Source organism: Aedes aegypti, chromosome 1, assembly GCF_002204515.2.
Source record: "Aedes aegypti strain LVP_AGWG chromosome 1, AaegL5.0 Primary Assembly, whole genome shotgun sequence".
NCBI classification, from domain to species: domain Eukaryota; kingdom Metazoa; phylum Arthropoda; class Insecta; order Diptera; family Culicidae; genus Aedes; species Aedes aegypti.
In genome coordinates, this window is record NC_035107.1 from 69,085,360 (window position 1) to 70,044,061 (window position 958,702).

At 38.3% G+C, this 958,702-nt stretch overlaps 20 protein-coding genes and 2 long non-coding RNA genes across 31 annotated transcripts; 13 read left to right on the forward strand and 9 right to left on the reverse strand.

Moving 5' to 3' along the window:
- Positions 1-2,106: 2,106 nt before the first annotated feature.
- On the forward strand, positions 2,107-15,937 carry LOC23687562 (pro-resilin). The gene is made up of 3 exons (XM_011495267.2): positions 2,107-2,353; positions 2,454-2,534; positions 15,480-15,937. Exons 1-3 carry the CDS (start codon positions 2,273-2,275, stop codon positions 15,606-15,608), a joined length of 291 nt encoding a protein of 96 aa, XP_011493569.2. The 5' UTR covers positions 2,107-2,272; the 3' UTR covers positions 15,609-15,937.
- LOC5578613 (probable ATP-dependent DNA helicase HFM1) lies at positions 15,817-24,442 on the reverse strand. Its single transcript, XM_021838536.1, has 5 exons — positions 24,334-24,442; positions 23,618-24,266; positions 16,628-17,084; positions 15,943-16,068; positions 15,817-15,834 (listed from the first exon to the last, which is right to left on the reverse strand). Exons 1-5 carry the CDS (start codon positions 24,440-24,442, stop codon positions 15,817-15,819), a joined length of 1,359 nt encoding a protein of 452 aa, XP_021694228.1.
- A 21,872-nt stretch (positions 24,443-46,314) lies between these two features.
- Positions 46,315-47,135, reverse strand: LOC110674791. The gene is made up of 2 exons (XM_021839131.1): positions 46,834-47,135; positions 46,315-46,770 (listed from the first exon to the last, which is right to left on the reverse strand). The coding sequence occupies exons 1-2, from the start codon at positions 46,935-46,937 to the stop codon at positions 46,473-46,475; spliced, it is 402 nt and encodes a 133-aa protein (XP_021694823.1). The 5' UTR covers positions 46,938-47,135; the 3' UTR covers positions 46,315-46,472.
- A 7,983-nt stretch (positions 47,136-55,118) lies between these two features.
- LOC5574147 (probable Xaa-Pro aminopeptidase 3) lies at positions 55,119-72,395 on the forward strand. The gene is made up of 3 exons (XM_001661163.2): positions 55,119-55,280; positions 55,341-56,684; positions 71,960-72,395. Exons 1-3 carry the CDS (start codon positions 55,208-55,210, stop codon positions 72,121-72,123), a joined length of 1,581 nt encoding a protein of 526 aa, XP_001661213.2. The 5' UTR covers positions 55,119-55,207; the 3' UTR covers positions 72,124-72,395.
- LOC5578621 (putative sulfiredoxin) lies at positions 72,254-103,737 on the reverse strand. Of its 3 annotated transcripts, none has more exons than XM_001656992.2 (3): positions 103,512-103,737; positions 78,366-78,541; positions 72,254-72,670 (listed from the first exon to the last, which is right to left on the reverse strand). In XM_001656992.2, the coding sequence occupies exons 1-3, from the start codon at positions 103,576-103,578 to the stop codon at positions 72,458-72,460; spliced, it is 456 nt and encodes a 151-aa protein (XP_001657042.1). In that variant the 5' UTR covers positions 103,579-103,737; the 3' UTR covers positions 72,254-72,457. The 3 variants fall into 3 exon arrangements, with proteins under 3 accessions (XP_001657042.1, XP_021694848.1, XP_021694855.1); XM_021839156.1 differs by lacking the exon at positions 103,512-103,737 and adding an exon at positions 91,431-91,871; XM_021839163.1 differs by lacking the exon at positions 103,512-103,737 and adding an exon at positions 78,770-78,858.
- A 461-nt stretch (positions 103,738-104,198) lies between these two features.
- Positions 104,199-110,927, reverse strand: LOC5578622 (multifunctional protein ADE2). The gene is made up of 3 exons (XM_001656993.2): positions 110,721-110,927; positions 110,191-110,652; positions 104,199-105,119 (listed from the first exon to the last, which is right to left on the reverse strand). Exons 1-3 carry the CDS (start codon positions 110,737-110,739, stop codon positions 104,317-104,319), a joined length of 1,284 nt encoding a protein of 427 aa, XP_001657043.1. The 5' UTR covers positions 110,740-110,927; the 3' UTR covers positions 104,199-104,316.
- A 22,001-nt stretch (positions 110,928-132,928) lies between these two features.
- On the forward strand, positions 132,929-151,937 carry LOC5578623 (amidophosphoribosyltransferase). 2 transcript variants are annotated; one of them, XM_021839185.1, is made up of 5 exons: positions 132,929-133,125; positions 149,654-150,531; positions 150,596-150,951; positions 151,009-151,545; positions 151,766-151,937. In XM_021839185.1, exons 2-4 carry the CDS (start codon positions 149,655-149,657, stop codon positions 151,501-151,503), a joined length of 1,728 nt encoding a protein of 575 aa, XP_021694877.1. In that variant the 5' UTR covers positions 132,929-133,125; position 149,654; the 3' UTR covers positions 151,504-151,545; positions 151,766-151,937. The 2 variants fall into 2 exon arrangements, with proteins under 2 accessions (XP_021694877.1, XP_001657045.2); XM_001656995.2 differs by lacking the exons at positions 132,929-133,125; positions 151,766-151,937 and adding an exon at positions 134,006-134,275 and having other exon boundaries at positions 151,009-151,503.
- An 8,232-nt stretch (positions 151,938-160,169) lies between these two features.
- LOC5578620 (splicing factor 3B subunit 1) lies at positions 160,170-223,647 on the forward strand. Of its 2 annotated transcripts, XM_001656996.2 has the most exons (7): positions 160,170-160,276; positions 160,573-160,847; positions 179,073-179,199; positions 182,378-182,457; positions 182,524-182,739; positions 199,404-201,593; positions 222,457-223,647. In XM_001656996.2, exons 1-7 carry the CDS (start codon positions 160,249-160,251, stop codon positions 223,519-223,521), a joined length of 3,981 nt encoding a protein of 1,326 aa, XP_001657046.1. In that variant the 5' UTR covers positions 160,170-160,248; the 3' UTR covers positions 223,522-223,647. The 2 variants fall into 2 exon arrangements, with proteins under 2 accessions (XP_001657046.1, XP_021694882.1); XM_021839190.1 differs by lacking the exons at positions 160,170-160,276; positions 160,573-160,847; positions 179,073-179,199 and adding an exon at positions 181,801-182,154.
- A 5,210-nt stretch (positions 223,648-228,857) lies between these two features.
- On the reverse strand, positions 228,858-264,764 carry LOC5578624 (leucine-rich repeat-containing protein 32). 2 transcript variants are annotated; one of them, XM_021839196.1, is made up of 4 exons: positions 264,307-264,764; positions 248,646-249,462; positions 248,419-248,588; positions 228,858-229,516 (listed from the first exon to the last, which is right to left on the reverse strand). In XM_021839196.1, exons 1-4 carry the CDS (start codon positions 264,343-264,345, stop codon positions 228,983-228,985), a joined length of 1,560 nt encoding a protein of 519 aa, XP_021694888.1. In that variant the 5' UTR covers positions 264,346-264,764; the 3' UTR covers positions 228,858-228,982. The 2 variants fall into 2 exon arrangements, with proteins under 2 accessions (XP_021694888.1, XP_001657047.2); XM_001656997.2 differs by lacking the exon at positions 264,307-264,764 and adding an exon at positions 249,539-249,719.
- Positions 264,765-286,766: 22,002 nt separating this feature from the next.
- Positions 286,767-289,143, reverse strand: LOC5578625 (40S ribosomal protein S13). Its single transcript, XM_001656999.2, has 2 exons — positions 288,829-289,143; positions 286,767-287,203 (listed from the first exon to the last, which is right to left on the reverse strand). The coding sequence occupies exons 1-2, from the start codon at positions 289,036-289,038 to the stop codon at positions 286,958-286,960; spliced, it is 456 nt and encodes a 151-aa protein (XP_001657049.1). The 5' UTR covers positions 289,039-289,143; the 3' UTR covers positions 286,767-286,957.
- A 6,032-nt stretch (positions 289,144-295,175) lies between these two features.
- Positions 295,176-295,715, reverse strand: LOC110674433. The gene is made up of 2 exons (XR_002498859.1): positions 295,641-295,715; positions 295,176-295,367 (listed from the first exon to the last, which is right to left on the reverse strand). It is a non-coding gene; the product is annotated as an uncharacterized LOC110674433 (long non-coding RNA).
- Positions 295,716-307,220: 11,505 nt separating this feature from the next.
- Positions 307,221-857,409, forward strand: LOC5578628 (serine-rich adhesin for platelets). 5 transcript variants are annotated; one of them, XM_021839225.1, is made up of 8 exons: positions 307,221-308,305; positions 751,796-751,906; positions 773,195-773,334; positions 778,061-779,026; positions 779,131-779,674; positions 809,633-809,731; positions 820,042-821,235; positions 855,428-857,409. In XM_021839225.1, the coding sequence occupies exons 1-8, from the start codon at positions 308,078-308,080 to the stop codon at positions 856,703-856,705; spliced, it is 4,560 nt and encodes a 1,519-aa protein (XP_021694917.1). In that variant the 5' UTR covers positions 307,221-308,077; the 3' UTR covers positions 856,706-857,409. The 5 variants fall into 5 exon arrangements, with proteins under 5 accessions (XP_021694917.1, XP_021694935.1, XP_021694926.1 ...); XM_021839243.1 differs by lacking the exon at positions 307,221-308,305 and adding an exon at positions 448,472-450,175; XM_021839234.1 differs by lacking the exon at positions 307,221-308,305 and adding an exon at positions 751,360-751,493.
- Positions 328,782-331,870, reverse strand: LOC5578627 (angiopoietin-related protein 2). The gene is made up of 2 exons (XM_021839265.1): positions 330,325-331,870; positions 328,782-330,266 (listed from the first exon to the last, which is right to left on the reverse strand). The coding sequence occupies exons 1-2, from the start codon at positions 330,672-330,674 to the stop codon at positions 329,579-329,581; spliced, it is 1,038 nt and encodes a 345-aa protein (XP_021694957.1). The 5' UTR covers positions 330,675-331,870; the 3' UTR covers positions 328,782-329,578.
- On the forward strand, positions 834,213-834,800 carry LOC5578629. Its single transcript, XM_021839292.1, has 2 exons — positions 834,213-834,644; positions 834,709-834,800. Exons 1-2 carry the CDS (start codon positions 834,228-834,230, stop codon positions 834,772-834,774), a joined length of 483 nt encoding a protein of 160 aa, XP_021694984.1. The 5' UTR covers positions 834,213-834,227; the 3' UTR covers positions 834,775-834,800.
- Positions 843,421-843,937, forward strand: LOC110674832. Its single transcript, XM_021839301.1, has one exon. The coding sequence runs from the start codon at positions 843,472-843,474 to the stop codon at positions 843,928-843,930; it is 459 nt and encodes a 152-aa protein (XP_021694993.1). The 5' UTR covers positions 843,421-843,471; the 3' UTR covers positions 843,931-843,937.
- Positions 844,855-845,991, forward strand: LOC5578630. The gene has a single exon (XM_001657004.2). It carries the CDS (start codon positions 844,978-844,980, stop codon positions 845,914-845,916), a length of 939 nt encoding a protein of 312 aa, XP_001657054.2. The 5' UTR covers positions 844,855-844,977; the 3' UTR covers positions 845,917-845,991.
- On the forward strand, positions 847,494-848,960 carry LOC5578631. Its single transcript, XM_001657005.2, has one exon. The coding sequence runs from the start codon at positions 847,944-847,946 to the stop codon at positions 848,892-848,894; it is 951 nt and encodes a 316-aa protein (XP_001657055.1). The 5' UTR covers positions 847,494-847,943; the 3' UTR covers positions 848,895-848,960.
- Positions 857,410-868,962: 11,553 nt separating the features above from the next.
- LOC5569748 lies at positions 868,963-869,987 on the forward strand. The gene is given in 2 exon segments (XM_021839312.1): positions 868,963-869,191; positions 869,194-869,987. Coding segments are annotated over 2 exon segments (879 nt in total). The 5' UTR covers positions 868,963-868,992; the 3' UTR covers positions 869,874-869,987.
- A 23,562-nt stretch (positions 869,988-893,549) lies between these two features.
- Positions 893,550-893,810, forward strand: LOC110674434. The gene is made up of 3 exons (XR_002498860.1): positions 893,550-893,584; positions 893,644-893,712; positions 893,773-893,810. It is a non-coding gene; the product is annotated as an uncharacterized LOC110674434 (long non-coding RNA).
- A 788-nt stretch (positions 893,811-894,598) lies between these two features.
- Positions 894,599-896,792, forward strand: LOC110674837. Its single transcript, XM_021839324.1, has 2 exons — positions 894,599-895,033; positions 895,623-896,792. The coding sequence occupies exons 1-2, from the start codon at positions 894,965-894,967 to the stop codon at positions 896,436-896,438; spliced, it is 885 nt and encodes a 294-aa protein (XP_021695016.1). The 5' UTR covers positions 894,599-894,964; the 3' UTR covers positions 896,439-896,792.
- Positions 896,793-913,326: 16,534 nt separating this feature from the next.
- Positions 913,327-925,983, forward strand: LOC5565115 (lymphokine-activated killer T-cell-originated protein kinase). The gene is given in 3 exon segments (XM_021838537.1): positions 913,327-913,498; positions 924,563-924,687; positions 924,689-925,983. Coding segments are annotated over 3 exon segments (1,461 nt in total). The 3' UTR covers positions 925,853-925,983.
- A 26,003-nt stretch (positions 925,984-951,986) lies between these two features.
- LOC5565113 lies at positions 951,987-952,728 on the reverse strand. The gene is made up of 2 exons (XM_001649410.2): positions 952,462-952,728; positions 951,987-952,335 (listed from the first exon to the last, which is right to left on the reverse strand). The coding sequence occupies exons 1-2, from the start codon at positions 952,672-952,674 to the stop codon at positions 952,006-952,008; spliced, it is 543 nt and encodes a 180-aa protein (XP_001649460.2). The 5' UTR covers positions 952,675-952,728; the 3' UTR covers positions 951,987-952,005.
- Positions 952,729-958,702: the final 5,974 nt, after the last annotated feature.

The following is a 958,702-nucleotide window of genomic DNA, read 5'->3' on the forward strand; positions in this document are numbered from 1 at the left end:
AAATCAAGCGGGCGCCATCTTAGGATTTGAGCTCAATACCGAATGTACGTACAATATGCAGATGTCAAAATGAACTTAGGCACCTACGTGAATTCCACGTAAGTGCGATAGGTAACCTCAATAAACATTACCGAGTCACTGTTTGGTGGTTATTAATGGTTTAGTGATCTTCATCTTAGTCAGGTGAAGTGGAGGTAAAATGAATTTGGAATGATCTACGTGATTTTTCACGTGGCAATGACGTTTGGATTTTTTTGAGTGCAGAACCGTCAATAGGTACTAAGGTACTACACTGAAACCTCCATTTACGTGATCGGTTGGGGTTAGGCAAATAGAATTATACGTTATTGGAGTTAACGTCATTTTTCATCATGCCCTAAATCATCCCAGTTTACGTGAATACAAGTTGTGTAAATGGAGCTTTCAATGTAGAGATGATGATGATGGCTGAGTTGATTCGTCCTTCACGATGTTGTTTCGCGTGACATGTCTAACCTGACTGCCTGAGTTGAGGTGGAATTTGCAATGCGACAACTCCTACGAATCACGAGGATCTCCCGTGCAGAACATGTGCATTCTGTCCCTGCAGAGATATGGCAATCGCTCGGTTACAATTTTACAAGAACTTTGACCCAGTTCCAATTCATTCCACAGATCTACATCGAAGACGAAGAGGGGACCTTGCCCGAATAATGTCCTCCCCCCGGGGTTTGTCGCTTGAAGAACGCCAAACCCTGCAGCAAGCCAAACCCTAATCGCGATTGCCAGCTGATTGCCGCGAACATGCATTTCAGGGAGTTCTGTCTGTTTGGGCAAATGCTTGGAATCGTTAGAAGGCTGCACATTTTTATGCATCTTCTTTCCGCACGATTGTCGCGTCGTTGCTCAGAAAAGAACAGCAGCAGTTTTACGACGACAGAAACGATCGTCGATCGTTCGCACAGTGGTTCGGTCTAGAACGAATGTCGGACAAACCTCAAACCAAATATTAAACACCCGAATGAAAATTTACAATTTATCGGTTGAACCTATTCAAGTAGCATAAAACCTATGGTTTAAATTATTTATACTTGAATTTTATAGCAAGGTTGACACATGGATTGATCTTTCTGTTTTTATTGTACAAATAAATTTGTTTTTGGTATTACAAACCGTGAACTTCATTACTTTGGGGGCCTTCCTTAACCGAGTGGTTAGAGTCCGCGGCTACAAAGCAAAGCCATGGTGAAGGTGTATGGGTTCGAATCCCGGTCGGTCCAGGATCTTTTCGCAATGGAAATTTCGTTGACTTCCCTGGGCATAGAGTATCATCGTACCTGCCACACGAGATACGAATGCGAAAATGGCAACTTTGGCAAAGAAAGCTTTCAGTTAATAACTGTGGAAGTGCTCTTAAGAACACTACGCTGAGAAGCAGGCTCTGTCCCAAATGCCAAGAAGAAGAAGAAAAAGAAGAACTTCATTACTACTCCCAGGGTATAAATTAGATTTAAGCACATTAGAATAGAATTGCAATTGACGGCAATTTCCTAGGAGTTTAATGACATATTTCAGGCAAATATTTCAATCAACCCGCCATACAAAATCAGAGTGTTCGAAATATGAGTCTGTTCGGAATTGAAGACAAAACGGTATATGATTTGCAAGAACTTTCAGCACTATTTCCTTTTGCTTGAATTTATTGATATTTTTTATTCAACTCAAGTGTAATTTATGTCTTTACAAACTAATAACTCATTACGAGCTCTCTAAAACTTATAGAAAACTGGTGAATTATGACCGATTTGTCCGATACAAATTTCCGTAGAAATAAGTTGTACAAAATTCAAAATCGAATGCATCTGTTTCAAACTTTGTAAATAGTAAAAAAAATAGTAAGGGAACAGAGAAACATATTATCGTTTTGAGAAACTCATTTCAATTTTTGAAATTTTGGCCGCCTTCGAACCACGGTGGTCGATTCAACCGCGCCAGTGCATATGACATCTTTAGCGAAAAAGAGGCTCGGCGCGAGCGAGCGCCGGATCTACTGGAAGCACCCCCAAAACGGACCCACGCCGCGCGTCCTAAAGTTCAGCATTCAATCAGAATGCTGCTCCTTGGGGGAGCCCGTATAAATAAAGACCTTAGCCCGTTTGGGATGCCGCAGTTGCTAGTTGCCGATCGATTGAGGCTGGTGTGTGAATCTGTATTTAGTTGCTCTATTAGAAACGTGATGCTACTGAGCTGTTAATAGCTCATTATTCGGAAGGAAGAATCTGAACCATCCAAAATGTTCAGGCAGTTGTTCATAGTGATCTCGCTGGTGTATTTTGTGCATTCGGCCCCACAGGGAGGCGATAAATATGAAGCTGTAAGTGGGAGATGATACTTTGGATGAGTGATTGCAGTGATTCGATAGACCAAAGATGAGTTATTTGATAAGTGATGAAATCTATCTTTTTGGATTGCAGTACCAGTATCAGTACGAGGTGAAGGATCCAGAGAAGCAGTTATTCTTCGATAAGAACGAAGCAGGAGATGCATCGGGCAAGGTAGGTTTAAATTTATCCATTTTGCAGTGATAGCACAACGTAACAAAAAAGTAGTTAATGCAACAAGTTGCAGAATGATAATTTTTACAGCACAAGTCGTATTTTTATCCAACGGGCCTTGCCGAGTTGGATAATTACGACGACCGCTGTAAAAATTGATTTCTGCAACGAGTTGCGTATAACATTTTTTTGCAATTTCTCATCGTAATAGGCTGATTTTCATCACGCCCATCTGTCATGAAACAGCCTACTTTCCTGCACTGAAGTATGCAGTGCGGGAATAGTCTTACGCAACTCAAACCAGTGCTGTAATGATTCATTACGCAACGCTTTCCCATTACGCAACTGTGTTGAGTTGCGTAATGAATCATTACACAACCATTTTTCAGGAATTGGATAATGATGGTGAATGCATTCTGATATTATTTCTGATACCCTCAAGTGTTCTTCTACGAAATTGCAAAAAATGTTGTACGTAACTCGTTGCAGAACTCGGTTTTTACAGCACTCGTCGTAATTATTCTACGATTTACGGATAATTTTACGACTCGTGCTGTAAAAATCCTCATTCTGCAACTTGCTCCGTAAACTACTATTTTGGAATTTCTCATCGTAATAGGCTGATTTTCATCACGCCAATCTGTCATGAAACGGCCTACTTTCCTGCTCTGAAGTATGCAGTGCGAGAATAGTCATTACTAGTGATCCTTTATATGAGAGATACGCGGAAGTAAAATGGAATGATTTGGCTACAGACCAGCAGTGCTGAATTCGCTCAGCGTCGAGAATAATATTGTAACACGGATATGACTTTCTCATTTCTGAGAAGTGTATTTTGTTTCATTATAGATCTTTGAGCTACATTTCCCTGCTAATAATCGGCAGAAAAAATCAACAACTAAATATTACATTGACAAAAATTTAAAAACAGAAAAACATTTCATATTTCTGCTCTATGCAAAATAACTTCAACCGAAATAATTTCAAGCGGAGTTCATTACTTCTCAAGAAAATTTCATTCGTTCCATAGAAAAGAAAAGAAAGAATCCCTTTTCAGTGTAATGAAAAATTGAGGCAGAAACAGTTTTTTTTTTCAGTTTTTCTAAGCGGTGTAATTTTTCATGAAAAATATCATCCATTCCGACTTATACTTCATTAACACCAATCCCATATCTTTTTTTCAGATGTTTTAGAAAATTTGCAATTGCTTTGAAAAAAAATCTTTGTTTTTCCGATGCTTCGATTAAAATATGGGTTTTCAAAGAAAAGGTTTATATGGTCATTTTCCACAAAATTAGCCATAACTCAAAAACGAAAAAAGTACATTTATGCTTATGAAATTATTTTCTCAAAAATATTTTTTTGAAAATTTTTCCAAGAGTTGGAGCATAGTTTTTCCAGCTTTTCTTTACAAATTTTCTCAACGGTGGAAAATTTTGTGGAAAACTTCTTCTTTCTGGCATTACGTCCCCTACTGGGACAGAGCTTGCTTCTCACCTTAGTGTTCTTATGAGCACTTCCACAGTTATTAACTGAGAGCTTACTGTGCCAAATGACCATTTTTGCATGCGTATATCGTGTGGCAGGTACGATGATACTCTATGCCCAGGGAAGTCGAGAAAATTTCCAACCCGAAAAGATCCTCGACTGGTGGGATTCGAACCCACGACCCTCAGCTTTGTGGAAAACTGTTTCCGGTTAATATTTGTTTTTTATTTCTGAGAAAATTTGCTTTCTTTTTCAAAAAAAAACCTTGTTTCTACGATGCTTCTTTCTTGAGTTATGATTTTTCAAAGAAAAGGCTCAAAATGGCACATTTGCACATTTTTTGCAAAATTGGCCATAACTCAAAAACGAAAAAAGTACATTTCAAAAATTTCAGCGATTAAAGTTTATGAAATTATCCTCTCAAAAATATTTTTTTGAAAATTTTCCACGAGTTGGAGCATAGTTTTTCAGGCTTTTCTTTACGAATTTTCTCAACGGTGGAAAATTTTGTGGAAAACTTTTTACAGTTAATATTTTTTTTCATTCCTGAGAAAATTTTCTTTCATTTTCATAAAAAAAACTTTGTTTCTACGATGCTTCGTTCTTGAGTTGATTTTTCAAAGTAAGTAGTGTCAGAGGCAAACAAAAAAATTCCAACTGAGCTTTCCGGGAAAATAAGCGACCCTGAATTTTTCTCAATTGTTTTTTATTCATATATTGATGAGCCCTGCCTGTGGAAAAAGTTTCATGAAAATCTGAGACCCTTCGGCCCACTTTGTAAGGAAATAAAAAATAATCCCCACTTGCATTACAGTACTGACGTGTTTGGAACATTTCCATAAATTTTCCATAGTAGTTTTCCTGGCTCCATCCCATTACTCCGAACGCCATTACCCCGAACGCCACTACCCCGAATGGGTCACTACCTCGAATGCCATTACCCCGAATGGGTCATTACCCCGAACGCCACTACCCCGAATGAGCCATTACCTCGAATAATATGAGATATAGTGCAGTTTCTTGTTTTGCGGCCGAAAAAGTTGGCCTTTATGAAAACTGGAAACTAATGGCGCGTAAAATTCGTCGGTAAAATGTTCATCATATATTTTCCCTTCTTTAATATGTCAGCTATTCTTTCGAAATATCTTGTTAGCAACTACCTTCTTCTAATTATTTCTGAGAGAGTGCCTGTTTATCAACTCAGCGGGGCACCTTCGCAGTTCAAGGGTTCATTCACAAATTTCATGACGACAAAAATTGCTATTTTTACACCTACCCACCCCCTCGTACCATTTTTGTATGGAAATTTCACATATTATGTATGGCCTGTAACATTTTGAGGACAACCCACAACATTTGTTGCCCCCTTAAGCGTTACGAAATTTGTGAATGGGCTTTTAATAAAATAAGCCTTTTATTGACTGAGAGCTTTATTTGACAATTTACCATTCTTATGCATGTGCCTCTATGCTCAGGGTTGCCAAGGAAATGCTCAACGTCCATAACCCTCAAAATGGTCTTGCTGAACAGCTGCGTGCTCACCGGTATTTGTACTTCTTGGTGGTTTTCATACTTCAATTTTGTTTTTAAACAAATATTTTCCTTTCTCTTGAATATGATAGGTTGTGCCAAAGCATTACGTTGTTACAGTGGTCATTCACGTCATAGCTGCAAACATTTCACCAGAAATTTGCCCTTCTTTCTTAAATAGGCCGTTCTTTCAAGATTTCGTTGGATTAGCTAGTCACTAATATTTCCATATAGAACAGCTGTTTTTTAAAGGAATATGTCCTGAAGGCATTCACTAAAGTGAATCCTGCTATAATTCTAATCAGAAATTTTCCCTTTCTATTACCTACTTGTATTAAAATAGACTGGTCGCTTATGGATTTGCTCACCACTTTTCTGCCTCATAATTTCTTCATTGGCTCGAAAAAAAATTGTGGTTATCTCATCGAAATTCAAATTAATGATACCACAAACCAACGAAAGTTAGAAAGAGTACTGTAGCGGTAATCAGAGGCCGCCGTTTTTCTTACATGTACAAGTGTATTAACGTTTCCTTGCTATAGCGGAATGGGTGCCTATCAGGATGGTCTTTACGAGGGACCATAGAACAACAGTTGCAGCGACTATCTCAGGGTGATCTTCCATTACCATCGTTTACGAAACAAACTCTTTAAGAAGATCTTAATGCTAGTAGATCGACACTTACACAAATGCGTAAAGGAAGTGGGTACCGACGTCCAATAATAGACTTGACCACATCCTAAGTTTGTGCATATTATAGCTATCCCTTTCGTAATAAATTTACCCTTCTTTTCGAAATAGGCTATTCTTCAGAGCATTACAATGTGGCTGTGAGAATCGCACCAAAATTACGGGACAAATCCAAACAAAACTTAGCATGTAAAAATTATTTGTTGAAAAACTAGCTGCTTTTTTAACTTCTAACATATGAAAAATACATCGTTGAGCCAAACTCGTAAAATTCTCATGAGGAATCATGCAATTATCTCCCCGCTCCTTAACTAGAATAAGTCTCAAAATGTTATGAATTCGGGGTAATGACCCATTCGGGGTAATGGCTTTCGGGGTATTTGCGTTCGGGGTAGTGTCATAGAGTCAGTTTTCATATAAACTTACATTGTCTTTGGGCCACCTTTAAATCTCCCCCTATAAAGCTGAAAAATTCATTTGGTAAGGAAGATATGGGAGATTGAATTGTCAAACATTTTCAAAATTTGAATCACCCTAATACGAATCAGCCCGGAGATCCTTCAGAATTTCTGTAAGTTTCCGCAGCGCCCTAAGAAACATCTTAGTCCGTCTAAGTGAATGTCCACCGCCAATCTCGGCGGCTACACGCAATTAGGTTATCAAAGTTTTCAAAATAAGGAAGTTTTGCATTTTTTTTTTTTTACTTTTGGCAGGCTCAGGAGTTTTGCATTATGCGGTGCGCATTTACAATTAGGATATTTCAAATTAAGACTGTTTCTGGGTGTTGCATCGACGGGACAACTGTCCAGCGAGTCAGCTAAAATAGCTTTACTCTGTGTTTGGCGAGTCCCCTTGGTAGGACTCGAAAAGGACAAAAAAAAAAAAAAGGGTCCTCTTCTTCTTTTTGAGGCACCATTTCGGTGACCTTTCCTGACGAGTGTTGAACTAGCTGTAAGTTAAAAGACACTAAAATAAAGAAAAAAAAAACAACAAAAACGAAAACTGAGAGCAAAGATACAAGTTCAACTTTCTAAGGGTAGTTTATCTAAAATTTTAGCAAAAATGTGAAACAAGATGCAATTATTGTGAAGTGGATTAGATTGGCTATGGTCTACTGAGAGTCAATGACTCGACGATTGCGTAAAATAATAATATTATTTACTTCCAGACTCGATGATCATTATTTAAACCAGAGAATAATAAAAAAAAATGTAAGATTCTATGAGAATAATCAAAACGAATTTATCAGAAATTAAAAAAATATACCAGGCTATTCCAGAAGGCAGATTCCAGAAGAAAGTTTGCTATGAATTCATTTTAAAATGAATCCCTATCTTTATTTATTGCGTAGATACCAATGCCATCGAAGGTGCAAGACATATAGGCAAAAGTTATACCAAAAACTTTCCAAATATTTGACTAGTAATATTTTTTGAAATTCCGAAAACATCTCGGATCATTTCAACAAGAGTTCTGTAAAATATCATCAATCTATTTCGCCAGAAAATTCTCATCGAAATAAACTAATATTTCTCCAAGAAATTGCCTAAAGAGTTCACCCAAGAATAGGGTCCTAAAGCCCTGCCTCAATTTTAGAACCAAACGCTTAAGTTTAGGGCGGAAACACATGTTTACTCAATTTTTAATTGATTTTCATTGGTTTAAGTGCAAAAAACATTTTTTTATGATTTTGTCACACCTTTTGGTTTAAACTCAAATGATGGGTATATTTTGTTTTCCGTGTCCCTTCCGAAATGTCAGATAGGAACAACCCCAGTGTTCAAACTATATGCCCTGTGGCATTTTTGTCGAAAAAGTGAATGTCAAACAAGATCACAAGTGTCAAGGTTCATATTCGAAACCATTTTTGAAATTGAAGTTTAAAAATGTTATAGCCGTTATTTGAGCTGGAAAACTTGCTGAAGTAGTTGCAATAACATGCTCTTTCGTATTATTAAATAAAAACAAGAATTCATTAAACATTTTAGGACCCAATTGTCATTGGGTACTCTCTGTTTTCTAGAAATTCTGTTTGTACATTCGTTCAAGTATATTCCATAAAATCCTTCAAAGAAATATAAAATTGTCTACAGAAATTCCGTTGAAAACTTCCGGTTTCTAACAAACCGATGTCTTTGAAATCTCCAAAAGTCTGCAAAATAAAAACCAGCTTTTTACGCTCGTCATGCTATAAAATATTTGACACAAGCACTCTACCACCACTGAACTGAAACTCGAAAATAAATCCTTAGTAATCCATGATAATTTTCATTGCTGAGTGACAACTCAAACTAAAATATAATTCTGATTTGCATGTATAACTCCTTAATCGCCTTTAATCATTCCCTTGCTATTTTAGGTTTCATTTAGATCAAATCCGGAGACGCACAAAGAATATAGAACCAATTCCCCACAATTCCCAACTGGCTGTCCGGGCAGCCAGGGCTCCGCCGGTGCGGAAGTCTTGGTCGTCAGCCCCAAGCTGCTGGTCTAGCCAACCGCAGCTTCCGGGGTGGGCACCAAAGGCCTCTTTCGACTTCCAGGTCCCAGGGCGTTTCGGATGGGGGAGATTTCGGCGTGGTGATCCTATTAAAATATAAAATTGACCTTGAAACTCGTGGTTTATTTAAATGGCTTGGCTGGCACACTATTTTGGCGGGACGTATCAAACTGTTTGAGCTCGCCGGACTTCGTAAGCGAGCGTCGTAGGCAATGGGCGCAATACTCGGGGGTGATGGAACCAATCCGGAACAGGTGGGGCGAGATGGACAGGGTACGAGGCGACAATCACGTGGTGGTTTTTGGGCTCGGGTACTGGCTGTTGCTGATGAGAAGTCGGTGAGTGATGGCACGCAGATTTATCGTTGGAATACACTGGGTGCCAACATGATTCTCTCGACGGCTTGGTACGGTTGACTTGCGGCGGTAATGATGACCTTGCGATTGCTGTGACTGTTGTGCGGGCGATTGACTTCGCAACACCAATGTAGGGACTTTTCGGGTCGATAGGCTAACTACTCCTGAACTCCCTATCTGATGTCACCGATACCACCTTTTGAGCCTCGCGGTTTTCTTCTCTCGAGAGTGAGCCATTCTCACTGTATCCGCTCCCATCGATGCCACCTTCACTTCGCCTTCAAAAATTCACCACCCACCAGTCGGTTGTGTGCGTGCTTGATCGCCGCAGCCATCGATCATGGTTTAAATTAAAAGTTAACTATCTTACAATATTTAACCCTAACACCACACCAATCAACAAACAAGTTACCGTTCGGTAACAAGTGAATGAAGATCGGGACGCCTAATTCCCCGAAGGACAACGTTGGAGTCAAGAACCCACCTAGGCGGAACCCTAGAAGATCCTGCTGAACTCTCTTTCAGTCAAGAACAACTGCTACAACTAAAATTCAATAACTCGGCAGCATATGCCAGCGGCTTCTTCATCTCTGCCAAGGCTGGGTCCCACACTGGACCTGCACTCGGTGGAGCTCTGTTGAAGACTGAAAACGGCCCATTATTCGAACCAGAAAGTCCTGAAATGGCAACAACCGATACCACACAAAAAACCCCTGTCTACAACCCCGTTTTGGAGACATCTTTCTTCGCCCCACTTGGACTGGAGGCTATGAATGCACAGCTCTATGATATCTTGCGTTGCTCCCGCCATGGAACTTCTACCTAGCTGTTCCACAGACTACACAGTTAAAAATAATTAAGATTACACGTCATGTAAACTTTATTTATGCGATGTAAACATGATATCATGTAAATTTCAGTTTGAAATCATGTAAAAATGTGTTATATGTCATGTAATCACTCAGAATCCTGCTAGATTACATGACATATAATTGAAGTTTACATGACATATCATGTAAATATCCATGATATTCCACGCTCCGATTATGTGCATTATATGTCTCAGAAATTTACACGTTTCGTTCGAACTGTGTACAACAGCGAATACCTTCGAAGTCTCAGATCAGCAAACCCTGTAACTCTGGCGAATATGGGACCTCTATTCGACGCAGCGATGTTGGAAACCACACACGGCCCTCTATCCAAAAATCCAAAAATTTCGGCAACTAAAAAGGGAGGCAGAAAAACAAGCTGTAGTAATCGTTCAGTGTTTGCATTACAATGGAATATGAACGGCTACTGTAACAATCTTGCAGACCTAGAGTTGCTGGTAAATGAACAACATCCGGCAATGGACCAGTGCACGAGTTCATTATTTGACGTTTGAGCGGTGCCGTGTTATTTATGTGGCCATGGTAACGAGTGAATATGGCACCGCACAAACGTCAATTTAGTGAACTCGTGCATTGGTTCATTATGGCGATCGCGTTAATCTCTACATAATGAATAACACTCTTCGAAAGGGTTACCAATGGTCAATCAAAATAAGCATAAGCATAAGCATAAGCATAGATGACCGTACAATTCGTAGTTGCTACTCCGTGATTGACCAGAACAATCGAAGTTGCACAGGGAATTAATGAATGGGGCTTGGGATTAGCTTACCATTCTTCAATGTGCACAAATCGAGAGCTCAAATTTAAAAGTCAATAACGGCGCCGGCCACGTCCTTACGGTCATCGGGGAAGGGAAGGAATGTTAGTGTGACTACCGTTGTTACTAGAGACCGAGATCACCTCTGCATCTCCACGGTTGTCATGGAGAGGATATTGGGTTAGTGGGATAAGGTAAAGATCTGGGAGTCACCAATGTTTGGTGATGCGAGCCATGATATAATCACGCCTAACCGGATTCGCGAAATAATTCGATGATCGCATTAAACGCCGAACAAGTGTTCGTCACTCGCCCACGCAAGAGCAAGCGACGCGATCAATAGATCAAACACTACTAGCGATCCGCGGCGCTTTTTCATTTCTCTGAGCGAACGACGCGCGACAAGTTTGATCCTGCCCCCATCGCCCGCCCCCGCAGGAGCAAGCGTCAAGGTCGAAGGATCAAACACTACTTACGAACCGATCACTTTTTCACCGCTTCACTACCGACGCGCGACATATTTGATCCTGCCCTCATCACCCGCTCCCACAGGAGCCAGCGTCAAGGTCGAAGGATCAAACACTACTCTATTCAAAAGATGTTTTTATTAATGACGAAAACTGAAAATTACATGTATATATTTTAAATTATATGAAACAGGAATAATGCCGACACTTGTAGTGACGAACTATACATAGTTTGTTTGAAAATTACATATGAGTATTACTGTGCATTTTGTCTCGATATGGTACAAGTTTTAAAAAATACGTCAACATTCACAATGTCGAACAATTCAAAAGATAATTTTTAATAACGTATAAAAGAGACAAATATATGTATATTGAAATTGTATAAGAAAAAAACATAATGCCGACACTTATAGTGACGAACCATACAAAGTTTGTTTTAAAATTACTTAAAAGTTACGCTTTCAAGAAAATATGTGTTATCACAAGAATGAAACGAACTCACCAGTAGGTAATCCATCCTCGACTGAACACAAAACTGATACTGACAGCAAAACTTCTTGGCGTCCCGAAAACAAACCGTCTTGCTTGTGCCTTCCAAATACCTACCCAGCAAGACGCTCCAAAACAGAAAAAAAATCTTAGGAGCCGAAAACACGCGCGAAACCGTGAGCCAAATCTATCGGACGACGCAAAACCGAACTGTCCTGCTTGGGCTTCACGAAGCACTACCCAGCAAGACGCTTGAAAACAGGAAAAAAAAAATCTCCGGCGACGAAAACATGCGCGAAAACATGCGCGAAAACGTGAGCCAAATCTATCGGACGACGCAAAACCGAACTGTCCTGCTTGGGCTTCACGAAGCACTACCCAGCAAGACGCTTGAAAACAGGAAAAAAAAATCTCCGGCGACGAAAACATGCGCGAAAACGTGAGCAAAATCTATCGGACGACGCAAAACCGAACTGTCCTGCTTGGGCTTCACGAAGCACTACCCAGCAAGACGCTTGAAAACAGGAAAAAAAAAAAAAAAAATCTCCGGCGACGAAAACATGCGCGAAACCGTGAGCCAAATTTATCGGACGACGCAAAACCGAACTGTCCTGCTTGGGCTTCACGAAGCACTCTCGGTTACCAATGGTCAATCAAAATGGGCTCAAACTCGTTCCAGTCTGTGACGATTGGTGTCGCCTCGGATCTGCCTTTCACAGTGGTCCCGTTAAGCACCGACCAAATAGCTGTAGCAATTCGCATATCATGGCCGCTTCCGGTATCAGTAATATCCACATATCTACCAAACTTAGAAACTCAGCTTTGTGACTTGGTTGATTAAGTTTCAGAGCCAGTCGTTCTCCTCGGAGATTTTAACAGTCATCATCACACATGGGGAAGCAGAAAATCTGACGTACTGCTATCACAAATTTCGCCGTTCGCCAAAACCTCGGTGTAGTGAAGTAAATAAAATAAAAATAATAATAAATACTTGTGAATTTATATTTGAAATAAATCTGAATTATTACACTATGTTTTGTTTGCACATCTGGCAGCACAGATCGGCGTGACAAAAATATGACGAAGCCTTGTGACATCTTTTGTACCTTTGAGTATTTTTCGGAGAAAAACTGAGAGAGATTCTTATTGGAAATATGCTGAATGGTATGCTTACGTATTGAGCGTAGGACGATAGCGGTACTTCTATTGGAATGTATGTGTAAGAGAGAAGTACCGTTGCTTAGCGACGAGCCGACTGAAAATCATTCTTCAGACGATTTTTGTGTCGTACAGACGCGTTTGAAAAAGTGTGAAAATAATTTCAAAAAAATGTATTCGGCCGGTTACCATTGTGGTAACCGGCCGAATACATTTTTTCTGAAATTATTTTCACACTTTTTCAAACGCGTCTGTACGACACAAAAATCGTTTGAAAAAGTGTGAAAATAATTTCAGAAAAAATGTATTCGGCCGGTTACCACACTCGGGATTTTGAACGATGGGGCACCTACGTTCATCCGAGGTCGAGTGGAGTCCGCCATAGATCTATCAATTGTATCTGCATCAATTCTCAGCCGTTTCCTTTGGTCAGTTAACGATGACACCCGGGGTAGCGATCACTTTCCCATATCGATCACTATTGCAGAAACAACGAAACCCGATACATCCCCTTGCACTTGCTGGCTTTATAACAAAGCAAATTGAACGGAGTTTCAGGTGGCGCTAGAATATGCTCTCAATAAAGCTAATGGGAAATCAGTCGGATCGGAAGGTACTTCAGAATTGGGTTGAATGGGAAAAGACTGTTGATAAATCGAAAATGGTGTAACGAAACCCACCAAAATATTGATCGTCGACAGCACGACATAAAAATATAGTACACCGTGGTCGACAGCATGCTTTTAGACCTGGTCATAGCACAGGAACGACTAGGACAAATTCTAAATGAAGCAATTGGACGAAGCGAACGAAATAAATTGTCAGAATAAAAAACAATGAAAACCATGTTTGTCAAGGCTTGTTGAGGACATATTTCCAAGTTTCAGTTCAGTAGTGGTGCCAGCTTCTGTCAGATATTTTATGGCATATTGTTTTTATGGCGAGCGAAAAAAACTGGATTCGTACATCTAATCTCTAAAAGAATTTATAAAAAAATCTAGGTGCATTTTTCATGGTTTCCCTGCGGATAAACCCCTGAATAATATTTTGTGGTAAAATCTTAAATACACCCATCAAATCATGAATAATCTCCGAAAATATATCTAAATAATTTTGAAACTTATGCATAAATTTCTGGGGGAATGACGGAAGAAGAAGCCTTGAATGGAATCCACCGGAATGTTTTGGAAAACATTCCGGAAGAATGTTTGTAAAAACTTCTTCTCCTCTCTGGCTTTACTTCCCAACTAGGACAAAGCTTGTTTCTTAGCTGAACACTAAGCACTTCCAAAGTTATTAACTGAGAGCTTTCTTTGCCTAATTGACCATTTTTTCATGTGTACATCGTATATCGTGTGGCAGGTACGAAGATACTCTAAGCCCTGGGATGTCGAGGAAATTTCCTTTGCGAAAAGATCCTTCACCGGTGAGATTCGAATCCATACCCCTCAGCTTGTCTTGCTGGATAGATGCGTGATTATCGCTACGGCTATTTAGATAATTCTTTTGAAAGAGTTTTGGAGCAAATCAATGGATCAATAACTAATGAAGACCAAAGAAAAATCCGAAGATAAATCTCAGGAACTTTCTTGGACCATTCTAGAATAGAATAGAAAGACTATTTCCAGGAGAAATCTATTAAACAAAGCTTGTAGATTTTGTATGAATAATTGTAAGGATTCTTTAGGAGAATTGAAATAAGATTTCCTAAAAAGAAATCGTAATAAAATCTGGTGTAAGTTCAAAATCAACTATTGGACGTATTTTTTTTTTATATATATATGCACTCCGTGCTCGTGGCCACTACTGTGCCGGACTCAGATGATCTGTACCTTCTTTATCGATACAGATCTATTTTCAACTTATCTATATTTACATCTAGTTTCACTCTCTCCTACTCTTTTACTCTCGTCTCTCACACCGAGCAGGTAGGAGAGAGCTCTGCTATTAGTGAGGCTAGCTGCCTGCGAAGAGGGTCAATTTGTCTCAGTCACCATCTGATACTGACGGAGGATGGATGTGCTCCCCAAAGCACGGTCCTCCGTGAGGCGTCTTCTGGTGGCTGGACGGTTTTTTTTTTGTGGAGGGGCTGGGAATCGAACCCATGATCTTCCGCTTATGAAGCGAAAGCGTAACCTCAAGGCTACAGACCCCCCTAACTATTGGACGTAATCAGGAGGAAATGCTGAAAAACTGTCAATTGGGTAATTGCGGGAAGATTGTCAGCAAGAGTAAATAATATGTATACTGGTTATTTTTCTGGTAATATCGTAAAGCTTTTAGGTTTCTAGTGAAATATATGCATCAATCTATAGATCAAACTAAACACTGATGAATCATCCAGAAATTTATGTACTTTTTCATGGAGGAAATATTTTAATTAATTCCTAAACTGCCCATAAACGCATGTCAGTCCCATGTTTGCTGGATTTCCTATTCACATGGGACAATTATGCGTTTATGGGCAGTAAAGGCATCTCAGAATTAAGCTCGTATAGCATACAAAAGTCGTTGATTTTAATTTTGGAAATAAAATTATTTTAATTGATATTTTTAGCGATTTAGAAGTTGATGCAAATGAAACTAACAAGCGTATTTCCTCTTCCCCAAGGTCTCCGGTCAATATTCGGTGTGGCTCCCGGACGGACGCCTAATGACCGTCAAGTACAGCGTTGACAAGGAAAGTGGCTACGTTTCCGACGTGGATTTCAAGGAAAACGCTAACCCACTGTCTGGCTAGTAATATTCATCATTGTCATCATAATCATCGGATCTTCGCACAAAAATGGAACGAATCGGACTCAAGGCATCCTTGTAACGAAAGGGAGTAGATAGATAATTCTTAATTTCTTGGTTTTTTTTTTAATGGGAGCACTGGGCGTTTAATGTACTCATTTTACACAATTTCAACACACATACTGACACACATACCCAGACACGATACACAATTACATGGGATATAAATGCTAGTGAGAGTGACAACACCAACATCTTCAGACGAGTAGCACCTCTGTACAGTTTTAAGTTCTATTTTCTCTAGGTCGATTTCTAATAAATAAAAAAAAGGTACTTACCACGTTTTCTCTCTGGGTCATGATGACAGCCACTCCGAAAGTGTCGAACTGAGGCCGTCCAGCGCGGCCAATCATCTGGAAGATGCTACTTTCCGGATACTCCTCCATGCCGTAGTCGGTGTACATCTGCAAAGGCAGGGTTAGTGGTCACAAAAGGTAAGAATGTAGTTGAACCTCTCTACCGGCAGCATCATTTTTTTACAATCAACACTTCACTATTTTGGGTAAGGTGAACACTACAAATTTTCTAGACAAATTCCTGATTCTCAGAGCAGTTCAAGAAAGACTTAAAAGAACATGATGGTATTTTTTTAGAAACTCTTACCTAGAGAAATGATTGGAGGTATTCTTGGAAAAATTATACAGAGATTCCAATAAGATAAAAAAAATTCTTCAGGATTCATGTATAGCAAAATGTTTTGACAAATTAAAGAGTTACCATATCATGAAATACAGTAAGATTATTATTAACTCTATTAAAATGCCCTAAGCATAAACATAAAAACTTTAAATATCAAATTCAAAAATCCTTGTAAAATTGTTTAGTCAAATTTCTCAGAAAGCTCTAAGATCTTAAAAACAGAAGTTTTTCAATTGTGCAAAAATACCGAAAAAAAGGTTATCACGATTCCAATATTTTTAGTGGTGAAAAATGATGCTGCCGGTAGAGGAGGTAAGGGCGAACCTGTGTCGATTTGATGATCACCAAGTGCGCCGGTAGGTTCACTCCCATAGCAAGACCGCTGGTGCAACACAGAACCGGAATGCGTCCAGCCCGGAACGCGTCTTCGATCAGCTGTCGATCCGCAATGCTCAACCCGGCATGATGATAACCAACTCCGGCCAACAGCCGCCTTTTGAGATCGCCATTCTGCAGCTGGTTGGCCACGACCTGGAGGGCCGAAACCTGATCCGGAGTCAAACGTAGCGAATGCTGTTCAACCAGATGTTTAGAAGCCGATTCCGTAGCTTTGCGAGTGCTACAGAAGACGAGCGATGGACGACCACTGGAATACTTGCAGATGACTTCAAACAGCTTGTAGTTCAAATTCATGTCGAATCGGAACGGGGATGTGCTGGGGTCACAGTAGTAACCGAGCACGTGCTTGTCGATCTTGATGGGACGACGAGATTCGGAGATACTGCGGAGAATGGAGTTTGTTTAATCTCTTCCGGCAGTGATGCATTTTGAACTGAACGCGAGCCAAAAATGAACGGAGCGCGTTCAAATTTTGAACGAGAACGCAGTAAACATTGAACTCTCGAGCCAGAGCCTGTCGTTGCTCTCGAACGGCCCGTTCAAAACGCAATGCATTACAACGGTAATCGGAGCATGGGCTAGGTTTATACCTGGAAAATATTTCATAAACTGATGATAAGTTACATTTAATTATAATAAACATAGCATTTCCAGCTTTGAGCAGCTACAAAACAACTTTGGCACGTTCAGATGCCGTGAAATCTGTCAAAACCATCTGCGTTCAGTTTTCTGCTCTCTAGCGTTCAAATTTTTGAACTGAACAATGAGCAAGCCTACTTGATCACTCCGTTCAAAAAATTGAACTGGAACGCGAAATGAACGCGTTCAAATGCATCACTGTCTTCCGGCCGTATTATTATTCCTCAGACCGTTATTATCAGTGAAAAATCTCTCTCACATCTGTGCTCACAACTGCATGTTCGTGAATCATTCTATAGCACATAGGTTCCCAAACTTTTCGAGTGCACGACCCACCTAGCCCTCTGGCGTGTTCTTCGCGACCCACCAGGTGAAAAATGTTGATACATTAGTTTTCCACCTAAACTTTCGAAGTCTATCGTTACTTTATTGGAAACGATATGTACCTAGAACGTTTAAATTACAGAGTTTTCGATGTTGCCAACATTTCAATGTCACTAATTCTGGTTCAAATAATATTGTTCACATCGAAATATTATATTCAACCTTAATACATTTTTTATGGAAATATAAACTTTACATAGAATTTCAGGAATCAAGAAAAAAAAGTTTTTCTAAACTAAAGTTATCAATTTTGTGATATTTTCGATGGTTAATTTTTGCTCGACTAGAAATTTTAGCAGTAAGAGTGCAGTTTATTATTAAAAATCACTGACTCCCAGTATTTGTGATAAAATTTGCTGAACAAATATTGTAAAATTTCATTTTTGGCTAAATTTCATGTTTCATGAATTTATGTTTCAGAATTTTGACACAGAAATATAGTATGTAAATCTATGCATTTAACCAAACTCCTTGCACATTAGCGTTGATGTAAAATAGTTCACCATATTTACGCAAAACTTTTATTATATGAAAAATTAAGTTTGTTTTGAACAAAATATTTGACAGCTTCAATTTTTTAATATTGTTCCAAGAAAATTTGAAATGCCATGTCAAGCTGTGATCATCAGTAGGCAGAGCCGTAGCGTGGCCTCACAGCGCCCTTGGCAAACCTCCCGTTGGGCGCCCCTATGATGCAATTTTGTATGTGATTGAAGTTTTCGTTGAACAGGTATACTTTACTAGTAGCTACTGTATAGCTACTTTAAGGTGACAAAAGGCTTCACAAAGGTCGAGTAAATTTTATAAAATATAACACAAAAATGCCTGTAGGAGGCCCTTTTCCACTTTAAATAAACTTTAATTGTAGTTATACAGTATTACTAGCTTAACGTATACCGTTTATATGCATATATTGCAGTTTTTGCTTGGGATACTAGACAATTACCATAAAGATCTTTTTAAAATACTAGGACAACTCTTAAATGAATGCATATATTAAATTGCGACTCAAGCATTCACTAATTTAGAGTCCATTAATATAATTAGTAAATATCAAAGAAACGTGTACAACACAGTTCTTCTTGAAAACTGTGTAAGATTTTATAAAATATGTTTTGAAGAAATTTTTAATAAATCTACTGTTCATGAGGCACTTTTGCGGAAACAATTGAAACAATTCTTAAAATCAATAGTTTTTATTTTTAATTTCTTAAATACATTTTTTTTATTTCTTGACATTGTTAATTATATTTTCATTTGTTAAAAAATGCAAAGGCTTCTGAATATTTTGTAATGATTTTGCCTAACAACTCCTTAAGAAAACATTTTTTTTGTTGTTTTCGCAAGAGTCTTCCAATGAGTGGAAGCAAATTCGTCAAATTCTTAGAATAAAATGCAATAAAAAACTTTTTATCAATTTTTTAGTGGAATCAGAGTAAATAATAAGATAATATGTGTTTCGTTATACCATTTAGAAATTTAATTCCTAAATAGTAAAATGGAAAAATATGAATTTGTTTTATTAGTTAATTAAAAGTTAATGGAATTTGCAACGAATTTATAAGCATCCCTTACTTAATAGCCTTGTTTCTGCGATACTCGTGTTAGTAATTAACTTAAAGAAAATTACATCTGTTCTAGAATCTCCAACATTTCCCTTTCTTGGTTGAATTTCAGAAATGGTATTTAATGTGATTTAAAATTTATTAATGCTAAATCATCTCCAGCGAATCAAAAATTAAAAAAAAAAAAATTAGCGTGGAATATGTTCATACTAGGGAAAAAATAAATTCAATCTTTTTAACTCATGTTTGCTTATCACTGACACGAAATTCTCTGAAAATGTTGTTCAGAATTCTGTAAGAGTTCCTCCCACGTGTAGAAATTTTTGAATATTCTGCCCAGCTGCACAGTGATGTCAAGGCGGGGAAAAGTTAAAAATAACTTTCACTAACAATTCTGAAAGCATTTTTGTATTTCTCTTCTAAATTCAAACCCACAATTTTTCGAAGTTTAAATAAAAACTGATTTTTTTACATTTCCTCAAAGAACGTTATCAAAATTATTGTGTTTGTGCTCCCTTGTGAAATGTATGGGGAATTATAATCAACTTCGACTAAATTTTCAAATGTGAGCGCACACTCGAATACATGCTCCGCTTAAACTATACACTATAATTTTCGGTTTTCGGTTGGTTGAAGAATTTAGGTGCTACAAATCTGTATGGCCAAAATGTTCAAATGGATCCAATGAACATTCTTGTTTAAATGTTGAAACAACATTTACAAATCATTTGAAAAATTCTAATGCAAATAAGTTGAACGTCTTTTTATCATGTTTTGTTGTTGCTTGGCTGATGCGTCATATAACTTGACAGATATGATGATCATGATGATATGATCGAAGAAGAGTCTATCATGCGATGAAGATAAATAGTTTCAGACGGCAATTATCTGGTCATTCATAGTAAGGGATCTTCATTTGGGCATGAACAATCCATTTCAAGACTTTCTATACCATTTGTATGGAGATAAATCACTGTGAGCTGTAATGAAAGGCCTGTTCAAGATTATCTGTCATAATGATCTACCGTACTCTGAGAACCGTGTTCAAGATGCTTTTAGGCTTTCAAAAAAACTGTTTAATTCTTATCAAGTTTATTTGAATATTTTTTTTATTTCCAATAGAACCTCCAAATAAATACCACAAACTTGATTTTTGCTCAAACCAGTTTTAATGGCTATTAAAAACCATTAGAGATTAAGCAAGTAACCATCATGTTAAAATTTGAAATAAATGTATGGGAATCATCCAAAATACTGAAAAGTATTTGAAAACGATTCAGGAATTGTTCTAATTTTCCATTATTATGTTAAAAAAATTTTGTTGTTGAAATTTGTTTTAGGACCTTATTTAATAAATGCCTTTCAAAATTAACAATATATTTTACGCATTTTGGCGCCCCCCAATGGCTGGCGCCCTTGGCGGGTGCCAACCTGGCCAACCGCACGCTACGGCACTGTCAGTAGGTACCTAACCATTTTTACTTCAATTCGGGGAGACATTTGAAAATGTAGAAAAAAAATCTAAGGCAATTAATACAAATTGAGTTTTTTTTCGCGACCCACCAGAGTGCAGCTCACGACCCCCCTGGGGGTCGCGACCCACAGTTTGGGAAACTATGCTATAGCACATCATATCTGCAATAGATCTTGCGAGAAATCTGTCGAAAACCTATAACGTAACTCGTCTAAGATTATACCTTCTACATATATTCTATTATATTCTATTCTATTCTTTTCTAATCTAAGTGCTTGCACAGCCAATATTGTTTCATTTCAGGGAGATAGATCAAATCGTTGGGAGTGGCTTTGCTAAGAATTTAATGCACTTCTCCTGGGATGGGACACAGGTATTTCACCCTTGTGCCTTGGCTTAAGCGCCTTTCCTCGCTCACTGGAAAGAGATGAAGACCAACCCATTTGCAATAAATTTAGTTGAATAATAGAAAATCAATCGTCTTCTGGTCTTCATTAAGAAAAAAAAATACATTTAAAGAGTATATCGGAACGAAATCACCTTATGGCTTATTAAGCCATTTTACGAGGCGTTTCGGAACAGCTGATAGCCGCAACGGCGTCAATTGACAGGAGACCTGCGGGATTAAATCCAGCTTGATTTTTAACAACTCATTATCTTACCAAACGGGAACATGGAGAAAATGACAAAAAAAAAAGATCCAAAAATGTTCATTACAACTACAACATTACACCTAGTCAGGCATTACAATCTAATCTGATCACTTTGATCATCTTCGGATGGGGAAAGATATTATCAGCAATCAAAGAGCGCTTCGATATGATTCCATCTCTCTATCAGATGATGATCTTGAAGCTTGTTCGGTGACATATGGGGATATTTTGGTTTTAAATTCGACTACACTGCTACACTCAAAATAATAGCTCCCTTAAATATATGTGCAATTGCATATACAGTGCTCAATTTTTGCTTTTCATTAGATTTATTTGCCCCACATACTCATCATATTCTCATCGAATACTTTCTATCCGAGTAACATTGAAAGTATGAGCGAGATTTACTTATGTGTATGCCATACCACATGGTATAAACGAAGATGGCCGCCGAAGAAGTGTTACATCGTTTGCTCTCGATAACTTGAAGGTATTTATTCAAATAGATATCGTTTAAAAAACATTTAAAATGATAATTCATCAAGATATAACGTCTGCGCAGGTATGGAAATACTTTTCAATCAACTACAACGACTGCGGGTTTTGGAAACAGCTAGCAAAGAAGGATGGAACTTTAGCGGGAGCAAATTGAACGAGATGTCGTAAAACTATTTATTTCCTAATATTTTTTACAGATAATATGCATTGAACTTTGGAGTAACGAAAAAAGTTTCTGTGTAACAATGTTTCCAATATAACTGATTAACAGAACAAAATTGTGTACCATGTGTTTTATGTAAGAAGAAACGTTGGAAACACCTTAAATTAATCAAGGTAGAACAATATATTCCATTGAGACATCCCCTGAAAAGTATGTGCCCGGTCTGTGGATTGTATGTGCAGACATCATTATTTCAATGAGAATAAAGATTGGCGATCATTCATTGATTTCGCACATACTTTGCATATGCAAACCCCCATTGCAAAAATCCATGTAGGTTTGCACATGAATCAAATAAAGACATTATCTTGAGTGTATGCTTTCATAGCTAATGTACGGATATTTTACTCAGTTAAGATGACTGATATTAGTAAATCCTACATGGTGAGCATTTTTTTTTGCTTGCAATGCTACAAGCTGAATAAGTTAGATCCGTTGATGAACCGCTGAGTATAGAAATGAAAAATTGTGAAAAATAGTGCTAAAACTGATTGAACTTTAAAAGAATTCTGATTTCAAATAGTTCCAATGAGCCTTGAATTTAACAAAGTCGGGGTTTTCCTACCAACAAGGTGTGGTTGAAAAGGGGGGTCCGTAGCCTTGAGGTTACGCTTTCGCTTCATAAGCGGAAGGTCATGGGTTCAATTTCCAGCCCCTCCACAAAAAAACCTGTCCAGCCACCAGAAGACGCCGCACGGAGAATCGTGCTTTGGGGAGCACATCCATCCTCCGTCAGTATCAGATGGTGACTGAGACAAACTGACCCTCTTCGAAGGCAGCTAACCTCACACGACTTAGGAACACCGCAAGAGCAATGGACTATGGCTTATGGAAATCGATTGGACTAAACAGCAGAGCTCTCTCCTACCTGCTCGGAGTGAGAGTAAAAGAGTAGAAGAGAGTGTAAGCATATGTAAATATAGATTAGGTCAAAATAGATCTGTATCGGTAAAGTAGTTACAGATGAACTGATTCCGGCCCAGTAGTGGCCAAAAGCACAAGAGCACGGAGTGCCTTTAAAAAAAAGGAAAAGGTATGGTTGGACCAAAATAGTATTACATAAAAAAATCCTCGGGTACAATAATATTAAAGTTGAGATAGCCGACAAACAAAAATTTATTAAAAATCTCGTTAATAAAGATAGAAAAAAAAACAGTATGTGCATGGGCATAAACTTAAATTCACAACATTGTTTTTGCTGTATATTTTTAAGAGTGTACACAAAACAAAACATTGTACCGTGTTTGGATGATATTTTAGCTTTGAAATACCTTTTCTTTTTAACAATTTTCTTTGAAATTGTGGACCCACCATCAAAACGGCGTAACTTTAAAACAGGCTATAAGATTTTTTTTACTTCATATTTTCTAGACATGCAGTTTAGCCATAGAAAACGACTAGCTAGCATAAATGGAGATTTTTTCCCTGATAATAACGGTTTGAGAAATACCACGCGTGTGAAATTCAAATCAAACTAACTTGTAGAAACAGGTCGTGTTCGCTTCTCCGACCCACGCGGCCAAATCCGCCACGTTGGGCGCCGTAGCGGACAGCGCTATAATCCTCATCGGGTCCACCACCGCCGATTCCCCTCCATCCCCCTCAACGAACCGATGAATGCTCCTCATCCGGGAAACCACGGCCTCCAACACCGGTCCCCGGTACTGGTCGTTCAGAATGTGCACCTCATCGATCATCACCAACCGGATCATCCGGACAAAGTTCACATTCTGGCGCCAGCGTCTCGTAATGGAGTTCCACTTCTCCGGCGTGGTCAGTATCAGATTGCAATCCGGCAAGTCCCAGAAATCCTTCATCTCCGTGTCCCCAGTGACCTCAGCGGTCTTTACTCCCAACGGCTCAAACTTACCTTTCCAATCTGCGAACTTCTCCGCGCAGAGAGCCTTTATAGGCGCAATATAGATCATCCGGTAGTCCCCCTCATAACGGGAATCCTCTAGCTTCATCAACAATCTTACCATGGCCAGTTCGAAAATGGCCGTTTTCCCGGAACCGGTCGGGGCACTTACCACCAGCGATTTGTCCGTATAAAGCATATCGTCCATGACTAGCGATTGAATCTCGTTGAACTGCCGGAACTCGTGGAAAACGTGCCGGAAAACGGGAGCTGGTTGGGGCGAAATGTTCCATCATCAAAAAAGGACCAAATCGAGACAAAGAATCCCGAAACTTACCGATTTCTTCCACCGAGCGGAGGTCACCTTGACGGCCCACGTACCTTTCCGGTCTGGGGTGGCTGGTCCAGTTGCGGCTGGAGAAGCCGGTCGACTGTTCCGTGGACATTTCTGGATTCATTGCTTCAAACGTCTAATTTCCCAATGAATAATCAACCATGCGTTCGCTTTGCGCATCACACACACGTGGTTTGTTTTGAATTTTCGTTGCGCAAAAGTGAAAGATTGCGCTTGGCGAAGCAGGCGAGGCGATGTCATACAGGCGATCGGCATGAACGGCTCGCGTCATCGGGCAGCGACGGTGAACAGTGGTTGGTTTGACATATTTAGGTGAACAAAATTTGAATCGAACATTTATTTAATGTTTGGCAGATTTAAATAAATATATTCAATGTTTTTTTCTGCATGACCTGATAGCAGAATTCCGGTGAAGTTATCCCCATTTGTGATGTTTTCATTTGCACAGAATTATTGTAAGAGGTCGTTTATAAACCACATGGACTGCCCTTCTACGCCTACTTGTCCCATGTTCTATGTAAACTGGACTGCGGGACAAATATGCGTAGAACGGCAGTGGACTTCTAGTTGAAAGGGAGCACACTTAAGCTAAGTATGCTGTTCCGCTCAAGAAAAGTAAAGAAATTCCTTGACTGAATGGGTCAAGAAATTTCCTACAGAGAGCTCCATTTGAAATGACATTTCTTCTCAACTGCGTACTGCGATCAGAAAAATGTGATTTTCTTGACCATTTCTTGGGAGAAATTTTCCACGCATCGAGATAGGCGATTCCTTTTCTTGCCAGTAGCAAACCGGCCTTTAAGCTGTGAACGCAATGCTGCGGTTCACTAACTAACTAACTAACAACCCAAACATTGACAGATCTGTTTTCTCAAAAGTAATTGAGGTCAGTAGTGGTTCAAACCTGGGGGATGCGAACTGAAAATCAACAAGCAGCCAGGCTGCTGTCAACCTAAAATTTTCGAAAAAAAGATTTCAGTATGCCTAGAAATACCGTTTTGTCTCAAATTCCGAACAGACTCATATTCCGAACACTCGGTTTTTGTATGGCGATTTGGTTGAAATGTTTCGCTGAAATATGTCACCAAATAATAAGGAAATGGCAGTCAATTGCAATTCAATTTTAAAGTTTACAATATATTTTTTACCGCGTGAGTAGTGATGACTCTCGAGTTTGAGACCAGTAGAACAAGCTCAAATAAATTTAACCTTTGAGCCGTTCTAAGCCATATTAAGCTGGTTTCAGCTGTTTTAAGTCATTTTAAACCATTTAAAGCTGTTTTTAACCCGTTATTAGCCATTTCATGCATTTTCAACAAGTTTTTAGCATTTTCAAGCCACTTAAAGTTTTAAGCCGTTTCAACTTAAAATTTGATAAAAACGGTTTAAAACGACTAAAATCGGCTTGAAACGACTTTAAAATGCTTAAAATGGGTTTAGCCGTTTTTAGCAAATTCAAGCGTTTACAGCAGTTTGAAGCCGTAAGCAAATTTTAATTCGTTTTAAGCCTCAATTTTTCAAATCATTGCAAGCAGTTTTATGCGAGCAATTTTAAGCCAATTCAATCCACTTTATGCCGTTTATAGTCGTTATTAAACCTTCAACAAGAGGGAGTTCTGTTTGATCCTTCGACCTTGACGCTTGCTCCTGGGCAGTGCGTCAAGAAAGCCCGAACAATTTTTTTTTTATTCTTTTTGGGTCGCGCTTATTTTTTTTTTCCTGAGTGCTTTTTTATAGCCGAGCAAACGAGTGAAGCCGAAAGTGGATTGTGGCTGCTCAGTCAAGGATAACGGATCAATTGGTGAGCTCGTTTCATGCTACTATTTCTAATCTATAAAATATGTATGACTGCACATTCAATCGTTACAATGGTGGGATGTAAATATGATTTTTCAACAAACTATGGATGGTTCGTCACTGTGAGTGTCGACACAAACTCTGATTCATGATTTATTTATGTTTAACATTTTTTTTTCAGAACACCTCTTATATACCTTTATTTTTGGAATTAAAAAAAAACTTTGAATGGTTCGACACTACAAGTGTAGACTTGCGAAAGGTTCACTTTATTCAACAAACTTTGGATGGTTCGCCACTGTAAGTGTCGGCATAAGAATAAGAGTGTTCTATGATGTCCCAACCAATCGAGTTTTTTGTTTCTTTTCAAATGAGTAAAATATAATAACACATGCTTTCGTCCTGACAGCTGTAGGAATGTTACATTTAGGTATTTGTTCAACAAACTTTGAATGGTTCGTCACCTCAAGTGTCGGCATAATTTTCCTCTACATAGAAATTATATGAACAATTATATTTACGTATATGCATGTATATATCTCACAAATCATTGTTTATCATGGTCTAATCACTTATCAAAGTGAATCCTATGACCCAACGATCCTCCCCATTAACAAACATCCCTCCCAGTAACCTTTGTGGAGATGCAGAGGCAAACACGGTCTCCAAAAAGCAAAGATTACACACTAACATTCCTTCCCCCAATCCCACCTGACTGCAAGGACGTGGCCGGCGCCGTTATTGACCCTGTATAAATAGAGGCACTGAATTATGCACACTGAAGAAGATTATGGCCAATCCCAGCCGAACTTCTAGTTGATTCTTTGTGCATTTTCACTGACTTCGGTCAATCACGGAATAGCAACCATTGATATGTGTAGTCAGTCTAAGCTAAGCTAAGCTAAGTAGAACAAGCTCAAATAAATTTATCTGCGAAATAATTTATTTGAATATGATTTATTCGTGCTGTACGGAATTTGAATCAAGGTGTTCGGAGTATGAGACAGAATAAACACAGTGTTCAGCATTTGAATCAAAATGTTGTTCCATTCTTTTACGTTAAAACAATACTAAAATTAATTAAATCAACATTATTAGTGGTACACCCAACAGCTAACAGTTAGGCTTTGCGGAGAAATTAAAATTTACACAAATATCAGCCAATTTATGCCAATCAGATGCATTTGAAATCACTGTTGACCTTAAGTGTTCGGAATATGAGTCAAAACCAAGGGGCGGATCACTCCTGATGCATTGCAATAATTTTATACATTCAAATGCATTTAAATGCACACTCAACAGATTTTCAATTCATGGCTTGTTCCAACAATTGGTTGTTGATTTTTTTGAAGTGTCAATTTCGTTTTTTCACAAACTCAAGTACAGTTGCCCCCTCACCCAAAAACAAATTCAAAGAGGGACTGAAACATTCCTAATGACTTGTTCGACAATTAGTGAGCTTTTTTAAGTTATCCGTTCAATAAATGGTGAATTATGCTTGTACTATGGATTTCGGTTCAATAATTCCAGCAGCCTTTATGGCAACAATCGCAATGCAACTCCGACATTCAACGGAATGACAACGATGTGGATACATTTACAACCACGTAGATGAAGCATGTCCTACTTCAGAGGATAGCTTTAGTTGTGTTCTCTTTAATTAATGTATTAATCAACCTCAAGAGTTTACCGCTTATAAACCTGTACCCAACCCAAATCGAAACTGAAGAGAATAAAACAATTTATTTGAACAAATAATTCCCGAAAATCTTTCATTTATATTTGGATTTTTGAATTTGATGCGCATTAACAATCACCACTAGTAATGAGACTAGTAAGGCTGTGCGTTTCTCGGGGAGGAGGTTCCGATGAATCCTGATTATAAATGGTACTGTGTCTACGGGAGAGGGAGACAATATAGGAGAAGTGGTGGTAAAATGAACAGGGGTGGTAAAATGAACACCGTGTCTTTTACCGAGAAAAAACAAATTTGGATGAATTTATATCACGCACGGACGATTTAGAGCATAAATCTAAGTGCAAGGAGAGGGTCAAGTGTCCAGTTCATAGGACCAGAACCCTTCTGCGGTGTATCCAAATGTTTAATACAAATGGAATTGAAACAATGGGAGGATCAAATGATACAGTCAAACTGGATTGCAACAGAAACCTTAAGGCAATCAAAACTGTTCATAACTCCAAATAAAAACGTTACGGAAAAACTTTTAAGTTTAAACAAAAAATCTTTAAGCATACTTATTGGACTTCTCACAGGACATTGTCCGACAAGATATCATTTGAATAAAATCAATCGATGTCAAACTGGTGTCTGTCGGTTTTGTGACTGTGAAATAGAGACCTCACAACATTTGCTCTGTCACTGTCCAGCGTTATATGTACGTAGAAGACAATATTTCAATAAGGGCATTTTAAGCCCTTTTGAAATTTGGTTAGAAAATCCCAATCTGGTTATTGGTTTCATTCTAAGAATCATACCGGATTGGAGTACTTCGCATCATCAGTCAACGGCATTTACCCCAAATGGTAATTCGTCGTCCTGAAAGAATGCAAATTAAATAGGGGTATACCACAATAGATCAAACTCATGGTCGCAGTGGTTTAAATCCCAACACCAAAAAAAAAAAAGTGTTCGAGTTGATACGTAGGTCAATTGAAGTGAAAATATCAACGAAAACTAAGATTTTAGAAAACCACGTTTGAAAATTAGAACTGACGTTACTTTTAGCTCGGAGGACTTGAGGTTTTTCAGTGAGGTGAATATCGTTATGATATGAGGTCAAATCTGTTACCTTTAGAATTCTTTTTGAATGGGTTACAATCATTAATGGATGTATTTTTGGTGGAATCAATGAAAATTTTCAGAAATATTTGTTTTGCTCACGTTTTTTGCATGGTGTTCGTTTTACCACCAACCGCTGTTCATTTTACCCACATAGTGCAGGTAAAATGAACATTTGCATGGCTTTTTGATAGCGATGAAAATATGTAAAAATTTAGTTTTTTTTAGTCCGAATCCATGTCGCTGCTATAGATTACATCCCTATTTTTGATGTTGTGCGATAGAACTATACAAATTTTTCGTTTTTCTATTAGAAATAAGATGATTTCCTTAAGGTGTTCATTTTACCACCCCTTCCCCTATGCCTGCTAAGCCACCATCTTCTCCCTCCCCCCCATTATGTTCGCTGTGAGCTCCAAGATTTCAGAGCTGCTCAGTGAATAAATTGTCACCCAACACCCAGCAACTAAGACATTGTCATCTCCTATTCTTGTTGCAACAATGATATTCCGCAACATCAGTTTATCACCACTTGAACAGAATATGACAAAGATCGATCACCAAATGCGAAGCGATTTTCTGGGCTTCGCATTGCAATTTTCGGGAACTTTATCTGTGATGGTAAACATTGGCATACTATCGAACAGCATGCATAAAACAAATTTGGTTTTGTGTTTAAAATAACTAATTAATCGCGAGTTGAAAAGGTTGCAACAATATTGTGCCCTGTGATTGTCATGACAATTTTGCTTCTGATTGTATCCCTATCCGCAAAAGTATGGATAAACGAGTTGTGAACGACTTGCTTTATTGTTTGTTTTTCGCCTCCTTTGATGACAATTTGATTCACTGGAGCTGCTTAAGCCAGGCTTCTAATACGAGCTTAATGAAATTTCAGTTTTGAGCTTCAGCTAGGTAACCTAAAATGAATGAATTTTGTGATTAATGGAAGAACATCGAAAAATGTTATTTTTTCGTTAAGAAGAGTCAAACCATCAAATAAACAGTTTTAAAACAACAAACAATGACTCGTTCAGTCTTGGGAACTGTGACCACAATTCACCACAGTTCATCGATTCTGCCATTCCACCAAAACACAAAGCAGCAGCAGCATCAATACCATCAGGCGTTGCGCTGCCAACGGTTCACACACTGCTTGACTGTTTTTGTCTCTCCACTATGACCATTTTTGGGCAGCCATTCCAAGCTGAATGATTGAAAAAAGTGTTAAATCATTCAATCGCTAATATTTCGCTTGTGTTTTCAACTAATTGAAATCTATTAGCTCTAACAGAAAGACCACAATCATTCCGTTACGATACATATAAACAAGTTCAATTTCATACTGCCTTTATCGAGCAAAAATGCAAAACCCCGAAAACCGCAAAAATCGTGTCACCACTGTGCTCGAGTCATTTCGCATTCGGGGTTGAAAAACGTTAGGAAGAAGAAGATTACATTTTTTGAAGAGCCGTGACATTTTTTGTTTTGAACCGTCATGGTTTGCTTTGGATTTTGATGGTCGTGTAGAAAGATGTAAATGTAGAGGCGGTAAATGTTTGCTCCAGTACTTTTCTCATCCCTGGACTCGTTGCTATAGCTCAATACGCTGGTACAGGTCAAAGCTAAGTTGATGTGGATGTTTAAAAAATGCATCTAATGCAAATCGATGTGCATTTGATGTACATTGAGAAAGTGATCCACCCCTTGGTCAAAACGGTATACGGTCATGATTTCGTTTAAAATTTTTATGCAATTTATGGAACACAAACACTGCTAAGTGTTAAAGAAAAGTTGTGTTTAGTCCAAATTATGCATAAATATTTTACAGCTGTTACAATACTTATTTCGTACTAATGTAGCATGTCCGAAAGAACTTGAAACTATTGAGAACCAGAGCTACAGGTCCAAAGCCCTGATAAAGGTGGATGGTTGTGATGGCTATGACCGTGGTCATCATGTAAAGAACAAGCGGACGATGCTGTATCGTGTCAGCATCGAGGAGGCAGCCCCTCTAGCACGATGTAGGTAGCGCAACCCTGGTTAGGTGGCCTATCGAAGACTCTTCACCAACCAAGAAAGGCAAAAGTAGGTAGGTACTAATGTACGGCCTGAAACTTCTCATTTAATCTATTAATTGGGTATATTGTCTGTATTGAACTGATGAAGCTTTGTGTGAAGTATTTTAAATGTGCACTTTGAATGTGGTTTCCTGCGAGACAAGCAAACCACCAACGGTTAGCACTGGTGGAAAATATTGTGTTCGATTAGAACGACCTGAATGCTTGTGTTCGCACCCCCTAGGTTCTAACTTCTTACTGAACTACGGCAATTAAGATAACTGTATCGCAGGGTCTTTACCGAAAACAGGCAACAGCCTGAAAAATAATATTTTGAGCATTAAATTTCTTCAGCCAATTGATACACTGTAGTAGTAATTCGGTATAGATGTAAGGAATGTTAAACAAAATAGATGAATTTTACATGGGTTTAACTCAGAGCAGCAACTAAAATCTTTTGAATGAAGCATAAAAATCATTTCTCAGGTATTTCTTTATTTTGATACATATATTTAAAAACTGCTTCCTTCAGTTGATCCTTACAACCATTGCAACCATTGGTTCCAGTACCCTAGTTGTGGAAGACTATTAAGATTAAGATGTTTATAAATTGATGAACTCCCGCATAGAGAATCACAGTTCGCCTTACATTCAAAACAATTAATCACCTTTATCTGTTAAGGTTAATGTACTCCGAACAGTTGGTTTTATGTTGAACTGTATTCAGTCTAAGGCTTGAGACGTTTAAAAATGGTTTGCGCAATGTATACCAAACTGTAACAATAAAAGATACTGTCCAGATATTGTAAAATTATACGGAGTTTCAAATCTTCAAAAAATGGTAAAATTATTACTTGACATTCTGCGGAACGGTCATTATCGCAAAACACTAACACATTTACCTTTTACCGTATACAACCTATTTTTAACAGTTTGGCAAACAGTGGTTCGCTTTAGTGTTTGTGAGCGAAGTACCTACAATATTTTCATCGTTTCGCCATTTGTTTTGTTTGGTTTAGGAATGAAAAAAAACTCGTGCGGAAATAAATGTTCAAGTGGCGGATCTTTATTTGAGAACACTGAAATGAATTTTATTGTAGAAACTACTGAATCCATGGTAAAATTAAGAAATGCACCAACGATTTTCAACCGACTACATTAATCTGTTAACTCTACCAAAACATAGTCAACATCACTACACAAGAAAATTTCTTCTGTTGATTTAACCAGAGTTGTAGTATTTTTGACTAGAAACATTCTTGATTTGAGAAGTTTAGCATCATACTTTTGACGACACTGTGTTGTACGGTAGGTGTCACGGATTGAAATGCAATGCTTTGTAGTGGATGCTACTGTGGACATAGTCAAATTTACTGCACTGCTCAGTGATTTTCACCAGATTATAGTAAACTTAACAGATTTTTGTAGTCGGTTGAAAATCGTTGGTGCAGTTCTTAATTCTACCATGGATTCGGTAGAATATACAACAAAATTTGTTTGCGTGAAGGATTCAAGCTTTTTCCCTCTGGTTTAAGGCTTATGAGCTAGATCTCAAGTGACCCGTTTCATATCCAGATTTCTCAGGTAAGAAGAATTTATTCCGTGTAACTTAGATCCAAGTTCTAACGGGCACCAATTTGTTGTTTCCAGGATGTGTTGTGACCTAGAAATGAAACCAACAAATTATTACCGTTACCGATCTTCCCGTAATCTTCTAGCTGAGAAATCGTGCTTCCAAGGCCCAGGATTGTGTGAGCAAGAACCCCCAGAGTTTGGAACGGCGAAAAAAGCAGAAAAAAGTGGTGGAATAGGAAACGCAATCTGTTTTACAGTGTGATTGCTCTAATATGAATAAAAATGCATAAAAGACCATATTCATTCATCTTTCATTGATTAATCACAACAGGGATAATTCTTGGGTTAAATACTATACTTCACAATTAAACGATAATTACATATACAGTATTTGTTTTGATTTTAATAATAAAGTTCAACCATTCTCTACCTGTTTGGATTATAGAAGATTGATCAAAAAATGGAAGGTATGTGAACAGTTTGGCAGATTGTAATGAAAAAATTTTGTTCGACAAAATCGGCCTTTTTAAATGGTTACATAACTTAACCGCCTATTCCTCACATTGTAATTTGTGCAATTACCATTCCCCGAACTGTAAAACCCGTTTATGGTACTGTTGGTTTATTGTTATTTTTAATTTTACACCTAATTAATAAAATCATGTTCCAAACGACAAAGCTACAGTTTGAAAACAAAATAAAATACGCTAAAATGTCTTCTCCAATGAATTGTAATGACAAATATCGGGTGACTGCACAGATATGCTTTCCACAATCCTCTTCAAACTTTAAAAAATGCATCCCAAAAACGGTACCAATTTTTTAAATTAAAATATGTAAGAGTTCAACGTTTTAGTTTTTTTCTTTTATTTGAATTTGCGCCAACAACAATCAAACGATTTCAAATATACATCATTCAATCTCCAATTATGTGAAGGCAAAAAGCGACTATTTTTACGATTGTTCGGGGCATGATCATTTCGAACGGCCGTGTTTGATAAGGAAACCCACCCACAATATTGTAAATTTTGCACCTTATCGGACTTGACGATTTGTAATCGTCGCCGGTGAAACCACCGCTAAAATCGTCGCCAGTCAACTAGCCACTGCAAATTTGTCGTTTCACCAGTCCTACCAACACAACGGAAAATCACATCCTTTGATTTGTTTGCTGGTGACGATTTCTCGGTCGGTTTGATAGTTGGCGGTGCGTTTTGTTGTCCATGAAACAGACAATATCGAAGAATTTTTGGGAATATTTCAAGCATGTGCTAGAATGAAGGCTAAGTCGCATGGTCGATTTCTTTTTATCAATCCTCTCAACTGGCTAATAGGAAAATGCAAAACTATTATCCGTTTTCATTGTCTTTGTGTGTATTCTTCAAAACAGCACGGCCAAACTGTCAAACTTTGTTGAATGCTGCTTATAGTTACCATAAAAACGAAAAAATAAAGATGATTCATCTTCAATCAGCATTTATTGAGGCAATTTTACATCCACCAATGCCGAATCATAACAGTGTGCCCTTAGTTATGATGTCAAAATAGCATTTGTCTATGACAATCTATCAATTATGGTTCTGCCACATTAATTTCTCTCCGGTTTCACTATTTTCCAATCAAATTATCTCCATGAATTCGCTCATGAGATGCTATGGTATGATGATTAAACTGACTAAATATGATTTAAAGCACAATTACTGCTCAAACCAACCAAGAAATGTTGAATATGTTTTATTCTACACCTGGCGGATTATTTTAGAAAATGCTTTTTCTTTTCAACAGCGTAATGCGATAAAAAAAATTTCTTGAGCATTTCTTGCACATCGAGATAGGCGTTTACTTTTCTGTTGAAGTGCATACTTTCCGTTAGATGATTTAAAAGCTTCTGCAGTTAGCTGCACGACAAACCAATGCCGATGCTGAACCTGCATTTGTCATTTTTTCCACCCGTCATATAGGGTGCAGAGCTACTTGTACACTGCCATGATTCACTTTGGCATGTGGGGTTTTTATCGGCCCAATTGTCTGAAACTTAGCAATAAGAAGCACTTCAATACGACGCACACTGTGACCAAATAATAGCTCACAGCTTTCAAAAAGCTCCACTGCCGAAGTGAATCTAAAGTGCCAAGAATAGGATCCGGATCCGGCTCCCTATTACTGAAATTTTGGGTTTAACGCTCATAGTGCTACAGGTGCCATCTTTAATTTGTTTCAAACATCGATTTGGATGCATGAAACGTACACTGCAAAAATTTCATTATTTTTCTACATGTGTAACGACACATAACTATTCAAAACTATCTCACACATTAAATTAGTATGAATCGGATTCATCCAAAGTTCATTCAAGATTACCACCACCATAACTAGCTGAAACACCACAAAGCCGTAACCAGCGACGAAAGCTTCGGCATCCTGATTTCTAAATAAGGAATGGTGAAACGGGCGAGAGGCCAGTCGATCATCTTTTACCGAGGTGTTCCCTGAGACGGTGCAGAAAAACCGTGACCAAGCTTACCTGCAGCTGCAACGCAACGTAGATTTTTTGGATCTCGTTTATATCGCATCGAACGTATTCGAGATGGAACGGACCTAGGCGCAAGTGTTCCTGGTCCGTTGGCGGTGGTGGTCAGCGGTATGCCCTGCCCACTTATGCCAGCTCTGTCTCCGATAGCGGTGCAATTATTTCCCTCTTCTCCCGAATACAAAAGTATTAGGTATATTTGAAATAGACAATTTTCGAGAAACGAGTATGTTTCTCAATTTATTGAACAAAATTTCCAGTGCTGGTAGCAGATCTCTTTTGAAAGACTTGGTCTTTATTTTAATGGAAGATCTCTATTTTTTATTCCACCAAAACGGAATCTTAGAGTCACTAGTTTCATTGATTTATGATTCGAAAGATCGAACTAGGATTGTTACAAAGATTACTCTGGAAAATATCCGAAATTGCGCACGTTGCTAGACATGCGTACACTGTAATTTTTCAAGTGAAACTACGTGGATTCTTCAAAATTTCCTTTGAGATTACAAACTAACAAATAATACATTAATTATTTAAATATTCCAGAAATTTCTACACATGTTCCTTCGGGCATATGTTTCAAAAGGAATGTCTTCAGGAAATCCAGCAGGATTGTACCCAGATATTCAATTGATTATTGTTTATTATTTATCTAAGCAATTAATCTAAAATTTCAATCCATACTGAAAAGCAGAGATTTAAGAGTTCATTAATAATTGCTGCAGAAGTTTCATCAGAGATTACTAGAGGATTTGTTGTAGAGATAAGTTCAGGATTCTTTCAGGGATGGATATCTCCTAAAATGTCCTAAAAAATGTACTTGACAATAGGGTCCTAAAGCCCTGTCTCAATTTTATTACCAAACGCTTAAGTTTAGGGCAGAAACACATTTTTACTCAATTTTTAAATGATTTTCATTGGTTTAAGTACAAAAAACATTTTTTTTATGATTTTGTCACACCCTTTGGTTTAAACTCGAATTTTGGGTATATTTTGTTTTCCGTGTCCCTTCCGAAATGTCAGATAGGAACAACCCCAGTGTTAAAACTATATGCCCTGTAGCATTTTTGTCGAAAAAGTGAATGTCAAACAAGATCACAAGTGTCAAGGTTGATATTTGGAACCATTTTTAACATTGAAGTTAAAAAATGATATAGCCGTTATTTGAACGGGAAAACTTGCTAAAGTAGTTGCAAGAACATGCTATTATTGAATGCGTATTATTGAATAAAAACGAGAATTTATTAAACATTTTAGGACCCAATTGCTCCTCCGGCAACTTTTGAACGAACTCAGCGTTGTAATCCAAAGGCACAGTCACATAAAAATGGAATAGATCCACGAACTTCTAGCAGACCCACTATTAGCCGATTTCACAATGAGAAAGTCATTCGAGTAAAATTAATTTAATTTAATCGGTGCATCCATGCAACCGTTACAACACGTTACACACAGAAATTGAAGCCGTCAGAAATGTTTCAAATGTAAACAATAACTTTTTTCTAATTTCTGGTCAAAAAGCGTAGAATTTCTTCGGTTTTCCATTGTCGATCGATTGATTACACTATGGGCAAGCATATTATACATCTATGGTGGTAAGCACCAAAAAAGTTAATACCAGATTTAATCTGGATTTTTGAAAATCCGGGATTAAATTTACTACTCCGTGCGGTAAGCACCAAATGCGGTATTAACCTAAAGAACGCAGCCACGCACGTATGTGTGCATGTGAGAAAGTGCAGCGAAAATAAAGATTGAAAAATGACATTTCATATCGCTTTTTTGTTTTGTTTCTATGATTCGCTGCTGATATGATCAATTCCTCAGCAAATTTCCAGCTTCTTCTGCAGTAGCTTTCAATAACATTATTATTTTAATTATATTTTCTTAGTACCGGTAACGATCCTCCTTAGGTGATAATTCTCACGGTGTATTCGGCGGCAGGAAAAACTGCGGTTAGTGAATGCGGAAGAAGCCTGAAGGTGCGACGGCCAGTGCTAAAGGATGCTTCAGCAGCAAAAACCGTATGTACCGGAAACAAGCCAAGAGGTGCTGGAACTAGAGACACGACCACTCAGCGCATCATAACTCTGAAAGCGGATTGCGGGTTGTTCAAACTTTGCGACTGCTTTGGGTACGATGATCACCAAGAAAAGAGGGGTGCGAGATTGATACTTCCGAAACATCCGCAGAAAAATCACACCTCCTATGAGCATGAAGAAGGACCAATGTAACCCGTAATTTTTTCAGGATTATAGGTAGGTATACGATTTAACAGAACGCATAAATACATAAAAGCAAGCAGCTCTCCGGATTGTTATCTGCGGTAGTACGGCGGACCCATCGGAGCAAAGCGCGCCACTCGCTGTGATGTAGAACTAAATTGCATCATGGAGTTGAAAATCGAGCTGGAGGATGATAAGCTGTGGTCCTTACCGGATCGCGTTTTCAACATGCATTGGAAATTCTCAATGGTAACGAAGATATTTTTGTTATAGTTCTTTTGTCGATCTTCAACGAGCATAATTTCGCTTGCTGACTCCATACACATATGAGCATGGGCGTAGCCAGGATTGCCGGCAGGGGGAGGGCTGTTTTTGAGCCGCCTTTACGCAAACTCGATAATTGTACACAACTTCAGCACCCTTTTTTCATGAAACTTTAAACTATGATGGACATCCATCCTTCTTTTTCATTCACAGTGAGCTAAGTGGGGTCAAAATACGTCGTAAAATCGACTATTTTATTGATAGAGATCCTAATGACTAGCAATTTTACAAATTATTGACACGGGATATTACAAATTCATACATTTCCTTCAATGATACAAGAATTTCAAAAGCATTCCTAAAATAGATTTTCGAAGTAATTTCTTCATGGAATTCGTCAGAAATTCAAAAAAAATGTCGCTGCATTCCTGTAGAGATTTCTCCAGGATTTGTTTTCAATTCCTACCTCTTCTGGTTATGTATTCTATCCATTGTAAAAGTTCAAGACGAGGCATTAGGTCATAAAATTTATATTAACATTTGTTGCGAGGATTGCTTCGTACTACTTTAAGTTCAGTTTAGTTTAAGATACTCCCAATTTTTATTTTCTCAGGAACTATTCTTAGCATTTCTTTGAACATAATTTGAAATATTCCTCCGTAATTGTACCGTGAATTTTTTTTTTTTTAACAATTTCTTAAATCTTTTTGAAGAATTTATCTAGCATTTTTCCTAGTACTATCATTTGCAGAAATTTATGGTATCTAAGATATAATAGATATTCTTTGAATTCTGTAGATCAATTTTAGGTTGTGGTCTTTGAGATATTCCTAGATAAATTCTCGCGATTAGTATCATACAGGCGTATCTGCAGAGATCGATTCCTCTTCATTAACTTTCTCTTTGAATTAGTATACAAAACTCAAACGATTTCCGAAAAGAGATATAAGATATACCATCAGTGACAAAAGTCACTTATCATATGTTGTTTTCCGATACAAAAAGCCCATGATTGGGACTCTATATCTGAGCCTGTGGTAGTGCGAATTAGCTGAAATTTAAAAAGCAAACTACAAATAACATGTCTTGCCTAGTTTTGTCTACAGCGAATACATTACATTGCATTCATTTTCCAACAAGTTTCAGAGGATTGTTCAGTGGAGATGTTATCAGTAAAATTCCTGGTTTGGTGTAAATTTTGTATCAATCGCAGAAGGGAAATTAAATTTCTGGAAGAATTTCTAAAGAAGTTCTTGGAGGAGTTTCAAAAGGTTTCGATGGTTTGAATAGTTACCGGTTGCTGTTCATCAAGGATTTCTGAAGAAATTAGATTTTTGAAGGGATCTTTTAAGGATTTTTTTATGTCATTAAATGCAAATCCCTGAGAGAGTTATCAGTATCAGTTTCAAAAAGAATATTTTGAAGAACTATTGAAGATATTAACGTAAAACGGGGCGAATAGAAACACTTTCCGACATGTTTGAATATATACAACTTAAACCGTGTGGATAAAAACCAATTTTATTAATAGTTGGTTAACGCGCCCAGTCTAGCGTATTGGGAGTCGTGGGATCGAAGCCCACCAGAACGATTCTATTATTTTTCACAATCTTACAACTCAATTTGTCCAAATTGACTTTTGTGTCTACGACCTTCAGGTATTTTCAAAACACCGTCGGCTGGTTAAGCCGTAATAGACATGACAACCCTAGTTGGGCAATTTTATTAGCCTCAAATATGTGTCGCGTCTTCCTTTGCTAAGATTCCAATTGCTGTTATAAAATAAAAATTATATCGTACGAAGATTTATGAAAATGTTGTATGTTTCTATTCGTCCCGAAAAGGAAACACTGTTCAGTAAATGTCAATACTATTTTCATTTTAATGAAAAAAATAAACACATTTTCAAGAGCATCTTGGAGAAATATAAAAATGTATTCACTTAGTGAAGAAAAAAAAAATAAAACTTTTACAACAAAGTTCAAATTTTGATCATTTTTCAAATTAGCCAAAATGGCGGATGTTTCAAGATATCAAAAATGATTGAGATTTCAATATTTTCTTCTTATCTTCTTATGAGAAATGTAGCAACATTTTTAATTCGAAAATAGTCTAGCAATACTCTCTTGTTATTGAACTTATGGAAAACATATATTTCAGTAGGTTTTTAAAGTTTAACATTACATAATAGTCGCATTTTTAACTGGAAGTCGCTTTGTTTCTATTCGCCCCCTCTTTCTATTCACCCCGTTTTACGGTAACTCAAGAAACAAACCTGAACGTTTTTGAAAATATAATAGAACAATATTCTTGAAGTGGTTCATCGAAATATTATTTCTAGAATTAAATTATAGATGTAACTTCTAATCAAATTGGAAAAGTAATGCATGAAAGAATTACCAAAGAGGACACCATTCTCTTTCGAAAGAATATATAATTCGACGTTTTGTCTCATTTGAATTCTTCGCGAATATGAGAAGTTATCCTTTATCGGATTTCTTGACGATTTTTTCTAAGGATTCATGGATGATTTTATTTCAAGTTTTAACAGACGCTTGATCAAAAAAATGTAGTTTCATCCGAGGCAAAGACTCGACAATACATATCTCGTTTTGGGGACAAAACGAATCAACCCCTGATTGATCCGCAAAACAGCGTTACCAGGAGTGATTTCATAAAGGGATTTTTCTGTGGGTTCTTCTAAGATTAAATTCAGAGAATTCTCCAGGAATTCATTCAAGAATTACTTCAGAGAATCCTACATAAATTGTTCCAGAGATATCTTCGGAATTCTTCAACAAAAATCCTTCTCAATTTCTCCACAAGAATTCATCTCCACAATCTCCCTGAAAATTCCTCCTGGTTTATCTCCATGATTGTCTCCAAAGGTTCTTCTAAGAATTGTTCCAGCGAATCATCTAGGAATTGCTACAGAGATTCTTTCAGGAATTCCTACAGTGATTCCTCCATACTTTTTTTCACAGATAAACAGACGTAACACTTAGAACAAATCGCGATCAAAATCATAGTCGAGAGAACATGCTAATGCCCAATGCTAATTCGTAAATCGGTGTGTCGATGGGCCAACAGATGGCGGTAGTGTGCAAACGTCAAACGCGAACAAAAACAATGCGAGCTTTGCGGGTGGTGGATTTACCATCTACAATATATTTGAATTGACCGTTTAAAAGGTGGTCGTTGGATAATGATGAGATTGTGACGTCTGTTTATCTCTGCTATTTCCATCAGGGTTTTCTCCATGAATTTCTCCCGGATCTCTTGCAGGAATTCTTCCTTCAAAGATTTCTCAGGGAAATCGAGAGTTAAAAACAGACATAGACAACCATTTAGCTGAACAGACTGTAAATTAACATTAGACAACGGCCAAACATGCTCCAATGACACAGCCGATAAACATTCCTTATGAAAAGATAAAGATTCAAGGCTGAAGCGGGAATTGAACCCACATCTCTTGATACGATTCGTTTAAAGAACCCTACAGGGAATCTTTTGGAAATACCTTTCGTTTCGTACAAAAACTCCCATTATTTTCTCTAGACCTTTCTTTATGAATATTTTCAGGTAGTTTCCAAAATTCTCTAGAACTACAGAATCCTACAGAAATTCTTCTAGAGATTCCACCATGAGTTTCTCAAGAAATCTTCCATTATTTTTTTTAAATGTTTTTTTTTCCAGAAATTCCTTTAGGAATATCTTTAGAGAGTTCTGCAGAGCTATTTTAATAAACACCTCCTGAGATTTCTACAGGGATTCCCCTAGGAATCCCTCCCCAGGGATTGCTTCGGCAAGTCCTCCAAAGATTTCTTTAAAAAAAATCCTATAAGGTTTCCTACAGGAATCCCACTTGGACTTTTTTCAAGAATTCTTCCGGGATTCGTTCATGAATTCCCTCGGGTATTGAATGATGTATTGAAAATGTCCACACCAGACCCAGCTAGCACTGGTTCTGGAATTTTCCGATCAAATCCGTCAAAAGCTGTGCGTAAATATGATATGTACCAGATCCTTCTAAAAGTAGGTTTCAAAAAATGGGTAAGCCCATAATAACAAAAAAAAACTGGGGTTTCATATATTTCATTGGTTAGCTACTCGTCTTCGCATTTTATTTCCAAATATTCTATTTTTCATCAAACCAGAAAACTGCAAAAATACCTAAATTTGAAAACATATCCTTGCTGACAGAATAGTGTGATGAGTATCTCTCACGAATTCTAATTTAAGAGAGGTCCTAAATACTTGATCATCTGATTTATTTTTATAAAGTCATATAGCTTTGTATTCCTAGTGAAAGAAGAATTTTAATTAAAAATTATATTTGCAAAAACTATTTGCTGATTGCTATTTGCATAAGACCTTGATAAAAGATTATTTACATTTTTTTTTTCTTGTGCATACACCATAACAAATTCATATCATTGAATTAAACAGTGTGCCGTTTTCATACAATTGATTGGGTTTGAGGCACTAGTTCAAACCACATATATGTAACAATGTGGCCTTTATAATGCATTAGAACGCAAGTAAAGATTAAGTGCTTTGACATTGTATTTTATTGTTATCAACTAAAATTTATATGCTGGCACATAAAATCAAATATGAGGCAAAAATTCAACATCTATCTGGTTTCTGTACATAAAACATAATGGAGATTTGATTTCAGTGTAAAGAGTTCATAAACTAAATAAATTTATCGAAAATTGTTCAAAAAGTCAATTTAAAATGGAGCATTTTTTTTCAGGAGGATCAGATCTTTTAAACAAAATCTTTTTCGTAAATTAAACATTGCAGCTCTAGTAATTTTTAACATAAGTGCTTTTTTACAAGAAATGTTTTGTACATTTTAAAGGACAGAAACATGTTAAAAAATGTTTCGAGTTAGATTTATTTTCTTTGATTTTTTGTAACTCTAAAGTTTTTTATTTACAGCAAGTATTGGTATCTAAGCTTTTGATTGCAGTTGATAGATTGCATGAAGATCATTTTGAATATATCTGGAAATTTAAATTTATTAAATAAAAATACTATATTAATTCAAAGAACCGCTACTATACATTTTAATATTCGTATAATTGCAACAAAATATCCTCACTGAATCTCAGAATACCAAACATTTTGAATGTTTTTTCCGCTTTGGTCGCACATAATGTTGCTAAATAGAAGTCTTAAACTAAAACTTTCATAAAATTGCTTATCTTTCCGACGGTATTGTTGAATTTATATGAAGAGTTTTTGCTTGCAGAAATTCCTCCAATTCTCTTCTAAACTAAAAGCTTAACGAATTACTTAAGGTACTTTTTGTTGTTCAGAAATGCCTCAGTAGATTTCTCCAGTGAGTTTTTTTTTTAATTCTAAGTGTTATCTAGATTTTTTTAGAATAGTGAAAGAGTGATGCTTTTTGTGCAGTACCCTATAGAAGTTCCTGATGGAAATCTTGAGATAATGTGCTAGACGGTATCTATAGAAAAACTATCTTGAGAAATTTCTGGAGAAACTCTGGTAGAATTCGAAAGAAAAATTTATTGTAGTACTTCCTATAAGAAAACGCAGAAAAAATGCTTCAAAAATTCCAAAAGGAATCCGTGGAAACATCCAGCGATGAATCATAATGGAAATCCGTAGAATGTTTTTGAGTTTTCGCAGAAATTATTAAAAATTGAGTAGGCATTTTTGATTGATCCCTGATGAAATTCCAGAAAGACTCTTTAGATTTTAAGGCTTAAAATTACCCCTGTGTTTAATCCTAGAGGCATTTGTGGAGAAGTTTTCGTTATATTTTTTAGATAAATTTAAAAATTCCTAATGAAAACCTTGATTTCCAAAAATAATTGGAAAGTTTTTCTATGAATATTCGCAGAAGCTTGATGAAAGAATTACTACAAAAATACTGAAAGATTCGAAAGCTCTACAACTGAAAAAATATGGTAGATGTTTTTAATGAATTTAGGAGTTACTGAAAATATGCAAATAAAAAAAGAGATAACATTGCTGTTTTTTTTTAAACGCCTTGAAGAATTGTTGTTATGATTTTTAACAATCGAATACAAAATTTTCTGAATGAAAGTTCAAGAAATTATTTGGAGAGACTTTCTGAAGGAATAATTGGAATAAGCTTGCATTAGTTCCACTATCAACTACTCAAAAACATAACTGTAATTCTTCCAAGAACGTGTCCGAAACTTTCCAGAAATTTTGCCTACAAGCTTTTCTGTTTTTATGTTTATTTCTAAGATTTCCTGTATAAATTTCAAACTTTCTATCATACAATTTTATAGTATTTTTAAGAGTTTTCGCAATAAAATCTCCAGGTATTCCTACAGTAATTCTTCAAATAATTCTTTAAGGAGCTTTACTGCCGTGAATCGCAAGTTCGTTCCATCTGTAAAAAGTAGGCATTGAGAAAATGTGTGAAGTTCTAGAGAATTGGAACATGTTCAAATCTCCTTATGAAACTTTCACAATTTGCTCTTCACTACGATATCTTGCCGAGAAAAATATAAAGATGATCAAAACACTATTCATTTTTGTGTTACACGATGCGAAAATCTGTAGTGGGACTGATATGCGATTACTTTTCGTTATGGGATAATTTGACTTGCTGTTTTTTTTTTCCTATTTTTCCGAACAAATCATATTATCCCATCAGTGCAGCTGAAAGGGCATTGGAAGATATGTTGAAAACTGAACATAAGTCAATTTGGACAAAAATGCAGATGAGACTGACTTGCGATTCACGGCAGTTTAAATCTTTGAAGAAATATATCTAGAAATAATGGAATATTCCTCACTATTTTTTTTAAAGTAGGATTTTTTTAGAAATTTTAGATAGCATCTTCGGAAATATTTATGAACGATCCATGGAGGAACCACCGAAGGTTTTTTCGACAAATTTTCTCAAAAAAATCCCGAGTTATTAAATAATTTCAAGATCAATTCCTGAACGTCTCTTCAGAGAATGCTGGACGGAACTCAGAAGTTTTCACGAATTGAACCATCGAAAAAAAAATGACCAAACACTGGAATACAATACCATGGAGAAGAATTTTATCAAAATGATGACCATTCATTTGCTTGTCACTTGTTTATTCGTAAAACATACTGAATTCGTGAATTGAAAAAAAAGCTTTCCATTGAAAAAAAAAAAATACTAGTACTGCTGAATATATTATCAAATTTAGTTAAGGTGAACATGGTGATTAGAGCAATTTGTTGAACAAATATGAAAAACGTTGTTTATGTTAAGATCATAATGAAATATTTATTTAATTTTGGTGCTCTTTTCCTGAGATTGCTCCTACGTACACTGTATTGTCTTGTCTTGTTGTTTTATTTAAATCGCTCTTTCGCAACCGTTTCCACATACCTATCGGTCTCAATCTAGATCATACGACTGATAATTTTTGCGCCATCTATCGGTTGCGGTGTGGAGCTTGAGCGGCCACAGGAAGTTGTTCGCCAGATCCGCAGATCCTCGACGCACTGCATCCACAGTATTGGACAAATAATTTGCAACTTTTTCGATTTTCCTTACAAAATGCTAAACTTTGTTGGGCAAGATCTCAGCTATTTCTAGACCGATTTAAATTGAATTAACGCAGCACGTTATTCTAATCATATATTTTTGATCTTGTTTTTAAATCAAGATTTCAAAAGTAATAACGGTTTGACGAAAGTAAAATTGTCAAGTACCATGAATTAGGAAAGACTTGCACAAATACTGTAAACAAATAACAAGTCAAACCATAATCGCGTTTGTACTCTTGATTGAAAAAAAAAAAATGCTAAAAATATATATGTGAAAATTCAATATAGGGGGGACGGGGCAATATGGCCACCCAGGGTAAGATGAGCACCCCTTAATTTTGAGACTATTTGAATGAATTTTCTTATAATAACATCATACACTGTTGAATTGAAGTTATTCCAACTGCCATCATTGATAAATATTATTAGAAATTATGAGAACTTGAAAATATGGATTAATTATCATAACTTGTGAAAATATTGCATTTTCTTATAACAAATGACCAGAACACAATAAGAATTTTGTCGTCTAATATTTTGACCAAATTTCTGATTCTTAGCCAACATGTCAAACCTTCTGGTGAGTCTTTGGTTTAAGTTATTTTTGTAAGTCGGGGCAAGATGAGCACCCCTTATGGAAATAGGAAAATTATTTGGAAATCATTCAAATATTAGCAATGCTTGGATTAATTGCCTTAGCCTATTATATTTGCTCGTTTCTCATCTCTTGCTTCTATTTCTAGTAAAATAAAACAAGTAATGCATTTATATCTTCTAATTGAGCATGTATTTAACAATTTTCTGCACAAATCAAATTTGAAATGCATAGTTTGATGCAAAATATACGATGCTTATCAATGATAAAAATGCAATTTAGGAGAGTGCCCTTCTTGCCCCGCAGTGTATTTAAGCCAACTGAAAAACATCTCATTTGTTTAGTAATTTTATTCAATAAAGTTTTCTTTTTTTGAACCTGCTATGTTTATGGATGATACGAAACATGTTTATATGAATGGTTCCATGTCAGTTGAAATAAAAAAAATAATGGCCACATTCAGTAAGATAGGTTTATCTTTAAGGTGCTCATCTTGCCCCACCCTACCCTAAGTCTGAAGAACAGTAAAAATTTCATTCAAATCGGCCCATAAATAACTTAGATCTAAGGCTCCAAATTTGACCATTTTGTATGGAAAATCAAAATAGTATCAAATGTATTGTTCAATACTGTAGTAGCCGGTATGCAACTTACGCTCCATCAGTAGTCGATACTTGATGACTTGTTGATCAGGTGGTGGACCTATTTCAGCGTCAGGAATATCCGTAGTTGACTATGGCTCGACAATGCGCAGCTTGTTCTTGGTGGCTTTGTTCAACTGGATGTAAGTAGGGGCAGTTGTAGCATCTTCCGGACCGGGGATATAAATGTTGCCGGCCTTCTGGACAGCGCGGGCCGTCTCAAACACATCGCGGTCCTTTCGCAGATATTTTATGGCATACTTGGCTGCACGAAGCCGACTTCGGTCCAGCTTGACTTTGATTGTTTGTTCCTTGTATGACATCAATTCCGTTCGCTGCCGGCAAAACCTCCATTCGACGTTCCGGTTTAAACGGATGTCCATAATTTCCCTGCAAATTAAACCAGAAAATACAGTAATGTTTTGATTTTAAATAGTATATTGTTATACCAACCTCTTTGAACTGCGAAATAGACCCAGAAACATAACAACGAAGAGATTTAAAACTCCGATGGTTGGTTTGTTTTGTTTTGTTTTTTTCCCTTTTGACGTTTTCATGGCTACATTGGTGTGCGTGTGTTCAAAATCCAGCACGTAGCCACATTTTCGTTAATCTCGGATTTTCTTTAGTACCCCGAAATCGGCGCACTAAAGTTAATACCGGGATTAAAATCGAAGATAATATCGATTGATGCTTAGTAAAATCGAGGATAATACTCGATTGGCGTATCATCCTCCATGGAGCTTACCACCACTAGTGTCATGGACTTTATCGCCAAACGATGAAAAAATGCCGGGGATCCAAAATATATACTTTGGGGGTCCAAAATGTATTAGTGTGTCCAAAATAATGAAAAACAGTGCTTCACAATTTAATTATTTTCGACAGTTTTGGTTGCTACATGACTGTTTGGGCATTTTTATCTCGTAGAGGAAGTTTTTCTCTACATTTTGACATGTTCTTTGACTTGGTTACGCTGTGCAATTAATTATTTGGCACACAAAACTAAAATCACTTCCTTAGGGGGTCGAAAATACGACCGTTACCCTATTTCTCTAAGGATTTCTTTAGAACGTCAAAGATTCCTTCTATGATTTCTTCAGAAAGTCCAGTGGAAGTTCTTTGAGAAATTCCTCAAGGAAGGTTTTTTTTTTCAGGGAATAGGGTCCTAAAGCCCTGTCTCAATTTTATTACCAAACGCATAAGTTTAGGGCAGAAACACATTTTTACTCAATTTTTAAATGATTTTCATTGGTTTAAGTACAAAAAACATTTTTTTTTTATGATTTTGTCACACCCTTTGGTTTAAACTCGAATTTTGGGTATATTTTGTTTTCCGTGTCCCTTCCGAAATGTCAGATAGGAACAACCCCAGTGTTAAAACTATATGCCCTGTAGCATTTTTGTCGAAAAAGTTGGGTCCTAAAATGTTTAATAAATTCTCGTTTTTATTCAATAATACGAAAGAGCATGTTCTTGCAACTACTTTAGCAAGTTTTCCCGTTCAAATAACGGCTATATCATTTTTTAACTTCAATGTTAAAAATGGTTCCAAATATCAACCTTGACACTTGTGATCTTGTTTGACATTCACTTTTTCGACAAAAATGCTACAGGGCATATAGTTTTAACACTGGGGTTGTTCCTATCTGACATTTCGGAAGGGACACGGAAAACAAAATATACCCAAAATTCGAGTTTAAACCAAAGGGTGTGACAAAGTCATAAAAAAATGTTTTTTGTACTTAAACCAATGAAAATCATTTAAAAATTGAGTAAAAATGTGTTTCTGCCCTAAACTTAAGCGTTTGGTAATAAAATTGAGACAGGGCTTTAGGACCCTATTGAAAGGATCATGTCGATGGTTTTATGATTCCGGCCGTAGCATACCCCCTCAATCAAGAAGGTGGGCTAATAAGATGTATAAACTCGATTCCTAGCATCAAACCGAATAACATCGAAAACGACGATTCTGATTAATCAATTTCGGAAACACCGATGGCGTCAGCATCTCGAACACTTCAATTTCAAAGATTATTTGGGTGCCCAAAAGCCAAAAGGAGAAGAAATACTCAACCGACAAAATGTTGCGCAAGGAGTGTCAAGTATTTATCCTTGTGTGAATATTAGGTATACTGTGGTTGAATAAGTTTTAAATATTATTTAGACTATTAACCAATTTGTTGCAATATAAAGAAAATAATAAAAATAAATATATTTTTTATCTCTGAGATTACAATACTTTCTCACGAGATCACATTATTCTCTCACAAGTAACATAACCACAATCTGGAATGTTTGGCTCTGACAATCAGGCTCCCGCTTGACAAGCAAATTGCGTCAGACCGCCGCACCCAGATCTTTTTAAATGGCATGCAAATTGAGTTGGTCTTTCGATTTAAACCGGGAAATTTGCAGGAAAATGGCCATTCCTTGACCGACTCTTGTCCTATCCTTTTGCACTGTACTTATGATCAGCGTACCATGGAGCATTATATCATTGCTTATATAAATTAGCTACATTGCCTAAAGCCTTCCATTAAAATATTTTAAAAGTGGAAAAAGGCCCTTGTACAGTCGATGTAATGCAAGAACGTTGTAACCAATCAATTCATAAAGTAATATTAGTGCATTGATACATTTGTAATGTAGCGTTAATGCTCTATTGCCTGACATCTCTTAAAATTTGTCGAATAAAAGCAATGTTGCATCAATATTATTGATATAGGCAAATTTAAGGCGCCACCATCATAGAGGTCGCTAGGGAAGAAGGAGAGAAATGTCATTGAAAATGTTTGTTTATATCCAAAATAGACCATTTCCGTCAAAAAATTTTATTTGCTCATGAGCTTTCTTTCAATTTTCTGGACAAACTTCTCTAAGGAACCCATATGTTTTGAAGCTCCTAACTATTGAAAAATAATGAAAAACTGGCGGCACGACAGTTCGCCCCACGGTCCCCTACTATTTATTTCTCTCCGATTTTTATCAGACCCCTTTTTCCCCTTTGATTTTATCTCCACGTTGTGGTGAATTTATGATCAGCTGTTCCCGCTGTTCCTCTACGGTCTCCACTCAAGCTTCTGGATTTACTCCAATGATTAACATTTACTCAGGTGGTGCAGATCATTGAAACGTTACACTAGTTCTCTCTTTTATTCTTTCGCTATTCTTATGCAGAACAAATAGTGACGTCAGCCGGATAATAAAAGAAACAAATAGTGGCACGAATCTATGATTTGCGCCACCTAAGTATATTCAGAACATTGGTCTCAACTTTGTAGATCTTCTGATTTGAATGGACTACTTTTTATTTTTTTTTTTGGTAATGGCAGTAAATGCAATCCCATCATCCGTCCCGGAAACAACCTTGGTGCTGGTACTGGCCGTTCAAATATCTATATTAACAGGTTCCAACACCGGATCCTTTATGTGAATTGCGTGTGCAGACATATTTCTCCGTTTTATTCTCAAGACCCTAACCAAGTGGAAACTGGAACCATCAGGACATGAAGAGAGCCGTCATGACGAAATTCTCCACGAACACCTTAAAAATCCCCTTCTTATCCTTCGCATGAAGTTGCTGTGGTGCTTCAGCGGAATAATTTCCGAAAAGACTTCTACTCTCTCCTGGTTTTGCGGCCAGTGGAAAATTGGCGACGAAAAATTTCACTGCATGGCAGCATATTGTATTAGAAGCTATTTGATCTTAAATGGAAATTCGGAACATTGCTGCTTTCAAGCTTGCAAGACATTGTTTGATTGGGATTCCGCCCCGGAATAATAATGATACGCTTCCGCACAGTGAAATCTTCGTTGCTAGTTTGCCGCCGACTACAAAACCACAAGAGAGCAGGATCATTTTCGAAATCAATCGCGAATCATCCAGCGCACTACAGCAGCTTCAGGTAATGAGTCGTTTCAATGTCGAAGAAGACCATTATTTTTTCCAGCTACAATGATCGCCATTTTCAGTGGAGTTCTTGTGATTTCGGTGACTGTTTGAGGGCATAGAAGCAGTACGCTAAACCAGATTCACGCATCGCATTCGATCTACACAAAATAAGGTATCGAATGCAAAACTGTCTGAATTTTTCACTTATTCAGATATCTGAGCAATTTGCACTCATTCTGTGAGTGAGTCATCTCCCACGTGGCAGCAAACAGGATTTTTTCCATCGGAAAATGAAAGATGGTCACAGATGCGAAATTTGATTTACTTCCGCATTAGCTATTCAAATGGAAACAAATTCTGAAAAACCTAAAAATCGTTGTTTTTATAATCAAAAGAAAAATGAAAGCGAATTCCGCATTTCGAGCATTCCTTCGCTGTGCTCATTAATTTTTGTTTACAAGCCCTTGCTCAGTAATTAAAACAATCTATTTGCACAGAAAATGTACTGAATGAGAAGAGGCCATATTTGTGCACCCGGTATTCATTTTTGAGCGAAACAAGTTTAGCGTGAGGTTGACAAACAACAAACCAACCAGCGAGTGTTGTGTGCTGGATTTGACATTTTGTTGGGTCTACAAACATTCAATGCAGGGATGTTGTATAAGTTTTGGAAAAATCTCCACTTTCTATACCCACAGGGTTGAAACAACTGTGCCGCATGATGAAATTCACCTCAAATTCCCAAATTTTCAAAAAATTGTAAGAAAATCAGGAGTACATATTAAAAATATCTGAAAGCGTCAATGATCATTAAAAATAATCACCTTTCGAAGAAAAATATAAAAATTGGGGGTAAGGTCTGACGGAAATGGTCTATTCAGTTTTTGGACCCAAAAATTAGCTCATAATCAATTGATTATTAAACTATTTTCCATTGGAATAATCATTTTGACCCTTCATCAGAGTGAATTTATAGCAGAGAAAAAGTAGATGTTGTATGCAAATTAAATGAATGATTATAATCTAATAAATAACTATAAATAACTATAGTTCATCCGCATCTTTTGGCCTATTGCAAAAAAATTATTTGTGCTACACATAGACAGGATATGAAGAATTCTTTCAGTGTACCATCTTTCAAAAGGCCTTCACTGAATCTATGATTAATGAATGGTAGTTGGGTTGTTTAGTGATGAAAAATTCACATATTTTGTGGTTTTGTTGAAAGAGCCCATTTTTCTAAGCGTAACACGATTTTATTGCGCTCTAATGCCTTAATTTTAATATAGTAAATGACTAAAACAGACAAAATGACAATCCATCGACTCAATGACATTTCAATTTACATAAAGATATAATTTGCCGAGGGGTGATTCAAACGCGATTTCCATACTAAATTCATACGTGTTTTTAACATAGTTCCAGGGTACGGAAAATTATGAAACTTTGGATCCTAGCTCAGTTTTTAAAGTAGGATCAGAATATGTATAAAACAGGATACCACTAAACAAGTCAATTAGCAGCAATGCAACAATGCAATTCACTCTTCCATTCAATACGAATCACCTAGTCCAATCATAGTCCAATGATACACCTATTCTTCGACGTGACGTAAAACGATCGATTCGAAACGGTGGTCTGATTTATGTCTGCTTCCCCTGCAGGTTCGAACGACCATGGAGTTTGGCCTTCTTAACCTCCTTGTTGCCCACTGTGCTAAACTGACGCTAGTAAGGAAACCTTACAACGGTACCTGCCAACCAATCAAAGCGCTCGCCCTTATCAAATCAGCTCTAGCGTAACATTTGAAAAGGGCCTATCTGCAAAACGTAAACATTGAGAAATTCTCAATTGAAGATTCCGTACCATATTTATAATTCCTATTTTAAACCCATTCGCATTTTTACTAGTTTCATACCTGTGTTCGACACCCATTAAAGTCTGTTGCGTGGCCCATTATGTTTCTAATCTCAAATGACACAACAACTCGTAAAAATTGTTGAATTCAAACATCATCGGCAGATAGGCCCTTTTATGAATCTTCAAACCAGTTAGGCCCTTTCAGTTAGGCCCTTTGATTGAACATGGTTTCAGTTAGGCCCTTTTATAATTTGCTAATTTTATTGATTTTTGAATTGGTTTGCATAAATCTTGAACAAAATTTAGCGATTATGTGAAAAAACACTATATAATAGCTAAATATTGGAAATTTTCGGTTGAAGATTCAGTATTAATTATTCCTATTTCAAACCCATTCGCTTTTTACTAGTTTCATACTTGGGGAAGATCCAAAAATGACGTCCATCGTTTTTCGGGATTTCTAGAACCCTTCTACCCCCTCTGTCACGCTTTTTCTAATACCCAATCCATGCACTGTCACATTTTCGTACATCCCCCCATTGGAGCAGGCCCCAATTGATGGACGTCATTTTCGGATAACCCCTTGTGTTCGACACTTATAAAGGTCTATTACGTGGCTCATAACGATTTGAATTTGAAATAGCACAACAACTTGTAAAAATAGTTCAATTCAAACATCATCCGCAGATAGGCCCTTTAACGAATTTTTAAACCTGTTAGGCCCTTTTTGAATTTGCTAATTTTATTGATAATTGAAGTGATTTGCATAATTCTTAGACAACATTTAATGATTATGTGAGAAAACAACACTATATCATACAAGCTAAATATTGGAAACTATTCTATACAAAATCAGCAACATATTGATTATTGATATTTCAAACCCATTCACTTATTTTTACTAGATTTATACTTGTGTTAGACACTCATTATGGTTTATTACGTGGCCCAGAACGTTAGTAATCTCAAATAGCATAACGACTCGTGAAAATGGTTGCATTCAAATATCATCAGCAATTAGGCCCTTCAATGAATCTTCAAACCAGTTAGGCCCTTTCAGTTAGGCCCTTCGATTGGACATGGTTTCAGTTAGGCCCCTCCAGTTAGGCCCTTTTATTAAACATAGTTCCAGTTAGGCCCTTTTGGAATTTGTTGATTTTATTGCTTATTGAAGTGATTTTCATAGTTTTTAAATAAAATAAAGCGAGAGAAAAACAATGTAATAGCTAAATGTTGGATATTCTCGGTTGAAGGTTCAGTACCTTATTGATTATATCTATTTCAAACCCATTCACTTTTTTACTTGTTTTATACTTGAGGGCCTTCCTTAGCCGAGCAGTTTAAGTCCGCGGCTACAAAGCAAAGCTATTCTGAAGGTATCTGAGTTCCATTCCCGGTCGGTCCAGGTTTTTTTTCGTAATGGAAATTTCCTTTACTTTCCTGAATATAGAGTACCTTCGTACTTGTCACACGATATATGAATGCGAAAATAGCAACTTGTGAAAGAAAGCTCTCAGTTTATAACTGTGGAAGTACTCATTGAACACAAAGCTTAGAAGCAGGCTCTGCCCAGTGAGGACGTAATGCCAAGAAGAAGTATAAGAAGAATTCTTGCAGGGCTGTTACAAAAACAAACGAATTTGTTTTTGTGAAAATCGCGAGTTTTGGAACTCGATCCACAACTAGAGGCAACAAATAAAAATTAACAAATAAAAATTATTCAAAATTTTTAATGTAATTGTTTTTTTTTTCAGGATAAAAAATCAGTTTTTCAACTAACTTCGCATTAAGATTATGATAAAACTAGTAAAAAAGAGAATGGGCTTGAAATAGGAATCAAAATAGTACTGAATCTTCAATAAAGAATTTTTATTAATCAATGTTGATTTTCTCACATACCTAATCGATTGATTTTGATCTAAAACTTTGAAAATCACTTCAATAATCAATAAAATTAACAAATTACAAAAGGGCCTAACTGGAACTAAGTTTAATAAGAAGGCCTAACTGGAGGGGCCTAACTGAAACCATGTTAAATCAAAGGGCCTAACTGGTTTGCAGACTCGTAAAAGGGCCTATCTGCCGATGATGTTTGAATTCAACCATTTTCACGAGTTGTTTTGTTATTTAAGATTTAAAACGTTATGGGATACCTAGTAGACTATTTTGAGTGTCGAACACAAGTATAAAACTAGTAAATAGGAGAAAGGGTTTGAAATATGAATAATCAATATAGTACAGAATCTTCAATAAAGAATTTTCAATATTCAATGTTGATTTTCTCACATAATCGATTGATTTTGTTCTAAAACATTGAAAATCTATTCAATAATCAATAAAATTACCAAATTCCAAAAGGGCCTAACTGGAACTATGTTAAATAAAAGGGCCTAACTGGAGGGGCCTAACTGAAACCATGGTCAATTAAAGGGCCTAATTGAAAGGGCCTAACTGGTTTGAAGACTCGTAAAAGGGCCTATCTGCCGATGATGTTTGAATTCAACATTTTTTACTAGTTTTTATGTTATGTTAGATTTAAAACGTTACGTGGCCCAGTGATAGACTATGAGTGTCGAACAAAAGTTTAAAACTATTAGATAGCAATGAGTTTAAAATAGTAACAATCAATATGTTACAGAATCTTCAATCGAGCATTTCTCAATTTTTACGTTATGCTGATCACTATACAAGGGCCAAATATTGAAAAATATGGAGGAAAATTAAAAATGCACAGAAGGGCCAATCTGATTTTGATGGAAATTTTTAGTTAGGCCCTTTTATGACCAGTTAGGCCCTCTTAGTTTTATCATTTTCAGATAGGCCCTTTTAAATTTGAATAAAATTACCATTAATAATGCATTTTGCATGCCCGTAAGAGTATGTAGGAATAATTTACGTAAAAAATGATACAAATAATGAATAATCAAGTTTGTTTACATTTTGCAGTTAGGCCCTTTTCAAATGTTACGCTAGAGCTGTCTGTCTGTGACGGATCTTCTCGGGCAGCAAAACAAAACAACATTTGAATCGCACAACGCAATTTAAAATATTTAAAAGTTTAGTGTAAAAAGCATGAATCTGGCCCGGGGTTACCACCAGCTCCACTCGAAACGCTCGCACATCCTTCGGGCTCTCTCGATATGCGGTAAGTGCAATAATTATAATGGATTTGGGGTGTGAATTAGTTTGAGTTTCCTGCTTTCAGATTCGAACTTGAACCCCGGTCGTCACTGTTCCTCAAATGCGACACCCGCCGGTATGCCAAAAGTTCCACCAGCATCATCCGCCAATGGGACGGAACCACTAGATCTGATTAAGCGGACGGTGTCCTACGGACAACCGATGCCGGCCACACATCCCCATCTCCTGGGGGAAGATGAACTGGTGACCGGGATTCGCCTAGCGGAAGTGCAAGCTAGACGCCGGGCGCTTCTGGCGCTTGTCCGTAACCATGCCGCGACCGGGCTGGACCGGAACATGAAGGAGCACATTGTGGTCATACCGTCCGCGAACAAGAAGTACATGAGCGACAAGATTCCTTATGTGTTCCGGCAGAATTCTGATTTCCTGTATATGAGTGGGTGTTTGGAACCAGACAGCGTTCTCACGCTGGAAGTGGACCAGGGAGGGAACGAGACCAGTACCTTGTTTGTGAGACCGAAGGATTCCCATGCGGAGCTGTGGGATGGCCCAAGGACCGGGGTGGAGATGGCCCCGCACGTTTTCGGAGTGGATCAGGCTTTGAACGTAAGCGAGTTGAAGGGATATCTTACGAAGTACTCGTTCGCCCATCCCCAAGGGCTGGTGTGGTTCGACGAGAAGGGTTGTGACCTGGGCGATGTCCGGAAGATGGTTGGGGACGTGAGCAAATCGGGAGTGGTTCGCTCCCCGGTCGGATTGATTCATAAGCTGAGGGTGGTCAAAACCCCAGCGGAAAGGGAGCTCATGAGACGAACTTGTCAGATTGCTTCGGCGGCCATCAATCGAACGATGCAGGAGAGCCGGGCCGGACAGAGCGAACATCAGCTGTTTGCCAAGGTGGACTTCTTCAGTCGGATGGCCGGGGCGAGTTATCTGGCCTATCCTCCGGTAGTTGCCGGAGGAACGAACGCCACTGTGATACACTACGTGAACAACAATCAGATCGTTAATGACGGTGAGATGGTCCTGATGGATGCCGGATGTGAATACGGAGGCTACACCAGCGACATCACCAGAACGTGGCCAATCAACGGAGAATTCTCTGAACCGCAACGAGTACTTTACGAATTACTCTTCCAAGTTCAGCAAGAACTTCTCGAATGCCTCCAAACCGTCGGAGGGGAAACGTTGGACCAGCTATTTGATACGATGTGCCTCAAGCTGGGCAAGTATCTGCAGGAGGTGGGACTGATCCCGAAGGGAGTGCAGGGCGTTGAGTTGGGCCGCGCGGCGTACAAGTTCTGTCCGCATCACGTGTCACACTACTTGGGAATGGACGTACACGACACGCCGCTGATTTCAAGGAGTATCTCGCTGGTGCCCGGGATGGTGTGCACGGTGGAACCGGGTGAGTAGAATGTTGAATTGAAGTGATCCCATTCGAAGGAGCTGGTAGCAGGTCTCTTTCTAGAGACTTGGTCGTTTTTAAATGCAATTTTCTACACCATTCTAGATTTCTAAATTCTAGAGACTGCAATGAAACCTTCACAGATTCTTTCGATTATTCTCCAGAAACGTCGTTCCTGATTCCTCGAGAGGATTCTATAACATTCCCCAGAAAACCATTCCCCCGAAACCCATTCCCCAGAATTCCATTCCCCAGAATCTCATTCCCCAGAATGAACCATTCCCCAGAAAACCAACCCCCAGAATGGACCATTCCCCAGAAAATTATATACCTACTTTAAAGTTTTGAAATAATCTATTTAAAAAACTTGAAAATTAAACTCCATACAAAGTTGTTTACAAGTACATGAGAAGATTAGCATTGGTGCTGCTAATTATGAACTCTTTACGCATAATTCAAATTTCATTTGCAAATGAACTATCACAGTAGTTTTATTGGCACTGATAGATCAGTCTATGGGGAAACACAATATCCAATATTTATTTAAAAGAATATACAACTCATCACTACTCTGCACAAAATAGAGCTACACCCTTTTTTCGGTATAGTAGTTTCCAAATGTATAATTTCACATGTATGTCCAATTTTTATCAAATGTAGTGATGTATGCAGCTTTTCATCAATGTTTTAAGAAGGTGCATCATCTCTTACTTTTTAGTGCTACACCGATTAGAATAAAGACGTTCGTAGTATCATATTATACGTTTCGATATAATGATTACGTAAACTCGGCAGAATAAAAACTTACTATTCTGCACATTAAAATGATACGCCCTTCTTTGCGTCAAGTCTAAATTACAAATGACTTGTTTAATTTTGCACAAAATAGTGATACTACACCCTTCTTTCAGTCTTATCCTGTTGACGATATAGACAAAATTTTCCGTAAAGATACCAAATGGCAAAAAGGCATTTGGCATGATTGATTAAATGATCAAGGACCATTTGATATAATGGTCATTTGGCCAATGACCATTTGGCATGACATGAAGAACACCCTTTTTGAAAAGAAGGATCATAAGTATGGCTGGATGGCAAATGGCTTTATACCAAATCATTTTATGCCAAGTGACCTTATGCTATATGGGCTCTCCATCGATATATTTTGCCTATATCATTAATGAGATAATACTGAAAGAAGGGTGCATCACTAAATATGCAAAAATAAACATATAGTCTGTATATTTTATGGGAATGTATTAAAAGAAGGGTGTATTATTATAATATGCAAAATACTCATGAATAGGGGGATTAGGGGCATATTGGACACATTAGGTAAATGCTTATTTTACATAGAATGGAAATATGTTTCTTTGCTCTAAAATTAAATCCACCGCTTCCTCCGCTTTGCTTATAAACTAATTTGAAGCTGAGAAAAAAATATCGTAGAATTTCAGAGGACAAATGAAGCAAAGCGTAAACTTTTATACCGTCAAAACGTTCATATAACAGATTTCGTACAGTTTATAAAGTTATGCTGAAATATGCATATTCCCAGAGAGTAAGGGGGTGTCCATTTCGCCCCGTGTGTTCATTATGTCCCTAACCCTCTTACCTATATGTTTGTTTTGTCACATCAGACCTTAGCATGTCACATAAGTGACTCTTCTTCCTCTTTTCTGGCGTTACGTCCCTACTGGGACAGAGCCTGCTTCTCAGCTTAGTGTTCTTATGAGCACTTCCACAGTTATTAACTGAGAGCTTACTATGCCAATGACCATTTTTAAATGCGTATATCGTGTGGCAGGTACGAAGATACTTTATGGCCTGGGAAGTCGAGAAAATTTCCAACCCGAAAAGATCCTCGACCGGTGGGATTCGAACCCACAACCCTCATCTTGATCTTGCTGAATAGCTGCGCGTTTACCGCTACGGCTATCTGGGCCCCCACATAAGTGACTCACGCAAAGCAATAATTAAAAAAAGAACAAAATGGATATTCATATAACTTTCTGGGGAATGGTGCATTCTGGGGAATGGAATTCTGGGGAATGTTACATTCTGGGGAACGATTTTCTGGGGAATGGTTCATTCTGTGGAACGGAATTCTGGGGAATGGTTTTCGGGGGAATGGTTTTCTGGGGAATGTTATAGAATCCTCGAGAGAGGTTTCTTATGTAATACTTTCAGGGATGTAGGCATCCCGCCAGAAGAAACGAGCTATTGTTCACAAATTCTCCTAGGTATGCGTCCACAATTTTTACAGGATCACTCTGATTTTATTCAGATACTATCAAGGATTCCCTCCAAGAATTTTGTATCAATTCTTTTACCGATTTCTCCAATTGTTACATTAGAAGAGCTATTTTAGATACCTACAGGAAGGGCCGTACTATAATTATTGAACATTTGAAACATTAGAAACCGACATTGAAAGTAAAAAGTTGAATTTTCATATACCTATGAAATCGAATTCAGCTTCTAGGCACTATTGCATTCTTATCTCTTCTTAAACGGACAGAGAAAAATATTGTAAGGGCTAACGCAACACTATCGCTAATAGGAAGTTCGTGGCGATGCATTTTCCACTTCGTAATTCCAAAACACCATCCTGATACCCTACCTTCGTCATTTTAATTTGGTCTGGAGTATTGGTGCCTGAGTTCTAAAAAGGAATATCATGAAATTATTTCACTTATTTTTCAATCATTCGCGAATTACCTGCAGCATTGATAATGCTTTTTGATTTTTTTTTTTCAACTAGACACTAGGTACCGGGGCAGTGTGGACACCCCCTGTATCTTTGCATATGCGAATAATTTTGCACTTAAGATGCAAACTATATATAAGTTGCTTGTCCAAAAAGTAAGCTATCCATTAGGATTTCAGAAAAATTGTTTTGAACAATTATTTTAACCAAAAAATTTAGAATTATTTTATTGGTTTCGAAAATTATAACATTCACACCTCACCAAATAAGGTTTCAGAGGCGAAGGACTGCAAGTTGACCGATAATGTAGCTTTTGATTGAATGTTCAGTTCTTTATAGGGGAACCTGGTCCAATTCGGACTCTGTTCTTATTCGGACCATCAAGCATTTCTCAATACTGGTGCTACTGTAAAGATCGTGTGTACCGTTTTTCTGCTCACCGTTTGGTTTAGATCTACCACAATAAATTTGACGCCTTTCAGTTTTTTCGTTTGTTTTTATATTAGTTTATTGTTTTGAAGTGCTCAGGTGTACTGTCGGTTGGCGTGATTTCCAAACTACTGTAAGCTACAATAATGTTTCAATCTCTCTGCCTGCAGTCCCTTCAATATAGTGTACTTTAATCCATAAATATACGTCGATACTTCTACCACTTGATTTTCCGAGACTTCGAGTCTGTTTGTTGTCTGTTTCAGTTTCTCATACAAGTTCACATTTTCAACCCGATACTTAATAGCAAAGTTTCAATGTGTAGAAAATTATACAATATTCAACGTAAAAATGACTTATTCGAATAAATTTTGTCAAAATAAAAAAAAGCTCTAAAATTTGAAAATATGCGTATTTCATCTCGATAGCTTCCATACTATCGAGTCAGGAAGAGTTGACTGTACCCAGTTTTGAAGAAGTTTCTGATATATATTTTAATGAAATTCATATTTCACTTGAGCTTGTTCGAACTCGAATTAGTTTGAAATTTCCTACACATTGAGTTTATTGTTTATGCTTACGCTTACAGAAAAAGTTCCATAAGCTACCAAATACCAAACAAATCTGAGTTATATTTTATTACTAGCATTGCAAATAACGATAAAATATAGGGTGGTCCGAATTCGAACATGGGGGGTCCGAATTGGAACAGGATTGGTCCAATTCGGACCTTTTGTAGAAGTTGGTTCAAACATGTCCTGGTAGGAGCTATCACAAAACTCTCTAAGAGAAAAATGTGCGCGCTGAATCGCGCTTTCTCGGAAACATAAAACTGTTCATGCCGTGCTGAAAAGATATGGCCAAAAAACTGTTACTTGGTCCGAATTGGACCATCTTCCCCTACTGTATTCAAAAATAAAGTTGATTTTTTCTGCTGCTTTAAAACATTCAAAAACTTATAAGAAAATTCCTTTTCCTGTTGGGAGAAAATGGACATCAGGTGACCGAGTAAAGCTGGCATTTCAAAGAGCAAGAAAAATAACTTCAAATACAAAATTCTTCAAAAATATTTAGTGTTTAATGGACTGAATATGATGCGAAACCACAAATCGATTCAAAATCGTCAATTGTGGATAAAAACTAACCTGGAAGCAACACTGCAAGCATATCTACGAAAAATGTCGTAAATTGGCTTTTAGTCGAGTCTAGCACACGAAACTGAAGACGGCCTTACGGTTGAGGTCGAAGTACGCGTATATGTCAAAGGATACAAACTTTAGTGGAATTAAATGGTATAGTACTAAATTCGTTTTTTTATCTACTTAAATTTACAGATGTTTATCTAACGTATCATATGTTTGCTTAAATCAAGAATCAACTTATTTTCATACAACAGGTTGCTATTTACTTGACCTTTTCATTATTGATTCTCCGCACATTGTCTTCAGAATTAACCAGGTATCTATGCCTGGTATATCCAGACATGATATGATTCTTGCAGTTCTAGATATTTTCTCCAATCCATCCGAAGAAACCTTGCTTCCATCGTGATTACAAAAACTTTGACAGTCAAGGATTATTAACTGCTTTTAATATCATACATTGGAATTATTTCCACTGACTGAACACTTCCAATATTTACATGAAGAATCTTTCCCTCTAAACTTCATTAAATACAGAAAAAATCCTTGATACAATGAAGAAATTGAAAAGGCTATAATTGATAGAGATTTACCCTACAGAAACTGGAAGGCCAGTCGCTTATAATCTCATAATCTTCTATTCAAAACACTGCCAAAACATTCCCAGTAAGCAACTCTGGAGAAACATTAAAAGTATAGGAATAGCCAACAAAAAACAATGTTGTGATTCAACATATGTGTTCAACAGTTGATGAAATCAATGATTTCTTATCGGAAAATTACTCTTCTGATGAAAATCCTCGTTAAAAACTTAAACTACGATCTCTTTGGTTTTAGATGTGTAGAAGAATTTGAAATAGTTAATGCACTGTTTTCAATTAAATCTAATTCCAGTGGTCTAGACAATCTTCCAATAGAATTTTTCAAAATTACGCTCTCACTAGCCCTTCCACTTTACACTCCTTTGTTCAATACAATCATTAGGGTAAATTGCCAAATGTTGAACGGTTAAGATAGACGTTTTTTTGTTATTTGATTTTCATGGAAATTTTGATAGAAAAGTTGCTAAAAAAACATTCAACACCGTAGACGATTGTTTAACATTATTTCTGTAACATTTTTAGCGCGGAGATGTCCATTTTTAATTGAAAAAATATATATTTAAAAAGATAGTTCTATACCCAATTGTTGAACACATACATAACCCATCTTATCCTAATGTTGAACGATTGTCGCTAAATGTTGACCGTTTTACTCCCGCATTCATTCAACTTGCAAGTTCGCGCTCCTCGTCGGTTGTGAGGCCAGGGTTAGGTCCGCGAAGCACTTTCCCTGACCACTCTGGGCTGAAACGGAAGTGAATCGTCCCCTACGACACTCCATAGACTTTAGCGGCTTCTCCTAATGTACATTATTTTCGACATTACAGCATCAATCGCGAGATTGAGGTTATACTCCGGATAAATCGGCTGCCGATGCGTAATTTCAATCATGTTTTTTTTGTTTTTTACAAGGGGGAAATCTGCAAACAGATCCCCTGAGAAGATAACTCAGGGAATGCGGGGATGACGCACCAACGACAACCCGCTAAAACCAGTCTATGCACTGTGCATGAGCAATTCATTTAGAATTGCTCAAGTGGTGAACAGTGCATCGACATGACCCTTGGACTCAGACCCTCATCTCCCCGGAACCACCTTACGGTATTTCTTCGGGAAGGGACCAGTGCATATAGCACAACACGTGTAGCAGAAGTAGCCTAGGCAAACTGCTTCTCCTAGCCGACTTAAACAATGTTACAAGGGACCAGCCTCGGCAGGGCTAATCCTCTGCAGCCAACTCTTGGTCGGCGCGCCATAGACGCTGCAATTCTAACATAATGTGAGTGACAGCCGTAGTTACTGCATTCCAGCACTCGGCATCCGCACACATTCTCTCTATAATATTGTCGGGGGACGTGTCCCCTCCGCATGTAGTGAGCACGCGACCTCTCACAACAATGAAACGGGGGCAATCGAACACGACATGCTCCGCTGTTTCCTCCACACCAGCACAACTGGGGCACGCAGGAGATTCTGAGTGCCCGAACCTATGCAGGTACTGTCTATAGCAACCATGTCCCGACAGAAACTGCGTCAGGTGGAAGTTCACTTCCCCATGGCTTCTACCATACCAATCTGACACACTTGGTATTAGTCGATGGGTCCATCTACCCTTAGTGGAGTTATCCCATTCCTGCTGCCAGCCTCTGAGCGTTTCCTCTTTACACGTGTCGCGGACTCCTCTGGTACCCCTTTGGTTGAAGCATTGAACATCTTCCCTGATGATGAGCCCGATGGGCGTCATCCCGGCTATGATGCACACGGCCTTTTTTGATACCGTCCGGTATGCACTTGCCACTCTTAAGCACATTATCCTGTACGTGCTTTCCAACCGCTTTAGGTTTCTGTTCGTTCTAAGCGCTTTTGACCAGATTGGTCCTCCATACCTTAGTATGGATAGCGCCACGCTTGCCAGCAGCTTGCGTTTGCTGGCAATTACAGCAGAGCTGTTAGACATCATCCTCGAAAGCGCCGCTATAGCCGTAGATGCCCTTTTACAGGCATATTCAACGTGGCTAGCGAAGCTCAGCTTGTCATCGATCATTACCCCAAGATGCCTAAGGGATCGCTTGGACTCTATGGTGCAATCACCTACCGAGACAAGCGCCCGTTGCTCGGACTTGCGGTTGTTGACCACCACCACCTCAGTCTTGTGACGGGCCAGTCCTAGTTTCCTAGACTTCATCCATTCCTCAACCAGGGAAATAGAGTGCGCTGTTGTCAACTCTACTTCCGCCATCGATTCACCATAGACCACTAGGGTGATATCGTCGGCGAAGCCAACAATCTTAACACCCGTCGGAAGGGGCGGCCTCAGTACGTCATCGTACATCGCATTCCATAACAGCGGGCCCAGGATTGAACCTTGAGGTACTCCCGCGGTAATTCGAACGCTTTTCTGCCCCTCCTCTGTGTCATACAGTAGAATCCTACCATCAAAATAGCTTTCTAGAAGCTTACACAACTGCACCGGTACCTTGAGGCGGTGAAGCGCGTGTGCTATTGCTTCCCAGCTTGCGCTGTTGAACGCATTCTTCACATCCAGAGTGACAACCGCGCAGTAACGGATGCCGCTCCTTTTATGCTCGATTGCCACCTCAGCTGTTTGAACGACCGACTGGATGGCGTCCAGAGTAGATTTACCTTTTCTGAATCCAAACTGGTTGTTGGACAGGCCGTCCGCACTCTCCGTATACGGTACTAGTCTGTTGAGAATCAACCTCTCCAATAACTTGCCCGTCGTATCTAGTAGACAGATAGGTCTATACGCCGACGGGTCACCTGGTGGTTTCCCCGCATTTGGTAGTAGCACCAATTTCTGTCGCTTCCATACATCCGGGAAGATTCCTTGATCAATGCAGCGTTGCATCGTGGTTCTGAACATGTCCGGATCCGTGTTCACTGCCGCTTTTAAGGCAACATTCGGGATACCATCGGGTCCCGGTGCCTTGTTTGACGCGAATGATTTCACGACTTCTGCAAGCTCTTCGTTCGTCACTCTCGCCACTTCTTCTCCTTCATCTGCCGCATACGGCGCTGGGGGCCATGGGTGTAAACAAACAAACGGTGATGGCATTGATGCCATAGTGAAGATAGTGAAATTCGAAAAAAAAAATCAGAATGGCTATGGGAATGGGATGCAATTAATTATACTTTTCTGAATCGCGTTTTTCACCATTGCAACATACACCATTATAGGATTTTTTATAATAATTATTCAACAGATATTTAAAGCAAAAAACAATACTATATTGTGTAATGCAATATTCCATTTCAATATAGGTGTTTGGTACGAAAATAAAAAATCTGGCAATACTGTTGATGAAACCAAGCCTTTCATGTTATGCTAGTGTTCAACAAATGGAAAATGTACGTGAAACGAAAGTGCAATTGCAAATGATTTTATGTAATTAATAGGTACGAGTAAATTGTACGGATGTTTAGAAAATAACTAAAGTAGACTTTTACTGATATCGTGAATAGGTGCTTAACCCAATATACGTAGTATGTTTTACCACACAGCTTATTTCATTGCAGCCCCAGCTTAAGTTATTTTTTAGGAGAATTGAATTTTCGTTCCACGTTCCACCTACCGATAAAAATTTTCAATAAATATTTCGTTTCAGAAATTGATGTGCTAATTAAATTTATTGTGTCCAATAGTACAGCTAACTTACAAAATAATCTGTATAATTTATTGAAACTGTTTGAAAATGGTTCAATTTCCTGTTTTAACATGGTTTGTACAGATCGTTCAACATTTGGGTAGCGTTCAACAATTAGCGAATTACCCTACTACTTCCAAATTTCCACAAACTTGGAAATGTGTAAAAATTATTCCAATAAAACAGAAACCTCGTTCAACTAGCATTTCAAAACTCAGACTAAATTAGCATAATAAAACTTTTTTTTTTTAATTATAAAAGCACTTTCCAAAGCCTTCGAAAAATTAGTATCTGCCCAAATTTCTGAATATATGAACAGACACAATTTCTGAAGTCCCTTTCAATCAGGCTTTCGAAACCACAGTACTGAGACAGCTTTGATGAAGGTGCATGATGATATTGCTTCATCAATTGATAAAAAAGAGATAGCAGTTCTCTTGTTGGTAGATTTTGCGAAAGCGTTTGATCTTTTTGGATTCTCCCCTTCTGCTGTCGAATTAATAGAAGCTTATCTCACAAATAGATATCAATCCGTTTTTCTTTTTATTTCTCTTCTTTACGTCCAATTGATTCAGGAGTAACATAAGGATCTATTTTAGAACCCCTTCTTTATTCTCTTTTCATGAATGACCTTCCAGCCGCATTAAAATTCTGCTCAGTACACATGTTCGCGGATCACGTACACATTTATTTCTGTGCTGATTCTAAAACAAGTACCATGGAAATGTCTAGGTTAATCAACTACGATCTACAACAGTGGTCTCTTCTGCCTTTTAACACAACTAAAACTAAAGCAGTATTTATTAATCAACATCGACGATCCCACTTTTCTATGCCTGAACTTATCATGAATAATGAACAAATTCAATTCACAGACCAGGTAAATTAAGGAGTCATTTTCAATTCTAAATTAGGTTTGGAACCTCAAATAAATTCACAAGTTGGTAAAATATATGGTATTTTTAAACTGCTCTCACTTACTGCTAAGCACCTCAGCTATCAAATGAAAATCAAATTGTTCAAGTCGCTTATTTACCCACATTTTATCTATAATGAGTTGATTTATTTGAATGCTACCGCAAACAGTGTTGATAAGCTAGATACGTGTTGCAATCAATTCCTGAATTAGGTTTGTCTTTAACATACCAAGATTTGGAAGTGTCACCCATTTCCAAACATCTTTAATTAGCTGTCCTTTTGATCAGTACCTCAAATATAGATCGTGCTGTCATATTTACAAAATACTTACATCTGGTAACCTTGGATATCTGTCCTCAAAGTTGAACCCATGTAGAAACATCAGAACAAGAAGTCATCTTGTTCCTTTACATCATACCAGTTATTATAGTCACTCGCTGTTTGTAGGAGGTATAATTAATTGGAACCACCTACCATTGAATCTGGCATGGTAATTGGCTGGGCATGGCGTACCATTGGTACCTCGCGTACCTGCAGGAATAAAATAGACCCCTTTGTGCGGTCCTCTTGCCCAGCAACTCCTATCCCTACCTCCTCGTGGTACTGGCCGGAGTACGAGTAACCTTGGGAAAGGTCGGGTAACCATTCCCGGTGGGAACTTTGCTCGTATGCTGACAGGGAAGGGGGGGTTTGCTTTTGCTTTTGCTTCTGCAAACCTAAAGCGTCTGTACTCCATGTTAGGAGCGGCTCACAACAGCGTCTGGTCCCCATCTCAGGGGCGGCTGATCATCGTCCGAGTGCCGGAGAAGGACTCTAAGCTAAACTGCGCACTATGGCCCTCCGAACATTTAGGGGGATTGGTCTGCTGGAATTCTAGGGGGTTGGTGTCAGGCCCTGCAAGCCAGCCGTAAAAAAAATCAAGCAACGAATAGGGTAACGGTCGTATTTTGGACCCCTTAAGGAAGTGATTTTGATTTTGTGTCCCAATTAATCAACTGCACAGCGTAACCAAGTTAAAGAACATGTCAAAATGTAGAGAAAAACTTCCTCTATGAGATAAAAATGCCCAACCGGTCATGTAGGATCCAAAAAACGTCGAAAATAATGGAATTGTGAAACACTGTTTTTCATTATTTTGGACACACCAATACATATATATGTATTATATACACCGACAGTATATATTTTGGACCCCCGGCATTTTTTTATCGTTTGGCGACAAAGTCCATGACACTGGATGTATAGTATGCTTTCCCATAGTCTAATCAATCGATCGACAATGGAAAACCAAACCAATTCTACGCTTTTTGTCCAGAAATTTGAAAAAAGTTTTTGTTTACATTTGAAAAATTTCTGACGGCTTCAATTTCTGTGTGTAACGTGTTGTAACGGTTGCATGGATGCACCGGTTGAATTAAATTAATTTCAGATAAAATAAACACATTTTGTTTGTACAAACGGTTGATGCAAGTGCGGAATAGTCCTATCTTTCCAAATGACAAGCAAATTAAGTTGGTCTTTCGATTTAAACTGGGAAATTTGCAGGAAAATGGCCAAGGGGGTCCAAAATATATAGAGGTCCAAAATATATTGGTAACCCTAATCAACGTGAGAATACGAACCGGGAAAATCGGCGAAGACACACAGCGACGTAAAGGGACTAGCGATTTCAGGCTCGGTACGTGGAACTGTAAATCTTTCCACTTCATCGCGAGCACACGCATACTTGCCGACGTGCTGAAGGACCGTGGATTCGGCATCGAAGCGCTGCAGGAGGTGTGCTGGACAGGTTCGATAGTGCGAACGTTTAGAGGTAATCATACCATCTACCAGAGCTGCGGCAACACTCGTGAGCTGGGAACAGCTTTTATAGTGATGGGTGATATGCAAAGGCGCGTGATCGGGTGGTGGCCGATCAACGAAAGAATATGCCAAACAAGTTGAGGCTCAAAGACCAGTTCTTCAACTTCAGCATCATAAACGTGCATAGTCCTCACTCCGGAAGCACTGATGATGACAAGGACGCATTTTACGCGCAGCTCGAACGCGAGTACAACCGCTGCTCAAGCCACGACGTCAAGATCATCGTAGGTGATTTGAACGCTCAGATTGGCCAGGAGGAGGAGTTCAGACCGACGATTGGAAAGTTCAGCGCGCACCAGCTGACGAACGAGAACTGCCTACGACTCGGTACACCTGGAGATCGTTAAGGGACGAATGACCTTCGGGTAAAAGTCCATCTCAAACAACAACAACAACAACAACAATCTGGAGATCACCTCAGCAGACAGAATCGCAAATCGACCTCGTTTTGATCGATGGACGTCACTTTTCCGACATTACCGAAGTCAGAACCTGTCGTGGCGCTAACATACACTCCGACCACTAACTGGTGATGGTGAAACTACGCCCAAAACTATCCGTCATCATCGATGTACGGTACCGACGCCCGCCTCGGTACAATCTAGCGCGACTGAAACAACCGGATGTCGCCAATGCGTACGCGCAGCATCTTGAGGCAGCGTTGCCGAATGAGGGCGCGGGCTGCAATGCTGCAGCATGGTACGCGACAAAACGTGGAACGATACAGACTGAAGCGGAAACAGCAAAACCGCCTATTCCGGGACAAAAAGCACCGCCTGGAAGAGGTGGAATGTCAAGAGATGGAGTTGCTGTACCGTTCTCAAGAAACGCGGAAGTTCTATCGAAGCGTTGAGCTTCCCGCAAAGGCTTCGTGCCGCGAGCTGAGATATGCCGGGATAAGGATGGGTGCATCTTGACGGACGGATCACGATCACGAAAGGTGGAAGTAACACTACGATGAACCCCTGAATGGTTCAGAGAACACAGGCACAGAAGGTCAGGACAGCGAAGGCGATGGCTACGTCAGGACAAAGGAATTCAACTAGCTCCCACGATGGGGGAAATGAAGGATGCCATTCAACAGCTCAAGAACGTCAAGGCCGCTGGCAAGGATGGTATCGGAGCCGAACTCATCAAGATGGGCCCGGACAGGTTGGCCGCTTGTCTGCATCGGCTGATAGTCAGAATCTGGGAAACGGAACAGCTACCGGAGGAGTGGAAGCAAGGCGTTATGCCCTATCTACAAAAAGGGCGACAAACTGGAGTGTGAATCACTATCCTACACGCCGCCTACAAAGTGCTATCCCAGATTCTCTTCCGTCGTCTATCACTTATAGCAAACGAGTTCGTGGGAAGTTATCAAGCAAGTTTCATCGACGGCCGCTCGACAACGGACCAGATCTTTTCCGTGCGGCAAATCCTCCAGAAATACCGTGAGTACCAGGTCCCTACGCACCATTTGTTCAACGATTTCAAGGCGGCATACGACAGTATTGATCGTGTAGAGCTATGGAAGATCATGGACGAGAACAGCTTTCCCGGGAAGCTCACAAGATTGATCAGAGCAACGATGGACGGTGTGCAAAACTGCGTGAAGATTTCGGGCGAACACTCCAGTTCGTTCGAGCCTCGGTGGGGACTACGACAAGACGACAGACTTTCGTGCCTGTTGTTCAATATTGCGCTTGAAGGTGTCATGCGGAGAGCCGGGATTAACAGCCGGGGTACGATTTGTACGAGATCCAGTCAATTTGTTTGCTTCGCGGACGACATGGATATTATTGGGAGAAAATTTGAAACGGTGGGAGATATGTTCACCCGCCTTAAACGCGAAGCTAATGGTGAATGCGTCGAAAACAAAGTACATGCTGGTAGGCGGAACTATGCGCGACAGGGCCCCCTAGGAAGCAGTGTCATGATAGACGGGGATACCTTCGAGGTGGTGGATGAGTTCGTCTACCTCAGATCCTTGTTGACGGCTGACAACAACATTAATCGGGAAATACGACGGCGCATCATCAGCGGAAGTCGTGCCTACTATGAGCTCCAGAAGAAACTGCGGTCAAGAAAGATTCACCCCCGCACCAAATGCACGATGTACAAAACGCTCATAAGACCGGTAGTGCTCTATGGGCATGAAACTTGGACTATGCTCGAGGAGCACTTGCAAGTTCTTGGGGTTTTCGAACGCCGAGTGCTAAGGACGATCTTCGGCGGCGTGCAGGAGAACGGCGTGTGGCGGCGAAGGATGAATCACGAGCTCGCTCAACTCTACGGCGAACCCAGTATCGTGAAGGTAGCTAAAGCTGGAAGGATATGCTGGGCAGGGCATGTTGCAAGAATGCCGGACAACAACCCTGTAAAGATGGTAATCCGGTCGAAACAAGAAGACACCAGGATCTGAAGAGCGTGGGTCGCATTCGAGGATGGAGAGAAGCGGCCATGAACCGAGTGAATTGGCGAAATATTGTTGGTGAGGTTTTATCAAGATAATTGATGTAAAGCCAAAAAAATTGATGTTGTAGCTCAATTTTCATTCATTTCACGATTTTTGAAATTTTTTGAAAACTATGGGTTTTTTTAGGCGCTCCGTGCACTTGGCTACTACTATGCCGATTATCATATCGTTACAGAATGTAGTTATATCCTTATTGCTATCTCTCTCTTACCGAGCAGGTAGAGGAAAGAGCTGCCGTTGGTCCAATCCATATCCATATAGCCGTGGTCCAATCCATATCCATATAGCCGTTGGTCCAATCCATATCCATATAGCCGTAGTACTGACGGAGGATGGATGTGTTTCCCCAATACACGGTCCTTCGTGCGGCGTCTTCTGGTGACTGCACGGAGTTTTTTGTGAGGGAGGATTGGGAATCGAACCCATGACCTTCCGCTTACGACGCGAAAGCGTAACCTCGAGGCTACGGTACCCCCCTAACTATGGATTATATTGCTGTTTGCAATTGAGATGCAAATCTTGACTAAACGTCTTTCAAATGCGGTAACACAAAACAATCAAAGGACACCTAGCAACGATTATAGAAATCACCGCCGCCCTAGCAAGAAAAATCTATATTTGACATCGCATTTCTTGTGAAAAATCTTACCGCGTTTGGTGTTCCCGCATTTGATATTTGCATTTCAAACGCACACAGCAATACAAAAAAGTCTAGATGGGGAAAAATTTGTCAAAATTCCTCTGTTTGTATTGTTTACATGTTTCAACATCCTCGAAAACTGATAAAAGTCGATGTGTCTTAAAGCATCCGGCGGGCAATTTAGTCTACTTTTATAAGATGTTCTGATTGGACATCATGACTGTTGAATATCGGATGTGAGAAAATCCAATGTCTTCAGAGAAGTTGTTCATAATTGAGTTTTGCATCTTTCAAGAAAAATTTTGAGTTTCTTTTTTGGGTTTGCACTTTAAACCAAATATTTTTGTTTGAAGAAATTTTCGGTTGCGTAGTTCAACGAACTTTCAGAAAATGTTATCATGAAGAACTTTGCTGGAGACACATCTAATCTAACTCTTTATTTAAGCTTAGTAAATCGATTTTAAAAGTTTCAACTTAGAGTGGTCCCAAAAAAAAAAGTTTTTCAGTCTAACTTTTTTGGTTTTAGTTTTACGTGAATTTATTCTTACGAGGAGTTCTAAAGAAAGTAATGATACACATTTTTGATGAACGTTGCTATTTCACAATACTTGTCATTTTAAAGTTTTAAGCAAATTTAAGTAAAAAACTATGAAATCTTAAGAGCAAAATTATGAATTATGGATTTTTGTCAAATTTTCAATCATGTGGCGTTGTTCTATGGACCGAGGGGAAGTCTGTTCGACATAAAAATTGACTTTTTACAAATATCAAATGAATGAACTTTTGGTCCAAATTGTGCTTAATTGTAGTATTTGTTCAGAAAATTGATGGCAGGTTATTCTTTCCAGGCATCTACATCAGCCACAGGCGGAAAGACGTCCCGCCGGAGTTCCGCGGGTTGGGTCTCCGAATCGAGGACGACGTTCTTATCAAACCGGACCACCAGATCGAGGTTCTCACCGAGGGGTGTGCCAAGGACCTCCGCCAAATCGAAGCTCTCATCGGATCGTGAAATTTCTACACATAGACACCGCAAGGTACACTACAGGTAAGTAAATCCGAAATTCTTCCAAATCCACTCTCTGCCGCCCATTGAAGCGTACAACCCGTCGATCGGATTGAAAAAGACGAACAAATTTGCATCGTGTTACACGAAGGAGATTGTAAAACATCGTTATATATTTTTCGAACACTAAAGCTAAGCAGTTTAACGATTTCCTTAACACTTATCACTCTGACTTAGTTGGTAGACGAGATGCGAATAATAAAAAAAATAGTAAAACATTTGAATCAAAATGGAATATCATCCGAACGCTTCCCTGGATCGCGTCGCGCGTGTGGCCCTTTCACTTGAGGTGCTTCGGGCAGCTGGCTCCCAGGTAGTGCTGTAGGTCCGAAAGCGACGATTTGATCAGCTTGGCCATGATGGTCGGTCTGCCGAGGCGTTTGTACGCCTCGAATCGATGGCAGCCGCCGAAACTGTAGTAGTAGTTGCCACCCTCGCTGCCTTCAATCCAGAGAACGTCGATGGGCGGAACCGTGGCCAGCTGGGTTGGATCCTGAAAAGGGTCAGATTTTTAGAATTGCGTTAATAATTAACCATGATTTTAAACTATGATCATTAATCATTATCATAACAATATTGAGTCCTGACCAATAAGATTTAATCATGATCATAAAGATTGCTAAGTTTGTTAATTATTCATAATCTTAACTTTCTAAAAATTATAAAGTTTCTAGAACTACTTAAAGCAATAGAACAGTACTTTTCAGTGCCATGGCCATTCGACCACTTATCAACTTTTACGTGTAACAAATTTCCAACAAATCTAGAGGTTATTCAATTGGTCTTTCTCTTCTACACACAGAAAAAGCATTCGACGGTGTTTGGCATGAAGGTTTGATTATAAAATTAAAAAACTTTTTTTTTTTTTTTTTTTTTTTTTTTTTTTTTTTTTTTTTTTTTTTTTTTTTTAAATTTCTTTATTAGTATCATTCCAAACATTACATTCATTTCTTATATCTAGGTGTTCTGTGTTATTTGACAACACTATCATCCTAATTTGGTAAAACAAATTTAAGATTTAATTAACATTTTGTTAACAACATATTACATTTCATTTGCCGTAGCAGTTCAGTTTTTTTTTTACAGGTGAGTTGATTTCACCTGCTTATAAGAGAGAAAAAAAAAAGTTTTTAATATACTTAACCTAACTTAACCTAAACATATAACGCATTAATCGTGGCAATAGAAGATTGTAACGATTTTTGCCTGAAATTATTAATGATTGTATTTGACATTTGTTCCAATGTTTCAACATTGGATATTCTATGTAACTCATGGTACTATACCAGGGAAGGAAGCCTCAGAATCATTTTCAAAATTTTATTTTGAATTCTCTGCAGAGCTTTCTTCCTGGTATTACAACAGCTAGTCCATATTGGTACAGCATACAACATGGCTGGCCTGAAAATTTGTTTGAATATCAAAAGCTTGTTCTTAAGACAAAGTTTTGATTTTCTATTAATAAGGGGATAGAGACATTTTACATATTTATTTCATTTGGCTTGAATGCCCTCAATGTGATTTTTGAAAGTTAAATTCTTATCTAGCATGAGCCCTAGATACTTAACTTCATCTGACCAATTTATTGGAACCCCTCTCATCGTGACAACATGTCTACTTGAAGGTTTCAAATAAAGAGCTTTTGGTTTATGTGGGAATATTATTAGTTGAGTTTTGGAAGCATTAGGAGAAATCTTCCATTTTTGCAAGTATGAAGAAAAAATATCCAAACTTTTTTGCAATCGACTACAGATGACACGCAGGCTTCGTCCTTTGGCGGAGAGGCCTGTGTCATCCGCAAACAAAGATTTTTGACATCCCTGAGGTAGCTCAGGTAAGTCAGATGTGAAAATATTGTATAATATTGGTCCCAAAATGCTGCCTTGAGGAACACCAGCTCTTACAGGAAGTCTTTCAGATCTGGAGTTCTGATAATTAACCTGAAGTGTACGATTTGACAGATAACTTTGAATTATTCTAACAATGTATGTTGGAAAATTGAAGTTTTTTAATTTTACAATCAAACCTTCATGCCAAACACTGTCGAATGCTTTTTCTATGTCTAGAAGAGCAAGACCAGTAGAATAGCCTTCAGATTTGTTGGAACGGATCAAATTTGTTACACGTAAAAGTTGATGAGTGGTCGAATGTCCATGGCGGAATCCGAACTGTTCATTGGCAAAAATTGAATTTTCGTTGATGTGGGCCATCATTCTGTTCAAAATAACCTTTTCAAAAAGTTTACTGATGAAGGAAAGCAAACTGATTGGACGATAGCTAGAAGCTTCTGCAGGATTTTTGTCTGGTTTCCAAATTGGAACAACCTTAGCATTTTTCCATTTGTCAGGAAAATATGCTAATTGAAAACATTTGTTAAATATATCAACTAAAAATGATAAGCTACTTTCTGGAAGTTTCTTGATGAGGATGTAGAAAATTCCATCATCGCCAGGAGCTATCATGTTTTTGAATTTTTTAATAATAGTTCTCACTTCTTCCAAATCAGTCTCCCAGGCATTTTCGAAAACGTTCTCTTGATTGAGAATATTTTCGAACTCCTGAGTAACTTCATTTTCAATTGGACTAGTAAGTCCTAAATTAAAATTGTGCGCACTTTCAAACTGCATAGCAAGTTTTTGAGCTTTTTCGCAATTAGTTAGTAATAATTTGTTTTCCTCTTTCAATGCCGGTATTGGCTTCTGAGGTTTTTTCAAGATTTTCGATAATTTCCAAAAGGGCTTAGAGCCAGGGTCCAATTGAGAAATTTTATTTTCAAAATTTTTGTTTCTTAATTGAGCAAAACGTTTCTTGATTTCTTTCTGTAAATCCTGCCATATAATTTTCATAGCAGGATCGCGAGAGCGTTGAAATTGCCTTCTCCTCACATTTTTAAGACGGATCAAGAGTTTAAGATCATCGTCTATAATCACGGATTCAAATTTTACTTCACATTTTGGAATTGCAATGCTCCGGGCTTCAACAATGGAATTTGTTAAAGTTTCAAGAGCATTGTCAATATCAAGTTTAGTTTCTAAAGAAATGTTAACATCAAGATTGGAGTCAACATACGTTTCATATATATTCCAGTCGGCTCGTAAATAATTGAAAGTGGAGCTGATAGGTTTAAGAATCGCTTCTTGGGATATTTGAAATGTAACAGGGACATGATCAGAATCAAAATCAGCATGAGTAATCAGTTGGCTACAAAGATGACTAGAGTCGGTTAAGACCAAATCAATCGTAGATGGATTTCTAGAAGAGGAAAAACATGTGGGGCTATCAGGGTATTGAATTGAGAAATATCCTGAAGAGCACTCATCAAATAAAATTCTGCCGTTGGAATTACTTTGAGAATTATTCCATGACCGAAGTTTGGCATTAAAGTCACCAATGACAAAAAATTTTGACTTATTGCGAGTCAATTTACGCAAGTCAGTTTGGAGCAAATTAACTTGCTGCCCAGAGCATTGAAAAGGCAAATAGGCAGCTATGAAAGTATATTTACCAAACTGTGTTTCAACAGAAACACCTAAAGTTTCAAAAACTTTAGTTTCAAATGACGAAAACAGTTGATGTTTTATACGCCTATGAATGATGATTGCAACTCCCCCACACGCCCCATCAAGTCGATCATTACGATAAACAAAAAAGTTAGGATCTCTTTTGAGTTTAGATCCAGGTTTTAAATACGTTTCGGTAATAACTGCTATATGCACGTTATTAACCGTAAGAAAATTAAACAGCTCGTCCTCTTTACCATTCAGAGAACGAGCATTCCAATTTAAAATATTTAAATTATTATTTGGATCCATTAGAAAAACGTAATCCAATAACAATTTGATTTGTAAATTTTACACCTACTTGGACTGCTTCAGTCATAGTGGTGGCTTTGAACATTGCATCAATCATTAGATTCAATTGTTCAGTTAGAAAATTAAAATCAGAGGCAGACATGTCATGTGATTTCCCATTGGAATTTCCGGTAGACGAAGAAGCGGAGTTACCTGTGGCGGTAGGGTTTTTTCCATTTGATTTGAAACAAGTAGAATGGGTACCCATGGATCGAACAGGGGAATTCGAATTTCCTGCTACGATATCGGCAAAGGATTTACCGTGGGTAGATACATTCGAAATAGAAAAATTCGAACGGCTACCCGACGGATTAAAATTAGTTTGTGAATGAGCATGATTATGGTCTTCCTGATGGGTATGATTCATGATCAAGCGATCGTTAACTGAAAAATGAGCATTGTTCGATACTCTACCAGGCAAATTCCGGAAACGACCGTTATCGTAACGGATATTATCTTTCATCTGCCTGGCACGAGCCTCAATGACCTTTTTGCGTGAAGGACAATTCCAAAAATTGGACTTATGGTTAGCCCCGCAATTACAACATATGAATTTGGTGGTATCTTCCTTCACTGGACAGACGTCTTTGGCGTGAGAAGAACCTCCGCAAATCATGCATTTAGCATCCATGCGACAATTTTTTGTACCATGACCCCACTTTTGGCACCGACGGCACTGAGTGGGGTTCTGGTAATTTCCTCCAGGTTTCTGGAAATGTTCCCATGTCACACGGACATCAAACAAAACTTTTGCTTTTTCTAAAGCTTTAATATTATTTAGCTCTTTTTTGTTAAAGTGAACTAAATAAAATTCTTGAGAAAGCCCTTTCCGAACAATGCCAGATTGGGTTCTCTTTTTCATAATGATTACTTGGACAGGGGAAAATCCAAGTAAATCATTTATTCCATTTTTGATCTCTTCAGGTGATTTATAGTCACTTGAGAGACCTTTCAAGACAACTTTGAACAAACGTTCAGTTTTGTCGTCATAAGTAAAAAATTTGTGCTTCTTCTCTTCAAGATGTTTGAGAAGAAGCTCACGATCTTTAAGAGTTTCCGGCAAAACGCGACAGTCTCCTTTCTTTGCGATTTGGAAGGAAACCTTGATTCCCCTAATGGAGTTCAAGATCTCCTGCCTAAATCCCCCAAATTCGGAACAACTGACCACGATAGGCGGCACTCTTTGCTTCCTCACTTGAATCAAAGAGCCTGGGCTAGAGGCTGCTTCGATTTGGTGTTCGGTAAATTTGTCTAGAGCATCGAACTGATTGCTCATTTCGATACAATTATTCATTTCACCCTTGGAAGAAAGTTCGCATTCCGGGGAAGCGTCCTTTCTTCCATTCTTGCCACGTGTAGTGACAGTTTTAAAACCCACTTTTTTGGAAGGAAGTAGTGAATTCAGAGATTCACCCTTTCTTTTGTTTGTTGTTGATACCATGTTTAATTAATAAACGAAAGAAGACGTGACCTTCGAAAGGTTTTTTCCCAAGACGGTGTCCAAGAAGGATTACCACCGCTAGCTTTCGCCAACGGGTCCAACGAAAAATCGAAGGCACGGGTCCAAACAAGGATCGTAAAGGGATCAATAGTAGAAAAAATAGTACTGAAAAGTACTGTTTTAGTAGCACTTTTTAATTTTAGCACTGAAAAGTACTGTTTTTGTAGCACTGAAAAGTACTGTTTTATTGCTTTAGGTAGTTTTTAAGAAAACTTCCAAGAGCAGAGAGAATTCGTGTACGCACAGCACGAAGGTACGATGCGCACTGAAATTAAAAAGCTTTAATTTTCCGACATACATTGTTAGAATAATTCAAAGTTATCTGTCAAATCGCACACTTCAGGTTAATTATCAGAACTCCAGATCTGAAAGATTTTCTGTACGAGCTGTTTTTCCTCAAGGCAGCATTTTGGGATCAATATTATACAATATTTTTACATCTGACTTACCTGAGTTACCTCAGAGATGTCAAAAATCTTTGTTTGCGGATGACACAAGCCTCTCCGCCAAAGAACGAATCCTGCGTTTCATCTGTAGTAGATTGCAAGAGTGGATATTTTTTCTTCATACTTTCAAAAAATGGAAGATTTCTCCTAATGCTTCCAAAACTCAACTAAGAATATTCCCACCTAAACCAAAAGCTCTTTATTTTAAACCTTCAAGTAGACATGTTGTCACGATAAGAGGGGTTGGACAGAAGAAGTATCTAAGGCTCATGCTAGATAAAAAATTAACTTTCAAAAATCACATTGAGGGTATTCTAGCCTAATTTTAAAAATATTTAAAATTATATTAAATATTAATAATAGCTTAATTTTAAATGAGTCTGAACAAACCTGTATCGAGCTCATCAGCGAGTGGACCTTAGCGTCGTCCAGCACCGGTGGAATCGGACGGTTAATGACGGCCATCGGCATCTCGTGCACTTCGGCAATGTTGGCTGTGTGGACGCTATTCATCTCGGATCGTACGTCGTTGGCGAAAACCTGTGGGGTCGTGCTAAAGGTGGCTCCTGCAAACACCGAAAAACAAACAAGGTGGTACCGTTATTTTTAACATTCTTATCGCACGCTAATCACTCGAAACAATTTCGGTAGGTCAAATTTGAATCCCTGCTTGTGTGAAAGTCCCCCCCATGATAAGGACGGTATCGTCCATTTCTTATCTAGAAGCGCGCGTGCAATCAAAACAACCGTGTTATTGCAAACCGAATATATCTTAAAATGCAAGTTCCACACACCAGAAAGTGAAATTCCGATCCAACAAGTTCGATCCTCCCGCAGCGAATCGATCGGTTAAACTGACTGGACAGCTTTCATCTGGGATCGAACCGAACACACCCCACTCATCAGCTCCTTCGAAGAGAGAATGCAAATTTGAAAAACCCTAAAGCGGGGTAACATAGATTATTTTTTTAAGTAATTTTTAAATTAAACACCGTGCAATATGCATAAAAGTAGGCAATTTCCTAAGATAATTCCGCATTATTTTTAGGAATAGGTTGATTTTACCGAATTGAACATACTTATTAAACGGAGTCGTTTTCGGAGATTCAAATGTAAGTTAAAACTAAATATTTTTCTTCTATAATTATGTAGTAAAACTTATATGAGTTATCCATTTTAGGTAGTCTCATTCATAATAATGCAAAATATTGTTTCGAAAAAATGAAAAGAAATTACTCACAAACAAAACTTATTCTTCACATGGACTTACATTTTCATAAGCTTAAAGAGAAAACACCATTCGTACGTACATTTTTTTTTTGCAACAGAAAATGTTATTCTAACTTCTTACGAGGAAGGTCATTTCGATCAATGTTACCCAGCTAATCAATGATACCTCGGCATACGGTACCTACCTAAAACCGCATTGCGTCTCGTCGTAAATATTCACGCCAAGTGCAAATGCAAGAAGCAAACATCACGCGGCTTCTGCTGGCTTTGGGGGTGCAACGCGAATGCGCAAACAAAATGCGCGCATCTCTGTGTGGAGCTAGGACGTGATCAAATTAAGTGGTTTGACCACTTCGCAAAATGCATGCACAGGTTTACTTTTGGGGGTGTGGTTGAAATTACCCATCTTAAACTGTTAAGTTCAGATAAATTGCTTGTGAGGGTAAAATAGTATTTTTTAAGTTAAAGTCTCAAACTGGCTGAATGCTTCAAAAAATTAATATTAAACTTCGAAAAGTAGAATTTTTGGCAGAACTTTTAGTACAATCAATGAATAGTTTGTAAAAATTTCAAAACAAATTTCCCGTAGAATTCTCGAAGAAAATATTTTTATTTTTGTGAAAATACTAGAGGAATTACACTGGTGGCTTTTTTAGGGAATTACAAGACTTCGATTGTTCAAGTCAATCACGGAGTATCAACTGCGAATTGTACGGTCATTCATGTTTATGCTTATTGTTCTTCATACTCCAAAACCTCATCCAGTAATTCAGCCGAGACCAACTATATGGTTGAAATAATTAAATTTCTGTTAGATATCATTGAATTCCTTTAAAAAAAAGCATACATTTAGGCGTTTTCCACGTAATTCTTGAAATTTAACTACTTGTTATTTATACAAATATTGCATTGTTAAGAATTTTACAAGCATATTCGGATTCAGGGAGCTCAAATTTATCATATAGAGTTGCTTTGGAAACTAACAATAATGGCATTGACAAGTGATCAATTTCACCCGAAATGAGATCCTCTGATTTTTTATTTTAGAGGTATTTGTTAACACTAAGATGACATTTGTTAGAAAATTTCAGTACATAAGTCGATGAGGCTCACCTTCGTACTTGTTTTCCTGCATTTAGTTGTTTGGCCTTCTTAACATTATAGGAAACAGACTAGAAAAACCGTGAAAAATGATCAATTTCACCCGAAATTACGGTATCCTTGATAATTTGTTCAGGTACTTAAACCCAAAGCCAAAATAAAGACGCAGCAGTTTTGCTCCAACAATTATCTTTTCAGAATTTCGACCAAGTTATTGAAGGTTCTGAAAAAATCGTGCGGAATTCGTACGTATACTTTCTTATATGTAACTGTAGACAAATCTGATAACTAACTTAGAGGAATTCAACCATCCTGTCAAGAAAAATAAATGTGGTAATCAGGGATTGAATTCTGAGAAAATTGAGAGAATCTCTCACATATCGCTCTCTGTAACTATCATAATTTGCTGCACATTATGAGAGACTGTTTATCGTATACTGCTACAACTGTGATCAGATTGGGGGGATTGTAGTGCATGATAAAATCCCTCTAAACCTGCTCCAAGCCTGGGGGACCCTATTGCTATTGGAAGTTCGTGAATTGTTTATCGTGCCAGTAAAGAAAAACACCTATCCCCAACGGTAAACAAGCGAGAAAAATGGATTTTATCATCGCTCTCTCTTTGGGGCTCTCGCTCGCTGCTTCCATTTATCAGACTTGTTACACATTGCGATACAATGACGATCGTGGACCGCAACAGATGGGATGTTTTTCTTTGTTTGCTTTGATCATGCTTCATACTCAAATGAGAGCGAATTCTGCAATGCTTGGTAGTAATCACTGTCGATTTTTTTTTTTTTTTTTTTTTTGAAGGATTGTTTGTAATGCCCTTGAAGTAATTGCTACGCGCTGAGTTCTAATAATACTATTATTAAACAACATTTCTTAAGAAATTTCTAGAAGAATTCCTGAAAAATTTCTACAAAAAATCTTAAAGGAATCTTTGCAGTGATTTTTAATAACTGGTGGAAGAATCCTGAAGAAATATCTGGAGGCCTGTATACATTTTAGGAGACGTTTCCATAGATAAAGGATTCACTGGTTGGAACCCTGAAGGAAATCATTTCAGTAATTCCTAGATGCTAACTTCCAATAATAACTAGTTGAGGGAATTTCTGGGTAGCAGATTCCTTGTAGAATGGTGAAAGTAATTTCTGGTGTAGTTTCAAGAGAAAATAAAGGTTGAATACCTGATGAAGTATTTTAAGCTTTGAATATCCAGAAAGCCTTAGGTGAATTCGAACAGGGATTTATTATCAAATTATCTGAGAAGAAATTCCTAAATTCGTTTCTGAGGAAAACCTGAAAAACCTTAATAGAGGAAAATTTATTGGATTTAAAGATATTTCTGAAAGAAAAATTTGAGGACATCTTTCAGAAGTTTTCTGGATAGCGCCATAAGAGTTCATCGAAAAATTCTGGTGGAATCACATCAGAAGCACAATTGACTTAAGGGTCCAAGTATCCGTAGCAGTGAACTAGCAGATGTTCGGCAAGACCACGATGATTTTCCAAGCCCTAGAATATCTTCCTCCTGTCACACGATATACACATGCAAAAATGGTAAATTAGCACGGAAGGTTCTCAGTTAATAACTGTGGGAGTACTATCAAGAAGAACAACAAGCTGAGAAGCAGACTTTTTCCCAGTTATTCCCATAAAAAAAACTGAAGCAGAAGCTTGATGAAGTATTTTAACCAATTTTATAAACAAGCTGCAGGATAACTCATCAAGAGATTTCAGATCATCCTCTTTAAAACCACTTATAATCTCCTAGATTCGTTTCTAGGACAGGAGATTTTTTGGCAGAATCAATGAAGAAATACTCAGAGAATCAATGAAGAAATACTCCAGCAGAGTTCTTTCTTCTTAGAAAACAATTTGGTAATACCAACAAGGAATCTCTGAAAAGTAACTCATAGATGAAGAGCTGGAAAACATTTTTTGAAGTAATGCCTGGAGTAAATCTTGGAAGGATTCGAGAAGGTTGATATGAACTAAGGAATTCTTGAAATTTTCCTGAAGGAATCACAGAGAAAATATCTCTAGGGTCTATGGAGTGTTTTCTAATGGAATTTGAGAAGAAATACTTGGAGAAATCATTTTACGATTGTTTCAAAATCCCTAAAGCAGTGCTTCGTGAAGTCATTAGTAAAATAGACGAGTCCTTGTATAATTTCATTTTCATTTTCATTCAATGAGAACGCAAGTCAGTCCAAAGCCGGGGACAGGGATAGATAATGGCCGTAATAGTCTATGCCAGTGCTTCCCAAACTTTTTCAACTTTCGCCCCCTTGAGGTCAATATTTATGTGGAATCGCCCCCCTGATATGTGATACAAATATTTTAATAAGGACAAAAAATGTCTTCGACTTGCATATCCAAAGAATCATAGTACAAAAACTATTATGTAAATTTAAAAATATTTTCTTAAATACCGGTAACCTGGACTGTAAATTATGATATCGATTTTAAAAATATCTTTCGTACATTACAGGCTACTGATTCAGTCGGTAAAAGTTTGGTCCAGTTTTAACATAACAAATGTAATGTATTCATAGGCGCCTTGTGACGTAGTTGGGGGTGAAGTTCTCCAAAACTGAACGAAATGCAATGTTTTCCAAGCAATCGCATTTATTTTTACATAAATATGTCATATTTGGGTGAACTGCAATGATTCTGTTCGCAATTGTTCGTTTTTGAAAAATCTCACCCCGCGAATTGTGATATCTGCTATTTCTAAAATTAATGCAATAATTTTCAGAAATTGTGAGTTATAAATGCCTGATGTTTCTAACGGTTTTCTTTATCCAATCTACTTTTTAACTAAATTATCAATTCAATTTATTAAAAGGGTGTTTTTCGAACACCAAGAAAAACTCGAATTGAAAGTTCTGGAGGTATAAATCCAACGCATCTTTAAAATTTCTTCAAATCTATTTATAAATAGAGTTTGTTTGTCTTTATCATCGCTGGAACCCGATTTTTGTATGCTAAATTTTCCAAAATTTGTTTATTAAATGATTAAAAAACATCCAAAATGGTACTGTAGATTTTTTTTTTGTAAAAAGCTGGATGCCAGAAATATTAGCTTGCAAACCTGAAAGTTTACATGCAAAAAAAAATCCTTATATATAATGGGTATCTGCAAAATCTTGTGAAAATCTCAAATGCTGACCATTCTTAAAACTTACTTGATATTTAAGAACTTCACTGAATAACACCAATATTTTGTGTTTGACAATCATGTAATGTTGTAACAAATTATTTTAAAATGACCATGATTAGAGATATAACGATTTAAGGTAAAATAGTTCTGGAAATAGTTTTAACTTAGTTAACTTAAAAGTTTGGAATTGAATAACCTTCAGATGTGTGTCCTCCAAAGGTTATGAGTAATTATTTTCAAATGCTCCCGTGTTAGCTTTTTCGCCCCCTTTCTGGATTTTTCGCCCCCCAATTTCGGTTTTACAAATTTTCGCCCCCTTGAGCCTGAAAATCGCCCCCAGAGGGGCGAATTCGCCCACTTTGGGAATCACTGGTCTATGCGGACCGCTTGAACACCATCGGATAGGAAAGGGAGGGTTGAGGTAGGGCAGTGCTTCCCAAACTTTTTCAACTTTCGCCCCCTCGAGGCCAATACTTATCTAGAATCGCCCCCCTGATATGTTATTCATTTTTTTTAATTAGGCGTTGTATGTGAAAAAATGTCCTCGACTCATAGAATCATAATACAATAATTATTGTGTACATTTCCAAATATTTTCTCAAATATCGATAACTCACAATTAGGAATGATTTACTGGATTGTAATTTATACTAACAATTTCTTGTGTGCATTATAGACAGCAGAATCAGTTTTCGATACAAGTTTGGCCCAGTTCCCACTATTCAAATGTTATGTATGCGTAGCCGCAAACTTGTGCCGTAGTTGGGGCGAAGTTTTTCCAAACTGAACCAAATGTTTTCCGAGCAAAGGCATTTCTATTCATATGAATGTGTCATATTTGGGTGAACTGCATTGATTTTGTTTGCTATTGTGCGTTTTTGAAAGGTCTCGCCCCTCTCCCCAAATACGTCTCAAGTTGGCACATATATGTAATATGATTCGTTAATTGTGATTCCATACTTATTTTTCATTAACTGCTTCATATCTGCTATTTCTAAAATTGCTGCAATAATTTTCATATACTGTGAATAATAAATTTTTGACGTTTCTGCGAACGCTTTCTTTATCCAATCCAAAAACCCTAAAAAATATATCAACATCCAGAGTGTTTTTCAACTCATTTTTTAATACAACATATAAAAAGGGTATTTTTTCCAACACCAAGACACCAGCTCCCGTGTTAGCTTTTTCGCCCCCTTCCTGGATTTTTCGCCCCCCAAATTATGTTTTACAAATGTTCGCCCCCTTGAGCATAAAAATCGTCCCCAGGGGGGCGAATTCCCCCACTTTGGGAATCACTGAGGTAGGGTTTAGGGAATTGGATAAGACTTGACACAATTATGCGATTAATACTGCAAAATGTAAATGTGCTGATAGCAACTTAATTTGAGTTTTGAAATTTGATTTGCTTATTAAAAATTGAAATAGACAGGCAATTGTACAAGTAAGGAAGAATAAGCTGATCGTTTTTTTAAATTTTATAAACAACAAAATAAGAACAGTATGAGAGTGATGCTAAGGACTGCTCTTACTACGCTTTAAAAGTTTTTGATAATGATTGAGCATTACTATAAATAACGCAATTCAATCGAACTTTACAAACTTTATCTGTTTTTATAATGTACTGAATTATAATTGAAAAAACTGGTTTATATAAAGATATTTGATATTATTAGTTCATTTGTTTGTGTGATTCAGCAGTTAATAATGAAGAATTGTAACTTACTCTTGATGATAATACTTCCCTGGCCCGGATTATCCTAGTTTCAAACACCCTTTTCGAAGCTTTTCTGTTCAGTTATCCATGTACTGCTTACAATCCTGAAATAATTCTTATTGCGCATGCTCATGTATGATATTAGTAATGATCATAATCATGCAACAGATAAGAATGTGAGAAAGAGAGAATACAGGGACAGTGATTAGTAATGAGTTGATTATGTAATTTTGTTAAAGAATTCAACAATATAACAGTACTGATGAATAGCTTCAAAAGAATGATTTTACAGCATAGCTGAACCTTTCGGATCGTAAGAACGATGTATAAAAATTTGTTTCGAAATTGTCCGCGTGGTCTACTAGTGCCCCTGTTAGATAAAAATAGAAAACTTTGAAAAACAAAAATTTTTACATTAAAATATATGAAAATTTAAAAAAAACTAGAAATTTTTATATTTTTTACGTTTAAACATATTTTTATCAGATTTTTCAATTTTGTCTGAATAGTTGAAATTTTGAGCTTTCATTCCATACAAAAAGATTGGAAATCGGTTAAGCTGTTCAAAAGTTATATTTTTTTTTAAACAATACAAATCTAATGCGCTGAGACCTACAGTGTGTACCGATAAAAAATGACTGATTTTTTTTTAAATATATCTCAAAAACTAAAAAACATACATCGCTGAAAATTTGACAGTATACGTAAAATTTTCTGAACTTTCAAGAAAAAATGAGAACAGCGATAGCCCCTTTGGTCCCAAGGCCTTCAAAACACGAAAAAACGGAAACTATTTAGTTTTTTTATGTAAAAAAAACACACTTTTTGTGAAATTTTATATTTTCCCTGAAAAGTCAAAATCCTTAGCCTTCATTTCGTCCAAAAAGATTGAAAATCGGTCAAACGGTTCAAAAGTTATAATATTTTTAAATATAAAAATTTTGCAAAATCGCGATTTTTCTGGTCACCCTATTTCGGAAATGGTCACCATAAACCCTAATAAAAAAATCCAAAAATACGTGTATCGTATATATATATATATATATATATATATATATATATATATATATATATATACAGGTATGTTCCGTTTTTACCAACACGATCGGCGATTTTTAGTTGACAAAAACGGAACCGTGACAAAAACGGAATAATTTTCTTAGACAAAATATTTTACAAATTTGAAATGAAAATTGCAGTTTTGTCAGGATAATACACATTTTCATCATAATAATGCACAGTATTGACGTTTAAGAGCTGTGACGACCATTTAGATTGTATATTATTATAGGCTCGTAATGAAAGTTGATTGCAGATTCCTATCAATCAATATGATTTTGATATAAATCATTTATAGTATCAGTTTTCTTAGTTAGAATTTCAATAAAAGTAATATAGAATATTGAAACGATAATCACATAAATGTCCTATGCATCACAAGGTACACCATATTTGTAAAAATAACTACAAAGTAGTGAGGCAAGCTGATCATTTTTTTAAAGAAAGATTAAACAAGAAACAACTTCTTTTTCTACTGTTCATCCTCATCCTTCTTCTGCTTCTTTTTTTTTCTTCTTCTTTATGACATTACATCCCAACTGAGAAAGAGCCTTCTTCTCATCTTAGTGTTCTTATATACACTGCCACAACTATCAACAGAGAGCTTTTTTGCCAAGGTACCGTAATTCGGGGTGTAGTTGATCAGTGGGGAGAAGTTGATCATTCCCGTACCCTCATGTATAAACTGTCAAGAGAGCTATGATCCGATTTCAAATACAGTCGACTCTCCACATCTCGATGTTCTACATCTCGATAACTCTCCCTATGTCGATGATTGCTTCGGCCCCTTCATTCTGCATACGATTCATGGTGGTGAACCGGTTCCGTTTTCCGTTGCCGTTCCGCTATGGACTGGCAATAAACTAACTTAGGTTGTAGTTTTTTGTTGAGTACAAATAATATTAAATAACTGAGAGAGAGGAGACAGCTGGCTTAGATTGCGAGCTCCCAAAAATTAAGGGAACCTGTCACCAACTGTCACTGGAAAACCAACACAGTTATTACAGGTAATTTTCCAAATCGTTTCCTTCACTCTAACACGTCAGAACATTTGACCAATGCAAGAGTGAAATAATCATGTAAGTCTATCAGCCCGTTCTGGCAACAAAATCTTCTACAGATTGACAACTACTGAAAAACTAAACATTTCATATACTTTGCAATTGGATTAAATGGACAAATGCTAAGCATATGTAGTGTTTAGTTTTTCGGTAGTTGTCAAACTTCCACTCGGCTCATTAGCCATAAACTTATGATTCGTGGTTTATGGCTAATGAGCCCAGTGGAAGTTTGACAACTAAAGCATAAGCATAAGCATAGATGACCGTACAATTCGTAGTTGCTACTCCGTGATTGACCAGAACAATCGAAGTTGCACAGGGAATTAATGAATGGGGCTTGGGATTAGCTTACCATTCTTCAATGTGCACAAATCGAGAGCTCAAATATAAAAGTCAATAACGGCGCCGGCCACGTCCTTACGGTCATCGGGGAAGGGAAGGAATGTTAGTGTGACTACCGTTGTTACTAGAGACCGAGATCACCTCTGCATCTCCACGGTTGTCATGGAGAGGATATTGGGTTAGTGGGATAAGGTAAAGATCTGGGAGTCACCAATGTTTGGTGATGCGAGCCATGATATAATCACGCCTAACCGGATTCGCGAAATAAATCGATAATCGCATTAAACGCCGAACAAGTGTTCGTCACTCGCCCACGCAAGAGCAAGCGACGCGATCAATAGATCAAACACTACTAGCGATCCGCGGCGCTTTTTCATTTCTCTGAGCGAACGACGCGCGACAAGTTTGATCCTGCCCCCATCGCCCGCCCCCGCAGGAGCAAGCGTCAAGGTCGAAGGATCAAACACTACTCTATTCAAAAGATGTTTTTATTAACGACGAAAACTGAAAATTACATGTATATATTTTAAATTATATGAAACAGGAATAATGCCGACACTTGTAGTGACGAACTATACATAGTTTGTTTGAAAATTACATATGAGTAATACTGTGCATTTTGTCTCGATATGGTACAAGTTTTAAAAAATACGTCAACATTCACAATGTCGAACAATTCAAAAGATAATTTTTAATAACGTATAAAAGAGACAAATATATGTATATTGAAATTGTATAAGAAAAAAACATAATGCCGACACTTATAGTGACGAACCATACAAAGTTTGTTTTAAAATTACTTAAAAGTTACGCTTTCAAGAAAATATGTGTTATCACAAGAATGAAACGAACTCACCAGTTGGTAATCCATCCTCGACTGAACACAAAACTGATACTGACAGCAAAACTTCTTGGCGTCCCGAAAACAAACCGTCTTGCTTGTGCCTTCCAAATACCTACCCAGCAAGACGCTCCAAAACAGAAAAAAAAATCTTAGGAGCCGAAAACACGCGCGAAACCGTGAGCCAAATCTATCGGACGACGCAAAACCGAACTGTCCTGCTTGGGCTTCACGAAGCACTACCCAGCAGGACGCTTGGAAACAGGAAAAAAAAAAAAAAAAAAAAAAAAAAAAAAAAAAAAAAAAAAAAAATTCCGGCGACGAAAACATGCGCGAAACCGTGAGCCAAATCTATCGGACGACGCAAAACCGAACTGTCCTGCTTGGGCTTCACGAAGCACTACCCAGCAAGACGCTTGAAAACAGGAAAAAAAAAATCTCCGGCGACGAAAACATGCGCGAAACCGTGAGCCAAATTTATCGGACGACGCAAAACCGAACTGTCCTGCTTGGGCTTCACGAAGCACTACCCAGCAAGACGCTTGAAAACAGGAAAAAACAATCTCCGGCGACGAAAACATGCGCGAAACCGTGAGCCAAATTTATCGGACGACGCAAAACCGAACTGTCCTGCTTGGGCTTCACGAAGCACTACCCAGCAAGACGCTTGAAAACAGGAAAAAAAAATCTCCGGCGACGAAAACATGCGCGAAACCGTGAGCCAAATTTATCGGACGACGCAAAACCGAACTGTCCTGCTTGGGCTTCACGAAGCACTCAATGAGCCCAGTGGAAGTTTGACAACTACCGAAAAACTAAACATTACATATGCTTAGCATTTGTCCATTTAATCCAATTGCAAAGTATATGAAATGTTTAGTTTTTCAGTAGTTGTCAATCTGTAGAAGATTTTGTTTGTCCACATAATCAAAAACAAGTATTCTACAAATTGCTTAGTTTTGCTGGACCCTACCCTACCCTACCCCTTGGAACAGGATCCAATCAATTGCTGTTTGCTATAATTTGTGCAATGCTATCGAGTTTGAGAGATAGAAGTTAATGTCCAAACTATGGCAAGGTCGACAGTCTTATTAAGAATAAAATAAACTTGATCATACCTCTTGCCGTTGTACACAACATTGAGTTCATTCACAAGTGCATCCCTTATCAAAAAGAGCTGAACATGTATGGGATCGTCCATCAATCATGTAAGCGGTAATGGGGGGAGGCGGGGGATTTGAGGTATATTAAGTGTCATACAAATTATTTTTTATTTTTATACAAAAATTCATACCATAGGGGGAGTTTATATGTCTATCAAATTTACAAAGAAAATTCTTTTAAACCATATTAAATAAGAAAAAGGAGAGGTCTATACAACTCTTTTAAGTATGTTGTTGCTAGGACGTGGCCAGAGCAACTCTCGATTGTTGGAAGATTGGCCAATCTTATCCAACAGAACATGCTACGTTTGAAAACTCAAATTGAATAATTGCATAAGAAGAAGTCAAACCTTATTAAATCGTATATGACTTGTCATCTACCATGTATCGTAGATGATCAATATTAACAAAATGACGAAAATTCAACTCTGTGGCTTTTAAAAAGCGTTTCAATTGCTTCAAAATAAGTATTTAGTTTATATTCGAAACATTTTGAGAATTTGAAAAAATCACTTTTTTTGTGTTGATAAAAACGGAATAATTTGTTGACGAAATCGGAACGTGACAAAATCGGAGCGTGATAAAAACGGAACATACCTGTATATATATATATATATATATATATATATATATATATATATATATATATATATATATATATATATATATATATATATATATATATATATATATATATATATATATATATATATATATATATATATATATATATATATATATATATATATATATATATATATATATATATATATATATATATATATATATATATATATATATATATATATATATATATATATATATATATATATATATATATATATATATATATATATATATATATATATATATATATATATATATATATATATATATATATATATATATATATATATATATATATATATATATATATATATATATATATATATATATATATATATATATATATATATATATTTATTTATTTATTTTTTTTAATGAGGGAAAGCCTGTAGGAGTGAAAAAATCTCTTCTCCTATAGGCATAAAACCCTCAATCCTATCTCTATTTAGGCACTTACCATGAAGTCTTAGGGGCCAACTAAAACTAAATAATTCAAATTACTGGGAAAATTCTTGAAGTATTTTTTACAATGCTTGAAACTCCTGTTGTGGTGTAAATTCTGTATTATTATCAGAAGGGAAATAGAATTTAAGAAAGCATTTTCAAAACATCTCTTAGAGGAGTTCTCACAGGTATATCAGAAAAAAGTTTTGATTAGTTACAGGTTGCATTCCGTCAAGGATTTTCAGGAGGGCTGTAGGCAGTCATTGAAAGCATAAACCCGAATAAGTTATCAAGATCTAGAAAATAGCTTGGTGTGATTCTTGAAAAAAAAATACGATTCCAAAAGCGTAATTATGTTTGTAATACCTTATCAAGTTATCAAGAGAATAGATAATGATGGCTTCTTCGGTAATACGTGAATGAATCCCTGCAAACTTTCCTGTATTCTTGTAACGGAAATATATTGGATCGTTATATCGAGTATTGCGACACCACAAAAAATGTTGCAATATTCGGAGAAGCTCTGATAATATTTTTGGCTCAACTTTAGCAAAAAAAAAGTACGAACTAGATATTTCCGATAGTCCAAGTATTCCGAAATCATCGATGCATTTACTTCAATTTGTATAACCCAACAAGCACAAAATCTTAATTTTAGAATCCATTTCCGGGTCACTTTGCCGGGATGACTCAACACTTACCAGTAAAGGCGGTACGTTGCAGCCAAGTCATTGCCTGTAGGAACGTTATCCCGCGAAGCAGCATTCGCACCTGGACACTGTCGTCACGATACTGAGACTAACTACTAGGCCCACACACTATGGAGGGATGAGATCAAAGGTACAGAAAAAGATTCACCCCCACACAAACACTTGTATCGCGTGTTAGCGCCAGTCCGCACGAATGTGCGATAATCGATCTCTAAATTGCTCGGGAGGTGTTGCCTCACCGCTGGCTGTTATCATTGATTAACGTGTCTCATATTTCTCGCTGTTTAACCCTCGTGAATATGGCGTTCTACTGTTCTCAATGATACAATTTCAATACACACTTAGATATAGCTATTGCAAACTGGAGCACTAGTTAGTTTATTGTCTGGGGACCACTGGGAGCACCATTTGTAACACCTTCGTTACAAATTCAGTTCGATATCGTAGGTGATGCAGAACAAACCGCTCGCCTTGTTATCGCTCTGATAACGATGTATCTACGTTAACTCTAATGGACGATGATAGGTGAATGACTAACTAGCATGTGGAATCGCCTCAACAGTGTGGATAATAATTAACTATGTCGTCACATTTTTTCTTATCAGTCATTGTTTTCAATTAAAAATTTCAACAAAACTTTTGAGTTTATTTTACATGAATTTTGAAATTCGTGAGACTATCACAGTATTTTTTTGAAGCTTAGAGAACAACAAATCGTACAAAATTTCAGTGTCTAATACTTAAAATGTTGACTAGCATGATTAGTAAAACTTATAAACAATGTGAAGAATAGTATATGAGTATGCTCTTATTCAAGCAAAACATATCATGTCTTTTTATGTTATTTTCAAATGTTTCAAATGTTTTTCAAATCAAATCCAAGACGTATATGCGATGGATGGATTAACGTAATGGACGTAATGTCAACGAGGGTAAAGTTCGAATCACATTGGATTAAAAATATCAAAATTTAAATTTTCCAAATATAGTGATCATCATCTGCGACGTTATTGATATCGGAAAAAGTTACTAATCATAACATTTTTAATGATAATCGAAGTATAAGGACTGTTCATTTTATAAAGTGGACACCTTGTGCATGCTGTATCTTTTTAATTATTCAATGAAATATCAATCGGTTTTCGGTACATCGTTCGACTAATATTGTCAATGTTGTAATAATAAAATATTCTCCACAATAATTAAATTTTACACGAATATGAAACAACGTTTCGAACGGTCGATTTTTGGAGGTTACCAAAACCAATGATTGTTAGATTTTGGCTGGAAAATTCAACAAACTATATTTTTTATTTTCAAAAAAGGCTTTTTATTCGAAAACAGCATCAATCAGAAGCCTGATTGAAAAAATCAGGTTAGTTTTGGAGCAACAATTTTACAGATATAATAAAATCATTTTTCCCCGATATTTTTAGACAAAAATATTTCAAATTTGAAGGGTACTGATATGAGTAGATTTTTTTGATTTAAAGTACGTCCTGGCGGAAGTGCTAATATAGTAATAATGTGAAATATAACTTACGCCTTCATATAGTTACTTATTTAGTCCCCACGTCACATTTGAAGCACAATAGAAAAACAATTGTTTTATTTTAAGAAGATCTTTCAAAGCACAATGCCAATCATCGGAATTGGCAACACTGCTCTGACAAAATCGATTTTATTTTCCACATATTATTTTCATAATATGTTATTCTGAGATTACCAATTGAAATATTCAGAGAAAAACGTTTACAATTAGCTGTAGATCGATAAATATGGCTACATGATTTTAAAAGTATGAGAGTTTTTAGTAAAACGACCATTAAGAGTAAAATTTATACTTTAGACTGTGGTTTAAACCCACGATTTAGCTCTTGCTTACACAAATATAGTTTCTTTAGTAATCTAAACTAGTTTTGAACACGCTTTTTACGTTTCTCTTTTGCTGGGTGTGAAAGGATTGTGTATCAGCAAATTTGGCCATAAATGGATAAATCACTTAAGTTACCTAATGTCAGAGAATAGTGGAATATAATTGATTTTTTTAAAGCTATTTCTTTTGTAGAATAGTAAAGGATACAAACACACAATTTGATCATAAAAATGAGGATTTTTGCTTTACGAAAAATGATGTTCAACTTTGACGAGCAGCTTTTCTTAAAAACTTGAAAAAACTGTTTAGCTCTTCAACCAAAAGCATTTTGTAAGATCTTATATTTTCATAGCATTGTAGAATAATAGTTGAACGATGCACAGAAAACCGGTTATGATTTTATCAATAAATAAAAAAGATATGGCATAAACAAAGTGTCCACTTTATAAAATGAACAGTCCTTAAATAATAATTTCACAATAGTTACATGAAAGTGGTTACCCAACTTACAGTCAAGTGTCACAAATAAACATACATAGTTAATAATTGTTGAACAATGGTGACAGCTGAAAAAATGCCCTACAAAGAGCTGAGAAGATGTATTTAGATCCAAATTTAAGTAAATGTTCAACATTTTTCATTGGAATGAATAATAGTAGAATCAACACTTATTAAACTTCTCCAAAGAATCTCTGCCGACTTGTCAAGATTGTTTTACTAATGAGTTGAACAAGTCATTTTTCCTTCTATTAAAGAGCCAATATTCCACCAAACAAATATAATTGTGTAAACAGATGTACAGGAGACGAACTAACGTTTTGGTTGCTTCGCACTTCAGCTGTTTCCATGTTTAACATGAACATGATTAAAAGCTGAATAGGTATTTTATAAAATCCTAATACAACATAGATATATCATCCGAGCAGGTCATCCAAAGAAGTCCAAAATAACGATTACTAAACACATTGTTCAGCAACAAAGAAGCCTTACAAAAGAGGTCTAAACATGAATCTAAACATTGCGTTGTATTCCTAATGTATTGCAATGTTCAACTTACTAATATTATTATTATTTATCTTTATTTAAGTGGCTTTTCGCCCTTGGCGAATTCGCCACTAACTTACTAATATATAAAAACATGTTGGATACAATAATAACTGTCAGTAATCAGTCTTCTGACATAGGATTATTGATTGAAATATATTTTATATTTGTATAATGTTTAATAGATGGAAAAAGTACGACAAATAATTAAAATATTAACCTAGTAGAAATATTATACATTTAATAAATGAATTTTAGTATAGTTAGATAAACAATGCAATTAAAGTTTTAACAAGTTAAAACTTATTATGGAATTCGATTAATCATTTCAGACTGTTTTTACTTTGTGAATAAACTTTATTTTTGACCAGCATTGAAATAAATTTTCTCACTGTGCGCTATAAATAGCCGACTGAGTTCAGCTCGCATCAGTATTGAACAGCAGTAGAAGTAATGCGCTTATTCAGTTGTTGTTCAGCATAGCACGTGTTGATTAGTTATTGTTGAATAGAAGCTCAAGCATGATCAATAATCAGCTACAAGAGGTTTATATTGGGCACTGGAAGGCTGATATATGAATTCAAGGATGGCGCAGATGGCAAGGTATACCGCTGACGATGGGAAGGTCTCGAGTTAGAATCCAGTATTCAGGTAATTGTTAAAAGTGGTTATTAATTCATGGTAAAGGTATACACTGCATTTGATGTATACAGTGTTAGCTATTTTTAGTCATTTATTTGTTTTCAATCAATTTTGTGGCAGTTGAATAAAAGCTGAGATGAATGCTTATAAAGCGATTTTGAAGTTGTAGAATAAAGTCAATATACAACGACACGCTTTATAACTTTTCCAAATTTGTGTGAACAACGCATGAACAAAGGCTTCACTTGGAAATAATTAAAATGTTGTTAAACATGATGCTGAATTAAACTGCAATAATGTAGTTTGTTAAACTAACGTTGTTAAATCATCAATCCTTATTAAGCTAAATGAAACCTGAATAAACATCATTACAATATATGATTACAGTCACTAAATGATAAGAAGCTTAATAATTTTGCCAGATTTGCTTGAACAATGTGTGCGTAGCAGCTGCAAAGTAATATAATAAAGCAACTATTCAGTATGTAGCTGTGAAAAATTGCTTAATAAATGATTATAAAATAGGCAAATGTTTCTTGGGCGTCTCTTGAAGATTTGGGATTGCTGTATCTGATGCCGTTCTCAGAAATGTTCCAGCACGTCACAATTTTTAGCTACAGGTCGCCAAAGTTGTATAAAACATTGATTTTATTGATGTTTACATGAAATTTATTGTATGATTTATTTAACTTTGTTTGTGATCTAATTCACCAAGCATGCAATATATGACTTTAACTTTCCTTTCAGATATAATTCGGTTAAAATTGCGCGATTCAATTTAGATAAATCGATTTTTCCAACATGCTTGCAGTCTCCATACAAAATTCTTGGTTTCTCTTATATGACAACATTAAATACTTTTCGAAACCATAAAAAATAACTTTTGAGCCTGAACTTTGTTGATAATAATTGTTATACACATGAAGTTTGGATTCTATGGCAAATTGAGCGAATAAATTGCCATACAAGCTGGCAAACTTGCATACAAGTTGGCTGAAATAGTCAAATTTTGCATTTTAAACAGTCAATTTCTCCAAAACTAGACGTGCTTTGATATTTTTGATACCGGCAATGGATTCAGCATCCCTTCTTCTTCTTTTTGGCGTAACGTCCTCACTGGGACAGAGCCTGCTACTCAGCTTAGTGTTCTTATGAACACTTTAACAGTTATTAACTGAGCGCTTTCTTTGCCAAAGTTGCCATCTCGCATTCGTACACTGCTAGCTAGATAGAGTTTTGGTGGCCCGATGCGGAGGTAGATTTGGGGGCCCCTCAAATAAAGGTTTGCAAAATATGACTTTTATTCGAAAACGTTTAACATTTAGAAGAAACTTTCGTAATTAAAATGTTAAGAAATATTCTGCCAGTAAAAATTCACCCATTCGAAGGTGTAGCCAGGATTTTTTTTTTTTTTTTTGCTTTTGATGCAGATCTAGGATGCAATCAAGATAAAATGTTTGATTTTATTGAAGGTATTATTATTTGAGGGATTCCCAGCGAAACTCCTAGAGGTATCCTTAGAGAAAATTTTGGAATATACATCAAAGAACTAACAAGCAGAAGAATGAAGTAATAATATGTTCCTGGAACTCTCGGAGAAATCATACTAAAATATTTAAAAGAATTCGAAAAAAAAATTGGTAGAATCGCTAAGGAGTTTCTTGGAAGTTCTTCACTTGGAAAACTTTTTGTAGAAATGGACGAATCCAAGAGAGGCTCTCTGGGAAACATGTAGGGCGAATCTGAATGGATTTACAATTCTCTGAGGAAATAAAACTACTAAAATGAATACAAGAAAAAAAATCCTCAGATAAATCTCAAGTGGTAAATTTAAAAAAAATAAAATAATTCGTTGAAGAACCCCTGAAATAATTGGCAAAGGAATACTAGAGAAAACCAAGGATGTTTTTCATCAAAGGTACACCAAGAAATCTCTTCAGTGGTTTTCAGAGAACAATGCTCAGAGGTCTCCTCAGTGGAATTCTTGGTTGAAACCTTGATAAATTTTTAGAATGATTCCTGTAAAAAATCTTGAAGAATCCTTAAAAAAATCCAGGTAGATTTTTTTTTAATCTTTGTAGTAATTTCTTTAAAAGTCCCTTAATGAATTAACGTCTACATAGGAACGCCAGGTACATTAGCACACTAGCAATATTCAAGTGTTTTTAGGAAAGGGATTTTTTTTTCAAAAATGACAAGAAAAATCCTGGTGTCATTGCTAAGAATATCCTACAGAGTTTCTTACATGTAAGTGTTGGAAAATGTTCTCTGGATTTCTTGCTAATGTTGATTGTGAAGAAATCATGTTAGAATTTCTGCAAAAAATCTTGAAAGTATTTCAAACCAACTTCTTGGAAATATTTTCTTGTATTTTCCACAAAATCTTAGACAAATCTCTGGATACGGATAATAAAAAACGTTGGCTAAATCATCATATAAATTACCTGGCGAAATTTCAAAAAAATATACTGATGAATTATTTAAGGTCACCTGAGAATAAATTTCGATCATTTCTGGTAGGTATTTTCGGATGATTTAAAAAATAATAGGGAGCCGGATCCTATTCTTGGCACTTTTGATTCACTTCTGCAGCGGGGTTTTTCGAAAACTACTGGGCTCATATTTGGCCACAATATGTGTCGCGTTGAAGTGCCTCTAATGGCAAAGTTTCAGACAATTCGGCCGATAAAAACCCCCCATGCCAAAGTGAATCATGGAAGTGCCCAAGTAGCTCTGCACCCTACCTGAAGGAATTTCGATTCACAATTCTTGTGCAAAATAAAAACATAAAACTAAAATTTGTAATATTAACGTTTTTTACATACAAAGGTATCGACCGTAATAACTATATTTTGAATTTATTTATCAATATATCGTTCTATTTTGCTCGAAGTAAGAGGGAGCATGGAGAAGAAAGCAATGAATACTAGATGGATAGGTACCGTAAGGGAACGGCGAGAGAAATTGGATTAGATATTGAAGAGGGCATACCATATGAAACAGTGTCACTCAAAACGTCCTTCCTTGTGGCTAACGTCCCCTATGGGAACGGCTTGGGTGTGTTTTAGGAATGTGCGGGTTGGAAAGTTTGGAAAAAATATTTTGGTGGACCTTTCAAAACTGCTTCTTTACTAAAAACATGTAAATCTTTCATAATGAAAAAAAATTGAGAATTGCATGGTTCCTAGTTATGGAGAACATAGTGGGCCAAAACAATCCAGTAGGCTTTCAAGATGTCAATTCATATATCTAAAACTAGGGGCTAAGCAATGAAGTCTGGTAAAATACTTGAGGTCTTTTAAGACCTTGACCCTCTTGCTAATAAAAGAAATTTATGATGTTCTTCAAATCCTCAAATGTTCCACCAAATTAAGGATGAACATCGTGACAAGTTTCCGAAACATTCAGAAGTTCGGATTCTCAGATTCGAGCCACTCAGAGTACTCTAGGACACTAGGCTTTCCAATCGTTCATTCCAGATTCAAGAAATCACCAAGGCAGAAGAAGCTTTGGTGTTTTAGATGAAATGAAGAGCTGTCCAAGAGTTGAATAATCATAGAAAAAAATCAAGTAATCGTATCCCGGCATATAAACCGTTATACGAGGTCCGTACTTTGGTGATCATTGATTTAGTTTAGCATATCCGTAAATCTCCCTACAAAGTTTAGTTTACTAGTATGCGCCTGTGCCGTAGACATCTCTTCAGAACACTAACTGCGCCTGAATATTGGAGCCGTCAATACAAACTTGAAAAAATGTGCTTCAGGATAACCTCAGAAATTTCTAAAGATTTTCCTTTGAAGATTTTTTTGAAAGGTCAACTATATTTCCAAAGTCCTCCGCAGGTATTATTTCCAATGTAAATTTTACAGAGATTTCTGCAATATTTTGTCAAATATGTCTACAATCATTCCTGTAATAATTCCACCGGGAATGTTATCATAAAAGCTTTCAGGGATGTTAAACTCCATAAAACAATACAGTAGTTTTTCAGGGATGCCTCCAAGAATCCCTTCATAAATTTCTCTACTAATACCTCTCAGTACTTTTCCAGCCATTCCAATAGAAATTCTTAGATAGATTCTCACAAAAAAAAAATGTACACGAACTGGTCTAGGATAACCTAGGATTTATTTTAATAAATTCAAGATTTCTTATCAATTAATCTTCTAGATATTTCATAAAATAATTAATGTTTATTTAAACTTGTTTAGTACTGTTTTTACGTAAAAGTTTGGAACAACATGTTGATTCAAATGACGAACACTGCGTTTATTCTGTCTCATGTTCCGAACACCTCGATTCAAATTCCGAACAGCACGAATAAATCGTATTCAAATGATCAATTTTACAAATAAGTTTATATGAGCTAGTTCTACTGACCTCGAACTAGATAATCATCACTACTCTCCAGATATAAAACAGTTTGGAAGACGTTGAAATTGAATTGCAAATTATTGCCATTTCTGGGCAATTCGGTGACATTTTTCAGTGAAATATGTCAACCAAATCGCCATACAAAAACCGAGTGTTCGGAATATGATTCTGTTCGGAATTTGAGACAAAACGGTATCAAGGAATTCATCCTGATTTTTTTTTTTGAAAATTGCTACAAAAAAAAATGTTGATTCCTACATGAAAATTTTTAATGCTTCTTGCACGTATTCCTCTAGGTAAATCTCAAACTTTTTTTTCATCAATCATTTTCCAATACATTCCTTTTATGAATTCCTTCGACGAATCTCTCAGGAATTTATCGAAAGACTTTTACAATAATTGCTCCGAAGATTTCATCAGGAGGATTCCTCCATAAACACATCATAAAATTCCTGTGGGGTTTCCTCTGGAATTTCTTCAGCGATTGCTTTTATTCAGAACTTGCTCGTGGAATGAATTTTTAAAGAGATTTTTTCAATGATCTTTAACAGGTACATTATCGGGGATTCCTTCAGGAATTAGGACAGGAATTTCACCAAAGGAATCTCCAGAAATGCATCCAAGGATTTAAACACCAATTCCTTATGGACTATAGGGAATTTTCCCAAAATGTTTATACTATTTTTCTCGAATTTAATCAGCGTGTTTGTTGCGGGTCTTAAAAACAAACCATACCCTAAAAAGGTAGTCTGGCCAAATAGAATTTCTCCAGGTTCTACCATGATTTGTCCAGGGGTTTCCATGTTTTTCCTGAAGTTTTTCCAAATCTACTGAAAATGACATATTCCTGAAATTTTAAGCATTTCTCTAGGAATTTCTCGAAAGATTATTCCATAAAATTTTCAAAGGTTTCCTCCATATCTGCCTAAATTTTTTTTTCTGAAATTCAAATTTTCCTATATAATTTCCCACATAGATTTTATCAGAGTTTACTTGTGGAATTCTCACGTTACTTTTCAAGACGAGCTGTCAACCATCGAGAGGCTCTTTTTGTTTACTTTTTCTTTAATCACAAACTGAGCCACATCAATTTCTTCTGTTGCGTTTTTGTATGACACGCTAGCCAAGGACATTGTATTTCGAGCTATAGTGCAAAACATCTCAAAGGCTTCAGTATTGCACTGTTATAATCGAAAAGGAGCGAGAGAGGAGAGAATTTCTCATTATTACATGGGTCCTTTTGAAAAGTTACGAGAAAATTCTTTTATAGATCTATTCAGAGATTTGTCCAATGTTCCCAAAACACATATTTTTTTTTTTTGGTTTCATGTTTTACTTTAGAAATTTCTTCGATGAATCCTTCAGCAATTTCTTCAAGACTGTTTTCCACTGCTTACTTCAAGAACTACAACGAGGATTAATCAAGATTTTTTCCAGTATCCGTCTCAAAATTCTTGTAGGAGATCCATCGGAGATTTCTTCGAAAATTTTGTTAAGATTTTTTTCATTCTCATAGGTTTAGCATGGATTCATCGCGGAAAGTCCTCCAAAAGATTGAAGCAAGGGTTCGGACTTTGATCTTCCAGCAATTCGTCTTGGAAGTTGGTCTTACTCTCCCTACGAAAATTTTCCTAGGATTACTCCATAAATCCCTCCAAGGTTCTCCCCAGGAACTCTTCGATAAATGTCACCAGGGATTCGTTCAAGATTTTTTTCCAGGATTCCAGTTGAAATTTTCCAGAAATATTAGTGTTCCACTTGAAATGTAACACCAGGAAGAAGTTTATTCAACGCAGAGTTCGACGCGTTACAATCGATCGCTTTTCCGAAGTAGCCATGCCAAATGATTCCCCTAGATGGTTTCCCTTTGTGCCATTCAGGTGTTCATCGTAATACTGCTTCCACCTTTCGATCATCTCGCGTACCCTCCACACCCTTTTTCAATGTGAATTTTAACTCTTTGTGGTTTATTCTTGGAGTTGAAATGGAGGAAGTACACGCAGTCTTCCAGCCTGCGCTTTTGATCATGTTTAACGTTCATTTCGCCGAAAAATTTCCACTGGGATTGTATTTTTTTAAAGTCCTACCACTAGGGTTGTTGCTATCTGACATTTCAGGAGGGACTTGCGAAACAAAATACATACACCCAAAATTTAAGTTCTAACCAAAGAGTGTGTGTGTCTGTTCAACGATAGCTCAAAACGCGTAAGAATGGAGTTTACTTCGGACCGATAATGAAACGTGACCGTCATGAACAATGCTTTTTTATTAACTGATTTTTCCTCGATACAGTGGTGCCAAGATTATTATCTTTCTACACTGAGGGGAATGTTAATTCTAATTTCAGTGATTTATTTTGATATTCTCCACAGGAGTTCAAAAACAAATCTAATCTTTCAGTATGACAAAATCTCAAAACCTGGAAAAAAGATGTTTTTGAAGTTAACGAACGAAAACATTTTAAAATTAAGTAAATATGTGTTTCTGGCATAAACTTTGATGTTGTCAAATCCATTGATTTTTGCACATTTTTCTGAAAATCCTTAAAATGTCATAATTTGGCAACTGGTCAGATCCCTAATTCCAAGATCCGATTCTAGATACCGGGTACCCTCGTTGGTGTGACCACATTTAATGTGAACACTTTTTAATTTGTACCCCGCTAATTTGCACATCGTTTAGATTAAAAATGGTTCAAACGTCATTTAGCTATTGGAACGGAGTGAAGTAAAATGGAACTCTGCGAATCGGAACGCAGAATCAAAACAAAACAGCCAAAGGGGTAACCAGACACCCGTTTCTAGGGTGACTAGATGTTCAAATTAAAAATGAACCCCGATGGTTTGCATGAGGTACCGTTCAAATTAATGGGGGTGTACGGTATTAGTTATGTACCGACAATGGAGAACTCAAGTTTCAATTTTGACACTTTTGAGCATCCTACTTCGTCAACAAAAAAAACCTACTCGGGTTTCATGTTCCTGTCTGACACCGTACACGTAAAAAATAATTCGCCGAAAACTTTAGCATTATCACAAAACCTCTAAATTTTAAAAACGAAAATCAAACCATTTTTTTTTGGGTTTGGGCGCAAGCTTATGCATTTGATGTAAACATAAAGATAGGGTTTTAGGACTCTATTTTTAACTCAATTACCCCTCTTCAACCCACTGTTTTGCAGTACATAAAATGCAAAAAACTTGTTTACATCCATATGCAGATGCTTCATACCCTGTCCACCGCGTTTGACGCTTCCCTCGAAAGTACCAAAAGGGTAATGAATGAATAAATTGCAAAACAGCTACCGTAATCCGGGGTAACATTGATCAGCGGGGTAACTTTGATCAGTATGACCCTTTTCGTAATGAGGTCAAATAATCATTTATCCATGAAATATTATCAAAGCCTGAATGGAGCCTCTTTTTCTTACATTCATAAGCTAATGAAAATTGAGGGTTTTGCGAAAATTGCGTTTCGTTCATGTGTAAATTTATCAACTTTTTGAATCAATGATTTTTATCATCATGGATGACACTACCGAAGATTCATGTCTCACACGAGTTCTGCAAATGGTATGAGCAAGCAAGATGCGACTGTTACTGAAAATGGCATCGCCGAAAACGATTCCGTTGTGGAATCTATCAAAAGTTTATTCAATTAAGCAATATTAACGAAGTACTATTAAGAATGCAGAATTTTCTTATGAAATTGCCTACCTTTAGGCGTATTGTGCGGTTCAAAGTGATTTTATTTTTGAAATAACACAAAAAGTTAATGACTTGTAAGAGTTTGGACTTCATATTCGGCTTGAGGGGTCATGATTTAAGTAAGCAACGATATTTTCAATATCCCCGAACGTTATTCACGTGGCTGATCAATGTTACCCCATATCAGCTAAATCAAAAAATCACTTAAAACATTTATTTAAACATACTTAAATCTTTTTAAAACCAAAATACAGTATACAGTCACAAGCGGTGAGTGCCAGTACTTGTTTCAAAAATAAAAAACTTGCAACATTTGCATTTTCAAATGAAAACATTAATAGATATCTCAAAAACTGATCAATGTTACCCCGGATTACGGTATATATATACCTACATCAAATAACAACAAAACAAGCTTTCACTCACCGAAATCGAGTCTGGATTTCTTGAGGATTGGATTAACCGGTGACAAACTGGTTGCTCTTTTCATCATTTTCACGAGGACGTTATTGGATAATTTAAAACCGGCACAAAACTACCTTAAGCTAAACAAATGGCACTGCAAGTGAAATGTTTCAATCGTCCGGTTTCGGATGTTGTTTCATTGGTTGTAGCTGGAGCAAGACTAAAACCAAAACAACCACGATAAATGCACCAAACGAGCAAAATCCATCAACAGTACAAAATACATATAAGTGCGAGGATGGAGGTAAACAAACATGTACACTGTACATTGTACAGGCACTCAGGCAGTGCGAAACAGAATCAAAAGAAACGCAAAAGAAAAGAGCGCGTGGTTTTTGACAGATGAGTGCTGGCTGCACTGCAATCGATTGTTGTTTCATTTTCAAAAGAATTGGCAACGGATAATGTGAGGTAGAATTTAATTTTCAAGTATGTTTGAAAACACTTAAACATTATGTGACTAGCTACTAGCTAGCTACCCAACATAGCCGACCACGTTCCAACGGAATTTGGAAGCAAAAAACAACAACGGAAACTTTTGTTGGGATAAAGTACATTGATAAGTAGTCCTTAAGATTTCTCCAAGAAATCCTCAAACATTCTCGAAGATCAACAGTGAATCGGAAGCAGAAAAGAACGACATTCAAATTGTTATAAAAAAAGATTTTATTGTACTCTTCATCTGCTAACAAATATATAAATGTCTTATAGCTTAATCAAATCGAAACCTTACAAAATAACATCCTTACACAACTGTCATACAACTCTACTCCTTCCTGACCCCGCGGAAGCCCTTGTCGGCGTAGATCAGACTGGTGAAGTTGGCCAGCTGCTTGACGCGCAGCTTGGACCAGATCAGGAAGTTGTTCAGCCCGAGAATCTGCGCCGCGTTCAAGGCTGCCGCTTCCGGGTACAGTACCGTGGCACATCCCAGTCCCGACGGCAGGTTCAAGCTGGACCACACATCCAAGCTGACGTTCTCGGGCTTCACCGGTGGGCAGTTGATCACCGGATAGTTGGTGTTACCGGACAGGACCGGTCCAAGGCCGTTGGAGCGACCGGCCACCGTGATGAACACCAGGTTGCTCAGGACGCTCTCGTACTCGTTCACGATGTGCAGTGTCGTCTTGGTTCCCTTGTGCGCCGAGGTCACCCGCAACTCCACGTTCAATCCCAGCTCGCGGCAATGCTTGGCGATCTTCTCGCAGTGATCCTTGTCCGAGGGGCTGCCCATCAGCACCACCACGAGATGGTCGTTCTTCGGCTGCAGGTTATCCAACTGCTCGCTGACCCACAGGAAGTTACGCTTGACGGTGTCCAGATCGGAGGCGGTAACCGAAGCCAGGTTGCGGTAGACCTGTTTGTCAACCATCAGGCGCTTGTCGCCCGATGGCCACAGACGCCACGAGTCGGAATCGATGACGTCCGCCACCAGCAGTTGGCCGTCGGCGTCCACTCCAAACTCGATCTTCATGTCGATCAGGGCGCAGTTACGGGTGGCCCAGGCACGTTCGAGGACTTCGAACACCAGAATGGTTGTCTGGCGCATGATGTCCACCTCGTCTTGACCTAATGATGAAAAGGAAGATGTAGTCAGTATGTGGCGATAAGAGTTTCTATGGTGTTTTGAAGAAGATTGCAAGAGCGTTCTGAAGAGTATACAAGAGGAATCGCTGAAGGGTTCCAAGATAAATTTTAGGAGAATTCCTAGATGGGTCTATGGTGATTTCTGAGAATAATTTGAAAAGGTTTCCGAGAGGAAACTCTGGGATATCGAGAAGAACCTCTGGGATATCGAGAAGAACCTCTGTAGTATTCTGAGAGGAAACTCTGTAAGATTCCGAAAGGAATTTTTGGAGGATTCCGAGAGGAACCTCTGGAGGATTCCGAGAGGAACCTCTGAAGGATTCCGGAAGGAACCTCTGGAGGATTCCGGAAGGAACCTCTGGAAGATTCCAGAAGGAACCTCTGGAGGATTCCGAGAGGAACCTCTGGAGGATTCCGAGAGGAACCTCTGGAGGATTCCGAGAGGAACCTCTGGAGGATTCCGAGAGGAACCTCTGGAGGATTCCGAGAGGAACCTCTGGAGGATTCCGAGAGGAACCTCTGAAGGATTCCGGAAGGAACCTCTGAAGGATTCCGGAAGGAACCTCTGGAGGATTCCGGAAGGAACCTCTGGAAGATTCCAGAAGGAACCTCTGGAGGATTCCGAGAGGTACCTTTGGAGGATTCCGAGAGGAACCTCTGGCGGATTCCGAGAGGAACCTCTGGAGGATTCCGAGAGGAACCTCTGGAGGATTCCGAGAGGAACCTCTGGAGGATCTCCACAAGATTACGAGAGGAATCTCCACAAGATTCCGAAAGGAATCTCCACAAGATTCCGAGAGGAATCTCCACAAGTTTTCGAGAGGAATCTCCACAAGATTCTGATAGGAAGCTGCACAAGATTCTGATAGGAATCTCCGCAAGATTCCGAGAGGAATCTCCACCAGATTCCGAGAAGAATCTTCACCAGATTCCGAGAAGAATTTCCACCACATTCCGAGAGGAATCTCCACCAGATTCCGAGAGGAATCTCCACAATATTTCGAGAGGAATCTCCACAAGATTCCGAGAGGAATCTCCACAAGATTTCGAGAGGAACCTCCACAAGATTCAGAGAGGAATCTCCACAAGATTCCAAGAGGAATCTCCACAAGATTCCGAGAGGAATCTCCACAAGATTCCGAGAGGAATCTACACAGGATTCCGAGAGGAATCTCCACAAGATTCCGAGAGGAATCTCCACAAGATTCCGAGAGGAATCTCCACAAGATTCCGAGAGGAATCTCCACAAGATTCCGAGAGGAATCTCCACAAGATTCCAAGGGAAATCTCCACAAGATTCTGAGAAGAATCTCCACAAGATTCCGACAGGAATCTCCACAAAATTCCCAGATGAATCTCCACAAGATTTAGGAAGGAATCTCCACAAGATTCCGAGAGGCATCTTCACAAGATTCCGAGAGGAATGTCCACAAGATTCCGAGAGGAAGCCCCACAAGATTCGGAGAGGAATCTCCAAAAGATTCAGCAAGGAATCACCAAAAGATTCAGCGAGGAATCTTCACAAGATTCCGAGAGGAATCTCCACAAGATTCTGAGAGGAATCTCCACAAGATTCCGAGAAGAATCTCCACAAGATTCCGAGAGGAATCTTCACAAGATTCCGAGAGGAATCTCTACAAGATTCCGAGAGGAATTTCCACAAGATTCCGAGAGGCATCTCCGCAAGATTCCGAGAGGAATCTCCACAAGATTCCGAGAGGAATCTCCACAATATTCCAATAGGAATCCCCATATGATTCAGAGAGGAATCTCCAAAAGATTCAGAGAGGAATCTCCAAAAGATTCAGAGAGGAATCTCCACAAGATACCGAGAGGAATCTCCACAAGATTCCGAGAGGAATCTCCACAAGATTACGAGAGGAATCTCCACAAGATTACGAGAGGAATCTCCACAAGATTCCGAGAGGAATCTCCACAAGATTACAAGAGGAATCTGCACAAGATTCCAAGAGGAAAGTTCACAAGATTTCGAGAGGAATCTCTACAAGATTTCGATAGGAATCTCCACAAGATTCGGAGAGGAATCTCCACAAGACTCCGAGAGGAATCTCCACAAGATTCGGAGTGGAATCTCAACAAGATTACGAGAGGAATATCCACAAGATCCCGAGAAGAATCTACACAAGATTCCAAGAGGAATCTTCACAAGATTTCGAGAGGAATCGCCACAAGATTCCGAGAGGAATCTCCACAAGATTCCGAGTGGAATCTCCACAAGATTCCGAGTGGAATCTCCACAAGATTCCGAGTGGAATCTCAACAGGATTTCGAGAGAAATCTCTACAAGATTCCGAGAGAAATCTCCACAAGATTCCGAGAGAAATCTCCACAAGATTCCGAGAGAAATCTCCACAAGGTTCCAAGAGGAATCTGCACAAGATTTCGAGAGGAATCTCCACAAGATTCCGAGAGGAATCTCCACAAGATTCCGAGAGGAATCTCCACAAGATTCCGAGAGGAATCTCCACAAGATTCCGAGAGGAATCTCCACAAGATTCTGAGAGGAATCTCCACAAGATTCCGAGATGAATCTCCACAAGATTTCGAGAGGAATCTCCACAAGATTCTGAGAGGAATCTCCACAAGATTCCGAGATGAATCTCCACAAGATTTCGAGAGGCGTCTTCACAAGATTCCGAGAAGATTATCCACAAGATTCCGAGAGGAATCTCCACAAGATTCCGAGAAGATTCTCTACAAGATTCCGAGAGGAATCTCCACAAGATTCCGAGAAGATTCTCTACAAGATTCCGAGAGGAATCTCCAAAAGATTCTGAGAGGAATTTCCACAAGATTCCGAGAAGAATCTCCACAAGATTCCGAGAGGAATCTCCACAAGATTCCGAGAGGAATCTCCACAAGATTCTGAGAGGAATCTCCACAAGATTCCGAGATGAATCTCCACAAGATTTCGAGAGGCGTCTTCACAAGATTCCGAGAAGATTATCCACAAGATTCCGAGAGGAATCTCCACAAGATTCCGAGAAGATTCTCTACAAGATTCCGAGAGGAATCTCCACAAGATTCCGAGAAGATTCTCTACAAGATTCCGAGAGGAATCTCCAAAAGATTCTGAGAGGAATTTCCACAAGATTCCGAGAAGAATCTCCACAAGATTCCGAGAGGAATCTCCAGAGGATTCCGAGAGGAATCTGCACAGGATTCCGAGAAGAATCTCCACAGGATTCCGAGAGGAATCTCCACAGGATTCCGAGAGGAATCTCCACAGGATTCCGAGAGGAATCTCCACAGGATTCCGAGAGGAATCTCCACAGGGTTCCGAGAAGAATCTCCACAGGATTCCGAGAGGAATCGCCACAATATTTCGAGAGGAATCTCTACAAGATTCCGAGAGGAATCTCCGCAAGATTCCGAAAGGAATCTCCACAAGATTCCTAGAGGAATCTCCACAAGTTTCCGAGAAAAATCTCCACAAGATTCCGAGAGGAATCTCCACAAGATTCCGAGAGAAATCTCCACAAGACCCCGAGAGGAATATCCACAAGATTCCGAGAGAAATATCCACAAGATTCCGAGAGGAATCTCCACACGGTTCTAAAAGAAATGGCGATTGCTACATAAATATCCAAAAGATTGCCTGATCAATCTCTGCAGAGGAAACTTTGGAGATCTCCGAGAGGATTTTTTTTGTGATTCTGAGTATCTTTAGAGATATAAGAAAGGAATCTCTGAATGATTCCGACAGAAATCTCTGAAAGATTTCGAGAGGAGTCCCTGTAGGACTCCGATAGATATCTCTGTATGTATAGTAGAATCTCAACAGCATTCTGAGTGGAATCTCCTGGAAAATTATTTCGAGAGGAATTTCTGTAGAATGATTTCGTTATGCATGTGTAAAAAATTCCAACAGAATCCTTAAAAGCTTCCGAAGGAAATTCCAGGAAAATCTAACATTAGATGTATCTCAAGAGAATTAAAAGAGAAATCATTAGAAGATTCTAAGAATAACCGTTAGGGGTCTTCCAAAAACCACTTGGCTCTATAGACAATAAAAAAGATTTTCAGAATCCTAAAACAAAAAAAAAAGGTTATTAGAAGCCACTATTAGGTTGTCATTATTTTGAACAATATTTGATGGTAAGGTGATTTAAAAATCTACTATATTCATCAATTAACCAACAAAAATGTCCATTTGTGACACAGATTCTCCATCAATTATTTCCATGCTGTGGATCTCACGTTCCAAACAAGCAGACATGTAAAAAAGGGATCGTTGCGTCATTCTTTAAAGTTTTATATAAAAACAATGATAAGCCAGTAACTACAAAGTAGGCTGGCCATCGTTTCTAAATCTCTGACGTCGGCCTACTGTTATGGTGACCAATTGCAAGATGAAGTTGCATCATAAAAACATGATTACTAGAACAGTTGTTATTGTTTTCTTGCGATCGAATTGCGCCTATACGACGATCGCTCAAGGAAGAGGATCGATCGACCCCCACTGATGGTGATGTAGTCGAGGCTGTTGTAACCATCAACAAAGCGAGCCCTTATCGGTCTTACTTGTTATGATGAAAATGTTATTGATCGGACCGATGGTAAGCGGTAAACATCGCGCCATGTTTGTTGTTGCCATGGTAACCAATTGACGAAAGGATCATCACGACGAGAGTCGTGCGTTGACATGGGAACTCCATCTACGGAGGGTCAAAGTAACAGCCAGCGCCTACTGATTGCTTACTATTAACGATTGTGGTTGTTATTGTTGTTGCTGTAGATGTTGAAAAGCCGGTTGATAAGGACGGTCACAACTTGTTTGTTTGAGTTTGTTATTGGAAAGATTTCGAAAACATATTTACTCGAAACGAGTTAGGGATTAAGGTGAAGATGAATCAAAGCCAAACGACAAATTTTCAAAGGCACAAATCTGAACAACTGTACATCGGTTTTAGCTGAAAATTTGATCGATTAGTCACCACAAGCTAATGACCAATCGATCAAGTTTTCAGCTTAAACGGATGATTGGTTCTCCAGATTTTTGAGATTTGGCTTAAATACCTTCACTACTTACCGATCAACACTCCATTGACCTTGAAACCGGCGGAGACAATCTGCTCTTCGCTCCACTGCGGGTCATCGTTGGCATCGTCCTTGTAGAAAGTTTCCTGCTTCGGTGGCGAGAATCGGAATCCTTCCTTCACGCCGGGGTTTCTCTTCAGGTACGATCCGGTGGCCAGTCTTCTGGTGACCCATTCAATCGGCACCATCTCGCACTTGCGCGCCAAGAAAGCATTGTCCGAAACCATCCGAACGAAAGCCGTCTTCAGGCCGACCTGGTTCAATAGCCCGAACACCTTGGCGTTGGTCTGGTTGGAGATCTGGGCCTTTCCTTCGAGGTCATGCGCCCGAACGCCATTGTGCGCCGTAATACGATCCTTGTTCAGCAAGATCGAGTGACCCGGCAGCGAAGGCACGTCGTATACCTGCTTGGTCTTACCCTCGATCAACAGCTTACCCAGCTTGATTCCACCGACTATAAAACACAATCAAAAGACCATAAATCAGTGCTCATCCAGTAAAACTATTAAATCCTTAAATTACCTTCCGTGACCGCAGCCATCTTAGAATCCACTGATTGCACTCAATTGAACCTAGTTTACACAACTCAACTATAACTTCGGTAGATAAACCACAACGTGCTTCACTATAGCCGATTCTCTGTATCTTACAAAAAAAAAACAGAAAAGTCCGTCCGAAGTAGTCTGGCTCTGGTGGCACACTAACGCGCACTAGTGAAGTCCAATTAATCTGGCCACTTCCCGCTCGCGATCATTTATACAAGCGGCCGCAGGCTTTAGGGTGTGTGCCATAGGAGAGAGCCTCTCCAGCGTGTACCGGCGAACTCACCAGCACACGCTTCGGAAGGCGCGTATCGTTTGAAAACGTGATTCTTCGGTGCGCTTGTATGCAGTGGAATGTTTGAGACTCCAACCAGGGGCGTCCTGCTGCCATCGATGTCTTATGCGCGATAGATGTGTGGACACAAAGTATAAATCATTTATGCGTGTAGGGGAGGTAATTGAAGATGTTCGGCTTTTACATGGCTTCAGCAGAGACGAGCAATTTGCATCGTTGAAGATGTTTATACATATCAGCTGAGATTCAGTGTGCTTTGAGTTTTTTTTATACAATATGATCTACTTAGGGGGATTAGGGGCATAATGAACATACGGGGCGAAATGGACACCCTCTCAATATCTGATAATACGCATATTTCATCAAAAGTTCATTCACTGCATGAAATCTGTAATGCATTTAAAATGTTTGACGGTATGAAAGTTTATTTTTTGCTTCAATTGTTCTTCAAAATTTGACTTAAAATTTTTCTCAGTTTCAAATTGGCATATAAGCAAGACCGTGGAAGAATCTAATTTTTGAGTAAAGTAACGAACCCAGAATGGTTCTTTTTAGCTATTATGATTGAGGGAGAGCCCTTTTGCATATCGGAATGATTGACAGTCATTGAATATATTGGAATAACTAAATTTCATGCAGGTGTTCATTTCGCCCCGATACCTTTTTACCAGCCTTGTTTTCGACCCAATTTTCTATCTCGCTTTTCTGACATATGATATGATTTTTATCACTATGAATGAATGTGGCGCGTCGTACTAACATCAAACTTGAAAACTAGCCGGGGGTAAATTAAAAATATTGCCATTTAATGGTCTTAAAACGAACATTTGCTTAACGTGTCCATTATGCCCCTAATTCCCCTACTCTATTTTTTTTCTGTTCTGGTCGACTCTACTGCATTCTAATTGGCTCTGCTCTATCTTACTTTGTTCTGTTTTATTGTATTCTGTTCTATTATTTTCAATTGTTCTTTAGTCTTCTCTAATTGGTTCTAATTTTCCCTATTCTAATAAGCTCGGCTCAAATCTACTATATTCCTGCTCTACTCCTCTGGACTCTGCTCTGTTTTTCTCTGTGCTACTCTGTCATCTGTTTCTGTTCGGGATGAACCACTGCGACCAGTTTTCTTTGATCTTTTGTGGTATACCCGTGTCCTTTGTTTAGTGCATGTCGTTCTACTCCATTACTATTGAGAAATAATGAAATAGTCGTTTTTTATACAAATATCATTCTTTACCATTTTGCATAGAGCCTCTTTAGAAAAAGATACCACTATTTATACCTTTTGGAGAAAACAGTTTGTCACCATTAAACTCTCAAAAGCGCGCCCCTTAATCACGTTCGGCCACTAAGCTGGTTGAATGATACTGATTTTGACCATGCATCGGTACTCTAGCGTATCAAATTATTTCTTCTACTTATAAGTGTTATGTCCGGACCCAACGGTAGAGACCGGCCAGACACGCACGCATAGGGACTACACAATAGACGGGTGTGTGATTGACCGAGTAAATGAAACGGTACGCGCGCGTTCGTAGTCAGTAATAAACTGAATAGTTTTATTTCGCTCTGCTATGGCTGAGCCAGCAGCCAGCATATTTCGATAAGGTGGTCAGCACAGTTCTCCCCCTTTTAGATGAACGGATGAACTATACACAACACTGAAATTCACACTAAACACTTTCAATACTTTCGGGAACAACGTGGATACTTCTCGAACACAGCAAAACAGTACTGCTGTAAACAGTCGGTAAAACAAACTACCGAAAACAAACAAACAAACAAACAAACTATGATTCGACATCAGTAGTAAACATATTTGCTGTCTCTTCTGAAACGCTTGATTCGCCTCGAACGGCGTAAACTTGCTTTTTGACGATCTGAGCTCGACGATCATCTCGATGACGGTCCTTCCAATGGATCAACCTCGTCAGCTTGCAAAACTCCTCTGTCAGGAACTCCACAATCCAACTCTTCAGGTGACATCGAACCTGCAACAACTTCTCCAGAACCATCTCGACTGTCATTCAACGGATTTTCACAATTATCCCTAAACACAAAAGAATCTGCTGGGAAACCGTAAAAATCTTCAGCATCGTCAGAATCGCTCTCTAGTACGTTTTCTGCTGCGTCCATGCTCCTTACCCCTCGAAAAAGTTACATACCGTCGACTCTTGCCGTTTCCAGCCTGCTTCAACTGATTACGATGTGCCAAATACACACGACCTCCTACGGAAACTTGAAATGTATGTGAGGAAACACGCTTCTGGAATTTGGCTTCTAGCCATCGTCTGATGTCAGTTGTTCTAAAATTTTTATAGTAAACAGTGTCTCCTGGGCACAACATCTGTCCAGTCAGGCTTACGGTAGTCATTGTTATCTTGCTTAGGATTTTACACACTTGTAGGCTTCGTCATATGATTCCTAAAACTATTTCTAGGATGAATCAAGTCAAACAGCGTCTTAGGTTTAAAACTAAACAACCTCTCCGAAGGAAACTTGTTATCTTCTTCCAAACACGAATTACGATAACCAAACAGAAAATACGAAACTAAATCCTCGGTTGTTGTACTTCTCAGCTCTGGATCCAATAAAAACTTCTTCAAACTCTCCTTGACAACTCGCACCATACGCTCCGCTTGACCGTTGCTTGACGGATTATACGGTGGACTCTTCATCACCTTCACACCATGTCTTTCCATAAAATCCGTAAATTCCTTCGAATTGAACTGTGGTCCGCCATCAGTAACGATTACATCAGGTAACGAAAACACTCATGAACGTCGAGTTGACTTTCCTGGCATCTGTTCCATACTTCATGTATTCAACTTCCAACCATTTGGTAAAACTGTCAACAATGACCAGGAAAACCTTCTCATCGAAGTAGAAAAAATCAGCGTGTATACGCGAAAACGGTTTATTCGTTGGTATCCAAGAGGAATGAGGAACTTGCTTTGCTACTGCATTCATCTGGCAACATACACTACACGACTTGACAAAACTTTCAATGTCGCTGTTCATGCCAAACCAGTAAACTGTTCTTCTGGCTAACTGTTTGATTTTGGTAATGCCTGAATGGTTCTTATGCAACAGCTTCAGGATCTGTTTTTGTAAACTAACAGGTATAAACACATGATCTTGGTACAATAAACATCCATCGACCAACTCCAAATCCTGATGATGAGCATAAACATCCAACAAACTTCGCTCCAACTTTTTAGGCCAACCATGTTTCAGGTAGTAAACAATCTGCTGTATAAACTCGTCTTGTTTGGTTTCTTCTGCAACTAAAACGTAATCCAATAGCACGGCATAAAAAATAACAAGGCAGGCTCTTTACTGATGTAAATATCAAGTTTCACTGTAAACATGTGACGTCACTCCTATCGTACCATATACCTTCCAGACCACTAGATCATTTTTTTTCGCAATTTTTTTCGAGGTGGATAGGAATGACGTCGTCAAGTAGCTGTCAGTTTTCGGAGTATATCACCTTCTTGATTTTAGTACACCGTGATCCAATAGTAACTCACTCGAAACATTCAAACTTTTAATAAACTCTCTCTGTAGTGCAACTGGTACTTCGTCTGGTAAAGGAAACCTCGAACAAAAATCTGCATTTCCCATTTTTGATGACGGTCTGTAAACAATGTCAAAATCGTAGATGTTCAGTTCCAATACATATCTCTGCAGACGCGTCACAAACAAACTATTCTTTCCTTCCTTACCAAAGATTCCAATCAACGGCTTATGGTCAGTATACACAGTAAACTTTTTACCAAACAGAAACTTATGAAACTTTTTAATGGTACTCACAACGGCCAACGCTTCCAAGTGCAGTATCGGGTAGGACTTCTGTGCATTTGTTAAACTGAAGGAGGTAAAACAAATGGGCCTATCTTCTCCATTTATGTCATGTGCAATGACTCCACCTAACCCGTAACTACTAGCATCTGTCACAACAACGACAGGCTTGCATAGATCGAAAAATTCCAACAGGTTTGACATCAACAACGAGAGCTTACAGTCTTCAAACACACTAGTGCACTCAGCAGTCCAGACAAACTTAACGTCTTTCCTGAGCAAACGATACAAACAACTAAGGCGAGACGACAGATTGGGAATAAATTTACCGTAGTAATTAATTAAACCCAAGAATGCCTTCAACTCGGAAACATTATTCGGAACACTGGCTCTACGAATTGTTTCCACCTTCTCTGGGCACGGCAACAAACCTTTATCCGTCAACACATGACCCAGAAATGGTAAACTAGTCACAAACCATTTGCATTTTTGCAAGTTGGCATTAGAGAGTCGCTCTAAGACCAAATAAAGCTTTCGTAAACAGTCTTTCTCGTCTTTCCCTGCTATTAAAACATTGTTAAGGTAACAGTAAACTCCGTCAATACCTTTCAAAACCTGATCCATGACACGTTGAAAAATCGCTGCACTTGATGAAGCACCTCCTGGTAAACGATTATACGTAAACAAACCTTTAATCGTATTAATCACCATTATTTTTCTAGACTTTTTAGACAACTTAAGCTGTGTATACGCTCCTGCCAAATCTAGTGAACAAAACAACTTCGCGCAAGCCAAAGATGCAAACATGTCTTGTGCCAAAGGTAGAGGATACGTATTAGGGATTATGACCTTGTTAATCGAGACTTTACAGTCGATAACCATCCTAATATCACCACTCTTCTTCACGGCGACGATCACCGGAGATGCCCACTCACTCGCATCGACCGGAGTTATGACGCCATCCTTTTCCAAACTCTCAAGGTGTTCCACGACCTTATCCTTCAACCTCAACGGAACGTCATAGGCACGTCTAAATATCGGTGTATGATCTTTCAAAACTAGATCCGCTTCAAAACCTTTGATTGGGGTTGATAATGATTTATCGAAAACATTGGCAAACTTGCGCTTAACATCCACTAGAATTTGGTCATGAGAAACTGACAGTTGATTGATACTACGAGTTGCAAACACACTACGCCAACTTGGAATAAATAAATCCAACCCATCGCGTCCAAGCAAAGGTGTAAACCTGTTCTCACTACGCAAAACTATCAGATTAACGACTTCTGATCGTCCGTCCAACTCAACCAATACTTGAATTTTACCATAAACCTTCAAACGACTTCCATTTATCACGGCAAGCTTCTTGTCACATGGTTCTATCGGTATATATATATATGATATGATATGATATGATCGAATTCTTCCTCGTACATTGATGAATCAATGACGGAAACGGCAGCACCACAATCAACTTCCATTTTCAAACAAATACCGTCAACGTAAACTGTCCGATAACACGGCTCATTAATTCTGTTGACTGAAAATGTTAAACAATCTGTTTCCTCGCACGAAAACTCTGACTCGCACGATAAACTGTAGGAAACATCTAAACTTTGTGATTGAACTGCTGAAGAATCGACAACCTTATTATTCTTTCGATCGAAACAAAATCGTCGAATATGTCCTTCTCTGCGACAAAAACTACAAAACAGCTCGCGTGAATGTGAAGGTAAACTATTCTTGTCATTATGCGAAAATGATTGCTTGAAACTGCTAGGTAAACTGCGATTTGTTGAAACTCCATGGATTAAACTTTCCTTTGCCTCTGCTTCTGTTCCATCAAACCGCCCCCGTAATGCATCCGTAATTTCTCCAAACGAAACGTCTTTCAAACTCCGTTCTTTGAAAATTTGCTTCAACTCACTAAAAACCTGAGCTGTACATGAAGCAAGAAACGAAGCTTTTTGCTTTTCCTTACGGTAAACTCCTCGATGCATAAACTCACGATTCAAATCCTCCAAATACTTATGAAATGAAACTGATCCAGGAATAAACGGCTTGATAAAACTTGCAGACGACGTAGTTGACATGATTTGTTCAACTAAAACTAGAGTTACATATTTCTCAGGAGCACATAAATGTACTGACGTGCCTCCAACCAAACCGTCTCTTAGCTCATCGGAATCCTAGTGTGCTGCGCTAGACGGAGGCTCACGAAAATTCTAAAAGCGCGCGCTAGGTGATGTGCTCTCGGGGAGACTCGTCTCATGCGCTGCTCGGCGCAACGGTTCGCCATTGGTATCCAAGTTGTGAAACAACTGCTTAGTAACGAAGAGCCTCTACAACTATTTTCGACCCATTATGCAGGTGTCTAGATGGCCTACATGATATGGTCGAAGACTCGCGATCCAAGAGTTACAATTTCGATCCTCGTTGAAAACTTCAATTATTGCGCTGACTTTTAAACAGCACATGTGACGGAGCGCATGAGACCACAGTGAGACACATCTCAAGAAAAATGAGGCGCACCAAAAAAGGTCTCACAATGTACAGCGCTCCCGTGAGCTTGCAAGCAATGAGTCTCCTGCACCTAAGGCTACAGCACGCGCACAGTAACTCTAACTAAAACAAACTCCAAACGATTTTTTTTTTTTTTTATTACAGTTTAAATCATAAACTGAAAACAAACTTCAACAAACAGATCGAAGTTCGAGATGAACCAGCCAAGGGCTGAAAATCTCCCTAATAAAGATAAATAAATAATAAACAGATCGAAACAAACTTTTTGTACGCTTTGAGCATAAAACTGATCTGGTTTCTTTTGTTGAAAAACTTTATTCCGCGCAAAAACTAATGCGGTAAGAACACTGTGTTGTGACACACAAACAACCTTGCATACAACAAACTTATGCGATGAAACACTTCACCTCGCGACAACGATCATGTATCGTTAAACTTAATGTCGCAAACAACGTTGTAGCAATAAACTATTGATCAACAGAAACACACACTAGTCTGATGACAAAAACTTTCTGTGAATGCGAAACAGAATAAAGCATCACAAACAAAAAGAAACTATTTTCCCTCGCTTGCTAGACGAAAGAAAATGGATCGCAAACTTCCACAGTAAGCATGCAGTTTTAAACTTTGAGAATTTTCTCTTTTTATTTCAACTTTACATGCAATACTTACGTGAACGCATCAATCAAACCTGCGATTGAGCGTCAAACAGCGATACAAACCAAACACAATCAGCTGTTCCTCCGACGGCAAGCAAACAAGCGCTACAATCCGTGGGAAACAAAACCAAACACTGTACGGCACACTGTATGGCAAGCTTGAGCCAAAAACAGCAAACTGCCGGTACAAACCACTGCACAAAAATTAGTCCAGGACACTGAACCACTCCGGAATACCGACGATTGTTTCCTCCCGGTTGTTTTCGACCACTAGAACTACGCGCGAAACACAATTATTTCCAATCACGGAAAAAAATTACACCACCTCGTTCGCCACTGTTATGTCCGGACCCAACAGTAGAGACCGGCCAGACACGCACGCATAGGTACACAATAGACGGGTGTGTGATTGACCGAGTAAATGAAACGGTACGCGCGCGTTCGTAGTCAGTAATAAACTGAATAGTTTTATTTCGCTCTGCTATGGCTGAGCCAGCAGCCAGCATATTTCGATAGGGTGGTCACCACAATAAGGTTCAAAGTCGTTTTTTGAAACTGTGAACAGGTTTCATCGCATGAGACATTTAGATTCCTTGAAACAAAAAGCTTATTTTAGAAGTTAAGAGGTCTGCTACTCCACTGATTCGAAATCGTTTCCCTCTTAGATTTCGAAAGATAAACTCTTGAACTCGGAAAGAAATTGTCTCATGAGTTGGAACCAACCTCAGATGCTGATTGAGCCATTTTTCCACTTCGACCTCCTCATCATCTAGGACAAATAGGTGGGTCTTAGTGGCTTGTTACTCTCTTATACTCTTCCGACCCTAACTTATAAGTATTCACAAGAACAGATACAACAAGAGTACAATATGGTAGATCTTACCCCGTAACGCACCTCGAAAAGGTGATCTACCCGCGTTACGGGTACTGTGCTACTCTACTCAACTCTGATGTTCTGTACTGTCACTGCCCATGTTCATAAGGTCCACGTAAGCGCCATTGAACATTTCAGCATTCTGACTATTCAGAGTACGATTACAAATCATATGATTTGATATTGTCTGTTTCATTGACAACGAAACGCGCCGCCAACTTTCAAACAAACCGACAAAATCGTCGCTAGCAAACGAATCAAAGGAGGTGATTTGTCGTTATGTTGGTAAGACTGGTGAAAAGTCAAATTCGCACTGGCTGGTTGGCTGGCGACGATTTTGGCGACGGTTTCACCGGCGACGATTACAAATCGTCGCGTCCGATAAGGTGCAAAATTTACAATATTCGCCAGCAAACCAATCAAAGGAGGTGATTTGCCTTTTCGTTGGCAAGACTGGTGGAACGTCAAATGCCAGAAAATAAATCAAAGGTGGTGATTTTCCATTGTGTTGGTAAGACTGGTTAAACGTCGAATTCACAGCGGTTGCTTGGCTGGCGACGATTTTGGCGACGGTTTCACCGGCGACGATTACAAATCGTCGCGTCCGATAGGGTGCAAAATTTACAATACCTGTGCGGAAAAAATCTTGAAGCATTCGTTAGTTGTCGTTCAAAAAACAAAAATATGCAGAAAACAGCCTTGCGAACATGGGTAGTGCAATACATGCTTTACTCTTGCTTTAATCTAGTCCTCTTAACAATGCTGTACTATGGTTTACTTTGGTTGGTTTTCGCTCAACTTTGTGCTATTCTGCTCTACTCTGCTCCACTCTACTCCATTCAGCCCAATTCATTCAGCTCTGTTCTACTAGACTGATGCAAATTTTGGAGTTTTTGCTCCCCTATGCTTAAACGATGTCAATTATGATGAAAATGATCCTCCCAAAATTTGAAGTGATTCGGAAGAAATTTGGTTGTGCACACGCTGTTTGAAGTTTATATGGAAATTACTATGGAAAAGACAAACCTTTTGTGTTCAGTCCTCTAACTGCTCGTCATAATAATCTATGGGAAAATGAACACACTCATCTCATGTGAAAACTTCCCAGCTACAACTTTGCCGAAGACCACTTTTCGATAGGACGTAAGGATAATTTGTTATTTTTGATAACAAAGTCTAAATCATGCTCAGATGATCATTCAATTACTTTCAGAGCAACACTGCTTTTTTGCTGTAGAACATAGTAGCCTGGGTTACTTTGATCTATTCTTCCCGCCAGGAGCATCACTGTTGCCTGCCGAACAGTTGGTGAAGCATGCTACATGTAAACCAACTTTATGATGATGAATAACAATTTATCCTGAGGTCCAATCAAAAAGTGGTCTTCGGCAAAGTTATTTATTTATTTATTTATTTATTTTAACTTTGAATTTAGAAAGAGGGAAAAGCCCCTTTGAGTGATTATCTTAAAAAAAACGTTCTCAAAAAGGCATAAAACCTCTTTATCTTTTCAAATGACGTTGTAAAATAAAACTATGCTAAAGGCTCAAACGGAATAAATCCATGGCAGAGCCAAAATCTTCAATGAGGACCAGGACGGATAGTTTACTTCAGATCATCGCAATTATTTCTTCAATTCTGAAATGAGAGAAAAAAAAACAGAAACAGAATCATACAAAATAAGAAGCATCATTTAAAAACCTGTAAAGTATTTTCATAGATGGAAGGTATTTAAATCCTAAATATCTCGTACAGATGAAGGGAGATAATTATGATTTCTATTCAAATCATTCATAAATTTAATTCTAGGAATTGTATATCGAGTACATTGAAAAACAATATGATCAATATCCTCATAGGATTCACCACATTCACATAAATTAGAGTCACTAATACTAATACGGTATAAATGACTATTACAAATATAATGATTGGAAATAAGTCTGGATAATGTACAAATAAAATTTCTACCCACAGACAAATTTTTAAACCATGTAGATTGGTTGACAATAGGCAAAATAGAATGACACCAACGGCCTTTATCACTAGAATTCCAAGAAATCTGCCAGTTGTTTGCAGAATATTTTTTTGTTCGGAATAATATTCTGATGGAGCAATTTGACGATCATATAAAATACCACAGCGAACACCTAATTTAGCTAACGAATCAGCCTGCTCATTACCATAAATATTTGAATGCGCAGGAACCCAAACAAATTTTATAATGTATCCCTGAGTATGTAATTGAAATAACTCTTCTTTCAATTTCAAAATAATGTGATGAGTTTTCGAATTAAAATCAATTGATTTAATTGCATTCAAACAGCTTAAGCTATCTGTACACATGATAAAAAATTTTTTAGAAGATTTTTTGATCAATGTACATGTGAAATACAATGCAATTAATTCAGCAACAAAAATAGAACAAGGTGATTGTAATTTAAAAAAATATGCCGAATACACCAATACACCAAAACAAGCAATGTTTTCAATCAATGAACCATCGGAAAAATAAATTTGATTTGTGTCAAGACCAACGAATTTACGTTTGAAAAATAAAGGAGCAAAACGAGAATATTCATTACTAGAAATTTGTTTTAATTCTTCATGGAATGACAAATCAATGTTAGGTTGAAATGAATGACTATCAATGGCATAATTATGGAAATCAAGAGCCAAAGCTGGTACAATATTTACAGAAGAGCAATAATTAAAAGAATCTAAAATCCTACAAGAGGGATTTATTTCATGTAAGCATTTTAGAATATTAATAATTCGATGATTTGTACTAAAACATTGTATCATAAATTTACAATTCAATTCATGCAAACGAATTTTTAATGGATAAATGCCAGATAAAACTTCAACAGATTTTGTGTGAGTTGAATTCATCAATTTTAAACAAATTCTTAGACATCGATATTGAATTTTTTCAAGTTTACAAAAATGAGTTTGAACAGCACTAGCAAAAGTAAAACATCCATATTCCAGAACAGAACGAATAGTAGTTTTATAAAGAATAATCAAATCAGAAAGATGGGCACCCCACCAAGTACCCGTTATGGTTCTAAGAAAGTTTATTCTCTTAGCACAAACTATTTGAATATATTGAATATGTTTATTCCACAATAATTTCGAATCAAACCATATTCCTAAATATTTATACTCATCAACTTGTTCAATTGCATGACCATTGAGAAATAAATTAATGTTGACGGCAGAACGCTTACGAGAAAATAAGATGAATTTTGTTTTAAAAACTGAAAAAGTAAAACCATTGTTATGAGCCCAAATATCAATATTATCCAATGTATTCTGCATAAAGGGACGAATGATTTCTTTATTATTTCCACTAATGGAAATAACATTATCATCAGCAAATTGATAAAATTGACAACCATTTGGAATGGCAGAAGAAATATCACTCGTGAATAAATTATATAAAAATGGACTCAAACCTTGGGGAAGTCCAAAATAACTATATCGTATGAGTTTAGAAGAGCCATCATGAAAGAAATGCATTATTTTAAAAGAAAATAAATTACATAAAAAATTAGTGATAATATTTGGAATTTTGAAACTATTAAGTTTATTAAACAGTAAATCAATCAAAACAGAATCATATGCCCCAGAAACATCCAGAAAAGTAGAAACAACATCCTGTTTTCTATTGAATGAGAGCTGAATTTGTGAAACTAAAAGGGCAGTACAGTCACGAGTACTATGACCTTTTCTAAGTCCAAATTAAGAAGCTGATAAAATTTGATTTTTTTTTCAGCCCATAATTCAAGACGATTAAGTATCATCCTCTCCATAAGTTTACGAAGACAAGACAATAAACTAATAGGTCTACGACTATCTACCAAAGAAGGATCCTTTCCTGGTTTTACTAAACTAACAACTTTGATTGAACGTCATTCTAAAGGGAAAATATTATGATGAAGAAAGGAATTATACAATCCCAACAAATGAGTTTTTCCATCAATTGGTAAATTTTGAAGCACAATAAATTTTATATTATCAATTCCTGGAGAAGTATTATTAGTTATAGATAATGCTAGATCTAATTCTTCCAAAGAAAAAGATGCACACAGTTCAGGGAAGTAATTATATTTTTGATTATTTTTAAAATTTATAGCTCGAGGAACAAAATCTGGACAAATTTTAGATGCAAATTTATCGATCCAATTTTCAGAATATTCTAAAATATTAGAAGGAGAATAATCATAATTTCTCAAATTTCTAGCTACAAAGCATAAAGTAGTTAATGATGAATTTCCATCAAGACTGTCAACGAAATGTTTCCAATAATTTCTTTTTTTTTATACTTTGTAACTCGAGTAAATTGAGCTTCAGCCTTACAATATGAAAAATAATTTTCCCTTGTTCCAGAACGACAAAATCTTTTGAAAGCTTCTGATTTATTTTTAAGTGCTAATGAACAACCATTATCCCACCAAAATGAAGGACGTCTATTTTTAATGTGAACATTTGAAATGTTTTTATATTTTTGAGATTTAATCAAACAATGATTTAATAATGTAGAAAATTGCTTATAATTTTCAAGTGGCGTTAAAGAATTATCAAAATTAATTAATGAAAACGAAATAAGATCAGAAAACTTTATCCAGTTCACATGTTTATATACATCAGGAACAAATGCTCGTTATGTATATGACCACAATTAGAACAAGAAATTTCGATCAAATTACATTTACCATCACTACCATTAGGATCATTGATAATTTTCCAAGAAGAAATAAATGACAAAGAATTGGAACAAAGAGATAAATCAATACATGAATGATGGGCAGGTGGAACAGCAATTCTAGTGAATGATCCATCATTAAGTATATTCAAATTAAGTTCATCTACTAATTCCATAATCAAATTTCCTCTCCCGTCAGTGGTATCGCTGCCCCAAGCTATATTGTGTGCATTAAAATCTCCTAATATGTAAAATGGAGAAGGAATTCTATCCAAAATATTTCTTATTTGTGGTAAAGAAAAAATAGTATTGGGAAGAATATAAAAACAAACAATCGAAAATTCCTTGTTATAATCTTTAATAGTAACAGCAATATATGACAGCAATAATAATGACTTCAATCTGTCAATTTTAGGAATAATACTACGACAATTCCATTGTAAAATATTGAAGTTTTTGGAATTGATTGAAGCCATTAAAACGAAAATAATGAAGAAAAGAGGGATCCAAATGAATTCAATTTTTCAAGAATGCAAGCAAAAAATGGTAAACATTTTTTAATCAAATTTTTCCGAAAATCGTTTATATCTAATAAATCTATTATTTGTTCTAAAATATTCAAAACTGAATTATCATTACTATCATCAATGTTAGAAGAATTATTAGCATTATCTTTGGAATTTTTATTTGTAAATGTTTGATCAGCATCTGTTCTTTGAAAACCAGGAATTGTTTTCGAATTAGAAGAAGTATCGAGTGGAGGGAAATTGTTATCAAAAGATGTCGATGGTTGAGGATTACAATTATTATTATATTTAGATACTAAATTGGCTCTTTTTCTCTTGGTTGGAGGTTTGTAAATAAATTGATTAGAATTTTCATTTGGATTATCATCATCATAATCGAATAATGTTTCATAAATATTAGCAGAAGTAAAATCACCAGATGTTTTTAAAATTTCTGAATAAGAAAAACGATTTTTAATTTTAATTTGTTGATTAAATTTTTGCTGATTAGCTTTGTAAACAGAACAATTCTGAAAGGAACTGTGGTTTTGTCTACAATATATACAAACATCAGAATGTACTTCACATTCTGATGAAAGATGAGCATCTCTACATTTAGAACATTTAGGCTTGTTAGAACAATAATTTAAAGTATGTCCAAACAAAAGGCAACGAGTGCAGTGCATTAACTTAGGGTAATAAAGCCGCACTGAATAAGTAACATTATCAATAGAAACAAAATCTGGGAGAACAGATCCAGCAATAGTAATCTTAATACAGTCGGAATGTACATAATTAGTATCATTTCCATTAAAAGTTAAATTAGACAATCTATTGCAATCAAGAATTTTTACAGGAGAAATAGATTTGTTTTTGAAAATTCCTAAACCATTATTAATAACATCCTCACAACTTGAAAATTCGTCATACATAATACCACTAATTTCGCATGATTCGCACGGAGCGTATACACGGTACGAATTTGAAAATAAATTTGATTCGAGAAGCGCATTTGCGTCCCCGCGAGATCCAAAAACTACTCTTAATTTGTCCAAAGATATTTTCTTGATTTCTTTTACAGATTTGTATCGTTTATACACCTCTGCAGAAATCAATAAAACATTAATTGGTTTGTCTTTTTTTCTAAAATAAACCGGGTATCCAGCTTTTTACGATAGCTATAAAACAACGGGGGGTAATTTGACTTTGACATTATTTGTCTACAGATATTATGGTTTGGTCTTAGTAGACAATCATTTTAAATTGTTGATTGAAATGTCAATAATTTTCACTGGATTTGTTTTGCAGCTGCGTGTTTTTTGCATTACAATATCAGCCACATTTTTCATAAAACTGTATTCTTTTCATTTTAGGCATCAGTCGATTACAATTAGAATAATGGAAAGCGTTGCTGGACCAATTATGGAGATAAACAATGTCTATAATTCAATCGTTCAATTTTTCATCAATTTTGCCTTCAATATACTGAGAACCACAGACAGCAAACATGACGAAGCCCTGGCAGGCTCGGCCGTTAGATTTTTGAAACCTTCCGTAAAAGTTTGCGGAGACATGAAAAAAATGCACATCATAAGTGATCTGATATGTTCAAATATTGATCTTCTTCAAAGACTATGTCATTAAGGAAAATTAAATACATGGTATTGAATTACTTCTATCATTACCGACTATGGGGCTGACCGGAGAATAAGCTTTTTTCAATCCTAGTTCAGCATTTGTGAAGGAAGTCCATGTGTTGGAACCGTTTCAGTTGCAGTTTGAGATGGTTTATCAAGTGAAATGATGGCTTAAACTCTACAAAGGTTCAAATTTGTTCAAATAAAATCATTTGTTTTTCATGACTTGGACAATCGTCGTTTGTTACACTTTTTCATGTGGTTCAGTTAGTAATATATTATTCACACAGTTGAAAATGTTCTCCAAGCCCATGCGTCGGAACTACGTCGGGCAAGGTACGTTGTGTAGTACACCAGATCCACTGTCCAGCGCACTATGTCCAACGTTAGGTTTGACGTATACATTTGAAAAAAAAACGGTTTTCGCGTGTAGATGGTTCCGGCTTTCAACTGGAGACGCGATAACTTATTTATAAAATTAACAGGCGCCAATTTCTCTGATGAAGGAAGTCCTCTGATTACTGCTTATGACAAACCTAAAATGACAAATCATTAGTATTAAACATAAAATTAGAAAACAGTGAAAAGATTTCCATATCCTGCAACAAAGATATTTTTGACAATTCTCTTATATCAACATGAAAAAAAATCAACATCGCAAAGATTGCTTTGATCATTCCATAAAAATATTATAGTGTAGACAAGACAAGTCAAAAGGGGGTGATTCAAAGTTTATAGCGAGCTAGCGTAAAAAGCTGGATAGGCCAAGAAAAGTAGCCGGAAAAATTTTAACTCTAAAAGGCTTGGACGTTGTACCAGGAGGTACAAAATTACCATCCTCTTTAGAATTTGGCGAATCCCCGTCGGTTTCCATAATTGGAAAACAACGGGGTAAACTAATACACAATAAAGAATAGAACACCTACTAATGAGTACAGATAAAAAAAAGAGAGAAAGAAAACAAAAAAATGTACTCAGCTGAATCCTAATAAAACCAAGCATGTAGAGGAAACTTCAAAGGTTTTCTCCCTGGAAATTCTTCAGGCTTGATAATCAACCATTCTGAATGAAACACTTCACAACGATCTCTTGAATTACTTGCACCCAACTGATCGAAAAACTTCTCCTCCGAAGCGGATCGCTCTGAAGAACGAAACACTCTCTAAACGCTCGTAACAATGTCCAAAATGACGAAACGTATATTGCAGACACCACAGCATACACGAAAAATGAATCCAATGAATTCTTGAGCAGCTTCTACGGCTTGGGAAATTTTCTCCTCCTGAAAAGGAAAATACTGTCAGACGTTGAAAAAACTACGTCTTGTCAATTCAAGGCCTACTACAGCAATGATTCGGCAAAGTTGTAGCTGGGAGGATTTCACATTAGAAGAATTTGTTCACTTTTCCATAAAATATTTTGATGGAAAGATAGAGGGCTGAACACAAATGATTGGCGTTTTCCATAGCAATCTCCATATAAACTTCAAATGGCGTGTGCACAGTCAAATTTCTTCCGAATCACTTCAAATTTTGGGAGAATGCTAATTACCATAATAAAAATCGTTTAAGCATAGGGGAGCAAACATTTCAAAATTTGCATCACTCTACTGTTCTACTCTTTTCTACATTACTTTATTGCACTGTATTCTTTCTGCTGTATTTTACTTTCTACTGTGCTCTGCTCTATTCTGCTAGACTCTGTTCTATTTTACTCTCCTCAACTCTTTTCTACTGTAGTATACTACAGTCGCCTCTCCACATCTCGATATCGAAGGGACCATCGAGATAGGGAGAGATCGAGACAAAAAATAAATTGTTGATGAATACTAAATTGAAAAACACTCCGTTGCCAAGAAAATAATACACAAACGAACGTCATTTTGCGCTCCTAATTTGTTTTGAATCCCAAAACTTTGGTCTAGTAATCTTCGATATTGGTCATATCGACATACGGAGAGAAAATTGAGAACGAAAAATCAACAGAAACACATCGAGTTATGGAGATATCGAGATAAGGAGGATATCGAGATATGGAGAGTGAAAATGTATGCAGACTGAAGGGACTTATGAAATCATCGACATAGGGAGAGATATCGAGATGTAGAACATCGAGATGTGGAGAGACGACTGTATATTCTATGCTCTTCGCTCTTCTCTGCCCTTTTTTATTTTATTCTGTCCTATTCTGCTCTCTCCCACTCTGAAGCTGAATATTTCTGATTCACTCTTCTTTCTTCAAGTCTACTATAATCTGCTGTGCTATCTATTGATCTGCTCTACTCTATCCTGTACTAGTCTACACTCCACTCTACTCTTCTCTTTCCTTATTCTATCTCTAATTTCTTCTACTCTGCTCTACTTTACTCAGAACTATTCTGCTTTGATTTCGATTCGATTTCGATTCAATTTCGATTCGATTTCGATTCGATTTCGATTCGATTTCGATTCGATTTCGATTCGATTTCGATTCGATTTCGATTCGATTTCGATTTCGATTCGATTTCGATTCGATTTCGATTCGATTTCGATTCGATTTCGATTCGATTTCGATTCGATTTCGATTCGATTTCGATTCGATTTCGATTCGATTTCGATTCGATTTCGATTCGATTTCGATTCGATTTCGATTCGATTTCGATTCGATTTCGATTCGATTTCGATTCGATTTCGATTCGATTTCGATTCGATTTCGATTCGATTTCGATTCGATTTCGATTCGATTTCGATTCGATTTCGATTCGATTTCGATTCGATTTCGATTCGATTTCGATTCGATTTCGATTCGATTTCGATTCGATTTCGATTCGATTTCGATTCGATTTCGATTCGATTTCGATTCGATTTCGATTCGATTTCGATTCGATTTCGATTCGATTTCGATTCGATTTCGATTCGATTTCGATTCGATTTCGATTTCGATTCGATTTCGATTCGATTTCGATTCGATTTCGATTCGATTTCGATTCGATTTCGATTCGATTTCGATTCGATTTCGATTCGATTTCGATTCGATTTCGATTTCGATTTCGATTTCGATTCGATTTCGATTCGATTTCGATTCGATTTCGATTCGATTTCGATTCGATTTCGATTCGATTTCGATTCGATTTCGATTCGATTTCGATTCGATTTCGATTCGATTTCGATTCGATTTCGATTCGATTTCGATTCGATTTCGATTCGATTTCGATTCGATTTCGATTCGATTTCGATTCGATTTCGATTCGATTTCGATTCGATTTCGATTCGATTTCGATTCGATTTCGATTCGATTTCGATTCGATTTCGATTCGATTTCGATTCGATTTCGATTCGATTTCGATTCGATTTCGATTCGATTTCGATTCGATTTCGATTCGATTTCGATTCGATTTCGATTCGATTTCGATTCGATTTCGATTCGATTTCGATTCGATTTCGATTCGATTTCGATTCGATTTCGATTCGATTTCGATTCGATTTCGATTCGATTTCGATTCGATTTCGATTCGATTTCGATTCGATTTCGATTCGATTTCGATTCGATTTCGATTCGATTCGATTCGATTTCGATTCGATTTCGATTCGATTTCGATTCGATTTCGATTCGATTTCGATTCGATTTCGATTCGATTTCGATTCGATTTCGATTCGATTTCGATTCGATTTCGATTCGATTTCGATTCGATTTCGATTCGATTTCGATTCGATTTCGATTCGATTTCGATTCGATTTCGATTCGATTTCGATTCGATTTCGATTCGATTTCGATTCGATTTCGATTCGATTTCGATTCGATTTCGATTCGATTTCGATTCGATTTCGATTCGATTTCGATTCGATTTCGATTCGATTTCGATTCGATTTCGATTCGATTTCGATTCGATTTCGATTCGATTTCGATTCGATTTCGATTCGATTTCGATTCGATTTCGATTCGATTTCGATTCGATTTCGATTCGATTTCGATTCGATTTCGATTCGATTTCGATTCGATTTCGATTCGATTTCGATTCGATTTCGATTCGATTTCGATTCGATTTCGATTCGATTTCGATTCGATTTCGATTCGATTTCGATTCGATTTCGATTCGATTTCGATTCGATTTCGATTCGATTTCGATTCGATTTCGATTCGATTTCGATTCGATTTCGATTCGATTTCGATTCGATTTCGATTCGATTTCGATTCGATTTCGATTCGATTTCGATTCGATTTCGATTCGATTTCGATTCGATTTCGATTCGATTTCGATTCGATTTCGATTCGATTTCGATTCGATTTCGATTCGATTTCGATTCGATTTCGATTCGATTTCGATTCGATTTCGATTCGATTTCGATTCGATTTCGATTCGATTTCGATTCGATTTCGATTCGATTTCGATTCGATTTCGATTCGATTTCGATTCGATTTCGATTCGATTTCGATTCGATTTCGATTCGATTTCGATTCGATTTCGATTCGATTTCGATTCGATTTCGATTCGATTTCGATTCGATTTCGATTCGATTTCGATTCGATTTCGATTCGATTTCGATTCGATTTCGATTCGATTTCGATTCGATTTCGATTCGATTTCGATTCGATTTCGATTCGATTTCGATTCGATTTCGATTCGATTTCGATTCGATTTCGATTCGATTTCGATTCGATTTCGATTCGATTTCGATTCGATTTCGATTCGATTTCGATTCGATTTCGATTCGATTTCGATTCGATTTCGATTCGATTTCGATTCGATTTCGATTCGATTTCGATTCGATTTCGATTCGATTTCGATTCGATTTCGATTCGATTTCGATTCGATTTCGATTCGATTTCGATTCGATTTCGATTCGATTTCGATTCGATTTCGATTCGATTTCGATTCGATTTCGATTCGATTTCGATTCGATTTCGATTCGATTTCGATTCGATTTCGATTCGATTTCGATTCGATTTCGATTCGATTTCGATTCGATTTCGATTCGATTTCGATTCGATTTCGATTCGATTTCGATTCGATTTCGATTCGATTTCGATTCGATTTCGATTCGATTTCGATTCGATTTCGATTCGATTTCGATTCGATTTCGATTCGATTTCGATTCGATTTCGATTCGATTCGATTTCGATTCGATTTCGATTCGATTTCGATTCGATTTCGATTCGATTTCGATTCGATTTCGATTCGATTTCGATTCGATTTCGATTCGATTTCGATTCGATTTCGATTCGATTTCGATTCGATTTCGATTCGATTTCGATTCGATTTCGATTCGATTTCGATTCGATTTCGATTCGATTTCGATTCGATTTCGATTCGATTTCGATTCGATTTCGATTCGATTTCGATTCGATTTCGATTCGATTTCGATTCGATTTCGATTCGATTTCGATTCGATTTCGATTCGATTTCGATTCGATTTCGATTCGATTTCGATTCGATTTCGATTCGATTTCGATTCGATTTCGATTCGATTTCGATTCGATTTCGATTCGATTTCGATTCGATTTCGATTCGATTTCGATTCGATTTCGATTCGATTTCGATTCGATTTCGATTCGATTTCGATTCGATTTCGATTCGATTTCGATTCGATTTCGATTCGATTTCGATTCGATTTCGATTCGATTTCGATTCGATTTCGATTCGATTTCGATTCGATTTCGATTCGATTTCGATTCGATTTCGATTCGATTTCGATTCGATTTCGATTCGATTTCGATTCGATTTCGATTCGATTTCGATTCGATTTCGATTCGATTTCGATTCGATTTCGATTCGATTTCGATTCGATTTCGATTCGATTTCGATTCGATTTCGATTCGATTTCGATTCGATTTCGATTCGATTTCGATTCGATTTCGATTCGATTTCGATTCGATTTCGATTCGATTTCGATTCGATTTCGATTCGATTTCGATTCGATTTCGATTCGATTTCGATTCGATTTCGATTCGATTTCGATTCGATTTCGATTCGATTTCGATTCGATTTCGATTCGATTTCGATTCGATTTCGATTCGATTTCGATTCGATTTCGATTCGATTTCGATTCGATTTCGATTCGATTTCGATTCGATTTCGATTCGATTTCGATTCGATTTCGATTCGATTTCGATTCGATTTCGATTCGATTTCGATTTCGATTTCGATTGATTTCGATTCGATTTCGATTCGATTTCGATTCGATTTCGATTCGATTTCGATTCGATTTCGATTCGATTTTAAATCGATTTCGATTCAGTTTTGACAGAATGAAATGACGTAGGACTACGCTTTTATAAAAAAAAAAGCATTGCAACATTAATTTGGGAAATACTTATCAAAGTTATTTGGTGCAATCTGACAGTATTTTCATGCGATCGTCAGTATTTTCATGCAAATCTAAATTCGACACTGATTTTTCTGAAGGGCTTATTTGCAATGCAAATATTTGCTTATTTGCAATCGATTTCCCTTAATTCGTTGCTCTCTTCGTGTTTTTATGGAAAACTGATTCTTTTTACAAAACATATTTTAGTGTAGTGCGTACCAGTTCAATGGTGCCAACATGGATTCGAATCTTCATGATCATCAAATCTTACTTACGCATGCAAGAGACACTTGGCAAAGTGAAAGAGAGGATCGATGAAAAGAAATCATTCAAGTCTATAGTAAACCATTTGGAAGCAACAGTGTCAAATTGATCTGCATGAAATTTGACGTAGCTCTTAATATTTTGATTACATAACGTATCAATAAAAATCATTAGGTAAGATAAACATTGATTAGGCCAATATTTGTATAGTTTTCTGGTGAAATCTGACCATATATATGCCATGCGAAATTTAATAACTGTTTCAGAACTTGAAACAAATCTATCAAAATGTTTAAATAACAAATTTGCTTCTAGGTTATCCAATCGTAGATAATCCAAGTGAATCCTAGGTAGTTTCGACAAAATTCAAATCCACATGACCAAACTATCTTACCTATAGACAGCATCAAATTTGACGTAGGACTACGGTTTTTTTTGACATAATCTAGCATTTATCAATGGTTTCGTTCAATGTATAATAATTAAGATTTCAATACTTCCCAAACTAAACCAAACATAGAAATATGCTCTTGGCCACTTGTCCGGAGTGTGCAGTATAAGATGACGGATTACAAAACCATCCTTCTACACCCATCAATAAATACCCATAGGTATTGACGAAACGAGCAGACCCTTCTTGGTAGTGTGCGAGCCCACTTAAACTAGTTTTTGCAAAACCTCTAGCCCAAAGCCATGTGCTAATCAAACCAGCACCCTATTTATAGCCATTTAGGCCGTGATTAAAGCCTGGAAGAAGCTCAAATCGATTGTTTTCGACGAGTGATACTTGTGCAGTGTAAATTGTGATACGATATCGTGAAATTTTGATCCGTAAGTATAAATACAGGGGAATATGATCGCTTCCACTCGAACGATCATCGCATTGCGATTCGAAGATATCTATGTTGATGGTGTGGTGACATGCGATCTATTAGACAAACAAACAGATAGTGGCACTGTTGTGATAAGTTTCAATTGGCGATTACCGGCGTGATAGTTGTCGGCTAGTTTCGCAACTAACCTATGCCTCATGTCGCCGCCTAGCGATGTGTTTGTGCCTAGTAGATTCCAAAGGGGGCAAACATTCCACCAGTTAGCTACCAATCGAATCCGATGCTATTTACAGTCGCAACAATTTGACACTTGAGCCCTATAATCACCAACCGCTACGACCTCGATCGCGATCGGTTCTGCTGATTCAGGGACAGTAATTCAAAATTGTTTATGAAATCTAGCATTTAACCCGTTGGCGCTGATAAGCCCCACGCTGTACTTGTTGGTATGCGCCGTAGGTATGCGAGAGGGGGCGGGGAAATAAACAAGTGAGAAGTGCAACCCTGTGCAACCAACACACTCTCACGGCGAACGAAAAGTGTGTGAGTCAAGTGAGAGAGAAATGAGCGAAGGGTGCGTATAGGTGAGAGTGCATAATTATAGTAGGCGCGCTAGAACCTAGAACCAACACATGGCCACCTTCGATCGAAGGAAGAATGGCCTGAAGGCTTTGAAGACCAAACCAATGCAGATGAATGATTTATTTTATTGCCCATTGCTCATAAAGTGATTTCGCGAGAAAGATTATCCTTGAATCGTTTCGCACGTGATTTTAATCAGCGAGAGAGTGTTGTGTTTCACACATCTTGATCGCTCTCTCGCCAGAAGCAAAAAAGGACCAATCGACAGCGGAGAAAGAGCACACACGACGGCATTCGCCTGTGATCGTCGTCCTGACTGATCGCCGTTGCCGGGTTGAGGATCGGTTGATCGCGTTAAATATGTTAAGAGTGATTTCCACAAATCAGTTATTGTCAGTTTGAACTCGGTTAAGTGAAGATCGAGGGTATATCAAGTGGTGCTTGTGGTGAACGAAACGATAGAGATCAAAGTGTTGTGTTAAAGGATTTCGGCCGTGACCAGAAAAACTTTCGAACTCAATTATCGGAGCTGGAATTCTATATTTGAGAGTTTTTTTTTCCTCGAGGTAAAACTAGTTTTGTATTTCGATCGATTGTTTGGAAGTCATTTGCATGTGAGAGCGTTGTGCAAAGCTTTTGTGAGGAATGTGTTTGAATTTGTAAATATTTTGGATAGCCTCAGTGGCACGTGAGCATCGTGCGAGTTTGGATCTTGCTCCAAAAAATCTATACGTGACTGTGAGTGACATTGAGCATAAGTGGAGAAAATTAAGCTCGTCGTATTCAAACTTGAACTGGTTGGTTGAGTAGCTATACGTACTCTGAAAGGAGTTCTACATCACCATGTGAACGTGCGGAGCAGATAGGACTAGTTAAACGACCTATGATCGTGTTCTCATGATAGATGAGTTGACAGATCAAGGCCACTCTTTGAGTGATAGGTAGTGCGTTGTGGTCAACGATGAACTGTTTCATTTAGTTGCATGCAAATTAAAAATAAGAAAATTACAACGTTGCATCAAAAACATGTTAATATCCTGTTAAAAAATATCAAGTAAATTTTATGAAAATTTCTTCATTAACTAAATTACTACCCAAAACATGTACAATTCCACTACCTTGGAAACATCTTTTTTTCTTCAAACTGGAACGTGACCTACCTCACCAACTTAGTATTCTTATTAGAATTTAAAAAATATTTATAAAATAAATGTCGTTTCCTATTGAACAGTGGGTAAAACTCATGAAAATTAAAAAAAAGCGTTATAAGTCTGATAAATCATTGATAAAATGTGTATGAGGATTGGGCTTGTCTCAATTTCCGGATTTTTCAGTCAAATTTAAGTTTTTGTTTTCACTTGTGTTAAAAGCACCAATTTTCGGCCCATTCACATGATTGTATCCTACCCAAGTAACATTAGTAGCTGCATGACAGCTTATATAGTTAAAATTCTGTTTATACACTTCACTGCAGCTGATTGAAGTATTAATCAGCTACTACTTTTTTTTCGGAAATTTTAGAAACTCCCTCGAATAACCTGTTCAAAAATTTCGCCACAGATTGCTTTCTAAAATTCGAATAAACTTCAGCCTTTTATTTTGGAATGAGTAGGATTTCGAAGATTTCGAATTCATTTAAGGTATTGTCTATGAAATTGAATCCAAAAAATCCCAAAAGAATTACCTGCAAAATTTTGAAGTCACACGATACTTCAATTAAATGAAAATTAATAATAAAATTTCGCCACAGGTTACTCGGAAATTCTTTCTAAAATTCTTATGAACTTCAGCCATTTATTCTGCAAAGAGTTAAGGATTTCGAAGAGTTCTATATGAGTTCCTATAAGGTATTGTCTAGGAAATTGAATCCCCAAAAATCCCTAAAGAATTAACTTCAAAAAAATGTGGATAAAACTTTGGAAGGATCTTCAGAGAATGTTTTGACCTAAAGTTATTCCTTATAAAACAATTAATAACAGAGTACTTGTAGTAGCATCAACACTAACATTTAGCAATAACCCTATAGATTTATTGGAGAATATAACACAATATTATCTACTTTTTGTAACAGATATCAAGTTTCAAGTAAAATAAAATTTCTCATATGGAAAATTATTTCTTTGGCAGAAAAAAACTAAGACGACATGCAATCCTAGGTAGGGTTTTGATCTACTTAATCGTAAAGCGCTATTATTCGTCCTATCAAACTTAAAATGTTCCACTACGGTGGATTTTCAAACCAACCTGCAACATAGATTATTTTTTCAAGTGTAAATTCGTGAAAGCTATTATGGTTCGTCCACTTGTACACTGAAAATGCAATAAAACTACTGTATTTCGATAAAAAAAAATTCAGTTCAATGGACCATTTGGCGCTGACCGCATCACCAGCGGCATCACCGTATATGGGATTGCTGTTCTGTCAAGTCTACGGTGGCGCTATCTATGCATTTCATAACGGCCGTTTTGGTTATTTTAATGATCCATTATCCACTTTGCACTTTTTGACCGAAATTGCTTGGACGAAGACGAACCGAACGGAATCTGATTAGCGATCGACTGAGCCACGCCACTTTACGATTCAAATTTCTTCCAGCCTTCCTGTGTGACTTACTTCACCGGGCACTCATGTACACTATTGACGTTCGTACTTCTTTATTGAACAAAGTTTATTCCGTCGTACTGAGAAAAAAAAACTTGTGCGCATCAATGTGCGCGATGTTCGGCGTAAAAAAAACGGTTCCTTTGATAGTGATGTTTTCGCTGCACTGTGAGCAACTGTCATGATAGTTCGGTAAAAAGAATGGATCATTGAAGAAAGTTTTTGTCGGTGCTCACCGCATGAAAACAAAGGCGCCACTGTATCTGGGATTTAACATTCCGACAACATTGCTGTTCTGTCAAACACACAAGGTTACGGTGGCACTATCTATGCTTTCCATAGCGGCCGTTTTGGTTATTTTAATGATCCATTGTCGATTACTTTTCTAAAAATTCTTCAGCGATTTCCACAGATATACATTCAGATATCTCCATGGATTCATGCAGGACTTTTTCCCAAAGTTTTTTCTGGTCATTTCTTCAGAAGATAAGCAAATGTACTCTCGTCTCATGAAGCCTACTATAAATGTAGAAAACTTAATGTGTTACTTTGTGGAATCCCATTAGAATCATCCATCAAATAAATTGAACCTGAGATTCCTACAAGAACTTCTTCGAGGATTCTATCAATGGTTTTCAGGTCTCAACTCATGCTAGATCGTATCAATAATGGGGATACGGTCTGGTAATCCTCCATAACATGCACGTAATGATCATATATTTTGAATATCCATTCTAAATTATTTCATCAATTCTTTTTGAAATCCTTCCATGAATTCCTATTTGACTGTTCAGTCGTCTACTTAAAAGAACTGCTTTGAAGGTTTCTCCAGGTTTTGGTTCTGGAACTGCTCTAAAGATTACGACAGATTCTTCCGGAAATCTTATGGTTATTCAGATTTTTTTCTCCTGATCTTTCTTTAAAAATTGTCCTATGATTTTTCTAAAAGTTTTCCCAATAGTTATTAAAATCATATGTTCAGGAATTTCAAAGATTGTTTCGAGTATTTCTCAACTAATTGTTCAAAGATTCCTCCATAGCTCCTGCCATGGATTTCTCAATTTCTTTCTTGTTTTTCGCTATTCCTTTTCGTATGCTCTCCTAAGCAGGTGGATGCGTACTTACTCACACCAAGCCTGTTTGCCAGTCTGTCAGTTTTGTTATGAGTTGGTTTACACTCGTGAGGTGCTCGTGATGTGAACATTTCCAGCACTGTGCTTAGAAGCTCAAGCTTAAGGTAAGGTAATTTCCATCACTGTGCTTCAAAGCTCAAAGCTTCCAAGCTAGTAATTGCTGCCTTATGTTAAGTCTGAGAATAAAACGACCTGAACTCTGTTTGACATCTTGCAAGCTTGTAAGGTCTCAGCTACAGAGCCAATAGCAGGTCTCTTTTTAGAGACTTAACACTTAAAACTTGGTCTCTATTTTAATACAAGTCATTAAAAAGTCTCTATTTTTATTGGAAGGTCTCCGGACTTGTTTTTTTAACCAAAATGGTCTATTTATCACTATTACCACAGGAGAGATGAACCCTTTCAAAATCTGTCTGATAAAAATTAAAAATTTCTAAAATGCTATTCAAGGATTTTCTTCAGATATTTTCCACCAATTTTAGATTTCCACCGACTCTAGCAGATCTTCCAATCCAACATGAGTTCTACCAAGAATATCCCAGTTGGGTTATTCCCCTTAAGGGTTTATTGCAGAATTTTTGAAGAGATTCGTTAAAGGATTTTCCAGGAACCCCTTCTACAATTCTTCTAGGAGATCCTATATGGTCATTTGTTATTTTGTTGTTATTTCCCATTTTCAGGTATTTTTCCGATAATATCTTAAAAATATCATTTTCCGATATCCTGGAGATACTCCTTGAAAAATTCCTGGATCAGTTCTTTAAAAACTTTCTTGGAAATTTCTCAAAGAATACTTGTTGATTTTTCTGAAGAAATCGTAAAACAAATATCTCTGGAGTAATTTCCGAAGGTATCTTTAAAGAAATTCCTTGTTGAAATCCTGAAAAAAAAAACTAGCGTTCTGGACCACAATTCTGGAAGAAACGCTAGGAAATCATGAGAGAAATTATCGCTTGAGCTCATGAAAATGTCCTTAACGTTTATCTTGGACGAAATCCTAGATGGAATTTGAGAAAGGTGGTCTCTGAAGTAATTTCTGGGATTGTCCTAATAAAAATCCAGGTTGATTTCTTGAAGGTCTATTCAGTGGCGTAGCTAGGGCTTTCATGACCCGGGGCGGGGTCAAATTCTGAGGCCCTTAAAAATAGGGGCGCTATGCTAACATACAATTGGGTCCTAAAGCCCTGTCCCAATTTTAGTGCCAAACGCTTAAGTTTAGGCCAAAAACACATGTTTACTCAATTTTATAATGTTTTCCGTTAATTTAAGCCCAAAAACATTTTTATTAGATTTTGTCACACCCTTTGGCTTAAACTAAAATTTTGGGCGTATTTTGTTTTCCGTGTCCCTTACGAAATGTCAGATAGGAACAACCCCAGTGGTCGATCCAAAACCCCTGTGGTGTTTTTGTCGACTAAGCGAACGTCAAACATGATCAAAAGTGTCAAGGTTCATTTATGGACCAAATTTTTAAATTAAAGTTTAAACATGATATAGCCATTATTTGAGCGGGAAAAAATGCTAAAGTAGTTACAGTGACATGCTTTTTCGTGTTATTAAATAAAAACAAGATTTCATTAAAAATTTTAGGACCCAATTGTCTATTTATTACTATTTCCCTTCTCCTGGTTGTGAATTCTAATTCAAAATACCTAACCAGGAATTTCCACAGGAGAGATCAACCCGTTCAAAATCTGTCTGATAATAATAAAAATTAATATAGAAAAAATTCTAAAATGTTATTCAAGGATTTTCTTCAGATATTTTCCACTAATTCCAGTTTTTCACCGAATCTAGCAGATCTTCCAAAGATCCCAACAGGAGTTCTAGCAAGAATATCCCAGTTGGGTTTATTCTCCTTAAAGATTTATTCCAGAATTTTTGAAGAGATTCGTTGAAGGAGTTTCCAATTCTTCTAAGAGATCCTACGTAGATTTTTCCAGTAATTTCTGCAGCCATTTTCTACATGAATTCATATACGGTTCATCTCAGAAAATGCTTTAAAAAATCAGAGATTATTTCTGGAAATCTATTAAAAACTCTTCCAGGAATTTCACAATAAATTCTACCGATGATACATAATTAAGATCAGAAATTCATCTAGAATTTTTTCTTAAAATTTCTACAATATGTCATCTATGATCACTCATGCAGCTCTTCCAAATAATTTTCGGGCAATGTTTTAACTAAATTTCCATGGATTTTTAAAACTTCATTAGAGATTAAACACCAGTGGATACTTCAGTAATTATTCCGATCATTTCTAGACGACTTTTTTTCAGGGATTTTGTTTAGTATTTTTGAAGGAATGCATCCAGGATATTTATTTATCTAGAGATTCCATTGATTAATTTCCCAACAATCATCTTAGTAATTCATCTAGAAAAACCTCATCTAGGACTTACTCAGAAATAAGCAGGCTTGATAATTCTCCTCAACATCATCAGAGTTCGGTGACATACTCTAGAGCAGACTCTTTGTGCGGGAGCGAAAAAATGCTAAGCAGAGAGGCAACGAAAAATGAGCGAGGAAGATGCAGCACAAAACACAACAGAGTAAAATTCCATCAAAAAAAAGGTGCTCTTACTACTCCTCGAGGACTGTCTGTTCGGGCGGCGGACTCAAGAGTTCGTTTGAAGTGTGAGCGATGGTGAGCATCGCAACAAGAGAGAGAGTACCTGAAAAAATCCTCGCATTTTTTGCACTCTCACTCGAATAGCTTGAGGATCTGTGTTGAAAATTTTGAGTTTATTTTTTTCTCCTCAGAAAAACGGCAAAATCGCCTCCTCTTTGCATCGCAGAGGAGTTTCTATCAAGCCTGGAAATAAGATAGTTTTTTCAGAGACCCTTGTAAAAGTCCATAAGAAAATGAAAATATTCATCAGAGATTAATACAGGATTTGTGTTAGTTGTTATTTCCTATTTGCAGTGATTTTTCCGATAATAGCTTAAAAATATCCTTGACGATTCCCTGGAGATATTCATTGGAAAATTCCTGAAACAATTCTTTGACAACTACACACTTAAATTATTTGACGTATTCCTGTGAAATCTCAACAGCTGAACGGTTCGGTAAAATAAATTACCGGAGTACGGTAAATTTTCACAGTATTCGGTGAACATTCACCGGAATCCGTAAAATTTCGACGAAATTACGGTGTTTTATTTCACCGAACTGTTCAGCTGTTGAGATTATGGTGAAATTCATCGTAGGAACTTAGTGTGTAGGTTAGGAAATTTCGCAAAGAATTTTTGCTGATTTTTTCTATAGAAATCATTAAAGACATATCTCTGGAGTAATTTCCGAAGGTATCCTTAGAGAAATTTCTTGTTGAAATCTATAAAAAAACTGGCGTTCTGGACCACAATTCTGGAAGAAACGCTAGGAAATCAGGAGAGAAATTATTGCTTGAGCTCATGAAAATGTCCTAAACGGTTATCTTGGACGAAATCCTGGATGGAATTTTAGAAAGGTGGTCTCTGAAGTAATTTCTGGGATTGTCCTAATAAAAATCCAGTTTGAATTCTTGAAGGTCTATTCAGTGACGTTGCTAGGGCCTTCGTGGCCCGGGGCGCTATGCTAACAGCTAACATACAATTGACAGGTTACTAAGTATCATAAAATATAAACTAAGAGAGCTCATGCCTGAAAAACGTGATCAGAAAGAGACCAATCAGAAACCAGGTTCCAATTAAGATTCATCAGATAATCCACCCGCCATCTCTCAGATGGACTTTCTAAAAACTTCTGTGAGGATTTCTTAGGATGAGAGTGAAATTCAGGTGTTTATTTAAAGTTTCCTCTAGTTAAAAATTAAAAAAAATCTTCAGGAGTTCATTGAGCGATTCCGTCAGAAAATTCATAAATAATTCATCCCAGATTTTTGTTAAAGATATCTTGAAGATTTCATCCAGGTTTTTTTTTTTTCAAAGATATGAGAGATTTTCCCCAAATTTCCTTTAGGAATTGTTCAACATTTTCTTCCAAAAATGTCCTAAAAAGTTCTCAAAATATTCATCCCTGAAAAAAAAAAACGGTGGAAACTTCTAAGTTAAATCTAAAATATATCTCTGATTCTGGTAAAACAGATGATGATTTCCTACGATTCCTGGAAAATGTATTCAACAAAACCCATAATTTTCTATAGGATTTTCTAAATAATATCTCTGTAAAATCTCGAGTGGAGCTCTTGAAGGAATAACAAGAAGCATTGCTGTACCATTTTGTGGTTTTCAACCTCAAACGAAGTACTAAATTGAAGTATCAACTGAGAATTTATTTCAAAAATTATCCACGAAATGTTTGAATGAACTCAGGATTTTTGGAGAGATGTATGAGAAATCCCCGGTTGAATTTATAATTAAAACTTCTGTGGGATATAGAATCCACTGCGATGGGAGGTAGCAAAATAATGAATCGCAGCAATCGGTTTAGACGTGTTGGCATCCCTACTGTCACTTGCAGACTAGATGCATTCATAGCTCACTGTCGAACCGACACTTGGCTGGGTAAGTTGTGTGAGCATTGCGTGGAGGGTGATTCCTTTCCCGTTGATAATCAAAACTCCACATTGGCGACCCTGCCAGTTTTCTGCTTTTCAGCGAAAAGATACCTGGCCTTTATTTTCATATTCAATGGGAGGAATCACCCTGCACCGTTGCTAAGTGAAATAGACAAGGTGAAAGAGAAAAAAACAGCTTGTGCAAATTTTGGTTCTCCGTTAGTGCAAAAAAAAAGTGTAGTGATTAAAGTTTCCCACATACAAGACAAACCGAGAAGTTTCGATGGCGCATGGTGTAAAAAAGTGTTCAGAAAAGCGGCTGGTTGAGTCGATCTTGTTGTTTTGCTATAAGCAAATGTCAGATCGCAAGCTTACAGCGTGTTGTTTGCCATGGGGAAACAGGAACCCCGGCAATGTCCGCTGCCGAAAAGCTATAGTTCGTTGATCTTGTTGTTTTGATATATTCAAATGTCAGATCAGATGCTTACAGCGTGTTGTTTGCCTGGGGGAAGAAGTCCCGGCAATGTCCGCTATTGAAAAGCTAGAAATTATTGATCTTGTTGTTTTGCTACGTGCAAATGTCAGATCAGAAAACTTTAGCGTGTTGTTTGCCGTGGGAAAGAAGAGACCCGGCAATGTCCGCTGTCAAAAAGCTATATTTTGATGATCTTGTTGATTTGCTATGCGCAAAGGTCAGATCACAGGATAAAAGCGTGTTGTTTGCCGTGGGGAAGTGGAGCCTCGGCAATGTCCGCTATTTAAAAGTAAAAATTTGTCGATCTCGTTGTTTTGCTATGTGCAAATGTCAGATCTGAAAAGGCTTCAGCCTTGCTATTTGCCACGGGAAAAAGGAGCAACAATTTCAATTGACGGAAAAATGAGAATGTATCGATTTAGTTGTTTTAGTTGTTTGCAAATGTCAAATTAGAAGCTAAGATCGTATTGACTGATCCGCAAATGTCCAAGTATTGCTTTATGGGGTATGTGACCGCACAGTACCCTTTGGAGAAAAGAGGAAAAGTTTAAGAATTATATTTGTGTTTTTGTGCGAAATTTCAAATACAATAACGTTGAGCGTGTTTTTTATCAATGCTTATTGACAGAAGAGTTTGTATTTCTCAATTATGCTTTTTGCAAACATCAAAGAAAAATATCATCAATAGTTTACAAAAAAGCATGTAAAAACCGCTGACGGGACAGCATATATAAATCGATAATTTCATTTGAAATTTGAGCAATGGATTCAGACTGCTGGATGAGCAGTACTTACTGGTTGTGGTTGTGAAGAATTTCTTTCCTACAACAAAAATAGCGTGGCTTGGTGTACTGATTGTAGAAGTAATATTTTACAATACATTTACTTATGTATGCCAAATATAGAGAAAATGAAAGACAGACGTATGACCGCGTAGATTTTCAGAACCTATAATCAGATTTCAACGCGGTCTGTTTCGCATGGTCGACTTTCACGCAAAGAAGGATCATGAAATAAAAAAATGTGGAGTTTTGATTATCAACGGGAAAGGAATCACCCTCCACGCAATGCTCAAACAACTTACCCTGCCAAGTGTCGGTTCGACTGTGAGGTATGAATGCATCTAGTCTGCAAGTGACAGTAGGCATGCCAACACGTCTAAACCGATTGCTGCGATTCATTATTTTGCTACCTCCCATCGCAGTGGATTCTATATCCCACAACTTCTGTAAGAATTCCTGTTAGATTTTGAGAAATAATAATGGAACAATTCCTATAATAATCTGTAGGGTGATTCCCGAAGGAGTGGTTCTAAAATGACACAAAGTAATACTGAAAAAATAAAAAAGCTTTTCGAGGAATACTTGTTTGAATCCTTAAAAAATCTCTACATGATTTTTTTCAACCCTGGAATAACCTATCTATATTATATCGGAAGAATTGCTGTAGGAATATTTCTCTAGTTATTTGCTCTGAGATGATAATTATTGAAGAAATCGGTAAAACTGAATGAAAATTACGAAAAAATCTCGTAATAATTTCTGGGAGAATTAACGGAGTAATCCCATTGTTGGATTATTTTCTATAGCAAACCGCGAAGAAATTTCTTTTGGCATAGCATCATTTAATGATTTTCAAACTGAATTCCTGAGAGAATCACTTGATGCATCTTTACAATAATCTCTGGATGATCTTTGGACGAGTCTTTGAATGTATTCCTGACCAAAGCTCTTGAACTCCCGAGGCTCTTCCGTGATGAATTTTCAAACCTCAATGTTTGCAAATCAATTCCTGGCTTTCTCAGGCTCATGTTACAGAGGGTCCCAGGATATTCGATGACACGAGGTTCTGTTAACAATTACTGTTCTAAAAGATTTAAATACTACCGGGGCTTCTACATTAGGGCGATTCCAAATTTAAAAATGTTTGAAAATCCAATCCCCCATATCTTCCTTAGTAGTCCTCCGATGTAGGTTTATATGGAAATAACCATGAAGAAATTTTGAAAAAAAATTCAAAATACGTTATTACTGTAATGGAAGTACATACTTATTATCCCATCGTAAAAACCCATTCTTCAAATCTTAATGAAGGATGTTGCTCAAGCAACAAATTCCTTTTGAGCCAATGTTGTTTGAGATTTTTGTAAATGTTCGCAGGATTATAATCCAAGAGTCCTGTTTGATCTTTCTACCTTGACGCTTGCTCCTGCGGGGGCGGGTGATGAGGGCAGGATCAAACATGTCGTAGGTCGAGTAGTGAAATGAAAAAGCGCCGTGGATCGTTAGTAGTGTTTGATCTATTGATCGAGTTGCTTGCAATTGCGTGGGCGAGTGGTGAACACTTGTTCGGGGTACAATGCGTTTATCGAATTATATCGCGAATTCGATTAGGCGTGATTATATCATGGATCGCATCACCAACCATTGGTAACTTCCAGATCTTTACCTTATCCCACTAACCCAATAACCTTTCCATGACAACTGTGGAGATGCAGAGGTATACTCGGTCTCTAGTAACAACGGTTGTCTAACTAACATTCCTTCCCTTCCTCGATGACCGTAAGGACGTGGCCGGCACCGTTATTGACTTTTAAAATTTGAGCTCTCGATTTGTGCACATTGAAGAATGGTAAGCTAATCCCAAGCCTCATTCATTAAGGCCGCACGGGACGTCATCATAATCACCCTATTCATTTCAAGAAGCAAATCCCAAGAACCACTTCATATATCGATGCGAAAATGTATCACTATGATTCTATATATGTAGTGCACAACCCGATAAATTTTCAGCTTTATCGGTTCATTAAAACTCGAGATTTGCTTCCACAAAGTTTTGATGATGATTGTTAGAGTGAGACGAAAGATAGGAAAAATAACACGGTCTCCCGTGTCCCCTTAATTCCCTGTGCAACATCGATTGCTCTGGTCAATCACGTAGTAGTAACTACGAATTGTACGGTCATCTATGCTCATGCTCATGCTCATGTTCGCATGGTTATAATCAGGGTTGGGAAAAAATCTGAAACTCACTCTACAGTAGCCAAACAAAGCCAATCACAGTCAGCGAAGCCAGTGAAACTCACGCTCATCGCTGCTGTAGGAAAATGCCTTGAAAATTGCAAAACACCCGTTGCTAAGGGCAACCCGAAATTACTGTAGAAAAATGTTCTATTTCCCGCTGCATTTCCCGCATTTAGAGCCTTCAATGACACTCATGATTTAGAAAATTCGTGCACCCAACAGAGGCTACTTGATGAGATTCACGTTTTTGAACTACTGTACTGGGAGAGCCACGTGATTTTCGCGAAAAGTCAAGCCTACTACTATTACCATTCCCAGCACTGGTTATAATCCAATATGAAGCTAAATAATAGCAAACAAATTCATGAATATCTCCCCTCTTATCCGTCGGATTGAATTGCTCTATTCAGCAAATTTCTTTATTATGGTTTGAATAATGATGTTTTACTATGGGATGATAAATGTGTACTTACATTCCAGTACTAACGTGTTTGGATTTTTTTTTTAATTTCTCCATAGCAATTTCCATATAAACATACATTGTCCTTGGGCCACCTTTAAATTTCACGAAACTCTATTTTTGTGGTAAGGATAAAAAAAAGATATAGGAGAATAGATTTTCAAACTTTTTTATATTTTGAGCAGCCCCAGTCCTCCATATTACCATATGTAGGGGCTCCTGTAACCTCAAAACCTGATTTTCTTTTCCTATCTTCATTTATTTTTGTTTGGTCCCTTTTTCAAGCATAAGGTCTCGAAAGTTCTTATTATAAAGGCACTCAGTCGCTACCAGCCGTGCAGCTAAGAAAAAACCGAACTCGTATACCTGGAACCACGATATCATCAAACTTGTATGAATCTAAAATTTTCCTTCACAGGGTTATAGTTTATGGTGGAAACTTTCAAAAAATTCTTGCCTCAAAATATTCGATGAAAAATAAATCAAATTTTAATATTTTATATGAAGAAGTCCTATGTGGACGACCCATCAGACAAAATATGAGAATACCTTCCATGGCTCTTAACCTTTGAATTTCTTTTAAAATCTAAAACAAAGTAAATAATATTTGAAAAAACAAATCTAAAATATTATTACTTTAATTGAAGTCTCATACAGCAACTGTAACTCAGCTATCTATGATTGTTTTGGAAATAAATGTTCTCTGTGCTTTTGTCTAGGTAAAATGGAATCTTAAATAAATAACAGTAATCAAACCTTTTCTTTGACATTTAGCAATTAAGCTACATTCTGTTAAATAGTTGAAAGTTGAAACTGCTAAATTACAAAAGGTGAACGTATTAATCAATAGAGGTATTAGCAAACATTATACACACACAGATGCATCGCTGAGTTTTTTTATTTACTGAATACAACGAATTTTGTCTTGCATTTTTTTTTGTTGTGCACAGTGTGCCCTTTTATCATGTATGGCTGTCTACATTTATAATTCTATCAATTGAATATTTCAGATTTCTTGAAAAAGATACCATCTACAAGCTACAGTCAAGTTTCTTCAACACTTCATGTATTGGAAGCCGCTTTAAACAACGTAATTGATATTTTGATGACTTATCACAGCTGTAGTAATTGCAGCTAGTAAGTCCTATGCAATAAAATACGAACGAACCTAGAGACATAAGTCGATTACCTAGAAGATCGATAATGTCCACCAGTGCTGGGAATGGTAATAGTAGTAGGCTTGAATTTCGCGAAAATCACGTTGCTTCCCAGTACAGTAGTTCAAAAACATGAATCTCATCAAGTAGCCTATGGTGGGACCATGAATTTTTTAAATCGTTAGTGTCATTGAAGGCTCTAAATGCGGAAAATGCAGTGGGAAATAGAACATTTTTGTACAGTAAGTTTGGTTTGCCCTTAGCAACGGGTGTTTTGCAATTTTCAAGGCTCTTTGCCTACAGCAGCGATAGGCGTGAGTTTCACTGCCTTCGCTGACTGCGATTGGCTTTGTTCGGCTACTGTAGAATGAATTTCAGATTTTTCCCAACCCTGATGTCCACCCTGCAAATCACGAGTCCTTCAATACCTGTGTCTTAATAATGTCAAAATTTTCGTGAACATTTTACGTTTTAGTATTGTTGCCAGATGATCAAAATGCGTTGAGTATAGAGTTGTGTCAACTCAATTTTTTATAGTACCATAGGCATTATAGTTATAATTACTATAACAGATTGATAAAATCCATTATTACATTCATGCATTTTATCTTATCTACATTCTGTCATTAACCCAACAAGATTACATGTTTATCCTCTCATTGATTTATGATGAGTTTTGGAATAGTACTTAAAATTTTAGTGATAAAAATCAATTTATGATTTTGTTATTAAACTAATGTCAAGTATTCTGTCAAGATATAATCATTCACGCCATTTAAAAACTTTGATATCACGATCAAAATCAAGTTGTTTGGAATGCACTTCAGTGTCACTTTGATATAGCATGTTCTTCGCAATAAACGAGTAGTATTAATTCTTTGTAATTTTGCAATGAAAAAATGATCATTGTGTCGTTACAGTTAGTAATTATTTCACCTTTACTAATAAGTCACATCCTCTTTTTTAATTTATACGGCTCCGTAATGTTATATGCTACATGAGCTCTTTGTTAAAATGTATGATTTTATTTTTTTCAAATCTTATTTACATTGTTTTAGATTTTTGAAGAAAATTTAAACGCTAACCGTCATGGAAAGTATACTCATACTCTATCTGATGAATCGTCAACCTAAGACTTCTTCATATAAACTAATAAAACTCGTTTACTATTTTCTCAATGCATCATATGATATCTAACCTTTGTTTCGCAGGAGAAGTAATGCTTTTTTAGGAGAAAAGCTTGTATTTACGATCTATAAGAATTCTATGCCAATTTTCGGATTTTTGTACAAAGTTGGCTAAAATCGTATTCTTGGGTCGAAAACTACCTCTACAAGTATGTGGCAGTCATGCCTCATAACCGAGTTTTACAGCCTACCTCGCAGAATAAATGTTTAACAATTGCTAATATTAAAAAAAGGGGAAAATTTCAAATTATCATTCCAAAAAAATCTCTAAATCGTAACTTGCAGGTCTTTTGAATCCTTGGTCTTTCGGTTTCTGGTCTTAGCGCAAAAAAAAAAAAATTAAGTGTGTAAATTCTTAACGCTTTTGGGAAGGCCTTGAAAATCTCAAGCATTATCAATGACCTGCCTTTATTGCTTCACGAAAAAAAGGGGCCAACCCAATAAATCTATTCCGGTTTTGACAATAATGTATGCTTAATCAGAACACACGTAAACCCGGAGGTACAATGACCCAATTTGAACGCAATCGGCATGTCTGGAAGAATCTCCATATAGGAACATATTATTACTCATGCTGGAGGACACGTAGCATAACTCGCTCCGATAGGAATGGTCGGTCGAAGTTAACCCAACAATCAATGCTCGCAGTGGATTCCGGTCTTATCTGCCCAAGGCTGGATTTATGTGTTTGTGATGTCTTCAGCGGAACGACTTACGAAAACATGCTTTGTGGAAATAATGACGTATAATTTGATTACTGTACTGGAGTTATTTTTAGCAAATACAATATTGATCTGCACAGATCGGAATGCTAGAAAAATATTGTTCCCGATAATTTCGTTTTGACGACAACAACATCAGTAACGCAAAATGGCACCCCATTTCGCCTAACAGTATCAGTTGGCTGCGTTCTGATAGTTGGTGGCGTACGTGCGCCCACTTGAAAGTAAACAATTTGCGGTGTGTAAAATGAGTGCACTTGTAACCATTTCTCCATGGTCTACTGGGATGTTTGTTGCGCTAGCACCGATAGGGCGTACAGTAAGCCGATTCCGCTTGTTATTATTTTCCGATCTTTTGCCCGTATTTTGCAGACATGTTTTTCAATCCCTTGGGGAGCACACTGAACGTTCGTTGCCATGGAACAAGATCTCATAACAAAACTGTACGCCGCAGTCGCAATCTCGCGTGTAAACAAACAATAACAAGATCTCACGATGCGACCGGCGACTAATCATCGTGTGCAGCGATTGCACGAGTAGCTCGGCTTGATAACAGGTCAAATTCGCCTCGTTTGGCTGCATTTCTTGTCCACATGAAAGATGCTGATGCACAACATAGCTCTTATTGAATCAGACTTCTTCGTTACTGATGATTTTATTTTTTTACTTGTGATTTGCTTCAGAATGGACCCGCCGTCATCAGTGGCTGCGTTGACGTCGTCATCGCGATCGCCTGCAGACGATCAACAACTTGTAGACAACACTGATGAACAGCGATCGATCGACCACGCTACCGTGGATGAAATGCTCAATATCAACGCGTTCACGGTACCACGTGTTCCCAGTGCCTGTAATGATGGCGCAGTGGAAAAGTACAAACTAACCGGTAAAAGACTTGGCCGTGGAGTCGCTGAGTCTGGCTTGACGCATGAATGCGGTGTATTCGGAGCGATTGCAACGGGTGAATGGCCCACACAGATCGACATTTCGCAGGTTATCTGCCTGGGGTTGGTAGCCCTGCAGCATCGAGGGCAAGAATCGGCTGGTATCGTTACCAGTGAAGGCAAATGTGCTAAGAACTTCAACGTCCACAAGGGAATGGGTATGATCAACAATATCTTCACTGACGATTCAATGAAGAAATTAAAGGGTAATCTGGGTATCGGTCATACGAGGTACTCGACCTCAGCGGCTTCAGAAGAAGTCAACTGCCAACCATTCGTAGTCCACACGGCTCATGGAGTGTTGGCGGTAGCACACAACGGCGAACTGCTAAACTGTGAAAGCTTGCGAAAGGATGTTCTATCCCGAGGTGTTGGCCTATCGACTCACAGCGATTCCGAGCTGATCACGCAAGCTCTCTGTCTGAATCCGCCGGACGGAGAAGACGACGGCCCTGATTGGCCCGCACGCATCAAGCACCTCATGCAGTTGGCTCCTCTCTCATATTCCCTGGTTATCATGTTAAAAGACAAAATCTACGGAGTGCGAGATCCCTACGGAAATCGACCTTTGTGCATCGGAAAGATCGTCCCCCTGAGCATTGGTTCTTACAGACAAGGTACGTCAACGAAAAAAAACCTACCATAACCTCTCAATTCACTTCCAATACTTTCTTTCCCCAGAAAAAGTAGACAAACTGGCCGCCGAGGGATGGGTCATCTCCAGCGAGAGCTGCGGATTCCTATCCATCGGAGCACGCTACGTTAGGGAAGTTCAACCGGGTGAAATCGTAGAGCTGACCCGCGAAGGAATCAAAACGATCGACATCGTCGAGTGTCCGGAGAACCGACGCCACGCCTTCTGCATCTTCGAGTACGTCTACTTCGCTCGGTCGGATTCCATCTTCGAGGGTCAGATGGTTTACTCGGTGCGGTTGCAGTGCGGCAGGCAGCTAGCTCGCGAAGCGTACGTAGACGCGGACATCGTGAGCTCGGTCCCGGAATCGGGAACGGCTGCTGCGCACGGTTACGCCAGAGAGGTAACTTGTAACCGAAGAATACGCTCTTCAACAGTTTCTAACAGCTTCCCTCAACAGACTGGCCTTCACTTTGCTGAAGTGCTCTGCAAGAATCGCTACGTCGGACGTACCTTCATCCAGCCTTCGACTCGGCTCCGGCAGCTCGGTGTGGCGAAGAAGTTCGGTGCTCTTTCGGAGAATGTTTCCGGTAAACGGCTGGTCCTCATCGATGACTCCATCGTTCGTGGCAACACCATTGGACCAATCATCAAGCTACTTCGTGACGCGGGGGCACAGGAGGTGCACATCCGTATCGCCAGCCCACCGTTGCTGTATCCGTGCTACATGGGTATCAACATTCCGACGCGAGAGGAACTGATCGGCAACAAGCTGAACCCGGAGGAACTGGCCAAGTATGTCGGTGCGGACAGTTTGGCCTACCTCAGTGTGGAAGGACTGCAGAAGGCTGTTCAGCTGAACATGCGGAAGAACAACCCGGAAAAGGTGGGCCACTGTACGGCCTGCCTGACCGGAGACTACCCTGGTGGACTGCCCGAAGACTTGGATTGGTGAAGCGGGAGAAGGATTTTTCTTTCCAATTTACTTTTTTTATGTTATTGTCTGTTTCATTGACAACGAAACGCGCCGCCAACTTTCAAACAAACCGACAAAATCGTCGCTAGCAAACGAATCAAAGGAGGTGATTTGTCGTTATGTTGGTAAGACTGGTGAAAAGTCAAATTCGCACTGGCTGGTTGGCTGGCGACGATTTTGGCGACGGTTTCACCGGCGACGATTACAAATCGTCGCGTCCGATAAGGTGCAAAATTTACAATATTTAAAGTTTCGTCATGAAAATTATGTCATGACATATTTGATTCGCTATCGGTCATGGGATAGAGACGTATTGCCTACATTTAGGAACATAAAGTGAAAAAGTCCGATCTGAGATCTATAATGACTATTTTATAGAAAGACTATATGAATAAAGGCTAGAATTTACTAAACATACACGAGCGGTGATTTTATCCGAATGCTTCAAAGCTGTATGAACAACAGGTTTTTTTTATTGTGTATTTTTTTTTTCACTACTGGACTGCGAAGTGCGGCTTCATAAGTGCGAAAATGTGAATAAAAGTGCGGGATTGCATCGAATCATTTCGGTGTCTTCAGCGGGGTTGTTGTTTGGACTTCCAGGAATAACCCCGCTGAAGACATCGACGCGATTTGATACAATCGCACATTTTTATTAGCATTTTCGCACTTGTAAAAACTTCTGCGACAGTCCAGCGGTGAAAGAAATGCGCAATATAGGGTAACGGTCGTATTTTGTACCCCTTAAGGAAGTGATTTTAGTTTTTTTTGTTCCAATTAATTAATTGCACAGCGTAACCAAGTCAAAGAATATGCCAAAATGTAGAGAAAAACTTCCTCTAGGGTAACCAATATATTTTAGACCTCTATATATTTTGGACCCCCTGGGCCATTTTCCTGCAAATTTTCCAGTTTAAATCGAAAAACCAATATAATCCGCATGCCATTTGGAAAAATAGGACCATTCCGCACTTGCATCAAGCGTTTGTGCATGGAAAATGTGTTTATTTTATCTGAAATTAATTTAATTTAATCGGTTCATCCAATAGAATTATTAGTAGTAGAACGCTAATGGCGTAGTTGTCACAAAACTGATTTCAATTTTTATTACCTTAAATTATGGTTTTTCATTGTTTGTTCTATACCATGATGTTATTTTGGTTCTTAAAATTAATCTGACACTTTGAGGCCCGGTACTCACGCTGTCAGTTCGTGGCAAACTAGATGTTGGTAACACGAACAGCAGCGACATTAGCATTCTTAGGTTAATGCTTCTACTGTTCATCCATGCAACCGTTACAACACGTTACACGCAGAAATTGAAGACGTCAGAAATTTTTCAAATGTAAACAAAAACTTTTTTCTAATTTCTGAACTAAAAGCGTAGAATTTCCTCGCTTTTCCATTGTCAATCGATTGATTAGACTATGGGCAATAGACTGATGCAAATTTTGAAGTTTTTGCTCCCCTATGCTTAAACGGTGTCAATTATGATGAAAATCATTCTCCCAAAATTTGAAGTGGTTTGGAAGAAATTTGGTTGTGCACACGCCATTTGAAGTTTATATGGAAACTCCTATGGGAAAGCCAAACCTTTTGTGTTAAATCCTCTATCTGCTCGTCATAATAATACATGAAAAAGCGAACACACTCTTCCCATGTTAAATTTTCCCAGCTACAACTTTGCCGAAGACCATATTTTGTTTGGACGTAAGGATAAATTGTTATTCTTGATTTCAAAGTCTAAACCATTAGACTGGCCCAGCTCAGTATGGGAGAAAAATAAAGCTGTATGATTCCACGGGGCACCCCCTAGGATTATTTCTTGGGGTTAGAGGAAGCCTTTCTGAAAAATTCAGCTCATTTGGTCGTTCCATGAGCTGGCGCATTTGAATTGAAGTTAATATGGGATTTTCAGCACAAACATATGAGCAACACCACATCATCTACTGTTTGGTTCAGGAAAATTGATGATCGCGTTCAATTGGACCCAGAATGTCAAAAACACTTCTTGATGTAATAGAGAAGAATATTGTAGAAGATTGTACCATGATCAAAATTAAAAAAGTTGGTGTTTTAACTATCTGAAGTATATCATGCAACACTGCTTGTATTTCTTCAACATAGCTTGGAGGTAGCCACTAAGCGCATCATAGCCACCTATGACCGTGGGCGAGCTGAGGCACATGTCGCATGCATATAAGTGACTGCACGGGAGTGCTGATCTAAGCCTAACTTTCAACAACTGAAAGAGTAATGGAAATGAGATTAAATCCAGATACAACCTTCTGCAATTATGTTCATTAGGGTATCAACTAGTGTATTTGTCATTCTGGGCTTATTTGAACGCGAACAATTAGTATACGGAACGAAACAGTGACATAGGATCAATTTTCAATATATATGAGACGAATATCCCATACAAACTTCAAATCGAATGCGCCAGCTGGTGAAGCAACCAATTGAGTTGAAATTTTGAGAGAGCGTTTTTCTTACCCTAAGGCTCATATCTAGGGGGTGCCCCGTTGAGTTTTACAACTTTTTTGTTTAAGGGCAAGTCTACTAAACCATGCTGAGATGATCATTCAATTACCTTCAGAGCAACACTGCTTTTTTGCTGTAGAACATAGTAGCCTGGATTACTTTGATCTATTCTTCCCGCCAGGAGCACCACTGTTGCCTGCCGAATAGTTGGTGAAGCTTACTGAAGGCAAACCCACTTTATGATCATGAAAAACAATTTTTCCTGACGTGCAATCAAAATGTGGTCTTCGGCAAAGTTGTAGCTGGAAGAATTTCACATGAGAAGAGTGTGTTCACTTTTCCATAAAATATTATGACAAAGAGATAGAGGGCTGAACACAAAAGGTTGGCGTTTTCCATAGTAATCTCCATATAAACTTCAAATGGCGTGTGCACAGTCAAATTTCTTCCAAATCATTTCAAATTTTGGGAGGATGCTTTTTACCATAATTTAAATGGTTTAAGCAACCTCTGGAAGATGTCACAAGTACTACAATCGTACAGTTCATTTTACTACACAAATTTTGTCAACTTAAACGCAAATGATGGTTCACAGAATAACTCAAAAATGTTGTTACGATTACCACGAAACATGGTAATTTTTACCGACTCCCTAATACGCGGTCCCCATGGTAATTCTCACTACAAAATCCGTTTGAGATGAGCATAGTGTGTAGTCTGCACAAATAAAGTGGCGTTGTGCATTTAAATTAAACCATCAACATGGTAATTTCGACCGCAAGGCTCTTTTCAGGGGAGCAAAAATTTTGAAATTTGCATCACTCTAATGGGCAAGCATATTATACAACCAGTGCCGTGGACTTTGTCGCCAAACGATAAAAAATTGCCGGGGGTCCAAAATATATACTTTGAGGGTCCAAAATGTATTGGTGTGTCCAAAATAATGAAAAACAGTGCATCACAATTCAATTATTTTCGACGCCTTTTGGATCCTACATGCCCGTATGGGCATTTTTATCTCATAGAGGAAGTTTTTCTCTACATTTTTGTATGTTATTTGACTTGGTTACGCTGTGCAATTTATTAATTGGGACAAAAATGTAAAATCACTTCCTTAGAGGGTCCAAAATACGACCGTTACCCTACGAGATAAAAATGCCCATACGGTCATGTAGGATCCAAAAAACGGTTGCATGGATGAACCGATTAAATTAAATTCATTTCAGATAAAATGAACACTTAGTTATATATATATATATATATATATATATTATTATTTATATATATATTATTTATATATAATCAGTTTTATTTATAATCAGTTTTAGCATTTGGTAATGGCACCTATGCGGCAATAGGATACCAACATTATAAGTAACAATAAAGCATTGTTCGTGCAATGCAGTAAAACATTATTCGATGATGGTATATCAACTTTTAATGCACAGATGAGTGTAGAATTAATGTGATGCAATTAGGCATTCATAAAGTGAATCTAAGGCACAATTGCACGGATACTGTGTATTAGAAATCCTTTATAAGAGAGATTCGCGGAAGCTGACATTTCTGTCAAAGTGTGAGCCAATCGAGCAGCGAGAGCTGTCAAAGTGTGAGCCAAACGAACATGCGTTATGTTTGTTTTGAACTTTTCTTGAGGAGTAATGTAATCCGCTTGAAATTATTTCGGTAAAAGCAATTTTGCATGAAGCAAAAATATGAAATGTTTTACTTTTTAAAATTTTTGTCAATGCGATTTTTAGTTTTTGATTTTTTTGGCTGTTTATTAGTTTTGATATGTAGCTCAAAGATCTATAACGAAACAAAATACACTTTATAGCAATGAGGAAGTCATGTCCGTGTTACTAAATTATTCTCGACGCCAAGCAAAATCAGCACTGCTGGTCTGTTGCCAAATCATTCCATTTTACTTCCGCTTATCTCTCTATAAAGGATCACTACTGTGTATATAATGCAATTTGGCATTTGATATGCTTATATCGAATTGATATACTAAGAATATATAAATATATATATATATGTATAAACGGTTGAAGCAAGTGCGGAATAATCCTATCTTTCCAAATGGCATGCGAATTGAGTAGGTCTTTCGATTAAAACTGGGAAATTTGCAGGATTTTCATTGCCGTCATTAGACATTTCCTTAACGATACCAAATTTCATAAGTCTACTATGGATTTCATATTAGTTCAATGAAAACCATAATTGCGAAGCATGTTATACTTAATTTAAGTAATCAATTTCATTAAGCTACCTTACGATTCACATAGCTATCACTAGTGTGAAAATTTCTTAAGGTTGATATTGTGAAAATTTGCCATTATGGCTTATTTGAATATAAGCCTTTAAAAAAATCGCCATTAACATGGACGGCTATGAGAAATCGATTTTAGATTTTTATTTCGAAAAGGTGTGCCGTAATGCACGTGAACTTTAATACGTAAATCTTTACTTTTACCAAACTTTCAGTCTGACCAGCCAACGAAGGTAAACAGCCAGTTCTATCATTTGCCTGAGTGTACATAATTGGGTCCTACAATTTTGATTAAATTCATGTTTTTATTTGATAACACGAAAAAATGTTTATCATCAACTCCAATGCCTAAATAAAATAAAATAATAGTTTATTAATATAATGAATGAAAATATAATCAAAAACTTACCAAACAAGCCAATGCATTATCTCAGGTTGAGGTTTTAAAAGGCGGCTTTCAAAGACACACACAACTGTAAGAAAACAAAAGTTTGATGAGTAATCGATAAATCATTTCTTTATTCGACATAATTCATGGAAAACTTACCTTTTTCTAGTTTTTATAAACATTGATAATCACATTTTCTCTGCAAAAAATGACTTTTCTCAAAATGATTAAAATGAGCAAATTTGTGGTTCATAATAAAACTACATGTACAGTGGTCCAATTTCATATTCGTACAGGATACTGTTTCCACATCAAGTTAGTAAAAAACTATTAAATGAAGTATTGAGCTACAAATACTTTATCCACATTGAAGGTAACAGGTGTCATCTATTGTTTGCCAATCACATAATGTTTCCATTTACATTCATCTTTGGATTAATAGAAAAGTATTGAATTGATGTCTAAAATTCATCCAATTCCATATTCGTACACCTACCAAAATTCATACGCACAACGTTCAAAACTAAATTTAGAAGCTCTATTTGATTACTGAAATGCTTTATTATGATGTTCAGATGTAGTGAAATACATTTGGACAATTTATTAGTGGACATATATGAAATTAAGGTAAAGTTATGAGAAATGCCAATTTTCCAATGATTTTTGCTATTAAATCCTATAATTCGAACAATAACGTTTATTTTTGTCATTGGATCCAATCTATAGATTATACTCGTAAGCTGTGATAGAAAGTTGGTTGAAATATATATAGTTCACAGAAATCATAAACAGTTTTTATCCCTTTTGAGTTCAGAAAATTGTTGTGCCATAAGTTCAAAACTCTTCTAAAATGATATTTTTAATCAATGTAAACCAAATTTTCATTCTAAACGACAGGTAAATGTTAATTTTGAATTTGTCTGTAAAAATAATTTGAACTACGAACTTCGTTTTACAATAAAGTACCCTAAACTACGCTGTACATACTTCCACATAATTGATGTCATCTTAATATTCAATTATCTTTGAAATAATATTTAAATTATATTCCAAATAGCACCCTATTTTGCAATTTATTGATTTTATAAGAAAAATACAAAATAACTTGAATGAGCAGAGAGCATTGATATACTATTTAATAGAATATATCCTGTTGTTTTCATCATTTTAAAAAACGTTTGTGTTGCGGTTATGGCAATAATATTAATTCTTTAAATCTCTATAATCATGTTTGGTAGTAAAATGTAAATTAAAAATGATAAATACGCAATGTTTTGATAGGAACATTAACTATTGATTATGTATATACATTTAGGAGCCAAACATAAAGAAACTGACAAAAAATTTTTGGTTTTGGATTTGTTATAAATGTTATACTACCTAAGATTCAAAAGTATAAGTTGTCGATATCCACTCCTAGCTACTCTCAAACTGATTTTAATTTTTTGAAACTTGTGCAATATTCGCAGTTATCATTCTTAAGGAAGTGATGTTGAAAAAAAATGCAATTTGTTGTTCGACTTACCGAATATTTTAGCAAAAAACATGGGAAAACTGGTATTTTTCTTAAATTTACTTAAGTTTCAAATATGTCCGCCTTTAAATTTTCCAAATGTATTCTACTGCATCTGAACAACACAACGAAGAGCTTAAGTAATCATCTGGTCCATTAAAATTAGTTTTGAATGCTGTATATTTCTTTTTTGTTAGGTGTACGAATATGGAATTGGGTCAATTATAGACACAATCTCAATACTTTTCCATTATTCCAAAGAGTTAAGCAAATGAATACAGTTTGTCATTACCAAACAATAGATGACACCTATAACCTTCATTATTGATAAAGTCTATCGAAGTCCATGCACCATTTAAAAGATTTATACCAACTTGATATGAAAACAGTGCCCCGTACGAAAATGAGATTGAGTCACTGTAGTTTTGTCAACTAAGTGGTTGTATTGCAGTCGACTAGCAAAGTGTGATTAAAAAGGTAGATATTTTAGTTGACGACATAGTAACTTTAACGACAATTTTGTAATCATTAGTGACAAATCGTTCTATTTAAAGATATTTCGAAATAGTACTTTTAACTACAAGTGTATCCAGCTTTTTACGCTGGCTATAAAACTGTGAAGGGTGATTCAATTTTGACATTTATTGCCAACACATTTTATAGCATGATCTTAGTAGGCTTAGTTTTTTATTTGTTGATCGAGCTGTCAATAATTTTCGCTGCATTTATTTTGGCGTTCAACTTTCTGTATGTCGAAAAAAATAAATTGAAGGTTATTCATTTATTTCCATCAACTACATTCCTTTTATACCATTTTAGGCACCAGACCGAAGGACCTTTAACTCTACAAGAGAAAAAAGTTACTAACGTTAATAAAAAGGAAGTGGAGCTTAATCAAATAAATTACGACAATATTATTTAGCACACCATTTATGGCCCAACTATTCGGAATGAGGTCTAGATAGTTCCAGTCGAGTTATGTTACCTTTCATAAATCATGTGAACTTTTTGGAAAAAGGATATCAAGCCAATAGTCCAATGGACAGTGTACTTTAATGTGTTTGTATTTCTAAACGAACATAACGGCCAGTTCTTCCTTGTCCAATCGCTCTTATTTTCTCCATACTGTGAGCAATATGCTAAACTTGAGGGCATTTTGGTCAGAATTCATCAGAATGAGATGCCTAGAATATGCAAGAAAAACATGTTCTTCGATGTTCGAAAATTGTTCTACGTGTAGGTGGTCTAGGTCTATGTTGGTGATGGGCCATGCATAACTAACGTGGTATAACTTCAACATAGTATTTCCGTTTAAGGCTTACCGGGGAACTGTCCATGGTAGTTTGTAGGAAGGTAAGGAGGGGTCTTTTTCTGGCTCATGATACGTCTCAGTGAACGCATCAACGTAACATTGAGAATGCAAGAGTTCGAAAAAAGGCAATTTGGAATAATCACGACCGCACATAGGGCTGTCTTATTTAGTAATAATAATTAATAATTTCATTACAGAAGCACTTAATTCATTCATCAATGTAAAACAGATAAACGTTAAGTAAAAAAAATACCCATAACCATTTTGGTACATTTTTGTAGCTCCATCGGTAGCTAATTCACAATTTGCATAATAATACCGCGCCTATTGTACAGACACAATTGAAGTCAATTCCTCTCACATGCTCACCAAACCTGAAATAATAGAGCCATTAGTATATAAATAGAAAATGGGAAATATTTTAGATTTTCTCTAATACCCAGCTAACAACAAAATGAAAATATTTGACGTCACCAACATAAAATTAATCACAATTCGCAAAGCTTACTACGACCCAGCTATAAAAATTATAGTGTACGCAAGTAATGTCAGAGAGGGGTGAATCAAGGTTTATAGCAAGCTAGCGTAAAAAGCTGGATATATTTATTATATTATATTTATTATGAGTTCTTTACAAAAATAAAATAATAATGACAAACTCCTAATAGGCCATTATTCGATGTTAGGCACCATACATCCATATTCACCACTCCCTTCATCAGCCACGCATATGTCAAATCGTGTTGAGGTGAAAAATGGAGAACATACCACGAACACACGAAGGTACGTATTTTTCATTAATTTCCGTAGAAAATCGTCAAAATTCTTTCTGAAAATAGTGTTTATCGGTAGAATAAGTGCTAGCAAACATCTATTCAGTGGAATCCTAAGAGAATCCGTGAATTTGAATACGTTTTCAATCGTTTGAAGTTGTGAAAATTTTGGCTCCGGGTGGCGTAGCCATGTTTGTTTCGGCCCCTTTTTCACCTTTTTTCCTTTTTTTTTTTTTATCGATCCCATATGTTATTGTTTACAGTCATACTTTGGAAAGATTACTCACGAATTATTTACTTTTACAGATATCGAGGCCCAAATCCGCGATATCCAATCGAAGAAAAAGGAAATCAGCGCGGAAGCGGCCAAGGACAAGGGAGTGGGACTGCTCGAAAGCGGTTATTATGATAGTGAGCTGTATGACGGAAGCGCCGGTAAGGGCAAATACGAGGGATATGTGACGTCGATTGCCCCCAATGACGATGTGGACGAAGACGAGGACGATGGCATTCCGATGGGGCGGGGAAATCGGCCGGCCGGTTATACGGCACCGGCCGCACTGCTGAACGATGTCGCGCAGGTAATTGTCACTAATTAAGCATGGGATTGTATTCAGGAGTGACTACAGGGTTGGTAGCGAATCACTGTTTCTCTCAGTTGTGAACTCCTGAGCCACAGTGTAACATTGTTTCTTGTACAAGTTCACATGTGAAACATACCAGGAAAATTACATCAAGTATTTTTATTCAAATTCTTTAGAGGCTATTGTAAGAATATTGACAATTATTGCCATCGATAAGTATCATGATGAAAAATAATTTATAAACATTTGAGGAGACTGCGTTATATATTCGTAACAGCTGAACAAAAAAGCAACCGCAATTGATCTTACGCTAGCCTCGAGTAACCTTGTGTTAGCTCCTGGACCGTCTCGGAGGAAGCAATAGCAAGCCACCATTTGCTTATCGAGTTAAGGTACAAATCCAGAAAAACAGTCAAAAATAAATACAGTTAGTCACTTTTAGTGACTTGGTCACTTTTTTCGACCTGGTCACTAAAAATCACTATTTTCGACAAAAAGTCACTAAAGTCACTTTTTTCAGGAAAATGGTAACTAAAGTCTCTTTTTTCGTGAACTGATGATAATGAAATTTAAGGCAGGGATAGCTCTTCAAACATAATCAAAAAGAAATAGATACAGTCGCCTCTCCACATCCACCATCGAGATAGGGAGAGATCGAGACAAAGAAACAATTTTTGATGAATACAAACAAACGTCATTTTGCGCTCCTAATTTGTTTTGAATCCCAAAACTTTGGTCTAGTAACCTTCGATAATGGTCATATCGACATACGGAGAGAAAATTGAGAACGAAAAATGAACAGAAATACATCGAGATATGGAGATATCGAGATAAGGAGGATATCGAGATATGGAGATTGAAAATGTATGCAGACTGAAGGGACTTATGAAATCATCGACATAGGGAGAGATATCGAGATGTAGAACATCGAGATGCGGAGAGTCTACTGTATGTATCATTATCAAGGCAACTATAGTGTGATATTGAAAACAAAGTGTTAAGATTCATGACTCACGTTATATTGAGACTCCCGACTAACTTTCTGGAAGAATTCAGGTGAAAAATGTAAAAATTTCCTGGGAAAAGTTTTGAAGAAGATTCTGACAAAACTTAGAAAGCGACTTCGGGAAACGGGAAGAAATTTTTGTCCGAAATATATTGATAAATTTGACACAAAGCAGGACTAATATCTAACAGACGTGCTGAATAAATTACCAGTGAACTTTCTGCAGTAATCTACGGTTATAGAAGGAATCCTAAACCTGCCTCCTGAAAGAACATCATCAAAACTCCACCGGAGAATAAGCCACAGACGGTTAGAAATAACAACAAAAATTCAAAGAGTTTGTCATAAAATCGTCCTAGGAACCATTGCAGACATTACAGTATATATATTCAGACATATAAACTAAACATGATTTCATTGATTACCCATTGGCAGTTTTGGTCAACTCTTTCTATACAAAAAACACGTTACTATAATTTTAATTTATGCTTGAACATTATTGGACGATAATATTTAATCAATGATGATATCAGTGACTTTTCCCTAACGTCAAATCCACCTGTTCATGGAGCAAAACATATCGAATTTCTAATTTAGTTATTTCTTTATGCAAGGTAAATCTTTATGTAAGACATTCATCAAATTTGGTTTGTCTCGAGTTCGCCAATAATCAGTTGTGTTCTAGAGTTACCGTTGTTTATTTGGAGGAAATGGTTTAATTTTACAGAAATTCTGTCGAAAATTTAGCTTGAGTTTTAATTTTTCGTTCGTTTTTGAACTTGTAACTTTGTAAGGATGTTTTTTCAGAATACTTTGAAATACATTCACGATTTTTACCACAGTTTGTTGAGAAATGCTTCTAGTAATTCGTTTTTCATCTCTACTTCAACATCTCCAATGAATTTTTGCCTGTAAGTTCATCATGAACAGGAATTATTCTAAACATTCTATCACGAGTACCGTAGTTCATGTATTTGATCTTTTTTTCGACTGATATCAGAAATATAAAATAGTAACCTATATCAAGTTAATGATCGTCTCGTAAAAAAAATGATATGTGAAATCTCCAATGCGCTATATTTTTGTCTCTCTCCGGATAGCTTATTGCTTAAGATTTGAAATTACTGCATTTCTTTACATTCTAAATTCATCCAATATGTAGATTGGTTACAAATATAACGTATTTTCATTTCACATACAACGTACTTTCATTTCTAGTCATTTTTATGACTAATACCATCGGTCGGGGCTACTTTGGACACTCACCTTTTGTATTTATTAGCAGCGTAAATATCAATCTGAGCAATTTCGTGTCCTCAGCACTTTTATTAACCAATATATGCTCTACCACTAGGCATGATTTTTTCTTGGAACAACATCAACAATAACAGGATAAACAAGAAAACATTTCAAAAAAGCCCGAATAAATATTCACAAGGTATAATACATTGGCAAACATTGTTTGAATTTTACCCATGTCTTGGAAACTTATTGGGAGCATCACAAAACTATCGAATCGTCATGTTTCATGAAAATCTTGTGATTTGTTTTGCTTAAAATTGTTGTTTTTTTTAAATAATTGATCAAAGGTCTTATTTTTGCGACTTTTATTTTATTATAATGTTTTGGTTTGTGTATTTTACAACACAAAAAAATAAAATAAATGTTTGTAAAAGTGAATAGACATAAAACACATATATTTCAATACGTACCAATGCGAAATTCACAACATAATCTCTATAAACTATTTTTCGTCATATTTTACATGAATTTGTAGTACAGAACAGTTGCATCCTAATGCCCAAATTGAACTACTCTTAAGCCAGCTCTAAACTACTAAGGGCCGATTTCACCTTCCCTTAAGTCGTAAACTACGTTTACCCATACGATTAAACCAGGTTTAACCCTCTCTTTCCCATGGTAGCACAGGTGGTGGTAGCACTATTTTTCAACGAATGCAGGCTAAACCGAATTGGTACGAGTAGCTCAATAATAATTTAAATAAATTTATACGCTGATTTGTCTTATCAAACATCGAAATAAGTGACCTATGGGTCAAACTATTGAAAAACAATCAACTAACTATTGAAAAACAATCAATTTTTTTTATTGTGGTTTTCAATAATATAGCTTATTTGGAACAACTTTTGTTCAAACAATTTTTTTAGAAACGCCATTTTGATAGTTAAATTGTCGAACAAAGCTGTGGGAAAGAATGGGTTAAGGTCTAAGCGGTGGTGAAGAAACCGCTTATAAGAAGCTAAAAGCATATTACAAAATCAAACTTACTTCTTTACGATCTTGCTAAACTTTACTTCAGAGATTGCGTTTTTTAACCTTCATCCAGCCAACATACTTTTCACATGGAAAAAACACACTAAAATGTGCATAACTTTTTTGTTTCTCGATGGATTTTGCTGAAATTTTCAGAACTTCCCGAAAAACTCTTCTAGTTTATGGTCCAGGAAACTTGGGAATATGGTCCACGTGGTTCCGGAGTTATTCCGGATTGTCTTGGGGTACCAAAATTGGCCACATCGTCCATTCAACGGATATCTCAAAACCCAGATGAGATAGAAGGTTGGTGTCTTCGGCAAAGTTGTTCAGCAGACCAAGAGCTATCCGTCAGTAACAATCTTAGTTGGGAATTTATCCGCTAGGTGGCGCTAGTAGCATTTTACTTCAATCTTCTATATCTCAAGATCCTGATGAGCTAGAAGGTTGGTGTCTTCAGCAAAGTTGTTAAGCAGACCCAGAGCTATCTGGCAGTAACAATTTTAATTGGGAATTTATCCGCAAGGTGGCGCTAGTTACAATTTTTCTTCAATCTTCTATAGATCAAGATCCTGATGAGCTAGAAGGTTGGTGTCTTCGGCAAAGTTGTTCAGCAGACCAAGAGCTATCTGTCAGTAACAATCTTAGTTGGGAAGTTATCCACTAGGTGGCGCTAGTAGCATTTTATTCAATCTTATATATCTCAAGATCCTGATGAGCTAGAAGGTTGGTGTCTTCAGCAAAGTTGTTAAGCAGACCCAGAGTTATCTGGCAGTAACAATTTTAATTGGGAATTTATCCGCAAGGTGGCGCCAGTTACAAATCTTCTTCAATCTTATATATCTCAAGATCCTGATGAGCTAGAGGGTTGGTGTCTTTGGCAAAGTTGTTCAGCAGACCAAGAGCTATCCGGCAGTAACAAACCTGATTGGGAATTTGTTCGCTAGGTGGCGCCAGTTACAAATTTTCTTCAATCTTCTATTGCTCAAGATCCTGATGAGCTAGAAGTTTGGCGTCTTGAGCAAAGATGTTTAGTAGACCAAGACCAAGCTAGTAACAAATTATCTTCAATCTCCTATATCACGAGATAATGATAAGCTAGAGGGTGTCTTCGACGAAGTTGTTCAGCAGATCAAAGATTTTTGGGCAATTCCCAAGTAACAATTCAACAGCAACTTGGCTTTCGTGTGGATTTATTAATGTTTTATGAGAGTTATGTGAATGCTAGAATAGTTAGAGACGGCATTTATTGTTGCCAAAATATTATATTTTGTTATTCGGCTCTTGGCTGTTTTCAAAACCTTTTAGAGACAAAATATAAAGTCAAAATTTTGTGGCTACAAAACCAGCTTTATTGGAGCATACAATACCTTTGTGAAACTGCTTGCCGTTGCTTAACTGCCCATAAAGGCATAACTGTCCCATATTGAATAAGTAGGCATTGAGAAAATAGCGCTCAAAGTTTGAGTTTTTTTCTTTTCATACAAATGTTCATAACTTTCTAGTGCATTTATACATGCAATATTCATTTAACACAATCGCACAGATAACTCGTTTTGCTTATATTGATCAGCAAAAAATATAAACTTCAACACAATTTACGTTTTGCAGTTGCTATTTGAGTTAAAAGTTTATATGGAGACTGTTATGCCTTTATTTTTCAATATGGGACTGCACCAACAAAATTTTCAAACAAATTGTGCTAATTTTCATATGCCTAGTTATCTATATATTAAAATATGGATGTTGCGATGAAAAAAGGTGTTGGTTCGAAAATCCATATGGGACAGTTATGCTTTTATGGGCAGTTAATGACTCTTATTTATTACGGCTATGAGAAAAGTCTCAAGTAATACATCTTGTTGTCATAAAAGCTGCTTTTGAACTACATCACTTCCAATTGCCTTCTGATAGCTTACCTTATTTATGCCTCTCAAATCAGTATTTGGGCTTCCAAGATGCGCAAACACCATTAGCATTGCAAATTTATTACTCGTCACAACACTTTAACATCACTAGCATTGTGTTTTTACTAAAGAACACTTATTTCTAACGGGAAAATGCAAAACTTATATCGATTTTCACTGCGTTTGTTTATATTCTTCAAAACAGCACACCCAAGCTGTCAAACTTTGTTGAATGCTGCTTAGTTATCATAAAAAGCGAAAAAAAGCTGAATCATCTTCAATCAGCATTATTAAAGGTAATTTTACATCCACAAATTCCGAATCATAGCAATGTGCCCTTATTTGTGTATTTTTGATGATAAAACAGCATTTGTCGATGGCAATCTATTAATTATGGTTCCGCCATTAATATTAATATTAATATCACTCCGGTTGACACAATTTCATTTTTTCAAACCATATTATCTCCATTAATTCGCCCATACGAAGCTATGGTATGATGATAAATCTGACTAAATATAATTTAAAGCACAATTGCTGCCCAAGCAAACCAAGAACTGTTGAATATGTTTTTTTCATCTCCTGGCGGTTTGTTTTAGCAAATGCTAAATAAATCGAAATATATCATTTTCAGAAAGGGCACACACAATTTCACGTCTTTTTCACTACATTTCACTGAAAATCTCACTCGGCACTAATGATTTAAACACCATATCAATACAAATCACTTCAAATAACAAGCACTACGGAACAAATTTTTACAGACGTATTTTCTATTTGTTTTGTTTACTTTGGAATTAATCCGGCAAGATCGATTTACTTCCATAAATCCTAAAACGTTATGATAAAATCATTTTCGAGATGATGCAACATTCATCTAGAACAGGTGGTTTCAAAATAGCTACCATAAATGCTGTTTTGCTTTATTCGTGCGACATAACTATACACTTCATAGCCTCTTTCAGTGTGGGCCAACTAGTCATGTTCTAATCTACAAGAGGTTTTGGGGGATGCGATGAAGGCAATAGTGCCATGACCGTGGTTTTATGGGTGTTTATTTATAGTACCCTGGAAGTAATTCGTAAAACTTAAATTGTTACTTGGGTTGCCAATCTTATTAAAAATTCATCCCCTAGGTGGGGATAATATCAAATTTTCTCTAACATTCTATATCTCGAGATTCGGATAAGCTAGAAGGAAGATGTCTTCGGTAAATTTGTCAACAAATCAAGGGCTATTTGGCAGTGCAACATCCGGTTGAGAATTCATCCACTAGGTGTTGCTAGCAAAAATGTTTTAATCTACTATATATTGAGATCGTGAAGAGCTAGAAGGCTAGCGGTAAAATAATATGAATGGGGATTCATCTGGTAGATGGCGCCAGTAACAATATTTCTTCAATTTTCTATGTATTGAGAAAGTTTATATGTTCGGCAAAATTTTTCGATTTCTGCATGGTTTGATTTTGGCAACACGGTAATACATATGCAAAACAATGGATCATGGATCAGTCAACAATCGTGCTAATCTCGATATTTCTGTGAGCCGTCTTGAGGCTTACCATATTCAATTTAATTCGTGGTCATTATCACGTTGATTGAAGTTTCGATTAAAACAACCGTTCTATTTTGCACGGTTCGATTTGGGCACCATAAAGGTTTTTGGCATGTTGTCAAAATCGAAAATGCACTGTATATCTGGTGGAGAAAAATCTGATTGAGAATTCATCCACTAGAAGGTTGTTGTCTACAGTATATATTTCTAGACTGCGATGGTAGGATTTTTGCTATCCTATAATCCTGATAAAATTCCTAATATTTTAAGAACATACTATCGGCTACGATTATACCTACAGTTGAGCAAAATAATTGCAATCGTTTCATTTTTATGGAGAAAGATATTTCACTAGAAATTTCCCGAATATGAAAACGTTTGTTTGACAAAGACATTTGTGAGGATTTTGGTTTTTCTCCATTATGTACAACCGGTACTAAAAGTGAAAAAGTGTTTGATTCTTCGACCTTGTTGCTTGCTTCTATCTTTAGTAGTGTTTGATCCATTGACCGCGTCGCTTGCTGTTGCGTGGGTGAGTGATGAACACTTGTTTGGCGTACATGCGAGTATCGGATAATATCGCGAATCCGGTTAGGCGTGATTATATCATGACAACCGTGAAGATGCAGAGGTGATCTCGGTCTCTAGTAACAACGGTAGTCACACTAACATTCCTTCCCTTCCCCGATGACCGTAAGGACGTGGCTGGCGCCGTTATTGACTTTTAAATTTTGAGCTCTCGATTTGTGCACATTGAAGAATGGTAAGCTAATCCCAAGCCCCATTCATTAAATCTCTGTGCAACTTCGATTGTTCTGGTCAATCACGAAGTAGCAACTACGAATTGTACGGTCATCTATGCTTATGCTTATGCTTATTATGTACAACCGGTACTAAAAATACTTTCCTGAATATAGTTTTCAATATCGTGAAGTACATAGCTTAGCAGACGAATTTTGCCATACAAAATTATTCCATATAACTTGTGCATATATAATACATATATAAGCATTACGCGTTGAGTATCGATTTTTTCGGTACAGGAAACCCCTTTGCATTTTGATTATTCATGGAAATAACTTTTCACACAATCCCAGTAAATCAATGTTTTCGATATCGAGTTAAGAAACATCAACTCGTGGAAGCTTTTAATAACTCAAAAGACAAATTCAACATGTTTTGTTATCAGTGACATTATTTGTTATTACTCTAGCATTTACTGGTACTCAGATTGCTTTAACTGTAAACCTTAGCGTTGAGCAGCAAGTAGAGCATTTAAACCGTTGTCTATAACATTTCGGTTGGATTGTTTTAAGGAAGATTTTTGTTGCTTAAAAAAAATCCTTAAAGACCGATATTTTAGCGTACGAGGATCTTGGAATAAAATTCTTCTTAAAAAAATACTGCAGCACCACTAAAACTCAAACCAACTTGATCCCTATTAGGTAGATTTCAGCCATCCAATATTATTTGCCGAGAAACTAACCTTCCTGCTTCATATTGTTGAATAAGATAAGTTCTATGAAAATATCACTAGTGACATCTAGGGAACAAAATTTAAATCAATTTTATCACTATCAAACATATATTGGGGCTCTAAACTGTTTAGTAAATCATTTTTTTAGCTATTAAGGACCACCAAATTCAGAATTTTGAGGAGGTTACTAGCACCATATAGCAAATGAATATTGGTTCAGTTTTCCATTTCAGATGGCCCTTGGTCTATTGAACATCCAGTATAGGTAAATTACAACTCAAATCTCAACCATGAGGTTCTCCCACAAAAGCAAAATCGATTTTAGGATGCAAAATCACTTGCTCACCATTTTCGTATTTGTATATTTATCGTGTGGCAGGTACGATGATACTCTATGCCCAGAGAAGTCAAGGAAAATTCCATTACGAAAAGATCCTGGGCCTACCGGGAATCGAACCCAGACACCTTCAGCATGGCTTTGCTTTATAACCGCGAACTCTAACCACTCGGCGAAGGAAGGCTCCACCAAAAAATCTCGTAAATAAAATATAAGGCTTTGAGTGAAAACAGCATTCAAAACAAATTGATGAACCAACACATGTATTGTGGCTGATGAGCTGCGTAAGCTACAAATCAAGCGTGAAAAATCACGAACGTAGTATATGAGAATTTAAAATTTTCGCCACGATGTGAACATCTTTGTCGCAGACAAACTGGAGAAACCCAACATTGATCTGCTTGTTAATTTTTGATACATAAAATTGAAGATAATTTGTTATTAACACCACCTATCGGATAAATTCTCAATTAGGTTTGTTGCTGCCAGATAGCCCTTGATCTGCTGAACAACTTTGCCGAAGACACCAACCCTCTAGCTCATCAAAATTTTAAGATATAGATGATTGAATAAAATGTTACTAGCGCCACCTAGCGGATAAATTTTCAACTAGTTTTGCTATTGCAGATATCCCTCAGTCTGCTTAACAACTTTGCCGAAGACACCAACCTTCTAGCTTTTCAGGATCTTGAGCTCTAGAGGATTGAAGAAAAATTGTAACTAGCGCCACCTAGCGGATAAATTCCCAATTAAGATTGTTACTGCCAGATAGCTCTGGGTCTGCTTAACAACTTTGCTGAAGACACCAACCTTCTAGATCATCAGGATCTTGAGATATAGAAGATTGAAGAAAAATGTTACTAGCGCCACCTAGCGGATGAATTCCCAACTAAGATTGTTACTGACAGATAGCTCTTGGTCTGCTGAACATTTCTGCCGAAGATACCAACCTTCTAGCTCATCAGGATCTTGAGCTATAGAAGATTGAAGAAAAATTGTAACTAGCGCCACCTTGCGGATAAATTCCCAACTAAGATTGTTACTGCCGGATAGCTCTGGGTCTGCTTAACAACTTTGCTGAAGACACCAACCTTCTAGCTCATCAGGATCTTGAGATATAGAAGATTGAAGTAAAATGCTACTAGCGCCACCTAGCGGATAAATTCCCAACTAAGATTGTTACTGACGGATAGCTCTTGGTCTGCTGAACAACTTTGCCGAAGACACCAACCTTCTATCTCATCTGGGTTTTGAGATATCCGTTGAATGGACGATGTGGCCAATTTTGGTACCCCAAGACAATCCGGAATAACTCCGGAACCACGTGGACCATATTCCCAAGTTTCCTGGACCATAAACTAGAAGAGTTTTTCGGAAAGTTCTGAAAATTTCAGCAAAATCCATCGAGAAACAAAAAAGTTATGCACATTTTAGTGTGTTTTTTTCATGTGAAAAGTATGTTGGCTGGATGAAGGTTAATGAAAATTACTTACTGGTAATAAATTAGTTACCGGTATTTATGTGATCCTTCAACATATCGTTCATATAACAGTAAGAATAGAAAAAAAAAATAGTTTTGGTACATAACTCATTCATCATCGCAGTACCTAGTAGTTACGTCGTTCGTTTATGTCAACTTGAAAATCGAGCACTCGTTACTGATAGTTCCATTTAAGAGGAAGTTGAAAATTTAAGTTTCATACTGCAAACTGAGAATAGTGAATGGCATGTTTCGTTGAAATTTGTGATATATGTGTAATTGATTCTAGCTTTGCAATTTTCTACATTGAGTTTATCAATGAAAAACGTTCCATAACATCACAGTGGACGACAGTTTAAAAGTTATAAGGAAAAATCATTTCATTAGCAAATTGTGAAAATGTCCAAAGTAGCCCCTTTTTTGTCTTGAAGGACACACTTTTTTCGCTATTCAAGCATTTTTGTTATTTCTTGATGGATTTTCCTCATATTTTGCACATTTGTTACGTACATATACAACTTAAATATAGGCAAAAATTAGCAACATCTATCCATAATTCCAAGAGTTACAAATCCTCAAAGTTAAAAAATGTGGAAATAATGTCAAAAGAAGCCCCGTTTGACGGTACTTGTAATTTTGAAGTCACTTCTAGGTCACTTCTTGGTCACTTCTTGGTCACTATTTTGATCATTTTGGTCACTAAAGTCACTATTATTTTGCTGTCTAACTGCTACCAGCCCTGTAAATACGTTTCCAACAAGAGAAGGGTCGAACCTGACCCAGCTAAGATCACTACGGATACGGTTAGCAGTATAGCAGGTGATCTTTACAGGGAGATAGATTCATTAATGAACAAGAATAAAATAGTCAATCGATTCGTACCCAAATACTGCTGGAGTGACGACTTGGAGTCGGCCTGGAACGTCACACAAAACGCCTTGGTCACAATCAATGGAGAATGTAATTGAACTGAAACGATGTTCGAGCGTCTTTAAAAGAAACAATACATCGAAAAAAGTTTAAACAAATTCGCAGAGGAAGTAGATCCACAGACGAGTTCAAGTGAACTGTGGACAAAAATACGACGTCTAACTTGAAGGAAAACAGGTTTACGCAACAACATAATTCAGTACAACTCTGAACTAGCGAAGGAATTTATAGATCTCCATTTAGGGCCATACGATATCCACCAGAATGTAGAAACTAACGATCGCAAGTAGCCGACTACGATATAATCGACCAAAATAAATGGGACATCGATCGAATCACATACAGTTAACTCTCCCTTACTCGATATTCCGTATCTCGATATCAAATTGGAGAACCATAGTAAAAGTTGGTTTTCATGGCTAACTCGATGGTCCCTTGGATCGCAGTTGCATTGGTTTTGTGTTCTGTAACTCGATGGTCCCTTCAATATGGAGTAAGGGAGAGTTGATTGTATGATATGCTCAAATCCCTGAAACCTCAGGTATCGCAAAAAAAACTGCTCAAGAAGATGTCAACAAATTTGGAGAAAAAGGGATTAAAATCTGGTAATAAATCTTGAGAAAACCAAGTCAATGCTTTTCAAAGCATGTAATGTGGACCTACAATAGAGGTATGCAGGGAAATCTATTGAAACAATAATCAGCTATACCCACTTGGAAATATACCTAAACCGTTCAACCTTTGGAACACATATACGAGAACTCTATCATAAAAACACGCCGAAGGTCATCTCTAAGATGTTATACAGGGTTTTCATACGAAGTGTCCTCGAATACGCATGCACAGCGTATGGCAATGCCAGTACAACTAATAAAGAAACGCTGAAGGTGATCATTAATCAATGTTGGCGAAAAATCACCGGATGTTCAAAGGCCACCCCAAGGAATACTCTGTACTGTCAGCTTTGGCAGGAGTAGGTCCGTTAGATCTACGCTTGCAACAAGTGATCTGCAAAGAAATATCGAAACACTAATACGGCAGCGTAGTCGCTGAACAGCTGCTACATCTCAGAGGGCAAGATATCCCAGAATACATGCTTATACAAATGGAGCGAACATACCTGAAGCACCTGCATATTTTCGATGCAATCATCCACAGAATGTCACGGTGTATCAACATAAACCGCTCGACTTTGAAACAGTGTTAATGGAAGGAGCACCAGCAAAAAAACTGCAATCATCGAGTCCTCAATCAAACTTTTCTATTCCTGCGAAACATCAAATACAAACACCGACAGTACATCTACACAGATGTATCGAAGGTTGGTAACTCCCCTGTGGTATAGGAGTCTTCTGTAAATCCACCAGGAGAAGAATCAGTCTGAAGCTGAATATGGAGACCTGCATAATGACTGCCGAACTATATGCCATCCTAGTGGCGTTGAGACACCTTCACGATAGTTGCCTCCTGGGAGCAGTACTTACTGTTCACTTTTCACAGATTCCTCATCATTGTGTCAGTTAGTTGAACATCAGCTGACGGAATTAAGGAAGAACACTGTGATCCAAGAGATTATTAAACGAGCAACAGCAATGATTGTAACCATCCAGTGGATTCCAAGCCACATAGCAATTAAAGGCAACGAAGTAGCAGATGACTTGGCGAAGGCCGGCATACAATCGGATCAAATCCTGAGAAACGGAATATTAGTTAGTCATCCAAATCTTCAACCAAATACGAATGAGTAGTACAATCGACTGGTACACCAATTACGCAGATGAGAAGGGAAAGCATTTTTCCTCTATACAGCCGAGTTACAGCGATGAGTCTTGGTACAAAAATAAGCAGCTAAGTCATAAAGAGGAACGAAGCCTGAATTGTCTGATGACCGGACACAGATTCGCAAACAACTGGTTAGCTAAGATGAAAATCGTAGATGACCCGGATTGATTGCCTAACAGAAGGCACGACAGACCATGTAATTCTACACTGTAGTACGCTATAACCCGTTCGGAGTACGACTTCGATGCAAATATTGCACGCTAATGAATCTTTTCAAATCAAACAACGTGAATAATTCGCTAGATGTGGTGCACTTTCTGAGAAAAGTGAAACTGGACTTGCAAACAAACGACTCCACGAGTGCTTTAGTTTGTGTCCAAGTATTTGGTGCCCGACTGCGCTGGCATCAGAAACATGAGCAATTCCACCGAACATGACGATTTTTTTTTTAAATTTATTTTTTGTATTTTTTGAATCGCCTGAAAATTTGCATCCAGATTCTTTATGACCAAAAATGCCATTTTGCACTTTCAGACCGCCATTTTGAACCTCGCCTAATTTTTGAGAAGGGCGTATCGGAAAATGCATAGCAAATCTTTAAAAAACTGTAACTCGAAAACGGTTTGTCCGATCGATTTGAGTTCTTCTACAAAGTTGTAGGTATTGCTTAGGAATATATGGAGAAAAATATACACGGTAAAAAAAAGTTACAGATTTTTTTTTTTTTTCAAAAACAAAATTTTAAAATCGATTTTCTCCAGAAACGCAGTTTTGATTTTTTTTATTTTTGGATATGTTTTAGAGGACAACTTATGTGATTTATTGCACAATGTTTCAAAATGGAAGAATTATGGACAAAAAAGTTATGATTTTTTTAAAAAATTACAGATTTTGAAAAAAAATCGAAATAGAGGAAAACAATAATTTTTAATGTGATTATTTGAAAGTACAGAAAAATTGCAATCGAAAAGTACTTAAATAAAAATTTTCTAGGTTGCATCAATTTCGAGATATACTCATATTTATATAAAATTTTCAAATAAAAAAAGTAAAATAGGCCCTTTTCAAACATATTTCGTGTTTCTCCATTCCATAAATATTTTATTTTGATTGAGTGAATCGTAGCTAAATTGTTTATTGTTTGATCAAAACCTATATACTAAAGTATTTAAAAAAGTATGCACGGTAAACAAAATATAAACGAAATTTTCAAATGAAAATTTGAAGTTCATTGTTCTTAAAAATCGCAAAATTGATGTTTTTAATTTTTGGATATGTTTTGCAGCATATTGTTTGTAATTTCTTGTACAATGCCTCAAAACGGAAAATTTTTGGATAAAAAATAAATAAAACAAATTTATGTTATACGATATTTTTGGTGCGTTTTTTTTTTTGAGTACAGAAAAATAACTATATATTTTTAAATATGAAAAATTTCTATCGAAAAGTACTCAAGTAAAATTTAGCTGAGATGTATCACTTCCGAGATATAGACGGTAAATCTAAACGTGGCATTGAAAATGTGATTCTATCACAACGGTGTACCTTTGGTCCCCAGGGCTAAGCCCGGCTAATGGGTAAAGCCCTTTCATCGCGGCAAGATCGTACAACCATGGAAAAGGAGTTTGTTTTTTTTTATGTTTTTTTTTAGATATATATAAGAGATGGTCGGGTTTCATATTTTTTAAACCCGAACCCGACTCATTTTATTTCTTCAAACCCGGACCTGACCCGAACCCGAGACAATAGTTGAAAAACAAACCCGGACCCGACCCGAACCCGAAAAATTTTCGCTGTTCAAACCCGAACCCGACCCGAAACCCGAAAAAGTATTCTAAGGAAAACCCAAATACAACCCGAGTTCTAAAAGATGATAAATCGTTTCTGATGCATAGAGAAGGTTTTAGTTTGTCACTCTGTTCACAATTCTCACCAAACCCGACACCAACAAGACTAAACCCGACTTTTGTCAAGCCCGAACCCGACCCGTACCCGATAATTTTGTAGCCTTCAAACCCGACCCGAACCCGAACCCGAAAAATATTAAATTTTCAGAACCGAACCCGACCCGAACCCGTCGGGTTTGAAAACCCGAGATCCGACCATTTCTAATATATATACTGCAATTTTATTTCTTAATTATATCAACTACTTTCTTGTTATCGTCACAGCTCGAAAATTGTCTAACTACAATTTGTGTTTCAGAGATAGGGATAAACGAGTGATATTTCTGAGTGCCTTGAACTGTTTTTGCACTTGAAAATAGTTGGTTAAGTTCTTGTGCAATGATATCATATTTCTCAGTAGTTGAATAACAAAAAAAGATTTGTGTAAGCTGCTCTTCTTTCCGATTTTGAGCCCAATCATATAGTTCCTTAGCATTTTTTATCGGATGTTCACGTTCTTTGGCAAGACTGGCTCTGGCAGCCATACGATTTAGTGTCCCTCCTATGGCATCGCATGGCCCATTTCCATGTGATGTTGCAAAAGTATGAGTATATCTCGAAATTGATGCAACCTAGAAAAATTTTACTTAGGTACTCTTCCAATGCATTTTCCGTACTATCAAATAAACACATAAAAAATATTGTTTTCCTTGATTTCGATTTTTTTCAAAATTTGTAATATTTTATAAAATTATAACTTTTTTGTCCATAATTCTTCCATAATGAAACATTGTGCAATAAATCACATAAGTTGTCCCCTAAAACATGTCCAAAAATAATAAAAATCACAGATGCATTTTCATTGAAAATCGATTTTAATTTTTTATATTAAAAAAAATCTGTCATTATTTTTTACCGTGCATATTTTTTCCAAATAGTCCTAAACAATACCTACAACAACCGCAAAATATATCCAAAAATTAAAAACATCAATGTTGCGGTTTTTAAGAACTATTAGCTTCAAATTTTCATTTGAAAATATCGTTTATATTTTTTACCGTGCACTCTTTTTTCAATATTACGGTTGTTAAGAAAATTTTCCGGTTTGCGGTAGCCGCAGAGTTCTACCGCAGCTGTCAAAGTTCTACCGCAGGCCTCAAAATCATTCCATCATTGAAGCAAACAAATCAATCATAGTATGCTTGAAAGAGAAAACGCTTTGAAAAATAGCAACAAACAACGATCATCAAGACGGTATCCAAGGTATCATTGAAGCCTACTGATGATTTAAAAGTGCAAATCAGTGATGTGACAGCTGCGGTAGCTTTTCGTTGAACCGTAAAACGGAAAGTTTTCCCCGAAATTGCAATACTTAAGCATAAATGTTTTGATCAAACGATAAACAATTTAGCTACGATTCGCTCAATCAAAATAATTTTTTTCTGGAATGGAGAAACACGAAATATGCTTGAAAAGGGCCTATTTTTCTATTTTTATTTGAAAATTTTATATAAATGTGAGTATATCTCGAAATTGATGCAACCTAGAAAAAAAATACTTAAGGACTTTTCGATTGCAATTTTTCTGTACTTTCAAATAATCACATAAAAATTTATTGTTTTTCTCTATTTCGATTTTTTTTCAAAATCTGTAATTTTTTAAAAAATCATAACTTTTTTGTCCATAATTCTTCCATTTTGAAACATTGTGCAATAAATCACATAAGTTGTCCTCTAAAACATATCCAAAAATAAAAAAAAATTGAAACTGCGTTTCTGGAGAAAATTGATTTTAAACTTTTGATTTTGAAATAAAAAATAATCTGTAACTTTTTTTTACCGTGCATATTTTTCTCCATATAGTCCTAAGCAATACCTAAAACTTTGTAGAAGATCTCAAATCGATCGGACAAACCGTTTTTGAGTTACAGTTTTTTAACGATTTGCCATGCATTTTCCGATACGCCCTTCTCAAAAATAAGGCGAGGTTCAAAATGGCGGTCTGAAAGTGCATAATGGCATTTTTGGTCATAAAGAATCTGTATGCAAATTTTCAGGTGATTCAAAAAATACAAAAATAATCGGGTTTGCGAAACGGCGTGGAACCGCTCACATAAAGAAACAAAAAACCCACTGGGCGTATGGTGTACAGTCACCGGTCTCATCAGCAAACCGAGAGTTTTATAGGAATCCCTTTCAGCATTATGTGGTAAACTTGTCCAGGAGTCTTTGGAAATTTCGCTCTGGATAACGTCAGAATGTAGCCCATGATCAATGCCCTATAGAACAAGTCCGGGACTTAGTATGTGTTAGCTTGTATTAGTCACGAAAAAAATGTAAACAAAACGATCAGCTGATGGTGACGACCTAGACCTAGACGACCCGCTCCCCCTAGAGCGTTACCTAATTTGTGGATGCCGCCTAAAAGAAAAATTAAAATCTGCGATGAAAGAACTTAAATAATATCTGCTTTCGTTGCTCTATTTATATGATGCAGTGGCTTAGCAAGAAATTGTTTCTAGGGGCATTAGGAGACTTGAGAAGAAAAAAAAATAATTTGTCCAGCACACACAAAAAAAAACTTTCTCAAACCCCCCTTTTCTTACCTACGTCCAAAACTGCTAACCATTCATATTATATATTGCAGTACTAAATTATCTCAAATTTATGCATAAAAACTGAAAAACAAGATTATTAAAAAACATACTCCGGATAATCGAGTGCGACATGTATTTGTAGAAATTTCTGACGAAAAGTTAGAAAAAAAATATACTTTTAAAAGAAGTTTTTGGTGGCAATATAACAACATTTAACAGGTATCATTGGTAGCTGAAGTATTTTGCTAATTGATAATTTGTTCATATTTTATTCAGCAAAAATGTCTGTTGAGCGACCTAGATATTGAAATAAATGTTGATGAAAATGAGAACCAATATCCAACAGACGAGCTGCATGAATTGCTGGTGAACATTTTTACAGTTCTATTTAGCTCTACACCAGAAACAATCTCCAACCTACCTTCTGAAAGAATGTGGACTTTGAAATGTATGCCAAAGATGTGCTCTCTTGAAGCCCAACCAAACATTATTCAAATAGTTCATTAGAACTTCTGCTTATTGTTTATCTTCGATAAGGAATGCATTCAATAATCTTTCTAAAAACCTGAGAAGAAACCAGACATTTATCCGCTGATTGAGCCTTGATCCTTTCTTTCTCATGACTTCGATCAAATACTTCCATACTAAAAACGAGTTTGTGTAACAAATACTTCAACAAAGATTGTTGTACAATATTATTTGTTAGTATGATAGATTTGTTTTCTTATTACCAATGCACAATGCACATCTATTTTTGTTTGCCTCATGGTCGCCAAAAATCACGGGGAAGAGAAAGATAAATTTTACAGAAATTCTGACACAAATTTCTTTTGAATCATAGTTTTAAATTCTACACACCAAAAATTTATGTGTAGGATCGTTTTAATATCTATTTTCTTTCTAGGCATCTGAAGTCACCATCAAGTCACTATTTTAACCATTTTAGTCGCTAAATTCACTGTGACTAACGAAAGTTTGCTTTTCTCATTGCAGCCCGATACGGATTACGATCCGTTTGCGGATCGCCGCAGGCCGACAGTTGGCGAGAAGGAAGATGAGTATCGCCAAAAGCGGAGGAGGCTGGTCATTTCTCCGGAACGTATCGATCCGTTCGCTGACGGTAAGTGTCGATTGGGTTGAGTCGATTTCGATCAATTATTTGTAGATTTAGACTTTAAGAGCATATTTAGATGATTAAGTATGTTGAATCGTTGCCGTATAGTCGTTCATGCAGTTGATTTATCAGACGTATTTCATTTGGTTTAGTATTACAGGGTTGGTAGCAGGTCTCTAAAAAAATCTATTTCCAATGAAAGGCCTCTAAAATATCTTTCCATACAAAATAGTCTCTAAAGTCTCTTTTTTTAGTCAAACGGCCTCTAAAGTATCTTTTTTCATTTTCCTCGGATATTTAAAAAAAACCTTACAGAATTGCTTCTTTAGTATTCCATGATTCCTGGTTCTTCTTTTTCTTGGCATTATGTCCTTACTGGGACATAGCCTACTTCCCAGCTTAGTGTTCAATGAGCACTTTCACAGTTATTAACTGAAAGCTTTCTTTGTCAAAATTGACATTTTCGCATCCGTGTATCGTGCGGCAAATTTGAAATAGTTTGAAAATCCAATCTCCCATATCTTCCTTACCATCCTTATTATAAAAATAGAGTGCTGTGAAATATTGGGATCTCTCCAGAGCATGATTGAGATCTTCCCAGGCGAAGATTGAGATCTTCCCAGACGAAGATTGGGATCTTCCAAGAGGAAGATTTAGATCTTTCCAGAGGAAGATTGAAATCTTCCCAGAGGAAAAATGAAATCTTCCCAAAAGAAAATTAAGGGAGTTTGAGGTCTTCCCGGAGGAAGACTGAGAACTTCACAAAAAAAATTGGGATGTTTTCAAAACAAGATTGAGATCTTCCTAGAGGAAGATTGGGATATTCCCAGAAGATGATTGAGATCTTCCCTGAGGAAGATTGGGATCTTCCCAGAAAAAGATTCTTCCCAGAAGAAGATTGGGATCTTCTCAGAGGAAGATTGGGCTTTTCCATTGACACAGAGACAAGCTGTTAGAAAAACGAATAACTCACCCAAAAAATTGAACCAATACAAGATTTGGACTCCACTTTGTCTGCTGTGAAAGAAAAGAAAATTGTAAGATTACAAGAACTTACTAAATAAATTTCTGAGGTTGATATAACTAGAGATGTAACGAATAGCACTATTCGGCCGAATAAAGACACAATATTCGGCCGAATAAAACCGTTAATTTCGGTCGAATAACACCTAGTTTTTAAATAGGGATAGCTTCCACGGTGAAGAATTGATCGGAATGATCGTTTTAAGTTTTCGAAACCGTGGGAAGAAAAAACAAAAGTCAAAAGCTCTGAGGATTTATATTTCTAAAGTAAGGGATTTGTATCTTTTTGATTGCAGTTTTGATCCATTTAACTTTTTAAGGAACTAGGTTAATACGTCGCTTTATTTCTCATCCGACTTCTGGAAGTGGTTCATATTAATTAGAGCCAATACATCGCAGAGGGTCGGTGTTCCCTTAGTAGACAGTCCCCTATATTCGCACTAGTAGCTTTTTACGACCGTTTTTCTATAAATGGTTTCAAAATATTTTTTGACATGAATGTCAGGAGTTATTTATCTAAGTACCATTGATTCACAGATCAATTTTGTTCAAGAAATGATATTTTGCTTAACATTTTAGCTCCCTTGCACCTATAGTACACCTACTGTTCCTATAGTAGAGAAACTTTGTTTTTTTTTTGAATAAACATACGATTTTGATTTTTTTTTTGTTTTGCCTACGCCGTAAAGCTATTGGAACAGGAATTAGAAATAGTGCTACTATAGTCACATGTGTTCCTATAGGCACAAGCGATAATAAATGCAAAAGTTTGAATTTTCGTTGTTTCCATATTTTTTACAAAACCAAGGTGAAAAGCACTTTCAGTTTACGTAAAAATAATGCCACAATACAATCCATGCAAGATGAGTGAAATATTGAATGGCTTGTATATTGAGCAGCATCGCAATGCCGTAGAACGGAAAAATTCTCACATTTTTAAACATTTAGTATCAAACTCCATCCATGGAATCCACCAATTTATGTATTATCACTTGAATAAATTAATCGTTTTTTTTTTAATTTTATTTCGTATGAAACATAATGTTTTGTTACAATTTATTGTATTTTGTTATTATTCGGTCACTATTCGGCCTATTCGGCCGAATAACAGATTTCATTATTCAGCAGACCGAATATTCGGCAAAATCAAAATAATCGAGATATTCGGCCCGAATATTCGGTACATCTCTAGATATAACCACCTCCCTGGCTACAACCATGGACGCTACCAACCCTGGAATAAGAATAGTCTTTATATTTTTCAAAAGCTCCTTTCGTCTGATAACATCAACCTCGCCTCTTTTATATTGAAAGTGAGTGGAATCTTGGAATGGTTGCGAGCACTTTCAAAGTTCTCAGTGTGCTTGAGCGCGAATATCTCCCCCTCCTCATATGATGAAGTACATTTGTATCACTTTGATTAACGAAACCACCACTTACCATGCAGGTTTGCGGACCACCGTGTCAGTCAGTATGAGACCGCCGCCGATGAGGAAGGCTCTCTCAAATATCTCAGGTTACTTACTTATTGATACTTTCTCTGACGGCCCCGTTCTTGAAATTGCGAAATGCAAGAGTTGTACTTAAGGTAGTCACTCTTTCATTTCCGGGAAATTTCAAGAATCAGTCGCCAGGATTGCATCCAAAAAGGTGTGAGAATGGTGAAGCGAGTGTGTGAACTAAAGAAACTGAGAACAGAAAATTATTAATCACAAAGATTTTTTTAGGAACCCGACCAAATCCCACTCAAAATAGCCACACTGAAACGTGAACATTTTTCTGCCTGTTGTTATCCATCTGTTTTGCGTGTAAGATACCTACGAATTAATCTCACGACCGATCGTAATTTTCAGCTTGTTTAAAGCGAAACTCTTGTATTAGACAATTTGAGACATGGCAGAAAAAATGTTTCGCGCACTGAGGATCTGGCTGAGGCACGTACGTATCACTGTCCGGGACGGAATTTGAAATTAAAAAACCCCATTCATTCTACTTGATTTCGCGAATAATTTTCCTGTAGCCAAAGTGGAAGCTTAATTTCAAGTTGTGTCTCGTTCGTATAAGTTAGATAATTTAACAGAACACGATCAATTCCCGACTCGCGAACATGGAAAACTAACCGCAAGTGTCCTTTTCTTTGCTTATCTGTGGTCTATTCCAGGCGGAAAGACTCCCGATGTCGGATCCCGATCGTACATGGAGATCATGCGCGAGCAGCAGCTCAAAGGCGAAGAGGCGGAGGTTTGTCAAACCAATACCAAGTCACCTCCAATCAACGATCTAACTCGCTCTCCCTCCCTCTTTCAGCTTCGCAAAAAGATCCAGGAAAAGGCCAAAGATGGAACGCTCAAGGTGAGCAGCAGTAGCAGCAGCAGCAGTTCCAGTGCAGCCAATGGGGATGCGAGCAAGGCGCCAGTAGCCGAAGCGAAGAAGCGTGGTCGCTGGGATCAGACGGTGGAGGAGACGTTCGTGCCGCCGAAGAAGCTGGCTGTGCCGGCCACGCCGACGTGGGGCGATGCGGAGGTTAGTAGGATGAAGATAGTAGGGTTAGATCGCAATATTTCAACGTCTTTAACGAAATTGAACATATTAATATCAGTTCTGAGAGAGACTTTAGAGACTTGGTTACTCTTTAAATGAAAGTCTCTTCAAAAGTCTATTTGTTTAAGGCCGCACGGGACGTCATCATAATCACCCTATCCATTTCAAGACGCAAATCCCAAGAACGAACCACTCCCTATATCGGTGCGAAAAATGTATCACTATGATTCTATATATGTAGTGCACAACCCAATAAATTTTCAGCTTCATCGGTTCACTAAAACTCGAGATTTGCTTCCACAAAGTTTTGATGATAATTGTTAGAGTGAGACAAAAGATAGGGAAAATAACACGGTCTCCCGTGTCACCTTAATAGAAGGTTTTTGAAGTTTCTTTTTTAATCAAAATTGAAGGTACTTTTTCCTTGCAGTAAATCCTGGTGGAAAATCGTACATAGAAGCCCTAGAAACACGTTCAGACACAGAGACTCTTACGCGATTATTCCACAGATTCTTCAGGACCTTTCCACAGATTTCTCGAGAAAACGCTTCAGGAATTTTGCTGGTGGTCTGGTATACACCCAGAAGCTCCCATCAATTCTCATAGGAACTCCTCTAGTAATACTTCCAAAGATAGTTCAAAGGTTGCTCAAAGGAACTTCGTCAGAATTCTGCAACTGCTTCTAGTAATTTCCAAATGGTTTTTTTTTCTGGTAATTTTCCCAGAGGCTTTCTAACGATTTACTCCACAGATTTTCACCAGTAGTTACTCTAGTAAATCTTTCAAAAAATTGCAGGAGTTCTTTCGATAAAACTATTTCACCGTTTTTGGAAAAAAAAATCATACAAAACATTATTCAGAACTTTCTACGCCGATTTTTGAAGTTATTTTTCTAGCCAAAACAGGTGGAAAAACTTCGCTACAACTGGAAGTATTCTTAGTGTGCTTATGAGCACTTAAACAGTATTGGAAGGCACCAGCAAGTAGCAGCAGGGCCTTACAAGGGGAGAATTTTAGATTCCAAGGAGGACTAGGGTTTTAAAGCCCATCGTTCACAGCGAAATCGAGTAGCAACATTTGCCAGGAAGGAAACAGGGAATTCGTGGTTGATGGAGATCGAAAAGAAGGTCAACGAACTACGAGTACACGAAGGATAGGACTAATGTGCATCACAAGATTAGGAATCTCGTAACAAGCATGAAATCCGCCAAAAACGCAGCAAAAAACGAACAGAAAGCGCTAAAAATGAAAGCCGAGGGGTATGCGAATCGGACGCCTCAGTAATTAAATAGTTATCAGTGTAACTCTAACCCTCAAGAACACATGGGCAAACTCTATGACCGATTGAATAAAATGCTTGCTTTTCCCATACTAATTCCCATACAAACTTTGAAGGGCTTGTGCAGTCTCAGTTTTTATCCAAATGAGTTCAAATTTTAGGAGAACACTCAGAATTTGATCTAGAATCGAATGAGCGGTGTGGAGCAAAAACGATTGTTTGAACCACTCTAATACCCATATGGATCACCAGGCAATCCGCTAATCCATTGGCCGACGGGACTGCGCGGCAACGCCGAGAAACGCGACTATCGCGCAGTTGAAAACGAAGGACCTTTTCGTCGAAGCACTTCGTCTAGATAGCGATATCCCGGATCGCGATACGGTGAAGCTGACAAGGATGATAGTCAAGGCGTGTGACAACAATGCCGAGAAAACGGAAGATGCCAAACAATCGGCGTCCCGTATACTGGTGGAACAAGGCACTTTGCACTTTTCGCGTTGCTTGTCTTAAAGCCATCAGGAGACGATATCAGAGAGCGAGACACGAGGAAGTCCGAGAAGAACGGATAAATGTATTTCAGCATGTCAGAACGGCTTACAAACGAGAGATAAAGCTGCTTCAAACAGCAGTGCCGAGTAGCTGATGTTAATCCTTGGGGGGATGCCTACCGAGTGATAATTGTAGCATACCATTTGGATCCATAACCCAAAATAAAACCCATGATGTAAAATAACACACCAACCATCCTAGCACCAAAGCAATGACCAGGCAATTATGCAATCATAAACGGCACATATGGATGTCATTAACCACCGAGGTGCATCGTTCTATCGGCTCACTTTACCTCCCTCGGTGAGGTCCGGAGCTGGTTGCAGGCAACTCGGAGGAGTCAAATAACAAGCCAAGCCAAAGTGATCGCGACAAATAACCGATATTGCTTAGCATGCAAAGATGAACTTTTTTGGTCACATTGTCAATCCAGTTGTCTCACCTATGCAACAAATTACTCTTTCTATCATACACACTTTAGCAAACTGTTCCAGACCTCGAAAATGTATAAAAACCTATGAACTGCAATAAACGTAACGATTCTGACACATTAGCTCGACCCAATTGGACGTGTCCAAATTTGGCCATCGACCACTAATTGAAGAACCCTTATGCGACCCAACTGGCAGACGTCAGGATGGCTATCGTTTAGTAAGTAAAGTCAAGTTCGTCGCGATTCAATTAAGAACAGCGACGTTCGCAAAACCACGTTGAACCGCGGCGTACCAGTGATCGCGGCGTACCAGTGATAAGTAACCTAAATGGCGACCGGACTAGTGAATCTGTAAAAAGTATTCACGCTTGAAAATGTAAAAAGGCGAAAATAAAGATGAACTCAGAAGAAAGCAAACAGTTTTGGAGTGAAATTGATGCGCAAGCGCGCCAAGATTATAAAAAATGCGTAGAAAGTGTAGAAAAATCGCGACGAACTTGACTTTACTTGCTAAACGATAGCCATCCTGACGTCTGCCAGTTGGGTCGCTTAAGGGCTCTTCAATTAGTGGTCGATGGCCAAATTTGGACACGTCCAATTGGGTCGAGCTAATGTATCAGAATCGTTACGTTTATTGCAGTTCAAAGGTTTTGACGTAGGACTACGTCTTTGTTTTCTATATTGGGGTGCACTTTAAAAGAACGGAAAATGAGACATGTAACGAAATTAGGGGAGATTTTGAACGTTAATAACTCAGTTGTTTATGAACCAATTATTACGATTTTAGTATCATTCGATCAGAAATGTATCTACGCATCGTTAGTAATATATCCGATAAGTGAATTTTGTTGTTAAACTATTGAAAATTTGATAAATGTTGACCCCTTTCTTATCCAACCAATCACGTTCGAGCACTTTTCGACGGAGTCGCTTCCCACTATAAAAGCAAACGGGTCCCTGCTTCTTCCCTCAGTCTTCTTTTTGCGGTCGGACTGTGAACACGATCGGGCGAGTCATTCTCGCTTTGCTTTTGCACCCGCGTCACAGTTCAATTGGGTCCTAAAATTTTTAATGAAATCTTGTTTTTATTTAATAACACGAAAAAGCATGTTACTGTAACGACTTTAGCAATTTTTCCCGCTCAAATAATGGCTATATCATGTTTAAACTTTAATTTAAGGTGAAGATGAAACGAAGCCAAAGTTCAAATTTTCAAGAGCACGGTTCTGGAGAACCAAACATCCGTTTAATCTGAAAACCTAATCGATTGGTCAACACCAGCTAGTGACCAATCGATTAAGTTTTCAGCTCAATCGGATGTTTGGTTCTCCAGATCCGTGCTCTTGAAAATTTGAACTTTGGCTTCGATTCATCTTCACCTTAAAAACTTAGTCCATAAATGAACCTTGACACTTTTGATCATGTTTGACGTTCGCTTAGTCGACAAAAACACCACAGGGGTTTTAGTTCGACCACTGGGGTTGTTCCTATCTGACATTTCGTAAGGGACACGGAAAACAAAATACACCCAAAATTCGAGTTTAAGCCAAAGGATGTGACAAAATCTAAAAAAATGTTTTTTGTGCTTAAACCAACGGAAAACATTAGAAAGTTGAGTAAACATGTGTTTTTGGCCTAAACTTAAGCGTTTGGCACTAAAATTGGGACAGGGCTTTAGGACCCTATTTGTGTCGTCGGAAGAGGAAGACGCAAGATTGATTTGCGGCGGCGATGACGATGGCTTGGGCGCTTCTCCGAGCTGCAAACTACTGCTGCTCGGAGAAGCGTCCAAGCCATTGTCGTCGCCTCCGCAAATTTTCCGCGCTCCCAGATTGCGACCCGTGATAAATTCAGCATCGGTGGTCAAGAAGCAAGCCCGATAGGAACCAGATACCAGAAGCCCCCAGAGTTGCTGATCCGAGGAGCTGCTGCTAATCGAGCGTCGGAATCGCTCGAGATTTCAAGAGTGAGCATCGTTTTCAGATTTCAACACGTGCCCGTGGATCCACTACCCGTTGCTGTTGTGTTTGCGTTGAGGATTTCCCGTTTGACCATGGCAATCAAGTGATAACTTCCCGCAGTGCTATTTATCTGCCATCGAATCTTGTCAGGACCATCAAATTTGTGGAAAAGAGTTGAAGGAATGCATTTCCGATCTAATAATCTAATATTTCTCAATCAATCTCGCAGCTTCATACAAAATTTAATTTGTTATGAATAATTGACTATTCGTGGACGCTGCTGCAATGCCGTCGGGGTGAGTGCTCAACATTTCACAACGATTGTAAACTAGAGTAGAATTTCCGACAGTGTCTTTGATTTGCCATATTTTATGAGAATACTTCGATTACGAAAATGATCACATGTAACAAAATTGTGACATGTTTAGAATGCTTTTGAAAAGAAATTCCCATTGAACAATTTTCATAATTTTGGCATCATGGATCAGAAATTTACCTTCATATTAAAGAAAACATCATTTTGGCACCCATTAATTAGAAATTCACCTTCATACTAAAGAAAACTATTGATTATCAATAGCTATCTAGAGAATATTTAGTAAATGTCAACCCTTCCAACTATTCATGTTCGATCAATTTCTCACGCGTTATCATTTTCCGCAATTTTCAAGTAATTCTTAGCCCAACACATTATTGGAACATACCCATTTTCCAGATTGGTCGCCTAGAAATAGAAGAGCACGAACGGGAGGAGCATAATCTGCTAATCTAAGGGTATATAGCATGCTTCCTTCGTCGGATTCGGTTTCATTCCGTTTCGACTTCCGAGCTGGCAAGAGCTCCTCCGATCCTGTCAGCGACGTCCGCACCTGCTCTGACCTTCAAGCTAGCTCCAGCGTCTGGTGATCGGCGGTCAAGAAGCAAGCCCGTTAGGAGCCAAATACCAGAAGCCCCCAGAATTGCTGATCCGAAGAGCTGTTGCGAATCAAGCGTCGGACTTATGAAATCGTTCAAGATTTCAAGAGTGAGCATCGTTTCCAGATTTCGCCTTGTGCCCGGTGATCCACTACCCGTTGCTGTTGTGCGCCATCCACGGACCATGGCAATCAACTGATCAATTCCGCAGTTCTATTTATCTGTGACCGCATCGAGGCTAAGAAAGCCATCGGCCCTTGTCAGGGCCATCAAATTTGTGGAAAAGAGTTGAAAGAATAATATTTCCGACCTTATTACATCTTATATTCCTCAAGCAATCTCACAGTTTCGTACAAAATTCAATTTGTCATGAATAATTGATGGCACGACAATTTGAGACTATTCTTGGACGCTGCTGCTGTGCCGTCGGGGTGGAAGCTCTACATTTCACAACGATTGTAAACTAGAGTGACATTTCCAACAGTGTCTTTGATTTGCCATATTTTATGGGAGCATTTCGATTATGAAGATTATCACATGTAACAAAACTGCGACATACTTATAATGGTTTTCAAGAGAAATTCTGATTGAACAATTTTCATCATTTTGGCACCCATTAATCAGAAATTCACCTTCATACTAAAGAAATTTATTGATTATCAATAGCTAACTAGAGAATATTTAGAAAATGTCAAGCATTCCTACTATTCATATTTGATCAATTTCTCACGCATTACCATTTTTCGCAATTTTCAAGTAATTCTTAGCCCAACACATTATTGGCACATACTCATTTTCCAGATTGGTCGACTAGAAGAGAAGAGCACGAATGGGAGGAGCATCATCTGCTAATCTAAGGGTTTAAAGCATGCTTCCTTCGCCGTATTCGGTTTCATTCCATTTACGTTTTTTTCGAGCTGGTAAGAGCTCTCCGAACCTGCTTAGCGAGGAGCACCTCGTAGCCAGAAGCCTGTTGAGCTGTTGATCAGCATCTGGTTTATGAGATTTCGGCTCGTGATAAACTCATCTGTGGTGCAGTCAAGAATCAAGCCCGTTAGGCCTCATTACTACTTTTATTAGACAAATCGAGCGTCCAGCTTGTGGTATCGCCAAGATTTCAAACTTAGGCTACGTTTTCAGATTTCGACTTCAGCCGTGTGATCTAATAACTGTTGCCGATGTGTGCCATCCAAACCACGAAACATTCAACTGGTTGGGGATTCTTTGTTTAACCATGGCAATCAACTGATAACATACTGTAGTGCGATTCATCTATGACAGCATCCGAGATAACAAAGCCTTTGGCTCTTTTCAGGGCCACCAAATGTGTGTAAGAGAGTTAACAGAGTAATATTTCCGACTTTATTTATCACATTGCCAAGCAATGAATAATATTTCTCTCAAACCATAAGATCAACAAAGCGATGACTGAAGCTTTCATTATAATCCTCGAATAACATCCTATACACATTGCTGTTAATTATTCTTTAATAAGAATTTCTTAGATTTTGCTTCAGCATACTGAACAAGCCTCAATCACTATTGTTCTTTCCAATGCTACCATATATTTCATAGGAGGTTACTAATATAATTTCAAAATGATCATACAACCTGAAGTGAAATTTCATATTTTCATAGATAAATATGACGAATTCATCGAATAAAGATAACGTATATTTGGGACATGATTAAACGTACACTTGGTTGCAAATCGTTATATGCATAAATATTTACGAAATTTTCGAGCACTGAAAACAGTATGAAGTCAAAACGAGCAACAAGAACGACATCATATTCAGTTAAATTAACCATCGAGGTCCTACGTCACCAGTTTGTACAACCCCATAGGGATGTACCCTTATAGTTTTTATACATTTTCGAGGTCTGGAACAGTTTGCTAAAGTGTGTATGATAGAAAGAGTAATTTGTTGCATAGGTGAGACAACTGGATTGACAATGTGACCAAAAAAAAGTTCATCTTTGCATACTAAGCAATATCGGTTATTTGTCGCGATCACTTTGGCTTGGCTTGTTATTTGACTCCTCCGAGTTGCCTGCAACCAGCTCCGGACCTCAGTGCGCATCGTACCTTCGTGCTGTGCGTACACGAATTCTCTCTGCTCTTGGAAGTTTTCTTAAAAACTACCTAAAGCAATAAAACAGTACTTTTCAGTGCTACACAAACAGTACTTTTCAGTGCTAAAATTAAAAACAGTACTTTTCAGTGCTACTTAAACAGTACTTTTCAGTACTATTTTTTCTACTATTGATCCCTTTACGATCCTTGTTTGGACCCGTGCCTTCGATTTTTCGTTGGACCCGTTGGCGAAAGCTAGCGGTGGTAATCCTTCTTGGACACCGTCTAGGGAAAAAACCTCTCGAAGGTCACGTCTTTCTCGTTTATTAACTAAACATGGTATCAACAACTAACAAAAGGAAGGGTGAATCTCTGAATTCACTACTTCCTTCCAAAAAAGTGGGTTTTAAAACTGTCACTACACGTGGCAAGAATGGAAGAAAGGACGCTTCCCCGGAATGCGAAGTTTCTTCCAAGGGTGAAATGAATAATTGTATTGAAATGAGCAATCAGTTCGATGCTCTAGACAAATTTTCCGAACACCAAATCGAAGCAGCCTCTAGCCCAGGCTCTTTGATTCAAGTGAGGAAGCAAAGAGTGCCGCCTATCGTGGTCAGTTGTTCCGAATTTGGGGGATTTAGGCAGGAGATCTTGAACTCCATTAGGGGAATCAAGGTTTCCTTCCAAATCGCAAAGAAAGGAGACTGTCGCGTTTTGCCGGAAACTCTTAAAGATCGCGAACTTCTTCTCAGATATCTTGAAGAGAAGAAGCACAAATTTTTTACTTATGACGACAAAACTGAACGTTTGTTCAAAGTCGTCTTGAAAGGTCTCTCAAGTGACTATAAGTCACCTGAAGAGATCAAAAATGGAATAAATGATTTACTTGGATTTTCCCCAGTCCAAGTAATCATTATGAAAAAGAGAACCCAATCTGGCATTGTTCGGAAAGGGCTTTCTCAAGAATATTATTTAGTTCACTTTAACAAAAAAGAACTAAATAATATTAAAGCTTTAGAAAAAGCTAAACTTATGTTCGATGTCCGTGTGACGTGGGAACATTTCCAGAAACCTGGAGGAAATTACCAGAACCCCACTCAGTGCCGTCGGTGCCAAAAGTGGGGTCATGGTACAAAAAATTGTCGCATGGATGCTAAATGCATGATTTGCGGAGGTTCTTCTCACGCTAAGGACGACTGTCCTGTGAAAGAAGATACCAGAAAGTTCCAATGCGCCAATTGCAAGGGCCCTCACAAAGCTAACTTTTGGGAATGCATTTCACGCAAAAGAGTCGTTGAGGCTCGTGCCAAGCAGATGAAGGATAATATCCGTTACGATAACGGTCGTTTCCGGAATTTGCCTGGTAGAGTATCGAACAATGCTCATTTTTCAGTTAACGATCGCTTGATTAGGAATCATACCCATCAGGAAGATCATAATCATGCTCATTCACAAACAAATTTTAATCCGTCGGGTAGCCGTTCGAATCTTTCAATTTCGAATGTATCTACCCACGGTAAATCCTTTGCCGATATCGTAGCAGGTAATTTGAACTCTTCCCCTGTTCGTTCCATGAGTACCCATTCTACTTGTTTCAAATCAAATGGAAAAAACCCTACCGCCACAGGTAACTCCTACCCCGCTTCTTCGTCTACCGAAAATTCCAATGGGAAATCATCAGATGATATGTCTGCCTCTGATTTTAATTTTCTAACTGAACAATTGAATCTAATGATTGATGCAATGTTCAAAGCCACCACTATGACTGAAGCAGTCCAAGTAGGTGTGAAATTTACAAATCAAATTGTTATTGGATTACGTTTTTCTAATGGATCCAAATAATAATTTAAATATTTTAAATTGGAATGCTCGTTCTCTGAATGGTAAAGAGGACGAGCTGTTTAATTTTCTTACAGCTAATAACGTGCATATAGCAGTTATTACCGAAACTTATTTAAAACCTGGATCCAAACTTAAAAAAGATCCTAACTTTTTTGTTTATCGTAATGATCGACTTGATGGGGCATGTGGGGGAGTTGCAATCATCATTCATAGGCGTATAAAACATCAACTGTTTTCGTCATTTGAAACTAAAGTTTTTGAAACTTTAGGTGTTTCTGTTGAAACACAGTTTGGTAAATATACTTTCATAGCTGCCTATTTGCCTTTTCAATGCTCTGGACAGCAAGTTAATTGGCTTCAAACTGACTTGCGAAAATTGACTCGCAATAAGTCAAAATTTTTTGTCATTGGTGACTTTAATGCCAAACATCGGTCATGGAATAATTCTCAAAGTAATTCCAACGGCAGAATTTTATTTGATGAGTGCTCTTCAGGATATTTCTCAATTCAATACCCTGATAGCCCTACATGTTTTTCTTCTTCTAGAAATCCATCTACGATTGATTTGGTCTTAACCGACTCTAGTCATCTTTGTAGCCAATTAATTACTCATGCTGATTTTGATTCTGATCATGTCCCTGTTACATTTCAAATATCGCATGAAGCGATTCTCAATCCTATCAGCTCCACTTTCAATTATTTACGAGCCGACTGGAATATATATGAAACGTATGTTGACTCTAATCTTGATGTTAACATTTCTTTAGAAACTAAAATTGATATTGACAATGCTCTTGAAACTTTAACAAATTCCATTGTTGAAGCCAGGAACATTGCAATTCCAAAATGTGAAGTAAAATTTGAATCCGTGATTATAGACGATGATCTTAAACTCTTGATCCGTCTTAAAAACGTGAGGAGAAGGCAATTTCAACGCACTCGCGATCCTGCTATGAAAATTATATGGCAGGATTTGCAGAAAGAAATCAAGAAACGTTTTGCAGATTTAAGAAACAAAAATTTTGAAAATAAAATTTCTCAATTGGACCCCGGCTCTAAGCCCTTTTGGAAATTATCTAAAATCTTGAAAAAACCTCAGAAGCCTATACCGGCATTGAAAGAGGAAAACAAATTAATACTAACTAATTGCGAAAAAGCTCAAAAACTTGCTATGCAGTTTGAAAGTGCGCACAATTTTAATTTAGGACTTACTAGTCCAATTGAAAATGAAGTTACTCAGGAGTTCGAAAATATTCTCAATCAAGAGAACGTTTTCGAAAATGCCTGGGAGACTGATTTGGAAGAAGTGGGAACTATTATTAAAAAATTCAAAAATATGAAAGCTCCTGGCGATGATGGAATTTTCTACATCCTCATCAAGAAACTTCCAGAAAGTAGCTTATCATTTTTAGTTGATATATTTAACAAATGTTTTCAATTAGCATATTTTCCTGACAAATGGAAAAATGCTAAGGTTGTTCCAATTTTAAAACCAGACAAAAATCCTGCTGAAGCTTCTAGTTATCGTCCAATCAGTTTGCTTTCCTCCATCAGTAAACTTTTTGAAAAGGTTATTTTGAACAGAATGATGGCCCACATCAACGAAAATTCAATTTTTGCCAATGAACAGTTCGGATTCCGCCATGGACATTCGACCACTCATCAACTTTTACGTGTAACAAATTTGATTCGTTCCAACAAATCTGAAGGCTACTCTACTGGTCTTGCTCTTCTAGACATAGAAAAAGCATTCGACAGTGTTTGGCATGAAGGTTTGATTGTAAAATTGAAAAATTTTAATTTTCCAACATACATTGTTAGAATAATTCAAAGTTATCTGTCAAATCATACACTTCAGGTTAATTATCAGAACTCCAGATCTGAAAGACTTCCTGTAAGAGCTGGTGTTCCCCAAGGCAGCATTTTGGGACCAATATTATACAATATTTTCACATCTGACATACCTGAGTTACCTCAGGGATGTCAAAAATCTTTGTTTGCGGATGACACAGGCCTCTCCGCCAAAGGACGAAGCCTGCGTGTCATCTGTAGTCGATTGCAAAAAAGTTTGGATATTTTTTCTTCATACTTGCAAAAATGGAAGATTTCTCCTAATGCTTCCAAAACTCAACTAATAATATTCCCACATAAACCAAAAGCTCTTTATTTGAAACCTTCAAGTAGACATGTTGTCACGATGAGAGGGGTTCCATTAAATTGGTCAGATGAAGTTAAGTATCTAGGACTCATGCTAGATAAGAATTTAACTTTTAAAAATCACATTGAGGGCATTCAAGCCAAATGTAATAAATATGTAAAATGTCTCTATCCCCTTATTAATAGAAAATCAAAACTTTGTCTTAAGAACAAGCTTTTGAAATTCAAACAAATTTTCAGGCCAGCCATGTTGTATGCTGTACCAATATGGACTAGCTGTTGTAATACCAGGAAGAAAGCTCTGCAGAGAATTCAAAATAAAATTTTGAAAATGATTCTGAGGCTTCCTCCCTGGTATAGTACCAATGAGTTACATAGGATATCCAATGTTGAAACATTGGAACAAATGTCAAATAAAATAATCAATAATTTCAGACAAAAATCGTTACAATCTTCTATTGCCACGATTAATGCGTTATATGTTTAGGTTAAGTTAGGTTAAGTATATTAAAAACTTTTTTTTTTCTCTTATAAGCAGGTGAAATCAACTCACCTGTAAAAAATCTGAACTGCTACGGCAAATGAAATGTAATATGTTGTTAACAAAATGTTAATAAAATCTTAGATTTGTTTTACCAAATTAGGATGATAGTGTTGTCTAATAACACAGAACACCTAGATATAAGAAATAATGAATGTAATGTTTGGAATGATACTAATAAAGAAATTAAAAAAAAAAAAAAAAAAAAGCTCCGGACCTCACCGAGGGAGGTAAAGTGAGCCGATAGAACGATGCACCTCGGTGGTTAATGACTTTCATATGAGCCGTTTGTGATTGCATAATTGCCTGGTCATTGCTTTGGTGCTAGGATGATTGGTGTGTTATTTTACATCATGGGTTTTATTTTGGGTTATGGATCCAAATAGTATGCTACATAATGGCGAAAGTCAAGGGTCCGTCGACGCCGATCTAAACGTGTGCGGACAAACTGAGAGTTATCGTCGAGGCTGTATTCCCAAAGCATGACCTACAATGAGGCCGGCCAAACCATATGGCAATGGAGTGGTAGGAAATGCGGAAGCTCGTCAGATCTCCAACAATGAGCTTATACCAGCGGTGAAAGCGTTGAAGCAGAACAAGGCCCCGATTATGGACGGAGTCCCCAATGTGACACTCAAAGCAGCGGTCCTTGCGTATCCAGATATGGTTAGGAAGGTTATGCAGAAACGCCTTGACGATGGTCAATTTCCAGAAATATGGAAAATTCAGAAACTGGTACTGTTGCCGAAGCCAGGAAAAACGCCCGGGAATTCAGGATCATATAGGCCTATATGTTTACTGGATACACTCGGTAAACTCTTGGAACGGATTATCCTTAACAGGGTGATGAAACGTACAGAGAGCAAGAACGGACTATCAGAAAGGCATTTTGAGTTCCGGAAAGGAAGGTCGACGGTGGACGCTATTCGGACGGTGCTGGAGAGGGCCGAGAAAGCAATGAAACAGAAGCGTAGAGGGGATCGTTACTGTACCGTGGTCATGATAGATGGTGAAGAACGCGTTCAACAGTGCCAGCTGAGAGGCCATTGCCACAGCGTTGCACAGAATGCGGGTTCCCGACTACTAGTGCCAGATTTTAAAACCAACTTCCAAAATCGAGTACTGAGGTATGAAACCGATGCCCGCCCGAAGGAGTTAAAAATAAAGGCTGGAGTCCACAAGGTTCCATACTAGGTCAAACGCTGTGGAATTGTACGACGGGGTCCTATTGCTGGAGCTACCCAAGGGGGTCGAGATCGACATCCTAACGGTAATAGGTTTAGTCGCAGGAGGAAGTAGAAATGCTGGCAACGAGTTGTGGTCGACCTGGTCGAAGATTGGATGGAGGTAGTCAAGCAGAAGATAGCCCAGCAGCTGCAAAGCAGTCATGCACGGCGATATCACTGTCGGGGGGCATGCCATAGCATCACAGCGAACGCTGAAACACCTGGGCTGAACTTCAACTGTCACGTCGATTATGGTTGCGAGAAGCCGAGGACAGGACTATATCGTCGGGTGTGGTATGCCTAATCGTTGGGATGATCCCGATCTACATCATCCTGTCCGAAGACATCGACTGCTATCAGCGAAGAGAAACGAGTTCGCTGGCTAAGTGGCAGCAAGATTGGAATGCCTCCAAAAAAGAAAGGTGGAGCACGAAGAAGTGAACTTCCACCCGACACAGTTCCTGTCAGGTCATTGCTGCTTCAAGCATTATCTGTAACGATTCGGCCATGCGTTTTTACCATTCTGTCCTGGTCTATTGATTGAAGAAACGCCAGAACATGTTGTCTTCAACATAGTACGAAACATGGTAGCGGCTGCTGTTGGTGAGTGGTAGTGCAAATAATGTCTGGCTCACAGCGCAACTGGCGAGCAAAGCAGCGAAACGAGACGCAGAAACCAGCGCTTGACGTCGGGTTGTCGAGACCATGGACCGGAAGCCAACCTCCCACCGTCTGTAAGAGAAAATAAAGGAGGCCATCGGGCGCGATCGGAGTAGGCTAGATCCTCCGTCGGGGACTAGACCAAGTAGAACGAGCATAACATAGTATTGGTATCAAGTCGTTGAAGCGTCGGCAAACCGAAAGTCTCCCTTCAAACGGAATTGCAAAACCGACCATGACACTTGGCCTACCACCATCGAGTCGAAGTAGGCTCCGAATATCCTCCGTAGGGGACTAGCTGAGTGTATCGCGAAAAGCATCGGCAAATGGTCTTCAAGGCGCCTGTGAACCAAAAGCTTCCTTCCACCGGAATCGTAAGGCCGACCTCGGCATCTGGCCAGATAGCATCGGTTCGGAAAATCTTTCGCCGCCGCGGAAATCTTTGTCAGAGTAGGATAGACCCACCGTCGGGGCTATTCTGAGTAGTACGAGCGTATCTCCGACTTTAGTCGTCGGAGCGCCAGTGAACCGAAAGACATCCTCCAACCAGAATTGCTGGGCCGGTTTCGGGAGATATTCCTGCGTCGGGGAACTCTCCATCGGAGTAGTCTAGCTCCACTGTCGGGAACTATGCCGAGTAGTATCAATCACGACGATCCGCCGGTTTTGGTCGTGGGGGCGCTTGCGTACCGGAAGTGACCCCTCAACCGGTATCGCAAGATCGACTCGGCATGCAACCGATTCGCCCGAAGAGCATGACAAGAGCAATGGAGTCAAGTGCACCAACAAACACGTAGCATCTACAGTCATCTCTCCCTTACTCGATATTGAAGGGACCATCGAGTTAGGGAGGTATCGAGTTACAGAACACAAAACCAATGCAACTGCGATCCAAGGGACCATCGAGTTAGCCATGAAAACCAACTTTTACTATGGTTCTCTAACTCGATATCGAGATACGGAATATCGAGTAAGGGAGAGTTAACTGTATATAAAAAAAGAATCGATGACAAAAGGTCGAAAGACAAAAGATTGAATGAGAGAAGGTCGAAGGAGAAAAGGTCGAATGGACAAAAAGTCGAAGGGACAAAAGGTCGGATGGCTGAAAAGGTGGAATGTACAAAATTATCTGTGGAGTGAAATCTCATACAGACATAATTTAGGAAGGCAAGCTAAATCAGTAGTGATTGAAAGCAATCCTTTGTGTCAATTTCCCAACTTAGTAGGCTATGTGTTACAGTGGGGGACCGAAATCCGTACAGGCTCAAAATCCGTACACTTCATACAAATAGTAGGCGTTTTGTAAGAAGTGGACGGATTTAGACTCATTTCTTAGGTGTATGGATTTCGATCCCACGCGGTACCTGTTGCCTAATGTTGCTGATTGGGCATCCTGTTTTACACCTAGTTGACAGTGATGTCTAAACTACTAATTTGTCAAAAAAGCTTACAATATTGTTTCGTGGATCCCTTTTCTTGGCGGAAAAAATTGTGTTCAAATTGAATGACCAAACTGTTCGGGACCCTCAGTGCAAAATTTATGGTTTAACAGCAAAACTTACAAAGAAGCAAAATCTATTGTTAAACATGCAAATTAAATGCTCATAAATACTCACAAGCATAAAAAACAGCCGATATTTTGAAGAAGGCAAAATTTTAACTGAAAAATATACAGGCAAAATGTAAATTATGGTATAAAGGTATCTATGAAGAACAGACGATGTATAAAAGAAGTCGTCGATACAAGTATAAAATCGATATAGTATCTAGTTCCAAAAAAAACAGCCAATGTATACAAGAAGGACAAATTTCTATTGAAAACGTTTCAAATAGAGATCTGATAACCACTCCATAGCATAACTCAAAAAAATAACAACCTACGTTCAGAAAATTAATCTTTTGTACGGAAAATAATAGCCTAAACACAAATTGCTTCAAATAGTATTTCTAAAGAAGAGCTATCATTAAAAAGACACATATGAGAAGCGAAACCTTTCGGGTGAAAATGTTAGCAACTAAGTGTACACTATTCTTTTCAGCAGTAAAATTTTGAAGTACGGCCTTTGTTAAAGTTAAAAATATGCTGAATCCATACTTTAAACTAAAAGAGCATTTTTTCCATTCAACCTTTTGTCCCTTCGATCTTTTATCCATTCGACTTTCTGTCCTTCCACCTTTTGTCATTCGACCTTTTGTTCTACAACAAAAAAAAAGTCTCACATGGCCCAGGCGTGTGGCCGGCTCCAAAATGTGAGTGACGTTGAATGTACGACTCGTGCTGAAAAAATCATCAATTTGCAACTTGTTGCATAAATAACTATTTTAGTAGTTGTAGAACAGGTAAAATGTGAGGATAGTTGAGTCGCCCTTGGGCTAGTATAGGGTTTCTGATAGAAATACCTAACGATTTTTTTCCAAGACGTTCTATAATAATTTCTTGAATAGTCTTTACAAAATCTTTGAGAACTTTCTTGTTCAATTTATCGAGGAACTTTAAAGGACTTCCTGAAGAAATCTTAGAGTTAATCTCTCGAGTAATTCCTAAAGGTAACTTTAGATAAATTGCCGACATAAATTGATATGTAGAATGGCGCTTGGCGAGTTCCTCAATTTACCTCAAAGTGGGAGCTGGTTTATTGTCCAGTAGTAATTTTTCCGCTGTCTTGAACACCCGTGCCTGTGTTCTCAGTGCCATTCAAATGTTCGTCTTAGTGATACTTCCACCTTTCAATCGTCCATAAGTCCGCCGTTCAAAATGCTCCTATCTTTATCCGTACACATATCGAGAGCACGTAAACTTTCATTAATTAACGATTGAAGATGCGCCACTTTCATTCGAGGCAAGAAAGATCGGCGTCAAGCTGGCTCTTCACAGAACAAAGTACTTCCAGACCCCACATTGCGTTTGCTGTAACATGTTTTGTAAACTTAGCTGCGACCCAACTCGTAGGTATTCTTATTATAAAACTAATTGTATTCTATTCTTTCTAATTCAACCAACAGAAAACCCCGGCCGATCACCGTTGGGATGAAACGCCCGGACACAAGGGCAGCGAGACGCCCGGAGCAACGCCGAGTGTCCGCATCTGGGATGCCACTCCGGCCCATTCCGGAGCGACTCCGGGTCGCGAAACTCCGGCGGAAAAATCCACCCGTCGCAACCGATGGGACGAAACGCCGAAAACCGAACGGGAGACCCCGGGACATTCGTGGGCTGAAACGCCCCGTGCCGATCGTGGTCCAAGTGACAGTGCTATGGACAGTACCACTCCGGCATCGAAGCGTCGTTCCCGTTGGGACGAGACACCCTCGAACGCCACCCCCTCGGCTATGACTCCGTCGATTGCGATGACTCCGACTCCACATGCCACTCCAGGACACGCCACTCCCCTGTTGACCCCAGGAGGTACGACACCTATCGGACACAAAGCCATGGCCATGGCTACACCAACCCCGGGACACCTGGCTTCGATGACTCCGGAACAACTCCAGGCTTACCGCTGGGAAAAGGAAATCGACGAAAGAAATAGACCTTTCAGCGACGAGGAACTGGATGCCATGTTCCCTGCAGGCTACAAGGTCCTACCCCCACCAGCGGGATACATACCGATCCGCACTCCGGCCAGAAAATTGACTGCGACTCCGACGCCCATGGCTGGAACTCCGGCCGGTTTCTTCATTCAAGCTGAAGACAAGAGCGCCAAATTCATCGACAACCAACCGAAAGGTAACCTTCCGTTCATGAAGCCGGAAGACGCCCAGTACTTCGACAAACTGCTGCTCGATGTCGATGAGGAAGCTCTCAGTCCCGAGGAGCAAAAGGAGCGGAAGATCATGAAGCTCCTCCTCAAAATCAAGAACGGAACTCCCCCGATGCGAAAGGCCGCTCTTCGGCAAATAACCGACAAAGCACGCGAGTTCGGCGCCGGTCCCCTGTTCAACCAAATCCTCCCGCTGCTCATGAGTCCTACCCTGGAGGACCAGGAACGTCACTTGCTGGTGAAGGTCATCGATCGCATCCTGTACAAGCTGGACGATCTGGTTCGGCCGTACGTCCACAAAATCCTGGTCGTCATTGAACCGCTGCTGATCGATGAAGACTACTATGCCCGTGTGGAAGGTCGTGAGATTATCTCCAACCTGGCCAAGGCGGCCGGTCTGGCCACTATGATCTCCACAATGCGTCCCGATATCGACAACATCGACGAGTACGTCCGAAACACGACGGCCCGTGCATTTGCGGTGGTTGCGTCGGCTTTGGGAATCCCGTCGCTTTTGCCTTTCTTGAAGGCCGTCTGTAAGAGTAAGAAGTCGTGGCAGGCCCGGCATACCGGTATCAAGATCGTCCAACAGATTGCCATCCTGATGGGTTGCGCTATTTTGCCGCATCTGAAGTCGCTGGTGGAAATTATCGAGCACGGATTGGTCGACGAGCAGCAGAAGGTCCGCACGATTACGGCTTTGGCCTTGGCTGCGTTGGCGGAAGCTGCGACCCCATATGGTATCGAATCGTTCGATTCGGTGTTGAAACCTCTGTGGAAGGGTATCCGAACGCATCGCGGTAAGGGTTTGGCTGCGTTCCTGAAGGCTATCGGGTATTTGATCCCGCTGATGGATGCCGAGTACGCTAACTACTATACTAGGGAAGTGATGTTGATTCTGATCCGAGAGTTCCAGTCGCCGGATGAGGAGATGAAGAAGATTGTGTTGAAGGTCGTGAAGCAGTGTTGCGCCACGGATGGTGTGGAAGCGCAGTATATCAAGGAGGAGATTCTGCCGCACTTCTTCAAACACTTCTGGAACCACAGGATGGCGTTGGATCGGCGCAATTATAGGCAGCTGGTGGACACGACGGTGGAGATTGCCAACAAGGTCGGAGCTTCGGAGATCATCAATCGAGTGGTGGACGATTTGAAGGACGAAAACGAGCAGTACCGGAAGATGGTGATGGAGACGATCGAGAAGATCATGGGCAATCTGGGGGCGGCCGATATCGATTCACGGTTGGAGGAACAGTTGATCGACGGTATCTTGTATGCGTTCCAGGAACAGACCACGGAGGATGTAGTTATGTTGAATGGGTTCGGAACAATTGTGAACCAGCTGAGCAAGCGGGTGAAGCCGTATTTGCCGCAGATTTGCGGTACTATTCTGTGGCGATTGAACAACAAGTCGGCCAAAGTGCGGCAGCAGGTGAGTGATTTTCGGGACTTTTTTTTAGTTATAATACATAATTACGAATCTTTTGAAAAAAGGTAATTTGGCATAATTTTAAACCGGAGGAAAGGTAAGGGTCATTTGGTATAGGGAGCTGGATCCTATTAATGGCACTTTTGATCAAGCGGCTACCTTCTACCAAAGCTGTGAGCTAGGATCTGGCTTCACAGTGTTGGGTAAGATGCGGCAACGCGTTATCGGATGGCAGCCGATCAACGCAAGGATGTGCAAGATGAGAATAAAAGGCCGTTTCATCAACTACAGCATTATCAACGTACACTGTCCACACGAAGGGAGACTTGTCGACGAAAACGCGACGTTTTACGTGCACCTGGAGCAGATGTATGACGGATGCTCGCCGCGTGACGTGAAAATCGTTGTTGGCTACATGAACGCACAGGTAGGACAAGAGGAGATGTACAGACCAGAGACCGGGCGGAACAGGCAGCACGCCGTATCTAACGACAACGACCAACGATGCGTCAACTTTACAGATCTCGTGGTATAGTAGTCCGAAGCACCTTCTTCCCCCGCAAAGATATCAATAAGGCCAACTGGTGATCATCTGATAACCAAATCGATCACGTTCTTCTCCGACATCAACAATGTTCGCACCACTACTTAGTTCGCTATATTACTTCCGATTCCAACCACTTCGGCGCCCAAAAGCACGCTTTGCACTCAATTGCACACCGGCTCTACAACATTCCAATGGAACAAGACGAATTCGATAAAGAAGAACATCAAATCCACGTGGCGGCCGAGATAAACGGGTATGACAAAACATTTGTTAAATTTTTTTTCCGAAAACACATACGCAAAAGACACCGAAGAAACATAACCACACTAAAATCGGATACTGAAAAAGTTAGAAGAGTCAGTCTGCCTTTCTTTCCAAAAGTAACTAATTCTATAAAAAGCACACTAAATTGACAAGGCCTACAAGTTGTACACAAGAGCGACAAGACCCTACGCGACTTACTGTGCAACCTTAAGGACAAGATTCCACCGGACGAACAATCTGGAATATATCGGATGCCTTGTAAGCATTGTCCAGCAATTAACATTGGTCAAACCCGTCGAAAAGTCAAATTCCGCCTGAAAGAACATAAATATGCCGTAACGGGCGGTAAAACAAACGAATTCAGTGTAGCAGCTCATGCGATAGATACCAATCATAAAATACATTGGGAAAGTGCGTAGCTTATCAAGAGCATTAAAAAAACTTCACACTTAAACGCATCGGAATCCATGTTTATCAGCAACAATCACGGACCGCTGATGAACGAAGACAATCCCCCCATCACATCGTGCCTGTTCAATTTGGTAGATACGAAGCACCAGTAGCATTTCTCTTCGGACGTCTACAAGCAACGTACAAAATGCAGTCAGTCGGACATTGTCCCGTAGATGGGCTATTGACAATTCGAGTGACAATTAGAAGTTCGGCAGTCAAAACTTCGGTGAAGTTCGGCGTCGGACTTTTGTCGGTAATATTTCATTCAGGGTGTCTACTACCTGGAAAAACCTGGAAAACCTGGAATTATCAGGGAATTTTATTCAACCTGGAAAAAACCTGGAATTCTCAGGGAATTCGAATTACAATCAGGGAAAATATTTTGGGGTAGTAATTCATGGTAGAATATGTTCACTACAAAGGATTTTTGCGTCAAAATCCAGAGATTATCATTACTTCAATAAAAAAAAAAATCGGCTGCGCCGCTATCATAACGTTACTTAAGCTATTCCGTGAGGATCCTTTCAGGTAGGGATCTTAATCGTCTTACTAAACATCAAATATCTTCAGGTATATTTGATCAGTATAGGATTGACGTTTGTAGGGCGCGGGGGCAGGTTTCTTTTTAGAGACTTGGTCTCTATTTTTATTCAAATCTCTAAAAAGTCTCTATTTATAATGAAAGGCCTCTATTTTAACCAATATGGTCTTTAAAGGACCTCTTTTCCCTATCTTGCTTGTAGTGAATTCTGATGCAAAATTCTATAAGGCCTCGAGGAACTTTCAGAGCCTGTTACGAGACTATTCAACTAATTCTATCAGAAATTTTTCACATATTTCTAGAGAAAATGTTCCAAGAATTTTCCTTGTGTTTTCTCCAGATATTTCATCTGGAATATTTTCAGGGACTAATACAGGATTCTCTCCAGGAATTCTTCAAGAGATTCCTCTACCAATTCTACCAGCAATTTGTCAAAGGATGCTTAAGGGAATGTCACCAGTATTTGGTTCAGGACCAGGCTCGGGAACTGTGACCACTATTCACCACAGTTCATCGATTCTGTCAGTCAACCAAAACACAAAGCAGCAGCAGCATCAATAGAGCGCTGCATATGACGAGCCTAACCTCACTTATTTGACAGATGCTGGTACTGTTGTTTACGTTTCGGACTTAGTCGTTTTTTACAATTAAAGTAACCCCTTTAATTCTTTTTTTCCAAAGACTATTCTAGGACTAGATATTTTTCACTAATTCTTCAACTGAATTTTCCAGCTGTAACTCTATCAGATCTTCCAAAGATTCCCACTGAATATCTTCCAAGAAGCCCGCAGAGGTTAATTCATAAGCTTTCAGGCATTTTTTTTTAATAATTTCTACGCCATTATGTCTACATTCACTCCAAAGAATTGTTCCATAAATTCCTCGAGTAATTAATCAGAAAATCTATTAGGAACATTTCATATTCGACCTGTGTTTCGTGGTTCAGTTTCTCTATTGTTTATTTTTGGAATTTCCTCTGTATTTCATCCAAGGATTACAGTTTTTCCCAACATTCCTCAATGAATCTAATAAAAAAATACCATAGAATTCTCAAAAGTTCATCTAAGATTCCACATTAGTTACTACTACAGCTGTTTTTCCAAGAAATCCTCCGATTATTCCTACACAATTTCGTAGCGATTTTATTTTTCAAGGAGTTGCTTCACAGAGATTCAATATTGATCTGTTTCTTTTTGTTTCAATAATTTTAGCAATTACTCTTAAGTTTTGTCAAGTGTTTTTTTCTAAAAATCCTTATTTATCAAAAATTACTAAACAACTTACACAAGTTTTTTTAGAGGTTACTCTTACTGGAAATTCTTCACGAAAAACTCTTGGAAGAATGCTTGAAAAAATCTGGGAAAACTTCATTGAGAAATCTCTAAAATTTACTGGAGGAGTTACTGTTAGTAGAATTTCCTGTTTCTGGAATTTCCAAAGAAATCTTAAAAACTATCTCTGGAGTAATTTCTCAAGATATCCTCAGAGAAATTCCTAGTCAAAATCTTAAGACCGCACGGGACGTCATCATAATCACTCTATCCATTTCAAGAAGCAAATCCCAAGAACCACTTCATATATCGATGCGAAAATGTATCGCTATGATTCTATATATGTAGTGCACAACCCAACAAATTTTCAGCTTCATCGGTTCACTAAAACTCGAGATTTGCTTCCACAAAGTTTTGATGATAATTGTTAGAGTGAGACGAAAGATGGGGAAAATAACACGGTCTCTCGTGTCACCTTAAGAGGAAAATAACCATCATCGTTTTACACATTTTCAAAACCAGTTATTTTTGCTCAAAATTGAGGCAATGCTCCAGAAAATCTATCATTGCATTGCAATTGCTATCTGAAGTACGATGATAGATTTTCATTAGGATTGATTGGAATTTGAACAAAAAAACTGGTTTTCAAATGTTGATGATTGCCGATGATTGAATGATGGATTCTTGAGCCTTAAAGAAATGCTGAAAGACAATTATGTAGGAAATCCTGAGAAATCCCTGGAGGCATTTCAGGTTGAATATTGCAACATGTTTAAAACGGGAACCTTTGGACGATGTTCTAGGAAACCAATGGGAAAATTTCCAAAAAAAACCTTGAGGACTAGAGATGTTCTTGAAAAATATCTGAAATTATATATGTTATTCTGTGATTATTTTTGGAAAATATCAGTTTTTTTAAGATATCCAAAATAACATTCTTGGAGAAATTCTTTGGGAAAATTATTGAAGTGGTTTTATGGGAAATAATCACTAAATGAAATCCGTGAGAAAAATTCAAATCTCTCAAATTAAAATATCTATCCATTTATTCAATTCGAAATGTTAGGTCTCGATTTGGTTTTTGATTACTGTTTGGTCTCTTTTTTCAAGCAAGAGGTTTCTGAATTTTCTAATTTCAAAACACTCAGCCATGCTTCATGAACAATTTCTAAAATTATTGGAAAATATTCAATTTCGGAAAAATCGATTCTGGATAAGTAATCTGGAATCTGGAAGTTGTTTAAACTTTCAATTATTTTTTTTACAATCATGATTCATGAAAGTTTTCGAATGAAATGCAAACAATTAATCATTTTCCTAAATGACCACATTTGTAAATGTTATACAGATCGGGTTCGATTGAACGGGAACTTTATTATCCGTGTTTTAAACACGATGGTGGAAAGAACTTTTACAAACAAAACACCATCATTATTTAATACAATTTATATGAATATTCGAATTAAGCTTCAATATGTTTAGCACATTGCTTTAAAATGTCTAAAAGAGTGAATACACTTTAAAACACTTTTTTAAATTGTGTAAATTTAGTTTGTTTTGGTCATATAAAATTAAAGTATTTCTTGAACCTGGAACCAATTCATAAAACCCGGAAAAAACCTGGAAATATCAGGGAATTTCATTTCGGTAAACGAGTAGACACCCTGTCATTTCTCTAATGAAGTTCGGTCTAAAGTTAATCTGAATGCACAATACATCGCATCCGAAACCGGTCGAGAGAAAGGTAATTTTAAAACTTTTTTACGATAGGAAGAACTATACGTGTTATATATTGACTCGCGTCGCGTTTCGTGAATGACTACTTATTTGCTGTTCGTATGCGCTCAAATCTTTCGAGGGTGATCAACTCGCGTCGAAGCCGAACGACGCGGCTAAACATCGAGCGGCTACGGGACTCAGAAGTAGCCCAAGAATAGGCGCAGCAGCTGGAAGTGGCCCTACCAACGGAAGAGGAACTTGGGGCCGCCACTCTTGAAGATGGCTTGAGGCACAAACGATCCGCCAAAGGTAGCACGGCAGCAAAAGCACTAGGTTCAGCGGCTCCGAACACATATAAACAGGTACGGAACAGACAAAACTCGATCTTCCGAAAAAAGAAGCGCCAGCATGAAGAACGATATCGCGAAGCGATGAAAGCGCTGTTCCGCGCTAAGGGCTCACGGAAGTTTTACGATAAGCTTAACCACTCGCGCAAAAGCTTTATACCTACCACAAGCCGACATGAGCAGAGACTGACGCAAATCGTATCACGAACGAACGTGAGGTAGTCGAAAAGTGGCGGCAGCACTACGGCGAGCACCTTAATGGTGATGTGGCCAGTAGGACAGACCTTTGGGAGCACGCGCGGAGGACGACAGACTTCCGTCTCCAGATCACCAAGAGATGGAACAGGAGATTGAACGGTTGAAAAACAACACAGCCGCTGGAGTGGACCACCTACCGAGCGAGCTGCTAAAATACGGTGGTGATGCACTGGCAAGAGCTGTACTGGGTAATTTCCAAGATTTGGGAGAATGAAGTATTATCGAAGGAGTAGATGGAAAGTATCGTGTGTCTTATCTAAAAAATGTGCGACAAGTTGGATTGCTCCAATTTCCGTGCGATCACAATTTTGAGCGCTGCATATAAGGGATGATTCAAATATTACGTAAAGCATAATTTGCCAATTTTAGACTCCTCCCCCCACGTAACAGCTTTTGCACGGAAAATTTAATTTTTTTGCAAAGACCGAAACACTATGGAAGACCCCTTCCCTCCCCCTATTGCGTTAAGTAATATTTGAATGATCCCTAAGGCACTCTCCCAAATTTAATGCCGCCGTCTATCATCAATTGCTAGAGAGTGCATTGAGCAATATCAGGCAGGATTTATGGGCGAACGTGCAACAACGGATCAAATATTCGCTATCCGCCAGATGTTGCAGATATTTTTTTTTCCTTCTAAGCAATGGGGGGATAATCTGCTCAACAGACTCCGGACCGAGGTCCGGGAGTGTGGGGTTGGGGACCATTTACTACATACAAGCAGTAAACAGGACTACACCCCCGACCCACTAAACCATTTCCATTGCCGCCAAACCCTTCGTCTCTCCGGGACCACCAAGAAGGCATTGCTTCGGAGAGGGGCTATTGCACATCGCATCCTCCAGGTTAGCTGCGTAGCCATGCAGCAACGAACATCGATGACACGCTTAGGGGGGTCCACCAAGGTAGCATGCTGGCGCATTGCCAGCTTCCCGGGTGGTCCTCACCTCCCGTTGTCCGCTGAAAGCGGGCAGGGTCGACCACTAAGCCCGCGCCCAGCTGCACCGCAGGTATCAAGAACTGATACTGCGGGCTTCGCAATTTGACCTACTGAAGGCTCAGGCCCTATCAGCTAGCACCAGCTGGGATTGCTGACGAAGGGGCCTCCACCTGCCCCGAACAACCAGAGGCTCGTGTCCACCCAGTAGGCCGGCGCCACGACAGCAGCGCTACCAGAATGTTCTCCCCGCGGCCACTTAATCGCTGTAAGGGTCGATTTCGACCGTAGGGCACCGGTATGTCCTACGTAGCCGACTGCGAACCCTTGGACAACCTGTTGATTAGCGTCTGGACTAGTCACCCCTCGAGTCCACACGCCACCTCCTTTGGAGTTCCGAGACGATGTGGGTGATAGCCGATTAAACGGCATTCCAGCCAAACTCGTCTGCACACATCCTCTGGACCAAATTGTCCGGAGTCGTGTACCGACCGCATGTGGCAAACATGCGGTCACGCATTGTGCGGGAACGCGGGCAAACGAACAAAACGTGTTCCGCCGTTTCTTCTAAACCTGCACAAACTGGACATTCGGGAGAACCCGCATGACCGAAACGGTGTAGATACTGTCTAAAGCATCCATGGCCCGAAAGGACCTGTGTTAGGTGGAATGTTAGTTCCCCATGGCGCCTATTGACCCAGATATCTAACCTCGGAATCAACCTGTGAGTCCACACTCCCTTGGTGGAACTGTCCCACGCACGCTGCCATTTGACCATGGAGGCCAGTCTGGCAGTCCTGCGTATGCCTCTTGTGCCGCGCCTTTCGAAGCACTCTATGTCTTCCATGATAAGGATACCAATAGGCATCATACCGGTGATGACACAGAGTGCATCGTGTGACATGGTACGGTACGCGCTCGCAACCCTCAGGCACATTAGCCTATAAGTACTCTCTAGCTTGCTACGGTAGCTATCGGTACTCAAAGCCGTGCCCCAAGCCGGGCCACCATACCTCAGTATGGACGAGGCGACACTGGCCAGAAGCTTACGCTTACTGGCGTACACCGCAGAGCTATTGGACATCATCCGGGACAGTGCCACAATAGCTGTGGAGGCTCTCTTGCAGGCATAATCGACGTGGCTACCGAAGGTAAGCTTATCGTCGATCATCACCCCCAAGTGTTTGACGGAGCGCTTCGAAGTGATCGTGCAGTTGCCTACACTGATCACCGCTTGCTGCACCGACTTTCGGTTGTTGACAACAACAGCCTCAGTTTTGTGATGAGCCAATTCCAGTTTCCTGGAGCTCATCCACTCCTCCACAATTGCGATCGAGTGGGCTGCAATCAATTCCACTTCTTCGATCGATTCACCGTAGACCTCCAGCGTAATATCGTCGGCAAAGCCAACGATGACCACACCCGCCGGGAGTTTTAATCTCAACACCTCGTCGTACATGACATTCCATAACACCGGACCCAGGATGGAACCTTGCGGGACTCCTGAGGTTATGTGAAAGCACTTCCGACCCACCTCTGTGTCATAGACTAATACCCGATTCTGGAAGTAACTTCCGAGAATCTTGTACAGGTACTCGGGTATCCCCAGACGCAGGAGCGCATCAGCAATAGCCGCCCAACTGGCACTATTAAATGCGTTCCTTACATCCAGAGTCACTACTGCGCAGTAGCGAATACCCCTCCTCTTACGCTGGAGTGCTATCTCAGCGGTTTTCTTAACCGTCAGAATAGCGTCTACGATGGACCTCCCTTTCCGGAAGCCGAACTGGTTGCCTGAGAGACCATTTACACCCTCGGTGTACCTCGACAGTCTGTTGAGGATGATCTTCTCGAGCACTTTCCCCACGGTGTCAATCAAGCATATTGGTCTATACGCCGACGGGTCATCGGGTGGTTTCCCCGTCTTTGGCAATAGTACCAGGCTCTGCCTCTTCCACGCATCTGGAAATACTCCCTCGTCCAGGCATATCTGAACATAGCAGATCTGAACATACCGGGAGCCTCCAAGATTGCGACTTTGAGGGCCAGGTTTGGAACTCCGTCCGGACCTGGTGCCTTCCCCATGCTTAGGGATTTTGCAATCCCTTCAAGTTCCTCATCGGTTACTCTATCCTCATCGCCAGCCCCAATCCCCGGCTGTCCTACAAAAGGAGGCCATGGGCTAGGGTTGTGGCGCGGAAAGAGCCCCTCGATGATCCCCTCCAGCATCTGTGGAGATTCAGGGTGTCTACTACCTGGAAAAACCTGGAAAACCTGGAATTATCAGGGAATTTTATTCAACCTGGAAAAAAACCTGGAATTATCAGGGAATTTCGATCACAATCAGGGAAATTATTTTGAGGCAGTAATTCATGGTAGAATATCTTCACGACAAAGGATTTTTGCGTTAAAACCCAGAGCAACCATAATTATAATTTGCATAAAAATTCTCTTCAATCGAAAAAAATTCGGCTGCGCCGCTATCGAAACACTATTTCAGCTGTTCAGTGAGGATCCTTTCGAGTAAGAAATTTTTGGAAATATCAAATTGACGTTTTCAATATCTTTATATTTAATCAGTCAAGGATTAACATATCTAAGGTCGGTAGCAGAGAATTAGTCTTTATTTTTAGACTAAAAGGTCCCTTATTTTGATGAAAGGTCTCGGAAGTCTCTATTTTAACCAAAATGGTCTCCAAAAGTCTCTTTTTCCCTTGCATTGCTTGCAGATAATTATGCAAAATTTCTTATCATATTTCTTAAAAACATCTCCAGATATTTTTTCACTAACTTTTCAACCGAATTCTCTAGTCTTTACTCTAAGAGATATTCCAAAGATTTCCACAGATTTTTTTTTTTTTTCAATAAAATCCGCATAGGTTGATTCCAGAGTTTTTGGCCAAGAAAGCCAACAAGAATTTCTAAGCCATTTCAACTACGATTATTCCAAAGAATTGCTTCAAAATTTATTCGAATTATTCGATTGAATCTACCGTTTTGACTCGAAATCCGGACACTTAAGGACCGGATTGACTTCAAGTATTATTTTAAAAATCAATGATATTCATTTTAATAAAGTACTGTGATTTATCATGAAGTTAAATGTTTATAATTTGACATGGTTTCATAAAAATAGCGATAAGCTATGCGAGCATTGCTTAAATATTCAAAAATAAAAGATGTGTCATGCTTCGAAATCCGGACACTATTACTATGTTGCTTCAAATTCCGGACACTTTTGCTTCGAATTCCGGACACTTCTTTTTAATAAATATTTGCATATTTTGTATGAAATTCAACTCTCCAACTCTTATTTTTATGATTTTGAACAGTTTGCTACACGTAATCAGAAAAGTCTCGAGTCGTGCAAAACGCTGAAGCTGCTAGAAAGGTACAGCAAAATTGCTTCACTTACCTTATGCTAGCGCCTGGAAAGCGCCCACAAAGCAATGCACCACCTATATTTCTATTCACGGTAATACTCTTAATATAACTCACCATAAACACATTTTCTCTTCTATAATGTTCCAAAATAAATGTTCGTTGATGATTTAAACATGACTGCTCCTAATGATCTGCATTAAGTACCGTTTTCATTTAATATTGTAGTGCGTTCGGCTTCCGAAGCAGGCAAATAATTTGCTTCTTAATCCGGACACAATTCGACACAAATATCCAATAATGAGTGCTTTTTCACAATAATATTCACATTACATCAATTGCACGCAATAATTTACTTTTCATTTTAAAGGAATACTGGCACAATAACACTACGATAACACTTTTTTCAGCACAAATTAATCGAATCTTCCTTCAATGGCAACTGTAAAATGCAGTAAAACAAGGACTGAAATCTGCAGAACATCGATACGCATTTTGATTTTTATTTTTGTTTTTAATATACTCCTGCCTACTGCGATACATTTAGATTTATAACACACTATTAAAGTTACAGAATAGTTTTGTGCATTTGTATGGAAAGAAAATTTCAATTTATATTATTAAAAATGTAAAAAATAATCATAGTGTCCGGCTTTTGAAGCGTCCGGCAATTCGAAGCAAAACGGTACTTAAAACATTTAAAATAATACCTTCAATTCAACAAACACAGGTTGAGTTTTTTAGAATTTTTCTAGGAATTTATTCAGTATTTCATTCAAGGATTACTGGAGTTCTTCCGATCATTTTTCAATGAATTACTCAAAAAATTCCCATGGAATATTCAAAAGTTCATTTAAAGTTCCACACGAGTTAACACTACAACTTTTTTTCAAGAAATCCTCAAATCATTCCTGCACATTTTTTTGGGATTTCGTTCTATGTTTTCCAGGAGTTCCTTCACAAAATCTTGTGGGATATTAACCAGAGATTCAATTGATTTTTTTTTTTTCAATTATCTTAGCGATAATCTAGAAAATCTAGAAGTCGGGTCTAGTACACGACACTGAAGACGGCCTTATAGTTGAGGTCGAAATACGCGTATCTGTCAAAGGATACAAGCTCTAATGGAATTAAATGGTTTAGTACTAAATTCGGTTTTTTCATCTACTTATAGGTATTCTACTGAACAGCTCGAAGATTTATTATAGAAAATCTTGTAAAATTTCTTCAGATCAACTTATTCTAGAAATCCTTATTCATCAAGGGTGATTTTTTGTCAACGAATTCTTAGCTTTCTGGAAAATGTCATTCACATTTCCTTGGAGAAATACATGAAATTTTCTTTAAATTGAAAATTTCCTTGAGAAATCTTTTAGAATTACTGAATGACTTTCCAAAGACATCTTAGGAGCAATCTATGGAGTATCCTGAAGGTATCCTTAGATAAATTTATAGTTAAAGTCTTAAAGAAATTCTGATGAACAATTTTGTACAAAATCCTTGGACACATCTAGAGTTGTTTCTGGTTGAATATTTCAACATGTTTTAAACTGGAGTGTTGAAGGATGTTCTAGAAAAACCGATGGAAAAATAACCGGATAAAACCCTGGAGGACTAAGGGATTTCCTGGAAAAAGAGGAAAAATAATATTTGAAGGTGTTCCTGTTGCATTCCCTGAGGTATTGTTTGTGGTAATATTTTGAAAAACCTCTTGTTTTATTTTGAGATATCCAAAACTTTTTTTTGACAAATTCCTTATGGAAATTCTTGAAGTGGTTTCATCGGAAATAACCACTTAATGAACTTCCGAAGAAAAAACAAATTCTCTCAAATAAAGTTAGTTATTTATCCATTCATCAAACCTGGAGAAATTATTTGTCGTTATGTCACGAGAAATTTCCAAAACAAGTTTTAGAAATCTTCTCTAAGAAATGTCTGGTCGTATCAAACTTTTTTCTCCTGGTTATTGTTAGGACTCGTTTTATGTTTTGATTACCGTTTGGTTGGTAGTTTTTTTTTCAGGAAGGGGTTTTTTGAATTTCCTAGCTTAAGACATTCTGTCGCTACCAAAACTGCTCCATGCACAATTTTTAAAATTATTGAAAAATATTTGATTTCAGAAAAAGCTCTGGAGATAACATGGGAAAGAGAGGGTTAATTTAGAACACTTTTCCATTTTCGAATGAAATGTAACAATTCATTTTCTTAATTGCCACTTTTATATGTTATACAGATCAGGCGCGATTAACCGGGGGCTTGATGATCTATGTTTCTGTTACACTGCGGAACACGGTTTAGTCTCTAGCACTAAAATACCGCCATTTGCTTAATTAAGGGCTACTGAATCCATTGCCGTTTTAAGAAACATCACAGCACGTTTAGGTTTTGATATAGTTAATGTTAAAAATACTAAATTTGCCTATTTCAGCCAACTTGCAGGGGCCCAGATAGCCGTAGCGGTAAACGCGCAGCTATTCAGCAAGACCAAGCTGAGGGTCGTGGGTTCGAGTCCCACCGGTCGAGGATCTTTTCGGGTTGGAAAGTTTCTCGACTTCCCAGGGCATAGAGTATCTTCGTACCTGCCATACGATATACGCATGCAAAAATGGTCATTGGCACAGTAAGCTCTCAGTTAATAACTGTGGAAGTGCTCATAGGAACACTAATCTGAGAAGCAGGCTCTGTCCCAGTGGGGACGTTACGCCAGAAAGAAGAAGAAGAAAGCCAACTTGCATGCAAGTTTGCCAGCTTGTAAGGTAATTTATTTGCCTAATTTGCCTTGAAACTCATACTTCATGTGTATAACAATACTTATCAACAAAGTTCATAATGTTTTTGACTCTCAAAATTTATTTTTTGATAATTTAGAAAAGTGTTGTATTTTGCCATATAAAAGAAACGAAGAGTTATGTATGGAGACTGTTAAAATATTGGAAAAATCGATTTATTCGAAATTGAATCGTGCGATTTCAACCACATTATATGTAAAATGAAAGTTAAAGGCCTATTTTGCATGCTTGATTATATCACGAACAATTTTGATAAATTATATTTTAAATTCCATGTAAACATCAATTAAACCCGTGTTTTAAACAACATTGAGACCTGTAGCTAAAAATCCAGACGTGCTGGAACATTTCTGAGAACGGCATTAGATTCAGCAACCCAAAATCTACTAGAGACACATAACTTGATCCTAGATACACACAAAAATGTCATTTTTGTTGCGCTGTGTTATCCGGGGTTCCAAAAGTCTTACGGATTATTTGTGTTAATTTAGATGGGAATATACTTGAGCAGATGACTTTTGTAAAAACCATTAACACGATTCAATTAATTTGAGATATTTTTAAGAATTTGCAGATCAGAACTGTATGCTTAGTTGCGAAAACACGCAGAGAAAATAATTGTTATGTCAAATATATTCTGTATCATTACAACAATATATGTGTATTATTTGCCGGCTTATAATAGCCTTTCATTGTTTTAATAACTACTCTTAATTTGATTCAAAAATATATGGGTTCGACTCGGTTCAACAAAATTAATTTTTAATCTTAATATTTTTTCTTTTGAAACAACAATATTTGTACATTCGAATAAAACGTTTTATTGTCAAAACAAAATGACACTGTTTTTTGATCTAGTAATGTTTTTATTTGAAACAACAACACTATTTGTTGCTCCCTTTCCCATTCAATCTATTTTTTTTCTTTTTTTGAAATGAACAACAATTTATTTATTTTTTCATAATTGTAATGTAAATTAAAAAGAATGATAGTAAATACCTGCGCCATATCCCGACGCTGAATTGGAGCATGAATTTTGTCCGTTCCGCGACAAAACGACGGCTCGATACCATCAGCTCGATTTCCTTCCGACTAATGAACGACTACAATAATAGAAAGTATTTGAATGGAATGAAAAGTCTAGAAAGCAAGATACAACTTACCAAAAACAAAAGCTTCTATTATGGTCTCGAATATTTCAAAACTGTTTTAAAAAATCGACAATCTGCACTTCCCAAACGAAAGTTTTCTCCGCGTCATACTTGTTTTTTTTTCACCGGTTGCAATAAGAAACAAAATGGCGGGTCGATACGCATAATAATTAGAATCAATAATGTATGAAGTTTATACAAATAAAACTTTTATTTGAAATAACGTTTTAATTGTCGTTTCAAAAAATGTCCAATAAAAATTGATCTTAGTTAATTCAACAATTTGTGTTTGTGTTTTGTTTTGACAAAAATAATTGCCGCCTTAACGCATTTTTCAATTTACAACAAATTGTAAAAGTTGATAGTACGCTACAAAAATAATTATTGTTTTAAATAGCTGTTAATTCTCTGCGTGTAGTTTTTATTTTAACATATTGTCATGAATCCAAATAAAGTTTTACTTTTGCGTCCATGAAGCTGTTCTTGATATCCAAATGGCCCATGGAAATGAATAGTGCATAATCTTTTATTGCACGAGAACGCAGTACGAAAAAAAAACAGAAGCACACTGTTGTGCTTGAAAATTCCGTTCAGTTCACGACGAACTTTCTTACAAACGCAATAAAAGACTCCATCATTGGCAAATAAAATTCATTTGCTTTAGCATGCGTATAAAAAATTCTTAGAAGTGTATAAACTGCTATTAAATCAAAAACACTTAACAATTTGTCATTATTTTGTTTTAGCCATATAAAATTAGAATACTTCTTGAATCTGGAATTATTTTGTAAAACCTGGAAAAACCTGGAAATATCAGGGAATTTCATTTTGGTAAACGAGTAGACACCCTGAGATTGCTCCGTAGGAGCAATTGCACCTCTTGTCTTCGCCATAACGATCCTGTAGGCATCACCCCACGGGTTCGCGTTGGCACTCTGACAGAGTCCCTCGAAGCAGGCCTTTTTGCTTGCCCTTATCTCGGACTTCAGCGCGACTTTGGCAGCGGTGAACACCGCCCGTCGTTCTTCACGCTCCTGCTCGGTTGTTGCAGATATGTCGCGAATAAAATGTACCCACACATCATTTATACATCGATTTTAAATCGGCCGGACATACTGATAAGTTTGATCAAGGCGACGATGGAGCGAGTGATGTGCGTAGTTAGAGTATCAGGGACACTCTCGAGTCCCTTCAAATCTCGCAGAAGGTTACGGCAACGAGAAGAACTCTCATGTTTATTGTTCAACATTGTTGCACGCAACTTTGAGACGATGTCGAATACGTACATCCGACTAAGGGCTGAATTTGGGTGAATTGGACTGAACATCTATGTGTCGAAGACGAAGTACATTATAGCGAGGGTCTCAAGAGAGGACACAGCAAGTACGACGGCGTCAAGTTCATCTTGATGGTGATGGAATCGAGGTGGTCTAAGAATTCGTCTACTTGGGCTCCCAAGTAACACAATTGGTCATAATTAAGTTCAAAATACACCTTTCGTACATAACCGCTGTTTTATTTCGAATGTCCAATACTAAATTTCATGCACATTTATAACCGAAAAAGCGCAAATCTGAAGGCTTTTAGAACATCTTTCTTGTCTCAACAGATGTTTTACAACACATATTTCCTACTTCTGGAAGCGTTCCGATTAGTTATATCAAAGTTACATAACACATAATAAGTACCAGTATGTTATAACCAAGTTAACAAGACGTAATCTAGAATGAAAAAATACAAGTACAGATTGTGTTTTGCTTGAAATGTGTTGACAGCTCCATAAATCAAAAACAAAACAGAAATGAACAGTGATTTCAATTGCAAGCACATTGATCGAAAAGAAATGTGATGCATATTATTTCTTCAAACTGGTTTCAAATAATCAGAAATAAAGCGACTTTCGTGCACAAAGTGTATAATATTTTATGTGCCGGGTTAGATTTGCAGTGAAATCGAGTGTTGTACTTATTGAAAATTAACGCGCCGTTCATTCAATGCGCTGTTGAAATTCGTGTTCCGTAATATTTATCCAATTGTGTTAAATTTTTAACTGAACGGCAGACGAGAAGAATGGTGTCTCCTTCCAGAAGTATACAGTGCTGGTGAAAAGTATTTGTAATGGTTAATTATAAAGCACCTATGGCAATGCAATATGTTTTCTTATTAATTGAAATGTGAAGCTCAAAACATACTAAACCTAAAGATGAGGTCGATCTCATAGTTAATTTTCCGTGCTGGAAATCGTTATTGTATTCACGTTAATTTGTGAATCGCTCGCTTTGAAAATTATACATATATTATTATTTTGATCGGCAATGTAAAATGTAATTGCTTCGGTAAAGATAGAAGAAAATAGTTGTTGTGTCTGAGTGATGTTCCAATTACGTATAAAATACGTGTTCACAGCAGCATATTCACAGGCTCGAAGCACGCTGTTTCATTCATCTAAGATGTCAAATATCGTCGTTGAAACTGTTCATTCACCATTGATAGCACCTGGCGGCTTTTACTGCATAAACTATTTTTGAGAACAATATCTGTGTGTTTTCATTCTTCACTTGCATGAATTATCATTTAGCCTTAATGTTCGCAATTGATTTTCATTGACTTCAAAGCCGATGAAGCCAATGCTAAACATGTTTCACAACTGACAGAAAAAAGCATCATCATAACATCTTCATCACAACAGATTTGTATGGTATGGACTAAACATGTTTTATTTTGTTGAATCTAATTATCATGTTTTTGGGAGCATATTTATAACTAAATTTACTTGGTGGGGATTGCTCATCAAACCTTCCGGTCCGCCTCATAGTTACGTACTATTTGGTGCTGGGTGTAGTTCTTGTTTTTCCAGCTGTATTGAAAAGCATGAGCCATAGTCTTTGGCATACAATCGGATCTATCTTTAGCAGAAAAGAACCGAAATGTCTATCGACGACCGGTGATTGCTAGCAGATATAGTGGAGAGCTTGTCTTGAAACGTTCATCGCTTCAAGCTAGTTGAAAAACTGAATACACTGATTGCCTGTCGATCAGAGCCGAACTAGGCATAGATCGTATACATACATCTGAATCTACATGTCTCCGATGTATTACATCGTTCCAGGCGGGAGTTATCTGATATGTGAATATGGTACCATAACAGAATTTTCCATCTGAACGAAGTGATAAATCATAATATTCCGCAAACTGTATCACACATCTACAGAATGTATTGCGTGAAGTTAAGACACAGCAGAGTATTGGGTACATAGGACCAAGTCCCTGCCGGGTGGCGCGAAACTGATGAGCGATAGACAATAGAATCAACAACACTGCCATAAGGGATAGTAAGCATGTGACTATTGTCGAAACTATGATTAGGAGGCAAATCAACATCCCAAGATCAAATTTTTGTTACAACCCAATGTAGGTATTATTAAATTAGGCTGTAGAAAATGATAAATATCTGATCGCTTAGGAACCTTGCAACAGGTAATAAATGCTCGTAGTCTGTTTTCTTCGAATACACATGTATAAATTGTTAAAACTGCCGAATCATACGCGGAATTTATTAAACGGATCATGAAATTAGGACTGAAATCATAATGATGATAGATTATCAACTTTCCTTTCGTCTTGCTATTTGTTACCGTTAGAATCACCAAACTGATTGGTTTCCCACTACTTACACCAATACAACAGCACGAAAACTGAAGTATTATAATCGCGCGTTGGAACTTTCAATATCCATATATTACATCAATAGTGAATTCTTGTATGTAGCCAGTATAAATAACAGAATCATCAACTTCTTGAACATTCTTTAACTGAAAACAGGATGCTTGTTTTATCAAACATGCTCAATCTGCACCTAAAATCTCGGATCCAAATAGTTTTCTAAATAAAAAGTGTGTCTAAATAAAACGTGTAGGCCAACAAAACATAATTGAGTAGGAGTTTACAAGTTACTTAGCACATGAAAAGCAGTTTAAATTAATCTATTACTAGATCAACACTAATGCTCACATTTTTATATTCTCATTTCATCATGGTCCTCATTGCTCGAGCGGAGACGAACACCCTGGAGATGGAAAAAATCGACAGCGCTACGATAAGGAAACGTAACAGATGAGAAACTATCGATACATTTATCAATTATAAAACCCCGTTTTAATGTTAACACTTTGTTTCTGTTTTTTTCGTTTCAGCAATTAAATAACCGAACCAACTCTACTATCTTTTCATTTCTTCTTCGTTATACTTATAGTCCTTCTGGCACTGAACCGAGTGGTGCGCCTTCCGCTTTCTTACTGGTGCTGTTTTCCTGTACATTTGGCATAGTGTCGGAGGTGGTGTACTGTATTTGCTATACAACGCGCTACTTTCGATATTGTGCTTGGCGTGTGGGGAAGCAGTACTAGTGGTGAAGCGGAGGGCGCCATTCGGTTTAGTGCCAGAGGGACTATATCTATTTAATGTATCTGAAGCTTGTGGGACCGCTTTAATTCCGGCGCCTGCTTGTGGAAGATCCCGGTGTGCTAAACGGTATAGGACATATTAACGGGGGAGGCTTGGTAGGTCCTCACCCAGCCCGTGTCTAGATGGGCGGATAATTGTCTGCCAGGGTGTGGATTGAGCAATTACAATTACAATATTTATAACTAAATTTACTTCGATGAAATTTTGGTTGTGTGGTATGATTTAACTAAGTGATATATACAATAATCGGCCAGGAATATAACACAAATGGCATTTCTAGTTTGCCACAATGTTATGTTTTACGAAAACATCGCCTGAACGGTATTAAAACCAATGATGTATTGGATTTTATCTTCAAGACCTAAATATAACTTCATCTTCAGAAATCTACTCAATAAGATGTTTTCTGTGTTACTTGGGCTCACTGGTGACCGCCGACAACGACACCAGCAGAGAAATCCAGAGACACATTACTTATTGCTGCAAATCGTACCTACTTTGGACTCCGCCAGAACTCTTCGATCGAGCAAAGTTCGTCATCGCACGAATTTAACCATCTACAAGACGTACGCAGATCGTTATTAGGTACAAGACGCTGATTAGACTGGTACTCCTTTATGGGCACATGGACCCTGCGTGCAGAGGATCAACGCGCCCTTGGTGTTTTCGAACGAAAAGTGTTGCGGCCCATCTACGGCGGAATGCAGATGGAAGACGGAAACCATGCATTGCACCAACTGCTGGGAGAATCAACCATCGTCCACCTCGCAAAAATTGGAAGGTAGCGGTGGGTCGGGCATGTCACCAGAATGTCGGATAACAACCCGGTGAAAATGGTTTTCGAAAATAATCCGACCGGCACAAGACGCGTGATGCGAACAACACAGGTCGATCAAATTGAGGACGATCTACGGACCCTTCGTGGAATTCGTTACTAGCGACGGGCAGCCATAGACCGAGTCGAATGGAGACGTCTCCTACGTACAGTAGAAGCCACCCAGGCCTTAGCCTGACGAGTAATATAAGTATGAACTGGGATAAATAAGATTTGAAGAAAATTGGGTTATGAAACCACGAGTTCTCCGTAAAAAGGGGCTGATAAAATCGGGTCACTACGATATGATGTATGATAACCGCAGACGCCGTCATCCTGGCGATAACTGGTGAGACTATGGAAGAGGTGGAAATAATGACGGCGAAATCAATCGATATAATCGAAAAATGAATGCCTGGAATTAAGCTGTAATTTGCTCATTTTAAACAGAAGTAGTGTTGGTCAGCAACTGTAAAGCGGTTTGAGGTTACCTTCGAAGGACACGCAAATTCATCGAAGTCTTATCTGTAGCACCTTGGAGTAATGGTCGACAACTAGTTGAACTTCAACAGCCACGTTGACTATGCCTGCGAAAAGGGTGCGTAGACATCTAACACAGTAGTTAGGATCATGCCTTATATTGAAGGGACAAAAAGCAACACGAGGTGTCTTCTGGCGATCGTTTCATCATCCATATTGTCATACGGAGGTCCGACCTGGACGTTGAGAACCGACTGGAAAAAAACCGGAGCGGAGTTGAACCTACCGCTTTATCTCTAATGTGTTGGTTCAGACGACCAAAGAACGCAAAGAAGTCCATCTGCCTGGCGTATTTCCTATCAGATCAACCACGGATCTTCTTCTTGGCATGACGTCTCCACTGGGACAGAGCCTGCATCTCAGCTAGGTTGGCTAAGCTAAAACTAAGGAAGGCCCACGGAAGCTTAGTTTTGCATAGATTCGGACAAGCAAAGTCTCCAATTGGTTTACCTGTTCAAACATCGAGGGTACATTCGGCTGCCCTTAATGCAGGGATATACGGAATAAGATGCTGCCAAATAGCGTAGATGACTTGAACCCGAACAATATTGCGCCAAATATGTGCCAGAGTCGAGTAGAATAGATCCATGCCGGGACTAATCCGAGCGATATAAAGTGTATCACCGGCTTGAATCGTCGGAGCGCCAGTGAACTAGAACGACCCTCAACCTTGAATCGCTGGTCCTACTTCGGAACTCTACCGGCCTATATCGCAAGAAGAGCAAGCCTAGCGACAACATCAGATCACGAGATAGTAGTTCGTCGAGGAACTATTCACCGTAGACTAGGCCGAGTAGTACCGATTGTAACAAATCACATATTTTGGATCGTCAGGCATCGATTTCTGTTGTACAATGTTGAATATTGAAGTGTCGCATGATATTGTTTGTACTGATTCAATTTTGCCTCAAAAACCGGTTCCAGGGAATCCGGAACCTGCCAGAATGGCTTCAAATGAGTTGAAAGAGTCAGGGTATACTAATGGTTTATGATTAAGTTACAAACACTGTAGTTATGTTTGACCCGTGCAGAATAATTATGGAAATGTATCAATTGACCTTAGGAACATCTGTATAAATTCGGAACAGACCGTCCGACTGAAATTCCCAATACAGGTCACGAAACTTGATTAGTGTTGAGGTGTTGTAACATTTTTTTTAAATCGGCTGAAAATTACGGAAAAAACACGACAATTATTTGATTGTAAAAATAGGTCAGAGACGCAAAGGTTAATATTGTGCCAAATGTCAGTTATGCCAAATAATTCTCCCTTTTCAAACAGCCTGCTATGCCAAGTGTCCTTTATAATAAATTACCTTATGCCAAATGACCCAGACCCGTACGAAATCATGTTTTATTAATATTTTTTTCTTATTTCGCATTCTTCCAGGCGGCAGATTTGATCTCCCGTATTGCCGTGGTCATGAAGACCTGCCAGGAGGAAAAGCTGATGGGTCACTTGGGTGTGGTCCTGTACGAATACCTGGGTGAAGAGTATCCCGAAGTGTTGGGTTCAATCCTTGGTGCCCTCAAGGCTATCGTCAACGTGATCGGCATGACCAAAATGACCCCTCCCATTAAGGATCTGCTCCCGCGTTTGACACCCATCCTCAAAAATCGTCACGAGAAGGTACAGGAGAACTGTATCGATCTGGTGGGTCGAATTGCCGATCGTGGTCCGGAGTACGTCTCTGCACGCGAGTGGATGCGAATCTGTTTCGAGTTGTTGGAACTGCTTAAAGCTCACAAGAAGGCCATCCGGCGGGCTACGGTCAACACGTTCGGCTACATTGCCAAAGCCATCGGTCCGCACGATGTGCTGGCGACGCTGCTAAACAATCTTAAAGTCCAGGAACGACAGAATCGCGTTTGCACCACAGTGGCCATTGCCATCGTAGCAGAAACTTGTCGGCCGTTTACGGTCCTACCGGCGCTGATGAACGAGTATCGCGTCCCAGAACTTAACGTGCAGAACGGTGTCCTCAAATCGTTGTCGTTCCTGTTCGAGTACATTGGCGAAATGGGCAAGGATTACATCTACGCCGTTTGTCCACTGCTAGAAGACGCCCTGATGGACCGAGATCTGGTCCACAGGCAGACGGCTTGCGCTGCGATCAAGCACATGGCCCTAGGTGTCTACGGGTTCGGCTGTGAAGATGCGTTGATCCATCTTCTGAACTACGTTTGGCCGAACATCTTCGAGACTTCTCCGCATCTCGTGCAGGCCTTCATGGATGCCGTCGAGGGGTTGAGGGTAGCACTAGGACCAATCAAAATCCTGCAATACACCCTACAGGGTCTGTTCCACCCGGCGCGAAAGGTAAGAGATGTCTACTGGAAAATCTACAATTCCCTATATATCGGATCGCAGGACGCTCTCATCGTTGGTTATCCCCGGATTTCCAACGACCCCCAGAATCAGTACATTCGCTACGAGTTGGATTACTCACTTTAGAAAGTGTATCGCTATCAGCAACTGAACAAGCATAGATAACCTATCACAACACATTCTTAATCGTGTGTACGATCAAAAGTAGCTCTACAAATATAAATGGATAAACGAATCGGCGAGTGGAAAAAACGAAGGCATTTTCAGCCGACGCTCATTGTGAAAGAACTTCCTCGTTAGGGTGCGGCTTAGTTTTAGAAATTTATGAAAACCGAAAATTTGCATGGTCTTCTGAAAGATTTTAAAATTTCTTCTAAAAATAACAATGTTATGTAAACTTCACTGAAGAACATATTTTATATCCATCTACAAGTCGTTTGCGTCACCTCTAAATGTTGGGTAATAGTTCTGAATTGAACTCTGAAGTTTCTCTTTCTATATGCAGGGCTGGTAGCAAGTCACTTTTTAGTGACTTGATCACTTTTTTCGACCTGGTCACAAAAGTCACTAAAGTCACTTTTTTCTTGATCTGAAGCCAATGACAAGTTAGGCTTTAATTGCTTTTAAAAATCAAACAGAAAGAAGATTATTGATTCAAGAAAAATAAAGACTCCCGACTAAGTTTCTGGAAGAATTCAAGTAAATATTCTGTAGACATTTCCTATGAAAAATGTCAACATTTCCTATAATAATTTTTAGAGAAGATTCTGGCAAAACTTAGAAAGCATCTTTGGGATGATTTTTTTGTCCGAAATATTTTATTAAATTCTTGCAAAAACCAGGACCAATATCTGTTTTGAGTAATCTACAGCTACAGGGTGTCCGCAAATTATCCGTACAAACTTTGAAGACATGGCTATTAAATTCAATATTCTTGCATGGTTTTAACCATTGGCTTATTATATATTAAGAAGTAGGTTTGACACATTTCCGATTTCAAATATATGTAAAACCGAGCCAAATATGTTGATGTATCCAGGGCGACCAGCGCACCGGGAAAACCGGGAAAAAGCCGGGAATTTCAAATCACCGGGAGAAAATCGGAAAATATACGGGAATTTCAATGAATACCGGGAAAATTGTGCATACCAAGTAATGTTACAACCAGTACAAACACTATAAAAAAAAATGCGAACATAAAATAAACGTTCTTTAAGATTTCTTCCATCTTCTGATACTAACAAAGTAATGTATTAAGGTGATTATAAAACGAAGCCAAATATTGAATTTTCAAGTGCATAAGACTGGGGTTTTCAAGTTTTATGCTCTTGAAAATTTGAGGTGTGGCTTCGTTCTATAATCACCTTAAGGGAATGGATCTGGTGTAGTGGTTAGAGTACACGCTGAGGACCTGGGATCGAATCCCATCCCTGAGACAGTCACTAATGACGCAAATAGTCAAAGTGACGACTTCCTTCGGAAGGGAAGTAAAGCCGTTGGTACCGAGATAAATTAGTGATTGAGTAATGCATAATAGTTTCGAAGGTAGAAAGTTTATCACCAGAGTATGCGAGGATCAAACGCTTTTTCGGACTTTTAGAGAACAAAACTTCAGTCTTGTTTGCTTTAGTACATTACACACTTAAATTATTTTACGGATTCCTGTGAAATCTCAACAGCCGAACAGTTCGATAAAATAAATAAACGGAGCACGGTAAATTTTTACAGTATTCGGTAAAAATTCACCGGAATCCGTAAAATTCCGACGAAATTACGGTGTTTTGTTTCACCGAACTGTTCAGCTGTTGAGATTACGGTGAAATTCACCGATTTCTGGTAAAATGAGCTTAGTGTGTATATGGGTCAGTACAAACATAAAAAAATATAATGTACTATGCAGTAATGATATGTCAGAATACACTACATTAATCAGAAATTTCATTCACTCACGGAAACATTATGTATACTGAATTCACGTTCAAACAATTTTTCGCATTTTTGGATTTAGATTTTTACCATTAGCTTCAACATTTGAATCTTAAGCTAATCAATAGTATATGAAAACAGAATCTTTATAGAAATGTTACCAATTGGAACTGATTTGACCGATATTTCAAAAATAGTGTAAACGAAGACTTACTCTCATCCAGTAATGAATTGAACAACAATTTAAAACCTTTTATTTAAGAAAAAAAATAGTAAATGGTGTTTTTTCATAACGTTCCATGAAGAATTTCATGTTCGAAATATAATGTTTGGATGCTATCCAATACATTTTTCTTAAAAGCTTACAACTCGCGACAGCAACTCTACAACTTTCTATGAATTTTAGCTAAAAATCATACCACTTGATACTTCAATATTCTATGGCTAAACATTTTTTCGGAATCAACTTAGACTATTAAGACTGTGTGTCAGTTAAAAGTTAAAACTATGATTCATTCTAAGATTCACTAGATCCTATCAAACAAACAATAGTCAATTTTGTTTACACTAAACGTTTTCATAACAAATTCCACGATTATTTAAATCGACAGACGATAAAATATCGTTTCATATATCAGACAAAACTTTAGCAGAAAAACTATGGCCCAAATTTTGATGCGCGGAAAAATAATCTGATATCTATCTAACCCCAAATAGAATGTTTGGACGTATGACCAAAAAACTTGTAAAAAAACCTCAATTTTTAAATGATAAAAATTGTAATTTACGTTTTTTTAGCTTTCAATTAAACCGGGAATATTTTTGAAGTATCGGGAAAAAACCGGGAGAAAACCGGGAATTTGAAAATGACTTTTCACTGGCCACCCTGGGTATCTCAAACGGAGCTGTTTTTCGAGCTTCATGACGGAAGAGAAATGTCTTCGGACTGTCACTGGATTTGAACCGTATAATTTCACTGCGGAACACGGTTTTGTCTCAAGCACCAAAATACCGCTATTTACTTAATTAAGGGTTGCTGAATCGATTACCATTTTCAGAAATATCCTAGCACGTCTAGTTTTTGAGATGTTGGCAGTTGAAAATGCTAAAATTGACTATTTCAGCCAACTTGCATGCAAGTTTGCCAGCTTGTATGGCAATTTATTTACTTAATTTGCCTCAGAACTCAAACATCATGTGTATAACAATACTTCAAGCGTGTGCTAGAATAAGGGCGTAAGTCGCATGATCGATTTCTCTTCATCGATCCTCTCTTCTGTGAATAAAGGTGACAAGATGCGGGTTTGTTGGATTTTTTTCACTTCAGACCAATTGGCAGTGATGCAATCTTGCGTCCTGAGGTGAAAAAATGCTGAGAAACTTGTATCTTGTCACCTTTATTCCCAGAAGAGATGATCGATTAAGAGAAATCGATCATGCGACTTACGCCCTTATTCTAGCACACGCTTGACATATCTACAAAGTTCATCAGAATTCCGATGCTCAAAAGTAATTTTTGTTGGTTTAGAAAAATATTGTATCTTTCCATATAAGAGAAACGAAGAACTTTGGAGACTATAAGCATGTTGAAAAAATCGATTTAATCTAACTTTAACCGTGTAATTTCAACCAAATTAAATATGAAATGAAAGTTATAGTCTTATTTTGCATGATAAAATTGTTTAAATTTTATGTGAACATCAATGAAACCAATGTTTTATGCAACTTTGGCTAAAAATTGTGACGTGCTGGAACATTTCTGAGAACGGCATCAGATTCAGCAGCCCCAAATCTACTAGAGACACATGATTTGATCTTTGAGACACGCAAAAATGTAATTTTTGTTCCGCTGTGTTTTCTATTTCCAGTCTAACTTGAAGCCACTAAACTGTAGGACATTTGGATTTATCGCTTTTAGATTTTAGGGATAACACATCTCCAGTATGACTAGTGGCGCTCAGGAAAAACGTCTCCGAAAAAATTAAATTTGATTATCTCAGTAACAAGCAATCAATTCAAAATTATTTAAAGTTGTATGTTGTGTAAGCGCATAGATGTATTATGAAAGGTACATGGACATTAATTCTTCATTGTTTTCAATGCGAGATCATCTTACCCTATATTTTGCTGTTCAGATAATTTGCGGACACCCTGTATAGAAGAAATCTTGAACCCGCTTTCTCAAATAACATCATCAAAACTCCTCCGGAAGAAAAGCCAGAGACGGCTAGGAATAAAAAAAAAATCAGAAACTCGTCCAGGACGTCAAAAGCGAGTACTAATTTAAGTAAATCATTTCAGAAATTACATTAGAAATTCCAACAAATAAACAATTGATTAACCCTTGAACGTGTTTTATTACAAGACTTTCATCAACTATTTATGTAGAAAAAACACGTTTCTTCAATGAGTGTTTGTACATTGTTTGACGATAGTTAATTATTAATAGTAATATCAGTGACTATTCCCTAACGTCAAATCTACCTGTTTATAAATTTCAACGATTTCTATCGTTTACTGTTTGCTATATAATCTATGTAAGCAAAATTAGTCATTTCAGGTTCGTAGATCAGATAAAACGTGAAGTTGCGAGTCGCCACTGAGTAATATGATTATTTTCAATAACAGTCATCTTATTCGGTTTGTCTCGTATTCGTGAATAATCAATTGTGTTCTGGAGTTATTGTTTATTTAAAAGAAATGGTTTAATTTAACAGAAATTCTGCCACAGATTAGCAGTTTCGTCAACAACCAAAACTTTTCCCTCGATTTATTCACCAGATTTGTTGAGAAATGCTTCAAGTAATTCGTTTTGCATCGCTACTTCAAAATCTTCAATTATTTTTTGCCAGTAAGTTCCTTATGAACATGAAGTTTGCTAAAATTATACCATCCATTTATTACGTAACGCTAAAATTGACAATTTTTGACCCCCTCCCCCCCCCCCGTTCGTAACACTTTTTGTTTGGAAAAAATATGTTTTTTATATGGGCCGTAACGCTTGACCCTACTCCCCCCCTCCCCCTAGACCGTTACGTAATTTGTGGATGGCGCCTTATGCATTGGTCAGTTGGGAATTTCACCACATGATGGCGCTAGCTAAAAAACATGGTTTTCTGATTCCCCTAAGCGACTATGACGTTCTATAGATCATACGATGGTTCTAAATTCTGATGATTTGTAATATTGATGTCTTTGGCGAAGTTGCTCATTAGTCTAAAGGCTATATACTATATGTTTGGTTTGTTGAACATTCTGGGGATCCCAAAACACAAACAACGTAGCTTTTTTCGCACAGAGAGAAGGTTAATTTACACATAGAACGTATTTCCATTTCAAGTCATTTTTGTGACTTATACTCGTAGTTTTCAAGTCACTTTTAGGTCACTTTTTGGTCACTATTTAGTCACTTTTTTGATCATTTTGGTCACTAAAGTCACTATTATTTTACTGTCTGACTGCTACCAGCCCTGTATATGGAATATAAGCCGCACCCTATTCCTCATGGATTTCTATGAAAAGGATCCACACAAACGTAAGTACACCTAACTATCTAACATTTATTTATCATCTACTAATCTTACAGTTACACATTCTTAACAAGATAAGGCAGACTAGAATAAACAAAATTCGGTTTTCTCCACCCCTTCACGGGGGCCCACTAAGCTTGCAAAATCGTCGACGTGGTGCTGTTCCGCACCGTCGTGTATCGCACGGGTGAAGCGAAGCGGAAATCGTTCTCCTTCAGTTTGCGCTTGATGCAAACAATGACCACGCCGATTATGAGGCCGATCAGCAGCACCACCACCACCGACAGGAGCGAGAGGACGATGGATCGCGGCCGGAGGAAGGCCGGTGCCTCGTAGATCGGGATTTTAGGAACTTTCTTCGGTGGCGTCGAGCAGAGCGACTTGTCGTGACTCAGCGCGGTCAGGGGCAGGGCCGCCAGGTCGTACGGGGTTTCGCAGCGGGCCTCCGCCGAACTGTGCGGGCCTTGGAATTCGTCCTCGAGGATGTGCTTGATGGATTCGATGATCTCGTATAACTGGCAGTCGCAGTGCCACGGGTTGCCTTCCAGTTTGACAGATCGGAGTTTGGGAAACGTCTCGATGAAGGCAATGTCGGAGGTTTCGTCCTGCACCGGGATGGGTTCGTCCAGGTGGAGGTGCTGGATGGCACAGTGGGAGATGTCCAGCTGGAACGATAAGGACGGTGTTGATATTAGTTATCAAATAGACTAGTAATTGATTTAAGGATAAGATGATTACTTAGTCACTGCCAGACATCATGTATACGCGCTTCACATCAAGAGCTTGAGATCAGCTTGCCATGAGCGCACAAAAATAACCGCGCGCTTGAGCACGTGCTGTGGTGAGACACATTTTTTTAGATCTCATGTAGCAATGTACTAGCTCAAACGATCACATCTGCACTGGCTCATGCGCCGTCTCATGAGAAAATATCAATGTGACAGTGCATTTGAGCCTCGCAGGAGAAGGTTTCAGAAGCAAGGAAAAGGGATTAAACTATGGATCAAACTGCCCGTAGGCAGTTTCAAAGGACTGACGTGATTCAACGCGGTTAAGATTCTAGAATCTGAATTGAAAAACTTGTGCTGGCCACCGAAGAAGCAGAGGCATAGACCGAATTCGTATGCTTCCGTGGGGTCATTGTACTAGGCAAACATAACTGCATGAAAGTACTCCTAGTAAGCGCATGTGACGAGTCTCACGAGATGTCTCATGATACTCGCTCACTAGGATATGTTTTGTACGTATCTGCATCTCGTGTCTCACATAATCTGTGAGCTGCGATATGGAATATCGCATGGCACACTAGCTCATTCAGGTATACATGAGAAATACGACACTCTGGTCACTGCGATGAGATGGCATAGATGGTTTGTAAAGCATATAATCTTTTTATGCATGATATGAAGCAATTTTCATTTAACTACAGGGGATTTTTTTATTTCCGTACAAAGTAGGCCGAAAGGTCTCTGATTTTCATGAAACTTTTTCCACAGGCAAAGCTCATCAATATATGAATAAAAAAAAATTGAGAAAAATTCAGGGTCGCTTATTTTCCCGGAAAACTCAGTTGGAATTTTTTGTTTTCCTCTGACACTACTTACTTTGAAAAATCATAAGTCAAGAACGAAGCATCAAAGTTTTTTTTTTATGAAAATGAAAGCAAATTTTCTCAGGAATAAAAAAAATATTAACTGGAAAAAGTTTTCCACAAAATTTTCCACCGTTGAGAAAATTCGTAAAGAAAAGCCGGAAAAACTATGCCCCAACTCGTGAAAAATTTTCAAAAAAATATTTTTGAGAAGATAATTTTATAGGCTTTAATCGCTGAAATTTTTGAAATGTACTTTTTTTTCGTTTTTGAGTTATGGCCAATTTTGTAAAAAATGTGCAAATGTGCCATTTTGAGCCTTTCCTTTGAAAAATCATAACTCAAGAAAGAAGCATCGTAGAAACAAAGTTTTTTTTATGAAAATGAAAGCAAATTTTCTCAGGAATAAAAAAAATATTAACTGGAAACAGTTTTCCACAAAATTTTCCACCGTTGAGAAAATTCGTAAAGAAAAGCCGGAAAAACTATTTTCCAATTAGTGGAAAACTTTCAAAAATATATTTTTGAGAAGGTAATTTCATAAGCTTTTTAATCGCTGAAATTTTTGAAATGTACTTGTGTTTCGTTTTTTGAGTTATGGCCAATTTTGTGGAAAACGACCATATAAGCCTTTTCTTTGAATACCCATATTTCAATCGAAGCATCGGAAAAACAAAGATTTTTTATCAAAGCAATTGCAAATTTTCTAAAACATCTGAAAAAAGATATGGGATTGGTTTTAATGAAGTATAAGTCGGAATGGATGATATTTTTCATGAAAAATTACACCGCTAAGAAAAACTGAAAAAAAACTGTTTCTGTTTGAATTTTTCATTACACTGAAAAAAGATTCTTTCTTTTCTATGGAACAAATAAAATTATTATTATTTTTTCAATTTTATTTATTCAATTATTCAGTATATAACTTACATTTTCATCTTAATACTATCTATTTTTTTCAACCGGGAAGATTGTCTTTGGTTGCTAACACCAGAAGATTTTCGTTTCTTTGTATTATTAAGAACAAAGCATGCTGTATTTTCTTGGTTCTCATGTGCATCTGAGAATTCACTAGCAAAAATGCTTCGTTCGTCTTTTGGTATAAATGAATGAAATTTTTTGTTCCAGGGATTGGAACAAGGTTAGAAAATCTTTCCTGAAGAAATTTTTCAGCCTCTGAATATTCATTTTCAGTTGCATAGATAAATTCCCAATCTTTTTTAAATTGGTCTTTCATTTTTTGCGACACAGCCCAGTCGAAAAATTGTTTGGCGTTATTAATTTCTGCCGACTTTCTAATACTAGCATCTCTAGCCATTCGCTTAATGTCAAATTTCAAAAATGTATGCAACCATGAAAAAGATTTTAAAATTAAAGCAGAATGGCACTTTTTCCCAACCTCACATGGAAAAGGTCCTTGTGATGGTATCGGTGGCAACATTAAGCGAATGGCTAGAGATGCTAGTATTAGAAAGTCAGAAAAGAAAGAATCCCTTTTCAGTTTAATGAAAAATTGAGGCAGAAACAGTTTTTTTTCAGTTTTTAATAGCGGTGTAATTTTTCATGAAAAATATCATCCATTCCGATTTATACTTCATTAAAACCAATCCCATATCTTCTCAGATGTTTTAGAAAGTTTGCAATTGCTTTGATAAAAAAATCTTTGTTTTTTCCGATGCTTCGATTGAAATATGGGTATTCAAAGAAAAGGCTTATATGGTAATTTTCCACAAAATTGGCCATAACTCAAAAACGAAAAAAAAAAAACATTTCAAAAATTTCAGCGATTAAAGCTTATGAAACTACCTTCTCAAAAATATATTTTTGAAAGTTTTCCACTAATTGGAACATAGTTTTTCCGGCTTTTCTTTACGAATTTTCTCAACGGTGGAAAATTTTGTGGAAAACTGTTTCCAGTTAATATTTTTTTTTTTATTCCTGAGAAAATTTGCTTTCATTTTCATAAAAAAAAACTTTGTTTCTATGATGCTTCGTTCTTGACTTATGATTTTTCAAAGTAAGTAGTGTCAGGGGAAAACAAAAAAATCCAACTGTGTTTTCCGGAAAAATAGGCGACCCTGAAGTTTTTTCAATTTTTTTTTATTCATATATTGATGAGCCCTGCCTGTGGAAAAAGTTCCATGAAAATCGGAGACCTTTCGGCAAACCCGTACGGAAATAAAAAAATCCCCTACAGTTGCCTCACAACTCCCCGGATACGAATCAATGCTGAATTAAATGCAGAATTTTGCAATAAAAAGATTTCCAAATCCGGAGCCTAACTGACAAACAGACAACTCTGGGATTTTAAAAATATGTTAATGTTAATAGCTTCACAATTAGTAAAAAAGTACGCCTAAAACTATCCATCATCATCGATGTACGCCTCGATACAATCTAACGCGACTGAAACAACCAGATATCGTCAATTGACTTGTTTAGGGGTATTCAGCTTTTTATATATTCTGAATCTAAGTTGAAAATTCAACCAGCACCCAAAGTTTCAAAATTTTCTGTGCCCTGGATCTATTTTCTTAACTATCACTTTTGAATCACTCCTCGGCAATTTTTACTACGGGACGGGCTGTGCCTACAGATTTTAATCTGTTTTAATCCTTTACAATATCAAAATTAAGATATTAAAGCGCAATAAAACTTTGTTGTTTTCCGATCAAGCTACCAAAACCATAACTTTTTCATCACTAAACAAGTCAATTTGGCAGGGACATGAACGGTAGCATATTGATGGACGGTGATCGAAAGGTGGACGTCGCTCTACGATGAGCACCTGAATGTAGCGGTGAGTGCAGGCAATGAGGGTCAAGACAACGTAGGAAATGTCTACAAAGGTTCTGCGAGCGATGGAAACCAATCTGTTCCAACTTTGATGGAGATTAATTAATTTATTTATTTATTTATTTATTTATTTATTTATTTACAGTCTTCGATATTTTAACATCGCACAGACTAAAACTTAATTACTTATTCTAGATTTGAACGCAGATTTACACAAATTAAAATCATACATGTGATACACAACATTAAAAACTTGGCTTGTGTTGTCCATACTGTGAGATGTGCCGATCGTCGAAAGAAGTCAGTACGCCGTATCATTCTTCCTGGAGCATTGAAACGAAGCTTTTCCAAAATATCCGGACAGTCAACGTTGTTCTCCAGTAGGTCGAACACGAAAAGCCTCTGAAGATATGTTCTCCTAGTTGCCAACGTCGGAAGACTGATGAGTGCGCATCGGTTTTCATAAGCAGGGAGTCGAAATCTATTACGCCATGGTAGTCTACGAAGTGCAAACCTGACAAAGCATTTCTGAACACGTTCGATGCGGTCAATCTGCACAGCGTGATACGGGCTCCAGACCACAACGCCGTATTCCAAAAGGCTGCGAACCAACGAGATGTATAATGTTTTCAGGCAGTAAATATCATTGAAATCCCGAGTGTTCCTGATGATTACACCGAGTACTGCGTAGGCCTTAGCTATCACCGACGATATGTGCTCGTTGAAACGCAGTTTGTTGTCCAGGGTGATACCTAGATCTTTAATGGTTGAGACTCTTTTCAACGTACAGCTTTGCATCGAATACTCAAAAAGAATTGGAGCGCGGATTTGTGAAAAGATAATGAAGTTGCATTTTTGTACGTTGACCTCCATTCCGTTTCTCTCGCACCAGATCAGAACTTTGTCAACATCTGCCTGTAGTGCACAGCAATCCACTGGAGAGGACACCACACGAAAAATTTTCATGTCGTCAGCGTACATGCTTTTCAGGGATTTTAATTCGCTGCAAAGATCATTCACGAAGAGTACGAGGAGAAGAGGACCGAAATGGCTTCCCTGAGGAACACCCGACGAAATGCAAAACGGATCCGATTTAACTGTTCCAAGCTTTACGGAAGCAGAGCGTTTACTGAGATACGAAGAAAACCATTTGGTCAGCCAATCAGGAAATCCAATCCGCTTAAGTTTTTCGATCGCAAGTTGGTGTGGGACACGGTCGAAAGCCTTCGAGACGTCGGTGTATACTGCGTCAATTTGCTGTCGTTTATTAGATCGACCAGTAAAGACACATAACTCATGAGGTTTGTTGTAGCTGAGCGCTTTTTCATAAATCCGTGCTGATCGACTGCAATGATGTTACGCACCGCCGGGTAAAGAAAATCTAATACCATACTCTCAAAAACTTTCGGCAGACAGTTCAGGATAGAAATTGCTCTGTAGTTCGTAACATCATGAACATTTCCAGTTTTGTGAATTGGCGTGATCGACGCTTCCTTCCATCTCGATGGAAATGTGCTTTCTTCGAGCGAACGATTGAAGAGTAGTGTAACCGGTACAGCCAACGAAGAAGAACACTGTTTGATGAAATACGGCAATAATCCATCCAATCTAGGCCCCTTACAACCGTCAACTTCTTTCAGTTTGATGCACACGTCGCGCTCAGTGAAAGCAGTTGCAGGCAAGTTGAGGTCGAAACTCTGCAATCTATTTAGGTACGATTCAATCAAAGGTGGTGAGTTATTACTTAGCACACTTTGAAAGAACGACGCAAAAAGACTTGCAGACTCCAACGGCGTTGAAGATGTATCACCAAGATAGTTAACGGTGTGAGGAATAGCTTTCGTAGATGTACGGTTTCGAATTAAAGTCCAAAACTGCTTCGGGTCATCCTTTATATTTCTTTCTAGTCGGGAAATGTACGACCGAAAGCGTGATGCGTTTAAAGAATTGATATGGCATTCTAAGTCGCGCACCACTGCTTTACTGTCATCATTCCTCAGTCGAAGGTATCTTCTACGAACCTTACGTAGCCGGTTTCGAAGATTCCGCAACTCTCCGTTCCACCAAGGTCGTCTGCTTCCATGCTGTCGTGATTGTCTTTTCAAAGGAACGTGTTGTCGAAAAATAGAATCCAATCCGCCATAGAAACTATCCACAGCTTCGTCCAAAGTACCAGAGTTCAAGATCTCTCGCCAATTGATTTGTGAAATTGCAACATTCAATACATTTCTTGCTCGGAGGATGCATTCGTTGGAATGAAGCATCCGACGTCGTTATCGAAACACCAGCGGAGAAGAGGCAAATTGTAGTCACCCAGAACTACAATCCTGTCATGAATGGAAGTTTTTCTGTGAAGTTCATATAATCCAAGCTCAGTATTGGGAGGGAGGTAAACCGCACACACCACAAGTGATACGCTTCCAACACTAGCTCGAATGACTACCTGTTCTAGACGATCAGCCCCGTTGATAGTGAAAACATTGAATCGAATATTCTTTTTGACACCAATCAGAACCACACCACCACGGAGGCACTGGCTAGTGGACGCACTACGATCACAACGGTGTATCACATACTTGTCAGTTAGCTCGGCATCCAACACATTCTTATTTAGCCAAGTTTCTGTAAGCACCACTATATCGTAATCGCAAACAGACAAGGCTGCAAACAATTCGTTTGTTTTGGTTCTTAATCCTCTCACATTCTGATAGTAAACCGTGATCGAGGGCGTAGATCGGTTCAGTTTGCCGTCGGTATTCGAATTCACGTGATCGGGATATTGTAGCGCGATCGGAGTAGTAGCATTCGTTGAGGCGATATCAACGTGTTGCCAACAAGTGGCATGTATCGGCGAGAAGAAGGTTTCAACATAATTACTGCTGTTACTGTTGAAACTGAAACGTAGCCCTAGGATGGAAATCGAATTCGCGGAATATGATACCCTTCTGCCAAGTAGAGGATACCAGCGCCATATCCTTTAGTTGCGAGTCGATACCAACCTTGAACGACACGAAGGGAAGTTCGTCAAGATTTTTGCCTTTTAGAACTAACTTTCGCACGTCAACGGCATCGCTGGTATTCAGATTTCGTTGCACGAAGCTTCGAATATCATCATCAGTAGCATTTGGATTGAAGCCAGATAGATACAACCAGAATTTGGATTCACTAGTCGTCCTATCTGCCAGTGGTATCATCACACTTGAATCAATTTCTTTGGTTCCTTCGGTCTCGCGGATTTCGGTCTAGATCGCATCTTCATCAATTCGGGGACGTTTACGGCGGCTGCTGGGGACAGACGTGCTTGACGTGCTAGTCTTTTGCCAGTGCGCTCTTGTGTTTTGCTCCATCTCCTGTCTCAGCTCGACAAGTGCATTGTTTTGCTCAGCATGGATGGCTTCCATAGCATTATTAGCTGACGATAGTGCATTTCGAAAAGTAGAGTTTGCCATAATTTTGGTGCAAGCATTGCACATCCAGAAGAGTTGGGAGCACTTGGCGACAATATCACGAGTGGCAGCAATTTGCTTCACGCATTTAAGATGGAAAGACGACCTACAGAAACCATTGCAGACTATTTCTTCAGTTTTTTCCAACTCGCCGGTGCATGAACAACAAACTGAAACCGCCATTGTTTGTGTACTTGAATGCGGAAAACGATGTGAAATAAAATTTCTTAATTTAGTCACTTTTCTGGCGCGGAAACAGCAATACTCCAGATGTACCGCACGGGGAAAATGTTGATCAGCACGGAGAAAACAGCGATTGCAATAATCAGGTATATGAAACACAAGAAAACACTGATTAGAAAACGATCGTAACAGATAATCAACGTTTAACTTTACCTTTGACAGTAGAACATGATGCAATTCAATAGCTCAAGAACAATAAATCAACTGGTAAGGATACTATCGGATCTGAATTCATCAAGATGAACCTGGAGAAGCTGATCATTTGTCTGATGGGCACAATCTAGCGCTATGTGTGATGTACACAGCCAGAGAGCGACATTCGATGCGAGATCAAACACACAACAAGCTTTCAGAACTAATACGAGCAACGATACATGGTATACAAAATTGCTGAAGATTTTAGACGTACATTACAGTTCATTTGAATCCAGCCTTGGAATACGGCAGAATCTGCTTAGCATCTCAAGCTTGAGATGTTGATGCAAATGACACAATAAACTCAAACCGTAAAAAATGATTCAGTCGCAAAACCCGTCAAAAACTCGTGAAACCCGAATGTTGTTGTTTACGTTAGAAAGGATTACTATAGTTTTACCAGACTAGCAAGAAATTATTACTTGTTTTAAATTATGAATCGTGGTTTACGGCTAACCAGCCGAGTGGAAGTTTAACAACTACCGAAAGCTAAACATTACATATATTTTGCAATTGTAATAAATGGAAAAATTGGTGTGAAGTTTTGCGAAAAAGTTACACGTCTTCTCAGTGAGAATCGAACTCACGACTCCGTGATCTCTAGTTAGGACGCGTTACCCCTACGCCGAAAAAAATTATTGCCGTGTGTGAGTAAACTGTGGAAATACGAGACAATGAGTCAAAAAGGTGAGCCAACTCATCCATGATTTCTTGACTGCTGAGTTGCGTGATTGACAACTCACGCATGAAAAATCTCAAGCGTGAGTTATGAGAAATTGAGTTTTTCACAACACTGTTGCTACATAATTTCAAGCCACCGACCAACAAATGACTCTGCCTAAATCCCATGGGAGCAAGGTCATGATAAATATTCTGGATAATAAGATCGGCCATTTGCCTTAGTATTCCCATCAGTGATAAAGTTAGCGTGTTGTTTAGAGGACACAGTACCACGTGGTTATACCGCAGAATCGTGGTTAAACCCACAATTTGGCAAATGAAGTACCGGCCAATCGCTACACCAGGCCGAAGACCAGGAGTCAAGCTAGTGGTCATCTCAGGCGCTCTTCCTGTGGTCCAGGAATGGCGGCAAATGTCGCGGGGAAGCCATGGATCGAGCAGCAACGGCGAGGACCTCGGCAGAGAAGCCCCAAAGGAGAAAGAGACAAGGTAAGAATAGTCCTAAGAAAGTGGGTGAAGTAGAGAGAAAGGTAGATAGTGAGGCTCTAGACAGAAGAAAAGTGAGAGAGAAAAATAATAAGAGTAAACAGCAGTGTGAAAAATCAACTCAAATGTTTTCCTGAATTCGCGAAACAGCAAGGATAAGCGTGCCGACCCTAGAGATGAGGGTTTTATATTAAGTCTTGTTAGTCGCTAGGAAGGGTTACCTTCTGTGCACTCTCCTTAAGCTGACTGTAGCTACCGGTGAACAGCCGTGAGTTGTCGGGTGAGAACCGGGTTTAATAGTCGATGAACAGATCCAGTTAATTTGCTTGCTTCGCAGATGATATCGACATTGTCGACCGAAAATTTGAAAGGTGAGAAACCTGTACAAACAGAAAGACCAGACTACACAAGAAGAAGCTAACCAACCTGCGACCCAAGACGACGGAAGGTAACCGCTTCCTACTCCGGTGGTAGAACCCATTGAAGATTTCGTAGTTAATCGTTCGACGCAGTAGCTCACAGTGGAACAATTCACACACATCAACAAGATGTTAGGATATGCGGTGACTACGAAACTTGAAAAAGTGAAAATCATCGTAGACATGGAATCAGCGATTATCCAAACCATACCTACTAATGATGGATTACAACACAGCAAGAAACATCGTAGCAAAAGCCATTAAAACAGGATAACGCAGCAGGGTAGGCCAGTACGAGACGAGGATCGTAAAAGAACTTAAGATGGAACCAGTGTTTTACATCAAGAGGGATGAAGGCAATGCGGTCGTCATCATGAACAAGATGGATCACGACGAACAAATGGCAAAAAAAAGATAAAAGAAAAAAAGAAGAAATGCTGAAATTGATTAGTCAAGAAATTCCAGAGTACGAATCCCTTTTCACTAGGTTAGTTTAAAATTTTGTTTTCTTTCGACGTAGCGGCTCTTCTTTCTTGCGTTGCAGTAAATAATTCCCTAAATCTTCTCGAAGACTGGTTATTACAGCGAAGGGCGGATACAGAATGTAAAGGAAAGATCAATGCATACATGAGGTTGTGCATGAACAAGAACTACTATCAATTGCGAAGAAACATCTACAAACAGACGAAAGGAAACCATAGGAAACCCTGTAACTTTCACATCATCACTAATTGTAGATCGCGTGAGCATCAGTATAGCTCCCACTGTCTACCGTTCAAAATAAAAGTATAGGTCATCTTACCATGTATCAACCACTACACTCGACAACACAACAGAACATTATATTCCTGCATCTTGATCCAGTGTCGCATACCAAAATAGACCGCAATTCGATCACGCTATGAGATGAGAGTTATCAACTATATAGCTACCTAAAGCCGAGAGTGCAATAGATGGGTAGCGAGGACTGATCTCTATCATGATAAGAAACCCGGATTACACCAAGGTTTTATCCATAATATAGTATCGGAAACCCTAGCCAAAACTATTCTCTCATAATCTCTCTCATTGCAAATTACCGCCAACCATGTACCCATGTATGTAGATGGAGATGGATACTACCTAAGGGTACATCTCTATACTGAACCACAAATAGTGTCAGTCGTCGGTTAATCGCTAAGCAGGCAGGTATAGCTAGCCAAGTTTATAATATCGAGACCTGACCGGCGGGAACGGTTTAAGTAGAGTACATGTGTGTGGATGGTGAAGAAACGGTAAAGTGCTTGTTGCAATAAGTTGATTGAGTTGGTGAAAATTAATCTATTTCGTCCAACAGCAAAGTCCACCTACTTTCCATGAAGATACACTAGCATCATAATGGAGTAGTTGACTGAAGATCGGTAAGAAATGTGAACGAGGCTTAAAACAAATCCCAAAATTCGCTCAGGAGTGATTGTATAATTAATAAGTGCCCCCAATATGCCTCTCCATTTAGGCTTTCTCTTCTACCCTAAAATAAATGGCCCTGGTAGCCATTACGCTGTACCGCTATGGCTGATAATGAGATCTACTGCGGAGTGATCGGCATGTAGCCGGTGTCCCCCTTCTGTCCGGACAGATCCTCGCTTTCCTGTCGCCATGGGATACACTTGGACACTGACGCCACAAAACACTAGGTTCAAGAATTAAACTAGTTAGTAAGTCGTCAAAATAGAACGTAAGTACAAATAAAACCCATTTACTCATTTCTTGATGTGCTTTTATCTTGTTACGAAATGACTCGATTAGTTTGCTGCATAGTGGTTCCACGTTCGAACCTTTTTAGAAGGAATTAATAGGTGAGTCAAAGGTCACTACTTCCTCTTCATATCATTTTGTCTTCGTCTCCTGCAACCTTTCTTTGGGAAGGTGACAACCCTTTGGGGTCATCCATAAATGACGTAGCTTTTTAGGGGGGGGGGGGGGGCGCTGAAAAAATGACATACAATTATTGTTTTTTATCAAACTTCTTTTTTAATAGTTTGACTTATACAGTTGGGTTCTAAAGTGATGATTCAGTTTCAAAACATTCATTATGACAAGATTGGGAAAAATGTAAGAAATTTTATATTTTCTGTAGTGCAATCAAACAAATTTTTTGATGCTTTAAATAATTTTGTGAACATTATATTCATGTAATAATAAATTTATTTATTAAATAAAGATTAAAGATAGACCAATTAATTAAAAATCAAGGCTTTGACGACTTGGAAAACATTGTTTGTTTTATTCATATTTTCTGTTAGAGCATAATTCTTTAAGGTGAAGCGGCGTGTAACTCAAAGAATCATTAGAATCATCATTGATGTAACAGTAGTAGTGTCGCCTTTCCATGTATATTTTCAAAACAAACAAACAAAAAATATAACATTTGTGTTAAGCATATTTTTATGTAAACACATGGGAAATTTAGTAGATTGACGAGTATTGGAAATCAAAATCAACTGTTCTATCGTACATATCAAAAGAAAACATTACAATTTAATGATGGGCAACGGAATTTCTCTGTTTTTCATTGGATTTATCGCATATTTTTGTTATGCATCGGTACGGTTTATGCTTGCAAGGGATGACGGTGTTGCCAGATGATTGGTGACAGATTTTTCTAGCAATTGTTATATGCTTGTTTTCGGAACATTTGCTGCATATTAAAAAAACTTATCATTTTGTAAATAGATTTCCATCATAAGATCACTGATTTAATAAAATTTTAATGATTTTTGTGATCAAACCACATTAAATGCTATGATTTTACAGATAGCAATTCTGACATCACTGCGCTCAACGATCGCGATGATTGTGCACACACGATAGACGCGTCCCGACGCATCGCACTGTGCAGCTTTTCAATTATTTTGGGTGGTCCAAATTGATAAACACTTGGTATGATTTTATGCTTCGTAGAGATGGTTTCTGTAATTTAAGAGAATCGAAAAACAAACAACGTATGAGTTTCAAGTTTCTATGCTTTGCCCAACCTTTCCGCACTGAAAATTGATACAACAGAAAAAAAAGTTGGATATTTTAGACTATAAACACAGGCATGTCTCAGTGTGCGGTGGCGGCGTTGATTCGCAACAAGTGAAAACCATCGCCATAATAGTTTTGAGTGATGCGGTTGATAAAACTTTATAAATATTGAATGCCCGGTGCAAATGTGTTCCTTTAAGGAAAGTGAACAAAAGATTTGTTAAGTAAAAGTGCAGTGAACGAAATATGGGATCCAAAACACAAATGCTTGCCGCTGAATTACAATCGAAAAGGTAAGCACCTTCTATTTACAAGTGTAGTTGTGTGAGGCAATGAAATGCGGCATGAAATCGGGATTTTTTTTTTGAGAATATAAATCTCATGTATATTGTCGCTAAATTGATAATGCTGTATCTGAAAGTGTAGATTAAATATTGAAATACCACCTGAAGCATTTTTCTTCGCATATATTATCCATTAAATCAGGTGATAAGCAGTTATATTTCATCGATGTTGCAAATACCAATACTATCATAACAATATGTTAATGATTTTGGAAGAAGCCATTTTGTGATGACGCACCAAAAGGCCTTAAAAAACATATGTTCGTTTTGGCAAATATTGTATTAAAACAAGATATTCATTCCGTGAATTATGCTCTCAATGTTGCAGAAGATCTCCACCAAATCAACTCATCGATTTGTTTTGATATATCAATGCTCTTGATGGAATAGCCTGAATAAAACTTGATGGAAAAGCCTGGACAACAGATTCGATTGTTATCGAAATTGTTCTATCATCCAATTATCTTAATAACTCGGTAATTTGAAGAAAGATTATTTTTAGTATTTATTTATTTCGTTATAGTTTGTGTAAGATTATTTCACTATGGGGAACGATAATGAAGTTAAGCCGAAATATCAATAAAGTTGAATAACTTGTACAATAATCGCTAAGATTTTCTGAACATTTCAAATATTACAAGTGTAATCTTTTCTATATCTGGCACCTGATTGCTAAATGGATTTGAATTTGGATGATAATGACAAATTTCCATTTCAAATCAAATATATCTTATCCTGATCATTTTCATTGAAATCTATTTCCTAACAACGAATAATTGAAAAAAAACAGTTTTCTAATATAACTAAATTTCTTTTCAACATATTATAAAATCTATTGTACCCTAACTCGTTACTGTTAGCTTCATCAATCCAATCAAAGATTTTTCCTTTTTTCTATATTTTCAGCTGTAAACTAATTTTTCATGGTAACAACAGCAAAAGTAATACAATTTAGCCAACAACTTAAACAGGAAAGTTCATTTAAAACTGTTTTCCAAATTACTTTCGGGCGCTACCGCAAATCAAACATTTATTCGTTAGTTTATCCTTACGTTTCAGTCAGTAATTAATATCAAAATCTGTATTGAACTTTTGAATTCCATTTTTTTGTTTTAACCCAATTGCTAAGGAAAACAAATAAAAAATATAGGGGGGGGGAGGGGGGTTGCTTGAAATGTTACGTATTTTCCAAGGGGGGGTATCAGCATTTGTGACGAAATGCTACGAGGGGGGAGGGGGGGGGGGTGTAAAAATTCAGTGAAAAAATGCTACGTCATTTATGGACGGCCCCTTTCCCCCGTTTTTAAGCAAGCTATTAATGGCGCAGGGTGGCCACCGAACCGGGAAAAGCGGGAAAAAGACGGGAATTTGAATTCACCGGGAAAAAGACGGGAAAAACCGGGAATTTGGGAAGATCACCGGGAAAATCGTGTTGAACGAATATCTTCAAACTGTTATCTGCAAACCAACCTCCAAAATAAGTTATAGAAAGTAGTTATGTTTAATGACATTGCCATAAGACATCAGCAATTTTGAACAAGTATCTTTCAAACATCATTGATACCCAAATTTTTATTTTCGATCTAAATATCATTTTTCGTTATCTAAAATCGTTCTAAACACGTTTTGGGCAATGATTTATTTATATTCGCAAATCTATGAATTTTGGTTTTTGATTTTTATAATTTTTATTTTTGAACATCCCTATCCTTTTTATTTTTTCTTGAAGCCTCTCCTGAGTACTGATTTTAAGCAATAATAAAAAATCACATTCTTACGGTACTTTTGAAAATATTAATTTTTTAATTTTTTTCTGAAGCATATTTTATTTTCCGTGTAACTAACGGAAACACAGATTTGAAATTAGTTCAATACCATCAGGCTCTTCTTCTGTGATAGGTTGATTGTAGAAAAATATTAGAGATACGATTTTTTATATTACACGTTAAATTAACCCCAGGCATTTGAAGGTTATATAAGAATACAATTTTTCAAACATTTTTCAAAAATACAAAAAAGTTTCAAAAGTCATGAAGAACTTCCCTAATATGCGTGTTATGAGCCAAGGTTTAAGCTAAAAATAAAATCATTTTTATTTTCGAGCTACAAAAAAATACACAAATTTGCAAAGTGTACCCCGTCTAAAGGCGGGGTTGGGTATTAGAGGGTTAATTACTACTATGCTTCGCTATATTTCTTAGAAATGTTTTACTATTTTCTTAGCAATGTTTCCAAATATTTTTTTGGATTTTTGTTCTCGAACTACCAGGGCTAATATTTTTTTAAACTTTCTCTTTTAAGCTTTTAATATGTCCCTAGTTATCTAATCGACGAAGTTTTAAATGTTGGCTCATTTACGATCTTAATAACGATCAAACCATTACAGTTCATATAAAATTTGTAAAATATCCATACAAAAGGCATTACGAGAGGGTGGGTGGATGTCAAAAATGATAATTTTCGGTGTTATTAAAGTTGTGAGCACTTACTTAGCTTCTACGTGTGTGGCCTTGTTTAATTCATATCTTGAACTTATTTGCTTGATGGAATAAAATTCAAAGGATTAATAGGGTGATCAAAGTATTTTGGACAGACCGTTACGCGTATATAATTTGGCCATTTACGGCAAAATCAAATGGAGGTGGCCAAATTATATACGCGTAACGCTCTGTCCAAAATACATAAAACACCCTAATTCAAATAATCTCAATTACGGCAAAGAACTACTTGGGCATCTTGATGATTTACTTAGGCACCTAGGGCTTTTGTTGGCCAAATTATCTCAAATTCAGCATTAAGATGATTATAAACCAAAGCCAAAACTCGAAATTTCAAGAGCATCAGTCTAGAGAGGCAAACAGAGCTTTGAGCTAAACATTTTGATCGTTTTATCATTACCCAACCAACCCATCAAATTTTCAACGCGAACAGTTGTCAGGATCTCTAGGCCTTAAAACTTGAACTTGAAATTTCGAAGTTTGGCTTAAAGGGCATATTGTTGGCATTCAAATTAAACTCCTGTCGCGTCAAGAGTAGGATCTGTTTTATTAGCACAATTGACCATATCTTTCCCATGATAGATAGCTCCAGAGCTCCATTGATTCTCGATGAACGCGAGACAAATCGATTCAGGTACTATACTAAGCCATAGTTTTCAGAATAAGATTTCATATAGATTAGAACACTCTAATAGTCAACACATTTCTCCAATAGTGAAACTATTGATAAACAATCAAATAACTATGGAAAAACAACTAAAAAAATTAATCCGATTTAAAAAAAAATGTTGCGGTGCTTTTCATAGAAAAGATTTTCGATATAGAAAAAGTCAATTGAAGTCGTTGGAAAGAATGGATTGAAAACCAGGAAAATTATGTAAAATATACCGGGAAAACCGGGAAAAAAGCGGGAATTTCAAAACCGAAATTTGGTGGCCACCCTGATGGCGAATCTTGAGGAAAATTCAAAGAAACATGGACCCAAGTAACATTGATAGCTGAATAACAGCTTTGTTTATACAGCTTAGTTTAGCTGAAAAAAAACAGTAATTAAGCTCAGTTGGCAATCGCTCGCCGTATGCGACGCACGTTCTATTACTTTTCTCTCGTTAAACTTTACTGCTTATCGCGACTGTACCTTACATTCAACTCAGAATGACATCGTACAGAAAAAAAACACTTTGGTGGTAGACTTCAGTGTCCTGCCGAAACGACCAGATGTAGACCAAGTAGAGCAGTTTCTACGGGACATGGCGGACGTTAAAAACGTCCAATTACACAATCTCCAAAACCGGGTATACATAGAGATGAATGATGCCGGTATAGCCCCACGGCTATACAAACAACATCATCTCCAGCATTGCATCGTTTACAAAGGAGTGACATACCACATCCCGATTTACGTGAATGGCCCCGTAACCACCTTGAGGATTCATGATCTTCCCCCGCAAATGGCAAACAATGTCATCACCGAGCACATGACCCAGTACGGTAAAATAATTTGAATTGAAAACGAGGTGTGGAAACATTATTTTAAGGGAATACCAAACGGCGTTAGGGTTGTACGTATGCGGCTGGATAAAGCAGATTGTGGTCAACGGACAGCATACGTATGTGAGCTGCCAAAATACAAACCAACCTAAAGCGAACTCCCAAACACTTCCAAAGCCAGTGAAAGAGCAGAACAATATCGAATCTAACCAGTCCACTACAATGGGTACATCACCGCCAGCTGAAACTGAAACGAGTGACGACGACGACGACAACAACGATGACGGCAACGACAATAGTAACAACGCAGACGAAACCGGTACGGAGTTGGACTCTACGAAGAGGCGATTGTCAATTGATAAGGTAGATGGGACGAGAGAAGAGCAAGCAGCGAAAAAAGTATGCAGTCAGAATACGGAATCGGATTGGAAAGTGTATCAGACCAGATCAAGAAAAAATAAGAATGTTAATTAAATGTAAGAATTGGAATCTCACGACACGAATGCACTATTTCAGTGTAAAGTGTCGCTATCAAAAAAAAAGTAATTAAGCTACCAATGTTACTTGGGGAGTATTACCGGATAAATGGTGGTGACATTTCAGCGCTATCAAGCGAAAGAATCTACCTTGAATTTTGGATACAATTAATAGCGTACACAAGAAAATCAAGTGCACCCACGAGGAGAAGAAGGAGGGATCATCAGGAAAGAAAGTTCATCGTTCGTATCAAAACCTAAAGGAAGCCTACAAACACCCAGCGAGCTATCTCCACATCTAATCATTCGTTCTAGCATAAGATCAGGACCGTCCGACTCGGGCTGAGATTGGGTACCACTTCTAGTACTGCATTTGGTCCCTCGGAGCCATACAATTTTGGGCAACTGCAAGGGACATGGAAGTCTTTAATGTGTCTTTGATAAGATGGCAGTGATTCACCACATGGTCCTCAGGATGACACATAGACTCTGCCCCTCAACGAAGGCGGGGAAAAAGTAATGAATTGGAATATATTTCGGAGCTAGCAAGGATCAACGAATACAAGGAAACAGGTACCTACGACGCTATTCAACAGAGACCAAGTCAAGGGCAATACGTAGCTTTTCAATCCACAAATCGTTTCCTTGATGCACCTAACAACTCTTAAATTTAAAGTTTCCACAAACGAAGGAGGGGAATTATGACTGTTTAGTTTAAATATATAATGTGTGAATAGGATGGATTTCTCCAAGTCGAGTCTAGTACACGACACTGAGGACGGCCTTACAGTTGAGCTCAAAATACGCGTATCTGTCAAAGGATACCATTTCTAGTGGTATTGAATAGTACAGTTTTAAATACGGTTTTAAAATTTATTTATACATCCGCCTGAAACGCGCGGAAACTAAAATCAGTCTGAAGGTGAATGCGTCAAATATAAAATACATATGAAGCCGAGCGCAACAGAGTTTGCTTAAGAAGTAGCGTTGAAATCATCTGTGATTAAAAAGATTAACTTCCGCACCAAATGTGCCGTGTACAAAACGTTTATAAGACTTAAGGCGATCGTGGGGGCAGAAGCGTGGGGGCATTGTGGTATGAAATTGTTAATTCAGTTTTATCTGTTAGTACAGCGTAAAGTTTCCTGAAGTGGAGAAATTCGAAGAGCAGATCGTCAGACAGGTAAAGTGGAGACCGAGCCGCAGTGAAGAACATCAACAGTAGGAACGAGTGTGATAATCCCTCTATTTTGTAGTAAATCTTGGTTGAACCGATGCTAATGAAAATACAAGAGGATCAGTTGAAGCTATGGAGGTGGCTGAAACCGCTCATCGGACTAAGAAACGAAATAATCGATAGGATAAAAGGAGGAATGAATAAGCTCATTGTGTACATTTTCGGAAGGATCAACAAAACAATAGAAAACAAATTGAAAACATACACCCCGCTATACACCAGTAAAACGAGGTGTTTATCAGCGGACAACACTCAACGGATGCAGGTGTTAAGCAACAAAAGCCTGCGGTGTATCATGGTCTCAGAACTAGATCTTCAATGTTGAACTCTATCGCCGATGCCTCCTGAAACCAATGACGGCAGAAATTCTGTAACGGAAATGGAGGCTGGTCGTCACATTCTAGTAGAGCGACTCTATGAAGTGGAAACGGAATCTACAAAAAAGCGTTAGATTGTAACCTGGAAGGATATCGCAACATAGGCAAAACCAGAAGATCATAAAGGTTCAGCCTCGACAGATAGCGGGCAATCGTCGAGAATGACAAATTTTCAAGTCGACCATGGTCACCTTCAGAGGTCCCGTGCCTTTCGTAGTTTCTTCACCAACATGGCTCAATAATCAAAGTACGTATCGGAAAAAAGGGTATTGACTTACCTGTCTCAACCGTATCAATCCTTTCAAATCGCTCATGTCAAACTCCACTAGTTTGGGATTGTTACTGCAGGACAATACTTCCAACGACTTCAATCCGCCAAACGTCCCCGTGTCAATGTCGTCCAGTAGCTGCATTCCACTGATATTTAACTGCGTTAAATGATCCAGATCTGAAATAAAAATCAGTTAACAATCATCATCTACACGAAGTCTATAAGGAGTCTCACCGAAAAAGCTCTCATCGTCCAGCCGTTGAATTGGATTCTCGCCCACGTACAGTGCCATCAGTGTCGGCTTCAGCAGTCCAATCGAACTCGGGACCGCTGTAAACTGATTGCCCTGCACCAGCAGCTCCCGAAGACCTTCGATTTTCTCGAACATCTCCCGAGGCAGATCATCAAGCTGTGCGTACGACAAATCCAAATGCTCCAATCGACTTATCGATCCCAACGCCGTCACTGTGCCATCCGTTAGTTTCTTCAGCGGGTTGCGTGACAAGGACAGTCGCCGCAGATGAGTCATGTGCTCGAACAAGGACGCGTCCAAGTAATCAATCGCATTATAGCTCAAATCTAGCTCGTCCAGAGCAATCGATTCGTACTCCTGTTCGCCGTACTTCCCTCGGAACACATCCGGACGTAGAGCATCTCCCGTCAGCAGATTCCAACTCAAGTCCAGCCGTATGATGCTGGGCGTATCCAGGAAAGCACCACTGGCCAACTCGGTAAGGTTACAGTGTCGACAGCTGAACACCAAGTCCGCTTCAGTAGCCGGCAGTTGCTGCAGGGATTTGATGTCGTTTCCCGATAGGGAAAAGACTATTTCCTGATTGGATAGTTCGTTGTCGAAAACATCCGGCCAGGAGGCCAGCATGTGCCGAAGATTCTTCGTCGAGCAGTCTAGGATGGAATAACTGAGGTACTGGGAGTTGGATTCGTTGCGAACGTTGCATGTACAAATGTCGCATATTCCTTCAACTGGCTCAAATTCGGTGTCCTTTAGGGTGTGGCCGTAGGCTATCAACAGCACCATCAGCAGGAATATCTGTCGATAAAGAAGAAAATACGATTGGTAACATTTCCAAGAACGTGTGAATCACATGTAAGTCGTAGGGATTTACCTTACACATAAAACTCATAATTATTGTGCCTTACGAAATCTAACTTAAAAGTAAGAAACTGGCATTGTCAAGAAAGAGAGACCGAGTCACAACTGCAATACGCCAATCAGTGCTATTACGGGATGCAAGTTTCCTCGGCGAAGTGTTCACGACCAAATGGCAGCAGATACTAAAAGGGATACACCGAGCCCGTTTGTTATCGCAAATTGTTATCAGATAACACCCCGGGCGATGGCGTCGCCATGCAATACAGTACCCGATTCAAACCCGGGTGAAACCTTCGTTCAGCAGATAGCGTGCCGTTATCAAAAGGTTGCGCACACCGTTCGAGTGATAACGGAAAATTTGATTCGATGAGATGCCGAATCTGAGAGGGGTCGTTCTGGACGGGAGTTTCTTAAGTGGGAATTTTCAGAAGGAGTCATGTATTGGCTTGAACCATTCCAACAATTGTAACTCTTGACTCAGGAACGTAGATAACCTCAGTAAAACATAATGCAAATAGATCGTATACTCGTCAGGGAAAGTTTACGGAGGAGATTGCCTCTTTGTTGTAATTAATTAAGATAATTCAACAAGTTTTCATATCGCAGATCAAATACGGTCTTTTTTTAAATAAATCATCGTGCCTTATAGTGAACTACTTTGAAGTGCCAAGAGGTTCAAGAGGTTATCTTTGATGATCTTCGATATTAGTTGGATCATTTTAATGTACACTTATGTATACTGGCATGTACTGAATAATATGCGTTTAGGCTAGTAGGGTCGGGGCGCAGGCTGACCCCGTCCCGTAAACTTGGCAGGGCTTAGAGTACGTTCCAAATCCGTCGCCTGGTTGTTTCAACTGGGCGGGAGTAGGCTCAGATGCCATTATCTGACTTGCGCCAATCCGGTTCTGAACATAGTACCCCATAAGGGACTATGTCAACCCTAGCATGGCCGCCTCCCTGCTTGCATAGATAACCATGGGATCACAAAGGCGACTAGTCCACTGGAGAAGGATAGCGGCTTTTATGGGGACCTGTAAGAGACGATCCATCAAAACAAACAACTAGCAGCATGTGAAGGAGAGGCTTCTGGACCCATCAGTAACCGGCTATGGTTCCTGCCTAAGAAGGAGGCGACCAACATCAACTTGAGTGAGAACAGTGTGGGCAAAAGCCTAGACACAGTGACGACGGCAGACACTGGCCGCCGCAGTGCAACTGCGGGACTAATTGAGGCCATGGATCGCTATAAGGAGTACCTCTCGAAAATGCAGGTGGCTGTTGGGCAACTCGATGTCATCATCGAGTTTGTTAAGGGCAAAAGCAATATCGGAAAGGACTTGAAAACAGGTCTGCTGAAATTGCGACAATCAGTCCTAGTTGCAAAGCAGGACTATGAGAAAGCCAAGGCACAACTTGGCAAGATAGAAGGCAAAAGATACTCTAAGTTGTGCCAGACTGAAGTGTCAAAGTCCCCCGAGTTGCTGCGATCGATAATCGATGTACTCTTCCCGCACCATCCCATAAGCCCATGGCCCCCAGCGCCGTATGTGGCAGATGAAGGAGAAGAAGTAGCGAAAGTGACGAACGAAGAGCTGGCAGAAGTCGTGAAATCATTCGCGTCAAACAGAAACAAGGCACCGGGACCCGATGATATCACTAATGTTGCCTTAAAAGCGGCAGTGAACGCGGAACCAAGGATCAAGGAATCTTCCCGGTTGTATGGAAGCGACAGAAATTGGTGCTACTACCAAAGGCGGGGAAACCACCAGGTGACCCGTCGGCGTATACACCTATCTGTCTACAAGATACAACGGGCAAGTTATTGGAGAGTATACGGAGAGTGCGGACGGCCTGTCCAACAACCACTTTGGATTCAGAAAAGGTAGGGGGAAGTCCACATTCTATTTCCATAGTTGAGGAATAGATGAAGTCTAGGAAACTAGGACTGGCCCGTCACAAGACTGAGGTGGTCCGAGCAACGGGCGCTTATCTCGGTAGGTGATTGCACCATAGAGTCTAAGCGATCCCTTAGAAATCTTGGGGTAATGATCAATGACAAGCTCAACTTCGCTAGCCACGTTGAATATGCCTGTAAAAAGGCATCTACGGCTATAGCGGCGCTTTCGAAGATGATGTCTAACAGCTCTGCTGTAATTGCCAGCAAACGCAAGCTACTGGCAAACGCACGCTATGTCTAAACCAGCAGATTATGCAAATCGTGCTGATTTGGAGGAAACAGCGGAGCATGTCGTGTTCGATTGCCCCCGTTTCATTGTTGTGAGAGGTTGTAGTAACCCGTGCGTGCGATACAACCATGCCGAGAGTTGGGAAACCAGCTGATTGTCGCCGTCCAGCCTACTGGTGGAACTCGACCATTGCTGATCTACGTGGAAGCTGCCTCCGAGCCAGAAGGCGGATGTAGCGGACTTACAACAACGAAGCTGAAAGAAAGAACGTAGACTCGTCTACAGAGCGACAAGATCCGCACTTAAAAGTGAAATCAGGCTTAGGCAAAAAGCTTGTCTTTAAGAACACCGGAAAGGTGTCCGGAGAGAATGAAGGTCACTATGGACGGATTGTTCGAGCAGCCCACTGCATGATGGAGACTACGATGAATCTCGAGTAACAAATGAGAAGTTGATTGGTGTAACGAAAGCTTGGACACAAAGAAGGCTCCAGGACCAGACGAAAGCCCAAATCTGGCTCTGAAAACAGCGATCCTCGAGAGCAACGATATGTTCTGGGCCACAATGCAAAACTGCATTGACGATGGCAGCTTCCCAGACTCACGGAAGCGACAAAAGTTGATGCTGCTGCCAAAGCCTGAGAAATATATATCAGCGTATAAGACGATATGCTTGCTGAATACGTCCAGTAAACTGCTCGAGAGAGTAATCCTGAACAAGCTGTCTAATATGCAGTTCGGCTTTCGGTGAAGGCCATGCAAACTGTTATGGAAACCATGGAAACAGCTCAGAAGCAAAAAAGGGTAGGGAATGGACCAATGCACGAGTTCATTATTTGACTTTTGAGCGGTGCCGTGTTATTTATGTGACCATGGCAACTAGTGAATACGGCACCGCTCAAACGTCAAATTAGTGAACTCGTGCATCGGTCCATCGCTATGAACCAATGCACGAGTTCACTCATTTGACGTTTGAGCGGTGCCGAATTCACTAGTTCCATGGTGATCAGGATATTTTTCAATTCAATATTCTGATAACCCTACATGTTTTATCTATTCTAGAAATCCATCTACGATTGATTTGGTCTTAACCGACTCTAGTCATCTTTGTAGCCAACTGATACTCATGCTGATTTTGATTCTGATCATGTCCCTGTTACATTTCAAATATCCAAAGAAGCGATTCTCAATCCTATCAGCTCCACTTTCAATTATTTACGAGCCGACTGGAATACATATGAAACATTTATTGACTCTAATCTTGATGTTAATATTTCTTTACAAACAAAACTTGAGTTGACAATGCTCTTGAAACTTTAACAAATTCCATTATTGAAGCCAGGAACATTGCAATTCCAAAATGTGAAGGAAAATTTGAATCCGTGATTATAGACGATGATCTTAAACTCTTGATCCGTCTTTAAAACGAGAGGAGAAGGCAATTTCAACGCACTCGCGATCCTGCTATGAAAAGTATATGGCAGGATTTGCAGAAAGAAATTAAAAAACGTTTTGCACAATTAAGAAACAAAAAAATTGAAAATAAAATTTCTCAATTGAACCCTGGCTCTAATCCCTTTTGGAAATTATCTAAAATCTTGCAAAAACCTCAAGAAGCCAATACCGGCATTGAAAGAGGAAAACAAATTATTACTAACTAATTGCGAAAAAGCTCAAAAACTTGCTATGCAGTTGGAAAGTGCGCACAATTTCAATTTAGGACTTACTAGTCCAAATGAAAATCAAGTTACTCAGGACTTCGAAAATGCCTGTGAGACTGATTTGGAAGAAGTGAGAACTATTATTGAAAAATTCAAAAATATGAAAGCTCCTGGCGATGATGGAATTTTCTACATCCTCATCAAGAAACTTCCAGAAAGTAGTTTATCATTTTTAGTTGATATATTCAACAAATGTTTTCAATTAGCATATTTTCCTGACAAATGAAAAAATGCTAAGGTTGTTCCAATTTTAAAACCAGACAAAAATCCTGCAGAAGCTTCGAGCTATCGTCCATTCAGTTTGCTTTCCTCCATCAGTAAACTTTTTGAAAAGGTTATTTTGAACAGAATGATGGCCCACATAAACGAAAATTCAATTTTTGCCAATGAGCAGTTCGGATTCCGCCATGGACATTCGACCACTCATCGACTTTTACGTGTAACAAATTTGATCCGTTCCAACAAATCTGAAGGCTATTCTACTGGTCTTGCTCTTCTAGACATAGGAAAAGCATTCGACAGTGTTTGGCATGAAGGTTTGAACGTAAAATTAAAAAACTTTAATGTTCCAACATACATTGTTAAAATAATTCAAAGTTATCTGTCAAATCGTTCACTACAGGTTAATTATCAGAACTCCAGGTCTGAAAGACTTCCTGAAAGTGCTGGTGTTCCCCAAGGCAGCATTTTGGGACCAATATTATACAATATTTTAACATCTGACTTACCTGAGTTACCTCAGGGATGTCAAAAATCTTTGTTTGCGGATGACACAGGCCTCCCCGTCAAAGGACGAAGCCTGCGTGTCATCTGTAGTCGATTGCAAAAAAGCTTGGATATTTTTTCTTCATATTTGCAAAAATGGAAGATTTCTCCTAATGCTTCCAAAACTCAACTAATAATATTCCCACATACACCAAAAGCTCTTTATTTGAAACCTTCAAGTAGTAGTCACGATGAGAGGGGTTCCAATAAATTGGTCAGATAAAGTTAAGTATCTAGGGCTCATGCTAGATAAGAATTTAACTTTCAAAAATCACATTGAGGGCATTCAAGCGAAATGTAATAAATATGTAAAATGTCTCTATCTTCTTATCAATAGAAAATCAAAACTTTGTCTTAAGAACATGTTGTATGCTGTACCAATATGGACTAGCTGTTGTAATTAGAGGGTCTTGTTTCCCGGACTCGGAAAAATCCCGGGATTCGGGATTTTATTTTAAAAAATTCCCGGGATTTCCCGGGATCCCGGGACAAAAATCAAATTCTTTCAAAACGAGTACAGAACAGTTAGAGCGGGTTTTGAAGCAATGTTTAGTTTTATAGAGAAGTTTCATAATGACCGAATCTGTTTTTGAAGGTTAAGTTATATTCTTTTAGGAAAAAAAAAACAATGCAACCTTAGATTTTATTCATCAAAATTTCACATATCTGCAATCGACGGTATTGATCATTTATTAAAGTTTATTTGAAACGAAAATCAATCATGATGCGTAAGATATAGGTGTAGGTAATACCAATCACTCTCAAATTTTATCAAAAAATCATTTAAAATCTACTCTCATGATTATGCAACTTACTTAGATTGTTGTGTCATATGAAATCTTCATGCTTTTGAATGATTTGCATAACAGCTAACGTCTAACGTTAGGTTATAGCCACGTTAGACCTAAGACAAGACAAGTCACAGGTCAGAGTGCAAAAACGAAACCAACTGCCTGTCAAAAAGACTACTTCTCATTGGTCATTTTGGCAAAGGCCTACTTTCACATCGTTGAGTTGGATTGCAACAGGGCACTTTGTTGCTAGCCGTGGCCGTGTTGCTAGTTCATAAATTAGAGTTTTATTAATAAAAAGTTTCAAATTTTTCATGAAATCATTTAATATAAACCTGATTTTTTAATAAGCTAGCATTCTCTATTGCACTGAATGAATGAAACGTATAAGAAACAACAAAATCATGAACCTTGATGTTTGAATTTGTTCACAAGGTTTGTTTTAAAAGGATTCTGGTTGCACTGGCTTCTGTATCGTCAAGGTTATCGACTAAAAAACAACAGGGCAGTCATAGTTGAGCTGTCACGTCCTGTCCTAGCGTTAGACCAGGAAAAGTACCAGGTACACCGGGCAAATTGAAATGGTTACGGGAAGATAAAGAAAAATCAACAACCAAATCAATATTTAGCAAAAAGAACAAACCGTAGAGAAGCCTGTAATAGTTTATTGAATATTACGTAACTAACATACCAGAAAAACACAAGTTTAAGCATAAGTGGCCTTAAATCTGAATAAAAACTTTTAGAGAGTAAGCTGAATGCAATTACTAAAATACATTCATGCACCAACAGTTGAAAAAAAATATGTCGCTTGTGTTGTGCCTTTATTTGAAAAAATACATCAGCATTTTCTAGTTAAACATGCAATTTCGGGAAATCCGGGGATTTTCGAAAATATCCCGGGATTCGGGATTTTTTAGATCCCGGGATTCCCGGGACAAGACCCTCTAGTTGTAATACCAGGAAGAAAGCTCTACAGAGAATTCAAAATAAAATTTTGAAAATGATTCTGAAGCTTCCTCCCTGGTATAGTACCAATGAGTTACCGTAAAATCGGGTGTAATTGATCAGAAGGGTGAAATTGATCATCGTATCACACGATTTTATTTTTGCGTAATGGAGCATAAATATCAATGTAAGCTGCAGTAAATGAACGTTGTTTGTCGTAACTATTGTCGAATTGTGTGTTGTGAAGTTTTTTCCGTTGAAGAATGTTTATTACTATGAAAATAATGTTAAATTTCAAAATCATGCACGGTGCAGTATTGACAAACACCTATAAACTTCTATTTCTAAGCAAGGATTTGAACATAGTATAAACCTGAAAGTTTGTGAGGATGCTTGAGATATATTCGCAAACCAGATTTCATCACCAAAACTCGTACCAATTAGCTCAAATGGTTGAAATAATTGAATTTCTGTTAGATATCATTGATTTCCTTAGGAAATTGCACACATTTAGGCGTTTTCCACGTAATTCTTGAAATTCGTCATTTATATAAATATTGCATTGTTAAGATTTTGACAAGTATATTCGGATTCAGGGAGCTTTAGTTTACCATGTAGAGTTGTTTTGAAAACTAACAATAAAGGCATTGATAAGTGATCAATTTCACCCCGAAATGAGATCCCCTGATTTTTTATTTTAGAGATATTTGTTAACACTAAAATGACATTCGTTAGAAAATTTCGGTATATGAGTCGATGAGGCTCACCTTCGTACTTGTTTTCCTGCATTTAGTTGTTTGGAATTGTTAACATTATAGAAAACAGACTAGAAAAACCGTGAAAAATGATCAATTTCACCCGAAATTACGGTACATAGAATATCCAATGTTGAAACTTTCGAACAAATGTCAAATATAATAATTAATAATTTCAGGCAAAAATCGTTACAATCTTCTATTGCCACGATTAATGCGTCAAATATTTAGGTTAAGTATATTCAAAGCGTTTTTTTTTTCTCTAAAACTACCCAAATCAACTACCCGTAAAAAATCTGAACTGCTACGGCAAATGAAATGTAATATGTTGTTAACAAATTGTAATAAAATCCCTCCTCTAGGATATGTAATCTTGCCGCGATGGGTGGGCTTACCCCATTAGCACTTATATGGGAACCAAAGACATGTCCAGTCGTGGTGGTATCACATCAGGAAATTTTGGTTTAATGCCGCGTCATCAACCATCTTGCATAGACGCATCAATCTTACGGATGTGATCCAACGGTCATCCTGTTGTCATACATCGGGGCAACAGGAGCCGTAGCCATGCTTTAATACTGCTAGGTTAGATAGATGTTTAAATGATTATGATTATAACCTTAACCAATGAGGAGAATGACCAAGGATCGAGTAGAATGTGACACAAATGTTATGTTGTTATGCTTCTCATAATAGAATCATAATAAATGATCCACATTTATAATGCTGGTATCAGGAAACTACAATACCTTCGCTCTCGCAAAATTATAATGAATAGTTAGGGCTTAGGCGCGAGGAAGCTTTATTTTGTTACCGAAAAGTGGATCCGGACGATGACATTTGCTTTTGATTGTTTTGTTTCTTTCTCTTTCTCTCTCATACTGACTATATTATTAGAATTAAACTTGGATTTGTGATTGCAGCAATAGACAGACAGACGAGACAGGATTCAGTAAGAAAAACAATAAGTAAAACCGTTTTAAACAAATTACATTAGACAAATAAAGAATAATAGATGGAATAAAAGGACACAACAGACCTACGGGACTGAGGGAAACCCAGATAAATGCATGAAATATACGATGTTGTTGACTGCATTCGAGAATGTAGTCAAATGTAATTCATTAATAACTCACAAAATCATGTTTAATTATAATACTAACAGCTTTCTTTCTCTATATTCTGCTTATGTACACAACACAACCACGAGTGACCAAATCGTTCGTCGTATGTAACTAAATCCCAACGTTACAGCAATCCCGGAACCACATAGAACTGCATAGACCGATCGAACTCCAAACTGAGGTAAATTCCATCTAATCAAAATACATAAATATGAAAACATTGCGCATCATTATTACAAATTATTTTATTATTCATCTCCATATCTGTGACACTAACTAATCACTAACAATCACACTAACTTAGGTTCCAAGTAGAAATATTATTAGCGAAAAATTAAAATGGAGCACATGTACTACAACGATGGAACAGTGATGGTGAAGAAAATGCCAGGGGATGGACATTGTTCTCTGCAATCCTACACCAATTATACCACCAGGAAGTTGGTACTGAGGAACACCAAACAAAAGTAATGGAGCTGAGGCAAAGAATAGTCGAACACATAAAACTCAACATCGAAGATTACCGTGCTTCAATAGCGGACACTATAGCAGGTTTGACGCACCTAGGACGCGGTGATAGCGAATCAAGAATACAAACGTTTCTACAAAAGCTTGCGGAAACTAACGAATGGGGGGGTCAAGAAACAATTGCAGCGTCATCGTGCATCTTCAATCGCAGGATCGATGTATATTACGAAGAGGGCCCTATGATATCGTTCAACCGACCAGCGGCAGCGTCAGGAGTGTTGCGCATAGCATATCGATCATTTAGAGGAAGCAGAAACTCAATCAGAACACACTACGACTCGGTTATTCAAAGACTACAAGCCCCCGATAGGAATAATAACGACATGGAATTGGACAACACCCTGTTACATCCGGTATCCAGAATAACCCATCTACAATTGGACACCCATACAAATGCTTCTCAATTTAGCAATGCGTCGGGAGTTATAAGGCCAATACATGGATCACCGATGATTACGGAAGAGGACAAATTTCCGTTGATGTCATGGAATGTGCGTGGATGCTCCGAGGCCCGAAAGAGAGAATTGATGGACCAACATTTCTTTCAGAATGGTTACCGTATTGTAGCACTCCAAGAAACAAGAATGGCGGAGTGTACGGTAGAAACCGATAATTATTTTTGGTTCAACGTCAACAGTGGTACGATAAGAGATCGAATAGGTGGTGGAACAGCTATTCTGGTGGCAAAAGCAGTGTATAAAGAAAACCGATTTAAAAGAATAAGTCCGAACTCCTGCTCCTACTTGGCTGACGTGTTCGGGAAAAAAGTTCTGATCATATCGACTTACATTAGATCAGAAAAACAAATGGAAAATCCGGAGTTTCAAATACTTTTCATATACATTGTTAATCTTCCTCGTGCTATTAAAGACCAATTAATCATCGTTGGGGACTTTAACGCTCATATCGGAAAAAAGGACTTCACAACGGAGGACACCGAAGTAATAGGAAAGAGTTTACTACATGAATATTGTAATGAAAATGGGATTGGTCTGAAAAACTTCTTGCATGGACTGCGACTCAAAAACTACTCGACATTCAGCACATCATCCTCAGTAATAACAACATGGACAAACGGAAAATCAAGCTCCCAGCTGAACTGGAATGCAGTTCATGAAACTCCCGAACATAAGAGCCTATTACACTTCCCATCTGAAGAGTGATCACAAAATGATGGAATGCGTCTTGAAAAAAGAGAATAGCACGACAGATCAACGAGAGCGCATAAATAGCAAAGGAGCGAAGCGCATAAGATTTGATGTAGAATCTCTAAAGAACAATGAAGACGAACGGATCAGATTCCAAGCAAGAATCAATCATCATCTACAAAGACAACAGTCGATAGTTGTGGGAAAGACAAGTGGACTAGCATTAAAGACGCAATGTACAAAGCTGCCAAAGTTGTTCTTCAAAAACCAGGATCGCCACCAACACCGCGTCGGGTAAACGCATCGAAGAACTACTTTATTGCACATCAGAGACAGCTGGGCGATAGAACAAACCAGGTACTCAAAGCAGAAGCAAAACAGGCTAGAAAACTTAAAAAGCAAGCGTACCTCGATCATTTTAACGACAAGGTGAAATCCTTCCTGGACGAAATCGAAGGGGAAAACCCACTGACGCAAATGACGAAAACTTTCCGTTTCATAAAGAAACACAAACGGAATCACACATCCCGAAAGAGCCGATATATTCCAATTCAATACTGGACGCAAAAATTAAAAGAGTCTGCAACTCTCCTGCCAGATCATGATAGTCGAGTGTATTTGGAGGATGACGACAAGGACGCCGGCGAAGAGCCTACAAAGGAGGAGATTAGATCGATTATTTGGAACAGTAGAAACAACTGTGACCCGGGTCTAGATAATCTGCACAGCGAATTTTTGAAATACGGAAGCGAGGAATTGCTAGATGAATTGACACAACTTCTCAAACAAGTGTTCAGAACAAACGTCGTCCCAAAAGAGTGGAAGGAAACTGTCCAAATTCCTATACCAAAAACGTCTAATCCTCAATCCATTGATGACTTCAGGTGTATAACCCTATGCTCCACTGTTTATAAAATATATGCGAAAATTCTTCTGGATCGTCTAAAGCAGCAAATTGAGCCAATTCCGGCTTACCAGATGGCATTCCAAGCAAAACGAAGCGCCGCTGACCAAATTTTTGTGCTGAGAAGGATTTTGGATGAACGGTGGAGAAAAGGTTGCAAAACAATCCTGGTGTCCCTAGATATTAAACAAGCGTTCGACAAGTTGGATATATCCAAAGCCGGTGAGATTGGGCGTATCCAAAGCATTAGTGAACAGAATAATTGAAGCATGCTTACACGAAAAAACATCTGTTCAGTGGTATGGACAAAGGACGAGGTCTTTCAAGAAAATGAAAGGCGTAAAACAAGGTTGTCCATTGAGCCCTCAACTATTCATAATGATGTTACACCATGTTCTGGCATCAGTGCAAGAATTCATTCCAGAACTTAAACTATCGCATGAAGGTTCACTGAAGCTCCCATGCATTCTCGGATACGCCGATGATTTGATGTTCATATGTCGAACGGAAGAGGAAGTGGAGAGACTGCTTGAGATCCTTGAACCATTGCTATATTCAATTGGTTTGGAAATAAATGTTCGCAAAACGAAAGTTCTCTATCGCGATCCCGATTTGACAAACAACAGGGCCCCGGAGACAACCGCCAAATTTGGAAAATACGAATTACCGGTGGTGACAATCATGAAAAACCTAGGTGCACAGATTACCAGCAGTCTGACACGCGGAGCAACAACAGCAGATCGAATTCGTAAAGCGCAAAAGGCATTCTATCATTTGTGTTCATTTTTGAAAACCCATCGACTCAAATGGCCAGTAGTTAAAAGACTCTACCACTGCTTAATCACACCAGTAGTTACTTACTCTATGGAAGTTTCTACCATTATCAAACGGAATCGTGATTCGCTCCGAAAGATGGAAAATGAAATGCTTCTAACACTAAAAGGCCTAAGCGTCCAGGAAGATGAGCGAGATAATAATCAACAAGAAAATGTAGCCCCCGAGGATTCTCCAGGGCACCAGCAAGCATCTGAAGTTGCTGGATCGCTTGACGCAAATGATGATGATTATCAACAAGCTGCTCCAAAGTGGCTAAAAGGATACACGATAAATAACAAGATTCGAGTATCGAGGCTGAACTATTACGGTCATATAATTCGAAGCACTCACGGTGGAATTTTGAAAGCAGCATTAGAACTCAAAATTAACAAGCCGAAGAAAGTAGGAAGGCCGGCGTACTCATGGAGAACATGCATTCGTCAAGACATAGAGAGGAGCGGTAAATCATTACAATTTTGGCAGGAGACAGCATTAGACCGAACAAAAATGAAGGAACAGACGAAAAAGCTCTTCGACACACTAATCGAGTCGGAATATGAGGAGGACAGCGACTCCGATTGGGATAGCGACGATAGCTCTCTAACCCCCTCAGTCTTCAATGGATTCAGCGATGAAGAATCTTTCTTTGTCGGAAATGAAGAAAATGAGGAATTTTAAGGGGAATCTCGATTAAAATAACTCCTACTAAAAATAAGGTAAGCTACACTTTTAATATCTAGCATATGTACAGTGTTTATCATTTCAGTCCATACACATTCAACCTTTCAATAGCAATTTACCCATAACCGTCTCAGAAACTATCTTGTCACACTATTCAATTAAATGCTCAATTTGAAAGGCCCTCAACACACTTACAACAAGAAGTTAGCTCGTTACAGATTAATTACAACAATTGACAAATACTAGAGAACATATGACTTACAAAACCCTTAAAACATTAAGACATCTCAGATAGTTCTTGTTCATGTATAAGTGAAGCCTATGTCATGTTTTTATATTAATAACGCTGTAACGATCTTTTTATTGAAATATGACCGTAATATACACAATTAACATTTCTCTCTATTATTGTTTTAAATGACTTGGAGATGGCATATGTGAAACAAGTTGTCAACATAGACTATAATATAGCGCTTTATGTCATTTCCAAGAAGAGTATCAATTATCAATATATACTTGCAAGGAGCTTCCCATGCGTAACCAAGAATCTGAACTATTACAATTGATTACCACTCTAGCGCTGCATATAATGGAATTAGTATTACACATCAGCGACCTCTTTTGAAATAAATAGCACAAACGACTAAAATATAACAAAATACATTACGTACAAGACCAGAAAATGACTAGACATAATAACTAAAGGTGGACTACGGGAGGGAAACTGAAACAAAAACAATTTAATAAAACTACTTCTGCACAATATTCAAACAAAGTAGTGTTAAAGCGGGCAACATAGCCTATTCCGTCTAAATATTGGCAAAAGTAGAGGTAAAATTTGCACTACGGGGATCAGTACAGACAAGTAAGCTGTCATGCAGCTCCCACTAAACACTCCATTAAAAAAAAAAAAAAAAAAAAAAAAAAAAAAAAAAAGTTAATAAAATCTTAAATTTGTTTTATAGATATAAGAAATGAATGTAATGTTTGGAATGATACTAATAAAGAAATTCAAAAAAAAGGATTGTGCAAATCAATCAACTTCCACATGTAAGTTAAGGATATCATTGAACAAGCCCTGTAAGGGACGTTTTTCTCGGGAGCAATGGAAACCTCTCGATAGCAGCTTAGATTTCCAGCAGCTTCAAGACTGTAATTTTATTTAAAAAATTTCTTAATTTTCATATAATATATTAATTTTACTTACATTTAAGTTTCACGGCTTTAACTCCGAGATACGTTTCTCCTAACCTAAAGAAGTCGATTACATAATTCACTTTATAATTTTTCTCTGTGAATAAGCAGACTGATAGAAGTTATAGCTATCATACCTTGACAGTTCGACTGATTAATGTCATCATATTCCAAATAGACCAAAGCTAATGAAGAAATCGGGAGTCACTAAATAAAAGAGGAAATCATTTCCAACAAGCCCGCTGGAAAGCTGTCGGAATTGTATTCTTCGAAATGATAAGTGGATTTTTGACAGAATCCAAAGTTTCAGACTATCTAAGCACATCATCCACCTACAACCAATTCATCATATGATGTCATCACTGCAAAGTTCCTTGGATAAGAAACAATACCAATCAGATGCCTCAGTAATTATGAGCGGGAATCAAACGCCAAAAATCATCTCGCCGTTGGCGTTATTCCAAACGATTGCGTCTAATAAAACCGAACGATCATTTCCCGCCAACAAGTGTTCAATAGAGCGAACGCCACGAAGAAAAGCATGAGTCACTTCCATCCTACAATGAACCAGCCAGACCAAACTGAGAGCAGAACACGTTGCATGTTTCTATTTACAAACAATTCAATGGCCACGCCGATAATGGTATTGTGAGCTATTGAGGTATGCGCCTGTTAGTGTTGCAGATGGTGTTCTAGGCGCGCGCCACCCATCTGCGATCCATTCCTGCCTGGATCGATTCAATGGGCACACTCTGCGAGGAAGCGCAAATAAGGAAGAAAGAATGTGTGCTGCGATCATGTTTAGTCTTTCTTGTTGTTTACTCCTTCGCCGCCCAGGAAGCGGGAGTTGTAACCGGTTAGCGCCCGCTGTTTTTATCTCAAGTGACTCACGGCGCTATCAAATTGGTCCAAACGCTGGTTTCGTTTAACGAGAGCAAGTGGCAAAGGTGCACAGAATAGGAATGTATAATGCAGCTGCAAGCGGCCAAATAGCCTTAGCGATAAAAGCGTAGCTCTTCAGCAATACTATGCTGGGTTCAAATCCCATCGATTAAAGACCTGGACATTTTCTCGACTTTTCAGTGCAAAAAATGATCTATTGCCAAAGAACACTCTTAGCTAGTAAGTAATCATTGTGGAAGTACTCATGACCGAGAAGCAGACTTTGTCCCAGTTGAAACGTAACGTCAGAAAGAACAAGAATGCAGCTGTACTCACCTTGCTGTTGGTGTTCTTGTTGCACAAACGCGTCATCATCTTGTTTCACAGCTTCCATTCGATGGTGACGACGACGATGGCCGATGCTTCATTATCAATCAGTCAACAGCACGTGAGAACACAGCTTGGGTCCATGCACTGACTGTTTTTGGAGGTCACAGATCTATTACGCGCTTCCTCTTATCGTTGATCGTTCTCCGATTCGAGTTACGATCAGATCATTACGCTCTTCAACACATTTAAATCTTCTGTTCGCCTCAAACGATCGTATTTCAGAAACACCTCAAACCCGTTGCACTCATCATTGAACACCGAACCGATTGATGGGGATTTCCTGACGCTTCCAAGCACTTCAAATCACCACAGAGTAATCGATCATAGCTCATCGGAAATCATTCACGCGAACCCAACACTAAATTAGATGCTGTTTGGAGAATCGCCAGACGAGAACTGACCGCCAAGCGGGTGGACGCGATCGCTCACACTTGAGCTCTCTTCGTCCAGAACGCCGTAGCAGCAGCGCAATTACTTTGCTGCCGTCTTGCACCGATGGTGATCATTCATTAGAGAAATGCTATGCTCCGGTGAGTAAATTCTATGCACCGAAAGCTAGAGTGCGATGGAGCATTAATGCACTCGTTGTGCGATACAGGTCGGACTCGATTATCCGGAGTATCGATTTTTTTTTTCACTCCGGATAATCGAATTCTCCGGATAATCGAATCAATAAGAAAAAATTGAAATCTTCGATAAAAGAACTTAAATATTATCTTTTTTTGTTGTTTTATTTATATGATGCGGTGGTTTAGCCTGAAATTATTTCTAGGAACAGCAGAGGTCTTCACAAGAAAAAAAATTTTGACCAGCGTACACAAAAACCACTTTTTCAAACTCCCCTTTTCTTAAATACGTCCAAAACTGCAAAACCATTCATATTGTATATTGCAATACCAAATTATCTCAGATTTATGCATAAAAATTGAAAAACAAGAACATCAAAAAACAAATTACGGATAATCGAGTCTAAAATTCCGGATAATCGAATCTCGGATAATCGAGTCCCCGGATAATCGAGTCTCCGGATAATCGAGTCCGACCTGTACTATGCTGGAAAGGAAGCCCGCATGATCTCCCTGTTGACCCAAACGGGTAACCAACGACGACGTCATCGCTTTGTGTTCTCGAACTAATCTCTCACGCTCTTCTCAAGTTTCACTGTAATGAACGCATGAACAACCTGAAGCTGAAAGCGAGGGAGAGCGGCGGCGGCGATCTCTTTGGGTCTCACCCCAAGGTGATCCGTGCTTATTCTCTCTCGATGTTGATCACCATGCTTGCTTGGGGATCTTCGCCTGTTGGTATGTTTTGATGTCGATGGAACATATTAAATTTTCAAGTCGAACAAGAACACCTACATACGTCGGGGTAAGTGAGCATATAATTAGCAATTCTTGTGATCTATCCACCTAAACTAGAGGGCATGAATTACAAGATCACGATCGCTCATCGGATGGGGCTCAGACTTCATTCGATCGCAACAGTTTCTATTGAAAGAATGGAAATTCAATTATTTGATACGTTTGCACCCTTGTTGGTGTGTTGAATCGGTCGATTGGTGGTTCGGATGAATGACTCGACTGATTCAAAAGCTAATCGCTGGGGGCTAAAATTTGTTGATAGCCATTAATGCACGCGCGCAACTATACCTACTGCTGCTGGACATGTAAAGCGTCGATATCTGATCGAAATGTTGTCGCCGCGCTTCTATGCACCGGAGGTGAAGGGTGGGGTGAATAATGGCGACGACCTTTCCCAGATCTTTAAAGAGCGCGGGAACATTACACCATTAACAATGTGCGGTTTGGAAATTGATACCTACCTGTTGGGTTTCAGTATTGTTACCGTTCGGTTGTGTTGAAAGGTAATCATTTCGTGTCAAGAGGGAAGTTCATGGATTGCAGGAGTGGTTGGAGGAATATTCTGCATTTTTCCAAGAGGAATCTCTGAATAGATTCTTCTGTAGTGACATTGTGGTTCAACATTTGTGGTTCGTCTCATATACTAGCAAAGAAACATCTTAGATAATTTTCCTGAAATTGTTTGGAGTACATTGACAAGTGTGCTATGTAATGACCATTCCAGGGCCACCCAAGTAACATTTTCAGCTGAATAACAATTTATTCAGCTAAAATATATTCATTTCAGCTGACCAAGCTGTTGCTCAGGTAATAATGTTACTTGGGCAACTACTATGGCACCAATGTAAGACAATGTCCTGAAGTTTGATACCCATCAACATTTCATTCCCCTATCCAAAGTTACAGTAAAGATGGACGTGGCTAGGAATAGCAGTATTCATGCTTTTGGTAATATTGTTTAAATTTAGGCCGATGTTTACTCAACAGTCTTGATCCCGAAAGCAGTCTAGGTGAGATCATCAAATGACACATGAATGTTGCTAGTATAAAATCTACGAAGTATACCGTAACTACGCTACGTTATGTTCTGAAGTTTGATATCCATATTGTAGAGGTTGCACTGATAAATTTTAATGTAAGTGTTTGTGTGTTGTGTAGACAAGCTCTGGTACAGCCTATCTACAAAACAGTGCTATCTAATAATTGTTTGAAATACCGGCAGACTTAAGTGGGCTTAAGAGCACTTAAGCATTAGAGTTGCATATAGAGCTCGGTGATTTCTTGTGAGTTTGCGAACACATGACCATCTCTCAGTAAAAAAATGATGCATGAACCCTAATACAGTGAACAACAAACAACGAAAGTAAAAAAACGTAACGATATTTACAATAAAATACTAATTTTAATCGTTTTCAAAAATAGAGCATGCCAAAACCGGAACCCAACTGTAAATCGATTCTTAAGGTTGAAGCTTGTGGTGGACCTTAAAAATCACTTTTTCGTCTAGCTTCACGGTGTGTTTCGTAGAACAACTTTATTACAAAAAAATAGGTAAGTCTGAAACTTCGCCACAATAAAGCCTAGTTCTCTCGCAATCATTTGCTGCAAAAACCAAAAAAATCGGTCGGGGGGTCTAAAGTATTTTTTTTATTTGATTTCGAGAGACTTGCACATATGTTTTCATTTGCGTATCTATGTGTTTATGTACATTATGGCGGTTTAAAATTTTTTAAATTTTTGAGTTTTGAATTTCCCATATGTTCCTTACCGTCCTTGAGAATAGTGTTCTGTGAAATCTTTCAGCTTTCTAGGTGGTGATTTAACCCTTTCTTTCCCACAGCTTTGTTCGACAATTTAACTATCAAAATGGCGTTTTTAAAAAAAGTTCTTGAACAAAAGTTGTAGCAAATAATCTAAATTATTCAAAATCACAATAAAAAAATTGATTGTTTTTCAATAGTTAGCTGATTGTTTCTCAATAGTTTGACCCTTAGGTCACTTATTTCGATGTTTGATGAGACAAATGAGCGCATAATCTTATTCCTGTCATTATTGAGCTAATCGTACCAATTCGGTTTAGCTAGCGTTCGTCGAAAATCGGTGGATCACCTGTGCTACCATGGGAAAGAGAGGGTTAAAGGTAGGTTTATATGGAAATTACTATGAAGAAATTTTGAGATATGTTCCAAACACGTTTGTACTGTAATGTAAGTACAAACTGATTATCCCATTGTAAAAACTCATTCTTCAAACCATAATAGAGAAATTTGCTGAAGAGAGAAATTCAATCCGACGGTGTTTGCTATTATTGAGCTTAATATGGGATTATAGCCCTGCAAACATGTACAAAAATCCCAAACTCATTTTAGCCTCATGATGTTAGTTTCTAATCTTTTCATAAGCACTGTGCTTTTAATAAAATAACATAAAAATATAAGATTTGAAGGTTCTCAAATACCATTCAAAATAGCGTATTTTTCAGCACAATAGGGCAAGTATGTTACAAGCCTTATAACAAGGTTTATCACATGCTAAGCTCTCTACTAGTCAATTCGAATAACTGAAATTGTGTTGTTTGAAAGGCGGATAAGTCACTTTTGTATCTACGAGTTAAAAGAGAAATCTTGCATAATTTATGATCAGAGCTGCTCGATGTCACTATCAATGCTTAAAATTTGCTGATTTGTACAGGCCGACTGCGATACAAATCGGATCATTCCATATCACATCAACATCATGCTGTCTACTCCATCACCAGTGCATTGATGGCGATAGACTATGGATATCACTGATGGGTTAAGTTTACCTTTAAATTAAGCAGATAAAATGGCAATTTATCAGTACTATATTTTCGACAGTGTTGCAGATAGATTGAAGCTATGTGTTGGTCACTGAAAAACATTAATAGCATGGATAATGACCACGTGATCACTCATTCTGCAGTGATTTTGATCTAGAGTGCGATGTCGCATCACTGCTGTTGGTTGTCTAATCAAAGTGATATTGATAACTCGCAAGTGATATTGATAGTTTTAGACCATCAGCCATCAGCTGATATGATGGATATTAGGCAACACTGTTTATGATCTCGTCCTAAAAGTCATAGCTGACCAAGTGTGTAGTTTGTTATTACTGAGCAAACGAATGGATTTACTCTTTATTTCACAATGATCAAGAGAAGATCCTCCTCTGTCTCCCAGCGGTGATAGTTTTTATTTTGGTCCGTTTATCTGCTTAATAACAACGAGCTACACACTCGGTTACCAATGTTTTTTAGGGTGAAGATACATAGAAGCCAAGCCACGAATTTTCAAAAGCACAAATCTAGAGAAGCAGACAAGCGATAACTCACGGGTCACTCGCTGGTGGCAACCAATCAATAAAATGTTCAACGCAAAAGGTTGTCATGTTCTCTAGATTTGTACTCTTGTAAATTCAAGGTTTGACTTCAATGCATCTTCACCTTAGGACGAGATCATAGGTTTTGCAAGAAATATTTCCTAATAACTTCTTACATCATTATTTTTGTAATAAAAATAACTTGAGGGTTAACGACTAATGAGCTTTATTGACTTCCTTACTGGTTGAGAGTCAGAGAACGAATAAAAAGAAAAAGTAGTTGTAAGGGTTGTGTTTTTCGCCGATTACTATGATTACCAACACCCCCTCTTAATCTGCCATTCCTAAACGGGACCTCAGAATCTTGAAGCGTCCAGCATCCAAACCTTTTTTTTTTTTTTTTTATACTTAACCTAAACATATAACGCATTAATCGTGGCAATAGAAGATTGTAACGATTTTTGCCTGAAATTATTAATGATTGTATTTGACATTTGTTCCAATGTTTCAACATTGGATATTCTATGTAACTCATTGGTACTATACCAGGGAGGAAGTCTCAGAATCATTTTCAAAAATTTTATTTTGAATTCTCTGCAGAGCTTTCTTCCTGGTATTACAACAGCTAGTCCATATTGGTACAGCATATAACATGGCTGGCCTGAAAATTTGTTTGAATATCAAAACCTTGTTCTTAAGACAAAGTTTTGATTTTCTATTAATAAGGGGATAGATACATTTTACATATTTATTACATTTAGCTTGAATGCCCTCAATGTGATTTTTGAAAGTTAAATTCTTATCTAGCATGAGCCCTAGATACTTAACTTCATCTGACCAATTTATTGGAACCCCTCTCATCGTGACAACATGTCTACTTGAAGGTTTCAAATAAAGAGCGTTTGGTTTATGTGGGAATATTATAAGTTGAGTTTTGGAAGCATTAGGAGAAATCTTCCATTTTTGCAAGTATGAAGAAAAAATATCCAAACTTTTTTGCAATCGACTACAGATGACACGCAGGCTTCGTCCTTTGGCGGAGAGGCCTGTGTCATCCGCAAACAAAGATTTTTGACATCCCTGAGGTGGGGACGGACCTGGTGTAGTGGTTAGAACACTCGCCTCTCACGCCAAGGACCTGGGATCGAATCCCATCCCCGACATAGTCACTTATGACGTAAAAAGTTATAGTGACGACTTCCTTCGGAAGGGAAGTAAAGCCGTTGGTCCCGAGATGAACTAGTCCAGGGCTAAAAATCTCGTTAATAAAGTCAAACCAAGTCAAACCAACCATCCCTGAGGTAACTCAGGTAAGTCAGATGTGAAAATATTGTATAATATTGGTCCCAAAATGCTGCCTTGAGGAACACCAGCTCTTACAGGAAGTCTTTCAGATCTGGAGTTCTGATAATTAACCTGAAGAGTACGATTTGACAGATAACTTTGAATTATTCTAACAATGTATGTTGGAAAATTAAAGTTTTTTAATTTTACAATCAAACCTTCATGCCAAACACTGTCGAATGCTTTTTCTATGTCTAGAAGAGCAAGACCAGTAGAATAGCCTTCAGATTTGTTGGAACGGATCAAATTTGTTACACGTAAAAGTTGATGAGTGGTCGAATGTCCATGGCGGAATCCGAACTGTTCATTGGCAAAAATTGAATTTTCGTTGATGTGGGCCATCATTCTGTTCAAAATAACCTTTTCAAAAAGTTTACTGATGGAGGAAAGCAAACTGATTGGACGATAGCTAGAAGCTTCTGCAGGATTTTTGTCTGGTTTTAAAATTGGAACAACCTTAGCATTTTTCCATTTGTCAGGAAAATATGCTAATTGAAAACATTTGTTAAATATATCAACTAAAAATGATAAGCTACTTTCTGGAAGTTTCTTGATGAGGATGTAGAAAATTCCATCATCGCCAGGAGCTTTCATATTTTTGAATTTTTTAATAATAGTTCTCACCTCTTCCAAATCAGTCTCCCAGGCATTTTCGAAAACGTTCTCTTGACTGAGAATATTTTCGAACTCCTGAGTAACTTCATTTTCAATTGGACTAGTAAGTCCTAAATTAAAATTGTGCGCACTTTCAAACTGCATAGCAAGTTTTTGAGCTTTTTCGCAATTAGTTAGTAATAATTTGTTTTCCTCTTTCAATGCCGGTATTGGCTTCTGAGGTTTTTTCAAGATTTTCGATAATTTCCAAAAGGGCTTAGAGCCAGGGTCCAATTGAGAAATTTTATTTTCAAAATTTTTGTTTCTTAATTGAGCAAAACGTTTCTTGATTTCTTTCTGCAAATCCTGCCATATAATTTTCATAGCAGGATCGCGAGTGCGTTGAAATTGCCTTCTCCTCACGTTTTTAAGACGGATCAAGAGTTTAAGACGATGGTCTATAATCACGGATTCAAATTTTACTTCACATTTTGGAATTGCAATGCTCCGGGCTTCAACAAAGGAATTTGTTAAGGTTTCAAGAGCATTGTCAATATCAAGTTTAGTTTCTAAAGAAATGTTAACATCAAGATTGGAGTCAACATACGTTTTATATATATTCCAGTCGGCTCGTAAATAATTGAAAGTGGAGCTGATAGGATTGAGAATCGCTTCTTGGGATATTTGAAATGTAACAGGGACATGATCAGAATCAAAATCAGCATGAGTAATCAGTTGGCTACAAAGATGACTAGAGTCGGTTAAGACCAAATCAATCGTAGATGGATTTCTAGAAGAGGAAAAACATGTGGGGCTATCAGGGTATTGAATTGAGAAATATCCTGAACAGCACTCATCAAATAAAATTCTGCCGTTGGAATTACTTTGAGAATTATTCCATGACCGATGTTTGGCATTAAAGTCACCAATGACAAAAAATTTTGACTTATTGCGAGTCAATTTACGCAAGTCAGTTTGGAGCAAATTAACTTGCTGTCCAGAGCATTGAAAAGGCAAATAGGCAGCTATGAAAGTATATTTACCAAACTGTGTTTCAACAGAAACACCTAAAGTTTCAAAAACTTTAGTTTCAAATGATGAAAACAGTTGATGTTTTATACGCCTATAAATGATGATTGCAACTCCCCCACATGCCCCATCAAGTCGATCATTACGATAAACAAAAAAGTTAGGATCTCTTTTGAGTTTAGATCCAGGTTTTAAATACGTTTCGGTAATAACTGCTATATGCACATTATTAACCGTAAGAAAATTAAACAGCTCGTCCTCTTTACCATTCAGAGAACGAGCATTCCAATTTAAAATATTTAAATTATTATTTGGATCCATTAGAAAAACGTAATCCAATAACAATTTGATTTGTAAATTTTACACCTACTTGGACTGCTTCAGTCATAGTGGTGGCTTTGAACATTGCATCAATCATTAGATTCAATTGTTCAGTTAGAAAATTAAAATCAGAGGCAGACATGTCATGTGATTTCCCATTGGAATTTCCGGTAGACGAAGAAGCGGAATTACCTGTGGCGGTAGGGTTTTTACCATTTGATTTGAAACAATTAGAATGAGAAGTCATAGTACGAATAGGGGAGGAGGTCAAATTACCTGCTACGAAATCACAAAGGATTTTCCGTGGGTAGATACATTCGAAATTGAAAGATTCGAACGACTTCCCGACGGATTAAAATTTGTTTGCGAATGAGCATGATTATGATCTTCCTGGTGGGTATGATTTCTAATCAAGCGATCGTTAACTGAAAAATGAGCATTGTTCGATACTCTACCAGGCAAATTCCGGAAACGACCGTTATCGTAACGGATATTATCTTTCATCTGCCTGGCACGAGCCTCAATGACCTTTTTGCGTGAAGGACAATTCCAAAAATTGGACTTATGGTTAGCCCCGCAATTACAACATATGAATTTGGTGGTATCTTCCTTCACTGGACAGACGTCTTTGGCGTGAGAAGAACCTCCGCAAATCATGCATTTAGCATCCATGCGACAATTTTTTGTACCATGACCCCACTTTTGGCACCGACGGCACTGAGTGGGGTTCTGGTAATTTCCTCCAGGTTTCTGGAAATGTTCCCATGTCACACGGACATCAAACAAAAGTTTTGCTTTTTCTAAAGCTTTAATATTATTTAGTTCTTTTTTGTTAAAGTGAACTAAATAAAATTCTTGAGAAAGCCCTTTCCGAACAATGCCAGATTGGGTTCTCTTTTTCATAATGATAACTTGGACTGGGGAAAATCCAAGTATATCATTTATTCCATTTTTGATCTCTTCAGGTGATTTATAGTCACTTGAGAGACCTTTCAAGACAACTTTGAACAAACGTTCAGTTTTGTCGTCATAAGTAAAAAATTTGTGCTTCTTCTCTTCAAGATGTTTGAGAAGAAGCTCACGATCTTTAAGAGTTTCCGGCAAAACGCGACAGTCTCCTTTCTTTGCGATTTGGAAGGAAACCTTGATTCCCCTAATGGAGTTCAAGATCTCCTGCCTAAATCCCCCAAATTCGGAACAACTGACCACGATAGGCGGCACTCTTTGCTTCCTCACTTGAATCAAAGAGCCTGGGCTAGAGGCTGCTTCGATTTGGTGTTCGGAAAATTTGTCTAGAGCATCGAACTGATTGCTCATTTCGATACAATTATTAATTTCACCCTTGGAAGAAAGTTCGCATTCCGGGGAAGCGTCCTTTCTTCCATTCTTGCCACGTGTAGTGACAGTTTTAAAACCCACTTTTTTGGAAGGAAGTAGTGAATTCAGAGATTCACCCTTCCTTTTGTTTGTTGTTGATACCATGTTTAATTAATAAACGAAAGAAGACGTGACCTTCGAAAGGTTTTTTCCCAAGACGGTGTCCAAGAAGGATTACCACCGCTAGCTTTCGCCAACGGGTCCAACGAAAAATCGAAGGCACGGGTCCAAACAAGGATCGTAAAGGGATCAATAGTAGAAAAAATAGTACTGAAAAGTACTGTTTTAGTAGCACTGAAAAGTACCGTTTTAAATTTAAGCACTGAAAAGTACTGTTTTATTGCTTTAGGTAGTTTTTAAGAAAACTTCCAAGAGCAGAGAGAATTCGTGTACGCACAGCACGAAGGTACGATGCGCACTGACATCTAAACCTTTAGTGAAGATATCTGCTAATTGATCGGTTGTCCCAATAGGTTCAACCTTCAGTGTACCGTTGTTTATATGATCTCTAATAAAATAGTGCTTAATGTCTATATGCTTGACACGTTTGCACTCGGTATTCTTGGACATTGCTATACAACCTTGATTGTCTTCAAAAATAACAAACGAATCTTTTTCATCGATCTCCTTTAAATCTTCCAAAACGTCCTTCAGCCACAGACCTTCAGATGTAGCAGCACTTAAAGCTATATACTCAGCTTCACTCGATGATTCGATGATGTTGCAACGGTCTGCTGCTTTTTGCTGCTCCAGGACACTACAGAACCGTATACTTCAAATACATAACCGCTTACAGATTTTCGATCTGTTTTATCCGACGCCCAACCAGCATCAGCGTAACCTGTTAATGGAACTTCATTGTTTCTTGGCTTGAATTTGAGTACTAGAGCTTTTGTTCCCTTCAAATAACGAACAATTCTTTTTAGCATCTGCCAATGTACGTCTTGTGGTTTCTGCTGGAATCTGCCCAGGTAACCAACTGCGTAACAAATGTCAGGTCTTACGCAAAGCATCAAGTACATTAAACTTCCCAACAGTTCACGATATGGATGACCAGGACAATCTCTTGATTTAGTTACCAGAGTAGTATCCTTCTCAATTGGATTCTTGACGGGATTGCAATCCTTCAGTCCAAATTTCTCCAGCACTCCATTGATTCCTGCTACTTGCGATAACTCCATAGTGCAGTCTTCTCTCTTGTAAGATATCTTGATTCCGAGAAAATATTTGATTTCACCACAGTCCGACATTTCAAATTTCTGCGATAACATTTTCTTGATTTCATCAATTGGCAAAAGATCGTTTCCTGTCAACGACAAATCGTCAACATATATAATTACATAAATTCTTCGATTGCTTGTACTTCTAGTGTAGAGGCAACAGTCATGTCTTGATCGAGCGAACCCATTTTTGATTAGTAGTTCATTCAGTTTTTTATTCCAGCATCTTGGGCTTTGTTCTAATCCATATAATGACTTCTCCAACTTGCAGACTACATTTGAATTGGCTAACACACCGTCAGGAACTGCTAGATATACGTCTTCTTTCAGGTCACCATATAGAAACGCTGTTGACGTAGAAGTACGTCTTTCTTCTCTATACAGGAGTGAAATTGGAATTTCAAAACCAAGAGCGTTACGCTGGCATGAAATATTTTAAACGTTTATAACTTTTCGCTGGCCTAACGAAATTTCTTGATTAGCACCTCAATCGAAAGATAAGACATCAAAGCTTCATGTCGTTTACTTACTGAATCCCACATACCTGTCCAAATAGTTTAATAACTGTTTTAAAAGAGAACGTTGATTTCAAGCAAATCTATAAATAGGGGTGGCTAGAGAAAATTTGACGTCATTTGCTTTTCACTCTCCGATTGGCTCGCATCTCAGCAGGCGACAGATCGGCTTGCTCTGACCGGGGGTGCTTCTCAGGCACAGACATCTATAGCGAAGGACGCCCCCGTTTGTCTTGTTTCGCTCAAATCAAACTGTCAAGCGAGCGAGAGAAGATGCCGTCCGAAGCCAAAGCCATCACCGCTGTCGCCGCCTAGAAGAAGAAGAGGAAGCAGTCCACAGGTGAATTTGCGGTCGAATTGTGAACACGGTCGGGCGAGTCATTCTCGCTTTGTGCTTCACCGCTTGTTTGCGTTCACCCAGCCATCGTCATCGCCGCCGCAAATTTCATCGGCCGAGGAGCTGTTGACCCGCGCTTCAAAATTTCGACTCGTGATGAAATCATCATTGGTGGTCAAGAAGCAATCCCGTTAGAAGCAAATACCAGAAGCCCCCTGAGTTTTGCTGGTCCGAGAAGTGTTATTTATCCGTAACAACATCGAAGCTAACAAAGCCATCGGTTCTTTTCAGAGCCATCAAATTTGTGGAAAAGAGTTAAAAGAGAAATATTTACGACTTTATTTATAACTTCTAATATTCCTAAATCAATTTCACGGCTTCATACGAAATTTCATTTGTCATGAATTATTTATGACTCAACCATTTGAGATTGTACTCGCGGACGCTGCTGCAGTGCCGTCGGGGTGAGTGTTCAACATTTCACAACGATTGTAAAATAGAGTGGCTTTTCCAACAGCGCCTTTTTGTTCCATATTTTATGGGAAAATTATCCCATGTAACAATATTGCGACATATTAAGAATGCTTTTGAAAAGACATTCTCATTGAACAATTGTAATAATTTTGGCACCCATGGATCAAAAATTTACCGCCATAATAAAGAAAACTATTGATTATCAATAGCCCGTATTGAATATTTAGGGAATGCCAATCATTCCAACAATTCATGTTCGACCAATTTCTCACGTATTAGTATTCTCCACAATTTTTAAGTAATTCCAAGCCCAACACATTATTAGCACATACCCATTTCCCAGATTGGTCGATCAGAAAGCGAAGAGCACAAAAGGGAGGAGCATCATCTGCTATTCCAAGGTTATAAAACATGCTGCCTTCGTTGGATTCAGTTTCATTCCATTACCGCTTTCGAGCTGGTAAGAGCTCCTCCGAACTTGCTTTGCGAGAAGTACCTCGCTGCTAGAAGCCTGCTGAGCCGTTAATCCAGAATCTGGTTTGTGAAGTCGCTCAAGATTTCAAGATTGAGCTACGTTTCCAGATTTCAACTTATTCCCTGTGATCCGCTACCCTGTTGCTGTTGTGCACCCATGAAATATTTAGCTGGTTTGTCGAATAAACAGAACTTATTCACATCTTCTTATTCTTCTTCTTCTTGGCATTAATGTCCTCACTGGGACAGAGCACCAATCGATTGGATATCTTTCGAATCTACTCCAACAATGAAAGCTATTGATTATCATGACTAAACTTTTGAAAAATTGGGAAATATCGAAGCATGTCTTATTTTTCATAGAAAAGCACATTTTTCTTGTGTATTCCTGACACAGACATCATTGCGCGATATCTTAGCCACTTTCGTCATTCAAAAGGAAACGCCCCTTTCGGTCTTCTTCTTACTTCTCTTTATTATCTCGTGTTCAGTCGAAGCCAACCAAACTCGACTTCACGCGCGCATCAGTCAATCGTTGACCAGCAACCGGAGAAGGACTCATATCGGAATAAAATTTACACGTTCATCGCTGCTGCTGCTGTTTATTCCCAAGCTAAAAGCTGCGGGTTCCGTGTAATTGCTCATCATGGCCCTTGGCATCCAGCTAGCCCATCGAATTCGTGGAGAATGCGTCCAGAAACCTTGATAATTACCGTCGGAGGAGTGAGCAAACCATCGAATACAAGGACCGACCGCATTTTAATTTAATCGTTTTCGGTGATCTTTTGGTGTGTTTCTGTCTAACAAGGGAATGAAAACCCAGTTTGATCGACGGTGACTACCACCAACCGTCCTTTTCAGGACGACAATTTCATTTTAAAAGAGTTGTGAGAATTTTCCACCGTGAAGAGCGACATTTTGATGATTGGATGTGATTGATTCAGATTTTGGTCAGTCATTTGCACGCAACCATAAATGGGAAATAAATTTCCCATTGTGCGGGCGCGAGGCGATCCTCGACAGTGTGTGCATGAGTCGGATAAATTGCGAACGGCACTTGAATGAAGAATCCCTCCCGGTTTGTTTCGCATTTAGAGATGATCGCATAATGCCGTTGTCGCCGTCGCTACCTAAATGATACTAGAGCGATCAGTATCAACTCGTCGAACACAGAGCTAAAACTAATAAGCAACAGCTTTGTTGACGTTTCGATTTGGTAAGACATTGTCGATCGAATGGAAATACGCACACAGAAAAGACTGCGAAAATGCTACCGCCGCCCGACCCCAACGACGGGAACCTATGTTAAACTTTGTTTGCCATTTATCTCCGTTGAAAACTAATCATCCGAAACTATAATTGATAACTAAATTAATTATTTAATCAATTGTGGCCCTGAAAAGGGCAGTTGTTTGAAATTGTGCTTCAATGCAATTTCAGCACGTTCGCCACGGATACGACGAGTATCGAAAGGCTTCGGAACCCACTTAAGCAATCAATCAAAAGTGGATCATGCGTGGACCTTCAAGCGCAATATTTGTTTGTTGATCAAACGTTATCGCTCATGCTTCTTCTTCCATCGACCGGTTGAAGAGTTAATCGAACCAACCAAATAATAACACAAAATGTTCACAATAGGTCAACAATGGCATGCAACAAATAGTGTGAAAATTGATTAGAAGAGCACTTATTTTCGACCTACAAGAATTCTGTGCCAATTTTCGGATTTTCATACAAAGTAGGCCAAAACCGTATCGAAAATCGGTCGAAAGTTAGTGTTGGGTCGAAAATTGGTGCTGTTCTCTCAGAAATCTTTCATAAGTTCGTGACGGTCTCAAGCCAGGAAATAGAAGATGCTAATGTTATCCAACGTCACTTTGGCGGTCGTATCTCGGAAACAACCTCTTACTTTTTAAGTTCCATCACGCCAAAGGCAGCAATTCTCCCAAGAGGGTTGACTTGAGGAATGAGCTGCAGCGCTTAGGCAATCATCGATTAGTGACGCTTTGAGACGAACTGCGTGAAATACTGGATCATAGCGGCCAAGCCTGCATATTGATGAGTATCAAACCTAAATGCTCATGCAATGGATATTGCTACAGACCAAAGCACTGGACCGATTCTATCGATTCTAACGATCAAAGCACCCGAGCTATCAAACATCTAATCTACTGGAGGAGTTTGGCGAACTACAGCTGGAGCCAGAAACCGATCACCCAACCAAGCAACACAAGCAAGCAACGACCAATCAAACAAATTCAATCATCTAGCATTATTCCTGGAACACCAAACAATGGTTCTCGGAACCACAGAACGACAAATGGTTCTTTTCAGGACTACCAAAATGAGTCCAAAAAGAGTTTACTTCTGAAACCTTCATCCGATCAATAACAACACAAAACTAGTACACTTACAAATTCATACACTTGACAAATCAAATTATTAATAATCGTAGTTCTACGTCAACCCCGCGGTAATGTAATAGACATTACACACCCCAATTTTTTTTACACGAGGGACGAATGACCTTCGGGTTAAAGTCCCTCTCAAACAACAACAACAAGCTGTTTTTACATCAGTCTATAAAAGAGACAAAATAGCGCGAACCGTCCCATGCAGCCAGTGTTATTGGGCCGCAAACATCTGAATGGATGAGTTCCAACGGTCTTGCTGCTCGTACACGTGTACCTTTGAACGGCTCTCGGCATTGTTTGGCAAATATGCAAGGTTCACAGAAGGCTATATCTTCAGATTGTTTCGGCATCCCAGTCACCATACCTGCCAGGGTCTTCAAATTTGCGCTTCCCAGATGCCCCAGTCTACGGTGCCAGAGATTTGTGTCTTCCATTTGACAAGCGTACACGGATGTTTGTTCATAGTAGACATCTAGCTCATAGAAATCGCCTCGTATTGGACAGACAGCAATCACTTCGGCTTCATATTTCAATTTCGCCGCTGCTCTTCGAAATGTTACCTTGATATCCGCTCTAGCTAGTTTCTTCACAGAAAGAAGGTTTGCTCTCAGATCTGGTACGTACAGCGCATCATTGATGGTAACTTGAACTCCCAAGCTGTTGACTCCAGTGATGCTACCTTTATGCCAAGCTTGAATTGATTAATTTTCCTTCGCAACGTTAATTACAATCGGCTATATTTAATCTCTCAAGATATTCAAGAGTTCCCCATCTACAACACCAGCTTTTAGGTTGTCAGTTTTGTGATTTCTACAAGCTCCGAAGTTGCATAACCCTGTTTAAAATTATTTCTAAAGCAAGTCCTGAATATTTACATGATAAATTAAATCCTTTTTTTAGCAACCGAAACCGTAACTACCAATTGCAACGAATCTTTACAACACATTATAGGAATACTTTATTTGTTCAGGGCATACTATTTTTGGAATCAGCTTCCTATCGAAATTAAAAATAAAACTAGTTTGGGAGGATTTAGGCAGGATTGCATTGCCTTTTTCAGCGGCCAACATCAGCAATGAAAATAAGACAAATACTTTTTTTCAACTAAGAGTTTTTACGTCGGATTTTGTTAGATTGTTCTTACAAATGAATTCATCTTTTGTAGTAATTTAAAAGGATTTTCCTTACGCTACATTATTATACGGAAATAAATTAATAAATAAACATTATTGGCAATACTTACAGCAACAGAACTGTCGGTGAATTAAAAATAATAGTTTTGGTGAAATTTGTAGTGATTTGCGGTAAACATATTACCAAAATCAGTAAAATTCCAACAAAATCTACAAATTTTGTTTACCGAACGTTCCGCTGCTGAGTTATTATCGAAATTCGTGACTCACCCTTAGTGTGTGGACAAGAAAACCAGCATCAATAATTTATAATCATTAAGCTGCTGCAAATCCAGTGTCCAGTTTGTGAAATCGCTGGCTACGAGATGGCTGAAGAAAATCAGCTCAAGCCGCTTGTTCAAGCGCCCATCATCATCGCCACCGCAAATCTTATCGGGCGAGGAGGATTTCAACCTGTTCGCTGGCAAAATGTGTCCGCGTTACTCGATTCTCACAGTTCAATCGGCCCTTTTCAGGGCCAACAAAAGTGTCCTAAAGAGTTATTTGTGTAATATTTGCTAATGTGTTTACCATATTCTTACTTTTATTCATCTCGTAGCATCATACAATATCTGACTGGTTATGAATAATTGACAAAACGACAATTCGAGAATAGTTTCCGAGGACGCTGCTGCAGTGCTGTCGGAATGCAATAAATATATTTTCTATTGTTAAGGAATGATTCAAATATTACAAAACCCAAAATGTGCCAGTTCTAGACCCCCTCCTTCCCCACGTAACAACTTTTGTATGGAAGATTTAAATTGTGTATAAGGGTTGTAACACTATGGAAGACCCTCTCCCTCCCCCTGTGACGGTACGATATATTTGAACGATAAGGCCTGATGTCGTAACTGCGTTCGCATGTTTTCCAATCTCCGTTGTGATGCGCCGTTATTGCCAAAGCCAAGATAAAATTTTCCTCAATACCGCCAGATGCAATTTCTTCTTAGAGGACGCAAAAGTAATCTTCTTTTTTGACGTTGGATAACGTCTTACGGCAACATACTGGGGTACAATTTCGGAAAACGAAAAATCGCTCGCGTCACGAAAAGTGGTTAGATTTTGACTGTTAACAACTTACTAACGCCCGGATAGATTTTCAAGATTCTTGCATCAATCGATTGGAAATCTTTCTACGAATCTACTCCAACAATGAAAACTATTGATTTTCATGACCAAACTATTGAAAAATTGGGAAATATCGAGGTACGTCTTATTTTCCATAGAAAAGCACATTTTTCTTGTGTATTTCTGACACAGACATCATCGAGCGATATCTTAGCCACTTTCGTCATTCAAAGGGAAACGCCCCTTTCGGTCTGCTTCTTGCTCCTCTTGATTCTATCGTGTTCAGTCGAAGCTAGCCAAACTCCAATCAGCGACTCGCGGATCAGTCAATGGACTTATCCACGGTCTTCTTTTATCCTAGTTTTTCTTTTTCTTTTCTGCTCTAAATGCGGGCAATGTTTACATAAAATGACATCCGGACCAACATCCGGAAAACGAATGTTCACCGGATGAACAAGAAGTGGATGAATGCATAACGAAATCATTCATTGTTTGTAAACACAGCCCGCAGTAAAAGGTTTTCTTCCCGGTGGAAGAAGCAGCGTGACGTCATTGTAAATTAGTTCATCGTCGACCAGCAACCGGAGAAGGACTCCTATCGGAATAAATTTTACATATTCGTCGCTGCTGCTGCTTCTGCTGTTTATTCATAATCTAAATACTGCGGGTGCCGTGAAATCGGTCATCATGGCCATGGAAGTCCAGCTAGCCTATCGAATGCGTCCAGAAACCTTGATAATTGCCGTCGGAGAAGTGAGCAAACCATCGAAAGCAAGGATGGACAAGGAGCACACAATGGATCATTGAAGATAGTTTTTGTCAGTGCTCACCGCATCAAAACAAAGGCGCCACTGTATATGGGATTTAACATTGTGACAGCATTGCTCTGCCAATAACTGCATATAATGTTACATATTATGTAACATTCGACAAAAGTAGGCATTGAGTAAATGGAATACCAAGTGTGCATTTTATGGCAGTATGGGAGGAAACTAAAATTTCTAAAAATTACCAGGAACTCAACAGTGCTTATTTGAGGCTGATATTTTGTACAACTCATATCACATACTAAGTGCATAGCCAGAAAATAATTCTGATGGAAATTTCATTGCTATTATATTACGAGGCTCATTTATAATCTCAATGTGACTGTTATGCGGTTATATTCACCAATGTGACAAAACAATTTGCTATTTTTTTTCTAATTTTCTAGAACAAACTCACAGATTTCAGTAAGTTGATCGAAAGTATTTATCATTTGATGACTCTCCATGGTATTAACTCCAATTTGTCAAAAATGTCGAATGTGACTGTTATGCAGTTATGGGCAGTGCTGTTCTGTCAAACACACAAGGCTACGGTGGCGCTATCTATGCTTCCCATAGCGGCCGTTTTGGCTATTTTAATGATCCATTACCGAGCGCATTTTAATGGTCTTCGGCAAGGCGCGTTCTATTCTCTCATCGATCCTCTCTTCTGGCTACAGAGTAAAATGCACACACCTTGGTCTTCGGTAATCTTTTGGTGAGTTTCTGTTTCACAATGGAATGAAAACCCAGTTCGATCTACGGTGACTACCCCCAACCGTCCTTTTCAGGACGACAATTTCATTTTGAAAGAGTTATGAGAATTTTCCACAGTGAAGAGCGACATTACTGGTGATTGGTGATCAGGGCCAAATAATGCTTTTCGAGAATCACAGTGCCAAGAAATAAATTCCCCTGTGGACATGAGTCGGATAAATTGCGGACGGCACTAGAATGAAGAATCCATCCCGGCTTGCCTCGCATTTAGCGATGATTATATTTATAATTCCGTTAGCATCGTCGCTTTTTACATGCATGCTAGAGCGATCAGTAGCAACTTTTTGAACAAAGAGCTAAAACTAATCAGCAACAGATTTGTTCACACTTAGATTTTTTTCACGAGCTCGGCTGTGCGAATCTCGGTTTCCCGATTTTAACCGAGACTCAGCTAACACATTGTCCGGTTGCTTAGCAACGAAGCATGATTTACTGATACTCGGCTTTTATTTGCTGAGATCCCAGAAAATTTATTTGCCGACTACTCAGCTGTGCGGATCTCGGTTAAAATAAGCCGAGATTCGGCATTCTAAATTAAGTGTGTTGGTGTTTTGATTTGGTATAAAAGTGTCGATCAAATCGAAATACGCACACAGAGAAGACTATGCTACCGCCGCCCGATCCGAGCGACGGGAACCTAGGTAAAACTTTGTTTGCAATTTCTCTCTGTTGAAAACAAATCAACCGAAATTATAATTGATAATTAATTGAAATGTCTCTGGTTGTAACTCTTTTACGTGGAATGCATTGTTGTGGTACTGAAAAGGGCCGTTTTGTTTGAAATCGTGCTGCAATTCAATTTAAGCGCTTTCGCCACGAATACGACGAGCCAGCTGGCTTGGATCGCGCACAGGTTGGTACCGTTTTGACTCATATTCCGAACACTTAAGGCTAACAAGGACTTCAAATGCATTACATAAATAGGAATAAGCTGATATTAGTAAAAATTTCAATTTCTTCGCAAATTCTAACTGTTGGCTGTTGGGTGTGCCGATAAAATTGTTTATTTCAGCTTGTTTAGTATTGACTTTACATAAAAGTATGCAACAACATTTTGATTCAAATGCCGAACACTGTGTTCATTCTGTCTCATATTCCGAACACCTTGATTCAAATTCCGAACATTACGAATTAATCGTGTTCAAAAGAATAATTTCACAAATAAATTTATCTGAACTAGTTCTAATGATGTTGAACTAGAGAATCATCGCCATTCCAGAGGTGTAGAATAGATTGAGAGACGTTAAAATTGAATTGCAATAGGGTCCTAAAGCCCTATCCCAATTTTAGTGCCAAACGCTTAAATTTAGGCCAAAAACACATGTTTACTCAATTTTCTAATGTTTTCCGTTGGTTAAAGCCCAAAAAACATTTTTTTAGATTTTGTCACATCTTTTGGCTTAAACTCAAATTTTGGGTGTATTTTGTTTTCCGTGTCCCTTACGAAATGTCAGATAGGAACAACCCCAGTGGTCGAACTAAAACCCCTGTGGTGTTTTTGTCGACTAAGCGAACGTCAAACATGATCAAAAGTGTCAAGGTTCATTTATGGACCAAATTTTTAAATTAAAGTTTAAACATGATATAGCCATTATTTGAGCGGGAAAAATTGCTAAAGTAGTTACAGTACCATGCTTTTTCGTGTTATTAAATAAAAACAAGATTTCATTAAACATTTTAGGACCCAATTGACTGCCATATCCTTGTAATTAGATGACATATTTCAGAGAAACATTTCAACCACATCGCCATACAAAAACCGAGTGTTCGGAATATGAGTCTGTTCGGAATTTGAGACAAAACGGTATCCACAAACAGACCGACCAGATAACGACAAATCTCACGCAGAGCAACCGTTCCCGGCAGATAGCAATGCGGCTTCTCGCCTCCTCCGGTGGTTGTGGTGCTCTTGCGAGCAGCTTTCGTAGCCAGCTGCTTACGAGGGGCCTTTCCTCCAGTGGACTTTTAAGCAGTCTGATTAACACGAGCCATCCATCGTCGTAGTAATGGTCTTGCTTTAGTGGGATCCGAAGTCAGTTTGAGGTTGGGGTACTTCTCCTTGAAGTCCGCGAACTCCATGTTCTCCTCTTTGCTCAAATCGATGTTGAAGTTGCCGTCCGTCCCCAGATACCACTACGAAACAGACGAAGTTCTTCATGGCGCGGAAATTCTTCAAGTATCAAAAGGAGACCATACCAATCATTGTAATAGGCACTGGAGAAGTACCTCAAACTGGCTTCGGAACCCACTAAAGCAACCAACCTAAGTGGGTCATGCGGGGACCTAACGTTCAACCGAAATATTTGTTTGGAGAGTAAGTGTCAACGCTCATGCTTCCTCTTCCATCCACCAGTTTTATCGGTGTTGAAGTGTTAACCGGACCAACCAAATAATAACACACAATGTCCATAATAAGTAAGAATTGACATGCAACAAATAGTGTGACAATTGATTAGATTTTTAGCAGTAGAATTCTTTCATAATTTCGTGACGGTTTCAAGATAGGAAATAGAAGAAGCTAACGTTATCCAACGTCAACTTGGCGGTCGTATCTCGGAAACAACCTCTTACTTTTTTTCGTAAAAATCACTAGAATAGCTGCTTTAGTATTTGTTAGTGTGAAACCTCGAATAAACTTTTGAAAAATACGACGAGTGCTGAAAAGATCGAGTTTTGCAACGAGTTGCAGTATTAACTGGTGTGGGAGAATAACGGTTTGAAAAAAAAATGAGTATTTAGAAATTTTATTTCAAATTTGTGTAGAGAAATGTTTGATCTGCAAAAAATATTATTTTGGTAAAATGCTGGGTAAATGGCGTGAGAATGTTAATGAAGACTCCCAGTTCAAGTTTCGTGGAATTCTTGGAAAAGTTTATAATAGATTTCATCAACAACATGTGAATATGTACCTGGAAATCCAATGTAGTAATTATTGTCGGATTTCTTGGATAAAATCCCCAGCCTAATATCTTCAAAAACACTGGAACAAACCAAACGCATTCGTGTGGCAGGTACGATGATACTCTATGCCCAGCGAAGTCAAGGAAATTTCCTTCTAAAGCCTGATTCACTGCTGACAAGTAATTTCTTGGCCTATCTTGATGCATGGAAAATTCCTGCAAGGAATCGATCAAGGAAGCGCTTTTTTTTGATCGCAGTACGCAGTTGAAAAGAGATGTCAGTTCAAACGGGAGTCGCTGTAGAAAATTTGTGCAAGGAATCGACGAGACATTTCTTTAGCGATTTCGAATCAGGCTTAAGAAAAGATCCTGGACCAACCGGGAATCGAACCCAGAAACCTTCAGCATGACTTTGCTTTGTAGCCGCGGACTCTAACCACTCGGCTAAGGAAGGTCCCTGACAACCGTTCGTGCTGAAAATTTATTCGTTTGGTCACCACCAGCAAGTGACCTGAGTTAAATTTTCAGCACAAACGGTTGTCTGGTTGTTTAGATTAATGCTCTTGGAAATTTGAGGTTTGGCTTCGATGCATCTTCACCTCAAACAGTGACTCTGAAGAGAGACCTGCTACCAGCCCTTTTGCTGTTGTAATGATTGTAAGCTTTTTGCCGGTACTTGCAATATTCAAAACGAGTGTTGCAATACTCTGTGAAGCGATTCCATACTTTTGGCTGGTTATAGGACAATAACGCTGAATACATATCCTTGCTGATCAGTCGAGGGCTGGTGGAATTCCATACACAAACTTCCAGACGTGTGCTGAGCTTGTTCACGCTCCTACAGGGATGTTCTCATTTGACGATCAAACACCGTTAGCTTCACTGCTTCAATGTGAACCGTTTATTGGTAGATTACCGGATAGATATCTTCCCCTTCCAACATGACACCTTCATGTTTCGGATTGTGTGTTCTTCTTCCCCCAGATAAGTGTTGGTACGGGAGCACTTTCTACACCTCTGAATGGATTTTACTTAAAACAATACAAAAGTCGAATGGAACAGCTCCTTCTTAGGCAACCAGGGCCGAGGCAGTGCTCGATTCGTACTTCCAGTTGGGTGGCAGGACAGCCTTGATCTTGTAGTAGCGAGCCAATCGGTGGATGCGGGACTCGATCAGAATCAGACGGAACTTGCTGTCGATGTCCTTGCGGTTGCGCTCCAAGTGCTTGCGGATCGAGACGGCCTTCTTGATCAGGAAGTACAGATCCTCGGGGATGTCGGGCTTCAGGCCAACGGCCTTCATGATGCGCAGGACCTGCAAAGAAGGGAAGGATACGATCCGGGTTTAGTATTAGGTCAAATATTAGGCAGGGATGGTAGCGACTGAGTGACTTAGACATAGAAACTTGCCTCTCGCCAGATAAAAGAGACCAAACAGGAAACAAAAAGAGACCAAACGAAACAAAAAGAAACCTAACATGAACTAGGAAGTAAGAGTTTATTCCTCAGAGTAATCTTATCAGACATGTCTCTATAAATATTACAAGTATTACCGTATGTATTTTTGCATTATTTTCACCAGAAATTAATGGAGGTATTTATCAAGTTTTCTTCAGATTGTTCTGCAAAAATGTCTGCAGCAACGTAAAATGAACTTCTCAAGAAATCTCTCCAAGATTTTCGTTTTGGATACCTTCAAGAATTCAAACTAGTATTTTTCTAAGGATAACCACAGAAGTTACGTCAGAGATTCCATCAGGAATTCCTTCAAAGATTCATTCATAAATTTTTATAAACTGTTCTTTGTCCTCTGAGAAGTTATCCAATAATGATTCTACCATAGCTATCTCAAGACTTCCACCAACATTCCCAGAACATCTTCAAGAGTTCAACCAGAATTTCCTCCAAGAGATTTTCCAGGATTAGCATAAGCATTGATAACCGTACAGTTTGTATTAGCTACTCCGGGATTGACCAGAATTATAAAAAAAAAATGCACAAGGAATTAACAGAAGTAGTTCGGGAGTAGCATACCATCTCCAATGTAAAATTTCAAGGACTAAACACTGGTATTTGCCTTGATTAAAAAAGGAATTCTAAAAAAAGAAGCTCTTTGAAATATTCTTATTAAAAAGGCTGCTTGTTAGGTTTCTAGTCGTTTTCTTGGTTCGAGTTTGGTCTCTATGAGAAACCATTTTGATTAGAATAGACTGAAAAAAAAAACATTTCTTTAAAAACTTTAGAATGAACCCTTGAGGATTTTCATGTAAATCTAAAAATCTTTGATAGATTCATTTGATAAATCCTCGGGAGAATTGATGAGAAAATCTCTGGATGGAATCACGGAATATTTTCAGAGGAATATCTAAGGGATACCTGAAAGAAATCTCTGGTGAATTCACAATAAGAAATCCTGGAGCAATTCTTCGAGGAATTTGAGATGAAATTCCTGCAGAACAATCCGAGTCACTAAAGACTTCTCTAGAGTATCTAGAATTGTGCGCTAGGATTTACTGCAAGAAGAAACAGGAATATAGTGACTTTTGAGACTATTTTTGGTTAAAAAGGACTTTAAAGACCTTCCTAGACTTGCATCAAAATAGCGATCATGTCTCTTAAAAGAGACCTACTATTAGGTACTCTCAAGCTACTCTTTGTCTTAGCCGTCCAAGTGACACCACAAACAAAAAAAAAAGCTACTCTTTGAATTCTACTTGGTTCACATTAGTTCAAAGATTAGGGTAAAACACAACGTAAACAATTTCCTCCGGGTCAACATCAACAAAGCGACGGTGGCGCCTCTGACAGATACGACCCGAACTAATCCTAACCTTTCTTTTGCGCCCCGCCCGGAAGTCGCTGTTTACATCCCTTACTTTAAAACACTTTCCCTGGTCGGGTTCCACTTTCCACCGGGACCATCAAACGCACGGAACTTACCTTGTTGCCATTGACGAACCGGACCTGGGCCACACCGTGCGAATCACGCAGGATGATACCGATCTGCGAGGGCGTCATGCCCTTCTTGCCGAGCTTCTTGATCTGCTCCTTCACGTCATCGGCGTTCAGTTTCAGCCACGATGGCACGGAACGGCGGTACGGAAGCGCCGACTGGGAAATACCCTTACCGGGAGCGTGCATACGACCCATTTTCACTAGGTTTAGTTCTGTTTCACGGAAACGAACGACGGAACACCGAGAAAACGCGTGCTAGCTCAACGAGGTTACACGGGAAAAGAGTGAACTTGACACGAGCTGTCAGTTTGACGGGAGGGAAAAGCAAGATGGCTGACGGAGGATGTCGGAGTTAAGGGCGCAGGGGTGTGTTATGCATGAGAGCAGTTGTCGGAGTTCGTGAGGCACACGGAAAAAGACGACTCAGGCTGTGGGCCCATTCACAGATTTCATAACGCTAAAGGGGGTGAGTGGATGTCCTGAAAATGTTACAGCTCATGCAAAATTTGAGAAATATTCATACAAAAAGCGTTACGTTCATTTTTGACAAACACACGACGCACATTGATTCCTCTCTATACAAAAGATGGAAAAAGTCTTGAAACAGATTTCTCATATTTTTGTAAAGTTTCTTTACTCTGATTGACTAAATTGTAAATGTTTTGGAACAATTCTCGCATACTCTGAGATAACGCCCTGAAAGCCATTCACGGTGGTTTGCGAATACCCTTTAATGGGTAAAAAATTACCCATTTCCGCTAGAAGTGCCTCTCCACATTTAATGAGTAAACACGGTTTACTCATTAAAGAGTAAAGCCAGTTTATGTCATAGGATGGGTAAATGTTTACCCTTTATGCAAAACGCTCCCGCATTGAAAAATGGGTGAAAATTTACCCATTTCGAGAATGATGAGAGGACAATCACAAATTTGAAGATTATTCACGTTATCGTTAAGTAAAACAATTGAGAAATAGTTTTGGTTTATTTTATCATATGGAACATATGGAAAATATATTTAAGCACTTTTTATTGCTGAAATATCGATGTAACATTGTGCCGGAATGAAAGGTGATGCCAAACCGGTGCAACCCTCCAACTAAACTGAAATTTCCTGAAAAAAAACAACAACTTTAGTTATTTGAATAAATATTCGAAACGAGCATCACTTACCGCTTTTATGGAATATCCCAGTACTTAATAAAAGAGATAATATGGAAAATTCAATAAGAATCAAGAAGCACGATAATTTTCTCTGCAAATTGATGTACGCTTTTTATAACTATTTTTCACCCATTTATGAGATCAACAATGGTTTTAACAAATGGGTATTTTTTTACTCTTTTTGAGTTTTCAAATTCACCCATGTTTTGACAGATCGGTACGCTATTCGATAATGGGTATTTTTTCACCCATTAAAGGGTAATCGCAAACCACCGTGTTGGTAGCCGCGAGTGTAGCTCATTGTTTCTGAGCACAAGAAAGAATAAGCATCCAAACCAACATAATGGGCAGGTAGATAATGATCCTTTCTTTGCCATAGCGTTGTTAAATAACATGAAAATCCATTCAAATGCTCAGAAACAACGAGCTACACACATGGTTACCAATGGCTTTTAGGGCGAGATCAGAAGTTATGCGAGAATTTATCATCATTGTATGACTAACCCGTTTTTAGGAGATTTCATAACGTCATAAATGGCCATTTTTACACTCACCCACCCCCTCGTAACGCTTTTTGTATGAAAATTCAACAAATTTTGTATGAGCCGTAACATCATGAGGACACCCACCCACCCCCTAAAGCGTTATGAAATTTGTGAATAAGCCCTGTATCAGAAATTTATGTTATCAACATGTGATTTGGCTTCGTCAAGCAATACGGCACTTGAGCCTAGCTATTGAATAGTTTGAAAATGAAATCCGTCAGTATAGTTATATTAGTATCTTATGAAATTACTTTCATGATTAGCACCCAAACAGAAAGTATTCATTACACTCATTAATATACTATCGTACTCCGAACAGTCACATTCAATCCGATTATTCAAACAACAGAAAACCCATATTGATTGAAAAACCCTCAATTTAATACTAGTGTCATATGTGTGCGATTATGTGCTCATATTTGAAAACTAAATTGAATTTCATTTGGTTTCCTCCATATATTTTACAAAGGAACAAGAAATACAATTAAGGCTAAAACGCAATGATAGCGGAACGGCAACGGAATGCGGAACCGGTTCGCCAGCATGAATCACAACATCTCGACTAAGCTGACAACGAATGAAATTCGACCAACTCTGAGTCGACAAGCTGATTATAGTTCATGCTGGCGAACCGGTTCCGCATTCCGTTGCCGTTCCGCTATCATTGCGTTTGGGCCTTTACTTTGGTCGTGTTCTTCAAAATTCTCTCAAAACATCAATTTTCACACAATCTTTATTAAACTTTGCAAAAAGAATATTCTATTATCATATTGTAATTTTCACGAATGATTAGACTTTCATGACGAAATTGAGAAGCTGCCAATAATGTACTGATGGTACATTTTCAAACACCATTTACCTTTTCATCCTGGATTTCTGTCACTACCAGCTGGTTTCGACACACCAGCTGGAGGTTAGAACAATGACGATAACTGTAAACATCGGAAGACCAGCTGGTTTTGTTATGTAAACCAGACCAGCTGGTGAGTCGAGAACAAAGAGAAAATGGTAAACACTGAGCCGGCCGGAGTGAGCTGTCATGAACATCAGGATAATTGCATGGGCGGCGCTGATCGAAAAGGGGCAGCGAAATCGAAGGCGAAATCTGAGAAAGACGAAATTCAGATCATCAAAGTCTAAGTGGTAAAAAAAATCGCAATATAAAAATACAAACATATTTTAATTGGGTCCTAAAATGTTTAATGAATTCTTGTTTTTATTTAATAATACGAAAGAGCATGTTATTGCAACTACTTTAGCAAGTTTTCCAGCTCAAATAACGGCTATAATATTTTTAAACTTCAGTTTTAAAAATGGTTTCGAATATGAACCTTGACACTTGTGATCAGGGGACCGACACGGCTGTCATCCTGCATACATTTCGGCTCTTCCTCACATCGTTTTGGTACTTCGCGTTTTGGTACCCACTTTCTGGTCGGTTTGCCCTAAGCTTGCACCTGATTTTCGAGTATACGGCTCATACGCTGCTAGTGCTAGATTCTGGCAATTAAACATATCGCATTGAAACGTCGTATTTGACGACGCTTTTCATTAGTTCATCATTTTGTTTATGTTTTACGTATCAGCGAGGTATCATTGATGTCTCCTACCCTTAAAAACATATGCTTTGTCCCTCCCAAAATAATCAAAACAAGAACACTCGACGCCATGTTGAATTGATGTTGGGTTGGTAAATATTGGCTCATGCCACCCTCCTGCTTGTGATCTTGTTTGACATTCACTTTTTCGACAAAAATGCCACAGGGCATATAGTTTGAACACTGGGGTTGTTCCTATCTGACATTTCGGAAGGGACACGGAAAACAAAATATACCCAACATTTGAGTTTAAACCAAATGGCCGGTACGCTGATCATAAGTACTGTGCAAAAGGATAGGCCAAGAAACGGTCAAGGAATGATTCCGCTACCGAAATTACTTTAGCTGTACGCTGCTGAGAAGTAGAGCTGATTTCATAACGCCGGTAACGCTTGCCGTACAAATCAAAGGGAGCTGTCACTTTTCCGAACGGAAAAATGTGCCGCTCAATTATTCCGCAAGTAAAAGTGACATTTCGCTCATACTGAATCAACTGTCATGATACTTTGGTAAAAAGGAGAAATTTTACTTGAGTGATTTACGTTTCAGGTCCGTACTTGGCTAAAAGGTGTGACAAAATCATAAAAAATGTTTTTTGTACTTAAACCAATGAAAATCAATTAAAAATTGAGTAAACATGTGTTTCTGCCCTAAACTTAAGCGTTTGGTACTAAAATTGAGACAGGGCTTTAGGACCCTATTACCAAATAGAGCAAGTTAGTTTGTCGACTATTTTCCGCTCTCGCATCACTGTGCGACGCGACGCGAGACAGGACACAACCTGGGAAGGAGGCACCGATACTACACACGAAATATAAGACAACGTTATTTTGAACTGCAAGATAACTCTAGCTCGCCAACAACAATCAAGGCAGGCTTCGAGAAAATCGGTAATTTCCTTTTGTTGTGCACCTTTGATCTTTCCTGACAAACATGAAAAAAGGGCCACAGTTTTCTATGCACTAAATATTCATTTTCATTGGAAAAAGTAGAGCGATGCGTTTTTCAATGCTTTATGTTCAATCAGATTAAATGGTGCTCACGTGACATTACTTGCGTTAAGTGCATGAATTGATTTTCATTTGATTTTTATCACTTTTGAAGAAATACGAAAATGTGTTTTAATCAGTTACGCACTATTTTCATGTTAGTTCAATGTTTGAGATCTGGGCTCACAGTGACAGTTCGTGACAGCGAAATCTCGGCTCACTATGACGTACAGAAATTTTGTATTGGTTTCTCCCTCCAAGGACACAACACTTAAGGGCCAAACGCAATGATAGCGGAACGGCAACGTAAAGCGAAACCGGTTCACCAGCATGGATCACACTATCTCGATTGAGCTGTCTACGAAGGAAAGTGAACCAACACTGAATCGACAAGCATGTCATAGTTGATACTGGCAAACCGGTTCCGCTTTCCGTTGCCGTTCCGCTATCATTGCGTTTGGGCCTTTATGGTTCTTACAAACGTTAAAAGGACCTCATTAAACATTTCAAGCGTGTGCTAGAATAATCGATCCTCTCTTTTGTGAATAAAGGTGACAAGAAGCAGGTTTGTCATATTTTTTTTACACCTCAGAACGCAAGATTGAATCGCTGTCTAGCATCCTGAAGTGAAGGGCCTATTCACAAATTTCATAACGCTGAAGGGGGTGGGTGGGTGTCCTCGAAATGTTACAGCTCATACAAAATTCGTAGAATATTCATATAAAAAGCGTCACGAGGGGGTGGGTGGGTATCAAAAATAGCCATTTTCAGCGTTATGAAATTTGTGAATGAGGACCAAATTCCTCATCGGATGAAGAATCTCGGAAAATCTTTTGCTAGAAGAACTAGTAGAGTAGAGCTGTGATATTGTTTTTTTACTATTAGATTGATCCCCTATTTTTTTTCTAACTGTCACTCACCTATTACAACTACGAAGGTTTTTTTCTTTCTGAATTTTCCTTTTTAAAGTAACTTTAATTAAGGAATTTAAATGTCAGTATATTTTGCTTAGATTGTACGTCATTGCTGTAAGGTGAACCGATCTCAGTCCAAAACTAAATGTAACACGAATAGACCTTTTCCATGAAGAATTTTTATTGGCTTATATGCTTTTTGTCCTTTCGTAAGGAACCAATATGTTTTGGAGCCTTTAACTAGCGCTTCATCGTCTAATTTACCCCTCTCATAGGTCTTCCTGAAAACATCTAATTCTCGCAGTTCCTCCAATCTGGTGGTTTTCCTCCACAACAAAAACCTTCACGACCACAACAAATATTCTCCACGTCCGCAGCCGCTGCGGTGCTCCACAATAGTAGGGTACTGCTCCCCTGGGTGCTGCGGTCTGACTCAATTTGCTTGTCAAGCGGGAGCCTGATTGCCGGAGCCAAACATTCCAGATTGTGGTTATGTTACTTGTGAGAGAATCATGTGATCTCGTGAGAAAGTATTGTAATGTCTGAGATAAAAAATATATTTATTTTCATTATTTTCTTTATATTGCAACAAATTGTTTAATAGTCTAAATAATATTTAAGACTTAATTCAACAACAGTGTACCTAATATTCACACAAGGATAAATACTTGACTCTCCATGCGCAACATTTTGTCGATTGAGTACCCGCATAAACCAAAACAATACAACCACTGTTTCCGAAACTATCCGCAACTATTTGCGACAATTTATGAACAGTTCCATATAACATCCAAAAAAACAATAAACCAACAATACCATAAACGATTTTTACAGTTTGGGGAATGGTATTTGGGAAAATAACAATGTGGGGAATAGGCGGTTAAGTTATGTAACCATACAAAAAAGGCCGATTTTCTCGAACATTTTTTTCCGTTTACAGTTTGAGGAACAGTCGATATACTGTAACAATCCACTGTAAAGCAAACAGTATCGAAATAGTGGAACAATAAAGTCGGTACTAAATTAAATAACGTATGTGTAATATCAGTTTTATGGTGCTTTATTGTAATTTTTACCCGATGCCATACTGTTGGTTTTTCTCATTTGAAATAAATAGGCGAACATAAGGTAAAAATATAATAATTGTATTCATATTGCCATCGATTCCAATTACACACTAGCGTTCATGGTGTTATTGCGGACACTATTTTTCCTGATGGAGGTTTTACACTCGTTTCCATATGTTTCCGGATTGCCAAGGGTCTAGTCATGTCGTGCCATTGCTTTCCTTTCACTTCTCAAATGGAGTACAGATTCTATAAGAGAAAGGAAACAAACAGATATTATTGTCATATTCCTTGCATAGTATACGCCGCGCGGCGGATGGTTTGTTTTCCTTAGGGCACTTGCAAAATTTCACGCGATCTTCCTTTGGGAGAACGACGCACCTCACTTAAGCAAATACCGTAATGTTATTCTCCCATAAGAATCATAACGGGGTGAGAAAAGTGCCGCGCGTCGTTCCCGAAGGCCGCGTGAAGTTAATACGCCAGTAAAGACAATCACTGTTCAATGTCACTAACACTTACCTTACAAAATCTTTGAGTGAAGTTTTCGATTAGTCCAAATGGAAAGGCAAATCCAAAGAATGGTAGAAAATCCGGCCTTCGATTCCAGGGGAAAAATCTGCGGTTTCTGCAATAACGATGAAGCGTTTGTGATGGGCAAATAACACCGACAGCACACAAGGATCAGCAGGCTTGTCATGGCAACAAGAGATTTTTTGGTGTGGAAAAAGACTTTTTTTTTCATTTATTTGCACTCTTTTACAAAATTTTCACTTTTTTGCTTTTTTTTACTTCAAGAACAAAATAAACAGGACACGCTAAAAACAACTCACAGTAGATGTAAAATTTTTATAATTTTGTTTGAAAAATATTGATTTTCGAATCAATGTCCCGACAAAAATCGCAATTCTTGATACATCCGCAAATCTTATAAATTTGGACAAAAATGATCTTCGGATCAGTTGTGATAGAGGGTAAGATAAATTCTATTGATTCATGAAAATGTAAACATAGTTCTGTTAGTTGTTTTAAGCGTTTGCAGCTAAATGAATTTAAAATATATACACTTACCAACGCGTGCAACTGTTCGCCAAACTGTTAAGCATTTGTAACATATAGTTAAATTTACATGTGTGAGTGTGTTACGGACTCGTTTGCGGATATACAACAGTGAACCATTTGGCGAACGTTGATGATATGTTTCAACAATATCTCACGGTTTGTCAGCTTTATATAGTTTTACAATGACATTACAGTTTAAGTAATTGTCACCATTCAGTATTTAATACTGAAATGATTCTTTATGGTCTTTAACTTTGAATTTCGTATTGTTTAACATAAAAGCAACTGTTTGTAATACGTTAACCTTAACGGAAATAAGTGTTTTACTGTTTTCAATGTATGATAAATTGTGTTTTCCTATGCGGGTATTTCTTCTCCTTTTAGCTTTTGGCCACCCAAATAATCTTTAAAATTGAAGCGTTCGAGATGCTGACGCTATCGGTGTTTCCGAAATTGATTAATCAGAATCGTCGTTTTCGATGTTATTCGGTTTGATGCTAGGAATCGAGTTTATACATCTTATTAGCTCACCTTCTTGATTGAGGGGGTATGCTACGGCCGGAATAATAAAACCATCGACATGATCCTTTCAATTGCTCCTCCGGCAACTTTTGAACGAACTCAGCGTTGTAATCCAAAGGCACAGTCACCAAGGGGTGGATCACTTGTTCAATGCACATTAAATGTACATTTATTTGCATCAAATGCATTTTTTCAACACTCGCATCAACTTAGCTGTGGCGTTAACGACACCTTCTATAGCAACGCATATTTGTTTGTTGTTTTCAATTTAGTTGTTCTTCCTCACGGCATATTGAAAATTGTAAACCATTAGTATCTCTTTTACAAAATACTTCAATTTTACTACCTAATCGTTATTTATTTCAGATTATCGAGCAAGTATTTCCATAGCGTAGGAATACTGTTGTCATTAGTCTTGTCCTGCGTGTATACAGAACGGAACCACTCGCGAGCATGAGGGATTAGTTCGTGGGATGCCCGCCGTCTATAGTGACTTTGCCTTATGGAAGCTTGATCGGATAACCTCACTTAGTTGACTGCTCCTTTATCCAGCAAATCATGGATCGAGTGGTAGAACTCACATTGTGGTTGGAAAAGAACAAGACAAAATATGAAAATTTTTGATCGAATAACTCGTTTTATTTGCTTTAATTATTATAAGGAATACGAGGGGTACTCTTATTAATCCCAAGTAACCATGGAGCATTATATCATTGCATATATAATGCAGCTGCATTGCAGTAAGCCTACCATTAAAGTAGTTTAAAAGTGAAAAAGGGCACTTTTACAGTTAAATTAATGCAAGAAGGACAATGAAGCAATGAAGCAACTTATAAAGTAATATTATTGCACCAGTACAATTTATAAAGTGATGTTAATGCATTGATACATTTGTAATGTAGGATTAACGCTTTATTGCTTGACAGCTCTTGAAATTTGTTGAATTAAAGCAATTTTGCATCAATGTTGTTGATATGCAGTAGAATATGTGCAATGTTATAATGCTTGTGGTTACTTGGAATGTTTCTATTTATCTTTTCTTCACTTTGCTCTTCAGATCTTGAAGTGCCAGAATATTAATCCAATAGGTTAAGATAGGAGAATGCAAGGTTTTTATGTATTTGTGTCGGGGACCAATTTGCGTATAGATTGACTTCTTCAGGTTCACAATATTATCTATTCTTTTTGAACCCTGGAGTCTTGCTAAAGGTTATTGGATGTACTGTTACCGGAAAAGATCCTTGACTAGAGTAAGTGTAATGTCAACTAACACATTGCCCTTAGTATCATCTTCAGGGATACTAACCAAACGAAATTAAGAACAGAACCATTGCCACTGTCTAGAAATGATGTTTTTTTACGCGGTGAAACAAATTCAATTCCCCTGTGGATAAGTGGATAATATAGCAATTCACTATTCCAGACAGTCCACCATCACGGTGAAAATTTTTCGCATCGTCTTGTTGAAGAAATCCACCTTGTTGAATTTCGAACTTAGAACACACGCAAGCTCACTCTCTCCCTTCAATATGATTCCAGTGTTAAATATCCACGAAGAGATTTGGAACTTCGATATCCAAGTATTCGAAGTGAATTCCCAAATGCCATCGATCTGTAAATGTTTTAAAACCTGTTCTTCGGCAATTTTTGGATGGTGTAGCAGTTTTTCCCGAAGTTTGGGTATGCTAAGTTTGACACTTCGACAAAGACAACAGTCAAACGTTCGAGCAAGCCATGATTAGCAAATTTGCTGGACGTGGACATTAAAATGCATTTGAATGCATCAAATTTTCTCAAAATATCAGATGCATCAGGAGTGATCCACCCCTTGACAGTCACATAAAAATGGAATAGATCCACGAACTTCTAGCAGACCCACTATAAGCCGATTTCACAATGAGAAAGTCATTCGAGCTAGGACGCATTCAAGCTCTCCAGAGAGCGATCAGAGCGAAATTTGATCAGAGAAGCGAAATTTGATAAACAGAGAACTCAAAGTGACGTTTGAAGGACTAATACGACAAACTCAATTCTTCACAAGAAGCATGTTTCAAGATTTGCTTGAAAATAAAAAGGGATTCAATTCGCAGCACCCTACCGGCCCCGTGGACGGCGGTAAACTGGAGGGAACTTAATAACCATGGAAACTGGAGGAATCCAAACTGAATGATGTATGTGCCAATCGAGGACATCTTGCAGTCTTCCGGATTTACAGTTGCAAAAAAGGTTCAAAACATTATGCTGCTACGCAGTGAAATTCTCAGCCTCCGGTCGACCACAAAACCAGAAGAAAGAAAGATTCTTTGTATATCCAATTGGAGCATCACAGCAGCTCCAGGCGAAGGAGATGGTATGGTTGTGAAAGATTTTGTGGTGATCTTTCGCTTCCATCATCAAATTAGTCACCATCAAACCAAAACAGCGTCTAATATATAACATATTAAAACATAAATAAAGCTATAGATGGTTGTACGCCTGACATAACCTCGAAACTCCAGTATTTCCAGCAGTGAAAAAAAAAAATAAACAATTTCAAGAGCTTTGAGGTTAATGCAAGAGGGACAGAGATGAAAAGTTTTCCGTGATGTCACCATGAAATAAATTGTAGGGGACCGAGGGGTGAACTAACGTGCCGTAAGTTTTTCATTGTTGTCTAATAGTTGGAGGCTTCAAAACATATCGGTCCCTTTGGAAAGTTGGTTCAGTAAGTTGTCAGAAAGCATATAAGGGCTCATTCACAAATTTCATAACGCTAAAGGGGGTGGGTGGGTATCCTCGTGATGTTACGGCTCATACAAAATTTGTAGAATATTCATACAAAATGCGTTACGAGGGGGTGGGTGGGTGTCAAAACTGGCCATTTTTGGCGTTATAAAATAAATGAATGAAACCTAAGCCAATAAATTTTTTTCACGGAAATGGTCTATTCCGACTGTGGTAGTTATGTTTATAGCTGAGTAGGCCGTGCAATACAAAAATGATCATTATCATTCAATCTGTCAAGTGCACAAGTACCACATTGGCGATGAGCAAGAACCCAGGAACAGCGGATAAACCAGCGGATAAACGTCTGATTTTCCGAAAGATAGAATCTCATCGGATCAGACTCGAGGGAAAAAGAAATAAGTCTCGCCTCAATTGAGGGAGACGCCTTAACGGTGGATGAAAATCCATCCGGAGGAGGCAAGAATGTTTCGCCTCAATGAAGGGAAACGCCTTAACGGTACTTTTTTGTTTACCTAAATCCATCAGGAAAAGGCAAAAATGGACTCAAGGAACGTAGAAGAAAATTTGAAAATTTGACCGCACCATCAAAGAGGTAGAAAAGGATACGGATGTCAAAACCGGATATAAATTCGTGTTTCTATGGTAAATAAATTTCCCATTGAAGGAAAAAGATGAGTAAAGGTTCAAGCACAGATAACAGATGTTTATGTCCGATTTTGAAACTGTGTAAGAAAATTGATGGTATTTTTAAATAGCAACATAAGTAGCAACATCGTGGTGGCGCTTTTATCGCTAAGTTCCCAAGGCAATGTCAGTGGTGAATATGAAACATTTCAAGATACTTATATTCACCACTGATTGCCGCAATACGTTGTGTGGCGGCGCTAGTGTTTTCAACGAATTTTGGTTTGAATATTCACACAAGTTTTCAGAAGATTTTTGTCCTAGCATAAACATCTATTATCTGTGGTTCAAGTGAAAAATTAATCAAAAAGAGACCTACGTGCTCAATAAAAGTTGCAAATTTTCATCTTAACGTGCATAAAAGAGAGCAACCACAGGATTGATCTGAATGATTATACGCAGGAACGACGTTGAAAATCGCTGAAAAATTTTTTAATGTCATACAAGACCATCTCTCGTTATAGAAAAGGAGATGTGGTAGTTATGTATATAGCTGAGTATGCCATTCTATACAAAAATGATCATTATCATTCAATCTGTCAAGTGCACAAGTACCACACCGACCATTGACATTATGTTTGCTATAATGTTGATCGATCAAAAATGTATGAGAAAAATCGCAATTCAATACGGTAAACATTCTTAACAACCCGTTGCTCATATGGTTGAATCTCGAAATACCTTAATCACTGATGTCGAAACTTTACCCCAATGTTGTATGATTATGGTTCTCCAAACCATTTCCAATGTGATTTTCTGGTGTAGTACGTATATGGTTCAGATTCATGCGGGCAGTTCCGCTGAGATTTCAGAGGAACTCTTCAATTATAGTATAAACCTCTGAATGTAAGAATATAAAAAAATCGACTATTTCAACCAATATTGTGAGTTTCTATTATTTCATGGAATTCCACCTACCGAAATAACGAAAATACCACAGAAATACTAAGATTCCCATATCCTCATCATCAGAGTTCAACATGCTGTTTTTTTAAAAATTCACAGAGGAAGCTCAAAATTCTACCGCTATTTCATCAAATTCTCAGTACTGGAATCTTGAAAATGCTACACTGCAAAAATTATAGTCATTTTCTATATGTGCATTCACACATAGTTATTAGAACTCAACCACACATTGACTCGATCGACGACAAATATAATGTGAATATTTACTAATAATGTTTACCAATTTACTAATTATGTGTGAGTACACATAGTGAAAATTTATGTACTTTTACACATAACTTGAATATGGAAAATGAACACTAGAAAATTCACTAGCAGATCTCAAAGAAGGTTGCATCAGCCATTTTCCATTTAGTCGCTACGCTTATTTAACTCCCGAAAAAAGTTGATATATGTGCGGAAAGTTGTAAAATTGTTTAACTATTGATCTGATTAGCTGATTCGTTGTTTTATTTACTGCTCGGTAATAGACGTTGGCAGACTTCGGGAGCGTTTCAAAGACATATCTGCTCTGAAAATATAGGAATAGAAACCCTTGCTAAGGACTTCTGGGTGCATACCATAAAGCATTCGCCAACGGTGCAGTCTGTGGCAGTACTCCGAGTTAAAACCAGGCTACGGGCAATAAATAAACGATATATTATGCTATTAAAAACCTTTAATATCTTTTATTACCTCATAATAATCTTTTTAGTAATAACCAATATTCTTCATTTGAAAGGCATTTAAGATATATCCCCTTCTCATACACATTTCATTTGCTATCACACATAAATTTGAAGATTGCAAAATGAACACGTGGTATGTGTCCCACAAATAAGCATCATGTATATCGGCACATTGCAAAAATCTATTTGTGCTACACATATACACGGAGAAACATGAAAATACTAGTTAGAGTGATATTTATTACTTCTACCACATTTGTGATTTTTAATCCTTGCAAATCATATTACTTTATACTTCTTTGGCATTTTCGTAAATTATTTCTGATGGTGCATTTACGTTGACTGATGCTGCTTTTGTAGATCACCAGCCACCGCCATTGTATCATTCTATCCGCGAGTGTATTGTATATCCAGCTCATGTCTGAAAGAACTTTATTGGAAGAATTTTAATCCCAGGGAAGCAGAAATAACAAAATATGAAATAATTGGTGAAAAATGGATGCGATAAGGTAAGCTCGATTTAGTATTCATATTGATTTTTCATCATGTATAACTTTTTCAGTTCATTTTGCTAGAGGAGTACCATTCCGAACAGCGTGAGCAAATCGGAAGTAACTGCGGCAAGGATTTGGATAACAGATCTTAATCAATGCGGGAAAGGATCGGAAGAAGCATTAACAATAGGCAGCAAAGGCACCTTGTTAAGAATTAGATACAACATAGATTTCAAATGAAAATAAACGCTTAACATGCGGTTTCACTTCCTCACGTTTCCCTTGCTTTTGTTTACAGTAATTTAATTAAAATGGTTGATTTTATGCGATTTTATTCAATATAAAGAATTAAAGATTTTTATGCCTTGAATGCATAATACCAAAAAAATCATTCATCGATATAAAACCCGTTCATACTAGCCAATGCTTAATGCGCAAAAATGCATCGCAATGAGTGAATAGACCGAATATGGTTTTAGTATGATATTTAAGCAATCTAGTGTAACATTTTTTAAGCGTGTACAGGATATGCATATTTTTTCCAGTGTAGTCGCGATTTATATGGAATGGCCCTTTAGAATTGTTGCGCGTAAAGGCTAGTATATTCATGTGACAGATCCGTCTATGCATTTGTTTACATCGGTGGAGGACCGGTGCTAACACGGGCCTGTCATTTTCATAGAAGAACTGTCAAAGTGCTTCCCGATCAGCTGATTTGAGACGTCATGTGAATAGGCCTATCCACATCCTAAGTAGAGCGGTCAAGTACAATTCTAGCGTAACATTTGAAAAGGGCCTAACTGTAAACAAACTTCATTATTCATTATTCGTATCATTTTTTACGTTCATTACTCCTACATACTCTTACGGGCATGCAAAATGCATTATTAATGGTAATTTTATTCAAATTTAAATGGGCCTATCTGAAAATAATAAAAACTAAGAGGACCTAACTGGTCATAAAAGGGCCTAACTGAAAATTTCCATCAAAATCAGATTGGCCCTTCCGTGCATTTTTAATTTTCCTCCATATTTTTCAATATTTAGCCATTGTATAGTGTTTTTCTCACATAATGGAACCTAGTGAAAATTTGAAAAGCATAACGTAAAAATTGAGAAGTGCTCGATTGAAGATTCTGTAACATATTGATTGTTACTATTTTAAACTCATTGCTATCTAATAGTTTTAAACTTTTGTTCGACACTCATAGTCTATTACTGGGCCAAGTAACATTTTAAATCTAACATAACATAAAAACTAGTAAAAAATGTTGAATTCAAACATCATCGGCAGATAGGCCCTTTTACGAGTCTTCAAACCAGTTAGGCCCTTTCAATTAGGCCCTTTAATTGAACATGGTTTCAGTTAGGCCCCTCCAGTTAGGCCCTTTTACTTAACATAGTTCCAGTTAGGCCCTTTTGGAATTTGTTAATTTTATTGATTATTGAATAGATTTTCAAAGTTTTAGAACAAAATCAATCGATTATGTGAGAAAGTCAACATTGAATATTGAAAATTCTTTATTGAAGATTCAGTACTATATTGATTATTCATATTTCAAACCCTTTCTCCTATTTACTAGTTTTATACTTGTGTTCGACACTCATAATAGTCTACTAGGTGGCCCATAACGTTTGAAATCTTAAATAACAAAACAACTCGTGAAAATGGTTGAATTCAAACATCATCGGCAGATAGGCCCTTTTACGAGTCTGCAAACCAGTTAGGCCCTTTCAGTTAGGCCCTTTGATTGAACATGGTTTCAGTTAGGCCCTCCAGTTAGGCCCTTTTATTAAACTTAGTTCCAGTTAGGCCCTTTTGGAATTTGTTAATTTTATTGATTATTGAAGTGATTTTCAAAGTTTTAGATCAAAATCAATCGATTAGGAATGTGAGAAAATCAACATTGATTAATAAAAATTCTTTATTGAAGATTCAGTACTATGTTGATTCCTATTTCAATCTCATTCTCTTTTTTACTAGTTTTATCATAATCTTAATGCAAAGTTAGTTGAAAAACTGATTTTTTATCCTGAAAAAAAAAATCAATTACATTAAAAATTTTGAATAATTTGTATTTGTTAATTTTTATTTGTTGCCTCTAGTTGTGGATCGAGTTCCAAAAGTCGCGATTTTCACAAAAACAAATTCGTTTGTTTTTGTAACAGCCCTGCAAGAATTCTTATACTTCTTCTTGGTATTACGTCCTCACTGGGACAGAGCCTGCTTCTAAGCTTTGTGTTCAATGAGTACTTCCACAGTTATAAACTGAGAGCTTTCTTTGACAAGTTGCCATTTCCGCATTCGTATATCGTGTGACAAGTACGAAGGTACTTTATATTCAGGAAAGTAAAGGAAATTTCCATTACGAAAAAACCTGGACCGACCGGGAATGGAACTCAGATACCTTCAGAATGGCTTTGCTTTGTAGCCGCGGACTTAAACTGCTCGGCTAAGGAAGGCCCTCAAGTATAAAACAAGTAAAAAAGTGAATGGGTTTGAAATAGATATAATCAATAAGGTACTGAACCTTCAACCGAGAATATCCAACATTTAGCTATTACATTGTTTTTCTCTCGCTTTATTTTATTTAAAAACTATGAAAATCACTTCAATAAGCAATAAAATCAACAAATTCCAAAAGGGCCTAACTGGAACTATGTTTAATAAAAGGGCCTAACTGGAGGGGCCTAACTGAAACCATGTCCAATCGAAGGGCCTAACTGAAAGGGCCTAACTGGTTTGAAGATTCATTGAAGGGCCTAACTGCTGATGATATTTGAATGCAACCATTTTCACGAGTCGTTATGCTATTTGAGATTACTAACGTTCTGGGCCACGTAATAAACCATAATGAGTGTCTAACACAAGTATAAAACTAGTAAAAAAAAGTGAATGGGTTTGAAATATCAATAATCAATATGTTGCTGATTTTGTATAGAATAGCTTCCAATATTTAGCTTGTATGATATTGTGTTGTTTTCTTACATAATCATTAAATGTTGTCAAAGAATTATGCAAATCACTTCAATAATCAATAAAATTAGCAAATTCAAAAAGGGCCTAACTGGTTTGAAAATTCGTAAAAGGGCCTATCTGCGGATGATGTTTGAATTGAACTATTTTTACAAGTTGTTGTGCTATTTCAAATTCAAATCGTTGTGAGCCACGTAATAGACCATTATAAGTGTCGAACTCAAGGGGTTATCCGAAAATGACGTCCATCAATTGGGGCCTCCTCCAATGGGGGGATGTACGAAAGTGTGACAGTGCATGGATTGGGTATTAGAAAAAGCGTGACAGAGGGGGTAGAAGGGTTCTAGAAATCCCGAAAAACGATGGACGTCATTTTTGGATCTTCCCCAAGTATGAAACTAGTAAAAAGCGAATAGGTTTTAAATAAGAATAATCAATATGGTACTGAATCTCCAACCGAAAATTCCCAATATTTAGCTATTATATGGTGTTTTTTCACATAATCGCTAAATTTTGTCCAAGATTTATGCAAACCAATTCAAAAATCAATAAAATTAGCAAATTATAAAAGGGCCTAACTGAAACCATGTTCAATCAAAGGGCCTAACTGAAAGGGCCTAACTGGTTTGAAGATTCATAAAAGGGCCTATCTGCCGATGATGTTTGAATTCAACAATTTTTACGAGTTGTTGTCAGTGTTGTGAAAAACTCAATTTCTCACAACTCACGCTTGAGATTTATCATGCGTGAGTTGTCAATCATGCAACTCAGCAGTCAAAAAATCATGGTTGAGTTGGTTCACCTTTTTGACTCATCGTCTCGTATTTCCACAGTTTACTCACACATGGCAATAATTTCTTGTTAGTCTGGTAAAATTATAGTAATCCTTTCTAACGTAAACAACAACATTCGGATTTCACACGTTTTTGCCGGGGTTTGCGACTGAATCATTTTTTACGGTTTGAGTTGATTGAGTTGATTTTGCATCAAAATCTCAAGCGCGAGATTTGCGAAGCAGATCTCTAATGAGTTTGCTCTCACGGGAGAGCGTATTGATTGAGATTTTGAGTGTGAGTCTATCAACACTGGTTGTTGTGTTATTTGAGATTAGAAACATAATGGGCCACGCAACAGACTTTAATGGGTGTCGAACACAGGTATAAAACTAGTAAAAATGCGAATGGGTTTAAAATAGGAATTATAAATATGGTACGGAATCTTCAATTGAGAATTTCTCAATGTTTACGTTTTGCAGATAGGCCCTTTTCAAATGTTACGCTAGAATTTGTTGCTAATTACCAAAGTAATTTTGACAGCTGATCCAGAATGAGCGAAGTGTCACTTTTACTTGCGGAATAATTGAGCGGAACATTTTTCCGTACGGAATAGACAGCTCCATTTGATTTGTACAGCAGGCGTTACCAATGTTACGAAATCAGCTCTACTTGCCAACTGGATACAGCTCAAGTAATTTGAACAACTGAAGTATTTCTTGACCATTACTTGTCCTATCCTTTTACACAGTACTTATGCGTAGTATGCACCTGAAACGTAAAGGACTCAAGTAAAATTTCTCCTTTTTACCGAAGTAATTTTGACAACTGATCCAGTATGAGCGAAATGTCACTTTTACTTGCGGAATAATTGAGCGGCACATTTTTCCGTAAGGAAAAGTGACAGCTCCATTTGATTTGTACAGCAGGCGTTACCAACGTTATGAAATCAGCTCTACTTCTCAGCAGCGTACAGCTCAAGTAATTTCGGTAGCGGAATCATTCCTTGACCGTTTCTTTTCCTATCCTTTTGCACAGTACTTATGATCAGCGTACCGGCCATTACGAAGTGGATACCAACCATAAAGTATGGAAAAAGACGCAGTTTCAGTGCACATTTAAACTCCGACACCACTTTTCACCTCCCACCCCTGTACCGTTGATCGACTTCACCCAAACGTCACCCACTGTTCGTCGACTCACCTGTCAGTCAGCTGTCAATCCTCGCCTGGCAGCCAACCAATCACAAAAGTCGCCCTTTTTCATCGATGGAAGGCGATTGTGCATTTTCTTCTTCATCGCGGATCGTTTTCGTTTTGTGTCCGTCTGGGTCTGGTTCGTCTGGTGAATCTTCTGCTTTTGCTGTGGTGCAAAAATTAATAATCGTGATGGATTCCCGTCGTACAATAAAATAAGATTTGCATCATCCTCGTCCTGGTTGTCGTCGCCGTCGCGCAGTTCTCAAGTGCGAAGGATTTTGATTCTGTCGTCGGTTTTGTGTTCCCAAATTTGCTGGGGTGAAAATTTCGCATCGCTGGAAAGTGTCGATTTCCTCGTCTCGGCTTTTTGTGACTTCTCCCTGGGGGAAGGGAAGGGAAGTGGCCCAGAACTGGGAGTTTGGTTCCGTCGATTCCGAGAGGTCCAACCAGAGTGCCAGTGAAAAAATGGTTATTGTGAATCATTCCAAAGGGCTTCTTTAGAGATAAAATTTTCTGGAAAGTGTTTCGCGATTAATCAAGAAAAAGAGAAAAAGTTCGCAAGTGGTTGGCAAAAAAGAAGGGGTGCAGAAGTGAAATTATGCACGTAGTGTCTGGGAAATTATCTCTTGAAGCAGAAGCAGATTAGGGAATGCAATGAAACGAAGCCTGGAAGCGATGATGGAAGCAGCTTAGGGATTGGGCGGATGACGTTTACGGTCGTCATCCTCTGTGGGATCTGAAGTGAAGAGTGAAGTCCATTATGAGAGTATTTTTTCCAAACGAGTCAAGTTTTGTCGTCTTCTTGGAAGTAGCCGTAGAAGAAGCACCCCTAATTGGGTTTAGTAGAAGCCGTGAAATCGGAAGCAGTGGGACGCAGAAGGAGAACCATGTCCGGAAGTAACGCAGACGAAACGGGTTCCGGTTCTTCTTCGTCCGGGGTGACTATCGGTAGGGCGGAGCATCTTCTGGCAAGTGAGGGGGCGTCCGTGGGAGCAGGATTCGCCTACGGAGGCGCTGGAGGGGCAATCAAAAGGATTGCCGAGCAGCTGCAGGTCAAGGACGAATTGGAAGAACGGGCATGTTCCTCGCTGCCGCCGCTGGTTTATGATGGAAAGGTAAGTCTAAGATGAGGGGTTGGACGATGGAAGGGGATAGTGGGGAAGTAATAAGGAAAATTGAAGGTAAATCCGATTTTTTTTAAACTTCAAAAATGAAAGCGAATTGTATTGATCCTCTTCTGAGTGAACGCACTCTGGGCTTGTTACAAGTGTCTTTTTGGTCACTGTTTCAATGCAAGTCTTTAAAAAGTCTCTTTTTAATGAAAGGTTTCTGAAGTCTTTCTTCTAGCCAAAATGGTCTCTAAGGTCATTATTTTCCCTCTATCTGCAATGAATTTTGATTCGAAATACCTAGCCAGGAATTTCCACAAGGATTACTCTGAATGTTTTTCAAAACGCTGTTTTATGATTTCCTTCAGAGATTTCTCCAACAATTTCAGTTCTCATTTATTTTTCTAGTAATTATGAAGTCTTATGAAGTTTCCTACAAGAATTTTCTCAAGAAAATCCCCAAGAGTTGATTCCAGAGTTTTTGGAAAAACTCGTGAAGTTATTTTTCATGAACTTCTAAAAAAACCTTAAAGGAATTCCTACGTCGTTTATTTCAGTTATCCAGCTGTTATTATATGAATTTCCTCGTCATTTCATATAGGTTTATCTCAGAAATTACTCCAGGGATTATTCCTGGAAACCTATTAAGAACTTCTACAGGAGTTCCTAAATAAACTCGACCAGTAATTCATCTTGAAGTTCCTCCATAAATTTCTCCAACATTTCCCGCAGTTTTCCCAGAGAATCATCGCGTAATTTTTCAAGTTACATTTTCATACATTTTTCAAAACTTCATTCGAGGATTCACACCAGCAAATACTACAGCAATTATTCCGGCCATTTCCACGTAAGTTTCTCCTGGGATTCTGTTCATTTTTTTTTCAAGAAATGCCTCCACTAAATCACAGGGGTTCAACAGCAATTTTTACATAAGTTTCACATGAGATTACTATTGGATTCTGTTTGAAGATTTTTCCAACATTGTCTTCCTGAAAACATTCCAAACAAAATCTTCTAGAACTTCCTTGGGAAATTTCTCAAAACAAATTCTGCTGAAATTTCTAAAGAAATCATAGGAGGAATCCCTGTAGAATTTTGTGCAAATATACTTGGGGTTGAAATCTTAGAAGAACTTAACGGCAATTCTCAAAACCCTAAGAAATTAGTGGAGGCATTACTGGAGAAATTATTGATTTAGCTCCTAAAAATTCCCACAACGGAAATCTTGATTTCAGCGAAATGGATTGAAGAATCACTGTATGAGATCTAGAATGTTCTTAAGAAAGTTGTGAAATAATATTTAGAATAATTATTTAATTAATAAAAATAATGTATTGTAGATATTCTTTTAAAATCCAGATTAAATTCTCAAACGTATATTGAACTTATTTCAAGGGTAAATTCTCACGACGACAGGTGAACGATATATTGACGTAGTCTTCAAGCAAATACCTGCATAACATACAGTAATACGAGTATTAAAAACAAAAATCTTATGAGAATTTCAATCTCCTTAATGCTGTTTGGATTATTTTTGTTTTCTTGATTTTGGTTCTTGTTCGGTCTCATTTTTGAGCATATAGTTTCTAAAATTCATATTTTGAAGGCACTCACTGCCGTTCTACGCATATTTGTCCCGCGGGCCGCGGTCCATAAAGTTTACATAGGGACAAGTAGGCGTAGAAGGGTAGCTCAGTGGCTATCAGCCATGCAGTTTTGTTTATTTTAGAAGCTCCAGAGAAACCTTCAAAGACTGTTGTTACTTGACTATTGAACGGGTTCTTCGCAGATTTCTCAAGGGAAAACATCAAAAATTCTTCTAGTGATTTCTCCAGAGACTTTTACTAGACTGCAATACTTTCTGAGACTTCAGAAACCTCTAAAAAAGTCATCAATTCTCACAGATATTCCCAGAATTCTTCCAATGAGAATGAGAAAATAATCAATGAAATTCTCATGTGTAATTTTTAACCCCAATTGGAGAAAATATACTCAAGCATAAAATTTTGTATTATAATTCATATTTCATAAACCTAGTTTTAAAACCCCCATAAATACCACAGATACCTCTTACAGGAAATTTCGCGACAGTCCCCCATACAACACTTTTTTGTAGGTCTTACCGTTTTCGAGTTATACGGGTTTATAAAAAAGTAATAAAACTTTGACCCTTTCCAAATGTTAGTCTAGATCGATTTTGAAAAAAAAAAAAACAAAATATTCAAAGTATCTTAGTTACACATACTTTTGACATCCAGAAAGTTTCATTGAATTCTGAAGGGGTGCTGCCAATCGCGTGTCGAGTTGGCGTGAACGGATTTCACGCTGACTAGTAGATTAACTGAGTAAATTTAAGTGGCGACAATCTTATTTTAATATGGTTTTTACATTGCCATCATAAGAAATACCTCTTATGTAACAATGGTATGAACAATCTAATTCCAGCTTCATTTTCGCAAAATTTACAAGTAGAAAGTAGGCGTTGTGAAGCATTGCATATGTCACCCAAAAGTGAAGAGAAATTGTTGAACAGACAAGGAAAGTGACTCAACAACAACAAGAATACCGATATGAACTAGAACTATGACTAAACAGACTAATTTTGTTAAGACTTGACGACAATTAGCATTTAAGACTCACGCAAAAGACAGGAGTAATCACAATGACATTACTAAAAAGGACACTTAAATGCCAAATTATTCAAAATCATTTCGACTAGACAGTATATGAATGACACTCCATTTCAAACAAAATCTAATGGAGTTGCTGATTTTCACAATTTTGCTTCATTGCTTAATGCTTCATTTTCTCAGAAGCAAGGGAATATGGACCGATGCACGTGTTCATTATTTTGACGTTTGAGCGGTGTCGAATTCACGGGTTGCCATGGTCACATAAATAACATGGCACCGCTAAAACGTCAAATAATGAACTCATGCATTGATCCATATGGGTAGTTTACTACACAATACAGTGGGATTCCGTTTTTGGCAACAAATTCGAAATTTTCAGTTGCCAAAAACGGACGCGTATCAAATTCGGAACCCTTTTTCCTCACTTCATTTTTTGATATTTGTTTTTAAATATACCATTTAGATGGTGATACATTATCCCTACGTAACCATATGACCACCAAACTTCGATACGGTTCACTTCGAAGCAAATTTCCGTAAGTTAGGACTATGCTATGAACCTATAGTAACAATAGTTAATTCGTTGAATACATATAAAGGCTTCATATGGTATGAATTTGAAATGATTTTCCATTGTGTTTTAGGAGTTTAGATTGATATACATATATATATTGTATTGGACAAAACATTTGCAACTTTTTCGTTTTTCCATACAAAATTACCAACTTTGGTGGGCTATATCTCAGTTATTTATGGACCGATTTGAATGAAATTTTGGCAGAACATCAGACATAACTTGAAATTTAACATATAGTTTTGAGTGGTTTTTCCAATCACAAGTTCAAAAGCAGTAAAGGTTTGACTAAAGTGAATTTTTTGACGATTTTTTATAGTTTACATAACTAAATATATTAAAGGAATAGCGTCATAGTATCTTCAGCAAAATTGTAGATTTTAACGAGATGAACAAGTTTGCTAAAGACAGTTTTTGTGCAGGGCCATCAGATTTTGAGATACATAGTTTTTAATTTTTCGTCGAAAATTACACTTTAGTTAAACCGTTAGAACTTATGAACTCGTGATTGGAAAAAATATTCAAAACTATATGTTAAAATTCAAGTTACATAATTTGTGTACCATCCCATATGAAATCAACATAATTTAATAGAATGCCGCTATGAAACCGCAAGTGTCCGCTGAATCATCTTCATAGAAATCCACAGAAATCCGCCTAGAATGCTTAGGGATTTGATATAAATATGCCGCTAGGAATTGTGGGGATATCGCTTAAATTTTTAAGATTGCGCTGTGATATTGCTGAAATGGTGAGCTTCGTGCTACGGAGTGTGGGTTCGATTCCCGCCCCAGTCGGAGAAAACTTTTCGTCAAACGAAAAATTATTCATTGGTCCACTGGTCGTTCCGTGTGTCCGTTGTCTAATGTTAGTTATGTTCAGTCTGTGCAGCCTCTGCCTGAAGACGGTGTAAATTATCTTTAAAATAGTCAAGTCTTCGATTTGAATTTCTTAAAAGTCTGTTAAGGCCAACTAGATTTTTTTTTGACGTTGGATAACGTCTTACGGCAACATACTGGGGTACAATTTCGGAAAACGAAAAATCGCTCGCGTCACGAAAAGTGGTTAGATTTTGACTGTTAACAACTTACTAACGCCCGGATAGATTTTCAAGATTCTTGCATCAATCGATTGGAAATCTTTCTACGAATCTACTCCAACAATGAAAACTATTGATTTTCATGACCAAACTATTGAAAAATTGGGAAATATCGAGGTACGTCTTATTTTCCATAGAAAAGCACATTTTTCTTGTGTATTTCTGACACAGACATCATCGAGCGATATCTTAGCCACTTTCGTCATTCAAAGGGAAACGCCCCTTTCGGTCTGCTTCTTGCTCCTCTTGATTCTATCGTGTTCAGTCGAAGCTAGCCAAACTCCAATCAGCGACTCGCGGATCAGTCAATGGACTTATCCACGGTCTTCTTTTATCCTAGTTTTTCTTTTTCTTTTCTGCTCTAAATGCGGGCAATGTTTACATAAAATGACATCCGGACCAACATCCGGAAAACGAATGTTCACCGGATGAACAAGAAGTGGATGAATGCATAACGAAATCATTCATTGTTTGTAAACACAGCCCGCAGTAAAAGGTTTTCTTCCCGGTGGAAGAAGCAGCGTGACGTCATTGTAAATTAGTTCATCGTCGACCAGCAACCGGAGAAGGACTCCTATCGGAATAAATTTTACATATTCGTCGCTGCTGCTGCTTCTGCTGTTTATTCATAATCTAAATACTGCGGGTGCCGTGAAATCGGTCATCATGGCCATGGAAGTCCAGCTAGCCTATCGAATGCGTCCAGAAACCTTGATAATTGCCGTCGGAGAAGTGAGCAAACCATCGAAAGCAAGGATGGACAAGGAGCACACAATGGATCATTGAAGATAGTTTTTGTCAGTGCTCACCGCATCAAAACAAAGGCGCCACTGTATATGGGATTTAACATTGTGACAGCATTGCTCTGCCAATAACTGCATATAATGTTACATATTATGTAACATTCGACAAAAGTAGGCATTGAGTAAATGGAATACCAAGTGTGCATTTTATGGCAGTATGGGAGGAAACTAAAATTTCTAAAAATTACCAGGAACTCAACAGTGCTTATTTGAGGCTGATATTTTGTACAACTCATATCACATACTAAGTGCATAGCCAGAAAATAATTCTGATGGAAATTTCATTGCTATTATATTACGAGGCTCATTTATAATCTCAATGTGACTGTTATGCGGTTATATTCACCAATGTGACAAAACAATTTGCTATTTTTTTTCTAATTTTCTAGAACAAACTCACAGATTTCAGTAAGTTGATCGAAAGTATTTATCATTTGATGACTCTCCATGGTATTAACTCCAATTTGTCAAAAATGTCGAATGTGACTGTTATGCAGTTATGGGCAGTGCTGTTCTGTCAAACACACAAGGCTACGGTGGCGCTATCTATGCTTCCCATAGCGGCCGTTTTGGCTATTTTAATGATCCATTACCGAGCGCATTTTAATGGTCTTCGGCAAGGCGCGTTCTATTCTCTCATCGATCCTCTCTTCTGGCTACAGAGTAAAATGCACACACCTTGGTCTTCGGTAATCTTTTGGTGAGTTTCTGTTTCACAATGGAATGAAAACCCAGTTCGATCTACGGTGACTACCCCCAACCGTCCTTTTCAGGACGACAATTTCATTTTGAAAGAGTTATGAGAATTTTCCACAGTGAAGAGCGACATTACTGGTGATTGGTGATCAGGGCCAAATAATGCTTTTCGAGAATCACAGTGCCAAGAAATAAATTCCCCTGTGGACATGAGTCGGATAAATTGCGGACGGCACTAGAATGAAGAATCCATCCCGGCTTGCCTCGCATTTAGCGATGATTATATTTATAATTCCGTTAGCATCGTCGCTTTTTACATGCATGCTAGAGCGATCAGTAGCAACTTTTTGAACAAAGAGCTAAAACTAATCAGCAACAGATTTGTTCACACTTAGATTTTTTTCACGAGCTCGGCTGTGCGAATCTCGGTTTCCCGATTTTAACCGAGACTCAGCTAACACATTGTCCGGTTGCTTAGCAACGAAGCATGATTTACTGATACTCGGCTTTTATTTGCTGAGATCCCAGAAAATTTATTTGCCGACTACTCAGCTGTGCGGATCTCGGTTAAAATAAGCCGAGATTCGGCATTCTAAATTAAGTGTGTTGGTGTTTTGATTTGGTATAAAAGTGTCGATCAAATCGAAATACGCACACAGAGAAGACTATGCTACCGCCGCCCGATCCGAGCGACGGGAACCTAGGTAAAACTTTGTTTGCAATTTCTCTCTGTTGAAAACAAATCAACCGAAATTATAATTGATAATTAATTGAAATGTCTCTGGTTGTAACTCTTTTACGTGGAATGCATTGTTGTGGTACTGAAAAGGGCCGTTTTGTTTGAAATCGTGCTGCAATTCAATTTAAGCGCTTTCGCCACGAATACGACGAGCCAGCTGGCTTGGATCGCGCACAGGTTGGTACCGTTTTGACTCATATTCCGAACACTTAAGGCTAACAAGGACTTCAAATGCATTACATAAATAGGAATAAGCTGATATTAGTAAAAATTTCAATTTCTTCGCAAATTCTAACTGTTGGCTGTTGGGTGTGCCGATAAAATTGTTTATTTCAGCTTGTTTAGTATTGACTTTACATAAAAGTATGCAACAACATTTTGATTCAAATGCCGAACACTGTGTTCATTCTGTCTCATATTCCGAACACCTTGATTCAAATTCCGAACATTACGAATTAATCGTGTTCAAAAGAATAATTTCACAAATAAATTTATCTGAACTAGTTCTAATGATGTTGAACTAGAGAATCATCGCCATTCCAGAGGTGTAGAATAGATTGAGAGACGTTAAAATTGAATTGCAATAGGGTCCTAAAGCCCTATCCCAATTTTAGTGCCAAACGCTTAAATTTAGGCCAAAAACACATGTTTACTCAATTTTCTAATGTTTTCCGTTGGTTAAAGCCCAAAAAACATTTTTTTAGATTTTGTCACATCTTTTGGCTTAAACTCAAATTTTGGGTGTATTTTGTTTTCCGTGTCCCTTACGAAATGTCAGATAGGAACAACCCCAGTGGTCGAACTAAAACCCCTGTGGTGTTTTTGTCGACTAAGCGAACGTCAAACATGATCAAAAGTGTCAAGGTTCATTTATGGACCAAATTTTTAAATTAAAGTTTAAACATGATATAGCCATTATTTGAGCGGGAAAAATTGCTAAAGTAGTTACAGTACCATGCTTTTTCGTGTTATTAAATAAAAACAAGATTTCATTAAACATTTTAGGACCCAATTGACTGCCATATCCTTGTAATTAGATGACATATTTCAGAGAAACATTTCAACCACATCGCCATACAAAAACCGAGTGTTCGGAATATGAGTCTGTTCGGAATTTGAGACAAAACGGTATCCACAAACAGACCGACCAGATAACGACAAATCTCACGCAGAGCAACCGTTCCCGGCAGATAGCAATGCGGCTTCTCGCCTCCTCCGGTGGTTGTGGTGCTCTTGCGAGCAGCTTTCGTAGCCAGCTGCTTACGAGGGGCCTTTCCTCCAGTGGACTTTTAAGCAGTCTGATTAACACGAGCCATCCATCGTCGTAGTAATGGTCTTGCTTTAGTGGGATCCGAAGTCAGTTTGAGGTTGGGGTACTTCTCCTTGAAGTCCGCGAACTCCATGTTCTCCTCTTTGCTCAAATCGATGTTGAAGTTGCCGTCCGTCCCCAGATACCACTACGAAACAGACGAAGTTCTTCATGGCGCGGAAATTCTTCAAGTATCAAAAGGAGACCATACCAATCATTGTAATAGGCACTGGAGAAGTACCTCAAACTGGCTTCGGAACCCACTAAAGCAACCAACCTAAGTGGGTCATGCGGGGACCTAACGTTCAACCGAAATATTTGTTTGGAGAGTAAGTGTCAACGCTCATGCTTCCTCTTCCATCCACCAGTTTTATCGGTGTTGAAGTGTTAACCGGACCAACCAAATAATAACACACAATGTCCATAATAAGTAAGAATTGACATGCAACAAATAGTGTGACAATTGATTAGATTTTTAGCAGTAGAATTCTTTCATAATTTCGTGACGGTTTCAAGATAGGAAATAGAAGAAGCTAACGTTATCCAACGTCAACTTGGCGGTCGTATCTCGGAAACAACCTCTTACTTTTTATTACTGTAGAGCCTATTTAATCACTGTGTCCATTATTTAGGAATATTGTGGTATGACCCATAATTGATTTGGTGCTTATCAAATATCCTGTCTCAACTGAGATGTGATAGACATTGGTTGATATAGCACACGATCCCAGTTAGGCTGGACTTGTTTTATAAAATCTATAACCCTGTTGGGATTACTTTGCTAGATTTCTGGGGGCACTAATAACCCTTTTCCAAAGATTGACCTTCTTTGATTGAACAAAACTCCACAGCTGCAGAGTATATGTTCAGCAGTTTCGATTTCGATTTGACAAAAACGACATCCAGAAAATTGGATTTTTCCAATTTCATACAGATGGTACCTACTAGGGCAGTGACCAGTCAACAGACCGATTATTACCCTCAGGTCCCTTTTTTTTAATTTAGCATACTGCCCATACTCACATAACAGTCCCATCTTCTATGAGTTTTTCTATATAAATGGGACTGTAATGTGAGTATGGGCAGCATAGCCTGGGCTTTTGAACCACTGGGCTTTACAAACCTTTTTGCTTGTCTTGATGTATCCGTGGTATTCCAGTTGGATTCTACCATAGACATTTCCCAAGATTGAAGATTTGCTCTCAGAGCGCACTCTGAAGCTCCACAAAATGGCTCGGGACCAATAAAATTCATTGAAGAACCCTGTCTTGCTAAACTGTCGGCCGTTTCGTTTCCATGAATTCCACAATGGCCAGGTACCCAGTATAAAGTAACTTCGTTCCTACTGGCCAATTGTTTCCGAGAAAGAATGCATTCCCACACTAGCTTCAACTGACAAGTGAATGCCTTCAGCGCATTTAGAGCTGCTTGGCTATCCGAAAAAATACAGATTTTAGCAAATCTGTACTTCCTTTCAATACAGATATTCGCACATTCTATAATTGCTTGGATTTCGGCTTGGAAAACAGTGGGACTGTGCCCCATAGGTATTACTTTGTTGATTCCAGGGCCAAAAACTCCGGCTCCTGTATTTTCACCAATTTTAGACCCATCTGTGTAGAAACTAATAGAACCTGGACGTAAACTCGGCCCACCAGGCTCCCATATATATCGGCTTAATTTAACCACTTTGAAAGGAGCATCATAGTTTGCCTTCGTTGTCATCCAGTCTTCTACTGTCTTTATCTCTGAGTTCAGATTGAAGTCCCTGATGATTTTTAAATGTCCTACCAGATTTCCATCCAATATTTCATTATAACGGATAAACTGTAAGGCACTTTTTGCTACTTGCAGAGTAATTTTTTTCCTTCTGATAACAGGAACAATATTAATCTTAGAAGGATTTACATTCAGGCCCTTTCTTCTACACCTATTGAGAGTCATGCAGCTTGTAACCGATTAGAAATCGTGTATTCATATTTTCCACGAATAACAATAGCCACATCGTCTGGATATCCAATCACCTCAAAACCTTGGTCCGTTAGCTTTCTAAGAAGGTCGTCTACTACAAATGACCACAATAAGGGTGATAGCACTCCTCCTTGAGGACAACCCTTTATCGTCTTTATAGATAGTTGCGCACCTCCTAGATGAGCACAAATTACTCGATCTTTTAGCATTTTCATTATCCAATCAACAAGGCATCTATCCAAGCCCCTTAATTCCATTGCCGAACGTATGGAGTAATGAGATGCATTATCGAATGCGCCTTCAATATCAAGAAAAGCCACTACAGCTATTTCCTTGGCTTGAAATGATTTCTCGATTTTAATAACTAACGATTGTAACGCCGTTATTGTAGATTTACCTGCTTGATATGCAAATTGAAATTTACTAAGAGATAATCTGGCTAAACTCGTAGACTTTATGTAGTCATCGACTATTTTTGCCATTGTCTTTAATGAAACGAAGGAAAGACTTATGGGCCTAAAGGCTTTAGGAGTCGTTTTATCCCTGTTACCGGATTTTGGAATAAAGATAACTCGAACCTTTCTCCATGAACTAGGTATGTAACTCAGTGTTATACTGGCTTTAAATATTTCCGCTGAAAGTAGACAGAGCACAGTTTTACCCTGTTGTAATAACGCTGGAAAAATGTCATCTTTTCCTGCAGATTTGAAAGTGTGAAAAGAACTCAATGCTGGTTCGATCCTTGATAGTGTGAAGATTTCAAAAGCTTTCTGATAGGCATCTGATGACCATGCATTTGCGCTATCCAAATCCTGTGCTTCAACCGAGTATGGGATCGATCCAGGAAAATAAGTTCTCATCATAACTTCCAACGTTTCAGGAGAGTCAACAGTAAAACTGCCATCTTCTTTTTTGAGGTTGCCAAGACCGTTTGAGTGGTCTTTTGAAAGAACTTTATGAAGCCTTGCAGCTGTAGGAGCGCTATTGATGTCTTCGCATACCCGTCTCCTATACTTTCCTTTGGCTTGCCTCAACTCTCTGTTGTATTCTGTTAGGGCCTGTTTATATGTGACCCAGTCTGAAGTAGTCTTTGCTCTATTGAACAATCGTCTAGATTTTTTCCTCAAGTCTGCCAGCCTATCATTCCACCAAGGAACATCTCTTTTATTATCCTATGTTTGATAGGACAGCTGGCGTGATATGATGTGATCATTTTGTCAATAATCACATCAGAACTAGATTCTAGCTGTGAATATGTTTCAATTAATTCACCTTTGTATGGAAAGTGATTCATTAAGTGAAACCGATAGAGATCCCAGTTAGTTTTCCTAGGATTCCTATACTTTTCTGATAAAAGTAATCCGGCTTTATAATCAAACCTGATGTGTTTGTGATCTGACAATGATTCTTCATCAGAAACATGCCAGTTCACAATCTTTTCAGACAACAAGTCACTACAGATCGTAATATCAAGAACCTCCTGTCGAATTTCATTGATAAATGTCGGCGAGTTACCTCTATTACATACATATGTCAATATTATTGGACGAAATGTAGTTCAAGAGGTCTTCGCCTCGTTTATTAATATCGGTGCTGCTCCATATTGTATGATGGGCATTTGCATCGCACCCTATTATAAATTGGGCGTTTATTTTTTACAGTAATTAACGAACATTACGACCGAAGATGAAGGGATTTCTTCAACATCTCCTGGAAAATAAGCTGAGGCAATGCATACCTCTGTTTTTCCTCGGAGTGTTGGTACCTCCATCTTAATCGCAACGATATCTCTAGAGATAAATTCAGTAATTGGGACAAATTTCTTCCTTTTACTTACCAAAATAGCTGTCCTTGGTTTAGGCTGACTCTCGTCGTACAAAAGTATACAATCCGATGAAGAGCATCCCAATACCCTACCATTATTTACCCAGGGCTCCTGAATCAGCCCTACGTCCATTCTTTCCTTAGTGAATCTTCTGCTGAGCACTGCCAATGCGTGGTGAAGATTCACTTGAACAACTTTTATAAAACTCATTTATGTTGTATAACTATTTATTTATAAACTTAGTATTAACTGGGGCACTTCTTCCCGCTGTTGAAGACGGTTATTAACCGACGATTCCATTTTTTTAGTTGTATTGCTATGTTTTTTAAAGCGTAGATTTTCAGGGGCATTAGATTGCCCTTGACCATCTACACCGCTGCACTCGGTAATACCACTAACTTTTTCCAAATTAGGTTCCTGAGCTTTCTTAGAGTCTCCGTTACCATTCTTCCTAAGCCCACTCGGCCCTGGAACGATTAGATCCTGTTGAACTTCATCACAATCCATGACCATATCGTTTGGGCAAATAGATAGGTTGTTAGATAATATAGGGCGTTTCTTCTTGATCTGAATCTGCCCATACCTATAGTTTAGTACAAACTTCCTCTCATCGAGCTTCCGCAAAGAAGAATCGTCTACCGTTAGGGCAAGCTCAACATGGTCACCCTTTACGTGGCGATGTAGAATCCTCCACGCATCGGCCAACAAATTCTCGTTTTGGCTCTCAATGAGGGATAAAATCATAGCATTGTCGTACTTGGAACTCCATGGAAAGAAGCCGATTAGTACCTCAGGACGTGGGATTTTATCCTCGTCCACTACAACCAAATTGGCTCCTTCCCAGAGATTTATCGATGGGAGCTTTTCCTTAACTCAAGCAGTTGTGTCCTTGTCCTGGCAAGTAAGCACCAAGTACCCAGGCTTGAACCGACAGCAGGCAAACTTGGGATTAAACTGCTCCCAGCGTTGCTGTACAACCTTTAACAAGAGGGCTTCTTGAACCACTTCTTGTTGGTTGGTTGACAGCTCAACTGCGGGATAATGCTTGGGCATAATCCCCAGCCTAACCCTACTAGCAATTTCACTGTAAGTTGGGGCAGGGAGGGCTTCTCGTCCCTGACCCTGCATTATTTTCGGATCACGTGAGTACGTAGGGTTTTTTGAATCCTTGGCATACTTCTCCATGTTCTACTTCTACTTCCCCAGATATGGGGCCATCGCAGATTTTCTTTGGCGCAGGTTTTTCTTCGCTGCTGTTGGTGTGGTCCAGATCTGACTTCCTAAGTCTCTTCGGAGTACTGACTAGTGGAAGCTTTGTCCGCTCCCGAGCTGCAGCATAATCCATTCCCCCCTTCATCAGTATCTGAAGCTTTCGACGTGCTGATCCACACAACCCGCGACGCTTCATTGGCACTGTCTTGTTGTCCGCTCTAACTGTTTCGCTGGTAGCATTGTCACAACTATTGTCTACCGAATGCAGCATCGGCTGCAACGGTCTAATAGTGACATTCACACCGTCATCTTCATCTTCTGATTGTTATTCTTCAACTGTTTGCATTGGGAAATTCAATATCGATGGAGATGGAGTACGCACGTCTACTAATGAATCACTTTGTAGCCCATCGTCAATAACATTATCGTCACTACTTGCCATATCACTTACATATAGGTACTTTTAAGACTATCACTTATCACTATTTATTAGCAGATATTTTCAACGGTGCGCACACTAAATTTCTTATAAGCAAAACGTACGCTTGTATGTGGCCAACTAGATTACTGCCAGCTATCCAAAAATTTTGCTGAAAACCTATTCAGAATCCTCAGGATTTTGCAAAAAATACTCAAAATCCCTAGTATCTCGCTATAGAATCATAGAAGCTGCTAAGAGTTCTCTATGAAACGCCAGAACTTACGCAGCATCCACAATATACATTCTCAGGATCCCACAGGAAACTCTAAATGTCAACTAAGAAACCCCAGATCCCGCTCAGTATCCTCAGGAATTCACTGTAAATTCTCAAAAGTCCACAAGAAAAACCTAGGATCCCGTAAAAATTCTCTAGAATCCAGTTTGGAAACTGCTAGACTAAGGATACCCAAGGTTTTTTGATTGTTTTATGCGGTTCGTATCGTTGATTAAAAATCTCAACTAATGGATGAACAAACATCTACATTATATCTACATTATACACCCATATTAAATCGTATTTATCACATGCTTTAGCGATTTTAATGACAATAAAGTATAGTTTGCACCTGTGCTCGCATTTGTTATGGTGGCGCTATAAAATGGCGTATTATTATACGATCATGTAAATTAAAATGTTCTCACTTGAGAATTAAATGCATAGTGTAAGCAATCTTACTATCCTAGTATTTATTTTGCAGTGCCTAGAACTCAACATTTTATTGAGTAGTGGATACATTTTGTTTTACTGACTTTTGTTTTGGTCCATACGATTTCGCTTATTTCATCACATAAGATTTTTTTAACGCATTTTAGGTGACGAAGTAAGTGATGGGCAAGGCTGGTAGTGAGTCACTTTTTAGTGACTTGGTCACTTTTTTGAGGCTAGTCACTTTAAAGTCTCTTTTTTGAAGCCATTTCAACTAAAGTCACTTTTTTCGTCAAAAAGTCACTTTTTTCAACTATTTTGAGCTAATTTTTTGGGAGAAAATTTTGAATCGGCCTTCTTAATTTAGGCTAAGTTTTAAGTTTGCAGGGCGTCTACAACCTGAAAATTCCTGGAAAACCTGGAATTATCCGAGGATTTCGGCTACACGCAGAAAAAAAACTCGAACCAGTAATTATTATGGCAGAATATGTCCTTTTTGTAACACAACATTTCAACAATTTTTTTTTTTTTCCGAGGGACTAACGAACTTTTACTATGGTTCTCTAACTCGATATCGAGATACGAAATATCGAGTAAGGGAGAGTTAACAGTAGATTATGATTCTATACTTATCAGATTAATCCAAAAGTCAACTAACTTTTTGAATAGCTTTCTATTGTAAAACAACCAACAAATTTTAAACTGATTTTGAAAAAACAGACCCTTTGCAATATTGTTTTTTGAATTACTTTTTATAAAATTACTTTTTATAAAATGTTAGAGCATTCCTACGCTACTACCTTCAGTAATTTGCACAGAGATTACTCTGAAGAAAAAATCTCAGTATTTCCTCCAAATCACAGATTTCTTCAATCGCTACTTCTAGGATTCTTCCCGCAGGCCCTACATAAGTTTTTCCCCAAAGGTTTATTATAGAGTTTTTGAAAAAAAATCTACATTTTTATAAGAAACCCTACAATAATTCCTACGCCTTTTTTCATTTAATCCAGGCATTTTTATAAGGATTCTCTCAAAAATTCATCCATAATTACTCTCCGGAATTGCTCAAAACTTACTTAAGGTATTATTGGATAAAATCTTTTCCAAGAATTGCATCTGGGATTCCTCATTAGTTTCCTCTAGAATTTTCTCCAACATTTCTTCAAAATATTCAACTGCGGTTCAAACACTTCACTGATATTTTTTTCAAATACAGTTTCCAGACCTGCATAAATTCTTTAAAATTTCATTCAAGGTTCCACACTAGGTAATACTACAGCAATTATTACAGTTATTGCTCGGACCATTGATGGATTAATATGTTTTTATTATCATATCAATATCGGTGATCTTCGTAGGTATTCATCAAATTCTTCGCTGATTCAAAAACAAAATATGACATTTTTCTTGATATTTCCCTGAAGACAACCCGACCAGTGGATTACAAAAGGGTTGTTACTCAGTTAGCGCATTTTCTCTAACAAAATATGTTATACTTTTGGCGGGTTGTAGTTAAAATAACAAAAAATAGAACACAATTTCTTCCACAATAAACAAAAATGGATTTTGTTTCATAATTTGAGCAAAAATATTACACATTATGTTTCAAATCAAATAAAGATATAACTTATTTTGTTATATTCCATTACTGATTTTTTTTGTAGGGTATTCAGTTGGAGCTGCCTGACACACTGAAATGAATTTTATTGTAGAAACTACTGAATCCATAGTAAAATTAAGAACTGCACCAACGATTTTCAACCGACTACATTAATCTGTTACCTCTACCATAACATAGTCAACAAGAAAATATATTCTGTTTATTTAACCAGAGTTGTAGTATTTATGACTAGAAACATTATAGATTTGACAAGTTTGGCATTGTACTTTTCACCATACTGCGTTGTACGATGGGTGTCACGGATTGAAATACAATGCTTTGTAGTCGAGGCTACTATGGACATAGTCACATTTACTACACTGCTCAGTGATTTTTACCAGATTATAGTAAATTTAACAGATTTTTGTAGTCGGTTGAAAATCGTTGGGGCAGTTCTTAATTCTACCATGGACTTGGTAGATTATACAACAAAATTTGTTTGCGTGCAGCTTCACTTGTCTAGGCTGAACCCTCGGTCTGGCTTTTGCCAAGTTTCCCCTCTACCAGGACCAATACTCAGACGGACTAGGCTATGGTGCCCACATGAACACTGTTTTTTATTCGTATTGTGACGTGATAGTTTTTGAAAAATACCCTTTATTACCTTGCTTCTGAGAAACGCTATCAACGACGCAGAACGTCCGTTGGATCACATCCGAGATATTAGTGCGTCTATTCCATATAACTAATGCCAAAATGTGATACCACCACTACAGGTTACGCCTTTGGTGTCCATCTAATGAGCTAATGGATTGTGCCCTCCCATCGCGGCAAGGTCGCAACCATGGGGATATTCCATTACTGAATTATGACAAAATTTGTTATTTTCGTTCCTGTCATTTTTTTATAACAAATTGTGGATTAATTCAGTTTTAAATTAAAATAAATTTGAATTTGAAATAAAAATAAATTTGAATTAACTGATTGTGTTTTAATTGTGTTATAATTTCCTCCATCAACTCAAAGTGCTTCCAACAAAAAAAAAAATGTTATTTGTTACAAATATTGATATAATGTTGTTGTTATCCACTGGTCGGGAATCCAGGATGAGTAACTGGGAAAATTCATTTAAGACTTCCTTGATTTTTTTTATTTGGAGCAGGTCCTAGGGAAATCAATGAAAGAATCAATCGATAAATTTCCGGAGAACTTGGGACTTCTTTGAAAAATTTCTGAAACGATCTTGGGAGCAATTCCTAGTGGAATCATCGAAGTAATTTCTTCACCATGATAAAGAACAAACCAACCAATTAAAATGATCTTTTGAGCTAAAACCATGGCTCGCATTAAGAAAATTGTAGAAAATCATCCGTGATAAATGTAGGAGTGTAGTTTTAATGAAACAACGTGGTTTTTCTTAGAAAAAAAAACAGATTCATGAATGTATGTAAACGATTTTTTGAAGAATTACATAAAAAGTTCGTAAAATCACAAAACAAACTCCTGAAGAGGTCTTCGAAGTAATAATAAATTTACGGCAAAACGAAAAGTTACTTGTCGTAATTTCACGAGGAAGTCTTAGAATGTGAATACCTTCCATTAAACTTACTGATGGAAAATTTCTTCCTTAGTCGGCGTTTAAACGACGCGATTTAAGCAGTTTTCCAATCAAATTAGATCTTTTGTCATCATTTTTTATTTGAAATGTCGATTAATGCATAAAAATATTGACCTTATTAGGTAGAAGAGCTGGAGTTTAAATGGAAATGTGGAATGACAAAAAATTTAATTTTACAAATGGTTCAATTTCTTTTTAAAATTTACAATATAAAATACTTTGGTAATATAAAAGACACTAAATTTTGGAAAATATTGAAAATCTACTAAAAAAGGATTATTTATTATTTTAGTTTATATTTAAACTACCCTGTTTGAAAAAATTCTAGGCGATATCTTGTAATTTTGGAAGCACAATAAAAATGTACAAATATGCTACTCAACTCAAAATGTACAAATATGACCTACTACCTGCAGAAGATCATATGGAATATTCCCTATCATAATTGATATTGATCGTAAAACAGTATACAGTGAAACCTCCATGAGTCGATATTGAAGGGACCATCGACTCATAGAAATATCGAGTCATGGAACAGTAATCCTTTGGAAAGCTGTTTCTAGGGACCATCATAGTAACCATGAAATTTCGTTTCTAGTATGGTTCCATGAGTCGATATCGAGTCATGGAACATCGACTCATGGAGGTATTACTGTACTAGAATTGAAATAAAATTGATTACGGCTTGCTTTTCGAAAGTCACTTTTTCGAGAATCGAAAGTCACTTTTTAGTCACTTATTTCTCAAATTTGGTCACTAAAATAACTTTTTTCGGTACCAATCTTTGCTACCAGCCCTGGTGATGGGTCATTTATACCTCTAGCTACTGTCAAGACTATGAATTTCTTGAATGTGTCATAGACTTTTTGTTGCTCTTGTATCAGTGCTTGTGTTAGTTCAAACGGGTTGTTCCAAACCTGAAGAATGAAAGAATGATTTTTATTGAGTGTATCCATTAAGTGTATCGACAGACTCAAGTGGGCTGGTTCCACAGTATGAATGAGGAGCAAGATGAGGAGGAAAAGGGAAAAAATGAGGAAAAATGTTGGAACGCTATATGATATACTTATAGAGATTGATGGCTTCATAAAATGTAGCGAAAACATGACCATTCCGAAGCAAACTATCGCGTGTGGGATCTCTAGTGATTAGTAGGATTTGATGATATATCGACTGAGATGTAGCCCTGAAATGCAATGGACGTGAACGGATCTGTTGTTCAAATAATTAAAAAAAGAAAACACGATGATATTTACAAAAAAAAAATCATAATTTTGATGGAATTTAGAAATGTTGCCGAAAACGGATCCATTTTGTTGCCAAAATCGGGGGGTACCAAAAACGGAATCTCACTGTACTAAATACTAATGAAAAAACAGTGTTCTTGTGCGCGCCATTGCCTAGTCCGTCTGAGTATTGGTGTTGGTCCTGCTAGAGGGGAAATTTGGCAAAAGGCATAGACCGATGGTTCAGCCTTGACATGTAAATACCACTGACTGAATACCACAAAAAAATTAGGCTCACCATGTACCTAACCTATGCACGAGCTCACTAATTTGACGTTTGAGTGGTGCCATATTCATTCGTTACCATGCTCGCATAAACAACACGGCACCGCTCAAACGTCAACGGTCATGGTGCGAGAATGAACACAAGGTTGTCTGAAAAACATGATGATTTTTTTCGTCTATTTTTTGCAGTTCTTAAGGTGAAGATGCATCGAAGCCGAACCTCAAATTTTCAAGAGCACAAATCTAGAGAACTAAACAGCCGTTCAAGCTGTAAACTTAATCGATTGGTCACCATCAGCATGTGACCAATCGATTAAGTTTTCAGCTCAAACGGATGTTTCGTTCTCCAGATTTGTGCTCTTGAAAATTTGTGGTTTGGCTTCGATACATTTTTACCTTAATGCTGTGGGCTTATCCATTGGTGAACTGAATTCGCTCGGTCCGAGAGTTTTGACACTTGAGCCGGGCCGGAACCAATGGAATTGAATTCAGTTGATCGGTGAATAAGTCAATGTTATCTGGATTTGAAATTTTCAAAAATATTTTGTTTCCAAGCAGTTCTAACACTCAAACTTAATTAAAATTTGAATTTGAGGTTAATTTTGGATTACTAATCTCAAAATTAAACTCAAAAATTCAATTCCGGTCAATATTTCGTTTCGACATCCTGTTCAAGATTCATTCCATAATCCGGTTCAGAATTCGTTCCGAAATCTTGCTCAGAATTCGTTTTGAAAACTTTTTAAAAATTCGATTATTACTTTCAGTTTTGAAATTCTCTCCAGAGTTAATGATTCCCCTGAAAAGTATTCCAAGATACCACCGGAAAGTATTCTAAGATTTGTCCTGGAAGCTTTTTAAGATTCTTTAGAAAAAACTTCCTGCGTTTTTTTTTTTTGAAAGCCTCCTAGGATTTCTCAGGATAGCTTGGCAGGATTTCTTCCAGGAAGATTTGCAGGATTCTCCGGAGAGCATTACAATGTTCTTGGAAACAACCAGGATCTCTGCGGAAAGCCTTGCAGTATTACTACAGACAACCTTCCAGAATGTCTCTGCAAACACTTTCAGGATACCTCCAAACACATTGCAGGGTTTTTTCCGGAAAGCTTTGAAGGATGCCTCACGAAATCCTTTCAGTTTTTTTTCCGAACGCCTTTCAGGTTTCCTCCACAGTGCCTTAACTGTTTTCTCCGGAATTAGTTTCAAGTTTCACCCAGAAACTGTTTCTGGATTTCCCGGACAACCGTTTTAAGATATTTCCGGAAATCGTTTCAAGATACGGAAACATTTTCAGAATTTATTCGGAAGTCGGTTTAGGATTTCTACGGAAGCCGTTTTAGGATACCATTAAAATGATGGGGACGGACCTGGTGTAGGGGTTAGGACACACGCCTCTCACACCGAGAACCTGGGATCGAATGCCATCCTCGAGATAGTCACTTATGACATAACGTGCGAGTTATAGTGACGACTTCCTTCGGAAAGGAAGTAAAACTGTTGGTCCCGAGCTGAACTAGCCCAGGTGTGCTGCGATTACAGCTTTAGTATTCCTGCGGAAATCGTTTTAGAATACCATCGATAACCGCTTCAGGTTCCCACTAGAACCTGTTTCAGGATCCCTTCGAATACTGTTTCAGGATTCCTCTGAAATTAGTTTCAGGATTCCTCTGAAATTAGTTTCAGGATTCCTCTGGAAACCTTTCCAGAATTGTTGCGAAAACCATCTAAAGAATTCTTTGGATACCATTTCGGAATTCCTCTAAAAAGCATTTCGGGATTTCACCGGAAACCAGTTCAGAATTCCTCCCGAAACTCTTTCTGGATTCTTCCGGAAACTGCTTTAGGATTTCTCTAGACACTGTTTCAGGATTCCTCCGGCAACCATTCCAGATTCCTCATGCCTTCTTGGATTTCTTAGAAAAATTTCCCAAGATTACTCCAGGAACTGTTTACGGAAACCATTCCAGGATTTTCCCGGAAACCTTTGTCTCCGGAATCTGTTACAGCATTCTGGAAAAGTTCCAGTATTCCTTTGGATAGAAGGCTCTTCAGAGGGCCTAACAATTCAAAAAACCTTCAATATTCTCCCAAGATTCTAAAAAACGCGGATATAAAAAAAATGAAAGGATTCTGATGATAGTCCACAGATACCTCCTTTTTCAATCGAAACTTTATTTTAGCTATTTTCATTTTTACAAAAAATCATTTCCTACTAAACACTCTACCGAAAGACTCACGACACGTGAAGTACATTCCGAATTTCACCTAATCCCATTCTCATCTCCTCGCCTCCTTTTGTTCGTTGGTCCGTGCCCTCTGATCACATCTTCGCCAGCGAGTCCTTCAGCTCCATCATCCCTTCGATCTCCGCTTTCCGCTTGATGTTCTTCCGCCGGATCATCATCCGGGACATCCGCAGCGAGTAGCCCACGCCGTGGAACTTGGCCCAGGACATCCCCACGCCAAACTCTTCGTTGTTACCGCGCAGGTATTTTCCGTTGAGGTTGCTGAAAAGTTTGAACACGGTTTAGGTCTTGTCGTGGAAGGTGCTTGAAGGGTACATTACCTGGAGTGACAATTCCGGTACCACCACGCCCCGTGGTACTTGACGGAGCAGTTCTCCTCGTGTGTATCGTTGTCCTCATCGAAGGTGCTGAAGTAAGCTCCCAGAGTGTAGCTCATCGAGTCGCCAGCCGTCCCGTTGTATCCGTCGATCTTCGTGACCTTATAGAGCTCCGTCTCGCTAGCAATTTCAAAGTTCGCAAAGTTGGCATAGGTCACGTTGCCGTCAAAGTCCTCTAGCAGGATCATCAACTCGTGCGGAGCAGAATAGGTCAGCTGATGGACACGTTCCAATCCAAGCCAAAACTCTCCGCCATCCATCTTGCCGAACCCGAACCGGTATTCGTCCCAGTCGCGGTAGAAGTTCACCGTCCCATCGAACCGATACTGGAATACGGTCCATCCGCCACCCTCGTACTGCATGTCACAGAACACCCGAATCGCTTTGCTGAACTCTCCGTCCGGTTGGACGTCCCAAACTCCGCTACGGCTACCCTCCGGAAGCTGATCGCAGGCTTCTAGAATTGCCGGAGGCTTCTCCGTCGTAAGCAAACTCATTTGACTCTGCATTTGGTCCAACTGCATCAGATCTCCGTTTCCGTCGCAATTGGCCGTAGCCTTCATCATCATCATGGCGTCATCGAAGTAGCCTCGCGTCGGAAGTCGCTGCTGAGCTATGGCAAGATCCCTAAAAATGCACGGATCATTGATCTTGAACCTTATCTATAATTTCAGAAACCACCTACCTCATCTCCTTGTGCAGCAGGGTCAAATTTTTGGCGATCACCCTCAGCTGATGTTCGGCAGTGTTGGCCGATCGTTCCGTTTCCGAGATGTGCCACGCCAAGTTATCGATCACGTGCACCAGGTTCTGCAGCAAACTCGACACCGTGTCCACCTTCTTCTGGATGTTCAACTCAAACCGCATCATCCGCATGTCCAGCTGTTCGATTTTCAGCGTAAAGTGCTCGATGTCAAACTCGTTGAACTCGCTGGCGTTGACCTCGATCAAGGACTGCCGGGAGAATCCCTGGGGGACCACCCCCTGGAGACAGAGGAACGCCCCGTACAGGACGACCACCAGGAGATGCTTCATCGGATTGCTCTACACTCTCTTGACACCTTAGTTCTTTGTCTACTTACTGGCCTCTCTGATAGATCATGTGCACTGATCGAGATGTGGAAAAACACTGACGCGGCCGCAAATCTTCCCTCGGGACGACCGCCATAACGGATGTGCGAGATCTCTCTTTCACCTGTGTGTGCCATTTCTCCAAATCCCGGGCGCCGATACTGACTGATTTTGACGCGATCGTGGTCGTGATCGCGAGGCGTTAAAGAGCTAGAATAATTGACGGAAAACATACTCTTGCTTTGCATACCACTCGTATAGGATTCATGAGCACACATATGGAAAACGCGATCGGGAAGACTTTCGGGACTATGAATGTGGGTTTCGGGGTCGATTTGCGGCTGATAATAGGGGATTCGAATGGGGCGATCGTAATTGATTTGTGTCCGATGATTGGATCGCGTTTTGACCGGGCGCAAATCAAATCAATTTGCGATAATCGGTACAGCTAGAATTCACAGCAAACGGTGCTGTATGGGAATTGAAGCGAAAAGGTGTGCTGGATTCGACAGATGTTCGCGATAAGTTATGTGTAGATTGAATAACGAGTTATCTAATTTGATTAGTGGGGCTCTTAGAAGGAGGCCATCATGAAGATTAAAATGTTCGAGACTGATAAATAAAATCTATTAGAAATTGCTTTAACTGATGATCACATTCTAATATTGTAACTATTTTCAGATCGTTTTTGTAATAACAGTTATTAATATTTTCAGATGTTTCTGCCCTGAACTCAATAACACCCTTGGTTACAGGACTTCAAACTAAAAATCCTAATAATCCATTCTGCAAATACACATAGAGATCCAGTTGAACTTATTGGATGATCTATAAATTTAAAAATCTGCGGGTGGGATCAGTCATTTACTTATATTTTTTGAAATGTCCTTTGACACTTATTCAGTTAGTTTGAATTTGAATAAAGAAATGCTCACATGAATAACAGAACATCCAAGAACTTCCTGGGATAAATATCTTGAAACCTCTTCAGTACATCAAATGTGTCAGTGGTTCTCAATAAATTCCCAGAGATTTCTAGCAGGTTTAAGAAATCTACAGGAGATTCCAAGAGTTCACAGGGATTCTAAGAGATTCCATCAGAGCTTTCAGAGCTTTCCAGCGTTTCCCATACTTCATACTGTTCAAATACTGAAAAACACTAAAATGTACATAACTTTTTTGTTTCTCGATTTCTTGAAATTTTCAAATCTCTCCAAAAAACTCTTCTAGTTTATGTTCCGGAAAACTTGGGAATATGGTCCAAGTGGTTCCAGAGTTATTCCTGAGTGTCTTGGGGTCAGTAGCGTAGCTAGGGGGGTGCGACGGGTGCGGTCCGCACCGGGCTCCGAGCTCCTAAGGGTCCCAAAATCGGAATGCGGATTTCTCATAGGATTAAAAGATCGACATAGCTTGTAGGAAACTGACAATTTGTAAGATCCCAAGAAGAAAATAAGTATGGCAAGCATAAGTTTTGGAGGAGACTTGGATAAGCGATGTACAGGGGCCCCCAGACTATCCCTAGGATTAAAATGAGCCGAGGGCCCCGCGTGACCCGTGACTCTGGCTTTCCATATTTCAGGGGCCTTCACAAATATTTGTTTTGTAAGTTTTTTTCCTTTGTATTGTTCAATCGATTGCACGCATGAGAAAACTGAGCCTTCTAACAGCTAAAAGCGGTCCTGATGTAGATTTTTAAGTGGGCCCAGATATCTATTTCAAAGATGTTGATGATTCAGAATTTATGTTGAATTCAAAAATATTCATATTTATATAATACTTCGTGAATTCTTATTTCTAATCAAATCTACCCAAGTATGTAAGCCTCCAAAAATCTGAAGCATTAATGAGTTTTTTGCTTGTACATATTTTCTTACTATCTGAACCATTCTCATTATCATTAGAAATGGTATAGAGACCTTCTCCATAGTATAAACGTGAGACCAGAGGTGTACGTTTTTGTTAGATTACAATGTATGAGATACATTCATAATCATGAATTTTGTAGAATGAGTAAGCTAAAGATTTTTTTTTTTCAGAATGATGCATATATTATTCTTCTTTTAAGTCCGAGACCACTTAAAAGGCTCAAGACGAGGAAAAATATATATAGGGTACAAACAAATAATATATAAAATAGTAAATTTTACGATTTTTAATTTTATGTTTTTATTTAGATCGAAATTTCCCAAGTATCCAATTGGCCGTAAGAATAGGCACCAAATCAGTACTATAGTTGATTTAAAAGCATAAATTTTATGGCAACACTGCAACTTAGTCACCGCCGTGGTTGTTTACATTTCGCAAAAGTAAAATCTGACCTGGGTTTTCGCTGCAGTTAAACGCGATTTCAGATGCTTTCCCGTGATTTTGCTCATGATAATGAATAATATGGTGATCAATTATCATAGTGATAACATTTTTATTGAATTTATATGTGTAAAAATGCTCAAAAAAGAAGTTTAAAGAAAGTTGCCAACATGTGTTTAAGAAGATTGGAAGAAATGGCAGTTCAGTTCAGGCGTATACTTGAGTTTTGGCGAATAGTTTTATAGTATACGAGTAAACAGTTGCCGGTTTGCATTGCAACTAAGAGGAAAGAGTGACTAAAATTCAATTAATATGCCTCTATAATTTTGCTCCAATCAAACACCGGGCAGAGGGGGGAAGAGATCGCAGTAGGCTTTGCCGCGAACGGTCGTGTTTTATTTTGCTCCGCGTGCTTTTTTTTTCGTGCTCCCGTTTTTCGTGATTCCGCTGATATTGGTTAGCGCTACGCCAGCAGAATTTTAGTTTGAGAGTGAATCACCGAAAGCCCCAGTAGTTAAACGTTATAATTCGTGTTTGGTTGTAACGGTTCACCTGCAATTGCAACTGGCTAGTAGGTTTATCCTTGGAAAAAATTGTCTCCGAAATTTCGATTTGGGTTCTACCGCCACCCAGAATGTTGATACGTGATAAAAAAAAGTCGCAGAGAGCCTCTTTCTGACAAAAAAAAAAAACAAATTAGAAGCAACAAATATCGCGTTCTGTAATTCGGTTTGATGGAGAAAAGTGCTTTAATGTGAATGAAACGTCGTGCAATTAAATACATTGAAGAAATGGTTTTTGTGCGGTGAAATGATGAACGAATGCGCGGCAAAGGCGAAAGAGGAAGAAAAATATATCCCATGGCTGGTTGAGTCGTAGGTTTCCATGGCGATGGCAATGCCACCTTAGATGGTTTTCGGTGAGATTGTTCTGATTATGATTTTTACTAAAAAAAAACTAAATACGTGCCAGTTTAAAAGAAAACATCTTTTAAACAGGAAGTGTGTTTTCATTACCTTTATCCATATGATAACGGTAATGCATGCATGCGGGGCTTATTGTTAGTGAAGGTAACTTCTGAATGGACGTGTCTCTCCAGCCATTCTGAAATGGGTCACTGGATCTACAATAGAGCTATCACCTTCTAACTCCTGGACTAAAGCTTGCTGCAAGAGCATCAAAAAGCATTGCAGAAAGATTTCTTCCGTAATATCACTGCCGGACAGTGGGTGTTAGTTGGATTACACACACACACAATCAAACACCGGGCAGAGGGGGAAGAAGTGAGAGGAGGCACGGTAAGCGCCATACTGGTAGCCATTTCTGGCTTCCCTTTATAATGTCAAAAGCCACTTTTGGCGAACTATTCGGCCGATAAGTGGCCTACTCGTTATTAGTCCCTGAACTGAGATATGTCAAAAATTTTATAGCACGTAGGCGACGGAAAAAGAAAAAAAGAAAGTTTGTTTAGCTCATGTACTTTTTTTTCTATTCCCGTCTCATCTAAGTTGTGTTTTTTTGTTGAATGACTGCGGCCCGAACTAATATTCTCCTATCTCCTACTATTAAATGATTCCGGTCACATTCCCATCTGATCCATCGATGCTTTTCTGTTTTCCCTGCTCATCATCGTACATAAAGCGGTATTATAATGGATACTGGTAATAGCATACATTGAAAGTAATTTAACCTGGATAATTTATTGCTATATTTTGACGAAAATCCTGGTTTTCGTCAAAATATAGCAATAAATTATCCAGGTTAAATTACATTCAATGATCCATTAACAGAAACATACAGAACCTCTGAAGCAATTGCTCTATTTATATTTTTCGATTCCATAAAACGTTGCATCAAAAACTATTTCCTGGCAAAAGTTCTGGCTACGCTCTCGTTTGGGTGGGCTTTTATCGGCCCCCTTAAATCATGAAATTTTCTTTCAAATGTTAAACGTTTTCAAAAAAATGTTGAAGTTTTATGTGAGTTCGATAGTAAAAGGCATATTTTGTAAACCTCTATTTGAAGGGCCCCCAAACCTACCTCCGCACCGGGCCCCCAAAACTCTAGCTACGCCACTGCTTGGGGTACCAAAATTGGCCAAATCATCCATTCAACGGGTATTTCAAGACCCTGATGAGCTAGAAGGTTGATGTCTTCTGTAAAGTTGTTCAGCAGATCAAGGGCTATCTGACAGTAACAAACCTAATTGAGAATTAATCCGCTGGGTGGCGCTGGTAAAACATTTCCTTCTATTGGTGATCTAACTCAAAGCTAAAATGCGTAGACGGCGCTCTTCTGGAATAGGGATTAGTGCATCCTAATCAAAATTTCTAGTGATAACTTTGGAAGAAAAATCACCATAATCATTTAACTTTCAAGATTTTTGCACTGTAAGGCACAGGCAATTGTAAATATTCATTTCAATTTGAAAAACTTTCGCAACCTAACCTCACTTTTGATCGCCAATAAGCTAGAAGGTTGGTATCATGAGCATGAGTATATATGACCGTACAAATCGTAGTTGCTACTCCGTGATTGACCAGAGCAATCGAAGTTGCACAGAGATTTAATGAATGGGGCTTTGGATTAGCCTACCATTCCTTAATGTGCACAAATCAAAAGTTCAAATCTTAAAAATCAATAACGGCGCCGACCACGTCCTTACGGCCATTAGGGAAGGGAAGAAATGTTAGTTAGACAACCATTGTTACCAGAGACCGAAGAATTTTCTGCATCTCCACAGTTGTCATGGAAAGGATATTGGGGTTGTGTGACAAGGTAAGGATCTGGGAGATTGGTGATGTAATCCATGATACATTCACGCCTAACCCGATTTGCGATATTATTCGATAAACGCATTTAACGCTGAACAAGTGTTCATTGCTCGCCCTCGCCAGAGCAAGCGATATAATCAAAAGATCAAACACTACTGACGCGATCCGTGACACTATTTATTCATTCGTGCTACGCGAGCGTCGCGCAATGCGATTGTTCCTGCCCACATCACCCGCCCCGAAGGAGCAAGCGACACGAGCAAGGGATCAAACCCTACTCTCGATAAGCTAGAAAGTTGGTATGTTCTACAAAATTGTTGAGCATATTAAGGGCTTTCGTGCAATAATAAAACTAATTAAGAATTCATCCACTAAGTGGCGTTACTAACACATTTTCTTCAGTGTTCAATATCTCGAAATCCTGATAAATTAGACCACGGTGCTCCCCTGACCGTTATTATCAGAAAAAAATCTCCATCAAATCTGTGTTCACCAGTCGATTTCTATAGCTAAGCTGCATGTCTGGTGGTCATTCCTGGGTTATTTCGGTGGCTCAAAAGAACCAAAGTGGCCATTTATCTATAATTGTACTAGAAGAGTCACAGGTATTCAAAATCATGAAGGATAAGCCGTCGCATGTCTAGTTTTGGTACAAAAACCGAAATGTCCCACAATACGGACATTTCCGGCGGTCATTCCTGGTTTATTTCGGTGGGCCAGAAGAACCAAAGTGGTCATTCATCAATAATTGAACTACCAAAGTTACAGGTATTGAAAATCATGAAGATTAAGCCGTCGCATGCCTACTTTTGGTGCTTAAACTTTGTGGTCCCATACTACGGGTTTCCCGGTGGCCATTCCGGTGCTCCAAAAGGACCAGAATAACCATCCATTTATTCTTTTGGCAAAATGCATCCAAACATAAAAATCGTAAAGAATTGGACACAATTCATTTGGTTTTGGGGTTCAAATCTGAGTAATTTCATCGAACTGTCCAGATTGGCCACCTACCGGGACTCCAGGAATCGGTTCCGCATTGACCATACTGGACCGAATTTTGCAGAGAATGTGCGCCGGTAATTGGTTCCTTATTACAGAAAAAAAATTATGCCAAAATATCCATCAACCGATGTGAATTATATATACAGAACTGCGATGGACACTTACTTTTCGGATGTTCCGGGTTTCCGGAACCGGGTATGAATAACTAAGTGATTTGAGAAACTCTATTCACAGTCCACGTGAATACCTGTTCAACAATATGAAGACGGTTCAGATTACTTGTTTAGCTACGAAACTACAGGTCGTCAAAGTGAGGGTCTCTAAAAGGACTTTTTTCATAGCGGAATTTGGGGCAAGTGTGCCACCTTAAGCAAATTCTAACAAACTCTAACTATGCCTAAAGCTTATAAAATCCACCAATTTAGCCTCATGATGTTAGTTTCACATCTTTTCATAACCACTGTGCTATTTAAAAAGAAAATAATTTCAAAAAGTATTAGTTTTGGAGCTTCTCAAATACCATCCAAAATAACCAATTTTTCGACACTATGGGGCAAGTGTGCCACCCATATGGGGCAAGTGTGCCACCGAATAAACATCGCATGTAATTCTACTTGAAATAAAATTTTATTTATTTCCCATTAATAATACTTACAAAGCAGACGCTAATCGATAATTTAACAAAAAATTTAAGTTTACCGTAATAAGGGGATGCTTTATAACAAGGATCCAAACATGCGTAACTCCCTATTACTCAATTCGAATAACTAAAATGGTTATTTTTGTCTCCATTCAATACAATATATGTATTGCCCTTATATAACGACGAATATGTTTAATATTAAACTAGATCAGCACTAAATAACGGTGAAACATTGATGTAGATATGTAAAACGGTACTTAATAAGCCGAAAAACAGTTATTATTGAATATTTTGAGAAAAAAATCATTTTGGGGGGCAAAAATGTCAGTTATTCCCCTTCTATACTTCAGAAACTACTACTGGTGCCTCATTTTGGTTTATTGTTATGATATTGTTGATGATGTTTACATTTTTATAAATTTCACTCCAACAATTTTTGTTTACCAAATAGGTGGCACTCTTGCCCCAATAAGTATACATTTCAACCAAACTGGATTTCGTATGTAAAACGAAATACTTTTTTGGTTGAAATGCCACAATAACTTACACATTTGAATAGTTCCACGATGTACAGTACGTTAGAAAAATCTGTTAATAATTTACCTTTCACCATGCTATTTAGAAACAACGAAATCTTATAAAAATCCACTCAAATTTGGTTGTCTTTGCACAAGTCGATGTAAATACGTGAAAAATAGAGCAATTTTCATCATATTTTAATCATTGTATTATGAACTATAAGGGAACATATTGTTAAGCTCAAAGAAAAAATATATATTGTAGTTTTTATAAAAAGCAGGGGTGGCACACTTGCCCCTATGGCACACTTGCCCCAAAGTCCGCTATGTAGCAGGTTCCCGGTGGCCACAGTGACCAAATCCGGATCTCCGGGAGGGTTTCTGAAATTAGACATGTGTGCCCTTCATTTAAGCCCAACAGAACTAAATTCGGTCAATACACCGATTTTTGCGAGCTGTTTGAAATTTCGGGTCACAATTTGTAACTTTTTGTTAGGGAAGCTCCCGTAGGGGTCATTCAAAACTTTTGTTTACACAAAAACAAAATTTCCCGCAAAAAATAATTGTCAGAAAGTTTTAAATTGCTAGGTTATTTTAATCAAAAGTTACATAGATTTGAATTTTGAAATGGGTCGAAAAAGACCCAAGGTTCTTACTAAGGTTAAGGATTCAGGTATGTTTCACTTCATTTACGAGTGTTCCATGCCTGACACACATCATAAGAAAATTATTCAAGTCAGAACATCTCAACTTTACATACTCACTACCCAAGTAACCGCTATCCCACTAATTCACCTTTTTGACCTTATAGGGCTATTGTACGGCTTATAGAGAGCATGTCAGCTGTATAATAGTACTAAATTAGCATGTTAGGCAAATTAAAATGCCATTTGGTTACTTGGATAGCGCCACCTAGCGGCAAAATTTCGAACCAAACTATTTGCTTTCCGAATGTCCTTGACCGGCTGAAAAACTTTGCCGAAGACTCGCACTTTCTATCTCATGTGGATCACAAGATAGAATATGCTTAAAATGCTCAATTTTACATACCTTCTAGCGCCACCTAGCGGCAAAATTGCGAACCAAACTGTTGCCTTCCGGATGTCCTTGACCCGCTGAACAATTTTACAAAAGATCGACTTTTTGCAAATCATAGTTCAAATCAATTTCTTGATGTTTAACACAGGATAAGAATAAATTGAGTACTAATTGAGGGATGTGAAAATATTACAGTTAAAAATGTTTAGTACAAAAAATAGAAAAATGTTTTTGACTCACCAACGCAAAAATGCGATATAGTATAAGAATGTAAGACTGGAAAACAAGGTTTGACTACCAATAAATACAAAACATATTGATTTTTCCGCACAGTATTGATGATTTTCAATTGTTTAATATAGCTGTGAGGATTTTTTTTTTCGAAAAAGTCCTTTTGACATTAAGGTTTACATATATAAAAACAGTATGTCTTATGGGGCAAGAGGGACACCGCAATTTTCTCATATTAAATCAAATGAACTTTTATTTTTCTTGTTTAATATTGCATTACATCAATGTTTCCTACTAAATAAAATCAAAATAAACCATCTTGGACATTCAAAATGGTATCTGAATTTTTTTACTATTATTGTTACAGTCAAATAAGATGAGAAGTAAATTAATTTGGTAAAATTACTTTTTAACTATAAGTCAACTTTTATCCCTAAGTTTTTATCTTTACTTACTCTAGAATTTATCGTTTAGGCGGGGAAATAATAATACACAAAATTTGTGGCATTTTGCTCTGGTGGTCTTCTTGCCCCATACGAGTGGCACTCTTGCCCCGTGCCTCGTTTAAAAACCTCATAAGAAGGGACATTTTCAAAAATCTCAAATCATCATGTGTTTGTTATATTTTTGAAATCTATCGGTAACATAATTTATTTTAGAACAAGAGGTGAGCTTGCCCCTACACTGGAATAATCTGCAAAAATTGTGCTAACCAACCATGATTTGAACCTATATTCTTAAGGTGTCCTTCTTGCCCCCAGCCCCCCTACCCATTTTTAGTTATAACAGTTTCAACATTGATAGTCTTAAACGAACTTTCACCCCCCCACACAAAATATCGACACTTTTATGACAGACATACTTTATTAGAGTGGTTCAAAAAATCGTTTTCGCTCCACACCGCTCATTCGGTTCAAGATCAAATTCTGAGTGTCCTACCAAAATTTAAGCTCATTCGGATTAATATTGAGACTGCACAAGCCCTTCAAAGTTTATATGGGAATTACTTTTGGAAAAGCAAGCAAATCATTCAATTGGTCATAATGTTTGCCCAGGTGCTTTTGAGGATTAGGGCTATGATGATAATGTAAGATACATTCATCAGCTACAACTCTGCCGAAGACCGCTTTCAAATCGGACGTCTCAGTAATTAATTATTGATTTTTATATTAGTTGTAAAACTTTACCTATACTAATTGGTCTGATCTGCAGGCATCACTGGATATATGCAGTAAAACATAATAGTCATGATTTATGTGTGCTATCTTTCGCGCCAGATGCAGCAATGTTGCCTGTTGAGAAGATAAATGAGCACTGTGGAAGAATTTGCGATTGGATATAAATTAATAACTAATTACTGAGACGTCCAATTTGAAAACGGTCTTCGGAAAAGTGTTAGCTGATGAATGTATCTTACATTATCAACATAGCTCTAATCCCCAAGAGCACATGGGCAAACACTATGACCGATTGAATGATTTGCTTGCTTTTCCCATAGTAATTTCCATATAAACTTTGGAGGGTTTGTGCAGTCTTAATTTTAATCCGAATGAGCACAAATTTGTGTGCGGTGTGGAGCATAAACGATTTTTGAGCCACTCTAATACTTTATACTAGCTAAAAACTTATGTATACAGATAAATACATACTAAATTTTCATTTAAAAAATGCCCAAAACAAGATTTATTGTTACATACCGTTCTGATTCATATTTCGGACAATAAAATTTGTATGGGAAAGGTTTCAATTGAAATGTTTCAAAATTTTCTCCTACCATTTTGAGAGGCAAGTGTCTTGATAGCATAATAACGCAGAGATATCTTATAGATTGATTTAATTTATATTCTTTTAGATGGCTCACACTTCGAATCGGGCTTAAGTGTCCGTAATATGAATCAAAACGGTACCTAAAAATAGCAGTTTTTCGTAAAACTAAGTGAAAATGTGAAATTTTGGTGACTTTTTTCGGACATTCAAGCAAATTTTGCCAAATTTGAAAATAATATGTGGATTTGGGGCGGATTTTCATTTTTTCCTCGAGTTTATATATGGGTCGAACTTTTGTCCCGCTGATTCGAACTTTTGCCCCACTATGGACCAAAAATTGATTCCAAGCATTTATGTAAAAACATAAAACATACATAAAAAGTCAAATAAGATTTTATCTTCATTTAATTCCATGTAATGAAAGTTTGGCCAAAAATTACAATTTTTTCGTCAAAAAGCTACAAACAGCCATAATTTTTCCAAATCTCATTCGATTCTTATGATATTTGTAGTAAAAGTCTCTTATTTGAATAGCATTCGAACAATGATGGCATTCATGAGTTTTGTTTTGAATTGAACTAGAAATCTTATAAAGAAGCTCTTGCCCCACTCGAACTTTTGCCCCACTTTACTCTATGCTATTTTTTTTAGGGTGATTCAATATTCAACTGGGTGTTGCAATACTTATTTCAGTGAGTCCTTATTTATGATGGATAGTGTATGTGAATGTCTAGAGGCGACATTTAACCCTCTAATACCCAACCCCGCCTTAAGACGGGATACACTTTGGAATTTTGTGTAATATAGCTCGAAAATCAAATTAATTTTATTTTTGGTTTAAGCCTTGGCTCATAAAACGCGTAGAAGGAAAGTTTTTTATGACTTTTGAAACTTTTTTTGTATTTTTGAAAAATGTTTGAAAAATTGTATTTTTATATAACCTACAAATGCCTTGGGTTTATTTAACGTGTAATATAAAAAAAATCGTAACTTTCATGTTTTTCTACAATCAACCTATCAAAGAAGAAGAGCCTGGTGATGTAAAAATAATAAAATATGTTCCAGAAAAAAAAAAGCCCTGGGCAAAGGCACAACCTTGTGATCAGCTTGATTGCTGTCAGGTCTCGGGGCTTAAATGTATCTTTACTCTGAAGAGAAAGATGCACACTAGTGGTGCCAATGGTGATAATAATCAAAAGTGTTTTCTAATGAACACTATTGATTACCATCGCCGTGAACTGATACTTTACGTGGTCTATGATGAAGCGGCCCTTGTTTGTTTTTTCTATACGCATTTTATTTATACTTCCAGACACTCATCCGGAGCATTATTTTATTTGTTTTAATGTGCATCAAAACCTCCTAACATTGAAGAAATCGCGCTGAACAGGAACACGCATGGCCGTACAAGGATACAGCAGAATCTTATTAAATCTGTTTCTTATACCAATAATATCGCTATTTACTAATTACTAATTATAACACTCTCTTCTCGTCAGCTAGCGTCATTTCAGGATTAAGTTTTTCATCATAGCATTGAATATATTATAAAAACTGATAAAGTGTTCAAATTGAAGCATGGAACATATGCGCTATGAAAGAAGTTTTGTGCTGGTCAAACGAATGCCGTCAGACTAAAAAAACTTGTGACTAATCGCTATCTCTATTTATAGGTACCCGTAACCGCAAATAGGAATAGTAACTCATGAGAAAAAACTAGGATATAAGTGAGTAGGAAATAATCACTAACATTCCCAACACTGAAAAGGTAAGCACATATACTATTCCATTAATTCCATTCTAAAATAAATCTGATTAAGGAGTGTTATCTTAGACGCGTACTCGGAGGTAGTTTTAGTGAAAACAGGTAGCCCAGTGTAAGTGATTAGTATAATCTGCGCTTGTGATTGCTGTGCGATGCGCTTCATTATTGCAGGACATTGTTCTCATTATTATCGCGGCCTTCAGCCCGTCGACGAGATCACCTTAAGAAGATATATGAATAATCTCGTTGCTGGTTTTGAAAATAGTGATAATGTAATAATATAGTGAGATGACGTTATTGTGTCGAATAAGTTTGTGTGGTTAATAGTAGTAAGCTACAAAGATGGTGATTATTCGAGTGATGATAGTTGGTGATATTATGAATAATAGTGATATAAGCAACAAAAACCTTACTTTTATTTTAATGAAGATAATGATATTGAGTGTTGATATGATTTATTTATTACAGTGATTATTTTGTAATGAGAAGTTTTATACTTTAAACCTGATAGAGCAGTAGTGTTGTGTTGCGGCTGGGTTATAGATGTGATTTTAATAACAAAATTGGTACAGATAATGGTGACGCTGTTAGTAGAAATTCAGTTGATAATAAAGATAGTGATATCAATACCAGTGAATAGTGCTATGAAGTAATCTAATAGTTATCAAGTGAAGTGATAGTGTGAAAAGAACGTTTTCCACCTTCTACCGTAACCTTCTGAGACAGATCGCAACAGTGTCTTCTTGGAAGCCATCTTTCCGTGCACGTCTGGTGAACTGCTTCAGAAGGATTACGTCCTCTTTTCTATCTAAAGTCTAGTTTAGAGCTTTGGACAGTATTCACTGTACGGCTAGCAACATACAAAAAAAAAAAAAAAAAAAAAAAATATGTTCCAGAAAAAAAAAACAAAATTAAATATTTTCAAAAGTACCGTAAAAACTTCATTTTTTATTATTGCCAAAAATCAGTAACAAGAAGAGGCATAAAGAAAAAATGAAAAAGGATAGGGATGTTCAAAAATAAAAATTATAAACATCAAAAACCAAAATTCATTCATTCGCAAATTAAATCATTGCCCAAAACGCGTTTAGAACGATTTTAGAAAACGGGAAATGATATTTAGATCAAAAATAAAAATTTGGGTATTAGAGGGTTAACGTTGTTAAAGGATGATATTTTACAATTCGGCTCTTAGGGCTGGATGAAGGTTAATACCAGTTTTCAGCAGTGTCCCAGAAACTCTGGAGAAACTCGGCGCAAACATTCTTAGAGAAAATCTTGGTGGAATCCCTGGAAAATGAAAGTAGACCTTTTTGAATCAATTCCTGGAAGATTCTCTGAAACAACATAAGATGCAGAGGAATTGCGTTACTCAATCCGGTTGTACTTAGTAAGCTTTAGTGAAAAAAAAAATGCGGAGGGGGGATTTTTTAAGGTTAGTACTCGAAGAATTTCTTGAGGAAAACCTGAATAAATGCTTGCAAAAAATACCGAAGAAATTCTTCTCCTGGAAAAAAGTTATGTCCTTGACGGAAACCCTAGTAAGATTCCCGAAAGAGTTCCAGGTAGAATCCCAGCAGTGTTCTATACATAAGTTCGTAGAGGAATCTCAGGAGAAGCACCTATTAGACTCTCTGAAACAATGAATAACCCAGTCCCTGGAGTAATTTCCAAAACAAAAAATTACTTTTATCTTACGAGTTCCTTGCAGGAACCACTGGAGAATCAATTGAAAGGTTTCCTGTAGAAATTTCAGGATCAATATTTGGCAAGATTCTTTAAAATCCCTTGAGGAATCCTTGAACAAGACTTGTGCAGGTTCAGGGGAGAAATCCCTTCGTAAAGAAATCTCTGGATGAAACATGGAGATATATTTTTTTAAGAATTCCATTCAGAAATCGCTGAAAGCATCTTAAAAAGGAATAACTGGAAAAAAATCTCTAGAAAAAATGATTGAGGAATAGACAGAAACATTCCTGAAGAATTCCTAGAAAAATATCTTGAAGAAAACATTTAGGAGGATTCTGTTTCCAAAGAGAAATACTGAATAAATTCTTGAAAATAATCATAATCGAACTTATATAAAAAATTCTTATGAAGTTGCAAGGAATAGTTGGACAACTACTTAGAGATATTTGTAGCAGAATCCCTGCATCTCCACATTGAAGAATGACTGGTGGAGTTTATGGAAGAATCCTTAGAGTAATTTCAGAAGGCATCCCTGCAGAAATTTTCGAAGGAGCTATTAAGCAATTCCAAGAAAGTTTTCAGGAGGCATCCCTTTGAAGTGGTGCTGTAAAAAATCCACGCGAAAACGCTTCACAAACTTTTGGTTCCCGATAAAATTTATAGAAACAATTTCTAGGCACACATGGAATTCATACAGAAATTTATGATCTCTGAGAGAAATACGGCTGATGGAGTCCTTGGAGTACTTCCTGCTGAAATGTCAGAAGAAATTCTAAATAAAGTTTTTTCTAGTGAAGTCCTTAGAAAAGATTATTTGAAAGGGTTTCGTAATCTTTTTATTGAGTAATTTCTAAAGGATTCTTTAACCTTCCGGACGTCACGCGATGTGTCAGCGACAGAACCACCACGCTGATGCTGTGTACGACAAGCGAGGTTTTTCTACCGGTATTGTACTGAAGTTTTAAAAGAAAGTCCGAAAAAATTCAAGGAGAACCTCGCGGAGATGTTCTAGGAAGAATTGTTGTAGAATTTTGTAGTCTAGTACACGACACTGATTAAGTCGAGTCTAGTACACGACACTGAAGACGGCCTCTCATTTGAGGTCGAAATATGCATATTTGTCAAAGGATGCAAACTCTAGCGGAATTAAATGGTATAGTACTAAATTCGTTTTTTTTTTCGTTTATTCAGAAGAAGGAGTGTTCTTGCAATAATCTCTAGAATTCATTACAGATGATGATTCATCAACTTCTTGAACATCCCAGAAAGAGCTGCTCGAGCAAGATTTATGCAAAAATTACTTGAAAAAATCTTGAAGAAATCCTTGGAAATATTCTAGGAAGAATACTCGAAGAATCTTTTGAAAGTGTTCACGAAAGAAACCTTTCGTAGGATTTGTTGAAAGATTGTCTCGTGGAATTGAGTAAGAATTCGAAGTGTCTCTTAAGGAACTCTTAAAAAAATCATGAAAATTTATCTTCTTCTTCATGGCATTACATTCCACCATGGACAGAGTCCAGCTTAGTGTTCTATGAGCACTTCCACAGTTATTGACTGAGAAGGTTTCTTTGCCAAAGTTGGAAATTTCACATTGATTTATCGAGTGACAGGGAAGACATGGAAATTCCATGACGAAAAAATTCTAGACCGACCGGGAATCGAACCCAGACACCTTCAGCATGACTTTGCTTGGTAGCCACGGACTCTACCACTAGTCTAAGGAAAGCCTTTTAGTGGCCATTCAGCTACTTTCTCTGAACACCTACCCATCATGGTAATTTGCGCAGTTTCCAAATGGCTTACTTGTCTTGTCCCACTGGCAGTCCCTTTTATGGAGTTCCATTTCGGGGAGGCCGCCTCCCCTAAGTCATAGTAAAACCATTAATAATCGCATCCATCAGCGTAAATCTTTGCTAACTCTTTCGAATTGATGATGATTTCTATGGGCACTTAGGGAGCGAAAATCTCCACGCTGAGTATCAACATAAAAACCAAATCGCACGTAATTTTTCGCAATCAAAAAACCTGTAACCGACAATTATTGCCCTCCCCTAGTAGTGCGCAAGCTTGGTCCCAGCCCGGAGTCACTGGAGTCCAGTATTTGCACACGATTATTGAATGGAAACGGTTGGTCGCTGCTTAGGGTGTTCCAGAAAAAAAATATCTGTGCTCGAAAAGTGCTCAACCCTAGAATAAAATATATGCTTATTTATAGTATCAACTTTCGACTTAACCAAAAAATGTTCAATTCAAAAATGATCAATTTATGAGAAATCCTCGTTTTTGATAGGTTTTGACGTTTAATTCAAATTTAAATATTTTCTTCGATAGACTTTAAGAAATTCTATAGACAAATAAACTGAATATTTTCAAAAATCAAAAAATAAATTCATAAAAACAGTATATTAAAAAATATGTAGTAGTCTTTGAAAATATCTACCAAAATGTTGTAATTCGACAGTTTTTAACATACGATGGGCACGAGTAACTAACACTTGAGAAGACTGCATGTGGTAGTCGAAATACGCGTATCTGCCAAAGATAAGCAATTAGGGCAGAATTAAAAGGTAAAAAACACTCCAATCTACTTTTTTGTTTCTCTAATGACATTCTTCTCAGATGATTCAAATACATCGAAAAGAAAAAAACTGATTGTTTTTATTAAATCAATTTAGCGAATCCTCTAAAACAATTCAAAGAAACTTGATTTGTTCTACAAAAATGCTATTAATAAGCACATCTTGAATTCTATGGTTGATCATTATGATTTTTTGAACATTGATATTTTTTGGGACACCCTAATGTTGCTACCACTGCACTGACTGCTGGTTTGCTGGCTATTTCTTCACTCTCGATGTGAATCGTAAAGGCCCCATTATCGATTGCACTTCCCGCGTTCCGGCGTTGATTTTTATTGCGCTACTTAGGCTTCATAAATGCGCTTTTTCATTCATTCGTCGTTCCATGATCAACTCCGACGATCTGCGCTGGGCGATCGACGGATGTGTGACAGGTACCACACCTGCTGCACTTTTGCTGTATACGTACCATTTGCTGGCGCGGAACTTGTTATCCGATCGCTGAACGCATGGGGAAGTCGCATTTCCGAGATTTGTCGCTCCGGCAACAGTCATTGATTCAATCGGTGAATTGACAAATTGATTCGTACGACTTTCCCCGACAAATTCACATGTCCTAAATTCAATTAGCCCACATTGGAGAAATTCATAAGACACAATTTCGGTTTTTTGGCTTGGAAGACGCTTTTCGAGTGAGGAAGCTTGCTACTGGACGGCAGAGATACGTCTCCTTTGAAGTTGCGAATTCGCTAATGGCGTTTTATGAATGCCGCGGTTCATTTGACTCAACGCAGGTTCGCACACCAAACGAAAATGTTTGGATATAAGGATTGTAACTTGTCAAAAGATCGACGGTTATGGACAGGAAGCACATAACATAAGTGGAACTCGAGCTCACAAAGTGGCACCCACTTTAATATTTGCATGCTGGTATAAGGACATCGAAATGTCAAAAGTGTTATACCACCAATACATCAATCGACATTGCACATTGGGCCAGACCGCATAATTAGGAGAAAAAAAATTGATTGTGAAGCTGATGTTTTAGAACAACACTGTCTTCGGCAAAAATGTTACATATGATGAGGACTTCATTTTGACATTCAGTGGCATTAGGGTGGTCCAACAAATCACGGAAATATTTTTTCCAACTTTTATGCTTTTCAAGCTAGCGCTTTGAACTGTTCTATAAAGTTGTACTCTAAAAAATTTTGAACAACTTTGCCGAAGACGCCAACCTTGTAAGTCTACTATAGTCCTTGCTACGGCGTTTTCAATGTTGCAGGGTAGGGTAGTCCATGAAAAATTGATATTTTGCCCATAACTTTTTTACATCAAATTCTATCAAAATCACGTCTTCTACAAAGTTTAAGAAATAGTGAGAAAGAAACGCGCATTTTGGTGAAAGAGTTAAGTGATTCTTTTCATTCGTTTATGACATATGACCAGTTTTATACAAAAAAAATCATATTTTTCAATCGTCAATATCAACAACAACGGGGATCCAATTTGCACAAGATCTGAAAGGTATAACTTAGAGGTTAAAATGGTATATTGTATCACTGGAGAATATTGGAGGATTTACCGTATAATTTTGATGAGAAAACGAACATATTGAGCATGAGCATAGATAACCGATGAGCATAGATTGCAACACAAATTTATTGTGTTTGAACCTATTTTATACCCTGGAAGTAGTAATGACTCTATAGCTCGATGTCAGATAAACCAACTTAGTTTAATTTGTATGCTGAATTATTTATATGAATGGTATTTATTCGTACTGTTCGGAATATGCGGCAGCAAATCACAGTGATTGATAATGGAAACAAAATATTATTCAATACTTTTAAGAAAAAAATACAATAAAAGGAGATATATTAATATCTTTATCGCCAATTCAGGCTGATTTTTGCCTATTAGTTGAATTTCAAGTCAGCCTAAGCCGCAAGTGTTCGGAATATGAATCTAAACATTTTATAAATTAGTATAATATGCTAAAATAAATTCAGTTCAAAAGTTTTCAACCAAATTATGTTTAAAACTTTGTAGTAAAGTTCAACACGCGGAGAATTGACAGCTATTCAAAATAATAAATATTTTTGTTGTTTTCAATAAGTGTTTTCGATTTGTTATAATAAAAAAAATGTGGAAATAACAATGAATTTTATCAGAACAATCCAGCTTTTTACGCTAGCTAGAAAACAACGGGTGGTGATTTGACTTTGACATTTCTTGGCTATTCACTTTATTGTTTAGTCTAAGTAGGCAATAATTGAAGATTGTTGATTGAAATGTCGATAGTTTTCACACACTTAAACGGTTTCGCCGAGAACCCAACAGCTGATATCTCGGTAATAATTTGACGATTCTCGGTAAAACTTTTACCGAGATCTCGGTGAACGTTTACCGAATCTCGGTAACGTTCGCCGAGATCTCGGCAAAAAATTCGGATTGCCGAAATCTCGGTAAAATTAGTACCGAGATTCGGCGTTAAAATTTACCGAGCTCTCAGCTGTTGGGTTCTCGGCGAAAAATTTTACTGAGGTCGGTGAAATAATTTAAGTGTGCACTGGATTTGTTTTGTTGCTGCGGTTTTTTTGTGCATATTGCAATGTCTACTCCATTTCACACAAAACTCTATTGAATAAAAATGGTCATATCTCATAAACGAATGAATTTAATCACTTAATTATTTCACCAAAATACACCGTACTTTTGATAGAATTTAAAATAAAAAAAAATTATGGGCAAAATATGAATTTTTCATGGACCACCCTACCCTGCATCATTGAAAACTCCATAGCAACGTCTACAGTAGACTTACAAGATAAGCGTCTTTGGCAAAGTTGGTTCAAAATTAAACAAAGATCAACTTTATAGAAGCGTTAAATTGCAATCACCCTAATGTCACTTAATGTCAAAATGTAGTCCTCATCATATGTAAGGTACCGCGGGGCAAGTGAGAATCCGGGGTAAGTGGGGCGTTTCGTCATAGCTCAACTAGGAAAAGTTTTTCATGGGGGTATTTTTCTAGAAAGTTGAAGATACAATGACAAGGAATGTATTTAGTACTAAACATATTGTTATTTTAATACCATGTGATTCATATAACAGTTGTCAGTTCAGCGCCATTTTCAACTTGCATGCCAAATTGTGACACGTTTCACGTCTTGCATTGACTCGCAAAAAATAAATGTGTTTTAAATCGAATTTCCACACGCAACCCGAGCCTGTAAGATTTCATTACAATTCTGCATGATTCTAATACAGAAATTGTATTAGATCGTTGCATATACAGAAATTGTAATGGTCGACAATACAAGGCATTGTATAACAAAGAACATGGAAAGAAGCAAAAGAAATCGGAAAAATACGCTTGTGTTCGCGCCGAGTTCGAGATGTATGAGGAACAGGTTGGCTGCGTCATTACGCAGCCATGTTGCGTAATGAGTTTAAATTATTACAAAAAGAATTTGTCGTCGCGATCGGGAATCGAACCGGCAGACTTAGTCTAATCACCCCATCATATGACGCGCCATCCATCACGGCTATATCAGCCTCTTAACAAGCACATGTTTGAAGACAATTATATACAGCACCCGGCTGCTGTTGGCGAAACTGGAGAGTGGAAGTAACTACAGTCAGGTTTCCAATTAGGCACACGGTTGAGGAGCGTAATAAATATCTGCGTTATATACAGTGTTGGGAAACTCGTGAGTACTCACTGAAAACTGCAAACTCACTCGCGAGTATGAGTTGTACAGCTTGAACTCTCGCGTGAGTATACTCAGTCGTGAGTTTCAGTTGTACAGCTCATACTCGTGAGTGAGTTTTCGACTAACATTTACTCACTCGTGAGTAATTTTACTCACTTGAAATATTGTAAATATTCTAAAAGCTTGGGAATGGCTCAAATAAATAATAAGTAAAAAGTAAGGCTATTCTTGGGGTGACCTTTTTCAAATGATAACATGAAAATTTTATTTTGAAAACTGTTTGATGCACGCAAAACGTTATTATAATATGAATTCTTAACACAAGCTGTAATTTATGTTTGGTGTTTCGCTGCGCATGTTGCATCGTAAATGCTCTTTTCTTCTGACGTTACACCTCTACTGGGCCAGGTTCTGCTTTTTAGCTTATTGTACTTATGATATGAGCATTTCCACATTTATCAACTATGAGCTTTATTTATTTACCAATTGACATTTTTTTTTATTCTCTTCTTTACGATATGCAGCACTACTGCAATAATAAAAACCTGAGACAGAGACTCGACAAAACGTATCTGAGTTTCGTGCCAAAACTAATAAGCCGCTGATTGGTTTGCCAAACAGCGTTGCCAGCAATATTTTGTGCGACAACTTCAGCACCAGCATCACAATTTTCATTTTTTTTCGGTTTTCCGACAACACATAGATCATAAAAGAGGAGCAGAAATCTAACAATAAGTCAGGTGCCACATGTCTTAGATAGAATCGAACAGAAGAAGTTAAAAAAAAATATTTCAGAAAATTATTTTTAATTTATTTTTTGTTCATTATGGGACTAGATTAAACGTTGAAAATGATACATTTTTAAATGTCTGTTCCTTAAACAACGCATTTGAAAATTCTATATTGAAAAATTATGAAACTTGCTATTATCACATAACAGTAATGACCTATTGTTTGGTCAGAGGCCCGTATAATGGTTTAATGAGGATAAACTTATCATTCAGTATTTATATAGAAACCAAACAAAATTTAATAAATTCCGAACATTTTTCTGATCAGAAGTCTTTATTCGGCAACGTTGCATACAAGTTTTCTAGAACAAACTTGAAAATTACATAAGGTTTGCTGAAAATATTCAAAAGCGAAATTACATATGAAATGGGCAAGATGCCAATCGCAAACCAAATTTATGTAAGGTACGGCGGGGCAAGTAGGTAAATGGGGTAAGTGAAAATAATTTGTATATTATACTGAAAATATGTATTCATGTTTCAAACTCATGCGTAAACCAGGCCATTCAGAGCATTACGATAGATAATAGATTCCTGCGATTTTTCAACTATTATTGCATAATAGAGTGAAAGATTGTCTACCTGTCAACTATTACTCCGTTACAAGTTGGCGGCGTGCAATCTTGTATTGATATGTTTAGTAGAAAAAAGATGTAGAAAATAATTCTCTGTACCAAATCTAAGAAATAAAAGTTTTGGGATTAATTCGACCTAGACATAAAAATAACTAAATTAAAACACCATCAATTTTATAATCACGTGGGGTAAGCAAAAAGTTTCTCATTAGAGATTGAATTTGTGTTTTCTTTTTAGGTAGCTATTAGTAAACAAGGTTCGCAATTATCATAGAAAATCGGAACGTGATTCAAATTCAAGAAACACAATACTCAAAGCGATAAAAGCTATTACTAATCATGGAACTTCTCTAAAAGAAATTGCCAGACGATATTGATGTGTCTACTTCGGACAGCCGATTGAAAGGAAAACGTTGATTGAAAAGTTGCAATATCCAGCTTTTTACGCTGGCTATAAAACTGCGAGGGGTGATTCGAGTTTGACAGTTATTGCCAACAGATTTTATAGTTAAATCAAAGTAGGCTGTAATTCTAGTTTGTTGATTATAATGTCAAAAATTTTCACAACAGTTGGAATGCACTCAGGATTTGAAACTCTAATTTCTTTGAAATCAGTTCATTCAACTAGTTTATTTTACATAATTTTAGGTTTTTCAAGAGGATTATGAAGGATGGGTCGTTATTGGTCGAGTGTTATAGAAGCAGCATCCATAGAATTTATCTTTGTCATGGACTTCCAAAGTGTCTTCCCAACGGTCAAAACATAGCACATCACTCAAACAAACAATCGGTTACAAATCCATACCTTACCGAGCACAACCTTCCCTGCATATCGTATTCTTTTGCTCGGTAGATTAACATATTTGTTTTGTTCATACTTGGTTGAATCAACGGAAGTTCCGTTGTGATTATACCAAATCTAAATTAGATCAAGCTCCTGGAATCTGGAGATTGAGGCTCTTATCTCTTAAATCTCCAATAATTGATATAAAATTAAAATGATTACTATTGATAATATTTGGTTAACTTCCATCATAAATGAAAGCTGTTGGAATAATTTGTTGATAGCAGTCATAATTCTGTCCTCATGCGCCGCTTCTTCTAACGTAGTTGAGGGGACGAGACCTTGCACAATCCACATTATTTAGTAACATTCCCAAGTACTATCCGAAACAGATTGTCTTGCAATGAAACAACGCACGTTAAAATATGATTTTGTAGGATCATTGAGAAAATTGGTTTGTATCTTTCTTGAACATGAATTTGAATCAAAGGCACAAATTTCTTGATGGCCGGCAGTTGAACATCGACCTAAAAAGTAAAAAGATAAAAATAAAATAGGTAATATAAAAAAATGCCATTCCAATTTCCAAAACACAAATTTTAGGCTTGACTTTTCTATACCAACATGTTGTGTAGTAAGAACAACTGCTTAGTTTGGAGGTTGAACAAAGAATGAATATATTTTCTAGTTGTCATTATTAGTATAAGAATCATGGCTTGCTTGGCAGTTCAAGGGTAACTGCTCTAACACAACACAACATTTTTTTCATCGCTAAGTTTGCTTTGATCAAGCCATAAAAATTATAGTATATGCAAGAAATGTCTAACGGGGGTGATCTTAAAATTTATGGCCTGCTAGCGTAAAAAGCTGGATAAGAGAACGCACGGGAATCTTATGGAATGTAAATGTAAAGCTAGTCCAAAACATCAAAATGGGGTATGGGTCTATCCACACAAGAAGGAATCCGAATACGATTAAAGGATTTCGTTCCAAAAAATAATTTCTCCCGAAGAGTTATCTTATGTCATATCCGACTTTCTTAGAAACAAATAACGACCGGCGAAAATTCTACAGAGCCAAAACTGAACAGAAGAAAATTGAATTGACAAGAATAAATTTTTCTTACATGTTACTTACCTAAGGAACAGGACGCCTTAACTAATGTTGAAGTTAATAGAAATCGTAAATATAACTAAATTTCAATTTATTGTTCAAAAACTTGTGGAGCAAGTGACCTGGTGCATTTTTTTTTTTCATTTTTACAAAAAATCATTTTTAGCATACTGTTTATATTTGGTGGGAGTCAAGTTAAATAATAAAGACGACCCCATGTAATTTAATTTAAAGTCTTTAGAATTTGAAGAATCTCAACTATACGATTTCCATTACCCACTTGCCTCACGGTACCTTATTCCATTTTTACTAATATTTCAATTCAACTTTGAATATCAATAACATAAACGCGTTCAGAAAAAGTTACAGTATTTATTTTATGCCACTAAATGAAATAAATTGGTCTGGAAAGTATTTGAACACAACCGGACTTTCGCCATTATACAACTAACTCTGAATTCGGTAAAGTTTAAACAACCATACTATAAAACTGCATATTACAATACACATTGAAGTCGACAGGAGCTGTAAACATTTTGAATTATTTACATTTACAGTCTTCCACCTAGAATAGAACATACTAATGTACAATTTTATTTTGCTATGGAAATTGGTTACTCACCATACTCACAAAGAGTAACTTGCTCACTCATCTAGAGTAATGACGTCATACTCACTGCGAGTATTACTCTTTACGTGAGTAATACTCGCAGTGAGTTATGACGTCATACTCTCGCGTGAGTTAGAGTAAGGAATGAGTGACTCACAGCGTGAGTATTACTCGCAAAAGAGTACGAGAGTGAGTATTTTTTTTACTCGTGAGCACGAGTTTCCCAACACTGGTTATATATGGGATTTCATCTCCGACAATATTCCCAGAATATCTGATATGTATTGGAAGATAGTTCAGTACTGTCTTTGGCGATGTTTTAATACACGATACGACCTACCTTGAAGAGTTGAGGATTATCCTTTAGCTGAGAACTTGGCCAGTAAGAGTGCTGCTTCTAAATAGATAAATGTGAACCTTACAGAAGAAGTATTTTCTTCTTTTTCCTGGCGTGACATCCCAACTGTGAGAGTGCCTGCTTTTCAGCTTAGTGTTCTTTTGAGCACTTTTACAGTTATTAACTAAGAGCTGTCCTCGCCATTCGACCTTTTTTGCATGTCCATATCGATAGCATGTACGAAGAAATTCCATGCCTTTGCAAGTCTAGAAAATGTTCAACCCGAAAAGATCCTCGACTGGTGGGATTTGTACCCACGACCCTCAGCTTAGTCTTGCTGAATAGCTGCGCGTTTACCGCTACGGCTATCTGGGCTCCCACAAATATGTAACATATGAATTTCTTTGGGGTTGTCCATTAATTATGTAATACAATTTTACCGATTTTCAAACAAAATAAGAAAAATTAAAAGGTGGAAATACCAAAATGCGGAAAATATCTAGGCCAAAAATACCATAATAGGTAGAAAAAAAAAACGAATGGCAAAAATTTTCAATAAACAGGAACCCCTACAAGGCAGAAAACCATGGGGGTGTAGAAGGGTTACAGAAAAGTGAGTAATCAATTCTGACTCCATTGACACCCCTACAAGAATCTTATATGCCTCTCCTAGAAAAAGTTAACTAAACTCGATTTAAAGAAGGGGCTAGAGGGATTACTGAAAAGTGCGTTATGAGTTCTAACCACATTGGATGCTCAGACTAGAATACAACATGTTCCTCTGAAAAACGCCGAACACAGGCTTGAAACTCAATTCGACGAGATCTCAGAATGCGTGGTGTTTGTTTGCTAATGTACATAAAATATTTTGCTGATCGTCAGCTGACAAACGTCATTTATTGCTGAAATTCAGTTTGAAAAATTGCCTAGGGCATGGAATTCCATAACCATACTTAGTGAGTATAAATATTATAATACAGTTTGTCCCATAAGGTTCACATAAAATTATATATAAGGCCATGTTCTCAACTTAAAGGATGATCTTCATTCTTAAAGTTAGAACGTACTGATTATTGAAACTGTGCTATGTTTTATCACATACGAGTTATTGGATAATGAAAGCTCTGAAAACCTCCGAAACGATAGAATCTCATATTCACTGGTTTTAAAGTTCGCGTTTAAAGAATGCGTTCAATAGGAGACGCGACTGATTCGAAAAGGAGCTAAATTATTATTAGATATGGATTCGTCCGATCCACGCTGTAAGGGAATGGTTACATGTATTGAAAAAAAAATGGTGTAAATCGTTCAAACACGATGAGCTACCGGTGGACACAATACAATTCTTGTACAGTTCTTTTGCAGAGATTGTAGTAGGTAGGACCTTGCATCTTTTGTAAGGAACCGTGGGGTAAGTGGGGTAAGTGAAAATAATATGTATATTTGACTGAATATGTGAATTAACGTTTTAAAATCATGAGTAGACCGTTGAGGCCATTCATATCATTACGATGGGTAAGTGAGATTGTTCAACCATTATTGCATAAAAGACCGAAAGATTGTCAACCTGTCAACTATTATTCCTTAACAGTTTTAAACTGAAATGAAAAAAAAGTTTAAGAATAAATTTGACGTTGAACTAAAAATAATTAGATTGACACACCGTCAATTTTCTAATCACGTGGGGCAAGTGAAAAGTTTATCATTAGAGATTGAATTTGTGTTTGCTCTTTAGGGATCTATAAGTAAACAGAGTTTGCAATTATTGTATAAAAAAAAGTACGTGCTGATTGAAGAAACACTTTACTCAAAGCCTTAAAAGCTTTAAGAAATCATGGAACTTCTCTAAAAGAGGTTGCCAAACATTACGATATTAATGTGTCTACTTCGGACAGCGGTTGATTGAAAAGATCCAATATAAGAACACATGGAAATCCCGTAAAGCCATTTCAAAACATTAAAATGAGGTATAGGTCTATCAACTTAAAAAAAGGTTCTGAGTACTTTATTTAATGATTCCGTTCCAAGAAACAAAGAAACGATTTCTTCCAAAGAGTTATCCGACGTTATCTCCAACTTTCGTAAAAACAAATAACAGATTAATAATAAATCTACAGGAATGCAATTGCTGGGGCCCAGATAGCCGTAGCGGTAAACGCGCAGCTATTCAGCAAGACCAAGCTGAGGGTCGTGGGTTCGAATCCCACCAGTCGAGGATCTTTTCGGGTTGGAAATTTTCTCGATTTCCCAGGGCATAGAGTATCTTCGTATCTGCCACACGATATACGCATGCAAAAATGGTCATTGGCATAGTAAGCTCTCAGTTAATAACTGTGGAAGTGCTCAAAAGAACACTAAGCTGAGAAGCAGGCTCTGTCCCAGTGGGGACGTAACGCCAGAAAGAAGAAGAAGAATGCAATTGCTGTCCCATGATGTAGGATTCAACATTGAAATTGTTGTAGTTATATTGTTGTCGAATCATTTAAACGAACATAATTAAACAGAAGAAAACTTAACTGACAAGAATAACATTACACATCATCTTCATTAACATATTATAAATGTCATTGTTCATTTGGGACTCCTTAACAAATGCTTAAGTTGATAGAAATCGTAAATATAACTGTTAGTATTTTAATTTATTGTTCAATACGGTAAACTTTTAAATTGCTTCATTTGTGCAACAAGCGAAAAGGATAGATACATTTTTCAAAACTTTGGCTAAATTTTTTTTTTCAATTTTACATAAAAATCAATTGAGCATACCGCTTATATTTGGCGGTAGTCAAGTTAAAAAATATGCACGACCTCATTTATTTCAATTTAAAGTCTTAGAATTTGAAGAATCTCAACTATACACTTTCCATTACCCACTTGCGTGTACATGTTCCTTTCTTTTTTTCTTTGCTGACATTACGTTCCCACTGGAACATAGCCAACTTCATAGCTTAGCGTTCGTATGAGCGCTTTCACAGTTATTAACTGAGAGTTTTTTTTGCCAAAGTTGCCCATTTCGCATTCGTATATCGTGTGGCAAGGTACGGTGATACTCTATGCCCAGGTAAGTCGAGGAAGTTTTCCCTTGCGAAAATATCCTGGACCGACCGAGAGTCCATCCCAGATACCATCAACTTGGCTTTAATTGGTAGCTGCGGACTTTACCACTTGGCTAAGGAAGATCTCATACATATATATTATAGTTATAGAAATTATGTTGGAGACACTGGCCAAGTTCTCAATTAAAAGGATGATCATTAACTCTTTAAGGTAGATTTAAAGAGTACTGGAAATCCGTCGAAGACAGCATTGAGCTATCTCTTAGCACATACGAGATATTCAATAATACATCAAAAAAATAATTCTCATAAGTTCTAATGTTCGCGCAGTAGTAGTGCGCCTAATTGGAGACCCGACTGTAATACATGACTGTAAGACATGTCAACTCGACACGAAAGAAGGAAAGCATACTGTGGAGCTGATGTATCACATGATGCTATCCCACTTCGCCCAAAAGAGAATCGAAGTTATTTTTAGACATGACTGCGTGCGTTTAAGTTTAAAGGGGGATGTTTGCATGTGTTGGATAAAATGAAGTAAAACGTTATAATACAATGAGCTGCCGGTAGGCACAATACAATTATTGTATTGTTCTTATGCAGAGATTGTATTAGGTAGGACCTTGCAATTTTTGCAAGAGATTTTTATTTTGCGTGCATCAGTAAGCTATAATTTTTAGTATTATTACAAGCTGCTAACGATAAACCAGTATTTTGTTTTAGTTTCATATGAAACTTTCGATGGTCTATCTTACCCAAAAATATATTTGTACCTGGGGTAAGTGGGACCTATCAAAACAAAAACCAGAATCAAAACTTTTCGTACACGTTTCATACATTTTGCTAAAGAGTAGCACTGAAACATTCAAACAAATGATTTTTATCAAAAAAGATCAACCTCAAGTTACGTAATTGCATAAGAGGGAGAAGAAAAGTGTTATTATTCTTTATTTTTTAATTAATTTTTTTTATTTTTGAAATACGACATCAAAATTGAACAAACACACAGCTGAAATTTGAAATGCATCATGAGAACGATTACTTTTCTATGTTATTTGAACTTTATTTGTTATTTCTACCAAATTAAGTAGTGATGGAAAACAATTCCATCCCATAAGGTGGTTTTCTGCCATGCATATAAATAATAACAAAACATATTTATAATTTCGTCAATTATTGATTGTTTATGTGCTACAATTTAATTAACTACTTATAAATGATATACTTTGAACATGTTTAATTCCTCTTTACGCTTTTATTGAGGAATTTTCAGTTAATATTAAATGTGAGGTGACATACTATTAAATGAAGGGTTTCTTCCTAAAACGTAACGTATTTTATGGTTGATCCCTTATGTACATCAAATATGTACTTAAAATTAAAAATCTATGACTTATCAATCCTATTATTGTAATAATTGACTTACTGATGTGGATTGACGCATGAAACTGGATGTGTCCCACTTGCCCCGCTTAGCGAGGTAACTGCGTCCATTGGCTCATTCTAAAACTTTCTTCCAAGGTTTTCACAATTTCGAAATTATTCGATTAGTTTCATGCACACACCAGTAAATATGTTGCCAAAACGTGATTGTGTTGTTGGATTTGAAAAATATTGACATTTGAAAATTTTATTGAACAATTTGTTTGAACTATCGTTTTTTTCGTTCCCACTTGCCCCGCGGTACCTTAACAGTTTTGCCTAAGTGTTCTAGAAAATCATCTTCATAATCAAAATATTTTTTTTTCATCTAATTTTGCGGTTTGGCCCAATGTGGCATTGTATTGAAATGAACCAAAGATAACATATATCTAGAGTGGCAACGAAAAGAATGAAAATAACTATTTATGGTTCAACTTTAGAATGAGATTTACACTACTCGTATTCGAGATAATTTATTCAATGTATTAGATATCTATGTTGTTATGCTAGAATTATATTCTTTAGGTGAACGAATGGAATGATTTTCGAAAGCAAAAGCTTTTTGACGTTATGAAACAGGAAGTTTTTTGATAGGAAATAATATTTTCGAAACGATCACATTCTGTGGTTATGAAACATGAATATTAAATAGTATAGCAGAAAAAAATTACATATTATGAAAAAATAAATATGTTTTATCTTCAGACATTGCTTTCCAACGTTGTCGACCGTCCCCCGATCTCAATGTCTGTAATCTTCGCAACAACTGGTCTACTGATCGAATCATATGTTTTTTGTTTACTCCTGGTAATGACAGTTCGATGTCTTCTATACTAGATATACCACTTACCAGCAGCTGGAAGTGGGTACAACTTTTCAACTCGCTTTCAGTTCGGAGTTCCACATATGTTATGTGCAGGAAGCATTCTTGAAAATGTCTTCAGTGGAGAATTGATTTTGAGCTGAACTGGAATAGTTAGCAAATACTAATATATTTCAGTTAGTTGGCACATAAGAAAACGATAAAATGAAATCTATTGTTGTAATTTATTGGAATTGAGTATATTTATTGTACTTAGGATTTTTTTCTTCTTTCTGACCTACCAACACCCTTTGGCATTAGTTGCAGTTTTACGTCCGCCAAATTTTGGTTGTAAGCCTAAACACCTACGCCCAGTGAAACATCCACACACAACTGGGACCCTACATATCGAACCCATCAAAACATGGACCGGGATCAACGGCTTCATTTCCATTCCGAAGAGAGACGTGATCAGAGGTTTTATGTCTCAGAAAATCCAGACAGCGTCGACGGGAATTGATACCCATCCGACTGGGGAGAGAAGCAATCACGCTTACCACAACACTACCCTCGCCGCTATTTATTGTACAGTGGGATTCCGTTTTTGGCATGCTCCATTTTCGGTACCCCCCGATTTTGGCAACAAAATTGATCCATTTTTGGCAACAATCTAGAATACAATTAAACTCAGTATTTAATTGAAAGTAGCATCGAGTTTTTGGCTTTCGTAGTTTGAACAGCAACTTAGCTTCACGCTGATCATATCTCGGAGTCCCATTTTTGTCGATATTCTTTCAAATTAGTACTTAGAAATACGTACAATATTATTGCGTAATGGTCTTGTGTAGGCAATAATTAACCTTCCTTAATCCGTAACAAAAAGTTGCAAATTGTAACTTAGGGTCGTTTTCGACCCGAAAATACAAACAGCTCGAAAAAAAAATAGTTTGACGAGCTTGGTGTCGACCGATTTCAGTTCTGTTGGGCTTAAATGAAAGGTACACATGTATAGTTTCAGGAACCCTTCAAAAGATCTGAAGTTGGTCATTGTGGCCACTGGGACCCAGCTACATCTGAAAAAAATCTGTTAAAGACCCTTACCAAAGGGTACGACCTGTTGTTCCGTAACCAAACAAGTAATCTGAACCGTTACTATGTGGATACCTACGTAGATTGTGGATTTTATCTCATTACCTTGAATGCAATTTCCCCGAATGCCATCACCCCGAATTCCTTTACCCGGAATGTACCATTACCCCGAATTCCATCACCCCGAATGCTATTTCCCCGAATTTACAATTATCTTGACATGATGATATTGATGATATTTCCCCATGATATTGGAATTCGGGGTGATGGGTCGTTTGGGGTTTTGGAATTCGGGGTAAAGGCGTTCGGATTAATGGCATATGGGGTAATGGAATTCGGGGTAATGGGGTAGAATCCCCCTGAAAATTTCGGTCCAGTCGGCGTCTAAATCTCCATGATTTTAAAAGTGGATGTCTTTTGATAGAAGGATGAATGGATGGTTATTCTGGTCCCTGTGAATCAAATTGTCATTAAAGCAGACGAAAAACAAACAACAAAGCAAGCTCGCTCACAACCGTTTGTCCCAACTGTTGCGGATAAGGATACAATCAAAAGCAAAATTGTCATGACAATCAAAGAGCGCAACATTGTTGCAACCTTTTCAACTGCAAATTTATTTTTTGGATGCTGTTCGATAATGTGTCAATGTTTACCAAAATTCAAAGTTCTCGAAAATTGCAATGCAAAGCCCAGAAAATCGCTGAGCGCGTGGTGATCAATCATTGTCATATTCTGTTCAAGTGGTGATAAACTGATGTTGCGGAAGAAAATTGTTACAACAAGAATAGGAGATGACAATGTCTTTGTTGCTGCGTGTTGGGTGACAATTGATTCACTGTCTGGTCCTTTATGAGCACCGGTATGAGTAATCTTCATGATTTTGAATAAATGTGACTGTTCTACAGGAGATACCCGTATTGTGGGACGTTCCAGTTTTTGTGCCAAAACTAGACATTCGGCGTTTCAATCTTTCTGGTTTTTAGAGCTTGTGACCCATCTCGCACAATTATGAGTGAGTGACCACTGTGTTCTTTGTGGCCATTAAAATCAACCAGGAATGACCACCGGATAAACTCGTATAGTGGGTCATTCTAGTTTTTTTTTTACCAAAACGAGGCCTTTGACGGCTCAATTTGTTCCGATTCTGTTTGTTGAGCAAGTGACCCATCTTACACAAGAATTCATAGATGGCTAGTCTGGTCCTTTGCAGCCACTGAAATAACCCAGGAATGACCACCGAAGAAACCCTTATGGTTGGACACATTATGTTTTGTTCAAAATTAGGAATTCGACGGCTCAATCTGCCTAATTTTTCAAAACATGTGACTTATCTATATAAATAAAAATAGAATGGTGTTTGTATGTCACGAAATGGCTTACGAACGGGTTAACTGATTTGATTGATTATTTCTCCGTTTTGTTCTTCAAGGGTTCCGACATGTTTGTGTGTATAAAAGTCCTAGGATATTCACCGGGAAAGTCGGAATAACGAGAGTGGACGGAACTGTCATTTTGTATGGGACGATCTATTGCGTATTCAACAGCCTGGCAAGACGAAGTTTGCCGGGACTACTAGTGTCTAATAATAATGAGTGAATGGCAAGTTTGGCCACTGGAATGCCCCCGGAATTACCACCGAAGAATTGTTTATTCCTGGCTTATTTCTGTGTACAGGGCACAACGTTTCAAATTTGCGAGAGACGTGCTCCTGGATCCAGGATGACATGCTAAAAAAATCAGGAATATTGAGTGTCGAATTCCTAGTTTTGGTACGAATACTGAAAATCCTCAATACGGATATCTCCGGTGTTTATTCCTGGGTTGTTTCGGTGGTCGCAAGGATTTAAAATTTTAAAATGATTTGAATTTTGAAATAATTTGAATTTTGAATTGGGCCCAAATTCCTTACTAAGATTAACGGAATCAGCGATCTCTTTATGCATCGCTACTGGATTTTCAACATTTCTCATACATTCACTCTATGTGACCAGCCCACTCAAGTCTGTCGGGTTTCGTATACATTGGGCGGTATGAATAGAATGTAGTAAAGTTGAGCTTACTACATTCTCGGTAGTAAATGCTACATGTGGAACACGAGTAGAACATGTTTGTGTCATTTTACCTCATTTCGAACATACTACAAACAAAGCGTTAGTATGAATGAAAGTACCATTTACTACAAAGCTATTGGTAGTTAGCTTCAGTGGTTGCTACTCATGCTTTGAGATTGTTGAATTGGATGGAATAATTAAAATGCGAGAAACAATCATGGAGAAATGATGTCAGCTTAGATATTTAGAAAGATATTTTGAGATTCCCGTAAAAAAATTGAGATTTCAAAAAGAGTTTTGAGATTTCGGTAAGAATACCGTAGGAATTTTGAATTTTGGCAATCCAGGTATTCATGAAGTAATATTGAACTTTTCGTGAGAATTGTGGCATACAAAATTCTCAAATTTGCTTTGAAATTCCAGAATTTCTGAGGAAAATCTGGAATTCCGATAGACATTCTAGATATGTTATAATAATTCTGGGATTACGTGAGCCTTTCTAGAATTCTTGTGGCAATATTAAAAATCTGGCATTTGATTCGGTTATTGATCTTTCCAAATTATGTTGGTATCTTTGAGAAGGTATTTCTGAGATTTTCGGATTTTACATCAGAATCTCAGTACTGGAATCCCAAAAAAGTCTAGTAATTGCATAATTTTCTGTTGCTGTAATCTAAAGATCTCTTCATAGGATACAAATACAGCTAAAATTCCAAAATTCCCAGAAAAAATCTTTGTTGTCAAATCACAGGCTTTGGAAAATTTAACGATCATTGACACACGAGCCATAACTTCATCCCATTTATCCGCCTGCATTCATACAACACGCATGACATTTGTCGTTCGTTGAAGATAACGACCCATGAATGACAAACATACACCGGCGCCGAACACTGTGTGTCACCACGTGTTACATTCGCTGACACACTCTCATTTTGATCAAGAAACAGAGGCGAATATTTTTTATTTTCTGTGCTATTTGGCAACCAAACCCAAGTAGCACGCGAAACATCTTCCAAAGAGATACTTTTCAAAAATGGTTTCAAACGCGTATCAATGAAGACATCTGTTACTTACCTGGTTCTAGTTCGGTTGCATAACATTATCAAGGCTCATAAAGTTTAATTACCGTTCCAATGAACATGCATTTCACTCCTTGTTTAACGTTCAACATTTTTGAAACGACAAGATTTGCTGCAAATGTTCCTTGCAAATAGCAATGAAGTCAAATTCATCAAGATGTTGTCAGCAACTTTTCAAACAAACTCTTGAAACTTCTCTCAAAATGCCGGTTTTAATGTTGTGTTTCAAATTACTTTCATTAAAAGCATCCGCAACTTGCATTCAGTTTTCGTTCCCATACCCACAACTCAAGAAGATTCATCCCAGTTGCGAGAAAGTTGAACTAAACTACGTGTTTGACAGCTATAGCTATAGAAGCTTGTTTGTTTCAATCCAGTTGCAATAAAGTTGAGTTGCACTCTACGTATCATCTAACAACGAAAAACATGGTCTAGCAACAGTTTGTTTGTTTAAAAGGTGTTTCTCATGTGTTGCGCGGAAGTTTTTGCGTAAAGTTTAGATTATTTCAGGCGTGGCCTATTTTCGCTGGTAATGAACTTGTATTCCGAAGGATGCAGTCAAGTTATAAGCAACAAGCTTTGATTAATGAGCCATGTGGTCGCTTTTATACTGCATTGGCGAAGCAATTGTTCGAAGAGCTGGTGGAGTAGTGAGTAGAGGAGAAGATTGGTGATCTTGAGGTCGGAGGTTCAATTCTCGTTCATATTTATGTTTTTATTTTTTTCTCGTAAGTATTTTGCAACAAATAAGCAATTTCGATATTACTTAAATATGTTGCAAACAGACTCCGCCTTTTGCGCTTTTTGCGTTGCTATTCGGTGCAATTGTAAGTCATATTTTCAACAGTTGACAACTCTGATTAGTTTCAAGAGATAATTTTATTCTTGAGTTGAAACAAACTGTGCTGCTTGGGAAGGGGTGTTCAATGGTCCAATAGATTATAATTAGGTTTTTAAAGGCTGCATTACCAGAAAATATTAAATGTTATTACCAATTTTATGCAAAATATAAATCACCCGAATGGCTCGATTCTGTTGCAGTCTGTGAGAGTTGCTACTCTTGAACGCTCTCATAGCACGTACCAAACGAGAGAGTGAATGTTTACATTCGTAGGGCTCTCCGAATGCGATGCGCCACGAACTGTTATAGTTCGGGAATTGTTACACTCTCCCAATAATGGTTCGATCGGCAGAATCAGTCACTGCTACCCGTATGTAGTGAAAGCTCATGTTCGAAAGCAGTACGTACTGCATTAGAGATGGGCGAACCGTTCGCGAACGGTTCAAAAGAACTAGTTCTTTGCGGTGAACGAATGATACGTAGTTCTTTTTTTGAGAACGGTAGTTCAGCAAGAACGGTTTACTGAACTCGAACTGCGAATGAACGAACGCAACGAACTGGAGGAGAGAACTATTCGGCATGCATTCTTCGATCGTTCTCACCGAACGAAAGAAACAAAACGAAGCAAATGAAGAACGCTACACTCCGCTTTTGGTATGTCCTGTCCTTTCTACGTCCACAAGACGCTGCACGCAAAAAAATTGTGCGGTAAAAACTACCATTTTAGGGGGTTAACTTAAGCGCTCGCACCGGCAATTTTCAGCAGACCAGAAATGCGCTTGATTTTACCATGTCTATAGTCGGAATCAGATTGTTGTAAATTATTTCTGTCAAATGTACCAGTAATGCGGTGGGGTGTACCGCAAACATAGTAAATTGGTCTGAATTTCCATGGTAGTTTCAAGAATGGGTGTAGTCAGCTAAAATAGTTATTTTTACCACAGAATTTTTTCCCGTGTGGTTATGATTATGTGCGACGAATGAGCAACGAATGAAATGTGTTTGTGTGAATGATGAGTCCTCGTCGCTTCGCTTTAATCATTTCAATCATTCAATATGTGTTTGGATTAGCTGGATAAGGCTAAATACGGACTGACAAGGCTTGGCGTGCAAAGAAAAGCGCAAGGAATAAGCTTATCTATTTTTATTTTATAATTTATTTTACAATAAATCTTTTATTCTAGTTTCCAAATAAATGCATTCTGTTCAATTTTCTCTTGTCAAAGTTTTCTAATTGTAAACAGAAACATAATTTAATTAATCATAATTATTATTAATTAATCATAATTTAGCAGAAAATTCCCGCGCTGACTAAAAAAAATTTCATGAGTCGTAATACATTATTTTGAAAGCGAAAAAAAAAGATTTTTTTAAGAACGAAAGAACGGTTCAAAAGAACTAGTTCTCTTTCGAGAACGGAACGAATGGGAACTGTTCATTGAAAAGAACTGTTTTGCCCATCTCTATACTGCATGTTCGAAAGGCTTTTTATTCATACCAAAAGAATAGTAAACTTTGTGGATTTTATTTTTGAGTAACTGCTATATGTAGTACAGTTTAACGCTTTTTATTCATACCACCTATTGTCAGCTAACATACAAGCATTTACGTTAAACAATTAAAAATGTCTTCTAGTCCAGATATGTTAGATGTTACTATTTTGTTTGTGGATTTTGGTAAATCACCTGCAGTATGGACATCACAGTGCCGAAAACTGTATTAGAAAAACTGTTTCTGTTTGTTATAGTTACATCTGTTTGTACTGATCTCGGATTGATCATTTTAGAACATGGTTTCCAAGGGTCTATATTTGACTACAAACTTATTAGTACAAGTTATCTAAAGATTTTACTTCCGGTATATAAGAAGTATGTTGAACGAGTTACCTGAGATATCATTGTTCGCCTTAAATCTACAAGGATCTAAGTTCCCTGGAGTAGCCATTCTGAGAAAAAGTTCTTTATTAGAAAAAGACTCCATCAGACAGGCCGAGAGTTTGTTTCAGGGATATATTTTCGAACAAAAAATAAAACTTTACTGAAGAATTTCTTCTAGGAATATTCAAAATATTCCTCCATAATAAACTGTGTATAAATTTTATTATAATCGGGATAAGGCCATTTAGACGCGCATTCGAACCTTATAATTTTGCTCTTGAATGAGTTAATAGGGAAGTGGACATACACGAAATCCCTTTTCTAGGAACACCTTCAGAGATTGTTCTGGAAATTTCCTCACAAATATTCTAAGAAATCCAAAGTATCACATCCATAGCGTGCCGGTGCCATTAGTGGACTACCTAAGCTATAAAAAATCATAACAAAATAACGAAAAGCCTTAGTAGAGATCTTTTGGCGTCAACAGAAAAAGTTCATCCTCTACTATATGGAAAAAATATAAAAAAGTGATTATTATTTATTTAGTTGGTATTACATCAATTAATTTGATAAAACCTCGTTAACGATGTTACGCCAATTTACTCGGTCCATGGCTCTGTCTCTCCAACTTCGATTTTGGCCCACGTTCTCCAGATCTTGTTGCACCTGATCAAGCCACCTCGCTCGCTGTGCTCCTCGCCTTCTTGTGCCAACCGGATTCGACGCGAACACCATCTTTGCAGGATTGTTGTCCGGTAGTCTTGCAACATGCCCTGCCCAGCGCACCCTTCCGGCTTTCGCAACCTTCTGGATACTGGGTTCGCCGAAGAGCCTAGCGAGCTCGTGGTTCATTCTCCGCCGCCACACACCGTTTTCCTGTACTCCGCCAAAGATCGTCCTAAGCACCCTTCGTTCGAACACTCCAAGTGCTTGCAGGTCCTCTTCCAGCATGGTCCATGCTTCATGTCCATAGAGGACCACCGGTCTTATAAGCGTTTTGTACATGGTACATTTGGTGCGAGGGTGAATCTTTTTCGACCGCAGCTTCTTCTGGAGCCCATAGTAGGCGCGACTTCCACTGATGATGCGTCTCCGCATTTCACGACTAACGTTGTTATCAGCCGTTAACAAGGATCCGAGGTAGACGAACTCATCAACCACCTCAAAAATATCCCCGTCTATCGTAACACTGCTTCCCAGGCGGGCTCTGTCGCGCTCGGTTCCGCCTATCAGCATGTACTTTGTTTTTGACGCATTCACCATCAGGCCGACTTTTGTCGCTTCACGTTTCAGGCGGGTGTACAGGTCTGCCACCGTTCCAAATGTTCTGCCGACAATATCCATATCATCCGCGAAGCAAACAAATTGGCTGGATCTTGTGAAAATCGTACCTCGGTTATTGAACCCGGCTCTCCGCATGACACCTTCTAGCGCGATGTTGAACAGCAGGCACGAAAGTCCATCACCCTGTCGAAGTCCCCGGCGGGATTCGAACGAACTGGAATGTTCACCCGAAATCTTCACGCTATTCTGCACACCGTCCATCGTTGCTCTTATTAGTCTTGTGAGCTTCCCGGGAAAGCTGTACTCGTCCATTATTTTCCATAGCTCTTCGCGGTCGATGCTATCATAAGCCGCTTTGAAGTCGATGAACAAGTGATGCGTTGGGACTTGGTATTCACGGCATTTCTGGAGGATTTGCCGTACAGTGAAGATTTGGTCCGTTGTCGAGCGGCCGTTGATGAAACCAGCTTGATAACTTCCCACAAACTCATTTGTTATTGGTGATAGACGACGGAAGATAATCTGGGATAGCACTTTGTAGGCGGCATTCAGGATAGTGATCGCACGATAGTTTTCACATTCCAGTTTGTCGCCCTTCTTGTAGATGGGGCAAATGACCCCTTGCTTCCACTCCTCCGGCAGCTGTTCCGTTTCCCAGATTCTGACAATCAGCCGGTGCAGACAGGCTGCCAACCTCTCCGGGCCCATTTTGATGAGTTCAGCTCCAATACCATCCTTACCAGCGGCCTTGTTATTCTTGAGCTGGTTGATGGCATCCTTAACTTCCCTCAATGTGGGGGCAGGTTGGTTTCCTTCATCCGCCGTGCTGACGTAGCCACTTCCTCCGCTGTCGTGACCCTCGGCGCCTGTGTTCTCCGTGCCATTCAGGTGTTCATCGTAGTGCTGCCTCCACCTTTCAATCACCTCACGTCCGTCCGTCAAGATGCTTCCGTCCTTATCCCTACACATTTCGGCTCGCGGCACGAAGCCTTTTCGGGATGCGTTAAGCTTCTCGTAGAACTTTCGCGTTTCTTGTGAACGATGCAGCTGTTCCATTTCTTCACATTCCGCTTCTTCCAGGCGGCGCTTTTTGTCCCGGAATAGGCGGGTTTGCTGCTTTCGTTTTCTTTTATATCGCTCCACGTTTTGTCGCGTTCCTTGCTGCAGCATTGCAGCCCGCGCTGCATCCTTTTCCTCCAAAACCTGCCTGCATTCATCGTCGAACCAATCGTCACATGTCCTCCTTTCCACGTACCCGACGATGCTCTCGGCTGCGTTGTTGATGGCTGCTTTTAGGTTGCTCCAGCAGTCCTCAAGAGGGGCTTCGTCAAGCTCGCCCTCTTCCGGCAACGCTACCTCGAGATGCTGCGCGTATGCGGCAGCGACGTTCGGTTGGGCCAGTCGCGCTAGGTTATACCGAGGCGGGCGTCGATACCGTACATTGTTAATGACGGATAGTTTTTGGCGCAGTTTCACCATCACCAGGTAGTGGTCGGAGTCAATGTTAGCGCCACGATAGGTTCTGACGTCGGTAATATCGGAGAAGTGCCGTCCATCGATCAAAACGTGGTCGATTTGTGATTCCGTCTGCAGTGGTGATCTCCAGGTGTATCGATACGGGAGGCTGTGCTGGAAGTAGGTGCTGCGAATGGCCATGTTCTTGGAGGCGGCAAAATCTATCAGTCGTAAGCCGTTCTCGTTCGTCAGCCGGTGGGCGCTGAACTTTCCAATCGTCGGTCTGAACTCTTCCTCCTGGCCAACCTGAGCGTTTAAGTCTCCTATGATGATCTTGACGTCGTGGCTTGGGCAGCGGTCGTACTCGCGTTAGAGCTGCGCGTAAAATGCGTCCTTGTCATCATCAGTGCTTCCGGAGTGAGGGCTATGCACGTTTATGATGCTGAAGTTGAAGAACCGGCCTTTGAGCCTCAACTTGCACATTCTTTCGTTGATCGGTCACCACCCGATCACGCGCCTCTGCATATCACCCATCACTATAAAAGCTGTTCCCAGCTCACGTGTGTTGCCGCAGCTCTGGTAGATGGTATGATTACCTCTAAACGTTCGCACCATCGAACCTGTCCAGCACACCTCCTGCAGCGCTACGATGTCGAAACCGCGGATCTTCAGTACATCGGAGAGTATACGTGTGCTTCCGATGAAGTTGAGAGATTTGCAGTTCCACGTACCGAGTTTCCAATCGCAAGTCCATTTTCGTCGCTGTGGTCTTTGCCGATTGTTCCGGTCCGTATTCTCTCGTTGACGTTCCTGTGCTGGTGTATTTTTACGGCTGGCTTGCAGGGCCTGACACCAACCCCCTAGATTTCCGGAGGACCATTCCCCCTATATGTTCGGAGGACCATAGTGCGCAGTTTAGCTTAGAGTCCTTCTCTGGCACTCGGACGATGATCAGCCGCCCCTGACATGGGGAACAGACGCTGTTGTGAGCCGCTCCTAACATGGAGTACAGACGCTCAAGGTTTGCAGAAGCAAACCCCCCCTTCCCTGTCAGCATACGACCAAAGTTCCCACCGGGGGTTGGTTACCCGATCTTCCCCAAGGTTACTCGTACCCCGGCCAGTACCACGAGGAGGTAGGGATAGGAGTTGCTGGGCAAGAGGCTAAGGACCACACAATGGGGTCTATTTTATTCCTGTAGGTACGCGAGGTACCAATGGTACGCCATGCCCAGCCATTTACCGAGCCAAAAAAAGTGATAAAACTATTTTTTTAACATAAAATCGCTTGAGCCATTATTGGTACACGTGTCCAGTAGTTGCGCTAGTGTTCCAGTAATAGACGTTTGGGAAGGATACAAGGAATTTTAAACAAAATGGTAAATTGTTGCATAGGTTTAAGATTTTCCCCTCAGAGCAGCAACTAATATCTTTCGAATGAAGCATAAAGATAATCTCTGGGACTTTTCTTCATTTTTATACACCTATTTTAAAAACTGCTGCCATCGGTTGATCCACTACTGGAACACGAAGGCAACTATTGCCGTGCAAGGGACCAAATTTTTTGCGTAAACCTTATTATTTATATGACTTTTTGATAAAATAAAAAGCTGAAATTTGTCAAATCGACTAAACTAGAGGCGATCTATTCACCAAAAATAGCACATGTCGTTTTTATCGAAAAATGTACGGTTTTTTCCATACTCCCATCTACTGGTAAATTACAACCATTGGTACCGGCACCCTACATCTTTTTTGGATTTTTTTTCATTTTCCAGAGATAAATCGATACTGTGGTGTTCGGGTCGTTTTGGTTCTTTGGAATGATCCTAAGATTACTTCTAAATTTCATGTTTACCATATATGTTTGGTGCAACCTCTCAGTTTTTCAGGTTTTCTCATTTTTTTTCTGATTATCATTAAGGAAATCTTCTACTCATTCTTTCAAATAGGTAATTGTTCAAGAAATATTTCAGCAATTCTTGTAAGGATTATTCTAAAAAAATCTATTCTAAATTTTGTTCTTCAAGGATTTTATGAGTTGCTTCTACAAAAACTCGTCTATTAACTACGTCAAATATACCTGCAAAATTTCATTCAGAGATTTCTCAATTGGTTTTGTTCAGAAACTTGAAAATATTATCCCATAAATTTACAAATTGATAATGCTAAAAAACCCCTTACAAAATTGCATAAATTTATTTTTCATAGTATTAGTGGTTTGTATTTCCTAATATAAATAATGAAACTTCTCCAAGTTCCATGTCCTCCAGAGAATGCAATTTTTCACGACGTTAGAAATATAATTTATAGGAATTTTATCTTACCACATTTCCCTTTCCTTCTTGGCATTAACGTCCGCACTGGGAAAGAGCCTGCTTTTTAGCTTAGTATTTTTGTAAGCTCTTTCACATTTATTAGCTTAAAATTCCTTTATCAAGTTGCCAGTTTTGGCATTTGCAATTTTAAATTCAATTTGTACATTTGACACGTGGTCGTTGTGTACATGTAAACTTCAAAACCCATACAAACCTTACCGTGGTGATTGTGGAGATGCAGAGGTATTCTCGGTCTTTAATAGCAACAATAATGACACCCTATCATTCGATCCCCATCTCTGCTGACTGTAAAAACTTGGCCGGCGCTGTTTTTAATCAACAATGTGAGAACTGTCCAGTTAGCCGTAGCGGCAAACGCGCAGCTATCGAGCAAGATAAAGCTGAGAGTCGTAGGTTTGAATTCCACCTAATGTTTTCAGGGTTGGAAATTGTTTCGACGAGCTTGAGCTTGATTGGCCGCCCATGGTTGCTACTCCAGTACCGCCAAATCAGCTGCATTTACACAAGGAACCAACCAAATGACTGCTTGGGACTAACAGACACGCTCAGTGTATAAGTTCTGATGATCTTCAATTTATAGGCGATAATGGCGCCTGTCTCTGACGTGGCATGCAGACCAATGAGGGAAAGAGGGAGGAATTGATGATGCATTAAACTGGCTCCCACAGTAGACCGTATATACCACTGCGTCTTCGCCAGTTCATGCGGGAGTGTATGGGTTGGCGGAAAGGCATGGCAGAGTAGGGTGGAGCTTAATTCCAAAAATCTTTCGTAGTCAGGATTTACAAAGTGGAAAATGATCATAGGTCCCAAAATAGCATCCTGTGAAAAAATGAGAATTTTTGGTGAAGGTTTAGAGGTGGCGCAAAGGGCGTATGTGCAGTTTTCCCATTTTAGTGAACTCTGAAAAATTTTGGTATGCTTTTCAGCTTGTTTTGGTGATTTTGAGACCCTTAAGGGCAAAAAATCACCTCAAAATTGCGATATCTCCACTCCTTTAGATGATATTTGACGAAATATATTTTATGCATGCGATTTTTGGCCCTTGAATAAGTTACGCTGGCTGATTGATATGAACCCGAATAAGCATATGAATAGCTGGGGAGAATTCCTATGCTAGTAGAATGGAACAAAGAGCAAAGAAGAATGAGAGAAAGAACAAAGAACACAGAAGAATGTAAGGTGGGGTAAGTTAAACAGGTGGGAGGGTGACTGAGGAATCTAGAAAACGATGATTATATTTATTGACTTCATTTTTTTCATTTTTTTTTCCTCGGGGATGGGATTTGATTCCAGATCCTCAGCGTGAAAGGTGTGTGTTCTAACCACTACACCAGGTCCGACCCCTTGACTTCTATTTAATATTACCTACTTCAGAAATATTTCGAGCATTTTTTCTTCAAGTAGGGGAAGAGCACCAATTTTTTAACCATCTCTAGTTTTCAACCCATTTATACGATTTTATTGGAACTTATTGCAACTTTATTGGACTTTATGGAAAAATTTCAATAACGGCTAAAATGTCCTTAATTCCATGCGAAGTTTCATCATTATTCTCCTTATAGATATAGATAAATGCACGTCACTTTACTGCTTTAGTTCAATCCTTTGGTTGTTTTTTTTCTGAATGATGATAGCAATATATCGAAAGGGACCGTTGCGAAATTTACATCCTGGAAAATCAGCCTCACGCAGTATCTATTAGATTCATAACTAATTTATATGATTATTTATATATACATTGGACATCCTGTGAAAATTCCTTCATGTAGCTCTGTCCTAATAAATATGTTTCAGAACTGTGACGACTTAATTTTGGTTTTATTTGAGAGGTTTTCAACCTGAAGTGCTTTAGCTCTTGCACCCTGGGAGGGAGAAACCAATACAAAATTTATGTACGTCATAGTGAGCCGGGATTCCGCTGTCACGAACTGTCACTGTGAGCCCAGATCTCAAACATTGGACTAACATGGGAAAAGCGCGTAACTGATTAGAACACATTTTCGCTTTCCATCAAAAGTGACAAAAATTGAATGAAAATCAATTCATGCACACAATGCAAGTAATGTCACGTGAGCACCTTTCAATCTGATTGATTATAAAGCATTGAAAACCCATCGTTTTACTTTTTCCAATGAAAATAAATATTTAGTGCATAGAAAACTGTGGCCCTTTTTCCATGTTTGTCAGGAAAGATCGAAAGTACACAACAAAAGAAAACTAGCGATTTTCCCCAAGCCTGCCTTGATTGTTGTTGGCAAGCTGGAGTTATCTTGCAGTTCAAACAAACGTTGTTCCATATTTCGTGTGTAGTATCGGTGCCTCCCTCCCAGCTTGCACCCTATAGAAGCTCGTGCACTAATTTGAATTTTGACTACCGATTTTTTTCCTTCTGCTGTTGTTTATACACATCGATTTCAAATACAGATGTAGAATGATGTATTGAACTTCATCTGCATTTTCGTTTGTCCGAAGTTATGTTGAAGGTGTTGTGGCGAAAGTGAAGTATTGGAACCCCAAACGCAATTAATTGCTGAAATGGCATCATAATCCGGAAATTCCTGTGGAAATTCTAACAAGAAGTGTTATTGCTGGAAAGCAATGGATTTACCTAATAAGGATATATCGTGTGGAATCAAAATCCGAACACCTAAGAAATGAATCTAAACTCTTCCACTTCATATAAAACTCCTTCTATTTGTATGAAGTGTACGGATTTTGAGCCTGTATGGATTTGGGCCCCTCTGTAATTTCTTTCAGATTATAAAAGCAATTGCTGGAGTTATATCAAACGGACCGAGATATTTTCACGGCTCCATAGTTGATTCTATTATCATATCATCAGTTACACCCTCCCCCTTGTTTAACTCACCCCACCTTACATTCTTCTGTGTTCTTCGTTCTTTCTATCATTATTCTTTGCTCTTTGTTCCATTCTACAAGCATAGGAATCCTCCCCAGCTATTCTTATTCGGGTTCATAGTAATGAGTCATTGCAACCTATTCAAGGGCAAAAAATCGCATGCATAAAATATATTTCGTCAAATATCATCTAAAGGAGTGGAGATATCGCAATTTTGAGGTGATTTTTTGCCCTTAAGGGTCTTAAAATCACCAAAACAAGCTGAAAAGCATACCAAAATTTTTCAGAGTTCACTAAAATGGGAAAACTGCACATACGCCCTTTGCGCCACCTCTAAACCTTCACCAAAAATTCTCATTTTTTCACAGGATGTTATTTTGGGACCGATGATCATTTTCCACTTTGTAAATCCTGACTACGAAAGATTTTTGGAAATAAGCCCCACCCTAATGGCAGAGAGGTTTGCTTTTTGCTTAGCAGACTGCCTATGTATCAGGCGTAAGGAAAGGCGTGCTATAATGATAGAGTGGAAGCGATTGCTATGAACGAATAGGGTGTGAGTGATAAAATTGAGAGTGGAAGATAGAAGCAAGTGAAAGATACTACTACAAAGTACAAGGGAAGGGACGGGCCTGGGATTGAACTCATGACCTTCTGCATATTAAGCAGAAACGGTAGCCATTAAACCACCAACCCCGTCTATTTCAGGGTTGGAATTTTTTTCGAGTTCCCAGGACGTTAAGTATATTCGTACTTGCCTCACGATATACAAATGCAAAAATGGCCAATCAGCAGAGAAAGTTCTTAGTTAATAACTGTGAAAGTGCTCATAAGAACACTAAGCTGAAAACTCTTTTTAATGTATTCGAATCCTCTGAGCAGAATCTGAAATTGAGATTCTCAATAGAGAAAAAAAGTAGATATGAGTACCTTGTACCTTATAAGTTCGCCACAATTTTCCGATCAATCACAAAGTAGTAACCATTGACATGTACGTACACTGAACATTGCACATTCAGTCTATGATATGCTATGTTATGCTTCGGGTAGAATCATCTCAGAGTATCTTGTCAAAACTGAATGAATGAATCTTCCATATCATATGATTGTCACTTGGATAGAAATCCATTATTCGAAACTCTAACTTTCCACTCCGAACCGATCAAACCTTTTCCCCCAAAGCAATGCACTTCCAATGCACACTGATCCGAAAAAGACTCTCCGGACAATGATTATGATTATGATTGGACATAATGGCAAATCTGCGCTGCTAAACCTGCCTGCATGGATGTAATTAATTGATTGAATCAACCGCCGCCGCCGTATTGGCTAATTAATCACCATCACCAACAAGCCAAACCGAATCATTAAACTTTCATTCGGATCGAGAAGCGTTCGCGCTGGATGGCGATGCATCAAAGTGAAGTAGTGATGGAAAAAGTTGGCCATTTAGAGGGTAACATTTGAAAAGGGCCTGAACATGTAAACAGAATCGATTGTTTACTATTCTCACGTATTATATATCTGCATTTCACAAGAACGATTGACGTTTTTGTACATTTTTAGTTTATAAAAAAACTGTGCATATCAGCTCAATAAGCCTCAGCATAAACATCGTTATAAATAAAATTATAGATAAAATTGACTAAACCCTAAAAAAGGTATTGATGGAAAGGGCCAAACTGCAGGGACCCAACTAAAACTATACTAACCCAATGGGCCTAACTGTGCTAAAGACTCGTAAAAGAGTTGGTATTGGATTTTAATCACACGCTTGAACGAAATTATACAAAATTGATCTCTTTTGGACCAACACATTAGATGTGTAATTAAGAGAGTATTTTCAAAAGATTGTAGTGTTTCATAAGATTCCAAATGTTTAGGGGCACGTAACAAACTATCATAAGTACAACGTTTACGTTTTCGATTTAGGCCCCTTTTCAAATGTTACGCCAGATTTCTGATTATAGGGTGGGTGGTTGGATGGATGGATTTGTGGCGTGTATGTGGGTGGGTGTTGAGTCGATCCTAATCAGCTGTTATTGGCTATGAATGAGGGGTTCGCAGCGTAGTGTGTGTACACATGTTTCCGAGGGTTTGATTTATTCCTCCAATAGGTGTATCCGGACGTGGACGTGTGTAAGTGCACGTTTTATAGTTTGATCGAGTGGGTGCTGTTTTCCCCCGGTTCACTTTTTTTTGCCTCTTACTAGTTGTAGACGTGCTGCATTATGATTGCAGATGCCTACGCAAGGTGTCAATGGCCTTGCGGATCGCTTCCTTCGTGATTCGTGACGGTTGATTGGATTGGTGCATGTTGACCCTTCATAATGAAAAATCGAAGACACGGCTCCAAACAAGGATCGAAAAGGGATCAATTTTAAGGTATACTTCTTTTTCGACTTCCTCAATGAATTTTCAAAGTTGTTCAGAATGTTAAATTACAAAATAACCGATCTCTAGATAGTCTGTGTTGATCCACATTTGCTTAGTGAAAATAAACGGATTTGTTTTAAGATTAGCATTCTTTGTGTCAGCTCGGTTATAATTTTACAAGCATACAACGATAAATTCCGCTGAAGATGCATTTTTACCGGTTGCATACCAAACTTCAATTGAACAAGTGGGAGAAAACAAGCACCGCCAGCGATGGACCATATTTACGAGAACGACAACAACGCGTACGATAACGATGAGGCCAATGATGATGGTTAATCGATCGTAAAATGAAGTTGGCTTCCGGCGCTAATGGGTAATCAACCTGACTCGGACGGACTCCTCCCGTATGCCGCGTTTTTCCTTACGCACCAGCACTAAGCCATGCGTAGAAAAAAGCCAAACATTCCATCCGCGTACAATGTTTGCGAATTATTTCGATTCAGTGAAGTCTCTGCCGAGAAGATCGGCGGTTCAGTTGTTTGGTTTTTTCCATTTGCCTATTTGCACCAAATGGGATTTTCTCTTCGATTTGAGGTGGGCGATGGAGTTTTGGAACGATTTCCATCTGATAAAGATGAACAATGGCATCAGGGTCGTTTGCGAACCGTGTGAAGTGGTTCATCAAAGAACCAGGCTAAATTGAAAATAAAAATGCATTTTTAGAAACTTTATTATTATTGGTGGAAAATCTGTTTGTCACACTTCCTGTGCGATGACACCCCATTAGGCATAAATACGGACTAGACTGGCCCAGCTCAGTAGGGGAGAAAAATAAAGTTGCATGATTCCACGGGGCACCCCCCAGGATTATTTCTTGGGGTTAGAGGAAGCCTTTCTGAAAAATTCAGCTCATTCAGTCGTTCCATGAGCTGGCGCATTTGAATTGGAGTTAACATGGGATTTTCAGCTCAAACATATGAGCAACAGCACATCATCTACTGTTTGCTTCAGGAAAATTGATGATCGCGTTCAATTGGACCCAGAATGTCAAAAACACTACTTGATGTAATGGCGAAGAATATTGTAGAAGATTGTACCATGATCAAAATTAATAAAGTTGGTGTTTTAACCATCTGAAGTATATAATGCAATACTGCTTGTATTTCTTCAACATAGCTTGAAGGTAACCACTAAGCGCATCATAGCCACCTATGACGCTGGGCGAGCTGAGGCACATGTCGCATGCATATAAGTGACTGTACGGGAGTGCTGATCTAAGCCTAACTTTCAACAACTGAAAAAGTAATGACAATGAAATTAAATCCAGATACAATTTTCTGCAATTATGTTCATTAGGGTATCAACTAGTGTATTTGTCGTTCTGGGCTTATTTGAACGCGAACAATTAGTATACGGAACGAAACAGTGTATAGGATAAATTTTCAATATATTTGAGATGAATATCCCATACAAACTTCATATTGATTGCGCCAGCTGGTGCAGCAACCAATTGAGTTGAAATTTTGAGAGAGCGTTTTTCTTACCCTAAGGCTCATATTTAAGTTTTACAACTTTTTTGTTTAAGGGCCAGTCTAATACGGACGTTTGACATATGGGCGATTGCCATAAAATGCAAAAGCCATAAACATAATTTTAGGAGAGGACGTTAGTATAAAGTACGTATACCATAATGGACATTTCCCATAATCCACACAACACCTAAACAGTTATATTGAGTCAGTTGGAATATGAACGGTAGCCATAATTTACAGGTATTCAAACTAAGATCATTTCCAAGTAACATTTGTTACACAACTTTGTACTTTATGAGCACTTTCGCAGTCATTAAATGAAAGCGTTTCTTACCAAAAATGACCATTCTTGCATTAGTATATCGTGTGGCAACGTATTTTCCTCTATATCCCTGGAATCTGCCAGCTGGTGATGATTTCGTGGCTAGCATGAAAACGATGTATCATCCGTATATCAAAATTGGTTGTCAGCTTGAACCCTTTTTATACTTGCTACGAAAGCAATGCGTAAAAAAAAACGATTTTTATAGGTGTTCAAAAGTTGGTTTATTCTGCTGAAATATCCTTCCAATGATCCTTTTCCCCGAGATGAGTTGAAAGTGGTACAAGAATAGCAGTAGTCTGTGACGGGGTGGCGAACAAGAAAGAACGATAGGCAATCCAATTAATGGAGACATTTGGTTATTCTCAACTAAACACAAATTGGCAAAAATGCTGAGGACCCTGAAATTCGAGAGAACCGCCAATCATATTAAGAAGGGTACCTATCCAATGATCGTTTCGATGAGCACCTTGAAATGTTAAAAATATGTGTATAGCTAGTTAAAATAAAACTCGTTCTAATAATTCTAAGCAGTGTTGTGAAAAACTCAATTTCTCACAACTCACGCTTGAGATTTTTCATGCGTGAGTTGTCAATCATGCAACTCAGCAGTCAAAAAATCATGGATGAGTTGGCTCACCTTTTTATCTTATTGTCTCGTATTTCCACAGTTTACTCACACACGGCAATAATTTCTTGTTAGTCTGGTAAAATTATGTTAATCATTTCTAACGTAAACAACAACATTCGGGTTTCATGAGTTTTTGCCGGGTTTTGCGACTGAATCATTATTTACGGTTTGAGTTGATTGAGTTGATTTTGCGTCAAAATCTGAAGCGTGAGATTTGCGAAGCAGATCTCTAATGAGTTTGCTCTCACGGGAGAGCTTATTGATTGATATTTTGAGTGTGAGTCTATCAACACTGATTCTAAGACTGCGTAGCCGTAAATTCCATGATTATAATTATGAGTGAAAACAATTTTTCAGGTAAACGGAGTATTCGGGAGAATTGGAATTCATGGATTTGGCGTTCAGGGAAAATAATTGTGTTCTAACTTTAAAAGGGCCAATCTGAAAATGGTACTCCTAACTTTACATAAAAAAACTGCAAATTTTCATAAAAATCAGATTGGCCCTTTTGTACATTTTTCATTTTGCCTCTTTTTTCACATATTTAGCTATTTTAGGGGGACAAGGGGGACGATTGTAGAGTTAAACACCCCAGAGCCAAAAATTCTTGAAAAAAAAAATGATGTGAAGTCCTCTCGAATCCAAACAAAATTGTGCCGAATCAAACCCCTTATTTGACTTATCCCATTCTCTAGAAATCCTTGAAACTTTATTTCACAGTTCAAGGCTAAAAACAGTTTAAAATTCCCCCTTTTCGTGTTAGGAGAGAGCTTAGATTCCGATCAGAGTAGAAGCGATTTCCGGTCCAGTGAAGAATCTCTGAAATAATTTATGGATGAATTACAATGAACATATTTAAAGCTATGTTAAAAAAACTCTGTGATAGACTATTACTAGGAATAAATTTTAAATTTCATCTCAAAGGAAGCTAAGAAAAGCTAAGGGTGCTATTTTGCTTAGAAAAAGTTGAAAAAAATCTCACCGAAATGGGTCCAGAGGTTTTTAACAAAAAGCTTTTTTGCCCAAATCTAAACAATTTTCCTCGGTGATATAACAGTGAATATCGCATATGATTTCTAATGAGATAAATTAAAAAAACATCCTGTAGAAATGATAAGATTCATTAACAATTCGTTTAAAATGAATTTTAAATTGGTGTAACTAAAATCAAACAATCTTAAATATAGTAGTATATTTATTAAATATGAAATATTACATCAACGATCAAAAAGTTTTTATTCAGAAACTGAGCTAAAAAGCTTGAAAAAATATTTTTTTGTGGAATAAATTGTTCGATGGATAATCATTCAATTGTGAAGACGATTTCGCTGAAGTACTGAAGTCCAATTTCAGCTTCTCTTAAAATTAAAAATAACGATCGAAAAATACATTGTTTTAGGTTTTTTTTTTATAAATATCGATTGTTTTTATAATAATTTGAATAACATGCTTTGAATGTTCTTAATCTAAATTCATAGTTTTCAAAAGTCAAACTTGAAATATTCACTCATGAGCAGGGTTGGGAAAAATCTTGAAATTCACTCTACAGTAGCCAAGCAATGCAATTCAGTCAGCGAAGCTAGTGAAATTCACGCCCATCGCTTCTGTAGGCAAAAAGCCAACAAAACACCCGCTGCATTTCCCGCATTTAGAGCCTTTAATGACACTAATGATTTATGAAATTCATGCAAATTGATGATATTTACGTTTTTGAACTACTGTACTGGGAAGAGCCACGTGATTTTCGCGAAATTCAAGCCCACTACTATTACCATTCCCAGCACTGCTCATAAGTTTGTTTTTCCTAACCAAACAATGTAAATTTAGCTATAACAAGGAGTCTATTATTTGGCTCGCGCTATCAATGTTACCCGCATCACAAAGGTTACCCAATCTTACGATAAAATAGGCTTCCGGTGCCAATAGTGGATTACATAAGCAATAAAAAATCAATTAATTAATTAATCAAGTAATAAAATATCATTCGGAAATGTCATCAATGTCATCATGCCAACATAAATTATAAATTCGGGGAAATAGCATTCTGGGTGCTGGAATTCGGGGTAATGGTATATTCGGAATAACGGAATTCGGGGAGATGGCATTCAAAATGGGGTAGAATCGGGAACAGTATAAAAATTGTGATAAAATTATTTTTAGAGCATAACATCTCTTAAGCCACTATTGGTACACTATACGTGTTCCAGTAGTTGCGCTAGTGCTCCAGTAGAAGACGTTCGGGAATCGTAAAAGGAATTTCAAATAGAATAGTTGATTTTTACATCAACTCAAATCTTTCAAATGAAGCATAAAGAACATCTCTGTGATTTTTTTTTACATTTTTGAAGTACTGCTTCCGTCAGTTGATCCACTATTGGAACCCGACGGCAACTACTGGTAAAAGCGAGTTATTTTTTTACGAAAACTTTATTATTTATATGATTTTTTGATAAAATAAAAAGATGAAATTTGGCATATCGACTACACAAGAGGCGGTCTATCTACTAAAAATAGCGCACTATACGCTTTGTTCCATAGTCCAATTTACTGGTACATTACAACCATTGGTACCGGCACCCTAGATCATCCCGAAAAAAAAATTAAGAAAAAAAAATGATTTTATCGATGAATTATGCAAATCACTCCAATAGTCGATAATATTAACAACTTACAAAGAGGTCTAACTGGAACTATATTTGAGCAAAGGACATGGTTTCAGTTAGGGCATGGTTCAATCAAAGGCCTAACTGAAAAGGGCCTGACTGGTTTGAAGATTCGTAAAAGGGCCTATATGCCGATGTTGTTTTAATTTAATCATTTTCACAATTTTTTGTGTTATTTGAGATTTAAAACGTTGTGGGCCACGTAATAGACTTTAATGAGCATCGAACACAAGTATAAAACTAGTAAAAAAGTGAATGAATTTGAAATTGGAACAATTCATATAGTACTGAATCTTCATTATGAATTTCTAATATTTAGCTAATATATCTCACATAATCTTCGATTTTGTTCAAGAATAATGCAAATCACTTCAATAATCCACAAAATAAACAAATTATAAAAAGGCCTAACTGAAACCATCTTCGATCAAAGGGCCTAACTGGTTTTAAGATTCATAAAAGGGCCTAACAGTCGATAATGTTTGAATTTGACCATTTCTTGACAAACATAAGAGAAGGGCCTGGAGATGAACCAGTCTATGGCCGAAAATCTTGATAATGAAGATAAGAATAAAAGGTCTTGAGCCTTTTTTGAAAAACGTTGCTGTTGAGCCCTTTTTAGCCTGCCCACGCATACTAACACCACTATCAGGAGGATTACTGTTAGCTCTTCCTGATGGTAGTATTGCTGAGCGTGATCGAGTTGCATTGGGCTCCATAGCGTTAACTATTTTCACGAGTTGTTCTGTTTGAGATTTAAAACGCTTTGGGCCTCGTTATAGACTATAATGAGCGTCGCACACGAGAATGAATCGTATAAAAAAAATGAATTGGTTTGAAATAGGAATAATCAATATGGAACAGAATCTTCAATCGAGAATTTCTCATCATTTACGTTTTGTAGATAGGCTTTTTTTCAAATGTTTCGCTAGAATTAGATAAACCACAGACAAACAGACGTAACACTTAGAACAAATTTGCGTTAAAATCCATCGGGTTCTCACCATCATCATCTGCTGAGAACATGTTGCATGAAATACCGTTTTGTGTGACACACCTACAGAAGGCGCTAGTTTGAAAACAACAGATGATGGCGTGCCCCTCTGGTTATGAAGCTTAAAACATAGTGATTGTTAAATGACCGTTAAATGGATGATCGACATAAATTTCGTCCGTGTTACGCTTGTTCGTCTGTGGTTGAACGTCGAAGTTGATCTGATTCTATGAACAGATTGTATTCAGCAGATCAATTGTCATTGGTGAAGCGTACACCTGGAGGATTGTAACATAGAAGACTTATGTGAGTTCTTATACAGTATTGGACAAAACATTTGCAACTTTTTCGATTTTCCACACAAAATGACCAACTTTGGTAAGCTCGATCTCAGTTATTTATGGACCGATTCGAATGAAATTTTCACAGAACATCAGATATAACTTGAATTTTAACATATATTTTTGAATATTTTTTCCAATCACGAGTTTATAAGTAACTAAAGTGTAGTTTTCGACGAAAAATTCAAAACTATTTGTCTCAAAATCTGATAGCCCCACACAAAAACTGTCTTCAGCAAACTTGTTCATCTCGTTAAAATCTACAACTTGGCAGAAGATACCATGAAGCTATTTCTTCAACGTGTTTAGTTATGTCATTTATAAAAAATCGTCAAAAAATTCACTTTAGTCAAACCGTTACTGCTCTTTAACTTGTGATTGGAAAAATCACCCAAAAATATATGTTGAAATTCAAGTAATGTCTGATCGTCTGCCAAAATTTCATTCAAATTGGTCCATAAATAACCGAGATATAGCTTTCCAAAGTTGGTCATTTTGTATGGAAAATCGAAAAAGTTGCAAATGTTTTGTCCAATACTGTATATCTAGGAGAAGGTATCGATCGTGATTGTGTTTTATATTATTTTTGTTATGGTTATGGCTATAGCTCTTATATATCATTCGTCAAAACTATAAAAGCAAGTTGAATTGCTAAAATAACAGCATTTTGTAAATACCTGAAGGTCGTAGACACAAAAGTCAATTTGGACAAATTGAGTTGTAAGATTGTGAAAAATAATAGAATCGTTCTGGTGGGCTTCGATCCCACGACTCCCAATACGCTAGACTGGGCGCGTTAACCAACTACGCCACAGAACGGGTAACGATTCTGCAGCGCAATCGGCCAACCTGAAACCAAAGTCCGTCACGACCCCATTTTCTCCTTCACAACCCTACACCTCCTTCGGCTCTCTGAGATGCCCAATTCGACTCTCCTAAGCGTGCCTACGAACAACAGTGAGAGATTTTATTTTTAGCGTCGCACTGTTGCCTTGTTTGTGCCACACTACTCATAAGCCATAAGCCGAAGGAGGTGTAGGGTTGTGAAGGAGAAAATGGGGTCGTGACGGACTTTGGTTTCAGGTTGGCCGATTGCGCTGCAGAATCGTTACCCGTTCTGTGGCGTAGTTGGTTAACGCGCCCAGTCTAGCGTATTGGGAGTCGTGGGATCGAAGCCCACCAGAACGATTCTATTATTTTTCACAATCTTACAACTCAATTTGTCCAAATTGACTTTTGTGTCTACGACCTTCAGGTATTTTCAAAACACCGTCGGCTGGTTAAGCCGTAATAGACATGACAACCCTAGTTGAGCATTTTGTAGTTTTACCGTTTTTCCGGTAAGATTAAGGGTTCCTGAAAACATCAACCATAATCCTCATAAAAATTCACAAATAATCTCATAAGAAATCCGATGACAATGTCGTTAGGAATACTCTGGATATCATTTTAGAAATGCACACAAAATCTCATCATGATCGCCACACGAACAATTCGAACATATAATTCATTAGGCCGTACCTGGAACTTGCGCAAGTTCGTGAAAGCTCTAGTTATTCTGCTATGCCAAAATGATGCTGCGGATTTCAGAGTGCTTCGTGAGGCCCAAGCAGGACAGTTCGGTTTTGCGTCGTCCGTTAGATTTTGCTCACAATTTCGCGCGTTTTCGTCGCCGGAGATTTTTTTTTTCCTGTTAGGAGCGTCTTGCTGGGTAGTGCTTCGTGAAGCTCAAGCAGGACAGTTCGGTTTTGCGTCGTCCGATAGATTTTGCTCACGGTTTCGCGCGTGTTTTCGTCGCCGGAGAATTTTTTTTTCCTGTTCTGGAGCGTCTTGCTGGGTAGGTATTTGGGAAGGCCCAAGCAAGACGGTTTGCTTTCGGAACGCCAAGAAGTTTTGCTGTCAGTGTCAGTTTTGTGTTCAGTCGAGAATGGATTACCAACTGGTGAGTTCGTTTCATGCTTATGATAACACATTTTTTCTTGAAAGCGTAACTTTGAAATAATATTAAAACAAACTTTGTATGGTTCGTCACTATAAGTGTCGGCATTATGCTATTTTCTTATACAATTTCAATATACATATATTTTTCTCTTTTTGACATTATTAAAAATTATCTTTTGAATTGTTCGACATTGTGAATGTTGACGTATTTTTTAAAACTTCTACCATATCGAGACAAAATGCACAGTAATACTCATATGTCATTTTCAAACAAACTATGTATGGTTCGTCACTACAAGTGTCGGCATTATTCCTGTTTCATATAATTTGAAATATATACATATAATTTTCAGTTTTCGACATTAATAAAAATGTCTTTTGAATTGTTCGACATTATAGATGTTGACGTATTTTTTAAAGCTTCTACCAAAAACTTCTCGAGACAAAAATACAAAACTAGCTTTAAATATAAGTCGTATATTTCCCCCTTGTCCATGGATCGCATCACCGACCAGAGGTGACTCCCAGATCTTTTCCTCCCTCACTAATAAACACCCTTCCCGTGGTGATTGTGGAGATGCAGAGGTATTCTCGGTCTCTAGAAGCAACAATCATTACACCCTAACATTCCTTCCCCATCCCAACTGACTGTAAGGACTTGGCCGGCGCCGTTATTGATCAATAATATTAGATCTGCTAAAATTGCACTTCGAGAGTAAGCGGAAACTCCCATCCCTTATTCATTTGGATCGTAGTGCAATTCTTACCAGTTCCGATCAATCACGGAGTAGCAACCATTGACATGTGCAGTCAGTCTATGCTATGCTATGCTATGCTATGCCAAAATGATGCTGCGGATTTCAATCCGCAGAATATCGTGAGAAATAGATAAAGATGTTAATCATAATCTATAAAAAATCGCACATGAAATACGTTAAAGTTTTCAGATAAATTTGCCCTAGATCTCCCCTCCCTGGAAACTATTTCTTTTAGGATCTTCTAATCATTTTACTAAAATTAAATGTTGACAGACTCACTCTCAAAACTCAACCAATGAGCTCTCTCGCGAGAGCAAACTCTCTACTCACCCACTCCGAAAATCTCATGCTTGAAAAAAAAGAAAGCAAAATCACTCAATCACACTCAAAGCCGTCAAAAATGAGTCAGGCATAAAACCCGTAAAAAACGAATGTAGTTGTTAACGTTAGAAAGGATTGCTCTAATTTTATGAGATTAACATGAAATCATTAAATTAATTAACTCATTACGCGTGGTAAAGATGGACAAATTATGGGTGAAATTATGAAAAAAATCCACGTGCTCGGCTGGGATTTGAACCCAGGACTCTTGTATGCTAGACGAGCGCTTTACCAACTAAGCTACCGAGCCACATTGGTGACCCAATAACTGAGTTGGTTACAAGTTTAGAATTCAAATCCCTACAGACCACGCGGACCTCTTTCATAACCCATATCCATCCATCTCATATTAACTATCACACGCGGGAAGAGCGAGTGCGATTTATTTAGTGTTGAAACTGTTTGCCTGGAAATTCTTCAAATGTATTTTTAAAACACTATTTAAAAATACATTTGAAGAAATTACGTCTTTGGAATCGTCGGAACTCGATTTTTGTCTGCTAAATTTTTCATAATTTGTTTCTAAAATGATTTGTACCATAATAACTAATGAGAAAAAGTGCAACCGGAACATCAAAATGGGTACATTAGATATTTTTTTTGTCCGTTCTTAAAACTCACATGATATTAAAAAAAAAAAACCTGAATGCATAACACAAACATTATGTGTTTGACAATCACCAAGTGTTGTCTATCATAATTTTAAAATGACTATGATTAGAGATATAACGGTCTAAGGGGAAATAGTCCTGGAAATAGTTAAGTTTGGAATTGATTTACCATCAGATAGGTGTCCTCCAAAGGTTATGAGTAATTATTTACAAATGCTCCCGTGTTAGCGTTTTCGCCCCCTTTCTGGATTTTTCGCCCCCCAAATTCTATTTTACAAATTTTCGCCCCCTTGAGCCTAAAAATCGCCCCCAGGGAGGCGAATTCGCCCACTTTGGGAATCACTGCATTAAATGAAGCTAAAAGTGAATTATGGCTGCTCAGTCAAGGATGAACGATCGCTTGGTTAGCTCGATTCATGAATTTATTTCATATCTGTAAAATATGAAATGGCTGCACATTTAATCGTTGACAACAGTAAGACGTAAATATGATTTTTCAATAATCTATGAATGGTTCGTCACTGTAAGTGTCGACGTAAAATCTTATTCAAATTTTTTTATTTATATTTATTGAATGGTTTGACACTATAAGTGTAGACTTCACTTTGTTCAACAAACTTTGAATAGTTCGTCACTCTGAGTGTCGACATTATTTTCTACTACTTGATTTTTTTTTCATATCAATTGAAAATATTATATTTATTAGCATATTTATATCTCTAAAATAATTGTTTCAATGTCTGATCGCTTATCAAAGTGAATCCTGTGACTCAACGATCCTCACCATTAACGAACATATCTCCCGGTAAACTTTGTGGAGATGAAGAGGTAAACACGGTCTCTAAATAGCAAAGGTTACACACTAATATTCCTTCCCCCAATCCCACCTGACTGCAAGGACGAAGCCGGCGCGTTATATAAATAGAAGTACTGAATTATGCGCACTGAAGAAGATTATGGCCAACCCCAGCCGAACATCTAGTTGATTCTTTTTGCATCTTCACTGACACTCGGTAGATAAACTAATTCCAGGTGAGCCGGAAGAAATGACCAAACACTCAGATGAATAAAAACCTGCACCAAACTGCGTCATTTCGAATAACTTGGATTACAGTGTGTAATTTTTCATTATATTGTTAAACTGAGCAGCTCATATAGCTTCAGATAGACACCGAGGGCGTCGAACATTGCCTTCAATGGCCAACCTTCGAGGAGCGGATACCAAGCACCAAAAAGTTGGTACTGATGGGCATGGTTCATCCATTTTTTTTTTCTACTTACGCACGTCCAGCCAACTATCAATTACACACCAAAGTGAATTTAATTAATTAAAAGCATCGAAAGCCGCAAATGCGCATGAGGAAAGGACGACTGCGATAATTCGCATACCCACTCTGAAATGTTCGACCATACCGAATGCCTCAGCAGAGGCGTTCAAAAGTGACGGAATGTGGCCTTCCGAGGCATTCTCGGTTTCGATTTCGTTGCGGAAGCAAAAGGGCTGAAATCATGCGATTTTCAACATCAAATTTTGAATAAATGGTCGCCGAAATCTGCTTTCGGACGAGCTTTGCACACATTACTGACATAACATTTGCTATTTGGGTTTGGCACGTGTGGGAGTTCATTGACAAGCGGGCAGCAATTTCACCGGATCGCACTACTCGATGCTCATTATTCGCATTAACCGTTTCCATTCGATGGATAATGTTGTTACGCTGCAGCTCCCGTGATGGAATATCGATTGATAGCAATTGTCGACGGAGCATGTGCCCGCTTTCCGCCTTTACCCTGAAACAATTTTTTTTTTCCGATCGAGCAGCTTCACTAGGGTGTTCCAAACTTCATCTGACCAGTTTATTAGAATCCCTCTCCCTCAACATGTCTCAACTAAAGAGCTTTTGGTTTATGTGGGAATATTGAGTTTAAGAAGCATGATGAGAATTCTTCCATTTTGCCAGGTATGAAGGCAGGTTTCGTCCTCTGACGGAGAGACTTGTGTCATCAGCAAACAAAGATTTTTGACATCCCTGAGTTACCAGGTAAGTCAGATTTGAAAATATTGTAAAATTTTGGTTCCAAAATGCTTGAGGAACACCAGCTCTTACAGGAAGTCTTTCAGACCTAAAGTTCTGATAATTAACCTGAAGGGTACGATATGACAGATAACTTAATAACAAGATAATTATTCCAACAATGTATGTTGGAAAATTAAAGTTTTTTTTAATTTTACGATCAAACCTTCATGCCAAATACAGTCGAATGCTTTTTCTATGTCTTTAAGAGCAAATCAGTACAATAGCCTTCAGATTTGTTGGAACTAATCAAATTTGTTACACGTAAAGGTTGATGAGTGGTCGAATGCCCATGTCGAAATCAGTGCAGTTCTTTGGCAAAAATTCGACATCGACGAAAATTAAATTCTGTGAAAAATAACTATTTGAAAAAGTTTACTAATGAAGGAAAGAAAACTGATTGGATAATAGCTAGAATTATTTATTCATTTATTCATTGATTTCCAACTAATAATTTTGAAAGAGGGAAAAGCCCCTTTGAGTGATTTTAAGTAAAAATCTTCTCAAAAAGGCACAAAACCTCTTTATCTTTTCTAAAACATTATAAAATAAGAAATTTAAAACTAAAGGTTCATCCGGAATGGATCCATTACAGAACCGAAATCGCCAATACAAGGATCATCACGTAGAATGCCAGTTCCAAAGTGAGGTATGATGTTGTATTTTTAAAAGGAATATAACGAGGTACAAAATCAGGACAAATTTTTGAAGCAAATTGACTAATCCAATCTTCCGAATATTCTGAAAGGATTGGAGAAGAGGCATCAAAATTTCTCAAATTTCGTGCTACAGTCCATAATGTTGATAATGATGTCTGAGAGTCAAGATTTTCGATGAAAGTTCTCCAATAATTTCTTTTCTTATATATGATAGTTCTAGTGAATTGTGCCTCAGCTTTACAATATAAGAAATAATGATCTCTAGATCCAGAACGACAAAAATTTTTGAAGGCATTAGATTTATGTTTTAAAGCTATACTACAATCATTGTCCCACCAAAAAGTTGGATTATGTTTTTTACGCGGACTGTAATGATTTGTTTTTAGTTGAGATTTACATAAACAGTCGATTAATAACTTTGAAAAAAAAAATCATAATTATTAATTGGAGAAAGTGAATTATCATAATTAATTAAAGCAAAAGAAATTAAATCAGAAAATTTGGACCAGTCAACATTTTTTGTCAAATCAGGAATAAAGGATTCATTAGAAAATTTCTTACGGATGGGATTTTGAATTTCAATTATTATTGGTAAATGATCACTTCCGTTAGGATCATCAATAGTATTCCAAACAGTTTTAATTGATAAATTATTTGAACATAGAGATAATTAATACACGAATGACAAGCAGGTGGTATAGCAATCCTAGTAAAAGATCCATCATTAAGTATATTTAGATTTAATTCATCAATTAAATCCATTACTAAGAAACCTCTACCATCAGTTTTATCACTACCCCATGCTAAATTATGGTCATTTAAATCTCCAAGTATGTAAAAAGGAGGTGGGATATTTTCTAAAACTGATTTAATATCATTTACAGAAAATTTCACATTGGGAGGAATGTATATACAAACAATAGAAAATTGTAAATCATTATATTTTACTGAAACAGCAACACATTCAATTTGTGAATTGGAAGTTAAATTTAAAGATTTGAACTCAATATTTTTACGAACTCCAATTAAAACACCTCAATATGAAATATTTCTATCCTTCCGAATAATATTAAACGATGGAATACGAAACGATTTTGAATCTTCTAACCATGTTTCATTGAGACAAAAAATGTCAAAATTATGATTAGTAATCAATACTTTCAGTCTGTCAATTTTTGGAATGATACTACGACAGTTCCACTGTAAAATTTTCAAATTATTAAAATTAAATTTAGCCATTACAAGGCAAAAAAGGAACTGATGAGGAATCCAAATGAGTTTAACTTCTCAAGAATAGAAGCTAAAAATGGTAAAAACTTTTTAATTATTTTTTTCCAAAAGTCACTCAAACCTAAAAACTCTAATATATCTTCCAAAATGCTCAAAATAGAATTTTCGGATTTATTACTAGAATTAGTGTTATTTGTATCATCATTGTTATTTTTAGTGTATTCATTATCTTTCTTGAAACCAGGTATATTTTGAGAAGATTTAGTTTTACTTAAAGGGGGAAATTAATATCGAAAGACGTTGATGGCTGAGGATCATGATTTTGATATGACTTGTGAATCCTTTTTTTTACTGGGAGGTTTATAAATGAAGTTGTTTTCCTCATGACTTAGATCATTATCATCAATACTAGATAAAGGTACAAAAATATTAGGAGAACTAAAATTTTCAGAAGATTTAGTCACCTCTGAATATGATAATTTACTTTTATTTTTAATAGATTGATTAAATTTTTGTTGATGAGCAATATGAACAAAACATTCTTTTAATGAATTATGTTTTCCCCTGCAATAAAAACAAACATCAGAAATTTTTTCACAATCTGAGGATGAATGATTTTCATTACATTTTGAGCATTTAGGTTTGTTAGAGCAAAAGTTAGCTGTATGTCCAAAAAGAAGGCATCGATTACAATGCATTATTTTTGGAAAATAAAGCCTCACATGGAATTTAACATTATCAATTATAACATAATCTGGTAAAATTGACCCTTCAAATGTAATTTTAATACAATTAGAATGGGTATAAAAAGAATCCTTGTCAGTAAAAATTAATTTGGATAAACGATTACATTCTAGAATTTTAACTGACGAAATTGATTTATTTTTAAAAGATCCTAAACCATGATTCAAAATATCTTCACAGTTTAGGTCTTCATCATAAATTACGCCGCTTATTTCACATGAATCTAAAGGGGCATAAACTCTATATAAATAAAAAAATAATTTAGATTCCAATAAAGAGTTGGCATCTTCACGGGATCCAAATATAACCCTAAGTTTGTCAAGAGAAATTTTTTTAATTTCCTTGACAGACTTATAAGTTTTATAAATTTCTGAAGAAATTAATAAAACATTAATTGGTTTATCCTTTTTACGGAAATAAACAACAAAAGGACCAAGAAGTGTTGAAGGATATGTTTTAATTCGAAACGATTTATCTGATGAACTCGATTCCTTGAGAACCGAATTTTCTGCAGATTTGTCTCCATCCCCGTCAGTCTCCATAATAGGAAAACGACGGGGGTGAAAATAAAGAACTATGTATAAGAATTAAATTACGATAGAAAAAAACATTAACAAATAAAAATTATACTTAACGAACACCAATCCACTAGAATTAGATGGATAAAACCAGCACCAACAGGAAATCAACGTAATATTCCACTTCTTTCTTCTCCTCCTGAGTCACCGGGCACCAAAATCGTCGAGTACCAGAATCGTCGAACACCAAAATCGTCGGGCACCAGAATAGTCGGTCTATTGATTGTCACACCAGCTGCTACGGAAAACTTCTGTTTTGATGACTATTCTATCGATCCTTCCCTTCTTTCTCCAGATTAGCTCTCCTACACACGGAAATTACTGCTTCAAATCCAATTCTTCAATTCTTCAGAGATCACCTGAAAAACAGAAAAAAAAAATGACAAGCGCAGAAAAAATTCACTAACCTTTGTCAAGGCCTACTTACCGAGCTATTATTATCATAGCTAGAAGCTTTTGCAAGATTTTGGTCTGGTTTCAAAATTGGTACAACCTTCGCTTTTTTTCCATTTGTCAGGAAAATATGCCAACTGAAAACATCTATCTCAAGAGTTAAGAACTTACACTGAACTATAAACCCTTTCTTAATAAGTTCCCCCTATACACAAGTTTTTTTTTTATAACATTCGCTACCATTTGGAGGTTGAGCCACTAGGTTTTCCGACGAAGTGCAATATTTTAGAACACCCTAGTCTTCACCGAAGCTCTAACCCAACCCATTCACAGCGCTGCAGACTTTGGTTTTGTGCGCGAAGCATCCGATTTCCGAGCAATTCATTCGCAGTGCGCATTCCGCCGTTTTTCCTCTCGATTTGGGGTGCTTTTATTTGGTTTTTATTATTAGAAAGTTTATTTTTCATTGAGATTTTCGAATTTCAAGCTATGCTGATTTTCGGCCGCCTCCCGCTTTTCGTCTCGTCACCGTCGTCGATCGAAAGTCATCCACTTGTAACCGTTTTTAGTTTTCAATTTTCGTATGGAAGTTGTGTTTTGCGCTGTCGGAGCGCCTCGGCGATTGATTGATCTCGTTTGCGCCCCAAATTGTAGTTTGCCGAAACGAATGAACTCGGTTCTCGCCGGATGACTGATCATGTGGGATGGAGATCGACCTCGCTTTTTCTACTTTTGAAGAGATTTGCTGCCGGAATGAGATTTTATCTAAAAAATTGGCATTGAAATTCAACGGAAGCAAACTTTTACTTTCCGTCTGAACTGTTCCTATGTCGGAGTCAAACTATACGAATCAAAATCATTTTTTGTTCCTTAACTCTTATTCATTATTGCTATGATTTATAACTTTTTAACCTATTTCTTAAATACAGAATACATTATAATGTCATTTATTTTGAGGTATCCTGAATCACCTTTGAAGAATACAGTGAATGAACAGTTTTTGATATGTCGTTTGTTTGTTTGTTGTATTAATGACCCGTTAATCGTTTCCGATCATTCAGGCGAAGACTAATTCAGTAGTTTTTGAGAAGTTCAGAATTTTATCAATTTCTATTTCTTGGGTTTCATCACCGTTGATTGATATCTATCAATTTTATAGGATTCATTCTTGGCTTTCATTTCAGAGACTTAGTACTTATACTTATTTTTTAAAATTATATGATTACCTACAAAATTTGAGATGATTGCAAATGTTTGATGAAATAACATTTTTTGTTGGAATATAATAGATTGATACAATTGAATTGCATGGAATTCTTTTCTGATGATTTGAAATACAAGTAGAAGTATTTGGGAGCGACAACGGTCGATCATGTAAACTAAAAATCTTTGAAGTTGGTTTTTCAAAATTTGTCACTTTGAAAAAAAAAAACAACAATGGCTATTGTTTTATGCTAAAAAAAATATTGATAACTAGTGGTCCCGGCAAACTTCGTCTTGCCATCAAGTAGGCTGTTGTAAAACGTAACCCCCATGCAAAATGAAACATTAGTCTTATCCCGTTTTGTCTTAAATTCCGATCATACTCATATTCCGAACACTCGGCTTTGGGTGAAATTTTTCGCTGAAATATATCATCGAATTGCCAGAAAATGGCAGTCAATTTCAATTCATTTTTAACGCCTTCTAATCAATTTATACTTCGGGAGTAGTGATTATTCATTTGAATATTTATTAATTTATTCGTGCTGTTCAGAATTTAAGTCCAGGTGTTCGGAATATGAGACGTAATGAACACCCTGGCCATGATCACAGGGTTTGACGGTGCCAAAGTAGAAGGTGCACCATAATAATACCCGTCTGTGAAACATATCACCTTCCCAATACTTTGGCACACCTCTAACGGTTCATGATTTATCATGAAACGGCTGCATTCAGGCGGAGGATCTGTTAATATGTTTCGGCATATTATCAGGTCCTCTTCGAACGGAGGGACCGCCAGGGCTCATTAGTTACTTATAAACCAGTACTGGTTGTTGATGGCTCAGTTCGTTTACCACGAGCTGTAGCATCCTTTGTACTAATCAGTAATGGTTGTTAAGTTTCGAAGCTAACGTGTGATCAATTGTTTTATAATGCAACTCGTTTTTATTAAATTTAGTGATTGTGAGGGTGCCAATAGTGATTTTATAATAAAATATATGGTGTTGAAAATTTGAAAATGAAATTGGAAGTGATTCTGATAGTTTTGTTAAAAATATAATAATGATGTGAACTCTACTAATTTAATAAAGGCCATAATACATTTTGCAATCATTTATCTGAATATAAACATTATTGCCTAGTTCTTCAAACATGCATGATAAAAGTGTTAATAATGACTGCGAGTGCAGAAGAATGGATCGAAGTGATTTTGTTTTACTGTAACTTTGTTGATAGTGCTAAATTGTAGTTTGAATAGTAATGACTCTACAGCAACAAAAATAATAAAACATTTGAATTGAATATCTTTTAATTACTTAGTAAAGCATTGAACAATGAAGTTATATGAAAATGGTGTGATGTGAAAAGTAATGTAATGAAAAGTACACCTGAAGTGAATTACGAAAGTTGATGAGTGATAATCGGTGATAAACGTGATAGTTTCGAAAATAAAAGTGACGACAGTGAGTGATGAAATGAAATGGGGAATGAGGACCTTTAATAAAACTATTTCGTTCTTCACTTTAACCACTCTAGTAGCATTTCAGGCCTTATCATAGTTTGATAGTAGTCTAAACTACTAGACTGCAAAACTACGGTAAGGGCTGATTGCTGCTAGGGTACACAGTGACCATTTGAGCAACATTGCTTAGGAACGTCTGTGTGATGAACGCAATAGAGGCTTATAAAAGCAAATGCTGGGAAGGAGCTTAGGGCAGATTAAGAGTGCCAGTACTACCCCTATAGCTACCGACAAAAAAAAAAAAAAAAAAAAAAAGAATGTTTATTAATTTATTCGTGCTGTTCAGAATTTAAGTCCAGGTGTTCGGAATATGAGACGTAATGAACACAGTGTTCGGCATTTGAATCAAAATGCTGATCCATACTTTAACGTAAAAACAATACTAAACAAGTTTGAATAAACATTTTTATCGGCACACCCAACAGCTAACGGTTAGACATTGTGAAGAAATTAAAATTTTCACAAATTTCAGACAATTTATGCTCATCAATTTTTTATTCGACGTTTCCCTTGTCGAGTACAATTGTGAAAAAGTTACTCACCACTCCATTTTTATGTACATAGATTAAGTTGAGTATTGTGTCGGTATTTCGACGGTGTGTCGAATTTATTGATTACAGTGTTATCAGAAAACTAAAGTGATAATAACTGATAAAAATGCCCAGAAAATTATTTAACAAATCTTTAAAAAATGTCTCAGTTCTCTAAAACATTTACCACTTGTAGTTAGAGCTGATTATGGTCCACTTTTTTTTCAAGAATTTGTAAAAATTAACTAGTTATAGACATAAAGCAGCATCGGTTTGCAAATTTCCCATTTTTGCGTTATCTGCTAGAACTTATCCCGATAATATCGGGTTGTAAATGTTGTTGATATTGAAAAAATCAATTATATAACAGTACGAGTTTCCTATCTGTCATAAAACAAATAAATTTCAGTGTTAAATATATTCTTCAACTTATGCAGGGTGTCTACTACCTGAAAAAAACCTAGAAAACCTGGAATTCTCAGGGAATTTTATTCAACCTGGAAAAAACCTGGAATTCTCAGGGAATTTCGGCTACACTCAGGGAAATTATTTTGAAACAATAATAAATGGTAGAATATGTCGTTTTGTGACAAAACATTTCCTCAATCAAAAAATTTTTCGGCTGCGCCGCTATCAAAACACTAGTTGATTTGATCAGTCCTTATAACGGATTTTTATTAATCAGCATGTTTAGACAAGTAATCAGAACTTAAGATCGCCAAACTGGTAGAGGCAAGTACAGTTCAGTTGAGTGTCGTTCATGAGCAGTTGATAAGTTGAAAACACTAAAAAAATACATTTCTCAGAAGCAATTTTTTTAGAGTCTTAATCACCATTTTAATGCAAAACTCCAGTTTGGTAATGGTATCTAAAGCCTATATTGTAATAAAAATAATCTCTTAAGTCACTTTTTTGATCTGTTTGCAGTGAATCCTGGTGCAAAATGCTAGAGGTTACAGAGGAACCTATTAGGCGACTATTCCACAAGTTCTTAATGATATTTTTGTCAGATCTCGAGGAATGCTTCAGGAATTATAGTAATTTCTCCAGTAATTTCTTCTTGAATGTTTTCAGAAATTTCTCCAGAGAGGCTAACAGCAATTTTTCAATGGATAGGTACAGGAATTTCCTCAGAATTCGGTCCAAAAATTCTAGAGCACTCCAAAGCTTCCACAAAAAATTATTCCAAATTTTTTGGATAAAATCGTTTCGACATTTTCCATAAATTGCTTCATATATTCCAGGCATTTTCATAAGTATTTTTTCAATTATTCATCCACGATTACTCTTAGAGTGCGTCGTAAACGCCCGAGAAGTCGTCAGTTATTTTTCCCTCTCGGGTGGCGCGTTTCTTTTCTGCCGGGCAGTGCGTCGAGAAAGTCTGAGCAGTGCGTCGAGAACGCCCGAGAAGTCGTCAGTTTTTTTCTCGGGTTGCGCTTTCTTTGGAGTGCATGGAAAAAGCCCGAGTAATTTTAGTTTGTTTTTCCTCGGGTCGCGCGTCCTTTTTTTTCTGAGTGCTTCTGAGGCCGAGCAAACGAGTGAAGCTGAAAGTGGATTGTGGCTGCTCAATCAAGGATGAAGGATCAATTGGTGAGCTCGTTTCATGTTTTTTTCAATTCTGTAAAATATGTATGACCGCACATTTAATCGTTACATAAATATGATTTTTCAACAAACTATGAATGTTTCGTCACTGTAAGTGTCGGCATAAACTCTTATTCATAACTTTTTTGTTTTATATTTTTTATATAAAATCCATTACCTATATTTTTATAAATAAAAAAAGCTTTGAATGGTTCGGTCTGTTTGTCTGTGCTAGAAGTGTAGACTTGCAAAACTTTCATTTTATTCAAAAAACTTTGAATGGTTCGCCACTGTAAGTGTCGGCATAAGAATATTATGTGATAGTCAAGCCAATCGATTTTTTTTTCAATTTGGGTAAAATATCCTAACAGCTGTAGGAATGTTGCTTTTAGCTACTTGTTCAACACACTTTGAATGGTTCGTCACTTCAAGTAATGACATTATTTTCTCATATTTGAAAATTATCCATGTAAATTGAAAATATTATATTCCTAAGTATGTTTATATCTCACAAATAATCGTTTATTATGGTCTAATCGCTTATCAAAGTGAATCCTGTGACCCAACGATCCTCCCCATTAACAACCATCCCTCCCAGTATCCTTTGTGGAGATGCAGAGGAAAACACGGTCTCCAAATAGCAAAGGTTACACACTAACATTCCTCCCCTCAATCCCACCTGACTGCAGTCTAAGCTAAGCTAAGCTAAGCTATTCATCCACGATTACTCTTAGGACCTGCTCCAAAAATCCGTCGGGCATTATTCGATTATATCTATTATGAAGAAGATCTTGATAAATTTAATTCTAGGATTCCTCATTAGGTTCCTAAAGAAATTTTTCTTGGAATGTCTCCATCATATCTTCAAAATATTGTTGCTGTGGTTCAAACATTTGTCTAATAATTTTTCAAATTAAATTGCCCAATCTCTGTGGATTATTCAAAACTTTATTCAAAGTTCAGGAATTCTGTCCTAATTTCTCCAAGTAATTCCTTCAAAACGTCTTGTAGAAAATTATATTAGAGATTCTATTTTTTTTATATTTTAGGAAGAATTTCATCAAAAATTTAGGAGGTCTTTCTGGTAAAGATGCAGCGAAGCACAGCCACGAATTTTCAAGAGTACAAGTCTAGAGAACCAGACAGCCGTTTGTGCTGAAAATTTAACTCACTGGTCACTCGCTGGAGGTGACCCATCGATCAAATTTTCAGTGTGAATGGTTGTCAGGTTCTCTAGTTTTGTGCTCTTGGAAATTCAAGATTTGTCTTGGATGCATCTTCACCTTCAGATATCCTGGTAGGAATTCAACAAGGCGTACTTAGAACTCACACAAGTTTCATCTTAGGTTACTCCAGGATTGTCTTTCGAAATTCAATGCCGCAGATTTTTTCTTATTTCTCCAAAACAATCTAAAAAATTTCCTTGAAATTTCACCGGATTAATGACTTGAAAAAATATTTAATGATTTTATTGAGGAATTTTTCCAAAAAATAAAATTGGAGGAATTCGTAAAGGAATTATTATTATTGACTTTATAAACGAGACTTTCAACCCTTGGCTGGTTCGTCCCAACTTCCTGAAGGAATTTTGAATTCTTGACGATGCTTTAAACGGGAATGCTGGAGGTAGTCCTAGAGAAATCAATGGAATAATTTGTGGATGGATGATTCCTGATGTGGTTATTTATTGTAATGGGTCAAAAAATTTAAATTTTAGCGTTACGTAATAAATGAATGCCGCCTCTATGGTTATTCGCAATCGCAACTAAACACATATTGCCAAAGATGACGAGGTTGGTGCAACTCGAAGAACCGCGCATTAAACAAAGAAGAGTGCATATCAGATGACCATTTCGTTCAGCACCATGGATTGTATGAAGTTGGCACATTTCAGATTTCCAAACCCTTTTCGGGGAAATCGGCTATTGGGGGAGTTATCGAAAAACTGGTATTAGAGGAACGACATTTGGGAACAACCAGCACTCTAGAGATTCTTCATTTTCTCTTGAAGTATTTAAAAAAAATCTCCAGACTTTGTTGGAAGCAACTCCTGTAGAGATTCCTACGATAATATTCCTAGAGTAGCTCGTCTATTCAGTCCTCAGAAGAATTTCTTGTAACGTTTCTGGAGCAATTCAGACTGATATCTATAAGGGGATAATAATAAAGCATATTCCGCTCAACGAAGACGAGAAATCACTGTGTGAAATATAGGAGAAAATTAAAAAGAATCACTAGTAAGATTTGTGGAAGAATCCTGGCGTAAGTTCTACAGAAGCTTCAGAAGTTCATGTGTTGAATTCAAATAAGTTCTACAGGAATACATATAGGGGCTCATCCAGAGATCTCACCAACAATTCGTCAAGAGCTTCGTCCAGAAATTAACCCAACTGCCATTACCCATAATTCCAATGTCATGCGGAAATGTCATCAATGTCACCATGTCAAGATAATTGTAAATTCAGAAAAACATTCGGGGTGATGGAATTCGGGGTGATGGCGTTCGGGGAAATGGCATTCGGGGTAATGGGGTAGAATTCTTGTAGATAATCCTTCAAAACTTCCTCATGTGTCTAGAAGTCCATTTAATGATTCTTGCAGGAATATTCCGTTTTGATTTTTTTGTCAGAGATCACTTTTAGTTTTTCTTTTAGAGATAACTTCTATATATTTTTACAGAAATTCCTCCAAACATTTTTGGAAATCTTTCTTGACAACTTCATGGAGGAATTCCTTGAAAGCCACTTCCTCTCGACATTTCTAGAAGAGTCTGAAGAAATCCTTGTGACAATCTTTGCAATAATTCTTAGTTTTTAAGGTGATTATAAAACAAAGCCAAACATTGAATGTTCAAGTGCATAAGTCTTGTGAATCTGACAACCGTTCGCGTTGAAAATCGATCAAATTGCTTGCTTGCTGGTGATGACCAATGAGATAAATTTTCAACGCGTAGCGCTGTTTGGTTCTCAAGACTCGTGTTGTTGAAAATTCTAGTTGCGGCTTTGTTCTATAATCATCTTGAATGGAAAAATATGTAGTTGAAATCATTGAGAAGTCATTATATTTTTTTTGGAGAATATCCTTAATTCGTAAAGAAATAACTTGATGAATCTTCGGAGAAATTATTGAAGTAATCTATCATGTCCTTAAAACAAAAAACTGGATTAATTGTTGAGCAGGTCCTGAACGAAATGAGGGTGTAAATGTCCATGGAACGAGTGCCGAATAAATTGCTGAAAGCCTAAGGACCTCGTGGAAAAATTTCTGCAACAGTCATCCGAGTTATCTCTTGAGCAAATTGTGATAGTAATTTCAGAAAAAAAAATGCTGGTTAACAGTATCCTGAATCAAAATCTTGGGAAAATTCCTAGGAAAATCCTTATAGGAGTCAATGGATGAATTTCTAAATATATCTTTGGTCTTTAGACAAATGTTGTGCGCTTCGAGGCCGTGAGGCTAGTGTTACCAAGTATTTAGCCGCATCGGGTCAAGGAGTGTGTGTTCGTTTCCCGTTTCAGCCCGGAAACCTTTTTCGTCACAAACGTAAATCGTCTGTACCTACCCAAGCAAAGCTTGAGATCATATTGAAAACTAATTTTGATGTTGTGATGTCGCGAATTTCGATAACTCAGTTTGCTGTCATTTTGGTCGTTTTAACGGTTAAAATATCAAAACTGAGAACAGAAAAATGTTCCCATGAAATCAAATTGAATGCTATTTTTGCTATCAGTTACAGCAAATTGAAAACTACTTCTGCTATCATGGAGGGCAAATTGAGAACACATTGAGATGTACATATTTTCGGTTGATATTACAACGAGTCTGTCACAATTTAAATGCTTCAATTTTATATTATCATAGTGTACATGTATAAACACGAATAAATTTATAATTATATAAAATGAAAACATTACCAAAAATTTGAAATGATAGCAGAACGAAAACAAAATATGATATCGAATATTTCAATGACAAATTGATATCAAATTATGTTTTCAACTTGATGCTGAAAACAGAATATGTTTTTGACTTGCTTTCTTTCTCATGTTGGACTTTACTCGGGTATGGGCTTGCATGCTAGACCGTTCTCTAGAAGGGTACTTATGTTTTTTGAGCAAACTAAGCAATTTATTTGAAAATTTTTTTATTAACATTCATCGTTAAAACTCTTGACGGCGTTCCTCAAGGAATTATAATAATAACAACTGAAGAAATGCAAGCATTCTAAAATGAATTCATAGGAAAATCTAAGTAAAATATATAGTTAGAATATAGTAAAACAGCCTAAACTATTATCATGGATTCACTGCAAGAAGCTCTGTTGAAATTCCCAAAGGAGCCCCTGAAAAACTTTAAAATCCGTTGAAGAATCTTACAAGAGTTCCTTTAAAAATTCTTAGCTATTTTTTTTTATTTTTATCTGGTACATAGGAATCTTTTGATATTTTTTTGATCGATAATCTGTAGAATTCTTTTGAGAAATTCTTAAATAAAAAAAGCAGACCCTGTAGGAAGTTTTGGTGCAGTTTTGTAGAGACACCAGATTTTTTTTTTGTTGGGACTTTTCAAAACTCTTTTTTTAATATAGATAACTAGGAAAAACCATGGAGGATTTATGGACAAATTCTTAAAGAAATTCGTGGATATTTCTTCCGATACATCCTAGGAGGTTGAAATTGAATACTAGGAAGCGCCTTTCCAGGAATCCCTAAGTATTCGTCTAGAAATGTTTCGAAGGTCTTAATCGCTAACTATTTCTCTTCCCACACACCAAAAGTTAGTCATGATGCAAAAAACGAATGACAGGCAGTCATACATCACTTAAAAAAATCTAGTTTTGCCCGTAGTACTGGAAATTGATACAAACCGGAAGTCTTATGTTTGAAATACATTCTTCGGTAAGTTCTCCAAGTTCTCGGATATTTCCCGGTAATTTGTGATTCCCGGGTTTTTCCCGCTTTTCCCCGATGGATGGACACCCTGGGAGTATTATAAATTCTGAAGAAATCACTAGGATAATTCTTGATGCTTTTCATCGAAGAGTCTGAGACGAAATTCTTCAGGAATCAGTTAAATAACTGCTAGAGAGACTATCTCTTTAGCTTTCTCTGGAGCCTCTAAAATTTGTAAGCAAAATGAGGCCAAGAGATACTTCAGAGACCCTTTTAGTTAAAATAGAGACTTTTGATATTTTCTATTGAAAACAGAAACTTAATAGACACTTGCTTAAAAATAAAGACCAAATCTCTAAAAAGAGACCTGCTACCAGCCATGTAATCATAAATCCGCAACTGCTATGATTATTCTCAGACACTTGCTAACATGCTTCAGAGGAACCCATTAAAAACGATTCAACATGAACTGTGCGATGTACGTGAAGAATAATCCCAGAAAACTATGAAAGATCACTACTCAAAGCATATGACAAAAATCTCACCAGAAATCCTTATAACTTGGTATGGTATTAGGCCAATAAGAATGAAACCAGTTATGACTTTAAATTTCTTGAACCAATTATTCGTCAAGGAATTTCCATTTTCTTAACGAATTTAGGTATCAGAAATTTGACAATGATCTGATCGGTGAATGATATAAGCGATAGTATGTCAAGAATCTTCTAAGAATACTTCTAGAAACTACTTTAAATTCGCAGTAATCGTCCTTAAAACCTACATGCGATAATTTCAATTAATATTAGGTGTTACTGTAATTTAATATTTTTTTCAAGTATCAGATTTGTTCTTTATTTGGAAACTGTACACAATGAAACGGTGGTAGGTCATTGCATAAAGTCGTTTGGCATAAAGCCGTTTGGCATAAAGTCGTTCGGCATAATGGTCGTTTGGCATAATAGTCGTTTGGCATAATGAGTCTTTAACCAAGAATTTCTCAATTTTCTATTTTACGTTTCTATTGAATCTTTCTGATGACACCAGGTTTGTTTTGGAGTCAATTGATACAAAATGGCACTTTATTCGACTATCATTCGCTGTTGAGTAAATTTAAGCATATTAAAATAGTTACTGCTAATAGTATTTTATTATTTATCCAGACATTACTAGTCTTTCAAATATTAATTCTTCTTTTGAGTTTCGCTATTGGAACAAATTTTTGCACTGAAGATTTTTATATATTAAGCGCAAATAAACCCTTCTTTCAAACATTGGATGTTTATTCCAAATATGATGTAACCATGATAAAAGGTATGAAAATTGTTGATTTAAAATTTCAATAACTTTCTACTTCTTCTATGCATAGGCTGTTCTTTGGAGCTATATTTTTTTAAGTTTTTTTTTTGTTTCCAACTGACAAAAGGGCGGCAATCGATAATATTGATCTGCTCAAATTATCAGCGAAAAGAGAAATCGATTACTGCATTTACTTTGATGGGTTGTGCTACTTTTCCCCGATTGTCGGTCCCCGAATGTCGTTTCCCCGAACGCCAGTTTCCCGAATATCCCGTTTCCTCGACTAGCCCACTTCCCCGAAAAGTTGTTAGCACTCATAATTGTCGTAACTTTATACATTTTAGAGTGGTAAACGAACTGACCATCTAATATGCACCCTTCTTTATTTGATTGGCGGTCCTTCGAGTTTTACCGTCCTCAGAATTTTTGCCAACATGTGTGTAGCCGAGAATGACAGAATACTTAGTTCTTTTGACTGTTTATCGTTCTTTCTCGTCACCACTTTTCGGGGGAAGCAGTCATTGCAGCAATAATTTTTGGCGTCCTTTAGTCTATTGGTATAATTGTAAATTTTGCCTTCTTTAAAAAATAGACTTTTCTTTATATTTATACTGTTTTAAATTTTATTATTTAGTAAAGCTTAAAATTGTTAATTTTTTTTAAATTTGGCTGTTTTATCAATTCTTGCAAGTTGTGTTGTTAGAATGATAATTATTTTAGAACCGGCCAATATTCTACATATTCTTTTTTTGGGGCAAACGTGTGATCTCCTTCCGAGATATGCTGAAAAAATATTATTTCAATCACAAATTTTCCCTTTTTCTCGATAATAGACGGTGTACATCAACACTTCCAAAATTATAATTTATGTTGAAACGTTTAAAAGTTTTGCCACCAATATTTTCTTATCAAGATTTTTTTGCGTTATAGTCTGAAACATTTTAAACGAATAATAATCTGATCTCATATAAAGGCTATTTTTGCATTAAGTTGCATTGATAGATCTTTGGATTCGAGCTTTTGATATTTTGCAAAAAAAAAATCATTCTTTTATCAAGAAATTTTTATTGAGTGTCACGTCTGAACTGGGGCAGAGCTTGATCTGCAGTGAAATTTTCTATGAGCGTTCCCTTGATGAATAACTGCGAACTTTCCTTGAAAATTTACTGTTTTCAAATATGTATATCGCAACAAACTCAAGGATACTCTATGTTCTGAGATGTAGAGACCCGTCACGAGTTTTATTTAGAAATACTCTATAATGTCACAACCATTTTTGGAATCCTTAGCTTGGATAATCTCTGAACGCTTGTTTAGAACCTACCAAATTTTTTTTCTATAGGCTCCCAAGTAACAATTTCAGTGCTTTTTGATCTTAGATGTTATTTATGGAGGTTTTATTAGAGTTGTATTCATTCCTAACAGATTTAATAAAGCATTGCAAAGTGCCAAACGTTCTTTTCGATAAAACCCACTTTTAAATGCTTTGTAGATATCTACAAGAGCTACCGTTAAAATTTATTTGCTGGCCACATTTGTTGATAATAAATTGTATTTTGAAGGAGCTGTGTAGTGTCTATTAAAACCTATATTTAAAACCTCATCTTGCTTGTCTTGTCAAGGCATAAGTAAAACTTCTAAGACTATGCTAAGTCATGTTAAAGCCTTTTTAAATCTTAACTGTCTGATGCATGTTATTGAAATGCAGTCTGCGTGTGGTTATCAATATCATTATGTTGATAATGATAATCATGTAGTGAATCACGAATTAATCAGAACGCAAACATAGAAATGACAAATATTCCTCTCGAAGAATTAACAGACTATCGCATACTTTTCCCATACTTGCCTGAACTTCCCGTTCTAGTGGGACAACTATGCTGCACACAACAGTTGAGCTACACGAAAAAAGCTTTCATTTTTCAGAAACTTATCACTTACCGTTTTCTGCATCAGTACAACTGAACAAGCACGACGAGCTTTATTATAACAATTATTCCAATAAAACAGTTAGATACATAACGGCACAAATTTAATTAAAATGAATTGCATCACAAAATTGAATCTTCCGATTTGTTTACCTTTTTGACAGCACTAGCTTTCCTGAGTGCATTAAGTTTAAGTCAAGGCTCCCAAAAAACCAATTTGTCTAAGTGCAGAACAAATATTCTGATTTAAGAATATTTGAGCCAGTGAGGGTTTTGCGCACGGGTTCTTAAGATCAAAAGCGTTTATGAATGATTATATTGTTCGGAATAATCACCAATTGATCTTAAACCATTCCAGACAAGACCAGCAAGATTTAACTGGATGGAATCCATTTTTATTGTCGCCGTTTCGGATTGATAATTACAATATGCGTGGGAAATTTCAATTTATGATTGAGATGAGCATGAAATCATTTTAAAAATGGAATGGAGTAAAATATTGGATAGCCAATAATGATGTCGTAATTGTGGCGCGTTGCTGTAAATCGAAAAATTTTATATCATTCCACCAGTAAATTTTTATTGGCAGGAATTTCACGCGATCGTAAGGAAATTTTCTGCCACGCAAAAAATGATTATTTTAATTGATTATTAAGAGTCGGCAGACATCATGATGGTTTCAAAATCAAAAAAAGGTTATGGTTTATAAACAAATTATTGGTTGATGTTTGTTCAATCATAAGCTCTTAACATTGGTTTTATTCCGTATATAAGGATATCGTTAAAGATTTAATACCGCTAGTTGAGCTGAACAAGGCTATACAATAGCTCTTATGAATGTTTTATAGCATACTACAAGGGTAGATGTATTCATACGATACAGAACTAAGAAGTTTAGAAACGGTTTTAAGGTATAGTCTCAACAACCCCCTGTAGTGTGGGCCTTTTCGGGCTTAACGGAGTTTTATCAAAGGTTTATTAAGGTTATTAAGACTAATAAGTTCTAAAATGAGTTTTAACGATATGGCGGTAACAACAGCTTGTAGTAAATGAAAAAACTAAAAATTTTACTTGGGCTCGTTGGTGTTGATCTCGGTAAAAGCTTAAGAAATGCCGATATTTATTTTAAGTCAATCATTATGCCAAACGGCCATTATGCCAAATGACCATTATGTCAAACGGCCATTATGCCAACTGACCATTATGCCAAACGAGCATTATGCCAAACGGACATTATGCCAAACGACTTTATGCCAAATGGCTTTATGCCAAACGGGGTACAATCAATGAAACAAAACTACTGAAATCGGATTACAAAGATCACAACTTGAAAAACATACTGTTGCACTCAGAAAACGTTAAGCTAGTGGGTATAGTAAATATTTTGTAACTTAAAACAAATGAAAAACTCAATTGACACAGAGTCATTTCAAATATATTTTATGTACTTGTGGGGATTCCATGAAACAAAATAGATCACTTGTAATAAAAATAGTCAAAGATTGAAAATTATACTTATTTCGCGTTCCCTTTACTGAGGGGAATCAGAAATAAATTGCGGATCACAGATTTTAATAAATTTTTGGTTCACATGTTTGAAAATGGTCTTCTGAAAGTCCGACTTTATTGTATGAATAAACATGTAATATTATTTGTTGTTAGCCCTCCATAACACGATATTAAAGGAACCATCAAGTTAGGGAAGCATCGAGTTATAATAACACAAAACCAGTGCAAATTCGATCCAAGGGACCATGAGAACCAAATTTGACTATGGTTTTCTTATTCGATATCGAGATACGAAATATCGAGTAAGGGAGAGCTACCTGTATTTTGTAACTCGCCACACGGTTTGTAACCTGTTAGAGATGTCCTCATAAGAGACATAAATGAACAAATCTGAAAGATAGAAATCGAAGATCTAAATGAAAATATGAATGAACGAATCTGAAATTCAGAAATGTAGTCTAATATTTTCAAAATTATAGGTAAATGAATGAAAGTACGCAAAATAATGACTTATGTCAAGTTTTTAGTCAATAAGTCAAGTTATGGTCCGGTTTGCAATTAAACTTGGCGTTTCGTTTATGGCAAGTGATTGAACATTCAACCAAAATTTGGTCGAAATTCTTGATGATCGATTACGCGTATGTACTTTTTTTGCGGCAGTGAAAATGCTCGCATCATGAAGCACCTCACGTAAAACCAACAAGATAGACTCGCAAACAGGCTTGATGTGAGTAAGTTTGCACCAGCCTGCTTGGGAGAACATACCAAAGGAAAAAACAAAAAAGTTTGCGAACATTTACTCGTGAGTAACCGAACAAGGTGTACAAATCAATTGAATATCCATATCTTTTATATCTTTTTTCTCAACTGCGCAATTGACTCTCAACCGCTTCGAACACGTTCACGTATCACTTTAGCTTCGTTTACCCGCGAGCACGACGTATGCGAGTGAATCAGCACTCCGATGCTCGCGAGCATTTTGTTTTGGTTTTGTTCCGGTCAGCAGACATTTTCGCAACTTTCCATCACTGCTTTTTGTGGGCACTTCGTATGAAAAGACCCAGAATTCGTTTTGTACACGTGGATGACTAACTAAAAGCTAAAAACTGGTCTAGTAAGAATGCGTTCTGTGTCGGAAAATTGCACAATTTGTAAGCTCGATTTCTGTTTCTGATCACTCGCTACAGCCACTAAATCTGCTAAATGATGACCTTGTTAGTTGCGTTTCAGAGCAATATAAACTCAACGATACTCGAATCAAAAGCAAGCAGAATCTGATTCTATTTGTAACGAATCCATTGACTCGTCGTTAACAAAATAACACAGAACGGATATGAAGCATAAAATCAATTAGAGCATTCTTGGGCAAAAATCTAACTGGCCGCTACCGTACATTACGCGCTCGGATGCTTCCCCGTAAGCTGCGCTTGCTTTGTTAGCTAAACGGAACTTTTAGCGAGAAGATTCGCTCACAATAAAAAAAATGCTTGTGATTGTAAAAAAAAACATCAACCGGTAATCATAACCTCAAACTGGTCGATATGCGGTCATTTTTTATAACCCCTCAAGACACGTAACCTTTGCCGGACCGGGGATCCATATAGTGCAGTGCGCTGCAACCGCCGTACCATGGTACCACCCATAGGACGAAAAACTGGAAAATAAGTCGACTGGATTATCACACCCTTTTGTTTTCATGAATCATTGTATTCCCCTCAATTTTAAGATTAATCATTTTCAGATCCTTTGTTCAAAACTGACTTCAAAACCAGAATCATTCGGACAACAATCGGATGTTGCATGAAATGTTTTATGACCGCTTCATACTGCTAATAGAACCACTGTGCGCCAATGAGATTACTGCACTGCGTACTAAGCCGCGTATTGCAAAAATCGCTTACCTTTCGAAAACGCATGTTTTACATGTGGATTAGCGGCGCGGCCGCGGTCATTGCCGGTTGCTCGGATCACATAAGACACAGCGCGGCCAGCAGCAGCAGCAGCAGCAGAAACATGTGTCTAATTGGTTGCGTCAAATGGGTTTTTTGTAGCAGCCTTGATATAGCTTCTGCCTTTTGCCCGGGTTTGAGCGCGGTGTTTCTTTTCCTATAAGACAATCATCCTTGTTTCCATTCGGTCCATGGTGGTGGTCCATTACTGACGACGGGCCACGGTTACGTTGGTTACGATTCAATTTTAATCGTGTGCACTACTGCCTTTTTGCTGTTCGAATGCCTTGTGTAGAGAGTTGTAAGAAAGACTAGCCTAAACAAAAACTGAACGAACAAAACCAGGCCAAACGGAGTTACGAAGATGGGGTCTGACTTAAGCTCGGTTGATAACTTAGGCAAATTTAGTTCACAAAAAATAGTTGAGCTTATGCTGATGAATAATTTGATTGCATTTACGTATTTGAAGGGGAAGTCCCGAGACTTACTGAACTGCCTGGTGATTACACACTTATACAGTTACTTCGGTAGGGTTGATAATGGACCAAAATGTAACATGAAATTTCTCAGTAACTATTAACAATATTTATGTAATGTTTATAAAGTATTCCTTTTAATTATTAACATCCACTATCAAAAAATGACTTACTTTTACTTTTGCTGGCTCTACGTCCTTCAAGACATGACCTGCGTCACAATGTTACGCCAACTAACTCGGTCCATGGCTGCTAACCTCCAATTTCTCGATCGCCCCACGCTTCCAAGATCCTGCTCCACTTGGTCAAACCACCTAGCTCGTTGCGCTCCCCTTCGTCTTGTACCGGCCGGATTTGAGTTGAACACCATTTTTGCGGGATTGTTGTCCGGCATTCTCACAACGTGTCCCGCCCATCGTACCCTTCCAGCTTTGGCGACTTTCGTGATACTGGGTTCACCGTAGAGTTGCGCAAGCTCGTGGTTCATTCTTCTCCTCCATACGCCGTTCTCACATACTCCGCCGAAGATCGTCCGAAGCACACGTCGTTCAAAAACTCCTAGCGCTTGCAGGTCCTCTTCGAGCATTGTCCACGTCTCATGCCCGTAGAGGACTACCGGTCTTATTAGCGTCTTGTACATAGTACACTTAGTACGGAAGTGAAGTTTACCAGACCGCAAGGTCTTGTGGAGTCCATAGTAAGCACGACTTCCGGCGATGATACGTCATCGAATTTCTCTGCTGCAGTTGTTATCCGACGTTATCAATGATCCGAGGTAGACGAATTCGTCCACCACCTCGAACTCATCCCCGTCGATCGTCACGCGTCTGCCTATGCGAGCTCTATCGCGCTCGGTTCCTCCAGCCAGCAGATATTTTGTCTTCGACGTATTTACCTTCAATCCAACCCGATCTGCTTCACGTTTCAGCCTGGTATACTGTTCAGCAACCACCTGGAACGTTCTTCCGACAATGTCCACGTCGTCAGCGAAACAAATGAACTGGCTGGATTTATTGAAGATCGTGCCCCGCATGTTGAAGCCCGCCCGTTTCATAACACCTTCTAGCGCAATATTGAACAGGAGGCAGGAAAGACCATCGCCTTGTCGAAGACCTTTGCGTGTTTCAAACGGGTCCGATAATGCACCCGATATCTTCAAACAGCACTGTACACTATCCATCGTTGCTTTGATCAGTCTAGTCAGTTTCCCGGGAAAACCGTTCTCGTCCATAATCTTCCATAGCTCTTCGCGGTCGCTTTGAAATCGATGAATAGGTGGTGCATAGGGACTTGATATTCACGACACTTTTGGAGGATCTGCCGCAACATAAAGATTTGGTCTGTCGTCGATCGCCCGTCCACAAATCCGGCTTGATAACTTCCAACAAATCTGCTTGCCAGTGGCGATAGACGGCGGAAGATGATCTCGGAAAGCACTTTATAGGCTGCATTAAGAATGGTGATCGCTCGATAGTTCTCACATTCTAACTTGTCACCCTTTTTGTATATTGGGTATATTATTCCCTCCTTCCACTCCTCCGGTAGCTGTTCTGTATCCCAGATCCTGGCTATCAATCGGTGCAGACAAGTGGCCAACCTGTCCGGGCCCATTTTAATAAGTTCCGCTCCAATACCATCCTTTCCAGCTGCTTTGTTGTTCTTGAGCTGTTTGATAGCATCCTTAACTTCACCTATTGTGGGAGTTGGCACGTCTCCCTTATCCGCCGTACTGATGAAGCCATTCCTCCTGCTGTCTTGATCTTCCTCCTCTGCGCCGTTTAGGTGTTCATCGTAGTGTTGCTTCCACCTTTCAATCACCTCACGTTCGTCCGTCAAGATACCTCCATCCCGGCACATTTCGGCTCGCGGCACAAAGCTTTGCGGGATGCATTTAGTTTCTTGTAGAACTTACGTGTTTCTTGAGAACGATACAACTGCTCCATCTCTTCGCACTCCAACTCTTCCAGGCGGCGCTTTTTATCCCGGAATAGATGGGTTTGCTGTCTTCGCTTCTGTTTGTATCGTTCCACGTTTTGACGGGTGCCTTGCTGCAGCATCATCGCCCGCGCTGCATTCTTCTCGTCCAAAACCGTCTGACACTCCTCGTCGAACCAACCGTTCCGTCGATTTGCTTCCACGAACCCAATGGCACCTTCCACTGCGTTGTTTATGGTTGCTTTGAGACTACTCCAGCAGTCCTCAAGAGGGGCTTCGGTGACCTCTCCCTCTTCCGGCAAAGCTGCCTCAAGGCTTTGCGCGTATTCAGTTGCGACTTCGGGTTGCTTGAGTCGCTCCAGATTGTACCGGGGCGGGCGTCGGTACCGAATGTTGTTCACAACGGAGAGTCGTTGGCGCACTTTAACCGTCACAAGGTAGTGGTCCGAATCGATGTTTGCGCCGCGATAGGTTCTGACGTCGATAATGTCCGAGAAATGCCTTCCATCAATCAAAACGTGGTCGATTTGTGATTCAGTCTGTTGGGGTGATCTCCAGGTGTACCGATACGGGAGGCTGTGCTGGAAGTAGGTACTACGTATGGCCATGTTTTTGGAGGCGGCGAAATCAATCAGTCTAAGGCCGTTTTCGTTCGTAAGCTGGTGAGCGCTGAACTTCCCTATAATCGGTCTAAATTCCTCCTCCTGGCCAACTTGAGCGTTGAGATCTCCGATAACGATTTTGACATCATGGCTTGGGCAGCCGTCGTATTCACGTTCCAGCTGCGCGTAGAAAGCGTCCTTATCGTCATCGTCACTTGCTAGGTGAGGGCTGTGCACGTTGATTATGCTGATATTGAAGAAACGGCCTTTGATCCTCAATTTGCACATTCTGTTGTCGATTGGCCACCACCCAATCACGCGCCTCTGCATTTCGCCCATCACGATAAAAGCTGTGCCCAGCTCATGTCTATTGCCGCAGCTCTGGTAGATGGTATAACCATCCCTATACGTATGTACCGTCGACCCTTTCCAGCAAACCTCCTGCAGCGCTACGATGTCGAACTTGCGGACCCTCAATAATTCGGAAAGAATGCGGGTACTTCTCAAGAAATTGAGAGACTTACAGTTCCATGATCCGAGTTTCCAATCGTTAGTCCGTTTTCGATGCCTGGGTCTATGCCGATTGTTCCGGTCAGAATTTACATTGTATGCTTCCTGTACTGATGATTTTTACGGCTGGCTTGTAAGGCCTGCACCAACCCCCTGTCTCGCCGGAGGATCATCGTGCACAGCACTGTTTAGAGTCCCACGCTGGCACTAGGACGATGATCAGCCGCTCCTAACATGGAGAACAGACGCTGTTTTGAGCCGCCCCTAACATGGAAAACAGACGCTCTGATAAGCTACACCCTCAGAAGAGAGGAGCCCCCCTTCCCTGTCAGCATACGACCAAGGTTCCACCAGGGTTGGTTACCCGATCTTCCCTACGGTTACTCGTATCCCAGGCGGCACCACGGGGAGGTAGGGATAGGAGTTACTGGACAAGAGGCTAAGGACCACAAATGGGGTCTATTTTATACTTGCAGGTACGCGAAGTACCAATGGTACGCATTGTTCAGTCATTTTCCACCCATCAAAAAATGAACCAATGAAGTTATTTGGTGTAGCCGTCTTTGAGTTATGAGCATTTATGTTTCTGGTACCACGCTGGATAAATGAAGATTTTTAAAACTCTAAAAGACGTCATATCGTAATTTTCAGAATTCTCCAAGAATACTGAACCAATTTGTATGTTTTTTATATAGTAGCTCCTTATTGCTTGGCATTGTCTAGTACACATTTTATTTTTTAATAAATTGACCAAAAACAAAATGGCCGCCAAAGACATTTTATATGGAGAATGTCGGTCCTCCAAGGAACATTGGAATATCTTCAAAACCAGAAGACCAATGATAATTATCTACACAGATTCTTAAACTAGAAGAGTTTTTTGAGATCTCGTGAAAAAATGGTGTAAAAATAAGCATAAGCAGCATAAGCAATTCGTACAATTCGTAGTTGCTACTCCGTGATTGACCAGAATAATCGAAGTTGCACAAGGAACCAATAGATGTAGCTTGTGAATAGCTTTCCATCTTCAATGTACACTTTCGAGAACTCCAAACATTATTATCCAGTCAATAACGGCGCCGGCCACGTCCTTACGGTCATCGGGGAAAGGTGGGATTATGAGTGTGACATCCATTGTTACTAGAGACCGAGATCACCTCTGCATCTCCATGGTTGTCACAGGGAGGAATTTGTTAGTGGGGAGGGTTCAAAAGCTACATAATCAGGATTCACCTTGGTAAGTGATGCGATCCATGCAGCCTTAGTTCAAACAGTCACCTATTAGTCACTACAGACAACGTGTTCCTAAAGTAAGTCTACACTTTCAGTGTCGAACAATTCAAAACGATTTCTGTAATGAAAAATGTTGGATAAGAGGTAAGGTATGTGTATTTGAATACTTTTTAAACAATTACAAGAGTCTTTGCCGACACTTATTGTGAAAAAACATTCATGTTTTGTTAAAAAAAAAATATACATAAAAGTGACTTTTCTACCGTTGTCATGATTAAAAAGTGTTTCACAATAAAATATAAAGTAAAAATGAAAGCATGAAACGAGCTCACCAAATTGATCCTTCATCCCTGACTAAGCAGCCATAAGCTACTTTATCAGCATACTTGATATACACATGGCGACGCAAAAACCGAACTAGCTTGCTTGGGCCTTCAAATGCACTGCCCAGCAAACAAAACGCGTGGCAGAAAAATAGACGTCACTCCGGCGACGCAAAAACCGAACTAGCTTGCTTGGGCCTTCAAATGCACTGCCCCATCTCGTGAAAAAATGGTGTAAAAATATCGAAAAACAACAAGTTATCGCGAATTTAATTTTCTTTTTAGCGGTAAAAAATGAAGCTGCCGGTAGAGGGGTTGAGGATGATTTTTTTCGACTGTGATGACCAATTTCTTTTTCAAGTCTTTAAGCAGATAAAACAACTATTGTCACCAATACTTACAACAAAACGCAGCATCTAAACCCTGGAATAAGGCGAAATATACGCCGAAACGTCGGAGAAGTAGAAGAAAATGTCGTTTTGCTGCTTTAAGACTGAAAGAACCGATAAAAGGGCAAAAGGAAGTTTTGGAGTGTGGCTTATGTGGGGCCCAGATAGCCGTAGCGGTAAACGCGCAGCTATTCAGCAAGACCAAGCTGAGGGTCGTGGGTTCGAATCCCACCGGTCGAGGATCTTTTCGGGTTGGAAATTTTCTCGACTTCCCAGGCCATAGAGTATCTTCGTACCTGCCACACGATATACACATGCAAAAATGGTCATTGGCAAAGTAAGCTCTCAGTTGACAACTGTGGAAGTGCTCATAAGAACACTAAGCTGAGTAGCAGTCCCAGTTGGGACGTAACGCCAGAAAGAAGAAGAAGAGTGTGGCTTATTATTTGAACTTTTGATCCAATTTAGAGCTATCACATAAATTTGATGACAGTTCATACTGTTTATTTTTATTTTTCAAAATATATGTGAACATATGAATGGTTGGATTTTGAATTTTAGTAATGCGTGAATATTCATCAGCTATTGCTTGGCAAGCCTTTTGCTCCTGAGTTTGAATAAAATAACTGTTCTACACATAATTATGAGATGATTTATTTCAGGTTCGTAGTGAAGATTGTTTTAAAAAATGAGATAAATTCAATAAAAATGTTATAACAATTTATCTCTTGCGAATTTTTGTCATATTATGTACTGGTTCGTGAGAATATAGCTTGTGAACCCCTGTGCAGTGTCGGAGTAATTTGTGTTGATGTATATTGTTCGTACTTTATGTTTCTCAGTCATGCCTCGTTCTGTCAACCAAGTCACATAAGATAATTACTAGCGTAACATTTGAAAAGGGCCTATCTGCAAAACGTAAACATTGAGAAATTCTCAATTGAAGATTCCGTACCATATTTATAATTCCTGTTTTAAACCCATTCGCATTTTTGCTAGTTTCATACCTGTGTTCGACACCCATTAAAGTCTGTTGCGTGGCCCATTATGTTTCTAATCTCAAATAACACAACAACTCGTAAACGTTGTTGAATTCAAACATCATCGGCAGATAGGCCCTTTTATGAATCTTCAAACCAGTTAGGCCGTTTCAGTTAGGCCCTTTGATTGAACATGGTTTCAGTTAGGCCCTTTTATAATTTGATAATTTTATTGATTTTTGAATTAGTTTGCATAAATCTTGAACAAAATTTAGCGATTATGTGAAAAAACACTATATCTCGAAAACTTATTCAAATAGTCTCAAATCAGAATAGTGAACAAACTTACTTTATCAATCCTACGTGTTTCGCAGGCGGAATTCTACACGTTCCGCTCTGAATCAACTCGATTTTTCACTTTTAAAACGTATAATTTCCGGATTTACAAAACGACGAAAGGAAGATTTTCAACTTTCGCAACCTAACCACTACTTTCGCCGCCCCGCTGTATGGAGAGACAAAGTGACTTAATCACGAATCAAAACAAAACACTACTTGAGCCGATTTTACACGTTGAAAGTAACTGAATAAAACGGCTTATCATTTTCTTATAATTATTTTTGTGGAAAATAATAGAAACTACCTAGTTTTTGACCGCGAGCTGAGTGTGTGCAAAATTTGAGCGATGTACACGGCAAAAAAATGTTAAAATGGTGATTCATTTTAAAACAGTTTTAGAAGACAGGTTGTGATTTTTCCTAATTAATTTTCTCAAAACCGTATAAATGTTACTTACGTCGATTTGAAAAAGTAATCGAGATATAATAGCTAAATATTGGAAATTTTCGGTTGAAGATTCAGTACCATATTGATTATTCCTATTTCAAACCCATTCGCTTTTTACTAGTTTCATACTTGGGGAAGATCCAAAAATGACGTCCATCGTTTTTCGGGATTTCTAGAACCCTTCTACCCCCTCTGTCACGCTTTTTTCAATACCCAATCCATGCACTGTCACATTTTCGTACATCCCCCATTGGAGGGGGCCCCAATTGATGGACGTCATTTCCGGATAACCCCTTGTGTTCGACACTTATAATGGTCTATTACGTTGCTCACAACGATTTGAATTTCAAATAGCACAACAACTTGTAAAAATAGTTCAATTCAAACATCATCCGCAGATAGGCCCTTTTACGAATTTTCAAACCAGTTAGGCCCTTTTTGAATTTGCTATTTTTATTGATTATTGAAGTGATTTGCATAACTCTTCGACAACATTCAATGATTATGTGAGAAAACAACACAATATCATACAAGCTAAATATTGGAAACTATTCTATACAAAATTAGCAACATATTGATTATTGATATTTCAAACCCATTCACTTTGTTTTACTAGTTTTATACTTGTGTTAGACACTCATTATGGTTTATTACGTGGCCCAGATTGTTAGTAATCTCAAATAGCATAACGAATCGTGAATATGGTTGCATTCAAATATCATCAGCAGTTAGGCCCTTTAATGAATCTTCAAACCAGTTAGGCCCTTTCAGTTAGGCCCTTCGATTGGACATGGTTTCAGTTAGGCCTCTCCAGTTAGGCCCTTTTATGAAACATAGTTCCAGTTAGGCCCTTTTGGAATTTGTTGATTTTATTGCTTATTGTGATTTTCATAGTTCTTAAATAAAATAAAGCGAGAGAAAAACAATGTAAAAGCTAAATGTTGGATATTCTTGGTTGAAGGATCAGTACCTTATTGATTATATCTATTTCAAACCCATTCACTTTTTTACTTGTTTTATACTTGAGGGCCTTCCTTAGCCGAGCAGTTTAAGTCCGCGGCTACAAAGCAAAGCCATTCTGAAGGTATCTGAGTGGGAATGGAACTCAGATACCTTCAGAATGGCTCGGTCCAGGTTTTTTCGTAATGGAAATTTCCTTTACTTTCCTGAATACAGAGTATCTTCGTACTTGTCACACGATATACGAATACGAAAATGGCAACTTGTCAAAGAAAGCTCTCAGTTTATAACTGTGGAAGTACTCATTGAACACAAAGCTTAGAAGCAGGCTCTGTCCCAGTGAGGACGTAATGCCAAGAAGAAGTATAAGAACAAACGAATTTGTTTTTGTGAAAATCGCGACTTTTGGAACTCGATCCACAACTAGAGGCAACAAATAAAAATTATTCAAATTTTTTAATGTAATTGATTTTTTTTTTCAGGATAAAAAATCAGTATTTAAACTAACTTCGCATTAAGATTATGATAAAACTAGTAAAAAAGAGAATGGGCTCCCGTATTTTCGTTCATTTTCGAATGTTTTTCGAGGTTCAAAAAATATTGATTTGGTATTTTTTCATGGTATGAGGCGAAATAAAAAATGTGCCCTGTAAAAATGATTTATTTATTTTTTTAACGAAACACAACTTCAACATTCAACATTGTGATATTTTGATATGTAATTATCAAGAAAATATGGAACAAAATGTTAAAAGTTAAAAAATAACAAAATAACGAATATAAAGCAATCAATACGTGAAATGCATTTATATCGATTTAAGATAATGAAATATTTCCATTCGAAAACAAAAGCTTTATGAGTAGAGGAGTAACGTGCCCAGTTGTCTCACACAAATATACCTGATGTTTTCTTAAAGTACAGCACGTTGGTATATTTTTGTGGTCGGACAGAAACGTACCTAATAGTTGATTCAAGTACCCATGTTGGTATAAAAAAGAGCTGATGCAGCAAAGACACAAGCAAGTGAAAAACAAGCAAATGATAATCAAGTGAAAAGTAAAAGATAGCTTAGAACAATGAAGTATAAAATGAACACCATCAACAACGGTTGTGTAAATGTGTTTTCAAAAAAGTGTTCGAAAAGTTATCGAAATCTCACGGAAAGTAATATTGCCAAATTAGTTGAACTAGGATTTGCAGATGAAAATCAGCTTAATGAACAATTTAAAACTTGCGATTCGTGTCTACTTTAAATAATAGAAACAAAACAACGATTTTTGAGAAAATGGATTTTTTAGCTTTATTTTCGAAATAAAAAAAATACAACATTTTTTTTTAAAGTGTATATTTTTTCCAGATAGTTCCAACAATAACCTAAATCTTTGCGGAAGACACCAAAGCGATCAGATAAATAGTTTCTGAGTTTTAATTTTTGAAAATTGTTAAGGCTTTTTTTCTTAGGCCCTTCTCAAAAGTAACGCTAGGGTAAAAATGGCGAACCGATGGTGCAAATAGGCATTTTTGGGTATTAAGAAAGCATATGCCAAATTTCAGCCAAATCAAAAAATACAAAAGTAAACCGACATTCGAATTCAAATGGAACCGCTCATATATATTAAAATGCTCAATAAAGTAAATACTTTGTAGCATGCGACAAATCAGCTTTTAATTTGCCCTGCTGAAAGATCGGTGCCCGAATCAATCCTGTTTTTAACATGTGCAAAACATTGTTATTTTTTTTAATTTGAACAAAAGTTGTGACGAAAAGGCTGAATATGTCAAGAGTCACAAAATATCACACAATTTTGATAGGGATTTTTGTAAATCTATTGTTAACGTTTCTCACAAATAGGGAGGATTCTATTCTTGGTACTTTTGATTCATTTGAAAGATATTAAGCTCATATTTAGCCACTATATACGTCGTATTGAAGTGCTACTTATTGCAAACTTTCAGACAGGTGGCCGAGAAAAAACCCTCATCTCAAAGTGAATCATGGAAGTGCCTAAGTATTTCTTCACCCTATTGGGCGGATTTTCCACACAATCCAGAACAGCGGTCTGCTAACATGATTGACATAATTTGCACAGTAACTTCTCACGAAATGTTCATAAATATTTTTACAGAATCGTTAGCAGGGTTTCAAAGAATTCTAGGGTAATCACCGATTTGGGATATACATAATTGTTACAGAATTCTTGGCTGGGCTTTCACATATTTATAGGTGGATATTTATTCTCATAGAACTATCTAAAGATTCTCGCTAACTCTCATTCTCAAGAGATATGACAGAATTTTGAAATAATACTGTATGCGATTCTGAGCGTATCCTCAACTTATTTCTTACAGAAGTCTGTCAAAATTCTCAGCTCTGTCTTGCTGAAAATCTATGAGCCGTTGTTCATCTAAGTTGTCTCTATTCAAATGAAATAATTCCTTCTCCAAAAGGGTTCGTAAAGACCATTGTATTTAATTATTGTTAAAATGTGAAAACATACTATTCTTTATTGTGGCCATTAAAAATATGATATCTAAGGCCTGCTTTATTCTTGATGACCAAAGAAACTTATATTTGCATCAATTAGATGTGGGTTTTCTAGCTGGAAAGTTTATCACCAGAGTTTGTATTGATCAAACGCATTTTTTGTCTCGTAGAGAACAAAACCCTCAAAACTTTTTTGCTTTAGTACATTAACTAGGTTAGAATGAAGAATATGACAAAAAATGTACTTTATTGCGAAGTTATGCCTTCCTTAGCCGAGTGGTTAGCATCCGCGGCTACAAAGCAAAGCCATGCTGAAGGTGTCTGGGTTCGAATCCCGGTCGGTCCAAGATCTTTTCGTAATGGAAATTTCCTTGACTTCCCTGGGCATAGAGTATCATCGTACCTGCCACACGATACACGAATTCGAAAATGACGGTTTAGACAAAGAAAGCTCACAGTTAATAACTGTGAAAGTGCTCTCAGAACACTACGCTGAGTAGCCGGTTCTGTCCCAGTGAGGACGTTAATGCCAAGAAGAAGAATGGTTAGCAGACTACCTATGTATCAGGCGTAAGGAAAGACGTGCTTTAATCGATGGAAGAAGCGTAGGGAAACGATTTCTTGTCCATCTCTGATTCTAGCGATTGCTATGAACGGAAAAAATTTAAGCGTGGTCGATTAAGAGATCATGATTTTTCAGTTATAGGGGTCCGCGGGACCTAAAATTAATTCTCAGCTTCAGAAAGTTTGGGAACCACTGTGTTAGTGACAATCCCACGTTTCGCCGTTGTTTGCACTTGTTCCACATTTAATTCTAACGGATCAATTTTAAAAATTTTCCGGCAAATTTGGGCTAAAAAATTTCTCTCCTTCACACATCTGTTCACTTGCATACATTAGAGGCCTTATCAACCACGATAGAATTGTTTAAAAAATTGAACGATAGAGGCTTCCACACATTCACCTATCATCACCAACCCGAACCTGTAAAACTCATCTAGCACTTGCAGTTGCTGTCATAATTGATGTAAGGAAATTGCTCCACGGCGTATGTTGGTTCACTAATTAGCAGAGAACAACTGCGCTGTCGGCGCTTCTTCAGCCGATGCGTCCGTTAAGATTTCTTTTCGCTTCGGACACAGTTACCGGATTGGTGTTGGGCAGAATTTTTCGCCTCTCTCTATCTCTAATCGGAACCTCCGTTTCCATTATTTTTTTCGCCGATTGTAAACAACTGTTATCTAATGGTTTCTTTTTTTTTATCTTTTGTTTCTCTCCTTACAGGTACGTATGATGGTGCACGATCGATCGGTACGGCTAGTGTTCCTAGTTGGTTAACCTCTCGTCGCTTCGGGCGTTGATTGCTCAACGCCTTTTCCGGGCAGATTGAGAGAGCTTTGGATTTGGACGGACGTCATTTCGAATGGGCCGAAGCAAAAACGAATCAAAATCATCCGATCGACGGATCAGCTGACTTTTCAGACCTTAATTTTCCCTATCGAGTATTTCCAGCTCAAAACTCACGTAAAATACGCCTTTTCGGACCAACTTTTTTCAATGTAAATGGAACTAAATGGAAATATTTTTTTTATTTCTTTTTTTATGATACAAAGCAGGATGCAATTGCAATCTGTTATATATTATAGAATTTTTGATCTGTTGATATATTTAGAAGCTTTTCCAAGCTTCTGATGAAAGCTGTTCCAAGCTTCTGATGGAAGCTTTTCCAAGCTTCTGATGGAAGCTTTCCCTAGCTTCCGATGGAAGCTTTTCCAAGTTACTGATGGAAGTTTCTCCAAGCTTCTGATGGAAGTTTCTCCAAGCTTCTGATGGAAGCTTTTCTAAGCTTCTGATGGAATCTTTTCCAAGCCTTCAGATGGAAGCTTTTCCAAGCTCCTGATGCAAGCTTTTCAAAGTTTCTAATGGAAAAAAAAAATCAAAATTCAATAAAAATCTAAATTTAAAATTCAAAATTCAAAACTCCGAATTTAAATTTCAAATTTATGTTTCATTAAATTCAGAAAATGTAGCGCCTGAACGATTTGTAATTTGAGCTGGAAATGCTCTATAAGCAAATTCGTACGATTTCCGCAACTCTCTCCTTAAAATCTCCAAGCGCGTATAGATTTATTTTTCCATTTTACTTGTCTAATTAGTTTCGATGCTACGTTTTATATCGGAATTGTAGTCGTGAAAAAAATCACCCATCAATCGCAAGCGCGTACGATCGCAATATGTAATTGTGCTCGTGCTCGTTCAATTTCGAGTAGCGCCACCCCTTGGCAGCGATCCGCGCGATCGCGTTCGTCTCCAAATGATTGTGTGCGTAATGAAATTTAATGCAAAATTTTTATGCTTTCTCCAGCCGCGCGAAGCAACAGCAAAAGCGGGGGCATAATGCTATTACCCAGTACCATATCTGCCAGTGCCGATGTCGGTAACTTAGCACTACTATTCGATCGTGCACTTGGTTCGGTGCAGGCAGTATTGAACAATATATTTGCAACTTTATTTTTGATTTTTCATACAAAACGATCAACTTTGGTAGGCTAGATCTGTTATTTGTGAATCCATTTGAATGAAATTCTCACAATTATTCACACATAATTCCAACCTGTATGTTTTAATAATTTTACCAAGCACGAGTTCAAAAGTAATAACGATTTGATTCATGGATGAATTACCAACTGGTGAGGTCGTTTCATACTTATCATAACACACTTTTATATCAGCAACTTTACGGTTAGGTACGTAATTTTCGAACTATGGATGGTTTGTCACTACAAGTGTCGGCATAAAATTTCATTCAAATCGGTCTATAAATAACCCAGATCTAATCCTCTAAAGCTGACCATTTTGTATGGAAGACCGAAAAAGTTTCAAATTTATTGTCCAATGCTGAATAGCATTGTCCCGAACGTCGAACCGAACCATCCGTCGGTCTGTCCGTCTGTCTGTCAGAGCCAATTGAGTGGGAATTGGTTCCGCCAGCCAGCAGAGTCGAAGCGCTGAAGCGACCAACAGGCTATACGAAGTTACGTTTACATTCACACTCGTAGAAGATCGTCATCGTAACTCGTTCATAGCCGATCGTGAATCGGGTTCGGTCGGATGGGTGAAAGAGGGTGGCGCTGGTTGTTGCCATTAGTGTTGTTGTTCCAGCGAAACGATCGTGAAAATGTGTTTTCATACTGACTACCTACTGACTGGGGTTTTCTACGAAGAGATGGGATGAAAATGTTTTGCTCTTGCACTCGCGAGAGGAGTGTCATGCTCTTGCCGTTTGGCTACTCAGAGTGAGAGATCAATCATACGGATGGAGTGGATATGCAGTGATGCCATCAGCATCGCAAGATCAGTTTTAAGCACAGTATTCAGAGTCTTATTTCAAGACTTGATCATTATTTTAATGAGAGTTTCTAAAACTCTATTTTAAATTGGAAAATCTCTAATGTCTTGTTTTTGTCGAAATAGAACTGCTGGGCTCCAAAGATATTTTAAGATAGAAATTTCTTTTCCGATTCCTCGAGGATAAGCTTCATGCATTCTCCTAGTGATTTGTGTAGTTTTTTTTTCTGTAACACAATCAGGAATTCCTCCAGAAATACCTCTAGAGATTTCTCCACAAATTCTCCCAGGAATTTCAGAAAGTTTCATGCAAGTTTTTTTGGGAGATACTATTTTTTCAGTCTCTTCCAGCCACTTTCATAAGGATTTCATCAAGAATTCATCCATAATTTCTTCCAGAAATTGCCTCAAAAACCTCAATTATGTTAGCAATTACATGTTTTTGTCTCAAGCATCAATTATATGTTTCTACTGAATTTAGGGTTATACATTGCCGTTTTCAAAAACATCGTAGCACGTTCAGTTTTTGAGATATTGTCAGTTTAAAATGCAGAATTTGACAATTCAAGCCAACTTACATGCAAGTTTACCAGCTTGTATGGAAATTTATTTCTCGCATAACTTATGATCTCGCCCTAAAAGCAATTGGTAACCGAGTGTGTAGCTTGTTGTTTTTAGGTAAATTATTCAATCAAAATAAAAACTATCACCACTGGGAGATAGAAGAGGATCATCTCTTCTGTGTAGCATTGTTAAATAACGTGTCATTCCATTCGTTTGCGCAGTAACAACAAGCTACACACTCGGTTACCAATGGTTCTAGAGCGAGATCATAAGTTATGCGAGATTTGCTTAATTTGCCACAGTAATTAAACTTCATGATTTTAACAATACTTATCAACAAAGTTCAAAATCCTTTCGGTGCTCAAATGTTATTTTTTGATGATTTACAAAAGTATTGCATTTTGCCTTATAATAGAAACAAACTGTGAACTTTGACTGAAAGCCTCCTTTTTGAAGCAATAAAAACGAATTCCTGGATAAATTATTTGTAGGAATCTTGGGAGGAATCATAACAATTCCTAAACAAAAAATGTTACTTGAAATTGTAAGAAATCTGTAGAGCCATGTCTGGAGGAAATATCAAATTTTAAATATTCGGTGTAAAAGGAAATGTTGCAAGAATTTTAGAAAAACCGGTTGAAAAAAAAAACTTTTGAAAAATGTCTTGCAGAACTTCGGTGTCACGCAATTAAAAGAACAAAACTGGGAATTTCCTTTTGGTTTAAAATATTCTTTGACTAAGCGTCGCACAATGATCGTAATCGAATGGGGTATTGTCACCTTTTTAAATGTTTATTTAAAAAAAAAAAAACACTGACTGTCACCATCAGATCTCAGAACCTTAACCAATATGCTTTCTCATTACAATTTATCAGAATCTCACTTTCTACTTACGAAAAATCTATCCGGGTGGCATGATACCAGCGGAATCACGTAAAATCCAACACGCTGAACGCCACAAGCCATCAATGAATTCAATTTTCAAAAATAAACATACTTTACGATTTTTTTGTTTTGCAAGAACATGTGTAATCGGAATGACACCATCAGACGATTATATTTTTCACCAACCGAATCAAAAATTCGCGAAACCGAAATTAACGTGACAGAAAATTCGAAACGTCCCAATCTCCGTACTCACAAAGTGCACCCCAATATAGTAAACAAAGGTAAATCCTACGTTAAAAGTTGTTTGGTGAAGTGTACTGGTGAGAATCTTACTATACTACTCCAAAGAATCATAACGGAATCTTTACATTATCTGTGGTTAATGTCAAACGTGATTTTTGGGTTTGGGTACACCTGCCAAGTGACAAGTACTTATATTTGAAAAATCATTTTTAAATCTTCGGGAGGTTTCCATGAACATTGATTTATAAAAGCATCCATTTTTGGGGGTCCGCAGGTGGTTTGTAGAATTTTAAAGGGGTCACAGCTTCAAAAAGGCTGAGAACCACTGATTGACTTACGATATCAAAGAATTATATGGTCTTACCTACAAGTCCTGTCAGGTATCTCGAGCAAAGGTGAAAAGCGAGTTGTCAAATTTGAGTTATCAAATCGATTTCAAATTGAAAATTTAAAAAAAAAACAACACCAATGTGAAATAACCAAAAACAGAAATATATATCAAATATGTATATTTGTTTGAATATCTCATATTTGTTTGTGTTAGGACTGTTCCAGATTGCAAATTTGGGGTAAAAAGATAACCATCAATATTTTGTTCTTAAGTTATAAAACAAGATGTTGTTTACGTTTTCATTTCCAATTTGAAACCGTCTGAAACTTTGAGACATGTGTATAAAATATTAAAATCCAACAAAAATAGTAAATTCACGTTCTCTGTCAAAGGTCATGTCATTCGTACACAACAAATTTATACACACCTCCAAAAATGAGCATTTTTTTGAAAATCGGCCTTTGTTTACCTTTTTCCAATACTGTAGTTTATTTTCATATTGCTTGGTTAAGAAGGCAACATAACAAACATGATAAGAAAGTAGTATAATAATGATATCACAAGAGTATTGTGTTATAATTTGGAAAAAAAAATCTGTTATTCAAACATTTTTTTCTTATCGATAACTCATTATATTATAGTGTAGTTATAAAGGTCGAATAATGATATTATTCGCCCGCCGACGGCATACTCAAACTGACAGCCTGAAATTCTTTGATAACATTAGTCTTGCCACTGATAACAGAAAATAACAATACGATTTCATCATAATGAAACTTGTTATTGTTATGTTATGTAGTTGTTATCCGACTTTCAGGATTTCCATCCATCCCGAAAATCCGGGAAAAGCAGAAAAAATCCAGGCAATTCTGAATGACCGGGAAAAATATGGGAAATACCCGGGAAACTGTAGAGCAAGCCGGGAAAACTGTATTTCAAAGGTAAAAATACCGGTCAAGCGTTATAAGTGAAATTTGAAAGTTTGGTCAGGGCGTGCAAGAATATTATTGCATCATTTCAGTTGGTGAAGAAATAGTTAACTAAAACAAAATGATTTCCTTCAGAGACCTTTGGCAGGCTTCTCTTACAATTTCAAACAGCATGATATTTAGCAACTTTAAAGGAGATCTTTTGAAACATCATTGAAATCCTTCTAAGATTTTGTAAATGATACTTATGAATTGCTGGCAGAGTTCTTGGTTAGATGCTCAATTGACTTCCATTGAGAATTGTTGGAAATTCTTGACGAGATGTTTGCAGACATCTTAACGAAAATCAAGACGATTTTTTCGAATATCGTTAAAAAGATAATTTCTCGCGTTCAGTATGATAACGGTGTAACTGCAATGATCGATTTTCATTCATCGATTCTCTCCTTAGTTAATTGCTTTGCCAAGCGACTGTTTTCGACTCAGTAGAAAGAACTCATTATCCTTCGTCATGTTGCAACGTAAAATGTTACCAAAATTTATTGGATTTATAAGCGGTTTCTTTACCACCGCTTAGGCCTTAAACCTGGTTTAATCGTATGGGTAAACGTGGTTTACGGCTTAAGCGAAGGTGAAGAAATCGGCCCTTAGTGTTATAAATAATCCAAAGCGAAAATCGATGAATAGATGTGTGGATTGTCAATAACATGTTTAGCTAATTCTATAGAGGTCTTCTTTCAAACTGCCACGAATACCAACGCACGAAGAATCCTACACAAGTCGATTTCCTCAGAATGAAAACGTATCGATGTTTGTTTGACGTCATTTGAGCTTCGATCAACGAAAGTCCAACAAGGAAGTGAATACTCGGCAGCAATTCTGTTTATGTTTGCTTTCTCATAGTAATCAAAAGCAATGCTGTGTGCTACGCATGCAATTGGATAATTGGATTGGTCTATAGAAAATCCTTGGTTTATTTGCAAATTTCTAAAAATATTTTCTTAGTGATTTTGTATTAAAATTCTGGGTAGGTTTTTCAGCAAAACCAAGCTGAGGGTCGTGGGTTCGAATCCCACCGGTCGAGGATCTTTTCGGGTTGGAAATTTTCTCGACTTCCCAGGGCATAGAGTATCTTCATAGGCGGCATCCACAAATTACGTAACGCTCTAGGGGGAGGGAGGGAGTAGGCTCAAGCGTTACGGCTCATACAAAAATTTAAAAATTTTCATACAAAAAGCGTTACGGAGGGGGGCGGGAGGGGGTCAAACATTTCCAATTTTAGCGTTACGTAATAAATGGACGCCGCCATACCTGCCACACGATATACGCATGCAAAAATGGTCATTGGCACAATAAGCTCTCAGTTAATAACTGTGAAAGTGCTCATAAGAACACACATAAGCTGAGAAGCAGGCTTTGTCCCAGTGGGGACTTAATGCCAGAAAGAAGAAGGTTTTTAGGATTTCTGTTTGATAGATTCCTGCAGATAATAATACGTATTATTGGTGAAGCTTTGTTTGATTTATTAGCTGGACTAGCCCTTGATCTACGGCAAAGTTTCTATGTAATCTATAACGTGATTTTGTATGTATTTGATTTACATCGTATTCTTCCCGCCATTCTCAGTAATTTAATAGAAAACCTACCTAAATCAAATCATAGATAAATCTTTGGCAGATGAATAAATCTTAGGTCCTTTGTTTGTTCTTTCAGATTGTTGTTCAGTATTTACGAGATTCTTGCCAGAATATTTTTTGGAGTCTTAAAAACATGCTATTTTGGATTTTTGACAATTTTTTTGGCTAGTTCCATTGGAGAACAGTGAAATCTTGCATTTAGTATCATTACAGCTATCTGCAGCGGTCGAGTTCTCGTCGTCGATTTTGTTTTCTGTTTGTTATGCAAAACTCAGTCGATTGTCGTACTGCATTGTCAAGAAAGACATTAAAAATTCCCTATTGAATCTAGAAATGAGTTTTGAGTGGAATATCGTTTCTATCATAAAAATCATACAAAATTAATTATTACCAGTTTTTTGTTAAAAGTGTCCTTGGTCTGCCGAACAACTTTTCCGAAGACACCATCCTTCTACCTAATCAGGATCTTGAGCTGCAGAAGACTGAAGTAAATTTGTTATAAGCACCACCTTGAGATATCCGCTAAATGAATAATATGGCCTGTTTCAGTATCCACCCCAAGATAACTCGGGATAATTTCGGAACCACTTGAACAGCAAACGTGAACTCGTCAACTAGCAAAAATATACCGTGAACTAGATCATGTTTATGTGTAAACATGATGGTAGTTCATGGTGTATTTTTGACAGTTCACGTTTTCCAGAACTCATTTTTGACGTAATGTCAAGAAGAAGAAGTATCTTACGATAAATCCATTTCCTAAAGCTGTGGAAATGGAGAGGACTCCATATAATCAGGGCTGGTAGCAAAAATGGCCACCGAAAAAAGTTATTTTAGTGACCAGATTTGATAAATAAGTGACTAAAAAGTGACTTTCGATTTTCGAAAAATTGACTAAAAGTCACTTGAAAATCAAGTCATAATCAATTTGATTTCAATTCTAGTATACCGTTTTACGATCAATATCAAATATGATAGGGAATATTCCTTATGATCTTCTGCAGGTAGTATGTCCAGTTGAGTACCATATTTGGACATTTTTATTGTGCTTCCAAAATTACAAGATATTGCCTACATTTGTTTTAAACTTCATTGTTAATATTTTCGTACATAATCCTTTTTTAGGAAATTTTCAATCTTTTCATAATTTTGTGTCTTTTATAGTACCAAAGTATGTTATTTTGTAAAAATTAATAAGAATTTGGAACATTTGTAAAATTAGAATTTTTGTCATTTCACATTTCCATTTGAACTCCAGCTCTTCTTCCTCGTACAATCAATATTTTTATGCATTTATCAATATTTCAAACAAAATATGATGACAGAAAATCAAATTTGAATGTAATACTGCTTAAAACTGCGTCGTTTAAACGACGACTAAGGAAGAACAAATGGTTGATATAAGCCTGGATGACAATGAAATTTTTCATCAGTAAGTTTAATGGGAGGTACGTGTGGTCGAATTCACATTCTAAGACTTCCTCGTGAAATTACGACAAGTATCTGCTCGTTTTGCCGTAAATTTTTTTATTACTCCGAAGACCTCTTCATGGGTCTGTTATGTGATTTTTACGAACTTTTTATGTAATTCTTCTAAGAATCGTTTAGACACCTTCATGAATTCAATCTGTTTTCTTGTTTATACAAAATTATATCAAGATTTGTTACAAATAACAAATTTTGTTCAATTTTTGTTCGAAGCACTTTGAGACGATGGAGGAAATTATAACACAATTAAAACAAAATCAGTTATAATAACAAAAGCTATTTCAAATTTGCTTCATTTCAAAACTGAATTATACTCTGGTCTCTCTTCAAACGTCGAATAAAAACTGAATTATTCCACAATTTGTTAAACAAATATAGGAAAGAAAATAACAAATTTTGTTATAATTCAGTAATAGAATATAACAAAATTAGTTATATTTTTGTTTGTTTTAAAACATAATGTATAATATTTTTGCTTAAATTATAACAGATTTTGTATCAATTTTGTTCAGTGTGGAAGGAGTTGTGTTATATTTTTTTGTTTTTTTAACTACTAACCCGCCAAAATTATAACATATTTTGTTCGAAAAAATGCGCTAACTGAGTAACAAAATCTGTTGCAACCCTTTTGCAATCCACTAGTCGGGTTGTCTTCAGGGAAATGTCAAGAAAAAAATTAATATTTATTTGTGAAAAATTTTGAAAAATCCGCGAAGAATTTCTAAAAAAGTCCTAGTGTATTTTCTAATGAACTAAACTTGTGTGAGTAATAATGATGAATACATACGATGATCTCTGAAAGATATCTTGGATTCTTGAAGAATATATTGTTATGATAATAAAAAATGCTGGAGAAATTTCTAGAGAAATCTAATGATGAATCCCAGATGTCATTAATCGAGGAATTCTTGGAAAAGATTTTATCCAATAATACCTTAAACTTGCTTAACTAGCTTGAGCAATTCCGCAGAGTAATTGTGGATGAATTTTTGAGAGAATCCTTATAAAAATGCCTGGATCAAATATAAAAGACGTAGGAATTATTGTAAAGTTTCTTGTAAAAATGTCGAAAACTCTGCAATAAACCTTTGGGGAAGAACTTTTGTAAGACCTGCAGGAAGAATCCTAGAAGTAACGCTTGGAGAAATCTGTGAAAGAATCAGTGGAAAGACATCTGGAGGAAATACTGAGATTTTTTCCTCAGAGTAATCTCTGTGTAAATTACCGGAGGTAGTAGCGTAGGAATGCTCTAAAATGTTTAGTACCAAATTCAGGAGAAATTCTTCTAAGCTTCTATTGAAAAACTGGCGGCGTTCCTGGTGGAGTTCTTGAAATTATTCCAGAAGGAATCTCAGGATAAATAGTTACGTAATATCCTGTGAAGGTTTCTCTGGAGCTTCTAGAATGTTGCACCAGAATTCACTGCAAGCAGATTAACTATCTCTTTCCGACGACTTCAATCGACAGTTTCTTTATAAAAAGTAACTCAATAAACAATGTTTCAAAGAGTCTACTTTTTCAAAACCAGTTTCAAATTTGTTGGTTGTTTTGCAACAGTAAATTGATTGGTTACCAATAGTTTTACAGTTCAAAAAGTTAGTTGACTTTGGAAAATATAGAAACATAATCTAATAGTATTCCTGTGGTTCGGTTTGCTTCAAGTTCGTCAAAAATTTATGGAGCTCTGGAGCTACCATGGGAAAGACAAGGTTAAGGCAAAAAAGTGGCTGTAGATACCATATTGATTATAATATCTTTGGAGACCTTAAAGACTGTTCATTTAAGAAAGTGGACACCTAAATATTAGCATTTTGGTGTAAAAATTCCATAAAAACAAATAAAATTTTGTTTCAGTGTGATCTCAAGTGTTTATTTTGACAGCAGACAAAAGTTGACATAAAAAAATTATAAATTCTAAACGATGGGTCGAATTGACATGGCGACTCTGATTTTTTTTCTGCACAAATGGTGTACAGAAAAACTGCCGTTCCCAGATTTGGCTTAAATCGCGAAGTGTCCAAATTGAATTTTTTCAACGCTGTGGCCAAAACAGATATTCCTGACGACGTACGATACATCCCAACAGAAAAATTTGGGAAAAATGATTTGGTATGGCAAGCAATTTGCTCCTGCGGTATGAAAGTACTACATATTTCACGACGGGTTCAATCAACGGCGAAAATTACAGAACTGAATGCATTAAAAAATGGCTTCTGTCCATCTACTGAAAGCATACCATGCCTTCATTGTTTTTGCCAGACCTAGCATCGGCTCACTATGCTTCAGCTACTTTGGAGATGCTCAAGAAGGAATAAGTCAAATTTGTAGAAAAATGATCGAATCCATCAAATTGCTCAGAACTACGCCTCATTGAAACATATTGGCCAATAATCAAACGGCATCTTAAGAAGGATGGAAGAGAAGCAAGCTCCATCGATTTTTTCAAGAAAATGTGGTCAGCTGTTCAAAAAGCAGTTCGAAAAGTTCCGAAAAAAGTTGTGCAGAATTTTATGAAAGGTATCAAAAGAAAAGTAAGAGCATTCTCCAGCAATGCTCAATAAATGTTCAAATTTATGTGAATTTGATCTAAATTACGTTGATTTCCATGTATTTTAGGTAAACCCATGAATTTGTTCGAAAATAAACAGTTTACTGTAAAAAACACGTGTCCACTTTCTTAAATGAACAGTCCTTAACTAAAAATAAACACTTTTTAGAGATATGCATTGAACTAGTATCCAAGCCTTAAAAAAGATCTGCTTTCCTGAAAATATACTATTTTTCGAACCTGTTGTAAGCTTTAATCATTTCCTATAAAATTATTTATTTTATATGGAACTGGGATTCGTACTTGCCTTTTCCATTTTTGCAATTCTAAGTCCTACTTCCTTATTTAAACAAGTCTTATTCGGAATAATAAAAATAACTAATAATTAATTGACTGAATATCTCAAGTAGTGTTGTGATAGCGGCACAGCCGAAAGATTTTTTTAATTGAACAAATTTTGTTTACAAAAAGGACATATTCTGCCATAATAATTACTGGCTCGACGTAATTTCCCTGCATATAGCCGGAATCCGTTGATAATTCCAGGTTGAATAAAATTCCCTCGTAACTCCAGGTTTTACCAGGTAGTAGACACCCTGCTAACTTAAAACTTAGCTTAAATTAAAAAGGCTGATTCATAATTTTCTCCCGAAAATTTAGCTCAAAATAGTGGAAAAAAGTGACTTTTTGAGTTGAAATGCCTTCAAAAAAGAGACTTTAAAGTGACTGGCCTCAAAAAAGTGACCAAGTCACTAAAAAGTGACTCGTCACCAGCCTTGCATATAATCTAGTTAACAATTCAGTCTTCGCTTTTGCATTTTGTACAACACTGCTGAAAAAAACTCGCTTTTCGTTCACAACAGATCTGCCGGTGGCAGACCGCGTGACGCCTGGAAGGTTAAGCATTGCATTATTGACGTTATAATAAAATGCTTAATTGGAGGTGTATTTTGACCACTCACTACATCACAGTGAGCCGTTAGGTGTGAGACCAATCAAAACTTATTACGACCGGGATAAAAAAATGGATACGACGAATGTACGCAACGGCAAGTAATAATTTCATTGGGTTATTTTCAATAAACTATAAAGATTTAGCAACATCTTATTGCACAATTTATAATTCCTCTATGGAATGAATAGCATGGTAGCGGTTTGTATCAGCATCATTCACTACCAGGGATGCCAGGTGATTTTTTCCAATGTCTTCCAATTGCTTGGAAAAATGTCTTCCAATGTCTTCCACTTAAAACTTTTCAATTATCATGGTAACCTGAAAGTCCAAATTTTTGGGTTAAGGCCCAAGTAATAATGGAGCAAATTATTATTATAGCTTTATTAAGGAGATTTTCAGCCCTAGGCTGGTTCATCTCCGTATGGAGCAAATGTCAAAACTGAAAAAATCAGTTCTCTGCTTCTAAATCCCCAATTCTAAAAAAATAAATACACACAACTGTCTTACTTTCAAACTAAAACTGCTGTGTGTTTAATTTATTTCTTGATTTAAATGCAGAAAACTTCTTTTTCAGTTTTGACATTTGCTCCATTTTTGGTTAAGCCTGGTAAGTCAAAAAATTAGGCTCTTCTCTATCATATTTGACATTATCGTTGGGGAATTTCTTCAAAGAAATCCTCCACAGCTTATTCCTCTAGCATATTGTTTTAAAACCATGCTTGTCATGCAATAGTGGACCTATGCATGGTTTTATTTTCAACCAGATTTCAATTTAATCGGAAGTTCCCTTGGTTATGAATAATTATTCTTGAGAATTCATCAGGAGTTCAACCAGAAACTCGTCTAAGAATACCTTCACAGATTGCTAAATGAACCCTGAAAATATATCAACAATAATTTATTCACGGAATTCTTCAGTGATGTTACATGAAATGTATCTGTTGAAAAAACCTCGCTTTTCCGGAAGAACTGCTAATAAATTCCCGGTGGAGCTCCAGATGAACTTTGGAAGAATTTCTGGAGAAATTCCCAGATAAATTGTGGAGGAATTCCTTAAGAAACTGTGAAGGATTTCCGGAGGAACTCTGGAGTAAGTCCCGGAGGAAGACTGAAGGAATATTCAGAGAAACTCCAGAGGAATTCCTGGAGGAACCCCGGAAGCATTTCTGGAGAAACTACGAAGAAATTACTGGAAGAATATTTGAAAAGTAAGGAATTTCGTAGGGATTTCAGATAGAACTCTGACGGAATTCTAGGAGAAACTCGTAAGAAATTCCTGGACGAATTTCAAAGAAATACTTGGAAAAACTCTGAAGGATTTCCCGAGGAAATCTAGGGGAATACTCAGAGTAATTCTAGAAGGATTCCTAGTGGAACTCCGGAGGATTTCCAAGGAAATACTGGTGGATTAAATTCATCGTATTCCCGGTGGTGCTCCAAAGCAATTTCCGATTGAGTAGTCTAGAAATTCCTCGGAGGATTTTTTCCAAGAACTCCCCCGGAGATTCCCCAAGGACTCCACCGGGATTTTCTCCAGGAATTCTTCATGTGATTTCCAATAGCAATTCCTCCGTGGATTTCGTCCACGATTTTGGTGGAGGAATTCCTGGTGCATTCCTCAGAAGATATCGGATAGCAATTTCTGCGGGGATTCGGTCTAGGACTTTCTCTGGGGATTACTTCTAGAAATTCATTAAGGATTTACTCTGAGGATTTTCCCCAAAAATTATTTCGGAGATTTTTCTAGAGATTTTTTTAAGGAGATTTCCTGCAGGAATTTCTCCGATTATTTTCTCCAGGAATTTCTCCGGGGTTTCCTTTTCAAAAGCTATTACTCCAGGGTTTTTTTTTTCTTCCGAGGATTTCCTCCCGAAACTCCTCCTGGGATTCTCTCCAGGAATTATTCTGGGGAGTTCATCCAGAGATTTCGCCAAGGAATTCCTCTGAGAATTTCCTTCAGAAACTTCACTGGAAATTTGCTCCAGGTTCCTCCGGGGATTTTCTCCAGAAATTTCTCCGGAGTTTATCCGGAAGTTCTTCTGGGGTTTTACTCTAGAAGTACCTCCAAAGATTGCATTACATTAAGATTTCCTCCAGGATTTCATCCAGAAATGCACTGAGAAATTCCTTCGGGGATTTTTCAGAAAATTTCTCCTGAGCTTTCTTCTGACAACTCCTCAAGAAATTTTACCGTGGATTTCGTCCAGAAATTGCTCTGGGGAATTCAACCAAGAATTCTTTCGAGGATGTCCTCTGGCAATTTGCTTTATAAAATCCTGATAGAATTCCTCCGGGGATCTCTAGACATTTCTCGGGGTATCTCAAATAGCAATTCTTCCGGAGATTTACCTCAGAAATAATTCCCCGGACCAGTCTTCCCATGAACCGAACCGATGTGCAACTTTGGTTTGAACATTGCAACTTGTGTTGAACCACAAACGCGCTTTGTCTCTGTACCAGTGTATCAAACCGAACCCAGTACATGTGTACTTCGGTTCAAACTTTGGTTCAAACTTGGGTTCAAATAATGGCACAAAGCAGGCAGACAGAGAACGGTTGAAATCCACGCGGATAAATTTCTACGATCATATATGGAACTTCAAATCGGTTCAAATCGCAAGACCCTTGAGGCTTGAATAAATGTTTCATTTAAGCAAATCAATTGAGATCAATACTTTGAGTAACATTCAGTGGTAACTTAATGAAAAAACCAAGGATTTTACTATACCAAATAGACCTGTGCGCCGCCGCGCCACGCCGCCGCCGCCGACCCATTTCACGTCACGCCGACGCCGATTGATACATCGGCGGCGCGCCATACGCCGATCAACGTCTCGCCGCCGAATTTGCGTTTTCACGCCGATAAATACATTAACTCAAATAATTTATAATAATAAAAAAATAACCCAGGTTATTTAGGTATCGTCTAAGGATAAAAAAATCGTAGGGTAAGTGTTCCCTTAGTTGTGGGTGTTCCTATAGTTGCGGTAGTGCCGTTTTCACTGATTTTATTACATTAACTACAAAATCGACACTGCCAATCGACGTCTTGGCTTGTTGATACACGGAATAGTTAAAAAGAGCGTTCAAATTGCTTAAAAACTGATGATATATCACTAAAATTGCTAAAACTTCACTTGCTTGTACCAATAGTTGCGGTAAAGTGTTCCTATAGTGGAGGATCCCATAAGAAAACAACGGATACCGCAACTATAGGAACACAAATTAAAAATATACCGCAACTAAGGGAACAGTGTACCAATAGTGGAGGTATTATTTTTCACTGACATGTCGTGGATTACTGCGATGAAATCATTTTTCTCATTAAGCCAACGGTCGTTACTTCCCGTTACAACATTACCATGTACATTAATTGCGCATCTTGAATTTGGGCGTTTAAATGAAGTTCAATAGTGCTTAGTTCCTCCACTATTGGTACATCTACCCTACATCAATGTTTCAAGGGATTTTTTTTTCAAAAATTTGTCCCGAAAATCGCCCAGTGGATCCTTCGAAATTTTTTCTACGGATCCCATGGAGAATCTTTTCAAAGTTTCTTTTAAGAATACCTTCTGGATGTGAATAATTCTTGAGATTCCACCAGAATTCTATTTTTTAAGATTAAGTCTTTCGTGAAATTTTATTCAAATTATTCTAGTGATTTTACCAAGATTTTCTTCAACGTTTCCTTCAAAAAATTGTTCTCCAAAAATTCCTTACTTTCCAAGAGCTCATGTATACATCGATAGATTATCACCTCAATTTTTATCATGAATTCAGCCTTATTCATGTAAAAAAATGGTGGTGGTTGGTCCCTAGTGATAAATCCTACCTCCGTTCTGGTCACGATCTTCAGATTATCGTGATTCGTCAACATTCTTATTGATAAAGTGGGGGGACAGGCTTGAAATGGGGTTTGAAAGAAAAGAATGTCAGAACAGGTATCCACCGGCGACGCCAAACGGACCAACGTAATGTGGTGTAATCTGGGATTTGTGGATTGAATACTGATATTTTTTGCCAAGCATCAATATGGGTGACTTCCGAGGATAGCGAAACGTAAGAGGGGTTATGACAAGGTTGTGGGTAAATCCATCACATTGGGGTTGTGACTCTGTGTCTTGTCAGGAATAGGGTCTGATTGGTATTGTAGTATGCAATAGAGTTCGGAATTGATAGACAGACTTTGAGGAAAGAAGTTTTGAACGTAAAGCAGCAGCACCTTGGATCGTGGAGGGCGTTGGTCTGGAGAGTTGGGCAGCTGTTTATGCTGGGTTACATTACGTAGAAAGTGGAATCTGTTTTGCTTCGCATAAATTATGGGAAGTATTTGAAAATGGTTTCTTGTTCAGATTGTGTAACGCAAGAAAGAATCTTTAGCTCGGCGTTATATTAGGAGGTTATTATAGTGCAGGGTCGAAGATAGGATGAATATTTGATCACTTAAACTTTACGCTGCAAGATATTCGAAGTCGTTTTTCGTTTTTTTTTTCTGATGTACAGGTATAAACAGGTATATTTAGCCTAAATAATGAACAATCATACGCGTAGAGCCTACGGGTCATGAAGTTAGGATTGAAATCAAAATAATATTGCGCATTTCTTTCACACCACAGGATTATCGCAGAAGTTTTTACATGTGCGGAGGTGCCGGTAGAGGTGCGCGATTGCGTCGAGTCGGGTCGGTGTTTTCAGCGGACTCATATTTCGCAAATCGAAGAAATAGGAATACTTTGTGTTAGGGAAAGTGGAGGAGAATAAATTATGATTTATTAGAATTTTCTAATAGAGGCAGAGTTCACATGTTACTTAGGTATTTGAAAGCAAATGAGAACCACATTAAATAATAGATAAACACTAATGCTCATATTTTTATATTTTTATATTTTTCATTTCATCACGGTCCTCATTGCCCGAGCGGAGTCGACAAAACTCGAGGTGGATAGAATCGACGGAACTACGATACGGAAAAGAAACAGATGAGAAACTATCGATACATTTATTCAACTATAAAAATCACGTTTTAACGTAATAACTTTATTTCTTTCTTCTCGTTCCAGCAATCCAACAGCCAAACCATTTCTACTATCTTTTCATTTCCTCTTCGTTACATTTATAGTCCTTCTGGTACTGAATCGAATGGCGCATTCCGCTTTTATTAGCGCTGTCTTTGCTGTACGTTGAGCATGGTGTCGGAGGTGGTGTGCTCTGTAGAACATCTGATGTGCTACACGGCACGCCACTTCCGACATTTTGTTTGGTGTGCGGGATGGGCAGTGCTGGTGATGAGGTGGAGGGCGCTATTCGGTTTAGTGGCAGAGGGACTATATCTATTTAATGTATCTGAAACTTGTGGGACCGCTTTAATTCCGGCGCCTGCTTGTGGAAGAACCCGGTGTGCTAAACGGTATAGGACATGTTAACGGGGGAGGCTTGGTAGGTCCTCACCCAGCCCGTGTCTAGATTGGCGGATAATTGTCTGCCAGGGTGTGGATTGAGCAATTACAATTACAATTACAATGAATTCAGCCTTATTCATGTAAAATCGTTCAAGGATTTTCCAGAATTTTCGAATGGATTTCTCTATTATTTTTTTTTCGAAAAGAGTCGCTGAGACACCTAGCTCTTGAAATTCTCATAGTAATTTCTTTAGGATTTTTTAAAAGAAATTTCTTCTGGAGTTTTTCTAAGAATTGCAAAATTAATTATTCTAGGAGTTGTTTCTAGCACTTCTTCAAAACTGTTCTAACGATGCGGCATAAATTTATTCAAAAATCTCAATCACCTTACCAGTGTGTGAGAAAAATATCGCCTTAAAAAAACGACAATGAACTAGGAGAATAAATAACTTACGGCACATTTATTCTGTCAAAAAGTCCTGTGAGATTTCCTCTAGAAATTTCTTCAAAATTTGTTCAACTTATCCTCCATTGATTATTTTTGGAGTTTTTTCTAATAAATCGTACAATAGTAACTTCTAGAATTCCAACAGTAATTCCGCATTGCATTTTTTCAGGAATTATTCAATATGTTTCTTTATTATTCCTGGAGATTCTTCTGGGATTTCTCCGATGAATAGGGTCCTTATATGTTCAATGAAATCTTGTCTTTATTCAATAACAGGGAACAGCATGTTACTGCAACTTCTTTAGCAATTTTTCAAGCTCAAATAACGGCTATATCATATTTAAATTTTAATTTAAAAATTAGCTCCATAAATGAAACTTGACATTTTTGATCATGTTTGACGTTCGCTTAGTCGATAAAAATAACAGGGGCTGTAGTTTTAACACTGGGGTTGTTCCTATCTGACATTTCGGAATGGACACGGAAAACAAAATACACCCAAAATTTGAGTTTAAGCCAAGAGGTGTGACAAAATCTAAAAAAAAACATAACAAATGTTTTTTGGACTTAAACAAACGAAAAACATTTAAAAATTGAGCAAACATTTGTTTTTAGCCTAAACTTAAGTGTTTGGCACTAGAATTGGGACAGGGCTTTAGGATCCTATTCTCCAGAAGTTCTTACACGGTAATCTTGAGATGTTTTCTTCATAAGTTTCGTGCAAGAATTTTTCTAGATTATGCTTGAATTACTTCAGTGGTTCAGTCAGAATTTTGTTGAATATTCTTACACGAATTCCTGCAGAGCTTCATGCACTTATTTTCCAAAATTTCTTTCTAAAAATTCTTTTAATATATCCTTACAATTTTTTTCACTAAATGCTCCACGAATGCTTACAAAAGATTTTTCTATATAATCCTTGAATTATTTCTCCAGAGTCTTTTAAGGAACTATCTCTTGAGCATGTTCAGAGGTTTATAAAGAAAGTTTGCAAGAATTCCTCTAATAAAATTTGTAGATATTCCACCAGGGGATCTCGTAAGAAATTCAGTGTTTCTTTGATCTTTGAAGAATTTTTCCATAAGTCAGTGAGTTGCTCTTCTCTCTTCAAAAAGGTGTCATGCCATCAATATTCATGAAAACTCCTCTAAAAAATATTTTACAATTAATTCTCAAACAGTTATTTTTGCAACAAGTTGCAAAATGATGATTTTTTCAGCACGAGTTGTACATTTATCCAACGAGGCTCGCCGAGTTGGATAAATACAACGAGTGCTGAAAAAATCGAGTTTTGCAACGAGTTGCATACAACATTTTTTTGCTATTTCGAAAAATGCCGTTTCAACTCGATGAACTCTAAAAGCACAAACAAACATTGCAAGAGAACCCACATGGGCATACAGCCATGCGTAGTTTCAATTCAGTATTTTTCAATCACGTAGGCTGTGACACAGTAGTACCTACCCATGAATGTCACAATTCTTCTCGTTCCCATCGGTATCATGTAGATCTTCTTCTTCTTCTTTCTGGCGTTACGTCCCTACTGGGACAGAGCCTGCTTCTCAGCTCAGTGTTCTTATGAGCACTTCCACAGTTATTAACTGAGAGCTTACTATGCCAATGACCATTTTTGCATGCGTATATCGTGTGGCAGGTACGAATATACTCTATGCCCTGGGAAGTCGAGAAAATTTCCAACCCGAAAAGATCCTCGACCGGTGGGATTCGAACCCACGACCCTCAGCTTGGTCTTTGCTGAATAGCTGCGCGTTTACCGCTACGGCTATCTGGGCCCGCCTGTAGATCTATATTCCCTATTAGATGAATGAACAGGTAAGAAAGGTAAACAGCGACTCGCTTCCATTTGATTAACATTAGTCGCATCACGTCACCCGAGGTGAGAACGACTCGTCTCGACTCACACGCCGCGCACAATAAGCATGGCATGAAGAGACTAGGACACTGGGTTGTTCGGTTGACGCCTACCAAAACAGTACTGAAAAGTGCTACTTTTCAGCACCGAAAAGGGTGCTGAAAAGTAGCACTTTTCAGCACTGTTTTATTTGGTAGGAAAAGTAGGCCGTTATGTTGATCAACTTCTCAATGAAAAGTTGATTAATTTGCAACGGAATAGCAAAAAATATTTTTCAGGGTTTACTATAGTACCGTTAAGTCACCAGTCACCGTGCGGCCTCCATTCACCGTGCACATATGCAAATTCCTACAGAATATTTATACAATATTCGCAAATTATTCTTTTGGCAGCAAAATAAGATAAAACTGATGAAATGAGGTAGTTCTTGTCACAAAACATTTTGATAAACCTAGTGTATGCAGTCAAAATCATGTGAATTCCGTTTAATAATGCAATTTTTCAATACTCTTAGTAGAAGCGCCAAAAATTAACATTTTTCATTTCAACGTTAAAGTATCACATTTTTCATTATTTCAACAAATTTTTGCTGCAGATACTTCTAGTAAGATGTATTTCATCGTATGAGGTGAGCCATGAGGTTTTATGCAAATCAGATTTTTTTTCTTGCGATTCAGTCGAAACACAAATGCACGGTGAATGGACCCTTTTCAATATTTATGGTTCCTTTTACCGTGCCTTAGTATAAAAGGCTTGAAATTATTGGGTAATTTTGAATTTATTGTTATATCGCGATTTAACTACTTTATATTTAGTTTTTGAGCAAATATTAGTGATTTAGTTATTTTTTCAACTTTCTATGATTTTTATTTTAATATAAGATTTGAATACCCTTAAAAGTGAGTGCGCATACTACTAGCAACATATTTTCTCCACCAACAATGTTTCTTCAAGGTACAAAATTAAATCATGTCGCAAACTATACGCACGGTGAATGGTGATATAGAATGGTGCGAGGCGACCTAAACATGATATTTGTAAACATAATTTTTGAGTATTTTTTTGTTTCGAAAATGCAAAATGTTAAAAGTTCGTCATTGTAAAGTGCTCGTTTTGGTAAGAAAAAAAATCAGGTAAAAATTTGAAGTCCGTACGTAGACGCTAAGTGGTCCCTAAAGGTATTAGGTAGAGATGAACCCTGTGCGACAAATCGAGCTTGCTGCTCTAGTGTACGCAACATGAGTACGAAAAGCCACTAGTAACAAATTGATAATCAGCATGGACTTTTAAGTAAAATAATATTTCGAGAGGGATTCGCGATAAGGGCCTATCTGACAAATCAATAACAATGAGAAAATAACCAATGAAATTTTCATGTGCAATTTTTAATCCCAATTGGAGAAAATATACTCCAACTTTAACTATATAACTTTAATACACATTTCATAAACCTAGTTTCAAAATCCCCATCAATACCACCCACATCTCCTTCAATTTTCCTAGCTATTTCGTAATAAAAAAAATATTTCGCCTTAAACGCACTCAAGAATGCCAGTATCGCCCAATGTTATGAGCCTGTAATCGATATTATTTTCAGTGTCGCCTATTACTTTTGCGCCGTGTTTTCATTCTGGTTTCAATTCAGCCCGCCATGTACGCCTTGTTTATTTTTTGTTTGCAGTGTCGCCGTTTACTCTCGCCGTGTTTTGATTTCGATTTCAGATGCGCCCATCACTTTGATAAACAAAAACACAGGCGTAATCAATACAGTGTGTGGTTTTGCATGAGATGAAGTTTCGTCTTCTACAAATTTGCGTTTTTTGAATAGTTAAATTATCGAAAGGGGAAAAGTTCAAGTGCAGTGAATAGACAATCAAGCTACAATTTCACCGCTATAGTTTTTTAAATTGTGTACATTTTGTCAGTTTCGCCTAATTCGCGAATCTTTCTAGATTTTATATTGTGGATATCTTCATAACACTGCACGCTGACATAAAATTCAAAACTACAAAGGGATCGTTCAAATATTACGTAACGCAACAGGAGGAGGGGGGTCTTCCGTAGTGTTACGGTCCTTACATTTTTTTTTTCATACAAAAGTTGTTATGTGGTAGAGGGAGGGGGTCTAAAATTGCCAAATTTTGCGTTACGTAATATTTAAATCATCCCAAAGAAAACAAACTTCTATGCTGATTATCAACGCTCGCAGAACAATTTGTTACTGGTGGTATTTCGTACTCATGCTGCGTGCACTAGAGCAGCGAGCACGATTACGCTCAAGGGGTCATCTACACCTTCAAATTTTTACCTGATTTTTTTCTTACCAAAACGAGCACTTTACAATGACGAACTTATAACATTTCGCATTTTCGAAAAATAAGGGACGGCCTAATGGCATGGATTTTTCTTCGAATAAGTGTCTTTGGTATCTTCCGTTAGTATGACAGGAACAAATACGGGATAACAATTTCAGACGCATGAGTACGGTCGTCCCGCCGCTTTGGATCAATGTTTGATGAAGTACAGAATTATTCATCATATAATTTTGGAATATAGTACTAACCCGATTTTGTTAGTCCCTTTTTCAAAAATCAAAACTGAAAGCAGAAACCTGTTCCTAAGAAATCAAATGTTAAATGTCATGAACATCACGTGACTTTGACAACTAAATAATGCGAATATCTTCCATCCCCGCGGAAAAAGTCATTGGAAAATGTTTTTCTCTGGTGATCATATCTAAACTACTTGCAGTTGGCCATATATTGGCTTAGAAAAATGCTATAAGCACTTCAATGTTTCCGAAATTTCGACATTTAACAGCTCTCAGTGAAAGCAATTTAAAAATTTGAAATCTTTTTTCGCATTAAGGACATTGAGAACTCATTGAGGTTACACATATTTTTGACTGGTATTGAAATGAAGTCATCAAAATAAAGACTTTATATTTTATAGGAAGTCAGTAAATTTCTACACAATAAAATAAAATAGTTAAACGATTTGCTTATTGCTTCAATATTGACTGTCGTTCATTTGCGTATATTGGAAATATCTGCAGTTAAATTGCAAAAAATAGGAATGTAATATTTGCTATTGTTATCCAAGTCTCAATTGTGGGCCTCGTGGCCGTGCGGTTAGAGTCGTCAGGCATTTAAGCGCATCGTGTCATGGGGTGTGGGTTCGATTCCCGCTTCAGCCATTAAAACTTTTCGTCAGAAATGTTTCTCGGCTGAGCCACTGGAGCATGCTTGTCCATTGTCTAGTGTTAAGTTACAGTCTGTGCAGCTAAATGGCTGAAGACGGTGTCCGTGTCTTTTAAGTCTCAATTAATCATAAGTCTTGATTTCAAGTGGAACATCAATTGAACTTGGTTGAGAACGATGCAGTCAAAAATTAATCTAATCATGTGATATATGCGATTTTTCAAGTTTTTTTTTACAGAGGATTTATTTTATGCAATATTTACGGAGTGATATGGGTATAGTCAAATTCGAGTAATACATATTACAATTGTTTAGAGCTTTCTGGATATTTTATTTTCACAATACTTAACTTTCCTATGCTTAGTGTTCTCTGATCATTTTGTGCTAAAGGCCCCCGTCAATAGATCTTACCCGGGCCCTCCGAAGCCCAAATCCGGCACTGTATCGAACTTAAGATAATAATAAATTGATACCAAACAAAGATATCATCTTACTGTTGAAAACAAGATATGTTTTCAACATGCTTTCTTCATGATGTTGAACTTTGCTCGAGTAATCTAAACAGCACGCAAGAAACTATGATAGAAAGTTGTACATTTTTTCTGTTCCGAGAAAATAAAATACCGACAATATCCAAAGCTGTGATTATTTATTGTGGAATATTATGAACGATTCTATAGATATGGATATCAGATAAGTTAATTCAAAAAGTAACGCGAAAAGTCCAGTAAACTTCTACAAAAATACAAACAAAATTTTGTACAAAATCAAATTACTTTTCGTCAATTTTCTTAAATAAAAAGTTCGAATAATCAGGTCAGATAATATATCTTAGGGGCGGTCCATTAATTATGTAAGGGTTTTAGGGAGGAGGGAGGGTTTGAGATTTCTTACGCGCCATACAATTTATTTTTAATTTTCATACAAAAAATCTTACCATGGGGGAGGGAGGGTCGAAAAACCCCGAAAATTGTCTTACGTAATTAATGGATCGCCCCTTAGTAGCAACAACGGAGATATAATATATTATATGATAGTTTTACTAGTGTTGAAACTAGGATTTTTTATATAAACTTCCAAACTTTGAATTCTTACCAAAATGACTGAAAGTATTCCTGCACTCAATTTCAATCATAAGATTGTAAGATAGATATGGTAAATGGAATTTCATGTTCGGTTTCGATTGCATTTGTACGCATACGGTTTCATAAGTTATATGTTCGATTTTTTTTGTTCAATTAGTTCAATTTTTGTCCACGCCGATGTACGCCGCCGCCGCCGCCGCCGCCGCCGCCGAAAATAGTCAACGGCGTGACGCCGATGACGCCGCCGCCGCCAGTACAAAAATGCTCTGACGCCGCCGCCGACCAAAAATATTTCGGCGCACAGGTCTAATACCAAACAACAAGACACGATAAGTAGAAATTGATAAGCGTGGATATCAACAATTTTTTGTCTCTCCGTTTGTGTCATCGTTCTGAAGCTCGAATTTGAACCACGGTTGCAATCGAGGTACAAATGGACCGGTTTTCGAACCGGCGTTTGCACCGATGTTCACTTTACACATGTTTGGGTTTAGGTTCAGTTTCGAGCGTTTCGGTTTGCACACGAAAACAGAGTACAATGAGAGTACCGAAACCGCCTGAACCAACGTGTTCGGTGTTCGTTTGGGAAGACTGCCATTCTTGGAGGAATTCCGGAGGAGTTCCCAAAGCAACTTTAGGGAAATTGCTTGAACACCGGAGAAATTCCTGGAGAAACTAAGGAGGATATTCGAAGCAATTCCCACTGTTGGAAAGGAACACCGTAGGAACCTTCCAGGAATTACGGAGGAACTTTCGAGGAATTGCTGGAGGAACTCCAGAGGAAGTTCTGGAAGAAATCTAGAAGAATTGCCTGTAGAAATTCGGAAGACTTTCCGATGAATTGCTGGACGAAATCCAGAAAAATTGCCAGAGAAAATCCGAAATAATTTCTTGAAGGACAAACAATTTTTTGCAGGAACTCTGGATGAACTCCTGGAGGCAGTCTAGTGAAATTCCCAGAGAATTTTTTTTTAGAAATTTCCTGAGGAACTCTGGACAAACTCCCGGAGGGAATGTAGTGATTTTTTCGAAGTAACTTCAGAAGAACTCCTAAGGGAGCTGTGAAGCATTTCCTAGGAATCATAGTGAAACTCCCATGAGTCGATGTTCCATTATTCGATATCGACACATGAAAGCATAGAAAAACTCATCATTGCATAGTTACTATGATGGCTTCCTAAGCTTTCCAAAGCATTTCTGTTCTATGGCTCGGTATTTCCATGAGTCTGTGGTCCTTCAACTCAGGGAGGTTTGACTGTACGTGAGGAACTCTGGAGAAATCCTGGAGATATAAAAAAACCAGGACGAACCATGAAGGAGCTCCAAAAGAATTCCCGGATGAATTCTAGGGAAAAATCACCGGTGAAATTCCTGGTGGAAATCCCCGAAGGAATTCCTGTAGCAAATCCCCGGAAAAAAATCTGATGGAAATCTCCGGAAAACTTTCTGGAGGAATTCCTGAAGTAAATCCCTGGAGGAATTGCTATGAAAAATCCTCTGAAGAATTCCTAAAGAATAAATAAATATATTCCTGGAATAAATGTAGAGGGATATCCCCGGAGTAATCCTTAAAATCCTCGGAGGAATTCCAAATCTCCAAAGAACTTCCTGGAGAAAATCTTTTGAAAAATTGTCTGAAAAAATCGCCGAAACAATTTCTGAAGAAAATCCCCGGAATGAATTGCTGGATGAAATACGCAGAGGAAACCTTGGATGAAATCTCGGAGAAATTATAAATTCTCTGAAAAAGTCGCCGAATGAATTTCTGTAGAAAATCCTCGCAGGAACATCTTAATGAAAAAAATCTTGACAGATATCCCAAAAATCCCTGGGATAATTTCAGAAGCAAAAATTGTAGCAATCTCAAGAAAAAGACATGTAAGGGATGGTACACAATATATGTCACGCTAAATTTCAACTTTTTTGAATCCCTCCCCCCCTTTGTCACACATTTTTTATGAACCCTTCGTAATTTTTGTAAAACTTGTCACGCTTGGCACAACCACCTCCCCTCCCTTGGAGCGTGACATAATTTGTGCATGACCCTTAAGAATCTATCTTTTTTTATGAATTCGTAAATAAATAGACGAGAAACACTGAAACAGATTTCAAAAACTGCTTGTAGGAAAACCTGAAAAACTTTGATGTTTCTATGGAATAATACTTAAATACATTATTAGAATGTCTTGATAAATCTCTGCAAGAGTTCCTAGAAGAAACTCTAGAAGAATCCTTGTCAGAATTCTTAGATCAATATCTGAAGGAATCCTTGGAGAATTTTCAACGGAATTCGCAGAGAGATCTCTTTAGTTTGATTTAGTTCAAAAATCTTTTAGAAGAGTTTCTGTAATTTCCAACTCATATGTTCTTTTTCCAAATCTAGGAATTTTAAAAAAGCTAATAATTTAAAATTGTCTTCCAAATGTCTTCACAAATTCTGAAAAGTCTTCCAAATATCTTCCACACTACTCAAATGTCTTCCAATGGAAGACATGTCTTCCAACCTGGCATCCCTGTTCACTACACTACTGGGTAAATTGGATCAAAGCTTAGCACATCATCCTACCTGAAAACAAAAAAACAAAAAAGTTAGGGAGTGGAATCCTATTCTATTCAGATATGAGTTTGTTTTGGCTGGTGATCGATGTGATATTTTGGATGGATTAATCAGTTCTCTAATTTGGCAACCACTCCCGTTATCTTGCTTCGAGATCGAGATCGCTTGCTCTCCGCTCCATTTTTCGACAACTCAACGGTGCATCGGGAGTCACTCACATTTTCTCTCGGTAACCTCCTCACCAATCGACGACAATCCCCACAGTGTGTGCAACGCTGGCGTTGCTTGGGTGGCAAATTTTTCGTTTTCCACTCAACTCAGACAAACTCCAGATGCCTTCACTCTATTAGATACCTTCTGTTGTTCACCCCACCGAATTGCCGCCGCGAATATCGACTAAACAAACCCCCCGTGCTTACCCCACGGCTTTGGATACGCGAGGTGACGGCAAACTGAGTCACTCACTCTCCCGCGTTGTGCTCCGTGGTTTCCGCATTCGGTGGCTCTCTCTTCGTCATCGGCGATGGTCGCGAGGTGACTCACCACCAGACGGTCGTTGGTTGCCAGTTGAGCAATACGCGTGTGTGTCGCGCCGTCGTGAGTCCCTCCTTCTGTGCTCGGCTCGCGTAAGCTGTACCTAGAAGCTGAAAAGTGTGTACACTCTATCGATTGGGGTGCGTGATCGTGCGTGGTGTCTTGTCGTGAAAGTTCTGACTGTGACAAAAAGGGAATAGAGTGAGAGTATTATCCAGAAGAATACGGTTCGTGAGCCCGATTGGAAGGTTTAGATTCATTCGTTTGATAGTGGGTTCCGTTCCGTTCCGGCTGGATCGTTTTCCATCAGTTAGTGAACGTACGTGGATGTTGGAAGAATACAGCGCGCGAGTGTTCGTTTCATAACGTTACGCTACAGTGATCATCGCAGCAGGCACAGTTTGGGAAGGTGCGTCACGGGTTGTTTCCCCGTTGGATTGCTTGGATTCGAACCAAACGACACGAATTCTTTTGGACAGGTTGCTGCGATCTGTGGTGCTCAAGTGGATTGGCAGCATTACGGAGCCGCGTACGATAATTGTGGCTAACACTGCGAGTGAGAGTTGCACTACGGTTTAAACAATTGTTTTCCGAACGCAGTAAAATTGTTTTCCAAAACAGCTGCGGTGAAACGTGTCGGGCATGGTGTAGCTACACAGTGAGAAAAAATAACAAACCCGCAAGGTTATGGGCCCCGTTCCTTTGTTGATTGTTAATACCCGTCGACGGGTTGTTGCACAGTGTTTCGTCGACGTCAACGTCGCCGCCGTCTCTAGTCTGTTATTGATGTATTGTTATCGTTAATAGATAAAATACGGGACGGGTGAAAGATGCCGCAGACCAAACCCTCCGAGTGTTAGGAAGCCCCACCTCAAGATGCGAAAATTAGATGATTACCATTAATTAGATTAGTGATTGTGTGAGAATCGGCGTCTGTGCGTCCAATTTGGATTGTTGTTCAGGTTCAGGCGGCAGGCAGTTAAGCCAAAGAAGACGGAAAACTCATAAATCTATTCATCGCCAAAGTGAACCGGCTTCTTAAACCCTAAAGTGCGTTGTTCAGAGAAAAAAAAAACGAAGAAAAGAGATCAACCAGAGTGCAGCGGTTTAAGTGGCTCCGATTGGTGGTGTGTGAACCAGTTCCGCTGCAACCCAGACTGGGCCCAATGGAGCATCGAGATCAATGGCCCAGCTACAGCATTTTGGACGGACACGAAGAGCTAATTGAACGAAGAGAACTTCGGCGGAAAAGCGTCCGTCGTTAATGAGCTGCACACTATACATACAAACTAGATGTAAACACATACACACTTGAGTACTAGTGCTAATTGGGATGTTTGATTTTGGCGGAAGGAAATTTTCTGTTGCAAGCTAAGCTGATCGTCGAGTGCGATAATTGCCGGTGTCCTGTACGTGCTTCCAGTTTCCGCGTGTTTTTGCTCCGAAGAAATTGCCGTGAAGATTCGACGATTGTGCAGTGAAGTGCAGTGCCTTACAACAACAAGGAAGGAGCGATCTGGTGATAAAAATTGATTGGAAAATTGGCCAAAAAGTGTGATTTATTGGATAATTTGGAGCTGTCGCCAGTCGTCAGCTGAGAGGAGATTTCACCGTTTTTTTTGGAGTTTGACGAACCTGTTCCCCTCTACCACTGAGTTTGGCGCGTGGCGAGAAGCTGTCGGCAACTGCACGTGGATGTGATTTCTGAATGGTAAATACGTTTGCAAGTCTGCATTTTTTCTATGTGCATATGGATATTGGAGACAAAACGTTGCATCGCTGGGGTTGCGCTGTTGGGTTTTAACGATGCATTGCAAGTGACAAGTGATCGTCGAGCTGTGGATAATGACAAAAGACTTATTGTATGCCGTCGAAGACAGTATGAATTCAGAGGGCTGTGAAATGACTTGATTAATTCGAATAAGGATTCAACAGCTAGTGGGTCGGTCAACATACGGTTATTTCACAGATAACGACGAAAATCTATCGTAGTGTGCACGTGATTCCTACTCAGATTGCTCGAGGAAAACTTAGAGATTTTTTATGGTGATTCTTCCTGAGATTTCTCCAGGACTCATCCAAGAATAACTATGAATTCCTCAATAGATTCCCTCAGAAATTCTTCCATGGAATTGGTACAATAATTTCTTCAATGATTTCTCAAAAGATAGTGAAAGTAGATTCTTCAGAATCACAAAAAAACATCAGCAGCCCAACGTTGATTGATTATTCTAGTAATTTTCAGAGTAATCACTCCGGAAATTCACACAGCAAATTTTCGAAGATTCCCTACTTCCTTCTTGAGAAAAAGCCGTTGGATATCTCTGGAATTATTCCTGAAGATATCCTTAGGTAATTTGAATTAGCAAATTTTCGAAATAATTTTTCTTTGTTTGCAGTTCAGATGTTCAGATGCAATGTCATGTCAAAGTTTGAAGTTCAGAAGCAATGTCATGTCAAACAGTGTTCGTTGTATAAAAAATAATCAATCGTTGATCAAGGCAAAGAAATCCTTGATATAACTGAGAGCTTGACCGCAAATGAATATCGTGTGAAATGAAGCTCTTGACAAATTCGGCAGAACCTGGAGGTTCATAGCGTTTACCGCTACGGACTGAGAGGTCAGTCAAGCATCTAACAAGGTTTAAAAGAATAAGTATATAGCATTCGATATTATTTTTCAAGCTTCTGGACTAAGCTCTATCAACCTTCTATCAGATATTCCCAAATCTTCTAAAAAGGTTCCACCAAGCTTCTGAAAAGACTCCGGTGAGCATCTAAAGCATTTGGAGCTGGAGTCTGCTTTGCGAATCTAGTTAAAACAAGTCTCTAAGATTCTATCGAAAGCTTTTCTAACCTATTAGAAGTAGCTCTTCAATGCTTCTGAAGGAAGCTCTGACATTTTTTTCAAGAATCCATCTATCCAGTTTCTAGAACAAAATCCTCTTATTATATGAAAAACTCTCTCCATGCTGCCGTCGACAGTTGTCTAACGAAGATTTCGAGAACCTCATTCATGCTTCCAGAACAAGCTTTGCCTATTTTGTGGAAGAAACTCTGCTAGTATTTTAGATTTTTTAACTTCAAAAAACCCTCAAGCTATTGGAGGTTCGACAAATGTTGAGAACAAGCTCTCTGAGATTCCCTCACAAGATATCTGAACGGTCTTTTGGACGAGGCTCTTTCAAGCTTCTGCATGAAACTCTTAATCTTCCAGTTGTCGTGTGTTCTTGCAAGCTTCAAGCAGAGTAAGTACTCTTCTGGTACGCTTGTGGAAGGAATTTCTCCAAGCTACTAAAATAAACAAAATAAAGCTTTTCAAGAAGCTTCTGAGCCTCTTGAGAAACCTCTGTCGAGCTTTAGTAGATCTACAAGCTAAATGTTGAAAATGTTTCCATTAGAAGCTCCCTAAGATTCCGTCATATGTTTTCTAAACCTGCACGGGTAGAAATCTGAATTCCAAAATCATGATTGTGCACCCGGATATCATCATTCCAGAGTGCCAGAGTAGCCAAGTTAAGAATTTTTCTTCTTCTTCTTCTTTCTGGCGTTACGTCCCCACTGGGACAGAGCCTGCTTCTCAGATTAGTGTTCTTATGAGCACTTCCACAGTTATTAACTGAGAGCTTACTATGCCAATGACCATTTTTGCATGTGTATATCGTGTGGCAGGTACGAAGATACTCTATGCCCTGGGAGTCGAGAAAATTTCCAACCCGAAAAGATCCTCGACCGGTGGGATTCGAACCCACGACCCTCAGCTTGGTCTTGCTTGGTCTTAAGAATTTTTATGACTTGTAAATCATGATGTGGTAATCAGATTTTTATCCGTGTGTGTTCTAGACAAAGCTCTTCCAGGCTTCTGTATAGAGCTTAGAAAAACTTTTGAAAAACTTATGGCATGTTTATGGTGGAAAATCAGTCACGCTGCTAGACAAAATTCTATTGACCACCTGGAGGAAGTTCTGCTTATTTTGAATCCACCAAGCTTCATGCAGACGCTCCAAAAGCTTATGGAATCAATACCTCCAAGCTATTGAGAGAAGTTCCATCAAACTTCTAGATGAAATGCAATGAAGCTCTCTCAAACATTTGCTGAAAATTCTGTTGATTGTGAAGATTTGAGATTCTGTTAAGTTACTGGAAGATTTTCTGTCAATCTAAAAAAGAAGCTCTGTCAATTTTATGGAAAGCTTCTGACCTTAAGGTTTCTTTTGGACTTGAGGTATCTTCCTATTCGACCAATCTTTGACAAAAAACTTTCTACCGAATGGCTCACGCCTTTTTAAGACTTTAGAATTCTGTACTAAATAGACGTCTGAAGAATACTTTTCCTAGCTTTTACTGCTAAAAACTAGGACGTCCGATTTGAATACGGTCTTCAATAAAGTAGTAGCTACAGGGTGTCCTGGAATTCCACATGAACATACGGGAAACATCCGGAAATTTGTAGAACACACCGGGAAAACATGAATTCCAAATACTATCATTTCGATTTTGTTTCGAAAATTTAAAATTTTTCCACGACTGCTTGACAACTCGAACTTATTAAAATAACTTTTGGTATGATGCTAAAAAGAGTATTTTTTTTTAGCTATGTCCTGTAGAATACATCGTTGGTTTCATTGAGTGACATTTAGCAATTTTTCCTTAAAATTAATACCGATTTTATGTAACATGTTTTGTAGATTTCTGGTGGCAAGAGACGAATTCTTGATGAGATCTTTGCATGAATTGCAATAAGTGGCGAGATAAGTATTCTCGGGCAAATGTTTGCTTAGTTCTTGTTGAGATTCTTGGCATAATATTTGATGCCTTTCTGGGAAGATGCGGTTTCTCAAAAAAAAAAAAAAAAAAACGATAAAGTTGCCAATAGTTGTATGTACTATGGGATATTAAACATCCAAGAGCAAGCAGATGGAAAATTCACCATAACCAACCCCCCCCCCCTCCCCACAAGTGCATACCAACGCAAAACAAACATAACAAACTCGCAAACAGGCTTGGTGTGAGTAAGTTCGCACCCGACTGCTCGCGAGAACATATAAAAAGAAATAGCAAAAAGTTCGTGAACACTCACTCGCGAGTAACCGAACAAGGTGTGATTTATTACGGTTTTGATAGATACATCAATTGTTTATCCATCAAATCGACAGTAAACTACCAGTTTGTAGTCGAAAACCCTCGAAAACCAGAAATCACTAAGGGAGAAAAGCTTTTTCCCCAAAAGCGGATTTCCTGGAGCAAGCTCTGAAGAAATATCTCTAACCATCCCTTGAAACACCGCTAGAAGAATCTCTAGTGGATTTTCTGAAAGTTTGCCAAAGTCTCTAAACAAATACTGTTGCGCAGTTCAAGAGTAGTAGCTTCCCAAAGGTGGTCTCAAGATTTCTTCCTGATATTTTTTGACTAATTCGTGCACAAATTTTGCCAGTTATGTTATTATAAGAGTTTATCCGAAGATTCCCACAGGTGTTGTTACAAGAAATTCCACAACGATTTAATTCAAAGTTGATGAAGGATGATCTACGTCCGATTTTACAGTCCTTCCAGGCATTGTCATATTGATTTCAACAATTTCCTCATCCAAAATTACTCCAGAGCGTCCTCCAGGGAATATTTTATGAAATGATCTCATTTTGTCAACCCCTTTTCACAGAGAACTTTTTGTTGTCACCGTTTCATTATTGCATTTTCTCCGAATTTGTTATAATCCGGGTTACTTACTCTGAATGCTTATAACACAAGAAGGAGATAATATGATAAATTACTTACAAACTCGGGTCATCTTCCAAGAATTCCTCAATATTATCGTCCTGGAATTGAGTTACTCCTACAACAAACAACAAAACTAATAAAAATGCTTACAAACAAAAAATATTCATGCTTTCAAACAATTTCTCGAATAATTCGTCAAGTAAAATCTTCATGGATTTTCCATAGTTCATTTAAGATTTTTTACCAGCTAGTACTACAGTAATTCCTCTGATCATCACTACACAAATTTCTTCAGGGATTTCGTCCGATCATTTCCAAGGAATTCCTGCATGACATTATCCAGAGACTTCAACAGTGAATGAAAAATCCTTGATCCTTGATTGGAACTATCCTCGAAAAATAACTGGAACAATTATTTTCATTGGGAAGTTTTTCAACGAATGTCTGAAGGAACCTTAGTAGGGATCTTTGGAGTAGGTAATTTCTTTAGGTATTTTTAGAGGAATTTCTGTTTCAATGATAGAATCATTGGATAAATTCATGCAGAGCTTAACACTTTATTGAAAAACGTCTGAAAACATTTTTGGAGGAATTCCTTATGGTACATCTGAGGTAACTTCGGTGGTTATCCTTAGAAAAAAAACCTTAAGGGTATCTAAAACGAAACTCTTGGAGGAATTCATTAAGTTCGTAAAAATCACTTAATGAACTCCTGAAGTAATTTTTAGAACAAAGTCTGGAGGAAACTTTGGAAAAATACCTAAATCAATTCCTAAAGAAAAAATGAAAAAAAAAAATTACATAGAAATGAAAAGAGTAAAAAAAAAACCTTAGGTAAATGACTGGTAAAATTCTCTTATCTTCTAGTTCCTGTTAGGTTATTTTTTCGTTTTCTTAGTACCTTTTTGTTCCCTTTTTGGTCTCTTTTATGATCCTGGTCTCGTTTTTAGATACGAGGTCTCTAAAATTCTATGTTCAGGACACTTAGTCGCTAGGATGCCGGTGCCATTAGTGGACTACCTAAGCTATAAAAAATCATGATAAAATAACGAAAAGCCTTAACGGAGATCTTCTGGCGTCAACAGAAAGATTTCAACCTCTACTATATGGAAAAAATATAAAAAGAGTGATAAAACTAATTTTTTAACATAAAATCGCTTGAGCCACTATTGGTACACGTGTTCCAGTAACCCTCGTAACAGCAATTAATATCTTTCGAATGAAGCATAAAGATCATCTCTGGGGCTTTTCTTCATTTTTATACATCCGTTTTAAAAATTGCCTTCATCCGTTGATCCACTACTGGAGCACGACGGCAGCTACTGGTGCAAGGGAGCCAATTTTTTGCATAAACTTAATTATTTATATGACTTTTTGGTAAAATAAAAAGTTGAAATTTGGCAAATCGACTAAACTAGAGACGATCTATCCACCAAAAATAGCACATGTCGTTTTTATCGAAAAATGTTTGTTTTATTCCATAGTCCAATCTACTGGTACATTACAACCAATGGTACCGGCACCCTACTAGCCTTCAAATCGAATATTTTGAAAATTAAATCAAATGCATACATATGCACTTAGAACAAATTGCAGTATCCTGTGAAATAAATCATCGAATTTGAAGTGTAAACAACAAAAATACAAATTTTCCTGTGAAATCTACTATTTTACCGCAAAAAATCCGTGGAAGAAACAAATTTACTGTAACCGTGTGAAATACTAACGAACAATCAGTTTTATTTTCCGCGAACTTCTGTGAAATCATTTGACAGCAGCTCTGGCAGGCATGAGCACCTTTTGTTTCACTTTTCGCACACCATTAACAAGCAGTGAACGTTGACTTAGTGGTAGAAAGCCTGCTTTCTAATCGGTAGGTCGGGAGTTCGATTCCCGGTCGGAACTTTTCGAGTTTTTCTCTATGATTTACAGATTGTTCCGAAAAATCCGAATTATTCTTTAAGTGTGTACGATCATACGTCTGGAAAATATCAAGCCGCATGGTCATATTGTCACCCCATTTTACAATTTGTAGACCTCCTGGAAAAAAAACGGGAATTGGAAAACTTATTTTTAATGGATACCCTGTGTGTAGGTAAATGTAACAATTTCAACCCTCACAGGCACATGGAAAAAACCTATAGGCGATTTAGGAAATGTCTTTCTTGTATAGTAATTATGATCCAGGTTTTCACAAGCTTGTGAAATTTCCATCGATAATCCTAGACATCTATTGAAAACGTTTTCTAAAATTTCATTCTAAGAAATGATATTAATATGATTGATTGATTAAGAAAATATTGCCAAGTATCTGTCGGTTACTTCCAGGAGAAAATTAGGTTCCAAACATTTACCGCGAACGTTCGATATAGTCAAGACATTGATGTCTTGAATGAACGAAGACCTTCAATGAAATCAAAAGTTTAAAGTTTCTCCTGGCCGAGTAACAGAGTCGTCCAAGATCCTTCGAATACGTCCGGCGTGCGCTTGCTCTTGCGTTGGTCAAACAATAAACCAGGATCAACCAGGATCTTCGGTGAACAATTCGTGTTCTGCTTTTTGATCAATTATTATCGAGAATCTGGTTAGAAGTGGTATATACTATGGAATCGCATTACTAGTGAATCTAGACTGCCAGATAATTACCTCACCCCACTAACACAAACTTTTTTCCTTGACAACTGTGGAGATGCAGAGGTCTACTCGGTCCCTAGTAAAAATGGTTGCCTAACTAACGTCCCTTCATCTTCCCCGATGATCGTAAGGACGAGGCCGGTGTCGATATTGGCTTGTAGATTTTGAGTTCTCAAAATGTGGACATTGAGGATAGTTAACTCAGTCCAAGCCCCATTCATTGATCTCTGTGTGGTTTCGATGGGGGAACATTTAACATAAATACGTTTCACATAATAGACATTTGGGATAATGTGAATCCTACTTTTAGAATGCTACCTGTTCTAGTATGAAACTGTTTTATGCGATTATGGCAACAGTGCTTATATGAAACGACCTTATGGGAAATGACCACCGTTCGATTGCGCTGGCCATTCATACAGTACACAGTGGTTCAATTAATCGATTTCACGATCAAAATAGAATAATTTCAAAACTTTTGGTTCTAGATGTGTCTTTTATGAAGCTTCTTGATATAATAAGGCGCGTCTCCTAGTATTATGAGTTAGATGACAAAAAAGTGAGATAAAACTATATATTTTCAAAAAATAAATATTAAAGATTTTACGTCTTTGGCAAGGTAGAATACGTGATTACAAACAACTTTGCCGAAGACGCAAAATTTCGGTGGTAGGTCATTTGGCATAAAGTCGTTTGGCATAAAGTCGTTTGGCATAATGGTCATTTGGTATAAAGTCGTTTGGCATAACGGTCGTTTGGCATAATGGTCGTTTGGCATAATGAGTCTGAAACCAAGAATTTCTTAAGATGAGATTCGGGCTTGTTTTGGAGTCAATAATTGACAATAATTGATACAAAATGTCACTTTATTCTACAAACATATGCACTTGAATAAACTAAAGCATATTAGGAAAGTTATTGTCAATAATATTTTATAATTTATGCAGAAATTACCCTTCTTTCAAAGAATTAATCTTCTTTTGAGTTCCGCTATTGGAATATTTTTTTGCACTGAAGATTTTGATATATTTAGCACTAATTTACCCTTCTTTCAAACATTGGATTTTTTTTAATATGATGTAACCAATTATAGGCATAAAAACTGTTCATTTGAAATTAAAACAAATTTCACCTTCTTTTATACATAGGCTGTTTTTTAAGATTTCTTTAGTTTTTAGATATTTTGTTGTTCCCAACTGACAAAATGGCGGCAATTGATAACATTGATCTGTTCAAGTTATCAGCGAAAAGAGTTATCGATTACTGCAGTTACTTTGATGGGTTGTGCTACTTTTCCCGTAATGTCGGTTCCCTAAATGTCATTACCCCGAACGCCAATATTCCGAATACCAGTTTCCCGAATATCCCGCTTCAACAAAAAGTCCACTTCCCCGAAAAGTTTGTGGCACTCATACTTGTCGTAACTTTAAACATTTCAGGGTGGTGAGCGAACTGACCATCTGATATGCACCCTTCTTTATTTAATTGGCAGTTCTTTCGAGTTTTACCGTCCTCAATATTTTTGCCAACATAAGTATAGCCAAGAATGACAGAATACCAGCTTCTTTTGATTGCTTATCGTTCTTGCTCGGTCACCTTCCAGCCACTAAAGACTATTATAGCACCTATTTAATCTGCATCACTAGGAACTGGCATTCAGAGAAACGACATTCAGAGAAACGACATTCGGGGAAAAGTAGGACAACCCAACTAACATTCACTCATTTAACAAACACCATTATGGCAGTTTTATCCAGCATCATGTTTTATAACATTTTAATAATTTCCATTGCCAACATTTGTTAAAGCATTGATCACACAAATTTGGAGAAACTTTAAAGCATGTCGTTGAATACCAACTTTATTTTTCAGCTTTAAAAACGTTTTACAAGCATTTAGTTAGGCTTTATACGGCTGGTCTAAAAATAATTAAAGACTAATAAAAACAAAAAAATATTTTTCTGGGCACTTTATAAATGTAGTGTGCACTATTATTATGATAGTATAACAATCTTATTTAAAAATCGCGTATACAACTGGATTCGAACTCGAGACCTTCCAATCGTCAGCGGTATGCCTTGCCATCTGCGCCATCCTAGAATTGATGATTATACCGTCCAGTGCAAAATATAAACTTCTCATAGCTGAATATTGACCATGTTCGAGCTTCTATTGGACAACGTCTAATCAACACATGGTACGCTAATCTACAACTGAACAAGCATATTATTCAGCTGCTGTTTAGTGCTGATCCAAGCTGAGTTCAGTCGGCTATTTTTAGCGCACAGTGAGAAAATTTATGTCGATGTTGATCAAAATAATGTTTATTTACACAAAGTAAAAACAGTCTGAAATGATTAATCTAATTTCATAATAAGTTTTAGTTTGTTCAAAACTGATTAATAAACTTAAATAATTTTATAGATTATAGTTTGATTATTTTTTTATTTGTATTTTTCATAAACCTATTACATATGCATTGAAGTAAAAGTTCTCTGTTTGAATATATTTGAATCATTTGAAGGGTTACTCCTCAGAACCCACCTGAATAGAAAAATATTCGAATATCTTGATGCGATTTTTATTTTGGGAAATGGCCAAGCAAATCATTTTTCTTAGAGCGCAGTATTTATTCAGTTGTAAAGAAATGTCATTTCTCTTGTTTCTCTTAAGAGCTATGATTCTGAACGCAATTTTTGATGTGTTTTCGTTTTACTATGCCGCAAAAGTTTTTGGCGTCCAATCTTCTATTGATTTAATCATAAATTTTGCCTTCTTCTAAAAATAGGCTGTTTTTATATTTAAACTGTTCTAAATTATGTTATTTAGTCAAGCTTAATGTTTACCATTTATATATTTCGCAATTCTTGCAAGATGTGCTGTTAAAATAATAATTACTTTATAACCTGTAAATATTCAACATATTTTTTTGCAAACACAAGATCTCCTTTCAACATATGCTGGAAAAATATTATTTCAATCACAAATTTTCCCTCCTTTCGAAAATAGACAGCGTTTTTGATGTACACTTTCAAAATCAAAATTTATATTGAATCGTTCAAAAGTTTTGCCACACAGTGTTGTGAAAAACTCAATTTCTCATAACTCTCGCTTGAGATTTTTCATGCGTGAGTTGACAATCATGCAATTCAGAAGTCAAAAAATCATGGATGAGTTGGCTCACCTTTTTGACTCATTGTCTCGTATTTCCACAGTTTACTCACACACGGCACTGTGTTTTATTTTCTCGTTTTCATGCGCTTTTTGAATAGAGCCCAAACCTTTGATTTTAGCGATATAGTTTGTTCGGAGAAGTTTCTTGGTATATTAAAGCGCAACTTTTGACGAAAAAAGTTTTGTGATCAATCCACCTAGCAGTGAGATAGAAAAACTATTTTTTCAAAACATTTAGATAGACATATGGTGTCTTCGGCAATGTTGTAGAATTAGCAATTTGAAACAACTTTGTCGAAGACACGATTTTTCTATCTCTTATACTTTTTGAGATACATGCCGTTGTATGTGAATGACCCCTAAAAATCATATTTTTTATCATAACTTTTTTCCAAGATTTTTAACATTTTTTGTGTTTTCTACAAAGTTGTGTGTCATTGAAAAACCCGTGTTTTTGCTGAACATATCATCCCCCTATCTTTTGAAGTAACAAAGTTATTCATGAATTATTCTTTTTGCAAGGGGTAGTTTAGGCCTCTATAACTGGCTTCGGCGCAAAATGGCGCAGACAACTCTTACAAATCATGAAAGTACCATATCTCCCCTTTCGGCAGTTGATAAAAACTTTTGTCTATAAGCGTCTTTGCATGGGTTTTTACTATATAACAAATAAGCCTTATTAAAACGAATTCGACTGATAATTCTTTTACTTTAAGAGATAGAGAGGAACAATGTTCAGCAAAAACACGCGTTTTAAGATGTTTAATAACTTTGTAGAAGACATGAAAAATGTTAAAAATTTAAGTAAAAAGTTATAAACGAAAATGATTTTAAACGATTTTTTTCATACAAATTTGTGTACTTTAAGTTAAAAAAATCGTAACTCTTTTACAAGATTTTTAACATTTTTCATGTCTTCTACAAAGTTGTTAAACATCTTAAAACGCGTGTTTTTGCTGAACATTGCACCTCTCTATCTCTTAAAGTAAAAGAATTATCAGTCGAATTCGTTTTTAATAAGGCTTATTTGTAAAGTTTTTATCAACCGCCGAAAGGGGAGACATGGTACTTTCATGATTTGTAAGAGTTGTCTGCGCCATTTTGCGCCGAAGCCAGTTATAGAGGCCTAAACTACCCCTTGAAAAAGGAGTAATTCATGAATAACTTTGTTACTTCAAAAGATAGGGTGATGATATGTTCAGCAAAAACACGGGTTTTTCTATGACACACAACTTTGTAGAAAACACAAAAAATGTTAAAAATCTTAGAAAAAAGTTATGATAAAAAATATGATTTTTAGGGGTCATTCACGTACAACGGCATGTATCTCAAAAAGTATAAGAGATAGAAAAATCGTGTCTTCGACAAAGTTGTTTCAAATTGCTAATTCTACAACATTGCCGAAGACACCATATGTCTATCTAAATGTTTTGAAAAAATAGTTTTTCTATCTCACTGCTAGGTGGATTGATCACAAAACTTTTTTCGTCAAAAGTTGCGCTTTAATATACCAAGAAACTTCTTCGAACAAACTATATCGCTAAAATCAACGGTTAGGGCGCTATTCAAAAAGCGCATGGAAACAAGAAAATAAAACACAGTGCACGGCAATAATTTCTTGTTAGTCTGGTAAAATTATAGTAATCCTTTCTAACGTAAACAACAACATTCGGGTTTCACGAGTTTTTGATGGGTTTTGCGACTGAATCATTTTTCACGGTTTGAGTTGATTGAGTGATTTTTGCATCAAAATCTCAAGCGTGAGATTTGCGAAGCAGATCTCTATTGAGTTTGCTCTCACGGGAGAGCGTATTGATTGAGATTTGAGTGTGAGTCTATCAACACTGTTGCCACATATATTTTCATCAAAAATGTGTTGTTCTCGTATATAGGCTATAAGAGCATTTAATATTTTGCAAATAAATTCTTCCTTCTACCAAGTAATTTTCATCAAGTGTTATGTACAAACTGGAACAGAGCTTGATCTGCAGCAAAATATGGGCGTTCCCTTTATTAATTACTGCGAATTTTTTTTGACAATTTACTATTTTCAAATATGTATATCGCAACAACTCAACGAAACTTTATGTTCTTTTTGCTATGGGCTCAGCTATGCTGATCTCGGTAAAAGCTTCGAAAATGCCGATATTCATTCTAACTCAATCATTATGCCGAACGGCCATTATGCCAAACGACCATTATGCCAAACGACTTTATGCCAAACGGCTTTATGCCAAACGACCTTATGCCAAACGACTTTATGCCAAACGGGGTACAATCCAAAATTTCTATACATGTATTCGCGGTAATTAGATATAGAGTATTTTGTCTTGAACAACCCTTAACATTTGTTAATGAAAATTTTCCATTAGTTCCATGGCAATTGAAAGTTCTAACTTTCTACTTTTACATACTATGGTAAATAAAGAGTTTTTGAAGTATTTTTCACATATGATATATCGTTTATTCAAAATCTTAAGCTTTAAAGCCTTCCTATTAATTTTTTTTTTTGGTAAGGTACACCGGATCAAATAAAAATACTGGACACTTAACACCTTGAGATAAAACTCTAATGAAATAAGATGGTTGAGGAGTGTTTTACAACTTCATCGATGCAAAAAAAAAAAACATCTAGAATCAATAGTTTCAAGGTTATTCTATTTTGATCGTGAAATCGATCAATCACTGTGCAGTAGCAACCACGAATAAAACTATATGAGCTGGTTTCACAAATTACGTAATGCTCTAGGGAGAAAGAGTGACTAAGCTTAAGCGTTATGGCTCATACAAAAAAAAAATGATTCTTTTATACAAGAATCGTTTCGTTGGGGTTGATTCGAAGATTGACAATTTTAGCGTTACGTAATGAATGAACGCTGCCTGACAGAATTTCGAAACTTCTTTTGAAGAAATGCCAAACTGAGCAAAACTACTAATTTGAAATATGCTTTGAGCAAATCGTTGTCGACTTCGTTGATCCTTCCTCTGCAAGTCCTCATTAGTTTCAACAGACCTAGAGAAACTAAACTTCCACTGCTTATTGTAAGAAGAATACTTAGTATCGACTACCAATTGACCTCTACTGTAAGACACTTGAACTAATCGCGTGTCGGGAATATTAGGATATTAAAACAGTGCTTCAAAGTTGCTCCCCTTATTCAAATTATCAACCTTTCCGTATGGTATATCATCCCAGAAAAAAAAAACCACCACGTCGTCCCGCCCATCGAAGAACATCCATCTATCAGTACCTACTGTGCCTATGGGTGAGGCCGCACGACACCAGCATTAAAATCGATACCGCGAAGAACTGGACTCCGGCTGGCCATCACTCACCAACTGTTTGTGGCGCTGTTGCTGTTCTGCATCGACAGTACAACTCGCCACACCTAATTACGTTGCTCACCGGACCCCAACCCAAGCCCCTTCTCTCTTTCCACGCAATCGAACCAAACAAATCGGATTAAAAGGTCAGCTCCAGCCTGCTGTTTGAGGACGAAACCGTTGCACGTTCTTACATACCGTAAAACGGGGTAAAATTGATCGAGATATGAAATTTCGTTCAATTCGCTTGCTTCCCTCTAATCAGTAAACTCCAAGTCTGACAGACTTTCTGAAAGAGCTGGTGTGCCTCAAAGTAGCATTCTGGAAATATTGTACAATATTTTTACATCTGACTTACCTGAGTTACCTAAAGGATGTCAACAATCTTTGTTTGCGGATGACAGAGGCCTCTCCGCCAAAGGACAAAGCCTACGTGTCATCTGTAGTAGATGGCAAAAAAGTTTGGATATTTTTTCTTCATACTTGCAAAAATGGAAGATTCCTCCTAATGCTTCCAAAACTCAACTAATAATATTTCCACACAAACCAAAAGCTCTTTATTTGAAACCTTCAAGTAGACATGTTGTTACGATGAGATACATAACAAATTCAATTGAAAAAAACACATTTTATGACAATGAGTTTTGGAAATTTTCCAAACACACATTAAAAAAACTGTTCAATGTTACCCCAGATTACGGTACTGCACCAAGCTGGTCTGCTCCGGTTCTGACTGGGACTACCGTTTGGATCGGTTCTTTTTCTTTTCGCTTTCTCCCGTCCCCGTTGAAGTCCGATGCAGTGCAGCAGCAGCTCCAAATGCCGTACAAATGCAACACGTCGGTCGGATATAACTGTGTTTCCCACATTTCACTTCCAAATTTGGTGCTGGTTCCATTATCGGAACGAATCGGAACGTTGCGGAGATCCTCCAATCCGGGTGATTGGGGTTTGCTTACCAGTAATAATTGACTGTTCAAGGGGGTTGGCGTTTGGACCTTGAACGGTTGTAATGATTGACGCTTGTTACACACAATATGGTTGAATTTAAATGACTTAATTATTCTCAAATTTGAGATCCTATAATTATAGTGTATGCCCAACAACGTCTTTGAAGGCCGGAAAGTGATCCGACATGAGTAGATCTAGAACTAGAAACTTAATTTTTGAATCAAAATCAATGATCGAATCGAAATTTTTAATTCAAATCTCGAATTGAATCCTCGAATCGAAACCTCCAATTGAATTCTCAAATTAAAAATTTCGAATTGAATTCTCAAGTCAAAATTTTGAATTCAAATCGTATTCACATTACACTCGACTCACTAATCCACTTTAGAACCTAGCTAGATTCAACCCGGCTCAGTTTCGACCTATCCCAAAACCTTTGGGAGTTCTTTTTCGACTTTATACCGACTCACTTTGAGCTCTTCGACTCACTTAGGACATCTTTTTGAGCATATCTCGATACACAATAGTGTAATAGTCGTCTTAATATCGATTCATTTTGGGCTCTTTTTCGACTTATTTTGATTCATTTTTAGCTATACGATTTTGTTTTCACTTAATCTCTACTCACTTCACACTTTTTTTCAACCTTTCGACTTTCTTTTTTGACTTTATCTCGACTTTTCTTGGACTCTCATTTTATTTGATCTCGACTTACGTTGGACAATTAGTCGACTTAATCTCGATTCACTTTGGAACTTGTTTTAATTTAATCTGGACCCATTTTGTGATAGATGTGGTTGGTGGTCTGATGGCTACCGCTTCTGCTTCATAAGCAGAAGGTCATGGGTTCAATCCCAGGCCCGTCCCTTTCCTCGTACTTTTTAGTTGTATATCTCTCAGTTGCTTCTATCTTCCATTCTAAATCTGTCACACTCAAACTATTCGTTCATAGCAAACCCTAGAACCAGAGACGGACAAGAAACCGTTTCCCTAACGCTTCTATTCTTCCACGCGCATGCCTTTCCTTACGCCTGATTCATAGACAGTCTGCTAACCACAAAAGCAAACCTCTCTGCCATGCCTTTCCCCCAATCCAAACACTCCCGCATGAACTGGCGTAGATGCAGTGGTATATACGGTCTACGTGAGAGCCAGTATAATGCATCATCGATTCCTACCCCTTCACCACATTGGTCTGCATTCTGACGTGGCAGGCACCATTGTCGTCCAAAAATAGAAGATCACCAGCACTTATACACGGAGGATGCCTGTTAGTCCCAAGCAGTCATTCGGTTGGTTCCTTGTGTAAGCGCAGCTGATCTGGCAATACTGGAGTAGCAACCACGGGCGGCCAATCAAGCTCAAGCTCAATCTGGACCCACTTTGTGATTTTTTTTCGACGGTATTTTGATTGATTACAATCTCTTTTTTGACTAAATCTGACTCACTTTGGACGCTTTTTTCAATTTAGGCTTAAGTCCTTTTGGAATCTTTTTCGACTCATTCTCGCGGAGTTCTGAGGAGAAGCTCGTCCCAGCTTCTGAAGAGAAGCTTCTACAGAGAAGAACGCTTTTTGAAGGTACTGATAAAAACACCATTCGAAGCTGTCTGAGGAAAAGCTTATTCAAACTTTTTCGAAGAATCTCTTACAAACTTCAAAGCAGAATTCCAAGCTTCCGAGAAAGATGCTTTTCGAGGAGGAGACATGAAGATGCAGAAAAGAAGCTTCTGAAGGGAAGCTCTTCGAAGCATCTGAGGGGAAGTTAGGCTACTTAGGCTTCTGAGTAGTAGCTATTCCAAACTTTTGAGTTGAAGCTTCCCAGCTTCTGAGGTGATGCTTCCGAGTGTCTTAGGAGGAAGCCTCATAGCTTCTGAGGAGAAGTTTTCGAGCTTCTCGGGAGAAACTTATTAAGAAAAGCTTCCAAGTTTCTGAAGAGAAGCTTCCAAACTACTGAAGATAAGCTTTCGAGGTTCCGAGCTTAAGAGGAGAAGCCCTTCTGATATTCTTTCTGAAGCTCTTTGGAGTTCGACTTTGAGTCTTTTTTGCGATTTCATTTCGACTTAGTTTGTGACTTTTTGACTTAATCTTGACACACTTTTTGATTCTGTTTCGACTGAATCTCAACTCGGTTTGGTACTCGTTTTCGTCTTAATCTCGACTAACTTAGGGACTCTGTGTCGCTTTTTTTTCCTGTTTCGATTCAACCTCTACTCACTTTCGATCTTAATTCCATTCATATTTTAATCATCATTGATTCACTTTCGACTCATGTTAAATTAATTCTCTACTTCTTTTTTTTTAATAACGTGTCAATGTCTTCTTCGCAGCTTGATATTCTATGAACACTTTCACAGGTCTAACCTTATTTTTACTTTATTAACACTAAATTTAGTTTTAACTCACCTTGATTCACTTTCCACTCATGTTAGACTCGTTTTTTGATGTCGACTTTTTATTAACTCGTTTTATAAATTCTCTCGCATTACCCATAATTGTGGAACTTAGATACTATAATGTTATGCTCCACTTACCATTACGCATCTTCAAATACATGGGCTTCAATAAATAATTCTCCCCGGATAGATTTGCAACCCACTAACCAAAGATATTCCGTGTCACCAATAACCTTTCCCCAGACACTCATGAGTTCCGGTTGATAGTTTCGATTTCTCATGTGAGCGTCTATTCCCAACTTCTGGTTATTCACTGTTTACTCCCAAATCATTCTCGATATACTTTTGGCTCACTTTTGTTCATTCCTGTTCCCTCTTGATTCCATTTCTAATCACTCTCAAATCTAAAACCATTTTTCGATTTAATTTCGACCCACTTTGGAACACTTTTTTAAATTCACGTCGGCTTACTTTGGGATTCCTTTCAACTTAATATCGGCACACTTTGGACTCTTTATTGATCTAATCTCACTTCTAAAAGTAAGCTCTTTGTAGCTTGTGAGAAAAAATCTTTCGTAGTTTCTGAGCTCTTCGTAGCTTCTAAGGAAAATCTCTATGAAGCTTCTAAAGAGAAGCTCTTTGATATTGATGATCTAAAGCTCTTTGAAGCTTCTGAGGAAAAACTCTTCTAAGCTTTTGAAGAGAAGCTTTTGAAAGCTTCTGAGGAGAAACTCTTCGATACTTCTGAGGAGAAGCTCTTCGATACTTCTGAGGAGAAGCTCTTCTGAGGAAAAGTTTACAAGCATCAGAGGAGAAGCTTTCAATGTTCTGAGTAGAAGCTCCCGAACTTCTAAAGTTAAGCCTCGTAGCTTTGGAAAGAAGCTAGCGAGCTTCTGAGAAGCCTGGGAAGCTTCTAAGAAGAAGCCTGCAAGCTTGTAAGAAGAAGCTACGAAGCTTCTAAGAAGAAGCTGTGAAGTTTCTTTACAGGAGCGGAGAAGCTTCCTCTCAGAAGCTGAGAAGCTTCCTCTCAGAAGCTGAGAAGCTTCCTTTCAGAAGCTGAGAAGCTTCCTCTCAGAAGCTGATAAGCTTCCTCTCAGAAGTTGAGAAGCTTCCTCTCAGAAGCTGAGAAGCTTCCTCTCAGAAGCTGTGAAGCTTCCTCTCAGAAGCTGAGAAGCTTCCTCTCAGAAGCTGAGAAGCTTCCTCTCAGAAGCTGAGAAGCTTTCTCTCAGAAGCTGAGAAGCTTCCTCTCAGAAGCTGAGAAGCTTCCTCTCAGAAGCTGAGAAGCTTCCTCTCAGAAGCTGAGAAGCTTCCTCTCAGAAGCTGAGAAGCTTCCTCTCAGAAGCTGAGAAGCTTCCTCTCAGAAGCTGAGAAGCTTCCTCTCAGAAGCTGAGAAGCTTCCTCTCAGAAACTGAGAAGCTTCTTCTCAGAAGCTGTGAAGCTTTCTCTCAGACGCTAAGAATAAGCTGAGAAGCTTCCTCTCAGAAGCTGAGAAGCTTCCTCTCAGAAGCTGAGATGCTTCTTTTCAGAAGCTGAGAAGCTTTCTCTTAGAAGCTGAGAAGCTTCCTCTCAGAAGCTGACAAAGCTTCTGAGCAAACTGACAAAGCTTTCTCTCAGAAGCTGAGAAGCTGTCTCTCAGAAACTGAGAAGCTCTTTCTCAGCATCTGAGAAGCTTCCTATCAGAAGCTAAGAAGCTTTCCCTCATAAGCTGAGAAGCTTCCTCTCAGAAGCTGAGAAGCTTCCTCTCAGAAGCTGAGAAGATTCTTTTCAGAAGCTGAGAAGCTTCCTCTTAGAAGCTGAGAAGCTTCCTCTCAGAAACTGACAAAGCTTCTGAGCAAACTGACAAAGCTTTCTCTCAGAAGCTGAGAAGCTGTCTCTCAGAAACTGAGAAGCTCTTTCTCAGCATCTGAGAAGCTTCGTCTCAGAATCTGAGAAGCTTCCTTTCCGAAACTGAGAAGCTTCTTTTCAGAAGCTGAGAAGCTTCTCCTCAGAAGCTGTAAAGCTTCTTCTCAGGAGCTAAGAAGCTTCTTCTCAAAAGCTGAGAAGCTTCCTCTCAGAAGCTGAGAAGCTTCCTCTTAGAAGCTGAGAAGCTTCCTCTCAGAAGCTGAGAAGCTTCCTCTCAGAAGCTGAGAAGCTTCCTCTCAGAAGCTGAGAAGCTTTCTCTCAGACGCTAAGAAGCTTTCCCTCATAAGCTGAGAAGCTTCCTCTCAGAAGCTGAGAAGCTTCCTCTCAGAAGCTGAGATGCTTCTTTTCAGAAGCTGAGAAGCTTCCTCTTAGAAGCTGAGAAGCTTCCTCTTAGAAGCTGAGAAGCTTCCTCTCAGAAGCTGACAAAGCTTCTGAGCAAACTGACAAAGCTTTCTCTCAGAAGCTGAGAAGCTGTCTCTCAGAAACTGAGAAGCTCTTTCTCAGCATCTGAGAAGCTTCCTTTCCGAAACTGAGAAACTTCTTTTCAGAAGCTCAGAAACTGAGAAGCATCTTCTCAAAAGCTGAGAAGCTTCCTCTCAGAAGCTGAGAAGCTTCCTCTCAGAAACTGAGAAGCTTCCTCTCAGAAGCTAAGAAGCTTTCCCTCATAAGCTGAGAAGCTTCCTCTCAGAAGCTGAGAAGCTTCCTCTCAGAAGCTGAGAAGTTTCTTTTCAGAAGCTGAGAAGTTTGTTTTCAGAAGCTGAGAAGCTTCCTCTTAGAAGCTGAGAAGCTTCCTCTCAGAAACTGACAAAGCTTCTGAGCAAACTGACAAAGCTTTCTCTCAGAAGCTGAGAAGCTGTCTCTCAGAAACTGAGAAGCTCTTTCTCAGCATCTGAGAAGCTTCGTCTCAGAATCTGAGAAGCTTCCTTTCCGAAACTGAGAAGCTTCTTTTCAGAAGCTGAGAAGCTTCTCCTCAGAAGCTGAGAAGCTTCTCCTCAGAAGCTGCAAAGCTTCTTCTCAGGAGCTGAGAAGCTTCTTCTCAAAAGCTGAGAAGCTTCCTCTTAGAAGCTGAGAAGCTTCCTCTCAGAAGCTGAGAAGCTTTCTCTCAGAAGCTGAGAAGCTTCCTCTCAGAAGCTGAGAAGCTTCCTCTCAGAAGCTGAGAAGCTTCCTCTCAGAAGCTGAGAAGCTTCCTCTCAGAAGCTGAGAAGCTTCCTCTCAGAAGCTGAGCAGCTTCCTCTCAGAAGCTGAGCAGCTTCCTCTCAGAAGCTGAGAAGCTTCCTCTCAGAATCTGAGAAGCTTCCTCTCAGAAACTGAGAAGCTTTCTCTCAGACGCTAAGAAGCTTTCCCTCAGAAGCTGAGAAGCTTCCTCTCAGAAGCTGAGAAGCTTCTTTTCAGAAGCTGAGAAGCTTCCTCTTAGAAGCTGAGAAGCTTCCTCTCAGAAGCTGACAAAGCTTCTGAGCAAACTGACAAAGCTTTCTCTCAGAAGCTGAGAAGCTGTCTCTCAGAAACTGAGAAGCTCTTTCTCAGCATCTGATAAGCTTCGTCTCAGAATCTGAGAAGCTTCCTTTCCGAAACTGAGAAGCTTCTTTTCAGAAGCTAAGAAGCTTCCTCTCAGAAGCTGAGAAGCTTTCTCTCAGAAACTGAGAAGCATCTTCTCAGAAACTGAGAAGCTTCTTCTCAGAAGCTGAGAAGCTCCTTCTCATAAGCTGAAAAGCTCCTTCTCATAAGCTGAAAAGCTCCTTATCAGAAGCTGAGAAGCTCCTCAGAAGCTAGAAGGCTTTTTCTAAGAAGCTGAGAAGCTTCCTTTAAGAAGCTGAGAAGCTTCCCCTCAGAAGCTGAGAAACTTCCTCTCAGAAGCTGAGAAACTTCCTCTCAGAAACTGGAGAACATCTTTTCAGCTGCTGGGAAGCTAATTCTCAGAAGCTTGGATGATTCTTCTCAGAACCTCGAAAGCTTTTTCTCAGAAGCTCGAAGGCTCACAATAAACGGTTGTTCAAAGTAGAATGCATCCAAACTGTCTCTACAAACTAAGAACCGTTTGTCAACCTAAGCGATGTTGACAGCAATGTAGTGGCAAACCGCAACTCGGCCGTAATCGATCAATTTTCTGTTCGATCAACCTCTCGACGATCTGCTGCGGTGCAATCAGGGTCGTCCAATTTGGAGTAGGTTTGCGTTCTCACAATTTCCCTCACTGCAACGTCCGAGAAGCGAGAAGCGATCGCTACCGATTTAGCAACGCGCTTGGGGCTTTAACACGGGGCTAACTGACCGCATAATTACTTATCAATCGAAGCCTAACCGCTACAATTGCCCGATGAGACTTGCTGGGTCACCGATCAATCGATCAATCGCCAAGGTTTCGCTCCAATAACCTTTTGGTGCGGCGGCGGTACGGTCATTGCCTAGTAGCCCCTAACTGTTGTTTGGTCCGGTTCAGTCGCGCATCTCATCAAATCGTGAGAAAATGACCATTTAGGAGACGAACCGGATTTCGAAACAATCAATCGCCGCCCATGGGTGGTTCACAGAGTTGAGAGAAGAAGCTCCCGAAGTGGTGCACCCTGGGTTACGATCGGGTAGAGAAGGGGTTCCCAAACTTTTCAGATGCATGACCCATGTAATTGTCAAGTTCAGTTTTTGGCGACTTATCTGAGATCTACACTAAATTAAGTTGTATAAGAATGTACTTATATTATCAATATAACATTTTTTTGTACTTCGAAAAAATTGCGTTGATGAGCACTGAGTTTTTTGTGGAATTTTTCGGAACTCTCGAGTATTATCTTGGATATCTATTACTTTTTAAGAATGCCTGGAGAAAACTCCAATAAACTAAAATGTAATGAACATGTTGTAAATTATTCGATATATTTTGTTTTTCAACGTACACCTAAAAGCTTTTGAACAAAAAAATTTCGATATTTTAGAAATTCTAAAAATATTTTTTTTTAAATTCTGATTAATATTGAGGATTGTTTGAAACCAATTCAAATATTTGAAATTCATTGGAATTTTGCAAATACTATTCAGTATACCGATAGACACTTAAAATTTTTGGAAAGTATATAAAACATCTGAAATGTTTAAACTTTTGAAAATTTTTGGTGTTTATTTTATTTGTTGATTTTGTATGTGTTTTCTCTTGACCCACAGTTTGGGAAACCATGGGGTAGAGGGATCCCACCTGATGGGTCTTCTTCCGTTTCGTTTTCGGAGGGAAATTGGGAAGCTAGCGGTTTGGTTTAGAAGACGATTACCTCCCCTGGAGCTGCTGCTGGTGCTTCTGCTACTTCTTGATGGATAAATTCCCTTTCGTGCAGAGTCGAACCAAACCACTTTACTCGTCTGCCGTCGATTTGCTTGAAACCAAGTGGAATGAAGAAAAAACCTGTGAAACACATGCGTTCGATTGCTGTCGGCAAAGCAACCTTGCCTCCATCTCTGGGCTCTTCTGCGTACAATTTAGAGCGGAACGTTTAATAAACAGTAACACCTAGCAATTAATAACCGCACGCTACACAGTATACGGAACGATCCCCTCTCCTTCGGTTGAGGTGCTGCGATCCGAAAACGCAATAATAATGATAGCACTCAGAATTTCTTCAGCTCGGAATTCCTCGTGGGCCATCTTCGGACTTCGGTTTCTGGCTTCTCAAGGTTGCTACAAAAAGGTAGTTTCACTTGCAAAAGTGATATTTTTCAGCACAACGCTAACAAGATTGAGCGAGAAGTTCAAATACAAACTTCATTCCAGCAGAAGCGTATTGCCAAGAAGGAACATATTGACACTTGCCACGTCAGATTGCAGAATAATGAGCGAAACGAGAAAGAGTAGACGTAGCATTCGCTCGCCCATTTACGAAATCGGAACCATCAGCAGATTGCTTGGATGTCTAAGGAAAGGTTGTTAACAGCACGGATTGTCTTTGATTAGCTGGCTGGCAATCCATCAGGAGATATTAAGATTTCTTGTCCGTTTCTTATTAACGGGGATGATGGAAGTTCGAGACATAAATCACCTATATTTGATCTTCTGTCAAAATCTTCCAAACTTGTGAATGAGAAATCTTCTGGAAAAAAGCTACCACGCTTCTGAAGAGAAGCTTTCAAGCTTCTGACGAGAAACTTCAAAGCTTCTGACGATAGAATTCAAAAGTTCTGACGAGAAACTTCCAAGCTTTTGTGGAGAAGCTTCAAAGCTTCTAACGAGGAGCTTCAATGCTTATGCTAGGACAGGACGCTTCCAAGCTTCTAACGAGAAGCTTCCAAGTTTCTGACGATAAACTTCCAAGCCAGGAGTAGAAGCTTCCTAGCTTCTAAGGACAAGCTTCCAAGCTTCTGAAGAGAGGCTTCCAAGCTTCTGAATAGAAGCTTCCAATCTTCTGCAGAGAAGCTTCCAAGCTTCTGAAGAGAGGCTTCCAAGCCTCTGAAGAGAAGCTTCCAAGCTTCTGGAGAGAAGCTTCCAAGCTTCTGACGATAAACTTCCAAGCCAGGAGTAGAAGCTTCCTAGCTTCTAAGGACAAGCTTCCAAGCTTCTGAAGAGAGGCTTCCAAGCTTCTGAATAGAAGCTTCCAAGCTTCTGAAGAGAGGCTTCCAAGCCTCTGAAGAGAAGCTTCCAAGCTTCTGGAGAGAAGCTTCCAAGCTTCTGACGATAAACTTCCAAGCCAGGAGTAGAAGCTTCCTAGCTTCTAAGGACAAGCTTCCAAGCTTCTGAAGAGAGGCTTCCAAGCTTCTGAATAGAAGCTTCCAATCTTCTGCAGAGAAGCTTCCAAGCTTCTGAAGAGAGGCTTCCAAGCTTCTGAAGAGAAGCTTCCAAGCTTCTTGAGAGAAGCTTCCAAGCTTCTGGAGAGAAGCTTCCAAGCTTCTAGAGAGGAGCTTCCAAGCTTCTGGAGAGGAGCTTCCAAGCTTCTGGAGAGAAGCTTCCAAGCTTCTGGAGAGAAGCTTCCAAGCTTCTGAAGAGAAGCTTCCAAGCTTCTGGAGAGAAGCTTCCAAGCTTCTGGCGAGAAGCTTCCAAGCTTCTGGCGAGAAGCTTCCAAGCTTCTGGCGAGAAGCTTCCAAGCTTCTGGCGAGAAGCTTCCAAGCTTCTGGCGAGAAGCTTCCAAGCTTCTGGCGAGAAGCTTCCAAGCTTCTGGCGAGAAGCTTCCAAACTTTTGGAGAGAAGCTTCCAAGCTTCTGGAGAGAATTTGTCAAGCTTCTGAGGAGAAGCTTCCTATCTTCTGAGGAGAAACTTCCAAGCTTCTGAGGAGAAGCTTCCATGCTAAACACTGAACATGATTTTACAAATCAAATGCTGTAAATTGATTGTCAAATTATAAATCAAATAATGTACGACTAATCACCAACTTATTCAATTCAGTGAAACAAGCCAAGATTGCGACTTTCACCTCCATAACTAGCAGCCAAATATGCAAATCTATCGCACCAGATCCACCAACCGTGGCTAACCGCTAAACAGCTACTCACTAATCCATCAACACAGAAACCCGCCCGATTGACCGATTATCTCTTCTTAAAATAAAACTCAGGCCTCCGCTCGCCGTAATCGCAAAAGGGGGAAGTCGTTAATTGGTTTAGCCGTTAGAGGTTTCACCGCAGCTACCGACGACCGTAGTCCGAAGGCGCGCAGTTCTGCTGCGACCTTAACCTGAAGGTGGTCATCCGTCGCGGCGGTTGGTTTTCGGAGATTCCAATGTGACTCGACGGCGACTGCGATGGCGGCGACGAAGACGGTTGGGGGTGTTTGTGATCGTTCGATAATACACTGTCCACGGTGCTCCCCAGACCGTTAGTTTTACAAAAAACAAAAGATTAATCAAATTTGTCTCTACCAGTCGATTCCTGCAGCTAAACGGTGTGTATAGGCAAACTTTTAAAAGAAATCGGAAAGTCCTATTCTGAAGTTACGCCCTTTCGAAAGTATGAGTCGTAATGCAATGTCGATACATTGAAGTGGTTCTGTTAAAACTTATTTGCTGACCAAATTTTTTGATAAGAAATTCTATTTTGAAGGAGCAGTGTATTTTTAAACCTATTCTTAAAACCGAAATTTGAACATGAAAATAGGTGACCGCACAAATCGTAGTTGCTATTCCGTGAATGACCAGAATAATCAAAATTGCACAAGGAATCAACAGATGGAGCTTGGGAGTAGCTCACCATCTGCAGTGTGAAATTTCGAGAATTCGAAGCTTTACAAGGTCATGATTGTTATCCTGGCTTCAAGTGTAGTCTCGGGACTGACCAACTCCGAGTCTTTAACCATCTGTTAGGTAAAATAGATTCAATTTCAAAAACTGTTGCCAGTAACAAGGACTTTGTACCGCGAATCCTTGAATTACCAGAACATATTAACCTAGCCCGACAAACAAGATGAGACTAGGGTTCGAATTGGTAGATCTTACCCCGTAACGCACCACGAAAAGGTGATCTACCCGCGTTACGGGTGACATTTATTGTTACTAAAGACCGAGAATACCTCTGCATCTTCATGGTTGTCACGGGAAGGAATTTTTGTTAGTGGGAACGATTCAAAAGCTACAAAATCTGGATTCACCTTGGTAACTGATGCAAACCGTTGTCATAAAAAGATCTGTGTTTACACATATAACTTATTTGAATTAGAAGCATGAAACGAGCTCACCAATTGATAAGGCATAGGGCAATGATAGGGCAGTTGTCAATCACTTTCAGTATCGTCATCAGCACTTCCCAGTAAAACGCAAGAACCGAAAAAAAACACTCCGTCAATGAGAACCAAGGAACCGCTTGATTGGGCTTCCGAAGCGCACTGCCCCTTGAAACCTAATTTTGTTTGTCGTATGAAGACAATGATAAAACTCCTAAGTCTGCCCTTAATCATGTTGAAGTAATCTCAAACCTTAACTGTGTTACTGCAGAAGTGTAGTCTGTTTGTCTGATTGTTTATTTCGATAATAAAAAAATATGTTGACAAAACAAAATATAACGATGCTTATATATGAGTTAATTCTAGAGAAAAAATAGAAATTTTAAACATCCCACTCGTAGAATTGTCTGACTACGGTGTGTAGCATATTTGTTCCATGTTTACTTGAACTTTCCGTTCCAGTTATAATTACGAGTCGGCAGACATCATTATGCTTTCATTGTTATAAAAATGTGGCTTATAAACAACTTATCAGGAGATATTCGTCATATATTTAAAAGCCCTTACGCTGGTTTCATTTCGTCTTTTAGGATGTTACATCGAGGTTTGTTACCGCTCGCTCAAAATGATTTTACAAAAGTTCTTATCTACAGTATTGGACAAAACATTTGCAACTTTTTCGATTTTCCATACAAAATTACCAACTTTGGTAAGCTAGATCTCAGTTATTTATGGACCGATTCGAATGAAATTTTCACAGAACATCACATATAACTTGAATTTCAATATTTTTTGTAATCACGAGTTTATAAGTAATAACGGTTTAACTAAAGTGTAATTTTCGACGATATCATGAAGCTATTCCTTCAATATGTTCAGTTATGTCATTTATAAAAAATCGTCAAAAAATTCACTTTAGTCAAACCGTTACTGCTTTTGAACTTGTGATTGGAAAAATCATTCAAAAATATATGTCATAATTCAAGTTAAGATTATGGGCCCAGATATCCGTAGCGGTAAACGCGCAGCTATTCAGCATGACCATGCTGAGGGTCGTGGGTTCGAATCCCACTGGTCGAGGATCTTTTCGTAAAGGAAATTTTCTCGATTCCCAGGGCATAGAGTATCTTCGTACCTGCCACACGATATACACATGCAAAATGGTCAATCGACAAAGAAAGCTCTCAGTTTATAACTGGGGAAGTGGCCATAAGAACACTAATCTGAGAGGCAGGCTCTGTCCCAGTTGAGACGTAACGCCAGAAAGAAGAAGAATTCAAGTTATGTCTGATGTTCTGCCAAAATTTAATCTTCCGAACGTTGTTTACTTCAGAGTCAATTGAAAGGCATTTTCCAGAGACATTATTTATGCATTTACAAAATGTTATGTAACTATGATTACAGAGGGATGTTCTCCGATTTCTATGTGAGAAAGAGAGCTTTCGAAAATATATTGAATTTTTATCATTGTGACACACTACTTTCTAGTGTGAGATATAGTTTCAATTAGCCAGCATTACTTTGCTTGCACACCTATACTCATTAAGTTCTTCGAAAACTCCAGGTTCTGCTGCAAGAATCCCGACTAAGGATTCATAACAAAATTATATCAGCACATGTTATTATGTTATAAGGTTTTTTCGAACATAGGTTGTTACAAACTTGATGCAGGATGTTGTTAAAATAACTAAAATTATAACAAAAAGTGTATGAATAGTAACATAAACATAACAAAATGTGTTTTAATTCTATCAAAAACATATCAAATCAAGTTATAATGTTTGATACAAAGTATCAAAATTATAATACTGTTCGATATACGATAATATTGTATAGTATTGAAATGCATAACTATCAATCTATTTTGTTATAAAGTTGTTAAAAATGAACAAAAAAATATCTTAAAGGGAAATAAAACACATTGTGTTATATTTATGTTTTATTATGTTCTGTGGATAATGGAGCCTAACAAAATTATATAATAATATGGTATGCATATCATATTCTGATAAAATTTTATTATTTTTTTGTTACAAGCCTCTAGTCGGGATAGCTATACGAACAAAGTCGTTTATTTATACAAATTGCTTCACATCCGAACTGCATGGCGGATGAAATCGTTTGATCGATGAATTTCCTCGCATTTTATGAGTTTATATATACATTTCGTTTCGTTCCGTATACTTGTACAAAGTAAGTCGAATCAATCCGTGGTAGCTGTCAAATAAACATTGTTATCATACATTAAGTCGCATAAGAGTAGAGATTAGTTCTCAATAAAATCCGTGCACTCGTATTGCATGCTGTTTTTCGTCATATAAAATATGCACGTACATCGTCTTTTGTACGTATAAGGCCTTTTTAGCGAGAACTTATATATGGAACTTTACACATATAAGCATCGCATAACGTAAAAGTTAATTTCATAATACGTTCATTCTGGTTGTCTGGGCTCCTTCAGCAATTCTCCCATAGATTCGTTCAACGGTGTCTCAACAAATTCTTAACGGATATCCTCCAACATTTTATTACGGAAATTCTATAGAAGTTGAACGTTGATACTGTTAAAATTGATGTAATGTCGCACCCTCGGGAATGAGAGTCATCAACAAATTTTCCAAAAGGTTCCTACAAAAAATCTTCACCATATTTTGGAAAAACAGTCATTTTTTCAGGGATTTCCCCTCACGGATTTTATCAATGTTGAATGTCGGAAACTTGTTGAAAATGCGAATGTTGTTGATAGTTTTGAAATCGTCTTGCGGAGTTTTCAATCCTGACAAGGTTTTGGATTTTGTTGGAATCACCTCACTGGATCACTGGTTATGCTTATGAACATCTGTGGTTAAGATCAATGGTGTTTACAAAATTTCTTTGTTGCTGTATTGCATGAACATTTCTATGTTATTTATATCTGTAAAAAATAATCAGACCGTTTCGTTTTGCAATATCTGATTAAATTAATTATCTTAAAGATATATCGTCTAGCTCAAACCTTTGTAGGGGTATGTGGCGGGATCATCATCATTATCATCATCAGAAATTTCTCTAGAAATTCTGCCAGAAACCTTTCAAGGATTTTTCCACTGATTTCTCTAAGGATTCCCCATGAATCTCTCCAAATCCCAGGAATTATTTAGATCATTCTTCCAGGTTCAAGTTCCTCCAAGGAATTTTCTCCCGATATTTCTCTGCAGAGTTCGCCAGCATTGCATACCGAGATTACACCATAAGACTCTTCCATAGTTTTCTCGAGTAATTTTATAAAGTTAAGTTTCCCTGAATTTTCAAAAGAAATGCTTTAATTGTTTTAATAATTCCTTCGACGCAACGCCAGAAAGAAGAAGAAGAATGATTCGATTTTTCCTGTTAAAACATGCACTGGTGGGAGAGGTTCTTCAAGGAGTCAGCAAAAAAGTTCAAAATGATGATTTTTGCCATCATTTACCATTGAAATGATCTTAAGAATCTTTAAAAGTTCAAAATGTAGTTTTAAAAGTTTTATCAGAGATTTGTTTTAGGATTTACATCACAAATGGATTTTTCAGTTTTTCTCCTAATAATGTCTAAAAACATTTCTGGGTAATTCAATGGAGAAATTTTTGGCTCTATTCGTACAGAACTTCTTTGATGTTGTTTCTTTGGAGAAATATCAATGGAAGCCCTGGAGTAGTTACTGGAGGTATCCTCAGAAAAAATCGTGAAAAGACTCCAATTGATAATTTTGAAGGAAATCCCAAGAAACCGTAAATGAATAGATCTAATATCAGCAAGAAACTGCTGGAAAAAATGATAGAATCTCTATGGATTATTAGCCAATCCCTGGATGAATATCTTTAGCAATCTTCAAAAGCATCCTCAGAGGAATTCCTGGTTGAATTTTGTAAAAAAAATCTTGAAGGAATTTAACAGTTCTATACATTTAAACATTATTTGTACAGAAAACTTAAATCTAATTAAATTCGTAATGAACGAAAATTTTGAAGAAAATCTCTGGTAAATCCGTGGATAAATTCTTAGTTGTCCGTAGATTTCCAAAGAAAATTTCTGGAATGTCCTTGAGATCCTTACCTACCTTGAAACCTGGATGGCTAATTAGTTTCGCCGGAAAACCATGTTCAGACATTATCTGCCACAGTTGATTTCTTTTCACTGAATCGTACGCTGCCTTGAAATCAATAAACAGATACTCCTGGAATTTATCTAGGATCATTCGCAAGGTAAACATCTGGTCCGTTGTCTTGCAGTCCTCACGAAAACCAGCTTGGCATTCCACGACGAAGAACTACTTGAGCGGTCTCAGTCTGTTAAACAGGACGCGTCACAGTATTTAAGGTGAAGCTGAAAGCAAGCCAAACCTAAAATTTTCAAGAGCACAAATTTGAAGAACCGAACTTTCATTTGAGCTGAAAACTTGATCGTTTGGTCACTATTTGGTGGTGACCAATTGATCAAGTTTTCAGCTCGTCAGATCTCAGATTTTCGCTCTTGACAAATTGAGGATGGGCTCCGATCCTCAATACGTCGAATGCAGCTAGTCTGTGCTCTTTCTTGTATAGACGGATTTCACGCCAACTCGACACGCGATTGGCAGCACCTCTTCAGAATTCAATGAAACTTTCTGGATGTCAAAAGAATGTGAAACTAAGATACTTTGCATATTTAGTTTTTTCAAAATCGATCTAGACTAATATTTGGAAAGGGTCAAAGTTTTTTTTTTACTTTTTTTATAAACCCGTATAACTCAAAAACGGTAAGACCTACAAAAATGTGTTGTATGGGGACTGTCGTGAAATTTCCTGACGTTTTAGAAAAAAAATGAAAAAATAAAAAAACATTTTCTGCAATGAAAGAAAAAATGATTCAAAACTTTAAAGTCGATTTAAAAAAAAACGGCCAGAACTTCAGATTTTGATCATCCTTAAGCAAAAAGTTTCGTAATTAAATTTACTAAAAGTCGTCCATACATTGCAAGTTAGGCATATTTTAGGGAAAAAAGTTTTTCTAACATCGATTTTTTTTTAGTCCAAAATGAATTTTTTATTTTATTTTTATTTCGCTTTAAATAGTCTAGTATGATTATATTTTCAAGTGATAAATGAGTTTTAATCACAAAATAGATCATATTTGTTTTATTGGGAGTAGTTAAAAGAAATAAAACGGAATTATACAGTTTTTTTTTGATGAAATTCAATTGATCTCGCACCAAACTGCTTATGAGAAAATCAACTCCGTCTAACAATCCGATGGGTTTTTTTTTTGGTTGGAAAGATATCACAGTAATATTTTATTTCTTATTTGGTCAAAGCCAATCTTAACAGGTGTCTGAAAAGGGTCAATATTATGCTTATGAAAAAAGTCGTGGTTTGTTTTTATTTTTATTATTGCTGTATATCCTAATACATAGTATCTGCACATGAATATTTACATTATTTTTGGGCTTTACTGAATAAATTGAATATTTTTGGTTCATCCTCTGAATTGGCTGCAATTTGTGTATCACTAATAGGCATTAAACAATGATATTTTTGGGTACCAGGGACAGTTTTAACCTTATCAAAAAATTCCACCAATTGCTCTGACATTTTAACCTATTGTTCATTAGATATATAACAGAAATTTAATTTGGTGATACATGTATCAGTTTGTTTCACTGCCCAGTCGAATAGTTCTTGCGGAGTTGCGATTGTGTTTCCATAGTATTTTGCAAGACTCGCTCTTTTTGCCATTCGCTTGAGAGTGCCACCAATAGTGTCACAGGGGCCTTTGCCGTGGGATGTGGCAAAAATGTGCCACTCTGCTTCCAATCCATGTATTTTCTTGAAATTACATAAGCTGACAATTTTATTTTTATTTTTATAATGAGCTGCACCTCCATCTTACTAAAAAATAACTTTTGATTTGTTTAACAAAATTTATCAATTTTGAAATAAATAGCTGAACTGCTACTGTGTCATGGGTCTGATATTATAATAAAACTAACATTTTCCAATTTATTATCTTTTTTATGGTAAATCTAGAATTGGTGTATCGTTGCTTGGGAATTATTCCAGTGATATCCTTGAGCAGCGTTATAATTTTCAGAAAGGTCGCTAATTACCAGTATTTAACCTTGTTTAAAGGAGTCTTTTTTGTTTCGTAGAAAAGCAGACTGTTATTTGCAAATAAATTAATCAGTTATGAGCTTATCAACTTTTTTTTAGGTTGATAACAATGCAAACAATTCATTATTTCTTATTAATCTGGCGTTCAACGCAGGTACGTTTAGTAAGATTTTTTTTCACAAAACTTTTTCTAGATGAGAATTTAATGGGGTATGGATAAGGTTGTTACTTTTCAATGTTTGCAATACTGTTGTGATACCTTTCAAACCATAAAAATCCGTCGGATTGTTGAACGGAGTTGATTTTATCATAGGCAGAGGCGAAGTCCATTGATTGCCTGCATTTAAAAAAACATAATCACTGTATAATTCCGTTTTTTTAACTATTCTCAATAAAAAATACAATCTATTTTCTGATTTAAACTCATTTATCACTTGAAAACATAATCATATTTGACGGTTTAAAACAAAATCTTTGAAAAAATAAATTTCAGTTTGGGACTCAAAAAATTTGAAGTTATAAAAACTTTTTTCCCTAAAATATGCCCAATTTGCAATGTATGGACGACTTTTAGTAAATTTAATTACGAAACTTTTTGCTTAAGGATGATCAAAATTTGAAATGGCCGTTTTTTTTAAATCGACTTTAAAGTTCTGAATATTTTTTTTCAGTGTAGAAAATGTGTTTTTATTTTTTCTATATTTTTCTCTAAAACGTCAGGAAATTTCACGACAGTCCCCCATACAACACTTTTTTGTAGGTCTTACCGTTTTTGAGTAATACGAGTTTATAAAAAAAGTAAAAAACGAAACTTTGACCCTTTCCAAATGTTAGTCTAGATCGATTTTGAAAAAAACAAAGTATGTAAAGTATCTTAGTTTCACATAGTCTTCACACCCAGAAAGTTTCATTGAATTCTGAAGGGGTACTGCCAATCCCTTTGTCGAGTTGGCATGAAATCCGTCTATATTGGGCTATGAGGTCATACTTGAGATCCTTATAAAAAAACTATGAATAAATTCTAGTCATGGTTGGTATAGTTTTAAAATAAAGAGTCTCGCGAGTTACATTTTTTATACAACGGTTTTAACCTTTATAGTACTAGGTACTGACATCGAAGTTTCAAAATTCTGTAACTTCGCAATCTTTCGACCGATTTTGATGAAATTTTCAGGCAAAAACATAAATGAAATTACCCATGCGTACCAATTCATGAGTACTTTCAAATTCAGTGATGGTTTCGGACAAAGGTTCAAATTTTTTGGGGTACCTAGGGTATTCCATAATAAAAAATATGGGAAAAATGCTAAGAGAATTCAGTTCAGCCATAGAGTTCGACTGGTGAGCACATATTTCATGAAGATTTTTTTCTGATAATAACGTTCCGGGGAGCACCGTGGCTGCCTCGACTGTCGTCGCGGTTGCAGAATAGCAAAACACCCTCCCGTCCCAACGAAACCAATTCCACGGTATACTTTTCGAGTTTTGACGTTTGCTACGATATTACTTCACATACTGGCGAGGCGTCGTTTCTTCGATTGGTCATCGCAACCAAGACCGACCACCGCCGCCGACAGAGGGTATAGGTATGTGTAGTACTCAAGTCGAGCGCTTGTAAAAATTGCGCACTGCTGATTGTGTGTCGTCGGGGAGCCAGCCGTCCTCGTCCTCGAAGCGAGCGCTGCTTTCGGTTTTCCAGCCCCAAACCTGGCAACTTCTGTAAGCGCGCTGTTAAGGCAGCACCGAAGCGTGGTGGAGTCGACGAAGGCGCAGTCAGTGCCGTCGCGACTCTCGTTTTCGATTAAAGTGTGACACCGAAGGTCCGTTGTGTTCTTGAAGAGATCTTTCTGTGGGTTATCGGAGTGTCTCAAAAGGGTTTCTGGTTGCAATTGTGGGAAGATCGCAGCGCGAGTGCCCTCCCCTCCCCGACAAGACCCTACCCAAGGTCCAAAATCAGAGTGTTATGTTTGTCCCAGTGGATCCGAGTGATTCAATCCGGAGAAGTGGCTGGTCGTTCGGGAGAGTCAACGCCGCCTCAGCCGCCACCATACTGGTTAACTGTACTGGCGATCCCGCCGCTGGTAGCTGCTTTGGTGGCAAAGGTAGCCGAGGTCGTAGCACGGATGCTACCGCCTCCGCTAGTGGGAGCAGTGCAATGCTTTGCTTCGAACATCGCCTCCCTAATCAGATTTCTCGTACGTATCGATTTTGCTCCAGACTGGGGCGATGGGGGGACCGGGAACAAATGTAGAAATGTCGAGAGTCGTGACTTTGTCACACTCCGGCGACGACACGACATTCGTCTTCTTGGCTTTTCGCGCTTTGACTGACACAATCTGGATTGTGCCGATGTCGTCGCCGTCAATGTGACCTTTTGCGATTCCAGTGTTGGACAAAGTAGGAAGACGATCGAAATTTCACATTTTCGAGAACGTTGTCTAATTGGTGGAAAGTACTTTGTATCGAAGATGTGTCACAAGAATTTTTGTTTATAATTTTATTTGGCTTTGCTAGAGAGCATTTGACAAAATGGAAAAATTTTAAAAAAATTACAAGTTTTTCTCTTCACATACGATTACATCACGAAACCTTTATTTCTATCTTCTATCTTCTATCTTCCATCCTCTATCTTCTATCTTCTATCTTCTATCTTCTACCTTTTATCTTCTATTTTCTGTCTTTTATCTTTCATTTTATATATTTTTAACTAAAATTTTAATAAACTATTCTACCAACAAATTCCGTTAAAATCACCGTCTGCCCATAGAAGTCGTAACACTCTTCAATCAACGGACGTTTCAATCGTCCGCACTTTGGCCGTGCAATTAATCGGCGCACTCGTGCGCTATCACATTCCAAAACATCGCAACTTCAATCGCGCCTAGCTTAGCTGATCCTCGGTCGTGGTTGTCGTTTTGCGGTTCTGACGTCAGATCGCGATCGATTCGCACTGCTGGCTTTGCCATCAGCCAAAGTTTCTCATCCATAACACTACTCGGCTTTGTTAGTGTAGTACTCACACTAACATCAGTCGTCAGTAGTTTAGTGGAAGGCAGCCGTCATCACCATCAATTCCGCATATATCGACGCGACTTGCCTCAAATCTATTGCTTGTAGCAATAGATATGTTTCTGTCCGTCTCTCAATAAGCCAACCCGGCAAATTGGATCGACTGAACGACGGATTGAAGGTTGGAAGAAGACGTATGAAGTCAAGTAAATTATGGCGGCCAATATGGCCGTGTGCATTGCCATCACACCACAGCCAAAGAGCCGTTGTGAATACGCATGCGAGCTTTTGCCGAGGGTTTTCTCGATGCATTTGGAAATCGATTCCATGGATTGGGCCTAGCAAGAAGGCTGAAGAGACATTGGAAATCGTCGTTCAATAATTGTTGACATTTTTTACGTTTCCCAAGCTCTTAAGGTTGAAAATTTTCAATAAGCTTCTGTTTGAAAACAATCGATCGAAATTGGTAATTGATTTATGGAAAATGCGGGACAAATGTAACAATAACGATGTGATATGTGCCTAATAGCTAATTGTCTTGATGTAATGCAGTGTCATTCAGAAGAACTTCTCTTTTAAATTAATTGAGCATTCGTATAGAGTGTCCTATTTTTATTCTATCTTCTATCATATCGCTTCTATCTCTTATCTTCTATCTTCTTTTTTCTATCTTCTTTCTTCTATCTTCTATCTTCTATCCTCTATCTTCTATCTTCTATTTTCTATCTTCTATCTGCTATCTTCTATCTTCTATCTTCTATCCTCTATCTTCTATCTTCTATCTTCTATATTCTACATTCTATCTTCTATCTTCCATTCTTAACCATCGGTTGCATGGATCAAATGTATTCTTAATTTTGTCTCTTATTCCTCATTGATCTGCATTCTCATGTGAAAGGCAACACTGTTTTCTAAAAAATCGTAGATGATCATCAGCATTTATACATTCGCGATGTCTGTTAGGCCGACGCCAATATATCTGTTGTACAAGTACAGCTGATCGGGCTATGATGATGAATCAGTAAATAATGGTGGACCAACCAAGTTAAAGGTATGGCTTATAGCCGAAGGAGACTTACAGGTAGACGGATTACTGGAAGAACGCTCGCTAAGAATGCTTGGAAGATTTGTGGTTCAATTCGTAAATGTTCTTCAAGCTCATTTGAACATCAGTGGACTCGTCGTTTGAATCTTATTATTATTGTAATTTAATAATACTTGTAACTTAAGGAATTCTTATTCGTGGAATTTCGAGTATGGTATCCACAGAAAGTTAGAGGAGACATTTCCAGAGAGAATCTCCTTGAAATATCCGGGAGGGTTCTCTCTGGACATGAAAGGAACATTCTCTCGGGAAATGAAGACAATTCTCGCTGAAATAATCGAAAAAATCTACCAAAACGTTCCGGAAGAATTCAATTTAACATAACTTCCGAATGTTGGTTAGGATTTCGTCAAAAATCTTTTAAAAATGTTTTAAAAGATCGGACAAGATAATTTCTCGAGCTTCTACGAAACTTTTTAAGAAAAATCTTCTAAAAATATCTATTCACAAGTCGAAAAAGAAGCTTATCCAGCTTCAAAGAAGAAGCTTTATAAATTTTAATCCACAATCTGTCGAAAGATTTGAGAAGCAGACCGCCAAGCCTTTTAAAAAATTGTTCACAAATCGGACAAAAACCTATCAAAGTTACTAAGGAGAAACGTACCAGGTTTCTGAAAACATAATCCAAATTATTTGTGCTGCTCCTTATCGTTTGAGATGAATCTATCTATTCTTCTCGAGTTTCTGAGGCGGAACTTATTCCCAAACTTCGAGCGAGTTTCTTGCGAAAAAAGTTGAAAAACTTCGCTCAAATGATTGGGTTGTTTTTCCTCGAAAAATTGGATAATTTCTTACCAAAATATTGAAATTTATATGGTATGAATTTAAATTATTCTTCTCAAAAAAAAAAAAAAAATCAGCTTGACAAGTCAAAAATATTCCTTTTTAGAAGCTCATTGGTGTTTTTCTCTTAGAATCTTGTGAAGGTTATGTTCAAAAGCTTGTAAAGCTTCTTTGAAGCTTTAAAAGCTTATCCTTAGAAGCTTGGGAAACTTTTCCTCAGAAAATTGGAAAGCTTCCCTTCAGAAGCTTCAAATGCTTCATCTACGAAGCTTCAAATGGTTCATCAATGAAGCTTCAAATGCTTCTTCCAAGAACTTGGAGAGCTTGTTCCTGGAAGCTATTCTATTCAAAAACATAGAGAACTTCTTTTCAGTAGCTTGACAAGCTATATCTTAGATGTATGAAAAGCTTCTTTTATTAGCTTGGAGAATTTCTGCTCAGTAGTTTGGAATTATTTTTTTTTGAAGGACAGCGTTCGCTTGGGATTTTGAAGTGATTTTTTTTTACAAAGATTGGAATGTTTTTTTTTAAATCTTGGGGAGCTTATTTTCGATACATCTCTTCAGAACCTTGTAAGTTACTCTTCAGAAGCTTGGAAAGCTTTTCCTCAGAAACTATGAAAGCTTGTCTCAGAAACATGAAAACATTCTACTCAGAAGCTTGGAAAGCACCTCCTCAGAAGCTTAGAAAGCTTTTCCTAAGAAGCTTATAAAGCTTCTCCTCGGAAGCTTATAAAGCATCTCTTCAGAAGCTTAGAAAGCTTCTCAGATACTTAGGAAGATTCTCCTCAGAAGCTTAGAAAGCTTCTACTCAGAAGCGTAGAAAGCTACTCCTCTGAAGCTTAAAAAGTAACTCCTCATAAAGCTGCTCTTCAGCAGCTATGAAGGTTTCTTGCCGAGCTTCTGAAGAGAAGCCTTTCAATCTTCTTAAAAAAAACTTTTTATGCTTCCACTGATGAGTCTTCCAAGCCTTTGAGGAGAGGCTATTCAAATTTCTGAGTAGATTTCCAAGCTTCTGAGGAGAAGCTTCCAAGCTTCTGAGGAAAAGCTTCCAAGCTTCTGAGGAGAAGCTTCCAAGCTTCTGTGGAGAAACTTCCAAGCTTCTGAGGAGAAGCTTCCAAGCTTCTGAGGAGAAGCTTCCATGCTTCTGAGCGTCTGAGAAGAAGCTACCAAGCTTCTGATGAGAAGCTTCCAAGCTTCTGAGGAGAAGCTTCCAAGCTTCTGAGGAGAAGCTTCCAAGCTTCTGAGGAGAAGCTTCCAAGCTTCTGAGGAGAAGCTTCCAAGCTTCTGAGGAGAAGCTTCCAAGCTTCTGAGGAGAAGCTTCCAAGCTTCTGAGGAGAAGCTTCCAAGCTTCTGAGGAGAAGCTTCCAAGCTTCTGAGGAGAAGCTTCCAAGCTTCTGAGGAGAAGCTTCCAAGCTTCTGAGGAGAAGCTTCCAAGCTTCTGAGGAGAAGCTTCCAAGCTTCTGAGGAGAAGCTTCCAAGCTTCTGAGGAGAAGCTTCCAAGCTTCTGAGGAGAAGCTTCCAAGCTTCTGAGGAGAAGCTTCCAAGCTTCTGAGGAGAAGCTTCCAAGCTTCTGAGGATAAGCTTCCAAGCTTCTGAGGAGAAGCTTCCAAGCTTCTGAGGAGAAGCTTCCAAGCTTCTGAGGAGAAGCTTCCAAGCTTCTGAGGAGAAGCTTCCAAGCTTCTGAGGAGAAGCTTCCAAGCTTCTGAGGAGAAGCTTCCAAGCTTCTGAGGAGAAGCTTCCAAGCTTCTGAGGAGAAGCTTCCAAGCTTCTGAGGAGAAGCTTCCAAGCTTCTGAGGAGAAGCTTCCAAGCTTCTGAGGAGAAGCTTCCAAGCTTTAGGGGCTTCCAAGCTTTAAGGAGAGGCTTCCAAGCTTCTGAGGACAAGCTTCCAAGCTTCTTGAGGACAAGCTTCCAAGCTTCTTGGGAGAATCTTCCAAACTTCTGAGGAGAGAAGCTTCCAATCTTCTAGGAGAGTTCCAGCTTGAGAAGCTTCCAAGCTTCTGAGGAGAAGCTTCCAAGCTTCTGAGGAGAAGCTTCCAAGCTTCTGAGGAGAAGCTTCCAAGCTTCTGAGGAGAAGCTTCCAAGCTTCTGAGGAGAAGCTTCCAAGCTTCTGAGGAGAAGCTTCCAAGCTTCTGAGGAGAAGCTTCCAAGCTTCTGAGGAGAAGCTTCCAAGCTTCTGAGGAGAAGCTTCCAAGCTTCTGAGGAGAAGCTTCCAAGCTTCTGAGGAGAAGCTTCCAAGCTTCTGAGGAGAAGCTTCCAAGCTTCTGAGGAGAAGCTTCCAAGCTTCTGAGGAGAAGCTTCCAAGCTTCTGAGGAGAAGCTTCCAAGCTTCTGAGGAGAAGCTTCCAAGCTTCTGAGGAGAAGCTTCCAAGCTTCTGAGGAGAAGCTTCCAAGCTTCTGAGGAGAAGCTTCCAAGCTTCTGAGGAGAAGCTTCCAAGCTTCTGAGGAGAAGCTTCCAAGCTTCTGAGGAGAAGCTTCCAAGCTTCTGAGGAGAAGCTTCCAAGCTTCTGAGGAGAAGCTTCCAAGCTTCTGAGGAGAAGCTTCCAAGCTTCTGAGGAGAAGCTTCCAAGCTTCTGAGGAGAAGCTTCCAAGCTTCTGAGGAGAAGCTTCCAAGCTTCTGAGGAGAAGCTTCCAAGCTTCTGAGGAGAAGCTTCCAAGCTTCTGAGGAGAAGCTTCCAAGCTTCTGAGGAGAAGCTTCCAAGCCAAGCTTCTGAGGAGAAGCTTCCAAGCTTCTGAGGAGAAGCTTCCAAGCTTCTGAGGAGAAGCTTCCAAGCTTCTGAGGAGAAGCTTCCAAGCTTCTGAGGAGAAGCTTCCAAGCTTCTGCGGAGAAGCTTCCAAGCTTCTGCGGAGAAGCTTCCAAGCTTCTGCGGAGAAGCTTCCAAGCTTCTGCGGAGAAGCTTCCAAGCTTCTGCGGAGAAGCTTCCAAGCTTCTGCGGAGAAGCTTCCAAGCTTCTGCGGAGAAGCTTCCAAGCTTCTGCGGAGAAGCTTCCAAGCTTCTGCGGAGAAGCTTCCAAGCTTCTGCGGAGAAGCTTCCAAGCTTCTGCGGAGAAGCTTCCAAGCTTCTGCGGAGAAGCTTCCAAGCTTCTGCGGAGAAGCTTCCAAGCTTCTGCGGAGAAGCTTCCAAGCTTCTGCGGAGAAGCTTCCAAGCTTCTGCGGAGAAGCTTCCAAGCTTCTGCGGAGAAGCTTCCAAGCTTCTGCGGAGAAGCTTCCAAGCTTCTGCGGAGAAGCTTCCAAGCTTCTGCGGAGAAGCTTCCAAGCTTCTGAGGAGAAGCTTCCAAAGCTTCTGAGGAGAAGCTTCAAAGCTTCTGAGGAGAAGCTTCCAAGCTTCTGAGGAGAAGCTTCCAAGCTTCTGAGGAGAAGCTTCCAAGCTTCTGAGGAGAAGCTTCCAAGCTTCTGAGGAGAAGCTTCCAAGCTTCTGAGGAGAAGCTTCCAAGCTTCTGAGGAGAAGCTTCCAAGCTTCTGAGGAGAAGCTTCCAAGCTTCTGAGGAGAAGCTTCCAAGCTTCTGAGGAGAAGCTTCCAAGCTTCTGAGGAGAAGCTTCCAAGCTTCTGAGGAGAAGCTTCCAAGCTTCTGAGGAGAAGCTTCCAAGCTTCTGAGGAGAAGCTTCCAAGCTTCTGAGGAGAAGCTTCCAAGCTTCTGAGGAGAAGCTTCCAAGCTTCTGAGGAGAAGCTTCCAAGCTTCTGAGGAGAAGCTTCCAAGCTTCTGAGGAGAAGCTTCCAAGCTTCTGAGGAGAAGCTTCCAAGCTTCTGAGGAGAAGCTTCCAAGCTTCTGAGGAGAAGCTTCCAAGCTTCTGAGGAGAAGCTTCCAAGCTTTCTGAGGAGAAGCTTTCAAGTTTCTGAGGAGAAGCTTCCAAGCTTCCTGAGGAGAAGCTTCCAAGCTTCTGAGGAGAAGCTTCCAAGCTTCTGAGGAGAAGCTTCCAAGCTTCTGAGGAGAAGCTTCCAAGCTTCTGAGGAGAAGCTTCCAAGCTTCTGAGGAGAAGCTTCCAAGCTTCTGAGGAGAAGCTTCCAAGCTTCTGAGGAGAAGCTTCCAAGCTTCTGAGGAGAAGCTTCCAAGCTTCTGAGGAGAAGCTTCCAAGCTTCTGAGGAGAAGCTTCCAAGCTTCTGAGGAGAAGCTTCCAAGCTTCTGAGGAGAAGCTTCCAAGCTTCTGAGGAGAAGCTTCCAAGCTTCTGAGGAGAAGCTTCCAAGCTTCTGAGGAGAAGCTTCCAAGCTTCTGAGGAGAAGCTTCCAAGCTTCTGAGGAGAAGCTTCCAAGCTTCTGAGGAGAAGCTTCCAAGCTTCTGAGGAGAAGCTTCCAAGCTTCTGAGGAGAAGCTTCCAAGCTTCTGAGGAGAAGCTTCCAAGCTTCTGAGGAGAAGCTTCCAAGCTTCTGAGGAGAAGCTTCCAAGCTTCTGAGGAGAAGCTTCCAAGCTTCTGAGGAGAAGCTTCCAAGCTTCTGAGGAAAGCTTCAAGTTTCTGAGGAGAAGCTTCCAAGCTTCTGAGGAGAAGCTTCCAAGCTTCTGAGGAGAAGCTTCCAAGCTTCTGAGGAGAAGCTTCCAAGCTTCTGAGGAGAAGCTTCCAAGCTTCTGAGGAGAAGCTTCCAAGCTTCTGAGGAGAAGCTTCCAAGCTTCTGAGGAGAAGCTTCCAAGCTTCTGAGGAGAAGCTTCCAAGCTTCTGAGGAGAAGCTTCCAAGCTTCTGAGGAGAAGCTTCCAAGCTTCTGAGGAGAAGCTTCCAAGCTTCTGAGGAGAAGCTTCCAAGCTTCTGAGGAGAAGCTTCCAAGCTTCTGAGGAGAAGCTTCCAAGCTTCTGAGGAGAAGCTTCCAAGCTTCTGAGGAGAAGCTTCCAAGCTTCTGAGGAGAAGCTTCCAAGCTTCTGAGGAGAAGCTTCCAAGCTTCTGAGGAGAAGCTTCCAAGCTTCTGAGGAGAAGCTTCCAAGCTTCTGAGGAGAAGCTTCCAAGCTTCTGAGGAGAAGCTTCCAAGCTTCTGAGGAGAAGCTTCCAAGCTTCTGAGGAGAAGCTTCCAAGCTTCTGATGAGAAGCTTCCAAGCTTCTGAGGAGAAGCTTCCAAGCTTCTGAGGAGAAGCTTCCAAGCTTCTGAGGAGAAGCTTCCAAGCTTCTGAGGAGAAGCTTCCAAGCTTCTGAGGAGAAGCTTCCAAGTTTCTGAGGAGAAGCTTCCAAGCTTCTGAGGAGAAGCTTCCAAACTTCTGAGACGCTTCTTGGCTTCTGAGGAGAAGCTTCCAAGCTACTTGGATAGGAAGATTCTAAGGAGAAGCTTCCAAGCTTTCGAGAAGAAAAGTGCTTTTTAGAGGAGGCTTATCATGCTTTTTTAATACAAAGAAGCTATTGAAGCTCTCAAGGAGGAGCTTTCTTCTAATGAGATGCTGAGAAGTATGTCTCCAAGTTGCTAAGAAGAATCTTCGAGAGCATCTGAGTGATACCTTTTTTAGCTTCAAAAGCTTTTCAAGCCTTTGATGAGAAGTTTTTCAAGTTATTGGAAAGAAACTCTTCAAGTTTCCTATGAACATCTTTCCAAATTTATGAAGCTTCTGAGGTATTCGAGACGAAGCTTTCTAGAGATGATCAGAAATTCTATGGGAATCTACCAAGTATTTTAACTAGCATTTTACAAAAATGGTATCGAAATACCTGCATAAATCTCAAAATTCTGCCACTTTTGATTAAGAGAGTTGTCCTGAGATTTTCGTCATTGCAAAATCGAGATCATTTCTTAATGAAATTGGAAACGAATCAAATTCACTCTGAAACATCATTTACAATGTAATTCATAGCTAATCCCACACTTTTGAACTCCTAATGAATGATTGTGCCGCCAGCACTTTTTAACCGGTCCTGTAGAGTTGATGAAACCATTCACGATCCGAATATACTTCAAGAAAGGCACAAAAACTAAGGGGGCGTCGGTGCGTTAAGGTGATTATGAAACGAAGCCAAACTTTGAATTTTCAAGTGCACAAGACGAGAGAATCTGACAACAGTTCGCGTTGAAAACCAATCAAATTGCTTGCTTGCTGGTGGTGACCACTGGGATAGATTTTCTACGCGTAGCGCTCTTTCGTTCTCAAGTCTTGTGCTCTTGAAAGTTTGAGGTGTGGCTTTGTTCTATAATCACCTTAACCTTTTTTTTCCATCGTACCCATCCAGTCTCGGAGATATTGCTGGTGGGCATCACCACTTTTCTTCACGTCCTCCTCTCACAAGACACGCTCTTGTGATCTTTTCTAGACTTTTTGACTAGCTAGCTGTTGCTGCAGCAGTGTCTACTTCGGCAAACATGGGGTAAATGATGAATCATTCCTCCGGATAGCTGCTTCCTCCACATCTCGAAGCCCACATCAACTTAGAAGATGCTCTCTCTCTCTCCACGCTTTGAAGGGTATTCTAACAAACGAGCTAATTGATCCGCCGAAAAATGGTTCCTCCTTCTGCTCTGCGGCCTCCACCAGTTAATCGATCATCTTAGTAAGGGCCAAGGCCGCGGCATATTGGAACGAAATTTATTTTATGGCGATCAGCTGACTGGAACAAATTTGCCTTTCCCGTCTGGTAAGAACAGTGGTTCCTAATCAGTTTTTCAGCTATGATCCCCTTTGAAGTTCTACAAAATAGATGTTATTGAATCAAAGTTAATGGAAAGTTGATAAAATTTTCTTTTGAGCTTCTAGGAGACAACTAACGATCATTGGAAGAATTTGGTAAAAAATCGCCCAGAACTCTAGGAATCAGATATCAATCTAAAAAATCTGCACACATTATTCAAGAATACTACTTAATATACCAATCGATAATCGCATAAAAAATCTGCTGATTGAAATGAGAGAATTCCGCCTAGTGGTCCGTGGACCACCGGTTGGAAACCCCTGGCCCTAGAAGAAGAGTTGAAGTTCTCCGGGGAACTTGTTGTTCCGGCACTCGACCCTCTCGCTTACTCAGTATACCATTGCGCGATGGTATTCGATTCGATGCGTATGATTGGTATTTGCGTTTGCTAGCTAGCTATTCGCAAGCGTGTTTGCGTTTCCTTCGGCAAGATGATATGCTCCAATTGGCAGGCGCTATTTTCTTTCACTTTGCACATCAACTGCTGCAATTCGCAGTCGAAGAACCGGTGATGGTTGCATTTTGCTGCGCGTTTTTGGTTGAGTTTAATGCCTTCCTTCAGCTCCACTATAGACGAGGCGTTCCGTTGCGTTTCGACTTTACCGTTGCGCAATTTCACCCCCAGATTGCATCGAGGAAGCTTCTAATTGGAACTTGCAGATCATGACTTCCCCCATGAACTCTTTCAGCACCTTCTTAATACGAACATTTTACGTACAGATTTGAGGTTTTGTCCAAGATAAAGCTGAACATATAAAAAAAAATCGGGTGTTCTAGGTCATCCAAAATGTTCCGGAATGTCTATTCAAGAATATATGTCAATAAAATATGGCCAAACGACATCCTTTCTACCAAAGTTTCTTCAAAAAGCTCCTCTGAATCCCGAGAACACCATAAAGTGCATTGTGAAGCAAGTGATCAAAATATTCTAGATTGTCCAAATAGTTTTGGACTTCTATTCCTTCATTATTTTGGTGATAATGATACTGATACTCCAAACTGTCCTTGAGTTCTAACCATTCGATCTCCTAGCGCAACCAAGGCTTGAAAAATTTTCCATTGAGTCAAAGCATATCCAAGTAGATCCATTAGGTCTTAAGGTTATTTACTCTACCGGTGCATATTAGTTAAGTTTAATTTAGCTTTGACTGATTGTACATGTCTATGGTTGCGTATTCGTGGCTTATTGCTGGCTTTGGTCAATGATAATGTACACAAAATGAACTTGAAGATCGGATGGAAGTGCAGAGCGGGTGGCAGATCTCTTTTTAGAGAATGGTCACTATTTATATGAAAGTCTTTTTCGATTTTTAATACAAGGTCTCTGTAAGCTCAATTTTGCAATCAAAACGATCAATTTTTTCGCTTATGCTGCTTGCACTGAATCATGGTGCAAAATTGCATATGCTCTAGAGAAACCTTCAGAGACTATTACCTGACTATTCAACAGGTTTATTTTCAGGAGTTCTTTCTCAGATTTCTCGAGGAAAAGTTTTAGGAATCCAAGTAGTGATTTCCCTAGAGATGTGTTTTTTTTTCAAATGACTTCAAAAATTCTTCCACCAAATCCCCAAGAAATTCTCCCAGCAATTTTTCAAGGGATATCTAGAGAAATTATTCCAAAATTTGTTACAGAAAATCCTTGAACGCTGCACGTTTGATTTACAGAAAAAAACTTAAATTATACAAGACATTTTTATGTTAGATCAGACGAAATACGACAGAATGTAAGTAATTTCTAACCTATCTAATCCTAACACTATTCCAGCCCAATTACAATAGTTTGCTCTGCAATAGACTGCAGTGACGAGATAAATACTTGAATTGAAAATGTTTTTCAAGTTTCTTTTAAGAAGTTTCACAAGCTTGGAAGCTTCTCCTCAGAAGCTTGGAAGCTTCTCCTCAGAAGCTTGGAAGCTTCTCCTCAGAAGCTTGGAAGCTTCTCCTCAGAAGCTTGGAAGCTTCTCCTCAGAAGCTTGGAAGCTTCTCCTCAGAAGCTTGGAAGCTTCTCCTCAGAAGCTTGGAAGCTTCTCCTCAGAAGCTTGGAAGCTTCTCCTCAGAAGCTTGGAAGCTTCTCCTCAGAAGCTTGGAAGCTTCTCCTCAGAAGCTTGGAAGCTTCTCCTCAGAAGCTTGGAAGCTTCTCCTCAATTTTCCATACTTCTGAGTAAAGATTCCTTCGTTTCTGAGGAGAACCATTTCAAACTTCTGAGAACAAGCATTCTGAGCTTCTGTGGGGAAGCTTTTCAATTTTCTGAGGAGAATTTCTTGCAGCTTCTGAGCCAAAGCTCTCCAAGTTTCTAATGAGGCGCTTTCCAACCTTCTGATTTGGAGAATCCCAAGAAATCATTTTGATAGAATCATTTGTCAATGAAAACCCCTTCGAAATGCACTTCCGCGCCCAGTGAAAAGCTCTCCAAATCGGTTTCGATTGGCCCTGCGGCGATCGACAACTTTCGCGCGAATCGAGAAGCGAAAGGGAACACACCATACTCGGTCTCTGTAATCGAAGAAGGAGGTCAACCTGGAGCCTTGAACGCAAAAATCGACTGCCAAACAAGTCTCGGATGTAAATCAACAACATTGGTCAGGACGAACCGGTTTGCTGTTCTGCGGCGGCGTCCTTCTTCCGAATTCCCCAAACCGGAGGAAAGTGAACGACGACACCCGAAACGATCGATCGATCGGTCTCCCGATCAGAAGAGTAAAACAGAATTGTAACAATTATTAATGATTATTTGGGTAATTTTTATCTCGTTTTTGATATATTACTTTCAACAGTGTTATTCTATTTAATTTTTAGTAATTCGTGATAGTTGAAAAAAAAAATCCGACATCGGGTTGAAGTCGGGTCAGTGTCAGATCGGATGTCGAGTCAATACATTTATAAGTCGGCTGAAGCTGCAAAACAGTGAATATATATATTTTACTTTTGCTATGCTTTCCCGATCGGGTTACGATCAGCAACATTGTATGTGGTTGGAAGCATCTTTTACTCCTTCTCTCAGTTAGGGTTGACCTACTTACCATTTCGGATTGGAAAGGGTGGTCTTGTCAAGAAGCGATCTTCATCGAAAGGGGCCCCCGACGAATAATTAATGGCCGTTTTTGGAACACCTGATGATGATGATGGCGATTCATCTTTGCGACGACGGCAGTTCGTCACGATGAAGAACAGATACACGGTCGTCAATGCCGAATTTCACCATATTGATGGTCGCATGAAAAGGCGGTATCATGCTTCAGTCAGTTTGGGTTTTTTTGCTGGCTGCGTGTCCAACTATTAGTCGTGGACCCCCTGCAATTATAGTGAGTCTTTTTTTTTTTTGTTGATACATGTGTGGTTTTATTGACACGATTGGTTCGGAAACGATTTGAAAGCGAACCAAAATGTTTCTAAGATTTTTGGGGGCAGCCACGATTTGAATCACTTTTAGGCAGAAATGGTTACATTAAAACAATGTTTAGGCTGAAAAAGTGATAAGACTGAATGGGGCATGCGAAGGATCGCAAAGGTACCAGATTGGAAAGCTGAATAGTATAAGGAAAGATGGCGTTTGTCCGAAAGTCATTAGGACGAATTCCGTTGGTTCGAAACGGTTGATAGATAGAAAAGGTCATTGACCTCAAACCATAACTGTGGTTTTATCTAAAATGGCATTTAGATAAAACTAAATCGATAGTCTGACAGGAAAGATGGGTTTTTAATTTCGAGTTATATTTATAGCGATTATTGGTATTTTATTCATTATTTTTTGAGTGATTCCTTCCAAGCTTTTTTTCTGGAATACATTCAAATTCTCAGAGAAATTTATCCAGGATTTGTCCCTGTAAATCTTTGAGCCGGGTCCATAAACAGTAGTTCCTAATGAGCATTGAAGCACGACGGAACAAAACGAAACAATGCCTGATCGTTAGCCTAAAAGAATATCTTTCAGATGGAAGTTGTTTGGTTTGCCGCTTTCCATGATATATTGAGTCAATAATAACTCAAAAATAAGATGAGATGGAAAGAGAGAAAGAATGATTTTTTGATTGTTGACAACATTCTAGAATAAACAACTTTGCTAAAATCGTTATGTAAAAAGTTATTTAAAGAAATCTGGTTTTAGGAGTATTTTATACAAAATGTTTTGAAACTTTGAACAAACGTTTGTACAAAATTGGTGTCTTAGAAGAAAAATTTTCAATTATCATTACCTACAACTTTGCTGAAGACTGCTACTCGATTTGATCAAATATAGAAAAAAATATTTTCACACTGCACTGCTAGGTGGATAGATCAGAATTATTTTTATATCAAACTGAAGCTTAGGCAATATCCTCCAACTCTTCAGAACACACCGTTTAGACATCGAAAACTAAAAAAAACGCATGTTTTTCGAGCTCTGAACCAGTGTGCAATGTCATATTGAAGCTTAAGCGTTGTCTTAAGGTAATTTGTCAGAAGTAATGACCCGGTAATTCTGCCATTATCTCTTGAGCTTTGCGTCAAATGCTTTGATACCAGTATAATAGTATATTTTTATTAAGGGCGAACCAATTCTAATTTGCGTTTTTTTCTTTGTTTCTTTGCAGGTAAGCATTTCAACCATGTCGTACCCGTAGGATGCAGAGATCTCCAGTTTTTCTGCAGAGTTTAGATATCGAACCATTTTCGGTGTGTTATTTCGCTTTTCAGTATATCATTTTTGTTTCTGTCTCATACTTCACAAATCCCTACAAATCAATCTCTTCTAACAACTGTTTAAAACATCTTGAAATATGGAATTCCTATTCATATTCCTATCTCTCTAAGAAGTTATGGACTAGAACGACTAGTAACTAGTAACGAATCAAGTTTGACAAAACGCGGAAAATTCATTTCAAAATGGATGCCAAATTAGGAATCTAGAAACTTACCAACGAAAATTCCCAGCAATTGAGTTTCGAAGCGGTTATTGGAACGTGAGGACTTTTGGAAATACGTTGCCAAAGACCCACCGGCTGAAGTCACGGCTGGATCCGAAGTCAGCGAAGGAAACCTGGGATCGAAAGACGAGTAGCTCTTATCTACCAAATCTGCGACAAGAATCTGGTGGAAAGTGGGGATAACGAAGCTCACATCTACAATCTGGAGGAGTTGTTCTCAAGGCTGGCAAATGGGCTGGCAAGGATCTAGGAGAGGACGTCCAAGTAGCGATTTTATTGCGGAGTCTTTCGATGTCCTACGATACGTTGGCATTGTTGGTACTGAAGGAAGACGACTTGAAAATGATTTCGTTTCGTTAAGGGATAGCTCTTGGGGTATTCAAAGAAGCTTCAAGAAGAAGAATAAAATGGAGAATCATTCCTGAAAGTTAACGCCGCGAATAAGTTGACTTGACATGAGTGTGACAAAAGAGCACACAAGACAGAGGACTGCTATGCAACACAACCAGTATACCAGCGAGAACTTGAAGCAATGTTATCGACAGAACGGAATATTACCGCAGTACACAAGAAGCTATTCATCTCAATCGAATGTACCAATCCATAAATCGATATCACTCCATATATCGATGCGAAAAATGTATCACTTTAATTCTTTAATGTAGTGCACAACTCATTAAATTTTCAGCTTCATCGGTTCATAAAAACCGAGATTTGTTTCTGTAAAGTTTTGAAGATAATTGTTAGAGTGAGACAAAAGATAGAGATAATAACAGGTCTCCCGTGTCACCTTAATCGAAATGGCGAGTGTGAACCTGGATGACCGATTCTGGGCAGAAACAATAAACACAGCTGTATTTTACAAATACCATGAAGTCATTTGGGTCGACGCCTCATGAAGTATGAACTAGAAGGAAACCGGAAATGAATCTCGTGAGAGTTTTCGGATGTCATGCTTTTGTTTACATTCTGAAGCAACAGAGGAAGAAGCTTAGTCCAGTATCAAGGAAATTGACGTTCATTGGATACTCTACAGATCATAAAGGATGGCGGTCACGAAGTCGCTGAAATTGGTGATGAAAAGCAGGGACGCAAATTTCGTCGAACTTTCATACACCGAAGAGCGAGTGTCGAATCTGCATAACAACGTAACAAACAATATGCTGGAGTATGAATTGAAAAGTTCCTGTAGTGAGAATCAGCAAGTACGTGACGGTGAAAGAAATCATGATGAGCCAATTTTGGATGAACGCCATGAAAAATTTCCTAACTAAAATGACAGTGAAGGTGAACAAAAGGAGGAGTTTGAATCTGAATCAGCTGAGAGTTCTTTTGATACAACACTGCAAAATGTAAATCCTAAAATGAACGTTGAAACTAATCGTAAATCTGAACGTTCAACGAAGGGTGTTCCGTCTCCACGGTATCCAGAGATAAGCTAATGAAGTTGTACACTGTTCGGACCAAGGAGGCGCAAGGTTTTTTTTTCAACGGTATGGCACCGATTATGAAGAAGTGTTTGCTCCAGTCGTCAAGCAAACGACCTTCCGTATACCGTAATCCGGGGTAACATTGATTTTTTTTTTTTTGAATATTTCTTAAATATTTCGTTTGAAAATGCAAATAATGCAGATTTTATATTTTTAAAACAAGTACTGCCACCCATAGCTTGTAACTATATACTGCATTTTCTTTTCTGATAGATTTAAGCATGTTTAAAAAAATGTTTTAAGTGATTTTTTGATTTAGCTGATATGGGGTAACATTGATCACCTATGTAAACAACGTTCGGTAATATTGAAAATGTCGTTATTTACTTAAATCATGACCCCCGAAGCCGAATATGTGGGCCAAACGCTTTCAAGTCATTTACTTTTTGAGTTATTTTGAAATTAAAAACACCGCGAACCACGGAATACGCCTAAAGGTAGGCAATTTCCTAAGGGAATTCTATATTCTTTACAGTAATTTGTTAATGTTGCCGAATTGAGCATACTTATGAATGTTTTGATAACGGAATCGTTTTCAGCGATGCCATTTTTAATAAGAATTGCATTTTTCTTGTTCACATCGTTTGCAGTACTTATGTGAGACATGAATCTTCGGTAGTGTCATCCTTACCCATTGAAATCATTGTTTCGAAAAGTTGACAAATTTACGCATAAGGTAAATGCAATATTCGCAAAAATCTTCACTTTCATTAGCTCATGAATATAAGAAAGAGAAGCACCATTCATAATTTGGATATGTTCCATCAATAAATGATGATACGAACATTTTACGACATGAATCATTCCGATCAATGTTACCCCGCTGATCAATGATACCCCGGATTACGGTACCTACTATTGACCATAGCCAGCGAAAACAAACAATTTTTTTTTGACCCGCCACTTTCCCCCACATCAAAAAGCTCACGTGTAGCTTCCTGGTAGTGGACGCAACTATCTCAGCTCACTCTGTGCAGCACGTGAACAGAAAAAAACTAATGAAAAAACAAGCAAAACATGACCTGAGATTGAAATTAACGTTAAACTAAATTTTAACTAATTTAAATAGAATTACATGGCGTGATATCCCAGTGGAACAAATGTTCCTTTTAAGGGACTCACTTATGATATAATTACTAATTAACTTTAAGGCTAAGTAGCCCGTCATTCGTGTGATTGTGATTGTGTGACCAAGTGATTGTCTTTAATTCGCAATCGTCAGACGAATTAGCCACAATCATCGATGCCCAGTAAAAATTTCAATGACGGCCTACTTCGCCTTAAACAAAAAAAGAAATATATTCAAGAAAAAAAAATTTAATTAATCTATGATTGGTTTCTGGTAGTTGACATATTGCTCAAAATACGAATATAATGTTTTATCCAAGAATGTCGTGAAGATTTAGTTTTAAGTATTGCTTTAGCTTTTGTTTGAAACTATTGCGATCGCTTATTTGTTTCAAGTAATCCGGTACTTGATTGTACAGCTTAGGACCAATGATTGCAATTCTTTTTTGACCAAACATTGTAAGTGCTCTATTTTGATGTAAATTATGTGTACGTCTTGTACGGTAGCCATGGGATATTGAAGGTAGTTGAATATTATGATGAAAAAGATTATTGTGCAGAGTGTCATGAACAAATATTAGAGTCTGCATTTTACAGAGACTGTGAATTGGAAGGATATTTTGAGAGACATCAGAGTAAAGTTGAAGAGTGGGAAATAAAAACGGTTTGCTAAATATCGTTTTCAAACATCTATTCTGGAGAGTTTGGAGCTTTTTTAAAGAAGACTTAGAGGCACGACCCCATGCTATAATAAGATAACTCAGGCGTGATACAAAATGACTTACTCTTCGCATAATTCCACATAGCGATGATACCTTTTTTTCTACATTTTTATGTGATTTGCCCAGCTTAGGGTAGAATCCAGCATAAAACCTAAATATTTAAATGATGATACTTGTTCAATACAGGAAGAATTGAGTAAGACTTGGTTTCGTTGTTGAAAAATCTTTCTAGATGAGTGAAACATCATATATTTGGTTTTCATTACATTCAAAGAAAGTAAATTAGAAGAAAAATATTGCGACAAAATACTCAAATCTTCGGTCATATGCTCCACCATTGCATCTGCATCTAAGTGCGGATAGAACAGAGCTGTGTCATCAGCAAATAAACGTGGTGTTTCCTTTTATTGCAACCTATTCGTCATTCACGTACAACAGAAACAATCATGGACCTATATTGCTACCTTGAGGTACACCCACCCCTAAGGACTTTAATGAACTCTGTGAGTCACCAATTGTGACGAACTGTTTTCTGTCTTGCAAATAGCTGCGCACAATTTCATTTGCTATGCCTCTAATTTCGTAGGCATCCAATTTATCTAAGAGTATTGCATGGTTCAATGTGTCAAAAGCCTTGCGTAAATCTAAAAAGAGTGCACCGACGATTTGCTTTTCATCAATCCCCTTTATTATATCGTCAAGCAATTCAACAGTCGCCGTAGCTGTACTGCTACCTTGACGAAAACTATATTGAAAACTGTACTATACGTTGTGCTGTTTAAGAAAAGGAATAAACCTGTTAATAAGCATTTTTTCTAATATTTTATTAAATATGGATAGTGTTGAGATCGGTCGGTAGTTGCTTTTATCACAAACATTACCAGATTTTAAAATAGGAATGACTCTAGCAATTTTTAAACAGTTGGGATATGAGCCAGTTTCAACAATTCTATTGAAACAATCAGATAGTATTCTGGAAAAGTGATCAGAATTGCTTTTGATAAGATCAACATTGGTTTTATCGGGCCCGGACTTTTTTTACGCTCGAAATCATTAATAATCATTGTCACTTCATTAGCTGTAGCTGGATTCAAAAATAAAGAACTAGACACACGTCTTACCTGAATGCTATCGGCTAATTTTTGGCCTTCGACAACTTCGAGTGTGGTGTATTGTTTAACCCTAGATCGGTCGCATTCGTGTACTGAGTACACGCACCTTGAAAAAAGCTCGCTTTTCATACACAGCTCAAGCGAGGTGGCGCTGGCGGTGGTTGAATGCGCGAACGTTCTTGATTTAAAATGTTGTCGAAATACAATTTCTTGCATTGCTTCTTCGCTATGATAACTTTGCGAGACGTGTTTTAGGAGATCTTTTATATGTATCTCTTTGGGTTTCTTTTAACTCTTTTGATGTAGTTATTTTTAAGCTTTATTAACGACCACACATTGAAATTCATCCAAGAACAAAAACTGTTTTTAATGCTTACATTCTTGGTAATAGTTTTGGAATATTTCACAAGTAAATTCTTATAAGTAGATACGATATTTTCAAAACAAAGGTTGACATCTGTTACTTCACAAACACTACCCAGAAAATTATTAAATTCGACAGCAATTTTTCGATGATCTACAATTGTTTTTGAAATAGTTATTTTTTCTCTTTTGTCAGCTAATTTAAAGGAAGCGATGATCATAGAATGATCACTTTTACAGGTCGAGATTGTGTCATTCCTTGAGTTCTGAATGTCATTTAATCTACAAACTACATGATCAAGAATGTTCATGCTGATCGGTCTGGTAGGCATTGTATTTGTGCAAGCAAATCCATACGACTCGAGCAAGGACATGTATTCGACAACCACGTTATTATTTTTTGCATTAATAGGTATATTAACATCACCAACAAAGAAACAAGAGCGGTTATGATTTGAATTATCAAGACAATCTTCTTATGTATTCATAAAAACATTGACATCAAATGACGGAGGACGATAGAAACCATGGACATCATACATACGGCCATTGATTGCAAGCTCGACAGAGATATGGTGTAATCCATCTGAATGAACGTTACGCACTGGAGTGAAGGTGATATCGGTCCTGATGAACATAGCCAATCCACCATTGGAGTTTTCTCTGCATGAAAATACAGAATTAAAGCCAGGAATATAATACAACTGTTTGTGTTCCTCCTTTACCCATGTTTCTCCTATAAGGATAACATCGATTGGCACATTGCATTGGTCTAACGTTTCTAGAATTGTATCGAACTTCGCAAGGTCATTCATGCCTCTAATGTTCCACTGGAAAATACGTGAGTAATTGGTATTAGGCTCCACGGTATGATAGATTGATTGAATTCATCTATATTATTGTGAGAAAAGTTATCTACGAGAGCCATTTTGAATAAGAAGTAATAAAAAAAAAATACATAAAAAGCTACACATATAGAACTCACATAAAATGTTTATCCTGTCTCTCGCTTCTTTTGCGCTTAGGAGATGGAGTTACGTGCGAAGATGAATTGGATGCGCTCTCATTCACGAAACAAGCCAGGTCATTCCTATCCCTAATAATGTATGGTTTTGACTGCTCATCTTTTTTTACCAGAATTATTCCGTCCCTTCCAGCCCAGACGTATTTTAAATTTAGTTTATTTTGCAAACTCCTCAATTCATTGAGCATTTGTAGTGAAAGTGGTGTCAATTTATCCCGAATAGCAATATTTGTTGGCCTTCCGTTCATTACCATTGACTGGTCAATGGAAGATGACAAAAGCTTTCCAAACTCTATCTTTTTTGAAAAGAACGATTCCTTCACAGCATTATCTTTAAAAATGATTCGAATAGGCACAGATAGCCGTAGCGGTAAACGCGCAGCTATTCAGCAAGACCAAGCTGAGGGTCGTGGGTTCGAATCCCACCGGTCGAGGATCTTTTCGGGTTGGAAATTTTCTCGACTTCCCAGGGCATAGAGTATCTTCGTACCTGCCACACGATATACATATGCAAAAATGGTCATTGGCATAGTAAGCTCTCAGTTAATAACTGTGGAAGTGCTCATAAGAACACTAAGCTGAGCAGCAGGCTCTGTCCCAGTGGGGACGTAACGCCAGAAAGAAGAAGAAGGCACAAGTTTGTTTAGAGCAGAACTAGAGACAGAAACTCGAGAAGCAGATATTATGGAATCTGATTCAACATCAGCTCCGATGCATTCGGCTTCTTTGGAGACCAATTCAGGTACACATTCCTTGGCATGCACTGGAATGCCAAGAATAACCGCGTTGTTCGATAAGGACTCCTTGTTGGTCTTATCGCAATTGATTTCCAACTTATGAACAAGGGTCGTCAATGAAGTATGCGACTTCTGTAAATCTGCAACCTCAGACTTCAAACGATCATTATCTTTTTTCAAGTGCTGAACATCGGACACAATACCATTGAATTTCGAGGATAGAAATTCTTGGGATTCTTCAATGGCTTTGACAATCGTATTAACTTCAACTTTTACATCTTTGAGCTGAGCGGATACAACGTTGATGACTGTTTTTTTTTATTTAAATTTCAGCTCATTAATCATTGTTGTGCGTTCATTTTGCATTTCCATGATTTTTTTTTGTAGATTTCAGAACATTTCGGCGAGCAAAAGTACAAATTTTCTTTGATCTTACGAACAGCAAAACCAACTATGTTGCGGCATTTATAATGCGCGCTGGAAAAGCAATACAGGCATGTTGCAAGTTTGTTAATGTCATCTTCCTTCTTGTTGCATTCAACGCAATACATATCGTTGTCTAGATCATCCGTCATTCTTGAACTACACTGGTGACACAAGAAAAAATAAATAAAAATAATAAAAATAAAAATAAATAAACAAATTTAATTAAACTACAACACAGCAGAAATTATATACAGGTTAAAAAATACACATATCAGTAAATATAAGCGTGCACACGTTAAAACAGATTAAAATCAATTACTGAGACCCTTCAATACAACCGAAAAATGAGAACTATTCGCATGGATAATAAATATAAGCAAAGCATACGATAAGTGGTGATGTATGACTCTCAAAGATTCGCCCAGAGTGGCAAGGTTCACATAAATCTACTTGCTCAAGAGGATTCGTTCATTCTTCCAATCGTTCTTCCCAACTTCACCAAATTCTGCAATCCTATACCGCAACCACATGCATACCTACTCGCTATTTGAAAATAGGAGTAAACTGCGACGATGGCCCTTGCCGTAAACAAGCGAAACCACTATACAGTGTGCTACAGATGGATTTCTGCAACTTCGCCAAATTCTTGCAGTACTAGATCGCGACCAACTTGCTTACCTACACGCTATGGATATAGATGCACTCAGTAATGGCCCTTGCCATAAACAAGCGAAACCACGAGTGTGTGCTACTGGAGGGCGTACTAGATCCACCTAAACAAATCAATCAAGAACTCTTGCACTTTCGTCTCACGGAACTAAGCACTGCCACTTAGACAATTAGTGAGTGACTCAGATCACAGTTTACCAGCACAGTACCAACACGAAATACGTTCATCAATATAAATAGCCAATTGAAGAGAACAATGATAACTGATGATCACGACGGATTAAGAATTCAATTTTTCACGTTCATGTGAGCACAAAACTCGTATTACTCGAATATGGTATAAAAGAACCGGCACTAATATCCACTTGTTGACAAAATTAACAAATTAAAATCGAATGTATCACTACTAATTAATTAAATGAAATTCACAATATAGCACAATAGAACCAGCTACCAGCAACAGTGCTGCCAGAATGAATTTGCTGGCGAGGTGTGAATGATTTGTAAACCACGTCGTTGTGAAGTCAACTAATTCGTACGGTGAACTGGAAGTTATACATATAAAGAAAACTATGAAGAAAGCAAATGTCTGTAACAAACCTCTAGACAAAGTTATGCAAAAGATGAACTTCCTGCCTTGCAAATCGGATCCGTGCTTGTGAAAGAGAGAACGAAACGGAGGAATTGATTTCAGTGCTGTTTATGTAGATGACAAGGTGATTGCCTATAAGAATGAAGTAGAGCTTAAGCTTGATTGGCCGCCCGTAGTTGCTACTCCAGTATCACCAGGTCAGTTGCACTTACACAAGAAACTAACTGAATGATTGCTTGGGACTAACAGACACCATCAGTGTATAAGTGCTGGTGATCTTCTATTTTAGGCAACAATGGCGCCTGCCACGTCAGATTGCAGACCAATGAAGGGAAGGGGGAGGAATTGATGATGCATTAAACTGGCTCCCACGTAAACCGTATATACCACTGCGTTCACGCCAGTTCATGCGGGAGTGTATAGGTTGGGGCAAAGGCATGGCAGAAAGGTTTGCTCTTTGGTTAGCAGACTGCCTATGTATTAGGCGTAGGGAAACGGTTTGTTGTCCGTTTCTGGTTCTAGCGTTTGCTATGAACGAGTAGGGTGTGATAGATAGAGAGTGGAAGATAGAAGCAAGTGAAAGATACCAGTACAAAGTACGAGGAAAGGGACGGGCCTGGGATTGAACCCATGACCTTCTGCATATGAAGCAGAAGCGGTAGCCATTAGACCACCAACCCCGTCCTATCGCCTGTAAGAATGAAACAGAATTCAAAAATATCATGTCCGGGTTGAAGAAGAAATTCAAGTTGTTATTATTAGGAAGCCTGATTTTTTTCCTGGGAATGAAGGTTGATGAAGTCGATGGAAATTTCTCAATCAGTTAAACTGCGTACCTACCACGTGTTGATGACTACCAGAGTTTGCTTGGAGGATTGCTTTACATTTCTGTGATGACCAGACCGGATACAGTGATTGTTTTATTCCTAACTTTCTAGAAGGTTTGGAAAACCAGAAAACACGGAAAAATTCTTTTTGCACACATAAATTGTTTAAAACTTTTACAGATGATTACCGAATTTGAACTGTAAAAAACAAAACTACGCATTTTCCTGTGAAATCTTCCATTTTATCAAGTACAAATCATTGATCATCATCATTGATGTTTTTGGCGGTACGTTTGACATTGTACCAAAATCATTATCAGCAACCAATCTGAGATGGTGTACGGTTTGATATGCTACGCTATACATCGGAAACTCTATAGAAACCTCGGTGTTCTCATTACCAATCTAATTACACAACACAACCACTTCGTCGAGTTGGATGGAAGGTAATCGTTACGATAAGTTGATACAAAGCGCATTGCCTTGTGTTGTCACTCTGGATGTTACGCTTATGAAGAATCATTATTATACTCCAGAACCCATGTTTCATCGTCTTGACATCATGACCTAGGCAATATATGAATTTCCTGAATTCTAAATCATGATTTGAGAATCAGATTTTGATCTGGGTCCACATAGAAAAGTACTTTAAAGTTTAGAACTCCCTCAACAAAATTATATTCCACTGAATGTTTCTTCGAAACAAAGTTGTAAAGCAATAGATCTTGCAAAATACCATATTCTTCTTCTAGGAACCATACGGTATTGCACATGTGGGTTCCTGTTAAGCCAAAACCCCACACTCCAGCGCACACCATTCCGTCAGAGGCACAGAACCATACATGGGATAATTATACGACGCGCAGTGTGTCCATCCACAGCCGTTAGCCCGTATTTTCCGTCAACCCCGCTGCTTAGTAGTGCGTTGTGAGTAGTGGATCATTTTCAATGATTGCCATGTGCGGCCGGCGGAATGACGAATGGCGAATGGCAAAACCAGGTTTGGATGTTGCGCGCTTCCATGAACCGTATGCCACAACAACGTGACCATCGTGTTGCGATCTTCTTCGCGGATGGAATCGAAAATCGGTCGGGAACGTTGCACACTGGGGCAGATAGCTGTTTTCGATGGTCAAAACCTCTAGAAGTTTAGATATGCCTCCTAGAGGTTCGGTGTCCTCGAAGCAGTATTCAAAAATAATTGTAATCTTCACTACTGTTTGACCACTTCGATTCAGTCCTAGAGTTCTAAAGTTGTAACTGATGTAGATCAGTTTAAATTTTTTAATTTTTGACACTTATACCTAGATGGCGCTGTATGACACTTTATTAAATACATGTTAGAAATGAGAATTCGACAACCCAAAATACCTGACATTGTATAACTCACAATATATTTTTTTGATAAATTTACTAAAAACAAAATGGCGATCACATAAATTTTATACCGGGAGTGCCGATCTCTAATCCAGCTTCAATCCAGCTTATCAGTGATAAAAATCGACATAGATTCTAAAAAATAGATGTTTTTTTGAGAATTTGTGGAAGGATTCAATATGAAGTGCAAATTAGGTACCGAAGATACCAATCATTTGGGATGTAAGTATATCCAGAGTCCTAGAGATTTTGTCCGTCGGAAAATGCAACCTGCCCCAGTGTGCGTCGCGTCATACGTATATCTCGACGACTCCCGGAAGGCAGATGGCGGGTGATAATGACGGACGACGAGAACAACGAGAGCATCATCTTCTTTGCTGCAGCAGCAGCAAGCAAATGAGGTTTCTGTGCGTTGGGAAAGAGAAATTACCGGAGGCGGCTTCATTAGTGGGTCAAGCGGGAATCGTCGACGAGGGGTATCATTATCAACGGAGCTGAGTTCGCCGCGCCACGCCGTCGTCCATGTGACACTGATACCCGATCCACAAAGCACACGCATAATAATAGTGATCAAATTCAGTGCACAGTGGCCTATAGCTGGGCAAAAGTAAAAAAAAATAAATCTTGTCATATTTCACTGATATATTTATCTTACTTTCTTTAGTTTTGAAAAACTATTTCAAACAAAAAAATCGATTGTTAGCTTCGTGTGAACTGTAGCTGAAATTCACCAATTTGATTTCAATTTGGTTTTTTAAATTTCATGAGATTTGTTTTTTTTTCTGTACTAGACCAAGTCCAACCAAGTCTACTTATCCAAGATCAACCGGAACTCCTTTAAAAAATTGCCATTTCTTAAAACTCGTATAAGACATCAAAGAATCGCTGTTAAATGATTATTTACCCTTCAATATGTTACTATAGCTTCATTTGCGAATTTTTGCGAATTATATTTGTAGTTTTGGCCAACATTTCTATGCAGTGCGGCCACCGTGCAGCGCTGCTTGCTGAGTAGACATAGAAAGCTTGATTCCGGGCCGCCGCCGCCGACGACGACGACGGATTCGAAAATCGAAATCCGAAATTCGATTTACGTTCCGTTCCCAAGGTGACATGTAAACGTTGTCGTCGATTGTTGGGTCTTGAGTCACGCAGTTAATCAACCGAGTTGCATTCAAATTTCTCAACAATTCGATCGATCGAATTGGAAGCGTGTCACCCGTCGCCGCTAGTGGTGGCCGGCGATGCGCCGGTGTGGGTCACACGAATCGATTCAAGCCAATGTGTGCAGTATTTCAGAAACTCGAACTGTCCGATTTACCATGTGTTCGACCGGCGACGATTAAGGTGTGAAAGTCTAATCAAACCGTTTCAGAAATAAAACAAGCGATATTTGATTACTGTTCGAGCACAATTTGTGTCAATGGAAGCCCAGACAGTCTTAGCGGTAAACGCGCAGCTGAACAGCAAGACCAAGTCGTTGGTTCGAATCCAGCGCATCGAAACAAAAAATTATAAAGAAATTTCCTCGATTTCCCAGAGAAAAATATATCCTCGTACTTGTCACATGCAAAATTGGTCAATTGGTAAAGAAAGGTCACAGTTAACTGTGAAAGTGCCCCCTTAGAACAGAAGCCATTAGGGAAGTAACGACTGGAAAAATAAGAAGAATAACAATGTGTACCATCAATTGGGCAATGTCGACTTTAGGGAGACTGACTGCTCGGTCAACGACGTCGTCGTCAGTGTTAACCTTCAACTTGCAGCCAACTCGACTAGCGTGAAATCGCTGGTAGCAAGTTTTGCAAGCTCGGGAGACCATTTTTGGGGATGATTAAGTAGTATTCAATGCTGAATGGATTTGGTTGGCCGGTGGACGGACAGCAATCATGACAGTAACTCCGGAACTATGCATTTGAGCGGTGATCTTGCGGTAAAGGTCGAAATCATATACTCTATAATGGCTGGTGGCAATTTTGGCAAACAATATATCACACATTTGAAGTTTGAACATATATTCGCTTAGAAAACATTAATAATCCATTTGGTTATTATGTGTTTCATAGTAAAGCATAGTAACAATTTGTAGGTCTAATCGCTTATCAAAGTGAATCCTATGAGTCATAGGATAGGCTATGACCCAACAATCCTTCCCATTTACCAAAATTCCCTCCCAGTTACCTTTGTGGAGATATAGAGGAAAACACGGTCTCCAAATAGCAAATGTTACACACTAACATTCCTTCCCCCATTCCCACCTGACCCTGTATAAATAGAGGCACTGAATTATGCACACTGAAGAAGATTTTGGCCAATCCCAGCCAAACTTCTTGTTGATTCTTTGTGCATTTTCACTGACTTCGGTCAATCACGGAATAGCAGCCATTGATATATGTAGTCAGTCTAAAAACTACCTATGTACAGCATAGTAACAATTTGTCCTGGCGTCCAACCAAAATGTAGTCTTCGGCAAAGTTGAAGCTGAGGAAATTTCTGTTCAGAAGATATCGATTTTCGTCATCCCATCGTCGTGCCCGTTTCGAAAATATCCATATTGCATGGGTCTTCAACGATTTTCTCAAATCGGAAATCGCCATCTTGGATTCGAAAATGGCGTCGGATATCGATTTTTGCCATACCCTCGTCGTACCCATTCTAGAAATAACTATATTGTATGGGTTTCTAACGATTCTCACATTGCTTAAGCCGCCATCTTGGGTTGTTAAATTTAAAATTCAGATAATTGCCTATGTCTATAGTCCAACAATTTTTATTCTACAAGATCAATAATTGATGAAGATAGAATCTCTATTATTTTTTAATGAGAGATGTTATACTGATAGTATATTCATCAGATTTTTTTGGAATAGAGATACTATCCCTCTATCACTGATAGAAACCATTCTCTCACTAATACTATACGTGATAGACAAGAAGTGATAGTATCAGTTGTATATCATCGTCTATCTGATAAATTTGATATCTGTTCAAGAGTTTATAAAACACTCGAGTAATAATAATATTATTAGTTCACTTGAGTCAATAATATTATTACACCCCAACCTCTTTTTACGACCGTTATCGGGGGGTCGTAAAAAAAAAATCGGTCGTAAAAAAATCAGGGTTCTAATTATGTTTTTGAAAAATGCAACGTCTAGATGCGGAAATACTGATTCGACATATTCGGCAAAGTTGAAGCATGGGTTGAGCACTTTCCAAAATAGCCGTTCAAAATTTCATATTTTGGTAATAGATGGCAACACTGCTCGATTGTTATCAAAAGAGCCAATTTTATGGGGGTGTGATATGCAAATACCAACAAATTTTAAAGATAACGATACCGAATGTTCACCAAAGTTGAAGGAAGTGTTGCTTGCCATACAGTCGGCCAAATCACAAATGTTCATGTGGCTGGCAACACTGTTTAAGAAGAATGAAGTAAAGACCAAAACCATAAAACTTGAGCGGAACAGAAAAATATAATGCTTAGCGACATAGCAATACTCTTCAACTGTAATTCAGTTTTTCATGAAGGGTTCAAATTTTTTTTCGTAGCTGGCAACAATTACAGAATTCATCAAAAGGGACATCGTGGCGGTCAGGATGGAGGTTTCTACTGCTAGGGGCAGTACTGAGATCATTATGGTTTCGGCGTATTTCCCTGGCGACGCAGAAGACATTCCTCCTCCAGAGATGGCTGCTCTTGTCTCTTACAGTCAAAAACACAACATCCCCTTCGTCAAATCATATACTCTATAATGGCTGGTGGCAATTTTGGCAAACAATATATCACACATTTGAAGTTTGAACATATATTCGCTTAGAAAACATTAATAATCCATTTGGTTATTATGTGTTTCATAGTAAAGCATAGTAACAATTTGTAGGTCTAATCGCTTATCAAAGTGAATCCTATGAGTCATAGGATAGGCTATGACCCAACAATCCTTCCCATTTACCAAAATTCCCTCCCAGTTACCTTTGTGGAGATATAGAGGAAAACACGGTCTCCAAATAGCAAATGTTACACACTAACATTCCTTCCCCCATTCCCACCTGACCCTGTATAAATAGAGGCACTGAATTATGCACACTGAAGAAGATTTTGGCCAATCCCAGCCAAACTTCTTGTTGATTCTTTGTGCATTTTCACTGACTTCGGTCAATCACGGAATAGCAGCCATTGATATATGTAGTCAGTCTAAAAACTACCTATGTACAGCATAGTAACAATTTGTCCTGGCGTCCAACCAAAATGTAGTCTTCGGCAAAGTTGAAGCTGAGGAAATTTCTGTTCAGAAGATATCGATTTTCGTCATCCCATCGTCGTGCCCGTTTCGAAAATATCCATATTGCATGGGTCTTCAACGATTTTCTCAAATCGGAAATCGCCATCTTGGATTCGAAAATGGCGTCGGATATCGATTTTTGCCATACCCTCGTCGTACCCATTCTAGAAATAACTATATTGTATGGGTTTCTAACGATTCTCACATTGCTTAAGCCGCCATCTTGGGTTGTTAAATTTAAAATTCAGATAATTGCCTATGTCTATAGTCCAACAATTTTTATTCTACAAGATCAATAATTGATGAAGATAGAATCTCTATTATTTTTTAATGAGAGATGTTATACTGATAGTATATTCATCAGATTTTTTTGGAATAGAGATACTATCCCTCTATCACTGATAGAAACCATTCTCTCACTAATACTATACGTGATAGACAAGAAGTGATAGTATCAGTTGTATATCATCGTCTATCTGATAAATTTGATATCTGTTCAAGAGTTTATAAAACACTCGAGTAATAATAATATTATTAGTTCACTTGAGTCAATAATATTATTACACCCCAACCTCTTTTTACGACCGTTATCGGGGGGTCGTAAAAAAAAAATCGGTCGTAAAAAAATCAGGGTTCTAATTATGTTTTTGAAAAATGCAACGTCTAGATGCGGAAATACTGATTCGACATATTCGGCAAAGTTGAAGCATGGGTTGAGCACTTTCCAAAATAGCCGTTCAAAATTTCATATTTTGGTAATAGATGGCAACACTGCTCGATTGTTATCAAAAGAGCCAATTTTATGGGGGTGTGATATGCAAATACCAACAAATTTTAAAGATAACGATACCGAATGTTCACCAAAGTTGAAGGAAGTGTTGCTTGCCATACAGTCGGCCAAATCACAAATGTTCATGTGGCTGGCAACACTGTTTAAGAAGAATGAAGTAAAGACCAAAACCATAAAACTTGAGCGGAACAGAAAAATATAATGCTTAGCGACATAGCAATACTCTTCAACTGTAATTCAGTTTTTCATGAAGGGTTCAAATTTTTTTTCGTAGCTGGCAACAATTACAGAATTCATCAAAAGGGACATCGTGGCGGTCAGGATGGAGGTTTCTACTGCTAGGGGCAGTACTGAGATCATTATGGTTTCGGCGTATTTCCCTGGCGACGCAGAAGACATTCCTCCTCCAGAGATGGCTGCTCTTGTCTCTTACAGTCAAAAACACAACATCCCCTTCGTCATCGGTTGTGACGCCAATGCTCATCACCTTGTATGGGGAAGTACAAACACAAATATCAGAGGTGAGCATCTTTTGCAGTTTCTTTCCTCCAAAAATATTGACATATGCAATGTCGGTGATAAGCCTACATTTGAAAACATCTTACGACAAGAAGTCCTTGATCTGACTTTATGCAGTCAATCCATCTCGGATAAAATAAAAAACTGGCATGTTTCTAATGAAATATCTATGTCAGACCATAAACATATAATCTTCGAGTGGGAAGGGGGTCTAATGATTCAAAAGTCGTTTAAAGATCCCAAGAAAACTGATTGGGAAACCTACTCAGCTATTCTCCGTTCTGAAGACTATATAATAGAGCCGAATATTCAGACTATTATACAGTTAGAAGCAGCTTCGGATTCTATTAAAAACAAAATTCTAAATGCTTATCAAGAGAGCTGTCCGATCAAAACAGTTAGTTCGAACAGAGATGTTCCATGGTGGAACTTCAACCTTGATAAACTCAGGAAAACTGCTCGGAAGGAATTCAACCGAGCCAAACGCACTTCTGATTGGAGTCTATACCGAAAGGCTCTGACAGAGTATAACAAAGAAATGAGACGAGCAAAACGGAAATCATGGGTTCTCATGTGTGAAAGCATTGAGAAAACTCCCGTAGCTGCTCGACTTCATAAAACTCTTTCGAAGGATCACTCCAATGGTTTGGGAAGTCTTCAAAGGACTGACGGTTCACTCACTGTGGAACCTCGTGAAACACTGAGTGAAATGCTAAGAGTTCACTTTCCTGATTCAATCCCACAAACGAGTCTAAATGCTGAAGGTGCCAGACTTGACGTCTCAGTTCCACACGGGTTCCTATCAGGGGACTCAGGAGCAAAAAGGGACGCAATAAAGGTTGCCAAAGAAGCTTTTACTCGCGATAGGGTTGTTAGGGCAGTGAGATCTTTCGAGCCATTCAAATCTGCTGGCATGGATGGAATCTTCCCAGCGCTTATCCAAAAAGAGGAAGAGACACTGATTCCACACATGGTAGAGATTTTTAAGGCAAGTTTAGTTCTGGGACACATTCCAAATGATTGGCGTCAAGTTCGAGTTGTCTTTATTCCAAAAGCAGGAAAAAAGGACAAAACCAACCCTAAAGCATTCCGACCGATAAGCCTATCCTCGGTAATGCTTAAAATCATGGAGAAGGTATTATGCGAGTATATAGATTCTAAATTTATGAAAACTATGCCTCTTTCTAAATCCCAATTTGCTTATCAAAGCGGAAAATCAACGGTCTCAGCACTGCACACGCTAGTGAACAAGATCGAGAAAACCTTTAATGCAAAAGAAATCGCTCTTATAGCATTTCTTGATATTGAGGGCGCGTTCGATAACGCTTCTTATTCGTCTATAGGTTCGGCAATGTTGAGGAGAAACTTCGACCCATGCATTGCAACCTGGGTACATGCTATGCTAGCAAATCGACAGATCTCATCTGAGCTGAGTGATTCGCGCATTACTGTAATGGCTACAAGGGGATGCCCTCAAGGGGGAGTACTATCTCCCTTATTGTGGTCATTAGTGGTGGACGAACTGCTAGATAGCTTAGAAAGAAGGGGTTTTGAAGTTGTTGGATACGCAGATGACGTAGTCATTATTGTACGAGGCAAATTTGACAGCGTTATTTCATCAAGGATGCAAATTGCTCTCAATCACACACTCTCCTGGTGTCAAAAAGAGAAACTAGGAATAAACCCTTCAAAAACAACAATTGTACCGTTCACAAAAAGACGAAAGGTACAACTCCACCCTCTTTTCTTGAACCAAATACAATTAGTTTACTCAAATGAGGTCAAGTATCTTGGCATCACACTTGACGCAAAACTAAATTGGAACACCCATCTTCAAACAATCATAAATAAAGGTCTCAATTCACTCTGGGTTTGCTCAAAGACCTGTGGTAAAACATGGGGTCTAAAACCCAGTATGATCATGTGGATCTATAAAACAATCGTTCGGCCTAGAATAACCTATGCGTCCCTTGTTTGGTGGCCTAAGACAAAGGAAGCTACGGCTAGAGCTAAGCTGAACAAAATTCAACGTACTGCCTGTATTGCCATAACCGGTGCAGTTCGTAGTACCCCCTCGTTTGCCCTAGATGCTATACTCAATCTGCCCCGGCTGGATCAATTCATAAAGCTGGATGCTGAGAAAAGTGCTCTTCGGCTAAAACGATCAACAGTCCTACTGTCAGGGGACTTAACAGGTCACCTCAGTATATTAAACGAATTTTCGATAAATCCTATTGTTGAAAAATGTAGTGACTGGATGGAAAAAGTGGTAAACTATGACTCGCCATTCACGGTGGTCTTTCCTTCTCGTGAGGAATGGGAAGGAGGTGGACCCACCATTTCACCGGGATCTATTAAATTCTACACAGATGGTTCAAAAATGAATAATTTGACAGGGTCTGGAGTATACGGACCGAAAACCAAAATCTCTGTCTCTCTTGGACAGTGGCCTACAGTATTTCAAGCAGAAGTCTATGCAATCAAGGAATGTGCGCAGCTGTGTCTGAAAAGAAATTACAGACATGCCACCATCTGTATTTTCTCTGATAGTCAAGCAGCGCTTCAATCTTTGAAGGCTTTCACTTGCAACTCAAAACTTGTGTGGGAATGCATTCTTGCACTGAAATCCCTAGCTGAACGCAATCGAGTTAAACTATATTGGATCCCAGGACATACGGGTCTAGAGGGTAACGAAATTGCCGATCAGCTAGCAAGGAATGGATCAACCAATATGTTCATTGGTCCAGAGCCATTCCTTGGCATTTCAAACTCTGCACTAAACACGGAATTGAACAACTGGTTGTTCGGTCAAATTCAATCAAATTGGAATACAGTTTCCAATGCGAATCAGTCCAAAAGGTTCGTAACAATAAACACGACACAAACACAAAAACTTATAGGTCTCAACAAAAGGGATCTCAGAACATACATCGGTCTAATAACTGGTCACTGCCCAAGCAGATACCACTTATACAAGATCGGTGTCGTCCAAAACACAAATTGTCGTTTCTGTGACGAGACGGACGAAACCTCACAACACCTTCTCTGCTCTTGCAGTGCACACATCCATCGTAGGTTCAAAATATTTGGCAAGCACTACTTACAGCCAGCTGATATTTGGAACGCATCCCCCAGGGAGGTGGTTAGCTTTATTAGGCTGATCACGCCAGATTGGGGGAACTACAACACTGCAACCTAGGACTTCTGCCCATCAATGGCAGATGGTTCAAAGTTCAGTCAAATGCGCAAAGTATTCCGGAGGCACATTTGCTACTGGAAAACATTGTGTACATAGAGTAATAGGGTATATCACAATAGTCCTAAAAAATGGACGCAGTGATCCCACACCCGACAGAAGAAGAAGAACACTGCTTAAGTGAAATTGCGCCACCATGCAGTACAATTGTGCATGCAACTATTGTTTTGCGGATATTTCAGGATCCTGACCACTTAGAAAGATGGCGTCTTCGGCAAAGTTGTTCAGTAGCTCAAGGACTGTCATTATTCTAGCCAAGAGATTCGAGATTTTGCCACCAGGCGGCGCTAGTGAGCATAGAATGTTTGTTTTGCGAATAGCTCAGGATCCTGGCCACTTAGATAGACGGCGTCTTCGGAAAAGTTGTTCAGTAGCTCAAAGACAATCATTACAAACGCTAAGAGGTTCAAAATTTAGAAAGATGGCGTCTTAAGCAAAGTTATTCAGTAGCTCAAGGACTATCATTATGAAAGCTATGAGATTCAAAATTTTGCCACCAGGCGGCGCTAGTGAGCATGAAACATTTGTTTTGCGGATATCTCAGGATCATGGCCACTTATGAGTTATGAGATTCGAAATTTTGTCACCAGGCGGCGGTAGTGAGCATAGAATTTTTGTTTTGCGGTTATCTTAGGATCCTGACCACTTAGAAAGATGGTGCCTTCGGCAAAGTTGTTCGGTAGCTGAAGCGCTATCATTATAAATGTTATGAGTTTCGAGATTTTGCCACCAGGCGGCGCTAGTGAGATTATAATGTTTGTTTTGCGGATAGCTCAGGATCCTGGCCACTTAGAAAGATGGCGTCTTCGGCAAAGTTGTTCAGTAGCTCAACGACTATGATTATAAACGCTATGAGGTTCAAAATTTTGCCACCAGGCGGCGCTAGTGAGCATGAAACTTTTGTTTTGCGGATATCTCAGGATCCTGGCCACTTGGAAAGATGGCGTCTTTGGCAAAGTTGTTCAGTAGCTCAATGACTATCATTATTCTAGCCAAGAGATTCGAGATTTGGCCACCAGGCGACGCTAGTGATTATTTGTTTGCTCGATAGCTCAGCATCCTGACTACCTAGAAAGATGGTGTCTTGGGCAAAGTTGTTCAGTAGCTCAAAGACTATCATTATCGAAGCTATGAGATTCAAAATTTTGCCACCAGGCGGCGCTAGTGAGCATAGATTATTTGCTTGCCAGATAGCTCAGGATCCTGGCCACTTAGAAAGGGAACTTTGCCGAAGACGCCATCTCTCTAAGTGGTCAGGATCCTGAGCTATAAGGATAACAAAAATTGTATGCTATGCTCACTAGCGCCGCCTGGTGGCAAAATCTCGAATCTCTTGGCTGGAATGATGATAGTCTTTGAGCTACTGAATAACTTTGCCAAAGACGCCATCTTTCTAAGTGGCCAGGATCCTGAGATATCCGCAAAACAAAAATTTCATGCTCACTAGCGCTGCCTGGTGGCAAAATTTTGAACATCATAGCGTTTATAATGATAGCGCTTGAGCTACTGAACAAATTTGTCGAAGACGCCATCACTCTAAGTGGTCAGGATCCTGAGCTATCCGCAAAACAAAAGTTCTATGCTCACTAGCGCCGCCTAGTGGCAGAATTCCGCAATTGAATGACCACCATATGTTAGCCCTTGAACTACTGAGCAATTTTGCTAAACATCATGATCCTCTATTTTGAATACTTTTTAAGATAATGATCATTTATAAAAACGGTCGTTAATCTGAATTTCGGTCGTAAAAAAGTGGTCGGAAAAAGAACCGTCGGTAAAAAAAACGGTCGTAAAAAGAGGTCGGAGTGTAGTTCACTTGAAGATAAATAACCTAAATGGAATGACATCTTTGGAAAAGGCAAAAGTTATTCAATGGAAATATTTCCGCAAGCCTAATTTTCCAGAACCCCAATCAGTGCCGCCGTTACAAATAATGGAACTATGGCATTGAGATCATATACTAAGGTGTTTAAGAAGAAGCAACGGCTATGTATTAGTAAAGAAGAAAACCGTAAACAAAAATTCACACTTCTTATGAGCAGTGGTGGAAATGTTCGCATCATGAAGCATCTCACGAGTTTAAACCTAGGCAAAACAAGCATGAGTGACTCGCGAATAGGCTTGGTGTTAGCAAGTTTGCACTCGCCTGCTCGGGAAAACACACAAAAAGAAATAGCAAAAAGTTCATGAACATTTACTCGCGAGTAACCGAACGAGGTGTGATTTATTATGGTTTTGTCAAACAAATTAATTGTGCATCGATCAAATCGATAGTTTTAAGTAAAAAACCCTTCAGAAACCAGAAATCTTGGAGAGGAAATAGCTTTTGTTTTCGAAAACGCAATTGACTCTGGACAGGTTCACAAATCATTTTAGCATTGTTTACTCGCGATCACGACAGATGCGAGTGAATCAGCACTCTGATGCCCGCGAGCATTTTGTTTTGTTTTTGTTCAGATCCAGCAGACATGTTCGCCACTTTTCATCACTGCTTATGAGAGCTCGCTTGCTTGTTGTGCTTTAGCAACTAAGCTACCGAGCCACTTGGTGACTCAATAACTCACCTAGACAACCAGAAGTCGCATAACATTTTACGAACAAAGTCGTTTATTTTGTACAAATTGCATCACATCCGCATTGCATGGTGGATGGAATCGTTCGATTGATGAGTTTACTCGCTTAAAACGCTATTTTATGAGTTCATATGTACATTTCGTTGCGTGCCATATAATCGCACTAAGTAAGTCGGATCAATCCGTAGCAGCTGTCAAATCTATTTTGTTATCATAAGAAAAGTCGCATATGAGTACAGATTAGTTCGAAACAAAATCTGAACACTCGCATTGCGTGTTATTTTATATCATATAAAATATCCACGTATATCGCCTCCACTTTTGTACGTATAAGGAATTTTCGCGACATCTTATACGTGAAAAATTTCGCTTATAACCATCGCATAACGCAAAAAGTGATTTCATTATACGTACATTCTGGTTGTCCGGGCAGAAGGTTACAAGTTTTGAATTGAAATCCCCACAGACCACGCAGATCCTTTTCATAACCCATATCTATCTATCTCATATATACTACACACGCGCGCAGAGCGAGTGCGATTTATTTGATGTTGAAACTGTTTGCTTATCATACCTACATCGCTTCCACGACAACTATATTATATAACTATGAGAAGGGTTTGCGTGAACTGTTTGGATTTGAATTCGAAACTTGTAACATTCTGAGTTATTGGATCACCAAGTAGCTCGGTAGCTTCGTTGCTAAAGCGCTCGTCTAGCACACAAGAGTCCTGGGTTCGAATCCCAGCCGAGCACCTGGACTATTTCAGAATTCCGATCCATGGGAAGTTTTCACCGAAAGTTCGGTATTCATTTATGACTATGCTAAATGTGTAAAACAGCATCCTCGATTTTCAAAGGTTGTTCTACTTGTTAACTTAGGTTCAAATTCAATTCAACATCTTCGAACTGAATAGTTGGGAGCTCATGGTGTGTACTTCGGAAAGCCCAAGTGTTTCAGAAAGCCCCTGGTTCGCGTTGTGCGACTGCGAAAAGATGTTTGTGTTCAGTCGAGGACGGATTGCCAACTGGTGAGCTTGTTTCATACTCATGATAAAACATTTTCATCGTGGCAACGTTATGGATGGTTCGTCACTAAAAGTGTGGACATAAACCTTTTTACTGTTTCATATAATTGATTCACACACATTTCTTGTTTTGGTTATTAGTAAAAATAACCTTTGAAAAGTTTCGACGAACTTTTCTATTCTTCTATCACTATCTTTTCACCACGAGACAAACATATAAAATTAGTTTTATGTAAGAGTCATATTCTACCTCCTTATCCATAGATCGCATCACCGACCAAAGGTGATTCTCAGATATTTTTCCTTCCTCACTAATAAACACCCTTCCCATGATGATTGTGGAGATGCAGAGGTATTTTCGGTCTCTAGAAGCAACAATCATTACACTCTAGCATTCCTTTCCCATTCCAACAGACTCTAATATTTGGCTGGCGCTGTTATTGATCAATACCTAGTATGAGAGCTAATAAAATATACACTTCCAGAGTAAGCGGAAAGTCCCGCCCCTTATTCATCGAGATCAAAATGCAATTCTTACCAGTTCCGATCAATCATGGAGTATCAACCATTGACATGTACAGTACGGTCTTTTTTATGCTATGCTGAGCAGTTGGGAGCCCTTGGTGTACGTACCCCTCGCGTGCCAGAGACACGTTAGTACCCCCGGTGATGACACACGGTAGTATGAAACGGGTCATCGAATGCACAATACGTCTTAATGTCAAATATGTGCAGAAATATTTCGTTCACATTAAGCCGGCATAGAACCGGCAAGCAGCTTTGTGTTGCACGGGAGAACACTGAATTTATTTTGCAGTCAACTGAGAGACCAAAGGTCAGCAAATTAATGACTGTAGCAATGTGTGGGACTAAACAATGCCGCCAGGTATTTGGTTCTCTGCCATACTTAAGCATTGAGAAGGCAACAGTTGTGTAAGAAGATCAAATTTAATTTTTTAGCCAATGATTCTAGAACAGGGAACTAGAACAGAGAAACCTAATTAATCTTATGGATGAGTACCTATTCCACCAGATTTGACATTTTTTGTTGATGTCTTAAAGTTGAAATCATGTTAATACTGCTCAAAATATTTGATTCGCGCTTAAGTGCTGGACGAATGTTGAAATCTTCCAAACAGAGATCAAATATCATTTGCTTCCATTAAAACAGTAAACTAAACATAATAACTAACTTACTCAGAGAAAACAGAAAGCAAATTCTGTAAAAAAAAACTAGAAGCAAATGTCATAAAAACAGCTTCAAGTACGCAGTGAACAGACCATATTAAATGCCCAGCTTTATTCTTGCCAATGATAGATTTCCCAGAGTAGTGACCTCTGTCCTTCCTTTCGACCCAAACAATTGCACTCCGGAGTGCAAAAAAAACCTGCCTCAGCATTTAGCTTAGTCACTTCCACGACGACGTTTGTTCTCCGAACAAACATCACATTGTAGGTAGATAGGTACTTACCAAGAGCTATGTGGGCAGCCAACAGCCAGAGCCGAACAAGCACAAAATCAATAACCCTGGCTGAGACCTGGCCACACTTCGCTCTCCAGTCCATATAAAGCGCCGGCTGGTGCATCCAGTCCAGCCGCTGCTGTGCTACCACGCACAATACTTATAACCTCCGATATTGACTATTATCTTGTGGAGCAGCGCGACGGCGCACAATGGGATCGTTTCACGAAGAAACGGATCAAAATCTTTAAGGAGTCTTAAATCAGTAGGTAAAACTGAGCAAAAAAAGCATTTTCCAAACATATTTTTTTAGAAGATTATTGTCTTCAGCAAAGTTGTGGAAGGTGCTAGGTCGTTAAGCCGAAAGAGCCATTAGGCTGAACGTGTCAATAGCTGAACATTAGGAAAAAAGAGCCTATCATAAAAGAAGTTTTTTTTTTATTTCTGTAAAGTTTTGAAGTATTTGGCCTAATGACCCATTCGACCTAATAATCTGACACCATAGTGGAATACCAAATTTCCAGCAACTTTGCTAAAGGTAGTATCATAATTTGGCTTCGTTTTCAAAGAGAAATTTTAGCAGTTTGGTAACATTACCTCAAAATCAGTGTTTTCAGACTTCGCCATGCCTAAATCGCAAAATATCAACATAGTATGCCCTACATTTTTTTATATATCTATGTCAGTTGAGAAGCAGGCTCTGTTCCAGTTGGGACGTTACGCCAAGAAGAACAAGAGGAAGAATAAGAGAAAGAAAAATAATAGAAAGAAGAAGAGTAACAAGAAGAATAGGATGAATAATAAGAAGAAGATGAGGAAGAACAAGAGGAGAATAGTAAAAAGAAGAAGAGAAAAAAGACAAAGGTTGCAGAACACTCTGTTTTGATATTTTGCGATATTAGCATGGAAAGGTTAAAAAACTGATTTGAGATGAAGTTGCCAAACTACTTTAGTTTAAGTTTAGCTCCATCTTTGACTCCGTACAGGTTCTGAATTTTTTTACTGGCACGATCCCATTGTGCGACAGCAGCACCAGACATGAAGCCTGACACTTCAATGTATAGTCAACTGAACAGGCCTGAACCACCGCCTAGTGATTGCGAGTACACTGAAACAACAGCGCACAAGAAAAAGAACATTAATATTTACCATTGAAAGACGATGAATAATAATAATAGGTTTTGCGCTGCTTCTTGTGCCGTACCCTCCACGCTATAGATAGAGAGAGACACCGCGGTCAGAGACGCACACGAAGGTCAACGTTGACCTTGCTCGTCGATCCCAGTCGAGTCTACAGCGTTTTCTTGTTGTTGTTGATGTTCATTGGCTGGATATAAGTGACTGACAACCGCGCCTCGTGAACCATTGGACCGAACCGGCTTCTCGCTTTGGTGGCCTCTCCTCATCCTATCCTCTAGAGACTACCACGTCAGCCCTGCGTATTGGTATCCAGTCACGCAAGAAAACGAGAGCAAACACCGGAGGTTTTCCCTGTATCGGTCGGTGGAAAACTGCAACTGAGCGATGATACACTTTTTAGTCGAGAGATTGGACACGTGATAGGGTGACCAGCAAAACAGTGGAATTGTCAAGATTCGAGATTCTTTTTAAGGCGCTTGTCACGCTTAAATACAGGTCATTTAAGGGAATTACATAGGATTCAGGGAAAGGTTATTCATATGGCCCAACATCGCTTTGGTTAGCGCGTTGCCTGGCCAAATAGCAGGTGTGAAATAAGATGTACTGCTGTGATGATGAGTTTTAAATAATGTTTTTTTGACATTTTAGCGATTGCTTTTAAAACACTGCGATTTTGTATTGAAACATTTATTTTTTGGGCTCATGCGCCATAAGGCATTACGGAGCCGAATAAATACCGTTTTATCAGTACCCGTTTCGACGAGCGAGTGCGTTTTCTCTATAACCAATATCGAAGGGCTCCCACAACAAGATGATTGTATATGATTCTTTCGATAGATCACTCAAATTAGAGCGTATTACACTTAGGAAAAAAAAAATGAGGTTGGCTGTACCGGCCTTATTGAACAAATAGTCTCTAAGAAGCTAAATAGGTATTGTAGCAAGACCTCTTTAACGGTCAAGAATTCATCAAAAATACCTCCTAGTGAGACTCGAACGCACGACTTCGTTTATGCTAGTCCGCCGTTTCAATCAACTAAGCTGTATAGCACTTTATGATTATGCGGAATAGAAGGCCAAAAAGAATCCAACTCGCAAGTCCATCCACAGAAAATTCAGTAACATGTTTATAAAAAAATGTCTGCAAATCTCTCACGAACTATTTTAGGAGTTTTTTCAGAGATTATTACAGAATTTCTCCAAAAACTTGTGAATGGATTTTTTTTGGGGATCCTCTAAAAATTCTTTTACGGCCACCAGGTTGCAATTCTTATAAGATTAATCAGGAATTCGGCTGAAACACTTAAAAGGATCCTGGAGAATTATCCTGAATCTTGAAGATTTACGACAAGAATCCCTACAGTGATTACATCAAGAAATTTGATGAGCACAGAGATTTCCTCCTGGATTTTTTACAAGATATTGCCCAGATTTTTTTTCATGAGTTCCACCAGGGATATATCTAAAAACTTATATATTATAAGTAAGAACTTTTCCAAAAAATATCTTCAGAGATTTCTCCGATACGTTTTTCTCCAGTGATTTCTTCATCTATTGCTCCATAGATATCTCTTCAACCGTTCTGCCATTTCTAAAACAATTTCTTCAATAATTTTTTTTCGGTGTTTATAAAATATTTCTATGAATTCTACGAACAATTCCTGCTTATATTTCAAAACTTATCCAAGACGTGTTCCGGTTTTTTTTCAGAAATTTCTGCTGGAATTTGTACATGAACCACTCTAGGAATTCCTTCAGCGATTACTTCGTACGTTCTTCTAGGATTCGAACAAAACGCTGTTTTCGACGGCCAAAACCTCTAGTACCCTGGATATGCATCGTAGACCTAGAGGTTTGGTGTCTTGGACACTTCATTTTGACTCCTTCGGATGTGATCTAGATAAGTAAAAACTTGTCTAGATCAGTTTGATCTTTTGATAGGAGCGTCCTAGCAAAAAAATACTTCCGTAAAGTTGTTCAATGAGACATTTTTGACATTTCTGTCGTTGACGTGGTTTGCACGGTGTTATACAGTGTTAGTAAAAACAGCCAAAATATCGATTTTTGTTGAAAGATATTTTGTCATCAAGTTCTTAAGGTTTAACAACAACAAAGTATGTTTACGTTATTTACTAGCAAAATTTTCAGATTTAATCTCTTAGTAAAAACGATCCAAAATCAGTGTTTTACGAAATTCTGGATAACTCATGAAGCGGCAGATGACGGCAGCTAATTTTTTGTCTACGACTGTTCAAGAATATTAGTTTCATTGTGGAGAAGAAAAAAAAGTGCGACCACGCCAGGCTTTTTTGCTACAACTATTTTATGATAGAAACAAAAGTTATTTCAATATATGATTTAAAATGTGAGATTTATCATTTATTCTGCTCTCAGATCAGATTCAGAATCAGATTTAGATAAAACTGTATGAAATTCCAAAAATTCAGACGTATTTTATGTATTTGCGTTGTATAATATGATCGAACATGGACGTATAATATGTAATATAATCGAAGGGTATAGATGGAACGTATTACCTTGAAATTTATTATTTTATTTTATGTTATTCATTTTATCAAATTTTAAAATTAAATTAATTTATTAATTAAATGAAAATTTTATATTAATTAATTTTATTAAAACATTAGTTTAGTGACGACTTCTTGAAAACACTTTGTCAACATTCAATATTTTTTAGTACATTTGAATAATATAAATGCACGAAAATCTAACCGAATATATCATATTTTCATCAAAAATTGAAACCGCCACAATAAAAAAGCCCCATATGCCCCACTTTTCTTTTTTCATGAAAATTAACTAAAACATTGATTGTCATAGCATAGCATAGCAGTGCATGGTTGCTACTCCGTGATTGGTCGGAACTGGTAAGAACTGCACTACGATCCAATGTATAAGGGATGGGAGTTTCTGCTTATTCTCGAAGTACAATTTTAGAAGATCTAATCTGCCCATAACTGCATATTTGTAACATTCGACAAAAGTAGGCATTGAGTAAATGGGATACCAAGTTTGCATTTTATCGCAGTGTGGGAGGAAACTAATATTTCAAAAAATCACTAAAAATTCAAAAGTGCTTATTTGAGGCTGAAATTTTGTACAACTCATATCGCATATAAGGTGCATAGTCAGAAAAAAATTCTGATAGAAATTTCGTTGCTACTGCATTATGAGGCTCATGTACAATCTCAATGTGACTGTTATGCGGTTACAATTGCCAATGTGACAAAACAACTTGGTATTTTTTTCGAATTTTCTAGAACAATCTCACAGATTTCAGTAAGTTGATCGAAAGTATTTGCCATTTGATGACTCTCCCCGGTATTAACTCCATTTTGTCAAAAATGTCGAATGTGACTGTTTTGCAGTTATGGGCAGTAATATTATTGATCAATAACGGCGCCGGCCAAGCTCTTACAGTCAGTTGGGATGGGGAAGAAATGTTAGGGTGTAATAATTGTTGCTTCTAGAGACCGAAAATACCTCTGCATCTCCACAATCACCACAAGAAGGGTGTTTATTAGTGAGGGATGAAAAGATCTGGGAGTCACCATTGGTCAGTGATGCGATCCAAGAGGGAAAATACAACTTAAACTTAAAACTAGTTTTGCATTTTGTCTCGAGAAGTTTTTGGTAGAAGATTTAAAAAATACGTCAACATCCATAATGCCGAAACATTCAACAGATGTTTTTAGTAACGTTAAAGAGAGAAAATATATGTATATTGAAATTATATAAAACAGGCATGATTCCGACACTTGTAGTGACGAACCATACAAAGTTTGTTTGAATATTACATAAAATTAACTCATAAATCATAAAAAATATGTCATTATAAGCATGAAACGAGCTCACCAGTTGGTAATCCATTCTCGACTTAACACGGATGCCTTTTCGGACTCACACAACGCGAACCGTAAAACTTCTCGGCGTCCCGAAAACAAACCGTCTGGCTTGGGCTCTCCGAAGCACTGTCCAAACTAAAATATTGATAGTCATAGACAAAAAATAGCTGCCGTCATCTTCCGGTTCATGTGTTATCCAGGATTTTGTAAAACACTGTTTTAAGACTGTTTTCACTAACAGTGGCACTACCCATAAAAGCAGAACTGTCCCATATGAATTTTCAAGCCAATACCTTTTTTCATCACAACATTCATGTTTTAATGTACAGTCATACCTCGATATAACGTAACTCGATATAACGTAAGTTTTACCTCGATATAACGTAACTTATTTTGGCTCCCATTTATTTTTTCAATTTTTATTAAAAACATGATTTATGAGCTACAATAAACATTCTTTAAGATTCAAACTACAATCAATACTAAATCAATGCAATGCAAGGGTTTACTATAACTGAATACAGTCATAAATCAATATCGATTTAACTATAAGCTCAATGTTAAAACCAACATTTTGTCATAAGTGTACATTTATGTACATCATTCTTCTTTATTTTTGTTGCATTTACTTTGCCACTGGAACCAAGGCTGCTAATCACTTCAATTTTCTATGAAAACCTTAATAATTATTGATTGAGACTGTGGTAGTCCAGAATAGAATTTTGAATTCAACGATTTTGAATTTCTCCAATAGTTTTTTTTAAATATATCTATGAATTCTACTGTACTTTTGATCAAAAATTTCTCCAAGTAATATCTTCAGGATATAAAGGTGATTAAACTATGAGTTCTTCAATACCTTATTTTCCCGGAGTCTTGCTGGAATATTTTATGAATCTATCTTAAATTATTCCAGAAATTTTATAATTCTTGCAATGTTCTACAAATTATTCTATAAAATCGTACAGGTGTTCGCCCAAAAATCTGAAAAACAATTTTTTAAAAATTTCTCCAACAATTTCATCATGCAAAACGTTCTCCAAATATTTATGAAAGAATTATTCTATGTACTACTTAAGTTTCTTCAAGGATTCTATGTGGAACAAAACCCTTCATTGATTCAATCAGGAATTTCTTAAAAAAGTTCTCAATGATTATCTTTTTCATTGGGATCTTCAAGTGGTTTTTGATGCTATCGTCTATAAATTTTTCTATACAAAAATATATTCAGGAGTTCGTTTAAAATCTGCGCAAGTTCACCAGATCCCCCAAAGAATTCTCCTAGAATACTATAATTCTCCTAGAATACGATAATCCCACGACGTATTCGTTAAGATACTTTTCCATAGAAAATCCTTCAAGGATAGTTCTTGTTTTTAATGTAATTTTCTAGTGATCTCTTCATGAACCCTGAAAAAACATGTTTTCAAGAATTTTTGGGACATTCATTCTAGAATTCTGTGAAGAAAAAAAGGAGGATGAAAGGAAAAAGGATTTGTTTTATGAGTTTTACCATTAGCTCTTCATAACAAAATTCTTGATGTTCCGCAATTGCCTGCTAGAAATGTTAACATTAACTTTTATGAAGATTTATTATTTTTTTCAAAAATTTATCCAGGTGTTCAAGGATTCCTCTAAAGATTTTTCCTGAATTCATTTCTTCAAAAATTACTGCAAAAGAGACGTTAAATAAAAAAAAGTAAAATAAGATGAAAAATATAAAAAATAATCATGAAAAATTATCGAAAAAATATGTAAGAAAGACTGAAAATGACTAGGTCAATAATATCAATTAAGGACCCATTTTCTCGTCAAGCAATACATGTTGGACGAAATTTAGGAAAAAAATCCTTCGATATAACGTAACCTCGTATTAACGTAACGAAAATGAAAATCGAGTTACGTTATATCGAGGTATTACTGTAACACACTTTGTTTGAAAATATTGTGGAAACATATTTAGTGGGTATATTGAAAAATAAAGGCATAACAGTCTCTATATGAACTTTCATCCCAAAGGGCAACTGCAAAACGTGAATTGTGTTCAAGTTTATATTTTCGCTGATGAATAGAAGCAAAATGAGTTATCTGTGCGATGTTGCGAAATGAATATTGCTTGCAAAATGTACTAACATATTATAACCATTTGTATGAGAAGTCAAACTTCAAACTTTGAGCGCTATTTTCTCAATGCCTACTTATACCATATGGGACAGTTATGCTTTTATGGGCAGAGCATTAAATCTGATTGTGAGAACTTTGTCAGTAATTTACGTAAAATTACTTTGTTATTGTTATGCTTTGAAAACATGATGACAAAATATTTTAAACTATTTATTTGTCTAAATCGATTTTTTGGCTGTTTTTTACTTAAGTGTCATACAACGCCGTCCACGTCAGTGATAAAGTGTGAGAGTCTTCGGGAAAAAAGTCAAAAATGCTTCAATGAACAACTTCGCAGAAATTTTTGTTTTTGCTGGGACGCTCCTATTAAAAGATAAAAGTGATCTAGATCATTTTTCACTCATCTAGATCACATCCGAAAGAGTCAAAATGTAGTAAAAATTATTCCAAAATACTTTGTCGAAGACACCAAACCTCTAGTATGCATATCCCTGAGTACTAGAAGTTTTGGCCGTCGAAAACAGCGAACTGTCCCAGTGCGTGATGGTTCCTTCAATGATTCATCGTCAGATTTTTTATAATTCTTTGTTGTCATTCTAGTGAAAATGTTACAGGATATATTTTGGATATGTCCAGACGATTCTTTCAAGGATTACACGAAGATAAAAAAAAAAAATTCTTCAAAGAATTTATCTGAATGGAAATCCTCCAGGGATTGATTGAAATAGGATTTAAAAAAACCCTAATTGATTCTTCCTTGATTCTCTCCAGTGATTCTTAAAAGATTTTCAAAATGGATTAAGGACTGTTCATTTTATAAAGTGGACACCTTGTACATGCTGTATCTTTCTTATTAATCAATGAAATTTCAATCGGTTTTTTGCACATCGTTCGACTAGTATTGTACAATGTTGTGATAATAAAAATTCTCCAAAATAATTAAATTTCACACGAATATGGAACAACGATTAGATCGGTAGATTTTTTGAGGTTATCAAAATCAATGATTGTAAGAAATTGGCTGGAAAATAGGATAATTTATATTTTCTATTTTCAAAAAAGGCTTGTTCTTCGAAAGCATCATCAATCAGAAGCCTGATGGAAAAAACCAAGTTATTTTTGGAGCAACAATTTTACAGATATAATAAAATCAATTTTCCCGTATATTTTTAAAGATTTTTTTTTAATTTTTATGGGAATTGATATGAGTAGAATTTTTTGTGTAAAAGTACGTCCTGACGGAAGTCCTAATATAGTATTAATATGAAAAATAACTTACGCCTTCATAGAGTTACTTAGTAAGTCCCCACGTCACATTCAAAGCACAACAGAAACACAATTGTTTTATTCTTAGAAGACCTATCATTGGCAATCATCAAAATTGGCAACACTGCTGTAATAAAATCGATTTTATTTTCCACATATTATTTTCATAATATGTTATTCTGAGATTACCAATTGAAAAATTCGGAGAAAACTGTTTACAATTTGCTGTAGATCGATAAATATGCGTACATGATTTTAAAAGTATGAGACTTTTTAGTAAAACGACCATAAACAGTAAAATTTATACTTAAGACTGTAGTTTAATCTCAAGATTTAGCTTTCGTTTATACAAATATAGTTTCTTTAGTAATCCAAACTAGTTTTGAACACGCTTTTTACTTTTCTCTTTTGCTGGGAGTGAAAGGATGGTGTATCAGCAAATTTAACCATAAATGGGTAAATCACTAAAGTTACCTAATTTCATAGAATGGTGGAATATAATTGATATTTTTAAAGCTTTACCTTTAGTAGAATAGTAAAGGATACAAACATACAATTTATTCATAAAAATAAGGATTTTTGTTTTGCGAAAAATAATGTTAAACTTTGACGGACAGCTTTTTTTAAGAGTTTTTGGAAAAACTATTTAGCTCTTCAACCAAAAGCATTTTCAAAGATTTTATATTTTCATAGCATTTTAGAATAATAGGTCAACGATACACAGAAAACCGATTACGATTTTATCAATAAATAAAAAAGATATAGCATAAACAAAGTGTCCACTTTATAAAATGAACAGTCCTTAGTGCACGAATTTAATATTTTTGCATTTACCCATAAATCTAAGAATTCAGTCTTGAAACCCTATTCTTCGTTGTTTTTTATATTGGAGGTTTTTGGAAGAAAAATCCTTAAATATTTCCAGGATATTTAACGAGTTTTTTCTAGTGATTCCACGGGCAATTTCCTTAGGAAATGTTTCAAAAAAATTGTCAAAACGTTTTTTATCAATTATACTATGAATTCTTAAAAAAAATACCCTAGGGCTTCTTCATAATTGTTTCCCCGATTTCTGTAGGATTTTTTCCAGGGATGTAAAATTTTTCAAAAATAACGGCCAGGGATTGAATCTTGATAAAAATGAGAGTATCTCTCACTTATGGCTCTCTGTAACAATCATGATCAGAAACACATAATGAGAGCATGTTTATTATCTTCTTCTACTGCTCTGATCAAATCGGGGAGATAACAGTGCATGATAAAACCCACCTAAACAAGCTTCACACCTGGACGATACTATCGCTATTGGATGTTCGGGTTGTTATCATCGCTCTCTGTCTCTCTTTGGGGCTCTCATTTACTAACTTGCGAAACATTGCCGATCATGAACCGACACAGATGGAATGTTTTTCTTTGTTTGCTTTGATCGTGCTTCGAAATCAAATGGGAACAACTTCTGCAATGCCTGATAACGACAATGCACTGTGAATGATTTCATAGAGATTCGTTCGATAGTCACTCCTGAAATTTCGTTAGTAAATCCTCAAGAGGTTATACTTCAGGACTTTTTCCAGAGATTGCTGTATGTGTTTCTTTCAGGGATTCTGTCAAAAATTCTCATGGAATTCCGCCACTCATACTTGTTCAGTATTTTTTCTTAGGATTTACGCCTTCAAGAGTATTTCTGGATTTTTTTTCTTAAATTTCTTCAGTGATTCCTCCAAAAATGTCTGCAATGGAAACCCTTAGAGGTTTTCTCCAATATTTTTCTGTGAGTATGTCTCCTTTTTCTCAAGATATTGATTCTAGCACTTATAATATTTGCATATCATACTAATACTAGTAAAATTTATCTACCGGTTTATCAACTGGTCACCCCGTCCCCATGAACTGCTTAAAATATTCACCATCCCATTCAACAGTCGTCTTCGCCGTATCACATTTCGCATCGGGAAAGTGGACTTCCGTCTATTCCGGGTTTTCCATATTTCTGCTGCCGTGACTGGCGAGACTCACGCCGCCGCCTTAGACGGCGTAGATCTACTACCGGTGATAACTAGCTTAAGAGCAGAAGAAAAAAAAATAATCGAAAACCGCGACCGGTTGCTGATGCGGCGGAGTTGATGCACAACTCTTCACATAGTTGGTGCAGTGGCCGCCGTCGCCGTCAGGTGACTTACTGACACAGTTTAGAGCGCGTGTGCCAAGAAGGGGAACCGGGGGTGATTGGGTCTCGATGTTCTATCTCAATGTTTGTACCGAACGCTTGAGCTGACGTCAGAAATACACGTTTATTCAATTTTCTAATGTTTTGTATTCGTTTCGGTCCAAAAAAAAAAAACAAATTATTTTGTTGTTGTTGTTTGTTTTTTTTTAAGTTTTTGCAACATCCCTAGTCTTTAACTCTGTTTTTGAGTGAATTATGTTTTCCGTGTACTATCCGAAATGTCAGATACAGGCATTGCAGAATTCTATCTCAAATGATTTCGAAGCACGTTCAAAGCAAACGAAGAAAAACATCGCTTCTGTATCGGTCCGTGCTCGGCAATGTTTCGCAAGTTGTAACAAGCTTGATAAACAACAGTAGCGAAGAAGATCCCTAAAGAGAGAGAGAGAGCGATGATAAAACCAATTTTCCTCGCTTTTTTACCATTGGGAGTAGATGTTTTACTTTACTGGCATGATGAACAATCTCACACATCTTATAGCAATAGGTTTCTCAGGTTTGGAGGTTGTTTAGATGGGTTTTGTCATACAATGTAATCCCCCCGATACAATCAGAGCTGTAGCAATAGACGATGAACAGACTCTCATGATGTGTTGCGAATCATGATTGTTACAGGGAGCGATAAGTGAGAGATACTCTCAATTTCCTCAGAATTCAATCCCTGCATACATATACTTTTAATAGCACCAATCGCCGTTTTGCCTTACATATCACCACCAGTTCCCCAACCGATGCTGCTCGATGCGAAAGTAGAAACAAGCCAAGGCCCTTCACGGCTGCTGCGGCTGCCAAGACTGCAGTGATCAGTTTTCAGTTTTCAGAAGACGGCAGGCGACAAGACAACAACGGCTTAGGTAGACGATGACAAGTTCACCGGCATGTAGTACTTATCTATGGGAAAGCGGGGTTTCTCTCGGCTTTTGAAGATCAACGGCGGCACCGAAAAAAATACACCGGCTAAATATATGTATGCTGCTGCTGTGACGGTTTAGGTTCGGTGTAAATATGCATGTGTCTAAGCTAAGATAGCAAGGTGGTTTGCCAACGATGATGTGGGGAATTATTTGAATATACTTTCCCCAGGGTAGGGAAATGAAGGTGCTTAGTAATTTGGCCTGCCGGTTTTGCGATGTGATTAAAAGAGGGAAAAAAGGGAAAACTGGAACAGATGAACTGTTTCCCTGAATCAGAGAATTCACATGGGATCTAACTGTGTTGTAGGAAATTTGCCAAATTGTTCAAACCAATGGCTATTTCAGCTTGAATAGCTTGGTTGGCGTACATTATCTAAAGAGTCCAACAATTGTCTGACCTAATTCGAAGTCCATAAAAGCTCTCTGGATGTACTGGGAAACTTTCAGTTTATATTGCAATGACAAATCTGTAGACCCTTCCTGTGGTGATTGTAGAGATGCAGAGGTATTCTCGGTCTCTAGGAGCAACAATCATTTAACACTACCATTCCTTCCCCATCCCAACTGACTGTAAGGACTTGACCGCCGCTATTGATCAATAATATGAGAGCTGCTAATTTTTGTTTTTTTTTTGAGAGCAAGCGGAAAGTCCCATCCCTTATTCATTTGGATCGAAGTGCAATTCTTACCAGTTCCGATTAACCAAGGAGTAGCAACCATTGACATGTCCAGTCTGTCAATGCTATGCTTTATTCCAATGACAAACCTGTAGATTTTTTTTGGGCCTTCCATAGCCGAGAGTCCGTGGCTACGTTAATACCAAGAAGAAGAAGAAGGAATGTAAACTTGATTGGTTAGTTTGGATCATTTTTGGTCTATTCTATATAAAGTTATAAGACCAAATTCAAATTCAGCTTCAGGAATTTCACCAAAAGTTCCTCCCGGTATATCTCAAATGTTTTCACCAGCCTCTTCTACAGATACTCTTCTAAAAATTACTTCACGGATTGTACCAGAAATTCCTGCAATGTAATCTCTACCGTTATTCCTATAGCGATTTCTCCAAAAATTCCACTAGGGATTTCGCCGGCGATTCCTCTGAAAATTCCTATAGGAAATCCTCCAGGAGAACTTTTGATCGTTTGTAATACCTGCAACAATTCCTGCAAGAATTCTCTACAAGAATTCTTTTAGAGATTTTGCGTGAAATTTATCCAGTGATTTCTTCGATAGGTTCCTCCATTATAATCTTCATTGGGAATGCTCCAGGAATTTCTCCAATAATTTCTCCGGGAACTTTTCAAGCAATTAAGGAACAGAGATTTCTTCAAGGATTTTCTTAACGGTTTCTCCTAATATTCCTACCGAGCTTCCTCCAGATATCTTTCCAGAGACTCCTCTAAAGATTTCACCAGGAAAATCTGTACAATAATTTTTGAGAACTCCTACACGGATCTCAACGAATTAATCCTGTTATTTCTCCAGTGATTTCTGCAGAAATTCATCCAAGCATACTTGCAGAAATTTCTCCAGGTGGACCTCTCGATATTCCTCCAGGAATTATTCCGAAGATTCCTTCAGAACTTCCGCCAAGAACTAATCCCTGGAAGAGATTAATTCAAAATTTTCCTTCCAGAATTCTCCCACATATATCTTCAAGAATATCGCTTCATAAATCACTCCAAAGATTATTCCAATCCTCCCCAAGAAATTTTTGTCTCGAAATTCGTTATTTACCTCCGAAAATTCCTCTATAAATTTCTTAAGAGATTCCCTCATGAATTTCTCCAAAAGTTTAATTACAAATTACCCTAAGAGTGCCTCCAGCGATTCATCCGAGAATTTTTCCCACGAATTGCTCGAGTTTTTGGAAAGCCCATGGATAAATTCCTGGAGAAATCGCTGAAGAAATTCTTCGAGTCATCACTGGAGGAAGCCCTTGAAAAAAAATCATGTATTAAATTAAGGAATTCTTATTGTAATTACTAGAAGAATCTTTGGAAGAATCTCTTAAGGAATCATTGAATAATCTCTGGAATATTCCTTGGAAAATCCTTGGGATAAATTCTTACAGGAGCCTTTCTCCAGAGAAATCTCAGGAACAACTTTTAATGACGGGGTTGGTGGCCTAAAGGCTACCGCTTCTGCTTCATAAGCAGAAGGTCATGGGTTCAATCCCAGGCCCGTCCCTTTCCTCGTACTTTGTAGTTGTATCTTTCACTTGCTTCTATCTACCACTCTTAATATATCTATCACAGTTCATAGCATTTGCTATAACCCGAGACGGATAGAAATAAACCGTTTCCCTGCGCTTCCATTCTTTCATCATTCATGCCTTCCCTTACGCCTGATACATAGGCAGTCTGCTAACCAAACCAGCAATCCTCTCTGCCATAAAAATTACCCCACCCCTTCAACCTTCCCGCATTAACTGGCGTAGACGCAGTGGTATATACGGTCTACCGTGGGAGCCAGTTGAATGCATCATCAATTCCTCCCCTTTCCCCTCATTGGACTGCATTCTGACGTGGCAGGCGCCATTATCGCCTAAAATTAGAAGATCACCAGCACTTATACGCTGAGGGTGTCTGTTAGTCCCAAGCATTCATCTGGTTGGTTTCTTGTGTAAGTGCAGCTGATCTGGCGATACTGGAGTAGCAACCACGGGCGGCCAATCAAGCTCAAGCTCAAGCTCAAGAAATCTCAGGAACAACTTTTAAAGGAACCCATGTAGAGATTTTTCTGGAGCATTTATTGGAAAACTTCCCGAAAAAAATTGCTGGGTGCATCTCTGGAGGAATCCCTGAAGGGATTTTCTTTGAAGAATCCCGGGAGGAGTCTCAGGGGAAATTCCTGTAGGGGGAGATCCCCCAGTACCGGACACTTAAGCCACTAAATTCATAATTCGAAAAATATTGATTTTATAGGCTCGTATTACCCATTTATGATAAATATTATCATTTTTATAGTGTAGAAAAAATAATTTGAAAATATAAATATGAATTTTGACACTGCATTTAAATGATGAATTTTAGTACCAAATTGATCGATCTCGAAAGGTGGCACCCAATACCGGACACGACCTGGAAATGCCTCGAATTCTGTAAATTTGAACATCATTGAATGTGTACACTATAGGAATAGTTTATAATTACCAATTCAATGCATTTGCAACATTTACAAGAATAATTTGAGTTTTTCTTAGTTTGCAGGATGCCTATCAAAAACCTCTTTCATATATGATGAAAAATAGCACATTTTACGATATTGTTCTGAATGTTCATTCTTCTTAATTTTATTGCATGTTTAATACCATGATCGACGGAACCCATGAAAAATGAAAGTATTCTGAGACACTGATGCAATAATTACAAAGATATCATATAACAAATCAAGCTGTCCGAAACTGAGGGACAGGAGGTGCTTAACCAAAATTGAAATTTGTCCATATTTAGTTCAATTATGGTACAAAATACATTCATACTATCAAATAAGAATTATTTTCGATCATGATTGCGGCATCCAAAATATTTTCTCATATTCAAAATATTAACTAAATAAGCTCAAAATTAAGCGAATACGTCAATTTTTTAAAAATTTTCAAACTTTTCTGCTTTTCTAAAAAGGCATGCATACTTCAAGGATGTGTTATTCTACGCAAACATTAGTCTACATATTAGCTTTCTTTTCTACAAATACACCATCTTGATTGGACCACGATTTCTCAATGTTTCGACTTTGTCCGGTATTGGGTGCTGTCCGGCACTGGGGGATCTCCCCCTATAAATCTCTGAGGGATTGGGTAAATTGCTGAATGAATCAATGCAATGTTACCTGGGTTAATCTTTGTAGGATCTTGGTAAATGGCTGAAGGAATCACTTGAGAAATTCTAGGAGTAATCCTGTGTGAATTTGTGTGAAGATTATGCGGGAGGAATCCCTGGAGAAATTCAGATTGGAGTGCAATTTCGGAAAATAATCGCTGGAGAAATTTGTGAATGAATTCATGAAGGGATTTTTCTAGAGGAATCTAGGTCCAGATTTTCCTAATGTAATCTCTGAAGAAATTCTGAAGGTATTTTCTGATAAAATTCCAGGAGGATGATTCCATGGATGATCTTTTGAGCAATTTCTAGAAAAAAAAAAATCTTGAATAAATCGCCGGAGGAATTTTTAGAAGGTCAGAACGAATCTCTGAAGAAATTTCTGAGAGAATCCCTGGAAGATTACCTGGAAAGTTCCTTAGAGTAATTCCTTTAGCGATTTTCCAGGAAGTGTTCTGGAGGAATCCCTAAAAAATCCGTGAATCTCTGGAGAATTTTCTGATGTAATCAATGGAGCGATCCCTGGAGGAATCCATGGAGCCCTGAAGCGGACTTCTTGGGGACATCTCTGAATTTATACTTGAAGGAATCCATGGAGGCATTTCTGATGAAACATCTGGAGTAATCTTTGAAGAGATTCTTCAAGTGTAACCCCTGGAGAAAGGCTTGGAGGCATCTCTGCGATGATCCCTATAGAGTTTTTCCTGGGAAAATCCTTGAAAGAGTCTCTGAAGGAATCTCTGAAAGAATATCAGGATAAATCGCTAGAAGAATTATTGGAAGGATTCCTGGAAGAATGCTCGGAGTAATTCTAGGAGGAATCCCAGTTAAACTCCTTGTGAAAATTCTAGAAATTTTTTTGTAGGGATTTTACTGCAAAACTCTCTACAATAATCGTTGGAGGAATCCTTGCAGTATTGCTGAAGCCCTATAGGAGTTGGTCTCAAAAATTATAGCGATGAAAAGTTTTTCCCGGAGGAATCACTGGTAAAAACCCTAGTGCAATCCCCGACGAAATAGCTGTAGAGATTACTGTATGTAATCTTGGAGGAATTTCTAGTAAAATTCCTTGAGAAATCTTCGAAGGAATCCCTGGAATTATTTTAAGAAGAAACTCTGCAGAAAATTCTGCAGATATATTGGGAGGTATACTTGTAGGAATCACAGAGCCGTAGCGTGGTATTATGGCGCCCTTGGCGAACTTCCATTTTAGCGCCCCTAAATCAAAGCTCATCAAAATTATTTTTGAAACACTTTGAGCGATTTCTACAAGAATTTTTATGAAAATCATCAAAAGTTTCATAATTAGTTAAAATATTTTCTTAAGTTCAGAACGCATTACACTATTGACTAAAATCCGTCAAAAAATATGTTTATTTTTTTATTTGTCCAATGAAAATTTTATGAGAACTTTTTAATGTTATCTGAAAGATGCTCTGATAAATTCCAAAGAAATTTATAGTTCATCTGGTTAGATGTTTCAGGCAAAATTTTCAAGTTATGGTGAAATACATTTTTTTAAAGAAATCCTCCCAAACATCCATCTGTTTTTAGGCAGAGTTTTGAAATTTTTTGCCCTGAAGAACTAGAAAGAATTTAGGAGCTTATGCCCGAAATAGAATTCGAAAAGAAAAAAAAATCAAATATATTTCATTTTTTCAAGATATTTGTACAGAAACCGATGAAAATTGTTTAAGATTTGAAAAGAACTTTTTTTTATAAATTTTGCGTAGATTTAGTCAAGTTTTTCTCTAGAAGTGTTATTGCAAAACAGCAATGTGGAAATCACCAATTTTGTAACTTATCAATAATAAATTACTTGAAATACATCAAAGAGTAGCCCCTCAATTATGTATTCAAATGATAATCGATATAACCATTGTCTTTGAAAGCTGTTTTCACAGTAAGATACCAAATAAAAAGGAAGTATTTACAAAAATTTTAAAATTTTTTTTAGAACCTTTTAATTGAAATCCACGGTGGATGAGAAGGTTAATCGAGGATCTATTAGAAGAAAGTTAACCATATATACTTTCGATGAAAAAAAACATCAAATTATCAAGAAAAATCTCAATCACTGCCAGGTCAAATCTTAATAAAAAATATCGAAGAGGTGTAAAACGTAACATTAAACCATTCTACTACAATCTTTTATGGAACACCAAACGAGTTTCAGCATGTATAGAACATTCTTTAGGTTATTAAAAATGTATTATAGATTCTAAAATTATGTCTGCTGTGGGAATTTTCGAGCAGTAAATAATCAAAGGAAGATTTAAAAATTACTCAACATTTTTTCAGAATGACACTTGAAATTATGTGTAAGACCGATCAAGACGAAGCTTTGCTTAGAATCCTGTCCTTGATTTTGAGAGAATCTTGACCAATTTTCTATTGAAATTCTGCCCAGATTTTCGTGGATCCCGCTTAGGATTATATTAAATCATGCACATTAGGGTGCGGCTTCTTTTTCGAAAGTTCTCAAAACCAAAAATTCATGTGCTCTTCTGGATTTGAATCACGTGAAAAGGGAAACCTCAAATATGATCCAAAAATATTAAGATTTAGAGGTAGCGCAAGCGACTTTCATATTTTTCTATATTATGTCCAATAATTCTTCTGAAATTATTACTGATAAGATTTTTTCAATATTCGATATTCCCTAATTTAACATCTTCAAAATAAATACCAAGTGTTTCACGCATTTTGGCGCCCCCTGTAGGCTGGCGCCCTTGGCGGGTGCCAACCTGGCCAACCGCACGCTACGGCACTGAGGAATCATTGGAGATTTTCCTGAAGGAACTTCTGAGGGAGCCGAAATTGCGTTCGCGATCAAAAGATCTCATGCGTCAACGATAACACGTCTTTTTACTTGAATTAAAAATATAGATAGATTTTGTTTCAGGGATTCCTCAGAAACTTCAGGTTTTCTTCAGTGTTAGTTTCTTGGCTTTTCTGCTGCAGTTTCAAGAGGATTTCAAAATAGTATACTTGGTGTATTAATTGAAATAATCTCATGAGGAATTCTCAATGGGTTTTGTTGAAGGTTTCTACAGTGGAATATCTGGTGCAATTCTCAACTAAACTCAAATTTTTGAATCATATATTCGAAGGATACATGCCGTAGAAATAAATTCCTGAATTATTTCTCAAAAAGCTCCTTCTTTGGAAATTGTTTGGAAAAATTCTCTAAGAAATTAACGGAAAAAAATCAAGTGGAATCGTTGAGAATTTTCTGAAACATTCCTGTATTAATTATTGGACTAATAACTAAAGATCCTAAAGAATTCCAAATTGCTAAATCCTGATAAATTACAGGAAGAATTTCAAAAGGATTCCCAAGTAACCCCTAGCCCGCTAATTCGCCCAGTTGGGTTTGTATCCCGATCAGTAGATTACAACAGAGTTGTAACAGATTTTGTTACTCAGTTAGTCAATTTTTTCTAACAAAATATGTTATAACTTTGGCTGATTAGTAGTTATAAATCAAAAGTTGTAACACAATTTCTTTCCTACTAAACAAAATTGAAACAAAATTTGTTATAATTTAAACAACAATATTACACATTATGTTTCAAATCAAACAAACATATAACTAATTTTGTTATTTTCCATAACTGAATTGTAACGAAATTTGTTATTTTCTTTGCTATCAGATTTTTATAACAAATTGTGTTATACTTCAGTTTTAATTTAAACAAATATGAAACAGCTTTTGTAGTTATAACTGATTTTGTTTCAACTGTGTTATAATTTCGTCCATGAATTTATAGTGCCTCTAACTAAAATTAAACAAAATTTGTTATTTGTGACAAATCTTGATTTAATTACGATATAATTCTGTTGTAATCCAGTGGTCGGGATGGCTATTATACGGCTAATATAAGGCTTGTCAGCTGTATAATATCATTAAATTAGCACGCAAGACGATTTAAATTCTATTTGGTTACTTGGGTAGCCATTTATCTGAGTATTTTTTTTTTTTTTAAACATCCCAGAAGAGACTCAGAAAGTATTCAAAGGGACATCCCTAGAGAAATCCCTGAACATCTGAACAAACTTATCGAAAAACACTAGAGCTATTTATGAAGGGATGCAATTATTAAATTGGTAAATAATTTTTTAAGAAATGTTCAGAGCAGTAGTTCTTATTTTTCTTTGACTATCGCTCCTTTAAGAGCAATAAATTTTGAAACCGCTACTTTGATAGACTTAGTATATGGCTAAGCATAATATGTCCCTCCGTCCTCCTTCGGGCTGATAAAGTCCTCCTTTTTCAAAGTGAGCAAATTCTTCATTCGCTGTTTTAGTGTCTTAACATTTCTGTTTTGAATACATTTTGTTGCAGTTGCAAGAAGTATGATTTAAGGTTTTCATCAGTTTTTTGAACCGCCTCTGAAGTCAAAATCAAATCTTTGTATTTAGTTTTTAAAACAAATTTTTAAATAAGTTTTCTGCTTTCAATGATAAAATTTTCTGTAACTTTTGTTTGACTTGATTTTTTGTGTATTGTACAGGAACTATTTCGATTACGATTAAAACTTGTTTAATAGGGATATCTGGCATTCTGGCGTTCGAGACCTCGTCAACTTACAAAGCAGATGATCATTACGCAGTGAACTGGACTATCGAATTTCATACATTTTGCCTTATGAAAGGTGGAACGATTATTGCAATACGAACGCTTGATTGTACCCCGTTTGGCATAAAGTCGTTTGGCATAAAGTCGTTTGGCATAATGGTCGTTTGGCATAAGGGTCATTTGGCATAATGGCCATTTGGCGTAATGATTGACTTAAAATAAATATCGGCATTTTTTAAGCTTTTACCGAGATCAACACCACCGAGCCCATAGCAAAACATTTTGGTAGGTTCTAAACAAGCGTGGTGTTCGTTCAGAGATTATCCAAGCTAATAATTTCAAAAATTGTTGTGACATTATATAGCATTATTAATAAAACTCGTGACGGCTCTACATCTCAGAACATGTTCTCTATGTTCTGAGATGTAGAGACTTGTCACGCATTGAGCTTGTTGCGATATGCATATTTTGAAACAGTAAATTGGCAAGGAAACGAAAATTTGTGATTGAAATAATATTTTTCCAGCATATCTCGGAAGGAGATCACGCATTTGCCTTAAAAAAAGTATATGTTAAATATTGGCAGGTTCTAAAATAATTATCATTCTAACAACACATCTGGCAAGAATTGATAAAGCAGCAAAATATAAAAATTGTTCACAATTGGCTTTACTAAATAATAAAATTTAAAACACTATAAATATGAAGAACAGCCTATTTTAAAAAGAAGGAAAAATTTACAATTAAACCAATAGAAGAATTGACGCCAAAAATTATTGCATCGTTGGTAGTTCGACTGTAGTTCCTTGTTGGTGATATATTGGCTTTTCAGTCCTGACACACAGTTTTTAATTTTGTCAATACTGAAAAACCAATATATCACCAAAAATTATTGCGGCAATGACTGGTTCCCCCAAAAGTGGTGACGAGAAAGAACGACAAACAGTCAAAAGAAGGAAGTATTCTGTCATTCTCGGCTATACACATGTTGACAAAAATGCTGAGGACGGTTAAACTCGAAAGAACCGCCAAATAAATAAAGAAGGGTGCATATTAGATGGTCAGTACGTTCACCCCCCTGAAATGTATATAGTTACGACAATTCGTCCCCTTGATGCTACAACTAGATAACTCGAAATTTGAAATTTTTGACTTCAATATGTCAAAACATTTTTCTTAATTAGATCTGCAAAATATCCACAGGTCTTAAGCGTGTGATTCAAAATACACAAGTTAAAGATTATTTTTCAATCATAATCTCTGCGATTAACCATCACCTTGTTAAACGGTCATACTTTCAAAGTTGCACATCTCAAAATTTTGATTTTCGAGTTATCTAGTTGTAGCATTAAGGGGACGAATTATGGGTGCTAAAAATTTTCCGGGAGAGTGGGCTAGTCGAGGAAACGGGATATTCGGGAAATGGTATTCGGGGAAACGACATTCGGGGAAAAGTAGTACAACCCATCAAAGTAACTGCAGTAATCGATTTCTCTTTTCGCTGATAATTTGAGCAGATCAATGTTATCGATTGCCGCCCTTTTGTCAGTTGTAAACAAAAATACTTAAAAAATATAGCTCCAAAGAACAGCCTATGCATAAAAGAAGGAGGAATATATTGAAATTTTAAATCAACAGTTTTCATACCTATAATTATGGTTTCATCATATTTAGGAAAAAGTTAAATTAAAAGAAGGGTAAATTTGTGCTAAATATATAAAAATCTTCAGTGCAATGATTTGTTCCAATAGCGAATCTCAAAAGAAGAATTAATATTTGAAAGAAGGGTAATTTCTGGATAAATAATAAAATACTATTGGCAATAACTTTCCAAATATGCTTAAATTTATTCAAGAGCGAATTATTGTTGAATAGAGTGCCATTTTGTATCAATTGACTCCCAAATAAGCCTTGTGTCATCAGGACGATTTAATAGAAACGGTAAAACGAAAATTGAGAAATACTTGGTTCATTTGGCCAAACGACTATTATGCCAAACGACTTTATGCCAAATGACCATTATGCCAAACGACTTTATGCCAAACGGCTTTATGCCAAACGACTTTATGCCAAATGACCTACCACCCGAACGCTTTATGTATCGTTCTAGCATCACCCCACATCAAGGTGTCGATAGCCGCGTGGTGTACGTTCGGGCCTATCGATCGCAAGGTTCTTGGTTCGATTCCAGGTTGCCGCGTAAACGTTTTTTTATTTTCAAATTCTGGTTTCAAAAGGCAAATTTATGAATTTCAACCCGATTTCTTGTGGCGAATTTTCATAAGGGGTTCCTATGTTTATCGATAGTCCATTTGCCTGAGTAATGAGTTCAATTCCAGGATTGCCTCATATGAAAAAAAAAAAAAAGTTTATCAAACCTTTTCTGTAGCAAGGACGTGGCCGAGGTAGCTCTCAATTTCATGAAAAATCTAAATGTTCTGTTTTCTTAATGCCAGTAACTAATAATGTCCTTTATGCCTAATTGTGCAACCAGTGAGACTATACGATTTCAAAAGCAATAACTGTTCAACCGTAGAGCATTTTTTGACAAATTTTAGTAATTACCGTAATCCGGGGTGTCATTGATCAGCGGGGTAACATTGATCGGAATGACTCATCTCTTAAAAAGTTCGTATCATCTTTTATTGACGGAACATTTCCAAATCCTGAATGGTGCTTCTCTTTCTTATATTCGGGAGCTAATGAAAGTGAAGATTTTTGCGAAAATTGCGTGTACCTTATGTGTAAATTTGTCAACTTTTCGAAACAATGATTTCAACGGGTAAGGATGACGCTACCGAAGATTCATGTCTCACATAAGTTCTGCAAACGGTAAGAGCAAGAAAAATGCGATTCTTACTAAAAATGGCATCGCCGAAAACGATTCCGTTGTTAAAACTTTCATAAGTATGCTCAATTAGGCAACGTTAACGAATTACTGTAATGAATATAGAAAATCCCTTAGTAAATTGCCTACTTTTAGGCGTTTTCCGTGGTTCGGGGTGTTTTTAAAATAACTCCAAAAGTAAATGATTTGTAAGCGTTTCTTCTTCATATTCGGCTTCGGGGGCCATGTTTTGAGTAAGTAACGACATTTTCAATATTACCGAATGTTGTTTACATAGGTGATCAATGTTACCCCATATCAGCTAAATCAAAAAATCACTTAAAACATTTTTTAAACATGCTTACATCTTCCAAAAAACAAAATGCAGTATGTAGTCACGAGCTATGGCTGGCAGTACTTGTTTTAAAAATATAAAATTTGCAACATTTGCATTTTCAAATGAAATATTTAAGAAATACTCAAAATAAAAATGATCAATGTAACCCCGGATTACGAAACTTAAAATAAAATGGGAAAATAGCAAGTTAGCTAGAGGAATTTTCTATTTTTTTTATGGGAAATTTCGAAATGACAACGTTTTTAACGTTTTGTGAGGAATTTCACCTTATGTCGAACCGTTATTACTTTTGAACTTGCGAATAGAAAAAAATACTCTAAAATATATGTTAGAGTTCAAGTTATGTCTAACGTGCTGTAAAATTTCATTCAAATCGTTCTATAAATCCTAACTGAGATCTAGTTCAGCGAAATTTACCATTTGAAAATTTAAAAGAATGCAAATCTATTGTCCAATACTATAAACACATTTGATAAATTATTCGCATGGAATACAATTCTGACCATAATGAAGTACGCTTTCGACGTTTCTCAAACAAAATGAATGCTTGGAGGCTTGAATGTCAGTTTTTAATGTACCGTTCATTTCATTTATTTAGTTAACATCTACACAGATAACACTGAATCAACAATTTCACGCCACAATACTCGGTTCGTGGCCGCATCTCTCCATCCTCGGTTCTGCCCCACGCTCGCCAAATCGATACGCACTTGATCCGCCCACCTAGCTCGCTGCGCTCCACGCCTTCTTGCACCAACCGGATCCGAAGCGAACACCATCTTTGCAGGGTTGCTGTCCGGCATTCTTGCAACATGCCCTGCCCATCGTATCCTTCCAGCTTTGGCCACCTTCTGGATACTGGGTTCGCCGTAGAGTTGGGCGAGCTCGTGGTTCATCCTTCGCCGCCACACACCGTTCTCCTGCACACCGCCGAAGATCGTCCTAAGCACCCGACGTTCGAAGACTCCAAGTGCTTGCAGGTCCTCCTCGAGCATCGTCCACGTTTCATGCCCGTAGAGGACTACCGGCCTTATGAGCGTTTTATACATGGTACATTTGGCGCGGGCGTGAATCTTTTTTGACCGCAGCTTCTTCTGGAGGCCATAGTAGGCCCGACTTCCACTGATGATGCGCCTCCGTATTTCACGGCTAACGTTATTGTCAGCCGTCAGCAAGGATCCAAGGTAGACGAACTCGTCGACCACCTCGAACGTATCCCCGTCTATCGTAACACTGCTACCTAGGCGAGCCCTGTCGCGCTCGGCCCCACCAGCCATTTTAATGTACCGGTTGATCTGAAATTTCAACCGAGAGTTGTAAATAATAATAATTAGTTTAATAATAAAAGTCCAGTGGCTAGTCCACAAATTTGTAGATCAATATAATGGCTACTGCAAGAAATGTCTAGAACTTTTTAGTTAGAGCGAAAAAATATGTTACAAATGACAAGACCAGTACAGCCAAAGCTAAGCTACATATGAGATTCTCTCATCTGCCACAACCAGTGTTGTAAACGTTCGACATTTCTCGCGACATTCGTTTCGCTTCCATGGTCAGCTATCAGTTGATTTTTATACACTCATATCTTCCGCTACCGTTATCTTTTACACACATCACGAGCAGTCGAATGATTGTCGAGAAACACAAAAAATGTGAAATGAATGTCGTCTGACACGATGACATTTTCATAAATCATGAATTTTGCATAAATTTCAGAAATGTCCGATCATAAATACCAAAAATATTTCAATTTTGCTTGACACACATGTGACACACATACAGTGAAAGCAACTCTTATCATGGCAAAAGATAGAAAATTTGTACCGTTTTCTGGAGACGCCATCGTGGTCAGTGAATTGACATTTTGCATTCAATTGACATTTTTGTTTCGTGCGTTCGTCTGACCGCTCGTGTTGTCAATGTTGAAGGCAAAGGTCGAATGGCATCAAAAACGTGACGACTACAGTGATTGCTACAACACTGGCCTCATCTCTGAAGAGCTCGTATCATAGTGTGACCGGCAATAGTAGTATACATGCTTTCTGTAATCTGCTAGCTTTTTCACCTGCTTTAGATGACGTTAAGGTTTTGTTTTCCCGATAGGACTGAAGTTGAGAGTGTTAGAACTGTTGCTCGTTGATTCAATTATGCATGGTAGTTTCAAGGGGCCCAAAACAAGATATTACAAGTTTGTAAGAGATCGTTTTGAAGTTTGTCAATACAAGGTAATTCTGATTACTGGATTAGTTTCGAAATCAAGGGATTGATAAATGGTGATTTGACCTGAAGACCTAAATCCCAATCCAGCTTCTAGGCAATACCAAGGGTTTTCATATGAAAAACAGTGAGGCAACTAGTAAAGGAAACTCCATCATTGGTTCACAGGTGCTTGGCAACCGCTGCTGCCCTCTCTGGCCCCACATGCACATTAAGGCAAAACCAACATTCCACACCGAAAGCGCCACTAAACAGCACTCATAATTCTTGTTGGTGCTCGTCGATTTTGCGTCTGTTGGTTTTCCATTCTCCAGTTGCGGCGTTGGTTGTTGTTCACTTTTCGAAAGTCAAAGCAATGCCGCGCTTCGGTGGCGCGTGACCAACAAACAGGCAGGCAGGCACATGCCTTGCCGAGATTGACCTATGCTACTACCCCCATGCTAGTGAAGGGATTCGGGGTCGGTTTCCGGGTGAATTCCGTAGCTCAAAACTGCAATTATACTAGTTTGGGATAATCTGGTATAATCGATGGAATCAGATGAAATTGACTGATTTGAATGTAATGGCGTCGCCCTCCATCTTAAATTGATCGTTTAACGCAAATTTGACATGGTTGTGGTTGCTTTCGAAAAAATAAAACAATGATTAATTAATTGTACCGGTTTTGGGTACCGCACGCGTGTCCCTGGCGAAAAATTCTGAAACCATTTGGCTCTCGGCAACCTTCGGTCGTCATCGCCGTGATTCACGGCGTAATTCGTATGATTAATTAGGCTTCCTCGTTCCCCCGATCCCCACACCACTCGATGATGATGGTGGCAGGGAAACAAAGAAGCTGAAGAATCACAAAATTGCAAACGGCGCATTTGTGTTGGTGTGCGGAAGTAGTTTTCCACTTCCCGCGATGGTTGTGGTGGTGATCCATTATTGTTCGAACTCGGTCGACGCGACGGTGGATTCGTTGGAAATTGATTTTTTGGCCCGTCGTATGGCTGCATTGTTGTTGGCGGCTGATGGCGCTCTCCTCTCCTCCGAAGCGGAAGATATGCAATTTGCAGGTTGGCTGTTTGCGTGATTTACACCCGGTACTGCTGTGCGATGATGGCGCAGCCATTGACGGATGTATGGTATAATGGAAATAATTTCGCTTTGACAGCGCTTTGGAGTCCGTTTATGTAAGGTTGTTGCGTGATTCGGAATCAATTTGTATGAGCGTTCGGGCGATTATACCACATTTTTTGACGAACTGGTATACAAGTATACCTCAATTTAGTGAATCCTAGACTTTACTTAGATTTTATGTACAGCCCTGGATTTTTTATAAGGTTCCTGAATAACATGCTAAGTAGTTGATTTCATGGCAAAATTTTCAACGATTTTTTTTACGTAGAGAGCTCATTAGCAACCTGAAAACCTTCTTGACGAGAACTTCTTGGATTCTAGATGAACCCTTCGGGGTACTCGGAGACAAATATTATTAATCATTTGTGCTCAATCTCCAAGAAAACTGCATTGTAGGAATATAATTTACAAATATGCAGAAGTTTTTGGTGAAATATTCTCAACTAACTGATTTTTCATTTGAATTAGACAAGATTCTTTTCAGAAGTTCCTTATTAGAATCCTAGAAATATGTGTGGTACACTCCAGACAAGATTCTTAGCGGACTTAGTGGACTCCAAATGGTCTTGGCAGAATTCTTGGAATATCTGCAGTAGATTGCAAGCAAGACTTTCTAAAATGTTTGCCGAGAATATCCGTAGATTCTTAATGAGATTTTCGATTGGCTTTCAGTGACCATTAACTGCGGTGGTCGAAGTTTCAAAAAAAAGTTGAGCTTTCGAAGCTTAACAGATTAATGTCATTAAATTTGTTCTTAACCATTTGAATGATATTATTGTATTTCTGTTTTGTAACGGTGTGCTGATTGTAACATCTTCCAGTGGTTCCCTAACTGTGCGCCGTACCACTTATACAGGTCGCCGCAAATGAATTGAAAGTTAACTTGAATGTCAGACAATAATTTTCAAATTTCATCCGCCACCATTGATTCGTTAAAAAAATTATTCGAACACGGTCAATCCTATAAGCAATTCAATTCTATTCTTAAATAATTTTTTGAAACAATTGAAACAGTAGCAAACAAGATGAAGACACGTCAAACGATTTTTTTGTGAAATTGTGTAATTTTTTTTTGAACCACTGCGACCATTAAGTTGATCTATTGTGGTATACCCTTGTTCATTTTTCGTATATTTTCAGGACGACAAGTTACTATTAAGAGTAACTGCCGTTGGTTGATAGTGCGACGTACCCTAATCTGCCAAATTTCAAAAGGACTCAGTATGCCCTTGTTGAAATACTGTCTTCTTTGTGCAAATAGTGCTGAGCATTCACAAAGCAAGTGTTGAGAGGTCTCTATCTCACAGTCGCAAAACCGACAGATATCAGTTGCAATTCGACCTATTTTCTACAAATGATATCTAGCTGGACTATGTCCTGTAAATAGTCCAATAACTATACAAAATGATTTTTTATTTAAGTTTAGAAGTTTTTCTGTAATTTGTTTATTTGGAGTTATAAACAGTTTAGACTGTCTTGATGTATTTGTACCAATCCAGTTCGACTGTATCATATTACGCTCCCATTTTTTTTATTTCCATTTGTATTACACATTTTGAAACTCCACAAAAGGGTTCTGGTCCTAAAAACTGAGTATTCGATCCTCGTCTAGCCAGAAAATCAGCTTTCTCATTTTTTTCGATTCCACAATGGCCTGGTACACAGTACACGGAGACCTGGTATTTCATAGCTAGTTGCTTCAATACTTGTATGCATTCCCAAGCCATGTATAGGATTTTAATTTTTTTAAATTGTGTGATCTGATGAGAAACTTTTATAACAGTTGATTCTAATTGAATCTGGCTTAAAGATTTGGAATTGTTGAGCTTGAAATTCTCTTTAGGTTAAGCGTGCCTCAAAAATCTGCCATCAGTACATTTTTTGTGAACCTTGTCACTAACGTTTTTATATATTTAGATTTTTTTTCGGATTTTTATAAATATTGGCATTCGTTTCGAATGATCCTTGAAAAAAAAAATGATGAGGAGAAATTGATTATGAATCCATTTTTATATTCTTTTGTATCAGATTTTTACACTTTGATTTTTCCTCAGATATTCTGTATCCATTTTTTTAGTATTTTTTTAATATTATTTGTACTTTTCGCTAACTGTTGGATTTTTTTAACACACGCATTGACTGAAACAAAAAACTATCTTAAAGTGTAGAAGAAATTGTACAGCATTAATAATCCTTGAAATGAATATCACTGAAAGTAAAATATGAGACATAGCGGTTAAATTTAACACAAACAATAAATAAAACTAGATGTAGATATACAAAAATATAATAAATCCAATAATGATACATAAGAAGATTCTTCATCTCAATAAGAACCTTTTATACTGTAAATCGCTCTATTAAAAAAAATGTCAAGGGCGCCACTATCTCAAACAGTTCGGGAACCCCTGTTTTAAACGAATGATTGTGCCTTGTTTCTTGAAAATGATTCGATAGTTTGTCATGAAATTAATAACATCAACATTTTTACCCCTCAGTATGCAAAGCCAACAGTGATATGGAGCAATGAAGAGGTTTTCGCCGTTTTATTACAGTATTTTGAAGAAGAAAGCATACACAATTTGTAGTTGGTCGGAATTTTAACGAAAAGCGATCAAATCAGCCACGTTTGGAAAAATAACCCTTGCAATTGAGGTGCTTATTTCATCGATAGTAATACATTCAAATGATCTCTCACCCAAAAAAAAAAATATAACTAGATGGTATGAACAATTTTGAATTCAAAATGTTCACTAGAAAAACATATTCCTGTATTTAAAAATTTAAAAAATCTTCTAGTGACTGCTGTTAAAATTTCTGTATAACGCTTTCCAAGCTTTCATGCTTTTGATGAAGCTTCTGAGAGGAAGCTTTAAAAGTTTCTGAGAGGAAGCTTTAAAAGTTTCTGAGAGGAAGCTTTACAGCTTCTGAGGAGAAGAATTACAAAAGTTTCCAAGCTTCTGAGGAGAAGCTTCCAAGCTTCTGAGGAGAAGCTTCCAAGCTTCTGAGGAGAAGCTTCCAAGCTTCTGAGGAGAAGCTTCCAAGCTTCTGAGGAGAAGCTTCCAAGCTTCTGAAGAGAAGCTTCCAAGCTTCTGAAGAGAAGCTTCCAAGCTTCTGAGGAGAAGCTTCCAAGCTTCTGAGGAGAAGCTTCCAAGCTTCTGAGGAGAAGCTTCCAAGCTTCTGAGGAGAAGCTTCCAAGCTTCTGAGGAGAAGCTTCCAAGCTTCTGAGGAGAAGCTTCCAAGCTTCTGAGGAGAAGCTTCCAAGCTTCTGAGGAGAAGCTTCCAAGCTTCTGAGGAGAAGCTTCCAAGCTTCTGAGGAGAAGCTTCCAAGCTTCTGAGGAGAAGCTTCCAAGCTTCTGAGGAGAAGCTTCCAAGCTTCTGAGGAGAAGCTTCCAAGCTTCTGAGGAGAAGCTTCCAAGCTTCTGAGGAGAAGCTTCCAAGCTTCTGAGGAGAAGCTTCCAAGCTTCTGAGGAGAAGCTTCCAAGCTTCTGAGGAGAAGCTTCCAAGCTTCTGAGGAGAAGCTTCCAAGCTTCTGAGGAGAAGCTTCCAAGCTTCTGAGGAGAAGCTTCCAAGCTTCTGAGGAGAAGCTTCCAAGCTTCTGAGGAGAAGCTTCCAAGCTTCTGAGGAGAAGCTTCCAAGCTTCTGAGGAGAAGCTTCCAAGCTTCTGAGGAGAAGCTTCCAAGCTTCTGAGGAGAAGCTTCCAAGCTTCTGAGGAGAAGCTTCCAAGCTTCTGAGGAGAAGCTTCCAAGCTTCTGAGGAGAAGCTTCTGAGCTTCTGAGGAGAAGCTTCTGAGCTTCTGAGGAGAAGCTTCTAAGCTTCTGAGGAGAAGCTTCCAAGCTTCTGAGGAGAAGCTTCCAAGCTTCTGAGGAGAAGCTTCCAAGCTTCTGAGGAGAAGCTTCCAAGCTTCTGAGGAGAAGCTTCCAAGCTTCTGAGGAGAAGCTTCCAAGCTTCTGAGGAGAAGCTTCCAAGCTTCTGAGGAGAAGCTTCCAAGCTTCTGAGGAGAAGCTTCCAAGCTTCTGAGGAGAAGCTTCCAAGCTTCTGAGGAGAAGCTTCCAAGCTTCTGAGGAGAAGCTTCCAAGCTTCTGAGGAGAAGCTTCCAAGCTTCTGAGGAGAAGCTTCCAAGCTTCTGAGGAGAAGCTTTCAAGCTTCTGAGGAGAAGCTTCCAAGCTTCTGAGGAGAAGCTTCCAAGCCTCTGAGGAGAAGCTGCCAAGCTTCTGAGAAGAAGCTTCCAAGCTTCTGAGAAGAAGCTTCCAAGCTTCTGAGAAGAAGCTTCCAAGCTTCTGAGAAGAAGCTTCCAAGCTTCTGAGAAGAAGCTTCCAAGCTTCTGAGAAGAAGCTTCCAAGCTTCTGAGAAGAAGCTTCCAAGCTTCTGAGAAGAAGCTTCCAAGCTTCTGAGAAGAAGCTTCCAAGCTTCTGAGAAGAAGCTTCCAAGCTTAGCTTCTGAGAAGAAGCTTCCAAGCTTCTGAGAAGAAGCTTCCAAGCTTCTGAGAAGAAGCTTCCAAGCTTCTGAGAAGAAGCTTCCAAGCTTCTGAGAAGAAGCTTCCAAGCTTCTGAGAAGAAGCTTCAAGCTTCTGAGAAGCTTCCAAGCTTCTGAGAAGAAGCTTCCAAGTTTCTGAGAAGAAGCTTCCAAGCTTCTGAGAAGAAGCTTCCAGGCTTCTGAGAAGAAGCTTCCAGGCTTCTGAGAAGAAGCTTCCAAGCTTCTGAGAAGAACCTTCCAGGCTTCTGAGAAGAAGCTTCCAGGCTTCTGAGAAGAAGCTTCCAAGCTTCTGAGAAGAACCTTCCAGGCTTCTGAGAAGAAGCTTCCAAGCTTCTGAGAAGAAGCTTCCAAGCTTCTGAGAAGAAGCTTCCAGGCTTCTGAGAAGAAGCTTCCAGGCTTCTGAGAAGAAGCTTCCAGGCTTCTGAGAAGAAGCTTCCAAGCTTCTGAGAAGAAGCTTCCAAGCTTCTGAGAAGAAGCTTCCAAGCTTCTGAGAAGAAGCTTCCAAGCTTCTGAGAAGAAGCTTCCAAGCTTCTGAGAAGAAGCTTCCAGGCTTCTGAGAAGAAGCTTCCAAGCTTCTGAGAAGAAGCTTCCAAGCTTCTGAGAAGAAGCTTCCAAGCTTCTGAGAAGATGCTTCCAAGCTTCTGAGAAGAAGCTTCCAAGCTTCTGAGAAGAAGCTTCCAAGCTTCTGAGAAGAAGCTTCCAAGCTTCTGAGAAGAAGCTTCCAAGCTTCTGAGAAGAAGCTTCCAAGCTTCTGAGAAGAAGCTTCCAGGCTTCTGAGAAGAAGCTTCCAGGCTTCTGAGAAGAAGCTTCCAGGCTTCTGAGAAGAAGCTTCCAGGCTTCTGAGAAGAAGCTTCCAGGCTTCTGAGAAGAAGCTTCCAGGCTTCTGAGAAGAAGCTTCCAGGCTTCTGAGAAGAAGCTTCCAGGCTTCTGAGAAGAAGCTTCCAGGCTTCTGAGAAGAAGCTTCCAAGCTTCTGAGAAGAACCTTCCAGGCTTCTGAGAAGAACCTTCCAGGCTTCTGAGAAGAAGCTTCCAAGCTTCTGAGAAGAAGCTTCCAAGCTTCTGAGAAGAAGCTTCCAAGCTTCTGAGAAGAAGCTTCCAAGCTTCTGAGAAGAAGCTTCCAAGCTTCTGAGAAAAAGCTTCCAAGCTTCTGAGAAGAAGCTTCCAAGCTTCTGAGGAGAAGCTTCCAAGCTTCTGAGGAGAAGCTTCCAAGCTTCTGAGGAGAAGCTTCCAAGCTTCTGAGGAGAAGCTTCCAAGCTTCTGAGGAGAAGCTTCCAAGCTTCTGAGGAGAAGCTTCCAAGCTTCTGAGGAGAAGCTTCCAAGCTTCTGAGGAGAAGCTTCCAAGCTTCTGAGGAGAAGCTTCCAAGCTTCTGAGGAGAAGCTTCCAAGCTTCTGAGGAGAAGCTTCCAAGCTTCTGAGGAGAAGCTTCCAAGCTTCTGAGGAGAAGCTTCCAAGCTTCTGAGGAGAAGCTTCCAAGCTTCTGAGGAGAAGCTTCCAAGCTTCTGAGGAGAAGCTTCCAAGCTTCTGAAGAGAAGCTTCCAAGCTTCTGAGAGAAGCTTCCAAGCTTCTGAGGAGAAGCTTCCAAGCTTCTGAGGAGAAGCTTCCAAGCTTCTGAGGAGAAGCTTCCAAGCTTCTGAGGAGAAGCTTCCAAGCTTCTGAGGAGAAGCTTCCAAGCTTCTGAGGAGAAGCTTCCAAGCTTCTGAGGAGAAGCTTCCAAGCTTCTGAGGAGAAGCTTCCAAGCTTCTGAGGAGAAGCTTCCAAGCTTCTGAGGAGAAGCTTCCAAGCTTCTGAGGAGAAGCTTCTGAGCTTCTGAGGAGAAGCTTCTGAAGCTTCTGAGGAGAAGCTTCTAAGCTTCTGAGGAGAAGCTTCCAAGCTTCTGAGGAGAAGCTTCCAAGCTTCTGAGGAGAAGCTTCCAAGCTTCTGAGGAGAAGCTTCCAAGCTTCTGAGGAGAAGCTTCCAAGCTTCTGAGGAGAAGCTTCCAAGCTTCTGAGGAGAAGCTTCCAAGCTTCTGAGGAGAAGCTTCCAAGCTTCTGAGGAGAAGCTTCCAAGCTTCTGAGGAGAAGCTTCCAAGCTTCTGAGGAGAAGCTTCCAAGCTTCTGAGGAGAAGCTTCCAAGCTTCTGAGGAGAAGCTTCCAAGCTTCTGAGGAGAAGCTTCCAAGCTTCTGAGGAGAAGCTTCCAAGCTTCTGAGGAGAAGCTTCCAAGCTTCTGAGGAGAAGCTTCCAAGCTTCTGAGGAGAAGCTTCCAAGCTTCTGAGAGAAGCTTCAAGCTTCTGAGGAGAAGCTTCCAAGCTTCTGAGGAGAAGCTTCCAAGCTTCTGAGGAGAAGCTTCCAAGCTTCTGAGGAGAAGCTTCCAAGCTTCTGAGGAGAAGCTTCCAAGCTCTGAGGAGAAGCTGCCAAGCTTCTGAGAAGAAGCTTCCAAGCTTCTGAGAAGAAGCTTCCAAGCTTCTGAGAAGAAGCTTCCAAGCTTCTGAGAAGAAGCTTCCAAGCTTCTGAGAAGAAGCTTCCAAGCTTCTGAGAAGAAGCTTCCAAGCTTCTGAGAAGAAGCTTCCAAGCTTCTGAGAAGAAGCTTCCAAGCTTCTGAGAAGAAGCTTCCAAGCTTCTGAGAAGAAGCTTCCAAGCTTCTGAGAAGAAGCTTCCAAGCTTCTGAGAAGAAGCTTCCAAGCTTCTGAGAAGAAGCTTCCAAGCTTCTGAGAAGAAGCTTCCAAGTTTCTGAGAAGAAGCTTCCAAGTTTCTGAGAAGAAGCTTCCAAGCTTCTGAGAAGAAGCTTCCAGGCTTCTGAGAAGAAGCTTCCAGGCTTCTGAGAAGAAGCTTCCAAGCTTCTGAGAAGAACCTTCCAGGCTTCTGAGAAGAAGCTTCCAAGCTTCTGAGAAGAAGCTTCCAAGCTTCTGAGAAGAAGCTTCCAGGCTTCTGAGAAGAAGCTTCCAGGCTTCTGAGAAGAAGCTTCCAAGCTTCTGAGAAGAAGCTTCCAAGCTTCTGAGAAGAAGCTTCCAAGCTTCTGAGAAGAAGCTTCCAGGCTTCTGAGAAGAAGCTTCCAAGCTTCTGAGAAGAAGCTTCCAAGCTTCTGAGAAGAAGCTTCCAAGCTTCTGAGAAGATGCTTCCAAGCTTCTGAGAAGAAGCTTCCAAGCTTCTGAGAAGAAGCTTCCAAGCTTCTGAGAAGAAGCTTCCAAGCTTCTGAGAAGAAGCTTCCAGGCTTCTGAGAAGAAGCTTCCAGGCTTCTGAGAAGAAGCTTCCAGGCTTCTGAGAAGAAGCTTCCAGGCTTCTGAGAAGAAGCTTCCAGGCTTCTGAGAAGAAGCTTCCAGGCTTCTGAGAAGAAGCTTCCAGGCTTCTGAGAAGAAGCTTCCAGGCTTCTGAGAAGAAGCTTCCAGGCTTCTGAGAAGAAGCTTCCAAGCTTCTGAGAAGAACCTTCCAGGCTTCTGAGAAGAACCTTCCAGGCTTCTGAGAAGAAGCTTCCAAGCTTCTGAGAAGAAGCTTCCAAGCTTCTGAGAAGAAGCTTCCAAGCTTCTGAGAAGAAGCTTCCAAGCTTCTGAGAAGAAGCTTCCAAGCTTCTGAGAAGAAGCTTCCAAGCTTCTGAGAAGAAGCTTCCAAGCTTCTGAGAAGAAGCTTCCAAGCTTCTGAGAAGAAGCTTCCAAGCTTCTGAGAAGAAGCTTCCAAGCTTCTGAGAAGAAGCTTCCAAGCTTCTGAGAAGAAGCTTCCAAGCTTCTGAGAAGAAGCTTCCAAGCTTCTGAGAAGAAGCTTCCAAGCTTCTGAGAAGAAGCTTCCAAGCTTCTGAGAAGAAGCTTCCAAGCTTCTGAGAAGAAGCTTCCAAGCTTCTGAGAAGAAGCTTCCAAGCTTCTGAGAAGAAGCTTCCAAGCTTCTGAGAAGAAGCTTCCAAGCTTCTGAGAAGAAGCTTCCAAGCTTCTGAGAAGAAGTTTCCAAGCTTCTGAGAAGAAGCTTCCAAGCTTCTGAGAAGAAGCTTCCAAGCTTCTGAGAAGAAGCTTCCAAGCTTCTGAGATGAAGCTTCCAAGCTTCTGAGAAGAAGCTTCCAAGCTTCTGAGGAGAATTTTCATAATCTTCTGATCCTAATCTTCCTTGAACTTCTGAGTTTCTGAGAGGAAGCTTTCCAAGCTTCTGAGAGCAAGCTTTCCAATCTTCTGAGAGAAAGCTTTTCAAGCTTCTGAGAGGAAGCTTTCAATCTTCTGAGAAAAAGTTTTCCAAACTTCTGAGAAGAAACTTTCCAAGCTTCAGAGGAGAAGCTTTTCAATCTTCAGAGAGGAAGCATTACAAGCTTCTGGGAGAAAATTTTACCAGCTTCGGGGAGAAAGCATTCCAAGCTTGAAAGAGGAGGCTCTACAAGCATCTTTGATGAAGATTTACAAGCATCTTTGATAAAGCTTTACAATCCTCTGAGAGGAAGCCTTACAAGCTTTGATAGGAAGCTTACCTGGAATGCGGTGAACAGGGGAATAACGGCGATTATGTCGTTGCTGCAAAGGAGATGGCGTGAAGACCAGAGAGCTCCGGGTCGCGATCGGAGTAGGCTAGATCCTCCGTCGGGGACTAGACCGAGTAGAGCGGGCGTAGCGTAGTATCGGTTAATAGTCGTCGGGGTGCCTGCAAACCGGAAACCATCCTCCAACCGGAATTGCAGAACCGACCCTGGCACTTGGCCGACCAACGTCGAGTCGGAGTAGGCTGAGTCCACCGCCGGGGTCCAGCTGAGTAATTCGCGAAATAGCACCGGCAAATGGTCGTCGGGGCGCCTGTGAACCGGAAGTTTCCCTCCACCGGAATCGCAGGACCGACCTCGGCATCTGCCCGGCCAGCTTCGGAGTAGGCTAAGTCCACCGCCGGGGACTAGTTGAGTAGATCGCGTTGTTGCACCGGCAAATGATCGTCGGGGCGCCTGTGAACCGGAAGCTTCACTCCACCGGAATCGCAGGACCGACCTCGGCATCTGCCCGGATAGCATCGGTTCGGGAGATCTTCCGCCGCCGGGGAAATCTTCGTCGGAGTAGGATAGATCCACCGCCGGGGACTACTCTGAGTAGTACGTAGCGTATCACCGGCTTGAGTCGTCGGAGCGCCAGCGAACCGGAAGCCATTCTCCAACCGGAATCGCTGGACCGACTTCGGCACACCACCGGCCTGTATCGAATCATGAAGAAGCGCGTAGCCGGAGTAGGCTAGCTCCACCGTCGGGGACTAAGCCGAGTAGCATCGATCGTCACAAACCAGTTTTGGGTCGTCTGGGCGCCAGTGAACCGGAAGTCATCCTCCAACCGGAATCGCTGGACCGACCTCGGCATCCAACTGGTCAACAAGGAGAGCTCGAACAGCAGCAGCGGAGAACAAGTCGTCGTAGAGAAACGAAGTGCACATGAGCGTCCAGTAGAAGATGAACAGAGCTCTGATGCGAGGCCAGCCCAAGGGAAGTATGCGTCGTCGCACAGAAAGCTGTCCAAAGTCCCGGCGAGATGTTCAACCGCCAATTGGGCAAAACGCTCCAACAGCGAACTAGCAGAACAGTTAGAGGCTGAGATTGATGAAGTGCATGAGCACAGAAGTGCATGAGCACAGCCCTCCCCCGATGAAGTTGCCTGATGTAGTTCCGGGGGAGATCGAGGCACAGGAGCAGTAGGGAAAGTTTTTTAGTGGTTAAGCACGCCTAACGTGAGTCCCACACCGTGCCAACACACAACAGGCCAGGCTTTTGAAGCTTGTTTGAACCCTACTATAATAAAAAAAAAAAAGAAAAAAAAAAAAAAGGAAGCTTTACAAGCATCTGAGAGGCAACATCACAGCTTTTGAGAAGAAGGTTTACAGGCTTATGGGAGGAAGCTTTGCAAGCTTCTACGAGGAAGCTTTTAAGCTTCTGAGGAAGCTTTACAAGCTTCTGAGAGGAAGCTTTCCAAGCCATTGAGAGGAAGCATTCCAAGCCATTGAGAAGAAGCTTCCAAGCTTCTGAGAAGAAGCTACCAAGGAGTAGTTCTAAAGTGTAGCTTCCAATCTTCCAAGCTACTTAGAAGAAGCTTCCAAAATTCAGAGGAGAAGCTTCCAAGCTTCTGAGGAGAATTTTTCTGAGAGGAAGCTTTCAACTTTCTTAGAAAAAGTTTTTCTAACTTCTGAGAAGAAGCTTTCCAAGCTTCTGAGGAGAAGCTTTCCAAGCTTCCGAGAGGAAGCATTAGCTTCTGGGAGGAAGTTTTACAAGCTTAAAAGAGGAAGCTCTACAAGCATCTTTGATGAAGATTTACAAGCATCTTTGATGAAGCTTAACATACCTCTGAGAGGAAGCCTTACAAGCTTCTGATAGGAAGCTTTACAAGCATCTGACAGGCGACTTCACAGCTTTTGAGGAGGTTTACAGGCTTCTGGGAGGAACCTTTGCAAGCCATTGAGAGGAAGCTTTCCAAGCTTCTGAGAGTAAGCTTTCCAAGCTGCTGAGAGGAAGCTTTACGAGCTTCTGGGAAAAAGTTTTTCAAGCTTCTGGCAGAAATTTTTACAAGCTTCTGGGAGGAACCTTCACAAGCTTCTGGGAGAAATCTTTACAAGGTTTTGCGAGGAAGCTTTATACGCTTCTGGAAGAAAGCCTTTCAAAGCTTGAAAGAAAGTTTGTCGTGCTTTTTGAAGACAGCTCATCGTGCTTCAAAATAAATCCTTTCCATGCTTTCTAAGCTTTACAAGTTTCTGAATAAAGCTTTCTAAGCATAAAGAAGGAAGTTTCCTTCTCCAGAAGCTTGATTGTTAGTTTTGTGCCTCAAAATGTAAAACCGATATTAATTTATAAATTTTTCTTCTCTTTTATTGCAGGTAAGCTCCTTATTCCAAGTAAAACACATCTCAACGATAGGATTCTCAACCGTAAGTCCCGCGACGACTCGCAAACGCCATATTCATTTCCGTGTCGTAAAACCGCGAAAGTCGCTGCGGCAATGATGCGGCCGGTGGCAACCTGTTTTGCGCCGTGAATCTCATCTCCACCATTAAAAGCGACCGATTTCAACCTGACTGACTGAGCGCGTTGAGCTGAGTGAGCGGCTTAAGTTGTTACTCCGCTAGTTGTGCGCATAAATTATGTTGATCGGTCGGTGCGTCGGTCGGGTTTTCACTTTCGAGTCTGCTTCCCCTTTTCGCTACCTTGGACTCTTCTGGGCTCATTTATGCGTTGCCCGATTGGTGAATAACAACAGAATTGTAACAGATTTTGGTGTTAGTTTAGATTTTTTTTAACAAAATAAAAAACATGCAACAAGACAAAAAATATACAAAATTTATTCATCATGTTATTTTTCATTATTGAAATATAACATGAAATATTTTCATAAAATAAATGTCCACGTGTTATCGATTGTTCTATGATTGATTATAACAAATTTTGTTACATTTTTTTATAACATATTGTGTTATAATTTTCAACAACAAACTGCGTTATAAATTGTTGTAACAAATAGTGCTATATCTCTTTAGAACACATTGTTTTTGAACTTCATATACCAAATTGTGTTCCAGTTTTTGTTATTAAAAGTGTTGCTATAATTTGTTTGACAAATTATGTTATAACTTTTATAAAAAATTGCGTTATAATCAAAACATTTTTTATTAAATAAATATAATTGTATTTTTATTGTATATTATTGTATATAATTGTATTATTAAATATAAAAATTAATTTAATAAATAATTTGTAATAAATTTTGATATAATTAAGATACAATTCTGTCATAATCCCCTAGTCGGGATAGTTAATCGCAGATACGAGCTCGATTTTCGTTCCCTCGCTTACTTTCCCGGTCTGGGCTTTTGATCGACCAACAACAACAACAACAGCAACGGCAACCGTTTAAGGTTAGTATGTTAATGATGATATTCTGCCTGGCCTCACACGTGCAATTATTTTAACACTTCTTCATCGGGTTTTTAAGGGCTTTCATTGTGGTTTGTTGTTGTTGTTGTTTTGGTTGTTGAAAAGAAGTTGAATTGAGTTGAGTTTCGTGCGATGGGGCTTTTCACTTTTTACGGCCTCGTTTTTTCGGGCAGAGTGAAATGATGGATGGCGATGGCGGCGATCATGATTCGGCGGAATGTCCTACTCAATTAATCAAAGTCGCATCGAGAAAAATGCTTTTTCGAATCTGTGGCAACATCTTGGAGGCCTTGTTCGATAAAGAGATCGTCAATCAGAGGTTTTGTCATGGTTTTAATAAAACTGTTGAAACGCGAACAGCTGTAAAACTTGTCTTGAAATCCCGTCAAAGGTTTTGAAAGGAAGCTTCAAGCTTCTGAAAGGAAGCTTTCCAAGTTTCTGAAAAAAGCTTCCAAGCTTCTGAAAAGCAGCTTCCAAGCTTCTGAAAAGAAGCTTCCAAGCTTCTGAAAAGAAGCTTCCAAGCTCCTGAAAGGAAGCTTATGAAAAGAAGCTTTTCTAGCTTCTGAAAGAATGCTTTTCAAGCTTCTGAAAGAAAGCTTTACAAGCTTCAGATAAAAATTAATTTTCTAAGCATCTCAAAGAAGTTTTCCATGCATCTGAAAAAAAAAAGCTTTCAACACTTTCGATGAATGCTAGTAATTAGCACAGTAATTGATCCGCTTCATCCGGATAGCTAAGTCAACCTGCGAAAGTGGGCGCCGCAAACGTCAATAAAACCGCAACCGTTTCTGCCGGCACTTCCATTCCAGCAAGTTTATCCAATCAAATCAGGGAACTCGTTGTGTGAAATCGATCGTTTTGTTGTCATTGATTTATATCGATGTCAGAACCGCTAATCGCAACTTAATTTACTTGCAAGAATGAAAAAAAACAACACAATTTAGTGTCTCAATCTGCAAGTACAAATCCGACCGCTTAAGAATTCGTGGAATTCCCTTCTGGCTCTGAACGTTTGCCGCCGTCTTGGACGCGTAGGCGTTCCAGGTTCAAATCCCACTGGGCGACATTTTTTCGTTCAAGCTCGCGAGCTCGTTATAGCGTTAATTCGAGCGATTGAGTGTACCGTCATGCGATTGGCGTAGGAGAAGCTAATCTAGATCAACCGCGACAGCCGGAAGACCTTGAATCAATTGCTTGGCAGTTCTGTATGCGGTTTTTTTCTCTCCAAGTGATCGATTTCGTGGGGAATAAATTGGAAACCTAATCGTTCGATTCCGCATGATGACGGCGGCCTGACGACGAGGTTGCACATTAGGTAGGTGGTGACGGCAATTGCAGAATCATGGGAATTTATTACCTCCAGTTGATGGTGGACTGTATCACGACGAGTAATGTGAAGCAAAAATGACGTCATTTCAAACCGTTATGGAAAGTGAAATTTCCCCCAATTGCACCCGGTGACGTACCGCTACCGACATATGTTACCGGACCTCCTCCCTGAATGGGTCATCAATCAGCGGTTCCTTAATTGAAGCTCACACTCTTCTCACGCCGTGAATCCGTCTGGACGTTTATGCAACACCATCGGGCGCAAATCTTACCCGACTAATCGGAACTGACAGAAATATAACTTGATGTGTTATTTAAGTACGGTCATTTTTTGTAACAACGGTTGCTGTAAATTAGAAGCACGACATCTGAAATGTTGTGCTTAAGCATATCAAAATTGTAACATAATTTGTTACAAATATCATTTTCGGTAAAAAGATAATTTGGGTTAATATTTTTAATTGTATGAGCATATTTTCGAAAAAATAGCTGAGATAAAAAAGCTTTTGTAATGGGTTTAAAAATAAGCACCAAGAAATCAGGGCTGGGAGCAGGTCTCTGTTTAGTAACAACATAGCAGGGTGCTAATATAGTGCTGTTATAGAGCTGACATGCCCTCTATTAGCCGTATAATAGCCCTATATGGCCAAACAGGTGAATCAGAGGGCTAGTGATTACTTGGGTTGGTCACTAGAAGTTTCCTACTGCCTCCTTTTTAAACAAAAGGGCCATAAAGCCACTTTTTCACTTTTTTCTCCGAGGAAAAGACTCTCCAGAGATTTTTTCAGGAATACATTCAGAGACTTCTCCAGAAAATCCTCATGAAATTTCTTGAGCGAAACTTAGATGCATGCCTTCTACTAACTGAACTTCTGATAACTTCCACAATTTCCACAGGGATTGCACTGAAAGTTCATACAGGAATTCTCCAAAGATTTCCTTGAAAGATTCTTCCAGTAATTCTTCTAACAATTTCCCCGAGTAGCAGCTCTCCAGGATATATTCCCACTAAATTTCTACTGGAAAATTAACAATGGTTTACAAAAAATCATTAAGGAGTTATGCCAGGAAATTCCAAGACAATTATTTGAAGAGTCTCTACGGTGATGTATTCAGTAATTCTTTCAGCCATTCTTATAGGTATTGCTTTAAAATTTCCTTCGCTAATTCTCCCAAAAATTGCTCCATGAATTATCAAGAAGTCATTTTGCGAAATTTCAATGATTTCAACCAGAGAATCCTGAAGAAAATTGTGCAGCAATTTCCTCCAGACACTTCACTAGATTTTTGCCAACATTTCATACAGGAATTACGTCTGGAGTCTCTTCCAAAGATTTCGCTAATAATTTCTCAAAAATAATGTCTAAATCGAAAATTGATTTGAAATTTTCAATAAATCTTCATGTATTTCCAATAAATTTCTCAAAGGATTCTGTCCAATATTTTCAGGGTATCTTCCAGATGATCCTGCAGGATATTGTTGACCTTCTGACGATCTTCAAGCTTCTCATGAATCCTCTTTAAGAATCTGGAAAGTCTCTCCTGGCCTCTGATTAACCCTCTTTTACAATTAGCTTCTGATGAAGGCTTTCCTTCCAATGAAAACTCTTCAAGCTTCTGATGGGAGCTCTTTAAGCTTCTGATGGAAGCTCTTCAAGCTTCTGATGAAAGCTATTCAAGCTTCTGGTGGAAACTTATTAAGCTTCAGATGAAAGGTCTTTAAGCTTCTGGAGAAGGCTCTCCTAGCTCATAATGGAAGCTCTTCAAGTTTCTAATGGAAGCTCTTCAAGCTTATGATGAAAGCCCTTCAAGCTTCTAATGGAAACTTTTCAAGCTTCTGATGAAAACTCTTAAAGCATCTGGGAAAGGCTCTCCTAGCTTCTGATGAAAGCTCTTCAAGCTTCTGATGAGACTTTTCAAGCTTCTGATGAAAGCTCTTTAAGTATCTGATGTAAACTTTTCAAGCTTCTGATGAAAGCTCTTCAAGCTTCTGGAAAAAGCTCTCCTAGCTTCCAACGAAAGCTCTTCAAGCTTCTGATGGAAGCTCTTAAAGCCTCTGATGGAAGTTCGAAAGCTTTTGATGAAACCTCTTTAAGCTTCTAGAGAAGGCTCTCCTTGCTTCTAATGAAAGCTGTTCAAGCTTCTGATGGAAGCTCTTCATGCTTCTGGTGCAAACTTTAAGGTTCTGATGAAAGCTCTATAACCTTGGCTCTCTTAGCTTCTAATGGAAGCTCTTCAAGCCTCTGCTGAAAGCTCCTAAAGCTTCTGAAGGAAACTTCTCAAGCGTCTGATGAAAGCTCTTTAAGCTTCTGGAAAATACTCTCATAGCTATTAATGGAAACTCTTTAAGCTTCTGATGGAAACTCTTTGAGCTTCTGGTGGAAACTATTTGAGCTTCTGATAAAAGCTCTTCAAGCTTCTGATGGAAGTTCTTCAAGCTTCTGGTCGAAACGATTCAAGCCTTCGATGAAAACTCTTTATGTTTCGGGCTAAGGCTCTCCAAGCTTTATAATGGAAGCTCTTCAAGTTTCTGATGGAAATTCTTCGAGCTTTTGATAGAAGCTCTTCAAGCTCTTAATGGAAGTTTTTAAAGTTTCTGATGCAAGCTCATTAAGCTCCTGGACAAGGCTCTCCTAGCTCATAATGGAAGCTTTTCATGCTTCTGATGGGTACTCTTCAACCTTCTAATGGAAGCTGTTTAAGCTTCTGATAGAAACTCTTCTAGCTTCTTACGAAAGCTGTTCAAGCTTCTCTGGAAGACTCCCCTAGCTTCCGTCTGGAAGCTCATCAAGCTTCTGAAGGAAACTTTTCAAGCTCTTTAAGCTTCTGATGGAAGTTCTTCGAGCTTTTGATGGACGCTCTTAAACCTTCTGATGAAAGCTCTATAAGCTTTTGGAAGAGGCTTCTGATAGGGGCTCTTAAGCTACTGGAGTAAGATCTTCTGGCTTCTGATGGAACCTCTTTAATCTTCTGATGAATGCTCTTAAAGCTTCTGGAGAACGCTCCTTCAGAGCTCCAATTCAAGAGCTTTAGCGTGAATTACTCTAAGATTTTTTTTAGAAAAACCTTTAAATCAGATCCTGGACCACCAATAATTTCTCAAAAATTTAATTCACAATTCCCTGGAGAAATTTTTGAAAGATTTTCTGGATCAATTCTCTGAGAACGATTTGGGTGAATTCCTGAATGAATATGTTGTGGAATTCCTGTAGAAGCAATTTCTGAAGGTTAGTCTTCTAAAAAAGGTTCCAGTTGAAAAAAAAAATTTTTTTTGAACTGAAATTCTAGATAAAATCCTGAGATATCCTCGTAGAAATCTCATGGGCAATTTCTATAGATATTTTTAAACATTACTAAGGACATAGAAAGCTCACAGTTAATAACTGTGAAAGTGTTCTTAGAACACTAAGCTCAGCATCATGCTTTGTCCCGGTGTGGACGTAACATCGAAAAGAAGAAGTAGAAGTTCTTTAAAGATATCAGTAGTCGAATTTTCCAAGATATGTTAAACAAAAATCTTGAAAAAAAAAACCTCATATTGAATCCGAGAGGGCTGAGGACTTTCTTGAGAAATTATTGAAAGAATTCTAAGAGGAATCCCTGAACGAATCTATGTAGTAACTTTTAGAGGTATCATTGGAAAAAATCCTTGTTGAATATCTGATTCTAATTATCCTAAACGGAAATCTTGGAGGGATTCTTCGGAAAGTCCGTAGAAGAATCACTGGATGAACTTTTGAAGAAACCTGCGAAGTAATAATAACTGAAGTAAACACTGAGCAAATAGCTGAAAACCATTCTGATGAAACTTCTATAGAAACCTACGGCAACTACATAATAATACTTGGCGCAATGGCACGAGGAATCCCCAAAAAAATCTTAGAAATGTCCTCTGAGAGGTTTTTGGTGAAATCCTCTGAAGAATCCTATTTACAACTTCTTATTTAGTATTTTGTGGCCTCTGTTTGGTCTTCTTTTTGTTTCTGTCTCCTTTTTCAGCCATAAGGTTTCTAAAGTTCCTATTTTCAATACACTCAGTCGCTACCAGCCCTGCGCTGAGACTTAGTCTCTATTTCAATGCAATTCACTTAAAAATCTATATTTGTAATGGGTGGTCTCTGAAGTTTCCTTTTTAGTAAAATTGTCTCTAAAGTCACTCTTTTCCTCTTTTCCTTGTAGTAAATCCTTGTGTAAATTATAAGGCTGCAGATATTCTGATAAGATTTATAAGACTCGATTCTGAGTCGAAACGTCGGGAAAAATCTAAAAACACCGTTTTGCTTTCTCCCAAGACTGCAGTGCCGAATCCAGTAGCTCTAAAGTTCACATAAATTGAACCTCTTTCTTCTTCTTTCAATAGATTATTGCATAGTTTCTTCAGGAGCTCCTCTTATTTGCTATTTCACCTCGAATGAGTCTATGACAAAAGGTTGAAGGACAAAAGGTCGAAAGGGCAGAAGGTCGAAAGGACAAAAGGTCGAAGAACAAAAAGGAAGGGACAAAAGGTCGAAAGTATTTTTTCAAAGAAGGAAAAACTTCCCAACATGCAAATCGTTTCCGACCTCTTATCCTTTCGACTTTTTGTCTTTCGACCTTTTGTCCTTTCGACGTTTCGTCTTTCGACCTTTTTTCCATAAACTTCTCAAATATATCTGTCCAACGAAAAGAAATTCTTGAGTTTTAGTAACTAATCTATATCTAATAAGCAGAGAACAGTTAGAAAAGTTAAATCACATTTTTTTGTTGGATATGTTTTAATTATGGCGAAGTTTCATTTTTTAAATTCGTTGAACAAGTAAAAAGTGAAATTCCTCCTAGTTGCGACTGACTCCTCTACAGATTCCTAATAAAAGCCTTTAGGAATTTTCAGATATTTGGTCAAGAGTACGTTTAGATTCTTATTCAGGGATTCCTCGAACAAATCTCCAAAATTCTGTAGTGATTTCTCAGTGGATGCAGTGGATCCTCCTCCAGAATTTGCTCCAAGAAATGCTTCAGCTGATACCTCCAGTAATTTCCACAGAGATTACTCCAGAAATTCTCTTAGGGGTTTACCCTGGATTCTAGAATTTGCGTAGTAATTCTACCAACTTCTTGTTTTTCTATAGAATATACTCCAAGAATCTCTACTAAAATTCTTCCTGAAGCCAAAAACAAAAGTTTTCGTTAGATAGAAACAGTCGAATCCAATAATTTCTTAATAAGTCTAAAAAGCAAATAACAGTTAGAAAAGTCAAATCACATAATTTCTTATTGAATATGTTTCAATTAAGACGAAGTTTAATTTCTTTAAAAATTCGTTGAACAAGTAAGAAGTGAAATTACGAGTTGCCACTACAGATTCAAAAAAAAAAACTTAAGGAATTTCAGGGATTCCTCTAACAATCCTCAAAAAATAAATCCATAAAAAAATTAAAAATAATAAATTTAAAAAAAATAATAAATAAATGATTTCTTAAGGGATGCTTAGATGATCTTCTCCAGAATTTTCCCCAGGAAATGTTTCAACTGATACCTCCAGTTATTTCCCAAAGATTACTCCAGAAATTCTCTTAGGGATTTATCCTGGATTCCAGAATTTGCCCAGTAATTCTACCGAGTTCTTCAGTTTTTCTTTTAAAGCAGGGTTGCCCCGCTGAATTTCCATCGAACTTCAACAAAAGTTGTAGGTCGAATTGGTCAAACAATATCTCACTGGATTCTCATTAAATTCTGAAGACGTTATTTTAAACAATTCTGGAAAAAATTCAACCAAACTCTGGGCAGGATGTTTTTTTTTTAATATTAGGATTTTTTTTTATAAAAATCTTGTGCATCATTCTTATCAAATCATTGACATGAATTTTATGGAAAACTTGGTGGGATTTTAATATAATTCTGAGTAGGATTCAAAAAAAAAAATACTAGACAGAGGTTTCACATATTTCTGGACAGGGTTACAAAACAAATCTTAAACAATATTCTGACATAATACTATGCAAAATTTTCACAAAATCTTGCGCATAGTTCTCATTCAACCTTAGGCAGGATCTTTGGCAGCTTTCTCAATAAATCCAGGACCTGTTTTTTAGAATCCTAGGCAAGACTACCAGAGACAAGTTGGATTCTGAAAGAATTCTGAGTACTTGTCCTATTAAAACTTTAATTTCATTCTCATAAAATTAAAGGCAAGATGCTCAAAAAAAAAAAACTCAGTAAAAGTAGCAAGCTGTATCTTTTTTAAATTAAAAAAAGAAAACTGTTCGATATTATTAAAAAAAATTTTGTGGACTATGAAAAGTTTGGCCCGCCACCAAATTTCGTTGTTGAGATTTGGCCCGCGGCTCAGAAAAGTTGGGCAGGCCTGTTTTCTAGAATATACTCCAAGAGTTTTGACTGAAATGCTTCCTAGAAAATCTACGAAGGTTTATTCTAGGATTGAAGAAATTCGTTTGAACATGATTCCTGGAAATCCTACATGAATGTCTCCAGGACTTCGTATGGTGATATTTGTAGTAATTATTCCGACCATTTTCAAGGAAGGATTCTACAAGGAACTGCTAATTTCTAGTGTCTTAATATTATTAACCAGGAATTTCTCATGGAAAAACTTCAGGAAAATGTTTCTCCATAATTTTGTCCAGAGACTACTCCTGTAGTCTCTCCCAAAGATTTTACGTTTAATGTCTCATGTAAATTGTGCATGGATTGATGGATTGTTGAAAATAAAAATTACTTTAGAGTTCCAAGGCAAAAAATACCAAACACATTATTTTTTCAATTATTCATTAATCCTTCAATTATTCCTACATAAATATTTCTTTAAATAGAATCTCGCCCGAGGTTTTCCATAGATTATAACAGAAAACCCTGCAGGATTTTATTTAGGGTTATGTTGAGTGAGAACCAGATATTGAACATCCAATAATTTCTGAAAAAGTCGTTGGCAATTCCCTGGTGATGTTCCAGGAAGAATTTCTAGATACAGTTTTAACTGACTTCTTGAAAATCTTCAGAAGAATCTGTTGAAGAATTCCTGAAAAAATCCTGGGACGAATCATTATAGTAATTTTCTGCAGGTTGGAAATTTTCTGATCGAAATCTCAAAGAAACTTGAACCAAAAATGAAGGGGATATTAAGAAATCCCTGGAGTTTAGTTTTGTTTAATTTTAAAGAAAATCTTTAAAAACTTCTTGAACAAAATCTTGGAGGAATTCCCAGCATGATGTTTGAAAAGATTTCATTGAGAATTTCTGGAAGAATTTGAAAAAAAAGAACGCAGAAATAAATCTTTGGAAAAATCTCTTGAGAAATCCCTTTAGTAATTGTTAAAGGTATTCTTTGAATTAGTTTCTGGTTGAATTCAAACATAAAAAAAATCCTGGAGGAATTTCTTAGGTCTTATGCTGTCCAATCCAATCCATGTTGTTGAAAAATTTACATAGTTGATTCCTCAATTTATGATGCATTTCCAAAGGGAAACTTTTAGCAAAAACATGCCTGAATTACATTCTGTTGAATTTCTGGAGAAAATCATAAAAATTATCTTAATTAACATCTGGCGTAATGTCACTAGGAATCCACCCAAAAAAAAATCACAAAAATAATTGCTAGGTGACGCCTTCCTTATCCGAGTGGTTAGAGTCCGCGGCTACAAAGCAAAGCCACGCTGAAGATGTCTGGGTTCGATTCCCGGTTGGTCCAGGATCATTTCGTAATGGAAATTTCCTTGAATTCCCTGGGTATAGAGTATCATCGTACCTATCACACGATATACGAATGCAAAAATGACACATTTGGCAAAGAAAGCTCTCAGTTAATAATTGTGGAAGTGCTAATGCCAAAAAGAACGTTAATGCCAAAATGAAGAAGTACTCTTATGAAATATTGAAAATAAAATTTTCCATTCCTAATTTATAAAAACAATAGGAAATTATATCTCGATATGTTACATTTATGACATAATTTTGACATGATTTACCAGTCGGGTTCCCTCAACAAAGATGGTAATCATTAGAGCTGTGAAAAGAAGATCTCCGTACACCGTTAGCTATGGAGTTGCTCTCGTATGAGCAACATATGAACATGCGAGCAATGTGCAAATGAAAGCCGGCTGCTGCCGCCACCGACGCCAACGGCTGCTAGGTGTATCTCGGTACGGTTTTTGACCTCCCGAAGATCGACACGGAGAGTGCACAGATCCAAACCAACAAATCTCTTCCAGCGGCGTACACCCGGCAAAAATTATGATTATTATTACAAAAGTGATTCTGTTTTTTTTAGTTTTTCGTTCACCAAAGATGAGATTGTAGTAAACGGGGAAAGTTTTCCGCCATTGTGAGTTGGGCTCTGGGTCTCTGGGAGTGTTCGGTGCGGTTTTGGGGAACTCTTCCGCATTCGAGTGCGGAGCTACGAAAGCATGAAAAGGGCGTTGTCTGTTCGGCGGATAAGTATCGCTTTTATGTTTCGCTTTCGGAGTTCAAAGGTTCGTCTGGAGGGGCACTTGAAAGTTTCGGTTGAAATCGTGCGGGAATGACGGCGAGGAATGCGATTTCAAGGTTGAAAAGAGTCTCTGTTTTGAGATATTATGAGAAAATTGGGACCAACGAGGGGAAAATATTGGCTTTTTGGCAGCTTTACTTATAACCGTCTGTCAGCGCTTTAGAGATGAATTTATCTTTATATTCATTCCAACATCCAACCTGACTGATTTTAGACATTTGAATATATTTACACTTCCTTGAGCTTGAAAAGCTTCCTCCCAGAAGCTTGAAGAGCTTTCTCTCAGAAGCTTGATAAGCTTCATCTCAGAAGCTTGAAAAGCTTCCTTTCAGATGCTTGAAAAGCAGCCTATCAGAAGCTTTAAAAGTTTTCCCTAAGAAGCTTGAAAAGCTTCCTCTCAGAAGCTTGAAAAGCTGCCTCTCAGAAGCTTTAAAACTTTTCCCTCAGAAGCTTGAAACGCTTCCTCTCAGAAGCTTCAAACGCTTCCTCTCAGAAGCTTGAAAAGCTTCCTCTCAGAAGCTTGAAAAGCTTCCCCTCAGAAGCTTTAAAAGTTTCCCCTCAGAAGCTTCAAAAGCTTCCCCTCAGAAGCTTGAAAAGCTTCCTCTCAGAAGTTTGAAAAGCTTCCTCTCAGAAGCTTGGAAAGCTTCCTTTAAGAAGCTTGGAAAGCTTCATTCAAGAAGCTTGGAAAGCTTCCTTCAAGAAGCTTGCAAACATTCTTTTCAGAAGCTTGAAAAGCTTCCTTTCAGAAGTTTGAAAAGCTTCCTCTCAGAAGCTTGGAAAGCTTCCTTTCAGAAGCTTGAAAAACTTCCTTTCAGAATCTTGGAAAGCTTCCTTTCAAAAGCTTGGATAGCCTTCTTCCCTGATAAGCTTTCTCTCATAAGCTTGATAATCTTTCTTTCAGATTTTCAAACTCTCATAAGAAAACTTGAGAAAGCTTTGCTTTTTTGCAAAAGCTTTGGAAACTTCCGTTCAAAGTTTGGAAAGCTTATGTCTGATAGTTGCGAAGTTTTGATTAGAAAACTACTTAAAGAAGTTTGATTCAATCACATCAGATGCTTGAAAGGCTGTCTTGTATAAACTCTAACATAACGTTTATTGAATATTAATTTTCATTGCTGTTGAAAGACTTGCACTTAAAATGCAGAAAACTAAAACAAATTTCTTCAAATTTTCTCAATTATCGCATTGAAACAAAATGCTATTTCATAAACTGTATTTAATAACAAAATCACGTTCGCAGCGTAGCCCAAAGCTTGCTCGGAGAGGTTCTCCACTTATTTAACACCCTGGTTCCAACACTTTACTACATGTTAAGTGAAATCATACAAATTGATCCCACTTAGCTAAAAAGCTCACAAACTGCAAACTTCGCCCGGCAAATGGGATTTGATTCCTTATTGATTTACGGCCCTAAAACATCGCGGGCAATTTATTTATTCCTAGCTTAATCTCGCGGCAGGAAGGCAAAAAGCAGACAGGCACTTTCGTAGACCCCCACGCGCACTGTTTCCATCTCATTTGAACGAGCCTCGCAGCTATTCGATTCCCTCGAATCAAATTTTACCATATGTTAACATGTATGCCCACAATAAAATAACAGCCGGTAAAATTGCGGTCGCTTTGCGGTGCTCCTCGCGAATTGCGAAACTTTCATAGGAGTTAGAGTAATAGCAGCGATATAAAACTGCACAATTAGGGTGTGGACAAACCACATCGAATTTATGAAAAGTTTTTTAAACATCAAATTTGCTTAAAACTTTAAGTAGTTTTAGATGAAAGCAGTTTGCTTAAAATTTTTACTCATTTTATTGGAAAATAAAACAATACAGTTAGTAAAACGTATTTTTTTAGATATTTAACAAAAACTGCTCAAAAATTTTACTGAAGGTCATCATTTATAACCTATAAATTCATTTGAATTCAGAAGAGAACATGAAATTTTAGTTTTGAGAAATTTCGAAAAATAATCCCCACCCTAACTGCACAATTTTGCGCGGCTATAGTCCCATTCAAATGATGGCACACTCTTCGGCGCTCGGTTTTATTTTATGGGACCGGGTTAAGGCGCAGCGCGAGCCATCTTACTTGCAATGGAGGCGTCTCAACCTCTCCTTAAATGGAATCCCGTCAGTGTGGTTGCATCGCTTATCGCACTCCTCGCCTAGTGGAAGTTCGCGCGAAGACGGCTTATCATCACCGTGGGGATTTCGCCGGAATGATAAAAATACACAACACAACAACAGCAGGTCGTCATATTGCCATAAGCTGACTGGCTGGTCGTAATGCAATTATCACCGCGATTGTTTGAGAAAGCGAAAACAAAGCAAAAGCTTCAGGTGACATGGCGTGGGGATGGGTTATTTTTAGAATAATGTGTCCTTCGGTCACGTCGCAACCATTCTGCAACAGGTGGCATGTATGGTTTGCCGAACGTTATTCTGTAGATTATCTGCTAAAATATGTTGACTGAAACTGGATGGAAACTTCTGTCTACAATGGAAGACCTAACCTCTGCTTGAATGCTTTCCAAACTTTTGTATGGAATCTCTCCAAATTGCTGACTGGGAGCTCATTAAATACCTTTCCAAGCTTCTGTCTGTAAGCCTTACAATCTTCCATCTGGCACCCTCCCAAGCTTCTATCTGGAAGCCTTCGAAGCTTATGTCTACAAGATTAGCTTGTGTCTAGAAGCCTTTCAAGCTTCCATCTGGAAGCCTTTCAAGCTTCTGTCTGGAAGTCTTCCAAGCATCTTTCTGGTAGGCCTGCAAGCTTCTGTCGGGAAACCTCGAAGCTTCTATCTGGAAGCCCTTCAAGATTCTCTTCGGAAACCTTCCAAGCTTCTGTTTAGAAGCCTTCCAAGCTTTACTCTGCAATCTATCAAGCTTCTGCCTGGCAGCTTTCCAAGCTTCTATCTGGAAGCCTTCCAAGCATATGTCTGGTAGGCTTCCAAGCTTCTGTCGGGAAACCTTCTTAGCTTATGACTGGAATCCCTCGAAGCTATTTGGAAGCCTTCCAAGATTCTCTTCGGAAACTTCCAAGCTGCAGTCTGGAAGCCTTCCAAGCTTCTGACTGGAAACCTTCCAAGCTTTTGTCTGGAAACCTTTCAAGCTTGTGTCTGGAATCCTTCCTAGCTTCCGCCTGGAAGGTTTTCCAGCTTCCGTCTGAACACCTTCCAAGTTTCTGTCGGGAAGCCTTCCAAGCTTCTGTCAGGAAGCCTTCCAAGCTTCTGCCTGGAAGCCTTCCAAGGAGCTGTCTGGAAGCATTCCAAGCTTCCATCTGAAAGCGTTCCAAGCTTCCACCTGGAAGTCTTTCAAGCTACCATTTGGAAGCCTTTCAAACTTCTGTCTGGAAGCCTTCCAGGCTTTGGTCTGGAAGTCTTCCAAGCTTATGTCGAGAAGGCTTCCAAACTTCTGCCTAAAAACCTTCCAAGCTTCTGTATGGTAGCCTTCGAAGCTTATGCCTACAATATTAGCTTGTGTCTAGAAGCCTTCCAAGCTTCCATCTGAGAGCCTTCCAAGCTTGTTCTGAAAACCTTACAAGCTTCCATCTGGAAGCCTTCCAAGCTTCTGTCTGGAAGCATTCTAAGCTTCTGTCTGGAAGTCTTCTAAGCATCTTTCTGGTAGGCCTGCAAGCTTCTGTCGGGAAACCTCGAAGCTTCTATCTGGCCCTTCAAGATTCTCTTCGGAAACCTTCCAAGCTTCTGTTTAGAAGCCTTCCAAGCTTTAGTCTGCAGCCTATCAAGCTTCTGTCTGGGAGTTTTCCAAGCTTTTATCTGGAAGCTTTCCAAGCATCTGCCTGTAGGCTTCCAAGCTTCTGTCGGGAAACCTTCTTAGCTTATGACTGGAAGCCCTCGAAGCTATTTGGAAGCCTTCCAAGATTCTCTTCGGAAACATCCAAGCTGCAGTCTGGAAGCGTTCCAAGCTTCTGACTGGAAGCCTTCTAAGCTTCCATCTGGAAGCCTTCCAAGCTCCCACCTGGAAGCCTTCGAAGCTTCTATCGGGAAGCTTTCAAAGCTACCCTCTGGAGTCCTTCCAAGCTTCCATCTGGAAGCCTTCCAAGCTTCCATCTCGAAACCTTCAATGCTTCTGCCTGGAAGCCTTCCAAGGAGCTTTCTGGAAGCCTTCCAAGTTCTGTCAGGAAGCCTTCCAAGCTTGTTTCAGGAAGCCTTCCAAGCTTCAATCTAAAAGCCTTCCAAGCTTCTTTTTCGAAGTCTGTTCAAACTTCAGATGGGAAGCTATTCAAGCTTCTGATGGGAAGCATTCCAAGCATTTGGCGTGAATCAATGCTTTTGATTGGAAGCTCCCAAAAAACATCTACCAAAAAGTTTCCCAGGCCTAAAATGAGTTCATCTCATGTAAATGTCGCACAAAATTAGTTGAACATATCACCATTGAAGTTCAAAAAGTACTCTTTACCATTCTTTAGTAGTATTTATTCTGATAAAACTAAGGCAGGATTCGCCAATGGTTCACAAAAGATTTGCGCAACATTTTGATTAAGATATGCTCAATAAGTAGTTAGATGTATCCCGGATAATTATTAGCACCAATCAGAATTTGTGAGTTTGATCTTTCTGAAAGTTGGGTTGATACATTTCAGGAATATTTTTGCTAAGACAACATTTTTTTATGAAATTCAAAGATTTTTTATATTGAAAATTAGAATTGGAAAAAATATCAATAAAATGTTTGAATTTCGTTTGTTGTGTTGGTTTTGTATACCAAATCTCAGATCAACTTTGCTCAATTTACTTCTCGCAATTTCTCAATTTTCTACCCAAAATTTCATGCAGTATATAGAACAGGGTGTCTAGTACATGGAAAAACTTGGAAATCTCAGGGAATTTTGGCTACACTCAGGGAAATTATTTTGAAGCCTAGTACATGGTAGAATATGGTAAAGTGACACAGTGACACAAAATCTTTTCAAGCAAAAAAAACTGACATGTTTAGTTCTTTTAATTTTTTTATATATTCAGAATAGAACATGTTCAGACAAGGAAGCAGAACTTAAGATTGCCATGTTAGTAAAGTCAATTACAGTTCTAGTTAGGTGTCGCTCATGAGTATATGAAACATAATCCAAAACATTCCAATTTTTTACCACTTATACCATAATAATAAACTATGTTTAAAGAGATCAAAACAATACAAGAAGTACAAAAATAGTGCAGTTTTTCAAGTTGGTAACTATTTTAATGCAAGTGTCTATTAATTAATTTAATTAATTAAATAATCTGCTTGTTGTGAATCCTGGTGCAAAATTCTAGACTCAAGAGAAACCTTCAGAGACTGTACGCGACTAGTTTTAAGTCCACAAGTTCTTAATAAATAATATTTTTCTCAGATCTCGAGGTAGTTCCAGGAAAGTTATCAGCGATTTTTCAATGGATGCTTCGAAGAATTTCTTCAGAATTTGATCCAGAAAATCTTAGAGCTAACGCTTCCACAAGAGTTAATTTCATAGTGATTTTCACAGAGATTACCCTGAAATAAAAATCCTAGCGATTATCCCAGGAGTTCTTCCAGATGTTTGTGTACTTATTGTTTCACAGATTTTTTCAGTTGTTACTTCTTGCAGATTTACCACAGATCTTACGAAGCTCTTCCACAAAAAAAATTTCCAAAGAAACCCTACAACAATTCCTACGCCGATTTTTTCATTTATTGTAAGAATTTTCATTAGAAATTTTTTTTGGCATCATGACTAATTTTGTAAGTTGTTAGATATATGGGTAGCGGATTCTAATGTGTTTTCAAAAATCGCAGGTTTCCTGAATAAATATTGCAAATTGAATATTTAGGAAATCGTGGTAAGTTCTTGATGAAAAGCATCATAGATTTTTGTTAAAATAAATCAAATTTTTGAAGAAATCATTGCAGAAATCCTAATAGAAATGGCTTTATTAGGATTTTTTGTTTGGCGGATTCCCGGTGATACTATTACTGATTTTCGAAGAAGCTTTGCTTGGAAAACTAACATGACTAATTTGTGATCTATCTTGTTTGGGTTTATGTTTTTTTTAACAAACTAGCAATCAAATGTTTTTTTTGCGAAATGTTATTTCTTTCATAGAAATCTCTCCTTGGATCCAGCAAAATTTTCCCCAGATCAAACATTCCTTTAAAAACCAGCCATAGGCCACATTCAATGCATAATTCTGAAGGCATTCTTCGAAGAGAATGTGTTGACTACAGTAGATACACTAGGCTGACTTGTTTATATAATTTCAAAATCTCTCAGCATTTCCTATGAATTCTAATGGGTTTTCTGTGGCATCTCCCGTAGGTTCGCCCTTTAGGCTCAGAATACATACTAGAAGGTTATTTTCACCTTGTTCAATATTTTGCTCAACGTAATCGAAACTCATAAGTAGATAAAAGAACAAATTCGAATTGAATGACTAATAAATTTAAGCACTGGTCTGAGGGTATTTTCAGAAATCTTTCAGTTCTGACAATTCATAAAGGTTTGCTCATAAGATCTTTAGTGTTTGTCTTTTAGATTTTTCAATAAATCTTCTACATATATTTGTCAAAACCTCTCTTGAATTTAAAACCTGCAATGTTTTAAAAATTTCATCATATTTTTTTTATAAATAACATTGATCTAGTACTTAAAATTTGACAATTTTGTATGAATTGTAAGTGGTTTGATTGATTCTGTAATGCTTAATCAGCTGTAATGCTTAAACATTAGGGTGCGGCTTATTTTTCAAAAGTTCCCAAAACCAAAAATTCGTGTGCTCTACTGAATTCAAATCACATTAAAAGAGAAACCTCAAAATCTGAGCCAAAAATATTAACATTTAGAGGTGGCGCAAGCGCCTTGAAGGTGAATTTTCAAGTTATAAAAAATGACCTTCAGTGAAGCAAACATAACTTTGTTATTTTCCAACTAATTTCAAATCTTTTAGCATCATTATCTACAAAATTAAATTTATGAAAACTCTGTAGAACATCAAATTTGTCTAAAATCAAAACTAGTCATAGTTTAAAATACTTTTATACAAATTTTTACTCATTTTACTGAAAATTTCAACTTAGTTGGGCCATAACTTCTTGAATACTCAATCGATTCCGAATCTTTTTACATGTTTTTGAAGCAAATATAGTTGTTTTCAAACTGTTCATACAACACATTTCTCCAAAAAATGGTTTTGCTTAAGTTTTTTACCAAAAACTATCCAAAAGCATGAATTTTTAATGAAAAAAATCAAATTTCTTTTGATTATTTAAGCTTTTTCGCCAGAAATTGCATTTTTTCTATAAAACTTAAATTTAGAAAGCATCTATCCTTTATTACGAGTTGAATAGCGCATATATTTTTCAACATATGCAAACATAGTTTGGTTTCAAAATTATTTAAAAATTGTTGCAAACTCCTTCTCAAAGGTTTAACAAATGAGAAAAACCAGTTTCAGCTTTAGAGATAATATTTAACTGGAAGATACATTAAAGGCTGTTGGACAGATTTGAAAACCGACCACGTAATGTTAACTATAGGACTAGTTTTTACAAATAATCCAGTCCTAAAGAAGAGTAATACGGAAAGCGCAAGGATCAACGTAGACCTCCTTAAAATTCCGGAAAAACAAAAATGTTTTAGAGAAAAACTGTCATCGATTCCAACGAAAACAGATATTCAAACAGATACGTTAGACAAATGCTACGAGGAAATGGCCAGTAGATTGAGAATAGCAGCTTACAATACGCTTAAAGTATCTACTGTACCCAATACACCACGCAGGAAATATGCACTGGATAGGTTAAGAGATGCACTAAAAGTTTCGAAAAAGCATCCGGATATGATAAATTATAAATACAGGGTCGCAAATAGAAGACATGAATATCAGATAGCTGTAAAGGAGCATAGAGAAAAGGAAATTACTGATTTTTTCAAGAACCTCAATGATTATGATGCAGGAGTGAGAGTAAGGAAGACGTATAATTATTTGAAAGACTTCGTAAAGAGGAAAAAGCAGAAAAAAGCCATGATTAGCTCGAGAGTTTGGGAAGATATACTGAAGACATGTGAGGGACCTGAAGTAGAGTTTTGTGCTGAACATGATTACACTCCATTGCCTAATCCTCCAACAAATGATGAGATTAAAAGTATTCTGTTCTCAGCATGTAATGGAAAATCTCCAGGATCAGATAGAGTGGTAGCCGAATGCATTAAAGCCGCAGATGAGGAAACCTTAGAAAGAATAATAGAAATTATCAAAGCCGTTTACATAAGGAATGATATGCCGAAGGAATGGAAGAAATCAACACAGATACCAATACCTAAGAAGTCAGGAGCTTCCGAAGCAGATCACTTCAGAAGAATCTCGCTGTGTAATGTAGTGTATAAGATATATGCAAAATGGATAGCAAAGCAGTTAAGAGCATATGCAGGTGAACCCGGATTACATCAGGCAGCATTCACGGCAAACAGGTCAACAGACGACCATATATTTGTAGCTAGGAGAATGATGGAGGAATATTGGAACTCCGGTCAGGATCTTTTTATTCTAGCGTTAGATATTAGTAAAGCATTTGATAATGTGAAGCTACAATCGATAGGAAAAGTGTTAATTGATTTAGGAGTTCCTTCGAGATTAGTAGATAGAGTTCTGAGCTGTGTTAAAGATGAGGTTACTAGAATTATGTGGGAGAATCAATATTCAGCTGAGGTTAAGAGGGGGAAAGGAATTAAACAAGGATGTCCGTTATCACCATTACTCTTTAATTATTTAATGCAAGATGTTCTCAAAACAGTAGTTGCAGAAATCCCAGAATTGAAACTAATGGGTATTAATCAATTGATTCTTCCACTAATTCTAGTGTTTGCAGATGACATTCTAATCATAGCTAGAACGAAGGCGGAGTTAGAGAAAATATTGCATGAATTAGAATTGCAACTCGCAAAACTAGGCCTTGAAATTAATCGCGACAAAAGTCAAGTTTTAATTAGATATCCAAATGATAAAGCTCAACACCCAAAGGAGATTCTTTTAAATAATAAGATATTCAAAGTGAGCGACAGTTTAGCTTACCTAGGAATATGTTTGACTGCAACGTTAAATCGTAAACTTACATGTAAGCAAAGGTGTTTGAGTGCAGTGAAATCATCGAGAATAATAGTAGAATTTTGCAAAACTTTCAAGCCAAGCTGGGAATTAGGAAAGTTAATGTATAAGACCGTGATAGCACCGTCCTTGTTATACGGAACTAAAGTGTCTGTTATGACTAAGAAAAGCAGGTTAAAAATAGGTAATTATGAGAAACTTATACTCAGGAATATTTATCAATATTGTAAAAAACCAAAAGACTTGAAATTCAATGCTAGAAAATTATTAGACGGAAAAACCATTAACAGAAGAATTAGAGTAGGAAGAATAAGTTATTTTGGTCATGTAAGACGAAAGGAAAAAAACATCCACTGAAGTTAGCATACAAATTGAAATTTGATAAAATGAAAGAAGGCAGACCATCCTTAACATGGCTGAAATCATTAGATCAGGACTTTGAAAAATATCAGAATATGAATAGAAGTAGTTGGGAGTAGCTATCAAAAGACAGGGAAAGGATTAAAAAGAAACTAGATGAAATTTATAAAAATGAGGAGAGCGAAATTTCGGATGGGGAGTCTTCAGATGAGGACCAAAACTCGAGATACAAACATTGGAAATGGAAAAGGAGGAATGAGAAATGATGCGATTCAGAACGACTGGAGTTGAAGAAGAGAGGAGAGAAGATCACCATATTGTGCATTGCCAGAATAAAGGTATTGTAAGTACAAATCAATGTTTTAAATATGTAATACGGAATTCAAACAAGTATACGTTATTCTGGGAAGGTTTAATTTAATGGTAAGTGAAATAATTACAAAACTTATTCAATAGCACCAATCGTATTTTTCATATATTATATATCAAACAGGACACCCAATTGAAGCAATATGGATGAGGAGAGTGGAATTGCCAACTCCTTATCGCTAACATACTGTTGATAGAGGGATGGTCCTTAAACCCCATTCATTGAGACATCCTTTTGTATGATGAAATGACCGGTAGATCGATGACCAGTATCTAGGTTATAATTTTTGGAATGCCTTAGGTAAACCTTAAATAATAGCAAAGAGCTGAAACAATCAACTGGATAACATCATATAAAATGGACAGTCTACTGTCTAACGGCTGTGCCATGCAACAATGAGTGGTTACCCTCACATACATACATATATAGAGATAATATTTAACTGGCAACAATTTGAAAAATCTGGCATTTTTCGTTAAAAAATCATGTTTTTGTGCAGTTTTTGCTGAATAACTTGGTCAAGACATATTTTTAGTGAAATGTGTTGTGTGAACAGTTTAAAACCAACTAAAATAGCTCCAAAAGCATTTAAAAAGATTTGAAATCGGTTGAGTAGTCATGAAGTTATGGTCGAACAAAGTTGATTTTTTTAGTAAAATGAGGAAAAGTTTGGAATAAATTACTTTTAACTAAAACTTTTTTTGACTTTAGACAAATTTGATGTTCTACAAAGTTTTCGTAAATTTAATGTTGAAAGTATTGATGCTAAAAGTTTAAAAATCGCTTGAAAAACAACAAAGTTATGATTACTAAACTGAAGGTCACTTTTTATAACTTGAAAATTCACCTTCAAGACGCCTGCGCCACCCCTAAATGTTAATATTTTTGGCTCAGATTTTGAGGGTTCTCTTTCCATGTGATTTAAATTCGGTAGAGCATACGAATTTTTGGTTTTGAAAACTTTTGAAAAATAAGCTGCACCCTATTAAACATCCAAGAGCGAATCGCCGAACTATGACGTCACACTGTTATAAGTTTTCGGCATCCGGGAAAAATCCGGGAAAAATCCGGGAATAGGAAAACTAATTTTGAATGGACACCCTGCGGGACGAAACAAAAGGCACTAACGAGTTCAGAAAACAGCATTTTATGCGAGGAAACTCGGCAATCAAACGATTTCAGGAATTCTTGAAGGAGTTTTCAAAACTTTGTTCCAAACGGGAATGTTGGAGGAAGTCTCAAGGAAATCAATGGAATATCTTTTTAAAGAATTTGAAACTTCACTGAAAAATGTCTGAAACGATCTTTGGAGGGATTCTTGATGGAATCTCAGAAGTAATTTCTGTGAAAAATTTCAGATTGATTCAAGGTATTTAAAACAAATTTTTGGAAGGATTACTTAAAAGTTCGCGAAAAATTTCGAAATAAACTCCCGAAGAGATCTTCGGAGTAATATGTGAATTAAATCTACAATAAAACTTGTAGCATTGTCACGAAGAATTAAAAAAAACAGAAATAATTTTATAAAAAAGACTGTTCAACTTAGGAATCGAACTATGTCGTGGTTTCTGATATGTTTCTTTTTGTATTCGTAATTCGTGTATGGACTGATTTTGATTCAAAATTTTTATTTCTTTCAAGCCAGAGGTCTTTAAACTTCCCTTATTTTCCCAAGATATCATCTAGGAAAAATACAAAACGCTTTTGAGTTAAAAAATATTAATGCCATTTTAAGGAAAAGACTGTTATTTCCTTAAGATCGAATAGACTGTTTTTATATCTGACTTCGATGATTAAAAACACTTACAGATCGTTTGCTAATATTTTTTTTTCGTGGAAGTTAAATAAAAATTGACAATAGTTTTTATCTATTTTACACATTTTTATACGTTTTACATATTGTTTACAACTTTAAAATAAAAAAAGCGTTTTTTGGAGAGAAAAATTCTTTAAATTGTGTAATATTTTTTTGAAAATAAATTTTTGTCATCTTAAATTAACTATTCGTCAATCATTAATGTATTTTGGAAAATTTCATCAACTTGAAATTATTTTTAAAAACCTTGGGAAAACCTGGAAATATCAGGGAATTTCATTTCTGTAAGTAAGTAGACACTCTGTAGAAGTAAATCTTGAGCGTTTTGTTTAGTACACATCATCTATTTTGCAATGCTTGTCCCGAATTGAGAGCAAAAAAAAATATTTTTTTTTCAAAAGGTTTCGAATGTTTTTAGCATTGTGGGTTAGTTCTGCATAAGAGTTTTAGGAGTGACAACGTAGATTTGTTCAAGTTCTCTGTTGTATCCGAGTACAGTATTGAGTAAAAATTATATCAAAGAGAGATGCGCCCTTAACCCTCTAACATCCAACCCATTGTAAGTGTTATCTTGGTGTATAAAAGATGTATTTTTTAGGAAACATATGTATTACATTCATAAAAAAAGACTTGTCCGATGTAACGGTGGAATTTTGAGCTCCAAAAAGTTTCATTTTCAATTCGTTGAGCTTACAGCTCCACTAATGGATTTTCGAGCTTCGAAAAAAAACTTCGAATTCTGGAAGGTAAAACTTCAAGCTCCGGAAGCTAAAACTCTGAGTTCCAATTTTGGAGCTGTGAGCTCCAAAAGTTGTGGCTTCTTCTTTGTTTTGAGCTTACAGCTCCACTATGTCGATTTCCCAGCTTCTGAAGGTGGATCTTCAGGCTCCGGAGAAAAAACTTCGAACTCTGGAAGGTGGAACTTCAAGCTGCGGAAGGTGAAACTGTTAATTCCAATTTTGGAGCTGTGAGCTCCAAAAGTTGTAGCTTCTTCTCTTCTTTGAGCTTACAGCTCCACTATGTCGATTTCCGAGCTCTTGAAGGTGGCTCTTCGAGCTCCGGAAAAAAAACTTCGAACCCTGGAAGGTAGAACTTCAAGCTCCGGAAGGTAAAACTCCGAGTTCCAATTTTGGAGCTGTGAGCTCTAAAAGCTGTAACTTCTTCTTCTCTTCTTTGAGCAGACAACTCCACTACATAAAACTCCGAGTTCCAATTGTGGAGCAGTGAGCTCCAAAAGTAGTAGCTTCTTCACTTCTCTGAGCTTACAGCTCCACGATGTTGATTTCCGAGCTCCTGAAGGTGGATCTTTGAGCTCCGGAAGGTAAAATTCCGAGTTCCAGTTTTGGAGCTATGAGCTCCAAAAGTTGTAGTTTCTTCTCTTCTTTGAGCTTACTATGTCGATTTCCGAGTTTCTGAAGGTGGATCTTCGAGCTCCGGAAAAAAGAGCTCCGAACTCAGGAAGGTGAAACTCCAAGCTGCGGAAGGTTAAACTATGAGTTCTAATTTTGGAGCTGTGAGCTCCAAAAGTTGAAGCTTATTCTTTTCTTTGAGCTTATAGCTTCACTATGTTGATTTCTGAGCTTGTGAAGGTGTATCTTCGAGCTCCGGAAAAGATGGTTCGAACTCCGGAAGGTGAAACTTCAAGCTCTGGAAGGTAAAACTCCGAGATCCAATTTTGGAGCTGTGGACTCCAAAAGTTGTAGCTGTGAGCTCCAAAAGTTGTAGCTTATTCTTTTCTTTGAGCACACAGCTCCACTACGTCGATTTACGAGCTCCTGAAGATGGATCTTGGAGCTCCGAAAAAAAAAAATTTCGAACTCTGGAAGGTAGAACTTTAAGCTCCGGAAGGTTAAACTCCTAGTTCCAACTTTGGAGTTGTGAGCTCCAAAAGCTGTAGCTTCTTCTCTTCTTTGAGCATACAGCTCCATTATGTCGATTCCCGAGCTTCTTAAGGTGGATCTTCGAGCTCCGGAATAAAAGAGCTTCGAATTCCGGAAGCTCCGGAAGGTACAACTCTGAGTTCTAATTTTGGAGCTGTGAGCTCTAAAAGTTGCACCTTTAACTCTGCTTGCAGCTCCGTAATCTGAAGCTTACAGTTTCACTTTCCAGAGCTCAGAGCTAATTATTCAGGAGCTTGAAGCTCCAACATTAGAAGCCGGAGATTCGAGATTCCGAAAGGTAAAACTTTTATCTCAAATCAGCAATAAATTGCTCTCTAAAATGTTCATCTATTTTAATTGCGAACCTCAAGCTATGGGTAACTGTCCACGTCACCCTACCATATTGAGGTGCGGTCACAATCAATTGAATAAAACCGCTATTTAACAACTTTGGACACCCATTAACCCCGCATCTACAGTGTTTCCATTAGAAAGAACCCGTTAAGACCCCACCACAACCTTCTTCAACCGTTTACGATCCGAATCGATCGATCGCCCATTATGCTTGTACCTCCCAAAACTGGCCCATATCTGTTCCCCTTGGTTTACGTACCGGTTTGATTTGTTTTGGAAATTCCATCGGTAGTGCACTGTATCTCGGGTACGTGGGTCATATATTGATTTTCGGCTCATAATAAAAATAATTAGACACATATTTATTTTCTAACTATTTTAGAAGTAATGTTATAATAACTCATGGAACCAAAAGAAACCGCTGCTTAATTATGTTTATTGAAAATCTGGAATTTTGTGGAATTATAAGGAAGAACAGCGTTGTTGACTTCAGATAATAATTAGGGAACAGTTAGGATTTTAAATTTAAGAGTATATCTTAAAAAAACTAATCAAGTCAATGGTTCAAAGTCTATGAAACATACTGAGCAACTTCGGTAATTCATCGTAAACTTCAGAAATGTCTTCAACGTGGTCAAAGGTCTTAAGTAATCTAGTCATAATTTAGCCTTTTTCCATCAGTCTTCAACCAGTACGTTGTCCAACAGTTTTTGGAAATTCGCTCGATCCACTTGAACCATCACCAGCTGGTTGCCACATTCCGCCATCGTACCCAATCTCGCCCGAAAAAAAAAACACAACCTCAACGATGCAAATCCACCGTGTCGCGTGTCGTGTCGACATCCCAGTCGCAATACAAAACAAAAAAAAACTCATCACATTTCGTACACTTAATTGCAGTCCATCCACTCCTCGATAATCACCATCATTCACCAACAAGACCAAGAGGTGTGTGACAACAAAAACAAAAAAACGTAAATGACACTTTGCTACGCCACACAAATGGGTGACAGAAATTTGCGTAAGTTGACCATTGTGCATTTCTCAATTCAATTTCGATTCATGTCTCAACCAACAACACGGCACAGGGTATGCGTACCAGTGTCACCTTTAAAAAAATCAATTTTGTGTTGGAAACTGGGGTGGCGAATATTAGATCACCTGCATAATTCAGTTTTTAAATTCGTCACCTACGTTGATTTCTCATTGAAAAAGTCGAATTTAGGAACTCAATGGTTAAATAAGGCACAGCATTATTTTCCCAGTAACTTTTGAAGTTTCTGAGAAAGTTTCCTCATCATTTTAAAGTAATTTAATGAACACTTAACTGGGGTGGCGACTATCGGTACATCCACCCTACACAAAACGCAACAGTCTCGCACAGTCATGGGCGAAGGTCCCTGGCTCACGCCGCACCTTCCTCCCATTCGCTTAGAGACTAATGATTGAACATTTACATAACTCCCCACGCTACTGACCGACATTCGCAGGAAGAACCCTCGTTGCGAAAAACGCGAATAAGCTCCATTCGAGTGGGAAAGGTCACGAAAGCAGTGCCTTTCTCCATTTGGCGAGCGCGGGTGGACTCGGACTCGACTGCTCTGGAAGGAATCAACGGTCGCGAACGAGTGACATTTGAAGGTCACCACCACCCCGTCATCGGAAGCCGTACGTTCTCCTGGCACTGGTTCTTGTAGGACCAGGATCGATTGTGAGTTGGGTGCGATTCGAATGAAAAGCCCAGTTCAGTATTCAATTAGGTACGCCTACCACAGATCAGTATGTTTTTTTCGGAGCGTAAAGCTCCGTCTTCTGATGCAATGCTCTGAGTTTTGCAAAAAAGAGCTCCGAGATTTGAAATATGAAGATTGCAGTTCTAAGAAGAGCTGCGAGCTCCGAAATGAGCTACGAGCTCCAAAATAAGCTACGAACTTCAAAATGAGCTACTAGCTCCAAAATGAGCTGTTAGCTCCGAGAGAAGAAGGAACCGTGAAGCATCAGTCGCAATAACAATTAGCTTAACAATTCACAACAGAATGAAAAAAGGGCAGAAAGAAAATAGTCAGAAGTGAATAAACTCAAGTGTAAACTCTTTTTATTGCAGAGTGTAATTTGCGACGAATTTGTTTTTTTCAGCTCCACATTTTGAGCAACAAGCATAGTATTTAGCATAGTGTTTAACAATTTTTAGTGATTTTATGCTGACAACGTGAATTACCAATAATTTCTCCCATGATAAAACAAAATCATCTACTTTCTGAATATTTAGTGGAGAACTCTGCTGAATAATATCTGCTCTGTTCCCGAGCTGTCATTATTTTTTGGATATTTTCTCTACTACTGCTTTCTAGCTATACATATTTTGTATACATATCCTAGGCCATACAGCCAAAGTTAGGGCTAACCTTAAGCCTTTTTTAAAAGAAAATATTTAAAAAAACGAAAAATTGTGTTCTGATCAGGAAATGCTCCAAGATAATTCAGAAAGTTTTTTTTTTCAATGTTCCAATATTTGCCTTGCTGCATTCCATGTAATCTCGAGTGTCATTCAAAACTGTGTCAACGGTAATCGATTATCGAACAAAATAAATACAATCTCCAACCCGTTGAATAGCGAAAAAGGGGGAGGTCAAACTTCAGAAAATAGCAATCAACCACCGATCATGAGATGACAGGACGGCAGCGACGAAGAAACAAAAACCAATAATGGCGATAATCGGGGCACGGCAAATCGTTTAGGCCCACCTCACAGATAATGCGCCGAAAAATTAAACTCCGATCCGCGACTGGAATTTCCAACCTAAATCGAACCGGTACGTAATCGAAGGGGGAACCGATATGGGTCAGTTTTGGGAGGTGCAAGCGTAATTATTCTCGACTCGGTCGCTGTTAGCCTACGGTTGTGGCAGTTTGTAATGGATTGTAACGGGTTTTGTCTTCTGCATGGAATCGTTGTAGATGTGAGGTTAATGGATGTCCAAAGTTGTTAAATAGCTGTTTGTTCAATTGATTGTGGCCGCACCACTCCATATGGTACGGTGACGCCAGCAGCTGCCTATTAGCTTGCAGTCCGTTATCAGAATAGAGAAGCATTTGCGAGACCGGTGTATTGATGATGTGAGATGGATCTAACTCGGATAAAGAATTCAGGGCTGTTACAAAAATCTTAAAATTGTATCCGCGAAAATCGCGACTTCAGAAATTTGATCCGCGCCTAGGAACTCCAATCCGCGCCTAAAAAAATCTGTTTCATTGGCATATTTACAATTCATTATAAAAATTCGTAAACGTGCTTGATCAAAAACTAGTTCTTTATGGTATTAAGGGGGCAGGATCCGTCATTGAATTCGAAATTTTTAAGAGCAGTTTTTTCGTTCAAAATCAATAAAATTTACAGGAAAATGTGTTTACTGTATTCTATTATCCAACCGAAACATAGTGAACACATTTTCATCGAATATTTTTTAGGAATGGAAAGAAAAACTGCTTCTGAAGCTTCAATGATGACGATGATTACGATGACGGAGCGTTGATCGTTAAGTGATTATTTTCGCCTTATCTTAAAGTATCTACAATTGAGGAAAACAAGTTGGTATACGGATTTCTTTCAACACTAAGGGTAGAGTTAAACTATGAAATATATTTAATTTACCCCAGTTGCGTCACTAGGCAGGAAAAAAGACAAAAAACGGAAAAATCCAATAATTCGAGTTTTTCATGGAGAAAATCGTATTCAACAATATCACTCGAAATTTATTTGTCATCAACATATTCTTCTTCTTTCTGGCGTTACGGCCCCACTGGGACAGAGCCTGCTTCTCAGCTTAGTGTTCTTATGAGCACTTCCACAGTTATTAACTGAGAACTTACTATGCCAATGACCATTTTTGCATGCGTATATCGTGTGGCAGGTACGAATATACTCTATGCCCTGGGAAGTCTAGAAAATTTCCAACCCGAAAAAATCCTCGACCGGTGGGATTCGAACCCACGACCCTCAGCTTGGTCTTGCTGAATAGCTGCGCGTTTACCGCTACAGCTATCTGGGCCCCCTACAACATATCAATATATTTTTTATGAAAAATTGTGCAATTTAATAAATGGTAGTGCCCAGTTTGCAACTATACTTACATGGATAGGCAAACACCATCATATTATTTAAAAAAATAGGGAGACTTACGGCTTCAGCACCATTTGACTATTATCGGCAACCAAATTTCAAACTCCAAATACACAGTATTTTATGATCAAAACACATCAAAGAAAAAATTAAGATGATTCTTTGTTCTGCCCGCTTCCCGCTGACGAGATTTCCGAGACTAAACAAACAATATCGCCAGAGCTGTCATCAATTCAAATGAACACGCCTCAAAATGCGACTGAATTGGAGCTGCTGAACAGATTCGCCTGCAGCGCTTATGGGAAAGTTGCCGAAGAGAATGAGACTGCCGACAATAGTCACACTGACAAGAGATGTTCGGAGCGTTGTTGAAGCGTTTCCAAGAGCATTTTGACAAGTCTGTCGGTGCAAATCGATAGAGGATTGAGCAACGCATAAATGTAAACAGACAAATACGGAATTTGTCAGCTGATGTGCGAGAAAATTACAAAAGAAGTGCGGCATCGGCTTAGACTGCCGAGAATACGTAAGTCACCCTATATGCTAAGAATATTTTTTAAATATTTTTAACAAATTTCTGTTTTTATGAAAATTGTTAATTTTTTTTCAGTAATATTCATTAGTCATTGGCAGTACATTGGAGCATACATTTGAACTCTCTCGACACTTGACACAAAATGCCCAACTCTACAGGTCAGATCTGAGCCACCTATAAATAAATTTTGATAAAATTTTAACAAGACCTTATTTATACATGAAAACAAATGAAATTCCAAATTATAAAAATTGGTTTGTAAACTACTCAGTTTAATTATGAGGACCTTACTATTTCACACAAAAGTATTGAAAATGTAATATACATACAGTTGTGCTCGTAATAATAGTAGTAAAAGCTGATTTTCATACAAAATTCTCAACTTTGGCATGCTGTAACTTTGTTTTCCTATGAGCAAAAAACATGAAATTTTGACAGCGAACTCTAAATATCTCTTCAATTTCATTATCACAAAATTCGTCATAGTACTGCACACATATAAAAACTAATATTACGTACGTAACGTAAATTTGATGGCATTAAAACTTAAAAATACGTCATTCTTGTAAAATTATGTCCAATGTGACTGAAAATCTTTGTGATTCGAATAATATTCAGTCCATTGTGACGGAAAATTACGTCATTTGTGACTTAGATTCACGTCATTTTACTTGCTTCAATATGTCGGGAACATATGAAGTAAATTTCAAAGATTTTTTGATCGAAAAGTTAGGCACCAGGTGAAATCGCTCAAAATAATAGTAGTCTTGATATCAGGGGCTCATTCATTTATTTCATAACGCTGAAATTGGCCATTTTGGACACCCACCCACCCCCTTGTAACGCTTATTGTATGAATATTATTCAATTTTTAGAGAAGGTATCGACCGTGATTGTTTTTATATTATTTGTTATGGCTATATCGGTCGTGCGACTCAAAGGAAAAGGGAGTCTATAGAAGATTTTTTACAAATGATGAAATGAATAGGTGGATCATAATCAGTAAATTTGACACATTTCTGATTTCAAAAATTTAAAAGTCAAGCCAAATGTGGTGAGTGGTCTTACTGAGCGCCATTTTCTAAGATTTTTAACGGAAGAGAAATGTCCTTCAAACTCACAGGATTTGAACGGTATCATTTTTTATTTCCAGTTTATTTTAAAGTCAAAAACCTATAGATCGCCGTCAATAGAATAGAATTTTAGATTAGTGTCATTAATAATTAAGGGAGGCACTATCTTGATTGACTAGTTACCCTCGAGAAAAATGACACCAAATAAAATGAAAATGATTTACAAATAAAATGTTACTGCTTTTTATATTTCCCTTAACAGTACTTTTTATATCAGTGACTACTACTAAATGAACTTTACTGCTCTCAAGGAGAAGACGACTTGGATTTTCTGTTTTGAATAGAAATTTCCTAATTATGAAATCACGACTGTATATAACTGCAATTTTTGCCACATGATTTGGGAAATCCGCGATTTTCGCGACAGAATTTTACCCACCCGCGATTTTCGCGCTTGGCTGGCCAAATCCGCTACAAATCCGCGAAAATCGCGAAATCCGCGAGAATCGCGAAATTCGCGCCTGTTGTAACAGCCCTGAGAATTGAATCGTAACTTTTCAAAAGGACCTCTATTACAAGGAAAGGACCTCCACAGTTCATCGGATTTCTTTACCAACTGTCTTTTTTGCATTTGTATATTGTGTGGAAAGTACAGCCATCCTCTATGCCAGTGATCCTCAGACCTGTTTTTTCAACCATTTTTATTTCTATAATGGAAAGTTCTCGTTATAATTTAGTTTCATGTTCCTGATAACTATGGCAGTAGAACAGCTTCCCGAAGAAAAAAATTGCGAAACTTATCAGATTTAAGAGATACAGACAACACGTGCCGCACTTTGGTGACCACGGCTCTATGTTCTGGGAAGTCGCATGGTATTCCAACATAAGGATGTCTGAAGACCAGAACTCCTGTTCTTTGAGCTCTCAGCTCCAACTTAAAAAAATAGAGTTTCGTCTATAGCTCCAGAACTCAAAAGCTTTCGATGCAGTATCGCCAAAGTAGTGCGAAAATAACTCTGAGCACTGCAAACTGAAGCTATAAGCTTTAAAGGATGGAGCTTCAAGCTCAAAGAAGTTCCACATCTTGGAGCTCGAAGCTCACCCTTCCGGAGCCTGAAACACAGATCAAATGCAGTTCAAGCCAGTATTTCAATTATTTTAGAGGCGGTAATGTGTTGTGAAAATTATATTTTTGTGAACAATTCGTGACAACCATAGCGAACAAATTTACCCAAGAACTAAAGATGTGCGTAAGGATCATATATGTATGTATATATGATTGTACCCCGTTTGCCATAAAGTCGTTTGGCATAATGGTCGTTTGGCATAATGGCCGTTTGGCATAATGGTCATTTGGCATAATGGTCGTTTGGCATAATGATTGACTTAGAATGATTTTCGGCATTTTTGAAGCTTTTAGTGCGATCAACACCACCGAGCCCATAGCAAAAAAAATCAGTATGGTTTTTAATAATCATGGTGTTCGTTCAGAGATTCTCCAAGATATGAATGTCAAAATCTGTTGTGACATTAGAGAGCATAACTAAATAAAACTCTTGACGGGTCTGGTGGAAGATCTTTTCGGAATGATATTTTTTTCTATATCTCAGAACATAGAGTATCTTTGAGCTTGTTGCGATATACATATTTGAAAATATTAAATTGGCAAAGAAAGTTCGCAGTAAAATATTCCGTTGCAGATCACGCTCTGTCCCAGTTTGGATGTAACACTTGATGAATATTACTTGATAAAAGAAGGGAAAATTTATTTGCAAAATATTTAAAGCTCTAATCCGAAGACCTAATATTTCAGCTTAATGAAAAAATAGCCTTTATACGAGTGCAGAGAATTTTTCGTTTAAAATGTTTGAGGCTCTAACGCAAAAAAAAATGTTCCCTCCTGTTCTTAAGTTATGCAAATAAAATACCGTAAAACGGGGTAACTTTGATAATGCGGGTAACTTTGATAGTGCGTAACGCACCGCATACTAAATGAAATATCATAATTTCTGTTAATCAGTTAAGCAAAACGAATGCAAAACTAAAGAATATTAGTATGACACTTCATGTAAGAGCGGTTTTCATTTGAATCAAGAACATTTTAGGCTTTTTATACGAATTTAAAAAATTTACGCAATTTTAGCATTTTCAAAACGCTTACAAACAATCTGTTCTACGATCACTATTTGATGTAGTTTTGAATAGTTGGCCACTTATCTTTGATAGCCTAGTTATCATAGAACTTGAATACGGTCTCAAATCTCTTAGCGAAAAGCATATTCACAAACTGGGACCATTTTTGTAATCTAAGTCAGAAATTTCCATATAACGTTAAACGCCTAGAGGTATGCAATGCCCTACAAATGTTCGTTATTCATTCAATTTTGTTCGAATCATACTCCATTATCAAAGTTACCCCAAAACAGAAAACCAACTTTCGATTATATGAAGAATTATATATCCATTCAAAATGAATCTTTTGCCAATTTATCGACTGTAATCGATAGCTAGGATGCCAGAACTTGTTTTAAAAATATAAATTGTAAATCTTTGAAACAGCATGCAAAAATATTCAAGTTTTCTTCGAAAAAACTATCAAAGTTACCCCGTTTTACGGTACACTTAAAAAAAAATATGTGTGGCACAACTTTTGAACGATTCTATATAAATTTTATGATTTTTTTTGGAAGTGTACGTCAAAAATATCGTCTATAGAATAATCTAGAAATATGAAAGAAGGGAAATGTATTCGCAAGAAAAAAAGTATGTTGAATATTGGCAGGTTCTAAAGTAATTATCATTCTTACAGCAGGTCTTGCAAGAATCGATTATACTGCAAAATATAAAAATGGTTAACATTTAGCTTAACTAAATAATAAAAATTTAAAACAGTGTAAATATAAAGAACAGCCTGTTTTTAAAAGAAGGCAAAATTCATGATTAAACGAATAGAAGATTGTACGCCAAAAATACAACGAAAAGACATCAAAAATTGCGTTCAGAATCATCGGTTCCTCGAATAACCGGTTTCCCCAAAAAGTGGTGCAATTTAAATAAAAGTTATAATAGTCTTCAGTGGCTGGATAGTGAACGAAAAAGAACGATAAGCAATCAAAAGAAAAACGTATTCTGTCATTCTTGACTATACACGGACTAAGGACGGTAAAAATCGAAAGAACCGCCAAATAAATAAAGAAGGGTGCATATTAGATGGTTAGTTCGTTGACCACCATGAAATGTATAGAGTTACGACAGTTATGAGTGCCAAAAACTTTTTGGGGGACGTGGGCTAATCGGGAAAGCGAGATATTCAGGGAACTGGCATTCGGGGAACTGGCGTTCAGGGAAACGACATTCGGGGAAAAGTAGCACAACCCATCGTAGTAACTGCAATTTCTCTTTCCGCCAATAACTTGAGCAGAACAATGTTATCGATTGCCGCCCTTCCGTCAGTTGGAAACGGAAAATATCTACAATATAGCAGCCTATGTATAAAAGAAGGTGAAATTTGAACTAAATTTAAAATCAACACTCTTTATACCTATAATTATGGTTACATCATGTTAAAAAAAAATAGAATGTTTGAAAGAAGGGTTTAATTTGTGCTAAATTTATTAAAATCTTCAGTGCAAAAAATATTCCAATAGCGAAATTCAAAAGAAGCATTAAAATTTGAAAGAAGGGTAATTTCTAGATCAATAATAAAATACTATTGACTGTAACCTGCCTAATATGGTGTAGTTTATTCAATGACATATGTTTGTTGAATAAAGTGTCATTTTGTTTCAATTGACTCCAAAACAAGGCTGATGCCATCAAAAAAATTCAGTAGAAACGTAAATACGAATAACATCTTTAAAAAAACTTGATTTCAGACTTACTATGCCAAACGACTATTATGCCAAACGACCATTATGCCAAACGACCATTATGCCAAACGACTTTATGCCAAATGACCATTATGCCAAACGACTTTATGTCAAACGGCTTTATGCCAAACAGGATAGCACTAGATTCGGTGTGTTACATGCTTGGCATTATAGACCAATCTAAAAGATATTTCTGCGTTTTCAGAGTTTATCATTCTGTTCTTTGAGCTCTTTGCTCCAACTTACAGATCTGAGATTTTCACCATTCAGAGCTCGAATAAACTTCTTCTTCTTCTTCTTATTGGCATTACATGGACAGAGCCTGCTTATCAGCATAGTGAGAAGCATTTCCAGCGAGTTTCCAAATCGATCGTTGAACAATGCGCTGCTTTTGTGGAATGGGCTTTAAGACTAATGGCTGAATTATGTGTTAGTCTTGACATTTGACTCGTAGATCAGGGTCTAAGATCCACAGAGCAATTTTTTCTCAGGATTAAACAAGATGATCTTTAGAAAATCCTTCATACGCTACAAATGTCTCAAATGCTAAAGTTATGAGTGGAAAATAATGGGCTTTCGGGATTATTGGAATGCCTAAAGTAATTTGTTGTAGCCCAAGTATGCTCCGAGGTGCCAGATAGCTCGAAAAGCTGAAAGGATCACGTAAAACAGAAATACTAGTTCCGTGGGCATCACATCGTCTATAAATAGCGCAAATTGTTAGAAGTAGGTGAAGTCTTTCATTTTGTGAAAGATACTGTAAGCTTTTTTACGATGGGTTGTTAAAAATGTGTCGAAAGAAGTAAGATGCTTTTTACAAACTACGTTCACACTTAATTAAGAATGCCGAATCTCGACTAATTTTAACCAAAATTTGCACAGCTGATTAGTCGGAAAACAAATTTGTTGGAATCTCAGGAAATAAAAACCGAGTATGAGTAAATCGTGCATCGTTGCTAAGCAATCTGTCGATATGTTAGCTGAGTCTTGGTTAAAATTGGAAAACCGAGATTCGCACAGCCGAGCCCGTGAAAATATCTAAGTTTGGAGCGAAATTTGAGCATCCTACACCCAGTCTCCTTTCTCTTAGTTTGTTTTGCTCATATAAAACTCAACTGATTGAAAAATCAGTACCTATAGAAGTGATATATAACAATAAGAGTTAACAAAATAAAAGAAAAAATTGAAAAGGCAGCAGGTCTAAATGAAGAAACAGAACAGACTGAAAAGCCAAACAAAACAGAGGTGGACGGAAAACCAAAGGATCCAAACAAAAACAGAAGTGGTGGAAGTGGAGGACCCAAAAATGTACTACCATACCAAAATGTACCATAATACCAGAAAATCCAATCTTACTAAAGAACCAGAACTGACGAAAGGTCTAAAAGAGCCCATAGAGCATGAAGAGGAAGAAAGGATCCTTGAAAAGGACGATAAAAGTTTAAAGAGTCAAGAAGCAGGATGTGAAAAAGATGAAAATACTATGAAAGAAGCAGATAAAACTAAAATACAAAGAGTCATAAAAAAAAACAAAAATATAAATGAGATAAAGAAGCACAAACAACAGCCAAAATAATCAGTCTAAAGAGAGAATCAGATGGGCCCGAAGACAATAGTCAAAAATATCTGAAAAACTAAAAAGTTTTAAAAGCTAGAACAACCAGGTAAGACAGAATAAATGAGCCATAAGCGATGATCCATAAATGACGTAGCATTTCTGATTTTGCAACAAATCGTCTCCAGAGTAAGAGAGACAGAAATAGGAATAGAAACCTAGATAACCAGTAGAGCCATATGGAATCGGAGAGTCAGACGAGTTAAACAAAAGTCTGATGAGCCAGATAGCTCGAACAGCCAGAAAACCCAGATGATAGACAGAGAAAGAGCAGCCAGAAATAAAACAAGTGATCATCTATAAATAACATTGGGAAGAGTCTCGAATTTCGTAGTAAGACAAATACAAATACAGTGCAAGAATGTGTGTAGTAGATGTAAAAAAGGGATATAATCTAGTAGATATGGCAAAACTAGTTCCCGAGAAAACACAAGTGCCACTAGAATCAGAAAGCCAAAGAATTCAGAGAGTAACAGCCGCCATGAAAGACAGAACATTTAAAAAATGGCGCTAAAAGGATCAGGGAAGCTTGAAAATCCAGAGATCTAGAAGGATTATAAGGAACCACAGAAAGATCAAAAAGCCAAAAGAGCCAAGTCTTCTTCGTTCATTTAGCGGCTGCTTCCGTTTCGTATTAGCAGTTGACGAGAGAATCCCTCTCAGGATTCTGAGAGAATCCCTCTCAGGATTCAGAAAGAAATCCTCTCAGAACCCTGAGAAAATCTCTTTCAGTGTTTCGAGAGAAGCCCTATCAGGATTCTGAGAGAATTCCTCTCAGGATTCTAAGAGAATTCCTCTCAGGATTCTGAGAGAATTCCTCTCAGGAGTCTCAGTGGATCACTCAGAGGATTCTAATAGGATCCCTTACAGGATTCTGATAAGATCCCTCTCAGAATTCTGAGAGAATCCCTCTCAGGATTCTGAGAGAATCCTACTCAGGATTCTGAGAGAATCCTTCTCAGGATTCTGAGGGAATCCTTCTCAGAATGCTGAGGGAATCCCTCTCAGGATTCTGAGGGAATTCCTCTCAGGATTCTGAAGGAGTCCCTCTCAGGATTCTGAGAGAATCCCTCTCAAGATGTGAGAGAATTCCTCTCAGGATTCTGAGGGATTCCCTCTCAGGATTATGAGGGTATTTCTCTCAGGATTCTAAGAGAATCCCTCTCAGGATTCTGAGAGAATTCCTCTCAGGATTATGAAAGTATCTCTCTCACGATTCTGAGAAAAATCCTCTCAGAACTCTGAGAAAATCTCTCTCAGTGTTTCGAGAGAAGCCCTCTCAGGATTCTGAGAGAATCCCTCTCAGGATTCTGAGAGAATTCATCCCAGGATTCTAAGAGAATTCCTCTCAGGGTTCTGAGAGAATCACTCTCAGGAGTCTCAGAGAATCACTCAGAGGATTCTAATAGGATCCCTTTCAGGATTCTGATAAGATCCCTCTCAGAATTCTGAGGGAATCTCAATCAGGATTCTGAGGGAATCCTACTCAGGATTCTGAGAGAATCCCTCTCAAGATTCTGAGAGAATCCCTCTAAGGATTTTGAGAAAATCCCTCTCAAGATTTTGAGAAAATCCCTCTCAAGGTTTTGAGAGAATCCCTCTTAGGATTCTGAGAGAATCTCTCTGACGATTCTGAGAGAAATCCTCTCAGAACCCTGAGAAAATCTCTCTCAGTGTTTCGAGAGAAGCTCTATCAGGATTCTGAGAGAATTCCTCTCAGGATTTTGAGAGAATTCCTCTCAGGATTCTGAGAGAATTCCTCTCAGGAGTCTCAGTGAATCACTCAGAGGATTCTATAAGATCCCTCTCAGAATTCTGAGAGAATCCCTCTCAGGATTCTGAGGGAATCATACTCAGGATTCTGAGAGAATCCTTCTCAGGATTCTGAGGGAATCCTTCTCAGAATGCTGAGGGAATCCCTCTCAGGATTCTGAGGGAATTCCTCTCAGGATTCTGAAGGAGTCCCTCTCAGGATTCTGAGAGAATCCCTCTCAAGATGTGAGAGAATTCCTCTCAGGATTCTGAGGGATTCCCTCTCAGGATTATGAGGGTATTTCTCTCAGGATTCTAAGAGAATCCCTCTCAGAATTCTGAGAGAATTCCTCTCAGGATTATGAAAGTATCTCTCTCACGATTCTGAGAAAAATCCTCTCAGAACTCTGAGAAAATCTCTCTCAGTGTTTCGAGAGAAGCCCTCTCAGGATTCTGAGAGAATCCCTCTCAGGATTCTGAGAGAATTCATCCCAGGATTCTAAGAGAATTCCTCTCAGGGTTCTGAGAGAATCACTCTCAGGAGTCTCAGAGAATCACTCAGAGGATTCTAATAGGATCCCTTTCAGGATTCTGATAAGATCCCTCTCAGAATTCTGAGGGAATCTCAATCAGGATTCTGAGGGAATCCTACTCAGGATTCTGAGAGAATCCCTCTCAAGATTCTGAGAGAATCCCTCTAAGGATTTTGAGAAAATCCCTCTCAAGATTTTGAGAAAATCCCTCTCAAGGTTTTGAGAGAATCCCTCTTAGGATTCTGAGAGAATCTCTCTGACGATTCTGAGAGAAATCCTCTCAGAACCCTGAGAAAATCTCTCTCAGTGTTTCGAGAGAAGCTCTATCAGGATTCTGAGAGAATTCCTCTCAGGATTCTAAGAGAATTCTTCTCAGGATTCTGAGAGAATTCCTCTCAGGAGTCTCAGTGAATCACTCAGAGGATTCTATAAGATCCCTCTCAGAATTCTGAGAGAATCCCTCTCAGGATTCTGAGGGAATCCTACTCAGGATTCTGAGAGAATCCTTCTCAGGATTCTGAGGGAATCCTTCTCAGAATGCTGAGGGAATCCCTCTCAGGATTCTGAGGGAATCCCTCTCAAGATGTGAGAGAATTCCTCTCAGGATTCTGAGGGATTCCCTCTCAGGATTATGAGGGTATTTCTCTCAGGATTCTAAGAGAATCCCTCTCAGGATTCTGAGAGAATCCCTCTCAGGATTCTGAGAGAATCCCTCTCAGGATTATGAAAGTATCTCTCTCACGATTCTGAGAAAAATCCTCTCAGAACTCTGAGAAAATCTCTCTCAGTGTTTCGAGAGAAGCCCTCTCAGGATTCTGAGAGAATCCCTCTCAGGATTCTGAGAGAATTCATCCCAGGATTCTAAGAGAATTCCTCTCAGGGTTCTGAGAGAATCACTCTCAGGAGTCTCAGAGAATCACTCAGAGGATTCTAATAGGATCCCTTTCAGGATTCTGATAAGATCCCTCTCAGAATTCTGAGAGAATTCCACTCAGGATTCTGAGGGAATCCTACTTAGGATTCTGAGAGAATCCTCCTCAGGATTCTGAGGGAATCCTTCTAAGAATGCTGAGGGAATCCCTCTCAGGATTCTGAGGGAATTACTCTCAGGATTCTGTAGGAGTCCCTCTTAGGATTCTGAGAGAATCCCTCTCATGATGTGAGAGAATTCCTCTCAGGATTCTGAGGGAATCCCTCTCAGGATTATGAGGGAATTCCTCTCAGGATTCTGAGAGAATCCCTCCCAGGATTCTGAGAGAATCCCTCTCAGGATTCTGAGAGAACCTCTCTCACGATTCTGAGAGAAATCCTTTCAGAACCCTGAGAAAATCTCTCTCAGTGTTTCGAGAGAAGCCCTCTCAGGATTCTGAAAGAATCCCTTTCAGGATTCTGAGAAAATTCATCTCAGGATTCTAAGAGAATTCCTCTCAGGAGTCTGAGAGAATCCCTCTCAGGAGTCTCAGAGAATCACTCAGAGGATTATAATAGGATCCCTTTCAGGATTCTGATAAGATCCCTCTCAGAATTTTGAGGGAATCCCACTCAGGACTCTGAGGGAATCCTACTCAGGATTCTGAAAGAATCCTACTCAGGATTCTGAAAGAATCCTACTCAGGATTCTGAGGGAATCCTTCTCAGAATGCTGAGGGAATCCCTCTCAGGATTCTGAGGGTATTCCTCTCAGGATTCTGAAGGAGTCCCTCTCAGGATTCTGCGAGAATCCCTCTCAGGATTCTGAGAGAATCCCTCTTAAGATTCTGAGAGAATCCCTCTAAGGATTTTGAGAAAATCCGTCTCAAGATTTTGAGAAAATCCCTCTCAAGATTTTGAGAGAATCCCTCTTAGGATTCTGAGAGAATCTCTCTGACGATTCTGAGAGAAATCCTCTCAGAACCCTGAGAAAATGTCTCTCAGTGTTTCGAGAGAAGCCCTCTCAGGATTTTGAGAGAAGCCCTCTCAGGATTTTGAGAGAAGCCTACTCAGGATTCTGAGAGAATTCCTTTTAGGATTTTAAGAGAATTCCTCTCAGGATTCTGAGAGAATCCCTCTCAGGAGTCTCAGAGAATCACTCAGAGGATTCTAATAGGATCCCTTTCAGGATTCTGATAAGATCCCTTTCAGAATTCTGAGAGAATCCCACTCAGGATTCTGAGGGAATCCTACTCAGGATTCTGAGAGAATGCTACTCAGGATTCTGAGGGAATCCTTCTTAGAATGCTGAGGGAATCCCTCTCAGGATTCTGAGGGAATTACTCTCAGGATTCTGAGGGAGTCCCTCTCAGGATTTTGAAAGAATCCCTCTCAAGATGTGAGAGAATTCCTCTCAGGATTCTGAGGGAATCCCTCTCAGGATTATGAAGGAATTCCTCTCAGGATTCTGAGAGAATCCCTCTCAGGATTCTGAGAGAATCCCTCTCAGGATTCTGAGAGATCCTCTCAGGATTCTGAGAGATCCTCTCAGGATTCTGAGAGAATCCCTCTCAAGATTCAAAGAGAATCCCTCTCAGGATTCTGAGAGAATCCCTCTCAAGATTCTGAGAGAATCCCTCTAAGGATTTTGAGAAAATCCCTCTCAGGATTTTGAGAGAATCACTCAGAGGATTCTAATAGGATCCCTTTCAGGATTCTGATAAGATCCCTCTCAGAATTCTGAGAGAATTCCACTCAGGATTCTGAGGGAATCCTACTCAGGATTCTGAGAGAATGCTACTCAGGATTCTGAGGAAATCCTACTCAGGATTCTGAGGGAATCCTTCTCAGAATTCTGAGGGAATCCCTCTCAGGATTCTGAGGGAATTATTCTCAGGATTCTGAGGGAGTCCTTCTCAGGATTCTGAGAGAATCCCTCTCCAGATGTGAGAGAATTCCTCTCAGGATTCTGAGGGATTCCCTCTCAGGATTATGAGGGAATTCCTCTCAGGATTTTGAGAGAATCCCTCTCAGGATTCTGAGGGAATTCCTCTCAGGATTCTGAGAGAATCCCTCTCAAGATTCAAAGAGAATCCCTCTCAGGATTCTGAGAGAATCCCTCTAAGGATTTTGAGAAAATCTCTCAGGATTTTGAGAGAATCCCTCTAAGCATTCTGAGAGAATTTCTCTCAAGATTCTGAGAGAATTTCTTTCAAGATTCTGAGAGAATCCCTCTCATGGTTCTGAGAGAATCCCTCTCAGGATTCTGAGAGAATCCCTTTCAAGATTCTGTAAGAAACCGTCTCAGGATTCTGAGAGAATCCTTCGCAGGATTCTGAGGCATTCTTGGGGAATTCCTCTCAGGGTTCTGCAGTGTACTCTGTGCTTCAACTTTGTCGTCGTTGAGTTACGAAATTGACTCTACGTTGATTGTTTGTAATTATTCGTTCTATTTTATTGAAGTCACCTTATATTTGGATAGAAAGGCGCCTTAACAGTTGCCACCAATTGAAAAACATCAAAGACGAACCGCAGAATACATTGTAATTAATTATTTTTAAAACAGTGCATCTATAATGAATGGAAAGAAGTTTTATACTACTTCTCCGAATTTTCATTTCGAATAATAAAGCCATAGAGAGCGACTGTCTTACACAACCGGGAAAATCCTTATCTAATTCGCCGTAAAAACTGCTCGTAAAAGCCCACTTCATAGCTTCGTCTCAATTTGTCAAGTGGACCATCCAAAGCCGCACCCGCCAGCCAACCGCCATCTCCGTAAATCAATCCAATCCAATCTGTCACATTTACGAGCCTCTACTATTCATACCGGTTTGCGGCCAGAGCGTAATGACAGCGGCACTAATTGCGACCAATTAGGCATCGAGAGAAGCTGCGCTGCGCCGACCGACTTAGTCGCGAACGCATATACATTAGGGTGCAGCTTAGTTTTCGAGAGTTTTAAAAACCAAAAGTTCGTTCGCTTTTCTGAATTCGAATTGCATTAAAAGAGAAACTAAAAAATTTGAGCTTAAATTATTAAGCTTTAAAAATAGTGCAGAAGATTTGTGTGATTTTGATTCAGAAAAGCACACGAACTTCTGAGTTTGAGAATGGCGAAAAATAATACGCACCCTAATCCACACTGCAAGGTGTGAGGATTCCCCATCGATTCGATGGAGACCACCATCTCGCAGATTAATCATTCTGATCGTTAAAATCGTTGGATGCGCACATCTTTCGCATATTTTCCACTCATGGATTGTGCACTGCCGCCGCCACCCAGATCCAGATTGGACCGATGTGCGATCCGATGCGGCGGCGATTTGGCGTGAATCGAACCAACCGATCCAGGTCGTTGCGTAGATAATTTCTCTTGTTCGACCTACCCACCTAGACCCAGCAGAAGAGGCGTCCGTCCATTAGGTCGATCCGAAGACAGTTTTCCGCGGCATCTTGGTCGGCGCAGGTGCCAGACGCCGAGAGCGGGGTGTGTGAAATTTCAACACTTTCGATTTTCATTGCGCTCGCCGTAACGTTTACTTGCGGCAGGTTGTCATAATTTCTGGTATTTTGCTACCGGTACTGATGGTGCTCTTGAAAATGAGGATTTGAGCAGTGCTGCTTTCTGTTGTGGTCGGCTTTTCGGACAGTTTTCACTTTCCCCCCTCTTGCTTTACTACTGCCCCTAAAACCTGTACCGTAATTCGGGGTGAGGGTGATCAGTGAGAGAGAAGTTTGTCATATTCAATTAATTTTCAAAATTTTTACTTGCTCAATTTTTCTCAATGTGATTTTATCTTGAAGATTATACCAGGTTCTTCTTTTTAAAAATTTGTATTAGTATTATTACTATTCAAGCATTTTGTCAAAATTTCGGTAGTAGTGATCAACTTCCCTCCGTTTGACGGTACTCCATAGCTTCTTCGAAGGTAATTGCGTTCGATGGTCTCGATCGCCGCTAAGGTGCCGATGCTGATGAAGATCAAGATGATGATGGTGATCATTGGACGAAGCTTTTAAGTCAATGTTGGAACAAAAATTATGGTAATGAAGGGGTGATTCGAGCGATCGTCCAGGGACCTCATCGGACGGCCGGTTGGGTTTCGGCCTCCGGCGCGGTGCGATACAGAAGGTAAATTGGAAATTAATTTTGAATTAGGTGGTTTGGAGAGTTTCTTCGGAGTGAGAGAGAGAGCCGGCGGGTCTGACTGCGGTAAGGCAACTTGCGTAACCGGTTGAGGATTCATTATGGAAAAATGAAAAATTACCAACTGAAGGTTGTTGAATGTCGGAAAGAAATCGTTTATGTCACTTTTGACATTACTGAGGCTGATCGGTGCGGTGATGATAATAGGTTGTGGTGTGAAAAGTCCGGTCGGTTTCGTTGACATAACGACGTGAGATCCGGGATTTTTAGAGCATTAACTGTAATATAGCTAAACAGTTTTCTTTTTGACCTTTGAAACCGTAATAAAATCAAATTAGATATTTTGGTAAATCATACCAGTTGGCCTGAAACTTCTCGAACATCACTCAAAATAATTTCATATCATCTTCCGTATGCCACTTCTTCTGTTCCACAATGCAATGCATCGTTCTCCAAACCAGAAACAACGACTGGCGCCGCGATTTGTATGTAGCTTAACGCGCGCTCGCGCAACAGTTGGCAATGATCATTGCAGCCTAACCTCTGCAGCTTGGATTTGTAACTGCGCGATCCAAGGCAAGCAGCAGAAGTAATAAAAAAATGAAGTCAGCATAAAAAAGGGAAAGTGTAACCACAAGTAGTACAGCTGTTTTTCGTCGAACAAGAGCCGGTCGCCATTCGTCGTCGTCGTCTTATTCGTCGAATTGTAGTGTGGCATAACTCATGTTTATGTTGTGTATATATGAATCTCGCAACACCATCGGAGCCCCCTTTCCATCACCCCCTTCAATCGTTCACTGAACACCGAACAGCCCCCAGAGTTGACCCTTTATAAAAGTCGACGACGAGGGTTTCATCATAATCATCATCAGAGCGACTATCGTCGCGTCGCCTCACTTCGCTGCTCCTCCCACCACCATATGGTAGGTGGTAGGTGTAATTGCCGCGCTGCAACAAAAGACATAATGAATCATAACGGAGGCAGCCAGCACTGGACAGTGGCATTGTCCATAGGACAAAAATTCGAAAGATAAATTCAAGCGTGTGCTAGAATAAGGTCGTAAGTCGCATGATCGATTTCTCTTCATCGATCCTCTCTTCTGTGAATAAAGGTGACGAGACGCGGGTTTGTCATCATTTTTTCACCTCAGACGCAAGATTGCATCGTTGCCTAGCGTCCTAAAGTGAAAAAATGCTAACAAACCCGCTTCTTGTCACCTTTATTTACAGAAGAGAGGATCGATGAAGAGAAATCGATCATGCGACTTACGTCCTTATTCTAGCACACGCTTTGTCTCATTTGTCATTCCTTTACACCTAAATGTATCAATTATGATGTCAAGAATGTAGAAGCATAAATTTTTTTCAAGTTACTCTTGAGTTTTTATAATAAGATCAAGAATGATAGAGTAGAATCATCTTTGAAATTTCATTTTGAATCCTTTGTAGAGCTTTCTTTTTGATATTACAACAGGTAGTCTATTGGTACAGCGTACAACATGGCCGGCCTAAAAAATTGTTTGAAGATAATGAACCTGTTATTACGACAAGTTTCAATTTCCTGCTAATAAGTGGGTACTGGTATTTTATATATTAGTTATATTTGGCATGAATGCCCTCAATGTGATTTTTTAAAGTTAATTTTTGATCATGCATGAGCCCTAGATACTTTACTTCATCTGACCAATTTATTGGAACCCCTCTCATCGTGACAACATGTCTACTTGAAGGTTTTAAATAACGAGCTTTCGTTTATGTGGGAATATTATAAGTTGAATTTTGGAAACATTTTTGTAATATGCTACAGATGACACGTAGGCTTCGTCCTTTGGCGGAGAGACCTGTGTCATCGACAAAAGAAGATTTTTGACATCCCTGAGGTAACTCAGGTAAGTCAGATGTAAAAATGGTGGTAGGTCATTTGGCATAAAGTCGTTTGGCGCAATGGTCGTTTGGCATAATAGTCTTTGGCATAATGGGTCTGAAATCAAGCATTTCTTAAGGTGATATTCGTTTTTTTTCGTTTCTATTGAAGCTTTCTGATGACATCAGGCTTGTTTTGAAGTCAATTGACACTTTTTTCAACAATCATATGCTCTTGAATAAACTAAAGCATATTAGGAGAGTAATTGCCAATCATATGTTGTAATTTATCCAGAAATTACCCTTCTTTCAAATATTAATTGTTCTTTTGAGTTTCGCTATTGGAATGAATTTTTGCACTGAAGATTTTGATATATTTGACACTTCTACCCTTCTTTCAAACGTTCTACGTCTTTTTTTTTCTAAATATGATGTAACCATAATTATAGGTATAAAAACTGTTAATTTAAAATTTCAATAAATTTCACCTTCTTTCATACATATGCTGTTCTTTGGAGCTATATTTTTTTAAATATTTTTTTGCTTCCGTTTGACAAATGGGCGGCATTCGATAACATTGATCTGCTAAAATTTTTACCACTCATAATTGTCGTAACTTTCTACATTTCAGGGTGGTGAACGAACTGGCCATCTTATATGCCCTTCTTAATTTAATTGGCGGTTCTTTCGAATTTTTCCGTCCTAATAATTTTTTTCCAAAATGTGTATAGCCGAGAACGACAGAATACCTCCTTTTTTGATTGCTTATCGTTCTTTCTCGTTCACTATCCAGCCACTGAAGACTACTATAGCACGTTTTTTAATTATTCGGGAAAACCGGTCATTCGGGGAAATGGCATCCGAAGAAGAGGGTCATTCGATGAACTGGCATTCGGGGAACCGACATTCGGAGAAAGGACATCCGGAGAAAAGTAGTATAATCACTTCGATGATTTTGAACGCAATTGTTGATGTATTTTCGTTTTATTATGCCGCAAAAATTTTTGGCGTCCAATCTTCTATTGATTTAATCATTAATTTTGCCTTCTTTTAAAAATAGACTGTTCTTTATATAAATACTGTTTTTAATTTTATTATTTATGTTAACCATTTTTATATTTTGCTGTTTTATCAATTCTTGCAAGGCGTGCTGCTATAATGATAATAACTTCAGAACCTGCCAATATTCAACAATTTTTTTTGCAAACGCATCATCTCTTTTCGAGATATGCTGGAAAAAATATTATCTCAATCACACATTTTCCCTTCTTTCGATAATACGGTATTTTTCATGTACGCTTCCAACATTAAAATTTATATTGAATCGTTGAAAAATGTTGCTTCAAATATTTTCTTTTAAAAAAGTGTTGTTCGTTTGAGTTATGCTGTGAGAAGATTTTTTTTTGCGTTAGAGCCCTAAACATTTCAAACGAAATATAATCTGCTATATATAGGCTTTTTTTGCATAATGCTGCAGTAATATATTATTGGATTATAGCTTTTGATATTTTGAAAATAAATTTTTCCTTCTTTCATCAAGTCTTACGTCCAAACTGGGCAGAGCTTGATCTGCAGCGAAATGTTCAATAAGCGTTCCCTTTATTAATAACTGCGAACTTTCTCTGCCAATTTAATATTACAAAATATGCATACCGTCAGACGGGACTACTTTTGATTCCGGGGGCTACTTTGGACACTCACGTTTTGGATTTATTTCCAGCATAAATATTAATCTGAGGCATTTTGAGTCTTCAGCACTTTTATTAACCAATTTATGTTCAACAATCAGGCATGAATATTTTTTGGAATAACATCAACAATAACAGGATAAACAATAAAATATATCAAAAAAGTCCAAACAAATATTCACAAGCTACAAAACATTTGCTATGTAAACATTGTATGAATTTTCCACATATCGTGGAAAGTTGTTGGGAACATCACAAAACTATCGAATCGTCATGATTCAAAGAAATTTGTGATAAATTTATGGTGAAAGTTGTTTTTTAGAAAAATAAATGATCAAATGTCTCAATTTTACGACTCATATTTAATTATAAAGTGTTGGTTTCTATATTTTACAACACAATAAAAAATAAACAAAGGATTAAGAAAAGTAAATAATTGTAAAACATATATATTTCAACTCGTATAAACAGTAAACTTACAACAAAATCCTTAAAAAATATTGTTCAGTCATATTTTACATGAATCTGCTATACAAAGCAATGGCATCCTTCAACTGCTAAAATAAACTACTCTTACGCCATCTCAAAACTATTAAGAGCCAAAATGCATCTAACAAAAGCAAACTTTTATTGTTTATGATCTTGTGAATCATTATTCTTATACTTCATGGATTGTATTTGGAATAAAAAATACTTTTAGTTACAGGAATTAATTAGATTCTTCTACATATCGTTTATATAACATTAAGAATCAGAACGAATATTTCTGTACAAAGCTAATTATTCATCGCAGTACTTGGTAGTTACACAATTCGTTTGCATCAACTTGAACAATTAAGCATAAGTCGCTATTTATTAGCTGACATTTAAAAGGAAGTAAACATATCATCATGCAAACTAAAAATTATGAATAGCATGTTTTTGTGAAAAGTATTGTATAAGTATGTGTAGTTTTTTCAAGCTTTACAATTTTCTAAATTATGTATATCATTGAAAAACATTCGAAAACATCACAATGAACAATAATCAATAGAATCAGTTTGAAATTTATGATGCAAAATCATTTTACTATCAAAAAGTATTAATTTGTAAAAGTGTCCAAAGTAGCCCCTTTTTTGTCTTGAAAGACACATTTTTTTCGCTATTCAAGCAACTTTTTTATTTATTGATGGATTTGCCTCATATTTTGCACATTGGTTACTTGCAAATACAACTTAAATATGTGCAAGAATTATCGAAATCTATCCATTATTCACAGAGATACGAATCCTCAAAGTTGAAGAATGTGGAAATAATGTCAAAAGAAGCCCCGTTTGACGGTATTGCAACAAGCTAAACGATACTCTATATTCTGGGATGTAGAGAAAAATATTATTATGAAAAGATCTACCACCAGACTTTACACGAGTTTAATTTAGTAATGCACTCTAATTTCAAAACAATTTTTGACATTTATAGCTTGGAAAATCTCTGAACGGTGGTGTTCGTTGAGTTACATTTTTTGCTATGGGCTCGGTGGTGTTGATCTCGGTAAAAGCTTAAAAAATGCCGATATTTATTCTAAATTAATCATTATGCCAAACGCCCATTATGCCAAATGACCTTTATGCCAAACGACCATTATGCCAAACGACTTTATGCCAAACGGGGTACAATCGTAAAAATATTGTATAATATTAGCCCCAAAATGCTACCTTGAGGAACAGCAGCTCTTACAGGAAATCTTTCAGATCTGGAGTTCTGATAATTAACCTGAAGTGTACGATTTGACAAATAACTTTGAATTATTCTAACAATGTATGTTGGAAAATTGAAGATAACTTTGAATTATTCTAACAATGTATGTTGGAAAATTAAAGTTGTTTAATTTTTCGATCAAGCCTTCATGCCAAACACTGTCGAATGCTTTTTCTATGTCTAGAAGATCAAGACCAGTGGAATAGCCTTCAGATTTATTGGAATGAATCAAATTTGTTACAAGTAAAAGTTTAGCCGAGCCGCACTTATGTTACTTTTTTTTTTAATTTTGCGGCTTTTTTAATGTTTTTCAAGGAAATATCACATTTAGTTTCCAAGGTTCCAGGATATTTTCTTTAATTGAAGTTAAACCAATTCTAATCCCCATTTTTCTTTCTGTTTCTTTGCAGGTAAGCATTTTGAGTCAATTGGTATCGGATAAATTAATGAATCATGTGTCCTTTGTCAACCTAGTAAGCTAGGATATCAACTCTTTTCTGGTGGGAGATGTTCTAATTCCAGAACATGGTGTATCATTACGCACGTATGGTAGGTACCCTATCTGTCATAAATACAGACTCCTTAAAATAAGTATTACAACACTCAGTTGAATATTGAATCACCCCCCCCCCCCTTAAACATGCTCCTTATTTGATCCACGTGAGATAGAAAGCTCGAGTCTTCGGCAAAGTTGCTCATAATGTCAAGAATATCCAAAAAGCAATCCTTTTAATTAAAAAAATCCGCTTGGTGTCGTCTTCTTATCCAGATAAGTATAGCATAACATAGCATAGCATAGACTGACTGTACATGTCAATGGTTGCTACTCCGTGATTGATCGGAACTGGTAAGAATTGCACTACGATCCAAATGAATAAGGGATGGTAGTTTCCGCTTATTCTCGAAGTACGACTTCAGCAGATCTAATATTATTGATCAATAACGGCGCCGGCCAAGTCCTTACAGTCAGTTGGGATGGGGAAGGAATGTGATCACCACGGGGAGGGTGATTATTAGTGAGGGAGGAAAAGATCTGGGAGTCACCATTGGTCAGTGATGCGATCCATGGATAAGGAGGGAAAATACAACTTAAACTTAAAACTAGTTTTGCATTTTGTCTCGAGAAGTTTTCTTTAGAAGATTTAAAAAATAAATTTAAAACATCCATTATGTCGAACCATTCAAAAGATGTTTTTAGTAATGACAGAAAGAAAAATATATGTGTATATATTTTAAATAATATGCAATAGGAACGATGCCAACACTTGTAGTGACGAGCCAAACATAGTTTGTTTGAAAATTACAGAAGAGTAACGCTGTACATTCTTGTCTCGAGATGAAAAGTTTTTGATAGGAGTTTTAAAATATACGTCAATATCCATAATGGTGAACCATTCAAAAGATGTTTTTAGTAATGTTAAAGAGAGAAAATATATGTGTATTGAAATTATATAAAACAGGCATAATGCCGACACTTGTAGTGACGAACCATACAAAGTTTATTTGAACATTACATAAAATAACGTTTTCATGAAAATATGTGTCATTATAAGCATGAAACCTCACTAGTTGGTAATCCATCATCGACTTAACACGGATATCTTCTCGCACTCACACAACTCGAATCGTAAAACTTCTCGGCGTCTCGAAATGAACCGTTTTGTTTGGACACTCCGAAACACTGCCCAGCAAAACTCGCGAAACGAAAAGCAATCTCCCGGCGTCTTGAAATGAACCGTCTTGTTTGGGCTCTCCGAAACACTGTCGTCTTCTTATCCAGATAAGATAGAAAAAAAGAGTACTAAATCAGGACCGACTCACTGGAATATGAATATGAAAAGAATCAGCTCTGAAACTCTTGAATATGATGTCAGACCTGAATCACCTAATAATTATTAGGTGAATCAAACATGATTACTAAAAATTAAGAAGATCAATCCAGAATCTCTTTAAAATTAAGTGAATTAGTCTTAAATCATTTGAACATGAATTGCATCAGACCTGAAATATTAGAAAATTAAGTGAATCAATCCTGAACTTCTTGTAAATATGAACTACTGAAAAATGCAGTTGCACAAAAAAGAAACTACTTAACTCTAAATAAATCCGACCTGAATAACGTGAATATGATGTAATGCATAATTGTATTGCTAAATATAAAGTGAATCAAACCTGATACAAACGAATCACTTGAATATAAAGTAAATCAGACATGAATCACTTGAAAATTAAATGAATCGGCCCTAAACTTAAATATGAAGTGAATCATACCTGTAATTGGAAAAAGCAGTGAAACATAACTGATTGACCGAAATTCTAGGGGAATCAAACTTGAACCACTTGAATATCAAGTAATTCGTACTTGAAACAGATGAACATGAAGTAATTCAGACCTGCATCACTGAATATCCAGTGAATCCGACAGCGAATCTAACGTGAATCACTAGAATATAGAGTTGATCAATATGACCTATTTTTTTGAATATGGAGAAGGTTAAACCTAAATTGAATAAGGAGTGAATTAAACCTTGAACACATGAATATGAAGAGTATCAGACACTAATCACTTGGGTATGAAGTGAATCAAATTACTTGGATATAAAGAGGTTCTGAGTTGAATAATTAGAATATGACATTAGTCAGGCCTAAATCACTTGCACATACAGTTAATCATACCAGAATTACTAGAATATGAATCTTATCTGAAACACTTGAATATACAGTGGATTAGACCTGATCAGACCTAATATGATATGATTCTGACCTTAGCCTTAACTGTCTATCTTCCAAATGTCCTTGACTTTCAAAACAACTTTGCCGAAGACTCGAACTTTCTATCTCTTTTGGATCGAAAGATAGAACTTGCCTAAAACGCTCAATTTTACATGCTCACTAGCGCCACCTAGCGGCAAAATTGCGAACCAAGCTAAGAATGCCCTTGATCTGCTCCTTGATTTGCTGAAGACCGCACCATCATAGATCATCAGCATCTCGAGATACAGCATCACGAATGTTCCTGTTTTGAGGTGATGTTGAACTTTTCTGGGTGATTCAATATTCAGCTGAGTGTTGCAAGCGAGTCCGTATTCATGACGGATGGTGTAGGTGTGCCAGCTATGAACATAATGGTTTCGCCATACGAAATAATTTAGTTAATTTCAAATTTGTAATCATTCTGTGTGCTTATTTAGTTTAATACAAAATATATCTTGATTCTTATTAATGTTCGAATCCTCTGAGCAGAATCTCAATAAAGAAACTTAAAAGTAGATGGAGTACCGTGTACCCTTTCCACTCTGTGGATACGAGTAACTGACACTGAATAAGACTGCAAGTGGTAGTCGAAATACGCGTATCTGTCAAAGATAAGCATTTAGGAGCGGAATCAAAAAGTACACGGCACTCCATCTACTTTTAAGTTTCTCTATATCTTGATGTTAAAACAATAAGAAATATCCAAATTGTGAAAGGTTTCGAGAATTCACATATGGCCAAATAGGGCACAACTATAGCCATAACTGGTACCCTTTCCCTATATATATATATATATACACTACAGTGTATGTATGAAATGTACATGGCAAACATTCCAGAGAAGTTCAGACTGCGAAATGTAAGACTTACGTAAGACGTAAGACTTAACATCGGTTAAACTGCCCATCTAGCGGGTAGGGAGTCATGGTTTCGATCCCCGACGGAGTATAATGGTTGACTGTAACTATTTAGTCCCCTTCAATACTTTTTTTTTTAAATTTGACCACCTTCCAAAAAGTTTGCTTGGTTAAATTTTTTTTCTTATTTATTAGAATAGATAGTATTTGATTAAAAAATTATTGAATTTTTGTAAATATTTCCAATCTTTTGGTTTCTTACTGTAAAGAAAGCTTTGTATTTCAATAGTGATAGCAATTCCTTGGAAATTAATTGAAAATTCTTAGGCAAAATCTATACGAAATTCCTGATTTTTTTTTCTCAAATTTTAGAGAACTTTCTTTGATTTCTCTATCAATTTTCTGAAAAATTAAAAATATTTTAATTTCCGAAGAATTCAAACCATCCTAAACCATCAATCTCATATTTTTTTACAATTTCATATATAAGGTCTTTGTAACGAGTTGCTATGGCTTTAGAATTCTATTTCATGCATCAGCTCTTAAATTATTTCCAGTTTTTCAGGGCAAAAAGTTTTACTCTACCTGAGCACAAATGGTTCAGAGATGTTTAGGAGAATTAAAAAAATGTATCTAACCAAAATTTGCAACGAAACATTTTGTTTGAAACGTCCAGTAGATTCTGTAGATTTGTTTTATATGAATAGGAACTGTGAATTTTTTAAAGCATCTTTCAGATACCATTTAAAACAGGGTTTCCCAACCGGTGGTCCGTGACGACTTCTCAGGCCACGAGACCATTGTAAATAATTGTCGTTTTTAATTGATTTATTCATCACTATTACATGAGAAAGTTCTCTTTTCGCTTGTTTTGCAAAACATCGTTGCTAAGGCTCATATTTTTAATATATAAAATACTCAAAACATAGGTTACTTTATCTACAGAATCAAAGAGATGGGCAAAAAGAATCGGAGCTGTTCAAAAGAACGAGTGATCCGTGGCTCTTGTTTGGCGAGAGTCGGTTCATTTGATCAGCACGGATCAGATAAAAAGTGACCCGGAAAAAGAACGAACCAATTTTTTTCGTTCGTTTCTCGGCTTTATTATAACGCTTGGCACGTGCATTGCTTTGCGCGCCACGCCACACATGCAAGCAAAGTGTTTTCTGCTGCACCGTGCTCTCTGCGCTCTCAGCATAGACAGACAAATTTGCCCCGCCCACTTGTACACAGGAAGATGTAAGATAGAGAAAAAAAGTGCCCACTGGAATGGCAAGCACATATTTTTGCTTTTTCCTTTTGGGTTGGATAGGGGAAATCGACTAAGTGTAACGTGAGTTTCTGGGGAAGAATGTACGAAGAATGAGAGAGAGAAAGATACGAAAGGAACGACCCATGTCGTGCAACAGGGAGTGAACCGCTCTTTTGCCGTTCACTCGGTTCAGTTCGTTCTTCTTTTGCAAGCCGCTGAGCCACTGAACCGTTCGAAATATCCGGTTCACTAAAATGAGTGATTCGGATCGGGTCCGTTTATTGAAATGAGCCGTTTTGCCCATCTCATCAAGTATAAAATACTGATAATGCCATTCTGTCTTTAGGAGATTACAAACCTAATTTTACCTCACCTCATTTGAATGTTTTTAGTGCAAATAAGAAAACAAGATTAACGTCGTTTTTAGCAGTAACAGAAGGAAATTCCTTGAATATTTTGAGCTTAACTCTTGGAAAATTTTGCCAGCTTCCTGGCAAACTTTTGACGAGATTGAAGAAATTTGTAGTTCTTCACTCTTTTCACTCCAACCACGCGCAATGCATTGGTGGTATCTTATCGAAACAATCAGCACGATTTTTGTAGAGATTTTCGAATTAACTAAAGTCCATAAGAAAAGATTCTAAAAATATTAAAGGCTGAATGCAGTGGAGAAGCTTGGTGGATTTGAGAGGTTCGCAGATTCTGGTCGAACTCTTGAAATGACTTTCGAGTTTTGTGAAGAAATCTTTCAAATTTTATACAATTCTTTTGGGATTGTTCTCGAAAAAATCTTCATCGTACTCCTGGGAATATTTTTGACAAATTTACGGCACAAACTTGAGAAATTTTCAAAACCTCTTAATTTTAGTTCGATTTTGGAAAGAAAGTGTGTTTTCAAATTTTTTAACCGTTTTTTTTAAGATATTTGATAGGCTCCTGGAAAGATTATTAGTGAACTTACTGAACTCTAGATGACCTTAAAAGATGTCTTGTATTATATGTGATGCAAGTAGCTGTGGTTATGAGTGCCAAAGATATCTGTTGTTTCAAACATACATCTTTAGCAAGTTTTCATAAATTTCCGATTCAAAACCAGTCATTTTCAAGTGTTTGCGGAGTAATTGTTTAACTTCGAAGGGAGCTATAGCTTATAAAAGGTTGAGAACCACTAATTTAAAAGTTCTTGGACAATTTTTATTTAGAAAAGTTAAAAGAAATAATAAATTTTCTTGCAGGAGTTTTATCAATAATTTACTGTGTTCTAAACTTAAGAAAATATTTTGACTACTTATGACACTCATTATGAAAATCATCAATTTCTTAAAAATTCTTGAAGAAATATTTCAAAAACAATTTTCAATGAAATTTTAGTTATATGTTTTGTACGTCGATTTTTTTTTCAGTGCATGTGTAAGCGTGGTAAATCATCTGCTCATAAAAGAATATTAGTTATAGTATAACAATGACAAAACCATACTTGAGTAGAATTGTTCTCTTGGAATTTTCTGATCACTTTTGTCGAAAGACAAAAGGTCGAAATGACAAAAGTTCGATGAACAAAAACGAAGGAACAAAAGGTCGAAAATCCTTTTTCCAAGAAGGAAAAATTTCCCACCAAACAAATCATTTTCGACTTTTTGTATTTCGATTGTTCGTCCTTTCGACGTTTTGTCTTTCGACGTTATATCTTAATCTAAATTGTATGACGTTTAAGAAAACTCAAAAAAGAAAAGTGGTGAGATCTATCCATGATGAATTGTTTTATATGATTATATTTCCAACATAATATGCATTTTGTGTTGAGTGGGACCGATTGAAGCGAGATGGATAGAACGAACAAGTGCCAACATTTCGTGGAAAAAGAGCGTGCTCTTCCTCCCATCTATTGGGTCTTTCTGGCAAGCAAGAGCTTGATTGTACGACTGTTTGAGTGAACTTACTTCTGGAAGCAGATACTTCTCGCATAACTTCTGATCTCGCCCTAAAAGCCATTGGTAACCATGTGTGTAGCTCGTTGTTTCTGAGCATTTGAATGAAGTTACACGTTTTTTAACAACGCTATGGGGAAGAAAGGATCATTCTCTACCTGCCAGTGGTGTTGGTTTGGAAGCTTATTCATTAATTTGCTCAGAAACAACGAGCTACACACGTGGTTACCAATGGCTTTTAGGGCGTTATCTAAGATTATGCGAGACTTCTTCCTTGCAGGTTTCGCGTAAGTGCCTCTGTTTACCGGTTCACCATTCGTTTTTGGCCCTTCAGACAGAAGTATGATTGAACATAATGAGTCATACATTCTAAATAACTCCACCTTTGCTATGTATGAATTAATTATTTAGTAGAATTTTTGAAGTGATATCAATCATAACAATCTTGAATGTTTTTGTAGTCATAACATAACTAAATTCAGATGATATTTTTCATCAGATATTGTACAGAATGCTTTATGACCGTTTCGTCAAACAAATGTAACCACTGTGCACAGCCTCGGCCAAACATCCGCAAGCCCTCGCGAGGTTGTGTGAATTTAGACGTGTGGGGGTATTTAAATTTTTTTATTGCCATAATTAAGGTACGAAATGATCACGAGGGGCGGGGGTCATGGGGAAGCCCTCGCTCCGGAATCGGACCGAGTTGTTGGAGCAGATCGCTGACGGAGTGAGAGTTTCAAAATTGGTGGTGTGACCCGCGCGATATGCAACCGAAGCGCTGAATGGGGTTGGGCTTCGGTATTGCTGTGGGGTCTCTGTGATAGATGGCGGTAGCGTACGTTGATTAATGTGGTCCGAGTTTGATTGTGTCATAAAATGAGAGGGCTTTTAAACATAATGAAGGCGGGTAGATTAGGGCGATCGGTTCCGGAAATGATTAATAGAGATATCATCAGTTTGAAGGGGTGACTAACCACGATGAAGTGGATTGGCTACTTTTACTCGAATGTCGATTCACCGAATGATGTTTTCTCGAACGTCAGTTTCCCGAAATGTTTTCGGCACTCATACTGTTTACAATCGTGTTAAAAAGCATGGAATGAGCTCACAATTTTTTACTAATATTTTCTCTTTGAAGTTTGGATTTAATGCCACAAATAGAACGAGCTCACCAATTTATATTATAATAGTCCATCTCAACTTTTATCAAGAGCCGTTGCATTCTTCATGAGCATTTAAAGTACCTTTTTATGATATCAGAACATGTGTATCTGCGCCCCAGTTCAACAAAATACAGCAAATCGCATTCGCATCATTTCGGCATAAATAATTTAATTTAATTAAACCTTAGCATTATGCAATGGTCGCCGCAACTTTCATGCTCTCAAACGCGCGGCGACATGAGACCGTTCCATAATGCATTCGTGCGGCGGCGGCGAAAGTAAGAGCGATTCCGACCAAACAAAAACACCGAACTGGCGCACTGGTCTGGTTTGGGCAGAGGCAGAGTTCCGGCCGTTGGATTTCGACGATAAAAAGATGACGCAAAGTGTGGAAGAAAAGTACTAACAACAACGACGAAACAATAAATTACAACGCGCGAGCATGGTTTTAGCTATAAAACCTCATCCGCGAGTACGCGGGTCCATGACACGCGAAAATTCAATTTGTTAGTTGGAAAAGCGAAAGATTAATCCACTTAACGGAATTATAATAAAAAAAATGTAAATATTTTGATTATTGAAAAACTTTGACAACTCGTAAATTCCTTAAATCGAAATCGAATTGAATTCCGACTCGAAACCGAATCGAAACCGAATCGAAACCGAATCGGAACCGAATCTAAATCGAATCGAAATCGAAATCGAAAAATCGAATCGAAATCGAATCGAAATCGAATCGAAATCGAATCGAAATCGAATCGAAATCGAATCGAAATCGAATCGAAATCGAATCGAAATCGAATCGAAATCGAATCGAAATCGAATCGAAATCGAATCGAAATCGAATCGAAATCGAATCGAAATCGAATCGAAATCGAATCGAAATCGAATCGAAATCGAATCGAAATCGAATCGAAATCGAATCGAAATCGAATCGAAATCGAATCGAAATCGAATCGAAATCGAATCGAAATCGAATCGAAATCGAATCGAAATCGAATCGAAATCGAATCGAAATCGAATCGAAATCGAATCGAAATCGAATCGAAATCGAATCGAAATCGAATCAAAATCGAATCGAAATCGAATCGAAATTGAGTTGAAATCGAATCGAAATTCAAATCAAAACAAGAATTCCCACTAACTCGATAAAAAACCATTATTTTACTTTTTCAAATGATTTTTATACCCGTTCTACATTTGAAAAACGTTCAAAAAACTATTCACATGCATGTACCGAATGTAATAAAATATCATCACATACAAAACTCACTCTCACTCGCCGGACCGCTTTTCATTCATCGTTCGGTTGGTTGTCAATTTAGTTTTCGGTTGGAAAAATTTCGCCGCTGGTTACGCTACCACTAATGCTGCCACTTTTCCTCGAATTTTTGCGTCGTTTTTATATGATTTATAGTGGCGAACCAATTTTCCGCTTGGAACCATATCGAACGACGAACAGAGGCGCGCACTCACTCACTCCTCGCTCACAATGGCCGGATAATTGTGGCAAAACAAATTTCGCTCCTGCGGCTGATGGATTTTGATGATGTGATCAGTCCGCGTTTTTTTATGTTTACGAGTGACTGCAAGTAGTTCGACTAATTACAGGGTTGGGAACAATAAATTTGACTTTTGGTGGAGAAAAGTGGTTGCAAAGGCGGTGAATAGGTACGGCTGACGAAGAAAAACATGGTTGCGACGAAAGGTTTTCTTCGGCAATCACTGGAGTTTTTTGTGTTTTTGTGCGGAGAAGTTTTCACAGTAATCAATTGTGAGAGTTTGATAACGAGATTTTTTCATTAAATCTGAGTAAATCAGGTCATGTCGTTTAACGATAATAATTATTGTATGAAACATAAATAAAGGTTTCTGTTTTGGTCTCTAGCAATCAATCTAATCACTAATAGGTAAATTTCAACTAAACTCAATTGAACTGAAAATGTAACTTGACATGTTTCAAACCATTCCATATTTTTGCTAATTAGTTTTCTGTCTCACTCTTTTACAGGTATGTTCTTTTTGCGATGACGACGACGATGCAGAAGATAAGATTGCTGACAAGGTATTTAATCCATTGAATTGTATTTTTTTGAGATTCGTGAAAACGAATAGTTTGATTCGACGAGAATAGAATTTCAATTCGGAAAAAGATTAAGACGTCTTCGAAGGCAATAATAAAATGCTATGGAAATCAAAATTGAAGTGTCTGTGGTCGAAGGGATTCTGACCGCATCCCGAAGGGGATTCTGACCGAATCTCGAAGGGGATTCTGACCGAATCTCGAAGGGGATTCTGACCGAATCCCGAAGGGGATTCTGACCGAATCCCGAAGGTGATTCTGACCGAATCCCGAAGGTGATTTTGACCGAATCCCGAAGGGGATTCTGACCGAATCCCGAAGGGGATTCTGATCGTATTCCGAAAGACATTCTGACCGAATCCCGAAGGGGATTGTGACCGAATCCTTAAGGGGATTCTGATCGAATCCCGAAAGGAATTCTTATCGAATCCCGAAGGAGATGCTAACCGAATCCCGAAGGGGATTCTGACCAAATCCCGAAGGGGAGTCTGACCGAATCACGAAGGGGATCTGACTGAATCCCAAAGGGGATCTGACCGAATCCCGAAGAGAATTCCGACCGGATCCCAAAACGGATTCCGACCGAATCCCGAAGGGGATTCTGACCGAATCCCGAAGGGGATCTGACTAAATACCAAAGGGGATCTGACCGAATCCCGAAGGGGATTCTAACCGAATCCCGAAGGGGATTGTGACCGAATCCCAAAGGGGATTCTGACCAAATTCCTAAGGGGATTCTGACCGAATCCCGAAGGGGATTCTGACTCACTCCCGAAGGGGATTCTGACCGAATCCCGAAGGGGATTCTGACCGATTCCCGAAGGGGATTGTGACCGAATCTCACAGGGGATTCTGACCAAATTCCGAAGGGGATTCTGACTCATTCCCGAAGGGGAGTCTGACCGAATCCCAAAAGGGATCTGACCGAATCCCGAAGAGGATTTCTACCGAATCCCAAAGCGGATTCCGACCGAATCCCGAAGGGGATTCTGCCGAATCCCGAAGGGGATTCTGCCGAATCCCGAAGGGGATTCTGCCGAATCCCGAAGGGGATTCTGCCGAATCCCGAAGGGGATTCTGCCGAATCCCGAAGGGGATTCTGCCGAATCCCGAAGGGGATTCCGACCAAATCTCGAAGGGGATTTTGACCGAATCCCGATGGGGGTTCTGACCGAATGCCGAAGGGGGTTCTGACCGAATCCCGAAGGGGATTCTGACCGAATCCCGAAAGGGATTCTTAACGAACCCGATGGGGATTTCGACCGAATCCCAAAGAGGATTCCGACCGAATCCCAAAGCGGATTTCGACCGAATCCAGAAGGAGATTCTGACCGAATCCCAAAGGGGATTCTGACCGAATCCCGAAGGGGATTTTGACCGTATCCCGAAGGGGATTCTGACCGAATCCCGAAAGGGATTCTGACGGAATCCCGAAGGGCATTCTGACCGAATCCCGAAGGGAATTCTGAGCGAACTTCGAAGGGGATTCTGACCGAAACCAGGAGGGGATTCTATCGACCGAAACCAGGAGGGGATTCAGACCGAATCTCGAAGGAGATTTTGACCAAATCCCGAAGGGGATTGTGACCGAATCCCGAAGGGGATTCTGGCCGAATCCCGAAGCAGATACTAACCGAATCCCAAAGGGGATTCTGATCGAATCCCGAAACGGATTTTGACCGAATCCCGATAGGAATTGTGACCGAATCCTGAAGGGAATTCTGGCCTAATCCCGAAGGGGATTCTGACCGAATCTCGAAGGGGATTCTGACCGAATCATGAAGGGGATTCTGAACGAATCCTGAAGGGGTTGCTGATCAAATCCCGAAGGGGATTCTGACCGAATCCCGAAGGCGAGTCTGACCGAATCCCGAAGGGGATTCTGAACGAATGAGATAATGATCGAGGCTCAAGCGCGTATAACGCATTACGGAGCCCAGTTTGTGAGTTGATCTAGTAGTGCCTTTTCAAAGATCCCAGACAATAAATTCAAGTCGTAAGATTTTGGATTTCTTAGATATAACTTGTTCATTCCTGGTCGGGTATTAAGTTCTTCAAAACGAATCGTTTCGCAAAGCAATCTACTCTAGTATTTTGTAGATAGGTTTCAATTCAAAGCGACGTTAGCTGGTCTTAAAGACATGCCTTAAGCCGAAACATTGTCTAGTCTATAGGATCAATTATGTCCAATGGCTCTTAAACGCATAAACAATTAGAGTGTTTCCCGCAAACAGAAACGTCATTTGAATACACGTCATTTGAACAGCAAACATCCAATCCGAGCAGCGCTCATGGGAAGATAAATATTGACGCTCATAAGCCGCTCAATTTCTCCTCGACAACTGGACCCCAGAAGGGGGGAAGTGCAACGCAGTGAACGCACTCGTTACAACTTATCGGTGGATTACGGAGCCGTCCTCCTCATCTCTGCACTATGGGCGATCAGGTGGCCAAAAATCAAAAAAAAAATAAAAATTACTTGTCCTGATAGGTTTTGCTTGTTCTTCTCTTCATAGTAAATCTTTCTTTTAAGAGATTCCTTCAGGGTAAGTTTTTTTGTAGTTTTGTTGATATAGTATGCAGAAGTTAAAGTTTGCAAGAAAGATAAGAAATCAATGCAAATACAAGATATTGCACAAAAATATTTATATTTGAATTCAATCCATTTTTTTAAGCAAAACACCAAATTTATATCCTCAAATTCATATATAACAGCCGACATATTTTTGACCCCTAGACTTTATGAAAACTGCCCATAATGTATCGTTGTCGTTGCATTTCGATTGTGAAATTTCCTTAATTAGAGGCTCATGGTGATGATGCCATATGGCGTTCCGGCTGGTGGTGATGGTGGCCTCTCTGCTGTTAAGCGCCACCATTTCATCACCATAATCCTCGTCATCGTTCAGTCATTCAGCGCATGGAACACATGTGTGAACAACAAACGATTAATTTATGCATAACGCACATAATTCCCCGCGGTATGGCGTGTGGCATCCGGTGCCCTCGGACAATGACCACCGAGGAACTTTGGATTTCCTGCAATGAGTGAGGGCTCCACCATGTCGTGAGATCCCTGATAAAACTATGTTTAAAGTACAATAGATTTTATTGTAACAATGTCACATTTTCCAAAAAGTTAACCAGGGAACAAAACTTATTTTTTGCAATACTCTATTATAGAAATATTTAAAAAAGTCTATACTGAATTCTGGCCAATTCTTAGAATTTTGATAACTTTTCTTTGATGGTTTACAAGGTTTTTTCACAAAAACAATAAAATTTCGCTTGATTGTAAAATTAAAACAAAATAATTTTCCAGCTTACATTGTTAGAAAAATACAAAGTTATCTGTCAAATTGAAAACTTCAGGTCAATTATCAGAACTCCAAGTTTGAAAGACTTCTTGTAAAAGCTGGTGTTCCTGAAGGCACCAATACTGTACAATATTTTCACATCTAATTTACCTGAGTTACCTCAGGGATGTCAAAAATCTTCGTTTGCGTATGACACTGGCCTTTCCGCCAAAAGACGAAACCTGAGTGTGTGTCATCTGTAGTAGATTGCAATGAAGTTTGATTATTTTTTCTGCATACTTGCAAACTTAAGGATTTCTTCTAATGCTTCCGAAACTCAACTAATAATATTCCCACATAATCCAAAAGCTCTTTAGTTGAAACCTTCAAGTAGAAACATTGTCACGATGAGAATTTTTGTTCGGGATACTCCCAACCAAAGGATGAAACGATACATCTTGAAAGAGTTAGGCTTTGGCCACAAGGGTTGACCATGGTCTCTGTCTTTGCTCAAAATTTCACTAACCTAACAATCGGTTTTGTTGTTTGATTTCGCTTCGATATGCTTTCTATGTTTTCCGGTTGCCTTTTTTGTTTGAAAAAAGAACTGGTTTTATAGAGTCGCGCTTCTTGTGATGAAACTGTCATTGATGGTTCAGCAATGCTTTTTGTTGACTGTAAGACAACAATTTCTATGAGTTCGACTGATTTCTTCATGACGCTGCAAATTTTGTAACTGATGTCAATTAAATTGACTAAGGTCTATCTGCACAAAGTTTTTTGAAGAAAGGTAACAGTAGCACTAAAATTGAATGGACTGTCCTGAAGGATGTTCCTACAATTCCTTTGAAAGCTAACAACAGTCAAACAAATACAACATCGAAAAAAACTACCGAGGCTCTCAGCTAGTTCTTAGAGGAATTTTACAAATTACGTCTCGCCATCAGGAAGGAGGATCTAAATCTAAACAAATTGTTTAAGGTTTTCATACAAAAAGTTTAAGAAAGGGGCTTAAAAATTCCCAAAGTTTACTTAACGTAACTCATGGACGTTCCCTCGGTCAATAAAAGTTAGTCATCTCGCGTTCGAATGGTTCCCTGGAGCTAAACCGACTGCGAATTGAAGACATAACTACGACGAACAAGATGTTTGGTTTCGTTTCTTCTCTTTGATGGTTGGTGGTGCCATCCAATCGCAAGTTGTCGTCCCCTCTTTCTCGATGTCAAGTGGTTGATGGAATAGTTTGAATTCTTTCTGTTTTTGCTACGCGACTTTCGCTTTCTGCTAGTGGTTGGTCTTGCTAGCGGTCACCGTTAGGGTTCCAGCTGATTGGGTTCCCTCCTGGAGCTTTACGGCGATCAATGTGTCTTTGCGGTATTCATGGTTGATTGATGAACTGAGGATTGTTGTTTGTAACAATTCCTGTGAAGGTTCGGAACTTAGAAGACAGTTTGTACGATACTCAGAAGCATATATAACACAGATTTACAAGGATTTGGTTCAAGAAAGTTTGAAGCTGTTTTCAGTTTTAGTTGTTTCCAATAGTAAGTTGATTGTTTATCAATAGTTTTTCCATTAAAAAAATGAGTTAAACTTTGGATTTATCTTATGAGAATTGTATCATATTCTAGTTATTATTGCGTTATATTCACCTTATTCGCTTTTTCTCAAGTTCGAAGAAAATCAATGGAGTTCTGGAGCACCATGGGAAAGAGAGGGGCAATGCAATTCTCTATAGTCGCGTTACCATGCAGGTGAAGCCTAGTGCAAATTTGAAGAACCTCCAAACATACTTACAGACATTCTTACGAATTTCTTATCGAATTCCTCGAGGAAAAGCTTCAGGAATACTTCTAGTGATTTCTCCAGAGATTTCTTATGGAATACTTTCAGGAACTGCAGGGCTGAAAGCTGGCCTCTTCTTGGTCACTATTTTAATGGCATGTCACTTTTGCAAATAGAATAAGAATTCGTGATCTGTATTAAAATAGCCTTAAAGGGACGATATGCCAAATAATTGAGACCTAAGTTTTAAAATGTTATTTTCACCATACCTTAAGATTCTTCTTCTGGGGCAGAGCCTGGTTCTCAACTAGTGTTCTAAGAGCACTTCCACAGTTATTCGTATATCGTGTGGCAGGCACGATGATACTCTATGCCTAGGGCAGTCAAAGGAACTTCCATTACGGAATGACCCTGAACCGACCGAGAATCGAACCCAGACTCCTTCAGGTTGACTTCACGGCCAAAATAAGGAAGATCCGTTAACCTTAACATAACAAATGTCTATTTCGGGGTTAGGATTCGATCTCAGGTCTGCTGCGTGCGAATATGTTTAACCACTACACCAGATCCATCCCCAGATGAAGTTCATGACAAATTTCCGGATCGATTTGGATCTGGATCTCCTAAGATCTATGTTTGGTTTTTAATGAGGTCATTGAGAAATCCCAGGGAAGTCACTTAACAAGCTCATGGAGGGATTGGAAACAGATTCAGTTCAAAATTCTTGGCCGATTTAGCTAGGACTATTGTTGAAAAACTCTCGCATTTATTTACGGATTACTTACTAACGATTCTTTATCAGATATATTGATGAGAATTGCTGAGAATTCTTATCAAAACTGATGGTGACTTTCTAATCTAAGGGTCCCAGTAGCAAGTTCCTAACGTAACCTCTTTATAACGTAACTAGATATAACGTAATTTTTACCTCAATATAACGTAACTTTTTTTGGCTCCCAATTATTTTTCCAATTTTTATCTAAAGCATTTTTTATGAACTGCTATAAACATTTTTCAAGATTCAAACACCAACCAATATAAAATCAAAGCAATTCAAGCGTTTACTATTACTGAATACAGTCATAAATCGATATCGAAAATTCTCCACGGATTCTGAGGATGCCTCCAAAGATTCCGCTAATAATTGCTCCATGGGCCTATCTTAAACTGTCCTGGTATTCATGTATGAAACTTAAAACATATTCTTAAAATAATTCTGACAGGAATATTCCAGAAATTCCACAAGTTAACCCTCCTGTTATTCATGTTTAAAACTTCTAAGATGTTCTTCAGAAATGCTACCAGGGATTCCTCCAGATTTTTTGAAGCAATTTCAAAGATTCCTCTGAGAGTTTCTAGGAACATTTCATCATATTGACTTAACTAACTTAATTGATTCCCGTATTAAGAATTCCTTGAGGAATTTCATCAGAAAGTTCGCATTCAGTTCCACCAAGAAATGGTTCAAATATTCAGGAATTTCCCCAGAATATCTCCAAGAACTGTTTCTAAGGAAATTCGGATTCTAGGAATTTTAAATTTTGGATTTCTCCAATAGTTTTTTTTTAATATATCTATGAATTCTACTGTGCCTTTGTACAAAAAATTTACCAAGTAATTTTTCTAGGATATAAAGTGGATTCAACTATGAATTCTTCAAACAATTCCGCATAGGATACCTTATATTTTTCAGGAGTCTAGAAATTTATGAATTATTTCAGCATTTTTCATGAATTCTGCCAGCGGCCTTTATAGAGAACAATCCAGTTATAATTCTTGGAATGCTCTACAAATTATTAAAAAAAACCGTACAGGTATTCGTCCGAAAACCTTAAAAACAAATTTCTTGTCATTTCTCCAGCATTTTCATTATGATTTTCTGCAGAACTTCCTATAAATATTTATTCAGAAACCATTCCATGTACTACTTTAGGTTCTTTAAGGATTCTATGTGAAATGAAATCTTTCATTGATTCCATCACAAATTTCTAAAGAAAGATTCCAATGATTCTTTTTCATTGGGTTCTCCGGACATCTAAATGTTTAAGTGAATCAAAAGTGCCAAGAATAGCAGCAATGGGGTGTAAGTGATAAAATCCCACTTTTGAAAAAATCGACTTTTAAGTTTTTTCAACAAATTTTCATTCAATTCCTACGATTAATATTTGTTTCTTATTGAACGGAAAAATCACTGGAAAAAGCTTAAAGTACATTTTTTTGGTATATTGAACTAAAAGAACCAATTAAAGGGTGATTTTTTTGCGTTTGGGCCACTCAATAAAAAAACGGGAAAATTTTGAAAATTATACCGGGAAAAGCGGGAATTTCAAAACGGATTTTTGATGGTCACCCTGTAATTACTGTATGTTTCAGAAGTAATTTACGGGAGATTTTTAGTGATACCTTAATTAGTTGGCAAGATCCTAACATATTTCTAGTGAAATCCACCCGGATAGGTCGGTCAAATCTCATTAAAATTTTAGGACGATTCCAGAAGACGTCTGGAAAACTTTTTAATGAATAACTGACGTTGGAAACTTCCTGTAACCCGAACCGCCAAGATATGTGTTGGATTTTGCTAGTTAAGATATGAGAACGCTATGAACCTGAGTTACTACGATCTAATGTCTTAAACAAGCTTTCGGGGAAAATCCTTCATAGAAATGTTATGAATGTCGTCTGATAATTATTGAATCTATGACAAAATTTCGAAAGGCAAAACGTGTAAAGACAAATGGTCCAAAATATGAAAAGACGAAGAGGATAAAAGAGGAGACAACAGGTTGAAACCCTTGTTTGAAAGAAAAAAGAGAATTTTTCACTGGGCAAATAATTTTCAACCTTATGACATTTTTTTTTGTCCTTTCGGCTTTCTGTCCTTCCATTTTTCAGTTTGATGTTTGTCTTTTTCTGAAAGCTCATACCATTGGTTGTTCGACTGTATTTTCTTGTTGATGATGGGTTGGCTTTTCAGTCTTGACAAAATTAAAAACCGTTATTTTATTTTGCCCAAAGTTTTGTTCCGTTTGGGACCTTCCTCAAGGACTCAATTGTCGTTGAATTTTCCCGCATAACCGTAGCCAGTTTTGGAAGCTTTTTCGGTGGGATAATCGAACTTAAAGTTGCGCACCGGAATAGTACCTGGTCGAAAGCAACGGTGATAAAAAGAACAATAAGCAAAAATCGATCCATCAGACAACTACAGGTTCTACTGAACCACACTGGACAAAAAACTGTATCAATTGAGGCCCTGAGGAAGGTCCGAACCGAAGCGTTGGACGACATTAAATAACAGTTTTTAATTTTGCCAAGATTGAAAAGCCAATCCAACATCAACTGTTCTGATAGCCACAGACAATTTCATTCAGCTTTTGCCTTCTTTGGGAAATTAATCAAATCTGGGAATAGGGGTTTTCGGGACGCCGGGAGTTTGGTTTCGTTGCGCGTGTTTTGCTGGGCAGTGTTTCGAAAAGCCCAAGCAAGACGGTTCGTTTTCGGGGCACCGAGAAGTTATGCTGTTCGCGCTGTGTGAGTGCGAAAAGAAATTCGTGTTCAATCGAGGATTACCAACTGGTGAGCTCGTTTCATGCTTATGATAACACAGCGTTAGTTTTATGTAATATTCAAACAAACTTTGTGTAGTTCGTCACTACAAGTGCTTGTTTTATACAATTCTAATAAACATATAAAATTTTTGATATTACTGAAAATATTTTTTGAATTGTTCGACATTATGAATGTTGGCGTATTTTTTAAACTTCTACCAAAGACTTTTCTTCTTGAGACAAAAATGCACAGCAATACACTTATGTAATTTTCAAACAAACTATGTATGGTTCGTCACTACAAGTGTCGGCATTATTCGTGTTTCATATAATTTATAATATACACTACCCGTCATAAATATGGACTCACTGAAGTAAGTATTGCAACACTCAGCTGAATAATGAATCACCCCCAAAAAGTTTAGCATCACCTCAAAACAGGTTAATTCACATTGCTATATCTCGAGATCCTTACGACTTGCAAAGAAGCGATCTTCAGCAAAGTTGTTCAAGAAATCAAGGACATCTGGAAAGCGATCAGTTTAGTTCGCGATTTTGCCGCTAGGTGGCGCTAGTGAGCATGTAAAATTGAGCATTTTGCACTAGTTCTAGCTTGTGATCCATAAGAGATAGAAAGTTCGGGTCTTCGGCAAAGTTGCTCAGGGGTTCAAGGACATCCGGAAAGTGAACAGTTTAGTTCGCGATTTTGCCGCTTGGTGGCGCTAGTGAGCATGCAAAATTGAGCTTTTCAAACTAGTTCTAGCATGTGATCCATAAGAGATAGAAAGTGAGAGTCTTCGGCGAAGTTGTTAAGAAGGCCAAGTACATCCGGAAGACAAACAGTTAGATCATAGGTTCCCAAACTTTTTGGTTGTGCGACCCACCTAGCCAAAAAGCATATTCCTTGCGACCCACCAGTGGAAATTTGTTCAGAGGCAAGTTTTGTACTGAAGCTTCTGAGGTCTCTTTTTACTTTGTTGGGAATGGGATCTAATTACAAAACGTAATTGACATTGACATGCACGATGCTTGATTAAAACTACAGTGAATAAAAATCTATTTTTTTATTTGCAACTGTTTGTTACAAGTTGAAAAAATTAACACAGAAATCTCTCATAACAACATTAAGAATTGTTTGAATGTCTAGAAATGTATCAAAACTCAATACAGAATTAAGTGTATTCTCGCAAAACTTTCCGATTAAATCAAACCTCCATGAGTCGATGTTTCATTGCTCAATATTGACTCATAGAATCAACGGCATCAATATTTCGATTATAATCGAAGTTGCATGTACATGCGTTTTTTTACCATGAAAATTTCCTCCAAACCCTGAACAAATATGTTCAAACTATGAAAGTTTGAAAATGTTCTGTCGGAGAAAATTTGATGTTTTAGAAATTAAGGGCTTATGTTACATATTTAATTAAAGAAAATCAATTTTACAGCTAATCTGTCCCATACAAAATGTATGGGAATGTTTTTTATCCATCCAGCCATAAAATCTAAGCTCAAATGCTAACCATTTTCGTAGATACTTCGGAAGAGCTTGAAGGTTCGATAATAATTGAGATTTTGACACCGTGTACCACACTAAAAAAAAAACAAATAAGAGTACTATGAGGCTTATGTCAAACAACTTGCCAAAAAATAATAACTCGATATTTCTATTGGCCGACAATCTGTTTGACTAATAGAAGTTCAACTGTAGAATAAGTATGGTTTATTCAGAAAGGAAAACTAAAGAAGGCTGGTTTCTATTATTGATGACACTTTATTTAATTATTATTCAAATATTTTAGCCTTGGAACTTTGTTTTAGATCTTAGCCTAACAATAGTATTGATAGTGCCAACTGATCACTTGCTTGATCACTGGAAAAAAACTGATTTAGCGATTAAGTAAGAATATAATGAGTAAGTTCCAACCAGTGGCTAAAAATTTAGGAAACATAAAAATCTTTGGGTATTTTGGATTTTTTTTTCGCGACCCACCAAAGATTGGCTCACGACCCCCCAGGGGGTCGCGACCCACAGTTTGGGAAACTATGAGTTAGATTGTAGATTTCGCCGCTAGGTGGCGCTAGTGAGCATGTAAAATTGAGCATTTCAAACTAGTTCTAGCTTTTGATCCACATGAGATAGAAAGTTCGAGTCTTCGGCAAAGTTGTTCAGAAAGTCAAGGACATCCGGAGGACAGATAGTTTGGTTCGAGATTTTTCCGCTAGGTGGAGCTAGTGAGCATGTAAAACTGAGCATTTTGAACTAGTTCAAGCTTGCGATCCACAAGAGATAGAAAGTTCGAGTCTTCGGTAAGTAAAGAACAGAAATAAAGTAAAGGACATCCAAATATCAAATTTTTTGGTTTCTAATTTTGCCACTAGGTTCTATCTTTCGAGCCAGATGAGATAGAAATTTTGAGTCTTCGGCAAAATTGTTCGGAAAGTCAAGGGCATCCAGGAAACAGCTTACTCTGGAGGGATGGCTGTACCTAAACATTATGAATTTGATAAGATAGAATTTCCAGAATGCTGTTCTTTGACATTTGGAAGTTGAAGTGATTAGGGATGGAATCATATTAAATTAAAGTGACTCAGGTCTGATCAAATGTATATTCAAGTGTATCATATCTGATTCATATTCTAGTGATTCTGGTATGACTTACTCCATGTGCGAATGACTCAGTCAGGACTCATATTTATCATATTCAAATTATTCAAGTCAGAATCTCTTCATGGTTCAAGTTTGATTGACTTCATATCCAAGTGATTGATGTCTTATTCTCTTTATATTCATGTCTTTCGGGTTTGATTCACTCTATATTCAAGAAATTCAGGTTTGACTTGAATATGGAGTAAACAAAAGTCATGTCAAATTCACTCCATGTTCAAGTGACTCAGGATTGATTCATTTTACAGTCATACAGATGTTCCATTACTCGATATCGACTCATGGAACCATACTAAATACATAAAATCATGGTTACTATGATGGTCCCTTCAAACAGCTTTCCAAAGAATAGCTGTTCTATGACTCGATATTTCAATGAGTCGATGGTCCCTTCAATATCGACTCATGGAGGTTTGACTGTATATTAAATAGATTCAAGTATAGTTCTCTCTATACCCGCAAGTGTTTCAAGTCAGATTCACATGCTCAGTAGCGCCACCTAGCGGCAAAATCGCGAACTAAACTGTTCCCTTTCCGGATGTCCTTGAACCCCTGAGCAACTTTGCAGAAGACCCGAACTTTCTATCTTTTATGGATCACAAGCTAGAACTAGTTTGAAATGCTCAATTTTACATGCTCACTAGCGCCACCAAGCGGCAAAATCGCGAACTAAACTGTTCGCTTCCCGGATGTCCTTGAACCCCTGAGCAACTTTGCCGAAGACCCGAATTTTCTATCTCTTATGGATCACAAGCTAGAACTAGTTTGAAAAGCTCAATTTTGCATGCTCACTAGCGCCACCTAGCGGCAAAATCGCGAACTAAACTGTACGCTTTCCGGATGTCTTTGATCCCCTGAACAACTTTGCTGAAGATCGCTTCTTTGCAAGTCGTAAGGATCTCGAGATATAGCAATGTGAATTGACCTGTTTTGAGGTGATGCTAAACTTTTCAGGGTGATTCAATATTCAGCTGAGTGTTGCAATACTTATTTCAGTGAGTCCGTATTTATGACGGGTAGTGTAAGTCGTATTTTTCCTCCTTGTCCTTGGATCGCATCACCGACCAAAGGTGACTTCAAGATCTTTTCCTGTTCCACTTATAAACACCCTTCCCATGATGATTGTGGAGATACAGAGTTATTCTCGGTCTCTAGAAGCAACAATCATAACACCCTAACATTCCTTCCCCATCCCAACTGACTGTAAGGACTTGGCCGGCGTCGTTATTGATCAATAATATTAGATCTGCTAAAATTGCACTTCGAGAGTAAGCGGAAACTCCCATCCCTTATTCATTTGGATCGTAGTGCAATTCTTACCAGTTCCGATCAATCACGGAGTGGCAACCATTGACATGTACAGTCAGTTTATGCTATAAAGAAAATGATAAATTTTGTTATAATTCGGTTATGTAAAATAATAAAATTAGTAATATAGTTTGGTTTGAAACATAATAAGTCACATTTTCATTTAAATTAAAATATATTTTGTTTCAATTTTGAAGAAGTAATGGTGTTATAAATTTTGATATTTTAACTACTAATCAGCCGAAATTTTGTTACAAAAAACGCGCTAACTTAGTAACAAAATCTGTTATAGCTCTGTTGTAATTCTCTAGTCGGTAAATTTTGAGGCTCTTATGATCATTTGAAATATGTTGCTATGTTCTAATGCTCTTAAATACTTTAAAACTCGGAAATAAATATGGACGTCTGAAATTGGAAACAAAAATTGCTACAGATCTGAAATACAGATTTTAGTATAGTTGCGTTAAGAATCTCTGTTAAAATACTTTTTTAAGAAGCTTCACCTGGAATACACTAGGGATCTCACCATAAGCTTAGGACAGGACACAAGGCTGAAAGATAACCAGTCAGAATAAAGGAAGTTCAAAATTGGTTTGTTTCGTGGGAAAATAAACCGTCTTCAAGAAAAAGATTCGTGCTATTTTGTCTTCTTGTTTTTTTTTTCTTCGTCGGGCTTTCTTTTTTCCGACAATTAGTCTCTCGATCATTCGTCATAGCTTTTTCACTAGGATTTATTTAAAAACTTTGGATGAAATTCAGTAAAAAATCCAATTTTTTGCAAATTTCTTCCAAAATCAATAATGGATGCCTTTGAAGGATTCCTGTTGCACAGACTCTTAATTAATGGGGCTTGGAATGAATTAACCATTCTTAATGTGCACAAATCGAGAGTTCAAAATAGAAAAGTGAATAACGGAGCCGGCCACGTCCTTACGATCATCGGCAAAGCGAAGGAATGTTATTTTAACAACCATTGTCACTAGGGACCGAGTATTCCTCTGTATATTCTCAGTCGTAATGGGAAAGATAGTGGTTTAGTTAGTCAAAAATGAAAACTATGGAAACAATTTCATTAAAAACTGCGTAAACAAACTTAAGTAGCCCTCTATTTTATCGTGGTTTCTACGCACAACTAATAGTTCAGCATGATTCGAAAACTTCATACCTCTGTCGTAGTGGTTCGTTGAAACCCATATACAGAACGTAACATTTCTGCACACTCATTGTATAGTTCCCAACATTGCAAAAAAAGCAAAACAAAAAGCCGCCCCAATGCGAACTTATAAAACCGGAAATACCAATACAGCTCAGCGCGGTAGCTCGGTAACTCAGTCAAACGGCAGTCGAGTGTATACACGTTGGAAAACTATTTGTGGAATCCCCGCTTGCCTAATGTTCCAGCTTGAGTTTGAACTGTTCTCCATTGTTATGGAGGAGGTGCCCCTATTTACCTCTTCCAAATGTATGCGACCATGCTATCACATATGTGAACACTTTCTTGCGCTAATTCCCAAACCGTTTCTTTTCGATTAGAGCATTTGGGAGAAATGGGGCGACTGGGGTCTTGTGATCTTGATTCACTACTAAATTACGGTAGAATTATTGGTTTTATTAGCCAGAGAATGTTAAAAAGGAAACTTCTACGCGTCATAAAATGTGAGTAAAATTACATTCAAATTTATGTAACAACATGTTAAAGCGACATGTCATTTACTCATTTACTCGTTTCACGTTACAACTGAAAAGTAAGTGATACACATCGAAAACGACGTGATATTACAAGTAGATGAAAAAACCGAATATAGTACTATACCTTTTAATTCCACTAGAGTTTGTATCCTTTGACAGATACGCGTATTTCGACCTCAACTGTAAGGCCGTCTTCAGTGTCGTGTACTAGACTCGACTTATTACAGTTTATTGGTTGCTGTGTTCATGAGGAACGTCACTTTCAAGGTCATTGAACAATTGCCGGGTCCGTCGTACGTCAAAGGGAGTTGGCCTCAAAGCGAACAATTGCCATTGATGGCCGTCTCGGTGACAAAAACCCAACGTCTAATCCCATGGCGGCCAATGGGAGATTAGATTCGCTGAGACGTATCATTTCGCCAACCGATTCCCATACTTTCTCTGCGAAACTGTGCTTTGCTACTGGCAGTTGCAGACGACCTGCGGGCGAAGTCTTTCAACTCAATAAAGCTTCCAATCAACCGCATCACCCGGCTCTGAGGGACCGGCTGTAACGCTTTCATTTCGTTTCATTTGCTTCTTTCCTATTTCGACGATAATGAAACTTCTCATTGTTGCAATGATACAAAGCTACTAAATGGAGCAGGCCAACAAATGGTTCGGCGGTCCCATTGTTGTTGGTTTCAATGTCACCCAGTGTGGTGCACTTAGAGGTTAGCAAACCCGAATAGTTCAATCGAATGCACTATTTTTGTTAATTGGAACATGTCTCTGAAGCCGACCTACTAAAGACCGCCACTAGACTTGAATCTCAAACTCGAAACTACGGATGAGTTTATAAGAACTGAAAACAAAACTTAACAGTTGAGATCGTGAAAATCATATTTGTTGAAGCTTGAAGAAAAGGTTTGCAAAAATTGAAATTTTCCGACGGGTTTTGACGGATTTTGGCATTTGTTTTAAAACTAGTGGTTGTTCATAGGAAAAATATCAACAAAGGGTAAGATCCACATCAAGTGGAAATAAAATTTAAAAATTTAGCTTTTGACATTTTCTACGGAAATCCCTTACTGTTCCGGCGGCCGATAGTCACCATGTCCAGTTTTTTTTTTGTAAAACTGATCACAGGACCTTTTCAAGGAAGTCAGCCGCGTTATTTTTTTTTACAAAATTTTATCCATCTCAACCTTTATGTCTTTACAGGAAGTTCAAACATTTAGGGTAAGTATATTAGTGAATGTAATTTCCAAAAAGAGAACCAATGGTCATTACTGACACACTTTTCTTACTATCGGATGTTTCGGCCTTCAGATATTTTACACTAAAACTTCAATTTCTTCTTCTTTCTTCTTTCCATATTGAGACAGAGCCTGCTTCTCAGCTTAGTGTTCTTATGAGCACTTCCACAGTTATAAACTGAGAGCTTACTATGCCAATGAAAATTTTTGCATGCGTATATAGTGTGGCAGGTACGAAGATACTCTATGCCCTGAGAAGTCGAGTAAATTTCCAACTCGAAAAGATCCTCGGAGGGATTCGAACCCACGACCCTCAGCTTGGTCTTGCTGAGTAGCTGCGCGTTTACCGCTACGGCTGTCTGGGCCCCTAAAAAAAAAACTTCAATTTACGAAGTGTTTTTTACGCAATTTCAACTTACGTTACTTTTTTTCGAAGAGCGTGAATTTAGTTTAGACATTTTATTGGGAAATCATGTATTGAATTGACGCAAATATAATCTGATTGGTTTTCAACTTATGCTTTGTTGATAGGATCAAACATGTTTAATCTATGAATTAAATTACATATTTACATATTATTGGTAATACCTAACATAAACTTCAGAATACTCTGGAATACTCTGAAATCTTAGCATATGCAAAGAAGTTCAGAGCAATATGTTGCTTTGATTTTGTTGATGTATTGTTGTGTTGCGCTTAAGAGAGGTTCTGAGTCATCCAAGAACTTCTTGGAATATAGCTCTTAGAATCTAAATACGTAATAAGTTGCATAATGGACGATTATTGATGTTTTGGGGTTAGGGTATACCAACTCTTGAGAGCGGTTTCAGAGTGATGTTAGCTTCAGCCTAAATATAGATTTTTATTTATGTATTGCTGATGAGAAGTATACGTAAAACTATCGCAAGCTTACGAATTTGATGACCGTTATTCTATTTTATAAAGTTTGGGTCGTTGAGTTACAGCGTGGCAGCTCTAATCAAACATAGAATCATTATAATTTACTAATATCATACTATTTAAGTTCACTTACGGTCTAATGAGATAATTTGTATTAACTGAATTCAATTCGTTGTAACAGAATGTATAAATAAAGTTTAATTGAGGGATTTTACTGGTGAATTAACTTTCATATTCAAATGGGAATATTGCTAGTCTGGTTGCCTGACATTTATCCGGCAACGTCATTCTGCTCTATCTCCCTACTGTCATTGGTCGTTGTAGTGGTGTGACGATTAGCGTGGCCGAACCCTCGTTCTTTTCGGCACTTATGTAGTATGCTTAATCAATAATTCAAAGAAGTAGGTTCCATTAAATCTAAATAGAAGCTCTTTAAAAAAATGTTTGTGGACATACATACATGCCTCCAAGAATTTCCTGAAGTATAGTACTTCAAATCAAATTTGGTAAATATTGAACAATTTTGAATTTTGGTAAATATTGAAGAAATATTTAAGGAATTTTACTGCGAAGCTTGAACGCGACGAAAGTTCTTAGTCATCCAAGAACTTCCGGAAATACAGTCCATAAGTCCACAAGATCTACCAGCGTGATAATTGATTGTTTGATAAACAGTACATTGAGCTGGCCCTTAAGCAAGAAAAGTAAAAATCAACGGCACACCCCTCAGATACGTGCCTTAGGGTAAGAAAAAAGCTTTTTCAAAAATTTCAACTCGATTGGTTACTGCACAAGTTAGCGCATTCAATTCGAAGTTTGTATAGGATATTCGTTTCAAATATATCGGTACAAATAGACACAATATTCCACTCCTCTGACTAGTTGGAGCACAAAACAAAATTAACTCAGTGTACTTATACGAAAGGTTAACAGATACGTATATGCCATAATTCAAAACGATCAATTAAAAACTGCTTATATATATATATATATAGATTTCATGTCATGTACTCCATCGAGTTCTTGTAAGATCAAGATCATTGGTACGAATCAAAACGATACTCCATGTTTACTTATGTAAATGGTTAAGAATGTAAGAATGTAAATGTAATCGAAACCTATCAATAGACCATTGGGTACGCTTATAGATGCTGAGGAGTCCTTGAAGGACCGAGAATGCAATACCAAGTTTAGTTGGGCCTTCTTAGCCGAGTGGTTAGAGTCCGCGGCTATAAAGCAAAGCCATGCTGCAGGTGTCTGGGTTCGAATCCCGGTCGGTCCAGGATCTATCCGTAATATAAATTTCCTTGACTTCCCTGAATATAGAGTATCATCGTACCTGCCACACGATATACGAATGCGAAAATGGCAACATTGGCAAAGAAAGCTCTCAGTTAATAACTGTGGAAGTGCTCTTAGAACACTACGCTGAGTAGCCGGCTCTGTCCCAGTGGGGACGTTAATGCCAAGAAGAAAAACCAAGTTTAGTTATATCAATCGTTAAGAGTCTTTACCAGTATTAAAAACCATCAAAATACAGCAGCTTATGCTTGTAGACTGCCCCTTGAACAAAAAAAATTGTAAAAGTCAACGGGACACTCCCTAGATATGTGCCTTAGGGTAAGAAAGAAGCTCTCTCAAATTGTCAACTCGATTGGTTGATCCACCAGCTGGCCCATTCAATTCGAAGTTTGTAGGGGAAATTCGACCCAGATAGCCGTAGCGGTAAACGCGCAGCTATTCAGCAAGACCAAGCTGTGAGGGTCGTGGGTTCGAATCCCACCGGTCGAGGATCTTTTCGGGTTGGAAATTTTCTCGACTTCCCTGGGCATAGAGTATCTTCGTACCTGCCACACGATATACGCATGCAAAAATGGTCATTGGCATAGTAAGCTCTCAGTTAATAACTGTGGAAGTGCTCATAAGAACACTAAGCTGAGAAGCAGGCTCTGTCCCAGTGGGGACGTAACGCCAGAAAAGAAGAAGAAGAAGGGGAAATTCGTTCAAAATATATTACAAAATACAGCTTATCAGCCTTGATATACAGACATGCGTACACTACACGTTAATGCTTCCCGTGGGTTATTTGCCCTTTAAAGGAAGCACCACACTAGACAACGGACTAGCATGCAACGCCCAGTGGCACAGTCGGAAAACATTCCTCTCGAAAAGTTTTACGGCCTGAGACGGGAATCGAACCCACACTCCTTAGCACGATGCGGCTAAATGCCTCGGTGACACTAACTGCACGGCTATGAAGCCCACATGTTAATTGTTACAATATCAGGTTTTTCACTGACAAATAATACCTTCTAAAATCTTCCCAATAACATTGCTGAAAACATCAACTGTGTTGCTTATCAGGACCATAAGCTAGACAAATAAAAGAAATCATTCACGTCATTAATCACATTTTTAATTAACAGTTACCAAAAACAACAACCTTCATCAGGATCTACGGAAAATACATAAAGTTGAAGAAAATTTGTTACAAGCACCCTTCCCTAACGAATATATTACCGACAGATACTCCTTGATTTGCTAAATAACTTTGCTGAAGACTCCAACCTTCTAGCTTATCAGGATCTCAAGATAAATAGATTTGAAGAAAATTGTTTATTAGCCCACGTAGCGGACGAATTCCCAAACAGATTTTTTACGCAACACTTTTTTAAATTTATGGAGGCATTATTAGAGTATTTTTACTACTAGATAGATTACTACAGCCAACAACTTTGACGAAAACATCAACCTTCTAGCTTATCCGGATCTGAAGGCAGAGAGGGTTGAATAATATTTGTTACTTGCGCCACCTAGCGGACAAATTCCCACTGCCAGATAGCCCTCGTTCTGCTGAACAACTTTGCCGAAGATTCTAACTCTTTTGCTCATCAGGATCTAGATATATAGAAAATAGCAGAAAAATGTCATTAGCGCCACCTATCGGATGAATTTCTAAACAGAGCTTTCACTGCCAGGCAGCCCTCGGTCCACTGAACAAGTTTGCCGAGAACACCAACTGTCTAGCTCGTCAGGATCTTAAGTTATAGAGAATTTTAGAAAAAATGTAACTAGCACCACCTGGCGGACGAATTTTTAACCAGATTTTTCAGTCCTCGTTCTACTGAACAACTTTGCCGAAAACACCAATCTTCTAACTCATCAGGATTTGAAGTTATAAAATTTTTAAGATATAATGCTACTACCAGGCGGACGAATCCCCAAACATTTTTTTTACTGCCAGATAGCCCTCGGTCCACCGAACAACTTTGCCGAAAACTCCAACTTTCTAGCTCGTCAGGATCTTGAGTTATAGAAAACTTATGAAAAAATGTTGCTAGCACCACCTAGTGGACAAATTCCAAAACAGATTTGTCAGTGCCAGGTAGCCCTTGTTCTACTGAACAACTTTGCCGAAGACACCAACCGTCTAGCTCTTAAGGTGACACATCTCGGAATCCAAACATGGCAGGTACAATGGCCGGCTTGTGCCCCTACTCACGATTTCAAAGGCACTAATCTGTTGAAATAACGAACGTACAAGGTCAATCTTCTTATTTTAAGCTTTCTGCTAGTGTACAAAGGTAAAATAGGAATTGCACTGTGGTTTGATGCCTCTTTCGCGAGATGTGTGCCTTCAAAGTTTTGGTACATTATTGAATTATGATTCCACCTTAAACTTACATGTAAGCAAAGATTTTTGAATGCAGTGAAATCATCGAGGATAATAGTAGAATTTTGCAAAACTTTTAAGCCAAGTTGGGAACTAGGAAAATTAAGGTGAAACAGTTTTGAATCAACTTCTAAGATTGCACTAAAACTTCAAAGGCACAAATCTCACAAAGAAAGCATCCAACAACCGTGCACTTTTTATTTTGGCTTTGTGCACTAGCAGAAAGCTTAAAATAAGAAGATCAGAAACGATTGCCAACTATTTCTCCAGTTTTGTGCCTTTGAAATCGTGAGTAGGGGCACAAGTCGGCCATTGTGCCGGCCATCTTTGGATTCTGAGAAGTTTCACCTTAATGTATAAGACCGTGATAGCACCGTCGTTGTTATACAAAACTAAAGTGTCTGTTATGACTAAGAAAAGCAGGTTAAAAATAGGGAATTATGAAAAACTTATACTCAGGAATATTTATCAATATTGTAAGAAACCAAAAGATTTAAAATTCAATGCTAGAAAATTATTAGATGGAAAAACCATTAACAGAAGAATTAGAGTAGGAAGAATAAGCTATTTTGGTCATATAAGACATAGAGAAAGAAACCATCCACTGAAGTTAGCATATAAGTTGAAATTTGACAAAAAGAAAGAAGGCAGACCATCCTTAACATGGCTAAAATCATTAGATCAGGACTTTGAAAGGTATCAGAATATGAATAGAAGTAGTTGGGAGGAGTTATCAAAAGACAGAGAAAAGATTAAAAAGAAATTAGATGAAATTTATAAAAACGAGGAGAGCGAAATTTCCGATGGGGAGTCTTCAGATGGGGACCAAAATTCGAAATACAAACATTGGAAATGGAAAAGGAGGAACGAGAAATGATTTGACTCAGAACGACTGGAGTTGAAGAAGAGAGGGGAGAAGAACACCTAATTGTGCATTGTCAGAATAAAGGTATTGTGAGTACAAATCAATGTTTCAAATATGTAAAAGGAAAGTCAAACAAGTATAAGTTATATTGGGAAGGTATAATCTAATGGTAAGTGAATTAATTACAATACATTATCAATAGCACCAATCGTAACTATAATATATAATATATATTATACAGGATACCCAATTGAAGCAATATGGATGAGGAGAGTGGAATTGCCAACTCCTTATCACTAACATATTGTAGATAGAGGGATGGTCCTTAAACCCCACTCATTGAGACATCCCTTAATATGATGAAATGACCGGTAGATCGGTGACCAGTATCTGGGTTATAATTTTGGGAATGCCTTAGGTAAACCTTAAATAATAACAGAAAACTGAAACAATCAACTGGATAACATCATATATAACGGACAGTCTACTGTCTAACGGCTTTGCCATGCAACAATGAGTGGTTACCCTTACATACATACATACATACATTATTGAATTATGATTCCAAGCTGTTTCACCTTAAGGATCCTGAAATACCGTTGCAGGGATGATGTGTCCAATTTTGGTACCCCAAGACAATCCGGAATAACTCTGGAACCACGTAGACCATATTTGCAAAACATTCTGACCTTAAACTAGAAGAGTTTTTCGGGAACTTCTGAAAATTTCAGCAAAATCCATCAAGGAACAAAAAAGTTATGCAGGTTTTAGTGTATTTTTTAGCATGAAAAAGTATGTTGGCTGGATGAAGGTTAATTACCCATTTGACTTTACGGTTCATTGAAACTATCGGCCATTTTCGGCCTAATTACCCTTTAGCCCTAATGACACTTTCGGCCTAACGACATTCGGACTAACGGGATAGAACCGGTGAAATCAGATAAAACTCTACCTTACGATTTAGGTAATGATATTTTTGATCTTCATTCTGTTACGTCTATGAAAGCGATTTGAAGACATTTTGTGTATTTTCTGGAGCAAATTCACAGAAAGTTTTATGTGATATTCCTCTTCTGAAAGCACCCTGCAGATCATAAGTTCCTGTTTAATTTTACCTGCAACAAAAAATGGAAATGTTTTAAAATTTGATGATGAATAATTTTATCTGTTAATCTTCAGATTGATTTTTATCCAAATTTAAAAATCTCCACGTTCTTTGCCGACGAAACTATATTTGGTTTCTGGTATTCTTCATAAACTTCTCTGCGATGCAAGAATGAGGTGATTTTGAGGATTTTCTGAGGAGTAAAAATCATACTCAAAATTCACAACATGAATCCTCAAACCTCAAACAATTCAAGTGAGAGTGCATCGAAATGCGAGGATTATTTCTGGTACCCTTTCTCTCTTGTTGCTTCGCTCACCTTTACTTTCGCTTTAAAAGAACTCTTGAGTGACCCGTTTGAACAAAACAGGCCTCGCCAAATTGTGAAGGCACTCTATTTTGATGGAATTATCCTCCGTTGTGTCGCTTCCTCCTAGCTCATTTTTCGGTGCCTCTCTGCTTAGTAGTTTTTCGCTCCCTCACTAAGAAGCAAAGTCAGAACGTTGGTCTTAGAGAGTATGCTACCAAATCAAAGAAAATTTGATTCACTGGTCACTCGCTGGTGGTAACCAATCGATCAAATTTTCAGCGTAAACGGTTGTCAAATTCTCTTGATTTGTGCACTTGAAAATTCGAGGTTTAGCTTCGATGCATCTGCACCTTAATGCCTTTGAAATACTTCTCATCATATTTTCAGTTCAATGGCTTTGAAACTGTGAGTAAATAAGTAGGAGTACTAGTTGGCCATTTTCTGAGTTTTTACCGCAAGAAAAAAAATCAAATCGCGATAACTTTTTTGTTTCTCGGTATTTTTGCACCATTTTTTCACAAGTTCTCAAAAAACTCTTCTAGTTTGAGGATCCGTGTCGATATTGATGATTGGTGATCTAGTTTTAAAGATATTCCAATGTTCCTTGGGGGACCGACATTTTCCATACAAAATGTCTTAGGCGGCCATTTTGTTTTACGTCAACTTATCTAAAAAGTAAAATGTGGGCTATACAATGCTATGTAATAAGGAGCTACTCTGAAATAATCATACAAATTGGTTAAGAATTCTTAGAGATATCTGAAAATTACGATATGAGGTTTTTTGAAGTTTTCAAGATCTTTATTTGGTCAGCTTGGTACCAGCAACATAAATGCTCATTACACAAAGACGGCTGCTCCAAATTGCTTCATATTTTCACAACATACTCTCATTAATGTATTGTTCCAAAGAGTGAACATCTGAATACGTTAAAAAATCTGTAGCCTAAGATATATACGTGAGTTATGATTAAGCGTCGGTCCCCCAAGGAATTTCGGAATATCTCTGGATCCAGATGACCAATGATCAATATCGACACGGATCCTCAAACTAGAAGAGTTTTTTGAGAACTTGTGAAAAAATGGCGCAAAAATACCGCGAAACAAAAAAGTAATCGTGATTTGAATTTTTTCCCTGCGGTAAAAAATGAAGCTGCCGGTAGAGGGGTTAAAGCATTCAATTAAAAATTCCCAATGACGCGGCCATTTATAACTAATAACTAATATACTATCCAAAAAACGTTTTCAAAACTGCAACACACATGTCAGGAAAGTTGTTTATTACTTTGAAAGAATTTTGTATTTAAAAATCTAAATGAGAACACCAACATATAAGAATATCAAACAATTTTTTACGAAGTCTTGCGTCATAAATGTGCGTGTTCCAAATTAGATAAGGAAGAAGGTCTTTGTTATTACTTTGATTGTGGTACAAAACACAAAAAATATGATTATTAATTTCATTTTTTTATCTTTTTCTCAGGTATGTTGGTTAAGTGACGATGATGTTCACAGCGACTGCAACTTACAGGTATATAATGCTAGCTTTCTCGTTTCCATGTTTCTTGATCGCATTTCTCATCTGGATGAAATATAACATTCTCGCGGCGCACTTCTGAACCCCTCCTAGTTCCAGTACCGTTGCAGATCCAGATCACATTTGCGTACGTGATCGGCATTAGAATTCCAATCCGGCGGCTTTCCGTTTCGAGACCCTTCCACAGTTCCCGACCTGATTCTATCGTCCAGGAATTCCTCGACATAATCGACGAATTCCTTTCGCGCGTGGGAGCGCTGCACTTGACCCGCCACTCAACCCAATTGGGGTCTCAATCGTGGCCGGATCTTTGTAACGGAACGCGGCATTGCGCGGCGCGGTGAGGTCGATTGCCAAGGCGGCTAATTAAAAGGCTGTAAATTTTTCTTTCTGCGCTTTTCACTGGAAAGAAGGAATGGTGTGAGTGAAACAAGTTGTGAAACCGGGTTTCATAGCTCATATTTTTCCCATCCACCGACGCAACGGACGGGCAATCCACTTGTTCAGGTCAGACTACCGGTTACCGGTTACCGGTCTTGGAAAAAATGCATATATTGATGAAAAATGGGTTTCGTGACAATTGATTAAACTATTATGTAATTTACAACATTTACAAAATAAAAAAAAACAAAATTTACAGAACTTACAAATTTTACTTGTATCACACTTGTAAATGCAACATTTACAAACCTTTTTTAAATTTTTAAAATTTTTAAATTTAAAAAAAAAAATTAAAATATTTTCAAATTTTCAAATTTTTTAAAATTTTTAAAACTTAATTTTTTTTTTTTAGATTGTGAAGATTTTAAAAATACTTCAAAATTTTTAAATATTTAAAATTTTTGAAAAACTTACTAAAATTTTCATTTTTTTAAATTACTAAAATTTGCAAAATTTATAAGTATAATGTTAGATGCACTCACAAATCCAATCTCGAAATAATCTTGCTCCCAATAAACTGCATTGCAATCGGCTATAGCACCAAAAGCGAAATCTCGTTTCGCTACATCAAACCCAAATCAGTCCCGCTATTTAACGGTGTCAAGTTCGCATTTCGATTTCCGGAAATCGAAAGTTTCATTCGATCGGATAGAGGCCCAACCTCGTTTACCATATTTAGCAGCGATTCGGATGAAACAAATTTCTCCTCCGCGCGGCGATCACTCAACGCTCCCAAAACGAAACAAGCTCCACTATCGCAAGCATCATCATTTGTATCTCGTTTGGACCAGATAATCAAAGCTGTCCAAATTGTAGCCTCCGGCTCATCCAAACACCGTGTCTCGCACCGCATTATCCTCAATTGGGAAAAATGTATTATTTATGACCTCAGACACAGACCAACGGACTTGCTACGGTGACAACGGTGACGACGACCCACGACAAGATTCTTAGTCATCTCACCTTGGTTTCTTACGCTGGAATCCACCGCCGCCTTTGGAGTAGCGAAGCGAATCGCGAGATCGTAGGTGTCGTCGTCGTCGTCTTCTAAGTCAAAGACCGCTCCCTCTCAAATACACTAAAGTCTTTTTTTACACGGTTTTTTTTGCACGCTTTATTTTTACACGGCTTTTTTTACACGCCTTTCGGAATTAACACGGTACTTTTTTTGCACAAAATTCGGAAATAACACGGTTTTTTTACTTATTTACACGGATTTCGGAATTAACACGGCTTTTTTCCTATTCACACGGATTTCAGAATTAACACGGTACTTTTTCCACGGATTCTAGAATTACCACGGTTTATTTTAACACAAATTCCAGAATTAGCACGGTTTTTTTTGCACGGAATTTTTTTGCACGGCACGGGGGACCGTGTAAAAAAAACCTTAGTGTATACACTGACTGTTGGGTACCCGACCAGTGAATTATAACAGAATTGTAACAAATTTTGTTACTTAATAAGCAAAAATCTGAAGCAAGATAACCCATTGGTATTTCACAATTAGAATCCTCCTCTCACTGAGATGTAAGTGAATAAAAAGTTTATGTTTTTATGTGAATAGATAACAGTTAGCTGGTCAACTTTCCTTAACCAACTCAAAAAAAAAAAATCTAACCGAAAGTACACCAAAATTTGTTGTTTATGAAGAAATTTTGATATAATTGTAATACAATTTTGTTATAATCCACTGGTCGGGACACGTTTCGTTGAGAGACCCCACCTAGAACCACCGTAGACCGTAACTAGACCCCCGTAGGTCTCCCAGACAAAGTGGGCTAATTGGAGTGGAATAAATCAAAACATTTTCTCGGACTGCTCTCCGCGCTCCGCGCTGCTAGTTCTAACGGCACAGAAACTGGATGCCGTTTTGGGTGCAGCAGGGGAAATTGAAGAGAAGATTGTTAGGTGCTAATGACTTTCTTGTTCGGTTTGGTTTGGGTTGGTTTGTGGGGGCTGAACTGGTCTCAATTTGAGATGATAGAAATGATGGGTTTCAGTTGCGAGTGAGTTGGCGGAAATATTTCTTCCAAATATGTATTGTATTGAATGAACTTCAGACTCAAAATTTTTTAGCATTATCTCTGTATCATAGTAACAATTTTGGTTTTATTGCGGTTTTATGGATCATTTTTTGGGTAAAAGTCAACAATAAAACCTTGACAAAACCTGAAATGCTACTTGGTTGAAACCAAGTAGTATTTCAGGTTTTTTTTTACTTAAACCCAAAAATTGGTCCACAAAACCGTAATGAAACTGAAGTTGTTACTACTGCATAGAGCTTATTTCACATTCAAACCTGCTTCAATTGAAATGATCATTTATCACAGTCCATCTTGCGCCAATTCCATCGTGTAAAACACCTTCTAATCGACCGTGTAAACTTCAATCCAAAGAAAAATTAGCAAGCCGTCAACAAAACCGGGAAGCAAACCCATCTTGGATTTGGTTCGCCAAACCCACTCATACAGCTCACCACTTCCCCGAACATCTCTGAAGCCAAATGGAGATCCGTTTTCGTTTCCGAGACCTGCTCTCAGAGGTGGTTAATAAATCATTTTTCCATTAATTTTGCCTGGGCAGCTCGGATGCTCCGGTTTTTTTGCATTTTGTGGGAGCTGGGTGCGAATGGTGCGGAAGCTCCCACATCTGCTACGGCGGTGGCCGCAAATGGGATGATGAGTTGGCTCTCTCAGGTGGGATGTTGTTTCTTCCGTGGACGTGGCAGTGCAATTTCTATCTGGTATCTAGACAGACCAGTTTGTGAATTGGTTGTTTGAATTGGCGTTTCAGAGCGTTGAAGAAAATCATGTTTTATTCCATTATTTCGGAATTAAATTTTGCATTATATTATAGTTTCACCTTGCAGCTAAACAATATTAATTTAGTTCTTTCTTAAATAATCGATTGAATTTCTCTGAATGTCCATTAGCATCTACGTCCCGACCCCCGACTAGGCATTTTCAAATGGCTGCAATTCCATAAATTCTCATTCGATTGTTTTAGCTACCCTCTTCTTCTTCTTTTTCTTCTTCTTTTCATTTCTGGCATTACGTCCTCACTGAGACAAAACCTGCTTCTCAACTTAGTGTTCAATGAGCTTTTCCACAGTTATTAACTGAAAGCTTTCTTTGCCAAAATTGCCATTTTCGCATTCGTATATCGTGTGGCACGTACGATGATACTCTATGCCCAGGGAAGTCAAGAAGTCAAGACGTCCATTACGAAAAGATCCTGGATCGGGTATCGAACCCAGACACCTCCGGCATGGTTTTGCTTTATAGCCGCGGACTCTAACCACTCGGCTGAGGAAGGAATCACCCTTAGTGTACTTTAAAAAGGTACAAGTGATTTGCCATAAATGGATAATGCAGAAGGCTTTCGTAGAACCCGTTTCAAGTGCCACATCATTTGCTACCGAGTTTATTCCTCATTTATTGGCATGCTCTTTCGAATTCATGAAGATTGAGACGTCGCACGATATGTTTTGGTCATAAAAAGTAAATTTTCCCAACGGGAGACCCTGGCGGAACCGGCCACAGTGTTCCCGGACAGGAAAACTATTTCAGATTATGATCAAATGATCATAATCAATCATTTTCATACGTTCAACATTGAAACAATGGTGTTGGAATTGTAACAAATAAAAAAATCACATTTCTCAAATTTGGCACCGCCGTGATCCCAATACAACCCGGAATACCTCCGGCATGGTTTCAAATTCGGCATTGTTCGTTTATGGCAAACAACTTGTACCTTTTTAAAGTACACTAAGCTGAAGGTGGTTTCAATAAAATGGAATGAAAATTGCTGAAATGACAGCTATTTCAAAATGCCTTGTTAGTTTTACCTGGAAATTTCATTGTATGTTCACTGCAATTTTTCAGAATTTTTCTGGAAATTTGGTATAATTTTTCTTGTAATTTCAGTGCAAAAATCATAAAAATTTGGTACAATAACTTCTGAAATAAATATTATGGAATTTGTTGGAATTTCACCTGGAAGTTCAGTAGAACTTTCTTCATTATAATTTCCCTTTGTAAATTCGGAATATTTTCCTATGGAAATGAAATCGAAATTTCCTTAGGAATTCGGTGAAAATTTTCCCTGGAAATTTGGTAGAAATTCCATAAAATATTTAGTAGATTTTTTTTCGGAAATTCTATAGAATTCTTCAAGGAAACTGAGAAGAATTTTCCTCTGAAATTCGAATAAATTTTCCACGGAAAGGTAAATAAATTTTCATCGGAAATTAAATTGTTAGTTTTTTTTTTTCAGAAGTTCGTTGATAAATTATCAGAGATTTGATAGAATTTCACTTGTATATTCGATGGAAATTTCCTGGGAAAACCGAGAGATTTTCTCTTATAAAAATGGGGAAATTCTCATTAGAATATTTTTAGGATATTCTGTAGAATTTCTTTTACAAGTTCGGAATTTTTTTTTTTTTAAGTTCGGTAGAATTTGCTCTTAAAAATTCTGTTTAATGTTGGTAGAATAAAACGTGGATATAAGATAAAATTTGCCTTGAAAATTCAGTAAAGCCTTGAAAATAGGATGACATTGATTTTTTAAATTCAGAATTATCTCTGGAAGTTCGATAGAATTCTACATCTATTGGAAATTTTACTTTGAATTTCGACAAAATTTTCATTGAAAATTCAACAAAATTTCGTTCGGATATTCAACAAAATTTTCATCAATTTACCAAAAAAAATCTTGGAAGTTTGTTAAAATTTCCCTTAGAAGTTCGGCAGAGTTTTCCTTTGAAATTTGGCATAAATTTGCTTGCTAATTTGGTAAAATTTCCCGAAATCTCTAACATCTTTTGGAAATTCGAATAATTTTGATTGATAAGAATTGCCCGTGTAAAATTTAATAGATTTTACAAAAAATCGGTGAATTTTACTAGGAAATTTAGAAGAATATTTCTAGGATATTCTGTAGAATTTCTCTTTGAAATTTGGCAAAAATATTCTTGGAAATTCTGTAGAATTTCTTTTGGAAGTTCGGTAGAGAAACTTCACTTGAAATTTCAGAGGAATAGGTCTTGGAAATTCAGAGGATTTTTCTTTGCAAATTCTGTTGCTCCCAAGAGTTGGAATTATCCTTGTAAATTTTCCTTACATATTCGAAAGAATTTTCCTTGAAAATTCGATTGAATTTGGGCTGGCATTTCAACAGAATTTCCTTTAGAAATGCGAAGCATTTTGTTTAAAAATTTGACAAAATTTCCTTCCTAAACTCTACCGAACTCCCTCTGAAAATTTGACAGAATTTCACTTGAAAATTCAAAAGAATGTCAGACAGAATTTTCTTTGGAAATTCGTCAGATTTTCTTTGAAAATTCGACAAAATTTTCTTTGGAATTTCGAAACAATTTTCCTTGGAACATCGAAAGATTTTCTTTTGGAACGTCGAAAGTAAATTTTACAGTATTTTACTTGGAGTTTCGACCAAGTTTTCATTGAAAATTCTACAAAGCTTTGTTCGGATATTCGACAAAATTTCCTTCAAAAATTCGATTCCTTGGTCCAGATTTTCAAATAGATGGCAAAAACCCCATTTCCCAACTTAGTTTTTAGTTGAAAAACAAAGTCAAACATTCATCTACTATATCAGATAGTTGAGAATTCGTACGAGAAGGTAAAAATAAACATGTTTTTCTGCTTGTTCAGACAATAAATAGCTGCACATGTCCAAAAACCAAAATTTTTGCTTCAATACTCAACTAGGGTCGATGTTCCCTTAGTGGACGGTCCCCTATAGTCGCACTAGTGGCGTTTTACGGCCGTTTCACTGGTAATCGTAGCAAAATAATTTTTGACATGAAGATCAGTAGCTATTTATCTAAGTACCATTGACACACAGCTCGATTTTGTTCAAAAAATGGTCGAAATAAATAGTTTTGCTTAAAATTTTAGCTCCCTTGCACCTATAGTTAACCTATTGTTCCTATAGTAGCACTACTAAGAGAAACTATTTTGTTATTAAACAAAATAGTTGATAAATTAGGAACTTTTTTACATCAATCGAACGCTTTTGATCCACACTTCAAAGGAAAAATATAAAAGTTTTGTAAAAATACGGTTTTGATTTGTGTTTTGCCTATTCCGTGAGGCTAGTGCTACTATAGGAACAGAAATTAGGAATAGTGCTACTATAGGCACATGTGTTCCTATAGTGGCACAAGTGATAATAAATACAAAAACATGAGTTTTCTTATGCTTCATTATTTTTCCACAAAGCCAAGAAAAAGAGCTTTCAGATGATCTAAAAATAATTCCGCAGGCTTTATTTTTCGATTTTATACGAATATTTGTTCTTAGCTATGCGGCTATTGGTACATCGACCCTATTCAATTTTCACCAAAACTCGTGAAAATTTTGGTTTCAGAATATTTTTTTCTGGTCGATAACTCATTCTCATATAGATGCAACATCTTCGGATGCAAATTTGTATTCAAGTGTTGTAAACCTTATTAAATTAATACTTACTGGCGTAGGTACTTCTAATATTTAAAGAAGAGCTTCTCTATACCGTACAAATCGCTCCCGCCACTCCCCGCGGAGATATCTTGCACAAACGCGCGTTTAAGACTAAGGAATCGATTGAAGAAGAATCTTCTTGCCTAAGCTTGCCTAAACGATAATTGTTTGAAAAAGTTGAGAGCCAAAAAACGTATGAAAAACAGCATTTTTGTTGGAATTTTGCCCTAAATCATGTTCCAAAACACTTTTAATGGCTAAATATTGTGAAATATTAGGAATGCGCAATTTCTGACATGTTTTTTCAAAACTGGACCAATGTGCCTCGATAATTTAATAAAGAAATCTTGAAAATTTGGTAGAATTTCTCTTACTAATTCGGAAAAAATTCCCGAAAACTCGAAGAAAAAATCATTTGGAAATACAAATGATTTTGCATGATAATAATATCCCATGTAGATTTTGGAAGATTTTCGTTAAACAATCCGGTTGAATTCCTCGAGGAAATGTGTTTAAATTTCTTTTCGGAATTCTATTGATTTTTTTTTTAATTTGGATGAATTTCTCTAGGAAATTCTATGAAACTTCCTTTGAAAATTCAGCGGAATTTCTTTTTTAAATATAGTGGATTTTTTTTTGGGAAATCGGTGGAATTATCCTTGAAATTCGGTGGAATATATGTGTATTGGAATTTGGAAGGTTTTACTTGTAAACTTGGTCTTTTTCTTCGAAGTTTGGATAAAATTCTACTGGAATTTTTGAGGAATTTCTTTTAAAAATTGGGATAAACTACAATTTCTCTCAAAAATCGACACAATTTTTTCAAAAGCTGGTACAGTTTCCCTAGGAAATGCTGTAGAATTTCTCTCGATATTTTTAAATTTTCCATTCGATAGATTTTTTCTTCGAAATTTGTTTGAATCTTGTTGATTTTTTCGTATTTTTTTTTTCAAGAACGTTTTCCGAATTTTGTATACTAAATTTTTACTTAATTTTTCGAAAAAATACACTTAAAAAAAATAGCTAAGCTTCTTTTTCTTCTTCTTCTTTCTGGCGTAACGTCCCAGCTGGGACAAAGCCTGCTTCTCAGATTAGTGTTCTTATGAGCACTTCCACAGTTATTAACTGAGAGCTTTCTTTGCCGATTGACCATTTTTGCATGCGTATATCGTGTGGCAGGTACGAAGATACTCTATGCCCTGGAAATCGAGAAAATTTCCTTTACGAAAAGATCCTCGACCAGCGGGATTCGAACCCACGACCCTCAGCATGGTCATGCTGAAAGCTGCGCGTTTACCGCTACGGCTATAACACTTAGAACAATAGGGTCCTAAAGCCCTGTCTCAATTTTGATACCAAACGCTTATGTTTAGGCTTAAAACACATGTTTACTCAATTTATAAATGATTTAGATAGGAACAACCCCAGTGTTAAAACTAAAAGCCCTGTGGCATTTTTGTCGAAAAAGTTAACGTCAAACATGATCAAAAGTGTCAAAGTTCATATTTGGAACAATTTTTAAAATTAAATTTTAAATATGTTATAGCCGTTATTGAGCTGGAAAATTTGATAAAGTAGTTGCAAGAACATGCTCTTTCGTATTATTGAATAAAAACAAGAATTCATTAAACATTTTAGGACCCAATTTCGGTGTTGGATTAGGGCAAGAGCCCTTATTTTTGGGATGTGATTATATCGCAGGTCTTCGGCGTGAGAGGCGTGTGTTCTAATTATGTGTCGTGAGTCCCGCCTCTATTTAGTATGTAGTGTACCAACCATAAATTCAAGGTCATTCAAACCTTTCTGGAATTTAGGTCCTAGAGATCTGTTGGATCTACGCCAGTCGATGTATCTACGTTCTTATCAGTAGTGCTACATGGTGCTTCGGAAAATGGTTTGTTCATCTTCTCCCTGGCCTTACGTCCCTGAGCAGATTAAAACGATTATATTACTAACAAAATAAGTGATTCCTGCTGCTCCTTCATAAATTACAACACTTTTCTCGAATCTTTTCATCGAGATTGGCACCGAGTTTCAATAAAACATTTATGAAGAGATTTCAGTAAGGTGGTGCCAAAAATTGTCGTAATGATTTGACTTCACCTAATTGAAAAATGGTCAAACAGCAAAGAAGACTATCAGTTTATAATATTGCTCATAGAACAGTACATTAAGAAGAAAGCTCTGCATAGAACAGTACATTAAGAAGAAAGAGCATAAGTCAAAACATACTTTATTATTATTCAACAGAATGGGAAACATTAATTCTACTAAAACATTACCAGTAGTAATGTAGAATATTACTACAACCAAATTGTTCAATTTGACAGGTCAAACTGTTACTCTTAGTTCAGTACGATGAAGTGAAATGCAACATTACAGCTCGAAAGCATAATCCATGTTTGTTTAAACTGGAAATTTTTCTTTGAATCATTAATAGTTTCAATAGCTACAGCAGTGGTTTTCAACCTTTTCGGTTCTGCGACCCCCTTCGAAGCTTTACAAACGACTCGCAGACCTTCAAAGGTGAATATTCTTGAAATCAAATGCAATCAACCAAAGGCAAGAATCCTGCTATGATCCTTTGAAGGTGTTTAAAAATAATTGAGCCAGGAATATAGATTTCTGATTATGTACTAGCATCTTTACAAAAGTATTACAAGGAGCCTTCATAAACAATGTTGACAAAATCCAACAAAAAATAATGCAGGGCAAGTAGGATAAACCCCTCTGTGATCCCTTTTCTCCATCCAAAGTAGATCGCATTTATGTCCGGTTTTAGAATGAAGAAAAACTTGGGACAACAACGATTCACTTAAAGATGGTAAATTTTTCTCGCCCGAAACTTTGCAATTAAAATGTTGCTTCAAAACAACACATTTTAGCTCAAATATGAGCTCAGTAGCTTTCAAAATATCCTTCCGACGTGAAACAAAAGTGCAAAGAATAATATACATTCTTCAACGTTCCTAATCCCATTAGCTTCTCAACAAAAATATTCCCAGGAATCAATAGAGTCCTGAATCCCTGTCCCAATTTTAGTACCAAACGCGTAAGGCCCGAAATACATATTTACTATTTTAAATGCATTTCGTTGGTTTACGGCCAAAAACATGTTTCCTGATTTATGAGATTTTGTCACACCCCTTGGGTTATACTTAAATTTTGGGTGTATTTTGTTTCCCTGTCGCTTCTGAAATGTCAGATAGGAACAACCCCAGTGTTAAAAAGTTGAGCCCCTGTGACGTTTTTGTCGACCAAGTGAACGTCAAACATAATCAAAAGTGTCAAGGTTTAAATTTGAACTCATTTTTCCAATTAAAGATTTGATATGATATAGCTGTTATTTGCGCGGGAAAAATTGCCAAAATTGTAACAAGAACATGCCATGCCGTGTTATTTAATAAAAATTAACTTTTATCAAAATTTTGAGGACACAATTGAAGTTTTCATTAGAAATCGTCAGCTCTGGATGCTCCGCATTGGATATTTTTAGAGACCTGCTAATGGGATTCTATGCTCTGTCAAAAGTTCGCCAGGAAATCTGAAATCTTTGTCAGATATCCGTGAGGAATATTCGCAGAAATCTACCAAAGATGGATTTTTGGAATTTTCGGAGGATCTTGCCAGGAAGCTGGCCAAATCTGCCAAGAATTAAACTATTTTCTAGATCACACTGATTTGAACTAGAACGGAACCGCGTTAAGTTATCATCTCTGGTTTGCTATGTAAGCCGACAGAATGACATTGAAGGTAATTTCCCAGTATTATCACAGATGAATGAAACAAAAAAGGTTACGGCTTGAAAATATTTGAAAGACGCAAAATTTGCTACTGGGTAATGAGACAGCGTCTATTTATTGCGTAATGCTAAAATTGAAAATGTATTACCCTTGTCCGTAATGCTTTTTGTATGAAAAATGTCAATATTTTGTATAAGCCATAACGCTTGAGCCTACTCTTCCCCCTAGAGAGTTACGTAATTTGTGGACGGTGCCTAATATATTAGGAACAGATTACTCATATCAAGAGAAACGACACTTATTCTCAATGGCTTCACGGACCCCCTGAAAACTCGTGACGGCTCCCTAGGGGTCCGCGGACCACCGGTTGAGAAACCCTGAGCTTGAGTTATCAGCACAGTATAGCTCAAAACAACAGCCTATTCTTAAAAGAAGGTGAAGTGTTGGTAGACTCACACTTAAATCTCAATCAATGAGCTCTCCTGCGAGAGCAAAGTCATTAGAGATCCGCTTTGAGAACCTCATGGTTGATATTTTCATGTAAAATCACTCAATCACATTCAAGCCGTTAAAAATGATGCAGGCATAAAATCCACCAAAAGCTCGAGAAAATCGAATGTTTAACGTTGGAAAGGTGCACTGTAATTCTATAAGAATAACAAGAAATCATTGCTTTGTGCCAGAAAACTGTAGAAATACGATGCAATGAGTCAAACAGATGAGTCAACTCATCCATGATTTTTTGATTGCTGAAGTGCGTGCTTGACAACTCACGCATGAAAAATCTAAAGCATATCAAGTTTGTATTCGCATCGTAATGTTTTAACTTAAGCAAACTGAAATTGTCTTAAAAGCAGTAAATTTTATAAAAATTAAAAAGACGAAAGCCCAAGTAGAGTTTTTAAGTAAATTATGAGTGCTCACCCGACGGAATGATTCAGTGAGTGCAAATTTGTTCACTCAGCTGAATACTTTCAGTGAGCGAATGCTGAATGCGTTCGTTCGTGCTCAGTGAAGGAAAGTGACAAACATTTCTGCTGAACTGGAACAAACACAAAACCAAATGCTCCCGAGCATCAGAGTGCTAATTTACTCGCATCTGTCGGGAGGAGTAATCTAAGCTAAAATTATTCGTGAACGTGTTCGGAGCTGTCCAGAGTCAATCGGGCTTTTGGAAAAAAATGCTGCTTCCCCTCCGAGGTTCATAGTTTTCGAGGGGTTTAGACTAAAAACTGATAAATTACTGTCGATTTTATGGTTATACAATTAATTTGTCTGTCAAAACCGTAATAAATCGCATCTTGCTCGGTTAACCGAGTAATAACTCGCGAGTAAACGTTCCCGAGCTTGTTGTTACTTCTTTTGGCATGTTCTCACGAGCAAACAGGTGCGGACTTACTCACACCTAGCCTGTTCGCGAGTCTCTCATGTTTGTTATGCGTTGGTTTACACTCGTGAACTGAGGATTGGTTCTCACTCTACTTCGTGAGTCTTTTGATTTTCGGTTTATCTTAATTGTTTACGATTCATCGGGATTGTTCAGACTCCAGTAGCGTTCGGATACTATGCTATTTTTTATCGATAGCATTCGGATGAATGACTACACTACTCAAATTGCGTTAGGAACTGCACTACTTATTTATTCAAGAATTGTTGCAAAAATTACAGTTTTTTTTTCAGGGATTCAGTTTTATTCACGAAGATTGTTCACATTCGTGTTCAAATTCATCTTGCTGTGTCGCCGCCTGTGCAAAGATATTTCGGCAGCCAGATCATACCTGCACCAATCTTAATAAGTCCGATTACGGGTTCGATATTGCCCACTGTACATCGAATGGAAACAACAAACTTCCTCACCAATCGCATCACAACGCTTATCACCACGTGACCTACTATTCCTACTGGAACTGGAATCGAAATATGCACTCCTTATTCGGGTGAAGGCACCACCATATTTGGTGCAAATGTCACTCTCACTAAAAACAGCCCTCGTCCCTGTCATCGCCAGATCAAGCCGGACCGAAAACCTGACCTGGAAAAAAATTGAACGTTCAGATCGCGTAACTGCAAAACCTGTTTCGGTACGGATTGCCATCTGCTGAAATTGTACGCGTAGAGTGGAACTCCCCATCACATATCATTAATCACTTTTAGTGTGCGAATTGTGAGGACCTTTCACTCACGTTCCCGGGTGGCAGCGACGGACTCAGCGATATAGCCACTTCTTGACAGGTTGATAGAAGTTCAAGTTCAAACTCGATGGTCGTCCAAGGCGTTTTGGCGAACGGTGAGCTCTGGCAGGTTTTGCGGGGATCGATTGAAGTTGCGATGGCGTTTGCCTGGATATTGAAGGTTATTCGATATGTCCTGGAATTCAGGTCATGAAGCTCTCTCAAACTAGATATTGAAGGGACCATCGAGTTATAGAACACAAAATAAGGAAAAATGTGAAAATAGACTACTTGCTGAGGTCTGCACAGGATGAAACTTGAATCGATCGATTTATCGCATCAGAAATGCGTCATTCCTAGATTCTAATACAGCGGCTTCTTAATAAGTACCACAACGGATCAAAATTTCCCCCACTGTGTCGATGTTTTCTCGGAGATATTTCACTACCGCTCGAACTCAAAACCCACGTTTTGCTACAAAGCAAAGAAATTACCTCCCTATCGATCAAACAAACGAAATGAGCTTGTTCCATTTTCTCCTCGCCTCGCGGGTGCAAAAACAATATCCGAGGAGCGACGAGCAAGCCTCATGAGATATTACCCTAATTGCGCTAATGCGATTTTGCCTTGCCTTCCAATGTCTTGGAACTGTGATTTATAACACACCGGGTAACTACTTATTGGGCTGGCATCTCACGTGCTTCAACTCGTGGAGTGAGTGCTGGGTGAGGAGTAGATTTTGAACAATCGCACAGGACATGTCACGATTTATCCACATTTGTCTCTCGGTGACGTCACCGGAGAATCAAGTTGTCATGCCATCCCCCATTGATTTGTCATTCTGCGGCGCTTCGCGAAGAAAAGCCGGTGACCAGTTGTCACAAGAAAAATGTGTATCTATTTGAAATAGTAGGTAACCAACATTCGAGCATAATTTTAGCCAGAGCATAGTAGGGTAGAAGCATCGGTTTGGGGCATGGCGCTGATTCTCGATTACTTTTTCAAATCGACGTATGTAGCTTTCATACCGTTTTGAGAAAATTAATTGAAAAGAATGACAACAACAAAAAAATGCTACAACTGTTTCCATGCAATCAGCTCGTGTTAAAAACTAAGGGATTTTTTTTCCTCAAAAATTGATGACAAAATGATACATCTTTTCAATTGATTACTTACGACTTTTTTATATCAGTGTAAGATTGACTCAAGTAGTTAGTGGTAGTAGTAGTAGTTAGTACAGGTATGTCCGTTTTTATCAACACGATCGGCGATTTTTAGTTGACAAAAACGGAATAATTTTCTTAGACAAAATATTTTACAAATTTGAAATGAAAATTGCAGTTTTGTCAGGATAATACACATTTTCATCATAATAATGCACAGTATTGACGTTTAAGAGCTGTGACGACCATTTAGATTGTTTATTATTATAGGCTCGTAATGAAAGTTGATTGCAGATTCCGATCAATCAATATGATTTTGATATAAATCATTAATAGTTTCAGTGTTCTTAGTTAGAATTTCAATAAAAGTAATATAGAATATTGAAACGATAATCACATAAATGTCCTATGCATCACAAGGTACACCATATTTGTAAAAATAACTACAAGGAAGTGAGGCAAGCTGATCATTTTTTTTTTTTAAAGATTAAACAAGAAACTTCTTCTTTTTCTTCTGTTCATCCTCATCCTTCTTCTTCTTCTTCTTCTTCTTCTTCTTTTTCTTCTTCTTTATGGCATTACATCCCAACTGAGAAAGAGCCTTCTTCTTATCTTAGTGTTCTTATATACACTGCCGCAACTATCACCTGAGAGATTATTTGCCAAGGTACCGTAATTCGGGGTGTAGTTGATCAGTGGGGAGAAGTTGATCATTCCCGTACCCTCATGTATAAACTGTCAAGAGAGGTATGATCCGATTTCAAATATCACAATTTATGTGATGTCGCTTTACCTGATAGCTGCGCTTGATGTTCCTAAATTCGGTTTGACATGGAAAACAGAATTTTTAGGAAATGTTTTATGAACTGTCTAAAGACACCATTTAAATAAACTGTTTCATACATTCCAGATATGTTCAGTGAACCCAGTTTTTAATTATCATTGAGGATTTAAATTAATTTTCAGAGAAAAACCATGTTCTTTTAGTGAGCGAGCTACTTATTTCGAAGAAAATTGCATATCTTTAGCCGTTCAATGTGATGTATTCTGCAATTAATAACATTTAATTCTAAATTTGGCCGATTTATCAAAAAATTTTGATTTTTCGAGTTTTGATTCGGATTTCGTGAACTCAAATTTAGTGAATAAAATATCTTTTTAATTTATGCAACCTATCGCAGTAACTGATCAACATCACCTCGGAATCAAGATCTCCAATTCTGAAAAATGTTTCTGGTTATTACGATAAGATTTTGTCAAAATTCCGTTTGTATAATTCGATACACATCCATTCAGTACAGGTTTAAAAAATATTTGGATGATAATACATGCATCCTACTTGGAATTATAGAACAGAATCTTTCAAAAGTGATCAACTTCACCCCATTTTACGGTACATTTTTTTTACATTTTTGGTCACAACCGATTGATGATTAAATGTGGAGTTATGTTGCGAAAGTTTTGCAATTGAAATGAATACTTACACAGAAAGAAATTTGGCAATTGGCATAAATTTACATGATGTTGGTGTAATTTTACACGATGTGTCATGTCAATTTGCGACAAATCTGGCATTCTCTTTATATGCATTATTTTACGCTGAAATTTACATGGATTTTTCTTTCTGTGAACGGTTTCCTGAGCTTTGAATTGCCAAATTTAACATTATAATGATTGTGGTGATCTTTCTTCTAAAGTTATTACTACCAACTTCGACAAGGATACACTAATCGCCAATCTAGAACAGCACCACCATCGCCTTTTAGCTTTAAGGCCCAAACGCAAAGATAGCGGAACGGCAACGGAAAGCAGAACCAGTTCGCCAGCATGAACTGTCGACCCAGACTTGGTTCACTTTCGTTCGTTGACAGCTTCACTCAAACACGTCAGAACATTTGACCAATGCAAGAGTGAAATAATCATGTAAGTCTATCAGCCCGTTCTGGCAACAAAATCTTCTACAGATTGACAACTACTGAAAAACTAAACTTTTCATATACTTTGCAATTGGATTAAATGGACAAATGCAAAGCATATGTAATGTTTAGTTTTTCGGTAGTTGTCAAACTTCCACTCGGCTAATTAGCCGTAAACCACGAATCATAATTAATCAAAAACAAGTATTCTACAAATTGCTTAGTTTTGCTGGACCTCTTCCCCTACCCCTTGGAACAGGATCTAATCAATTGCTGTTTGCTATAATTTGTGTAATGCTATCGAGTTTGAGAGATAGAAGTTATTGTCCAAACTATTACAAGGTCGACAGTCTTATTAAGAATAAAATAAACTTGATCATACCTCTTGCCGTTGTACACAACATTGAGTTCATTCCCAAGTGCATCCCTTATCAAAAAGAGCTGAACATGTATGGAATCGTCCATTAATCATGTAAGCGGTAATGGGGGGAGGCGGGGGATTTGAGGTATCTTAAGTGCCATACAAATTATTTTTTATTTTCCTACAAAAATTCATACACCCCCCCTATGGTACATATGTCTATCAAATTTACATAGAAAATTCTTTTAAGCCATATTATATAAGAAAAAGGAGAGGTCTCTGCATCTCTTTTAAGTTGTTGCTGTTGCTAGGACGTGGCCAGAGCAACTCTCGATTGTTGAAAGATGGGCCAATCTTATCCAACAGAACATGCTACGTTTGAAAACTCAAATTGAATAATTGCATAAGAAGAAGTCAAACCTTATTAAATCATATATGACTTGACATCTACCATGTATCGTAGATGCTCAATATTAACAAAATGACAAAATCGGAACATACCTGTAGTTAGTTGTTTTACACAGCAAATCCACATGAGTTGGGGACGGACCTGGTGTAGTGGTTAGAACACACGCCTCTCACGCCGAGGACCTGGGATCGAATCCCATCCCCGAGATAGTCACTAAACATTTCAGTGACGACTTCCTTCGGAAGGGAAGTAAAGCTGTTGGTCCCGGGATGAACTAGCCCAGGGCTAAAAATCTCGTTAATAAAGATAGAAAAAAAAGAGAAATCCACATGAAACATTTCGTGTTACGTAGAACATATTCATATGTAAGAACTACAAACTACAAATGTTTTCTCATGACCAAAATTGGTTCCTCTACCCTATAGTTGAAAGTTCGCCAAACACGCGGAGTCACTGAAGATGAAAGCATTTTTGCACGCGATCCGTTACAGGTCTTTATAGCAGCATGGCCGAAACATTGGAAATGGAGCGGGGTATTTCAGTTTTGTTTGATCAATGACTGTTTACCTCGTCATACAAATTGCGGCGCTGGTTGGCTTGGGGTATACTGCTCTTGATTCAGGATCTTTACGAGCGCGAGTTCGGGAACTGTTTCAATGAGGGAGGGAAGAGGAAAGCATAAATCACACACCACGAAGTCAAAGGTAGCTTCACTGATGGAAAATATGGGAAACTAACGAACTTTATGCGGCAATATTCAAATAGAACACATTGGAAAGTGATTTGGGTTTACTTGCAAAGACTTTTGAAGAGCGAGCAAGCATGGGAATATTCACTCATTCACTTCACTCGCCACCTACCCTTGAAAAAATAGCAAAGTATCTGCAGCTCCCGAATGTTCAGTGACAGCCGAACGCTACAGGGGTCATTGCAATTCCGACGAAACGAAAACGATTGAGATAAACCGAAAATCAAAAGGCTCACGATGCGGAGTGAGAACCAATCCGCACGTAATTGGGAGACACGAACGATCGTGTTCAGCATTCAATCACTGAGTGCCATTCAGCTGAATGAACGGATTCGCACTCACTGAATCATTCCGCCGGGCTTATGCCTTGTTCAGACTACGGAGTTGTATCATGATACAAGCAAGGTGATACAACTGTATCACGAAACCCGTTCACACTGGATGTTATGGTGATATTGTTTGACAGCTTATATTATGTTTTTATTTCTTCTTATTCTTACCACATTTAATTGATTACTTTGTCAAAATCTCACAGCTCCGAAAGTTCCTCTAGGAAGTTTCTGCTAAAATCCTCCACCTCCAAATATTCTTCGGAAAAGATCGTCCCCTTATCAGGTTCGTAGTTCCATCAGGAAGTTCTTCTACATAGTTTTTCCGGAAGTTCCTTCTGGGAGTATATAAATGAGATTCCTCTGAATGTTTCTAGAGGCAATTCCATCGAAATTTCCTCCAGGAAGTCGCTTCAGGAAGCTACATTGGCAAGTTCTTTCGGTAAGTTTCAAAAAATTTCATATAGAAATTGGAATTTTCTTCAGAATTTCCTCTGGAATTTCTTTTGGAATGTTGCTTCAGGAAGTTCCTTAGAGAAATTTCTTAGGAATTTCATTTGGATTTTTTCGTTGGAATTTTCTTTGCAATTTCCTAAGGAATTCCTTCTGGAATTTTCTTTAGAATTCTCTTCAAAATTTTCATTGGACTTTTCTACGAAATTTCCTTTGAAATTATCATCGGAAATTCCGTTGAATTTTCTTTCTACGGAATTATCAAAATCAGAATTGGAAATTATTTTGAAATTTTCTCCGGAATTTGCTTTGGAATATCCTTTGGAATTTTATTCGGTATCTTAAGAAATGCCCTTTTGATTTTTCTTTGGAATTTCTTTCGAAATTTCATATGATATTTTCTTCGGAATTTCCTTTGGAACTTTTCATTGGAATTTTCTTCGAAATTTCCTTCGGAGTTTCTTTTTGAGTTTCCTTCGAAATTTGCTTTGGAATTTCCTTTGGAGTTTTCTTCCGATTTTTCCTGGAGTTTGCTTCGGAATTCCCTGTGTAATTATCTTTGGAGCTTCCTTCAGAAATTTTCTTTTTGTATTTGAAATATTATTTGAAATACATCGGAGCTTTGGAATTTACTTTGTAATTTCCTTCGAAATTTTCTTCGGAGCTTTTTTCGGAATTTCTTTCGGACCTTTGAAATTTACTTCGGAATATTCTTATAAATTTCCTTTCGAATTTTCTTTGGAATTTCTACAAAGTTTTTTTGAGAATTTCCTTCGAAATTTGCTTTGGGCATTCCATAGAAAATTTTTTTAGAAATTTTCTATGAAATTTTCTTTGAACTTCCTTTTCTTATTGGAATTTGCTTCGGGATTTCCTTTGGAATTTTCTTTGGAATTTCCTTTGGCATTTCCTTAGCAATTCCCTTTGGAATTTGCTTTGGATATTTTTCGGAATTTTCGTCGGAATTTCCTTTGGAATTTGCTTCAGAATTTTCCTTTTTGTTTGAAATTTCCTTTGCAATTTACTTCGAAGCTTCTTTTGGAATTTCCTTGGGAGCTGTGAAATTTTCTTCGAAATTTCATTAGAAATTCCTTTTTGAATTTCATTCGGAATTTGCTTTGAATTTTTTTCGAAATATTCTATGGAGTTTTCTTTGGTTTTTTTTAGGAATTTTCTTTGGTTTTTTTTAGGAATTTACTTTGGAAATTCTCATTGGAATTTTCTATGGACCTTTCTTCAAAATTGGAATTTTCTTCGAAACTTTCACCGGAATTTGTTTTGGGGCTTCTTTCGAAATTTCCTTTGAAATTTCCCTCAGAATTTTCTTTAGAATATTCTTTGGAATTTCCTTTGGAATTTTCGTCGGAATTTCCTTAGAAATTCTCTTTTGAATTTGCTTGGGATTTTTTTCGGAATTTCCTATGGAGTTTTCAGAATTTCCTTTGGAATTTTCTACGCAATTTTCGTCAGAATTTCCTCTGAAATTTGCTTCGGAAATTCCTTAGGATTTTTTTTTTAAATTTCCTTCGGAGTTAGCTTTGTAATTTTCTCGGAATTTCTTTAGGAGTATCCTTTAAAATTCCTTTGCTGTTTTCTTTGAGGCTGCTTATCTAATTTGCTTCAGAATTTCCTTTAGAATTCCTTTCTTACTTCCTTGGAAATTTTCTTTTAAGTTTCCTTTGAAATTTCATTCGGAATTTCCTTTGAAGTTTACTTCCAAATTTGTTCTAGAGTTTCCTTCGGAATTTCCTTTGGAATTTTCAAAATTTCATTTAAAGTTTTTGATTAGATTTTTTTTCGGAATTTTCTTCGAAATTTCCTTTGGACAGTTCTACGCAATTTTCGTCGGAATTGCCGTTGATTTTTTTTTTTGTAATATCTTTTGTAAGTTTCTCGGAATTCACTTTTGATTTTTTTTTAATTTTTATTTCGGAATTTCCTTAGGAGTATACTTTAAAATTCCTTTGTATTATTCGGAACTTTCTATCTAATTGTCTTCAAAATTTTCTTTGGAATTTCTTCAAGAATTTCTTTCGGAAAGCTGCTTCAGGAAGTTCTTTTCGATTTCTTTGGAATTACTTTCGGAATTTCCTTCGACGATGGCTTTGGCGTTTCCTTCGAAATTTTCTTTGGAGTTTATTTGAAATTTCCTTTGGAGCTTCCTTCCGAATTTCTTCTGGAATTTCGTTCGTAATATCCTTTGGAAATACCTTTGGAGCTTCCTTCGAAATTCTATTCGGAATTTTATTTGGAATTTCTTTTGGAGCTTTGGAATTTTCTTTGAAATTTCCTTTGGAATTTTCTTTGGAATATGTACATAATTATCTTGAGAATTTCCTTGGAAATTTACTCTGGATTTTCGTTCGGCAATTACTTGAAAATTTTCTACGGAATTTTTTGGAGCTTCCTTCGAAATTTTCTGGAAGGAAGGACGAAGGAAATTCTAGAGGAAATTCCGAAGAAAATTCCAGAGGAAATTCCGAAGGAAATTCCAGAGGAAATTCCGAAGGAAATTCCAGAGGAAATTCCGAAGGAAATTCCAGAGGAAATTCCGAAAGAAATTCCAAAGGAAATTCCACAGGAAATTCCATAAAAATAAATCCGAATGGATTTTCGTAGGATATTCCGAAGCAAATTTTAAAGAAAATTCCAACGAAAATTGCACAGAAAATTTCAAATGAAATTCCGAAGCTAGCTCCAAAAGAAATTGCTTAGGAAATTCCGTAGCGAATTCCAAAGTAAATTCTGGAGGCAATTCCAGAGGAAATTCCAGAGGAAATTCCAAAGGAAATTTCGAAGGCAATTCCAAAGGAAATTTCTAAGGAAATTCCGAAAGAGATTTCGAAGCAAATTCCAGAGGAAATTCCGATAGCAATTCTAAAGGAAATTCAGAAGAAAATTCCAAAAGAAACGCCGAAGAAAATTTTGCAGGATATTCCAAATTAAATTTCGAAGTTATTCCTAAGGGAAACACCGAAGAGAGCTGCAAAAGAAATCCCAAAGCAAACTCCACAGTATATTCAAAGGATAATCCGGAGGAAACTCGAAAGGAAATTTTGGAAAAAAATCCAAAATAAATTCCGATGAAGAGAGGCAATTCCGAAAAAAAATTCAAAGGAAAATCCTAAAGAAATTCCAAATAGAATTTTGAAGAAAGCTCCTAAGGTAATTCCGAACGAAACTCCAGAAGAAATTCGTAAGGAAACCCCAAAGGAAATTCCAAATGAAACTCCAAAATTTCGAAAGTAATTCCAAAGAAATTCCTGAAGCAACTTTCCGAAAGAAATTCTTAAGAAATTCCAAAGGAAATTCTGAAGAAAATTAGATAGACAGTACCGAAGAACACAAAGGAATTTTGAAGTATACTCTAGAAACTTCCGGAGGAAATGCCGGTCAGATCCCCGAAAGAGTTCCGGAGAAATACATGGAGGATTTTATTTAATTGTTGGAAAAAAATCCGGAGGAATTACTGGAATAATATTTTGAGAAATTTTCGGAGGAAGTGTTATTTTCGGATTGATTTTCAGTTGAATTTCTGGATGACTTCATTAATGAATCACTGCAAAAACTTTTATCGCTGGATGAAATCCTGTGTAAATTTCTAGAGAAATTTACGGCATGAAGGAATTTTCAGATAAACATGTGGAAGAATTAATGGTGGTAACGCTGAAGAAGTTTTCGAAAGGAGTCTAGAAATTTTAGAGCAATCTGTAAAGGAGTTTCTACAATAACTTTCCGGAAAAATCCTGGAACAATTCCTTGACGAGTTCCTGGAACCATTACCTGAAGAATCTGGAAAAATCACGAGCGTCCTAAAAAAAACCTTCAAACTTCTCTAAAGAATCTTGTTGAATACATTTCTAACAAAAACTAGAATACACCAGAAGCAATTTTTCGAAATATTTTTAGGATTATTTTAGGTAGTAAATTGCTATGCTGGTCTGAATAATACCAAGTATTCCCGGCAGAATAGGAACAAGAAATATCGGGGATGATTCACACAGGATTTCCTCGTGGTCATAAAGGAATCCCCGTGGACAACAGGCATATTCATTAAGGGATCACTGGAAGTTCACCTAGAAATCTTTATATGATTTTCTGAAATTATTGGAAGCAACAGAAAAACAATTCCTGGATGATTAAATAACTTTCAATGATACCATTCTCCGGAACTTCTAATTATCACCCCCATCAAGCTGCCCTCAAACTATTTCCTCCATATCTGGAATGCCACGGGCCACATTACGTGCTAGGCCAGGATTAGCCAAGTGGGCCTCAGTTAAATTTACACCCAGTATACAACTTTGCTCATCCGCCAGTGGATCCGTGAAAATGCATGCCAAACGGGTAGAGATCTTTTTTTTTGTTTCGCCTCCTGCTCACTCAGCCATGGCCAACTCCAGCTCCGTCCTAACTACCTGTGGTTCTCTCCAGAACTCCAGATTCATCGCTCAACACTGTTCCGACTCTTCCGGGCGTTCCGAGTGGATAAATAAACACAAAAGAAATGAAAACAAACAGAATGACATTTCTGTCAAATGCTCGCAGGGTTGCTGCAAACTTTGATTTCGAGCAGCATATTCGAGCAGTTTGTATCATGATATTCAAAATATCACCTTCAAAAGGTGATATTGGAACTGTCAAAAATGTATGGAAGTATCACAATACAGAAACATGATATTGGTCCAATATCACGAAAACCGCTTGTATCATGATACAACTCCGTAGTCTGAACATAGCATTATTGCCATTCAGCAATCGCTCATGGGCACTCCAACATGAATGCAACTCGAGCGGAATCAAAATGTAATCGAGAACCAACCCGAACGTGACTGGAAGACACGAACGAACGCGTTAAGTATTCAATCAATGAGCGCATTCAGCTGAATGAACGGATTCGCAACTCACTGAATCATTCCGCCAGGCTTATTGCCATTCAGTGAGCGCTCATCTGAATCAGAATGAAATAGTAGTAGAAGTAGAATGATGATTTTTACAGCATGAGTCGTACAATTATCGTATTAGAATTACGACGAGTTGCGTACAACATTTTTTGACATTTCGTAGTAGATCACTTGAGGGTATCAGGAATGAGAATTGAGGACCTGTTGGAATCTATCCAAACGAGCAAGCATAGAAAAATATTCATTCGCTCATTTCACTCACCACCTAGCGCCCAGTGACAGCCGAACGCTACAGGGGTCATCGCAATCCCGACGAAGCGAAAATGATTGAGATAATCCGAAAATTAAAAGACTCACGAGGTGGAGTGAGAACTAATCCTCACGTAACCCGAACGAAAGCGTTCAGCGTTCAATCACTGAGTGCATTCAGCTGAATGAACGGATTCGCACTCACTGAATCATTCCGCCGGGCTTATTGGCATCCAGTGAGCGCTCATGGGCACTCAAACATGAATGCAACTGGAGCGGAATCAGAATGTAAACAATCATTCGCTACTGTAATCGGATGCTTTCGGCACACGGAATCGGTAGTGATGCAGTTGTCGTTTTGCCTTAACTTGTCGTTCGGTGAAGAAGTAGAATGCGCATTGGAAATTGAAACACCCTGATTGATTGGAGAAACGGCAACCTCGCTCTTGAGTGTTTAGAAGTGAATGAGAGGAACACAATAATCGAATGAGTGATTTCCATACTTGTCGAAAAGTTCCGAAACATGCTCATAAAACTTTAATTGTAAAACAATGCTATGCAAATTTAAAAAAAATAAGTTTATCGAATGTACACTGACAATTCAACAGAATTTCCATGGATTTAGTAGAACTAATACAAGTGGAAAATTTAACCGAACTTATGTGCAAAATGCAACCGAACTTTCAAGGAAAATTCTATCAAAATACTGGAGGATATTTTGCCGAATTGACACAAAATTCCAAAGGAAGATCCCCCAAATTAAAAATGGAAAATCCACCGAAATTCCACAGGAATTTTCTAGGAAAATTCCTCCTTTTAAATGTTCAGTGAATGTCCACTGCATTTTCAAAACAAATTGAACTGTATTTGAGATTGTGCTACTTTTCCCCGAATGTTGTTTTCCCGAAAGTCATTTCTCCGAACGCCAGTTCCCCGAATGCAATTTCCCGAATGACCCATTTCCCCGTAAAGTGATGCATTTCAAAAATGTACCAAATAGTCTTCAGTGACAAGGTGACAAACTAGAAAGAACGATGAGCAATCGAAAAAAGGAGATATTTGGTCATTCTTGACCTAACAGATATTGCCAAAGATGCCGGGGAGGAATTCGAAAGAACCGTCAATAAAATTAAGAAGGGTGCATATCAGATGACTGGTTCATTCGAAACCGTAAAATGAATAAGGCTATGACAATTTTGAGTGCCAAACACTTTTCGGGGAAATGGCCCATTCGGGAAAACGAGGTATTCGAGTAACTGACATTCGAGGAGCTGGCATTCGAGGAAACGACATTCGGAGAACTTACATTCGGGGAAAAATAGTACAACCGTATTTGAAAGGCAAGTACTAACCAGATTTCCTCGGGAATTCAATTGAATTTCCAAGATAAAGGTTTTTTAAAGAAAACTCTGATGGATTTACATGGGAATTCCCATTGGATTTTCATGGAACATTACATTCAATTTTCAAAGAAAATTCCACCAATTACCCAACAAAATCAGCAACGTTTCAAGAAAAAAATCTACTGAACATTTTTGCTAGCGAAATTCTATTGAATTTTCGAGGATTACAGATTTTCCGTATTTACGGATTCCCGAGGGAAATTCAACTGAATTTTAAAGAAACAATATCTGCAGGATCCGGGAATCCTCAAAATCCTTCAAAAAAGCTTTCTGATGGAAATTCTCTGAAAAATCTATGCAGGGGAATTCAACCACATTTCCGAGAGAAACGATACCAAATATCCGAGGGAAATGTTAAAGAATTTTTCAAAGAAAATTTGAAAGAATGCTCGTAAGATAACAAATTTCTGAAGAAAATTCAATCGAACATAAGATAATAATTCTACCGACGCATTTCGATAATAATTTTCAAACAGATGTACAAGAGAAATTCTTACAAATTTCCGAGAAAAATTCTACAGAATTTCAGAAAAAATCTAGACTAAATTACCAAAAGAAATTCTACCGAATTTGCATTAGATATTCCATGAAGTTTATAACACAGCGTAACAAAAATGACATTTTTGCGTGTCTCAAGGATCAAATTATGTGTCTCTAGTAGATTTGGCGTTGCTGAATCTGGTGCCATTCTCAGAAATGTTCCAGCACGTAACAATTTTTAGCTACAGGTCGCCAAAGTTGTATAAAACACTGATTTTATTAATATTTACATGAAATTTAAAGTACAATTTATTATACTTTTTTGTAATCTAATCCACCAAACATTCAAAATAGAACTTGAGCTTTCATTTCAGACATAATTTGATTGAAATTGCGCGATAAAATTTCGATTAAACCGATTTTTTCAACATGCTTGCAGTCTCCATACAAAATTCTTCGTTTCTTCTATATGGCAAAATACAACAATTCTCTAAACCATCAAAAAATAATTTTTCCTTATCGAAAGTAATACAAACTTTGATGATAAGTATTGTTATGCACATAAAGTTTGAATTCTGTGGCAAACTAAGCCAATATATTACCTTACAAGCTGGCAAACTTGCATGCAATTGGCTGAAATAGTCATTTTTTGCATTTTCAACAGTCAATATCTCAAAAACTAGACGTGCTATGATATTTCTGAAAACGGCAATGGATTCAGCAACCCTTAATTAAGTGAATAGTGGTATTTTGGTGCTGGAGACAAAAACGTGTTCCGCAGTGTAAGGATATCTCATCAAATTAAGGAATTTCTAACAAAATTTCTAGAGCAAATTTTAACGAATATTCATAGAAAACTATTTGATTTTTTGAAGAAAATTCTGTAGGATGTAGATAAGTTCTACCGGATATTCTAGGAATTCTGTTGGAATCTATCCAAAATAGTAATTCTGTTAGAATCTATCCAGAGATTCTGCTGGAATCTTGTTCAAGATTGTATTGAAATTTCTCTCGAAATTAGGCTGGCACATTCTGCTGAAATCTCTTCAAATATTCTGAACCTGGTCAGAAATTACTATATACTATATACTGGAACTTTCTTAGAAATTGGAATCTAATTTATTCAACAAATATTTTGGATTTTTAAAATTCTGCTGGAAACTCACCCGAGACTAAGCTAGAATCTTACCAGAGATTCTGTTGGAATCCCATCAAGGATTCTAGTGGAATCTTACCTTAATCTATACAGAGATTCTAATCTTGCAGACCTTGCAAGTTGACTGGAACAACTCTGAATCAGCTTAACGTCGTCTGTTTTACCTCCTTCTACGTTGTTTACTGAGGCTAGTCAAATCGAAATTCCACCATGGTGTTTCTCTTGTAGTCTTCACAGACCGCAGAAAACAATCTTCTTCAAAAGTTTCCATAGTGTATGACGTTGAAGTATCAATGACATCATCCCAGTTATATGGAGTATCAAAAGACGGGGTCTCAATTTGTTGACCCAGAATTGCTTAAACGTCTGCAAACCTACAAAAAATAAGCAGATATTGGGGGTTGGATAAGGATTTCTCTTGAGACACATTCGTCATCATCTCATGACTGAACGTTATCTACAACCCTTCTACTCTAGCGTACCTTGAAGGTCGAGCGTTTGCAATTATTAGGTAATCCATGACCTATACTACTAGAACATTCCGTCAAAGTTGCCCCAGATGGTAAACGATGCATAGCAATCAAAAAATGCATTCTGGTCATATTGATGCTTTCGTTGACTATGTGAACATGTGCAGCGATCTGAGCTATTCTAACCGTTGCACTACACAAACTGAGAATGATTAAGCTTTTTTATATCTCAGCACGAAAAAAAACAGCAGCGGATAAAACCAAATCAGTTAAATGACCATATAAATCAAAACAATTGATCAGTTGAAAGACGCCAAAGGCGAAAAGCACAGAATACACTGTGTCAGATGCTCAGATGCTTATACGAAAAATTAATCTACTCTTATTTAGTCTAAAATTTGAGATCGAAAAACAGTAGCACACTATTTCGGAGTAACACAAGGTCACCTAAGCCATTGATTTGGGTTTCAGAAAGGGGACAATCGATAAAACAGTTTAAAATTGATGATTACTCCATACTTGCCCTAACACCATATACTTCAGGAAACGAATAATTCGCAAAAACTCCAACATGCATTCGAGTGCATGTTCTAACTCAAACAATTGTTAGAACATTCACTCGATTCACATTCCAGCAATGTCCACATCCGCACGTAAAGCATCCCACTCGTTACCTTCCCCGGTCCCAACTAAAGTGGCAATATGGTTTTTGTTAAAAACTCCGTATCGATCGCCAACGGATGTGCAGTGCAACCACCTCTCCCACTTCGAGAATGCACATGCCGTTTCCTCTGGATTCTTTCCCGTGCTTCCACTCCTCCCCTATCCCAAATGAAACTGCAGAAGGTCGATGATCCGGCAGCTCATCTAATTGGGAATACACACTCTGCTCGACTGTCTAGCCATAGAGATGTCCAACTGGGAAGAGAACACATTATTTAACTCCCTATTGCCAGCAAACAGAACTATGCCGCATCGACGAGAGCAAGCAATCACTTTCGCTTTTCTGCTCATTTTCAACTCACAAGCCATCAAGTGAGTACCGTGGAACGGGTTAGCTATTCTGATGGAAATCCCTGGAAAGTCTCTATGTTTAATGGACAATTTCTTAAGTCTCAGTGTTGGTCAAGATGGCTTCAGGGACTTCAGAAGCCACTACAGTCAACTCTCCCTTACTCGATATTGAAGGGACTATCGAGTTAGGGAGGTATCGAGTTACAGAACACAAAACCAGTGCAAATGCCATCCAAGGAACCATCAAGTTAGCCATGAAAACCAACTTTTACTATGGTTCTCTAACTCGATATCGAGATACGGAATATCGAGTAAGGGAGAATTAACTGTATTTTCTTTTTTCTTTCATTGAATTCGGATTTGAAATGTCTAACCGAAAATTAATGCGAAAAGTTTTCAAAATTCTATTCCATGCTCCTTCAGAGATCTTTCCATCAATTCTTCTCAGCAGTAATTCTAGCAGATATTCCAAAAATTCCTACAGGCGTTCTTACAAAACAATTCTCAAAGCTTTATTCTGAGTTTTTTTTTTCATTATCAAAGAACCCCCATTTTACGGTATATGAGTGCACGGTTCAGCACGTGTAGGAAGTCGCTAATTGCATTCGGTAACGACGACGACCCGTGCGATGTCCACGAAGATCGGAGGGATCCCAAATTTGGAGTCTTCCGGCTGCTCTGGCTAATAATAACAATATGAGAAACAATCATCATTTTCATCATTCTTCTTGGCAAGCGAACCACGCGCACTTACTGCCCACCACCATGAGGAGGCTAATTGACAATCAAGGCCAAAGCCGGTTGATGGTAACTGGGCAGTGATGCCATGCTGTCACTATGGGGTAGAAAGCTACTTTGGTTGGCCAAAACCTCTATCGTTCTAAAGATGCGTCTTCTGAAAATTTTCTGAGAGATTCCAACAAAATTTCCAAAAATTCCCAACAAAATTTCTGGAGAGATTCCGACAGAAGCTATGGAAAGAACCCAACAGAATCTTAGTAGAGATTCCAACAGAACCTTTGGAGAGATTCCGGCAGAATTTTTGAAGAGATCCCAACAGAATCTCTGGAGGGATTCCTTTACAATCTCTGGAAGGATTCCAATAGTTTCTCTGGAAGGATTCCAATAGTTTCTCTGGAGGATTCTACTAGAATCTATGAAGAGAACCAACAGAATCTCGGAAGAGATTCAAACTGAATCTCTGGTAAGATTCCATCATAATCTTTCGAAAGATTCCAACAGAATCTCTGGAGAGATTCCAAAACAATCTCTGGAGAGATTCCAAATTATTCTCTGGAGAGATTCCAAAAAAAAATCTCTGGAGAGATTCCAACAGAATCTCTGGAGAGATTCCAACAGAATCTCTGGAGAGCTTCCAACAGAATCTCTGGAGAGATTCCAACAAAATCTCTGGAGAGATTCCAACAGAATCTCTGGAGAGATTCCAACAGAATCTCTGGAGAGATTCCAACAGAATCTCTGGAGAAAATCCAGCAGAATCTCTGGAGAGATTCCAGCAGAATCTCTGGAGAGATTCCAAAAGAATCACTGGAGAGGCTTCAACAGAATCTCTGGAGAGATTGCAACAGAATCCTGCTAGAGATTCCAACAGAATCTCTGAAGAGATTCTAACAGAATCTTTGGAGGGATTCCAACAGAAACTTCCGATTGAATCTCTGGAGAGATTCCGACAGAATCTCTGGAGAGATTCCGACAGAATCTCTGGAGAGATTCCGACAGAATCTCTGGAGAGATTCCGAAAGAATCTCTGGAGAGATTCCGACAGAATCTCTGGAGAGATTCCACCAGAATCTCTGGAGAGATTCCACCAGAATCTCTGGAGAGATTCCACCAGAATCTCTGGAGAGATTCCACCAGAATCTCTGGAGAGATTCCACCAGAATCTCTAGAGAGATTCCAATTCCATCAGAATTTCTTAAGAGATTCCAATAGAATCTTGGGAGAGATTCCAACAGAACCTTGGGAGAGATTTCATCAGAATCTCTGAAATGATTCCAATAAAATCTCTGAAAAAATTCCAGCAGAATATCTAGACAGATTCCAGCAAAATCTCTTAAATGATTCCAATAAAATCTCTGGAGAGATTCCAGCAGAATTTCTAGAGAGATTCCTAAAGAATCTCTGGAGAGATTCTAGCAGAACCTCTGGAGAGATTCCATCAGAATCTACGGAGAAATTCCGACTGAATCTCTGGAGTGAATCCAATAGAATCTCTGGAGCGATTCCGATAGAATATTTGGAGAATTTCCAAAAGAATCACTGGAGAGACTTCAACAGAATCTCTGGAAAGATTGCAACAGATTCTTGGGAGAGATTCCACCAGAATCTTTGAAGAGATTCCAACAGAATCCCTGGAGAGATTCCAGCAGAATCTCTGGAGAGATTCTATCAGAATTTCTTGAGTGATTCCAACAGAGTCTTGGGAGAGATTCCATCAGAATCTCTGAAATGATTTCAATAAAATCTCAATAGAGATACTAGCAGAATCCCTAGAGGGATTCCAGCAAAATCTCTGAAATGATTCCAATAAAATCTCTGGAGAGATTCCAGCAGAATTTCTAGAGAGATTCCAGCAGAATCCCTGGAGAAATTCCATCAGAATTTCTAGAGAGATTTCAGAAGAATCTCTCGAGAGACTCCAACAGAATCTCTGGAGAGATTCCTGCAGAACCTCTGAAGAGTTTCCAGCAGAATCCCTGGAGAGATTCCATCCGAATTTCTGGAGAAATTCCAAAAGAATCTCTGGAGAGATTTCAACAGAATCATCAGAGAGATTCCAACAGAATCTCTGGAGAGATTCCAACAGAATCTCTGAAGAGATTCCAACAAAAATTCTCGAGAGATTCCAACATAATATCTGGAGGGATTCTAACATAATCCATGGAGAGATTTCAGCAAAATCTTCCAAGAGGTTCCATCAGAATTTGTAAAGAGATTCTAGCAAAATTTTTGAAGATATTCCAACAGAATCTTTGAAGAGAACCCATCAGAATTTCTGGAGAGATTCCAACAAAATCTCTGGAGAGATTCCTTCCAACAGAATCTCTGTAGATATTCCAAAATAATCTCTGGAGAGATTCCGAAACAATCTCTGAAGAGATTCCGAAACAATCTCTGCAAAAATTCCAACAGAGGTTTTGACCATCCAAAGTCAGGTTCTTTTCCACTATGTGACTTGAAGAGCTTGAGAATTGTCCATACGCCAACAGAATTGTTTTGGGAGCTGTCATTGCTTGTCGTTTGCGCGTGGTATTTTTTCCCTAGTAATAAAGCAAAATTAAGAATGGAAGCAACAATGGATCGTGGCCGTCATCGCCCATTAACGGAGCATGGGTGGGGTAATTGCCTGAATAGATCGTCCCAAATGGTGAACTTCGCGCCGTTTCGCGATTATTCCTCGCAAAAAAAGATTCCTAGAATCAGAAAAATGGCATCAGTTTTAGGTTCAACCTTGCTTAACTGGTCTACTGGCTAATTTTGACCAAGCAATGCATTTGGTATTAAACGCAGCTGTTCGGCCGGCGTTGGTTTGGCATTAGCATAAGGCCTAGACTACACGATGGTCCACCACAAAAGGTCGGCACATCCTGTCTTGTATTTGTTTTCGTGTTGAATTTATTAGCACACACAATGAGCCGGCTGCCGTGATGTTTAGAACAATGTTCGAGTTGGAGTGTTTGAACAAAATCGCCCGTTAACACTCACATTAACAGCACATAAATCAACCAACGCGTATCGGATGAGGGTTGTGCATGTTTGGTTTAAAGTTTAGGTAAGCGTTTCGAAGTACAATGTCCTAGATATGTTTAATCGAATGCATCGTTGCTTGAAGTTTACTATAGCTTTGATTTTATTAGAAAATGTTGATCAGTCAAATCATTGTCTTGCTTATCCTCAGTGTTATCATGGTAAGACCAAATACTTGACAAATAAAATAAAAAAGAACTATGTGGAGAGTTTCAAGCAGAATCTCGGACGCCATTCAGAGCTTCCAACAGAATCTATGGAGAGATTCGAATAGAATCTCTGAGAAGAATTCAACCGAATATTTGGAGAGATTCCAACATAATCTCTTGAGAGATTCCAACAGAATCTTTCAAGAGATTCCAAAAGAATCTCTGAAGAGATTTCAACAGAATCTCCGGAGAGATACCATATGAATCTGGAGAGATTACTACTGAATCTGGAGAGATTCCAACTGAATCTCTGGAGAGATTCCAACTGAATCTCTGGAGAGATTCCAACTGAATCTCTGGAGAGATTCCAACTGAATCTCTGGAGAGATTCCAACTGAATCTCTGGAAAGATTCCAACAGAATCTTGAGAGAGATTCCAACTGAATCTCTGGAGAGATTTCAACTGAATCTCTGGAGAGCTTCCAACAGAATCTCTGGAGAGCTTCCAACAGAATCTCTGGAGAGCTTCCAACAGAATCTCTGGAGAGCTTCCAACAGAATCTTTGGAGAGATTTCAACAGAATCTCTGGAGAGATTCCAACAAAATCTCTGGAGAGATTCCAACAGAATCTCTGGAGAGATTCCAGCAGAATCACTGGAGAGATTACAACAGAATCACTGGAGATATTCCAACAGAATCTCTGGAAAGATTCCTACAGAAACTCTGGAGAGATTCCAACAGAATCTCTGGAGAGATTCCAACAGAATCTCTGGAGAGATTCCAACAGAGTCTCTGGAGAGATTCCAACAGAATCGCTGGAGAGATTCCAACAGAATCTCTGGAGAGATTCCAACAGAATCTCTGGAGAGATTCCAACAGAATCGCTGGAGAGATTCCAACAGAATCTCTGGAGAGATTCCAACAGAATCTATGGAGAGATCCCAACAGAATCACTGGAGAGATTACAACAGAATCACTGGAGAGATTACAACAGAATCACTGGAGATATTCCAACAGAATCTCTGGAAAGATTCCTACAGAAACTCTGGAGAGATTCCAACAGAATCACTGGAGAGATTCCAACAGAATCTCTGGAGAGATTCCAACAGAGTCTCTGGAGAGATTCCAACAGAATCTCTGGAAAGATTCCTACAGAAACTCTGGAGAGATTCCAACAGAATCTCTGGAGAGATTCCAACAGAATCTCTGGAGAGATTCCAACAGAGTCTCTGGAGAGATTCCAACAGAATCGCTGGAGAGATTCCAACAGAATCTCTGGAGAGATTCCAACAGAATCTCTGGAGAGATTCCAACAGAATCGCTGGAGAGACTCCAACAGAATCTCTGAAGAGATTCCAACAGAATCTCTGGAGAGATCCCAACAGAATCTCTGGAGAGATCCCAACAGAATCACTGGAGAGATCACAACAGAATCACTGGAAAGATTCCAACAGAATCTCTGAAAAGATCCCAACAGAATCTCTGGAGAGACTCCAACAGAATCTCTGGAGAGATTCCAACAGAATCTCTGGAGAGATCCCAACAGAATCTCTGGAGAGATCCCAACATAATCACTGGAGAGATCACAACAGAATCACTGGAGATATTCCAACAGAATCTCTGGAGAGATTCCAACAGAATCGCTGGAGAGACTCCAACAGAATCTCTGGAGAGATTCCAACAGAATCTCTGGAGAGTTCCCAACAGAATTACTGGAGAGATTCCAACAGAATCACTGAAGAGATTACAACAGAATCACTGGAGATATTCCAACAGAATCTCTGGAAAGATTCCTACAGAAAGTCTGGAGAGATTCCAACAGAATCTCTGGAGAGATTCCAACAGAATCGCTGGAGAGACTCCAACAGAATCTCTGAAGAGATTCCAACAGAATCTCTGGAGAGATCCCAACAGAATCTCTGGAGAGATCCCAACAGAATCTCTGGAGAGATCCCAACAGAATCACTGGGGAGATCACAACAGAATCACTGGAAAGATTCCAACAGAATCTCTGAAAAGATCCCAACAGAATCTCTGGAGAGACTCCAACAGAATCTCTGGAGAGATTCCAACAGAATCTCTGGAGAGATTCCAACAGAATCGCTGGAGAGATCCCAACAGAATCTCTGGAGAGACTCCAACAGAATCTCTGGAGAGATCCCAACAGAATCTCTGGAGAGATCCCAACAGAATCTCTGGAGAGATCCCAACAGAATCACTGGGGAGATCACAACAGAATCACTGGAAAGATTCCAACAGAATCTCTGAAAAGATCCCAACAGAATCTCTGGAGAGACTCCAACAGAATCTCTGGAGAGATCCCAACAGAATCTCTGGAGAGATCCCAACAGAATCTCTGGAGAGATCCCAACAGAATCACTGGGGAGATCACAACAGAATCACTGGAAAGATTCCAACAGAATCTCTGAAAAGATCCCAACAGAATCTCTGGAGAGACTCCAACAGAATCTCTGGAGAGATTCCAACAGAATCTCTGGAGAGACTCCAACAGAATCTCTGGAGAGATTCCAACAGAATCTCTGGAGAGATTCCAACAGAATCTCTGGAGAGATCCCAACAGAATCACTGGAGAGATTACAACAGAATCACTGGAGAGATTACAACAGAATCACTGGAGAGATTACAACAGAATCTCTGGAAAGGTTCCTACAGAAACTCTGGAGAGACTCCAACAGAATTTCTGGAGAGATTCCAACAGAATCTCTGAAGAGATTCCAACAGAATCTCTGGAGAGATCTCAACAGAATCTCTGGAGAGATCCCAACAGAATCACTGGAGAGATCACAACAGAATCACTGGAAAGATTCCAACAGAATCTCTGAAAAGATCCCAACAGAATCTCTGGAGAGACTCCAACAGAATCTCTGGAGAGATTCCAACAGAATCTCTGGAGAGATTCCAACAGAATCGCTGGAGAGATCCCAACAGAATCTCTGAAGAGATTCCAACAGAATCTCTGGAGAGATCCCAACAGAATCTCTGGAGAGATCCCAACAGAATCACTGGAGAGATCCCAACAGAATCACTGGAGAGATTACAACAGAATCACTGGAGAGATTACAACAGAATCACTGGAGAGATTACAACAGAATCTCTGGAAAGATTCCTACAGAAACTCTGGAGAGATTCCAACAGAATCTCTGAAGAGATTCCAACAGAATCTCTGAAGAGATTCCAACAGAATCTCTGGAGAGATCCCAACTGAATCTCTGGAAAGATTCCAACTGAATCTCTGAAAAGATTCCAACAGAATCTTGAGAGAGATTCCAACTGATACTCTGGAGAGATTCCAACAGAATCTCTGGAGAGATTCCAACAGAATCTCTGGAGAGATTCCAACAGACTCTCTGGAGAGATTCCAACCGAATCTCTGGAGAGAGCCAACAGAATCTCTGGAGAGATTTCAACAGAATCACTGGAGATATTCCAATATAATCTCTGGAGAGATTCCAACAGAATCTCTGGAGAGATCACAACAGAATCACTGGAGATATTCCAACAGAATCTCTGGAGAGATTCCAACAGAATCGCTGGAGAGACTCCAACAGAATCTCTGGAGAGATTCCAACAGAATCTCTGGAGAGTTCCCAACAGAATTACTGGAGAGATTCCAACAGAATCACTGAAGAGATTACAACAGAATCACTGGAGATATTCCAACAGAATCTCTGGAAAGATTCCTACAGAAAGTCTGGAGAGATTCCAACAGAATCTCTGGAGAGATTCCAACAGAATCGCTGGAGAGACTCCAACAGAATCTCTGAAGAGATTCCAACAGAATCTCTGGAGAGATCCCAACAGAATCTCTGGAGAGATCCCAACAGAATCTCTGGAGAGATCCCAACAGAATCACTGGGGAGATCACAACAGAATCACTGGAAAGATTCCAACAGAATCTCTGAAAAGATCCCAACAGAATCTCTGGAGAGACTCCAACAGAATCTCTGGAGAGATTCCAACAGAATCTCTGGAGAGATTCCAACAGAATCTCTGGAGAGATCCCAACAGAATCACTGGAGAGATTACAACAGAATCACTGGAGAGATTACAACAGAATCACTGGAGAGATTACAACAGAATCTCTGGAAAGGTTCCTACAGAAACTCTGGAGAGACTCCAACAGAATTTCTGGAGAGATTCCAACAGAATCTCTGAAGAGATTCCAACAGAATCTCTGGAGAGATCTCAACAGAATCTCTGGAGAGATCCCAACAGAATCACTGGGGAGATCACAACAGAATCACTGGAAAGATTCCAACAGAATCTCTGAAAAGATCCCAACAGAATCTCTGGAGAGACTCCAACAGAATCTCTGGAGAGATTCCAACAGAATCTCTGGAGAGATTCCAACAGAATCTCTGGAGAGATCCCAACAGAATCACTGGAGAGATTACAACAGAATCACTGGAGAGATTACAACAGAATCTCTGGAGAGATTCCAACAGACTCTCTGGAGAGATTCCAACCGAATCTCTGGAGAGAGCCAACAGAATCTCTGGAGAGATTTCAACAGAATCACTGGAGATATTCCAATATAATCTCTGGAGAGATTCCAACAGAATCTCTGGAGAGATCCCAACAGAATCACTGGAGAGATTACAACAGAATCACTGGAGATATTCCAATATAATCTCTGGAGAGATTCCAACAGAATCTCTGGAGAGATTCCAACAGACTCTCTGGAGAGATTCCAACCGAATCTCTGGAGAGAGCCAACAGAATCTCTGGAGAGATTTCAACAGAATCACTGGAGATATTCCAATATAATCTCTGGAGAGATTCCAACAGAATCTCTGGAGAGATCCCAACAGAATCACTGGAGAGATTACAACAGAATCACTGGAGATATTCCAATATAATCTCTGGAGAGATTCCAACAGAATCTCTGGAGAGATCCCAATAGAATCTCTGGAAAGATTCCTACAGAAACTCTGGAAAGATTCCAACAGAATCTCTGGAGAGATTTCAACCAAATCTCTGGAGAGATTCCAACAAAATCTCTGGAGAGATTACAACAGAATCACTGGAGAGATTCTAATAGAACCTCTGGAGAGATTCCAACATAATCTCCGGAGAGATTCCAACAGAATCTCCGAAGAGATTCCAACAGAATCTCCGGAGAGATTTTAATAGAATCTCTGGAGAGACTCCAACAGAATATCTGGAGGGATTCCAACAGAATCTCTGGAGAGATTCTAACAGAATATCTGGAGAGATTCTAACAGAATCTCTGAAAAGATTCTACCAGAATCTCTGGAGAGATTCCAACAGACTCTCTGGAGAGATTCCAACCGAATCTCTGGAGAGAGCCAACAGAATCTCTGGAAAGATTCCAACTGAATCTCTGGAGAGATTCCGACAGAATCTCTGGAGAGATTCTAACAGAATTTTTGGAGAGATTCCAACAGAATCTCTGGAGAGATTCCAACAGAATCTCCGGAGAGATTCCAACCGAATCTCTGGAGAGATTCCAACCGAATCTCTGGAGAGATTCCAACCGAATCTCTGGAGAGATTCCAACCGAATCTATGGAGAGATTCCAACCGAATCTCTGGAGAGTTTCCAACCGAATCTCTGGAGAGGTTCCAACCGAATCTCTGGAGTGATTCCAACCAAATCTCTGGAGAGATTCCAACCGAACCTCTGGAGAGATTCCTTCAGAATCTCTGGAGAGATCCCAACAGAATCCCTGAAGAGAATACAACAGAATCACTGGAGATATTCCAATATAATCTCTGGAGAGATTCCAACAGTATCTCTGGATAGATCCCAATAGAATCTCTGGAGAGATCCCAATAGAATCTCTGGAAAGATTCCTACAGAAACTCTGGAAAGATTCCAACAGAATCTCTGGAGAGATTCCAACCAAATCTCTGGAGAGATTCCAACAAAATCTCTGGAGAGATTACAACAGAATCACTGGAGAGATTCTAATAGAACCTCTGGAGAGATTCCAACATAATCTCCGGAGAGATTCCAACAGAATCTCCGAAGAGATTCCAACAGAATCTCCGGAGAGATTTTAATAGAATCTCTGGAGAGACTCCAACAGAATATCTGGAGGGATTCCAACAGAATCTCTGGAGAGATTCTAACAGAATATCTGGAGAGATTCTAACAGAATCTCTGAAAAGATTCTACCAGAATCTCTGGAGAGATTCCAACAGACTCTCTGGAGAGATTCCAACCGAATCTCTGGAGAGAGCCAACAGAATCTGTGGAGAGATTCCAACAGAATCTCTGGAGAGATTCCAACAGAATCTCTGGAGAGATTCCAACAGAATCTCTGGAGAGATTCCAACAGAATCTCTGGAGAGATTTCAACCGAATCTCTGGAGAGATCCAACAGATTCTCTGGAAAGATTCCAACTGAATCTCTGGAGAGATTCCGACAGAATCTCTGGAGAGATTCTAACAGAATCTTTGGAGAGATTCCAACAGAATCTCTGGAGAGATTCCAACAGAATCTCCGGAGAGATTCCAACCGAATCTCTGGAGAGATTCCAACCGAATCTCTGGAGAGATTCCAACCGAATCTCTGGAGAGTTTCCAACCGAATCTCTGGAGAGGTTCCAACCGAATCTCTGGAGAGGTTCCAACCGAATCTCTGGAGAGGTTCCAACCGAATCTCTGGAGAGGTTCCAACCGAATCTCTGGAGTGATTCCCACCAAATCTCTGGAGAGATTCCAATCGAATCTATGGAGAGATTCCAACCGAATCTCTGGAGAGATTCCAACCAATTCTCTGGAGAGATTCCAACCGAACCTCTGGAGAGATTCCAACAGAATCTCTGGAGAGATTCCCACCGAATCTCTGGAGAGATTCCAACCGAATCTTTGGAGAGATTCCAACCGAATCTCTGGAGAGATTCCAACCGAATCTCTGGAGAGTTTCCAACCGAATCTCTGGAGAGGTTCCAACCGAATCTCTGGAGTGATTCCAACCAAATCTCTGGAGAGATTCCAACCGAACCTCTGGAGAGATTCCTTCAGAATCTCTGGAGAGATCCCAACAGAATCCCTGAAGAGAATACAACAGAATCACTGGAGATATTCCAATATAATCTCTGGAGAGATTCCAACAGTATCTCTGGAGAGATCCCAATAGAATCTCTGGAGAGATCCCAATAGAATCTCTGGAAAGATTCCTACAGAAACTCTGGAAAGATTCCAACAGAATCTCTGGAGAGATTCCAACCAAATCTCTGGAGAGATTCCAACAAAATCTCTGGAGAGATTACAACAGAATCACTGGAGAGATTCTAATAGAACCTCTGGAGAGATTCCAACATAATCTCCGGAGAGATTCCAACAGAATCTCCGAAGAGATTCCAACAGAATCTCCGGAGAGATTTTAATAGAATCTCTGGAGAGACTCCAACAGAATATCTGGAGGGATTCCAACAGAATCTCTGGAGAGATTCTAACAGAATATCTGGAGAGATTCTAACAGAATCTCTGAAAAGATTCTACCAGAATCTCTGGAGAGATTCCAACAGACTCTCTGGAGAGATTCCAACCGAATCTCTGGAGAGAGCCAACAGAATCTGTGGAGAGATTCCAACAGAATCTCTGGAGAGATTCCAACAGAATCTCTGGAGAGATTTCAACCGAATCTCTGGAGAGATCCAACAGATTCTCTGGAAAGATTCCAACTGATTCTCTGGAGAGATTCCGACAGAATCTCTGGAGAGATTCTAACAGAATCTTTGGAGAGATTCCAACAGAATCTCTGGAGAGATTCCAACAGAATCTCCGGAGAGATTCCAACAGAATCTCCGGAGAGATTCCAACCGAATCTCTGGAGAGATTCCAACCGAATCTCTGGAGAGATTCCAACCGAATCTCTGGAGAGTTTCCAACCGAATCTCTGGAGAGGTTCCAACCGAATCTCTGGAGAGGTTCCAACCGAATCTCTGGAGAGGTTCCAACCGAATCTCTGGAGAGGTTCCAACCGAATCTCTGGAGTGATTCCCACCAAATCTCTGGAGAGATTCCAATCGAATCTATGGAGAGATTCCAACCGAATCTCTGGAGAGATTCCAACCAATTCTCTGGAGAGATTCCAACCGAACCTCTGGAGAGATTCCAACAGAATCTCTGGAGAGATTCCCACCGAATCTCTGGAGAGATTCCAACCGAATCTTTGGAGAGATTCCAACCGAATCTCTGGAGAGATTCCAACCAAATCTCTGGAGAGATTCCAATCGAATCTGAGAGATTCCAACCAATTCTCTGGAGAGATTCCAACTGAATCTCTGGAGAGATCGCAACCGAATCTCTGGAGAGATTCCAACAGAATCTCTGGAGAGATTTGAACAGAATCTCTGGAGAGATTTGAACAGAATCTTTGGAAAGATTCCAATAGAATCTCTGGTGAGATTCTAACAGAATCTCTTGAGAGATTCCAACAGAATCTCTGGAGAGATTCCTACAGAATCTCTGGATAGATTTCAACAGAAGGCATGTATGCAGATTTTTCCAAAGAATCTTTTAAGAAATTTCGAAATATTTTCTTGAAGAATTGTAATAGTCAGTATTTTAAATATTGTCTAGGGATCTGTGAAGGAATCGCATAGGAAAGCTCACTGGAGTCCTTTCGGAAGTTCTTATTGTAGACTGTGAAGGAAATATTGAATCAGTCATTGGAAGAGTTTGTAGACAAATTCTTAGAGAAATTACTATCTTAAAACTATCTAAGCGGCCATTAATTATTTCCTGAAATTTCCCCTTGCTGGTATTTCTAATAGAATCCCTGGAGATATACATAAAAATATTCGCATAGGCCGCTTAAGAAAAAAAAATGCGAGAATGTTTAACAGCTTCTTGATGGAACATTGAAGAATATCTGAAGTAATTTTAGAATAAATTGCTAAAAGTAACAACTACCGAAAAGCTAAACATTACATATAATTTGCAATTGGATTAGATGGACAAATTGATGTGAAGATTTGCGAAAAAGTTACACGTCTTCTCAGTGAGAATCGAACTCACGACTCCCCGATCTCTAGTTGGGGCGCGTTAACCACTACGCCATGAGAGGACTCATGAACGCAGAAGTTAACCTGAATTCGATTTCAGCTCAATAATCACGTGGTCCTCTTTCGCAAAGTGCACCTCTTTCGGAAGAATTAGATGCCCATCCAAACACAACGCTTTCTATATATATATCCAATGCCTAGCCCGAGAGCGCATTGTTTTTTAGATATAGGAATAGCACACTACACTAGCCAGCAACTGCGCTGGCTGAGGTTTCTATTGTGTGGGCTTCCAATGGGTCGCGACGTTCTCAAACGACCGGTTACGGAACATGAGTCCGTTGCTCGATAAATACTTGTTTTAATTATGAATCGTGGTTTACGGCCAACCAGCCGAGTGGAAGTTTAACAACTACCGAAAAGCTAAACATTACATATAATTTGCAATTGGATTAGATGGACAAATTGATGTGAAGATTTGCGAAAAAGTTACACGTCTTCTCAGTGAGAATCGAACTCACGACTCCCCGATCTCTAGTTGGGGCGCGTTAACCACTACGCCATGAGAGGACTCATGAACGCAGAAGTTAACCTGAATTCGATTTCAGCTCAATAATCACGTGGTCCTCTTTCGCAAAGTGCACCTCTTTCGGAAGAATTAGATGCCCATCCAAACACAACGCTTTCTATATATATATCCAATGCCTAGCCCGAGAGCGCATTGTTTTTTAGATATAGGAATAGCACACTACACTAGCCAGCAACTGCGCTGGCTGAGGTTTCTATTGTGTGGGCTTCCAATGGGTCGCGACGTTCTCAAACGACCGGTTACGGAACATGAGTCCGTTGCTCGATAAATACTTGTTTTAATTATGAATCGTGGTTTACGGCCAACCAGCCGTGTGGAAGTTTAACAACTACCGAAAAGCTAAACATTACATATAATTTGCAATTGGATTAGATGGACAAATTGATGTGAAGATTTGCGAAAAAGTTACACGTCTTCTCAGTGAGAATCGAACTCACGACTCCCCGATCTCTAGTTGGGGCGCGTTAACCACTACGCCATGAGAGGACTCATGAACGCATGCGCTCTCGGGCTAGGCATTGGATATATATATAGAAAGCGTTGTGTTTGGATGGGCATCTAATTCTTCCGAAAGAGGTGCACTTTGCGAAAGAGGACCACGTGATTATTGAGCTGAAATCGAATTCAGGTTAACTTCTGCGTTCATGAGTCCTCTCATGGCGTAGTGGTTAACGCGCCCCAACTAGAGATCGGGGAGTCGTGAGTTCGATTCTCACTGAGAAGACGTGTAACTTTTTCGCAAATCTTCACATCAATTTGTCCATCTAATCCAATTGCAAATTATATGTAATGTTTAGCTTTTCGGTAGTTGTTAAACTTCCACTCGGCTGGTTGGCCGTAAACCACGATTCATAATTAAAACAAGTATTTATCGAGCAACGGACTCATGTTCCGTAACCGGTCGTTTGAGAACGTCGCGACCCATTGGAAGCCCACACAATAGAAACCTCAGCCAGCGCAGTTGCTGGCTAGTGTAGTGTGCTATTCCTATATCTAAAAAACAATGCGCTCTCGGGCTAGGCATTGGATATATATATAGAAAGCGTTGTGTTTGGATGGGCATCTAATTCTTCCGAAAGAGGTGCACTTTGCGAAAGAGGACCACGTGATTATTGAGCTGAAATCGAATTCAGGTTAACTTCTGCGTTCATGAGTCCTCTCATGGCGTAGTGGTTAACGCGCCCCAACTAGAGATCGGGGAGTCGTGAGTTCGATTCTCACTGAGAAGACGTGTAACTTTTTCGCAAATCTTCACATCAATTTGTCCATCTAATCCAATTGCAAATTATATGTAATGTTTAGCTTTTCGGTAGTTGTTAAACTTCCACTCGGCTGGTTGGCCGTAAACCACGATTCATAATTAAAACAAGGATTCATAATTAAAACAAGTGCTAAAAGTATTTTATCAAAAATCTTTTGTAGGAATTGCTTTTAAATTTCTTGGAGGTATTCCTGGAAATCTTTATTTAAAATTATTCAAGTAATAGTTGGACGTATTCCCGGAAAATTTGAAGAAATTTTTGAAAATTTGTTCCTTAAGGACTTCTTTAAAAATATTTGGATACAGTCTTGCTAAAATTCCTTGACGGTTATTATGAAGGCATTTCGAAACAATGTTTCGAAGAATAGATAAAGGTATTTTTAGAGAAATCATTGGAAGAACTCTAGGAAATACTTCTGACAAAATTTATGGAGAGATTCCAGAGAGAATTTCTGGGGTACTTTTTGTGCGAAGTCCTGCATTACTCAATAAATATATTCTAGAAATCTTTTGAGAAGAAGTTTGAAAAATCGTGTAGAATTTATGTAGCAATTTCTAGATCGTTTCAGAAAGTTTTCCTGGTACCATAGCCTTCAAAACTTGTTGCCATGTCATATGTGATTCTATGTTTAATAATTGAAATAAAAACCTTTGTAATCTTTTTTTTTTGTCCACCTTTTCGCCTTTTTTTAATTAATTGTGTCCAGTTTCGCACTGAACCGCTGAAACGATTGGATTTGTAGTGTTCTGTTCCATTTATTTTTTTTAAGTAATATTCAAATCTCTTTTCTCTTTTTATCCTTACAGGTGAGTGATCTATCGAATTGCGCAGGTATGCAATTTGAGAAAATACAATACGCTGGAATTGGACATCTTCTCAGAGCAGGTATATTCGTCTAACTTATCACATTGGTCTCTGATTGCACTATGGACGTGAATTCCACAACTATTACAGTCCAAAAAATGTTACGACTTTCTTCTAAGCAACTGAATCTGTTGATTCTTGTTTTTCCATTTGAGTCCGACTTCAGTTTGGCCTGAAGGATGAATTTTGATAAATAAAAAGCATTTCTCGTATGCAATACGAGAAATCTAACATTGATGCGGATCACTTTCTAGTTTTAACTAGTGTACGCTAAAGCCGACTCCTTTGTGAATAATATACGGTACCGACGCCTGCCACGGTGTTATCTGGAACGACTCAGACAGCCTACTGCCACAACTGATTACTTGCAATACTTTGAGAGAACTGCTGGAGTAGCATTGAAGCAATTATCAGGAACGCGGCAGATGAAGCCTTCGGATGTTTGTGGAAGGACATCGGCGAAACAATTGGTTCGACGAGGACAGTCAAACGACGATGAGAAGAATACAGCGGGAGCATTGTTGTGACAGCAGACAGGTAACACTTCAAATTGTGAAATGATAGCAACCTCATTTTTGAGACGATTGAAAGGTGGAAGCAGCATTACGATGAACATCTGAATGTTGGGGAACTGACCACCAAGACGACATAGCTTAATGCGGGATTGCGATTAAATGAAGTAAGAATGCTATCAGACAGCTGAAGAGAATCAAGGCAGCTGAGAAATATGATACTGTAAGAACTCTCGTGCGATCACAGCTAGCAAATAGACATGCTTTTATTTAATGGAACAAATATTTCTGCAAACTCCTAAGCGCCATCGATCTCTAAACCGCATACGATACTTTCGATCGTGATCAGCTATAGAAGGTTATAGACGAAAGTGGCTTTCCCGGAAAACTGACAAAACTGCCGAAGGCTACGATGAATGATGTATTGAGTTCAACAAATGCAGTAAAGCACGTGTAGGCAGAAGGATGTGTCCTACAGAAAGTACCCCCCTTATGCCTTGTAAAAGTGTACGGATACGCCAAGACAACAGCATTTTCTACTGTTTTCCCTTCAAACCAACAACGTCCCAAAGTGAGTGAGGAGAAATGATTAATTGCGATTAGAAAGTTCCGATTGGGCCCAGCAGAAGTCTTGTCGGAAGCGAACAGCAAATTTGAGCCGCGCGAAACAGACAGGAGTCGATCGAATGACGAGGCGCGAGAGGTTAACTCGGCTCGCATTAGTTTATGAGTGGATAAGTGGTAATTAGGCAGCATCCCTGAGCTGTCAAAATCGAGTCGATCTCTGCGGCCTGCGGTATCGAAATGGTCGATCGGTGGTGGGCGTCTTGTGCCTAAGGAGTAACGAGCTGGTTTCACGCTTGTATGTCCTGATTGACGTGAGAGATAGGGTTTTCAATTTCGTACTTGGAGCTTTCCATTTCACTTGGGGTTAAGTGGAAGTGGCGGTTCTCTGTGATGGTGTAACCCAAATTTTGATCGAAAATAGATAACGGATAGTTACAACGTTTGCCGACGGCATTGGGTGAACATACCCATCGAAGCTTCGAAATGTATTTGAGAAATTATTGATCAATAGTTTTCATGGAAATTTTATTCTGGATCTTTTCGTAATGGAAATTTCCTTGACTTCTTTGGGCATAGAGTATCATCGTACCTGCCACACGATATACGAATGCGAAAATGGCAACTTTGGTGAAGAAAGCTCTCAGTTGGTAACTGTGGAAGTGCTCATTGAACACTAAGCTGAGAAGCAGGCTCTGTCTTAGTGAGGACGTAATGCCAAGTAGAAGAAGAATAAACAGAACACTAACATCGATTCGGATCACTTGCCCCTATAGTAAATAATATACGATACGATATAATCAAATTGTAGAGCCATAGCAACCTCATTTTTGTGACGATTGAAAGGTGGAAGCAGCATTACGATGAACATGAATCAACTCATTTGTTAAAAATCCAAACTGCTGCTATGGCAAAATAAATGTAATATGTTGTTAACAAAATGTTAATAAACGCCTTATATATTTTTGCCAAATTGGGATGATAGTGTTTTCTAACACAGAACACCTAGATATTAGAAATGAATGATACTAACAAAGGAATAAAAATTAAATTAAAAAAAATATTTAGATGGGGCAGTTTTCCTGTCAATGACCTTAGGTGGAACCGGGAATTGAACTTACTGTTTTCGGATTAGTAGACTGAAGCATTGCTCACTAAACCAAAACTTCAAGCTCCAAATCAAATCGTTGCAATCCTCATCGATGTCCAATCTCTTGAAACAAAACCCCGTATTTAAACCAACCTAATCTTCAAATCAGTTGCAATTTTGCAGTTGCAATTTAGGAACTGCATTGGAATGCAACAATGCGACTAGCATCGAAATGAAAGTTACACGTGGCGGCAGCCTATGAGCAACTCGCCCTGTGATAGGGGCGACGCATTGTCTCGTCGGTCCGGTTCAGAGACCCCTGCGACGACGCGCATTCGAGTCCAAATTAATAGGTTTGTGTTCGATTGTCTGTGTGCCTCTGCACCATTCACCGTGTGTAGATCTCAACCTGGGTTCAAAGTGGAAAACGGCGACCAACCGGTGAAATGTAAACATGGAGAGTGAAAACCTCTCATTTCGGGCCGCGAATAACGCCCAGCAGTGCTCCGGATTGAATGGGTGCTGGCTGCTACTGATGTTATCTCTATCGAACGCTAAGTAGGTAGCTAGATGGCGACGGAACAGTCGATCCGACTTCCATAATCAAATGGAGTGTTCAGCAGGATTGAAGTTTGTGTCCGTCATCGTGGCTGACACCTCGAATTAGCACCTTGTTTCGCCCCGGCTGATAAGTATCGCGTTGCGGTGATTGCCGCTGCGACAACACACCGATTGATCGATGCAATGAGCTGTGAAAATGCAACACTTGCGAACGGAGGAAAGTTCAATTCGTACTGTCAACAGCTCAGAAACGTCGCCACCGGAGATACCGAGCAGCTGGGTTAGCGCTGATTATAGGGATTGAGCTACGATAGCGATAAGAGCCATTTCAGCGCTTTTGTTCCTATCTATATTTGTTTGTCGCTATCTGTTTCGTTCGAAAGCGTCATATCATACTCTCGATATGACATCAGAGCAAAAGTCTGAGCTTTGAGCAAACTGTTCACTTTTCCATACGATATAGGTAACTTATTTTTTTATTTCCCTTATTAGTATCATTTCAAACATTACTGTAATCCTAATTTGGTAAAACTAAATTAAGCTTTTATTAACATTTTTTAACAATATATTGCATCATTTGTCGTAGCCGTTAAGAATTTTTACGGGTGAGTTGATTTCACCTACTTATAATAGATGGGCAAATCAATTTTTCCAGACAGCTAACTGTGTGTATAGTGAAAGACATTGCACATTGGTCCCAAAGCCAAAGACAAAAACGATTACGCCTAAACCGTCAATTATCTCTTTTTTCGCTTTCTTCATGATATAAAATTCGGTTTATGGTGAATATATCTTAAATCGATGATTTTTTATGAATACTTTATATGAAGCACTTTCAAAACTTTCAATTTTGGACATTTTTGCTGAAGGCACCAAAGAGTTATCTCGAATATTTTTCAAGTTATGGACAATTTTCGGTTAAGAAACATATTATTTTCAAAATTTTATCAATCTTTTTAATCAAATAACGTCCCCACAGTTTTTTCACCATAAACAGAGAAAAAGATAATCTTTCCAATGCCGATAAAAGATTGAAAATCCGTTTGCGCCTTTCGGAGATATTGGCATTTGAAAACAACCATTTTTTCGAAGAAAATTTTTGATAACTCTGTAACCATAAGAGATAGAACAGTAGTTTCTTCGGCAAAAAGTTGCAAAATCAAAAGTTCTAAAAGTGCTCGGAACAAAGTTTTTGTGAAAAATTATCGTACCGTCAAGCTACCATTCACCGTGCATTTAAGAAAAATTTGCACTTCAAAAACTTATATAAATTTTCCAAATAATTTGAAGCGTATTAGAATACCACTACGTGGCGTACAATTATATAATAATTCAGGGAAAAATCTAAAACTAGTGATGCATAACTAAAAATTACTCAAAAATTATGTTTAAAAATCTTATGTTAAGGTCGCCTCGTACCGTTCTATGTCACCATTTACCGTGCACACTAGTGCACCATTCACCGTGCGTATAGATTTCGCCATGATTTAATTTTGTTACTTGAAGAAACGTTGTTGATGGAGCAACTATGTTGCTAATAGTGAGCGCACTCATTTTTAAGACTGCTCAAATCTTCATTTACAATAAAATCCATAAAAAGTATAAAAATTGGCTAAATAATTATTTTTTCATTAAAATCGTTATAGGAGGTTTGACTGTATTGTCCAAATCATTCCATATTCACTCAAAAACTAAATATGAAGTAGTTTAATGACGATATAACAATAAATCTAATATTACCGAATAATTTCATGTCTTTTACACTAGTGCACGGTAATAGGAACCATACATACTGAGCGAGATCCATTCACCGTGCATTTGGGTTTCGACTGAAACACAATATAAAATTCTAATTTGCATAAAATCTCATTGCTCATACGATGAAATACATGTTACTTATAGTATCCACCATGAAAACTTGTTGAAATTTTGAAAAAAAATCATACTCTATCGTTATAATGAAAAATGTGAATTTTTGATGTTTCTACTAAGAGTGTTGAAAAATCTTATTATCAAACAGAATTCACATGATTTTTACTACATAATCTAGGTTTTTCAAAATGCTTTATGACAAAAAATACTTCATTTCATCAGTTTTATTTTATTTAGCTGACAAAAAAATAATTTGTTAAAATTGTATGAATATTCTGTAGGAATTTGTATATGTGCACGGTGAATGGAGGCCGCACGGTGACTGGTGACTTAACGGTATGAAAAGTTATCAAGAAAAAACTGATTTTTCAGTACCACCCTCACTTTTTTGTTTATAAAAATCATAGATCGCGAACCATAAGAGATAGAAATTTGGGTTCTTCGGCAAAGTTGCTCCAAATCAGTTGTTCTAAAACATTGTAGAACATTGTGTAGTCCTAAATGCGTCAGCAAAAAGTTTATGTGCTGATCTCGTAAACCATGTGGGCCACCCTAATTTCACATCTCTGAAAAAAATGTCTGAATAATATGGAGAAACTTTGCCGAAGACACCATATATCTAAAATTGACGGTTTAGGCGCAATCATTTTTGTCTTTCCAGATATGGCTTTGGGACCAATGTGCATTGGTTGATTTTTAACCTTCGGTCAGTCGCTCAAAAAAAAGTTACACCAGCGGTCGCATCGTGTACTGAGTACACGCGGAGCAATTTTGATTGTACATCACGCTAAACTTGTCACGCTCAGAAATGAGTGCCGAGTACACAAATTCAGCCTCTCTTCATGCAGCACAGATTCTGTGCAAAAGGGGCTGTACACAGTTTTGAGCAAACGGTGGTAAACAAACCGAATGAGTGAAATGCGCACAGAGGAGGAACGCTTGGAATGCGGAATTCGCTTCCATTTTTGTTTTGCTTCTGAAAACATAAAAAAAAAACATTCAAATTTTCAAGTTTTCAGGGATTTTTTCATTCGAATAGCCGAAGCGGAAGCAAATGGGGAAAAAAACTTCCACATTTGCGACCATCTTCCGGCTTTTCGCCTGAAAAAATCACAGAAAACTCCCCATCTTACCAACGGCCAACTGTTTGCTGCCGCGCGGGAGAGATTGACAGTTCCATTTCCATCGATCCCCGCACAGCCGAAGGCCAACACATCGGCTACACACAGCATGAGTGCGACTTACACAGAATTTTCACTCAGCCAGAGAGTCCTGCATTGGTTGCCTCATTCTGTGTAGTTTTTACACTTGCGCTGCGTTGAGCAGGCTAAGCGTGATCCAAAGCTAGGCAAGATAGAATATGGATGTCTTCAGCAAATTTCTTCAGTCCAAAGGTACCAATTGGTCAGTGGACAAAAAACACTTTGGAAACATCCTCATCTTCCTGTGGCCATCGGATTGTGCCCCGGGGGAACCGATGTAGTGGACATTTCGCAATGCATCTCGAACACAAATATTTCAAGATCTTAATTTTTTAGCAAGACAGTATCTTCGGCAAAGTTGTTCAGTAGGTCAAGGGCTAACATGTGATAGGCTGCTTGTTTCGACATTCTGCCACCAGATGGTGCTAGTGAGCATTTAATTTTTCAAACACCGATATCTCAAGACCCTGATCACCTAGAAAGATGATGTCTTCGACAAAGTTGTTTAGTAGGTCAAGGACTAACATATGATAGGCTACGTAACAAGAAAAACTGCCACAAGATGGCGCTAGTGAGCATACAATATTTAAATCACGAATATCTCAGGATCCCGAATTTTTAGAAAGATGGTGTTTTCGGCAAAGTTGTTCAGTAGCTCAAGGGCTACCATGTGATGATCTTCTTCATTCGGAATTCTTTCAATAGATGGCGCTAGTGGGCATGATATTTTTCGAACACAGATATCTCAGGATCCTGGTTACCTATAACGTCTTCGACAAAAGTGTTGAATAGGTCAAGGTCTAGCATGTAATATGCCACCCAACTTGAAATTCTACCACCATATGGCTATCTTAACATAATGATATTTTAGCAAGATGGTGTTTTCCAAAGATGTTTAGTAGATTAAGGACTTAACATGTGATATACAGTTTTATTCGGAATTCTTCCACAAGACGAAATTTTCGAATGTATGTATTTCAGGATCCTGGTTAGGAAAATTAAATTACATTACAAATATGGCGTCTTTGATGAAGTTGTTCTGTATACTGCCCATAAATGCATAATTGTCCCATGTGAATAGAAAATCCAGCAAACATGGGACTGACATGCGTTTATGGGCAGTATATCACGGGCCAACGAGTTAAGTGTAAAATATACTAAAAATTCTTCCACATTCAATTCAAAATGCAATGGGCTGCTAGATTTCAAATACTTTCATCAGGCTAGAGAAAGAGCTCCTAGTTTGATATTTTTTTTCAAAAACAGAATCTCAAGTTCCCGATTATTTTGAAACTTGACGTCTTCATCAAATTTATTATGTAAGGAAAGTGCTCACATGTTATTGGCAATTATAGTTGGAATTATGTAACCCGGCGCCAAGGACGATTTAAATTTCTGAACATCTTATGATACTGATCATTTGGGCTCATCAATACACGTTTTGTCAAATGTTAAAACATTTCGCTAACACTAAATTAATAGATAAGCACAAAAGAAAATTAAAGATGTAGGGTTCATTCTACTTCAAATCCTAGATTCAAAATGAACAATATTATTTTTATATTTAGTAAAAAAGTAGGACGCAAACTTCTCGTTGCTGGTGATATTGATCATCTTATGTTTTTTTAGAGTCCGTTGGCGGTCGTACGCCCGCAGCCGTTAAAGCGAACTGACACCCACAGGGTGGAATTAATGGAAAAACTTTCCTGCCTAGCAGCTTGAAAAATAATTGAAAATTGAAAGCACGTGGTTTTCGCAGAATGACAGCACTGTATCTGTGTATTAATGATTTATATCAGAAGTCACTGAACACGATGAGTGCGCTTGTTGTCGATTCTATGTAGTGTGTTTCGAAGTTGAAGGTTCTGTATAATCATAGACCGCTGCGCTCATATTTGGAGACATGGGCAGATAACCGCGATAATTGAATTTATCTTGAGACAGGCAATAATCTAAATTCGTTGCTGCACATCTCGCGAGAGCACACTCTCGCAGTACAGATCGGGTTTGATATTATGGGACGTCTTTTTCCTCCGGAAAATAAGCTTGATCGATAGGCTTATGATTATCGCCGTGACCGATAATTTCACTCCCTGGTTGTTTAAAATGCTCTTTGTACTAGTATAATCATAATATGGTTATACTAGCACAAAGAGCACTTTGAATTGATTTGTAAACAACACAGGCAATGACTATCACATTCGAGGTGATTCGAACAATGTTGTAGTGTGCGTGCCATCCCGTGAGTCGTCATGAGAGACCGAGTTTCTCATATCACTTTGCACTAATACACTTCCATCTTCGTTTTTGTGTAACAAATTTCTACCGCCCATTAGATATTAGATAGGCCTTTTCATGGGACAGGTCCATGTTGTATTCGTTCCGACTGTCAAATGGAAGTAAAATTGAAAGGGTTTATTCGCAAATTTCTTTTTGTATGCATATTTTTCAAATTTTGTATGATCCGTAACATCATGAGGACACCCCCTCCAGCGTTATGAAATTTATGAATGGGCTCAAAATCCGCGTACACTATAAGTCTAGCACCAGTTTAAGGCTATTATTCGCATTAATTAAACCAATCAATGTGCTTGAAATATACTGTTTGAAAGCACAAAAATACTACGTGCTACTGCAGTATGCTATTGACAATTTTATCAGAAAATTCAGTTGAATACACAGAATAGATGTTTTCTAGAAAACCGGTTACGCCTTCATCATTATTTGATCGTTATTTTGTATTATTGTTTACCTTTTGATACCACCTCGGTATTTGCATAGAAGTACTGTCAAAGACCTTCCGAAACAGCTGGTTTGAGACGTCTCGTGAAAAGGCCTATTGCTCAATTGTAACCACCATTGACAGTACTTTGATTTCAGCACAGGCAAAAAGGCCTCACACTCTCATTCGTATATATGCGACCAATCGCAGGCTGCAGCGCGTCGTTTTAATTCATGTTTGACGTTTACACACTACCGCCACCTGTTGGCCCATCGGCCAAACAAAGTCATTTTAGCATTGGGCTTACACGTTTTCGCGGCAATGATTTTGATCGCCATATTTTTAAATATAGTTAAACCAGTATTAGTCGATGTTCCATAGTTCGATATCGACTCATGAAACCATACTTAAAACAAAAAATCATAATTACTATAATGCTCCCTTTTATCAGCTTTCTAAAGAATATTTGTTCCACGAGTCGATGATCTTTTGAGTATCGACTGAAAATTTGACTGTACTTGAAATTCTGAAGTACATTCTGATGAGATTTTCATGCTGAAGAGCACCGTTTTCGAATCAAACGGTTTATTACATGTTAAACATGCTTCAGTCTTGGACAGAATAAACAACTTAGTTGAAGACGTCATTTTCATGTTTGAGCAATCACAATCCTAGATATTTGGGTTGAAAATATAGCATACTCAGTAGCACCATCTAGTGGAAGAATGAAGAAGTGTGGCCCATCACAAGTTTGTACTTGACTTACTGAACTTTTGAGCCCAGAAGTTTATATTTGTATGTAATCGGGATCCTCAGATATTAGCAATCAAAATATACATGTTCACTAGCGCCACTAGTTGAAAGAATTTTAATACTTGAGGTTCCTTGCATTTAAGCCTTCATCTTATGAAAAACCTTTTCGAAGGGGTAATATTTCTTAGTAATGAAAATATCTCAGGATCATTTTTCTAAGCGATCAGGATCCACAAATATCTGCGTTCGAAAAATAACATCTTTAGCGTCGTTTTGTGGAAGAAATCCGAATCAAACGGCGCATCACATGTTTAGTCCTTAATCTACTAAACACCTTTGCCGAAAACACCATCTTGCTAAAATATCGTCATCCTGAGATATTCGCGATCAAAATACGCCATTTTTTGGTAGAATTTCAAGTTGGGTGGCTTATTACATGCTAGACCTTGACCTATTCAACACTTTTGTCGAAGACGTTATAGGTAACCAGGATCCTGAGATATCTGTGTTCGAAAAATATCATGCCCACTAGCGCCATCTATTGAAAGAATTTCGAATCAAGAAGATCATCACATGGTAGCCCTTGAGCTACTGAACAACTTTGCCGAAAACACCATCTTTCTAAAAAATGGGGATCCTGAGATATTCGTGATTAAAATATTGTATGCTCACTAGCGCCATCTTGTGGCAGTTTTTCTTGTTAGGTAGCTTATCATATGTTAGTCCTTGACCTACTAAACAACTTTGTCGAAGACATCATCTTTCTAGGTGATCAGGGTCTTGAGATATCGGTGTTTGAAAAATTAAATGCTCACTAGCACCATCTGGTGGCAGAATGTCGAAACAAGCAGCCTATCACATGTTAGCCCTTGACCTACTGAACAACTTTGCCGAAGATACTGTCTTGCTAAAAAATCTAGATCCTGAGATATTTGTGTTCGAGATGTTGCATTGCGAAATGTCCACTACATCGGTTCCCCCGGGGCACAATCCGATGGCCACAGGAAGATGAGGATGTTTCCAAAGTGTTTTTTGTCCACTGACCAATTGGTACCGTTGGACTGAAGAAATTTGCTGAAGACATCCATATTCTATCTTGCCTAGCTTTGGATTTACTATCAAAATTGCTCCGCGTGTACTCAGTACACGATGCGACCGCTCGTGTGACGGGCCCGGTAAAAAAAAAAGTTACACGAGCCGTCGCACTGGTGTTCTCAGTACACGCGTAAAAACTTAGATTGAAAACACGATGTTTTCGAATACTTTTCGTTGATTTTTTCGAAAAATTTCTACAAGCAAGAAGAAGAGTAGATCTTGGAATAGGACCAACACCCGGATCAATTTGAAGGGATTTTCAACGTGTTTTTCGACTTTTCTCAAAGTGCGTGTATTCAGTACACAAGGGCGACCGACGGTGGGTTAAGAAAAATGAGAATATCGCTCTTTGTAACAATCATGACCAACTGCAAATCATGAAAGTCTGTTTATCGTCTATTGATACAGCTCTGATTATATCGGGGTTACAATGCGATGTTACAACTTGCGAAACTTTGTCGATCATGAACCGATACAGACGAGATGTTTTTCTTCGCTTGCTTTGATCGTACTTCGAAAACAATTGAGAACGAATTCTGTAATGCATGTACTGCAGACGGTTATGTGACAGTTGCATTGGTGAATAATTGGAATCTAACAACTATCGACATAGTAGATGCAAATTTGCTGAAGAAATTTGAGATATTCTATTCGTTGAACAGTTAGATTTGAGGTGGAATCGCCACTTACTGCAGTAAATTTGCGATTCTATTTGTCCCTGTCTGTTTGCGATGATCTTTTTTCAAACTTTTCCGTCAAACCTACTCCGTTTTTATGCAATATACACTTTCAGCCAAAATCAGAATACTAGCAGGACATTCCAGTGTTCCAACCCCTGGACTATTGGATAACTGCCGACAATGGAAGCTTTCATGTCTTCTCAACACTGATCGGATAGCTAATCACTCAAAAAAAAATTGTGAAAGCAAAAACTTAGAAAAAAAATCCACGTGCTCGGCTGGATTCGAACCCAGGACTCTTGTATGCTAGACGAGCGCTTTACCAACTAAGCTACCAAGCCACTTGGTGACCCAATAACTGAGTTGATTACAAGTTTAGAATTCATACTTGTTTGGATCCGTGCCTTCGATTTTTTGTTGGACCCGTTTCGCGGTGGACATCGTATTGAAAAAAAAAAACTTTTAGAAGGTCACGTCTTCTTTCGTTCTTTCACTAAACATGGTTGCCATCACGAACAAAAGGAAGGCTGAATCTCTGAATTCACAACTTCCTTCCAATAAAGTGATAATTGTGAGGATTTCCCCTAGGAATTCCTCTACAGGTTTTTTTCGTTTTAGCGATTTTCTCGAAGAATTATTCCGGAAATTTCTCCAAGGAACAGGTATTTTCTCCAAAAAATTTCTGGAGATTTTTTTCAACATTTCTTCCGGGGATTTCCAACAGCAATTCTTTTGAAGATTTCGTCCAGGACTTCCTCCAGGTATATCCCCCAAGAACTCCTTCGGAGATTTTCGCCAGGAATTCCTCAAGGGAATTCCAATAGTAATTCCTCAAGGAATTTCGTCCAGGTCTTCCTCTGGAGATTGCGTCCAGAAATTCGTCCGGGGATTTTGTCCGGCAGTTCCTCCGAGGATTTTTTCAGAGGGATTTTTCTGGGAGTTCGCACCAGGAATTGCTGCGGAGAATGGCTTCAGGAATTTCTTCAGAGTTCCTTTGAAAAGCCCTCCGAATTTTCTTAAGAAATTCTATCAGAATTTTTGCGGGGAATTCCCTCGGAGCTCCATCGGGAATTCCTTCGGGTTTCCTCCATGGATTTTCAAGGAATTCTTTCATTGTTCCTTCAGAAATACCTCGGATTTCCTCCAGAAATTTACCGGAGCTCCTCCATATGTTCTGCAGAGTGCCTCCGGGATTTCCTTCATAGTTGTCCGGGAATTCTTTTAGAGCAACACCAGGAATTCCTTCGGATTTCCTTCACAGTTCCTCCTGGATTTTTTCCACACATATGTCAGAGTTCCTTGAGTAATGCTTTGCAAACCCTCCGGAGTTCCACTGGGAATTCTCCTGGCGTTACTTCGGAAAATTCCCTACCTTTCCTACGAAGTTCTTCTAGAGCTTCACCGGGAACTCCTCCGGATTTTCTTCATAGTTCCTTTAGGGATTTTCCGCAGTTCTTTCAGGAATTCCTGCAGGCATTATTCCGGATTCCTCCCATGAATTCTTCCAGCAATTCTTGTGGGGTACCTTCAGCAATTTATCCAGACTTTCTAAAGAAATTTCTTCAGAGTTGCACCGAGCATTCCTCCAAGAAAATTTCCAGAACTCCTCTGGAGTTCCTCCAGTGATTACTCCATAAATTCTTCCAAAATTTTTGCCGACAATTTCTTTGGAGCTCCACCGGAAATTCCTTCGGGTTTTTCCATGGATCCATTAGGAATTCTTTCGGAGTTTCTCCAGAAATTCCTCGGAGATCCTTCAGGTATTCCTTTGGAGATCGTCCAGAAATTTCTTCAGAGTTCCTCCTGGATTTTGTCCATAGTACCTAGGATTTTCTCTTTTTTTTCTCTAAAAATTATTTCGTGGTTCCTTCAGAAAATCCTTCGGAGCTCCTCAAGGAATTGCTTTGGAGGTCCTCCAAAAATTTCTTCAGAGATCCTCCAGGAATTTTTTCGAAGTTCCTCTGGGAATTCCTTCAGATTCCCGCTATTTCGAGCTCTTATGGGAATTCCTTCGCATTTCCGCCATAGTTTCTACAAAAAATTTATCAGACTTGATTCTTCAGAGTTCTTCCAGTAACTCTTTGGAAATCTTCCGAAGTTCCACTAGGAATTCTTGGGGTTACTCCGAGAATTCCCCTAGATTTCCTCGGAGAAATCTTCCAGAGTTCTTCTGAGAAATCCTCCAGAGTTCTTCCGGGAATTTTTCATAAGTTTCTTCTCCAAATTCCCCCGGAGTTCCTTCTGAAACCCTCCGGAGCTCCTCCATGAATTCCTTTCTACTACAAATTCCCCCGGAGTTCCTCCAGTACTTCGGAGTTCCTTTAGAGTTCCACCAAAAACTGCTCCGAAGTTTTTCCACCACCAGAAGTACAGTAACGCTTCAGGAGCTCCTCAAGGAATCTTCCGGAATTCTTCTATGATTTTTTTCAGATATCCTCCAGGAATTCCTTCAAGAGTTCCTCCGGAAAGTCCTTCGGAGCTCCATCGATAAATCAGATTTTCTTTATCGTTCCTCCAGCAGTGCCTTCCAGTAATTCCTTCGGTGTTCCTCCAGGAATTCTTCCAAGATTCCTTCAGGTATTCCTCTGGATTTTCTATGGGAATTTCTTCAGACTTCCTCCGGGAAATCCTCCAGGAATTCTTCTTCAAAATCTTTCGGAGTTCCTCCAACTTCCTTCGAAATTCCTGTGGAGTTTCATCGGTAATTTTTCATCAGTTCTTCCGAAAAAGTCTCCGGAGCTAAGCCGGAAATTCCCTCAGGTATTCTGCTTGAATTTCGCTTTTCTAAGCATCGCGAATCCAAGATGGCGGTCTAGAAAACAAGATGCCGACTTCCGGTTCATGAAAATGATTGTATCTCAAGATCATGATCATTTAAAAGCATGATTTTTCCGACAAGTTTGTCCAGGTTGAAAATTGCTGTCAATTGAACATTTTGACATCCAAGACGGCGGCCTAGAAAACAAGATGGCGACTTTCAGTCCATGAAAATCATTGTATCTCATGTTCCTGATCATTTAGAAACATGATTTTTTCTACAAATTCGTCCAGATTGAAAATTGCTTTCAATTAAACATTTTGGAATTCAAGATGGCGGCCTACAAAACAATATGGCGACTTTCGGTTCATGAAAATCATTGTATCTCAAGATCCTGATCATTAGAAAGCATGATTTTTCCTACAAGTTTGTCCAGGTTGAAAATTGCTGTCAATTTAACATTTTGTCCATGATGGCGGCCCAGAAAACAAGATGGCGGCTTCCGGTTCATGAAAAACATTTTCGAATCCAAGATGGCGGCCTAGAAAACAAGAAGGCGACTTCTGGTCCTTGAAAATCATTGTTTCTCGAGAAATTGATCATTTAGAAGCATAATTTTTGCAACAAGTTGAATTTTTTTTTCAATTGAATATCCAAGATGGCGTCCTAGAAAACAATATGGCGACTTCCAGTCCCTGAAAACTATTGTATCTCAAGATCCTGACCATTTAGAAGCATGATTTTTCCTACAAGTTTGTTTAGTTTGAAAATAGATTTCAATTGATCATTTTGGAATCCAAGATGGCGGCATCACAGGTGTTTGCACTGCTTTAGGATATACCTGCAACCATATACTTCGTGTTAGTAGAATAGATGCTCAAGGCTATCCATTCTGTTTCTCTCTTCAGAGATTCGACAATCTCCTCTACTTCAACGGCATCGATTTCTCTCACAAAGCCATGGAGTTAACGTAACCGTGTGACGAGCTAAGGAATTCTTAGGTTGACTTTTTCATACGTAATTGAGTTATCATTGCACTGTAAAACAAAATCTGAATACATTTTGAAATTTTTGGTCGAATTTCTGTAGCATTGTCTGGAACTATATTGGATGAAATTTCTTGGAGAGATCTGTAGAGAAATTTCTTGAGAATTTCTTGACTAGTTTGGGAGTTGTCCTTAGAATAAAAACTCTTGAATATTCCAAGAGTTATTCTTACAAAAAAAAAAGTTCTGCTCTACATCAATCTCCTGGAAGCGTTGCTTAACAAATCCTTGGAAAAATTCTGATGGAATTGTTCCAGAAACTTTGGAGATATTTTGTTAGAAACCTCTGGAAGAATCTTTGGATGAAAAATACCTGCAATGATGTTTGAAGGTTTTCTCAAGAATACCTCTGGATCATTTATGTAAGAATCACTGAATGTATTAAATCTTTACAGTACTGCCGACATCGAAGTTCCAAAATTCTTTAACTTCGCCATCTTTCGATCGGTTTTGGTTAAATTTCCAGTAAAAGAAACCCAAATGAGTTATACTCATAAACACTTTTGAAGATACCTAATCATTTATTTTTTAGGCTCAAGTGCCATTAGGCAAAACGGAGCCGCCTTTGAAGATAAATGTATAATCGTTCTTCCTGATAGAAGTGCAATAGTCTAAAAAAATGGTTAATTTGCAAACAAAACTCTCAGACCATCAATGAGGAAGTGATTGTGAAACACCATTGTATATTTTCAACCTTTTTACTTTCTATTTTGCTCTTCGACCTTTTGTCCTCTGGACGTTTCGTCGTCAATCTTCTGATCAATTTTCGACTTTTTGTCATAGATTCCTTATAAAGCGGCGATTTTTTCCTTTTTCTACCTCCGAAACGAACAATTCTCTTTTAATTTAATAGGGAGCCCAAACGATTGGACAATATCAATCAAAGCTTGCCGCGGCACACACTGGAGTCCAAGGTAGAAAAAATTAAGGTAACAATGAAGGTTATTAAAGTTTTTCATCACACCACGTTCTCTTCAAGTGGAACAGCGTTGACGAATGTGTCTTTGACAGTGCTGGCGCTGGGTACACTTCTTTGGTTGATATGCAGCGGTACAGTGCTGCCAAAATTACCAAAGTTTTACACGCCTGCAAAAAATCGAAATTCTTGATGAAATTAGAAATGTTGTAACAGAAAAGAGAGTGAGTTCAAAAGTGTGTAAGCTTTGCCAGCTTTTGGAAGGAAGCTTTTACAGCTTCTGGAAGGGAGCTTTTCCAGCTTCTGGAAGGAAGCTTTTCAAGCTTCTGGAACGAAGCTTTTACAGCTTCTGGAACGAAGCTTTAACAGCTTCTGGAACGAAGCTTTTACAGCTTCTGGAAGGAAGCTTTTACAGCTTCTGGAAGGAAGCTTTTCCAGCTTCTGGAAGGAAGCTTTTCCAGCTTCTGGAAGGAAGCTTTTCCAGCTTCTGGAAGGAAGCTTTTCCAGCTTCTGGAAGGAAGCTTTTCCAGCTTCTGGAAGGAAGCTTTTCCAGCTTCTGGAAGGAAGCTTTTCCAGCTTCTGGAAGGAAGCTTTTCCAGCTTCTGGAAGGAAGCTTTTCCAGCTCCTGAAAAGAAGCTTATCCAGCTTCTGGAAGGAAGCTTTTCCTGCTTCTGGAAGGAAGCTTTTCCAGGTTCTGGAAGAAAGATTTACCAGCTTCTGGAAAAAATCTTTTTCAGCTTCTGCAAGCAAGTTTTACCAGGTTCAGGAAGAGAACTTTTCCAGCATAAGGAAGAAAGCATTTTCAGTTTCTGGAAGGAAGCTTATCCAGCTTCTGGAAGGAAGCGTATCCAGCTTCTGGAAGGATGCTTATCCAGCTTCTGGAAGGAAGCTTTTCCAGCTTCTGGAAGGAAGCTTTTCCAGCTCTAGGAACGAAGCTCTTCCAGCTTCTGGAAGGAAGCTTTTTCAGCTTCTGGAAGGAAGCTTTTTCAGCTTCTGGAGGGAAGATTTTGCAGCTTCTGAAGGGAAGATTTTCCAGCTTCGTGAAGGAAGCTTTTCCAGCTTCTGGAAGGAAGGTTTTCCAGCTTTTGAGACGAAGCTTTTCCAGCTTCTGGAAGGAAGGTTTTCCAGCTTTTGGGACAAAGCGTTCCCAGCTTCTGGAAGAAAGATTTTCCAGCTTCTGAAAGGAAAGTTTTCCAGCTTCTGGAAGGAAGATTTTCCAGCTTTTCAAACGAAGTTTTTCCAGCTTTTGTAAGAAAGGTTTTCCAGCTTTTGGGATAAAGCGTTTCCAGCTTCTGGAAGAATGTTTTTCCAGCTTCTGAAAGGAAAGTTTTCCAGATTTTGGAACGAAGCTTTTTCAGCTTCTGGAAGGAACCTCTTCAGCTTCTGGAATGAAGCTTTTCCAGTTTCTGGAAGGATTTACTCTCATCACATACAAATATTTTCTCACTTTTTAGTTATTCTTAAGGAATTCTTTATTTTACTTTCATCATTCATTTGGCAGGCTCAAGCACCATTAGGCATTACGGAGCCGAAAACAATTCTGCAGAGTATTGACCAAAGTAAGCTTTTCTCTGTTTCGAAGAAAGATCTGCCCACACTGCTCAATTCATGACGAAACAACAACCAGTGTTTGGTCTCATAAGCGAAGTTAAACTTCTCGATCGTTTTTTGCCCCTCTTATCCATTCGCCAATTTCGATCGCATTGATAGCCCACCATATCCATGAGCTCTCACCGCATAGGCAAAGCCCCCATCATAATGAGACCTCAAGCTGCGGTTGTTGCTTATGATGACGAGGAAATTTTCCACGCGTTGCATCATTTTGATAGCGTCGTTGTTGAGGAACACCACCAGCAGTCAGCAGCCGAAGCAAAAAGGAGGTCGACGGACTTCGAATACCCATCGCGCTCGAGAGGATAATTAGAAAACGAGCGAGGTATGAAATTAGCCTCAGAGGATTAGTAGAGATCGGGTGAGTGTCGAAATTGTTCAGCGATTGGGAGATGAAATTTGTTTAAATACCAAAATTGCAGCAATTGGTTATGTGGAGACTTTCAAGGGGGTTTTCAACCAATGCGAAATGTTTAAATTAAAATTGCAGATAAATTACAAATTTCGAAGCCCATTCAAAGATTTTTTTTTTCAACGAAAAAAATTAAACATTGTAATACCATAACAACATTCTGGCAATTTATTTGTCGAACAATTGACACATGAACATCACTTTTTTGCAGTTAACTCCTGCATTCACCTCCGGTAAGCAAACATTTGTCTACCTCTTTATGGTGGCGCTAATTTACGTTCCATTCTTTGTCTTTCACCTTTCAAGCCGTTGCCCATTTCCTTCCACGATACAGCACCACGTATCAGGGGTAATTGACAGTCGATTGTAAATTACTTCTGTTGTCTCACAGCTCTCCGCCCTCGCCTCATCATCACCCACAAGTTGCCGACAATAACTCCTAAAAGGCGAACGACTTCATTAGCGTCTGCAAAAGACCATCGCCGTTTATTTAACCCTCTAATGGCCAATTTTTTTAGTTTTGATCTAGACATAGTTTTTCGCTATATGAAAGCGATCTAAGAACGATTTGAACATCCCCATTAATTTTATTTTTTCTTAAAGCCTCCTTTGGTTCCCATTTTTTGTTAACAACAAAAATTTTTGTTAACACAATATTTTTGAAAACATCTATTTTTTTGGTTTTCTGCAACAGACGCTTCTTCTGTGATAGGTTGATTGTAGAAATACATAAAATGAAAAAAAAAAAAATGTTTTTACATGAAATGAGACTCAAACACTTGTAGCTTATAAAATAATTCAATTTTTCAAACTTGTTTGAAAATTACAAGAAAAGTTGTTAACGAATATCTTTTTTTCAGATTTTATCCAAAAAAAAGTCATTTTGATTTCTCTACTGGGAAAAAATACACAAAATTTCAAAGTGTACCCCTTTAAAAAGCTGTTTATGATTTTAAAAGGGTTAAACAGCTACCATCTGATCATCTGAGCGCGCATTGTTGAACCAGTAGCTCGCACTTCCTCTCTTCCACTTCGAACGCTAACGCCCGACGATTGTCATTTGCATATCACATAAAACACACAAAAATGTAAACGATGAAGAAGAAGACGGCGACGACGACGACGAGTCACTTCACATCAATCGAATGCATATGAGTAAAGCTCACCCGCAGCCTTTTACGGTTATGTCATTCGCTGCTGCGGGCTTGAGTTATGGAAAACGAATGCGTTCGTTGCACTAGTGAGTGGTTGCTATCAGTCGTTAACCTGTGAGAAAGTTCAACTACTTTGGCGACTAGGCTTATCAATGTTCTGTTAACAGCTTTCTTGACTTCTGTGAAAAGGGTTTAAAATTCGTAACTCCTAGAAATCCGGAATCCTAGAATCCGGACTGGATTCCCAAGAGGAATCCGGACTGGATTCCCAAGAGGAATCCGGACTGGATTTCCAGGAGGAATCCGGACAAAACTTCCTCGACAAATCCGGACAGGATTCCCAAGAAGAATCCGGAAAGGATTCGCAAGAGGAATCTGGACAGGATTCCCAAGAGGTATCCGGGCTGGATTCCCAAGAGGAATCCGGACAGGAATCCTATCCGGATTTCTTCTTCTTCTTGGCATTAACGTCCCCACTGGAACAGAGCCGGCTACTCAGCGTAGTGTTCAATGAGCACTTCCACAGTTAATAACTGAGAGCTTTCTTTGCCTAAGTTGCCATTCTCGCATTCGTATATCGTGTGGCAGGTACGATGATACTCTATGCCCAGGGAAGTCAACGAAATTTCCATTACGGAAAGATCCTGGACCGACCGGGAATCGAACCCAGACACCTTCATCATGGCGTTGCTTTGTAGCCGCGGACTCTAACCACACGGCTAAGGAAGGCTATCAGGATTTCTTCCTGGTATTTATTACTTCTGGGATTTCCAAGAGGAATCCGGATAGGATTCCCAAGAGGAATCCGAAAAGGATTCCCAAGAGGAATCCGAAAAGGATTCCCAAGAGGAATCCTAAAAGGATTCCCAAGAGGAATCCGAAAAGGATTCCCAAGAGGAATCCGAAAAGGATTCCCAAGAGGAATCCGAAAAGGATTCCCAAGAGGAATCCGAAAAGGATTCTCAAGAGGAATCCGGACAGGATTCTCAAGAGGAATCCGGACAGGATTCCCAAGAGGAATCCGGACAGGATTCCCAAGTGGAATCCGAACAGGATTCCCAAGAGGAAAACGGACAGGATTCCCAAAAGGAATCCGGGTAGGATGCCTCCTGGAAATCTTTTTCGAATTGTTATTCGAGAGTTCTGTCCGGTTTCGTCTTTGGAATCCTGTTCGGATTCGTCTTTGGAATCCTGTCCGGATTCGTCCTGGGATTCCTGCCCGGATTCCTCGTAGGAATCCTGAGATATACAACAAGATCAAAAAACTGAATGTTAGGCAAACACAGCTAAAAATATGTTGTAAATTTCAGTTTATTTTCATGCACATATTTGGAGCATTAAAATAAACTGAAATGTCAACGACAAATCGATTAATGTTCAATCGAATGCACTTTAAATTTACACGATCATGTAACATTCAAGCATCTTTAGTTGAAAATTAAACGCTGTAACAATAGATGAATTTGATTTACTTTTACTATACTCTTCTGTTTATGCTACATTGAAATTTAAATATTTTTATCTGTGAAGTTAAAGTGAAACTTGAATGCCATTCAGCGTTAAATTATTGATTCAAAAATATTTTACAAGTTGGCAACAGAAACCATGAAAAGCGTGATTTACTGCTGTAGCTGCAAGATGGAAAATGTGCATGTTTGACTAACCAAGTAGGAAATTGTCTGGCAACCCTGTTCAGGTAAAATGAAACTAAAAAAGAAAATAGGGAGCCGGATTCTACCCTTTGCTTTTTTTTGTGCTCTCCATCTTTGGTATTTTGAAACAATACGCGTCGTATTGAAGTGCATTTTATTACAAAGTTTTGGACTATTTGGCGGACAAAATAACTTAATGTTCTCTCAACAAAAATTTATAAAAAAACTAAGAAGATTATTCTGAGGGTAGTCGTTGATTTTCTCCAGTTCCTTCGGAATCAACTTCTTCAACATAGCACATAATGACTTCAGGGGAGATGCAAGATAGATTTCTTTAACGACGGGGCATCTCTAAAATAAAAATTCTCAGAAATATTTGAGTAAAATCATAAGGAGAAATCTCTGGAGGAAGTGTACCTGAAGGGATTTCCGAAAAAAATCCTCCAAGAAGAAATGGAAAAGGGAACCCGTAGAGAAGTTTTTGAAGGATTTTAAGGAGGAATTCTTGGAGAGGTTGTGAAACATTTGAAAAAAAAATCCTGGAAAATTGTAACAGAAAAACAAATTCCTGGATAAACAGCTGGAAGGATGAAGTCCAGAAGTCTCTGAAGAAAAATACAGCCATTCCATGAAAAACCGATCTAGTGGGTCACCGAATTCCGTGAAAATTTGCTATTTTGTTCCTTATCCGAAATAAGGATACACGTGTTTTTGGGTTTTTTTTGATTAGGGTGACCATTTCCGAAATAAGTTGACCAGAAAAATCGCGATTTTGCAATTTTTTTATAGTCCTAAAAGAATATTTATTTTTTGTATATTATCATGTAATTTTTTTTCAGAGTTTCATTTTTTTCTGATAAGTTTATTCCATAAAACAAGATTGGAAATCGGTTGAGCTGTTCAAAAGTTATGATTTATTTAAAAATAAAAAAATCTAATGCGCTGAGAACTCCAGTGTGTGCCGATAAAAATTACTGAATTTTTATTTACAAAAAAAATATCTCAAAAACTAAAAAACATACATCGATGAAAATATGACAGTAAACGTAAAATTTTCAAGAAAAAATTAGAACAGCGATAGCCTTTTTTGTGTCGAGGCCTTCAAAACACGAAAAAACAAAAGAAAAATCATTTTATTTTCATGTAAAAAACAATTTTTGAATTTTTGTGATTTTTTTATTTTTCTTGAAATTCAAAATTTTCAGCTTACATTGAATTCAGTAAATTGAAAATCGGTCTAGCGGTTCATAAGTTATAACAAAAAAAAAATGCAAAATCGCGGGTTTTCTGCCACCCTATTTCGGAAATGGTCACCTTAATCAAAAAATCCAAAAACACGTGTATTCTTATTTCGGATAAGGAACAAAATAGCAAATTTTCACGGCATTCGGTGACCCACTAGATCGGTTTTTCATGGAATGGCTGAATAAGAAAATGTTTCTTAAGGAATCTAAAGAGATAGTTCTGTAGAAATTTGGAAGAATTTTCTGGATAGATACTTGGAGAAACTTCTGTTGAAAATCTTTAATAAAAAAAAAATAGAAGGAAACCCCGTCCCTCTCTTCATAAGCAATACCAAGTAGAATTTTTATTTTTTTCAAGGACTTCCTAAATAAAATCTTGCAGAAACTTGAAACGTGAATTAGATTTTTGTATAAAGAGTTTGTAAACTGGGAACACTGTTTATAAAACTTTGTGTTGGTTTCTTCCACTTTTCAGTGGTTCAAATGGTTTTCGAGTAACTCAATGTTACTCAACGTTGCAATAAACCACTAGCATGCGTATTTGTTCAAATAACATTGGGACTTTAAATGATTTTACAGTTTTTCATTCAATTTTGAACAATACAATATTGAACAATATGTCTGGTAACACTGTGGTGGTAATAGTTGATGTGTGAAATTGTTGTATTTCGCTATACGCCATATAGCATTCCGGGTCATTTGGCCGAATGCCGTTTGTCCGAACACCATTTGGCCGAAAGAGTCATTTGGTCGAATGCCATGTGTCTGAATGCCGTTTGGCCGAAAATTAAAAAAATAAGTGAACTACAGTTAGCATGCATTTGTAACGGATTTCAAAGCTGAATTTCAAAAATTTTATTCAGCTTACTAATAAAGAATAATAAGTCATCATTGATATGCAAATTATTGGCTCTTTAGTGTTAGTTCAAGAAACTGTCAGTGCTGAAAGACGATCATCCTAAATGTAAGCAATTATTCCCTTCTCTGCTAGCAGTAATAGCCGCCTGTAGACGTTTTCGCATCGCGTTTTTAGTCAGCTTTTGTCAATAAAACGGATTACGACTTTCGCCCTTCTGTTGGATCGAATTACTTCGATCCCTCGAATGGTACAAAGTAAAATATTTCATAGTTCTAGCAATCACAAATATTGGCTTCTTGTTCTCACTACGGTAATCAAGTAATTCGGTTTACTGTTTTACGCAAGCAACGGTGCTGAGCTCAGTTCACAAGTTGCAATCTTAATCTTAGAGGAGAATGACATCTCACCTTAGTTAACCTTTGTGCTTAAAAGTATGTTTTGAATAAGATTCTTTATGCACGCATTGCAAGCCTTAATTCCGACAACTATGAAAAATACTTTTCTCTTGAAAGAACAGCCTATGATCAAAAGAAGGAAAAATCTCTGATGAAATTTTAAGCAATTGTAATGCAAATAATCGTTATATCACTATATCAGTATAACTACAAAGAACTGCCGATGATTCAAATATGGTAAAACTCCCAATTAAAATATAAGCTAAATTATTACTGATAGTAATAAAATCAATATAACTCGAAAGAATAGCCTATGTTTAAAAGAAGGAAAAAAAATATGATAAAATCATTAAAAACACTTATAACTCTAGCTTACCGTTGGTAACTCAGAAACGAATTTACCATTAGCTTGAAGTCTTGACGCGAAGTGTGGGGTTCACAACTTCGTCCTGAATAAACGGGTCGATTTTATAATTTTCTTGAAGCACTTATCTAGCGTCAAACCTGAAGTCCTATCACATATTAAATATCAACAAATGAATGAGCTGAACAGCTACTGGGCCACAATTATTAAACCTACACATCAGCGATGTAGCAATTTGATTTTTTTTTCATTTCGTAATTCGGCCAAACAGCATTCGGCCAAATGGCATTCGGCGAAATGACGTACGGTCAAACGGCGTTCGGCCAAATGGCCGGGCACCGTCATATAGGATAGCTCTTAACGCAGATCATAGCAGATATCAAGCTGGATAGCAGTGCTGCCAGTTAACACAAGCATATCGCTCGTAGCTTGGAATATTGAATAACACTGGACATCCACCCTTACTATTCTGAGCATTTGGGTTAGCTACAATACATCGCGATATGGAGATTTTCTTCGTGGTTTAGCCAGTTACGTGAAGAATTCTGTATTTCTCTATGGAATTCTCGCATAACTTTTCAAGAGGTCACTATAGATCGAAAGATAATGTTCCTGGCTAGCATTTCGTGCTAAACAAAAACGCAACCGAAGTGAGTAAAGTGGCTCAGTTATTGATTAAAGAGAAAGTAAACAAAGAGAGCCTCTTAATGCTAGAAAGGTCCTTTTGAAAAGTTACGTGAGACTTTATGTAGTCGAACTACTTCAACTTTGCAGAGTATTCGTCTTGGATATCCTGTAGCGGTGTAGCATATCCAAAATATATAGGGGTTTATTCGTTCCTACTTAAGCATTTGGCAAAACTAGATTAATTTACTGGCAAATTTTCAAGGCTCCAAAGCTTCCAAACAATTATGTATTTATATGGCAAATTGTATACAACTAATCTTAGATTTCCGCTTTGCTGTATTTTCTATCTTACCATGAATTTGGGATATTGAGTAGAACGGTCATAAGTTCTACTTAAGCAGTGTTGGCAGCTATAAGAAGTTTTGTATATTGAAAGACTATAGGGTATGCATCACTTACGTCGACTTTGATGAATATTCGATGATGAAATTTGCCAATCGAACAGCGTCGCAATCTAAAACTAGAATATGCGGATTAATGCAAGGCTTCTCTGGACGACCCCGAACGAGTAGTGAAAAAAACTTACAGTGATTGATTTCTATATGGGATATTCAAATGTCTTCTTTTAACCCTGATAGCAGATTCAGGGAATGCTTACGACTGTAGTCTGCATCACACTGGAAATTTTAGCCAACTACTATGCCTCTCCACAGGCCTTCAAGGCGGAAGTCCAACTTTGGACACCCAACGAATTGCATAACCTCGTACTCGTTCGATCAACCTATAGTAGAGTCAACTCAGCAGAGGCCACCAATTTACCAAGAATCCAACAGTGAAGCTAATCAACCTGCAACGAAAAATGAGAGATCTCGTCGTCGCCGCCATAAACCACCCTACTAGTGGTGTAAGCTCACGGAGAACGGCCGTGACTTCGACGATCAATCACTGACGAATCGAAACGTTCGAATTGAATTCATCCGAAATAATAATCCTAATAGTGCATAGTGGACGGACGCCGCAGCGCGGCGGTCTGTCAATTACGAGATTTATTTGCGTTGTCTTCGATTTGATCTGCTGCTGCTGCTATTGCTCGATTATGATGTTGATTTCGTTGGTTACGATTATGGGGCTGCTGCTACTGAGCAACCGTTGTTGTTTTCCATGATTGGATCGGCAGCGGTCTGGGAGGCCTCCACTCTAGTGCAAACTCCAATCAGCTAACCAACCATCAACAAAGCAGCAGGGATTTCGGTTTTGGAAACTGAAAGTTTACCGTCCGGCACTGCCTGGTCTGGTGTTCCGTTACATTCACCTCTTTTTGGACGGCCACACTTGCGCGCTTCCCGACCAGCGAGTTGTAACAGAATTGTAACTGATCTAAACACTTTTATTATTCAACAAATTTTGACTGGTTTATAGTTAAATAACAAAAAAATATTAAAAAATATTCCCTACATTAGAGTAGTTGTAACAAAATATGTAATACACTTCAACCTCTTTTTACGACTGTTTCTTTTCACGTCCACTAGCGCCGCGTCTGATGGCAAAATTTCAAATCTATTGGTCAAAATATATTGATTTACTGAACAGTCCTGTCGAAGACGTCATCTTTCTAAAAGGTCAGAATCTGGAGATATCTGCAAAACAAAAGTTTCTGGCTCACTAACGCCATCTAATGGTAAAATTTCAAATCTCATAGCTTTAATAATTGTAGCCTTTGAGTTACTGAACAATCACGTAACGCCCCCAACCAGTGTTTTATAGGAGCCCTGGTTGTATTTAGCCTATTCGTTACCTCTTACCAATGAAGATAGCACAAAATGCATACCTAAACTTTGCTCAAGATCGACTTTAATAACCTGTAGAAAATTTGATATATTGAGCTCTATCAATTTTACTTAAGCAGTGTTGCCAGCTACCGAATAATTTAAAGTCTTACATGAAAAATGTATTATAGTGAAGCTTTATTCTTTATATTTTGCTATCTTGCCACAATTTTTGGATTTCGAATTTTCCGTAAATTCTCCTTAAACAGCAAATTTCAAATAATTTGAAGAATGATTAACACATTGTGTTTTTTTTTTAAATACACAGTTCGAACGAAACGTGTAAATTTCTGAGACATATAATGCACATAATTGGAGCGTGGAATAATCATGGATATTTACATGATATATCATGTAAACTTCAATGACATGACATATAACACATTTTTACATGATTTCAGACTTAAATTTACATGACGTTATGTTTACATCGTATAAATGAAGTTTACATGACGTGTAATCTTCATTACAGTGATACCTCCATGAGTCGATGTTCCATGACTCGATATCGACTCATGGAACCATACTAGAAACAAAATTTCATGGTTACTATGATGGTCCCTCGAAACTGCTTTCCAAAGGATTTCTGTTCCATGACTCGATATTTCCATGAGTCGATGGTCCCTTCAATATCGACTCATGGAGGTTTCACTGTATTTTTAACTGTGTAGTATGCAGGGTAGTTTGTAGATCTCTTTTAAGAGACTTAGTCTCTTTTTTATTGAAAGTTTCTAATCTGTTTGTATTTTCAACTGAAGGTCAGCACCGTCTCTATTTTAACGAAAATGGTCTCTTAAGTAACTTTTTACTCATTCTGCCTACTGTGAATCCTGCTGCCAAATTTTAGAGGTCCAACAGAAACCTTCAAAGATTATTACACAGGTTGCACAGTAGGGTGCGGCTTATTTCTCAAAAGTCCTCAAAACCAAAAATTTGTATGCTCTTCTGAATTTAAATCACATAAAAAGAGAAACTTCAAATTTTAGCCAAAAACATTCACATTTAGGGGTGGCGCAACGGTTTAAAGGTGAATGTTCAAGTTATGAAAAACTAAATGAACATAACTTCTTTTTTTCAACCAATTTTTAAACTTTTGCACCTTAAAAAAATATTAAAACTTTGTAGAATACCAAATTTGTCTAATACCAAAACTAGTTTTTGTTAAAAGTAGTTTACTCCAAATTTTTCCTCATTTCACTAAAAATTTCGTCTCTGTTTAGCCATAACTTCATGAATGCTCAACCGATTCCAAATCTTTTTACATGCTTTTGAAGCTAATTTAATTGTTTTTAAATTGTTCATACAACACATTTCACTAAAATATTGTATCGATCAAGTTATTCAAAAAAACATTATTTTCGAAGAAAAATTACAGTTTTTTTTTCAAATTTTTGCCAGTTAAACATTATCTCCAAAGCTGAAACCGATTTTTCTCATTTGTTAAACTTTTGAAAAGGACTTTGCAAAAAATTGTTAAAAAATTTGAAACAAAAATATTTTTGCACATGTTAAAATATGTATTACATACATACACTATTCAACACGTTATTAGAACAAGAAGCTTTATAAATTTAGGTTGTGTAAAAAAACAGTTTCAGGCAAAAGAACTGAAATAATCCAAAGAAATTTGAATTTTTCCTTCAAAAAATTATGTTTTTGGATAGTTTTTGTTAAATAACTAAGTAAAACCCATTTTTTAGAACAATTTGTTTTATGAACAGTTTGAAAACAACTAAATTTGCTTCAAAACATGCAAAAATATTTGGAATCGATTGAATATTTGTGAAGTTACAGTCGATTAAAGGTGATTTTTTCAGTAAAATGAGGTAAAATTGGAGAAAACTAATTTTAACGAAAACTATTTTCAATTTTAGACTATGTTCTACAAAGTATTCATAAAATTGATTTTGAAAATAATGGTTCTAAAAGTTTCAAGGTTAGTTAAAAAATAACGAAGTTATGGTGATTTTACTGAAGATTATTTTTTATAACTTGAAAACTCACCTTCAAGACGCTTGCGCCACCTCTAAATCTTTATATTTTTTAGCTCAAACTTTGGGGCTTCTCTTTTAATCTGATTTGAATTCATTAGAGTACACGAATTTTGGGTTTTGAGAACTTTTGAAAAGTTTCTTCAGTCCTTCAACGATTCCTCAAACGAAAAGCTTCAGAAATCTTTCTCTCTAATTTCTCTAGAGATTTCATCTGGCATACTGTCAGGGACTCTTCCAGAGATGTCTAGAAGGTTATCCAGTGATTTCAGAAATTCTTCCAGCGGTTTTTTAAGGAATTTTTAGAGGAAATTCCTTCGAATTTGCCTCAAGAAATCAAAATTATTTTTTTATTAACCTTCCAGTCGTCGCGCGGTTTGTCACCGTCAGATCCACCACGCTGCTGTTGTGAATGCAAAGCGAGGTTTTTTCAACACCCTCAACATTCCGATCCTCAGTAGGATCCGTCATCGTTGAATTCTTCTTTGTGTGAATGTTTTTTTTGACAATACATGCACGAATCTGGTTGAACGTGTATTCAGTTTTTCAATTACTTTTTCTACACTGATTCTCATCCACCTACTGACAGCAAATTCAATTTCGCTAGTGAAAAAAATCATTTCCTTCAGAAACCCAACAAAAACATCCGCAAATTGCAAAAGTTGTATTTTTTTATTAGAAAACAATCATGATTCATTAACTGGAGGCGTCACATTGCCGTTTTCTGACACCAGTAATATAAAATTCATTTGTAATTTTTTATATTCAATTTTCAATTTCAGTGCCTCTAGGTGAAATTGAATTTTAAAATGACACCAACAGTGGGTGAAACTGAATGCGTGCATGTGTTGCACTTACTCTCTTCCTCGTCGCATTCGCACTCGAAGTCAGATTGGCTTCTTGATAGCGGAGTTTGTTTTTGTTCGTTTTCGCACTGATCGGGTATCATTCGGCTGAATTTTTACGACACTGCTCTCAGTTAATTACTGCGGAAGTGCTCTTAGAACACTACGCTGAGTAGCCGGCTCTGTCCCAGTGGGGACGTTAATGCCAAGAAGAGGAATAAAAAATTGGCTTCAAAATTATTTAAAAGATTTGGAATCGGATGAGTATTCATGGCATTATGGCCAAACAAAGTTGATTTAATTAGTTATATGAGAAAAAAATTGGTGCGACTACTTTCAATTTTTTTTTGTGATTCGAACCAAATTTGATGTTTTTCAAACTTTTCATAAATTCAATTTTGAAGAGAATGATACTAACAGCTTCAAAGTTGATAAGAAAATAACAAAATTATGAAGACTTCACTGAAGGTCATATTTTATAACTTGTCAATTCACCTTCGAGTCGCTTGCGCCATGTTTATATGCTTAGCTTAGCTTAGACTGACTACACATATCAATGGTTGCTATTCCGTGATTGACCGAAGTCAGTGAAAATGCACAAAGAATCAACTAGAAGTTTGGCTGGGATTGACCATAATCTTCTTCAATGTGCATAATTCAGTGCCTCTATTTATACAGGGTCAATAACGGCGCCGGCCACGTCCTTGCAGTCAGGTGGGATTGGGGTAAGGAATGTTAGTGTGTAACCTTTGCTATTTGGAGACCGTGTTTGCCTCTGCATCTCCACAAAGGTTACTGGGAGGGATGTTTGTTAATGGGAAGGATCGTTGGGTCACAGGATTCACTTTGATAAGGTGACGAACCATTCAAAGTTTGTTGAACAAATACCTAAATGTAACATTCCTACAGCTGTCAGGACGAAAGCATGTGTTATTATATTTTACTTATTTGAAAAGAATCAAAAAACTTGATTGGTTGGAACATCATAGAACACTCTTATTCTTATGCCGACACTTACAGTAGCGAACCATCCAAAGTTTGTTGAATAAAATAAACTTTTCGCAAGTCTACACTTGTAGTGTCGAACCATTCAAAGTTTTTTTTTTAATTACAAAAATAAAGGTAAAAAGGGGTGTTCTGAAAATAAAAAAAAATGTGAAACATAAATAATTCATGAATCAGAGTTTGTGTCGACACTCACAGTGACGAACAATTCATAGTTTGTTGAAAATTTATATTTACGTCCCACAATTGTAACGATTAAATGTGCAGTCATACATATTTTATAGATTAGAAATAGTAGCATGAAACGAGCTCACCAATTGATCCTTTATCCTTCACTGTGCAGCCACAATCCACTCTCAGCCTCACTCGTTTGCTCGGCTATATAAAAGCACTCAGAAAAACAAGGCGCGCGACCCGAAAAGGAAAAAAAACTTGGCTTTCTTGACGCACTGCCCAGCAGCAAGCGTCAAGGTCAAAGGATCAAAAAGAACTAACCGATCACGCCACTTTTTCACTTACTAGACCGACGCGCGACATGTTTGATCCTGCCTTCGTCGCTCGCCCCCGTAGGAGCAAGCGTCAAGGTCGAAAGATCAAACAGAACTCATCGAGTCGCTTGCGCCATGTTTATATGAAGCAAAAAAGACTGTTGTTTAACTTTTCAAATTAACGGATTTTCAGTCTTATGGAAAAACGAAAACGATTCCTTTATTTTAAATCCAACCTTTCGGCCTTTGGAATTGGCCTTCTTTAGGGATATCAATAGCGGTACACCTTTATATTCCTGAAGAAGGCCAAGTCAAAAGACCGAAACGCTGGATTTTAAAGAAACGTAGCGTTTTGATTTCTCCGTAAGATTGAAAAGCCGTTTATTTAAAAACAAATGTTGTTTCAAAAATGATATCAATGCCTTATCAATCTAATAGCGCTTCTAGCAATAATGCAACTATTGCTATTAGTAGCAAATTGTAAATTATTTAATATAAACTTTTGTCGCAATTCACTGATCGGGTTCTGTGCTCTGTAACGATCCAACGAAGGTGAAGACATACCGTGCAAGTATCATCCATCCATCACCAGGTTTCGTAATCGTCACTGTCGGTAGCAAACAACTCTATAACGGAGTAATATCTGCATCAGAGAGAGCGAGACAACTCTCTCATCGGGCACTCCATCCGTCAAGTGTCTTGTTAATTATGTATCAACAAGCAAAAGCGAAGGAAAACAAACTTTCGGACGTCGTTGAAAGTGACGCTCTATCGCAGTAACCTAGCTTGGCCGGTGAGGTCGTACCTACAGCCAAATTGCAACATTTCGGCGAACAAGACGTCACAACATCATGGACAATGGACAAGTGGTGGATTAGTCATGCCCGTTCGCTAATGAGCCGGGAGCCGATGCCAGATCGCGATTAAGATTATTTCACACCTTACTTGGTCCACAAAAAAAATCCACAACCGCCGCATCGGGAATTGATCCTTGAACGGCTGAGTAAGCGTAGCTTACCTTCGATCAGCATAGCCCGATCTAAGTAGACTGTTTTTATTGCCAAACCGTGTTTTTTTTGCATCCTACCAGCTACCAACGCAACCAACGAATCGCCGTGCGGTCATTCAATCGACACTGGATTTCCGCGATTTTTTTTACGCAAATCAATTGAAACGGGCGCTACTTAATTTGGGATCGTATGTGTGTGCTCGTTGGCGTGCGCCTTTCGTTTTAGAATCGATTAACTTGCGGAATTCCACACTCTCGTACGCGTCGTGGCTTTTACTATGCATCAACAGTGCGTTGGCGATGAAAAGACGTTCGGTTCCAGAATAGGTAGGGGAAGTGGTTGTAAAATGAATTGCTTACAGATGAAAATCAAATTTATGGCAATGTTTATTACACACAGAAATTTTCGAATCATAATCCTCATGTTGACACATGATACAAGTAAAATTACTGATAAATATGACAACTTATTGCTCATAATTCAATTTTAAAGCAAAATAAAGGTAAAATCTATCTTAAATGGTGTTTTTATCACGAAATGGCGTGAGAACGGGTTGACAGATTCACAAAATCATTTCACTTTTACCTGCGTTAAGAGCTGTAACGTGCTTGTGCGTAGGGAAGTCTTTAAAATTGTCGACAAAACGGAAGAAAAACAAATTGTCATTTTGTATGGGAGATTGCATGCCATTTGCCAACACCTACTTGCTGGCATAGTGACGTTTGATATAAATATATTTTCGGCAATGCGGTTAAAATTTCTGAAAATTTTTACAAAAAAATACATTTGTTGGCCTGGAATAGTGTTTCTGCTTTGCAAAACCTCCGTATTCACGATGTTATGCGATAAAATAATAAAAATTCGTCATCTTTCCTTTAGAAACGGAATGAGATCCTTAAGGTGTTCATTTTATCACTGCTTCCCCTAAATTGATTTTGGACTTCAGCGAACCAAGCAACGGCGGGAATAGTGTCAGAGCCATCAGCAATAACAACACCGCCCGTTTGCATTAATGAATGAGGAAAGTGTGGAAGCTGATTGGCACTGTTTCCTGTGCGAGGTAATGTGATTGTTAATTAAATGAGGATTTAATTGAAACAGACGTTTAACCCTCTAATACCCAAATTTTTATTTTCGATTTAAGTATTATTTTTCGTTATCTAAAATCGTTCTAAACACGTTTTGGGCATTTATTTATTTTTATTCGCAAATTTTTAAATTTTGGTTTTTGATTTTCATAATTTTTATTTTTGAACATCCCTAGCTTTTTTTAATTTTTTTTTTTAAAGCCTTTTCTAGTTGTTGTTTTTTGGCAATAATAAAAATTTAAATTGTTACGGTATTTTCAAAAACATTTTCTTTTTTTTTTTGGAGCGTATTTTATTTTCCGTGTAACTAACGGAAAAACAGGTTTGAAATGATTTTAATATCACCAGGCTCTTCTTTTGTTAACCTATCACTGAAAAATATAAAAGGTACGATTTTTTATATTACACGTTAAATGAAGCCCAGGCATTTGTAGGTTATATAAGAATGCAATTTTTCAAACAATTTCTAAAAATACAAAAAAGTTACAAAAGTCATAAAAAAATTTCTTATATGCGTGTTACGAGTCAAGGTATAAACCAAAAATAAATTCATTTTGATTTCCGAGCTACGAAAAAATACACAAAATTCCAAAGTGTCTTAAGGCGGGGTTGGGTATTAGAGGGTTAATGGATGTACGGCAGTTTGGTAAATGCATAATCAGAGATTTAATCCTGAGAAAATTGAGAGTACCTCTCACCTATCGTTCTCCGTAACAATCATGAGCACTTGTTTATTATCTTCTGCTACCGCTCTGATTAGACCGGGGTATAACAGTTCATGATGAAACCCATATAAACAAGCTCCAAATTTGGGGGGCATTATTGCTATCAGAAGTTACCCCTAATAGTAAATAAGCGAGAAAAATGGGTTTTATCATTGCTTTCTCTTTGGGGATCACGTTCGCTGCTGTTGTTTATCAAGCTTGTTGTAACTTGCGAAGCATTGCCGTTCATGGACCGATCCAGATGGGATAGATTTTCTTCGCTTGCTTTGAAATCAAATTCCCATACATTGTATCGTTCTTTTCCACACAACAGTCGAGTTCTTTGCGCCCACATGAATTTGATGGACCACCAAACCAATTTAAAGAGGCAATGCTTGAATCGATGTTCAGTAAATCCTTAGAAGAATTATTGGAGGTGTCCTTCAAGCAGACATTGCAAAATCAAAGCAACCAGAAAGAAACATAACATCTGCTTCGGTCCATGATCAGCATTGTTTCGTAAGTTGTAACAAACTTGATAAATAGCAGCAGCGAAAGAGAGCCCCAAAGAGACAGAAAGAGCGATGATAAAACTCATTTTTCTCGCTTACCATTATCTTTGGGGGTTGGTGTTTTATTTTACAGGCGTGATAAACAATCGCAAAACATTTGATAGCAATACTGTCCCCCAGGTTTGGAGCTTCTTTTTTCTGACTATTATTTCGTCCGATCTAATCAGAGCTGTAGCAGAAGTTGATAAACAGACTCTCATGATGTGCAGTTGATCATGAATGTTACAGCGAGCGATAAGTGAGAGAGACATTCAATTTTCTCAATACACCAGGCTCGTCCCCATCTAAAATAATTTCTTTAGCAATCTTTCAAAAAATCTTGAAAAAGTTCTTGAAATCTATTTGAGAAATCCCTCGACGAATCCAAGAGTCTTTCTTAGACGACCTTCAAGAGATCACTGCAAACCATATTATAGTGGCTTTCATCTCTAGAAATTGCTCAACAACCTCTGGAAGTATTCCTGAAATTATTGGTAGTTTATGTTCCAGAGAAAATGTGTATCCCAACACGAATTTTTGGTGGATTTTAAAACAAAAATCTAGAAAGGATATTTATAGATATGATTTCTGAAAAAATATTGACTTAATTTCTGGAAAAAATTCGAGAATTGGGTGTAACCCCAGGAAAAGTCAATTAAGTAGAACTTGAAGGAAATTTCCTAAGCAAGCCTCAAGTGGAATTTTTAGGGAAGTATTTGACGGATTCCATGTCAAATCGATCAGACACAGAACTCGACCATCTTCGATTTGCAGTATTTTTTGCACATGTTTTTGGTATGATATAATAAGTGTTTTCCATAGAAAAATCGACCATTTTGAATCGAGAATAACTTTTGAAAATGGCCTATACATTTTTGCATGCAACTTATTTGAAAAATTCTACCCCTAAAACTGTTGATTTTAGAGAAAAATGTTCTATAAAGAAGTTGCAGTGAACCGTTTGCCCTACAAGAAAAAAAAAATACACAAGGAAAAAATATTTTATGTTTTTTAATGAAAAATCAAAAATAAAACTTAAATTTTAAATTACCAAAAAAAAACCTTTTTAATACACACTTATAATAATTCTACCATATCAAAAACATGTGCAAAATTTAATCCAAATCGAAGACTATCGAGCACGATTTTTATTTTATTTCAACTCATTTTGGATGGAATTCATCATTTGTAAGAATGCTTTATAAAATTATAGAATATACATATTAAAAGTCGTGGATGAATCTGTAGCGTAGAAACAGGGTAAGGCTAGGGCAGTCCTCAAAATTTCAAAACAAATTGTCTCGCGAAGCTCATCAAAAGTCCTTCAGAAATATTTCCAAAATATATCATAAATTGCGTTAGAATAATAGATAGAAGAATTATGTTTTTTTTTAGAAGTCCGCATCAAATCCCCGGATTATACGAATCTTCAGAAGAAGCATATTGAAAAACCCCATGAATATTTTTTCTTCCTAAATTAGCATAACAGAAGAGGAATCTGTGGAGAAACCAAAATAAGTGGGAAGGAATTTGTTAATATATAATCTTCCTTAAAACAATTCTTCAGAAATAGTTTTATCAATAATTGGTGAAATCCTTATTCTGGGATTGAATTCTTGTGCATGAATTCCTAAAAGTTTTCTGGCAGAATTCTGGAGAATCCAGAAGAAAGAAAGGATAGTTACTATAAAAGATTCTGACCGAACTTCTTGAGATTTTTTTTAATTAATTAAAGAGGTTCATTCGCCTCTTAAAATAGATTAGAAATAATCTCTTATCATTAGTTGTTCCATTGTCCATCTGTCGTTTTTACATACCTCAACATTTTGTTGTTACTTCTTCCTCAAAAAATCCAAATTAAAAGGTAAATTCTAAGAGTTTCGAAAAATCTTTTAGGTATGGTTCCTGATTTCTGAAATTCCATCAGGAATTCCTCAACAAATTTTCAAAGTAATCCAAAAACTTCGATTTGATTGCAGTAAAATACTACAGTGCTGTTCTGAATAATAGCAGCGCATGTCGATTTTCATACAAAATGCTCAACTTTGACATGCTGTAGTTTTGTTCCCTTTCAAGCAATCGAGCTGAATTTTTTTCCACAGAACAACAAATATAATCAATTTTGTAACTACAAAATTTCAGTTTTTTTTAGTCCCTACCGAAAAGTGAGACACTAGGTGAAATTTTTCGAAAAAATAGCAGTTTTTCATTTTAAAATTTTTCTTCTACAAATATTTTAAACATTTTCGGTTTAAGTGTAGGTTTGATAAGTAGGAGGAGATTGTACCAATGGTAAGTGGTATACAATTTAAAACTATAATGTCAAGCCGAAATTCAAATTTTTAAAACTGCTATTTTTTCGAACAATTTCACCTAGTACCTCACTTTCCGGCAGGGACTTAGAAAATTTTGAAATTTTGTGTTTACAAAATTGGGCATATTTGTAGTTCTGTGGAGAAAATTTCAACTCGATTGCTTGAAAGGGAACAAAACTACAGCATGTCAAAGTTGAGCATTTTGTATGAAAATCGACATGCGCTGCTATTATTCAGAACAGCACTGTACATTATGAATGCAAGTAGGAAAAAAATGGTTCCTACATTAATCTGTTCATTCATTTTTTTTGTCCATCCATTTTATCCGTTTTTTTGTCCATCATAAAAAATACGAAAAAGAATCAATTTTTTTTGTAGTAAATCTTACTCATGCTTTTCTGTGAGGTATGTCGGCAGGAATTCAGTTGAATAGTTTCAGAAACTATACGGTGCAATCTTGAATTTTTGGACAACATTCAGTATATTTCTCCAAATTTAATTTAGTCCATAATTATCCTACAAATTTCATTAGAAGTTCTTTCAAAACGTTTCTGTGCGTGTGTGACTCTGTTATTCTGATATTAATTGGATACGATACATGATTCGTAGAATAATTTGTAAATATATCATTTAAAAAATATTGTGGTGTTCCTCGAGTAGTTCTTGAACCAACAATAAAGAGTTAGTAGATTTCTGAATGTTATTTATGGAGGAATCCCGGGACTAACATTCATAAAAAAATATGGAGCATTTTCTAGAACCTGAAAGAATACCTTATGAAATTTCTGGAGAATTTGTTTAAGATGTTCAAGAGTAAATTGCAAAATTCTTTTTTTTGCAATTTGTTCAAAAAAATCCCTAGAAGAATTGCTAGTGATGTGAAAAAAATCTAGAGAAAATACTTGGATAGTAAACTCTGGTGAATTTTTTGGAAGAAGCCTAGGATGACATCCCAGGGGAAAAGTAATATAATTATATGAAGTAATCCTCGAACAAATTACTCGGGAAATTGTTAAATATTTTCACGGAAAAGATTTTTAAAGAGCAGTTGCTTGTATTCCAGTAGAAGATTAATAGGAATGTTGGATTTTTTTAATTTTTTTTGAAAGGGATTTTTTTTTAATTTAAATATTATTTACGAGAGAGTTTTGAAGGGATGCGGGAGGCAACAGTACAATGATTTTTAAAGAAATCAAAAATGTTTATTTTCTGTGGAAAAATGTTGGTAGATCTGCGGACAACTCCTCTAAGAAATCGATAAAAAAAAAATCCTCAATTGAATCTTGTTAAATTGTTTATGAATATCTTGTGGAATATTGGGAGGAATTCTTAAAGTAACACCTAGAAGAATCATATAATGATTTGTGCAGGATATTTTTTCTGATTTTTTTAGCAATATTTGATGAATTTCCGAGAAATTGACTGAAAGATTTGTTGAAGGAATCTGTAGAGAAATTTTAGGGAGAAAATCAAATCCAAAGTTGGAAAAACTGTTAGTGAACTTTCTGATGAATTTTTAGAAAAAATCATTGCTTGATGATCTTGAAGGCAATTTTGGTAAGACTCCAAGATTTTCTTCTGTAATATTTCTTGAAGAAATCCTTAGTTATTCCAGAAAATTCAAATATTTATTAAACATCTGGATTTTATTTTATTTTTTTGGAACTTATTCATAATTAAGTACATACAAAACCTTCCTGGAGAAATGTTTAAAAGAGCAGCATTCTCTGACGAATTTCTTCAAGAGATTTTTTAATCAATTTGAGAGAGATTACTCGAGATTTTGTTTGGCAAAATCAGAGAACTTAAAGGCATTACAGGAAAAAATCTAATGAATTACAACAATCTCAGGAACTAAGTGGGAACTGGTAAAAGAGTGCATGGAGAAATCACTGAAAAAGTAAGGAAAAAATCCCATGAGAATTCTCAAAGGAATTTCTTCAAAGCATATGATTGAATACTTGAAAGTTCATGGGAAAAACCACAAGAGATATTGCTCGTGAGTTTTTGAATGATTGTTTTTATCGGATTAGACAAAGAATGAATATTTTCCGTAGTGGAAATTGAAATTTACAAATATCAGTGAAATGCAACGATATGAAACAAAATCACAAACAAATAAAATCAATACAAATCTATGCAAACTACGATATTTGTGAAAATCGTGATTCTTGCGACCGACATTACTTCTGCAAAATCAAATTTGCTAGGCCTCCTACAGATAAAAAAATATTAGTTACGGGAGAATTCATATATTCTTAGAGAGATTCTTGGATATTATTTGATACCTTTCGATGAGTTCAGTAATAGATTTATGTTGAGGCAACTAGTAGTAGATCAATCCTGGCAAAATACATGACGGATTTTTGATGAGTTGACGTTTGAATAAATCAAATAACCCTTGACCATTATAACAGTAACACTGATGTTCTTATTTTCTTTTCCTTTCCAGGTATGTCTTCGACTGAGGCTTCTGAGAGACAAGTCCTTGAGTATGAATGTAACATTTTGCTGACCAAACCAAAACAAAAATCGAGCTATCATTCCACAAATGATTGTGTTTCGTGGGTCTCTTCTCATTGTTCCGTTTTGGGCAATGAGAAAGAGGACTCTCTGGCTAAGGTAGGCGCTAAGCGATTGTACCCCGTTTGGCATAAAGTCGTTTGGCATAAAGTCGTTTGGCATAATGGCCGTTTGGCATAATGATTGACTTAAAATAAATATCGTCATTTTTAAGCTTTTACCGAGATCAACACCACCGAGCCCATAGCAAAAAATGTTGGTAGGTTCGAAACAAGCGTGGTGTTCGTTCAGAGATTTTACAAGCTAAGAATTTCAAAAAATGTTGTGGCATTAGAGAGCATTACTAAATAAAACTCGTGACGGGTCAATACATCTCAAAACATAGAGTATCTTTGAGCTTGTTCCGATATACATATTCGAAAACAGTTAATTGGCAAAGAAAGTTCGCAGATATTCATCAAGGGAACGCTCATCATCATTTCGCTGCAGATCAAGCTCTGTCCCAGTTTGGACGTAACACTCGATGAAAATTACTTGATAAAATTTTTTTTTGCAAAATATCAAAAGTTCTAATCCAAAGATCTATCAATGCGACTAAATGCAAAAATAGCCTATATACGAGAGCAGATTATTTTTCGTTCAAAATGTTTAAGGCTCTAACGCAAAAAATAATCTTTTCGTAGCATAGCTCAAATGAACAACACATTTTTAAAAGAAAATATTTGTGGGAAAACTTTTCAACGGTTCAATATAAATTCTCATTTTGGAAATGTACATAAAAAACACCGTCTATTATGGAGAGACGGGAAAATTTGTGCTTGAAATAATATTCTGTTTGTTTGCCCCAAAAAAGTATATGTTGAATATTGGCAGGCTCTAAAGTAATTATAATTCTAATAACACATCTGGCAAGAATTGATTAAACAGCAAAATATAAAAATGGTTAACTTTTAGCTTTACTAAATAATAAAATATAAAACAGTATAGATATAAAGAACAGCCTATTTTTAAAAGAAGGCAAAATTTATAATGGACGCCAAAAATTATTGCCTCATAATAAAACGAAGAAACGTAAAAAAAGGCGTGCAGCATCATCAAAGTAATTGTGCTATTTTTCCCGAATGCCATTTCCCCGAATGACTGGTTTCCCCGAAAAGTGGTGACGAGAAAGAACAATCAAAAGAAGAGAGAATTCTGTCATTCTCGGCTATACACATGTTGGCAAAAATGCTGAGGGCGGTGAAACTCGAAAGAACCACCAACTAAATAGAGAAGGGTGCATATCAGATGGTCAGTTCGTTCACCACCTGAAATGTTTAAAGTTACGACAATTATGAGTGCTAAAAACTTTTCGGGGAAGTGAGCTAGTCGGGGAAACGGGATATTCGGGGAGCTGGCGTTCGGGGAAACGACATTCGGGGAACCGACATTCGGGGAACCAACATTCGGGGAAAAGTAGCACAACCTATCGAAGTAACTGCAGTAGTCGATTTCTCTTTTCGCTGATAATTTGAGCAGATCAATGTTATCAATTGCCGCCCTTTTGTCAGTTGGAAACAAAAAAATACTAAAAAAATATAGCTCCAAAGAACAGCCTATGCATAAAAGAAGGAGAAATTTATTGAAATTTTAAATTAACAGTTTTCATACCTATAATTATGGTTACATCATATTTAGAAAAAATAGATCAGTTAAAAGAAGGGTAAATTTGTACTTAATATATAAAAATCTCAAGTGCAAAAATTTGTTCCAATAGCGAAAGAAGAATTGATATATTGAAAGAAGGGTAATTTTTGGATAAATAATAAAATACTATTGGCAATAACTTTCCCAATAAGCTGAAATTTATTCAAGAACGAATGGTTGTTGAATAAAGTATCATTATGTATCAATTAAATCCAAAACAAGCAGGATGTCATTATAAATATTCAAAAGAAACGTAACAACGAAAAATTGAGAAATTCTTGGTTTTAGACTCATTATGCCAAACGACTATTATGCCAAACGACCATTATGCCAAACGAATTTATGCCAAATGACCATTATGCCAAACGACTTTATGCCAAACGACTTTATGCCAAATGACCTACCACCGCGCTAAGCATTCAATATTTACGACCATTAAACCTTCGATGATATGTTTTTGCTTTGACCCAGTCTCAACATACTCTTGATCGTAACTCTGATTGACGAAAAAGTTGGAGTCTTGGGAAAAGTCATTTAGAATGTCAAGTACCTATAAACCTAGGTCTATATTACAGGGAGTTCTTGGATGACCTAGAATACATGTTGTACTTAAAAAATAACCAACAAAGATTTTGATTGACACAAATGTTCATCCACAGTTCATCCTTAAATTTCATGGAATACAGACTTTCGATTCACGTGTTTTTTTGACATAACATAGATCTTAAACCTTTTAAACAAGTAAACGGAATATTCTATCGAGTTTTATAGATGTTCTAGGTCCTCCTAGGACTCCATTTTTTCATTATGAAACACATCCTTATCTGTTTCAACAATCGTGCAGAATATTATATTGAAATACGATTAGTTTTGGTACTTCGAGGGCTCCATGAAATATAGGCCTTTAGACCTATAAGTTCTGCGAAGATTTAAAAAGGTATGTAGAGGTCTCGTATATATTAACGAATGTCCCCGAAAGTTTGCGAAGGTGCTGAGGTCCACTAAGGTTCGTGTAGGTCTGCGCAGCTCTGTAAAGATTTTGCGAACGCCAGCGAAAATTCGAGAGGATCCACGAAGATCTGCAAAAGTTCGTGAAGGTCATATATAATTCAGCAAATTTGACCATTGGTATTGCTCTTGTTCATCAATATTGTTGGACATGAACTTCTCTTGTAGAATCGCGAATTTGGTCATGAAGGGTAGTTTCTAGCGGTATGTAATGATAGTAATCTGAAACAAATGAAAAAAATATAAGTACCTAATATATTATACGATGCGATTTTTTGAGAGTTAATATTTTGAATGTGAGCTTTATTTAATAAATATCCATGATAATTTTTGATGGTTTTGCTTCAACCTCAAAATGTAACAATCACGGTATTGCCAAGAAACCCTATCTTGTTTAGAATTCATTTATGCCATGCTTATGCACAAGGCAAAGGCAGCTTTGAATTGGACAGCTAAGATGATGCAACATTTACAGCAATGGAAGGCGCAAGTAGCTTCGAATTGTTCCATTATTGGATTGTAAGCAGAGCTGGTGGGTAGAGATTTATTAGGGGTTACTAAAAGGAATACGGTGACATAATTGTCTATGGTATCATGTGCTTGCAGTGATGGCAAGTGATTGGTTACATCAATTTGCGAAATTTTCTAAAATTTACAAAAGTTACCAAATTTAAGAAGTTTACAAAATTTACAAACCTCAAATAATTGAAAGAAAAAAAATAAAAGGAATTGAAATTAATTTTAAGAAATTTAAAAGAGTAGAAACATTGAGGAAATTTTAAGAAATGCAAATAAATTTAAAGAAACTTGTATAAATTTAAGAAATTTTCAAATATAGGAATTAAAAAATAATGTACAAATTTAAAGAAATTTTCAAATATCTGTAGAAATTTATAAAAAAATACATTATTTGCCATTTGATCAAAATTTACAAAATATAATACATAGTGTTGAATTGCAAACTGACAACACTTGACAAAAGCAGCCTTCGCTAATGGAAGGGAAAGTTTTGCACTGCTCCTAAGCCAAGTGCCAACCGTTACGCTTTTTTGTACCCTCGCCGTAAAAACTTTTTGCGCTGCTTGTTTCGTTCGCCATTTGTTTCCATAAAGGCAAAGAACGACACTCCAGCCATTACTTTGTGCCGAACTGTCAAATGACACACATAATCCGGAATGGTTGCCGGCAAATGGGCTGTCAAACGTACGCTCATTGTGGTTTAATGAATCGACATTGTTTCACTTTTTTCTTGCCATTGAAGTTTGTGTGATTGACAAACTAGGAAGACTCGTAACGGTTCAAGAATTGGCCGCGGGGGATGACGTCATCGCTGTCTTTGGTTTGGTCGGTTCGATCCAGCGGATGGTCGATTAATTGATGCGGGATGGTAGCCAATCAAAGATGTGATTCCATCCTCTGACTGCATCCTGTCAGAAGGGTGAGGAGCGGAGATTGGCAGACAAACCTACGCTAATTTCTATTTAATGGAACGCTTCGCCACTGATTTCCTGCTTCAGCTGAACTAACCGAGCGTTTGGATAGCGGGCCGCCAAGCCTCAAAGAACGATCATAAATGGTAGAAAATTTCACTTTTTCCTCTTCGACGTCAGTGGATGGCGCGAGGCTTTCTTGTTTAAAAAGCGGCAGCACACGGAAACATATTGTTTTAATCAGATTAGCCGTCATCCGCGTTGGGTAGCCGCACTTAGTAATGGCTGATGGTGGTGGGTTCGCCGCCTGTCATCACCCGACCACGAGAGGGCAGCCCTTAGGACCTCCAGCAAACCTGATGGCGTGGACCATAAATTAATCGATTCGGCACATGGCTACATGGGATAGGGCTAATGTGTGGAGCACGTGTGGGGCTTGGGACCGTCCAAATAGCTAGACAGTGGATGTGTACTTTCAAATTGTTGGATGGCGGTGTGATTGGTCATAGGTGGACGTTGATCGGTAAAATCAATTTTAGGAATAATCCCTTTTTGCCTTAGAGCGAAGGAAATCATTACGATGTGATGCAACGCTATTGTCTGACATAACATTTTAGAAATGAACCCTGCAACAAACTAAAGAAATGTAATCCAAGAGAAGTACATTATATTACTGCAAAATGCTTTTAGTGGCCTTCCTTATCCGAGTAGTTAGAGTCCGTGGCTACGAAACAAAGCCAAGCCGAAGGTATTTGGGTTCGATTCCCGTTCGGTCCAGGATCTTTTCGTCATGGTAATTTGCTTGACTTCCTTGGGCATAAAGTGTCATCGTACCTGCCACACTATATACGAATGTGAAAGTGGCAACTTTGGCAAAGAAAGCTTTCAGTTAATAAATGTGGAAGTGCTCATAGAACACTAAACTGAGAAGTAGGCTTTATCCCAGTGAAGACGTAATGCCAAGACTACGCTGAAAAATTGAATGTAAAACTAAATCGTGTTTGTGAATTTTAATTCTTAATAAATTTTCATTATTTCACTAATTGGCAATTCTGCTCATCAAACTCGCCAAAATTAAGCAATAAGTTATCAGATAACAAAAGGTGGAGTTGGTTGGCTTCTATCGTCTGTCTAACTGACGTAGAAGCCTTGACCTTATCTGCCAGTGCCGTTTAGGTGTTCATCGAGGTGCTACTTCCACCTTTCCATCACCGGCGCAGCTGCTTTATCTGTTCGCGTACTGCTTCCTCTAAGTGTCGCTTTAGAAAGAGGCAGGTATGATGTTTCCGTTACCGTCTATAACGTTTCACACGCATTCATGTGTTCATCGCAGTGCTGCTTCCATCTTTCGATCACCACCATTGCAGCTACTTTATTCCTTAGTGTTCTGCTAACCGTCTATAACGGGCATTGATACTGAACATCAACAGCGCATAGTTTTTGACGAAGTTCAACTACCACCAGTGACTGATCAAAGTCGATAGTTCCTAGCGTCGACAATGTCGGAGAAGTTCAGTCCAATTAGAACGTCATTCAACTGCAAGGTAACAAATCTGGATTGGGTATCTTGTGCCATTCAGTGAACTCTGATTGTTCATGATGAAACGGGCAAAACTGTCAATTATTAACATGAATAGTGTTACGTATCTCGGCTCTACAGTAAGATGGTAGGGTAGAACAATTATCAAAATTGATGTAATCATAAAATATCAATCATTATTTATTATTGTAATACAAACTTCTTCTGGTAGATTTCTTGAGTTAAAAAGTTTGGCAATATGACAATAGAGTGTCAAGTAAGGTTTGAAAAGTTTAAATTTAATTGATCATAATTTTCTTTTAAAATCGAAATTGGGAATTGGTACTGTGTAACTTTTGGAACTTTCATTGAATTTCTTGATGAAACCGGATGAAGAAATCCTTTAATAGTAGAGTGGATATTACAGAAAATTTTTAGAAAAATCTCTGAAAAACGTTTTGGAGAAATTTTACCAAACTCCACAAATTCATTTCTGAAAATATTTGGATAAATTGGTAGTTTTCAAAAGAAAGATTGTTAATCATCCAATAGAGGATTTTTAATCTTACAACCGAATATGTTTTATCTTCCAAAGGAAGATGGATAATATCCAAACGGAAAATTGTTAGTCTTTTAGCGGCAGGTTGTCAATCATCCTATGGGAGTTACAAGATGTATGAAGCATTCCAGATCGGATTTCAAAAAAACATTTCTTGAAGAATTTCAAGAGAAATTCTCGGTGTGGATTCCCAAATAATTTTTGACGACATTTTTACCGAATATCAGATGCAAATCCCGAAAAAATCCATGCGGAATCACAACAAGACTTCCTAAAAGTATCCTTGGGAGAATTCAGGAATGAATTGATAAAGTTATCTATACAAATTACTAAAAAAAACTTTCGAACTTCTTCTTAAACAAATTCTTTTAAAAATTTAGATGTATCTTTATATATGGAAGAACCCCTAGAATACTTCTACAAGGCATCTCTGAAATAATTCGTGGAGAAATTCTTCAAAAAATAAGATCCTTGAAGAAATTCTTGGAGGATTTAAAAAAAAAATGGAGAAATGCTCGGATAAATTTATTATGCTTCACGGAATAGCAGTATTGAACAACTGGAGTTTCAAATGGAATACTGATAGAGGTATTCTTTTTGAATTTCCCTTAATTGGAAAAATTTCTGGATCATTTTATGGAAGCATTTTGAGATATATCTGGAGAAATCTTTGTTGAGATTTATTGAGGAAATTTTAGAAGAATCTTATAAAAAATCTAGACTATTTCGTCATGTTTTCTGGAAAAATTACAGAAATGTATCACTTTTTTAAGAATTCACTGGTTAAATTATGAGTCACATAGTTACAACTATTCGTTACTCAGTTCCACATGCAATTCAAATGGAGATGATTTTTAGGAAAATATCAGTTGCAATCGTGAGAAAACCTATGAAGAGGTCCTTTGAGTTAAATCCTTCGATGAATCCCTAAAGTTATTTCTTAATTGAGGCTTGAAGAATTTCCAGCAAAATGCTGAATGGATCCTCGGAGGTATTCAAGGAAGAGTCCCTGGAAAATGTCTAAGAGTAAATCACGGAGGAATTGCAGGATGAATCTCTGGAGGAATTTCTGAAATAATAACTAACAGTAAAATATAAATTGTAGCATCATATTTATTTTCGCTGTACATCATCCCTAAAAGATTTTTTTTTTGTAAAAATGGCAAATTAGTTACCTCCTTATTGTATTGCATGACATAATACTAAACGAACCATAGGAAAAGCTTACCAGAAATTCCTAGAAAAAATATAGTTGGAACCTATGAAAGAATTTTAGAACATATTTCAGTCAATAATCTTTATAGGAATTGTTGTAGGAATCTCTGGAGGTAGATTCAATACTCAGCAGTAGAAATGACTGAAATTCCAACTGAAGATATCACATCGCACTTAAACTTTTATGTGAGACATGTTTGAGTAAAATTCTATAATATCATATCGATTTAATTGAATTATCGAAAATGCTGAAAGCCTCCATACACGATTCGCCGTTTTTTTAATGACCTGATACAATTTTCAGGGGCCTAGATAGCCGTAGCGGTAAACGCGCAGCTATTCAGCAAGACCAAGCTGAGGGTCGTGGGTTCGAATCCCACCGGTCGAGGCTCTTTTCGGGTTGGAAATTTTCTCGATTTCCCAGGGCATCAAGTATCTTCGTACCTGCCACACGATATACGCATGCAAAAATGGTCATTGGCATAGTAAGCTCTCAGTTAATAACTGTGGAAGTGCTCATTACAACACTAAGCTGAGAAGCAGGCTCTGTCCCAGTGGGGACGTAACGCCAGAAAGAAGAAGACAATTTTCTTTGAACCTACCAAACAGTACCTTTTTAGTAACGAAAATATTGAAAGCTTCGTTGATTCGTACTCTTTGGTCCCTATAAAACGATTTTTGCAGTGAATTGACCACGTGAATTAGCATTCAAGTTGGTCAACTTGCGTGCAAATAGACTGAAATCCATAAAAATGCATATTAAACATTCAGTTATATCTCAGGTCATATCTTATATCCAGGTATTCATCGAAGTACTGATTCCACCTTTCGATCACTTCACTTTCGTCCGTCAAGATGATCATATCCTGGCAAAGCGTGTGCGGGGCGCGAAAAACCGCCAAAATTGTCTTACGTAATTAATGGACCGCCCCTAAAAGGGGACCTCAACTCAACCTCATACGACGAATGAAATGCGAATTCAAGTGAAAATCAAAAGGAATTTTAAGATGAATTTAAAAAAAATATATAACAAGGAGTACATACTTTTTTATGAATTTGAACAATGAAATCTGTGTATGATTTTAAGGAGATATCTAAACAGGATTCGAGATGGAATCCAAATAGGGTTTAATGGATATGAGACAATAAGAAACAAAACGATGCCAAGCAAGAATCAGCATTCCGATGAGGAATCCAGACTAGTTTGCAATGCGGAATTCGGACAGAGCTCCAAGAAAAATTCTGGACAAGATTTTAAGGAGGAATTATTATAGGACTCTGAAGAGCATTCTTGGCAGGATTTCATTAGAAAAATCCTCGTTTGAAAAAATGTGCTAATTGATCTATCAATTAGTATCAGTTTTCAAGTATCAATTTTTCCTGTACATGATGCTTCCGTTCTGATTGATCTGAAAAGATTTTATAAAAAGGAAAATGTGAAGTTATTCTGTTGTTGGGAAGCAATTCAGATATGTGTAACAAAATGTACGAAAGTTACTAATAGTTGAAAATTATTCTCTCCAGTATGCTCTTTCGTCTTCTCACCCTCAAAATGTGTGTATCAATCTGCATTATCTTTCGTTGGTAGCCGTTAGAAAATTTATGTTTTACCATTGGAAGATTAGTAATCTTTCATTGGTAGATGGACAATGATCTGTTGATAAATTAGCAATCTGCCGTCGGAAGGTTTCCAGTCTTCCGTTAGAAGATTTGCATTCTTTCTTTGGAAGATCTACAACCATCCGTTAATTTAATTCCTATGGAAGATTAAACATTTTCTTATAAAAGATTAAAAATCTTCCTATGGAAGATTAACAATCTTCCTGTGGAATGTTGACAATCTTCCTATGGAAGGTTAACAATCTTCCTATGGAAGATTAACAATTTCCCTATTGAAGACTAAAAATCTTCATATGGAAGATTGACAATCTTCCTATGGAAGATTAACAATTAACAATTAACAATCTTCCTATGGAAGATTAAAAATCTTCCAATGGAATATTAACAGTCTTCCTATGGAAGGTTGACAAACTTCCTATGGAAGGTTAACAATCTCTCTATGGAAGATTAACAATCTCTATGGAAGATTAACAATCTTCCAATGGAAAGTTGACAATCTTCCTATGGAAAATTATCCATCTTTCTGTGGAAGATAAAAAGTCTTCTTATGGAAGTTTAGTAATCTTCCTATGGAAGATAAGTTCTCTTCCTATAAAAGATTCAAAATCCTCCAATGGGAGCTTACCAATCTTTTTATGGAAGTTTAGTAATCGTCCTATGGAAGATAAGTTATCTTCCTATGGAAGATAAGTTATCTTCCTATGGAAGACTAACAATATTCCTATGGAATAATAAAAATCTTCCGATTGAAGATAAACAATCTTCCTATGAAAGATTAACAAAGGTTGATAATCTTCCTATGGAAGGTTGACAATGTTCTTATGGAAGGTTAACAATCTTCAAATTGAATTTTAACAATCTCCCTATGGAAGATTAAAAATCTTCCTTTTAAAATAAGTTTTCTTCTTATGGAGGATTCACAATCCTTCGACAATATTCCTATGGTATTAACAATCTACCTTTGGAAGACTAACAACCTTTTTATGGAAGATTAACAATCTTTCTATGCAAGAATAACAAACTTCCGATAGAAGATAAACAATCTTCCTATGGAAGATTAACAATCCTTCTATGGAAGGTTGACAATCTTCCTATGGCAGGTTAATTATCTTCCTATGGAAGACTAACAATCTTCCTATTGAAGATTATTAATCTCTCTATGGTAGATTAACAATCTTCCTATGGAAGATTAAGAATCTTCCTATGGAACATAAACAAAACTCCCTATGGGAGATTAACAATCTCCCTAAGAAAGATTAATAATCTTCCTACGGAAGATTAACCATCTTCCTATTGTAGAGAAACAATCTTCCTATGGAAGTTTAGTAATCTTCCTATGGAAGATATGTTATCTTTCTATGGAAGACTAACAATCTTCCTATGGAATATTAAAAATCTTCTTATGGAAGATCAACAATCTTACTATGGAAAATCAACAATCTTCCGATAGAAGATAAACAATAAAAAAATAGCAATCTTCCTATGTAAGGTTGACAATCTTCGTATGTAAGGTTGACAATCTTCCTATGGAAGATAAATAGTCTTCCTATGGAAGGTTATCATTCTTCCTATGGAAGAGTAACAATCTTTCTATGGAAGTTTAGTAATCTTTCTATGGAAGATAAGTTCTCTTCCTATGGAAGATTCACAATCTTCCGATGGAAAATTAACAATATTCCTATGATAGATCAACAATTTTTCTATGAAATCCGTTAATGTTCAGTGATCTACTTTGAGATCAGTTACTTTTATAAATACAGTTATGTTTTTAGACAAAATGTAGGGCAGTCAAATGGCAGATTGTTTAATTAAGATTTCTTCCACTAGTTTGCGCTGTAAGCATAAAATATTAAAATAATTTGAGTTGTTTTATCGAACGTGATCGTCTTATGTTGCAATAAGCGTGATTTCCAAATCAGAGATTCATGTAATATTGTAGAAAGGATCTTGGAAGTCGGTGTGGTTTCCGGGGTTCCAGTGTGGATTCCGAGATTTCAGAATGGATCCTGGGATTTCATTGTGGATTTTTTGATTTCACTGTGGATCCTGAGATTGTAGTGGGGATCGCTGAAACTTCATTGTCGATCCTGGAATTCCAGTGTGGCTCCTGGGATTCCTATGTGAATTCAGGGATTGTACCGTGGTCCGTAGGATTTCGATGTGGATCCTGGGATTGTAATGTGAAACGCAGAATTCCAGTAAATTTCGACAGGGATCTGAGGTTTCCAGGTGGTTTCCTGTGTGGTTTCTGGTGTTCCAGTGTGGATTATGGAATTTCAGTGTGAATCCTCGTATTCCAGTATAAAATCTATTATTCCAGTGTGGATCCTGGGATTTCATTATGTATCCTGGGATTTTACTAGCATTCCAGTGTGAATACTGATATTCGAGTGTTGACCCTAGGATTTCAGTATGGGTCCTGTGAATCCAGTGTGTATTCTGAGAATCCTGGGATTCCAGTGTGGATCATGTGATTCCAATGTGGTTCCTGGGATATCATTGCGGATTAATCCAGTGCATATCCTGCTATTGCAATGTGGATTCTGTTGTTTCAGTCTGGATCCTTGGGTTTCATTGTGGATCCTAGGATTCTAGTATGCATTGAATAACTTCATTGTGGATCCTAGGACTGTAGTGTGTCAGTGTGGATCTTGAAACTCCAGTGTGGAACCTGAGATTTAATTGAGGATCTTGAAATTCCATTGTGGATCCATGGTTTCCAAGGTGAATTTTGGGATTTCCGGCGAGTCCTGGATTTCCAGTGTGAATCCTAGGATTTAAGTGTGGATATTGTGATACCAATTTGAAGTTTCCTTAGATTCCAATCAATGTGGATTCAGGGTTACCGGTATCCATAGATCCATAGATTTTTAGTGTGGATTTTGCGATTCCAGTGAGGATTCTGGAATTCCAACGGAAATGGTTAAATCGAAATTCCAGGATTCTTTCTGTGACAATACTGTTGGAATCCTGCGAGAGTTTTGTTAATGTTCTATGCGAATGTTGTGGAAATAGTGAGCAAATCGTTTGAAAATACATTGGGAATCTTGGAATTCTTGTGAATGTCCCGTGTAAATCATCTGAAAATTCTGAGAGGATCTGGTGTGAGTTCGGTGGGAATCGTGTAGGAGTTATGTGGCAAACAATTAGAATTTCTGGAAGAATTCTGGTGAAATGGGAGTCATGTGAGAATCCCATAAGAATCATTTGATAAATCTATGGGAACTTTAGGAATTCTTTGGGAATTGTGTTGAAATACTGCGGGAATTATGCGAATGCTATGGAAATTCCTTGTGGTTTCTATGAGCATCTTGGGGAAATTCCAATGGAAATTCTGTGGGAATGCGATGGATATTTTTTTAAAATCCTGTGGAAATTCTGTTGAATACGTATTGGAATACTGTGCGAAACTTCGAAGAGTCATGTGGGAATAATATGGCAATACCTTGGGAATCCTGTTGAACCATCAGTGGTATTTTCTACTTTTTTATATCCCAAAGTCTAGAGTTGCAATGACATTTATGAAAACTGCATTAGATTCAGTGGGCTCAAATTAAGTAAAAAGCGCTATTTTGGTGCTCGAGACAAAATCTTTCTCCGCAGTGTTTTTGAATATGCTACGAAAGATTGTCCAATGGAAGATTTTTATCGTTCTCTACCATTCTCTTCCAAAAACTGTTTATGTTGTAATGAAAAAAAAAAACATTTATCTTTTGGAATACTATTAATGTTTCTACGGAATAATATTTTCAAATTCAATGGAAAATTGTTAATATTCCAACAGATTATCGTAAATTTTCTAATAGAAGATTACTAACTAAAAGATTGTTAATCTTCCAATGAATATTTTTTTAATCTTCCAAAGGCAGGCATTCAATTTTCCAACCAAAGTTTGTTAATTTCCCAACGGTAAATTGGCAATATTTTAGTGGAAGATTGTTAATGTTCTCACGGAAAAGTGTCAATTTTCCAACGGAAAATTGTTAATTTCCCAACGGAAGATAGGTAATCTTCCAACGGCACTGGTTTCTTGGTGTTTACATGAGATTTATAGTATGATTTATCAAACTTTTTAGTTATCCAGATTTAGATTAAATCGATTTTTCCAACATGCTTGCAGTCTCCATACAAAATTTTTCGTTTCTCTTATATGGCATAATACAATACTTTTCTGAACCACCAAAAATAATTTTCTACCATCGAAATTATTATTATCTTTGTTGATCAGTATTATTTACACACGAGGTTTGAAATCTGTGACAAATTAAGCAAATATGTTTCCAAACCTGCATCCAAGTAGGCTAAAATGATAAAATTTTACATTTTGCAGTTAATATCTCGAAAACTAGACGGGCTATGATATTTTTGGAAACGGCAATGGATTCAGCAACCCTTAATTGAGTAAAAAGCTGTATTTTAGTGCTTGAGACAAAAACGTGTTCCGCAGTGTAATCTTTCAACAGAAGATTTATAATCTTCAAATGGAAGATTGGTAGTCTTCCAACGGATGATTGGTAATCTGCCATTTGGATGATCTATGAAGATTTATCAATTTTCCAATGAAATATTGGTAACCTTCCAACGGAAGATTGCTTATTGCCCAAAGTAAGGAATCAGGTGATCATTTCAGGGGAAACTCGGATATGAATAATTGATTGCTCATGGTGTTGATTATTAATTGAGTTATTCACCATCAATCTGCCTACAGATAATCTCATAGCATGCAATCTTGTTCGCGTTAGAACTCTCGTTCATTGTCGCTCTACAGTCTACAAGTAAGATACAATTTTATCCGTGTCGTGCACCATACATTACGCTACGTCCATTTATCGGTGCTTTGGAAAACAAAACTAACGCTTCCAATTACAACTGTTGAGTGCAAACTCACCGCAGTCACAACTTCGCCCAAGGCACCCAGTACATTCTAACGAAGCTTCTGTAGTACCACAAACTCAACAGATCTAATTTGAATAATTATCTTATTATTCCTTCAGCTCTTTTTACCCCCGGAGACAAAGGGGTGACTCGGAGCTAGACACAAACATTTGCAACTTGCAACTGTTGCTACCGGTGCCCAGACGGTGCACTGCTGCACTCCGATCTACCGGCAGTAATTTTCCTCCGCCTCGACACGCTCTCTGAGTCCTCAACCGATCGAGTGCTGAATGTGGTCTATCGTTTTGCCCTCGATTTCTGAGCTTCCTCCTTGAACTGTGGTTTCTCCGCCGATGAACGAGAAGGTGAAATTAATCAAACCCATTGCTAATTGATTTCTTGGGCCGCTATGCAGCAGTTGGTACAAAGATTTGCAACCCCAGTTGCCAATAAATCACCTCGGGCTTCCGCCATATCCTCCTGTATAAGGAGTTCAAGCAAGTCGTGATCGACCAATTTCCGACAACGGATTCGATTCGGAGAAGGTGGATATTCATGATTTTTTGAAAAATGGTCTTTAGATCCCCCTCAAACTCTCGACGTGGATAATTAGGTTGGTATATACTATCGTCAAACCGTTGGACAGCTCAAGATCTATGGCCGACATTAGTTTCGTTACCCCACATACATCCTCACGAAGACATGGGGAAAGGATTTTCCTCAAAATTAAACCCCGTTGAGAAATGGTTTCACTTCCCACTCTCCAGCACTCCGCCCATCACTAATGAGATCTATCTGCTCCTTAGCCTCCGCTAATGATTGCTGCATGTATAACATGTAACTCGGCTTTAGAAAAGTAAAAGGCTTCCGCCAGCCGAGTCGTCATCCGTCATCCAGAGAGTGGTGGTGAAGTGTCCAATATCGGCAGCTCACGTTTCTCCTACTGTGCTGCGATGGGAACGAGTTTGGAAGAGCTGATCCGTCGCCGTGAGACCCGGCGAGATTAGAAGTTACCGACGACGAATGGATGGACGGAACGAACGGACTGTCGGAGGTCTGTCACATCTGATTAGTGTCAATTTCGGATCGGACCGGTGCGGTACCGGCTTGAAGGTATTCGGTAGAGCACGTTGACATGTCGGATGACGCTGGATTACGACACGTGATAGGTAAATAAAATGAGTTTTGAATAGTGTGTTATTCAATCTTGATTTTATTGCTGGTAAGATTGGTGATCTTCCAATGGAAAATTGGTAATCTTCCAATGGAAGATTGGACATCTGCCAGTTGGAGAATGGACATCTTACAAAGGAAGATTGTTAATCTTCCAATGGAATATTGGTTATCTTCCAACAGAAAATGGGTAATCTTCAAATTTAATATTAGTAGTTTTCAATGGTAGATTGGTAATCCATCAACTAATGAGAGATTATCCTCAAATGGAGGATTGATGTATTTCAATGAAAATTTTTATCTTGCAATGGAAGATTGGTTATCTTCCATCAGAAGATTGGTCAGCTTCCATCGAAAGATTGGTATCTTCCAACGGAAGATAGGTACCATAGTCACCGTTAGAAGATTGGTGATATTCCAATTGAATATTGGTAGTCTTTCAATGGAAGATTGTTTATATTCTAACGAAAGATTGGACCTCTTCCAATGGAAGATTAGACATCTGCCAATGGAAGATTAGTAGTATTCCAACGGAAGATTGGTAATCTTCCATCGGAAAATTAGTCATCTTCTAAAGGAGGATTGGTATTGGTCCATTGATTTTCCTCAAAATTAAACCCCGTTGAGAAATGGTTCCACTGTCCACTCCCTATCGTTCAGCACACCGCCGTCAATTGAAGAATGGAAGACTGGATATCTGCCAATGGAAGATTGGACATCTTACAGTGGAAGATTGAACATCTTCCAACGCAAGATTGGTAATCTTCCTACGGAAAATTGGTAATCTTTCAACGAAAAATTGGACATCTTCCAATGGAGGATTGGCGATCTTCCAACGGAAGCTATGTAGTCTTTCAAAGGAAGATTGGTAAACTTCCAACGGAAGATTGGTGGTCTTACAATGGAAAATTGGCTGTCTTCTAACGGAAGATTGGTAATCTTCCATCGGGAAATTGGTCATTTTTTATCGGAAGGACGGAATCATCCATCGGAAGATTGGTTATCTTCCAATTGAAGAATGATACTCTTCCAATTGAATATTGCTTGCCTTCCAATGTAAGATTGGTAATCTTTCAATGGAAGATTGGTTATCTTCCTATTGACTGTTTAACGAGAAACTTGCGACGATCGACGCGCCACCATAATTCATATAACGGAGGGTATTAGAACTAACTTGGAGGTGATGATTTCGCAATTTGGAGGTTAACATCACCTCCAAACACTAGCGATTTTGCGGTGGGATGTTGACGTTTGATCACGAATGGAAGATTGGACATCTGCCGATGAAAGATTGGACACCTTCCAATGGAAGATTGGACATTTTCCTATGGAAGATTAGCCATCTTCCAATGGTAGATTGGACATCTTCCAATGCAAGATTGGGCTTCTTCCAACGAAAGATTGTTAATATTTCAACAGAAGATTGGTTATCTTCCATTAGTTGGTTATTTTTTTTTTTTTTTTTGAAGATTGGTTACTGCCATTGAAAGATTGGTTATCTTCCTCCATTGGAAGATTAGTTATCTATTATTGTTGACGCGATTAACGAATATGCCCTTTTTTGGATTTGCAGTCGTTCAAAATACTACTACTACTACCACGATCGCTACCCACGTCACCGCAACGATCGCAGAAAAAACAATAGAAAATTATCATTAGTTAGCTATAGCGTGGACTATTTGTACGCACAATTTCTTAAACTACTCTCTTAAATAACCGTGAATTGCACTAAATTGAATTCTTAGTTTATATTATCGATAACAATCACAAATCAATAATGTGAATTCGAGCAGGTATAATCAAAATATATATACTTAACGCTACTCCTTATCATATCGCTGATGCATCAATTGCTTCGTATAGGTTCAGGCATTCCTCGAAATAAAATCAGCTTTTGTAGTCTCTTTAGTGAATGGTCCTAAATATTTGACTGTAAGTATCAATATAACTAAAATTGTTAACAAGAACTGTGAATTTATGGAGACACAAATATTGTATCAGGTCGAAAATATCAATCGCATCATACCAGTTTGAGGTTCAATACGCTCAACCATAGGAAAACTAAATTGTAGGTAATGATGTTACGAATTATAAATAACAACTAAGATGAAATATAATTTCAGTCGAGCCACGTTCCAGTCGGACTACGAAAAAGTTTAACAATTAGAGTAAGGTGGGGCAAAAGTTCGACCTTAGTGGTATAATCAAAGTTTCCAGGAAAACAATAGCAGTTTAAACAAAACGAATACCATACAGTGAACCTTCAACATATTGGCTATAATTTTGCTGAACAAACTTGTGTCCAAATATTTACCCATTTTTAGTTATAACAATTTCAAAATTGATTGTCTTATTCGAACTTTTGCCCCACCGGTGGGGCAAGAGTTCGAATCTGGTGTGGGGCAAAAGTTCGCTGGCTAAAACACTAAATATCGATCCTTTTATGACAGGCATACTTTACACCAGCCGTAAACTTAAGTTTGCCGAAAAATACACACTAAATTTTCATCAAAAAATTGCCCAAAACCGGGTTAATTGTAATATACTAAAAAATAGCAGTTTTTCGCAAGACTAAGTGGAAATGTAAAATTTTGGTGACAGTTTTCAAACGATCAGACAAATTCGACTAAATTTGAAGATAATATGTGGATTTTAGGCAATTTGAAAATTTTTCCGTGATTTTGTACATGGGTCGAACTTTTGCCCCGCTGATTCGAACTTTTGCCCCACTATGGACCAAAAATTGATTTCAAACATTTATGCAAAATCTAATACACGTCAAAGCAACCTTATGATAGGCCTAGAAACGCCCTTACATAAAATATTGAAAAAGATTTTATCTTCAATTGGTTCCATGCAACGAAAGTTTGACCAAAAATTACAATATTCACGTCGAAAAACAACAAATAGCCATAACTTTTCCAAATCTCAATCGATTTTTATGATATTTGGAGTGAAAGTCTCTTACTTAAATAGCATTCGAACCACAATGACATTTATAAGATTTGTTTTGAATTGAGCTAGAAATCTTAAAAAGAAACTTTTACCCCACTCGAACTTTTGCCCCACTTTACTCTATGGTTATTAATCTCTCAATAGATGGTCATTTATCTTCTAGTGTAGGAATGCGTTTATCGTAATCCTGGAGTGTTGTAATTCTCTAACAGAGCAATTGTGATTTTTCAAAGAAAGATTGTCAATTTGTCAACGGTAGATCTTTCTGCAGATGTCCAAAGATAAAAAGTGACAAAGGAATATTATTAATCTTCCGTTTGAAAGTCTTTAATTGCCAACTGACGATTTATAATTCTCAATCTTGCAAGGATAAATAGTTCGTTTTCTGTCGGAAGATTATTAATGTTAACCTGAAACATGGCCAAAACTCGTAATTTAAACGTCAAATAATCAAACATCTGGAAATTGTGTAGTCATGTGTCGTCAAAATCATGTCTGCGTTTTCTCTGGATTCTTGTTTAAATTCCACCTGGAATCTTGTCTGAACTTCTCTCGGAATCCTGTTCGGAATCTCTTAAACTTAAACTTAAACTTAAGAATCGCATCACGATTCCGTCCATAATTCTTCTTGGGGTTATTTCAGGAATTCTTCTTGAAATCGTCATTTCTTCTTGTGATTTTTCTTTGAAATGCTGCAATTCTTGGAAGTCTGTTGAGATTCTATTTTGTAATGCTGTTCAGATGTCTCTAGGATTCTGTTGGGATTCTTTTTTGGAACGCTGTTTAGATGCTACCTTTGATTTCAGTCCAGATTTTTCCCGTTCAGATTCTTAATTGGGATCTCTCCAAATCCCATATTAGGTTGTTATTCTGGACTCATTGAAGAATTCTGTTCTGGTTGAGATTTGTAGTCTAATGACTATCGCTTTTGCATTTAAAGCAAAAGGTCGTGGGTTCAATTCAAGGTCATCTAATAATCGCTCACTTCTTTCTTTCGATAAACAATCTCATACACGTTTACAGCTGCTATTGACTCGGCAGTCTTATTGAACTGACTAAACGAACTAATTTTGTCTCCATTCAACGTATCTGACCGTATTTAGGACTTTCTTCAGGGATCAAAATTTGTTTATTTTAGTTTTAAACTGTTAGCAGTTTACAAACTGTTTGAATCGCATAAACTATTAACAATCATGATTAAACACAATATATAAGAGAAAAAAGAGGAAAACTTTCAAAGAATAGATCGCCCTTGTCTAGAAACTTTTAACCTGTCGGACTTAGATATGGCGATTGTCTGACATTGAATGATTTTTTTCCAAAGGATTTTCTCCCGAAAATCATTTTCCCGAATGAACTGATTGCTCGAATATACCGTTTCCCCGAAAGCTTTTTCCAAAGACATTTTGTATTGTTTTTTTTTTAATTATCGGTGTAATAGTAAGTTTGATAATCGCTTCAAACAAATGATTCGTTTATGAATGATTTGAATCGGAAAACGAAATATGAGATACAGTCAATTATCCCTAACTCGATATTGAAGGGATCATCGTGAGATACAGAAAACCTTTTTTTTTTTTTTCAAATTTTCAACTTCGATCTGATAAAGGAAGAACTCCTGCTAATGATGATGATGATGATTTGGTTCTACCATCTATTGTAGCAAGGCATCTGCCTATAGCAAAGGAAGAACTCCTGCTAATACTTCTAAACTCATTGTATGAGTCGAGTTCATACAGCTTAACGCCATTCGAAGACAGCGATACTGGATACGCTCAAGCCTCAGAATGTGTGTTTTCGCGGAGGATTGAAAACAAAAACTACCGTATTCAAGGGCCGAGAGGATTGTAGTGCGGTATACATACATTATCAGATCGTCCGGACGGGCTCCCCACCATGTTCCGGTCAGTGTGCGCATGAAGTTGATTCGTTGTTGGCATTTCTGATACAGATACTTAATGTGCTTTCCCCAAGTGCATTTGGAGTCGAAAAAGACCCCATGATACATATGTGAAAGACCTTGAGTTAGTTCCTTACCCCTGATTTGAAACCCCAACTGTGCTGGGACATGCTCCTTAGAAAAGGCAACCGGTTCTCCGGAGAGAAATCGATACCCAGCTCCAAGTCCCAAGTACACAAATTGTCTTGAGTATCTTGCAATGGTCTTTGTAAAGCATACGCCCCTGGTCCTGTTACCGAAACAACGACATCATCTGCAAGCTGTCTTAGCGAGCATTTCCCCACGAGACAATCATCAATGTCTCTGACATAAAAATTGTAAAGAAGGAGGCTTAAGCATGAGCCCTTGGGAGACCCATGTACAGTTGTGTTCAGAATAATAGTAGTGAAAGCCGATTTCCATACAAAATGCTCAATTTTGGCATGCTGTAACTTTGTTACCCTATGAGCAATCGGCATGAAATTTTGGCAGAAAACTACAAATATGCTTAATTTTATTATTGCAAAATTTGAATATTTTCACACTACCGGCTAAAAAGTTAAGCACCAGGTGAAATCACTCAAAATAATAGTAGTTTTTCTTTTGTTGATTTTTGTTCAGCAACAATTTTGTAAAAAATTGGCTTGTTTATACATTCATAGCTTGGGTGGAAATGGTTGAAACCATGAGTGAAGATAAATTCAAAAACTCAAAATACAGCAGATATTTAAATAATTAAAACTACTATTATTTTGAGCGATTTCACCTGGTGCTTAACTTTTTAGCCGGTAGTGTAACAATATTCAAATTTTGTAATAATGAAATTGAGCATATTTGTAGTTCACTGCCAAAATTTCATGCCGATTGCTCATAGGGTAACAAAGTTACAGCATGCCAAAATTGAGCATTTTGTCTGGAAATCGGCTTTCACTACTATTATTCTGAACACAACTGTAACTAATTCGTGAAGTTGTTGAGGTACCGTGAGCGGTGATACTATGTAACGGATTGAAAACAATTTGCAGGACTCAAACACGTATGAGATCTTCACTGCATGAAAACTTTTAAAGAATAAAATCTGACAGTTCAGTACACCATGTCTAAGCTATCATCCGACTGTTACTTCGTTAGTAGTTTGTTTTTCTTAAAACGGTTTCTTAGAACGGGTTATTTGGCCGATTTGGCCGAATACCGAACAAAAAACATCAAATTTCTACAACGTTGATGTGTAGGATTCATAAGTCAGGTCGAATAACTGATAAGCAATTTAATATATTGATTTTTATAATGCGATGGAACGTCATATTTGTCACTACATAAGAGCTCCAAGAGAATGATAAAATCTACCAGTTAATTCAGGACGAAGATTCACACATCACGTCAAGGTGCTAAACTGATGGTTGATTCGCCTCTGGGCTACCAACGGTGTAATAGAGTTTCACAGTGTTTTTAATGATTTCACAAGAAATTTTTCCTTTTTTCTAACATAGGCTATTCTTCCGGGTTATACTGGTTTTATTTCTATCAGCAATTATTAAGCTTATATTTTATTTGAGAATTTTTCCTTCTTTCAATCATCGGCAGTTCTTTGCAGTTGTACCGATAAAACGATTAAATGCATTACACTTGTCTAAATTTTCATAGGAGATTTTTCCTTCTTTTGATCATAAGCTGTTCTTACAAGAGAAAAGCATTGTTCACAGTTATTGGAATCAAGGCTTGACCGTATTATCATAAAGAGTCTTATTTAAAACATATTTTTTTTAACTCAAGGGTTAACTTGGGTGAGATTCTCCTCACATGTGAACTGAACTATGCACTGTTGCTTGCGTATAGCAGTAAGTGTGAAAAGAATAAGCCAAGACTTGTGGTTGCTAGAATTACCGATCCAGCAGAACCCTAGTATATGGAAAAAGCTGACCAAGATCATAATTTGTTGTTCTAAATTAATTACTGAAGATCTTAATCAGCTATTGATTTGTTGAAGATAAGAGATAAAAGATCAAACAAAAAATATCTAATATGGAGAAGTATTGAACAATATCGTGTTAAGATATTATAAGATCAAAACTATATCTGGCATGTTCATCGATTGACCAATAAATCAAATCAATCAAATCAAATCAAATATTATCTGACTGATGGCGAAGATTAAAAATAAACAAAAAGTCGACAACCAGTATCGAACCCTAGACCTTATGATCTAAACATAGAGATGCTAACCAGTTTGCTATGTCTCATAGTTGAAGGATGAAGAAAATAAGGCCATTCGGCATCACTATTTTTTTTTGCTTCTAGAGGCAGTCCCGACGTCACACTGTTCAATTTGGCCATTTTGCTGTGTTGATGTTTGATCTTGTATACATATTTTCGTGCTAATCGTGCTATCATGTTGACATTTCTGAAATTATCGAACATCTTTCCAATATCAAATTGAGATATGCGATCAAAATTGGTTCGTTTCGAGATTGGATTTTGATTTTTTCGTCTGATCGGGAAAGACGAATGAGTTTTAAACCGTTTTGATTACTGTCAAAAGCTAACTACAAAAGACATGCGAAAAAAATCTGTAGATGGCTATTACCGCTTACATTTAGGATGTTCTATTTTCAGTACTGACTGTTTTTTGCAATAACATTGAAGAGCTAATGGCGTTCGGCCAAATGACCCGGAACCCTTTAAGCAGATGATAAATTTTGTTTATTTTTTATTTACAATTGATAACGTAAAAAGGCTTATTTTTAATTTTATAAATATTGCTTCTTTAGAATATAGGTGGTTCTTTCTTGGATTACTGATATAATAATCAATCACATCAAAATAGTTGATAATTTCAAAGCTAAATAGTCTCGCCTTCTTGTTATCGTAGACAGCTTTGCTGTGTTAATATTGTTCTGCTTACAGCTGTTACTGATTTCATCAGAAATTTGCCCTTCTTTTATGAGAAGGCTATTCTCTATAGATAAATATATCAATAAAAAATAACAGAGCAACTGAAACTTTAATTCTGGTAATTATTATGCTATTACTTCAAATGTTATTGTAAGAACAAATACTACAGATTCTAATATTTTGATCCAACATTTTCAATGCTTTCGATCCACTCCTAAATAAGATTTTTTTCCAAATAGGCATTTTTTTCTATTCAATTAGTGATTATTGGATTTTCAGTATCCATTAGTAATGCTCACTGTATTTAATGATCACTTAGGAACGTTTCGGAAAAATTGACGTTCGGCAAAATTGTTTCTATCCAAAACATAAACAAGATTTTTATCTGGAAAACTGATATTGATTGTCAGAAAAACAATTAAAAAAGCATGTTGTCTTTCAAAAGTCTAGAATAAAGACTCGAGGTTAAATTATGTAGATACATATAACAGATTCTAAAGATCAATAAACTCACTGTAGCTACTGTCACTAAGTATAATGAAATTACGTTTAACCTAGTTGGCATGCGAACGTGTGGTCGAATAAGGCATCTTTGCTTAATAATACGGAAGAATGTCTATTATTAAAAAAAGGAATAATTCAAATAGAAATAGAAATATTATATTAATCTGCTGCCATTCTCAGAAATGTCCCATTGCGTCACAATTTTTAGCCACAGATCGCAACATACTATACTAATACTGGTTTCATTGTAAAGTATGATTTATCATTTTTTTCGTAATCTTATCCACCAAGGATGAAAAATATGACTTCAATTTTCATTTCACATAAAATTTGGTTGAAATTGTACGATTAAATTTATATCAAATCGATTTTTCCAACATGCTTGCAGTCTCCATGCAAAATTCTTCGTTTTTCTCATATGGCAAAACACAAAGCCATTAAAAAACAACTTTTTGCGATTCCGTTTCAAATCAATCAACTTTTCATTGACAATTTGATCGACATAACGGCCTACTTTTCCTAGATGGAGTAGATGCAGTGGTACATCCAGTCCACTGGAGGACGAGCTACAGAAAAGGCAAGCATGCTTGGCCAATCAAGCTCAAGCTCAATGTTGATTTTTTTTCAAATGTTGCTTAGACACCTTGAGGGATCTTGTTTTACCTTTTTGACATTCTGTTTCCTCCTACAATCTTGGTAGGGTTGGCTTAATAATCCCGAAGGTTTTAGGATTTCTCTCCTAATTCTTCAATTCAATCAAGAAGCATTTCATTCCTATTTCCCCAGAGATCCATTTTTTCTTCATCCTCATATTCTTTTGGATACAGATCTCTAACTCGTTTAACAATACGCCTAAGACGCAATAAATTGCACATCACCTCAGCAAAGAAAAAGTACTGCATTCTGGTTGAATCCACCGTATTGTACTATCATTACTACAAGAAATGTAAATTTTCCTTGAAAAGTTGGTGATTCTCTTCACACATTATAAACGTTCCATAAAATATTGAGAAAATGCATTGATTTATAAATTACCATGAAACATTGATAATCGTTTCTCCGTTTGAAGATTTCCTCTGATGGTGTAAATTGGGTAATCCTTTGTTAGAAAATTTACAATCATCCGTTGGAATATTTACCATCTTCCGTTAGAAGATTCATAATTTCTCGTCGGAAGATTCACAGTCTCCCGTTGGAAGATTCACAATCTTTCGTTGGAAGATTCACAATCTTCCGTTGATAGATTTACAATATTCCGTTAGATGATTCACACTCTTCCGTTGAAAGATTCATAATCTTCCGTTGGAAGATTCACAATCATCCGTTGGACGATTCGCAATCTTCCTTTAGAAGATTCACAATCTTCTGTTAAAAAAGATTCACAATCTTTCGTTAGGAGATTCACAATCATCATTTGGATCCTGTTTTTTAAATTCACAGTCTTCCATTGATGGATTCACAATCTTTCGCTAAACGATCCACAATCTTCGGCTAAAACGGCTTAAAACGGCTTTAAATATCTTGAAACGCCTTAAAACGTCTTGAAACGTTATAAAATGGCGTAAAACAGCTTAAGACGGCCTTAAAATGGCCTAAAATGGCTTCAAACGTTGAAAAACGGCTCTAAGCGACTTAAAACGGCTTAAAATGGCGGAAAATCGGCTTACAATGGCTTAACGTGGCTTAAAATGGTTTAAAAGTCTTTAAACGGCTTAAAATAGCTTAAAACGGCTTAAGATTTCTTAAATTGGCTGAAAACGGGTTAAAAATAGATTAAAACGGCTTTCAATGACTTAACACGGCTTAAATCAGCTTTAAATGGCATGAGCGTTTTAAAACCACTTAAGATAGCTTAAGGCGGCCTTAAAATGACTTAAAACGGCTTAAAATGGATTCAAACAGCTTAAGACGGCTTGCAATGGCTTATAACTGCTTAAAAAGCCTTAAAAAGGCTTAAAATGTCCTAAAACTGTTTCGGATGGAAGATTCATTATCTTTCGATGGAGAGTTACCAATCTTCCGATGGGAGATTACCAATCTTCCAATGGAAGATTATCAATTTTCCGATGGAAGATACCAATCTTCCTTTGGAAAACACACAATTTTCCTTGGTGAGATACACATTTTTTATTGGAAAATTTAAAATCATAGCTGAATAACCGATGCATACCATATTTTGGTATCATACCAAAATTAGGTATTGTTCAGTAGTCAATACCTGAATTATTATAATGGTATTGGAAAAAATCTTCAAAACTATAAAAAAATACTTCATGGAGGTATTGGACAGTTATTGAGAACTGCTGGAGGTATTGAACTACGATTGAAAAATATCACTTTTATATGAAAACCCATAATGTACTATTGAGGTATTACAATACCTTATCTAGTTATCAGTTTAGTGTTCGTAGAATATGCTTGAGATATTATTTGAGGAACTTCACCTCTTATGTGGGGCTCATTCATACCTTATTTTTAGTTTGGTATTCAGAAGTTATTTTCTCCTGCTCGGGCAATCTTACAACTACCTAAAACGGGGTAACTTTGATAATGCGGGTAACTTTGATAGTGTGAGACTCTCAACATACTTAACGAAATAAAAAAATTCCTGTTAATCTGTTAAGCAAAACGAATGCAAAAGTTAAGAGTATTAGTATGACACTTCATGTTAAAGCTATTTCCGTTGGAATCAAGTACATTTGAGGATTTATATGCAAATATGGAAAATTTATAAGATTTTAGCAATTTTGAAATGCTTTCAAACAATCTGTACTACGATCACTATTAGATGAAATCATAATGAATTCGTCACTTATACTTGATAGCCTAATTATAGTAGAACTCGAATTCGGTCTCAAAACTCTTAGCGAAAACTATTTTTACGAACTGGGACCATTTTTGTAATCTAAGTCAGAAATTTCCATATAGCGTTAAACGCCTAAAGGTATGCAACGCCCTACAAATGTTCCGTAATTCATTCAATTTTGTTCGATTGATGCTCCATTATCAAAGTTACCCCAAAACAGAAAACCGACTTTCGATTATATGCAAAAATATATATCCATTAAGAATAAATCTTTTGTAAATCTATCAACTGCAATCGATAGTTAGGATACCAGTACTTGTTTTAAAAATATGAATTAAAATTCTTTGAAACAGCATGCATAAATATTCCAGTTTTCTTCGAAAAAAACTATCAAAGTTACCCCGTTTTACGGTACCATTAAGCTTCCCGATCCATTTTACAATTCGCGAGAGATGCAATTCAATTTTGCATTACCAAAGCACCGATTTGACCTCCATCGTCATTCGCCTGCACCAGAAACAATCACCGCAACCTCACTAAATCCACGCGCACTCGCTCCATTTACCGTTAAACTCGAACGCATCGTTCGGATCCAACCGTTCTGAATCTTCTAACAAGGCCATCCAAATCGAAAACTGCAGCGAAGAGTTGAGCTGCATCTTATTTAGTCTGATTGACGCGAGGTAAACAGCGCTTAGTGCAAATATTGCTACACAACGGTTGAAGGGGTTCTTCTTCTGTCTGGCGTTACGCCCCAACTGGGACAAAGCCAACTTCTCAGCTTAGTGTTCTTATGAGCACTTCCACAGCTATTAACTGAGAGAGCTTTCTTTGCCAATTCGAACCCACGACCCTCAGCATGGTCTTGCTGGATAGCTGCGCGGCAACTGCTACGGCTATCCGAGCCCCTTGTAATGGTTGTCTTTCTCCATTCAAACTACTCCGTCATCATCGTCATCATTTTCATAATCTACTAGCCCTGCGGAGGTGGATGGCATTGTTTTGCTTTGCGGAGCGCCGTAGACCGAGTTTGGGCCCCGTCGAAGGGCTCTCCCTTAATGCATTCGGTAGGAGGAAACGATTCGGTCGAGTAAGCAAACATAAGTCTTGTGCAGCGAGATAAGATCTGTGTTACTGACGGCGAGTAAGCAACGCGGTGGAGTTCGGCAGTGGAGCAAATCGATGGAAATGAATCATTCGCTTTCGGTTGCGGAGCGTAACTTCCTCCGATCCGGCCTTGAACGAGATCGTCTCGATAGACTTAGTAGCTAGCTACTCTAGGTTAGCCCCCCAAAGGGTGTAATTATTCGGCTGTTTGGCATGCAAAATTAGCGAACATTGCGGTGAACAACATGGGAATTGATTGTTTCTCTTTTTTCTATCTCGTTTCAGAGTGACTTGTGCACACTGGGTTCGCGACCTGGTATGGAGTGTGTGCCATTGAGATCTCCAGCAGACCCATATCACTATCATCACGTCACCGATCAAACAAAGTCACTACAGGTAAGGATTTGATTTTTATTTGCGAGAAGATAGGGAATTTTAGATGGGAAGATACAGTGTATCTTCCATAAACAGTATGGCAATCTTCCTTTGGACGATTTAAAATCGTCCGTTGGAAGATAAACGACTTTCCGTTACAAAATAGCTATCTTCCGTTGAAAAATATTCTATCTTTAGTTGGACGATAGGCATTCTTCCGTAGGAAGATTAGAAATCTGTTGATATTTTTAATTGGAAGATACAGGGTATCTTCCAAAGGCTGTATGGCAATCTTCATTTGGAAGATTAGCAATCCTTCGTTAGAAGACAAGTTCCGTTGGATGATAAGAAATCTTTCTTTAAAAGATTTGCAATCGTCCGTTGGATGATTAGCAATCTTCTGTTGGATGCTGAATGGAAGATTAGCAATATTCCAGTGGAAGATAAGCAATCTTCTTTTCGAAGATTAGAAATCTCTCGTTGGAGGATTAGAAATATCTCGTTGGAGGATTTGCAATGTTCCGTTGGAAGATAGACAATCTTTCGTTGGAAGATTAGAATTCTTCCGTTGGGTATTCGGATGGAAGATTAGAAATATTCCATTGGAATAAAATCCAACTTCGAATGGAAGATAAGCAATCCACTGTTGGAAAATAAGCATTTTTTTTGGAAAATCTTCCGATGGAAAATCAATTGTTTTCCAAAAGAAAATTAACAATCCTCCGTTGGAAGATTGATACACTCCTTTGCAAGATTACTGATCGGTCGGATAACCGTTGGCATTAACTGTTTAACGATCTGTTATAATCTGCCGATAGCAAGCTACATTGAACATTGGATTAAATCTAATGCTACACCACTGCAGTAATATAGTGAATACAGTCAAACCCTTAGCCTTTTCCGGAGACATAATCTGCCACAGACATCAATTATGTTACAACAGTCTATAAAATAAATTAATCGTCTCGCCATTCATCGTGCAATCTCCATACGAGCCCCGCATGTTTATTACGCTTAGAAAGCGTACACACACCTCAAGTCGCTGGAGCCCACAAGCATGTTCGTTGCCAAACGTCAAGTGTGTAGGACGGCCCGTCCGTAGGGCTATTCTGCATTTACCATGCCATACGTATAGCTATGCGAAGCTCATCGCTCGCCCGTCGTGATTGCATTGATTTTCCCGTTCATGTTCGCGCGCTCTCGCCGGAAATTGGACAGGTTGCCGCGGGGTGGGGACGGAGAAGGGGAAGGGGGCTTGCGATAATATGGCTGCCCTGCAGGAGGAGGTGGGCCCGCTCAGCTGCTGCATGTGTTATTAACTCAACTGGATAAGGCACGTGTTTTAGCTGCAGCTGAGTCGTTGTGCCAACATGGAGCCACCATGGGCCCGGACGGCGCTGAGATTGACACGTTTGGTCACACCAGTGCATCGTCGACTGCGGATGGAATCGGCTAGGTGCTGCAATTATGGTGTGATGTTCTACACGTCGTGGGTGGAGCTGTGAACCAGAGTGAAAATGTCATTTTTGGATTGAAACTTAGACTTATGGTGAAGATGAACTCAATTGTTCAATAAATAAGCAACCTTCAGTTAAAGATAAACAATCTTCCCTGGAAGATTCACAATCTTCCCTGAAATATTCATAATTTTCCCTGGAAGATTCACAATTTTTCCTGGAAGATTCACTATCATCTCTGGAAGATTCACTATCTTCTCTGAAAGATTCAAACAACCTTTCTGGAAGACTCACACAATATTCCCTGGATCAAAATCTTCCCTGGAAGATTAACAAAAAGCTTTCAACAGATTCAGGAGGATGCTTTCACAAGTCCTGTAAGGAACCCTTTCCAGCTTCTGGAGATAGGAAGCTGAGAACAATTTCTGGAATGAAGCTTTTCCAGCTGTTGGAAGAAAGTTTTTCCAACTTGTCGAAGGAAGCTTTTCCAGCTTCTGGAAGTAAGCTTTCCAAGCTTCTAGAAGGAGGTTTTTCCAGCTTCTGGAAAAAGCCTTTTCAGCTTTTGTAAGGAAACTTCTTCCTTTTCAAGCTTCTGGAACGAAGCTCTTCCAGCTTTTTGAAGAAAGCTTTTCCAGCTTATGGAAGGAAGTTTTTCAGCTTCTGAAAGGAATCTTTTTCAGCTTGTCGAAGGAAGCTTTTCCAGCTTCTGGAAGGAAGCTTTTCCAGCTTCTGGAAGCAAGCTCTTCCAGCTTATGGAAGTATGCTTTTCCAGCTCCTGGAAGGAAGCTTTTCCGGCTTCTGGACGAAAGCTTTCCAAGCTTCTGTAAAGAAGCCTTCTCCAGCTTCTGGAAGAAAGCTCTTCCAGCTTCTGGAAGAAAGTTTTCCCAGCTTCTGGAAGGAAACTTTTCCAGCTTCTGTAAAGGAGCTCTTCCATCTTCTAGAAGGAAGCTTTTCTAACTTCTGAAAAAAAGTTATTTCACCTTCTAGAAGGAAACTTTTCCAGCTTCTGGAAGGAAGTTTTTCCAGCTTCTGGAAGGATTCTTTTCGAGCTTCTGGAAGGATGCCTTGTAAAAATTTTGAAGGAAACTTTTTCAGCTTCTACAAGGAAGTATTTTCAGCTTCTAGAAGGAAGCTTTCCAGATTCTGGAGCGGAAACTTTACCAGCTGCTGGAACAAAGGTATTCAACTTCTGAAGAGCGAGACTTTTTTTTAGCTTCTGGTCGGATACTTGTGGAAGGAAAGCTTGTATAAGGAAGCTTTTCCGATTGTGCGATATTTGCCAGAAAACCATTCGCCAGAAAACTATTCGCCAGAATGACATCCGCCAGATAGTACCATATGCCAGAAAGTACCATTCGCCAGAAAACCATTCGCCAGAATCGACCATCCCCTAAATATTTTTTTCAGATTAATCAATTGTAGGAGAAATAATCGAGCCAGAGCCGTAAAAAAATTGTGAGATTGTTTTTGTTAATTACTTAAAAAAGTGCAGGGTATTTTGGACACCATCTCCAGTTGACTTAGTGAACCAGCTTAGAACATCCGTTTTGAGTATTGTGGTTCTAGTATTCTAATTGTTGGACTAGGTACACATGACTTCCTAACGGTTCATAAAAAATATCGTTTTCTCGTGCATTCAACGATTAACATCAACATTTTAAGCTTTATAAATATGAATTGAAAAGACAGCACTTAATCCTTTGGGACCGTGGAACTAGAAAGAAGAAAACATACAATAGAATAACAATTCCATTCATTGGAAGCTGTTCCACTATGCATGAAAGATACTGCTTACTGATGTAAAGATTCGATATTCAGAATGACGAATAAAAAAGCAATGTTTTTTTTAATATATGTAGTCCCAGTAAAATGGTATTATGGTTTGGAAGACTTCACAAGAGATTCGCCCTTCTTTTCAACCTAAGTTGTTCTTCAAAGTTTTGTGGCTTCTCATGGACGAATTCATTGAATATTTACGAGATTTTTATATACTTTGCAACTATTGTTATACAAATGTTATAGCATGAGATTGTTATTTTATAATTAATAAATTCCATACGGTTTTCTTTCTGAATTTTTCAGTTTCAATTAAATATTTTTCTTTTCTAATATTATTATTTTTTAAGGCACTCTGTGCACGTGGCCGCTACTGTGCCTAGGCTTACCAGATGGTATCCTTTGGGAGGACATGTCCTTCTTTTGTATCATATGTCCTCCCGTCCTCCTTTGGACTGAAAATGTCCTCCTTTTCTCAAGTACTGTAATATTGAATTTCATATCCACTATTTCGTTAGAATATCTTGGGTGAGGATGAAGGAGATTTTATTTCAAACAATATGCAAAGTCTAATGAAGTTTATGCATGTTTGTAATATTTTTAAAAATACTTATAAATCGTAAATGGATCAATATTGTAAGTTTCCTTTGGAGATAATATTTAATTTTATAGATTTTGCAGATTTAGAAAGTGTTCAAATATTAGTAATTTCTTATCAACATCATTTTCTCGAGTCTATTTACTCAAGCATAACAAAATCATCATACAAATTTTCACTTTTCAGAAAGTTAAAAAAGTACCTAATTAAATGAATGTTCCGTTCGTTCAAGAAAGCACAAATTAAAGCTTTTTGAACTGCCAGGAGAAAGAGCAACAAATTTTGTTAAATACGAAAATGACAAAGCTTCTAACGTTACTCTTATTTAAAGTTTTGTATTTAATAAAGTAGAAAATTTTTATTACAGAGCGTACCAATTCAAATTTTTTCCTTTATCTTTAATTTTATTCTCAAGCTAATCATTCAATAGAATTTCATATTTAGAAAATGAGTGAATGTTTAGTAGCTGGATTTTATGCATTTATGTATTTTTATATCCGTTAGAGCTGTTCTTCATGAAATTTAGCTTGAAGTTAAGTTTGAAGTTCATAATGAGAAAGCCCATTTTCCACTTTATGATATAAAAACGGAATTTCCGTCGAACTTTAACAAAAGTTTAGGTGAAATGAGTCAAACAAAATCTCCCTAGACTCTCCCAACATCCTGGGCGGTAATTTCACACAATTTTTGAATGAGTTCAAGCATTACCCTGGGTAAAATTATCTAAAATATTAGAATGATTCTATGAAAAATCTTGGACACGATTCTCACAAAACCATTGACATGAATTTTATGGAAACCTTGGATTTTCAGAAGTGTTGGACAAGGTTCTTACCGAATCTTTAGCAGTGTTCTCCCGCAAAATCATGGACAGAGCAGTCACAAAATTCTAAGTGGGGTTTGAATACACTTCTGAGCAGGGAAACACTAGACAACGATTTCAAAGATTCCTGGACAGGATTACAAAACTAATCTTAAGCATGATTCTTACGTAATTCTATTCAAAATTTTCACAAGTTTTTGATGGAATCTTGGACAGATTTCTCAAAATAAAGCCAGGACATCACTTTTTTATAATCTTGAACAGGATTTTCAGGGACAGTATGGATTCTTAGCCGGTTTCCTATAAAGCTTGGACTCTATTCTCTTAAAACTCAGGTTAAGAAAGTCACGAACACTCGGGTAAGGTGCTAAGAAGCAAGTATCTTTTTCATTTTTTTAAAGTTCAAAAATATTTTTTATTGACTGGCTTTTGTTCAGTTTTGGGTAAACAGATTCGTTTGTGGACTTAAAAAAATGACCCGCCACCTAATTTTGATGTTGAGATTTGGCTCGTAGTTCAAAAAAGTTGGGCAGGCCTGCCTTAAGGTTTGTTTAGCGCGATAACATTTTCTTTATCAGTACAATTTATTCGAAAAAAGATTGTATTGTAGATTGGTACGGTAAAATCTGAAATGTCCTCCTTTTTCAAATCCAGTAATACAAAATGTCCTCCTTCCTGAAATATCCTTCTGGTAAGTCTAACTGTGCCGGAATCAGTTGATCTGTAGCTTCTTTACCGATACAGATCTATTTTCAACTTATCTATATTTACATCTACTTTCACTCTCTCCTACTCTTTTACTCTCACACCGAGCAGGTAGGAGAGAGCTCTGCTGTTAGTGAGGCTAGCTGCCTGCGAAGAGGGTCAGTTTGTCTCAGTCACCATCTGATACTGACGGAGGATGGAGGTGCTTTCCAAAGCACGGTCCTCCGTGAGGCATCTTCTGGTGGCTGGACGGGTTTTTTTGTGGAGGGGCTGGGAATCGAACCCATGACCTTCCGCTTTATGAAGCGAAAGCGTAACCTCAAGGCTACAGACCCCCCTTCTTTTCTAATATTATTAAGTTTTAAAGAGGATTTTGATGTGGAATATTTCACAAGTGGTTCTCTCTTCTTTTCACCATAAGCTGTACAATACACTGTTCTGATGAAGAAAAGCTTGCGGTGACAGGAAATACAATTTTCTCGAAGTTAAAACTAGGTGAAACAGCTTAGAATATTGTATCAAAATCTAATAGGCAAAAATCTCGCAAGAGATGTAGAATAACAGTGTTATATTGTCTCCACTCTGTGCAGTAGCAGACAGCTTAAAATGAGAAGAACGAGATTGTTACCATACTAGTAGTTCAATTTAGTGCTCTTGAAGATGTGAAAAGTGACACAAGTTGAATATTGTGACGGCCATCTTTGGATTCCGAGATATTTCACCATGCATTAATTGATCAAAATCGACAAGAAAAATGTACTTTCTGGCGAATGGTACATTCTGGCAAATGGTTTTCTGGTAAATGGTACTTTCTGGCGAATGGTTTTCTGGCAGATGTCATTCTGGCGAATAGTTTTCTGGCGAATGGTTTTCTGGCAAATATCGCACAATCAGCTTTCCAACTTCTTGAGGAAACTGTTCCAGCACTTTGAAGGAAGCATCTTCAGCTTCTGGAGGATCGCTTCGCCAGCTTCTGGAAAAAAGATTCTCCAGCTTCTGGAGCCAGATATTCCCACCTTTTATAACGAAGCTTTTCCTGCTTCTGGATGAAAGCTTTTTCCAGCGTCAGTAAGGAAGCTTTTTTAACCCGTTGACGCCCAAGGTATACCACAATTGCGCTTAAATCTAGAAATTGTTATCAATAGTTAAGTTCCCATAAAATAAACACTGTTTCAGCATAAAAGAATATGGTGAGGATCCAAAAAAAATATTAAAGTGTGTCGTCAATATCTGATAGCTCAATAGAATAAATTTTGCATTTTACTAAGATAAAACTGATGCTAGTTGATCCTTTAGAAACAGTAAGCGCTGTAAAAATATTTTCGGTAGGAAACGCCCAGGAAAATAAGGTAGTATAATGTAAAGAAAAAGTTAAAAGTCCAACTTTGACAATGCATATCTCCGTCGCTTTCTACGCGATTTTCATTTTTTTTTTGCAGCAATGGAATAAGACATTTATTTAAATTTATTTAAGAATATAACATATCCAAAGTTTTTTAGCAAAAGATACTTCTTAGTATTATCTGATACGAATTTGTGGTACAAATTAAGCAATGTAACAATATACAAGGTGATAAATTATGGTTTTCTTGATAAAAAAATATGTTTCGGAACAACAATTCATATCTTTGGGTTGAAATATAATTTTTGATTACACTCAAAATTTGTTTTACTCAAGAAACCTAGGAAACCCCTATTTTTAAACCTCTTTTCTATAAATCAAAATTTGACCCGGTGACTTGTAGTTTTTTCTACATGGATTTGATTGTAGAAGCCCAGCAAACATTTTCGAGCAATATCTGTAGGATTTCTCGACTGAAATATGACTGCTGAAGTCTGTTGAATATATTTGTGCAGAAATAAATTGATTTCAATTTTGAAAATTACTAAAATCCCATTTTTTATACCATTTGACAATAAATCAAAATTTAATGCGCTGGCATCCTGTTTTGTCGCTATAAATTTTTACATGTTTGGCCAGAAAATACAATTTTTGAGTGCATTCAAAGTTTATATTATTTCAAAAACTACGAAAAGCCTTTTTTAAACATTTGTCTGCAAATCACAAATTAAAAAAAAAAAAAAACGGAGAAAGTGTAAAGCTGTTTTTTTTTCATTTCTTGTCGAATAATGAAATTGTATTTGCTTTTTTGTTATGGATTGTGCTTTAGTTTGTAGTTGTGCTTCTTTTCACCGAACGCCAGTTCCCCGAATATCCCATTTCCCCGAAACGCCAATTTCCCAGAAATGTTTTTTGCAGTCATAATTGTCCTGACCTTATACATTTCAGGGTGGTGATCGTACCGTTCATCTGATATGCACCCTTCTTCATTTGATTGGCGGTTCTTACGAGTTTTACCGTCGTCAACATTTTTGGCAAAATGTGTATAATCGAGAATAACCAAATACCTCCTTCTTTTGATTGCTCATCGTTTTTTCTAGAAGTAGGATAGTGCATTGCAAGCTACTATAGCACCTTTTTGAACTGCACCACTTTCGGGGAAAAGGGTCATTTGGGGAACTGGATTTCGGGGAACCCACATTCGGGAAACCGACGTTCGGAGAAAAGTAGCACAATCGTATTGTATTTTAGTCTGCAGCTGGTAATAATTGTCAAACTAGATGAGATACATCATTGGAATCTGTTATTTTTCTGTTGATGTCATCCAATTAAATAAATAGAGCAAAGAATAGTAACTTTTTTCACATCAATCAGCCCATTGAAAATATATGGTTTGAAATAGCAAGGTTTTATTAGACTTAAATTTATTTAACTAGAAGTGTTTGTTTTTGAACCCAAATTTAATACGATGACTCGTGATTTTTTTATTCTGTCCAAACATTTTATGCAAACAAATTTAGTTTGAAAAAAAAACAACATGTCATCGCATTGAGTTTTGATTTAATGTAAAAAAGGGTAAATAACAGGAGGTTTCCTTGTTTTTTAATTCAAATAAATTTTGAATGTAACTAAAATTAAATTCTTGCTGAAACATATTCAAAAAACATGTAAAAAAAAAACAAAATATTATTGCTCTTAATTTTGATTTACAGACTAGCAGGCCAAAACCTTAAGTTTTAGTAGCACTTTAGGTAAAAACAAACTAGTGTAAATAAAAATCTCTATTTCTGCTCTAACGCATTGACTAGACATCATTAATTAATGCATTGTCCAAAAATTACCTGTAATTACCATGAATACTGATTTACAGGCAGAAAGTTAAAGAAGATTTCAAGTAGTTTTTAGGTAAAATAAATTTTGAGAGTTAATTTTTTAATTTCTATTTCTGCTCAAACTTCCAGAATGAAATTTAGGTTGAAAAAAAATGGATGTCATCGCTTTAAGTTTAGATTTACTAGAATTTTTTTTAAAACAATGAGGATTTTCACAATTTTTTAGCAAAATTAATTTTGAGTGTACTCCGAAATTTACATTTAACCATAAACTAATACACTATAATCAAATAAATACAAAAAAATCAAACCGCTTTGAATTTCGATTTATAGGCTAATAAGTTACTAAGAACTACATGTCATAGCTTTGCAAATCGACTTATGGGCATACAGTAACACAAAATAAGTTTTTCAATGTTTATGTTTTTCTTGGTAAAATATATTTTAAGTTTTTTCATAATTCACTATTTCTTAAAAAAAAACTTTGTCATTGTCTTATATATTGATGTTAAGACAAAAAGGTTGGAAGTTTAGGGTTTCTCACCAATTTTTGGGAAAAAATGTTAAATGTGTAATTCAAAATAACTATGTCTGCTCAAATGTGTTTGCTGGACATGTACAAGCAAATTTTTACTGTAAAAGCTAGATATCATCGCTATGAATTTTGTTTTACATGCAAACAGATTGGAAACCTAAAGTGTCTCGGATTTTTTGGAGTAAAACAAATTTTGAGTGTTATCAATAATTTTTATTACTACCCAAAAAGTTTCACTGGACTATTTTAGTCAAATTGATGTCAATGAAACTACATGTCATCGCACTGGATTTTGTTTTATAAGCAAAGACTTTCAAATAACGAGTACTTATTCAACCATTCCATGAAAAACCGATCTAGTGGATCACCGAATTCCGTGAAAATTTGCTATTTTGTTCCTTATCCGAAATAAGGTTACACGTATTTTTGGATTTTTTGATTAGGGTGACCATTTCCAAAATAGGGTGACCAGAAAAATCGCGATTTTGCAAAATTTTTATTTTTCAAATAATTATAACTTTTGAACCGTTCGACCGATTTTCAATCTTTTTGGACGAAATGAAGGCTAGAGATTTTGACTTTTCAGGAAAAATATAAAATTTCACAAAAAATGTGTTTTTTACATGGAAAAACTCAATAGTTTCCGTTTTTACGTGTTTTGAAGGCCTCGGGACCAAAGGGGCTATTGCTGTTCTCATTTTTTCTTGAAAATTCAGAAAATTTTACGTTTACTGTCAAATTTTCATCGGTTAAGCTGTTCAAAAGTAATGATTATTTTTAAAATAAAAAATCTAATGCGCTGAGACCTACAGTGTGTGCCGATGAAAAATGATTGATTTTTTATTTTCAAAAAATATATCTCAAAAACAGTAATAAAACATAAAAAACATACATCGCTGAAAATTTGACAGTAGACGTAAAATTTTCTGAACTTTCAAGAAAAAATGAGAACAGCAATAGCCCCTTTGGTCCCGAGGCCTTCAAAACACAAAAAACGGAAACTATTGAGTTTTTCCATGTAAAAAACACAATTTTTGTGAATTTTTATATTTTTCCTGAAAAGTCAAAATCTCTAGCCTTCATTTCGTCCAAAAAGATTGAAAATCGGTCAAACGGTTCAAAAATTAATTTTTTTTTTTTAAATAATTTTTTTGCAAAATCGCGATTTTTTTGGTCACCCTATTTCGGAAATGGTCACCCTAATCAAAAAATCCAAAAATACGTGTATCCTTATTTCGGATAAGGAACAAAATAGCAAATTTTCACGGAATTCGGTGACCCACTAGATTGGTTTTTCATGGAATGGCTGTATTATTATTTTTTAGTAAAAAATAAATTGAGTGTAATCAAAAAACTGTATTTCGCTTTAAAATCTGCACTACTACAATAATTTTCATGTCAAAAGAACTATATGTCATCGCTTTGAATTTTCTTTTATTGTTGAATGTATTTTCCAAAATGCTTGGAAGTGTCTATTGCTAAATAACTTTGGGTAGACGCATTTATTTCGAGAAAATTAAAATGGACGATGATCCTGAATGATGCTCACTTCCATTGTTGAAACAATTTTTGAAATCGCTTCAAAAACAAAAAAGATATACATTGTCAAAGTTGGACTTCCGAGTTTTTCAGGGGGTTGGATGTGCAGATATAAGGTATATTTGATCATGCTGTAGCGCCACCTGGTGACTGAAGCTTGTCCAACATTTGGAATCAAGCTTTTCCAGCTTAATGAGGAAAGCTCTTCCAGCTACTGCATTTTGTAAATTATTTGCCTTGCATGTTTCGTAGATTTCAATTTTTTTGAAACTGTTTTAAAAAATTTGTATTTTTTTTCAAATATGAAAACTTTGAAAGTTTTGTGAACTATGTAAATTTTGAAAAAAATTGGTTAATTATACCAGCGAGGATCTGATTATGTGTTGTTTAATTCTATTTCTCGCTAAACTTGAAATATAGAAAATTGTTTGATAATTTCAAAAATCTTGAGTTCATAAATTCTAGGAATCTTGAAAATGTTGTTTATTAGGGCAGTTGTAGACTTAAACCTTTAAAATTGAGCGAATGTTTCTAAACTACATTTTTTTTACAATTCGCAGGTTTTTCCAAGTTTTATCAACTTTTCCAAAGGCAATACAACAACAGGTCTACTACCTGAAAAAACTAGGAAATCTTGGAATTATCAGGGAATTTTGTAAAATTTGGAGAAAAACCTGGAATCCTCAGGGATTTTCGATTACAATCAGGGAAATTTTTTTGAGGCAGTAATTCATGGTAGAATATGTTCATGAAAAAGGATTTTCATGTCGAAACGCCCTAAAAATATCGGCAGTGCCGCTTTCAAACTGACCTTTGAGCTGATCAGTGAGTTTTTTTTGGGTATGAAATTCTATCGACTTCCCAAGACATGGTTTAATTTTAGGAATAATATTTGATCAGTAATGGATTCGCATGCCTTCATGCACGATCTTTAAAATTAAGCCTTTTTTATGAAAAATTTCTGACTTATTTTGTAACCTAAACGGAATCTAAAGTTTCTTTTTCCCATATATTGCTTGCAGTGAATTCTGATGCAACATCATGTAGGCTCCAGAGAAACCTTCAGAGACTGTTACGAGACTTTTCCACCAATTCTTTAAAAATTTCATCTTAGATTTCTCGGGGAAAAGCTTCGGGAATGATCCTAGTGGTTTCTCCAGAAATTTCATCTGGGATACTTCCAGGATCTCTCCAGAATTTTTTCTAGAGATTTCTCTATCAATGCTCTTAGATATTCTTCCAGCGATTTTTCAAATAATATCTTAAGTAATTTATCCAGAATTTGTTCCAGGAAATTGTTGAGCACTTCAGTGTTACTATTTCCAGTTGTTTGCTCAGAGATTACTCTGAAATGTTTTACAAACACTATCTTACGACTTCTTCTAGATATTTTTCCATTAACCCTTCAACCGAGTTTTACAGATGATTTTCCAAAGATTTTTGCAGATTTTCTTCCAAGAGAACCGCAAAGGTTAATTCCTGAGTTTTTGAAAGAAATTGTTCAGAGCTTTTTTTTCTAAAAACCCGACAAGAATGTCTAAGCCATTTCATCCACGGGAACTCCAAAGAATTTCTCCGACATATTCTCGAGGAATTATTTGAGAAAATCTATTTAGAACTTTTAAGGTAAAGATGCAACGAAGCCAAACCTCAAATTTTTAAGAGCACAAATCTACAGAACCAGATAGTGGTTTGAGCTGAAAACTTAATCGACTGGTCACCTGCTGGTGGTGACCAATCGATCAAGTTTTCAGCTTGAACGACCCTTCAAAATTTGAGATTTGGCTTCGATGCATCTTCACCTTAAAAGAATTTCCCAAACTCGACCCTTTGTTTCATCATAGAGCTCTTCCAGTTTTTTTTTTAGAAATTCTTCCAGTATTTCATCGAATCGAAGTCGAATCAAAATCTTTACAATCTTCCGTTGGAAGATTCTTATTGTTCCATTGGGAGATTCACAATTTTCGTCGGAAGATTTAAATTTAATTTGCAATCTTTCGTTGAAAGATTTGATATCTTTTGTTGGAAGATACAAAGTTTTACGTTGGAAAATTTACGATCTTCTTCTGAAATGTCTAACGAGTTGTTTTGGAACTTCTGATACACTTGTGTGCAAAAAAATCAAGTTTATTGAATTCCCGCAATGGCGACACAAATAATAGTTCCAAATCGATACTGCTGCAATCACAATAAAACGGAATTGATTCCGCATCGAACCAGATGGTGCCAAATTTTCACCATCTGTAGATACATAAATCTTCACCATTATGCTCATGCAATGCACCTACTCTTGCAGTTTTGGGAGTGTTCTACTCGATTGAATGTTAGCCTGATCCAATCATTGGCTACCCGACTTGAAGATTATAACTAACAAAGAACAAAAAAAATGTCTACTGTATATTCAGCATTTAACGTTGTTCTTATCATTATCAATCGTCAAATGCGATAACAATTAAGTGTAAGTCATCATTTTGGAATTGTAACAAATTGTGTGTCCGATGAATGAGAATTTTGAAGAAAAATTCAGTTTATTCATAGATGCTCTTATTAATCAGGAGTAAGTCTCAAAATTTAAAAAGCCTCCATGTCATAACTTATGTTGTTGCAGTTTTTAATACATTATGTTACGACATTGAACATTAATTCACCATTAGGACCCGACCGAAGACGCATCCCTTCGGCAAAAATCTGCCAACTGAAATAGTTTTACCGCCCAACGTTCAAACGAATTGTAGCGCTCTTGGTGGAAATAATTACACCACATTATCGCTCTTTTGTAACACACGGCCCAAAGCGAAGCTCTTCGTCGAAAGCTGCAGCAGCTAATGGTGATGCAATTGGAGCCTCGCTCGTGTTCTCCTCCTCGGCCAACCGAACGAAGTGCGATGATGCACTTAAGCCCTCCGTTAGGGTGGATCGTGGTTCAAAAAAGTTTGAAAATCCAATCTTCCATATATTCCTTACCATCGTTACGATAAAAATAGTGTTCTGAGAAATTTTTCGGTGGCTATTTAAAGGTGGCGCAATATCAAACCTACATTATATGGAAATTAGTGTGTAGAACCTTTCAAAAACGTTTGTATTGTAATGTAAGTAAATGCTTTCAAAATCCAATCTTCCAAATCTTCATTACCATGTTTACGAAAAAAAGTTGTACACTGCAAATTTTTTGGTTTTGGTTCTGTGGTTCACAGAACAGTTTTTTCGTAGATATGGTAAAAAACGATACGGAAGATTGAATTTCCAAACTTTTTTGAATTTCGAACCGCCCTATCCTCAATCCATTCATTCATCCATGCCCACTGCCGGGTTCAGATTCGTCGATTATCGATTGAGTTGCGGAAAAGTGTGCCCCTATAGTCAGTCAGGCTCTCGCGCCACAGACACTTTAGGTGTAGCCGAAGATACCGACCGGCCAGTAATCCTTTGTGCACGCTGCTCCATCGATTCGAAACGACGTCGGTGCCACCAAGTCTGTCTGAAAAAGTCTTTGCTCTGCAAGATTGCGGCTATACTTACACATAGGTGGGTGTTTTTCTGCGAGGATTTCTTGCTTCCTGGTTGTTTTGAGGCCATCCGGTGGTGGATTACACAAACTGGGTCAAGGAGAATTGATTAATTTGTATGTTGTTTGTTCAGGGTGTCTACTCGTTTACATAAATGGAATTCCCTGATATTACCAGATATTTCCAGATTCTACCAAATAATTCCAGGTTCAAGGAATTCTCTAATTTCAGAAAAAAACATTGACAAAATAATTTGATTCAAAAGCGTTTCAAGCTTCCAGATTAGTTTAATGCATGTTTAACCCTTCTACTGGCAGCTTTATTTTTTACCGCTAAAAAAATATTCAAATCGCGATAACTTTTTTGTTTCTCAATATGTTTGCACCATGTTTTCACAAGTCCTCAAAAAACTCTTCTAGTTTGAGAATCCGTGTCGATATTAATAATTGGTGATCTAGTTTTGAAGGTATTCCGATGTTCCTTGGGGGACCGACATTTTCCATATAAAATGTCTTTGGCGGCCATTTTGTCTTTGGTCAATTTATAAAAAAATAAAATGTGGACTATATAATGCCAGGTAATAAGGAGCCACTCTGAAAAAATCATGCAAATCGGATCAGTATTCTTGAAGAAATCTGAAAATTACGGTATGAGGCTTATTTGAGTTTTCAAGATCTTTATTTGTCCAGTGTGGTACCAGAAACATAGATACTCATTACACAAAGACGGCTGCACCAAATTGCTTCATTTTTTCACAACATACTCGCATTAATGTATCATTTCGAGGAGTGAATATTCGAATACGACAAAAAATCTGTAGCCTGAGATATTTACGTGGGTTATGGCTACGCGTCGGTCTCCCAAGAAACTTTGGAATATCTTCGGGTCCAGATGATCAATTATCAATATCGACACATATTCTAATACTAGAAGAGTTTTTTGAAAGCTTGTGAAAAAAATGGTGCAAAAATATCGAGAAATTAAAAAGTTATCGCGATTTGCTATTAAGCTATTTCAAGGTGGAACAATATCAAAACTTGGGTTTTGTTTTCAACTGAATCGTATTTGATAATGAGGCTTCATCATTTTTGGATACTTAGGACAGCTAAATGGGCGAAAAAAGAAAAAAAAAATTACAGAAGATTTATTTCTCTATGGAAATGTAAATGACTTTTTCCAGAAATTTGATAAATATTCAAAAAAAAAAACGTGAGGTTTTTTTTAAAGCAAATTTTGAAAAAAAACTTGTGCAAGTTTTAATAATGAATGCGGTTACTAGAAGAACCCATAGATCCTTGAGGAATTTTTAGAAGAGTTTCTGGGTAAACTGTTGGGATGATTGAAGAAAAAGGAAAAACATGTGCAGGATTTTCTGGCGAAATTAGTATGGAACCTTAAATAAATTTTTGTAAGTATGTTTGAAAGAACTGCAGTTGTAATTCTTCGATGAAATTCTGGAGAAATTTCTAGAAAAAAGTCTAGAAGAACTCTATGATGAAACAATGGGTCGAGTTTGGGAAATTCTTTGAAAAGTTCTTAATTGATTTTCTCGAATAACGCATCGAGAATATTTTGGAGAAATTCTTTGGAGTGGATGAAATGACGTAGACACTTTTGTCGGATTTCTTAAAAAAAAACTGAACATTTTTTTCAAAAACTCTGGAATTAACTTTTGTGGTTTTCTGGAAGTCACTGGAAGAATATCTAAGAGAATTGGTAGAGGAATCTCTAGAAGAATTTTTGGACAGATTCCTGTAGTAATCCCTGGAAGTATCCCAGATGAAACCTCTGGAGAAACCACTAGGATAATTCCCGAAGCTTTTCCTCGAAAAATCTGAGATGAAATTTTGAAAGAATTAGTGGAAAAGTCTCGTAACAGTCTCTGAAGGTTTCTCTGGAGTCTACATAATCTTGCATCAGAATTCACTGCAAGCAAGATATGGAAAAAAGAAACTTAAGATTTCGTTTTGGTTAAAAAATAAATAAAGACTTCAGAGACCTTTCATCAAAAATAGAGGCTTGCATTAAAATAAAGATCAAGTTTTTTAAAAGGGGCCTGCTATCAGCCCCTTTGTTTTGACGTTTTAAATTGAAAGTGGTTTATATTCCAAATAACTTTCCCTATATCAGTTTTCCAAGTTTCGAATAATTTTCAAAATCGTGCATGAAGGCATGCGAATCCATTACTGATCAAACATTATTCCTAAAATTATGGGGGAATGTCTTGGGAAGTCGATCAAATTTCATAACCGAAAAGATCCTCACTAAACAGCTCAAGGAGCATTTTAAAAGCGACGCAGCCAGAATTTTTTGGAGCGTTTCAGCGTGAAACATATTCCACCATGAATTAATGTCTCATAGAAATTTCCCTGATTGTAATCGAAAATCCCTGAGAATTCAAGGTTTTTCCCAGGCTTAACAAAATACCCTAATGATTCCAGAATATCAGTTTTTTTCAGATAACAGACACTCTGTTGTTGTATTGCAGTTGGATAAGTTGATAAAATTTGGAAAAATTTGTGAAAAAAATTGTAATTTAGAAACATTCGCTCAAATTTGAAAGTTTAATGCCCTAATAAACAAAATTTCCAAAATTTTTAACATTTTCAATATAAGTAGAATTTACAATATCAAGATTTTTGAAATTATCAACCATTTTTCTATGTTCTAAGTTTAGGGAGGTATAGAATTATACATCACATAATCAGTTCCTCGGTGGTATAGTGAGCCAAAATTTTTCAAAATTTACGTAATTCATAAGATTTTCAATTCATAAGTATTCAAATTTAACAAAAATTACATAATTTTTGAAAACATTTTCAAAAAAATTTTGCAAAATATACTAGGAGGAGAAAAAGATTTCCTCCTAAAGCTGCAAAAGCTTGATTCCAAATGTTAGAAAAGATTACTACTAGATGTTGCAAAAGCTTCCTTACAGATGCTACAAAAAACTTCCTTTCAGAAGCTGCAGAGTTTCTTTCAAGTAGCTGGAAGAGCTTCGATCCAAAAGGTGGGAATACCTGGCTCCAGAAGCTGAAGATGCTTCCTTCCAGAAACTGCAGAAGCTTCCTTCAAATAGCTGGAGCAGTTTTCTCATAGAAGCTGGAAAAACTTTCTACTAAAAGTTGGAATAGCTCCTTTAAATAAGCTTTCCTTCCACAAGTATCCGACCAGAAGCCAAACAATTTCGCTCTCCAGAAGCTGAAAACCATTGTTTCAGAAGCTGGTAAAGAGCCCCTTCCAAAAGTTGGAAAAGCTTCCTTCCAGAAGCTAGAAAACATTCCTTACATGAGTTGAGAAAGCTTCATTTCAGAACCTGGAGAAGGGTTCTTCCAGAAGCTTGGAAAGCTTCCTTCCAGAAGCTGGAAAAGCTTCCTTCTAGAAGCTTGAAAAGCTTTATTCCAGAAGCTGAAAAACCTTCCCTCCAGAAGCTGAAAATGCTTCCTATCTCCAGAAGCTGGAAAGGGTTCCTTACAGGAGTTGTGAAAACTATCCTCCTGAATCTGTGAAAAGCTTTCTCCAGAAGCAGGAAAAGCTTCTCTAAACTTTAAAAAGCCTCCTTCCAGAAGATGGCAAAGCTTCCTGCCAGAAGCTAGAGAAGCTTTCTCTCACTAGCTGAAAAAGCTTCCTTCTAGAAGCTGGAAAAGAATTCTTCCAGAATCTGGAAAAGCTTTCTTCCAGAAGCTGGAAAAGCTTCCTTCCAGAAGCTGGAAAAGCTTTCTTCCAAAATTTGGAAAAGCTTTCTTCCGGAAGTTAGAAAAGCTTTCTTCCAGAACGTAAAAAGCTTCCTTCCAGAAGCTGGAGAAGTTTCCTTACAGAAGCTGGAAATGCTTCCTTCTAGAAGCTTGAAAAATTCTTCACAGAACTGGAAAAGCTTCCTACCAAAACTTGAAAAAGCTTTCTTCCAGAAGCTAGAAAAGCCTTCTTCCAGAAGCTGAAAAAGCTTTCATCTAGAAGCTGGAAGTGCTTCCTTCCAAAAGCTGGCAAAGCTTCCTTCGAGTAGGTAGCAAAGCTTCCTTCCAAAGATGACTAAGCTTCCTGCCAGAAGCTTGAGAAGGTTTCTCTCACTAGCTGAAAAAGCTTCCTTCCAGAAGCTGGAAAAGAATTCTTCCAGAATCTTGGAAAGCTTTCTTCCAGAATCTAAATAAGCTTTCTTCCAGAAGCTGGAAAAGCTTCCTTCTAGAACCTGGAAAAGCTTTCTTCCAAAATTTGGAAACTCTTTCTTTCGGAAGCTAGAAAAGCTTTTTTAAAGAAGCTGAAAAAGCTTCCTTCCAGAAGCTGAAAAAGCTTCCTTCCAGAAGCTGGAGAAGTTTTCTTACAGAAGCTGGAAAAGCTTCCTTCCAGACACTGGAAAAATTTCCTTTCAGAAGCTGAAAAAGCGTCCTTCCACAAGCTGGAAAAATTTGCTTACAGAAGCTGGGAAAGCTTTTTCCAGTAGCTGGAAAAACTTCTTTCCAGAAGCTAATTAAGCTTCTTTCAGAAGCTTGGAAAGCTTTCTTCCAGAAATTTGGAAAGCTTTCTTCCAGAAGCTGGAAGAGCTTCCTTCCAAAATTTGAAAAAGCTTTCTTCCAGGAGCTGAAAGCTGCAGAAGCTGGAGAAGTTTTTTTTACAGAAGCTGGAAAAGCTTTTTCCAGACGCTGGAAAAATTCCTTCCAGAAGCTGGAGATGTTTCCTTACAGAAGCTGGACAAGCTGTTTTCCAGAAGCTTGGAAAGGTTTGTTCCAGAAATTTGGAAATCTTACTTCCAGAAGCTGAAAAAGCTTACTTCCATAAGCTGATAAAGCTTCCTGCGAGAAGCTGGAAAAGCTTCCTTTCAGATGCTGGAAAAGCTTCCTCCCAGAAGCTGGAAAAGCTTCCTTGCAAATGCTGGAAAAGCTTCCTTCCAGGAGCTGGAGATGTACCTTTCAGAAGCTGAGAAAGCTATCTTCCAGATGCTAGTAAAGCTTCCTTCCAGAAGCTGGAAAAGCTTCCTTACAGAAGTTGGAAAAGCTTCCTTACAGAAGCTGGAAAGCTTCCTTACAGAAGCTGTAAAAGCTTCCAAGCATAAGCTGGGAAAAACTTTCTTGCAGAAGCTGAAAAAGCTTCCTTGCAGAAGCTTGAAAAGCTTCCTTCCAGAAGCTGGGAAACCCTTCTTCCAGAAGCTGGAGAAGTTTCCTTACAGAAGCTGGAAAAGCTGCTTTCCAGAAGCTTGGAAAGGTTTCTTCCAGAAAATGAAAAGCTTCCTTCGAGAAGCTGAAAAAGCTTCCTTCCAGAAGTGGGAAGAGCTTTTTTCCAGGAGTTGGAGAAATTCCCATCTATAAACTGTAAAAGCCTCCTTCCAGAAGCTGGAAAAGCTTCCGTCCAGAAGCTTGAAATTATTCCTTTCAGAATCTGGGAAAATCTTCCTTCCAGAAGCTAAAAAAGCTTTCTTCCAGAAGCTGGAAAAAGCTTGCTTCCAGAAGCCGGAAGATTTTCCTTCCAAAAGCCGGAAGATCATCCTTCCAGAAGCTGGAAAGCTTCTTTCCATAAGTTGTAAAACTTTTTTTATGAGATGGAAGAGCTTCCAGCTTGAAATGCTTTCTTCTAGAAGGCTTGAAATGCTTTCTTCTAGAAGGTGCAGAAGCTTGCTTTCACAAGCTGCAAAGCTGCCTTCCAGAGCTTGGAAAAGCTTCTTTCCTTAGTGATTTCAATATTTGCAAAGAATCCCTGACATAATTCTGAGAGCGTCGCTGCCATTGTTTTAAATAGTTTCTTTTCAGGTTTCTCAAAGAATCTCTATCAAAAAACTGAAAAAATCCCTAGTAAAATTCTGCAAAAATCCCAGAATGTCAGAATTTTTCGAGAACTAACGGCAGAATTTTGAATAAAAATTCATTCACAGTATTCACAAAATTAATTAAATAAACAAAATTTACATGATTTACATGATTTTCAAAAAACAAAAGAGTTATAATATTTACAAAAATTTAAAATATATACAAAATTTCCAAAAAAAACAATACATAATTTCATGAAATTTATGTCTCAATTCCCTGAAATTATGTTTCAACCGGTAAACGGTAAACCATCGCTGGAATTAATGTGTCTAACATATTGCAGCCCAAAGGCCGAATGTTTATCATAAATTTCCAAAACAACTATCATTACGGCGTTTTTCACTAATGGATCTGGTGCCGTGATCTCTCCACTTCTGGCGTGCGGAATTTACGATCCACCATGTTCACAGCTATCCTCCGCTTTACGCCCAAACACAGCCGGTCGATCTTTCAAGTCGGATTAGTTTGGCACTTTTTCACCTCATTTTATCGACAGCGCATCAGTGACCGATCGGTAGCACTCGAAATGCTCTTGAGTGAGACGAGGAATTCGCTGAACCAGCTGATTTGCATATTTTTTGCCAGGTGCTTGCTTCTGGTGTTTCGTCGCCACTGACTGTTCTTTTTTTTCCACTAATTCAGCTTCCTCTCTTTTGCTAATCGTGCGATCAACGCGGTCTAAAATGTATTGCTAATTAGTCAGTTATGTTGGTCGGCATTGACGGTAGGAAATCCGATTCGGGTGTGATGGATACTTTGAAGATGGAGGGTTTGCTTCTAGTTTGATTCGACAAATCTGCAGATTTTGTTTATTTTATGGAATATAACAAAAAATTAAAAAAAAAATTTTTTTGTTATAATTTTTTAAGTTTAATAACATTTGTTTCACTCGATTGCTTCCACACTACAACTTTAATTTCGCTGTTGTTTTAGCATTAAGTTGAAACGTTTTGTCGAAAACTGAAAGAGGCAGGCAAGCAATCAACAACAGCCACTCACCGCTCCACTCGGTCTTGACCTCGGTGTATCGGACGGACCCAAACAGCAATCAATCTTCAAATCCCATCATTCGCTTCGCGGGTTCGCCACAAATCCATTCGCATGCGGGATCCCGTTAAACGCAATGAATGAAACGGTTTTTTTTTCGGGTTGTTGTTTTTTCGCACAACTGTGTGTAGGTCATCTGGTTGGTTTCGTTTTGAGCCCCTCGAGTAAAAAAACGTACAATTATTTAGATAACCTTGAAATAACAATTAGAGCTCGGTTGAAGAGGAACACCAATAACTATAAGAAACAATCTCTCCACGTTTCGATGAAGCGTGGAAGATTGCTTTCGGTCAATACACCGTTTTGCTAATCTGGGTTTTATTTTGCTCTTGCATCTCTTCCATCTCCAAACAGGAATTGCAGAATGAAGTCGGCGCTCTATTGGAATTCCGCGATCTGGTTATCGAGACCTTTCCCGATCTTAAAACGAAGATGGCATCGTCCACTGCCAACAGCACACTCACCGGTATCCCATCGTCATCGCTGGCGTCCAGGTAAGTTCCGTTTTCATCAATTGTAACTCAATTTTATACTAGCTATACCAAACAGATTACCAGCTACTGAGCTTCTAGTCAGAAAATGAAAAAAAAAACTGCCAGTCAGAATCCTAAGAAGCACGCAGCCAAATCCGGAAATGCTCTCCTTCAGTAACTGAAAAGGCTTTCTTGAATAAGCTGAAAAATTTCCTCGAAGCTTCTTCCAGAAGCTCGAAAAGCTACCAGAAGCTGGAAGATCTTCCTTACAGAAGTAAGAAGAAGCTTCTTCTCAAGAAGCTGGAAGAGCTTACTCCCAGAAGTAAAAAGACGCTGGAAAAGCTTCCTTCCAGAAGCTGGAAGAGCTTTCTCCCAGATGCTGGAAAAGCTTCCTTTCAGAAGCTGGAAGATCTTTCTTCCAGAAGCTGGAAGAGCTTTCTTCCAAAAAGCTGGAAGATCTTTCTTCCAGAAGCTGGAAGAGCTTTCTTCCAAAAAGCTGGAAGATCTTTCTTCCAGAAGCTGGAAGAGCTCTCTTCCAGAAGCTGGAAGAGCTCTCTTCCAGAAGCTGGAAGAGCTCTCTTCCAGAAGCTGGAAGAGCTCTCTTCCAGAAGCTGGAAGAGCTCTCTTCCAGAAGCTGGGAGAGCTCTCTTCCAGAAGCTGGAAGAGCTCTCTTCCAGAAGCTGGAAGAGCTCTCTTCCAGAAGCTGGAAGAGCTCTCTTCCAGAAGCTGGAAGAGCTCTCTTCCAGAAGCTGGAAGAGCTCTCTTCCAGAAGCTGGAAGAGCTCTCTTCCAGAAGCTGGAAGAGCTCTCTTCCAGAAGCTGGAAGAGCTCTCTTCCAGAAGCTGGAAGAGCTCTCTTCCAGAAGCTGGAAGAGCTTACTACCAGAAGCTGGAAGAGCTCTCTTCCAGAAGCTGGAAGAGCTTACTACCAGAAGCTGGAAGAGCTTTCTTCCGATTGCTGGAGAGCTTTCTTCTAGAAGCTGGAAGAGCTTCCTTCCAGAAGTTGGAAGAGCTTCCTTCCAGAAGTTGGAAGAGCTTTCTTCCAAAAGCTGGAAGAGCTTCCTTCCAGAAGCTGGAAGAGTTTCTTTCAGAAGCTGGAAGAGCTTTCTACCAGAAGCTGGAAGAGCTTTCTTCCAAAAACTGGAGGAGCTTTCTTCCAGAAGCTGGAAGAGCTTTCTTCCAGGAACTGGAGGAGCTTTCTACCAGAAGCTGGAGGAGCTTGCTTCCAGAAGCTGGAGAAGCTTTCTTCCAGAAACTGGAGGAGCTTTCTTCCAGGTGCTGGAAGAGCTTTCTTCCAGAAGCTGGACGAGCTTTCTTCTAGAAACTGGAAGTGCTTTCTTCTAGAAGCTGGAAGAGCTTTCTTCCAGAAGCTTGAAGAGCTTTCTAATAGGAGCTGGAAAGCTTCCTTCCAGAAGCTGGTAAGCTTCCTTCCAGAAGCTGGTAAGCTTCCTTCCAGAAGCTGGTAAGCTTCCTTCCAGAAGCTGGAAAGCTTCCTTCCAGAAGCTGGAAAGCTTCCTTCCAGAAGCTGGAAAGCTTCCTTCCAGAAGCTGGAAGAGCTCTCTTCCAGAAGCTGGAAGAGCTCTCTTCCAGAAGCTGGAAGAGCTCTCTTCCAGAAGCTGGAAGAGCTCTCTTCCAGAAGCTGGAAGAGCTCTCTTCCAGAAGCTGGAAGAGCTCTCTTCCAGAAGCTGGAAGAGCTCTCTTCCAGAAGCTGGAAGAGCTCTCTTCCAGAAGCTGGAAGAGCTCTCTTCCAGAAGCTGGAAGAGCTCTCTTCCAGAAGCTGGAAGAGCTCTCTTCCAGAAGCTGGAAGAGCTCTCTTCCAGAAGCTGGAAGAGCTCTCTTCCAGAAGCTGGAAGAGCTCTCTTCCAGAAGCTGGAAGAGCTCTCTTCCAGAAGCTGGAAGAGCTCTCTTCCAGAAGCTGGAAGAGCTCTCTTCCAGAAGCTGGAAGAGCTCTCTTCCAGAAGCTGGAAGAGCTCTCTTCCAGAAGCTGGAAGAGCTCTCTTCCAGAAGCTGGAAGAGCTCTCTTCCAGAAGCTGGAAGAGCTCTCTTCCAGAAGCTGGAAGAGCTCTCTTCCAGAAGCTGGAAGAGCTCTCTTCCAGAAGCTGGAAGAGCTCTCTTCCAGAAGCTGGAAGAGCTCTCTTCCAGAAGCTGGAAGAGCTCTCTTCCAGAAGCTGGAAGAGCTCTCTTCCAGAAGCTGGAAAGCTTCCTTCCAGAAGCTGGAAAGCTTCCTTCCAGAAGCTGGAAAGCTTCCTTCCAGAAGCTGGAAAGCTTCCTTCCAGAAGCTGGAAGAGCTTTCTTCGAGAAGTTGGAAGTGCTTCTTTCCAGTAGCTGGAAGAGCTTTTTTCCAGGAGCAGGAAGAGCATCCTTCCAGAGGCTGCAAGAGCTTTCTTCCAGAAGTTGGAAATGTTTTTTTCCAGAAACTGGAAGAGCTTTCTTTTCAGAAGCTGCAAGAGCTTTCTTTCAGAAGCTGCAAGAGCTTTCTTTCAGAAGCTGGAAGAGCTTTCTTCCAGAATTTCCTTCGAGAAGCTGAAAGAGCTATAATCTCTCTCAGGATTTCGAGCAAACATCTCTCAAGATTTTGAGAGAATCCCTGTCATGATTCTGAGAGAATCCCTGTCATGATTCTGAGAAAGTCGCTCTCAGGATTCCGAGAAAATCCCTCTCAGGATCCCGAGAGGATCCCTCTCAGGATTTTGAGAGAATTCCTCTCAGGATTCTGAAATTATCCTGCTCAGGATACTGAAAGAATCTTGCTCAGGAAGCTGAGAGAATCCTGCTCAGAAATCTGAGAGAATCCCTCTCAGGATTTTGAGAGAATCCCTGTCATGATTCTGAGAGAATCCCTCTCAGGATTCTGAGAGAATCCCTCTCAGGATTCTGAGAGAATCCCTCTCAGGATTCTGAGAGAATCCCTCTCAGGATTCTGAGAGAATCCCTCTCAGGATTCTGAGAGAATCCCTCTCAGGATTCTGAGAGAATCCCTCTCAGGATTCTGAGAGAATCCCTCTCAGGATTCTGAGAGAATCCCTCTCAGGATTCTGAGAGAATCCCTCTCAGGATTCTGAGAGAATCCCTCTCAGGATTCTGAGAGAATCCCTCTCAGGATTCTGAGAGAATCCCTCTCAGGATTCTGAGAGAATCCCTCTCAGGATTCTGAGAGAATCCCTCTCAGGATTCTGAGAGAATCCCTCTCAGGATTCTGAGAGAATCCCTCTCAGGATTCTGAGAGAATCCCTCTCAGGATTCTGAGAGATTCCCTCTCAGGATTCTAAGAGAATCCCTCTCAGGATTCTGAGAGTATCCCTCTCAAGATTCTGAGAGAATCCCTCTCAGGATTCTGAGAGAATCCCTCTCAGGATTCTGAGAGAATCCCTCTCAGGATTCTAAGATAATCCCGCTCTGAGAGAATCCCTCTCAGGATTCTGAGAGAATCCCTCTCAGGATTCTGAGAGAATCCCTCTCAGGATTCTGAGAGAATCCCTCTCAGGATTCTGAAAGAATCCCTCTCAGGATTCTGAGAGAATCCCTTTCAGGATTCTGAAGGAGAATCCTTCTCAGGATTGGAGAATCCGTCTCAAGATTCTGAGAGAATCCCTCTCAGAATTCTGAGAGAATCCTTCTCTAGATTCTGAGAATCCCTCTCTACATTTTGAGAGAACTCATTTATTGATTCGGATAGATTCTCTCTTAGGATTCTGAGAGAATCCCTCTCAGGATTCGATTCCGAGAGAATCCCTCTGAGGATTCTGAGAGAATCCCTCTCTGGATTCGGAGAGAATTCCTCTCCGGATTCAGAGAAAATTCCTCTCAGTATTCTGAGAGAATCCTCCTCAAGATTCTAAGAGAATCTCTCTCAAGATTCTGAGATAATTACACAGGAAGATTTTATTTCAGGATTTTAATTGAATTTCTCTCAGACTTCTGAAAGAATCTCTCTTAGGATTCGAAGAGAATTATTTGAACGATTCCTAGAGAAACCATCTCAGGATTCTGTGTGAAATACTCTCAGGATTCTCGAAAAATCCCTGTCAGGATTCTGAGAGAATCCTCCCCTAAATTCTGATATAATTCCTCTCTGGATTCTGAGTGAAGTCGTTTCAGGATCCTGAGAGAATTCCTCTCAGGATTTTGAGAGAATGCTTCTCAGTGTTCTGAAAGAATTCCTCTTAGGATTCTGAGGGAATCCTCCTCAACATTCTGAGAGAATCCCTCTCAATATTCTTAGACTATTTCTCTCAGGATTCAGAAAGATTTTATCTAAGGATTCTGAGAAAATTCCTCTCTAGATTATAAAAGAATATCTCTCAGTATTCCGAGAGAATCCCTCTCAGGATTTCTAGACAATCTCTCTCAGAATTCCGAGAGAATCCCTTTTAGGATTCCGATAGAATCCGTCTCAGGATTTGGAGAGAATCCCTGTCAAGATTCTGTGGAAATCTCACTCAGAATTCCTAGAGAATCCCACTCAAGTTTCTGAGAGTGTCCCTATTAGCATACAGAGAAAATCTCTTTCAGAATACCGAGAAAATCATTCTCAGAACTCAGAGAGAATCCCTCCCAGGATTCCGAGAGAATTTCTTTCAGGATTCCGCCAGAATCCCTCTCCGGGCTCAACTTGATTAGCATTCTATGCACCATTCAAGTGTTCGACATGGTACTACTTCCACCTTTCGATCACAATACTTGCGTTGCTGTATTGATCCTTGTTTGCCACTAAATTCCAATTTTTTCTCTCCTCTTTCCCCGTTACAGACGCGAGTGGGAGCCCGGGATACGGTCCCGGCGGAAACTGACCTACAAAGATTCATCATCGGTGGTGTCGTCAGCAGCGGCGGCAGCCGCAGCAGCAGCAGCAGCGTCTTCCTCGGCGGAACTCCACCAGCACTCGTCGTCGTCGCTGATCCGCAGCAGGAGCAACTCGCACAGCGGCAAAAAGGAACCAAAGAGCGGTGAGGGCAACAACGGCAGCGTCGTCATTCAGGACTCGGGCTTCTCGACGGAGACGTCCTCGTCCAAGGAGACGCACAGTGCCTCGTCGACGACGGGGGGCGCCACCAGCGGCGGAATCACCATCATCTCGGGGCAGGGAACTACCGTATCAAATACACCCATCAATCGACTAACTGTAGATACCGAGAACGAACTGTGGAACTTACTAGATGTGATACATAGGAAAAGCAATCGACTCCGGGAGGAGGTGGACGCGCTGCAGCAGCTGGAGCGGGAAAAGTGTCGAACAAATCAGCTTAACAACAACATCAATAATCACACGGCCGTCGTTAGCAGTACTAGTAATCTTAATCATATTCATAGCAGTAGTAGTAATAGTAATAGTAGCAGTAGCAGTAGTAGTAGTAGCGGCAACCTTCCTCACACGCATCAGCCGCCGGGCGTTCCGAGTGCCAACGGTTCCAATGTCGTCAGCCTAGCGAAAACCTTTCAAAACCAGCTTCTAGTGGATATTGTAAATAAGGATGATGTACAAATACTGCGGAAGGAGCGGGATCGACTGTTCGACAAGCTGTCCGAGTACGAGGCGGAAGCGATTGCTAGTCGGATACGAACGTCGAAGATGCAGGACGAGGTGGACGCGCTGGCGCTGGCCAAGCGCGAACTGGAGGACCAGCTCAAGGCGGCCCTCAGCCAGAAGCTGGAACTTAGCAGTAGGGTTCATGATCTCCATCAGCAGTACACGGCGGGCAACAAGAGTGCACCCAGGTAAGATCCCTTCTGAAGAACGCCTTCCTAATATTTGAATTTGAATTAAGGCATTTTCAGCTTAATTGCAGAACCGATTGTAATCTCAATTTTTTCTCCCTCAGTTCCCCGGATTCCATCAAGAGTCGACACCCGTTGACGCCGGGCCTGCGGAAGCACTCGTCCACGGATTCCACCACCAGTACCATCATTGCCACCCCCTCCCATCTATCTACGTCGCCGTCGTCCGGTAGTCAAACTACGACGACGACTCCGGCGACGCATCATCTCCTGAAGCCCCGCTTCAGCCAGTCGAGTTTCGCGCCCGTCAAGGGCGGCCTTAGCGTTAGCGTTGGCAGCAGCAATGGAAGCACCAGCGGTAGCAGTAGTGGCAGTACGAAAGTTCCCATTCCAACGACGACGACTCCGTTGGCTGTGATAGCGGCGACGTCCGGTGCCGCCGAACTGGATCCGGAAGATGCCCTCTCGCAGCGATTGGGCGCCACCGCCTATCCGGACGACCTGGGCAAGCTCGATGGGCTGGTGAGTTCACCGGCCCGGCTCAGCAAGGTGCGCATGACTGACTCGAAGAAGATCGCCGCCATCCTGCTGGAGTCGAATATTGTCGAACTGCAGCGGCACCTGCTGACCATCACGGTGCAGAACCAGGTAGGTGTCTGGGATTGGGAAGGGCGACCTGAATTCCTCGCGCGGTTGACAATGAGCGCGAACGCACTTCAAAACGGGCGGGGGTACTGTTGAGACCATAAAACGCATCACAAAAGCCGTTCCGGGGAATCGTTCGATGGGTCGTTCGCAGAGAGGTAATTTGCATTTTCAGTTGAATAGAGTCTGGCGCTGACGTTCACACACCCACCTGACCAGTGACCATCGCGACTGTAGGGTTACCATTCCGAGCAAAGTTACATATGAAAAACGATGACTAAAAATACGCATAATATGTAAAACATAACGCCAAAAATCGAATCAGCATGCCAAAATTGGCAATTGGACAATTTTGGAGGTTTTGTCCGACTTTTGTATGGAGATCCGCCCCTGTGCAGTGGTCGCGGCTGGGACGCTCCCTGCGCGATGAATTGCAATCATATAAAGCTTAAAGCCAGACCAGATGCCTCACTCACATTCACCCACATCGTGGGGCCACACCGTTTAGATCACCGTTAATTTATTGTAATACCGAAATGATAATTTTCATTTTCAATTCGCCCCCGATTTGGAGTGGCTTGGCGTGATGGCGACGCGCGACGACGATGTACGACCGTGTGGCTTTTGTTGTTGTAAAGCCAGTCGAATGGGTTTATAAATCGTCATCGTAAATTACAGCTGGACCCCGGACCGGACCGGACCGGACGGGGGAGTTATTTGCTCATACACAGTGATGTACGAAACACTCGCATACTAGCTTCTGAACGATTAGTTAATAACCAAAATTTTCCAAGGGAGCTTGTAAATCTTCCAGGGAAGATTGTAAACCTTCCAGGGAAGATTGTAAATCTTCCAGGAAAGATTGAAAATCTTCCAGGGAAGATAGTATTAATCTTCCAGGGAAGATATTATTATTCTTCCAGGGAAAATTGTATTAATCTTCCAGGGAAGATTGTATTAATCTTCCAGGGAAGATTGTATTAATCTTTCAGAGAAGATTGTATTAATCTTCCAGGGATGTTTGTTTTAATCTTCCAGGGAAGTTTGTGTTAATCTTCCAGGGAAGATTGGATTAATCTTCCAGGGAAGATTGGGTTAATCTTCCAGGGAAGATTGTGAATCTTCCAGGGAAGATTGTAAATCTTCCAGGGAAGATAGTATTAATCTTCCAGGGAAGATTGTATTAATCTTCCAGGGAAGATTGTATTAATCTTCCAGGGAAGATTGTATTAATCTTCCAGGAAAGATTGTATTAATCTTCCAGGGAAGATTGTATTAATCTTCCAGGGAAGATTGTATTAATCTTTCAGAGAAGATTGTATTAATCTTCCAGGAATGTTTGTTTTAATCTTCCAGGGAAGTTTGTGTTAATCTTCCAGGGAAGATTGGATTAATCTTCCAGGGAAGATTGGGTTAATCTTCCAGGGAAGATTGTGAATCTTCCAGGGAAGATTGTAAATCTTCCAGGGAAGATAGTATTAATCTTCCAGGGAAGATTGTATTAATCTTCCAGGGAAGATTGTATTAATCTTCCAGGAAAGATTGTATTAATCTTCCAGGGAAGATTGTATTAATCTTTCAGAGAAGATTGTATTAATCTTCCAGGGAAGTTTGTGTTAATCTTCCAGGGAAGATTGGATTAATCGTCCAGCGAAGATTGGGTTAATCTTCCAGGGAAGATTGTGAATCTTGCTGGGAAGATTGTGAATCTTCCAGGGAAGATTGTGAATCTTCCTGGGAAGATTGTGAATCATCCAGGGAAGATTGTGAATCTTCCAGGGAAGATTGTGGATCTTCCTGGGAAGATTGTGAATCTTTCAGGGAAGATTGTGAATCAAGAGAAAATTATTGATCTTCCAGGGAAATGTTTCAATCTTCCAGAGAAGATTGTAAACCTTTAAATAAGATTATAAATCTTTCGGGGAAGATTTATAATCTTCCAGTGAAGATTTATAATCTTCCAGTGAAGATTTATAATCTTCCAGTGAAGATTGTTAAACTGAATTCAATTGAATTATCACATTGCATCTGAAAGCTTTTGAAATTGAGAAATTGAACAAAATCATATGAAAAGCTTTTGAGCATCTCATTCTCGATCATTTAGACCCACACTGTCCGCCACAAATCACCTGCCCATAAAGAGGCTTAAATTGAGGCAACTGTGTGTATAAATTTACCGCCCATATGCTGCCTACTGGCCTATCAAACTCCCCACACACAAAAACCGTAAAGACACCTTTATTGCACTGGCATGACAGTCAACGAATAGTGGGACGATACTCATCTGTTGATTCAGACAAACGAGAATTGCAAAAATGAAGGTGCGTCCAACTCTGCGTGTGACTCTGCTCAAACTGCGATCATAAAGCAAGTCACCCATTTGAACTAATCTGTCGACCGACCGTCTCTCGTCTCGTCTGCCTTCTCGGCTGCAACGTACCCATCTGGTTAATTAATTGAAATTTAAAACTTCCCAATAGCGGGTCGCGATTCTGTCGAGTCGGTATTAACGACCTGCTGCTGGCGAGGATGGGACTTGTCCTACAGATAAAGCACACGCGAGTAGAAGACGAGACCCCCAGAGGTAATTAAATTAGCAAAACTTTGAAAAGGATTGGCCCTGTTGGAGTCGGTGGGGAGGCTTCTACCACGCACCGCTTGGTGAGTTGACGACTTCAGATGTTCAGAGGTCGTTAAAACTGTAAGTAAACGTCAAGGAACGACACTAATCTGTGGTTTGCACCCACGTTGGTGAAGGGGACGTTATAGCGTGACGTGGATTCTTAGAATGAAGGTTTTATGTACCATCGATAAACTGATGAGAACCATTTGAATCGAAATTTACCTATAAAGAATCAACTACTGACCTCAATTAAAAAACACGATTTTTTGAAAATAAAATTTCTCGATCGGAATCTGGCTTTAAGCTTTTTTGGAAATAATCTAAAATTTTGAAAAAAAAAACTCAGGAGCTAATTCCGGCATTGAAAGAGGAAAATAATTACAGTAGTTTCTCGATTTTATCACTGCTCGTTTTAATAACGCTTCATTCTATCACTCTCGTTTTAAGCACGGTTTTCTGTTCGATTTTCTCACGCCACTATAATTATATGAAATTCATACATTTTACATTGAAAAACAACTCCAAACAAGCAACATGTATTCATTTGGATCATGCCTTACGTGCTTTTCATTTCATTAGTTTTATTTCTGCAATACATATCTCAAATGCTGATGAAACTGGGTCTGGGTCATTTGGCATAAAGCCATTTGGCATAAGGTCATTTGGCATAACGCCATTTGGCATAAAGGACATTTAGCATAACAGCCATTTGGCATAACGGTCATTTGGCATAATTTTGAACAATGTGAAAATAAAGGGTCATTTGGCATAACGGACATTCGGCATAATATCAAGCCATGTGTAAAGTAGGAATCAATTGGCATAATATCAAACCATATGTGAAGTAAAGGTCATTTGGCATATCGGACATTTGGTATAATATCAAATTATCTGAAAAGTAAGGGTTATTTGGTATAATAATGCAAAAACTCCTTTTTTTCACATAGCACTGTTGTAATATTACGCAGGAGAATAAGTCATGTTTAAAAGATGGGCAAATTCCTACATAAAAAATAACACGTCGAATCGCTATAGCAATAACCCTAGAAAGAATACCTTATGTTTAAAAGAAGGGTAAATCTCTAGATAAATATCATGACTAAACAGGATAACAGAAGATGAACTAGGGCGTCAATCAGTCACGCAATATTTCTTAATTTCAAATTAAAAATTGAAAACAAGGTCATGACTTTGAAAAACAGAAGAAAAAAATGCAGCAACATTGCTGCTACAATTATCTTTTAAATAACATTTCGTTTTTTTCAACGAACCCGATCAACCAGTGCACACTGGTCCAGGAAGCTAATTTGGGCGGACATGCGGTTTTCATCTCGATTTATTGATTTTAGAGCCATAGTTGCTTCTGATAATATGTTCAGAATTTTAGGTTCCGGGTCATTTGGCCGAATGCCGTTTGGCCGAAAGGGTCATTTGCCCGAACGCCTTTTGGTCGAATGCCGTTCGGCCGAAATAGAAAACAAAAGTGAACTATTGTTAGCATGGATTTATAATGAATTTCAAAGAACTTATTCAGCTTACTCATAAAGAAGGTTACACCATCATAGATATACACATAATTAGCTTTTTAGTAGTAGTTCATGAAACAGTTCGTGCTGAAAGAAGAACATCCTAAATGTAAGCAGTTATTCACTTCTCTGCTAGCGGTGATAGCCACCTACAGATGTTTGTAGTTAGCTTTTGACAGTAACTTAAATGGTTTTGGATCGGGTATCTTTGACCCCTCGAATCGTACTAAGTAATGTACCACAAGTCTTGGTTTCTTTGATTTAAGTATTTCCCAAGTCGTTTATTGCTATACGCAAGCAACGGTACAAAGTTCAGTTCACATGTTGCAATCTTAAACTTGGAGAAGAATGACATCTCACCCAAGTTGAGGTACAAAAAAAAAATGATTTGAATAAGACGTAAGAGAATCTGGGGTAATCTGCACCCTTGAGGCATAACAACCCCACGGTGCCTTTTATGATTATTTGTAAAAAAATTGGAAAAGATTCATCAGGGGCGGATAGGAGTGATCATGTGATGACATTTGATTTTACAAATCCAACTTCCAGAAAAATGTCGAAATTTTTCTAAAATATTTATAGAATCCCCGAAAAGTCGTTTTACTACTGGGGTGCATATTACCCCCTGATACCCTTATTATAAGCTTTAATATAAATAACTATGAGAAATACTTCACTCTTGAAAGAACAGCCTATGATCAAAAGAAGGAAAAATCTCTTATGAAAATTAAGGCAATTGTTATGCATATAATTGTTTTATCAGTACAAATACAAAGAACTTCCTGTTCCGTCCCGACGTCACAAGAAGCAATTTGAGAAGCGCTGGCAGCAGGCAGCGGCGGAATATTCCATCATCAACATCCTTGCATTGTGCTACCCGGTTTGCAGCATCAAAATAGGGAGCGGAAAATACCCCAAGAACAATTTGCGTCCCTTTTCTGTTCATTCAATTGCCATCCATCTAGCCAGCTATGTATAGCGTGAACGCATCAACCAATCAGATTGCACAACCACCAGCACAACCATCATCATCATCATCGAACCCACTATAGCATCGTCCATGCAGTGGAACTTTCCATCATTCACCACACCGATGCGCATGCAAGACTTCTGTTTACCTGTAGCCTATATAAGCAGCTTGCATGCGCAAGCAATTCATCAGTTTCATTTCAAGCATCAGTTTCGATTCAATCAGTTTCGTTTCAACGTTTATACCATTGACAAGTAGAGAGAATATAGTAGTTCAGTAGTCAAGTGAAGCAAAACAGACTTTTCCTCCTCCACCAGTTGAAGCCAATCAGCCTTCCGTGAAGGCTTGAGTCAACAGAGTCCATTCCAGTCGAGCTATCGGTCCTGTGCCCTGTTGCACCAAGCAACAGGTTAGCGGACGATCAACAGATCGTTCGTTCACGCTCACCAGAGCAAAACCCCGTTGCACGCCGCAACACTTCCGATGATTTAAAGAAGGTAAAATTGCCAATTAAAATATAAGCTGAACTATTGTCAATAGTAATGAAACCAGTATAACTCGAAAGAATAGCCTATGTGCAAAAGAAGGAAAAAATCTGATGAAATCAATAAAACACATCTTTGGTAATCCAGAGGCGAATTAACCGTCACCTCAGAGTCTTGGCGCGATGTTAGGAGTTCACAACTTCGTCCTGAATTAACGGGTTGATTTTATCATTCTCTTAGAGCTCTTAGAGTAACAAAAAATTACGTCCCGTCACATCATAAAAAATCAACAAATTAATTAGTTTATCAGTTATTGGGGCACACTTATGGAACCTACACATCAGAAGAGTTGTAATTTGATTTTAGGATGATCACAAGAGTGAAGTAGAGGCCAACTTCTTTATTTTAACGAATCGTGAGTTGGTAGTTCAGCAAAGTTGTAGCAAATGATCAGAGTTGCTCAATATCGATCATAACAGCGTATGGCTGATTTACATAAACTATTAATATCAGTTGCGAGCTATCAATATCACTTTGATTTGGCAACCAACAGCGGTGATGCGACATCGCACGCTAGATTAAAATCACGTGACAATTCTCCTTCTCCCTGGGGCCTTCCTTAGCCTAGTGGTTAGAGTCCGCGGCTACAAAGCAAAGCCATGCTGAATCCCGAAACCCGGTCGGTTCAGGATCTTTTCGTAATGGAAATTTCCTTGACTTCCCTGGGCATAGAGTATCATCGTACCTGCCATGCGATTTACGAATGCAAAAATGGTAACTTTGGCAAAGAAGCCTTTCCCGAGATGAACTAGCCAAGAGCTAAAAAAAATCTCGTTAATAAAGATAGAACAAAAAAGAAGCCTTTCAGCTGTCGTCGCTCTTGAGTGTTTTATTTTTTAGATTTTTTGGCCTACTATGTTCTACAAAGTTTTAACACTTATCATTTCCTACAACTTTGCCATAGTTGTATTTCTTATGGTTTTCATGTTATTTTATTGTTTATAGTTTGTGTGCCTTGTATCTACAGAGATTACATAAATTATTATAATATAAATTCAGCTGTTACTAAAATAAAACAGTAATAAAATGCTAAAATCTTCAATTTAAGTATGTACAGAAAATATATAGAAATTATGCCAAATGTCCGTTATGCCAAATGACCCTCATCTTTCACTTATTTAAAAATTATGCCAAATGTCCGTTATGCCAAATGACCGTTATGCCAAATGTCCTTTATGCCAAATGGCGTTATGCCAAATGGCGTTATGCCAAATGACCTTATGCCAAATGGCTTTATGCCAAATGGCTCGATCCCGATGAAACTTATATGGCAGAAAATACAATTTCATTATATCACGCTTCGGTATATCACGCCAAAAATTTTTGGGTCCGTGATATAATCGAGAAATTACTGTATTACTAACTAATTGCGAAAAAGCTCAAAAACTTGCTATGCAGTTTGAAAGCGCGCACAATTTTGATTTGGGACTCACTAATCCAATTGAAAATGAAGTTATTTAGGACTTCGAAAGCATTCTCAATCAAGAGAACGTTTTCAAAAATTCCTTGCAGACTGATAAGGAAGAAGTGAGAACTATTATTAATAAAATCAAAAATATTAAAGCCTCTGGCGATGATGGAATTTACATCCTCATCAAAAAACTTCCAGAAAGTTGCTTATCACTTTTAGTTGATACATATATTTAATAGTTGGCATATTCCTGACAAATGGGAAAATACCAAGATTGTACCAATTTTAAAACCAGACAAAAATCCTGCACAGGCTTATAGCTATCGTCCAATCAGTTTGCTTCCTCCTTCAGCAAACTTTGTGAAAAAGTAATTTTGAACAGAATGATGGTCCACATAGATAAAAATTATTTTTTTGCCAGTGAACAGTTCGGATTCCGCCATGGACACTCGACCACTCATCAACTTTTACGTGTAACAAATTTGATCCGTTCCAACAAATCTGAAGGCTATTCTACTGGTCTTGCTCTTCTAGATATAGAAAAAGCATTTGACAGTATTTGACATAAAGGCTTGATCGTAAAATTAAAAAACTTTAATTTTCCAACATCTATTGTTCAAAGTTATCTGTCAAATCATACACTTCAGGTTAACAATCAGAACTCCAGGTCTGAAAGTAAGAGCTGGTGTTCCTCAAGGCAGCATTTTGGGACCAATATTTTCACATTTGACTTACCTGAGTTACCTCAGGGATGTCAAAAATCTTTGTTTGCGGATGACACAGGCCTCTCCGCCAAAGGACGAAGTCTGCGTGTCATCTGTTACAGTAGTAGATTGCAAAAAATGTTTGATTAAGATTTCTCCTAATGCTTCCTAAAATCAACTGATGATATTCCCACATAAACCAAAAGCTCTTTAATTGAAACCTTCAAGTAGACATATTATCACGATAAGATTTTTTAATCAATTGGTCAGATTAGGTTCAGTATCTAGGACTCATGCTTGTTACCGTTGCTTGTTAAGTTTTCTGAGAATAAACGTATTAAAATAGTCCGTAAAAATGGTAACGTTCTATATTGTATTTGTTATTAAAATACTATGTACAAATTATTTTCCTTAAAATTATGAAAATAATTAGCTAGAGATAAAATGCACACAGAATAAATAAATGATAACTTACTTTCTTCAAAATGTTACATTAAAAACAAAATTTGTAAAACACAATTAGTACAGAACACATTAAAAGCTGCTTAATGGTTGCGTTATGAGCAATTGTCGCAAGTTTCAAAAAGGATGGCTAAAAGGAGATGGAAAAGAGGAATATCACACAAATGGGTAGGCTACTGGGTACATTGGACAGAAGACTCGCTCTCTTTCATACAGTGACCGCCAAAGAAGGAAGATAGCTCTTGGCTAATCAGGTATGATGTTCAATGTTTGCGAATCAGGTATGATGTTCAATATCCGTGTACATGTAGCCTATCATGGTTACCCAGTATGATGTCCCTTTGTGTGATTAGGACCCAATAACACTTGATCTCAAAGCCTAGTCTGTTGACCGAAACCTACTCTGGTCCAGATCAGGGCTGTAAAGCAGGAAAACCTACTAGATTGAACTTCGGATCCCCGCCCAAAGTCTGACGACATTATTCCTGACAGGAAGCTCAGCCTGTAGTCCGGAGAGTGGTACCTCCACGCCGGAAAGAACCTTAACGGAACACCGGTTACCAAGCCCATTAGCACGTCATCCAGCACCGCATTTGCCATCCATAGCAGTAGCAGCAGTATAAAAGTCGGCCGATCAACCACCTGTACCCACATAAATCCACAGAAATATTGTGAGTAATTGTAATAAAGTTGTGTAAAACTAGTTTAGACTGTCTTATAAAGCAGAGTCTCGTATAAAGCAAACCCTAAGAGCGAAAAGCTTATACTCTAGCTTGCGGCTATTCGAACGCTTTATAGAGGTCCGTCCGACTTCCAAGTAACACGCGACACGATAAAAAATTAACTTTCAAAAATCACATTGTCAGAGTTCTTATCTCTACATCATCTCCCAGAACCACTTGCTGCTTGTACGGTGGGCTTTTGAGATTAGTATTCTTTAATAGCACCTGAACCTGCAACAGCAACCAGTAAAACAGAACTTCTTGGATTTTATTATGTTAGAGTTCTAGGACTAACCGGTTTTGATCTCCTTGTGTCGTCCTCGGTCCTCTCTCCTAACACGTCCTTTACATATCTCAAGGTTTTCCGATTTCGCTTTGTTCCCTTTTCTTACCTTAGACCCTTGTTTCGGTCTTCTTGAAGGACCTGACTTGCGGCAGACACGCCCTCTTGTACCAACACTTACTTCAGGATCAGTTGGTTGGAACCATGGGTCGCTATCGCTAGTACCCGTTGAAGAGTCCGCGTCTCATGCTTTCTCATCTCAACGTGAACTGTATTTCGTCTACCGAACTATCATGAGAAACACTTATTCACTCGATTATTGATTATTTGCACGCAATCAAAAGCGAGATTGCCGTTTCTCCTACCAAGCTGAGTGTTTCAATTTTATTTCGAATGATTATTTACATTCTGATTCCGCTCGGGTAATTTTCGTGTTTGAGTGCTGATGAGCGCTCACTGAATCGATATACATACACCCGGTAGAATGATTCAGTGAGTGCAAATCCGTTCATTCAGCAGAATGCATCCAGTGATTGAATGCTGAACGCGTTCTTTCGTGTCTCCTAGTTACGTGCGGATTACTTCTCACTCCAGTCCGCGAGCGTTTTGATTTTCGGTTTATCTTGATCGTTTACGATTCACTGAACACTCGGTGGCAGCAGATACTTTGCTATTTTTTATCGGTAGCGTTCAGGTGAGTGAGTGAATTTTCCCAAAATAGTCTCGCTGACGAATAAGATTCTTTCTTCATGTTCTTCTGCTACTCCAAAACATCTTCATATTTTCTCTCTGCCTTTCTCCATGTCCATAGTCTCTGTCGCCTATACTGCAATCAATATGGTTAGCACAAGTCTTGGCCCTGTTTGACGGAAACTTCCGGTAAATTGACGCGGATCCGTAAACTCGGTGACAACACCTCTCTGGTCATACCTAACATGTTAATCTCTCATTTACGATGGGTTCCTCTTACAGCCACGAACATCCGTCACTGAAGTCAGGTTATCTGGTTTACTTTTGTGGCCTATCTCTTTGGTACAGCGACTATGCAATTACTCTACTCAGTAGTAGTAGTAGTAGTCTACTGTTCATTTAGGTTAAAAAAGACGGCTGTCAAGTAGCGACAACCTTTTGAATGGGTGCTCAATACTTGGTTACTATATTGGGTTCCGGGTCATTTGGCCGAATGCCATTTGATCGAATGCCATTTAGCCAAATGCCGTTTGGCTGAAATTTAAAACAAAACCGAACTACAGTTACCATGTAATTGTAATGAATTTCAAAGCTGAATTTGAAAGCACTTATTCAGTTTATTCATAACGAAAGATAAATCATCATTGATATACAAATAATTAGCTCTTCAGTGTTAGTTCAAGAAACATTCAATGCTGAAAGGTGAACTTCCTATATATAAGCTATTATTCACTTCTCTGCTTGCGGTAACAGCCAGCTGCAGAGATTTTCACATCGCGTTTGTAGTCAGCTTTGGATAGTAACTAAAACGATTAACCATTTATAAGGTTTAATCACTGCACGGCTTTATTATTATGAAAATTCATTGGCTTTTCTCGGTGAATGCAATACCCATACTCAGAGTGAGAGGAAGTCACGAAAGTGATGAAATGAGAAGATGGATAGAATCGCAAGCGAGCGACGAGAGAGATGAATAGAAGCTGGAGATTTTTTAACAGAGGGCCATATGTGTGAACAACACAATCGAAACGACAAATTGTTGTCTAACGTCCTGATCTTGAACGGCTAGATGTTGTAGTGTTGGTCACTACTAACACTAGACGGGCAAAAATTTGTCGCCTCTATATTGTTCGGCTTATATTACAGTTCTATCGATCATTTTTTATTGTGTTGTTCACACATATGGCCCTCTGTTAAAAAATCTGCAACTTCTACACTCAAAATAATCCAAACGTCATTGTTACGTGAAAACATACGTGGTTTTTTTTTCATCGCACTTTTCACGTAGCTCTTACGGGAATCATAGGTGATGAAGAATGAACGCATGAACCAATGAACTATTTTCTTTCCATCGGAGAACTACGTAAGGGTTACGTGAATTTTTCGTAAATTCCACCAAGGGAATTGATGGAAGCTAAAGAAAGCTTCCTGTAAATGTCAATTGAAATTGGCGTTAATATAATCTGCTGGGCTTTGCTTTACTGTCTGTAATTTCATATTTTTTGATGAAACGAAATATATACACAATAATTATGAAACTTTTATTAGCTGACTGGTAGATGTGAAACCTCAGTTAGAACATTTTCGTCACAGAACATTTTATAGAATAAACACACATTTTGGTATCGGAATTGGTAGGTTGCTGCATACTTCCGCTTCTAGATACAAGTATGATCAGATTCTTTCACCGGGTTTTTGCAGGTACCGCTCCTGTTACAGTGAGAATGTAATAAAAGGGATTGAATAGTAAAAAATACGCAAAATTAGATGATTTACTCACGTTTAGCTGTCAGCGAGAGAAAATTATTTCGTTCAACACCGGATCACCTTAAGCCGCTTGACTCATTAAAACAAACTATGCAATTCTGACCTTAAGAAGTGTAATTTATACCAAAATGCTATTGCAGAAACCAAAACAGAATTTACCTTAAAATTCATGTTATTATAGCGGTCGAAACAATTACTCTCAAAGCTTGTCTTGGACTGACGCCATCACACCACAGAATGAATTGCAGAATGAACACGATCAAAATGAATCAATCCGTGTACGTAATTTCCACGTAGGATTGATAGGTCAACCGCAGTGAAATTTAGCGGAGCTTCATTCCATATATACTTATGGTTCAGTGCTTGTTACCTTAGTCAGGTAAGAGTCGAAGAGAGTTCATTTTCAAGGGTCTACGTGATTTTTCACGTAACAATGACGTTTGGATTATTTTGAGTGTATTCATTTCTCTCGTCGCTCGCTTACGATTCTATCCATCTTTTCATTTCATTACTTTCGTTACTCCCTTTTACTCTTAGTATGGGTATTGAATTTCCCCAAAAAAGCCAATAAATTTTCATAATAAAACGATTTAAGACTTATTCGCCCTTCTGTCGGATCATATCGCATCGATCTCTCGAATCGTACTAAGTAGTATATTTGAGAGTTCTAGCAACTATAAGTCTTGGTCGCTTGTTTTCATGACAGAGAAACAGTGAGCTTCTTGGACGTAAGTAAGTGTTCACCTGTCGTTCGGTTTACCGCTCTACGCACTATTCGACAGAGCCAGCTTCTCAGCTTAGTGTTCTTATGAGCACTTCCACAGTTATTAACTGAGAGCTTACTATGCCAATGACCATTTTTGCATGCGTATATCGTGTGGCAGGTACGAAGATACTCTATGCCCTGGGAAGTCGAGAAAATTTCCAACCCCAAAAGATCCTCGACCGGTGGGATTCGAACCCACGACCCTCAGCTTGGTCTTGCTGAATAGCTGCGCGTTTACCGCTACGGCTATCTGGGCCCCACAAGAATGAACATCTCACCTAAGTTAACCCTTGTGCCAACAAAATATGTTTTGAATAAGACTCTTTATGAACGTATTATAAGCCTTAATTCCAATAACTACGAACATCTCTTGAACGAACAGCCTATGAACAAAAGAAAGAAACATCTCCTATGAAAATTCAAACAAGTGTAGTGCACATAATCGTTTTATCAGTACAAGTAAAAAGAACTGTCGATGATTTGAAGAAGGTACAATTTCCAATTGAAATACAAGCTAAATCATTGCCGATAGTAATGAAACTAGTATAATTCGAAAGAATAGCCTATAAAGAGGAGGAAAACTTTCTGATTTCTGATCATTAGAAACACTTGAAAACCTTTCACACCGTTGGTAATCCAGAGACAAATCAGCCAGCATAGAGTCTTGACGCACACATCGCGTTCACAACTTCGTAGCAATTTAATTTGTTTTTGCTCGTAATTCGGCCAATTGACCCGTTCGGCCAAATGGCTGGCACCCTACATTGTTATTCGCCATCCATTTACTAACGGCATAAGATATAAATTTACTAGATCGTTTTGAAGGCCAACTGTCACAGCAGATGTAAGGCTACCTCATAGCGTTTCTGGATCAATTTTGACAGGGATAAGGCTTTTCACTATCAATAGTAGCCACCCAGAACTTGGAGGTTATACTTGCTATCGACACAGGTCAGAAATTTTAAATTCTCTTTGCAAATTTTTGTGCCTTGCGACACTTATGGTCACGCCTTGCACGGAGCTCACCGACTTTCTGAGCCTTTGTAATTCCAGGACCTAAAATTATACACATAGAATCTGAAGCTCACTTTAGGAGACTTGTGTAGGAAATTGAGCCATCCCTTATATGGAAATTCCTCGTTTAAGAAACCTTATTGTGTTAGTTGGGTTCCGAAAAATGACTTTTATATGGCCAATCGATATTCTGATTCACAAGAATTATCGAATATTTTGAAAGCATTTTTTTATCCCGGTTTGATTGAATAAATCAATGGTCATGGAAAACATCGTCAAAGCACTTCCTAGAAAATTTTGAAGGTCAACTCTTGATCTTGATCTTCAACTCTGTTGAAGAATAATAAAAGCAATAAATGCAATTTTGAGAAATGCATATTGTAGTGTGGCATCTAAGAGATTTTTAGAGTTCCAAGCGTTCCTCAAATTAATCCCCAAAGGGTTATTAGAGGCTTATGTTCTTAAGGAGTCTCGAGGGCCTCCCAGGGGATTCTCAGAAGTTCTTGGGTGTTTTCAGAGGTTTTGAATGGAACCCACCATTACAATTAGAAGTTTGGAGTGTTTTTTTTTTCGATATCCAGAGGTTTAAAAATATTTCTAAGAGATTTTCGGATTTCCATGGGTTCCTCAAAATAATCCAAAAAATTCCCAAGGGTCATAAGAAGCTTATGTTCTAAATGGGTTTCAAGGGTTTTCGGGGGGATTCCCTGAAGTTCTTAGGTGTTTTCAGAGCTTCCTGAAGTGTACCAACCATTACAATTACAGTCGGGGTTGGTGGTTTAATGGCTACCGCTTTTGCTTCATAAGCAGAAGGTCATGGGCTCAATCCCAAGCCCGTCCCTTTCCTCGTACTTTGTAGTTGCATCTATCACTTGCTTTTATCTTCCACTCTTAATCTATCACACTCAAACTATTTGGTTTGGTCATAGCAAACGCTAGAAACAGAGACGAACAAGAAACCGTTTCCCTACGCTTCCATTCTTCCATAATTATAGCATGCCTTTCCTTACGTCTGATACTCAGGCAGACTGCTAACCAAAAATCAAGCCTCTCTGCCATGCCTTTCTCCCAACCCTTTCATTCCCGCATGAGCTGGCGTAGATACAGTCGGACTCCACGGTCTACAGTAGGCTAGTATAAGTGCAACATCAATTCCTCCCCCTTCCTAATTGGTCTGCAGTCTGACGTACCAAGCGCCAAAAAAATAGAAGATCACCAAAATTTCTACACTGAGGGTGTCTGTTAATCCCAAGCATTCATCTGGTTGATTCCTTGTGTAAGTGCAGCTGATCTGGCAAAACTGGAGTAGAAACCACGGGCTACCAAACAAGCTGAAGGTACCAAGCATTACAATTATAAGTTTTAAGTGTTCTATTTTTCAATATTTATGGGTCCTAAAATGTTTCTAAGAGATTTTAGGAGTTCCAAGGGTTCTTCAAAATGATCCCGAAAAAATCCAAAGGGTTAAAAGAAGCTTATGTTCTAAAAAGGTTCCAAAGGGGCTTCCAGAAATTCTTAGGAGTTTTCAGAGGTAGCTGAAAGTTAATATTACAATTATAATTACATTTTTGAAGTGTTTTTCCCAGGCTTCAAGATATTATTGAGAGGTTTTTAGTCATCAAGAATTCCTTAAATTGACCCCGAAAGGCTCCAAAGGGTTATTAGAGGCTTAGGCTCTAATCAGGAAAGGGGATTTCAATAGTCCATCGGGGGTTTTCCAGAAGTTTTAGAATTTTTCAGCAGTTTCTGGATGATTCTAAGTGCTTTCCTAGTGTTGGAACTTTAGGTAGGCCGAATACCCCTTGAAAACCCCTGCTAGCTCTTGAAACCCTCTAGGAATTGATGAATCTATGAATCCCTGATGAGTTCTGTGAACATTCCCAAGCAGTAACAAACCTGCAAAAATGCTTCGAGATCCTGAAAAAAGAAACTCCAGGGAACTCCTGGGAATAATTAGGAAATTCATGGATACACCTGGAAATCTGTTGAAACCGCTTGAGATCCTTTGAAAGTCGTTATGACACATTCAAAAAATAATTATTAGTTCCTTAGGATAAACCGTTCGGGTAATCCTGAAAACCTCCAGGAAACCGTTGTATAAATGTGGTACACTCCAAAAACCGTCGAGAATACAACCCCAAAGAGAAAAGTTCGAAAGGGCAAAAGGACGATAGGACAATAGATCGAAAAGATAAAAGGTCGAAAAGACAGAAGATCGAAGAGGAAAACAAGAAGGGATAAAACAAGTCGAAAGTTTTTTGTAGAAGGGGATTATTTTCCACAGAGAAAACTATTTTGGACCTTTTGTCCTTTTGATCTTTTGTCCTTTGGCGATTTGTCCTTTGTCCTTTGACGAAAAAAATCATCTAAATAGACTATATGCCATCTCAACTAAAGATTTTGCTTATTAGCAATTGTATCATTCACCAGCTAATTGTTTCTACTACGAAATAACCGTAGACTTCATCTGCATGAAAATCGCCATTTCTGTCACGTCGTCGCTATCTAGATCGAACATTTATCGCCACCCCTGTCGACATCAATCATCCGCAAGCGCTTGTTTTCAATTTGAATACGATGAATCGCTGAAGGCCGTTCCCAAAAATCGTAACATACTGCACCTACCTTTGCCGGCCGGCCGGCTGTTTGACTGAAATTCAGTCACTGAATTAATCGGCTTTACTCTCAGCACTCTCCTCCGTCATGACCGCAGCACAAAAGTTAACGATCATCAAAATGAATGAGTTCGGTTTGGGATGTACCAACTCAAAATTCCAAACATACACTGCTTGCGCTGCGCCTCGTGTCAATCTAAACTCAAAGAGGGATCATCCAGTTACGTGAATACGATTAACGATTGTGTGCGCACAATGGCGGGGCGCAAACGAGGATGATAGGTGGTCGTCGGTTTCAGTTATTGTTTGCCGATTGAATTCATAACAATTTGTTAGGACGTGGCCACTGCTGATCAGCTTGAGAGGATCTCCTGGCTTTGCATCTGTCCTTATTGGCACATTTGTTCAGGTTTAAGAACTAATGGTCAAACATGAATTTTGTCATGGAAATTCTTTCAATTTCTGAAATTTGAATTGGGGCCTCCCTGCGACTGATAATATCGACCTTTTGTCATTTCGTGCACCTTTTACCTTTTCAATGGGTTGTCCTTTGAATTTTTGTTCCTTAACCCTTCGAGTTCAATTACCCATCATGTTTAAAATAGAATCTATGACAAAATGTCGAAATGACAAAAGGCCGAGAGGCAAAAAATCGAAAGGACCCAAAGGTTGAAGAGCAAAGAAACAGAGACAGAATTTTCCCTTCTTTTTTCAAAGAAAGGGAAAATTTCTTACGAAGCATAGCGCTTTCGACTTTTTGCCTTTCGACCTTTGTCTTTTTTATATAATGTGGGTTTTCGGGCAAAAAGTTTTTTGAAAAAGGGCTTTCGATATTGTCACTGTCTCCTACTATCGATACAATATTTCCATAGAATCGAATCGAATTGAACCACCTGTTGCAACTGACCACATCCAAACTGCCCTACAGTATGGGCCCAATGGCGTATGACGAGAGATGGATTAGCTCATCGTTCAAAGTGCGAAATGGGAATTAACGTCTTGCTATCCCATTATGGAGCACACACACGATCATCGGAGGGAGATTGACCAGGTTCATTGCAATAAATTGCGTTAAATTTCAAGTCGTGCACGACGCCCCAAATGAGTATGACTGTGAAACTACCAAACAAATTAATGCAGAAAAAAATCGTGATGGAAGAAAATGAAAGTTACGCGTTAGGGCCAGAGGAGGAACGCGAAGGATGAAGAAGAAAACCCTATTATTAAGCAATTAGGTGAATGTGGTGTGAAATCAGGTGTTGCCCTAGTTGCTAACTATTACAGAGTCGGTTAATGGAGAGATGTCTATCGTGGTTTTACATTGGTCGTGGATACTCAAAGTAATTGGATTTAAGTCCTTGTTCGGTTGAGAATCTCTGAGGATTGGATTTTTCAACTTTCTTGCACATAGACCATAATCGGTAATCCATAAACCTTACTAAATTATTCCATAGGGTTTTCATGAATTTCTCCATTTATTTTCTTCAGTGAGAATGAAATGAGCGAATGAGCTTCTAGAGGAATTCTTAGTATTATTCAGAATTCTTCCAGATCTTTTCCCAGATATTTTTTTGAATTCTATAGAAATTCCTCACCATTCTAGGAATTCGTCCAAAAATGTGTCCAGCGATTTTTGGAGAGATGCATAGCGAAATTTCTCCAGAAATGCACCAGCAAATCCAACGCTACTAACTCCAGTGAGTTTCATAGGGGTTATTCTTAATCAGAGACGATCACAGAATTTCCCATTGAAATTTTTCCACTAATTGTTCCACTGCTTACTGCACTTGTTACTCTAGCAGATCTTCCTCACATTCCCACAGGAGTTCTTGAAAGAAAAACCTAAAATGTTCATTCCAGAGTTTTAAATGAAACTAGTTACCGTTTTCCTAAAGAAACTGGACTATAATTGCTTCAGTTATTTCGGCCATTTTCATCTAGATTCTTCAAAGTTCCATGAATTACTCCACAAATTCCTGCATGGAATTATTCGTGGAAATCCTCTTCCATGAATTTCTCAATCATTTCAACCAGGGCTTCCTCATGAAGTTCCTCAAGAAATTTTCTAGGAATTTTTCCAGCATTTCATTCAGGGATCATTCCTGTAATTTCTCAAGGACAGTAATTATATTTATATTATAGGCTTTCACACCAGCAGTCACTCCGATCATTCCTAGACAAGTTTCTGCAGGGATTCCGTCTGATGTGTTTCATGGTATTTCTTTAGAAAATTCTGCCGGTTTGCATACAGAGATTCTATTGATTATTTCTCAATGAATGTATAAGCAATTTTTCTAGGAAAGTCACCAAGACTTCCTCAAGAGTAGATGTTCTTTCAGAGATGTTTGCAGGAGTTCATCAGGAATTTCTACAGAAGTTTCATCAGAGATTACTTCAGGATGTCGTTAAGGTCTAACTACCATTTTTCAAGAATGTCTTCAATTATTTCCTTAAAAACCTCTTGGCAATTGTTTCGAAACATACCTGAAAAATCTCCTGGATTATTTCTTTGAAGATTTCTTGAAGAATTGCGAGAGGGCTTCCTGAAGGAGTCTCAGCAAGAATGTCTGAAGTAACTCCTGAAGGTATCATTGGAGCGATGGCAAGGGGAGGTATTCCTGGATGACCTAAATCTTAGATGAAATCCTAGGTAAATCGATGGAAAATTCAATTCCTGGAGGACTTTGGATTTTCATGATAAAGTTCCTATTTGAAAGATACTCAGGTGCTATCCAAGCCTTTCAAAGGAATTTTAAACAAATGACAAATTGCAGTGAAAGCACTTAATAAATTTGTGAGCAAATCTTTGACGGATCCCACCTTAAACTATAGATTCTAAATGTATTACTTTACTTCCGTACTCAATCTGCCTATGTTGAAAGAAGATTGTTTGTATAACTCTTAATAGACAGTTGGTTGTTTATTTGTCATTCACAAATTTAGTCTCGCTAAATCCCTTTCTACTATTACCTAATAGTACAAAATCTTCTTCGAGACGTGTCGTAGCCATTTGAAGTGCCCTCTTTCCAACAACGCAATAACAACGACTTGATTATAACGTCTCCAATTCCAACTGCCTTTGTTGAAGACTTTTGGACCTCGTGATTTATACATTTGCGCGAAGATTTGAAGCCTCTCATCAACGGAGGCGGCGTTTGAATCAGACAAACAATCAATCGATCAATAGGGTTCCTCCATTCGTGTGAAACCAAACCCAACCAAGTGCGTCCGATCGATTATTATTACACAGCACTAGTGTGCGCTTTCTTCGCGCTCTTCTCGCGAAGTTTTCGGGGGCAGAGCTGCGGCGCACAGTGGCCCAACACTGGCTATAAGTTGAATTAAGTTTCCCAAAATTCATTCATCGATGTTTTTCCTTGATTTCTTTAGTATTCTACAGGGGAAAAGCACCATATTTCGACCTACGAGAATTCTGTGCCTATTTCCGGATTTTCATACGAAGTAGACCAAAATCGTATGAATGACCAATGATCATGAAAACTAGTTTTTGTGTCAAAAATTAGTGCTCTTCCCATAGTTATATCCTCATTTTTAAAATCGATCTTAATTCATATTCCGATCACTCGACTTTTATAGAAATTTTTCAAGAAAATCACTCAAATTTTTTCACAGGATGATTAATTATTCTATAATTCAAGTCCTCTACATTTAAAAGTTGTAAACATATAAATTATTCCATTTGATATTGCCACTATTCGGAATATGAATCATGTTCTCGTTCAAAAAAAAATAATATTTTTTTTATTTAAAAACATTAATTTATGTTTTGAAGATGTTTTAATACGTAATCGGCTTCATGTATACCATTTGGAAATGTCAACCAGGCTATTTCATGAAATTAAAAAAAAATGGCAATTTCTCAATGCCTTTGTAAATTATCTAGGAAATGCTTTAAAAATGGTCATTCACTCCTCAATATATCGATGTACTTTGGGTTCACTCGCAAATGTACCGAAAAGATCGATTTTTCGTTTAGCTACCATTCATAAATCATGTTTTGTCAATTGATTACAATTTTACAATGAATTGAGTGGGATTTTGACATTAAACCCGCATTTGTATGGAGCGCGGCCACTGTGCGGCGTTCAATCAAATAGAGCAAAAAGATCGATTTGATTGATTTCTTTCACTTGCCTTAGCGGAGCGGGCGAGAGTACGCCTTCGATCTTTGTTTTCTGATCGAGTGATCGATCGTAGCGTGCGCGTGCACCCCTATTGTTGTATAGGGGATGGCGGGGTAAGGCAGACCACTTCCAGTTCAACATGAAAATGTCATAATAAATCTTCGAGCTGTTCAGTGAAATATAACTAAACGAAAATGCGAACGAACTCTAGCGGAATTAAATGGTATAGTACTAGATTTGGGTTTCATTTTATTTGTGAACATGTCGTTTTTCTTAGAAATCCACATAGCACACTTTGCTTAAGTAGAAGATTTGCGTCATTCCGAAGCATTCCGTGATTTTTAAATTAAATTTGTTCAGATGATAACAAAGATTTCGTAAGGGATCGTTTTTAGTAAATCTCAATAAATTATCTGACCGTCTTGAAATTAAAATTTAAACGGTTGATATTTAGTTTTAAAAAATGCCTTAAAGGTGAGAGATGTTAAAATCAGAATTGTCAAATACCTATTTTATACTTTCCTTTCGAAGGAAGGACTATGTGCATTACCATGTGCATCGGAATTCTAGTGAATCATAATTACCGTTTTGATTCGAATCCCGGACAGCTTCAAATTCCGGACACTCTACTTTGTATGGGAAAGATTTCACTCGAAATGTTTCAAAATTTTTAGTTTAAAAGTTCCCAACTTCCAGGCGCGTTTTAATAAGTATTTTACATAGCAATCCATGAAATTTTACAATGTACAACTAGTTTTGACGTTGCTCTTACGGCTGGGAATCCTAATTAATAGTTTAATCATTTTAGTTTTGCTTCTCTTGAGCTGTCCGGAGTTCGAAACAAAGTGTCCGTAATATGAAGCAAAAGTGAGGTTGCGTCCGGAATAAGAATCATGGAGAGATCACTAATTTCTGTTTACTTTAGGCAATCCAAGCAGTGGAATCCAAATATTCACCTGCCATTCGAAAGTAAAGTGTTTTAGTAGCTTGATAACGCACAGGTATCAAACATAATGTTTCAATTTATATGCTTTTCGATCGGTTATACTTCACAAGGGCCTTAAGTGTCCGTAATATGAATCAAAACGGTATGTAATTTCTACTAATCATATGAGGCCCTGCACAAAAATCAGTCCCACTCCTTCCCAACAAGGCCAGTAAACGCCAACATCTCATAAAAAACAATAGCAGTGCAGAGCTTAATACTCCTAGAAATGACGCATACAGTACTGGACAGAATAAAATACGCATTGACGGTTTTTAAAACAACATGGTCAAATATGGAGGTCTGAATCTCGGCTTCTAGTGGTCCAAATGACCTTTCATGATTTTCACCGCAGCTCAGAAATAATATGAATGTCACTCAACTAAAAAATCAGAATGTTTGAAACATAAACTTTTGAGTTATTGAAAATCTCCCATTTTAAGGATAACAGCATAAATGTGATTTGGAGATATTTTGAAAATATCCAAATTTTCAAATCAATCTGAGCACAACCCGTTTGGCATATTTGCAAGCCAAAGTATGTTCTTTAAATAAATACTGTGCTGAATCGAAATCCGTACACTTCATACAAAACGCCTACTTTTTATATGACGTAATTTCGATCTGACACTGTATCGATTTTTAATGCCAACCCGGATTTCTTGATTTTAAACAATTTCGCTTGAATTCCTACAACAAAAGTGTGAAAAACGGTCTCCCGTTATCACTTTGAAAAATATGTTCTCACAGAACATTTGCACGTGGCATAGCACCATCTGCCGAATCTAATTTTCATCAGCCGAATTGAAAAAAAAAAAAACGCGGAACGAGGTAAACGTGACACAATTTTCAAAACGCAGCCGTCCGCGTGCACATGGCTTGCTGCGATCCCTTTAGGCGTATTTAGCGGTTCAATTTGTTTTTATTTTCAAAATAACTCTATAACTAAATTACTTGTAAGAGTTTGGCCTTCAGCCGACTTCAGGGGCCATGATTTAAGAAAGTCTGATTTAAATCTTGTAAATTGTAAAAACACAAACTGATTCAATGCACATTTTAATCTTAATTCTCAAAAATCAGGGGTAAAAACTTGAATTCTTCAAATGGCTGGTTCTCAGAAACTAGCCCACCGATTTTTTTGAAGTTACTAAGACTTAAGAGTGGGGCTAAAATATGGTATGTCGGTGATGGTTTCTTAACCCTCCCCCTTTTTCTGAGGAGCGGATGTATGTGTGGCATAAGGCATAATTCCATCTATCCTTGATTTTATGAAAATTATATAATCATAATAACCGATCATAATTTTCCAGAGGCAATTCATTCTGAACTAGTAATATTTTACTTATTTTTTTTTATAACGGACACATTTTAACCACAAGAACAGGTTTTGGAAGTCCTGGATACTTTGCAATGGATGAACGATTCTCCTGGTTTTCTAGATGCCTGTCATGTTGATGTTTTTTTTTTTTGTTGATTTTCTGGCTGTGTCAAACATAATTTTAGATTGACTCTAGCCGTCTAGAGGGCATACAATTGGTCCAGGATACCCTAGAATTCCTGGTAGAGAGAGGCGGCAACTTCAGGGAAGTGGTCACTTTTAAAATTATGCCTAAGCATTTCTTGCGACAAACCAAACATCGTGGTTTTGCAAAACAAGTTCAATAGAAGACATAACAATCTGGTGACATTGACCACCTCCTGGCATATTCCGGAGATGTGGTGCCTTCAAGGAAGTGGCTACTTTTAGAATTATTCTGAAACCTTTCTTGCGACAAACCAAATTCATGATTTTCAAAACAACTTCAATAGAAGACATTTCATTGACTTTTGACGACATAGGGCACCTACTGGCAAATTCCGAGAACTGGTGCAATCAGGGAAGTGGACACTTTCGAAACGATACTGAAACCTTTTTTGCGACACACTATTATTCATAATTTTACAAAAAAAAAACGTTTATGAGAACACATATCAATTGGCTCCTGAAGACATGGGTAACCCACTGTCATATTCCTGGGATATGAAACCCTCCTTGACGTGATCAATATTTATGACAGCCTTTCCAAGCCTCTGAAAAAATTGTTTCATACAACCATAAAGTTTGTCACAAAAAACGTGTCTAAATAATTTCAAAATGTCCACATCCTTGAGGAAATCAAAGTTCTCAAGAGATGACCATTATCACCAGTTTTACAAAACTTGTTACAAACTTGTATTGCAAAATTATCAGGTTTGATGTGCCACAAGCCAATGTTTCGGAATTATTTGAATTGTTGCCATTCCGCTGTGGGCACCAGGTTCTTTGAAAATCCTAGAAAGAGGCCAATGTTTTCGGAAATTTTAATGGTCAGGAATAAACTTATTTTGAAGAATAATAAAGTACAGTGAGCTCTAAGAAAGGTTTTAGAACCAGATTGAAAGGTGCCACATCTCAGAGGGCACCAGATTCCCGAAATCATCTGAAATCTGGACCAGAGACTCCTTGTAAGTTGCCTTTCAAGAGACGATGTGGGTTTGAAAAATTTGGTTCTTTTTTAAAGTGGGCAGACCTACTGGATATATGCATCAACGAATAGTTGCCATGATTTGTGGGTACTATTTTGCGCGGAAATTAAATAACGTTGCCGCACTTTTTAAGATTTAAGATTGAATCCAATAACTAAATACTAAGATTTCCGAATTGAAAACGGTCTCCTACAAAGTTGTAGCTAATAAGCGTGTTTAACAGTATCGTCATAGGGCACATAGGCAAACTATGCTATTTAAGTAAAATCAAATCCATTATGTATAAAACAAATAAATCTTCATCTTTTTACAGTCCTTCTCTAAGTGTTTTACTGTTCTTAATGGTATGAAATCTCGTAAGCCATATGAAGATCGTTCAATCTAAGTTCTATAAATCAATCAACTAAAAAAGGTCAACAATAAACTATTAAATTTCACCATCTACACACTCAGATTGATTGTCGTAGTTTACGTTATTTGTGCCCGACATATTAATTACGTAAATCGAAATAAAAAATTACGTTTTTTTTGTTCGTTGACAAAATATTTCACTCACATTCATCAAGAATGACAAGAATGACATATTTTGTGGTGAAAATTCTAAAAATTTTATATCAACCTTCTTAGTTCTTAACCCTCTAATTTCCAAATTTTTATTTATGACCTAAATATCAATTTTTTGCTAGCTAAAATCGATCTTAGCACATTTTGAGCATCTAATTTTCATAATTTAAACTTTTGAACATCACCATAATCTTGTTCAATTGTTTCATGAATAGCAACATTTTTTTTGGCAAAAAGTTGGAGTTTTTACGGTTACGGGTAAAAAAAAGATTTTCCGTGTCAGTTTTATTCAAATCTCAATTAATGAACTCTCTCGTAAGAGCAAGCTCATTTAAGATCCGTCCCGCAAATCTCACATTTCAGATTCTCATACAAAAACGCTCAATAGCGTCCAAACTGTCAAGAATGATTTAACCAATAAATCTGTTGGAAAACTGTCAGAACCTTATGTTGTAACAAAACCAGGGAAACTACGGTTCAAGTGATCATCGATGTAGCCTTGTAAACCAACATTTTCTATGGTTCTCTAACATGATACCGAGATACAAAATATCGAGTAAGGGAGAGTTGGTTCCATCAAACAAACAAGTAATTATTGCTTTTTGCAAAAAATCTGTGGAAATTCAAGGAAATGAGTCAAACAGACGAGTCAACGTGCCATGGATGCATACGCATTAAAAATCTCAAAAATATTCTCGAAAATACAAATATGTTTTAAAGTCAAAAAGTTAATAAAAAAAACTTTCCTTATATGCGTGTTATGGTCGAAGTTTTAAGCCAAATATAGAATCACTTTGATACACAAAATAACAAAAGGGACCTCATCTAAAGGCGGGTTTGGGTACTAGAATGTTAAAAACTAAATGCCGTTTTGTCTCAAATTCCGAACAAACTCATATTCCGAACACTCGGTTTTTGTATGGCGATTTGGTTGAAATGTTTTGCTGAAATATGTCACCAAATTACCTTGAAATGGCAGTCAATTCTCGATTACTTTTTCAAATCGACGTAAGTAACTTTCATACGGTTCTGAGAAAGTTAATTGAGAAGAATCACAACCTTTATTCTAAAACTGTTTTAAAATGAATCCCCTTTTTAACATTGTTTTACCGTGTTTATCGCTTAAATTTTGCATGCAATCAGCTCGCGTTAAAACACTAGGTAGTTCCTATCATTTCCCACAAAAAATGTATGACAAAATGATAAGCCGTTTCAATCAGTTACTTAAGACGTTTTTGTACCAGTGTAAAATCGGCTCAAGTAGTGTTTTGTTTTGATTCGTGGTTAAGTCACTTTGTCTCCCATACAACGGAGCGGCGAAAGTGCAGAATCTTACTTTCGTCGTTTTGTAAATCCGGTAATTAAACATTTTAAAAGTGAAAAATCGAGTTGGTTTAGAGCGGAATGCGTAGAATTTCGTCTGCGAAACACATAGGATTGATAAAGTAAGTTTGTTAACTTTTCTGACTTGAGTCTGTTTGAATAAGTCTTCGAGAATTGCAGTTCAATTTTAACATCTTAAAATCCATTTTATACCTCGGGAAAAGTAATGATTGTCTAGCTCGAGGTCAGTAAAACTAGCTCAGATAAATTTATTTGTGAAATTATCCATTTGAATACCTTTTATTTGTGCTGTTCGAAATTTCAATCAAGGTGTTTGGAATATGAGATCATTCTGTCACGGCATTTGAATCAAAATGTTGTTTCATACTCTTACGTAAAAAGCAATACTAAACAAGTTTTAATGAACATTTTTATCGGCATACCCAATAGCTAACAGTTAGACTTTGCGAAGAAATTAAAATACTCATAAATATCAGCTAATTTATGCCTACCAAATGTATTTGAAGTCAGTGTTGGCCATGAGTGTTCGGAATATGGTACATTTTCTTATATACAACACCTGTGAATACTTTTTATCATGCCTATTGCTTCAAAAACGATATTCTACGCCATAAAAGAATTGATTGATTCTTGATTTTAAAATATAAATTGATTCGTTTAGGCGGGTAGTCTTACCCCGTCTTCCCCTACGTGCAAAATAATATACACATGGGTTCCATTCAAAGCCGACAATTTTCCGATTGCATAAACGGATATTCCACGATCCGCGCATTGTCCACTCCAGCCACATTGACGCTATGGAGATCGACTTGCGAGGATTTCGAGTAAGCTTTAGAGCAGCTCACCCCAAACAAAAGACCGATTGAGTAATGAGCCGCGGCACGGGTTTGCCGAAAAATTAGTTCGTGTCCAAAATGATCGCAATTAGTCTTTAGCGGGTTTCGAGAGCAAATCGGTTTTCCACTGTTTTACGTGCTCGCGCTCAAGGTTGCTTGGATCTAATCGAAGATAGATAATCTACCGATAAACAGTTTAAATTTGGTGGTCAGCGTCACAGTTCCCAATTTTGAAGCGTTAATTTTTGTTGTGCTCACTAATTTGTAATTCAAAAACCGGCACAACATACTTAAAAAATAACGCACACGCATTTGTGTGTGGGCTTCAGCTAACTGAGCTCAAAACGGTTCTTCGAGATCTGTGTAGACTGTAGAATTTTAGCTAGCGATGAAAAATGGTCGACAGAGTGTAAACGGTTTCTAGTCCGTGCCAACTCGATGATTTTCTGCAAGACCGGCAAATTTATGCAGTGAAAATTGGGGCTCATATACTTGGTTAGGTAAGATTAAGGCCCACTTCTGAACGGGACAAGTCAAACATTTGGTTTTATTATAATTTTAATATTTTCGAGTTTTTTCTTTCGAGAACCACTTTTTTCCCCAGTGACACTTTCGCAGCCTCCCTCTCCCTATAATAATAGCCGTAATTTGTGAATCATCCCTAATGACGAATTTTTGGTTTCAAGTCCGTTATAAGATTACGACAAAACTTAAAATGTAACTTGGGGTTCGACAAAACCAGCAAGAATCTCAGTCGTAATTCCAGATTATTCAAGATTATATTCTATAACTTTTTTTTCGTATAAAACAGCAATGCAGAGATATATAATATTGAACCTTTTCATGGGCTTTGTCGTTAACGAACTGCACCTCCGACATCTAATTTTAATGCATCCCATCATCCAATGTGCTGCAACTAGAACTCTGTCAATCATTGCAGGTTTCCCGCTTGGCATAACTCGCGTAACTTTTCAAAAGGGCCTATCTAACATTGAGAGGCTCTCTTTTTCTTTTTAATCAATAACTGATCTACATTAACCACTTCTTCTGAGTTTTTTCTTTGTATGGAACGCTATAATCGGAAGAGAGCAAGAGAGGAGAGAATTTCTCATTGTTACATAGGTCCTTTAGTAAAGTTAAGCGAGATATCTTCTCCCTCAGACTAATGTGCACCCAGATCTGCTGCCCAACTTATCTATCTCAATTACATCCGTACTTCACCGCACAAAGCACCAGAGGCCTATATAATTTGTTGAAGTAAAAAAACGGGAAGTGCCCAGGCAAAACAAACTATAACAAATAAGAAGAGATTGATCCATGTTCGAGTTACGGATACATTGTAGGAAAAGTGCCAACTATCTCTATGCACATCTCCCGGTTGTGTTAGAGAAGCGATCAGAACTCTATACGATTGCAGCTGTCATCACTGTAGCAGCAAACGTTTCCCACTAGCAGTGATTCAAGTGATCATTCGGAAAACTGCAAGTGTGGAACACACGTGACCGGATGGAACAGTGACGACCGCGTCATACAACTATGGTTCTAATTTAGATAATTAACTCACCGTGTGCAAAAATGGACAAATTGTGAAAAAAATTGATGTGCTCAGGTGGGATTTGAACCCATGACCCTAGTATGCTTGACGGGCGTTCCACCAATTAAGCTTACTAGATTTTAGCTTCTACTAGAATTAAACTCGAACAGACATTTATAAGGTAGTACGGACCTTCTTTTGATGCAATAAGATTAAGATTCAAATAAGCCAAGTTTCAAATGTTTGATCAACATAAATCGACCGCCACTGCTCATCTAAATAGACACATATTTACTGCGGAGGATTGTTTGCGGTCTCAGTCAACGTCGTCGTCGTCGTTTGCGCTCATAAATCCAATTCCGACACATTGTTGCAATTGCAGCGCTACAATGTTGCATCAGGAGCACCTAAAGGTAGTGTCTCTATAGCTTCATCGATTGACTACCTGTAGTAGTTTTTTTTTTTGTTTTTGTACGACATTACCTTCACTATGGCACAGCCGCCTTTATTGCCCATTAGAGTGACCCATTTTTTATGAAAAAATCAAACTGTAATTCTTAGGTTACATCTCCTAAATTTGTTCATTTTAACTCCCAGAAGGTACTGTAAAAATTTAAGTCGCTAACGAAAGAATTTCATCGACTGCAGCGCACTCTATGGTTAAAAATGTAGTTGGAATATTTTTCCCATATATTTGGTTGATTTTCTCCATACAAACTTCAAGCTCGTTTAGCTCCCACTTAGAGTTGATGGGTTCCGGTCAAATTTTCACAGTAGCTTCTGGGGGTCCAAATGAACAAATATGGGGGCAATAATATAAGATATTGGACCACCCTAGTGCCCATGCAAGAGGTGTTTTCCAACCTTATTGATGGTGCGGTCTCGTGGTCAATTTTATAGAGTTTTTGTGGACAACCAGTTCAGTTTAGGTTCACAACCGCAAGTGCATTGTGTAATATACCTATATACATGTATAATCCTTTCTAACGATCCGTTTAGAGAGAGAATGAGATCGGAAAATTATTACATCAACTGCTGCAATACATCGATGCTCAGCGACCTCAGGGCTAGTAGCGACTGAATGTCTTCAAAATAGGTACTTTAGAATACAAGCGTTGGAAACGCTGACTTCATTAATGGACCAATGTAGCAATGAGAGATTCTTTCTCTATTATAACAGTGCAGTACTAAAGCTTTTGGGAAGTTTTTCACTATTGATCAAAATACAATGTCCTTGGCTAGCGTTTCATACAAAGAACGCAACAGAAGAGATTATTGTGGCTCAGTCATTGATTAGAGAGAAAGTAAATAAAAAGAGCCTCTCAATGTTAGATAGGCCCTTTTGAAAAATTACACGAGACTTGCATTAATATAGTGATCAAGTTTTTTGCGGAAAGTGACCCGCTACCAGCCCTGACTAGACCCGGGAGCTAGACGTATTCAAGTTCCGCCCCAATCTACCTAATGACCATTACCGGTCGTAAATCCACCACCTTGACAGTGAATGGCGGCACTTCCAGAGTCGCGATCCAGTCGTAATACAAGGGGATGGAAGGCCAATTATATCCATCCAGCTTCTGTCTGCCATCCAGCTAATTGTTTCAAATTCAACTGAATTTAACTGCCAATATGTGAGGTAACGAACTGGGTTGCGTGCTATGCGGACATGGTGACCGGTTGATTGGCTTCAAGCGACATCCATCAGCCGGGGACTTCAACTCAGAAGTCATTAATTTCCGCCTCCAAAAAACGCAATTACGTGAATCCGGTTAAACACTCTGTTTCTTTAGATTGTTCTTTATTAGTGTACGTCTTTGTCAAAACAACCTTAGCACGCAAAGCGATGGTGTAACTTCCGGGAGGTTTTTGAAGTGCGTTCTAAAATTGAATCTTTCGTGCCATGTCGATTTACTTGAGTTCCAAGTTGACTGTTTCGTTTTCTCGTTTCAGGTTCTACAGCAACGGCTAGACCAGGCAACGCGGTCTCGGATCTTCCTCAACAAGAAGCTGGACAAGTCGAAGGAGGACATTGATGATCTCAAGTTTAGGGTGAGTAATTTTGGCGTTATAAAAATTTATTAAGCTTTGAAATAATCTTATCGGTATTACAACAGTTGCATCAAGTATGCAGTAATACTGATATACGATAGTCCAGATTTGAAAAGTAAATTATCATTCAATTTTGGAGTAAAAGCTATTTCTACGGTTGCTGCATGGATCTGCCCAGAAAGTATCTCAATTACAGAATTCGTTTGGATTAAGGTACCGTGGGGCAAGTGGGTAATGGATTTCGCATAGTTGGGATTCTTCAAATCCTAGAGACTTTAAATTAAAGTAAATGAGGTCGTGTATATTTTTTAGCTTGACTCTCACCAAATATAAGCAGTATGCTGAAATTGATTTTTATGTAAAATTTAAGAAAAAAGTACAGAAAAAGTTTTTGAAAAACGTCTCCTTACTTTTCAGTTGTCCCACAAGTGGAGCAAGTGAAAAATTTATCGTTTTGAACCATAAATTCAAAACCTAACAGTTATGTTCACGATTTCTATTACCTTTAACATTTGTTATGGCGTCCCAATTAACAATAACATAAGTAACATGTAAACAAAGAAAATTTTAGTCTTGTTACTTGAATTTTCTTCTGTTCAGCTATGTTCGTTGAAATGATTCTACGACATTATAACTGCAACATTTCCAATGTTAGTTCTTACATCATGGGACCGCAATTGCATTTCTGCTCTGTAGAATTTCCACCGCTCGTTATTTGTTAAGAAAATCGGGTATGACGTCGGATAACTCTTCGTGAGAAATCAAACGGAATTCTTCAATAAAGTATTTAGAATCTTTTTTGTGTGTATACACCTATACCCCATTTTTTATGTTTTGAACTAGCGTTACAAAGACATTCCACGAGATTTCCGTGCGTTCTCTATTATTGGAACTTTTCAATCGACGTCTTCCTTTTAATCGGCTGTTCGAAGTAAATATATTAATATCGTAATACATATTTGACAATTTTTTTGAGAAGTTTCATGATTAGGCCATGATAATAGCTTTTAACGCTTTGAATAAGTGTTTCTTGAATTATCAGCACGTTCTTTTGTTCTATGATAATTGCGAACCTTGTATACTTATAGCTACCTAAAAAGAAATCACAAATTTAATCTCTAATGAGAAACTTTTCATTTTGTGATTACAAATTTTACGGTGTTTCAATTTAGTTATTTTTAGGTCTATGTCGAATTAATTCTTAAACTTTTTTTATTGCAGTTTAAAACTGTCAGAGAGAACAACTGACAGTTCAGAAGTGGTACAGAAAATTTTTATTTTTCGCAACTTTTTTCCGCTGAAAATATTAAAATACGATTACACGCCGCCAACTTGTTACGGAGTGATAGTAGACAGGTTAGCAATATTTCGCTATATTATGCAATAATGGCTGAAAAATCTCAGAAATATCTTACCTATCGTAATGTTCTCAATGGCCTCAAAGGTTTACGCATGAGTTTAAAACGTTTATTCACATATTCAGTTAAATATGCCACTAACCCCATTTTACTTCGACAGGGGGGTTATTGAAAAGCTACTGAGGTCATATTTGGTCACAATGAGCGTCATATTAAACTGATTATTATTGCAAAGCTTTAGACAGTTCGGCTGAAATAGGGGTTGGAGGTTACTAACGTGTAATATTGTTTTTGAGTCTGCTGGAGTATGAAATTCATTCATTCATTAGTTTCAAGAGCTCACTGATTACATTTTTGAAATTTTAAAGGTCCGTACTCTGAGATTTTTTTGTATGACATTGAAGAACGTTGAACTTGAAACTTGGTACCAGTAGTACACCAATACACGCTCATGCTCAAACTGAAAAAAGACAAGTTTAAACTAAGTAAATTTGAATTTAAACTGAAGTAAAGTAACTATAGGCACTACCCATTTCAAATCGACATATTAAAGCATACTGTGGGAAATCTTGTTTGCATTTACTCAAGTTACCTTAATTTTTAATCTCGTGAGTGGGCTACTGGAACATGAACGGTTTGCACCAGTAACTTAACTTGACTTTCATAGATAGGTAACTTCTAGAAATGAAGGCTTATACTCAAATGATTTCTTGGATAACCTTTGATAGGCGTTAAACTGAAGACTTCATAGATCATAGTTACTTGCTTCAGTGTACATTTGAATTGAAAGGATGATGCTCCTTGCGGTCACTTTATAAAACTGAAAACATACACTCTAATGAGTTTATGAGTTCGAGAGGACATGTTTCAGGTCACAACGAAAGATATGGTTACTAGAGTGGTTCAAAAAATCGTTTTTGCTCCACACCGCTCATTCGATTCTAGATCAAATTCTGAGTGTCCTTCCAAAATTTGAGCTCATTCGGATGAAAACTGAGACTGCACAAGCCGTTTATAGTTTATATGGGAATAACTATGGGAAAACCAAGCAAATCATCCAATTGGCCATAGTGTTTGTCCATGTGCTCTTGGAAATTAGAACTGCGTTGATACTGTGAGATACATTCATCAGCTACAACTTTGCCGAAGACCGTTTTTAAATTGGATGCCCCTGTAATTAGTTATTGATTTTTTAATGAGTTGTAAAACTTTGGCTGTAATTATTGGACTGTTCTGCAGGCATCACTGGATATATGCAGTAAAACATAGTAGCCATGATTTGTGCGTGCTATCTTTCGCGCCAGGTGCAGAAATGTTGCCTGTTCAGAAATTCAATGAGCACTGCTGAAGAATTAGTGACTGCATATAAATCAATAACTAATTACTGAGGCGTCCGATTTGAAAACGGTCTTCGGCAAAGTTGTAGCTGATAAATGTATCTGAAAGTATCAACGTAGCTCTAATCCCCAAGAGCACATGGGCAAACACTATGACCGATTGAATGAATTGCTTGCTTTTCCCATACTAATACCCATATAAGCTTTGAAGGGCTTGTGCAGTCTCAGTTTTCGTCCGAATGAGCTCAAATTTTTGGAGGACACCCAGAATTTGATCTAGAATCGAATGAGCGGTGTGGAGCAAAAACGATTTTTTGAACCACTCTAATGGTTACCTTGTTTTAGCACAAGCCATAATATTCCGAGTTCATAAAAATTTAGCCAAAATTTAGTATATATAGTTATTTTCAAAACTAACAATTATCGCATTGCCAAGTGATCAATTTCTTCCTAAAATGAGATCCATCGACTTATTTTTTAATTTTTTGTTTGATTCTTAGCACTATGTAAGGTCAAATTTGTTACAATATTTTGGTACATGAGTCACCGTGAGGCTCACCGTTGTACCGTGCAATCCCGAACTCGATGAACTCATGAATGATTTTTCGGCTGTTGAGTTGCGTTAACTGGAACTCAAGCGTGAAAAATCTCAAGCTTGAGAAATGAGAATTTGATATTTTTGCAACGCTGATTAATGAATTTATGACAAAAATGGATGTGTGGAAAACTTTCTGGAATACCCGGATATTTTTTTATAAGAATTCCATGGAGGAGTACTCGAATGATTTTCATGAGCACTCTGGAGTAGAATGCTTGATTAGGATCCTTAAAGAAATCTCTGGAAAAAGTCATGAAGGAAAATTCGGGACAATTCCATTGAGTACCGCTGTAACAAGCGATCACTCTGTGGAGAATTCTAGGGGAAATTTTGAAGGGATTCTTGGAATGTTGAAAAAAATCTATACAAATCCTAGGAAGAATTCGTGGATAAGGAATTCATGGAAAATCTCAGGACTTGTTTGGAGTATCTTTTGGGAAATGGGAGAAGGTATCTTTAGTTGAGTTCAATGAAAATTTTATGGTGCAATTCCTGCATCATTTTCTGATTAAAGTCTTTACGGACTCTCCAGAAAACTTTTCAGAAGAATTCCATCAGAATGTATGGATTAACCGCTGGTGGCATCGCAACACGTGGAAGTATTTCGGAAGAATATCTGGGGGAATATATGCAGTGGCTTTTGAGTGTAATTCTAAAGTAGTGTATTTCTAAAGTATTTTATTTCCAAGAATTCCTGTGAGATTTTTTAAGGCATTCCAAGGAGAAATTATCTAAATTAGTTCCTGTAAATTTATTTCGAGAAAATGCTTTAAGATAACCTTCGAAAAATCTCTGGAAACAATTATGATCGAGTTCCAGGAGAGATTGCTCAAGGAGCAATCAAAATGTCTGATAGAAACATTAGGTTTACTTTTTAGAAGTTATTCTGGTAGAATATGGAATACATGAAGTGAACGTTTGTGCACAATTTGATTGTACCATCAGTGCACCAGATTCCGCTCATTTAAGGGAAGGTATGGGTTTGAATGTTTATTATAAAATAACTATTGTGTTGATCAATACTATTTTTATGTCACATAGTAGCTCTAAGTATAGGTAATCACTGATTACTAATCAGCGGCAAAATAAAAATAAGTTGAGAAACTTTTGTAAAAAATATTTAATTGCATTTGTTACTGCATCTAAGTGTTCCTATTTCCGCTCACGGTAAACAGATTTCGCGACGAGCTTACTAAAGAATGCATAATTTCGAGTTTCATTATTTATCCTGATAATTTCTTTGGTCAAACCATATCTACATCTGCAATATAGAAGGTCGTATACCAAAATCGACATTTCTTTAAAATTTCGTTCAATTTTTCGAATGAGCGGTGTTTTCAATATAACGAATTATTTTATCAAATGAAAATAATGTCAGACGACTTTATTTGAAAGTTGTTAATATTGCTAGAATATATCCGTGCGAAAAATATTGATTTTTGACACGAAAAATTATTTTTTACACTAGTGAGCGGAAATAGGGGCATGAGCGGATACTGGTGCACTGATGGTATTCCTGTACATTAGAGTGCATTAAAAGAGGAACCTTGAAGTTTGAGCTTAATATATTAGGCTTTAGAGGTGGCGCAGCGATTTGAAGGCGAATTTTCAAGTTTTAAAATATGACCTTCAGTGAAGTCTTCATAACTTTGTTATTTCCTAACCAATTTTGAAACTTTGAGCAACACAAAACAACATGACTATCTTTGAAACTTTCTAATGCACATTTACTGAGTGACTGTTTCAAAAGTTGATTTCTACCTTTTGAATCATAAATTTGCAAAATTATCTTGTGTCGTAGAACAGGTAAAAATTGTTATTCCGAGTCGCCCCTGTCTTTAAGAATTTAATCTCAGAATTTTCGAGGGAAAGCTTCAGGGATTATCCTAGAAATATATCTAGATATATCATCTAGAATACTTTCAGGGACTCCTAGAGCGATCTCTCCAGAAATTCTTCCAGAAATTTCTCTAATAATTCTCCCAAAAGCGATTTTTCAAAGGATGCTTCTTCAGATTTTGCTGCACGAAACCCTTGAGCACTCCAAAGCCAATACCTCCAATATTTTTCTTAAATATTTCTTTGATTTTTTTGCCAGAGACTATCCTAGGATTTACTTCCAATATTTTTTCACAAATTCTGCAGTCGTTACTCTAATAGATTTTCATAACATTCCTACAGTATTTCTTCAGAGAAAAACCACAAAGATTTATTCCGGAGTTTTAAAAAATAATTTAGGGATTTTTCCACAAATTCATGCAAGTTTACTCACAGAAATTCATTTTTTAGGGTTCATTGAAAATTCTCAATAAATTTAAGTTGAGATTCTTCACACAGCTCCTGTAAAATTTGTTCAACGAATTTCTCCACTCAATTAGGGTTGTCATGTCTATTACGGCTTAACCAGCCGACGGTGTTTTGAAAATACCTGAAGGTCGTAGCATAGCATAGCATAGACTGACTGTACATGTCAATGGTTGCTACTCCGTGATTGATCGGAACTGGTAAGAATTGCACTACGATCCAAATGAATAAGGGATGGGAGTTTCCGCTTACTCTCGAAGTGCAATTTTATCAGATCTAATATTATTGATCAATAACGGCGCCGGCCAAGTCCTTACAGTCTGTTGGGATGGGGAAGGAATGTTAGGGTGTAATGATTGTTGCTTCTAGAGACCGAGAATACCTCTGCATCTCCACAATCACCACGGGAAGGGTGTTTATTAGTGAGGGAGGAAAAGATCTGGGAGTCACCTCTGGTCGGTGATGCGATCCATGGACAAGGGGGAAATATACAACTTATATTTAAAACTAGTTTGTATTTTTGTCTCGAGAAGTTTTTGGTAGAAGCTTTAAAAAATACGTCAACATCTATAATGTCAAACAATTCAAAAGACGTTTTTATTAATGACGAAAACTGAAAATTACATGTATATATTTTAAATTATATGAAACAGGAATAATGCCGACACTTGTAGTGACGAACCATACAAAGTTTGTTTGAAAATGACATATGAGTATTACTGTGCATTTTGTCTCGATATGGTAGAAGTTTTAAAAAATACGTCAACATTCACAATGTCGAACAATTCAAAAGATAATTTTAAATAATGTCAAAAAGAGAAAAATATATGTATATTGAAATTGTATAAGAAAAAAGCATAATGCCGACACTTATAGTGACGAACCATACAAAGTTTGTTTCAATATTACATAAAAGTTATGCTTTCAAGAAAAAATGTGTTATCATAAGCATGAAACGAACTCACCAGTTGGTAATCCATTCTCGACTGAACACAAAACTGACACTGACAGCAAAACTTCTTGGCGTCCCGAAAACAAACCGTCTTGCTTGGGCCTTCCCAAATACCTACCCAGCAAGACGCTCCAAAACAGGAAAAAAAATCTACGGCGCCGAAAACACGCGCGGAACCGTGAGCAAAATCTATCGGACGACGCAAAACCGAACTGTCCTGCTTGGGCTTCACGAAGCACTACCCATCAAGACGCTCCGAAACAGAGAAAAAAAATCTCCGGCGACGAAAACGCGTGAAATCGCGAGCAAAATCTATCGGACGACGCCAAACCGAACTGTCCTGCTTGGGCTTCACGAAGCACTCTTTTGAAAATACCTGAAGGTCGTAGACTCAAAAGTCAATTTGGACAAATTGAGATGTAAGATTGTGAATAATAATAGAATCGTTCTGGTGGGCTTCGATCCCACGACTCCCAATACGCTAGACTGGGCGCGTTAACCAACTACGCCACAGAACGGGTAACGATTCTGCAGCGCAATTGGCCAACCTGAAATCAAGGAAAAAATGGGGTCGTGACGGACTTTGGTTTCAGGTTGGCCGATTGCGCTGCAGAATCGTTACCCGTTCTGTGGCGTAGTTGGTTAACGATTCTATTATTTTTCACAATCTTACATCTCAATTTGTCCAAATTGACTTTTGTGTCTACGACCTTCAGATATTTTCGAATTTCTCCAGTATTTCATCCAGGAATTTCTCCTACAATTATTTCAAACAACATTGTTCATTAAGGGTGACATTACAACTTACACAAGTTCCATCAGAGGTTACTTTAGATTTTGTTTTTTTTTATAAATAGTATTCTGGTATTTATTTCATTTCTCTTACAATTTCCGAAAAAAATCTTGACGTTTTCCTGGTGATGAGACTGGATTCGTGGAAGAATGCCTGGAAGAAATCTTTAAAAACTTTCTTGAAAACTAATCAAAGAAATGCTGGAGGAATTCCTAGTTGTAATCTTCAAGAAATCTTAATAAAAAATTGATAGGCATCTTAGAAGTTATTGGTTGGTATGTTCTGAACGGAAATCTTAGAGGATGTCGAAGAGAAATTGGTGGCAGAGTCACTGGAGTAAATCTTAGAGGAAATTTGGAAGGTATTGCTGATTAACTCTCAAATAATTTTCAGAGAAGTTCTTGGTGATCTCTAAGGTTAGTCTGTGGTGATCCTTCTGAGAATCCAGGTGGAATTCATGAGGTATCCAAAACCAAAATTCTTGAAAGAATTCCTTAGGAAAATTCTTGGGGGAATGCACTAAATAAACTCGTAAAGATAACTTCGTAGTACTATCTGTATCTTTGGGCAAATATCTGAATTGATTTCTGATGAAATTCTCAGAGAACATGATGAAAAAACCTATTAAAGTAATACGAGCAGTAATACTTGTCGTGTACAAAGAATTCCCAAAAACAAGTCTGAGATCATAGGTAAGTGCGTGGTCTGAATCTATGAAAAAATAAACTCTTGTCTCCTGACTTGTAAGGTTTCGTTTGGTAATTTTTTGGAGTCCTGTTAGGCCTCTTTTGGGTATTTTTTTTCAGGCAACATGTCTATACATTTTTGATTTTGTTTCACGATTCGACACTTTTAGTGTAGCTCTTCTATAGAAAAATACTAAACATGGTCGTAGCCAGAAAAAAACAGTGTTGATGGGCATCCATTTAAAAATTGCCCGAACGTTTAAAAAAATCGTTACTTTTGATTTGATTTGATTTCTGATTGAGCTTAGAGTTTTGCCTTTCAGAGCCAAATAATATTACACATAGCCGTAGTAAGATATTAGGTGTTTAAGGGGTATGCCCTATTTCTTGGTACCGTTCGGCTGTCAATCAAAATTTAAAGCGATTACATGTAGTTTTTCTCCACAGAATTGATTATAGATGTCAAGTTCTCAAATTGGAATAGAGATGTGCACTCAAAATTTATTTTACCTACAAAACTGCTAAAACGCTATTTCATAAGACTGTTTGTCTGTAGCTCATAATTTAAAACAATTACATGTACTTGTTTTTTAATTATGAATGGAAGTGGAAGTTTAACAACTACCAAAAAGCTAAACATTACATATAATTTGCAATTTGCCCATCTAATACAATTGCAAATTATATGTAATGTTTAGCTTTTCGGTAATTACATGTAGTTTTTTCGACAAAGATGTTTGAATAAAAATATAAATTTCTGGTGACATTTAGTTTTTCTGACATAAATTTCTATAGCAGTTAAGTGAACATGTTTTAAAAGAAATCTTCTTCTTTTTGTTCTTCTTCCTGGGTTTACTGGGTTCCACTGTGACTCAGCCTGCTCCTCAGCTTAGTGTTCTTATGAGCACACTTCCACAGTTATTAACTGAGAGCTTTCTTTGCAAATTTATCATTTTTGCTTTCGTCATCGTGTGGCATGCACGAGGATACTCTATGCCCTGGGAATTTCCTTTACGAAAATATCCCAGACCGGTTGGATTCGAACCCACGACCCTGATCTTGGTGGTCTTCCTGAATAGCTGCGCGTTTACCGCTACGGCGCTCTGGACCCAGCCTGAAAAATATTCCTAATTAGTTTTTAATTGAACAAGGTTCTGCGGGTTTTCTTCAGAGAGTGAAATTATCAGTCACGACGATAATCATAAGAATTTATATTTTCACCAGCAACTGAGAAGTTGGCTTCCTCCTTTTCTACTCTTTGTTTCGTCGTTTTGAGTGTGCTTCGCTTCCGCATGTTGCTTTTATATACCAAATTTCTCTCCCCTTTCGCTCAGCTGGAATGGTCGTGGGGTTATGATGCGTGCGATCTAAAACCGTTTTTCCATGGACGTGGGTTCGAATCCTGTCGGTGGCAACAATTTTTATTATTTAGTTTGTGATTATTATCGCGATAAGTTTGAAGCCGATAAAGTTGGATCAATTTAAATGACCAGATCGATCTTGACTTGTCCTCAGTACTATGATCGACGATTATAGCAGTTCACGAAATCTGTTTCTCGCAGATAAATGCGGCAACGAACTGTAGGGTTGCTTGAAAAATGCCCATTTTCGTCTCATTTTCCCGATAAGTTCATTCACTGGTTTTCTTATAGTAAGCTTTGGAAGAATTCAGAAACAGTTTCTAGCAATATTAGAAAAAATGCCAGGATGAACTATTGACAAAACTTCAGAACAATTTTAAGAGGTAAATAGTAAGAATACATGAGTCTTGAAAAAAGTCTTGAGAAAATCGCTGGATGACTAGCAGAAAAGTTTTCATGAAAAAAATCCCAAATATTTCTACAATTACTCATTGCACATGTGTAAAAATGAAAAAAATATGAGAGGTATTACGAAATAAATCTACGTGTGCTCAGCTTTTTGTGTGCTAGGCGAGGACTTTACAAATTTAGCTACTTAGCCACTAGGTGTCTCAACAGCTTAGAAGTTTTCATTGGGAAGTCGCCAAGTGGCTCAGTAGCTTAGTTGGTAAAGCGCTCGTCTTGTATACGAACGTCGTGAATTCGAATCTCACTTGAACACGTGGATTTTTTCATAATTTTCTTCATGGTTTGAACATCTATACAACCTTTAAGAATAATAATAAGATATAAAGTTAACAAGTTGATCAAACCTATATCTATATCCAAATTTTGCTAGAAATTCATGATAAGATTTTTTTTAAATTATGACAAAAAACATTTAACTAACGACTTCCTTCCTTCCTCGTCATCTTATTCCAGCTCGAAGAGAAAACCATCGAACTGGAGGGCACCAAGGCGCAACTGCGAGTGCTCGAATCCAAACAGCAGCTGCACCAACAGCAAAGCGCCAGTAAATCCTCCTCCTCGTCCGGTTTCAGCCCGGAACACCATGCTCATCATCAACTTCCTACTACGGCTTCCGTTGGTGGTTCCCCGGCGTCATCCGCTACCAAAGGCCCCTCGGTGGTCAGCACCTCGGCCGGAGGCATTGTCAGCCATCAGCATCGATCCGCTTCTACCTCGGAACTGGCCCAGCTGTCTCCAGTTCACCATCACCATCATCTGCTGCACCATCAACAGCAGCAACAGCACCGGGAATTGACCTTGAGGTTGGCCCAGAGTCAGGTTTCCACGCCCAGCATGAAGGCGATGACCCCGCTGGCCATGGACGAGATCCTGCAGCATTCGAGTAGCACCGAATCGGCACAGGATCAGGCGGAACGGGACGGTGGAAGGTTACAGTGTCCGGAGACGCCCAGGCGAAGGCCCAGCAAGATTCCATTGGCTGGGACCAAGGGATACGCTGCTCCGAAACCTCCCACCGGGAGGAATTTCCTGGCCTCCCAGCAGCGTGGGGATAAGAACTCCCCCTCGCCTTCAGGGTCGTTGACGAACAAGTCGCTGAACAAGAGCACCGGAAGTCTGAACATGAAATCGACCGGGCCTAGCTCGATCACCAGCAAGGACAAGAAGGACGCAAGCCTCAATCGGCCGGATTCGGCTCAAAGCTGGCGCCGGGACACCTCCCTAGAAAAAAGCCGTAGTTCCTCAATTCCGGTCTCGAAGGGGGCCGGCTCGCCAACGGTGGTCAAACCGGCCATGGCGGCCACCATGGTTAGCAGTTCGCCGCTGCCGAAGGCAAAACGTGACTCGCTAACGACACGGGTAAAGAACTTGGACTCGCTTTCGCGGTTCCAGTCCGGATCTGGGGCGTCCGCCTCGACCGGCAATCTGAGCAAATCCAGCTCGAAAAAGGATCTGAGCTCGAGCTTCACGACCGGGCAGTTGCGCGACCGGAAGCAAAGTTCCAGCGCGATCCGGCGCGTCAGTAGTGCCTCGGTTGGCCGGGGATCGTCCTCCGGGTCGTCCGGGGAGCAGAACAACAACGGTAATGGTTCCTCTGGTGGAGGGGCCGCTGATACCGGCTCAAGTGGTTCCGGTGACAACGGAAAGGTACGGAATATTCGTTCGACGTTTTGGAATTGGTTGAAGATCTAAGTTATTTTTGCGTTTTACGTTTATTGATGTGAGTTGACTACCCCCACTTTCTGGTCGTACCGGAACAAATACCCGGAGAAATCGTGTTCCTTTCCCAAACTTACTCTTTTTTTTCGGGTGGAACATATCAGTTCGCGAAGTGCTCGTTAGTTTACTTTTCCTACTTGAATTACGGTAATGTTTCGTATCGTACCATTTGACTGAATCGTGAAATAGTGATTTCTAAGTAAGGAACGAAGAATTGCGCGCAGGGTGTAACTTTAAGGCATAATAGGAGTTGTTATCAAAAATAAAGTGATTTCATTGGTTTCCGCTCGAAGAAACGAAGCGAATTTAGCACATTTTAGCTATACACTTAAAGTGAAAAACGAAGAAGAAAAAACGATGGCCTTATGCACGATCATTGTTGTTGTCCTACTACTACTATCAGTTTCTAAAACTGGACGTTTTCGTGTGTGTTTCTAATGAATAGCTTGTTCTCTACCACTGAACTGAACCTGATGAAACCATGCTACCCCAAGATTTGCTATTCTTTATGTTTTCCACTAACATTCCTCCCCTACTACTTAATCACTCGAAATTGAATGAGTATCTAAAAAACCACACACATCAAAACTCAATTGGAGCAAAAATCGGCCGAAAGTATCCGCGGTGATCGGTGAGCGCACATACTCATAACTCATCCCAGCGAATGGCGACTTCGTCGATCCATCGGTGGACCCCTCAAACTGCGTACGGAATCATTCCAGCGAACTACGGGCGGTAAACTCTAAAAGACCAAGCGGAGATGACAAAATCATGTGATTATCGAAACAAAAAGCCTGCATTCGAAGGATTTTTACAAATCCCCATCCGTTAGAAATCAAAAATCCTCTCTGTTAATAGCTACACACATCGAATAGAAGACACATAGATTCACACAAAAACACACTCACAAAATAAAACGGCGCAAATTCAAACTCCGGAGTGTCCTCTCAACAAACGGATGGTGAACCACGATCCGCCATCCGACGACCCACTTCCGACCGTTTGCAGGATTTTTGTGGTTCTACTACAACTGTTTCTTCTCGTTTTCGTAAGTCATTGTTATATTTTTTCAGTTTTATTTATTTTTTCCCCCTTCTCATTCTTTATCTCTTTATTTTACACATCTTTCACCAACACGAGCTTCTTGCATTGCGCACACGTCCCGTAGGTAGGCATTTTTGGTTTTGTACCGGTCGTATTGATGCAAAATCAGCTTTAAAACCACTTCTAAACCGCAATAAAACCAAGAATGTTACTCGGGTTGCGTAGTGGCTTTTCCCGTTATCATTTGGGTGTTTTTGTTTTTGTTACAAAATTTGAACGAAATTTTAGATTTTAGATCCTAGCACATGATCCCTATAGGTGAAGGTAGATGGATCGCTTTTTTGGGGTTTTGCTTGGCTTTGGATTAGTTTCTGGGACGCCGTTGGTTAGTTGTAGATGCTTCTAGGACTGCGGGTTTTGCTTTCAGTTTGTATGATACATATATTCTAAGTTTATATGATGATATCCGAAAAGTACGTGAGAGTAATACAAAGGTATAATCTATTGTTGTGTTAGCAAATTAGACTAAACTAGATCGTATGTTATGAAATGGTGATGAATTATATTTTACAGGCTAACTCTTCAGCCGGAACTTGACGATAATACCTTAAACAACTGTATGCCTTGGAAAATGCTTTCTATAATCACGGACGGGTAATGACAAATCGGAGCATCACAAGCAACGATTGTGACCAAGACATCCTAATACTTTGGATGGAATTAAAGTCGTTGATTCCGAGATGAACTAGCACGGGGCTAAAAATCTCGTTAATAAAGATAGAAAAAAAAAACTTTGTAGAACCTAAAGTATTGAATAATTTCTGATAGTTTGGTTGGCGTATGTACAATATTCAAAGGATTGGAGAAACATCTGGAACAATTGTAATGCAAAGTCTGGAATTTCAGATTTTTTTGGCACCTTCGTGTTTGGTACAGTTCGGTTTGGCAATATTATTAGTTCTGTTTGGCATAAAGATAATTCGGCATAATAGTCGTTTGGCATAATCGTAAAAAACCAACATTCATTTTGTGATATGATATAAACTTTTTGAGACTCTGACTCTGGCTGGTTTTCGGGGGCCCTTCAAAAACTTAAGAATTGAAAATAATGAACCTTGTGTTTGTGAACTTCCTTTCAGCTAGTAATCAAAATGTCAATTAATGAAGACTGACATACGGATACGACTCCAGGACTGATATCAACTAAGTGTCCAAAAATAGGAACATAAGAAACTTCATGCCAGAAAAGCGAAACCAAAGAGAAACTAAAAAGTGGTGCCTCGTTTTAATAAGGATTTTTCAGAGAATCCAACAAGACATATCTCAAAGCGTCTTTTTAAAAGTTTCTGTTGGGATTGCTCGTGACGTTACGTCGAAAATTGCAACATGTGTTTAATGGTTTTCTTCAGAAATTTCTTCAAGTTTCTTTCAGCTATTAGTTAAAAGATTTCATAGACCGGAGTTCATTGAGTGATTTGTACACAAACTTACCAAGGCAATCTCAGATTCGACCAGTTTTTTTTCTAATGATATCCTTACAATTTTTTCCAATGATACCCCATGAAATTTTCACAAAGAATTCCTCAAAAAATTCTTACAGGATTTCTCTAGGAGTCCAAGGAGATGCTAACGAAATTTATCAGAAATGATTAGAAATAATGAGAACTCCTAAAAAAAAGTCTGTAAGATATTCCTCAACGAAATCCTAAAGATATCACGACATATTTCTACAAGACAGATGTTTTTCAAAGATCTTCGGAACTCTTAAAATAATTATTGGACAATTTACCAAACGAAATCCTGCATGAATTCACGTAAGATTTTCTAGAAGAAATTTCTGGAAAATCCCGAGTTTCATTTTGTGGTTTTAGACTCTACAATATCCTTCATTAAACCTCTGTTAAATCCTAGAATAAACCTCTGTTAATTGTCATGGAAAAAAATCTGTAGGAATATTTTTAAGATATCACAGAGTACCAACTAAAAAAATCAATACAAACTTCTTGGAAGTTATCATTCTGGGAAATTCTTACATTTCTGTGATAATTTACGTTGTAACTCCATATTGGACTGCCGTAGGATTTTTTGGAGCAAACGTTGCTAGAATTTCTCTTAGCATATCTTGAGAAATCATTAAAAGAATCTCAAGAGAAATTCCTGGGATAAATGCTTGAGGAATCTTTATAGCAATTTCTGAAGGCATCTCTGGAGGAGTCTTTGTACGTATTTCTGAAGAAAGCTTCTAAGAATTCCAGAAGATTTTTCACAAAAAAATCTCTGAACCTAAGAAATTGTCGCGTAGTAATCTCTGGAACCTCAAGAATTCGAGGTGGCGAACTCGCCAAGGACGAAAAGCCACTCGAATAAAGATAAATGAATTAACCTCAAGAATTTACATCAAGATTCATCGCATTGCGAAAAAAGGAAAAAGGGGCTTTATATACTGCTTGCGTAAATAAGGGACTTTGACATTAAAGGCCTTTGTTCGCGCTTTGGTACTTTACAAGAATGTATACAATATTATGTACAAGCACGCTTTTCGGTTCTGCAAGATAAAAAATCATAATTAAATGTTTCCTAACCTTTTCCTGTCTTTCTCAGGCTAAAGTTATGGAGGATCCCCGTATGTTTGATGATTAACAGAACAATGTATTTTGAATCCATAAAAAATGATGTTATGACGATAGCTACTATACGGACCCTTACACACAACCAATTTAGGTCCCCTCAAAACCTGATTTTGCTTGCCTGTATATATTTTAGTTTGGTCAAAACTCAAAATGAGAAATTGTCATTATGACTTTGGGGCCCCCTAGAACCCGGGCCCCAGTGCGGACCGCACCCCCGTAGACGAATCGTAACCTCACTTTTTACCTGTTCTACGATACTCAAAAATCTTGTTGTGGCAAATTTACAATCTTATGTATAAATTTAATAATTGAAACTAACTATTTTAACTATTTCTTACTCAGTAGACGCGCACTTGTGTAGATTCACGGATTTCTTTTCGTAGAACAGGTAGCTTTGAGGTTAGGGAATCGCCACTGATTCTTAAGATGTATTATAATACATATATATTACATAAAACTCATTAATACTTTCACAACGGTTCGTCCTCCTTTTGTGCCTAAGCTGTTCTTCCAAACTTGGTTTAACTTCCTAATTTTTTCGTATATAATCATATATAATTTTCTTATGATTATGCCAAACGGCCATTATACCTAAAGGCTATTATGCCAAATGGGTTAAAGCCATTTTTGTGTATTGCTAATACAAAACAGCTAAAGCTCCATTATGACTATTTGTTGTTGTATTTAACTAATTTAAGGTGATTATAAAACGAAGCCAAACTTAGAATTTTCAAGTGCACAAGACTGGAGAGTTTGACAACAGTTCGCGTTGAAAATCAATCAAATTACTTGCTTGCTGGTGGTGACCACTGGGATAAATATTCAACGTGAAGCGCTGTTTGGTTCTTAAGTCTCGTGCTCTTGAAAATTTGAGGTGTGGCTTCGTTTTATAATCACCTTAATATCGTATTTTTGAACATGCTTGAAGCATTCATGCAAAATTTGTTGCTTTTTTTTCTATATGGTCAGACCAAATACTTTTCTGAATCATCACGAAGTACGTTTTGAATAACTAAATTATTACACACTTCGTTGTTTCGCGGTCTTTAGAATCTAAAAACTGATTTCTGTAGTAAATTTAGAACATAAATCAGCGATTACACATATATAAAAAACAAAATATGTTGTTTCTTCTTAAAGTACAGTCACCCCACAGTTATGGATCAACTAAGGGCCATTTTTCAGAACAAAATATGATTAAAAAACATGGAGACGTACAAAATGAAATTACCTCCCTGGCACTGCAGAATATAGTTGTTTTTGAGAATGCACATCAAAATACCAGATTATTTACGAAAAAGTGTCGATTTCGACAGAAATTTCAAACAATGTGGATCAGTGGGAGAGGAGCATTCTTATTATGGATCAAATCGACTCATATTATGGATCAAAACACTATAGCAGCAATTTATCTGCGAGGTAAACGAATGGTGTGCTAGTGAAAGCATACGTTTTGGCGTTTGTTTCGAAATCGTCTTTGATTCATAACTGTGGTATGGGTTTCAATGCCCCACAATTATGAATCAACGCTTCTGGGAATACGGTTGACATTTTATTTTCTACGGACGGCAAAAATATGCTTAAGCATACTATAATTGATTGCGATGCTGTACAGATTTATGGTTCGCATATAGAAAATGTGTTTTGGGTAATTGCAACTCTATTTGATGAGATATCCCCGTTTTAATCCAACTCTGATCCATATCTGTGTGCTATCCACAACTGTGGGGTGACTGTACGTTTTAAGTGATAAAATCATTATGAACTGCGTTGATTCAAAACCATATGTGCTTTTGATGCATTTGTGGAAACGGTAATAGATTCAGAGACTTCAAATCAAGTTGAATGGTTATATGTTGGTACTTGAGACAAATATTTTTTTTTCCGTTGCGTAATCTGCCAAGACATTTCAAACGATATCAGACGAGAGATCTTATCAGTAAACTGTCAAAGATCTCACTACAAATTCGCGTTGCGACATGTCAAATGTGTAGCTAAAATCTTTCAAAGACATTTTCGAGCAAGATAACTCTTAATATCTCGTCAAATAATCCGTCAAAGTTCATTTGAAGTTCTCCCTAGAGATCTGAATAAGCTTTCGTTTATTGTCAACATAATTTAGTAAAAGATTATATCAGAAAATCATTAAGATAATACAAAGCGTACGCGAACACCAGACAAGTACCATTAATTTAGTCAATAATCCACCAAGGCTATTGTCACTAGAATCTTGATAAAGGTCTCGCTATGGGAACTTAACATCAGTAAAATATAGGGCCCTATTTTATAAGTCGAGTCGATCAAAAACGATTCGACTGGAGTCACTGTCGACCAAAAATTTCGCTCGACTTGGCTCTGTTACTCGAGTTTACTTTGATCGACAATGACTACAGACGAGTCATGTGAATTCGTTCGAATTACAAATTAGACCTCATAATAAATAAACTACCTAAAAATGGCAATAAAATTCCCGATAGTTCTCTCCGTAAATCTCCCAATAATAAAAATATCGTTCAGGGGTCTATTTTATAAGTCGAGTCGATCAAAATGACTCGACTAGTGTCACTGTCGACCGAAAAATTCGCTCGACTCAGCTCTGTCACTCGAGTTTTTCGACAGTTGTCACTCTATGTGACTGGATTACTATGGGAGTCGACGGGTGACATCTGAAATATGCATGCTTGCTTTGATCGACAATGAATACAGACGAGTCACATGAATCTTCTCGATTTACAAAATAGCCCCCTCAATTCCTCCAAATATCCTCCAGCCCTTATAGAAATTACACTGAAGAGGAATAGCAGTTCTTCAATACTTATTTCAATACATACTGCTAAAATAATTCTAGGAGACTAAGGGCCTTATTTTATAAGTCGAGTCGATCAAAAACGACTCGACTGGAGTCACTGTCGACCAAAAATTTTGCTCGACTTGGCTCTGTTACTCGAGTTTATCGACAGTTGTCACTCTATGTGACTGGATTACTATGGACCGATGCACGAGTTCACTATCTGACGTTTGAGCGGTGCTGTGCTATTTACGTGACCATGGCAACAAGTGAACTCGGCACCGCTCAAACGTCAAATTCGTGAACTCGTGCATGGACCGATGCACGAGATCACTTATTTGACGTTTGAGCGGTGCCGAATTCATTACTTTCCATTGTGACATTGATAACACGGCACCGCTAAAACGTCAAATAATGAACCCGTGCATAAGTCCATAGGTTTATGGGAGTCGACGGGTGACATCTGAAATATGCATGCTTACTTAGATCGACAATGACTACAGACGAGTCACGTAAATTCGCTCGAATTACAAAATAAACCCCTAAGGGATCTATTTTGTAAGTCGATTCGATCAAAAACGACTCGACCGGAGTCATTGTCGACCAAAAATTTCGCTCTACACGACTCTGTCACTCAAATTTTTCGGCAGTTGTCACTCTATGTGACAGGATTACTATGGTGACTTCTGAAATATGCATACCTACTGTGTTCGACAGTGAATGCAGACGAGTCACATGAATCTGCTCTATTTACAAAATAGGCCCCTAAAATCTCAACTGAATCTATCGAGACTAAAGTTGATAACGTTGTAGCTAAGACTTTAATTGATGCCTTCTAAATTGACACCAATCAGCTTGTTCAATATTCTTGAAGGCCAGATCAGAATACCGCCCTACGTTTGCCAAGCTTCCCTTCTATATCCGACTTTCACGAAACATTAGTAGACATATCAATAATACCCAATGAGCTACTTTCCTCGAATTTTCCAACCGTAGTTGTGATACACATTTATTGTTCAGATACGACAAATATTCTAGATATGTTCCAAATAGGCTCTCTTAAAAGTCATAAATCTTCCTGATGGAATCAAAGATTCAAGTTTGTCTTAAATCTGGATGTATCGAGATATGATATTAATTCTGTTTGCAGAAGGATGTATTAACTGGAATACAATCCTTTAAAAGCAATCTATAATCTGGCAAAACTTTTCAAGCAACATCGACAGAAATCTACCTTAAAATTGGGAAGAATACTTCCACGAACTTCAAAAGTTCTTTAGACAAGAAGTGCACCTTGCGAAAGAGGAACACGTGATTGAGTTGAAATCAAATTCAGACTGCCTTCTGCGCCTTATCTAGCACATTGCGAGTCATGAGTTCGATTCGATTAATTCAATTGCAAAATATATGTTATATGTCTAGTTTTAGGGTAATTGTTAAAACTTTCACTCGTTTGGTTAGCCGCAAACATGTTTAATCGTAATTAAAATGTTTTAGGATGAGCCAATTAGAGATCTTATCAGAACTGCAGAGGATATCACTGTCAAATGTGTTACTAAAATCTGTCAAGAAAACGGTCGGGTAAGAGAATTTCCAAGATCTCGACAAGAAACCATCGATGGTCCCTATTAGACCATTCTAGGGAGCATTCGCTCATTCTCAACTGAATTTTGTAAAAGATTCAACCAGAAACTCATTGAAATATTCAAGGCGTACGCCAAATGATATTTTGCAAACGATCACACCAGATGTATACCATAGATCCTCTCAATAATCCGCCAATGCTCTTATCATCAGGAAGTTGATAGTGCTCTCAGGAATTTTACAAGGGTTCGGTGAAAATCCAAAGATGACCGTCACAATGGCCGACTTGTTACCCTACTCGAGTTTTCAAAGGCATTAATCCCAACAAACATTTTTGTTGAATAGGAGTTGAACAAATCACTCTTAGGGGTCTATTTTGTAATTCGAGCGAAATCATGTGACTCGTCTGAAGTCATTGTCGATCAAAGTAAGCATGCATATTTCAGATGTCACCCGTCGACTCCCATAGTAATCCAGTCACATAGAGTGACAACTGTCGATAAACTCGAGTGACAGAGCCAAGTCGAGCGAAATTTTTGGTCGACAGTGACTCCAGTCGAGTCGTTTTTGATCGACTCGACTTATAGAATAGGGCCCTTAATCTTTTTTCTGTTTTTAGTAGACTATTGTTCAGCTACTAATGTTTAAAAAAAAACTACTAGGTACCTGTATGTATAAACTTTTAGTCTCCTCAAAGTTCCATTCAGATGCAAAAAGTGATTTACATGTACAGTCGACTCTCCACATCTCGATGTTCTACATCTCGATATCTCTCCCTATGTCGATGATTTCATAAGTCCCTTCAGTCTGCATACATTTTCACTCTCCATATCTCGATATCCTCCTTTATCTCGATATCTCCATATCTCGATGTGTTTCTGTTCATTTTTCGTTCTCAATTTTCTCTCCGTATGTCGATATGACCAATATCGAAGGTTACTAGACCAACATTTTGGGATTCAAAACAAATTAGGAGCGCGAAATGACGTTTGTTTGTGTATTACTTTCTTGGCAACGGAGTGTTTTTCAATCTACACTGAACGGAATCTCCCGCCACAAGTTGAATGAATTTTGGCTCATCCGAGCCCCAAACCTATTTTCAGACACATTCAAGATGATTTTCATCTTTGTGGATATCATCTGTTTACAAATCGCGCTGAATGAAAATCATCCAATCTTGAAAGGATTTTAGGCTTCCTAGAAGATGGATGAAATTGAATGATTTTCATATGAACATGTAAACAAACCCTGCTATGCTTGTTCATCATTTAGAATAATTTGAATTCCAAAAATAATGACCAATATTTGATGGTTTTACGTAAGATTAATAAGTTTATTCTATCGTTAGTTTCAAAAACTATAAGGGTACATCCCTATGGGGTTGTACGAACTGGTGACGTAGGACCACGATGGTTAATTTAACTGAATTTGATGTCGTTCTTGTTGCTCGTTTTGACTTCATATTGTTTTCAGTGCTCGAAACTTTCGTGAATATTTATACATATAACGATTTGCAGCCAAGTGTACGTTTAATCATGTCCCAAATATACATTATCTTTATCCGATGAATTCGTCATATTTATCTATGAAAATGTGAAATTTCACTTCAGGTTGTATGATCATTTTGAAATTATATTAGTAACCTCCTATGAAATATATCATAGCATTGGAAAGAAGTTATTCGAGGATTATAATGAAAGCTTCAGTCATCGCTTTGTTGATCTTATGGTTTGAGAGAAATATTATTCATTGCTTGGCAATGTGATAAATTAAGTCGGAAATATTACTCTGTTAACTCTCTTACACACATTTGGTGGCACTGAAAAGAGCCAAAGGCTTTGTTAGCTCGGATGCTGTAATAGATGAATCGCACTACAGGATGTTATCAGTTGATTGCCATGGTTAAACGAAGAATCCCCAACGCAAGTGTAGAAATTTGTATAAGTTCTCTGCTTATAAGACGAACCAGTTGAATGCTTCGTGGTGTGGATGGCACACATCAGCAACAGGTATTAGATCACACGGCTGAAGTCGAAATCTGAAAACGTAGCTTAAGTTTGAAATCTTGAGCGATACCACAAGCCGGACGCTCGATTTGTCTAATAATAGCAGTAATGATGCCTAACGGGCTTGATTCTTGACTGCACCACAGATGATTTTATCACGTGCCGAAATCTCATAAACCAGATGCTGATCAACAGCTCAGCAGGCTTCTGGCTACGAGGTGCTCCTCGCTAAGCATGTTCGGAGGAGCTCTTGCCAGCTCGGAAGTCGAAACGGAATGAAACCAAATCCAAAGAAGGAAGCATGCTATATACCCTTAGATTAGCAGATTATGCTCCTCCCATTAGTGCTCTTCTCTTTCTAGTCGACCAATCTGGAAAATGGGTATGTGCCTATAATGTGTTGGGCTAAGAATTACTTGAAAATTGCGGAAAATGATAATGCGTGAGAAATTGATTGAACATGAATAGTTGGAAGGGTTGACATTTACTAAATATTCTATAGATAGCTATTGATAATCAATAGTTTTCCTTAGTATGAAGGTGAATTTCTGATTAATGCGTGCCAAAATGATGAAAATTGTACTATCAGAATTTCTCTTCAAAACCATTCTAAATATGACGCAATTTTGTTACATGTGATAATTTTCATAATCGAAATGCTCCCATAAAATATGGCAAATCAAAGACACTGTTGGCACTCTAGTTTACAATCGTTGTGAAATGTTGAGCACTCACCCCGACGGCACAGCAGCAGCGTCCACGCATAGTCAATTATTCATAACAAATTAAATTTTGTATGAAGCTGCGGATTGATTGAGAAATATAAGATCTAATAAGGTCGGAAATATTATTCCTTCAACTCTTTTCCACAAATTTGATGGTCCTGACAAGGTCCGATGGCAGATAAATAGCACTGCGGGAAGTTATCACTTGATTGCAATGATCAAACGGGAAATCCTCAACGCAAACAGCAACAGCAACGAGTAGTGGATCCACGGGCACGTGTCGAAATCTGGAAACGATGCTCACTCTTGGAATCTCGAGCGATTCCGACGCTTGATTAGCAGCATCTCCTCGGATCAGCAACTCTGGGGGCTTCTGGTTTCTGGTTCCTAACGGGCTTGCTTCTTGACCACCGATCACGAGTCGAAATCTGGGAGCGCGGATAAATTGGTGGCGGCGACGACGATGGCTTGGACGCTTCTCCGAGCAGCAGTAGTTTGCCGCTCGGAGAAGCGCCCAAGCCATCGTCATCGCCAACGCAAATCAATCTTGCGTCTTCCTCTTCCGACGACACAAATTGGACTGTGACGCGGGTGCAAAAGCAAAGCGAGAATGACTCGCCCGACCGTGTTCACAGTCCGACCGCAAAAAGAAGACTGAGGGAAGAAGCAGGGACTCGTTTGCTTTTATAGTGGGAAGCGACACCGTCGAAAAGTGCTCGAACGTGATTGGTTGGATAAGAAAGAGGTCAACATTTATCAAATTTTCAATAGTTTAACAACAAAATTCACTTATCGGATATATTACTAACGATGCGTAGATACATTTCTGATCGAATGATACTAAAATCGTAATAATTGGTTCATAAACAACTGAGTTATTAACGTTCAAAATCTCCCCTAATTTCGTTACATGTCTTAAAGTACACATGTACTTTTAAAGTGCACCCCAATATAGAAAACAAAGACGTAGTCCTACGTCAAAACATCGTCTAGAATTGCCTGCAGGAACATAAGTTTTTGTGTTACAAACACTTCGATAATCTAAACACAGCTTCATGATTCAATCCAAAACATAAGCGATTTATGCATTATTTAAATCAGCGGGTTGTGGGGTATCAGCGAATCGTGTGTCCTATAGGTTGATAAACACATGCTAAGAAAAGATGAGTTTGCACAATTATTACTAACAACATGCACTTACCTAGTTATATTCACTCGTAAATACCGACCGCACCACGTTGCTACCACCATATTTGTTTACAATTTACAAGGATGATTTGATAACTTGGATCATTTGGTATCCATATGTTATTTTAGACGAAAATTGAATGATTTTCGATATGGGACATGGAAGAAATTAAAATCCGTCATAGAATAGATGTTTTTCATCTGTGTTACCAATATTCAATAAGCTACTTATTTTCATTCGTTTGTAAATTGAAAATCATCCTAGAGTTGGATGATTTTTGTTCAATGGTCGTTGGATGCATCATATGTTTTCACATTCATTCAGTTTGAGGAATATTGAGATTTGCAGCCAAGTGAATTAGGAATCATTCAATTTGCGGCGGGAGATTCCGTTCAGTGTAGTATTCATCAAAAATTTCTTCTTTGTCTTGATCTCTCCCTATCTCGATGGTCCCTTCGATATCGAGATGTGGAGAGGCGACTGTAGCTGAACGAACAATTTTCTATTAGAAGTGTGAGAAGCTTTCTTTTTAGAACAGAGTTTCCTTAGAAGCGTTGACAACTTCCGATAACCACGAGTCGTCCTGCAGGAGTAAGACACATACGAACAAATTAATGTAGAAAGAAGACAGATCAGCCTCCTATAGAACTAGGAACAGTTTCCTGTCGATGAAGCTTGAAGTTTCCAGAGTAGGTCGGCCATGTTGTTTGCTTCTGGATATCCATCTAACTGCATGCTACGTTGCAATACAATATAACATCAGCACATTTAACACATCGCTGCAGTATCTCGGTAAACTTGAAATGCTGAAGTATTTTCCAATAATCTGTCTCATTTCAAAATGACATATGTCATCATTAATCTCCAATGACAGCCGGTTCAAATAGTCAACATATTGCAATATTAATGAGCCTTCGTCAGTGCTAACTCTCTCCAAGCAATGTAAAAGCACAAATGGATAGCGCAGCAAGTCACAGTGTAGCTTGTCATTCCACAAAGATGGTCGCTTTGGGCCTGTACTTCACCGTCGTAGTATTTGTTCTGTTCATAACTAGTGTCAATCTCCAAAGTCCAGCAACAAAAACGGAGAAAACGCCCAAGATCAGTCGCTTGTACTTCGGCACTCTCGAGTACGTCAATGCCACCAAGGATCAGGAACTCATTGATGGCGTCTTCGACGCCATTTTAAAACGCTTGAACAAGTTGGATGTGGACAACCCCCACGAAAAGAACGTCGGTCGCTACGATATGACTACTCTGCTCTGCTGGGCGGTCAATAATGATCTACTTTACCGTAAATATGGCGAAAACATGGAAGTGATTTTCCAGCTTGCGAAAAAGTTCTACCCCGAACGAGATGACAAGGACAAAACGGAACGAGAAGTAATGGCTCGGCAGCCATGTAAGGCAAACCTTCCGGTGACGGTCATCACGGGATTCGCTTGGAATAAATCGTAGTCTGGGCACTTCGAAACTTTTGAAGTGGGAACTACATGGATGATGAATAAAACTCTAATATTATATTAACTTCTCTAGTTTTCTTCCATATTTGGAGTCAGATTTTGCAATCGCCGGCAGCTTATTTTTTACCACAAAAGAAATACTTGTCTTGCTAACCTTGCGATACTTTGTGAATGTTTTGCAAGATTCCAATCAATTGTGTACAGAAGTCATCTTCCTGCAATATCTTGGCGTTTCACATTGCATACACATGATTTAAAGACAGTAGAGACTCTATCGACTTGCTCAAAAAGATTTAACAGCTTTTTTGGACCTTTTTGTGCATTCCTGACCTTGTATAATCTATAAAAGCTTGAAAAGAGATTCCATTTTCTCCAAGAAGCTCAGAAACCTTTTCTCATGGACAGCTTCTCCTCTCGAAAGCTCCCTGTAGATGTTCGGTCAGAATCTTCTTGAAGCTGGCAAAGATTGTTCCTAAAATTAAGCAGTATTTATCAGAAACCTTCTAGCAGAAGCATGGACAGCAGCTTCTGGAAGCTTTGGCAACTTCTTTGCGGTATTTGGACTTCTTCCAGAAACCGACACAACTTTTGTTCAGAAATCGAACTACTTTAGAGTAGCCTTTTTCGTAAGATTATAAAAAAAACACCTTCTTACAGAAGTTTGGAGAGCTCTAAGCAGGAGTTTCGAAACCTTTGTCCTGTTCGACTGCTTCATTCAGTCGCTCGCACTGCTTCTTTTGCAGAACAGATATTTTCTTTCAGACGTTTGGCAGCTTATTTTTCACCTAGCGTAACTTCTTCCTAATGTTTGGCTAGTTGTATTAAGATAACTTGCAAAAGCTCTGATCGATGCCGCCAATATAAATTTGTCAAAGATATTTTCAGAATCTTTCACAGGATAGGGACGCGTCCCTAGAAGTATTATCGAATCTCCCCGAAATACAAACAATATTTCATCAAACCTGAACCTATTTGATCCACAGAAGCTTGGACAGCGTCTCCCAAAAATATCGACGAATTACAAACAGCTTCCCGTTGAAGCATAACTAAGTTGTCAAGAAGCCTGGACAAGCTACTAAATCTACTTTTAGTAGCTTAGATAACGAATACTAGAAGTTTTGACTTTTGGATTTTTGTACTTCTCCCAGAAACTAGCACAGTTTTGAATTTTGTTCTCATATCAAGACAGCTTCGTGAGGAAACCGAAGCAATTTCAATAGCTTTTTCTACAAGTTTGAACAGCTTTATCGGAAAAGTTTGAGCAACTTTTTTCGCATCATCATCTTCAGAAGGTTGAAGGTACGTTCTTACAAAAGTTTGAAACAACCTTCTAAAAGATGTTCTTCAGAACATTCGATAGCCTCGTTATGTAAGACAGCTTCATTCAGATGGTTGAACTGCTTTTTTTAGTAGTCCAGACAGCTTCTTCCTACCAGATAGGATCAGTCAGACGCTTGAACGGCTTCTCTCTACTGTTTTCGCTTGATTTTTTCTGTGGTTGAGACATCTTCTCCCTGACATTCAGAAACTTTTTTTTTTCAAGTGTCTGAACACAAGACAACTTATTCCGGTAGCTTGGAAAACTTTTGTTCAAAGCTTTAGATGCTTCTTTCTCTTGTGGGAGCTAAAGTGAATTTATTTGGACATCTTGCAGCTTATCCTAGAATCGCCTAAAGCTTCTACTTGAAAGTCTTGCACTTTAACAGATTTTTAGAAGCTCTTCCAGTTAAATCAATAAGCTTGGACTGCTTCTCTGAAGCTTGAATAGCTATTTTACGAATGCTCAGTTTGCCTCTTCCAGCTGTTTGAACGGTTTGAACAGGTTCATGTGAGATTTTTGTAAAGGTTATTTTTTTTCTAGCAGAGCCTTGAACAACTTCTCCTAGTAGTTTGGACAGTTTTATCCAGCAGTTTGAGTTGCTTGTTTTAGAAACTTGGACAGCTCTATCCGAAATATCTGCTTCTTGCAGATATCCTGGAATTTTCTTTCAGAAGCTTAATCAGCTTTTTCCAAAAGTTCGGATAGTATCTCTCTGGAGTACTTATGTAATTTTTATCTCAGCGAACTGATTTTTTTTCTGGCGGATAGCTCCATTTAGAAGCTAGAAACACTTATCTCTTCGTTCAAACAGCTTGTTTATGAAAGTCGGGCAGCATTTTGGATAGCTGTTTTTCAAAAGCTAGGCCTGTCTCTGACAGCTTCTCGTCAGCTTCTTCATGAAGGTTGAATAGTTTATATGGTAGCTTAGGACAACTTTTGCAGAAGCCTAGACAACTTGTTTAAAAAAAAGGACTGCTTCCAAAAGCTTGAGCAGCTTCTTTCAGATGCCCAGCAAATATTTTCAAAGAGCTTCAAGAACTTCTTGTTGAATAATTTAAACCTCAAAAGATTAGAACGTTTTTGATAGTTTAAGTCGTTTCTTTTTGTCAGACAACTTAGTCCAAATTCGCAGGCGATCTTATCTTGCAGATCGAACAGCCTTTTAAAAACGCCTCAACACTACATCTTGTTAAATTTCCAAAATTTTTAAACTTGGTTCGAACGATTGGGAAATTTTATTCAGATTTTAGTGCATCAGTGCCAACAGCACCTTTCAAAAGCTTGGACAATATATTTGGCCTTTACTAGTGCCTTGAAGATAATTCCTGTTGGAAATCTACTTTCAGAAGCTTCGATACCTACTTCTAAGAGTTTGGTCAAATTCTTACTAGAGTTTGAACAGATCTTCCACTCAGAATATCTCTTCCTTACTAGTAGCGAATAGCTCTATTACGAATATTATCTTCTAGATATTCACGGCAAAATGCTCAGAAAGCTAACGTACAAGCCCCATAAGGCTGCATGCAAAATGTACGTATATCGCCTCCACCCATTTGTACGCTTATCATATAAGATCGTGCGTTTACTCGGAAGGCTTCTCTCTGTGTTCGAAACAGCTTCTTCCTCAAGTTCGAAATGCTTCTTTCAGCGGTCTAGACAGGTTTTTTCTTCGAAACTTTGAATAGATTTCTTTCAACAGATTGGTCTGTTACTTCGAGATGTGCGGACGGTTTGTTGTAGCGACCTTGGACTGAATCTAGTACAGCCGTCTACAGGAGCTTGGACAACTTCTCTCTGATGCTTGGACAGCATCTTTTTGTAGTTGGGATAACTTCTTTCAAGCACTCGTAAGATTGAACAGCTTATTTAGACGGCTTGAACAGTACTATCCAAATGTTTGAGCAGCTCATTACATAAATTTCGTCACAATCTTGAAATCTTGTTTCAGAAGCTTGAAGCTTGAGCTCCTTTAGTTTTGGACAGCCATTTTTTGAAACTCAATACTGCTACAGTATTGGACAAAACATTTGCAACTTTTTCGATTTTTTATACATGGACCGATTTAAGTGAAATTTTGGCAGAACATCAGACATAACTTGAATTTTAACATACATTTTTCAGTGATTTTTCCAATCACAAGGTCAAAAGCAGTAACGGTTTGACTAAAGTGACTTATAAATGACATAACTAAACATTTTGAAGGAATAGATTCATGGTATCTTCAGCAAAGTTGTAGATTTTAACGGGATGAACAAGTTTGCTCAAGACAGTTTTTTTTTGTTGGGCTGTCAGATTTTGAGATAAATAGTTTTGAATTTTTCGTCGAAAATTACACTTTAGTTAAACCGTTATAACTTATAAACTTGTGATTGTAAAAATTATATAAAAATATATGTTAAAATTCAAGTTATATCTGATGTTCTGTGAAAATTTTATTCAAATCGGTCCATAAAAAACTAAGATCTAGCTTACCAAAGTTGGTCATTTTGTATGGAAAATCGAAAAAGTTGCAAATGTTTTGTCCAATACTGTATATTGCCTCGAAGAGGTTGTCTTTCTGGAGCTTATACATTTCTCAAAACCTTATTCAAACAGACTCAAGTAAGAAAAAAGTATACAACTTAACTTTATCGATTCTACGTGTTTCACAGGCGAAATTCTACACGTTTCGCTCTAAACAAATTCGATTTTTCACTTTTAGAACGTTTAATTTCCGGATTTACAAAACGACGAAAGTAAGATTTTTAACTTTCGCAACCTAACCACTACTTTCGCCGCTCCGCTGTATGGAGAGATAAAGTGACTTAACCACGAATCAAAACAAAACACTACTTGAGTCGATTTTACACTGGTAGAAAAACGTCACAAGTAACTGAACAAAACGGCTTATCATTTTGTCATACAAAATTTGTGGGAAATAATAGGAACTCCCTAGTTTTTGAACGCAAGCTCATTGTATGCAAAATTTAAGCAATGTACACGGCGAAAAAATGTCGAGAAGGTTATTCATTTTGAAACAGTTTTAAAAGACAGGTTGAGATTCTTCTGAATTAATTTTCTCAAAACCGTATTGAAGTTACTTACGTCGATTTGAAAAAGTAATCGAGATTTTGTTCCAAGCAGTCTAAACAACTTCTTTCGAAAGCTTGAATAACTGCTTTTCAAAAGCTTGGTGCGTTTGTTACAAATGTTCGAACAGCTTCTTGTAGTGACTTTGATAGCTTTGTTTCTAAAATTCAAATGACTTATCATCAGGCTTCCGAATTCTCACTCACTCTCACGATAATGGATTTATCCTTCACAGCAATTTTCAGCGATTAGCTGCCTTGAGATTTTATCCGTCTACAAAACAAAGCGTAAATAGATAATTGCACATTTCCGCAGCTGTGAGAAGTTTGTTTTCTCTTTCTCCGATCCATGGAGAACTTTTCCTGTATGCATCGTCACAAGCAGCAGTTGCTTTTATGCACCAAATTAACCACTCCTTTCGTCAAGTTGGTGTGGTAGTATGGTTAGCGTGCACGCATCGCGGTTGTTTTTAGCAATGTTCTAGGTTCGAATCCCGTCGCCGGCACTAGTTTTTGTTTATCCACATTGTGATAATTCTCGGGAGCAGTTGGTGAGCGAAAATATGATGGAGTGAAAAATATATTATCCCCGGAGTGGAGTGATTTTCGGTTATCCACCATCGTAGCTCCAGAGAAAATTAGTGTGAGCGATAAAAGATGTTCACGTGAGGAAGCGAAAAAAGCATTCTCCTTACGTGCGAAAAATCGTAGATTTCGCATCATTGATATGAAAATTCAGAACCCTGCTTATCATCAAATAGTGGACAGCTATCTCTCCAAGTCTGTACAACTTTTTGTAGAGTTTGCACAGCTTTTCCCAGTTGTTTATATTATTTCTCTCACAAACAGCTTCATTCAGCAAGATTAGGCAAACTTATCCCTATCAGATCTCACAAACAGTTTGAACAGATTAATTCCCGATTCAGATGTACGAATAGCCTTCGAACTACTTCCAAAAGTTTAAATATTTTTTATCGAACTCTACTTCCAGAAGCTTAGATTGCAAATTCTAGAAGTTTCGATTTCCAACAGAAACCAGCACAGTTTTGTTCTGATGTTCTGATATCAATACAGCTTCTTGAGAAGCCCGAAGCAGTTTGAATTGCAAGTTTGGATAGTTTTATCAGAAAAGCTTGAGCAACTTTTTTGGCATTCAGATGAGAAGTTTGAAGCCATCTTCTTCCAGAAGTTAGAAAAGCTGCTTCCAGAACTTTTGATAGCCTGGTCAAGTCCAATACATAGCTTTATTAAGATAGCTGTGCTGTATTTTCAAGAACAGTTCCATCCTAGCAAATAGGATTGTTCAAAGTGCCGATTCGTCCTGGGACTTACTTTCCTGTCTAGACCTGTTTTATTCACAAAAAAGCTGAGGCAACTACTTTCAACAGTTTGGACAGCTATTGCAAGCAATAGCTTAGCTCCATTAGCTTACAAGGGAAGGTCACGATGGTGTTACACGGGGTTTTCAACTGGACTATTTTTGTAAGATTCTACATGTCGAAATATGAAAAAACCCCAAAGCCTTTCGGGTGATGGACCAGTGGTGTAGTCAGGAGGGGCTCTGAAAGGGGCAATTTTGTACGTATATTATATTATAGAGCTAATTGGAAATTTGACAAAAATATTTTTTTTAGTACCGTAATTCGGGGTGTAGTTGATCAGTGGGGGGAAGTTGATCATTCCCGTACCCACATGTATGAACTGCCAAGAGAGCTATTATCCGTTTTCAATTATCACAAGTTGTGTCATATCGTATGACCTGATAGCTGCTCTTGATGTTTCTGAATTCGGTTCGTCGTTCAATATAGTTATGCCATGGAAAAACAGATTTTTAAGGAAATGTTCGATGAACTGTTAAAGGGTTCTACCCCAAACATTCGTCTATTGCCAAGGCTTTATAAAGATATAATTTAAACAAACTGTTTCGTACTTTCCATATATGTTCTGTGAACCCAGTTTTATATTTGCATTGAAGATAAAAAATCATTTTCAGAGATAAAAATGTTCTTTTTGTGAGCCAGTTGCCAATTTCAAAGAAAATTGCATACCTTTAGGCATTTTATTTGGTGTATTCTGGATTTCACAACATTTAATTCTAAAATTGACCGATTTATCAACAACTTGTAAGATTTTTGAGACTTGATTCGGGATCAGTGATCACAAATTTAGTAATTAGCATGTCTCTTTATTCTAGGAAACATGTCACAGTAATTGATCAACTTCACCCCGGAATCAAAAAGTCCACTTTTTGATTTCTGAAATATATTTTTGTTATTATGATAACAATTCGTAAAAATTTCGTTTCTATAATTCGATAAACATCCAACCAGTACAGGTTTTAAAAATATTTGGATGAGAATACATGCATCCTACTAGGAATTATAGAACAGAATCGCTCAAAAGTGATCAACTTCACCCCATTTTACGGTAATTATTGTGATGATAGTGAACAGAATTGACATTGATGTTTGTTTAAAATGTATTTTTCCATGCCATAGGCGCAAAAAGGATGGGTTCCTTGTTAGTATACTATTTCAATAAAACCAAATTTGTTTTGGTATCCATATTCCATGTTAGATACGCCAATGGCATAAAAATACATTTCAAACATACAATAATGACAATTCTGTTCATTACTATCGTAACAAATAGTGAGATGAATCTTTTTGACCAATTTTCAATTGACTCGATAATATTATATTCGTACAAAATCGACCCTTTCTGAGCCCCTCCTGGCTACACCACTGGTCCATCACCCGAAAGGCTTTGAAGTTTTTCATATTTCGACATGTAGAATCTAACAAAAATAGTCCGGTTGAAAACCCCGTGTAAAACCATCTTGACCTTCGCTTGTTAGGTAAAATGCTCGAATGATTGCTTCTTGAAGTTTGTACAGCTTCTTCCACTGCAATGGTCTGAACAACTGTTCTCGAAGGGTTGAAGAGCAGTCTTCCAATAGCAAGGTCAACTTTATCCAGGTGTTCGAAAACTTGCCAGCTTTTTCCCAAAGTTTAAAAAAATTCTATCAGAATCTTGAACAGGAAGCTTCCAAAGCACAGACAACGCATTTTTTTCTGGGATTTGGACATTCTTTTTCTTGAATTTGGACAACTTCTTCAATTTGTCCGGATTACTTCTCTGAAACACTTAAACAGCTGAATCTAGATTAATGAGCAACATGTTTGTAGCTTAAACAATTTCCTTTTGCAGTTTAAATAGCTTTTTCAGTAACGTATTTCGAAACAGAAAGAGCTTATATTGCTCCATCCAAATGTATATATATATCTTCTTTTAACTATTCGAACGAAAAAAAAAGAGAAGTAGCGCTTGTTACCTGCTTCCAAAAGCTTAGTCAACATCAAGTTTCCACAGCTGCCTCCAGAAGCTTTTGCTTTTGCCATGACAGCTTTTGTTTTCTGAAAGTATGACAGCTTTTGTTGTTTGTATACTTTTCCAAGGGTATGGATTACTTCTTTTATAAAGAGAGCAGTTCGAACGCTTTATCTATATCTAGAGGTAAAAGACAAAAATCCGTATATCTTCCTTCAGTTTGAACAGCTTCTTTCAAAAGCATGGATAATTTATTTCAGAAAAATCTGATCAGAAGCTCGGATAGCAATGACCTTCTCATAACAACATATTTGGAGGCTTGAAGAACAGTTTGAACAGTTCTTCTTTCACTAGCGAAGATTGCTTCTTCTAGAAGCACAGACAGCTTCCACTAGATTCATCAAATTTCCGAGAAGTTTATGCAGCTTTATTTCATGAACTGGCTAAACTTTTTACGTTGTTTTCAATGGCCAGTCCAAGCTTTTGAGAAAAGCAGTCCTTCTTTCTATACTATGGGAGTAGCTTCTTTCTATACTATGGAAAAATTGTACTGGAAGCCTTGACAGTTTCTGTTTCAATCTACAACAGCTGCTGGAACCAGTTGGAGTTGACAGTCTTTGAAACATTTAGAACTGCTTTTCTCAAAAGCTTGGACTGATTCTTTCAGCAGTTAGGCTAAGACAACAGTTTTGCTTTGAAGACGAACAATCTATAAGCTTACAATATCAGAATCACTAATAAACCGATGATCTTTGATAACACTCCTTTTACGATCAAACGTTATGGACTGATTGCTGCATTATCCAGATGAACAGGTCGTTCAAGACCGCTACTGTTTACTGACATCTGGTTCTTCAGTGTCTCAGGTGTTATTGGAATAGTGTACAATTTCTTTCCTTGCCCCTGATGCATGATTATTGAATCTGCAAATCCTGATAAATTGATCATCAGTAAACATGGCGTTGGATTCGATCTTATATAGGAAACAGATCAACCGTAGATGACTCTTCAGTTTGATGTCATCCACAATGTCTCCTTTCGACCTGATCATCGTTCTTCTCGCTTTGCCGATTATTCTGGTTAACTGCTACCCACGTCCGGACGAAGATCCCTCCAAGAAGTGTGAAGACGAGCTCGTCAAACTGAAAGCGGCCATTTCAACTGTGTCAAGTTCCCAACCAGTTAACAACGATCTTCTTCCCAATTTGACCAAGTGTCCGAAGTTGATCATGACTAGCGCGATGTTGAAAGCCGTAGCTCATGGTATGATGGCCCTGAAAGATCGAGGCGTAACCAACATGGAGGCGCAGCTGCTGCGGGAGTCATTCGAGGAAAAGCTAAACGATATCGCCAAGAACAAGGAAATCTTCGATCAGACCCAGGGACAAATGGCGGAAAAGATCAATAAGCTCCAGGCGGAACTGACCAAAGTGCAGAAGGAAATTAGGGAACAGACTTTATTAATAAAACATTAAAATAATAGTTATTTATATTGTTATTTTAAAACCCACTTTTCCCACAATTTTAGCTGTATTCATACATAGCAATTCAACATATCCTTAGCAAAAAATCTGGTTTTGTTGCGGTTTATGACTCATTTTTTGGTTTCAAGTCAGTTATATAACCATGATTAAACCACTTGATAGTGCTTTTGAACAATGGGAATTCGATTGTCTCTCTTTCTTTTTCAAAATGTTCTGAGTCGGGCAGAAAAAATCTGTCGTGTGCCATCTGTCAATGTAAAACACTTCAAGATAAAGCACAAGTAATTTTTCAGTATTTAGGGATCCTGGACCATACCGGAAATTTGACTCAGACTCGTTGCCACAAGGCTTAGGAAGATTTCTGTATTTTGTAATGAGAACCAGTTGTTGTAATGAATCTAAGCAGAAGACAGTTTTGTCCTATCTAAACATAGAACACTACAGCAATACAAGCTGTTTGTGAAACGACCTTTCAAACCAACTTTATAACTTCTTAAATGTGTCATGCGAAAGACTTGTGCGAAACGTCAAGATCCTTTTGCTCTTAAGTCAGCTTAAAACTGTCTTAAAGCAAAAGTGAATTTAAAAAATTGTAATGAAACCAAAACTGTTACTAAGGAAGTAAACTCGTAGAATAATTCCCGCAGAAGCTCAAAATGTGGATCGTCTGCCACTCCGCTTCTTGAAAGGTGCAATGATCAATCAACTATCATCGTAGCGATATGCATCAATAGCTGCCTTTACCAGAGGAGCCTATTGTGTAATAAAACCAATCTTGTTTGCTGATAACTGATACTTTACTGTCACAAGTGTTTTGTGTCAAGGACTGTTTACTCGAAGTAAACTAATTCTTATGGTGGAAGTTGGTTTCACTTTAATTGAAGAGGAGACGTGTATGATCTCTACTGTTTTCTCTTATATATGATCGTATGATCTGCAAATCCGGCTCTATTGATTACTGATCAATATTCAGTTGCAGTCGACCTTTACAGGCAACAGATCAACCAAAAACGACTCTTCAGTTTGACATCAACCACAATGTCCCCTTCCAAGAAGATCCTCGTTCTTCTGCTTTTCCCGATCCTTCTGGTGTCCAGTCACCCAATTCCAGCCGAAGATCCCGCCAAGCAGTGTAATCTGAGTGAAGATGACCTCACCAAACTGAAAGCGGCCATCTCAAGTGCTTCAAGCGCCAAAGCAGCGAACGAAGACATCCTGCCCAGTACAACCCTGGCTGCGTGTCCTATGTTGAAGAATTTCACAGAAATGTTGAAAACCGTGGCCACCGATATGGAGGTCCTGAAAACGCAAGGAGTCTCCAACATGGAGGTCCAGCTACTGCGAGAATCGTTCGAAGAGAAGCTGAACGACCTCGCCAAGAACAAGGACATCTTCGAGCGGCAGGCGAATCAGGACACCTCCAAGGCCGAAGGAGAGATGGTGGAGAAGATCAACAAGCTGCAACTGGAGATGGCCAAACTGCAGGAAGAGATCGAGGAGCAGACCAAGCAGATGTACGTCGACATGATCGAGTACATATTCGAGAGGCTGAAAATGAACGATACGGAGGCGATCGACAGCTACGCGCAGATCGTGATGAAAACCAAGATGCACGAGCTGATCATGAAGCTTAAAACGGATCGGTTGGTGCTGTGGGAGATGGTTAAGTACGTGGAAGGTAAAAAGAATAAGTGGGTGGGCCGGAAGGTGCTCAACACGATCCTCGATCAGGTCAACAAACTGAAGCTTTACAAACCGGAAGAGGTGGAGATCGGGAAGAACTCGTTGGTGGTCGTGTGGTGTTGGAAGTTTAACTCCGAAACGGTCTACGGGACGACGGACGAGGATCAGAAGTCGTTCCACCTGGCGAAGCTGTTCTTCCCGAAAGAGAAGGGCTGCAAAGAGTGTGCAGATGTGAAGAGCCGAACCATGTGCAACAATGACTATCCGAAGGTCATGGTGAAGGCTTTTGGTTAGGGGAGATTGGTTGGGAAGTGCAGATCGGTGAATTGTTTGCTAAACCTTTCAATAAAACTTGGGAAATATGATAAAGCGTGTTTTGTTCTATCTGGATCTTCAAAATTTTGTATTCTGGAAGAATTATGCTTAATAGTATTGTACAGAAACTTGTTTTGGTGAGATTTTTGATGAACTATAGACAACTTCTATAGAATAGCTTCTCCTAGACGCCTGGACTGCTCTTATTTGAACCATCGACAGTTCTTATCAGAAAGTTGAACTTCTACGTCCAGTAACAGTCTTCAACAGCTTCTTCCAGAAGCATATAAACTTCCCCTTCTGAGAGAAGCCTTCCTCAATATGGTTCGACAAATTTCTCCAGATGCCTCGACAGTTTCTAAGCAAGCGTAGACAGCTTCTACCAGAAGCGTAGACTACTTCCCACAGAAGCGTACATAGCTTCTTCCGGAAGCATAGACAGCATCACCCAGAAACAGATAACTTCCTCCAGAAGCGAAGACAGCTTCTTCCTACAGCTTCTTCCGGATGTGTAAACAGCTTCATTCGGAAGTGTAGACGGCTTCTCTCAGAAGGGTAGACAGCTTCTTCCGGAAGCGTAGTCAGCTTCTTCCGAAAGCGTTGATAGCTTCATACGGAAGCCTGGACAGCTTCTTACAGAAAGGTAGACAGCTTCTTCCGGAAGCATAGATAGCTTCTTCCGGAAGCGTAGCTAGCTTCTTCCGGAATCGTAAACTTCCTACAGAAGATTGAACGGCTTTCTACAGATGCTTGAACATCTTCCTACAGAGGCTTGAACAGCTTCCTACAGAAATTTGAACAGCTTACTACAGAAGCTTGTACAGCTTTCTACAGAAGCTTTTACAGCTTCCTACCGAAGCTTGAACAGCTTTCTACAGAAGCTTGACAGCTTCCTACTGAGGCTTGAAGAGCTTAACAGCTTCCTACAGAAGATTGAACAGCTTTCTACAGATGTTCGAACAACTTTCTACAGAAGATTGAACAGCTTTTTACTGGAGCTTGAGCAGCTTTCTACTGAAGCTTGAACAGCTTTCTACAGAAGCTTGAACAGCTTTCTACAGAAGCGTACACAGCATCCTGCAGAAGCATCGTAGCTTCCTGCAGAAGCGTCAAAAGCTTCCTGCAGAAGCGTAGACAGCTTCCTGCAGAAGGGTGGGCAGCTTACTACAGAACCGTTAACAGCTTCTTGCAGAAGCGTAGACAGCTTCATGCAGAAGCGTAGAGAACTTCCTGTAGAAGCGTAGACAGCTTCCTGCAGAAGCATAGACAGCTTTCTGCAAAAGCGTAGCCAGCCTCCTGCACATGCGTCGACAACTTCCTGCACATGCGTCGACAACTTCCTGCAGAAGCTTGTACAGCTTCCTACAGAAGCTTGAACAGGAACAGAAGCTCAAACAGCTTCCTACAGAAGCTCGAAAAGCATCCTACTGAAGCTTGAGGAAAAGCTAACAGAAGCTTTATCAGCTATCTACTGTAACTTGAACAGCTTTCTACAGAAGCTTGAACAGCTTCCTACAAAAGCTTGAACAGCTTCCTACAGAAGCGTAGACAACTTCTTACAGAAGCGTAGACAGCTTCCTACTGAAAGGTGGGCAGCTTCCAGTAGAAGCGTGGACAGTTTCCTACAGAAGCGTCGAAAACTTCCTGCAGAAGCATCAACAGTTTCCTGCAGACGCGTCGATAGCTTCCTGCAGAATCGTAGACAGCTTCCAGCAGAATCGTAGACAGCTTTCTGTAGAAGCATAGGCAGCTTCCTGCAGAAGCTTAAACAGCTTCCTGTAGAAACGTAGACAGCTTTCTGCAGAAGCCGTTGTTGATAGAAATTTCATCATTGTTGCTTCTGTTTGTCTGTGGATGATCAATGGACATGACGACACCTTTCATCATCAATTTACAATGTACGTCAAGATCAACCCGTCGACAAACAGAAAACACTTGTCATTGCAAACTATAAGTGATTGATCCGCTTGGGAGCTTTAGCTGTTAGTTCATGTCGTTCGCTCGCAATGGAAACATCTCTTCCAATCACCGTTGTTTTCCTAATAGTTCTGATCACAGGAGCTCAAACCAAACCCACTCAAGGTTCATGTACTTTAACCGATGAGGACATTTCCGACATCAAAAGTGCCGTCCAGAAGGCGTCCAAGGCAGCCGTGAACGATATCGTGCTAGATCCAACCCTAATCGACAAATGTCCAATGTTGGAAAAAATCACCGCAAGCCTCAAATCGGTGGCCACGGAGATAGTCCAGATGCGGGATTCCGCCATTTCCACCGATCAGGTCGATCAGCTGAAGCAGAACTTCGAGGACCAGGTCAACCAAATCGTGAAGAGTCGCGACATCTTCGAGAAGCAATCCGGTACGCAGGCGACGAAGGAGCATGGCGAAATGCTGGAGCGGATGACGGCGCTTCAGGTCAAGGTCACCGAGCTGGAGCAGCAGATCGCCAAACAGACGGCCAGCATGTACGAAGACATGGCCGAGCTGATATTCCAGCGGCTGCAGATGAACAGTACCGAAAGCGTCCGAAGCTACACCAAGCACATGATGGAGGAGAAGTTGGAGGAGTTGATGAACAAACTGGAGACGAACTACCGGATCTACTTGGGGGCGTTGCGGTTCCTGAATCACATGAATGATCAGGAACTGATCGGTAAGGTATTCGATGGAATTCTGAAGCGGCTGGGAGATATGAAGGCGGACAGTGATGACGTCAAGGAGAACGGCAGGAACCTGCTGGTGAATCTTCTTTGCTGGACGGTGAACAACGACTTTTTGGGAAAGAAATATAAGGAGAGACAAGTCGATCTGTACAGGATGGCGCTCAAATTTTACCCAAAAACGTATGAAAAGGCAGCGAATGAGGCGGATGTTCGCAGCCGCCAGTTTTGCGAGGAAAATTTTCCGGCCAATTTGATCACGTGGTTCGCCGTGTCATGGAATGATAGGGGTTGAAATTGCTGTTTCTTGTTGTATATTTTTCATGGATGAATAAATTTGGACGAAGCTTGACAAATTGAGTCTTTGAACTGCGTTACCTTAGTTTTTTCTTACTAATGGGAAACATCGAAGCATACCACGTTGTACCTATAGCCTAATCAGAGTGGCCGAAAAACCATGTTCCGACATTATCTTCACGTCTCATTTCATATCATTTCATTGAAATCAATAAACGATCCACAGGTTATACTTGTTTTCTTCATTCTATTCCATTCAAGGCTTAACAAATCAAGCGCAATTTTGTATGCAGATGAGGATTTTTTCAGCGTCCAGGTTGACATTCAATCGAATAGGTAGATCATCGAACTTATCGATTATCTGCCAAATGACGCAAGCCAGACGTTAGATCGTGTCTAACAAAATGTAAGTTTGACTATTACAGCCATTAGCTATCGTAGAATGTGGGATTCTCAAATATTTGTAAACATGTCACTTGGTGAACAAAAACCGAGCGTTGATCAATTGTCAGCAGACAGAAAGAGACCAAACGTCAGATCGTTTGATCCCTACCAGAAAGTGAACACGACAGTCATGGGCATTAAACGCAATAAATTGCTTTTGAGTTAATGAAGAAGTTCCATTTCGCACAAGTGCGTTTCGCATAACGCAGCCCACAGACGACTCAGACTGTTTGACGAACATTGACTCCATCCCCAGGTTTAGGCTCATGTTGGTGTTACGTTTGACCGTGTGTGGTGCTGCTTGACGAACTAATTTGACAGTTTGTAAAACATGTTTGACGGTTGACGCATCGGTCGGCCAAAATCAAACGAGTTTGATTTTATTCAAACCGCTGGTAGGCGGAGCCAAGTGTTTGACGATCTGATCGTACTAGTAGTAGTTTTGACGCCTTATTGAGTGGTGATTCACATTGCGTTAACAACGCTGCATTTGTCGCGTTTTTGAGTTAATTCCGTATATTCCATTAACGATTTTTTTCAATTGTAATCCATCATCGAACGATTTCATTTGAAAATTTATCTGATTTGTTTTTTCATATGTATAATCAGGACTTCCACAAGTATTTCAAACTGTACAGTAATTCCTCCGGGGATTCCTCCAGAGATTTCTTCAAAAATTCCGAAAAGATTACACAAAAAACCCCTGTTTTATACCAGAACTAGTTGCAGGAATTTATTCAGGATTTTGATAAGGGGTTCTACTAGAAATTCTTCCATCGCGATTTCACCGGGATTCCCTCTACAATATTTTTTTTCACGGATTCTAACAGGAATTCCTCCAGAGATTCTAGCAATAATTCTTCCTGAAAATCCTTCAACAAATCCACCTCAAGGGGTTCTACCAGTATTCTCTACAGGTCAACTCCGGAAATTTTTACTAGGAGTTCCAACAAAGGATTTCTCAACGATTCCAACAGGGATTCCATCAAAAGTATTTCCAGGCATTCTCTTTGGGATTCGACAACGTATTCTTCCAGGAATGTAACCAGAGGATCCTCTTTGAATTCCACCAGAAATTCCTTTAGGGAAACAACCTGGAGTTCCTTCAATAATTTCACCCAGAAGTTCCGGAAAGTATTTCACAAGGATTTTTTCCAAAGAATACTTCAGAAATTTCTTGTTAACTTCCATAAACGCTTTCACCACGAATTTCTCCAGGGGTTCCTTTCGTATTTCTTCTACGAAATTTCACTGAAATTTATTCAGATTTTCCGCTAAGGGGTTTCATCTGGAAATACTTCAACGATTCCACCAGCAATTACTCTAGGGATTCCACTAGGAATTCCTTCAGACATTCTACCAGTATTTTTCAGAAATTTGACCAAGAAATCTTCCAGATATTCTTTCAGGAATTTCTGTTAGAATTTCAGCATCAATTTTATCAGGGATTAAGAATTTTCTCCGGCGATTTCAACAGGAAGTTTTCCAAAGACTCCACCAGTATTTTCACAAAAAAAAAACTTTCACGAATTTTACCAACATTTCCTCTGGGGATATTTGATGAAATACATGAAAGAAATTATTTCCAGCGGAATCTCTTAAGGAAAAGATACCGCTTGAGATACAACTCGGGATTTCACCTGTAAATTCTACAAACATTTACCCAGGATTCTCTTTACAAGTTCCGATAATATTTCCTCAGAAATTTCAGATTCCTGAAAAAAATCATGGTCGGATCCCGGTCGGAAAACAGAATCTCCTTGAGAATTCCGGAAGAAATCCCTAGATAAAATACTTTGAAGGAGGTTTGGTGGAATCGCCGAACGAGTACTTGGTGTAATCCTTAAGAATATTCCTACTGGAGCCTATTAAGTAATTCCTGGAAGAATTCCAAAGAAAATACTAGGGGTATACCTGTAGGCCAATTCCGGCGTATTTTCTTCGAAGAAAAAAAAAAACTTTTCTTTCAGGTGAGTAATGAAAGAAAATTTCTTCTCTTCGAAGAAATTGTTTGTCGGAATTCACCTACTGAAAGAGATATTTGTGAAACTTCTGGTAGAATTGGAAATATAAAATTTGTAATTCATGGTGGAATTCTATTTGGAATTCCTGGTATAACCTCTGTAAGAATACCAGGGGTTTTCTCTGGAAGAAATAGTAGTGTGACCTCTGGAAACAATCCTGATAGAATCTCTTAAGGAACTCTTAGTGGAATTATGCATAACTTTCCCAAGTTCAATCGCTGAGAGTATTCCTAGTGAAATATCAGATGGATTTACTGATGGAATCCTCAATTAAAATACTTGTGGAATCCCTGGCGAAATTCCTTACGGAGTTCCTGTCAGACTTCAGGGTGAGATCATTGGTAGATTCTCTGGTAGCTTTGGAAGTATCTCTGGAAGGATCCCTAAGCAGTCTGTTGAAGGAATCTCTATAGAAATCTCTGGTGAAGCTTATACAAAATGGTGGAGTAATTAGCGATGAAGTATTTGGAAAGATTCTTGTAAATTCCGGGGAGAAACTCCTGGGAGAATTTCTCGAAAATTTCAAGGAAAGGAATTTTCGAAGGAATTTCTATATAGATGAGTTACTAAAGAAATTCTTGGTGAAAACTCTCAAGGGATTCCTGATGGAATACTTGGAGAAATTACTTCTTCAGAAGAATTCTTAAAGGAATCGCTGGAGAAACTCCTGGTGGAATTGCTTATTATTAAATTTCTGAAAGAATACCTGAGTAAATCAGTGAAGCTCTAGAAAAATCCTGGTTTAATCTCTGAAGTAGTTCCTGGAGGAATTTCTGAAGAATATTTTAGGGTACTTCTGAAGATTAGTTTTTGGAATTCCTGATGAAAATAAAAGAACACTTTCGATAGGAATTCATGTAGAATTCTTTGTAGAAATTCTTGTAATCTTTTTAGGGGAACTCTTAAAGTCTTTTTACGGGAACTTCTGAAGGAACTCCTAGCGGAATTCCTGGAGAAACGCCTGGTGGAACTTTCAGGGGTAACTCCTGGACAAACTTGTAGAGGATCCGAAAACACTTCCAAAAAGCTGGTGAAGGAACATTTAGGGGAACTGACGGATTAACTTCTAGAAGAGTATCTTCAGAACTGGAGAAATTGTTGGAACTCCTAGCAGAATTTCCGGAATGAACTTTTTAGATGGAGAAACTCCTTACAAAACGAGCAGTGTATCTTCTGGGGAACTTCCGGAGGAACTCCTGGGTAACTTCCGGAGTAATTCGTTGCAGAAATCAGAGGAATTTCCGAAGAAACTGTTACAAGAACTTCTGAAGGTATTCTTAGAGAAACTTCCATAGGAACACTTCGGGAGCTTCCGGAGGAATCCCTAGAAGAACTTCCAGGAGAAATTCTTGAGAAATTTCTGAAGACCTTCAAGAGGAATTCCAAGAAAAACTCCTAGAAGAAAGTACCGAAAGAACTTCCGGAACTATGGAACTAGGGGATGGTCCGGAGGAAATTTTTGAGGATCTTACAAAAGGAGGAAAGCGGAACTTCCAGGAGAAATTCTTGACAAACGTTCGGAAGAACTTCTAGAAGACTAGCAAAAAAAACTCCAATAAAAAAAATTCGGAAAATTTCGGAGGAAGTTTCGAGATGAATTCTACAGCAACTTCCAGAAGAATTCTCTAGAATCGTAGGGGAACTTCTTAAAGATTAGAATAATTTCCGGAGAAACTTTTGAGGAAACTTACGAAGAAATCCGAGAAATTTTAGGAAGAACTTCTACCGGAACTTATTTAGAAGTTTGTAGAGAAACTCATAGATAAATTTTAGGAAAGATTGCTGCAGGAATGTTCAGAAGAATTCCTGCAAATACTTCCGGAGGAACTCCTACTGAAACTTTCGGAGAAACTCCTATAAGAATTTCAGGATGAACTCCTACAGGAGCCTCCGATGGAACTCTCACAGGAACTACTGAAGGAACTTCCGGAAAAAATCTTAGGGAAAATTCCGAAAAGGCAGCATGCTGCTCTGCCACCGAACTCTGATGAGGTTGAGAAGTATTATCAAGCCTGCTAAAGACAATTCGAAAAATATGATACATATTGACTAACTTGTAATTTTTTAGCGTGTAGATATAATGTTTGACTGGAGTTAGCCGAGAGTGGAAAGTTCACTTTGGCAGAACTTTATCACGAAAGTATCCCTGGTGAAATCCCTGGAGGAAACCTTGTAGAAATATTGTTTGAAAATTTCGGAAATGAATTGCAAGTATATAGATGGTGGAATTTCATGAGAAATTCCAAATTTTTGAAGAATTTTTTTTATGTAATCTAGGAAAAAATCCTACTAAAATGTATGAAGGAATATCTGGAGAAATGTTTGCAGAATTACTGGAAACATTTCTAAAATAATTTTTGAAAAATACCTAATTTAACACTCCCCTCTTAATTTTGAATTAATACCTGGATGAATAGCAGGCAGAATCCCTGGAGGAATTTCCGTGAATTTCTTCAAAAGGATAATTGAAGGAGTTTCTGGACGATTGCCGGGAAAATTCAGAATTAATTTTAATCTTTGCTTATGATCTTTTTACGATGTTCAAAATCTTAATGTATATACATAGAAAAAATCCTGTACAAATTTCTTATGTGAGTACTCATAGAAAAAACTTCGTGAAATTTCAGTTCGATTCCTTGCAGGATATTCTGTAGGAATCCTAGAAAATTCCTTACTTAGATATTAAATCCTGGTACATTTGTTGCCATTGGATAAATACCAATGGATGATGATTGGCTGAAATTTCGCACTATTAACATTTTAATTTATTTGTCTTGATTCATCATGAATATTTTATCTACTCTGGAACGCGGTATCATTTTTTTTTGTTGGTGTTAATGTTGGTGCAACAAGATTTGACAGTTCGTTAAACGGTCGTACGAACCTTAATTGGTTTGACTAACTTGGCGGTGGAACCAATGTTAGTCAAACAGACTGAGCGTCTGTGGGCTGCATAATGAATAGACTCGAGTGAATCGGCGTTATCCAAAACAATGGAGCTAAGAATAATACGCAAGCTAATTTATTTTTTTACATTTTACCACACTATTACCAATAATTTCTGTTCTAACAATGTAAATATCTAACAATTTACTAACTGTTTCCGTTCCCTGTAGCCTGGCTTCTTAACGAATGTTTTCTGCAAAGATTAGTTCTCTACTGTAGTCGTCGGCTTCGTTCAAAGTTAGCTGTTCATATAGGCGTTTATCGTGACCATAGTCCCTCTAGTAGCTTGTAAATGTTTCTTCTCCCTGCTCGTAACAAAAAAAAAAATGCTTTTAGTTTTACTTACCACTAGACTTTGTTTCTCTTTTCAGTTGCACCCATTTGCAAAAATCCCTCGAATGAAAGGCTAAGTAACGATCTAGAGAGCGAGAGAGCAAACCCGAACTTACACGATTCCTATGCAAACTCGGCTAGCATCACACACATTTCCGGGACTGTTCGAAAAGATGGCCACCCCTTTTTTTGAGGTTAGGATATCTCGTCCACGTTGGAATTGTGTGATGTCGCTTGTGTTCGTAGACTAATGTCGCCTACCGTTAGAGTAACTGCCCTCTACTTATGCTAAGATGATCAACACTTCAGTAGTTCTCAGAGGAATCAATTGCAATTGTAAGGGACTGAACGTTGTCCATCCTTTCGAAGGACGACCGTACGCCCAGCTGGATCACGAAAACTTTGTTTATGAACGTTTGGTAGGAAGCATGCGTACTTATAGGAAAGCCAAAAAGCTACAAGAACTCCGTATCGAGCCCGTGTTGGTGATGGGGCACGCTAATATCGCATAGTATTTCCTCAGAAACTGCATCGCACTCTACACCCTTCACCATTTTCCTTCTACTCTCTGTTACCTTAGTTGAGCTCATTGTTTGATGCATTTTGTTGTTGCACAACTATTCAATTCATCTTATTTGTTGCCAGTTGTACTGCTCTCACTCACTCATCTTTACTCCTCAGTTATCAAATTAGACGCCACATTTCCCACCCAATCGGACTACAATATCTTTTTTTCTCTATTTTCTCTTTTCTTCTCTTTTACCTCGTCCCGAACAAACTAAAGGCCCGAAGAACCAACACTTTCCGTGTGACCAAACCAACGCTGATGCCGCCGCTAAAGATCAACAGCGCCAAAGTGTCGCCGCCGCGTGGTCGCTTCGCCAGCAATATCCCAACCATAGTCACGCCTCGAACCGTAACCGCTCCGGCCTTGATCATAACCTCATCCTCGCCGGTCACCACCGGCGGACGTCATCCGCCTCGCTCAAGTTCGCCCTCGTCATCGTCTTCGGCCGATTCTTCACCTTCGTCCGTAACCACCATTACGACGATCGAGTCGCACTCTTCATCGACCGCTGTTACCCCTGCTCCCTCCCGAGACCTGATCGCGGAATACCTCGCTGCCAAAAGTCGAAGCCAACAGGCGCCGGCCATCTTCAACTCCAAACTCCCTCCATCCGGCCCTCACGACGAACATCAGCAATTGGCCCTGGCCTACAAGCATCCCATCCTCCTGATGGACGAAGAAGAGAACGTAGTCTACTGTAGTGTCTCGTCCAGCATCGGGAAGGAACGAAACCGAGAGGTCGATGTCGAGTACGTCGACGACAACTCGATCGAACTGCTGGATGCTAAGGAAGAGATCGGCGAAGGCGAACAGGAGTCGCTGATCGTGCCAAAACCGAAGAAGATCGCGTTCCAGTCGAAGGCGAGCCCTCTGAAGAGCTCGGATGATATCGACGGCAAGTGCCGGTTGGTCGGCAAAGTCAATCCCAACATCCTCAAGACGTGGGAACAGCTGAGCGGCGAAGGAAGCGAGAAAAACTTCTGCAACCACAAGCGCAGCCACTCGAAGAACAGTCTGATCACGGTGACGTCGTCGGAGAACAGCGCCGGCGACAAGCAGAGTTGTTTGATCTTCTATCGGAATCAGTTCGACGGCGTGGAGGCGGGCGAAGAGGCGTTCAACTTCCGAGTGATGAGGAGCCGACATCACGGCGAGGCGATCAGTGAAGACTCGACGACTGTTGCCGATCTGGAGGAGGAGGATGATGAGGAGGAAGAGCCGGTGATGGCAACGGCGGCGGTGTCGATGGCGACTTCGACGGCCACGACGGCGACCACCAATACGGATACGACGACCAGTTCCGAGGGTTGTTACGATTTCTACGACAGTATCGACGATAGCAGCAATCGGATCACGGGTTTACGGGTTACGGAGGAGGACGACGAAGAAGAGGATGAGGAGGAGGAGGAGTATGCACTGGCGGCCGGGGAAGGGTTGGCCGATTTTACCTCGCTGGATCGAAAGAAGCTGATGTGGTCGATCGATGTGGAATGAGAGGGGGTCCGGGTGGGGAAGAGGAGGATACCGCCTAATAAGTATCGTGTGAGGAACAATCAGTATTGTTGACAGTACGTGTGTTATGTTTAGGGGGATGATTCTATTTATCTATCTGTGTGCTAGTGTCTGTCCTTTTGAGATTGTGTGTTTGGCAGTTTGAAGGGGGATTTTCAGTTCAATACATGCGCTGGCCACGTGCTTACAGTTATTTGAATAAGGAGGCATGTAACATTCTCATAGAAGAACTATCGAAGAACCTAAAAATTAGCTGATTTGTGAAAAGGCCTATGAGATATCGCGAGTTAGGGCCTTAACATCTTTAGTCGCCTGTTTAACATCTAACATACGGGCGGGATCCCGAACATCACAAGTCGATAGCTCGGTATATTCTTTTGGTATTCCACAGACAAACCACCGCATTTTGGCCAATGAAAGACTATGTGGCGGTAGTGTGAAAACGTCAGTGGAAGCCAAACATGGCCAAAATGACCTCACACAGGATGCTGCCCTTCCTTCTGGAGGCACTCGTCTTGGTGGATGGCCTGCCAAACCAAGAGCTCGTTGGTGAATTTTGTTCATTTCTCACCTCCTAAGGAACGGCCGACCCCGATGGGCATCGTAAAACTCCGGTTCCGACAGTTGACATCTCCAAAAACCGATCCTGATAACCATTTGACAAATCGTGATGAAGTTCTGCCAACGTAAACTTTACACTCTCAGCTAACTCCAGTCGATTTTTGTATCTACACGGTAAAAAAATACAAGTTAGTCAGCATGTATCATATTTTTCGAGTATTCTTTAGTACGGTACTTCTAAAGCTGGGGTTGTAACAAGACATTTCTGAACGGAGTTAGTCGAGTTTCAATGTAAAAGGCTTCTCTGGATTGCTCAAATTCCCGCTGGTCTACTCCTGAAGGAAATCGTGGTGAAATCCTCTCTCTGGAAGAATGCTTAGATGAATCCCTGAAAGAACTCCTGGAAGAATTCCTGGAGAAACTCCTGGAGGAATCCTCAAAAAAATTCTGAGAACCCTTGAGTAACTCGTGAAGGAATCCTTCAAGGGATATCAGGAGGAACTCCTGGAATCTCTAGCGAAACTCCTGTAGGATCCTTCGAGGAACTCTTGGAGGAATCCTTAGAGAAACTCCTGGTTGAATTTCTGGAGGAAGACTAGGAGGAATCCCTGGCGGCACACCTCGAGAAATCACTCGAGAAACTCCTGGAAGAATCCTTGGAGGGATTTATAGAGGAATTCCTGGATTAATATTTGGAGGAATACCTGGAAACTCCTGGAGGAACTCCTGAAGGAACTGCTGGAGGAATTCCAGAAGGAACTCCTGAAGGAACTCCTGGACAAATCTCTGAAGAAACTCCTAGAGGAATTCCTGAAGATATTCCTGGAGGAATTCCCGAACGAACTCCTTGAAGAATTCATGGAAGAATTCTTGGAGAAACTCCTGGAAGAATCCATAAAAAAAATTCTTGAGATAATCCTTGAGTAACTCGTGAAGAAATCCCTTAAGGGATACCAGGAGGATCTCTTGGAAGAACTCCTTAGGAATCTCTAGCGGAAGTCCTGGAGGAATCTATCTAGGAAATCTCAGAAGAATCCTTGGAAAAACTCCTGGATAAATTTCTGATGCAATCCGTGGAAGAAGTCTAAGCGGAATCCCTGGAGGAACACTTCGAGGAATCCCTAGAGGAACGCCTGAAAAAAATCATGGAGAAACTTCTGGAGGAGCTTCTGAAGGAACTGCGGGAGGAATTCCTGAACGAACTTTTGGAGGAATTTCTAAAGGAGCTCCTGGACAAATCCCTGAAGGAACTCCTAGAGGAATTCGTGAAGATATTCCTAAACAAACTTCTGGAGGAATTCCTAATGGAACGTCTGGAGCAATTTATGAAGGAACTCCTTACAGAATCCCTGGAAAAATTTCTTTAGAAATCCATGGCTCACTGAGTACATCGGTGGAGAACCGGGGCATACACGGGGCTGTCATTTCCATAGCAGAACTGTTAATGTGCTTCGAGATCAGCTGATTTGAAGTGTCACGTGAAAAGATCTATCGTGATGAAGTTCTGCCAACGTAAACTTTACACTCTCAGCAAATTCCACTCAAAATGTTTACCTTCACGCTAAAAAATTAAAAGTTAGTCAACGTATTTCATATTTTTCGAATAGTCTCTAGTTCGGTACCCCTAAAGCTGGGTTTATTCTGGCAGAATTTACTCAGGCTTACTTAAATGTCCGTTCAAGTGTTGCCTGAAACAGTTTTGCATTATTTCCCGGTTTTGAAGTCGTTCCTGAATGAAGTTAGGTGATTTTCGATGTAAAAGTCTACTCTGGATTGGTCAGTTGTACTGACTAGTAGCCTTAATCTACGTCAAATTCAAAATACCTGCACCGAAATCGACGGCCTCTTCCGGGACCTCTGCTGAATATAATCTTAGCTTGTCGCTCTTGCGGCAGTCTTGCAACATGACCAGCCCAATGTACTTTCTGCTTCACCATCTTGAAATCAATTATCAAACTGTGAGTGTAAAACTTGCGTGAGCTTCTAGAATTCTGGGAGATTGTGATAAGATTTCATTAGTCGTTGATGGACTTTCACCAAGACCAGATGGGTATTCGACGATGAAACACTTCTCAAGTGGATCCATTTGTTAGATAGATTAGAGGAGTCCAATAAGTGTCGCGTTTTATCAAGCGGCAACTGTTAGACAATCCTTCTCCTTCAACAGAATACCATACAGTATCTCACCAAACTTCATGAGACACGGCACCGTATTCTTCTCCTTAGCAATGAAACGACACACGTCAAACATCAGATTATGTGATCTCCTGAATAAAAACCGAGCTTGATTATGGCGTCCATTAACAATAGCCAAAGAAAGGCTTGTAATTCAATCTCAACCGAAAAGATATAGGGTCGATGTACCGCATAGCTAAGAACATATATTCGTATAAAATCGAAAAATAACGCTAGCGTCATTATTTTCACACCATCTGAAAGCTTTTTATCTTGGTTTTGTGTAAAAAATATGAAAACTACGAAAACTCATTTGTTTGTATTTATTATCGCTTGTGCCACTATAGGAATACATGTGCCTATAGTAGCACTATTTCTAATTTCTGTTCCTATAGTAGCACTAGCATCACGGCATTGGCAAAATACTAATCAAAACTGTATTTTTACAAAGCTTTTATATTTTTCCTTCGAAGTGTGGATCAAAAGTTTTCGTTTGATGTAAAAAAAGTTCTTAATTCATTATTTATTTCGTATAATAAAACATAGTTTCTCTCAGTAGTGCTACTATAGGAACAATAGGTTTACTATAGGCGCAAGGGAGCTCAAATTTTAAGCAAAACTAATTATTTCGATCATTTTTTGAACAAAATCAAGCTGTGTATCAATGGTACTTAGATAAATAGCTCCTGATCTTCATGTCAAAAAATATTTTGAAAAGATTTATAGCCAAACGGCCGTAAAAAGCTACTAGTGCGACTATAGGGGACTGTCCACTAAGGGAACACTGACCCTACTCAAAATTCACCTAAGTCTTGGGACAAGATACTGGATAAGCGGAAGCACCTCAGATTATTATTGATCTGACCAACTATTAACCCTTGTGTACTCAACGCCGGTTGAAGGATTTTCAAATCTTCAAACTACTAGACGGCATACTTTCCAGATTTGCCCCAAATTTTCCGTTGACGTACGAAATCTGTTCGCTTCATGGTTCTCAGACCTCATGACCTCATCTGTTTCATGGTGCTTCGGAAAATTAGTGGGCATAGTCATTTCAATGTTTAATAACCCTTGTTATTTCGGAGAACGTCGGTTTTCCAAGTAATATCGGAATATCTTCAAAACCAGAGGACCTATGATTAAAATCAACACAGATTCTAAAAGTAGGAGTTTTTTTTGACTTGTGAAATGGTGCAAAAATATTGAAAAACAAAGAAGTACAGTGGGATTCCGTTTTTGGCATGCTCCGTTTTTGGCATGCTCCGATTTTGGCACCCCCCGATTTTGGCAACAAAATGGATCCGTTTTTGGCAACATTTTCCAATTCCATTAAAATTTGTAAATTTTTGTAAATATTATCGTGTCTGTTGCTTTAGTCACTTGAATAGCATGTCAACTCCTCACCGATTACATTCCAGATCTCCTTTTTCGTCGATGTTTCCCCAAATCTCACCAACTACTAAGGACTCGCGTATGCGCTTATTTACTTCAGAATGGTCATTGGTCATACATAGGCAACGTTTCATGACACCAATAATCTCCACCAGTATCTCAACTTAAGACCAATCTTTTTTCATAGGCATTCATATTGAGTGACCAGCCCACTTGAGTCTGACAGTAGGTGATACAATAAAAAAAACACTGATCTTCAAATTTGGAACAGCTTGTTCGAACAAAGCACCAGCACCGACATAAGATCAACGAAAAATCTATGACTTACACAGAGTTACAATCATAAATTTTGTCTCGCTGTCTTTATTATTATTGATTTATATACATTGCGTATGTAAAAACACACCGCAATAATAGATACAAATATGTACAGCAAAATGTCGTGTATCATAACTTTTTTTTTAAATTTCAATAACATGACAATTTACAATTTATTTTTAATAATACCATTGAAGCTGCGATAAATACAACTGAGAGTGTTTTTACTTTTTGTCTGTGGTATTGGTGTGTATATTGATCTTTCTGCGTCAACTATTTAAAGTTACGTTCTCTCTTTTTTATAGACTCTATAAGGCGATAGATTTGTTAAGAGACGATCCAGAATTCTGTACAAGATTGTTAATCAAGGATACGGGTCTCAACATCATCAAAATGTTCCTTACGAGCTGAGTCTATGAGTTTCCTAACTGTAACCTGGAGAACCCTCAAGGGATTCTTCGTTCTTGTGGGACTTTTCAGAAATTTTAACGAATTCATGAGGATATCTGCAGATTTCAAGTGGACACTGAGAGCTTCTTGAGGGATCTTTAAAGTATATAACTGGTTATGGAGTATTATGTCCAAAAGCTGGTGATTCCTAATAAACTCTAGGGCGTGCTGTAAATTTTAAGCGGGATAATGTGAATTTCTAGTAGTATTTTTAATATTTCCGGCAAAAGCTTGAGGATTTTGAAAAGGTTCCCAGCGGAATTTGAGGTGTGCTAGTGGTAGCCTAATAATAATAAAATTTTATTTTTTTTCATCGGAGACTTGAGAATTTTCGGCAACATCGCAGCGGAATTCCAAAATGTTAACTCATAGCAAAATCCTTAGCAAGATCCTGAGAACTCTATGCGAGATCCTACGGATGCTTGGCAAGATGCTTCAGAGCTCAAGTGTTTTTTTCTGTAGATTTCTTATGAGAACCTGAAGATTCCTATAAGGTTCTTGAGGTTTCATAACAGGATCCTGTAAATTTCAGTCGATTTCATAAGGCAGGTGTAAACATATATCAAGCTGAATTAACAATTATTTCAAGTAAAAATTAAATTCTACACAATTACAAGACATTTATGCATCTTCTCATGCTCATGTTTGCCCTTTTGATACAGTTAATAAATCATTATAAAATGCTTTACTTTATCAGAAACATAAATTGAAGGAGCAATCCCAAGCTTATCGAATTTTTCAAATTTTACGCTTAAGTCCAAAAGTTAAACTGATTTTAAATGTTTATTTTATTAGAAAAAAAAGGTCATTCCGTTTTGCAATACCCAGCGCTTTTGATTCGCAAATACGTCTTTAAAAGAAAACTTTTTTTTTCGTTTTCTCTCATAGTTTTAAGAAAATGTCCAGTTCTTCAATAAAAGTCACTTATGCGATTATTGGTTTTACAAGGCCCTTTTATACAAAAATTATGCATAAAACTTCTAAAAAAAATTGTTGACGTTGAGGCGTAAAAACGCGACCAGAAAATCGTTTGCCAGATTTAATTTTACGGTGCTATAGAATCAAAGCATAGTACCGTTAAGTCACCAGTCACCGTGCGGCCTCCATTCACCGTGCACATATACAAATTCCTACAGAATATTCATACAATTTTCACAAATTATTCTTTTGTCAGCAAAATAAGATAAAACTGATGGAATGAAGTAGTTTTTGTCACAAAGCATTTTGAAAAACCTAGTTTATGTAGTCAAAATCATGTGAATTTTGTTTGATTATGATATTTTCCAACACTCTTAGTAGAAACGCCAAAAAATCACATTTTTTCATTTTAACGATAGAGTATGAATGGTTTTAAATTTTCAACAAGTTTTCACTGTGGATACTATTAGTAAGATGTATTTCATCGTATGAGCAATAAGATTCTATGCAAATTAGAATTTTTTATTTTGTTTCAGTCGAAACCCAAATGACCCTTTTCAATATATATGGTTCCTATTACCGTGCATTAGTGTAAAAGGCATGAAACTATTCGGTAATATTAGATTTATTGCTATGTTGTCATTAAACTACTTCATATTTAGTTTTTGAGTGAATATGGAATGGTTTGGACAATACAGTCAAACCTCCTATAACGGTTTTAATGAAAAAATAATGATTTAGACAATTTTAATTTTTTGTATGGTTTTTATTGTAAATGATGATTAGAATACTCTTAAAAATGAGTGCGCACACTACTAGCAACATAGTTGCACCATCAACAACGTTTCTTCGAGATACAAAATTAAATCATGACGAAAACTATACGCACGGTGAATGGTGCACTAGTGTGCACGGTAAATGGTGACATAGAACGGTACGAGGCGACCTTAACATTACATTTTCAAACATAATTTTTGGGTATTTTTTTATTATGCATCACTAGTTTTAGATTTTTCCCTGAATTATCATATAATTGCACGCTACGTAGTGGTATTCTAGTGCGCTTCAAATTATTTGGAAAAGTTATATAATTTTTTGAAGTGCAAATTTTTCTTAAATGCACGGTGAATGGTAGCTTGACGGTATAACCTTTCGGGAAAATGCTTCAAAGAGAACCTTTTCGAAGTCTCAACGCCTTATGATTCCATAAAAATGATGTATTAACATTTTAATGATGCTTTCAAAACCAATAGTTGAAAAATAAAATTTGAAATATGGGTTCCGATTTTGGCACGGTTCCGTTTTTGGCAACTGAAAATTTCAACTTTGTTGCCAAAAACGGAATCCCACTGTAATCTCGATGTTCACGTTTTACTGTTGTAAAAAAATATGCTGCTAGCAATAATAACTGCGGAAGTGCTCATAAGAACATTAAGCTGAAAAGCAGGTTCTCTCTCAGTAGGGACATAGCGCCAAAAGAAGAAGAATAAGAGGAAGAATGTCACCTCCACCTTTCTAAAAGTTTTCGGTATCGTATACGATTCCGAGTTTCTGGGCCAACTTGTACCGCCGGCCAGCTACCAATCGGACAACATCAAATGTACCGAGCTCGCCATGCTAGTGTATGCATGCAATGCTGACTCTCCGAGTGCGCGTTATCACTCTGTTGACTGGCAAGTAAGTTTCGATAAAAGTCCCCATCGTTGCATAAAGGATCTGAGATTTGGTTTTGGTCAGCTCAATATTGAACAGGAGTCATATGTCGGAGCTTTTATCCTAATCAGTGCTGAACTGAACCGAAAATCCTACTCATTCATATTCCAATTATCTCAACATATTCCAACACACAAGAATCTTTTAATCTTTTTCATCTTATAATCAAAACAAACAACACCAGCAAATAAACGCAAATCAACGACTTAACCAAAACCAGAAAACGATCAACTACAAAAAGCCGTCCAAAGGAAATCTAATTCCATATTAGCCGTATTGAAAAAAGTACACATGAATTGCTCAGATGTGATTTGATTCGAGGCAAATCACCGATTTGACGCGTTGACACGTGTTTTTAACTATAACCTTAACTTAACCTCTGTAGGCGCGAAACGGTGAAATCACATTTATTTTTGATACAGTCGCAAGTCGTTGGACTTGGAAGCCTAACACGTAACTCGGAGGAAATTGAAAATTGTACATTCCAAGAGCTGACAGAAAGAAGAAAATCAAACAAATACTAAAGTAGAGAAACAGCTACGGGAAAGGTGGAAACACCACATTTTTACGCAGACGTATATATTTTTCTAGGACACATCAGTAATCAAATTTCCTACCCTATTAAGACTCAAGTGGTGAACAAACCTAGTACTACTACTGCTACTACTTATTGCCTACTGATAAACACACACACTTAACTATCTACTACTCTCACATTTTAATCACCTTCCTACGATGAGAACACTTTTAAACGAAAAAGTGAGAATAATTTGCAAAACCTACTCATACTAGCAAAGGCGCAATTCCACCACACAAACACCAGTGTATCAACTCGCATTCGAAATTCCCACCACATTTGGCCTGTGTAAGGGTGGTGAATTTTTGCTGTGATAAAACAAAAACTCTCGAACTGTCAAAACTGAACCAAAAATAGTCCTATCATCGCGCGTTGAGATTCAATCAAAACCCGGATCTGATAATCGAATTTTTCGTCGAGTTGATACTGGTGGGTTGGATCGTCATAGATTTGCCAATTTATAACGCCAAGTATTGCTGAGGGTAAAATTTTATCAATTTGACATCAAATTCACCATTTACAACATACGCGTTATACGATTTGAGTGATCGAACGTCATCCTTCATTTGCGAAAAAATATCGTCGTAAAACGATAGAAGCGTTCAAAAGTAATCAATAATTTCCAAAAAAAGAAAGGTATTCCATCAAACACCATCATCAAATCGAGAAGGTTGCAATTTAAGTACTAGGAGCTATTTAGAAGGAGTGCATGCTAGTTAAAAATAAAAGCAAATCAACATACATCCACACACACACCCATTCAAATAATGACGCCGTGGTACACTCACTGAGGAAGCGAAAAAGGAAACGCAATTTTTCGAAAATTTCATTTCATGTTATATATAGGTATGGTGTAAATATTTAATAAAAAAAAACTGCAAACAAATCAACAGGACAAGTTTTTGCAAAAAGAGCATGTGCGAGCGTGAGGATGTGTGGCAGCAGCCACAGAAAATCCACGAAGGAGAAAGCTTACGGAAGCGTAAAGAGGGTAGACTTGTTTTGAGAGATGTAATGATAATAGTAATTATTATTATTATGATTATTAAAATTATTATTATTTGAAAATACAAAAAAGTGGAAAAATGTTATATATTTCAATTAAATTAAACAAATAAAATGATAAAATTAATTTCTATCTGGACTTTGGATGAGTAGTGTAGCGATATCACAGCCAGTATAATGCCTAATGCGAGATTTGAGGCCCAGTCATGATGAAAATAAACTGTTCATCGTATGAAAAAAAACCATTGAGTTCTGTCCATTTATAACCGTATTCAATGGAACAATACAATGTATGGTTTCTGTTACGTCAAAATTTCAACTATTGCTGATCATTTCTGAGTTTTTGAACTAATACGTAAAAGATTAGAGTGTTACCGAGTTCTGTTTGATCTTTCGACCTTGACACTTGCTTTTCCCGGGGCAAGCGACGAGGGCAGGATCAAACATGTCGCGCGTCGGTCTCGTAAGTGAAAAAGTGGCGTGATCGGTGAGTTCGGTTGAAGAAAGTGAAAAAGTGCCGCGATCGGTTAGTTCTGTTTGATCTTTCGACCTTGACACTTGCTTTTGCCGGGGCGAGCGACGAGGGCAGGATCAAACATGTCGCGCGTCGGTCTCGTAAGTGAAAAAGTGGCGTGATCGGTGAGTTCGGTTGAAGAAAGTGAAAAAGTGCCGCGATCGGTTAGTTCTGTTTGATCTTTCGACCTTGACACTTGCTTTTCCCGGGGCAAGCGACGAGGGCAGGATCAAACATGTCGCGCGTCGGTCTCGTAAGTGAAAAAGTGGCGTGATCGGTGAGTTCGGTTGAAGAAAGTGAAAAAGTGCCGCGATCGGTTAGTTCTGTTTGATCTTTCGACCTTGACACTTGCTTTTGCCGGGGCGAGCGACGAGGGCAGGATCAAACATGTCGCGCTTCGGTCTCGTAAGTGAAAAAGTGGCGTGATCGGTGAGTTCGGTTGGAGTAACTGAAAAAGTGCCGCGATCGGTTAGTTCTGTTTGATCCTTCGACCTTGACGCTTGCTCCTGGGCAGTGCGTCAAGAAAGCCCGAACAGTTTTTTTTTATTCTTTTTGGGTCGCGCGCTTATTTTGTTTTTCCCTGAGTGCTTTTTTATAGCCGAGCAAACGAGTGAAGCCGAAAGTGGATTGTGGCTGCTCAGTCAAGGATAACGGATCAATTGGTGAGCTCGTTTCATGCTACTATTTCTAATCTATAAAATATGTATGACTGCACATTCAATCGTTACAATGGTGGGATGTAAATATGATTTTTCAATAAACTATGGATGGTTCGTCACTGTGAGTGTCGACACAAACTCTGATTCATGATTTATTTATGTTTAACATTTTTTTTTTTTTCAGAACACCTCTTATATACCTTTATTTTTGCAATTAAAAAAACTTTGAATGGTTCGACACTACAAGTGTAGACTTGCGAAAGGTTCACTTTATTCAACAAACTTTGGATGGTTCGCCACTGTAAGTGTCGGCATAAGAATAAGAGTGTTCTATGATGTCCCAACCAATCGAATTTTTTGTTTCTTTTCAAATGAGTAAAATATAATAACACATGCTTTCGTCCTGACAGCTGTAGGAATGTTACATTTAGGTATTTGTTCAACAAACTTTGAATGGTTCGTCACCTCAAGTGTCGGCATAATTTTCCTCTACATAGAAATTGTTCATATCAAATGAAAATATTATATTTACGTATAAGCATGTATATATCTCACAAATCATTGTTTATCATGGTCTAATCGCTTATCAAAGTGAATCCTATGACCCAACGATCCTCCCCATTAACAAACATCCCTCCCAGTAACCTTTGTGGAGATGCAGAGGCAAACACGGTCTCCAAAAAGCAAAGGTTACACACTAACATTCCTTCCCCCAATCCCACCTGACTGCAAGGACGTGGCCGGCGCCGTTATTGACCCTGTATAAATAGAGGCACTGAATTATGCACACTGAAGAAGATTATGGCCAATCCCAGCCGAACTTCTAGTTGATTCTTTGTGCATTTTCACTGACTTCGGTCAATCACGGAATAGCAACCATTGATATGTGTAGTCAGTCTAAGCTAAGCTAAGCTAAGCTAAGCTAAGCTAAGCTAAGCTAAGCTAAGCTAATACGTAAAAGATTAGAGTGTTACCCCTTGCCTCGATAGTTTTTACCAAGCGTGTATAAAACGCACATCAAGCTGTCGATGATAGATAAAACAAAAAAAAAGTCAGTGAAAACAAAAGAGAGACTCTCTGGATAATCTTCACTTTCATTGAATACGGTGTTACAGTAGTATTTATGATCATTTGTGCAATGCTAGCTGAACAGCTTTCTACAGAAGCTTGACAGCTTCCTACTGAGGCTTGAAGAGCTTAACAGCTTCCTACGGAATATTGAACAGCTTTCTACAGATGTTCGAACAATTTCCTACAGAAGCTTGAACAGCTTTCTACAGAAGCTTGAACAGCTTCCAACAGAAGATTGAACAGCTTTTTACTGAAGCTTGAACAGCTTTCTACTGAAGGTTGAACAGCTCTTTACAGAAGTTTGAACAGCTTTCTACAGAAGCTCGAACAGCTCCTTACAGAAGCTCAAATAACTTCTTACATAAGCTTAGACAACTTCCTACAGAGGCTTGAACAGCTTCCTACAGAAGCTTGATCAGCTTCCTACAGAAGCTCAAACAGCTTTCTATTGAAGCTCGAACAGCTTTCTGAAGAAGCTTGAACAGCGTCCTACAGAAGCTTGAACAGCTTCCTACACAAACTCGAAAAGCTTCCTACAGAAGTGTAGACCGCTTCTTGCAGAAGCGTAGATAGCTTCCTGCAGAAGCGTGTACAACTTCCTGCAGAAGCGTGGACAGCTTCCTGCAGAAGTGTGGACAGCTTCCTGCAAAAGCGTCAACAGCTTCCTGCAGAAGCATAGACAGCTACCTGCATAAGCGAAGACAGCTTCCTGAATCATTTGAACCGTTGTCGATAGACATTTTATCAGTGTTATATCTGTTTGTCTGTGGACGATCAATGGACACGACGACACAAGTCATTTTACAATGTACGTCCAGTTCAACCCGTGGACAAACAGAAAACACTTGTCATTGCAAACTATAAGTGATTGATCCTCTTAAGCGCTTCAGCTGTTAGTTCTTATCGTTCGTTCGCGATGGAAACATCTCTTCCAATCACCGTTTTCCTTCATGTGCTGATTACAGGAGCCCAAGCCAAACCCACTGGAGGTTCATGTACTTTAACCGATAAAGACATTTCCGACATCAAAAGTGCCGTCCAAAAGGCGTCCAAGGCAGCCGTAGACGATATCGAGCTAGATCCAAACCTAATCGACAAATGTCCAATGTTGGCAAAAATCAGGTCGATCAGCTGAAGCAGAACTTCGAGGAGCAGCTCAACCAAATCGTGAAGAGTCGCGACATCTTCGAGAAACAATCCGGTACGGAGGCGACGAAGGAGCATGGCGAGATGCTGGAGCGGATGACGGCGCTCCAGGTCAAGGTCACCGAGCTGGAACAGCAGATCGCCAAACAGACGGCGAGCATGTACGAGGACATGGCCGAGCTGATATTCCAGCGGCTGCAGATGAACAGTACCGAAAGCGTCCGAAGCTACACCAAGCACATGATGGAGGAGAAGTTGGAGGAGTTGATGAACAAACTGGAGACGAACTACCGGATCTACTTGGGGGCGTTGCGGTTCCTGAATCACATGAATGATCAGGAACTGATCGGTAAGGTATTCGCTGGGATTCTGAAGCGGCTGGGAGATATGAAGGTGGACAGTGATGACATCAAGGAGAACGGCAGGAACCTGCTGGTGAATCTTCTTTGCTGGACGGTGAACAACGAATTTTTGAGAAAGAAATATAAGGAGAGACGAGTCGATCTGTACAGGATGGCGCTCAAATTTTACCCAAAAACGTATGAAAGGGCAGCGAATGAGGCGGATGTTCGCAGCCGGCAGTTTTGCGAGGAAAATTTTCCGGCCGATTTGATAACGTGGTTTGCCGTGTCGTGGAATGATAGGGGTTGAAATTTCTGACCCGAATTTTAAAGAAGCAATAAAATCTATGTTTCTTATTTCTTGCATATTTTTATGGATGATTAAATGTCGATAGAGTTAGACAAATGCAGTCTACTAATACTATTTTCTTGTAGTACTTCAAAGTGTTCTTTAAGTATGAGATAAGAGCTCTAGAGAAAAAAGGCATCGAAGCGTGCAGCGTTGTACGTATAAGCCTAATCACATTTGTCGAAAAACCATGTTTCGACACTATTTCTCAGTCAGTGCCTCGAAATCAATTAACAATCCAAATTTCGATTTCTTTTTATTTCTCCATCCCGCCTTTTACGAGTTGTTGGCGATTTTACGCCAGCGCGCCTCTCTGTGTTTGGTCTCTATAGACGAATTATGTCCCAACCGATAGGTACAGTAAGAACGGAACGCATTGGAATAACAGTTTGATGGGACGTTGCAGGGATATTGTTTATATTGAATTGCAAAGTTGAATGAGAAGTGCAGATTAAGATAGTGCAGATTTTTGTAAAATTACTAGTGAATTTCTTATATATTAATTACTTACATTCATTAGCTTCATTTAAGAGGTAGTATCTATGTAGATGACGAAGTAATTGTTGAGCCTAATATTAGTGTGATTCTGCAGGAAACTACTCGCCGGAGGGCAATCATGCACTTAACCTAAAGTAATTAGTAAACTTTATGAGTTAATGTGGTAAAGTTAGATTAATCATTAAAACTATGCCTTTGTTAAAAACTATCTTAAACATTACAGTACGGTTCATAGTACGGCTAGCGAACAGATTACATCTCTATTACATTAACTGGTTCTTCGACTAGACATTAGACTGGTTCAAAGACTGTACGGATTGGATTCGACACGAAAACATGACTAAACGTAAGTCAACGAAAAAGACAATTTAAATGATAAATTATTATATAAAACTATAAGGGTACATCCCTATGGGGTTGTACGAACTGGTGACGCAGGACCACGATGGTTAATTTAACTGAATTTTATGTCGCTCTTGTTGCTCGTTTTGACTTCATACTGTTTTCAGTGCTCGAAACTTTCGTGAATATTTATGCATATAACGATTTGCAGCCAAGTGTACGTTTAATCATGTCCCAGATATACATTATCTTTATCCGATGAATTCGTCATATTTATCTATGAAAATGTGAAATTTCACTTCAGGTTGTATGATTATTTTGAAATTATATTAGTAACCTCCTATGAAATATATGGTAGCATTGGAAAGAATAGTAGTGATTGAGACTTGTTCAGCATGCTGAAGCAAAATCTAAGTAATTCTAATTAAAGAATATTTAATAGCAATGTATCTATAGGAATTTATTCGAGAATTATAATGAAAGCTTCAGTCATCGCTTTGTTGATCTTATGGTTTGAGAGAAATATTATTCATTGCTTGGCAATGTGATAAATTAAGTCGGAAATATTACTCTGTTAACTCTCTTACACACATTTGGTGGCCCTGAAAAGAGCCAAAGGCTTTGTTAGCTCGGATGCTGTCTTAGATGAATCGCACTATAGGATGTTATCAGTTGATTGCCATGGTTAAACGAAGAATCCCCAACGCAAGCGTAGAAATTTTTATAAGTTCTCTGCTTACAAGACGAACCAGTTGAATGTTTCGTGGTGTGGATGGCACACATCAGCAACAGGTATTAGATCACACGGCTGAAGTCGAAATCTGAAAACGTATCTTAAGTTTGAAATCTTGAGCGATACCACAAGCCGGACGCTCGATTTGTCTAATAATAGTAGTAATGATGCCTAACGGGCTTGATTCTTGACTGCACCACAGATGAGTTTATCACGAGCCGAAATCTCATAAACCAGATGCTGATCAACAGCTCAGCAGGCTTCTGGCTACGAGGTGCTCCTCGCTAAGCAGGTTCGGAGAAGCTCTTACCAGCTCGAAAGCAAAAATGGAATGAAACCGAATCCGGCGAAGGAAGCATGCTTTAATCCCTTATATTAGCAGATGATGCTCCTCCCATTCGTGCTCTTCTCTTCTAGTTGACCAATCTGGATGCCAATAATGTTTTGGGCTTAGAATTACTTGAAAATTGCGAAAAATGATAATGCGTGAGAAATTGATCAAACATGAATAGTTGGAATGCTTGACATTTACTAAATATTCTCTAGTTAGCTATTGATAATCAATAGTTTTCTTTGGTATGAAAGTGAATTTCTGATTAATGGGTGCCAAAATGATGAAAATTGTTCAATCAGAATTTCTCTTGAAAACCATTCGCAATTTTGTTGCATGTGATCATTTTCATAATCGAAATGCTCGGCAAATCAAAGACACTGTTGGAAATGCCACTCTAGTTTAAAATCGTTGTGAAATGTTGAGCACTCACCCCGACGGCACAGCAGCAGCGTCCAAGAATAGTCTCAAATTGTCGTGCCATCAATTATTCATGACAAATTAAATTTTGTACGAAACTGTGAGATTGATTGAGGAATAAAAGATGTAATAAGGTTGGAAATATTAATCTTTCAACTCTTTTCCACAAATTTGATGGCCCTGACAAGGGCCGATGGCTTTCTTAGCCTCGATGCGGTCACAGATAAATAGCACTGCGGGGTTGATCAGTTGATTGCCATGGTCCGTGGATGGCGCACAACAGCAACGGGTAGTGGATCACCGGGCACAAGGCGACATCTGGAAACGATGCTCACTCTTGAAATCTTGAGCGATTTCATAAGTCCGACGCTCGATTCGCTGCTCTTTTCTCTTCGGATCAGCTTCTGGAATTTAGCTCCTAACGGGCTTGCTTTTTGACCACCGACCACCAGACGCTGGATCGCTAGCTTGGAGGTTAGCAGGTGCGGACGTCGCTGCACAGGATCGGAGGAGCTCGTGCCAGCTCGGAAGTCGAAACGGAATGAAACCGAATCCAACGAAGGGAGCATGCTATATACCCTTAGATTAGCAGATTATGCTCCTCCCCTTCGTGCTCTTCTCTTTCTAATCGACCAATCTGGGAAATGCATATGTGCCAATATTGAGTTAGACTTAGAATTACTTGATAATTGCGAAAAATGATAATGCGTGAGAAATTGGTCGAACATGAATGAAAGGGTTGACAATTACTAAATATTCAATAGTTCGCTATTGATAATCAATAGCTTTCTTTAATATCAAGGTAAATTTCTGATCCATGGTGCCAAAATTATGAAAATTGTTCAATGGGAATTTCTTTTCAAAAGCATTCTAAACATGTCGCAATTTTGTTACATGTGATCATTTTCGTAAACGAAGTGTTCTCATAAAATATGGCAAATCAAAGACACTGTCGGAAATTCCACTCTAGTTTACAATCGTTATGAAATTTTGAGCACTCACCCCGACGGCACTGCAGCAGCGTCCACGAATAGTCTCAAATTGACGTGCCATCAATTATTCATAACAAATTAAATTTTGTACGAAGCTGCGAGATTGATTGAGGAATATAAGATGTAATAAGGTTGGAAATATTATTCCTTCAACTCTTTTCCACAAATATTATGGCCCTGACAAGGGCCGATGGCTTTCTTAGCCTCGATACGGTTACAGATAAATAGCACTACGGGATGTTATCAGTTGATTGCCATGGTCAAACGGGGAATTTGCTTATACGACGAACCAGCTGAATGGTTCGTGACGTGGATGGCGCACAACAGCAACGGGTATTGGATCCCCGGGCACAAGTCGAAATCAGGAAACGATGCTCACTCTTGAAAGCTTGAGCGATTTCACCAGTCCGACGCTCGATTAGCAGCATCTCCTCGGATCAGCAACTCTGGGGGCTTCTGGTATCTGGTTCCTAACGGGCTTGCTTCTGGACCTCCGATCACGAGTCGAAATCTGGGAGCGCGGATAAATTTGCAGCGGCGATGACAATGGCTTGGGCGCTTCTCCGAGCAGCAGTAGTTTGCCGCTCGGAGAAGCGCCCAAGCCATCGTCATCGCCGCCGCAAATCAATCTTGCGTCTTCCTCTTCCGATGACACAAATTGGACTGTGACGCGGGTGCAAAAGCAAAGCGAGAATGACTCGCCCGACCGTGTTCACAGTTCGACCGCAAAAAGAAGACTGAGGGAAGAAGCAGGGACCCGTTTGCTTTTATAGTGGGAAGCGACACCGTCGAAAAGTGCTCGAACGTGATTGGTTGGATAAGAAAGGGGTCAACATTTATCAAATTTTCAATAGTTAAACAACAAAATTCACTTATCGGATATATTACTTACGATGCGTACATATATTTCTGATCGAATGATACTAAAATCGTAATAATTGGTTCATAAACAACTGAGTTATTAACGTTCAAAATCTTCCCTAATTTCGTTACATGTCTCATTTTCCGTACTTTTAAAGTGCACCCCAATATAGAAAACAAAGACGTAGTCCTACGTCAAAACACACAGATTGAACTTAAATTTAAGCAAACGTTATACTGTTCAATGAACGCAGGATGAATTCGTTAAAACATATTAATTCTTCGCAGGAAAATAATAATTATCCGGATTGGAACCAAAACTCAGTTTCCGGTTGTTTCATTTCCGGAATTATTATTACGGAACCTCTGAACTTAGTTGGCAATTTCCAACAATTTATTATTTTCGTTTACATACGGAAACGAGAATTAGCCGGTCATGTCAAGTCGAACCTTATGGTCGGGCAAAGTGGTTGGTGAGACGAATAGTGCAAATCTTTGTGCAAATGATGGTGTGCAAGTGGTGGTCACGGCAGCTTCGGAGGAGTCACGAACATGCCAAGTATGCAGCGGACAAGATTCGGACGAAATGGTGCAATGTGAGGTCTGTTCCAAGTGGCATCACTTCCAATGTGTAGGAGTTTCGCAGCAAAATAGGAATTTTCCCTGGAGTTGTACCAAATGCGGATCAGCGAAAGGTGTCCAGGAAAACAGTTCTTCTGCAGCTCTTCGTCAACGAAACGGTGATCCATCTGGGCAGTCGTCCAATTCATACTCAAAGCGGCCCACAAAACCACCTCAGCATCAGCAGAAGTCACAGCAACAGCATTACCAGCAGCGACCTGAAATAACAGCAAGTCACACAGCTCTATCATTGGCGGATGAGTCGAACCATTCCAAGGGAGAAAACCAAAGACCTTCGTTCGTCACATCACTGCAGTGGGTAGTATCGCCGTCCCGAAACGGATCGGAGGCTCCATCGGTGTCATCAAGTCGCTCCTCACAAGCCGTCGCTAGACTGAAACTTCAAATGCTAGAGGAGATAAGAAACATCGAGCGGCGTGAAGCAGAACGGCAACGTACAATCGCAGCGGAGGAAGCAGAAAGAGAAAAGACATACCTGGAGCAAAAGTATCATCTGTTGGAGCAAGCAATGAGCGACAATGGCTCTTCTAAGAACGGTTCAATATCCAGAACGCATGAGTGGATCGAAGCTACGAATGCGCACCGCAATGGGAATCCAGTTGGTCCGAACATGCAAACTGGTAAAATGCAGCTTTGGAACCCAGTAACTGCTCGGAGTGGTAGTACTCGGTCGACGCTCCCGGAACCAAACCCTCCTGATCCATTCCCAGCGCCGGAGTCCCTGCTGAGTTGCTCTATAAATCTATTAGCACTGAGCGCCGGAATGCAGGAATTAGCTATCGGGTCGATGAATCAAGCTCCGTCGCTGGAACAATCTCGAAGGATTCCAGAACCTTCACGTCGAGTTTCGATGGCAGAGATACCTTCTTTTGGCGGACACAGAGTAGTTGCACCGGCCCCCTCTCAAAACTTCGAAATGGATCCATCCCGTCGGTTTTCGCATAACGTGCCGGTCCCAGAGAATCAACGGTTTGCTCCACACTCGGATCGACCAACGGGTCACAACCAGAGCCATCCGTATTCATCCACTATGCGAGACAACCGGGCCTACAACCACGAAGAAGAGGAAGAATCCGATGTATATTCGATTTCTCGGAAGCAGTTAGCTGCCCGACAAGCCATTTCGAAGGATCTCCCGACCTTTTCTGGAAACCCGGAAGAGTGGCCACTATTCCTATCGACCTTCAACAGCACTACCGCTTTTGTGGATTCACAAACGTAGAAAACATAGTACGATTGCAGAAAAGCTTAAAGGGTCGAGCGTATGAGGCGGTCAAAAGTCGACTGTTGCATCCTTCGAATGTCAGCGGCGTCATGTCGACGCTCAGGATGCTTTTCGGGCAACCGGAGGTAATTGTCTACTCGATGATGTCGAAGATCAGTTCGCTCCCTGCACTAAGAGAGGACAAATTAGAAACAATTGTTGATTTTGCCGTCAGCGTCCAAAACTTCTGTGCAACAGTGGACGCGTGTGGATTGGAAGAATACTTCTACAATATGACCTTCCTCCACCAACTCGTCAACAAGCTTCCACCCTCGATAAAACTGAATTGGGCACAGTATCGACTATCCCTACCGACGGTCAATTTGTCGTCGTTCAGCGGCTGGCTCTACTCTCTAGCAGAAGCAGCTAGTGCCGTTACCATACCAAACACCACTTTCGAATCCATGCCCGTACGTTGTGATTCACGTGCGGCCAAGAAGAGCAACTCGTTCGTCAACACGCATTCTGAGGAAGCATCATCAGGACATCACACCACAGTGCCAAAACCTGCAACTGATAGCTGCCTAGTGTGCAAGGGAAGTTGCAAGTCTATCCCGAAATGCGAACGATTCTTGGAGTTCTCTCGAGATTCCCGCTGGGCAACTGTACGAGATTTAGGCCTCTGTCGCCGGTGTCTGCGCCAACACAGTGGTGGATGTCAAGCAAAACTGTGTGGAAGAAATGGCTGCGAGCTTAAGCATCATGAATTGTTGCGCAACGAGCAGAAATACATACATATTCCGTCAAATACTTCTCCAAGTGACGCGAGCAGACCATCACCGAGTCAGTGCTTGGAGTCTACATCACATCCAGCGTCAAATTCTATCGAGCACGGATGTCATACTCATCAGGTCACCTCTAATCAGGCTCTGTTCCGTTACCTACCCGTAGTGCTTCACGGAAAGCATAAGCCAATCGAGACATTTGCCTTCCTGGATGACGGTTCGGAACTCACTCTGCTTGACGAAGAACTTGCAGACGAGCTGCAGCTAGAAGGGGAAACAGTCCCGCTCTGCCTGCTCTGGACTGGAGGAACGAGGCGCCGAGAGAGTGACTCTAAGAGTGTACAACTTGAGATCGCCGCGAAACACAACGGTTTCAAGAAGTACGCCATGCATGGAGTACGCACTGTGGCTGAACTTCTTCTTCCATCGCAAACGCTTAAAGTAGAAGAACTATCTGAGCGATATCCACACCTTAAAAGTCTGCCGATTACCTCTTATCATAATGTACGACCAAGAATTCTCATCGGAATAAAGGATCAGCACCTTAGCCTTGTTCAGAAAAGCCGCGAGGGAGCGATACATGAGCCGATCGCGGTCAAAACTCGGCTAGGATGGACAATTTGTGGGGCAGGAAATAGCAACAATGCAGCCAACCTTGTTCATTCCGTTTTTCACATCTGCGCCTGCAGTTCGTCGTTGGATGAAGACTTACATAAAATGATGAAGGAGTATTTCGCAGTGGATAGCTTGGGAGTTACTCAACCAAGTAAACGTCTCCTCTCGGTCAAAGAAGAGCGAGCGCAGTTTCTGCTCGAGACTCACACAGTTTTAAGGGAAAGCCGCTATGAAACAGGACTGTTGTGGCGATACGACAATGTTCGGCTTCCAGACAGTTTTCCGCATCCACAGGAACCACGGGCGCAAGGCAACAGCAACCCGTGGATACGAGTTGGAAATAAGAAAAAACAGAGGAAACCGAAAACGGAGCCCAAGGAGAGCGCTAAACCGAAAACAGCGAAACGTAGGAATTTAGGCGAAGCCCTCGTTATCAAAACAGAGGAAGCAAAATACGCCGAGGTTCTGAAGGCGATGCGAAGCACAGAGAAGCTATCGCCATTGGGCGCAGACGTGCGAAGCATAAGGCGAACTAGGATTGGTGAAATGATCCTAGTCTTAAAGAAGGACGCCAAGGAAAAGGGTGCAGTCTATAAGCAACTGGCACAAGAAGTACTTGGTGACGAGGTTGATATAAGATCCCTTACTGCTGAAGCGACTCTCCAGTGTAAAAATCTGGATGAGGTCACCGATGCAGCGGAGGTCTCGGCTGCCCTCAAAGAGCAGTGTGACATCGACGTAGCCAGTAAGGCCATCCACCTTAGAAAGGGCCCGCAGGGCACCCAGGTGGCGGCGATTAGGCTGCCGGTCGCACAGGCCAACAAAGCGAAGAACTTGGGCATACTCAAGGTAGGCTGGTCGGTTTGCCGGCTGAGCATACAACAGCCTCCTGAAGGATGATGGCCGAACTAGCTAATCGGCAGCCAGTAGTGATAGCTGGCGACTTTAATGCATGGGCAGTGGAGTGGGGTAGCCGCTGCACCAATCAAAGAGGCCAGCTATTGTTGGAATCCCTGGCCGCATTAAATGTAGAGCTGGCAAATGTGGGTACAGTGAGTACCTTCCGCAGAAATGGTGCAGAATCGATCATCGACGTGACGTTTTGTAGTCCTAACCTTTTAGGTACCATGAACTGGCGCGTTGATGACGGTTATACTCATAGCGATCATCAATCGATTCGCTATAGTATAATACCAGGCGGGCAGAAGGCAGCGCGATGTAACTCGACCCAAGCCCGAGGATGGAAAACAGCGCGCTTCGACGGCGAAGTATTCACTGAAGCCCTGAGGCGCGAACGAAACACTCTGGACCTAAACGGTGAAGAGCTAGTTGCTATGATATCACGAGCGTGTGATGCTTCCATGCCGAGAAAAGCCCCTCCTAGAGAGAACAGGCCGCCAGTGTATTGGTGGTGCGAATCAATTGCAAATCTTCGAGCAATCTGCCTTTGGGCTAGACGAAGAATGCAACGCGCACGCACAGAAGCACAAAGAGAGGAACGCGGTGCAGCATTCAGAGAGGCAAAGTTGGCTCTCAAAAAGGAAATCAAGAGTCGAAAACGGGCATGCTTTGAAAGTCTATTCGAGAGTGCCAATTCTAGTCCATGGGGTGACGCCTACAGAGTGGTAATGGCTAAGACCAAAGGAGCCATAGCGCCCCAAGAGAAATCGCCCGAGTTGCTGCGATCGATAATCGATGTACTCTTCCCGCACCATCCCATAAGCCCATGGCCCCCAGCGCCGTATGCGGCAGATGAAGGAGAAGAAGTGGCGAGAGTGACGAACGAAGAGCTTGCAGAAGTCGTGAAATCATTCGCGTCAAACAAGGCACCGGGACCCGATGGTATCCCGAATGTTGTCTTAAAAGAGGCAGTGAACGCGGATCCGGACATGTTCAGAACCACGATGCAACGCTGCATTGATCAAGGAATCTTCTTTTGCTACTACCAAAGGCGGGGAAACCACCAGGTGACCCGTCGGCGTATAGACCTATCTGTCTACTAGATACGACGGGCAAGTTATTGGAGAGGTTGATTCTCAACAGACTAGTACCGTATACGGAGAGTGCGGACGGCTTGTCCAACAACCAGTTTGGATTCAGAAAAGGTAAATCTACTCTGGACGCCATTCAGTCGGTCGTTCAAACAGCTGAGGTGGCAATCGAGCATAAAAGGAGCGGCATCCGTTACTGCGCGGTTGTCACTCTGGATGTGAAGAATGCGTTCAACAGCGCAAGCTGGGAAGCAATAGCACACGCGCTTCACCGCCTCAAGGTACCGGTGCAGTTGTGTAAGCTTCTAGAAAGCTATTTTGATGGTAGGATTCTACTGTATGACACAGAGGAGGGGCAGAAAAGCGTTCGAATTACCGCGGGAGTACCTCAAGGTTCAATCCTGGGCCCGCTGTTATGGAATGCGATGTACGATGACGTACTGAGGCTGCCCCTTCCGACGGGTGTTAAGATTGTTGGCTTCGCCGACGATATCACCCTAGTGGTCTATGGTGAATCGATGGAGGAAGTAGAGTTGACAGCAGCGCACTCTATTTCCCTGGTTGAGGAATGGATGAAGTCTAGGAAACTAGGACTGGCCCGTCACAAGACTGAGGTGGTGGTGGTCAACAACCGCAAGTCCGAGCAACGGGCGCTTATCTCGGTAGGTGATAGCACCATAGAGTCCAAGCGATCCCTTAGGCATCTTGGGGTAATGATCGATGACAAGCTGAGCTTCGCTAGCCACGTTGAATATGCCTGTAAGAGGGCATCTACGGCTATAGCGGCGCTTTCGAGGATGATGTCTAACAGCTCTGCTGTAATTGCCAGCAAACGCAAGCTGCTGGCAAGCGTGGCGCTATCCATACTAAGGTATGGAGGACCAATCTGGTCAAAAGCGCTTAGAACGAACAGAAACCTAAAGCGGTTGGAAAGCACGTACAGGATAATGTGCTTAAGAGTAGCAAGTGCATACCGGACGGTATCTAAAGAGGCAGTGTGCATCATAGCCGGGATGACGCCCATCGGGCTCATCATCAAGGAAGATGTTCAATGCTTCAACCAAAGGGGTACCAGAGGAGTCCGCGACACGTGTAAAGAGGAAACGCTCAGAAGCTGGCAGCAGGAATGGGATAACTCCACTAAGGGTAGATGGACCCATCGACTAATACCAAATGTGTCAGACTGGTAGACCAAGAGTTGGCTGCAGAGGATTAGCCCTGCCGAGGCTGGTCCCTTGTAACATTGTTTAAGTCGGCTAGGAGAAGCAGTTTGCCTAGGCTACTTCTGCTACACGTGTTGTGCTATATGCACTGGTCCCTTCCCGAAGAAATACCGTAAGGTGGTTCCGGGGAGATGAGGGTCTGAGTCCAAGGGTCATGTCGATGCACTGTTCACCACTTGAGCAATTCTAAATGAATTGCTCATGCACAGTGCATAGGCTGGTTTTAGCGGGTCGTCGTTGGTGCGTCATCCCCGCATTCCCTGAGTTATCTTCTCAGGGGATCTGTTTGCAGATTTCCCCCTTGTAAAAAACAAAAAAAAACAAAAAAAAAAAAAAGACAGTTTTCCGATGGCCCTCCGACGGCTTCATTGCCTCAAAAAGCGAATGGACAAAGACTCTTCACTAGCGGATGCTCTCAACAAGAAGATCAGCGATTTCGTCGAGCAGGGCTACGCTAGGAAGCTCACCAAAGAAGAACTTTCCGAGAATTTTCCCCGGACGTGGTACCTTCCGGTAATTCCCGTTACGAATCCCAACAAGCCAGGGAAAATACGGATGGTGTGGGACGCTGCCGCGGTAGCCCACGGTGTGTCTCTGAATTCAGCTTTGCTCAAGGGACCTGATCAGCTTTGCGACTTGTTCACCATATTAGTCCAATTCCGTGAAGGGCAGGTTGCCCTAACTGGAGACGTGCGTGAAATGTTTCTGCAGGTGCTCATGCGTCCGGAAGACCAGCAATGTCAGCGATTCCTCTGGTATGACGAAGACGGAACCTTGTCCGTATACGTTCTGCAGGTAATGACATTTGGAGCGTGCTGCTCCCCTAGTTGCGCCCAATTTGTGAAAAACTTAAACGCCGAGCGTTTTAAAGGCGAATATCCAGCAGCCGTCGAAGTGATCCAAAAGCGCCACTACGTTGATGATATGCTTGTGAGCGTGGCGACCGAAGAGGAAGCGATTAAGCTAGCAAAGCAAGTGAGGAAGGTACATGCGGAAGGTGGCTTCGAAATCCGTAATTGGGTTAGCAACTTCAAACGCGTCACCGAGACTTTAGATGAGAAACACATCGAAGAAAAAAGCCTCAATTTGTCACCGGAACTAGCTACAGAGAAGATACTCGGTATGTGGTGGCGTACCGATTTGGATACCTTTACCTATAAGGTTGGGTGGGACCGATACGGTCGAGCACTGCTAGAAGGCGAACACCGTCCAACAAAACGACAAATGCTCCGTGTGCTCATGTCCGTGTTCGATCCACTTGGGCTAATAGCCCAGGTCCTTATTGTGGTAACTGACGCTCACCGAATCACTTTTCGGAAAATTTAAGACGAATGCGTTCGTCGCAAAATCTGCTAACAAACTGAATTATTGATGCTCTACAAACCGAACACCCGTGCTACGTGTTTGCCACCTATACATATATCCCTCGTCAATCATCCACACTCTCTCTATCGCACCCGTTCGTAAAATCATATGCTCTCGCTTCATCATTCGCAATGAATCCATTGAGCGCACATATCATTCTCGCATTCATCAACACATTCATCAACAATCAAAGCTGTGTGTGTTCGAATCATTTTCGACCCGATTCAAACGAAAGCTAAAGCTCACGCTATCGCACACGTCAAATGAAAAGCTCATCGTACGTAGGATTGAGCGCTCACATCATGCAACACTGAAATATATTTTTTCTCATGCACGGAGAGAAGTATTTCATTTTTAATCTTATCACGCAGATTCTGTACATCACAATCGCTCTCATCCCTACTCTCAAAATCCAGACTTACTGATCTCAATGTGACTCAACGATCTTCTTCCTATTTATATTGTCATAACATGGCAGATTCTCACAGCTAATCATTATATATATACATTCATAAGGAAATCTCTCGTAACTTTTCAAAACAGCCTATCTAACAATTCACACATTTCGAGTAAATCGAGCTTGAAGGTTGTAAAAATATATTTTGAAACTGTATCAAAATGAAACAATGTTTGTCCACTGTGTTGCTTGTAGAGGGAAGCAGTGTAATAGAGTTCAACGTATACGAACATATATGAAATGAAATTTTGTCAATTTATTTGTAAATTACACTGAAATCCATACAAACATCAGATACGACGTTTTGACCAAAAATATGTACATAGGATAAATCACATAGGTCGTTCTGTTGTTACATTCACACTTAGATTTTTTTTCACGAGCTCGGCTGTGCGAATCTCGGTTTCCTGATTTTAACCGAGATTCAGCTAACAAATTGTCCGGTTGCTTAGCAACGAAGCACGATTTACTGATACTCGGCTTTTATTTGCTGAGATCCCAGGAAATTTGTTTGCCGACTACTCGGCTGTGCGGATCTCGGTTAAAATTAGGCGAGATTCGGCATTCTGAATTAAGCGTGTTGGACATTCACTTCGTAATCCACAAATGTAATCCAAAACCATTCCATATCAAATTCAAATCAAATATAGACTAAATTCAATTCATATCCAAATCAAACACAACACTGTACAGTACTACCCAAACTGAATCTAAATAGTCCAAATCCAATCCAAAACAAGTCCAAATCCAATTCAATCCAAATCCGAATCAAATCCAAATCCAATCTAAATCAATCAAATTTCAATTCAAATCCAATCGAATTCAAACCAATTCCAATCCAATTGAATTCCAATTAAATCAAATCCAATATAAAATTCAATCCAGTCAATATCCAATCCAAATCTAAACCAAATTCGATGTAAATCCAATTCAAACCGATTCAAATCTAAATCCGATCCAAAACTAATCCAAATCCAAACCAATCCAAATTCGAATCATATCCACATTCCATCTAAATCCAATCAAATCCCAATACAAATCCAATCGAATCCAATTTAAATCCAATAAAATCAAAATCCAATATACAATTCTGTCCAAATTAAATCCAATCCAAATCCACTCCAAATACGATCTAAATTCAATTCAAACCGATCAAAATCCAGTCCAAATCATATCCATTCCAAATCCTAGTATAATGCAAATGAACTCCAAATCAAATCCAGTCCAAAACCAATCCAAATCCAATCTATATCCAACCCAATCCAAATCCGAATCAAATATATCAAATCCAAACCAATTCCCAATCCAATTAAAATCAATATCCAATATAAAATTCTATCCAATTAAAATCGAATCTAACTCTTCAGTTCAAATTATATCCATTCCAAATCAAATACAAAACATATCTTTTTCAAATATAATCTAAATCCAATGCAACTCTAATCCAAATCAAATTCAATCCTATCCAATACATTCCAAATCTAATCCAAGTCCAATGCAAGTTCAATACAAATCTAATTCACATTCAACCAAATCCAATCCGAATACGAAAAAAATCCAATCCAATTCAAAGTCAATGCAAATCCTATACAAATATGATCCAATTCCAATCCAAGTATAATCCAACTCCAATGCAACTCCGATTCAAATCCAAATTGGTCCAATTCCAATTAAAATGCATATCCAATACAATCTAAACTCGAATCAAATCCAACTCCAATCCTAATCCAATCCAACCCAATCTAATCCAAATCCAATCCAATTGAAAACCAATCCAATCAAAACTCAAGCCAACCCAAATTCGATTTAAATGCAATTTGAATCTTACCGAATTAGATCTAAATCCGATCAAAATTCAACTCAGTTTGAATCCAGTTGAATCCAAATCTAATGCAACTCCAATCCAAATAAAATTAAAGTCAAACCCAAATTTAATCAACATTCGATTCAAATCCAATAGAAATCTTATCAAATCCAATCAAATTACTGTTCAGAACTCATCCAAATTTAGTTCAACCCACACTCAATACAATTTAATCTGATCCAAATCCAATCCGATTCAAATACAAATCAAATCCAGTTCCAAACCAAATTTAGGTCAAATCAATTCCAAATTCAATTCAATTCGCATTCAAATTAAATCATGTTCTAATTTAAACGCAATCAAAATCTGATTGATACAAAACAATTCCAATTTAAATGCAATACCATGTAAACCGAAAAATTATCAAATACGTTTCACTTCATTTCAAGTCAAAAAAAAAAAACAATCCTCTGAATACTATCTTTGTTTTTGACCAAACTATCTTCGAATCTGATGCATTTTCATCATCGGAATCCGATTTGAATCACAGTTATCCGACAAAGACAACCAAATTCTATTTCACATTTCCTTTCAAACTATTTCCAATTATTACTGTGTCAGTTTCATTCTAGTCATTCTAGTAAATTCAATTCAAATCCACTCCAAATCCAATCGTAAATGCAATCCAAATCTCCATCAAACAATCCAAATTCAGTTAAAATCCGACTCGAATTCAATCAAAATCCAATCGAATATAAATCCAATGCAATCGAAATATAAATCTTTATTTAAATCCAATCCAATCGAAACCAATGTTAATCCAATTCAATTGCAATCCATATTCAATACAATACAAATCCAATCCGAATCCATTCCAAATTATGTTCAGATCAAATCCAATCAAAAATCCTATTGAAATCTACTCCAATCCAATTCAAATCCAAATCCTTTCCAAATTCAGTCCAAATCCAAATTGAATTCAATCGGAATCCAATTCAAATCCAACCGAAATAAAAATCGTAATTTCAATCTAATCCAATCTAAATTTAATCAAAATCCAATCCAAATCCAATCCAGTTGCAATCCATATTCAATCCAATCTGACCCAATCCAAATCCAATTTGAATCTAAATATATTCCAAACTCAATCCAATCCTATCCAAATTGAATTCAAATTAAATCCAATTCGAATTTAATAGAAATCCAATCCAAACCCAATCATTTAGAAATACAAATATATTTATAAATATAATCCATTATAAATTCAATCAAAATCCAATCCAATTGCAATCCAATCCAATTGCTATTTAATCCAATCCAAATCCATTCCAAATTCAATGTGGATCAAATTCAATGCAATCCAGAATCCTATCCTAATCCATTCCAAATCCAAATCCAATTCAAATCCAATGCACGTTTACTCCAAATCCGATTCGGCTCCGATCGAAATCCAATCCAATCGAAATACAATCAAAGCTCAATACAATCAAAAAATCTATGTTTAATCGTAATCCAATCCAAAATTATTCCAAACGCAGTCTGATTTAAACCATAGACCTGTTGCTACCAAGACTCGCTCGAAGACCTGTCGCTTCGGATTTATTTCAAGCGCGGAGACCTGTCGCTCCGGCGAAGTTGTCATCGGATACCTGTCGATCCGAGAAAACATCTTCGAAGACCTGTCGCTTCGAAATATTTAATTAAGGAGACCTGTCGCTCCAAGCAAATAACTCGAAGACCTGTCGCTTCGTAACTTTTAAGCACGGAAACCTGTCGTTCCGGCAAATGTATCATCGGATACCTGTCGATCCGGAAAATTCATCTTCGGAGATCTGTAGCTCCGGTGAGACTCTACAGAAGACATTTCACTTCTAATTACTTTAACTTGGAGAACCGTTGCTCCAGAAAAAACTGTATTTAACCAAAAAAAAAGCCTACCGAATTACGCCATTGTGGTAACTGACGCTCACCGAATCACTTTTCGGAAAATTTAAGACGAATGCGTTCGTCGCAAAATCTGCTAACAAACTGAATTATTGATGCTCTACAAACCGAACACCCGTGCTACGTGTTTGCCACCTATACATATATCCCTCGTCAATCATCCACACTCTCTCTATCGCACCCGTTCGTAAAATCATATGCTCTCGCTTCATCATTCGCAATGAATCCATTGAGCGCACATATCATTCTCGCATTCATCAACACATTCATCAACAATCAAAGCTGTGTGTGTTCGAATCATTTTCGACCCGATTCAAACGAAAGCTAAAGCTCACGCTATCGCACACGTCAAATGAAAAGCTCATCGTACGTAGGATTGAGCGCTCACATTATGCAACACTGAAATATATTTTTTCTCATGCACGGAGAGAAGTATTTCATTTTTAATCTTATCACGCAGATTCTGTACATCACAATCGCTCTCATCCCTACTCTCAAAATCCTCGGCCGCCGAGTGGAAAAGCGTTGGGGTATGCTGGCCACTTGCCTCACGACTCGTGCAATTCACATCGAAGTCGTCCATTCTCTCAGCACCGACTCGTGCATCATGGCGCTGCGTAATTTTATATCGCGAAGAGGGAGAACAATTCACAGTGACCGGGGGACGAATTTTATAGGAGCGAATCGGGAGATGAAGGAAGCGACACTCACCGTCGACCAAGAAGAACTGATGAAGGAATTCGTTGACGCAGACACTACATGGCAGTTTCTTCCACCTTCTTCACCACACATGGGTGGCAGTTGGGAACGCCTGATTGGCAGTGTAAAAAATAATTTAATGGCAATCCTACCAATGAGAAAGCTGTCAGACGAGATACTGCGAAATCTACTTACCGAAATAGAAAACACCGTAAACTCTCGACCATTGACCCACGTCCCCGTAGACGACGACTCCGCTCCAGCACTAACGCCCAACCACTTCTTGCTTGGATCGTCTAATGGAGTGAAACCACTCTGCACCATCGATGATCGTGAGGAGACACTACGACAATGCTGGCGCCTGTCCCAAGTCCAAGCCAATCGGTTTTGGAAGCGGTGGATCACCGATTATCTTCCGGAAACAACCCGGCGAACCAAGTGGTTCACCGACACCAAACCAATAGAGATCAACGATGTGGTAGTGATCGTAGATCCCAAGCTGCCACGCAATTGCTGCACGCAAACAAATTTTGTTGTATAATCTACTGAATCCATGGTAGAATTAAGAACTGCACCAACGATTTTCAACCGACTACAAAAATCTGTTATACATACTATAATCTGGTAAAAATAACTGAGCAGCGCAGTAAATGTGACTATGTCCATAGTAGCTTCATGAAGAAATCTTCTACAAACTCCTTCTGATACCATGAGAATCACTGCTCTAGGAACTCTAAAATTTCTTCGGGGATTTCGCGGATTTCACATAGCACTCCTTCTCTTAGGAATTCCACTAGGGATTTGTTCAGAATTTCCTCCAAAGATTTTAACAGGAATTCTTCCAAAGATTCTATCAGGAATACCTCTTTGAATGCCTCCAGAAATATTTACAGGGATTTCTCGTAAAATACTTCCAGAGCTCCCTCCAGGAATTCCTTAAAATACATTCCTTCAGCAATTTCTCCAGAAATACCACCAAGAATACCTCCAAGAGTTTCTCTAAGGATTCCTCTAAAAATACGTCCAAGGTTTCCTCCACGATCTACACAAGAAATAACTTTAAAATTCTACTAAGAATAGCTCCAGGGATTCTTTAGGATTAACTTCATGGTTTCTTGGAATTCTTGGAGGAACTCTTTAGAGGAATGCCTGCAGGAGTCACCGAAGAAAAGTTTAAACAGAATTCCAGAAAGACTCCCTGAAGGAAATCTTCATAGTTTACATGGAGCAATCTTTTGAGATATTCATGGAGGTAGGATATTTCTGAAGAAATCTTTGAACGTTTTCCAGTAGGGATTCATGGGTTTATAACTGGCCTGGAAGAAACCATGAAGTTAATCCTAAAGAATCCCTGGAGCTATTCTTAGTAGAATTTTAAAGTTATTTCTTGTGTAGTTCGTGGAGGAAACCTTGGACGTATTTTTAGAGGAATCCTTAGAGAAACTCTTCTAGGTATTCTTGGTGGTATTTCTGGAGAAAATGCTGAAGGAATGTAATTTAAGGAATTCCTGGAGGGAGCTCTGGAAGTATTTTACGAGAAATCCTTTTAAATATTTTTCTGTATGAGTAAAGAACTAGCCATATATGTTAAAATTCACGTTAAAAAAGAAAAAAAAATGTAAATATTTCTGGAGGCATTCAAAGAGGTATTCCTGATAGAATCTTTGGAAGAATTCCTGTTAAAATCTTTGGAGGAAATTCTGAATAAATCCCTAGTGGAATTCCTAAGAGAAGGAGTGCTAGGTGAAATCCGCGAAATCCCCAAAGAAATTTTAGAGGAGTTCCTAGAGGAATCCTTTGATGTATCTCATAGGAAATCCCTGAAAAAAAATTTGCCAGAATTTATCAAACAATTTCTGGAGAAATTCATAAAATAATTCTTGAAGGAGTATCAGGGGTGATCCCTAAAAATATTACAGAAGGATGTTTTGCAGATATTCCTCAACGAATTCTTGGAGATATTCAGATTCTTCAGAGCCTCGAAAACCTCCTCCACTGACCTGCGATCGAATTAAATAAGGCCGATATCGTCCACAAGACCAAGGACCATATGTGACCGTAGGCCTTCCTTAGCCGAGTGGTTAGAGTCCGCGGCTACAAAGTAAAGCCATGCTGAAGGTGTCTCGGTTCGATTCCCGGTTGGTCCAGCATCTTTTCGTAATGGAAATTTCCTTGACTTCTCTGCGCATAAAGTATCATCGTACCTGCTACCCGATATACGAATGCGAAAATGATAACTTTGGCAAAGAAAGCTCTCAGTTAATCACTGTGGTAGTGCTCATAAGAACACTAAGCTGAGAATCAGGCTCTGTCCCAGTGAGGACGTAATGTCAAGAAGAAGAAGAAGATGTGACCGTGTCATGATAGTGTCATTTCTTTGCTCGCTGGTCTCCTAATATCACCCTGGAGTGCAATGTTGAACAATGAATTCCAAAGTGCGTCTCCTTGCTTCCATCTAAATTCACACACGACATTGACACCTCGTCTCCAATCCAAACAGATCGTGAGTCTGCTAGTTATACTCCAAGAATTTATCTAAGTTCATTTGCAAGATGTATCTGGTAATATCTGATTCGTTGTCGGATCGGCCCTCCCAAAAACCAGCCTGGTATTGGCCGACAAAGAATTCCTCAAGTGGTCTCAGTTTGAAGGTATCCCTGGGAAACTCCTGAGAACATTAACTGAAAGAATTCCTGAAGGAATTTTTGGAGAAATTATTGGAACAACTTGAAAATTGCAGGATAGATCTTGAATATTTTCTAAATTAATATTTTCATCTGAATGCAGTAATCATGCTTTTGTTTTGTGTGAAAAGCATTTAATTGAGATCATGAGAAAAATTAAGAATATTGTGTATTAAATCTGTTTAATGGAATACCTATAAATAAAAGAAAACCCGAATCTAGTACTATACCATTCAATTCCACTAGAGTTTTTTTTTCATTTATTTAATATTGCAGTGCTTTTATGGCTGTCCTTAAGCTACATGCTCATTTCCAAAGAATTTCAGAGCTGGGAGGGGTCTCGTGGACTTTGTCCCATATAAAATATTTAAAACGTATATGCCTCTGCCCATATACACATACAAAACAGCAACTTTGGCTGAGAAAACCTTTCAGTTAACAACTATGTAAGTGCTCATAAGTACACTAAGCTGAGGAGCAGAGCTCTGTCTCAGTTGGGACATAACGCCAGAAAGAAAATTAAGATCATATTGTCTACAAAACAGAAACAAGTGATCAGTGGGAGGGGGTGTGTTTGAGGGTCATCTCTCCCTCCCTCTCCACCTTAGTGGGTTTTGGAGTAAGTTTTTGGTGTGAAACTACTTGAAATACGAAAAACGCTCTTAAAAGCATGTTTGGCTTATTCAGTTTTGAAAATGTGAATTGAATTTTATTATTAAAATTAAAAATTTGGATTTGAAATTCAAATTAGTGAGAGGCTTTAGTGATCACCAAAGTTCTTGATAGTGAGACATACTATTAATGAAATATTGTTCATCCCAAAAAATGTTTTGCTACGTGTCGTGTTTACACTTTCGCCTTCTTGACATTTCGGAGGTTCTGTTACTAAAATAATGAAGGATATTTCCCTTCACGAAATTTTACAGGCTTGCCATAGTGACAACCATTAGCATCCGTAAATTGCTGTGGGAGCTTTAAATAACATGAAACTAGTTTTGTTTGAAAAATGACATATTCTCATATTTCCGGGTTTTGGTGGGTTTCCAGCAGGTATTTTTTTTTTAATTTAATTCGTGTAAAATCATACACATTTATGCCTTGAATATGTTCCATGAGTCAAATTTCAAGTGATTTTGCCATCGCTAGAGTTACAGTTAACTTGATGATTAAAACTTGACTAAAGTTTGGAAAGAGCTTCAATTTCTAATTGTGACTGTGACTGTTTTAAGTTCATTTTAATACATTTAATTGTTAAATTATATTCAATTTGATTTCTAAATTTCCATCTATTAGAGCAAACTGCAAATATTTCAAATGTTATCGTTCAAAATTCACACTTCTCTTGGTTTTTAATTCAAATTAAAAAAAATAAGACTCAGTAACTCAACAGAGAGACAAAAAAATGAAATTTTGAACTACAAAAATTTGGGTACTGATCTGATTACTATTTGATTTAGAGCATAACAAAAGGTTTATTTATATATTTATTATTCTTGTACAAGAACCGCATCAACCTGCTTGATAAAATTGCGTCGTTTTTGTTCAATCTATCATAAATTGTTTCAATAATGAAGTAAAAATGTTGGAATTTGATGAATTATTTGATTTTTTTTTTTCAAAATATTTGATTTCATAATACAAACATTGCAAGGCTTCAGGCTTTTTTTTAAGAAAAGTACTGATCTACAAATTGTGACTTTTAATTGTTGTGACTGCACATAGAACCTATTAAACTGCCAAAGTCTCAATTTCAAAAGAAATTCTTAATTTTATGCAGTTATTCTATTATTTTGCTGGATAAAAGAAAAACAAAATGATGTGGTTGAACCGTCTTAAGCCATCCCAATTTTTGTAAAAATATCCACTTTTTTTGCGTCGTTCGTCTCCCCTGAGCAATTTTCTGGATACGACACTGAAAATTATATGAAATATTACATGTAGGTCTATTATTTGTTTTTATAAAAATAGTTAACTGAGAGATTATTGATCTATTGAACATAATTTGTAAGCAACCTTATACAGAAAACCAAGCTGTAGTAGGATAGACGGTCACTAATTTTGTGAGATATTTCATCCTGCTGCTACAACAGTTCACGCTGAGCATTAGTGCGATACCTAAATTACTTTATTGAACCTAAGAATTCACCTCGCTCGTGCTGTGTATCACGGGCGAGGTTTACTTGGTAGTGTTGTACTTTTACAACGGCGTGAATGGCACGTCATAAATTCTACTCTCCCTTGTCCACCTCTATGTAAATAATAGACGACCTAAAACCCTTCAAAATGCATCAAAAGTTCCACGTCATAGGCGAGAAATGCATAAATTGAGTCCTCGCTACACGCGCAAGCGCACCCCCCATCTGCTCTGCACCGTAGCTCAGCTACTAGCAGGGTTGCCACATTTAAATCTGTATTTTTTCCTTCAATTATCTGTATTTCTGTATCCTAGAACAAAATATCTGTATTTTAAATCTGTATGCCTAAAAATTAGGGTAGAAGTTAAAATTATGAAAGATATTCATGAAATACCAATCATTTGTATACACTTTGCGGAATTGTCACATCAAAGATTAAATTTTAGGGCTTTCAAAAATAGAATTTTCCAGTTTTCTCAAAAATCTGTATAAATCTGTATAATTTTGGCCAAATTCTGTATACAGAATCTGTATATTTGTATTTTTCCCAAGGATGGAAAAAAATCGTCTCTAGCGATCAACAACATAGAATTGGAATAATCTAAGAGGGCCGTTACTCTCGCAGCAGCATGATTTCAACACCTCATTACGCGCGCGTAGAGCCGATATACGAAGCATCAGATGCACTGTTTGTCGTGGGACAAAGGTTTTATCGGATATTGTTACAAGTAGCGATCAACTTGAATCATGCCGCATTCGCGCTATTATTTATCACTCAACCAATGTCCGATTGGTTTTAGAATCACAAACAGCATATATGGAGGTAGATCATTAAGTAAAAGTGGAAAAATCCTCAGAATGATTAAACTTTTATTCGCGAACAGTTAATCGCTTGCACACATGCAACATGATGCATTATTCGCGGAGCGTAGTTTGTTGTGATAACTTGACGACAAAAAGTTAATCGTTGTTGCTATGATCGCACGATAAAGAACAACGCGAGGCATCATGGATTTTGTCATGATCACTAGATTTCCATCCTTGATTTTTCCACAAAATCTGTAATCTGTATATACAAATTCTTGGTCACAAAATATTCGAGGAAATCTGTAAAATACAGATAAATCTGTATATGTGGCAAACCTGGCTACTAGTGCGAGGAATTTAAAGGGATCAGTCTTTATGAACGCACTTTCGCTACTGCGGTGGGCGTGCGGCGACCGCACTAAATCTATTTATGTGTCTGTTTGCAAACCAAACGCCGCGAAGAGAAGAAAAAATGGCGCATGTTGCGAAGCGATTTCATTTCCCCTTCGCTTCGGCACGACCGACATCTGTCGTTTCCGAGCACTTCATCCACACGCGGAGGCATCAACACACGAACGGACGAACGAATAGAGTTATCAGCCGATATTTATTTTGATTTTTTTGCTCTTTGAAGCACAACTTTCAACATGATATTGTGACGAATCTACAAGAGATACACTTTTGCTCTCAAAGACACTTTGGTAGCTAACAAGTTAATGCATATTTTGTAGAAGAATTTTTTTAACATTAATTACGACAATTTTAATAAAATTCATAAAAATTCGTTGAAAAATGCTGATTTTTCCGTCACTTTTTGCAAACTTTTCGTAATTTGAGCCTTTGAATCATTTTCTACAAAAAATTACGTCTAAGAAACTAAGATAGATTAGATCATAAGCTTTCGATTCATGCGCTGAGATTAAATGTATGACGCATAGTTAATTAGATATGTGGTTCCAAAGATGAACAAGTTGAAAATCTTAAAATCGTGAATAACTCACTTAGCAGTGATTTGCGACCCTATGTTCCATGGGCACTTTTCCATATCTCATGGAGACCTATCTACCCTCCAATTATTAAAAACATGGAACCAAACACCCTGTATATTAATTACTTACATTCATTAGCTTCATTTAAGAGGTAGTATCTATGTAGATGACGAAGTAATTGTTGAGAGTAATATTAGTGTGATTCTGCAGGAAACTACTCGCCGGAGGGCAATCATGCACTTAACCTAAAGTAATTAGTAAACTTTATGAGTTAATGTGGTAAAGTTAGATTAATCATTAAAACTATGCCTTTGTTAAAAACTATCTTAAACATTACAGTACGGTTCATAGTACGGCTAGCGAACAGATTACATCTCTATTACATTAACTGGTTCTTCGACTAGACATTAGACTGGTTCAAAGACTGTACGGATTGGATTCGACACGAAAACATGACTAAACGTAAGTCAACGAAAAAGACAATTTAAATGATAAATTATTATATAAAACACACAGATTGAACTTAAATTTAAGCAAACGTTATACTGTTCAATGAACACAAGATGAATTCGTTAAAACATATTAATTCTTCGCAGGAAAATCGGATTGGAACCAAAACTCAGTTTCCGGAATTATTATTACGGAACCTCTGAACTTAGTTGGCAATTTCCAACACGAGTGCTGATAAGGAATTTTTCAGCGTGATGGTTGACACTTGATCGATAGGATCATCGAAATCGAACTTATCGATTATCTGCCAGATGGCACAAGTCAGAAGATAGATTGTTCGATTCCTACCAGAAAGTAAGCTTGATTATAGCGACCATTAGCACTTGTAAAATTGTGATCCTCTATTTTTTGTAAATACAATCATCATGCTGAGAAATGAGCTCTTTCCCAGAAGAGAAACACGAACGATTTCTATTATACTCGCTTCCTGAGAGTAATCAGATGATCTGACAATTGGATTGTGTCGTTTGACAGTTGATCGATAAGATGATCAATCTTATTGATTAATTGTCGTCGGACTGTACAAGCCAAACGACTCTGAGTTCTTATAGCGCGACTGTTCTTGTGTTAATAAGCACACAAGGTTCGTCTCGCATAATGAATAGATTCGTGTGAATCGGCGTTATCCTTAACAATGTAGCTGAGAATAATACGCAAGTTAATTTATTTTTTTTCCATTTTACCACACTATTACTGATAATTTCTGTTCTAACAATGTAAATATCTAACAATTTACTAACCGTTTCCGTTCCCTGTAGCCTGGCTTCTTAACGTATGTTTTCTGCAAAGATTAGTTCTCCACTGTAGTCGTCGGCTTCGTTCAAAGTTAGCTGTTCATATAGGCGTTTATCGTGACCATAGTCCCTCCTCTAGTAGCTCGTAACCACTGATGCTTTTAGTTTTACTTACCACTAGACTTTGTTTCTCTTTTCAGTTGCACCCATTTGCAAAAATCCCTCGAATGAAAGGCTAAGTAACGATCTTGAGAGAGAGAGAGCAAACTCGAACTTACACGATTCCTATGCAAACTCGGCAAGCATCACACACATTTCCGGGACTGTTCGAAAATATGGCCACCCCTTTTTTTGAGGTTAGGATATCTCGTCCACGTTGGAATTGTGTGATGTCGCTTGTGTTCGTAGACCAATGTCGCCTACCGTTAGAGTAACTGCCCTCTACTTATGCTAAGATGATCAACACTTCAGTAGTTCTCAGAGGAATCAATTGCAATTGTAAGGGACCGAACGTTGTCCATCCTTTCGAAGGACGACCGTACGCCCAGCTGGATGACGAAAACTTTGTTTATGAACGTTTGGTAGGAAGCATGCGTACTATAGGAAAGCCAAAAAGCTACAAGAACTCCGTATCGAGCCCGTGTTGGTGATGGGGCACGCTAATATCGCATAGTATTTCCTCAGAAACTGCATCGCACTCTACACCCTTCACCATTTTCCTTCTACTCTCTGTTACCTTAGTTGAGCTCATTGTTTGATGCATTTTGTTGTTGCACAACTATTCAATTCATCTTATTTGTTGCCAGTTGTACTGCTCTCACTCACTCATCTTTACTCCTCAGTTATCAAATTAGACGCCACATTTCCCACCCAATCGGACTACAATATCTTTTTTCCCTATTTTCTCTTTTCTTTTTTTTTTACCTCGTCCCGAACAAACTAAAGGCCCGAAGAACCAACACTTTCCGTGTGACCAAACCAACGCTGATGCCGCCGCTAGAGATCAACAGCGCCAAAGTGTCGCCACCGCGTGGTCGCTTCGCCAGCAATATCCCAACCATAGTCACGCCTCGAACCGTAACCGCTCCGGCCTTGATCATAACCTCATCCTCGCCGGTCACCACCATCGGACGTCATCCGCCTCGCTCAAGTTCACCCTCGTCATCGTCTTCGGCCGATTCTTCACCTTCGTCCGTAACCACCATCACAACGATCGAGTCGCATTCTTCATCGACCGCCGTTACCCCTGCTCCCTCCCGAGACCTGATCGCGGAATACCTCGCTGCCAAAAGCCGAAGCCAACAGGCGCCGGCCATCTTCAACTCCAAACTCCCTCCATCCGGTCCCCACGACGAACATCAGCAATTGGTCCTGGCCTACAAGCATCCCATACTCCTGATGGACGAAGAAGAGAACGTAGTCTACTGTAGTGTCTCGTCCAGCATCGGCAAGGAACGAAACCGAGAGGTCGATGTCGAGTACGTCGACGACAACTCGATCGAACTGCTGGATGCCAAGGAGGAGATCGGCGAAGGCGAAAAGGAGTCGCTGATCGTGCCAAAGCCAAAGAAGATCGCGTTCCAGTCAAAGGGGAGCCCTCTGAAGACCTCGGATGAAGCCGACGGCAAGTGCCGGTTGGTCGGCAAAGTCAATCCCAACATCTTCAAGACGTGGGAACAGCTGAGCGACGAAGGAAGCGAGAAAAACTTCTGCAACCACAAGCGTAGCTCGTCGAAGAACAGTCTGATCACGGTGACGTAGTCGGAGAACAGCGCCGGCGACAAGCAGAGCTGTTTGATCTTCTACCGGAATCAGTACGACGGCGTGGAGGCGGGCGAAGAGGCTTTCAACTTCCGGGTGATGAGGAGCCGACATCACGGCGAGGCGATCAGTGAAGACTCGACGACTGTTGCCGATCTGGAGAAGGATGAGGAGGATGAGGAGGAAGAGCCGGTGATGACAACGGCGACGGTGTCGATGGCGACTTCGACGGCCACGACGGCGACCACCAATACAGATACGACGACCAGTTCCGAGGGTTGTTACGATTTCTAGGACAGTATCGACGATAGCAGCAATCGGATTACGGGTTTACGGGTTAGGGATCGTCCATAAATGACGTAGCTTTTTAGGGGGAGGGGGGTCTTCACGAATTTGTGACGAGGGGGAGGGAGGGGTCCTAACTAGTGGACGTAGCATTTTGAATCACGTCGATAAAATGAGAGGCGCTGAAAAAATGGCATACAATTATTTTTTATCAAACTTCTTTTTTCTTTGTTTGACTAAAGTTGGGTTCTTAAATGATGATTCAGCTTCAAAACATTCATATGACAAGATTGAAAAAATACTAAGAAATTTTAGATTTTCTGTAGTGCAATCAAACAGATTTGTTTAATGCTTTAAATAATTGTGTGAACCATATATGCCTGTATTAATAAATTAATTTATAAATAAGGTACCGCGGGGTAAATGGGGTAAGTGAAAACAATTGATATATTTTACTGAATATGTGAATTAACGTTTTAAATTCATGCGTAAACCTTTGAGGCCATTCAGAACATTACGATAGGTAAGAGATTTCTGAGATTTTCAGCCATTTTTGCTTAATACAGCGAAAAATTGTTAACCTGTCAACTGTTACTCCATAACAAGTTGGCGGCGTACAATCTTATTTTATTTTTTTCAGTGGAAAAAAGTTGCGGAAAATAATTTCCTGTACCACTTCTTAGTTGTCCTCTGTGACAGTTTCAAACCGCAATAAAAAAAGTTTTAGAATTATTTCGACGTAGACCTAAAAATAACTAAATTTAAACACCGTCAATTTTCTTATCAGGTGGGGCAAGTGAAAAGTTTATCATTAGAGATTGAAATTGAGTTTTCGTACTTAAGTAACCATAAGTAAACATAACGTGCTGATAATTCAAGAAGCACTATACTCAAGCGTTAAAAGCTATTAGAAATCATGGAACTTCTCTAAAAGATGTTGCCAAACATTGCAATATTAATATGTCTACTTCGGGCAGCTAATTAAAAGGAAGACGTTGACTGAAAAGTTGCAATATTAGAGAACACACGGAAATCTCGTGGAATGTCTATGTAAACTAGTTCAAAACATAAAAATGGGGTATAGGTCTATCCACATAAAAAAGATTTTAAATACGTTATTGAAAAATTCCGTTTGATTTCTCCCGAAGAGTTACCCGACGTCATATTCGACTTTCTCAAAAACAAATAACGAGCGGTGGAAATTCTACAGAGCAGAAATGCAATTGCTGTCCTATAATGTAAGAACTAACATTGGAAATGTTGCAGTTATAATGTTGTCAAATCATTTCAACTAACATAACTGAACAGAAGAAAATTCAAGTGAAAAGAATAACATTTTATTTGTTTACATGTTACTTGTGTTATTGTTCATTGGGAAGCCTTAACAAATGTTAAAGCTAATAGAAATCGTGAATATAACTGTTTGTTTTTGAAATTATTGTTCAAAACGGTAAACTTTTCACTTGCCCCACTTTTAGGGCAAATGAAAAGTAAAAAGACATTTTTCAAAAATATTTTTGTAATTTTTTCTTCAATTTTTCATAAAAATTAATTTCAGCATGCTGCTTATATTTGGTGGGAGTCAAGCTAAAAAATATACACGACCTCATTTGTTTCAATTTAAAGTCTCTAGAATTTGAAGAATCTCAACTATGCGAATTCCATTACCCACTTGCCCCACGGTACCTTATATAAATTGAAAACTAAATAAATTAATTGCGAATCAAGGGTTTACCGACTTGAAAATGAAGTTTTAGTTTCATTCATATTTTCTGTTAGAGCTTATTTCCTAAAAAAAACATATGCTCGCTTTGGCAAATGTTACATTAAAACAAGATATTAATTCCGTGAATTATGCATTCTCAGCATGGCTTTGCTTTGTAGCCGCGGACTCTAACCACTCGGCTAAGGAAGGCCCCAAATTTGAATTTGAATAATAATGACGAATATCCATTTCAAATTAAATATATCTTATCTTGATCATTTTCGTTTAAATCTGTTTCCTAACAACGAATAATTAAAAAACAATCCTCTAATATAACTAAATGTCTTTTCAACATATTATAAAACCTATTGTACCCTAACTCGTTACTGTTGGCGTCATCAATCCAATCAAAGATTTTTGATTTTTTCTATATTTTCAGCTGTAAACAATTTTTTCATGGTAACAACAGCAAAACAAATACAACAACTTAAGGTGAAACATCTCGGAATACAAAAATGGCCGTCACAATGGTCGACTTCGGCCCTTACTCACGTTTTCAAATGCACAAAACTGGAGAAATAGTTGGCAAACATTTCTGATCTTCTTATTCTAAGATTTCTAGTAGTGCACAAAGCCAAAATAAAAAGTTCACTGTTGTTGAATGCTTTCTTCGTGAGATTTGTGCCTTTGAAGTTTCAGTGCAATCTTAGAAGTTGATTTCAAACTGTTTCACCTTAAACAGAAAAAAGTTCATTTAAAACTGTATTCCAAATTACTTATGAGCGCTACTGCAAATCAAACATTTAGTCGTTAGATTCCTTACGTTTCAGTCATTAATTAATATCAAAATCTGTATTGAACTTCTGAATTCCAATTTTTTGTTTTAATCCAATTGCTAAGGAAAACAAATAAAAAAATTGTAGGGGGGGGGGGGTTGCTTGATAAGCTACGTATTTTCCAAGGGGGGTATCAGCATTTGTGACGAAATGCTACGAGGGGGGAGGGGGGTGTAAAAATCAGTGAAAAAATGCTACGTCATTTATGGACGGCCCCTTACGGGGGAGGAAGGAGAGGATGAGGAGGAGGAGTATCGAGTATGCATTGGTGGCCGGGGAAGGGTTGGCCGATTTTACCTCGCTGGATCGAAAGAAGCTGATGTGGTCGATCGATGTGGAATGAGAGGGGGTCCGGGTGGGGAAGAGGAGGATACCGCCTAATAAGTATCGTGTGAGAAACAATCAGTATTGTTGACAGTACGTGTGTTATGTTAAGTGGGGGATGATTCTATTTATCTATCTGCGTGCTAGTGTCTGTCCTTTTGAGATTGTGTGTTTGGGAGTTTGAAGTGGGATTTTCAGTTCAATACATGCGCTGGCCACGTGCTTACAGTTATTTGAAAAAGGATGAATATCATTTCCATATAAGAACTATCAAAGAGCCTAATCATCAGCTGATTTGTGATGTCGCCAGCTTAATATCTAACATACGGGCGGAACCCCGAACATCACAAGTCGATAGCTCGGTATATTCTTTTGGTATTCCACAGACAAACTACCGCAATGGAAGCCAAACATGGCAAAAATGACCTCTCTCAGACCCTTCCCAAGTAACCATGGAGCATTATATAATTGCATATATAATGCAGCTGCATTGCCGTAAGCCTACCATTAAAGTAGTTTAAAAGTGGAAAAGGGCACTTTTACAGTTAAATTAATGCAAAAAGGACGATAAAGCAATGAAGCAACTTATAAAGTAATATTAATGCAGCAGTACAATTTATAAAGTGATGTTAGTGCATTGATACATTTGTAATGTAGGGTTAATGCTTTATTGCTTGACAGCTCTTGAAATTTGTTGAATAAAAGCAGTGTTGCATCAATGGTGTTGATATGCAGTAGAATACGTGCAATGTTATAATGCTTGTGGTTACTTGGGTTGCTTCTGGAGGCACTTGTCTTGGTCACGGAGAAAATGCAAAATGCTAATTAGATTGCTATTTATTATTTGTGTTTCATTTTAGGTGTTTATTATTTACAAATTATATTAATTATGCATTTCCAATATATTTTTTATACTAGACGATGCATATTTGGAAATTATTTTTTGTCATGCATATGTGTTGCTTGTTGCTACACTTGGGATTTCGATATTTTTTTGTTTCGGTTTCGGTATGCCAAGATGGCCGGAGGAACAATTTTCCTGTGTGGTTGTGAATATTAAGTTTTTCTCCTTGATCGGGCAGTTGAAAATAAATTAAAATTGCCGTGATTGAAGTAATTCAGTCCTGCGGTAGTGACCAAAACGTATTAGAAACGCCGGAAACATTTTTCGCCGTCCGGAATGGCGATTTATTGACCGACTCAAAAAGTAAGATTCCTCCAGGAGGACGATGAGATTAAAAGCGATGAAAAGGCCGACGTATGGTAAGTTAGATTGTATGTTTACTCATGAATTGTGGTTGAAAGTTTTCAATCGGTTACAGGATAGTTTCCACCCAGCATCCGGCAAAATTCCCATGAGGCAGGGGATCTTAAAATGGACACCAAACAAGATGAACCATACGCTAGAACAAAGGAGCCCGGAAACACGATGGGAAGATGAGGAGTGTCCAAGTATGGAGTGTACATTTCAAATTAGTATTATCCGAAGTGGATAACATGTTATTTTAATGACGAACATGATGATTAAATAAATAAATGGGATATAGTTTGTTTTATTCTATTCGTATTGAATTTTCAGTTCATCTTCACATATATTCGATTCAGATTTTTTTGTAAACAAAAGAATAACGGCGGTATAGAAATAGGAGCGTGATAAGCATTACGATTATTAAACGATTTTTATACTATGAAATCATATTCCAGAAATATGCATTCCAAGGGGTGAATAGACCGAATATGGTTTTAGAATGGTATTTATTCCAACTAGTATTTTATTTTCTTAGCGTGTGGATTTCCCTAATCCACATATGGCCTGCCAAACCAAGAGCTCTTTGGTGAATTTGTTCATTTCTCACCTCCTAAGGAACGGCCGACCCTGATGGGCATCGTAAAACTCCGACAGTTGCTTTGCGACCGCCTTGATGTAAGTCTTGTCGTCCATCACGATGCAACACCGTTAAGGCCCAAACGCAATGATAGCGGAACGGCAACGGAAAGCGGAACCGGTTCGCCAGCATGAACTATAATTTGCTTGTCGATTCAGTATTGGCTCACTTTCATCCATTGACAGCTCAGTCGAGATGGTGTGATTCTTGCTGGCGAACCGGTTCCGCATTCCGTTGCCGTTCCGCTATCATTGCGTTTGGGCCTTTACAGCTTCATGGCGCAGGTTCTGTCTACCGTGAACATATATTTTTTGCGGATCTGCCCATGTTCCGATGTCATCTCCAAAAACCGATCCTGATAACCATTTGTCAAATCGTGATGAAGAGAACTTCTGCCAACGTAAACTTTGCACTCTCATGGTGGTAAGCTCCATCGAAGTTACGACGCCAATCGCGTATCATCCTCGATTTTACTATAGTAAAATCGACGATAATACGCGATTGGCGTATTAACATCGATAGAGCTTACCACTATCAGCTAACTCCAGTCGATTTTTGTATCTACACGATAAAAAAAATACGTGTATCATATTTTTCGAATATTTCTTAGTACGGTACCTATAAAGCAGGAGTTGTATTTATACTACTTTCGAACATGAAGCTGCACGTTAAGAAATTTCCATTCAGAGTGCAGAGTGATTCTGCACGTAAAGAACAATCTATTCAGAGTGACGCTTAAAATTAATACAATCATGCATATGAAGGAAATGCATGGAATCTAATCGATTAGGGTAACCAATATATTTTGGACCCCTATATATTTTGAACCCCCTGGCCCATTTTCCTGCAAATTTCCCAGTTTAAATCGAAAGATCAACTCAATTTTCATGCCATATAGAAGGATAGGACTATTCCGCACTTGCATCAACCGTTTGTGCAAAGAAAATGTGTTTATTTTATCTGAAATTAATTTAATTTAATCGGTTCATCCATGCAACCGTTACAACACGTTACACATAGAAATTGAAGCCGTCAGACATTTTTCAAATGTAAACAAAAACTTTTTTCAAATTTCTGCACTAAAAGCGTAGAATTTATTCGGTTTTCTATTGCCAGTCGATTGATTAGACTATGGGCAAGCATATTATACAACCAGTGTCGTGGACTTTGTCGCCAAACGATAAAAAATGCTGGGGGTCCAAAATATATACTTTGAGGGTCCAAAATGCATTGGTGTGTCCAAAATAATGAAAAACAGTACTTCACAATTCAATTATTTTCAACGTTTTTTGGACCCTACATGACCGTATGGGCATTTTTATCTCGTAGAGAAAGTTTTCCTCTACATTTTGGCAAATTCTTTGGCTTGGTTACGCTGTGCAATCAATTAATCGGGACAAAAAACTAAAATCACTTCCTTAGGGGGTCCAAAATACGACCGTTACCCTACGCGACAATTTGCACAAAATCAAGAAGGAGCTGTAATTTGAAAAGATTTGTATACACTATAGTGTAATTTTGCGATTAGTCTGGTATTCACTTTATGTTGATGAAAGAATTTTCTGAGTGGTTTTCCGTCTTCACCAATGCCAATGATTGATGATTTTTTTTTAATATTAGCTTAAAATCCATGAAGAGATTTTGAGACTACAAGTATCAAATTAGGAATCACATATTTTCTAGCACCAGTACTGAGATTCTGGTGAAATTGCGGTAGAATTTTGATGCTCCCCGTGTGTTTTCTTAGCAGCATGTTGAATTCCGGAAGTTCTAAGTGTTTCTGTGATATTCTCGTTATTTTGGTAGGGTTTCTGATAGTATCCTTGGAATTTCTAGAACTTAGAATGTAGAGATTTTCATGAGAATTGTAGTGATTCAATGAGGATCTCCCCTAAAACATCAGGGTTCCCTTTGAAATTATTAAAATTCTTATCGATTTCAAAAAAAAATCCTATTGAAATCTAAAAAATATTTAGCGACATTGAAAAAGTTTATATTAAAGCTTTGCTTTGAAATTCTAACGGAACTGGAGATCAACGGAATCTTAAAGGTTTTTACAATAATTACAAAGATTGATTTTCAGAATTACAAATATTCACACAATAATTCGCAGGAATCTCACCGCAATCTCATCGATTCTTACAGAAATACCGTCTCAAAGATACCCACAGAATTCTAAGAGATTAATATCCGGAATTCCATTCCCTCCCCAATTCTAGAGTTTTTACCAGATTTATAATATTTCCGCAATATTCCTAGAATGGTATTAAAACTTCCAGAATTATCATTAAAAAAATCCGACATCCCTATCGGAATCCCAAAGTTCCTACAGGAATTCCGGAATTCTAAAGGAAATCTGAGAATCTGAGATGTCAGAATTTACACGTAAAATTCGGAATTACATTATTAATATCTGAATTCCTACAGACATCCTAAAATTCCTAGAAAATAATATAATTATCGTAATGCCAGAATTCACACGGATATTACAAATTGCTACTGCCGGTAATCTTACCGGAATCTCAGACTTGGCGGGGCGAATGTTTTCGTAACCTCAGAATTCCTAAGCAAAACTCAAAATACCTTCCGAAATATCAAAACTCATATCGTTTTCCCATGATTTTTACTCAAAAGTAAATTATTCCATGCAATTCCGCAATCTCAAAGCATGTGTAGCAACCTCTGAAGCTAACTACCAGTAGCTTTGTAGTAAATGCTACCTTTATTCATAGCAATGCGTTGTTTTTAGTATGTTCGAAAGGTGTAGGGGATTGTTCAAATATTACGTAACGCAACAGGGGGAGGGAGGGGGTCTAGCATATTGTTACGGTCCATACAAAAAATTTAAATTTTCCATACAAAAGCTGTTGTTCCGTCCCGACGTCACAAGGAGCAATTCGAGAAACGCTGACAGCAGGCAGCAGCGGAATATTCCATGATCAACATCCTCCATTTCGCTACCCGGTTTGCAGCATCAAAATAGGGAGCGGAAAATACCCCAAAGGACAATTTGCGTCCCTTTTCTGTTCATTTAATCGCCATCCATCTAGCCAGCCATGTATAGGCCTATTCAAATGACGTCTCAAATCAGCTGATCGGGAAGCACTTTGACATTTCTTCTATGAAAATGACAGGCCCGTGTTAGCACCCGGTCCTCCACCGATGTAAACAAATGCATAGACGGATCTGTCACATGAAAAGGCCTATAGAGTGATCGCACAACCAAACAGATTGCACCACCACCAGCACAACCATCATCATCATCATCATCATCGAACCCACTGCAGCATCGTCCAGGCAGTGGAAGTTTCCATCATTCCCACACCGTTGCGTATGCAAGACTTCGTTTACCTGCAGCCTATAAAAGCAGCTTGCATGCGCGAAAACATCATCAGTTTCGTTTTAACCTTTGTAATATCAAGTCGAGAATACAGTAGATTTCAAGTGAATCAAATCGCCTTTTCCTCCTCTACCAGTGGAAGCCAAACAGCCGTCGTGAAGGCTTGAGTCAGCAGAAGTCCACTTCCAGTTGAGCTATCGGTCCTGTGCCCTGTTGCACCAAGCAACAGGTTAGCGGACGATCAACAGATCGTCCGTTCAAGCTCAACAGAGCAAACCCCGTTGCACGCCGCAACATATGGTCCTTCGAGCCGGATAAGGAAATTCATCATATGGTCCAATCGAGCCGGATCAAGGAGCCAGTTCCTTGAAGGCTGCAACAGCAGCATAGTGTGTCGCCAATCAACAGATTGGGACAATTCCATTCCAATTGCTATCGCCGATAGCAATCAGCTTTCCTACCAAGAGGATTGCTGTTGTTCTTGCCCGGTAGCTCGACACAAGAGCATAGAGAACATATTCTAGGTTTCCATTGGCGGAGAGGAAACGAAATTGCCAAGCAAGCAAAGTGATAGTGAAGTAGTGAAAGAGTCCAAATCAAGACAAGAAGCGTGCGTGTGAAGTGTGTCCCGAAATGGCCAACGTGAAAAGGCTGTTCGCCGAACGTAGCCTCGTCGAGGCCAAAGTGAAGAAGATTCAGCAGCAGTTAGTGAGAGACAGTAACGATCAACCCAGTTTGGCACATGTGAAGATGTATCAAAGAGAACTCCAGTTCCTCTACAAGCAATACCAACGAGTGAACGGTGAGATCTTGTCCGCAGTCCCAGTCGACAGGTACTCGGATGTGGACAAGGATTATGAGCGCTTCGATGACCTCCACGATGATGCCTGCTTACTGGTGGAAACCTTGTTGCATTCATTCCCGAGCACCAGTGACAGGTATCAGATGTATCATTCACCATCATCCAACTACTTCGCTGCGACCACTGCGCCACGTTGGCGCACCCCACTGATTCGAAGCCGATCACCGAGTCCACCGCCGGAACAGTCCGTTCCGATTCCAGACGTGATGGAGAAGCCAAACACGTCGCCACCGAGAGAACTGTCCCCAGAGCAGCTGTTTCCAGATCAAGCCAACGAGTTGAAGGTGAGCCATTTTGCCATCAACCCAATCCATTCCGTGCAGCCACCAAGCGCTGAAACTTCAGCCATGAAGTTGAATCCTGTGTGTGGAGCAGCCCTGGTGCATTCCGAGGGTGATCTCGCCGAGGTCATCAAGAGCAAGTCGGCACCAACGCCGAGTGTCCCGCCTTCTGTTGCTCCAATAGTTCAGAAGTGCCACCGAGAAGAAGAAGCAACACAACGAGAGAAAGTATCAACCCAACGAGCAGGTGTGCCAATCCAACAAGGAGAGGTGCTAACCCAATGTGAGCTACCAAAGCTACCAACCCATGAAGATTCCACCCACCGTGGAAAAGTGCCAAGGAGATGTGTAGAGGTGACAACAGTTGCCTACCAACACAAATCCAACCCTCCAAGCAAGCAGAGTGAGCATCAAGCCAATCCAGCAAATCCGACACTAGCAGCGGATTTCAACGTCGGCAATGAGACAACCAAGTTTGTCGACAGCGAGCGCAACATCCCATCATGTGAAAGCAATCAATCATACGATGATGATCCTGCAGCAATTCATCAAGCGACGAACAGGTTTCCAATTCCAATCAACCAGGTTGGAATCCATCCGAGGCCGACAACATTCGAGAGAGCTCCCGGATTTGGTGCGTTGCCGAAGACATTCAGCGTGCCACCCGGTTTCCATCCAACGCCCAGGTTGGCACCGATGCCAACAGAAGTACTTCCAGTGCCCAAGCTAATCCAGTATCCAGCAGTAAGTTCGTTCCATTGCGCAACCGGTTCCTGTCCGGTGCTCCAGCGGATCCCTTGTGTGACTGGATTCCGCTCAATCAACAAAGAGTTCCCAAGTGCGATCGGATTGTGTCTGGTCGCGAAGCGATTCCCATGCAGAACCAGATTCCGTCTAGCGTCGAAGCAATCATCCCGTTTGATCGGATCTCGTGGAACGCCGCAGCGATTCCCATGTGTGGCCGGATCCATTCCGGCACTGAAGTTTTCCTCCAGCCTGACCGAATCCAATTCGGTAGTGCAGCCTTTTCAGCGTGTAGCAAGATTCCAACCAGTGTCGAAGCATCCCAGCTTTGTAACCGAGTTACGTCCGGTACTGAAGCAACCATCCAGTGTGACCAGATACCAGCCGATGTCCCAGCGATTTCCAGCTGCAAGCGAGTTCCATCTGGTGTCCAAGCAGTTCATGTGTGTACCCAGCATCCATCCGATCCATAAGCAGCCAGCTTGTGCGACCGGGCCTCAACCGGTTCTGAAAGAGTTCCTGTATATTGTCGGAACCCATCCGATTCCAGAGAAGCCTCCAGATTTGACCGGTATCCATCCTCCGGTTCTCAATCAGTTTCGAACCGAACTATTTCCAGAGCTCAAGACGTTCCTGTTGCAGACCGGTATTCGTCCGGTACCCAAGGAAGCTCCTGCGAGTCTAAAGCCGAATCCGATGTCATCCGGCATTCTTCCGATGATCAAGTCAATCCCGAAGATGAACGAGATGTGTCCAGCAAAGAAGTCGTGTCCAGAGTCAACCGGAAGTCATCCGGTATCCAAGTGGTTCCAGCGTTCAACCACAATTCCACCGATCTCGATGTCAATCCCGACGACAGCCGGAATCCATCCAGTGAGGGAGACAATCCTGATGCCCACCAGATTACGTCCGGTATTGAGAGAAGCTCCGTACCAGAGATCGATCGAGATGATGCCACCGGTCAAACCGACAAGTGGTTCAAGCACCCCCATATCAACTCAAGGCAGGAGAAACCACCAGATGAATCCACCATGCAATGTCGAGTCAGCGAAGCCATCCCGGAGTGCGTATTCCGTATGCATCCACCCAAGCAACCGAGAGATCATCCAGAGCATACCAACCGAGGATCGTGAGCAGCAAGTACCAATCAACGAGTACAGTCCTAACAAAGTCAGCAAGCAACACCAACCATCAGAGGCGAGTCATTCCAGTTCGTCAATCACTTCAATTCAACATAGCCGCGAACCACGATCAACCGATTGTGGGCGTGAAACCAATACCACCCACAAGCTACATCAATCTACAGAGATAGCCATCAAGTCATCAACAGAAATTCATCCAGAAGAGTCGGGCCAGCGAAGTTTATGCCAACAGTTCAACATTTCATCGAGCAATCAACAAAGTTCCTTCCCATCGAGGACAACATCAACCTTCGCTGCAAGAAATTGTTGATACGAGGTCTCAACCGGGGGGAGAATGTTCCGTCCCGACGTCACAAGGAGCAATTCGAGAAACGCTGACAGCAGGCAGCAGCGGAATATTCCATGATCAACATCCTCCATTTCGCTACCCGGTTTGCAGCATCAAAATAGGGAGCGGAAAATACCCCAAAGGACAATTTGCGTCCCTTTTCTGTTCATTTAATCGCCATCCATCTAGCCAGCCATGTATAGAGTGATCGCACAACCAAACAGATTGCACCACCACCAGCACAACCATCATCATCATCATCATCATCGAACCCACTGCAGCATCGTCCAGGCAGTGGAAGTTTCCATCATTCCCACACCGTTGCGTATGCAAGACTTCGTTTACCTGCAGCCTATAAAAGCAGCTTGCATGCGCGAAAACATCATCAGTTTCGTTTTAACCTTTGTAATATCAAGTCGAGAATACAGTAGATTTCAAGTGAATCAAATCGCCTTTTCCTCCTCTACCAGTGGAAGCCAAACAGCCGTCGTGAAGGCTTGAGTCAGCAGAAGTCCACTTCCAGTTGAGCTATCGGTCCTGTGCCCTGTTGCACCAAGCAACAGGTTAGCGGACGATCAACAGATCGTCCGTTCAAGCTCAACAGAGCAAACCCCGTTGCACGCCGCAACAGCTGTTACGTGGGGGAGGGAGGGCGTCTAAAATTGGAAAATTTTGCGTTACGTAATATTTGAATGAGCCCTAGAAAAGAAAATGACACATTCATGTTCCACTCGTGTTCCACATATAGCGTTTACTACCGAGAATGTAGTAAACTCAACTTTACTACATTTGAAACATACGACCCACTGTATTATCCGTCTTTCAATGAGCTAAATTTTATTCTCCGATTTATAGATTTTTCACGATTTAGAGGTGCAAAAACTCTGAAAACTATACTGTTGTGCTCAGAAAACGTTGATCTACCATGTGCAAACGAAATTTGTCAGATTTAAAAAAAAATAATGTAAATATTGCGCATTTCTTTCACCACTATCGCAGAAGTTTTTACAAATGCGGAAATGCTAATAAAACTGCGCGATTTCTTCGAATCGAGTCGGTGTCTTCAGCGGGGCTATTCCTCGAAGTCCAAACAACAACCCCGCTGAAGACACCGAAATGATTCGATGCAATCCCGCACTTTCATTCGCATTTTCGCACTTATGAATAGGGTTACCATATTTGCTCTCACTGAAAAGAGTACATTTTTCCAACTCTGTTAAAGAGTACTTAAGAGTACACTTAGCCTACTTTGAAAAAATTTAAATGCACTACTAATTAATAGTTTCGACATTTTCTTACAAAAATATGTCTGATTCTTAAGGTGAAGATGAATCGAAGACAAACTTCAAATTTTCAAGAGAACAAATCTGGAGAACCGAACACCCGTTTGAGCCAAAAACTTTATTGATCAAGTTTTCAGCTTAAACGGATGTTTGGTTCTCCAGATTTCTACGTTTCTAGAAAAAGCGCTTGAGAAAAAGTTGCTGTAGTAAGGTTGAATTGTTCAAAACAAAGTGATTTTGAATTTTAACTGACTTTTTTAAATTGAAAATTAATAGTACGAATTACTGTTAAGAACATAGAAATCCTTAGGAAATTGCCTACCTTTAGGCGTATTCCGTGGTTTGAGGTGTTTTTAATTTTAAAATAACTCAAAAAGTAAATGATTTGTAAGCGTTTGGCCTTCATGTTCGGATCCAGGGGCTATGATTTAAGTAAGTAACGATATTTTCAATATTACCGAACGTTGATCAATGTTACCCCATATCAGCTAAATCAAAAATATCGCTTGAAACATTTTTTTAAACATCCTTGATTTTTTCATAAAACAAAATACAATATATATTCACGAGCTATGGGTGGCAGTACTTGGTTTAAAAATATAAAATTTGCAACATTTGCATTTGCAAACGGAATATTCATGAAATATTTAAAAAAAAATGGTCAATGTTACCCTGGATTACGGTAAGTTGATTGTATATAAGTAGTTTTATCATTTACTGTGTTGAGTGAGGTTACGAGCGTAGTTTTTTTTTCTAACTTTTTTTAGCTGATTGTGCCAATTCGATTCAGCCAGTTTTGTCGAAAATCGGTAAATTATTTGTGTTTTCTTGGGAAAAAGGTTGATCTGGTTCCTTCAACAGGTTTCTTGATTTGTCGATTATTGTCAGTAATAACTGAAAAAGAGTACACTTGAGCCCGTTTAGAAAAAAAGAATAGTACACAATTTTTTAAGGCAAAAAAGAGTACATGTACTCTAAACAGAGTACGTCTGGTAACCCTACTTATGAAGCCGCACTTCGCAGTCCAGTAGTGAAAGAAATACACAATATTGATAGAAACTTTCCTAAGGTTTCCTAGAAGAATGGGTTCGAAAAGATTCACTGAAGGAATCCCAGATCAAACTCATTGTAGAATTGCTGAAAAAATTTATGAAGGACTCAATATAGGAAAACAGCGATTTTTCAACGTATTTTTAACCAAATGTAAATCAATTATTCACGTTAACCCTCTGATACCCAACGCGGTAACCCCCCTTGTAACGCCTTTTGTATGAATATTATTCAATTTTTGTATGGGCCGTAACATGAAAATCAAAATGATTTTATTGTTCACTTAAACCTCGTATTATAACACGCATATCAGAAATGTTTTTTGTTACATATGAAATATTTTTATAATTTAGAAGGATGTTTGAAAAATTTATTTTTTATTGTGCTTTGCTTTGATAAATGGATTATTGGGAAAGTTGTGTATCGCACTTCGAAGGTCACCAAGCAGTGGTTCCAAATATGTTTCTAAGCCAATGGATCCATACCCAAAGTTCTTCAAATGTACATTAATGCGACAAATTACACTGTTTTTTTCTATCCAAATGCAGATTTGCACTTGATTGCATCATTACCACAATTAATTATAATCGAACAAGCCTATTTCAAATGGCTGACATACTTTTACAAATGTTTTACAAGCAAGTTTTTGTGAAACTAATAAAGCAAACAAATTAGCAACCCTGCTGAGAGCACATGCTTTTGATAAAACGTAAACAATTTTCGTTGGCGCGATACCGATTCAATGCCTTTTCTTGCTAGCCAACGGCGAAAACAAAGGGTTAGACGTTTCCGCACTTATGAACCCGCCCGCACTTCTGAAGTGCGGGGTCCAATAAGGTGGAAACTGCGCAATAGACCAATCCAGTTCCCTGCGTAGTAGTTCAATGTTGACAAAATATTCTTGTTTGCTGTGAGAACTGTCACAGCATTGCTTTTGTTTGCTGTGAGAATACAAATATAAACAGAATTCCTGCAAAACAACCAATTCCTGATTGGACTGACGTTGACCGAAAGCTCAATGACGTCAAACATACACTGAAATAAATTTTATTGTAGATACTACTGAATCCATGGTAAAATTAAGAACTGCACCAACGATTTTCAACCGACTACATTAATCTGTTAACTCTACCAAAACATAGTCAACATCACTACACAAGAGAATTTCTTCTGTTGATTTTACCAGAGATGTAGTATTTTTGACTAGAAACTTTCTTGATTTGAGAAGTTTAGCATCATACTTTCGACCACACTGTGTTGTACGGTGGGTGTCACGGATTGAAATACAATGCTTTGTAGTGGATGCTACTATGGACATAGTCAAATTTACTGCACTGCTCAGTGATTTTCACCAGATTATAGTAAACTTAACAGATTTTTGTAGTCGGTTGAAAATCGTTGGTGCAGTTCTTAATTCTACCATTGATTTGGTAGATTATACAACAAAATTTGTTTGCGTGTACTTCGATACGTTTTCATTCCGAGGAAATCGACTTGTGTAAGATTGATTGTGCGTTGGTATTCGTGGCAGTTTGCTTAGAGACCTCTATATTTGAAACACCCTATTGATACGGGTTAATTTTGTTGCGTTCGATTGTGTATCTGGCCCACAGTGCAAGGGTGGGCAACGCATTTGTGCATTCTAAACTATTACCGCTCAGGACCTGAGTTTGGGTTCTCCAAAGACCGCGGAATCCTTCATGTCTTGGCTAATTTTTCATTAGGAATGGAAAAAAACTCAATGCCATAAGTTGTTATAATATTGAAGAAAACTTAAAAAATCAAGGAATTTTCAATCTCTTAATGGAAACCCAACGTGAAATCGCCCGGATCTGAGTAGAAATTTGTCATAGTGTTTATTTTCAACGAATTACGCCTACCTATGCAATGTTCCCAGAATATTTTTTCTAAACATAATGTATTCAGATTGACTTATTGAGCATAATACTTCTTTTTAAAATGATTTTCATATTGTTTTCAATGTGTGCTATGCTTTGTTTTAATTTTTTTTTTGTCAAGAATTCGTATCTTACAGAATGGATTTAAATAGTGGTTTTCACGCCCGATGGTATGGGTGACCTAGTGTAGATGTAGTTGTGAACCTTAGAGGAAAACAATATGCACTCAGTCTCGAAAAACACCCAGAATCCGTTTATAAATTTTTCAAATTGGGTAATATTTCCATATGCATTTTGATGAGTCTGGAAAGCGTGTGCAAGTTTCTTTGAGGAAAACAAAAACAAACTGTGTATGACGAGCGTATGCTAGTCTACGTGTGTTCAAATGTCACTAAGCTCTATAAGAGCGGCGTCAATGTCAAAATTGGAACAGCGGCGAACTGTCATTCCCATACAAATCCGCGTTCCAATCGAGTAGGAGGCCTGTCAAAGCTGGAACAAGACGTCACTCTTGTTTACAGGCACTCAAGTATCTTAGTTTAAAAAGATGAAAAAATGCAGATAATCTTTTATTTTTATTGGATTGAAGTTTATTCTATTTGGCAACCCTGTGTGTTTTGACAGTTCTCTCTCTCGCGCTCTTATATATTGTTGTTTTCGCGACTGTCTCTCTCTCTCTCTCTCCCAAGCCGTCAGTCAAACGGTATTTACAACAGACAACAAAAAACTTCCCCGTAAAAAAGTACCCGCAGGCGTCTTTCGGTGCATTATTTTTGCTATGTGAAAAAATGTGCTGAAATTTGGTTGTTAAAGTGTTAAAAAGTGATTCATCGTGCAGAAAAGTTTACAAATTCCAATTATTAACAGTGCGATTCGGCTGTTTGCAACGGATTATTGAACACGCCAGCCAGAAAGAAAACAAACATGGAAACGCCGCTGAAGAACAAAGTGCTAACCAAACTCCACCAAGGGGATGGCTTCCTGACACCGGCGGCCAGTTCCTCCGCCTCTGGGAATGAACGTTCCAGTCGGCATCTGACCAGCGTCACGAAGCTGCCGTCGTCTCCATTTCTGAAGAAGCTCGGCTTCGGGACGGGTAAGTTTTGTGTTCTTTGCTGTGTACAGGGTTGGTAGCAGCTATCTTTTTAGAGATAGAGACCGTCAATGCAAGTCGCTAAAAGTCGAAGGTCTTCCAAATGTCTATTTGGACCAAAATGGTCTCTAAACTCACTTTTCCCCTAATCCTGCTTGCAATGGATCACGATGTCAAATTTTAGAGGTGCCAGAGAAATCGTTGAGACCATACACGATTATATTACAGGTTCTTCAGCAATTTCTTTTCAGGAATTCTGCTAGTGATATCTTTAAAGATTTCTTCTGGTATATTTTTATGAGGCTCCCCCAAAAACTCCTCTTGTGATTCCTTTACCTATTATCCCAGAAATTGTTCCAGCTATGTTTCAAAGGATGCTTAGTGAAGTTTCTCCAGAGTTTGCTCCAGGAAATCCAGGAGCGTTTTCAACGCTTCTACCACCAGTAATTTGCTAGAGACTAGCTCAGGATTTCCTCATAGATATTTTAGACTAGTAAATATGCTATTTTGCCCAAGAAATGTAAAGAAATTCCTTGACTTAATGGGTTAAGTAATTCCTTGAATGGGTTAAGAGATTTCCTACAGAGAGCCCCATTTGTAATGACATTTCTTCTCAACTGTGTATTACGTTCAGAAAAATGTGATTTTCTGGACCACTTCTGAGAAGAAATTTTCCACGCATCGAGATTCCTTTTCTCGCCTAAACTCTTCTTTCGATTTCCGCAGTTGTTATTTTAGTAGATCTTTCAATCATTCTACAAGAGTTCTTCCAAGAAAATCCACAAAAGATCATTTCATCAACTTTCCAGAAAGGCTATAAGCACTCCTAGGCCATTTTTTCAGTTATCCTTCCAAGCATTTTATATGAATTTTCACAAGAGTTCATCCACATTTAATTGCTCCAAAAATTCCTCCAGAGAATGTGCGAGGAAATCCATTGAATATTCTTCCAGGAATTCATCAATAATTTTCAACCTGGAAATTTGCCTTGAAGTTCGTTCAGAAACTCCTTCAGCATTTCAATCAAGGATTATTTTAAGGAATTTCTCTAGCACTTTATCCAAGGATTTCTTCCAAACATTTCTTAAAAATTTAAGATTATTCTTATTTTTAACACTACAGATTTTTTTTCCAGAAAATCCTTCGATTTTCCTACATTGTAGTTTTTTAGGGATTCCGTCCCACATTTTTGAAGGATTTCCTTCCGGATATTATCCAGGGACTCGACTGATTCGTTTGTTATCAATTATCTTAGCAATTTTATAAGAGTCTATGAGTTCTTTAAGAAATCCTTATTCATCCAGGGTGACTTAAGAACTTATACAAGCTTGATCAGAATTTACTTTAAAAATACCTCACGATTTTTGTTTTCAAACATTCAAATGCCTGGACAAAACTTTGCAGACTTCTTTGAGAAATACCTCAAAGAATTACTGGAGGAATTCCTAAAGAAATCTTAGGAATCTCTGAAGTAATTCTCTTCGCTTTAAATCTTACAGAAAGCCCGAAGAACAATTTTGTAGGACATTCTAAGAAATCCCTTGAGGCAACTTTGGAGAAGTTTCTAATTGAATTTTTGAATATGTTCTGAACGGAGGTCCTAAAAAATAAAAGGAAGTTAGTTAGTTAGTTGTCTTTATTTGAGACGCTTTAACTGGTTAAGTCGTTCGCGTCTTGAAATTGATTTTGCTTAGTTACAATTCATTGTATCTTAATTACATTTTATCTTGATAAAAATTAGATTTTTTTAAACAAACCAGATTCTTTTAGAAATAGCAGTAAATTTTCTTCAACAACTGGGTCGTTGTCCAATTGATAACTCCAGTTGATGCCTTTTTCGTAGATCATCATATACAGGGCAGTTTACTAGTACGTGTTCCACAGTGTTCGTTCTAGCACCACATTCGCATCTGTCTTCTCTGCTTCCGCCACACACATGTGGATGAGAAAATCTGCAATGTCCCATGCGTAATCTTGAAAGATTAATTTGGTGTTTCCGATTCGATTGATCGTTCCATTTTTTTGTTGAACTTTTTATCTTCCTTAAGAACGCATTTCGTTCAACATTCCATCTTGCAGCAAAAGTGTCATCACTTGATGATTTAATGTAGTGCTTCATGTCATCTCCTGGTGTTTTGATTCGTAAGCGCCTTGCAGTACAACCCCGCCCAGCTAACATATCCGCTTTAACATTTCCAGATATTCCACTGTGTCCTGGTACCCAGCAAAATACAATGTTTCCTGAGTTGAACTCCTCCAGTGATTGTACACAGGGATGTTTTGATCTAGGATTTTCCAACGCCGTTAACACGCTTGCTGAATCCGTAAAATAACTGATTTTCCACTCAGTCTACACGCCATTTTGGCTGCAAGATTAAGGGCAACTGCTTCTGCGGAAAATACAGACATTTGATCTGGAAGACGGTAGTTTATTTCTTCAGTGGAGCTGTATATTCCAATGCCAACTTTGTTATCTCTGCGAGAACCGTCGGTGTATATTTGATGGTATCCTTGATACTTTTCGTGGATGGTACTCTGGAAGACTGCTTTCGCTTTGGCCGGCGCTTCGCCAGCTCGAATCGCTTTTTTGATGGTCCAGTCAATCGGTGGAGAAGGTACATCCCATCTTCTGTCTCCGACTCGACAAAGTTGGGACACAGGCGGAAATGTAGCATTAGTTAGTCGGTGAAACAGATTTTGAGCACTTGTTAGCAATTTTTTGAATTTGTTTAGGCCAGCCTTCTCCGCTAGACGAACTGCTCTAGTAGCGATAGCTGTTGCTATCGTGAGGTCAAAGGGAAGATGTCCGGCTTCAACACAGCTAGATAGTGTAGGGGAACTTGGAAGGAGTCCAGATTCCAGATGTCATTCGAATCGAAGAATTATATACTGGGCCGAGAATTTGAATCAAGTTTTCGAAACCAGAATAAGTGATCACGATCCCATATAACAATTTGCTGCAGATAAGTGCATTTGCAACACGTTGTAGTACATGACGGTTACTACAGGTGTGTCTGCTGCTAATCGTTTTTACCAGCTGAATTCGACTCACTTCTTGTTTTATTCTTTGGAAGTGCTGGCAGAAATTTAAATTGCGATCTAGTGACACTTTTTTTTTTTTTTTTTTTTTTTGAAATGGAATTGCATTATTATTCACCTTTACTAGCCTCAGCATTGGATTGTGACGAAAAGCACTACAATGAGTTATTTCACATATCTCTGTAGACATCTGGAAGCCTACTCTTGAATTTTCCTTCTTACTCTAGTAGCATTCGGTCTAGTGACAACGATGACAATATCATCGGCGTATACAAATACATGAACACCAGATGGTAAATGCTGGAACACGGAGGTCATTACGATCAAAAATAGGGAGACGGCAAGCACTGACCCTTGGGGGATGCCATTTTCCGCAGTGAAAGGTTGAAGAGAGTGATCGTCCGATGGCCACTCGAAAGGTTCGATTAGCCAGGAATCCATTGATGAAATAAAGGACATTTCCAGCATATCCCCATCTTCCCAATTGCTCAAGCACTCCTTTTCTCCATACGCGATTATATGCTTTAGAGATGTCCAGGCACGCGATGTCAGCATGCAGATTGTTGGCTTTTGCGTGGGCGAGAACTTCCCCCATTGATGCAAAATAAGCACCTGCACCCTTTCCTCTACGGAAAGCAAACTGACGTTGATCAAGCAGCTTTCATTTCTCTAGGGATTCCATAAGTTTTCTATTTACCATCCTTTCCATAAGTTTTGCCATACAACTCGTCAAACTAATAGGTCGGAAATCTCGAAGCTGGCAACTTTTTGGCCCGGCTTTTGGAATAGGCACAACTATGCTGGAATGCCAATCATCTGGAAATTCGCCAGTTTGCCAGATTTTGTTATAACCATCTAATAATTGGCATTTAATGATATTCGGTAATTTTTTTATCATTGGATAACCTATTCCATCGGGTCCACATGATTTGCTTTCACACGTGTCGAGAGCAAAAACGAGTTCATCCAAAGAGAAACGGTAATTGCAAGCTTCAAGAAGATAATGGTTAACTACGCCAGGACAGAACGGGAAGGGCCTATTTCGCTCACGTTCCATCAAAAATCTTTCGGAAAATGCGTTGGTAGCAGACATTTCGGCAAAATATTGGGCCAGTTTTTCGCTAATTTCTCTTGGATTATCTGACAAAGTGTCACCAATCATTAAAGAGAATCCTTTATTCTCCTCTTTCCGCTCAAAGAGTTAATCCGACGCCAGAGTTCAACTTGAGAGCTGGATGCATTTATTCCCTCTAGGAAGCTTTCCCAGGCCTTCCTTTTAGATTCCGCCATTATTTTTCAACAGGTGCGACGAGCTTCACGGAATCTTCCTATGTACAGCTCTTTATCGGGATGTTGAGAGTTGATTCTTTTCATTTTTCGAAGTGCTTTCCTCCGCAATTTGACGGCTTCCTCTACTTGTGGGTTCCACCAGTAGGTTGCTTTGAGTCCCAGTTTAGACGATGACATAGGTATACTTGATTTCCCTGCTTTTCTCATAAGTTCTGCGATTTGTTGTATCGAATACTGTGGGTCTTGGTCGAAGAGTGCTAGTAGATTACTTTTGTAGCTCTCCCAGTCGTGCGAATCAAACAGCCATTTTTGCGGCGAGTGGTTTCAGGAACTGCGTCGTTTCCTAGGATAAATATTGGATAGTGATCTTTGCCGGACGTGTCGTCAGCTCTACGCCAACTAATATTTCCAGCTACTCCGCTAGAACATATCGACAAATCTATAGCAGATTCAGCTACACCACGTGAAAATGTGTTGCTGCCGTCATTGAGTATAATAAGGTCCTTGTCTTCTGCCATTTGTGCGATGATATTTCCTCTCTTGTCATTTTGTGGTGATCCCCAGGCCATGTTGTGGGTATTGAAGTCGCCTAGTAAGAGAAATGGAGGTTCGAGCTCGTTCAAAAGATCCTGAAGTTTGTATTCAAAGTTTTCACAATTTCTCGGAGGAACGTAGATTGACACAATTGTAAGTTTGCTGTTCTGGTACAATTGAATCGCGAGTGCTAGCAAATCACTTTTCAAAGGGACTACACGATGAGGTGTTGTAGAATTCACAGCCAGTGCGATGGAATGATGTGAAATCGGTCTATTCTAGAGTTTCCAATCCCGGGAACATTTCCCGGGAAATGAGATTTCCCGGGATTCCCGTTTCCCGGGAAATGATTTTCTGTTTCCCGGGATTCCCGTATTTCCCGGGATTTCTGTAGTTCCCGAGAAGCTCTCTTTAAATACAGAATTGACCATTTATTTTCAAATAAAAACATCGCACAATTATCATATCAAACAATGTCCTCACTAGAGATGCGACGTGTTTGTGAATTAAAATTTTGGGTAAAATCAACCGAAAAAAGGGAACAAATCGGGATGCATTTCCACTGACATTTTGTAGGTGATTTTTGCATGGCTTATTTCACAGCCTACTACTTGGCAGTACAAGTTTGCAATACAATATAAAGAAACTTTTGAGGAATCTATTTCATGATTTGAGTAGGGTTATAAAGCTTTCAAAGTTTCTATTTGTTTGTTTGTATTCTAGTGTTGAAAAGATGTATTAAATGTTTGCAAATATTATAACTTCATACAATTGGGTAAAAATGACCTCCACATATAATTTTACTTAATTTTATTATTTTTTGGTTATAAAGCCTAGCAAAAAAACAAAGCCAACATTCTTTAGGAGAAACATAGAATATTGGACAAAACATTTGCAACTTTTCCGATTTTCCATACAAAATGGTCAACTTTGGTAAGCTAGAATTCAGTTATTCAAGGACCGATTTATATCAAATTTTCACAAGACATTAGGCATAACTTATATTACGAAATATATATTTCAATGATTTTTCCAATCACGAGTTTAAAAGTAATAACGATTTTGCTAAAGAGTAATTTTCGTCGAATAATTCGAAACTGTTCATCTGTAAATCCAATGGCCCTACAAGAACTGTTTTCAGAAAAATTGTTCGTCTAGAAAATCTACAACTTTGCTGAAGATAAAGGTATTTCTTCAATTTGCTTAGTTATGTCAATTATAAAAAATCGTCAAAAAATCACTTCAGATAAAACCATTATTGCTTTAAAACCCATGGTTGGAAAAATCACTCAAAAATGTATGTTAAAATTCAAGTTATTTCTGGAGCACAGTAAAAATTTCATTCAAATCGGTTCATAAATGACTTAGATCCAATACTCTGAAATTGACCATTTTGTATGGAAAATCGAAAAAGCAAATGTTTTGTTCAATACTGTAAATAAATTACTCACAAAAAAAGAGAAAAACAATCGTACAAATGCAATGGGCTAAAATATAATATACATAAAATATAAATTATTTGAAAAAAAATCCATCAAATAAGCAGTTTATACGTTTTAAGAATTTCCCGGGATCCCGGGAATTCCCGGGAAATGACAATTTTATTTCCCGTTTCCCGGGAAGTCTACTCTTAAGGTACCATTTGTAGGTTCCTCCTAACCAAGAATCAATGCAGCGTGGTCTGCTTAACATGGGTTTCCTGAAGCGCAAGAACGATCGGTTGCAGTTGGTTGTTAGGACAATCAGATCATTAAGATTCTTAGGGAGGCTGCTTATATTCCACTGCAGAGCGATTATCTTCTTGGAGTCATTTTGGTTTTGTTGATGTCGAGGATGAACAGGAACTCACAGAGACTGATATGTGCTCACTCGATGACTGGTTTTGCTGAGGCGTTTTCGAAGATGTTCTGGAAAATATTTTCTTCGAGATCGTTTTCGTATTCCGATATTTTACTAGTTCTACTTGCCTGAGATGTTAGGCAACCCATGTCAACTGCCGCCCGAGGCTCATCAGAAAAATCTGGAACATCTCGGGTCAGGGTTGACATGGGGGGCCTTGCTCTACTAGAGCCATACGATTTACGGGCGCCGTGCTTATCTGGTGCTCTACTGGTGGATGGCTGTTGATTTATACAGTAGATTTGCGTCGTACTCTTCAGCGGATAAGGTGTTCGATCGGGTAGTTTGAATTGAACAGTACGTTCCCATGACATTATATGCTTGATGATGATATGGTCGATTGTTTGCAGTGTGGTTATTGATTTCATGCGATGATTGCTGGGGACAGACGGTCACTGTGGTAGGTTGAAGGTCGACGAGTTGGGGTATTGCGTCCCGGACTACCTTTCTAACCGACAGTGCTTCTCTTCCTGGAAGTGAGGGGGGTACGTTACATTCCCCTCCCTCAAACCGCTTGGATGATGAAGAACTTGCTATTGATGATTGATCTATTGTAAGTTGGGCTATTTGATGATGGGGAAGTATTGGCCATGATCGAATAGTGTTTCTGGCGATCTAAACTGTCGGCTACAGCGTTCTGACTGACAACAACAGTATCATCGAGACATTCAATCATCCATAAAGCGTCGTCGTCACTTCTTAAGGGCTCTACCTCTAATACCACTTGTTTGGCTGGTGTGGCCTTAGGAGAGGACAGCGGGGAGACATTAATTCTTTTTTGAGTTGCTCGTGAGTTGTCAGTGGGTTTTCGGTGGTGTAGTCATTCCGTTGTTGACCGATATATACCGGCTGAGGGCCAAACCGGTGCCAGGCGTTATTTCGTTCGGCGAATTGTTAGTTTCATCTTGATGGTTGATGTTTTCCACAGTTTCGAATGGAGACAAAAGAGTATCGTGTTGTGAAAGAGATGGTTGATTCATAACCAGTTTGGTTTTGATGAAATCTTTCATTTTTTCCATTTGCTGAGTTAATGCCTTAATTTGAGCATCTTTCGCAGCAATAACTTTTTTCAGTTCATTAACGAGATCTGACTCCATAATTCGACCCTGCGCAGTTATTTTGGCGTAACTGCCCGAACCTTCATTTACTCTTCTTCTGGCTTCCGGATAGGAGAGGTTGTGGTCGATCTTAGTCTTGATGATTTCAACCTCTTTTTGATAGACAGGACATTTTCTGGCACTCGGTTGATGACCTCCTTGGCAATTAATGCAATATGCATCCTCCTTACAATCATCCTTGGGATCTGTGTCTGAGCAAGTCTTACACCGTGCTGGACCAGGACATCGCGATTTTGTGTGACCATACTTAAAACAATGGTAGCAAAGCATGGGTCCGGGATAATAAGGACGGGTCCGGACGTATAGAGGGCCTACCTTAATAGCCTCAGGAAACGTAGTGCTACACAGTGTGAGAATTAATGTGGGCGTTTTAATCTTCTCTTGGTTCACATTTCGGTAGATTCTCCGAACTTCCGTTACTTTCTGTGCTGTTAATTCCGTCAAAATGTCATGCTCAGTCATTTTCAGCAATTCTGGGCATGATGTGACGCATTTGCATGTATTAAGCGTAGGGTGGTAAGCAACCGAGACTATCGTACCGTCAGTTAAAGTTTTCATCGCTAGCAGACTTTTCACCTGTAGGGTTCTTACTCTGAGGATGTACTTTTCGCCATCGTTCACCGATTTGGTATTTTCAATTTGCCCAGCAGCTCGTTCAATTGACAGACCCACAATAAAGGGATTAGGCAGATCGTTGTTTCCTGCTTTTTGCAGTAATAGGACAGTTAGTGCTCCAAATCGGTCTTGTGGGTTCAGAAACTCAGGAACAGTTCTTCCAGGAGGCCTTGTGCCCCCATAACTGCCACCTATGGCCATGGGCCACGATTTCAGTTAGTCGATCAGCAGAAGAGCAATGTAGTTTTCTACCATGCAGTATAGACTGATTATAATTTTACTACTCCACCAAGCTGTCTCTTAAACCCCTAAAACACCAGCCAGTGTGATAGCCGTCACCGACTATCTACCCCTAGGTATGAGGTTCAATGGAAAATAAACGACGATTGTTCACTGTGTGATGCTATCTGTTGCTCGGGCACTCACTGATATAGGTACACAATAACAGCACGTGCTACGACGACGACAACAATAGAATACTATCACAGTACCGATGCTTTCTTGTTGTTCGACAATACGCAAATTGAGTATTTCTCACTACACCTCCATCAAATATCAGTGTCCCGATACGCGATTTTCGTATTTAGATACTACCTATGTTTTTTAGAATAATTCTTAGCTCAGATTTTACGATAAAATTCGATGAGCATACAAACTATCGATATCACAGATGACAGTATCCCGACAAAAACTGAAATAAAAGGAAGATTCACTGGATAAAATCCTGTAGGACTTAGGGCTATCTTTAAAAGTATCTAAAAGAATATATGGAGTAAATCCTTATTTGTTTATTTGTTTATACTACATCAACAGGCAAGTAGTAGCCCCAATGATGTCTTAAAATATATGTATATGCAAACATTAACAACAAAGTACAGTGACGTCAAAAATAATAAGAATGAATTTAAAAAAAAGTCAGGCAATAAAACTTAAACTAAACACTTAGACTAATTATCTCGTTCAGCGAAAAACAATGAAAATCTTCGACGGAGCGTCTCTCGGGTAATGTTGAAATCAAACAATGAAGATACTCTGTTGAAAACTCGCTGTAGTCCACTAAGAGCACCGTGAAGTCCATAATTTGTACGAAATAGAGGCAGTCTTAGCATGATGTTGTTGCGAAGCGAGCGTGGTCGGACGTTCAAATTAATTTGTTCCAGAATAGTTCCACAGTCGATGCGTCCCTGCAACACATCCGCAATAGTCAAAGCGCTTATGACATCCCTTCTACAGCGAAGAAGGTCCAAGTCTATTAGCTGACAACGACTTTCGTAGCTCGGCAGGCGAAACGGATCTCTCCACGGTAACTTGCGAAGTGCGAATCGAAGAAATCTTCGTTGGACAGATTCGATCCTTTCCGCTCCATTGTTGTAAGCGGGGCTCCAAACCGCAACGCCGTATTCCAGCGTAGAGCGCACAAGAGAGCAATAAATCGATTTCAGGCTGTAAACATCTGAGAAATTCTTGGCGATTCTGAAGATGAAACCGAGAGTTGTACGAAATATGTTGTTTGAATGATAATTGTGAATCAAGGAAAACACCTAGGTCCTTGATGTGATCCACACGTTCGAGACTCGTCCCGAGCAAACTATAAGGGAACACTATTGATCGCCTTTTCCTGGAAAACGTTATGATGGAGCACTTTGTTGGATTTACCACCATACCATTTAGAGAGCACCAGCTGGCAAACAAGTCAAGTTGTTGTTGCAGGTACAAACAATCAGCAGTTGAGCGTATTCGTAAGAACAATTTCAGATCATCCGCGTAAGATAACCGAGGGGCTTTTAATACGTAATGAACGTCATTGAAATAAAGCAAGAAAATCACATTATGGAACCTCTTATGTAATATCTATGGTTGTCCTTAAAAAGTCCAGGTCGTATTTCTCAGATATCCAAAAAAATGTTGAAAGAATAACTTAGGAAAGTTCTTGTACGAATTCTATGGGATATAATTACTAAATGAACTTGTGAAATCTTCGAAGTTATATCTCAAACTTTGGGGAATTCCTGAAGAAAATTACTAAAAAAAAATGCATGAATTCAGTATTAATAAGAGCAGTATTACTTGTCGTAATGTTACGAAGAGTTTCCAAAATAGGTCTCAGACAGGGGCGATTCCCTAACCTCAAATCTACCTGTTCCACGAATAGAAATTCTTCAATTTCAACAACAAATTTTCATGTAATGAGTAGAGATTTGTTAGAAAAGACGATTTCAATAATTTAATTTTCGATTTATAATCTTAATTTGCCGAAATAGTCATTTTTAAAGTCGTAGAACAGGTAAAAAGTAAGGTTACGAATCGCCACTGGTCTTAGAAATATTCTTAGAGAGTTGTCTGGTCTGATTCTATGAGGAATCAATCCCTTATCTTTTAGTTCTTGGTGGGTTTCGTTTTGTTTTCTTGATTCCTATTTGGTCTCTTTTTGGTTCCTGTTTGGTGTCTCCTTCAGGCAAGAGGCCTCTAAAGTTCATAATTTCAAGGCACTCAATCGCTACCAGCCCTGCTTTGACCTTGGACCGTGCGTTGGAATTTCCACCTCCTAAAATGTATTTTCATTCCGTTCCAGGCGTGGAAGTGCTCCGAATAAAGCGGTCCCCAACGAAGAACTCCACCCGGTCGCCATGGGCCATCAAGATGCTGTCGCGGCGGAACGATCCGGAGAATGCCAAACTTTTCGGGGACCGGCTGACCGAGGGAGGCGGGCATCCTGAAGCAACTCAGCCATCCGAACATTGTCGGATATCGGGGATTTGATTCGCTGGAAGCCGGAAAGGAATACATCGCGATGGAGTACTGCAACACTTCCCTGGGGGATTTGCTGCAGGCGCGGTACGACGATGGGTTGGGCTCCCTGGAGGCGGCAAAGATCCAGCGAATGTCATTGGACATTCTGAATGCCTTGGATTATTTGCACACGGAAGCCCTGATCCTGCACGGAGATTTGAAATCCTTCAATATCCTGGTCAAGAACGACTTCGAGATTTGCAAGCTGTGTGATTTCGGCGTAAGTTTGCCCCTTACTAAGGAGGGATTCCTGGACACGGAGAAGAAAAAGGACGCCCAATACGTGGGAACAGGAATTTGGTCCGCTCCGGAAGTCCTAGAGGAAGATGTGACGCTAATCAGTTCCAAAGCGGACATTTTCAGTTTTGGGTTGGTGGTTTACGAAACTATTTCCCTGCTGCCGCCGCACACGTTCCCGGGGATGATGGACGAAAGCATTGCCAGCTCGGCGGATTACGCCGTCATGAAGTCGATAATCCGGGGAAATTCCGAAGGCAAGCCCACCACCAACCGGAAGTTGGACGTTAGCGAGGTGATTGTGTTGGATGACACCGAAGAAGAGAAGGACACTTCCATATCCGGTTCGGCCAAAAAGAGGAAAATGGCCTTCAAATCCTTCCAGAGTGAACAACCCGCGAAGAAAGCGGCTCCGGAGCCGGATTCAACGACGGACAGCACGGTGATAAGCGTGCCGGATGACAGTATTACGACGGTGGACGATAGCGCCATCACAATCGACGATGATGATGAAGAAGGTGAGGAAGAGGAAGACGACGCGATAGAGGATGAGGACGAAGACGAGGAGTACGATGAGGACGAGGAAGGAGATTACCTGGACTACGGAAGGCTGGGAACCAGACCGGCCATTCCGGACGGTATCAACCTCTCCGATGAGTACAATTTTATCCTGGAGATGTTTTACGTGTGCACGCAGGAGGACTATGAGGCGAGACCATCGGCAAAGACCCTGCTCGAGGCCTGGCACAAGAAGACCGGGAATGGGGCACTGGCGACGGCCAGTGACGACGCTAAAGATCTGAACAAGAATGAGACGGTTGGGGAGGAACAGTAGACGAGGACAGAAAAACGAAGGTAAGAAATAATTGTTGCAAATAGTTAAGAAGTAATTTAAAGAAAATTTCAACGTTTATTCAAATTAAGCGGACAAAATATATTTTCTACAGTTCACAATAATAATCAGGATAGAGGGGTCTTTTGAATAGAGTAGTCGGTAATATCACCGCAGTGGGAAAGTATATTAAGAATTTCTGGACACTCCCGGAAACCCATTAAAAGTAAACAAACACATATACAGCGATGGTAGTAGGTCTCTTTTTGAAGGCTTGATCTTTAGTTTAATGCAAGTCTCTATTGTTGACCCACCGTCAGTCGCCCTAGTGTACTGAGTACACGTACTTTGCGGAAAGTCGAAAAACACGTTGAAATTCCTTTCAAATTGATCCGGGTGTTGGTCCTATTCCAAGATCTACTCTTCTTCTTGGTTGTAGAGAAGACATTTTTCAAAGAAATCAAAGAAAAGTATTCGAAAACATTGTGTTTTTAATATTTTAGTTTTTACATGTGTACTCAGTACACCAGTGCGACCGCTCGTGTAACTTTTTTTTTATTCGCATCGTGTAATATGGGCCGCCTAAGGAAAACGTCATGGAATGCATAGAAAAACAGCAAAAAATATGGTTTAAATGCAAGTGACTTGTACTATAAAATGATATCTTCCATGTTACGTCGATAATTAATGTTAGCATCAACTTGCAAATTATTTCAGGAACTTTTTGGAAAACCATGTTTTTCTACGTGGTCACCAACCATATGGGGCATTATGAGCCACCTCATTCAATCGAATGATTTTTATTTAAAACAGCATAGAGAAGAGTTAGTGGTGAAGAGTACATTATTGCAAAGGAAATTGTATTAGCTTTGCTTGAAATTAATGATTCTAGCGGTTTTTTTTAAGATACATAATACATAGTAAATAGACCATGTTATACTAGTACTAAATTGCGATACTTGGTTCAACGTATTTTCTAGCAAAGTGTTCCACTTGTAATGGTGCATAAAGATGACTATGCAGTAAAAAAATAATCTGGTATATTTAGGCAATGCATTTTTATGTTCAAAACATCGTTTGTTTTGCTTAAATCTAGGTGGCTCATTTTGCCCCGCTCCTTCATCTTGAAAATAATATATTGTTTTTCAATAATTTTGTTTACGAACAAATCAAATTTCGCTCACGAACTGTTCATTATGATCAGAAGTATCAATGAATTGGTAAAATTTATCAGAATTATAAATATAATTGTCTTATAGGCTTAGCTTAGCTTAGCTTAGCTTAGACTGACTACACATATCACTGACCGAAGTCAGTGAACATGCACAAAGAATCAACTAGAAGTTTGGCTGGGATTGGCCATAATCTTCTTCAATGTGCATAATTCAGTGCCTCTATTTATACAGGGTCAATAACGACGCCGGCCACGTCCTTGCAGTCAGGTGGGATTGGGGGAAGGAATGTTAGTGTGTAACCTTTGCTATTTGGAGACCGTGTTTGCCTCTGCATCTCCACAAAGGTTACTGGGAGGGATGTTTGTTAATGGGGAGGATCGTTGGGTCATAGGATTCACTTTGATAAGCGATTAGACCATGATAAATAATGATTTGTGAGATATATACATGCTTATTTGTAAATATAATATTTTCATTTGATATGAACAATTTCTATGTAGTGGAAAATTATGTCGACACTTGAGGTGACGAACCATTCAAAGTTTGTTGAACCTAAATGTAACATTCTTACAGCTGTCAGGACGAAGGCATGTGTTATTATATTTTACTTATTTGAAAAGAAACAAAAAACTTGATTGGTTGGAACATCATAGAACACTCTTATTCTTATGCCGACACTTACAGTGGCGAACCATCCAAAGTTTGTTGAATAAAGTGAACTTTTCGCAAGTCTACACTTGTAGTGTCGAACCATTCAATTTTTTTTTTAATTACAAAAATAAAGGTAAAAAGGGTGTTCTGAAAATAAAAAAAAATGTCAAACATAAATAATTCATGAATCAGACTTTGTGTCGACACTCACAGTGACGAACAATTCATAGTTTGTTGAAAATTCATATTTACTTCCCACAATTGTAACGATTAAATGTGCAGTCATACATATTTTATAGATTAGAAATAGTAGCATGAAACGAGCTCACCAATTGATCCTTTATCCTTCACTGTGCAGCCACAATCCACTCTCAGCCTCACTCGTTTTGCTCGGCTATATAAAAGCACTCAGAAAAAAATAGGCGCGCGACCCGAAAAGGAAAAAAAATGGCTTTCTTGACGCACTGCCCAGCAGCAAGCGTCAAGGTCAAAGGATAAAAAAGAACTCTATAAATATAATTGTCTTATAGGCTTAACTAAAAACTGCCAAAGTTATAAGCTTCTCATGACGAAGGACAAATTTGTACATTTTTGTAAATATCTTGAGTGTTCAAACGAATATTCTTACGGTTTTTTATTGTGGTGGCTATTTGCGGCATCCTCTAGCAGATCATAATGACACTAGACATTAAAACACTGTTTTTGAGGTCAAAACCGGGGTGGCTCATATTGTCCCGTATGTTCATATTGCCCCCATTGCCCCTACTGAGTATACGCGGAGCAGTTTTGATCAAGATGTGTGCATTGTACTCTGTAGCCTGAATTCTTGTCAGAATTCTGAATTTAGAGAGGTTTTACAAAAACAGTTGTTCAAGTTTATCCGATCAAATTGCCCGGAACCCATTAAGGCGTTGTTTAGGTTTTGTTTCACATTGGGCTGGATTGATTATTTTAGATAGATAGATGTGAGTGGAACGAAGAATATGCTAAGAAAAATTCATTTGAATATTTTTTTTAAGATACAGTCGACTCTCCACATCTCCATGTTCTACATCTTAATATCTCTCCCTATGTCGATGATTTCTTAGGTCCCTTCATTCTGCATACTATTGCAATCTTCATTCTCGATATCTCCATATCTCGATGTATTTCTGTTGATTTTTTGTTTTCAATTTTCTCTCCGTATGTCCACGGTATACACAACAAGGTGCGCTATTCCCACGTGTTAACAACGATTTTCAATCAAAACATGTGTCGTCATTCCTATCGTCAAGCATGAGGCCTTAAGGATAGTAAAGGAGAGCAGGCCTTACTTTCTTTTGCACTCGTTTGAGTTTGCGATAGGGATGACGTCACTGCCAAATGTCATTTTTCGGAGTATAATACCTTACTTCTTTTTATCGTGCGTATGTCGATATAACCAATATCAAAGATTACTAGACCAAATTTTTTCGGTTTCAAAACATATTAGGGACGCGGAATTTCCGAAATTTCGTCTGCTTGTTTATTACTTTCCTGATAACGGAGTGGTTTTCGATCTAGTATTCATTAAGAATATGTTTTTTGTCTCAATCTCTCCCAGAGGCGTCGCGTGACCTAATTATCCACCTGTGCACTGCTTACTTAACTTTATCCCTTTTTTGCAATATGTATGCTCTACGGACCACGGTTTTTTAGTATAAAGAGCGTAATCACCATTCTCGAATATGCATTTTTCCCAGCTTTTCAATCGAATTAAATATTTTATATTGTATTTAGTAATCAAGCTCTTTAGTTGAATTTATCAATAGAGTTGTATATGGGTATCCAATTTATATATTCTAAATCTTCGTTAAAAATTGAACTAGAATCCTGTTTAAACATTTTCCGTGCCCTGAAACTGTTAATTCCCCTTGGAAAATTTTACTACAGGACGAGCTGTCGGGATGAGATGTCATTGAGCTTGAAATCTATTTTGATCATTCCGAATATCAACAAGAAGATGTCGAGCGTAATAATATCGTTCAAAACAAGAAAAAAGTGCGCTTTCGGTCAATGGATCATTAAAATAACCAAAACGGCCGCTATGAAAAGCACAGATAGCGCCACCGTAGTCTTGTGTGTTTGACTTAACAGCGATGCTGTCACAATGTTAAATTCCATATACGGTAGCGCCGCTGTTTTGATGCGGTGATTACCGAAAGAGTAACCTTCAATGATCCATTTATTCGTGATCAAACGGCAACATCCCACCGCAAAATCGTTAGTGTTTGCAGGTGATGTTTTTTTTTTCCAAAATGCGAACTCATCACCTCCAACTTAGTTCTAAACCCACCGTTATATGAATAAGTCGTCGCAAGTTTCTTGTTAAACAGTCAAAAAACCGGTAAATTTGTCATCGCAAAATAACCCAATAATCAGTCATCATTCGATGATGAATGCTGAAGTAGTGACAATTTCAACAGCACTGGTTTCAAACTAATCTTGCAATTTAAAACTGTGACTATCTATGGTCACCATGGTCATGTATATCTTTACATAGAAATGAACCAAAACAATTTGCATCGTGTAAAATACTCGCTTTTGTTACATGTAGAACAAGCGTGGTGACGGACGATGGCGCTAGTGGTGGGCGCGTCCATTCTGCGATTAATTATTGCAAAAACTACTGCGCAGGATGCGAAAAGCGAGGTTTGATTACTAAAAGTCAACTAAAAAATAATCCTCCTTCCGCTGTCTGAGACACACCCGCGCTTCACACCACAAGCATGGTGATGCTGATTGCTGACGGCGCGAATTCCAAAGAGAGCAAGCAAAATGAATCTCTCTCGTGGATTGATTTCTCTCTTTTCATGCCCATCTGCACTCTCACACTGGTCGACTTGGTTGCTGTAACAAGGTGCACTGGTCGAAGTTGACGCTTTGGCTACTCACACACTGGCATTTGTAGTTCAAAAAGCTCTCTACCACATTGGCAGCATTGCGTGTACGATACCGGGCAGCCCGTTTACCGATGAAAGTGCACACGTTGGGTTTCATCGTCCCAGCCAACAATGTGTAGCGTGCAAAAGAACCCCACCATAGTGAGGCAAGTGGATCATTTGGTGCAAATTTTCAAGTCCCTCATACTCAATACATAAAAAAATCAGAAAAATCTAAATAAATGACGATTTGAAGTATATTAGTCCCTCATTTGTTATCCACAGAAAAAAAGTTTGAATTACATTATTTACGTAAGCTGTACGTAATACTGAAGTTGACTAATGATTTTTCTGTATCCACTTACGGTACCTTAAGGTGAAGATGAATCGAAGCCAAACCTCAAATTTTCAAGAGCACGGATCTGGAGAACCAAACATCCGTATAAGCTGAAAACTTAATCGATTGGTCACTCGCTGATGGTGACCAATCGATTAAGTTTTCAGCTTGAACGGGTGTTCGTTTCTCCAGATCCGTGCTCTTGAAAATTTGAGGTTTGGCTTCGATTCATCTTCACCTTAATAGTGATACTTGTAAAGGGCTATATTTTGTTAGGTGAATGAATTATTAAATTGTCATTTATAAGTTATACATATTGTTGGCAGTCAGGATGAACGAGATGCCACCTGTGTAGTGCACATGTTGCACATGCGGACGCGACGCCTCTGATCTCTCCTTATCTCGATGGTCCCTTCGATATCGAGATGTGGAAAGGCGACTGTATTAGTATTGTATTTCAGTTTATTGGCTGCCGAATCATCTAACAGTGAATAATCTGCTCTGCAAATCACCAAAATGGAGTCAAATAAAGCCATATAAAGGCAAAAGAAAAAAAAATATAGGTAAAAACACACGTTTAGTATTATACATGCCCTTATAATACTGAACGCGTTTAATGCATGTTTAAAATTTCTAGATGATCATTGTTTGACAGACAATATCAATATATAGTTTTAAAACGTCTTATTCTGCCATACTGTCTACTTATTGTCCTCTATATTTTCGATGTTGAAATTCATGAAGGACGTTTCAGAATTGGCTGAGTTGGTTTGAACCATTTGTGGTCGTATTGTTAATTTGAAAATCAAAGCATCTTTTGCTATTAGGTATATAATTATTCTTACAAATTGTATAGCTAGCTTCGATATTGTAAGATCAGTTATCTTGAATTTTTGCCCAAATAATTTATTTTGACTTATAGTACGAATCGTTGTTACTGGGAAATTTTATTTTATAACATATGCTTTACATCATTACTGTTAAAAGAGATTTGTTTCTAAGGAACTATTCCTTTCGTTTTGGATATTTTTGCATTTATGTAAAATATCTGTAATTAGAAGACATGGCATTACATGTGAATGTGAAATAGATAAAACTTGCTACTAGACGAAATATCGATGATGTATTGCTTAATAACGATATGTAATCGCGTTTAAATACCCAAAGTTAGGATGACAACTCTCATAATTGTTTTTTATTAGTCTGTGTTAATGCAAGTTTGAAAAAATCTTGAAATACTAACTAAAAAGGTCACACTAACATAAGAAATTTATGCATGTAAAATCACAATATATTCTTTAATTTCACTTGACTCCGATCTTTATTAAACCAAGTTCTAATAAACAGACGTTAGTAAGTTTACTTACATCTATGTCAGTCCATGAACAAAGTATCACCCATCTTGCTCACTTCGAACAACTGTTCCAAAGATGCGTCCGTCTTCAAAAATGTGGGTAGGACAAAAAGTGGCAAAATATTCAAAAATGATCCAAAAAACAGAAGATTGACTCTTTATAAAATCTTAAGAATCTATCGTTAAGCCTTACTCCTTAAAAGTTTTATAGCGTTAGCGTTAGCGTAGTTACGGTATACTTCGTAGATTGGATACTAGCAACATTCATGTTTCTCTTTGATAATCTCATCCTGATTGCTTTCAGGAACAAGGCCGGGGAATAAACCTTGATCCAATCTTGAACAAGAATACCAAAACCATGAATATCGCTATTCCCGGCCACGCCCATCTTTACCGTAACTTGGGATAGGGGAAGGAAATGTGGATATAGTACTTACTCAATGAGAGGCCACCGACTCAGCGACACCCTCATAAGTGCTACGGAGGTGGATGTTTGGATAGGTATATGGTCAGGATTCGCCTGAAAAGTTGGCGATAGACCGAGGGCAATTGTTGTTTATGTTTTCATGTTTAATCTTTTGAATGCCGGCAATCAAAAGAGAATATATTTTTTCTATTTACTTTGTACATTATTTCGTTTCAAAAAGTACTATGAACCAGAACAAACAAAAAAAGAAGTACTTAAAATTCAAAACAAAACGCGAACGATGATCGAATGTTGTCTTTATTTTTATAAAATGCGGATTAAATTCAAGAATTCTTAAATTTTGTTACACAGAGGATGTGTTCTATGTTTTGACGAGCGAAACCTGAGCCAATCAACAGTGGATTAGAAAGACGGAATCGGGAACATAAGGTGTGGAAACCTGTCACAAAACTATGAAACACACATTTTGATAAAACTTCTAAGGCAAAAACCAATTACGCATCTCCGCGGTAAAATTCAAATATACCGTACACGTAAAAAAAATAAATAAAAAACAAACAAACGCAGAATACTCGTTTATTTGTGAACCCGAACCGAAGATAGACAAATTTACAAATCAAAAAACGAATCGTTATCGTAGTAGTTATTACAATTCAACTAAGGTACTCAGTCGAAAGCATACCGCCGTCGCGTTCGAACGCTTTTCTGTATAGCTCTGAACTTATCGAATCGAGTTTCTTTGTTGCGCTCCGAAACAATCAACTATCGTCTAGTGTTCTACGCTGGGGCCGATCCGGTGTCGGAGCATTTTGCATTGTCTCTCGGAAGATAACTTGGGCTGCACACAGGGGCCCATTGTTCTCTGTTGTTTGAAAGAGAATCCACGTGGTGTTGCTAGTCGTAACTTTAAAGCGGTGTGTTTTTTTTGCCTTTTTTGCCTCCCAGACTAAGTGCGACTCGCGTGTAGGTGTTCGATAATCCACTGAATTGGACACAGTGGTCTCCAATTTGCTAAAACGGATTACAGTGACAGTGTGAGGGTGTTGTTCGAGTGCAGGCCTAAGTGAGTTGTGTGAGAAGCAACCAATTTGGCGTTAGGTGGTGTCTGTGTAAGTTGGTAACCGCCGCTCTGCCAGTATGGACCTGGCAAGCGGACAAAATTTTCGCCCTGGGGATCCAGGAGGGCCCGGAGGTGGGCACAAGCTCGGTTTAAACTGGCGTCAAGGGGAGTACATGGGACCCACACTCCCAACGTTTATGGACCGGGATGGTACTGCGGGTTCGCTCCAGTACCTTAGGATGCAGACCACGGCTGGAACGATGCCTCAGGATCCTTTCCTGCTGCGCATATCGGTTGAAAAACACATCGGAGCACGGATTGAGGGAGCGTTCAAGGAAAATGTCGTATGTGCTAAAAATACGTAGTTCAGCCCAGTTTGATAAGCTGCTCCGTATGGAAAAACTGTGTGACGGAACCCCGGTATCCATCAGTGAGCATCCCCAATTGAACCAAAGACAGTGTGTCGTCTCTAATCAGGATGTTGCTGGTCTCAGCAACGAATACCTGAAAAGCCAACTTGCTGCACAAGGAGTGAAGGACCTTCGTCGAATCCGGCGCCGTCTTCCGGATGGTTCGTTTATGAACACACCGACGATTATTCTAACAATCAGCGGCACGGTCATCCCAGAACACATCGACTTCGGATGGACAAGGTGCAAAACGAGAAACTACTACCCGTCTCCGATGCTGTGCTTTCGTTGCTGGTCTTTTGGGCACACCGGTAAACGATGCACTGAACCGCATCGTATCTGCGGCCGATGCTGTAAGGTTCACCCGGAACATCAAGCCCCTGTCTCTACGCAAAACGGAAATGAAGTAAGTACATCGTTTCGTCCAGAAAAACTCCCTAGCGAAAACCAGGACATGAACAGATTTGTTTGCTCCGAACCAGTCTTCTGCAAAAATTGCAAGGCCGACGACCATTCCGTATCTAGCCGGAAATGCCCTATCTACCTAAAAGAGGTAGAAGTTCAGAAGATAAGGGTTGACTATAACATCTCATACCCTCAAGCTCGTCGCGAATTCGAAGCACGTCAAAACGCCAGTAGTAGTTCCGTTACCTTCTCCGGAGTTGTCGCTGGTAGTAAGGACGTGGAGATTGGAAGTCTCAAAGCAGCTAAAGACGTGAGGATGGCGGAAATGGAGACCGCTCTTCGAGGACCAAACGTTGGCGAACGCCTAGATATGGTTCGTGAACACGGAACTATTGAGCAGCTGACCAAGCAAGTAGCCGACCTAACTGCCACTGTACAAAAATTGCAGCAGACGATAGAACTTAAAGACGAAATCATCTCTAAGTTGATGGTCGAGCGAAAGTGCACAAACCTCAACGAATCAGATCTACCAACGGCCTTCTCGATTGCGGATTCCCATGGAGAAATGCCAGTTTCGCAAGAATCGATTGAAGTTATCCCGGCAACCGCAAACCCAAAATTGAATGCGAAAGTTCAAAAATGGATCGACCAAACCACCTCAGGCAGCAAGAAGAACTGTGTATTGCCGAAAGATACAGGGACCACTGTGACTAAGGCTGACAAACGGCATAAGAAACCAAACAAAAATTTCACTGAGGACAGTATGTCAACCGACGAAAGTATTGCCTCTGTGTTATCGCACCGAACAAACAACACCAACATCTCCATACCTAATAAAAGGAATCACGAAAAGACGGATTCCAGTAATGGTTCCGACAATGCTCTCAACCTGCGGCGGAACACCAAGACCCGTAAGCAGGAAGAGAAAACAAAGAGTAATAGAAAGAAGTAAAACCCCCAACCTGCTCAGTTCCACCAAATTAACGGCTCCCACGCAAGTGGTAATACTGATACCAACACTTTCAATCCTTCATGTTACATCGAACCAGATACGATAAAGGATAGAACTGAGCAGACGTACGAAGAAATACCAACTATTGAAAATAGTCAAACAGTACAGGCTCCGGATAACGGGGTCACCGACAGTACGGAAGCTATACCACGTTCGAATATATTCACTACCAGTGGGACGCAAAAGGGCGTCAAAACCCGTTCCCCAAAATCCCCAATTTTGAGATTGGACAGTCAGGGCCCCGTCGGTGCGGAAGCCAAAGCCGTACCGGAACCGACGGACAACCTCTGGCGTCCAGTTTCGATTGGAAGAGGGACGCACAAAGGTGTCAAAACCTGTTCCCCTATGGACAGCGCTGGAGTCAAGTCAACGGATTATACACATGATACCCTGGCCTTTAGGCAAAGGGCGAAGTTCGAGACGCCAAATCCCTCGAAGGACTACGAGGGAGTCAAGCTATCCACAAGAAGATACCCACAACGCAACCATCGACCCCCAGATAAATTTACAATGGCACGTCCTGTCAGCAAATCTCCACTCAATGGACCATTTCCAGCACTAGGACCTGAGGCCATTAATGCAGAATTGTACGACATTCTGCACAAAGTGAGATATGGATATTCTGCTGACATCGCCCTTACAACCTCTCACAGCTCAGGATGGACCTTCGAAGCTTCGCAACGACAATTCCCCAAGAACCTGGATCGATGCCCCGTTGGAACTCGAGGCCCTATCGCTAGCCACGAGACGATAGAAGACAATGGTAAGTCCGACTGCTTGACTGACAACACCGCTTTTTTCCGCACCCTCGGCACAGTCCAGCCTTTGGCAGACAACTGTCACAAACCGAACCATTCTAGTCATCCCGAGTCACAAAACCCCAATGAAATATCCCAATGGATCCCTACCATTTCTCCCCCTTTTTGCGCTGTCGGGACATCTCTGCCTTTGGCGGGTGGAACACTACCACCTCCCACTGGTGGAGCTCTATCTCGTTCAGCAACCCCCACGCTCTCACACACTGGCTCTGAAATCCCTCACAACAATCTCAACCGAAATCAAACTACACTCGCGGTTCAATGGAACATGAACGGTTATTTCCACAATCTGCCGGACCTCGAGATGATAGTCGATCGGCTCCGTCCTATCACTCTCGCGATACAGGAGATTCACCCTGTAACCGTGGCACGAATGAACAAAACATTGAGGCAACAGTACAAATGGTATGTTAAAACTGGCAACAATATATACCAGTCAACGGCAATTGGAGTATTGGCAGATATTCCTACAGAAGAACTTGAAATCGACACGGATTTGCCCATCATAGGAGTCCGCATTCCGTGGCCCTTGCCGGTTTCAATTATCTCCTTTTACCTCCCAAACGGGAGAATCCCGGATTTGGAAAACTGCTTGAGAGAAATACTCGATCAAGTGCCAAGTCCTGTAATCCTTCTCGGCGACGCAAATGGACATCACATGGCATGGGGCAGCCGCCACAACGATGCTCGCGGGGCTATCATTGCTGGACTAGCCGGCCAATACGATCTTACGATTTTAAACGATGGTTCTTCCACATTCTTACGTGGGAACACCGAAAGTTCCATTGATATATCTCTCGTTTCGGCCCGATTAACAAACCGTCTTCTTTGGGCCGTGGAGCAAGATCTCCACAGCAGCGATCATTATCCAATTTCTCTAACATTGGAAGGTACATCAACCCCGCAAACGACACGCCGACCCAAATGGATGTTCGAACAAGCGGACTGGCCGGCCTTCGAAAGTGAAATCGATGTCAGATTAGCCTCCTCTCCCCCAGAGTCGCTTGAGGAATTCGCTGTTCTATTACTCTCCACCGCATCTCAAACAATTCCGCGAACTAGTCCAAAACCCGGTCGCCGGGCACTCTATTGGTGGAATGAGGACACACGGAGAGCTGTCAAGATGCGCCGGAAAAAATTAAGAAAACTACGGAAACTACAGAAAAAAACTTCCAGAGGAGCATCCTGATCGCACCAAGGCGCAGGAGGAATATAGCGCATCCAGAAATGGCTGCCGTCAACAATACGAAATGCAAGAGAGGCATCTTGGACAGAATTTTTAGACGGGATAAACGAGGAGCAAACGGCATCCGAACTCTGGAGAAGAATAAACTGTCTTCAGGGGAAGAGACGGATGAAGGGCCTGGCCCTAAAGGTAGACGGAGTACTCACGCGAGATCCTGCTAGCATATCAGATGCCCTGGCGGACCAATTCCAAAAACTTTCATCTTTCCAGCGATACCCTGAAAGCTTCAGAAACTTGCTGCAATCCCCGGAAACCGCAATACGTGATTTTCCAGTGCCTCCTAACAAAGGACAAAGCTTCAATCTTGAGTTCACAATTGATGAATTGGAGTTCGCTCTGAAAAAATCTAAGGGCAAATTAGCGGGGCCAGACGAAATAGGATACCCTATAATCAAGTATCTGCCCCTAGCGGTAAACTGGCACTACTGAAAGGCATTAATCGTGAATGGCTTTACGGAACTCTTCCGGAGACATGGAACCACAGTCTGGTTGTCCCGATTCCAAAGAACTCGGGTCCACCGTCGGATGCAGGTACACAGTTAAAAATAATGAACATTACACGTCATGTAAACTTCATTTATGCGATGTAAACATGATGTCATGTAAATTTCAGTTTGAAATCATGTAAAAATGTGTTATATGTCATGTAACCACTCAGGATCCTGCTCGATTACATTAAATATAATTGAAGTTTACATGACATACCATGTAAATATCCATGATATTCCACGCTCCAATTATGTGCATTATATGCCTCAGAAATTTACACGTTTCGTTCGAACTGTGTAGTTATCGACCAATCGCACTCACCAGCTGCCTATCCAAGGTAATGGAGCGGATGGTAAATCGGAGATAAATTAGTTTCCTGGAAGACAAACGCTTATTGGACCACCGACAACACACTTTCCGATCGGGTTTTGGGACAAGTACCTACCTGGCTGCACTAGGGCAAATTTTGGATGATTCATTTCAAAAGGGCGAACATGTCGAAATCGCCTCGTTAGATCTGGCAAAGGCCTATAACAGAGCCTGGAGTCCAGCAATTCTCCAAAAGCTCGCTAATTGGAACATCTCTGGCAATATGTTGGCCTTCATTAAGAATTTTTTGAACGGGCGTACGTTTCAGGTTCTGATTGGGAATGAACGGTCAAAAATTTCTTATGAAGAAACAGGGGTGCCACAGGGATCTGTCATTGCTGTTACTTTATTTTTGGTGGCAATGAGCGATGTATTCTTGGCACTACCTAAAGGGGTCTTCATTCTAGTATACGCCGATGATATCCTTCTCTTAGTAAGCGGTAAGCATCCTAAGAGTACAAGAAGGAAGTTACAGGCAGCAGTCTCAGCTGTGGAAAGATGGGCCAAAAAGGTAGGATTCGATATGGCAGCGGAAAAGTGCGCTCGCATTCATATTTGCAACTCTAATCACCGGCCCCCGGGAACAGTCTCCATAAATAAGACCCCAATACCGATCAAAAATCGAGTAAAAATCCTTGGTGTTACTCTCGATCGGAATCTTTCCTTTCAGGCCCATTTCAAGAACGTAAAGGCGTCCTGTAGAAACCGGGTCAGTTTAATGAGGAGTATATCAACGAAGCGCACTCGAAGTAATCGAACTACGCTGAAGATCGTGATGGACGCCGTAGTATGTAGTCGGCTATTATACGGCATTGAAGTAACCTGCAGGAATTTGGATGAGCTAATCAAGCACCTAGCGCCGATCTACAATAAGTGCATACGTCACGTGTCAGGACCTGGGTCAGGACTGCTTCCGTCAACTCCTGCTTTGTCAGCATGTGCTGAATTGGGAGTCCTTCCCTTTCGGCATAAAACTATCCTCGCTCTCTGTAACCGTACGATAGGGTATCTAGAACACACTAAAAATCAAGGACCGGTTTGCTTCCTAGCAAAGCAAGCAAACCTGGCCCTTGTATCGGTGGCCGACGTGCAGCTTCCACCGGTGGCTGGGCTCCACCGAAGGGGACCACGAAGCTGGACGGCCAAAGCCCCTAAAACTGATGGAACCATACAAACCAGTTTTCGTAAAAAGGCCACACCTGAGAGAGTGAAAGCACACTTCTACCAGAGGATTTCGGAAGCCTATAAGAACCACGAAATTAGATTCACCGACGGTTCGAAGTTAGGAGATCAAGTCGGTTTTGGGGTACTGAGCGACCAAATTGAACTATCCTACAGCTTACCAAATGGCAGCTCAGTTTTTTCAGCTGAAGCAGCGGCCATTCATCAGGCAATCATATCCCCAAGTGACAAGCCACTTCTTATTGTAACGGACTCCGCCAGTGTCCTGGCTGCAATTAAATCACCAACTAATAAACATCCATACATCCAGGGCATCCAGGTCGCACTGGATCGGACCAAGAGAGAAGTAGTTTTTATGTGGGTCCCGGGCCATTCCGGAATCGCTGGGAACGAAAAGGCAGATGCACTGGCGGGGACTGGTCGAAATAGACCACGTCTAACAAGTAAAATTCCCGGAGACGACATCAAGACATGGACTAAAAACAGGGTCTGGAATGCTTGGTACCAAGAGTGGCGACAGGAACGAACGCTATTTTGTCGTAAGGTCATGTCGGAAGTAATGCGACAATTAGTATTCATAGTAGGCTATGATAAACTGTACATAGAAAGTAGAAATAAATTTATTCATTCTTGTTCCAACTGCCAACTAAAGTAGTTTGGTCTCTGGCTCTCACCACATTTTACCAAAAGGTTATGGGCTCCAGAGAGTTCAGATAGTTAGAAGAATTTAATTCAAGATTCAAGAAAAGTTCTCAAGTCCTTCAAGATGGCCAACCCGGCGGAAAATTCTCAGCGAGGCGAAGGAGACGCCGTCCAGAATCGGATCCATTCCATCCATGGTTCAACAAGCCTACCGTCAATCGAACTTCTGCGCGGCCGCGAAAACTGGTCGACGTGGAAATTCGCGGTACAAACATTCCTGGAACTGGAAGATTTGTGGGAAGTCGTGAAGCCAACGCCGAACGCAGACGGGACCCTTCCGGTGGCAGACGCATTGAAGGACCGGAGAGCGCGAGCGAAAATCATCCTTTTGCTCGATCCGGTTAACTACGTGCATGTGAGGGAAGCCAAATCAGCACGGGACACGTGGTCGAAGTTGGAAGCAGCGTTCGAGGACTCTGGATTGACCCGGAAAGTCGGCCTGTTGAGAAAACTCATCACAACCTCCTTGGCAACCAGCAACTCCATGGAGACGTTTGTTAACGACATCATAGCAACCGCACACCAACTGCGTGGAATTGGCTTCGAGATCACCGACGAGTGGATAGGAACACTTTTGCTGGCCGGTTTACCTGAAGAATATCGGCCGATGATCATGGCTCTTGAAAACTCTGGAGCAGCGATTACCGGTGACGTCATCAAGACAAAACTGCTGCAGGAGATCAGAGTGCCAATGTCGGGGGCCGCATTCGCTAGCAACAAGCATGGCCGGAAACCAATCAAGCAAAGTGAAAAACCGAATCCATCATCAAGCAAAGGTCCGAAATGCAGGCGCTGTCAGAAATTCGGCCACATTGCAAGAGAGTGCTCGACAAGAGAGCCGAAGAAAAGCGACGGAAATGCCTGGTGCACGGTGATGTCAGCGGTTGAAGAGGACGATAACGATTGGTATTTCGACTCGGGAGCATCCAATCATTTTACGAAGTCAGCGCAGCATCTGGAGGAGTTTCGCAAGTGCGGCGGCACGGTCATTGCCGCAAACCGCGGCGCGATGAAGTTTGTTGCCAAAGGAAGCATGAAATTGAAACCCGCATGCTGCCCGAACGACCCTGCGATTACGGTGGATGAGGTGCAAGTGATTCCCGATTTGTCATCGAATTTGCTTTCGGTGAGCCAAATAGTGCAACGAGGACACACGGTAGCATTCAACAAGGATGGCGTCCAAGTCATCAATCCGAGCGGTGAGTTAATTGCGACTGGTAGTAGGAAGCGTGACCTGTTCAAGTTGGACCTGGTGCAGTCTTCAAGAGCACTGGCATGTGCATCGAATGAAACTGCAGCTCTGTGGCACAAGAGACTTGGTCACATCAACTACGACAGCTTACATCGGATGAAGCGTGGCTTGGTTTCTGGAATTGAATATGCAGAGCCGCCCAGGAGCAACGACAAGTGCAAGGTTTGTTCTATGGGTAAGCAGACACGTTTACCATTTAGCAAATGCGGTTCACGAGCGTCGGATGTACTGGAGGTGGTCCATTCGGATATCTGCGGGCCGATGGAGGTCCAATCGTTGGGTGGCAGCCGCTACTACTTGACCTTCACAGATGACAAGTCCCGTCGAATCTTCGTATATTTCCTGGAAGAGAAATCAGCGCAGAATGTATATGAAGCTTTTGAAAATTTCCGTTGCATGGCTGAGCGACACACAGGGAAGAAATTGAAGACGATACGCACCGATAACGGTAAAGAATTCACGAATCGGAAACTGGAGGACCATTTGAAGCGTTTGGGAATCCGTCATCAAACAACGGCGGACTACACTCCTGAGCAGAATGGTCTGGCGGAGCGAGTCAACAGAACCATCGTCGAACGAGCGCGGTGTATGCTTTTCGAAGCGAATCTCCCGAAAGTGTTTTGGGCAGAAGCTACAGCGACAGCAGTCTACCTCATCAATAGGTCTCCTACCAAAGGACACTCGACGACCCCAGAGGAAGTTTGGAGCGGTAGGAAACCAAATCTGGCGCACGTTCGTGTTTTCGGTTCGAAGGTAATGGCACACGTTCCGAAGCCGAAGCGCAAAAAGTGGGATGCGAAGGCATTCGAATGTATTCTCACTGGATTTGACGAGGATACAAAAGCATATCGTCTGTGGGATCCGAAATCGAAGAAAATCATCAAGAGTCGAGATGTTACCTTCGTGAGTGAAGCAAAAGAGAAATCATCGTCTTCTAACAGCATGCAGGTTGCAGTCCCGGAGCGAAAAGTCGTACGACTAGACCTGGGCGATCCATTTCCGGTACATGAGGATCCCGAACCGGTACGAACAGAAGCAATCGACGTCGAAGATGGAATAGTGCCTGTGGAAGAACATCAATCAAGCTCTGAAGATGAAGAATTTCTAGATTCAATTCGTGACGTGACAAACTCTGCGCTCCCTCCGCGATCATCTTCAAATCCGCCCGAGTCACAGGCGTTGAGGCGCAGCGGACGGGAGCGCTACCTGCCAGGCAAGTTAAAAGATTTTTTCTTTCCGAGTAGAGGACTCTCTTCCGATCGATTTTCAGACAACCAACCCGAGTCTGATGTCTACGTGGACGCAGGAAGCGCCATCGACCTTCCTGGACCCGAAGCTGGTGACCGGCAACAAGGACTAGCAGCCAGGCGTCAACCATCAACCGATGGTGATCCACGTACTCCGTCCGAAGCATTGAGGGGACCTGAAGCGAAACTGTGGAAGCAAGCAATGGACGACGAATATCGAGCTCAGATCGAGAACAACACTTGGGAGCTGGTCGAGCTACCTCCGGGCCGAAAAGCGATCGGCTGCAAGTGGATCTTCAAAACGAAGGAGGACGAAAGAGGAAACATCGTGCGGCACAAAGCAAGACTGGTTGCACAAGGGTTCAACCAGAAATACGGCGTGGACTTCGACGAGGTCTTCGCACCAGTTGCTAAGCAGGTGACCCTCAGGACGCTACTCACGGTGGCAAGCCGTCGTCAGATGTTTGTGAAGCACATGGACGTCAAAACCGCATACCTTCATGGGAAGTTGGATGAAACCATCTACATGAGGCAACCGGAAGGATACTCCATGGGAGGGCCGAACACAGTATGCTTACTGAAGCGAAGCATATACGGGCTCAAGCAATCCGCACGTGTGTGGAATCAGAGCATCGATGCAGTTTTGCGGCAAATGGGATTCAACCCATCATCGGCAGATCCCTGTCTGTACGTGCGGAGGAAAGGAAACAGTTACACGTACGTTCTACTCTATGTCGACGACATGTTAGTCGTTTGCAGGACAGAAGAGGAGTTCAAGGCTATTCACCAGGCGTTGAGGCAACATTTCAACGTGACAGCACTAGGAGATGTTAAACATTTCCTAGGAATCGAAATCGAGAGGGATGGTAACGGATTCCAGCTTAATCAAGAACGGTACATCCTGAAGCTCGCAGAACGGTTCGGTCTAGAAAACGTCAAGCCTTCGAAAATACCCTTGGATCCTGGCTACCTGCAGCAGAAGGAGGAGGAGCATGAACTACGTTTGCCGAACAACACTCAATACCTGAGTCTCATCGGCGGTCTGCTGTATGTAGCAGTTAATACTCGGCCTGACATAGCTGTGAGCGTTTCCATTCTGGCTCAAAAATCAAGCTGCCCGACACAACTGGACTGGCACGAGGCCAAGAGAGTGCTCAGGTACTTGAAATCGACTAGTAATCACAAATTGATTCTAGGATCCACAACTGACGGGCTCGAGATGTACGCAGATGCCGATTGGGCTGGCAACCATCGCGATAGGAAGTCCAATTCCGGTTTCCTAATACGACTGGGAGGTGGCGTCGTCAGTTGGGCATCAAGGAAACAAACTTGTGTGGCGCTGTCATCAACGGAGGCGGAGCTCGTTGCCTTAACCGAGGCGTGCCAAGAGCTCAGCTGGCTCAAGAAGCTGATGATCGATCTAGGTGTCAACGTTTCTTCGCCAGTTACCACATTCGAAGACAACCAAAGCTGTATTCGTCTGGTCGAAAACGGCAAGATAGAGAAGAGGTCGAAGCATATAGCCACGAAATACTTCTTTGTTCGTGATCTTCAAGAGCAGCAGCAAATCATTCTGAAGTATTGTCCTACCGAGTTCATGTTGGCTGATATACTGACGAAACCGCTGCAGCATCTACGATTGAAGACATTAAGGGATAAGTTAGGAGTATTGAACTATATTGTCGAGGAGGAGTGTCGGAAGTAATGCGACAATTAGTATTCATAGTAGGCTATGATAAACTGTACATAGAAAGTAGAAATAAATTTATTCATTCTTGTTCCAACTGCCAACTAAAGTAGTTTGGTCTCTGGCTCTCACCACATTTTACCAAAAGGTCAAAAATACAATCAATCCATGGAAAGACCTGCCTAACAGAAGAGAGCAGGTTATTCTATCAAGACTGAGGACCGGGCACAGCAAAATATCTTATGACATGAGTGGAGAAACAGCCGATTTCCGTCAACATTGCGATTCGTGCGGAGAACGGTGTACTATCGAGCATGTCATAAGCAACTGTCCATCTCTCGAGGATTTAAGAAGGATACACGACATCACCAACGTGGTCAGAGCGCTTCAAAATGATCCGTCATTTGAGAGACAGCTGATAAATTTCTTGAAAGATGCAAGAATATACGATTGTGTTTAAGTTGGAATTCCACAATAGCAGACTAGCAGTTAATTGCTCAATGCTACGGCTAAGTGGTGTTCAGCCAATACTCCGATCGAACACACGAATCCTCTATACTAACAACTCCCCTTTCCTTTTAAAAGCACCGTACAAAACAACACAATTATTGTAACAATCACACTATCATAAGACACTTTGACAATTGGTGTATTTTGTAAAGCCTTTAGTTTCACACTACTTTTAACAATAAGTATCTAGACATAAGCGATGCTCTGTAATAACAAAAAAAAAACTCTGGAACTCTGTAATCTGGTGGTACCCTTAAGGTAGCTCCAGAATTTGTTTTTTTTTAAGTGGATCATTCGTCAATATTAATACCTGAATATGTTGAATGTTTTCACACTATTGCTTCATTTTAGGTTATATTCTTACGGCCACACTGATACTATTGTTAAACTGGTACTACACGTACACTAACACAAGCAAACTTGTTAGCTGCAAACATTGATAAATTTCAAAATGGTTTCCCATCATTTAAAATTCCATTGTATCTCTGTCTAAAATCGAAAACTATTGGTTTTTTCGACACATGGTGAGCATTTCAGTTCTAATTGAATGAATCACAATAAAAAATATGTGATTTTTATAAATAAATACAGATATATTGTACATGGTACACTTACCCCTACTCTTAAATGGGATGGGGTAAGTGGATCAAGTATTATTAGCATTTATTGGCAGACTGCTTACGAGAATTTTAATAAGTTTTAATATCCTCAAATGTTGTTTTCCTTTATTTCTTTTAATTTCCAGCTTTAATTTGTCAAATTCACCATAGAGAATTTGAGTTAATCCACCTAAAGGTTTGTTTAACCTTTCTGGTATAAAAAAAATAATAATTTCAAAACTTACACGAGACTTTTCGTGGTTCATCTAAGCTGAGTTGCAAAAGAGCAAAATATACTAACTCTCCAATTGAAAGCATGTTATCGTACCTTATTTGACTATATAGATCATTTTAGACAGATGATACCAACATATTCATAAATAGAATAAAAAAAAATCAGTTTGCTATTCAAAAATAATGTAACTAATATTTTCAAACTACGAGTGTTTTTCGAAAACATTGTTAGGAATAATCCTACAATACTTCTGTATACCTTTTGTGTATAAATGGATGAATTTTCTCCAAATTATTCTAGTTACAATATTTTTTTTGTTGTTCGAATTAGTGTAAACTAATGTATAGCTATTTTTCAATTAATTTTGATTAAAAAATGACACTTTTTTATTTAATAGTATAAAAATGTACCATTACTAGCATTAATAACAAGAACGAGAGTAGTATCATTCTTACTATACATAATAACATCACATTTGTTTAAAGAACGGATTTTTGCTATTGGTGATCCACTTACCCCACCATGGTAGGGCAAGTGGATCATTTGGCGCAATTTTTTAAGTCTCTCATACTCAATACATAACAATAAGAAAAATCGAAATATTCGATGATTTGAAGTATATTAGTCCCTCATTTGTTATCCACAGAAAAAAGTTTGAATTACATTATTCACGTCAGCTGTACATAACAATGAAGTTGACTATTAATTTTTCTGTATCCACTTACCCCACGGTACCTTATATTTTTTAAACGAAATCCTAAGAATATCATGGAACAAGCTCACCGGATCACCAAACTAGGTATCAGTTGTTAAAGTTCCGGTCCCAGTGGAGGCATTCACACGCTTCCGCGCGCTTGCCATTGTGTGGCACTAAAACCTGCATCGTTTGGAAAAACACAGCACATTATTCTTTGAAAATTGATCTATCACTTATCACTCATCAAACCCTTGCTCTTGATAGCAAGATTCTAAACGATATTAGTTTCCAGTTAGTTCACACTTATTTATGACACTAATCTTCCGAATTTGTACTCCCTGGCCACGATCACAGGGTTTGACGGTGCCAAAGTAGAAGGTGCACCATAATAATATCCGTCTGTGAAACATATCACCTTCCCAATACTTTGGCACACCTCCAACGATTCATGATTTATCATGAAACGGCTGCATTCAGGTGGAGGATCTGTTAATATGTTTCAGCATATTATCAGGTCCTCTTCGAACGGAGGGACCGCCAGGGCTCATTAGTTACTTATAAACCAGTGCTGGTTGTTTGATGTTTCAATTCGTTTACACGAGCTGTGGCATCCTTTGTACTAATCAGCAATGGTGGTTAAGTTTCGAAGCCAACGTGTGATCAATCGTTTTATAATGCAACATAAGAATGGGTGTTTGGTGGAACTGTGCGTTACACTCGTCGTTATTAAATTTAGTGATTGTGAAGGTGCTAATAGTGATTTTATAATTAAATCTATAGTGATGAAAATTTGAAAATTAAGGTGGAAGTGATTCTGATAGTTTTGTTAAAAATATAATAATAATGATGTGAACTCTGCTAATTTAATAATGGCCATTCAATCATTTTTCTGAATATAAACTTTATTGCCTAGTTCTTTAAACGTGCATGATAAAAGTGTTAATGACAGCGAGTGCAAAAGAATGGATCGAAGTGATTTTGTTTAATGTAACTTTCTTGATCATAGTGCCAAATCGTAGTTTGAATAGTAATGACTCTGCAGCAACAAAAATAATGATACATTTAAATTGAATATCTTTTAATTACTTAGTAATGCTAACAGATGGTAATGTTAACAGATTTATATGAAAATGGTGTGATGTGAAAAGTGATATAATAGAAAGTATATCTGAAGTGTATTACGAAAGTTGATGAGTGATAATCGGTGATATACGTGATAGTGTCAAAAATAAAAGTGACGATAGTGAGTGATGAAATGAAATGGGGAATGAGGACCTTTTGATAAAACTATTTCGTTCTTCACTTTAACCACTCTAGTAGCATTTCAGGCCTTATCATAGTTTGATAGTAGTCTGAACTACTAGACTGCAAAACTGCGGCAAGGGCTGATTGCTGCTAGCGTACACAGTGACCATTTGAGCAACATTGCTTAGGAACGTCTGTGTGATGAATGCAATAGAGGCTTATAAAAGCAAATGCTGGGAAGGAGCTTAGGGCAGATTAAGAGTGCCAGTACTACCCCTATCGCTACCGACAAAAAAAAAAAAAAAAAGTTAGTTCACACTTATTTATGACACTAATCTTCCGAATTTGTACTAAAATAAGATGTTCCAGCTGAATACTTCAAGTCTGCAAATTAATGCAAGCGAAAAAAAAAAACGCGCTGTCACTAAAAACACGTTCACCCGCGAGCAATGCCTACTTGGTTCTTCCCTTACTCCTTAACAGTTTTATTATAGCAGAGTGTCCTAACTAAGCGCACTTTGACGATTCTTTTTTAATTTTAGAAAATAAAAACTCATATTTTCTATTCTGTTATATTACCGGATTTATTCAAAGAGTATAAGAGTATAAGGTATAACGACTTTCGTTGAAGATATAATGTATAGTATACCGAACTTCTTAAGATTTGTTTTCTGGAGTTCCACCAAAGATTTATCTAAAGATTCCCTTGGCGACATTTTAGCAGATACTTTCTGGTGTTCTCTCTCAAATTACTAGGGCGGCGTTATATTGCTAAGATTTCTGCAGAAAAATCTATCAAAGTTCAGAGATAAAATCTCAGATATTCCACAAACATCAAAGTTCACTAATCAAATAAATAAAAATAGCACATACATTTTCAAGAATTCAAACAAACCTTAACAAAAGTATTTTGGAGCTAATCCAAGAACATGCACTAAAGCAATCTTTGGAAATGGGATACTATTTAAAAAGGAGTCTAAACCCAGGTCCATGCCATAACACGCTAAGCTCTTACATTACAATTAAATAAAAAAAACTTAAAATGTCGGGATAGAAATTTCACATTTATTTAAAAATTTCGAAGTTTTGTATTTTATCCTTCCAAGTGTTTCAGGAAAACGCGATGCTCACAGCTATTTGTATGAACTGCAAAACTTACATTAGGATTTCTTTTCTAGTCACATTTACAGCATTTTTATTCCTGTACTGATTCACCTCTGCAGCATTTCACACAAATGATTTTTTTTAATATCAAGATATAGAATTACTATACAACTTCATCACTAAGAATTTTCACCAGAGCTATTTTATGGCCTCTGTATAAAAAGAGATTCACGAACATACGTGCAATCGTTATCAAACTTTGCAAAAACAAAACAAGTTTACGATATATGATCTTTAAGTATTTTGATTTTTGAAGATTTGATTTTGTAAATCTTCATAATGCAGATACTGTTTTTAAATATTATAAGTGTGGGCATCAAGTTGATTTTGCTATATCTTTCAACAAAATCTTTGTTTTGACAAACTAATTTTAAATTTGGTTTGATACGAAAAATCTGCAAAAGTAATAGAAATGGTCTAGTACACACATATTGAAGTATTCTTTAGTTTAAAAAATATTTCATTAGGTTTTATTAAAGGTTATATGAAATCATGAGCAGGACAATCCTTTGACTGTCCTTTCTAGCCATTTTCGTGCGTAGGACATGTCCTACTTGTCCTATCCACTTTCCGCGCCACTTAGTTACCGTACGAATTTAAAGTCGACAGCTTCAAAAAAGTTTAAATCCCTGGCCAAGAACACAGGGTTTGACGGTGCCAAAGTAGAAGGTGCACCATAATAATACCCGTCTGTGAAACATATCACCTTCCCAATACTTTGGCACAATGTTATGATAGCCATGTAGCTTTATCATGTAAAGCCCTATAATCGCTAAGAAAATATTTTCGAAACTAGCTTTGTAAAGTTAATAAAAACCTATACAATTTCTATCTTTGATGGACAGGGGCCATGGCCTCCCTGAAGATGGCTATTTACGCCTATGTTTGCCCTTAGTATACCAGGTACGCACGGCTTCCATATAGTTTCCATTAAGAGAGTTTTGACTCTTTTCTCTTCTTTCCTACTATCCCTTCCCTACTGCTGCACTATGTCATCAGCCTTTTAAGGTGGTTCAAATTTTTCCTCCACACCGCTCATTCGTTTCCAAATCAAATTCTGAGCGTTCTCATAAAATTTGAGCTCATTTGGATGAAAATTGAGATTGCTTGTAGAAAGCTTGCATGGAAATTACTATGGGAAAAGCAATCAATCCATTCAATCAGTCGTAGTGTTCGCCCATGTGCTCTTGAGGGTTAGAGCTACGCTAATACTGTTAGATACATTTGTCAGCTACAATTTGGCCGGCGACCGTATTCGAATCGGACGACTCAGTGATTAGTTATTGATTTATATACAAACGGAAATTCTTCAGCAGTGCTCATTTAACTTCTGAATAGGCAACATTGCTGCATCTGGTGCGAAAGATAGCTCACACAAATCATGGCTACTATGTTTCACTGCAAGTGCTGATCATTTATTATAGCCAAAGATTTTTAACTCAAACAAAAATCTGATTTGAGTACGGTATTCAGTAAAATTGTAGCTAATCAATTTATCTAACCCTAGTGGTCCCGGCAAACTTCGTCTTGCCATCAAGTAGGCTGTTGAAAAACACTATGCAAGTCCCGTGCACGGTAGACACAACAAGGTAGGCTATTCCCACGTGTAAACAACGATTTTCCATCAAAACATGTGTTGTCATTCCTATCGTCAAGCATGAGGCCTTGAGGATAGTAAAGGAGAGTAGGCCTCGCTTTCTTTTGCACTCGTTCGAGTTTGCGATAGGAATGACGTCACTGCCAAATGTCATTTTTTGGAGTATAATACCTTGCTTCTTTTTACCGTGGTCCCGTGTAGAAAATGTCAGATTAGTTTACTCCCGTTTTCCCCACTATCCCGAAGACTTTCTTAATTTTTTCTTCGCACAAACACGTCGGAGCCCTGGACGAGTTCAACAGTGAAAGAATCATGTAAGTCCAATCACCCGTTCTCAAGTTATTTCGTGACATACAAACATCATTCCATTTTTATTTATATAGATTATCATCGTAGGATCTTAAAACAAGTGGGCATTCTTCAGTTTGGAATATATATTCCCGGAGTGTGCTTCAATTATCCGACTTTTCCAGAATTTTTACCGGTGATTTTTGAATTTGCGGTTTTTCCCGCTTTGCTCAGGAATGTGGACACCCTAAAGTAATTGTAAATTTGCTCTTTGTTGGCAACGTTAGCTGATAATTAATAAAATCACATTATTTCTGTGAAAATGTTTATTACGTTCATCTATGTTCTTGGGTTTTGTACATTCAAAGAAGTTGGACAACATTTGTGTGTAATGCTAACTAAGTGAATCTGAGGACTTGTGCGAAGAGAACACTCACAAAAATAGGACAAAAAGTCTTAAAATGAAACAATTCTCGAAGACTTATTCAAACAGACTCAAGTCAGAAAAGTTAACAAACTTACTTTATCAATCCTACGTGTTTCGCAGACGAAATTCTACACGTTCCGCTGTAAACCAATTCGATTTTTCACCTTTAGAACATTTAATTTTCGGATTTACAAAACGACGAAAGTAAGATTCTCCACTTTCGCAACCTAACCGCTACTTTCGCCGCTCCGTTGTATGGGAGACAAAGTGACTTAACCACGAATCAAAACAAAACACTACTTGAGTCGATTTTACACTGATACAAAAACGTCGTAAGTAACTGATTGAAACGGCTTATCATTTTGTCATACATTTTTTGTGGGAAATGGTAGGAACTACCTAGTGTTTTAACGCGAGCGGATTGCATGCAAAATTTAAGTGATGAACACGGTAAAAAATGTTAAAAAGGGGATTCATTTTAAAACAGTTTTAGAAGAAAGGTTGTGATTCTTCTTAATTAACTTTCTAAAAACCGTATGAAAGTTACTTACGTCGATTTGGAAAAGTAATCGAGAATTCTAGTTAAGCTAAAGACATGTTGCGATTAAATTCCACTGAAATTAGTGTTAGAATTCAAATACAAGGAAACATATTTTTGAAACAACACCATTCTATTCCCACGCTAAAGTAAGATAAACGTTCAACTCCATGGTACTCTCTACTCCCGTGATCAAAATTGTAACCCGATAGTATCCTTCCTCAAAATCGTACGGCAACTTTGAACCGTCGACCACCAGATTCTTGTACCAGTACAGTCCCGCGGGAAACGGGCACAATCCTTCCGGCTCAATGAACGGATGATTAGTTTTCTCTTCGAACACGTCCTGATATTCACGATATGTATCGTTCAAGAAATCGCACATGGGATCTTCCGGCACCTTCATCGGAGACATGTTGAACTGATTGTTGCCCAGTCGACTGTACGCCAAATTGCCTTGGAACTAATAGAAAGAACATAAAAAGATGAATAGTCTTATTAGTATGCTTAACAGTCAATTTAAGAAAAAAGAAAAAAGGAAGAAAATAAGGAAAAATAATAGAAAGAAAAAAGAAAAGAAAAAAAATACCGTGTAGCTGTTGTCCAGATCAACTAATAAATCCACAGTTCCATTCAAAACGGCACAAGTTCGGTTGAATTTTGTGACCCGAAGATTGCTGGTCAGTATGTCGAACCCTGACGTTTGTTCAATCCGTTGAAAGATGATTTCTGGTGTTTTCTGCTGTTGTAAAAGTACCGGTGGGAAAAGCCACAGAATGCCTATTGCGAAGGCGAGTCCCATTTTTGTTCCCCTTCGGTGGTGATCTTAATAAGAGGAGCCGAATGAATGTCACGAGAATTTTGAATCGCAGACTCAAATAGCTAGTCAATCGGATGTCGAAGCCATGCCAATTCCATAGATGATTTGTATCATTGGTCATAATGGTTTAGAACACGAATCTACAAATGGGAGGCAGGGATTCCAACACATACATTTAACGTCATATGGATCAACTTCTGTTACAATATGTGGGTAATTATAGTTCGTGAGTTGGGCACATTTCTTTTAGTTAGAAAATGTTTTCACACTAGTAGGTACCTACTGACACATTACACTCCCTTGCATAAGTTTGAGTTCACACCCTAAAAAAATGCAAAAGTGTTCAGTCCATATCTCTTTGATTACATGTCCAATTGAAACTCTCTAAGCCGTATTCGAAAGGTAAAGAGTTATTCTTGCTTCGACGAATACATTTCCAAAAACATTCTTTGTACTTTGTATACTAAATTTTTACTTAAAGTCGTGACATTTTTCAAAAAACAAAAAGCTAATTCGAAAAAACATAGCTAATTTCTCCAGCATTGGATCGACCAAAATTTTAAAACAAGGTGTCATTAGAATCGTAATCTTATATTCTTTGAAGAGAACTCATGAAATTTTTGCGGAAAAATCTAAAAAGTATTCAAAATCAATGAAACAGTCAGTCAAGTCATCGTGCAAAACTTTGGGTTCACCTGAACTTACTTAAATCTGTGAAATCTCAAACCAATCATGTGCACGCCATTATTTGCGCTCAAAAAAGCTTTAAACTGTTTAAATCGGTTGAAAAATGGCAGAGATATTGACAAAAATGATGTGCGTGCGGCTCAGGTGATCCCATACTTTTGCACGATGACTTGACTGACTGTTTCATTGATTTTGAATAGTTTCCAGATTTTTCCGCCAAAATTTCGTGGGGTCTCTTCAAAGAATATAAGATTACGATTCTAATGACACTTTGATTTAAAATTTTGGTCGATCCAATGCTGAGGAAATTAGATATGATTTTTCAGTTTTTTGAAAAATGTCACACTTTCAAGTGAAAATGTAGTATACAAAATTCAAAAAATGTTTTTGGAAAAATACATACGAAATAAGAATAACTCTTTGCCTTTCGAATGCGGCTTAAAGAGTTTGAAATGGACGTGTAATCACTCACAACCACTAGTGGAGCCAGGGTTATGATGATGAGGGGCACAATTAAATTTGAATAGGCTTAGAAAAACGAGAAACAAACTTACTGTCAGTTATTGGTCTAATCTTAGCTCGCAAAGACGCCTCTCAAGTTAACTACACTGAGGTCACCGTAGTCGTAGTTCTAGACACCCTGTCCACTTTTTCTCGGAACAGTTATGTTGTAGACGATCAGAGAGCATTGAAAAACATGATACTTTTCTTTCCTTCGAAAATGTACAGATCCGGTCAGTGCTCATGTACGATTAGTGGGATAAAATTGGAAAATTGGTGTTTGACTACATAGGTTATAAACTTCCGGATTCTTTGTTTATGGTTAAATTTGTTATGCAATCACGCGTATCGCAAGAATAAAGGGTCGAAATGATTATGCCAATGGAAAATAGTTTAATAATTAATTGATTATGAGCTAATTTTTGGGTCAAAAAAATGAGTTTTGGACGTAAACAAACATTTTTAATGACATTTCTCTCCTTCTTCCCTAGCGACCTATATGTTGGTGGCGCATTAAATTTGCCTATTAATTGATGTAACACCAACTAAATAAATAAATAATAACCTATATTAGTGGTTCCCAACCTTTTTGAAGCTTCGATCCCCTTTGAAGTATTACGAACGTTACGCGGACCCCCCAAAATGAATGATTTTTCAAATAATTCTTTATGCAAACCTGCTCAAAATCAACAGATAGATTTGGCATTTGGCAATTCACGTTTGTGATTAACCACAGATGGTAAGAATTTTGTTACGTCCCTTGGAAAAATAGAGTCAATATTTGAGTACTTTCATAAACTACTTTGGCCTCGTAGGTTATGTTCGGCTAAATTAGCTGTAATTTTTAAATAAGAAGCACTTCAATAGCCAAATATGAACGCATTAAATTTCGAATAAAATTGCCGAATTGAATCAAAAGTGCTAAGAATATGTCGTTGAGATTTTGGCCAGGAATCTACTACATATTTTTTCAAGCCTGGCACAGAGCCTTTAACAAAAGATCTTGACCAATTCCAACAAAAAATCTTGCATGGTAATTATGGTAACCAATGTTGTGAAAAACTCAATTTCTTAAAGGTTTTATTAGTAATTCAAAATAACCTAGAAAACAAATTTTCAAAAATATTGTTGGTATTCATTAAACATCACCTCTGGGAGAGCCAATGGATATATTAAGGGATTTACTAATAGGTTTTTTGGGTGGCGGATGTCGGCCGCAAGGATTCATTAAAATATCTCGTCAGGAACTCTTCGGAAATCTTACCAGGAATCCAACAAGAGACTTTGTAGAAATCCACCAAAGACCTTGACTGCCCATAACTGCATATTTGTAACATTCGACAAAAGTAGGCATTGAGTAAATGGGATATCAAGTATGCATTTTATTGCAGTATGGGAGGAAACAAATTTCAAAAAATCACTAAGAACTCAAACGTGCTTATTTGAAACTGAAATTTTGTACAACTCATATCGCGTATTGGGTGAATAGTCAGAAAATAATTCTGATAGATATTTCATTGCTACTACATTACGGGGCTCATGTACAATCTCAATGTGACTGTTATGCAATTACAATTACCAATGTGACAAAACAACTTGGTATTTTTTTTTTAATTTCTAGAACAATCTCACATATTTTAGTAAGTTGATCGAAAGTATTTATCATTTTATGACTCTCCCCGGCATTAACTCGAAATTATCAAAAATGTCGAATGTGACAAATATGCAGTTATAGTTAAGTTAAGTTTGATATTAGTACGACGTGCTCCTTTTATTCATGGTAGTAAAAATCATATCATATGCCAGAAAAGTGAGATAGAAAATTAGGTCCAAAACAAGGCTAGTAAAAAGGTATCGGGGCAAAATGAACACTTGCATGAAATTTAGTGATTCCAAAATAGTGAATGTCTGTCAGTCGTTCCGATGTATAAAAGGGCTCTTCCTCTATCATAAGAGCTTAAAAGAACCTTTCTGGGTTTGTTATTTTCCTCAAAAATTAGATTCCCCCACCGCCTTGCTTATATGCCAATTTGCATAGCATAGCATAGCATAGCGGTTGGTAAATGGCTGGGCATGGCGTACCATTGGTACCTCGCGTACCTGAAGGAATAAAATAGACCCCTTTGTGCGGTCCTTAGCCTCTTGCCCAGCAACTCCTATCCCTACCTCCTCGCGGTACTGGCCGGGGTACGAGTAACCTTAGGGAAGATCGGGTAACCAACCCCCGGTGGGAACTTTGGTCGTATGCTGACAGGGAAGGGGGGGTTTGCTTTTGCTTTTGCTTCTGCAAACCTTGAGCGTCTGTACTCCATGTTAGGATCGGCTCACAACAGCGTCTGTTCCCCATGTCAGGGGCGGCTGATCATCGTCCGAGTGCCAGAGAAGGACTCTAAGCTAAACTGCGCACTATGGTCCTCCGAACATTTAGGGGGAATGGTCCTCCGGAAATCTAGGGGGTTGGTGTCAGGCCCTGCAAGCCAGCCGTAAAAAAATCAAGCAACGAATAATCAACGAGAGAATACGAACCGGGACAATCGGCGAAGACCACAGCGACGTAAAGGGACTAGCGATTGGAAGCTCAGTACGTGGAACTGTAAATCTCTCAACTTCATCGGGAGCACACGCATACTCGCCGACGTGCTGAAGGACCGTGGATTCGGCATCGTAGCGTTGCAGGAAGTGTGTTGGAAGGGATCAATGGTGCGAACGTTTAGAGGTAACCATACCATCTACCAGAGCTGCGGCAATACACATGAGCTGGGAACAGCTTTTATAGTGATGGGTGATATGCAGAGGCGCGTGATCGGGTGGTGGCCGATCAATGAGAGAATGTGCAAGTTGAGGATCAAAGGCCGGTTCTTCAACTTCAGCATAATAAACGTGCACAGCCCTCACTCCGGAAGCACTGATGATGATAAAGACGCTTTTTACGCGCAGCTTGAACGCGAGTACGACAGTTGCCCAAGCCACGACGTCAAAATCATCATAGGAGATCTAAACGCTCAGGTTGGCCAGGAGGAGGAATTCAGACCGACGATTGGAAAGTTCAGCGCCCACCGGCTGACGAACGAAAACGGCCTACGACTAAATGATTTTGCCGCCTCCAAGAATATGGCTATTCGTAGCACCTACTTCCAGCACAGCCTTCCGTACCGATACACCTGGAGATCACCACAGCAGACAGAATCGCAAATCGACCACGTTCTGATTGATGGTCGGCACTTCTCCGACATAATCGACGTCAGGACCTATCGTGGCGCTAACATCGATTCTGACCACTATCTGGTGATGGTCAAACTGCGCCCAAAACTCTCCGTCGTTAACAACGTACGGTACCGACGGCCGCCCCGGTATGACCTAGAGCGGCTCAAGCAACCGGATGTCGCAGCGGCATACGCGCAGCAACTCGAGGCTGCATTACCGGAAGAGGGTGAGCTGGACGAAGCCCCTCTTGAGGACTGCTGGAGAACAGTAAAAGCAGCCATCAACGATGCAGCTGAGAGCAACGTCGGGTACGTGGGACGGAGTCGACGGAACGATTGGTTCGACGAGGAGTGCCAGGAGGTTTTGGAGGAGAAGAATGCAGCGCGGGTGGTCATGCTGCAGCAAGGGACCCGGCAGAACGTGGAACGCTATAAACGGAAACGGCAACAGCAGACCCGCCTCTTTCGGGAGAAAAAACGCCGCCTGGAGGAGACGGAGTGCGAGGAGATGGAACAGCTGTGCCGGTCTCAGGAAACGCGTAGGTTCTATCAGAAGCTCAACGCATCCCGCAACGGCTTCGTGCCGCGAGCCGAGATGTGCAGGGATAAGGATGGGAGCATTCTGACGGACGAGCGTGAGGTGATCGAAAGGTGGAAGCAGCACTTCGACGAGCACCTGAATGGTGCTGAGAGCACAGGCAATGAAGGACGGGACAACGGAGGAAATGCCTTCGTCAGTACTGCGGAAGATGGAAACCAACCAGCCCCCACTTTGAGGGAGGTTAAGGATGCCATTCACCAGCTCAAGAACAATAAAGCTGCTGGTAAAGATGGTATCGGAGCTGAACTCATAAAGATGGGTCCGGAAAAGCTGGCCATTTGTCTGCACCGGCTGATAGGCACAATCTGGGAAACAGAACAGCTACCGGAGGAGTGGAAGGAAGGGGTAATCTGCCCCATCTACAAGAAAGGCGACAAGTGAGACAAGACTGTGAGAACTTTCGAGCGATCACCATTCTAATACGGCCTACAAAGTACTATCCCAGATCATCTTCCGTCGTTTGTCACCCGTAGTAAACGAGTTCGTGGGAAGTTATCAAGCCGGCTTCGTTGACGGCCGATCGACAACGGACCAGATCTTTACTGTACGGAAAATCCTCCAAAAATGTCGTGAATACCAGGTCCCAACGCATCACCTTTTCATCGATTTCAAGGCGGCATACGACAGTATCGACCGCGTAGAGCTATGGAAAATCATGGACGAGAACAGCTTTACCGGGAAGCTCACGAGACTGATAAGAGCGACGATGGAAGGTGTGCAAAATTGTGTGAAGGTTTCAGGCGAACACTCCAGTTCGTTTGGATCCCACCGGGGACTACGACAAGGTGATGGACTCTCGTGCCTGTTGTTCAATATTGCGCTAGAAGGTGTTATGCGGAGAGCCGGGCTTAACAGCCGGGGTACGATTTTTACGAGATCCAGTCAATTTGTTTGCTTCGCGGATGATATGGACATCGTCGGCCGAACATTTGAAAAGGTGGCAGACCTGTACACCCGCCTGAAACGCGAGGCAGCAAAAGTTGGACTGGTGGTGAATGCGGCCAAGACAAAGTACATG

Bases quoted from the DNA above. Each gene is read 5' to 3' on its own strand.
- LOC23687562 (XM_011495267.2), top strand. From the start codon at position 2,273: ATGTTCAGGCAGTTGTTCATAGTGATCTCGCTGGTGTATTTTGTGCAT. The intron at 2,354-2,453 runs GTAAGTGGGAGA...TTTGGATTGCAG, and splicing joins GAGGCGATAAATATGAAGCT to TACCAGTATCAGTACGAGGT. The intron at 2,535-15,479 runs GTAGGTTTAAAT...CTCTTCCCCAAG, and splicing joins CAGGAGATGCATCGGGCAAG to GTCTCCGGTCAATATTCGGT.
- LOC5578613 (XM_021838536.1), bottom strand. From the start codon at position 24,442: ATGTCCACGGAACAGTCGACCGGCTTCTCCAGCCGCAACTGGACCAGC. The intron at 24,267-24,333 runs GTAAGTTTCGGG...CGCCCCAACCAG, and splicing joins CCGCTCGGTGGAAGAAATCG to CTCCCGTTTTCCGGCACGTT. The intron at 17,085-23,617 runs GTTAGTTTGATT...CATTCTCCGCAG, and splicing joins AACACGACCTGTTTCTACAA to TATCTCCGAATCTCGTCGTC.
- LOC110674791 (XM_021839131.1), bottom strand. From the start codon at position 46,937: ATGAAAACGTCAAAAGGGAAAAAAACAAAACAAAACAAACCAACCATC. The intron at 46,771-46,833 runs GTTGGTATAACA...TTTAATTTGCAG, and splicing joins CTATTTCGCAGTTCAAAGAG to GGAAATTATGGACATCCGTT.
- LOC5574147 (XM_001661163.2), top strand. From the start codon at position 55,208: ATGAATCTGGCCCGGGGTTACCACCAGCTCCACTCGAAACGCTCGCAC. The intron at 55,281-55,340 runs GTAAGTGCAATA...TCCTGCTTTCAG, and splicing joins TCGGGCTCTCTCGATATGCG to ATTCGAACTTGAACCCCGGT. The intron at 56,685-71,959 runs GTGAGTAGAATG...TATTCTTTCCAG, and splicing joins GGTGTGCACGGTGGAACCGG to GCATCTACATCAGCCACAGG.
- LOC5578621 (XM_001656992.2), bottom strand. From the start codon at position 103,578: ATGATGAAAAGAGCAACCAGTTTGTCACCGGTTAATCCAATCCTCAAG. The intron at 78,542-103,511 runs GTGAGTGAAAGC...CGGTGTTTGCAG, and splicing joins GAAATCCAGACTCGATTTCG to GAGCCACCTTTAGCACGACC. The intron at 72,671-78,365 runs GTTTGTTCAGAC...GACCCTTTTCAG, and splicing joins CGCTGATGAGCTCGATACAG to GATCCAACCCAGCTGGCCAC.
- LOC5578622 (XM_001656993.2), bottom strand. The intron at 105,120-110,190 runs GTAAGTAGTGAA...TTTCATCATTAG, and splicing joins GGTCAATGGAGTGTTGATCG to GTCAAGACGAGGTGGACATC.
- LOC5578623 (XM_021839185.1), top strand. From the start codon at position 149,655: ATGGACCCGCCGTCATCAGTGGCTGCGTTGACGTCGTCATCGCGATCG. The intron at 150,532-150,595 runs GTACGTCAACGA...TTCTTTCCCCAG, and splicing joins CATTGGTTCTTACAGACAAG to AAAAAGTAGACAAACTGGCC. The intron at 150,952-151,008 runs GTAACTTGTAAC...TTCCCTCAACAG, and splicing joins CGCACGGTTACGCCAGAGAG to ACTGGCCTTCACTTTGCTGA.
- LOC5578620 (XM_001656996.2), top strand. From the start codon at position 160,249: ATGGAGAACATACCACGAACACACGAAG. The intron at 182,458-182,523 runs GTTTGTCAAACC...TCCCTCTTTCAG, and splicing joins TCAAAGGCGAAGAGGCGGAG to CTTCGCAAAAAGATCCAGGA. The intron at 201,594-222,456 runs GTGAGTGATTTT...GCATTCTTCCAG, and splicing joins CGGCCAAAGTGCGGCAGCAG to GCGGCAGATTTGATCTCCCG.
- LOC5578624 (XM_021839196.1), bottom strand. From the start codon at position 264,345: ATGATGACGCGTTTGTGCAACAAGAACACCAACAGCAAG. The intron at 249,463-264,306 runs GTGAGTACAGCT...CTTTATCGACAG, and splicing joins ACAAGAACACCAACAGCAAG to ATATTCCTGCTGATGGTGCT. The intron at 229,517-248,418 runs GTAAGTCAATAC...TTATCGTTCCAG, and splicing joins GATTGATACGGTTGAGACAG to CTGGACATCTCCCACTGTGC.
- LOC5578625 (XM_001656999.2), bottom strand. From the start codon at position 289,038: ATGGGTCGTATGCACGCTCCCGGTAAGGGTATTTCCCAGTCGGCGCTT. The intron at 287,204-288,828 runs GTAAGTTCCGTG...CCTTCTTTGCAG, and splicing joins GGTTCGTCAATGGCAACAAG to GTCCTGCGCATCATGAAGGC.
- LOC5578628 (XM_021839225.1), top strand. From the start codon at position 308,078: ATGTCCGGAAGTAACGCAGACGAAACGGGTTCCGGTTCTTCTTCGTCC. The intron at 308,306-751,795 runs GTAAGTCTAAGA...ATCTCGTTTCAG, and splicing joins CGCTGGTTTATGATGGAAAG to AGTGACTTGTGCACACTGGG. The intron at 809,732-820,041 runs GTGAGTAATTTT...ATCTTATTCCAG, and splicing joins TTGATGATCTCAAGTTTAGG to CTCGAAGAGAAAACCATCGA.
- LOC5578627 (XM_021839265.1), bottom strand. From the start codon at position 330,674: ATGAAGCATCTCCTGGTGGTCGTCCTGTACGGGGCGTTCCTCTGTCTC. The intron at 330,267-330,324 runs GTAGGTGGTTTC...GTGCATTTTTAG, and splicing joins CTGCTGCACAAGGAGATGAG to GGATCTTGCCATAGCTCAGC.
- LOC5578629 (XM_021839292.1), top strand. From the start codon at position 834,228: ATGGATAGCGCAGCAAGTCACAGTGTAGCTTGTCATTCCACAAAGATG. The intron at 834,645-834,708 runs ACGGAACGAGAA...CGGTCATCACGG, and splicing joins AACGAGATGACAAGGACAAA to GATTCGCTTGGAATAAATCG.
- LOC110674832 (XM_021839301.1), top strand. From the start codon at position 843,472: ATGTCATCCACAATGTCTCCTTTCGACCTGATCATCGTTCTTCTCGCT.
- LOC5578630 (XM_001657004.2), top strand. From the start codon at position 844,978: ATGTCCCCTTCCAAGAAGATCCTCGTTCTTCTGCTTTTCCCGATCCTT.
- LOC5578631 (XM_001657005.2), top strand. From the start codon at position 847,944: ATGGAAACATCTCTTCCAATCACCGTTGTTTTCCTAATAGTTCTGATC.
- LOC110674837 (XM_021839324.1), top strand. From the start codon at position 894,965: ATGCAAACTCGGCAAGCATCACACACATTTCCGGGACTGTTCGAAAAT. The intron at 895,034-895,622 runs GTTAGGATATCT...AACAAACTAAAG, and splicing joins TGGCCACCCCTTTTTTTGAG to GCCCGAAGAACCAACACTTT.
- LOC5565113 (XM_001649410.2), bottom strand. From the start codon at position 952,674: ATGGGACTCGCCTTCGCAATAGGCATTCTGTGGCTTTTCCCACCGGTA. The intron at 952,336-952,461 runs GTATTTTTTTTC...TCTTTCTATTAG, and splicing joins ATCTGGACAACAGCTACACG to TTCCAAGGCAATTTGGCGTA.